The 1,153,433-nt window shown below is 38.2% G+C and overlaps 5 protein-coding genes and 2 non-coding genes across 11 annotated transcripts; 3 read left to right on the forward strand and 4 right to left on the reverse strand.

The window, feature by feature from the left end:
• The first annotated feature begins 76,798 nt into the window (after positions 1–76,798).
• LOC149280683 (heart- and neural crest derivatives-expressed protein 2) lies at positions 76,799–78,418 on the forward strand. Its single transcript, XM_089500186.1, has 2 exons — positions 76,799–77,332; positions 78,320–78,418. The coding sequence occupies exons 1-2, from the start codon at positions 76,799–76,801 to the stop codon at positions 78,416–78,418; spliced, it is 633 nt and encodes a 210-aa protein (XP_089356312.1).
• A 98,334-nt stretch (positions 78,419–176,752) lies between these two features.
• LOC149280684 (histone deacetylase complex subunit SAP30-like) lies at positions 176,753–187,058 on the reverse strand. Its single transcript, XM_089500185.1, has 4 exons — positions 186,831–187,058; positions 180,092–180,217; positions 179,347–179,445; positions 176,753–176,875 (listed from the first exon to the last, which is right to left on the reverse strand). The coding sequence occupies exons 1-4, from the start codon at positions 187,056–187,058 to the stop codon at positions 176,753–176,755; spliced, it is 576 nt and encodes a 191-aa protein (XP_089356311.1).
• A 29,267-nt stretch (positions 187,059–216,325) lies between these two features.
• LOC149280685 (high mobility group protein B2-like) lies at positions 216,326–217,575 on the forward strand. The gene is made up of 4 exons (XM_089500171.1): positions 216,326–216,475; positions 216,646–216,794; positions 216,948–217,122; positions 217,417–217,575. Exons 1-4 carry the CDS (start codon positions 216,326–216,328, stop codon positions 217,573–217,575), a joined length of 633 nt encoding a protein of 210 aa, XP_089356297.1.
• Positions 217,576–229,605: 12,030 nt separating this feature from the next.
• Positions 229,606–286,643, reverse strand: LOC149280686 (N-acetylgalactosaminyltransferase 7-like). 5 transcript variants are annotated; one of them, XM_089500177.1, is made up of 14 exons: positions 286,561–286,643; positions 284,011–284,022; positions 265,231–265,261; positions 260,654–261,114; positions 241,209–241,375; positions 240,226–240,356; positions 239,727–239,806; positions 238,637–238,819; positions 236,637–236,754; positions 234,670–234,792; positions 233,283–233,501; positions 232,391–232,489; positions 230,652–230,780; positions 229,606–229,743 (listed from the first exon to the last, which is right to left on the reverse strand). In XM_089500177.1, the coding sequence occupies exons 1-14, from the start codon at positions 286,641–286,643 to the stop codon at positions 229,606–229,608; spliced, it is 1,974 nt and encodes a 657-aa protein (XP_089356303.1). The 5 variants fall into 5 exon arrangements, with proteins under 5 accessions (XP_089356303.1, XP_089356300.1, XP_089356302.1 ...); XM_089500174.1 differs by lacking the exons at positions 265,231–265,261; positions 284,011–284,022 and adding an exon at positions 278,109–278,114 and having other exon boundaries at positions 286,521–286,643; XM_089500176.1 differs by lacking the exons at positions 238,637–238,819; positions 265,231–265,261; positions 284,011–284,022 and adding exons at positions 238,971–239,153; positions 278,109–278,114 and having other exon boundaries at positions 286,521–286,643.
• A 75,724-nt stretch (positions 286,644–362,367) lies between these two features.
• On the reverse strand, positions 362,368–900,304 carry LOC149280687 (polypeptide N-acetylgalactosaminyltransferase-like 6). The gene is made up of 13 exons (XM_089500181.1): positions 900,179–900,304; positions 767,042–767,053; positions 755,535–755,643; positions 717,640–717,778; positions 706,400–706,566; positions 497,526–497,711; positions 484,425–484,608; positions 420,598–420,715; positions 413,835–413,942; positions 403,243–403,464; positions 394,500–394,616; positions 381,515–381,664; positions 362,368–362,535 (listed from the first exon to the last, which is right to left on the reverse strand). Exons 1-13 carry the CDS (start codon positions 900,302–900,304, stop codon positions 362,368–362,370), a joined length of 1,806 nt encoding a protein of 601 aa, XP_089356307.1.
• On the forward strand, positions 578,589–578,718 carry LOC149280688 (small nucleolar RNA SNORA35). Its single transcript, XR_016278135.1, has one exon. It is a non-coding gene; the product is annotated as a small nucleolar RNA SNORA35 (small nucleolar RNA).
• On the reverse strand, positions 889,696–889,827 carry LOC149280689 (small nucleolar RNA SNORA35). The gene has a single exon (XR_016278133.1). It is a non-coding gene; the product is annotated as a small nucleolar RNA SNORA35 (small nucleolar RNA).
• Positions 900,305–1,153,433: the final 253,129 nt, after the last annotated feature.

Below are 1,153,433 nucleotides of genomic sequence, written 5' to 3' on the forward strand. Positions count from 1 at the left end.
ATTGCTGTTAACAATCATAATATATAATTTTTTTGTACAATTTTGGTGTGTAACTTACTTTTATTAAAAGTGTGGGATTTTTTAAATTATTTTTAAAGGTGAGGGGGGGGGTCATTTTCATTTTCGTTTAAGTTAACCCTGAATTTTCAGTTTTGGTCCAGAATTTTCATTTTAGTGCATCCCTAAAATAAATAGAACTATTTCCTTTTTACTTATCCAGAATCCTGAATTGGTAGTCACAAAACTTTGTAGGCCCAGAAATCAGTGAGAAGAAAAGTAAATGTTTTGTGTCATTTACTTTATTTTAATCTGCATATTTTATTAAAGGCCATATTTTCTCACAGTGAAAAATGAGTGCGGCCCTCGCACGTATACAATTCTGATTTAGTGGCCCACTGCAGAAAAAACTTGGACACCCCTGCTCTAATATAATAATTTATAATGGCATTAGTCATTATTTATTTAATTAATAAGTTAGAAAATATTTATGAAAGAAAACAAAAATCAGCAAGTTTGCAGCATCATTTACTGGAGAACAAAATAAAAATATATGTGGCAAATATACAAATGTTTTCAGTAAGAGTCAGTACCAGCAGGAGTTACAACAAGACACTCTGTTGCATGTACACTTTGGGATCTGTGACTTCTGATTTATGTCTGCAATTTAGGGTTTTCCATTCATCATTTATTTGATCTATACATTGAATGTTCAATTTGCTTGTGATTTTTTAGTTGATCTATACCTGTAAGGCTGAGTTTGTGTGTTATTTGGTTGATCTATATCTGCAATGATGTGTTTCCATGTGTTAATTTGATCTATACCTGAACTACAACTCAGTTGTAGTTCAGGTATAGATCACATTAACACAGGAACAAAGTGACTCTAGGTGTTCAGGGCATCTGAAGTGGGGGGGGTCTAGTCAATATTAAAGCCCCTTAGCATACAAAGACATTTTAGACAATGCTATGCTTCCAACTGTGTGGGAATAGTTTGGGGAAGGCTCTCTTCTATCCCAGCATGACTGTGCCCCTGTGCACTAAGCAAGGTCTATAAAGACATGGTTTGATGAGGTTGGTGTTGAGGAACTGGACTGTCCGCACAGAGCCCTGATCTTAACCCCACCGAACACATTTGGGATAAATTGGAACACTTATTACGAGCCAAGTCTTCTGGTCTAACATCAGTACCAGACCTCACAAATGTTCTTGGCTTAGCTGAATGGGCACAAATTTCCACAGGTACAGTGGAGGATGTTATTGCCACAAATGGGCAATAACACCATATTAATGTCCAAACACTTATAGGGTCCTGGCTGAAAAATAATAGAATAGAACTAGAATTTATCATATATTTGGCATGACTTTTTAAAGATGCACTAACATGGTTTAAAAAGAATGACTTATTATGTATAAAGACCTTTGTGTGGTCAAAAATGCAAGTGGAAGTATGCCCTATTCAATATCAAGCTTCCAGTAAAATAACATCCAGTGCAAATATAGTCATTATGCATCAATCACCTAAATGAAAATGATCTGTGTGTCAATGCCCTGAATAAGTGCTTTCAATTACAAGAAAAGAGAACCACATCTTGGGTAACATAGTCAAATTTAGAAATAAATGTTATGCTTTGAAATTATAAAATTGCTCAGTTTTACTGAATACCTTAAAACCGATTAAGAAAACTATCCAACCAGCTTGTCACAATAAAGAGGCAGGCTTCAATATAGACCTATCAAAAGATTTAGGAGGAAGTGAACTTATTCATGTAAAGCTGGCAGAATAAGCACTGGCCACCTTAGACTAAAATTCACATTCATGCTGCAAAATGCTCTAAGTATGCATGGTATTTGACATGCATAAACAGGGTTGAAAATAACCATTTGCTAGGAGTTCAGAAAAAACAACGGCAGTAGGCAGTCTAAAATTTTACTTAGCACAAGATTACATGTCAGTAGTCAATATATCCTACCCCATGTCTGTTGGGACAAATTCTCAAAGTTAGTGTCAAATTCCATGTCTTGTGAATTTCTGTTGCTATCTCTTTCTTGAAGTATGAAGGTCTACACTGTGTCATATCTTGTGTTTGGTTTGTCCTGTATTAACGCTCCATGTGAAGAAAACACACTACATTTGTTAGTAAACTTGGGCGCTGGCCAAGTCTTCTTGTTCGTCTTTATCTTTGTGTAAAAAAAACCTTCGTATTCCACGAGTATTTGCCAGTTCCTGTGTTCTTTTCAGGCGAATATTCGTGTACGTTCTGGTTGATTTTTTTCTTTGTTTTCCGCTGGTTTTTTTTAGCAGGGGTTAATACGGGGTTCACGTGGTAACAATACGCTGCAGCTTTGGCGCCAGGATTTTAAAGGTCCATAACAACGACTCTATTGGTCGGCGGCAGTGGCCTCCTCTTGCATAAACCAATGAAGGGCTGCTTCCAACTGCTCTTCATTGGTTGATGCCAGAGGATGCCCGTACCGGCGACCAATAGTGTTGCTCTTAAGGACCTTTAACTCTTGGCGCGATCCTACAGATTGCCATTCCTATTAACCCCTGTGATGCTACATAGACAAGGTAGGCTAGAGGCAGTGGGTAGGGACCAGGGAGATTAATTAGGAGATATCAACGAAGACGAATGCTGCCATATAAGTTTATTCGGTATTCAGTTTGAACAAGGAAATGCACCATTCGTGTTCGTTTTCATGTTCTCCCGAATATGAATGCACAAGTCTAGTGGAATCGGTCACATTGTTTATAATCAAGGCTATAGACCCCTAGTAAATGTTTTTTCTCCGCCCTCTACGTAGTCTGACAGTTTATATACCGTATTGGCCTGAATATAGGCCGCACTTTTCCCCCCCACTTTAAGTCTTTAAAGTGGAGGTGCGGCCTATATTTGGGGTCTAGCGCCCGACGCCCGGGACATGCAGTCCCAGGCGCCGGGCAGGCAGCGGGGTTAGGATACAGATCCCCCGCAGCGGGGGATACGCTCTCTGATACGCTCAGACAGCCTCCCCTGCCGGCACTTTCCACGAGGGAAGTACCGGCACGAGAGGTTGTCTAAGCGCATCGCCGGTGAACGTCCCAACTTCCGGTGCCGGCACTTTCGCTGAGTGCCGGCACCGGGAGTTGTATACGCGATTTGTATAGATGTCCCCCTTTGGCCCCGCAAGACACCCGGGAGTCTGCTCTGGTAAGTCGGGGGGGGAGGACAGAGTGGCAGCATATCTCGGGGGGGGGGGAGGACAGAGTGGCAGCGTATCTCGGGGGGGGGCAGAGTGGCAGCGTATCTCGGGGGGGGGAAGGACAGAGTGGCAGCATATCTCGGGGGGGAGGACAGTGGCAGCATATCTCGGGGGGGAGGACAGAGTGGCAGCATGTTTTTTTGGTGCTTTTTTAAAGAAAAAAACTTTTTCTTTAAAAAAGCACCGAACTTTTAGGGTGCGGCCTATATACGGGGGCGGCCTATATCCGAGCCAATACCGTATTTGCAGGAGAGACAATTCTGTGTGTGCATAGTCTTAGTCTGTGTATGTTTCTGTGTGTATAGTGTTTGTCTGTGTGTGAGTATGTATGTATGTATATTGTTAGGGTCCATGCGTGTTAGCATTAGTGTGTATGTCAGCATATAGTGTTGAAGTGTGTATATTTCTGTATGGTTTTAGCATTAGTGTATGCCACCTTACTGGGAGAGTGTCAGGGTTGTACCTGGGACACAGAAAGGAGAAGCAGCAGAAAGAATGCGTGTATAAGTGTACAGTGGGTGTTAGAGTGTGTCTGTGTGTTAGTATCTATGCATGTTAGTTGTAGGAGTGGGCACTATTCCAGGTGCCACTAACTCTAGGCTCGTGCTTGGATATTTTTATCATTCAAACTTAACATTCTTGGGTGTCATTAAAACATGCACCATTAAGACATCAGCATAGAACATCATGATTAAGGTAGCAGTTTGCGCGACTCCACACACCACTACCCGAGGGTTTTCGGATGCAGGGGACTGCCCCAGGAACTGTCAATCACCCTACTCACACCAGAAGTCTTGCACAATCACATGATCGCACAAAACTTCCTTTATGAATTGAAGTCTTGCATTTAGTGTCCATTTACAGGGAACGAGTGCTGATGATAGGTCAGAGTAAAATTATTATATATATGTTTTATAATTGCTTTAATTATTTTGGAGATATTTAGTTTAACATTTTGCCTCTGGGAAGCTGAGATCTGTGGCCAAAAGTGACACTAGCCAGTCTCATTAATTTCCTGTCCTGAAGCTATATCATTTTTCCTTCAACCCACCGTCACAAAGGATGTTTGCACAAATCAACAACAATCAGCTAAAGGCCGTTGTTGAACACTGTTCATTAAGTTTTGTGTACAAAAGTAAATTTTAAGCGAATTAAAGTCTTTCTGTGAACTTCTGAAAAACTAGTATTTGCTGGAAGCATTAGATGGTATAGCTGCCAAAAATGTTGAAAAGATGGTATCTATTAAAATCGTTTGCCAGCATTTTTTCACAGATGCTTTTCCATTTAAAAAGTTTGTTTTGGTTATTTTAGTAAAAAAATAAGGATCAACTTATCCAAGTGACAATACTTTGAAGATCACGTATTGAATAAGTAGCAACAGATGGAGCTGTACTTGTTTAATATTCAAGGTGTTTTTACTCACAAATATTCATCCTGTTCCTTCTGCTGTTTTAAATCCAGAGGATAGTTGGAGGGTGTTTTATTAGCTAGTAGTTGTTTCAGTGGAAGTGATAGGAGATTGCCAGGAGTTTTCTTAGTTGCAGCTATTAAAAAAGGGTCTATTCGCTAAACCTTAGTTTAGCCTATGCTAAATGTAGCCTTCACTTAAAGAAACTAGAGAGAAGTAGTGTTGAATGGGTACTAGCAATTCTCATCAACAGCTGTGAATCAACTCTCTATAGATTTCTATGGTAAACTATATTCTATATTCTAATCTAAGAGCATGGTTCAGTTGGGCCTGTTCATTAAATGTGTGTGTTTGAGTCTCCAGAAGAACATCCACTCTTTCTTTGACTGAATCCACGCCTAGTGTTAGCTCCAAGGGTGTAACTAGAAACCACAGTGCCCTGGTGAAGAAAATGCCCGGGGCCCCTCAACTGCACCGAGCAACATGTCCCACAGTGCCAACTTTGCCCTAAACAGCTTGTGAGTGCTACCTTTTCCCAAAAATCTTGTGAGGGCCTTTGCATCCAAGCAGCTTATCATTGCCACCCCCCAAACAGCCTGCCTTTGTCATCTTTGCCCCAGCTTGTCATTGCCCTCAAACAGCTTATCTATGCCATGTTTATAGCAAACAGCTGGTTTGTGCCAGCATTGCCCCCAAACAACTTGTCTGTGTCTTATTTGCTTCCAGTTTGTCCACATTGGAAGGGCCCTTTCTGAACAATATTGAACCCTCATGTGGAGACAGACACAAGTGGTTGCAGGGGTTGTCCCGGGCCCCTTCCCAGTTTCAACCACTGTGACCTGTTATGCCACAGGTTAGCTCCAACCACTTTCTACAACAGTTATTTTATTAAATGCAAGCCTATGGTGTACCTCTGAATAAAATGTTATTAAAATAAATATTATTAAAATAAAGAAAAAAGAAAAAAATGCAGTTCAAGCTACCAAAACTTGTTCTGGCATGGGTATAAATAAAACATTAAAAGGACACTCCATCCATCATGTGCATTTAACGCATACAATAGATGAGAAGTCCATTTAAATTTTCTTACACATTTGCCCTTTTACCTATACTGCAGCTATTTGCTGTGCAGGTGATGTGTTTGGTTGATGTATTTTTCAGACACGTGACATAGTACCAACTAGCCAGCTCTAGTGTGGTTCAGAGAACATTTAGAGGCAGAAAATGCTCCCATTGATTTCAGTGGGAATGCTTTTCTGACATGATTGCTTCAGGCAGCCAATCGATGACACAAAACACTTGACCATGGAAGGGTGTTCTTTCTCCGTATGGTATTTTCTTTCATATGCATTCATTGTTCAGGATCCTGCCTGGAACACTGGATTCTCCCATTAATAAACAAACCCAAATGCAAACTGGCACACAATAGTGACTGTCCTTATTAATTATGAAGGTGGTATTAAAAACAATGTGTAAATGTGTAATGTGCCTAATTCTCGTGTTCACCAGTGTTTTTCAAAGTGAATAAAAGTAATAAAATTATATAATACTTCCCTACTGACTGCAGCAGCCCAAAAGACACACTTCCTCAGGGTGTAAAAATACAAATGAGCAAATAGTTGGGGCGCAGGTACATGTAAGGGGAAAAAAATCAAATATAGTGTAAAGAGTATAAATTCAAATTAAATAAATGATGTTGTGATTGCACTCACAAATGGATAAGATGCCTCAGGTCCATCAAAGTGTGTTGTAAAAATTCCTTTAATAAATCTTCATACAGAATCTATAAAAACAAAACTGAAAATGGTGCAATATCTTCAGTAAAAGCAATTGTAGCTAATAAAATTGCACTCACGGTTAGTCCATGCACAGAGTGCATATACAAGCGTTAGATATTTAGTCCACCAGAAACTTGATCAATGGAGTATCCCGTGTGATCCTTCTGACGCGTTTCGCCTAAACAGCTTCCTCAGGAGTAAGTTCGATCGGTGTGTCTATTAAAAACAATAACTGATATTTGCAAATAGATTTTTGCAAAGTTAGATTTAATTACTTGTGTCCAACACATATTTTCATTCTGCTCATGCTTTCTTGAGCGCATCATGTAATGTTATGTTTAACTATCCAGGCAAGTTTTAAGTTATAAAAAAAATTATCAACACAATCTGTCAACAGAATGTAACTGTGATCTACATTCACAAGTATCACACATATAATTTGCACAACCACATCAGAAATCTTGTGGTTTATTCCGATTGGTTGCCACTTAGTCCTGTAGTTGACAGGGTTCAATATCAAGAAATAGCTCATACTAACATGTAAAAAATAGCAACATCACAAAGACTTCTATGAAAAAAAGGAAAAAGAAAAAAAAACCTGTACGTTATATAGCCTGCTCTCTGGAACTGGTACCAACACACCATTTGTTCTTTAGAAAACTAAATCCTGTCCCAACTGCTCATAAAATGTTCCCTATAAGTGTTTATAATAGCTAGTAAAAAGAGAAGCAATGTGTTTCTATGTAAACAAAGCCAAATGGTAAAAATGCACATAGTTTATCATAAAATCAAAGGAATGTTAGGGTAAAAAAATCAGGCATTGGTTAACAAAGCATATTAATTAAAAACCCATGATAACCACATATTGACTTTTCCCAGTAAAAACATTATTTTTATTTTATTATGGTGGAAAGAAAACCTACACAGTCCAAGCAAATGTCAAATCCTGCTTTAAAATATGGATATTTAAAGAGGGTATAATACCTAGGAGTCTCAAACTATTATGGTTTCTTGGTGAGAACATACAGGGCTGTTTTATGTAGCTTTTGACAGAGGATTTAAATTAGACTTTTAACATGCTACAGCGTTACTACTGCCTGGTAAAGGGTAACACTGCAAAGCCTTAGCATACAGTGATGACACTTTGTAGCAGATTAATAAAACGACTAGGAATTTAGCTTTTTTTTTTTCGTGTTCCTGAATATTTAGGGAATTTTCTTTTTACGTTTTCAGAGCTTTTCTGTGTTTCTTTTAAAAAGAGAAATATTATTTCAATCACATTGAAGGAATTTTTTTTTTTTTTACATGTCGGCTAATTTACCAACGTAAAACTGTAACACGAAATGCAGACAGGATTAAGGATCTACGCTGTATAATCGCTTTCCTAAATGCTCCATCAAAGGACTGAAAATGGGAATTTTTAGTTTACACTTTTAGTTCGGAAAAAAAAAAACCAACAACAACAATTACTTAGGTTTTTGTGATCAGTGTGTAGTGCTGAGAATTTGGAGACTGATGTGTCTGTCTACCACGCTGTTCACCATCAAAGGAGGCCTGTCCTTCCAAGCTTTCTATTTTCACAACAGGATATCTGGTTTCTTTTATGAGGATACAGCAATGTTAATTTGGTTTAGTGGTTTGTTGGAGGTAAGCAGGTTCTTCACAACACAAACACCAAAATCCCCTTAAAGCAGTTGCCTGTTAATAGCTGTGGTCTGATTGGCAGATTTGTGTTGTAAAATGTGATTTGGTTGGATAAATATGTTTAGTCTGGTAAGCACTTTAGTGATTGAGTGTCTGTTAATGGATAAAGGTGGATTATGGGAAAACCTCTACAGACTGTCACTGAGCACTTAGAGATGTGAGATGTAAAAGCAGAAATTAAAAACAAACTGGCACCACAGACACCCTTAGAACAGAGAGAGCAATTACATTTTTAGCGTTAATTTACAGCGCGTTGCTAAAAGTGTGCAACTGTGTTACACAAAATGCATCCCTCTGAAAAGGACTCGCCATCTATTTCACAATGTCTACATGTCTATAATAAAGGGGGAAAAATACAGGAGCACCAATATTCAGCAAATAAAACATCTAAAGGATTAGAGCTGCAACAAGACAAAGAGTCTCACTTAATCAGTACAAAACAAAAACTGTTAACACTCAAGAAACAAAATATGTAATGCATAACAATAACACCCAAAGAGCGTTAATACATGTGAGGCAAGGCTGAAATAGAATTGGTTGGTACAATGCCATTAATATTATTATTAGGTTTGTGTTAGTCTGTCTTTTCTAGTCTTGTCATTCCACTTGAATATATGTATTGTAAAAAGCGCTATGTAAATTTTTGGTGCTATATAAATAAAATATACAATAATAATAATTATTATTATTATTATTATTATTATTATTCTATATATATTATTAAAATATAGAATATATATATATATATATAGTCATCATATGTGTATATATATATATATATATATATATATAGTTACATGATATATAGTTATGATGTGCCACATCATGAAGCAGTTTGGAGATGCAGAAAGAAAAGGTTAGGAGGGGCCTGCTCAAAGGAGAGTACAATCTATTTGGCTATTTTGTTATGCAATAAATGTTTTTTTGTTTTTGATTAGTGTGCACAGATTGTTTCACTTTTTGTAAGAGAACCACAAAACAAAATATTATGTTGAGAAATAATATTATATTGGTTACTTGCTGTGTGCATGAAATCAGACAGATTGCGGTTTATACATTTATATTCTACTGCAAGTATTTTGGCAGTTTATAAATGAACAGCCACTATTTGCAGCTACAGCTCATGATCATAATTATACTGATCATTATGATGAATTCATATTTCTGGTGTATCACTGAGACAAATTTAACTATACATAAGCTACAATGCTTTTAAATATATTCATGAACAAAGGACAAGCCCTAAGGTTTTTAGCATCCTTGGTGAATTACGCCTATTTGGTGTCCCCATCAGTTTGCTAGGTAGCACCTAGAACGCGAATATGCACAAATTAACTCAATGGGCAGTCATGCCCATTTTCGTAGGAATCAGTAAAGCAAGCTGCATTTGCGTCAACGATCACTGTTTTGAGCTAAACAAGTCTTACATTTTACATTGTAAGTGGCCACCTTTTGACTTTAGGCAACATGCGATGGTCTTTGCTCATTAAGTGTTTGCATAGCCATTGGGAATATAAACTCCAGATCATTCTCCTCTAGAAGTTAGGTTCAATAATGAATAAGTTCTGTCCGTGTCATTAGCAAACCAGCTTGCTAGAGATTTTAATATTTTGGTGCATGGAAAGAGCATATCAAAACTTTCTGCAAGCCTATGCAATACTACTGCAAGTACTAAAGCTTCATGAGAAGTGCTAGAAAACCAAGGACTTAAACCAAGGATTCTATACCGTGGAAGTACAGAACTTTGATTTTCTGGATGCCTTCCAGATTCAAACTTCTTTACATTCTATATTCTTGAAAATGTGAATGTTGATTATTAGTATTATTTGCTTATTTTGTAAGCAACCCTTTTGTTTTATTTTTTGTTGGTTTTTGTTGGTTTTAACTTTCAATCATACTGCCTAAAACATCTATGCCATTCTAATAATAACTTAAAGGCACATTGCAGTGGCCCCATGCAGCCTCATCAGTGATTAAGGCGTATTTAAGTACTTTGTAAGTACTCCCTCCGCAGTCCCATCCATGAAGCAGCCAATCACTCAATAGGAGTGGTTTCTGTGCATGTGAACTCAATAGAACCCCCCATGGAACCTTTGTTGGGGCTGCTTTGGAGGAGACTGTATCAATTGGCAGGAGATGTGTTAGGCCAAACACATCTTATGTAAACCAAATAGGCAGGGACATGAATAGAGGCAAAAGCACAAGGTGTATGAAAATCAATTATGGTGCATATGATGATGACTGATGTGTCCCTTTAATGTTTAAGCAATAGTTTGCCCATGTATTTCTTGGGTTAACCAAGTTATCCCAATGTAGGAAAGCCTTGTTTTTATTAGAACTTTAAGTTCCGATTCAAACTTTCCCTAGATTATTATTGAAAAATTGAAAAAAAACACACGACTCGTTATGTAAACTCTCCGAAGCAATTACGTTTTAGCAGTAATCATGTCATTTGAACAAAAATATCCTAATCTAGGCAATTACCTAAACCAATATAAATAAAGGTCATCATGGGCATTGCACATAAAGAGATTTTATTTTTAATTTAGGATTGTGCCATCGGAAAAAAAACCACCACGTTTGTTTGTGAAACATATACAGTAGTTCATTTTTTCCGAGAAAAAGTTTTTAAATAAAACAGGGGGGGGAAACATTGATAATTATGTACTTTGTTCCCTTTTTAAATTCTATCTGAAGAAGTGCCTTCAGAAAAAAAAGAAAAGAAAAGTGAGAATTAAAAAAATAAATAAAACAAAGCATGATTCACGTATCAAGAGGAAGCAGCTGCAATACTGATATTAAGGCTTTTCATACAATCAAAGGGCTCTAACCAATCTTAGCAAACACGAATATTAGATTTGCTGGCTTCTGCTGACATCACAAAGAGAGATAAACATATTACAAGGAGTGGAACAGCTTGTTTTTTGAGAGGTCGCCAAATTAGATAAGTGAATGTCAAAGTGGAAAATCCACGTTGGTTGGTTGCCTTGACAAGTACTGATGCGGCTAAGGGTTGTGACTTTGTGAAGTGCCGGTCTAAACATAACTTGTATGCTGTCAGTGAACAGAAATGCTGCATCGACAAGATTCTTTTTACTTACAAATGTCAGAGACTAACGGCTGTTTGCATCTGTGAAGCGTGTGAAAGTTTCCTTAGAGGCGCAAATCCATAAATAGCTATTATCTGCATAATCCACGTCATTTAAGTCTCATTACACTCTAGTAGAACATCTAATTATATTTGATCCATATATTGTTTAGAAACCTTACTCAAACTGCGGCACAACATAGATAAACTTTTAATTAGTGGTTCTTTCCTTTGAGTCAACCAAAACAAGTGCATCACTTTCTGACCCCTGGAGCCTAGTACAGCATTCATTATGCGGTATGTTTTTGGCACAAAATACATTTTTGACTGCAAAGTATAATTTACCAGCTTAAAGGCTTCAGGAGCTACAATTCCATAAATAAATAAAGTGACACGATACCAATAAATCAGGCGTTTCTATGTACACACTACTGCATACTGTTTATTAAAACTATGTCCTATAAATATGAGAATCACCTTTTTAGCCAAAACATATGAACAAAAATGACAGAGATTCCAAACAAACGTGAAAAATGGACGAAGGACTCAAAGTATATTTTTAAACTCTTTCTTTCAAAGAAATGCACTTAAAATGTTTAGGGTCTGGCTGCAGATACAAAGCAGTTAGTTTTAGAAAATGAATCATCTCAAAAAGATTAATAGCCAAAACCCGTATGTTTTTCAGATAAAAATTATCTTATTTATGAACTTATTTATGGTGATATTTACTTGGTTAAATAAAGCATTATCATATATATATATATATATATATATATATATATATATGTAGCTGACTGATAATAAGTACAGTATATCAAATGTACAAATATGCGTTCCACCAAACACATATTCAGGGAACAAAAGCTGGGGGGAAAGGGGCAAATGCCTATGGAGGGTTCTGCAGAATGCACCCATGAATTTACAAAAGGGACACAAAGTAAAAGTAACTGTAAAGGTAAATCTCAGCCAGCGCCTGCATTAAAGTATATATAATGGCTGGAGTATCCATTTAAACATAGGAAAATTGGATTTTTAAAAAAATCTTTTTAAAAAAAATAAATAATTTTTTGCGTTATGCTTCTCGCTTCCTCACTCTTTGAGCCAAGTTTTGCTTGGTAAGTTTTCTGATTTATGTTTTCCCTCGAGCCTCACAAATCTATAAACGATACTTTTCTCAAATTTAGCATTGATCACATTATATTTTATGTTTTTTTCATATTTACAGCAGGGCCTATTTTGAAATCTATACAACCTATGGAACATAGAAGCAGAAAGCAGCATGTAAAAAGAAAACCTTAATCGAAAAAACTACATTGAAATACTTCTTTTCATCTCCTCCACGTCATGCTGCCCTCACAAAGAACTTATTCGGATTCACTAGATACAAAGAAATAATTTACTGTACTTGGCAAGTGATAACTGTTTATTTTTGAAGTCTATCCAGCTTTGAACCACAGTAGCGATAACGTAATTCTCTGGCCAGATGTTGATGCATGCTTATCTTGCCAATGTCTAGAATGGGAAGAACACAGGTGTGTGTAAAAAGAATAAAGGACTACCAGTGCTCAAATTCAAACCTGCAAATATATACTTTAAAGAAACATGATGCTTCAATATTGTGTTTTGGTCAAAGCTCATAAGCTCACCTGGACACAGAGCTGTAGTGCAGGTAAGGGGGTGGGGGAGAAACATGGAAGCGGGAGGTAGAAAACGTGGGAATTGAGAGCATGAGAGCGAGGGAATGAGAGTATCAAAGAGAGTGTCAAAACTGGATGCAAATCTAAAATCACATATCTAATATTCAGAGATTGATTTCCTGAGCCCATGCCCCATTTTAGACTGTTTAGCGATCCCCAATTAAAATCACCCACCAATAAAAGTATATGTATAGGAATCGAAGATAATTAGTGTCATTTTCGCACTTTTTGTGCAGCCATTTTATCGCTAATATTTCCCAAATACATTGCAATGTTGAGTTTTATTTCTTGGCCAAAAAATAATAGACTGCAGAAAAAAATGCTTTAGAAGTATCCCTGATGTTATCTTAGGGTTGGTTTTTTCGGTACGTAGGGATCGTTGCTGGTCGGTGGGAAAGGGATTTTAAAATGTTCTTTTAGAGATGGATATGACAGGGATTTCATTTTACTTTTTTGTACATTTTATGCAGAGCACGATGTACAGATATTCACTTTTGGGGTATTGTATGGCCCCAAGGACCTCCATTAATTTGAGGAAACAAACAGCTTTGAGGTCAGCTTGAATATCTGTCCTCATAAATATCATTCCTGGGGATGTATTTGACTTTTTGCATTCCACAGTAGTATATGGGGCTGCAAAGAAGGCCTCTGTTAGCCGGGTTGCACAGGGCCCAATCTGATGTTGAGCCAGTCCTGAATTCACTGGAGTCCACCTTGGGCAAATGCCTTGGAAAAATAGGATTGGTGCATTAATATCACTGGGTGATTTGGGTACCTGAAGCACATATATTAAAAAAAAAAATACCAAAACCACCAAAGGGTACTATGAGTATTGTAAACATTCATACGCAAGGAATTTTCCATGAAACAATGTGTTTATTAAAACGTCAGTATATAGACAGGGCACTGAAAGCAAGAAAATGTGCTTCTGCTTATGATGAGGGAGAAAGTCATTGTTAGGATGTGTTGACATAAATAAATATACCTTTAGCAAAGATTCAGAGGCCCAGGTTTAATTTGCAATTTAAACTATAGCATATGGAAATACAATCCAAACAGTATTTCAAAAACCACATGAAAGTAGATACTTGTATATGGGCATGAATGTATTTAGTAATACATATGTTCAAAGCAATATTTTGTGGAGCCTATTAAAGAATATTAAGTCATAATTCACCACTAAAACCAACTGCCTGATGGCACTATGTTAAAAACAAAAATCATAATCATTAGTGACTAGGTTTTTATAAGAATTCATCATGTGTTAATATTATTTTCAGCACAGTTTTCGTGTAAATTATGCTGCCTCTAGTAAATGTATATATCATTTTATATATAGTTTGGCCTTTATGGAATTCTTCTCTTCATAATCCACTAAATTAGACATGGTAGCAGTTAATTTTCTTTAGAATATAAGCATATGCAATGTCCTCCAATAGCTAAAAAAGAAAAACTCTATGTGGCCTAGAGGGATATCAATCGCACCTTAAACTCTATGTGGCCTAGAGGGATATCAATTGCACCTTAATGATAAGGCTCAGGAGAGGTCAAAACACAACCTTGGGTTGTGGGTTTCCTTGTACAGATGAAATTTGCCCGGCACTTCAGTTTCAAGCTATAGTGTTGTCCACTTTTGGTTGCACTACTTTGCACTATTGGTTTTTAGTACCTCCCAAAAGAGATACAATACAATGGCGTCAACATTCTGTAATTATATAAAATGTCGTTTAACCTATATGGACCTACAAGCCATTTCCAGACAACTAGAAGTAATCCTCAGTTTTGGTCTCATCCATTAAACATGTGTTTTTTTGTTTTTTTTTTAATTAGCCAATCTCTGGCATTCCCTGAAAAAAATGAGATTTTTGGATCTAACTAGTCACAATTTCTCATATCATGGCAGCACCAATGCTTGCTTTTGCCAGTTATATTTTGCTAATGGTAATTACTTACCCACCCAGTACTTGGGGATCATGAGTATAGGACTTTCTCTGGTCCAATATATTTTAGACAATCTACCGTATTTGCTCGATTATAAGACAAGGTTTTTTCCAGAGCAAATGCTCTGAAAAATACCCCTCGTCTTATAATCTGGGTCGTCTTATAATCGAGCAAATACGGTAATTTCCCCTTTCTAAGTAGCTAATTTCACAAAAATAGAAGCTGGATTAGTCTGGCTCATGGAACATCAAAGATAGGTTGGAAGGTTGATAAGATATTTGTATTGTGCCTTTAGGAAGTATTCTGTTTAAACACAGAATATCTGGATCTTACAGTATTTAATATTTAGTATTTTACATCTGCGCAGCCCCCCACCAATAAAAAGGTGTGCTCTATACTTAGACCATGTTGCATATTCTAAAAAGGAGGAAGTAGATAACACTTTCTAGAAACAGCTAGTGAGGAGAGCTCAAAGGAACTTACAATCTAGAGCAGGGGTGGCCAAGTTTTTTCTGCAGTGGGCCACTTAATCAGAATTGTATACATGCGAGGGCCGCACTCATTTTTCACTGTGAGAAAATATGGCCTTTAATAAGATATGCAGATTAAAATAAAGTAAATGACACAAAACCTTTACTTTTCTTCTCACTGATTCTGGGCCTACAAAGTTTTGTGACTACAAATTCAGGATTCTGGATAAATAAAAATGAAATAGTTCTATTTATTTTAGGGATGCACTAAAATGAAAATTCTGGACCAAAACTGAAAATTCAGGGTTCACTTAAACGAAAATGAAAATGACCCCCCCCCCCCTCACCTTTAAAAATAATTAAAAAAAATCCCACACTTTTAATAAAAGTAAGTTACACACCAAAATTTTACAAAAAAATTATATATTATGATTAACAGCAATACCCAGATTCCAGCATGTACTGGTTGGCTGGGCATGATAGGAGTGCTGTCAACAATCATATATAAATTAATAGTTATTGTATTTTTTGTCCAATTTTAGTGCGTTAACACACCACAATGGGACAAAAAAAAATCAACAATATGACTTGGCATGATAGGAGTGTGATTGCTAACAGCAAACACACTCTTTTTATACCCAGGCAACCAGTAAATGCTGGAACCTAGGCATGGTGGGACTGTGACTGCTGTTAGCAGATTGCTGTTAGCTGTTAGCAATCACACTCCTATCATCCCAAATCAGCCAGTACATGCTGGTAAAGGGTGGCTGTAAGTGCAGACCCCATACTCCTGGCAGCATCAATACACAAGGGGGGCAGCTAGCCAGGTTTCAGCATGTACTGGCTAACTTGGCATGATAGGAGTGTGATTGCTAACAGCAAACACACTCTTTTTATACCCAGGCAACCAGTAAATGCTGGAACCTAGGCATGATGGGACTGTGATTGCTGTTAGCAGATTGCTGTTAGCAATCACACTCCTATCATCCCAAGTCAGCCAGTACATGCTGGTACAGGGTGGCTGTAAGTGCAGACCCCATACTGCTGGCAGCATCAATACACAAGGGGGCAAGCTAGCCAGTTTTCAGCATGTACTGGCTGACTTGGCATGATAGGAGTGTGATTGCTAACAGCAATCACAGTCCCATCATGCCTAGGTTCCAGCACTTACACATCCATGCTATCACACACACAAATTCATTCATTCACAGATTCATTCCCTCAATCACGCATACTCATTCAAACACCCTCCCCCACCCCCTTACCTGCACTACAGCTCTCGATGCTGCTCACAGACTTCAGCAGGGGGCGTGGCCTCCCGCTTCCTCTGTAGAGGACAATAGACCCTCCCACAAGTAAGCAGCAGGGCTCTTGTGATCCTGCCTGCCGATCTCACGCGGGCCGCATGTTGGACGCCCCTGATCTAGAGGTTTATTTATTGGTTTATATAATACTCAATATCATACAATATTCCACAGCTCTTTACAATTGGTAAACAGGACCTAGGAAACAATGCATCTTATAACAATTTGGACTTACAGAAAAAAAGATATGGAAGACCATATCGATCTGAACTGATAATGCAGAAGATAGTTTGAATACCATACTCTAATTATATATTTGTGTAAGGTATGGCCAAAACCAGGGCCGGCCTTTGGGGTGTGCGACCTGTGCGACCGCACAGGGCGCCACACTCCAGGGGGCGCCGCCGCGGGGTCCGCCGACACCGCGGGGTCCGATGCCACCGTAGCGTAACGCTAGCGTACCTAGCGGGGGGGGGGCGGTCCGTACCGGGTGCCGCTCATCAGCACCCCTCCAGAGACGGATCTCCCTTGAACCCGGCTTAAAATCACTCAAGGGAGCCGGAGGTCTGTTAAAGACCTCCGATACCGCTCCCTTGTGATCCGCGCGGCAACAGCTGCTGTGCGCCTGGGTTTGTTGTCAGATCCCGGCGCACAATACTGAAGCCGAGCCCACCTCTGTCCGTGCCCTCTGAACCGGAAGAAGACGGAAGAACTGAAGAAGAGGAGCGAAGAGAAGGAAAAGGAGCTGTAAGGAGAAAAGAGGAAAGGTAGGAAAGCATTCAGTGAGAGTGGATTGGTGTATGTGTGTGGATTGGTGTATGTGTGTGGATTGGTATATATGTGTGGATTAGTGTATGCGTGTGGATTAGTGTATGCGTGTGGATTAGTGTATGCGTGTGGATTGGTATGCGTGTGAGAGTGATGGGTGTTATGCTGTACCATTTCCAATGTCTTTTTCATGATCTAATTATGCTCTAAAAGTACATCATAACTCCCATCATTCTATACTGTTCCATACAGTGGCAGAGCTGGGAGGCAGAGGCCTTGCACCTCCACCGCAGGACTCCTGAAAGGTAAGTGAACTTCAAAGAGGGAAAGGGTAGATAGTTAGGAGGGGGTAGATAGGGAGAAGGGAGTGAGACAGGGGAAAGGGGGTAGATAGGGAGAATGGAGTTAGAAGGGGTAGATAAGGCAGAAGAGAGTGAGAAAGGGTAGATAGGGCACTCCTATCATGCCAAGTCTGCGAGTACATCCTGGAATCTGGGTATGCCTGGGCATGATAGGAATGTGATTGCTGTTAATCATATATATATATATATATATATATATATATATATATATATATAATAGTTATTTAATTGTTTTGTCCTATTTTGGTGTGTTACTTACTTTAAATAAAAGTGTTAGATTTTTTTATGGTGTAGGGGGGGGGGTTCATATTCGGTTTTGGCCAGGTAAATGCTGCACTTTCGGTTTCAGTCCAGAATTTGTTTCGGTGCATCCCTGCTACTAAGCCAGACAATGAAGTGGTAGGCCTACACCACATCAATGTTTGGCGTATTTGTAGACAATTTACAAAATGATTATAGGGTTGACAGGCACCAAGCAGAGGGAGCAATTAACCCCCTACAAGGTTGTTAATTTATATGAATGCAAGTAAACACATGGCAAGCATAAATTAACAATTAATATCAAGGTAATCTCAAATCATATTTACTGTCTAACTGCATTAGAGTGTGAACTTGCAAGACAAGTTGATTTTGTTTCTTTGGAGATAATTGCACCGTGCGAGAGGGGGTATCACAAGGTGCAATGCATTTGATGCTAAGAGTTAAGAAAATGGAGCTTCTGGCTTGCCTACAAATAAAATATTCATGTTTTGATGTATGAAATGGGATAAAACAAGTAAGCACAAGTTATTGTAGTTAAAATTAGCAATTTTGAGCTACATAATATAATAATGAAATCCAGTCAATCTTGATATATTGAATACTAAACAAAATACCATTCTCTGTTCTGCCACACTACACTCTACTAGTTTAAAAATATTATATTTACTACCAAACCATCATTTTTCCATAAAACATATATTTCAAGAATGCTTAAATAAAAGTTCAAAATAAATCATATACATTTAATGGTTCATTAAAAAGTAAAGACAGGGGAAAAAATACAAAACTGAGCAGACATGAAATTTACTGAATTAACCATAACAGGTCTATTTTATTTCCCTTTTAATTCATTGTGAAGGATGAAAGAGGATTATTGAATAAATGCTGGAGAAACATCTCATAGCCAACGGTTGAAATAGAGTTTCATTAATGACTGCACTCTCATTAAAATACAAACCCTTCAAATCTTTAGAGGTCATACTACATAATCACTTATGAAAAATATCCATCTACTGACATGGGCCTCCTTAGGAAATCATTTTATGTGAAATAATTAGGACAGATTAGCAAGCAGAGCTTTAATCTTTGCTGTTTCTATATGTTTCATTGTTACATTGTAAAAAAAAATCCATCTTGTTTCTATTTTTTGCCACTATTTACTAGCAGTCAGCAACAACGCTTGTACTTTGATTTTGAGTTGGTCCAGACTATACAAGACTCAGTCATTCAAGGAAATACAGCTACAGCCAGATCCCCTGCTGTGACATTTAAACCAACTGGCCCATGCTACTAGGTATACAGTGGGATTTCTGTTCTGACATTGAAACCAAACGCACGCTATGTAACATTTGGGTCCTGTTAACAGTTCTTTTGTACTACGGCCAGTTGTGGATCTTCTTGAATAGTAAGGCAGTCATAATCTTTCGTACAACCCTTATTCCTTCCACTTTGTTGTCTGGGTATTTCCTAAATAACTTATAAAAACATTGATCATTTTCATCATTATAATAATTATTAAAGGTCAACTGTACACTTCCATCTTTTATCAGAACTATGATGACAGAATTATAGCTTAGGCTTTTTGTTTTTCAGTTTTGTTATAATTGTTTCGGGGGTATTTAGTTTACATGGGGTAAATTGAGATCTATGGCAAAATGTAGCTATAACTGGCTCTGATGAATTTCCTATTCTGAAGTTTCCCATCTCCACAACCACCCTTAACAAAGGCTGCCTGAGTCAATTAACAACAATCAGCAACATAACAAAATATAATGATGAGGGATATGCATGCATATTTATATATATTTAATCTGTAAAAATAATACATTTTTGTTTTTTATGAACTGAGAACAATTTGATAACAATTACAGATTTGCTTTAAAACAAAAAAAATTAACTCTCAGAAACCAAATCAGACACCAAATCCCATTTATAACACTTACAGAGATTCATTCTTTAATGTTTTTGTCTCGTTCATTGTGCCCATAAATAAACTGTGGCCCCGAAATCTCTTACAATGATTGACCTAAAGTACTAATTGTTTCACGGTGCTGTTCCATCTACTCTGCTGAATGTAGCCATTTTGTAACTAATTGGAGCATTAGAAACAAGTACTGTCAAATGTCCCAACCCTTCCCATAACTAATTCTTTAAAAGAGTAAACATTTGCCCTATTCGCTTTTCATTTAGAATTCAAAAGCTGGTGGTTGCCATAGAATCTAAAAGAAAACAAATTCTTAAAATCTTATGCCAATATGGACATGTTTAAAGATAATCATACTTTCCACCCCTCTTCCAAAGCATTATAGGAATTCTGCACATCTACATAATGAAACAAATGATGTCACTTTATGATTCATTCCACATTATTACATAGATCCCCTCATTGGCATATACCAGTTATTTTATACAAGTTTCTGGCATGAGTGTTATACCTTGATACAGCTTTTTATTCAGAAAACATGAATGTACTGTGAGCTGCTCCTATTCTACACTGTTGAGATCCTACAAAATCAAAACAGCTGTATGCAGATAGAATGCTTTAGGATACTTATTATCTCTTAAATCCTACCAATACTACTGGGCATGGGATGGAGAGAGAAAGAGAATGGACTCTGTGCCTCACTATAGAGTATTTTCTATGTTTTAACACCCTCTCGCTTCACTAGAGATGTGGATGAGGGTATAGAGGGTTATATTTCAATGTTATGTTTCAATGTACTCCTATCCCACTACACAGGAGGTAGGATGGCCAGAGTTTAGAGTTGGTTCAGAAGACTTCTGTATTTTTCATTTTATTTAATCTTTTTATTAAAAATCTTTATGATTATCATTATTGCTATATACTTACTTCATTATTGTTATTCACATTTTAGAAAGGTTTAGACAACAGAATCCCTTAAGGTTTGTATTAATCTTATTTTGTCATGTGATGTCATTAACAGTTCTATTTATTGTTCTATCCAGGGAAACTAATGAGGCAAACAAATAAAAGGAAATCTGGAAAATCAAGACAATTTAGCTCTATATACTGGCTTGTAATTTAACTAAATAGTTTATAGATGGAAAATTAAATTCTGTTCAGCGTTTCTACTTAGGTTTTTCCTTCTAACTAAAATGGGTAACTATCTTGGATTTGATACTAACATGCAAACTATGTTAATCAAATACTGCTTGTTTAACGACAACTTTTCAATTGTCCATTTAGAGCAAAAGTTTGCATGTTTTATATTTATAATCCAACTTATTTTGCTTACATTAATAAAACATAAATAACAATTGTTGTAGTCCATAAGTTACAGCCACAATGTCATACAGCGAAAGAAAATAATTAAGTTAAAAATAGATCAGGGCTGCAGCTGCATTGACGACGTAGGTCATTAGAGTTTGTATGTGCCAAGTGTTTGGTGTTAAATCATTGTTAGTTCATAATGTAAGTTTTATGGTTTTGTTTTTTCCACTTGAGTACAGTGCATGTAAAATATGCCAAAAGGGCATTGTGACCCCTTTAATTCTATAACCTCAGCTTTATTAGCCTATTAAGGATCTTGTAGCAGATGTCTGATGATGATGGTGCATGATAATTATAGTGGAGTACCGAAGACAATTAACATATTATAAGATCTGAGAACCCCCTTGTAGGTTGTAGCAGTTCTTGTTTTCAGTGCCAAGATTTTTTGGCTTGCAACAAAAGAATTTACATTTTTGGTAGAGCCTAACACTAAGCTTCATGGATAGAAACGTACATTGTGGCAATGACTCAGAAACATGGCAGTTTTACATGTCTTTTATTTTTAACAATCATAACTTTGTTAAATAACGACCTATTAATATTCAGATGTAACGTTAATATGTGACCGCTGACTAGACCCTCTCTTTAAAAAAATATCCTTTTTTCATCAAGTATCCTAATCTATTTTGACAATGGTAAGATTCCGAGTAGTGACTGGTCAGTAAGTCTAGTAATGAATAATATGGCATGCTTACAGTATTGATAAACATGTGCCTAGATAATAATTACAGTAAAAGTGTGTGTTTTGGCATATATCAAATATAATCTTATAATATACTGTATACGTTTCATTATGTTGAAAGTGTTGAAACCAAAGTGAATTCATTAAATACAGTAAATGATAGTTGCAGGGAATAAAACAACTATGGAACAACAATGTTGATTTAGCCGTAGGCCTTTTAGCTTGGGAGTTTACATTTAAAATGCTGCTAACAAACTTCCCCTAAAGAACAAGGATTCATTATGATCTGAGATCTCAAGTGAAATGAAACAATATGTAAAGAATATATAATAAATTAATAAATTATTGACTTTACATCATTACACAAAATCTACTAATTATATTATAGACTCATATTGTGCAAGTTTAAAATTAAAAAAAGGTTAAAATATAGTTAATGAATAATGAAAGATGAAGATTCACAAGATCAATCGGCTGTTCTAAGGATGTCTTCTAACTAAAGATTAGAAAAATATCAATCTCTCAATGTTAGATTGATCAGATTCTGAAAACAGCACATAACTAAATAAGAAGACATCTAGGATCAAAAAAGTTACAGAAAAATAAAGGGCCAAATCTTTTATTGATGACTGAAACTCATCTGACACATACATGGAACCAGATACAGCATTTTGGTCAATCAGTGAGAAAGCTTTTTAATTTCCCACACATGAGAATAGGTAGTCAGATGTCTCTGAATATGAATATGAAGTTGACATCTATAAGTAACTTTACCAGCTGGATAATTACCACTAGAAATGTATCCTTTTGATATAGCTAAACAATAAACATTGCTGGTTCTGTATGCATTGCTTGGGTTGAATTAATAGGGAAGCCAAAGAGCTATTCATTCAAGATCCAAATTCATTACAAGCACAAATTAGACTATAATCTTTAGGCTGCTCTGTTATTTTTGTTGGTACCCAACAGAGACTAGACATGATAGTAGGTTTCAAAAGTCTTCCTTCATGGTTGGACAACCAGAGACTACCCACACTATTAAAGTTAAATTGTTGGATAAAATTAACAAATTAAAATTGCCTGAAGGATTCAAGAGGATTTGTGGAAAAGACTATCTCATTCAAAGAACACCCATGCTCAATTCCAGTAGTGTAGGGAACCACAGCTGTACTGGCAAATACACAGCTACAAGAACTATTCCTGGCTTTCCAGCAACCTCTTAGAAACATGTAGCACCTTCCTCCTTGACTGGTCTTTAGATCTAGTCCCCAGCAGTAAAAGCTCCAGTAATTGGTAACTTAAACAAGACTCAAAAGGGTCTATGCCTAAGGGCCCCCAAAGCTTGCAAATCAGTCTTCAATCACTTGAATCTGTAAAACATCTGGAATTCATGATCACAATGGTATTGGTGAGGCTGGGATTAAATGTTGCTTGGATGGTAGTCTCTCAATCTGGATAAAATGTAGTATTTTTTCCAGTTTCACCAGGTTCCTTGACTACTTACCACCCAGTCATTCTATGTACTTACGGAAATTTAACTTGCCTGAGGTAAAACACTCACTGAAAGGATCCTACTAACATTTCCAAACATTTTGATCTGAAGATCCAACAAATTTCCTTCCGAATGCTTTTAATTTCAGAATTTTAGAGATGTTTGTAAGGAATCCATCATTTTTTGACCGGGCCTGCCTTTTGGATTTACCCTTTTGCCAGCCTGTTACCTGTTTGACCTGGACTGCCTACTGGATATCCCATTTTTGCTTGTTACCTGTCCCAGACCCTTTTGGATACTTACCTGAACTTTTCTACCTTCATACTCCCCAGTAGTCTGTATACATGATATGCCTCCTACTCTGCGGCTTATGCTGAGATGTCTACTTTGCTTTGTTTAATATATTAACTAACCTAACTTTCCGCTTGTGTCATTTGTGAAGTGTGTGTGTCTATCACTGTGTTCTTACACCCCTGCGCTCTGGACTCCAACATCCAGTTAATGGCTGCAATATGATGGGTTTTATGCTGTTTGGGTCACAAAAGTAGCCCCAACACAGGTTCAACCTGTTCCATATAATAATCAGAATGATCAGATGAAGAAATACAGGATTCAATCAATGTCAGTAGTATCAAAATACTCTGCCTGCTGCTTATTATGATGAACATTAAGGTGCTTTACCTGACTTTTCATCATTTTAATATAATTGTCATCCATAAGGTGAAGAATAGGAACGTGAATGGCATGTAAACAATTCTCCTGCACAATCCTAAGAAATATTATTAAATCTGCTGATAAGAATTTGGAGATGTCTTTGTCATGATATTCATTGTAGAGTTGAGACCTTAAGATTTAGTCATAGGAACATCTCTTAGAGCTTATAAATATCAATCAAAAGGCAAAACATTCTCTTTGTCTAGGGAAACGGAATCAGCATCCAAGTAACTAGAAGTAAACAAAATGCAATACATGGAGACATGGAAAATGTAATAGGTAATTAAATGAGAAAATGTAAAAATCATTAATAGTAATTAACATTCTTAATTATTAGAAATACTTGTAAATTATGTAAAATATGTAAATTATATTATTTACCAGAACAAATAAAGGTTAAATAGAATGGCTGATAAAGAGGATCAATATGAAAGTGTATATAACTTACAGTATATTACACGTGTACTTACATACACTTATACATAGACATTCATGCTCACATACACTTATGAATGCACATTCATGCTCACATACCAACATACATAATACATACTCACTCCCTCCCCCCTGCACAAGCTTACATCTTACCACTCCTGCAGCTTTAGGCCCACGCTGCTTGCACATTGTGCGAGCATCCTCGGTTTCACCACGAGGTCACGTGACATAATGTGACCCCAATACGTTGCTGTCTCCCTGTGCCGGTTCAAAACAGTTTAGAAGTCCACCTTAATAATTACTGACTTACATACACTTTTTTCAGATGTGTGACTTCTCCCCAATTGTGTCAGGACCTGTCAATTAATTTTGTATTTAATGCTTATGGCTTTGTGTCTTATTTTACCATGAAAAATAAACAAACAAGATACCAGCTGCCCCTGACTTATATCTATGTGTACTAGTCCTAGTACCCAAGGAGAGGTTCAGGACCCAACAAAATGGAAAAACCACTGGAGTGGTGAAGAAATATTTTTTCATTAATGTACTTCATTAACATTAGCAGGACTTCATTAGCATTGCCAATGTGTGGTGTTTAAGTATGGAATGTAAGCAAAATATAACATAACTTCCTATTATGGCAGCATTCAGATCTGCAGATAAACAAAGTTTATTGGAAAAATGTGAAAAAAATTCTACCTTTGTTCAATCTCATACCACATTACTGAATACCAAATTGTATTTAAAACTCAAATATTCATATTTTTCATGAGTCCTGTTACAGACACACAAGGAAGAAACAGGTTGTGTTGAATAACTGAAGTACAGGGCAAATGTTGTAATGTAATACTGTGTTCACTGTGTTATTACCCTTACTAGAGTTGTGTGGTGTCACTGGACCACATGGCATGGTGCTGTATAATGGTTCATGCTTGCACTGGTATACATAATTCACCATCATTTGCTTTCTTATATGGTTATAATATTTCTGATCATAGCCACCACTGATCATTGACTAAATCGCATAAGGTATTTTGTACATATTTCTAAAAGATCTCACAGCTGCATTTGAAGGGTTTTTTGGGAATGCATGTACCAGCTATTCGTTATAATTTTGAATAGATCGTTAATAATACTTTGTATTGTATTTAACTACTTGCACTATGCATCCATTGGGGAAGAGAAATGTCCCTGAAGCATTAAATTACAGAAACCATCTGGTCACTCCAAACTTCCTTGGTACAGCTGCATCATTGATAATCATTATCATGATCTGATTTCTCCGCTGTCTCCGACTCAGCATCACAACTTCTTATGACAAGTTTCTGTGCATTAATATGCCATTATTTTATTACATAAATGTCAGCTTTAAACATTAAGATATATCAGTGACTTACAAAAATATGACTAATAATGTGTATCACAACGTTCTTTTGTCTATTCTCTCCAGTGTTTTGTATAAAAAAGAAACAGCAGATTATTACTTCATACAAACTCCCGTTACCTTGGGTGGCGCAAAAATATGTGATGAAACTTTATATTTACACTGAACACTAAATAATACTACATAATACTGCATTCACACGCTGACTTGTGAAAGAGTCTCAGGATGTAAGTTAAAGATTGCACCACTGGGTCTGAAAAACAATGAAGAATATCTAAGATAGTGATGATATTGTGTTGGTCAAATAGAATTAATGAGCTGGGACTCATACTTGTGGAACAAGGACAATTACAACACAAACTAAAAGGCAATATTGTAGGCATAAAATGGCCAAGCATAAGCGCACATAAAAAAGGGATAACAATGGATATAAAGGAAATGATTTGAAAGCAGGCTGAAACTGATCTTATTAGCCTCTTCCATTTCACTTTCAACAGGGTCCCTTAAAACATGATACTCTAGATGCATGTTTCAACATCCTAAAGTAAAATTCTATTCTGTTAATGAGATTGTTTATAGAAAAAGTTTAAAATTATGATGTCAGTGTAGGGTAAATATAAATCTCCACCTTCCAGTAACAGTTTACATAGTTACATAGTTACATAAGAAGGTTACATTTTTATTAATGGGGGTGGTTATAGAGTGGGGGCACCTGTGATATCACAAACACTGACCTTTGCATCATTTTCTAGCTGATCTTTTGTGATAACAAAATATGTTACCAGGGTAGCAAGCCTCCATGTTATGCTACAAAAAATACAATAATTTATCAAAGCTAAGTAATTAACTAATTAAAATAACATTCCAATCAGGATTATTACACATAAGGAGCTGAATCAATTAAAATTGAGTACCATAAATAAGGCTATAACTAAAGTAATGAAGTATCATACTGCTTATTATACTAAATTGATACCAAACAGATTGTGCCACCATAATAGTGTAAGTAAAATGTCCCAATGAGATTAATAAAAGGTAATTAACCAATAGAAGATCTCCCAAATCGTACCCCTAAAAAAAGATTAGGTTGAGCCAGATGCCATCAGTTGGTGCAATTGAACTACCAGTGATCTTCAGAGAGTTGACGCCATCCAGTTACACGTTCTTGGACTCTAGGTAACAACTCTGGCCAACTTACCAGATTCTGCAAACGTAAGTTATGGGAAAGCTAAGAACTTCCATGACATATTTGTTCATAGCCATCTTTCTTCTCCAAATAAATCAATATGGTTGCTTTATATCAATATGGTTCAGGCACCTAAATATGTTGAAGTAGAAGAGAGTTAACAAATTGTTAACAATACATAATAATAACATCTTCAGGACAGGCAAACGATTAAATATGCTACTCTCTCCACTCTTATCCACAAACCTTAGTATCCCAGATAAATTTGTAAAGTCCCTCAATTACGGTAATTTACAAACAAGAAATAGATAGCTTTAATACATTGATTTAGTTAGAGTAAAAACTGTGATGTGACAGTTTCCCTTTAAGAGACAGAAATGTTCTGTAATTAAAGGTGCTTGGACCGTTTAATTTATGCCGGAGAGAACATTTCACCCTCTGGAGTTTACTTTAATTGGGGCGAAGTGCAACACCTACCAGGAGCAACAGAAACCTTTGTAGATATTAGTTGTTGTAGCTATTAAAAATTCCCAAGCCACACATTTGCCTCCCATGCTGCCTTTGAAAGTACATTTATGACTTTTTGGTACAATTCAAGCATAGTTGGAACCAGCAGGTGATTATAAACAATCAGAAAATTAACAAAAGGCAGTTTTCAGCATTCCAGTGTGGTACAGACTATAAAACGCAAGTATCTAAAATGCTGCTTTTATTGCTCAATACATTCTAAAGTGGATTTTTTAAAATTACAGACAGGCATTGTGATCTTAAAGTGAACAATCCACCCCATAATGAAAACATGCAATATCAGGGATGTACAATGCTGCCATCAGTTAATTCAATTTCATGTCATTAATTGTGGTATCAAATCATTATACTCCACAGCACTGTGATGGACATACAAGACCTAGTAGTGCATCAACCATTTTATTTTCAGGACACCTATACCAGAAATTAAACAAAGAAAACCATTTATTCATTTTTTGCATTTGTACCATTATGCTATGTGATGTGATACATAGTTTCTTATAACCTATGCATTTTTGAATAGCTTATCGTGTCATGACAAAAAATATAAAGGTTCCTTTAGGTAAAATGTAAGCTTTTTCTAAGGTTGTCACCTAAATACAACTAGAGCAAAATCATGAAAATTGTCCCAGCCTTCAGAGAGCACAAAACGTAGAACTAGTAAAGCATACGCTGGAATAGAAATTAAGTAATCAGTACTTCATCAGTGATCTAGACATCAGTGTAGCCTCTTTGTTGTATTTTACTTAGATTGCAAGTCTGTCTCCCGTCATTCCACCAGCAAGGTCTCAACACACCACTGATCGCCTAAAATCACCCTGAAGCCGATCAAACCAGCCATGTCCGTAAACAGGCGAGGATCCGTGTTGGATACCTCTGGTGCCTGCCAAAAATAAATACTTGCCGTTAAAACCCGCCAAAAACACTAGTGATACCGCCATAACCTACTGGAGAAGCCACATCAGCTAAATAATATGCTGCAGACGTATTTCACCCTATTTTAACCGCCTATTGAAACCCCAACCCATAGGCATGATCATACAGGCAACGTTCAGCTATCCCAACAGGGACTGAAGCTGCTGTGGTCGGATCTTATGGAGCCCATGAGTGAACCCCACCTCTGCATGCAAGCCAAGCAATTTTTCAAGGGGTATTCATCATTCCTCGGCTCCCGAGTCGGTGGCCAGGAAGCTGAGGCATTCAAATCCGTGAACTACCTCCACATACATGCCTCCAGGCCATTCCTAACACTCAGGTGCCCCAATGAAGCTGCTACTGAGCAGGATAGAGGTAAAATGGCTGCTAGGCAGGGGGAATGCTACCTTAAATTAACTCCCCCCCCATACATAGGCCCTGTTTGCCCAGCCACTTCCGGCTACCAGTGAAAGAGTGGCATGTATATGTGTCACTAACATGCTGATTTTACAGTAAGAACTTTAAACCTCTCAAATACCAGAGGTATAACAATAATTGTAGTACTACCCAGTACTAAGCCACAATGACGCAAGATATTTCGGCGCTGCCACTTACAGATTCACAATGTATCGCTGGTCCGGAGCCTTATCTTTTGTTAGTATATTGCAAAACTAGTTCAATGACCCTTAGAGGGTTAAGACAACCATATAGAAGAATTATAAAATTGAAAACATTGCAAAGTAAATAGAACCCATTTACTGCCCGGGTTGTTAGGAAAACATAATTAGGTACCATCATAAAAAATGGTTCTGCACGATTGCATGTCAAAAGTAAGCAGGCATCATAAAGAAACTGTTTAATTTACTCCATGCCGACTCCAGCACAAAACAACTGTTGTATGAAAGTCTATTGGAAAGGCCGACCTGCTTATATCCTTCTTCAAAAGGATTAAAATCTTTCAGAAGGTTTTATTTCTGCCAACCCTAAGATTGGCATTAATATTTCTGGAGCAATACTACTCTCTTTCATAATGTTATTTTTAACTTAAAATGATTGCTGTTGCTTTAAGTAATTTAAGGTACTGTATATGGTTACATGAACACATAAACTACATGTTAATGAAAGCTACCTGCGGTGAAAATAATCTTTTTTTCTAATTAAACTATCAATATTAAAATGAAGCCATAATTGTATTCCATCTTTACTTTTAAAAAGGCATTATTTTCAATAAACTTTGTAAGTGTAAACATGATAAATGTTTTAATAAAACTAAAAATCATATGTACACCTGAACTGCATGATGCTGCTTCAATGATTGGTTAGAATATTCCTTTTAACTGTAAATGTTTCACAAACAAGCAAATAAATCAAAGAGAGGCTTTAAAAAAAAGCATATATTTACATTGAAAAATGCTAACAGATCCGTCACCATTAATGTAAATTAAGTGCTCTATAACCATAGTGTTTGCCCAGCTGTTTTCAACTAAGCAGTCCTTAACGTCAATTTTTATCAACCAATATTCCTGATGCCAACTGCCTTCTAGTAATTTTAGAAATGAAACAGGTGCTTTTTAAGAACGTTCTAGCCCTCAGATGTAACTCATTGGGGTTTATTCACTGACAGGAGAGTTCGCCGGAGAGCTACAATTTGAGCTCATTGACTTCACATTACATTATGAACAGCTTACCCAGTGAGCTTCTACTTCAAGAATAGCATGAATGACCTTGAATAAAGCATACTTAAATGAAGTATGCATTATGTAGGGGCCAGTTCAGCCATTCTGAAGTAGTCAGTATGTTTAACTTTCAGGCAGGCATGTGGCCATTAGGTCATGTCACTGCTCACTCTGCTTCCATACACTGTGTACCAGTTTTCTACCTCCTCACAACTTCCTACCTTGTTCAAGTCCACTTCTGCTTCTGCCGACCGCTTCATTCACAAAGTCACTTTGTGAAATTTCTACCCTGCTACATCTGCCCCAGTCCACTATAAGCGCTATTACTGTGAAGTGAAAAGGGAAACCTCTAGGAGTAACATAAGCTCATCTACAAAATGGTAGACCACGCACACTCACAGAGAGGGGCTGCTGAGTGCTGAAATGCACAGCATGTACAAATTGGCTGCCCCTGTAACATCAATTACTACAGAGTTTCAAACTGCTTCGAAAAGCAATATCAACAATATCAAGTACTGTGTGTAGGGAGCTTCATGAAATGGGTTTACGTGGCCGAACAGATACACATAAGCAGTAGATCACATTGCACAATGTGCAACCATTGACTGGAGTGGTGTAAAGAACACCGCTACTGTAATCCAACATCACTGCCTGACCTCACAAATGATCTTTTGACTGAATGGGCTCAAATTCCCAGAGATACACTCTAAAGTTTTGTTGAACGCCTTTCAGAAGAGTGGAGGCTGTTATAGCTGCGGGGGGGGGGGTTTAGGGGCAACTCCATATTAATGACCATGGTTTTGGAATGGCTGTGGTGGTCAGATATCCAAATACTTTGTCAGGTGTTGACAATACTATAAATGAATGGCATATATCAGATATATATATCAGATGCAGGCTATTTAAAAATTAGTTAATTGTATTTCCTACATATCCTTTTTTGTTTATTCTATTTTCAAGGGTGAAATTATTTCTAACTATGCAAAATTTACAAATCCTTTTTTGTTGGGAAAAGCAGTAAAATATTTTTGTTGTCTCTTGGTAAACTATAGTCTTAAACTTAGTCAAAGTTCCATAAAGGCTACGTAGACATTTTCATGTGGCTTTAGCCTAAATGTACCATCTGTTCCTCTGAGTAATTAATTCCTTCAATTTTTAACAAATCAATAAAAGACTAAATTTAACTGTCCAACCTGGGTTCAAATTAAAAAAACATATCTCATAGATAAAAATACAAATTTAAATATACAAATATCAAATGCTAGTACAGAAAAATAACATGACTGAACATTTAAAAGTAAAACTGATGTGATGCATTAGTTGACCCAACACCAAACAATTAGGTAGAGAGGGCAACTTGGCACAAGTGAAGTGTATAATTGCATATATTCAGGCGTTGCTGCAAGTCGCTATTAAGATGTGCTTGATTTGTCCTTTAAACATAAAGTTGTTTTTCACACTGGTCATTGAGAGCACTTTCTAATGGAAGGCAATAGATAAGAAAGACAGACTCTCGTATTAAACAAACTTAACATATGACACATTATTAAACCAAACTATATATAAATAAATAGATCTCATTTTTAAAAGATGGGCCCCTACTAAAATGGTTCACTTATTGCCCACAGAAGCTTAGAGCAGCCATTCCTTTAAAGTGATAAGTTACCCTAATTATAGACGAACTGTCGAACAAAAAATCTGCACCCATGATTCTATGTTAGTATTTGAATTACATTTATAGGTAGCCCTACTTTAGGTTTCTGCATTTTGTATGTATATTATTTTTTTAGGGAGCAAAGCAAATTTTGTGTTTTTTTTACAAAGATGAGCAAGTTAGTTGATTCATACACATACAATATTTTCTTTTTGTTTTTCTTTTCTTAAAAAAGCTTTTTGTAAATTTGCTTAGTATTTCTTCTACAGAACCAGTGCAACAACTTTTTTTCCCCAACCTAATTTTTTGGCACTGGTCTTTATCAGAAAGCAGTGCAACATGATCTCATTAGGGTAGACCCTACGGAACGCTCTTTTAACTGGCTTAATAGAGCTGATGACATTTAATTGACATCATAGGGGCCTGTATAACTATTTATTAATTTTGTTTTTTATTAAGATTTTTTTTCTTCCTCTTCTCATTACTATCTCCCTGCCTGTTTGCCACACATGGCTCTTTGGGATTTGTGATCAGAGCAGAAGGAGGACATCAAAGAGCCCAGCATGCTCTACACAGAACCTACAGGGTCTCTGCTACACAGGCCAATACTTCATGTGATGTCACAGACATAACGCACATTGCATCACAGGACATAATGGTCCAAATGCAACGAACAATAAAACATCCACCACATCATTTCACAGTATATACCAAATAATCAAAGTAAGTAAAAATAAATATTTGTGTTCCTAAAAGGCCTTCCCTCATTTAGTAAAAAAATAAATTTAAATCATTATTTTATGTGTGTTTTTATTTATTTACTTATTTGGGGGTTTACAGGGATGGGGTACTTGCTAGATCACTATATCTGTTTGTTACATGTTAGCAGGGATTAAACAGTTGTGTGCTGACAGGATGATCTAACAATAGACAGACAAGGATTGGAGGGTTTAGATGCTTTATTTTTTCAGAGAAATGCCGTGGATTTCTCACTGACCAATCACAGCCGTGATTTTGAAGAATTTGCTTTAAAAACAACAGAAGTCTTGTGTGTAAAATTAAACATGTAAGACTTCGCACCAAGGTGTATCCACTACACACAAAAAAGGTTAGCGTGCTACACTGTATGGAATACATGATTGGCCTCCTGAGTCTCCTTAACCAACCATATCCTATATGCATTTAGCACTCCAAGGTTAAATACTTGATAGAATTCATGCTGTTTTATTTGTGCTCAAGCTACTATATACTTAAATATTCATGTTCTTTAATTCTTTTTTTAACATGTGAGAGGGAGTCAAAAGGCCAAAGGGTTTATCTGTTTGCTATTTCCCTAGACAACAAATAGATATTATCACCTTGGACTGCTATGGAGGTAGTAGATAATATGCATTTAATAAGCAAGTATAGTTAAGAAAAAAAAACACATTTTCTGGTTTCAGATTCCTGTTTTAAATTTTGGATTTAAGTTAAATTCCATTTTTGTTTTTGACTGGAAATGTAAAAATAATCACCAGTAAAAAAAACAAAATGTTTTCCAAATAGACTCCACTGCATCCAAAAATAAAAGATGAAAAAGTGCCAAAGAGTCACTATATCCATCAATATTTTGTGAGGTCACAAGTGAGGTTTAAAATATTTTTTAAATATTTACAAAAAAAAGCTTAAAAGCTCACAGAAGTGAATTATTATTTGTTATAGCGAGCTTTGGAAAAACAAATGTTACAACACAACCAAAACGGGAATCATTTCTCCTACTGGTTCCAAACCATGAAAAAGTTCTATATTTTTCCCGCCAAAATATATGCGTCACTCTTTTGCCTTAAGTTAAGAATTTCCAGGTGGAAACACAGCCATTGACTGTTGTCAACTATGAGAGATTCATCCCAACATACTTTTAAAATTCCCATCTTAAGTAGAACATGTAAAGTTGATTTTTTTTATTTCATGGATTAAAACAAACACATTCTTAACTTCTCATCAACATTTCTTGTCAGTACTTAAAAAAAAAAAGAAAGAACTGAGACTCTAGACATAGGATAAAAATTAAGTTAGGATGTCAGCATCACATTCAGGTACGTGTCAGGAAGTATATTCCTGATGTCAGCATCACATTCATATATTCTAATCCTGTAATCATCACAATATTTATGACGAATTGCCCTACAAAGTCGAATTCTTTAAGCCACCACAGGAAACTGATACTTTAACTGTAACATGGTTATATACTTTTCAGTTATTTTATCATATATAATCAAATTCCATGTAGTAAATTTAAAACAGATTGTTAATGAAAATGTTATAGGTTTATACTTTTTTCCTTTGGGAACATTTTTTTTTGGTGTACAGCAGTTTATAAATTTATTGCAATTTTAAGTGAAATAGCATTTCATGGAAATATCAATGCCAACAATTATATAGAGGTCCAAGTTTAAAGGAAACTGTTTGTCTTGGCCTGTCAAGTGAATCGTAGTGTGGAACACACCACATTGTTGCTTCATTGACATGAGGCCAGATTGCTGAGACATAGCATGGAATAGTAATATATTTGGCTTGCTACTTTAATAAATTTGCCTTTCGCCTATTTCCACCTAATATGACCTGAAATAATACAAGATGATTTGCAAATGCTAGAACGATTAGTATGTCTAAAACTGTTTTCACTCGCAATGAACACCCAAAAGCATACATGTAAACAGTAATATGTAACGGTGTCATAAAAGTGACATCTATCTAATACCACAAAAGTAATCTTTTTATTTATCTGTTCATCAGGAAAAAAAACAGAATGCAATGGGTAAGGTTTGATTACATTAGTCTACACTCAAAAGATAACTTGCCATTCAGAAGAGGTTGTATATTTTTAGGGACCCTAAGTAAAGTATTTGGGGGGCATCATTTTACTTGCAATTGATGAAAATGGATAACTATACATCTACTACTTTTTTTTAATAAATAAAAAATCTCACCTCCTCAGAGTGGGCTCATTAGAACAATAGGGATCCCCACCGGTTCCCAGCACAAAGAAACGGCAGTCCGCTGGAACCAATTACCAATCACCTACGTCAAGCGATCAATGTAATTGGCTTCTCACATCAATCACATTCAGTGTTTATTGAGTTGTACATTGTGTATGAAAACAGAGAGAATTCCCCTGAGTACATTCCTGTACAACTTTTGTTTTAGCTTTTTTAATTTTTTTCCAATTCATTTTCTTAGTAGCTAAAGAGAAAAATAATTTTACATTTTTTTAAAAAAAATCTCTTTAAAAAATAGTTTGTGGGGAACTGGTGATTTGGTGGGAATTGAGGGGGAGGGACCTGGGGGTGTCTTATTTTCTTGTCAGGGAAGGATTGAGAAAAATGTAAAGAAAATACACTTTTTTGTAAAACTGGCTAAATTGCGTACAGCCGAGCAGGCTTACACTTTGGCACATGGCAGTTTCAGAATCTATACAATAGCACTCTGACTTCCTCAGGCATATGACACCTCTAGTGAAGATGTCAGTCCACCACAAAATGCTGAGACCTGTCTGTCAACATGGTGGTACCCAATTTGGAGCACAATTTCTGCACTTGCTACTCCTATGTTTCCAGCAGTAATGACTAGGGATACGTTTCTAATTTTAAAACAATTTTCAAATTTCAATGATAACACCGTGTGCCCTCCTAGAACTTACCCATCGTCTGACAGGCTTTATAAAATTGAAAACCACTTGTCTTATGTATTTAGAGAAGGCTACATTGCTGAATCCTTCATGCAGTACAAGGGAAGGCTTATATAAAAACAATATATACCTTCTGAGAGGACAAGGTATGTGGTCAAGCTTTGTGAAAGTGAGTCAGGACGCACATTTTAGATTTTATAAGGGAGAGAGCAAATATTAAAATTTAACAGGCCGCAGTGACTCTGTTGGGACGAGTGGTAAAGTAGCTTAGGTTGTCTGCTGTCCAAAGCTATATCCTTTTGTGGGTATTTTGAGTTGGTGGACTGCTAAATATGAGACATAAGCCTCCAAACATAAAAGGGGAAAATTTCAAGCTAGGAAAAGGTAATAGGCCTGTTGTGCCTTTTCACTTTCAAAATCTACAAAAAACCTACATGTTGGGTAAAATCAAGACACTTACATTAATATATATTGTGGCATTTTGGTCAACTGAACTATTTTTTACAATTATCATAAGAAAATATTACAAAACTGTGGGTTTTTTTCCAATATTTTCTATATCATAATGTATTTTTCATACCTAATGTTGGACTATATAACAAAAAATTGTATGAAAAGAAAGATTATATATATATATATATATATATATATATATATAGCCTTGAAAACAATCATTTGTGTGTAATCAAAATCAAACTTGTCACCATTAAAATAACCCTTTAGAATAATTCACCTAAACCATTATTTAAAAGCATTTCACAATCATTAGATTAAGTCTCAACGGTCTCTTCAAAATAAAACTGGATTTTTCAGACCACCTACATTTGCCAGAATCCATTGTATTATAATTCAACTCTATCCACAGCTCTACCTTAGAAAAAATAATATGTTACTTATTTTATCGAAACACATCAACCAACAATAGTATGAAGTAGTTAAGATCAAAGTTTGTAAAAAAAAGAAATCTCTTTTTTCCCCACTTCAGTTCCATGACCCTTTGATGGTCATGAGGTGTTTGAAGCAGTCTGCTAACCACTCTGGCAATAACATGGTAACAGAAAAATATGGTGGCCTTTTGCCGGGTGGTAAGTAATAAAAGACAACAGGCTATAACAGACAATAATAATGAGAAAATAAAAAAGCAGCACCCCTCCTCACACATATCACAAGCTGTTAAACACCTAGATGCAACTGAAGACAAAAAACTCACTGAAAGGAAATACGTACAAGGAGCCAAAAAAACACTGTCCAATAGTGGAGATATAATAAAGGGGTTAATTTTTAGAATATTAGTTGTAATTGTTGAACTCCACCTAATTAACACATTTTCCTGGTAGTCCACACAGCCCTTGTAGAGTCTGTTCCAGCCACCTTTGCTTTGGGCTAAAGGGTCTCGCACAAGAAAAAAAGATACATTAACAGTTGGGGTGCATTAACCCTCAAAGGGTTAAAAGAAAAAACTCTCTAGCATAAAACCAACTTTTAACAACTTTGCTTGTTACTGAATAACAAACCACAAACTCTCCTGTGTGTTTTAGTATAGGTTGAAAAGACATGTCAAAGCCAAATATGTGGATTTAAACTGTGATTTTCTACAGGAAACATTTTACTATAGAAAGTAGCAAAACATTAAAATAAGCATAACATTTTCAAGAAAAAATCATATTTAATTAAGAATATCACTAACAATTTGTTAGCAGATGTGCCCCTTCCGCTTCCCTTTTTCCTTACTGTCCCATTTTTATTTAACTTATTCCTTTTCCACCTCAATTCCATTCCTCCATCAGGAGGTTTTGCAAGCAATAGGGATTATGAACCACTTTGGGAGATCCTCCGATCCCCACTGACAGTCCTGCCAAGCTGTGAAATTGATTGAGTCTGTGTTTTTGCAGCAGAATACCCAACTCTCTCTCTCTCTCTCTACAATAAGAAAAATTAGAATACATTTTCTTTAAATATTCAATCAATTAGTAACAACGTGTCAAAATAGAAGTTTGATACAGTATACATGTATATATACAAATGGATTCTCCATTTTTTATTCACATTTTCCCTAAACCAAGTTTTCTACACCCATGACAATCGGAATTGCTTGCATGAATATAATATATAATAGTCCTAAAACAGAATGAATTCACATTTTATGCCACAGATACAAATAATATCTACATTATTAAATATTTAAAACAATAGAGGACAATGGATGACATCTTTGTCCAAACTTTTACAATAAATACATTTTATCTTAAAGCTGAAATGCTTAGCCATGTTTAATGGTGCAAATTCCTGTACTGATGAATACATTGAGAAAGACCATAGTCTACCCAATAAAACACGATTGGAAATAGATATATGTATATAGATATATGTATATAGAATAAATATAGCAGTTATTCTTTGATGACTCAACAAAATTACAGTTATTAAACTGATGGGTCTAGAGTGGCAAATGTTTAAGATATCCATCTGACTTGTGTCCATCAATTAAGACATGTGAGATAGATTATGGTATAGAATATGGGCAATATTTAGGAAAACCATCCATTGCATAAATATCTCCAAGAAACATTTTTTTAAGCTTATGCATCGTTGGTACATGGTCTCAACCCGTATTAACAAATTTCACTCTCCTACTTCTAAAGAATGTTGGAGACGTCTGAGCTCTGTGGGTACGATCTACCAAATTTGGTGGGAATTTGAATTGCATTATACAAAATACTATGAACTTAGTTAAATCTATATTTGGACAAGAGATGGAATTTAGATACTCCAAATTGGCAAGAAATTGTTCAGCAAACTAAGTATCAAAGTGAAACGGAAAGACACTACTATACAGTGTACCCGAATATGGATAAATATAATTATACAGTATTAGGTCTCCATGGATTTAATATTTAGATTCTATATGAACTAACTAGTTAAGATATAACATGGAAATCTGTTTTGTCTTTACATTAGACGATAACAGTTGATATTCCCTTATCCCTATGGGAAATTTTGTCTATCACCCCCTAGTCAGCATACATAAATTAAACAAATGTAATTTAATTTTAATATTTTTATGGTCCTTGTCCAAAAAAATCTATGCTCAACAAATCTTTGTTCTAATCTCTCTATACATCATGTATGTTTGACGTTTGTTAAAGTTCATATATAGACTCATCTTCCGTGTTGAACACCGCCAGGATGATGTCACATCATTGCTCCACTTTACAAATGGCAAAGGGAAAAGAAAGATTGTTGACATCTCCAATCTGCACCTACTATCTCATGGACAAGCCACCCTAGTCCCAACCTGACTGGTATACTCCACTGGCTCCAGTGTATATATCATAATACATGTTTTCCAAAATAATTATGAATATCACCCTTATCAATATGTTCTAAAATGTAACCAAATGTTTAAACAAGTTGCACTATGCATAAGTTGAATAATAGGTAAAACAGTGTCTTTAATATTAATTCTTGTATACCCTCATTAATTTTCATGGTTCTACTTTATTTCACATGGTCTCCAATTATCTTTCCATTATAGAAATGAATACGTTGACTGTGTTTTAATAAAGTCATACTACGTGTAATGTATGGCTCCGCAAATAAACACTTTTCATTCACATGAGGAAGGAAACCTATCATAATCTAACAGGAAAAACATTCATTCTGTTTTTGAAAGAAATGAAAGTTGGGATTGTAGAAATTTGAACATGATTACATTTTAGGAGGGTATAAAAAACGGAAAGAAGTCAGTGAAAAAAAAATTGGATCAGTGCCATGATAACCATTATATTTCAGGATTAGGCTTTCACTCTTAACATTGCACTTATTTTAATTCTAAAATGTTTGGTCAATTAAAAGAGGAGATATATAATTTGTTTCATTTAGGTTTAATACTATAGGGCATTGCGGGTTAACCAAAATGTATAGTAGGACAACTAAAACTGTCATATGCACTTAAGCAAATGGATTCAATTTATCACAGTAAAAAAAAATAGGACAGAGTTAGGGGCATTTGATTTTATACATCATTCTAGACTGTTGCCAAATATAGGAAAGCAAGGAACATCTGACACGTCTAGTTGTGAAGACATTTTGGATTACGTTAAATATTGGTGTGAAAAATGATTTGGCTAAGTGCCAGCACTAAGAAGTGTTAATGTTGGCACTTCCAGTGTATACTTTAATGGTAAATTGTTGTAGCATTTATTTGACATGGAATACCCATAGAATTGATGAGCGGGAACGGAAGACTTTTTATTGTGCCATGTTGCCTTTTTCAGTCATAATTAGAAAGCTTTTAAATCTTTAAAGTTTACACAAACAGCCACCTGCGCTCAGTCGGTAAAGGGGTTTTTTTTCTTATAGAATGAATGCTTCCTTATATAAACAGCCACGACTTTTCCAGGTTATTTTGGAAGAAAATATCAAGAACTCGGATGACCAGCAAGCCACCTGATTTAAATATTTGTTTTACAGTTTCAGGAAACTGTCACATCACTTTTACCCTTAACGCCAATGTGAGGCTGAAAATCTTGCCAGAACCTGAATTATTCACAGTATTATAACACAATGTCAACATTTCACATGCAAGAAATAAAAATATTCTGTTCTTTCATTACTCCTGGTAACCTTAAAAATAAATGGATAATAAAAGGAGAGTTCTGCTTATTTACTTATCATTATATAGAGTATAAATAATATTTTGCATTCGTTTAAAAGGAAGGGTCTCCTCAATAGTTGAATAGTGGAGACTAGGATCTCTGTGGCCAATGGTCAGTCTTGCTGAAATACACACTGATACATGTCGCTTAAAGGTACTTAAGCCATCCTGTGCACTTTAACAGTAATGTAGCCAGGACAAGGTTTAGGCAGGTCTAGGATCGCATCAGTCTCCCTGCTACAAACCGGAAAGGGGGGGGGCAGATCATCCTCTTGACAAACTGTTTCATGGGGCCAGTCAGTGGCAACAATAGTCAGACCATGGAGGAGGAGGGCAAATAAGTGCCTTATTTATTTCAGATTTAGAAGAATGCATACAGAGTATAGTACTCATTGAGTACTTTACTATGCATTCTTCTATATTAGGGGTGACAGGGACATTAAACTGTCCCTTTAACTAGGTATATCACACAACAGAGAGTCCCCTTCACTGATTTTAGGATACAGAAAATTGAATTATTAAATCTACCTAACACACAGTGTAGACATAGCCTTTATAGCATTCTGTGCCCAGCTCCCCATGTCCTTAAGAAGTGCTGGGATGTAATGTTATTTCCCAGCATTTTAATGGATGGTCAGGGCGGCTCAGGACACTGTCTGGGTCAGGCTTAGGGCAATGCTCAAGGTAAATACATTGATGCCTATTCACTGTGGGGTCTATTGTTAATCAGTCTATGTGATTATTTCAGAGATATTTGGTTCAAACAAGACAAACTAACATCTCACAAACCCCAGGCTTAATCCAGATATGAAGGCCAAAGAATGAGCTAAATATGTCCTTCTGAAAGCACAGATTTGACTAAATTGGTTCCTACATTAATCTGACCTTAACTAAATGACAAAAAGGTGTGTTTTGACAGAAGCTAGACACAAGTCTAAGGGGAAATTTGAACTTTAATGTTGAAGGGCAGTTGTACATTACCATTCAGGAGTATGTGACAAACATGGTGTAACAGTAGGCACCTATTCTATATGTTATGGTATGTTTCTGTTTATTGTCCTGTCTGACTTCCAAGTTAGTTTAATTGATTATTGTATACCATACCAATTTCTCCAGTTGATCTGTTCTTTTAAAGTCCTGATTTGCATGCTATTCCTCTTCCTAGTAACTAAGTTTTGGCTAGGTCCAGCACTGATGACTCCAAAAGGGACTAGTAAATCTTGGATCAGAGGAGTCAAAACGTTATTAATACATTAATTTAATTTACAAATTAATTATACAACTATGTGAATCCAACTATTTAAAATATCACAATATTTTAACTTTGGAAGGTTACAATATAACAAGTGGAAGTTGTAAGGTATGAATTCAGAAATGTGGAAAAATTATATTTGCAGTGAAATACATCTGATATCTTAACAAACCCATAGCAATCTCAGTTCATAACAATTCACATTAATAACCTTATTTCCAGTACAAAGTAAATCTACTTTGATAAATGTCTACACCTTTTCCAGCTGACTCGTGTCAGCTGCTTTCTGCTTTTAAGCAAATGACTCCTTGTGATTTTTGATGGATCCAAAGAATTATTAACCGTGTCATGGAGTTGGCCTCATTCTGTATCTATAAACAGTGAACTAAGGGAAAAGGAAGCACAATGTGAATTAAAACAGTGGAAAACAAATGAAAGCTTAGTAAGAAATGGAAACAAATCCCTTTTGGAAACAAATCCAAAGTTGCAGCAGTGGGGTATATTCACTAAACAATGAGTTTAAGGTATTTTGCTCTTTGAAAATTTAATTTCACTATATAATGCACATTGGATCATCTTAAAAGAAGGCCCTTCACAAGTCATGAATTTATTGAGATGAAATTCTTCATCCTCACCACAATTCATCTACAAGTCACTGTTATTATGGTTAAATATTTTTAAATAAAATTTTTAGTAATAAGAACAATAAAACGTCTACGCGATACGTGTAGACAACCTCCGCTGCTGCTGGCTGGTACTTCTGCCGGGGGCTTCTATGGTGGAGCACTAGAAGGTCATGGCACGCTGGCACGCAGGGTAGCAGCAGCAGAGGTTGTCTACGCAGACGTTCACCTGCTGCCAAAGAGGGGGATCCAGGTCGCCTGCAGCGCTGCAGGGGGTCTTTATCTTAGTTTTATAGTCAGACCTCTATTTGAAAATAAGTATTTTTCAGAGCATTTGAGCAAATACGGTATTTTCTTGCTTTCTAGAGACATTCAGCAGGGGATTAGCCATTGATTTGTGTTTTGTAAATACTAGGGTACTGAAGATTCTGAAGATTATGTATAAAAAAAGCAACAGGTGGAACTGTCCTCCTGACTGAACCATTTCATTGGTTTCCATGGTGATAAGACTACTTTTCAAACCTTTGCACCATAATAATAATAATAATAATAATACATAACCCTCACTAGGGCCGGCCCAAGGCAAAATGCCGCCCCCCCCTTATCTACATTTCCTCTCCCTCCGTCCCTGCCGCCCCCCCATTATCTACCCTTCCTCTCCCTCCGTCCCTGTCGCCCCCCTTGTGCTTCCGGCACTCAGCATTACAAGCCGGCACCGAGACCGAACAGGGAGACTCGCCGCAGAGGAGAGAGAGAGGGGCGCCAAGCGGATACTGACAGCTTGGTAAGCGAAAACCACTCGGCGCCCCTTTCTCTCTCTTTCGCTTAAAAAAAAAAAAGGGCTTCAAAAGTGCCGCCTGGAGCGGTTGCCCCACTCGGCTCCATTGTCGGGCCGGCCCTGACCCTCACTCTACTAGTCTACATTAACAAATAGACAAAAAAAATTTAGCTACAGGTTCCCCAGTTCCGTCATGAAAATTGTGGAATAATTATTGATCCTAGGAGTAGGATCCCATAACCTTTTAGGAGTAGAAAAACTGGAAATTTATCTATTTTTGAAATCTAATAATGTTGGTAAAAAGGCCTAAAAAAGAATATAAATGATGCACAAATTTGTCATTATTTTAAAAACTTTGGTGGATTCATGTTGAAATTCAGTGAAAGTACATAAAAATTCTGTAGGGAGTGCAAAAGTATATAAAGAAAGTTAAGATACAGCCGTCTTCCACTCTGAGCAGTATAGCATTAGTTTTCCACCATATACCTAAAACAGTGGTTGACAAAGAAATGACACCATTTATGTCTGTTCAGTCAACAAGTCAGCACCATTTTGATGAATGTATTTGTTTGGTTTGTATAATACCATCAATGGCCAGATCCTCCTTTCTCCTTGGACTTGTCCATATATCCTGTGGTTAGACAATAATTAGGATGTTTTATTGACAGAGTCATGTTATCAGTTAATATCATTGGCTTAGCAGTACAATGTAGCAGATGAAAGAAAGGTTGCTTCTAGGTTCTTAGTGGTATATAATTGAATTATTTAGGGCTTAGTGTGAGGAATAAAAGGACATGTGAAAGATTACAGTTAAGTTGCTGCAAAGCACCATAGCCTGAAGCAACTCATAGACTGTGTGTGATTGTGCTTGAGTAGGCGTGTGTGCACGTGATCCAGTAGGGTCAACTGTTCAAAAAGATTGGACTTTAAAACAAAAGACATTAAAAGGTCCAGAGAGGGGTGACAGAGTAAAGATTTTCCTAAAAAAGTCAATAATATTTTTGTTCCAGAAAAAAACATAACACGGAGATCCAGAAATTCTAAAAATGGTTGCCCTTCAGTCATAGTTAATGGACTAAAGGAGCAACCCATTGCTAATCCGCTGAGGAAAACTGCAAGCTTATTCACTTAACTTTAGGTTCGGACGTGGGATTTATAATTAAAATATGCATTAGGACCAAACCAAGCCAGTTACTACTTGGCCCTAAAAAATACATAGCTACTTCATGCAAGATGACATTAAAGAATTTTCACTGATTTAACAATTCATTAGGCAGGGTTATGCCTGCTCTTTTTTAATTGCGTTTTTTTTTTAAATGATTTTTCATTCTTCTACAAATTATTAGCATGGTTTAAGCCTTTTAAATGACATTTTCTAACAGTATTCACATCTCCTTTTCTATAGAAGTAATACTCAACTATATCAACATTTCTTAAATCTACCAGCAATTCCAGAGACGAATTAGGCCTTCTGTTAATATTTTCCTTGCAACTGTTCGAAAGTCTGTCATCCACAACAGCACCTTCACTTCATCACTGTTTAAACTTCCACAACTTCTCTATCCTGTTGCCACAAAATAGCTACCATTACTGGCTGAGACTGTAAAACCATCATGGTAAGCCTATCCTCAGATGTTTTCTGTAGCATGTATGGACACAAACACCTGCAGGATGATGTTGATACTTTTAGCAGATGTCAATCCTTCTACACTTGACAATGGTTTTATTGCAGCAAGCCACTGAACCTTTTTAAGGGTAAATTCTAGGAAGATGACCCTGATCTGAATATACCTGTCCACGGCCTTTATAATTAATTGTTATCACAATAGTAAAAAAAGACTTATAAAAAAACCATGCTTTCTTTCTTCTCCTATAGATGAAAAATAAACATTTGGTAATGCCAAAGGACTTGTGGGAAATATTATATGCACATATAGAAAGATATAATATCATGATCTCCTGGTGCATAATCCTTTCACCCCTAAAGACTAGGGTTATTTTACACTACAGGACTTGAGCAATTTTCCTCTTTCTCGTTTAGTGAACCCACACAAATTATTTTGGGGGGGAGAGGACAAGTTGGACTTTTTTAAAACCATATTTATTTAAGTAAGACATACTGCTAACATTTCAGGTGTCCAAATTGGGACATCTGTGTTGGGAATGTGGCACTGGACATGGATGGCCCCCCGAGAGTGGGTAGGGACAGCAGGACAGTGCCCAAAGATTGGTACTGTGCCACAAAAACTGGGGCTGTTGGAAGGTATGCATGGGGATGTACATTCAAGCTTTTGTCAGTTTCTGGATGTGGACGATGTGCTTGATTTGTTTACGTCATAAACACTTTAGGGTTCTGTACAAAAAGAGTGACTGTGGGGAAAAGTGGTGTTATCTTCATATACTTTTTAGATGTTGTGTTTGGGCAATAGGATGTAAAGTTTTTTTTCTTTTTTTATTATTATCTTTTTTTATTTTTTGTATTTTTTAAAAAGATATATATCGACTTTTTAAAAAATGGTTAGAGGTCCTCTTAGGGACCTCTTGAACATGTTATTAATGCCAGTGATGTCACAATGTTCACTTTATTGTTTTTGTTTTTTTTAATTATTTATGATATTATTTTAGTAATTTATTTCTTTTATTTTTTTTTTTAATCACTAACCATTTTTTTTTTCATTTTGTGTCTCAGTATGTGAGGAGCGTGATCCTCCCTGCAAAGCCCCTGCACCCTGCCGAATTTGGAATAAAGTCGCAATGCGACTTTCAATCCCGTCTTTTTATTTATTTATTTATTTTTAATGCGGAGGGGAGAGAGGGTGCGGCACGCGTAAGATCGGCAGCCAGGGCAGCCGATCTTACGCTGGCCGCACCTCGAGCCCTGCTACTTACCTGTGGGAGGGTCTTCTGTACTGCATAGAGGAAGCGGAACCTAGCAGAGTTCACGTGACATCACATGACTCTGCTCTAGTCCCGCTTCCTCTGTGCAGTACCAGAGAATGCAGAGGGAGGCCGCCCCCTCTGCTGAAGTCTGTGAGTGGCATCGAGGAGCTGCAGTGCAGGTAAGGGGGTGGGGAGGGTGTTTGAATGAGTATGCGTGATTGAGGGAATTAATCTGTGAATGAATGAGTGTGTGTGAATGAATGGATGTGTAAGTGCTGGAACCTAGGCATGATGGAACTGTGATTGCTGTTAGCAATCACACTCCTATCATGCCAAGTCAGCCAGTACATGCTGAAACCTAGCTAGCTGCCCCCTTGTGTATTGATGCTGCCAGCAGTATGGGGTCTGCACATCACTTACAGCCACCCTGTACCAGCATGTACTGGCTGACTTGGCATATTAGGAGTGTGATTGCTAACAGCAATCACAGTCCCATCATGCCTAGGTTCCAGCATTTACTGGTTGGATGTGTAAGTGCTGGAACCTAGGCATGATGGAACTGTGATCCCTGTTAGCAATCACACTCCTATCATGCCAAGTCAGCCAGTACATGCTGAAACCTAGCTAGCTCCCCCCCTTGTGTATTGATGCTGCCAGAAGTATGGGGTCTGCACATCACTTACAGCCACCCTGTACCAGCATGTACTGGCTGACCTGGCATGATAGGCATGTGATTGCTAACAGCAAGCCTAGGTACCAGCATTTACTGGTTGCCTGGGTATGAAAGGAGTGTGATTGCTGTGTGGGCAGTGTGGACGCCAGGGCTGGCTTTGGGGTGTGCAACCTGTGATCTATGCCTGTAATTTAGGGGGTTTTAAATATACCTTTTAGTGACGTGTTTTTATGTGAATTCCAATTGATCTTTACCTGCAAAGCTGGGTTTTTGTGTTATTCTGTAGATCCATATCTATATATTTCCATACATTATTTATGTATACCTGCAAATACAGTGTTTGTATGTCTTATTCAGTTGATTAATACCTGCAATGCTGTTTCCATGTATTTATTTGATCTATACCTGCAATGCTATGTTTCATATACTATTGTATACCTGCAAATACAGGATTTGTATGTCTGATTTTGTTTATTTGATATATACCTTCAGTGCTGAGATAACAAGTGAATTTCAGTTGATCTATACATGCAAAGCTTGGTTTGTTTGTTAATGTGTTGATCTATACCTGCTATCGGCAACTGGGGCTAATATTAATATATATGGGCAGCAGGGGCATCAATACACAAGGGGGAAAAACACTAATGGGGGTATAAACGACAATGCAGTGTGAAAAATCCATCCTGATGTAGACGTCTGTGACGTAGATTGTGTCCTGCTGTTTGTGTGTTTTTGGTTATCAGTGTAGCAGAGCCTGTCCTCGGGTATGTGTGTATAGGTGTTGGTGTGTCAGAGCCTGTCCTGGTGTGTGTTTGGGTGTTGGTGTGGCAGAGCCTGTCCTGGTGTGTGTGTTCGGTTGTCAGTGTGTCAGAGCCTGTCCTAGGGTGTGTGTTTGGGTGTCAGTGTGTCAGAGCCTGTCCTGGTGTGTGTGTGTTTGGATGTGGTTGTGGCAGAGCCTGTCCTGATGTGTGTGGGTGTCTGTGTGGCAGAGCCTGTCCTGGTGTGTGTGTTTGGTTGTCGGTGTGACAGAGCCTGTCCTGGTGTGTGTGTCTGGGTGTCGGTGTGACAGAGCCTGTGTTTGGTCATCTGTTTCCTGGTACTTAACTTACAGTAGGAATTATTTTATTTATATTTATCCAGAGATAAAATGCCCTCCTGAAGTTGTAGTGACTTCAGGTGACAAAACGTTCAAGGCCCTGAAATCATTTAGTGGAAAAGTTATTTATTGTGTTATAATATTTATTTCAAGGATTAGTCACACTCAATTGTGGCTTCAGGCTTCCCATGTTGAATGATCAAGTATTATTTTAGCCCAATAACAAAAGTATAATTCGATAGCACATTACTTTTAGAAATTATGAATGCCCCCCAGTTTGACTGTGGTATCTTGTGTTGTTTCTAGAGTTGCCACTGGGAACAAGGTACCATCTCATGAGGACTTTAATTTGGGTTTCCATGAGAATAGAACGACGAGTGGCACCCTAGGAATCTCTAATTGATTTTAGTCATTGTTCCCCAGAAATGGGAATTTCGACAAACCCCAACTAATCATATAAGATAATTTATCTGGGTTTGATGTAGAAGAATGTTTGGAAATAAGTACGTTTGTAGCAGACTGTTAGCTCTTTAGTACGGTGCAGATCTGTTTCAGAATCCGATCTAATACGAATATAAGTAAAGTGATCACACCCATTCAGCTGGAATCTAGCCAGAAGAAGCGGAAATGGAAGAATCAAATGAATCTGTAATATCACAATCTACATTTTATTGATTATTGATAGAATATAAAGTCTGCAAGCAAAACTTGTGTCTGATGCGCCTGCAGGGGTCCAGCTGCCTCTCGTGCGTCCTGAGAATGAATGATGTCCAAGTTCACAAGCGAAATCAAGCGATAAAGTCAAATGAAAGTCAATTTAGAAAAAAAAAAAAAAAAAGGATTTGATTGATTTTCCGGGCATTCGATTTCTGCAGCCAGACCATCTCCCGTCAGGACACGGGCAGGGCTCTTCTTTATCCGCTTAAACAGGTATTGGCTCCGCGGATCTCTTTTTTCTAAGAACGACATAGCCTATCATGATGCCAGTACAAATGACGTGCAGGGTCACGGTCACGCAGACCATTCCATATACCACGTTAAGGACGACATCATCGGAAAACGTTCTGGTTTTTACTTCCAAATCTCCTAAGGAAAGATTTCAAGTTAAAAAAATAATTTTGATGTTTCATTAATATTTTCACTTTACCAAATATTAAAACTCATCAAAAATACCATATCTATTCAAGGCGATAATGTCTGTATAATGATCGCTTACAGAAAAATAATATACATTTCCAAATCATATCTGAATAATATTTAGATCAGTCACGATATTACTTTTCCCATCTGGCATCAGATATGGATTTCATTTTCATTAGAAATATAAATATATATATATATATATATATAGATAGATAGATATAGATATAGATATAGTTATATATATATATATTTGGTTCATTTAAAATAACCAACTAATGTTTATGAGACTTGCTGGGTTTCACAGTCTGACTTGGAATCCAAACTTAAAAGATAAAAAAGGTAAAACTGAAAATAAGGTTTATTTATTTTGAAGAAGGAGGGAAAAGCTATACAAACATAAAGAAATTAAACTTAAATTAAAAGCCTCTATCGTGTTGGGGACATAATTCAGAGAAGGAGAAAAGAACCGTTAAAATAATCCAGTACGAATCAAACAGTTTATAATACCCCCGATTACCTTTAGAGCTGGAGCCATTGTGCGATTCTTGCCCCTTGGGTAAGGCGCACACACCGCAAAAGAGAATAAACAGCAAGAGGATTCGTCTAGACATCATGCTAACAACACGGGTCTATGCTGACTGTCTAACTCACTGTGACGGCGGCTTGTTTACTGTGCTGCTACTGTGACATCACTATCATCATGCAGCAAGCTATCCTTGTAGCTTGTAGTTTATGATGTCATGCAGCTGGAGATGTTAAAGTGATATTACCAGCAGTATTAAACTTTAAATGTCTCTGTGCTTTGACTCCATCTTCTGTTGGACTTATACAGTTATATAATTTTCCCAGTATGTGACATTGTAGCGGCTCCCTGACTAATATCACAGAAACATAGAATTTTATGGCCCGTTTGGCCCATTATTCCTGGTGTAAAGACTCTGACCTCAATCAGTCCTTGGACTTGTCTTAGAGCCATATGCTTATCCCATGCATGTTTAAAACCCTTTACCACCACTGATGGGTGGCTGTTCCACTCATCTAATCTCAGCAGGGATATAAGTAAGTGGAAGTTTTAAATTAAAGGTATCTCTACAACAAAACACATCTGCAAATGAAGTCAAGTTAGTCTTTGTAATATCTACAACAGTGAAAAGTTTGAGCATTTATATTGTGAGCTCCTTTGAGCAGTGCTGTTTCTATAAGTCGAATTGTAATGTTATATACTAATCGTTACATCCTGATTACCCATTTTACAGCGCCGCGGAATATGATGGTGCTACATAAAACAATACATAATATAATTTTAATTTTGCTGAACAGCGCTAGTTACCCAATGATTAATCTGTGGGTATTTATATGGTGCCAACAATCATCAAAGGGTCTGACAAAACTAGAACTGATGGATTAAGACAAACCGATAATTAGTGTACAGAATATGTAAAAATAAAAGCAGGAGATAAAGACATGTTATCAATAATAGCTTGATGGGAAAAAGATTTGTAAATACCGATCTCAACAACTGAATGGTTAAATGGGTTCAGGAAATTACTCCCCAGGATCCACGATCTTTCCCTACTTGAGTCACAGTTTAAGACCATGAACAGATGGTACTTTCTACCAACCTGGGTGGCTAAGATGTTTCCAGATACTTCTAGAATGTGTTGGAGATGCGGTGGTCTGTTGGTCATGTCCAAAGGTGGCGAGATTCTGGGCAGAGATTTTGGATTATTTAAAAAGAATAGACAACATTACTATACCAAACTCTCCATCCTCTATTTTATTACATATAGGATGGCCCCCTCTAACCCAAGTACAAGCGAACCTAACAATACATTCTTGCATAGCAGCTAAAAGAGTTATTGCTAAGGAATGGAAACAGACTACAGATTTTAACTGGTCTTACTTAGAGAATCAACTGAAATTCCAAATTTATATGGATAAAGAAGTATCACGACTTTTAAAATAGCACATATCTGGGAGCTATGTCTTAAAAAAATAGAGTAGATTAAATTAGGCATCTTCTCTTGAGCAAATATAGATCTACCTCACATAGATACAGTTAAAGAAACAGGACCTATTTGGCTATATTATCCCCAACTCCATCTCACTTAAGATCCTCATGATTTATATTGTTTTGGTTCGCCACAAAGTATTCGGTCCGTCAATTATCGTGAATTGGATTATACCGTATTGGTAAAATAATGCCTTTTGAACTGCCTGAATACTTAATATATTTGTTATATTTTTTGTGTGTGTGTTAAGTGTTATTACAAAAAGTCAAATAAAAAAGATAAAAAAAATAAAAACTAGAACTGATGGACTAAGACAAACCGATAAATTAGGTCAAGAGGACCCAGCTTACAAGCTTACAATCTATATAACTTATTTAGGGCTGCAACTAACCGATAAAATCGATAATATCATATTCCGGCGCTCAGCAGTGAAGCATCACGCACCGCGGCAGAGCAGGGAGACAGAGGCCTTGCGCTCCCACTGCAGGACTTCTACAAGGTAAGTGAATTTCAAAGTGGGGAGAGGGTAGATAGTGAAATGGGGAGTAGATAGGGAGAAGGGATTAGTTAGGGAGAAAGTAGGGAGAAGAGGTAGATAGGGAGAAGGGAGTAAGAAGGGGTAGATAGGACAGAAGGGAGTGAGAAATGGTAGATAGGATGAAGGGAGGTGGAAGGGGTAGATAGGGAGAATGGAGGGAGAAGGGCTAGATAGTGAGAAGAGAGGGAGAGGGAGGGAAGATTGTGAGAAGGGAGGGTGAGGGGGCATAGATAGTGAGAAGGAGGGAGAAGGGATAGATAGGGCAGAAGGGCGTGAGAAGAGGTAGATAGGGCATAAGGGAGTGAGAAGGGGTAGATAGGGCAGAAGGGAGTGAGAAGACGTAGATATTCAGAACGGAGGGAGAAGGGGTAGATAGGGCATAAGGGAGTGAGTAGGGGTAGATAGGGAAGACTGCACTGACTCTCACAGTCTTCCCCTGATCTGCAGTCAGTGTGGCAAATATTTTTTTTGGTGTGGTAGTGGAGCCCTAGAAAATGCTTGGGTAGGGTCCAATGTTTTCACTATAAAATATATTGGCATCAGGGTCTAATATTTATGTATATATATTGGTAGCAGGGTATAATATTAGTATATATTGGTGTCAGGGTCTAATATTGAAGAATGAAAAATAACCAGTTCAGCTGTTATTTTGAAATCATATTTCAAGGTCTTTACTTCAAAGAGATAAGTAGTTAAAATGTCTAACGTATATATATATATATATATATATATATATATGTATACGTAGCGTTTTATAATTTTATAGTTTTATAATTGCCCCCCCCCTGCTTTGGTCCCTGTCCCCCCATGTGCCCCCCTAAATATGAAAGCTGGAGACGCCACTGTCCGTTGGTTGTATATGGGTATAACATACAACAAAGTTCATCATAACCCTTTATGCGCTTACAAATCAGTCCTTCTGTGTAACTGTGGTGTATGCTTTTACTAGATTAGTATACAGCCTAAAATAACATATTTCCCAGAATCCCATAAATCATGCAATAAAATGTTTGTTGCTGAAACTGTCCTGATTGATGAAGTGACCTATCCTCCATACGTAAATCATTTCTGCAGAACGCAACACTTCACTGCATGCGCAGCTCCCCACTACGCCGTCCAAGCAGCCTTGTTCTTCATCAGAAGCTGTTTACCGTGTGCTGTCCTGAGAAAGCAAACTTTCAAGATTCATTGGAGCCGGGGCTACATTGAGCCAATCTGAAACAGAGAGCAGGCTTGACATCATATAATGTATTTTAATTGCGGTTGCCCCTTCACATCTGAATGCTCTTGCTCTATCATAAAATTATTTGAAGCATTTATGGTCTTGATTAAACGTTAAAACGTTAATTTGATCTTAGCCATTTTTACTACATCACCCAGGAAGTTGCAATAACAATTATACCAATAATTAACTAAACAATGTAAATTGTATAAAAATACCTCCCGGTATAAACCCGGTTATGAAAGTATTACGAGACATCATCTCATAACAGTATAATTCAAAATATAAAACCTAGGCTGTAGTCATGCAGTTATGCAGGAACAAAACCCCCAATGAAATCAGTCTGTATTTGTTCAGGCAAACAACATCATTATTCCTTTTTTTACAGAGGACGCGGCACCGATCTCCACGGGCACATTCTATACAGAACGTATGGCAATAGTCCTCATGGGTCATACTAACACATAGTAAGCTTTACCTTTCTCGTTTTTTATGCTAGCCCACTGATATGTTTCAAAGTAACCATCAAAAGTTCTAAACTGCTAAAATGGGTATATCTAAAGTTCCTGTATAAATGTAATTATAGCTATTTTCTAAATGTCGGTGACATTAGAAAGGAGAAAGCCTGTATGTTTCACGCATTATCCAATATTTATTCTAATTTTGTTTTTTGGCTTTCCTTAGCAAATTCCTGTGTGTATCATGATGGTCTTGTTTATGATACTCATTTGCAGATTATGAATAGGATCTTAAAGTCTATGACACTGATTCTAAGGTATAGTCCCCATCTGAAATGCAGACTTGATATGAATTTATGCAAATGTTTTATACGGGATCTTACCAGCCTTACAATTAATGGTGTAGTCGATCTTGTCAGCAAAGTCAATAACTACAGCAAACCTATTTTGTCACCTGACCAAAAAGTTCAGTTTGCCAAAACAATAGCCTTGAAAGGAACTTCAGAGTCTTAATGAATACCCCAAGCACATAAAGTGCCTATATACTATATGTCAGGGGCGTCCAACCCTCCAGCTGCCCTCCAGCTGCTGCAGGACTACATCTCCCATAATGCTCTTTCAGCTAAGGGGCTGGCTGAGGAGGATGGGAGATGTAGTCCTGCAGCAGCTGGAGGGCCGCAGGTTGGATACCCCTGCTATATGTCATGGTTGGCCTATCATCGGCTTCATGTCAGATAATATCACATTTGTAATTCCAAGAGTTTTTGGGCAACATGACATTATCTAGCCTTTTCTCCTCTGATCCCTCATTAGACCCATAATATGCATTTTTATGTTTATATATTTATATTTCTATGTATTTATATTCATTTGTCTAGAAGCTAGACATGGGATTAGTTAGACATGGTATAAGACACATGAGTATTGGTCCTACTAGCTCTTCATCCATTGCATACACTAATGATCTGTTTTGTTGTAAATATTGTCGTTTACCATTTCAAAGAATGTACATAAATTGTCATGCAGTTATATATGTGTTGCATATTGTTTTTTCCGCTGACTTTTTTCACGGAACTAAATCATATTGTTGACTAATCCTTCAATCAGTTCCTTTCGGATAAACAGAAAAGACAGAATGTCCGGTTTGCAAACAGAATGATCTAGCTCCTTTATCTTACTAATCTTGGCTTCCTATGCATAGCAAATAAAACGGTTACTTCCAAAATTAATTGTATACATCCGTTACTCAATGAAACATTTATACCCGTGTTTATGCACACCAACATAAATATAATAAATTCGTATGAGAATAGCCGAAACAGTTTACCACCATCTTCGTTTTCACATGTTGTTAAAGACCATCCTCTTCCAGTACTTGAACACAAATAAATGGAAGAATTTTGCCGTATAAAAGATTTACTATTTGCTATGCTTTAAATAAATTCTACTAACACCTCCAGGCCATTTCTTTAGGACAGTATACACAAAAGATCATAAATCGAGTAAGAAAAAAAACTATAAAAATTACTCCCACTTCAACATTTTCTAGAATTGTATTGCAGAGAAGTGAGTGATGCGGCTGATAGTTGCAATGATTTAACATTTGTTCCTCTTTCAATTTAGATGATAATAAGTCTTGCTGGATATTACATACACTGGAAAAATAAAGTGTACACAGATTAAATGTATTAATTGATAACTCCTAATCTGTTTCACTTGTCGTGTTGAATTTATGGCTTGTCAGATGAGAAATATGTGCGCTAACCGGCTACATCTCCCAACGGTTATTACCTAGTCTTTAAAAATTCCTCACATTTAATTTTACTATGATTCATCGAAAGGAACTGGAGATAATAAAACCTTTTAGGGTATAAATGAATCATGTTTACCTTTTTCTTCTTTGCTTTGCTAAGCTGGCCATGGTGAATTCTTATGTACAAATTCTAAAGCCTTAAGCACAGCTATAATCGAATTGCTCATACATTGAATGATAATTGAATAGTTGAATGTATATTGAATGACTTAAAGGTAAGCAGACAATGCAATAAAGAATCTCAAAAAGAGACCCCATCTTCAGAAGCATATTGACGCATTGGAGAGAGAGTTCAGAGGAGAGCTACAAAAATGGTAAGTGGATTGCAGGACAGAAATGATCAGGAAAGAATAAAGGCCCTTAATATGTATAGTTTGGAGGAGAAGAAGAGAGATAGGGGAGGCAATAGAAATTAAATACTTAAAGGGATTTAACAAAGTATAGGAGGTCATGGTCTAAAACTAGAGGGTCAGAGGCTTATATGTAACCTATGGATGTTCTACTTTACTAGAGAGGTAGTAGATAAATGGGACAGCCCTCCAGCAGATGTGGTGGAGGCTAATACATTGAGGGACTTTAAAGAGGCATCAGATAGACATAAAGCCTTCCTTACTATAGGACATGATCAAAGTCTGATAGGGGTTTCCTGATAGGCAGGAAAGATGGCGCTTGTTCATCACAATAATACCGTCAGGCTATTGGCAGGCAGAGGACTGCTAACGGGTTCAAGGTCTCTGCGTCATTCACACACCCGACGACCGTCTGTTTGGTGGTCCCATCGGACATAGTTGGGCGGTTCCGTGATGTCGGTGGGGAAACACCCCCATTTGTAAGGAAAACTGGGCGGGAGCGGGTGGGGGGGATTTTAAAAATCCAGGACTTGTGAGTGCTATATTGGTTCCTGGCTTACAATTTTGTACTTTGCTGACCTGATCTGTATACCATACCTGGCTACCGACCTTGGCTCTGCCTGACCTACCCATTTAGTGTAGCGAACCCAACTTTGGCTACCTTTCTGCTCTACATTCCTGGCCTGGCATTCTGCGACACCTGTCCTGTAACCTACCGGCAGCATTATCTACACGTGTATTCCTGCAGTGCTTAGCTACATTTAATCAATGACTTCAGGGCAAAAAGCTCCAGTAGTATGTGCTCATGGGTCAAAACAATTGTGACAAATACATTCACATTTATGAATTTCTGCTGTTTTATTTGTAAAGTCCAAAAAAGATTTTTCCTAATAAAGTATGTTTTTCCACTATTCTTCCCTCTGTCCACTTTTGGATATATTGATTATTTGTTACCAAAACAGTAATTCTTTAAAATCGAGTCCAGAGGAGTAAATTCTATGACTAAATGTCTTGGCGATACAGGAATACGTAGTTGCATTCCTTGTGCATTAGAGGACACAGAATTCTGGTATTGAGTAAGTCTGGGGTTTGTCTGCTTTGCAAGAATAAATATTTGTCAATGCAATACAGGATATTTCTGACACCTTTATTAAGGGACGAATAAACTATGGGAAATTTTTAATTAGGACCAACCGTGCCTAGCATTAACAATTGTTTAGAGTAATACAGTGACTTGTTGGAGCTTGATGCCAGTGAAATGATTTATGATGTGATTAACATAGTATATTTAAAAGTTTACAAAATATGCGTCATCCTTTATGACTCTCATAAAGTGACACTAATTTTTGCACGCTTGGCGCTTGAGGAACATGAAGCGTTGATCTTTTATTAGCATCATACACCAATGCCATGTTTTCTTAATCAGAAGGTATCCCCCCATTCCCTCCCTGTGAAAAGCCACACCGTGGTCTAACTTTTATAGATATTAAAAAACTGTTAGGGACAAAAAAAAATCTAACAAAGACCTAACCACAACCTTTTTCATACTCAATGTGAGAGCAATGTCCTATGTGTTTTAATATGGTCTCTATGAATAATAGGGGTTAATCATGTGTAGTGTTGTACTAAGGTACACAGTAGATTTTTATTAGATGAAGGTTCTCCAAGACAGGGATGTTTTCTTTATGTTGTTAAATAGATTGAAACTTCTGCTTAATATTTTGATTTTAGCAAAAATGTTGAAAAGTCTCATATAATATTAAAAAACCTCTGTCAAAGAACTAACAGAAAATCAAAATGTTTTTTTTTTTGCAGAAATGCGTCTTAATGAAATGGGCGTGTTTGGTATTGATGGCCAATTAATGAAACATTAATTATCAACCTTTCCCAAGTACAGCTATCCAATTGTAATTTGGGCCCAAACATTCCTGTTTTTGTCAACGGGCAGCCATGTTTCATCATTTTATAGTTTCCATTACAAGTTCATAGACATACCGTATTTAGACAGACAACCTAGCTGTAGAAAATAATTCTACCACCTTTATTGGGCTCCACTTCCATAAGTGAACCCTAACAAAACTTTGGGAACTGGTGAGACTATTCACCATCATGTTATATGCCTAGAATCCAAGGAGAGTGTGGGTTTGGTGATTTGTACATACAATATGATCCACAATTCAGCTGTACTTCCAAAGTAAATTCTAAACATTAATTTGGATTGAGTTTTTTCAGCATCTCCTCAGTCCTGTTGATTGACCATTCATAGGATGAGTTTAGTGTTAAGATGTTCTCAAGAATTTATTGTAAAAAAAATATTAAGCATTGTGTAAGAGCGATATTTCACAGAGGAGCAATTAGGAGGAACATTCCATTGGTTTATTGGTTGATTACAACATTTTGCACCAGAACTACTCTTTCTATATAACCTCCACCATGCAGTTGATGTTAACCCTATATTAAAAATAAAAATAAAAAAATCACATTAGAAGAAAGACGGGCAATAAAAAGAGAAATCTTCTCACTGTTATATGTGTAGGCACATCCTTAGCACAGTGCATTACTGAAGACTAGTGTATTCCCAGATGTTTTAATTTCTTCTAAAACTGTTTCCTATTACCAAAAGGTGAAGAAACAGATGCACGTTTGATGCATATCATTGCAATATGTGCATCATATATCTACTCTGCAACACCTGCTATTGACATGTCCATATTACAAACTGAATCACTCAGAGCTAAGAGTTACAAAATGAACAAGACTTCCTTTGCAGCTGGTATAGGATACATAACTGTAATATGTCTTCAGATTACACTTACATGTGTGCACGTTCAATATGATGTCCACTCCTAAGGTATGTATGGTCTTTACCAGGGAAAAGGTATACAAGATGGAAAGGATATATTTAACCGTAAAGGATTAACTTATTTTCCGTAAGGACAATGGATTTAGCCGTGTTGGTCTAGAAAGAGTTTTTAGTAGAAGGTGATATCTTTATTTAACCACCATAGAAAAAGATGCAGTCCCATAAACTGTCAGGAATTCAGAATATGCTCTTGAACCAAAAGTTGAAATTCTTCCTGTATTTGTTAAAGATTCTAGACAAAGGTAATTATATAAGAAAATAAAGTATTTCCTCTTTATCCCAATGAATCCCTTGTTTAAACTTTGTAGATTATCAGGTGAAATTGTTCTACCTACATATAGCTGTGCTGGCCCATATGTGTTTGTTTTCCTTTTATTCCTCATTTGTTTTCACTCTTCTTCTGTTTCATATTAGTGCCCCTTTAGGTTCTCTAGAAAGAAAATGGCAGTGACAGCAGCAGAGCTGAAAACAGTCTCTGGATCATGGCTAGCCTTACCATATAGGCAAATTAGGCTGCTGTCTATGGCACTGAGCCAGTGTTAGACCACCATGATATTTCTTCCAATGAAAAGGGGACACTTTAGCCATGCACTCTATAATATTATATGATAGCTGTGTGTTCCTTCTAAATGTTCATGTGGTCCAGTTTGCAAATTCATTGGGGGGTTGTATAGAATACCCCTACATACCGTATTTGCTCGATTATAAGACGACCCTGATTATAAGACGACCCCCCAAAATCTGAATATTAACTTAGGAAAAAAGAAAAAGCCTGAATATAAGACGACCCTAAAGGAAAAAAGTTTTACCAGTAAATGTTAATTCATGTAAACTATTTTTTTTAATAAAAGCTATGATTGAGAAAAATATTTTTTTTGTTTTTATTTCTTGTATTTTCCAGCCTGTCCCCCAGTTACGCACATCTGCCCCCAGGCTTGCCACACCAATATGGCACTGTGGCCCATGATATGCCTTTTAACCCTCTATATGCCACTGTGCCCCATGGTATGCCTTTTGACCCCCTATATGCCACTCTGCCTCCAGAAATGCCTTATACCCCTATATCCCATTCTGGCATTTAGGGGGTTAAAATGCATATTATGGGGCAGAGTGGCATATAGGGAGGTATAAGGCATTTCAGGAGGCAGAGTGGCATTAAGGGAGTTAAAAGGCATTGTATAGAGCACTCTGCTTCCAGAAATGCCTTATACCCCTATATGCCACTCTGGCATTTAGGGGGTTAAAAGGCATATTATGGGGCAGAGTGGCATATAGGGAGGTATAAGGCATTTCAGGAGGCAGAGTGCTCTATTAAATGCCCCCTTAACGCCACTCCAGAAATGCCCTATGCCCCCATTTAACTAACACACACACACACACTCTCTCCCCCCCCTCCCCTCCCCTCTCCTCTCTCCTCTCTCCCCTCTCAGCCCTCTCTTACCGGTGCTTCCAGCCGGGGCAGCGGGTTGACGTCGCCTTCTGCTGCAGCCGGAAGGAGGTGGAGTTGGCAGCGGGGGTTTGTATGCGTCCGTCGCGTATACTTTCCCCGGCTGTCAGAGATCAGAGATCTCTGACAGTCGGGGAAGGTCTACGCGACGGACGCAGACAACCCCCGCTGCTAGCCAGACCTCCTTCCGGCTGCAGCGGACGTTGTCTACGCGGATCGCGTAGACGTCAACCCGCTGCCCCGGCAATACAGCAGGAAGCACCGGTAAGTGTGTATGATGGGGGGGGGGGTGAGACAGGAGGATCCAGGTCCCCTGCAGCGGTGCGGGGGATCTGGATCTTAGTCTCCTAATCAGACTCTATTTGAGGTCTGATTAGAAGACGACCCCGATTAGAAGACGAGGGGTATTTTTCAGAGCATTTGCTCTGAAAAAAACCTCGTCTTATAATCGAGCAAATACGGTAAATGTCCCCTTTTCCACATCCCCAGCTAAATTCCCTGCACAAGATATGTTCTGCCAAAAACATGGTATACTCATCTCCGGTCCGCTCCAGCGCTGGCTCGGGTGAACGCTGCATGAAGGGGTTCAGACATATGTGGAAAGTGCCGCTATTGGTGTCAATGGGCGCCCTTTCCTGTAACTGATGAACAGCTTCCAGCAGCAAATTAATGGCAGGAACAGTCAGATTATGAATGAGGAGGGCTGCAGCAGGACAGCCTTTTCTGTGTCTGGTAAATGCTTTAATATTTTTTTTTTTCATTTTGGAAGAATGCATAATAAAGTAATCACTGAGTACTTTGATAAAGTAAATACGATACCTATATTGGCTAAATGATATATGATGGATTGCAATCTTTTAAGACTATCTAGATCCCTTCAGTCATGTTATACTCTTTGACCACTTGGATGTCAAAAAACTGGCCCTGATGTCCTGCAGTAGGCAACAAGGAAGGTATTTTCTTATAAATGAATATCATTCTCCATCTGAAACATCTATTGAACAAGAAGCTGCTGCAAAACATTACAGGGAATGATCAAAATGTGTGAAATTTACAACAAACTCCTATTTTGATTCAGAATGTGTATATCGACATTTAATAAGCCTACAAAATGGCATGCATTTAACACTTAATTAATTAGTTAATGAAATGTGATCTCTTCTTGTTTGTCCTTGATTCAACACCACCTTCTACTGTTAAACGGTAATCTGTTTCATATTTTACATAAAGTACTGTATATATTTGACTGCCTAAAATCCATTCTAAGTTGGTTTTCTTTTTTCGAGTGCAGTTAATAATGATGTAATTCCATTAAAATGTCCATCTACAAATTACTTTTATAAAACCATGTCTTTACCTTAACTTCCACTAGCAATTAGTTATCCCCATAAGTGTCATCTTAGCTTAGAGGCTGAAGTCAATGCAATAAAAAATGTTTAGAATTTGCCAGTGTTTCATTTTCATTTAAACATCTTTACAGCTATTTACATAGTTGACTAGAATGGCATTTGCATCATGGAACGTAGTGCTACTTCTACATAAATATTTATTGAAATGAAATACAAGTTCAATTTAGTTGTCAAAGAGCAGTTCAGGATAAAATATGTCATGATTTAGGGCTAATAAAGCCTAATATACTACTTAGTTGTATGTCTTGGAATAAAAGTAAAGAAAACCACAGTAGTCCCAGGATCAAAAAGATCATCAAGGTCTTTGGATGACAGAGATCTTGGTTTATTCCCCCAACTGGAAAGATCAAGTTGGCTCATCATACTTCTTCACCTTTAAATTCAGCCTAAAAAAATGTTGTTGGGGTATGGCCAAATCTCTTTTATATCCTATTTCCTTTTAGATTAACGTTCTATTTCAAATAATGAAGGCAACTGGAGACCTACAAATCTAGCTGAACATCTGAAACTGTGTTTTGCTAGTTTCCTCTAATAATCATTATATATTCTGAATCCTTTCCATTTGGCAGATTTCTTTCCTAATTTATCTCCCAGGCTCATTTGCATGTGCCCAATACATCTTTACCAATTCATCATGTCCTCTCTGCGATTTAATAAAAATAATTACTTAAACAATAATTATTTAAACAATAGGCATCTTGATGGTTCTAAAAAAAAAAGAAAACCCAACAAAATAATAATAAACATATTCAGAAAATGTTATGTGTGTTTCTTTTTCTGTACTTTAAAGACATATCTGGCAACTGCATACCATGGGCCTTAAAGTGTTATCTCTATATTCCTTTGAAGCCAAACATCTTGCCTTGATAAGCAGATTAGTTAAAAGGAATGAAAAAACACTGTGATAATTTATCACTTAATATAGTGATTCAGTTGTAGGATATAATTAAAATACATATATCACCACATAGATTACCATCTATGTTTTGGGTCACTGGTATCCAGCATTTCACAGTAAGATTTCGGTATACCGTTATGATCACATCATGGTCATCAGACATGTAATATTGATATCTAGGCTTTGTTAATTGTTAGTTGACAGCACAACTAAATCTCTTGCTGTTTTAATGATTTATTTCATGTTAGGTTATTGCTATAGGAAAGTAATAGCAGTAAGAAAAAAAGCTGACCCAATGATTGCATCTTTGTAATGAAACAAATTTGAATCTTGCAATGGTTGAAACTGATGGACTCCTTTTTTTACATATATTGTTATAATCACATTGCACATTTCTAACAGGTTAGTACATTTAGAAGCATGTAGACTTTTGTAAATGTGCCGTGTAATTACAGTGGACCTTGTCCATAGCTACTATATATTTTGAGTGGCAGCTTTGTAGAATAATGTAACTTCATTTCATATAGTAGCTCCTGTGTATTAAGGTGTTTAATTTTTCCTTTCAATGTTGAGAGCATTATTTACATATTTTCCTTTACTTGATTGCCTGTTGTGTTTTCTCCTCTTGTCATTACATAGAGAGTTTCTGGAATTCGTATTAGGGTGCCCATATGAATACATCCGTCTTTGGTGGGCTGGGGGATAATACAATACGATGAGGACTTCTGGGTGCCCATGTCTATCCTGTACCCTATGTTGGGGAATATCATATATCTGGGCAAAGGCTATCCTATGCCTCGATTCCCTTCCCCAATGAATGTGCTGTAGTATGAGGAAGCATTAAATAACTTCTGCAGTGTGTACTGTAGATATTGGTCTTAGATATGTAGATATCAGAGAATTGTTATTTTTATGGAATTTATTGGAAAACAATTTATAGACTTATTTGTACCAGAGATAATTGAAAGTATCAAATGTGATACATTTTATTGGGCCAGCATTTAAAAAGATTTAAAGCTACATTAACTTTCAGAGCTTCAGAGGTTTCTTCTTCCATCTCTTCTTCCTTACAGAGTTAAGAGGCATATTATTTACAGGTCCCGACTGAAAATTAAAACAGCACTTGAAACATATGTACAGTTTGCCCAAAAATGACACTATGAATTATGTGGCTGATAATTAATTATACTAGACAAGAATTTCAGCCCCATTTTTTTTTTGCAAATAAAGGACATTCAATTTAAAAGTGTATTTGGAAAATAGGGTCATAAATAAGCTACATATGAAAACATATTGTTCCTAATATCATGGTGGCCCAAGACATCAAAAATATTTAAATTATTCATCCTTTCAAATTCATTTAAAAATGTTACTGAAAACAAACTTCTCTAAAGCACAGAAATTACTTTTAGCCCGCCTAAATAATTTAGTAATTATATGAGTAAAATATGTACGAGGGAGGCTGAGAAGGGAGAAGCGTGTGAGCTGCATGGATGAGGGAATGTGTAAGTATGCATAAATGTGTAATAGTGCTAGAGTGGCTGTGCATATTTAAGAGTATGGTTTTAGAGTGTCTGTGTGTATCTGTAAGTGTATGATTTTAGGTGGCGTATGTATGTATGTATGCTTTTATATGTAAATGTATTGTTTTAGAATGAGTGTATGTGTATATGTATATGTGTAAGTGTGTGGTGTAGGCATTGAAGGGTCTTTCTGTATATATTTATGTGTAAGGTGTTAGAGTGGCTGTGTGTATATGAATGCATGCATGGGTAAGTGTATGTTGTAAGAGTGTGTGTCCATGTATGTGTAAAGTGTTAGAGTGGGTGTATGTATGTGTGTACATATGTATGTATGGGTAAGTGAACAGTGTTCGAGTGGCTGTGTGTATGTATGTGTAAGGTGTGTGGTGTTAAACCAAATATAAAAATATATCACAAAGGTTCATCTACATTCAAAGGTATTTATTATAAGGTAACAACACAGAAAACACATTTATCCCAAACCCCACAGGAGAACAACCCCCCTTTTATCTCTCTCTATACATATAACAGTTCCCTTCAACACGCTTTGATCTCACCCACTGTTAAGTCTCCAGAAGTGATAATAGCTCACTGCTAGGAGCTGACTCTTACCACATCCACCATGGAGGAAAAAGAAAAAGAACTGAACTATGACCCATGTGGCATTATATTATATACCCTTCATTTGACATCACATCCTGTTTCCAGTCTATTCATGCATCACTTCCTTTAAGCACTTAAGTCTTGAACTGTGGGAGGGAAGGTTTCTAAGAATGCCCACCTAAACCTATTTGCTTTGTTTATGGTGATCATGAAGACAAGACAAGTTACCACAAGGTGTTAGACTGAGCACAAGTTTATGTATGTGTAAGTGTACAGCTTCCCCTGACCATTAACATACCCCCCACATATTTCACTTCCATTCCCCACCACAAGCATTATCTCCCAGCTACCATCATTCCATATTGCATCACAATCATCCCCCTCCATCTTCAAGCCCTCTAACTTCTCTTCATTTCCATTCACCCACCCAGCATTGACCCATCATCTTCATACTCTTTTCTTAGCACAACCCCCTTCATAGTTATACAAACATATTTCTCCCCTCACTTACCCATCCTTTGCCTCTGAGTCTGGCAACCTTTTGCGGCGACAGCTGCATTGGACACCATGTCTGGCCTCAAGAACGGCCCCAGGGAACTCGGCCTACATGGTCTCCTGGTAGGCCAGTCCGGCCTTGATTATGCACTGGGAATAATGTATACATTTGGCTGTGTCTGCTAGGTTTATAGCACTAAAATAAAAATGCATACATTTGTTGGTTTCCTTGACACACAGCTTTTTCTCATAGAAAAATACATTTTACTTGATCTGATTCTTGTGCCAGGTAAAGACATCTCCATTACTCAATACAGTCCATTGTATAAACACCTTCCTGTCTATGTATACTTTGGTATAATAACAAAGTCAAAGGGATGGGAAAATGCACTTGAATATTATTAGTTCACCTGTGTTCAAGCAGGGCTATTTTAATACCCAGAGTATTTCCCCAACCATGGCTTTAGAAATACAAAAAATATAGGGTTGGGTTTTTTTTGCAGCAATGCAGTAATATAATTGTCAAACAAACACTGCCTCTTGTGTAAGCTGTGCACAATTTTAGAAGAATGGGGTTAATGCTTTTAGGAAATCATGGTATTGACAACACAGGCACCTCTAATGTTGCTAATTCACAGCATGTGAGTGGTGCCCGATCCTGCTAAAAGAGCTCACAGCTGAAAGCATTTATCCAATTCCAATTGTTATTTGTGAAGGTAAACATTAATGGTAACGTTGTTCCAGTTGCTACTGTTTCCAATAATGGCAGCACTTTTAAGAGTAATTTCTTGAGTTAAGCGCAGAATTTATTAGAGACCTCAATAGAACCTTAAAGTGTTGTATATTGACTGTTCACAAAGCAGACGTTAAAAGAATATGGAAAAGGCAGTGCACTATATATATATATATATATATATATAAAATTTATTTTATATCTGGGGGTTTATTCATTAAACCATGCTTTTGCAGGTGAGTTAAGGTGAAATAAACCATTTTAATCCCTGTGTGCATGATATATTATTAAAGGCATGAAGTATCTTCTTCTGAAAGTAAGACACATCATGCGTGGTATAATGCATAATATTATCCCAAATCCTATATGTCATATTTCAGTCCACCAAAAAAACCTGTGTAATGATGTTTAGATATTACAACCTCACATATATTTATACCATTTTAACTTCCTATCCTTGGGATTATTCCTCCTTAATGTATCTCAGTTTACTAAAATGGCAGAGTTGGTCCTTTTCAAAATATAGCAAATTTTGATCATTACAGTTTACTGTATAACCCCAAATACAGAAAAAAATTCCCACCCGTACAAACTGAATGAAAGAAATAGTAACTTTTTTCATTAATTGCTAAAGTGTCTGTTTTCTTATAGGACCCAGCAACATAAGTAGAAAGGGGTCTCTAATTATCTTTATTGTAGGCATAGGGATGAGTATCATAGAAATCAGCTAATTCTCATCAGCTAGGCTGGTAGAGGCTCCATGTCTGTGCATTCCATAAAGCCCCAGTTTGTAGGATCTGTATCCCTGGTTAACCTATTTCCTTGAAGAGAGAACTTGGCAGAGACAAATGCAGAAGCCGGCATCTAATAATAACTTTGTAATGCTTTAACCTGCTGAAGCTAGCAAACTGTTCGTCTATGTTCTTCAGAAAATGTTTGCACAATTGTAGACATGAAAAGATCAGTATATCTATACACATATTTCAACAGCCTATCCAACAAAATGCAGAGTTTATAGTGAAAAAAGCTAGAGACTATTCTTAACCGAATCCTGATTTTTATATCAAGAGTAGATTTGATTCACAGAACAGTTATTCCTAATTTCCCTATTAAAATATAGAAGCTTCCTCTTTTTTCATATATACTAGCGTGCAAACGTGATTATCTATAAAAAGTGATTCTGATGCAAAGTTTGAAAAGTGGCAACCAATGGATTATTCTTGCTGATTAGACTATTCGATTGGTTAATATGGTTGTATTTTATGGTCAATTTTATACAGAAGCTCTATGCATAGACATCCCAGCTTGTCAAGTGCATGCGCAATTAGCTGGAGTAAACTATGAAGAATAAAATGGAAAAATTCCATCACTCTATTTAGAGCAACCTTTTCCATTAGTTTTTTCCCCCCTTTAAAAATAACATAGGGGAACATATTCTACAGGGCTCCATTAAAACTACTGCTACCTTTTTACATTCACAACCTGTTCAGGGCCAGTCTTAATGCCAGGTGAGTAATGCAGAGGCAGAGGGAAGCCGATATAGTCACTATAGAAAATGCCTCAAATATGTATAGGTGTGTCAGGTATCTCACATTGGTGCAACAGAATGCTCCACAGTACATAGGGAATGTGCACAAGATCAGTTTCTCCATTGGTGTTCTAAAGGGGCTTCTTGCCCTGAGTGCTGTTTGGTCGAGGATAGCCTGCATCTTGAACAAATAAATAACACACAGCAGTAAAAACAGTTTCTCTCAATATGCTTTATTCTTCACAGCCGATCGATCCTTAATATTAAAGATAGGAGAAAGTTCCAGTTTTGGTATGCATATTTTTTTACAAGATTTAATTGCATAAAATCTAAAATATCTCTAAAAATGGGGGGGGCATGCAAGAAATATGGAGATTTGTGGTTATAATATATATAATTATATATATATAATTTATTAATAGGTGATAAGAAGCTTTCAGTGTGCATTCCAAGGTATATGATATCGTAATAAATATTCCAAGGTCTCTAATAAAAAGTAGGATTAATTATGGGTAAATCCTCTAAATATGCATTGGTAACATGTCCGTAAAATGTCAGCTATCCCCAAAGCTTCTTTCAAGAGAGTCTCAGTTAATCGTATTTCCATTTAAACACAACTATAATGGAGTTTTCAATTTGCCAATAAATGATGAAGCATATGGAAACTCACATTGAAATGTGCACCAGTGTCACCAAGTTTATTCCTGTGGGGTGCACAAAAACAAAAACCCTTCAAGCTGTTTCAAAACACGTTGTGCAAGAGTACAGGTGTCAATTTGTGTAATGTTCTTTGTTTTTTTAGTGATATATTTTGTGGAATAACATTATCCATGAGGCTCACTTTGCACTTCTTATTTCCCAAACTTCCCCGAGCAAGTTTCACATTTCACCTGCTACAAATAATGCAGAACACAAAGGAGCCATCACTTATACACGTGTCAAATGATTGACCACCAATCATTTTACCAAAAATATTGTGCAAAAAAAACAACTCGCATTTATTCCACAGTGAAAATTCTAGCTGGCTGCTGTGGTTCTGGCCAGAGCTGTCATTGTCTTGCTTTCAGATTTTGTTGTTCTTTTTTTTGGATCAAACTGTTGAAAATAGATGACAGATAAAGAAAATGTGCATGGATAATATTGAGAATGTCTTATTGCGTAACTCCATCTCTCATAAGGCATCACATCTATCACACGTTCTGTGTTAACACAGGGTTGGTTTTAAGACCTGGCTGAAGACATCAAGACCACATCCTCACCTTGGTGACAGCAGCCATAGAAGAAATGCTACCAGGAGTGCATGTAGTGTTTCCTTGTCAGCACACGTGTTAGCTTAACTCTCCGTGGATCATTTTTACAGATGTATTGGCTACAAATGCCCTTATAGGCAGGCTAAATAAAAAAATCAATCTGGTATCTGGGGGGACCTATCAGATATATATTGCCAGGCTTGACAAGGACTAAAAATTGACTCTTTCAATTTAATGGGGAGTCCTATGAAAAAAAGAAAACAAAAAGTATACAGTAATATACAATATGAAGTAATGTGGTTTAGCATTGAAGAAATTGTGATTTTGGCTTTCCTGCTCAAATATCAAATTGAGCGAGTTCATAATGGCAATGCTAATGAAGTCCTGTTTTTCTAATGAAGTCCATTCCACCATAGACTTTCATGCGTAAGACGGTCCCTATGGGTAAGAAGGCTGAGAACATTCTGTATTTTACCCCAAAGCGGTATGAAAAGGAACAGTGTGTTTGTCAAGTAGATTGGGTTAACAGAGATTCAACACAGATGCACCACAAACATGCAGCTGTCTAATATCATTATGTATTATTAGTTATTGAAGTATATAGCACCATCATATTCTGCTGTGCTGTACAATAGGTAAGCATGACACCACAAATAGTACACATAACAATTGGGACTTTCTCAGTCAGGTTTGTGAAACTAAAACTGAAAACAAAACTTGTCTCTAATATTATACTACCAGAATTGTATTTATCGTGAGTGCTGCCTTAGGCTTGACCCATGGAAACTCTTCTTCAGCTTCCACAGTCTGCTGAGCGCTGAGATATGATGTCCTCTTAGAGACGTGCTTTAGAGGCTGTGCCAGCTAGGTTATGTTGATTGGAGAGTTCAGGGATTTCCCTCCAACCATTGAGCAGCGGCGCACCAGGGAGCCTGATCGTCCAGTAGGGCAATCTGTCAATGGTTTGGTGGTGGAAGGGCTGCCACCCCCTGGACCTACTGTCCTAGGCTAAGATACACTGATGTATCTTACTAGTAAACAAATTGGGTGAGGAGCTCCACTTCCAAAAATCACTGATCCACATGTGATATGTCAGGCTAAACACTCTGTGTGTCTACGTGTGATATAAAGATATGACTTCTTGGCAGATCTGATATGTCTAAGACCCAACCCAGGCCCATGTATAAACCTTGATTCTCAAATGTTTGAAAACAATAAATCTCAAAGGAATTGTGAAAATATTAGACAGCTTTTTACAGCAATATTACTTAACTAACGAGACATAAGTCTCAAAATATTTACATCTCTTTAAGTATTTGTTGGTAACACCTACCAAATGAGTATAAGATGTGAACTAAAATGCAGTCACATTATTATTCTCTGGGTGAATTTATTTTACTTCTTTATTTAGGGGGCGATTAAATACGAGTGAAGTGAGAAAAATGCAGCTGTGGAAAATGTAGCAAATCATAGCTGTAGTTATACAGCAGGAGAAATATTGCAGTAAAGTTGGGCCTAATCATGCACTTAGCCGTGGTAATGATAGAACCTGGACGCAGCGTGTTAGAGCAAAGTCTTTAACTGCAAACACAGTTGAGGTGAGGTGAATTAGAAACATTATGAGCTTACAACCCCTCTGAGTTCCCATATGCCTATACGGCACTATAGAAAATTGGGTTATTTTCGCAAACGAAGCCAATAGCTCAGGCCTTAATATGAAGAACAGCTAAAGCACTGTACATGGGAAGATTTGCCCCCATGGTTCTGCAGCCACAAGCCAACAAGTAATTACAAAGCAAACACCGATGAAATATTGGATTGGTTTCGCTAGTGACAAGATCTACGGTCTTTGCCGCCAATTTGTTTGTATAGCTATATTTAAAGGCACTTGATTGAGGAAATGTTGCAAATAGCAGTTACGGTTTCCCTAATGAGACCTCTAGAGGAAAGTAAGAAACATTCAGGGGCTCAAGGAAGATGAAGGGCCAGATGAGGAGGTATTAACCCTATGTAGCCTTCAGAGCTGGTGTCAAGTAATGTTTACATCTCAAGTTGCAGCTGTTTCATTTTAGGAAAAGGAAGAGCTTTCTAATTACATTATCAAACATATAGCTGTATGAATATGTATTTCTGAGCACATTTTTAATTTGATTTGTATTAATAATAATCTATTGTGCAGTTGCTTTAATATAATATGTACATTAGTTTGTTTATGGATGTCTATAATATCTTGTCCTAGATGAAAGATATGTAGATAGATATAGATAGATAGATAGATAGATAGATAGATAGATAGATAGATAGATAGATAGATAGATAGATCTAATCTTCTGACCCCTTAGTGGTTTATCCTTTAAATTACATTTTTGTAAAGGAAATAATACATATATATAAAACAGAGTTTAACTAGATAACAGATCTGCTTAGTTCAAATAATGATGCCCTTATTAATTATTGAAACATATATTTTCTTATAATACTATACATGATAAACACATGTTCTGAAACTGTAATATTGTTCAGTGGATTTTTGCAGTTAAATACTGTTTGCATAAAGACCTGTGAGCTTGCTGTTTCTATTAATGTGTGAATATATATATATATATATATATATATATATATATATATATATATATATATATACAGTGTGTGAATATATATGTATATATGTAAATACAGTGTGTATGTATATATATATATATACATATATATATACATATATATATAGATAGTCTATATATATATATATATATATATATAGTATAGAGAGGAAACACTTCCATTAATTATATATTATAATCTGTGACTCAAAAGCTATTATGTAGTATTAGAACTTACTTATTACATTCATGTGGTGTCTGTAAAACTACTTGCTTATTACATATAATGTTTTACTATGTAAATTACACACTCCTACTGCTTTCTTCCCCCTCCTTACAACTTTCTGTCTGCATTTTCTCTTATAAATATTTGATATTAGAGAGCAGCCAGTGTGCTCTAGGATTCTTATATAAGGCAAGTCAGGTAGCATAATATGCCTGCAGTTTACTTATGTATTACATAGAAGTACAGATAGATAGATAGATAGATAGATAGATAGATAGATAGATAGATAGATAGATCGAATAAATTCAGCCTCATGTCATGTTTACTTTGTTGCCAAGATTCAACCATTTACTATTTACCATTTACATTGGGCATTTAGATGAATTACACACACTTGTAACAAACTAGTTACATAGTATTTAACTTAGGTAACTCTACTCATTGACTGTATCTCATAGATTTAAGAGTTTTTCAATTAAGTAAATTAAAAAAGGACGATCCTTGTTTTTAAATATGGATTTTGGTAGAATATCAATTATTGAAATTACTAATTTTCCACTACAATATTTAATTATCATTTTTTCATTTTTTTGTCAAAAATTTGTGGTTTATGAAACAGTAGATTTGGAGACTGTAGCGGACATCATCTTCTGTCTGGCACCTCAGCTAAGCTGCTGTGGATCACATTCTTCATGATCCTCAGTCAGTCTCCTGACCAGCTAAGCATCATTGGAGTTGCAGTCCAAAACCCAGAAGAGATCCACAGAGCCGATCTGGAAAATGTGATCTTGCAGTATCACAAACCCTCAAAAAAATGCAAGAGGTAGCTTTTAATTTTATGGCCATATATATATATATATTTCAATTATATATTTTGTTATGAAAACATTATTCTTTAAATAATCTGTAATCTGAGGTTTTCAGAATTTTGCTCTAATAAATTTTAATCAATTGACAAAAATCAGTATATATTCTATATTTTTGAATTTAGTCAGAAATGACTGTTATTAAGGAAAGATAGATAGATAGATAGATAGATAGATAGATAGATAGATAGATAGATAGATAGATAGATAGACAGATAGATCGATGATAGGCATCATCCATTTCTTCTGAGGCTGTACGCAAGTCATGTATATAAAATATTATATTTGTGGCCACAATCAGTGCTGGTCCTTTGCTCTTTTAACATGAGAAAAGAAACTGAATTGGATTTGCCAGTTAGATTTCTTGTGTGTTCTGTTTATTTTATAACCGTTCTGCTCTCGGTTGTTTTATTACAATGTGTGGCATTTAACACAGCCCAGAGGTTGATTGTTTAGTACACAAAGCCTTCATCCTGATAAGATGTATGTTTGGTAATTTATAACATTCTGAGCTCTGGACCAGCCTGCCCCGTTATTTCACCCACTGAAGAACTTATCCCTGTCTTGCTTTATTTATATGGGTGAAATTCAGCTTGAAAGGAGATCAGAGAGTGCAGGAGGGCCTTGTAACAAGAGAGTGACCAAATGACCTGTTGGCTGATTATATGTCATTAACTGGAGACTCCACGTATCTAAATTACCGAAAGGACCTCACTCAGCCAGATCAATTATCCTTACATACATTTAACAATGCTCCTACTGCTAAAAATACTGGCTATTTCATGCTTGTTTCAAAAATAACCACCCTTATGGGTTTGTTTATTTGTGCAAAGGAAGGTAAACAAATGAATTTCCAAGACTAGCAATGACATGGCCTCTTTGGATCTACTAATCTGCTCAATTCATTAAAAAGTTACAAAAAAAAAAAAATATATATATATATATATATATCCACAATTGTAGGTATTTGGTGTGAATTAGGACTCATATGATTTAATAGCATAGATTTATATCCATCTGATTTTGGAGAGACATTGACCTAAAATAGTATTTCTTTTAGCAGCATTAGGACATATATTTTAATTATTACTTTTTAATTTATTTATCATAGTGAATATTTTTGTTGGCACGCAATAGTTAAAATATAAAAGTGAGATGAGAGAATGGATAAATGCAACATGAAGGAGAAATGAGGAAGGAACATTGATGACAGGCAAACATGAGACAGATTCAGTAGGTGTATTATATATTTTGGATATTTAGATATATTAATAGAAAAAGTTTATGTCTTCCTTTTGTTCTTATATTATAATTTTACGGGTTATAAAAGGTTTTAAAGGCTCCCTAAGCTGCTAATAGTCATAATAGTAACTGAAAAATATTTTTGGAAAAATAAATATGTTAATAAGCTTTAATAGCAGCAGCTACCTTGATGTTGGAGCAGTACATATTCATTGACTGGTACCCTGATTCAACTAACAAGAAATCATGGCTATTAAAGAAAATCGCTAGTGACTACCTAAAATAACATCCTTTTCGTAATATAGTTAAATAGTATTGCGAGGAAGTAGTAATATTTAAACTATAATTAAATAATCACAGGTCAGTTATGGGGTAAACATTCCTTTATCTGTGTGTGGAGTAGAACTTTAAATTAAAATGCAATGCATGCGTCATAATTATTTGCAACCAAAAAACTGTAAATCTGATGTTTTTTTCTTACTAATTATCTCGTTTTAACTATTTTCAAATAAAATGAATCAGGGACATGGCAGAGATTATACCATAATGCAGCTTGGCTTTATCTGTGATCCAAATAATATGTATCAATGCATATATTCTGCATTTGATGATATAGCACCTGGATCTGCAAAATATACCGAATAAATGTAAAATAAAGTAAAATATGCTGCTAATAAAAATGCAGATTTGTGGATTATGTATATCCACTCTTTACAAGTAGTTTGTAAGAACAAATAGACACATTCTTTACAAAAAATGTGCTTTATTTTATTTTTACACCTTCAAGTTATTTTGGTGTAATAATGTTAAAAAATATTAATAATGTGGAGTGGATAGTGTCCATAATGTTCCTTATAATAATGGGATGCTCCCTTTCCCATTAATTTGGCCAGAAACTAGAATACTCAATAGCATGGCCTGAACCAACTAGTATCCCATATAGAAGATGAAATATATGGACATGTAAAACAATGATTATAATCCAGTCTAATCACTGCTCTGTGTTAGTGGCTAATATGCACATTAACATCTGAAGTACTTTTTATTGCTTTTACTGCCTTCGTCATGTCTCTTGTTTTTCTTGCTCTCATCCCACTAGATGTTATCTGAACTTTGTGGTTTATTACTAAGACTGGGAACATCAGCATGTGCCAGGGATCGACCTCAGAGCTTTGCAGAGAGCAAGGAGAAGCTGCTGAGGACTGACACTCCCATGATCCTCAGCCGACCAAAGATCACAAAATGTGGGCCGACTGCCTATGTTATACTCAATTATACCCACACCTTCCTGATATCTAAAGCAGCAATATATATCTTTCATTGCTCGCACCAAATCATATCATTACATCATAATTAATATATACGGGCTTTGATACCTTTGAGATTAGCCTGTCAAATCAATCCATATACATTCAATACAATTATCCTGTACTCATTCTGTATAGCAGTGTATATGCATTGTATGTCCAGCCTTCACAGACAGGTACCTACCCTATGGAATTCTGGTATTAGTATTATAAATGGTGTCTGTAAAACCAAAACCACATCCAGACCTTACTGTACTTTAAAGCAAGACATGTCCAATGCAGCCATTCACGGTAGTCAAGGCGTTAACCCAAAGAACACAAGAAGAATAGCATATCTTTTTAGACTTCACATCTAATGCTGACATTTTTTTAATAAAAAATTAATTATGAACATGTGAGACAAAAATACAGTAATTGGCTAACATATTATTGAAAACACACAGTACATCTGAAATTACAACTAAGGACGATACAGACATCATGCAAGTAGGCAATTATCCGGGGACGCTCTAATTTTATAATGTTTTACGTCACTGAGTGCTAATATTACATCATTCATTTAATTTGGGTAGTATGTTTTCAATATGCACTGTTTGCGTAAATTTACCATGTGCATAATTCACTTTTACAGCACTATTAATAATACTCATTATGTATTATAGAGTATATGCCTCTATGCAGTACTATACAATACAATGTTAAATGTATGACATGTATATAATTGTACATATATACTGTGTTAGATAAGTGTATATATATTATTTTTCTTATAGGAATACACCAAAATACATAATAACTATTTTCTAATATTGCATTATTTCCTAAAATGAATGAGTTAATTTAGATAGATAGATCGATAATTATATTATATATATTATATACATAATATAATGTACTTAAAACTGCCCTGGGGCAACTTATCGAAATACAATGTTATGCATTGTGTATTATTGATTTAATTTCGCATCATTGTACTGAGTCGTTTGCTGTCTAGCATTATATTCAACTTTACACACACACACACACATATATATATATATATATATATATATATATATATATACGTGTGTGTGTATATATATATATATATATACACACACACGTATATATATATATATATATATATATATACACACCCCGGTTGAGACCAAAGTTCGATTTATAAAAAGGTTTAATTCCTAATCTAGATATATAGGTCCATATTTTGCAACATTTTCACAGTGAAATTAGACCAATTTTATATATATATATATATATATATATATATATAACATTTATAGAGCTAAACAAAAATATCAAATATTGGCGGATCCAAATAGAACAATTCTATAAAGTAAGAAATAATAAGCATTCTGAAACATATTAATATCTTATAGCAAAGACCTAGCAATAGTGACTCCTTCACAGAACATTTAGCAAAATAGACATAATAAAAGGAAATAGAGTGCTTTCATAGATAGTCCATTAGTACACTAATCAGCTGTTCTAATATAAATTATCAGATTCCAGCTCTTGTGTAGCATATATCTGAAATATTATTATTAATAACATGCTATTACCACGAGGGGGTTTTATACATTTATAGGCTAGCTAGGATCTCCTTAATCACTCTGCATTGTTATTCTACTAGCAAGAACATATGGGATACAAAATATATATATATTTAAAAAAAAATAATGTATATCAGAAGATGGTACTAGAATGAGAAGCAATACTGTACCTGACATAGGTTTATCCAGTTTATTTGAGTGCAGTGGTGTTTATGTAAATGTACATAACTATTTACCATGAAATACATACAGTTAAGCATCTGCTACACACTTGCATTAACCTCGGTCTGATGCTCGATTTTTTTTTCTTCTTTTAATTATATTATGATTAGGCAGAGGCAGCCAATCCTAGAAGAGAAGTCCTTAAATTAGCAACGTGAACATCAAAAAGGTTTATTGCGGTGTATGAGGGGCCCACCCCTTCTGCTCTCTGATTGGTCGAAACGAGCTCTGACGACATATATTAACCCAAGCTTCCCAAATGATGTAGCTGTACATGGAGATCCTACATGGATATAGTGCCAGTGCTGAGTATTCACTGAAGGTCTATGGGGTGCAGAGAAGACACTGGGAGTTATTGTTAATCTACATGCCCACATACAGGGCAAAAGGGGATATATGCTGACATCCCAAGAGTTTACACGTTGTTTGGTGTGCGGATTGATAGTATGCTTGGTGCTCAGATCATTTGAGGCGTAGGAAATGGATGCCAGCTCACAGTGAAACCCGATCAGAAACTGTATGCTCCCATTGGGAACTATGTGCAAGACCTGCTGTAAGTAACAGATCGCTGGTTAGCAAGTTCGTTTTACGTCACCCAGATTTTTGATTTAATGGAAAGGATTTCACTGGACCCTAGCAGCACCCATGCAAGCTCTGGTGCCTCGTAATACTTGAATTTACAGCGTTTGGAACTTCTGATCTATTGCAGATCTGTACTAGCGTGTCATTGCTTGCTTTTAATCTGCTGTAAAGGAGAGACAAGATCTATGGAGGGCTGGATATAAGATCATATTTATACTTGATATATATATAGATATTTATACATAGACATTCACCTGGTGGTGGGAGGCATAACATCCCAAAGGAAAAGGACTAGGCAGAAGGTGAAGCTGCAATGAGTTTAGTTGGAGGTTTCCCCCACCACCCTGTGGTTCACCATGATGGGTACCCGTTTGCAGCCGCTGCAGCTGCCGCCGCAAGCCGCTGCCACGAAGAAAACCCTTATTTCCACGGCTGGCTTATCAGTCACCCTGAGATGTCTCCCCCCGATTACAGCATGGCACCGTCCTACAGTCCGGAGTACGCTAATGGTGCGGCCGGGTTGGACCACTCCCATTACGGGGGTGTCTCGGGAAGCGGGGCCGGTGCTTTAATGCAACGGCCTGTAAAGCGGAGGGGGACTGCAAACCGTAAGGAAAGGCGCAGGACTCAGAGTATTAATAGCGCCTTCGCAGAGCTGCGGGAGTGCATTCCCAACGTCCCCGCTGATACCAAGCTCTCCAAAATTAAAACCCTGCGCCTGGCTACTAGCTACATTGCCTACCTCATGGACCTGCTAGCCAAAGATGACCAAAATGGGGAGACAGAGGCCTTCAAGGCAGAGATCAAGAAGACAGACGTGAAAGAGGAAAAGAGGAAGAAAGAACTGGTCAGTATACGATTTCTTGCTAGTAATATTAATGTGTAAATGTTGGATCAATAATTTAGCAAAATTTATTTTTTACACAATTTCTTTCTTACGTATTACCAAGTTTCTAACTTGAACACGATTTTATTTTATAAGTGTATTCGCGTGATAAATATTGCTTACAATTCCTCAAAGATTTAATAGTACAGAAGAAAAATAATAAAGCTGAATTGACGATGACCAAATTTCCTTAAAAAAAATTGTACGAACAAGAATTGATAAAATACAACAATTACGCTAAAAAACAAAAAAGTTAAAAAAGAGAAGGCTTCTTCCTATCCAATAATGCAACGATTTCCTAAATTCTCTGCCATTATACACAAGGCATACATCATATAATTATTATATGTAAAAATATTGTTTAATATTAATAAACTATTTAAGGAATTCATACATTGTTACATTGTATAATAATATTTATAAATAAAATACATTTTATAAAATACATATCAAGGTTAGTAAAAGAGTTAAGAATTTCAAACATTATATTATATAGCTGATGCTTTTTGTGTAGAGATACAAAGAAATAAAATATAGTAATAAATTTCGTGGTGGAAGAAAATATTTAAAATTATAATTACGTCTTTAGAAAATATTTTACCAGTGAGAATACATGATTACTAATACACGAATTATTATTATTATTATTTGTCATAAAATCTCATGTATAATTCTGTCAGTTTGAACATATTTAAAAAGCAGAAAAGTGATATTAAATACATTTATGATTTGTATTGATTACAGTAATTGATGATTTAAATTAATTTGTCGATTTTAAAGTGTATCAGTAAGAGGCAAGGCCACAAGTTAACCCATTTTAAAGTATTGTATTATTAATCGAGACTGGAATATTTTTAAACACATATATTTTTCTATGAACTGAAATACCGAAATATTTTTATTCTAAATTAATTTTCTGTTTTTTTCCCCTTCGGTCATTTCCAATAGAATGAACTCTTGAAAAGCACAGTTACCGGCAACGATAAGAAATCGAAAGGGAGGACTGGCTGGCCACAGCATGTCTGGGCTCTGGAGCTTAAACAGTGACCCTATGGACTGCATCAATGAAGACTTCATATACATACATATATATGTATGTGTCTGTATATATATGTGTATATATGTGCCCTGAAAAAACTATGTATTTGGAATCGTCCAGTTTATTTATGTGCAATTTCACCCCCAACCACCCCTTTACATGTGGATACCTGAAGAAAAGCATTCCATTTAATGAAGAGGAGTCTGAAGGTTGGTTTAAAGGGGTTTGTGAGTTACAGTATTTTCTCTGTTTGTGCTGAAAACACAATGACAAAAAAGACTCATTGGCATTAGTGTGTATGTGAAATGTATGTCTACAAAACCTGGCCTCATAGGTAGAAATATTGATGGTATTATAAATGTATAGGGAGGCTGAAACAATTGCACCAATGGTGGTAGATGAAGCATTTCCTGGTGTGAGAGGCCTAGGGGATACTGCAGTCTGATTAGTATTATCTGCTGGCCCCTTTCTCACACACTGAAAGCAGATTAATGGACAAAAGGAATTTTCCCTTTTTTGTACAGGTCCAACAAGTTGTTTTTTTTAATCAGTTTTTGTGCACTTCTGTCAAGAAATGTGGAGTTTAATTAATATTTGAAGGTGTAAAACTTTATATGTGATCAATAAACCACTGAGTGTTTTTTGTATATATTTGTTACACTGATCTGATATTTTTAGGCAGTGGGAAAATGATCAATGAACTAATTCTATATGTGCATGAATTCTTGACAAATACATATTGGGTGTGTGTATGGAAATGCATATACACTGTTTGTTTAATACATGAAGCAATGTTTCATAATATATATATATATGTATATATATATATATATATATATATATATATACATTGCTTCATTTTATATATATATATATATATCCACTGGTATTGTTAATATACAGAAAGATAGCTGGTTGCTTTTAAATTAATTAACTATTTACATTTCCTTACAACAAAACAATTTTGTTTAAGGTTTCATTTGTATTATATTTTATAAATTATGCCATTTTAAAGATAGACAATAATTTGTTTGCAGACAATTACAATAATTTGTAATTTGTAACAAAAAAAGGTTTATACTATTAGTAAAATCTACTATGCTGGAATAATTTGAGACCCTCTTTTTACCCTTGACTTCAGATTTCAGACTTTGAGATTTACAATAATTTTCATGATCACAGGCCAATTCTATGTAGTTTGAATGAGATACAAAACCCACTGTTGTATGCAACCACATTGATATACACAACCTAAAATAAGTACGGTAGTTACTTCCTGATTGTAATAAAACATTTAATCATTAAAGCAGAGTAAAGGAAAATGGATTGATAAAATAAAAATCTAACAACCTCCCTTGCTAATCATATTGAGGCTGAGCATGATTTTTTAAAGATATTTTAAAATTACATTTCAGCTGAAACCCCTCCTAGAATTTTTCTTCAATATGGTCAATTGGTGTTTTCCTTGACATTAGCTGGAAAACATGTGGGTGGACATGCAGTAGGGCTATAAAAAGATAAGAGGGGTCTTTCCTCCAGGTCCCCATGTGTGGGGTGAGGGGTTATAACAACTTGGCCAGTTTGTAATGCCCTTTCTTGTCAGAGGTCAGAAGCAGGGTCTTATTCTCTGAGCCCTTGTGCCTAGACACTTGCTTTTGTTTACAAGTCTTCACTGTAGATTCAAAGTTGGATTTCCTTATATAGATCATGATATTTTGGAAGAAGTTCATAGGAATAGTGCCTGCGACAAAAAAGGAACTGTCTTACAAAAGGAACCAGGGGTTTCTGGAATATTGATGTTAACCCTATATAAAATAAAAATACAGTCAAATCTAATTTACCTAAATATCTGCTTGCCTCATACTATACATTAACATTACATGCTTATTTCCTTGAGAATTGAGAATGATTATATCATATATATATATATATAATAGATATATATATAAAATATATATATCTATATATAACGATATAGATATATGTATATATATAGTTAATTTCAGGTTTTTCTTTTCTCACTGTCCTGAGCCTCTAATTATTTAATTATTGTAATTATTGGAAATCAAGCTGCATGTAGGTCTCATATCTTAGCTTTTCTCCTATACTACTAACCTTCTGATTGCATGAAAAAAAATCCTTCTGTGGGTACAAATTAAAAGCTCACCCTTAAGCTGAAGAATTTTAGTAGCCTCGGTGTGTTGCCAGCTAAGGAAATCTTTTTAATTACACAGTAATGTGGATGTTGCCGATTCCTCGAGTCTAATCACTCTCAGAGTAACTCTCAAGAGTCCTAGACAGGCCGGAGCCAACAAAAATGTAGCTTTTGACGTTAAAAGCTAAATGGTGAAGCAGAGCTGTATAAGGGAAATAGACTGGTAGATTGGGATGTCAGTACCTTGGCCTCTGGTCGCCTAGCAGAGCTAGTCCACAGTATGATAACACCAGCAATCTTGGACCAGAAGCCTGAGAATCTGGATTAACCCCAGTCCCCTCTTTCCACTGGGCCCCTGATGGGAAAATTGCCAAAATAATGCCTTTTTAGCTTAATAATAAATAATATATATAATTATAATCTTGTATATAGGGTTTCTTTAATTAAACTTAATATATATAGTATTATTTGACACTTTAAATATTTTTTTGTGTGTAGTAATTCATAGAACGGAATTTTAACACAGGTATATAAAGAAAAAAATCAAGGATACAATTAATTCGATTTTAAAAAAAAAAGAAGGAAGCAGGCGAAAACAAAATGAGAGGAAATTAAATATTATTTAACCCTTTATCTATCAGATTGTTGATAAAGGCATTGTAACAGTGCACATACACCAGGTGCTCCAATGTATTTTTTTTTTTTTATTAAAATGACGGCAACATATTGCACAACACTGCATAATTATAATATTTTTCAGAGGTTTTTTGTGAACGTTGAAGTGATTAATGTAAAATACATGCGCTCCTGTAGATAAGGGTGAAAGTGGAGTCTTAGAACCTAGTCAAAATAAATGCTAAAATAGATGAGATTTCCTATAATGACACAATGAGTGCTGGAAAAGCCATGATTTCATCGGTCTATTCGGCTCTGATAAAGCGCTTTTATCTGCTTCCCTAAACAGAGACAGTGTTATGAAGTGAGCTCTCAGTGCAGAATCAGGGCTGATAGCACTGCCAGTGAGAGCCATTAGGAGCCAGCAGGGAGATCACTTCCATTTGTCTTCTAATACGCCGGACCTGTCACATTGGTCTTGTTAGGAACCTTGAAAATCTGAGCAGATTTTTTGCTTGTCTTGAGTCTGTACTTCAAGTATCAAAGTAAAAACTGGTTTGTACACATTTAAGGCATCCCTGGTGCCCCTTCCAGTGGCTAATTATTGCTAATTTGTTATCATTGTCAAGATAGGGTCAGAGATAGATCTAATGATCTTGTCCCTCTATTGAACTTGTTCATAGGTAAAGTTCTCTCTGCCTGCGGGGTTAAAAACTAAACGTAATTATGAAAAAAAAAGACAGAATACATGTCTTTATAAATGAGCCAATCGATCATGTGTCAATTTACTCTTTTAAAACCAGAATTGGGATTTAAAAATTGGAATGAGTTCCCTTCAACTAATTTACTTGTTGTATTCATAGCAAGACCCTTATCACAGTGACGTCATTGTTTAAATCTTCTTTAGTATTTTAGCGGATATTCCTTTTAAATAATAGAATTCCTAACATATAAGATATTCAATTTCACATCAATTCCCTTTAACCAGAAATTGAAATAGGCTGAGGGTATTAGTAATTACAGCTCTGGATTCCCTCTGTTTTAGACTCTAGTTCCACTTTAAATCAGTCAAACCTCACTGTACCCTGTTAAAATGCAAAATTATGCAGAATGCAGCTGAATATTAAAAATCAGGCACTCAAGCGGCAAGATTGTCATTTGGCAGGTATTTCAAGGGTTAACGAGATGATCATAAAATCGAACCAAAAAAATAAATATTTCATAAGGGACAATTTAGTTTATTTACATAAACTATGACCTCACTAAAAATGCAATAAATTAGCATTGGCAACCTTTCAGATTATGCATCATGTGCTCTTCCTTATTATGGAATACATTTCCATTTTTTCAAGGGCTTATTTTTCTTTGATGACTAGATCATGTTGAGTATGATTACAAAAAAAAATAATTCCTAGGCAGTATATAAGTTTTTACATGTGCTATTCCTGACATCTGGGAGTGATTAGAGGCCAAATCCCTCCCCCATTTGTGCTGGCTATATCTTAGCTGAGAGCCTATAGACAAGCTGACGTCAGATCAGACGACTAGGAGCCATCCTGCTCTTGACTTGGGTGTAATCAGCTTCTCTTAGTCTTTGGATTCGAATTCAGTTCATTCCCCTAGCTGGAATGCGGATGCTATGGCTCCATATTCAACAAATATTTTCAGCTGATATGATTTTACTTTTGGAGGTTTTAAGCCCAACACACATTCCCCCCCTCCCCTCCCCCCAAGGGGAATAGATCATTTCTTTCCATATTGAATACAAACACAGAATGATGTATCTTGCAACAGTAACCCTCTCTTTATATATTCCAATGCATGGCTCCCATCCAAGACAAACATGCAGCTTTATAATGGCCAACAGCAAACTATTAAACAAAGTGAAACTTTTATGATAATTCCTGTTTAGGGAAGATGTGAGTCTAATCATTGCAAGATGATCTTAGTTAGTAATTATTCTGAAGAAGCAGGGTGATGAATATGAAGAGAATGAGGTTTGTTAGACCAGTTTTCTGCACCTGTTCTGCATCCTATTAGCAAGTTACACCCTGGATATTCGCAATTACTGCTGGAGACCATAGGGTTAATAATGCGAATATTAATGAAATGTTGTATTCTAGCTGGGGGACAATAAACACCCCTGCCTTTTGCATTAATCAAAGCCAGACAGATATAGGCAAATACATTAAATATTTCTAGGGATGGTGCATAACAAAGACATCCAATAAAGTGTTTAGCCATTATGAATCTGGACATTAATAATACCCAGATGTAATCTATGAAACAAACCAAATTGATGATGACAGAACGTATTGTTTAAGAAAACAACTAGTCAGATATCCTTAGCACAATAAAAACTAAATTTGCCATTTGCTGGAACCAACTTCTCTGATTGTTATTAATTATCATTATCATGACCATCATCATTATCAAATGCCGCAGTAGCCTGACTGTATTTAGTATTTAAACGGCAGCATCAGCTTTTTAAAAGAATGGATTTCTGTTTCTTACTTTGATTAAAACACTATTTTACAGGTCCCCGTGGCATTCTTTTGCGCCCTCTGTTCTCATGTATTATCAATATCAATACCTAATAAGAAACTAACTATTCCCAATCATTTTCTAACATATACTCTTATGAGTGGTTGCGACGTATGTGTGTATGTTTGTGTGTGTGCATGCATGTGAGTGATCAATGAGTTTATTGCACCTTCTCATATTCAGAATAATATCTAGTTTTATTCTGTATGGATTATTGCAACATTTACCTTAGATCCTGGAGGCCTTTTCCCAAGCATTAAATAATATTGGACACCACTTTAAGTCCTGTAGTAAACACATAATTCCATCCTTTCACACAATCACACTAGATAGATAAAGCGATAGCAATGTAGAGTGGGAATAACCATAAACCGCATTTACTTGCTGTACAGCTCTGGAGTGGAACATGCCTTAGTACTTTGCCTATCTGGAGATTTATTGAGTGAGTGGAGAAGACACAATCTATTGCTAGTGTCTTGGTTGCCAAACCCAAGTTTGTCATCAAATTTATAACCAGTTAAATCGAATTTGCAAGTCTTAAATCATAAGAACTAATAAACAAAGGACTAAGGAATCAAAAATATCAAATATTTATTTTTAAGAAATCGATCCTTATTTAGCCTTATCCCCAATATTCTATTTAATGCCAATATTCCTAAAGGTAACAATTATAAACCCAACATTACTTTTTTCGCCTTAATCTGCAGAGGGTGGTTCTGTGTGTATATTTATATTGTTTTATCCTCAGAAGTTTAATGTTGTGACTGGTGTAAGTGTGATTAAGCAGGCCTACAGACTGTGATTAAACAGGGTATACTTGCTGGAGCTGTATATAGTGTTGTGCTGAATATCATGTCTGTGCCCCTATGGTGCTGCTGTCAGCAGTGACAGATCCCAGATGGAGCAGCTACTGTATGTGAGATTGAGTTTCTCAGCAGAAAAGACTTTGCCTTTCCTCTAAACGTCTTCAAAAAGCTTCTCTAGATACTCCTGGTCACTTCAAGCAAACGAAAAAATGCTACAGACCGACCTGTATCTCTCTCCAGTTCAGATTCGGGGGAACTTATTAACATATTGCTTGCCGCATCAGATCTCAGTTTTTAATCAAATGGCACATGGTGTTCCTTGACTGAAATCCCCTATGCGACTTATTTCAGGCTCCACAGATACAGGGACCCTGGATGTATGCATGTATGTTATGGTAAGTAATTTATTCAGTGTATGCAGATTAAGCTCCAAGAACAATATATATATCATATTTATTATATATGTAATGTATTTATATATATCATAGGTATTTAAGTATAGGGATATTCTGTTTGTCGACGTTTTTTGGATTCTTATGTTCACATATATTTTACATAGATATATTTTGTGAACTCGTGTACGCCTACATTGTGTTGATCGTGTCTTTATCTGGATGTTAATATCTAAGGCTGACCATATTTTGACTTGAGAAAGAATGATTCAATTCTTCACCATTTAAATTTCCCCAACAAATGCCCATAAAAGAATATTCACAAAATACTATGTAAATAAAAAAATGGACCTCCATAAAATCAAACGCTTAAAGTCAGAGAGATTAATAAGTAGTAAATACACTGTTTTTATTGAAGAGGTCATCAGCTGGATGTTTATATGGGTACATATTTAATATTGTTAGTATAAACGCGTCTGTGTATTTCTAGTATGTAGATAAGTATACAGGTAAACACATGATATATATGTACATACTACAGACACGTATACACAGGGAAGCCAGCATTTATTATTTATTTAATATAATTTCCATATAATAATATAATCTCCATAAAATTTGACCTTTGGGATGGAGCTGTCTTTAGCTGAGACATGATGTTCTGCAGCTTTACAAATATCATCAATGGATATTTCCTTTTTACACCAGATTTTGTTTTTAGAAGAAACCACCTAAATATCCTTCTTTTATTAGCAAGATTCTTAGCCAACTCTCCTTCCAGTGTGGCATTTACACAGTTAAACACAGTCCCCTCTGCACCGATCCTCACTTTGTGGCATTATATCTTCAGACTAGGTGAGAAAGATCTGAAGGCATCTAAAACATCTCAGGACTTGTGCTAAGAAAGCACTAATAGTGTGAATCCAGTGCCTCGTAAGATTTAGATGGTAGGATAAAGGCTCCGCATTCTCTACCCATTCAGCGCCCATAAACTATATGACTTTTAAATCGCTTTCTCAGTCTCCACTCATGGCTGCTTGAAACTTAATTTAAAAAATGTGTTTTGTTACTAAGCTGAACCCCCACAAAGAACTGATTTTTTTTGTATTCTTTTTTTGTAACTAAGCGTCAAATTAAATGGCAGCCTGTATTAGAGGCATAATTATGACCCTGAGTGCTCCAGAAAGCCTCCTGTGGGGAGCTGGGAGCTCTGGGCATGAGGGAGGACAGACCTCCCAAGTGGCAATGGCCTGGGTGTCACCACCAGGAACTCTCCTCCCTGTACTGGAAGGACTGCAGTCTCAGTGACATCAGTTTAATGGGGCATGAAACAAGCAATGTGATCTTATCTATCTACAACACTATACAGAATATATACTGTGGGTTTACAGAATCTATGATGATCATGTGATATATACATACTTACCTAAACACTCTTATACTTTTATCCATAGATAGTTTATTTACTTGCCTTCACATAGTGTGATTTAAAAAACAAATTAATCTCTATGTATTAATAGCCCCTGATCACTCAAATACTTATGCTCTCTTTGCACATTTAACTTTGTCAAGATAGTTATGTTTATAATAAGTTAATAAATGTATATATATTTATAACAATGTTATATATATATATATATATATATATATATAATGGTTTCATTTTTCATAAACCTGATCTCATTCACTCTCTGTGAGTCGTAGGTTTTTTTTTCTATGTGATTTTTTTATTTGATTTAATAAGTTACCGCCTTTAATTCGAAAAATGAGTATTTTTAGTTGTATGAGTCAGTCTCTTAGATTGTTGATGTCCTCTGCTCTGTGTGTTACTGCACATTACTAACACATTTAACAAATTGCAGGGCTATGAGGATATACACACAATATACTTATACAGAACTAGGAATCAACTGAAATAATAATAATAATAATAATAATAATAATAATAATAAAACACCATACACTAAAGGGAACAAATCTATTCTGTTATCGGGCGTTAAAAGATTTCTCATTTTAGTGAAGTGGAATTTTTGATAAAAATATTTTTTGGTGCGAAATTATTTCCAATATTTCAATTACTTTTAGCGACGACTTACATATTAAAATAAGTTTAATTCCTTTTTTTACTGATAATGTGATCTATAAACGATCTCTTACATTTTGTTCCAGTTATTCTAAATTAATAACGTAACGCGTAAGGCGGATCTTTCTTCTTCCCGTTGTACAGCGCATCAGAATATAAATTAAAAATAAATCTTATGTGTAGAAACACATATCTATAAATTCGAACATTGTATATAGTTAGTATCATTGCCCGCTTTATTTTTAATTTAATTTTAATAATTATACATGAGTAACTGTTAAAAAAAATAATAAATTATACAGGCCCAGCCTTTGCTATATATATATATATATTTATTTATTTATATATATATATATATATATATATATATATATATATATATATAAAATGATATTTACGATGTCAGGGTGCTTTTTATTTATTTATTAATTCATAATAGTTACCAATTACTTTGATTTATTAAATTACTTTTTGATATTTATGAAAATGTGCCTTCTTAATGTTGTGTTCCTTGATAGTAAATAGCCCGAGGCACCCGTGTGGTTATAATGCAGACAAATGTATTTTCTACAGAATTAAAGTCAATGTAAAGTTTTTACCAGATACACAATTTGATATGAAAGATTGAAATCGGGCATCCTGGCTCCATCTAATAGCTCTAATGGGCTGTTATTTTTACTAAACGTTTAGTGAGTGACATTTAGTGACCTCTGACTCAATTAAAATCATTTTGTATCATCCGCAGAACACAAAATAAAGCTCGCGTTAAGGAGGCTTTACCGCACATATGATGGATAGCGTGCTTATGTATCATGTGGAGATCATGTATCCGGATCACTGGTTTTATGCACTTTTATAATTTGGAAACAAATAGCTTAAACTCAGACAGGTCACTGCATTCGTCAGGTTACAGTATATTTACATTGTGCAGGGATCCTATCAATAGATACATTTTAGCACGTGTTGTAATAAGACATATACATTATTGTTACATCATAAAACAATGACAATCGTTATTTCAGAGATTACTCTCTAAATACATTATTTTTCTTCTGGAAGTCTGCCTACTGTTACCGCTGCTACATGGAAAAGATTTTTTTAACTCTTTCCTTTTCAAAACATGAAAAATATTTATTTTTTTTACTCTTTCCATCTCAAATCAATGTCAATGCACCCAAATGTCACCCTAGGTTTCAATCTCTCTCTGAGATTAACACTTGTCTGAAGTCTCTCTTTCTCTAAGATTAACACATCTATGCATCAATACTATAAACATTCAGAATATTATATACAGATAATACAATTGGCTAGAAAAGGGAATAATGCATTGCAAGTTGTTCACGTCATCCCTCCATAATTTCGTAGTAACTCATTTCTTGCAAGAACTAAATGACGTCAGATGTAGGTATATTTCAAATAAGTGAAACAAATAAGCGCAAACACATTATTTAAATATACACAAACACTAATTAACACGTTTAATGCAGTCAATAGCTATTTAAATGGTTTTGTTCAAGTATTCCAATAATCTTAACTCTTCATAGTTTGGTAACATGACAAATCGCTTTAAAATGTCACCAAGGTGTATATATGGTATTTACACGCAATTATGCCTGGTTGAATGTTAATTCTTCACAATTTGCTGCTGACTCGAAAAGTAGGTTTTAAATTCACCTTGAAAAGCTATTATTTGTCTCGGTGACAGATACCATTTAAGCATTTAGAAGCCGCAGGTTAAAGCAAAATAATATATATATATATATATATATATATATATATATATATATATAGTTACAATGGTTTGGTTGCTTTAGGTACCTAACTATATTTGAAATTAGTGCAGCAGCAGTCACACCCGAAAGGCACCTTGGTCTGGGGACTTGAGATAATTACATAAGTAACGGGGTAACGGTTGATATGGGTGGTAAATCTGTGTATATTTGTATAAATAATATAAACCTCCACAAATGTATTTTACTTAAGAAACGTATATAGTTTAGATAGATAAATCCTCAGTATACTACTTCTATCAGACGAAAAATAGAATAAAATTCTAATATTAATCATATTGGAAATAAAAGTGTCTGCATTTGGGAGGGTAACATTTATGAAGAAAAACACAAACATATGTCTAAAAAATAACTAATTGATTATAATAATCAGGGAAAAAATATGCCTTATTACAATTGTTTTACAATGAAGTATCTTGTAAATATTATTATTATTACTATTATTATTATTTCTTAAAACTTTAAAGCATACTCGGTACACGTATAGGGCGAATTAAACATATGGACAGTTTTTCAAGGAATACATATGATTTATATTTGTGACATACTGAATGGATCCCTTGCATGTTGGTAGATGTCAGAAAGTAGGTGCTACAATTTGGTGGAGGTGTCATGCATACATGTTATATTTAGATATTAGATATTAAAGTTTACAACACAGTTGTCTGAGTGGATATAATTATAACTAAATGCAAATAAGTAGTTTCCTATGATTTAAAAGAAAAATGTGAATTAGGAATTTAATAAATTCATTAAACAATGCTTATAGGGTTGCCATGCCATCTTGCACCACTGGCCATGTTCCATCTTCAAAAACAACAAATATCATTAGTTATAAACTGAAATAAAATTAGGCATCTACATTACTCACTGCACGTTATATCTGATTATCGATTGGGGCTCTTCAGGTACACTAAAATAATAAAATAATACTGTTGTGTAAATTCTTCACACTTCATCAAAGTGAAACACGTTGAATAACCTGCTTTACAGATGACAGCATCATTGGATCTGGCTCAATAATATGGGATTAAGATTAAAATTGTGAGATTAGAGTTGCAGTCTTTAGTTAACTCTTTGTTGCCCACCAAGATATTTGGTTTTAACACGATCATGAAAGGGGAAGATTTTATTATTATTATTATTATTATTATTATTTTGATTTATATAATGCCATGATATTCCATGTCGCTGTACAATAAGAAGACATAGCAAGTAGTGCATCATATAGCAATTTGGACAGGAACAAAATGTAATGAGGGCCCTGGTCAAAGGAATTTACAAATTGTCAGTGACTGGCAATGTGATATAAAACTTTAAAATATAAAAAATGAGCAAGCTGTTTGATCCCCAGTCTTGCTTATTTGGGTGTGTTTGCGTTAAATTTTTAACCGAAGTATCTAGATACGTTGTCTGGTATAGAATGGATTATTTCTGCCCCACTATGCGATTTATCTATTCTTTTTTAACTAGGTTTAAAATCGGTGTTGCAATATGAGGTCTGATTTAAAGATAAGAGTGCAGATTCATTGCAGACACGTAGTTCAATCAGACGTTTAGAAATCACAGGCAGTCCTTTCTCCACAAAAGGACTAGCAATTTTTCTTGATCTTTCAAGTCGGACAGATACAGTATACATGTTTGCCTCTGGAGAATTTGGTTCGAACTGCTTTTAATGAAACCTGAACCCCTTACTTCAATATCTCCACAAAGTCTGTGACAAGGAATTCTGCAAAAGCAGTCTGATATATATAATCATATATACAGTGTTATAGAATTTTGCATATAATTTTATGATATATGATTTTTCTCAAATTTTATTAGCTCATACCATTAGGTGGTGCGATTAGCCTATAGCCAGCTTTAAGAGAAAAATTAATTAAGAAGGCAAACCAATTATTTTGAGGAAAATAATTTAAAGATTTGCATACAACCATAGTGTGTATCGGTTAGCGCAATAAAAATCAGGTGACAAAACCTATATATTATTTTTTTGTAGTATATCTTACAAAACACAGACAAGGTTTACCCTTTTTATTTGCTGACTGGGAGCTGCAATAATGCAAAGTATTCTACAGCATTCGCTGCTCTGATTTCTAATAGGACTTTTTAGTATACACACTGGCGCCACCTTCTGGTTTCATTTAATACTACATCACATAGGAATATGTCTGGAAGATCAACTTTCTCTGAGAATTAGCATTTCCAGTCAGAAATTAGCTGCCTACTCTGTGCAGAAGCTTACCCTTTAATTAACTCTTTCTTAGCCGCCAAAAAGATATATTGGCAACATTAGAGTTAATGTGACAAAAAGTACTTCTTCTTTAATGTCGTTATTGATTTATGTCTTGTATTTTCAGCGGTTTGTTACAAGTTATATGCTCAGTTTTATGTTTATTGTGGGAGTTTTTAACCATAAAAGCTCCGGAAAATGATCATGGGAAGCTAATTAATTTGGATAAATATAAGTAGTGGAAATGTTTTTAAATGCATTAGGGGTTTCATTGGCATGATCTGAACTTTCTTCATTAATAGTGGCTGCAAGGGGCTGTGTGTATTTATTGGTGTAATGTCTGTTTCTATGTATGTACTCATCTAATAAGTATGATTAATATTACAACTGTTTGTTAAAATCACCCAATTAATTGTTTTATGAAATGAAAACTTTTCAGTGTTCCTGGAGTTTCACATTCCTGCACCAAAGGTAAAAACCTCTGAGCCTAAACCAAAACTGATGCTAGTTGTTATAAAGCATAATTATATTGTAATCGTTGGTGTCCACTTAATCCATTGGAAGCCAGACGACTATGGATACATTGGTCAAACGAAATATCCAAAAAGATCAATCGCATTTTATGCCATAATCGTGTCATTGTTTAATACACTTATAGCAGTTAATACACTACATAAAATATAACAGTACATCTCCATTTCCAATACACGAATGCATTTCTTTAGTTAAGGACTGTAAAATGCAGAATGCGACATCCTTTTGATGCCAAAATACAGGATATAATTGTTATTGTAAAGGGACATATTAGTATACAATACTCCGTAATGGAATTAAATCCCCAAATTATTGCTTACTGTACAGTAGACGTCTTACTGATTTAGAAAGCAGTATTAGTAGGCAAATTAGTGTGAAAATTTATTAAACCAAATATTTGTCGACTATTTAAACTGAAGCGTTTTGGTGGCACCAGTATAACTATTAACCCATTTCTTACCTTGAGACATAATGAAGATTTTGTTCTACGGAAGTGCCCCAAGAATTAAAGTGATCAGCAATAACCCTCCTTCCACCCAAAGTATTTGAAGACAATAACTGCTGTCTATATACCGGTATTCTCTGGTTCTAGGTGTTTTACACCAGCTTTAAAAAAACTAGGAATAACGCTCGACAAAATGGTATTACAAAGTTGCAAATGTACATATTTGTTAAAAGGAAAATCTACAATATCTAGATTATGGTATTATATATATAGATATACAAAGCAATAGGTGTTCTCTTAATTGTTTGACTCTTTTTTTGCTAGCCCATTTTTTAGATTTGTTTTTCTGTTTTGCCACGGATCCCCATATCTTGTAATAATATTATTCTAGAGATAAATTTCTGGACTTCCAGACATAGAGGATAAATTAAGCTCTTTATTCCTAGTTGCTGCTAAGCAGAATGTTTCAAAATGCCATGCACATGCCGCAGTTTTAAGAAGTGTATCTATCAGCATGTTCTTCAGGTTGTCTGCCAATAGATTTCTTGTTTACTTATATCCTTATCTTTAGTTTTTAACATTTTCCCCTCACATCCAGAGACAATTACAACATTTGCTCAAAAAACAAAATTGTACCCAGAAATATTTTTCCAGATTAGATTAGTTTGCAAATAAATAACTAAACGTTTTAGGTAAAAAAAAAGAGTTACTTCAGGGTTATAAGAATTTATCTATAGCATAGGTAATGTTATTTCAGAAAAAAATCACATTTTAATTAATATCAAATATCACATATACAATAATTACAATTCATCCATATACATATTATATATTCATGTATATATTAATCCTATAGGCATCATTTGATTTGTCATTGTTCAGGGTACACTTAAACGTTGTGCTTGTGTTTTTTCTCATGAAATATCTGGCATATATTGTCCAGAATGTGTTTAGTAATGATACCTTGGAATGCGGCTCTAGATAAAGCATTCATTTGGTGCGAGTTAATTGCTAGTAATTCGGCCGTGTTTATAATGCACTGATACTGAAAACAAACAGTCATATTGTATTCTGATCATAATAAAAATAAGCGAGTGCTGGGGATATTTTAAATTCCTTTGAAGTGTCGTAATCTTCCAGTCCTTATTTCGAAAAATGGATTGCAGAAAAAAATGTTTTATCATTTTCTAAAGAAATATCCATTCGATTAAAAATCTCTTAAAGAAATTGATTATATATATATATATATATATATATATATATATATGAAATATGTTTATAATGACATCGGTTCCCTAACACTCTTGGAAATTATAATTTTTAAGAGAGAAAACATTTTTGGAATAAAGTTGCGTGTTCTGTTGACTTCTAGGGAAACAACTTATTAACCCATTCAGACTGGAAAATATATATTACCATTGTTGATGGTTCAGGATATATTAGTTATATCAACCAGAGCTATCTGTGCTACAGGGGCGATCATTATAGCCTCAGACCCTCCCGGCTCCCAAAGAGTTAATAGCTTCAGATTGCTCAAATATTATAGAGGTTTAGGAACCAAAACAAAAACAATTATTAATATGATCTATTTACCGGTAATATGTTTAATCTTTTTATATGTTAGAAACATAAAATACAAAATACAAATATTACATCACTAATTATCTAACACAATAAAACTGTCCTTGCATATCAGGACAATAAATAATAGGGATTAAAATTAAGGATTATATATATATATATATATATATATATAGCGAGATATATATAGAGAGAGATGTATTTAATAACATGATTATTTTTTTTTTGCAGTACTGAAAGAATGATGCTACAGGCCCGTCTTAATTTTTAAATGCATTTAAAATTCTATCAAACAATTAAAAGGAAAATCAAAGGCTAAAGATTGTTAAATCCGGAGCTTGGCAGTGTGTCACAAATACACACACACACTTTCATCAAGATGTGTATCTTTATTGCCCCGCTAATCAAACAGGTCTGGGTGCTTACTGTACTATCTCTTGTTTACATGCAGCTGGGATCTAGATCTCAGTCTCAGATCTCAGAGGATTTTTTAGATGGGATTAATTGTTCAAGAGAGGCAAAATGTAACGAAAAAAGTAGCATTAACTCTTTGATTGCCAGTAACAAGCAGTCTTTCGTAATCAGTTTTTTTCTTTAAAAGAAACTATAGCTCGATAGCGCTACTGATCCATTATTCTGATCAACCTCTACACTGATTCTTTATTCAGAACAATCCATGTATGGGTTGAAATCTCCTTATCTGATGTCAGCTACCGGGTGACAGTTTTACAACCATTCTATTACACACTTGGACTTTAATGACATCCAATAATTATATATATATATATATATATATATATATATATATATATATATAATTCCAAAATTATACAATTCAAATGAAAAACCCAGGTATATGAAATACATTTTCATAAATCAGAATTGGCAAGAAAATACATTTAATGAAGGTAATCTGTAACTAATATCACCATGTATTACACATTTATTCCTGTACAACTGCCTTCATTATATATATATATATAATATAGGTCCTGATGAAAGTCTGAAATAAACAAGACTGAAACGTTGACTTGAAAACCGAAGTTGTTTGTGTGGTTATTTGGAAAGTCCCTGGAGTGCCGGTAACTATTTTTGGACTTTATATTATTTACTGCTACAGCTATTTGGCACCGGGCATAAACTTGGCATTTGGAGTGCAATTGTTAATTTTGGACTTTATATATATATATATATATATATATATATATATATATATATATATATATATATATATATATATATAATCATTACTAGTCTTTATACAACTACAGTACTGGCTATTGCATGTAAAAGCCCAAAGCGCTGTTACAATCGGGAACAATCAATGTATATCAATATATAAATATCATATATATTATATATATATAAATATATCAATATCAAATATAAAATTAACAAAAACATTAACAGAAGTTAAAACACATTTGTACATAAGGAGAAGAGGGTCCTTGCAAGGTTACAATATATTGTATTCAGGGTCATGTTTTCAAAATGCATTAAATGAAATGGTTATATCTCCCTCCATACATTATTTCCACTGTAACATATTTAGATTCTTGTTAATTTAGAAAATACTAAATACATTATCACAATAATGAAAACAAGTATCACAGACCTGATTGGTTAAATGTTCTGTAATGAGGTAGGGAAACAAAATCAAACGGGCATACTTGGTACCTTGTTTTTATGAATTGTGATATACTGTATATATATATATATATATATATATATATATACCTCCCATAAAAACTGATAATGGCATATGAATAAAGTGAATATTATTTTTATGAATAACCATAGCAAATAAAATATGAAATTAATTGTATTATTAGACAATAAACATTGTAGTAGTGATATAATTGTTATTACATGAAGAAAACAATGCTGGGTAGAAAAAGTAGATGTTTGATAAAATGTATATTCATTTAGGCCATTAAAGCTGAAACATTTGAGTTAGAGGAATGGAAATTACAGGTGTAATACTGTAAAAAATATGAAACATCAAATAATGAACATCAAAAACAGTCACCGTAGATCTTTTGAATCTGTTACATACATATTAGAGATTTGTAGCTAAATGACAGCTATTTCACATATGCCCCAATAGTTAGGAACATTGCTCATTTGCCTCTTGCACTGTCTGTACAGAAAATGCCAGGGATGAGGTAATGGAGATTTTGAATGTAATAAAATGATCTAAAGAATTGGAATAACATTTTATTATATTATACATACGCATAACATTCCATAATTCCAAATATGTTTAATATACATTTTCTGTGATTTATTTCCATTTTATAGCAGGCCCCCTAGCTACCTATTCTATTAAAGTTGAGCTGAAACTTAACTTTAGCTAACTGACTGTCCAGGCATAATGTATTCATCAGACAACACATGACAACAAGAAATCTTTACACATAACATAATGGGAGATATAGTGATTATTTTTGGGGCTGCTGCACTAACATACATATGCACAGCCAGGCATTGACACATACACGTAATGGACACATCATCTCCTAAATATACATTTGCAAATACACTCATTTTCATACAGACTGATCCAAGCTTCCTATACATGTGACTGCGGCTGTTCCCAGTCTATGCGCTTTCCCTACAAGCAGACAGCTATGCAGCTTCCATGACTGCAGCACATGACTTCAAAATGAGCTTCAAAATGGCTGATCCTGTCACATGACAGGAAGTAGGAATCCCTCTACATTCACAACAAATATCACTGCTATGAGCCCCAAACACCAAATGATCCTTCATGAGCTCCCAACACACACACATTTCATCTCAACAAGTGAATGTGTAGTATAAACAAGTATACAAATGATAGGATAGCAAGTAAATAACAAGTGGGGGCTTATTTTGCCCCATAATCTACCCTAACTATGTTGTTTACTAAAAGTAAGACTGTTAAACTGGCCTTTATTACTCTCAAGCCACAGTAATCCCCATGAGTCCAGTGAGAAATAAAGGTAAGAGCTGTAATGGGGTATAATGGCGATTGCCTCCAGGGCTATAATGATTTGAATTAGTGCCATCATTCTTAATGCAAATCTGTCACTAAAACAAAATTGACATTAAACAACGTGGCATAAAAGTTGCTTTTATTATCTTAATAACACTATTTTTAAGGCGTTATTGATATTTGCGATAAAGTAGATTAATATATTTCCTCTCTCCGCAGTCTTTACATCCAAAAATGCAACTGCTGCATGTCCTGAACATAATTTTATATAAATTAACAATTCAAATTGGTGCAAAAACAAAGAGACTAGAAGGTAATTTAAAAAACAGTGATGGAATTATGAGTTTCACATCAGTTATGAAGAAACATTAAAGTAGATCATTTCATATAATAATAATAAGAAGAAGAAGAAGAAGACAAATTCACTTATATAGCACAACGATATTTAGCAGGGATAGACGACAAAACAAGTACGTCAAACAAAAAAAGAGTGCCCATTTCATTGTATAAGCTGAAAAAAATATCAAACAATGTACAAATATTCCATGTGATGTGTTAAATGATAACAGACATGTTTGTGTCACTGCTTTTGGAACCTTTTATTTGCTCTCAACAAAATCCCCCTGGTGAAAAAGAACAGATACAACTGTATGGTGTGGCTCAAATGAATCCCTGTTGATCTCTTGCTACATAAGAATGTTATAGAACAAATATACAGTGGATATAAAAAGTCCACACACCCCTGTTAAAATGCCAGGTTCTTGTGACGTTAAAATATGAGACAAAGATAAATCATGTCAAAACAACTTCCACCTTTAATGTGACCTATAACGTGAACAATTCAATTGGAAAACAAACTGAAATCTTTGAGGGGGGCTCTGTCTGGGCCATTCCAAAACGTTAATCTTCTTCTGGTGAAGCCATGCTTTTGTGGATTTGGATGTGTGCTTTGGGTCTTTGTCGTGCTGAAAGGTGAATTCCTCTTCCTCTTCAACTTCCCTAACAGACACCTGAAGGTTTTGTGCCAGAATTGCCTGGTATTTGGAACTGTTCATAATTCCCTCCACCCTGACTAAGGCCCCGGTTCCAGCTGAAGAAAAACAGCCCCAAAGCATGATGCTGCCACCACCATTCTTCACTGTGGGTATGGCTTTCTTTGGTTGATGTGCAGTGTTGTTTTTGTGCCAGACAAAAAGTTCAACCTTGCTTTCATCAGACCATAACACATTTTCCCACGTGTTTTTGGGGGACTTGATGTTTGTTTTAGCAAACTTCAGCCAGGCTTGGATGTTTTTCTTTGTAAGAAAAGGCTTCCGTCTTGCCACCCTACCCCATTCATATGAAGAATACGGGAGACTGTTGTCACATGTAGCACACAGCCAGTACTTGCCAGAAATTCCTGCAGTTCCTTTAATGTTGCAGTAGGCTTCTTGTCTTTTCATCAATTCTGGAGGGATGTACAGTTCTTGGTAATGTCTCTGTTGTGCCGTATTGTTTCCACTTGATGATAACTGTCTTCACTGTGTTCCATGGTATATCTATTGCTTTTTGTAATTATTTTGTACCCTTCTCCTGACTGATATCTTTTAACAATGAGATCTCTCTGATGCTTTGGAAGCTCTCTGCGGACCATGGCTTTTGCTCTAAGATGCAAAATTCAGGATAACATACAACAACCTATGCTATTCACATGGTATAAAATTCTGTCATAGCTGCAAATGATTGCTTAAGTACAGAAATGAATATAACTATTAGTAATCTATATCCTCTAGATTGTAAGCTTGAGAGCCAAGCCCTCTCTACCTAATGTATTGGTTTGTCTTAGTCAATTCCAGCCTTGTCATATACTTTTAATATATGTATTGTAAGAAGCACTGCAAAACTTTTTTTTTGTGGCGGAAGGGTTTTTTATTATTATTTTTTTTTTTCAATTCTCCGTTTATTGCAAGTAAAACATGACAAAGCACAGTATCACAGAGACAGTAAGGCACAAATACAATCCAGAAAAGCTGTTACAGTAGGGTTCAAAATGACAAATATCCATAATGGACGAACAGCATCAGCTAATATGTGCATCATAGTACATGTATAAGAGAAATAGAAGCGCGGAGCAACCTTTGACATAAACAACGGTAACTACAGTACCCGGAGAGGATGAGGACCTGAAAGGAATACTGCCTAGTCATAGGCCATGGGTACGATAGGTACTAGGACAGAACAAGTAGAACAGAACAATGTGTGGCTGGTAACCAAAAAGAAATCAAGTAAAACAGAATGGATCGAGAGCAGAGACCCGATGTGAAGGGTAGGGACACTCGAGGGCTTATATCAGAGGGGGGGTCCGGGCGTTCATCTAGAGAAGAGACATAGGAGCGCCAGTGGAACCACCGAAGCTCCACCGTATGGTCCTGGCCCGGCGGCACTGCAAAACTTGTTGGTGCTTTGTCAATAAAAGATAATAATGATAATATGTAGAACTGGTGCCATGTTAGCTATAGAAATACATTTAAAAAATACCTCTGTTGACACCTGGATAGAATTAGTGAGCACGCTTTTAAGATAATGTAGTTCCCTTCTTTAGGCATCTTACAAAATGAAAGCTGTTAACCTGTGTCATTTAACTATGTACTATTAAAGGTAACTGGAAGCAGGAAAAGTGATCTTCTCCATAAAGAACCATACACTGTTTAGCCATCCTTCTTCTATCCTCAATTTATGCAATATTTGGCCCTATACATACATACACAAAATGTAAGACTTTCCAGTAGATATAGATGTGGCTTGCCAAGCCAGGTCCATTAATTCTTGAGTATATTTAAGCTGCCTCTATGAATCCCTACACCATTACTCCTTCCCAGTGGGTGGAAAAGCTGTGGGGGTGATATGACTCCATAGACTAAACAGGCCATTTCCTGACTTAGCACCGCAAAATCAGTAATGATATTTCTCTTACCAAAGACGCTTTACTATTCCATAAACATACCTCAGTTTGAAACAAATATCAGATACAAATACAATATATATATATATATATATATATATATATATATATACTTAAAAGCTACAGAGCTGACATTAGCTAGATCTTTCCGTGAATGAACGGGCGTCCAACCAAACCTCTGCAACCAGAAAAGGTCATGGAAAAAATGCTCTGATATTACGTCTCCCTTCTTAATTTCATGGAAAGTCATTTCTTTTATCGTACTTTAATGTCTACACCCAACATAATTTCCAAATATAATAAAAGTAACTTAATAAATGTCTTCTTAGGGGTGCCAGTGGTCAGTATGAATTGGTGCACCCTAGCAGGACAAGTGCATTCATGATTTAAAGAAAGAATGTATGGGTATATAGCATGTTCTATGATCTCATAGAACTTCTCATCTAAGATGGGCTGAACTGACCCTGCATAATGCATAGTTTAATATAATAATTATTTAATAATGATAATTTAATAATAATAATAATTAATTGTGCATAATTGGAAGTCAATTATGCCCTTTTTGCAGGAGATGCATGCTGAGTTTTTTATTCTTTCTCAATGCATTGGGTAAAATGTTCATATTATATTAAAGTCCTAAATGTTAAACAATAGGGAAGATGTAATTTGATTTTAAATTACATTAAGAAATGTGTAATTATGTATATATAGCATCTCATACACTATTGATTTAAATGCATTAGGTTAAGCAGTAACTGATAAATGTGCCAGGATACAAAGAATGCAAATATACCTATTTGAATACATATAGAATATAACTCAATGGCCAGTCATGTAAATATGAAAGCATATATTAAGAATAAGGTGCAATATTAATGCATATACTGTATATTACATTTTCACAGCGACAAGTCAAGTATGTAAAATCCTAGAAATAAAGAAAGCAATTATTATTTTAAGGGACCATAGGATGTGATATACATGTAATTTTAAGGCGGTCAAGCACCTATAAATAACAACTTCACAACAAGAAGATGTTGCTTAGATGTTGGGGGTCTCCTTCCAATACAAGTTGAATTTAATTAAACACAAATTGATGGGCCTTTTATATATGTTAGCAATCTTGTATTCAGTATATTATACCGATGTGTAATATATTAAATCTCTACCCTCAACCATGACAGAAGGGGCAGGTGAAAAGTGAACAAGTCATATTCATTTTTAGCCATCATTATTTATTGTTTTATATAGCGCCATCAAATTCCGTAGCGCTGTACAATGGGTAGACCGCCCATAACAAGTAGTATGTAACATAACAATTTGATTTACAGAAACAGGTGAGGAGGGCCCTGCTCAAACGAGCATACAATCTAGATCCTTAGCAATGCTTTAGCAGCATTAAGCATTAATCAAATAATTCTTGCTTTTTATGTACTCTGACATGGGATACTAACTGTCTAAACAACAAGGTTGATACCAAAAGGTTGCATAGTAAACTCATTTTGACCAGTACCCAATTTGACCAGGAAATAACCCATTGTGTGGCAGGAAGGTGACTTTTTTATTACACAGCCACATACATTTTAACAATAGTATATTGCAAAGTATGAATGCCCTGAAAAAGGGGGTCACTATGCTGGGTGATTAGCCTTTGGTGAGGAGAGGTGGCACAACGCCCTCTGATGACATGATGCGCATCATTATACCTACGGTTTGCATTGAAACTCAATCTATGTAAGTATGATCTGAATATGATCTATGAAAAAACTGTTTTGCTGATCATCTGGCAACAAAAGTGGTGTCTGCAGTTCTGCGTGTCGGAGTATCACTGGCTGTCTTTCCCATAAAAGGGTTAACAGTTGGGATTAAAGCTTTCACCTCCTTGGCAAGCATCTTATTACCTCTGATGGCTTTCTGCACTTATAGCCCCATTCTTCTATCCCACTGCACATGTCATTGTCTGTTCATATAATTCTGCAGGTGGCTGGAGCTGAGGGCTAAAGTTAAATAATTCATTATTTATTTCACATGGGTTCAAGGAATTTAAATAATTTTGTTATTTTATGGCAGTGTAAATGTTTACACAAATTCGTTGAGTACCATAATGTTTAGTTTTTTCTCTAGAAAGAGAGGGTGGATTGGAGTGGTGGTAATATAATAATAATAATAATAATAATAGTAATAATAGCTATAGTCTAGTTATCATAGTATAACAAAGTCTAGCAATATTATAATTATATTATATAGCACTCTTCCCAATCTCAATATAATGGTTCATAAGGACTTATAACAGGGGGTGTATTGGTAACCTATTGCAAACCATGTAAAAGTGTACATACATATCTAATATACATAGGGTCTTTACTCATTATTCTCAATTAACTACAATTTTTTTTTTATGTGGGTTATTTACTAAGAGTATTTCTGTTCACTATAGCAACCAAATAAACTGGTCCAATCAGTGGAGACTTTCTATTGCTTCCTATATAGATAAGACCAATTTTCAAGCTCTACAGAATATTTTTTTTAATGAAATAATCAGCTATGTTTTCCAAATGGAATTTAGTTTGGCTAAACACTAGAGACCCAGGAATAGGCAATATTCTAAGTAAAACTAATAAAAATAATGATTTATATTATTATTATTGTTATTATTTGTATTTGTATAATATATATATATATATATATATATATAAATATTTCAATTTCAGATTGTTTCAACTGCTGAAATGTGCCAGCTTGTGATGAAAGACCAGAATATTGATGATCATCACCCACTCAAGTCTCTAGAATAACAATGTGTCCAAGTACACACATCATTCCTTTTGGAAATTATTGTAAAAACACATGTTTTTTATTTGGTAAATTAATCTGTACACGCTAGTATTTCATTGCCCTGCAACAGACTGCATTGGATGCAAGAGAGAATTACAGCTGCTCTATAGAGACAGACAAAATGTTTTTATTTTTTGTTTTGTTTTTGTGTCTGGCTATACTAGTGCATGTTACCGTACACAAAAACACACAAATGCTTATACATGGATGAGTGTAAGTTGGTTACTGCTTTTATTTTAAGATGCCAATTCCCCCTGTAGCGAATGTGTTAGCTCTTTAAATAATGTGCACATAAAAAACAAGTGACTTTGCTTCCTGTAGCACGTCCAGGTAATATGGCACATTCATTTTTATGTGGCCAGAGTGTTGATGGAACATTAAACGTGGTGTTGTATGGAAGTAAAATTGCTCAAGCCGTGTAAAAGTGGAGTTTATTTGGCTATATAATCTCTTTTTTTGGCAGTAGTACAGCCCAGTCGTGTTTCAGATCACATGCATTAAAGCACTTCAAGACCTGAAACAGTCCCAAAAACTACAGCTGGGAATATTATATTCCTAAACTTCTCACATGAGCTAGTCACCATCCAGTGGGAATGCCTCTTTACATGTTTTGTAATTGAGACGGGTAAATCGTTAAATGTATCATTAATTTTATCTTATTGTTGTTTTTTTCTATCGAAATCAATATGAGCAACACCAGAGATCGTTTTGCCAAGGTAAAAAAATCTAGCCTATATAGACACATTTCAATTTTTACTACGATTTTTGCTAATTTCTGCCAGTTATTCAATGTTAAAAGTTATTCTAGAGGAAACAATTTAACTTATTGTGCACTTTCATTTCTTACGGTGTACATTATATGCAAACTCATAAACCTGTATAATAAACCAATAATTAAAAAAAGACACAATAGTCAAACCGAAAGAGCATGTTTACATTTAATTTTCTGGTGCACACAAGGTGATGGACCTCCTTTCAGACTCCATGCAAGAGGAGAGCTAGTATATATATCAACTAAAATAAGCACCTGTAACCAAGTATTTTTATATACTCACCTGCCATTTATCCCACTGTGTGAAACCAACATCATACACATAGTGGCATTTAGGATCTCATTCAATGGTGAACTGGGTAAAATTGGTTATAGGAACTGGCCTAGGTAAAGAACCCAATATTTATTTATTATTGCTTTAAATAATTTCCTATGTTTCTGATCTGCGTTCTACCAAAGTAGTCCCTAAACACTTCTCTTTGGCGGTATAAAACAAAGACAGAAAAACATGGGGGATTATCTGGTTACCACGATTGTGGGGGTCCTCATATTTATTTCCATTTTACTAATTCTTACTATTCTCTTTTTTTTTTTTCCTTGAAAAATAATTTTATGAAAATATTTGAAGAACATCAATGATCACAATTTTGTAATATCAGATTAACTCAAAATATGTAGGGAAAACAATCTTGATAACTAACATTTGCATTAAGGTTTACATTGTAAAGAGCATCAAACTGCAAAGAGTATAGAACATTGTTTAATGATATATAAATAATGAATTCATTGCAGATGAGTTACTTCTTGAAAGGAGATGCACTAAACATTTTTATTTATTTTTTAATTTCTTTATTTTAAATATTTTAATATTTCTCAACAGTGCAAATTATAAAACAAAGCCAAAAAAGGAGTAAAGTCGAAGGCAAAGTAAAAAGAAAATTGTGCAAACAAGGAGACTACGGAGAATATTTAGACAGAGTTCTAACATTCCTAAAATAAAGGCACTTTGCAAAAACATGGAGGAAATCTGATCCGAAGATCCAGCGGGACCATGTAAGATCACTCTGAAAAAAAAACAAGAAAATCCATCTCAATAGAGAAAAAAAGGGCACACCAAGATGAATAAAAGAAACAGTAAAAGGAGATCCAGGCCAATCCTCATGTATTCACAATGGGATCCAAGAATCAGATCCAGTTTTATAGAATGATGTCAGGGTTTCATGCACCAATAAAGCAAGTTTATCCGCTAAAATAATAATATCATTAATATTATGCACTATTTGGGCTTTTGTTGGAACCAGACCTTGGCCAAAGTGTAACCTAACTTTTCCACCGTATCATATCTAGTTTCATGCCAGCCGCCAAAAAATCACTGTTATTATGTAAAGGTCAATCGAGTTGGGGAGTTGGAAAGTAAGAGAATCTCTTATGGTAACCTACCTCAGGTACCAAACAACCACACCTCTTCCCTAGAGAGATATTGAATTTGCTTAGCTTGTCTGCGTGATCACACAAAGCAGGAGTTCACCTCTACTGTCTGCGCTTCTTACAACTTTATCAGGGTAAGAAGCGCAGACAGTTTCTGTTTTTTGTATACATTGTACAGCCAATTCACTGTTTTTGCAGCATGCTTACACCTGTTTGGTAGGCCTCGTATTATACATTTGTATTATTTGAGCCTGAGACTAGCTTAGCGCACCGACATTTTTTCTTTTCTCTGTTTGCACATATTTGAGGTTGTTGGCTCCTCATCAGTCTGGTTGCAGCTTGCTGTCCAGGGGTTAATAGGTTTTGGTAGCAGTATAAACTGCTTTGTGTGCCCACTATGTAGGAGGTGAGCGTAGGTTCTCACCCTATTGAGAGTGTGCCTTGACGTGGCAGGTGAGCTGAATTATGCTTTGGCCAATTCATATAACCAAAACCTCTCATTTATATTATGTTTATATATTTGTTGCCAACTTTATTGGGGTAAGAAGCGCAGACAGTTTTTGTATTTTGTAATGGTAATGTTGTCAAAATTCACTGGTCTAATGTCTATGAGTTATTCCATCTCGGATTTTCTGAATCTTTCTTCTAGAGCCACGCCTGAGTTATTCACATACACTTATTATTGAAACATGCATATAAAATACATTTATTATTTAATATTCATTTATCTATTTTGCTCCAACTTCAAAAAGCAGAAATATTTTGCAAGGAAGAGCCAGCCAGAATGTTAACTACAGAGCAAGATGACAAGGCATCTTATGGGATGCATTTTCCTGACTCCTCATGAAGCCACGCTAGGACTTATTAAAATGTATAAGGGTGAAGGGGATCTATTTTATGTTTAGAATCCTTTTTTGGTCATGATTATTTTCTTTAACATTGCAAACTGCATGTGGAAAAATATTTGTGTATTTTTCTGCACATAACAGATTTATTTACTGAGGAAACATGTATGAGATAGGTATTGCTAAACTTAAGAGAAATCCAAGGACCAAATACGTTTTTTGGTTAATATATTTCTAGTGTTCCTGCTCCATATTAGTCACATTGGGCACTTTCCGTGAACTCAGGACATCTTTGAAAAAGAGAGAACTCTCAATGTATCCTTCCAGGTAAGATACTTTACAGCTGGGATCCATAACTCATAAAGAAATTCACCATGCCTGGAGATCTCTGAATGAATTGAGCTACTTAATTGTACAACACTGGAATATGATGCTATATAAATCAATAAATAATAACAATAGCGAGAGCCAGCATATTATATCATATCACGTGAAAATTAAATATTGATCACATTTTTAATAACATAAGGGATCATCCTTTAAAAATTGATATTTATTTCTTACAGGTATTTAAACCATAACATATGGTATTCAGCAGATGACCTTAAGAGTAATACAACGGCTAAAGGCCACATTTTTAGTGCAGTTGCTTCACAATATATATGCTTCACAATATAAGTGTATATAAGCGCCAACTAATTTCTCACATTCAACAACACACTTAGATCCAAAAGAAGATACATACATGGAAAGGGGCACCTCAACCCCATGGATTTTGTTTTATGCCACTGCCTCATTCAGTTATGTTGCTGAATATTTTCAACATTGTCTACAATCGCAAAATGTAAATAATGAGGTTTGTTAAGAACAAACAAACAAATTGGGTTCACAAACAGAAGTTAAATAAAAAAAATATATGTTAGCAGCTATAAAAATAAAGTACACCCCCTTCTATTCCATGGGTTTATATATCAGGGCATTATAATAATCATATGTTCCTTAGGAGGTCTAAAAATTAGGTAACTACAACCTTAGGTGAACACCACCACATGACATAATTCACTGTGTCATAATTTATTCAAGAAAAATAATGACAAAATGGAGAAACCATGTGTGAAAAACTAGGTACACCCTTTGTGCTTCCATAGGAATTAAGATGCCAAGTAGCAGACATGTGCTGTTAATCAAATGCCCGTAATAAAGTGATAATCAGCAACTGTGACCACCTACATAAAAGCCAAAGTTTAAGCAGTTTGCTGGTCTGGAGCATTCAGGTGTGTTAACACAATGCCAAGGAAGAAATACATGATTTCAGAGAAGCAAGTGTTGCTGCCCATTAATCTGGAAAGGGTTATACAGCATTTTCCAAACAAGTCCATCATTCTACAGTGAGAAAGATTATTCTAAAGTGGAAAACATTAAAGACAGTTGTCAATCTTCCCAGTATTGGATATCCCAGCAAATTCACCCCAAGGTCAGACAGTGCAAAAAAAAAACAATAGTTACATCTCAGACTCTACAGGCTTCAGTTAGCATGTTGAATGGTAAAGTCCATTACAGTAAAATGATTAAAAAACAAAAGATGTATGGTTTGATTGGAAAGGTTGCCAGGAGAAAGCCTCTTCTCTCTAAAAAGAACATGGCAGCACGGTTTGCAAAGTTGCATCTGAACAAATCACAAGACTTCTCTTCTACAGACCTCTTCTACAGTGCGCCCTGCAAGGGAGAACTGAATGAAGGTCTAACTAGATCTCAGGCTCCTACCATGGGAATCATGAAGACAGAAAATAAGATGGGGAAATGGGAGAGATGAGTGAGAAAGTAGAGAGATGGGGAGAAAGGGGGGAGATAATGAAAAAGGTCATAGATGGGCAGAAAGGGTAGACACAATGACAAATAAGGGAGATAATGAGAACGGTGATAGATGGGGAGAAATAGTAGGAGTAATAAGAAAAGGTAAAGAGTAGAAGCAATAAGGAGAAAGACGAGAGATAAAGACACGTGTTTCAGTATACAGGGTTAGAATAAGTGTGTGCGTGTAAGGGGGGTGACAGTGTACAAGTTAAACTGTATATGTGTCAGTGTACAGCGTTAGACTGTATGTTTATTGCGTTTGTGTGTGTGAGTGTCAATGTACAGTGTTAGAACATGCGTCACTGTACAGTGCTACAATGAATGTATGTGTGTCAGTGTGTACAATGCTAGCCCATTTGAGGTGTGAAAGTAAGGTGTTAGAATGAGCATGTCTTGGAGGTGTCAGTGTACTGTGTTAAACTAAGTTGGTTTGCCAGTATACAGTTTTTGAGTGTGTGTTTATAGGGTGTGTCAGTGTTCATTGCTAGACTGTGTTGGGTATGGTATTAAAGTGAGTGTGTACATTGTTTGTGTGTCAGTGTATGGTGTTAGATTGTGTGTTAGCATATTATGTTAGACCGATTGTGTGTGTTTGCATGTAATGTTAGAGTGTATGAGTCCGGAAGGTAGTGCACATGCAAGGAGCAGAGCACTGAGCATAAAAACAGTGTTGAGAGTAGGTGACAGAGCAATGATTGCCACTGCCTGGGTGTGATGCATATGTGTACCTGGCTCAGCTTCCCCTGCATAATAAATAATTGCTCTGCACATCTGTATAGTTCCTTCAATGCTCAGTCCTGACATGTTTTAAAAAATTGCCATCTATGTGAAAGAATGGGGGGAAGGGATTCTTGTCTAGGATCAGCCTTGCTGTGGAGGGAGCCATGTCTATAGTGTGAAGTTTGTAATTTATCAGCATGTAATGTATAAGCGCTGATTCCCATGGGCGTATGAACCTCTAAAAATCTGGGGGGACAGCATTTTCCCCCATCAAATCCCCACTTTATCCCCATCTCTCACACTAGGAGTCACACTCCTATCATACCCAGGCAGCCAGTACATGCTGGTACAGGGTGGCTGTAAGTGATGTGCAGACCCCATATTGCTGGCAGCATCAATACACAAGGGGGGCAGCTAGCTAGGTTTCAGCATGTATTGGCTGACCTGGCATGATGGGACTGTGATTGCTGTTAGCAATCACACTCCTATCATGCCAAGTCAGCCAGTACATGCTGGTACAGGGGGGCTGTAAGTGATGTGCAGACCCCATACTGCTGGCAGCATCAATACACAAGGGGGGCAGCTAGCTAGGTTTCAGCATGTACTGGCTGACTTGGCATGATAGGAGTGTGATTGCTAACAGCAATCATAGTCCCATCATGCCTAGGTTCCAGCACTTACACATCCATGCTATCACACACACACTCATTCATTCATTCATATACTCATTCATTCACAGATTCATTCCCTCAATCACACATACTCATTCAAAACCCTCCCCACCCCCTTACCTGCACTGCAGCTCCTCGATGCCGCTCACAGACTTCAGCAGGGGGCGCGGCCTCCCTCTGCGTTCTCTGGTACTGCACAGAGGAAGCAGGATGTGATGGGATGTCACGTGAACTCTGCTGGGTTCCGCTTCCTCTGTGCAGTACAGAAGACCCTCCCACAGGTAAGTAGCAGGGCTCGAGGTGCGGACCGCGTAAGATCTGTTGCCCTGGCTGCCGATCTTACGCGTGCCGCACCTCGAGGTCTTGCGGGCCGCATTTGCGGCGTTTCTATTGGGGGGTTCCTACTGCCCTGGGGGGGATTTCTTAATTATCGGTCCCCCCCGCATGAGTTACTGGGAGGGATCTGCCCCCCCTGTCCCCCCCGGTTCCTACGCCCATGCTGATTCCTGACAAGATCCACCTGTAACAGGTTTTCTTTTCTAAAAGCTTAAAAATCTGATAATTCAATGATTTTCCGTATCTGGTAAATATTTTTACATAATACCTAAACAAACTGGATTAATATTGAAAATAATGAAATGTGAACCAATTTGCTTTCTCAACATCCAGCGATACTCAAGAGCAATGCATTGTGGGAGTCATACAGCTGAAACATTGCTATAAGAAGAGCTATATAAACAAATATAATTGAGAATAGGTTATGCTCACATTAACAGCTGCTACAGAGGTTTGCCTGCTGTGCAAAGTGACATATACTATTTCCATACCAGAACACAGTTATGGATCTAGTATTTATTATATATAAGAGTTTAATCCAGTTTTAAGGAAAATATGTTTTTGCAGTCAGCTAGATGAAAGAATATAGCATATAACGTATGAATCACAGATGTCTCAAATGCCTTTGTCTGCCAAAATCTGTTGCATAGAATTGTTTATGCTTATAGTAGTATAGAAAGTAGAGAACATGCATGTTTAACTATATCCACTTATATGTAGACAATGTGTCAGTGTTATAGCATTAAATTTGTACGAGCTGAAAATAAATAAATCCTTTAATGTAGCACCCAAGGGGAATTCTTTTTTAGATTAAAAAAGTTAAAGATTCACATGGTAAGTAAAAAAAAAACTTGGTATCTTACTGTAAGTCAGTATTAGACAAAATTGCACAATTACATCACTATATTTTAGAGGCCCTTTTCTGGAGGGCTCCTAAAAAACCCAAACACTGTGATTTGGATAAACAGTACACCTTGGAAATTGTGAATCAGTTTTAATTTAACAGATTTGGATGACTGATTGTTGACTATATGTGAACTTTAAACAAGTATGGGTAGCTCATGTTGTGACTGCGCATTAACCTTATAAACAAATCCGTAATGAGACCATTTTCACAAAAAACTTAAAAACAGGATGTACGTTGTGATGTAGAAGAGATAAATGGCAACTTTGTCAAGTACAACATAGCAAAGTATCAATTTATTGAATTTTTATTCACACTCAGACAAATAAAGACAAAAGGAAGGGAAGAGTAATAATACAAATTCAATTGAAACTGTACGTATTCTCTGCTGTATGACATTTAAGGTGAACAAGCAATGCATTTGTTTGAACCTTTTTTTTGGGGGGGGGTAGCTTCCACAACAGACAGTGGTGACTGTAGGAACAATATATAGGGGAGGCACATAAGATACCGCAGTCAAAACTGAGGGGCAGTAATAAGTTCCACCACAAAATCATGACACTGAAAAAAACTACATATATATATATATATATATATATATATATATATATATATATATATATATGATGCAAAAATACCTTCTTTATTGGATTAACATAATACTTAAAAGACAAGTTTTGAAAAGTTTTCCTCTCTCCCTCAGGTATTGCTTCACACCTAAGAAAGACAGGAAAACTATTGAAAGTTTTTCTTTATAGCTTACAAATAAGTGCAGAGACAGAGTGACCAGGCTCTCACGCTGCTTGGTTGTTGTGAGCATTGCTCCTTTTGCGCCAGAGGCAAGAATGGGCAATTGTGCCCCTCCAACTATTTTTTACAGAGGTTATTTTATTTACACTGCCCATACACGCTGCCTTTACACACACCTGCCCATAAACACACATATACACATATACTGCCCTTACACACGACTGCCCATACACGCTGCCTTTTACAAACACCTGCCCATAAACATATACATACACTGCCATTACACACAACTGCCCACATACACTGCCTTTACACACACCTGCCTAAAAACACACATATACACATACACTGCCCTTTCACACATCTGCCCATAAATACACATATACACATATACTGCGCTTACACACATCTGCCCACACACACACTGCCTTTACAAACACCTGCCCATAAACACACATATACACATACACTGCCCTCACACACACATACACACACCAGTTTAGAAACACACAAATATGTACATTGCTCTTACACACACATTCCCATACACACACACATACCCTGTCTATACACACACACCAGCATGCAAACACACACATATATACACATACATTGCCCTTACATCCCCCCCCCATCTCTTACCTTTCTCATCTTTCATCTTCCATCTTCCATCCTTTTGTGGGAGAGCGATGTCTGTCATTTCAGACCTCTGCTTTTGTGCTCCATAATCACTATGTGCCGGCTATTGATGCAGAGCGCCGGGATAAGATATCATATCAGCATAAATTGTCGGCGCATAGTGATTAGGCAGCACGGAACCGGTGGTCCGTCACTTCATGTTGGGCTGGTTAGAGGGGGATTGTAATCTCCACAACTAGTCCTGCTGATCAGTTCCCTGCTCAGTAAAGTGGCAGAAGGCCTTCCCATAAAACTGCCGTCAATACGAGAATATGCAACTGCCTTAAACTGCCAGGCTGTTCTTAATAGAAATTGGCTTTTAACAGGAAACAAAATTAGTAGACACTATGTGCAAGACTACACATAACCACACAGGCCAGAGGCAGCTGGTAACAGTATAAATAAAAATCTAAGGATAGTACTTGCTTTCTGAGAAATTTGCAACCAAATTAATGTGCATGTGTATAAATAAAAAACAAGAGCACAAACAGTGACACAAGGCCATAACTGGGGACTTCAAGGTAAGCTATCCGGACCAAACACCTTTTTCCTCTGCCTGGAGAAAGAAAGCAATGTGACCCAAGAGCCAGGGAAGTAGAGCTTCTCCTGGAGACAACAGGTCAAATCCAGAGAGTTCCTGGAGTGCACATGACTGCATGAATACTTATAACATATCATGACAATATAATACAAAAATACCCTATGTGTTTGCATGGACAGAATGAATAAGTAGAAACAAGATTAGTTGTAATATAAGCAATAAGCAAGGAAGAAGGGAGGCATATTAGAAACATTCAAATAAGTTTAGGATTAAATAAAGTCCAAAAGAGAAGCATTTTTAATAAAGAAATGTGAATGGTAGGAGCCAAGAGTCAAATATTGCTGACCTGGCTTCATTTTAGCTCTTTCAATGCATTCATACTAAAAACCTGAGCATTTTCTGAAACTATTATCGTGTTGAAATAAACAAAATAAATGTTTAATTCTCAGGTTACACTAAAAGAAAAATAATGAAATGGTGAGGGCTGACTATAAAAAATGTCTCCCATAGACAGGGCAAGTAAAGAGTTAAAAAGAGTGAAGCAAAAGGGTCCATTGGTTTTCGGTGCTCTTACCTGTACCAGCCATACAGTGACTGGAATACATTTAGAATAAAGGAAATCTACCTAAATATATTTTTTAAAAAGTCTAATTGCATAGAAATTACGTATCTGAAAAAAACATATCCATATTTTTGAACATCAATACATATATATATATATATATATAAACATATATGTACATATGTGTTGCATTTCCTCATAATCTAGTCCAGAACAGACAAGCTACCAATCCAGAGACGTACAACATAAAATATACCACTTCAAACAAAGTTTCAAATGCAGTTTATTATAGGAGGCTGTGATCTCATTCAATACATCAACTGTCATGAAGAATAAGAGCACATGTTTTGTGTCCCATCTTTTGCCTAAACGCAGTCAAGAGTTAATAGAAATTAATTTTGACTGGAAATGTTAAAATTTTGTTTGCGTTTTTCTGTATGCTCAGAGGGGAAAGCACTGAATGGTTGAAAGATCACCAGTCATCAGTACTGAGAGAATTACATAGCCCGAAAGGTGGTTAGCTATAAGCATAGAGATTTGATGAAGAACAGGTCTGCTTTTTCAATGAGGGTACACATATACATGTAAATAAACTCAAATTAGAAACACATTCTCATGTATGAAAGGATTCATTCGAGTGGCCAAAGCAAAAGAAAAAAAAATGTGGTTGCGAACATGAATAACTGTATATTTCTGTAACAACTGTTTTTCTTTTGTTTTTCCTTTTTTAAAACTAATTTTTCATTATTAAAATGTCATAATGTAGCAGATTTACATTAAATAATAAGATTTATTACATTAGTTGCAAAAGTTTGAAAACATTTGGGGAAAACAGTTTATGTTTATTTGAGACTTGTTTAAAAAAGGATATATTAAGGGATAAAGTTTGGAAAGGGCTGGAACAAGTGCCTGTTTTAAAACAACATTTTAAAAGTCATTTCAAGACTTAACATAAATAGTCATGATCTTATGTTTCACATAAATATTTACCAGTCTGTTTAAATGGTTATACAACAAAGCAGTGGATAAAATCATTATATAAATCATTTCTTAAGATAAAAAAAAAAATAAGGTACATCATTTTTAAAATAAAGTTGTAATATGTAGAAAGCACTTAGCAAGAAATACTTATCACTCTGTATTAAATTATAGAAATATAAACACATAATTATGAGTACAAGTAAATGAATATTGAAAGATTACAGATTTGTTTTGCCAAGTTTACTGTGATTAAAGTAAAACTGTATAAGGGTACATTAAAAGGAGAAGAAAGTGGTCACTGAACACTTACGTTTAACAAATACTGGAGCTATTACGTCCTCCGGGAATTACATTAAATTAAAGAGACTTTTGAATCTATTTTTTCATGCTTGAATTCATATTATGTCCAAAAAAATTATTCAGACATATTTTTCGTTTAGTTTTTGGTCAACGATTCAACAGTCGAGGATGTGCCGGGAAGCACCAACATTTTGGCGAAGTTCACCAGGAGGCCAGGATAATGAAAACAGATTCACTGAGAAGCGTCTCTCTTTCTGTGCGAATCTATTTGCAATGTTCTGTTCTCTCTGTGCACTTCCACAAAAGGGCAGCTTGGTTGCCGTGTACGGGACCTGGTGGTCCGGTCTTCACGCATATACATAGCTCCAGGTTATATATGGAGCTCATTTTTTATTACACTTATTGTTATTTACAGTTCAAAATTGTGTTGATGTCTGCTTTTTTTTTACAGTTTTTCGGATATACTGAGGATACTTTTTTCAACCATATATTTTTTTATGAGGATAGTTATCTTATTTCCTAGTTATTGTAAGTGCATATGTTTTAGCACTACTTGGTGTCTTTTTCGTACCATTATCCTGCACACGGTTATTTGTTTTTCACTTTTCTTTTTTATAGTGTGTGTGCTCTATTGTCAATTTTGCAGCACAATTTCATTTTCTCTATTTGCCAACTTCTAATTTCACCTGCTTTTATTGTTGGGCAATCTTATGTGCCAGATCATTGAAAGTAGAGGGGCTATAAAGCCATGTATAGTGTTTCCCATAATTATTATTTTTTTGTTACACAGCTTTAACAATTCACACAGTGCTTCTTACAATACATATATTCAAGGGGTACGACAAAACTAGATTTGACAAATTAAGGCAAACCAATTCATTAGGTAAAGAGGGTCCTGCTCGCAATCTTGTAATTGCTATAATTTACAGTTTTAACTTGAAACGACATCATATTTGACAGTGTAGCTAATATCAGCAAAGCAATTGTTCTAAACTTATTAAAAGACAGAAACTAAAAGAAAATAAATATTTATCTACAAATATTTAAAGCATTTACCCAACAAAGTAACATAAAGACATTATAAGAAGGGTCATACAAGGTCAAATATTTCTAAAATGTCTGTTCACCGAGAGACACAAGGGAATGAAAAAGTAAAATAAACAGACAACATACTTAAAAAACTGACCAGGTGAAATTGTTAGAAATGGCTCTGTATAAGCAGTTTCATAAAATATATATCCAAAAAAGTCACTAATAATAAAAATGCAAATAGTGACTTTTTCCATGAAGCTCAGCAAAATGCCCCATGGACAGAAGTTGCCATATTTTTCAGGCTGATGTGGTATTTACGCGCTTGAAGTTTGACAGTCAACATGCTTTAATTGTGAAACAAAGGGTTAGTTTCTGGCGATTACAAATGTAAAGAATCACTTCAATGTCATTTGACAGTACATCTATAAGGTTCACATTTTTTTATCCATTCAACAAAACCGTTCACTTATTTGTAAATCCAATACCACATTCCCAATTTACTCACCCTTTTGGAATTTTATTAAGCAGCATTCATCATGTATTTCAAAATCTATGGTTTTAAAAAAAAAAAAGAAATAATACACTGCTGTATTAAGTTAGTTAGGGCAACTCGCCATACAATGATTCACAAGTCATAAATAAAAACATAACAGCCGTAGTTTGGACACATATTTCAAACAATCATAGGTCAATAAAAGAAGCATTAATAGTTCATTTTGGCATGATGTTCTCTTGCCAGTGATCTATAAACAAAGCATGTTTAAAAGGAAGCATTTGTCTGAGTTTCCAATCCCCAAACTCTGACTCCTGTTCAAAAGATTTAGTAGCCTCTGAGCTGGTGGTCACCCTAAGAGCTGTTAAAACGTATTAGCCTAAGGTTTAGCACACCACAGCTGGGAACCTCTGTAAAAGTGGCATTAGTAGAAGAATATGGACATGGGCCGCATTGAAAGCCGTTTGGTCAATGTCTTCTAAATCAAGAGGTAATTTAATTCAGTATGAACTCTGCTCTGGAACAGTCTGGAGTGTTAAATAGTAAATGTGTTGTTTAATCAATAAAGAAATTAATTTAAATATATTCTTTATTACTAATCACTTTAAAAGTATAGCACTAGCCACTCTATATGGCTAAATTATATATATCAAGCATCAATGCCAATAGTGACTAGGTGTGAATGATACAATCAAATCATAGCTCTAATAACATCCAAAAAACAATTGATGAACTTCAGCTCGTCTAAAACAAACTCACAAATTCGAAGCATAAAAATTGCCAGCTCAAAATGTACTAACACAATAACTGTGAAACGTGTGTCAGGTTTGTTCTGTGTGTTTCAAACAGGAGTGAACTAACGACATTTTTCTTTCACACCATAGATATTTCTTTGACAACATGAGTTGGCAAGCTGGAGGTAGTTCAGTTTCTTTTTTTGTAATACCCTCTCTATATCTCTATATCACACCTCATGAGTTTAGCTGGGTTGACCAGTTCAGTACCACTTGTTCCTGTCTCTCTGCATGGCTAAAAAATAGTTCAGAAAACCCCCTTCCACATGACCCTGCGGTGAGATCGAGGCTTCTTGCACACGAACCAAAATCTGCATTAGAGGTAAGGCGGTATGGGATGTCAGTATGTATGTTTGTATGCATGTGAGCATGGATGTCTATGTATAAGTTAATGTAAGCACGAATGTCTATGTATGAGCATAGATGTGTATATGTGTGTGAGCATCTATGTGAGCATCTATGTGTAAGAGTGTGTGTTAGCATGAGTTGTGTGAGAGGGAATGTCTGTGTTAGAATGAGTGTGTACGTGTGTGTACGTGTGTGAGTATGAGTGTGTTAGCATGTGTAAACTTGTGTGTGTTTACATATGTGTGCCATAGTGTATGTTAGAGGGGGGCAAGGGGCAACAATGGCACAGACAAATTGTTTGGGGACAGCGATGGGAAAGACCAGCTGTTTGGGGCATTGACAAGCTGGAGCATAAACAAATATTGAATAAAACTACCTATTGTGCTTTTTTTCCCAGTCACTATAAATGTCTTTGGGATATTTACCGTATATTCCGGCGTATAAGATGACTGGGCGTATAAGACGACCCCCAACTTTTCCAGTTCAAATATAGAGTTTGGGCTATACTCGCCGTATAAGACTACCCCTCTACCCAGCATACAACAACCAGCCAATCACGGCAAGCCATGTACCTTACCGGTGATTGGCTGGTTGTTATACCGACATATACATACATACACTGCCCACACACACATATATATATCTACACATACGCCTGTCCATACATACACATTTATACACTGCCCTCACCACACACCCCTGCCTTTACACACACACACACACACATATACATATATATATATATTTATATATATATACACACACACCAGCTTACAAACATACACTGACCATCTCACACCAACATACATACACTACACTCACACCCCTTTCTCCCCATCTCTTACCTTTCTCATCTTCTATCTTCTTTCTTCCATCCAGTTGTGGGAGCGCGAGGTCTGTAATTTCAGACCTCTGCTTTACTGCTCCCTCATCACTACGCGCCGGCAATTGCCGAGCGCCGGGACATGACGTCATCCCCGGGCCCGGCATCAATAGCTGGTGCGTAGTGATTAGGGAGCAGGGAAGCCGAGGTCTGAAGTGCCAGACCTCGAGCTCCCTAATGCTGGGCTAGTTAGAGGGAGGTCGTGATCTCTCCAACCAGCCCTGCTCATCGGGCGCCCGCTGATCAGGGCTAGTTGGGGAGATCACGATCTTGCACCTACCTCAGCGCGGCCCTGAAGACTGGCCCAGAGGAGGCGGCTTCTCTGCTTGCCCCTCCCCTAGAGATTCGTGGCTTCGTGGGAATCTCCGCTCGGTAAGTACCCGGTACTCGGTTAGTACCTGGCGTATAAGACGACCCCCGACTTTTGAGAAGATTTTCTGGGGTTAAAAAGTCGTTTTATATGCCGGAATATACGGTAGTTCCACCTCATGAAAAAGTTTCTCCCTTACAGAAGGTTGCCTAAAGCTGTGAAGAATAATCATCAAGTTAACAGAGTAGAGGTAACTTAACTTCAATATTCCCGGGAACAGGAGGTTAATATGGTCACTCCTATGGTGTACACATAAGTTTGGTTTAAAGACATGTCACTTAAGTTAAGATGCAGACAATATTATTTGGGTTTATCATGTCATGTTTAGGATATGGAAGACCTGTGAGATCTAAATTATACCAATTAAAAATTAGCAATGGGTTAAAATAATGCATTGTATCGGGTTATCTAGCAAATATCAACTAATCTGGAGTTTAGCAACATGACATGCAAGCTACAGAAATGTTTAAAGGCATTTAATACGTCTCAGTGTCCAGTTCAGTTCTGCAGAGCTACTTCAATGCATTCTTAATACATCTTTTTTGCAACTATTGAAATGTTCCTGTTGGATCATCCTATTGGCTGATATGGTAAAAAGTTCACTTTATAAATAACCTTTTTTGTCTATCGCTATTAGAATAAATATTGTCTGCAGTTCCTGTTCAGTTCATAAACACATAATAGAAATAACCGGTGCATTATACGCCAAAATGTAGTTAATGTTAGCAATTAAGCAATGCATGTTGCAATGTCCATAGTCAACAATAGTTCTATAATCCTCTGTTCTCCTTTGCTTCCTCTTTAGCTCAAATACTCCATGAGGAAATTTATTTTACTAACACAGGAAAAATCTCAATAAATTCAGGTTTTTAATGTGGCCCTAATATAATGCTGAATAGAATAAACCTTTTATCTTAATGACTTACGTTATCTTAATTATAAAGAAAACAAAGGTTTTCTAAAGAAATACATTTTTACAAGAAGGCACAAACGGATCTTTTCTCTTACTGAAGTGAGTGTCTGTGAAACTTTAGTCAGGGGTATCCGGCCTGTCATGGCAACACTGCAAGCATAACTCACCACGTCTCACTTATGCACACACTGCTTTTGTTAGATTGTCGGCAACAGTTTGGGACAAATCCTTGCTTTTTAAAAACTGGTATAGGAGCTTAAAACGCGAACTGTGATCAACGCAAATATTGCAAATCAGTGTATAAATACACCACAAAAATTTTTGTGTGATTTCTAGGGGTTTCATTAATACGTAATACATATCTCCTTTCTGATGATCTAAAAATCAGACCAAGCATATTACAGAGTACCCTTTTCCCCATTACCTATCCAATTAAAATTCCTAATTTCTGCATCTATTTAATAGACCACAGACTGGGACAAAATGGATCCTGCTTGCAGCTTACTTGTCGCTCTGTCATTATTGTGCAGGAACAGAGTGCTTTTGTGCTGGGTGATATAACTGCTCAGAAGGGGGCTACTTAAGATAACAAGGGTATTTCTTCCTGTTCCTGTCTTGCTCCTGGAGCTCTCATTGTAGCACCCCTTGGCAGCCAAGACATATAACAGATTGGGTTGCTTTGTATGCCCAGTATATTTTGAATGCTTTAGGAGATTCCTGGTACATCATCCCTTCCCAGAGAGTGTGTGTGTGTTAGTGTGTTTGTGTTAGCTTAAGTGTGTATGTGTAAGTGTGTATGTTAGCATGAATATGTGTGTTGGGAGAGTGTGTTAGATTAAGTGTGTGTTAGCATAAGTATACATGTGTAAGTTTATGTGTGTTACTATGAATGTGTATACATTTGTTAGCATGAGTATGTGTATGAGCATAAGTGTGTATATTAGAGTGTGTGCTAATGTGAGCGTATGTTTGTACATACATTTGTGTTAAAGTGAGACTGAGTATGTGTATGTGTTAGTGTATGTGTTAATGTGAGTATGTGTAATTGCATGTTAGTGTAAGTATGTGCATGTTAGTGTATAAGTGCCCGAGTGTGTAAGTGTGTATGTGATTGAGTGAATGTGTAACTGTGTGCGAGAGTGTGTGTAAATATGTCTGCCAGTATGTTAGTTACCAGGGGGCAAGGAGCCAACAAGGCCAGTTAGATTTATGTTCTGTCCACCCCTGGGCCAGAAGGTGCCAGCCCTCCCCCTATTTCAGTTGAGCCCTTATTATAGGTACTCATTTATTCACACAGATGTAATAACACTTCCAGAAACAACACTGGAATGGCCAAATTTATAGTCTGCATACATGAAAGATTAGCATGATATGAATTACTACAAGCACTGGTATTTTGATTTGTCAACCCCTTGTTTTTAATATACCATCATAAGAGTTCCCATTGCATTACACCTTGGTCCATGATGCCATCAAGCAGGCAGTAGATGGTAAGACATGGGGCCTGGCTCTCTGTGGCAAACATCTCTTAATTATTTTAGATATTTGGTGATTGTATTAGCTAATCATTGGCTATCTTTTTTAACAAATGAAACTGGTGCTGAGGAACACCTTTGTATGGATCCTGCCTTAGATGTTAATGTATTTTAGAACATGTTATTTTGCATGTATGGAATCTGTACTCATTAATGGCAAATAACCACAGGAAACAAGTTTTACATTTAAAACACCCTTGGTTTCACAGATCGATGTGTAAGTTTAATTTTTATTTATTTATTTATTATTCATTAATTTAATGGTTTTCATAGAATTTGGTATAATGCAGAAGTTTATTGTTACATTTGGCATTTGCTTTATGCAAAAGATCCCCTCAAAAACTGGATTATTCCCATTTATCAGAGTCAGCCCTACAATTCTACATCAATTTATGCCAGAAATATGGGTCTCATTTATTAGACAGCTGCACATCTGAACTTACCATGCACCTTATTATGTAATTTGCCAAAGAGATAAAGATAATAATTAATGTTATATAAGTGAAGTGGTTAAGTGAAATCTACACTATAATAAAACATTAAGATTAAACATTAGTTTTACGGTTGAGAGGAGAAGGAATGAGTCCCACTTGTTGTTTAGTAATAATTAGTGTTTTGTCCAGGAACATTTTCTTGGAATTCGTTTTTTAACATGTTCTTGGTATCTCAAGCCTGGCACTGCAAATGTTGGCAGAAAGGCAAATGCACATAAATCATATCTGAACACTTATTTGTCTACAACATTTCCTGATCATTTTACATGTGAAGACATGTAATAGGAGCTAATTGTATGTATGTGCAAACAAATGACACAATCCAATAGCCCTATGCTATCTGCCAAGCCAAACAGCTGCATACATTAAAATGATCCCTGGCAGGACCAAAAAAACCCATAAATCAGCTAAAACATACTCTTTTATACCAATTAACAGCAAGAGGAAAAAATAAGAAATTAATATGTGTCTACAACATGAATGACATTTTTATGTGAAAAAAATCCAACAAACCTACTCTAGTTTAAATAATACTAGGTATCAGTAAACTAATTTTTCACTTTTTTTATAGTTGGGGTTTTGCCTTAAAGACTTTAAAATCATTATTCTTTTGATAATAAATTGTTTTATAAATTTCATTTTCAGAGTTGGTTATTTGCATATCATGTTGCAATTACCTCATTTTCATAAGAGTTGGAGTCTGTTGCTCGAATTCTCAGTAGTGCAGGGTTTTTGGGTAAAGATTAGGTTTGTGCACAAGGCCCTAAATCATTTTGGACACATTTTGTGTTTTATTTCTGGTTCATTTATTTTGGGCAAACACATTTTTTTCTGCCTGTTCTGGTCAAACAAAATTCAGAGAGCATATTTTATTGCCCTAAAATAAGTCTCTCTCTGTGCCCCCTATCCTCTCCTCCAATCCTATCTATGCTCCCTGCCCTTATCCCCCTAGTCCTCCCTCTACACATTCCCCATAGCCTTCTCTGCCCTCATGGTCCCAGTACCCTTGTCCTCTCCCCTTGTCTTGTATATGCCCTCATCTGCACACTCACCTTCTACAGCCAACATGTGGTCTCCTCTGATCCCTCTTGACAGCTGCAGCATAGATACTGACAGGAGAGATTTTATGGACAGCAAGCGAGGGGAGAGAGTAAGCGTGTGAGAGAGTGTACAGCTGCAGAAAAAACAGTAGCTTCGCTCCTCACATGCATCAATGAGCCTTGGCCGCTCATGACCCTGTCGCCAGTTCACCTGTTTTCCTTCCTTGGACCACTTTTGATAAGTACTGACCACGGCAGACCAGGAACACCCCACAAGTGCTGAAGTTTTGTAGATACTCTGACCCAGTCTTCTCGCCCTTTGTTAAAGCCGCTCAGATCTTTACACTTTTTCCTGCTTCTAACCCATCAACTGCTAGATGACAAGCTCACAGCAGGGTTCTCATCTCCTTATGAGTCTGTATGTATTAATGTATATTTGTTATGAGTGTTAAAAATTGTGCAGTGCTGCATAATTTGTCAGCACTTAAGAAATAAAAGATAATACTAATAGTAATAATAAAATATACTATAATAATATACTGTATAATATATATATATATATATATATATATATAATAATGCAATTGATGTTCAGAAGTGATTGCTTGGTTACCATTCATCCATGATATTCTAAAGAACAGGACATTGGAAGCATGGCAGCTTAAAAAGTTATGTGAAAGCAAAATAAAATAATGTCTCAGTACAAACATTTAGGATGTTATTGATTTACCAGGAGACCGAGAACCAGTAAACTTCTTTATGACTTTACATTGTAATAAATTACGACCTTACCAAGAGGACATTTCATTAGTGAAATAATAATAAAAAGTAAACATTTTGACCACTGATATAACGTATGTCCAACATATGGGTAAGTTATGGTCTCTAAGTGCTTTTTGTACCTACATTATGTGCATTACAAAGACAATTGTTGTTCTCGAACAAGATTGAGAACTATGCTATTTTGTTGTGCATGAAACATTAATGGCTGTGTTGCATTATCCCCAAGTTGACCATTTTCCTGATTTCCCACGCAGGGCAATGGTGCTGCATCAGCATGTAAAGATGGGAAAAAATGTGGGCAATCACCTAACAGAGATTAACCTCAGGCCGCGGCAAATCAGACTGTATAACATGTTCTTCCCTTAGCTATGGGGAGAGGATGATTATTATTTGTTGTTTTATATAACGCCATCATATTCCGCAGCACTGTACAATTGGTAAACAGGACATTACATAACAATTTATGTTACAGAAACAGGATGTCAGCTCAAACAAGCTTACAGTCTAGAGAAAGTTAGGGTGTAGGACACAGTCTCAGAAGAATGTTCAGAGCAGAATTTGGGTTGAAGAGGGTCAGGTAAAGACTTGACCCTCAAGAAACTTATGGTAGCATGCTTGAATGGAGGATAGGATAGATCCAGTAGAGAGATTTAAGATACAAGCTAGTGTAGAGGCAACAGTAGATGAGAGAGACTGGGTAAAATGAGAAGGGATGGGATTGAGGGGATATATGGTGGGAAAAGAGGACAAGAGAGAAGAGGAGGAGAGTTTGGTGTATGGGATGGTGCAAAGTCGAGGGGGGGGCAGGAGGGGCACTTTGCAGATATTTCATATATGAAAGTTTCTTTAGCAAGTGATTCCTTCATTTCTTTGCAGATGCCTCTGAAAATGTACTCGAGTGTTTCATAATAAATAATTTAATAATAATCAAAAGTTTCGGTATATATGAAGGATACTTACAGTGAAAAGAGAAAACAAAAGGTCATTGATGTTTGGAACCTATATAAAGATACAATGTGTTATAAATGCACATTGAAATTATAGGGGGTCACAAAAGCAGATCTCATATAAATCATTCAGGTGCCCTGTTGGATTTAAATCAATCCTTAATTTGAGTCCATTACCCTGAGTTTATATTATACCCCCCATCCATGGTGTCTTGTTTCCTGAACTAAGCACCCAACAGTAACAAAAAGAACTGACAGACATGATGCCTGCTCTGTTTTATAATTTGAAACAGCTCTTATTTTTTAACTTATGTTAAAGGCTTAATAAAAATAATAATTGTGTTATGTATTTTTAGGATGATCTCTTTAATTGATTTATTTATTAATATGCTTGATATTGCCATAAGAAATCTTTTTAATCTTTTGCAAAACTTTTTTTTTTCCGGTTGTTTATATATTTTTTCCTAAATTATTATTTTTTTAAGTGTATTTTCAAATATTATTTGGAAGAGATTCCTGTGGGGAGCTGTACTCAAATCTTCTCGCCTTCAAATCTAACAGCAGCTTCTGTTACACCCTACAGCGTTATTTAATTAAAAAAGACAAACAAACCCCATAAGCCAGATATTAATGTGACCAAACACCTGTACGCTCAGTCGACAATTGCAATTACACTCATGTTTTTGTAAAAGTTCTGCAGCTCTGTGAAACCACAGATGCTCAGTGAACTCCTAGTATGTGAATTACCGACAAATTAAACCTCCCACTGCACAGAGATTTAAAATGTCCATATGGGAAAATTACAAAAGCTAGAGGAGTCAACAATAAAAACCTGGACTGAATAACAATTTAGGCAGTGAAGATATCTGCTGCACCAAAAAGTCCCCAACAGACAGTTATGAAAATTGAATGTCAAATGCGGAAGATAAACAGTTTGACTTAAAATATTTTAGCTATGTTGTGATATTTAAATGTGTTGCTAAGTAATAAAATATATTGTGGTGCAAGATCTGTAAACACATTGCCTCAGATTAATATTTTTATACAATTTAGCGCTGCATGGTAGCGACCTAAAAGGTGAAATGGATATTTGTGTATAGAAGGAAAGGTGGCTTGCATTAGCAAATATGTCACTCCGCATAAGCAATATATCTGTTTTTGGCCATTTTGTTGCCAACAAGGCCATATGGTTTTTAGAACTTTAAGGGGCCTTGGTTAGCTTGTATTTAAATAACTCAGAGAGCTTGACTCAATTTATTCTGCTGAGGAAGGACTTCATGATCTGAGGTGGTGCAAGGTCAGGGGCGCCCCAGGCCGCCCTGAATCTACATTAAACGGCCGCGCGGCCGCCCATTTAAGCGGCTGATTCGGCCACACCAGGGCCGTCTTTAATGCCCGCAGCATCCGCGGTAGGCCAGCCAAACTGGCCGGCACACCGAAATGCCATTGCAGCCGATGTGGCTGTGACTCTTAAAGCGGCCAGTGTGTCTTACGGCCGCTTTAAGAGTCACAGCCACATCGGCTGCAATGGTTAATCATTAAGCGGCCGTAAGACACGCTGGCCGCTTTAAAATCATTAAGCGGCCAGCGTGCCTGCACAGTGCCGCCCAGTGTCCTGTGTGACTCCGCCCCCTTGAGCGGCACATCGCATCGTCAATGTGATGGGCCGCTCAAGGGGGCGGAGTCATACGGAACAGCTCCTCGTGACAGCTAGAAGAGCACGTTGGAGCACAGCAGCAGTGAAGGATGCGGCAAAAACGTAAGTATTAAAAATTAAAAAAAATTGTTGGGGTAATAGGCGGAAGGGGAGCCATATTCAAAGGGGGGGCTGCATTGGGACAACAATTAAATGCAAAATGGGGGTGGCTAGGGGGTATAAGTACACAACAGGGTGGTTGGGGCACCACATAAATCAATACACAAAGGTGGGGGGTGGGGGGCTGGGTTCAAATTACATGGGTCAGTCATTAACAATGCAAAGGGGGGCATCAATACACAAGGGAGGGGGCTGGCTGGGGACATCACATAAATCAATACACAAGGGTGTTGGGGCATAATGTACAAAGGGGGCTGGTTGTGGGCACAAATCCACATGGGGCAATACACAAGGGGCATAATGTACAAAGGGGTCTGGCTGGGGGCACAAATCCACATGGGGCAATACACAAGGGTGTAGGGGGAAATACATTAAAACCAAAGGGGGGGGCTGGCTGGGCATCAATACACAAGGGGGGAAAACAAACAAACAAACCAGTGTGGAAAGCATTTTGGATGTGGGTGTCAGTGTCGCAGAGCCTGTCCTGGTGTGTGTGTGTGTGTGTTTGGATATCGGTGTGGCAGAGCCTGTCCTGGTGTCTGTGTGTTTGGCTGTCTGTGTGGCAGAGCGTGTCCTGGTGTGTGTGTGCGTGTGTGTGTGTGTGTGTGTGTGTGTGTTTGGGTGTTGGTGTGGCAGAGCCTGTCCTGGTGTGTGTTTGGATGTTGATGTGGCAGAGCCTGTCCTGGTGCCTGTGTGTTTGGGTGTCAGTGTGGCAGAGCCTGTCCTGGTGTGTGTGTCTGGGTGTCGGTGTGGCAGAGCCTGTCCTGGTGTGTGTGTTTGGGTGTCGGTGTTGCAGAGCTTGTACTGGTGTGTGTGTTTGGGTGTCGGTGTTGCAGAGCTTGTACTGGTGTCAGGGCAGGCTGTTTGGGGACAAAATTGGCTCACCCTGGGCTGTTTGGGGACAAAGTTGGCTCACTCTGGACTGGCTTTGGGGGTGTGCATCCTGTGATCTATGCCTGTAATTTAGGGGTTTTTATCTATACCTTTAATGCTTAGTTGTTATGTGATTTCCAGTTGATCTGTACCTGCAAAGCTGGGTTTGTGTGTTATTCTCCTATGTTATGTTTCCATACATTATTTATGTATACCTGCAAATACAGAGTTTGTATTTCTTATTCAGTTGATCTATACATGCACGTGCTGTTTACATGTGTTTATTTGATCTATACCTGAACTACCGGAAGTAAGTAAAACAGAGGTGTGGCTTAGTGAATGAGGGACAAAGGGACTCTGGGGATAATTACAGACAGGGGCCCAAGGAAATGCCTAGGGTCCAATTTTTTCCATATTTAAATGTTATTTTGTTACAAAGATTAGCTGTTTTTTAATGTATTAAACATAAATTTTTTTACTCCCAGTCCCATCACATTACATCAATATGCGTTAGAAAATCAGGAAAAGATGGGCATGTATAGTGGGCTGATTCGGTGGCGCAACGGGCCACTTGACTAGACTTGCCCCCCAGGCCTTAGGCTGCCAGCCCTCCCCTGTGCAAGGTATATGAGAATATGTCCTGGCAACCAAAAAAAAGGACACGTGGTGTAAGGAAGAAGAGTCCGGGATAGAAGTAGGTGTTTGAGACTAGCTGGACAAGCTCCCTGACGTTAGGCCTAGAGGAGTGACCCCCAAAATACATCAAGTGGAAAGGGAGCACTTACTAAACTCTGCTTCTATTGATAGAATGTAAAACACACCTATGTGTGGCAGTAAAATGTCAGGGTCATTATGGGAGCATAAGTCTAATCCTTGTGAAATATGAGGAGAAGCAGCTGCTAGGCAGAAGTCGATGAAAGGCTTGGACAAAATATGAATTCAGTGTTCCTCATGCTGCCAGGAAATGTCCTAAAAGTTTGTCAGGATCTATTAACCTTTTATCCCATGAAGAAGATTTCTGAGAATTTGGCCATGTCCTGGCAGTAAGTTTAAACATATATGAAAACGTACACTAACCCTCAGAACTGACCCATTCCATGCTGTTTGACTAATCTGCACTTTGCACATAATTTTGTGTGTCTTTTACAGCATTAGAAATTAGCATTACATAATTCACAGTTTACAGACATTTTGTTTCACAGCTATATGATATGACACAATTTGTATCTATCCTGTATTAGTATCTCCATTGTCACGATCACTAAAACTGACAATACTCTTACACCATCATATATGAAATACAAGCTGTAGAATAAACCTAATTCTCTGCAGGCTACCTGTCATTTTGGCAGATCATGAAACCAGACTGTGAATTTTTTTTTGGAAAAATATTTCTAAAAAATGCCAGTCTAGTTCCAAAATGTTCACATAGTATTTAACCAGAAAGGGACAAATCAGAGATAAAAGCAAGACTGGACTAAATAATTTGCATTCAAAGCTAAGGTAAACAAAAAATGAATGCTATGTTTGGATACTGCCTCTAGTGGCCAATCTCATATCTCAGGTTCAGTGTAAAAAACATTTATTTTTAATCTACCTGTCTAATGGTAGCCTTTACTGTCATTACTTATATCATACCCTGGCATTGGAATTAAGCCTCACAGCTCTGTGTGAATGCATAACAGAAAAAAAAGGGAAATGTATACAAAAAAATGTTGTATGGTTCTCAAAATGTTTCAACCCACTTTACATTAAAATTTAATCTCCCTGCAATTTACCTGACTGGGGAGTAGTCACAAAACTAAGAGTTTGCAGAGGAGTTAGATATCTTATCACATGACATTATGAAAAGCCATCCAGGTGAGCTTCTTCTGCAAACAGGGTAAGTCCAGTACATTATGCAAAGTTAAATATGTGAGTTGTATTATGCCTTCTTCAGGAGAGGTTTGCTGAAGTTCACAATGCAAGTTGATGGCTTGAATTGTCACGTATATACAAATATATACATATTAGTATAGCTAACGAGCTAGGCCTGGTTAAAGTGTAAACATCTGTTGTTGTGTCACATGACAACTAAGCATTCCCTGGAAAATTATGAATTCTTTAAACTCTTACTCTTAGGAATTATTTCTGGGAAAGGTGTTCAGGAACACTAGGAATGATGGTTCTGATGTTTCAACATTTAAGAGTTTTCTGCTCTACTTATTAGCTTGGTGGGTGCCATAATGCTGTTTTACACTAGGTGGAGCCATACATCACATTGTATTTTAGACAGTACTAGATTTTAACTCATTCACTTTCACATTTTTTTTGGCAGAAAAAACAATTGTTACTGAAGTGTTAAATTCAGTAGATGGAAAGAGCACCTTTAAGTACCTGACTCTTTCATTTGGGAGCTTAGGTGCAAAAAAGTAGAGGGCCTGTAACGCCCAACCTAAATGTCAAGCATGTTCCTTACCTCATTGAATGTGTGATTTATATTCTCAATAGCACATTGAGATCATCTGCAATGTTTAATGGCGCTGGGAGGGTTTACACAAACTGAAAGGTAATCCTTTGTTGAGCTTCCAGTAAGTGTACATGTACCTTCATTCAATAATTTATTCAAGAAATTGGGAATAAACATAGCCAGCATTAATCAGCATTAATCTTTAACATTTTAAGTACATTTGTTATTGAATGTATTTGGTTTGTTGGTTTGTCAATGCTAACCAACATTACTGTAAACTGTACTGGATTTTATGCTCAAGGAGAAAAAATACTTTCTTTTCCTCTTTAATAATAAATATCAACAGGGCCAGCATGGGCCAGAGTGGGCACTGACTGGTAATTCGAGTAGAGCTAGGCCTTTTGTTAGGCTGGGGTTAAGTTGGATAGATACTTAAGGGGTTGTGTCACGAGGCTGAGGGCCATTTTGTTGTCACCCTACCCTGTGTTGTTTGTACCGCCGTCCTTCCCTCTTTTTTGTGTTTGGGTGGTGGTGTTAAGCTGTCACAGCCGGGTTGGTTGGTTAACAGGCATCTAGGAGGGTGTGAATGCTCTAGAGGAGAGCATTTGATGGAAGGTTCCTGGTAGGTGGTGCTGGGAGCCTCAGGTTTGGACATCTTGGTATGTCCTTCCCTGTGTGAAGGTTCCTAAATTAGCTGGTAGGTTTAATGGGGTTTCTTAATTATTTATGTTCTTTGATGTTATTTATTATATTTATGTGTTCTATTTTGGCAGTCTTTGCCCTGTTAACGCAACAAGGCATTGGGCATAAGGTTGTGTGGCAATGATTTGGTTTTTAAATAAATCGGCTCTGGCCTTTCAACCAATCTTCTGATGCCTGTGGGCAATGTTCCATCTAATTTTTCTTAGTTGGCGTGCGCAGAAAATTTCTCTTGTGCAAAAATTTTCAGAGAGCAAAAATTTTGTGCGCACAATATCCGCGCAGCATAAAGTTTCAAAAAAATTATTAGTTTTTTCTTTTTTGGGGAAAAACTTGTGCGCACAATTTTTGGACGTGTGCGCTCTCTTAAAAAGCTATGTGCGCGTGCACAAGCGCACAGCTCAGAGGGAACACTGCCTGTGGGTAGATTTAAATTGGGTGGGGGCCTGGTCCAGATATTGAGGGTACTCCAGTCATGTCTGAACATTGTGACAGGGAGAACTACCTTTATGTACTATGTCGGGGAGGCTAATAACACAATGTCAAGTGTAATTGGTAGGGAACAGGCCAATGAGATATTTGTAGAATTAGGGAAAATAATGGAGAATATTCTGCAATATAAAGATATAGTAGACCTTTCTCCAGAGTTTCAGTGAAGTCTGTATATGATAAGAAAGTGTTCTTAGGTTATCATCTCAGTTATGAAAAAAGGCAATCTATGCAATATCCCACAAACTGTACCTGCATGCATTACGCAGAAAACACTTAACACAAGGAAAGTCAAAATAAATTGCCTCTGCGGGTGCTTTGGCTTTTTCTAGATCTCTGGAACAAAGATGATAAAATAGACTTCTTTGCAATGGGGATACCTTTGAAAACACACAAGAAAGGAACAGTTAAGGGGATGTATTTTGGCTTTAGGAGTTTGATAGAGAAAGCAGTGAGCTAAATCTGCAGAGATTTAATGACTCACTGTAGAAGTCTATGCTACACAATCTGCATTCACTACCTGAACACATATCTGACATTCCTCTTGATCCATTGTGGCTATGAAAAGCCTTTCATATGTCCCACAGTGGAAGAAATGTTTGATGGTCTAATCCTGTGATGTTGCTTTAACATCTAAAACCTTTCCACTGTTAGATTTTACAATGCAGACCGTAGCATGATAACTCAATTTCCTTCGACTAAAGTAGATCATTAATATTTTCATGGTTACCATATATTATATTTATTTGGTGAATGTAAATGAAAATAGAATAATCTGCAGGTAACAATATGTTGTTTTAATATAATTTTCAGAAGAAAAAAAAACTTTCGGCCCGTAATGATCGAGGCTGGATAAAAGAACTGCATGACATAATCCTCTGGATTGTAAACTCGTTTGAGAAGAGCCCTGCTCACATGTTGTTTCTGCAAGTCAAATTGTTATGTTATATACTACTTGTTATGTCCTGTCTACCCATTGAACAGCGCTACGGAATTTATGGTGTTATATAAAACAATAAAGAATTATAATAATAATACATAACAATATTATGGCAGATGAGGCACTAAAGCAGTTGTTGACTGGTTGTCTTCTGTATTTTTTGTTATGGAGAAAAAGAATGGGGAATGATGTACATGATTGAGGGATGACAAGGAAGAGAGTCATGAAATTAATGGAAATGATGATTATGATGAGGTGGCCAGTTCATGCCAGCCTACTGTTGCGCCACTGTTCAATGGGCCACTTCCATGAAATATCGCTGATCTCCCCCGTCAGCCAGTTTACAATCTGGAGAACTGTGCTGAGCTGGCACAGCCTCCATAGAATATGCCGTAAAAGGCACTGCACGTCTTTAAGATGAAACGATAACATATTTCCCAGTGCTCCACAGTGAGAATGGCAGCCATGGAGGGGTCTGATGGGTAAATATGTAATTGCATGTATTCTATGGTTGCACATTAATCAAAATTATAGGTGAGTGAGTAGTTGCAAGCTTTGCTACACATGCCACTGAGGTCCAGCCTTCTATAGCTGCTAGTTGTTGGTTGTGTGGCTATGAAAATAGATTTTGGGCATTATTATTAGGCAGACATTTACGTAAATTGCCATATTTAAGATCATCAGGGAAAGTAAAGATACTCATATCCAGTGTCCATCTACTTCCAATCCTCTTTCTACATGTTGTGCTATTTTTTGCCTCACATACATATAGACCACCAAAGGCCCTAGGGGCACATAGAATGCAGACGCTTGTTTATCGTGGTGCTTAAATAATGTTGAACATGTGGTACTGAGGTGTTTTTCTCTGTCCTTTCTGACACTTTGCTTGTCCTCCAACAATGACGCATGTGTACTAAAAAACATTAAAAATATACATTTTTATAATTTCAGTAATCTTTATTTTAGAAGCATTTAAGGGTAAAGAGGGTTACATAATTTATTCGCAGGCGTTATGCTTTAATTCAGAGTAGACAATTACCTGTAGAATATATTATACAAATAATAAAACAAATAACTAGTAACTGTTTCTCTAGCTGTATTTTATAAAATGTTTCCCCTGAAAAATCTCATAACGTGAGACTGCACATTTCAGTGCTTATGGGATTATGTTGACATTTTACCTTGACCACAAGCTTTTGTTTAATCCCCTGTGTGCCTGTAAATCTGTCCCCACCTCTCAGCCTTCTCCAGTGAATTAATCCCACTTCCTTGTTCTTGATTTAAAGGAAGCCTGGTTCTGTATAGATCCTTTATTATTTAATCCCATGACCACCCACGATGTGCTCAAATGATCCTCATGTATGTTCCGATTTGTTTATTAATTTGCACAGAGGGCACATCAACGTGACGCCTAAAATCAAAATGTACAAAGACAGGAAAATCTAGAAGTAAAACCCTAGCGCGCATCAAAGATCAAAACTGGCTTCTTGATTGGCTAATTCTCAAACTCTTAACAATATGATACATTTTCGTAAGCAATGAGTGGGGTACTTTAAATTATTAAAATAACCAAAACACGCAGATTTATTGCGATGATTTGTGTAAACAAGACCTTTTTCCCCAATGCACTCCAGAAATGTTGCATTGACAAATGAGTAATGATCTAAGGGTATTTCCTCTACAGACAGAAAGCATTAAACTGGGACGTGTAATGTCAGAGCACTAACCGTGCAGCTAGAAGATGAAAGCAAAAGAACTCGCTTGGTTTGGATAATGTCACCCAGATGACCTTCTATGTTCTTGCCATTAATACAGAAGTTCCACAGCAATAAAATACATATTTTATGAACTACTCTGTTTTTCACTCCTTATTTACAAAGTATTTTATCCTGGGATATAATGAAAGCCAGTGCAATCATGCAGTAACCATGTATGCATGTGGCGCCACAGTGTGGACAAAATTCTCAATTTTGGCCTACTTCATCTTGTTATATTAGATTAATAAACCATTAAACTTCTAACGTCTAATAAATGATGTGGAGTAACAAAGTGTGTTTCTTTGGTCATTCTTTTCATTTGTTCTTTCCACTCGTCTGGTCTAAAAAGGTATGAAATTTATTCAAAAATCTGTACAGTGAAAAATACAGAATATAGTCGGCTTTTGGGTTTAGAGAATATAACCGAATTAGGCCTGAGTGAAAGCTGAGAAAATGTTCCTGTGGGACGTAATGCAGAAACTTTGTATTTTTACTTGTTTCCCAGGTAATTCCAGTGTGCAAAAAACAGTCATTCCTTAAATGCACAAACGGCACAAACACAAATGTTTCCATAGGTTGAAAAGTGACACTCTCTGAAGGTTTTCAGAGGTGAGCAAACATTTTCATGCTCTCACTTCCAGATGACACAGATGCTTATTTAAAAAAAATATTCTGCATATTTTATCAGTGTACTAAATGTGGTAACACACTGTGATGACTATCGTCATACACGCTTGTTTTCTTGTTTGTTTGTTCTTCTGTCTTACAGCCAAAATAAATTATTTAATTATCCTAATACTCAAGGCCTTCTGGATCAGACTAGATGACTATTGTGGATATTTTAGGATTTTGATGGTAGAACCAGCATCTTTACCATATGTACGGGCAAAAACCCAGGTCAAGTTGACTGTTTGAAATCACATTTTTCATATAGAAACAAATGTCTTGTTCATTTGATGATCTTGCTGAATGAACACAATGAAATGGCCTTGAGCAGGAAGAGAGCTGTTTTAGCATACAGCAAATAAGTCTGTTTGCCATGAAAGGATGGCTAACATACACCTAATGTAATGTCTTGCAAAGAAAAGATGCATTGTGTAAATATTTCCTTCAACATTTAGGGAACGCCATTTAATCCTTTATTTATAGAGAAAAGTATCAAAAGCCATCATTAGAAAAATAAATCTTTAAAATGCAGCGAATGTTTAAAAAAAAAAAAGAGAAAATAATTAAAAATCAATTCACCAGCAGGCAGCCTGTTATATAATGTCTGTGTAGCTCAATGCTTGTTGACTCAAACAGAAAATCATCTAATTAGTAGAGTCTAAAGAATGTAGTGTCTACATTGAAAGCTACTAATACTATTCATAAACTGTATCAGCACTAGACAGTAGGTGGCAGTGTAATCAATCCTAAAAATAGTGACAGTTAAGAATCATCTATCTGCATCATATAGAAGCGGAATATAATGGCCAGGTCCAGACTGGCCGCCTGGCAAACCGAACAAATGGCTGGCTGATATGCGCGGTCACACACTGCGAAAGTGTAAAAACATAACATCATTTGGCAGCCGCTGGTCTTGATAGTGCCAATATAAAAATTAATAAATAATAATGATAGCTGTTGGGAATCTCATTGTTTAGTTACATACTAAATATCAGGATATTAAATAACCTCAACCACCTTTGGCACCAGTGATGTGGTCTGTAAATCAATAGCATCTTCAGATTATATTATGCATTTACACATCTGCCCCTTCTGGAAATAATCCCCAAAACCCTAAAGCCTAAAATACAAATGTAAAACTAAGCAACTGACTTGTTTGGAGCAGCTACCAAAGCCTTACAAAACACTGACATTAATGCATGTGACAGTAACCACAAAGAACTCTGGTAGACCTTTCTTGGTTGCAAGATATTTTCAACATGATAGTATCAGGCACTTCCAAAGATAAAATAAGGTTTATCAGTTAAAACACATCTAAAAGAAGGAGAGTCTGGATTAAAGCCCTGTCTTCATAATTGTGAACATTACCTATTTATGCAGAAAACAGGATAAAATGATGCAGAATTTTGCTCCAGGAAACCAAAAACACTTGCTGAAATCCTTGCTGCCATTTGACATTTCTTGAACCTGCTACATATGGACATTAATGTCCTCAGATGACAGGTAGTAAATGTTAGTTTATTCTAGACTTGTACCAATTTTAACCCATTTTGTCTAATTCATGCATTCATAAAAAGTAACAAGATTGTAGGTAGGCTGTGTAGTTGTTATGTTTTTAGGGTAGTGCAACAGTGTACAGGGTAGTATATACATACATAGGGTAGGATAACCATGTATTGTTTAGTATGCATATGCATAGGGTAGTGTGACTTTTCTTGGCATTGTATGCATATGTAACCCTGGTATCTATATACCTCCAGTTACCATAGATACAGACTTCCTGGGCAGAGAGTGATCACTGGAGCACTGGGCATGACTTGGGGCCAATAGGAAGTGAGGTCCTTCCCCCAGACGGCCTGGGGGAGTAGAGAGAGAGAGATGGGAGGTGGCTGAGCTGGGGAAAAAGTAAGGGGGACTTGGTCTCTACAGAAAAAGCACCCCAAGAGATCTCTGTACCTTCCCTGTTGCTGAGAATCCCACAAGTCTGCTATGATTAGCTGATTGACTCCTGTGTCAGGCTGCTAGGTGTCTGAAGGCAGATGTGCTGCAGTGAGCTTGCCATGTGGTTCCAGTTGGATTACTGAATCCAGTATACAGCAGAAGGCCTACAGAAGCTAAAGCTGCCAGACTGCACCAGATCCAGATATCAGAGGAAGGTACTCAGGATTAGTTACAGGCATTGAGGCCATCACTACCCATTTCAAGGGAAGTATTACCTCCATCAAGGGCCCCAACATCTATGTGCACCAACGTTACCCCAGGGGACTGATAACTATACAAGGTTGGGTTCCTAATTATTTGGGGAGGCAGGTGATTTGGACTGGGCTTGATTCAGCTATATTTTGTTTGCTGTATACCTGTTGATATTATTGAAATGCTGTTGGTTCCTGATCTAAACTAATACATGAGTTCATCTGTTTGACAACTTTACATTCTTTGTGTTTGAGTTATATATATATATGTGTCCTAGTACACTACACTCTAACTCCCTAGAGTAATTACTAGGTGGAGGCACTGCCAAACGGTCATATTAACCCCTAACTCTCCACTATGCAGAGGCCAGGATCTCCTGTAGGCGCCAGCCAGGGTGTACACACTATGATGGATGTCAGGCCCAAAGTAAAAAGTGTTACAGATGGAGGCACTGCTGAGATGATTAGGGTTAATTTTGGGACCCCCAACACCCCTTCCTGGCCATCATCCTCAAAAGTATATGACTGGGCCTTGGACTTGGAAATTCCCCCATGGGAAGCTGTAGCTGTGTGTGAAATTCCTAAAAATAAAGGAATAAAATCAAAGCAATTAATAGCTACTCTTAGACAGATTCCTGGACTGGAATATGCTCAGATAGTGGACACTATAGTAGATACCATGGAAAATAAAGGGGCTGCACTAGTTACTGGGGGTGCCCGCTTAAAACAGGAGGATTGCCCAGCAGTAATACACCTCCCAGGAGCTCATCCCACTGGATGTCCTTTAGTGTATCCAAAGAGGATTAAAACCACAACAGTGAGTGATATGATGCCCCAGTTTGCTGCTAAGCTTGAGCCCAATTCCCTAAATACAACGGTTGGTGAGGTGACCAAGGTATCAGACTCTGAGGTAAATTTGTCTCTCCTCATAAAACAACTATCTGATGATATTGTGAAATCTTCCCATACTCATAGTTATCGCAGGTTAAAGATTTTCTCAGGAACTCTCCCTGTTCCTACAGGAGAGGAAGGGTTTGATGTGTGGCAAGATAACACTTTACAAGTCATGGAAGAATGGACCTGTGATGAGGCTAGCAAAAGACAAAGGCTGATAGAATGCCTAAGACCACCAGCATCAGATCTTGTTAAATTACATAGGGCCCAATGTGATAATCCAACAGCTGCATACTTAATTAAAATACTGAGTGATGCTTATGCCTCAGTGGTAGATCCAGTAGACATGTCTGCACGTTACTTTGCCATGAAGCAAAAAGAGAAAGAAAAGTTGTCTACTTTTATCACTCGACTGGAGTTGATGTTAGCTAAGTTAGTGGACAAAAAAGTAATTGCCATCAGTGAGGTTAACCAATATAGGCAGAGGCAGGTACTAAGAGGGGCGCTTAAGTTAGACCCAGTGATACTGTCTCTCAGGGCTACCCTAAGTGAAGAGAAATATCTTACATTTTCAGAGATTACTGACATGGTAAAACAAATAGAGAGTCAAATGTGCGATGAAACTGTGAAAGTGGTAGATAAAACCACCCACAACCTGAATCCTAAAATAGTTGAAGATTTGAATGCTTTACACCAGAAGCTATCTGAAATGACTGTTCAGAAAGGTATTTTAGAAGACAAAAATACTCATTCATCTTCAGACCAATCTAAAAATATGGCAGTAGCCCCATCTCCTACGAGACCCCGTCCCATTCGCTGTTATGGGTGTGGTGTAGAAGGACATACAATTCGTCAGTGTCCTGGTAATTCACAATCCAAACAAGTGAATCAGGTTGCCATCACTAGAAGTGTGCAGGATTATACCTGCAAATCAAAGGCAAGAAGGAAAAGACCTACAAAACGAGCATATAGTCATTCTTTAACTACCAGGATAGGCCCAAAAGCTATAATACCGGTACTAGTCAATGGGATCTTTGCGTCAGCCTTAATAGATACTGGATCTCAAGTAACCATTATCTACAGATCATTTTACAATCGTCACCTGAGACACTTGCCAATGCAAACAAAAGACAAAATAACCTTATGGGGCTTGAGTTTACAAGCATACCCTGTGCATGGGGTCATAAAGGTCAAAATAGTGATTCCTCCGCTCAATACAGGAGCAGCATGTCCCATGGAGGTGGAAGCCTTAATATGTCCTGAACCAGGTGATCGTCCAAGTGCTCCTTTAATTCTTGGTACTAACGCAGAGGTAGTGCAGGATTTGTTCAGAGCCTTTCTAAAAAAAGAAGATTTAACACGGTTAGATCTATATCCTGTACTAAAAGGAGAGTGTAGTAAACTGACTGCTGAAGGTAAACATGGATATTGCTACAACAAGAGCAGAAGAACTGTAATTATACCTGCTGGACATGTTAAAGTTCTGCATGCTATAGCTGGCTATCCAGAGAGAGATGAAGGTGATCGCTATTTCTCTTTGGAGTCAACTCCTAGAGAAGATGCTGCTGTAGGGTGGACAGTGGTGCCTGAGGTACAAGATTGGGGTTGCGGCTATCCTAAGAGATTCCCAGTAACAATCAGAAATTTCTCACCTCATCCAGTAGAAATCATGCCTAATCAACAACTGGCTTTAATCTATGCTATTAAGGAAGTGACTCCATATAACCACGTGAGTGCAATGTCAGTGCAACCTACTCCTGCTGCTTTGAGTTTTGATTTAGGAGATTCATCTTTACCACCCAAATGGAAAGAGAGCCTTAAGTCTAAATTACTCCTAAGGGAGACAGTATTTTCCCAAGGTGAGATGGATGTAGGGTGTGCAAAGAGTGCTCAGCATAAAATGCGATTGAATGACTACACTCCTTTTAGAGAGCGATCAAGAAGAATTGCTCCACGAGATGTAGAGGATGTCAGAAATGTTCTACAAGAGATGGAGACTGCTGGAATAATCACTGAATCCTGTAGCCCATATGCTTCACCTATAGTAGTTGTGCGGAAGAAGAATGGATCTGTCAGGTTGTGTGTGGATTACCGAACTCTGAATAAAAGAACTATCCCAGACCAATATACCGTGCCTAGAATTGAAGACCTTCTGAATGCTCTTTCAGGAAACAAGTGGTTCAGTGTTTTAGATTTGAGGTCTGGCTATTACCAAGTACCCATGAGTGCTGATGATCAAGAGAAGACCGCTTTCATCTGTCCTTTAGGTTTTTATCAGTTTACAAGAATGCCGCAAGGTATCTCAGGGGCACCTGCCACCTTTCAACGCCTTATGGAGAAGACTATTGGGGGCATGAATCCTAAAGAGTGCTTAGTGTATCTGGATGACCTCATTGTGTTTGGAAAGACTCCTGAAGAACACGAGGCCAGATTGGTGAAAGTACTGGATAGACTACAGAAAGAAGGTTTAAAATTATCTCTTGATAAGTGCAAATTTGCAAGGACATCTGTTACCTATGTGGGTCACATTGTATCTGCTGAGGGGGTGGCCACAGATCCAGCCAAAGTGGAAGCCGTTGTCAACTGGCCAAGGCCAAATAATGTGGTAGAACTTCGTTCTTTCTTGGGTTTCTGTGGGTACTATCGAAGATTTGTTGAAGGATACTCTCGAATTGCCCGAGAACTGCATGATTTATTAAAGACTTCAACAGGGAACGTAGAGAAAAGAATGGCACACCCTAAAATTCCTTTTGGTGAGAAGTGGACACCTGGTTGTGAAGAGGCTTTTAATACTTTAAAGAAGAGGCTAACCGAAGCACCAGTTTTAGCTTATGCAGATCCAGAAAAACCATATATTCTACATGTAGATGCCAGTTTTGAAGGATTGGGAGCCGTTCTTCATCAGCCTGATAACGGAGGGTTAAGACCTGTAGCTTATATCAGCAGGAGCTTGATGGATAGTGAGCACAATTACCCTGTGCATAAACTTGAATTTCTGGCGCTTAAGTGGGCCATTGTGGATAAGTTACATGATTACCTATACGGAGTCACTTTTGAGGTGAGAACTGATAACAATCCCCTTACTTATATAATGACTACTGCAAAACTGGATGCTACAGGACATCGATGGCTGGCAGCTCTATCCAACTACCAATTCACACTGAAGTATAAGCCAGGCCCCAAAAACATTGGAGCAGATGCACTTTCACGTCGGCCTGGACTACCCTCTACTCCAGAAGATGAGGAATGGGAAGAGATCCCAGGTCCTGGAATCAGGGCCATGTGTAAAACTACTACGATAGTAGAGGACAGAGTTAATTTCTCTGAACTGAGAGTGGTTGATTCCCTGGGATGCCATCCTAAGGTTCTTCCTGCTGCTTTGTATCAGCCCATGACTGTGGCTTTAAAAAGATGGTCCATAATAGGACCAGAAGAGAAGAGAGAGGCTCAAGAAAGGGACCCAGAGGTGGGACTGGTATTAAAAGCTGTACAAGAAACTAATGCTAACATGCTAAAACAATTGCCTGCAGGCCCTAGAGAATTATATAGAAGAGAATGGAGCAAACTCAGAATAGAAGAAAACTTGCTATATAGAGTTGTGCAGTATCATGATCATCCTGGAAGGAAGCAGTTGGTATTACCACGTAAATTTCGCTATATGGTACTGAGATCACTCCATGATGATCACGGGCATCTAGGAGTAGATAAGACCTACGGTCTGGTGCAGGATCGGTTTTATTGGCCTCGTATGCGAGAAGAAGTTGAACAACACTGTCGAAAGTGCCTAAGATGTATTCAGAGAAAAACTCTACCTACTAGAGCAGCTCCCATGGGACACCTGAAGAGTTCAGGGCCTTTAGATTTAGTGTGTATAGGCTTCCTAAGTATTGAACCAGATACTTCAGGAGTAGGAAACATACTTGTGATTACAGATCATTACACCCGATATGCTCAGGCTTTTCCAACTAAAGACCAAAGGGCTATAACTGTAGCCAAAGTTCTTTGGCAGAAATACTTCATACATTATGGCTTACCAAATCGTTTACATACTGACCAAGGGAGAGACTTTGAAAGTCGATTGATTCAAGAATTACTCAAGGTTTTAAAGATTGAGAAAACACGAACCACTCCTTATCATCCCGAAGGAGATGCTCTTCCTGAGAGATTTAACAGGACTCTCTTAAACATGTTGGGTACTTTAAAAGACCCAGAGAAGAGAAGCTGGAGTCGTCACGTGGAGGCTATGGTGCATGCATACAACTGCACCCGACATGAAGCTACTGGATATTCTCCATATTTTCTAATGTTTGGAAGGGAGGCAAGGCTACTTTTGGACATTGCTTTTGGTGTATCATCAGATGGTATGATCAATACCTCCCATTTCCAATATGTGAATAACCTAAATGATAGTTTGCAAAGAGCATATAAGTTGGCTGAAGAGGCTGCTGCTAAATTAAATCAGAACAATAAGAGACGCTATGATGCCAAAGTTCGCTACCGGGAGCTACTACCTGGAGACAAGGTTCTTCTTCGCAATCTAGGAGTGCCTGGCAAGCACAAGTTGGCTGATAGATGGAGAGAGAGTCCATTTGAAGTTGTGACTAAGTTGCCAAATATTCCAGTTTACAAGATCAGAGGGGCTGATGGCAGAGTAAAAGCTTGGCATCGGAACCATCTCCTGCCTCTCTGTCAAGTTGAAACAGAAAGGCAACAGAATGATTACAACCAGATTGAGGATGTAGAACCTGGGCAGTCAGACCCTCCTCAATTAACAGACAGTAGTCAAGGAGAACCAGAGCTTACTTCTGATAGAGATTGGTGGACTGTACCCCAAGAAAATTCTGAAGAACAACCTAGTTCTTTGTCTCCAGTGCTTTCCCAATTAAATCCTGAAAGTCCTAATTTTGTTCCAGCCTCTGGGAGAGAAATTTCCAGACCTGTGGGAGAGCCAGATCCTCAAGCTGCTGAAAACCTTCTCGATAGAGAGTCTAGAACAAAGACAGAAGATAATTGTGGATTTGCGCAGAGAGAGTTGAAGAGGGGGCAAAGGTTAAGGCATCCTCCTAGGTTACTAACTTATGACTTGATGGGAGAACCAAGTTATGAATATTCTAATAATGTACAATCTAAAGTGGTTAATATGTTGTATGCCATTGCAGATGTGTTTGGTTCTGGTGATGCTCCAATTTAATTATAGTTCCTTTATTTACAGATAAATATATGCTGTATATGTATCTAGTTAATTATTCAAGTGTATTTATATGTTACTGTTAAACTTTGCCTACCTTTTCTTGCCAGTGGAAGGCAAGAATTTGACTGGGGGGAGAATGTAACCCTGGTATCTATATACCTCCAGTTACCATAGATACAGACTTCCTGGGCAGAGAGTGATCACTGGAGCACTGGGCATGACTTGGGGCCAATAGGAAGTGAGGTCCTTCCCCCAGACGGCCTGGGGGAGTAGAGAGAGAGAGATGGGAGGTGGCTGAGCTGGGGAAAAAGTAAGGGGGACTTGGTCTCTACAGAAAAAAGCACCCCAAGAGTTCTCTGTACCTTCCCTGTTGCTGAGAATCCCACAAGTCTGCTATGATTAGCTGATTGACTCCTGTGTCAGGCTGCTAGGTGTCTGAAGGCAGATGTGCTGCAGTGAGCTTGCCATGTGGTTCCAGTTGGATTACTGAATCCAGTATACAGCAGAAGGCCTACAGAAGCTAAAGCTGCCAGACTGCACCAGATCCAGATATCAGAGGAAGGTACTCAGGATTAGTTACAGGCATTGAGGCCATCACTACCCATTTCAAGGGAAGTATTACCTCCATCAAGGGCCCCAACATCTATGTGCACCAACGTTACCCCAGGGGACTGATAACTATACAAGGTTGGGTTCCTAATTATTTGGGGAGGCAGGTGATTTGGACTGGGCTTGATTCAGCTATATTTTGTTTGCTGTATACCTGTTGATATTATTGAAATGCTGTTGGTTCCTGATCTAAACTAATACATGAGTTCATCTGTTTGACAACTTTACATTCTTTGTGTTTGAGTTATATATATATGTGTGTCCTAGTACACTACACTCTAACTCCCTAGAGTAATTACTAGGTGGAGGCACTGCCAAACGGTCATATTAACCCCTAACTCTCCACTATGCAGAGGCCAGGATCTCCTGTAGGCGCCAGCCAGGGTGTACACACTATGATGGATGTCAGGCCCAAAGTAAAAAGTGTTACACATATATAAAGCATTGTGTGACTATGTGTTTTATGGCATGTTTAGTGTCACTATGAATTGTTTGGGATGCATATGCATAGGGTAGGTGTATTGTGTAGTTTGCATTTATACTGGGTAATGTGATCGTATATATCAGAGGTGGCCAAGTTTTTTCTGCAGTGGGCCACTTCATCAGAATTGTATATGCGCGCGGGACGCACTCATTTTTCACTGAGAGAAAATATGGCCTTTAATAAAATATGCAGATTAAAATAAAGTAAATGACACAAATCCTTTACTTTTCCTCTCACTGATTTCTGGGCCTAGAAAGTTTTGTGACTACAAATTCAGGATTCTGGATAAATAAAAATGAAATAGTTTTATTTATTTTAGGGATGCACTAAAATGAAAATTCTGGACCAAAACCGAAAATTTAGGGTTCACTTAAACGAAACGAAAATGACCCCCCCCACACCTTTAAAAATAATAAAAAAAATCCCACACTTTTAATAAAAGTAAGTTACACACCAAAATTGTACAAAAAAATTATATATTATGATTGTTAACAGCAATACCCAGATTCCAGGATGTACTGGTTGGCTAGGCATGATAGGAGTGCTGTCAACAATCATATATAAATTAATAGTTATTGTATTTTTTGTCCAATTTTAGTGCGTTAACACACCACAATTGGACAAAAAAAAATCAACAATATGACTTGGCATGATAGGAGTGTGATTGCTAACAGCAAACACACTCTTTTTATACCCAGACAACTAGTAAATGCTGGAACCTAGGCATGATGGGACTGTGATTGCTGTTAGCAGATTGCTGTTAGCAATCACACTCCTATCATCCCAAGTCAGCTAGTACATGCTGGTACAGGGTGGCTGTAAGTGCAGACCCCATACTGCTGGCAGCATCAATACACAAGGGGGCAGCTAGCCAGGTTTCAGCATGTACTGGCTGACTTGGCGTGATAGGAGTGTGATTGCTAACAGCAATCACAGTCCCATCATGCCTAGGTTCCAGCACTTACACATCCATGCTATCACACACACAAATTCATTCATTCACAGATTCATTCCCTCAATCACGCATACTCATTCAAACACCCTCCCCCACCCCCTTACCTGCACTACAGCTCTCGATGCCGCTCACAGACTTCAGCAGGGGGCGTGGCCTCCCGCTTCCTCTGTGCAGGACAATAGACCCTCCCACAAGTAAGCAGCAGGGCTCTTGTGATCCTGGCTGCCAATCTCACGCGGGCCGCATTTGGAAGCCCCTGGTATATAGGGTAGTAAACATGTCTATATGGTAGGATCACCAGGCATTGAGTAGTTTGCATGTTTAAGTAATGTTACTGTGTACAAAGTAGTATGGATGTGCATAGGGTAGTTTCACTGTGTATGGTTCAGTATGCATGTCCATAGTGTAGGATAGTTGCCAATATTTGGGGGGGGGGGAATTCCAGGGACACTGCAGCACAACTTGAAAGTTTAACAAACCTACTGCCCCCATAACTCCGTCCACTGTTCACAACTCACATAATTAGCGTAATTTAGCTCTGTCTAGTTATTGTGGCACAGGTTATATCACAGAGTCCCCACCATTACAGGGATTATATTGAGGAAAGTAAATTTTGTGCAAGTGTTTTGCATTAGCTTAATGTGATATTAGGGACACTGTGGCAGTAAAGCACCCTTTGGCACTCTAGAGGTTTGTTACAGGGTCACCGTACCCAAGGCTGGGTACCCCTGTTTGAGGGCTGAGGAATCACCAATCAGTCCCTCATACGGATAGCACTCAGCTATCCACGGATCATCCAGACCACCATTCGTAGCAAACCAAGAAGAACTGTCTTTATTACAAACACACAGAACTTATATACAATCTCAATGCAATGTGTACCGAACCCAACCCCCAATCCCATCAGCCACATCCCATCACAAATCCCATCAGTATACAGGGGATGTATCAGGTGAGGGGATTACAGAATACAATGGGTTCCCCCACCTGTGTTATCCCCCCTGTAGTGCGGGTGCCGGCTGGGCAGACAGGGCTGTGTTGGCTGATTAAGAGCCCCAGCCAGATTATAGGATCGTCTCTTTGAAGGCTGGGGCTGAATCCACATCAGTCTCTGGGCCGGTTACACAATAAACACAATATAATATATTACCGGGTCACGGGATACGGAACCGGACACAAAAGCGCTCCGTGATCCGGCTAAACTTCATATGACACATGAGCCAGCTAGCCTGGCCCTGTCACAGATCTCCCCCTTGACCAACGGTCCGGCAGACCAGGCAGATCCACACGGGTCTGCTGCAGGCTGTCCGAGTGGACAGAGTTCAAAGGTGCAGGCCTTAGTTCATGGCCCCCTTTGTCAGAATCATCCATTGAAGGTGGGCCAGGGCCCTGGTTGCCCAAAAGGATAGTCAGTAGTCCTCTGTGAATTGGAGGACGGTCCCAGCTCAGCCGGGGGCACATGGCTATCCCCCTCACCGGGGTAACAGGGGCACGTGGAGACTCTTGCTCCCTAGTCTTGGGAACTGAGTCTGGGGCAGCTGCCAGGCCAGGGCGGTTGCATGGAAGGAAAGCCCTGCTGATCGGGCCGGGGGCACTCGGGGAACCAGGGAAACACGTACAGGTAGTAAGCGAGGCCTCTACCGGGACACTGGAGTGACCTAGGGGACAGTCTGGGACAGGAACAGGTGCCCTTACAGGGTTATTGGGCGAGCTAAGCAGCTCTGCGGGGTACTCAGGGGAATACTCCGGGGCAGGGACAGGTGCCAATACTGGACCACAGGGAGAGTTAAGCAGACCCTCGATCTTCCTCTCTGGGACAGGTGCCTCTGCCTGGGCACGGGGAGAGTCAGAGGAACACTCTGGGACAGTGACCTGGGCTTCTACCAGGACACTTGGGGAACCAGGGATCACTTCGGAGAACACAGGGATAGGAACCAGGGCCTGCGCCAGGCTACTGAGAGGACCCAGGGAACTCGGCAGCCCCTCTGGCGTCCTCACTAGGTCGGGGAACGGTGCCTCTACCGGGTCACCGGGGACTTCATAGGGAACCTCTGGGGCAGTGACCCGGGCTTCTTCCAGGACACTCAGGAAATCAGGGGGACAGTCTGGGGCACTGGCTTCTACGGGCATAGCTAGGGGTTTGGTGAGGGGGACTGTGCCACTTACTCGGGAGGTGGGGACAGTCATCTCTTCTGCCGGGGTAGAGCAGCCAGGGTTGTTGGTGAGGACTTGGGTCGGAGCTTTTGGCTTCCTCCTCCGCTTCTTCTTGCTGGCGAGGACCTCGGTTCTTCTCACCAGGGCAGGGGCCGCGGAGTAGGTGAAGAGGACCTCGGTCCCACTCCTGCAAGTTGTAGTACCATGCTCCCAGTCTCCTTGTAACTCCTGAAGCTCCACTCTCCGCAGCAATTCTTTATAGTCCCTCTCGAGCTGCCATTCCTCTTGGACCAGGCAATCCATAACAGCCTCCAGCTCGGGGGGAATAGCATAAACCAGGACTTCTGCACGGTTGTCCCAGATTGTATCCCTGCGGTACTGGCAGGGGCTTCCGAAGGACGAGTCAAATTGGAAGGCATCATATATCAGTCCTGGGTCGACGGGGCTATACAGCATTAGAGGGTCGCTGTGGTCTTCACCTGCTAACTGCTGGGAGAATCCCTGGTAGCGGCTCTGGAGGTTGAGCTCTGCATATATGAGATCCCTCAATTCGTCTTCCCACTCCAGCAACGGGTTCTCCCCCAGGAGTGGAACTCGTAGATCCCACATTGTCCAGTACTGTGCCCAGTATGATTCGAAGTGGGGATGGGAGAAATCATCCCTCCAGTCTGCAGGCGCAGACTCTAACTGCCACTGCTGGTGTTCCAGCTCACACACCTTGGCTGTAACCCGGTCTGTCTCATCCTCTGGTTGTCGGAAGGGTTGGATATCCTGGTATGATATTTTGGTGGTCTGTTCCCCTAGTCTGGGAGATACAGACCCACTCTGGCTCAGTTCCTGGTGACACATTTTAATCACCGCCGTCACTTGCTCCGATGTAGCCCCTCCTGGGTACAGGGATAGGTGCCATAGAATGTTCTTTTGTAGAGCACTCAGTCCGAGGCTCTCCTCTGGGGCATCCTGGTGCCGGTCCATCTCTCTGCAGTCCGCAATCAGAGTAGCCTTTCCTTTGCTACAAACCTCCAGGAGCTCTCTTGGTGTCTCTCGTCTGCAATCCCAGTTGGTGGTTTGGATTTCACCCAAGTCGTGGGATTCTTCCCACCGCTGCCAACCAATGTTACAGGGTCACCGTACCCAAGGCCGGGTACCCCTGTTTGAGGGCTGAGGAATCACCAGTCAGTCCCTCATACGGATAGCACTCAGCTATCCACGGATCATCCAGACCACCATTCGTAGTAAACCAAGAAGAACTCTCTTTATTACAAACACACAGAATTTATATACAATCTCAATGCAATGTGTACCGAACCCAACCCCCAATCCCATCAGCCACATCCCATCACAAATCCCATCAGTATACAGGGGATGTATCAGGTGAGGGGATTACAGAATACAATGGGTTCCCCCACCTGTGTTATCCCCCCTGTAGTGCGGGTGCCGGCTGGGCAGACAGGGCTGTGTTGGCTGATTAAGAGCCCCAGCCAGATTATAGGATCGTCTCTTTGAAGGCTGGGGCTGAATCCACATCAGTCTCTGGGCCGGTTACACAATAAACACAATATAATATATTACCGGGTCACGGGATACGGAACCGGACACAAAAGCGCTCCGTGACCCGGCTAAACTTCATATGACACATGAGCCAGCTAGCCTGGCCCTGTCACAAGGTTGTGTACTATAATCCCCGTTATGCACAAGCAGGTGTTATAGCATCACCCTCATCAGTATATAATTAGCCAGACATAGACATAATACAGTGCATCTCATAGTGAGCATAACCACACATTAACCCTGACAAATGTTATACAGCATAAATCACATTACTATATAGTGATCCAGACACTTGTACTGCATAAGCCCTGTCAATATATATTGAGCCAGACAATGAGCGTGACATAGCATAACTCCCATCCTTATATAGCAAGCCAGACACTGACATTTGTACATCAAAACTCCCATCACTATATCCTGAGCCTTAAGGTGGTACAGTATAACTCCTATCACTATACACTGAGCCAGACACAGATGGTAGTACAGCATTACTCAAAGTACTATATATTGAGCCAGGCATTGACGGTGATACACCCTAGCTCTTATCACTTTATACTGAACCAGACATTGATGGTGGTACAGTATAACTCCCATCTCCCATCATCATCATCATTTTCCTTTGCATTTTGTTGGTTTTTCACTTACACTCTCACACGTTCACTCACTCTTATTCATGCTCTTTCACACTCTCACTCACTAACACTTTTACATTCTCACCCACTCTTATTCATGCTGTATGACACTTTCACACTCTCTCATACACTCTCACACTCTCACTCATGCTCTTTCACATTCTTACTCACTATATCACCCTCTCACTCACTGACTCAGACTTTTACATTCTCACTCACTTTTTATCTTGTGCTCTTCTCCCTGGTACTAGATCCTCTGACCATAGCCTCACTCATTTCCTCAAAAGAGTGGAAGAAGGCATTAATGTTCGTCCCCTTTAAGGAAACACTCCGGAAAGCCTGTTAAGTTGAAGCCACGGAGACACAGTGAAGGTACCCTTCTGACAGGCTTTACTGAGTCTCCATGGACAAATGCTAGGACAAAATTTTGCTGATACAGTCGTCAAAAATTAGGACTGTCCTGGCAAAATTGGGAAAGTTGGCAAGTGTGACACTATATGGCGAGCGAGAGGGAGAGACAGACAGACAAGGAAACTCTCAACATTGCACCAAATATTGTTTCCAAATGAAAAAACCCACACAATTTCATCTGAACCAAAAGGTCGGGAAACAAAAATTTGTCCAAAAACAAAATGGAGCAGAAACACAATGAAAAGTTCATCTGAATCGATTTTTTCCCCATGCACAAGTCTGGTTTCTTCTGTAGCTCAAATTAAAAACAAAATCCATTGAAGATAGCTCTAGCTGGGAAGGTCAAACTAAGCTGAAAATGTAATAGGGGCATTTGAAGAAGTAAACACATGTCTCATTCCAATGTCTGTCCTTGATTTTATAGCGAGAGCTGCTCTTCTACAGAACTTATGCTCTGACCATTGATGAATTTGGTTTATGCATGTATGAATTTATTATCAAAATATATAATGCAACATACCATAGAAAGGTGATCAAAGTTGGAGCATTACTGAAGTTATTGTTAATCAGTGTGTCCATCACACAGGATATGTTATGCTGATTGCTACGCATATGTCAGTACTCTCAGGGACACCATACAGTCAGCAAGATCTTATTAGTAGACAAGTTCACGATAACAAATTTGATAAGTTGCTTCATATATTTTATTACAATATTTAACTTGTGGCCTTTTATCTCCATGCCTCCATATTCATAGTTTAATATATTTTAAGTTTTGACATTACATGCATAATCCTTAGCTAGAATATCCTTCACTTGCTTATCTGAGAGGTGATTAATTGCTCATGCATCTGTTACTGATAGGGTTTGATGGTATTAGTTTTGGATTCGGTGTGGTCATGCCATGTTGACAATTCATGAATGTATAGCAAGGTATAGCAATTGCATGGCATTTCCGTCCATTCGGTCCAGTTTCTGATTTACACAAAACGATCTGACTCTTCAAGAGACCTTAAGCTCTTTACCACATATTGACTCACAAATAGGACCTTGAGATGTTGTCAATGCATTGCTAATTGTCGAAAACTATGTTGTTATCTGCACTAATATGTAGATCAGTTATTTGACTAGTATGGAGGAATCGTGTGTACATGAAACTGGGCTATGTTGTCTGATATTAAGATGTATACTGCTTGCCTTTCTGCTCCCTCCTTTTTATCTTTAAAAAAACTTTTCATTATTTTATTATTCTTATGTTATAAAAAGACAAGTACTGAACTTGCACTCATTTGACTTTATACTATAATTATACTAAGAATCTTCACAGTTAAGTCTAGTTATTTTAATGTAGAGGAATATTCTTATTCTGCTTGAGGCTCCTATGCCTTCAGTACAGACTTTACAAAGAGTGGCTGTTTTCAGTCTCGAAAATGAAATGATCATAGCTGTCCTGGGGATTGGACGTGGTCCAAGCAGCCAGTTATCCTTAGCCACTTTTGGCCAGTGCTGACTGCAAAGGAGAAATTGTCACTCCTGGAGGAAACAAAGATACATTTATGCATCCATCCTTCATCCATCCCTCCCAATCGCCTTTTCTGGCATCCAGACTTATAGGTACCTCATTCTGTGCTCACTCGTGCAAACAGCACAGATCTAGCAAGAGGTAACCAAGGCACAGAGAAAGTTTCTAACAATTAACAGGTAAGATTTTTTTTTTTTACAAATTGTGGAAAGTAATTAACATTTTAAATTGTAATAACTAACTGGAACGGCTATATTGTCATTTCTGTTGGAGTCCCAATCACTGGTAATGGTGGTGTGGGGGGGTTATATAAGTGACCTATCATTATCTCCCACCTGCAACAGTCAGTACTGAAATAAGGTAAGTAATAGTGATTCAAAAACTGAATAAGTGTGCAGTTGCCTTTTATTGAACCACCAAGCAGCTTAAATGCTAAGCAGAAAACCCGATAAGTGTCCATACTGCTTTGATATGTCTCTCAACTTGGATTAGCTAACAGAATTGGAACACATTGGAACACAGGAGTGATGGTTGCTGGTAATGGACCACTGTACGCCTATGAAGATATTCAATTAAAAATCAGCCATTCCAGCTACTATAGTCATTCCAACATTAACCATGTCTACACTGTATTTCTGATCCATTTCAATAGTAGTATATATATATATATATTAGGTATCTGTATTATATAGATATATATATACATATGTAGATATTTAGATATATATATAGATATACTCTGGCAAAACAGTTAAAAATACAGTATGAGTAGTATGCCTATGGAGAGGATAGTGAAAGGGTTAAAGGATAGTAAAATAAAGCCATGTGTAATTTAAACCCTGTATCCTGGGCTTTGGTTTGAGCAATAAAAGTAGCTTTCTATAGCATATGAATCGTTGGCTTGGAAGGAAGAGTTTTGAAATGGGAAAGTGAGTTTTGGAGTAGAATTATGCTACTGATGTAATCTACAAAGATGTAATTCAGAAACCTGCAGCCTCATGGCACAGACTCTGTATTCACTTCATCAGTACAATCCATTGGCAACCTGAAAATATCTGTCATGTTTTAAATTTTAACAAAAAACAAACTTCATTTGCACTGTTGAGATAATCTCATGGGATCAATTCAAAGTTCATTAACTGTATGGATAATTTAGTTAAATTGCAGAATGTTTCTTTATTTGCCAATTTTTTAATCCTATGTTGACAACTTTTTAATGGAAATTCAGCCAATTTTTAATGGAAAATTATGCAATAGATTTTAGTTTTTATAAGAAATACACAGGTATTCTTGACATTTGTATCTATAAGGAGCTACCACAATGTTGGACTGGCCATCATAGCAAAATATTGTGACTGCCTGCATGCAAGCATTTTGTCCAAACACTGGCAAGACGTACCTGTTTTTTTTCCCTGACTGTACATGTCTATTTACTAACTCAGAGTTGTAAAAAGATCCTTACCAATGTTCTTGTTTATAGAACAATGGTCTCCTGAGTCCTTATAGTTTTATAAGATAGAAACATACCACAGCGAATATCTGAAATGATAAAAGCTTGAAAGAACCAAGGAGTTAAACACTTTTCCTTTCCATAGTGGTACTCTAGGCTCATGCTGAGTCTGCCATATGAAGAATTTGTCCCTTCTTCCTCGAACACGTCCTGAGAAGAAGCACACTAATGGTCCTTCTAGGTGTAGTTATAGAGCTTGCTACTGAAAACACACGTCTACTCAACACATAAAAAATGGTGGCTGAATAAATAATAATAAATAGGCTGAATCAAAATATTATGTTAAAAAACTGATTACGATCAGATTATTTTTGTGATTGTTGCACACAACTTAATGACGGTGTCAGCTTTATTATGTGTGTCTCACATGTTTCATTTGGATGAAGCATTCAAAGTACATGTGATGATGTATTATGTGCAACTTTAGCTTCTTTACTGAGGCTTCTCGGTTGGTGTCCTCAATCTCTAGACAGTAGAGTGGTGTATTGTCACGCTTTCCCTTTGCCCAGGTTCTGCTCACTCCTGTCTAGTCCTCGCATACTTCTCGCCCCTTCATAGTCTAATTGGGGCTGGTCCCATCTGTATGTGTGCCCACCTCTGCCCCCTTGTTGCAGTCCCACCACCTCTCTCCCTCACATGACGAGCAGGAGAGGTGGATCTCCAGGCAGCCATCCCTGGGAAAATCACAGATATGTTCTTGAATGATCTTAGAGATCTGAGATAAACAAAAAAATTGGGATAATTCTCTTTATTCATTATATTTTGCTTGTGTTCTATATGAAAAAACAAACATAAAGTTCCACCACACAATATTTTCTTAAGTAAATGTGCTTTAAAGGTACATTCAATTTAAATAACATTTGCCTTTTTTTTTTATTATATTTATGATGCTGCTAAAATTTTTGGAAAATGTGAATTTATTAAGATACTTGGTTGAGGGGATTTATATAAAGGGTAGCTAAAGCTTTTTTGTGACATAAACAATATACTGTATAAACAAATGGCAACTAAAAGTTTATTTCCAGGTTCCCCAACATGTGGAAAATTGGCTAAGAATAATCATTGCAGTGTCTTTATAAACAATATATGCACAACAGCAACACATAATGGCACCTATAATTATATAGTGTATAATTATACACAAAGCAAAATAGGTTGAATGACCTATTGCTTAATTGAGTTTATAGTGAATAAAAGTACTGAGCACTGCAAACCTGCCTCTCCTCGTCCAATTTTCGCACCAGTTTCATTAGGCCTGACAGTGGCATAACACTGGTTATGGTTGTCCGGGGCAGAATAAATTTTCTCCCCATCATCGATCCTTTCTTCTTACTTTCTTTCTCTTACCTTCTTCTCTTCTTCATCTTCAGTCTTCCATCCTGTCCTGGGAGCGCAAAATCTGTCACTCCAGACCTCTGAGCACTATGCACAGAGCGCCAGGATATGTCCCAACATCGATTTCTGGCGCATAGTGATTAGGGAGCATGGAAGCCGAGGTCTGAAGTGACAGACCTCGTGCTCCCATAATGTTAGAGGGAGATTGCGATATCCCCAATCTGCCCTACTCATCAGGCAGCGGGAGCCACCCTGGGCGCCTGCTACCCAGACAAGCGCTCACCCCACTGACACACACAAGCACATTTTAAGTCTCCCATTGATCCCCCTGTGCAAAGTAATTACATGGTACTCCAATTAAATAGGGACTTAGTAATAACAGGATTCTATACAAAAAAGGTTACTTGTTTTTAAAAGATAGAGCACCAAAACACATTATGTTTTACTTAACATAAAATCAATATACTCTTTTTTAAACACAATAAAGCTATTCTACAGCATTTTGGCATTGTTGGGGCCGCTGCATTAAATTATGTGTGCTTACATGAAATGTAGTTTTATTTTGTAATGACCTCTCTGTGGTTGCATCGCATCCAAAAAAAAAAAAGTACATGGCGCCAAGTAGCCTGGATATTCATGCAAAAGCAATTCACTATCAAACCACTAGTTCTCCCAGGGCCTAGAACAAACAAGAGAGCTGTATTGCACTTTGTAGGGTTTTAGGTCTTAACTGTAATACCCTGTAATCTTAGTGTTATTTCAGAGGCTTTAATTAAATCTAAAAGTGAAGAAAAAATTCAAAGTTCTTGCAAATGAAGTTGTATGCCATGCTTTTCCATAGCTCAAGGATGTGCAGCAAATGTAATGCAGTGCGATGTTATAGTTAGGCCCCCAAAGTTGTTAATTAAAATATAAAAAATAAAATTAAAATATATGCTTCAAGATGTATAAAATAAACAGAAATGCGTTAAAAAGAACTGCCTGTATTATTTACAAATTATTTTATAAATGCATTATAATGTAATATATGTAATACCATTTTGCAGCACAGTGAACATAAACTTAGGGGGCACGAGCAAAACATCAAGTTGTGTGCTTATTTTTAACAGCTGCAAAATATCCACAGCTTTCTTGACAAGGCGAAAACAATGAAGATTGTACAAGTTGCTGTTTTAATGATTGTCATTTTGGGAGTAAGGGCGACCCCCACCAGCCGTCTTTCCTGTTACAAGAAGCTTCTAAGGGATCGAAATTGTCATAATATACCAGAGGGAGTCGATAGTCTTAGACCCCTGGATGGAAAGCTTCAGGACCACTTTTGGGATGGCAACAGATGCGAGATGGTGTGTTACTGCAATTTCAATGAATTGCTCTGCTGTCCAAAGTAAGCATTATTTATTTTTATTGTTTCAGGTATACTGTTCTTTCTAGGGGAAAATGACATTTCCAGGTTATTCATACAGTGTTTATGATGAGGCACAACAGGCCTGGAGCAAAATCTGTTGTTATTGTAGCACATTTCACTGTAATGATGTTACTGTATTGGCCACATGTAACATGTCTACACAATACTGCAGTACAGGTTGAAATATATTTGGTATATTAAATATTTAATGATATCACTGCTTGTCAGACAATACGAACAATAATGACCTAAAAGCTATGATCTGTGCTCATAGAAACATAGATTTTGAATGTATACAAGAATTTGATCCATGTAGTCTGTCCACTTTACCGTTTGTAAAAACCTTATTTGGCTTTTTAGTCTTCTCTTATATTCATGTAGCCACATGTATAAACCATGCCTGTTTACATACAGTCACTGCATTAACCTCAACCACTTACTAAGACTGTGCAGGGACCTCGTCTCCCAGTGGCGTACTTGGGGGGGCAGGGGTGCAGTCCCTGGGCCAATTCAAAATTGTTCAAAAAGGGCCGGTCCAGTTCAGACCAGCCCCTTGTGAACATTTTTGGACCAGACCAGGGAGGCAGCAACGTAGCAGGGTCACATACCCAAAGATTACGTTACCCCATGGTTCCCAGAGGCAAAGCTGCAGTTGAGGGTGAGTGAGGGAAAGAGGGAGAGGGTAAGGGAGGGAGTATGCATGCATGTGTGTGTATCGGCATGAATATGTATATATAATTGTGTGTGAACATGAATGTGTAAATGTTTTAGCATGGATGTGTATGTGTAACGAACTGTGCATAAAAAGGTACCGTATATTCCGGCGTATAAGACGACTGGGCGTATAAGACGACCCCCAACTTTTCCAGTTAAAATATAGAGTTTGGGCTATACTCGCCGTATAAGAATACCCCTCTATCCAGTATACAACAACCAGCCAATCACGGCAAGTGATGTACCTTATCGGTGATTGGCTGGTTGTTATACAGACATATACATACATACACTGCCCTTACACACACACATATATACACTGCACTCACACCCCTTTCTCCCCATCTCTTACCTTTCTCATCTTCTTTCTTCCATCCAGTTGTGGGAGCGTGAGGTCTGTCATTTCAGACCTCTGTTTTACTGCTCCCTCATCACTACGCGCCGGCAATTGATGCCGAGCGCCGGGACATGACGTCATCCCCGCGCTCGGCATCAATAGCCGGTGCGTAGTGATTAGGGAGCAGGGAAGCCGAGGTCTGAAGTGCCAGACCTCGAGCTCCCTAATGTTGGGTTAGTTAGAGGGAGGTCGTGATCTCCCAACCAGCCCTGCTCATCGGGCGCCCGCTGATCAGGGCTAGTTGGGGAGATCACGATCTTGCACCTACCTCGGCGCGGCCCTGAAGACCGGCCCAGGGGAGGCGGCTTCTCCGCTCGCCCCTCCCCTAGAGATTCGTGGCTTCGTGGGGAATCTCCGGCTCGGTAAATTTTAGTACCCGGCGTATAAGACGACCCCCGACTTTTGAGAAGATTTTCTCATATTAAAAAGTCATCTTATATTAAACGCCGGAATATACGGTATTTGTGTAAGGATATTTAAGTGTGTGTGTGCGCATGGATATGTATATGTGTGTGAGCATGAATGTGTATGTGTGAGCATGAATGTATATGAGCATGGGTGTCTATGTGTAAGTGTATTTGAGCATGGATGTGTAAGTGTTTGTGTGTGAGCATAAATGTATGAGTGAGCATGCATGTGTATGTGTAAGTGGGTATGAGCATGCAAGTGTAAGTGTTTGAGCATAGAAGTGTATATGTGTGGGCATGGATGTGTATTTGTGAACATGAATGTGTATGTGTAAGAATGTGTGAGCATGAATGTGTATGTTAAACAGAATGTGAGAGAGGGAGTATGTGTTAACGTGAATGTGTAGGTTGTAAGTGTGTGTGTTAGTATGTGAATGTGCATTTATGTTGGCATGAGTGTGTACGTCTGTGCGAATTTGTGAGTGTATGCAAAATGGGTGTCAGTGCGTATGTGTCGGACAAGGGGCAGATGATGGGTGCCAAATATAGGATCCACCCGAGTGCCAAATATGCCCCTGTCCTTCGTTTATTATTCATATCTATTTTACCTAGCTTAAAATGTCTGTAGACCACTGTACTTAGTATATAAATACATTTATTGAACCTTCTATTACATTATAATGTAAACTATAAAACACTAAATACGTCTAAATACCCGGGGGCCAACTACCGTTGATGAGAGGCCAACGGCTGGATATGCACACATAGCGTGCAACCAGTTACACTGCTGGTGCGGCAAATTGGGTGAATATTGGGCAAGGATGACCACCAGTCCACCAGCCAGATGGCCAGTCTGGGCCTGCAAATACCACTTCTGTTGGAAGGCTGTCCCACCTATCTTTCACTCTCTCAACGAAACATTACATTTAGATCATGGCTTGTAGTCTCCTTCTTTGAAATAAACTTCCCTCTTGTACTTTGTTGAATGCATTTATTTATTTAAAAGTCGCTGTCACATATCATCCTCTTACTTTTATTTATTTTTCATATGAAAAAAAGGATAGACTTCTTGATCCAGAAAATACAGTGCAAAACATTTAACCTTTACTGTCCTTCATTTCTTCTATTTTCTTAGACAGTAACATTATGCTTAAGAATTTCTTAACAAGGGAGGAAAACAAACAAAAAATACTCATATATATTATGCATTTCTGGATGCTGAAGAATATAAATCTCAATTTTAATAACCGTTCCTGTTTTAGATTCTGAAATATTCTATTTTATTTCAGAGATGATTTATTAATGACAAAATATATGCTAGATGTCATCACAAATCTTGAATCTAATTTTGCACAGTTCCAGGAATTATATATATGGTTTAATAAATCAGAGTATATTGAGTCTTACAATATTCTTGCAGTTAGCCATCCTAGAAAATGACCACTTCCTGACAACATTATTCTGGTGGTCCCTATGTTGAACATCTTTCAAAGGAATAAGAATTCTCTCATGGTTGAAGTATGATCATATTATCATTATTTGTATGTTTTATTCATAAAGCTACATTATTTTATTCCATTATTCAAACAATACAAGCAAATCTATGTGGAACTGCCATCATAGAAGTATTATAGTGTTTTTTTTCTATAAACAGTCAAAACACATTACTGTTCAGTAATAGTTACTCTAAAACATGTCATTGATCTTACGGATTATAAATAGGTAGCTGTTCTCTAAATGGACGTACAATGAAGTCAAGGATCCTTTGAGACTTTAGAAAATTAGGACAAGGTTCATTACTGATATACATGTAATTATTTGGAATATGCCTATAGAGATTGTACCACCATTTTTAAGAAAATTATACTTTTTTTAAGTAATGCTTTTAACATAAGCAGAAATACAAAAAAATAACAGATGGCATTTTACAGAATGGTCCACATACAGTATGTGATGACGATGGTCATTGTATAGGCATTGTTATGGAGAAGCATGCTTCACACATGAAACAAAATGCCAGATTTGGGCATTGTGCAAGCGCAGTTGCTTGAGTCTCAATAATAAACAGCTAGGACTTAAACCTTGCTGTCACCAGCTTATCAGCAATTTCTAGATTGTTAGTAACTATGATCTAACAATGTTTTACACAAGAGAAACTCACGTTAGCAAGTTCTTTATAGTGAGTGGCTGTGCTAGCCTCTGTGTTTCTAAACCCCAGTATGATGTCACAGAGAATGTTCTGTAGACCCTTACAGTGTAATGGTTGACCCGTGTGCCTCTATTAGGAAGTCCCAGGCTAAAGTTAGAAGGGTGGCACAGTGTGACACATAGACAACCCTTCATGTACCATCTTTGCATTTAATCATTCACACAAATCATTAACACATTCATTAATGCAGTCTCACAAATCATTCAAGCAATTCATCCACACATGAATTAATTAATTGTCATACGCATTCACACAATTCATCCACACATTTATTCATTCATTCTCATACGCATTCACACTACCCCCTCTCATCATCTTATCTGCCCCTTCTCACTATGTTCCCCCTTTTCACTATGTAACCCCCTTCCCCACTTCTCAATATGTACCGCCTCTATCTATCCCCTCTCCCCCTTTCTCACTACCTAACCCCCCTCTGCCCCTTCTCACTGCAGCCCCTTCCCTCACCCTATTTACCTTGTTGCCAGAGCAAGCAGCAACTGCGACCGCGCCTGTGGCTCCAGGCTCCTACCTTAAAATAGGCCCAGTCAGGACCGGACTGACTGGGCCTATATGGCCGCATTAAGGCAGAGCCCCTTAAGCCCGCCGCAACTGCAACCGGGTCCGCCACTCTAAGGCAGAGCCGGCCTTAGGTGTTCTGGCGCCCTGTGCGGACTACTCCTCTGGTGCCCCCCCATCCCAAAAAAAGAAAGGAATAAAAACTTGTAACAAAACTCCCCTTTCTCACTATCTATCCCCCTGTATCACTATCTACCACCTCTGCCTCTTCTCACTGTTATCATTATATACTGAGGCAGACATTGACGGTGGTACAGCATAATACTTATCACTATATACTGAGGCAGAAATTGACGGTGGTACAGCATAACACCTACCACTATATACTGAGGCAGACAATGACGGTGGTACAGCATAACACCTATCACTATATACTGAGGCACACATTGACAGTGGTACAGCGTAATCCCTATCACTATACATTGAGCCAGACATTGACAATAGTGCAGCATAACCCCAATCACTATATACTACGCCAAACATTGTTGTGGTGTAGGCCTACCACTTCATTGTCTGGCTTAGTAGTAGGGATGCACCGAAACGAATTCTGGACTGAAACCGAAAATGCAGCATTTACCTGTCCGAAACCGAATATGACCTCCCCACACCATAAAAAAAACCCTTTTATTTAAAGTAAGTAACACACCAAAATAGGACAAAACAATTAAAAAACAATATTATATGTATATATATATGATTGTTAACAGCAATCACATTCCTATCATGCCCAGGCATACCCAGATTCCAGGATGTACTCTCAGACTTGGCATGATAGGAGTATGATTGCCCTATCTACCCCTTCTCACTCCCTTCTGCCCCATCTACCCCTTCTCACTCCCTTCTCCCCTATCTACCCCCTTTCCCCCTATCTACCCCCTTTCCCCCGTCTCACGCCCTTCTCCCTATCTACCCCCTCCTAACTATCTACCCTCTCCCTCTTTGAAGTTCACTTACCTTTCAGGAGTCCTGCGGTGAGGGTGCAAGGCCTCTGCCTCCCAGCTCTGCCACTGTATGGAACAGTATAGAGTGATGGGAGTTATGATGTACTTTTAGAGCATAATTAGATCATGAAAAAGACATTGGAAATGGTACAGCATAACACCCATCACTCTCACACACTTACCAATCCACACATATACCAATCCACACATATATACCAATCCACACCTATACCAATCCACACCTATATACCAATCCACACGTATATACCAATCCACACGTATATACCAATCCACACACATATACCAATCCACACGTATATACCAATCCACACGTATATACCAATCCACACGTATATACCAATCCACACATATATACCAATCCACACATATATACCAATCCACACATACACCAATCCACACATATATACCAATCCACACATATATACCAATCCACACACATACCAATCCACACATATACCAATCCACACGTATATACCAATCCACACGTATATACCAATCCACACGTATATACCAATCCACACATATATACCAATCCACACATATATACCAATCCACACATATATACCAATCCACACATACACCAATCCACACATATATACCAATCCACACATATATACTAATCCACTCTCACTGAATATTTTCCTACCTTTCCTCTTTTCTCCTTACAGCTCCTTTTCCTCCTCTTCGCTCCTCTTCTTCAGTTCTTCTGTCTTCTCTGTCTTCTTCCGGTTCAGAGGGCACAGACAGCGGTGGGCGCGGCTTCAGTGTTGTGCGCCGGGATCTAACAACAAACCCCGGCGCACAGCAGCTGTTGCCGCGCGGATCACAAGGGAGCGGTATCGGAGGTCTTTAGCAGACCTCCGGCTCCCTTGAGTGATTTTAAGCCGGGTTGAACCCGGTTTAAAATCACTCAAGGGAACCGGAGGTCTGTTAAAGACCTCCGATACCGCTCCCTTGCAAGCCTGCTCCTCCAGCGGCGGACATTACTGTCCGTCTCTGGAGGGGTGCCGGGTGCCGCAAGTTGGCACCCCCTGATGAGCGGCACCCGGTGCGGACCGCCCCCTAGAGTGTGAGGCCCTGTGCGGTCGCACACCCCAAAGGCCGGTCCTGCTCTAAGGGGCCAGGAAGCCCCCACCAGGGTGTGCCCGATGGCCGGTCCGGGCCTGCATACCGTGTCCTCCTTGGCTAGTGGCAGGACCTTATATAGCTCTACTGCTCATGTTTACCTCATGACGGCTCTGCACATTCAAGATTGACTGTTTTTAATTAATAACATAATGTATCATGTTTTTTTTGTTGCAGATATGTACAGGGCATAGCCAGAGCTGCTTTAGCCAATGGGCAACAGAGCTTTTGGATGCAATACTCAAGTAACCCCTATTTTTAATGCTAGTGTCTTGATGGAGTAGATGTATGATTGTGGTTGATATTTGTTTCATTCGCAATTAAGTAAATTACTGTATTGGCCCGAATATAGGCCGCACTTTCCCCCCCACGTTAGGTCGTTAAAGTGGGGGTGTGGCCTATATTCAGGGTTGCGCAGTTCGTATCGCCCGCCGCCCGGGATATGCGGTTTCGGGTGCCGGGCAGGTGTTTTTTTTTTTATTTATCCCTGCAGCAGGGTTAGGATCCAGATCCCCCATAGCGCTGCGGGGGACCTGGATCCTCCTCTCCGGCAGCAGTAGACGTCTGCGCGATGCACGTAGACAACCCTGTCATGATTAACTCATATAACGTAGTGGATGCATGGAATGGTAACCCAGCAGAGGTGGTTAGTTTCTTTGTTTAGGCATTCAATGAGTTAATCTGAGGTTGATGTAAATGTGTTTTTGTGAATGCCCTCTGTATCTGTTCTGGCTAGAGGTGTCATCTTCCCAAAGGACCCCTGTGGTGATTCATGGCCTAACTGATAAGGACCCTGAGTTATAGGAATTCCATTCCTATCTTAAGTGGAGGGGTTTCCATCACCTTTACCCCACCATAACTTATTGGCACATCAAAGATGGGACCCGATTCTTGGGGATGGTGTCATATAATCAGTCATGTGGTCAGAGGGGCGTTTTGCTTGCAAAAGTCTGATTTAGGGACAATGCAGCGACCTCAAAAGAGAACTCCATGATATACTCTGATCGGAACAACATCGTAAGAAACCATCTGGACTTAAGGAGTTCCCACAGGCCTACTTATTGGAGAAACTCGTGAGTGAGGGTCCTGTGTTTAAGTCCTTTGTTTTTAAGAACTGTTTGCTGTTTTATTTTTCTTTTGTATGTCTTGTTTTTGTAATTCTGGCACTGTGTAATCTTTGTCTTTTTGTTATTAAAATATTCATAATCCAAGTCTGTCTTTGGGCTCTAGTATCGATATCCACAAACCCTAAGAGAGGATAACACGTTACCATATTGTTATTAAGTTTTACAGGATATATATATATATGTTAGTTGCCTGGGGTGGGTTGATATATATATATAGAGATAAAGGTTCTAATTCGGATTTCTCACGAATCCGGTATCAAAATCGTGAGTGGTGGCAGACTACCTGGGGGGATACAGGCAGGATTTGGGGGTTAATTTGGTATAGCTTATGCCTTGTTAAGGGGTCAAGTTAGTAAATCCAGAGGCCTGGTGCTATTAACCCCTTCATGCCCACGCCCTCCACACAGTCACGGCTTGGCAAGTAGTCCTGACCGTGACAAACCCCTACTGCCAGCACTTCCGCCGGGGCTTCTATAGTGGAGCACCGGCATGACATAACCTTCCGGTCCTTCACCATAGAAGCCCCGGTGGAAGTGCCGGCAGCGGAGGTTGTCTAAGCATATCACGCAGATGTTCAACGGCTGCGGCGATGCGCGTAGACAACCTCCGCTGCCGGCACTTCCACCGGTGCTTCTCCGTCATAGGATCCCCGGCAGAAGTGCCGGCAGCTGAGGTTGTCTGTACGCATCGCACAGACGTCCACCAGCTGACCCCGCAAGACACCAGGGAGTCTGGGGGTGCATTTGTTTATCAGGGGGGCAGAGTGGCACTTCTAGGGGGCATAAAGCATATCTGAGGGGGCAGATGGGCATTTCTAGGGGTCAGAGAGGCATATCTGGGGCATCAGAGTGGCGCAGGGTTGCGCAGTTCATAACGCCCGCCGCCCGGGACATGCAGTTTCGGGTGCCGGGCGGGTGTTTTTTTTTTTTATTTATCCCTGCACCAGGGTTAGGATCCAGATCCCCCGTAGCGCTGCGGGGGACCTGGATCCTCCTCTCCGGCAGCAGTAGACGTCTGCGTGATGCACGTAGACAACCCCCACTGCCGGCACTTCCGCCGGGGCTTCTATAGTGGAGCACCAGCATGACATAACCTTCCGGTCCTTCACCATAGAAGCCCCGGTGGAAGTGCCGGCAGCGGAGGTTGTCTAAGCATATCACGCAGATGTTCAACGGCTGCGGCGATGCGCGTAGACAACCTCCGCTGCCGGCACTTCCACCGGTGCTTCTCCGTCATAGGATCCCCGGCAGAAGTGCCGGCAGCTGAGGTTGTCTGTACGCATCGCACAGACGTCCACCGGCTGACCCCGCTAGACACCAGGGAGTCTGGGGGTGCATTGGTTTATCAGGGGGGCAGAGTGGCACTTCTAGGGGGCATAAAGCATATCTGGGGGGGCAGATGGGCATTTCTAGGGGTCAGAGAGGCATACCTGGGGCATCAGAGTGGCTATCTGGGGGGTCAGAGTGGCATATCTGGGGGGATCAGTGGTTATAAAGCATATCTGGGGGGCAGAGTGACATAGGGGTTATAAAGCATATCTGGGGGGCAGATTGACATATCAGGGACACACTATGAAGCAGATGAGATTACACACACAGGTATATATATATATATATGTATATATATATACTGATTCACATATGCACACCGTCACATACACATAAAATACATTTTATATTATGTATACATATCTCACATACACACTGATTCACATATACTATTATATATTAATTATTAGGAAGTCTTGGAAACCATGTTGATTTCAGATTTAATAATATACATACACTCATTACAGACATGAGTAGATATAGCATGTTAACCCCTCTATTACCAGGTATGAGCAGATTCAGAGGATTAACTCCTTTATTACTAGACATTAAACACACACAGTCACAGTAACAGACAAATACAGTCTCACAAACACTGTGACAAACACAGTCACAAATGCAGTCACACAAACAAACACTGTGACAAACTGACAAACACAGGCACACACACAGTCAAACACACATATCTGGTTCTGCCTGCAGCTGACTCTGAGTTGGTGTTAAAGAGGGACTCAGCCTATCAGGAGAGAGTTGAGAAGTCTCTCCTGATTGGCTGAGACCTCCTTCACTCAGACTCCTCATTCCGGGACAATGCCTTGTCCCGGATTGAGGCTGCCCAGGACCGGAACAAAGTCCCATTGCGGGACTGTCCCGGGCAGTCCGGGACATGTGGTCACCCTAAGTGGCATATCAGGGGTTATAAAGCATATCTGGGGCACAGAGTGGCATATCAGGGGCAGAGGGGCATATATGTAAGTAAGGTGGATTATGAATTAAGGGGGGACCTTAAAATGGCTATTGGTTTTCTGTTTGTATATAACATCTGCTGACAAACTGCATAATAGACACCAAAAATGATAAAATACATGTATCCCTGTTCATTAGATAAAATACTGTTTTACCATTCAACTAATGTGTATTTTTTTCTTTAAAAATATTTTTTTCTTTAAAATAGCACCAAACTTTAAGGGTGCAGCCTATATTCAGGTGCGGCCTATATTCGAGCCAATACGGTATATTGCACACAGCCTTGATGTTTTTTTTCCTAAGCGTATGGGGAATAAGAGACTATAGAGGCAAACAATTAATTTCTCTACTTACCAGTTCTAGACACAAATAAATCTCCGTAATGACCAATCCTTGGAAAAATAATTACTATACACTACTATTTAAATATTTACATGCTATGAAAATACAACCTTCTCACCTTAAGTTCAACAATAGACAGGGTATTTCTATGGAATGCATGGCATATGTATCTGGCACTCAAAGGGCAGATGAGTAGTTGAGCTGAAAATATGTATCCTAAAAGTGTATCATTTTTGGAAATGGAAAATTACCTCTGTTGATGGCGGTGGAGTGGCCTGACAGTAGCAGTTACCGCCAGGCTTTCTGGCTGTGAGAGCAGCATTGGAGTGCCATTACACTCTGACAATGATAGCCCTGTTCTCCTTCCTCTAAGCAGTAGTTTGAGAAGATGCTGGAATAGTAGCCGGCTTGTATTAATGTGTTCTTGGCTCTATTCTGAAGTTCTAAAATGCTGCATTCATTTGTACTGGCCTCAGAAACTGCTCTGTAATAAATCTTTTTCACGCCGACATGAATTCAGTGACAAATTTCCAGAAAATGTTACAAATTGAACATTATGTTTGCCATACAATTACTCGCTAAACCTTTGTGTTTGTTTTGTTGTCTTTTTTTAGAGACATTTTCTTTGGACCAAAGATATCTTTTGTGATTCCATGTAACACCCCTTGATAATTGAATCTTCAGATTAAATACAAGATGAAGAAACGGCTGACAAAAGAAAATGTGATATCATTGATAATCAATACCTCTGCCTTCCTTTTTACAACTGTTTTCCTTTAAACAGTAAAATGATTTAGTATGTAGTATTAAGAACATATTGTAGTCCACTTCAAGTTTTCTGTATCTCGAGAGCCTCAATGCATGCTATGGTCCAGGATTTATTATATTTTATATTGTGCACCTTTATGATTTTGATTTACAGCTGCTATAATGAATTTGAACTGCATCTCACACTAGCACAGTCTTTTTTTTAACTTTGATGTCCATTATTGTTGATGCTGCAGAATGTGACCACGACAGAGATGCAAGTTCACTATGTTTTCTTATTATATCATTATGACAAGACCACATTGTGCCCCCCCCTTTATAAAACATGGCAGGATGCTTTGAACTGTGTTATTAAATACATTTCACTTTGTTTGTGTGTTATTAAGTTGTGTACAAAACATACTATACATACAAAAACTATAACTATTAATGAATAAGACTAAATGAAAAAAGCTCAACTTCCTATATATTTTAAAGCATCATTGAGAGACAACTAAACCAAAACAAGAAGTTTGGGTTGTATTGGCAGTGGTGCTAAACATACCTGGGAAATTTCTCGGTAAGGCATTGCTTCCTGGGGGCTCTGTCTTAGTATCCTCAATCAAAGGAGCAGTGTTTGGTCATACCATCTCCCTGCCAGATTGTGCCCCCCCCATACCTATTCCCCATGTGCTTCCCGTCCCTCCAGCTGGGGCTATTCATGGCAAACCACTCCCCTGATTAAACTATACCCCAAGGAGAGGCAAAGATCTGGGCAACCCTAGGAAGTACTCACACAACATGAATAGCCAGACTTTTATACAGGTACTTAAAGGTTATCACTAAAGGTATCCCCTTTAAAACTATAATAGTGACTGCAATGCATTAGACTGCATACCAAATAAGCCATGCATTCTGTAGTTATTATAGTTCGATAATGATCTATTTTCCTCCTTCCCGCCTATTACAACCAAGAAGTTTAAACAGGAAGCAAACTTAAGTACACATTCTGCAAATGTTCTATAGCGTTCCCATTGAACATGGCAGGAGTTGAACATCAGTACCTGGGGACATCATACCTGGGGACTTACAAAAGTTTTCTATCTAAGCATTCCCTCCTTCTGGGGTCTTGGTTTCATACAGGGGCAGAACTAGCCAAGTGTAGTGGTGGGGCTAGACTGAGATTTGTGGTTCGGAGTAGGCAGTAGACGGTGGGGAGTAGGAATTAAAAAGGAAGAACCTGGATGGGAAGTGGGCATGAACAAACTGCTTAAAGACATCATCTCCTTCATAGTTACACAAATGTAGCCTACATTTTATACAACTAAATGGGACCAGTTCATAGCTAACTCACAACAATGGTCAAAATAATTTTTGTTCAAAAAACCCACAAAATAGAAAGTTTCATCTGAGGCCTACTTTTAGGTCCATCTCAGCTATCAGTGAATAAACCTACTTGTGCTCTTCTCGTATACCCCATGAGTTTTTCTATGGCGATGTCTAATGTCTGATGAAAATAAGAATACTTGGCCCTGCACACATCTGTATAATGTCAGGTTTAGTGATAACAGCTCAAGCATCAGGAGGTTTATCTGAGTCTTGTCTACTTACAAAGCTTTTCAACAGTAGCCACATAGGGCCTCCAGGTGCAGTAGGTCAGTGCTGACTTTGGCACCATTTGTGGACATGCAAATACCAATGACTTGCTGCAGGTGTGCTGTTCATGAAAGTATTCTTGTACACAAATGCCCAGATTTGGCAAACCAAGGCATGCATGTGCCAATTCCTTTCGTATGTACAACAACCAAACTACCAGAGAGGAAGAGATGTTTGAGCGAGCTTGGTTACAGTTCTCTCTTCTCCTTTAGCAGAACAATTGTTAGTCAGAAATAGGATTGGGTACATTTATCCTCTGTAAAGTTCTGCCAAATTGCTTAATCTGTTGACCTTAAGTGCATGCTAGGTACAAGTAGGAGCCACCACTCACTGTCAGGGGAAATCCAAGATATTGGGATAATACAACAAAACCCACGAATACCAGTTCTCAACAACCATATTTGCAAATAATCAGGTCAGAGAATTGCAACATATTGCATGTCTGGTAGCACGATGCCCATAAATTATAATGGACAATGAGTATGTTTTATATGTGTATGTGTTATGAAAATTAGTAGTGTAAAAGCAATTTTTAGCCTGTTTGTATTCCATAGTTTGCAGCTTGCAGAAGTCTAACTTGTTTCAGTTGGTAAATCCAATGTCCCTTTCAGCCCTACAGGTAAAGAATTGATATTAAGTAACTTTGTACTTAAATATCCATCTGTTAATAGAAAATAAAAGAGCTAGGGTTTATTCTTTCCTACACGTCCTGACTAAAATGCCTTATACTTGATGCTTCTGTTACTAGCATGTTATGAAATTCCTACCTGAATACAAGTAACCCAGTTAAGCAGGCAAGGACTTCCATCCCAAAGGTCTACCTTGTATTCCTTGCAGAGATTTAAAGTAGAATTTGTCTGGGATGACATTATTTGTCCATATTCTAAATTCTTTCTTGTTAATGACAACATATACATAAAACAACATGCGTTTCTCGTAGAGGATTTCCCCCAACTTGGTTGTCTATTTTGAAAGCGTACTGTGATTTATAATGAGGATTTCCATGGTTCAAGTAAAGAGTTTTCATTGATGATAGCAGAAACCATCACACATCAGCGGGAAGGATAATATGCTTGGGGGTGCTGTCTGTGTAGTTTGTCTTGAAGATTATTTGTTTTGCAAATTGTCTTGAATTAGTCACAAGTCGTACAATAATTCCTGCAGGCACATACTACTATTAAATGGTCCAGTGAGGCAAATACAAATCCTCTTGTTTTGTTTAAAGAGTGTTGAAATTCTTCTCGAAACCACAATTGAATACAAATTCTTCTCTGTAAGCTACTCATGCTACAGTCTTCCCTAAACAAAACTAGGTAAAATCAAATATGAGCTGACACACTTTGTAGTTAATGTAATCTATTTTCAGTGTTAACCCAGATTGTATGTAAAATAGTTGTGGTTTTTTAACATATGAATATTGCACAAGAGAAGACATGCAAAGTGTGGCTAATCCATTATATATATATGCAAAAAAGACAGATAAGGTTAACTCTTGCATCTTTGTTGCCTCCAGAAGTATTTATAAAACAAAAAAGAAACAAAAATTGTGGCAAGTACAACGTATACTACATTTATTTATATAGCGCCAGCAGATTCCTTGGCACTATTACAATCAGTGGAATAATTTCAAATTACACACAATACCAAACTGGTAGAAAAGGAGAATAGGGCTCTGCTCTGCTCCGGATGATCTGTAGATGTTCTTGGTCGTTCAGATTGCTTGATTAGGGTGATGGCTGAGAGTGCTTGCATGGTTCTCTAAAAAGGTGGATTTTCAAATGCATTGTGTATTTTTGTAAAAGTCCAGGCAAAAATTACTTATACGCCCTGCATCATTGGCAGCGCCATTGCCTCTTCTACAATTTGCGATTGTGCCCATGGTACCTTTAGGATTTGTCACCATAATGTTTTCTCTGTTAGACAACCTAACAATCTGGCCTAGAACACTGATTATATGATTATTCAGCCACCATCCCAAACATTGTCTCTTTAAGGGAAATGATTCCCTCTTGACAACAAATTCGCCTGACCTACTTTCTTAGGATTTATCACATTTTTATAGCACAGTTGGCTACAGCCCCAAGTTTGGCTGGATGGTCCGACCAATTGGAAATATGTTGTCCGAGCTGATGCTCCGTTTAAGGAGAATGCAGGTAGATTTTATGTGTATTGTGCTCAAATTCAGTAGTGTGCACGTGGCTAAAGAGGGAGTGCTGCATGTATCATTGGTGAACTCACACATGGCACACATGCTCCAGTGTCCTGGCATGGGACACTGAAAAGTTGGTAGGTTTGCTAAAGACGTTAAGATCGTTGGATACATATGAGTGCATAATAGGTTTCCACAGCCAGGCTAATCCTTGGTTTAGAGAGGAACAGGTAAGTCCTACAAATGTTTATTTCTCTTGGCCTCCACATGCGTAGTGTAGGGCCTGTCAATTAAATATGTATTAATAGGTAACCAAGTCATCCAATGCTAATGCAGTGCTTCACCCCCTGGCATTACCCCAACCACCTCCAGAAATAAAATTGTCTATAACTTATTCGAAATGTTGGGTTTCAGTGCAGCTTTCAGGCCAGTAGGTGGTGCTATATTTCCCTTGTAATTGATTTCTGATGACCACTTGGCAAACAAATAAAAGTGCAACATATGTGTTTAATCCATGGACACATGAGTGGCTATATTGTATTTATTTTTTATTGTTAATTAATGATATGTTTTAAGTATATGATAAAAAGCGATATGGCTGATTGTAAGATGCCCAAACTGAGCTCCTGCTCTGTTGGTAAGGTGCACCTGTTTGCACTAGTTTTGGTCTGAAGAGAGGCCCAAGACTTCTGCACTCCTATCACTACTAATAAAAAGACAGCATATTGCCAAGCTCAATACCTTGGGGGCAATCACTTTCTTATAATACTTACTAAATTAAGGTTATTGTGAAGAGGGTGGTTGAGACCTTTAAATAACTTGGCAGTTAGCAAAAGTTAAAAGACTCCTTTTGATGTGACTTGAGTATATATCCACAAAAGTGCAACCATCTCTGATGAACTTATAGCAACATGCATGTGGACATATTGCAGATGTACTCCAGTAAATATACTTCACTAGAATTTTTTGCTAATACTAGGGCAAAAACATCATCAAGTACCATACACAATATTACAAAAAAGACACAAATGTACCAGATTATCTGTGTTAACGACCAAATCTGCAAAAACTTGAGTACCCACTTAATGTCCTAGCACCACTAAATGTTGCATCTATAGAAACTTAGATATAGATTGCTGTGTAGGTTTTACCAAATGCTATCTCTATACTGAGGGCTTGCATTTAAGGTCTGATGTTGTGCATGGGCACCTACAGGATATCATTCATTTATCTGAACATCAGGCTGAATTCTATAGCCACCTTGCTAAAGCTCCATGCTCTCATTATAAAGGGCATTGTCCAGCACAAAGTGCACATTTATATGTGACTACTAGACTGGGACTATGTCAATGACCATAATATGCCAATGCCATGCTTTGTCTACATGGTCAGTATTTGTCATATAATATGATTGTCGCTACTAGTTGAGACATTTTGTGCAGAACACCATTTTCATAGTATTAATTGAAATTTACCAACAATGATATGCACATTTAAAAAGCATCACAATGGCACTTAGTATCATTCATGTACTTAACAGACAGATAATAAGTGTAGTTATTTAAGCATTCAAAACACCAAGACACTTTAGTGAAGTGTGTGAATGATCTTTTATTGAGTCCTTAATGAAGAGTGGACTATTATCACTGCAGACAAGGATAACATTAGTAAGTGTGTTTGCAAGGTAAAGTAAAGCTTCCTAAACTTCCCATACTTAGTGCTTTAGTGAATCCCTGATTAGAAATACAGTGGCACTGCCACAGCTTATCTCATTAGCTATTCTTATTGCTGTTTATTTAGCCAAACAAGATATGGGTCACCCAAATGTCCCTTAGTTTTGTAAAGGGCACCCGTGACATATCCACATTGAACTAGTTAAGACCTGAAAATACTTGGATTACACCACAATTATATTTCCAGATTTTGGTGGTATCTCTTCAAATTAATTCTGGTGCAAAGCTTGAAAGTGGTCTTATTCACAGTAATCAATGGAATGGAGTAGAAATGCTCCTTTGGTTGCTTTGCCAATATGACCACTTTTCAGTCTATGCCCCCCATAGTGTTCCATATACTGAATGTGTTTTTATCTACTTGGGTGAAAAATTTAACAGGGTACAGCTTGATAGATTTGGTCTGGAACCCAATGGCAAGGACTGACAAACAAACAAACAAAATGTGCAAGAGCGTCAAATCCAATGGGAGTGAGAAAAGCCATAGTGAGATAATCCGAGTTCAGGACAGGCAGCAGAGTGGCATAGGTCCAGATAACAAGCCGAGAGTCAATGAACCAGGAGTTCAAACGCGGGTACAGGAGCGTGAAAACAAGGGACAGGACAGCAGAAGCAAACGCTGGGGCTCTGGAAGCTGGGCTGCAAAATAACCTGGCCCCGAGCTGCAGGTGCTCTGGGGCTTTAGAGCTCCAGGTGAGCAGAAACACCAAGCTCGGCCCCTGGCTCACACACCACAGCAGTGCAGACCGATGTGCAAACGTGTGCCGGCACAGAGCGAGTGTCTCCACCCCCTGCTGGGATGCGATGGGACACTGAGTAGGCACCAAGGACCTGACCCCACCTTTGAGATGAGGTAAGGGGTGTTTTGACACTATAATAACAGCTGTATATGTATAAGAAATTATTGTTAGTACATTCTAAAAATGTAAAATTCTCAATATCTGTGTGACGGCCCTGGGTAATAAGTTCCGTTCATAACAGTTATTATGACCATCAGGGGTTAAATAAGGCTGTATCTGTATCAGTTACTGTTTGAGTGATGTATTCCATTTCTATATGTGTGCTGTTTATTGTCTATACTCCATTCACCTTCTCGTCCTACCCCATCCATGTATCACATGCCCTGCCCACAGACTTAGGCTCTCATAGCCCAGGCACCCCCGCAGAGACTGGGGATCCCTGGTCACTGGTCCGTCCTGGGGAAACTTCGAACTGCTTTTTGGACCGGATGTCCCCTGGACCCCGAGCTATCCATCAGCACCCTGGTATCGCCGCCTCTCCTTCGGGATCACCCCAAGAATGACGGCCAAAGTCATAGCGACATTGCGAGGCTCGGTGGCCTAAGCGTGGCGACGGACTGTCTGGGCATGGCTGGAAGATGTGTGCATGATTTATGGTCTTTTTCTCCCCTAACCTGTATATAAGCCTCTGTGTTTCCCCAATAAAGTGTGTTACTTCCCTGGAACATTAGTTTTGTCTAATGCTTCAGGGGCCTGCTGGATCACTAATTGTCCTTTTCAGGACAATTACTGCATTGTACTCAGCTACGCCTCGGAGGACTGCGGTGCCGTGAAGCTAAGGTCACCTGACCAGTTCGTGAGCCCTTCTCCGCTAGTGTCGGCTAGCGTTGGAAACGGTTAACCATTTCGTTCCCGCCAGAAAGCATCACAGAACCGACAGGCATACCCAGCCGGGGTACAGGGCGGCCCGTCACAATCTGCTATGACTAAAATTTGACTCTATGATTGCCAATCTCTATCTAGTTATAGGTTTTAGACACTGTGGAGTTAGCCGCGAGCTCTGCGACAACAACCAAATATTTTTATATACGTTTTTTCAGTCTTCCACTTTGAAATGCCTGTATTGTTTGGCATTTGATTTACAGACTGCCACTTTCACACGAAGGCCACACTTTTTATTGAATTATGGATGCAGATGCTGTCCTATTCTGTAAAGATGTTAGCTTGATATACCCGCCTTCTGATGGAGTGGTCAATTTAGTTCTGTCAGGTCTGGCTTTGGATGAAATGATTTGGTTTCAGATCTCTTCAGTGTGCTTTTTACTGACCCTTTAGAAATATGTTACTTAACTGCAGCTTGAAATGAGGACATTTTCCAGAACTCAGGAGAACAATGTGTCCTCAAATTGCTTCAATAAGCTCCTTTGACATGAATACAAAGGGTATTTCAAGTGATGTCCTTTTCTAAAAGACCTAACAAGAGTCCTTTCAGGAGCACTAAAAAAGCCCTAGCAGGACCATACTAATAGAATATCACATGTTAACACAACTTATGTGTGCTAGGATGTTACCGTTTCAATAAAATATATAGTGTCCATGGGCATAGGAACCAGGGGTGGGGTGGGGGGTAATGAAGAAATCCCCCCAAGGGCCCACTCATTCAGCAGCTGCAGCCTGCAGGACTGGTTAGGGAGATCACGGATCTACTGGGGTAGACAATCAGATGGGGTAGATAGTGAGAAGGGGGGAGAGGGGGGAGATAGTGAGAAAGGGGGGTTAGTAAGAATATTGAAATAAAGAGTGAGAATGAGAGAGAATTAATGAATTATCATAATATATGGATGAATTGTGTGAATGAGTAAGAGAATGAATTAATGTGTGGAATAATTGTTTGAATGAGTGAGAGAATTAATATATCCATGCGTGGATGGGTTGTGGAATGAACGAGATGATGAATGAATTAATGTGTGGATGAATTGTCTAAATGAGTGAGAGAATAAATTAATGTGTGGATGAATTGTGGGAATGAATGACAGAATTAATGTGTGGGCGAATTGCTTGAATGATTTGTGAGAATGCATTAATGGATATGTGTATCATGGATGTGGTTTAGGGAAAGGCAAAGATGGCACAAGCTGGGTGTTTGAACCTTGGGGACCAAGATGGCACAGACAGGGTGTTTATGGGACAGATATGGTGTTATATCCTTAATAACATAAGATGTGGTGTTTGCTTGTTGCCTGCTTGGATGGATGACACTAGCTTCCGTACAAGCATGATGTCATCAACTGGGAGAGGCTGGCAGGTACATGAAGAGACAGTTGATGACATCAGGCTTGTACGGAAGCCAGTGTCATCCATCCAAGCAGGCAACAAGCAAACACTACAGATGGCTCACGCTGGGCTGTTTGGAGACAATGTTGGCTCACTCTTGTGATCTGTGATTTAGGGGGGTTTAGCTATACCTTTTATGTGATTTCCAGTTGATCTATACCTGCAAAGCTGGGTTTGTGTGTGTGCTTCTGTTGGTCTGTATCTGCTATGCTATGTTTCCCTACATCATGTATACCTGCAAAATAGAGTTTGTATGTCTTATTCACCTGATTTATACCTGCAGTGCTGTTTCCATGTGTTGTTTATTTGATCTATTCCTTCAGTGCTGAGTTTACATGTGATTTTCAGTTGATCTATACCTGCAAAGAGGGGTTTATGTGTTATTCTGATGATTTATATCTGCTATTTCCATACATTATTTATGCATACCTGCAAATGTAGGGTTTGTATGTCTTATTCAGTTGAACTACACATGCAAGTGTTGTTCACATGTATTGTTTATTTGATCTATACCTGAACTACAGAGAGGAAGGAAAAGAGAGGCTTAGTGAATGAGGGGACAAAGGGACTCTGGGGATGATTATGGGGGAGAGGACCTCTCAAAGTAACTGACTCCAATTTTTTTGCTATTTGCAATTTTACAGCCATCATAAAATGATATAGTATCTTTTTTTCAAATCTTTTTAGAGGCGGGATGTTAAGGTGTAGTATAGCTAGATCAGGAGATCTGCTAATCTTCCGGCCCAACAATTCCTCCAAATTTTTCAGAGTTACGTCCCACAATGTTCTAACCAGTGGGCAGCTCCACCATATTTGGAGGAAATCTGCATCTTGTTGACCACACCTCCAGCAATAAGTTGGAGAGTCAGGGAGTATTTTCGCCAACCTAGTAGGTACCAGATACCACCTATTATTAATTTTAAATTGAACCTCACATAGGTTTAGGCAATGGATTGCATTACACATCTGATTAAATGGCTTATATGCATCCTCTCTAGTAACTGACTCTTAAAGTGTACTGACTCTCACAGTCAACAGCTAATCTGCAGTCAGGGGGCAAATATTTGTTTTTGGTGTGGGAGCGGAGGGAGTGATTGCATGCTAGGGAGGGGGGCCCAAAGAAAATGCTTGCCTAGGGTCCAATTTTCAATATTTAAAAAAAAAAAAAATGTTACAAAGATTAGCTGTTTTTTCCTTTATTTAATGTATTTTACTAGTGTTTCAAGTTATATATTATTGTACTTGTTTCCAAAAAAGAGATGGGGAGAAAGTGGGGTAGGGGATAGTGAGCAAAGAGGTATCTGATGGGGAGAAAGAAGGAGGTATCTGATGGGGAAAAATGTTTTTCCCCACAGATTTTTAGGGATTCCTATGCCCATGAGTGTGACATTCCTTCTGCAATTGCAATTTAACAAAGAGATACAAACTGATTTCTCTGCTAAATAAAGTAATCATGAATAAAATGAACACAATATTTCACTATTGTTTAATAAATGATCACATGTTGGTCACATTACACTCAGACTTTGGACCCCATCGTACATTATCGGTATTATCAGCATTCTATGTTGTTTGTTGCTGTAAAAGAATTATTATTTTTTTGATCATGTTAATTAATATCAAACACATAGTATTAATGTGGAAAGTGTCTAAAATATTTTGTATACATGTACAGTAAAAATAGTTTATAATTATGATTTATTGTTTATATATCTCCATTGTATTCCTTAGCGCTGTACAATGGGTAGATAGGACATAACAAGTAGTATATAAGATAACAATTTGACTTACAGAACAACAGGTGAGGAGGGCCCTGCACAAACAAGCATACAATCTAGAAGGCGTTATATTGGGTGTATTACAAAATAGATTAAAGTGCAGTTGTTAGGGATGGACCAGCCACACTAGTTTAAGTATTGCAGGAGAGGGACTTGGAAAGGGGAGCTAAAGAAATATTGGAGGAAGGTTTTTAACGTGTAATGTTGTTAGCGTCGTCCTGACAATTTGCATTATATTCTATGATACATGTGATACTAGAAGAAGATAAATGATTTACTTGGATAAATACTCATTTAATATATTGATAACCTCAAAGTAGTAATTTGGGTCATTGGATCAAAAGCCAGTCCTGCCATCGATGCTATCTGTATCTCACTGCATTTGGAGTAACAGTTTCTATCCTATGTTACAGGATGCAGGAAGGGATCATACTAGGACCTTGTCAAACTTATTGAGCATTGCATGCAAATGAGGCTTGGGCTTTTGAACACTGGGAGGACACATCTGTTATCTAATTTAGCACACTATGGTCACAATGAGTTCTTACAAGTTAAAAAACAGTAGTATCCTTCAGTAATTTTTTTTATTAAAGCCATCACAACTTTGTACATTAAGGTGAATCCAGAGATTTTCATATCAACAAGATTTCAGTGAAAAATTCCATGGACAGAAAAGTGCAACTTCTAGAGGGATTTCATACAGGGGGTCTGTTAAATCTATAGCATTAAATTCTGCTATACAAAAATAATTGCATTGTATTAATGAAAGTTTTTACTAGTATAATGTAGGACTGAGTCATGCAACCCCATCATTTGTGATTTGTCCTTTAGTCATATTCTGTAAGTTCTGATGAGTATTTTTTGGCTATGAAAATATTTGTTTTTCTGTTGAAAAGTTCTTAAACGTATACTTTCTTTTGAAGATCAGTTCATATAGTAAGTCACCCCAAATAGGTGTTCACATGATTACACCAGTAGGTACGGACATTATAAATGAATCATTAGAGAGTACATCATTAGCCTGGTGATAATATTCATTTCATGCGCCACTAGCAGCCACTCTCTGCAGGTTAACACGGCAGCATAATACTTCTCTTGAGTTAGGTAAAAATGCAGACAAATGTTAGCATCTTAAATTACATGTGCCACTCTATCAAAAAGCTAAATAAAAAGGGTTAACAACAGTCCATATTAAACAGGCCCTTTAATTAAGCTTATTAACCATTCAGCACATTTTAATGCACATCCAACAGTGGTACAAACAGCTCTAGCATAGACATATCAGTGTGAAAGTTTAGTTAAACCATTTTATTTCATTTAAATCTTATTTGCATGTGTAGTTAACATTTCATCAGTATTCATATTTTATTATTGCTTTATATACTGTAAATCATTCCATTAATTTCCCACTTTCACGAGTGACAGAAATGAACAGATATCTCCCTTAAGGAAACAACAGTGACTTCTCTGAGATTACAGCCAGTACAAGGTCCACATAAAGCACTAAAATAACATATACGTATATATTTACAAGCAGTCTTCTTCTTCTGATATAAAGCTTGTGGAGTTCACCAGAAGCCTTAAACTGTCCATAAAATCACAACGTGTGAGAGCCTCTAATGAAGACCTCCATCAGACTTGTGATCTGTTTTGTTTTTGTCGTTCTTTACTGAGCAGATGAAATAGGTTAAGGTGTCCTTTTCATTCACCGGAAGAGTCTTAAAATGGCAGCCAATGATCTAAACAAAGCAAAAACAAAAATATTTTACAAAAGATACAAAGTATTTTTGCTTCCAACAAAAGTAATTGTGAAAAAAAGCATAGCTATAGCTGCATAAGCCCATGAGAAAATGGAGTTGACACCTTTTATCAGGCCAACATAGAAGAAGATGTAAAGATACATGAGCTTTGGAACCTCAGAGGTTTCTTCTACCGTCAAGAGAACCTTGATCTTATGAAAGCTCATGTACCTTGACCTTTTTCTCTGTGTTGGCCCGATAAAAGGTATGGGGAGAAAACCTAAACCATTAAACATATTACAATGGATATAATTTAAAGAATGGAAAAAACTGTTGATCCGTCTTTTTATGTATAGATTACACCCATTCATAGTCACATTAGAGAAAACAGAGGCTTTAGTTGAAGTTGATACATTTTATCGTGCTAGTTTATTTTAAAATAATTTCTATAAATGTGAAATAGTTCTATGATGAGGGTCAAGTTAATGCTGGTTTTTTTTAGAAGCCAATTTATTAGTTATGATTGTTCCACGCATTCACTTCACAGCACAAAAGCTTAATTAATCAAATGATATGGTGGTCTGGATAAACATGAGCACATGTCAATCTTGTATGGCAGGTGACAATAAATTATTTATATAATTCCCCTGGATTATAGAAATATTACTTTCCCTATTTTCTTTTTTTTTTTTGCAATTGTATTGATTACATTGAATAAGCAAATCTATGTAATATTCAAACTTAGATTTAGGATCAAGGACCTTGCATATAGAATATGCAGAAAACATCACTTGATGGTGCTGACTCAATGCGATACCATGATGTCCTGTTGCACAAGGTGTGTCTGAATATGGTTCACAGAAAATAAATTTAATACCGTATTGGCTCGAATATAGGCCGCACTCAGGGTCTAGCGCCCGACGGCCGGGGCATGCAGTCCCGGGCGCCGGGTAGGCAGCAGGGTTAGGATACAGATCCCCCGCAGCGGTGCAGGGGACCTGTATCCTACTCTCGGATGTGCCCAGACAGCCTCCCCTGCCAGCACTTCCCACGGGGGGAGTGCCGGCACGGGAGATTGTCTAAGCGCATCGCGCAGACGTTCACCGGCAGGGGCGATGCGCGCAAACAGCCTCAGCTGCCGGCACGACTGCACGATGTGCTTTAACAATCTCCCTTGCCGGGAATTCCCACGGGGGGAGTCCCGGCAAGGGAGATTTTTAAAGCACATCTTGCAGACGCGCCGGCAGCGGAGGTTGTTTCTGCTCGCATCGCCGCTGCCGGTGAACGTCTGCGCGAACAATCTTCCTTGCCGGTACTTCCACGGCGGAAGTGCCGGCACCGGAAGTTGAATAGGTGTTATGTGTAGATGTCCCCCGCCGGCCCCGCAAGACCCCGTGGAGTCTGCACCGGTAAGTCTGGTGGGGGGGGACATCTTGGGGACAGAGTGGCAGCATATCTCGGGGGGAGAGTGGCAGCATATCTCGGGGGGGGAGTGGCAGCATATCTCGGGGGGGTAGAGTGGCCTCATATCTCGGGGGGGTAGAGTGGCAGCATATCTCGGGGGGGTACATCTTCGTGGCAGCATATCTCGGGGGGGGGCAGAAACGTTTTTCATTAAAAAAGCACCTAACTTTTAGGGTGCGGCCTATATTCGGGTGCGGCCTATATCCGAGCCAATACGGTAACTATGAGCCTAATAATAAAGCCGTCTGAACACTATTACTAGTTAATGCATTTTTTTGCTGCACAGTGGACATTGGAGAATTCAACCTGCAAGAAAACAGCATGTGACTGCAAAAACAGTGTTCATGTAAAGTGTACAGATCTGTGGGTATAATTTTTACATGGACCATACTCTGCAATGCTTTATAGTTGTAATTCCCTGAAATTGCTAAGGCTCCAATTCACTAAGTAGCATTAAAACCATAATAATTAGAAAACATATCATTAAATGAAACAGGAACATCCATTCTTTCTTCTAGGTTAATTAAAGTACCTTCGACTCACACTGGTGTAACTTCAATTATGCATAAGCTGTCCAACTCCTTGATCAGAAGTTAAGTCTACCCATCTCTCTCCTTATCAGCATCTCAATTCTTATGTATTATTTTCATTTAAAGTCCCACAACCTTCTATTATCATTTATAACCCTTACTCATCCTGCACATAATCTTAATTCTCTCCCCACCTCTACATCATTATAGAGCATTAGACAATGCCCATTAACCAGAAATCAGCTTAGATATTTTTCTTAATATAGGTGGACATATGGATGAAGGGAACCCACAAACAAGTTCTTTATAGAGCCTACAAATATATCAGTTGTATTAACAGGATCAAAAGGAATATGACATATTTTTGTTTGTTCCCACTTTGAATCGTCACCATATTAATAACAACAGTGTAGTCACATAACTAATGCAACCCTAGCCTGCAAAGCCAAGTTAATATGTAATCCAAAGCATGCTTACTTCAACAAGCTGTGCTTTATTCAGCCCTGGCCTTGCTTGCAGCTTAAAATGCCTCTTGTATCTTCTTAGTGTGTTTACTTGCAACTGAAATAAATCCACCTAGAAAATGTAAAGAAATATATACATATATGTTTTTTATGAAAAAAGCAATTTCAAAATTACAGCAACAGAGATTACTTGTTTTGTTGTCCTTGTGATAGCACCTAACAGCGTACAGGCTCCCATTGCACATCGAACAGCAATAGTTCTAATTGGCATCTCTGGGTTCTTGTATTTCTGGCAGATCATGTGTTAACTATATAACAGAGCACCTGTTATTAAACTAAAAGAGCAATATTGATGAGGGATGTCCAATTTGAACAACCAGAAGGTTTCAGGTTTAAGTTGGGCCCACATAGCAAAGCTTGACATATTTGAGTTGGGCAACTTTATTTTTTCAGGAGCCTGGAATGATAGGCGAGTACAAACAATTGCACATGAAGTTAGACACTAGCGAGTTCTGTGCAGCCCTGTCGCACTCCATCTACATTCATATTGGTCTTATACTAATGAGAAGATGTTACCAACAAAATGACCCATGCAAAGATTTAGTTTCTAAAGAAACAGCAATTGAAATTGGCTTGGTGAGAAAGTACAGTGATGCAACACAAAACGCAAAAGACTCGCCCTGCTCATCACCAAGAAAGTACTAGAATATGTTATGATGTTGAATATTTATTCATTTTGACCAATTCAAAAACAATACCTCAGGGATATCAGCATCATGAATCGGTGAATCATCTCCATCGTCATCGCTACCTTTTCTTTTTCTTTTGTTCCTTACACTTTGAATTACACTCTTGTGAAATTCACAAATATAAAGGTGTCTTGCCTAAATAGAAAACAAACAAAAAAATTATATTGTAACAATGTAAAACTATACAGACAATTATGGTTACAAGTTTCAAATAAACCAGTAACTGAATGCTCTATACATTTTTGATTTGATTATTCAATGTAATTCCTTTTTCATGTGCGCAATATGCTATTAATAAAAATGTGGAGTCAGTGGTCGTATGTAATACTTTTATTGAGAAAGAAAAATATATAGAGTCACATGAGTTTTGGGGATGGTAAAAGAAAAGACCTCTGAGGTTCTAAAAGCTTATGTAATTCATTAACCTTTTTCTATGTTGACCAAATAAAAATTTTCACCTACGATTATAGACTAGTATGAGCAAGTATGCATGATTAAGGGAATGAATGAATATATGAATGTTTGTGAATGAGTGTATGATAGCATGGATGTGTAAGTGTGGGGGGGGTAGCATGGTATAGGGAACCTGTAATCACACTGCTATCATGCCCAGGTTCTGATGATGGGCATGATAGGAGTGTGATTGCTGTTAGCAATTATATATATGATTTTTTTGGTTAACCACACTTTTATTAAAAGTAAGTAACACACCAAAATTGGACAGCAAAAAAATAACAATATTAATATATATATATATAATTTACATATAGCAATCACACTCCTATCATGCCAAGTCAGCCAGTACATGCTGGAAGCTGGGTATGCCTGGGCATGATAGGAGTGTGATTCCTGTTAATCATATATCTATATTAATATTAATGTTATTGTTTTCTTTTTTGTCTAATCCTGGTGTGTTACTTGGGGGGTCAATTTCGGTTTTTGTTTCGGCCAAGTGAAAAGTTAATTTTCGGTTTTGGTCCCAAATTTTCATTTTGGTGCATCCCTAATTGCGAGTCAGGCCTTCTCGTCCAGGATCAGTGTCTGACTTTACAAATGCTCTACTCAATGAATGCGCAAAAAATCTTTTGGAAAGCCTTACCAGATGAGTGGAAGCTGTTACAGCTGCAAAGGGGGACCAACTACATATTAATGTTTATGTATTTAGAAAGCAATGTCATCAAAGTCCCTGTTGGTGTAATGGTCAGGTGTCCCAATACTTTTGTCCATATAGTATATATGGGGGAGTCACAATAAGATTAAATGTGAGGTCACAGCAAGCACTACTGCTGAATTAAATGCAATTTAAAGGGACACTACAAACATATGTACCTTAATAAATAGGATAACCAAGAAGTCCCCTGCAGAATTCCCCCTTATGCATTTGCCTCTTTGTCTGCCCCTCCAGCTATTTTCCATGCATTTCAGCTGAACACATCTCCATGCACATTATGTACTTCCTGCCAGTCAGTATATGCAAGGCGAAGACTGCAGACACAGTCTATTGAGACCTCTATGCACATGCAGAGAAAGCGATCCCATTGATTTCAATGGAAGCACTTTCCTGTCACTGATTGGCTGCAAGAGTCATCAGACCAGGGAGGAGGATGGGGCCTGTAGCTCCCCCTAGGGCAGGGGCGTCCAACATGCGGCCCGCGGGACCTCGAGGTGCGGCCCGCGTGACATCGGCAGCCAGGATCACAAGAGCCCTGCTGCTTACTTGTGGGAGGGTCTATTCTCTGCTCCAGTCCTGCCTCCTCTGTGGGGAGAACGAGGGAGGCAGCGCCCCCTGCTGAAGTCTGTGATCGGCATTGAGAGAGCTGTAGTGCAGGTAAGGGGGTGGGGGAGGGTGTTTGAATGAGTATGCCTGATTGAGGGAATGAATCTGTGAATGAATGAATTTGTGTGTGTGTGATAGCATGGATGTGTAAGTGCTGGAACCTAGGCATGATGGGACTGTGATCCCACTCCTATCATGCCAAGTCAGCCAGTACATGCTGAAACCTGGCTAGCTGCCTGCCTTGTGTATTGATGCTGCCAGCAGTATGTGGTCTGCACTTACAGCCACCCTGTACCAGCATGTACTGGCTGACTTGGGATGATAGGAGTGTGATTGCTAACTGCTAACAGCAATCACAGTCCCATCATGCCTAGGTTCCAGCATTTACTGGTTGCCTGGGTATAAAAAGAGCGTGTTTGCTGTTAGCAATCACACTCCTATCATGCCAAGTCATATTGATTTTTTTTGTCCAATTTTGGTGTGTTACTTTTAATAAAAGTGTGGTTACACACTAAAATTGGACAAAAAATACAATGCCCAGCCAACCAGTACATGCTGGAATCTGGGTATACCTGAGATTGCTGTTAACAATCATAATATATAATTTTTTGTACAATTTTGGTGTGTAACTTACTTTTATTAAAAGTGTGTGGGGGGTCATTTTTGGTTTCGTTTAAGTGAACCCTGAATTTTCGGTTTTGGTCCAGAATTTTCATTTTAGTGCATCGCTAAAATAAATTGAACTATTTTATTTCTACTTATCCAGAATCCTGAATTTGTAGTCACAAAACTTTCTAGGCCCAGAAATCAGTGAGAGGAAAAGTAAAGGTTTTGTGTCATTTACTTTATTTTAATCTCCATATCTTATTAAAGGCCATATTTTCTCACAGTGAAAAATGAGTGCGGCCCGCGCACGTATACAATTCTGATGAAGTGGCCCACTGCAGAAAAAACTTGGACGCCCTTGGCCTAGGGTAAGTGCTTTATTTTTTGTTTGTTTTTAAATAATGCATATTAAAGTACTTTAATACGCATTGTTCTTTTATTAGGCTGCCAGGGACAGAAAAAATGAAAGTTAAATACCAAGTGTATTTAAATATTAGTATAATAAACTTATAAACAAAACCGTAACAATTGTTTCTAAAAATGCTCCCTACCCTTAAATCTGGGTCCCCTGACTAGACATTTGGCTTATTTTTCTGTAGTGTGATTCTACATGTTTCTACTTCCTCTGCTTATATGATTTGTGTCCCCTGGTTGTATGGTTTTGCACGAGTGTGCATCTCCCGAAACTGTACTCCACAAATAAACTGTATCCCTGTGCAGCATGAGTAACAATGAGCTGGAAATGTTTTGCGTTTTGTCACATGATGCAGCTAATTCATTTCAGACTCCCCTTTCATGTTCAAAGAAGAGCTTTATAGAAGTAGGTCTCTGGTTACGAAGTGGACAAACACTCTACTACTATATTCTCTCTTCTAACCAATGAAACCCTAAATGAAGCCACCAAGGGAGAAGCCAGAAATGGGGTAAACAGCAGTGGAACTTTGCTACAGTACCAAAGTCAGTTTATTAAGTTGACGACTCCATGGATCTAATGCTTGGAAAGCAGAACTTCACCTCAGGTTCACCTTTTCCACCTTTAATGTGACCTATAATGTGAACAATTCAATTGCAAAACAAGCTGAAATCTTTGAGGAGGGAAACTCACAATAACCTGGCTGCATGTGTGTGCACACCCTCTTATAACTGGGGCTGGGGCTGTTTTCAGCATTAACCAATCACATTCAAACTCATGTTAAATAGAAGTCATTACACACCTGCCATCATTTAAAGTGATTTACCTGACATTTGAGGGATCTCATTGTTGAAAGATATCAGTCAGGAGAAGGGTACAAATAATTTCCAAAGCATTAGATATACCATGGAACACAGTTAAGATAATCATCATCAAGTGGAAACAACACGGCACAACAGAGACATTACCATGAACTGGACGTCCCTCCAAAATTGATGAAAAGACGAGAAGAAAACTGGTCAGGGAGGCTTACAAGAAGCCTACTGCAACATTAAAGGAACTGCAGGAATTTCTGGCTGTACTGGCTGTGTGCTACATGTGACAACAATCTCCCGTATTCTTCATATGAATGGGCTATGGGGTAGGGTGGCAAGACGGAAGCCTTTTCTTACAAAGAAAAACATCCAAGCACGGCTGAAGTTTGCAAAAACAAACATCAAGTCCCTCAAAAACACGTGGGAAAATGTGTTATGGTCTGATGAAAGTAAGGTTGAACTTTTTGGCCATAATTCCAGAAGGTATGTTTGGTGCAAAAAAACAACACTACACCTGAACCAAAGAACATCATGCCCACAGTGAAGAATGGTGGTGGCAGCATCATGCTTTGGGGCTGTTTTTCATACCAGGCAATTGTGGCACAAAACCTTCAGGCGTCCGTTAGGAAGCTGAAGATGAAATTCACCTTTCAGCGCAACAACGACCCAAAGCGTCCAAATCCACAAAAGCATGGCTTCACCATTTTGGAATGGCCCAGCCAGAGCCCAGACCTGAATCCAATTGAACATCTGCGGGATGATCTGAAGAGGGCTGTGCACAGGAGATGTCCTCGCAATCTGACAGATTTGGCAAAGAAGAGTGGGCATATATTGCCACGTCAAGATGTGCCATGCTAAAAGACTCCTTCATAGTTGAAGGGTGTGCACACTTATACAACCAGGTTATTGTGAGTTTTTTTGTTATTTTTCTCTCAAAGATTTCAGCTTGTTTTGCAATTGAATTGTTCACGTTATAGGTCACATTAAAGGTGGAGAAAGTTCTGACATGATTTATCTTTGACTCATTCTTTAACATCGCAAGATCCTGGCATTTTAACAGGGGTGTGCAGACTTTTTATATCCACTGTATGTATTGTTGGTGCTATGTAAAGCAAATGATACGTTTCCTGCCAATCACAACAGCACAATCCATCATGAGAGACACTGTAGTATTATAATATACCGAACTTCATGTTACGCTGATGAGTATTAAGGTAGACAGTTGAATTTTAGCCAGGAATTTGCACCTGTGGCACTGTAATAGTTGTTGTTTGCCAGCTTTAAAAGAACAATGGAGTAACTGTTATAAATATTAGTCGTTATTTTATAATGTATATAAAACACAGGATGACAATATTTTTTTTTTTTTTTTAAAAAGGGAAATAAAAATATATATATATGTGTCACACAAAGATGCGTTGCACAAATACATTGATAGAAATATCTAAAGATGTCTTTTAACGATCAAAACAACTTCCTGTTCTGTTTTGTGTCTCCAAGTTCCCCAGCGGTGAACAAAGGACTACAAATCCCATGACGCTTTGCGGGTATTACAGACAAACAATCACAAGAAGCGGCTACTTCCTAAGAGTGTCAAACAGGGAATGCAGTTTCTCACAGTCTTTCACGGTAACATGGCGTGTGTACAGTGCGCGTTGGCACGGAAAACGAAACTTGCAGACAGAACCTCTTCACAGCAGCACATTAGTATTTGACTCGAGTAGGAAAAACACGGTGTGTGATAAGATGATGAAATTACACACAAACCAGTGACCGGGTTCGCGTTTCTGCGCAACCAAAGTGACCTTAATTAATATTTTTATAAAATTAATCCCCCCAAAGTCCACTCAGAAAAGAAGCGGAGGGGGGAAAGTGCCGTACATGCGGGTGTTTACCGTGTAAGAATGCGGAACTGAGAGGTCAGCGGGCTTCCGACTCCCACTAAGGGCAAACATGACCAGTAAAGCACAGTCTGTCGCTTATACCCCCTTATTCATGTCCTAGCGGCTTATATCCTAGAGGTAGGCAACCTGGAGAAGGGATCTGGCACTTGAGCGACTATAATCAACAAAACAAAAGCAAAGTCCCTCTCCAGCCCTGCTCTGTATTCTGCTCACTCAGCCCCTCCTTTGGCAGGGCTCATGCCACGTTCCGCGCTCCAGCTCTAACCCTCAATGTATGTATTTATAGTGAACGGCAGGTAATCGCTATTGGAAACTCAGGCTTAAGTGGGTTAGATGAAAAAAAAACACGCACGGGAAAAAAAAAAAAGCTACGGAGACACAATCACCATATTCTGTCTGCGGGAAAAAAACAACACGAAGATATCGGGCTCCAGGGTCAGACTCATGCTAGCTTTACAGACAAAGGGGAGGAAAAAGTACACTAACAGCCAGAATGGTGTCATCTGCACTGTGCTGTCTGCAGTCAGGCGCTCGCTTAACCCTTTCGTTAAGGGTCAAGTAAAAAAAAAAACACGTCAACACGGAACCAGTTTGTGTGAAACATGATGGCTTGGAGCAGAGTGTCAGTTTATACACAGTAACGTGACAATGAAAAGAGGTTGACACTGTAACAATAATAATTATAACAACAACAATAGTAATGGAGACGGGCAGGTGGAGGAGAAAAGTGTAGTTACTGCACTTCTTCCTCCTTGGCAGCCTATATTAGATCCATGGATTGCTGGTGTTTTAATGATCATCAGAAGGCATCTCATGCAATGCAGATGAGGGTTGGCTACTTTGTTGTTGATACAGACTGCTGGCCTCATGTCTACACTGCAGACAGGAAAATGAAAGCAGCACAATGAAAGCTTACTGACAAAGTAACACACAATCTAACAGCTGGCATCACAACTCTGCGATAATCTGATGAGCAGCCTTTCATTTAGTAGAAATGTCACGTTGGGTTAACACGCAGTGCGCTCAATATCCCCAAGGTTTCAACACAATGCAGAGAACTATGTCTAGGACAGAGGTGGTCACCCATGTAAACGGCCAAGCAGTGTGTGTGTGTGTGTGTGTATCTGCAATATGCTGCACACTTCAGTGTCTGATCCACAGCAGTCACTTTGTGCGTTGTGGAATTCCACCCGTGTCACGATGCAGAACGTTGAGTGCAATGGGAAGTACTCACTGTTTTGTCCAAGTCGATCTTGACTTTCTTCTGTGCAATGCTTTTCTGGATCCTTTTGCTGAAGCTGGCATTACCCGCAGGCCGGCTACATCTTTCACCCTCATCCTTCAGGCAGCATAACTGCCCGTTAGTGGGACCCACGCCCGTGACCGATGTCACCGCAGAAGCCGTGGGGGGCAGCTCCGCTGCCGTTTCCCGGTGTAACTCCTCGGTAGCGAACCCGTTCATGTTGCTCTAAAGCAGCGTGCCTTTTGTGTGTGTGCGGTAATCCTTGATGTTTACGGACGCGCGGCTCTAGCACATCAGATCCACTCTTAGTACATATGCGATGACAACAATAAATATCAACAAAGTGTTCGGTAGTAAACGGCGAGCTATCTGGGCATGTGTTTTAAACAGCCTGCTTCAAAGCAATACATTCATTGCGAAGCTTAGACTGGCTCCTCCTCTGCTTCTTCAAACACACCCCCTTCTCACTCCCATAGAAACTCTGCATTAATACACAGAGGGGGATCGGGTGATCCTGGCCCCTGGGCTCAGTATGTTGTCATTATCACCAGTCATTTATAAAGTGACGTAAACAGTATAACTTTGGCTTTGATCGTGGGACCTTACAGTTTGGTGCCACACGAACATTCTCTCTATACTGCCCCTGGAAAACTCATGTAAGTCATCTGTGCCTGGTGGGTGACTCACTAGTCACACAGCTAGAAACAAAATTGCAAGCATGTTTCGAGTGGCTGATATAACACAACAAAGGTGTCCCCATGAGAATGGGATTTGGCTAATGAGATTACTCCAACGCATTGTACTGCTGTTCAGGAAGTAGAAGGTAGAGAGACAATACAATAGTATTCTGTTTCAGGCGCTTGTGTAGTTCAGATGACTTAAAAGCTGATGAATTTCCAGCTACTATATTATATAAAATAAGGGTATAAAAGGTAAGTTTGACATTGTGATTGTGTTATTAAACATTTTGCCCTTGATGAAAGTTTCGGTTACCCTCTTTAACCGTCAGGGGCACAAAAAAGCTGCATGAATGGTTGGAATGATTTTAAGAAATCCTTGCACTTTTTGCTTCTGTCCCCGGTTAAAGAGACAGGATCTTTTGTGATGTAAATACTTTGTACTTGGGTATTGCAAACATTACTTTCTGGTTTGTTTATATTCGAATTCTCTTTTGTGTTACTATAATCACATCACCTGGGTCAATTTCCTGCCCCTTAATGGATTTGCTCTTACAGAGGTTTTACACATACCACAAAAAGTCAGAAGGTGATATGTATACAATTTGAATCATCAGATGACCTCTCGTGTTAGACCATGTCCTTATATTGGTTACAGCAATGTAGGTAGCTTTTTCAAAGAAAAGTAAGAAGTTCATTAACAGAAGCCATACTGTTCCTTAATGATAACAGAATATCACATTATTATTAAAATCCCTGGAACCAATAGTGTTAAAAGGCCCAAATAAGTACCTAAGGAATACATGCTGACACTGCCCCCACAGTGCCACCTTTGTCCCCAAACAACTTGTCTGTGCCACTGGTGTCTGTGCCATCTGTTCCCTCAAGCAGCTTGTCTGTCCCATCTTTTTCCCCAAACAGCTTGTCTGTGCCATCTTTGTCCCTAAGCAGCTTATCTGTGCCCTCAAACAGCCTGCATGTGCCATTTTTGCCCCAAACAGTGCCATTTTTCCCCCTCAGCCTGCCTGTAGCATATTTACCCCCAAACAACCTGTCTGTGCTTTTCCCCCAAACACCCTGTCTGTGCCTGCCATCTTTGCCTTCCCCAAACAACCTGCCTGTGCCATTTCTCTCCCCTCCAAACAGCCTGCCTGTGCCGTTTCTGCCCAAAACAGCCACAACATGCATTGAATCTCTCGCCGGGCTTTCATCCTACCCTCAGTGTACTGGGCGCTGCACTGTACAATATAATTTAACAGTAATTTCTGTTAAAAAGAATCTCATAAGTAATGAAATACAAATAAGGATATCTGACTGATTAATGCAGCTTAGTATGAGAGTTAAGCATTGGAAAGGCATGCTATTTTTCAGTTATTTTTTACAAAGTGAAACTGGTATCTTAGCCTATCCTTGAACTTCGTGGGGAAGACAAATCTTGTGAATCCTGTCAAAAATAACCTATAAAATACTAGATAAGAGTTCATGACCACATATGTACAAAGTTTTACATAGACTTTTATGTATCACTAAAGGTATAAAATTTAGCTCTTAAGTAATTGGAAAGATCAGCATATGGTACCTGGCATTCAGCCCTGCAGTCAGTCTCCTGCTGTGAAGCAGCACACAGCTTTAAAGGTCTGCCAGTGTTAAGGATAATCTGTTTCATTTCTGTTTTTGTGGGGTTTTTGCATGTGCCGTATTTTGCTTGATTATAAGACGACCTTGTTTATAAGATGACCCCCCGAAATTGGAAATTTAATTTAGAAAAAAGAAAAAGCCCTAATATAAGACCACCATATAAGAAAAAAGTTTTACTAGTAAATATTAATTCACATGTAAACTATTATTTCTTATTTAACCCCTTAATGACAAATTCCGTACATGTACGGGCTCAAAATGCATTGTTTTCAATGGGTTTAGGGACCGCCCATTGTCCTTAAGGGGTTAATAAAAACTATGATTGAGAAAAATGCATTTGTTTTTATTTCCTTTTATTTGCCAAGCTGCTTGCTACTCTGCACCCAAGATATGCCTTATACCCATATATGCCACTCTGTCCCCCAGATATGCCACTCTGCCCCAGATATGCCTTATTCCCCCCTATTTGCCAATCTGCCCCACTGATATGCCTTTTACCCCCCTATATGCCCCCCCGCTTGACTTACCTATGCATCCCTAGACTTGTCCCCCATGCACCAGACTCCCTGTGTCGAGTGGGGGCAGCCGGTGGACGTCAACCTCCACTGCTACCCTGGACTTCTGCCAGGGGATACTATGACTGAGCATGTCATGCCGGTGCATCGTCATAGAAGCCCCAGCGGAAGTGTCGGGTAGCAGCAGAGGTTGTCTGCGCACATCGTACAGATGTCCACCGGCTGCCAGAGAGGAGGATCCAGGTCACCTGCAGCGCTGCGGGGTATCTTGATCTTAGTCTTGTAGTGAGACCTCTATTTGAGGTCTGATTATAAGATGACCTCGAATGTAAGAGAAGGGGTATTTTTTAGAGCATTTGCTCTGAAAAAAAACTTGTCTTATAATCAAGCAAATACGGTATTTTGATTTGGTCAATAAACTAAATCACATTCACGAATTCATCCACTAAGTGAAAGTGTAGCCTAAAACCTATTAACCCCTGCCAGCCCACATGCAGATTTGGGTTAAAATCATTTGCTGTCTTCCAAATGTATTTTAAACACCACTGCAATACTGGGCCACTTGCATTGTGGGTCATAAGTTACCAGACCCCCCTCCCACATAAGCATAGAAACATATATATATATATATATATATTTGCAGATACTGTGATACAACACATAATATTTATATGTATCCTTATTTATCTTTAAGGGAAAATCATTGAGCATAAAATACAGTGCTGTAGGCAGGAATGTGCATTGCATTGACAAATACTGCTCCGATAAACCTCCTTTATCTGCAGACTTGAAGCTTCCATTGTTGCCAGTCATATGATATTTTGAATGACTTGCCCTGCTCAAACATAACACATAGCTTATTGTTTATAGCAATGCTAATTAAGTCTGTCCCCTCTTAGACTTTAATTAGTCAGTGTCGGGTGATTGAGACTGAGGCATTCTATTGTTAACGGTTACTCATAGAGTGTAAGGTGGTATATATATTTCTTTCTTTTTTTTGTTTTACACAATACGTGACAGCCCTTGTGACCGATATTTAAGCTTGGTGTAATGTTACTCTAAATGAAAAAAAAGATAAAAAAAAATGAAACCCAGGCAGGGGAGGGCTGGCAGCCCAAGGCCTGGGGGGCAAGTCTAGTCAACTGGCCCATTGCGCCACCAAAGCGGCTGCGAGCGACATTGAAAGCGGCTGTCGTGCGGCAGTCACTCGACCGGCGCTTAATGAAATCAAAGCGGCCGGCGTGCACGCACCGCACCGCCCAATGGCTGTGCCTCAGCTCTTCATCCCACCCCTTTTAAGACGTGGGATAAAGAGCTGAGGCACAGCCATTGGGCCTGACTGCCGCGTGATGCAGGGGCGTACCGAGAGTATTTGGCACCTGTGGCATATACTGTATGTGGCACCGCCCCACACACACTTTAAAACTACATAGTTTCTATGGTTAGGCAAACATTGACAGGGGTACAGCATAACTATTATATACTGAGGCACACATTGACGTCAACTATATAATGTATCACTATACATTGAGCCAGACACTGACAATACTGCACTACAACCCCTATCACTATATACTAAGCCAAACATTGATGTGGTGTAGGCCTACCAAGTCAGTGACTGGCTTAGTATATAGTAGGGATGCACCGAAATAAAAATTCTGGACCTAAACTGAAAATTCAGCATTCACTTGGCCAAAACCAAAAAAAAACACCCCAAAAACTTTAAAATACTTTATTAAAAGTAACTCACCAAAATTAAACTAAAAAAAAATCAACAACAATATTAATTAATTTATATATATATATATATATATATATATAATTAACAGCAATCACAATCCTATCATGCCCAGGTTCTAGCATGTGCTGACTGACTAATGATAGGATGATAGGAGTGTGATTGCTGTTTTCAATATATATATATATATATATATATATATATATATATTAGGGCTGCAACTAACGATTATTTTAATAATCGATTAGTTGGCCGATTATTTTTTCGATTAATCGATTAATCGGATAAAAAAAAAACTATATGCAAATGTTTTGTTTATTTAAAATGTAATGAACTGGATGTTAAAAAACAACTTAAAATTTACATTAACATTCTTATTTTGTTATGATGTAATAAAAAAACAATATGTTCAAAGTACAAAAACCCAAACACAATATTTATGAAACAAAATAACCCCAAACATTCTGAAAAGAGGTGGACTATTACTGTTCAAGAAACTTTGCCCCAGCCCTGGCACTTTGCACCCAGCACTTTGCACCCAGCACTTTGCACCCAGCCCTGGCACTTTGCACCCAGCACTTTGCCCCACCCCTGGCACTTTGCACCCAGCACTTTGCACCCGGCACTTTGCACCCAGCCCTGGCACTTTGCACCCAGCACTTTGCCCCAGCCCTGGCACTTTGCACCCAGCACTTTGCACCCAGCACTTTGCACCCAGCCCTGGCACTTTGCACCCAGAACTTTGCACCCAGCCCTGGCACTTTGCACCCAGCCCTGGCACTTTGCACCCAGCCCTGGCACTTTGCACCCAGCACTTTGCACCCAGCACTTTGCCCCAGCCCTGGCACTTTGCACCCAGAACTTTGCACCCTGGCACTTTGCACCCAGCCCTGGCACTTTGCACCCAGCCCTGGCACTTTGCACCCAGCACTTTGCACTGTGCTCCTGCACCCAGTCTCCAACTCTGCCCTGCACCCAGCCCTGCCCCCACATTCTGCCCTGCCCCCACACTCACACCCTGCACCCACTCTGCCCTGCACCCACACTCACACCCTGCACCCACTCTGCCCTGCACCCAGTCTCTGTGCGAACGGAGCCACACGCAACAAAAAGAAGGCGGAGAGTGCAGCGGAAGCGGGGAACGCTCGCGGAGGTAAGTAAAAGGAGCCGAGTGCTCCAACAACGAATCGATCACTCGATTAATCGATAACGGAAATCGTCGACAACGATTTCCGTTATCGATTATTATCGATTTTATCGATTCGTTGTTTCAGCCCTAATATATATATATATATATATATATATATATATATATATATATAATTATTCTGTCCAATAAAAGTGTTGTTAACACACCAAAGTTGGACCAAAAAAAAAAATTGATAACAGCAATCACACTCCTATCATGCCTAGGCAGCCAGTATATGCTGGAATCTGGGCATGAAAGGAATGTGATTACAGCCTCCCTATGCCATGCTATCACCCAACACTTACACATCCATGCTATCTGAAACCCTCATTCACAAACATTCAACATAACACCCATCACTCTCACACACTATCCACTCTCCCTGAATCTTGTCCTACCTTTCTTCTGTCACTGTCACTTTTCCTCCTCCTCTTCGTTCTTCCTTTCTTCTGTGTCCTGTCCTTCCGGTGCGGAAGATGGTGGGCGTGGCTTCAAATCCCGCACGACGGCCGCATTCAATCCAGCCGCAAACTAAGCGGCTGCGTTGAATATCCGTCTGCCGGCCATCCGGCCCGGATTCAGGCCAGGAAAGTAAGTTATAGGAGCAGGAACTGAAAGTAGTAAGAGAAAAAAAGGTTTCAGATAACTGAAACATAAGCATATTGTTTAGTTAGTTCTAGTTTAAGCAAGCAACAATCTAAGATGCTACTTTTGGAATACACACTATGTCAACAGTAGGGCCCTTGGTATGAGACATCTAGAGACGGAGTCATTTTCTTGAGCCTCCAGGTACTTTGACCTCAAGGACTTAGCAGCTTCTCTTGACGCTGACAAAACCTAAAGAGAAGCCTTAACTCGAAGAACAGAAGGCAAGCTGAGTACATACAAAGTCAAAGAACAAGCCAAGGTCAACTTCTGGAGAAACACACAATGAGTTCACAATACAGTTCACTAAAACCACTCACTACACTGGCGAGGAAGTAGTCAGGTCAAGAGAGAGCTGAAGCTACAATGACATTAGGACACCAAGCTGTGCATACAGCAGCACACAGAGTCACCATAGAAATTCACACTTGGGACCCAGAAGCGGTTCAGGAAATCAAAGTGTACCCTGTGGAGCTGTCATGGAGTGGATGAACCAGTGATCAGCTGTAAGGCCCTGACACTGTCAATCTCCATAAATGACAGCATAACATTATCCTGGCTTTTCATCAGGTTGTTTTATGCCATGCAGTGTTACAAGACAAGCAATCACATTAGTTGTCAATGATGTACAAAAGTTCTGCATGAATTTCTAAACATTTTTACACACTATAGTATGAGCAACATAATTGGATACAAATAAACAAAGTGATTGCGTTTAGATACCATTTTGCAAAACATATAACCTTTAGTGTACATCAGTTTCTTGATTATTTTATAACACGGTTTCTTTTGACAAACACGTACTTTCTGACTTGTAACCCTCAAATAAGTGAGAATACATGTTGGGAAAAAATGACTGCATATTTATAAATGCATCACTCTTAATAAATATTTAGCTTAGAGAAGTAGTCACCTGTGCTTAAAGGAATAGGCATGTCCTTAGCTTACTGACGCAGACTTTAGTGTACGTATGTTTACATCATTGTCTCTGCACAATCCAAGCAGAGTTTTGGGGTAGCTACAACAGTGCTCCCAAATCGGGACTGTTTCAAAAAAGCCAGGACACATGGGACATATGGTATGCTGCTAAGGCTGCCTTAAGCATTGATTGCCCTTCAATGACCTGGTAGACTACCATGTGTGATTAGATGCAAAGAACCATCAGAGTAAGGTAGTTAAATAGAATAATATATTCCACATATTCCTTGTGTCAGGTGGGTTCTTCTATGAATCTGTGCGGTGTACTTCCTCTTCACCCTTATTTGTGATTGTCCTGTGTGTACAGCTGATCTGATATCAGAAGCTTGACGTGTCACCCATGTACTGTATGATATCTCTCAGTAAAAACATTTAAACATCCCTTCACTATTCAGTATGAAGGGTCAACACTGGCAAGTCTCTAAAACAACAAGGGCTCAGTTGGTTCTGCATAATTCAGTGGGTGAGGGGATTGAAGAAAACTCACTGATTTTTATTTTATGCATTATACAGGACCTGCCAACCTGTTAATATAGGAGACACTCATTGAGGTTGGACTTTATTCATAGTGAACAACTTGATATTTAATTGTCCATTTAAAAATTCACATAAGTACAAGGTGCTCAATGTGGAATAAAATAATTTGGCTACATTTGCTCATGGGCCCTGGGTTGCATGACCTTGAAAGCTGCTGACCTGGCTATGTCCAACCACAAGTCCTGCGTAGTCCAACCACGAACTCTTTACTTCCTGTTGCCGATTTTTGGACAATGTGTCCTGAAAAACATAGTCTATGTGGTCACCCTATGCAAACTGGTCTACTGTTTGTTATATGGTATATCCCACACGAATCCTGTCAAACAGATTGCACGTATCAATGGTCTATTTTTGTTACTGACTTATAAAATAGAAGATTTAAGAGTACCTCTTATATGTTTTAATTTTCCATGCTGAGGACAGAGGCACTATCTTTCCTGGTGTGTTGCCACAGGGCATATGCATAGGAAAATAAATTAACATGTAAGAATTGGCACTATATATACATTTTTACACCAATCAACACAAAGTTATGAAAACGATATATGGGCTAATGAGACGTTTCTTACCTCTTTTAAAAAATAAATGTTATCCTTTTTTTCATTTCTACAAATACATTTGCCAGGGCTGAAAAGAAATAGCCAAAAAGCCAATATATGCCAGATAATAGCGACAAAGCGCTGTTTGACATTAAGCCATATACACATTTCACATGGTGCATTACCCCGCCGAAAGGTATACACCACCAAGTTACACATCCTTAAAAGGAGCGGCAAATGGTGGTCGTCTCTTCATAAGTTGGGGTCTGTCCTCTAAAGGGAGAGCTGGTAGGTGACTTGTGGTTTTAACTCATTTTACTATTCATTATAAAGGGCCGACACTGGCAGGTGTCTCCAGCAAGGGCTAATCTGGCCCTGTATAATGTATAACTGAACAAATGAAATCTATACATCACAGGGGTCCAGTCAAACTTCTCTTGAAACAGAAGCTTTTTTAGGATTGGACCTTCATTATCATGCCTGGGAACTATTTGATTGAACTCTTTGTCCCAATAGGTTTTGGACTTCAGGTAGTTATCTCCGCAGTGACTCTTTTGATAACACATAGAGTCTAGAAAACAATTTCCGTTTACTATTTAGTAATTATACAGACAGTGCTTATTTAATGCGAAGTAACGCTTTTTTTTCCTCAATAACCGGCATTCAATTGTATTCGTTCCGGTGGATCCACTAAAATGGCTCTGCGAATAGAGACACATACTTATGTTTGGATTGCCTCTCTAGTGTTTAGAACACGCGGGAAGCCATGCATGAAAGGAAGCGCTTCCCGTTCCTGTCTGTGTTGAAAGCTGTGGTGTTTGTAGTACAGCGAGCGCATTCACAAAGTGCAACATGCTCCATGAGATCTAATGCAGTAAGTCGCTGAAGCTGTTATATTTAGAGGACATGTGGCGCAGCGCATTTATGGCAGTGCAAAGATATTTTACAACAATGTGTTTTTAAGACACGTGACTTTACCCGAACAAACAGAAGTGCAGGCACTGCGTGCTTGTTATGCTTCAGATGTGGGTCAGCGGGATGCCCCATAGTTAACACTTTCAGAGCTACAGAATGTGGGGGGTTTTGGTGCTTGCCCTGCATAACCCCTACACAACGGGTTAACCATGGTTAGTCGGTTTATGTTATGGTGACATTTATATGTATCTATAACGAAGATGTTTCAGGACAGCGAGGTTTATCATGTTTAAAGGTCCACGCCCACGGTTTAAATGTGGAAGCTCCCCTGCGCTTGTGTTTTTCTGCTAAGGTAATCCTCTGTAAATATTTTCATGAGCCCTCAGCCCGGGTACCAGGCGAGAGAAGTGTTCGCGTTTGCACGTCTAATGCTTGGAATTGCACCCACCCAATGACCATTTCAGGAAGCAGCCTGTGGGAACACCGTTTTAAAAGGGTCCGCAAGCGCTAGTCGGCTGTGTTTCTGTCGCCGTGTCTGTTCCTCCGTGTCGTTTCCCCCAGTAATGTAAGCTTTTTATATTTAAAACCACCTTCATGACAAATGTACATAATAAAGGCCCACGCTTATATGTTTAACTTATTCTCACACTCGCACACTCTAACATCTTATGCTCACAAACACTAACATTCTACACTGTGCGCAGGCTAACACCACTACATAAATAAAGAGAGTCACTCTAACGCTATGCACACATATACTCACAGACTGACTCCAGCACTATACATATACACACTGATTCTGACACTATAGTATACACCTCACCTTGTGGAGATGTTCTGCTTATCTTCTGCCATCATGAATCTGCCGCCCTGTGCTTTTTATTGCGGGGACGCAGGAAAGCGGGTGCCATGAGACACCGAGTGGGGTCACATAAAGAGCCTTGAGTTAGGTGACCCCCTCCCTCCAATGATATTTTTAGTCATCTTCCCCTTGCAGGCAAGGGCCAAAAAGATCCTGTCCTCCTGCATGCTTTTTGTCCAGGAAGGGAAGAAAGGGGTCACATTTCCCTTCAGGTACTGTGGCCCAGAAGAAAGGATCTGATTCCACTGTGCCTTTAACTGGACACATTTTAACACTTTTAAAATGCTTATTAAATGCATATATCTACCCATTGTACAGCGTTATGGAATATGATGGAGCTATATGAAACAGTAAATAATAAAAATAATATATAAGTTTAAAAAAAAACAAACTCAACTTCTTTATTGGAAGGGACTTATAAAGATTACCTTTGTAGAATACACTTTGTCGTTAACTTTCAGGTCTCATTTATGCACACTATATACTTTTATTACTTTATTTTGTTCAAAACACCATAATCCACATAAAGCATGGATGTTGTGGGTTTTCATAAACTTGACCTTTATTTCTGCATGCTTTCCAGGGGCTTGGGAAGATTTTCCTTGCTGATGGAATTCTGAAGTTAATTTCTTTCAGGGGATCAACTTTATTTTGGTAAGTTTTTGTTTTTTTGTCTCTTCACATTTCTCACTTCTCACATTTGCATATATATTTCGTTTGGTTACATGTTATTACTTTAGATTGATTTAACAAAGTACTTTTTATACTAGGTGTCATGGAAATACCTAAATTTAGATTTTCTGATGTTTTGAAGTTAATTTCTTTCAGGGGGTGAACTTAATGTTTAATTTTTTTCTGTACACACTATTCACATCTCACATTCACACACACCAGTAATGTAAAAGCATACAAATAACATCTTTGTATTGGTATTTTATTTTCGTTACAGATATTCAACATGCCAAAGTGCATTGTGCCCCGTTGCAAAAATAGACACCGCAAGGGCAAGACTAGTGAGGAGTTCACGCTTCACCTATTCCCGATAAGTGAGGATCGTATCAAATCATGGCTAGAAGCTATCGGACTAGATTTTGGAGACGTAGAGGAGACCGTGCAACGTATCAGGAATCCAAAGACAAGAAACGCCTTTAGAGTTTGCTCAGAACACTTTACTTCAGAGTCATACCATCTTGTGGGTGTCAGACAGTGCCTGAAGCCTGACAGCATACCTTCCATTTTTTCCCGTGTGATTAATTCACCTAAAGTACCAGATTGCACAGAAGTATCCACTTCATCTCAGTCTTCTAACGGATCCGAAATTCAGCCGTCAACCTCATTTGAAAACTGTCTTGCTCAGGCAAAAGCAACTGCTGGCTTAGTAATACCACCACCACGTAAGCGCTTTATGGACCATGACTACACTGATGAAAGTAGTCCATTCACATTTAACACCTGTGTCTCTGAGGGAACAAATACAGAAACACCAAAAACATCCGACAAATCGACATTTACACTTAATTACGGGAGGCGTTCAGTTTCAACACAGACATCCTTTTTCCGTGGTAAAAGAAATTGTAAGACCTCAACCGATAGATTGATAATTATGAAGGATGTTGGTACATGGACTGGTCTATTTGAAGATCTGTTAGAGCATACTGATGTCTTGGCTCAGAAAGTAGAGTTTCCTGCTACATCTGAACACTCAAAGCCAACTAAGCAAAAAAAGAAAAAAACAACTGTGGCTTCTAAGAAAAGCCTTCACAAACGACCTCTTAAACGTGGCATTCGGACCTCGTCTAAATTAGGGTTATCGCGTGTTCTTAAAGGAAGAAATAAAGTGATAGAAGAAAGTGAATCAGATTTAGATGCGTTGTTTGAATCATCTGAATGTGAAGAGGATTCTCCCACCTATTCGGATTTTACTGTAGAAGTTGAGACTGATGTAGATGAACTGCCCTTTGTTAGAGAAGCTTCTCCAGAAGATATAGTGGCAGAAAAAAAATTTCTTGTTTTTGAGACCTGCCTTGATGGCTTACTAAGAAATTTAACTCGGTGTGCTCATCTGGACTCATGTGATGCACCAATCATCCAACGTCACAAAGAAATTAATGGAACTGTACTTATCGTCTACGGTACATGTGCAAATTATCATCAGAGTGAATTATGGAGAAGCCAACCGATGATTGGGGCACAAGCTGCTGGCAATGTTTTAAGCAGTGCATCCATATTGTTCAGCGGGGGAAACTATGCAAACGTCGCAGAGATGTTCAAAATACTTGGAATGCCTTTCATTTCAAAATCAGCACACTTGATTAATCAAAAAAAATTCCTATTTCCTGTAGTTGATTTATACTACAAAAAAGAACAGCAGGCCAACATAATCTCTCTGAAGGGAAAAGCATTATGCTTATCTGGGGATGGTCATTGCGATAGCCCTGGGATTTCTCCAAAATATTACACGTATAGCTTGTTGGAGGAAAAAGCCAACAAAATCATCGAATGCCAGACAGTTCAGGTATCTGAGAAAACATCATTGGTTGCTATGGAAACAAAAGCCTTCAGAAGGTGCATGAATAATCTTTTAAATCATAAACTGAAGATTGGTATCATTGCCACAGACAGACATACTGGAATTCAAAAAATCATGCGTGAAGAATACAAAAAAATTCATCATGAATTTGATATATGGCATTATTGCAAAAGTTTAACAAAAAAATTGACAACAATATCAAAAAAGAAGTCCTGCGAAGTTTTAGCACTATGGACAAAATCTGTTGTAAATCATCTGTGGGCCTGCAGTTCCCTTTGTAAGGGCAGTGTTGGTATGTTACGTGAGAGATGGAATTCACTTCTACGCCATATTGTGAATGTGCATCAGTGGGATGATGGGACACTATTTCACGCATGCGACCATCCGCCTATAACAGAGAATGAGGGAAAAAGTAAAGCTTGGCTGAGCATAGAGGGTGTGCCCTACAGACAGATGGAAAGTGTCATTTTGGATCAAAAGCTTCAAGAAGATCTAGAGCATCTCAGCCAATTTTGTCATGCTGGAGGTCAGGAGGTATTCCACGATATATTGATGAAGTATAGACCAAAAGGAACTCATTTGACAGTGGATGGCATTGTAGCGAGAACACAACTTGCTGTTCTGGCACACAACAACACTGTTAACAAGCAACGTGATTATGGAGAAATAGGGGGTGTGACACGCCTACCGTACTTCCCAAAGCGATCACGAACTTGGCAAATCAAAGCTCTTTATGAAGAAAACTACATAGACTACGTTTACCCCATGTTGGCTGATGTTATCAGAATGGCCTCTGGTGACCTGGCTTTGCAGTGGGAGTCTCGGTCCAGAAGACTTTCTCACAACATTGCATCAATGCCACATCCCTGAATGATTGCTGTTGTCAAAAACACACATTGTAGCTGTAAAATGACTGACCATTATCACGTCCCTTCATTATCTTTCTGTTGTATAAAGATTTTAAAATAAGTTGTCAATTATAAATGTTTTACAGTGAAAAAAGAAATTATTTTCTAATCTATTGAATCTGACTAAAGTTATACTGTTTTATCATTTGTATTGGGGATGAAAATATTACATGAGAAAACAACCAAATAATTAAAAATTAACACCTTTTAAAGGGACACTTCATATGACCGCTGTATATGATGACTAAGTGATCCCTTTAAATTATGCTGGGGGACATTTACCCCACCCCTAATATTTTCAGCATGGGAGATGTGTTCCGATGGACATATCTCTTGGTGTGATCTATTTATTGCTAGTCGATGGTGACCTGGCTTGGCAAACATCATGAGTGTCTAATAAGACCCTGCATGCTCGGAAAGCCCTCCTATTGAGTTCAGTGGGGAGTGCTTTCATGACACTGATTGGCTGTTTCCGTTATTGGCTTACGGAGGAGTTTGGGGAGCTGTAGCTGCATCTTCTCACTAAGGTAAGTGCTTTATTTTATATTTTTTTCATATTATGTCTTTTTTTGTTATTGTAAGCCAAACTTGTAATTTGTCTTGAAATAAAAATTCAATAGGCTTTATAGAGGCTGAGAAAAAACTCCCTTGGCAAACTCCATAAACTTATGTATCACAGATCCATATCAGATAAATAAAAGGGGATGTGGCACTGAATTGGCCTCTTTTAGTATTTATAATTTTTAATACTAAAAAAATAATAATAATCAAGCCTAGGTATGCACGGTCTTCTGTAAATTATGGCAATATCAGTTAAGGGTGTATGTTCGTTTGACAACAGATCATCATCCTGTTTGGTAGTCCTCTGGCAAAGAAAGCAATTGTTAAGAGTTTATTTTTTCTCATGGGCAAGGTAAGCTACGCATAGACAACTAGTTTAGGGCAACCTGTGCATCACTTAATAAAATATAGCAATTAAAACCACACAAGAAACAAATATATTGCCCTATAACATATCATATAAAGAAAATACTAGACATGATGTATATTCAATAATTTTCTTAAAAGCACCACCCTCTTAACAAAAATATTCAATAGATATGGTATGTAGATGTAGAAAAAAGCAAAGAACCTAAATTCCACGTGTTCAATAAATAAAAAATAATAATACTTCCAACAACACTCTTCCTCACAGTGTTTACAAAGTTGAACAGTAAACCATGGAGCGCATATACATAGGGAGAAAAATAAAATACAATAATGGCGCAGTATGCAAATACTAAAAATAAGTTTAATATGGTGTCAGATCCACTCACAAGCGGGCTGGATAAAACAGGCTCATCAAAGGATTCAGTCGAATGCTCAATTTAATAACTTCTAAAATCTGTAAAAGCAAATAAACAGGAAATGGTGCAATATCTTCCACAGGAATAGTCTAAAAAAGTCTGGATGCACTTACAGTTGGACGTGGCACAACTATAATTATAATAGTGTGCAGAAGCGTATATAGACAGACTGTCCTGAATCAGCAGATATTCCAGTGTGTAATCTCTTGTTTTGTATAGCTCTCTCAACGCGTTTCGCCGATAGCTCGTCGGCTTCCTCAGGAGAAAATTCAAGCACTGGGTATGTTCGTTAAGAATTTGCAATTCATATAAACTAGCACCCGATGGACCTCTTATTTGGATACTGACATGAGTAGTACCATGATCTGATGAATAGGCACTGATCTAGTGTGTAAAAGACTCCTGATCAAACCCTTAATCTAACCCTTCTTGTCTGATGGGAGGATGGTTGTGCATTATATTGTGTCTGTGATCATGTGTTCACCAGTTGAAAAATGTGGCCATGTGGGTGGTATAACTTTACTCAAAAGGTTGTTGCTGAACACATATTGAGGTGTTTGGCTGTGACATATACCAGGAGCTACAAGTTCATACATGACGTGCAATGTGTGTTAAACTCACAAAAAATGACTACCACAAACTTGTAGCAGTAAATTTACAGTATACTTGTTTCTCAAATTAGTGCATGGAAAGTGTTAAAATACCACTATTTGAAATACCCTGTGGTGTCTTGTTTTAAAAAATATATGGTTTCATGTTTGAAAATTGAATTGGCCAACTTATATAGAACATGGGAACAGGATTAACAGATTTGAAAAATGGTTTAGAAATAGCAATACACTACTTGTACTTCTTGCCCTATAACGTGCAAAAAAAAAAATGAAAACATTGGGTATTTATAAACAAACAATCTATGTAGCAGGTTTTTTCATTAACTTTGAGTTAGATGAGTAAAACATTTTTCACTTTTTTTTTTTAGGAAATTATATGATTAAACAAATTGAAGAAAGCCCTTGTAATGAAAAAGAAAAAAAAATACATAAGTTGTGTGGGTACACTAAACAAAGAAGAAAAAAATGGCAGGTAAACACGAGCAAAGCAAAAATGTTAAAACAGCTTCACGAAGGGTACACATTTTTTTTAACCCCTTAAGGACCAGGTTTTTTTTTTTTGTTAAGTAATATGTTTAAAGAGCCTAACTACTATAATGCAATTTGTTACTATTAGTGACGGACCAATTATGTGATCATGGTTCCTCCATTGTTGCTGAATGCTCCAGTCAGTTTGCAACAGATCAGCTGCACTTATGTGCATGTGATCGCTTCTTCAACCAATCACATGGATGCATGGATACCTCTAAATGGCAAAGGCAGTGCTGGTAAGAGAGGGAAATGGTTTAACCCCTTCAATCCCCTATAGACGTACCGGGACGTCCAAAAAACGCCCACTAAGAAACCCCTATGGACGTCCCGGTACGTTTGACAGCCTGGACTCCCCCCTGGCAGCGGAACCCGGCATCGCCGGCTTTCTGCTGCCCGATCTCCTGTAACAGCTTACGGCATGAAAGGCGGTAAGCTGTTACATTTGAAAGTGCCCGATCGCGCAGTTGCAATCGGGCATTCCCTTCCGGGTTGCGTCACTGCTAACGAAACCCGGAAGGTCATCGGGGATATCCTGCCCTCTGATGAGGCACAGAGATGCTGCGATCGGTCCCCCTCTCGTCCTGAAAACAGAAAAGCTGAAAAAAAAAGTTAAACCATTTAAAAAATAATATTAAATAAATCATTAAAATAATGATATAAATAATACAAAAAAAAATTATGTGAGCTGTGATGTCATTGTGACATCACTGGCATGTTCAGGAGGTCCCTAGGAGGACCTCTAACCATTACTGTGTAAAAAAAAATATATAAAAAATGTAAAAAAAATTAAAATTAAAAAAAAATATAAAAAAAATTCTTAAAAAAAGCCATCGGCATAAAAATTATACAAAATTGTACACCTTATAGCATGCTCCCTGGAAAATCTATATAAATTAGGTATTTCTGAAATCAGGACACCGGAATTGATAAACTTGGAGGGGATTTTCCATCACTTTACCTAATTTTGTGAGGATTCAGAGGGAAAATGTAAAAAAAAATTAGTTTATTTTTCTAATCTTCGCTAGTTTTTACTAAATTTCTCATTCTAAATTTTCAGCTAATCATCCAACTATGGTATCAAACGAAAGCTCTATCTCTCCTTGAAAAAACAATATATAGTTTACATGGGTACACTATTCACAGGAAAGGAGAATCATCGCTAAACCGACATACCCCAAAAATGGCAAAATTGCTCTGGGCTTTGAGGTACCAAAAGCCCCTGGGATTGAAGGGGTTAAATAAAACAAAGTAAAAACATTAAAAATGCTCTGGTCCTGTAGCGTAAAATAGTCTTGGCCCATGCCTTCAACACTTACTGTATTTCTGATTTAACCTTGAATCACTAGAGAACGGTAACTGGATAGACTTTGATTGCTGGAAACCTTTGTTTATTGTGCAGAATAGTACCAGTTGTTTTTATTGGTTTAACCATGAGCATGTTGACACAATAAGAATAAATATACTGTATTTAGTGTAGTTGATATGTTTAGATATTCGCCATATGTATATTTTAATTGACAGCTCAGATGAATTTAAGTGCTTCGGCATAATAAGAAATACACAAAAAATGGGATGCCTTTGTTAGGGGGTGCGGATATAGACAGGAAAGGGCTAGGTTGGAGAGGGACTTGTTCGGGCCTGCTGGTGACTGATCCACTGTACAGAAAGCTGATAGAATGCAAATACACCTTCTAAAGGTGATAGAAACAGAACAGGTATTATGTATAGAAGCAGGTAATACCACTTTAATTAGAAATGCGGCTCAAACGGAATGTGCAGCAAGCTGGTCACAGACAGTTCTGTTACATAGTTATATCCAGCAGGTGGCCAGCAAGCCAAGGTAGAGTATATAGTGTTAAGCAGTTAGTGGATAAATGTTTTAAGCAAGTTCAGTGGATGGATGATTGAACTCCGTGCAGGGTTCTTCCAGCATAGAAAGATCAAGAATTAGAGGTGTAGCTGCTAAGATATACAGGAGACCGGGAAGCCCTAAGGGAGCAGCAGTAACAGTCTGACAAGGAGCTACAATGAACAAAGTGAAGCGCCGAACAAGGCTCCTCAAAAACTTTGAAGCAGCACAGTGCAGCAGATGGAGATAGCAGGAATACGCACTCAAGGATCAAGGAGGAGGAAGACACAGGAGAGGAGTAACCCCAGGGACATGTTGTCCATAGCAATGTGTTTTAGAACATAACCTCAACCTGCACTGGGACATGTATTTAGTAATCCATGAAACTGTAGGTTGATTAAAAGGGTTCATGTCACGCACCCTGCATAATTGACTCGGGGGGGCTTCACAAATCTTAAATATACCATAACATTTTTTTTTTTGCCAAGATTCACTGGCTCGAGGCATCACTACCACTAGATTTCAGCAGTTACTGGTTGCTAATACAGAAGAAAACTGACTCATTCAGTTTTCACATAAAAATCAGCCATGTACTGCTTCGGGAGATAAAAAATAAAAATATCAATGTTGTGTCTAATAACACAATGAGAACATGTTATCAGACTGCGTACACTGTGCCAGAACTATAAATCCATGGAATAGGCATTTGTGCCTTTTGGAATAACAACTGGTTCTTAAAAAGATGATGTCTCACATTGCATATAGTTAAGAACTACAAAAAAAATATAGGGTTTATTTATAAGCCAAACTTGAGGCGCAAATTATTTTAAAAAAAACCTTTGTACATTTTTGCATATGTCATCTTTGGAGGTTAGAAATAGCATATGAGTTTAACTACTGTACCAAGACAGGACACATAGAGAAATTGGTTTGTCTACTCTTCAAAAGAAAATTGGGGGAAAAATTATTTTAGATTTTATCATAAATAATACTTCAAATATGGTAATGGAGATTTTTCTGGACACCAGGTTGTATACACCTGTGCACATGGACTAAAATTGATTTGGATAAATTTCCATTTTTGGACAACAGATTTCGTCTCTTGTTCTTTTGTTTTGGACACACTTTGGAGGACTTTTTTTTTATTTGGTAATTAAATTTTTGGTCATTCATCCTTCTTCACCCTCTCTCAGGCTCCCTCTAAATATCTTCTTACCTTCTCTGCCAACCACTCCCATGTCCCTGTCTCCTTTTCCACAGCTCCACTTCTTCTTGTTCTTCTGTCTTCTTTCTTGGCCGTTGTATTATCCATGACACGCAGAGGGCTTCAGCAACATCCTCTGATTGGAGGAATGGGGAGAGGTTTTCCCCGCTGGGCCCGCCAAGGAAGGACTTCAAGGAGCCAGAATAATGCAGACAGATCTGTGGAGAAAGAGAAGCATTTCGGCACTTCTCTTGAAAGAGTGAATGAGAGAGAGTAAAAAAAAAAACCCAATGCAAATAGAAATTCAAATTTTCGCACAAATCCAAACGCATAAATACCCATGCAAAAGAAAATCATTTTCAGACTTAAATGTTTCATTTTAGAAAAAGTCACAGCTTTGTTTCAATAGGCAAACAGGGCAGGAATGAGACCACAAATAGGCTCGGGCATTTAACACTCTATTGCAGGGGCGTCCAACATGCGGCCTGCAAGACCTCGAGGTGCAGCCCGCGTAAGATCGGCAGGTGTCTGGCTTTACTGGGTCTGGCTGAGAGGTGTAGTTAGTGGGTGATTAGGCTGGTCAGTATGGGCCAGCATTGTAAAGCTAGAGAGGCTCCAATTGGGAGCTAGGTTTGTTTCTTTTATGATTTTGTTTTGGGGTGTTCCATTTAAGCAGTTGAAAATAAATCACTGTTTGCTACAAGTCAGTGTTCCTGGGCCTTATTACCCTAGAGGATTGTGCTGGAGATCCCTAACTGTGACATTTACAGCCCTCATGCTACATGCCCTTGCGGTGATGGCAACTTATTAAATTGTAGAATATGACCTTTTATTAGGCTATTTTTCCCCTTTATGTTACATACATTGCAGAGTAGATTATTAAATTGTATTTAAAGTGTATTTAGTCTCTATTCATGTGCTGAGTGTTATTTTTAACAGCTTGTTAATTGAGTTAAGCGTGGTCTACACATTTCTAGAGTTGGTTATGCATCACCAGAAAATCTGAATAAAATGTATCTATTGTACATGCACTCATTTTCAGTGCACCCTATGGAATCACGGAAGGTTGAATGTTTCCTCTAGCTTTTATTGTAGCATTTTTTTTATGATCATCTCAATTCTACCTTGCAAATTTGATTTCCGACGGGTCTTTTAATCAGAAATCATGTATTTTTCACTCTGTTTACATGGCTCATTAAATCGTGTCCCTTGTACCTCAAAAGCAGGTGAAAGTAACACACAAAATACAATTTATGACTTTGGTTATATAGTCGTGCCTAGCATATGAAACTATGCCTAGTTTACGGAGCAGCTATACAGGTTTCTCCCATGCGGTTCTTTTTCTATGTTTGCAAGAAAGTCCATGCAGGAATATGGCATTGGAAACACGGTTGGTTTGGGGCAGCAGCAGCCAACCAAGGCACACTTGGACTAAGTTGGCAACCATTGGCCTGAGACATTATAAAAAAGACTGGAAAATCCTAGGGCCGGCCTTGGTTAACACAGCAGTATCGTTAGAAATAGAGTTTTACGTAAAAAGGAACCTAAGCTTTCTTCAGTTGTGTTTCTCCTCTTCTTATATTATGCATTTAATTCTTAACATAATTATAAACATTTCTAACATAGAAATCCTACTTAATAACACCAGCACATAGGTTTCACCAGACTAACAGCTTTCTCTGTGCCCAAACGTTCTCCTTAAAGTAAAATAAACCTCTGACTTTCTAGTTTGATATTATGACCTCTTCTTCTAACATTTCTTCTGATTTGAATAAATCCAGGGGTGAACATGAGTCAAATCAGCTTTGGAAAAGAGACGGCAGCAAAAAAAATTGTTCATGTAGTGCCCCAAAAGGGTCTGGTGTCATGGTATCATAAACAATGCATTTTGAGTTTGTTTTTGCTTCTCAATTTGTATAAGTTGTGCACAAAAATGTATATGTGAAAATGTGTCATCTCCATCTTTATATTATAGTTATACTAAATATATATACAAATATAAACATGGTTTTCATACAACTTGATACAATCTCATATTTGCCAGCATTCTACTCGGGTTCTTCCACCACAGAAGACAATATGTTGGTACTTCCTGACCCAAACTGGTTTATTGGCAACAGGGGGGGTAGGCATTAAAATATTAGGTGTTTGGCTCGTAGTGAAGCCATTTGAATGACCAAGCAACTCTACAGACCATTTGGACCCTACCAACTCACCCCCATCCAAGCAGCCCTCTCCTACTGTTTCACCTCCCCTCAACCACCGACCAGATTGTAAGCTCACAGGAGCAGGGCCCTCTTCTTCTTTTTATATCAGTTTGTTATTGTGTGTGATTTGAAATTATCCCACTGATTATAACAGCCCTTTGTAATCTACTAGCGCTTTCTAAATAAATGTAATGGTTTTTTTGAAAGTTATCACACTTTCTGATGGACATTTGAATGTTCATATACTTTGTCACAGACATCGATCCCAGCCAGCTTTCTACCCCAATGCTTTATCCGCAAGCAATAAAACGCAGTTGCAATGAGCTCTATTAATACAGTCACATTGCTTCTACTGTAGCTGGAATAGAAAGATGTTAGTTAAACCAACAACTTGATCTGAATTCCAAGAGGGGTATATTTAGAAAGTATCACAAGGGTCATGTAATATTTATTCTACAGTAGTCATCACGCTAAAATTAAGTCACTGCCAGGACAAATTAAGAACAGTATGATATTACCGTATTATTAGTGCCAAAATGTATAAAATGTTGCAGAATGAGCATGAGGCTACCAAAATGCAACGCTTCAATGGCTTGAACAATCTAAATTAAGGGTCACGCTGTAGCTAAGCACAGATCTTGTACTCCACATTGTACAGAAGTGAATCCTCCCTGTTTGTGTCCCTGGAAAACTGTGAGCAGGAAATCTGTTGGGTTTCAGTTTACATGATTGTGTGTGAATGAAAGAGAGGGGGGCTGTGACTGGGGGAGGAGTGCTGGAACAAAGAAACAGGAAAAGCAGCTGTTGTGAGAGACTTCAGGCGCTTCCCTGGAGTTTGCAAACATCTTCACTGGACTGAGGGCCAGATTCAAGTAAACTAGAAGCAGAGGCTAGATTCAGGCTTAAAGCCTAGGTGGAGCTTTCTGAACCACGCGAAATGACTGTGCACGGGAATGAAAAGTCCTCTCACATGCTTTGCATGTAACGATTTTAAGCTATTTATATCCAGTATTGTCTAGAGAAGTCAGAAAAATAAAAATCAGAAGTTTTTTTAACTTTAGTTTAAATGCAATGATAATTAAATGAGAAGAATAGCTTAAAGCAAGTGTAGAAATTCTATATAGTCCTTTAAGTTAATGATTGCAAGTCACTAGATGGAGGCGGTAATCCTTTTAACTATTCCTTTGTCCGCATCTATTTATTATAGTGATCTTAGGGGATATATATATATATATAGTGACATTTTTAATGGAATCATTTTATTAAAAGTTAGGTTTTAATTTGACTGATATATGATTGCAACTCCGATCAAATTTTTTTAAATTACATTTCATGGGTTACCCTGCGTCTTTTTCTGATTGCACATCACAACAGTGTTGCATTTCAATTACATTTCAATGCATTTTCTAGGTTCTCCAGGGGCCGTGTCTGGATAGAAAAGCCAGAAAACCCTAATTGTGTGTGGGGGGGGGGAGGATGTAATAAAGGTTTGTTTTGTCACTGCTATGTGAGCTGTGATGGAGAAGAAATGTACGTGTGGATTTTCAGCTGTAGTTATGAGACATATGGAAATAGCAAGCTGATGTGTCCCAACTAACAGGATGTATAGTCCTGTCCTGCAACAAATGGCACCTCACCTTTTATCTTCCCCCTTTTACCCTACCGTCATATATGGACAATCCCTCAACACCAGAGGCACACGAGTAGGGAGGAGACCATTCACCATCTGATCTGGAAATACTATAGTCATTTACTTGTAAATAGATTCCACAGCTTCATGTGTTTGTTATACAAAACGTGTGTTTTCATGAAGTAGACAGTGTGCTGTCTACCGTCTATAATGTACATCAGCCCAGCACTGTTAATTACCAGGTAAGGCTACAATACAGACACTTGCCAATGCCCCATGTAGGTCAAACCAATTTATTGTAGGGCCATCTAATGTATGCAGAGCATAAGCTGCTCACATGCTGTGTCTGGGGACAGCTTTGTGGGTTTTGGTTCCAACATATTGCCATGGCATGCCCTTAGGAAGCCTTGTAAGCCCCCCATTATCGAGGGTCTAGAGACTGTCCCCAGTAATGTTACATTATGACCAGCTACACAATATTGAGATTTAATTTGTTTAATTAATTACATATATTTATCCTAATTCAGTGTTTGTATTTTTTACTTTATATTATTGACTCTTCACACACACACACATATATATATATATATATGTATAGCGCACTGTCCATTTTTGTTGACATATCTAAGACAAGATAAAAGACTGATTAAGGTCTGAGTCTCTACATCAAGAAAAAATGGGCAGATTTCACGTGCCCAATATTTCTCTGCCGTCAAATTCTATGCTTTTATTTTATGACTTATCTACAAGTATGAATATATATCTTTATTCCCAGTAATAATTCTATGGAAGCAATATCACACCCTATATCTCCATTCAGAAAACAGCGTTATCCATAGTGCTACATTAACACAATATGTTAAAATCTGGATATTTTAAGAATATAATGTCTTGTGTAAAATGCAATTTTATTAGTTCCCAGAGGGATATATTCTATAAACCAGGTATTGAACATTACAGCCCACTAACTCTAATACCCTTTATGAACGGTCACCTCTAGTGAGTTTCTCCTGCAAGGGGTCGGTTGGCCCTGCAAAATACATAATGTATGGAGATAGTTTTCAAGAACTGTTTTCACTTTAATTATCCAATATACATAGTCAGCACAGCCATTCTTAAAGGAGAAGCATGCCACAGAGGCCCTTCCTGGTGTATAATGAGCTCTGTGAGTTGAACTGTTCAAATCATGATTGTAAGCTTGGGAGCCAGGCCCTCCTCACCTAATGTATCGTTTTGTCTTAGTCAATTCTAGTCATACCCCTTGAATATATTTATTGTATAAAGCGATGTGTAAAATGTTGGCGCTATATAAATAAAAGATAATAATAATGTGCAAACTCACAGTTCAGTAAATAAATCCCTTGGTTGTGCTTAATGGTGTTACTGGCCAACACCAAGTACCCTTGGAATTCTGGTGAAAACCTTGATATTGACTTTTCATTGTATTTCGGTCTCAAAGAAAAAGTATTACCAAAACAAAAAGGAGCAGTTGGGAGGATAAAAAATAAATACCTGTTGTCATTCGAAGTTGACTAGACCTGCATGTTAATGAAGTGCCCTTAATATACACAGCACTCGGCATTTGTCTCAGAATCTTCCCCTGCAGAAAGCATTGTGAGTCGTTTCATCGTTAGCTTATGTTATGTAAATTCTATCTGTAACCGGTACTATTGTTAACGGCAGGGAATAAAAGTACTTACCCAATTTTATTAACATATAAATGTGGAAGCCATCAGTTGAGAATTAAGACAACTCAATGTAATTGGAGTAATGCTTTTAGCGGGCAGGGTGTTATCAGAAATACATTGAATAAATGTTGTACTGTGTATTCAGTAGGTGGCTAGTGCTACAACATACAACAAAAACACCTGCCCTTTATATAAAATATTATAATTATATGAAATCATTGCTTTATAAAGTACTAGCATAATCTGTAGGGTTGTACAAGAAGCAAACATGACATAACAAGTAGGACATCACATACATATTTGGACGAGGTTTACAATCTTGATGATCGTACGCTAAAGGCGCATGTTTCAGGTTGACCAGCCACACGCCATATCCCAGTGTAACCATTGTTTAAACAAATGGAATGACCAGATATATGGACAGACTGATTGAAGAGCCAGAAGGTACGGTGGGAAATAGGAAAGGCATCAACTGATACAAGTGGAGAAGTGGGTTTTAAGAGATTTTTGAAGGACCGGGGACTGGGGAGAGACTGATAGATGGGGTTGGGTACTCCGGAGGTAGGGGAAGCCCTTGAGAAGTCTTTTGAATGCTTATGAGAGGTAGAGATTTGAGAACACGGAGCGTTTATCAGAAGAGCCGAGGGACCAAGTAGGAGTTTCCTTGGAAATAATGGAGACAGATGCAAGTTTCTACCTGCTAGCTATTCTCCACCTTTATTTTCAAGTACACCCCCCTTGTTGGACCCTCCACTCTTCTGATTGTCTGTGGGTGGCCATCACATGCTATTTTGACTCAGTATTCACATGGTGCCGTATTTTCAAGCCAGGGCTGTAGTATTCCTTGTATAACACGGAAAAATAACCGTATTTGTATTACCAAGATGTATTTATTCCAGTTAAAGGACTTGTAACCATGAACCACTGCTTAATTTGTTGGCACTACAAAAATAAACGCTAATAATAATAACCATGAAGGAATTTAATACTGCATAAAATGTAAGTGCAGACAGCAAAGGACAGAGATTCGGGCTCTTTGAAAGAAGTTGTATTGTTCCTCAAATACATTAAAAACGTATTAAATTAGAGCAGAAAGTGGCATGACTGACAACAAAAATGCATGAAAACCTGGTGCTCGGTAGCGGCCATTATCCCTGCCATCACAATGAAATAAAAGCGATCCATCGAGTTCTCATTGAGCAGCTTTTGCTCCAACGCAATAGACTCCATTGTCGTAACCGTGTAAGAGAGGTGTGACTACTTCCTAACTTGTGTTTATCTGAATTAAGCCATAAGGGACTAAGCCACTACATAGACTTTTATTTTTGTAATTGGGAAAGAGTAGAAGTCGACTTTTCGTAGCAGTGGGTACCATTCTGACACTGAAAATGCTGTTTTTCAAACCCAGAAAAATAACGAAAAGACGTATTTTTGTCCAGAGACCGTGCAGTGAAACACAAGTCGCTGTCTCGCAAAAACAGTATCTTACCCCAAGGCCGAGAGCCCAGGTTCCTACTGTTTTTTCCTGTACTCGCGTGGCTAATTTCCTGCTGCGTTAGAACTTTGAGCCAGTAACACACAACAGCCAACAGGAAAGAAGGCATCAGGCACTTTTTACATTTGGTTAAGCGTTATTAGGAACTGTAAGTGTCACCCGTCCATCATGGGTTCTCCAAAAAGAGAACGGGGATTAAGAAACATTTCATCGTTTGATCATTTTTGTGAAACACATCTGTCAAAGAGTGCTGAATACCATCTTTTACGAATTACAATAAATGATAATTGCCAACAGCTTCGGTAGCACTGGGCAATATTGTTATCTGATATCTTACGAATGACCATCTCCTTTGCTGCTCCAGATGAAAAGTACAGTTAAAATGATACCATTTATTGGCGAACTGAGAGTTTAATTGCGAGCTTTCGAGGCCAAGTTGTTAGGTCCCTTCCTCAGGCATTAATGAATCTGCTCCGGATATAAATACAAACCAATTTAGGGGCCACCTTATACTAGGTAATATAGCCATAATGCCGATAGAGGGATTCAAGGGATAATCTAATTTATTTAGTAGCCCACAATACAGATCTGTCCATAAACAATTATCAAACCTTCAGTAGTTAGTTTTACAAGATGGGGTTTCTTGATATAACCACCTCGTAAGACCAATGTCACCAACAGCAAGCGGACATTATATAACCCAAGGAAACCTTTATCCAAATGCCATAAAATGTGTGTTCCCGCAGTCCTGGATACTGGATACTTAAATGTGACTTTCTATGTTCTAAAAAAAAAAGTATCCATACTTGGGAAGAATGGACGTTATCCTCGCTTTTGTCCTTTTAAATGACTCATTCTTCGCATTACACCGTACCTAATACCTGTATTAATGAGTTAATGTGTTTTTTTTTTAATTTTGGATTTCCCCGTAATGAACATGTATGAAATAACATGCTTATATGTAGTGTGGGCATCTGCGCGCAAAGAACTTGATGAAAAATGTTTGCAGGAATTTTGGCGGATCCACTCTTGCTGGATATAATATGCCTGAAGAAGAGCCCTAGATAGTCTCGAAGGCTTGCAATCAATAATACGTCAGTGAGCCAATGCGGGCATCATCTTTATCAAATGTGCTCTTCTCCCTGTGGCTAACAGAGTGCAAGTCTGTTCCTTGGGCCACACTTTTATTTCAGGAGGGGGAGGGCTACATGCCTGGGGAGCCTGCTGTAGTATTGTTTACACTGCAATCTAGGAGCTTCCTCTGGTTAGCAGATAGATAGCTGCAGTGTGATCTGCTGAAACACAATCCTTCCAGCAATGGAGTCCTTGATTAATGCATACATTACACAGCAAGACGAAGCCATTCCATCAAACGCACGTTTCCACCTGAGATCGTGTCTTGTACAGAAACAATGGAGAGACGCTGATCTTCTGCTGATCCTTTTATTAACTTTATCTGGATTAGTTGAAGCGTAGGGATTATAAAAGGCAAGAAGATACAGCTCATCATCACGCTGATGGCAGCTACGGGGTTAAGTACCCAGGGAGGATGGCGAAGAACAACCTGAACACTTAAATCGGCTGTACTTTTAATTATTTAATTACCTCCTCAAAATGGGTTGTTTAGGGACAATAATTAATCTGTAAACGAAATCTATATGATAAAATGTCAACCCCCCCCCCCCGCACTACTTTATGTTACAGATTTCCAAGACATCTTTCTCCAGAAATAAAAATTCAGAAAATTAGGAGCCAAACAGCCAAACATACCGGCTAGCAATGCATACGTATGTATATTAATGGCGATCGTTCTATTTTTCACTTGGATTCATAATAAAAAGCGTAAATATTTCTCACGAGGGCCGAGAAAGAGGAAACCCGCATTCGGTAACCGAAAAATGTGTGATAATATATATGCGTTTTAACATATAAGTCGTTGCCATAACCAGACACGTCGGCCACATATGAAATGTATAATGTGATATTTTGAGGCTGCTAACGTTCTTATGAAGATCGCATTGAAACTAATAAGCGACTTATTGATAGCACGGGGTATGCGAGCCATGCTTCTCCCGGAAGCCGCCGCACACTTCCCCCAATATATTGTTTTTGTCCCCGCTGTTTTATCATCTGTACTTTTTCAAATCGCGCACCACGGCGCCGTTCTAGCCAATCAAATCTTAAGTGAACCAAGCCGCCCAATAAAAGCTTCCCCCGCGAAATTTTAAAACGCCACGCTTGGCCAATCAGGGTTAGGGAGCCCTCCTCCTTCTCCCTTTAACCGGTTGGAACTAGAGGAGTCATCGGCCGTTTCTACTCCTCCCCCTCACAGGGTTATGGGCGGTGAAGGTGAACAAACATGTTTGCGCTTTGGAACACGCCCACTCGGTGACGCATAACGCAGAGCAAGGCCAATAAACAGCAGGAGGCGTTTGCTTCCCGCTTCCTAAACTGTTTCTAGGGCCAATTAGAGCTTAGGGGCGTGAAGCGTAATGCTAGATATCGCGTTGCTGTGAGCGGTACAAGTGTGGAAAACAAGAGGCAGTATTGCGTTCGAGGTAAACCATTTCACTGCGGGAGCACACAAGGAGCAGACAACGAAAGTTCTTTCACTCAGGTCAGTTGGCGCGCTTTTCCGTTTCTCTCACCCCTAACTCCTTCTTACTTGTGTTTTACTTGGCGCTTTGTATATGTTTTATTTTTTCGTCTTGCTATAACCCGTAACTCATTTCTGCTCTTTCTGGTATTTTTGAGGCGTCCCTCGCTTTGAGCTCGCTTCTATCCTCGCTTAGATTGCTTAGCTGTGCTATAGGCCTTCAGAGTCCGGCTATTGCTCGCCGTGAGGCAGTTGGGCCTAGTGTGTTACGGTAGTGAGGCGGGAAGCTTGCTCCAGACATATAATGGCACGAACCAGCACACTATCTCCGTTGTGACGGTGGGGAAAGGGACATCCTTACTCGCGTTTAATCCGCGGGCTGGGGAGCGAGCCAGCGCGCGGCAATGGCGCGTGGGATTATCTTTGCGTTTTATTCCACACCCTTTAGCTGCCATATTTGCCGTGTCCCCTCCCCAGTTGGGTATTCTATTTTGGGCGGGAAGCTTTGTATAGTATGCTGCGTAGCTGGTTAGAGGGGGGGGCGGGCTCTGGCCCTGTACTTCCTTGTATGGCTCCTCCTACCCCCTCCCCCACCGTCTTCCCGGGTTTTACCAGCTCAGTCTTTGATCGACTTCTTTCATGTTGCACAGGCGCAAACATGGGTAAGGGAGATCCTAACAAGCCTAGAGGCAAGATGTCCTCTTATGCCTACTTCGTCCAGACCTGCAGAGAGGAACACAAGAAGAAACACCCAGACTCTTCTGTGAACTTCGCAGAGTTCTCCAAGAAATGCTCAGAGAGGTGGAAGGTGAGAATCTGCTCTGATGACTGCCATCTGGCTGTGGGCTCTGGACATGCTTGTTTTGTCTTTATGTAGAAACAAATCTTTCAGCTACCCTGGATCAGTAGCTGGTCAGTGGTGCTATAGTTGTAACTAGGCCTGTGTTCGTTCTGACCAAATTATTCCTTGTTCTTTAGACAATGTCCGCCAAGGAAAAGGGAAAGTTTGAGGATCTGGCCAAAACTGACAAAGTACGCTATGAACGGGAAATGAAAACGTATGTGCCTTCAAAAACAGAGAAAAAAGGAAAGAAAAAGAAGGACCCAAATGCACCAAAGAGACCACCGTAAGTGTATCATCCTGTAAACATGTGTTCAAGTAATGCAAAGTACATTTGTTTAAACCCATTTTTAGTTAGTTTTTCTTGAGCAGTACATTCAGTTGTAAAGGATGCCTCCAAACAGCGGGATGTTAATTTTACTATAAACTTTCTCCACAGATCTGCTTTCTTCCTCTTCTGTTCTGAACATCGCCCCCAGATAAAAACTGAGACCCCTGGCCTTACCATTGGTGATACTGCTAAGAAACTAGGAGAGTTGTGGGCCGAGCAGACTCCGAAAGACAAACAGCCATTTGAGCAAAAAGCAGCAAAACTAAAAGAAAAATATGAAAAGGTAAGAATGGATTAAAAAAAAGCACACTACTCTGGAATCCTGGTATGGGAACCTGTGGGATTTGAGGATGCTTGCTTAGGTTTACACTGCTCTATATTCTTATGGCTATCATTCATAGGGCTTCTGAGCGTCCACAATCTTACGAGATTGAAGGTTTATAAAGTAAACCGGTTCCTATAGACTGCATGCTTTAAACACTTGTGAATGAGTATCTGACCTATTAAATTATGAGCAGCTGTTTAGTTGCAACCATGTGATATGTTTCTGGAGTGTTCATGTTGTCTCTTTACTCAGGATGTTGCTGCGTATCGGGCAAAGGGCAAGAGTGATGTTGGCAAAAAGGTCCCAGGCAGGCCAACAGGTTCCAAAAAGAAGGTTGAACCAGAAGATGATGAGGATGAAGAAGATGAGGAGGAAGAGGATGACGAAGAAGATGATGACGATGATGAGTGAATGCTTTGCCCGCTGTATAATTTTTTTCAGAAGTCCATTGTTTTGCTAAGAATGTGAACTCGAGTGCAGCTCATTTTGTTAGCTTGGTTATAAAAACTGTACAGAATTGTGTATAGGTAATATGATTCTTTAGGGAAACCTATATTTTAATGTATGGAGTAGTTTAAAGGGCTGTTTCTTTAGTGTAAGAGCTTATGTGGGATTTCTCTGCATATTTAATGGATTCTAAGGGTAGCCTGGCATTAGTAACAAGACACAATATTTAGACCTGTAGAGTTGGTGCATTGTACTTTTTTTCTAACTTTTTTATCAATGTTTTTTTTGTAATAAAATTTATATATCATTTGAGGGTTTTTTATTGCTAGTAAGTAGAATTAATTACTTTGGTACATTCTAACTCATGTGTAAGCTTGTGTATCTTATTTTTGTGGTGTTTCATGGTGCAATGTAGTGCGGGGAGGGGAAACGCATATATGGGAATCTTGCACAACGTCCCTAAGCCTTTTCAAGGAGAGCACCATATGAACTTAGACCTCAGCTTTCATATGAAAAGTGCTTCTGATAGCAGGTGTCCCCTGCTACAGCATACCCTTTATGCTAGTAGTAGACCACTAAAATACCTGGACAGGTCTGTTAAAGGTGCTCAATATCCAGTATGATTTATCCCATTTGCTAGTGTATCACATGCATCACTTCATTTGGGGGGGCGCAATCTTAAATCCATAGCAAGTGCAGCAGTTATATTTAGGTTCGTGGACTATTAGGTCCATCTAATGTTTTGTCCCATTAAGGGGCTAAATGAGCTTGTTCACACTGATGCAGACCTTTGAATCATCTGCAAAATACATACCATTAAGACCTTCTGTTGTGATATAATGGTTTGTGCCGTGTTAGCCGTTGAAAAACAGGAGACAAGTATAGTTAAAATACAATTTCCTGGTTAACTGTTTAGTTGCAAGCTTTCAAGACCAAGTTATGTCCCTTCCTCAGGCCTTAATGAAGCTAGAACGGAATAAAAAGTTCTGAGAAAGGGACCTAACAACTTTGTCTTGAAAGCTTGCAATTAAGCTGTTAGCCAGTAAATGGTGTCATTTAACTGATCTTCTGTTATGTCATTAAATCAAATAGTACAGGTCTGATCCTTGATATGCCCAACTAGTTCTCTGGATAAACTCCATTAACTCAAACCTTCTGCCTCCTGTTATTCAGCGATTCCCTTAACAATTGAACTATTAACATCCAAACCTAAACAATGCAATTTATTAGTAACTATTTAGCGTATGGACGTACATCTTTTTGCTATGTAGTTTACCGTTTTTTGGAGAAGTACTACAATTGCCACCTTCCGGTTCTCTGGAGCTGCTCCTGTCCATAGCATCTGGCCAAAATAAGTCTGTCAATGGTTTAAAAATGGAGGTTTTAAGAGTTGTGTATGAGGGAGAAGGTGACAGAACGGGGAAGGGAATTGCATAGGAGGGGTGCAGCACAGGTGAAATCCTGAGAGCCGCAAGTCATGAAGAACAAAGAGGGCTGGTAGGGGTGTATTTTGATAGAGGGGGGTGCAGAGTTGTCAAGGGCTCTGTAGGTCAGGGTCAGAAGTTTCAATTTGATTCTGAGGGGTATGGGGAGTGATTGGCAAAGAGGAGCAGCAGCAGATGTGGAACTGACACAGAAAGATTAGGCTAGCTGCAGTGTTGAACAGTGAAAGGCTGGGGAGGGGGAGACCAGTTATTAGGGAGTTGCCAATTGTCCAGATGGGATATCACAAGTGAGTGGATTAGTATTTTGATTGTTTCTTGTGTGAGCGGATTCAGGTGGAGGCAGCAGGATTTGGTTAGGGACTGCATGTGAGGGATGCTGGAGAGAGCAGGGTCAAGTTTGATACCAAGGCAGGAAACTTGGTGTGGCATTGGATAGTGGAGTCAACAGTAAGTGATATGTTAGGAATTGTGGATAGAGCAGATGGTGGGATTATCATAAACTTGGGTTTTGAAGATGTTGAGCTTTGGGTAATGGGTCGTCATCCACAATTCAATTCCTGAAAGTTGGTGAGGCGAGTTAGAAGAGGTCAGGAGCAGAAACATAAATTAGAGTGTCTGCATATAGGTGGAAGCCAAAGGAAGATATGAGTTGTCTGAGGCAAGAGGTATAGATGGTGACTAGTAGAGGCCCAATAACTGAGTCCTGAGGAACACCAATAGATAGCAGTAGGGGAGAAAAGCAGGTTCCAGTGAATGAGACACTAAAAGTACGGTCAGAGAGGTAGGATTTAAACCAGGAAAGAGCTGTGTTACGGATGCCGTGAGCATGGAGGTTTGTAGGGGGAGGGGGTGGTCAACTGCGTCAAAGACTGCAAAGAGGTTAATCTGGCATTTTTCCACCTTAAGCATATCTTTATCTTTGCCCTCATCTTTCTCATTTATAGTTCCTAAAAGCTACCTTCTCCTGGTGGTTTCGTAGCGCTCCATGCAACCTCTATCCTCACCTATATTAAACCACACTGATGATCACAGTAAATGCAGTAAGTAGTTACCAGAAAGGGAATCTGGTTTTTACGCATCTTGTGTTTGTTCTTGCTTTATGTGGCATGTAGTGAGGTATGGATTTACAAATTTTACACAAAACACACAACAGATATGTTACATAGGCTGAAAAAAGACATGCGTCCATCAAGTTCAGCCTTTCCTATATCTGTTAATTTGTTGCTGTTGATCCAAAAGAAGGCCAAAAAAAAAAAAACCCCGGTTTCGCTCTTTCCAATTTTGCACTAACCAGGGAAAAAAATTCCTTCTTGACCCCAAAATGGCAGTCAGATTTCTCCTTGGATCAGTAAGCTGTTTCCCCATAATTAAAGATTAGATCCCTGAATATTATGTTTTTCCGGGTATCCATCCAGTTGCAGTTTAAACGTCTGTACAGACTCCGATAAAACTACCTCTGCAGGCAGAGAATTCCACATCCTTATTGTCCTTACTGTAAAAAACCCTTTCCTCTGCTTTAGTCTAAATCTCCTTTCTTCCAATCTGAACGCATGACCACGTGTCCTATGCATAGTCCTGTTTATGAACAGATTTCCACACAATGGTTTGTATTGGCCCCGAATATATTTATATAATGCTACCATTGATTTATACAGAGGCAAAATTATATCTTTATCCCGCGACTTGATGCCCCTTTTTATACACGACAATACCTTACTGGCTTTAGCAACCGCAGACTGACATTGCACATTGTTGCCTAGTTTGTTTATAATAATTCCCAAATCCTTCTCATTTGTCGTTACCCCTAATTCACTACCGTTTAGGGTGTAGGTTGCTTGTGCATTCGCTACCCCGAAGTGCATAACTTTACATTTGTCTGCATTGAATTTCATCTGCCATTTGTGTGCCCAGTCCCCCAGTCTATCTAGATCCCTCTGCAGCACAGTAATATCCCGCTCGCCCTGTATAACTTTACCTAGTTTAGTGTCATCTGCAAACACAGAAACATGACTTTCAATGCTTATTGCCAGGTCATTTATAAATATGTTGAATAAAATTGGTCCCAGAACGGAACCCTGAGGGACACCACTTACCACTTTTGACCAGCTTGAAAATTTACCATTTATAACAACTCTGTTCTCTATCTCTAAGCCAATGTTCTACCCAAGAACAAGAATTTGCATCTAGACCAATTTTTTTCAGTTTGAATACTAACCTATTGTGTGGAATCGTGTCAAACGCCTTGGAAAAATCCAAGTAGATTACATCCACTGCAACCCCTTGATCGACACTTCTATTTACTTCTTCATAGAATGCAATTCAATTAGTTTGACAGGACCTATGTTTCATAAAACCATGCTGATTTTTGCTAATAATACTGTTCTTCCCAATGAATTCGTGAATATTATCCCTAAACAGCCGTTCAAATACTTTCCCAGCCACGGAAGTTAAGCTCACAGGTCTATAATTTCCGGACACAGAGTTTGAACCCTTTTTGAAAATAGGAACCACATCTGCCTTCCTCCAATCCTCTGGTACAATTCCTGAAAGAAAAGATGTTAGATGAGTGGTGCCAGTGGAATGCACAGCTATACAACCAACGTTCTATGTTGAGTGTGCTACAAAACAAGGATAACACTTTCTTAATAATTTGTTTTCAGCATAACAGACTTGTAGGTTTGCAGGAAATGACAATAACCTCCTTCAACCATAACTCCCCCCCCCCCCCCCCCCCAAATAAAAACAGATTCAGGAGTCAATCAGGGACATGTGCAACCAAGTTATACTATAGGCTGCACAGTTTGCAGTGACTAACATTAACATATGTCCACATGAGGGCAACAGAAGTGTAAAATCTACATCAGTGATAAATCAGTTTACTATAATAAAACAAGTGAATTGTAGAACCACTGAATCTGTAAATGACACGAATGAAATGGTGCTTTGTAAATGATAAAATATCAGCCTACCCACTGTGTGCCACCTAGCCAAAAAACATTAAGAAGTGGTGCATAAATACCAATCAGGTGGATTTGTCATGCAGTGCGCTAGGCAAAATGTTGAGTAACTGTACTTTTTTGTGTTGTATTATGTTTGATCTCTTCAATTGGGGCTGGATTAATGGGCTTTTCATAGGCCTGGTGCTGAGGATTTTGGTGGCCTTTTTATGGAAATAAATAAAATAGACAGAATCTTAACTTCTCGGCATCCATGTGTACTGGATAAAGATGACATCGGTACCAATAATATAGGGTAGAATCTTATGTGGTGGGATTGGGAGTACATCAGTACACTTAAAAAAAGTCATCATACACTGGACGCCTGAAGCCATAATTTACTGCCACCAATCCTTTTTATTGTTAATAAAATATGCAGCTTGAAATAGAGTAAATAACACAAAACCTGTACTTTTCCTCTCACTGATTTCTCACCCAAACATACACCAGGACAGGCTCTGCCACACTGACACCCAAACACACATACCAGGACAGGCTCTGCCACACCAACACACACCAGGACAGACTCTGGCACCCACATCCAGACGGGCTAAGATAGAACAATACAAAAAATATATATTTTCCACACTGCTTTGTCATTGAACCCCCCTTTTGTGTTTTTGCCCCCTTGTGTATTGTCCCAGCCAGCACTAAGTGTATTTATGCCCCCAGCCTGCCCCTACCTTTATTACTGATTTAATTACTGATGTAATGACCCCAGCTGCCCCCTTGTGTATATCAGCCCAGATTAAATGCTGCCCTGCAGCATGGGGATGCATGTCTGACTAATTGGTTCCATTCCATGAACATGTGTGTGTACTCCCACATACTCCAGGGCAGCATTTTATCTGGGCTGGTCAGCAATATGTAAACATTATATGTGTCCTGGAAAACATGGCTGATGTGCTCACCCCCACACCCTTGTGTATTGCCCCCAGCCAGCCCCACATTGTATATTTATCCCACCACCCAGCCCCCCTTTAGTATTGATTTATGTGACACCCCCAGCCAGCACCCCCTTGGGAAGAAATGCCCCCATTGCCCCCCCTTTAGTATCATGTAAACCCTGGCACCCAGATTGCATCCACAGGACCTGCCTAGCGCCCAGATTGGAAGCACAGGACTTGTCATCTTTGCCCCCCAAACAGCCTGCCTGTGGCATCCTAGCCTCAAACCGCCTCCCTGTGCCATGCTCCCCCAGTACTTACACATTCATTGCACCACTGGCCCTGGGACCAGCCGTCCCACCAGGAATTCTGGAGCTCCATCAGCCCCTACATTAATCCGGCCCTTTCTTCAACATAGAAAAAAAGCTGTAGCACAAAGCAGCAATGCAGAAAGAGCACACCATAGCTTGCTTTAACTTTGAAGCGATCGAGAACCACATCTGCAACATTGTGAACTGTTCACTTCAGGCCAGACACCCAGGAGGTAGTCGTAGTCAATAACGAGCTTTGACTGTTAAACTCGCTGTACAGCAAGAATCGTTTTCATTCGAGAATCACAGTTCATCTAACCAGATCAAAGCAAACCTCTGGGCATCCAATTAATATTAAAGCAATTAAGATCAATTAAATTTAAGTAGCTGAGAAAATGTGTAAAGATTCTCCCTTAAGGTGAACTCTCAAAATACTTTTCTCTTACCCTTTTGTTGTTGTTCTATGGTTGTTAAATACACTAAAAAAGAGTAGGCACCCACTAATTGTTTCAGCTACACCCACTGCTAACAGGTGGATAAAATTAAGCACATAGACATAGACCATCTCCATAGACACACATGGGTTGAACTTTAGAGCTCAATGACTTTATATATGGCACTGTCATAAAATGCTACCTTTATCACAAGTCCGTTTGTGTAATTTCTACTCTGCTAGATCTGCCCCAGTACACCATAAGTGCTATGAATGTGAAGTGTCTAGGAGTTACAACAGCTCAGCCACAAAGCTGTATACCACGCACAATCACAGAGCAGGGTTGCTGAATGATAAAGCCTGTATTCTGTAGCATCACTCACTACAGTGTTCCAAACTTCCTCTAGAAGCAACATCAGCACAAACGCTGTGTCAGGAGCTTCATGGAATGGGTTTCCATGTTTTTCAGGCTTTGGGCTAGGCCCCACAGTTGGCTTGAGTGGCCTGCCCAGAAGCCACATCAAACAAATTTGAAATTAACTGGAACACCGATTACAAGTCAACCCTTCTTCTACATCAGTGCCTGACCTCACAAATGTTCTTTTAGCTGAATGGGCAAAAAATCTTGTGGAAAGCCATCCCAGTAAGAGGAGGGTGTTATAGCTGCAAGGGGGGGCAACTACATATTAATGACCATGGTTTTGGAATGGGATGTCCAACAAGCTCATATAGGTGTGATTGTCAGGTGTATCATTTTAACTATACTTTTCTCCCATGGTCAGGTGTATACATACTGTTGGTCAGATGTGCATCTAATATTAATCACACAAATAGTTCACCTACCCATGTTCTTTGGGAAGATAACACTCACAATCTGAAAGCCTCTCAAAAATCAGACCATTGCACCACATTGTCAGTCCCTTATGTGAGACACAAACACTGAAACATTTATGCCACAAAAGGCATCAGACGGCCTTATGCAAAAATTGCAAATGCGTCTGCATTTGGAGCAATTCTCTGACTTCGTGGTTCTGATGTCAGCTCATGCTAGAACTGTGCCTTGGTTTCTGTAGTCCAGCTAGGAAAGATGAAGGAAGAAAAAAAAAAAAAAAAGTGGGTATTCACCCTTAAAATGTACACTTATATGAGCTTACCTTTAAGCAAATACGTTGAGCATAAAGGCACACCAAAATGTGGTAATTGCTAATGCCGGCCCTGTTAGTGTGCCTATGTTAGAACCACTGGTGCATAGATTCATAAGAGTCCCTCTATGCATTTGCTCTACTTTTCAACCCCTTAGCAGAGCGGATGAGCAGGATACTCATTTCTGGCGGTCTAATGAAACCCTGCATCTGCATGCATAGAAAGTGGACTGGGTGCCTTTAGCAGTAAAATGGAAGTGGACTGTGAGCTGTACCACCTTTAGATTTAAGTCATGAATTCATATCAATGTTCTTCAAAGTACTTTTATATGCGCTCATGTTTGGTGAAGATGTTTGGGGCAGTAATTTAGGTTCTTGGAACAAGTCCCAATAGTCAGTCTACACAACTGCTTAAACATAAAAAAAAAAAAAAAACACCGGTGACTGGTGACACACGGTCATTGGTATTTGTTTTAAATTTATGTTTAAGGAGTTAAAGTGAAACCAGCAGCATCTTATTTTGATATTTATATTTGTACTATTTATTATTTTGTGCATCACTTTTTGTTTATTTGTTCAATAGCCTACACAACTGCACAAAAATTATGGAATTATAAGTATAATGATACAATTGATTGATGTCATTTATATAGTGCAGTGGGTAGCTTGGATTTATTTTAATAAATATGTACAAGTTATGTTTGAGGAGAAGAAGAACAAAAAAAAACAAAAACGCAGACATATTTTCACTTTGTTAGAATAATTGTGCTTGTCATATGGTTAACTTCTATGAATATTTTTCAGAACAGTAACGATTCAATTGAACTCACCAGATGACTTTATTCCACAGCTTGATCCATATGAAACAATTTTAAGCAAAGATACTTTTTACCAATTGTGAAGATAGGGATTCGTGCCAGAAATCTTTCAATCTAAACTGGTGAAAACCCTCTTCACCAACAATTGTTAGTATCATAACTTTGCCGTGGTATATTCATGTGAGCATTGTTATAGGACACTATACTTTGGGCGCTAAATGGGTTAAATACAGGTTCATGGTAAATTTTCCCTGAACGCTTCTGTGCTCGTCAAACTCCTGCCATAATGGTCAACAACCGGACCAGGATTCTTTGGAGACCAACACACACATTAGCGCAGAACAAACTTTGCTGTAATTACAAGTATATATAAAAATATATAATAAAAATCACGCAAAGAAAATCCACTAATTAAAATATTTATTCTTGCACCTAGAAAAACAAGCAACCCACCAAATTAACAGAGAAATCCCTTAAATATACCCCTATTAAAATTTCTTTGTATTTATACAATTTCTACAGAAACGTACAGTGTATCAAAATCTGCATAAATCAAACTTTTAAAAAAAATGGAGTAGAAATGCATAGTGATGTTATTTTACAAAGAAAAGCGTGAGATTTGTTTCAGACAGTAGGAAAACATTACATACAGCATGAGCTTCACAACGTGTCCATGATTCATGAGATGGACAGTTCCGATATACACATTTTAATTCACAGATAGTTTTTTGTTGTGGTTTTAATTGCACAAAATACCCATTTTCTTTGAAACCTACACAAACGTCGCACACGATGTGCCTTCTTTCTCACAAGAATGCATAGCGCATGATACAGAGACCTACTACAATGGAGTGGAGTTCATTTTCGGACGCACAAGTACCCATGCTTTGTAGTTCTTATCCATGTCCCCATAATTGCTATCGTTTCTTCATACAGTACGGACGAGATGGAGTGGAATGCATTCCCATGCTAGGACATCCCTAGGGTAACTACAAAAGCTTAGCTGCCCCATGGCACTTGGCAGCTATTATCTTTATTGGCCTTCTCAGAACGTTGCAGTCTTTGGTTTTGTCCATTTAGTTATGACTTGGTGAAAGTATTGCTTTTGTTTGTTGTCTTATTTTTTTTTTTTTTTTAATCCATTCATCTTCTTTGGAGATGGTTGATGCTTGTTAGAATATATACTTTCCTCCCTTTCTATTAATGAAATGGGAGATTAATCCCATATGTTTCAAGATTTTCTAGGCTTCTTTTGGAAAGGAATAATTATAGAAATAGCATTTATAGTTTAGAAATGGAGTGAATCAACTGGAGTCTAGAACATCAGCCACACACATTTGCTTAGTTGGCTAATGACCTTAATGAAGTAGTTTACATGGCACCAAAACATATATGCATAGAACGTGTGTGAGAACCAAAAAATCCTCATTCCCCCCTAAGAACAGTATATATGGGGGGGGGCATATCAAAAGTATTAAGAAAAAGCAAAATGGCTATTTGTTAATCATCTACATAGTACCGTTTTCCCATTCATAGTATGGTATTACCAAAGGATAATTATATTAAAATCATGAATTTCATCAATACACCTGGTGCAGCATGTCAGAACACGCACATTAGGGTCCGACTGTATCAGGCTCGATAATAATCATTTCGTTTTCGGTAGCTCTCCAGAGAACCCTCAGGAACGACATCACACTTTACAATGGTAAAAACAAACATTCTCGACAAACTTTGGAATAAAACGCCTAGTAAATAATTATTAAGACAATTGAATTTTGTTTTAATCGACCATTTGGTTCCGGGATATCCATACGTTTTTTTTGCTTTTTTAGCTCTATATCCTAGACGTTAAGGATAGTAAGTATTTTGTAATAGTGTGCCATTACATACAAATTGTGAATGTATATATAAACAGGGCAATGACCCAATTGATCAGATCACCTACCGACACACAATATTTTAATAACCTCAAGTTTATTCTCTAAATTATTATTAGTTCATTATTATTAACTAATAAACTGTGATTATTGCATTATTAACTCAACTGTACGGTCATTAATTGACAAACTGTCATTGGCGTGCTACACTAGGAATCAGCTACAAAGCAAATCTTATTTTCCCTTCTTGTATCTGGAATGTGACAAAGTGGCGTACTTGAACCATTTCAAATCACGTGGTATATAATCATATAATTATTATTTATATTCCTTATTAGCAGCTGTGTTCCGGGATAGACTGCATGGATGCATAAAGTGATTATTCCTGGCCTTTTTCCTCTACCACTGTCTCGCGAAAACACGTGCAGAATTTGGTTCTATGACCTCGTGATTAGGCCAACCGGTAATACTACTAGTAGCATTTTTTACTAAACAAATATCTTCTTCATACACAAGAAATGGAGGTCTAAAATTCTGTTTTTCTGTGATGTATTAGGAATAGTAGTAAAAGCAGAGGCCTCTTTACCCGGGCAGCTTCCCAGCTGTAACACCCCGGCCTCACGTTGGAGCACTCGTATGTGATGTCATATCCAAGTGGTGCGTCATAAAGTTGCACAGCACCTTTTAATGCATCCTATGGAGGTTGTGCCAGCTTGGCAATGTCCTTCTCAGTACAAATGGGCCGCTAGGGGAAATCGGAGAGCTCTCTTGAAAACGGCCCATTGAGCAGCAGCACACAGGAGGGTCTAATCAGCCAAGGGGGTGATCTGCCTTCTGGTTATGTGGCAGGCGGACTGCCGCCCCTCCGGGACTGCTGCCCTAGGCCAGAATACATCACTGGGTAAAAGAAGTTTTGTAATCTATGGCTGATTTTTCTTACATAAGTAATATGATTAAGTTAACCAAAAACTGGCGAAAGACACACTTTCTCGACCTGCTCTCCCAATCAGACAGTGAAGTACCAACGCTACGTGATTAGATTTGGCATGATTATAATAGGCATGACTAAGGATTAAGTCTGCGTAACTGAAACACAATACCTCTAAATTCAGCATGACCCAAGTGAATGTGCACAGCGGCACCACTTTAACTGAGAGCACGTCCATGGGCAAGATATCTTCGATACAAATATTTGGATAGTGATGATAGGAGGAACTACGGAAGCTAAAGATTATAAAATGTCAGGCTTAAAAAAAAAAAGGTGATGTCACTTCTTTATGTCGGACACCTTGATCTTGTAGATGGTAGAATGACTTCTGTCAGACAGAAGAAGCATGGTTCATAAATGTCCATTGTACAAACCAGAAGAAAAGATATGTTCCACAATGCGTTGCAAACTGACTTAACTACCACCAGTCGTCGTGCTGAGCATGAAGTATTATCCACTCCAAACCAGTTCTTCTGTCCTTCAAATCCACTCTCCGCATCTAGATATCTGGACCATCACAGGGTCATTCTGTTTCTCCTTCAGCTTTACCCTATTACAAATGCTCTTCATATACCATCTAATATACAAGCAACAAAGGAGGCACTAAGATTTTTGTTTTCTGATTTTCCCATTTAAAACAGCAGCACAGGCAAAGGCCACCAGAGCAGAAGAAAGACATCGTGGCAGTGCTTTGAGGAAACAGAAAGAAATACGTGAATCTTAAATGAAGATCTAGACAATCATCAAGGAATATGAATGTCTGGCTACCCCAAATCATTTTCAAGTGTGAGTTATAACTACCTTCCATCCCCTGAGTTAATAATCCCCCCAACAAAAAAAAAAAAAAAAGTCTTTAGCTTTGTTCCTACAAACAGAGCCAGAAGCACTTTTACTAACATTATCTTTGAACAAGATGATGTAAACATCTAAAAAAGGTTTAAGGTAAAAGCAGTCTTGTAAACATTAACTGCAGGATGACACTACATCAATCTCATAGGTCTCCGGTATCCCAGTGAATGGAGAAGGACGAGGGCTGTACAAAGTTTGCAGCAGGTTTGAGGCTGCCTTGAGCGGCGCGGACGTCAATGTCAGTTCTATACACTAAGGATGTTATTCATTTCCCATTTTTGTGTCGTTTTGCTGGAGTCACAGTCTGACATGAACACTTGGTGAAGAACCTCAGAACGGTCCAAGCATTTCCCAGTTGGAATGTAGATGAACCTGTGCATGTTCTGAAAGAAGAGAGGAGAGAGCATCACTGGTTACGCTCACGTGATATTTAAAAGAACACCACAATTATTAATGCAATAAATATGGAATGTAATAAAGACAGAACTTATACAGTCCATTTCCAAGTATTTAAGGGCATTACATGCGCCCCCCCCCCTTTCCCAGCGTGACAGCCCAACCCGCCGAGTATCGGACCCGCTGGGGTTACTGTGCGAATCAGGGATAACTAGGGCTGCGTGTTGATAGGGACAAAAACTAACAAAAAAAGCAACCTCCTCCCTCTATGTTAAAAAAAAAAAAATCAGGACCAGACACCAGATTTATCTTATCACATCGTGTTGTCACTTGGGCTCAGTCTACTGAACAGCATACTGTAAAAGCGTGAAAATTCTGCGTCACCAGAAATAACCCAGGCATCAGCTAGCAAGAATAAACATTTAAATTTCCTTTTAAATACATATCGATTTAATGTCTTTTGAGAAGACACATAGGCTTATATACCTTTATACATAAAATCAGATCTTATTTAGCAGGTAGTTTATTCACAGCGAATTGGTACGTGTCACTGGCGTCTGTGCCATATAGGCAGGTTCATTGAGGCAAGTATCTCCTAATTCACTAATATGAAACGAATCTAACAGAATATCTTTGAAGAAAATCGACAGGCTTGCTGGGTTCTAGCCAAAGTTATATTGCACTTCTGACACTTCAGCCCTTTGCAACGTATGCGATTATTACCTATTATTTATTTGAACCTTATGTAAAATTGCCTTCAGTAATGGCACATTTATCATTTTACACTTCATCTACAAATGTTAAGAACGTACGCCGTCTTTTGACGAATTCCGCGTTTTTTGAACAATCAGATATGCCAAGTGCTGGATAAATGCCAACGGTGAATTAAACCAACCTTGAAGTATTGCCATTCCTTGTATTCATTTAAATTACAGTGAGTAATCATAACTTTGGAGCCATCGGGCCCTTTTGTTAGACACTGGTCATACTGCATTAGCTGATTTGCTTCATTAATTCTGAAAAGCTGAAAAAAAAAAAATAAAATAGAAACATACATAGTTATTCATTATGGTGTCCATCAATGTCACCAGATCCCACCCCGGAGACGACGGGTTACTCAGCATCATGAGTGTTGTAGTCCAGATCTCATTCGGAGTTCACAAGCAGCGGGAATTATGTTACTTTTCAAACGCACCGTTTTACTTTTAATGAAATCGAATCTCATTTGACATTTACCCGCACAACTTCCCAATTTTATCAAATCATTCTGGAAGATCAGATGTAATCTGCACGCTGCATTTTGCTATCGATACCCACTGATCCAGTTTATAAGAGCAGTATGCCTTACGGAGTTGAATATCCAAGCATGAATGTTATTTCCTAGGACCGCTTCCTTGTTTGGCACAGTAGTAAACGCTTTCAGAAAGTCTAAACATCTTCAAAGATCTGTTCCTGATAAAAACTTGTGTATTGGTATGTTTGATAGAGTAATCATATATATATATATACACATATATATATACTCACACACACACACATATATATACTATATACACACACACACACACCAAATTGATCATTAGCATCTGTTTGGTATAGTTGTTTAATCATACAACTAATTATATGCCTACAGAACCCCTGACTTTGTGCAAGTGTACCTAGAAGAAGGGTGATCTAAATCAAATCAATATTTAATGTGATTTTGTTCCCTCACTTTGCATTTTGTTAAATGATAAAAATAAACGCTCAACGATATTTTTGAAAACTTTGAAAATGGCCCTAATTACCATCAGCCCTGTTGGACACTTTCACTAGTTGCTATGGTGATAATAGCACTTTGCGCCATTAAAAACAAAGCTCTAGCGAGCGCTTCATGTTTCTCAAGGAACCCAGAAAAGACTGTGTGTGTTATTTTAATGACTGTTGTGTAATTCTATGCAATATGGTTCATCTCGTAGCATTCTATACGAGATTCATTTCTGTAAATAGGGCTCGTCTCGTAGGTCTAATGTTTGTAGCTAAGGGAGTGTATGAGCTCCCATGTGAATTTGGCAAGCGAGCAGATCCGGTTCTGGTTGCGCAGGCTGCCTTCTGGCACACACAGGGTGTGTAGGGCACAGCTGTGGCTTCGGCATGACTTGCAAAACACACCCTGCCATTCGGCTGCTTGTGAAATCCACGATGAAAGAGTGTTTTGTAACACGAAGAAAACACACGCAGCACTTCCAATACCCTCACACAAATTAGGCCGCTCGGTGGTCTCAGAGAACATTTCCTACACCGCTGGATCAGAAACACGGAACCTTTGCACATTAATTGTCTTTTACATTCACTTCTGCGCACGCTGTTCCTTTGCAGTGACATATGTATAGATTTCTGGATGCCTTTTGGTGTGCAGGGCCACCGCTTATGTAGGCGCTTCATAAATAACTGTGTATGGCAAATGGAACACTACCCCAACCCTTTCATCTAACATTTTACGTTTCGTACTCCCCAACCCTATTTGTCCTCCGACCATGATCACAGAACAGAGTCAGGGATTCTAACAACAGGGCCGACTCTAAATGAAATGCATATAACATCATAATAACAACCTCTTTCTTTATGGCTTTATGAATACATCCTCGCACATACCTGATTTCCACCCATCCTGTGACAAGGTCCTAGTTCCACCAGGCCTCCATTCGTATGCCCCATGCTGTCTATACAGTAGCCGGACTCCAAACCTCTTATCTGACAAAAAGAAAACAGACGTCATAATGATGCCCACGGACCCTTCAGAAACAGCGGTGCGCGCCGTTATCGATAGCTAGATAGAGGAAGAGGCACAGACTCTGGATGGCTAACAAAGCAACAGATGGGAACCAAACGTTGGATTGATTTGGACAGCTTGGTGTCAGCAGCTAATGGCTCTCTGTTCTGCCGCCGTTGTGGCTGAATAGACTGCGTGCGCCAGAACCTGCTCCAGTTTACTGAATGGATATAGCTGTGCCGAGGCAGCTGGCATAGAGAACGTGATCCACATAAACTAAACGGCATTCAAAAAACAAGACGCAACTGTTCTGCATGCAGGGTTTGGTATCATATAGCAATGCTATGGCATGCAAATCAACGCGGAGTGCTTACTTACAACGTAAAGCAACAGGGGCTAAGCTAGATGGCCCATTTTAAGGACGCCTGTCAGGTTCAAACTTGCTCACAATTATTGAAACGTCATCTGTCATAAAGACATCTAGAAGAGCAGTCGTCCTGCCTCTGCTGGTAGGAACCTCGACAGTCTTAAAGCTCGGAGCTCGGTTTCAGACATCACTGGCAAACCCTCAATGTTTTAGCTTACTTTGTAGACTTGCTTTACTATCTCTCTAACTAAAGTTTGATTAATGCAATAAAATAATTCACAGTACTAAAGATCCTCAATGTACTGCATGAACCATCTATATTCTTGTTTGTATAGATTTGTTTCCTTATTGGCACATCTTGATTCCCATGTTAAAGGGTGTATTGGTTCCATTAGACTCTCTTTTACCTCTCCCCATTCCACATTTTTCGGTGGCAGTGGATAATGGGATGGGATGTCATATGCGATTTCCTCCATGAACCACTTAAAGCTTTTGCAGTTGTGATCCTCCCGGAACTTCTTCAGCTCACTAATATCTCCGTAGGCCAGGGCTTTTGTTTCTGGACGACTGGCATAGAAATAATCTTTATATTCATCCCACCAAACTTCCACAACCCTTACATAGTTCTGGAATACAAAAAAAGAGAAAGATCAAACACCATTCCCTTAGGTGAACCTGTAGACTTCTTGTAGCCAAGCTGCTACTCAGCGCGACACGACTGGGGTCTGTACAACTTTCAACAGACATTTATTATTTTGGCAAAGAAAAAAAAAAACTTTGCCTTTTCTCACCCTGATCTCCTTGAATGCTGTCCACGCAGTGATCAGGAAGCAGGGCTCTGTAGACCTGCTTTCATGATCACACCTTTTTAAGTAGGCACAGGGAGTCATCAGAGACTGAAGCAAGTCTGCACAGACCCCGCAGGGTCTCTAAATTACTAACACAAACTTTCCCTCTGTGTCCCTGTTGACACTTGATGTACAAAATCATGTATTTTTTTACCTGGAGACAGATAACTTACCAGTATCTGGCATAAACATGGATCAAACAGACTTTATATACAGAAATATTGTAATTGCGCTGACATCTTATGACAAGAAAGCCAGCGGAAAAAGCAAGGCTTTTTATCAGGAACAAGCGGATTTGTGTGGATTATCTTGTTCAATTTTCCTGCCACAACCTGTCCGGTTCCTGAAAATGGTTGTTGCTGCGTAAAACAAATAAGAAAACGCATGCCGCAGAAACTAGAATCCACGGCGATGTAAATCTATCATGAAGGACTTGCAATATCATGTGCTTCGGTGTCATAACAAATGGATGTTTGCCATCGATCACCGACCCCATAAAAAAAAATAAGTAGTTCAGCAAGGAATACCCAGATACAGAAGAGAAGACACAGCCAGGGGGGGGGGTCAAACCACTTCATGGCTCTGACGGCAGATTATCTGTTTTATTTGCTAGCCTCAACTGCATTTGAGACAAGAACACACGCTGCATTGTATGTTGCTCCTGTAAAAATACTGGGTAGTGCTATTATTATGTTACTTATTTCGTGCAAAATGCTCAGGTCTACTAAGGAACATCCTCACGATGAGTAGTAAATCTAGATTTCCCTGTGATTCTGCCATTGATCAGCCACATACCTCAGATGATTACTTTCCAAGAGTGTTTCATTCCACAGAAGTACACAATTTTATATCATTTATATATATATAGATATATATATAAAATTTATTTTTATTTTTTAATATCACGTTACTGCCCCTGGTTCTGAGGAGGTTTCTTTTTGCTCACTTTTAGCGTTGGTGATGATCCCACGTAGACAGGTGGAGGGTTTCCTTGCCATCCATGCAACCGATAGATATGGCCGATACGCGAGCAAGGTGTGAACAACAATTTTCCCCCACACTGCCAGATCTGGAAGAGGAGAAGAAAAAGAAAGCATGCCCAATGTTATATAAATCAATATAGGCCTGTAGATTTCTATTTCCTGGTGCTTTCTGGACTGAACGCTAGCATGATACGTGACATTTTGTTAAAAAGACACAAAATAAATGAAATTTTGGCCACTAGTTGATTCTACTGCTTAGCAAGAGAGGGAGATCTTCAGATTTTCCCAACTGGCCGAGGATCAAACACTCCCTACAAAACTGGTACCGTGGGGAAGCTTAAAGTGGAAAATCTTTAGTAGTTTAATATAGGACAAGTGTCAGGAACTAATTTATTTTCTACATATAATTAAGTGCCAGTAAATGGGTTTTCCGGTTAGTTGGACATTTCGTCCGTCAACATTTTCTATTACGAGGGAGCAACCCAAGGGAGCATCTCCTTCAAGCATGCCTGTATATTGCATAGGTAACGTGGGGAGGTTACTTCATTCTTCTCATCGAGGTAATCATGCATTATGAAGGGTCATTATAGTCCTTTCAACATGAGAATCAGAATGCATAGTGAATGCAGAGAGCGGAAATATTCAGACTACAACACAGGAACCGAGCAGAATAGCCTATAATAATAATAATGATAAGGCAAACAATACTAAATATAAGAAAGAATAGTCCAGAAATAGGTTTTACGTCGGTTTCACTATAAAAGTCTCACTTATGATACGGCAAATACAATTTTACCTTATTCATTTTCCAAATAAATCCAAACATAAAATTTTTTGTCTTTTTTTTTTTTATTATTTCTTTTTATCTTAGACATCAGGAAAATTGCTTCAATAGTGCCGATTTGCCCGTTTTACCACGAGATGAAAAATACGATTTATCTGCTCTCAGATTATGTATCTGACAGCGCTTGGGTTTCTTAGCGTCCCTTCAATTTGACCGATCAACAAAATAACAGAAATTGTCACGGTGTCAACAGGCAACATATTAAATTGTACCAGTTCCCACACTAGTTGCTCACCTCGGTGGACCCCAACGTCTAACGGTAAATGTTAAAGTGCTTTCGACCAGCCTGAATACCAGCAAAGCCCTAATTTATCAGGGTATAGCGATATTGTTAATAGATGGCATTTAGGTGTCAGGTTGAACTAGCCCCCAACAGGGATCGACGCGGACGGATTAATGTTCTTCATTCAGCCATATTTGACCTCCTGGGTCTATTGGCTCAACTTGGCCCAAAGCACCAATATATTGGATTTAAATAATACACACAGACAAATATATAAAGATGTTAATGAAATGAGCAGGTGGAATCTCAACGTAGGGTATTATTTTCATGTGAAGCAAGCACAAATCAGGCATCTTTCACGCGTCAATGCGAAGGGGGTCCATATATGAGCTTTTCACTGCCCTATCACAGGGTTCAGTGTCTGGCGAGATACACATTCAGAGGTTTCGAGTTCACGTTAAACAGTGAAACACTTTGACTGTTTGCATACTCGAGGCTGCCTTTGTTAAGTAATTAAAATCTAGTGTTCTAGATTTTGTAGTTGCTTTAAATTAAACTTGCACACAAGTAATTAAATTGTCTTTTAATGACACCCTGCACTCGGCGGTAGATCCAATTACAAGAGCAATTAATGAAAAGTATCTTTGTTAAAAGAAAGAGCATGACACGTATACAAAATATACAGGTAAGAGGGGAAAAAAAACTAAATCTAGGATAAATAAAGGTTGTTTGCGCCCCCCCCCCCCCGAGACTTATACATGCTTTAACAGTGCACGACTCTGTATATGTAAAACATACAATTTAGTTATTTGTTCCCCAAATCTGCCCGCTATGGACACCCCATGCTCTTTCTTCTACATTACCTTGTAGGAAATTTCGAAGTTCTCTCCACCCCAGATCTGAAGCCCTGGATCGTAAAGACCCAGCTCAAAGAAGTACTCTCTTTCAATGGCAAATAAACCTCCAGCCATTGCAGGCGACCTACAAGAATCAACAATAGACAATAAGCTACTGGTCACGAGGCACATCGAAAACAGCAGAGTCAACATCCACCAAACGCCAAGTGTCTACCCGGAGGTTTCTACGCTAAGGGAAGCTATCCATGGCCATATTAACAGCTTGGTCTACAGGAGATTGCTGACCTCTGTGTAAAATATCTGAGGAAGTAGAGCCATAAGATGAGAAAAGTAGAAGTTATATGAACCGTTCTTATTCCCTCAATTAATGTTCTACCAAGCCGGGACAGCACATTCTTAAAGGGACTGCAAAATATACGCTTCTCATACATATACATAACAGACAAAACTATTATTCTGCACGCCATACTAATCAATGAACATACAGAGCCGAGTAATACAGGTTTTACTTAATGCTGCCGGAACCGGTTAAGCCGTTTGCTAACTAAAAAAAACAGGGTTTGCTCTGTGAAATGTTGGGTTAATACCCTAGTAAAATACTCACATCATTTCGATAATACATATAACTACCTAACGGTGTCATATGTAGTATGCGGTGACAAGAAACATGTTCAATTCATGTTACAGGACTGGGGAATGAGTTCATGGAAATCAAAATGAAAATGATTTCAAATAAATTAAAAACACAGAAAAAATAGCCAGAACCACAGCCGGAAATGTACAGATTTTTAACAGTTTGTGTCAGAGAGTGTTGTGACTTTCGTATTATCGTTTGCCATTTCTATCATAGTAGTAGCAATAGCTCTTCTACTAAGAAATCAGATTACGCTCTACTTTTCCGATGATTAAGACCCGAAGTAGCTCCAGATCAAACTCAATGGGTGATGTGTAAAAAAAAAAAAAAAAGGGGGGGGGGGATTCTGGTACAAGTTGTCTTATCACCATAGCAACAGAGGGGACATTTCACTGGCTGCTATGGTGACAAGGCCACTTTTGTGTATCATTACTCAATTTACTATAGGGGCCACAACATAAAGTTATTATAAAGAGTATTTTAAAAAATCTATCCTGTTTTCTTAACAAAACCACAAATAACTCATAATAGGAGAAAAGCACAAGCTTACAGTAACCCTCACGCAGAAGAATAAAAATGGTGTCAAGAGGCCAAGAATTAGCGTATGCATGAGGATCGGTGGGGGCCGATACCATGTGTATCTGGGAGAAATCGAACCAACTAATGAAGGTCGTACTTTCCTCTTGATAAAAACTTGGCTCTGAATAGAAAATGCATTAAAATGGCAAATTATTGGGCAGGTTTATTAAGAGGTGAAAGCTCAAGTGTCCTTCTAAGTCTCTGACTCACTGCAAAGGATGATTTTCCTCCCCACTGTTTCTCGGCCTATACACTTTAATACTTGTTATCATTTTGAATTGTTTAGATACGCGTTATTAATAAAATTATTAAAGGGTATAATTATACAGATGCAATGGCCGGTAAGCTCTACTATGGGCAGCTAGTGCCACTATGCAGACATTTAGCAGAAAAGATACTTGAGAATGAGATGTGATAGTAATGACAAAGAGGACAACAATATTTTAGAAGGGCAATTCACTGCAGACACTGCTACATGAGAACGAAAAAGTTCTGGTCCCACCCAGTCAAAACATCCCAATATATAGGATTTTTGTATAATTAAGTGTATGCAAACTAATTGCATGCGGCCTATATCCAATTCTCATAGACCCCAGTATGATTCTCCTTCGTTCCGATCCACGCCACATGCAGCAGTCAAAGCAGACAGAACATGGCTGGACAATAAAGCTGTACAGGAGGCTGAGCGGGACAGCACAAGAGAGAGTGAAAGAAGCGCAGAAGACATGCTGTAATTAAGTATACGAGTACGTCACATAGAGAAAACCAAACCCGTAAGTGGATTAGTGATTACCGATATGGCTCGGTTTTTGTTGTTCTGAGCTCCTTCTCTTTCTTGGTCAAGGGTACCCGTTTCCAAAGCATGCTCCAATCCCACGCTCCTCTAGCATACCCATCTTCATCACCTCCCCCTTGGGGTAATAAGTTATAATTGTTGCCATCTATGACATCTATCAGAGGGACAGTGCATGTGGTTCTGCGGAGTTGTGGTGATGCAGGATGAAGGGGTCGGCATGGAGGACACACACATACGAACAGGGACGTAGACAGATAAGGGGACAAGAAATAAAACAAAAAAAAATGTTTAGACAAAAACAGGGAATGGAATGATAAACCACATTCTTTACCAATAAGGTTCGGTTTTATGTTGTCTTTTGGCCTTTTCCTTGTCGCCTAATGGAATGCGTTTCCACAACAAGCTCCAGTCCCAGGCCCCACGAGCAAAGCCATCTTCATCACCACCTTGCTGTGGTTCAATGGTATAAACATTGCCATCAATGTAATCTATTAGAGGAACAGTACAAGCAGTTCTGCCAGGTTTCCAGGAGGGAAAGAATAAGATATCATTTAACAAAAAAATAAAAAAGGAAAGTAATTAGGCAATGCACAATATAAAATATTTAGCAAGTTGAATAAATAGTGTTAAAAAATAATCAATCCCAGTTTGGTGCCAGAGTGGGGGGTCATCTAACTCCTGTGTAAGCCCAGATGTGTCATTCCTTTATTATTACCTCTTACATTACAAAGCCTCATACACGTTACAAGCACTGAAAAAAAGATCTAATGTGATCTACTCAAACATCGGATAATTCAAACGGCCTACATCAATGTCATTACATTTTCGATTCTTTTCTCTTTCCTCAAATACAATGGTCAAGAACCATTGCCTGATCTTTACGAACGTGAGCCAGTGTTACATGCTGCTGAAATCGCACAGACTAGATTAACCCCACCAAATAAATACGTTTTGGCTATCTTAGACTTTGCTTGTTTATACCAAGGGATGCTTGCGTGTCTAGGAATATCTCCGAAATACAATAATGTTTTTACAAACGCATGCACTACTAAATCAGCAATCAATATTCTTCAGCACAACTCTTTACCTGTCTTTGGCAATGGGCGCGATTAAAGGTGGATACCAGTTTATTCCCACTTCACAGTGTGCGTCCAGGTAAACTAATACCTACAAAAAAAGTGTGAAGATCAGTTGCGTTACGGATTCCTCTTAAGATGCAGCAGCTATGCGTAGTGTCTAGATGCAGTTGTAATTTCATTACAATATTCCCACAGTTATAGCTGATGTTGCTCAAACGACCAATATCAGCTTCACTACATCAGGCCTTGACAATCCCTGCTGCCAGGTCACCAAGATGACTTGGAATTGCTAGGGTTTGCTTCTAGGGTTTCACATACATAGCCAATTCGTGTGTCCAGAAGCCGACTATTCATATGAACTTGCCACAGGGGTCACTTAACATGATAGCATGGCTGGTCCTGGCACCCGCATCTAAAAAAGTGTGTTCCGGCACAGCATTAAATTGTTTTGTTGACATATATTCTGGTCTGTTTAAGGCCACGGTTTGCAATGTCTAGATTTCTCACCTGACCGAGTTTGGCCTTCTGAGCTCCAATGCTTCTAGCTTGAATCAGCCCTTCCCTACGTTCATTTCGAAAGAGCTTTACAAGGCCGTTCCACTGCTTGATGTATTCTTCCAGCCTTCCTTTCAAATGCTCTGCGAAAAATACAAGACGTAAGCCAACAGAATGTTATCAGACATGTCTCAGACGGACTGTCTTGAAAGCTCGCACATCCTTTTGTTATGGCTAAATAGCAGCAGCCTCCATTGATTCAGCCACATGGATGGCACCATAAACACTGTGTTTCGGAAAGGAGCATAGTCACGCCATTTGCACCATAAGTGGATCAAAAGAAAGATAAATGTCCCTTTCACAAGAGCTGGCCTGATTTACATAATCCTCTCATGATGGTCCCATAGCAAAGGGCAGCTCTGCTCATTGCATACAAAATGTGGCTTAATATTGTTTTTTGTGGTGTACCAAATGGAGGAACGCCCTATGGGGTAGATGTGCAGAAGGCTTCCTCTGGGTGAAAACTACTATCCAGTATGTAAAAATGTGTTAGAAAAATCCTGATAGGCTGTAACCATGGCTCCTAAAATATCACTGAATCGACATTGCCTTTTTGGCTTACATTGATCTGTAGCCCTCTTTTATTTGTTGTTATATATAGCGCTGTCATATTTCGCAGCTCTATTAAACGGAACCTTTGTACCTTATGTACTGGTCTGTATGTTTGCCAATTTGAGTTGGTCAGACCCCAAAAGGGGCATAAAGTGGTCTATATACATTTGCTCAACATAAGTAAAAGCAAGAATATGGATTTATCCCTACCTGGCTCCTAAAATATCTACTCTGATTCCTAACTTCTACACACACAGGTCCTGCCCAGAGTATGTGTACACATATAATACAGGAGACATGACCGCCTAAACTCTTGTATACATTTAAACAAACATGTACACGTATAAAATGACAAGAAGACAGCTGTAGGCACCCATGCTTACCTTTGTTACTGAAGTCATCAATCATGACAATCTCGGCAAGGTACTTTCTAGGAGTCCTTTTAATGACGCTGTGGATGGTTCTCATGAGCGTAGACCAGCCTTCGTTATGGAACACAATGATCACACTGGAAGTCAGCAAATTCTCATCATAATGCCAGTACTTGCACCTGGAAAGCACAATAAATGGTCAGCCTGGTCTGTAGTCTGAATATGAATTATCCCCATCTTAGCAATACATTATCCATTATAGCAGTTATAATATCCAGCCACATTCACATAATTAGCAGTTCAGAATCTTCACTTCGAATGTAAACGTGTGGACAGTTACTCAACACGGACACCTCATCCATAAATGATCTGTGTTCCAGATATACTTCTGTGTGTGTCCTCTCCATGCAAGGCTCCAGATAAGCGTTAGAATGGCAGGCTGGAAGGATCTCTTCCCAAAAGGCTGCAATCCATTCAACTAGAGATATACAGCACCGTGCTGGGGTCTTTGGCAGTTTTTCCCATTGATACATTTGCAGGTTTATTTTACGGAAGTCTCCGAGTCTCTGATGAAGTTGTGTACATCACATAATATGTTGGATAAATTATCCCCTACGGACAACATTGGCGCATTATAAGTGAAGAGTAACTAAATCTACATATAGCTTGTGCTTTGGGAAAAAAAGGCAGATCTGAGAGATCTAAGTTATGCCACCATCAAGTTTAAAGCAAAGACATTATATCTAGTTATCTATCCATTATTAACCTCAAATTAATCTGGAGTTTAGCAACATGACGTGCAAGCTACATACATAGTGAATGGACTGGGAATCTTATGGCATTTCATACGTCTCAGCGTCCAGTTCAATTCTGCCAAAAAAGGAATTTATTTCTGCAATGCTTTGTTAATAACCTTTTTTTTTGGTGAACAGAGTCCAAAATACATCACTGTAAAATCCATATAGGAACTATTAAATATATACAGAGAAACGCAGAAGGACATTTTATACAGCATGCTTGTAACAATAATACAGCATAACAAAAGCAACGTATACAAAGTATAAAGAAAAGACAAGCAAAGCGAAGTCAGACACAGATCGCTGCGATGACAAACTCCAGGAAACGTCTGCTCTTCGTTGTACGTGTGAGCTGAATGAAGGAGACAGACAGCGACAAATGTTTGATTCTTACAGCAGCCATAAAACCCTCCTCTTGAAAATCAATCTTGCGGAAAAGCCTGGTATTTGGAAGCATCTGCAAGCAATTTATTAGAACGTTTTTCCCTCAATGGCTCTCCGGCTAGATTTTTGGGTGCGATATAATTTTAATGCGCACAATGAGTCAATCCTGTAATAAAACCGAATACCGCTACGCTGCAAGAGCGCGTACCTGGGCAGAAAATCACCATGTTCCTATTTTATTTAGTAAGAAAACCCCTCCTTATTGTATTTCCTATTATTGCACCAAACGATAGATCTTGTACTAATCGAAACAGACTCAATTGTATTTCCCAAATGTCTGGGATCTGTTTTCTGAGCTATTATTCTGTTAATTCTCTGTCACTGGCAATTTTGGGAAAAAGTAATAAAGGAAGAAATGCACCTGAAACACATAAGCATTTTACCAAAGACAGAGAAACCGAATATAAATCACAGGCATCACGTACAGCTTTTTTAAAGTTTAATTTTTAGCTAAATGCATAATTTAGCACTTTGAGAGCCAGGGGAGGGAGTTAAACACTACTTTGGAATTGGAGAATAAGTGTTTGTCTCAATTTAAATTTATCCGGAAAAAAAAAAAAAGTTAAAATAGAGGTTTCTGTTCTGTTTGTGAATTGGTAAACAGAATTTATTGGCGATGTTTTTGCTTCCCTTTTTCTTCCGTTGCAGGGGGAACTATACGATGCAAGAGAACGTGCAGGGTGGAAATGATAAAGGATGTGCTTATCTTGGTGAAAGCATTTCTGCACTCTCGACGTGCGACACAAACATAGAAAATTGCATGTCCCATGCTCGACCGCACCATGTATTACATAAACATAAAATTAACCCCGGATTACATCCAAAATGTGAAAATTCTGAATACCGGGTCAGCGTTATTATATTGTGTAATGAATGCAGATTGAGTAATAAAACCAGGGTTATTCTTCCTGCATTTCAGCTTAATGTGTGCAGCTGTTCTTGCAGCCAGGCTCGGTTAACGTGTTTATAACAAGTGCTATTAATCTTACTATAGGAATGCACATTCTAGCATTTGGGCTGCTTTGTTTTATTGTAAAGGACTGACGCCTATCAGTTCATTGTGGGCCGATGGTGGGGCTCAAGCCTGCCGAGCTGGTGCTTGTTTCAGTACCTACACAGATTGTAAGCCAGATTGTAAGAGTATCGTTGCAAACAAAGATAGTTTGCTATTTTTTCACGTAGCGATATTTAATAGTAGTTATGCTACTTTTTGCAACAGATACTACATACATACGCCTTACATAGTACAGTAATAAACTAATATAAATATAGGGTGGGGGTTCCTCTGCAAGCAAACTTCCACATGGTTTCATACAATTATGAAGTTAATTAAAATAGTTTGAATATCTTGCCATCTAGTGGCCATCTTTTTAATGACAATTTAAGAGGGTTTCTCACAATGTACCAAAGTCGTTTTACAGAGTAAATTTTGGATGATGCACATTTCATATGGATGAACCTAAGCATAACACACACCCAATACATATGACCAAAAGTACAAATGTATGTAGACAGGGGGGTTGACTCCGTGGTTTGGACATCCCATTCCAAAAACATGGAGTCAACCCCCCCTTTGCGGTCATTAAAACCTCCACTCTTCTGGGAAGGCTTTCCACAAGACTTTGGGAGTGTTTCTGTGAAATTTTTGCCCATTCATCCAAAAGAGCATTTGTGAGGTCAGACACTGATGTTGGATGAGAAGTCCGGACTCGCAATCTCTGTTCCCAAAGGTGTTTGATGGGGTGAGGTCAGGGGGCTCTGTGCCTGTTCTTCCACACCAAACTCATCCAACCATGTCTTTATGGACCTTGCTTTGTGCACTTGGGCACAGTTATGCTGGAACAGGACAATGCCTTCCCCAAACTAGTGCCACAAATTTGGAATTTGTCTAAAATATCTTTGTATGCTTTAGCATTGACATAACTCTTCACTGGAACTAAGAGGTCTACACGAAAACAGTCCCAGACAATTATCCCTCCTCCACCAAACTTTACAGTGGGGACTATGCATTACAATAGGTAGCATTTTTCTGGCATCTTCCAAATCCAGATTCATCCATCAGACTTCCATATAGCGACACGTGATTCTTTACTCCAGAGAACACGTTTCCACTGCTCCGGAGTCCGGTGGCGGAGTGCTTTACACCACTCCAGTCAAAGCCTATATTGCATATGGTGGTCTTCGGTTTGTGTGCAGCTGCTTGGCCATAGAAACCCATTTCATACGCTTGATTTTACATACCAAGCAATGGGTGTGACTGAAACACCTAAAAACAATAAATTATGAAGGGTGTCCACATACTTTTGGTCATATAATATATATTGATGTATATTCACTTAAGGTAGAGATGCCAGGAGAGATGTGGTTTCTAACAATCTCACTTCATTATTCATTGTGAAGGGCCAACACCGGCAAATTTCTCCAGCAAGAAGGGCTAAGCTGGCCCTGTATAATGCATGACTTAATATGTAAAGAGCCGTATATGCATTATACTTTGTCAGCCAAGTTCTTCCTGCACCAGAAGTTCACCAGGTTGGACCTTCATAAAGAGTTGAAACACAGCTCTCAATATAGTGAATACATCCCATTGAGACCCCTTAATCTGTCGATAATTTTTACGCTGCAAACTCTCCCCAGAATGTCTCTATCATTATGGACATGGGGTCATCAGAACTGCACATAATACTCTAAGCGAGGCCTCGACCATCTGTAAAGTGGCATAAAACTGAATAATAACGGCATAGTGAATGAACCAGATGATAAGGCTGCCCAAGCAGTCCCTTTAATGTCAGTTGAAGTTAGCTTGAAAGGCTTGTCAGTCCACACCTTTCTGATAAAACACAGCTTATCCGGCTTCACCAGGAAGCAGAGGTCATAATTTCAAGAGCCTCAAACCTCAGTTCTGGGAACACAAATAAAGGCAATGCGAAAGAGACTCTCCTTTAACCCTTGGACTTCCGAAGCACCGGTCTGCTTAGTTTGGCACTATAGAAAATTTTTCTCCCAGTTAACACAATGTAGCTGTAAAACTAAACTGCTATTTAAAACATCTGTCCCAGGCCGAGAACGATCACTGGCAGGTGTATGCCTGTAAGCCGTAACAGGTCACACAAATACTAATGTGTTATTCTTACATCTCAAAAAGCTAGATAGCATTTAAAAAATTGTTAGTACAAGCAGACAGCTGGTTTACGCATTTGTGATTTATCGGGGAGTATTTATTGATTTGTCGGGGGAAAGGTTTGCCTTAAAATGCAGAGCACATTGCCGGATCCGCGTCTTCACTAGCCGCAAGAACAAAACCCGGAAATCACACAATTTCAGCTTTAACTCCAGGCCACCGGAGTGCGTGTGCTGGTCATGCAAGCTCCTAGGCAAGAGTGAGTAGCTGGCAATGTTCACAGTTAGCAAACCGGCTCCAAGATAACACCGAAATTGCCACAAACATCCAATTTACTTGCATATTTTCTCTTTTTGGATTTTCCATGTACTCTGCTGGGGCTTCTAATTTAAGCCATCATCACAAAAATAAAATAATAAGGAAAACATCTAAAATAGTGTGAAGTCTCTCCATAATAACAGGGTATAGTAAATGTACATCTACCAGCAAACTCCTTCCATTAAAGACAACGTCTATCATGTGTTGTTGCAATATTAGTGTCTTTTGTTTGACCTGAAAAACCGAGAGAGCTCATACCTAATCGTGGTGATTAAACATAATACACGGAGAGACAGCCAAATCATCTTATTCGTGACCTACATTAATGTAATGCTACTTGAATGAATAAGCCCTTCTCTCCCCGACGGAGCCGCACGCCATAAATTCTGTTAGAATGCTGTAGAGCAGATCTCACGTTACTGATTTTGTGTAATTGTAGCCTGATGACTAGGGACTTCCTGGGACAATAGCCAATGCAACCTGGCTGGCATCGTAGTGGTGTCACTGTAAATCTAGTCCTTATCAAACTGCAGCTAATCTCATACTCTATCCAAGCTATATATGAGACTAACCATGCCACACATTTACAATACTTCTAACTAGCCTGGGTTTCGTGAGAGAGTCCCGAGTTGGAAGCAGACTCACTGTCTTCTATTACAGCTCAAGAAAACCTTAATTACTGACATTATCATCAATCCATATGTTAGAACAGCTAGTGTGCTACCCTACATGACCTCCCAGTCCATATAGCTTGGCTTCTGTACATCCTAAAACTTGGCATGTGTGTTCAAACTCATTCCATTTACATTGCTGGTCAAAGGTAAGCGATTAGGTTGGCTAACACTGCTTCCATGGCTGGTATGGAGTACAATTCTGATGTCTAAAGCAATAAATTATTATTAATAATAATAATAAATAGTAGTAATATTTTTAGGTGGCAATCCTATGCATGTGCACAGTGTTGTATAGGGGCCAATATTTAAATATTCCGCTTCCACTATTAGGACAGATATCATAACAAACGAGATTAGTTGGAGGTAAGCATAGGACTTTAAACCTTATCAGGGAGATGTTATATTTCCCACCCATGCAATATAATATGTACTGCATCGTCAGTGTGTTTCTTGCACACAGATTAACACTTCCACTGATCGCTGTGATCTAAATATGTTGCTTAATTCTGGATAAAATCTGGGTCAGGAGCAACCAGAACATCTTAATACAGATGTAGATGAAAAGGAACACCTCAATGTAATTACAGGCCAATCCCTGGCTGGAATATTTTTGGTGTTAAGACAAGCCTAGCCCATGGATGATCAGAAAATGTGGTTTCGTTAACCCTGAAAGAGCGCCTCGTCGGCCAACAACGACACATTATAAGCTCTGCGAGCTGTAAGGCTGGTAACAGAATAAGGTACACAGATCGCACATTTTATACAGCATTAGGGTGTGCTGCTGATTCAGCTTAGCGATAGGCGGTCACAAGCTACAGATCAAGGGAAAAAGCCTCCTAAATTTTTATTTATTTATTTTTATTTTTTTTACACATTATCACAAAGAACACGTGTGACATGCACTATGGACAACGGTTATTAAGGAAAACAGCTAGAAAGAGACTTCTAAAATGCAATAGTAAAAATATTTAGCACATTATTTTATGCCTTCTTTATATTCAGATTTATTGATTCATGTAGCACCATCATATTCTGTTTGTTCTGATTAATGGATAGACGAGATATCCTAAGTATTGTATTGCATAAGAATTTTCACATCACAGAAACAAAAAAAGGTGAAAGCTTTACCACTTAGGTCCAGGTGGTACAAAGTGGGGAATTATAAATACTCACCATCCCTCATGTACCCCAAAAATCATCTAAATGCCAAGTTGACTACCAGAGAAAGGGGACTCACTAGAACCCAACAGTAAAATGGCCCTAGACAGATATTTATTGAAAAGGGATAGGGAGAGCAGGTACTAGTGGAGGGAAGATGAGTATGAGCTGCACACAACCCACAACCAAACTGACTTATGGGTTCCCAAAAGCAACAGGACGTTTCTTTCCATAGACACACAGGGACCCAAGTCTGCAGACAGCCAGTTGGCTTGGCTCATGTATCAAAGGTTCTTTCAACTCTAGGTCCCTATTGGAACTCCCTTCATGGCTCCCAGGTTCTACTTGTCCAGGTACTGTTTAAATCATGTACTTCCATTGTGAGACTGTCAATAATATTTAGAATTATATGCGCCATCAATAAAAGTTGTCAAAAGTTCTATTGTCCTCCCACGACTATAGACACAGAACAAAGTAAAAAGCACATACAATACAATGCAAGACGCTGTGCAGCAGGTCAAAGTGCACCCTGTAAATCTCTTCAGCTACATGCTGCCACGGTGTTTAATACCTAAGGGTTTGGGGAATAAAGGGGAAACTTCATAAGGAAGCCAATGCTGGCTTTTACCCTTACACAATCTGATTAACCACACTGGGCATTTGTTTTAAGGAGCACTGCGGTTAATTCCTAGCGTTTAGATGAGTTTTGGTTATCACTTTAGCACCTTGAAGCCACCCAATTACCAATGATGAAGACTCTTTCTGTCCAGACATAATGTTTATCCTGTCATACAGGAGGTACTGATGTCCTCAGCAAAGTCTATCCATGTGTATGAACAGCTGTAGAAAGGGATTTGATATAGCAATGAGTAATTTAATGCTCTAAATACACACCACAAGGGAATAAAACAGGCCTCCCCATCGATGGCACAATATATACTCATATAAAGACATTCAAAGACAGGGCAGTGCACATCAAACTTTTAAGGGCCTATAGTTCATATGTTGACATGTGTCATCGCCAAGGTGTGATTTCCAACCCTGAACTTACACTACTGGCTTAAGAAACACAACAAAAGTGTGTATATATAGCCAACGATGGCTGGAAAGATACACAAAGACCAGGACGTAATAGTAAAATAAAACATTTCACACAATACACTGCATGCCTGCTTAGCAAGAAAACCATTAGGAGTGGTGACAGACTTGCTTTAAATTCAGGCAGTAACCGTTCTTGCAACCTTTAAAGAATACTTACAGAGAATGCCAAGAACCGCTTCCCAGCATGTAACCTAAAAACACGCACTAACGACAAAGAACTGCATAGTGAGCTACTGTCTAGCTGTCATGGGAATGCTAAGCTGTAACATGTTGCAAAGATGTTTAAGGTGCAATGATAATTAAGGGAACCAGTTGAAGAATACCGCAATAAGTTGCAGAATCTGTGCCAGGATATGGTAACTATGGTACAGCTGACCTTCCCATCCTGGAGATCAGAATCGCCCACAATGAGGTTATCACCATACTGCAGATCACCTTCTACTGCCTGCCTCCTCTCTGATAGTAAAGGAGTCAGCACTGTCCATACATACCGTCTGATCCTCACTCCTCGGACCTGACTGTGTGTTATGGACACCGACAGCACCCGTACTGTTGGAGAGAGAAAGCAGGCATGGGGGAAGTGATCAACGGTATAGTAAGTAACACAGTCCACATGACACTAGCTGGCGGGTCTACTGCCGGTACATCTGTGGAGAACATCTGGGTATGGTTTCTTCTGTGAACTCCCATCTTTTTTTTGCTAGTTCTAGTTTTTGCATAATATATTGTTTCAGACATCTGCATATAAGCCACTTGTATGTCTTCCATCTGTTATCTTAGCTCAACACACATCCTGACTCCTTATAATACTGGCTGTAGTAAATAGCACAGGGGATCAGCCGGACTCTCTGACTAACGAAAGCTTCAGAAGAAACAGACTTCATTTACCATTGCCATTAAGAGTCATCTCAGTGTGGTGATTATCATGGAAAGTCACCCAAAATATCCCATAACTAACAATGACAGCCTCTGGGCCTGCAGATAATGGAACAAAATGTGATAAAATCAGGTTTTTGTCAACCTACATTACTATACACACCACTGTATTTTATGAAAAAATTGAAAAATACGGTATTTTTCCCACTCCATTTCTGGGCATGTGTATGGTGGATTATTCTTTTTGTTTTTAGTTCTAACAATGTGTATTTATAACAGTAATTACAACTTTCTATTTCTGTTAACTTTGAGTAGTAGACATATCTGCATGAATAGATGTTTTGTTAGATTTAACGCTATCTGAAGGAGCACACTGTCTCTCTGCATAGGGTTCATCAGTAAAACACCACTCCAAAAATGTCATCTCCAAGAGTAATTCCATTAAAAAATATCTTTCAAAATGTACAACAAAGTAACGAATACATGGCAGTAGAAGTTTTCAGTTGTACCTTACTTACCTCCAGCTTGCAGAGAGCCTTTAGAGGCAATTCTAGATTCACAAAACGCTGCCGTTGTGAATCTAGCATACAGAAAAGAAGCAAGGCCCCGAATGCCTGGTTGCCAGGGACTCTGGTACCAAGAGTAATTACTGCCAGCTTATTTCATTAAGCGGTATCAGACATGCAATTATTGTAGTGATGTAATTAAACAACTCATCATATTCCTGCTGAAAGCACAAGCTCTACGGTCGAGCTGTTCTGGGCAATCTTCTTTGCCAAGGCGCAATTGACTAGAATATTAAACTTCTGTTTAGAAGATATTCAATTCAATTTATGAACTTGACTTAACAAGGGGACAGTTCTGGGGGAGAAGCCAAAGAACGAGATTGGTCAGATTTGGTCAAATGCAGAATTCCTCACTAACTTTTCATATACCAGAGAAGACTTAGATGCATGACACTGCATGTCCCGCCTGTGATAATGGGTAAATTCATGTAAAATCAGTGGTTTTATAGCGGTTTAAGACTCCAGGTCTACCATACAGGAGTAAGCAATCCTATACACTAAAATTTTCATGTAATACAAAAAGGTTATCTGAATTATACTCGCCCCATAAACTCAACTCATCCCAGTAGTGTAATATTTGCTACTTTCTTCTATCACCACTAAGCCCTAAGGTAATATATTCATACCGTCAGCATTATGATTTTATCATAGTCTATTATGACCCTCTCCTAGCCACTCGACTTCATCTATTTTCCCTAATATTCCCTTCTTACCTTTGAAGATACAAACTTAACCCCAAAAGAACACACGGCACTCCTGAACCAGTAGTGGACTGGGAACAAGTAATGCTCTGGGACAGCAGTCGCCAACTTCTTAAAGTACCGTATTGGCTCGGATATAGGCCGCCCCCGTATATAGGCCGCACCCTAAAAGTTTGGTGCCTTTTTAAAGAAAGTTTTTTTCTTTAAAAAAGCACCAAAAAAACATGCTGCCACTCTGTCTCCCCCCGCCGAGATATGCTGCCACCCCCCCCAAGATATGCTGCCACTGTCCTCCCCCCCCGAGAAATGCTGCCACTGTCCTCCTCCTCCCCCCCTGAGATATGCTGCCACTGTCCTCCCCCCCGAGATATGCTGCCACTGTCCTCCCCCCCCCGAGATATGCTGCCACTGTCCTCATCCCCCCCCCCGAGATATGCTGCCACTCTGCCCCCCCGACTTACCAGAGCAGACTCCCAGGTGTCTTGCGGGGCCGGCTGGGAACATCTATGCAATACGCGTATACAACTTCCGGTGCCGGGACTCAGCGGATGTGCCGGCACCGGAAATTGTATGCACGTATTGTGTAGATGTCCCCCCGCCGGCCCTGCAAGACACCCGGAAGTCTGCTCTGGTAAGTCTTGGGGGCAGAGGTAAAACGCATAGTGTGGACGGTCACCGGCTGCGGCGATGCGGGTAAACAACCTCTGCTGCCGGCACGTCTGCACGATGTGCTTTAACAATCTCCCTTGCCGGGAATTCCCACGGGGGGAGATTGTTAAAGCACATCGTGCAGACGTGCCGGCAGCGGAGGCTGTTTACCCGCATCGCGGCAGCCGGTGACCGTCCGCACGATGCGCTTAGACAACCTCCCGTGCCGGCACCCCCCCCCGTGGAAAGTGCTGGCACGGGAGGCTGTCTGAGCGTATCGGAGTAGGATGCAGATCCCCTGCACCGCTGCGGTTGCTCTGTATCCTAACCCCGCTGCCTGCCCGGGACTGCATGTCCCGGGCGTCGGGCGCTAGACCCCGAATATAGGCCGCACCCCCACTTTAAAGACTTAAAGTGGGGGGAAAAAGTGCGGCCTATATTCGAGCCAATACGGTAATACAATGTGCCTTATTTTCCAAACCTGTGACACTGGTGTAACAGTCTTCCTGACAAAGACTCCCTGACCATTTTATTTTAATCACAAAATAAATAATACAGAAAGATCTCAAAAGCGTCGAAGTCATACATGGTGGCATGGAACATCAGGCGTACTGGGATAAGAACCTACATTCTCTGGGGAAATCCTTTTCTATTTAAATTAAGAAATCATATCCATCAATCTCTGAAAGGCAGGAACAGAAACAATCCATTTAACTCGCATATATAACAGCTCCTAGGAAAACACACTGAGGGATGGATGCTCGAATAATTCAATAAATTGTATTTCAGCTGTCAATCTCCGTGTCCCACATGGTAAAAAGAGGTATCAAAAAAATCAAAATGCTAATGCATGGCAAATGTAATCGCAGGTGAATATGAATTTAAAGCCAACAAACTGGAGGAGGGGTATATGTGGCTTATTAACGTATTAGAGCTTCACGTCATATTATTAACAGATTTTATAGATTTTACCTTATTCTGACACATTTTCTTTTCTTGGCAGGATCAATAAGATTCATTAAAACAACATTTAATTACTTAAAGGGATTTAACAGAGTTAAAGAGTCAGAGTTTTAGATATAGCATAAGGAAGTTTTACGTTACTGAGAGGGTGGTAGATAAATGGAAATGCCTCTCCTCAGCAGCAGTAGAAATTAATGCAGTGAGAGATTTAACCACAGGATCAGGGTTATTTTACAACGTTTTCCAAAAACAACCAGGTAGGTAGGGCTGCAACAACTAATCGATAATAATCGATAGTGAAAATAGTTGTAAATGATTTTCAATATCGATTAGTTGAATCGATTTTATCAAATATAAGATGAGAGCAAATGCTCTGAAAAATACCTCTCGTGTTATAATCGAACATCAAATAGAGGTCTGACTATAAGACTAAGATCCAGATCCCCCACAGCGCTGCAGGGGACCTGGATCCTCCTCTCTGGCAGCCAGTGGACGTCTGTGTGATGCGCGTAGACATCCTCCATTTCTGCTGGGGCTTCTAGGATGATGCAGCGGAAGGTCGTGTCACGCCGGTGCTTCATCATAGAAGCCCCAGCGGAAGTGGAGGGCAGAAGCAGAGGTTGTAAAAATTATGCGTAGCCAGTGCAAGTGAAGGAAACACAACTAGGCGTCCAAAAAGGGAACACAAACAAAATATCCTCATTTTGGAAACGCCTTATATGCCTGGTATCTGCATCTATTTTGGTAGTTATAAGGCTAAATATGAAAAATGTGCGCCACTATTTCTATTAAAAAAATGTGATATGCTGGGTGTTGGGCCCCAAAAGCGACCAGAAAAAAACAAAACTGCTGAACAAAAGTATATATTTTTTTGAGAACCCAAAGTATTTTACTGGGGGCAATTTAAGACTTTTTATTTAAATTTGTGTAGTAAAAAAATAATTTTACAATTATATACAAATGCAGTATTTCAGTACATTTCATGTGCAATTACTGAAACAAATTATGATTTCTAGGCAGCAACACCCCCCTAGTACAGCAATACACAACATGCATGGCTGTGTCATGTTTCTCAGACATTGTGGGATCAAAGCATTCCAGTTTTCAAACTTGGAAATCTAGTAGATCACTTTGCTAGCCCATATCTCATTTGAGACACAGTAGAGGTCCCATACATCAATGTACCCCATAAATGGTATAATTCCCAAAAGTACACCCCTGGACATTTCAAAAACACCCCACTAACCTTTCTAGGTGGCCCACTGCAACTACAATTCTAACTGGAACACAGAATTTTGAGGTTTTTGTTCAACTTTGTCACGTTCTGCGAGGAATGATTCACATTGGGATACCTAGAGCAAGAAAGAAAACACAAAAACATTAATCTCACACTTCTCCTGAGCACATATAGATACCACGTATATGTGGTATGTCAGCATTGCAGGGCCCCCAAATCATGAGAGTGAGAAGAAGTTTCACTTTCTTAAGCTGAATAAAGTAGGAGCACCTCATGCTTTTGGGGGTAAAACTATCCATAAACAAAATAACCCCATAAAATGATAAATTCTCTTAAAAAAGCCCACCACCCCACTTACCTTTCCAGGTGGTCTACCACAAACACAAATAATGGGAACATTCTCTATACTTTCACATCGGTGACATTTTGGGATGGATGCTGCATGCTGGGATACATGGGACAGGAAAAAAAAAACAAAATAAAAAATAATCTCCCACTTCTGCTGAGCACATAGCACATATATATGTGGTATGTGAGCATCACGTGGTCACAAGACATCCGAGATCATGAGAGTGCACAAAGGTTTCATTTTTTCTGTTAAACCAGTAAGGCACACATCATGTTTTTGAGAGTAAACATACTCTTTAAAACATCAGAATAACCCCTATAAAACTATATATTCCCAGAAAGCCAGAGGACCGCAGACACCCTACTTACCTTTCTAAGTGGACAGCGATAACTACGAGTCTAACGGGAACATAAGTGATTGAGCTATCCTTTTCTTCGTTTCTTGCAGGTATCAGGATGAACAACAGGGTTTATTTGTTTTACACATGGCATGGTTTTTGCATAAGTAGGTTTCCTGGGTTCGGGGCATTTTTTTAGTGTCTCTCCTTCTGTGGGTTTAGGGGTAATTTTTCAAATTAGTTTTTAGTGTCTCAGAACCATCTAAGTACACAAACAACTAACTCAACAACTTCCTTAGTGAATATACTTAAAGGCCAAGGTATTCCGTAAGGGGTAGCGCTGGGGTCTTGTAAGTGGATTGTGAAAGTAGGGCTGCAACTAACGATTATTTAAATAATCGATTAGTTGGCCGATTATTTTTTCGATTAATCGATTAATCGGATAAAAAAAAACAATATGCAAATTTTTTGTTTATTTAAAATAATTTAATGAACTGGATGTTAAAAAACAACTTAAAATTTACATTAACATTCTTATTTTGTTATGATATAATAAAAAAACAATATTTTCAAAGTACAAAAACCCAAACACAATATTTATGAAACAAAATAACCCCAAACATTCTGAAAAGAGGTGGACTATTACTGTTCAAGAAACTTTGCCCCAGCCCTGGCACTTTGCACCCAGCACTTTGCACCCAGCACTTTGCACCCAGCCCTGGCACTTTGCACCCAGAACTTTGCACCCAGCCCTGGCACTTTGCACCCAGCACTTTGCACCCAGCCCTGGCACTTTGCACCCAGCACTTTGCACCCAGCCCTGGCACTTTGCACCCAGCCCTGGCACTTTGCACCCAGCCCTGGCACTTTGCACTGTGCCCCTGCACCCAGTCTCCAACTCTGCCCTGCACCCAGCCCTGCCCCCACACTCACACCCTGCACCCACTCTGCTCTGCACCCACACTCACACTCTGCCCTGCACCCAGTCTCCAACTCTGCCCTGCACCCCCACCCCCACTCTGCCCTGCACCCAGTCTCCTGCCCTGCCCCCACACTCACACCCTGCCCTGCATCCCCACCCCCACCCTGCCCTGCACTCAGTCTCCTACCCTGGCCTGCCCCCCCCCACCCCCACTCTGCCCTGCATCCCCTGAAACCCCACCCCCACCCCCGCGAATCGCTCTGTGCGAACGGAGCCACTCGCACAGAGCGAACCGCAACTAAAAGAAGGCGCGTGTAGCGGAAGCGGGGAACGCTCGCGGAGGTAAGTAAAAGGAGCCGAGTGCTCCAACAACGAATCGATCACTCGATTAATCGATAACGGAAATCGTCGACAACGATTTCCGTTATCGATTATTATCGATATTATCGATTCGTTGTTTCAGCCCTATGTGAAAGTGTTAGGTACGGTTAGATGTTAGGTTACAGTTTTAGTGATGGGGATGATGATCACATTAGGTCACTGGCTATTGATTGATGAGATTGATCAATTAACAGTGACCTAAAGGGTCATTCATCTGTGGTCAAAACATTTTTAGGTTAAAAATTAAATATATATATATGTGGTGAAATGTGAAAAAAGTATATAACCAGATCACTTGTAAGTGACAAGTTTATGACAGTGATTGGTGATGTGCAATCAGAGGTTTGGGGGGAGTCAGGCTTTATTGAGGTTACTGGTCTGCCTGGCCCTCCATGTTTGGTTACCAGGCAAGAATTTTGGATGTCTAAACTATCAAAATTCCCAGGTATGCATAGAAACATACCAGAGAGGTTATATTGGAAGTGAGACGACTATAACTACATCTACTTCATTAGATCCCTAAAAAAATCATGCTATGGTAAACAAGGATTGGCTTGGCCATGTGTTTTCCAAACGGCGTTTGTAAAGCCTCGGACATGCTAGATAGGTACTGTTCTACATTACTTTACAATAATACACGCTTCTTATATGTATTCTAGATATATTTCGAGGAAGTCATTAGATCAAGGTCCAATCCTATTTAATTTTACGTAACGTTATTTAAGGTTTATAAACGCTATTTTTAGGTGCGACCTTTAAATACGAAGCATTGGATACCACTGATGACACAATGATAAAGAATGCACTGCGCGTCATTTGGCAATCATATGCTAAAAAAGGAGTCTTGATATATTACACATTGCTCCAGAAATTTAAAGAAGGGCAGCCTGTGTTCAGGAAACCAGCCAAACAGTTTAAGCCAGCCAAAGATAACAAACAAAATCTAATTGAGAAAATGACAAGGCAGGATTTTCTAAACAATGAAATAATCTCTTCCGCTAAGCAGCCATGAATATAAATCCTTCCCAGCTTCAGCGGCCAGTGGTATCTGCAGCAGTTCTGCTCTCATTAAATTATTAAGTCTGGCACACAAAGTAACCTGGGAGCAAATGCAAGTAAAAATGTTCAATTGCGCTTGGGCTCAAACCAAAGTAGCCATTGTTAGGCCACCAAATTTTGCTTTGGACACCAATCCACAAACTGGACAGCTATTGCTCGCCAAGATACGATGATGAAAAGGGGGGGGGATAAAGAAAGCACATAATACTTAAGAATGTTGTCCTCAAATTTGGGTGACTCGTTAGAGGGCGCTCCATCCATCCATAGATTACTGTGCACTGTTATCTTAGTTTTGTTTGTTTTATTTTTTTTGGTACTTGGCAACTCTCCGACTCGGAACTGTGTGTTCATACATCCTGTAATATTGTATACGTGATATTGCGCGTTCTGTACCCCTTGTCTCGATCGATCTCACTTGAAGTTAATGCAGTGTATATCGCTGTTTGTAGTTCCTATTCGAACTGTTTTCTCTCTGAATGCATATCGCCTGATGTATACTGCTTTACTGTGATGCCTATTGTATCCTGTCCTTTGAATATGCAATGTTACTTTTTTTAATAAATGGAGATTTGAAAAAAAAAAAAAAAGAATGTTGTCTGAAGTGTAAACCATGAGAAGGCCTGAGGTACCACTGAGGATACTGGTAATACTGCTCAACAATTTAAAAAAGGATATTTGTGACTATATAAAATGGCACCTTGCATTCCCCATTACATAGAGTAACCTGGTGGATGGTAGGCTGTCTTCCTTCTCATATCTAACAGATGCAGTAAAGTCCTTCAAGAATGCTTAGGATCAGCATAAAGATATGAAGAATAAAGCAGTTAAATTGGTGGAGCAGACTACAGAGGACAATACCTTGTTAACCGCTGTCACAACCTGTGTGTCATGAAACCGCTCAACTGAGCAACTGACAACAAAATTAGTTGAAACGTTATATTTTTCACAGATAACCAAGAATGTTTTTGAAAGTACTTACAAGGTACTTTCATATGCATTATGCATTGATGGGGCTGCATTGGGGTACTGGATCGTTCCTTTAACTAGTGATAGAAAGGGGCACATTTTTTACAAGATTATTACATTAGATACAATTCCAGAGCCATTAATATAAAATATGTTTACCAAAATAAGTGAATCTGAAATATGCATAAAATGTTCACGTTAACAAGACAATGCACTTTTCTTCTAACCCAATGATTCTAATGTAAATAACATTGCATTCAATGCCAAAAAACATGAATGACTAAGGTGTAGCTGTTTTAAATACGAAAGGAAGGCTACAACCTATAAATATATATGTAAGAGCAAAATGTGAAGGCTTTGAAGATCAGGTTTTACAGAGAGAAACCAGTCCTGCCACATTCTCCTCCATCCCCGCAGGACATGAGCCACGACATGACTCTAATAGGAGCTTGAGCATTTACTATCCTACTATTAATACAGTGTAACCCCTGAGACAGCCTTTTAGCACTTCAAACAGGATAAACCAGTCTCATTCCACCCACTCTGCTGGTCGGGTATGGGTGAAGTAGGCGATCATATATTACATTGTAATTAAATTACGCTTCCCCCAACAAGGATTTGAATGTTGCTGCATAGACCTTTTACAACAGGCTCCCTGTACCAAAACATTTAATTATCATGTACTCAAGCAATACCTGGGTGTTAAAGGTAAATATAAATCATTTAATCAGCTATACATGATCACAAAGAGAAGCACCACTGTATTGCTGTATAGCGCACGCTAAATATATTGGAACGTTGACCATCTTGGACAGTCTGACACCTATGATCAAAAGAACGTTACATGTGAATATGAAAGGCCTTTTATTAAACCACATTTCTTAGTTTGAACAGAAAGCTCTCTCCCACGTTGTGGCATGAGGCTGCAATGAAGTCCTCAATAACCCTTAGTGGCGGTAGAAGCATCCAATATTGGCCGTAGGGTAATACATACCTGGACAACGTGTGTTATGAATGGAGACGAGATTACAGACGCAAAAAAGCAGATAGAGTAGACTTATCCACCAAACTGAGTTTTGCAGTAGCTGCAATGAGATTCATTTAATATAACCCAGAGCTTGACAAGAGCCCCCCGAGCTTCTGTCTCCCAGTGGTGCAAGTCAAGGAAAAGCCAGCTCTATATAGATCCAGCTTTTAAAACACACAAATTGGCTCTCCATTGAGCTGGTTTATGTATTATTCAGTTGAAACCCTGGGTCCTAGGATGCAATGCTTGGTTTTGTCAAGTCTTGATCCTAAACTCCATTAACTGCTCATGATAAAAGGGACAGCCCCGGAGGACTTCTACTGAAATTAGCGGTACTTCGTTATCCCTGCACAATGGAAAACAGTCCATTGTTTTTTTACCTTGCTTCAACTCATTCTTGCAAAGTAATGAAGACAAATAGACGAACATACAACATGTTAAGACAACCTGTCTTGGAAAGCCTATGGAGCATCAAGTCATCCTTGGAGGGCTTATGGAGTAGTCTGTCTGCAGTTCATTTTCTTGTACCTGTTCTGCAGGTTTTGTATATGTTTAAGTCATTTTTGTTCTGTTCTGGAAAACTCCATTATGAAATCCCTTGTATTGAAGATACTGACAAATAAATAAAGCCTCACATATTAGTTCAGTTCACATATTAAGTGAAGGCGAGGTGTGAGGGCGCTTGAGGCAAAGTATGTCCACAACACACAGTAAGTCACAAGTGAAAAACAAATTCCACCTTTTGCTGAAATATTTTATAAACAATAATAATAATAAAAAAAAAAAGAATGTAATGGTTTGCTACACCAACTAGATTATAGGTTGTAAAGCGCTGCAGAATCTTCTGGCGTTATATAACATATGTTTAATGTAATGTACAGGAATACTTTTTATTAAATTATTATTTTTATTTAATTTTTGGTTTTTTAAGGAATTTCGCTGCAAGAATCTTATAGTATCCAAACTAAGGGTAAATATATTATCTTCTCTCTATATACTTTAGTTCTATATTCCTGGAACATTTACATAAAAGTGAATGGATTTTTATGAATTTCTTTTTCACTTATTTCCCACCTGGGTTGTTGCTGCTAAAGTAGTATGTGTCTGTCTGTCCAGCCAACGTAGGAGGCCAACAAGTGGATTTAATAGGAAGAGACATATGAGGACTTCGCAATACCATGATCAATTATTATTGCGTATTACATTTTTCTCAATGTATAATTATTCTATTTAATAATACATTGCATACGAAGAAGAGTATGTAATGGATGAAAGCAGTTGGGTCATATTAGTTTATATCCGTCCTTACATATATTAACTCATATGACCCATTTAGTTTCACAAAGCACAGAGCATACAGGCAGGATTTGAACTGTGCCTTAACCCCCAATTATTGTATGTCGACTATATAATATTGTTTGATAGAACAAGGAAAGTTCATTAAATTATAGATTAATAAGCATTAAAGAGCCTCCTTGGAAATCAGGAGGAATAGTTTTATAATGTCTGAGCCTTTATCTACTCTTTATATACTCGATACATCAACTCCAGTCGATACGACTGGATAAAGCCATCTTAAAAGGCATGTTCTGACAAGTTCATCACCAGGTTGCAAGTTCCTGAAACACAAACATGTCAAAAATATGGATATGTGGAATGATCTATATAGGGCCTGAGGGTGACCATTCCACAGATATTGCCATATGCAAAATGAAACATAACAAGTTGATCTGTCTTTCTATCAGGGGTTTACACTAATCCTCATATAAAAATAAATATATTATAAAAATTAAAAAACAAATGTTTCCTTACTCATCATGACGTAAATCGTTGACAGTCCGGTCTAATGAGATCATGTCACTGGCCACCATGTTAAAACCGAACTCTTTAATGCTGGCTTGGATTGAGTCCTTGTAGTCAGATCCTAACACAAATGGTTTCCCTCCTTCTCCTGGGCCTCCGGCGACTCCTTGAGGTTCTGGTTCTTTAGGTTCAAAGTTCCCCAAGATGCCAGACCTCAGTACTGGATCAAGATATACGTGCTTTTGAGGTTTGAAAGTAAGGTACTGTCGCTGCATGACCTTCTGCTGATTGTTTGCATTCCCGCCCAGTTTCTCTTGCTCATTCTTTACTTTATTCTTTCTTCGGATAGATTCAAGGTCTACCTCTACCCCCTCAACACGGGGCCAGGGAACTACTGGTTGGAAATTGTTCTTGGGTGCCATGTTGTTCTCGGGTTTGCCAGGTTGAGGAAGTATGGCATTATTTTCTTCCTGATAAGAAAGAATATCATTTAGAAGCAAGCTTTTTTTCAGGTGCCCAATGTTGGTGAAACCATAGTAAACAAACCTTGTAAAAAAAGTAAGACTGGTACCACTTATAAATACGCAATCTTTATATGTAGTGGAGCCATCACTTATCTCATCTGTTTGCACGTCCATAATGTTCACATGGAACCAGACACAGTTGGACTTGACATGATTAAAAGAGGCAATATATCACTTATTCAAGAAGGTTCCATCAGATAGGAATTTGGCAAAATATCACAGGGGTTTTTTTGTTTTTGTTTTTTTGACAGTAACATTAAGCTCAGTCTACAGTTTTGAATCTTAAAATGTAAAGTCACGCCAGCATTTTATGCAAGTAAGGATAGATAAGGTCTTGGGAATACCAAGAAATATTGCTGGAAACAAAAAACCGCAGAACAAACAATTTATGCTTCTTGAACAAGGGAAAATAAATTTGCAAAAGAAAAGGTAACGCGCTTCTGCCTTTCTCTGCTGTTTACCTGCCAGTGACAAATTAGTGTGTGCCAATTCCCCCAAGTCTGAGGAGGAAAATAAATAAGAAAACATGGTTTCCTCCGTCCTGTTTAATGAGCATATGTGTTGTGTCGTATTAGAAAAAAATACCTTGGTTTCAGATTAAGGCCTAAGGGAATGCCACGAATGGAACAGGTAACCATCCCGTATTCTGATCCTGCTAGTACTGTAAGGCACACCCGGCCCTGCAATCAAAGGTTAATATTTGAACCGCTTAAGAACAAATCAACTAAATCTGAGTGACTTAAGCTGAACAAAGTGCAGTTATCTATGTCCGTACCTGGGAACTCTCAAGGTTTTTGCCCCAATCTTGGAGTGAAGGGTCAGATTCTCTGAGTGATGCAGTCTAGAACCAATTTCTTCCCATTTTACACTGCTGCAATCATATCACCTTCCAATTGTTGCTTTTGCTACCAGTATGTTAAGGTCAATTATTCCTGCTTGAATGCAGGCGACTTAATTAACTAACTTTAAATCATGATTTCAAGGTTTCCCTGTATTAGAGCCATTTGGTTAACACATTAAACGAGTCATAGGATGTTCACGATGGGCCATTAAAGAGTTATTATGGCAAGAATTTCAGAGTCAGCTAATTTAGAAAGTCCCCAGGTATGCAGATCTCTCAAGTATATTCCTTCCGTACTATTAAACACTGTTCTATGTTCTTTATCGGCGGGTGTACCTTGTCATACAATCCCGGGTCCTACTGATAGAAGAAACAAATCTCGTGCCAGCGAATTTGAGCCGCTGACGCCTGAACATGCACAGCAAAGCTGTCGGCGAGGTCTGCCAGCAGTCAGGTGTTTGTGCATATCCATTTGCCGCTACAATAAATCGGTGTTTGTTCCCTGTTTTAAGGCATACTTTGACTTGATCTCAGGGTTACTGACCATTTATATCTGATACCTATGCATTTGCTTGTAGAGCTCCATCTTTTGAGACATTCACTAATACCGGTACATGCCTCTTTCAGATTTTCTATTTGAATTAAGCAAGGATCAGTTTACAAGCCAAAGATATTAAGGATTTGGTTATCAGTAAAGGTTTAGGGGCAGCAAGGCAACCATGAAAGGTTGGAATGCAAGCAGTGAATAGGAGGGCATTTACCGCCACCATGATTAGCCGTCTACATCCTAGTGTTCCCTGCCCTCAGAAACTCTGCGCATGATTACTGCCTGTTTTCTTCTATAGAAAACAAATAATAATCATCGCATCACCTCCTGACATCTCCTTTATGCATCCAACAGCTTACAAGCCTACAAAAATATTACTTGACTTAAGAGACATGAAGCATTTTGGACAGAAGTGTAGCTGGCGCACCGAAATAGAATGATATTCAGCCACGGCAGACCCTTAATGAGCATCATATCTAGGAATTACATGAAGACTGAGCAGTAATTTAATCATTTTAGGAATCTCTCATACGGAGAATTGAGACAAGTCTGCTTTAAGCTAGTGGTGACAGAAGTAAGTAGGGGAGATGCAAACCAACATGGATTCCCCATCTGATCAGCATGCAGCCAGAGTATTATTATTATTTTTTTTTTATTTATATAGCGCCAAGAATTTACACAGCGCTTAATACAATACATATATTCAAGGGGTATTACAAGACGAGAATTGACAGACTGAGACAAACCGATACATTAGGTGGAGAGAGCCCTGCTCGCAACCTTACAATCTTGAGAAGGAATAAAGTTTCCTTGTACGAAATTATGAGAGGTTTGGTGGATAAATTGGGTCAAAAATTGCTTCAGGAAAATACATTGCCTTGAAAAATATTAAATTACTACTATGATGTACATTTCACAATTTTAACAGGTTATATGTGCTATCAAATTGAATTCTCAGTTCGAGCGCCAAAATAACCGGTTAAAATTGTGAAACGTACATTGTAGCTTAAAAAAGAAGGACATTTGATCGGAGCCTTTGTGTGTGCGCCTGTACACATACATTGCTCCATTTACAGGTTTAACTGAAAACATTTTATTGCCTACAATCAAGACCTACTGCAGCGACAGAGCAAGGTCTGCACAATGCAGAGCACACAGCGCTCTGGTAAATATTCAGATAGAAAGAAAAGCACATTGCCTGAGCAAAGAGCACAATGTTGCCTACACATGTTCCTCCATGTGAAACCAGAATTTTGTGATAATGAAGTCAATGACATTCATTTGCTATTGAAAAAAGTCATTTGTATATCCTTCTTTAACCCCTTAATGACAAAGCCCAGGCTCAAAATGCATTGTTTTCAATGGGTTTAGGAACCGCCCATTGTCCTTAAGGGGTTAAAAAAAAACCAAAAAAAACTGTCTTATCCAACTAAACAGAGCATACTTCAACTCTCTGAAGCAAAGTCACAGCTAGGAGAAGGACACAAAAAAAATAATTCCTAAAAAACTCAAAAAACTTCTATTTGCTGTCACTTTTGTGACCTATTGAGGCAGACAGCTGGGATAGGACATCATAATCATGCACTTTGCTTCAGCATGTCACAAGGAGGCCACTTGGGAGCTGTGATCGAGGGCTTTATTATTTTAACAGAATGCAGGAGATAATGCAAGATGCGTGAAAACTTTTGATCCTTCCGTTCACATTAAAGAAAGTTACGCTGTGCAATCTGTCCGCTCTCGATGGAAAGAAAACACCTTATAAAACAAGTAATAAAAAAACTGAACCCAAAATACCTCTGCTATTAAGACTGTAAGAAAAAAAAATATGAAAAGTGATCTAATGTCTTTCCTCCAAGTCCCTTAGAATTAACTAACTCTTTAACGAAAAAAACCCAACTAATTTGATGATAAACTTGGGTTGGGATACGGTAACGTGGCAGATATAACTTGTTTTCACTGCATTCAGTGTGTTCTTCTTACACCTTACCATTTATCCAAAATGTAAAAAGACACTCCTTAGTATGACATACATTCATAGGCTGTCAAAGCATTTCCCTCTATCATCAGAGTTCAAGGAGCTTGACGGATTTCCTTAGAATTAGAGCAATGCTATAAAAATTAAAAAAAAATATCTTGCCAGACAGTCTTTGATGTATAGATAAAAAATGAATATTATCTGTCAATTAAGTATTTTAAGCAGAATTTAGCCCCTTAAGGACACAAGCCGTAAATGAATTTATTGATGTGTGTGTTCAACGCTAATTTTCCTCATTCTCATGTACAGAAAGGACAGGTGGGGCTTTATTTAAAATTCATGAATTTCATATAAAACTTAGTGACAAAAGAAAATCTAAAAATCTTTTAAAAAAAATCTAATTTTATATTACTAATACTATAAGGTATACAACTAACGCTAACAATTCCAGGATTCCTAGGATATTCATCCGTCAACCTTACAGGAAAATTCTCTATTAACATCCTCTATAAACATAGGTCTGCACACATCCAATCTATCTTCTCAATACCAATAAGAAGATCTTCAAGGCAAGTGTTGATCAAGATCATCACCAGAGTGGAATGTAATGTAATCATGTATGTGCCTTTCCTCGATCAGAACTGTCCAGATGAAACCGCTTGACCACAAGCATCTAGGATAGAGTAATATGAAACAAACGCGTATCTGGAATACACTGCTAGGTGATTTCCTTCATAGCTATTGTAAGCACCTGCTTCTTACTCTAATCTCAAACTATGTGCAGTCTGCCATGCAGAACAGACACGCTCAACTGAGCTCTAGACAGTACTGGCCATAACATTAAATGGTCCTCCAAAATCAAACTTCGCACAAGAGCAATTATGCACTCGATGATTAGATCAATCAGAAACGTAACATTCTCAACTGGCCAAATAATTCCATTAGCCAGTCTTTCTTTGAAATAGAAGTATTCAGCACTTATTACAGGACAAGACATCGCTACTTACACAACAGTCAAGGAAATCTCTTGCTTTTTGACAAGACATATATATTAAATAATAAATAAAAGCAGGCCAAAACTGAGATCAAATCGGCAAAGTACAAGATTTGCTTTCATAAAAGATGTCTGATGCCTCCAACATACTTATCTTTAAACATAACTGATCTCGTGAAACTCGAGCTCGGCTGGAAACGGATTTCAAAAGGCATTGCTTTCCGGTTTTCAGTAGAAACTAGTGCAGCTTCTAGATCAGAAATGTATTGTCAAGGACGATCACAAAGCATCAACGTATCAATTTTCAAAACTGCTACTGAATAAACTGGTTTTCAGACTCCTAGGAAATGATATCCCCTTGGAGAAACAAATTAGAATTTTTAGTATACACAATGAATATTTAATTTATAGAAACTTATATATTTATTGATGCTACTAATTTATCTGCATTATTTAGGACGGTCTACACCATGTCTGCTGAAAAAATTGTTTCTAATACCCACACTGACCAAAGACCTTCTGATGCACCTACAGGTATCTCGCTTATAAACTAAAACAATGATACTGCGCTCAAAGGTCAAAAGCAAAAGAAAGAAAAAGGAATTAGTTACCATTAACTCGCACCATCCACACCCACGCGGCTGACACCGGTCTGCAAGGCAATCTTACTGTAGCAAGTGGCCAACCTGCCATGCACCACAGACCTTGCTTTGTGCACTACTATATGCTCTACTACACTATATGGATAAAAGTATTGGGACATACCTCTTGATTATGGAAATCAGGGTTTGGGCTGGACCCAGTGAAGAAAAATCCTAATGCTTCAGCGTACCAAGACATTTTGGACAATGCTATGCTTCAAACTTTGTGGGAACAGTTTGGGGAAATCCCTTTTCTATTCCAGCATGAGACTGTACCCCGGAGCACTAAGCAAGGTCCATAAATACATGGTTAGATGAGCTTGGTGTGAAAGAACTTGACTGGCCGGCACAGAGCCCCCTGACCTCAACCCCACTGAACACCTAAGGATGAACTGGAAGGGAGATTATGAGCCAGGCCTTCTTGCCCTACATCAGTGCCTGACCTCACAAATGCCCTACTGGGTGAATGTGCAAAAATTCTAGGGCTGCAACTAACGATTATTTTCATAATCGATTAGTTGGCCGATTATTTTTTCGATTAATCGATTAATCGGATAAAAAAAATGAATGTAAATTTTTCATTTATTTAAAATAATGTAATAAACAAATTATATTAAATACAAACAGCATAATAAAAAAACTTTGATAAAATGCATTTCTTGCCTTTATTTCGCAACCAGCCCCCCCTAATTTATGCACGTTTGAGCCCAGGCTTGCCACGCTGCCTCCCAGACATGCCACTCCACGCTGCCTCCCACATATTCCACTCCACGCTGCCTCCCACATATTCCACTCCACGCTGCCTCCCACATATGCCACTCCACGCTGCCTCCCACATATGCCACTCCACGCTGCCTCCCACATATGCCACTCCACGCTGCCTCCCACATATGCCACTCCACGCTGCCTCCCACATATGCCACTGTGCCTGATACACCTTATACCCCGATACACCACTCCATCCTCCCCAGACATGCCACACTGCCTCCCAGACATGCCACACTGCCCTCCCCACATATGCCACTCCACTCTACCCCCAGATAAGCCACTCCACTCTACCCCCAGATATGCCACTGTGGCCCCAGATCTGCCTTATACACCCTGATACACCACTCTGTCCTCCCCAGGCATGCCACACTGCCCTCCCCACATATGCCTTATATACCCTATATGCCTTATACCCCCAGATATGTCACTCCATCCTCCCCAGATATGCCTTATACCCCCCCGATATCTCATAGTCCCCTCATAGAGTCACAGACCATACTTTTATAAATAAGTACTGGGTTAATCTTCACTGCCCCCAGGATTTAGATTCCCCTTAGTTTGCCCCCCTTTATCTCTAACTGCACCTTAAGTTAACTTTAATAAATTAATAAAATTAACCCTCAGTCCTCATCATTAAATTAACCCTAAACACCCCATTAACCATAACTGCCCCTAAATTAACCCTAAAGACCCCATGAACCACAACAGCCCCTAAATTAACCCTAAACATACCATTAACCAAAACTGCCTCAAATTAACCCCAAACACCCCATTAACCACAGCTGCTCCTAAATTAACCCTAAACACACCATTAACTATAGCTGCCCCTAAATTAACCCTAAACACCCTATTAACCATAACTGTCCCTAAATTAACCCTAAACACCCCATTAACCATAACTGCCCCTAAATGAACCCTAAACACCCCATTAACCATAACAGCCCCTAAATTAACTCCCACCTCCCCTAACTTTCAGTAGCCCAAATATTAATTTTATACTTACAGTTAGATGAGTGTCACAGCCATGTGGTTCTGGCCTTCTGGGAGAAGGAAGGGGGCGGGGTCAGTTGTCACGGTGATTACAGGGAGGGACTGGTAAGTAGGAGCTGCTGCTGTGAGTCACTGAAACGGTTTATATAATAAGGGGTATTTTTCAGAGCGTTTGCTCTGAAAAAACCCTAATTTAATAATCGATAAAAATCAATTCAACTAATCGATAATGAAATTCGTTGGCAACGATTTTCATTATCGATTATTATCGATTTTATCGATTAGTTGTTGCAGCCATAAAAAATTCCCACAGAAACGCTCCAAAATCTACCCAGAAGAGTGGAAGCTGTGATAGCTGCAAAGGAGGGAGCAACTACATTTTAATGTCTATCTAATTAGAGTGTTAAGTTCATAAAAGTCCCTGTTGGCTGTCCCAATACTTTTGTCCATATAGTGTGTATGTGTATGTATGTATATATTATATATATAATATATACACACACACACACATACACACACACCCCCATCTATATATACACACACACTTTTCTGCCATGTTACCATTGTTGTTATTATTAGTTAACCTATTTATTAATGTTAACCTTATTATTGGCTCTTCATTCTGAGTGCACAACTCTGATTTCCCATGATTTTGACCTTGGACCAAACTCCCCTACTCTCTCAGAGAGCATCAAATTCCGATGAGAGTAAATCTGAGCGATGACATTGCTAATGCCGGAAGGACTACACCAGCATCCAATCTCCCAGGTATGAGAACATACTATGAACCTTAGTAGCTATTTAATATGCACACATATTTTCTGTATTTGCTGTTGTATTTCAATCGTGAGATTTCCAGGGCTCGCAAGGACAGATGAGTTTCATTAGCTCATAAACAAAACCATAATGCATTTTTTGACCACAAGCTTTAAATTAGCATAGAAGTATCAGTGCAGGAGATTAAACAGAAAATAGTGGGATTTCAATTACTGGTAATGAAATTTCAAGTCTTAAAGAATAAATTAAGTATAATTAATTCAAGTAGATGATGTCCAGCGTGGTATCTGGATTAAGTTTGAACATTTTTATAGCTGTACTCTACTGCCACATGATCTCCATGCAAAAAAGAACTTGCTTGGGTTACTATGTCTTGGAAGGATGGCTCTGGGGGAATGGTGTTCCTTTTTTTATAATTATTATTATTATTATTATAATGAATATATTGCTAACTGGACTATAAAACAGGTGCGTGCAATTCCAGTCCTCAATGGCTGCAAGCAGGCCATTATTTTTGCATTTCCCGTTTATGCACGGGGATCTCAATTTTCTTAAAGGTCCTGTTTGCGACCTTCGATGACTAGAGCAATTTAGCCCTGCTATATAGTATTTATATTGGACCGACATTTTATGATTCTTACAATACATACATTCAAAGGGTATTACAAAAGTAGAATCAACTAACAAATACATTAAATAAAGACGGCCCAGCTCACAAGCTTACCCTTCTATATGGCATGGTACTAAAGGTGCTGTTCCATCTGTTCTAATGAATATCATTCCTTTTACTGCAGAATATCGAAATCTTTCATCACATGAAATTTTGCCTCGTCCATAATTTTCATCATGTGGCACAAAAAGCAGGCACTTATAGGTTGCTTCTATGAGATTCCGTAAATTAATTCCTTTGGTTGAGTTTGTTCATTAAATATTTGTAGACGACTTATAGTTTCTACTTCCTGACTTCGCTATGCATTATGAAAAGCCAACCCTGGTAGGTTTCTCCTCTATGAACGTTGGCCCTGTATAATGTACAGTTCCACCAGTGAAGATTATTTTGAAGTAACCATCTCCTATATGTTTACTATGCATTAAAACAATGCCAATCACTTCTTGTCATTGGGGTTTGCTATCACAGTGCATAGCGAAGTTAGTGAGTTGAAAGTACAGGTTTCCTTCAAACTTCTGCTTTAGTGAATAACCTCAATAAAACACACTAAAGGAACCACGCATTATATAGGTTACTTGATTTTTATATACAAGCTCTAGGAAACCATAAGGGCTGTGTCTGGAACGCAGACTGTTCCCTTTTATCACCTTAAGTGAAACAGTGGTACATTCAGTATTTTGCAAGATAATCAAACCTTCTTGAGAACATAATCGAGCCGCACACGTAAATCAATAAAAATTCCGTATGGCTGGCAAATCTAAATATAGGAATCGATACAATGTTAAAGGGAACAGTTTTATTAGGAAGGAAACAGCCCGGTTTTTCATCATAACCTATAAATATTGTCCTTTGATGAATAATATTTTCAAAATACAATCTTTTGCACATAAAAGCAAAATTATCAAAATGAACGCACTGGACAAATAGTCTTTTTACATGCCGTTCCTATTATAATGATTCATATGGGGTTCTCTGACCACTTTTGGTCTGTTGCATTTGCAGTACATTAAGTAAAACGTCTAGACTTTTTACGACCTTTGGGGTCCTGCGTGCCAACAGAAATGCTGTCACTTGATTCATTTGGTTGGGATTAGTTACACTTACGGAAAGAAAATGGATTTAAAGTGGTACCATTTTCTTGCTCCGCCGATTTAAAATGTGAAAATATAAAATTTTATGTAATAATGAATATTTTTGTAGTGACAAATATTCATCAGTAAAGGAATATCCCCAGAATACGTGTAGAGAACACATAAAGAGATACAAACACAGCACTGAAAATCCCTACTCAAAGAGGTCTATTCACTAAACCGAGAATTGTCAGGGGAGTTTGTAAGGGAGTTGTGGTTTCAACTTCACTTCAATATTCATTATGAAGGGACAAAACCGGTCAGTTTGTCCCGCAAGAAAGGCTGAGATGCTCCTGTATAGTGAACAACAGCGGATAAAGAAATCTCACAGATTTAAGTATGCATTATCCGGGACCACCCACGCTCACTGCAGAAGCAGCTCGCTTTTCCATAGTGTACAGTGAAGACAAGGAGCTGAAACTATAACTCTCCTGCTAGTTCTCCTTTAGTGAATAGACCCCAAAGTCTTAATTATACATTATGTAATCTAGATTGTAAGCTTGTTTAAACGGGGCCCTCCTCACCTGTTGTTTCTACAAGTTAAATTGTTATGTTGCATACTACTTGTTAAGGCCTGTCTACCCATTGTACAGCGCTACGGAATTTGATGGCGCTATATAAAACAATGAATAATAATAATGTAGGACAAACCAGTGTGCATCTTCTGCAAGTGCCACGAGAAACCCCTACCTAGATAAACAAGAGAATCCAGATACGTTATGGCATCTATAAGACATAAGAACATTAGGATAATGCATCCCATCGCAGCATTAAACCAAGACCCAACCACTGGAGTGCCAACGTAACCTATATATCAAACAGGCCCCATGCTGTATTATACATTCAGAAGCTACTTTCTTCATTTTTCATTCTTGGGGTGAGATCTGTATCATAGCAAGCCCATGAGATGTAAACCTTCTAAAATAGAAGTTCAATAACTCACTCGGATTTGGTTTCAATCCAGTCAGCTCAGATAATGGAGCCACAAGAAGGTGTGATTAATAGATAGTAACCAGAGAGTCCGGCATGACATGTGAACAGCTTTTAATAGCAAGAATACAGCCATAAATCTCATTCAAATCCTGCAACTTATGTGCAGATGAAGGGCAAATGAGGTTAAGAGCCTGATTTTCAATCTTCATGAAATTTCATTACCACAGTTAGAGTACACAGACTTTCCAAAAAGACAGCAACACAACGGATCTAAACATTTTAAACAAACAAAATTGCTAGATGGGGACTGCCTTCATTCCACCACTTAGCCGTTTCATTAACAGAAGGCAAATCTGCTCTCTGCTAGCCATTTCAGTCCATTTAATGCTGCCACATACGCACCCTTCATAGCATTAGAATATACTAGATTTAGATACAGGTCCATAAACTCTACATGAAATTTTGTTTCAGGATGCTTCCACCTCAACATCCTACCATGCAAGACAGACTGTTGTACCAGACACATCTAGATATCTGGACGCTGTGTTTTGTATTCCCCACCCAGTTGTCCGTGAAATTATATTGGAATCATGTCATTCCTACACCCATGCCAATGATTACGAACGTCAAGTTGGTATTATTCTTATACCCCACCCTGCATTCAATTATGTCAGGAAGCTGTCCCACATTCTGGCCGCTTCTTAGTCATCCACAAGCTCAGAAAGCTTGATATCACACTTATATATTAGAAAGAAAATAAAAAGCACATATAAACATTACATATAATGTTTATTACATGTGCAAAGACTCAGAGGTTTTTTTTATCTTTTTCAGGTTGTATAATGGTACATTTGGGAAATATCTAATATTCTAAAAGTCCCACGCAAATACATTCACTACACACCAAATACAGCTCCTCTGCTTATACAGTCCCTCAAACACGCACTAAAAAGTGCCACATATATGTCAAAGCTTTTCATTGCACAATGCTTCTAATAAATTTTATACACACACACACACACACACACACACACCTTTAATACTTGCTTTATTTATTCGAAAGATGGACATAAATTGTACCATTGTTGGCATATCCATTGCAGGTAGCAGGTGAAGGATCATGCGACCGTCACACACAATCATTTATGGCCAATTTTAAGCCTGTATTTACAATCCCACAACTAATAAGGTGCATTAAAGTGTCCTTTCTCAGTGTGGATTCAGTCAACCGCAGTGTAATATGTTGGTGACCCAATTACATGGTGAAGGATATATGGTTTGTCCTTTACTACATGCAGATGTACCTTGAACGTATTGCAGTATATGGCTAACTCACTTCCATAGCTAGCTATAAACACGCAGGTCTACTTTCTCCTTATGTTATAACGTCAACAGTTTATTAAGAGCACTGAGGTTGAGCAACCAGAGGAATAAATGCAGAAAATTCATGTAGAAATTTAGTATTTTCACATGGGTTCAGTGGACCTAGAACAAAAATGTTACTACATTACATTTAATGTATAGAGTGCCAGAAAACCGTTGTTACAAAAGGGAAGAGAAAAGTAACATTCAACAGCATACAAAAAGGACAACATTAACACGTTAAGACATATGGAGAAGAGGGTCTTGTCCTTGTTATCTTATAATGCTATGACACGTCAATTTTAGGTTACGTGATTAATGGAACTGTGAAGGGTAAATAAATGAATCACGATATCCTATAAAAGCAACAAAACAGCACATCCATAGCAGGAATTTATGCAGTTTAGGACCTTGATCCATTCAGAAAAAAAAAAAAGGAATAGGTGTCTGCAGTAATTTCTATGGATTCGGGATCCTGGGCACATTCCTACAATGCCAATTCATTCTTCCATAGCTCGTCTATTAGCATGCAAGGCCGATAGTTCATCTAACCTAAAAGGACTGGTTGTTCTGCAGAGTTTCAGATATTAACACTCTGTAGGACACGTAAAGGAAAAAAAAAGTAAAAAGGAAGTTATTTACTGGACAATCACATCACTAAGATGTTCACTATAGAGGTCCGCATTCACGTTGCTCGCACACAGCATCTCTGTAGAGTCACATGAATTTACGTCACGTCACATGACTCAGCTCCGTTCCTGCTTCCCCTGGGCTGGACAAGAGAAGAGATGCTGTGTGCGAGCAGGGAGCAGCCTTGCGGGAGTGCACGGGAAATCTGCATTTCAGGTAAGGGGGTGGAGGAGTTTGTATGAAAGAGTATGCGTGATTGAGGGAATTAATGAGTATCTGTGAATGATTAGTATTCGTGACTTCTGCCGGAGCTTCTATGATGGAGGCAGAGCGGCATATGTTTGCGGGAGCGGGCAGGATTGGACACATGTTGCGGGAGCGGGTGGTAATGGTCAGAAATTCAGCGGGAGCGGTGGGATTAAGAATACAGTCCCGCACAGGGCTTTAGTTCACTATACAATAAACTATTCATCTGCTGCATTTAGTTTTGGACTACGAGAATCCAGCTCCAGCAAAGACGGGTTTGGTCCAATATAGTTAAACAAGTGGGAATCTCAACGATTTAACAAAGTATTTTTCAGAGCCAACACCGTCTCACAAAAGAACGTCCGTGGGCTGGTGTGTCACAATGTATGGTTGAACCGATTAAATGTTTCATCTCACTGTTAAGCGAAGAAACCCCAAGGTGTCCTTTACACTGCAGTATAGCGTGGAGCCTGCAACGGGGGCCGTGTACAGAGGTGTCACAATCTCAGAAGTATTGAAAAGTGTCAGTATTCTGAGACAGAACACTTTGCAACAGATCTGGCTTGTTCGTGACACTTGTGACAAAATTAGGTCTAAATTAAAAGCTGTAAAAGCATGCTATAAAATGTAGCACTTACTACAAATAAGCATTCATTGAGACTATGCTCCAAAGAAGAAGAAAAGGGAAAAAAATAAACTATATTATATATATGTACAACAGTTGGTTAATGCTACGGAATTGCAGAAAAATAATAGATGCAAGGATTATCTCCGTGGAAAGCACAGGAGAGAAAAGAAAATCAAAACTCTCTATTTGGACTGGTATTGTTCCACAACACACAGGGCTGTCACTTATGGTTCCTATAGGTACATCTTCCCTTCACATATACCACCTCTGGGCTGGCTTGGAAACTTGAGATGAACTGAGAAGGTATACATCTAATGATAGGAAAATGTCTGGTGTGCTTACTAGGGGCCAAGATCTGATTTTGAGTAAGTTGCTATATTTCCTTCTCACAATCCGATGGAGAGAAAAAACTGTTACTTTACCCTCCAAGTGAGTAGTTTTTTTGTTACTTTCTACTTTTTATTTTATTTCTGTTTGGTGTAAATAATCGGTTCATCATATGTTTTTGTGACCATTGTTTTCTTCATAATAAATATTTCTTTATTAAGTACCGCCTTTGTCTAGTAAGGAATAATAGATACTGTGTTAACGCATATTTTGTAGGGTCTTGGTCTAATTTGCCTGGGAGATCAAGGCACGCTTATAAAATTGTCTTGGTGATGGCAGCGTTTTGATATTAGTTGTATCAGATGGTTCTGGTGGTGAAAGGGTTAAAATTCATGAGCACGCTTGGAGTGGGGTGCAACAGTGACAATTCCCATAATTCATTTGTTATATATATAGCAATTACTGTGTCCACGTAAGAAGGTTTTCTTTTGTCTTATTATCAGCATCAATGTAAACCTAAACTTATGCTATGCCTGTCGCATATGTTTGGTGGAACAGTGGATTGAGTCAAACATATTATTCAACTCATTCGGATGTGATCTGAAAGACATTCATTTTACGGTCAATAATTAGGGTTATTTTACTAGATAACGGGCCCGCTATAAGGTTTCAGTCTCTTAGGTTCTTGGAAGCTGGTCTGCAGAACATGCAAGTGAAGCCGTTTGAGATCTGGCCAACGCACAAAGCTGGCTGCAACATGCTTGCATACGCATCATCGTAGGGAAAGCCATCAGGCACGGAAATACTTCCACAAATCTTTGTTACTTTTGCTGAACCTAGAATAAAACGTAGCCTTAGAAATAACCAAGAGTGCATGGGAGTGAGGGTTCTGTTCTGTCCCATGTCATGCTGTGTGAAGAATAAGTATGTAAAGAATAAAAAAAAAACAGTCATATGTCCTGAAGAGTCCATTCATAAACGAGTCTATTATTAGACAGCCTTATACTGAATTCACTGCAAAATGTGTACTACAAGTCTACTAATGATTTGATTTATGTTCACATAAGGACATCTATCTCTGCACTTAATAAGGGTCCCATTTTTTCTATGGTGCGTCACTGACAGCCCCTTGTGGTGAACCCGACTGGCCCGTAATTCTTATTCATCTTTACAAAATAAAAGATATAGCAGTGGTCGACCTCACAACTGATATGTGGGGCTGCTCATTTTTTTCTTTGATTAGTGGAGATTTTGCCACAAAAATTGTCTGAAAAGGAGTGTGCCACCCACCACTAAATAATCGTTATGGTATGCGTAGGGAGAACCTGAATTGGGAAGACACCGAGTTTCAGGTCTTGATACAACCTCTTTGCAAACTACTGAAATTTACTGGACAAATTGATAACTGACAGGGGGTTGGTTTTCTTTGGAAATACAGGGACCCTGAACCATCATATGAATTATTTGCACATCACAGCTTTGTGCAGTCCACACAGTTGGCATCTTACCGGTAGATACTATAGTTTACATTCTTACCATACTGTATTAGCATAAGTGTTTTGTCTTTAAACACACGTGAAATATTGCAAGAAACAAATACATGTTACAAAGCAGAATACCCAAAGATTTTGTCATTAATACATCGCTCATCCGTTCTCCCTAGAACAACAAGAGGAAAAGTCAGCGGCTTTGTTTAGCGGCCGTCCCCTACCAAGGGGTGTGCGGAAAACCACCTTTTATGGTTGTGTTGTATAAATATCTTGATTATTTAGTTTGTTGATGCCACATTTCAATTATTTTGTGCTGTTTTATTGGTTTCCGATTGAATGCTGTGGTACACTCCGTACGGGTAGTTGTCTACTTATTTAGCAGAGAATGCTGATGCAGAAACCTATATTACTTTTTTCCCACAATGTTCCTGAATACAACCACCTGCACTCCTGTGCTTCTGCCTGGGTGCTTCAAAAGACTGGTCCCAAAGAACCGAAGGGTAACGGCACCAATGGCCAGAGATATCTGCTACAGGCTCCTTGTTCCTGTTACAACGACGTCTACTAACACGACAACATCCTTCTAATTAGGCACTTCAAGATAGATTTTGACAACAAAGCAATAATAGATAAATCAATGGAATAAGAGAAACAACCTTTAACAGGACATGTTGGCGCACCGCACAAACCTCAATTTCACCCTAAAACTACTTATTTTAATAACGTCCTGGGATGGGTTCTTGAATATAAAACATCAATACACCTCACTGTGTTATTTATGGTTTCAGGCATATAAAAACAACAAAGTGACATATTCCATATCGTTGTAACAATGTAGCACAACACGAAGCGATTTAAACCCATTCGGATTTGTGAATTGATGCAGAAATTCAATGCATTTTAATGCACTTTGCTCAAGACACCAACACGATCATCATAAAAAGAATGGCGTGTACGTTTATGGTAAGCATGGAAAATTGCTAGAAACAAAATTCAGAAACACCACCGTTTTTGGCATAAGAAACTAATTACTTTTTTAAGTCTAATTATGTTAATTGTGTGAAATAACAAGGAACCGGTACATTTTGGTTAGCTTGTACTACTATGCACTCTCTAGCAGGGCCAAGCTGGCCACTGGACCCACACTGGTTTACCCAGCTCTAGATATGGCATTCAAAACTTGTGTGACTACACAGCTGTAATAGCATACAGCCAGGCCACAAAGAGTACCGAGTTTCTCATAAGAATGAGCTTTTTAACTACCTACCGTGGCTCTGACAGCCACATTCTGATGAGCTTGCGCTCATCTGTGAAGAACATGAAACATGAGCTGCAGTGGGTATCAGCAATGGAAAGCAGCTCAAAACAACAGGAAGCCTTTGTCTAATACGCAATAGCTCTACATGAGCATTCAACTAATCCCGTTTCCTGCACCAGTTGTACGACATGATAAAATGATTTAAAATGCGGTTATCGGGCGGCTAATCAGTATAGGTGGTCGGTTTCATGCTGGGAACTATCCTAAAGTCTGCAATGGCTTGATAAAATGATACTTACGCATTACAATAAGGTCTACTAAAAAGAGGTGTGAGAGAGAGAGAGAGAACATCTTTTCTCAATTTGAAAAAGGATAGTAGATGTTTGGCTCCTGAATGGACACTTGTGTAACCGATAAAGGCAGTAGGATTTATTCACTAAAGCAGGGGTTGAATAAAGTTTGTAGGAGAGTTGTGGTGTCCAACTCCCTAAATACCCTGCATTATAAAGCTCCATCCCTGGCAAATTTCTCGAACAGAGTTGGCCTTTCATAGTGTTAAATGAAGTCAGTGAGTTGAAATTGCAATTCTCCCTCCAACTAATGAATAAACTGCTAACATAATTAAGGTCACACCTATGAGTCTGTCCTATGACAGCAGTTTTGTGCCAATATAACATCACCATATTGGCACACCATGAGTCTCATATAGAACATTTTGGGCGCTGCACGGCACTCGCAGCTAGGCAGGGCACACAGCAACAAAGCAGAGTGTTCTTTGCTGCATTAAAAAGTAAACCATTTTATATTAGTCATGGCAAATGATGAGTCAAATATGTAAATAGAATGTCTAAAGAAAGTACCTTCCACCCTAAAAAAACCCAATATATAACTTATGCATTAAATAAGGAGAAGATTCATTGCTGGAGAACATATAGCAAAAAAATGGTCTTTGACGAAATGTGTCTGAAGACCATTGGAAACCAAGAGGTTAAAGCAGATATTTTCTGAAGAAAGACAAAAAAAGACGTAACGAAAGCAAGAAATCACCCGTTGTCCATATATGTTTTGCAGAACAGGTAGATCAATCCATTAGGGACTTTTTAGAGCTTTGTTGACGTTAGGAGAGTGCGCCACTGGGGTATGGCAGAGAATTCTGCCGGTTAAATCCATACCAAGTCTTACTCGGCACACGGAGCAAAACAGTGGAGTTACGCTTGTGCCTCTAGTGAGTACAGAGTACGACAATTTTTGCATTTGCCTTACTTAGCAGCATACCAGAAGAGGTTAACATCTACATATACCATAACCATTATGTCATCTTTGCCGTGGGCTACAAGAAAAGCAAGGTGACTTTTTATTGGTTTTAATACAGATAAACGAGGCGAAAACAAATCAAAAACGCTGGTGGCAAGAAACACTCCTACTTTCTTTGTTCATCATAGTACTTTAAAATAATAATGTAACACAGGGGGTGGAAAGTTGTTAAATTGCCTATAGTGTGTGTAATATATATATATATATATATACATACATACACACACACACATATATTGATTAAAAATAAATTTAAAAATGGTAAAAATATTTCAATAAAAAGGTTCTAGTATTCTTTAAGGCATTGTGGATGTTGTCCATGTTTTAACATTAAATAATGTAGATTATATTATCAATGATCTTTAAATCTTTAGGGAATTCCAGCCCATTGGGACAGTGATTCACAAACAAAACCTGCATTACCCAGCGAATCCCAAAGCACAATTTACCGTTTTGAAACAATGTTATGTATGTTTTGTAACACATACGCATTGTGTGTTTAAATGTCAAAGGCACTTGTAAAGATTGTGCCCTAAATAAAAGTATGTGATCAAAAACGATTTCAAAAGGAATGAATCAATTAAACAGTCTAACCTGCGCAGCCGCCTTTGGATGGTAATTGCCGGCTTTGGGGAGCACACACCCGTAATCCGAGTCCCAGTGAACATTGCAAATATAACTCAATGATCAGCCATAACATTATGACCTCTTGACAGGTGAAGCGAATAACACTGATAATCTCATTATCATGGCACAACTGTCAGTGGGTGGGATATATAAGGCAGCAGGTGAACATTTCTTCCTCAAAGTTGACGTGTTAGAAGCAGGAAAATGGGCAAGCGTAAGGATCTGAGCGTCTTTGACAAGAGACAAATTGTGATGGCTACACAACTGGGTCAGAGAATCTCCAAAACTGCAGCTCTTGTGGGGTGTTGTCCGGTCTGCAGTGGTCCGTACCTATCAAAAGTGGTCCAAGGAAGGAAAAGCGGTGAACCGTTGACTCATGGGTGGCCAAGTCTCATTGATTCACATGGGGGGCTGGCCTGTGTGGTGAAATCCGACAGACGAGCTACTGTAGCTCAAATCGCTAACAAGTTAACGCTGGTTCTGATAGAAAGGTGTCAGAACACAGTGCATCTCAGTTTGTTGCGTAGTGGAGTCCATGCCTTGGGACATGGGTCAGGGCTGTTTCGGCGGCAAAAGGGGGAACTATACATTATTAGGCACGTGGTCATAATGTTATGGCTGATAGGAGTAAACACCTATGCTACAGGTCTCTTTCACCAACCTCCACTGTTACAATATGACTAACCTTTGATAGAAAAATTTCACTGGCTGAAATATCAAGAAGAATAAAAAAGCATACAGTAACCTTTTTATTCGTGGGAGAGAGAGCTAGGTTAATTAAACCCAAAGTGTTCATTTTCAACTAATTGCTACAGCTTGTGCCATGGAAAGTCAAGAAGAGAGACTTTATGTGTAGCATTGAAGATATAGAATAACACTCCACACCATGAAATCCAACCTCAGCCATGTCATTAAGAAGTCTGGAATTGGCTGGGTGAGGTCATGTACTTTTTTGTTATTATAAATAATATATACATAATATTATAAATAATATATACATACATGTCTAATTTAACAGCCCTACCTTCTTCTTGACTATATGAACATGACCTTGTGCAAATTAACTCCGCCATGGAATGATTCCTGTACTCTGACACATGATAAACTGTAACTAGTACAGTTCAAAGGGAAATAATGAGGAATGTAAATAATCTGTGTGTTTTACACGTGTGCTTGTACCCAGAGCCGGCCTTAGGCGTTGTGGCGCCCTGTGCGGACTACTCCTCTGGCGCCCCCCCTCACTACCCCCCCTCTCTGCCCCTTCAAACTACCCCCCCTCTCTGCCCCTTCAAACTACCCCCCCCATGCCCCTTCAAACTACAGCCCCTCAAACTACCCCTCCCCTCTGCCCCTTCAAACTACCCCTCCCCTCTGCCCCTTCAAACTACACCCCCCTCCCTCTGCCCCTTCAAACTACACCCCCCTCCCTCTGCCCCTTCAAACTACACCCCCCTGCCTCTGCCCCTTCAAACTACACCCCCCTGCCTCTGCCCCTTCAAACTACACCCCCCTGCCTCTGCCCCTTCAAACTACACCCCCCTGCCTCTGCCCCTTCAAACTACACCCCCCTCCCTCTGCCCCTTCAAACTACACCCCCCTCCCTCTGCCCCTTCAAACTACACCCCCCCTCTGCCCCTTCAAACTACACCCCCCCTCTGCCCCTTCAAACTACAACCCCCCCACTTACCTTGTTGCCGGAGTCCTGCGGTGAGAGCGGGAGGCATCCGTCTTCTCGCTCTGCCGCGGTGCCGGCATTTCATGTTGAGAGCCGGAATAGTCCGGCGCTCAACATGAGATGCCGGCACAGCAACGGAGTCACGGAGAGTAAGGGGCGCCTCACCGGGACTTAGATTTAAGGATCGTTTTTTTTTTAAAACTTTATTTAACATGAATGATGTTAAATAAAGTTTTAAAAAAAAACACAAAAAAACAAACCGATGCTTTAATCTAAGTCCCGGTCAGGCGCCCCTGCAACCATGGCGCCCTGTGCCGGCCCTGCTTGTACCTCAAGAACAATCCTTCCCGCTACAAAACACAGTAAATCCTCGCCATTCGCAAATTCAGATTATTCACAAAAATTAAAGTCACCACCGGCGATGCATGTGCAATCACTCACGGACATACACAGCACAGAATCAGCTCACACATCAGCATCGCCAAATTCCTCACCTGGTCCACATAGCAACAGGCAGCACTCAGTCCCCGTATGTTGACAGAGTCTGAGTGTAGGGCTATCACATCAATTCCCGGTGACTGCGAGGGAGCAGAAGCAAACAGGTGCAGGGGTACACAAAATAAGGGGGTGTGTGTGCATCTGTATCTTACTGTGTAGCAGTGGCGTCGCTACAGGGGTTAATCCTTGCCCCCCCTGTTGCCCCCCCGCAATGCGACTTTAAATCCCGTCTTTTTATTTTATGCGGAGGAGAGAGAGTGTGGCCCGCGTAAGATCGGCAGCCAGGGCAACCGAAATTACGCGGGCCGCACCTCGAGCCCTGCTACTTACCTGTGGGAGGGTCTTCTGTACTGCATAGAGGAAGCGGAACCTAGCAGAGTTCACGTGACATCACATGACTCTGCTCCAGTCCTGCTTCCTCTGTGCAGTACCAGAGAACGCAGAGGGAGGCCGCGCCCTCTGCTGAAGTCTGTGAGCGGCATCGGGGAGCTGCAGGTGTTTGAATGAGTATGCGTGATTGAGGGAATGAATCTGTGAATGAATGAATGAGTGTGTGTGTGATAGCATGGATGTGTAAGTGCTGGAACCTAGACATGATGGGACTGTGGTTGCTGTTAGCAATCACACTCCTATCATGCCAAGTCAGCCAGTACATGCTGAAACCTAGCTAGCTGCCCCCCTTGTGTATTGATACTGCCAGCAGTATGGGGTCTACACATCACTTACAGCCACCCTGTACCAGCATGTACTGGCATGATAGGAGTGTGATTGCTAACAGCAAACACAGTCCCATCATGCCTAGGTACCAGCATTTACTGGTTGCCTGGGTATGATAGGAGTGTGATTGCTGTGTGGGCAGTGTGGACGCCAGGGCTGACTTTGGGGTGTGCAACCTGTGTTCTATGCCTGTAACTTAGGGGGTTTTAAATATACCTTTTAATGACGTGTTTTTATGTGAATTCCAGTTGATCTATACCTGCAAAGCTGGGTTTTTGCGTTATTCTGTAGATCCATATCTATATATTTCCATACATTATTTATGTATACCTGCAAATACAGTGTTTGGATGTCTTATTCAGTTGATTAATACCTGCAATGCTGTTTCCATGTATTTATTTGATCTATACCAGCAATGCTACGTTTCACATACTATTGTATACCTGAAAATACAGGATGTGTATGTCTGAATATGTTTATTTGATATATACCTTCAGTGCTGAGATCACAAGTGAATTTCAGTTGATCTATACATGCAAAGCTTGGTTTGTGTGTTAATGTGTTGATCTATACCTGCTATCGGCAACTGGGGCTAATAATATATATGGGCAGCAGGGGCATCAATACACAAGGGGCAAAAACACTAAGGGGGGTATAAACGACAATGCAGTGTGAAAAATCCATTCTGATGTAGAAGTCTGTGACGTAGATTGTGTCCTGCTGTTTGTGTGTTTTTGGTTATCAGTGTAGCAGAGCCTGTCCTCGGGTGTGTGTATAGGTGTTGGTGTGGCAGATCCTGTCCTGGTGTGTGTTTGGGTGTTGGTGTGGCAGAGCATGTCCTGGTGTGTGTGTGTTCGGTTGTGTGTCAGAGCCTGTCCTGCTGTGTGTGTGTTTGGATGTGGGTGTGGCAGAGCCTGCCCTGATGTGTGTGGGTGTCTGTGTGGCAGAGCCTGTCCTGGCGTGTGTGTGTGTATGTTTGGTTGTCGGTGTGGCAGAGCCTGTGTTGGTGTGTGTGTTTGGTCATCTGTTTCCTGGCACTTAACTTACAGTAGGAATTATTTAATTTATATTTATCCAGAGATAAAATGCCCTCCTGAAATCATTTAGTGGAAAAGTTATTTATTGTGTTATAATATTTATTTCAAGGATTAGTCGCACTCAATTGTGGCTTCAGGCTTCCCACGTTGAATGATCAAGTATTATTTTAACCCAATAACAAAAGTATAATTCCATAGCACATTACTTTTGGAAATTATGAATGCCCCCCCAGTTTGACTGTGGTATCTTGTGTGCCCCCCCCTATATATTGTTTCGAGAGTCGCCACTGCTGTGTAGGTATTGCATATTAGCATGTGTTAGTGAATTACTGTGTAAGTGTGTTAGTATGTATGTGTGTGTAAGTATGTGTATACTGCATAAACTTTGTGCATATCTATCTAATATATATATATATATATATATATATATATATATATATATATATTAAATAAGGTGTATTTAATCAAACACATAAAACAAGATTATGTATTGAGCGGTTGATAAGTAGGAACTTAACCCTGTATTTCCCCTTGGAGCAATGGTTCAGCATTCACTAATTCCATATTTCCTGACGCTTTATAGAACACTACTACAGTGAATAACGTGAATGTACTGTACTGCTGTCACCTTTACACAGAAGGCTAAAAGAAGTCATAACTTACACAGTTCAAAGGTTGGGCATTTCACAATATTTATTCTTGTGACACCTGTTGGCTATTGTAACTCATATCTATACCAATAGAATTGAAATACTAATACAGTCTACGGCTTCAAAGTGCTATTCTTTGGGAGTGGTCTAGATGCGGAATACTTTAGCGTAAGGCGTTGCCAAGTTTTGAGAACGTGCGGGACACGTAATCCTGACCAAGGTCTGAATCAAAAGAGGCAGACTAGATGAGCTGAATGATTCATGTTCCTATGAGATGTTTTATGTCAAGCAAATTTGGTGGCTGTTACCTAGCTGTGATGCAACTGCACACATAACTGCCCCAGTGGTGGAAATATCTCAATCGGACAGAGCTATTATGTCCCTTAATGGTCACACCTTGTAATGTTCTGCTTTATAACGTCAATTCTCTTGAGGCGAGTTAAAGTTCTATGAACTGTGCTTTTATGAAACCACTGGTTTGTACTGAAGCCAACACTGAAATGCTACATTAGCAAACAAAACATCATTTTAACACGGTGCTTGACGTGTTGCTATTACTGGATAAAAAAAAACGTTTCAAGTTGGATATTGGCCATTTGTATGTCTTCCAGACAAACCCCAACTCCTCATTATACCGTCTATGGAAAACATTAGAAAGGCTTAGTTTTAATCAACCAGACACTCTTACTAATGAAAGTTTACGGAGGAAGGGACTTCATTAGCATTACCGTAAAGAATCAACTCAGCGTGGTGATTGAGCGGGGAAAGTCACCCAAAATATCACATGACTGACAACAATGGCGGCCTCCGGGTCTGCAGATAAAGGAGGTTTATGTCAGGGCTATCCTACATTACTCTATATGGTTCTGGATTTTACATTTAAAGGGAAAAATATTGTTTGCGCCACTTTGTAAAATGTTAAAAAGGAGCCGGCAACGGCCACATTCTAAACTTAATTAAAATATTCCAAATGTGCTTTAAAGAACTAAACGACGACAGGAAGTTTTCAAGCGCCATTAAGGCGTCTCAGGCGAACCATCTATAAACTTGGTCACTTTAACACATTTTATGATCTGTTTTACACCAAACGCAATAAAGCACTGGAGCGTTCTATAAAACAACCCCAGAGCAGCGCAACACAGCTATCGAAATCATATATATCTATGTGATGTACTGCCCCATATAGCAAAAGCTCAAACCTCTACGTAAAGAATTGCTCCGTGTAGGGTTAGAGCTATAGTGAATCACACGTTGCACTATTCTTTTTATGGTTTTGTGGTTTCCCATGAAAGCCGTTTGTTCTATTCTCTCCGTGCTTATATAGAACATGGTGTTACCGCTCAGTAAATCAAAGGGTGTTTTGCATGAACAGAGCAAACTTATTTGAAAAAGAATCGAAAACCAGAAAGTTATCGACATCCTTTAAAATAAAATGAAAAATGGTCTACCTGTCCCCAGCAATTATTTAATAGTTTATTAAAAAGCGAATAATGTGGTTAATTAAAAGAGATAATACCAAACACTAAAACAATGCGCCCCTTTTTCTAACGGCCCGACAGGAATTTATTACAATAACATCATAGTCAAATGAACGGGATACAATACCAAACACTAAAACAATGCGCCCCTTTTTCTAACGGCCCGACAGGAATTTATTACAATAACATCATAGTCAAATGAACGGGATACAATACCAGCCCTGAAGCACAAAACCAGGGCTAGAGGCAGCTACAATTGCTCAAGAGTCCTGAGTAAACGGCATGGGGCAATGTCATTAGTAAATAGGACACACTAACCTTAACATACATTATATATCATACATATAAAGCATGTGTTCTAAAGGGGGAAGCGTCCATGGGATCAAAACAAGGGGCCAGCACGTCGGATAGATACGATAATCTGTATAGATACGTTAATCTGTACAGACACATCACCCCTTTAGCTCTCCCAAAGGCGGAGGGGTATCCCCAATAGATCATAGTTGCCGTACCAAAGTGATGTGTGGGGGGGGGGGGGCATTGATATTTATTTATTTTTAAATCACCATAACAACCAGAGCGGCGCCACCCCCTGCACTACTTCCTGTGGTACCGAAAGTAAAGCCAGATACAATGCGAGTCCGTCAGGAGGATTAATTACCCAGAACCCCGCGGGGCAATCGACTCTCGCGGGGCGCACACCCCACCAACCCTCCCCCTTCTCCCGGACACAGTAGTTTAGCCCGTGCTCCTCGCGCTCGGGGGCGCCCGCTACACGCCGCCTCCGTTATGTCAGGCAATGCGCCTTGGGGTCTCGGCGTGAAGCCTAATTAACGCGATTAGTTCAATTAATTAACCTCCCCTTCCACCCCAGTAGACGGAGGGGCCTAGTCCAGCTACTATATATAAACATCTAGCAAGGCCCCTCTGATTGGGAACGGACACCGCAAAAAAAAAAAGGGCTTAAGAAAAAAAAAAAAACCCAACAACCTAGCTATTGCTCCGTGGGGCCCCTCGCGTACCAATGATAAAAGGCAAAACGGAGAATAACGAGACCGGGAGCTGAGTCGGAGACGTCCCGGGGCATGTCGATGCGAATAAGGGGTCAGTCACACAATGGGCTTAAGTGGGTTAATAGGGACTACTTACCCGGATCAGCTGGCTGTGCGGCTCCGTCCGCCCGGAGGACAGGGAAGACCAGAGGATGAGCAGCCCCAAAAAAGTGCCTAATACCAGCAGGCTGCGGAGGAGGAAGCCCGGCTTCAGTCTCATGCTGCTCGGAGAGAGGAGGAAGGCGACACAGCTAATTCCCCGTGTGTTACACGGATATCACACAGCCTGCCCCTGCTCTGTGTGTGTAGCATGCACACTGAACACACACAGCCTCACTACCCCCGGCGAGATCTGTTACTGTACAACACACACACACTGCACACAGCCCGGCGCTGCCAGGTGGAGATGCGCACAACTGGACGTCTCCCGATCACACAATCACCTAGTTACAATAATAATAAATCTTCACACACCTCAGGGTCCTGCCCTACACCAATCACTCCCCCCTCTCTATCATTGGGAACCCTCTCCAGATCTGATCCCTCTCATGCACAGGTGTGAGCTTCCTCCTCCCCGGCAGGCTGCACTGCCCCTGGCTCCTTCCTCCTCTCTTGTCCCAATGCTGCCCCCTGCTTCACCCCGCCTCTCAGACATAAAAAAAGCCCTTCTCATGGGGTGTAAAAAATGCTGCTGTTTCTTTCTGTCTTGGGTTAATTCACCAGAGTTCCAGTGTTTTACAATTATTGTACTTTTTTTTTAATTTCAGGACCAAAAGACAAACTTTAACTCCATGGGAACCTTTGCGTGATGATCAGCTATGCGCGGTCTCTGCACATGCATATACGTGTATTTGTGTTGCAGATGCATTTCTCTCCTCGCAACAATTTATCTCATCGCATGAACAGAGATATTCAGATGTGACCACAACACACTATACCAATCAATTTGAGCCGGTCACCTGACTTGTTTCATCCTTATGACTTAAATGTTTAAGTTGTAAGTGCGAAACGCATCAGGTGCGCCACTGCACATTGATAGTGATAGATAAGGTAATTACCGATGTTAAAGTCATAAGGATGAAACCCACCAGGTGACCACCTCACATTGGTTGGTATAGCTTGTCAAAGCCACTGAATAGCTCTTTTATTATACCATGTCCTCTGCCTGAGAGTCTACCTGGGGACTATCACCTCTTATAAAGTGGAGGAGGTTGCTGCTTGTTATTGGATTCGCTCTGTCGGCGTGGAGCCCCGAAGGTGAACGTCTCTGTAATACATGCTTCCGGTTGTGGGGATTGAGTTGCTGCACTGATTTGTATATATTTCATGAACGATTTCACTCTACCTATGAACCTAGCCACGTTTTGTCAATACCATTGACAACCTAGTTTACTAGACAGGCTGGAGTGGCTTAGCAGACACCGAGCGTCATATAAAAAGAGCTTAATTTGTAATGTGGAACACTATAAATTCATCACACTACATATTTTAATTCTGTGTTACCCAAAAGTCCTGCCTGTTATCTACTGATTTTTACAGCACTGTGTAAATCCTCACACTTCTTGTCACTCGCTGCGAAACCAACCTTCTACAGCTCATTACTATTTCATAAAGGAGTCTCAAATTATTTTTAAATGCCACACAAAAGGATTGTCTGATCCCAAGTAGGAAGGGATTTCGGAAAACGATGTAGATGTGTCATTTCTCATTTTATTTGTAGAGGAAAATCCATTGTATCGCAGTCCAACTTGATTTTTATGCTCCGTTTGCCTCTGCCACCTGTCCCTCACTACACCTTGGCTGCTGGCTTAGCAATCAGGATATGCAACAGGAAGTCCACATCTGTAAATCCACGTCTACTACACACGGCAAAGAATTTTCCGCTCCACCCTCCAGTAAATTAGCCTTTTAGATAACAGACTCTTACACTAGATTCCTGCTCTATACCTAAACAAAATTCTATATAAATTGAAATATAAATTCCCCATTTGTTGGATTGACGTTAATACAAGGAGGCAACTCTTGAGGTGCAGTTAAGTTGAGGGCACCAATCTCTCGTTCTCCATGGCCTTTCGAGGTGTAACTTACCCACGTTTCCTTGTAAGAAAAACAATCCTCATTATGTTAACATTTAAAAGCTGACCGTCAAGAACATGGATCAAGTCACCATCAGTACATTTCAGAATCAGGACCTACCATCCGTTAACTATTCTATTGACCTTCCCTGTCATTGCAAAGGTCAAGATCTATGCAGGAGTGCAGCAATAACTGCTAACATTTTAGATCAGAAGGAACCAGGCTTACAATAAACAACACATCCTCATTTATTTCTTGTTTGTGATTGTTTTAGTAACCCCTACAACGCTAAAGGGGCCTCTAAACATCTGTTTTTGAATCTAATTTTTCAAAGAAACCATTCGAAATAAATGACCACAGCTCTATGGTGTGAATTTAAATGTGAGCAAGGCAATACCAAAAAAATATTTAACATTACTGGCTTTACATGATTTTGGTGCTATATAAATACTAAATGTGCTACTACCAAGATATTCCATTTCTGCCAGTGAAACTTAAAAGGTTGCCTTCACAATTAAGTAATATAATTTATTTGAAATAAACAAAAACAAACAATGTTTGGAATTCACAATTGTCTGAATGAAAGACTATTATCGTTATCATTTAAAACTGGATTTTTTTTATGAATGTGCTATTTTTAAGGCATCACTTTAAAAACAATATATACCCATTGTACAGCGCTATGGAATTTGATGGCACTATGTAAAACAATAAATAATAATAATGATAGGACTAATACACCTTAAGGTATATATGAGCGTAGCTGTTATGGGTCTGATTCTGTTTTTACCCAGGCTTCCTTCTGTTTTCTGTTTTCTGTACCAGTTATACAGCGTACAATGTACTGAAAAAGCCATTTAAGGAGAGCTTTCGGTTTTCACATAATACAATGTTTTTGGATACCTGCTGAATGTCATATGTAGATGTTGTAGTCCTGTTATCTCAGCTCGATCTGCTAGAAAAAACAGAACTTATTATGCTACCTTGTGGTAGACACTAAAATATCTCAATCTTTCAGAGGAGCTCTGTCAGAACAGACATTGTTAGGGAAACAGGGGTTCATTAGCACTCCAATGAAGTATCCGTTGAGTGTGGTTTATGGTGTTTGAGCAGGGAAGGTCATCCAACATATTACAACTGCTTACAGTGGCGACATACTGTACTTAAAGGGAGTTTACCGGAACAAAATGAAAAACATTTTCTCCAAAGCTAAACTATAATACTTTTTAACTGCTTTTCTGTCTAAATTACCCACAACATTCCTTTTAGAATGTCAGCTCATGAGCAGGGCCCACATAAACCAACCGTTCTTGCTAGGAATGACCATGGTCCTCCTCTTTTGTTTGATCTGTATGAGGAGGTGCATATTTTTAATGGTAATGAGTTACCACTTAATAAATAAAGGATGGTAATTAATAAAAGGGGACTCTCTTTTCAACTGCACGTCATTGAATAATGACACAATGGCAAGAGGTAAAAGTTTATAAACTATTAAATTCACGACTTCTATGAAATCTACAAGCATGGCTGCTGGTCAGGCTCTTCCATGACAAGAGTTTTGACACTTGACATTTGCTAGTAAAACAAATATAGAAGTCATACTTACCTGCAGTGGACTGTATGTAAAGATGCGTGGATGATTAAGTTCTAAGCACGAGAATGTAATGCGTTTGTACAGTAACACTTCAGCATTTCTAGGTTCTGCTGATTACGTTTTTGTCAGGTCACAGGTCTCCTGTCAAGGGATTTTTTTTTAGTAAAACTATTTAGTTCAAAACACGCATTGTACTGATCTCACTGATGAAACCAAATCCACATGGTTGCAGTAGAGAATTTTATACTAATCGGATCTAGGATCAAAATGTATGCTCAAGATAAGCATTACAGTAGTCACAAGTATAAGATCAAGGTACTGTAACAAGCAAAAATAAATGAAATCTAGGTCTAAAGAGAAAACCTTCAAGGTACCAAGAAGGATGCAAGTAAGTCTTAGGCAATACAGAGAAAATCAAGTCTCCATTAAAAAAATTGTTATTTTTGTTTCTGAAATCTATTTTTTGGATAACTCAGTACAAGCTACAATATATTTTCATAGGAGATACAGGAAGACAGCTACTCAGACTCTTGGATTTCTTTCACCGATACATTAGACTAGATAATATCCCAGTACAATACCACTTAGCCTCATCTAAACAATTTACATATTCCTCTGTTCAGCTGAAGTGAACCTGTAAAGGAAGAGGAGCAGTAGAGATCTCTACATGCTAGGTAATCTACTAACACAAAGTACAAGTACTAGAAGTAATTTTATTAATTGCAGTTTAGCACAGTATACATCACATAACGCAACGTGAATTTTTGTACATGGTATTTCATGTGATTTTAATACATGTTTTTCAAAAACAAAAATGTATCATGGAGATATTTTTTAAAATGGTCACTCATATGGTTACTGGAAATGCCACAGTGGAGCAAGATTTAACAAATGTCGCTTTTTGGTGGGAGAAGCGGTGATAGCTTATTGTTCCCATCTCTCCTTGGAGCGTTCTGTCCCCCCTCAGATTTCAGGGTCTGGTTTTCCATTGTGGATCTTACTTTTTGGATCACCCCTCACTTCTTTACAATGGAAGCACAAGCCCCTCATGTTTAAAAGAAGACAGTCATGTTTACTGAATAAAAATCATGTGTAGGTATAATGTTAAAATTTTCAGTATAGTATCTGCCATGCTCAGCATATCAGATGAGACAATGGTGCAGGGTAGGAAACTGTGAAAGCCTGTCAGTCTCAGAGTTCATTGTCCTCCAACCGGTTCCCCCTCGGGTTGAGGTTGGGGGACATTCTGATGTTCCTCTAAGACCGGGGACAACTAGTCAGGAAGCCCAAGTTCAGGATAATCAATATTAGAGCCGTGGTCACGTTGCCGGGTTCGGGGTAGACGTATAATAGAGCCGAAGTCAGCAAGCCAGAAAACAGAACATGCTAGGGCAGGATACACTATGACAAACATAGGTATCAGAGTGTAAGGTGTAGTGGGTTTCTGAAGAAAGGTTTTCTGAAGAAAATGAGCCAAATCAATATTTTGTGTAAAACAATAAGTCAATATAAATATTGTCTAATTATAAACCACCCTGTTTGTTTTGTACTTTTTATGTAGGGGCTGCTTAATCAGACCACTGCCTTACCCCATTGTATGCTTAGAGTGACAAACATTGCATTTTCTGTACTCACCTTTTTCCACTGTTTGAAACAGTCTGAGAATAAAAGGTAGCATCAGTAGGTCAGAACTGGGCTGCCATCAGCTGTTATGGCTTTAAGGGCCCCTTATGGAGCTGGGGGTAGAAGGCAGCAGATGGACACTGGAGAGGAGAAGCAAAGACATTGAGTGGGACTGGGAAAGAGAAGTTGCAAATCTGATGGGGGGGCCCCAAAATTACTGATGGTGGCCCTGGGTCAAAATAAATTAAAGATAAGACATATATTCATATAAATCTGGTCAAATGGATGCCCCCAGGGATTTCTATAAAATGTATAAAGCAAGCATTTCAAACTTAAATTGTCTACAACATCTCAGCTTCTGGTTAATAATATGTACATTAAACCCCAGAACATCATTTCATAGATATTGGTAATTTGAGTTAAGAAGCCAAAATTTCCCGAAACAGGAACAGCATAGCTTGTCCTGCATAATGCATAGTTAAATTAATCATATTTTTTGAAAGTCATCTCACTCATTGAAATCTGCTTTAAGCCAACTCAGCCCTTCTTACAGGAGAAACTTGCCATGGTAGGGCCTTCATAATACATAATGGAGTTGGTAATTTATTACCACAACCACCTGAAAACTTCTGCAAATAGCAAAATCCACAATTTACATTAAATCTCTCACATGTGCCTATAGCAGAAGTAAATAAACTTTTTTTTGAATAGAATACTACTTTATTTCTAACCATACTGCTTTTCTAAATCCAGCCACACCCTTCATTACACTTCTATAAGGAGAAAATTGTGTGAATAATCCTGTGTGTCTCCGTTCAATTGATAAACATCTGACTTGAAAAACAGGCTTTGCATGGCAGTTACTAAGACCTTGAAACAGACAAAAACTATTTAAGTGAGAACTCCTACTTTTTGTTTCTAGTATATGACATATTCGTATTGTTAGCAGAGAAACTAAGCATTGGGTGCCAAGAAGGTTTGTGTTGTCTAACCTAAAACAGAAGGAAAACTAACAAACATTTTTTGCATGGGTGTTCCTTTGTTCTTTGTTGTATCATCTTTCCTAGACAGTTCTAGCATGAACTGACGTGAAGCCAGTATAGTGTGTTACAAATACCACAATCATGGGCATAGGAACCGGGGGGGACGGGGGGGACAGATCCCCCCAGTAACTCATGCGGGGGGGACCGATAATGAAGAAATCCCCCCCAGGGCCCCCCAATAGAAATGCCGCAAATGCGGCCCGCAGCCAGGGCAGGTAAGGACCTCGAGCCCTGCTACTTACCTGTGGGAGGGTCTGCTGTACTGCACAGAAGAGCAGAGTTCATGTGACATCACATCCTGCTTCCTCTGTGCAGTACCAGAGAACGCAGAGGGAGGCCGCGCCCCCTGCTGAAGTCTGTGAGCGGCATCGAGGGAGCTGCAGGGCAGGTAAGGGGGTGGGGAGGGTGTTTGAATCAGTATGCGTGATTGAGGGAATGAATCTGTGAATGAATGAGTATATGAATGAATGAGTGTGTGTGTGTGTGTGTTAGCATGGATGTGTAAGTGCTGGAACCTAGGCATGATGGGACTGTGATTGCTGTTAGAAATCACACTCCTATCATGCCAAGTCAGCCAGTACATGCTGAAACCTAGCTAGCTGCCCCCCTTGTGTATTGATGCTGCCAGCAGTATGGGGTCTGCACATCACTTACAGCCACCCTGTACCAGCATGTACTGGCTGACTTGGCATGATAGGAGTGTGATTGCTGGTTGGATGTGTAAGTGCTGGAACCTAGGCATGATGGGACTGTGATTGCTGTTAGCTGTTAGCAATCACACTCCTATCATGCCAAGTCAGCCAGTACATGCTGAAACCTAGCTAGCTGCCCCCCTTGTGTATTGATGCTGCCAGCAATATGGGGTCTGCACATCACTTACAGCCACCCTGTACCAGCATGTACTGGCTGCCTGGGTATGATAGGAGTGTGATTGCTGTTAGCAATCACACTCCTATCATGCCAAGTCATATTGCTAATTTTTTTGGTCCAATTGTGGTGTGTTGCCTACTTTTATTAGAAATGTGAGTTTTTATTATTATTTTTAAAGGTGGGGGGTCTTTTTCGGTTTTGGCTAAGTGAACCGTGAATGTTTTGGTCCAGAATTTTCATTTTGGTGCATCCCTAGAATAAATAGAACAATTTCATTTTTAATTATCCTGAGTCCTGAATTTGTAGTCGCAAAACTTTCTAGGCCCAGAAATCAGTGAGAGGAAAAGTAAATGTTTTGTATCATTTACTTTATTTTAATCTGCATATTTTCTCACAGTGAAAAATGAGTGCGGCCCGCACACGTATACAATTCTGATGAAGTGGCCCACTGCAGAAAAATGTTGGACACCCCTGGGGTAGACAGTGAGAAGGGGGTGGTAGGGAGAGGGTAGCTAGTGTGAAGGGGGCGGTAGGGAGAGGGTAGCTAGTGAGAAGGGGGTGATAGGGAGAGGGTAGCTAGTGAGAAGGGGGTAGGGACAGGGTAGATAGTGTGAGAAGGGAGGGTAGGGAGGGGGTAGATAGTGTGAGAAGGGAGGGTAGGGAGGGGGTAGATAGTGTGAGAAGGGAGGGTAGGGAGTGGGTCGATAGTAAGAAGGGGGGAGAGGGTGTAGATAGTGTGAGAGATGGGGAGAAAGTGGGTATCTGATGGGGGAAAATGCTGTCCCCCCCAGATTTTTAGGGGTTCCTATGCCCATGACCACAATACATGTGTTGCATAAGGATGTTTGACACAATTTGTAGTACAAGTATTTATTATAATTTTACTCCTTGCATCACGTGTGATGCAAATGGTACCGTGTTTCATAGATATATAAAAGCATAATATTGATAAAACCATTTGGCCCATCTCGTCTGCCCATTTTTCCTGATGTAAGACTTCCCAGATTGCATCTACATTGTTCTCCTCTCAGAGTTTCAGGTCTCCTGTGAGTAGTGGTTCCTTTCAGTCTGGCTTAGACACACCTTTTATTCACTATATACCTTTAGGCTCCAAACAGTAATGGGTAGACTGTCAAAATAGACATATACTCTACCCTTACCTACAAATTCCTGCCCATAAAAACATACATACACACGAACATTCACCCTTGCCCTTACACATAAACATCATGGAATACACTTGTCCTTGTGTCCACACACTTGCTTCCCCTTAGATATACTTGTCTTAACACACAAATGCACTGTCTCTCTCCTTTCTCTTAATTTCTCCCCTGTATCGCTATTTCTCCTCTTTCTCATTATCTCTTCCCTTTCTGCACATCTCTCCACCTTTATCTTTATCTCTCCCCTTCTCATTGATCCTCCCCTTTCTCATAACCTCTCCCATTGGTTCTTATATCGTATGTCCTTTTTCTCCTTATCTGTCTCAATTCTGTGACATCATATCCCCGCACTCTGCATCAATTGCTGGCAGCATCGCGAAGGAACAGTGAAAAATGAACAGACCTTGTGGTCCCTTTATTTTGGACTGGTTAGAGGGAGTTCTATAATCCTCCCAACCGGCCCCGTTCTTCCATCGGTGGGCAGTCCACATAAGTTTGTTTTGTGCGCTTCTTACAAAATTCTGTGCACACACAGCTTACAGGGAACATTGGTACTAGATGAACAAATGATGGCGTTAGTAGACTTTCTAAGATTTTTGTGACAAATATACATCATATAAGAATGAGGGGAGATGTAGATTGTAGATGTAATTTAATGAGGTTTTATTTTACTGAGAGTGCGGTAGAAAAAGGGAACAGCCTCCATTCAGAAGTGATATAGGCTAATTCAATGAAGGATTGTTAAACTTGCATAGGATAGACATAAAGCTATCCTGAATCTAAGACAATACCAAGGACTGATTAAGGTCGAAGTCAGGAAAAATGAGCAGACTAGATGGCCCGAACTGTTCTTATCTGCCGTCAAATGTTTCTCTGTACCCCTTTAAATAAGTGTTACATAGAACACACAGCAAAACGGACAGACTGGCAATTTTGCTGTGGATTAATATGTTTTTAGGAAAGAAATAAATAGTGTTGCTTTTGGTACATAGGAACAGGAAACCGGCTTTTGTTTTCCCCACTCTTGCCAGTTTCTGTTTTTGTGTAACTGTAGCTAGTAGTTCTAATATGTTTCCTTTTGTGTCTAACGGATTTTCTCTTACATTAATCTGTCACATAAAAGGAACCGACATAAATGAGCGGAGTAAAAATATTTTGCACATCTGTTGTTTTTCAAGTGAACTGGGATGGTTTATGCTGCATTTCCCACATTGCCTGCGGATATCTCACCGGAATAAAATTTCAAATTGACCACTACAGTTTTTTATTTACCCAATGATGGCGACTACATACTCTTTACTGTTTAGACTATGGTATTGCTTGTTCACTCCTTACTTTTATTCATTGGGAGCATTAAGACCCTTGTCAAGACCCAAAAGAAATGCTTGATTTTGCCGTAACTCCATTGATAAATAATACCACTCCATTGATTAATATGGATTGTTAGGAGAGCGGTTACTTAAAATTAATTAGTTTACATTTTTCCAATTGTCTTGGTATTGTACGAAATGTTCCACAGTTCAGGGATGGGACTGTATGCGTATTTGATTGCAGGGCGGTTTTTCTTTCTTGCATGAGCTATTCAGACTGATAGAATTTTGTAACTGTGATATGCACTCTAATTCTGCTGACAATTTTATATTGTGGAGAACATCCCACTATGGAGAATTCTGTGACTAAGACCCTGGACAGAGAAGTTAATATAGAAACCAATCCAGATAGTGCAAAACAAAAAAATGTTACTATAAGTCTGTGTCTCAAGATGACATAGTGGAATGGATTTGATCTATATAGATCTACACTAATTTAACATTGTTGTTAAAAGATAAAACAAATAAACTAAATATATCAAAGGAGTCTAAAGACAATTTTACAGATAAAGAACCCCTCTTTTTCCAGATGAAATGCCATATGTGCAAGGAGTGCAATGCAATAATAAGTGTAGAATATGCAGTGCCAGTGTAGTCTGGATTTAATACATTGGATGTTGCTGGCAAGCATCCTAGAAATCAATTAAAGGGGACAGCGGGATTTAGGAACAAAAAGGGAATAAGTAAAGAAAATGGATGTGAGCAGAAATGCCAGTAAGTTATTAAAAGTGGGTATAAAGTGGTAAAAAGGATTATGTCTGGTTTAGTGGGACCACAGTTGTTGACCTTCTTCTTTGCTTTCTGTAGGGTCAGACACCTTATAGAAATTTGTTAGTTGGCAGAAAATCTATCCACAGACATCATAGACGGTGGAGAGTTGCAGAGCATTGGGGGGGTGTGCGGCAAGCAACTTACCACATGGGCCGTAAAGTGACAGCCCTCCCTTGCTCCCCCCCCCTACTCTCTGGTCTCCCACATTGGCTATCTTGTGCCCCTACAGTCTACAGACTGCTACGGCCGTCTGGCGATCTCCTTCCTCTTACCTCCCTCTCTCCCCCCTTCTGCCTGATCTCCGAAAACTACCATCTCTTCCCTTCCAACATCTATCCAATCTCTTGCAATTCTATTCCTCCCTTCTCACTTGCAACTGCCATCATTCCCTCCTGTCACTGCTTCATTCTATCGCAACAGACCTTCACAGTTTTGTGTTCTGCATAGTGTTCACTAACTGCACATCTCTGGGCCTTGGAAATAACCTAACCCAGTGTGACTTACACTTCCTATGGTCACACGATTTTGTGGTTTAGCCATTAGTTTCCTTTAACAATATTTCCGAAAATCATATGTTTCAATAAAAAAAAAAAGAAAACAACTAAATTAAAGATACATTGATATTGCGTCTGTGTAAGAGGACACATAACACCCTGTAGGTGTTGCATTGTTGATTTGAGGAAGCGGAATAAAAAGAGGAGGAAAGAAGGACAGCAAATGGTTTCTAGCCATATTGGAAGGACTGTTCAAAGCATTTTACACACATCACAACCTGGCCATATTAAAAAATAAAGCTTCTGATATTGACCCAAAAAAACTAATTTGACATTGTCATTAAACAAAATGTTATTAAATTAATCGGAAAATTCAATGAAAGGCAATAATTGAAATATAAACATATTCAAAGATAACATATCATAACCAAATTTGGGGTAATATCGGGCCAATTGTTTAGCCCTATCTCCAGGTGTAAAATAAATATGGATTATACAGTTTTATATGAGAGAGTTTTCAGAAAATACGCATGACCTGGCAATAGGTAAATCCCGTGGCTTGGAGTAGGGTGGTTACCTGTAAAGGAAGAATTTGCAAACACAGATAACACTGCAAACGTCCAATGCAAACAAGACAAAAGTCAATTCATACAATGCAAACAGATTATTACGCGGCTGGAAATGAATCGTAACACAATACACAAGTATTAGGGCCAAATAATTAAAGAGAGGTTATGTACTGTTCCATGTTAGGTTTCTTATTTAAAATGATATCTATTAGAAAATAAAATCAGCCATTTTTTCCAAGACACGCATCATTTTCACATATTGCTGACAATGCATGTAAAATGCTGCCATGCAGTGTATGAGATGTATGAGCTCATGGAAGGGAATCGGTTACACAGTTATACATCCTGCATACCGCAGAGCAGCACTTTACGTGTGCTAGTTGGCAATATGTGAAGTATTTATGTGTCCTGGAAAACACGGCCGACATGTTCACCCTTCCAATCAATGAGGTGTGATAAGAACTTCCCACTATTCCCAAAACTTTAATTCCTCACTTGTGTCTCTCTCTTTCACTGTACTTCCCTCAAAAGAGAGAATTGATTGTATTTCTAGTCAGTTTCCAGCAGTAAATATTAGCCTTGGGCACCAAGGAGGTCTTCGTGTTCGTCTTCGAAAAAAAACAAAACCTCGTATTCCGCGAATATTCGCCCGTTCCTGTCTTCTCTTCGGGCGAATATTCATGGACATTCTTCGTGTTCGTTTTTTCTTTGTTTTTTTCCGGTTTTGTAGAAAGGGTTCATACGGGGTTAACGCGGTACGGACTACACAGCTGCTCTGGCGCCAGGAGTTTAAATGTCCGTATGATCAACTCTATTGGACACCAGCAAGGGGCTCGTCTGCCATCAACCAATGGTTGATGGCAGACGAGCCCCCTGCTTGCGACCAATAGAGTCGCTCGTACAGACTTTTAACATCCTGGTGCCGTAACTTGACCGGCAGAGACCACTGGTCTCCCTGCTCTATCAGTTAAATGTCCGTACAAGCGACTTTATTTGTTGTTCATACGGACTTTTAACTGTTGCAGCAGGGAGACCAGTGGTCAGGTTGCACCTTAAGGAGTTAAGGGGCCGTGTGAGTGAGCCTTCTTAGCCTTCGGAGCCTTCAGAGCGGAAATCCGTAGGTTCGCTGTCAGGATTTAAAAAGGCCGTGCGAGTGAGCCCATTGGTCGCCTGCAGGGCCTTCCTCTGGCATCAACCAATTGGCAGCTTCTAGTAACTGCTTTCAGGTCATCAAAACTGTACTTTCTAAGAATTCCCTCTTAAATACGTAAAACGAAACATATTCGAGTGGTAACAAAATTGCACTGGTATACATGAGTTAAATCAGGCTATTGATCAGTGTAGCTTAATCTCCTAACAACATATGCTTGTCATCACTAATTGAATTACTTAAATATGGTTTAGCGATGTGGCTTATAGTGCTGATGTCCTTGGAAAATATTTCAAATGTCATCTGAGAATGAGGAATCCTTTAAATGGCTTTTCGGCTCATCAGTTCAAGTTGACATAGATAAAAAGCACAACAGAAGTGTTTCCTGCCCTTGAAAAGTTCTCGTTGCTGTGTTACTTTACAATATAGTTGTTATGCATCGAAATAAAATATTCATTGACAGCTGATGCTGATGATACCTCAAGGCGAATTCATGTGAATAAATGTAGAACCAGTTCTCAGGTATGGCACAAACTAATGCATTGATAATTACCGTGTAATAATATAATGTGGGTGATTGTAATATTAATAGTCATGTTAATTATGTTGCAGCCCATATCCAGTATCCATTGCTTCTGTTTTTTTACTTCTGTGCATTAAGCAGATGTGTTCCGGAGGACTTTTAGCAAAACAAGAGTAATTAACCACAGTACAGAAAAAATACAGTTCTCGGTGTTTAACCCCTTCAATCCCCTATAGACGTACCGGGACGTCCAAAAAACGCCCACAAAGAAACCCCTATGGACGTCCCGGTACGTCCAGCCCTTCGTGCAGCGTCAGGGACACATCCCTGCCGCTGCACGGGAGACCAGGCTGTCGTTTGACAGCCTGGACTCCCCACTGACAGCAGAAGCCGGCTTTGCCGGCTTTCTGCTGTCCGATCGCCTGTAACAGCTTCCGGCATGAAAGCCGGTAAGCTGTTACCGGTAAACTGCCCGATCGCACAATCGCGCAGTTGCGGGGATATCCTGCCCTCCGATGAGGCACAGAGACGCTGCGATCTCTATGCAGGTCTGTGAGGACCTGCATAGAGATCACAGTGTGATCGGTGCAGGGGGATCGCGGGGAGGGGAGTGAGAAACCATCTCTCTCACTCCCCCTCCCGGCCTGTAACAGAAAAGCTGAAAAAAAAAAAACGGTTAGTCATTTAAAAATAATATTAAATAAATCATTAAAATAATAATATAAATAATACTAAAAAAAATTATAATATGAGCTGTGATGTCACTGTGACATCACTGGTATGTTCAGGAGGTCCCTAGGAGGAGCTCTAACCATTACTGTGTAAAAAAAAAAATGTAAAAAATACAAAAAATTTTAAAAAAATTAAAATAAAAAAAAAATATATAAAAAAAGATAATAAAAAAAATTCTTAAAAAAACCTTACATCCCATTGCCCTAGCATAACATCTAGCCAGTATAACCCTCCTGCCCCCGTTCACAACCCCCAAACCCGTTAAGCCATAGGCATAAAAATTATACAAAATTGTACACCTAATAGTATGCTCCCTGGTGCTGGGAAAGTCTGGAAAATCTATATAAATTAGGTATTTCTGAAATCAGGACACCTGAATTGATAAATTTGGAGGGGATTTTCCATCACTTTACCTAATTTTGTGAGGATTCAGAGGGAAAATGTAAAAAAAATTTGTTTATTTTTCTAATCTTCGCTAGTTTTTACTAAATTTCTCATTCTAAATTTTCAGCTAATCATCCAACTATGGTATCAAACGAAAGCTCTATCTCTCCTTGAAAAAACAATATATGGTTTACATGGGTACACTATTCACAGGAACAGAGAATAATCACTAAACCGACATACCCCAAAAATGGCAAAATTGCTCTGGGCTTTGAGGTACCAAAAACCCCTGGGATTGAAGGGGTTAAAAAGGACAGATTGGAGTGTATTTACTCTTCTAACATTTAACTCTCTGGTAGTATTAAGGGCCAAGCCAAATGAGCATCTCCTGCTCCATTTTCGTGTTAAATCCACATTAGAGGCTATGTTGCATAGACTCCAGTGCATTTTACTGCATGCAAGTAGGTGCAGGAATTCTTTAGTTATTGGAGTTCTTCTTTCTGATTTAACTCCTCCCCCAGCTGCCTCTACTAAAAATAGGGGGGGATTCCACAATATGCTTCTAAAAATATTGTTTTAATTTTGTAGTGAATAGAATGGCTGGGAGCTGCCCTATGCCTAACCCAGGGCAGCATCACAGTCTCCTCTCGCCACTTATCTCCAGCCACTGTCCTCTATGATGAGTGCTGGGGTTTGACATATACCAGCGTGCTGCATTTTAAAGACATGCAGCAGAGAGTAAGATCATCATGATGCCTGTGCCATATGTACTATCTGTGCTATATATATATATACATACACTATATATATACTACACTATATGTACCAAAGTATTGGGGCACCTATTAACATGTCTATTTTTGAAAGTACTTCCACACCTACTTAAATTGTTTGCACAGGGATGTCTATATATTACTTATGTTAATATTTAAACAATATGGCATAAGTCTGTAGTAAGTAGTGTGCTATTTTGTAATAAAAACTTAAGCCTGTTGGATCTGCTCACTAGACAGTTAGCTGTAGAAGACAGTCAATGGGTTATATGAACAGGCTTCAAAGAGATGTTTCTCACTATTTCCAGTAGATCCTGACATTGTGGAGGCATACTTTCTTGTAAAAATGTAATCATTGGATCACCAAAGGGTGTTATTAACGTAATTAATCTGAACAGTAAGAGTCATAGTTGATGATTATTCAAACATTCCACAAGTTATTTAAAATGTTAGGGTTGTTTCATGTTTTAAAGCAAATCTAGCCTCACAAGTGTGTGCCCTGCGAAAAAAAAAGGTTTCTTTTGAAGGAAACTCTAGCTTTAAGCTTTCTGTTTCATGGTATAGTTCAGTGCACATTTTGTGTCACAATTGTTGAGGGTTGCAAATAATTAGTTACCTGAATTTTATAAACATTGATTTTGTTAGTTATTTGTTCTATTTGCTTTTTTTTAATGAAATGGTGCTTTTTGTGTTGATTATAACAGTTTTGGTTTTTTTGACACATCAAAGTCAGCCTGTTTTTTTTTTTTTATGGAAAAGGAATGCTAGGCGGTAATTTACATTCCAAATATGTATTCATTTCAAAATAAAATAGTTTATAATAAAAAATAAAAGGTGCATTCGATCTGGAGTCACTCTTTGTCTTTAAAAGACTCACTGTGGGTTGGCAGAAGTTGGGTATTTCCTGCTCATATTTCTGGCTCATCTATTATTATTATTATTATTATCTTGTATTTATATAGCGCCAACAATTTCCGCAGCGCTTAATATAATACATATATTCAAGGGGTATGACAAGATGAGAATTGACTAAGACAACCATTAGCTGGAGAGAGCCCTGCTCGCAAGCTTACAATTTTGAAGGAATGGGGTGACAAACATAAGGCATAGAGAAAGGGTGAGAGGTAGTGTGCTGGTTGTATCAGTGACAAGGAGGTTCTAGCAGCTAAAATGGTGCAGCTTCTCTGAAGAAGTGGGTTTTGAGATGTTTCTTGGATGTTGGGAGGGAGGGTGAATGCTGAAGGTTCCTTGGGAGTAGATTCCAGAGATATGGGGAAACCCGAGTAAAATCTTGTAGACGGGAAAAGGAAGAGGTGATAAGTGAGGAGGAGACCCTTAGCCCATGGGAAGAACGTAAGGATCGAGTAGGAGAGTGTTTGCTTATGAGGGAAGAAATGTATGGAGGAGCAGTGTCATGGAGGGTCTAGATTTAAAAGTCAATACAATTAGACATTCATTGTTAATTAAAACTTTATTTCCACATCTCAGTTTTATCGTTGCAAATTGACTGCTTGAGGAAGAATGTAGAACTGTTATCTTAAAATATTTTAAAGTAATATTAAAATTTTACTAAAGCTATGACTTATTTCTGTTATTTTCAGAGATAATCTGGTTTAAAAGTTTTTTTGTGTGTCATTAGCTTCCTTTCCTCGATTTACCTTCCTTTTCCTCACTCCACCTTCAGAAATAGCAAGGGACAGCCTCGGCATTAGGACACAGAGGAATCAGACTTAGGAGAGCTGAGTATAATAGCAAGGAGATGATGGGAGGCGAGGTCAGATGCTATTCTCTAATCTCCTTTTATCCATTGCTTCCCTTTCTCAGCCCCCCATCCAGGCAGCCACCTAATGAATACTTATAAGACGACATTGTATGTCTGAAATTCTTGCATTGAGAGACCTTCGGTGACATCATCATTAGACCAGCTGGTTTACCTGGACTGTATGGTTTAAAGGCCCTTCTGCACTTGAGTGTGGTGATCCTCAGAGCATCACACTGCCATCTGCTGGCTATACCCAGCATGGTCTCACCAATGTAAGATGTATCCTTGAGTCTTCTCAGTGCATAACACTGCTCTTTGTTGGCCATGACCAGCATGGTTAGAGTAATTGTAGCTGAGAAGACGTATTTTCAACCTTAGGCTCACCCTCAGCTAAGACTACTAGTGCCCGGAGTACTGGTTACTGTAATCTTAAACGGAGATATATTGATAATGTCCATATGTGAAGAATGTGTTGAGGAAGGAAGGCAGGATGAGAGTGCCAAATAAATAGCTTAATCAAGGAAAAACAAGCATTCAAAAAGAAATCTTATGTAAAGTTGCTGCTTTTAACCTACTTCACTTTGTAAGACTTCTAATTGATGTTTAGATTCAACTGGGCTGGCAGTGATCATACCTGGGTGTGTCTAGAGAAATTGAAACCAATGATCAATTACATTTGGTTAATTGCTTGATTTTGTAACTAAGGGAGGCAATTAAGTTTTCACATAGGATCAGGTAGGGTTGGATAGCTTTTTTTCCTTCTATACACTAAATTAGCAAAACTTAAAAGAACCAGGCTCCTGGAGGTACAACATAACTTTTGCAACATTCAGTAGTAGTATCCTATGCATTTTCCTATGGACTTGTTGATGACTTTCTGCTTTATTGCACTTTAAGTAACGTCCATTTATGGTTTCGTGAATGCTCTGATAATAAGGATATAACTAGTATAAAAAAGTACCATAAGCCAGTATTTGATAGTAGGGAAGTATTGTAGCTAACCATACAGCTACATCTGCACCATCTACCTTCTTAAGTTTGCCTTGTTAGGGAAGTATCTTAAACCACTGTCACCAAATGAAAGCTATAGTAAAAAAACATCCGGCATAAATTATTAATCGGAAACATAATGTTACACAATTTTACACACATCTTTATATGTAAATGTCATTTCAATACAATAGTATTGATTGTAGATAAACCATCAAGTTTTTTAAAATTGACCATGTTCCTCTGAGGGCTTGTACATAAAATAAGTATAAAGAGCAAGTCTGCTGCAAAGTTTAAAAAGTGGTCTTATTGCCATAATAATTGCTTTTATCTTGACTGGTGATAAGATGATTTTTTTATGTGTTGCACAAGAATCTCTGCAATATGAAATGCTGCTTATTACACCCAAGACCACTGTGGCATACAGCAATATAGTGATATGTTTTTCATTAAATGATTGAAAGATACATGATCTAAAAAACTTATTTGTAAAGAACACAATATCCATTCAGTTTTTTTTTATAAAATATAATATGCAATATATTTACATTATTTCAGAATGTGAAAATTAAATATAGTGGCACATGTGTATGATACTGTTACTTTAAATTATAGATGAATAAGCATTGGACAAAACTGGTACTAATCTACCGAGAGTATAGAGGCGGCGAGGCATTTCAGTTTATTAAGGGAAATTAGCAGTGTGAGTTTCTCCGCTGTCATACCGTGCATCTCTCTCTTGGCAGTGCCCAGTACAAAGACATGTAAGAAGAGAATAACAGTGATAGCTACAATTATGCAAAACCTTTCTTTAGTTCATATATCTGTTAATCCAAAAGTTAACTTCTTAACAAATCATTTGTTGCATCGTATTAAACAGAATGTGTAATATGTTATAATGCCTAGGCTTACGCTAAATGCATGTTAATATGACCGCGTTAAACTCCTGTTATTATCATATCATTTTTGTTACCCTTAGCAAGCCAGGTTGCCATGTGCCAATTAGTCTTTTAATTCAGAGAGAGCTAATAAAATCCCACTTCATGTGCTGTTAGGCCATCACTCTTCCCATGTCTGTGACTTATATTAGTCTCTCGAGAAATCATAGAAACAATGGCATTACTGTCATCAAACACAGCGGGAAAGCAAGTGACACACAGAGATGAAGTTATTTAGCCCCGATCTCAATTGGTAAAGTTAAGTTTTCCATCAAACATTCTCTGCTACAGTTAGTCTATAATAGTGAATTTAGTTTTGTTCACATTGGTTTGTTGCTAAGAAACTTCATTTAGTTCCTTGTCAGAATACTTATTTTTTTCCAATTCTAAGTAATAAGTATTCCCTGTATAGATCAATGGAGACTCATGTCAAGATCTAAACATTTGACATATTTTGCATATAGGAATCCCTCTCATCTATAACCATGTGTTAGTATGAGTATGCTTGCCAGTATAGAAGCACCCAGAATAACTCCCACATACATACTTAGGGCCGGCCCTACCATGGAGCAGAGTGGGGCAATTGCCCCAGACGGCACTTTTGAAGAGGTGGCGCAGAGTGGTTTTCGCTTACCGATCGGCGCCCCTCTCTCTCCTCTGCGAGCCCTCTAGCTCGGTCTCGGTGCCGGCTTGTAATGCTGAGCGCTGGAAACTGACGTCGTTTACGGCGCTCAGCAGTAAAGCAGCGCGCACAGCGTGGCAGAGCAGGAAGACTCGCTGCAAGACTGCTGAAAGGTAAGTGCAAAGGGGGGGGATAGGGTAGATAATAAGGAGGGAGGGAGAGGAAGGGTAGATAATGACCCCTTGCGTTGGGCGGGGGGCGGCATTTTAAACTTCGCCCCAGGCGGCATTATGTCTTGGGCCGGCCCTGGTGTTAATTGAACATTGATATATATAGTACTTGTTTCATATTATTATATGATCGTTGATTATTTCATCAAGACTAAGTAATAGATGCAATGTACTTTTTTTTTTTTGCTACATCTGCTTTTGGACCTTTGGATTATTTGGCCATGTGGGTTTACCCCTAGCCTGCAGATTGCCAGCCTGCCCTTCACATAGCTAAAGGGGCCACTTTAAATTATTTATCTGCTGACCTTATTATGAACTCTAACTAAGGAAATCATATTGTACCATTGTAATCTTGGAGATATACAGAATAATAGAATAAGACACACTAGCAAGGAAAACAGATATATTTTAAACTGGCACCAATTTACTGAATTCCAGGAGAGTCCGATATAAATGATATTCTTCAAGCAGAAGCTGTCGAATGATATCACACAACTTATCAGTCTCCTGTGTTCCAAAGATAACAATATGTTTTTGTCAGAACCCACTACTTTCTTCTTAGTATTCTCCCAAAATTGCTCTGAAGACCCCCCTCCCAGCCACAAGAAATGTACAGACATCCATCCAGGGATATATAAAAGCTAGCAGCACAATTACATGTTATGCCAAAATGAACAATGCATAATAATATTGAATAAACTGAAATGGAGCAAATCCATGTTTGCTATGCTAAAGCTGCCCTAATCCCTAAATACATGTAAAGAGAATATCCATAAACAGTTTTACCTGTTTGATCTCTTCTTTCTAGCATATTTGTATTACAAAGCAGTATCACCATAGTCAAGGAACCGGCTTCTCAGGTGTTATTTTAAAATTTATGGTACTCCTGGATGATTAACCCCTTAAGGACCGGGCTAATTTTTCGTTTTGTACCCTGTGGGACCGAGGCTGTTTTGACACTTTTGTGGTGCTTGTGTTCAGCTGTAATTTTCTCCTCACCCATTTAGTGTACCCACATAAGTTATATATTGTTTTTTTCAGGACAAGATGGGCTTTCTTCAGATACCATTATTTTGATCGTATCATCTTATTTACTATAAAAAAAATAAAAAAAACATGGTGCAAAATTGAAAAAAAAACACATTTTATGACTTTTATTTGAAAAATCTTTTACTCACCTAAAAAAGCAAGTAAAAAAACTAGCTAAATAGATTCTACTACTTGTCCTGAGTTTAGAAATACCCAATGTTTTTATGTTTTTTTGCTGTTTTTTGTAAGTTATAGGGCAATAAGTACAAGCAGCGTTTTATGATTTCCAAATCTTTTTTAACAAATCTGGTCAGTCTGCCTCCATCTCCTCTTTGGAACATCTTTGAAGCCGGTTAACTCAATTTAACCCATTCAAACCATATATTTTTGAAAACTAGACACCCCAGGGTATTCCAAATGCTGTTATTTTAACCCTTTCCATGCACCAATTATACAACTACACTTTGTCAAACTTTGTAATAGTAATTTTTTTTATTTTTTTTTCACACAAATTGTACTTTAGTTATAGATATACAGGTTCTGGTATATGCCACTGTCAAACAACACGCCAATGTGTGTTCAGGAACATCTCCTGAGTGCAGTGATACCCGACATGCATGGGTTTGTCAGATTGTTTGGCTGGTAAAAGGCTACTTTTGGGGCATGCGTAATTCAGGTGGTCATTTGGTCATTGTGCCTCCCTCTCCTCTTTGGAATATCTTTGAAGCCGGTTAACTCAATTTAACCCATTCAAACCATATATTTTTGAAAACTAGACACCCCAGGGTATTCCAAATGCTGTTATTTTAACCCTTTCCATGCACCAATTATAGAACTACACTTTGTCAAACTTTGTAATAGTAATTTTTTTTATTTTTTTTTCACACAAATTGTACTTTAGTTATAGATATACAGGTTCTGGTATATGCCACTGTCAAACAACACGCCAATGTGTGTTCAGGAACATCTCCTGAGTGCAGTGATACCCGACATGCATGGGTTTGTCGGGTTGTTTCAGATTTAAAATGCCACATTTGGGAAGTGCGCTTTTTTTCTCCATTTTGGTCAGTCTGTACCTATGCCCTATCTTTGAGCTAGGCCACTCCAATTTACCCCATCAGCCATTTTTTTTATATATTAGACACCCCTTGGGTATTTGAAGTGCTTTTATTTTAACTCTTTGTTGGGATTTTTGAGAAATTTTAGCACTTGCTCAAAATAATAAACTTTATTTTTTAATTTTATTTTATTTTTTTAATACTTTTTTTATATATTTTTTTACACATTTTGCTGGTACTGGATGGTTCATCTAGTGACATCACTGCATAATTATTTTTAAATGTTAGCACATTTTTTTTTACATTTTTTATTTATTTTTATTTTTTTTGAATATTTTACTAATCACATAGTGATTAGAAAGCTGGGCTCCATTGACTTGCATGGTTGAATGCAGTACCTGTATTCAACCAGCAAGTGGAGCCAGTTCTCTAGAGGGTCTGGAGACCCTCTAGCGAACTTTTTCGTCTTTATTGTTTTATTTCCCGGGCCGCCGCCATCTTGCTTGATGGCGAAGATCACCGGCAGCGGCGGCTGTGACCGCTCTCCGGAGCGGTCACAGCCCACCCAGAGGTAAGTGTTTGGTGTCGCTGGATGCCTCCTGATCGAGGCATTCCAGCGACACCATTTAAGTTTAGGAGGCGATAAACGCTTTTAAAACGGGCGTCCGCCGCCATACAATGTATGGCGGCTGTTGACGCCCCGGGGAGGGGCCAGACATGGCCCCCGATGCCGATCACGGCCTTGCTGAATGCCTCGACATCGAGGCATTGCAGCAAGGCCGTTTAAGCGAAGAAAGTGATCCTTGATCACTTTCTAAGCTTATTTAATTTTTTGACGGTTCAGGACCGTCAAAGGTCATTTAGTGACCTTCTTGTTATGACGGTCCTGAACCGGCAAAGGTCGCGAAGGGGTTAAAAATATGTTCCAATGTTAGAACGACTCACCTTTTTCAAAATTGCCCTTTAAGTAATGAGACATATTAGTGGCGGCCATGGTGACTTCAGGTTGCCTTTCCCATTTTTTTTATTTCAATGTTTCCAAATCAATGGAATTAATTAAATTACAGCAAAAGCTGACAAATACCCCAAAACATTCTTGGGGAGCAATTAACTAATTTTATCTATAAGATTGCAGTGGTTTGGGAACAAGAAAATTACATATAAAGAGCTTCATATTGTGATATAGGAGGTTATGCTATAATAACCTATACCTGTGTAAAGTAGTAAAAGTGGTACCAACATTCCATTGGTTGTTATGGTAACATCACATTTACCATCTCCAGTTTCTATGTAATTATGGGAGTACATGCCATATAGTGCTCTAATGCATCTTAAACTTATTTTAGGAAGTACAATTGTGCGTACCTTAAATAAGAACAAAAGTTATTAAGAAGAAAAGTTATGGCGCGTAAAGGTGATGGAAAACCCTTCCACCTAAAATTAAGGGGTAGTAGAAGCATTATTAAACACTCATTCACATCTACCAGACAAGCCAGAAGGCTTGTTTTTTCCCCAGAAATCCCATGGTGCTGCCACAACCACAAGGAATTCTGGGCAATGATCACCTTTTGCCTCTATATCCACTTTATACATGGATCCCTTTAAGGTAAATGCCCGCTGTGCAAGACAGCTTTTAGACAGAACCCGGGGTTATTAAGGACAGAGCCGTATTTCGGGATCTTGGTGTTTTGGGAAATGTCAGAGGTTGCTCTCTCTCTCTATGCCACATCCACTTACATAAGTGGTGGGAAGCACAAGGAAGTTCATGGTCAATGACTCCGAAGAAGAAGATATTACCAGCTATCAAATCCCAACCTACACATATATACATTACTTAACCATGAGGCTTCATTACTGACTTTTGTTGCAAGTACTCAAGCTGGACTGCCACATCCAGGCGTTGCATAGGAGGTGAGGATCGCTACATAGCTATGGACCCTATGCTAACGGAAGTAATGACAAAGACTAGGGATATCACTGCTCCGACCTAAACAAGTCAGTAATTTCAGTCAGTAATCAATAACATTTATGTTTTAATAAATCCAACAGACAGATAAGAAACAAGCAAAACATATGCCTCATAAAGAGAGGAAACGATACATGTCAAGGAAGACCCAGCCATCAAGTCTTTATGGGTTTCACAATATATCAATATCTGAAGACCTGCCATTAATACTTTATAGGAAACACTTACTCTCCAGTTATTTTTACCTATACACTGTATACAATAATCACATGACCATATGGCGATTTCAATCCCAAGCACACACATCATAAACATAAATACACATAGTAAATTGTGCATTGTCATTAAGAGTGCATTGTTGATATCGGTTGTTGATGAAAATTGAGAAAGCAATTTCTCGATTACATTTTTATATCACATTACATACCACACAATCCGGAGAGAGGGAAATGTCCTTGAAATACTGTGCTGTTTAGTGATAACAGCAAAGACCCTTCCACATTTATTAACAGTATCCATAAGAGCGAGGAACTGCTACTGCGTCATTTAAATTACAGGCATATACGCTAGTATACAGTTGTATTGGTGTATAATGTTCATCTAGAGCTGTCAGTGTTAGCACTAATGCTGCAAAAAGATTATCTGATTGCGTGCTGGCTAAAGGCAGATTGGTAACATCAAACTTGAGTTAAATACATCACTTTATAGACAGACAAAACCTGCACTATTATCTGTGTAGCTACCTGATTTTAACTTTCATAAACAAAAGTTATCTTCGCTTCTTAAATCTAAGTATTTTAAATACAAACATATCTATTAGCGAATTGTGTTTCTTAAGGCATCAAAGGGTTACTGGTACTTATCTGCTACTTATCCAATATTAAATGCCAATTGTTACAAATTGGGCTCCTATTTATTCTTCATAGGTGCAAAATGGTATAGATTGATAGACGATAAAGACTTGTCTCTTTATAAGAATGTGTGTCATGGGAAAAAATATCTGTACCAGCGCAGTAGCAGGTAAGAAATACAATTCCCATCCAATTACCAGATTTGTTTTCCATTTTTAATAAATATTTAATTGTAAGCATGTTTTATGTTATCTATTTTTCCTTTATATTCAACTACGGTATATGTTTGTTAATACCATAATCAATATGCACAAATTAAAATAATATAAATATATAGCAAAGTAGGCTATAGATAGCATGGTAGATGATAGGAATTAACAATTAATTTTTTTTTCTATGAATCTTCATTTTCTAGCAAGTTAGTTATGCTCCAATAAGTAATATTGTAGCTTTCACTCTCCAAAACCATCATTAGCAAATGCAGTTAATCAATACAAAAATGATTTATTATAACCACAAAATATTGAATATTGAAGTGTCATAGTGGCTACAGTAATGAAAATATATGGACTGAATTTACAGAATTACCGTATCAAACACAAGTGCATCCTTGTGTGAAGGAGTTTAAGAAATTAGGTGGTTTGAGATGATGGTAAAATTATGATCAAAGATATGAAAACTAGAAGAGTTCTTAAAATCGCAGCCTTGTCCCCCTTTTTCCCTTGCTAATATTTTGGCTTTACACTGGATTATATAGTTTTATAATTTTACACATTTTTTATGTGTGTTGTACTCACTAAAATAACAAGTAGAATAAATGTTTTGCTGCTGTAAACAGCAATGAAATATGTATACGGCAAATTGTACCTGTTGCATCATTGTAATAATTTACAACGTAAATAGGTTTCTTTTCACTGTTAGATTCTAGTTAATTATGCACATACGCCATATTTGAAATCATTTCCCAGATGAAATATTTTTAGGCTATAATAAGGATCATAAAAATGTGCAATTTACATTTTTAGGATAGATCTTGTCAAGAAGGCATAAAGGTACTATTTTTGTCAATTTCACAGAATAGAATAAACACTGTTTTGATACAATGCTTACTGGAGTGTTACTGTAGAATAACCATTTCTCAGACAATGTTTTTTGCCATTTTAATAAAGGGTTAAAAAACAAACCAAAAAAACATATTGATAAAAATTATTTGACAAGTATGTGTTATATTACATGCTTTGTCATTTGGTTTCAGTTAGATGATGAAGTCACATACGAGGTGCAGAAAATGGCCTTTACTCATATGAATCTATCTATGGTACCTTCCTATTACATACAGCTATGTATACTCTCTCAAGAAAGTTGTTGAAGGCATATTTAGTTTCTGAGTTTTCTAGTTTCTTTGACTGCTAGAATGATGAACAATGTTCCCTGACATGTCTAAATTATAGTCAGATAATATTCTTAGGTCCTCCCATTTTGGAGTAGTATGAATGCGAGCTGAAAAAAAAAAAGCATTAAGTTATGAGTTGCTTTAGAATTGAAACTAGGTTCCAACTCACAAAATTCACCATGCATCCCCAATGGGTTTGCTGTGTGCCTACTGCACCCATGTTAGAGCACCCCTTGTGGCAGAGCTGCATAAAGCAGGTCTGTGACCTGGTCATACTTCAGTTTCTCCTCCACCAACACTGGTGTTTGTAATTACCTCCTTATCCACCATCACTTTGTCCTATTTTGTTTTCTAGTCCTATTCTCCCTACAATCTCATCCTCCCAAGAAGCACTTTGCTTTGCTATAGGAAAGGATAGGGAGTTATTATCCCATTAGCACATAAATCAGTAAATACAAATGAGCCTAACTTTCTTCAAAGTAGAGTAGTGTTCTATAAAAACAGGAAAGATATTTAGGCTGAATGACAATCTTAAGAGTTTTTGCTTAGATTTTGGGGAATAGAAAATGATTTTTTTTTTTGGGGATAGAAAAAGTGATGGATATATTACAGTCAGTGAATGTCATCCCGAAATACCTAGTGAACTAATTGGACAATATAAATATTTTTTAAAAAACACACAATGGATACACAGCTGTATGCATAAATCCATCTACTTAAAATTTAAAATGCTTGTGGCATTGAATGTTTTCATTATCAAACAGACTAAGATCCACGAACCAGTGATAGTTCAAAGCAATCTATTATCGCAATTATCTCAGCAGCTTCATAGTCAAGCAATGAGTGAAATTGCATATTCCCAAATATAGAGCACATACAGAAATAGCGCTGTTTGTCTTGTGATACGCTAGGCAGCTTAAAAATATTTAAAGAAATAAAAAACGCACATACCATTTTCACCTAAGTATGGTAGTTGGAAATGAAAAATTAGAAATGGCCATACTAGTTCTTTGCTAACATATGAACAGTATATGTATGTGTATATATATATATATATATATATATATATATATATCTATATATCTATATATAGTGCCACATTAAAAATACATTTATGAAAAATATTGTACTTAACAAAATGTCAAAGCAGCTGCATATTAGTCATATACATGTGTCAAGCCTCCTTATCATACTGCTTTGGACACTTTGACTAGTGTGATGTTTAAACAGAGAAAGTCACCAAAAATTTTCTCTCTGTGCATCTCCATAGACATAACCCGACAGAAGCTTTTGCCAAAATGACGGCGCTTGTGGTGATGTCCTCCCCCGATCCTCCTCAGTTCAAGTGTATATATATATATATATATATATGTATTGTGACAGAATACCCCTTCACTTTGGTACTCTGTCCGGGAATCTTTACCTACACACAGTCTTCCAGGCTGCAGAGACGGCTCAGACACGAGGAGGGTAAAATAAAAGGCTCGGCCTGTTTTTATTTTTCGTCACAGGCATAACAGGAAAAATAAACAAATCAAAACAAAAGCCTTGCTCTTGTGAGCACTAACTAATACACAGTTCTCCAACCTAACTACAGTTGGACGGCTTATCCGTTCCCAACAAACAAAACAACAGAGTATATGCAATAATAGCAGCAGTCAGTGTTTTTGGTAGCTCTCTCCCTCTCTCTCAGGGAGCCAAATGATCTCCCTTGCACTGAGACCAGGAGGCTACTTAACTGCCTCTCCCATTAATTAGTGGAACCAGGTGAGTACTAGGAGAGTATCCGATAATCTCCGGACTGGATTCCCACCTGCTGGTCTTCGGCTGCTCATAAACTGTGGAGTGGAGCACTGGCCCGCCCTACTCTCCAAATGCTCCACCCCAGGGACCCAAAACACACAAATAACAACAGACGTTAATAATTCCAATATTAACAGTACATCTCCCTGGGGCTAGAAAACCTATTGTGGGTAACCACCCTGCAAAATATAAGGGGATATATACACTCCCTCCATTATCATCCCCTGCTTTCTGTCACAGTATATATATATATATATATATGTATATATACACACACACACACATTTTATATATATATATATATATATATATATATATATATATATATATACACACACACACTTTATATATATCTATATACACTTACACAGTACTGTATAAAATCTTTAGGCGGGCGTGAAAAAAATTCCGTAAAGTAAGAATGCTTAAAAAATATTAATAGCTTACTTTTATCAAACAGAAGAGCCAGAATAAAAATCAAATCAATATTTGGTGTGTTCACCCTTTGCCTTCAATAGAGCATCAATTCTTCTAGGTAAACTTGCACAAAGTCAGGGTTTTTTTAAGCATATAGATAGGTGAATAATTAAACAATTATACCAAACAGACGCTAATGATCAACAATTTATTATGCAGGTTGAAACATAATCATTAACTGAAACAGCTGTGTAGGATGAATAAAACTGGACGAGGAACAGCCAGACTCACTAAAAAGGTGTAGTTTAATATCAAGAGTCATACACCATGGCAAGACTGAGCACAGGAACAAGAGACAAGGTAGTTATACTGCTCTCCCAGGCAGAGATTTCCAGATCAAAATGTAGAAGCCGTTTGTGAAAAACGAAGTACACCTTATGATTTAATAGCTTGTAGAACCACCTTTAGCAGCAATAACTTGAAGTAATCATTGTCTGTATGATTTTAGCAATCTCTCACATCGTTGTGGAGGAATTTGGTCCACTCTTCTTTACAACGTTGCTTCCGGTCATTGAGGTTGGTGAGCATTTGTTTATGCACAGCTCTCTTAAGGTCCCACCACAACAATTTGGGTTGTGGTTTGACTCTGACTGCGCCACTGCAACACCTTGATTCTTTTCTTTTTCAGCCATTCTGTTGTAGATTTGCTGGTGAGCTTGGGATCATTGTCCTGTTGCATGACCCCATTTTGGCCAAGTTTTAGCTGTCAGACAGACGGCCTCACATTTGACTCTAGAATACTTTGGTATACAGAGGAGTTCATGGTCAGCTCAATGACTGCAAGGTCACCATGTCCTGTGGCTGAAAAACAAGCCCAAATCTTCACCCCTCCACCACCATGCTTGACAGCTGGTATGAAGTGTTTGTGCTGTGTTTGGTTTTCGCCAAACGCGGCTTTGTGTATTATGGCCAAACATACTGAGCATTGCACGGTCTGACCTTGGGGTGAATTTGCTTGGTGATCCACTCCTGGGACGATTGGCAACTGTCTTGAATGTTTTCCACTTTTGAATAATCTTTCTCACTGTAGAATGACAGACTTTACATTGTTTGGAAATGGCCTTATGACCCAGATTGATGAGCAGTAGCAATTGATTCTCTAAGATCATTGCCGATATCTTTCCTCCTTGGTATTGTGTTAACTAGACTTGGGTGCTGGCGGAAAATTTGTGTTCGTTTTCCTGCTCGTGGAAGAAAGAGAGATGCAGCACAGCCATTGGACAAGCCCTCACCATGATGGGACAGGAGTGAGCTGATTGGACAAACGAAGATTACTCAATGTCCCACCTCTTAGTACAGGCGAGATTCTCCTCTACTTAGTGTAGCTAAAACGGCGGCCTCGGAACGAATGCTAAATCTTCAGCTTTTATAGAGTTGGTCACACTTGCTGATGATCAATTAATCAAGGGCATTTGATTAGCAGCACCTGTCTGCTACTTAGCATCTTAAGTCATATGGAAACAGTATGAGTTTACTTTGTTTTTCACACCTGGCTTCTCCATTTTTCCTTTATTTTTGTTAAATAAATCATAACACAGCATAATATGTCATGCGTTGTTGTTCATGTGAGGTTGTATTTACCTTGTTAGGGAACAGATATTTGTAATTATGTCCTGATATGTAAAACCATTGAATGGTATACTTTCTTTTTTCATGAGATTATATATAAGAACTAAATATTTAGTAAACTTTACTTGAAACATTTTTAAAGTATTGGAAGAAAAGGTATTGTACTTCTTGAGAATCTTTGGGTTGTTAAGAGGAACGACCCATTTAGACATAAATAACTTTTCCACTTTTCAGTATTTCAGTATACCAGATGTACCAGATGTTCCATTGGCTCTACCCCTTTGCAAAGTGCTCTATATTTACCTTTATTTTGCAAGTTAATTGATGTACCCTACAGCTGTTCCTATGTAAAACCTGAAGATCTAAGGCAGTAGTTTCAGCCCATTCAGAAAACATTAGCAAGGTATATTTTGATACTTAAACATGGTTTTGGTATTAAAAAGGACATGAGAGGGAGACAGATTAATTTAATGCAGAAAGCATTGTTGTAGAAATAATTATCGAAATGATGAAAGGCAATTTATCAATGTTCACCACTCGGAGGTATGGCTACTGAATACAAGACATTTGTAATGTTCCATAATGAAAGACTTGTATCAAAGCAACTAATTTAATTCTAATTTGAATTTGGTGTGTAAGGTTTGTCACAGGCACAAATATTTTGCAACTGGCAATTGAAATAAAACCTGGTATTTACATAAATCAATAGTAGCTTGTGCCAGACTTAATGCCACAAGATAATTAAAACTGATTTAATGCCAGGATGCCCACACATAGAGTTTAGTTGTAATACAGGGTAATACAGAAATTATAAATTTCAATATATAATCTGTCCCCAATAGTTTTGTCTTTTTGTTCTCTTCTAGGAGGATTTAGGGGTGGGTAGCGTTTTGTTTATTGTCTCTATTACACTAATTGTGTGAGTGAACACAGGAGGTAATGATAATTCAAGCTTTAGAGTTGTCTTTGCCTGTATATGTTCTGTATCTTTATTTTGTTTTTCAATTTGTGTTCTCCTTTGCTGCTTACATTGTGGAATATTCTATAAAGAACTACTTACACAAACATACTATTTCAGAAATATATGTCTGCACCAGGTCATAAGATGGAAAAATCTTAGAAAGAAATACAATATTAACCTTGCCATTAACATGTCCTTGTAAGAGATCAGAACTTGGAAACAAAATCATCACAAAATGATAAAATAACGTCCATTGCAAAATGCTAGAATTATCACAGTCCCTAAAAGTTATTTTTTTAATGATGGATGTCCAATTCATAGTAGCTAGATTAAATTTCCCAACACAGTCTGTGTATAAGAGTGAAGCTTGGCTGGTCTGTGCAAATGGAGAGTAAAATGGGTGAAACAACTATACTTGCTTAATGCACAACACTAGATTTCACCGTTGACATTTCACTACAATCCTACACAACACACATATTATAAATTCAATATTTGGTTAATAAAGATCTCTATTTTTCCTGTTCTTAAATTTTACTATTATCTATAAATCTTTCCGGATCCATGGACTGCATTTGTATCGTTTATATATCCTCTACTTATTGATTGTGTCACCTTGCTTTAAAATAGAAAGCTTCAGTAACACGGCACAGTAAGCATGCTGTGGCGTTTGGTACTCAGATAAATATTTATGTTAGAAATAGCCTGCTGAGGTTTAATTCATTCCCGACTACATTGACAGAAGCGCATAGCTTGTAACAGAATTCAATTATTTGGCATCCCACACACACACACACACAATTCCCTAGGAATAAAAGACAAGATGAACCTCTATACATACAGAATGATTGCTATTGCTTTTAAAATGAAGTGTCTGGAACAATATGTCATAAGTGGGGGTGAAGAAGAATTCTTGCTCCCTCCTGCTAGACACCAAGAACAGTATAGCATGTGCCCAACAGGCCACTGGCCAACAGCGCAACACACTTTGGCGTGCGGCCAGAGGCTGGATATACATTTTCAGAATTGGGCATTTGTAAAATGCTTTGCACATCTCTGTGCTTAAAGGGTTGAATGTAATTCCCTTTTCCAGGAAAGTCTCTTTTATTTAAATGTGCTAGATGTAAAAGTATTGGATGAGCTTTGTATGTCATCTAAAGTGCTACACGATGCCACTTTATTATGCCAAGGGACTGTCAAAACATTTCAATGTAAGCAGTGTGCAGCGAGCTGGAAATAAATCTACAAATAACTCAATAGGCATTATTTATAAATCAAGCAATGCAGTAAACATTTTGTAAGATAATTAAGTCAGAAACAAAGTTACTGAATACTGTTTTTAGTAACATCCATCTAAACATCCTGTGTTTGATGCCAACCTCAGTAATAAACAGACCTTCTTTTTTAGAATGTTCTTGAATACAAAATATTGATTATCATGATACTATATCAAGTCTGTTTCCTTGAATGGTTGTTATGTTATGTGATGGAAATGCAAAACGGTGAACAAAAGGCATAGCTTGCATGCAGTTTCTTTCCTTTGAAGAAATGCTTATTATGTGTCATTAAGACACAACCTTCATATCTGCTGCTGACTGATGTAGCTCACATACAGTAGCAATCAAAATTATTCAACCCCCATTGCAAATCAGGTTTATTGTCAAAAATTAGACTTTCAGCTGCTTGCAATAAACAAATCCAACAAAAGCAATTGAAATAGCTCAACACAACGAAAGGTTTCCCCAACTTCAACTAAAAATGCAACTTATAATACTTCTCCAGTCTCAAAATTATTCAACCCCTCCGTGGCAAGCATCTTTAGTACTTAGTACGGCACTCTTTTGCTTTTATGACCTGCTGCAAACGAGATGCATAGCCAGATACCAGCGTCCTGGCAGCGTTCCTGAGCCCATTCCTCATGAGCAATGGCCTTCAGTTCAGTAATATTCTTGGGTTTGCGTGCTGCAACCCCCTTCCTCTAATACCACCAGCTATTTGCTATGGCATTAAAGTCAGGTGACTGTAATAGACACTGAAGAATCTTCCAGGACTTCTTCTGCTACCACCATTGGTGGAATTGGAGGTATGCTTGGGATCATTGTCCTTTTGAAAGGTCCAATGACACCCAAAATTATACTTCCTCAAACCATGACGTTTTCTCCTAGGATTTCTTGATACAATGAATTCATCTTGCCTTCCACACGCCACAGGTTTCCAGTGCTACAGGCTGCAAACCCAGCCCCAGAGCATCACTGAGCCACAATCATGCTTACATGTAGGTAGAGCGTTCTTTTTAGTGAATGCTTTATTCTTCTTCCTCCAGACATACAGCTGATCCATACAGACAAAAAGTTTCAGTTTCTTCTTAAATTTGGAGGGTCATCTTATAATCAGGGTTGTCTTATAATTGAGCAAATACAGTAGGTCTTCTTGCCCCATACAGTTTATAACAGGTTTACGTGCAGTATATGAAAAACACCTGTGGGAGTGAAGCCAGGTAGCTGTAGCCATGCATATCATATATACCTAATCTTATTGGGAGGCCTACTTAACACACCTGCTACAGAATGCTCGCCTTTTCTGCTTATCTATCGGCTACTGGTTAACCATTGTTGACTTACCTTGATTTACTGACCTTCCTACCTCTGCTATTGCCTGCAATGTTTGTACTTCTCCTTTTGATTATTTTGTTTGTGACCTTACTCCAGTATTCTTTACCCTACTTCTGGGCTCCAGACAAACTGCTGGTGAGTACCCTCCTCTGGGACTGTACCCAGAAATGGTTGAGACAATCCATGGGTATAGTTTAAGTCTTAACTAAATTACTGTATTGATGCACAGGAATATGGAAGAAAATAAGTGACCCGATTGTGCTTTTTTCTTAATAATTCACTTATATATTTGAGTGGTAAACCAGTTCCATGTAAAATTGGTATTATTGGGATTCACTGAACAGGATCGAAAGCAATAGTTGCAAGGATGAGTGACTACTGGCTACTGTGGGATGAACAGTAATTATTTTAATAAATATTGTGGATCTTTTAGTAATATTGCTTGTAACATATTTACCAGTGTCCTAGTAAATATGCCAACCGCTGAGCCCTGTGTGCTGCAGGAGCGGCCAGCTGTTTGACAGACAATCCGCGTGTGCTGTGGCATTATTCAGCTGATCAACTGATGAGCTCTTGAAAGATGAAATGTCTGGAATGCCAGATGCAACACAACTAATTGCAGAGCAATTCTCAAGAATGTTTTTATCATTCCCCAGTACTGAAAGGGAGAAGTGCAGGAAGAAACCTATGTTTGTATTTTGTTTGTTTAATTTATGGATTTACAAATGTCAAATTCAGATATAAGAAAGCTTAGCAAGATGAAGAGCTGTTTTATAAGGCTGAGGTTTCCACCTCCACTGCATTATGTGAATTCTACTGGCCTCCACTCCATCATAGTCCTACATAAGTCACCAGATGCTTTAGAGGTAATGTTTACAGCTTCATAGTCATTATTTCTTTAAAGGTGCTGATTTGCTTACATAAAAAAAATCAGTTACATTACGCGATATGTTATGTAAATACACTTATGCAGAGATATAATTTTATTCTGAAGGTCTACACACATAAAAACAACCCTGACAATGTTAAGGATACATTTTTCATTTTATTTCTGGGAGATCTTACATTCAACAGTACTAAAAAATGATGTCTCTGTGAATTTCAGGACAGGACAAGAGGCTGCATAATTACCGATACTATCACTCCAGCTTTAAAAGCACTGCTGCAGTCTGCAAAAATATAAAAATGTAATGTGCGGCCATTCGCATCCAGCTGCAGCCAACATACATCATTTGATGGCTGCTGGCCTTAAAGTACCAGGGCAACTTAGTCAATCCCAGTCCTACCCTGATCAAGTTAGTTACAAGAAGTGTTACATTCAGCAGAGCAGGTAGAACACCAGGCATTGTCGAATCCAGGGGGAGGGGGGGTGCAGTGCAATTAGCCCACCCCCACCCCTTTACTAAGTATGAAGGTGCCCAACAGCTCTTACCCCATTACATGGGAAGTCGTTCATGTTAAACAGTATGCAGGAGATGCCTTGACTTTAACAGTAAATTGTAGAAATAGATACACTATGCATCTTTTACCCAATTGGAGCACAACATACTATACATTGTAACCACTGCTAAACTGTACCAGGGTTAAGCTAATGCATTGCAAGAAATCGAGGATTAGTGGCAGGTTCATAGAAGGCAGCATTTTGGATGATGAGACTCTTCAGTTTGCCACTGCTCAGCAGACAAATTACAGGGATCTCTATAGCTGGCCGATTTACATCTTGGAGGACTGCCTCCATAGAATACTATACTTGCCTCCACTTGGTGGTGGACTACTGGAATATAATATCTTGGTGCTCAGCAGAAAGGATGGTGGCAGCAGAGATGAGTTGAGGGAGGCACTGGGGACCTGCCCTAGGCCTGATCAATGCCTCAACAGCTACCAAGATTTACCTCCAAGGTACATGCATTGCCAGGTTAAGGTATTATATTATATATTTCCATGTGGCTTGAATTTATAGACAAGCAAATTCATTTTTTCTATATTTCTACTGTTTATAGCACTTCTGTTAACCTCTCAGTAGACCTAGTAATTTTGACATACTTACCTATGCTTTATTATTTTCTGCATACTCTCTCCTGGGGTCAGGATATTTAGTTGGAATTTGTGTTGAAATTACAGCTTTTTTTTAATGTTTTATTTTATAGAAACTACAGAAACCTTTTAGTTTTGCATTGAGATGCAAAGTCCTTAAGGGAGAAAAAATAAAGGATTTCAATCTACAAGCGAGCATCATTACACAAATACAATCTTGGTGTATTGTTCTCTCTCACTACATAATTGTACTGGCTCTGTTCTGGAGTGTTCTGCATATGTAATATTATGTAAGTAAATTAAACAGTTTGCATATCACAAATCTCAGCCAAACAGAACGGGTAAATATTCCATGCAGACTTACACTTTATCTATGAAACATGGGGGTCCCGTGTATATGTGCAGGATACTGCTGTTACCCATGGGAAACTCTTTTTTGCTCAGGACCTTAAGCAGTCATATAATCTGGCCTAAGCCAACTAGGCCTAGGGTAGCAGCCCTAGAGGGCAGCTGCCCCCTGCCACAAAGTGTGTCCCTCTTAGTGCTCTGCTGCTCAATGTGCTGGTCACGTAGAAGATCTCTCTGATCTCCCTAACTGACCGATTTAAACTATGGCCTGACTGACACAGCCTCAATAGGCTTTAAAAAGCATTCTGCACTTTTAAGTCACAAAGTCCCGTTGTGACATCATATCCCTGCACAGTGAGGATGGTGGGCCATGGAGTAGGCGTTTGGGGTAAATAAAATACTCCTCTGTAAGCAGTAGCAAAAATGTTTGCCGAATATCATTACCGTTACTGCCTCATTTGAACATTTTACATTTCTAGATTATACCATCCTTAGTCCTTTTGCCAGCCAGCCTAGTGAATATGTAATAAGTGCTGCCATTATATACCTAACCAAGTTAAGCATTTTAAAAAGAAGATTTGAAAAAGAAAAAAATGTGTGTGGGAGGCTTATTGCCTCCAACCTAAATGTCAAAGCATCATTCCAAAGGAGAAAAAAAGAAAACAGTGTTAACAATTCCAGTCTGGGGAGCTCAGTGTTCAGGTTTCTAGTCGTATGCTGCAATATATTTTCAGTTGCACCTTGTGCATAATATAACTAATTTGGAGCAGGGATTTTTTGGGGGGGTAAGGTTATGGTATTCTTTCAGGAGTATACAGAAAATTGACATGGCGTACTCAAGCATACGAAAGAACCTGATGACGCCTCCAAACAGACACACATTATTGTGATGAGGTTTTAGGTTTTTTTTCGAGATAAATAATCACTTACTGTCCTCAAAAGATGACTCATGTTCAGTTATAAATAACGATTTTATTCTTTTTTTTTCTTTTGTCTCTCCAAACATCAAGTTAGTTTTAGAACACAGATGATTCTGGGCTAAAAAAAGCATTTATGCTCTTAATTGTTGCTACAAAATGGCCAGAATGACATAAGTTTATCCCAGGTTCTAGCCGGCCTATTCTTATACATGCCTATGCCTTTGAGGAGGAAACGTAAGAAGGGGTTGTGTGTAGGAGGGTACATAAAAATGATGGATAGGTAGAAGTAGCCAAAAAATCAGGAGAGTGGTCTCATTGTTGGTTATGGCTGTGATTGATGGGTCCAACAGCCTGTGGGGTTATTTTGCTTACAGAAGGTTTTCCCCCCTTTTGTTATATAATAATTGGTTTATTTATTTAAGCGCTGTTTTTAAACTAAACCTTTTAGGAACCATTTTTTTAAAACTATTTTAATTTCCTATTAAGCTGGGCTTTATAAGTACACTTATACTACCAGCAAAACCTTTTATAGGTAAATATCTGCAACAAACGTAATTTGACGGTGCATGCCTGCAATGTGTTTGCACCCTGAATGCTGTTCAGGGTGCAATGCTGTTGAATGCTGTTTCTGAATTGGCTTTAAGTTGCATGTTACACTGCCACAAAAACTGTGGACTGTGTAGAGGTTTTCAAGGGAAAGGAGAGATAAAATATGTTTAAGATTGTAAGGTTGCGAGCAGGGCTCTCTCCACCTAATGTATCGGTTTGTCTTAGTCTGTCAATTCTCGTCTTGTCATACCTCTTGAATTTATGTATTGTATTAAGCGCTGCGTAAATTGTTGGCGCTATATAAATAAAAGATAATAATAATAATGATAAAAGGCATAGGGGAAAAGAAATAAAGTGTAAAAACATGTAAGAGCTCATAGTAAGGATTAGGGCGATTGGGACAAGAGATTATCTGTGTTACCTGCTAATTGCACAGGGAGATGGTGCTGCACTTTCCCTTCGGTTTAACTCCAGTGTAAGTCTTATCTGTCCACTTTTAAAGAGTCCTGTTGAAATGAGGCCACTTAAGCTAAATTTTCAAGCAAGCTTGTTTCCGAGTGAGGCCTATGAATTTATAGGGCTACCTCATGAGTGGTGAGATAAGGTGACTGAAGATGCAAACGCTTCACACCTTGTCTTAACAATTGGAATTAAGCTAGACAAGAGAGCACCAAAATTCACCCTTTGAAATCAGCAGCCCCTTACAAAAAAAATACTGCAGTTTTTCTGAAGTAATACTGCCGTTTTTTGGACATGAAAAAACTGCAATACTGCACTTTTACTGCAGTATTACTTCACATTTACTGCACTTTTACTGCATTTGTACTTCACTGTACTGCAGTTGTACTGCAGTTATTTTTGTACGGAAGTACAAATGCAATAAAGCTACGGTAGTTTGAAGTACAACTGTAGGTTTGCAGTATAAAAAAAGTGCAGTAAATGTGCAGTAATACTGCAGTAAAAGTGCAGTATTGCAGTTTTTTCATGTCCAAAAAACTGCAGTATTACTTCAGAAAAAACTGCAGTAATTTTTCGTAAAGGAGGGAATGGAGACAGGTAGGATAGAGACATATCAGGTGTAAACAAGGGGTTACATCAGGAGATGAGGGTTTCAGTGGTGGATCAGATTTACTGAGATAATCATTCCAGGTGAAAAAAGGGTTACAGCAGGCGATGAGGGGTTCAGGAGTAGATTAGATGCACTGCGATAATCATACCAGGTAAAAACAAGGGGTTACAGCAGGAGAAAAGGGGTTCATTGGGGGGTCAGATGCACTGAGATAATCATCCTGGGTGAAAAATGGTAAGAAGACCAAGGATGGATGTCTGGATATAACTCTTGTCTGTCCACTTATAAAGAGTCCACTTGGGATGAGGCCACTGCAGCTACATTTCCAAGCATGCTGGAAATGTATTACCACCACCATCATTGTCAGGGCCCTGGTATGTGGCCGCACAACCCAAGATGCCCACCAGGAGAGTACAGTCGCCCTGCACCAGGCCCTGTCCAACTCCGCTACTGCGCAATAACTAATTAACACTATCTTTGTAGATACAGTCGTCTGTATGGACCCAGTTCCTGACATATCCGGGGGGGGGGGGGAACAAGAGAGAAGCAGCTCTGCAGCCTGAATGGAGCCTGACATGGGGTCTTGTTAGTGGATAGTGATAGCATTAGGTATGGTTGGGTTACAGTTAGTGTATAGTGTTAATGAAAGGGATGATGATCAAGTAAGTTCATTGGCTATTGATCGCTGAGACTGGTGAATGATCAGTGGCCTGAAGGGTCATTAAACAGTTAACGCATAGTTTTTCAATAGGTTAAACAACTATCAATAGTTAAATATATGTTATAAAATAAAATAAAAATGTAGTTGCTACTAGATAATTGTGACAAGTTTAGGCCGCTGATATTGATTTGTGACGAATAGTTAACAATAGTTTACACAGACAGAGAAAAGTGGACAATGTTAAGATCATATAGGAACTTAGGCTCAATTCACAAAGTAGGTCTGTTTTAACGGGAACCAGGTGGTTTAGCGGGGCACCCCTCGTCTTCACTGTCACCAGCTGGCTACAAGATGGGTAGCCATTCCAATTCTCAATGTAAAGATGCTCCTATGGGGGGGAAAAGTTGCCTAAAGAACTGTACCACCAGTCACAACACACCAGCCAGGTTGCAAGAGAAGACACTTTATTGGGACTGGGCATAGTTTATATATAGACCATTTATAAGGGGAGGGGGAATTGACAAAAAATGAGTAACATAATTGACAACACAATGACAAGGGATTACACAGATTAATACAAATAGAAATGGAAACAAGGGGGTGAAAATAAAAAAAAACCCTACAATTTAATGCAAGTTACAGTTACAATAATCTTTACAAGCATCTGTTACATTCTGCAACATTGCAGCACAGTAATGTCCATGGATTGATGCACCAAAGCTTAACAAGGGAGGATCAACGCAAACATCCTCAGGTACAGAGGTGACCGGGTGAGCCAGTGAATAAAAAAAACACGCAATGCTGCCAGTGGCCATGACAATACCCTTCCTCAAGAAGCTACCACTAAGTGCAGGAAAGAGCTTGTTATGGAAAGTGCAGTAGAATTCTTGAACATTATGTGTCCGCAAGGTGTCAAGGTGCAATTGAGAATGTTGAGATGACATTCTTGTTGACCCTAAGCAACCACAGGTTTTTATGAGAATCTGCAGCTTAGAGAAGACTCAATCTGACCTTTTTCTAATAAAGCTGGATGATCCTGCACCCAGACTCTAGTAACCCTAGACTCACCCCTCTTCTGGTAATGTGGAATTAGACTGGGAATAGCGATAGAATGAAGGTAAGAAAGAAACCAAGAGTTTGCAGCAGTATAAATAGGAATGAAAAGAGATTAACCCTGTGCTTTAAACTCTTGTGTAGGCTACTTGTTAATGGGATTATGTTTATAAAGCACTTTCAATCACCCCCATAAAGTACAGCAAGCATGGCAACATGTTCATGTCCACAACAATGTAGTCCAGAACAAAGTGAAATCCTGCAGGCACCCTGGAACAGGCATGAGACATCACACAAGAATCACGTGCAGGATGCTGCAGGCTGGGAGTATGGAAGCTAAGCAAAGGGTATAGCAGAAACATAACAAGCAAGGGAGAGGGAGACCAGGCACGAAACATAACCAGACAAGACATACATGTTACAGGGCACTACAGTGAACCAGACAAGGAATAAACATTACTAGACAAGATATACATGATACAGGGCACAACAAAGGACAGGGAACAGGCAAGGAACACAGGGGAAGGAGTGAGGAGCCGGAATCCTCGGACGCTTCTCCTTTAAGCAAGGATAGGACATATTAACTAGGACCAAGGGAGAGGAGAGAGGAACCAGAATCCTCAGATGATACAAGGAAGAAGGGAAAGGTACATAAGAGACAAACAAACATGAATACAAGAACTAGCCTAAGACTGTTTGATAACAATTGGAGATTCCGTCACATGATATGGCCATAGTATGCTTAGCCCACCACTACGCCAAAGTACTCCAATGACGGTGGGTCCTAACGCTAATCCCTGCTGACAGTGGTACGAAACAAACCAAACATGTAAACCAAAAACATAGCACTGAGACAAACCTTAGACTGCAGACTGAGACAAACAGAACACATAGGTGGGGCACACCTTATAAAGGAAACAGAGCTGAAGCAAAGAGCTGAAGCAGAAGCAAGGAATGGATCGAAGCAAAAACAGGGAAACTGAAACAAGACAGATACGCAGCTCCGCAGCCTGGGCAGAACGTGACACCCAGCAGCGTCTATGTCTGTTTGTATATTGGCAGTGTATATATGTGTGTGTATGGGCAGGTGTTTGTAAGGGTAGTGTATGTGTATATCTTTGGATTTTGAAACTATCCATACTTACTGTTTTGGGCCTAGAATGAGTAGAATGAGTAGAATGATTCACTGAAACACACAGTTAACCCTGGGCAATACTTAGTATTGATTTTGTGAATATTGTTTTTCACTGAGTCCAGTAACTGTGAGAATGTCCATCATGAACCCCAGGCCGGACTGAGAAAAGCAGCCTTTGGAAATGCCCCTAGACAGTCTTCCTGCTTATGACACTTCTGCCCCCAAACACTTAAACATTAATTTACTCATTCACTCACTCACTTATTCACCAATTTTGAGTGTGTATGTTTTTTAAGTGTGTGAGTGTATAGTGTTAGATTGTGTTGGGTATCAGTGTACAGTGTTAAGATTTAGTGTGTATGTGAGGGGGCCAATATACAGTATTACACTGGATAAAGTTTCATTATATGGTGACTGAGTATGTTTATGTTAGGATTGTAGTTAGAGATGAATGATGAGATGTAGGTAGGGGAACCGCTGTGAAGGGCTTTGAATGTAAGGATTTTAAAATGAATCCTGAAGCGCACAGGCAGCCAGTGAAGAGACTGACAGAGGGGAGAGACGTTAGTAGGGCGATGGGAGAGGAAGATAAGTCTAAGTCTGGCAGCAGCATTTGCAGCTTCTTATCTTATGATCATTCCATTTTTAATGAGCCTTCAAATCTGCTCCACTTGTGAGTGCAATACTATACACATAAAAGTGAAATAATTTTGTCACATTGTATACACTATGATTTGTTAACATTTGTATTTTTATGGTATGAATCCCTTTATGAGGATCATTTAACAACCTTTCAGATTATACATTATTTTAACACTAATGGGTTTTTATTTGTGGTCTATTATTTATATATGCCCTCCATGCCAACTTCCATTTGTTAACATAGGTATTGGGTGGAATGAAATTTGAATTACATTTGTTGCCCACATTCACTTTCACTCAATCTCTTGCATTCACACTTACAATCTCATTCTCGTTCACACTTCATCATCTTCAATCTTTTATCTTCTCTTCTATCTTCAATCTGCTATCTTTTATCTTTGTCCATGTGACGGGTCGCCCTGTACCTCGAGTGGGTACGCCCGTCAAACATGGCTTAGTTACACAGTGAGGCTATTATCCCGAAAAGGAGGCTGGCACTCAGTCCCCTCCAGGAGCCCACAAGTGCCACCATTTTGGCGGAAGTTCCCAGACAAAGACAGAAGACTGAAGATTGAAGAGAAGGGAGAAGATTTAAGATGAAGAAGATGTGGAAACGCTCAGCAGAGAAAGTAGGGAATATGGGCCCACGTATTTTAGATGATATTTCTGAGCTTTTTGCTTAGTTTTCATTCGGTTTCGGGGGAGGGACTTCTGGCCTCGTTTTCATTAGCGGGTTGTAAAGTGGGTGGGGCTTTGGGACAGTGGGTGTGGCATTTGTCAAAGTAAGTAATTGATAGTTGTGCAGCAAAGTGTCCCTGGAAATGTTTTTCAATGATGGACACACACACACAAATATACACTGCACACACAAATACACCGATCAGCCATAACATTATGACCACTGACTGGTGAAGTGAATAACACTGATATTGTTATCATGGCACCTGTCAGTGGGTGGGATATATTTGGCAGCAAGTGAACATTTCTCCCTCAAAGTTGATGTGTTAGAAGCAGGAAAACTGGGCAAGCGTAAGGATCTGAGCGACTTTGATACTGGCTAAATTGTGTTGGCTAGATGACTAGGTCAGATCACCTCCAAAACTGCAGCTCTTATGGGGTGTTTCTGGTCTGCAGTGGTCCAAGGAAGGAAGAGTGGTGAACCAGCGACAGGGTCATCGGTGGCCAAGGCTCATTGATGCACCTGGGGGGCAAAAGCTGGCCCATGTGGTCAAATCCAACAGACAAGCTACTGTAGCTTAAATTGCTAAAAAAAGTTAATGCTGGCTCTGATAGAAAGGTGTCAGAACACACAGTGCATCTCAGATTGTTGTGTATTGGGCTGCGGAGACCAGTCAGAGTGTCCATGCTGACCCCTGTCCACTGCCAAAAGAGCCCAACAAAGGGTATGTAAGCACAAGAACTGGACCACAGAGCAGTGGAAGAAGGTGGCCTGGTCTGATTAATCACATTTTCTTTTACATCAGGTGGATGGCCGGGTGCGCGCACATTGCTTACCTGGAGAACACACGGCACCAAGATGCATCCATGGACTTACTGGACTTAAAGGATCTGCTACTAACATCTTGGTGCCACATACCACAGCACACCTTAAGAGGTCTAGTGGAGTCCATGCCTCGACGGTTCAGGGCTGTTTGGCAGCAAAAGGGGGATCTACACAAAATTAGGCAAGGGTTCATAATGTTATGACTGATTTGTGTATACACTGCCCTTACAAATGCATGCCAGTACACACATACATGCATATTCACACTTGCCATTACACACAAACATACTGGCTCACACTTGCCCTTGCAGACATACACCTACTTGCCTTTAGACACAATTGGCATAACACACATATTTTCAACATTCAAACACACACATGCTTCTCTTTCTGATTACCCCTTCCCCTCTTCTTTATCATCTTTCTCCCTAGCTCTCCTATTTTTTTACCTATGCCTACGTCTCTTATCTTCTCACCTTTTTCCCCATCTCTCTCCTTTCTCTTTATCCCAACTCCCCATTGTATCGCCAATGTCTCTTTGGCTCTCCCCTTTCTCCCCATCTCTTACCTTTCTTCCTCTGCTTTATTTATCTTATTCTTCAAGGGCTATAGTGGGAGCACATGATTTTTCTGCGTTTCTGCGATTGATGCATGAAACTTGACAGAAGGATTGACAAAAACCTGGAAATATCTGGTCTAGAACATTTTTCACCATTTTTGTCTTTAATATATACTAAAACTTTGTACAGGAGACATTTGCAATAACCTTTGGCTACAGGGTTCATAATATTGTTTATAGGTATGCAGCACAAACCAGGGTTTAGCCTGGTCAAGTGTGAACATTCTCTGTTCCCCAGGAGTTTCTTGTGCTCTATTTTGTTAGTGCACTGAGGATATCATTAAAAATGAGCCGGAAGGCATCTTCAAACATAATTATCCTGTTTTGTATCCTGTGCATTAAAATGAAAGAAAGTTATGACCTTGAATTCTACAATAACATAGAAAGTGCATACTTTGATAGAAAATAGTGAAAGTACTATGATTTAAGTTGAAGGTAGAAACATGAACATATTTTTGCTTGACATTTACATACAGTGGTTTATTTAAAATATTCAGGAAAATGCTTTTTTTATGGCAAATGATCTTGACATTTAAGCGATGCTGGATGCTGTTCTGTCTTTCTCCATTAAAGTCGATCAATCCTAATTCTTTCGACAAAACTTTGATTTTTAGCACTGTTAACTAAAGGAACACAAAGAGGTTTTTTTGACAACTGAATGCTCCAAATATAGAAAAATCATATTTTAGTAAAAAGTAGGAACTACTTGAGTTCCTGACAGATTATTTCAGTTCCAATTAAACTGCCTCACGCACCAATTCATGGAGAATTATAGAATATGGAATGTATGTTGAAAATGGATCCATGCTATTATGCATTTACTTTGAACCCCTAGTGTCCCAGGTAGGATATTCAACAACAAATGCATATTAAACTACTCTGCAAGTATGTAAACTTCTTAACCAGGAAAGAGGAAAATTTCCCGATGCTTCTGACTTTTGACACTGAATGGTTGTTTAAATCAGCCAATCAGTGGAAGGAAAGCCATTGTGAGCTATTTTTACACAGGGTCTCATTGACCCCCCCATCCCCCAAACATTCAGCAGAGGAGGTTCCTCTGGTAAGTAAAGTAAAGATTTACTGGGCTGAGCTACAGGCATAAGCAGTCTTATTTCTCTAATGTACTATATTCAGATCTTCACAGATATAATTGTACAATCTGTGCATGCTTTGACAGGTTGCAAATGAGCACGATCCATATTTTCCAATATTAAATATTTAATTTTAATACTTGAAGCTACATGATCCTTCATTATTATCCGTTATGCTGATTGCTACATCTGCTTATTTACTGTGATCATTTGTGAGGTTATCAATTCAATGTGGTAGGTCTCTCATTAGAAAATGATATAACAAAATGAAATCAACATCACAATTTCTTTTTAGCTGAAAAACCTAAACTAAAAGCACTTAGACTATAGTGCAGTGTACATCATTCCAATAATGATATTTTATTAGTTTATTTTAGTTTATTATGAATTTGAGATCAGTTTAGCTAAAACCTGGTCAACAAAAACAACCCACTCATTCATATAACACACCAAACATATACATTTTATAAAAACATGGAATCTAATGTCAATGGTCCATCTAGGATATCCCTATGTGTATTCCATGAATAGTTTTTGACCACTTGTCCTAATACTTCACTTGTAGTTCACTTTAGTAAGCCTCATTTATAGTGTTACTAAAATATTATTATTGATATAGCACCATCATATTCCGCAGAGCTGTACAATGGGTACACAGGACATAACAAGTAGTATATAACATAACAATTTGACTTACAGAGACAACAGGTGAGGAGGGCCCTGCTCAAATGGGCGTACAATCTAGAGGGAGTTGTGGTGTATTACAGAATAGATTGATGCCCACGGGGGGGGCCAGCATGGGCTATAGTGGGCCCTGACTGTTGTGCGGAGGAGGGGTAGGCTTTTTGGCGGGAATTTCGGGGGTGGAGTTGGGGGAAGATTATATAAGTGGCTGCTTTCCCGGGCTCAGGAACCATTCTTGTGGTTAGCTTACCTGGTTGCATGTCCCACCCTCCCTCCCTTTTTTTCTTTTGTTAGTTAATGTGGTGGTAAGTGAATGGTTGGTAACATCTGGTGGGAGGTTCTTGGCGGTCAGTGCTGGGAACCTCAGGTCTGGGTGGGGGCATCTCGGTATGTCCCTTCCTTAAGTGGTGTTTGGTTGGTACCTGGATTACTTGGCAAGCTTGGGTGTTTATTGTATATATTTACATGTTGGTGTTTGAGTCATTGTCCTTGTTAACGCACCTATGTTTATTGTTTCAGGTTTTGGCGTGACAATGACTCTAATAAATAAAATTGGCTGTGGCCTTTTCTTATCCATATTCTATGGTGTGGTGTCATTATTGGGGTTTTTATTGGGGAGTTAAGCCTAGCCCGGAAAATCGAAGCTACAACAGTCATAAAGTGTCACTGTTAGGGATGGACCAGCCATCCTACTATAAGCATTGCAGGAGAGGGCCTTGGAAAGGTGAGCTTAAAGAATATGGTAGGGTGTTAATGTGAAATGTTAAAAGCGTCCTTTGAAGGAAAAAGACGGATAGGCCGGGGGATGGTATTCCAGAGGATAGGGGCAGCCCTTGAGAAATCTTGTAAGCATGCATGAGAGATAGAAACTTATCAAAGGCCCCTTGTAGATAGTATATATACATAATATGTAATACATACACACATTTTTTTAATTCAGCCTTAGACAGTCACAGCACAATCCAGTCTGGAATTGGAAAGTTCCAGACAGAAGAATCATATTGAAGGAGATAGTAAGGGAGCCACAGACAAAGCCAAGGGGATCATCATGCAAAGCAGATGTTTGCTCCCACAAGACTTCATTAAAGTTAGAACAGCTGCTGAATGAGCAAATATAACCAAGTATCAGATAAGGCTATATAAAAATATATTTTTACATGTGCAATGCAAGCTGCTCCTGCACTGATGTACATAGGCACACAAAGGTATAATGCATATTCATGCATACACACAGATATATATATGCACAGAAGGACAACAACGTGCATTCATATAGTGATATCCGCACATATACACAGATACAAACACACACCTACATACATTTTCAATATTTTGTGCCTCAACATTATGGCATGGTGAAATATATATTGTTAGGTTGTATTTACCTAATTTGTACATGTGCTAAGGAACAGATGATTATTATTATGTCTTCATATGTAAGATCATAGAATTCAAAGAGGGTGTACTTTCTTTTTCACATGACAGTATCTGCCTATACTTGAGCCTCCATACTATTGGGATCATCAAAGTCCATGTCCTCTTATCTTGGGGCTCAACCCCAAGAAAGTTCTTAAGATGGATCCCATTATGGTCATGGTTTTCTCCCACTGCTGGCTCCAACGCAGCCCTAATAAATATTTAAATATATTTATTAATAGATCACAAATATAATACTACCTTGCATTATTCTTTAACAAAAACCCTGCAATGACAATTCATCATCCTTTGATGTACACATTACATCTGTTATACACAATATTTCAGTATTTTTACTTAGTGTACATTCTAGTCTTGTTATTTTGAAAATCTTGTAGAGCTTGCAATGTTTTGGGTTGTGTAGTGTGACAGAATTAATGGAATGTACCAGTCATTATTAGTTGAGAAAATAGTCGTGTAAGGGTTTTCTGATAATGCAGTCATCTCCCACAGGAAATTTGCATGAGAAGTAATTGAAAACTCTGTGACTACCATAACTACCTAATGTGTACATAGCAGCAAAACCTCAAGAAATTAGTCAGCCGTGATATGTATAAGAGAGTACGCAATGCAAATGGAACATTAATTAGGAATATTAAGGCTGAACCATTTCTGGAATGACATTAGATCATTTATGTCTTTTACTTATTTAATATGGAAGGAGTTAACATATACTCAAGTGCCTGTCCTGTAGACATCACACAGTTTTGCCTTATTAAAAATGATAGATCCTATAATTTGTTTACTGTGCCTGAGTCATTGCTAATTAAGTTAGAATGTGCTGATATCATTAATTGACATAGTGTAATATTATTATGGTTTGAAACATTTAAAGTATAGTTGTGTTTAAGCTCCTATATTACTATATAATATGAAGGTCAAACCTCCGATTAGCTTCTGCTGCAGGAATAGCTTGGGCAGCTCTGTATAATGTATAGTCCAATCAGTGGGATTTCTTCACCCATTAATTTATGCATTATACAAGCCCTACTTGAGAAACCTGCCAGTGATGGCCCGTCATAAGGAATAGTCAAGTCAAGGAGTTTGTAAAAAAAAAACAAAACAAAAAAACAAAAAAAATGTTAAATAATTATAATATAATAATAATAATATGTCATAATTTCTAGACGATCAAAAAGCAGGTCTAGAAACTTATAGACTTGTTTCTTAAAGTTATATGCTTGGCCATATGGAAATGGAAAAAAACAAAACCATTAACTGGAAACTATGCAGTGGGTATATATTATGTGAGACAGGCCTAACAAATCAATTTCATTTTTTTCAAATGCCCAAAAATAGTTAAAAACGGTTCAAATAAATGTCAGTGCTTTTAAAACAGCAACAAATATTGAAAGATTGGAAGTGTATTGTATGCTGTCATACTAACACTCCTAGCATTTCCAAACAGTATATTCTCCAACCCAAGTCAGAAATATTAAATCTAATATAATATATTGCTATAGTAGCAAGGAAAACACATAGGATTGTGGTGGATCAAAAACACATTATCTATATTTGGTGTAAGTAGTAATGCATCTCAGTCACTTACTGATGTGAATTGTCCAATTTAGGAATCAATCAGAACACAATAAAGCTATCCTGGAAGTGATGATCAAATTGCTTGGAGAACCCAAGGAGTTAGTACAAGTTAACTGTAGAAGGGCTGTGTTTGGTGGAAAAAATATTAAAATCTAAAAAGATGTAACTGATTGGTAAATTAAAAAAATGTAATTTTTTTCATTTTTTCAGAAATACTTATGTAAATATTTTTTTGGGGGGATTTTTTTTTCACATCTGAATCAATCAATGACGATGGATGTGTCTGTTGCTTAGCTGGATATTGGTATATTTTGTTGTTGTACCAAATTGCATCAACAAATTGAGTGTTTTCGTAATTACCTAAAGAAACCTACCTCCTTCATGTTACAGTTTAAGCCAATGTATAAAAAGTAATTCTGGTGCAACTCTGAAAAACAAGTCTCCATTCAAGCGTAACTAATGGAAAGTGCAGATTAGGAAAATTCCGTTACTTGCTATGGTGATAAGACCACTTTTCAAATCTTACTACAGGATCAATTTCTATGCATAACCCAAAAGTGAAGAGTTGGGAGCAATAAGAACCTGATATGTATGTGTATATATGATATCATGTGTATGATGAAACAAAGTACACTGCTACGTTATTGGATTTTCAGATATGATACTTAAGAGAACGTTAAAACAACATCATTGAGTTCTGCTACATGACTAAAGAGTTACTTTGGTGATAATATGTTGTATCGCACAAGCATGCTGTAATTCATGTCTATAATGATGCATATCATATGGCTAACCTGAATCCAAGACAACACCAAGAACTGATTAAGGTCAATGAAGTCTTTACATTGGGAGACTAGATGAGCTGATTGGTTCTAATCTGCCATCAAATTCTATGTAGAAATCATCCAATAGTAAAATAATAACCATAATAGTAATATCATCTGTTTTGCTTTTTTTAAGATTTTTTTTTAGAATACGCAATGATTTATATTAATAGAATTATTAATTGAATTGTATTACAGCTGAACATTTTCCTTGAAGAGGAAATCTAAGGGCATTTAAATTAACTACTTCTAGTGGAACTAATAAGAACACTTGTTAAAAGAAAATAAAAAACTGATTTTCCTCTTTCTTGTTAATGCTGTCGGTCCTACCGTCTTTATCTTTACTTGCAGCTCATGGAAGTACATATCTGCTTCTAGGTTGTTTGCTTTTGTACCAATTAAGGTTGTTTTGCCTTCACAGCTTTCTGAAAAATGTAGATTTTTCTGTGCTGGTGAACCATGTCCATATTTTAACCATGTAGATACCAAAGGAACGGGCAATACATTCATTCAAACTGGCTCCAAAGACATGTAGGTAGATTTGGCCTCTGAAGGGTTAATGATAAAAGGTAAATATGTTTCTTGCAAGATGTAATAGACAACATATCTACTAGACCTGACACTTAAATTGATTAATCCCAGCAAAACAAATGCCTTAGCCATATGCTCTACAATGATATATTACAACAAACCTGAATTATGATCCGCAAACACCAACTGTGTTCTGTTTTAGAATGCGCACATATACTTGCTTATTATGCTACATTTCAAACTAAAACTTATTATAAAAACAGTGCCAGAAATGATAAGTTTGGCCACAACACACAAAGAAAAGAGTTGGAATGACTAAAGTGTCAAAATAACAACAATATGGAATGGGGGGCTGCCAGACTAAAAGATACACAAACCAATTACCAGGGACTGATGTGTTGGAGGTATTCATAGTCTAAAGCATGCTGGGAAAAATAACTGTGGACAGAATACCGCAAAAGGATCCAAAAAATGCATTTCAGCAAAGCTGAAAGATCTTGTACTCATTAGGCAAACACAATCTATATATGTGATGTTTCTCAAGACACCCAGCCTAAACGACTGCAAGCAACAATATTTACCTACAATCAATTACATACAGCTGTTAAAAAGGTGAGAAGATTTTTATCTTAGTTGCAGTATTTAGTTTCTGAGGACACCTGTTTTATTAGATATTTTGATTTAACTAAACAGGTCCAACGTGGTATTCATAAAACCATAATTAGAGTATGCTGGATCATAAACACCCATGAGGATCAGTCTTCCTGGCCATCGTGGGAATGGGAGTTTGTCATTTGCGGCAATAAATATTTTTGAGTTTACATAGCTTTGTAAGAGTAGAAACTCTAGTTTGGGGTAGCCGTATTAGTCCAGTGTATAAGAATGCAAAAAAACAGAATGTTGCAGAATCTTGTAATAAGTAAGGTATTTACTTATCTGCAACATTCTGTTTTTTTGCATTCTTAAGAGTAGAAACAAATTCATGTTATTAGCCCATATTATACTATATGACCAAAAGTATACGGACACCCCTGCTACTTATTGAGTTTAGGTGTTTCAGCCACAGGTGTATAAAATCAAGCACGTAGGCAGCCATCTCCATATACAAAAATTGGCAGTAGAATGGGTCTGAAGAGCCCAGTGACATTAAACGTGACACTGTCATAGGATCCCACCTTTGCCACTTATTATCTCATGAAATTTCCGCCCTGCTAGTTTTGCCCTAATACACTGTAAATTATATTATTGTGAAGTAGGTGTAACAACAGCTCAGCTATAAAGCGAGGCCACTCACACTCAGTGAGTGGAGCTGCCTAGTGCTGAAGTGCATAGCATGAACAGAAAATAAATAATAATAATAATAAAAATAAATTGCTTGTCCTCTGTAGCATCACCCACTACAGGGTTCAAACCGCTTCTGGAAGCAACATCAGCATAAGCAAAGTGCTTTGGGAACTTCAGAAAATGGGTTTCCATGGTTAAAATGTGTTCTCTTGAGTGATGAATCACTCTTCACTATCTGGAAGTCTGATGGATGAATCTGGGGTTGGCAGACGCCAGAAGAAATTGATGCTTGATTAGCATTAACACATAGGTTTATAAATGATTACCTCCAGACAATAGTACTTTTGTTTTAAGAATACAGTACTCTAATTATTATAAATTATAGTTTGGTAGGAAGCGGAAAGAAAAGCATCTTTAGATTGCACTGAGATATTGGATGCTATTAGTTATGTTCAAAAAGTTACATCGCATAAATAAAAATATAGCAACTACTGTATATAGTATACCCTCCAGCATTGTCAAAGCACTCAGTGCTAGCCACCTCCAGGGCCAGCTCATGCAAGAGATCCAGGGGTTCTAACAAGACCGCCCTAATGAGAGCTTTCCTACCAATGATGGGCTGCCTCATGCAGCCAAAAGTGGTGGAAAACAGAACCACGGAGGGAACTATATACCGCAGTTCAGTAGCTTTGTTATCAGGATAAGTTCTTTTTTCCCCGTATATGTTATTTGATGCATGTTAATGTTTTCACAAAGGTTCTGTCATATTCTGTCCCTTTACTACTCCATTTTATATTTCCTCTTGGACCTCATGAATGAAAAATCTATGATCCCTGACCACTCCAGGCTTCTTTACGTTAATTTGTTCCCTATCTGCAATTATTTTTTGTTTCAATTACTATACGCTTACATTTGAAGACATATTTTACATGATTGTTCGTAATGCCAAACTACTTCTGCTTTGGCAATCTTGAATACATCTTTGTCAGCTTGCATTTTTATTGTTCAATTCCATAATCAATTCCATAATCAAATTCAAAATAATGTTAGCTCAAGCAATAAATGATTGGCATATGTCTTTGTAAGCTGTTCTTTTAGCACAGGATTGCACTTGTTTACTAGAATGACCAGGAATTTCACATGCTACCGTAATAGATTAATTTGATTACATGCGATATGCAAATTTTAAAGCGACTTTGAATATTTAACTTACATTTGCATGATCTTTCATTGAATGTGTTCGTGACCAGACCACCCATCCTTGCATGATACAAGGGAACTGGCAAGTCATATTAAGAAGCAGTGAGAAGCTAGTTGATTGTGCTCAAAAACATGAAAGTATATTCATTCACAATATTTATCCATAGTACAGTGGATAATGTTACTGCCAGTTTGGATACAGCTACCATACGATTTACAATGAAACCCTCCAGGACAAGAGTACCCAAAATACGCCCAAGTCTGGCTAAAAATCAATAACTATGCTAGAGGACAACACTTGTTCTGCCATACTACGATGCTTAGTATCCGGCTTCCTTTTATTATTATTTTATTAATTTGCACCAACAATTTACATGTATTTATAAGAAGATATATATATTAGATTTGCGTGTTTTTACGGACATATTCCACATCGCTTTTCTAGAAAAATAAATGGATTCATTGCAACCAAAACCAAGAAAGCCAATACTTTTCAATATACTGTGTCATTGTAACATTTATGCAGATCTGTGTCATGTTTACACATACATCTCAAGCCGTTCTTCTGATTGTAGACCAAAGATCAGTGGGAGAGCCTTGCAGATGCTTCATTAGCTTACGCTGACCTTCTTTCTCATTTCTCCTCAACTGTTGTAAGCTCCCAAGAGGACCATTATACTCAAATGCACAAGTATGACCAATAAAACTGAATTTGTGCATGTAATTGCAATAATGATAATAACAAAAATCACTTCTCTGCCTTTTGGCGAAGATCAAGTGAGTACCTGTGAGAGAAAGCTTGGTCTTTTGGCTTTAAGGTCAACCAGACATTAGAAAGCCCGAGGGATGCAATGGAGCCCCTTGGTTTGGCTGCCAGGATGTTGGAGCATGTGTGGTAGCACTTTATTTTTCATATATTGCCGCCAGGACTGGTAAGCGCACCATTTGTGGATTCATGATTGTTTGACACTAGAATGCCACACTGGAGCTGTTTTTTTGGTGGGAGGGGGGGAGCTGTGACATTTGGGCAACACCCCTCATTAAAGACTTAAGTGGCCCCTCTCTTCATGGGGGGACTAGAAGATCCTGCTCTCCCTGGTTTCAGCCAAGGAGGGAAGAAAGGGGCTGCATATCCCCCTGTGGGGAGTGCAGCACCAAACCATGAAGATTTGGGCCTAATATCTACTGTGGACCTAAACGTCAGAGCATTGGCTCACTTTTTTCATCTACAGGCTAATAATTATAATAATACTAATAATACTTCTAAGTTCTGTCAATGAGGGAGGTTAAAGCCTACACCATCATCCTGGGGTTAGTTTACTGCTTATGACGAATTACTACTTCTACTTTTAATGATGAAACTTTGAAAAAGCAGATAAGACTTCTTATGGCACCAAAAATTCCTGGTTAGAGCTAAATGGGTAAGGGCTTACTGGCAGCTAATCTGGAAGTATTTTAGATCTGTTTTTATTCATGTTTTATAGTTTGCCCAAGCACTACCTACAGAACATTTCAATTTTTATGATGTCATTTAGCCTGCCACGTTTGCGCTAAAGAAATGCAATACCAATTATGGCATGACCAGGTTTACTTTTGCTTTATGTATAAATATCTATAACTGGCAATATATATATATATATATATATATATATATATAATGTTGTTTTTTATTTTAAAGTTTGATGATTTTGCATAGTGTTAGTTTCTCTGGACTCCAATGCATTTGACATGTATTTGTACAATTCCTTTGCAGATGATCCCACCATTCTTCTGAATAGTATTGATAAGTTAGCAAGTAATATTTCAGTGATATCATCAGCAGGTGGTTGTATGTTATAGATGTATTTTGTGATTATACATAATACTTACAGAATATGCTGGTAAGTATCGCTCACAAACAACAAAAGCCTATTTTCATATTGGGTCAAGTCACAGCTGGATAAGTCTGAATCTTTCTGAGCTCTGGCTGAATTATTCATTTGGAAGTATATTCACTTTGATCTTACATATAATATACAATCAATTCACATATTCCAATTCAATTAACCAAAGAAAAGATATTTCACTTGTCCCTAAAGAAATACACAAATAAATTGTAGAAATATGAACCATTTTTGTGAGCATTAGAATGAAATTAGTTTGAATGTATGTCCTAAGGATATATGATATTTATTACTCTCTTAATTCTACACTGACTACACTTATATACATACATATACACTATACAGAAAACATTGTTGGGACACCTGGCCATTACAGCAACAGGAACTTTGATGATGCTGGATTCTAAATACATAGACATTAATACAAAGTTGGTCCACCTTTTGCAACGGTAACAGCTTCAACTCAGTGTTTCTGTGGGAATTTTTGCCCCCCTTCATCCAGTAGAGCATTTGTAAGGTCAGGCATTGATGTTGGATGACAAGGCCTGGCTCACAATCTTTGTTTCAGCTCATCCCAAAGGTATTCGATGGGGTTGAGATCAGGGCAGACCAGTCAAGTTCTTCCACACCAAACACATCCAGATATGTCTTTATGGACCTTGCTTTGTACACCACTATCTGGGCAAAAGTATTGGGGCGCACCTCTTAATTATTGAAATTAGAGTTTGGGCTAGACCCAGTAAAGGAACAGCTTAATACTTCAGCCTACCAAGACATTTTGGACAATGTTATGCTTGCAACTTTGTGGGAACAGTTTGGGGAAGGCCCTCTTATATTCCAGCATGGCTGTGCCCCAGCACACAAAGCAAGGTCCGTAAAGACATGGTGGGACAGGGTTGATAATTTCACAGGGTGGATGAAGCACACCTATATTACAGAATGTATATATTTTTAATAAGGGCTAAAGTAAGCTGGGTTAAGCAAATGATATGGTTCTCATGGATACTTATTTTTCCCAGTTGTTTTGCAGAGTTATGCCACATTACCTGTATTAACATTGTGACAGTTTGGCTAAATTATCATCTTTGACATCCAGATATGTTTTTATGGTGTTTTATTAAATACGTGATACTGTATCTTTAAGTCAGGCTTCCCTCAAATAAACAAAATAAGAAAATCAAATCATACTCCAGTTTGGAGAGTAGCTAAACAGAAATTGTCCTCAGCACACTGGCCGGCAACTCCAGTTCCCATTTACAAAAATAGAGTAAATATCCAAATAGGTTTTCACAAAGTACCTTTTATAGGGTCTCTGGGCACAAGGCTCAAAACCTCCTTTTTCCTTAGTGTCCTCTTCAACTGCCTTCTATTACTTTTTTTCCCAAATTCCACGCTATCTGGGTTACACTTAGTACTTGATCACAAGAGCCAAAAGTGCTCATGATTACAGTAGTAGAGCATGACCTAATAGGACCTTAAAGTTTTAATTAAAGTATTGATCATATTTAGCATCTCATATATTTATAAAATAATGAAACTAGTGTTAATCTATGTGACACTTAAGGAATATTTTAATACTAAATATGTCCGCAACGTGAGATAATTATCACATCAATACATTCTAAGAAGCCATTTGTTGCACATCACTTTTACTATTATCGCCACCGCCACCTTCAACAGAGTTTAATTTTTTAATGACTGTGACACATAGCTAGTAACAAGACTATATGTCTAAGAATTTGGGCAAGAGAAAAAAGGGTTATACTTAAGCACATCGTCAGTAAGGTCTCATTTCAACTTCATACATAAGTCGGGTCTGATTTATTAAAGAGGGAGTTTGCAGGGGAACTGACCCATTTCATCTCCCTGATATCACAATGTATTACGAGTGACAAAACTTACTGAGCTTTTCTTGGCTCTCTAAAAGGTGTCACAAACGTTTTTGTTATAAAGGGGTTTCTGGATGTATGTAGACACACATTTACTTTTTGTGTTCTATTCTTAGGAAAATGTAAGTGAAGTGGCGGAACCTGGCACAGCAGGCATGCCTAGTGCACCATTTTCTTTTAGGGAAACTAAAAGAAAATGAAAGTCAAAAGAGAAGCAGCTTATCAGTAACCCTACTACTTATTGCTGTACTTGCAATGTTAACCTTACAAGTCATGTTAGATGCCCACATTTTAGTGGGGATAACGAAGCAAATATAACTCTTAAACTCTGTACAATAAATGCAATTTTCCATTAAAATGACAGCTTGTTTAAGAAAATGAAAGCAAATCCCCCACTCAACTGATATCAAAGCAATTGAACAATTAGGTTCTATGAAACGCCCAGATCCTCTTAATGCAAGAGAAATATAACAACTGTTTTGTTTACATATATTAGTAGTAATTAAATGTGCATAAATAACATACAATTTATGTACCTATTAACAACAAGTGTGGCCACCCTCCGTCCTCTGGAGCACTCAGAACTCGATTACTAGGATCAGGTGTGCCTTGTTACCTGGGTTGAGCCCAGGGCCGGCCCGACAATGGAGCCGAGTGGGGCAACCGCTCCAGGCGGCACTTTTGAAGGGGCGGCACTTCGCCGCCCCAAGCCTTTTTTTTTTTTTTTTTAAAGCGAAAGAGAGAGAAAGGGGCGCCGAGTGGTTTTCGCTTACCAAGCTGTCAGTACCCGCTTGGCGCCCCACTCTTCCTCCTCTGCGGCGAGTCTTCCTGTTCGGTCTCGGTGCCGGCTTGTAATGCTGAGTGCCGGAAGGTTTCCGGCGCTCAGCATTACAAGCCAGCACCGAGACCGAACAGGGAGACTCGCCGCAGGACGGAGGGAGAGGAAGGGTAGATAAGGGGGGGGCGGCATTTTAAAATTCGACCCAGGCGGCATTTTGCCTTTGGCCGGCCCTGGTTGAGCCCTAGTCCATACATCCAGCTGGGCCTTGTTATCTGGAGTACCCTGCCTTTATGAACCTGCCCTGCCCTTCAGCCTTTGTATTGAAGTCTGTGGACCTTTCTGCTGTGGCTCTGCACCTGTACGGTTCCTGGTTACCTGCTTTGTGTCCTGATCAAGTGGATTCCCTGCTTTGTGTCCTGATCAAGTGGATTCCCTGGTTTGTGTCCTGATCAAGTGGATTCCCTGGTTTGTGTCCTGATCAAGTAGATTCCCTGCTTTGTGTCCGTCTAAGTGGGCTGTGTGCCTTTCCTGCCCTTCCAAGTGGGCTGTGTGCCTTTCCTGCCCTTCCAAGTGGGCTGTGTGCCTTTCCTGCCCTTCCAAATGGGCTCTCTGCCTTTTGTGCCCTTCCAAGCGTGCTGTGTGCCTTTCCTGCCCTTCCAAGTGGGCTGTGTGCCTTTCCTGCCCTTCCAAATGGGCTCTCTGCCTTTTGTGCCCTTCCAAGCGTGCTGTGTGCCTTTCCTGCCCTTCCAAGTGGGCTGTGTGCCTTTCCTGCCCTTCCAAATGGGCTCTCTGCCTTTCGTGCCCTTCCAAGCGGGCTCTGTGCCTTTCGTGCCCTTCCAAGTGGGCTCCCTGCCAAATGACTTATTACCGGTATTTATTTTGCCATACGTCTGTTTTCTTTCTTAGACTGTTTTACCCTTATTTGCTTGTCCTTTTATATATATAAAATACATTGCATTACCTGGATTTCTGCTTGTGGTGTCTTTGTTTGCATAATCATGCACTGTGGGTTACAGACCGAACCCCAAGTATCCCGTGCACATGGGCTCCTACCCGACCTGATCGCCCGAGTCCTGACCAATGTTCCATCTAATTTTTCTTAGTTGGCGTGCGCACAAAATTTCTCTTGTGCAAACATTTTCACAGAGCAAAAATTTTGTGCGCACAATATCCGCGCCGCACAATTTTTGGACGTGTGCGCTCTCTTAAAAAGCTGTGTGCGCGCGCAGAGGGAACACAGCTTAGAGGGAACACTGGTCCTGAAACTGAATCTCAGATAACCGCAGATGTTTACATTAGTTTTGTCTTAATTTTAGTGGTTGTCTAGATTAAACCTCTGGATGTTGTGGCTTTGATGGGTTATGAAATCAGGCCTCTTATATCCTATCCTCTTTTCACCTTTTAAATCTCATTATACTGAACTGAAGTATATTTTTGTCCTCAACCAACACCATTAAACAGAGATAAGTAGTTGATAAGTATAATCTTTTTAAACTATTGCAGTTAATATAATGTGTCTTAAAACTCAAAGTACCTGCATTCCAAGAGTACATTATAATGGGACACTTTTATCCATCAATCAATTTTTGTGAAGATTGTGAAGATTCTGACATCTGCAAAGGCATCATCTTAAAACAGTTTGATGTGTTCTTATTTGCAAGCGTCAATATCATTTGACAGAAATATTGAAGTCCCCTCCTTATTATTTTTATTTCTACACATAAAACATATATATATATATAAATTAAATCAATTAAGCAAATATCCCTATAGTGCTACTAAATAAAAAACAAATTATATATGAAAATTATGGGCTTTAGAAATTAGTGAAACTTCTCAAATGGTAGTATTCTCAGAGAATGGTGCTTTATGTAAAAATAGCAAATCTATAATTATTGAGTGCCTCTATGAAAGTATTTTATGTAAACTGTAGTCTTTCGTCGAAGTTGATAACTTTTATTGGGCCAGCATAGAAAAAAGTTGACAAATCGTGTAGGCTTTTGGCTAGGTTTCCACTTGGGTTTTTGTCCTGCGTTTTTTTCTTGATGAAAAACGCCAGGAAAAATGCCAAGAAAACTGCCACTGCATTTACCTGCGTTTTGGCGTTTTTTCTGGAGTTTTTTCTGGCGTTTTAGCCTTTCTGTGGAAATTGCTTTTTTGACCTTAGGCAGTTTTTCCAGCCTTTACAAGTTAGAAGTTTCACCCAGATAAAAGGGATTAGGATAAATGGCAAGTATCTGCCCCCTCCTGATGTCATTTACTTGGTAGAGTTCTACTTAAACGCCCCTGCAGACCCTTTTGTCTCTTTTCTGTGGTTTGTAAGGCATGCTTTATTCCGAATGTCTGCTCCTCTAGGAAGATTGGCCCCAAATGATGGTGCAAATTGTTTGCTGTTGCTTTTGGCAGGCAGGATCCCGTTGGTTTGTTTGTATTGGGATGTTTGTTCCAAATGGTGTAAAATTCAATATGAACTTTGTTTTGTGTGAAACTGTTTGTTTCCAGCCTATTTCTCGTAGGACACACAGATACCGGGTCCATCCTCTGCATTGTAACTGGAAAAAACGCCATAAAAAACGCCAAGGCATAAAACCCACATGGCTTTTTCATGGCGTTTTTTCTCTCCCATAGACTTCTATTGGAGAAAAACGCCAAGATTTCCTTGCAAAAAACGCCAGAGTGTCAACATGCTGCGATTTTGAAAAACTGCCAAAGAGCCCAAAAAAGCAGAAAAACGCCAAAGAGGACTGAAAAAACGCCAGACAGAAAAATGCCAAGTGGATATGGCATTGTGCGATTTCCTATTGAAGAACAGCTAACATCTGGCTGCAGCATTTTTTCACTAAAAAAACGCCGGGTGGCGCTATTGGCGTTTTTATGGGCGTTTTTAGCAAAAAAAAACCAAGTGGAAACCTAGCCTTTCTGCAGTTTTGAGGTCTTTCCTCGGATCTGAATCCATCTGTGGAAAGGAAAGTTCTTAAACTGAGCAGGGTTCAAGGACCATGCATGTTCATGGGCGTAGGAACCCATAAAAATCTGTGTGGGGTAGCATTTTTCCCCATCAGATACCCCCTTTTTCTCCCCATCAGATACCTGTTTCCTCACTATCCCCTACCCCACTTTCTTCTCATCTCTTTTTTTGCAAACATGTACAATAATGTATGACTTGAAACACTGATAAAAATAATATACGTTAAATACATTAGATATAGCAAAAAACAGCTAATCTTTGTAACAAAAACACTTTTTAAATATTGAAAAATTGGACCCTAGGCAAGCATTTCTTTGGGCCCTGCTCCACGCTCCCTAGCATGCAATCACTCCTTCCGCTCCCACAACAAAAAAAAATATTTGCCACACTGACTGCAGATTAGGGGAAGACTGTGAGAGTCAGTGCAGTCTTCCCTCCTTCTGACCCTACCGTGGCTTTGAGAGGTCCTCTCCCCATAATCATCCCTGGTGGCCCCTCATTCACTAAAGCCATACCTCTCTTTTACTTACTCCCTGTAGTTCAAGTATATATCAAATAAACAAAACATGTAATCAGCAATTGCATATATAGATCAACTGAATAAGACATACAAACACTATATTTGCAGGTATACATAAATAATGTATAGAAACATAGCATAGCAGATACAGATCAACAGAATAACACAAAATCCAGCTTTGCAGGTATAAATCTACTGGAATTCACATAAAAACAGCATTAAAGGTATAGATAAAACGCCCTAAATTACAGGCATAGATCACAGGTTGCACATCCCAAACGACAGCCCTGGCGTCCACATTCCCCACATAGAACCTGACCAGCACCCAGATTACACAAACAAATTACAGTCCAGAGTGAGCCAACTTTGTCCCTAAACTGCCCAGCATAAGCCATCTTTGTCCCCAATCTTGAGGCTCTGGGGGGGACTTCTTCATTATCGTTCCCCCCGCATGATTTACAGGAGGGGATCTGTCCTGCACCCATGGTATCATCATGGTAGAAGTTTTCATGTAACCAGGCAATGTGTCATGTATTCATGCCAACAATACATTAAACTAAAGAATCCCTGCTCATCGGAATTGAGCATGGAACTGTAATCCTTCTCTTTAGGGTCAAATAAAGAACAAATACTATTTATCATATTTTTAAAATATATTTGGATCTTTACCTTTACCAGTAAAAGGAATATGTGATATAATGGATAAGCCAGAACGTATTTATTAAACAGGGTAAACATGCTAAGGTTTATAAAAAAGCTTGTTAGTTCTAGTTGGCTTTAGGATATCACCTAATTGTCTCAAATAATACCAAGTGAGGGGTTTGTTATCAAACACTAATTGGGGACCCTAATGGGTCAAATGCTTGTTTAAATTTTAAGAAAGGTATACAAAACCCACTTAGGTGCATTGGCTACCTAAAACAACATAGACTGATTAATTTTAAGTCTTTCAGGTCACCCTATTGTTTTATCCTACCTGGGAACTCTCCGGATTTCACGTGCAGTCTCTGATTGAAGCACTGCTTTCCGGGTCTTTTGGTCACTTTCCTCTTTCTCGTGGCAGGTGAGCATCATTTAGCCATGCCTTCACTCCTACTCCTACTCCCAGCTCATTTAAAACTTGGGCTTTGTTATATACTTATATAACAAACAATGTAAACAGTGCTTTACATAGCAAATGACATGTGGTTGTTAACTCAATAGATGGGGAAAATTTATATAAATTTGCTAATTTTGTTAATTTATACGAATGTCGAAAAACAAGGAGGGGCTCAAACGAAACACATTTTTTGTTTACATTTTGTTGCTTTTTCATTCACTCTCATGTTTTCCTCTTAACATTCTTACCTTTTTTGCTGACTGTTTCTGTGTCACTGTCTCTTTTTTTGCAGCTTCTCTTGCTTTTTCTTGTTCTTCTGTCTTCTTTCTTCATCCGCTTCTCACCGGTATCAGCTTCGCTATCCAAGGCTCTGGGAGCACTTCCACAAAAGTATGGAGCCTCCGCACACACCCTCTCCCCCAACTGAAGGAACTGGGTGAGGCAGAAGAATAAGTCCATTTTTGGTCCATTCGTTTTCACCAAAATGTGTCCATTTTCTTTCCATGGCTAACACAGTACCACTATATAAGGGTTATTCACTACTTTGTTTTTGTATAGTCACCCCACCTCCCTAAAATAGGCTACTTTCTATAATCAATGCAGGGGCAGTGGCTTTGTTGTAGGCTCTGAATTTAGAATAGTGCCAGTTTGTGATAAATATGGCTCTCTTTATCTATTATCTGAAACTAGGTTTTGTCAGTGTTCTTCATCTGCTGTAAGCAATTCTGTAATTACTTGCTCAATACTCTGTTCTAGAAGGATGAAAGATATTGCCAATTTAACATCAAGCTACATTAACATCACAGTGCAGGAACTAATGATTTTTGGAAGGATGAAAATGCTTTTGAGTCCAGAGCATCTGTTTCTAGTATGTGTGTTTAAATCTCAAAGTTTAAGACGGATCCTCTAATTAAGAGGTTAGTGGAAATTTCAGCAGCGTTCAATTAACTTCAATCAGTTAAAGTGCCAGGTAAGCATAAGCATACGTGAAGTGGGACACTGATGTATCTGATGAAAAGGAAACTGAATGGCAAGGTGCCATACACAATGACTTATACATCTTAATGCTGACCTATGCCTGAATGCCTCTGCCGTCTCATAATTAGTTTGTCAGATTAAATGTTCAATGGTGGCTTTATCTGACCTGTGTTATTTATATATCAGGGGTCTTACAAATAAGCAGTGATTAAAAAAAGGTGGATAAAAATGAAATGATTAAACAAAATGATTATGTTCTTGCTTTATAAAAAAAATACAAAACATATAATCATAAAACTAGAGGTTTGGAATGTAAAAATTCAGTATTATATATGCTGTAGGAGGAGTGACTGACGCTGTATGATATATTGTTAAATAAGGAAGATATTTTCAGTCTCCTTACTCATTGAAATTTGTATTATACATTATACAGGGCCAGCACACCCTTTTTTGCTAGAGAAACTGGTAAGTGTTTGGCCTTCACAATGAACAGTGAAGTGAGGGAATTCAAACCATTATATGAAACAATAGAAAATGTCGACATAGCTCAGCAAAGTATATTCAGCATAATAACTCAAATATACACATCTAACTCCTGTCCAGTCTTGTGCAATGGCATATAAATATTTAGCATTCAAATTTTCATATTTTTCAGCCATCATCTTCCATCTACTCGGGTTTACTGATATACAGTAAGACAGATGTAATGCTCCATGGTTATTACTAATAATCAATGACATGGCTTTGCTAGGCTCTGATTTATCTTACCAATCACTCTGAGAAAGGAGGAGAGACAGAATTAGAATTCACTAGATTTCCCAGTGCTCTATATTTATTATACTACATTATTATATATTATTATTATACTACAATGCTCACCTGTTGGTAGTGTCCAGGATTCTGACCTGCTGCCAGGACACTACAGGCCTTATGTGCCAGTGTTGCATCTATGTGTACAACTAGAATTAGCCTGATTAGCATACAGAACCTTTCAGGAATTCAGCCCTTCAGCAGACTATTCTCTGTGAGAATTAAAGAAAAAATTGTCTGACTAAAGGCTGACAAAAAAAGCAAAATGGTTAAAGTTAATTTAATGCAAACTATAGTTGTGTCCCTTTAACCTTTTGTGTGGTATGTTTTGTAATTGCATGAAGGGATTTTGCAGAATCCCCCCAAATGCATTTGCCACTTTCTCTACCTCCCATCTAAATGCTCTGCAGGATTTGGCCAAATGGATACCCCTGTCCATGATGTCTCCATTAGGTCCAGCACTAGCTCTTTTGAACAATGGTGCCCAGTTTACATTTGTAAAGTTTTCTCAACGGTTTCATCGGAAGTACTTTACTGCCAATGATTCACAGCTTTAGAAAAAAATTCTCATCATGGAGGAAGAACAAAGATTTTTCAGCATGGCTTCTTGGCATCTTGTCTATGTATTAAAGATGGTAATAAGGCCTTAACCCGATGAGGAAAACCATTAGTATGTTACTGTTATGCAGATTCATGAGTGGAGCTTAGGTTGATCACTGAAGTTTGCATTACAATGATATATATATCCACTGTAAGGCAATTTGGAAACAGAAACAGACCAAAGCCTGGGTAGACAGGTAAAAGTCAGTGGGTATTAGCAACAGCAGAACAACTTAAACTCAGTGCTGGGAGATCAATGAGATTATGAATTTTAACCAATAGCCTACTCTGTGTTGGCTCTTTGCTAACGTTCAGATTCTTTTTCAAGTTAGAGGTAACTTGAATGACAACTGAAAAACACTTAGCATAAAGTTGAGCCCTTGGGTTCGAGGGGTTATAAGACTTACTGATCATCCACCTAGAACCACAAGTGCCTCCCTCTGGTAGTTGGATAACGGTACAATAGTTGGACGATCCACAAGGTCAGGTTAGGAGAAATCGGATAATTGAATGTCAATGCCAAAGTCAGGATGCCAGAAATCAGATAATCAAATACCAAGGTCAGGATGCCAGAAATTAAGAGCATCAGGAAAAAAACAGGGCCATAACAGAAACTAGCTAAACAACAATGTACTGGAAACAAGCAGAACGGGCAAATGCTGACTGTGTGTGCTACTGTTTAAAGGGCTAAAATGATGAGCAGCTTAGCTAATGTATAGTAAGAAACCTCTTGGTCTTAACCATCCAAACCAAGGTCACTTGTGGCAAATCAGCACCGTTTAGGACAACCAAAGGTCTAAAGTTCAACTCAACCAGAAATTGTGGCATAATGACAACTAGCAGCTTGCCTATTAATGAAGACTCAAATTGCTGATCTTACCTAGCTGGTTCTCAAGGCAGACAAGTTCATCTTGTGAGTCAGCAGTAATGTTTGTAAGTGCTAGTTACTATAGAGTTTATCTGGGTTTTTTTAGGCAAAGCTCTGCAGATGATGTCTTTCTATGTGTATTTATTTACTTGAGTATTTTTTTATGGTTACATCTGTGTATATATTAATTAAAATCCAAGACTGAACAGAAATAATGTATAATGCATTTGTCTATTATGGACACGGATAAATGTGGAAAATTTTATTTCTATGACTGACAAAACTTTCTAAATGACAAAAATTCAATATAACTGTTTATCCTATCTTCCCTTGCAAAATTGAGATCTTTCAAGCTAGCAGCTAGGGAAAACAGGGTTTTGCAGGCTACAGACAGGGAGCTAGATCAGCCCATACATAGGCAGGCAAAGCAGCCTGGTTCTTTGTCTTAAGCAGGGCATCGCTTAGGTAGAACTGTTCTGAAAAACCTTACTTTAGCTAAGTACATGCAGCCCGTGAAGTTACCAGTTCTCCATATCGGCAATCTGTCTTAGTAACAGTGCCCGGGAACCAATACGTATATTAGTATCACATCGGCCATTTTTTCCAGGACACATATATTTTTTTCCATATTGCTGAACAGCAACCAATTAGTCTGTGCTGGTCAGTAATATGTAAAAATTATATGTGTCCTGGAAAACGTGGCTGATGTGGGCACCCTAGCTTTGAGGGTAATTGAGTTGTGTATTTATTCCCAAGCATACTTTTAGCCTCCATTTTGAAACAAAGCATACAGTCAGTGAACTTTAACATAGTTTTACATTTCTATCTCTTACACTAGTTTTACAATCTTGCATTTAGGTTTATGTGCATTTTGTGGTTTGGGCTTGCCATTTTTTAAATACAACAGTTATTGTGAAACCTGTTGCTCCAATTCTTGCGCAAACAATTTCTAATTCACCCAAAACCACAACCATCACCCAATAATTTGGTTACATAAATATCTCTACAAAACCTGTAGGTTTGCTATAATTTCCAGTCTTACTCTCTTATGTATTACAAATATTTGCACAGGAGCTCATGGTAACATTGAGGAGTAGCATTAATGTAATAGTAATAGATTATTTAAAAGGTTGTGAACTGATTTTATAGTTTCTTACGTTATTATGAATCATGAAAAAAAAAAACAGTATTCTGTGGATTATATAAAAAAGGAATCTACGATTATTCACACTATACCTTGAAGAATTCTCTATAAGTTACGGCCAGTGTAATATTTCAGATATAGTACCAGTGACGTGCAATATTCATCATGAATGCTTTCACCTTCTTTAGATTGTAGATATACGAAGTAGAGAAAGCCTTTCCTTTGGCAATACATATAAAACACGGAAAGGATGTACAATAAATTGTGAAGGATTTTCATTGCTAGTCAACTTTAAAGAATAGATTCTGCAAATGGAAAAAGCAAGACACATAACCTGACTCAAAAGCTTTCTGATATATATGTTAGTATTCCCAGAGAAAGTATGTTTTAAAATCCACTTTAGCCTTGAATGTCACTCTGTGATATATATTTTGGAAGTAGAGCCAGTGATGATTTCTGCATCATCCTCTGGATTTTCTGAAGGTAGAATCAATATATACCAAGAAGAACTTAAGCTGGAAGCCTGCGCCATGTTGTCAGTATATAATACAGGCTGACATATTGCAATATAAATATTATAAATAGGAAAAAGAATGCCACTTCATGACATTATTTGTTAAATAATATAAAAACATGCCTTAAATGCACATTGAGGTATAAGAAAATAAAATATTTCTAGGGGTATTGCTTTATTCATACAAGATCAGGGGCTTGATCCCATGCCAACACTCAAGCTTTATACATACACTCAAGCTTTATAAATTACAGAGACACTCCATACATACACGTTTTATATACCATACATCCTTCCTGCCTGATGTAATTCCCACTTTCCTGATCTCCCAAACGCGGGGCTATTTAGAATATCCCCTAGGCTTTTGTCAGCATAGCAACCCCTGCTTCTGCTATCTATCTATCTATTCCATCTATCTATCTATTCCATCTATCTATCTATCTATCTATCTATCTATTCCATCTATCTATCTATTCCATCTATCTATCTATTCCATCTATCTATCTATCTATCTATCTATCTATCTATCTATTCCATCTATCTATCTATTCCATCTATCTATCTATTCCATCTATCTATCTATTCCATCTATCTATCTATTCCATCTCTCTATCTATTCCATCTATCTATCTATTCCATCTATCTATCTCTCTATCTATTCCATCTATCTATTCCATCTATCTATCTCATCTATCTATCTATCTAATCCATCAATCCATCCATCCACCTATCCATCTATTCATTCAGTTATGGGTTCGAGTTTAACACCTTGAAGTACAGTCCTCGCTGCTTTGTATCATTAATGACTACACAAAAGATTACATCCATAAAAATTGATTGTGAAAACATTGAGCTGCTGCCTGTTGTGAAATGTGAGAGTCTCTTACGCAATAAATGTCATAATATCATTTTTGTGTAGTGAATTTTCTTTACCCATTTTTTCGAATTCCAAATATAATCGTACAAGTAAACATAACTTATATCCAGCACCCACGATTTTGAATTGGTTACTGGGAAAAGAGTATAAATCACCTGTAAAGAAATGGTTCTACATAAACTCCTGCTTATGAGAACAGTATATCTGCATTTATGTTGCCATAATACATTATTAAACACAGTTTCTATTAGGCTCTTGTGTGTTAACAGTAGTGCATAGCACATAAAAGCAAATTTGCCGTACTAAATACTTTACATTGTAAACTAGATTTGTATATTCTCTGCAATATATTGCAGTTGACGTGAAGTACCAATGCTTAGGGACCCAAGTACCTATAACAGAATATTTCATAAATCTTCTTCCCCCCAATCCACAGTTTTTGAGTCCCCAGGTCTATGTGGACAATGGTCTTTGGTTAATGATTGACTAAGTATAGTGGGTTCCTGTCTCCATGAGCACTTATAATATTACTTGTAATACAGTAATAAGAACCTTGAACGTTAGTACAAACGTACCCTCATAGTGAGGGCTAAGCAAAGGTCAGGACACGGAAGAACACGAGAATCAAGTAACACAGCCAAAAGGTCATGGCTGTCAGTAGAAAGGAAATAAAGCTAGTAAATGATCCTATCAACAACATGACATCAGATACCCTCCACAAGAGAATACAAAATAGAAGGGAAAAGGCAGACTGAAAGGTAAAGGTGTTTAAAGGTAAAGCAAAACCCCCATTGTGTGCTCCTATATGTAGCTAGCACCCAATATAGTGGTCAAGACTAACCTCAGTGAATAGTAACACTATATAATATGATACATGGAATAACATTCACTCGTGTAAAAAAGAAAGTACACTCTCTTCTATGGTTTTTGTTATCAGGACATAATAACAATAAACCGTTCCTTAGCAGGTCTTAAAAATACATAAATACAAATTCAGGTAAACAACAACACATGATATATTACACTGTATCATGATTTATTCAACAAAAATAAAGTAAAAATGGAGAAGCCATGTGTGAAAAACGAAGTATACCTTATGATTCAATAGCTTGTAGAATCACCTTTAGCTGCCATCAGTCCCTTACAAAAAATTACTGCAGTTTTTCTGAAGTAATACTGCAGTTTTTTGGACATGAAAAAACTGCAATACTGCACTTTTACTGCAGTATTACTGCACATTTAGTGCACTTTTTTTTATACTGCAAACCTACAGTTGTACTTCAATGTACTGCAGCTTTATTGCATTTGTACTTCCGTACAAAAATAACTGCAGTAAAACTGCAGTACAGTGAAGTACAAATGCAGTAAATGTGCAGTATTGCAGTTTTTTCATGTCCAAAAAACTGCAGTATTACTTCAGAAAAACTGCAGTAATTTTTTCGTAAGGGGTGGCCTAACTTTATGGACATATGTGGATACAAATAGATACAGAAGGCGAAAAACAGGAATATAAATTTGATGTACAGCAGATATGTATGTGTGGAAAATCTTGCCCTAAATTAATTGAAATTTCAGGCACATATAATGTCTGACACAAATCTGAACACTTTGAATAATTCTGAAACATATCTATTGAAAAGTTTCCCGGCGGTGATTATCTTCTATTTTTCTCTGTGCTGAAACTCAGAGTCCCTTGTGACTAAATCTTCCTATACCGTTATGAGACCTTGCATCTGACAGAGTCAGTATGTTTGCCAGACACATGCATATGTTAGCAAGAATCTTTATTGAAGTACCCTTAGGTAATGTAAACTAATAAATGTTTTTTGCCACTTTTGACACGTCTTGTATCATATTTGTATAAACATTGTGGAATCTTAGGATGTGGAGAGTGGGTAGGAAGAGGTTAACTGTTTCTGCTATTTGGTGATAAGAGTCTGATGCACTGGGAGGTAGTATTGTTCTGTTTAGGAACAGGATATTTATGGTTGAGGGCATAGGTCAAATTACACAGCTGGTGAGAAACTGGACCATAAGTGTGGGCTCAGGGTCAACTTCCGGGCACAGGATGTCTGCTTTAATTAACTGAAACCCCACCCATATCATACATATTAATGATATGTAGGTTAGGCTTTTGCCTTTTATGGTAAACCCAGAGATATTACAAGTGTGCCAGCCCTTTTGTAGGAGTTTACTTATTTCTTTTGTTTTCAATGTATATATAGTGTGTGAAAATGAAAAGCTGTTAGATTTGCCTGCTTTTGTGCAGATCTCCCTGCAGCTGCTTGTATCCGGAATAAACTTTTATACATTCAAAGAAGTCTGGTGGTCAGCACAACGTTTGATTTCCACAACAACATTTATTTCATGAATGTATATGTTTCTGGAAGAGACAGTTTCCCCAAGGTACAAAACTAGATTCGTATAGAGAAATAGATGAATCTGATTGACACTTTTAAATGTTTAATACTTTTGAAAACCTTAATAAAAAGTATATTATGGAATGCATGAAATGCATATTTATACCTCTGTTTCGAGTGGTGTGTTTTGCCTTTAAGAGATATCAAATGAGAAATAACTAAGCAAGTATACTATATCCAAAAGGCCTATATCGGAAAGGGGTACAATAGATCCATAACAGTGGGGAATATAATTGATTTAGCACACCTGTACTTTGTATCAAAATATAAAGTCCAAGCGCTTATGCAGGGCCGGCCCAAGGCAAAATGCCGCCTGGGGTGAATTTTAAAATGCCGCCCCCCCCCCCTTATCTACCCTTCCTCTCCCTCCGGCCCTGCCACCCCCCCCTTCTTGTACTTACCTTTCACCAGTCCGGTACTGACAGCTTGGTAAGCGAAAACCACTCGGCGTTCCTTTCTCTCTCTTTCGCTTTAAACAAACAAAAAAAAAGGGCTTGGGGCGGCGAAGTGCCGCCCCTTCAAAAGTGCCGTCTGGAGCGGTTGCCCCACTCGGCTCCATTGTCGGGCCGGCCCTGTTCACAAAAATCTAAAATGGTGAAACAGACTGCAATTGTGATAGTACCTCTGCAATAGGAGACACAATAAAGAAATGCACTTACAATTTGGGTTAAGCGCAAAGGCAATAACCCTGTAGAACAGTTCCAAAATGTCTTTTGGTCCTCACAGAGTCCACTTCTGGTCTGGTACAAAGAGTTAAAAAAGATAAAAATGTTTGAATAAACTTATTCTCTACCCGTTTCGTCGATTGGCTTCCTCAGGAGAAAAGTGCTTAGGCGGTGACACTGCTGGCACTGGCCTAAGCTCAGCCAGTGTTGCTAAAGTGCTTTGTTACGTCAAATCAACACTTATTGTTTTTAATGTGAGTTTCCCATTATATGTAATAAAACCGCGAACTGGTTACTTTTATATACATATTTTATAACCTCAAATGACTAAATGAAAAGCGTAATGTGCCCCAAGCTCTTTTTTGGTAGTAAAGAGGCTTTCACGTGCCAAACGCAGTCAGCTCACACCTGTTTGATTTTTTTGAATAATTGAAACAGAGACAGAAAAAGCAATAGCTGGAGAAAGTAGGATTTTGCTGCAGTAAACCATTTGATGATAAAGTGTAGTAATGTACCACTAACTAGGGACCTTGACAGCATGTAAAAAATGTATCCCGATGAACACAGATACATATTTGTCTTTATATGGTCTTTCTGATTTACTATTTACTTGGTAGAGTGGGACTACTAAATAGATCCTATAGAATATCATGGATGCAGAAAAAAAATGATATTTTGGCCTAATGGCGTGTTTGGTAAACAATCATTACTGGGGAAAAACATAAAAGAAAGGGACAAGTTATTTGCATTATATAAATCCCAGGCAACCATAGGCATAAATAATACACTTTGTTCACCTACCTTAAAATAATAACATGAAACAAAAATATAAATTATGTCCATGGTAAAAGCAAGAAAATAGACCAAAATAACTCATGCTTACACTGAATGTGAATGCTGCATGGATTTGTATTGGGGTTCTGAATAGTCTGGAACCTTTATTTTTAGAAGACTAATTATCTACTGAACATAGTTGTGTGTGTCTGTGTATATAAAGAATGATGCATCTGTATGTGAAAATGTGAAAACATAATTTGCATATTTTAACAAGGATTCAAAAAAACACTGCAATTATGCTTAAATGTTGTTCTGTTTTGCATATACTCTAATATATATATATATATAGTATATTACACATGAGCAAATGGGCCAAAAATGATTCCGACTTTTTTTGGTTCGTTTTTGGCCCATTCGTTTACAGGCAACAAATTTTGTTTCCTTTCCATTCAGTTCGGCCGAAAATGTGGGTGCATATTGAATTCATGATCATTAGTACCTGTTTGGTGTAATTATCATACAGTTAACAAAGGGTGGTCAAATATTAATTACACTTTGCATTTTGTTAACTGTTAAAAATAAACTATTAAAATGCCTGTTTCCTTACTTTTCTTTATTTTTTTCACACAGCCTAAAACCTTTGCACAGTACTGTATATGGCATATGGAAATCTCTGTATCCAAGAGCTAGTACTAAAAGAGGTTTGAGATTTTTATAGCAGGAAAATATGACCTAACTTGATGGGCAAACTGGTTCTTATCAGCAGTCAAATTCCTTGCATCTATGTATGTTCATTCACTCTCATTAAATTAATCTTATTAGTGCAGAATTTTGTCTCTCACCATTTAAAAATCTGCACAATTCATAGCAACATAGTCAACAAAGTAAATACAATCTAATTGCATATTATCATGATATTATAATATTGTAAAGTTTACAAAAATTGCTGTTTTCTAATTACTTTCATAAGACAATTACCAAAATAATTATAAGTAGTTCCATTCTGCAGACAGGGACTTTTATTCTAGCAGACTACGATTGTGTGTCAGGAGCTGCCTATTGAGATGTTAGTTCTCATTTAATAATTAGCATGACTGTTTCATTTTTTTGCCTTATATAACAATTCTACATTAAAGTTCTTTTAGTTTAACTTAAATTTAATGGATGGATATTATTTTAGCTTTGGCTCAAAACATAAAATAGATTAAAATGCTCTGGTGCCATTACCCTAGTTATGTGTGTTAGAGAGTGTATATGTGTGTTTGTTAGCATGGCTGAGTATGCGTAAGTTTGTGTTAGAGGCAGTGTGTGTGTTCGCATGAGTGTGTGTTATTGTTAAAGTGAGTGTGTATGTGTTAGAAGCTGTGTGTGTTAGCATGAGTGAGAATGTGTGTGTAAATATGTGTGCCAGTGCATATGTTAGTTATTGGAGGTGTTAAAAGCCGATGGGACCACTTGGCATAACCTGACAGCCATTCCATGTGCCAGTTGTTAGGAGAAACAATCGAAACAATATCTTGAGCCTTACACTCTATTGCTTTAATTTACATTTTTATCTGACAAATCATTTTTTGTGAGTGCCTTCTTGAAGTTTATAATGACATATGAGCTACAACGTTACTCACAAAGTTGAGTCTTGCCACCATTTCCATTAATGTGACTTACAGTGACCAATATTGAAAATTACCACAACTGTGTCATGACATAAAGCCCCTCTTTGAATATGGAATTTTAATACAAGTTTGTTAAATATAATCAAATACTGCTAACTGCTACTTATACACTGACATATTTATTTTACATTTAGATTAAAAATCTAATTGGCACATCATTTTCTATGGTTTCCATGAGAGATACTATTCTACTATTTAGAAAATCTCTATTCCAATGTACGGCATTTTTCAATCTGGTAGTATTCCAGTCTTACATCTCTGGATTGTCTGCTGTTTATTTTATGTACATGTGGTTAACTCTTTATTGCTCAAATGGCCGGGAAGTATGTCAGGGAACTCCATTTCATCAGTGCATGTCTAATAAATGGTTGCAAGAGGTATGTCAGTTAATGGATTCATTTATAGTAATAACTTCTTATGATGCTGTGCACAATTTAGTTCTCTCTTCAAATGTCAAGGATAGGTTCCTGTATAGTTTGTGAAATTATTGCTGCTATTGAATGTAAAAAGCTAATTATTACTAGACTTGTGCATTCGTATTCGGGCGAACATGAAAACGAACACGAAGGGTACGTTTTCGTTGTTCAGCCCGAATACCGAACATATGAACATGGCGGCGGCAAAACGTATACGAAGACGAAGACACACAACACAAAGAATCTTCGTGCTCATCTTCGTTTACTAATCTCCCTGGTCCCTTCCCCATCTAGCCTACCTTATCCACGCAGCATCGCAGGGGTTAACGGAAGCAGAAATCCGTAGGTTCGCCGTCAGGAGTTAAAGGGGCATGCAAACGACTATTGGTCGCCTGCAGGGACCTCCTCTGGCAACCAATTGGTTGATGCCAGAGGAGGCCCCTGCAGGCGACCAATAGACTCACTTGCACGGCCCTTTAACTCCTGACGGCGGAACTTGGCCTGGGGAGAACATCTTTTACTTTACCTAATATGGTAATATTAGGTTAATTAGTTGCATGATAACATAAAACATTTGCCCCACAAGAAAGGAGAGACATCAAAAATATTTTTAAAATTGCCCTAAAACACAGGAAAGGAAAAAGGAAATCCTGATATTCATCCTAATAAAATCCTAACTCTGTTTTCCCAATGATTTGGGAGTCTGTGTAATGCTGACATACCCCATATACGCACCTATGTAGCTCAAATTGCTGAAAAAGTTAATGCTGGTTCTGCTAAAAAAAAAAAAGGTGTGAGAATACACAGCACATCACAGTTTTTTGCGTATGAGGCTGTGTAGCCGCAGACCAGTCAGGGTGCCCATGCTGTCCACGGCCGAAAGCTCCTACAATGGGCATGTGAGCATACGAACTGGACCACGAAGCAATGAAAGAATGTGGCCTGGTCTGATGAATCACATTTTCTTTTACATTACGTGGATGGCTGGGAGTGTGCGTCGCTTACCTGGTGAAAACACAGCAATAGAATGCACTATGGAAAGAAGGGAAGCCGGCGGAGGCAGTGTGATGCTTTTGCAATGTTCTGCTGGGAAACTTTTTGTCCTGCATTCATGTGGATGTTACTTTGACATGTGCCACCTACCTAAGCATCGTTGCAGACCATGTACAACCTTTCATGGACACAGTATTCCCTGATGGCATTGGCTTCTTTCAGCAGCATAATATGCCCTGCCTCAAAGCAAAAATGTTTCAGGAATGGTTTGAGGAACATAACAACGAGTTCAAGGTGTTGACTTGGCCTCCAAATTCCCCATATCTCAATCCAACCGAGCATCTGTGGGATGTCCAATCCATTGAGGCCCCACCTCGCAACTTACAAGGATCTGCTGCTAACATCTTGGTGCCAGATACCACAGCACACCTTCAGAGGTCTAGTGGAGTCTGTGCGTGGACGGGTCTAGGCTGTTTGGCTGCAAAAGAGGGACCTACACATCACGGTGGTATCAAGCAGGTGGTCATAATGTTATGGCAATCATTGTATATAGAATGAAAAAAATAACAGTATATAATTTAGTGGGGTATACTAAATGAGTTTGTGGGAAATCACAGTTAACTAAAGAAAGCAAAAACAAAATTTTTTCTGGTTCTTTTTCGCAAACATTTTAAAAATAACCGCTGGCTTTAAAGGACTAATTTACCTTTATTTTTTATATATATATATTTTTTTATATATGTTTTATTACCTTGCCTTGGTAATCTGGCATAGAACGAGTAGACTTGAATAATATTTAAAAAAAAACAACACATTTACACATGGTACAAGATTATTTTATTCTAGCTTTGTCTTTTTTTCCAGTTAAAAAAGAATGTTTCAAATATTAAGGAGAAATAAAACTATTGGCCATCTTACAGTCCATATCGTGCTGCACCAAAAGGTCTTTCTTTCAAATTCTCCATAGAATCACTGACCAAAGAGGTATTGGAGTGTTTTCTAAAAGCATTTTCAGAAATGTGAGAGTTAAACCTGTTAACCTCAGCTCTCTAAGAAAAGGAACACCATCATTAATCAGTGCCTTTCTGATGTATGCCCTGCTGTTAGCAGGCCATATTTGTGGTGCTTTTAAAGACTCATGAAAATCATGCAGTCAACCCTACCCCCACCCCCGCCAAAAGGAAGAACATACTCCACTAAGTTTCCATTGACACACTACAGCAGGATGAGTCCTGAGTAAGATTAAAAATGTATTTCACTGTGGTAGCAGTGAGCTTATTCCAACAGTTCAGACTGACCCTTGACCAGCAAGGAAATTAGGTTTCACATTCTCAGCAGCTGCACACTTTCATCCAAGTTCTTTGGATATGAAGACATCTCGTGGCATGTGGCATATTGTTATTATTCTCGAAAGAGAATTCACGGCTCTTGGAAAACAAAACAAAACATAAAACATGACTCCTGTAACTCAATTGTAGTCTTTTGTTTATGATACAAGAAGTTGTGTTTCCTAGGAATTATTATAAATGTTGAATTTCTGTAGTATTGTCATGTTAATGTGCTCAAAAATCCACTGCTGCGTCTCAGATAAAGGGTCACATCTGTTCATGAATAATTTCTTTTCAGCTGGGTTGCAGTCGATACAGCTGTTGCTTACAGGATGGAACAAACTTTTATCCTAAGGGGGGAAAAAAGAAAATGATTTTGTTAAAATATTTCTTAAAGGCTTTTAATGAATTATGTAACGTCAAAATGTTTCAGATGCTATAATTGGTTAGGATTTTTTATGAGGACAATTTATTTTTTAGCAAATGAACAGACACGGGTCAATGATGGTCCCACAGTAGAGAGGACCCATTCATTCACATTTGCATGCTTCCATTCTGGTGTATAACCCACTCCTTAACAGGTTCCAATGTCCTTTATGTCTAGCACTCAAGGATTAAGCAAGATGCATATGCAATTGGGAACACATCTTATCACCTCCTCCTGCTAGACACTAAGAACATTGGTGCAAAAGTGTCCACCTTCATACTGGGGTCCAGGTTCAACTTTCTATATGAGATCCCTGTAATCCCATTCCAAAAGCATGCATCATGGAAGCCATGGCTACATATTATGGAAATGGTAAGCATCTGATTTGCTTATCATCAACTTCATTTAAATAATTTTGTGCAACATTTTGAGAAACAGGTATCTAAAATATATTTACAAGCAAATATTACAAGCATCTAGCACACCGGGCAAATGGGTCTGTGATTAACAGCACTTTAAACTAATCTTTTCCCGTACCTGTGTATATCCATAAGGGTGGCCACATATTGCAAAAGTGTACTGCGTAGTTGCACTATTTATCTGCAACTCGTCATAGTCAAGTCATAAGTGCCAAGGCCAACTTTACCGTGGCAGTTTGTACAATTCAGCAATATTAGTAAATGCCCCCTGTCACACAAATACCACTGAAATTCCCCTAAAATTTAATTTGTGGAGGAAATGGCAAGTGAAAATACCTTTGTCACCTTTGCCCTAAAGTGACCCCTCTGTTTTAGAAGACTCTAGCCTTCATAGGATAAAATTGGGTAAGCCACAAAGTAATGTAATCATGAAACACTGACATTAATATTAAAATGCAGTTGCTGGAGTTACTTTTCTTTGTCGAAATGTTTTGCGACTCTGTTTGGTTTTCAGTAGTGGCGTATTTATTAGAGTAGCTCAATTGTCTAGATTCAATTATACAAAATCAGCAACAGATTAATTTAGGATGTACCTCTAGGCACAAAGCTTTCAAGGACATGAATTGATTACACTGTGAAGTGCCCATTCTGATTCGGTGATTGAAATGAATAGTTACTCAATCTATTCAAATTTAAACACAATAACAAATAAACAAATAAAATGTATTCAGATTTTAACATTTAGGCTTGGTGGCTGACAGCCCTTAATTATTAGCCAATTATAGCCATTTATTTAATCTAGATAATAGGAGTGTCAATCATTAGTACATTTGTTATTAGAAATAACACATTTAGTGCTGCACAATATTGCTTGATTGCAATTATTTTAATTGGAGAAATATGGCAGGTCTGTGGTACCTCAAGATCCCAATAGGCAGTGCTGATTTTCTAGAAGAAAAAGTCATCCTATTTTAGGCCATCATTTAGCGCTTGATAAGTTTTGCTTTCTCACTCACTCCGTATTATTCCATAAACACTAAGGTCTAACACAGGCATGTCCGGACTAGAGAATAAAACTGGCCGTGGTCCTTTAATGCCAGCAATATATGACATACATATGGTCACTTGCTGGTGTCCGCATGCTATGCTCTTACACTCTCGAAGCATGTGGCTGCTTGTATCAATCTAGTGAACGCACATTAAAAGAACAAATCTGCTGCATGGTAGCAACACTGGCCCACTGGGCATTTGCCCATTCAGTCAGATGGTCAGTCTGGGCCTGCATGCAGCGCACAACAAACGGTTTTTGGATGTCCTAGCACATAATTCTTAGCCTGTTTTCTGGCCCTTGAGGACTGGAGTTTGACTTGGAGTTGAGGACCAAGTATATCCTTGGTCCAAAGTATAAACTGATGCCAGGCTACTGTAATCCATGCAGTTTCCACTTCTACTGTTGGTGAATAAACGCATTCATGCTAAAACAATTCTGTCTCTACTACTACAGATAACAGAGTTTCAAAATAATTTATTATACAAAAAGCTTGTTCCTCTTGTATGGTTCACATGACCAAAATGTATTTTGTACTGTGACTGCAAACTTAGCTCTTTTCAAATACCACATATTAAAGTTAACTAAATGTGTATATATTACACTTGAAAAGGCAGGTGCTCATTACCCTAAAGCTACTAGTTTTATCTTTAAGAAAAAGAGCCATGTTATGAGACATAACAGGCAGTAAACGGACTATGAATAATCTATGCAAGGGAGTCTCCCAGTCAGGTTTCCGTATGTTTGACTGTAAATTACTATAAATTATGAAAGAAACCATGTTAGAACAATTAAATTGCAGAAGATTTCACAAAGTAGGGAAAAACAACTTGGAAGTTGTCCAGATACATATACCTAATATATGCAACCAGGACTGACTGTCCATATCGGGACAATATAATGAATTAAAAAGATAAGCAGATAAAGTTATATATGGGGGCCCATCTCTTGCTAGGAAACCAACAGAGTTTAGCCTTGTATGAAATATACACCGATCTGTCATAACATTATGACCACATGCTTAATATTGTGTAGGTCTCACTTCTGCCCCCAAAACAGCCCTGACCCGTCCAGGCATGGACTCTGGGCTCTAGACCTCTGGAGGTGTGCTGTGGTATCTGACACCATGACGTTAGCGGTAGGTCCTTTAAGAGCTGTAAGCTGCGAGGTGGGGCCTTCATGGATACATCTTGGTGCCATGTGTTCTCCAGGTAAGCGATGCACACGCACCTGATGTAAAAGAAAGTGTGATTCATCCGACCAGACCACCTTCTTTCATTGCTTTGTGGTCCAGTTCGTATGCTCACATGCCCAAGTAGGTCCTTTTGGCAGTGGACAGGGGTCAGCATGGGCATCCTGATTGGTCTGTTGCTACGCAGCATTGTGTATTCAGACACCTGTCATTAACTTTTTCAGCTATTTGAGCTACAGTAGCGCATCTGTTGGATTTAACCACAGTCCAGCCTTCACCATCTACATGCATCAATGAGCCTTGGCTGCCCACGACCCTGTAGCGCATTCCCCGGTCTTCCTTGCTTGGGCCACTTTTGATAGCTACTGATCATTGCAGACCGAGAACTCCCCACAGATGCTCTGACCCAGTCTTCTAGCCATGTCAAAGTCGCTCAGATCCTTCTGCCTGCCCATTTTTCGTGCTTCTACAGGAACTACATCTACATCAACTTTAAAGACGAAACGTTCACTTGCTGCCTAATACATCCCGCCCACTGACAGGTGCTATGATAATAAGACTATCAATGTTATTCACTTCATTTGTCAGTGGTCATAATGTTTTGGCTGATCATTGTATGCCACTTAGTATAATGTGATGTATACGACCATGTACTAAGGTCATTTTGTATCATACCAATGGTATTGTCAAAGTACTCTGAAGTCTGGCTTTCAGTACTTGGAATAACCATCCTCTTTTTAATGTTGACTCCTGAGCCTTGCCGATTATTACTGCTAATGTGCATATCATATCAGCGGGCTATAATAATGTGTCTGGGCAATGACTACCTAAATACTGAGACGGTAATTAGATATGATTATGTAGCAGTTAAAATGCATAACACTCCCAGTTTGTGATTGGAGATAAGATGGCATGCTTGTGAGAATGCAGTTTATTGTAGTAATGCACAGAAAGCCCCATTTAGATATGATTTTCTTCTGCAGAACAGCACAGAATTCTGTTGGCATATCTTTATGGACTGGTAATAGCTTTTATGTTTTATGTGCATTTAAGTTTCCTTTTATGGAGAATCTAATAGCTGCAATGAAGTACCGCAGATGGTATTTCAGTATTGCCTGATGATAATTTTGCAGTTTTTAGGTACTGTTAAGGACAGAAGTAGTCAGACTGGGAAAATATAAAACAAAGGTACACTCATGGAATCAATAATAATAAGGAGTAGCCCATTTTTATCAAACTATGTGACATACAGACTTCCAGATTACACAATTACATCCAGAATCACAAATTAAAATGTATTTTTTGAATGTTGTAATGTTAATGTACATGTCACTTCCTTGCTATTATTACTAGTCCTAATTATCCAACTGTACATAACATCTGAAGGATAGTGATGTATTTATAAGGGCTGCTGACCTCAGCACCACCCAGCTACCACTCCTCCCCAACATTGCAATCATAGCCCAACTCATATTTACTTGGGGATCCTTTGTGGTAGTCTAGTGGTGCAGAGATCTGCTTCTCTTATGGCACAGACCACTGTTACTTGAACCTTGATACCACATCATTTCTCTGCTTGGCACTGGGGCATAAGGAAGTAACTAAGATCTGGGCCAGAGAAACACATTTATCCTCTGCTTCACTCCTCCGGTGACTTTCCTGATATAAAGCAGGGGAAACACATAAATCTTCCCTTGCACTCCATTGATGACTAATGACACAAGCATATGATGCTAAAATACCACCTTGGCACTGACAGTTCAGCAAATCTGGACAAGTCATATATCATCCCTTGTAGAGATTATCAATATAATAAGGTAAGCAACTCAAGGAAAGTAAAGCAAACATTCCATAATCACATTTTCTTTAAAGATATCAATGTTTATTTTTGCATTAAAAGGTAAAACAACAAGAGCACCAATGTCTCCATCTCGGATTGACCCTATGGCATGTTTTACTAAAGACCGAGGAATTGTAAGTCTCCTTTCTTAACCCCGACACCGTATGTGTATGCCGTTTCCATGGCTTCTATTCAGCCAGCCACTCAAACACCTCTATGCATGCTATTTCCAAACACATTTCCTGGCAATCATTATATTTCATAGTGTTGATAGCTGTTCTCATTATCTTGTTCCTGGAGATCGGAGATGACCTGAACTTTTTACTGTGTATACACATGAAAGAGAATAATTTTCTGGATTGTCAGTACCTCAGATTCAAAGCCGTTACAATTTCTAAGACTATGACCTAGTCTCTGGTAGATGCTCTGGGGACATATTAATGCTTATCTGCATGAATACAAAATATATAAAATGGGCCCTTGAATAAATACCATTCATTTAGGTTAATAAGAGTCTGTAACTCTCTCCTTTAAAACGAGCTAAAACCATGTAAAGGGATGAGGTCCTTAAACAAGTGACACATTTATCACCGGTAACAGAGCACACAGTATCCATCCATGCTGCTGGCTTAGTTACTTATACCGTTAATAAAAAAGAAATGTGCATTCCATGCATGGTTCTATGTCACAGCTCACTCATTATACCATACATATTACTGTAAAATTACCAAGAACCCTTTTCTAGGGATTACAGGATACAATTGCAGTGTATTATTTTAACGTATTCATACAGCCCCATGATATTCTACAATGCTACACTACGGGTAAATGGGAAATAAAACACGAGGAGGATTGAGCTTGTCCAGTTCCCATTGATATTTTATAGAGCTCACACAAGACAGACAACCTTTACAGATAACTTTAAGCACTTAGACAGTTAGCTCAGAGTCTGTCTGTCAGTTTTCATTGCCCAAAGCCCTCTTGTCATTGATACAGTTCCATTTTTATTAAGTTGGGCAATGCTTTTCCTATGGTTATAGTAAGGGCTGTGGATTTTAATATTTAATTAAGCTTTTCAATGTTTTTTTTTTGCGTTAATTTCTTTTTTGACCATCTAGGACATATGACTAAAATGCATCAATTCGTGTCTGAATATTTTAAGTGTGTATGTTTCCTTTAGCTTTCATTGTAGCTTTTTTGGAGGCCGTTGTTCTTGATTCTAACCCCCAAGATTTTGATTTTAGACATGGCATTGAATGACAAACCATGCATTTTACTTCTGTTAAAACCAGTTAAGGTTTGGACGGGCCATTTAATCGAGTCCCAGAAGTCTGAATATAAGCTATTTATATTTTCATTATCTAGTTCAATATAATGTTCCCATTTAGTTTTGACAATTTAATTCCCCTAATAATGCAAATCACCTCAGGTTAGAGTATAGTGGACACATTAGTAGCACATTAATTGGATCCTTAGATGGCGTACCTGTGGCTAAGATTCCCCCCACTGGGGCAAAGCTAGCTGCACATAGTGGGGTGATTTAGCAGAAAGGGGAGTATACGTGTGCATTTTAGCCCAGAGCCCTGGTAAAGCAGTGCTTCTTCTAAAGCTCCAAGTGAAATATACCATGCACACAGGTATAGCAGTGGTCTAGAACCATTAAAAAAGGACTGAGTGATTACCCAGTTATAGCATAACTTTTTAGGGATCTCGCTATAATTCTGCTCAGATAATGTGAGGTTACATGACCCTGAGATGACAGCGAAGCTGCCACTATGGTAAGGGGGGGGGGGGTGCGAGAGGTAGTGAGTGAGAGGGTAAGAGAGGGAGTATCTATGAATGTATTAGTGTATATGACCATGAATGTAAGCCTGTGTGTGAGCATAAATATATGAGTGTGTGTTAGCATGGACGTGTATGTTTAAGTGTGTGTGTGCGTTAGCATAGATGCGTATGTGTAAGCATGTAAATGGCAAGTGGTCCCCCACGGTTGTTATGCAACTGGTGAGTTAGCATGAGTGTGTTTTAGCATTAGTAAGTGTATGCATGTTTATGTGTGCTAACATGCATATGCGTGTACATTATTTGAGATGATGACTTCAACTAAGTACGTTTGGAACTCGCCTGAACACGGTAGCTAAAGCCTAGCCTATTACAGTGATTTCCAAATCAGTCCTCAAGGCACAACAGGACAGAATTTCGTAATTACCAAATTGTATTTCAATAGATTCAAATCTCCCAACAGAAAGATTCAAAAAACCTCGACTAGTGGTGTGCCTTGAGCAGTGGGTCGGGAACCACTGGCCTTTTACTCACAAATAGGTAGCTCCTGAAGAAAAATAGTAACTCACTCCTATACATTTATATTGGAACATGGGATAAAAAGCAGGGATAAGCACCAGATGTTTACTAAATAATATATCTCACAAAAGTAAGTACACCCCTCACATTTTTGTAAATATTTTATTATATCTTTTCATGTGACAATACTGAAGAAATGACACATGCAGTGTTGTCACGTGAAAAGATATAATAAAATATTTCTAAAAATGTGAGGGGTGTACTCACTTTTGTGAGATACATTAATACAAGTGTAAACAGAAGCTTCTAAAGACAAAAAATGAGGATGTACATTAGTAAACTTCCTGAGCTAGTGTTTCCATATACATATTTTTTAAAATGTGTTCAAAAATAAACAAAGCTAAAGACAACAAAGATTCATTTAATATTTAATCACTCTAGGATTACCTTGCAAGTAAATATTTTATGAGACTATTTGTGTATAGTAACCCTGAGGACTATGTGTCCTTATTAAATACATTTTAAAGCAAGATCATCTTATTATAGTTGTGAAAGAGTATCCATCCCATGGTATATATTTCACTGCATCATTGAGAATACTTAAATATATCAACACAAATATTTATGCAGTTACTTAATAATGAGCTGTGCTTCCACAGTACAAATGTATGTGATCATGAAGAGTTATTTTTTAGCAATATTTCACTAAAATTGCAAGAGAGGTCTATATTCTTGGGAGCTAACTAGCTTGACCTTGTCTTGCTTCTTTTTTGGAATGGCTCTGAGAAAAAAGATACTGCAGCACAATTCCAAAAATTCATTTAACCCCTTACAGCCCCCTACGGACGTACCGGCAAAAAACTCATCCCAAGAATCCTCTATGGACGTACCGGTACGTCCTGCCCTTCTTCAGTGGCGTCTCCAGCTTTCTTATTTAGGGGGGGCACATGGGGGGCCAGGGACCAAAGTAGGGGGGCAAATAAAAAAACGGTACATATACACTATGTATGTATATATATTATATATATATATATATATATATATACACACACACACACGTTAGACATGCATTTTTAACTACATAATATGTATTTATCTCTTTGAAGTAAAGACCGTGATTGAAATATGATTTCAAAATAACAGCTAAACTGGCAGTTATTTCTCATTCTTTAATATTAGCCCCTGCTGACAATATATATAAATATTAGACCCTGCTGCAGATATATAGAAATATTACACCCTGCTTCTGATATATATTAATATTAACCCATGCTGCGGATATATATTGATATTAGCCCCTGCTGCGGATATATACTTATATTATACCCTGCTGCCCATATACATAAAAATTATACCCTGCTGCCGATATATCTTAATATTTGACCCTGCTACCAGTATATATTAATATTAGCCCCTACTGACAATATATATTATTAGTCCCTGCAGCCAATATATATAAAATTAGCCCCTGCAGCCAATATATATTAATATTAGCCCCTGCTGCCGATATATATATATATATATATATATAAATACTAGACCCTGCTGCCAATATGAATATAAATACTAGACCCTGCTGCCAATAAATATTAATATTAGCCCCTGCTGCCAATATATGTTAATATTAGCTCCTGCTGCCAATATATATTAGCCCCTGCTGTCGATATATATTAATATTAGCCCCTGCTGCTGATATATATTAATATTGGACCCTGCTGCCGATATATATAGTATTAGTCCCTGCTTCCTATATATAATAATATTAGCCCCTGCAGCCAATATATATTAATATTAGACCCTGTTTCCAGTATATAAATAAATATTAGCCCCTGCTGCCAAAACATATATAAATATTTGCCCCTGCTGCAAATATATATATAAATATTAGACCCTGCTGCCAATATATTTTATAGTGAAAAAATTGGACCCTACCCAAGCATTTCCTTGGGCCCCGCTCAACGCTTCCTTGCATGCAATCACTCCTTCTGCTACCGTACTAAAAAAAAAAATATTTCCCACACTGACTGCAGATCAGGGGAAGACAGTGAGAGTCAGTCCTGCACCGTGACATTGAGAGGTCCTCTCCCCTGTAATCATCCCCAGAGTCCCTTTGTCCCCTCATTCACTAAACCATAGCGCTCTTTTACTTACACCCTGTAGTTCAGGTATAGATCAAACAACACATGGAAACAGCACATGCAACTCAATGAGATTAAAAAAAAACTTGTATTTGCAGGTATACATAAATAATGTATGGAAACATAGCATTGCAGGTATAAACCAACAGAACACACAAACCCAGCACTGCAGGTATATATCAACTGGAAATCACATGTACACTCAGCACTGAAGGTTTAGATCAAATAATCAACACATGGAAACAGCACTCCAGGTATTGATCAACTGAATAAGACATACAAATCCTATATTTGCAGGTAAACATTAATAATGTATGGAAATATAGCCGATACAGATGAACAGAATTACACAAAACCCAGCTTTGCAGATATAAATCAATTGGAAATTACATATAAACTCTGCATTAAAGGTATAGATAAAACCCCCTAAATTACAGGCATAGATCACTGGTCACACACCCCAAAGCCAACCCTGGTGTCCACACTGCCCACATAGAACCTGACCAGCACCCAGATTACACATTATGTCAACTTTGTCCCCAAACAGCTGAACGTACGCCGTTTTTGTCCCATAAAGACCTCTCCCTCCCAATCTATCCTATCTACCCCCTCTCCCTCCCAATCTATCCTATCTACCCCCCTCTCCCTCCCAATCTATCCTATCTACCCCCCTCTCCCTCCCAATCTATCCTATCTACCCCCCTCTCCCTCCCAATCTATCCTATCTACCCCCCTCTCCCTCCCAATCTATCCTATCTACCCCCCTCTCCCTCCCAATCTATCCTATCTACCCCCCTCTCCCTCCCAATCTATCCTATCTACCCCCTCTCCCTCCCTATCTACCACATCTGCCTCCCTATCTACCACATCTGCCTCCCAATCTATCCTATGTACTCCCTCTCCCTCCCAATCTATCCTATGTACCCCCCTCTCCCTCCCAATCTATCCTATGTACCCCCCTCTCCCTCCCAATCTATCCTATGTACCCCCTCTCCCTCCCAATCAATCCTAACTATCCCCTCTCCCTCCCAATGTATCCCATCTACCCCCATCTCCCTCCCAACTATCCCTTCTCACTTCCTATCTACCTCTTCTGACTCTCTAACCCCCTCCTAACTTTCTAACCCCCCCCTAACTTTCTAACCCCCCCCTTTGAAGTTCACTTACCTTGGGCTTGTCCAGCGGTGAGATCGCGAGGTCTCTGTATCCCTGGTTCTGCCGGCTTCACTGCTGGGCGCCGGATATGACGACATATACCGGCGCTCGGCTTGAAATGCCGGCACTGCAAACAAGGCAGAGGCCTCGCGGTCGCGGAGAAGAGTGAGAGGCGCCGAACGGTTGCTGAGAACTTATTCCTCAGCAACCGCTCGGCGCCTCTCACTCTCTCCTCCGGGTCTATAAAAGAAAAAAAAAAGACCGCGTTTCAATTGGGGGGGCACACCGGGGGGCACAGCATGATGTAGGGGGGCCATGGCCCCCTCTGGCCCCCCCCTGCCGACGCCACTGCCCTTCTTGCAGCGGCAGGGACACATCCCTGCCGCTGCACGGGAGATCATGTTGTCATTTGACAGCCTGGACTCCCCCCTGACAGCAGAAGCCAGCTGGCTTTCTGCAACCCGATCTGATGTAACAGCTTCCGGCACGAAAGCCGGAAAACTGTTACATTTTTAAATGCCGATCGCGCGATAGGGCATTCCCTTCCAGGTTGTGCCTCATCGCTCCAATGAGGCACAGACACTGTGATCTCTATGCAAGTCGCAGGGAGGAGAGTGAAAAACCATGTCTCTCACCCTCCTCCCATGCTGAAGAAAGAAATAAATTATAATTTTTTTAAAAAGTGAGCTAAGTGATGTCATTGTGACATCACTGGCATTAATAACATGTTCAAGAGGTCCCTAAGAGGACCTCTAACCATTTAAAAAATATATATATAAAATAAAATAAAAAATAAATATTTTTTTTTAAAAACATATATAAAAAAGATAATAAAAAATTAAAAACCTTACATCCCATTGCCCTGGTGGGAAAATTACCCCAGGCCCCCCAAACTTCACCAAGCAACATGTCCCACAGCACCTCATTTGCCCCTAAACAGCTTGTGAGTGCCACCTTTGCCCCAGTTTATTAGTGACCCCAAACAGCCTGCCTGTGCCATCTTTACTCCAGCTTGTCATTGCCCCCAAACAACTTATCTGTGCCATCTTTGCCCCCCAGACAGCTTGTATTTGCCATCATTGCTCCTTACTCCCCCTCCAGCATACACTCTGGCACACATATGTAAATGTATTTAAATTTACACATGCTAACACACTCCCTCTCACACCACTTACACATAGACATCCATGCTCACACACACAGTACACTTGACATCAGTAGCACTGTGAGTCAGTGACATACATCAAATAGGCCCTGATATTGGTTTCAATACAACACACATTTAAATCCCAAGAGTGATAAAACTGCAATATGTTGTCACAGTAATTGCAACCGGATACAAGTGTGACTAAAATACAAACCACATTTAAGTCTCATTGTCTTAATATTTGCTTTATAGCGGCTGGATGATTAGATAAATGCCTCAGTAATTTTGTTTGCTGTGCACTGAAAGACAATATACAGCTTATTATATTAAATGGCTTTTCTGGTTCATGTGAATCAACTGTAGGATTTGTATACAGAGCTGATTATTCATTTAACACGAGTTTTAGTGAAAGATAAATGAATGGATAAATAAACAGAGCAGCAGTGTGTAAATGGTGGAAACGAGGTATGACTGAAATATATGTAATTAGTATTTAACCTCTGAAAAGCTCCAAACTAGAAGGTACATACAGTATTCGGTAATTCAGTTTCAATGTTTAAAGGTTCAATAAGTAATTTACTATAGTTATGTTTTTATTTCTACATTATACATAGGGCAGGATTCTTCATATGGAAGACTTGGCATGCCCCTAGTGCATCACTTTTTTAGATGTTGAGTAGTATTGGTCAGGGCCGGCCCAAGGCAAAATGCTGCCTGGGGCGAATTTTAAAATGCCGCCCCCCCTTATCTACCCTTCCTCTACCTCCGTCCCTGCCGCCCCCCCATTATCTACCCTTCCTCTCCCTCCGTCCCTGCCGCCCCCCCCCCATTATCTACCCTCCCCCCCCCGTACTTACCTTTCAGCAGTCTTGCGGCAAGTCTCCCTGTTCGGTCTCGGTGCCGGCTTGTAATGCTGATCTTCCGGCACTCAGCATTACAAGCCGGCACCGAGATCGAACAGGGAGACTCTCTCTTTCGCTTTAAAAAAGGGCTTGGGGCGGCAAAGTGCCGCCCCTTCAAAAGTGCTGCCTGGAGCGGTTGCCCCACTCGGCTTCATTGTCGGGCCGGCCCTGGTATTGGTTTTCTGCCCTATCTTTGCTCAGGCTTTGTTCAGCCAAAATCTAAAAGAGAAATCCACTTTGCACTCTGAAGCACGAGTTGGCAAGGGCATTAACTCTCTAGCGTCACTATTCAAGGACCAGTACTAGAAAGTGTCCCCAAGCAAGAAAGGCTAAACTGGCCCTGTATAATGAATAATGACTAATTCATAAAGAATTGTGAAGTCAAGGAGCAGAAACCACAATTCTCCCATACAATTTCCTGATGACTCTCCCTTTAGTGAATAAACCTCACTGGGACTTTAACCTGCATACCTGTGAGTGGCTGCTGCTCAATTAACATGGATGTGACTTGAACTCCCATGTTTTAACATGTTGTGCCTTTGAAATGTGAATCCAGGGTTGATTGAATGATACATCCATAAAGTTCAACTTTACTAATGACTAACTTTACCAAGTGATAACTTGGTCTTATGTATTTTTATGTAACTAAAAATGTATATATTTAAGCATACATATGCTTTTGTATTTGCTCCCAGAGCAAGGCATACTTGGGTTGCCTACATGACATTGATGAACAAGAACAATATTCCTTTTTAGAGAAAAGTTGATTTGTCAAGAGGATTAGAGAGCAGAAACGGATATATTGTAAACCACGGATCTATGTATTTCATTAGGATACAGCAACAGCGTTTTACAATTTATGTCTAGAAAGTGAAGAGCCAGAGTTCTTGAAATTGTTATGAAAGTGAGATGTTCTAGGTGGTTTTCTTAACGTAAACAGGGCTTCAGTTCCTTTGTAAATGATTAAGCTTATTATAAGATTTGCTGAGCAACTGGTGAATTTTCTTGGCAGAATAACAAGGCAAGAGATGTGTGTCTTTGACGCCCAATCATGAGTTTCACATCAGTTATAGAAAAATGTTGAATAAGGGAAGTTCATATAATGATAACACATTCACAACAATATAAAAGGAAGGAAAGGATAACAGCATAACAATCTGGAAGATCTATGGTTCTTGGGTTTAAATAATTAAGTGACTAACATGGGAAGAACGCTGTTCTCTTAATGTGCAAATTGGAATGGTGTAAAGAACATATAGAATGTGTAGGACTGAATGTGCCCGCTAGATGACTGTGTAATAAGCACTTATAACATCTTACAATAAGCAAAATAAAGAGCTGTTACATCAATCAGAACAGAAAGCTATTTCAAACTGTACTGGAATTTACCTCTGTCCCTAGGGGACCTTGAAGAATTACTTTTATTTCTAGGTATTTTTCCCATCAATAGCAAAAAGCTAAAATGCTATGCAGTCACTACTTTAAATCACTGGCTTTTGACACATTCAACGGTAGTGTGTCATTAAACTATTTTCGTAGAAAACACATTTCTAGCTGTAACATTAATACAAAAGAGTTTTCTAATGATTAATCAGCCTTTTAAACTTAAACATGGATAAGCGAACTCCAACTTGCCATTGGAACACAGGAGTGAAGGTTGCTGATAATGGACCTCTTAAAAAGGTAAGATACGGGAGAGCCCAAGTAAGGTAAGGTGAGATCTCCTGCTTGGCCTTAGCGCCAAGTGAATTATATTCTGTGAAAGTTTGACATGGTGTTGTTAAAAAGATGTATTTCCCTTCCATATTGTATCTAATTTACATAAGAGCCTTTTCACTTTGGGGATAGTTAGTCAGCAGGCAATGGCCTATGTCAGGGGCGTCCAACATGCGGTGCGGCCCGCGTGAGATCGGCAGCCAGGATCATAAGAGCCCTGCTGCTTACTTGAGGGAGGGTCCATTCTCTGCTCCAGTCCTGCCTCCTCTGTGGGGAGAACGAGGGAGGCCGCTCCCCCTGCTGAAGTCTGTGAGCGGCATCGAGAGCTGTAGACCAGGTAAGGGGATGGGGTAGGTTGTGTGAATGAGTATGTCTGATTGAAGGAATTAATCTGTGAATGAATGAATTTGTGTGTGTGTGATAGCATGGATGTGTAAGTGCTGCAACCTAGGCATGATGGGACAATGATTGCTGTTAGCAATCACACTCCTATCATGCCAAGTCAGCCAGTACATGCTGAAACCTGGCTAGCTGCCCCCCTTGTGTATTGATGCTGCCAGTAGTATGGGGTCTGCACTTACAGCCACCCTGTACCAGCACGTATTGGCTAACTTGGGATGATAGGAGTGTGATTGCTAACAGCAATCACAGTCCCATCATGCCTAGATTCCAGCATTTACTGGTTGCCTGGGTATAAAAAGAGTGTGTTTGCTGTTAGCAATCACACTCCTATCATGCCAAGTCAGCCAGTACATGCTGAAACCTGGGTAGCTGCCCCCCTTGTGTATTGAGGCTGCCAGCAGTATGGGGTCTGCACTCACAGCCACTCTGTACCAGCATGTATTGGCTGACTTGGGATGATAGGAGTGTGATCGCTAACAGCTAACAGCAATCTGCTAACAGCAATCACAGTCTCATCATGCCCAAGTTCCAGCATTCACTGGTTGCCTGGGTATAAAAAGAGTGTGTTTGCTGTTAGCAATCACACTCCTATCATGCCAAGTCATATTGTTGATTTTTTTTGTCCAATTTTGGTGTGTTACTTTTAATAAAAGTGTGGTTACACACTAAAATTGGACAAAAAATACAATGCCCAGCCAACCAGTACATGCTGGAATCTGGGTATGCCTGAGATTGCTGTTAACAATCATAATATATAATTTTTTTGTACAATTTTGGTGTGTAACTTACTTTTATTAAAAGTGTGTGTGTGGGGGTCATTTTCAGTTTCGGCTAAGTGAACCCTGAATTTTTGGTTTTGGTCCAGAATCCTGCATTTGTAGGCCCAGAAATCCCAGAAATCAGTGAGAGAAAAGTAAAGGTTTTGTGTCATTTACTTTATTTTAATCTGCATATCTTATTAAAGGCCATATTTTCTCTCAGTGAAAAATGAGTGCGGCCCTCGCACGTATACAATTCTGATGAAGTGGCCCACTGCAGAAAAAACTTGGACACCCCTGGCCTATGTCATCTGCTGAATGCTCTATTGTTTGATGACATAATTCCTTCTGGGTGTGGCTACTCCTAGTGCACTCTGATAGGTCCTGCTCAGCTTTTCAAGGAAAAGGCTCTCTGTTCCCTCCATGTCCCAAGCACAGACATTTAAAAATCAATTTAATGAGTTGTTTTCAGGAAAGGATACACAGAACTCCTGAACTTGAAACTCTGAAGGACTGGAATTGTTCAGCCCTGTTTTAGAGCTTTGTTTAAAAAGGGGTAACCTGATCATCACTAACTAGGTAATTATATTTTCTCTTATATAGATGTGTGTGCGCTGAGGCTTTGCCCTGTTGCGGAACTACTACAACAGGCCAGGGCAATGCTATGGAAAGCAGACAAGCAGACCACTGGAGAAGACAGAACAAAGAAGGCAGAAGAAATGAAGAACAAGAAGCAGAGTGTCATGGCTGTGGGTACTGGATTTGGTGGGAGGATGTGCAGGGAGAGGTTGGGGGCTTGAACACTGATTGGTGCAGGTCAGTATAGAAGTGCCTGATTGCAAAAGGCAGTCTGCAACAGCTTTAGGCATCTTTCTAGGAGTCATCTCAAGTAACAGGACTGGCAGACAGCAGTGGCCCGGGGACCTAGCAGACAACAGTAGGCCAATGGCAGGTGTGGGTGGCAGTGGATTCTGGCAGATGAGCCAAGGCCATACACAGATAAAACAATGTACCAAATGTAGTAAATAAATGCAATGTACCAAGGCATGATCCAAAGAATATTCACAGTCCAAGCCAAATGTAAAAACAGGAACAAGGTCCAAAGCCACAGATCAAAACCTGGAAACACACAGCTCAGGCAAACTCATGGCAGGGCCAGGTAGTCAGGAAGTTCAATGCTCCAGCTAGTGGCCAACACTGGTTTTATAGGCCCTTAATTGCCTGACAGCCCCCAGGTGTGACAGGATCTTGAACAAGGATAGCAGGGGGCATGAGGAGACAATAACAGTGACCACAGAGCCTCCTGGTGGAGAGATGTATAGGAGAATAGTCTCACATGACGAGGGTCAGTGGTTCTAATCCTGATGTTCCAGACATGGAGAGAATTACAAAGGGAAGAGTTGACATGGAAAACATAGGTAGACATTGACAGAGAGAGCGAAAGTGTGTTTGGGAGAAAAAACTCAAAGAAATCCAAACAAAAGTAAAGAGCATTTTGTCCTCTCCTCATCTTCAGGCGTTTATACAAATTGATGAAATTGGCAACTTTCTTTCAATTAAAATGTTTACAAATCGGAATGCACAAGAATACAAACTATTCTAGGATAATATTAAGCAGGAATTTGTTTGTGCATCAGTTGATAAATGGAAGACTAATTTATGTTTAAGAGGTTCCAATAACCAGTAAGCCATGTCTCTAAAGCAATTCCTATTCAGTTGTTTAGTTCCAGACTATAACAATGCCTTACTTGCACTCCAGATGAAAGTATAGAAAAAATGGTACCCCTGAGTTCCAAACTCAAACAATATTACCTGGCTCACCCTGGCTCAACAGCTGTTTGCATTGTGTTTATCTATGGCAGGATTTAATGTTAAATTGCTGCCAAAAAAACAGATGTAATTAAATCCCTATAAATTATACGGTATATTTTCAAGGAGCATAACAAACAAATGTAAATTGTGTTTATTTAGATAAGCCATCATATCACAGCTCCAAACATTAAAAATTGTGGTTAAAACAATTCATCATTACCATTTATCCGCTTAAAATATGTACTCCTGATGTTTATCACTTTGAGAGTTGTTTTAAAGACAGCTTAAACTGAGGCATTATTTCAATCAGGAATGCAGGGTTGTACACAGAGGGCACCTGTTTGCTTTGTTTACATTATAAATTAGCATTTCTGGAGCCAACATGTTCCAATGCTATATGCAGAGGCATAACTGGAAACCGCAGGGCTCCGGTGCAGCACATCATGCTTATTTGTCTTCGCGTTCAGAAGATGGCCAGCAGTGGCATCAGCTCAGAAAAGGCAGAAAACAGAGGTAACCCGACACACCCATCTACTGCGCAGAGAAATCTGGCCTTAATGGAAGACCTGTGGCCAAAAAAACACATAGCTCCGACATGAAAGCAAGGCCAGGGACCAGGGGTGTAAATAATAATCACAGGACCCTTGTGCAAAAATTACCCCAGGGCACCCACAACTTCACCAAGCATGTCCCAGAGTGTCACCCTTGCCCTCCAACAGCTTGTGAATGCCACCTTTGTCCCGAAGCAACTTATCAGTGCCACTCTAACCCGTAGACACTCTGCCTGTGCCACCTTTGTTCTCAAAACAGCTTGTCTTTGACTTCTTTGTCCCGTGCAATATACACTCTGGCACACTTACACATGCTAACACACATACACACTCATGCTAACATGCATATACACTCCCTCTCACACCACTTATCTACAACACATACATGCTAACACATAAACACTTACACACAGTCCATCTCACACCACTTCCATGCTCATCTATGCTCACACGCAGCAATTCTAATACAAACTTATACATAGACATTCATGCTCACATATACTCTTTCCCCTCTTGTAGCCTTCCTGCATCTTAACAAACAGCCTGCTTACTACAATCTGAAACCAAGCTCTTGCAAGGTACAAAAGCCTTTCTGCATCATAACAAACAGCCTGCTTACTACCATCTCAAGCCAAGCTTTTGCAAGATAGAAAATAAATTCAAACCCATTTGGGCCACTGTGCCAGATATGCAAACAAGTTTCTTAATTCTTATTTTGTATACTTTTTGTCCTGTATATGTACTAAATATGTATTTTGTTTCTTTTTTGGCAAAATGTTCGTATTTACCTTTTTGCACATTCCTTTGTCCTGCTCCCCTCTGGCCTCTTACAGCCATAAATCCTCCTCAATTTACTTTTTTTTAATATTCATTTCTCTCCCTTTCCCCTCTTCTCTCTTGTTCCCCACTTGCTTTTCATAATAAACAGCCTGCTTACTACATCTGAATCCAAGCTGCCCCATTTAAATTGTACAGCTCAGAATAATTTGTTGGCACTTAATAAATAAAAGGTAATAATAATACATATATACATACACGCACATTCATGCTCACATACACTTATACATAGACATTCATGCTCACTCAGTAAAATGAAACTGATTCTGATTGACAAGCTCATATCACATGTGCCAATTCATGTAACACAAGATGGCAGGTCAAATTCTGCTTCCACAAGCATCTGCAAATGACCAGAATCATCACTTTGTGTCTGTAATGTAATAAAATGGCATTAAGACCAACGTAATATTAAAAAAAATAGTGCTAAACCTAAAATATTGCTATGATGGAAAGTAGATAGAAAACCTGTCCCTTTTAGGCTTTAGTTGAAATATTTAGTATTCGTAGGCAGATCTGAACATTAAACACACAGACGAGACAGATGTGCACTAACCCTTTTTGGGAGATGTGTTAGAATATTATAGAGCTGCATGACACTTTTAGGGCAGACAAAACAGATTATTTTAATTTTACAACTCAGTGTCCTTTGCAAAGTTTTTAGGATTCTTATTAAACAAGTACCTTTCTGTAACTCCACTGCTGATTGCCCTTCATTCCATGACAGTCGTACAGCGTAACAGGGCTGTTATTGGAGATGGCATCAAAGCAGAACTTCCTTGTGTGCATGGGCTCCCCTGGTCGAATGTCTTCTCTCCATCCAAAAGTGAAAAGCTAACGATCAACAAGGTAAAAACAGTGTAAGTAACATCAGACGTACTACCGATGTAATTTCATATTTCTTTGGATTGAACTATGTCTATTAAAATATAATCGGTATTAATACTTCACTATACACACAAGTCTGGTTTTTGATATGAACTCATAACATGCATTATGGCAATAATGTGAGATATACAATTATCTTAAAATTCCCACCTTTGTGATCACAATTATTAGGGTTAAAGGGCTGATATTTCGACACAAAGGACACCATATAGCCTAAACTCATTGCAGGATGCATAAAGTGCATACTCATACACTTTCATTGTTGGGCAACCTTATAAGCAGACAATACTATCTGATATAAAATTATAACTGAATCCGGCATAGAACACTATATATTATTTATCGTACCATCAGTTTTAATGTTCTGTTACCATTTACCATTCCACAGCTACTTTTATTAGTCATGATTCCTCTGTGTTGATATTGTAATTCTAATGCCAGATCTTAAGGAAGTTGTGACGCATCGTTTGGATTGTGCCAGACGTTAGCACTAAGAATTGTTTGCAAAAGCTATTTTTATAACATGGCAACAATTTAATATGGCAGCTCCCACAACAGAACGTTTTATAATTTTAAGGCAAGACAGGAGGCTTCCTATTTTGCATTATCTTCCTTTACTCTCACAGTAGCAGCAAAGAAAGAGTTAACAACATAAGTGGAACAACCAATAGAAAAACATTACATAGGAGCTATATAAACCCCTAAGCCATCCTCCTCTTCTTCTTTCTTTGCTGCTCACCGTAGCTGCAGGTCAGTCCTCTTCCTTTTGTCAATTATTTAAAAACTCATATATATCCTGTTATTACTGTTTTATTACGGTATTTTTCGGATATTTGTGCTGTTGCTGTTTCTCGTGATGCGTATTTCGCTCGGTTAACGGACTCTCTGGTTCCGTTTCTGGGGAGGTCTTTTCCTTCCCTTTCTCCCGGTCTCCGGGACTCCTTGATTTTCAGGCCTCCCGGATCTCCGGGTCTCCCGGTATTACCTATCCCCTCTCTGAGGTTCCCTTATTTCCCTTATAGCCTTTCCCATATCCACCTCCGCCGATTTCTCGGCTTCCTCTCCTTTCCCCCTTCTGTCTTACCTACCTCTTACCTCTCCGGTTCCCCTGCTACTTCCGGTCCCTTCCCCCGGACGTTTCTTTCGTTACCCGTGGTTCGCGGGCTTTTTTGGTTACTTCAGGCGGTTCAGCCGCCATTTTGGTTTGGCGGCGAGGTCTCGCGTCAAGCGAGATTTAGCCGCCATATTGTTGCACCCTGTCCTCTTGCGTGCGGCAGCCACGTTGCTACTCCCCTAGTATACTCGGCTTTCGGCCGTTTTCTCAGCATTGCGACCAGGTCTCACTAGGTTCTGGTGAGTTCCGGTCGCCATTTCTGTTCGTTTTATTTTATTTTAGCAGTGTTTTTCATATACAGGGACATTTTCAGGGTTGCTTAGCTCTCCACTTCGGGTGAGCTTCATTTATCTGTTTATTTTCCAGGCGTTTTTTATTTCTTTTATTTCTTTTCAGGTATATTTAGCCGGCTAAGCCCTGTTCTGTGTTTTTTCCCTTCTGTTTGGGGGATTAAAAATCGGCTATTTAGATCCCAGGCTGATCCCCTGTGGATGAGCTAACATACATATATATTTATATATATATACAGTGCCTTTTGATTTCATATACCTGCCCCTTATACTTCCCTCTCTTTTCTCTACAGACAATATGTCTCAGGAAAACATGCCCTCCCAAGATGCCTTTATGGCCTGGTTGGAAGCAAAGTTCTCTACTTCGGTAGAGTCCTTCTTTTCTAAATTGTCCGCCAACTTACCTAACCAAGGGCAACCTCCTGTCCCGCCCGGCCCTACTCATGTTCCGTCAGAGTCAGAAACTGATAAATCGGAAGGAGAGGCTTCCGGCCCTAAACGCCCGTGGAAGGGCAGCAGTATATCTGCGGGCAAGGGCAAGGCACCCGCTAAACGCCCTAAAACCTCCGGCACTCCTGATAATGATCCGCTGTCCATAGTGGACGAATGGCGTGCAGATTCCTCTAATGGATCTGATATATCAGTTAATCTGGCCTCGTCCAGAGATATTGACTCCGGGTTCGTCCGTGAGTATTTGGTGGATGAGCCCCACCTTGCCGATCCCCCTCAATCCCATTCCGCCTCCACATCAACCGACCTCCCAGTCCTTGACCCTATTGGGTCTTCTATGTTTGATCCCACCACCATGCGCCACCCTAGGGCCACCGAGTGGGCTCCCCCTGAGCATATCGCTCTGTACCTCCATAAATGGCTCAGAAAGCCGCTTCCCAAGGAGGTTTGTAATAAGCTTCGAGCTGAATGCCCCTGGCCATGCATCCCAGATAAAGTGGCCCTTACTCCAGAGTTTGATCCCAATGTGGTCGCTCTATTGTCGGTACATAAAAAAGACCCAAGATGGGGTTTGGAGCAAGGCCTTAAGTCGGCTCAGGATAAGGTCCTAGATCTGGTAGGACCCGTTACCCAAATTGTATCCCTGGCGGACAGGGTATTCCTACAAAATACCCCTCTAGACCCCAAAGTTATACGTGATTGGGCCCTTAGGGTAGTTTGTCTCCTGGGAAACGCTAACGTTTCCATTGCTACTGAGCGACGAAAGGCGGCTTTACTGCGCATGGACCCCCGCCTGGCGGAGTTGGGCAACAAAGATCTAGGAGCGGCCGCTAACGGCTTGCTTTTTGGAGATGCATTTGTGAAAGAGCTTAATCGCCATGTGTCACTTATGATGTCCTGGAACAAAGCGAAGCTTTCCATGAAAAAGGTTTTCCAACCGAACCTTCGTTTTTCTGGGAGGGCTGGACGACCGCGGGGCCGGGCCGCCAGCCGTACTTCATCCCAAGGTCCCAGGAACTTCCCTCAACCGCAGGCCTCGTACAGACCACCTTACCACCAAAGGTCCGTCATCTCACGTGGAGGTTACAGAGGCAGAAGCGCTCAGGGATTACCCAGAGGACGTTCCAGTTTCGGTAAGTCCAACTGTTTCTTATCCTTCTTTCCCTCTGCGGGTTGGGGGCCGTATATCCCACTCCAAACGGTCCAGGGTTTTCAGATAGACTTTGTCTCTCCCCCCTTTCAGATACGCAGACCTCGTCCTGCTTTTCGATCCGCGGCCGATCAGGTGCTTATAGAGAAGGAGCTCCGGGCCCTGCGCGACAAGGGAGCCATTCAACGAGCCCCCGGTCCCATAGGTTTCCTCAGCTCCGTTTTCCTGGTGCGCAAACGCACCGGCGACTTCCGTCCCGTGATAAATCTTCGGTCCCTCAATGCCTTCGTAGTCTATCGCCACTTAAAAATTGAGGGCATCCATCTCCTCAGAGACCTTATGTCGGAGGGCGATTGGTTCACCAGGTTGGACCTCACAGACGCCTACCTTTCCGTCCCCATACACTCGGATCACAGGCGTTTTCTCCAATTCCGCTGGGGCAGACAGATTTGACAGTTCAAGGCCCTCCCATTCGGCCTCAGTTCAGCCCCATGGTGCTTTACCAAGCTCCTGAAGCCGGTCATGGCTTTCTTCAGATCCAGGGGCGTCAGGTGTATAGAATACCTGGACGACATCCTGTTGTTTTCGGGTTGCCGAGAGACTCTACTCTCGCAGGCGGATTTCGTCGTTCGGACCCTTCACGAGCTCGGCTTTATTGTCAACACTCAAAAGTCGGAGCTAATCCCGAGCCAACATATTCTTTTTCTGGGCCTCGAGATAGACTCTCAAGCGGCTATGCTTCGCCTTCCAAGGGCCAAAATAGTCTCCATTCGGAAGGAAATTCAGGCTCTTCTCCGCCGAGATTTTTGCTCCCTTCGTCTCCTGGCTCGGGTGGTAGGGCTTCTCTCGTCCTCCATTCAGGCGATATTCCCCGCTCCTCTCCATTATCGGGTGCTTCAGCGCCTCAAAGCCCACCACTTGAGGAAGATACCTTCTTACGACCAGGTGGTCCGGCTAACGCAGGAAGTGCGCCAAGAGCTGCTCTGGTGGCTTTGCCACATGGAGGCGTGGAACGGTCGGGCGATTTTCGGTTCTCAACCGGACTTCGTCCTCGAATCCGATGCCAGTCTGCTGGGATGGGGCGCTGCCTCCGACTCAGAAGCGACCGGAGGTCGTTGGTCTCTGGAGGAACGCTCGCTCCATATCAACTGTCTGGAGCTGATTGCGGGTTCCTTCGCGATCCGGAGCCTGGCCAAAGACCGCTCAGACTGCTGTCTCCTCCTGCGGATGGACAACTTCTCAGCAGTCCGCTATATCAACCGCTTGGGAGACACGTGTTCCAAGCGCCTCACGGAAGTAACGAAGGACATCTTCGAATTTTGCCTAGCTCGCAATATCACCCTACAGGCAGAATACCTCCCGGGCGTCGAGAATCTCCTAGCAGATTGGTTCTCCAGACATTGGCGGGACGCGAGCGACTGGAGGCTCCACGGTCAAGTCTTCCAGGATCTCCAACATCGGAGGGGCCCGTTTCATCTGGACTTATTTGCGTCCAGGACGAATCGTCAGACGAAAGACTTCTACAGTTGGCTTCCGGACCCGGAGGCTCTGGCGACGGACGCCTTCATGCAGGTGTGGCCGCCCTGGGGTGCGTACGCGTTTCCCCCTTTCGCCCTCATTTCAAGAGTCATCCACCACTTACGTCGCGGTGGCGGCTCTCTGGTCCTGGTGATCCCCCTCTGGCATGCGCAGCCGTGGTTCCCAGCTCTGTTGCAGCTGTCGGTGCGGGACCCTCTGGCGCTTCCGTCTTTTCCTTCTCTCCTGTCGGGCTCGGACGGCCAACTTCATCCCCTCATCCAGGAGGGTCGTCTTCTCCTAGTAGCGTGGACAATCTCAGGGGCCCCCGAGCAGGCTCGGGCCTATCGGAGACAGCTCAATCCTTGCTGCGCGAATCTTGAGCTCCAGGTACCCGAAAGTCGTACCGGGCAGCTTGGCGAAGTTGGGCTGCTTGGTGTGTGGGACGGCAAGTGGATCCCCATTCAGCCCCTTTAGATTGTATACTTAATTTTCTGGCGGAGATGTTTTCCTCGGAAAAATCTTACCGTACCCATTAATGTTTTCCGATCTGCCATTTCAGGCGGTCATGTGGGCATCTCGGGTGAGCCGGTTGGTAAGGCTCCTCTGGTCTGCCGCTTACTCCGCGGCATTCGTTTATCTCGGCCCCCGGCACCTCGCTATACTTTTCTGTGGGATGTCGCTTTGGTGCTCGATTTTCTGCGTTCCTGGCCGGACAACGAGTCTCTTTCTCTACGTCAATTGTCGGCGAAACTTACCTTCCTGTTGTGTCTTCTTTCTTTTCGTAGGGTTTCAGACGTCAAGGCTCTCGATACACACGCCATTTCTTTTTCCCCAGAGGGTCTGGTGTTCCAGATCCACAGGAGGACTAAGACTTTTTCCTCGTCTGTCTCCTATCCTTATTTCTTTGATGACCCTAAGATCTGTGTGGCCAGATGTGTTCGGTCGTACTTGTCTCGCTCTGCTATGGTACGTCCTTCCTCGGTGTCACAGCTTCTCATTTCTTATGTTAAGCCGTTTAAGGCCGTCTCTTCCCCAACTTTAGCCTGTTGGATTCGTTGGCTCCTCTCTCTGGCGGGAGTGGATGCTAGTTTTGGGGCACATTCGGTTCGGGGGGCCGCTGCATCTTGCGCCCTTCGGTCTGGGGCAGCGCTAGACGATATCCTCAAGGCGGCGGATTGGTCCCGGGCTTCCACTTTCAGGGAATTTTACTTTCGCCCGGTATCTTCCGCGGCGGTGGCTTTGATTTCAGGCGTTAAAAATGCAAAATAGGAAGCCTCCTGTCTTGCCTTAAAATTGGAAATTATTCTAGCCTTGGTGCACGAATAATTATAATTTTAATAAAGACAGGAGGCGAGTATTTTCCCTCCCATCCCTCCCGTATTTGGGTAAGTTGTTTGGGGTTTTTTCTTTTGCATGTTTCTCTATGATTGTGTATGTTCATTTTGTCGTTATGTCTAGGGTTACGATGGTCCTTATTGATATTTATGTGACTTTCTTATGTGTTGAAGGAATCTGGTCCTGTTATGTGTTTCTCTTTCTTTCAGCGTGACCTCACTGCGGCGTGCTAACGCTTAGGCTACCCGTGTTTGGGCTCTGTTGGCTCCGTTTGGGATGACGCCATTTGTTCCCGGAGAACCCGGATTCCGGTTTCCAGTTCAGTTCGGTGTTCACGTCAGTTTGTTGGACTATCAGTTGGTTTGGAGGACGTTTCTTCAGTCCGCTTCTCAGCGACGAAAGAGGAAGAGGAGGATGGCTTAGGGGTTTATATAGCTCCTATGTAATGTTTTTCTATTGGTTGTTCCCACTTATGTTGTTAACTCTTTCTTTGCTGCTACTGTGAGAGTAAAGGGAAGATAATGCAAAATACTCGCCTCCTGTCTTTATTAAAATTATAATTATTCGTGCACCAAGGCTAGAATAATTTCCAATTATAGATAAATGAAAATAAAAATAGGTGCAATTAAGATGTTGTATATGGGTGCTACAATTAGGGTTTGGGAGAGTCTGGGATGTAAGAGTCCTCCTTTAATCATGAGAGATGATAGCTTCGGATAATCTCATGAAAGTGGAATAGTATTTCCTTTATAAAACGAAAATACTCTATGTTCCGGGTGTAAAACAAAGTGAAAAACTCAACAGCATCTTCATCAGGGGGCCAGTTAATTTATTTCATTATTGCATGTATGCCTAAGTACAAAGAGACCTTTGAAATTCTATTGACTATACTGTATATCACACGGGTACTGTGCAAAAGTTTTAGACAGGTGTGGAAAAAAATGCTGTAAAGTAAGAATGCTTACAAAAATAGACATGTTCATTTAATCATTTAACAAAATGCAAAGTGAGTGAACAGAAGAAAATCTTACAAACACACACACACACATGTGTGGCATAAATTAAATCACAGAATAGAAACATTGTTTCATAACCCATGTATTGGTCAGTAACCGGTTAGGCCCTGTCCCTAACAGCACCTAATACTTACTATTTCTGCTGTTTGTTCGGCAGATTATTATTATCTTTTACTTATATAGCGCCAAAAGATCAAAATGCTTTGCCATGCACCCACCTGCTGGATACACATAGCCATCTGCTGTAAAATTGTAAAAGCGCACAGCTGTGTGTATTCAAGGCTGGTTGTCATTTCTGGGCTTGCCAACCTACCGTATATTTTTGCATAAAAGTTATGTTAAATAATGAACCTTGGTCCTATCTTATATTATATGCTTGATATAAGGCTAACTCTACAATTATTCACCGCTTCCTAAGCATTCTATTCCTTGAGGCTCCTTAACCTCTAAAACCCAACATTTTCGCTAGCACCCCTCTAAGGTATCACAATGATCTTGGGGAAAAAATATTGGATCCATTACGGTGAATCAGAAATGAGGATTTGTAAAATAAGAAATGCCATTTAAAGACATTATTAATCCTTTACTGCCGGATGAGTAAAATATATTTACTTTTGAATCAAATGTACCTGACATTGTTTAGTAAATGTAAAACATTTTTACCAAAAAGAAAACAACTTAAAATAAAATTGTTATTTGTGTATGTCTTCTACATTGTAAGCTGATGTTTGTGTGGACATATACACAATGAGTCTAGCATAGCTACATACATAATTTACAGGAACAGCTTTGCTATTTATGTTACCAAACATCAAGGGGTTTTTAGCCACCCATAACATCAATTAGGAAACATATCCTATAGTAATACACACACAAGGTCAGGACATTAATATAAATGCACAAATGGACTGTCAGAATGAGTTGCTGACACTATTAGCTTTTACATGAATAATCTGTCTAATCACAATTCCCATGGTAAACCTCAACGTATAAAATAGCCAAAGAGGAATATTTTTCTTGGAGTAGATATAGTAGCCAACATGGTTATGCGAAAAAGCTTTACCCAGATTCAGACATACACATTATTATTGCGTTTAGGGCTGCAGAATATTCAGACTAACGCATACCTAATATTCCTAGAAAAGAGAGACGTCAGGGGAGGTTAAAAGGGGGAGGTTATGGGTCTTGAAGAAGGGATACATTGCAGGAGGTTCCTTTTTTTATATACATACATCATTAGTTTCAAGTTCTTATATTATGGGGCATTCTGCAGAAACTCCATATGCATTACCCCCCCATGCACAATTATTTCATGTGATATACTTACCACCAGTCTGGTGCTATTAATGGGTGCTATTTACTGCTACTGATTGGCTGCTTTGTTTACACAGCATGTCACACAGTGACTTTGCTGTGAAGAAAGAAAATAAAAAAAGTGAGAAGTGCCAACGTGCCGTAAGGCCACGGTGGACACCAGGTCCCCTTCTTCATTTTCTTCGGGGGGTCGCACTCCCGAAGGACATGTGGCCCCTTTCTTCCCTCCCTGGCCATAAGGCCAGCAGGAGGGCTGGATCTTCTTGGTCCCCCGCCACACAAGTGCCACAACAGTTGAGCAATGCGCCATTAACCTTTCTACACTCAAAAAATATCATGCATCTATTCTGCCCAACGCAGGGTCGGTATTTCCCTTATGATATCAGGGAACTATCTGGCTTCTCCGAGTCTACACCCAAATCCTGCGGTTCGTGGGAATGGGGTCCCCCCTCACTCCCCCCCCCTAAAAGTTCCCAGGTATGATGATCCGGAATACACAGAGGAACTGACTAGGATGGATATTAGTTACTACTCATAGTCCTTCACTGAATCGTATTTTTAGCCCTGCAACTAGGAATTGCCATTCAATATACAGTTTCCATTATTACAGACAAGGCCACACTAAATAAAGCTAACTGATCATAGTTAGGGTTGTTAACCCTTGCCTAATCCCTTAAGGACAAATGGGCAACTGTACAAAAACTGTTGATCAATCTATAACAGAGAGAGAGATCAAGCAGCTAAAAAGAAGCATTAATTACAAAATGTTTGTTTTTACTCGCCCTGGCTGTCTGTTTTGTCCCTCTCTGAATCACTACCAACAGACACAGTCATTGGCAAGGTGTAGGTTATTGGCTCCTCAAGCACACACATGCACAGGAGCGGCTCCTAGTGACTGATGCACATGGCAGCCAGCAGCAGCAGTCCTGCTTCCGTTCACGACTGCAATTAGCTGCGATCGGTGACAGTAGTGGAGGGCATAAAATGATGTCCTCTGCTTTAATTGCCGGTTTTGTGGCGATGTCATATTACATTCACTGGACACCTCAGACACCGTATGCACTTTAATTAAGCTTGTTTGAGCAGGGCCCTGCTCACCAGTTTCTGTAAGTCAACATATGTTATATCCTACTTGGAAAGACCAGAATATAATGGCGCTATATTAAACAATAAATAATAATGCAACTCATAGCTGAGCGTCACCTTTAATTCATTTCAACGGGAGTGCTTTCCTGTCGGTGATTAGCTGCCTTAGCAACGCACAAAGCACCATTTTAATGTCAAATAAATCTATTAAACACGGCACACACTACTTTTTAGTTAAATTCTATTGAGTTAGTGGACAAAAACCCCTCTTATGCTAGCATCCCCATCAATACTGTTTTTTATTTTTAAGCAATGCACTACAGTATGTTATTTTGATGTGTTTATGTATTCATGCTTGTACACTGATTTTAATCTAGCTTCTAGTGTGCTTTCATCTACTAATTCAATAAACTTCATGTTAAATCCTAAACTCCTACACTCCTACTTAACATTCCTGTATCATAGCGGGTTTTATCATCCTTCCTCTTTGTTCCATTCACACAAAGCACTGCAGATTTATGGAACAGTTTCCGCTTTTATAATGACGCTAAACTATATTTACAACCTCTTAAGATATCATTATGACCAGTCAGATAATCAGTCACTCGCAGTGCTGGTGTTATTTCTTCAAATTAACCCACACAGTGGCCAGGAAGAACAGGAGGCATGCAGCGGGTGGTACTGCTAATTATTACTGCACTCAGCCCTAATGGGTTAAATCTCACCCAATAAATCACTGCATATTTTAATTTATTGTGGCTCTAATTTACATGGCTAAATGGAATTTCACTAAGAAGCCTTTGGTGCACCCTACAGATTTATGATATATACCAGGGAAGCAGAAATATTACCATGGACATACCATTGAGGACAAAAGGGTTATTAGTACACTGGCACATTTCAGTGTGTTAATTGTACACTTTCGACTCTCATCAGCACCCCCATTAATCTCAGCAGTCACTAATGAGCTGTACTGTTCAGCAGACTTTAGGATGTTATTGGCACTGCACTTCAAGCTCTTAGATTGATGGATTCTACGGTCTAATAGACTTTAATAAAAACACAGCACCAAATGCAGGGCAAAGCATATCTCGCAAAGCATATTCACAGTTAACCCCGCTTATAATACAACTCATACTACCTGTGTTTGCTATTTGAAAACAGCTAAATATATGTACCGAATTAACCTAGTAATGCACCTTTACTACTGTTAGCTAATATTAATAAATGCATTAGAAACACATAAGACTTGATTCTATTTGCTTTTTTAAATAACTTTTTTTACTCCCAAATTGCATTGAATGTTGAATAAATACCGTATTTACTAATTAGCAATTCAACTCCCAGGACAGAAATAATAATAATAATAAAAAAGCTGCTAACTAAAAACAGGGAGCATTTGCTGCTTGTAAATGCTCAGTAGAACTCACATTAAGCTCCACAAAAATGGACTCCAACATGAGTTAGTAAGAATGTTGAGCACTAGACCACTCCTTTTGCCACAAAGTTATTCAACCAAACGGTTTACTACAAATGTTATATATTTTACTTCTTTATTCGTTCGAAGGTGTCACATTTTCCAGTCAATGGAATGGAGAGACACAGAATGTCTGGAGGAAGCAGGCCAAAAGTTGGTAAAGGCAGCAATCAGGCAAAAACAGGAACTAGCCAAGGTCAGAAGTCAGGTACATCAATGCAGCAAACCTGGTCACAACAGGCATGCTAAACCATGTGCCACCACACAGAAGGGTTACCTAGCCATCTGTCTTATTATATTTTAGTTGGACTAAGGAAAAAGAATAGCCTGGAACAGGGTCCTTACAGAATGACAGTTAAAGTGTCCATCACATCACCACTAAAGAAAAATACATATTATGTGCATACTTTAATATGCATTCTTCAAAATTACAAGAAATAAGTAAAACCTGAACTAGGAGCTGCAACTGCCCCTACTTCTACACAGGTTGATGATTCTTGCCATTGATTGGTTGCCTCAAACAGCCAATCAGTGGCAGGAAAGCACTTCCATTGATATCCATGGCAGCACTTGCCACACAGGCCCCTGCACATAGCATTTGCCAAGCCAGCACTTACTAGCGGTAAGTATGACAGATGCAGGGAGATGTTTTCAGCTGAATATATCACCTGCACAGAAAATCCACAAATCAGAATCCCTTCATGCAAAAGGAACCTAGTGAAAATTTAAAGGGACCACGCAGCTATCAAATAAATTAAAGTGCATAGGATACATGACATATTCCTTATACCATATCAATAGGCAAGAACAATTTCACAAACACACTTCAATATGGTTTCAAATGTAACCATTCCAGTGTTGGTACATATTTATACCAATATTGATGGGGTAAAATTTTCCATGTTAAATTGAACATTTGCTGTTTTTTTTTAGCTTTTTATGGTTATTATATATATTTCTAAGCATTTGTAGAGAAAGTTTTTATGCGCTAGAATGTATGTGGAAAAAAGTATCAGTTTTGGACACACTAAAATGTACACGCTGAATTGTTTAGTGTGAGTAAAAAAATAATTTTGTCTTTAGCAGAGCATGAGCAAATACTAAATGCTGAAACATGGGTAGGCTTCCAATTAGATTTGAGTTTACATATTGTACAATGTGGTCTAAAATTATTAAAATTACGTTGGTTTTAAATAGATGAAGGCTGATGTATAAAGGCGTTCTACATAGATATAGCAGTAGGCACTTCTATCATAAAAATAAGCCGGAATAAAAATACTACCCGCGTTATATTCAAAATATTATTTAAACAATAACTTGTAAACCTTATTGCTGTAACAATACCAATAAACTACAAGCATTTTCTGTAGCTATGGTCTGTCTGCATAGGATGTTATTGCTACGAAATTAAAAACAAAATAAGTAGTATTTGATAAATGTAATTTTAATCTACAGTCACATAAAAATAACATTTTGCTCCCTAGTGACCATTTAATAAAAACAGGCATTTCAAATATTTTGCCAATGCTGCCCCCTAGTGTAAATATACAAAATTACACATTGCCTAATAAAATCCATGATTGATAAGTGGTAGCCAGATTCTTATTGTTCAAAGCACTTCAAAGATCTAAGAAAATAAATGTAATTCCTATTTAAATCAATTATCCATCACAGTTAAACTGTGCCTTATGCATCCTGATTACATCTCTTAACATATGCCATTATTGTGAGCATAAAGAAGCGAATGAGCGTAAAGTGAAAAAAATGGGTCAAGTACATTTAAAAATGGGGCAAGTAAATCATTAATAAGTGACCACAAGTAGCTTTATTTAAAACTCTGTGGGCATTAGGAGTCAATTAGGCCAATTTAAAGGTCACACTAGGCAATTGGTTGAGGAGCAAATGTGCGGAAGTGCACATAATCATAAAACAGCACACAGCAACACACACACACAAAAAACGGATCACAAAAATATAAAACCAAAAGTGCTGCAATTAATAAGAGATAAAGGCTTAAGATAAATGACATACCTGCTCATGTGACCAAGTCCTTTCAGAGCCATCCTTCACACAAGTGTCTAATCTCATTTCGGTTCCTGTTGCTCCATGCTTACTATCGATGCAAAGATTTGATGCCACGTTTCGTATCTGGAAAATAAGTCCCATGGGAAAAAAAAAGTTATCAATACAGTGCTGTATAAAGTAATCTAAGGTAGCATTGAGAAAACATGGTTTTATCTCCTTCATGCAAAACCACTCCGAGCTGATTCTTTATGGTTATGAAGTCTGTTCCACCCCAGACTTTCATTAGTGTTCAGATGGATGATTAATATTGAGCCGTTTCATTGCCCAGGGCAGCTCCCCAGCCACCCCTACACAGCCATTAACCTCACTACGGAGCATCTTGATATGATACATCCTTGTGCTCTGTGTCTTAAAGGTGTAGTGATATGTGCATATTAAAGGTCTGTGTTGCTTTACTAGGCAGGGGATTCCCTGAGTAGGAGGGGGTTTATGTGAGCACATGTTGATGTTAGTTGAGCAAGGACTCTACCAGTGATGCTGTTACTGATTAAAGAATAAGCTGTTCATCTGAAGTGAGTGTCAGCATTAATTATTCTGCAAGAACCATAGAAAACACAACAAAAGGTGCCCGGGTCCTTCTAATGTATCCTATGGAGGCAGTGCCAGCTCAGCACAGGCCAGAATATGTTGCTGAACACAACCACTAATAATTGCAGTGGCATGTAGGCATGTAGCGCGTCCGATTCTCTTCAAGCTGGGTGCCAAGCCAAGTCACAAGGTAGATGCTCATCGAGCTGCTGAAGCATACCTCCCAACTTCTACATTCAGTGAATATGGATGTCAGGGGTAGCACTACTGCACATTATTATTATATATTGTTTTATTTAGTGTCATTATATTCCATAGCCCTGTATTTATTATTATTATTATCTTTGATTTATATAGTGCCAACAGTTTACACAGTGCTTAATACATAATACACATATATTCAAGGGGTATGACAAGACTAAGACAAACCGATACATTAGGTGGAGAGAGCCCTGCTCGCAAGCTTACAATCTTGAGGGAATGGGGTGACAAACATAAAAACTGTACAATGGGTATGAGCAGTAAGCATTCTCCCAAGTCCCACTGTAAGGCATATACCCTGCATCCCGTCTCTGTATGCCACTCCGGAAAGGGGAAGCGCGGGTGTGCAGCAGGGTGCCACTTCTCCCACATGTGCCTTGAGGTGCCACCTCTACTATCTAATTCTTTGCTTTCACTACAACTCTTCCAAATGGGGCGCACATCCACATAGGGGAAAAAGATTTTTTTTAAAAAAATTGTGTAACTCCGTATGCAAATGGGGCTTAGCAGTATTGCAGGTAAGTAATGCACTCATATTTCCAACGACATAAATGCGCTCATCATAAAATATTCTTTAATTCTTCATAGCTAAAAAATATAAAAACACAAAAGCAATGGCACAGTATCACTCGGTTAAGCGGATAAGGTAAAGTATTACACTTACAAAAGATGAAATGTACAAAAGCGTGTACAAGGTAATCAACATGAAACCAGGCACAGGAAAGTCCACCGTCCAGCAGCAAGAGCTTCCCAATATATCCCTCTCTCTCAACGCGTTTCACCGGGCAACCAGCTTCCTCAGGAGATGAATCAGGATTTTCTTTTGCAGCTTGCCCGAAGATATAACGTAGACCACCTTCCTTATGGCTCAACAAATCCAGAGTGGTTCCTCAAAACCACTCTGGATTTGTTGAGCCATAAGAAAGGTTAGAGTTATACAATTTTTTGTCAAAAATCTCTTTTACCCCTATGTGGATGTGCGCCCCATTTGGAAGAGTTGTATAGATTACCGTATCAAGTGTTAGAGGAACGCTTATTTGGGTGCTGCTGCCTAATTAGGGAAAGTATTATTTATTCATTTACACCAATGGTGTGTGTTTGTTTTTCTTGTGTCTTTGTTTTCTCTATCATCACGGGGAAGCAGAGTTTCCAAAGAGGAGGAGGGATGGCTTACAGGAAAGCATGCTGCATCGCTGAGCTCTAGGGCTTGGAGCAGGTAAGCGGGTTGAGACTGTCCTGCACAAAGAGGGACACTTGGGAGGCATGTTGGAGCACCCACTCACCATTACTGTGCTTCTTTCTTTGTGCCTCAATAGGTATGTTAGGGGGCAGGAAGAATATTTCCATAGTAGTTTAGAAAATCTGCTATAATAGGTGAACTAAAAAAGTAAAAACAAGATTTTTAACTCTTAGAACAGTTGTTGTGTGTCTAACTCTGTGTGTGTCTATCTCAGAGATATATATATACAGTATATATATATGTTTAAAGGTAATAATAGATTCCAAGGGAGATTACTTTCATTTTATTTAAATTGAAAGCAAGTGCGCCTACAAGAATTATATGTATTATAATAATACAATTAGTAACCAGCCCTGAGCCCACTTTCAGTCCACATCCGATTTGCCCTGTTAGTGTAGGCCAAGGTTGAGTTAGGTTCTGTTCACATTTTTAGAATTCAGGGGGGGTGGAATTCTTGCACCCTTAATTAGCAAAAAAAAAAATAATTAGCCAGTTGGCCCTTATAGCTATCCCAGTTACCTATCTTCCTATGGCCTAATACTGATTTATTCCATCTATCCTTCTGCACCTTCCTAATTTCAGGAAAAAGCCACGCTTGACAGGTGTTAAAGATCATGGCTCACTTTCAGTTTAACATACCTGCCTTTCAAGCACAGGATCAAATTGGCTGTTGTATTCTCAGATTCAGATGACATAAAAAATCCTCAATGGAGTTATTTAGCTGTATTATTCTCTATTTTACATCCTTCAGAAATGACATATACGTTTCAACATTTTAAAACAGGTTATCTTATGGAAACACTAATTAAAATGACAGTTTCTCACAAGCATACAGCTAATTAATGGCTTTATCTGATTTCATGATGGCATACGGTAAGTGTTACGCAGCCTTTTCATGTACTCTATTTCTAAGTTTTTGCAGGGTTTACAGCACTTCAGTGGATTACAAATTGTGTCTAACACTGCCAGCTCCTTAATGGAGTACATAGAACATTGGGAGTTTATCAGATTGAAATCCAAAGAAGGTCAAAGTGAGCTGGCAGCCAATAAAGAAACATCAAAAACATGCAGTTCTAATTTACATGAGAGGTTACCTAGATACAAGATGGTTGTATATTTCAAAGGTGGAGGTTAGACAAGAAGTCATAGTCTAAACTAGAGTCACAAGCTTAGATATATTGTAAGGAGGTTTACTTCACAGAGAGGGTGGTAGATAAGTGGAACAGCCTTTCAGCATAAGTGAAATTTAAACATGCATGGGATAGGCATAGGTAGTGGTATATTTACCTAGGCTGCCCTAGGCCAGCCACAGTCGGCATCCCAAATGCATTAAAAGGCGCTGCCTTTAAGATACGGCATGCTAGGATAAGACATCATATAAAAAGCCTTGGCTGGTGGTGAGGTAGGGGGGTTAGAGAGGCGGTGAGTGACAGGGCAAGGGAGGGGGTAAGTAGGTATGTATGTATGAGTGTGTGTATGTTAGCATGGATATGTAAGTGTGTGCGAGAGGAAGGGGGTGTGAGCATGAATGTGTGTGTATGCATGTGAGCATGGATGTGTGTTTGCGTGTTAGTATGAATGTGTGTAAGAAGGAGCGCGTGTTAGCATGAATCAATTGGTGGTAGTGTAAGTATTTGTGTGTAAGTGCAAATGGGCCTCTCTCTCTTTCACTCTCACTCATTCTGATTCACTCTCTGCATGTCTCTCTACCTTCACGGTTGAACGATTCTGCTTCAGTGGCTCACAGCTCCACTACTTCTCTAGCATCTTCTTGTTCTTGTCTCTTCTGTCTTTCTTTGTCTGCATCTTCACAGAAATGACCTCCTGGTGAACTTCAGCAAAACAGCGGCTCTTCTGATGACCTCCTCAGGAAGAGGACGTCACAAGAAGCTCTGTTAGTTTCTCCGAAGATAACCTCAGATGACTTACTCCAATTGTGGGAGAGGATGTTACTGGAAGCTACACCATGTTTGTGGAAGTTCACCGGGAAGTTGTGTCCATGGAGATGCGGACAAACAGAACAGGAAGATCCTAGAGAAGAAGAGCTGCAAAACGCGGATCCAGTCAGAGGAACTTGTCTTGTGTTTATTGGTTTGTACGAATTGATGAAATATGTACATTTTGTTAACTTTACAATGCTTACAAATCCAAATGCACAAGTCTAGTAAGTGAGTATGGATGTGTGAAAATGCACATAAGTATGTGTGCCAGTGCGTATGTGAATTATAGGGGGGGCAATGGCACCACTTGGCTTTAACCGCTCCTGGGCCAGATGGTGCTAGCCTCCTCGACTGTCACCTTCCTAAGACCCGTAGCCCTAGGCCTGGATACATTGCAGGGCATATGGCAATTTTTATAAAATACCAAATAGGGTTCAAAGTGTTTCAAATCATAAAAAATGGGCAGACTGGATGGCTCAAATTGTTGTTATCGCTGTCAAGTTTCTATTTCATGCTTCTAAAAAACTGATTGTGAGAACTTGTCGGTTTAGAAGCATACCCTGATATATATTATCTATTTCTGCAGACTGACCTCTAGATTTGGAAAAAAAACATTGAAGGTTACAGATGATATTCTGCTGGATCCGTGTCATTGCTAGTTGTAAGCTCTGTTCACATTTTCCTTTTCTAAGATACATATAGAAGGGGATGTGTTATAAATGAATACAAAATAACATAGGCTGTAGAATGTAATTTCTAAATGTATCATGTATATTATACAATGGTGCATATGATAGCCCGGATTTTTTTTATTGTAATCATACAGGGCCGGCCCTACAATGGAGCCGACTGGGGCAATTGCCCCAGGTGGCACTTCAGAAGGGGCGGCACTTTGCCGCCCCAAGCGGTTTTTTTTGGGTTTTTTTGAAGTGGAGGAGAGAGAGAGAGGGGCACCGAGTGGTTTTCGCTTACCCGCTCGGCGCCCCTCTCTCTCTCCTCTGCGGCGAGTTTCCCTGTTCGATCTCGGTGCCGGCTTGTAATGCAGAGCGCCGGAAGTGACGTGAATTTCCGGCGCTCAGCATTACAAGCCGGCATTGTGGCAGCACAGGGAGACTCGCCGCAGGACTGTTTAAGGGTAAGTACCGGTGGTGGGGGGGGTGGGGTAGATAATGCCACCCCCCCCCGGCGTCGGCGGGGGGGGCGGCATTTTAAACTTCGCCCCAGGCGGCGTTAAGTCTTCGGCCGGCCCTGTAATCATACAAGCATGTCCTGGAAAATATATACATAATTTAGTTATTGTTCATACCCCCCACCATTTCAAATTGCTAGAAAGGGACCATTTTATGTCCTGTGGGTGGCAAAAAGCTTAACTCTTGTGCAGGCATTTATCTGGGTAGGGCACATAGAAGAAGAAGAAGGGGTGTGCTAACACAGGCGCAGCAGGATTATGTGACATACTACCTTTTATGATATGCTTTACCCAATGTACAGATCTATGGTATATGATGGTGCTACATAAATAAATAATACAAAATAAGTAAAGAGAAGTACTAGTAAACTTTTAATGCAACAAATATGGTATAATAATAATAATTTTGCCTATTTGAATGTCACATATGCTTTACTTTTGCGGTTACTGCTGTATAGGCAGCTATATATATATCCGTAAGGTATGACAATTAATCACACCCAAACGGACTATATAAAATATGTTGTTCTTCTGCTAGAATGTGAAAAATCTAGGCAGAATGCCATACAGTGGATAAAATAAACCATCTCCAAAAATACTTAACCTCAGCACTTTCCACACTTTTTTTCCTGCATTTCATTTCCTTTTAGTCACCCAGTAAAAAGTGCTTATCTGTACCCAGGACTTTTTTATTTTTAAAGGAACAGCTCGATCGTCAGGTTGATCAATAGCATTACATTACATTATCCTAATGACTTCCTCCTGTGGCTTTATGTGGAAAATGTGACTTAGAATTTGAAAACAAGAGAATTTGGAATAAACAGGTACCATTTTTAGGTTCTTAACAGCTATTTTCATGCTAATATTGATTGTTACTAAATTATTAAGGTAATACAACTGTGGGTTGTGGTGCACAACCCAAGGAAAGGAAGAAATGTGTTCCTTTTCTTTCAGGCCCAAGGAAAGGGATAAATGATGGTTAATCATTTAACCAAGGGAGAAGTTTATTCTCTATAAAATGTCCAACCCATCACAACAAAACAAGAACGGACCTTGCAGAATATTGAGCAAAAGAAAGATCAAAAGACAGGTCAAGTACTAATTAGAACCACCAACTCTCCTTTAAAGTTATGACATTTAAAAGGTTGTTTTTAACTTCTTTGCCTCTATTCACTAAACTGTGAGTATTTGAGAGTTGCCAAAAAAAATGTTCAAATCCCAAATTCACTAACGCCAACCATCATATACACTTGCAAAAATAATAAATCACAAATCATCTGCAGGAGAGTGCATGTGAGTTCAAAAAAGCAGTCAACCCGCAAATTCGCAATAGCAGGCAACTCTGAGTTTCCTTTCAAGCTACAAATGGTTCTTAAAACTAGCAAAATTTGGAACACCTCCCATTATAAACAAGTGGAGATTTTTTAAATAAATTCATTTTTAAAAAAAAAAGAAAAAAATGGGACCTGTGCGCAATATGGCAAGAACCCTGGAGGGGTATATTGCCTATATACTGTATATATATCCCCATCCCCTGCTCACCAATGGAATAGTGTTCCCAGACTAAAATAAATTCACTGTATGTATCTATCTATCTATCTATATATATATATATATATATATATATATATATATATATATATATATATATATAAACTATACTAATATATAAACAAAGGAGAAAGTTGTCTTAGCCTCTTCATCAAGATCAGCAATTTAGTCATTACTTTAGAAAGCTTTAGTGTTCCTATAAAGGTGGCAATAAATTCAATGATTAAGTCTTTATTTTCAGTGGCATAAAATAATTCTATAATCCAGGGGTTGTTAATGAGCCAGACACACACAGGCCTTCATAACATTTTCTATTTCAAGTGTAATATCACATCCATCTTTGGCTATATACCGTATATACACATTTTAAAGTCTGTCTGCTGGACTATTCCTCTTAGGGTTGACTGCTATTGTTTTAATATTAATATGCCCACATAGTACATTTCTAAAACTTGGCCCACATCCAACTTTTAGTATTACAATTGACAAAGTTAACATCAATCCAGTTACCAAAGCAAAATGCCTAGAAGTAAAATTCAATTTCTTACCCTGCTTCTCTATTCACATTCACAGATCATGTTGAAATATATTGCTTTTCTCCTTCCATCCTTGACAAAAAATGTTTTCATTCCTTATATTTGCTATGTCTAAAATGTTTTCTCCATGTTTTATATATGCTTTACAGTCTAGGCTACTGGCAACTTAGAAATCCCTGCATGTCATATTTCTTCGTTATTCATGTTGCAACTATGCTATATCATTTACCTAACCATCACGAACAAGTTGAAACAAGTCATCTCATGGATTATGAAGGACTCACCTCTGAGTTTATTATAGAAAAAGGTTTGAGGAGTTATTACCTCTTACCTCACAGTTTAGAGAATAACCCCCAAGCTCACTAATAACCCAACCCGCTGTTAAGTGCATTTGTTTTTAGAGGGTATGCTTATGAAGGATGACAAAGATTGTCTCGTAAACCTGCAGAGGTCATTATAGTTATATATCTCATTGGCTTAAGAAAAGGGGTGAAATACCTGTACAATACACAATGTAGACAGAAATATATGGAACATGGGCAAGAATGGCAACTTAGAGGTGTAGTTAGATCATTGAACTCCCACCATTTTTTTAAACTAATATCAGTTACAAATATATTTTATTAAGTACTGTATTGTGCAGTTTACTTTTTAAAACTGTTCTAGTTTTTGTCTTTAGACATCTGCATATTAGCCATTCCTATGTGTTCGAGCTCAGCCTAATCTACTAGACAAACACTCTGATTGCTTATCATACTGCCTTACGTACAAACAAAAGTATACCTCAATCTTAAAAGGACTTTTTTAGTATTGCCATGAAGAATCGACTGAGTTTGTTGTTTTGAGCAGAGAAAGCCACACAAAATAATCAGATGTCTGTTGGGGGAAAATGAAAAATGTTTTTCACTACACTACCGTACAAAGCACTGATTATATGAAATATTATTTTACACGGACCATCTATTTAAGCCATGCCTTACATCACCAGTTGTCACTCCTAAAAATAATCTAAGCAAGATTACTAAAAAGTAATAATTTGCATGTGTCTATTGAGTTTGATCGATAATCCTCCATTAATTTAGGTTCCAAAATTCCAAAATGTTGTTTGAATGCAGAAATAAGTGCCTGTTTATTCATTCTTCAATAAGCAGCTCAAGACCTAACAATATGATCTAAATTCAGCCATGAAATGCAAATTTCCTGTTGTTTTAAGTGCACTTGGGTCATCTGAGCTCTAGATTATAAAGTCTGTACTCGTATGTACCAATAACTGCTGAGGTCAAAAGGTTGGTATTGATCAGTGATATTAGACCTTCATGTGTTTTTTTGACAAAGTAAGGTATTCTCTATTAACGCTACCTTCCTCTGATCTTTCACTTGGTGTTAAGTAATGCAGTGCTAAATATATAGTTAAATCAGCAAAAGCTATTTTTTAAAACAATACCTCTCCCCAGGAAGCAGATGGGGGCTCCACCGGTGGGTAATACTTTGGTATGTCCCATGCTACTTCAGTCATATACCATTTGAAGTCCTTGCATTTCAAATGCTTCCGAAGTTCTTTCTGGGAGGAGATGTCTCCAGTGGACAGATGTCTATACTCAGGTCTTCTCTGGTATATGTACTCTGCATACTCATCCATCCATGTTTCAGCCACACGCTTCAAATTCTAAGATACAAATACACAAGAATAATAAACCTCTAATGTGACCACAGTCCTTTCCAATTATTTCATGCAGCATTTTACATCATGTAATTATGACCTTTGTGTGATACATTCAGATTAATGACTCAATTAGTTTATTAAACGAAAAAGTACTGAAATGTAACTGCACTGTTAGGATTAATGAAACCCGAATTAATCAAGAACTAGAAACAGCATTAATCAGACTGTTTTTCTGTTAACCTTTTATTGTCTTGAATAAGTCGTCTGCATCACATCTATAAAGTCTTTTAAGATGGAAAGGTTTCGTGGAGAAGGATCTTGATCATGTACACTGTATTCAGTTAGCTAAAGAAAATACCACTTTATGTTTTACACCCATATCAAATCAGGTCATGGAAACTTAAAAACAAAATTTTAAAACCCAAATCCTTTCTGTCATGGGATTTTAGTTGTGCGTTTTATTCACTAAATGGAGCATTAGCATGAGAGTTATGGTTTTATCTCCCTCGCTGCAATATTCATTATAAAAGGGCTCGACAAACCCCAGGGTTTGCAAGGCTACCATTATTAATCCAGCACCCTATGCTTTCTTGTGGGGGAGTGGTGTAGTGTGCGCACTTTACGTGACCCTGCTGGCTGCCTCATGGCACTCGCCTCACCACGCCCCTACAGGAAAGCATAGAGTATCAAATTCACAATGGCAGAAGATAGGTAGTGGTGTGGCTGGTCTCCACAAAGAGAAGGGGATTAGTGTTATATGAGTGTGCGCATACTATATAGAGTCAGCGAGTATGTGTGTAAATGTACAGTGCTGGGGTCAATGTGTGTGTGTGTATACTGTAGTGTCAGAGTCAGTGTTTATATGTATAATATAGTCTCTGTGTGTGTGTGTATACTGTAGTATCCGTGTGTATATGTAGTGCTAGAGTCAGTATGTCGACTGTATAGTAGTGCCAGATTCAGAGTGTATGTGTCCATAGTGTTAGAGTGTGTGTTTTTATCTATGTAAGAGTGTGGTTCTAGCGTGTCTGGTGTTGTTTGTGTTACAGTATGGCATTAGCATCAGTGTGTACGTCGGCATATAGTGTTAGAGTGTGTATTCGTGAGGATAAGATGTTAGTATGTGTCTGCTACTGTATGGTATTAGAATGTGTTAATGTATGGCAAGGCTCGATAAACCCTGGACACCAGAAAAATAGAAACATGATTGGGGAATAAAAAAAGCGGACTCCTAACTTTTTTGGCTCCTCCTAGATCCAAACAGAGGTTTTGTTGACCCCTGCATTATGAAGTACACACACTGAGAAGTGGCCCTGTATAAAGTGTAATTCCCTAGGAGCGTAGACCTCCAAGAAACCTCATTGATTTTACTAATCGTTATACAAGGCTAGTCGACCTCCTGTTGAAACAGAAGCTTATTAGAAATGGACATTCATAATTCATAATTCATATCTTTAGGAGGTTCGGCAGGAAGGTGGGAGCCAGTCACAAGGAAATTAGAAACTGAGAGACAAGTATATACTTAGTATATTCAGAATACTGAACTGACTTGCTTGCACGCATTAAAATGCCCTCTTGTGGTGGGGTATGGTACTGGTGGCACCAATAACAGTAATTAAATTGTTAACCCTATATTAGGTAAAGATGCTAAACAGAACAAAGCAAAAGGTTACAATGGGTTTTTACAACAGCAATTAAAATGGATTTTTTAAATGTTATTTTTTGCTAGAATAAAGAGATCTTTTAAATCCTTGTGGCAGCTTTGATACTTTACAAATGTATGCGCACATAACACTATTATTCTCTTCTTAAGAAATATATCACAGCCTTTACTTCTATAAAGAAGCAGCTGTTAAATATTTCACATTCGGAGCTTTTATTTACCAGCGTGTGTTATGCTCATATGTTTGTAAGTTTTATTAATCCTGCTGTGTTATTATTAAAACTGCCCATATCCCAAAAGAACATGGTGATTTGCTGAGTTTTATTTAACTCAAAATGCCCTAACAGTTGGGCATACAACACAGGATTCTGTCTAATTAAATCTTAACCGTTCTGTTTAGAGGTTGTCTTTAGACTTCCAGCATAATGAAAAAATAGTTTAAAAAAAACAATAAAAGAATCAACATATGGTTTGGTAAGTTTTAATATTCTATCACCCAGTGAGCTTTTATATTTTTTGTGACATTTTCGCTTTGCAGAATTGTTTTAACAGTTCTTGAACACTGTAACCAGCAATTAATAAACCCCCCACAGATCATCTAGAATAAGGTGCAAGCCACTGAAATAATGCATATCTTTTTCTTCTGTACCAAACACCAGCAAGCCTCTTCTTGGAGTATAAAAAAATCTATTTAAAGTGAATTTATTTTTAGGATAAAAATTTACAACGGGTATTCCTTAGTTTGCTTATATTAGTTAATTTTTTTTTTCATTCTCATTAAATAGAGCATTTATTTTTGAAAATTATATATGAATAAAATTGTTAAAAATGTTTTTTGTTGGATAATGGGCTAATGCTCTAGCCTATCTCAAATTATGTGTTTCTTGTTAAAGTTCTGTGCGTACCAAAAGCTTTTTATAGAGGCAGAGTTTTTAATGTATAGTACCTTTAATGCTAGTCTAAGGGGAGCAGTGTTTGGCCATGCCCACTCCCCACCCACTTTCCTTCCTACTTTTATATAGCTCCACCCAAAGCCACACCTACAAAAGATGGGGAGCTCTGGGTAGCCCACCCTGAGAAGTTCCCAGTTATGCTCATAGTATACACATAAAGTGAAATTTAAATACAAATACAATATATTTCTTACAACATGACTACTTCAAGACGCTCATCCATAGATACTGAACTACAGGGAGATGTTTTGCATTTATACTGTTTATGTTCTTCTGCTGTTCCTCTGTTATTAATATTATTGTAATAATTTCAAGAATATGTTTACAGTAAATGCTCAGTATAAGTCCGAAGTCATCCAGGGGCATACATTCCAGACATGAGTTTATCTGTTAAAAGAGAATCACTCATTTTCCCAAATCCAGTATTTTACATAGTAAATAAGATATGACTAAATTAACTATTTAATGTTGTTTACAGCTCATAAAAAGCAACATACAGTATATGGATTAGAAACCCACATGTATACCAAAGGAACAGCCATCTTAGCTTTCTGTTAACAGGAGCTACATGACTATTCCGCACCCTTTATGTTGGGGTGAGAAAAGGTGGGAAATTTATCAGGTACTGTTACTTACCATATTTAGACACATACCGTATCTAACCCTTTTCAAGATAAACTTATCCTAAAACATGTGCAGATTATATATTTTGGCAAATATATTATAATGACCATGACTGTGTTATTTAATATATAAAAGTAAATGCTTTGAGATTAAATTACAGGACTGTAACATCTATGGGACAAAAGGGGCAGGTACCCCAGGGGCTACAAGAGAGGGGCGCACTTTAGCCGCCCTACAGCTCTGACATCAGCCTTTCTGTATCCTCCGAAATTGCCTGTTACGCCAAGATCCCTGGTTATGGCTCTAGTTATACCATCTATTATCACGTCCACATTAAATAAACATTGGGAAAAGATGACTTCTCGAACAATAAAGAAAGCAATCGCTGTGAATGAGTGAGCCCATGCTGTGTCTGTTGCTATCCTCAGATTTGCCGCTGATATTTTGTATTCCATTGTGGTTACTGCTACAGCTGTCAGGTTTGGTTTTTCTGGTTGAACTTTGCATCATTTTGCTTTTACAGACATATTCTTGTTGCAACAAGACATATGGATTTTGTTAAATGTTAAAGCAAAGCTGTCATCTAAAAGGAATATGGAAAAGCCTTCTGCAGTATATATGTTGTGCTTGTGCAATAGTTGGCAAAAATATGAATCATGATTCCCCCAACTGATATGCAAATGGATGTATGGGATCCAGTGTGTTCTTTTATGGGTGCCACCTTAGTACTGTTAACTAAGTTAAAGCCACTTGGTTGTAACGAATGCTCAATGCCAGATTGAGGATAATTAACTGGCTGTGGCACTTTAAGGCTAGCGGCTGCTTATTGCATATTATCCAGCTTTAGGCTGCACACTGCGGGGTAGGTATGCAGCATTGATGGCCACTGGCTAACCAGGTAGTTGCCCGGTGTGCCAGGTAGCATGCCTGAGCAAGCTTTTTTTTTTTTTTTTTTTTTTTTAAAAGGCACACATTACTAAGCAGTTTTACAAATAACTAAACTCTGTGTAACACATAGTGTGACATTAAGTTAAAGTGTAGTACTTGAGATTGTTACTTTGTGTTGTATACTTCTGCAATTACATTATGTTATGGTTCTGTATGTTGTTCTTATCTTCAGAAAGTTATCATATATTTTTTGTTAAATACAACAGTAATTTGCACTCCCTCCTACAAATATATTACAAACCACAAAGAATTATTACAAAGCTCTGGTGAATGGCTTCAAAAGTATAGAAAAAAACAGCAATGTTATTTAAAAGATGCATGCTGAAAATTGCAACAACTCTTGCCTACACTTGATTTTAAGACTGCATAATGGGGGAAAAAACAGCTCTTTGTGGTGGAGAGATTACTATGGTTGTAGTCCTCCATGGAAGGCATAGCACAGCCCTACACCTATAGGCATCCTTGCCATACATTTATATACACTTGGAGTGGGGATATACATATAGTACAAAAACTATCTAGAATATAATTTACCCTTTATCTGAAATGAGTGAGGCTCAGATGGAAGTGTCAGGTCTAAAAGACTTTAGACTGAGTCTCCTTCACTTAAAGAAAAATAGATTTTGTGAATAAACAAAGGACAATTCGTTTACTAGGCTACCTACAAAAAGAATCAAAGCAGTAACTTATAAAAGCACATAAGCTGGGTGATTATTTGTTATTCTGAAAATGCATTATAATATTTAAATATTTTTGAGATTTCTTTTAACAATAAAAGAAGCTTCTGAGATTGCATGTTAGAAAGACACTGGAAGAAAGCTATGTAGATTTGTGAATTTTTCACCATTCCTCATCTGTTGCCCCACTCTACCACCCCTCTCACTCCATTGGCTTCCTATACATGCAATTCAATTAAAATGCTTCACCTTGACCTGAAGAGCCCTCTACAACTCTGCGCCCCCTACATCTCTACCTTAATTTCCAAATATAGCTCTATCCGCCCTCTTTATTCCCCCCACGACCCAATGTCTCATCTACAGTTATCATCTCTTCCCACTCCCGTATTCAGGATTCTCCACATGCTGTACTGCCTCTCTGGAATTCCCTACCCTGTTCCACCAGACTTTCTACCTCGTATTCTAATTTTAAACTCCGTAAGAATCCACCTATTCTGAGAAGCAAACAACCTTGCCTCCTAATGCTCCTAACCAGCATGCCAAAGAAGCAATTTGCCATGTCGACGTGCCATGTCAACCTCAAGTAGGGAGGTTGTCCTGGGTCAGGCACAGGGCAGCACCCAAATTAAATACCTCCCTGGAAACAATGGACACCTTTTCAGTGCTGCCTTATACTACTCTATACTACCTAGAATTTAATGTACAAATAATTTTTTTCGCTCGTTTCTCTCATCTAAAATTCTACTCATCAGAAGAGGCCAACACTAGAAAAAAATATTACAGTTTGGGACGTGGAGCTGGTTTGTCTGAACTAAGGTTTACCCAGCAGTGCCAATCACCCATTCTGCTTTTTGCATATACGGCACCGTTCTGCGTGTTACTTAGCAATGCATTGAAATACAGACTTCCAATTCACAGGAACAAATTTCTATGAATACGTAAATGGTTCCTGGGAGACCTGTGCTTTCCACCCAGTTATGTGTCCTGCCTTTGGCACTATTTATGTATCGCCCTCCTGTGCAAAATTAAACTTAAAATAGTGGTCACGTTCTGAAAATCTCCAAGATTCTTATTTTAAAAAAAGAAATAACAAATTAGTTTTCATGAAAATTTTAACACATAATACATTTCTAAAAACCTCATTTTATTACACAAAAGGTGTGTTCTTATTTCCTTGGGTTTTTTTTCCTATTCCGTCAGGTAAAAACTTCAAGAATAAAAATATGTAGAAGCCAAACCACTAGGTGGCACACTTGCAACAAGGAAGCCAATATTTTTACGTATCCTAAATATTTAGAAATAAATGGCATGTCTTTAGATATTCGCTCTATATATGTGATGCCAATCATTATAGTAGTAGGTTTTGCATTTTCCTGTGTCTTTCTCCCTGTGAATTTCAACAGCCATCATTTTATTTCCCTTTTCCATTGAATATTAGAATTGGTATGCCATTTAAAAATACACTGAGGTATTTTTGACTTGCTGTGGTTAAACATGAATTTATTAACTTTGCATTGACATTGCTTACATTTAAATACAATAGCCTTTCTCTGAAAGCTGCCTATATGGTTGTTTGCAAGCATTGTATAGTACTATATATGTACATTGCAAAAATGCAAAATCAATTTGCGTTTAATGCTTTTGAGTAATTAACAAATTCCAACTAATTCTAAATATATTTTATACTGGTATAGAGAGAGAGGCATTGGTTTGAGGAGTCCAGTTGCTTGATCTGTTTTCCTCTGCAGAAGGTTTTAATATTGCTGTATGCTTCAATGTTCAATAAAGTTGTTTCTGTAAGTCAAATTGTTATGTTATATACTACATGTTATGTCCTGTCTACCCTTTGTACAGCGTTACAGAATTTGATGGCGATATATATAACGAGTTGACTAACAGAGACAACGGATGAGGAGGGCCCTTCTCAAACGAGGTTAATCCTCTGGGTTGCGGAAGCGGGGTCTTGACACGCCCCGCTCCCCGGCCAATTTAAATAGGGAACACCCACTGACATCAGTGGGAATGCCCGAATGCCATTGGGAACGCCCCCAAAGTCAGCAGGATTGCCCACTTAAGTCAGCGGGACAAACCCCTGACATCAGCGGGCAGTTCTGGTTGCGTCCCTCAAGGGAAGGCTCTGGGTAGCTTGAGCTCAGAAGTTCTCAGGTATGTGTATATAATTTTGTTCTCAGGTATGTGTATATACTGCTTTCACAAACTTTGTAAAACTTTACACCATACCTTGACGGCCTATAGGATATACTGCCTTAAATACAGTCTGCCCTCCAAAATAACAAGGGACACATAAATGCAAAAGCAGAAATGTATTAGAAAATAAATTGATAATAGATCTTAATTTATACAGTCAGTCAAATTGTGGGTCACATCGGGGGGGGGGGCATTATGACATCATTAAAATGAAGAAGGTCCAAATATCAGGCCCTGGTCATAATACAGGACAGAAAAGGGGGTTGGTTTAACTGGGTCTGTGTTCCAATAGTATGGTGTATGGTGGGTTTGTTACAATAACCATCATTAGGCTCAAAGTGTTCCATTTTAACAAACAAAGCAGATAGGGGGACGATGGAAGGAATTAGAATGGGGACGAAGGGTATTAGAAATTCTATATGTTTTTTTATATATATATATATATATACACACATATGTTTTTTTTTTGGTCATCACAGCAATCACATGACTATTGTCCACTGACTGTTTGTGAGGCAGTCCCTTGAAGCAATAACAGCCAGAAGTCGTAATAATAGTAAATATTATTATAATAGTAAATAATGTTATAATAGTAATAGTAATAGTAAATAATGTTATAATAGTAATAGTAAATAATGTTATAATAGTAAATATCCATTTACTATTGGATTTACCAATATGTCCATATGGCCGTGAAGGGGTTAATCTAGTTATTCCTTGTTTACTTTTGCTTTAACTTAGGTACCTAAAAAGGTTTTATCACCCCTTTTTGTTAACCTGGCATTTTTCTCCTTTGTGTGTGTTTTGGTACATCTGATAAAGTGTTTTGCCTCCTTAAGTTTATAGTTCCTGAATGCTACCTTTTTCTCCTTCACTATGTGGGCCACATATGTGAAGTGCCGGAGTGGTTTCCTTGTTCTTTTAGTCCTACTAACAAGTTGCCTTTAACAAAAGATCTCTAAAATAATTCCATTTCTACTGAACTCCAGCTAAAGATGTCCAGATCATCAAAGACTCCCCTACACTTCTTTCCATTTTAGAAAAATCAGATTTAGTGGCGCACAATGCAACCTCTATCCTGATATTAAACCACACTGATTGATGATCACTGGAGCCAAAACACTCTCCTACAGTGAAATCAGAAATCGAGTTTTCATTTTTAAAAACTAAATTTACTAAAGCCTCCTTCCATGATGTTGGGTCCCCTATGAATTGCCTTAAACACAATGCCTGAAAAGAATTTAGGATGTCTCCTAATTATAACTGAGCCACGTTATACATTTAACCAGTTCATTGTGCAACATATTCAATAGAAACATAGAGAAGTACAATTCTCCCAAAGGGTTAATGTTAAGAACATAACGTAATCCTTTTTACTCCTTCTTTCTATTATTCGCATTCAATCAGACTTTGCTATGATTCCTCCGCTCTTCTTCGTGTCTTCAAAACACAACATGTCCAATCATCTATTTAATAACTCAGAAAACATGATTTGATCCCACTGTGCCGGGGAATTTAATTATCCCCTGTCCTATTTACTATAATCTCTCCAGCATGCACATGCTGCATTGTATTTTTACAGTCACTGACTGTCACCCACAGTGCATATCTTTTTCCCTTGTGTGGTTTTCTGGCTCTTTTCCGCACACAGTTTAAATGTGTTTGTTTAAAATCCCAAACCCTGTCAGTACGGTGTAAGTGTACAATAACAGTAATTATTGCAGGGATTTCTGATGCCTCAGCAACACACAAGTAATTTACCTATAACTTTTCCCCCTAAAAAAGAGTAGCAAAATATTCTATTTAAAATGTAGTTTATCCATGCAGACATAGTTTTCAATTTAGAGAGATGCTATAATCAAAGACAGCATAACCAATTAAGTACAAACCACAAAAATTGGAAGACTTCTAAGACGCCATAATGAAGTCTTGACAGACATCCAAAAACAGAGCAGGCAAATTGAAATTTCTATTGATGTTAACCCGTTCAGGGACCAAGGAAATATTTGACACATTTTTCTTAAATGGTTAAACAAGCGAAGGGGTGCTTTAAGTGCTAGATTTATAATGCTGGCAAAAAGTGGTTATGTAGCAAACCCAAAGATAAATTGTTAACTTTTTTTAGGAAAAGAAATTCAGCATACACAGGGAATAGGAGTCAGAAAGGAATGCTGAGTAACCAATGTATTTCACTTGATACAGCATCCCTTATGGGCTATCTGCTCTGATTTGCTCTTAAAAGCCTCTCGGAAAGTACTGACCTGTAAAAAATGCCTGCGCCATTACTAAACAAATAAATAAATTAGTGTTGTTACATATAAGCACCCCTATGCCTTGGCTGAGTTATAACACACCATTGTTGCCATAATGTAGCTGTTACACTGTAACTGCACATAAATCCTCTGAACTATTTAGCAAACAAGAGAAAAAGCGTGTGTATATGTATGCATGTCGGACGCCTAGCAAATGAATAGTTCAAGGTTTTCATAGTTAGAGAGGGGGATAACCCCAGTAATGAGGTCAGACCAATATTTGTGAACCAATATATAGTCGGGTGGGAGATAACAAATTACATAGCTTCACTTAAGGGAAGTTGTTAATCTCTTTATTAACTTAAGTGCAGTAGTTTGGCCAACAACCTTTTTGATTAGGTGATGCTAAAAGAAAGAAAAAACTATTTAGATAAGTGCAATAAGTGTTCCTATTTCTCCAACCCTTACACGATGATGAGGAAGTATAAAAGGGCTATCAAACATTGCCTATAATATCATTTTGGATTTGAGGAATAATGCAGACCCTCCAGTCAGATAGAAAGATAATCACACGCACACTAGACACATGTCTCTAATCCTTCGGCTGCATCCCCACTGGCGATGTATCAGTAGCTGCACAGTTTGGGTTACTGTTGCCAGAGGGCAGCCACTTAGTGGGGTCAACAATTGCGAGGTGTGGAGTCAGGCACCTTTACAGTAGAATGACTTTGTTTGCAAGGGACCCAAAAATCCATGTACCTAGGGACTCTTGTTGATATTTACCCCTGTAATATACTTTAATGTTTGGTGTTAGGTGCATTTAGAAGGTTAAATATCAAAAACCTGCCCGCTGTAAATGCTGTATTTGTACAACCTTTCAAACATTGTATGTGATCTTTTATGAGCTACAAGCATAAACCAATGAAAGTATTGAATACTACTGTATGCTTTAATGAGCAAAATTGTGTGGTTTTTTTATTTAACATTTTTAGCTATACTTCTGCATGCATTCAGCAAAAACGTATCACAGGTTTTCTGTATTACTTACTCTTGCCAGACTTGTTCCCGTTGGGACTTTGTAAGGCACATACTTCCTGTAGATGTGACCTACTCTGGAACAAGGGACATCAAACATTTCCCCTCCGCACATCCACACCTAGGGGCAAAAAGACGAATGCGTTAGCATAATAACGGTGTGCTTCACGGTACATTTTTTTTTTTGCATATTCATGAAATATGCTCACGTGTAGAAAATATAACTATAATGTGCTGTCAAATTACAACAAAAGCAGAATCTGACTTACATTTATGTATCTGTGTTACATTAAACATTCACAAATTACAGCCAAAGGAATGGTCTTTGTCTGGCTGTCTTGGAGACACATTAAACCCAGCATCCATTACTGGTGTAAGTAGTTCAGCGTGTGCGTATGTTGATATCATTGGTTTTATTCAAGTCTATATTCTCCGAGAGGCTTTTAAGCTTCTCATACCATTTCAAGCTCTGCATATAAACAATAGCTATCTACTTACAATGCCCCTGGCATGTAACCAGACAGTGTACTTCCCTCTCAGAAGTGACAGGAGTCTTAGCAAAAGAAAGAACTGTGTGGGAATTCTATGGGATTACTCATTTTTTTTTTATTATTATTTCTTATTTTCTTAAACCTTTCCCTTGTTGCCGTTGGTGACCCTGCAGGTATTTTATTTTTAAGATCTATTAGGTATTTGTATAAAAGTAATAAAAACTTTGCATAGCTTGCAAACTTTGCACAGTGTTTATAGCATAGTATACTTCTGGCTTCATGGTTGGAACAAATGCATCATTTTCCATTACAAAATGTACCAAGAGTAATTTTGAGATGGAAATAATAAAATTATTTTTAGTACATACAAATTGGGATTTATTTACTAAAGTTGTGTGTTTAGGCTGTTGAGTTCATTACACAACAAAACAGCCTATCCCTGGCAAGTTTCTCCTGCAAAAAATTACTTGAGTTTGAGTATAAAATACATAAAAAGGTAAAAAGGGTTAAGCCAAGCACTTCTTGCGGGTAGAGGCTTACTGGGGTTAGCCCTTCATTATTTATATTTCATTCAGATGAGTTAAAATCCAAATGCAAAATGTTTGAGTGAAAAAAAACTTAATTATATGTATGTTCATATGTGCATGTTTGTGTGTAAGTATATATAATACAGTCATACATGGGAACTCTCCGGGTTTGGCCCAGAGAACTCCAGGAGAAGTGCCACTTCTCAGGTTCCCCCGGTCAACATCTGAATCCTCCGGGTCGCAAGAGTGTGGTCTTGACTCGTCACAATCCTCGCCCATTTCCGCTGTAAATGGAGGTGTTTCCTGCAATGTCAGTGGGAATACTCACGTCGGCGGAACGCCCACTGACATCAGCAGGACCAGCCACTGACGTTGGCGGGAACTCCAACTGACATCGACGGAAACACCCACTGACATCGGCAGGAGTGCCCCTGAGGTTGGCCACGTCCTGCAAGCGTAGGCTCCGGGTAGCTGTAGCCCACAATTTCCCAGGTATGTATACAGTATACATATATATACACACACATAGTGACGGAACTACAGGAGTTGCAATGGTCTTGACCACTTGTTCCTGTCTTCTCATACAGATTCACAAGAAAGAGCCCTTCCGACCTTGACCGGCGTGGGCCGTCTCTAAGCCATTTTGAACCGGCACGGGGAGACAGGAACGTCTCGGGTCACATTACGTCACATAACCCTGCAGCAAAACCGAGGCTGCTCGCACAGTGTGCAAGCACCCGGACAGCAAGCTGCAGAAGCAGTAAAAGGTAAGCGTGGATGGGCAGGAGGGGGGTATGTATGTATGTATACATGTTTGTATCGATGTATGTGGGCATGTATGTATGTGAGTTTGAAGAAATCAGCTGGATTTTCCTCAAGAGTTTTGCCGAGGAACAGAATGGGGATTAAAATCACACACATGCATACTGGAAATATGCAGATTGCCAAACGATTGCTACAGGAGTGGCGATAGAGGTAGATGGAAAGTCCTCTAGGGTAATCCAAGTCCTCTAGTCCTCCAATAACTATCAGAATGATTTGATTGGAGTTATTGTAGCGTTACAAGAATTTCAGCCAATGATTACAATACCTGGGAACTTCCCAAGGTAGGTTTCTTGAAGTTCTCCCTGCTCTGGAGGATTAGCTTTGCATACATGCAGGGCTAGCCATGCATAAGAGCAGAGCTAGCCCCAAAGGGGCATTAATGTGCGGGAGAGAGTTGGTGAAAAGTAGAATGTGAGCAGAATGTGTCTTAATATATTAAATATTTATGTAATATACAGACACATTAATAAATTAAAACGTGCATAAAGAACATAGCGTATTAGATTTTTTTTCTTTTTATATAACTTAAACATACAAGAACAGTGGAATCTTCTTAAAAACTAAAATGCTAAAATATTATTTTACCCAAAAGAAACCAAGAAAGCAAAGAAACCGCATTCTCCAATGGTACAAAAATAGCTACAGAACTCATGAAAATCCAAATTATCTTGGGCAGTGTTTGGTTCTTCAACTCACAATCAATATGTCACACTTTGTTCTGTATTTAGAAGTTACTACCATAATTACTACTGGTTCTGTATGCAGCTGTGACCTGCATAATGTATCACACAGCAGCAAGTTGCTGGTCTCTATGGCCACATAGGGAGAAGAACAGAGAAATTTAATTAAATCAGGGTGCGCTGGGTATATAGATCCAAAAGCTTTACTGGTCCTGTCCTCACCTGTAAAACTAACATGCTATTTTCAATTTTAAGGCATTCCGTACAAAGAACTGTATATTTCTATGCATTGACTATTAATTAAAATCAAATAATTACCAAAATCCTTCTCCAAAGGAACAACAGCATTCATTTTACTTTGAACGTGAAGCTACCGAGACGTGGTTATAATAATTAGGGGTACGAGAATATGATCTCTGCAAATGTCTTATACAAATATTATTAAACGTGATCATTTACTGTGGGATTTTGTACCAGCAACCGGGTTAAGTATGTATATACTATCTTCAATGTGGTGTTTTTTATGTGCTTTCATGTATTTTATTTTTGAGTGACTTCTAGGGTTGGCCTTTTGTAATGCAAAATGCAGCCAGTTAGTAGAATGTGCAATTGCCCTGCAAAGTCCTGCTTTGGCAAATAAACCCTATAGCACGGTAAACAAACACTGTTGAAAATTATTGACTGGTTTAACCATTGCATTATATACTGACCAGTCAGCTAGCAAACAAGGAAAATGCTTGGTGAGCTGGTACCAGTTAAAGTTGGATATTTCCCTTTACTGTTGCTCACACGGCAGATCCGGAGCTTTAATGTTAGGAAGTGGGCTGGATACACATAGCTACATGCTGCGCAAGTGTAAGAGCATTTAGTGCCCGCTGGCCTTAAAGTGCCAGGACCACTTTTGTTCCCCAGTCCAGCTCTGCATTACATATTATGTCTATAGCTATACTGTATAAAGCTGTAATAGCTACACAGCTCTAAGCTCTTATATGGACTTCCTTCGTTATGTGTCTTTTGGGTTGAATAAAGCAAAGTGTTCTTTTTTGTTGCCAAAATGTCAATTGATATGTCTGTTAGCTATAGAAAATGCAAAAAATGTATGTCTGTGTTTAAGGAGCCACTAAAAACATCTGCTGGTAAAATTAAAATGCATTCTGCTTAAATAAACAGTAAGAATTCTATATTTATTGTTGCCTTAATTGTCCCTGAAACTGTTTTATTGTGCATTTTTATCATGCAAAGAAAAACAGATATACACCGTTAAACTTGAGTAGAAAACGCTGAGTTACTAAACTACCGAATGCCACTTGTGTTTTCTACAATTTATTGTTAAAGCAATCCTGTGCTGTGCTACCATATAAGATAATTATACAGTTCCTTATGGCCTCCATCTTAAGATGTAGAAAGGTGAGAAAATGATATCTACAACTAAAAACATTGAAATTAAACATTATTCTATCAATAATATTTATTGTACAACAATTCTTAAATAAATGCATTTTATTGCTAGAAACTAGAAAAATAGTTTTCAACTCAGGAAAATACTGCACCATTGGCCTTTTCTCTTTTTATTAACCCTTTAGAAAGAAGAAGAAATAAAGAAAAATTGTTTCTAAAGAACCTTGACCTTCTGTACTTTTGTGAGTGCACCCACATCACATATATATTATAGTTTTTATCCTTTAACTTTATTGCACTATTATTTTTTATTTTTTTCCCACACATGTACATGCGCGCCTATACTTGCGTTGAAAAATTATATAATGGCAGAAGTTTTTATATTAACATAGAGAGAACTAGAGAGTGCAATTAGTGGTTTGCCTAAGTGGAACCACACCTTTAACCCAAAATATATGCAGTGTGCTGTGCCTAGTAGCGATTATTATTTTTAACAACATATTTTGTTGCTAATATAGGCCAGCATGCACCTTAACTTATTTCCCTGTCTGTTATTTTGTATAAAAAAATGTTTTAGGAACTGGGGTGTTCCAAGAAGCTTTGTGGTTGCTAGGATACCTTGTCATGCTTGTCACCCTGGGTTCCTGTGTCACCCATGGACTATCCAGTAATGAGAGGCCTAAATACCAGGGATGCTCCTAGCTACCATTCCTAGTACATTTATTCCTAACCCTGGTTGGTGTTGTGCCTGCATTTATTTACCTTGTTTATCCATTATTTCTGTCCCCAGCCTTAAACACAAACTTTTGGATTTCCTGGAATTTGAACTTGACTGTCATCACTCTTACTGGTTACCCTTCTATACTGTGGTTTGGCTTTTACTGTGCTTAACCCCAGCTACTTGACCCTGATTTTGTCTTTGTTGGTCTCCCTGGTGTCCTGTCAGTCCCCTTCACAGTCTCCTGCCATCTGCCCCTGGCTATGTCTGTAGATGGTGCCAAAAATGACTAAGGCTGCAGCAGACAGCCGTCTACTATCAACAGGGTTCTGAAGGAGCACTTGTCCCAACACAAGGACTCAAACCTGACCCAGAACTCGCAATCATGACAGTTCCGTAATTATTCAGTGGCAGGGAGTTAATTACAAATATCTTATAAACTGCAGACCTAGCTGAAATAACTTTAGAAATGTAGATACAGTTATTCACGTATCTTTTTTTAGGTGACATCTCATCTTACAGAGCTAACTCTCAACTTGGCTGACATGGATTTTTAGGGCTTTGACCCAAAGAAAATTCACTCTGTCAGTGATAATTATTTCTTGCAATTACTCCTATACTACATGGCCTGTAATAGGGGACCATTAACAATATGTCCAACCTCTCCATCAGAATTGTTAAAAGTGACAGATTTCCGACATAAAAATACATTTTTAATAACTGACTCAAACTATGCCAGCAGAAGTTCCATCCAAAAGTTAGCAATGTCATATGGTGCAACGAATATAATTTTCAATACAGATTAAGGCAGACAATAACCCTTAGGCTGGTGCACCATAATTATGCAGAATGAAGGGGTATAGTTAAGACCCATGCTGGCATATTTGTCATTAAAGATTTTTTTTGCTGAAACAAAACCGGCCAGGGCAATTTAATATCCGACTTCTCAATCTTGTTCCCATGGTTTCATGACAGAGGAGATGACCACTTTCCATTTATATCCATTTCCAGTGACAGCTTACAAAAAAATTGAAAATGGGTCAATTTAATGTAGCCTATGAGAGAGGATATGGTGTAAATTATGCACCTGAACGATTTAGAATTTAACCAGCTGTATCAAACGGAACCAGACCTATCACTAGAAATCTATAATTTTCAAAATGAAATAGTATTTCTTTTGGGTTGTAATCTAACAGGTTTTTTTTTAAACAGCTTTTCAGCACTTTGGACATTTAACTGTTAACATATGTTATATATAGAACAGGTTTGCAAATATATACACAGACCAGCTGAAATTGGTCTTCTGATGGTAATCCAGAGAATAGACAAACAAGACCATGGTGGCATACTCCCAAAATTTCAAATGGTCAGGTAGGGACACTTGTGTTACAAATATGACAATATTGTGATTTGGGAGATTTTGTGACCTGTTGGTCAAAGCCCCCTGTTTCCCAGGGGAAACATAAATAAGTAAAAAGCGAAATAATTTTGGGCCCACGCACAGGTCTAATATAGTCACTGTATCCCTGAATAGCTGGAAACAAATGGTCACCTTATCCCTCACTGGTAGAGGCCTTACTAGTCTCCTGCAACACCTCTAAGATGCGTGTCCCCAAACAGTCTGTGGGGTCCATACATGTTCAGATATATTCACAAATAATCCGAACTACATTCTGCTAGTTTTTTGACAGTGAATGTAACTAAATAGTTAAACATGAAATGTTTGTTCTGTTTTGATCACTGGATGACCTGTTGCATGGCTATTACTGTCCCTTTAACTAAAGCACATTCTGACTTCATACCCATTGAACAATTTCTTTTCAATATTCACCAAGTACATTGAAACAGAGACAAAGCTTCCTGCTGCTGCTGTTATCTTTGCTGCTATCACAAATTCAAATGCATGGAAAGGCAATTGAGTTACAAACCATGCTCATTTCAGGACCTCGATGAGAACAGAACGGTTATTAACCTTACAATCTACATGAAATAAACATTTTCACTGAATGGTATACCAGTGCTGCTGAATTGCTGGCATTTTCAACATTATAACTTTCTTTTAACATTTCATTTATTTCATCAATTTGCAGCAAGGATGAAAAGAACAATAAATAACAAAGAAAGCTAAAAGCCTTACCTTAAATGATATTTCATATTGCTCCCCTCCCCAGATTTCCAAACCAGGATCATATCCGCCTAACTCCCAAAACCATTTCCGATCAACGGAAAATAAGCCCCCCGCCATTACAGGTGACCTGCAAAATACAAAAAAATTATGTTACAGAAATAACATATAACCCCAGAAGTCACAAAGTCACATAAAGTGTCAAAATATATAATGTAGAGTGCAGCATAATACCATATTTGTTCGGTTATAAGACGACCCTGATTATAAGACGACCCCCAAAAATTTGAATATTTAGAAAAAAAAGAAAAAACCTGAATATAAGACTACCGTATAGGAAAAAAGATTTACTAGCAAATATTAATTCACATGTAAACAATTTTTTTCATGTTTAATAAAAACCAAGATTGAGGAAAATGCAACCTGCCCCCCTAGTTATGCCACTCTGCCTCCCATATATGCCACTCTGCCCCCCTGATATGCCTTATTCCTCCCTATTTACCACTCTGCCCCCCCTGATATGTATTATACCCCCCTATATGCCCCCTCGACTTACTGATGCATCTCTAGTCCTGTGCTACAAACTCCCTGATGGCAAGTGGGGGCAGCCGGTGGACATCTGCGTGATGTGTGCAGACAACCTCCGCTGCTGCCGGTACTACCACCGGTGCTTCTATGACCGGAAGGTCACATCATGCCGGTGCTCCATCATAGAAGCCCCGGCAGAAGTGTTTCTAGTGTGATCTCTGGAACATTTCTGGAGATGAGCTTACTGTCTCAAAGCTTCATCTTAAAGAGTAGAGGAACCAAACAAATCCTACAGAAAAATATATGTCCAGAACTGTCCACACAGGACATAATAATGTTATTCACATTTCTTGTGCTACACTTGCTCAAAGCGTTTATGAAAGCGGCTATTGACAACATGCAATAAATTCAATTTAAATGTGAGGCATGTGAAATACTAAGAAAACTTTTTCCCCCACAATGATTAGTCTTAATAATATACATTATTTCTGCACATAGTTGGACCATTTATACTTTTAATGCCATCAGTTTTTTATTTCATGGTATGCCTTTCAGATTTTAAGCTTGCAGGGCCCTCCTAACCTTTCCTTTCTCCTAGTCCAAAGTCTTATGTGATGCACTACTTGTTATAACAATTGTTCAGTATTTGGCACCAGGGTCGGATGCTGTATGTGGCGCCCCCACACACACTTTAAAATGTAAAGTCAAATTAATGTTGGTAAGAATATTTAATTCACAAATTTGTAGACTGTATGTCAACTGGAAAAAATCTATAAATCTGAAAAAAATAAATCATTACCTTATAAATAAATGAAATAAGTTTAAATAAATAACAGCTACTAAACGGATAAGGTACAGCAAAACTCCCATCACTATATACTGAGCCAGACATTGATGGTGGTATAGCTTAGCTCCCATCACGATACACTGAGACAGACATTGATGTTATTGCAGCATAACCCCCATCACTATATACTAAGCCAGACATTGACGTGGTAGGCATCTGCCCCTTTAGCAGCCTGCTTGTGCCACCTCTGCCCCCTAAACAGCCTGCCTGTGCCAACTCTGCCCCCCTGCCTCCAACACCCCTTTACCTCTCCACAGATTTCACTGGTCTAAGGGCTTTTTAGCAGCCGGCCCCTGGCCCACCGGACACTGTCACCCGGGATATGGGCAGAACCCCCTCCCCCACTTAGGTATGCTACTGGTGGAATGTGATGGTGCTATATAAATCAATAAATAATAATGTATTGCAATACTTTCCTCTGTCATTCTGGAGCACATTAATGCAATGGAAATAAGAGCAAAAACAATATAATAATATATTCATATTTGTTCACATATTCAGAGAATTCATAATAATTTAGATTTAAGGTTTTAAAATAGAGCATCTTTTTTTATTTGAAATGTCAAATGTATTCTAAGTCAAAATGCTTTCTTTGAGACATGCCATGCTAAGAAACTCAGGGTAGAGTAGGTTTGAAATGTCATTTACACTACAAATGCCTGAAGGACTTGAGAGTCCAGTGTTTAAATAGCTGGTGCCCTACTAGTCAGCAAATCCACTTTTGTGGTCATAATCTAGGATTTTTTGCAGCACCATCTTTAGGGGCAATTTTGCAATATTGCTTGGATTAAAATTTGCTGAAACCCATATACAGCTGACTATCACGGATAGTTAGTTTGGCAGTATCACTTCAAATGTATTTTAGCATTTCTCGGATCCCTCTTCTATTGTCAGAAAGCTGAAGTTTGAATGTAAAATACCATTACAGAATTCTGAATGGACAGATGGCATGTTTAGCTACCTCTTTGGTAGACACCATGCCATTTCTCTTCACAACTTTCCAACACAGTATGTTCAAATTTTGCCTGCTCGAAAATATTATTGAGTATTGTTGAGTATTATGAAACATAGTTAGTGGCTCAAAAACTATATAGATGTCTTGACAATTATCCACTAGTAGTTGTAATGAAGGCTCAGAATAGCTGGAAAAAAATCAGTAATTGGCTGATTTCCTAACATGCTTGACTGTAGAGCAAAGGCAAGTCTATACAAAGTTGGAAAATAAAAAAATCAGTTAATCCAAATACATGCATCATTACCTTTACCTCCTTCTTCCAATTGAGTATATAAATAGTTATAATGTTTCATGGACAATGTCATAGAGCCATTAAAGCCACCCCCCCCCCCCCAATATCAGAAAGTTAAACATACATTGAATTAATATATTAGCATAGTGGTGAAGGAGCGAATGTTTGATTTTTTTTCCCACAGTTTATTTTATCTTGTTGATCTGCAGCCCATTATTAGAGGTGATCATGTTATTTTGCATCATCACCACGTGATTTATGGCAGTGCTTTGCATGTGCTTCTTAAGTTCTTTACCCCATGACCTTTACGAGTTGTGTACCCTAGGGTCTACTACCCATATTACCCTATTAAAGAAATGCATACATATACCCACATACACAATTTATATCACTAACTATGTTATTGGCAATTTTGACAGTAGTACAAACAAACATAATAAATATTTCTTTATATGCCTGTCAAAGGCTACCTTTAGAGCTATCACTTTAAACTCTACATGTATGCTCTTTCCGAGTAAATTCATCTTTCTTGTTATCAGAAGTCTTGTGCATGGACAGATGTAAGCACTGAATCCATTTTTACTTAAAACCAAAGAATACTTCATTAACAGCCATCATAAACTAGAAGTAAAAAGCAGGGATGGGCAGAAAAAAGAGCAGACATGAGCCTTACTATAGGTTATACTTTTTTCACTCATAACAAGCAGAGCCTGTAATTGAGCAGTCCCTAATACTTAGCTATAATAATCTCAAAATGTGAAAGAGTTAGACAAGATCTATATCTAATATAATGATGAATATAACAACAGACTGCTTAGAAATTCAATAATATGTCATATACACTTTATGGACAAATAAAAGTATTTCTGCCCTCTAGATCTGCCCTGGTTTATTGTAATTGCTATTATTGTGAAGTGGAAATGTCCAGTGGTAGCAACAGCTCAGCCACACAGTGGTTTGACCACGCACACTCCCAGAGCAGGGCTGCTGAGTGCTGAAGGGTGTAGTGTGGTTGAAATTATCTGTCCTCTTTAGCATCACTTACCAAAGTGCAACATCAGCACAAGCACTGTTGCGTCAGGAGCTTCATTAAATGGGTTTCCATGGCTGAGCAGCCGCAAGTCCAAAGATCAGTATGCGCAATGCCAAGCTTTGTCTAGAGTGGACTCTGGAACCGTGGAAAATTGTTCTCTAGAATGCATAGTGCCTACTGCAAACTTTGGTGGAGAAAGAAAAATGTTCTGGGTTTCAGGGTTTGGGCTATGCCAGTGAAAGGTAATGTCAATACTACAGCATACAAAGACATCTAAGACAATTGTATGCCTTTAACTTTGTGGGAACAGTTTGGGGAAGGCCCTTTTCTGTTCCAGCATGACTGGTTGGAAAAGTTTCGTGCGGAAGAACTTGACTGGCCCTGACCTCAACCTCATTGAACACCTTTGGGATGAACTGGAACGGAGCGAGCCAGGTCTTCTCATCCAACATCACTGCCTGACCTCACAAATGCTCTACTGGATGAATGTTCAAATATTCCCACAGAAACACTGAAACACTGAAAAATCTTGTTGATAAAGTTTCCAAGATAAGCTAGATAAACATTATCACAGATTTCTGTTCTGGCTGCAATCATAAATACTTTTACTCATAAAACTTTTTCTAAGTTGCCTCACTACACTAGGAATATGTCAAGTTATTTTCCTCCTCCAACCTTTCTGTAATATTGAATTGCATCCAGATGTTCTGCATTTCCTCATATTTAGCTCCAGTTGAAGAAGCAGCAGATGATCTGAGGAGAATAACACCAGGCTGATTTACTTCCCACTGGTAAGATTGTGTTTAGTACTGTATTGCGAAATGAATTAAAATAATTCAGATGTAAATTAATCCGCTCTTTAATTCCTGCCTACACCCATCTTGTCTTTTCAATTAGATTGTGGAAAAGAAATCTTTGCAAACTGCTCAAGTCGGTGTAGTCTGCTTATAAAGCAAGTTATACATAACACAGACAGAAAACCTTTTGCGCTGTACTCATTTACACACTAAAAAGCTTAATATACAGAATTGTATTTTTTTACTTTTAATAAAAGACCACATGCAAAAGATATACATCTGAACTCCTATATTTTACAGCTATACACTAAATAAGCCTATATAATAGCAGTTGCAATATTTACCCATTACAAACCCTACCATATGTGGATACTGTGGCACTTTAAGGCTGGTACCCTATTGATCACACAGGGGTTATTGCTCATTGCACTTTTAGAGAATTTGGGGGCACTGTTGGTATACCAACTGGGCATTTGCGGTATGTGTGACTAGCCCAGTCCTGCTCATGAAGACAAGTAACTCAACATGCTTTCCATAGGATCTGCATGATTATTCCTATCCATTATGTTATCCCTGGCTTATTATTAAGTTACTGATTGTTGTTGATTATTCCTGATTATGAACCATAAGCCTTTTGTAAAGGTAGGGTCAGGTGATAATAAATAATTATTTCCCTGCCACAGACAGACTATATCAGCTTCTAGGGGTACATTTATGAAATCAATATCACCAGAACAGTTATACTAATCGAGAAACCAAACTACTGTTTATGTTTTAACTAATGAATATGGTTATGCTAAAAGCTGCGATAGTGACAGTTTTCCTGTAAGGATGATAAGGACTATAGAGGTTTAATGGAAAGGTGAAATATTAATTCAATATAATTTTATTTCTGACATGCAGGGAAAGCAAACCATAGGGTTTCTAGAGCACATGCGTCCAAGAGTCCCCTAGTTATATCAAACCCTGGTATCCTAATATAAGCTCAATGTATAGTGATACAAAAATTAGAAATGGAGCGCCTCCATAGCATATGTAGGTTGGTTGGGGAAATCAAAGATCTCCCTTGTAACCACCCCATTGTTTGGTTAGACACTGGGGGGGGGTTGTTGCTTGATCGCCCAAGAGGGTGATCTGTTCCCTGCTTTTGTTCGAGAGGGACTTTCTGAGCCCCACCTGGACCTGCCACCCTGTCGGTTTTGGTCAGGATACGTAGAACTATATACATTTTCATCAGCATGATAAACAAATAAACCTTAGCATGGTCATTTTATTCTTTCTTCTAGAGGCTTAAGCAAATTTGGTAAAGATGATACCTGTATTGGATAACTGACATATAATGGTTTGTAAGCTTTTGAGACTATCTAGGCATTTATTTTTTTATATAAATTATCCTTAGAATGATTTTGTTGTCATACAGATGCTCAGAAAACAAAAGTGAACACCGATGTCCCCTAAAGCCTAAAAACAAGAAATGCACCACACTCATTATAGTACTGTCATAAAAGCTTGCATAAAAGTGCAAATATTGTAGCTGTCTAGGTTTGCTATGAGTTATTGAATGTCTCTTGATAACATTGTGATTGAATGCCATTGTGAGTAGGTTATGGCTTGAAGCTGTTTATCCAAGCTGGAAAACGTATCAGTTCCATTAAAAATGAACCATGCAAGATTTTCTCTTGGTTATAGCAAAATGACTGTAAAATTTATTTGAACCCTATCAGCGACTAAGAAAGCATGGACTACCTTGCAAAGCAATGTATTGCACACAAACCCTGTTAGTAAAAAGTCAACTCACCTCATCGTATGCTACCTGTTTCCTGATATCCCCTGGTTTTCAAAGCAATTAACTTACAGTTATATATATACTCAAGATGCCAGCATATAAGCAGTTGCAAATTGCTCCCACATTGCACATGATCATTTTACTACTGGATAAAGCCAGATGTTAGTAAAGTGTTTGACAGCTTAAAGGCCTTTTGTGCAGAAACAATTATGAGTTTAGCTGGAAAAAGAGAAAACAATTGTGAACTATTCGTTTAACAGCACAAAATATATGGTTGAAAGGACAGGGTTTAATTACACTATATTTAGACCATAAACATATAAAATCATTTTTTTATGACCCACTGAAACTGTGATGATTGTATAATCCGTCCTAGACTTTGGGGATTGCATACATTTACAAGTAGTTTGGTAAAATGTAGCCACACTTGAGAACTCTCTGACCACCCCAGAGCCTACAGGCACTGCCCCAGAGGCTACAGGTGATTACAGCACCCTAATTAAGCAAAGTGACATTTTTCTGCCCACTACTTACCTGGTTCCCCCTGAAAAATTTGTAATAGAGGCTAGCCACACCATTCAACCCAGCTGATAGGCTACCATATGGTGTAGTAAGGAGAGAGGTCCAAGTAATATAATCTTGCAATATTTACAGGTATATATATGGAGTTTGTTAAAATTTAGGGAACATACCATGATGTGAGGTCACTGTGAGGTCACTGACAAACAATCTTATCTAACTACATTTTAATCCAGTATTAGTCTCTAGGTTTGTGTGCACTAACATAAATATTTAGCATGAATATCTATGGCAAGTATATTTTCAATGATCAAAACTAAGCATGTCCAAAAGAAACATTACAAATCTGTATCAGGTTAGCAAGCATCAAAAAGATTCTGTTGCTGGGCATCTGGACACACAGCAGGTTGAAGCAGCTTAGCCATATAGTAAAGCCTGAACAAGTGTGATATGGTACGGCATTTCAGTAATTAACCCTCGGTGTGACGGTTATTTTGACCTTTGATTTAAACCGCATTCTAGCTTCATGCAGTACGTGAATAATAAAGTTAAAGTGAAAAAGAACTTTAGATCATCTTTTCAGAACACGAACAATAAATGTTCTATTTCTCAAGCATTCTTGAAAAGGGCAAAGCCATTAATCAATACAAAAGCAAAATATGTTTTTAAGAAAACAATAAACTATGATATTTCTATGTGTCGGTAATTTACTAAATCATAAACAATATACCGGTATATTAAAACGAAATAAATAAATCCAAGGTTAAAATACATACAGTACTTTTGTTTTCCATAAAACCAGCATATTTAATAAACTTCAACAAACCCCCAGGTAATGTCATTACTTTATGTCAGAAATCTAATTAGTCATAATATTGTAGAAAATTATAAAGTTCGGTTGGTGGAATGAATGTAGACATGGAAAAATTATTAATGTCTGATCTACTCACTAGTGAAGGGTAAGTTAGAAAGCTAGGGTGTCAAAGATTGACAAATGCAATAACATCCAATATACATCTAATTTTATAATATGAAAACCTATCCTCCCTAACATGCCTGTGGGTATTATACAAAGATGTTCCAAATTGAAATGCCATTTGAATACAGGATTCTATTTTCAAACAAAATAAGCTGATCTGGAACGATATCTGGCTCCTGGGATACCTGCAGGAGATGTGTCCAGAAAATTAACACGCGGAAGAGATGTCACAATTCTGAGATTAATAACACACAGGTGGAGAGAGAGAGAAACAGACAGAGAGGTGACATTCAGTTCCCGGAGTTTACAGATTATACGATGAAGAATATAAGCAGACTCTTTACATTTATGAATCAGGGCTTACTGTTTGTGATCAATGTATACTATGCACATTGTAAATATTAGACTTGCGCATTCTTCTTTGGGCGAACATGAAAACGAGCACGAAGAGGCCGTTTTTTTGTTCGTGCCGAAGAGAATACAGTGCTGGCAAAACGTAGGAGAAGACGAAGACTCACAACCACGAAGAATCGAAGATCGTCTTCGTTTTTGCCGCGCAGCCGCCAAAATTTCAAACAGGAGTGAGCTGATCCTCGTCTCTCCAATCAGCTCACTGTTGTGACGTCACGCTAAGGGTCTCGTCCAATGCCTGTGCTGCTGTTTTTTGAATTTTGAAGGCGCCTTTATAAGACCAGAGCTTGCCTGAGAGATCCATTCATTTTTCGCTGTGACTGCTTTGGCAACACTGCTGTGCTGCATCCGAGCGTTACAGAGAGATTGTTCTGTTCTGTGTGAGACTGGTAAGCCTCAGCCTGCCATTTCTCACAGTGTACTCTTCCTCACTTCAGTTCTACTTAATTAATATATTTAATAATAATAATTTGATTAATTTAATATTTTTTTTATTTCATTTGTCATCAACTGTAGTGTATAGTGCTGTTGAGTTGCACTGGGGTGCCCTTGTCCTGGGCTGGCACTAGTGCCTACTGCCTGTCCTGCTTAAATAAATTAAATAATAGAATTTATAAATAATAATTTAATAGAATATATAATAATTTAATAGTACATTATAATATTATATATATATATTTGTCAGTCATATATATATTATATACTATAGTATACTAGTGTAGAGTGTACTGTAGACATTCAAGACATCTACTAGTGTCTAATCTAAAATCAGTAATATTAATAATTAATAATTGAATACATTATAAAATTATATATATATTTGTCAGTTATATATACTATAGTTAGTAATAGTATACTAGTGTAGAGTGTACTGTAGACATTCAAGACATCTACTAGTGTCTAATCTAAAATCAATAATTAATATCAATAATTCTATAATTCTTATCTTAATAGTTAATTAAATTAGCTATAAATAAAAGTAATAATATTAATTAATTACTACTAGCGTATAGTTCAGCTAATCTTATTAGTACTGGTGCTGCAGCTCTATAGTTTGTGCTTTGTTTTAGCAACAGCAAGAGACCAAGTCAATTTTTCTTAATTAATAATCTTTCATTTTATTTCATTTGTTTTGCTCACCTCAGTCCATCAGTGAAGTGAACTTGTTGGGCTAGTGAGTGCAGCCGCATAAGTGCTGTGTTTTTTTTTGATCAGCAAGCAGTGACGTTAACTGTTTTCTCATTTATTTTACATTTTATTTAAATTTTATTAAAAGTACCCTTAGTGTTTTGTTCACCTCAGTCCATCAGTGAAGTGAACTTGTTGGGCTAGTAAGTGCAGCTGCATAAGTTCTGTGTGTTTCAGCAAGCAGTGAAGCTAACTGTTTTGCTGTGACATTTTATTTTATTTCTAATTTCTTTTCAAGAAAAATTGTGACGACAACAACTGTACTAAGCAAAGCTTCAAGCTAATAGCTGTAGTACTTAAATAATTCCAATCTTTAATCTTCTTAATCTATAATATATTATATAATATAAATTCTAATTCATAATCTGTAATATATATAAATAATTATTTCTAATTCATAAACTATAATCCCAAATAATAAAGTTGGCAACAAATATATAAACATAATATAAATGAGAGGTTTTGGTTATATGAATTGGCCAAAGCATAATTAAGCTCACCCGCCACGTCAAGGCACACTCTCAATAGAGTAATAAAGTTGGCAACAAATATATAAACAATTCATATAACCAAAACCTCTCATTTATATTATGTTTATATATTTGTTGCCAACTTTATTAGGGTAAGAAGCGCAGACTGTTTTTGTTTTTTGTATACATTGTACAGCCAATACACTGTTTTTGCAGCATGCTTACACCTGTTTGGTAGGCCTCGTATTATACATTTGTATGATTTGAGCCTGTGACTAGCTTAGCGCACCGACATTTTTTCTTTTCCCTGTTTGCACATATTTGAGGTTGTTGGCTCCTCATTAGTCTGGTTGCAGCTTGCTGTCCAGGGGTTAATAGGGAGGAGGTTTAATTGCACCTCCCCCAACACATTAATAAGGTTTTGGTAGCAGTATAAACTGCTTTGTGTGCCCACTATGTAGGAGGTGAGCGTAGGTTCTCACCCTATTGAGAGTGTGCCTTGACATGGCGGGTGAGCTTAATTATGCTTTGGCCAATTCATATAACCAAAACCTCTTATTTATATTATGTTTATATATTTGTTGCCAACTTTATTAGGGTAAGAAGCGCAGACAGTTTTTGTTTTTTGTATCTATAATCCCTAATATAAGTAATTCTAATCTATTAATAATATAATATTATATATAACTTAACCTCACTTTAGCTTAGTGGGTTTGAGAGCGTCTGCCTAGAGTTAGACTAGAATACTAATATAGCTTTAGGTTTAGCATAGTAGTAGGATAGGCTCTTAGGCCCGTGTAAATTCAAAGTCTTTAATTTTTTTATTCCCCCCCCTTTTTTTTTTTTTTTAAAAACACAAAACAACACAAAATTTGAAATGGATCCTCCTTTTGGGTCAGTCTAGTCGGCCAAGTAGGCCAAGCTCTCGCTTATCATTTGGGGAAGCATTGCTTGAAGGATCATCAAGTAAAGGAAAGGCACCAAAAGCAGGCAGTAGTAGTGCGGCTAGGCCCACAAGCTCTATGGTTTTTGACGGAAAGCCTAAAGCACCAGAAGCACGTTCAAAGTTAAAGGGTAGCACAACTAGTACTTCTACTAGCCCAGTGAGTAAAAAGAAGTGCCTTTTGCCCCAAGCAGCATCTTCCCCATCCACGAGCAGCATTCAAGGTACCAAGCAGAGCCAAATTAGCAGCAAGACTCAGAGGGGTCCCAAACCAAAGCAATCTCATTCCTTTGTAGGGAAAACCGCCACCACCACCTCTACCGCCTCTACCACCACTAGTGCTGCGCCTACTGTTCCCACCGGCACCGCCACGCAATGTCCTCCTAGTACCTCTAGCAAGCCACCAAGTGCTTACAAAATTTTTGTAAAGACAGTTAGAGAGAGGGCTACACATAGTGGAACTCCACCTAGCGAGGTAGCAGAGGAGCCTGAGACTGAGAGGCCAAGTGCAGAGTCTATTCTTCCTGCTCGCACTGCTACTAGTCACGAGTCTCACGACAACATCAGTCTTAGCTCCAGCCTTGCAGGAATTCCATTCAATCTGGCTAATGAAGAACTAGACTATGAGCCAGAGGAAGTAGAGGAGATGAGTGGTCAGGAATCAGATTCCTCAGGGAGCAGTGTCCAAATGACTAGTGCACAATTTTCCCCTGAGCCTCCACCTTCTCCGCTACGATCATCACCATCACCACCACCAGCAGCAGCAAAACCTAGCAAATCTAAAGCTAAAGCAATTAGCAGTCCCACTATGGCCAGTACTGTTACCACCAGTCCCACCACCACTAGTTCTGCCTCTGTTCATACACCCCGAGCAGTAGGAGCAGCACCCAAGGCGCACTCCAAGGCTATGCGCGCCCCAATTTGGGAGCACTGTTGAAGAAGGGCGCTATGGAAAGTGCAAACATTGTGGGAAGCTAATAAGCAGAGGGAAAGTGTCAGTGCTAGCATGAAGCATCACCTCAGCACTCAACACAATGCTGTGTTATTGGGGAAAGATGCAGAAGTAAAACTTAGTGCAGGCAGCATAGCTGGTGGCCGTGGAAAAACCCCAACAGCTGCTTCTTCTGAGCCAATAACAGCAGCAGCAGCTAGTGCTGGCAGCCAGAGACCAAGGCAGGTTGGATCACTGCATGTCCAGCCCACCCTGGAACAATTTGTGGCATTCCAAACCAAAAGGTCAATGCCCAAACAGCAGGCCAATAAAGTAACGCGACTGATTGGTCAGTTCATTGCTGTTGGAGGGGCATCCTTCTCTATGATCGAAGGGGAGCCTTTCAAACAATTGATGGCGGCTGTGGCTCCACAATATACAGTTCCATCACGTTCCACTTTCAGCAGGAACATTGCCCCCTCAGTCCTGTGTTGCAGCAGTGAAAGAGGAGCTTTCCAAGGCTGCTGGTCAGTGTGTTCATTTCACTACAGATTTGTGGAGTGCACCTAGCGGCCAGCATGCCTTTCTTTCTTTGACAGCACACTGGTGGCAGTCTGGTGTGTCTAAGGAAGCTGCTGCAGCAGGCTACCGATCTTTCCTTCTCCATGCAGAAGTGATGGATGAAAAGCACACTTCCCAAAATATTCTGCATGCAATGAGGAAAATGTTTAGCCTTTGGGTGGGAGCAGAGGCGGGCACCAATGTTGAAGTTGGTTTTGTGGTAACTGACGAAGGTGCCAATATGGTGAAAGCGCTGCGAGATGGTCATATTGTTGGTGTGCGCTGTGCAGCCCACATCATCCATCTTGTAGTGAAGACAGCAATGTCAGAAGGAACTAATGTGGTAGCAGTAGTTCTGTCCCGCTGCAGAAAGATCGCTGGGACCCTTTTACCATAGTGTTAAGGCTAGCCAACTTTTGAGGGAAGAGCAAGAGAGGTCAGGTCTTCCTGTACACTGCCTACGTCAGGATGTCAGTACACGGTGGAACTCCACGTTAGACATGCTGGAGAGGATTTTGGAGCAGCAGAGGGCAATCCATAATCTTGCCTCGGAGCACAATATTGGGATTACATCTCCATTGAATAGGGAGGATTGGACAGTGATCGCCCAGCTAGTGGCAGTCCTTAAACCATTCAGGGATGCCACAGAAAATTTAAGCTCAAACACTGCCAGTCTGGCCCAGGTAATCCCAGTGTTCTCCCATCTAGGCAGCAAGATGGATGTGTTCCTTGAAAACCGTGAGGCTGTTCAAGGTGGCACTCTACATCCTGACATAGCAGCCATAGTCAGGAAGCTGAAGGATCTGCTAAAAGTACACCTTCGCAAACGAATGGAAGAGAGTCCCGAAATGATGCTAGCGTGCCTTTGCGATCCAAGAATTAAGGGAAAGCTAGCTTTGAAATTTAATGTTCTCAGTAGCTACTGGGAGCAATTGGTCAACAAGGTGCGTGACTGGCAGCGTAAATTGGGAATGCTGTCCGAGGAGGGAGAGGTGCAGGAGGAGGAAGAGATGATGTGGCCTGCTACTCCTAGCAGCAGCATCAGCAGCAGTGCCACAAGCAGCACAACACAGCTGAGTGGAGCAGCTGCGTTTTGGGAAGAGGCACTTGGGAGTATAGTTGGACCATCTGACAGAGCTAGCAGCAGAAAGGAGAGTAGTGCTGCTGAAATGGTCAAACTTTACCTCTGTGAAGTTCCTTCTGCGCCTAATGTTGATCCTCTTAGCTACTGGGATGAAAAGAAGAGTGTGTGGCCTGCACTCTCATGGGTTGCGCAGCAGCTTCCATCATGTCCGCCAACCACTGTTCAAAGTGAGCGCGTGTTTTCTATGACTGGAAACATACTGAGTCCACAGCGCTCACGCATGGCACCTCATCTGATGGAGCAGATTGCCTTTCTTAAATTCAATCTGCCCAAGTTGGGTTACCCAGCTCTTAGCGTGGAAAGTAAATTTTTTTTCTCTCTAATGTTTAAGGTAGTTTCTCCCCCTGGTTGCACGTGTTTGTGGTGTGGCAACGTCTGCTACCTCCGCTGGTGTAGCCAATTTACGCTAGGGCCTAGTGTCTGAGTTCTGGAAGTCCGCTCCCAAACGCCATGGACTGACAGACTTTAATGCTTTGCCCTGGGGTGAAACAGGTGAGCGGGTCGTCAATTGCCCACTCATTCACCTTTTTCCGTTTCCAACGCTGCTGCTGGTGGTGGTGCCAGCATCTTTTGCCAGTTCGCTTCCTGGCTGAAATCATGCCTCAAATGTCCCTAATGGAAAGGGTAGTTTCTCCCCCTGGTTGAACTTGCTGCGGTGTGGCAATGCCTGCTACCTCCGCCGGTGTAGCCAATTTACGCTAGGGCCTAGTGTCTGAGTTCTGTTAGTCCGCTCCCAAACGCCAAGGACTGACAGTGTTCGGATGCTTTGCCCTGGGGTGAAACAGGTGAGCGGGTCGTCAATTGCCCACTCATTCGCCTTTCCCAATTCTGCTGCTGGTGGTGGTGCCAGCGTCTCTTCTCTGCCAGTTCACTTCCTGGCTAGTGTCATGCCTCAAATGTCCCTAATTGTAAGGGCAGTTTCTCCCCCCTGGCTGCCTCTGTTTGCGGTGTGGCAACGCCTGCTACCTCCGCCGGAGTAGCCAGTTTACGCTAGGGCCTTGTGTCTGAGCTCTGGAAGTCTGCTGCCAAACGTCTAAGACTGACAGTGTTAGGATGCTTTGCTCTGGGGTGAAACAGGTGAGTGGGTCGCCAATTGCCCACTCATTTGCCTTTTCCATTTCCTTTTCCATTTCCATTTCATTATTTTCCTTCTGATACACAACCAACCAAACGTAACACACACAATAACACAAATAACACTGACATAACACATAACACATATAACACAGTGACATAACACATAACACACATAACACACACACGTACAATGCACAAATCCCAAGGACCTTTCCTCTTGTTGTTTGTCCTGGCCTTCACTTCTACACTCACTAGCATTAACGCTATAACTCACACTTCATCCTATAACATTTTTCCATCCACATACCTGCCAACAGACCCAACTTTTTCAGGGACAGTCCTGTCCCATCTAATTTAGCTAAACTAGGTATGCAAATACACGTAGGTAGTTATAGCTCGGTAGGTAGCACTAGTATAAACATTAAATAAATATAATAAAGTACTAAATAATAAATCTAACTTTAAAATACATTTAAATAAACCCATTAAAATTAAAATTAAATTATTATTTAGACATAATACATCTTTAACCAAACCAGTGCACTGCTACTAATCTTAAACATAACCGTACATTAACCCTAAGCTATTTTTTAGTTCATTTTTCCATCCGCATACCTGCCAACACACCCAAGATTTTGGTGTACAGTCCTGCTTTTTTCCAGTCCTGTCCAGTAAAAGTTGGGTGGCTGCAAAGTATGCCATTGTAAATAGGTAGCAAATGTTAGGCATGTATTACAAGTGGTCCAAAATCAATTTAAAAATGTAAAATAATCCCTATTCTTTTATTAAACATCTATGGATGTGTGACTGTGTATGATAAACGGAGGCCAAGTTCCTTGGAGCATTTGTCTCTAGGTCATTTTGTGTACAGTACACCTCAGTACGTGTGTGCAACTCTTTTGGTCGTTTCGGCAGGGGGCTCGCCTGCCATCAACGAATGAAGTGCGTTCTGCAATTCACTCGTTGATGCCAGACCAGCCCCCTGCCGAAACGACCAATAGAGTTGCACACACGTACCTTCACGGCAGCTGCTGCTGCTCCGATCTGTTGTTAACCCCGTATTAACCCCTGGTAGGCAACCGGGAGGGAAACGAAGATCAAACGAGCACGAAGAATGTCCACGAATATTCGCTCGAAGAGAAGACAGGAACGGGCGAATATTCGCGGAATACGAAGATTTTTCCCCCCCCGAAGACGAGCACGAAGACGAACACGAAGAGCTTCCTGGTGCCCAAGTCTAGTAAATATACAGAAAGTGTATGTGATTTGTTTGTTGAACCATGAGATGTAGATGACTTCAGATGTAAAGCCAACAATAGTGGGTTTCTCCTGGGACAAGGGTTGATATTGTTCTGCTTATTTTCTCAGCATTGTGTGGGGCAAACTCAAACAATAAATAGATAAGATAACCTCCCAAGAGAAGTGATAGAGGCTGATACAGAGAGAATTTAAACCTGCATGGGATAAATATATGGCAAACTAGATGAGCCGAATGGTTCTTATCCGTCATCAAAATTCTACGTTTCTATGTAACGCAATATTTCTAATACAAGAAACTTAGTGTGATTAGTCCTTCAAAAAAAAAAAATTGTTACAATCCATTGGTTCATCTGCAACTTTAGTTTAGTGAATAAACTTCATTTCTAACTGGAAGAAGGTCCAAAGACATTAGCAGGGCAATAATATAATTGTGAAAATTGAATAATTCCTCCCAAATAGCAGAGTCGAAATAATGCAGCTGAACTTTATGACCACATAATAAAGAGGGTTTGAAGTTAATTACAAGTGCTAAAAACTATTACACCTTAATAGCACATTCAATTTTATCTTATTAAAAATAATGCTGGAAAGAAAATATTCCATACACTACATATTGAAGAAAAGGCATCACACCCATCACTGGCTGGAACAGATTATAATGTGCACATGGCAAACTAAAGGTACAATTTTGTATAATCATATTTATGTTTAAATGTAAGTAGTGTATGGTATTATCTATTTAATGCAGGTGCCAATTTGCCAAAATTGCTATGTTTTTGACCGGTATATTTTTAGAATTATGTTGCTCTGTTTGCAATTATTACCTACCTGGTCATCCTCAATATACCTCTGTGGAGTGGTGACTAATTTGAACAACACATTAGGAAGGCAGCGATAATCTAAAACCAAACATCAGTACAGAAAAACAGTCTTGATCTTGTGGCCCTAAACCCACACCAAAGGGGATGGGCATTTGTAGATCATCTCAGCACAGATGGCTGTCACTTATAATGGAACCTTTATAATTAAGATGACTGTGTGACTCTGTGTAACATTTCATAGGCCCTTACAAAGTAAATGGGGGCTCATTCATTTCTATGTTCCATGGGAGTACTCAACAACCCACAATTCTCTGATTATATATTTATATATATGGACAAAAGTATTGGGACACCTAACTATTACACCAACAGGGAATTTTATGGAATTTTAAATACATATAAATTAATTTGAAGTTGGTCTCGCCTGTGCAGCTATACTGGCGTCAACTGTTCTGGGAAGGCTTTCCACAAGATTTTGGAGTGCTTCTGTGGGATTTTTTGCCCGTTTATCCAGCAGAGCAATGCTATGCTTCCAACCTTGTAGGAACAGTCTGGGGGAGGCCTTCTCGACCAACAACAGTCCCTAATCTCACAAATGCTCTACTGGATAATTGGGCAAAATGTCCCACAGAAACACCACAAAATCTTGAGGATTCCCAGAAGAGTGGAAGCTGTAATTATCTAATATTGGAGCTAGGCATTATAACAGTGTTGCCCCAGGGATCCATCTGATCTTGATCCTGATGGTTCTAATGGTGCTTATATAACGTATAACTTCTCACAAACTAAATATATGCTCATTTAAGTACCCTGTATGCTAACAGAAATCAACTGTGACATACAAGTGATAAAAGTAAAAGCTCAGATATAATTCATTCACAGTAAAATACAAAGCAGTCAGTTCAACAATGTGCGACCATGAGAAGCTGTCCCATTCACTTCAAGACCATGAGGCTGGTAGAAAACACAGGGGCAAATCCTCAGAGATCACAGGAACTATGTAGCCCCCATTTTAAGATGCTCCTCTACAAACTACCAATGACTTGCATTATACAATGTATTTTACATTTCATGCATTTCGTGCAACCTGTATGAAAACTGGCACACTTGATAGCAAACAAATTAATTCAGTGTGTCTCCTCATATTAATACCCAGAATGATCCTGATTTAAGTGGATAGAAATCTTCCATTTTGGTAAACAGGAAAGACACAAGAGTAATGGTACAGAAAATTTTTTGCTTCACATCTGGGAGGGAGACGATAGACAATTTCCGTGATCAGGTCAGTAAAAATATTTTCCATCATCAGTGCTATCCATGTTTTCTTACACAAGCTTGCAGCAAAGCACGCAGAAGGCAATTAGAATAATGTACTTCATTCTACTTTTCAGGAGTTAATACAGGAGCCAACATCAGTTGCGTAGTTGAAAGGATGGCTAAACCTGTGTGTGTCTACATACTTCTATCCATACACAGAAGTTGGATTTATAAAGCAGCAACTTGAGGTTGGGTAATGATATCCTGAGGAGTTCAAATGACAAGTTCCGCTTTAAATACAGCAGAGGTATTTTGTTAACCAATATACTTTATTAGCACACGTAGACCGCTTACATGCATTAAATTGTGTGACACTACAGAGACAATTGTGCACCAATTTGTAGTTGTTATTTGTGCACCAATGGCCGATACACGTGTCTGATTAGCAAGCTGACAACCGAGATACTTAAATGATTCTGCTCAAGAAAATGCGAACTCGGCTCAGGAGGAATTCCATTACTCTCTTAAAGTCTTCGCTTAAGAGACACACACTTAAATGTAATGGAAGAAGATTACCCAAATATTCTCACTAAACTGGCTAAGTAATCTCCCTTCCAAAGCAATGCAGGCGAAAATATGTTATAGCAAGATATAACTGAAATTTGCTAAAATATAAAATACAGCTGGTACAATGAGTTATCAGAAAATCAATAAAATATTGCACTTGTGACTTGAATTTTAGTGTCTGCTAAATTGCCTCTTGCAGAAATCACTTTAAGGAGCATAGATAAATAAACTCCTTTTTGCTGTTTTTTTACCATTACCCATAAACAGTAAAAATTCAAAAGCCTGTTATGATATAACAAAGTTTAATATCTCTTCTTATGCTTAATAGTTCCCTAAATGTTGTTAATCTATGTTCTTTGCCACCGTCTAGATGAAAACTCTCTAGGGCATCACTTACATCACATACTTACCAAAACTATAAGTTGCCAAAACACTGCCGGAGGTGTGATGTCACATAAGGCCTGCTCACAGTATCTGGCAGCATGACATCATTTAGCCTTCTGCATGCTGAAGTTGCCAGCAGTCCAAATAATTGGGACTATTGCCAGAATAGCTGATAGAAGGTTCATCAGCCGTGTTGGTAACCAAATAGTATGAATATTTATTTAAAATGGAAAAAATACACTTTTATGGTTCACACATACGTTATCATGAACACATAACACTTTTGGGAGGTTTGCTTATCTTTTTATGATGTGAGCTTCAAGTCTCTTCAACCATCATAGGTCAAATTTGAAAACTCTCAGCCTCTAGGGGCAATGTACACATATCCATTTATTTAATGCTGTATATAATATGGAAACCCCCCAGCATCTCATTAAAGTCATTATAACCTCTATAGCAACATTAGTACATTATATTTTTGTGCTTCTGGCACCACATTTACACAAGACTTGAGTTTAAAGGCTTGTGTCTAGAACTTATACATGCAGAGCTGCATATAATGTAACCATTACTATATTTTAATGAAGCAAGAGAATGGGGAATACGCACATATTTATTACAATGCAAATGTCAATGATTAAACATAAATATTGGTATGTAAAGCAATAGCAGAGGGGTTATACGGTGTAATTTTTCACTTTATTTTAATAAAACTTGCTAATGGAAAAACCCAGCAGGGTAGGGCGTACAAGAGATTGTTTTAAGAGCCACGAATAATTATCTCAAATACATATATGTATGAAAGTTGGTGAAGAAGGTTGCAACACTGTTCTGGGATACACTGTATGTCTCAAACATGTTTGAGAGAAGATATAATGCCTTTTACCTTTGGCAAAAGAGGCTATGATTGCACATTTATATCTGCTCAGCAAATGCTGAACTGGTTCTTAGCCCAGTTGGTTAAAAATAGCTCCATTGCTTCTTCTTCCTCACACACTTCTGCAAAAGCAATGACAAGTACCTGGGTACCAAGGGATGAGTTTGGCTCAGCTCACCCACAAGCATGACAAGCTTCTCCAGCCCAACATTACTTATAGCATCCCAACATACATAACAGCCACCAACCTAAACTCTTCCCCCTTGATGACATCTCTCATGCAAAGATAATACTCTTCCTCTTTAGCATTGTATGGTATAATGCTCAGTGTCCATATCAGTATGTGCTGAAGCATAAACTCAACTGTCTATGATATAAGATAAATAGAGAAGAATTTGCCAGTTAGTTATTATTATCTAGTAAGACTTTAAGTGTGTGGCCTGCAAGGAGCATTCTCAGTATATATTATTATTACTTCCATAAAAAACTCTTCTGGAACACCTGAAGGAATCATCGTACTTCATCTCTTTGACCAGGATTTCTGTCAATTATTGTATTGTTGTGTTTTTGATATAGTTCCTGTCCACTAACAACCACCTTAAAATTGAAAACCAGAGCTCTAGAAATATTTTCCCTTTGTAGAGAAGAATGCAGAAAAGTTAATTCTCCCAAATAGTTGCTTTGCATCTAATTTCTGAATCCACATCTGGGTATATAATTACTGGAGGGTTCATAATTTGGTTTTAAATAGATAGCCAGCTGGAGATTTGTTAATAATATCACACGTGTGGCTAGATCAGCATATATTAATTGCTGCCCGAGCCCATTTAAAACACAATAAAAAAAAAAAAAATTTAAAAAAATAAAGCAAAACTTTTTCTACAGTTAAATCGAAATGGAACTTTCAGAAAAAATGGTCATAACGAAGCATGAAACCATCATAGAGAAGAAAATGGATGAATTTTCAGCAATAAAGATGTCACCAGAAAGAATTTAGTCAGTAAATCATATAACATGCGGTTTTCCTACAGGGTTTAGCTTTTAGTCGAATATTTCTGTTCATGGTTTCGATTTGATGAATTGGCAAATACATTTGCAGTCGGTCTCTCAAGAAATGGTCAGCGATGTGAAACAAGCAATTATGTGTTACAAGCAAAGGTGTGAATATTTTTCATTTCTCTCAGAAATGATAAAATTTAGGATGTTAGTGAAGGATATAACAGGGAAAATGAGTGCAGTCGTTTCAAGATCTGAAAGAGGTGAACATTGTTGTTTCCATTTAAAAAATACACAAATAAATACGTTAGTGACAACATGGAGTAAGAAGTGTCTCTGAAATCAGCCATCTGATTGACCAAAAATTGTCTCATAATCTACAGTGGTCAATGGCCAAAAGCAGTGGCTTCCTGTCTGCTACTACATCATTTACACAGATGAACAAGTTATATATTTCTTCAACCTGGTACTGAACAAGATAGGAAGACATTTTGCTTTGGGGGATAAAGGATCAATGGACAACTATCTTCAGAAAAAAAATGCATTTCCTTGTTTTGTTTTTTTTCAGTCCATCTGTCTTTGAAAGCCAATTTCGAAAAAGACTTTGGGTATGGGCTGAAGAAAGGACATTTGTTACACTAGTTCTGCCATATCTTATCAAGTCTCAGCTTCCATAATTTTCAGTATTGAGGATTATGATTTAAACGGTTAATCTTCAAACAGGTAATATATTTGGGACATTCGCCAACATTAGTTTTACAACTAATTTCACCAACTTCAGTCAAACAGAAGACTGAATAGATGATGTTTCTGCTGGGGAGTTTGTGTACTTGTTCTAATGTACAATAGATTAGTTAATCAAACAGATATATTTCAATTCCACACACTTTAGTTTGATAGCAAAACCACATTTTAAGCCAGTTCAAGTTGCATTATATTAGGGGAATCTATCAGACATAAGCTTCAATGCACTTTCACTTTGAACAGGTGGAAACCATGTCACACTATCTTCCATTTTCTATTTCCATTTTGTTGACATTTCTAGTCTGATCTCTCAATAAGGACATTTTAGGACTTAATATGCAATGCGTCTTCTTCTGCCTATATTCTTAGAAAGTAGATTTTTCTTTGCACTAATTATGTATTTATTGTAAATATCTCAACAGTGCCATTTAAAAGGAGGCTATGTTGATCTGTCATTCTTTGCGCTTGAAAATCTCTTGAGCTGTTTGTATTTGTTGAGGACTAAAAGTTCCGTCAAATATTTTCAAAGAAACTGAATAGAATTCCATTAGGAGATAATGTACCATGAAAAAAAAATCACCTTAAACCCTTTACTGCAAAAAAGTTTTGCAGAGCTTCAGAAAGCAATACTTTGATGATCTTTACTTTATTAAAAGATTTAAGGCAATTCCAATGTGAAGAAGAAAATGGGAAAAAATGATCTGAATGTAAAGGTTCACGGAAACCATGTAAAATGACTCAAAGAAACAAAACAAATAAATTATATAAACATACAAGAGAGTTAAAGGGGTTACAGGATGGGAAAAATATCTTTATACGGATATATTTTCCATGATAAACACAACTTCACAGGTATTCATATGGGATGTGGAAGGAGCTCACGGAGAAGGGTATGCATATCATAGAATAGTGCAGTGCAGGGATGGGCCGAATTGGAGTGACCTGCTTGCAGAGGCAGGGGGTTAGTGGGGTCATGTAAAAGAGACATGCAAGGTGACTGTGTGTAAGTGTATGTGTGTTAGTGTTTGTGATAGTTACAAGATCGAGCCAAAGGGCCACTTGGTTTCACTTGTCCTTGAGTCACAAGGTGCCAGCCCTCCCCTGGTGGAGAAAGGGCCCAAGAGACCTGGAAATCAGTTGTTAAACCTGGAGACAGCTGGCACACCTGGGAGCATATGACCAAATCCCCCCTGAGCCGTTCCAAGATTATTGAAACAGGGTCAGTCCAAATTCGACTGACCCACTTGTCAAGGCCGGAATGTGGTGGGGTCACGCAATGTTACAATTCCCTCTGTAAAAAAAGCGGCTGCTCGCACAGTATGAGTAACTATAACTAAATGGACAAAGTAAGCGTGTGAAGGTATGCGTGAGGATGTTTTGAGAGTGATTGTGTAAGTGTGTGGGTGTGTATGTGTGTGTGTGTCTAAATGTGTTTGGCAGTGCATATGTTAGTTAGTTGTGGTCCGCACAAGAGGCCTGGAAGACACTTGTCTTTAGCTACCCCCTGGGCCAGGAGGTGCACAGCCAACCCCTGCCTCAAGATCTGTACACAAATTGTGTTACACTGCTGTGTTTAATAATATATATTTAATATGATATATTGTATGTTATAGGAATTAAACAAATGTTTTCATTTTTACATTCTTAGAAATTATGAGACAACTCCATTATTTTTAATTATTGTGTATGTGATGAGGATATCCATTGGGGAGAATTAAAAAAAACCAAAACAGAGTGAAATCACACTTTTAAAATAGAGTATTTCTAAACTATAATGCGCTATAATTAACACTTAAAAACTAAAAGGCCAGAATAAAGTCAATTTGCACTGTTTGATAAATGACATTTTGGACAGGGTTAAGAAAAAGGTTTCACATTTTTTGAAATAAGCTGCCAAGTTGGAGGGTTAATACAGGCAAGGATTTACACAGGTCACAGAAAGGGAATGACAGAATAAATAACAAGACAGTTAAATGGTACATGACATTTAATGCTGCCAATGCCATCTGATGCACTTTAGTGCAAAAACCTTCAAATGAAACATTTCTGAAAAGATGCCACATACTAAAATACAGAGTTACAGAAGGCAAAGGACAATAGGGTTATAAAAAGGAGATTTCTTTTTCAATAATTAATGTAATATTAATTTCATTTTGTAAATTATGCAATGAAAGGAAAATGACTCTACTACAAAGCAATTCACACCCCATAATAAGGTTGGAGATATCTAGAGGAGTTTAATAAAAGAAAAGTCAGAAGTTTAGCCTTTTGTAGCCTTTGTATAAAAGCAATAGAAGGATGTCTTGCTTTAAAAGTGAATTATTCCCAATGCCTTTAACTTATCTACCTGACACTTCATGTACTGACAAAATTGCCTTGCAATAAAGATGAGAAAGTCATAAGGTGGATCATCAAAGCAAAGAAAGTTTGCCAAACTACATCAAACGTTTTAGGTGCTGCTTCAGGTACTGAAAAAAAAGTAAGAGGAATAAAATACCCAATTAGCATGTATGTCAACTTTTATAAATATTAACCCATCATGCTTCACTGGGCCCTGCCCAGTTGGCTTTTGCTGGACCCATGCTAGTTTTATAAGGAATCCTGAATATGAGTCTTTGCAGTACACATCTAATCCTCTGTGTTGCCATGAAGAAATTATGATAATGAGACCAATTGATGCATATTTAGTAAACTGGCTAAAGCATTTAGAAGAACAATAATGTGTTTTATTGAAGTAATGGGATTTATGCAATTTTTTTCTGTTTGTCTAACTATTGGGACTGTAATATCAAACTTTCTGAGCTCCCCAAAAAAGGAGAAAAATTAAAACAGCATTAAAACATCACCTATACATAATTCACAATGCTACTGGAAATCAATGGTCTTGATTTAGGGAAGGGTGTGGATGATTTCTTGAAAATCTACCTCACCTTTCTATCCTACAGCTAGAGCTGTATTTTTACAGCATAGAGAAACCAAATGGATTAGGTTTGCGCAAGACCAGCTGCCATCTAATAGCATTGTATATTTTAAACATTATACATCTTAAAGCTAAATAATCCAAAATAAAAACAATCACAGCTGAAAATGTCTAAATTGGCCAAAAGGTTGGAATATGTATACACATTTCAGTTAGATTGCCATGCCAAATCAGCTTTAAATAATTCACAAACAATAATACCTAGAATCCCAGGGAATTCTAGGTTCTAGGCACCAGACTCAATGTGGTTTCTCCTCCCTTGGAAGAGAAATGCTTTGGTAAGGTGGCACCTCCTAGTGTTTTTCCATATTGCCTGTCGCTGAGTGTATTGCGTGGTCATCTGCTCTCCCACTATGCCTATACGGCCTTATCTGCCTATGCAGATAAGAGTGGCAAGATGCACATATGTCGCCTACACATATCTCACATTACCAAATAAACTTAGCAAAATTCCACATTTCACACTATTTTCAGACCCAACGTCAAGAATCATTTTAACTAGAACTTGTCTTATAAAATAAAGTATTTGGGAAATTCAAGTACTACATTCAACAATTTTCCATGCTCCACTGTAAGTAGAAGCCTCTGCCAGGAAGGAGCAAGTACAGAATGCACACCAGGTCTTGGCTCTATCTCTCTCTATGCTGATAAATGATATAACAATAAAGAACAGATATATGTGAACAATAGTCCACCGAGACTATTATAGCTGCGCATTTTACCAGCAACTTCCTCCTCAGGGGTTCAGCCAAAGAAAAACAGCTGATACCCTCTATAAAAAAGCATTTCATAGACCTTCACAGACAAAAGTGACTATTTGATAGCTTTGGGGCTCTTTCTTACTTTTCTGTGTATGCACTTTTATTTACTCGGTATCTGTAGAATTATAACATTTCCAGGTGCTAATCCAATCAAATTATGGACTTTTTATTCACTTATGGTATTTTTTTATTTACTTGTATATGTGATTATTAACATGGTTTTACTGAATCGTTAAAAGTTATATTTTAATTATACACGACTTAATCTGCAATTGAGCTTGACAGCTTGCTGAGCCAGCTCCCTCTCAGGAACCAGGTGTAGAGATTTATTTTGTTTATTTAATTTTACCTCCCCTGCTGATCGCTTTCTCATTTTCTCTTTCATTTGTTATAAATAATTTACTCCTTTGCAGATTTTAACAAAACAGTTAACACAATCATACCTGAATTTCTCAACATGTTTCTTTTTTTTTAAAGTTTAGGCTGCCAATAGATATTTGTGGAAAAAAAGGACATGCAACTTGCATGGGCCATTTTAAAGCCAAGAGAGCTATGAGTAAGTCTCTGTTGTTATACCTGCACAATTTTCCTTGTGTTCTCCTTTCTTCGCCATGTTAGTACCCTTGTATAATCTTTTCTTCCATCTAGTTACAATCTTTGCCTTTCCCTGTGTCGTAACGCTTGTAGGATAGGTTGGGAGCGTAGAGCAGGGTGGCCCCAGATGGAAGGAAGGCGCCAAAAACAAAGTCTGAGAGGAAAATCCGAGTAAGGGCAGGCAGCGGAGGAGCAACAACGAGAGACGAGCCAGGTCAGAACAGGAGAGGTAAACTAAGTCCAAAGAACAAAGCCGAGGTCAGGTACCGGGAGGTCAATCACGTAGAAAGGGCAGGATAAATGAGGACTGGGTCAGAGCAGGACAAGAGGAACTAGAGAGTTCAATAACTAAGCCCAGACTGGAGGGTGTGCAGGGTTTTTATATCCCACAGGTAAGGCTCCTTCCTCTGACTCCCAGGTGTTACAACCTTCACCTGTGAGGATATGCAATCCCCATATGGGATTACCAGCCTCACTTTCCAGCTCCCCACCAATGGGATGGGGTCTGTGGATGCCAGGACACTCCCCCCTACTATCCCCACCATGGGGGGGGGGTAGGCTGACGGCGCAGCCTGCCCTGCACTACAATGTTGAAGTATTGAATTAACCAAGCTTAAAATTTGTAGGGTATCCGAGTAAATTAATTTACTGAACTGTGGCCCTGCAGCTACTTTAGAAATTAACCTAAAATGATAGTCCAGGACAGTTATCAGGTCTGGCAAAACTATTGAATAGTAGTGTATGTACATACACACACACACACACACATATATACATTTACACATAGATATAAACACACATACACATATATTTGATATATTACACCATTACACCAACAGGGACTTCTTTGATATTGCATTCTACATACAATAGACATTAATATGTAATTGGTCACCCCTTTGCACATATAACAGCTTCCACTCTTCTGGGGAGGCTTTCCACAAGATTTTGGAGTGTTTCTGTGGGAATGTTTGCCCATTCATCCAGTAGAGCATTTGTGAGGTCAGGCACTGATGTTGGGCGAGAAGATGTAGCTCACAATCTCTATTCTAGGTCATCCCAAAGGTGTTCAATGGGATTGAGGTTAGGGCTCTGTCCGGGCCAGTCAAGTCCTTCCACACCAAACTCATCCAAGCAAGTCTTTATGGACCTTGCTGTGTGCACTGGGGCACAGTCATGCTGGAATAGAAAGTGTCCTTCCCCAAACTGTTCCCACAAAGCTGGAAGCATAGCATTGTCCAAAATGTTTTGATATGTTGAAGCATTAGGATTTTCCTTCGCTGGAAGTAGGGGGGCTAGTCCAAACACTGACAGAGAGTTTTAAAACATTAAATATCCAAATAAATCTAAAACTAAAATTAAATTTTATTTAATGAGCCCCTGGGTCAGTGATAAATTTGATTTACTTTAACCAATATGTGCACGGCTCTTTTTCAAGGGTCTTTTGGGCACATATTACTACTGTATACCAGAAAACTGGCTAGATTATATATTCTGTTTTGTAACACAAATTATCATATTTTAATTTAGATGCTTTTTTGGCTATATTTTTTTCATTTCATTATGCATTTAATTGTATCTTTTATTGATATTTATTTAGTGAAGGTTAGGGTTTAATTAATCTTGTATTTGTTCTGTGCTGACATTTATCTTAATTAAATCCAGCCTCTTTCAAAGAAATGTACCCTCTCTGCTGAGGAGAACTGCAACACTACAAATTATATTAGCAGTGTTTTTGTAAGCTTCTAGATGAAGCAAGGTGACTATGGAAATAACTATTTTCTTCAAAATATTGGAAACATATTTTTTTATGTCAAAATCCTTATGATGATTATAAATGGTCATACTGGCCTTTGCAGATAAAATAGCTCTCTGTAGGAAAACCATGCAGTCACCTTTACGTTGGCAACCGATTCACTGTGTGGTACACCTTAAAAAAAGTCGTATGGAACACTGACAAAAATAGAAACTAAAAGATGCCAAACTTAAAGAGAAAAAAAATAATTCTTATATACAATATTTCAAGGATTCAAATAAAAAACGCTCTATGGGTATGTGTAAATATTTAATTTGCTTTTATTAGTGAGGATTCTGATGGCCAATTAATATGGATCATAAGATTGTATGATACATGAAAGTTTTTTTTGCTTTGCATGTGAAGCTTCGTTTTACTAAAACAAAATTGTAATCTCAGTTTGGTTGTATAGATGTAGCCTAGGTAGCCAAAAGAAATGTGCAAACCATACCAGCTCCCAAGCCAACCCCAGTCTGTGACACAGTTCACTGTGAATATTTGGGTTTTGTCTGCATGATGTTCTTCACCAAAACAAATGCAATATTATTAAGTAATTCTTGTGGCATCCATTCTGAAAAGCAACAACGCAATCAACTGAATTAAGGCAATTTAAGTGGACACAAGTTACACTTACACTCACTAGCCACTTTATTAGATATACCTGTTCAATTGCTTGTTAACACAAATAGCTAATCAGCCAATCACATGGGAGCAACTCAATGCAGTTAGGCATGCAGACATGGTCAAGACAACTTGCTGAAGTTCAAACTGAGCATCAGAACAGAAAAGAAAGGGAATTTAAGTGACTGACTGTGGCTTTGTTGGTGAAGACCGGCTGGTCTGAGTATTTCAGAAACTACTGATCTACTGGAATTTTCACGCACAACCATCTCTAGGGTTTACAGAGAGTGGTCCAAAAAAGAGAAAATATCCAGTGAGTGGCAGTTGTGTGGACGAAAATGTCAGAGGTCAAAGGAGAATGGGCAGACTGGTTCGAGATGACAGAAAGGCAACAGTAACTCAAATAATCACTCATTACAACCAAGGTACGCAGAATACCATCTCTGAACGCACAACACGTTGAACCTTGAAGCAGATGGGCTACAGCAGCAGAAGACTACACCGGGTGCCACTCCTGTCAGCTAGGAACAGGAAACTGAGGCTACAATTTGCACAGGCTCACCAAAATTGGACAATGAAAGACTGGAAGAATGATGCCTGGTCTGGTCTGGTCTCGATTCCAGCTGCGACATTCAGATGGCAGGGTCAGACTTTGGCCTAAACAATATGAAAGCATGGATCCATCCTGCCTTGTATCAACAGTTCAGGCTGGTGGTGGTGGTGTAATGGTGTGCGGGACATTTTCTTGGCACAGTTTGGGTCCCTTAGTACCAATTGAGCATTGTTTAAACACGACAGCATGCCTAAGTATTGTTGCTGACCTTGTCCATACCTTTATGACCACAGTTTACCCATCTTCTGATGGCTACTTGCAGCAGGATAATGCACCATGTCACAAAGCTCACATCATCTCAAACTGGTTTCTTGAACACGACAATGAGTTCAATGTACTCCAATGATTCGTATCATGGATGTGCAGCCGACAAATCTGCAGTGATGCCATAATGTCGATATAGACCAAGATCTCTAAGGGATGTTTCCAGAACCTTATAGAAAGTATGCCATGAAGAATCAAGGCAGTTCTGTATGCAAAAGGGGTCCAGCCCGGTACTAGCAAGGTGTACCTAATAAAGTGGCCAGTAAGTGTACATTCTAGATGATAAAAAAGTTTAAAAAAACATTGGTGTACCATAGAAAGGACATGAAGGGTTTTATTTTACAGAGAGGGTGGTAGAAAAATGGAACAGCCTTCCATCATAAGTGGTAGAGGCTATTCCAATAAGGAAATGTAAACATGCATTGGATAGCCATAAAGCTATAGAAGACAAGGCCAAAGACCACTGAATGTCTTTACATCAGGAAAAACGGGTAAACTGGATGTGACGAATGATTTTTATCTATCATCAACTTCTATGTTGCTAAGAGAGTATACGATGGAGAACGTAACCCTTTTAATGCCATATAAATTTCATCTATCAGTATTGAAGGATTTACTGGTAAAACTTATTTTTTTGTGTTTCCATCAGTAATTTTGTCCCATGATATGGTTAACTAATGAAGTTTGCATACATTTCTGAGCTTTCTGTCAGAAATGTATCACTGCTAAATTAAAACACCCAGGTAAAGGTTGTTAATTTGAACTGCTTGTTACAAATGTATCAATTTCAGGGTCTTAGTAAAAGCACGTTGCATTTGCATGTGGAGTAGCCTTTTAGCAATTAAGAATATGCATATTTGGGCTTCATGTCAGAAATGAAAAATACTGTATAGTTAACTCTTTCAATGCTGGTGAATAACAAGTTACTGAGATTAAAATCAGACTAAACCTGCACTACAATAGCCTCACAATCAGTATCATTTTACTATAATTTGTAAGTTAAAAATCTTTGCACAATTACTGGTTCAAAATATGATACTTTTGGTTATAACAAGACTCAATCAAAGAGTATTTCTACACACGTTTAAAGCACATTTAACATAACTGAATATAATTTGTCAATGTCTTGGATCTCATTGGATGAGCAGAGGCTTTGTTTAAATTTATAAGATTTGCAATAGTTTAAATTTGGAATCAGCTCACACAAAGTTTATATTATGAGATATGCTCCCTAAATCTGTGTGTGGAGCATTTAGCAATCTTTTTTTGGACAGGTAGTTGAATCGCTGACTGGTGAGTGTACATGTAGTGTGTGATCTGCTTTTTAATGAAATGTCTGGATCATAAGGGTGGCACAAATTAAGCTCCTACCTAGTGGCCCTTAGTACCTAGAATAAATCCTAAGGCACAGATCTGTTTGCCTCTGTCCCTCAAAATCTCTGTATGTCTAAGAGATGAAGAGCACTGGAATATGACATCATACCCTAGAGGTCCCACTCAGAGGACCAAGCAGAGGCAGCAAGAAGATGGAAACCTTATCTCAAATGGCCCTCCTAAGTGCATATACTACTGTACCAGGAATTGCTTGATACTCTACTTAATAATGTGCATATTATTTTATTTTCATTTAAAGTTTAAACTTTTGTAATGTGGACGTGGTTTAACTTAAAATATTACAACACATAAATGATACATGATCATTAGAGTATTTTGTTGCATTTTTGCTAGTTTACATTTGGACTAGTGATTGAAAAAAGAAGACAGTAAGGTTATCGAAGAATGTTGTGTTAGTCGACTGTAAGAATTTACCACAAAGCTAAACTTAATTCTTTTAGATTGGAAATACTGGAATAATATGACAGCACATCTGCAAAATGTCACACATATTCTGTGACAGGTATTTGCTGTCCCATCATATTTTCCTGAGCATCTGATAAAATGTCTCTCAAGCAGGATGATGTCAAAGTGCAGGAAATATATTCTGTTCGTTTCACTGCCCAGTTGAAATACAAAATACTGCTCCTTCTATAGTTCTATGTTGATGTCTTCTAGACATGGATCTTAGAATGGGTTAAAGGAGTATTATTTTTCAATTCATATTCCTTGTATAGAAAAAAATTACGCCTCTGTTCCCATACTATGTAGTTCTGTATTATCTTTTCTTTTCCAGGTGGCCCAACAGGCTAACACTTAGCACATAGACCCCCATGAATCCCATCTGTACACAGAAATAGAATGAATGCAGGTCTTAGAAAGTCATCACATAAATAAGCATATGATAATTATAACCTATACATATAACTAAGCAGGATTAAATAGTCTCTTTATTTTATTAGAAAATTGTATTTTATCTTTTTCTCTCTATAAATCTTATTTTCAGGGTCAATAATTGAGGGCAACCAATAAGCCAGATTTAAAAAATCTTGAATATATTTAAAACAATTATCCATGTTGATATTATCACTTCAGTTCTAAGCTGGTTTCTTTTGAAGCTATATGCGTCACTCTGAAATCTACAGGAGCTGTTTTTTTTTAGTAGGCTGCATAAGGGATGAAACAGGCTATATTGTGCATCTTTACTATAACAGGAAATGTAAGCGGGGATATATTGTGTAACAAATCCTATTTGTTTTACCAATATACATTTTTATTTTATGTTTCTTTTTAAAATACTTCAAAATGACCTCTCACTTTTTCCTCTCCCACTGTATGATACAGCTACCATCTTGCTGTTGCTGTAAATTGCTGTTTCCCCTACGTCATTTGGATAATACCTTCACAAAGAAAATTCCTACATGAAAATAAATTCAAGTGAGAGTGGCTTATTCATAGTTTGTTAGAACACAAGTACCGTCCATAAAGCTTGTTACAGCTTCTGGCCTGGCCAGACAGTAGGATTGTAATACAGTCTTAGCAGAGGGATCATGAAAAGTCCTGGCTTTGATGAGGGCCATGTCTTTGATGGAGGAAGATGCTGGAAAATATCATTCTGAATAGCTGAAATCTAGCTCATTGAGCACAAGTAATATATGGTTTCCAGCACAGAATTCAATCATGGTTTTATCTCAGATGTGACAGTTCAGAACTGTATTCTATTAGAATTCTTAAAAAACAATGGCCTCAGTACAGTAAGCAATAATAAAATGGCAATGACTAGTATACTGACAGGTTATAGAGGGAGTCACGTGCTGCACTGCAGTTTGCAATCAGTATATGTAGTTTTCTGTTGTTCCCATGTTGCATTACCAATAACATCAGGCCTGGACTTGCCATCTGGTACACTGGGCAAATGCCCAGAGGCCGCTGGCCATTGGCACCTAATATACACCCAATATGCTCTCCAGGGTTCTGCAGCATGCAGCCAGCAGTTGAATATGCCCAACCACATACTATATGAGCATGAAGATGTAGCCAGTGGCTGCACATACCCAGCTGTCATCAGGCCGCAGCTTGACTTTGACGGAGATTGATGTTCCAACTCCCTACTTGACCCTCGTTGCTAAATCCAAGGGCCACTACTCCATGCTAATCCTACTGGACCTTTCTGCTGCTTTCGACACTGTGGACCACCCTCTTCTTTTCAAACTCTTCATGGTCTCTTGTCCATGCCCTTATCATCTCCCAGCTTGATTATTGTAACTCTGTGTTAGTTGGTCTGCCTCTTAACCATCTCACCCCTCTACAATCCACCATGAATGCTGCTGCCAGACTTATCTTCCTCTACCATCGCTTTACTAACACCTCTCCCCTCTGTCAGTCTCTTAACTGGCTGCCTGTGCGCTTCAGGATTCATTTCAAGATCCTGACTCTTACTTTCAAAGCCCTTCACAGCGGTTCCCCCCCCTACATCTCCTCACTCATCGCTAAATATACTCCTAACGGTCTCTCCGCTCATCCTCTCCTCTGAATTCTAGCTCTCATGCGCGCTTACAAGATTTCTCAAAGGCTGCCCCTATCCTCTGGAATACCCTCTCCTGGGCTATCTATCTTTCCACCTGCCTTCGGTCCTTCAAAAAATCCCTCAAAACCCACTTCTTTAAGGACGCTTACAACACTGCACATTAACGCCCTCCCATACTCCCATATTCCTTTAGCTCACCTTTCCTAGTCCCTCTCCTGCAATGCTTACACTAGTGTGGCTGGTCCATCCCTAACGACACTTTTACCAACTCCCTCTTGATTGTAAGCTCCTTTAGCAGGGCCCTCCTCACCTGTTGTTTCTGTAAGTCATATTGTTATGTTACATACTACTTGTTATGTCATGTCTACTGTACAGTGCTACTGTACAGTGCTACGTAATTTGATGGCGCTATATAAAACAATAAATAATAATAAACTCCTCGTGATCGCCAGTCAACAACAGTCAACAGCCCTGAACAACATACTCTATTTTATTTTAAGATGTAAACTTCATAATCTAAAATATGGTGTCTGAAATGTTGACCACTCACATTTTCTTATTTTAAAAGCCTTTTTTTTTTTACAATTCCTTAGAATTTGCACCCACTCACTTATGCTAAACAGATGCAGCCTTTATGATTTCAATACAGATTTGTATTATATTTTATAGGTATATAATTACACAATTTAAGTCAGTGATGGATTATCGTACATTAGAAACAGCAGCAGACAGGGATATCTACTATATGGGAGCACTCACAAAAAATTGTTTATTTAACTCAAATGTGACAGTGATAAATGTCTCATTTGTTCTGCCCACTGGACCTTTTTCAAGATCTGATAAAGGCCCAGTATGCAGGACAGAAATGTCAATGCAGCATTTGAGTTTCTTGGCAGAATTGCGAATAACGTTAAGGCATAATCTTTTAAGCAATATTTGTTAATAAATCCAGATGTGTAAAGGACATGACACAGATCCTTAGGTTAAGACTGTGCCATATTAAACTATATTCCAGAACTCAAATATGGGAAAATGATGTACTATTGAGCATACTAAGAATAATTATTTTTGTATTTGATTGAAGATGTCCTTTCCAGTTTAGATGGATATCGTAGATACCATAGATACTACCTTCACACACACATTGCTCATTCAATTTATGCTTTTTGTCAATTGTCCTGACAAAGTGTCCTCTACATCGAATATGGAGAAAAGGACTACATGAGGCCGTGGACCTTCTGGACATGTAAAACCAAATATCCCCTATGATTTACACACACAAACCCTAACACAGTTACACAAAACCATAAACACACACTAACACACACAGTCACTGTAACTGACAGACACACACACTCTCTGTCACACAAACTAACTCTCTCTCTAGTAAGGAGCCTGAGTTATAATTTTTCAATTATTCAGTTATGCATTTGTTTTCTACCAAAGTCAAGAATTACAAACTGCTACATGGGGATTTATCTGAACGTTAAATTGCAAACCATGCATTTTCAACCACCATTAACACCAATTATTGTATAGATGGGTCATTGAATTAAGCCAAAGATCTTGTAGTGTACGAAGGAACTCTTTCAGTATTTATAGAATGTGTAACTCAACAATAATTAAAGGAGAAAGATCTAAAATTAATAGAGAAAACACCAAATTAACATTTAATTGAAAAGTCAGGGAACTGTTTGACGTTTTCCTAATTTGTAATGTAACTAGTCTACTGCCTAGGGATTTACATATTAGTACGATGCCAGGTCTAGTGTTGCTATGGCCTATTGCATTCTATAGGCTAGCTACTAAGGCCATCGTGCACCGAATGCTACACTAGCATTACGCTCCTGGTAATCAGGACTCAAATTATTTAGTTTACCCAATGTTGAAACAATAACAGAATATATTATTTAGGGTTATTCAATAGAATATTGGTTTATAAGGTCAAACAAAGGTTTATATGTATAAAAAATATTTTGTCTTAAAGTCTGAAAAGCAGTATTCTGAACACAGCACACAATGGAATTATCCAACCAGGAACTAAATCTTATTAGTTACTGTGACTATATGATCAAGAATTACTTTTCATATATATAATCCCAAATGTGTCTTAGAAAATAAAAAAAAATGAGTAAGAGAAACACTTACTGATCTGCAAATGTCATTGTTTTCAGGTTTATATCTTTTTTCAATTTAAGCCCATTAATAAAACAATATTTTTAACACTGCAGAAAAGACTAAGGTCAGGACATATACTATTGAAAAGCTAATAAAAAATGTATTTCTATAATAGCCTGAAAAGTACAGACCCTGAACTTATTCTGTGCATGCCACATAATCCTTTTTATAAGACATAAATGTGTGACAGTGAATGGCTTCACTGTCGTACATACTCTGTCCTCACATGAATGTCATTGTTCCATAGATTTTCCTGCTTAACCTACGTGATTACCAGTTTCAAAGGGTGAAATTAAGCAATCTCTAAGTATCTGTCTATCTGGTAGAGGTCTCCTTGGATCAGAAGGGAATTTGTATATTAAGTAGACATTACATCAGGGGGTTGTTTTGTATCTCTGCTTCAAGACAAACAAAATAGTTCAGTACTTTTGAATGATTAATGGCCTAATTATTATATAGTCGACTTGAAATGACGGATTTAAAGCATTAGTATTTTACTTTTGTTCGTGGACCAGATTGGGCACGCTACTATTACTTATTTGTCTTAAACACCTTATTGGACATTGCAGAGTACCAGAAACATATTTCTATTATTGAATAGAAATTCACATTAAAAGTGCTTACTTCTTTTTTTATCTGTAAGTCACCTACTGAATGTATCCTAAACCTATTTTCATAAAACAAAGTTCTAAACAAGACACATAAACTTTATGTGATAATTAAAAAAAATATTGAAAAACAAAATAATTGCTTCTTTTCGGATGACAGAACTTCATTCCTCAAAGGAGTCAGAAAAGCAATACTGAGAAGACAGGAATATCCTTTGGGGTCAAGGGAACCAGAGATGGAAAAAGGCCTTTCAATCATGTACAGATCTACTTCTGTCTGACATAAAATAAATTAACTGGATTGATGATAACCATCATGCATCAATAAGGGATAAAGAAGTGTCTTTTTCCATGCCTAACACATTACAAATCCCATACACATTAACAAATATGCTAGATCATTTTTCTAGCTTGATGACTACCCCAAATGTTGCTTTTCAGTATAGGAAGACAAAGTGACTTATACAAGGTCAAAATGGAGTAATCTAGAGTCTACATATTAATATATCAGGAAAAAAAGTTTATTGGCACAATATATGGTGCTCTTAGGTTAATTAATCTGAGCTTACATTATAACTAAAAATAATTAATACTACAATTCCTCTTTTTTAATACCTAGTGTTTTGTCAAATGCAATTACTATTCTGGAAAAATAAACAATACCATGTTTCCCTGCGCATCTGTCATGTTTTTTGCACTTGCTCGCAAGAGACACGAAACAAGTTTAAATGGTCAAAACAGAAAAAAACTAAGTTCCTCTGTATCATCCATCATGTTTTCAGTCTTATTCACTAGAGACATGACCATTGTTAAAAATGTCTCCAATTATAATTAAAACACTAAGGCCACTAATGTGTATTTCCCCCGATGAAGCAGGGAATAAATCGTCTTTAAAAAAATGTTTATTTTTAACTGGACATGACATGTGTGGTGTTTTTGGATATATATTTTAAAATAACGTGGTATTATGCATAACAATTAAAAAAAAGAAAAAAAAAGAAGAAGAAAGAAAGAAAGAAAGAAAGAAAAAGAAAGAAAAATGAGTTTCAAGTAACTATACTAACAAGCATGGCATTATAGTCTGGGTTACAGAGTTTCAGACATGATTTAACATTTACTTATGACATTAAGGCAAACAGCATCTTGGGGGTGATTAATAAATATTACATATGCACTACAACACATGCAGAACCGCAATGCATCAATATTTTGAAGGCAGATTTTCCGTAATGTTACAGTCAAGTAGACTTATGAGCAAAATGGTGCTCAATAATGACATTAAAAGTGGTGTATATCCTGCATAAATATTGATGTGCCAAAATTAGCCACTATATTTGAAGTAGCGACATAGCGTCCTCAACAAAATCACTTAAAGAGTGTTAATTCCATTTGAGGTTTATGCCTATCATGTGCTTCCAGTGACTTAATAAATCACTCCCACTGTGCCAAAATAGGTCATTTGGAAATTAAAATAACGCTAAAAGATATGATGGGTGAGAAAGGAAAGAACGATGATGATATAAACATTAAAATGGAGGGGCAAAACAATATGGATATTGAGAAATGTCTTTCATTCCAAACATCCAAGTAATTGTTAACTCACTATCGATCTATCTATCTAGCTATCTAGCTATCTATATATATATATATTCCTGCTCTGAGGTGGATGGGTTCAGGGTACAGAAGTGACTTGTCGTGCCCAATTTGCCACCAAATCCTGTACAATACAACACAATTCAACACAACTACACTGATTTAACATCAGAAAACACGTGCATAGGTAATTCCACTTATATATGCAGCTAATGATGATATAATAACAAATGATTCATATCATCTTTGTGAAAAAGTCGTTTAACTATAAAAATTATTATTATTTCTACAAAATATTATTACTTGTACCATATTATATATTGTAGTTTGTTTGTTTTTTAAGTTAGAGAGCAAGGGAAGGAACAAATCCATTACAGGCATCAGGAGAGCAAGAGTGACAAGGGAATCCTTACAACAGGCTCACAGTGGAACTAATTGAAATTCATAGACAAGAGGGTTCAGACAATTCAGGGAAATTGTGGAAGAGATGTAATAATTCCAGAATTAGCCTGCACTAGAACTTCCATTATAAAGTCAAATATGTCTGTGTGCAGTGGCTCTTGAGATGTAAACTTTAACCTCAAAGCAGCAAGTTAAGAGGCATTGTTTTAAAATTTCCAAATGGCTTGATACCCGCTCGGCATGTATCTGAAGGAAAGTAATGATGATGAGACCAGAGTACACTCTACAGAGGTCAATGAATGTATTAACTTAAACACTTCGGCTGCAAGTCTATATTATTACTAAACCATATATATATATATATATAGTGATATAAGCTAGGGATGTTCACTAGGCAAAAGAACCACGAAAAAGAACAATTGGAATCTAATTTACAGGAAGTCTCCAAAATTATTTTAGATTTAATGGTAAAAGTGCAATATACAAGTAAATGTATTTTCTCTGCAGAAACAAACAATATTTAGTACTTCATTTTAGTGTCATAACAAGTATTTTTTTCTATTATTTTAATGCAGCAAAATCTATAAGAGGTCATAGGTACATTCAGCTGTTTTATGTGGCCAGGAAAGAAAACTCTTCTAAATGGATAATACTGTTCCATTAGGAATTATTAATGGAAACATTACATTGCCTTTCATTCTATCAATGCAGCCTTTCTTCACTTTGCTACAGACCCTTGATTGTTGGAAAGTCACAAGTCATAGGGATATATCACTATAGATTTAATACTGTAGTTTTATTCTTATATCTACAACCAAGATGAACAAGTTTTTCTATTTTTCTGACTTTTTAGAACAAGAAATAATGTTTCTATTAGTTAACATACAAGATTTGTATGAATTGCAAATTGCCAGACCCCCCCCCCGAAGTGGATGAAAATGAAGCAACAAAGCTCTGAATTTTTACTTGAAATTTGTGGGCCCTTTTAATCACACTCTCATGCTTGTTCACTATCTCTCTCATGGTCTTTAAATGTTTCCCTACCTCCTCTACTGACCCCTACTGCTTCTATATCTTCTTGTTCTTTAGCTTCTCTCTTTCATCTTTTATCTTCTCTTTTTCTATCTGTGCCTGCATCTCCATGGACAAAAACCTGGTGCGAACTTCCTCGAAAGTGGCCGCACGTCTTCTCGCCCGATTCTCCAAATGGGGAAGAGGAAATAACCTTACGGCAAAAGGGTGGCGCTTCTGGTGACGTTCTCTCCTTTGATCCTTCAATTGGGGTAGAGTACATCCATTTTGCTCTAAGGTGAGTTTCCACCAAAATTGCGGCGCTTTTGGTGATGTCCTACCCCCAAATTGGAGGGTCAAGGTGAGGATGTCACCAGAACCAGATGCTAGGTTATGTTATGGACGAGAGAAGATAGTAGAGAGAAGATGAAGAACAAGAAGATGCAGAAGAGGAAGCAGAAGCGAAAGTGGTCGGCAGAGAAGGTAAGGAAACATTTAGCGAGCATCAGAGAGATACTGAATGTGGGCACCAAGCAACAAATTTTGTGTAATGTTTTTCGTAATTCCAAGGATGCAATAAAAAACTAACGCTAAACTGGAAAATGCTAGCTCCAAGAGAAAATCCATTGTAGGTCATTGTGTGCGTTATACCTAAAAATGTTACTTACAGCATTGAACGCTATAGTTTGCTAATAAACACTTTTCTACATTACAATCAGTCAGTCAAATAATTCGTGTTTTAAACATTTCAACTACTATCCATTGATTCAATTATTAAGTTAGCAAATATTTTTGCAGAAAGAATACATTGAGATTTCTCTTCTTTTCAAGTTTGTCCTAGGGAGTATTTACAATTACAACGATACAGTTACAAGGTAACAATTGCATACAATGGACAAAAATCACACATATTTTAACATTAATATTTTATCTTTTACATCTTGTATGCTTCACAGAGATATCTAAATAAATAATAACATTGCTCTCGCAGTGTGACTAAGGATCCATATAATTTTTGTTAAGAAAATATTCATATATACTGTATGCACACACATTTATATATATATATATATATACATATATATATATATAGGGTAATAGAAGCATTATTAACCCCTTAAGGACAATGGGCGGTCCCTAAACCCCTTGAAAACAATGCATTTTGAGTACAGGCTTTGTCATTAAGGGGTTAAACACTCATCCACATCTACCAGACAAGCCAGAAGGCTTGTTTTTCCCCCCAGAAATCCCATGGTGCTGCCACAACCACTACCCACATTCTGGGTAGGCAAATGCAAATAAGGTCAACAATGATCACATATTATATATATATATATATATATATATATATATATATATACACAGTTTCTCACAAAAGTGAGTACTTTGCCATGGTTTAGACATTAATGGCTGTGTGTTGAGTTATTTTGAGGGACAGCAAATTTACACTGTTATACAGGCTGTACACTCACTACTTTACATTGTAGCAGAGTGTCATTTCTTCAGTGTTGTCACATGAAAAGATATAATATAATATTTACAGAAATGTGAGTGGTGTACTAAAAATATATATATAATGCATTGTCCTCTGCACTTTACAGACCAAAGAAAACAATTTGTACCTAGGTGCTTATGAAAGCAACTGTTTGCACGTTTAGATCCTTTCAGACTGTGAGCACGATACGAGAAGTTAAACCTAAAATATTAATGTTAAAATATATGGGATTTTGTCCAGTGTATGTAATTCAGAAACAACCTCTCGCTAAAATCAACACGTGTGTATACAAATCTATCAAAGGCTTTAAAAAGGGGGTAAATCCTTAAAACACTAAATTCAGTGGTATTTCTTCCTATTTCCATTAAATATTATATATTTAATGGAAATAGGAAGAAATACCACTGAATTTAGTGTTTTAAGGATTTACCCCCTTTTTAAAGCCTTTGATAGATTTTGAAAGAATCTGGAGATATAGAGGGCTAGTCCAATACATCTTGATGCTCAAGATTAACTGTTATGTAAGCATTCTCTTCTCTAATAAAGCCTTTTATTTTGCAAGGCTAAGCATGAAAAATTGCACTCTGATGGGATTGTAAGCAGTTATCTAGTTTGGCCTGTGGACAGCTGGAACCTTGCATTTACTCATAGAAGTACTATCAGGATCATGTAAGATTTACCGTTACCCTAACTGCCTTCCATATGTTAGATTTGGTAACAATATCTATTTTTAATTCAACATTAATTTTAGTCTCCTCTGGATCATACTACGATTTATTATGTCTCCGAAAAAAACATCTAGCTGTTCACTCACATTAGGAATCGACTAGAAAACGCCAAATAATGAAGGATTAATCGTCTTCCCACTGACAATAAAGTTTAATATGTCACAGCTCTGGTTCTCCACCCATCACTTTTCTATTTCTCAAGCAGGCAGAAGAATGTCTCTGGCCCCTGATTGTGTGACCCCTGATCTGTGCTTGACAGCAGAGAGCTGAATACATTTCCCTAATTCTGCCAAAGACGATCATTTGAAATACCTAGAGACATGATAACGTGCTGTCTCTGACTTGTGCCATAATGTATTGCAGTCGGATATACCCAGCAAACCACAGCTGAGATCCTACTTATCAATCATTCATTGCAACCACAGCACAATATTAAGTGAGAAAGAAATGCGCGACAACTTGTATGTTCTGCAATTTTTTGCAATAGGTTACGATTTATGGACTACCTGTCTTGAATAATAAATCCCAGTGGTCTATCATAATATAAATATATTGTCCTGACATATACTGGGGAGTTTTCCAAGTGCAATTCATGTTTTTTGTTCATATTTCTGCTGTGTACTTGTTGTTTTAATAAATATAGTTTTGTCTAGTATATGATATATTTTCTGTAATGAGCACTTGATACATTGTTATTTTTCTTAAAACAATATCCGATGAAATAAGAACAGTGATGCACAAAAAAATGATAAATAGCTTCTTAGGCTGTATTTCTATGTACAACTCCAGGTCGTGGGATGAGCCGAGATAAATAAGAGGGAATGGGACGCTCACTTATCACTAACTAGAGGAGGCTGGGCTGCAGGCTTCAGAAATAAAAACACAAAGCAATTTATGGGCTGCAAATAATATTTGTATTGGAAGGTAGATGATAAATTGAGCATACCCTGGACATATATTAAATAAACCAATTGGTCTTGCTCTTTTGGTGCACGATTTATTTTTGATTATACGACGCAACCTGGAAATACTGTATATTGTGCACTTCTTCATACCCAGCATTACTTTAAATAAGTCAAACACACACAACTTAATTAGTGCAGAATTGTCGTGACCTTTTATTAGGGGTTTTCCAACAACAAATTATTGAAACCAAAACATTATTTAAAACCAACATCAATTAATAATATTTTACTAATATTATACAACGGCCCCATCCCTAAAGTCACCGAACTTTATCGTTCACCAAAGAGCCAAGTCCTCCCTCCTGTATCCCACAGGAGGGTTACTTATACCCAGTGGCGACTCTAGAAACAGTATATAGGGGGGGCACACAAGATGCCACAGTCAAACTGGGGGGGCATTAATAATTCCCACCATTAAATCATACCACTGAAAAAACATATATATATATATATATATATATATATATATATATATATATATAGTCAAAATTAATGTGCTATGGAATGATACTTTTGTTATTGGACAATACAATACTTAATCATTCAACATGGGAAGCCTGAAGCCACAATTTAGTACGACTAATCCTTGAAATCCTTTAAACAACACAATACCTTAACTTTTGCACTAAATGATTTCAGGGCCTAATATTAGATCCTACTGCTTATATATTGTAGGGGACAGCTCACGCATGGGGCGGCAATGACAGTTTCACACAGGTTTCCAACGTAAAAGCGTGTTTATTTAGATGTTGTAATCACAGAGCACCTTGTAAACAAAACAAACTATAAGCCTGTCCGGCTCTAACTAAACAGCAGGATACCGCTCTAGCAGCCTAAGGTCTGACGCAAAGCAAAGTAACCAGTTTTGTATGGGGTAAAGCTTCATACCTGGTGGGCTGCAGCGCTGGCTGTAGCTGCTCCTTCATTCAGTGTCTCCCTCCCTCTGAAAACCTAACAGCCCTTTCTTTTAAGGCCTCCTCCCCAGTAACGAGCTTAGGAAGCCTCACCTGAGAGCACCTGGGTTTGCTACCAGGCCTGGCTGAGGTAACCAGGTGAGACATATATCCCATCAACCATTCATGGCAAGATGCGGAAATTTCTGGTCAGCTTCGGGTTCCTGTGGTACCCCATTTACTACCGTGACATTTGCCCGTGCAGTTCCCAGAGTGGGGTCTCTCACTTGCTCGGTCCCAAAGTTACCCCGAGACATTTCTAAATCTAAGACCTGTTGGCCGGGTAGGGAAGTTTCTTCTTCTTCCTCCCCAGCTAACACCTGCAAGGGGAAAGAATCTTCACTATACATTTCAGATGGGCCTAGATCCTTTTCATCATGCCCCTTACTGGTATCATTGTTCCCAATGGCCGTCTCACCTGACCCATTACTTACAGGGAGGGGTACAGACTCTGCCGGAGTTTGTTCCCCAGCTGCAGAAACGTTCCCCCTTCTCCACAGCTCCCAGAACAAGGGGAAATCGCGGCCTAATATAACCGCATGCATAAGTCTTTTTACAACTCCGACTTCGTAGGTCACAGTTCCAGATGGGGTCACCAACTTAATGGGGGCCACAGGGTAAGCTACAATATCCCCGTGGATGCATAGCACTCTTATGTGCTTGTTCGGCACGTAGTCCATAGTCACAAGGCCGGCCCGAACCAAAGTCACCAGGCTACCCGAGTCCAAAAGTGCCTTCACGGAGCAGTCACGTATCTTCACCATACAAAAATGCGGCTCAGTCTCTGATTCTGGAATGGCTGCACAAACAGGTTCTGCAAACAGGGACTGACGCCGACTAGCGTCACACACCATGGGCTCTGAGTTAAGAGGGCAATAGGCGGCTATGTGTCCCCACTCATGGCACCTCCAGCACTGGGGGGTCCCTGGCTTCCTTAGTAGGGAGCCCTTTCTAGGATTGTGGGGTCCCAGGGGTTCAGGATCAGTCTTTTGCCCTTGCCCAAACTCTAGAGCCCTGCTCTCTCTCACATTTTTCCATACACCTCCAGCTGGAACTCTCTTACCCACAGCTGTCGCGGGTCTGACAGTCTTGGAAGGCGTTGGTGCCGCAGGGACCTCACGGAGGAAGTCCTCGGTTGCTATGAACCTTTCCACCATGTTGACCAGCTGCTCGGCAGTTCTGGGGTCTCCATGCCCAACCCACCGTTGTAGCTCCGCCGGGAGGGCGCGGAGGTAGTGGTCCACTACCACCTTTTCCACAATCTGGGCTGGTGTGGTGGATTCTGGTTCCAGCCACTTACGTACAAGATGAATAAGGTCATACATCTGGGACCTGGCAGGCTTGTCCACGGTGTATTTCCAACAGTGGACTCTCTTGGCCCGAACAGCGGGCGTAACACCCAGGCGAGCAAGGATCTCCATTTTTAGTTTTGTAAAGTCCCGGACATCCTGCTCCCCGAGGTCATAGTAGGCCTTTTGCGGTTCACCAGTCAGGAAGGGTGCAATCACTTCTGCCCACTCTGCAACTGGCAGTCTCTCTCTCTCCGCCACTCTCTCAAATACGGTGAGGTAGGCCTCAACGTCGTCGTCGGGTGTCATTTTTTGTAAGCCCCGCTGAACGGCCCTCCTCACGTTAACAGTCTCAAGGGGGCTTGCCTCCACTTGTTGGGGCTGAGCCACAACAGTCTCTCTGAGCGCAGCAATCTGCTCCATTAACAGGCGATTCGTTTCCTGTTGTTGGGCCATAGTCTGCTGTTGCGCATGTTGCTGGGCGTGAAAAGCCTCTGCATGAAACTTCCGTTGCTGTTCCAAGGCCTGCTCATGTCTCAGGTTGGCCTGTATCAGCTGCTTTATCACTTCCTCCATTGTGCCGGATGGGCCTTACAGTGCTGCAGCCTTCACTCAGGACATATGCTTCCGGCCCTTTACATGTCCACAAAATTCAGATGCTGTGTTTTGTCCCGCCGTTGTTCCTAGCACAACTGTGCCTGCATTCTCCACCAATTGTAGGGGACAGCTCACGCATGGGGCGGCAATGACAGTTTCACACAGGTTTCCAACGTAAAAGCGTGTTTATTTAGATGTTGTAATCACAGAGCACCTTGTAAACAAAACAAACTATAAGCCTGTCCGGCTCTAACTAAACAGCAGGATACCTCTCTAGCAGCCTAAGGTCTGACGCAAAGCAAAGTAACCAGTTTTGTATGGGGTAAAGCTTCATACCTGGTGGGCTGCAGCGCTGGCTGTAGCTGCTCCTTCATTCAGTGTCTCCCTCCCTCTGAAAACCTAACAGCCCTTTCTTTTAAGGCCTCCTCCCCAGTAACGAGCTTAGGAAGCCTCACCTGAGAGCACCTGGGTTTGCTACCAGGCCTGGCTGAGGTAACCAGGTGAGACATATATCCCATCAACCACTCTCCCATACACTTTACCACAATATATATATTAGCCCCTGCTGCCCATATATATTAATATTAGCCCCAGTTGCCGATATATTAATATTAGTCCCTGCTGCCGATATATATATATATATATATATATATATATATATATATATATATATAAGACCCTGCTGCCGGTAGCAGGTACAGATCAACACATTAACACACAAACCCAGCTTTGCATGTATAGATCAATTGAAATTCACTTGTGATCTCAGCACTGAAGGTATATATCAAATAAATAGAATCAGACATACAAATCCTGTATTTGCAGGTATACAATAATAATATATGAAACGTACCATCGCAGGTATAGATCAAATAAATACATGGAAACAGCATTGCAGGTATTAATCAACTGAACAAGATATACAAACCCTGTATTTGCAGGTATACATAAATAATGTATGGAAACATAGCATAGCAGATATGGATCTACAGAATAACACAGAAACCCAGCTTTGCAGGTACAGATCAATTGGAATTCACATAAAAACACGGCATTAAAGGTATATCCATAGCGACATGTTCATTTGTGTCTTGCGCACTTCAGGTTTGTACTAGAAACACATACAGCCCCTCATTTGATGCGCCAAGGGGTGTAATTTTTGCAAATGTGTACTTTTTGTGCCATAATTTAACTTCCTACATGAGCAGTAATGCCACGTCAAGGCTTCAACCCTAATTACTGATCACTACACGCCTTTCATATCTCCATTCACTCGCAGAAGCACACACCATACTTTCCATACATTCACTCACAGTAGCACACACCATTCTTTCCCCTTACAATCCCAAAGAAATGATGGTAAAGGGAGAAAGAAAAAAAAAAATCACTTTTACAGCAAAAATAAGTTTTGCAGTAAAAATGCAAGGAGCTCCAGGGATGATATGGTTACTCACGTACCACACAGGCTAAATGGCTGATTTTAATAATATTTGCAGTTCATCAGGATTTCAAAAATTGCCTCCCTCTACCGTTGGCTAAATTTAACCCCATGATCAAAGGGATCATGGGATTAAAAATTAGTATCGGCCATTTTTAAAAAGGGAATGTGACTTTTTATAACTATATGATCGCTGTGGTAACATTGGCTACCACAGTGATCATTTAGCTAGAATACTTAAACTTTTTTTTTTTTAAAGTTAACTACTTTATATTTAAATCATTTTTTTTTTTTTTTTAACGTAATTTTTTTAAATTCTTTTTTTACAAGTTATATACCGTTGAAAAGGTGAGATAATTACCTTTCCAACGGTATATGTTGGGGGTCTGTAGCTGCTTAGATGCCTGAGATACAGGCATCTAAGCAGCATGCCCCCATACCTCTTTAACTGACAATTGTCAGTTATTAATAAAGTTGCGCGGTGACGTCATCGCGTCATTGCGCGTGCCGTCACCGGCTGGATCGGGTGGCCCCGGTGATGCCCTTCAGTGTGAGGGGCAGATCGCCGGGGTAGGTGGTGATGGGGGTCCACAGACCTCCATCAAGGTAAGATACTGCTAGCGACGGCACCATGCCGTCGTTAGCAGTAAAGGGGACTGTCCTGGGTGGCTCCAGAATCGGCGGGGGGGCAACAGGGGGGGCAAGGAATATCCTAGGGGGGGCAATTGCCCCCCCTTGCCCCCCTGTAGCGACGCCACTGCTTATACCCCACCGCCTAAGCCCGTGACCCTTTCCACCATAGATTGGACATTTGCACTAAATATGTCCAATCTCCAACAGATGCACAGCATCCTTACCATATAGACCAACATATCAGGAAAACATTGGCACCACCTAAGCTCACATGAAAACAACCCTTGGACTACCCAAAGTGCAGATTGCAACATGATCATTTTTACCAATGAAAACACCACTTAATTTAACACTTTTGTGTTCATGTCATTGTTTGACAGACCCACCGCAGTGTCTGACGATAACACTGCTGCAGTTGGATTTCCAACCCTGCTGCAAAGCTTTAAACTGTCCCTTTCCCTTCATTCTTCTTTGTCGCTTGCTTAAGCAATCTCTGGTTATTCTTCTTTATTGGTGAAGAGGAGAAGTTTTCATGAGATCACTTATACCTGCTCTCGCAAATCCTACTGTGGTCAACCTGGTAAACCTTCCTCTTCACAATGCTCAGTGACCAGCACTTATTATTATTTATTGTTTTATATAGCCCCATCATTTACAGTGGGTAAACAAGTCTTATACAATTTGGAGTAAGGAGGGCCCTGCTCTAACAAGCTTACAATCTAGAGGAAGTTACGGTGAATTACACAATGATGCTGACGGGTTCCGCAGCCGTTCCTCAGTTAATCAGATCATTTTCATATTAAAACATTTTATCAGCAGAATTTCTCCACTCTCTAAAAAGCAATTTTCAAGACCATGTTTTACATGAGGCTAAAGATTGATTGGTGACCCTCCAGGGCCTGGAACAATAAATAGCCATAACATAAAATATGACTTACAAGTGGTTGTTTGCAATGGGACTGGAAGCTTTCTTTTAGTTGAAACACATCTTCTCTTTGTAATTCTTAAATCTGATAAACAATTTGCATAGCATTATTTATTATCTATTTGTTTGTAAAAGTATTACTTAAACTTTTGCAGTGCCAGTTTTCCATAAAGCTGCTACGCTAGCTTTATCTCCAGATTCTATCAGAATTAAGGTAATGCCCCATGGCATATATTCATTAGTAGTTTCATACATAGCAATGTAATAGGAAAAAACAGCTCAGATCAATCAAGCACTCATTAATCCATTTATATCAGCCACATACTGGAAACATGTCTGGCAGCTGAGCTCATCCCTTGGGATTTGGGAATGCTAGTCTCCTCCTCAGATAATAGATTTCCTTTTCATTTCCAGTCCTCCACATAGATCATGGTTGGCAAAAGCCAGTTTTCGAAGGGAATTGACAGGTCATCCTTAAGGGCAACATATACATAAACATGATTGAAAAAGGTCCTTTAAATATTAATTAGAGGATTAAAAAAACATGGCTTGCCAGCAGGGGCTGATTTAAACTGCACCGATGTTGTATATACATGCACCAAGAACTGTGATCTGACATGAGCTGATACACAGCCAGTTTGTCTTGACCTTAATCAGTCTCCATCAGTTGCTTTTATTTTTAATATTTTAAATATTATGTCCTCAGCAATTGTTTTCTTCAAGACTTTTTTTTTTTTCCAAATTGAAGACAAATCTGTTCTTCATTCATGAGACTTTTGAGTCAAATGACATTAAAACTTCTCATGGCAGTGCCCTTGACTTTGGAGCAAGACCAAAACCTACAAACATCCAAACTAAATATGTGCAACTGAAGCCTGCATTAAGCAGATATAACATTTTTTTATGATTGCTATAATATTGAGTTAGGACACAAAATGGTAAAACCACATTTTTAATGTAGCTGTGCTTATTGGGCCAGGTGCACAAAGCCCGCTAGCTGTGTCTGGCTTGTTACATAGTTTATGCCTGTTCCTGCAATGATTTTAAAAGATATGATGTAATAGTAATTTAAATCATTGACTGATGACCTCCTCTCTATACCTTTATTGTATATTTCAGTAATGTGTCCATCTCGCTGCTGTCCCTCATGTCTTCACACATCTGAGGTCTTAGTTGTTTCTGGTTGCATACACCATCAGTATCAAGACTTTAAATACCAACGCCTATATTTTATTAGTATACAGAATTCAGGGCTTTCTGCTGTTTACCACTAGATTATTTTAAAATCTTCCAAAATACTTTTGATTAGTAGTATACCATAATTCAAACAATATTTTTTCAGCTTTCTGTATTTTAATTGGCTTCATTGCCTTTTGATAGTTGTTATCTGAAACTGTAGCATCTTAGATTATATTGCACTTTGTAGCCAATTAAATATTTTTCAAATTGCCAAAAATCACATTGATCTCCCTTTGCCGCTGTCACACAGTTTGCCAAAGAAATAAAACAGTGACAGATGGAAATGATATATTTCCCTATGGGCAGCTTACACCACTGCCAACCCTCCCTTTATTGAGGCGATTTATAACAAATATCCTGCAGCTTAAGACAATTGGTTGTCGGTGGCACTGTTATACTATGTGTAATAGTTTTGGAACTCATAATTCTCTGTTGGTTGCAATAATAGTTATTTCAATCTGCAGATGATCAATTCCATTCTTATTGAATTGCAAAGCAACTGTTTTGTCAAGTAACAAATCTAATTGCAGTCTAATAGTAGTATTTTAATCATATTTTGCTTAGAAATAAATCTATTGTGTACTATGGAGAAGTGGATTGTATTATGAACTGTAATATATTTTAGTCTTTGTTGCCTAGGTATCACTAGCTTTTTTATATTATGGTGCTGACGAAGTGCGCATATGGTTGTTATTACAGCCTATATAGCATATTCAGGTCTCAAAACACAATTTGTTCAAGGTTATTAGCAGAGTTACATTGACAGTAGAAAAAACCATAGGATACCCATTTCCCCAGCCTGGCCAGCCATGGAATGTGACAGTGCTCAGATTAATATGATTGTACTTTGTATAAGTATGTTGGTGGAACGTTCAAAAGTGGGAACCATTGAGGAGTTGTCTGGGTAAGTTCATATATGGATCAGTACCAGCACTTTAAGGCAGCGGCTGTATTGGGTAAGGGCAGAAAAAAGGTCTGATGGTCGATAGCTAGTCCAGGCCTGATATGGATAACTGTCTGACATCTCAGACCAATCTGACCCAAAATACCTATGTTTTGCTTCTATGTAAATGGTTTCCACAGACTCATCTATGAAGTCAGGGATGCTTGAGGACTTTTGCTTTGGATAATATACATTATTTTTCATATAGATGAGGAGCACATACTTTATTCTTTAATGTACACCTGTTCTACTTAATCAGCTGGAACAGCTATGTAGTAGCAACTATATGGAAATGTCATTTCGTAAATTGATAAGTGATTTTCTTCCATGATAGTGAACCACCTATTTAAAAGATTGACACATATGATTGTCAATAATGAATGCATAGCATTTATAAATGTTGTCTCTAGTTTAATATAGAGAGACCTTGAACATGTTGCTTCTTCATCGTGGAGGCCCCTAGTAAAAGCAAAAATACATATTCTTGTACAGATTATAAATTATGCACCAGGCTATCTTGTATAATGATTTTATGTGTTTTAATGTAAAGTAATGTTAGTTTTTCAATGCAGTTTACATATTTCCAGCAGGTGGAGATATCATTCAAGAAAAATCCCAGCAAACTCTATTAGGGCTCTATTTGAAAAGATAACTGAGAAACTAATTTTATACAATAAATTCTCTTGTACCTGTTACCAAATGTACAGAAATATCCTTGGAAATGTCCTACATGAGATATCATGGTCAGGCTATACAACTTTTATTGTGAGAACTAGGGTGGACGATGATCAAGATCAAATGCTCACAAACATATAATCTCATATACATAATTTGAAGATAATCCTAAAACCATGATAAGGATTATAAAAATATATGCATATGAAGACTATAAAGGAGTTATATAGCCCACACTAGTAACACTCAATGTAAAGACCACATGGTCCATAGAGCCACTGAAGGAGTCACAGTCAAAATGATTTAATTTAAATCAAATATGAAATTGATCAATGCTCATTAATCACATCTATGACCCCTACCAAGATTCGAACTCCTGCAGCCCAGTAATTAAAGTGCTCATAAATTCACAAGCAGTTAATTTAATCACATTCATATAAAAACAATTGTGTATGGATAGCGAAATATGAACCTCTCATGATCACTTAAATTATGTTAAGTCCCTCCACAATCAGATACGGTAATGAGTTTCTATGTGATTAAAAACATTGATTGGAAGTATACAGTATATAAAGTCTATGTGTACATAAATATTCCAATTTTTGTTTTGGAACAGTTGGAACCTAAACGTTGTATTAAATGTTTTTTCCCTACTTGATGTTGATTGTTTACCATTGTCATTGTACTCAAAATCTTATAAAGTTTGTAACTAGATATGAATAAAATAAAGGGATAAATACATGATGCATTACTGAATCGTTTAACCCTCTACATTGCACATGTTCATTGTTGCAGTATTCTAGCAACAACTGATCAAACCTACACTCAATTGAACCCAAACAATCCAGCCATAATGTCTCTTATATAGATCAGAACAAATGATGCTCTCATCTCATTGGCTGATTGGGTCTCCAACAAAAATCCTAGTCTTAGACTTAATAATGTGAACACATATATTTACGTTACAAAAACACTATGTTTCCGAATTTTATAGGCATAACTGTGTATAATGATTATCAATAGCAAAAATACATACCTTAATGCATACTGCTATATAAGCAGCACTCAGACTTACCACCCTATAATATATCATTATGTTATAGAGAAGGACTTTTACAACTCCAAATTGGCTAAGAATTCTGTGTACGCTTGCCTGAGAGCAAGTATTTTAATGATCTTTATCATATCCAAATATTGTGGCATGCTTGTGTTAATCTCCGGAATGGAAACTGTGATTCAAATGTCTATATACTGTACATATTTATGTCTCAATGCTGGTACAAGACATATAGTAGTCCTTTCATGTTTACACTGTCTTCTGTCTTCACCTAATCACAATAACTTTTACCATTCTTACATATGTAAGCTACAGACAAATCTGGTAAACATGCATGTTAAAGCCAGAGCTGCTGCTATGATATCAGCAGATGAAGCAGCTGCTGAGGGTCCCCTGTTGTCTAAGGGCCCTTCACAAAGATGTGGGTGGGTTGAAACACAGAAGCATATGATCAAACACTTCCAGCTAAGTGGTAAAAATCAGTTAGATTAGAGACGTGGAAACAATATAACTGTACGTGTAATGGTCCAAGAAGGATATTCAATTAATAAGGATGGATGAGGAACATTTTCTATTTTGCTCTATATGTTTGCTTCTATGTTAACATGTCATTCAACAATAAGGCTCTGACAGAAAAAAAACACTGTCCATTAGATATCAGATGATACCAATTAAATTGTAGTTATAAAGCATATCTGACAGTAAATAATAATAAATAAATATATAAAAAATAAAATACAAAATAATTTACAGATTAAAATAATGTGCATATGTGTATTAGAAATCTATCTAATGGGTACTGATAACTTGCTGGTTGCTGTTGATTGGTTTAAGCAGCCTGAGTGTTGGTAAGGAGAAGGGGAGAACTTAAGGACAGGAAAATACCAACCAGCCACAATTATTTTATTTAGTGGCTACATTTAAGGTTATCGCCCCTCTGTTTATCTTTTCAAATGGAAGGAAGAAAGGGTCTCCAGGAAGATATGGTTGACTAGTGGTGACCAAGTCAAAGATATCTTATATTTGTTCTCATATTTCCTGCTGATCCATGTGAATGCATACACCGGATTTGTCGTGTCATCAGATTACAACCTGAGATCTTTAAACTTCCCGCATACAAGTGGCAAAGTCAGGAAAAGAAAAGGGTGCAAAAACTAAATATATTGTTCCTTGACAATATTAGCTTGTGGAACCAAACGGGTGATTTAATTCTGTTAAGGCAGCAAACAGGAAGGAACAGAGGATGAAGAAACAGTTAACTACTATTGAGTTTGTCAAGCTTATCATAGCACTGAAACATGTACTTTGTTACAATAAGATTAACAGACCCAGGTCTAAAAGGATGAAGCAATAACAATGCAGGATATGAAGCTGTCTAAATCTGTAAGATTATTAAATTTACCAGATCATTTGGAATAATTTTAGAAGTAGTTATTATTTCATTCAAATTTAGTGTGAGATTAGTTCTTTATATCTCAGAATTAAAAGGCATTTGTGACCCAGCTGAAATTAAAGATAATATCTCAGTTTCTGAAGGCAAATGATGAGTGCTCTAGCTGCTCTTTATACCAGAATTGCTCCATTTTTGTACTCAAAGTATAAGTTGAAACTACAAGAATAGACAGCCCCGGACTGGCCATCTAGCACAAAGGGAAAATACCTACGTTGCTCGTTCGGGGCTACAGGATGCTTTCTAAGTGCTCAAAGTACAGCCCTGGCACCCAGAATGCACACATAGGATTTGCCCAGTACCCTGAATGCATCCACAGGACTTGCTCAGCACCAATATTGCATCCACATAATTCACCCACTTTTATGACGTTGCATTCTAAATATATAAACATTGATATGTAGTTGGTTCACCTCTGTGAAGCTATAACATCCACTCTTCTGGGAAAGCTTTCCACAGAATTATGGAGTGTTTCTGTGGGAATTGTTTCATCTAGTAGAGCATTTGTGAGTTCAGGCACTGATGTTGGATGAGAAGGCCTGGATCGCAATCTCTGTTCTAGTTCATCCCAAAGGAGTTCAATGGGATTGAGGTCAGGGCTCTGTGCCGGCCAGTCAAGTTCTTCCACACTAAACTTATCAAACTATGTCTTTATGGACCTTGCTGTGTGCACTGGGGCACAGTCATGCTGGAATAGAAAAGGGCCTTCCCCAAACGGTTCCCACAAAGTTGGAAGCATAGCATTGTCCATAATGTCTTAGTATGTCCCCTTCTTTATCTCTTTTTCTAACTATCTATTTCATACTACCTATCCCCCTTTCTCCTCATTTCTTTCTTTTGGAGGAAGTATGAGGTCTGTTCTGCTCAGTTATCACTGCTCCCTCGCAGGGCGCACAGCTTCAGTGTTATATGACATCATATCCCAATTGCCAGCAGCATCACGAGGGGGCATTTAAAAAGAGGTCTTATGAACAGACCTTGCACTCCCTTTATTTTGGGCCAGGAAAATCCATGTTCACCCCAAATGACGCTGCTCCTCCAGTGATGGGCAGTCTAGTCTGCTGCAAAGGAGATGCGCTTGCCAGATCTGTGCTTTTGCCTGTGTCTACCTTCCCTACAGGTAGCACTGGCCCTGCAACCTAACTCCTTCTAGATTGTAAGCTCCTTTGAGCAGGGCCCTGAATTGTTTCGTTATACTGTATACTACTTGTTATGTCTTGTTTAGACTTGGGTGCCAGCCAATCTGAAATTGATCCTGATTTTTTTGGCTTTTTTCTTTGGAGTTTTACTGGTGACCTTGACTTTCTTTTGTACTTTGCTGTGGACTACACCCTGATAACCACTACCATTCAGGACTCTTCAGGACCACTTATATTACACCCAGCAATATGAACAACTCACTCACTGACAGTTTGAAGGATTTAGATGTACTGGACAGCTTGTACAACTTGATATCCAAAATTATTATGTTCCATATCATTGACATAGATCCTGTAGGTATACAGTGTATGTTTCTATATCATTAGAAAGGTAATACTACTTAAAGTGACATTTTAAAATACCACTTTAGCTTACTACTATTATAACAGTTTATGTTATGCTTTTTGATCATATCATCTTATTTACGATAAAAAAAAAATAAAACATGGTGAAAATTTGAAAACCCCCCACATTTTATGACTTTTATTTGAAAAATTGTTTACTCACCTACAAAAGTAAGTAAAAAAAAATAGCTAAATAGATTCTACCATTTGTCCTGAGTTTGGAAATATGCAATGTTTTTATGGTTTTTTTTGCTGATTGTTTCCAAATCTGGTCATTCTGCCTCCATCTACTCTTTGGAACATCTTTGAAGCCGGTTAACTCCCCATCAAACCATATTTTTTTTTTAAACTAAACACCCCAGGGTATTTCAAATGCTGGTATTTTAACCCTTTCCATTCACTAATTATACAACCACACTTTGTCAAACTTTGTAATAGTAATTTTTTTTTATTTTTTTTTCTCACAAATTGTAATTTAGTTATAAATATACAGGTGCTGGTATATGTCACTGTTAAACAACACCCAGCAACATCTCCTGAGTATAGTGCATGGGTTTGTCAGAATGTTTGGCTACTTTTGGGACATGCGTAATTCAGGTTTTCAACACAGACTTTTAGCATTTGGTCATTCTGCCTCCATGTCCTCTTTGGAAAATCTTTGAAGAGGGTTAATTCAATTTACCCCATCAAACCATATATTTTTTTAACTAGACACCCCAAGGTATTTCAAATGCTGATATTTTAACCCTTTTCATGCATGATATTCTACCACCAGCCTTTGCCAAAGTTTGTGGTAGTATTTTTTTTTTTAACACAATTTGTACTTCAGGAATGAATGTTCAAACAACACCCCAATATGTGTTCAGCAACATCTCCCGGGTGCAGTGATACCCCACATGCATGGGTTTGTTGGGTTGTTTGGGATTTGAAATGCCACATTTGGGAAGTGCACTTTTTTCTCCATTTTGGTCAGCCTGTGCCTTTGCCCTATGTTTCAACCCGGCCACTCCAATTTACCCCATCAAACCATTCATTTTTTATTAAATTAGACATCCCTTGGATATTTGAAATGCTTTTATTTTAACTCTTTCCATGTCGAGATTTTTGAGACAGCGCTAATTTTAGCACTTGCTCATAATAATAAACTTTTTTTATTTTAGTTATTTTATTATTTTTTAGGACTTTTTGTTTTTTTTTACATTTTGCTGGTACTGGATGGTTCCTCTGGTGGCATCACTGCATAATTATTTTTAAATGTTAGCACATTTTTTACTAATCACATTGTGATTGGAAAGCTGGGCTCCATTGACTTACACGGTTGAATGCAGTACCTGTATTCAACCTGCAAGTGGAGCCAGATTTTCAGGAGGGTCTGGAGAGACCCTCCTGAGAACTCTTTTCAACTCCATTGTTTTTTTTAAAGGACATTACAGCAACGCAGTTTAAGCGAGGAAAGTGATCGTTGATCACTTTCTAAGCTTTTTTAATTTAATGACGGTTCAGGACCGTCAACGGTCATTCTCAGACCGTTTTTGCGTGACGGCACTGAACTGTCATCGGCCGTTAAGGCGTTAACAGTCATATGGAATGTCAGGTTTTTTTTTTCTTAATCTGCATATTTATTACTTTTCTGAACAATTGAGAAATTAAAACAGACCCCGGATTTCATAGTTAGATAGGCTGAAAAAAGACATGCGTCCATCAAGTTCAGCCTTTCCCATATCTGTTTATTTCTTGCTGTTGGTCCAAAAGGAGGCAAAAACCCCCAGTTATGGCTGTTTCCAATTTTGCACAAATTAGGGAAAAAAATTCCTTCTTGAGCCCAGAATGGCAGTCAGATCTCACCTCGGATCGAGAAGCTGTTTTCCCATAATTTAAATATTATATCCCTGAATATTATGTTTTTCCACGTATTCATCCAGTTGCTGTTTAAACATCTGTACAGAATGCCACATCCTTATTGTCCTAACTGTAAAAAAACCCTTTCCTCTGCCTTAGACTAAATCTCCTTTCTTCCAGTCTAAACGCATGACCACGTGTCCTATGCATAGTCCTGTTTATGAACAGATTTCCACACAATGGTTTGTATTGGCCCCAAATATATTTATATAATGCTGTCATATCCCCTCTGAGGCGACGTTTTTCTAAACTAAACAGATTTAAATTTGTTAACCTTTCTTCATAACTAAAGTGTTCCATTCCTTTTATTAATTTTGTAGCCCGCCTCTGCACTTTTTCCAATGCTATAATATCCTTCTTTAGAATAGGTGCCTAAAATTGCACAGCATATTCAAGGTGTGGTCTTACCATTGATTTATAATGGGGCAAAATTATATTTTTATCCCGCAAATTGATGCCCCTTTTTATACATTTCGAGTCAGCTTATCTACTAGAAACAAAATACTATTGCTCATTCTCCTTCTTCTCATAACAGTCTATTATGAGCTTTTGTGTTCCATAGTTTACCACCACTTATGGTCACAGGCTTAGGGGCTACCTATGCTTTCTATGTCATTATCCATGGTTTATTTCTCCTTTTCAAACAGCTACAACCCCTCCTCTGAGCAACCCATATATGTGACTTTATAGTTTTTTGCGTAGCACATTATACAATGTGACAGAACTACATTGCTGGGCCAGACACATCCCCTTCCTGAGAGTTGCAGTCTCGTGGACACTTGCCCACATTCATCCTGGGCATTTGATCCATGGTTCCTCCTGTGGGGGAAGTGTGGGGGTCACCAGAATATTCAGGTTGAAATGTACAAAGACTATCTGCTCACACCATAAGAGGGCCCTTCTATAGTCATTGTTTCCCTGTACCTTAAATTAGTTAATTTTATTCTGTTAAATCTTAATCTTGTGTGATGTAATTCAATTACGTCCTGATGTGATTGAGCCCTTTTGTTCTGTTTAAAACCTGGCTGTTGTCTTGATGTTTCTGTGGATAAATATGCTATATTCTGTTCAATAAAATGTTCATTCTTGCTGCACTCAATTCGAGGTAGTTGTGTCTACTTATTGGGTACACATGGAAGGGCTCCAAGGTGTGCATGCTGACTGGTGCTGGAAGTGATTTCGGGGACAAAAGGAGGATACATCTGGGTGATCTCTGGGAGCGACTACAGCTCTCTTGGTGAACCCGTTACATACAACAATTTGGAATTTAAAGCATCTATTTTTCTGTATAATGAAAAACTCCTATGACATTTAAAGGTTTTGCCTTATTTATAAAAAACTGTTAACTTCTAGTTCCTCTTTTTCTATTCTTCAACAACAAATCATAATAACTACCTGCAGTATTCACAACATGCACATTTCCTGAATCGCAATAATGACTTTTCTGTTTTGTATAGAAGGCTGGTCTGCTTGTTGGTTTTTTATAAGCCTATAAATGAATGCATACAAAGTCTAGTTTTCTTCACTGTTTGTCTTAACTCAAGTGCGGCAAACGTGAATCAATAACTTATCGACATACTGTAGTGACATACCTTAGGCAATAGGTGACCTGTGTTCTTTATTCTTGTGATTACAAATTGCGCACAAGAACTAATTTAACAATAAATGCGTGGCACGCCTAGATGTTAACACATTAATTGCACTCTGTAGTATCCTTAGCACAAACGCTATCAGTTATGTCAATGTATCCTTTTATCTATTTTCTTTATATTATTTATATAAAAAGAGTCTTTTAACAGTATATGGAACAACACCTTTAATGCTCTCTGTGTGATCATGGCAACTTCAAACGTACTTTTTGTTTTGCATTGCAAGGATAAACTAGGGGGTCAAAACCATTTGATGAGTAATATCCTTGTTTAGCAAAAAAAAAAGACGCATTCATCCATGACGTATTTGCTTTACTACTTTGTAATTAATGATCTATTTTACTGCAGAAACCCAAAGTTCATCTACATTGGTTGGAGTTCTTTTGCTAGATTAATGATGACTTCCAAATTACTTTGCGAATAAACAAAGCATAACAAAAATTCATTAAATAAAATTGTTGTAAAAGGCATTTAATTAAGACTGTTAAACTACCTAGCATATAATTATATATACAATTCACAAAGATAGATAGTGATACTGTATATAATATCCTCCACATTACAAACCAACTTACATGGTGCTATTTCAGATGTGCAGATATAGCACTTGTTTGTACCTGGTGATATTAAATATGATTCTGGAAGGTAGATGATTCTGGAAGGTAGAGTAAAACTTCATACTTCGTGAGGGGCTAAAATGCAGCTTTCTTCAGATTGCTTTTGTCCCTTTGACCAGATTTGTAACTTGCATAACTATGAAGCACTTTAATGAACTCAAACATGTTTTGTCTCTAATTAGATACTTAGCAACTGACATGATTTATGTTCTATAATTAATACATCTCCCTGAATTGTAACATTTAAATTGCATTATTTATTTATTTTTTATTTTAGCCATTCTGGATGTTTTATTTATTATTTTCCAATTAAAATTATTTCCCCTTACATCTCCATTTGAATGTCACCTGACATATAATTTAATCAGTATCATTCCACTAAACATACTTCTAATTGTTTTCTTGAACAAGAAAAATCATCTGAGCTACATATTTCTTTTTTGTGACGTAACCCACAAGGTTACAGAAGGTAATATACTGTAGTTTATAAGCAAAAGTAAAAATGTCTTCATCATTTTAAAGTTGTATACAAGATATATTAGAATGTTTCTAATTGCTGAAATCGACATGTGTTTTTGTACTATGAAAGGTTCACCAAGCAAATTGTATTGTTATTGTAACTGGAACAGATGAAAATGAGGTGCTCTTCTGACATCCGTGGAAATACAGGTAATGTCAAGTAGAGGATTTTAGAATAGACCTAAGGTTTGATTCAGGGTTAAGTTAGTCAGAAAACGTGGTCTTTTCACTTACACGTTTCAAAGGCCATCTCAATCCTTAGGAAAAAAGTGGGCGCAACCTACCTAAACACAGTAAAGGTTTCTATGAAAAACTTTGATGCATATGATAGCTGTATGGTATCATTTTTGACTGTCAGTGCCAGCATACTCCCATTGATTTAATTGAAAGTACTTTATTGCCACTGATTAACTGCTTAAGCAGCCAATCAGTGGAAAGAAATCTCAGATCAAAGAGGAAGAAAGAAGATTTTTCAGCATGGATATAACTGTGTCAGGTATTTTATTATTCATCTGTTCTGCCAGCACACTCCAAAATAGACTGTTACCTATATATATTCAGCCGTGTAGTCTCTATCTACCTACATGCATGCACCATAGAGTACAGATAGAGCCCCTGGTATCCCCTGCAACTGGGCTCCTACCTGACCTACTTGCCCGAGTCCTGAACTCTTGAGTACTTCGGCAGAAAGGCAGAGCCATGTCGTGCCAGCGGGATGTTGTTTTTCTTGACGCTGAAGGTTGCTCTTAATGACTTTGGCTATATGTTTGGGGTTGTGACCATGCTGCAGAATAAATGTGGGACAAATCAGATGCCTCCCTGATGGTATTGCATGATAAATATCTGTCAGTCATTGAGGGGTCCATTAATGTTGACCAAATCCCCAACTCCATTTGTTGAAATGCATGGAACATGCAAGAAACCCCCACCATGTGTTTCTGTTGCCTGCAAACATTCCTATACTGCTTTCCAGCCCTTTGGCAAACAAACTGACTTCTGCTACAGCCAAATATTTTGACTCATAAGACCAGAGCACCTACTGCCATTTTTCTTTACTACGGTTTCTGTGTTTGGGAGAAATGTCTGCTTGGGAGAGACCTTGCTGATGCAGTATAACTACCTTGTGTCTTGGTGCTGTGCTCAGTCCTGTCATGGTGTATAACTATTGACGATAAACTGCATTCAGCAACCTCCGCTTGTTAATGAGTTTGGCTGTTCCTTACCCAGTTTTATTCATTCTATACCGCTGTTTCTGTGTTTTAACCTACATATTTCATTGATAATAATTAGCACCTGTCTGCTTTAATTGTTTAATCATACACCCAACTTTATTCCCACAAAATCCCTGATGTTTTGCAAGTGTACCTAGAAGAATTGATGGTCATTTGAGGACAAAAGGTGGTTATACCAAATATTGATTTGATTTAGGTTTGATCTCTCACAATGCATTTTGCAGACAATGATAAGCAGAGCAGGTCTTTTTGCATCAATGCTGATATATAATGTGTGAAAATATGAATATGTGATTCACACAGTTTGCCGAACTAAGATCTGCTTCTCTCACTTCCTGCTAATGAGCAATAAATCCCATCTTATCCAAAGCAGATATAGAAGTAAAAAATGAAGCAAGCTTCTCAGAGCTTTGGCATTTGCAAGAAAGTGTTATTTAAATGAAATAAACAAGGTCAAGAAAAGGATTAATGGATTTTTGCGAAAGTCGCCTTGATGTGCTTCATACTCTGTAGCTTCAATGTTGCACAATCAAATAAGCTGCTTCACCCAGGATAGTTCATTAACCATATGTAATTTCTGCACATGCCAAGAACACTGTCTCAGATAGTAAAATATTGTGGTTTTAGCTTTCACGTATAATATGTAATACTATGCAAAAGACTCCAGAAGAAAAAAAAAGTAATCTGACTTCTAGAAAAAGGGGTTTAATTGCAGATCAACACTGATAATACTCATAAATTCTAGCAAGGCAGATATGGCACAAATTAAGATTGATTTGGCTACTTCCTCTCCTTTCGTATTGACTTTTCAACCTTCCAGGTGGTTTACTCTGTTGCAGTAAATCAGTTGCTGTGTATCACTCCATCTTAATTAAGCTGAGGGTACCAGCCTCTTAACTGGATTGTGCATCTGCTTTTCCTAATTAATAAAGCTTCGGGGTTTGAATCTCCCTAGGGAGCTTGTAATCCTGCTTTATACAATGCACATTTACAAATAACAAAGCCGTGGAATGCATATGTGCCCCATATAGTGTTGGAGACCTGAAAAAAGACACTAGTCTATAAAGTCCTCATAAATCCCTCTTTCTAGCGGCACAGGCAAAAATAAATAATTGAAGTTGTTTGTTGCTTCAAAAGATGCCCTTCGTGATGTCAAAATGACAAATCTAATGTGTCGCTGTGTCAACATGTCAGCTTGTTTTTATAAATAATTACAATTCTTGACATTCTTTATATTATCCTTCCATAGAAAGGTCTACAATTCTATACTGGTCATTCATCAAAGAAACCTTTCCTGAAACATAGTTTTAATCTCTTTGAACCACTATGTACAGCATTGTATCATCTTGACAGCAATGCCCATAGTAAATTGACCCTGAATATATATATATACATATATATATATATATATATATATATATATATATATATATATATATATATATATAAATATATATCCTATTAACTTGTGATAACCATTTCAGCAAACTGTATATAGGCAGCATTTCTTCATTACTATACACTGAAGTTAACATATAACTGACAAAATTTAGAAAAAGACTTTCAGCCCCAATTTTTTATATTTTATATTTTATTTTTATACACAGTAAAACATTAATGTTTATGCAGACAGGAAATCTGGTCATTGGCACAGTACAAACTGAGCCAAGTTCTAGGCTTGGGTTGCCAAAGAGGTGTTTCCAAAGAGTTGGAATCAAGCCTGATTTGACATGAGCTTGTTCGGTCTTTAATAATTTCTGTTATCATGCGCATCACATTTTACTACAAAGATATTACCCCTTCACCACCTTCAGATATATCCTGTACTGAAATCATTTCTCTCTAATTTCAAATCATGACATTGTCTCTGGATAGCAACAGAACAAAATCCCTAACTTTAAAATTGTTTCTAAAAAAATATTGCAAACAAGCTGTATTTGGACAGTATCTCTATACAGTATAACCAAACAAAGTTTATTTTGTTGTCATTTAAACTGGCTACAAATAAATCCTCATGAATTCTAAATAAAGAGGAGGTTTCTCAATCCTCTTTCAATAAATACAATATTTCTTCAGTAAGGGTTTAGATTTAATAGAATACAAATTGACAAACTATGGACTAAAATTGTGCATTTTATGAATGACTTCAGAAATTTTTTATAATTAAATTATTTTAGAAAATTGCAAATAATTAGTAATTAGACTTGCAGTGACATCCTAACGATGGTGGGAATGACCACATATAACTTAATAAGAGTAGAATATGATGTATTCAGCTGTAGACTTTGTGACCGTGAGAATCTTCACCATTCACATGAAAACCCTGAGTCTGATGGAAAAACCCTATGGCACAGAGTCCTAACATGTACTGTACCCAGGGCCGGCCTTAGAGGTGTGTGACCTGTGCGGCCGCACAGGGCACCATGGCAACAGGGGCGCCTGCCCGGGACTTAAATTAAAACATCGGGGGTTTTTTTTTGTTTTTTTTTTACTTTATTCAACATCATCCATGTTAAATAAAGTTTTTTAACCGATGTTTTAATAAGTCCCGGGCAGGGGCGCCCCTGTTGCCATGAAGTTTTCAGTGTCCGCTCGGCGCCCCTCACTCTCCGTGACTCCGTTGCGGTGCCGGCGTTTCATACTGAGCGCCGGAATTATTCCGGTGCTCAGCTGTGAAGCGCGCACTGCGGCATAGCGGGAAGACAGAGGCCTCCCGCTCCCACCGCAGGACTCCGGCAACAAGGTAAGTAAGGATAAGGAGGGGGGGTAGTGAGAAGGGTAAGAGTGGGGGGGGCAGTGAGAAGGGGCAGAGTGGGGGGGCAGTGAGAAGGGGCAGAGTGGGGGAGGCAGTGAGAAAGGGCAGAGTTGGGGAGGCAGTGAGAAGGGGCAGAGTGGGGGGGGAGGCAGTGAGAAGGGGCAGAGTGGGGGGGGCAGTGAGAAGGGGCAGAGTGGGGGGGCAGTGAGAAGGGGCAGAGTGGGGGGGCGCCTGAAGAGTAGTCCGCACAGGGCGCCAGAACACTTAAGGCAGGCTCTGACTGTACCTTACATTTTCTAACATCAGGTTCTGTTAGAATACAGTTATATGTATTATAGGGAGTATTTAATGTTTTAAGTTCCATTCTAAATCCAGGTAAAGGCTGACATCCTTTTGAAAATCAGTCGTACATAAAATAGATGAAGTCAGTAGGTTAAGTTAGCTTTAAATTAATAAACATGCTGGTGTGCAAGATTTGAAAAAAATTCCCATTAAGTTCAGTTATGCTGTTTTTACCTTTAGATTTTTCTTCTACTTTGATTTACTTACTGAAAAGGATCACTTGGATCAGTCCTTTGAAGTTCTGGAGGGATTGGGATGCGTTTATAGTACATTTCCCAGTCAAAAGCACCCCTCATTGCGTCTCCTGCCTGTGCTTCATATCCAAAGTGATTGTGGTCAATGACATCTATCATGGGACACACAATTGTTTTGCGGTTCAGACCAATCTGATCTGAAAAATGAAAGCACAAAACATAGGAAGACATGTTTAGTCAATCCATCCATCATATCACATCAACTTGAATGCAGCAGATCTCACAGGAATTGGGAAATTGTCATTTTTACCAACTGCAGCTCACTTAAAGCAGTTTACCTTTCATATCAGCAACAGGTCGCTATCAAATACCAGGGTCCATGCAACTGGACAGTGATTAGAAACAATAAGAACTTGATAAAGCCCAAGCACCTCTATCTTCATCTTCCAGTTACACAAACTGCCCTCAATCTGTCACTTGAAGAAGAAACAGCAACGTCTAAAGGATTCGGAAGCAAACCTTTATTAACCCTGTACTAAAGAAAAACCTTACTAAACTGGTCGAAAATATTTTTCTCTCATTCGCCATTAATGGAATTTCAAGCTGTTCTAGTTGTGCACAATGAGATATTTGTGTAAAGCCAATTTTCCATTAAGGAATATTTAAATATTTACAGTAAAATTATATATCACCATTATATTCTGCACTGCTGTTCAGTGGGTAAACCGGATATTACAAGTAGTGTATCACATAACAATTTGGAATTACAGAAACAACTTTAACCATTTTGTCCAGTTTATCCACAAAAGGTGTGGCAAGATTACCCTTAGGACATAACTGTACGTCATGCGTTTTTTACCGCAGGGACATTTCCTTGCCGCTGTAAGAGAGATTAAGCTGTCTATTGACAGCTTGGACTGCCCTGTCAGGAGAAGCCAACATCGCTGGAGCCTTACTTGGTGATCACAATGTAATTGTGAGTGATAAACATTTTTTTAGATGAAATATAAATGAAAATAAAAAAATAAAGAATAAGATGTATGAGAGATCTTTAAAGGGACCTCTTTTTACAATAAAATGTTACAATGTTGGGTATGTCTGTAATCAGGAGACGTTGCCAAACATAAATTTGTTCATTGTTCATCAGTGACCCCTACTTTGTAGAAGAAATTCTAAGCCTAATTGCTTTTTTCTTAATTTTAGTATAGGTTTTTTACATTCTTTCACACTCTCTCTTACTCATACTGTCTCATACTCCCTCACGCTCTCATTCACGTTCTCTTACACTCTCATTTACTCACTCTCACATTCTTTGAATCCCAGCGAATCCCTGCACACCCTCGTGCTTGGCGGCTCAGATGTAAAAAGAAGACAGAAGAACAAGAATATGCAAGTAGAGAAGTGGAAACATTCAGAGATAGCGTGAGAGAATCAGCATAAGAGAATGTGAATTAGGAGTAATTTGCTTTGTTTTCTTTTGTTTCCTTGGCGTCACTCCTCATTATCGGAAATTCGTACAATTTGAGGAAATTGTCAAATTTCGTTAAAATCAAAATTTCCACAAATCTTCATTCACAAGTCTAATTATCATTTTTGCGTGTTTCTTGAATTCCTATTTTTTTAGTTATGTACGATAAGTTATTTGCGTAAGGCCAATTTTTCATAAAGGAATATTTCAATAATTAAAGAAGACTATTTACTAATCAGTAATTTATATAAATTGGCAGAAAAGGTTTCTCATTGACTCAAGTCACAGGCACTTGTATGCCCTTGCGACAGCTTGCATTTTCGTGAATATGTGAGTTGTTTTGCTAGTGTCTGACCTCAGTCGACTTATTAGTGAGTAGACTCCTCTGTCTATGCAGTCACGTTATATATATATATATATATATATATATATATATATATATATATATATATCTGTTGTTTAGTATGTTCCTTCAGAAACAAACACAAATAATAGCCTAATTACAGAATATCCAAGATGGACAAAGGTTATTAAATATATGTGTATCTTATAATATTGTGCTATCATGCACAACTCATTCCTTCTACAGTATACGCTGCTGCAGTGATTCAAAACAGATAAAATATAATATTTACTATGTTTAATACAATATTTATTATGTTTAAAAAGACATTTACTGGATACTTGTTTACTTCTATTAGGATGTTGTTTCAGAATTTGTCCTCAAGTAGCCCTAAGACACCAAACTGTAAGGACACTCTTGCTTGCATCCGAGTCACTGCTAAATCATATTGATTGACCTGGCCACTACGTATTGAAGGAGAATTCTATGATTGAAAAGTACTGCAATTCTCTGTAGAAAGTAAAATCCCCATGGGCTGAGAAAGTGGATATAGTGTATGTCATTAAAACAAGCAGGTACGCACAGAACATTTGATCCTGAATATGTAAGATGTGGGGAATTGCTCAGGTAATGTATCTGGAGACTAAATGTACACGATTTTCTGAATATAGCATATGAGGGCCATTTAGCCCAATACGGTTAAGAACGAACTCTAGTCTGATAAGGTGGAATATGGATGATAAAAAAAACCATTATGAAGTCTACGGCTAGTAGGAAGGATACTCTAAACTGGTATAATTTCGGTTATTATTATTAACTATTTGGCTGCTAAATCGTACCTGAGGTGTATATGCTTTGCCATTGTATATTGCTTGCTGTCATCTGTAAAATGTGACCAAGCTGTATTTTTGGATAGAATCAATGATTAAGTATTTATAATTATATTCTACACTGTATCCTTATTCTCCAATTAAGTTATGACAATAAACACATTTCGTCCACCCGATTATTAAGGTGTTTATGATTCTGAAATCAAAATATTAAATTATGCTATAGGATCTATTACATCAAATTTAAATAAACAAAACTTGCATGTGGCTTGTTAGTCTGCTCAAAATCCAAATGCCATTGCGAGGAGCTGTGTTAAACTTGGCATTGATTGAGGAATCAAATGCCTGGTGGTCTGCTGGTCACCAGAGCCACACACTCACCTGATCTGCTGCTCCAGTGTACATATACACATCCCACATCCAGTCACACCCTGCACTTAAGGCATCAGCCGGACATTAGCCTTAACCCCTTAATGACAAGACGTAGTCCACTTTGGGACAAAGGCTCTTTTAACATTTTTCAGTGTTGCTGTTTAGCTGTAATTTTCTTCTTCCTCATGTTGTGCAACCACACCCATATTATATATTGTTTTTTTTCAGGACAAGCAGTGCTTTCTTTAGATACTATTGTTTTTATCATATAATCTAATTAACTATAAAAAAAAAAAAAATATGGTGATTTTTTTGTTAAAAAAGGAGTTTTTCTCATTATTATTTGAAAACTATTTTACTCATCTGCAAAAACTAACGAAAAAACCTGCTAAATACCGTATTTGCTCGATTATAAGACGACCCCCCAAAAGCTGAATATTAATTTATGAAAAAAAGAAAAAGCCTGAATATAAGGACCCTATAGGAAAAAAGTTTTACCAGTAAATGTTAATTCATGTTAATTCATGTAAACTATGTGAACAAATTTTTTTAAATAAAAGCTATGATTGAGAAAAATATTTAGTTTTTATTTCCTTCTTTTTTCAACCTGCCCCCCCCCCAGTTATGTACATCTGCCCCCTGGCTTGCCACTCTGCCCCAGAAATGCCTTATACCCCCTATATGCCACTGTGCCCCATGATATGCCTTTTGACCCCCTATGTGCCACTGTGCCTCCAGAATTGCCTTATACCCCTATATGCCACTCTGGCATTTAGGGGGTTAAAAGGCATATTATGGGGCAGAGTGGCATATAGGGAGGTATAAGGCATTTCAGGAGGCAGAGTGGCGTATAGAGGGTTAAAGGCATTTCTGGAGGCAGAGTTGCATTAAGGGGGTTAAAAGGCATTTCACAGAGCACTCTGCCTCCAGAAATGCCTTATGCCCCCCATTTAACACTCCCTCCCCCTCCCTCCTCCAAACTTACCGGAGCTTCTGAGTCCCCAGTGAGTAGTCCGGGCAGCGTATAGAGCTCTATGCAATTCGCAATTCCAGAGCATTTGCTCTGGAAAAAACCTTGTCTTATAATCGAGCAAATACGGTAGATTCTATTTGGGCTCCATTGACCTGCATGGTTGAATGCAGTACTTACAGGAAGAGCTCGAGAGTTCTTACAGGGTCTGAATAGACCCGCTGTGAACTCTGACTTGTGACAGTTGGCACAGCTATCTTGTGAATGGCATCAATGCCATTCACTGATGGCCCTTGTGGTTGCTCTTCGGAGGAATCACAAGGCGATTCGGGTAGGGGTCTGTGTTACTGACATGCCTCGATATCGAAGCATGTCAGCAATACCGATTATGCTTAGCAAGCAATTGCCGATAGCTTCCTAAGCACTGTTTTAGCCGGTCCATTTTTTGGGGGGGGGCTTTCCTCCCATGATCCGTGGATCCTGCAAAGCTGCAGATCACGGCGATGCAGGTAATTAGCAGTAGCCCGTACATGTGCGGGCTTTGTCACCAATCCGGTGCATCGTGACCCCGTACATGTATGGACTTTGTCATGGAGGGGTTAAAGTGCTAGGGCCACCCCATCATTGCCAGTCTAGTCCTGATATATACTGTTAAGCTGTAAGAACTGCAGTTATTAGAATTTTTTTTATAATTCTGTAAAAACCTTAAATCTTTTTTGGTTGAGATCCCTTAGTGTTTCTTGATAATTATTTATCCTTTAAACCATTTAGCATTTATTACTCCTTCTCTAAAATCTCTCCAGGATATCTATAATCTTCTGAAGATGGGGTCTCTAGTGATAGTATAGGTAAGGTTTGACCAGAGATCTGTAAAGTGACATAACCACCTCCCTGTTCTTGCTACCAATGCCTGTAGCTTTAAAACCCTACTAGGGAACTGTTCAGGTAAACTGCAAGTCTCCGGGTCACTCTGTTCTGTGTTTAACTATGCCTACTCTCTGTCAAATGCCACTTTGTAACAATGCCCCCTATTTGTAAGTCTTCAGAAATAGTAACTTATAAAAACTATAAAAACTTTCTTCATTTTCACCAATAGCACTATATCCTTAATACCATTAAACTTCCACTGCTCCAACTCCTCACCTACCTAAATCATTGGCCATTTGGCTTATTCTACCAGGAATACATTCCCTGCCCACGGTCGTCAGTCAAAAGGAACGCCTTACATGTAAGGCCTTTTGTAAAATCACTGATTTATTTTAAAGAATGTGTCTCAGTACAGATCTTCGTGGCATCCCACAGGTAACCTAAAGCACCTTTCAAATAATACTATTTCTCCTTGAAGTCATCTTAAGATTTCCAGGCTGCGGAGGACGCATATAAATATGTTTCTATTTTAGCAGAATTCTAAAATCTAAAGTCCTGGTTTTTGCTGCTGCAGAACTCTGACAGTATATTAGTGATTGATAATCACTGGAGCCCAAACACTCCCCTACAGCTGTTTCTGTCCACTTTGATGCTCGTCATTGCTTCTGCAGCAGTTAACACAGAAGCAAGTGAAGAAGTCAGCTTTTTGCAATAACTCCACAATTCAGTTTTACGTATTTTGCCACCCATGTTCATTAAATGTTCCCCAGAGACTCTGGGGTTAGTTACTATATTAGCTATGGGGTGGAGAAATGATTGAGTCACTTGGGATCAGCATTCTTCCAAGACATTGATATTGTTTAATACATTTACATGTCATATGCATTAGTGATTGCAGAAGAGCTTATCATATACATGTTACGGGTGCTTATGATTTATATACTACTGTCTCTGAGTGTTTAATGGGTTAGTCATTATATCTATATAGTCCTGGCAGACTCTAGTCTAGCTATCATTGAGTGTATGCCAAGAGGTGGACCTGCTGTTCCATAAATGAAGGTCTCTTTGAAATAGTCATTCAAGGGAGGAAGGCTAGAATGGACTAGGGGTAATTTGTGTCCTAAAAACTCATGGGTGATTGATTTTTTTTTCACTTTAATTCAAGTTTCTAACATAGAATTCACTGTTAAGTAAAAAAACTATAGGTAAATATAACATTAATGCACTTGTGAAACTTGCTTATTTTCAATGTACGACAAAGCACAAAATGTGTTTCTATTTATTAAGCCAGCATTGCTATGTAGTCTTTAGGCATATAGTGTAAGACTGTAATACTTGTTTGAATAAAAGCGCTTGATGTATTTGATAATGGAACACCTTTCCTTATGTTATACACTTTATATTTGACAACTGGGTTTAGCCCACTTTGTTGCTTTCCTACCAAGCTTTTATATTCTGAAATTTTGAATTACAATTTGGTACTGCGGTCAATAGCCCATTGTCCTTACCAAACAATTTATTACGAAGCAAGTTGTTACTCATGTTAATACACGGTCGAGAATACGTTTTTAACAAAAGCCAGTCCGTTGGAAAAAAAAACAAAGAGGTGTAAAGAAATAACATGACAATTTGTATAGAAAAAAATACACATTACCTTTGCATTTGTTTTTTTGATACCTAATAAAAAGTACCTGTCAGACAAGTTAACAGTGTTGGAATTGATGTGTTTCCTTTTTTTCCACTACTATAATTATATGTTATAACAAAATGTTATTTTGGATTATGCTGACATAAAGAGCCACCAGTTATTTACTAGTATCACATTAAAAATGATTTTAAAAATGTGTGGTTTTCACTTTTAAAGCAACGTCACTAGTTTAAATATAATAAAATGTTTTAGACAGATGCCCATTTGACATTGTTTATCTTTTATCTCTTTCATTTTAGCCCAATAAGGATTATGAGTAGAAATGATGTGAGAAAGATGGAGGACTCAATAGTGTTGTCCTCCGACAGTTGGAGCTGGAGACCGCTGCTGCACTTCTTGGCAGAAACATAGACAACAGACTGGTACTTAATGAACTCCATGGACTTCACGATGTAATGCTGGAGAAAAATATTTATTTTTCTATGTATTATTTATGCTGGTAGTGTATTATGCTGGGTTCCTGGTTTTGTGCTATTCAGTTGCTCACAATGAGAAGAATAAAGTCAAAGAAGCCAAAAATATTCCTTTTGTGTGTACAGACACAAAGGATGTTCACCTGATCCTGTATCTTACAGCATACCAAGTATCAACCTCTTTTGTCAAGTGCTTTCTGACTTCTTCATAGGAATCCTATGTACAACATTTACAACAATCATAGTCTATAGGCCTCCTAAATGTAATAGCTTTTCATACAAGCATCCAAGGATAGAAGACTAAATGCAGAAATTGGAAACCAATATAAATTTATATATATGATATTATAATATCATAATTGCCAACATTTGGAAAAACAATTCCAGGGCCACTTTGCAGAACAACTATCAAAATGTACCACACCCACTGTCCCAAAGCTCCACCCACTTTGCCCAACCAACATAATTTAGCTCCATAGCCCCTAGCTGTCATGTGCAGATTATATCACCAGTTTTACAAAGTGACTTGCAATTGCAGCCACAGGATTTGCCATTGCACCCAGTGAATTACTCTTGTACACTCACATGCCATGGGCCACAGGACCTGTCATGAACGCTTTAGGTACCTGTCTCTGCTCAACAGGCTAATGTGCCATAAAGGGGCAGGCCCAGACGATACACAATACAATGCACAGCTCACAGCTAGAGGCAGAAGCTTGGATGCCCCACTTAATTACGCACTCTGGATCACAAAGCACAACCCACTACCAGATTTGAACAATAAGATTGGCTGTATACAAAAGAAGTTAAAAATAAGAAGGTGGGTCCAAACTCGCTGCCCTTTTGCGGATGTTCACCAGGAGGCCATGTCCATGGAGAAGTAGGCAAAGAAAGGAGACACAAGGAGCAGTGGGCGAAGAAAGAAGTTTGAATGAAATTCCAAAGAAAATTCAGAGCTCTTTGCTTCATACATACACCTTGTTTTCTTTTTATTACTGCTATACTGATATGTCTAATGATGGCATCATTACTTCTTTCTGTCTGGATGACCAACACTTGGAGGAAATGATTGGCCCTATGCCAAATTCTGTCTGCCACAGTGACTGACTATGGCAAAAGAGGAAATACCAGCAGCATACACTTAAAACTATTCAGGACATCACCATTGAAGAAGTTCTTGCTTTCAGCTCAGAGAAATAATGGGGTTCCTTTTAATGACCAATATTTGAAAATGACTAAAATATGAAATCTTAAAAGTCTTGTTACACAAGAGCTAATTTTGCTAACAAAATTTCACCATGGCGTATTACCGTATTGGCTCGAATATAGGCCGCACTTTTCCCCCCCCACTTTAAGTCTTTAAAGTGGGGGTGCGGCCTATATTCGGGTCTAGCGCCCGACGCCCGGGACATGCAGTCCTGGGCGCCGGGCAGGCAGCGGGGTTAGGATACAGATCCCCCACAGCGGTGCAGGAGACCTACATCCTACTCCCCGATACGCTCAGACAGCCTCCCCTGCCAGCACTTCCCACGGGGGGGGTAGTTGTATACGCGTATTGCGTAGATGTCCCCCGCCGGCCCCGCAAGACACCCAGGAGTCTGCTCCGGTAAGTCGGGGGGGGGGCAGAGGAGGACAGTGGCAGCATATTCCGGGGGGGGGGGGGAGGAGGACAGTGGCAGCATATCTCGGGGGGGAGGAGGACAGTGGTAGCATATCTCGGGGGGGAGGAGGACAGTGGCAGCATATCTCGGGGGGGGGGAGGACAGTGGTAGCATATCTCGGGGGGGGAGACAGAGTGGCAGCATGTTTTTTTGGTGCTTTTTTAAAGAAAATAACTTTTTCTTTAAAAAAGCACCAAACTTTTAGGGTGTGGCCTATATACGGGGGCGGCCTATATCCGAGCCAATACGGTATATCTCCAAAAAGATAGCATACACAGTGTATCAATATAGACAAAACCTCCAAAGCACATTTCCAAAGGCCATTTGTTTTTTCCCTAAACATGTGATGTTTGCTAACAACGACCCTTCTTTTTCCCTATAAGAAATGAGAAGCACTTCTTGTTTTCATAGCTAACATGGTTCATTTCAAAGATTTCATACGATAAAGTAATATTTCTCATTGCCATGTTTAAATCCGCCTCTGAACCACTCTGCTTTGAACGTAAAAGCATTTTAAGTACCCGGGCAATTTTTTGAGCATTTTATGGCAGATTTTGATTATAGTTCATACTGTACTTATAGCTCTCACTGAGTGACAATCAACCAGTGATGATTTTATTCAATCCTTGTCATATAAATCAAATTTAACAAAGCATAAAGAAATCCCTGTTTTCTAAGTAGAAGCAAACATCTTATAATACAATACAACGTGTAATACATTGTCAGTAAAATGTATTTTTGTTCATCTAGTGATTATATGGTTGTCACCAATTGACCAATCTAGATAACAGATGAGGCATGTCATGACATACATTATTGTTGATTAAACTTTGCATGTCCTGTGTTTCATATAACACTGTATGTTTACAATTTAGTGTATAAAAATAACAGTAAAAGGAAGAATTAGAAGGTAGGGAGAAAAAAGAGAAGGAGATAAGGTAGCCTATAGACTGTTTTTCTATGTGGTTTGGGCCATTATAAGTAATACTATACAATGTTAGTGTCATACCCCTTTGTTGCTAGTCAAGTGCCCTAGGTATAACTGCAACCCCTTTTCAGTTGAGAGGTTTTGTAAAGATCAGACCTCAGCTATCATAGTTCATTCCTTTGATGCTATAAACCATATCTTCCATTGTGAGAATAAACTTTACCATTTTTGTTCATTCAATATACGGTGGTAGACGTTCAGATTTCCATCTTGGAATGAAGGCTTTTGGAGCATTCATTAAATGTATGGTTAATGTCTTAGGTTTGGTGATAGGCATACTTGTGTGACGTAAAAAAAAACTGCGGCTGGGGAGGTTTTAAAGCTTGGCACTACTACCTTTTGGATCACCCTGGTGACTGATGTCCAATTTTTTTCAGTTTAGGGTGGGACCCCCATATACCGTATTTTTCGCTCCATAAGACGCAGTTTTTTTCCTCCCAAAGTAGGATGAAAAATCAGCCGCGTCTTATGGAGCGAAGATGCAGGCAGGGAGGGAGGGGGGGGGCAACGATATACCGTATTTATCGGCGTATAACACGCACTTTTTTAACTAAAATCCGGAGCTTAAACCCTACCTGCGTGTTATACGCCGATAAATCCGGGGTCGCAACTGAGGCAGGCGGCGGCGGCCGCCAGCAGAGGAGTCCTGGATTTCTGCCAGTCAGGGGGGCCCAAGGGGTGCCGAGCGGTTGCTGAAGACAACCGCTCGGCAACTCTCGGGCCCCCCTGCCTGACAGATATACAGGAATCCTTTGCTGGCGGCGGCCGCCACTCCCACCGCCGCCTGCCTCAGCGCTTCAACTCCTGTGTTGGAAGCGTTTGTCTCGGGTGCCGGCGCTTTACGCTGGGCGCCGGCATATGACGTCAGACGCCGGCGCTCAGCAGTGAAGCGCCGGCACCCGAGACAAACGCCTCACGCTTCCAACACAGGAGTTTAAGGTAAGTGACCGGGGCGGGGGGGGGGGGATCCTGAGAAGGGGGGGTTAGGGAGTTAGAGGGGAGATCCTGAGAAGGGGGGGTTAGGGAGTTAGAGGGGAGATACTGAGAAGGGGGGGTTAGGGAGTTAGAGGGGAGATACTGAGAAGGGGGGTTAGGGAGGGAGGTCTTACTGTGTGTGTCTTACTGTGTTTGTGTGTGTGTGTCTTACTGTGTGTGTGTGTCTTACTGTGTGTGTGTGTGTGTCTCACTGTGTCTGTGTGTGCCTTACTGTGTCTGTGTGTGTCTTACTGTGTGTGTCTTACTGTGTTCATAGCTTATTCAGTTATTGTAATAAATATTTTAGCCCATTTTTTAGCTCAAAATATTTTTTCCTTTTTTTTCTCCTCTAAAATCTAGGTGCGTCTTATCAGCAGGTGCGTCTTATAGAGCGAAAAATACGGTATGTACATACATTCCTGGTCCACTCTGGCACCTCTTGCATCTATCCCTTATGTCAGGAAAGATAAGTTGAGATCTGCCGGGACTCTGTTCCAACTCATCAGTAATTTGTATGCTGCTTCGTGAATCTTGCAACTGACGTCAGGATAAATATTTTTTGCCATTATTGGGATGGAAGTGTGAGATTCAGGTCCCTTTACCACAATGTAATATAATATGGGTTTCTCTGGGATGGCAAGTTTGTGGTACACTGGTACATTCTGAACATTATATGCACTACAGCTCAAACTATGTCTCTTTTGGGAGCAGTCTGCAACGAGTGTACATAGTGCTTAAATTCATAATCTACATTAGGGAGAGAATTTATGGGTTTAAGCTTACCGCCTTGGACTACATATCAAAATAGTAAAGTAGATGCATTCTCTGGGAAGAAGTGTGCAAGGGTACATAGATTGTAGGGCTTGTTTTGGATGAGTGGTGTCAGAGTATTATTTAGATGGTAAGCTTTTGAGATCTTGTCCCATTATAGAAAAGATGGCCAGATGTGTTAAACATAGTAGAAGTTAGTTTGTGCTTTGTGATCCAGGGTGTGTAACTAAGTGGTATATCTGAGAAAACATGTTCCAAGTTGACCCAAGCCTTTTCCCCTCTAGCTGTGAGACATTCTACAATTCTACCCAGAAAACTGGCATGATAAGTTAGGGAAAGCTAGCCCTCCCATTGATCTGGGCAGGGATGGGTAGCTGTATCCCAACTGAGATCACTTATTTGGCCAGATATACCTTGTCAGAAGGGCTTTTAGAGATTTGAAATAGGCTTTTGGAACATGCATGGGTATATTGTGCCTGCAATATACAGAACATTCATCTTAAGGACCCTAACCCTGCCCAGCCTGTATAACAGTGTAAATTTGCTGTCCCCTCATAATAACTCAACACACAGCCATTAATGTCTAAACCTTGGCAACAAAAGTGAGTACAACCCAAAGTGTCAATATTTTGTGTGGCCACCCTTATTTTCCAGCACTGCCTTAACCCTCTTGGGCATGGAGTTCAACGTTAATCCATGTCCTTAGTCTGCTTGTCTTCAGCAAACTGTTTGCGGGCTTTCTTGTGCATCATCTTTAGAAGAGGCTTCCTTCTGGGACGACGGCCATGCAGACCAATTTGATGCAGTGTGCGGCTTATGGTCTGAGCACTGACAGGCAATGCTGGCAGCACTCATATGTCTATTTCCCAAAGACCACCTCTGGATATGATGCTGAGCACGTGCACTCAACTTCTTTAGTCGTCCATGGCGAGGCCTGTTCTCAGTGGAACATGTGCTGTGAAACTGCTGTATGTTCTTGCCCACCGTGATGCAGCTCAGTTTCAGGGTCTTGGCAATCTTCTTATAGCCTAGGCCATCTTTATGTAGAGCAAGAATTCTTTTTTTCAGATCCTCAGAGAGGTGCTATGTTGAACATCCAGTGACCAGTATGAGAGAGTGTGAAACCAATAACACCAATTTTAACACTCCGGCTCCCCATTCACACCTGAGACCTTGTAACACTAATGAGTCACATGACACCGGGGAGGGGAAATGGCTAATTGGGCCCAATTTGAACATTTCCACTTAGGGGTGTACTCACTTTTGTTACCAAGGTTTAGACATTAATGGCTGCGAGTTGTATTTGAGGGGACAGCAAATTTACACTGTTATACAGGCTGTACACTCAATACTTTACATTGTAGCAGAGTGTCATTTCTCCAGTGTTGTCACATGAAAAGATATAATAAAATATTTACAAAAATGTGAGGGGTGTACTCACTTTTGTGAGATACTGTATATGATGGTTTGTTTATGTGTACACTGCTTTTCCCCAATTTTCTGATAAAAATGCCTGCTTTTCATGTTAACTCCAACATATGCCTTTTTTGTTATATTGCATCCAGCTCTTACATAGATTATCAGGAATCTGGATGAAGTTGACCATCAACAGCATCCTCAAAACTAACAAAGCCTCCCCACACACTTTATGTTGCTTTGTGATGTATTGTTTAATCCTATGATAGAAAAAAGAAGGACTGACTTTACTATCTGTTTAATGGTGACACCCACCCAAATGTTATACTTACTAAGTAATGGTGGTAGCCAATTCACATTAACTTCGCAATGAGAGTCTAAGAATGTTAAGACCTCTCCTTTGGCAATCGATGCTCCAAGCAGTCGAGTCCGAATCAGACCTTCCCTTTTCTTCGTACGTATAATTCTTACTTTTGGGTAATAGGACATATATTCTTCTAATTTCTCCTTTAAATGATCTATTAAAAGAAAAAAAAAAGAAAAAAAATGTGAAAAAGTAAAATACAAACAATAAGACTGAGAAAGACAAAAACATGTTTTCTGGTCATCAAAAGTTCATTGTCATCTAATGTAAATAATTGGAAGTTAACATGGAAATCTAAAATTAATCTGGAATTGCTAATGTTGGCAAAGTAAAACCTACTGTATTTTCATAGCCAAAACCACTGATAAATGATAATCAGCTCTCATAAACTCTCAGCCAAAACCCACATGAAAGATTGGGACTGGGTTCTGGAAATGGTTTACAGGATTTTCTGACTTACCCATAGTAAAATTAATCATAAATATATATGGCAAATTAGAATGAAATTGATTGGGAAATGGTCCTGACTAAATTGTTTAGTGGAGAGGAAAAAAAATTGGCAAACAGCATATGATGGCCTCCTGGGTGAAAGGAATTAATGGTTGTCTTTTATTAGGCCTGAAACATATTCAGAGAAATGAAAATACAAAGTTACCGCCTGTGGGAGATTTAGATGGACCTCATGGAGAAACATATCATTTTTGTATTTATTACAATATAACAAAATGGAACCATACCATAATTCAAATAATGACATTACAATGTTGCTAGAAATATTGTGTGTTACTCCCACCAGGACACATGTATTTTTAAATTATATTGTACAGGTTGATTTCAGTAACAAAAATATTGTATTGACATTTAGGAATCAAATTATTACATTTGTATTAATAAAAGCTTTTGAAAAGCAACATGCACACTCTGGTTAGACATAATGACTTTATTCTGGTAGAATGGAATTCTTTTTTTCCTTTCACACCTACAAATGACAGAGAAAGAACTTGCTGTGTAAACAAAGAATTATTGCTGCATGATGCACATCAACCTATGACCAGGTTCTTATTACTCCAAAATATATGACATCATGGGACAAGATATGATACGATTGTATAAAGTACTAACAAATCTATTAAAAAAGAATTGTTAAGATTAGTCTGCAGAACCCCATCACTGAACAAGCAGTTAAAGACAACCTTTCTTGAGTGCAGGGAAATCTACAAACAGAGGTGACACTGCATGAGCCTTTGGCATCATAGGCAGACCAAGATTGGCCATCAGGCAAGTGCCCTGTGGGCCAGTGCCTGATTGTGCCTCACCACATACTTTACTGCCACTGGTGCAGCAGATTCATTCCTTTAGCCTGTTCCCTGGATATATATATATGTAGTTGCACGCTACATAAGTTTTGCGTAGAATAAAGCGCCTACACCTATGTCTATCCAGCCCCCAGTCACATATACAATAGTGTGCTAAAGTTTTAGGCAGGAGTGAAAAATTGCTGTAAATTAAAAATGCTTTCGAAAATAGACATGCTTCTAGTTTATTTTTATCTTTTAACAAAATGCAAAGTTAGTGAGCAGAAGAAAAAACAAAATCAAATCAGTATTTACTGTGGCCACCTTTTGTCTTCAAAACAGCATCAATTCTCGAAGGTATACTTGCGCACAGTTTTTTAAGGGACTCAGGAGATAAGTAACATCTTAGAGAGCTACAGTGGATTTAGGCAGCCTCAGTTGCTTCTTTCTCTTCATGTAATCCCAGAAAAACTGGATGATGTTAAAATTAGTGCTCTGTGGAGGCCATAACATCCCTTTCGGGATCGTTGTCATGCTGCAGAATAAATTTGGGGCCAATCTGATACCTCCCTGATAATATTAAATGATGGTTACTTATCTGCCTGTACTCCTCAAAATTGAGGAGAGAAATAAATTTGACTAAATCTCCAAAATGCAGCCCCAAACTTGCAAAGAACCTCCGCCATGCTTCAGTGTTGCCTGCAAACACTTTCTATACCACTCTCCAACCCATTTGGCAAACAAACTGCCTTCTGTTACAGCCAAATATTTAAAACCTTGACTCATCAGTCCAGAGCACCTGCTGCCATTTTGTGGTAGGTTTTCTAAAAATTTTCTGCACACAATTTTTTAATTAATTGACCTCACAAAAAACATTATTTATAATTATCTTTGGTCAAGCAGGACTACCATATTAAATGAACTTCCCCTTCTTATGCAGATAGGCATTTAGTTTGAATATTACATAGTTAATCCTTTATATTCAACAGTACAAAACTGACACAGCACACTTTGAATGCCACAATCGCTTAAAATCAAAAACCTTTTCTTCAGACGATCTGATTCAGCACTTTACCACCAGATTGAGATTCTGGAGTCACTTTTGATTTGCCTTTCTATTTACACAAATTGCCTTTTGTGTCCACAGAGTGATTCCTTTTTAAATGATGTATTATTGCCCTGTATAACAAGCATCCTTGCAATAATTTAACACATTTTTGAATGCAACCAAGCACTGGCGTACCTAAAGTATTTGGCACCTGGGGCGGATCCTGTATATGGCACCCCCCCACACACACTTTAAAACTGCATAACTTCTATTGTTATATACTGGCGCAGACACTGAAGGTGGTACAGCATAACACCTATCACTATATACTGAGGCAGACATTGACGGTGGTACAGCATAATCCCTATCACTATACATTGAGCCAGACATTGACAGTAGTGCAGCATAACTCCTATCACTATATACTAAGCCAAACATTGATGTAGTGTGGGCCTACCACTTCATTGTCTGGCTTAGTAGTAGGGATGCACCGAAACGAATTCTGGACTGAAACCTAAAATGCAGCATTTACCTGGCCGAAACCAAATATGACCCCCCCCCACCATAAAAAAAAATCTAACACTTTTATTTAAAGTAAGTCACACACCGAAATAGGACAAAAAATAAATAAATAACAATATTTATATATATATATATATATATAATTGTTAACAGCAATCACACTCCTATCATGTCCAGGTTCTAGCATGTACTGGTGTACATAGGAATGTGTACATAGCAATCATATATATATTAATATTGTTATTATTATTGTTCACATGTGAACTCAGCACTGGAGGCATAGAATCAGACATACAAATCCTGTATTTGAAAGTATACAATAATAATGTATGGAAACATAGCATTGCAGGTATAGATCAACTGGAAATCACATAAAAACTCAGCAATAAAGGTAGAGATAAAACTACAGGCATAGATGATAGGTTGCACAACCCAAAGCCAGCCCTGGCATCCACACTGCCCACATAGAACCTGACCAGCACCCAGATTACACACAATGGACCTGCCATATTTGTCCCCAAACAGCCTAACATGAGTCAACTTTGTCCCCAAACAGCCCGGCCTGTGCCATCTTTGTCCCATAACCACCCTGCCTGTGTCATCTTGGTCCCCAAGGCTCAAACATCCTGCTTGTGCCATCTTTGCCTTTCCACAAATCAATTATACATCTATCATACACACAAACACTTTTACAGTCACTCACTAATTCACACTTTCATTCACATAATTAATTCACACAATCAGTTATTCTCTCAACCATTCTCACAATGCATCCACACATTCATTTATTCTCTCACTCATTCTCACTGTTTATTTATTCCAATATACTTACTACCCACCTTTCCCCCTTTTCTATCCCCTTCTCACTCCCTTCTGGCCTATCTACCCCCTTCTCACTCCCTTCTGTCCTATCTACCCCCTTCTGCCCTATCTACCCCTTCTGCTATATGTACCCCGTTCTGCCCTATCTACCCCTTATCACTCCCTTCTGCCCTATCTACCCCTTATCACTCCCTTCTGGCCTGTCTACCCCCTTCGGCCCTATGTACCCCGTTCTGCCCTATCTACCCTGTCTCACTCTGTTCTCCCTATCTACCCCCTATCCCCCATCTCACTCCCTTCTGCCCTATCTACCCCTTCTCACTCCCTTCTCCCTATCTACCCCCTCCTAACTATCTACCCTCTCCCCCTTTGAAGTTCACTTACCTGGAACAGCATAGAGTGATGGGAGTTATGATGTACTTTAGAGCGTAATTATAGAATGAAAAAGACATTGGAAATGGTACAGCATAACACCCATCACTCTCACACACATACCAATCCACACATACTAATTATTATTATTATTATTATTATTATCCTTTATTTATATAGCGCCAACAGTTTACGCAGCGCTTAATACAATACATAAATTCAAGGGATATGACAAGACAAGAATTGACAGACTAAGACAAACCGATACATTTGGTGGAGAGAGCCCTGCTCACAAGCTTACAGTCTAGAGCCACACATACCAATCCACACATACCAATCCACACGTATACCAATCCACTCTCACTGTCACTCTCACTGAATGCTTTCCTACCTTTCCTCTGTCACTTTTCTTCTTACAGCAGTCAGCTCCTTTTCCTCCTCTTCGCTCTTCTTCTTCTTCTTCTTCTGTCTTCTTCCGGTTCAGAGGTCACGGACGGCGGTGGGCGCGGCTTCAGTGTTGTGCGCCGGGATCTGACAACAAACCCCGGCGCACATCAGCAGTTGCCGCGCACATCGCAAGGGAGCGGTATCGGAGGTCTTTAACAGACCTCCGGCTCCCTTGAGTGATTTTAAGCCGGTTAAAGGATCTCCCTTGCGAGCCTGCTCCTCCAGCGGCGGACATTACTGTCCGTCTCTGGAGGGGTGCCCGGTGCCGGCAAGTTGGCACCCCCCTGATGAGCGGCACCCGGTGCGGACCGCCCCCCCGCCCCCCGCTAGGTACACTACTGCAACCAAGCCTTGACAATATTTATGCTGATAAATGCTCAAGTTACAATAGATATGCAATAAAGGACAAAGTCAACTCTGAATTGCAAAAGATGTAAAAATGAATAAATCTCACCACTAAACTATTGTATTTTTTATTGAAACACATAAGGGTATTGGGGTTAAGTGTGTGCACTACAAAGCACAGTTGATGCCTCAGGTACATTAATATTATTATTGTTCATCCATCTATTTTATAATGTTTCTGAAAAGGTCTTTATTTTTTATTTAATTTTTTTTGTGAAATAACACAAATATAATTCCAATGCCATTCAACAACATTATGTGCAACATATTTAAGGACATTTTTGCCCACCTTGAACAGATGTCTTCAGGTCAAAATAACAAATCATAAAATATAAAAATCCAACTACTTAGTGGAACCAATATATTGGAAGAAATCTTTCAAATTTAATACGCAATCGAGCAGGAACAACTCTCAACATCTAATTTGAAAAATTCTAAAGACCTATTTTTTCATTATTTCAGGCATTTATCAGTTATGTTAAAGTTATTTTGCTGACACCACTGTTTCCTTTAATTAAATCTAATTGCCAGATTATCCCGAGATGTATTTGAGTTCTTATAAATCCTAGGAAGATGAATGATAACGAGATTGCATACTAATTGATATAAGGGCACATAGCAGTAAGGTTTAATTCCTCAGTGGTGTGGACAACTGGAAGGTTCCTTCTCTCCAAAGTTAATATTCTCCCAAATGAATAATTTGCACATAAACTGCACATAATATTTCCTTGCAGCCTTTCATATTCAAAAAGGCAGTTGAGTGAATATCTTTTGTGAAAGTCTTCCTTTTTTAAGTAGTAGGATGAAGTATTGTCCTTCTCTATAGTTTTAAAATGAATTCTCTAAAGGAAATTATAACATGGCATGCAAAATATCAAGTGAAATGGGATGTGGTGGCCTTTAAATCTCTTGGAGACAACACTGAAGTAATTTATTAAAACTGAATTCCACTCAGGCTAGCTCCCTATGACTATAAAACACTGAACCGTGATGGCTACATTTATAATCTACAATATTACATAAATTTTTCTTTCAGCAGAATAGACCTGAGGGAGTCTTCAGTATTTAAATTTTACACCAAGCAATAAATGAAGCACCTTAGGTATAAAGAAGTCAGCATTCCTGTCACTAAAAAGAAGAGGCAGCCCAATTTGTTATTCAAAGAGAAAATATATTATTGGTTGCCTCATACCGTAGATTAGATAAGGCAATAAATCGGTAAATGTGATGTGTGCCAGGCATCGAACTGGGCTAGGCCTGGCTTGGAGCATGACAAACAAGATTCACAAAGAAGTGACAGTAGCATATACGCTATCAGTGTTGTCATGATAAAGCATTGTGCGTCCTCTCACTGATAACCCATAAACCACTGTTCCTGTTGCAATTAATAATGCAACTTTCTTTATCTAAGCTTGTGTCTGAATATTTATTGCCTTAAACATATATACAAGATGCAATGATAACGTACTTAGAATGATTACAAACAAAAGTGCACTGTTACTCAGAATGATGAAATACCATTACATAATGCTTCACAGCAAAATAATAAAACATACATCAATCTATTGTGAAATCACATATCTCAGAGACGATAATAATTACACTGAAAAATAACAAAATGTGTGACTACTTGGTATTCCAATTAATTTACTCTTTTCTCTTAACCCACTTTACAAAACTTTTATGTGTGTCTCAATTTATAAAGCATCCAGGCCCAGACTGGCCACCTGACAAACTGGGCATATGCCCGGTGGGCTGGGGGAGGAGTGGGCTTTTTACTTACCAATACTGCGTTGGCAGATCGGGTTTTACAGCCAAATACAACATGGTGCATGTAGTATAAAAACCTAATGTGTGGCCGCACTTCTGACTACTGGTGGCCATTGCCTTTAAAGTGCCAGAGTCACTTAGTCATGCCCAGTACAGCCCTGATAGTGTCCATTATAGTTCCCAGAAGCAAGTATAGATGTTTTGAAATCTTCCAGAAAGGAACATTTACTATATAAGCTTTACAGTATCAGCATTAGCTCTTGTTATAACAATTACTTCTTGGTAAGTGCCCTATCAGTCTCAAGTAAATGTATATAGAAATGAGTTTACCCACATTTTTGTACATTTTATATAACTATATACAGAGGGAGGTACAGAAAGAAATGGTTTAACTAATTTCATTGTTCAGTATGAAGGACAAACACTAGGTAGTTTCTCCAAAAGGAAGGACTTAGCTCGTCCCGTAAAATGCATAATTCAGTGAGTGAAGAGAACTTTAAAAAAATCTCATTGATTTACCTATACATCATACATGGCCAGCCAAGCTTGTCTGTGGTTAAGGAGAGGTCTGGCACCTTCTGGCCTCTTGTCATATTAATCTTTTGACAGCCCATTATTAGGATTCTATGTAGTGACTCACCATATGTACTATGTGCCATTTGTGCTAACCAAAAGGCTGCAGGGGACCTGGATCCTCCTCTCTAGCAGCCTCTGCTGCTGTCAGCACTTCCTCTAGGGGCTTCTAAGATGGAGCGCTGGCATCACATGACCTTTCCGGTGCTCCACCATAGAATTGCCGGCAGCCACTGAGGTTGTCTGTGCGCATCCCACAGCCGGTGAACGTTTGCGTGATGCGCACAGACAACCTCCGCTGCTGCCGGCACTTCGCCAGGGCTTCTATGGTGGAGCATTGGAAGGTCATGTGATGCCGGCGCTCCATCTTAGAAGCCCCCAGAGGAAGTGCTGACAGCAGCAGAGGCTGCTAGAGAGGAGGATCTGCAGGGGATCTGGATCTTAGTCTTGTAGTCAGACCTCTATTTGATATCTGATTAGAAGACGCCCTTGAAAAAACCTTGTCTTATAATCGAGCAAATGCGGTATAATAATCAATATATTGTCATGATCCTATAGTCATTACTTAATAAACTGTACAGATCATTCGGCCTTAAAGGATGAAAATGATAATGCAGATTTTCAAACATCCATGTTAAACTGCACTTAAATGTGTTTAAAAATAATACAAAAAAAACCCCACTCTCTAGTATGTTAAGCAAATAAACTTAGCATTTCTGTTATTTTATTCTTTCTTCCAAATGTTTACTCAGATAAAAAACACATACGTTTTTAAGAACTTTTAGTTTTTATAGCAACAGCATCTCAGTGCCGGCTTATGTGTCATGTGACAATTAAGTGTTCCCAGCAAAAAATATGACAGGGTCCTCTTCTCCAACTTTAATTGCTAAGCTGATTGTCTCTAGCAAAGGGTAATTAATAGCATCCGTTATACCTTTACCTTTAATAATGCATTGTTTCCTAACTTGTGTTTTATAAAATACCATTAAAAATGTACTACAATGTTTTGCATGGTTTAAAAATGCAATGTTTGGTTCAATATGTTAATCGATAACTTGTCTCTTCATAACAAGAGAGGGGCTATAAATCTTTTCCGGACAGATGTGAAATTATGCTGAAAAGGGAATTTATCAGCATTGTGTTGTTAAGATATAGATGTTTTAAACAAAATTGCTGGATGATATATTAGCACCATTAATGTATATACGCTCCAGTGTACAATCTCTCAATCTTTGTCTTTTTTAAACCTGCTATTAATAGGTCCTTTCTTTCATCAAAAGTATACATGATTTACTAGGTTGCTTTAACAGTGTCAAGGACAATCTATCCAAATTGTTACTTAGACGAACATGAAAACAATTTTATTATAATTATCTTTATTAAAACTGTGAAACTTACATAATAGAGGGGGGGGAATAAATAGAATGTTTTGATGAAACAAAGGGTATTAAAATATATTTTAATTTATATTGTATGATGTAGAATGTATTAAAAATGTGTTTTTTAATTTTTTTATTCTGTTATCTCTTTCCCCTCTTGTAGCTTTCCTGAACCATCCCAAGCCCTCTCCAAATCACCATCTCGAATCATCCAAAGAGAAGCCCTTGCAAGAAAGTTATAAAGTGTAATTTGCACTTTGCCAGATCTGCAAGCATGTTTACTAGTTCAGATTTTGTATTATTATGTATATTTTCCTGTATATGTAATAAATGTGTATGTTGGGGACACTGTTTCCTTTTTTGGCTGAATGTTGATCTTGGGAAAGAACATTTCTTTATCTTAATCCCCTCCCCCTCTCGCCTCCTACACCTGTAACCCCGCCCCTTTTTCTAACCTAAAAACCTCTTCTCTTATGTATCTCTCTCTCTGTCTCCTCTTGTAGCTTTCCTGAAACACCCAAGACCTCTGCAGATCCCCATCTGGAACCAAGCACTAACCCACCCTCCTATTTATTATTTATGCATTCTATTTTACATCTGGAAACCACTTACCCCTGACTACTCCCTCCCCATACTGCTCCGTTAGAGTGAAAGCTCATGAGCCGTGCCCTCATAAACCCATCATTTCTGTCAGAAACTTTGAATAAAAGTACTATGAGGCTAGATGGCTGCTTACGGCACAGTTGTAAGCTCCTGATGTGTCTGTATGTATTGATGTATATTTGCTATGTATGTGTTAACTTCCCCAAATTAAATTTTACGGTTCTGCATAATTTGTTGGCGCTTAAGAAATAAAAGGTAGTAGTAATAATAATAATCTGATAATGTCACAACTTCCAAAATGTTAACATACCTCCCGTTGTCATCACAGCAAAACTGGGGTAGGAATGCTGGAAACTTACAAAGAAAACTAGACTGATTTTACGAAGTATTTCTCCAGATTGAGCCAAATATAGCAATATGCTCCAGAAAGTGTATACTCCAGTCATGTGCACTGTCAATTTCTTTGCATTAACCCCTTAAGGGCCGGGCTCATTTTTCGTTTTGTACCCTGTGGGACCGAGGCTGTTTTGACACTTTTGTGGTGCTTGTGTTCAGCTGTAATTTTCTCCTCACCCATTTAGTGTACCCACATAAGTTATATATTGTTTTTTTCAGGACAAGATGGGCTTTCTTCAGATACCATTATTTTGATCGTATCATCTTATTTACTATAAAAAAAATTAAAAAAACATGGTGCAAAATTGAAAAAAAAACAAATTTTATGACTTTTATTTGAAAAATCTTTTACTCACCTAAAAAAGCAAGTAAAAAAACTAGCTAAATAGATTCTACTACTTGTCCTGAGTTTAGAAATACCCAATGTTTTTATGTTTTTTTGCTGTTTTTTGTAAGTTATAGGGCAATATGTACAAGCAGCGTTTTATGATTTCCAAATCTTTTTTAACAAATCTGGTCAGTGTGCCTCCATCTCCTCTTTGGAACATCTTTGAAGCCGGTTAACTCAATTTAACCCATTCAAACCATATATTTTTGAAAACTAGACACCCCAGGGTATTCCAAATGCTGTTATTTTAACCCTTTCCATGCACCAATTATACAACTACACTTTGTCAAACTTTGTAATAGTAATTTTTTTTATTTTTTTTTCCACACAAATTGTACTTTAGTTATAGATATACAGGTGCTGGTATATGTCACTGTCAAACAACCCCCCAATGTGTGTTCAGGAACATCTCCTGAGTACAGCGATAACCCACATGCATGGGTTTGTCAGATTGTTTGGCTGGTAAAAGGCTACTTTTGGGGCATGCGTAATTCAGGTGGTCATTTGGTCATTGTGCCTCCCTCTCCTCTTTGGAATATCTTTGAAGCCGGTTAACTCAATTTAACCCATTCAAACCATATATTTTTGAAAACTAGACACCCCAGGGTATTCCAAATGCTGTTATTTTAACCCTTTCCATGCACCAATTATAGAACTACACTTTGTCAAACTTTGTAATAGTAATTTTTTTTATTTTTTTTTCACACAAATTGTACTTTAGTTATAGATATACAGGTCCTGGTATATGCCACTGTCAAACAACACGCCAATGTGTGTTCAGGAACATCTCCTGAGTGCAGTGATACCCGACATGCATGGGTTTGTCGGGTTGTTTCTGATTTAAAATGCCACATTTGGGAAGTGCGCTTTTTTTCTCCATTTTGGTCAGTCTGTACCTATGCCCTATCTTTGAGCTCAGCCACTCCAATTTACCCCATCAGCCATTTTTTTTATATATTAGACACCCCTTGGGTATTTGAAGTGCTTTTATTTTAACTCTTTGTTGAGATTTTTGAGAAATTTTAGCACTTGCTCAAAATAATAAACTATATTTTTTAATTTAATTTTATTTTTTTAATACTTTTTTTATATTTTTTTTTACACATTTTGCTGGTACTGGATGGTTCATCTAGTGACATCACTGCATAATTATTTTTAAATGTTAGCACATTTTTTTTTATTTTTTTTTCCATTTTTTATTTATTTTTATTTTTTTTGAATATTTTACTAATCACATAGTGATTAGAAAGCTGGGCTCCATTGACTTGCATGGTTGAATGCAGTACCTGTATTCAACCAGCAAGTGGAGCCAGTTCTCTAGAGGGTCTGGAGACCCTCTAGCGAACTTTTTCGTCTTTATTGTTTTATTTCCCGGGCCGCCGCCATCTTGCTTGATGGCGAAGATCACCGGCAGCGGCGGCTGTGACCGCTCTCCGGAGCGGTCACAGCCCACCCAGAGGTAAGTGTTTGGTGTCGCTGGATGCCTCCTGATCGAGGCATTCCAGCGACACCATTTAAGTTTAGGAGGCGATCGTTGATCGCCTCCTAAACGCTTTTAAAACGGGCGTCCGCCGCCATACAATGTATGGCGGCTGTTGACGCCCCGGGGAGGGGCCGGACATGGCCCCCGATGCCGATCTCGGCCTTGCTGAATGCCTCGACATCGAGGCATTGCAGCAAGGCCGTTTAAGCGAAGAAAGTGATCCTTGATCACTTTCTAAGCTTATTTAATTTTTTGACGGTTCAGGACCGTCAAAGGTCATTTAGTGACCTTCTTGTTATGACGGTCCTGAACCGGCAAAGGTCGCGAAGGGGTTAAAATACAAAGAGAAACACCCCAGCTGCTTGCCTTGCAGGACATATGTTGCAGTGAACGTGCCTTCTGCTCAGCAATTCACAGGAGCAAGATATTTACAGCCAGCGATGTTGCTAGGGCCCAAAGGATCTGGGAGTAAAGCAGAATAGGAAGTGTGACATGTGCTACATCCCAAAACAATTTCTGCAATTGCTTCTTGTATATATGCATGTAATAGTACATAATATCTAATAAAATATTGTATCCGTATTTTGCTTGTAAAATGAAGCTAGCAAAAATTAGAGGAGATATTCCCTAAGCCCTATATACATTAACCCAGCTGCTTTTCAACCTACCTGTGTGCTTGTGGCTTCCCACATCGTATCAAAGCAGTGCAACTTGTATCATGGACAGTCTGTGGAGTACCCTGGTGTCCCTGTCTCTGCAGTGGCCTGTTACAGCTGGAAGGGGGTAGTGAAATATGCCCCCACTATAGATTGGTGTCCTTAGTTCCCATACCATATGGCTGGTTCAGTCTTACACCTGCTCACTCTAACACCATACACTCATACATACATGCACACTCTCTAACAGCATACACTTGCACCAGTGGCGACTCTAGAAACAATATATAGGGGGGGCACACAAGATACCACAGTCAAACTGGGGGGGCATTCATAATTTCCACCATTAAATCATACCACTGAGAATATATATATTGCCAAAAGTAATGTGCTATGGAATGATACTTTTGTTATTGGACTAACATAATACTCGGTCATTCAACATGGGAAGCCTGAAGCCACAATTTAGTACGACTAATCCTTGAAATAAATATTATAGCATAAATAACACAATACCTCAACTTTTCCACTAAATGATTTCAGGGCTTTGAATGTTTTGTCCCCTGAAGTCACTACAACTTAAGGAGGGCATTTTATCTCTGGATAAGTATAAATTAAATAATTCCAACTGCCAGGAAACAGATAACCAAACACACACACACCAACACGGGCTCTGTCACACCGACACCCAGACACACACACCAGGACAGGCTCTGTCACACCGACACCCAGACACACACACACCATTAGAGGCTCTGCCACACTGACACCCAGACACACACACCAGGACAGGCTCTGCCAAACCAATACCCAAACACACACCAGGACAGGCTCTGCCATACCGACACCCAAACACACACACACACAGGACAGGCTATGCCATACGGGCACCAAAACACACACACCAGGACAGGCTGTGCCGCACCAACACCTATACGCACACACACCCCAGGACAGGCTCTGGTACACTGATAACCAAAAACACACAAACAGCAGGACACAATCTACATCACTTTTTTTTATGATAACAGATGGCGATCTGATGATACATGCACTTGGTAATGCTATTGCACTTTATGAATACACCTGCACCATGTTATCAGAGATAATGCTCTTGCGCATGCATGGAGTAAGCTTGCGCATGCGCAGAGCATCACCACGCTTTAGTGCTGACAAATGCTTGTCCTTTTTTTCTTATTTTAATTAGTATATTTGCTTTTGTCGATTTGGTTGTTTGGTTTGATTTGATTCACACCTTTTTTTTGGAGTATTAACACTGATTGTGTTTACATGGAACTGCACTAGTTAAATCTCTGTCAGTGTCTATTATAGACACTGATTGCACATACTTTATGGGTATTTTCTTAATATATTCCCTTTGGTTATTTAAGACATATGGATCTTAATATATTTATTTTTCACTGGTTTCTTTTAATATTTGCAAGTATTATTTATTTATTATGTGATGTATACTTTTGAATATTTACTTATGTTAATACATGATTATCAATTATACTACACATGGTGTTAGATTAGATTGGTCTTTTGATTGGTTATTCATTTATTGGTATGTGCTATTTAAACTTTTACTTTTTATTTGTGTGGTCAACTTGATAAAGACCTCATTGTGAGGTCGAAATGTTGTTGTCCGTTTCCTTCAATAAATCTGTCTGATGGAACCCTTGAGTGCCTGGAGCCTTTTTCTATTTTGATTTACTAGGGAGCTGGCCCTTCCCGGCACAGCTAAGCACCTGAGTTCCTGTGGGGAGTGAGTGCTGATTCCTGATTCTGGTGACAATCTACATCACTGACATCTACATCAGGATGGATTTTGCACACTGCATTGTTGTTTTTGACCCTTGTGTATTGATGCCCCAGCCAGCACCCTTTTAGTATAGATTAATGTGGTGCCCCCACACCCTTGTATAATCGCCTCCAGCCACCACTATTTGTATTAATGCCCCCAGCAAGCCCCTCCTTTTATTATTGATTTATGTGATGGCCCATCACATATACGCATTAGACATGCATTTTTATCTACATAATGAGTACTTATCTCTTTGAAGTAAAGACTATGATTGAAACATGATTTCAAAATTACAGCTGAACTGGCAGTTTCATTAATATTAGTTCCTGCTGCTGATTATATATATATATATATATATATATATATATATATAAATATTAGCCCCAGTTGCCGATATATATTAATATTAGTCCCTGCTGCCTATATATATATATACACATATATATATATATATATATATATATATATATATATTAGACCCTGCTGCCGATAGCAGGTATAGAACACATTAACACACAAACCCAACTTTGCATGCATAGATCAATTGAAATTCACTTGTGATCTCAGCACTGAAGGTATATATCAAATCAACAGAATCAGACATACAAATCCTGTATTTGCAGGTATACAATAACAATATATAAAACGTAGCATTGCAGGTATAGATCAAATAAATACATGAAAACAGCATTGCAGTTATTACCGTAGTTGCTCGATTATAAGACAACCCTGATTATAAGACGACCCCCCAAAATCTGAATATTAATTTAGGAAAAAAGAAAAAGCCTGAATATAAGAAGACCCTATAGGAAAAAAGTCTCCTATAGTAAATGTTAATTCATGTAAACTATTTTTTTTTATAAAAGCTATGATTGAGAAAAATATTTTGTTTTTAATTCCTTTTATTTTCCAGCCTGCCCCCAGTTATGCACATCTGCCCCCAGGCTTGTCACTTTGCCCCATAAATGCCTTAAATCCCTATATGCCACTGGGCCCCATGATATGCCTTTTAACCCTCTAAATGCCACTGGGCCCTATGATATGATTTTAACCCTCTATATGCCACTGTGCCCCATTATATGCCTTTTGACCCCCTATGTGCCACTCTGCTTCCAGACATGCCTTATACCCCTATATGCCACTCTGGCATTTAGGGGGTTAAAAGGCATATTATGGGGCAGAGTGGCATATAGGGAGGTATTAGGCATTTCAGGAGGCAGAGTGGCATTAAGGGGGTTAAAAGGCATTTCTGGAGGCAGAGTGGCATTAAGGGGGTTAAAAGGCACTTCATAGAGCACTCTGCCTACAGAAATGCCTTATGCCCCCCATTTACACCCCCCCCCCCAAAAAACTTATCGGTGCTTCTGACTTCCGGTGTGTTGTCCGGGCAGCGTGTAGACTTCCGCTGCAGCCGGAAGGAGGTGCGGCTAGCAGGGGGGTTGTCTGCGTCCATCGCGCAGACCTTCCCCCGCTGTCAGAGAGAATTCCCCGGTGAGTGCCATCTTTGCCCTTCCACAATTACACATCTATGATACACACATACTCATTAACTCATGCTCTCCCTCATTCAGACAATTCATCCACATATTAACTCATGCTCTTCCTCATTCAGACAATTCATCCACATATTAACTCATGCTCTCCCTCATTCAGACAATTCATTCACACATTAATGCATACTCTCACGCATTCACACAATGCATCCACACATTAATTCATACTCACTCATTAACATGTACCCCCTCTCCCTCCCTTATCACTTTCTACCCCTTCTGCCTCCCTTATCACATTCTACCCCTTCTGCCTCCCTTATCACATTCTACCCCTTCTGCCTCCCTTATCACATTCTACCCCTTCTGCCTCCCTTATAACATTCTACCCCTTCTCCCTCCCTTATCACTTTCTACCCCTTCTCCCTCCCTTATCACTTTCTACCCCTTCTCCCTCCCTTATAACTTTCTAACCCCTCTCCCTCCTCTTTCCCTACTCACCCCCTTTGTATTTCACTCACCTTTAAAGTCCTGCGGCGGGAGAACGAGGCTTCTGTCTTCACTCCTGAGCGCCGGATATGATGTCATATACCGGCGCTCAGTATGAAACGCCGGCACTGCGGCGGAGGTAGAGGTCTCGTGGAGGAGAGTGAGGGGGGCCGAGCGGTTGCTAGGCGCCCCTCTCTCTCCTCCACGTCCAAAAAAAAAAAAGCGTTTCAGGCTGCCCAGGATTTAAAGTCCCATTGCGGGACTGTCCTGGGCAATCCGCTGGATGGTTCCAAATTCGGCGGGGGGGGCAACGGGGGGGCAAGGAATAACCTAGGGGGGGCAATTGCCCCCCTGTAGCGACGCCACTGACTTGCACACACACTTACTCTAACACCCTTCATTTACACATACATATATGCATACATAAATACTAACCTCCTACTCTTCATCTCTCCCTCTTCCATCCCCATCTCACACAACTCTGCCTCCTTTATACCTCAATCAATTCCCTGTCTTTAGTGCAACTTGCACTCTCCAAGATTAGTTATGGGGGCAGCCCAGCTAAAGTCTGCAAAGAAGGCTGAAGGAGGAAGCAGAGGGCAGCCCCCGCAGCCCACTCATAGCAACCCCACAGGGTCTAATAAGACTCCCTGAATTCATATGCAGAAAGCACTCATTGACTTCAACAGCTCTACCTGCTGGTGATTGCTTGCTTCAAGCAGCCAAAGCTGGCACAAAATGAAGAGAGCAGAAGGCACAGTACGCATTTTACCAAGATTATAATTTTTTTTTGGTTCTTCTTACAAGTAAGATAATGCATATTAAAGTACCGACAAATAATTTTAATATGCGGCTGTGATTTGTAGGGCACTAAACTGCCCCTTGAAACAATTTGGGACTTTTTGTTTGTACGTGTATTCTCTTGTGATAAGAGCACATGAGCAGGATCATCATCACCTGCTAGAACAGCTGGCATCTCCTAGCAACTTAATTTGCACTTATTAAAATAATTTATACACACATAAGAACAATTGGTGTCAGCAGACACAGTGCATTGTACAAAAGCAATCATGCTTAACTTTTATTTTAGGTACAATTTATCTTTAAGACATTGGCCTGCTGAATTTGCTTCCTAGTCTGCAGTTATTATTCATGCAAAATAAGAAAAGTATTATTATAATTCAGTTGGAAAAATAGCCCCTCTGTGCCTTTTATGAGACAAATCTCATTATAATCTTCATGCAGCATCCTCTGTATCTGGGTTTAGCTTGTACATGATAAAGGAAGCAAGCCTTCTACTACAGATATGAATCCTCTTAGTGGAATTCAAATCTTTCTTTCGTAATTTAATGAAGTAATAAAACAAGTAACCCGCTCGAATATAAAGAAAGGAAAAAAAACATCCAAAAAAACCCCAAAAAACATCACAGGACCACAACACTATGCATAGTACAATAGCCTAATCTCTAGAACATAATAAAAGAGGGAGTGATATCAAACACAGCTGTAGTGCATAAATAAAATATCAGAAATTCACAGCAAAATTAATAACATTACAAACTAAAATAAATAAATGAAAAATTGTTTTAAGGGACCTGGTGGATGCTATGTAATCATCTATTGCATTTGCTAAAATAATGTTGAAATAATCAATAGAGCAGCAAAATGCTTTTTTTTTTTTGCATACAGGCGCATGTTGCTTTAATGCACTACCTTTACAGGGCGATCTAAAGGAGAAACCTATGAAACAACTTAAAATCTGGTGAACTGGTACCTTTTGTTTCAGAAAATCAGCACTGATAATAATTTTATACTGCCTGCTATAAAACGTACCCAAAAATTGACATATTTGAACATTTCAATGTCAACCATGTACACGATATATGGTTGGCAAAACAGACTCAAATGGCTTGGATCATGGGAACATTTGCATTTTCTACCTAGATTGTTTCTTTAGCACCAATTTAGAATTGAAACCTATCTTATATGTGCCTACCCCGGGTTTTATTGTGTTATGACATCTACATAGGCTTTGCGTATAATCCACCTGTATCTAAAACCACATCTATTGGATACAGTTATTAAGGAGCCTATGGGCTTTTAGGACAATAAGTTATTTTATGTTGCACAGTTATATGTTTCAAAATTATTGTATTTTTTGTATAATCTTTTACAGCTATATACTTAATTTATGCATGTTTTTTTACAAAAAGAGAAACATACCAAGTCCTTATGAAGCTGCCCTTCCATAACTACATAACTTATCATCACTGTTCTAATCTCTTAGATGGACTGTTTGACTGATGAACATGTATAGGAAAGAGACTTAACAAGGTCTTCCATAAAACAATTGCCAACAAGCATTTTGTGAGTACTGAATAATACCAAGATATGATATGACTCCTTCAAATGGTGACCTACATTTTAGCAAGTAAGATGTATATAAAAAAATATTAAACAAAACACACTTCCTCATTACTATGCTACATAACTCAGTGTCATACTTGTTTTAGTATCAGACAGATCTTCAGCGTTTTGTTTTTTCCAGGTTACAAATTGCCTTTTATAATGCATATGATGCTATTTATTTGCTTACATTTAGAATATACCGTATTTGCTCGATTATAAGACGAGGTTTTTTTCAGAGCAAATGCTCTAAAAATACCCCTCGTCTTATAATCGGGGTCGTCTTATAATCAGACCTCAAATAGGTCTGACTATGAGACGACTAAGATCCAGATCCCCCGCAGCTGCAGGGGACCTGGATCCTCCTGTCTCCCCACCCCCCCGCCCCACTTACCGGTACTTCTGAGTCCCCGGTGTGTAGCTGGGGCAGCGTGTAGATGTCTACGCGATTCGCGTAGACAACTTCCGCTGCAGCCGGAAGGAGGCGTGGCTAGCAGCGGGGGTTGTCTGCGTCCATCGCGCTGACCTTCCCCGGCTGTCAGAGATCAGAGTTCCCCACACCGGTGCCGTTGATCTCTGACAGTCGGGCAAGATCTGCGCGATGGACGCAGACAACCCCCGCTGCTAGCCACGCCTCCTTCCGGCTGCAGCGTTAGTGCGTGGGATCTACACGCTGCCCCGGCTACATGACAGGGAAGTCAGAAGCACCGGTAAGTTTGGGGGGGGGGGAGTGTTAAATGGGGGGCATAAGGCATTTCTGGAGGCAAAGTGCTCTGTGAAATGCCTTTTAACCCCCTTAATGCCACTCTGCCTCCAGAAATGCCTTTTTAACCCTCTATACGCCACTCTGCCTCCTGAATGCCTTAAACCTCCCTATATGCCACTCTTCCCCATAATATGCCTTTTAACCCTCTAAATGCCAGAGTGGCATATAGGGTATAAGGAATTTCTGGAGGCAGAGTGGCGCATAGGGGGTCAAAAGGCATATCATGGGGCACAGTGGCATATAGGGTTAAAAGGCATATCATGGGGCACAGTGGCATATAGGGTTAAAAGGCATATCATGGGGCACAGTGGCATATAGGGGGTATAAGGCATTTCTGGGGCAGATGTGCATACCTGGGGGGCAGGTTGGAAAATAGAAGGAAATAAAACCAAAATATTTTTCTCAATCATAGCTTTTATTAAAAAAAATTGTTTAGATGAATTAACATTTACCGGTAAAACTTTTTTCCTATAGGGTCGTCTTATATTCAGGGTTTTTCTTTTTTTCCTAAATTAATATTCAGATTTGGGGGGTCATCTTATAATCAGGGTCATCTTATAATCGAGCAAATACGGTAATTCTTTACTAACATAGTAAAAAAAATTAATATAGTCATTTAGGTTGAAAAATGACACACGTCCATCAAGTTCAACTTTGCTATTGATCTAGAAGAAGGCAAAAAAAAACCCTGTTTAAGGTGATTTACAATTTTGCCTCAAAAAGGAGAAAAGTTCATTTTTGACTCCAATGGCAATCTGATTTCTCATTGGATCAACACGTTAGAGCTAATTCTGTCAGTATAGCCACTTATATACCTGAACATTCCTTTTGCTAAGCCCATATTTAAAAGCATCTATCAAATTTGATAGCACAACATCTGTGGGTAGTGAATTCTAGATCTTTATTGTTCTTACTGTAAAGAACTATTTTTACTGCTTTGAAATTCCTCTCTTCAAGTCTGAATGGGTAACATCTTATTCTTAACACAGTTCTTTTAATTGACAAGTCATCATTAAGCAGCTGGAATTGTCCACATATGTATTGGTATAATAATATTATATCGCCTGTAAAACTTAGAATGTAGCAATATCTTATAATAGCATTGTCCAAAATGTATTTGTATGCTGAAGGGGACATAGCCAGACATTGTTGACAATGCTGTGCTGCCAACTTTGTGAGAACAGTTTGGGGAAGGCCCTCTTCTATTCCAGCATGACTGCCCCAGAGCACAAAGCAAGGTCCATAAAGACATGGTTGGATGAGCTTGGTGTGGAGGAACTTGGCTGGCCCACACAGAGCCCTGACATCAACCCCATCAAACACTTTTGGGAGGAACTGGAAAAGAGATTCTCATCCAACATCAGTGCCTGACCTTAGAAATGTTCTACTGGATGAATGGGCAACAATTCCCACAAAAACGCTTTTGTTCACATAGTGTATGTATCTTTATGTTATTCAATTAACTACTTATGTATGTGATATATCACTGTTTACACATATCATACTAAACTTTAGTACATTACACTAAAAATTTGGTTTATCTTGAACTAATGTTATCTTTAAGCCATATACATACAATGTGCAATAAATGGTTAACTATAATAAAAATGGTATCTTATGAAATGGACTAGTGTCTAATTAACCAATGAAATTTGACAAGGCATATGTGACGAGACAGATAACGAACATAGTTGAAATTAACTACTTCCCACCTGTCTTTTATCCTGTATGTGCTATGGTAAGTCTAGGCATAATTGGAAGAGAGAATGAAGCATATAGATTTTAGTAATCACTGTCCCAGCCCATGGACAGGAGTAGTAGGGCCAGGTCATTGTGTAGAAAATTAATGTGCCATGGGATCGACTGACTTACATATATTAGAATAATTCTAATATAGCAGGCTTACTAAGCTTCTGTGTTTTTTGCAGATTCAGTCTGCTAATTTTTTTTAAGTGAATTTTATTTGCATTTTATCAGTTCTTTATACCCATAGTGAACGTAAATATTGAGTATGTGAAAGGTGGAAACCAAAGGGTTGTCAAGCACAGTAAGTTTCATCTTAATAAAGATTAAGAACAAATTGTGACATACTATTAGCCTCACACTTCAATGAAACACTACCAAATAACATGCAGGCAGGGAATGAATTTCCTAAAGAATGTTGAAACTAATAGATCGGTATTAATGCAGAGCTAACTGAAGTGCTTTGATCTTATTCATAGCCTCAAAAGGTGGGCAGGCCTGTCTGATAGGAGCACCAGCTGGTTTTACAATGTGGTCTATTATTTGCCACAAATTGAGTTTGGAATAAGAGTGGGGTTTTTTTGTTTTTTTTGTTTTTTAAATTTCATTCTTCAGACCCTCAGTGTCTGTCTCTGCATTGTGAAGAAAGCTGGGTATTAAAGACAATTTAGAACATTTTAACCTGGGAGACCTTCAAGCAATGGAAGTTCTGATACCATAAAGCACTGTTTCCGTAGCAATTAATGGCTATTCATAAATTGTGCTCACTGTTGTTCTGAAAAAGTGCCATTTAACATCAGGCCCTCTCAGCAACTGTTAAGGTCTTGAGGTTTGTAAGCAGGAGCTCCCAGGCCTTCTTTAAACAAGATATGTTCCAAATAAGAATGGTGCCCTCTAGGAGTCACATTACATGAAGTAGCAGGGCTGTAGCTAGGTGCCACACAATGTTGCTGTTTGTGTGACGCAGAGAGAGAGTAAGTTCATATAGAAGGTGGTAAGCTTATGTAGAGTAGGAGGGTGGGCAAGGGGCCATTTGGCTATACTTGTCAAAAAAGTGCCAACATTCCCCTATTTGTAAGCTGCGATTAAGGTTGAGGTCTGTGAATCCACTGGCACAGATGTCTCCACTAGCAATTCCTTCATGACAGCGGGCTGCAACACAACATCATATCACAGAGCCTGGCATCAGGTGGCAGAGAGACCATAATGGAGGATTCACTAGCCAGTGGCTGCACAGACCTTCAATCCCATCAAACTGCAGCACCAAGGATAGAGGGATCTAGAGCAGGTATGTATTGGCGGAAGGTTGCTGGATAGGACATTAGGAGATGTTCCCCTGCTATAATGATTTGAGTTAATAGACTTCATGCTGCCTAGAATGGAGTCTGCAAGAAACCCAGGATGTTTGCTGAAACTGCTCAGATCAAAAACGTGTGTATAATTACCCATTGGAAGAGCAGAATTGAAAGGCTTTCAAAGAGTATATATTTGTGTATGTTACTCACTAATCCCACATTATGTGGCATCAGTCCAAATGGCAATACATAATTAGGCATTATTTAATGGCACTTAACCAAATAATGCCACATTGATCAGTCAGCTGCCAGGATTCATTTCTTGTAAATCATCCAACAAGTACTCTGCTGGGTAAATCAAGGCTTTTTTGATTCTGTTGCTTTTCTAAACGTCTGTTACGCACACTTCTGTGATATTAAAACTGATTCATTATAGATCTTTTTAACAGTCCTTGTGGAAAATATGTTTGAAGACTCTGAAAAAGATTGTTTTTAACTACTTTAGCCATGAACAAAATTTTTTTTTTTCACTTTCTGAGAAATATCACCAGTCAGTTCTATAATGTCACTTTATGGTCTGACAGCATTAGAGTTTTGGCAACAGGGGCAACTAAGGGTAACTACGTACCACAGGGCCCTGGTGTGAAAATTGACCTATTGTACTCCACTCCAAATGTCTGTAGACTTTTATACTCATTATATGGCTGCCCTTGTACCTCCTTGTTTATTATATTATAAACTAGACTTGTGCATTCGTCTTACGGCGAACATGAAAACGAACACGAAGAGTGCCGAAGAAAAGACAGCGGCGGTAAAACGTAGGCAAAGACAAAGACACACACCACGAAGATCTTCGTGATCGTCTTCGTCTTCGTCTACCACTCTCCCCGGTCCCTTCCTCTTCTAACTTACCTTGGCATCGCGGCAGCGCGGCAGTTCACGGAAGTGGAAATCCGCAGGTTCGCCGTCACGGGTTACAGGGCAGTGCGAATGAGCCTATTGGTCGCCTACAGGGACCTCCTCTGGCATCAACCAATTGGTTGATGCCAGAGGAAGACCCTGCAGGTCTGCAGATAACGGGAGTGGAAATCCGTAGGTTAAAGGGTCGTGCAAGCGACCAATAGGCTCACCAGTGCACCAGGAGCCTAAAAGTCTGTATGAGCGACCAGTGGGATCTGCCGGGTAAGTTGCAGCGTTGGGGTTTTAAAAGTCTGTACGAGCGACCAACAGAGTCGTTCGTACAGACTTTTAAAACCCTAATGCAGCAACTTACCCGGCAGATACCACTGGTCTCCCTGTTCTATCAGTTAATAAATGATAGAACAGGGAGACCAATGGTATCTGCAGGACAAGTTACGGCACCAGGAGTTTAACAGTCTGTATGAGCGACCCTATTGGTCGCCAGCAGGGGGCTCGCCCTGCTGACGACCAATAGAGTTGCTCATACGGACATTTAAACTCCTGGCGCCAGAGTTGCTGCGGTATGCGTTAACCCCGTATTAACCCCTTAACCGGAAAAAACGAAGAAAAACCGAACACGAAGAATGTCCACGAATATCGCCTGAAGAGAAGACAGGAACAGGCGAATATTCGCGGAATACGAAGATTATTTTTTTCCTGAAGACGAGCACGAAGAGCCCCCTGGTGCCCAAGTCTATTATAAACTGCAGAGCGCTAATAAATAAAACCATACACACATACTGTACACTTGACCGTATGTATTTGAATGAATCCTCAACATACATTACAATAAGAAAAACAGGGCAATTAGCTGTCATGCATTTCAGACGTGCTTTATCATAAGATCTTAAGGTTATGTTAAATCTAATACGCTAATGTACATTTTGCCTCCGTTGTGGCTGTTTCTCATACCAAACTCTTTCTTAGTCAATTTCCTATAAATCCATAAAATGTACAAATTACATATTAACAACTCTGCAAATGTAAAGCATTTTAATAAAATCAGTGCTGAATAGAGATGTACTACTTCAGAGGCCTCCTCTTGAAAGGAGAGAAGAGAATGCTGCAGATTGGTCACTACAGCATCTGTTCTCCAAATAATAATAATAATAATAATGACACATTATTTAAATAAATGCATTTTTATACACAACTTTTTATGGTAGTAGGCAGAAAATCATGACATGGATGATTTAGCCATCAAGAGCGTCTGCACTGGATTTACAGAAAGGTTTGCATTGTTATGGACGTGTATTTTCCAGCTATTTTTGGTTTAGATAGTATGATAAAGGCATGTAACCCCTTCCTATGTGTGCGTACCATACCTGGAGACCTCCCTGGGGAGGCTTCCCAGAGTGCTCCCTCTTCTGGTAGAGTTGGGTAGGGCTACCTGCATGCAGGGGTGGGGTTACCCCATAGTGTCTTTTGTGGGAGGGGGATGTGGCTTGGATTAGAGCAAGGTAAGCATGGAAAAGGGAAAACTTGGGCAAGAAATGGCCCTGGCACCACACCACTCTCCTGGCTTGAGAAACAAAAAGCTGACTTGGGAAACTGGGGAAGCAGCTATTCACCTGGGTCAAATCAGGGAAGATCCGGGTATGGTGATTACTGTGTTATAATGTATATTGTTACCCATTGATATATTAACCATGGGTGCTACCCTAGGCCTGATCCAGGGCAGCCATCATCCTTTCTGTGGAGTATATAAGGTGAGGTTTTAACGTACATGTTGTTTATTTTATCCTTTAATTTTATTTATCTAGAAAATGTAGGATTTGGGAAAAGCAACAGATTCATCTTAAAAAAAAACCTGATAGATGAGAAAAACAGACCAGTAAAAACGGGAAATGAATAATTAAAAATGACAAATGAAAACTGCGTTTGCCTTATGTAGGATGCATGTATTTCTGTATTTACTTTGTACCAGTGGGTGTACTCAGCGATCGCTGCTCTTTAGAGCTTACAGTCCATAACAGTAAATTCAAAATGACTGCTTTATTGTCACTATCCATTCTGAATGTTCTTCACATCCTATACTTGCTCTTAGAATTTCGAAATTAGCAGCACTTCATGGAAATCAGACACTTTGTCAGTATATTATATGAAAGTACATGTTATTGTAGTATAGATAATTAAGCATTGTTTAAAAAAAAAGAGAGAATGACTTACAAATGAAAATTATATTTAAGAAAGAATACGCCCATTCATTAGTGAATTACAAATTCTATGGATAATATGATTATATGGATAATGAGTCATTTTAAAGCACGTTCTTAGGCAAAATCTGCCATAGTCATGTTTCAAATTCTGATCTAGTGACACATAACTATATTTTATAGACTGTTTCCTAAAATGACACATCCACCAACGTTTTTTTTCTCATTTAAATGTTAAAGTTTGTTTTTTTTAAACTTGTAATTTTGTATCTTCGCGTTCACCAGCCAGTGCATGCTGACAGTAAGCCAAAATATTGTGTTTGCTGGAAGACGGTATAAACCATATGTCTCACCAGATAAAACAGAATACAATAGTAGCAGATGAGACAGGTCTTTGAGTTTAGAAAGAGTGTTTGCTTCCAGTGGTTAGCCTTGAACTTTTTTTACACTGCATTTTTATTGCTATCGGATTCCGAAACTGTGCTGAACTATATTTTTCTTACAAGCTATGAACTGAATAGGTGTTTTTTTCCCCCAGTACTTTAAAACTTAAGCTGTTCTGTGTTGTTTTGCCAAGGTGACTTGGAGCAAAGTTCTCACATGAAAACCGTGAGCATCAGTATTTTATTGCGCATGTTTTGATATATGTTGTCAGCTATATTTTTTACTCCAGTCCTACTCAAAGCCAGCACAAGCACTGAAAAACAATTGAGAACAACACCCATAGAAACAAGAAAAGAGCAGATCTAAACTTCATACTCACATATAGATTAAAAAACGCAAAATGTTTAAAATAAGATAAATATATAAAAAGCAGGTGACATCAATGTCTAGTAACCAAGCTAATAGAGGACAGTCGGTACTAGGTATTGCTTCCTATGAAATACCATTTACTAGCCAAAACGAGTGATCCTTCTGGCAGGAGCAGTGAGAAAATATTACCCTGTCATCCAACAAAATGAGATTTATACATTGTTTTCTGACAGTTCCAACAGGAGATGAAAGATAACTTGGTTCTATCCCAAAAGGAAACATTTCCTGGCTCTTGAAAGGTAGGGTAGCAGAGGTTTACCTCATAAGTTTCTGTTTCCCTTTCAGGTATGCTGTTAATGTAGTATGGAATGCCTTCCCCAGATTATTAGACCACACTGTAGTATTCAGTCCTTCAAAAATGTCTTAAGAAATGCTTCTTACGGGAAGATCTTGTCACTTAACCCCACTGCTCTCACCTACCACTGCCCCACTCTTGCTGTTGTTTTCTCACCATACCTTTTTACTCTTCAGTCAGTCTGTACATAGGTCTAGTAGTATTATTTATTTAAACATGTTTATGTTAAATAAACAGATGCACGTCTGGCCCAACTCAACCATGGTCCATGTAACCTTTTGTTTCTGAAGACCCAAATTTTTTTCTGATTTACTGCTTGATAAAAGAGGAGAAGGGTTGTGGTGGGCAACTGCCCCTCCCCAGATGGTCCAAGTTCTGCTAATAGAGCCCATTTAAGTTTGGTTGACCACTGCAGAGTGGCTCAGTGGGGTCATGTGGCAGATCACACTCTGTGCTAGCAGCTCTAAAGACAAACTTGACACAAGGTAAGCGTGTATGTTAGAGTGTGGTGTTAGCATTATTGTGTGTGGGTTTGTGTGTGTGCATGTGTGCATGAGTTATGGAGACTCATTTTGCTTTACGTAGACAGTACCAGCCCTCCTCTGGCGTATGTCCTGTTTGCCCACTGTACAGCACTTCAAATATGATGGTCCTATAGAAATCAATAAACAAAATAATATGTACTTTGTGATGATGTTTCACACATTCCTGAAGTGAATCTATAGAGCAAAGACAATCTGGATTTCTTACTGAAGATATTGGATATTTTGAATCCAGAATAACTATATACTCTGGGTAGGTTACAACCAGGAAAGCACTGTATTAAAAATATGCATTGAAATAGCAGAAGGAACTGGATGTTGTGCATACCAAATGTGAAAGACTGTTATGGTTAGCTGAGTGTGTTTTATTTTTATTTTTTAATATAGATTAAAATTGTTGTTTTATTATTTTTTTCCGATGGTAATATATGTATACATTGTTAAGGTATTTTTAATATACACAACATAATAATTTTTATTTGTTGAGATATTAGAATAAATCATTAATATGGGCTTGCTCTACAGCTTCAAGTAGTCTGCAGGTGCAAGGTCAAGGAAGCAAGTTGACATATGTTAATAAAGAAAATGTCTAGACAATAGAGATAATAGGTTTTTCTCTTTATGGCTTTAATATAATCCCCTTGATTTATTTGGGAATAGCAGCACCTTCTTCTCAAGGCTGAATTGAGCAAAGGAAACCTATAGGATCTGTGACTTTAACAAGTCACCATACTTAGTTTGAATGACGTCCTATATCATTCATTGCTTATATTGTATGCAATAATGTATGCAAGACCCTTTTCTTAGCAAGGAGATAAAACAGATTTCCTATGGCTAATTTTGTGCTTGTTAGAAGAAGTATTGTATATGTATATATATATATATATATATATATATATATATATGTAAAAGGGTGAAGCCGTATTAGTCCAGTAGACATGATGTCAAAAAATAGAGTATTGCAGAGTATGCGGTGATATCTTTTTTATTGGACTAACATAATATTAAAAAGACAAGCTTTCGAGAGTTATCCTCAAAAAAAAAAAAGGATAACACAAGCAGGATCCCTCTGGTAGTTACCTACAACCCAACTCTTATTAAAGACCTACAGCCGATATTCTCAGAAGACCCCATACTGAAAAAAATATTCCCTCAGCCCCCAATACTGGCATTCAAACAACCACCAAACCTGAGGAAAAGATTGGTGCGCAGCAAACTGGCCCCAGAACAGGAGCATACACAGAATGGCACTGAACGATGCAACGAATCCCGCTGCAAACTTTGCCAACATATATGTGACAGCAACACAGCCAGTCACAACAACAAAACATACAGCATCAAAGACTCTTACTCATGTACATCGGCAAACGTGGTGTACATGATACAATGCTCTGCATGTGACAAAGGGTGCTACATTGGAGAAACTGGGCTTAAGCTGCACCTTAGAATGAACCTGCACCGAAGCTCCATCAAAAACCATGAGGAAGAAAAATATTGCACCCCGGTAGGACATCATTTCACACAGAACAATCACTCCATACAAAACCTAAAAATTACTCAAAGGAAATTTCAGAGACTCTCAGGAAAGAAAAACATTTGAGATGAAAATGATTACACATTTTAACACCATAAAAGAGGGACTTAATGTGGATTCTGGTTTCCTTACACACTACCAGAACTTCATATGAACTTCATCTAGTCATCCAATGTCTAATTGCTGTTACCTTTGATGTTTTACTGTGGTTATTGGTTCCCTACGTTTATTTGTTCTGTCCCTGGGTTATCTCTCTACCTCTCTGCATTTCTCACCTCCAGACCTATTATTTACGACACCCCACTTAACCGCCCCCCCTTATACCATCACTTGTTTTAAGTTGTAACCTCTATCATGTTGATTAGTATTGCTTCAGACCTGATGAAGGGAGGATAACTCTCGAAAGCTTGTCTTTTTAATATTATGTTAGTCCAATAAAAAAGGTATCACCGCATACTCTGCAATACTCTATATTTTGACATTGTGTGTATATATATATATATATATATATATATATATATATATATATATATATATATATATATATATATATATATCACCATAAGATTAACAGGAGACACAATATTGCATTTCTGGCAGGTTTCTTTAGGGCCAAATTGAGGTGTTGATGAAGCAATGCAATCCTATGTAGCTAAAATATTTGAGAACAAGGACATATATATATTTAGCTATACATAATACATACTTGCGTATATGTATATATTTCATTTAGGCTTCTGTAAGGGTACTGCTTAAAGAGTTACTGCAGTTCAGACAGGGTATCTCTGAACTTAAATTGTTTCTAAAAATGAAACATTAAATCACAAACAAATTGCCATTTTCGAAACCCAAATAACTAGCTAGTCTTTTTACACAGTCTCATTTTCCATTTAATAAATTTCATTGTCTCAATTTCGCCTCTTTTATAGCTGGAGCCACACGATTACAAATTGTTTCTTTATGGAGGGTCACAGAAGAAATATATATTAAACATATTAATGGTGGAAAGTTTTGCAACAGGAATAAAACATCACAGCGCAAGGCTGCATGTTATCTTTATGGGCCCAATTTATTCACTAAAGAGTGAGTCTGTAGGTGAGTTAAAGTGAGATTAAGGATTTCCGCTCAACAAATTATCTCTGCATTGTGAGCAGTCAACCGTGATAAGTTTGTCCTCATATAGTTAAACTAGAGGCGTCCAAAACTTAACAAAACTTGAGATTTGATGTTTTAAGTACAATTCAATTGATTTATTAAAGCTATAGTATTTGCTGATGGCTTTGAAATAAAAGTAAGGGACTATTTTGCCTCAACAAAACGAAGACATTTGAAAATAAGTGGTGAAAAAAGTTATAGGTCATATAATTGGAAGAAATACTCATGTAAATCCTGGGAACAAGGAATTATTACTGATGAACCGATATTATACAGGGTAGGGCATTGTTACTGTTATACAGTCATAACTTATTTTAACCAGCCAGTCAACTCTAAAAACTCTTTGGCTTCTTCTTCAGTTGAGACAAGAAGATGAGAGCTATCATTGATACTGTGTTGATGATATAGTTAAGATTTAATCTACCAATCTAGATAAAAATAATACTGCTCACTGCAGGCCCAGTGAGTGAATGTCAGTGACCAGATCAGTCCATGTCATTGGTTTATTATGCATACTTAACTACATGTTGGATTTAGCAAAAGTAGCATCTGCATTAACCCTCTACCGAATGGCTGCCATTTTTATTATATATAACATAATGACAAAACACTGTAGCTGAAGGCCATAAATGTCCAAGGATCATAAGCACGGTCTTCTAGGACAACAAGGCTCAGGAAGAACATATTTCAAACAAACTGTGTTTTATTTACAAATGCGCTAAAACACCCAAAAACAAAACCATAACTTAAAAACCTAGCTTCCTCTCCCCTCAACAGTGTCTCAAATTGTGAGGCTTCAGGGAATTTAAATGACCAGCAATTGTATTTGATACAGGCCTCATAGGACCCCCAACTGGATCAAGAAGACATCTAGTCTCTTGCAAATCCTGGCATTCCAGGGGGAATGGAGCATTGGCCCACGCTGCTCTGTAATGGCTTATAATGTCACAATATGTATGTGTATATATATATATATATATATATATATATATATATATATACACACATACACAGTGTGTGTGTGCTAAAGAAATATAATGTAGCATTCATTATTTCAATGTCCCAAGCATGTGCGCAATGAAATCATTTTTTTTCCCCTCCACTCATGGGTGCATTCATAATGGTCCAAAAGGCAAAGTCAAATTTCATGCATGGTTCTCAACCAGTAAATCACTGGTTACGGTGGTTTACATGCTTTACACTCATTGGCCCATTAAGCATGTACACTTAACTAATACCTGCCTGCAGCCAGGCATGAAAAAGGGTTGTGATTTATCATCCTAAGTCCATACATTCACATATATCTGCAAACATTTTTTTTTACTCCCCAAGCAGTTTTAAAATACATAATCAAGAAAAACAAATTTTCTGTTGAAAAGATGTTGCTGTACTGATTTACAGATTTTCACTCAAACAAGACAGATGTGAATAATTATTAGGTAAAAATATTGAACTAGCATCAGCACATCACAGTTATAACACGAAGAACAAAATTATTATCCTAAAGCCTATGGTTAACTTCATAAAATGTTTTTAATATTCAATTTAGATTTATTGAGATTTAATAAGTATTGCACCATCGTACCTACACTTTGTTATCGGTAACACACTACACAGATGGCATATATAGCACAAATAAATCCAGAAATATGACAAATAAATCTAGAAGAATATTTTATTATTTACAAATTTGTGTCTTGAATTACATCTTCACATAAATAGCATGTCTGGATCATTTCAATGTTGTTATTATGGGACTCTTATTATGCGCAGCCCACTTTTGATGACTTTGTGTTGTATTTGTGTATGGTCAGTTCTGCTATGTTAAGAGGTCCTCATGGCTGGGCCACGTGATGACAGCCCTTCCCTGATGACGTATACAATCAATACATATTTTGGTAGCTAATGATGATTTTGGTAGCCTTGATGGATAGTAAATGTTTTTCCTTTTCAGTTCAAATGTTCTACTGTGAATGCTATTAAAATCCTACTCGATATTCAGTTCCACTTATTAGATGATACAGCGAACATAAATCTCAGCTGTCAATCTGAAATTTCCATGAAGTCTGATCTTTAGAAATATGGTTTATGTTACAGGATGACTCCAAGTGAATGACAGAAGATTTTTTCTAATTAAAAAAAATAAAACCTTCTTCATTCTTTGCAGTTTTTCATTTTTTAAGGCTATTTTGTTAAGCTTTATTTTCTTGAGCAGGTTTCCAAGGTCAGGTCTTCCTAATGATTTACTGTACAACTAATACATTTTTGCATTCCATATATTTCCCATGCCCTATTATGAGATTTGCAAGAAATATACTATTCAGTAGAAATAACAGGCTTATGGATTTTTCTTATTATAGTTTCTTCCTTATGCCAAGTTACCTTACATATACCATTAACTGTTTCATCTGGGAATTTAGAACATTTACAATGCATACTTCAACTAACATTCTATCCAATTATAAATAATTCCTTTACCCTTAATAACTGAACATAAACATGTACATCACATGTAAATAATCAAATAAAATAATACCATTCACCATAGATTAATATTTAGTTGTTTGTTACAGTTTTCCAAGTTACACAGCAAATCTTGGTTTTCCATTCAACTTTTACAATAAGCATATATTACACTATGCCATCGGTTACGTTTGAGTGTCTTTGGCCTCTAAGCAAATTGTTAATGTGTGATACAGATCTGTATTCTTTTTATTATCTTTAAAACATTATTCCAGTGCTCATATTAATACAATCTGTATCCTGATCCTAGGTAGTCATAAAATACATCTGTCTATTAAACTATGACAAAGCTTTTCAGTAATACTTTTTTTGTCATTTGAAACATGCATTTATTTATAACCAATCTGACCCGAAAACCCATTTAAGAATATTTCAAAGTTGTCTTAGTTATCTAAATCTAACATCATATATATTGATGCATGCAACATGTTTTAACAATGACAATGAGAGCTGTAAGATATTGAAATATATAAATATATATATATATATATATATATATATATATATGGATAACAGAGGCATTACTAAACACTAATCTACACACACAGCCAGAAATCCTAAACGTGCAGCACTACCACCACTGCGGGTAGGCATGTGTAAATAAAGTTAACAATCACCATCTGAACAATTATTATTTTGCCTCTATATCCACTTTATCCATGGACCCTGTGGAGCAAATGTCCACTGTACTAGACAGCCTTAATTTTAAGTTTAGGAGTATAGGGGTTTTACATCCAGGGCTTTAGTCTCTCTTCTGTAGTGGGGAGGGATGGCTGGTCTCCCCAACTGGTTAATTTACACACGCTCTGTATTTACAAAATGGTGTATTTTCAATAAAATAGAATAGTTCTTTTGTTTCATAACCTTTTTTTTAACATTTTTTATTAGAAAACAGCATTAGAAACAAGTTCGAGCCTAAAGCTTCAAATAAGTAAATAATTCACACAGTATCCTTCGCAAACTTTCTCTGTCAATCACATTTTGTATAACTATACTGAAAGGTAAGATTAACATGTTATGTCTATATGGAGATTATTATCTGGCATTTTACAAATTGTGCAATCTCCCGAAGCAGGCAGTACACAATTTAGTTTTCACGAGTTTTGCTTTAAGAAAATACTAATAAAATCATGCTACCAAATGTGTAATAATATAATTAGACTTGTTGAACATAAAGCATATTTATCTTATTTCCATCTTGTTTTGTTAATGGCTTCACTATGGTCATATACTATAAAATAGTGTGATTAATACAATTTTTTCACCCTTTTAAGGACATGTGACTAGATGGTGTTTATTAGAAACATGTGATACCCAAGATTTTATTTCCTTTTCCATTAGCTTTCTAAATTTAAAACCTCAATACATTGCGGTGCTTGTGTTTAGATGTAATTTTCACCTCACTCATTTAGTGAACCCACACAAGTTATATATTGTTTTTTACAAAAAGGGCTTTCTTCAGATACCATTTTTGATCATATTATCTCATTTCCTATAAACAAAATAATAAAATATGATGAAAAATTAAAAAAAAAAACTTCTCACTTTTAGTTGAAAAATCTTTTACTCATACAAAAAAGCTAATGAAAAAACTGCTAAATTGTTTCAACTATTTGTCCTGAGAAATACCCAGTGTTTTTATGGTTTTTTTTTGCTTTTTTCTGCAAGTTATTGGGCAATAAGTACAAGTAGCGTTTTGCTATTTCAAAACCATGTTTTTTTTCCAAATCTGGTCATTCTGCCCCATGTGCTATTTTGGGTATTTTTGAAGCTGGCCAATGCAATTTACCCTCATCAAACCATATATTTTTGAAATCTAGACTACTCAAGGTATTTCAAATGCTGGTATTTTAATCTTTTCCATGCACTAATTCTACTACCACCCTTTGTCAAACTTTGTGGTAGTAATTTATTTTGTGTTTTTTTAATCACTTCAGGTATGGATTTACAGGTAATAAAAATCGCTTCAGGTATGGATTTACAGCTCCTGGTATACGTCACTTTCAAACAAGACCCAAATATGTGTTCAGCAACATCTCCCAAGTACAGTGATAGCCCCCATGCATGGGTTTGTCGGTTTGTTTGGGAGGTAAAAATGCCACATGTAGGAAGTTTTTTATCTTGGAACTTTTACATCTGGTCCTACTGCCCCCAACGTTTGTGGTAGTAATTTTTTATGTATTTTTTTCACACAAATTGTACTTCAGGTATAAATGTATAGCTCCAGGTATACGTCACTATGAAACACCCCAATATGTGTTCAGCAACATCTCCCGAGTACAGTGATATCACCCATGCATGGGTTTGTCTGTGCTAAAAGGCCATATTTGGGAAGTCAGCTTTTTCCCCCCATTTTGGTTAGTCTGTACCTATGCCCAGCCACTCCAATGTACCCCATCAAACCATTCATTTTTTAAAAATTAGACACCCCTTCGGAATTTGAAATGCTTTTACTTCAACTTTTTCTATGTCAAGATTTCTGGGAAGATACAGCGCTAATTTTAGCACTTGCTCATAATAATAAACTTTATTTATTTATTTATTTATTTATTTTAATTCTTTTTGGACTTGTTTTTACATTTTGCTGGAACTGGATGGTTTCTCTGATGCATAATTATTTTGAAATGTTACCACTTTTTATTTTAGCTTTTTTTCCATATTTGCTTTATTCTTTTTTAAATATTTTACTAATGGGCTCCATTGACATGCATGGTTGAATGCAGTATCTGTATTAAACCTGCAAGTGGAGCCAGAGTTCTCAAGAGGGTCTGGAGACCCTCTAGCAAACTTTTTTTTTTTTAAAGGACGCGTCACCATCTTGCAAGTGGCAAAATCCTTAATAAGTATTTTGTTCCTTTTGATTGAAATATTTACTCTGCTAGTCAGAAAAGTATAGGTGCTTTATGCCCCCCAGATATTCCACTCTGCTCTCCTGATATGTTTTATGCTCTCCTGATATACTTTATGCCCCCAGATATGCTTTATGCCCCCCAAATATGCCACTGACCCCTAGATATGCCACTCTGACCCCCTGATATGCCACTCTGACCCCCTGATATGACATTCTTGGTTCCTAGATATGACACTCTGCCCCCCCCACTTACCAATGCATCCCCAGACTCCCTGGTGTCTAGCGGGGGCAGCCGGTGAACGTCTGTTCGATCCATGTAGCTAACCTCTGCTGCTGTTAGCCACTTCAGCCGGGGCTTCTGTTCTGGTGCTCCGTCATAGTAGCCCCGGCGGAAGTGCCGGCAGCAGTGGAAGTTGCGCACAGACATACACTTGCTGCAACAGAGGAGGATACAGGTCTCTGGCAGCCAGTGAATGAGCGATGTTCTCAGACAGCCTCCGCTGCTGCTGGATGGTACTTCAGCAGGGCTTCTATGGTGGAGCACCGGAAGGTCATGTAATGCCCGCACTCCTTCATAGAAGCCCCAGCAGAAGTGCCTGTCTGCATCGCACAGACGTCCACGGCTGCCAGAGAGGAGGATCCAGGTCCCCTGCAGCGCTGCGGCAGCTCTGGATCCTAACCTTGCTGCTTGCAAATGAACAGAAAAAAATAAATCCTTGTGCTAAACCCCGATTATAGGCTGCACCCCACTTTAAAAGCTTAAAGTGGGGGAAAAAGTGCGGCCAATACGATTGCTTCTTGCTTCTTGGGCAGGTGTCGGATATGATGGGGTCTGTTGAGGAACCATTTGCATAAGATTTAACAGCAAATACCAGTGTTTACACTGATGGTTGTATCATTTTAAATGTGCTGGTTGTAAGAGTAAATCATATTTTCTGGCTTAAAACAAAAGGCTGGAAATAAGCCCAGACCAGAAATTATCCTGCTGGGCTAGGTAAGTGCTTCCAAAGCTATTGTCATTTTTTGGACAGTACAATGCTTGTTAATCAGAAAATGATTCATGATACATAGAATGATGGGTGGTTGATAGGTAAATCAAATGAAATGTTATGTATTAATCTTTTGAATCTTGGAAAACATGCATTTCTCACTGGTACAGAGCTTGCTGATTCCCAAACTGGGGTTATTAATCAAAGAAAATGCCCGAGTCACCAGGAGCATATGCTACAGCTCACTGGACATAACTGAATTGATATGTTGCTATAATAAAGAATTACGATTATTAAAACTTTTTATAAAATTGTAGTCTTATAATGTACATCAATATATTATTTAGAGCAAAATTATTTTTCCTTTTCATATACAAAATATACTTACTACCTGGATCATAACAGAGGGTTAAATCTTACTAACAGTAGATTTCCTGGACCTTCAAAGAGATAGATGTGCCCGTGAGCAGACCCCAGGTGGAGACCAGTAATCAACTTGAGCTGGAGCTGTTTGAAAGCTGGTCTCAGGTGCAGGCCCTGCTTACTAATTGAAAGGATTTAAGACACAACCTCTAAAAATCTTCCATAAACATGCACACATGCTGAGAGTTACTAATGCTTTTAGAAAGAAGGTAGAAAAAGATGGAAATAAACATGTTGACCAAATCCAACACAACCCTCTGTCAAAATGTTTCTAGAGTGTGGAACATGCTGGTGTATAATGCATTAATTTGGGAGCTCTTAATATTTGACTTAATGGATTAAGATTCTATGAACCTTAGAATTATTTTATTCAGCGTGAGACCACGAGGGAAAAAAGGCCCCAGACTTTCCTACGATTATGAGGTCTTAAACTGAATGTGTCTATTCTAAAGGTCATAAAATGTACATCAGACAATAACTGGATAGATATATTAATTCTAACTAGCAGCAAAATATAGAGAACTGATGAAGCTCGCGAAACTGCTTTAAAATAGTTTGTTGCACATGTTTTTTTCATGGTTAGTCTTTTTTATTAATAGTTTAGTAGAATAAACTGTTTACTCTCACCCCCTCTCATATCTCACCCCAGTTTATTGTTTAGTGTATACAGCCTACAGTGTAGATCAGATCTTACATCCGCTCAGATGTTGAGGTTGTGAAAACTAACTACAATCTAGCTATTTTATAACAAGAATAAGATTATTTTATAGTAACCTTAGATGAGTCAAAGTATGATTCAACCTCCAGTGACATGAAAAGGTAATTCCCAGGCACTGGATACACTGATTTATTATGTTATTACATCTCAGGTCCACCCAGGTCAACAGTTTAGTGTCAGAAACCTTAAAATCAACTTGAAAGAGTTTTTGGTCATTTATGAGTGTCGTGCTGGCATATCTCCACACAATATGCGGCACCCCATGGCTGACTCTTGTGGCTTTCTAACAACCCAACATCCATCAAAGTAACAGCAATAAGTCACTGGATATTTTTGATTTTTGTTATATCATTTCTGGATCTGGAAGTGGAAGTTTAAAATTATTTTTATATGTGCGCATATGGGCCAAAAACTATTCAGACAAATGTTTTGGTTCATTCATGGCCAATATATTTTCAGACAACAACTTTTGTTTCACAAGGAAATCAGGGGCATTTAGGTTTACTCTCTCACACTTTCTCAGATTCTCCCTGACCATCTTCTTGTTCTCCTATCTTCTCTTTTCTCTCATCTTTCTTTTCACTTCCTTCTTCGTCCGCATCTCCGTGGACATAACCTCTTGGTGAACTTACGGTGATCTCCTTTTCCCGATCTTCCAATGTGATCAGGAGAAGCTCCTCTATTTTGGTGAAAGTTCACACAAGGTTATCTTAGGAGAAAATAGTGTAGTTTTCGATGATATCCACTCCCTGAAAGCTCAGTCATTTTGTCAGAAACTCACACAGGGTTATCTTAACTCAAAATGGCAGAGCTTCCAGTGACGTCCAATTTTTGGTTGATTCTTTGGGGTCTGGCCTTGTTTTGGCAGATTCGTACGATCTAGCAAAACCTGCAAACGTTGTTGAATTTGCAATTCATACGAATCTGAATACACAATTCTAATATATAGGTCACATAATTACATTTAAAGCCCTGCCCTTAGCCACACAGTCAAATGTATATTTATTATTATATTTATTAACTAGAACAGTTAGACTTTAACGCCAGTGCGATATCTATTTCTTTATTTCCAATGTATACTGACAAGTAGAGAAGGAAAGAAATGTAGTGCACAAAATAGTAATTATCCAACTGCCATTTAGGTTAACCTACCAGATCCAATCTGCTCCTGACTCCTTGCCGGCCTCACAGTTTACACTGCGCCTGCTTTTTTATCAGACACCATTACTATCAATTCTCTTAAGCCAAATAATTCATTATTTTCCTTCTTCATCATCCCATTAGGTTCCTGCAAATTGGCTGCACTTGTCCTTACTGATTAAGCTCTGTCTGTTAACTGCCAGAATACCATAATCAGGTCTTTAACTACTCAGAAGCTATTTCAGTGTTAGTAAATATTTGAGGAAAAAAATCTGTTTTCACAAGTAACAAATACCCCCAGATAGATACTGATATGAGCCAGCTGACTAATTATTTCAATAAACTGGCACATTTTGGGTTCATTTGCAACATTAACATTAAATTACAGGAAATATAAAAGCACAATTAAGTACGTCATTATAATAATCACATGTGAAACGGCATTGAATGTTGAGAATGTGTGGTATCGACAGACATACAGTTCATTCCAAAGCATCCGGTTAGCGGTTTCTCCGGACATAGGTATCATAAAGAAAAGGAATAACAATAACTGCAGGTTTATCACAGCTGGAAATGGAAATATTAACCTGAAAATTCTAAGCAGAGCTTGCATAAAATGCTTAGTGGCTTTAGATGTATTGAACTCCGGTCACAAAGCAGAGGATGCACAGATTTACTGAATGAAAAAATCACTAATATACAGCTATTGCACTCTTCCTAATGTTATTCCTGAATGGGAGAGGTTTGTGTGTTTTTTTGTACCATGATGGTGGCATTAACTGTTTGCGAAAAAATTATTTTTTTTATTCATGCCAGTATGGCACAGACATTTGTTTTTCTTATTTCCATACTTAAAACAGAAATAATTCTGCATTGTACATGAAGCCGGTACCCTCATGGATACACAAAGCTGCAGAAATGTTGTGAAAACCTCCAGATGTGTACATTTCATATCACACAATAATATGTTTGTAAACAGATAAATTGGTTTATAAATTAATGTCAACATAATACTTGGGTCTTGTTCTAAGTTAAATCACATTTCCAGGAACTGACCTCAAAAGGTTGCAAAAAGCATTGAAAACTCTCGGTAATACAACTTATCTAGCCTCAGCCATAAAATAAAATGACTATAATAGTGTGAAATGCTGAGAAGAGTGTCATTATAATCAGTTAACAACTATGAATATCCCTAGAGAAAAACCCAAGCTTCTAATCAAGGGCTGTGAAGATTCAAGAAAAGCCCTTTAATGAAACACTACATGGGATAATCCCCAAGGGGTAGAAATAATCAACTTGTTTCTTCTCCCTTTGAGAAATATTTAGTTTGTAGACAAGTTGTTCAATCATATGGCATACTGGATGCTACAAGTTTTGCTCATTTGGGTGAATGCAGAGTGGGCAAACGGCTGCGGCATGAAGCAAGAAATTATTTGGCATATGATGAATTTGCCCAACCAACAGTTTCGATTTTCTGCCAAACTATGAGATTAGTGAATACACAACATAGACCGAGTCCTCAAGGCCAATAATTCTGCTAGAATTTCAGTATTTAAATATCCAACGCAATGAAACTATTAACATAGTCCATCGTTGAGCAGAATGCTAAGTATCAGCTGTTCCCAAGTTCTGTTCCACATTTCAGGAATAACGGTTTGGTGGCTTCATCACAAACTAATCAACACAGTGGTGGAACTTTGAACTGTTTGGAAACACCTGCACAAAACAGATAAACCACTTCGCTTAACAATTCGCTTTTTCAAGAAAGTATATCAAAGCTTCCCTTTTAACAGTGCTTGTTTGAAAGATTTCTGATATGTCTGAAGTGCATCTTCGCTGACCCGACTGAAAATTACTAGCATGTCAATTACCAGCATATCATGATCAGCAGCAGCCTTTATTTTCTTGGCGGCACATCTATGAACATTTTCAATTACATACATTTATTTGATATCTAGCATTAATAGGGGTTCTATATAAAAGACTGGCCATGACATTTTTCTTCTACAATATGCTGCCTAGGAATAGTGAAGTTTATTTCACTATGTATGTGCTGAATTATACATATGCTGCTGTTGCTGTTAAGGTGAGCTCCTCTTTCACATGTGGTCTTCACATGTGATCATTGAGAGGAAGTACTGGAATAATATTTGCATGCTTACACAAACAATTGTGCTTCTGGGGCTCTTTTCCTCTTTGTAGCACTTTAGATGTAGTGGGTGAGAGTTGTCATCTTTGCTGGTCTTTTTGGGGTTATTCACTAAATAAATTGACAGGAGAGTTGGGATCGTAACTCTAACCTTAAGTAATGCATCATTTGTAAGTAGATCCTTATACAGGGCCAGCAAAGCTCCTCCTACAGTAGAAGTTCACTGGGGTTGCTGCTTTAACGTATAGTGATGTCAAGGACCTGAAACAGTCAATATGCAAGCTCTTCTGTCAACTATCCCTTTAAGCTACTTATTTGTGTTGGGGAAGTATATTCCCCCCACACTCTCAGTGCAATGTTGCTACTTTTGTCCTGTAAGACATCTAACTGATGTTTAAATGTTGCAAAGACTTCTCGCCATGTATGACAACTCTGACCATGTATAACATTGCAAAAAAAACTAAATGTTTTCCATTTTCATTTCTCATTCCTTTCTTCCTTCCCATTCTTCTCCTCTTCTACACCAATTGATTATTTGTGTTCATATTCTTTATAGGTATAAGTCGTAACATTGTGTAAATTTACAACATATTTACCTTAAACAAGTTAATAACCAACAATTTATGTTGGGGAAAGATAAACACCAACCTGGAAACTACAGAATGAGGTCACTATAGTGAAAAGAAGTTGCACTGATACTCTTGAGTCATAGCCCCCTCTTTTTACTATTCCTTATATAGATAGCAGGTTGCTCATCTCAAATACGTTCAACCAGTTTACCCAGTATTAATAAGAGGTTTTACACAATTTTCCTATGTTCATTGCTTCAGCAAACCTAGCTATTGTTGGCAATTGTGTATTTATCCTACTTAAAGGTATTTTATAATATTATAGGCAAAGTTCCTCCTACTGGCCCACATGAGAAAACTGTTGCCACTGTTTTAACAGCTATACAGCTTATTATAACCTGTTTGTGTATAGGTTGTGACATTCTTTTTACACCCCATTCACGATTGCAACAAACAAAAATTTTATTGAATCCTAGAGTGACAAGACCACATTTCAAACATTTGCCTTTTATACTGTACCCAGGGCCGGCCCTACAACGGAGCCGAGTGGGGCAATTGCCCCAGGCGGCACTTTTGAAGGGGCGGCACTTTGCCGCCCCGCACGTTTTTTGTTTTTTTTGAGGCGGAGGAGAGAGAGGGGCGCCGAGTGGTTTTCGCTTACCCACTCGGCGCCCCTCTTTCTCCTCTGCGAGACCTCTAGCTCGGTCTCGGTGCCGGCTTGTAATGCTGAGCGCCGGAAGTGACCTCAATTTCTGGTGCTCAGCATTACAAGCTGGCACCGTGGCAGAGCGGGGAGACTCGCATCAGGACTGTTTAACGGTAAGTACAAAGGGGGGAGGGTAGATAATGGCGTCGGCGACGTTTAAAATGCCGCCCCCCCCGGCGTCGGCAGGGGGGGGCGGCATTTTAAACTTCGCCCCAGGCGGCATCAAGTCTTGGGCCGGCCCTGACTGTACCTCTGTTGTGATTATGTTATTGAGACACCTAACACCTATGAACATACTATCCTGTTTGCATCACTAGTTTATTATTTGTTATTGCTTGATGCTTTTAACCCCTTAAGGACAATGGGTGGTCCCTAAACCCATTGAAAACAATGCATTTTGTGCATGGATCACTAATCTTATCAGTTATAAGAATATCCAAGAATAGCACAATATGATCGTGTCACCAATCAGCATAGATGTACGGAAAAAGCTTTTTTGTTATACAAATAACCTCATATAAAAAAAATCTATTTTGTCAAGTGCTCAGCAAGAACTTTTGTTTTGTGCTCTGCTTCATTAAACATATTATGACTTGTCCTCCATCAAAAAATAGAGTATATTCATTGTTGTTTAGATGACTTGAAGGGACAGTAAATTAATTCTACTATTCAGTTTCTTATTTTCAAAACACACTATAATTATACGGCAGTCGTAACTATCAGATGAAGAAATAAAAAGCAAATTTATCATTGTTAAGAGAAAATGGAATATTATTTTATCTTGTAGTCTGTAGAATACATTGCAGTAATAACGCTCAGGATACTTTTTTAATAAAAAATAGTTTTCCAGTCCGTTATCAAGACTGAACATAACGTCCTTACTCCTGGGCATAAGCAAATAGGTGAACGAGCAGGCCCTAGAGCAGCACACGCTGAACTGGGGTCGAGCCTGACCTTGGTCTGACTTGTTGGGTCAGCAAACCTCCATTTATGTGTAGAAAATTATGAAGCTACAGACATGGGCAAGAACTCTAAGACAGAGGACTTCCGCCTTCTTAATGCTGCTCCGCTCGCCAAATCTGATGTTATGCCTAAACAGCACTTACAAATCGCACAGGGTATGACATTCTTAAATTGGAAGAGATAAGATGATTCATATCACTACTCCAAAGAGGGTCCTACACACACAACATCACAACAAGCTACTAGTCTACAAGAAGTATTATGTGCATACATTACATGAACAGACTGCAAAGTTTTCTTCTAAAATAGAGCCATATAAATATTCCAACACGTTGATAAAACTGGTGTGACATAATGATGTTGCCATGAAACATACGCATTGTATACACATATTTAGGACAGGGGTTACTGGATATGCTATTTTTATTTGTTTATTCTTATAGTGTGTTTTCTAAAAATAAAAACCAGTTGTGTTTATCATGTATTAGAAATGTTAATAATGGTTATCATGACTATGTGGAGTTAAAAAATAAAAGTTATTACATGTACATTTTTTCTTTATTTGTTATTTTCTTAGGTGCTTTACTCACTCAGTGAAACCACTTCGCCCTTTCCATTTCTTTTGCCCGTGGAATATTCTGCTGTTTTCATCTAACATGATTTATCTGAAGCTTTTGACACGGTAGCACACTCTGTTCATTTTCTTTTTTTATACTTAATCCTTGAGTATTTGCGGCTTTGCACTTGTACATTTTCATTCATACAGCATATTAAGAATAATCCTTACTTGAGTTCAGGGTAAAAATACTTGCACAGTTTGTCTCGTTGGAGCATGCGAGGATGTGATTTTAAAGATCTTGTTAGGTAACCTTTAATACAGTGCTGGAAGAAAGTGTTTGCCACTTCTCGATTTCTTCAGTTTTTGCATATTTGTGACACTTAAATGTTTCCGTTAATCAAACTATGTTTTGACAAAGATAACCTAAGTAAACACAAAATGAATTTTTTAAATGATGATTTCTTGTATAGAAGGAAAAAAAAAGCTATCCAACCCTACCAACACTATGTGAAAAAATAACTGCACCCTTAGATGCTAAATCAACCAATTAACCAAATGTAATTGATTATTCTTTCACTTTCGTTAGACACACCCCAGCATGATTACTGCCAGCCCAGGTTTATCTAACCATCAAGTAAATAGAACCTGTCTTGCTAAATTAATTAGGCTAAAAGGTCTCAAGAAGCAGCAAATGATGCAGTGCTCTAAATCAAAGAACATATGATGAACAAAGTCATTGACATCTATTGGCACAGAAAGGGTTAAAAAAAAACACTTTTAAGGCTCTAGGACTCCAGCGGGCCATTATCTGCAAAAGGAGAAAATTTGGAACAAGGCAAAAAACCCATTGCGGACCAAAAAGGACACATTTGCCGAGAATTTTAGGAGAATATCCTGTGGACGGATGAGTCAAAAGTGGAATGTTTTGGAAGACATGTGTCCTGTAACATCTGGCCATAATCAACAATCAATTTTGTTCTCTAACCGAAAATCCTTAATGAGAATCTCCAGCCATTAGTTTGTGAGCTAAAGTTCAGCTCTGTTGGGCTATGCAGCAGGACATTGATCCAAAGCACTCATGCAAGTCCACTCATGAATGGTCTCAAAAGAAACAAAAATAAGGTTTTTGGAGTAACCTCGTCATAGCCCTTGAATCTGATTGAGCTCCAGTGGCTTGACTTTAAAAAGGCAGTTCGTGTTTGGACACCCTCTAACGGGGCTGAACTAAAACAATTCTACCAAGAAGAGAGGGCAGTTATTAGGTGTCAGGTCCCCACCTCGGTACTCACCTTGGTCCCACGCCGCGTCCTCCTTCTGACCCACGCCGCCGATACAGCGACGCACAAAGAGGGGTCCGACGTGGCAGACCCGCTCACTCCCCGGCGTTGACGGTGCCGCGATCTTCTTCCCGGCATTGTGATCTTCAGGACAGCCGGAACACAACTGCAGGGCCGTCCCAACAGAGACGGAGAACACGTTCCGTATCTCGCACGCCCTCCAGTGGCGCTCACGCATACAAATCCTCTTCTTAAAGGCACAGTCGGCAATATTTCCAGGTGTATAGAATCAGGTTAATCTTGACATCAGAGGGAGTATCCCTCCCTCCTTCCTATAAATCTGTGTCCTTCAGTTCACTCATTGCTCAGATATACTATGCTCTCTACGTATATACGGCAGTGCTTCCTTATCATTGTTTCCTTGGATATTGACCCTTTGCTTGCCTTATTGTGTATGAACCTTCGCTGCCTGAACTGACCTCTGCTTATCCGGACTTCGTATACGCCTCATCCCTATCGGTACCTCGCTTTTTGATTCACCCACGTCTCCAGCCTTGCATACTGGGCTCCGACTACTAAACCCGACATTAGGTTTAAGGGGCAATTACTTTTTCACATGGGTGATACATGTTTTGATTAACTCTTTCCTTCAATAAATGGAATTATCATTAAACCTCTTGTTTACTGAGGGTACTTTGTACCCAAAAACCTAGAGCTTTTTTGTGTTTTATGATGTTTGTTTAGCTGAGTTGACCAAAATACTCAAATATACATTAATTTAAAATGTCTTGAGCTTGGAAATACCTTATATGTAAGAATTACTACCGTATTTGCTCGATTATAAGACGAGGTTTTTTTCAGAGCAAATGCTCTGAAAAATACCCCTCGTCTTCTAATCGGGGTCGTCTTCTAATCAGACCTCAAATAGAGTCTGATTAGGAGACTAAGATCCAGATCCCCCGCACCGCTGCAGGGGACCTGGATCCTCCTGTCTCACCCCCCCCCCCATCATACACACTTACCGGTGCTTCCTGCTGTATTGCCGGGGCAGCGGGTTGACGTCTACGCGATCCGCGTAGACAACGTCCGCTGCAGCCGGAAGGAGGTGTGGCTAGCAGCGGGGGTTGTCTGCGTCCGTCGCGTAGACCTTCCCCGACTGTCAGAGATCTCTGATCTCTGACAGCCGGGGAAAGTATACGCGACGGACGCATACAAACCCCCGCTGCCAACTCCACCTCCTTCCGGCTGCAGCAGAAGGCGACGTCAACCCGCTGCCCCGGCTGGAAGCACCGGTAAGAGAGGGCTGAGAGGGGAGAGAGGGGAGAGAGGAGAGAGGAGAGGGGAGGGGAGGGGGGGAGAGAGTGTGTGTGTGTGTGTTAGTTAAATGGGGGCATAGGGCATTTCTGGAGTGGCGTTAAGGGGGCATTTAATAGAGCACTCTGCCTCCTGAAATGCCTTATACCTCCCTATATGCCACTCTGCCCCATAATATGCCTTTTAACCCCCTAAATGCCAGAGTGGCATATAGGGGTATAAGGCATTTCTGGAGGCAGGGTGCTCTATACAATGCCTTTTAACTCCCTTAATGCCACTCTGCCTCCTGAAATGCCTTATACCTCCCTATATGCCACTCTGCCCCATAATATGCATTTTAACCCCCTAAATGCCAGAATGGGATATAGGGGTATAAGGCATTTCTGGAGGCAGAGTGGCATATAGGGGGTCAAAAGGCATACCATGGGGCACAGTGGCATATAGAGGGTTAAAAGGCATATCATGGGCCACAGTGCCATATTGGTGTGGCAAGCCTGGGGGCAGATGTGCGTAACTGGGGGACAGGCTGGAAAATACAAGAAATAAAAACAAAAAAAATATTTTTCTCAATCATAGCTTTTATTAAAAAAAATAGTTTACATGAATTAACATTTACTGGTAAAACTTTTTTCCTTTAGGGTCGTCTTATATTCAGGCTTTTTCTTTTTTCCTAAGTTAATATTCAGATTTTGGGGGGTCGTCTTATAATCAGGGTCGTCTTATAATCGAGCAAATACGGTATATCTTTGCAGCAATTATAGGGGAAATATCAGACAGCATATATTGCAGTTTCAAAGTCTTTTTTCCCCATTTTCGCAGTCAGTATAAGGGTTTGTGATGGTAATCACAAACAAATAAAATAAAAAAACATCCCACAAAGAGCATTTCTGGAAAGTAGACAATGGGGGTTTTCACCGAGAACTTTTAGGCTCCATTTGGCTACCAGTCTTTGACAATTTTTTTGTGGTTTCTTTTAAAAATGTTTCGGCTAGCATTGGTTAGCATTTTTTGCACAGGTTATGTGCAAGTGCACAAAAAATCACCAGAATGTATTCAGCTGCCCCTGCAGATTATAGAATAATTGTATATGTTTTTGTATAATTTTGGAAATATACAGGGCACTTTACATGACATGCTCATTTCACTACATAACGCACACGGCCTGAGGAAAGGTAGGCACATACAAAATAAAGGGTTTAATGGCATAATACACTATACAAACATAGTTTAAATAAAACATAAGGACGATGGGCAGTGATGGGAGTTGTAATCCACAGATGGTCATCGGCCCAATTGTAATAATTATAATAATAGTAGTAATAGTATGTTTAAAAAATGTGGGTACAAGTTATTTTTTTTTATTCATTTTTTATCATTATCATGATTTGTGGGGGGGGTGCTGATTGTGGCAGCACAATGTTGATCCCCTGCATGACAACATGTTGGCATACTTTTAGAATGTTTATAGTTTTGTTAGCAGACAGCAATCATTTTATTACATATATATATATATAAATATAATTTTTTTTATAATTTTTTTTTAACTTTCCTGAGGCTGCTGATCAGTCTCTGAGCAATCAGCAGCAAGTACTATACATGAATGAGCATCATGTTCAATGTGAACGCAAGGAAGTCTCACATGAACATGTCATTTTGCAAGACCTCCAAAGTAGGAAGGATGTATGTTCCCAAGTAAAACAAATGATAAGATAGGTAGAAAAATCCCTTTTAAATATTCACAATATACCAATAAACCACTTTCATGCTGCAGTAACAACCTTTATGTCTGCTAGTGTATCCTAACAGTACCTTTATTCTAATTAAATTAATTCATCTTAGACACAATTTCCATTCTCACCCTAACATTTTCCCATTAAATGGTCACAGACGGCAAGAAATCGAATGCTAATCCAGATCCTAATTTATCAGACCTGTGCAAATGTCAAGGCATGTGAAGCATGTCTATTTGTTTTTACATTATATGATAAATGTGCTTCATATTTCCTTGCTCATACATAGCAAAACAAATCAGTGCATTTGTAGGTTTCAAAGGGATATGCAGATCACTGACTCAGACGTGTCTTTTTCTGTTTATTTCTTTTAAGTGTGTGGGTTTACTTCAGTTTTTCAATATAGACGCACAATTTAATCACTTTTTTCTATTTCAATTTTAATATACCATTACTAAGGTCATTCATATTTAATATAATTTTTTTCAACACCAATTATGAGCCTATATCACTAAAACAATTAGATCTTTAGGTTATGATAAGCAGAATTAAAAACATACTTAAAATTGAACACATCTAAATGAAGTGTCCATATGTTACAGTGTATAGTTGCTTTGCCCCTTAAGACTTTTAATCTCAAAAAAATCCTCTATGGTTTCAGACCGGCCCGGACTGGCTGCAGCTCCATCAGACCCTAAATCAATCCGGCCCTGCCGTGGGCCCGGTCGTAGTTGCTGCTTGCTCCGGCAACAAGGTAAGTAGGGTGAGGGAGGGTTAGATAGTGAGAAAGGGGGAGAGGGGATAGATAGTGAGAGGGGGTACATAGTGAAAAGGGGGAACATAGTGAGAGGGGTAGTGTGAATGCGTATGAGAATGAATGAATAAATGTGTGGATGAATTGCTTGAAAGATTTGTGAGACTGCATTAATGAATGTGTTAATGATTTGTGTATGCAAAGATGGTACATGAAGGGTGGGCTTTAACAATAAATAAATAAATTAAAATGGGCTGCTCAGGCTTCAATGCCCGGGCCTATTTTTTGTCCCAGTCCGGGCCTGGTTTCAGACCATGTTTTTCCCATAGTGGGGTCTAAGCATTACATTTGTTAATATTCATGACCCTCTTTTCTATAAAAAAGAAGCATTTCCTTATCTTATACATTTTCTGTATAGTAACAAAAACATAGCAAATAGATAATATACATCGTGTTGATTCAATGGCACTTTTACCTATTGTGTAATCCACCCTAAATCTCTCTAGATTGTAAACTCGTTTGAGCAGGGCCCTCCTCAACTGTTGTCTCTGTAAGTCAAATGGTTATGTTACATACTACTTCTTATGTCCTATCCACCCATTGTACAGCGCTACGGAATTTGATGGCGCTATATAAAACAATAACTAATAATAATGTCTCCCTAGACAGGGTAAACAGCTCGTAAGGGCTCATGCGTGTCAATGACAACAAATGTTTACTGAAAAGTATGGCACCTTATTTCAACATAATCCTGACTGTTGATGGCCAATACAAAACATAACACGTTTGCCCATAATGAAGAGTCTTGTAACCCTAACTGCTCATCTGACTACTTGTGGCCAACAACAAGTGGCCTGCCCCGTGGCTTCTATAATAGTAGGTACCAATTGGCCACATAAGGCCAATATAGAATGAATCCAACATCATTGCTGTTTGTGGGCAATATAAAGGTATGAACCCTCCTAGTCACCTATGGCAGAGGCAGAAAAGAGAAATAGAATGTATGTCTATCTATCTGGTATAGTTTGTAGCTGTCTTCTGCCACACGCTTACGTCACATGAAAGCAGATGGAGGCATATTGCTGCGGGGCAGATGAAGTCTGATGAAGACCTTGTTGCACATGGGGCAGCTGCCCCTGCGAGCCCTTGTAAGTAACAGTCCTGCTTATATTTGGGCAAGACATTAGGTAAGTAGAGAGAAGGGATGGGTGGAATACAAACATGAAAGGCAACACAGCAAATGATCCTGACACATTTGTATGATTTTTTTTTTCAAATGTTATACCTGTGAGAATTTTTTTGTGTGTTCTTCACATTTTAAATATTTTGTTCGCCTATTTCTGAACTTTAATCTCTGAGAACTCCCGTCTCCAGTAAAGGCAGAAATCTCTTAATTAGACTTGTGCATTCGTCTTCGGGCGAACATGAAAACGAACACGAAGAGTGCGTTTTCGTGTTCGTTCCGAAGACATGAAGAAGAGAAGACAGTGCAGGTAAAACGTAGGCGAAGACGAAGACTCACACACGAAGAATCTTCGCCTTCGTCTACTAATCTACCCGGTCCCTCCCCCATCTAATTTACCTTATCTTCACAGCATCGCGGGAGTTGACTGAAGTGGAAATCAGAAGGTTCGTCGTCAGGGGTTACAGGGCAGTGTGAGTGAGCCTATTGGTCACCTGCAGGGTCTTCCTCTGGCATCAAACAATTGGTTGATGCCAGAGGAAGACCCTGCAGGTGACCAATAGGCTCACTTGCACAGCCTTTTTAATTCCTGATTTCCGCTCCCGTTAACCCCTGCAATGCTGCGTTGGATAATGGGAGCAGAAATCTGTAGGGTAAAGGGCTGTGCAAGCGACCAATAGGCTCACTCGCACGGCCCCTTACCACTAGTTGCTAGGCAGAAAAAAAAAGCAACCTGGGACCCTGCTGCACCAGTTAACTTAAAAGTCCGTGCCAGTGACCAACAAAGTCACTGGTACGGACATTTAACTGACACAGCAGGGACACCAGTGGTCTCCCCACTGTGTCAGTTAAATGTCAGTGCCAGCGACCAACAAAGTCGCCGGTACGGACATTTAACTTAGTATAAATAGCTTACTATAACTTCGGACAGAATGCTGCCCTCTGTTGGTTTTACATTAAGTAGCATATGCTTGAAATCCAAAGTTATTCTGCTACTCAACGTAAAACAAACAGAGGGCAGCATTCTGTCCGAAGATATATTAGCCATATGTGGCAGTGTGTTCATTTTCATTTATTAATTATTTAAATAAAATATATCCCCATGATCCGCTGGTCTCCCCGCTGCAACAGTTAAATGTCCGCACTCGCAGACATTAATTTTGTCGAACTTCCAAACTCTTTTTTTCTATTTATTTTGGGTTTTTTTTGTATTAAACTGTTAGACGAAAGGATCATGGGAATAAATGCAAATGAGCACACGGCCCCATATGGCTTATATATCTTTGGACAGAATGCTGCCCTCTGTTGGTTTTACATTAAGTAGCATATGTTTGAAATCCAAAGTTATTCTGCTACTCGACGTAAAACCAACAGAGGGCAGCATTCTGTCCAAAGATATATTAGCCATAGTCTAACAGTTTAATACAAAAAAACCCCTAAATAAATAGAAAAAAAGAGTTTGGAAGTTCGACAAAATTAATGTCCGCGAGTGCGGACATTTAACTGTTGCAGCGGGGAGACCAGCGGATCATGGAAATATATTTTATTTAAATAATTAATAAATGAAAATGAACACACTGCCACATATGGCTAATATATCTTCGGACAGAATGCTGCCCTCTGTTGGTTTTACGTTGAGTAGCAGAATAACTTTGGATTTCAAACATATGCTACTTAATGTAAAACCAACAGAGGGCAGCATTCTGTCCAAAGATATATAAGCCATATGGGGCCGTGTGCTCATTTGCATTTATTCCCATGATCCTTTCGTCTAACAGTTTAATACAAAAAAACCCAAAATAAATAGAAAAAAAGAGTTTGTAAATTCGACAAAATTAATGTCCGTGAGTGCGGACATTTAACTGTTGCAGTGGGGAGACCAGCGGATCATGGAAATATATTTTATTTAAATAATTAATAAATGAAAATTAACACACTGCCACATATGGCTAATATAGCATCGGACAGAATGCTGCCCTCTGTTGGTTTTACACTGAGTAGCAGAATATTCTGCCCGAGAATATATTAGCTATATATGGTACTGTGATCATTGGTCGACAGCAGGAGGCCCCCTGCTGGCGACCAATGGAGTTGCTGATACACACATTTAAAGTACTGGCGCCAGAGCTGCGTTAACCCCGTATTAACCCCTTAACCGGAAAAAACGAAGAAAAAACGAATATTCGCCCGAAGAGAAGACAGGAACGGGCGAATATTCGCGGAATACGAAGATTTTTTTTTCCCCGAAGACGAGCACGAAGACGAACACGAAGAGCCCCCTGGTGCCCAAGTCTACTCTTAATATTTTTTTTTAAGCAAAGATGAAAAGTACATTTCCACATACCTAACTAATGTACAAAAGTTTCACTAAATTGGTATTTCAGTAGAAGATCGTGTCAATCGAATTTCCTTAGAAAAAAAATAACCTGAAATTGCATTCATTAGCAGTACTTGTCAGACTCATCAAGAATCCATTTGTGAAGCATAATGAACAAATATCAAAGCATAGCTGATAGCTAACATTTTAGTCCATTATCTTACATGGGTGTTTGATTTTTGAGCAGATTGGCTACAGCTATTTTTTATGTGTAACCCAAAAATATACCTTTATCTAAATTGCTGAATTTCTTTCTCCTCTCCTGCAAAGAAATGGCACCGTATGTAATTCCGAAGCAGTCTAATAAAAAGCAAGCTGGCCTTGTGCTGACATTGAATTGTAGTATAAAAACAAATTAGTGTTAAGCACAGCGGGTAAAGAAAATAAATAAATAAATATGCTTTTCCACTTTGAAATTGGGTGCATGCATGTCCAGGAAGCAATATAATTTAACATTTTTTTTCGCAGTAAACATTTTCTTCCTTTAAATAGCTTTTCACTCTGCGGCTCGATTGAAAAATCCAAATTATTATTTTTTTTTTATCCAGCCCTATATATGTATGAATATTGTTCTACATGAGGTTATGGTATTTCACTTTATTCATTTATATTTATTACTATGGCAAATAAAAAGTTAGTGTACATACTAAAAAACACAAAGAATGCATTCAGTTGATAACGGTGAACAACTGAACATTCTATACTGTACTGTAATTACATTAATGACATTTAAATCTCTAACATATTGAAATATATGCGATAAATGCCACTGTACGGTATATTAATCATAAATACTATTCACTGGTCATTATGAATAATGTTTACCAGAAATAATATTTATAGTGACAATACAATGTATACAATCAGCCAGGTGCGCCCTGGTGAAGTCCTGCTTTTCCAGGTCTCTGGGTAAGCTTGGTCTTTCTCCAGACAGAGAAGCGCCATCTTACTACTTCAACTCACTACACAGTAGAGGAAGGGATTAGGATATAATACTCTGGGAAGTATGTACATAACAGAGCTTTGTCATTGCGAGTGAAGGCCCATCACCTATGCGGTGTCAGACTTAAGGTTCGTCATTAAGTCCGGTTTACTTTACTAAAGAGTCAAAGGGTTTTTTTACGTGAATACTATTTTAATGACAGTAAAGCTTAATGGCAAGTGACACAAAGCCGAGAATTCACATTGGTAAAATTGCCTAAGCAAAGGAGGATTTTGAGGTCCAAAGAGTGACTAAACTAAGTTGTTTTGTAATTTAATGTGAACTTGTTCAAATTTACATGATCAGTAAGTGACCAGTGAACTTACCCATGGTGTGGGTGCACTGCACTCAGACACCCCTATTTCCAAGGTGATCAGTGTATTTACATAAATAAACATTAAGTGACCCCGCGGTTGTAGTACTATTAGCATATCCCTCCCTCTGAGCCTCCCTGTACCGTCTATATGAAACACTAAGCTCACCTCTTTTTGGAGATACAGCATGTTAAGCCCATACACTGGTTATACTGTAAGTTTTATTACAACTTTGCATGGGTATCATGCACAATCAAGGTTTGGCACTGATATCCAGCGCCCCTTGCCAGCTCCATTAAACTGTTTCAATAACAGAATGGTGATTTGTTACAAATTGAATTAGAGCAAATAATGAAAATTCCATAGTGTAAACAGTTTGCTAATAAGATTTGTAAGTATAAATAATTTTAGTTTAAGAAAACATTTTAGTGCTTGCAGTTAACATCATCTGATGCGTTAGGATTAGCCAAATTTTTTGGTATGTGGGTCTATTCACAAAGCTGATAAACTACATTTCACCTCAGTAAGAAAAACGTGATGGCATACCCTACTTAAATATATGTAGTTTACTAACGGAACTGAGACAAAAGAGCAGACCTAGACTTTGTGATAGCTACATGGACATGGGGGGGAGAAAGAATGGGATTTCAGTCTCCAAAAAAGGGGTACACTCCGTGCCAAGATTTAATTCCTAAGTAAAGTGGTAGCGGGTCACATAAGTTAAGTTTTGCGCTGGGAGCTGCGAGGGCTAATGTTGTCCACCTGCTGTGTCCAAGCTAAATGAGGCTGATCAATTAGGCCAGTATTTTCATAGATCATAGGGAAGTACAGTGATGTTGGTGAAATACTCCTCCACCTAGCCAGTCCCTATCATCAATCAACCTCCTCATCAAGTTGGAGTAACTATGCCAATCGCCACCAGCTCACACCACTACATTAAGCATAAGGATATCATACTTTAGTATAATAATTACTTTCCACAAGACTCCTCCTTGAGCCTGTTGAGTTTTTCTGATTTGAATACCTGAACCTTGCTATTTCCAGTAATTTGTCACATAACACTATCCAGCATTATAATGTGCAATTGGATGGACTGTGCACAGAGACAAAGCAGTGCCTCGTGTCAGATGTGATGACCATGAAAGGGAACAAGCAGTGGTTCTTCATTTAATAACATATTGGTCAGAGAACCAGCCAGCTTGCTTTAATAATCCTTGAAAAATAAGTTCCTTTAAGACTTAAGTCAATCCGAAATATTGACAGCTTCATAAAAGTAATTATTCTTCCAAGGATATGCAGTTTCAGCTCCCCCAGTAAATCAGTTTGCAAAGTTTATATAAGTACATGCAAACTTTATTTCTCCTGAAGAAAACTGTGGGTTGCTGAGTAAGGAATAACTATACAGTTACCTTGCAAAGGTTCTGACAGCTCAAATGTATTCCCCTTATTGGTATATGATATTTTGCTTATCTCTTTAGAACACCCTGTCTGTATGAAGATTACTTAGAAATTGACTCTAAGCAGACTATTACTTGTAGGCAAGGATATATCCAAACATTTATACATTTCCATGTATGTATATATATATATAGATATACATACGTATTTATATATAGATGTATAGCCCCCAAAAAACTACTTTTGATTTCCGAATAGCAAATCTCATGTAGTACGTCATTTAGTTAATTATACTCATAAGACTAAGTGTCTTTAAACAGGCGTATTTTATATACAACTCAAGGCTTGCAATGAGATGCAGCTACAGGCAATGAAGTGTAAAGTAAAACAGTTAAACAATTTGAAAGCATAGGCCATAAAAAACATAATCCCAAATGCTGTTTGTCTTATATTTTAGCGGAAAGTAAATGAGAAAAGAACAATGTATTATTGTACGGTAAGGAAGTGTGATACAGTATGTGCAGGCAGTTTACAGTTTAATTAGTAAATGGGAAAACACTGGGAGCTGTGAGCGAGGTGTGAGATACTATAAAATGTTAAATTGTTCCTGTCATATTTTGCTTCAGTAGAATAAGAATGAAATGAAGGTATGACGATCATTTAGACAAAGAAATGCTACTATTTGTTTTATCACCTTGGCTGAAATGTTTAATTTCCTAATTAAAAAGACACTCCAGTGTCCCAGGCAGACTTCTGAACAATGAATACACTTTGATAGTACTTAACTCCTTTCAGAGTGTCTTGTGCTATTGATATCTGTATGTCAGTAATCAAACCATAATGGAGCTCATTTTATTTTTGGCATGCTTGGCACGTATGCTAACTAACCCCATTCACCTATTGATACATAATCATGCAGTGGAAAACAAAACATTTTAAAGATTTAAAAGCACAGAACAAAACAAGCAATTGAAAGATAAGTATGCATTTTTGCCAATAATACACAAAAACGTGGGACGTGTTCAGTAGAGGTTTTTGTTTGGGAAGTTAATCAACAACACCTACAGAATTGTTGTAGAGACGTTTTTAATCATAATTTTCCTTCTACCTAACATTTTGTTTGCTTAAAATTCGATCTATTCCATATTTAAAATTGTGCACCTCATCGATTTTTGTAATTATTACCGTATTTGATTTTTATTTTTTTAGTTCTAGTCTACAATAAAAATATTATGTTAACTTTATTTAAATAATATTTTATAATTATGTTTAATTATTACTAAATTTATCCTTTGAATGCACTACTGAGATTATTTCCAAATATAATTTATAATTTTATTCAGGCTCATTGGTTGATTGAAGCAGCCAATCACTGGTATAAACAGTGCTATGGAATTGGCTGGCGCTATATAAATAAATGTAATGTAGGGTAGCCACCAGCTTGAGCTGTCCCATTCTAGGACTAGGCATATATTTTGAGGGTGTGCATTTGTATATGTGTGGTCGCCAGAACTTTACTATGACTGCTTTGGATGTGACCACAACACAGACCAAAAATAATCTGGAAACTATTGCACAAAGGACCCATAATGACAACATAATTTTCCTAATGCAACTTCAGCAATCATTTTTCTATCAAAACCATTCTATCAAAACAGACTTTGAAGAGCTGCCTCTACCAGTCATATTATTCTGTGTTACTAAAACATGACAGGTAGATACAACTGGGTGTAAACAATAAGTGAAAATGTTTAAAGGACTGGGGAAGAAAAACTTCCTTGGCCGCTAATGATGCACGACTGCTGCACACCGAAGGATCCAAGCTTACAAACAGAGTGGCGGTAAACGTAAGTGTGCTGCCTTATTGGCCATCGGCCTACCATGCATTTGCCGAGTTTGCCAGATGGCCAGTCAGGACCTGACCTACTTGGTTTATTATAACGCTGACGGAAGGCTAACTAGAACAGAAATGATTAGCCAGCTTTCTAAGGAAAATGTATGTTTTGTAACAAAGACCATCTGATCATTCTATCTTCATATTATTCTAGCTTTTCATCTCATGGAAACAAATAATAAAATTCTGTAATGAATACTGCCTTTCAACAATGTTATGGGCTTGGAACCTTCGGGGAAGAACAAGACTATTTTTTTTCTAATTGATAAAACAGCAGGTCTATAATAACCATATGGGCTGCAATTTTGACAAAGACATGGGAAGCATTGTCAGCTTTGTAAAACTAATAGGGTAGGTGATGTGGATCAATTTATGTCGTCCTTGACTTTCTGCTTCTGTTAGAATACTGAAAGATCATTAGCTGCCTCAAGAGACATGCTTGATTAATGGATTTTGTTAAACAAAAGATGTGAGGTTAAGCGTGATCTGAAATTATGAAGAACTGCATGTTCCACAGAGTAACACAACGTTCAAAAATTATGAATGAGTGTGAGTTCATTCTCTCATTTCTAATCAGTGAATTGTACTTTCCTCCACTGGAGACAATGAAGAAGCTGGAGCATACTGTGGCAACATGACCTACAGCAAGCCTCAATAGCACATTCAAAACTATAATTCCTTAAAGTTTCCTTAAAGCATTGAAATAAAACTAGTTATAAAACATTTCTGCTTATTAGAAACCTAAATGATAAATATAATGGGTACCATGAAGTGTTGACTAGAAGTCAGAAAGATAGCAGTTTGCAGGAGACCTCTTGATTTCTAAGTAGACTTAAACCCAGAATGCACTTATAAAGTCCTTTGAAAGGAGATCCATCACTCCAATCAGTATATTAAATATTCATATTGGTGCTTAAAATAAGATACATGAATATACTATGGGTACAGTCATCTTAACATTCTTTTCTAGAGGTTTGCATATTAACCATTTGCAATCATGTTACTACTTTAGTGGAAGCTAATTTGAACCTTTAGCCTATGAAAGAGTTGGTTTGAGGGGAAGGGAGACCAGGTTAGAACAATAGTTTAAGATTCTATGCCAGCTCAGTATCTAGAGGTAAAACAGTTAAACAGATTTTCCTAGAAAGAAGGTACAAGAAAAAAGTGATAATTGTTTAAACTTAAACCCAAATACATATCTCAAACCATGTCAAGTGATTGATGTTATTAGTTTTTATCTTGCTTCTGGCACTCGTCAGCAGTGAAATTATCACAAACTCAAGTTTGGTGGAACTTCATATTATTTGTGGTAGGGGTAAAACACCCCATTTGTAGGTAGATAGGGCCCACTTCTTGTACTGTGGTATAGGAAAGAGAGAATATAGAGAGTAGAGTTTGAGGGGAGCAGAAAGTGCTAAGGAAACAAATCCCAAAATATAGTTAGGAGTTGGTGAAACCCCCATGACCTTACATAACCCTTAAACATTATAACATTGTTGCAGGCGCCCAATCAATACAGTAGCTGCTAGCATGACCTCAGAAGCTGCCTAGGCCAGCAGTCATGATTCCCCTTTCTTATTGGTGCAGAGGGCCACTTTTGGTGACTATGTGGATTGATGACAATCCAAAGGCAAAGGGAAGGAATATGGAATATAGAAGCTGTTGAGACTTAAATGTGGTTCTTTTTCCTGTTCCACTCCAGGCAGATTTACTACCACATACCTTATCTAAAATACCATTTACTTTAAAAAATCATGGGTTTAAAGTAGAATATTGTATTTGTGAAACACAACCTTTAAGGAACAAAGACTTCATAAATCTATTGAAAAGGTATCAGCATGACAGTATTATACATCCCCTATTTATGTTTCCTATAGCTTGTATTCCTATGTTCAGAGAATAAATTAACCATATTTTACAAACCAGACAATGACATTTTTGTCAATTACATTGACAGGATGAGAAATCATCATTTTTTTTTATTGAGACCTTTGGTGTATTATACTTTATTTCACCGCGCCTTTTATGATGATCAGTTAATGGTGGTGTACAATAAACCTGGGTTGTAAATCTTCTGCTTGTTAGAATGGCAATAGATCTTTCAAGACAACCAGAGAATCAGTGCCTAATATACTCCCTTAATGTCCATACAACTGCTCCAGCCAGGAAAACCATTACTTTTTCTTGCTGCTTATTGCTTAAACATGTCTTCATGGCTACATAAATTTCCCTATGAGTACACATGAACCTCATGAACATCACACCATGCCTTTATATGTGAACATTGGCTGGATTCATATTCAGAAAAATACTCCATATGGTACATGTGTGGTTAACTTTAATTTAATTTTTTTATTTGCTTTCACCAACTGTCCTTTTTTATTTTGTAGCCCTATGCTATCATAAATTTAAAAATGTCTATGCAGTAGCATCCCGAAAGTATTATGTCATACAATTGACCTTATGATGAAAGCACTCCAGCACTTAATAGATTGTTATGTCAAATGCTGGAAATTTAATGCCCTCTATGATGAATCTTTATCTGACGTTCTCTAACCGGCTAGGGCTCTTATTGCTTCTATCACTTTTTATTACCCAGTATTTTGCAGTATTTAGTATCACAGGCAACAATTTTAAATTCCAATACATTTTTTGTTTTGTTTTTGGTCCATTTGTTTTTGGACAACCAATTTTGTTTCCTGCCTTTTTGGTTCAAACAAAGTTCAGAGGACTTTTTTCCATTTGAAAATTTGTTGTCACTCACCCTCATCCACTCTTTCACACTCTCACTCACGCTCTCTAACACTCTTATTCACGTTCTCACACATACATTCAGTCTCTTTCACACACTCTCTCAATGGCTCTGTGCCTTCTGTGCCAACCCATTCCATGTCCCTGTCTCCTTTCCTGCAGCTCCACTTCTTCTCTTGTTATTCTTCTGTCATCTTCAGTGAACTAGGCCTCCTGGCATAATTTACTAAAAAAGGCAGAGCCTCCTGGCACACAATCTCCCCCGAATGGAGGAACAGGGGAGAGAATGTCCCCATGACCCTGCCCTCCTGCGGAAGTACTTTGAAAAGCCAGAATTATGCAGACAGATTCACAGAGAAAGAGAGGTGCAGAAAGGATTCTCTTTCTACGCTAATCTGTCTTCATTATTATGGCATCTCTTTGTACAAATCGGAATCAGCTAGTCTATTAAATAGGTAGATACTACCATATTATTATATAAAATGTAAGAATAAATTGAAGATACCATAAAACAATGATCAGGAAGTATTGGCTATTGTAGGATAAAAAATTAATACACAATAAAGAAACTGTAGAAGTTAATAAAATCTTACTTAAAAGCAGAATTATATAAGTGTTAGTATAATATGCTTGCATAAAAAATAACATACCCTACTATGTCATACATGCTGGACAAGCGGCTGGATGAGAGTGAAAAGCAACTGTAGTCTGAGATTAATTCTTGGGGGTGCTGTTTTAGCCCTGACTAGAAGCACCCTTTGCTCCTGTCCATAACAAAATTCTAACTCCCACTTTTCTGGCATCCCATAATGAGCCCTTTATATTATACAATCTAGTAGACCCAGGAAGTGAAACAGATCTGTGACACAGGGAAGCAGGTGGCCCAGATCTTTGTCAGTGAAGTACAGATCTTTGCGTCTTTAAAGATAGTACCCTACTTAAACTGTCACCCTCAGTCCAGTCATAGTAGGAGTAGGCTTATGTATAGCTCTGGTTCAACATCCCAAAGAATTCTGCTTGTTCAGTCTTTCGATACAAATGAGACTAAAATTATCAACAGTCAATAAAAGGCAATCAGTGATCGTATTAAACAACTGAATAAAGTCATTTAAAGATCAACCCACCTCTGTATTCTACACAGTTACTATTCCACTCTATTAGAACGCTTGGAAACCAGTAGTAATTTATTGTGCTTAAATTAACAAACTATGATAATGTTCTTTACTTACACAGAATCATGTAAATAAAAAATTCTGCAAATCCTAAGGTTTAAAGCCCTATAGTATATACAACCACAACAGATGTTGAAGCACCTGTCATTTGCTATGGTGTAGTGCTTTCCTCGTTCCATTTATTTCCCCCTGGGAAGACTGCTGTGAATAAAATTATCAAATTTTTATAAAACAGGATGTGCACAATAACATTATTTGCAATAGAACTTAACAAGGGCATTATGAGTAAATAGTTTGGTAATGTGTGATTACCAATGGAGATTTTTTTTCCCCACCATTCATGGATCATGTATCACAACACTTGTGGCTTCACACATGCATTTTGAAACATACCTCTTGCACGTGTTAGTTTCATGGTTAAAGTCTGTTGACGTCTGTCAATGTTAAATGCTCAAGTACATGTGTATGCATAATTACACCAGCACTTAAAGGGACATCCTAGCCATCAAAGGAATTAAAGTGCATATGATGACTGGGATGCATATGATAACTGAGAGGTTCCTTTAAATTTGCATGGTGCCACCCTTGAAAATGTGTTAGGAGGGTGTTCTGCAGAATCCTTTAATATGCATTTGCCACTTTCTCCATGGCAAGGTACACTATATGAACAAAAGTATTAGAACATCTGACCATTACACCAACAGGGACTTTTATGACATTGTATCTTAAATACATAGACATTAATATGTAGTCGGTTTCACTCTCCTGAGAAGGCTTTCCACAGGATTTTGAGTGTTTCTGTGGAGATATATGCCCATTCACCCAGTAGAGCATTTGTGAGGTCAGGCACTGATGTTGGACAAGAAGGGGACATAACAAGACATTTTGGACAATGCTATGCTTCCAACTTCGTGGGAATGGTTTTCTCTTCCAGCATGACTGTGCCCCAGTGCACAAAGTAAGGTCCATAAAGACATGGTCTGCACAGAGCCCTGACCTCAATCCCATTGAACAACTTTGGGATGAACTGGAACAGAGATTGCGAGACAGGCCTTCTCATGCAACATCAGTGCCTGACCTCACAAATGCTCTACTGGATAAATGGGCAAAAATTCCCACAGAAACACTCCAAAATCTTGTGCAAAGCCTTCCCAGAAGAGTGGAAGCTGTTATAGATGCAAAGGGGAAACCAACTAAATATTAATGCCTATAGATTTGGAATGCAAAACAACATAACATAACATGTCCCTGTTGGTGTAATGGTCAGGTGCCCCAATACTTTTGTTTATAAAATGTATTTGACCTTGCAGTAAATGTGGTCAAACAGATCCTCTGACATGTGATATGCTCACCACCAGCACTGGCTTGACAAGCGCTCCAGGGGAAGGGAGTATAAGACCTCTGTGCACTGGCTGCTTAAGATCAATGAGAGCTCTTTCCATGCGAATCAGTGGCGCAAAAAGTTGGACAACAGAAGGAGTGTTCTGCTGCGTCTCTCAGCTTCTCCTTAAAGTTTTTTTTTCTCTTTTTTTGTGGCATATTAAATGAATACATCTTAAAGGATGTACGTAATCTCCTACTCCACTGTAAGAGGGGTTTTTTTTGCCCATTTTGTCGCTTTCTGCATGTGCATATGAGGGTCTTTTTAGATCCCAGAAGTATCACAAAACTAGCGTATACCACATGCGCACACTGGTAAGTAGGAGTTGTGCATTGGTAAGTAGGGGTAGGATTTGCACTGTTGCTTGGGGCAACAGTGGAAATGCATAGGTGGGATTCTGATGAATCTCTCCATGCATTGTCACATGGAAAACATGGTTAAAGGTAACACTCAGATATCATGTGTATTCAAAAACTATAATGCTAAAGTAACAAAAAATAACAAACACAACATGTAAGAAGGTAAATTCCCTATACAAATGAAAGGAATCCTTCTCCATAGTGAATATGGAGTATATATAGATCCTATGATTAACCATCCTTCTTTGCATTGGTTTTGTATTACATCTGTCTCAGTTAAATTGTACATTGCATTTTTTTACAAGGACAAATTCTCAGGAGTGCATTTAAGATGATATTATAATTACTAAGCTTTCTGCCTTAAGAACACCTGTGTATTCGGAAATTTGTCATGCATTGTTACACTCATAGTTTTTTTTTAAAACAGCTTAGATATAATCCAGTTTCACAGTATCCTGTTGATACATACTAAAAATTGCAGATTGGTCCTATTGCTCCATGTAATTGCATTTTTTTTTAAATGTATGTCTCTTCTTTCCTATAAACTTTTATGAAGCCTTCCAACGGCTTTGACTATTCTACTGAAAATTACACATTAGTTTTCAGGTGCCGCGTGTGGATTTGTTCACTGTCAGGAGTACATGAACTCCGGTATCAATTGGTGACAGATATTGCCTGGGGCCGGCCAATATGATTTACATCCGCTCACAGATCACAGAGAGCTTCCTAGATACTGGGGTTTCTCCTGCTTTTTCACATCCGTCTAATTTAAAATATTCCTGCAGGCTCCTAAGTGTTCTCATACCCATCGTAAAAATTTAAATTCATACTGATCCAATAAAATGTGAATACTGGGTATATACCATACATCAAATGACAATATGCACCAAATGTGTTCCTGGGTAACACTGCTATGTAGGATGTGCGTATCATATATTCATTAAAGTCAAGCCGTTCATAATAATTAACTTCAATCATGTGGCAGAAAGATGCATCCTCTCGTATAACTGAAAAAATAAAATAAAAAAATTAGAATTTTTCTATTATTAATGTTGACAAGTACAGTACCTAGATATTTACATATTATGGGACATCAAATTTTTGATTATACTGTTTTATTCAATTAGCTACTGGAAAATTGAGAAGTATATATTATTTCACAGTATGTATGGACAGAGTAAAAGGAAAAATGTTGAAGGACCTTGAGTGAATTCTCATATCACAGCCCCACAGTGAAACCTTTAATATTTTATCAATTTTATATTTTAGACCATGATTTTAAGGCTATAGTGCAAATAGCTTGTCCAACAAAGTGTAGGTAAAGTAGAGAAAAACGAGAAAGTCTTCCTGTTAATTTGTCTTTCATCGTTCTTGACTGCACTGGACTTTTGAGCAGCAAAGCTATAATTTTGTGCTAATGTTTTATATTATTTTCAAGCATCTTAGAAAATGGGTTTCTAAAGGCCCAAGGAAGACTGCATCAGTGTTTTTTTCTGCTGTGGATTCTTGGCATTTGTTAGTGGAGCCTAACTGTTAAGAACTCCAGCAGGAAATCTTAGAATGAGAATGCCATATATCTTTGCTTATCGGCTCTCATTCTTCTAAACGTTTTATCTGTATGTCCTGATGGCAGTCCACTTAGTGACAAGAACTGTCAGTATTTATAGCCAGTAATTATTCTTATAGCTGAAAAACAAGACACTCTGATAGATTTGGTAGAAATAGAGAAACAAAATGTTGTAATTTCACTTTAAATATATAACTTTCATTATATGAATTTAACAGGCCTGTCGGCTCTGCTCAATTACTTTACTGCTTGTTGTGCGGCAGATCTGGCCCATCTAGCCCCAATGGCTGGATACAAGTGGTCGCACACTTCAAGAGTATAAGAGTGAGCGTACGCCACGGATATCCAGCAAACAACTTTATATACATAATTCATACATAATATTAACATTTAGGATCAACAACATATGACCCCTTTTTTCTCACTTTTTTCTGCTATAATGAACACTTTGTGCTGTTCCACTGGTTCTAATGATGTCGGTTTCCTGTACCTAGCACTAATCAAGGTAACAGTAAAGTTGTTTACTGGTGTCACTAGTGTTAGTAGTCAAATATTAATATATCAGCCCTGGATTAAACAATTATTCATAAACTAGACATACAATAAGGATTTTAACGTTCTGTCAGGATATGGTAGCCAAGAGCCTATACTTTACAGAGAGGTCTGCTTTCCATGCTACGGTTATCCTTAATTTTCCCTTAAACCTTCATGATCAAATGCAAGTTTGGCCAACAGCTTCTTTTTCAGGTCTACAAAAAAGGGTGATTAAACCATCGTTAGACATATAAGTAAAAGAACAAAACACAAACCAAGAATAATAAAACTAAAGAGTTAATTAAATGAGGTTAAAGAGGTAAAAGGTAGCAGACTGCTTAATGAAAATTCTGCATTTTTTTTCTCTATTTTTGTTTGTTTTGGGGGGTTGCCTAATTTTCAGGGATTTGTACAAAATGAAGTAATATGCAGATGTCTTTTTTGTACAAATCAGAATGCACAAGTATACTTTTTAATATTTTAGGCCATTCTTAAGAATAACATATCATGCCCTAGTATGACTGTAGTCCAGGGCATATGTGCCCACAGGCTTAAAAGGGAGGTCAGAAATATGTATGTGTATGCCTGTTCTTTAAGAGATAAATGTATAGATACCTGGGATGTGACATTCCAGATGTTCTTCCAACCCAGGTTCAGCCTCCCATTTGCCTACATACATAATATACAACAACGAGTAAATGTTGGTATAGAATGGAGTTTTATATAAGGGCAGGCCTAAAATGTTTAAAACATATAATCATGTACATACTCATATGTTGTATATACCTTAAAATGTCTAGGAAATGTTCTATGGAGAATGATTTTTAATTTCTTTAAACAAAATTTAATGAATGCACTAAAGAAGTGATGACATTGAGTTCCTTTATTGTAGTTTATACTATAACTAACTATATTTCTTTTACCTCCATAAACATCAGACAACTCACATTTGGATTTGTTCCACAGTATGACAGCAAGACTGGCAATGTTAGGGGTCATATCAGACCACAACATGCATACATCTTGTCAATTCACTATTACTTGTGCTTAGATGGAGAATTACTGGGTGATCTGAAATGATACAAAACATTTAGCGTGTTTGGATCAGAACTTATTTTTGTTTTTCTTACATTTGTGAAATTAGAGTAGATAAACAGATTCTGCACACAAACCAATGAAGCATCTTGCTCACAGCTTAGAACGTCACAGTAATAGTGAGATATTTGTCCGTATGTGAAGGAAATACATGTGCAGCAATAGCTAGCACTTTAATTGCAATTCTAATGTGATTAGATGTGGTATAAGACAATCCCTGCTGATTTTTTCAAGGATGAGGCAATTACGGACAGTTAAATTATAGTGGTTGAGTACCACAGACACAGCAGGACCGTCAAAGCAGTAAAAACGAATGTCATTACAGATAAGAAATAGCTTTAAATGGTGAGGTTGCACTATATATATATATATATATATATATATATATTTTCAACAAGACCTAGCCATATAACCTTCCTTTGAAAGGATGGATACTTACCATTCTTTAACTGCATTTTAGATGTCGTAAGTACATAATAGCATGATAGAAATATAACAGCTGACGTGTAAGATGGAAAAGTGTATTAAAATAGCAACATAGGTAGAGATGCAGGACAAAGTGCACCAAATACAGTGAGTTTTTCACATGGCAGACTTGGCGTTACATCATATTGTTTTCTTTATTGTGTGGTTTATGAACACTTGCAGAAACATAGCCATGTATTTAGTATTAGTTAATTATCTCCACTCTGTGTTATTATGGACATTCTTGTTTAACTGTTTTAATGCGAATCAACACAAAATTAAACATAACATCACTCTGTAAATTGTGTGTTCTTTATATGAGTAATAAAGTTGATTTCAAATGTGTCTTTATTGTCATTCATTAAGGAATGTTGGGTATTAGACCTATGTTTATCAAACATAAAGTCAATATTGTTTCTCTGTAATATTGTATTGATCATGGACAACAATAAATGGTTAATAAGTGATCCCATTCATGCACAATGACATATGACCTATATGAGACGTACTGAGCATAGTGACATTAATTGAATAAAGATAGCTGCTGAATATTCAACGAGATATGTCCCTGAGGGAGGAAATTACATATAGGTGGTTTAGTGAGCACTGTGATTAAAGATGGCTGCCGCATAGTCAATAGTACATGTGTTTGATAGAAAAGGTGAGGATCCTTGAGTCCCTGCCTTCCACACATAAGCACATCCTAGAGATGACCAATCAGGTATTGGTTATGTTATATATGTGGGTGGATACTGGACTGAAGGCTATTTAAGGTTGTACCAGTAGTTTAGAGGGTAGTTTCATGACTAGGTCGGAAGGAGTCAGGTGTCTCTTAAGAAGCCCATATACATTTATTGAACATGTGTCAAGGAACTCTCCTCATATTTTCAGGTTTCATGTTTGCTCAATTATCCTGCGTAAGCTGTTGAGTCTCCACTAATAGAGCTGTTATATATCTGTTTTTTCCTGATAGATTGTTTATAGCATTTTGTGTAAGATGTTAAGTGTCTACTATTACTTGATATACATATATATTATTTGCAGTAGTTTTAATCATTGATGACTATTCTAACAAAAGAGAGAATAATACATTCTCAAATAAAAACTGAACATACAGGCTAAGTCAACAGCTACAGCAATTGATGTTATTAATGTTTTGATTATTTTAGTTAAATACTTTACAATATACTGTCCACTGCAATAGTAATTTGGAAAGGGAAAGATGTATATTATTGTTTATTTAGTTGCATAACACCATATTACACAGTGTTGCACAATATTGCTCATGGTAAGCTGCTAAAGCATTACTGAAAACCCATAGAAAACAAAAGGTGTGGTGTTTTAATGAAACTGTAGGGTGACATATTTTGTTTATACGTTCATACACAGATCATTAAGAACGCATTTGGATATAAACTGCAAAATGATGTTACTGCGCTTTTATTAAAGACATTCAAATACTGCACATATTGCCAGGCTAACTGTTTTAAAATAAATGGTTTTAAATATCTGCCTTGACCATATTCCCTTCTTCATGGAAATGAGAGTCATCTGTTAATTTGTTTTGAATGTATTACGTTTTAGTTATTCCACTTGAAATGGCTAACGAGAAATGTTTGATTAGAGGTGTGGCTAGGGGAGAGCTTTAGCAAGACTTTTAGTGTGACTCATGGGTCTATGCACAGGGTCAGTGGTCAGGAGGTAACTCTGCTGACCAGATTCAACTAAGCTCATGTGGGCGTGCAAGATTACATTTTGTGGGCTACAGGCGAGGACATGCAAGATTTATGCGAGCTTGCATATTCTCACCAGCGACAAATGCGAAATTCACTCCCTCCTGGTACATAATCAAAGTAGGATGAGGGCTTAAGCAGGTTTAAGCAAGGCCCCCTGCATCTTTATTGCATCTCAATTGAGGCCCATTGAAGCCAATGGAGGTGCAATGCAGGTTTCTAACACTGGGGTTCGCCGGTGCACGCTCATGTGCAGCCAGCTGCCATTTTTAAGCAAGAAATATGGGGTGCAGGTGATACCTTTGCCTGAATGGACCTCACCCCCCTTCCAGGGGGACATAGGGGTTGGACACCACAGGGATATAGGGGGCACAGGAGCTTATCAAGCATACATTGTAAATGTCAAATTGGAGCATGCATTGCTTTTATTATGAGATATGTTCACAAAAAATGTATGCATTTGTTTGAGAACAGAGAAAATATACTATTTTAATATTATTACCATATTTCCTTAACTGTTTCAATTACAATAAATGTAATTTTCCCATACTGCATCTAATCCCAAAGCTAATTTGCAAATACTTGCAAAATAACATAGCCTCTACACAACATACAGAGCCTAGTGTTTAATAATGTGACTAGAAAATGTCTTTAATGACAGGTTCCACATTTAAATCTATACGCTAAAATAAATAAAAACACAGGAAAACAGATAAACATTTTCTAAGAATTACTGATAGGCCTTAATCTCCAGCCAGTAGAGTAGCCTCCTCTTTGATTGACGAGAGCCACGGGTGGTTTTTTACACTGCATGAAAACATGCTTAGAGTTTGTTATTAAAGCACTTAGAGATGATTTTCTGCCACTGATGGCAAGTACTCATGCAGAACTAATCAAAAGTAAATGTCTCATAAATAATGAACAAACCATTTTGCCTATTTTTCCACTTCTGAGCCAGGCTTCAAATAAAACATGATTTTTACAGTTGTCCTACACCCACCATTATGCATTCTAATGGTGATTATGCGGCAATCTTGCTCCTTTTCCTGGATCAACAATTCAGGTTATTGCATGCCGTTGCTCTTATCGTGTTTAGAGAAAGAACATTGTATAATGTGTTTTGCACATTTTCCGTAAAAGCAGCAAGAATTAAATGGGTGGCAGTTGTCACTGATGGGACTGTCCCAAACAATGGCATAGTTATTAACAATACACCTAGTTATTAACTAGATTCTCATAGGTTCATGTAAACATTTCTGTATTTCTTAATCATATTCAATTTTACTGGGAGACTTATCCTCCTCTTATTCAAAAAGAGATGTAATAACATGTAATCTTCAGATTGAGCAATCAAGCATTATTGTATATTAATAGTGATATTCTACCTATGTTCTTCTAGGTACGTCATGCACAGTATATTTCCAATCATAAATATGAAGACTTAATTTGTTGATTTGTTATGTTTGTAGTCATCAGGAATTAGGGGTTCAGTGCCCTATACCCTGTGCACTTCTAGGTGAGAAAAATAATTTATTTTATTTCTCTAAATATCACTCAAAGGTATGTTTAAATTTTTTGTGAACAAAAACTATACCTATAAATTTTGTCTAGACTTGCGTTAAAGACAAGGGAAAGATGGGAAAACAGGTAACGTCAACTGATGCATTAAGTCATCTTAAGAAATATGGTGATCCTAGTATTTACCAGGACTAAAATCCAGGCAGAGCATATTAGATTATGCAGTGGAGAATCACTGGGCTTTAGACATTTGCAAATTCTGGCATTTAGTCATTTACATATATCAATATGTGTGACTTAAGTACAACATCATCATATCTGCTCTATTATTAATATACAGTATCTGCAATATTGCCACTCTTATAATGCACACAGGTAAATCTTCAAAGAAATGAGATTTAACTAAATTGATACTACATACAGTGTAACATCAGGTTGTCACAAACTACCTAATAATACAGTATTAAAATAAAAAAATTAAGGAAATTCTAAGAGTAGAACAATATAAAACAATAAATGTTCAGAGATGATAACAAATAATTACCTTTGTAAGGGGGAAACATCTGAAACAGAGGCAGAGGGTGAGATTAAAAGAACAGAAATTGGAAACTGAATAGCAAGACCTTACTGAAAAACCCTTCCTATATTAGACATCTCTATGTACAATCCCTTTGTATGAACCTCTTTCCAGGCAAATAGGTTTTTATAAATGGTCAATAAAATGGATTTTCTTATTTATTGACATTCCTTTCTTCAACACTTTTGATCCAAAGGCGCAGCTGAGAAACCTTGGAGACGACAATTCTGCTGAAGCAGTTATTTGAAGTTTACTTAAAACAACAGTGAAATGCAAAGACTCAAAATATTGTTTAAAAAAAAAACTTTCAGCCTTCACCTTCCTCAAATTCTACCATTATAAATTGCCACTTTATAAGTTAGAAAAGCTTTTTTTCACAAATATATTGGCTGTTATTTTATTGGAGTCTATATTAATTGGTTTTGTCTGGAATTACACACTTTTGATTTTTATTTGTCAAAAATATTATCTGATAATACTCTTCACATATTATTACATGGATGTGTTGTAATCTTACTCATGGCAGGGTAATGTTTGAAGAAGATTCCAGGAGCTTCAAGAAAAAGAGAAAGCATCTTCATTGTAACACACCAAACAATATTTTAGATTTCAAATAGGGACACCTGTATTAGGAGGTGTATTAAGAACCATGGCATTGCAGGGCTGGTGCAAGAAATGGGTATACTCCACTTTACTCAGAGAGCCAACTTCCTGTGCTCAGCTTCAGAGAGTAGTAAGGAGGGCATGTAGGACCTGAAGTGAAGGTCTGTACTGCAATAACAGTGACCTCCAGCTCCCTGGGCTGGTCAGCAGAGACAGTGTCCAAAACTCAAGACAGTCTCCAAAAACAAGGACTGTTGGTGATATGTTAGGACATATGATATATTGTATGATAACTACAGTGGGGCAAAAAAGTATTTAGTCAGCCACCAACTATGCAAGTTCTCCCACTTACAAAGATGAGAGAGGCCTGTAATTTTCACCATAGGTACACTTCAACTATGAGAGACAGAATGAGACAACAAAGTCCATATATCACATTGTCTGATTTTTAAAGAATTTATTTGCAAATTATCGTGGAAAATAAGTATTTGGTCAATAAAAAAAGTTCATATCAATACTTTGTTATATACCCTTTGTTGGCAATGACAGAGGTGAAACGTTTTTTGTAAGTCTTCACAAGGTTTTCACACACTGTTGCTGGTATTTTGGACCATTCCTCCATGCAGATCTCCTCTAGAGCAGTGATGTTTTGGGGCTGTCGCTGGGCAACACGGACTTTCAACTCCCTCCAAAGGTTTTCTATGGGGTTGAGATCTGGAGACTGGCTAGGCCACTCAGGACCTTGAAATGCTTCTTACGAAGCCACTCCTTCGTGTCTCCGGGCGGTGTGTTTGGGATCATTGTCATGCTGAAAGACCCAGCCACGTTTCATCTTCAATGCCCTTGCTGATGGAATGAGGTTTTCACTCAAAATCTCACGATACATGGCCCCAATCATTCTTTCCTTTACACAGATCAGTTGTCCTGGTCCCCAAACAGCCCCAAAGCATGATGTTTCCATCCCCATGCTTCACCATAGGTATGGTGTTCTTTGGATGCAACTCAGCATTCTTTCTCCTCCAAACACGACGAGTTGAGTTTCTACCAAAAAGTTCTACCTTTGTTTCATCTGACCATATGACATTCGCCCAATCCTATTCTGGATCATCCAAATGCTCTCTAGCAAACTTCAGACGGGCCCGGACATGTATTGGCTTAAGCAGGGGGACACGTCTGGCACTGCATGATTTGAGTCCCTGGCAGCATAGTGTGTTACTGATGGTAGCCTTTGTTACTTTGGTCCCAGCTCTCTGCAGGTCATTCACTAGGTCACCCAGTGTGGTTCTGGGATTTTTGCTCACTGTTCTTGTGATCATTTTGACACCACAGGATGAAATCTTGCCTGGAGCCCCAGATCGAGGGAGATTATCAGTGGTCCTGTATGTCTTCCATTTTCATATAATTGCTCCCACAGTTGATTTCTTCACACCAAGCTGCTTGCCTATTGCTGATTCAGTCTTCCCAGCCTGGTGCAGGTCTACAATTTTGTTTCTGGTGTCCTTCGACAGCTCTTTGGTCTTGGCCATAGTGGGGTTTGGAGTGTGACTGTTTGAGGTTGTGGACAGGTGTCTTTTATACTAATAACAAGTTCAAACAGGTGCCATTATACAGGTAACGAGTGGAGGACAGAGGAGACTCTTAAAGAAGATGTTACAGGTCTGTGAGAGCCAGATATCTTGCTTGTTTGTAGGTGACCAAATACTTATTTTACCGAGGAATTTAACAATGAATTAATTAGAAATCCTACAATGTGATTTCCTGTATTGTTTCCCCCCATTCTGTCTCTCATAGTTGAAGTGTACCTATGGTGAAAATTACAAGCCTCTCTCATCTTTTTAAGTGGGAGAACTTGCACAATTGGTGGCTGACTAAATACTTTTTTGCCCCACTAAGCACACAGAAATGATAAGGGTCTGTAGACAGAAGCAGTATACTGATATTCCCTGAAACCTCACTCTCACAGAAATGATGCCCTGGAGGGTCACCTCAAGATGCAGGGAGGTGTTTTGAGGCAATCAAAGGAGGGAAGGTTAAAAATAAAAGATGGGGTGCATCTAAGCGAAAATAGAGGAGATAACAGAAATGAAGGAGCACAAATGCAGCAGAAAGACACATTGAATTTGGCTCTGTTTATAGAAAGATGCCATTGTAGCAATACTCATTTTGACATGTGGAGGGAGAACACTGTCTCACATGATAATATATTAAAACACCCATCCACATGCATCTCAGGCAGCACACAATATGCATGTAGCAGAGTTATTTATGGTAACACTTATTTAAAGCTAAGCCAAGGATGACTGCCTTGATTTAAGCCACTTTCTCTCTCCTGTGCACCAGCTTGTAATACACAGACAGCTGTCCACAGCTGTCCACCGCAGGGAAAATGAATAAAAATTCAGAAGCGTTGCCAAGTCAGTCAACACCTTCGTCTCTGCAGAATAATTTATGCAAGTGAAACAGTACATGAAGTGTGTAAACAAGTTTGTTATCTGCTTGCACTCCGGACCTTAAAAATGTTTGTCTATACCCTTATATATTTGATTGCTCAATGTACTTATGGCCTTATAAGCACAAGATGCTTATGGAGTCACTGTTTTTATAGCATTGTTTCATTTAAGGGAAAGTTCTGTAATGTATTTTGCATACAACATTACATTACATTTATTTATAAAGCGCCGGCAGACTCCGCAGCTCTGTTACAGTCAGTAGAACAATTTCACATACAAAAACACAAACAATTTCACATACAAAAACAGATATGTAATATGGCAGCGGACACCTGATATAAAAGACCACGGTCTCCCCGCTCCAAGAGACTCTATTGGTCATTCGTACGGACCTTTAACTCTCGGAGCTAAGTTGGCTAAATTGTGGCACAAGGATTTTAAAAGTCTGTACGAGCGACTCTATTGATCGCCAGCAGGGGGCTCGCCTGCCATCAACCAATGAAGTACAGGTGCACTTGATTGGTTGATGGCAGAGGAGGCCCCTGCAGGTGACCAATAGAGTTGCTCGTACGGACATTTAAAATCCTGGCGCCAAAGCTGCTGCGTAGTGCGTACCACGTTAACCCCGTATGAACCCCTTCTACAAAAAAACGAACAAAAAAACCAACACGAAGAATGTACATGAATATTCACCCGAACCAAACACAGGAACGGGCGAATATTCGAACACAAAGACGAACACGAAGACCTGGCCGGTGTCCAAGTCTAGTTCCTAGTAGTAATAATAATCCACTCAACAAACATTTCTATTTTATAACATTGATTATACAAGCATATTAAACAGAATAGTATTCTGGATGATCTCGTTGGAAGCGGCAGTCCACAACATCCTAGTTTACCAAAATGACTTTTTCTTACTGTTGTTAGATCAGGTCATTTTACTAAAGATCATTTCTTTGGCACCACCTCACAACAGCACAACAATGAATTTGGCAAGCATTAAGAATATATAGTAACAGCTGTGAGAACAAAGACGCCAATGCAGGTCACATACAGACATACCCGGGAACTCGCTGGACTTAACTCAACATTGGACCATGCCCACCCAGTAAAGGCTGTCTAAGGATAGTCCCACCCCTTCACAAAGCCACCCCATCAGATGAGGGACGCTCTACCCTAATTGGGGTAGTTCCCAGGCATTCACATGGATCCACAACATAGATATGTTAGTGATGTAACTGTAATTGGCTGGCTGTGCTAGTAGACACTAATGCTTGTCCATTTGCCTTTCAACAACAGCATTGAGACAGATATAGAAACTAAAATTTGAATCTTCTTTATAATTAGTTTATTTTCTTCTTTTTGCATATTACGAATCTTCATATAGTAATTAGTATGCTTTATCTAGCATAGAGAACTCTTTGTTATTGCTGTTTAGTTGATGGTGATGGTGTCTAGCATTCTGTAGGTGATAGGAATTTTAAAATTGTTTAACTGTTTCCTTGTGAGCTGTGGATGCCCAGTGACGCATTAGTAGCTGGGACCATCACACATACCCACATCTGCGGTTTATTGCAGAACTGCAGAAACTACAGAAATAATAACAAAAAATATGTAGATTATATTTAAAATGTAGACTTTTTTGGCATATTTCATATAAAAAGCTGTGATAGGTATTTCAGTTTTGAAAAAGCTTCCTAAAAAACAAGCACATCAACTGACAATCTTGCCACAAAATGAACACTATACTTAGTGCTTTCCACCCACAAAGTGACTCAGATGACTTTATATAATCAGTATGTACCATTGCAAAAAATGAAAATTTAAAAGAATAATAGACAAAAGTTGTGGTTACTGAAATTTGTTTGTTTACCAATTTTAATAAAACTTTTACTGATATGGTGGCAAAGTCTAGTGAACTGTTGATCTCCACGCAGTGATCTATTTATCCCAGGTTCTGCCCTGGGCCTGACTCAGGACAGTGTCCCCAGCCTCTCCCTCCACTGACGCTTTTTTCATATGAAATGATGTCATATCTCAGCACTCCATGTCATAAATGCTTAAACGCCTTTTAATATAACATATTGGAGGCTTCATAGAAGGGTCTTCCATACACTTAATGGGCTGGTTGGAAAGTTCACATGGACCACAGGGGAAGCAGATCACCATGGAGGCTTTGCACCACTGGAAATGCTGCCCATCCTGTCTTGCACCTCAGACCTAGGCCAGAATAATTAGCTGTATGCATTTAAAGAGCGTTTTTTAATGTTCATAAGATGGCCTACTCTTATTGTCTCTTTTCTAATTTCTAAATCCCCTCCTTCAATCAAAGCACCCATTACTCCTGCTCTATTTTCATGTTAAAAAAAGGCTTTACTGCCCCTCCTTTGTTGGCTCAGGAGAGGGCTTCCTGGTGGGAGGCAATTGTTAGTTACCCATTAATAGGAAAATGATATGACCATGGTAGTAGTAGCGAACAGACCAGCATGCACCTGCACAATTTTAGTTTACAATAGCTGAGGTAGTAAAGATTACCTACAACTACCCCAGTGAGCAATCCCTATGGTGATCAGCCAGTCATTTTGGACTGTATATCAGGGGAGCAGCATTCAACAACAAAAAAGTTAGTGTGCAGTGTAGGCCACCACAAACCCAGCCTATAACAATTCCCACGAAGTTCAGCTAGCAATGGTTGAATATTATTGTAGATACAGTCAACAAAAGATAGTTTTTGTACTGAGAGTAAGACAGCGGAACAACCCGACCCAACAAGGGGTGTGTAGCAAGGATAAAAAAAATTTTTCTGCACTCCCCTGACTACCAGGTGTTTTTTTCTGCTCTCTAGGTCTAGTTAACTTACGCTAAATAGCCTGCTGTTTCTCCTTCCCCTGCTGCTGCTCGTGTGGGCCTCTTTAATTTCCAAAAGAGGCCCATGGCCTATGCAATGTTTACAACAAAGCATGTGGCTGCCTACCTCTGGCATGGAGTGTTCTTGGAGTGGGAGAAGGCATGTAAAAAAATTAGTCAAGTTTGTATATTTCACTCTATAGTAGTTATAGTACATTAAGATTTACAAAGAATACAATGCAATATAATGGGCATTCTTAGGAAATTGGAATAAAGTACTATACCGGTACTATACCGGTACTATACCAAATGTATCGGTTTGTCTTAGTCTGTCAATTCTTGTCTTGTCATATCCCTTGAATTTATGTATTGTATTAAGCGCTGCGTAAACTGTTGGCGCTATATAAATAAAGGATAATAATAATTTAGTATTTTCCCATTAAAAAGGAAAGTTTACCAAACTGCCTCTGCTACTAAGTCATTTTTTACATAATCCAACTGAATAAAGACTAAACAATTAGTGCCCCGGACAAGATGTTATTTGCCTGATAGCCAGAAGATCAGTACATTTATTTAACTGAATTTAAAATCATCAATTTTCTTTAAAATACCTAAAGGTGATCAGTAGTTTTATATAACAATAAATAAAAAGGAACACATAGAGATAGCATTGTACAATAATAAATCTGCTTGTTTATTGTTGTTTATTTCTTGTTTATTTAATGTGTGTTACTTGGAAAAATAATTAGTCAAGGTCACAGCTGTTAAATAGTTGATATAATTATTATATTACATTCTGAGTCTAATTAAAATATAAATGAATCTTCATAATCTTTACATTATGATCCATCAGACTGATATTGGTTCTCATGTAATTACCCTGTTAGGTCTCAGAATGTTGAGTTAGTGACCCTTCTCTGTAGTAGTCTGTGTTAGTTAACAGTACAGATTTAGAACACATTTTTTAATTTCTAAACAATCATCTCCATTCTTTTTACTTAATGTTTCTTCAGTACATTAATAAATTGGCATTCTTGAATAGCAAATAGTTTACAGAGCGTATTACAATTTGAAAGTTGAATTTTAAAAATCAATTATGATTTCTCATATTGCAGTACTAGGGATGTCAGGGTACACCTAGGTGGCTGTTCTCTAAACTACCCAAAGTATGAATTTATTTTAGCTTAACAAAAGCACATATTACAACACATAACTGTTTTCTGAATGATATATTACTTTGATATTAAGAATGAGAATAAATATACAATAATAACAAAAAAAATCACGCCTCTAGAGGGTCTCCATGTATCAGTATTAAAACTAAGCTAGATGGATTAAAAGATACTAGATTTAGATATGAAGTTGAATACCTTGTTAAAAACAGACCACTATCTATAAGCTATGTAACATGTTTTTATCCAGGTTCTATATATCATGTATTTTCGTGTTATAGCACCCAGTAAATGTATTTTTATATGCATCTCTGTTGTTCACTTATTCTTTATGAGTGCTCTTACTATTTAGTATATTGATTGTTTTGGTGCTTTGAGTTCACCTTTAGGTTTTAGCACAAGCACCTTATTCTCCTGTATACGTTTTGGAGTGTGGCTCTGATTTTGTTATTTTAAACTCTCAGGATTTGACCCTGAGTCTCATGGTTTTTGCTCTAATCTCAGGGTTTCAGGGTAAAGGACAAAACCTCAGGGTCACACACTCTATGGTGATCTGATAATACCCGAGTATCCTAACTGTTACTTTTACCACCAGTAAGTCATGGCTGATACCCATGTTTAAAAACATGTTCCTCAATTTAGTGTATATATAAATAATGACAAGTAAAGATTTCAATGAGGACTGGTATTAGAGTCATTTAGGTAGCATGCTTGATGTAGAATCTGAATGATGGGCCATTAAAGTGTTAATATTGAAACAGTCTCAGAGTCACTTCATACAGAAAGTTTCCAAGTATACTTATAAGGTACAGGTGAGCTCCAGGAGGGGTAGCCCTGGGAATTTCCCAGGCATGATAATTTGATGGTGATGAGACAACATGACTCCAATGTTTAAACACATTTATTTTAATCCAGTTCTTTCAAAATAAGTTGCCGAGTGCTCAATGCTTAAATGCATATTTAAACATTTTTGAAGATTAGTCAAGGTTCTCTGTATGATGCATTATCGTAATGCAGACGATTAATGATATATTTCGCTTATAATGTGTGTTCAGAATAAGCATTGTGTTGAAATGCAGAACAGTCCAAGTTTTAATGAATTTCCCTTCTGAATTGTTTCAACACACTCCCGATGCCTGAAGCATAAGGACATAAAATCATCTTCACCTGGATATTGCCTGGAATACAGATCTCATTGAACATAACTCCGTAAGGAGATATAAATATTTAATATTTATAAAATGCAGACAGATCTGCAGACATCTGCCCGCACTATTAAATACATTTGTTCCATTGCACCTTAACCCCTTATGTCTTATGTGCCAGTGTGTGTTTTAATCTAATAAATACTAATGTGTTACTTATCCCTGCACTACTCAAAAGAACTTCAACCTAAAATTACTTAGTGAGTTCTGCACTAATGTAATAGTTTAAAGACTCGCTAGAGCAAACATCTCTGAAACATCTGGGATTATATACCGTATTCATCAGCGTATAACACGCACTTTTATAACTAAAGTAAAAAGCGTAAACCCTACCTGCAAAATTTGCAGCCGTGTCTCCCTGACTTCCGGTCCGGGCGGGGGTGCGTGTTATACCCCGGTGCATGGTATGCGCCGATAAATGCGGTGTATGTAATTTACTTTAACCCCTTCGTGACAATTGCCGGTCCGGGCACGTCACTGAAAATCGTGACGATTATGACAATTGACGTGCCAGGACCGGCACGTCTTTAAACGGGTGAAAAAATCGATCCGTGATCGATTTTTTCACTCAAACGGTGTTGCTCTAATGCCTCGACATCGAGGCATTGAGCAACACCAAAAAAAACATTCCCGCCCCCCCCCGATCGCTCCTAGGAGCAAAAAAAAAACATGTTTGAAAGACTGCACGTCTTTCAAACATGGCGGCGCCCGCCGCCGAAAAACGGGTTTAGGAAGCGATCGCGAGTCGCTTCCTTTGCTTAGCTGGTGTTGCTAAGATGCCTCAGTATCGAGGCATCTTTGCAACACCTGTTTAGCAAAGGAAGCGACTCGCGATCGCTTCCTAAATGCTCAACTTACCTTCCCGGTGCCGGTGTCTTCGAAACACACGCGGTGTTTCAAGATGGCGGCGCCCATCAAGCCGGGGGGCGGAGCCTGCTGACATCATCGGGGGGGTGTTGCTGGATGTCATGGACATCCAGTGAATAACACCCCCTAGTGGTCAGATCACTCATAAGAGTGATCATGATTTGATAAATCAAAGGCAATGTTTTCTAAACATTGCCTTTGATCAGTATTGGATCTGCCCCCCTCCTTCACTTGCTTCTAGTGAGGGAGAGAGACAGATCGGTGTGTTCTGGTATTTCAGGTATTCCCTAATAAAAATATATATATATTGATCCAAAGGCTCTTATAAGAGCCACCCATATAATATTAACCCCTTCATTGCCATTGATCACTGCATAAACAGTGATCTTGCATAGTGGCAATTGTTTTTGGGTTTGTTTTTTTTTTACATGTTTTTTTACATGTTTTTTTACTTTTTTTTACTTTTTTTTAGGTTTTTTTTTATTTTTTATTATAGCCATTAACCCTTTCCTTCCCCACTATTTTTGCTGCAATTCTTACCATGCAGCGGTATACGGCTGAGGAGGCGTATGCCTTTTTGGCCACAGATTCTGAGGCCACTGATACAGCGTCAGATTTTGACGTTGGTCAGTTCACAGATACATCTAGTGATGTATCTGTGGCTGTTAGGACGCCTACCACACGTAGTCGTGGCAGTGCACCAGAGGCATGGGTAGCGCCTAATAGGTACAAGCCAGCTATCCCTCCTTTTTCTGGAATTCCTGGCATCAATATTGATGTTACAGGATTCACTCCACTGCAGTTTGTGCAGGTTTTTTTGGGAGAAGATGTCTTGGGAGACATTGTCACACAAACAAACATTTATGCCCAGCAGCACCGTGCTGCTAGCCCTAATTCTTTTTGGGCAAAACAGCCATGGACTCCCATTGACGTGCCAGAATTTCTTAAATTCTGGGCACTCACAATGTTAATGGGCATTATAAAAAAGCCCTCCATCCGCTCCTACTGGAGCACCAGCCCCATCTTTAGTACCCCCATTTTTGCCCAAACTATAACTAGGCAAAGGTATGAAATGATTCTTCGTTTCATGCATTTTAGCGACAACAGCCTGTGCCCCCCTAAGGAGGACCCCCAGTTTGATAGGCTGTACAAAATCCGCCCCCTGATTACCCATCTCGCTGCCAGGTTTCCAGAGGTTTATACACCTGGAAAGAATATCTGCGTGGATGAATCCCTAATGAAATATAAAGGAAGGTTGGGATTCAAGCAGTATATTCCTTCCAAGCGCTCCAGGTATGGAGTGAAGGTGTATAAGCTCTGCGAGAGCGAGACAGGATATACTCATGCCTTCCGGGTATACGAGGGTAAGGATAGCTACCTTGACCCTCCAGGTTGCCCAGATCATCTGGGCACCAGTGCCAAGATTGTTTGGGACCTAATATTCCCCCTTATGAACAAAGGCTACCACTTGTATGTAGATAACTTCTATACAAGCGTCCCTTTGTTCAAGCTGCTGTATTGTTTCGATACGGTAGCTTGCGGTTCTATAAAAAAGAACCGCTTGGGTTTCCCACAACGCCTGGTACGAACCCGGCAAGGAAAGGGGGAGACCTCAGCTCTACGCCAAGAGGAGCTTTTGGCATTGAAGTTCAAGGACAGAAAAGAGGTGTGCATGCTGAGCACCATCCACGATGAGAGAACCGTGGAGGTTTCTGTCCGTGGCAGAGCTGGGGTCACTACAAAGCCAGTGTGCATCAGGGCCTATAACAAGCACATGGGTGGAGTTGATCTGTCAGATCAACTCCTACAGCCCTACCTCATTATGAGGAAGACAAAGGCCTGGTACAAGAAGGTTGCAATTTATCTAATGCAAATTGCAACCTATAACGCTTTTTTGCTGCACAAAAAAGCAGACACTGGGCTGAAGCTGTCTTTTTTGCAGTTTCAGCTCGAAGTAATTTCAGGTATCTTGTACCGTGATGCACCTGGTCCCCAAGTAGTGATGGGAACCAACAGAATTGGGGCTACCCATTTTATTTTTAAAATCCCCCCTACAGCAAAGAAGCAGAATCCCCAAAAGAGATGCAGGGTATGCTACAGCAGGGGGCAAAGAAAGGACACCACATTTTACTGTCCAGATTGCCCTGGAAAACCTGCACTCTGTGTCGGTGACTGCTTCAAGCTGTATCACACAGTTTCCCATTTTTAATTTTTTTTTTGTTCCTGCTCCATTTTTGTATTTTTTTTTTATTTTTTGTTACATTTACTGTTTTTTAGCTTTTATTTGCTCCACCATTTTTAAGCGTTTTTATTTGCACTGTCAAGTGACCCCTGTGTCCATTCCGTGGCATGAGGGACCACTTAAGGTGCTAGATCAAATCCCTTCTTGGAGATAGGCCAGGCTTTCTTGTAACCTGTCCCTACTGATAGTTGGGTACAAGCATTTTTCTTTACCCAGATGTAAAATTCCTACTGAATTTGAATTGCTCATGTTCCAAATGTGGCCCTTTTGCCCCCAAACAATCTGACAAACCCATGCATGTGGGGTATCAATGTACTCAGGAGATGTTGCTGGACACATATCTGGGTGTTGTGTGACAGCAACATATACCAGGAGCTGTAATTTCACACCTGAAGTACAAAGTATGTGAAAAAAACACCAAAAACAATTACTATCCCAAACTTTGACAAGGGTTGGTGGTAGGATTAGTGCATGGAAAGGGTTAAACTATCAGCATCTAAAATACCCTGGGGTGTCTAGTTTTCAAAAATATATGGTTTGGTGGGGTAAATTTAATTTGCTGGCTTCAAAGATGCCCCAAATACCACATAGAGACAGAATTACCAGATTCAGAGAAAAATGGTTTTGAATTAGCAAAACGCTACTTGTACTTATTGCCCCATAACGTGTAGAAGAAAGCAAAAAAACATAAAAACATTGGGTATTTCTAAACTCGGGACAAATAGTAGAATCTATTTAGCAGGTTTTTTCAGTAGTTTTTTATGATGAATAAAAGATTTTTCAAATAAAAGTGAGAAAATGTGTTTTTTTTTCAATTTTTCGTCATATTTTATTATTTTTATTATAGGAAATTACATCATATGAAAAAAATTTTGGTGTCTGAAGAAAGCCCTTCTTGTCCTGAAAAAAACAATATATAACTTGTGTGGGTTTAGTAAATGGGTTAAGAGAAAATTACAGCTAAACACAAACACCGCAGAAACGATAAAACAGCCATTGTCACGAAGGGTACAAAAAGTAAAATCAGCCTTTGTCACGAAGGGGTTAAAATGCCCTTGTGGGTTAGCCTATGTGGGTGAGTGTAGCATAATTAAAATCAACAAATCCTTAACTATTTACCACTTCCTAAAGTATGGTCATATAGTATCGCAACTAAGAATTTGTGCTATCCCTGATAACAAACAGAAATACTCAAGGTCAAAATAATTTATTAACTGTAAACATACATTGCCCAACATACAGATCTTAGCATCTACATACCTAGGAACTCAGGGTTTGAGTCTGAGCCTCAGTTTTGTTTTGCCCCAATCTTAGCGTATCTAGGTGAAGGGGCAGATTCTCATGGTCACACAGTCTATTCTATACTGCTGTGATCATGTAGAAGACTCCCAACCGGTGCTTTATTAACCAGTATATTACAGTTGATATCCATGCTTGTATGCCGGTGACTCAATTAAGTGTATCTTCACGTAGCGACAAGTCAAGGATTCCATGAGGACTGGTATTAGAGCCATTTTGGTAACACACTTGATGAGTCCCTTCATAGAATTGAACAAAGGGCTATTAAAGGGTTAGTATTTTAGTCTCAGGGTCAATTCAGAATAGAAAGTTCCTAGGTATGTCTATTTATTCACATTTCACTCTTATATTTGTATTATATTAATAGTTATATATATTTTATTGTTTCATTTGGGTGGTTGGGTTTTCACGGTCCTGTGACAAGATTGAGGCCCTTACTATATGAGAATACCTGGGAAATCTCTGGGTTTGACCCCGAGATTGCCGGATCAGTGCTGCTCCTCCGGTTCTCCGGGTCAAGACCCAAATCCTCCAGGTTGTGGGAGCGGGCTCTTTACACACCCTGCTCCCCGCCCATTTGTTCCTTTAAATGGGGGTGTTTCCCACTGCTGTCAGTGGGAACGCCCCCGACATCAGTGGGAACGCTTCCTATGTCAGCGGGAACTCCCCCAACGTCAGGACCGCCCACCAACATCAGCGGGACCGCCCACTGATGTCAGTGTGTAGTCCTGGCCGTATCCCGCAAGGGTAGGCTCTGGGTAGCCGGAGCCGAGAAGTTCCCATACTTTATTACCTACAGGGATCTAACAATCACTTTGTTTTTGGCAACCATTGAGTCGTAAATGAGTTGTAGGAAGCAGTTGTAGGAGCCTCCTTCTTTGTAATTCCAGCTTGAATACACGAGTTGGTTCAGTGACACACAACATACATAGTGACGTGCCCAGGCCTAGGCCCAGACCTAGGATGGCAAGTCAAGGGGGGCCATGATGCCCTTGCTAGAAAATGCCATATCATAAAGGCACACAGTGCCTTTTAATACAATCAGGGAGCTGACTGCGGAGGAGGTGGCTGGTAGAGGTGTCTTACCTGGGTCAGGTCTAAGACAGTGCCCAAGGTAAATAGACCACTGAACATATAATCAAGCTTGGTTATATTCTTGTCATTGCTTGCGTCTGGATACTTTATATACCTGGTTAATATGGATACAGTTGTCACAGAAGACTCTTCCATGATAATATAATCACGCCATGCATTCTGTGTCTTTGCATTGTCAATGGCTTTACCCGACAAAAAATTGTGAGGTATGCCAGTTCTTAAGTTTTAATCAGTTGGCCGAGGTAGTGGTTTTTTTTGTTATAGTTTGATTTTGTATCACTCATGCATACTACAGTAGTGTGCGGTCAATACATTTCCAATTTAGAACCAACCATAGGGTCACAAGCACATGATCATAGTTGCCACATTCCATCCTATACTCCTGCAGCTGTGAGGCATGTGGTGGTTAAATGCAGGGCTGCATTGTGACATGACATCATATACAGCCCATTCTGCATGCTCATCTAAAGTGTCGCCTGGTATACCACTCATAATAGCCATCTTCCAAGATATGAGCCTCATTTCAATTGTCTGTTCTAAATTGAGACATTTCATAGCTATGCATGACCACCTGGTCCTTTCTAATACTCTGATATTATTTCTCCTTGGTAACAACAAGATTGGTTAATAACTGCAGTGCTTCTTAGTTTTAAACATAGAATGTTTCAAAGATAGCATGTGGAATGCATGTGGAATGCTAGTCAAGGGATGGACCTTCAGTAAAGAGAAATAATAGTAGCTGGACCTTTCTCTTAGCAACCCCAGCTGCTCTCCCCAGAGGTTGAGGCCCGGGTACTATGCAGCCAGTGGGACTTGGTTCAGAATTTCAGGAGAGCTTTATAAATGATCAGGCTGAAAAAAAAACATTGGAACTCAGAACTGTACTAAACAGTACAAGTCATCGTGTTTTTGTTTTGTTTTCTACTAAAATATTTTGCCTCAAATACAGCATCGAACGAGTTAGTAATTCTTTTGGCTGGCAGTCCTGCTTGTCAGAACATTTGTGACTAATCAGCCTAGCGGGCTCAATGTACTTTTTGAATATTACTATTTTCCTTTGTGTCTATCCAGCATGATTGTTAAGAGTATTTTAATGTGAATTTTAGTCTTTATGTCTAATATCCATAAATGATGCATGTAATGTATCGCTACAAGCTGATCATCAGTAATTTGAGCAGAGGCCAGGCGTGTTTAGCATCGCATTCCTTATCAGCTCAAATCATTTTTAGTGGATTTTGCATATTAAATGATTGTCAATGGGATCATCACCATCAATACTTTATATGATCTTCACGATGTGATTGCACTATAGAATCATTCACTTCATTTCTAATTATCCCTAATCTGTTCCTACAAATGCTTCGAAAGAGCAGCAAAGGGAATAGTAAAGTTATATTAAGCCCTATTATAACAGCGCTCTTCCAGGCACATTAAAGTTTTCTAAATATGAGAATGTTGTTGCTTAGTAACACAATATTGCAAGGAGGTTGCCTATAATCAAGCAGTTGCTGGTACGGAGCTCTAACCTTTCTATTTTTTTTCTCATGATAGAGCATCTCAGCTGAATGAAAAATATTAGCCGTGTGCTGTCCTTTTTACCATTTGACATAATCATTTATTGTGCTCTGGTGGCCTCACATAATACAGAGTACTTCATTACTATCCCAAAGAGCATTTCCATCTTAGTATTTGACTATGGAAATGACTAAAGGAGACATCTGATAATTTGAATTATATTTTATAATGTGCAATGACAGAGAATAATCAACTTGGAAATAAGCAAACCATAGTATGGAATGGTAAGCTATAATAATTGTGTGTGTATATTTTGATCTTGGTCAACAGTTTCATAGACATTGAGTATGAAAAGGACTTTGTAAATTAAATGTGTAAATGTTTTTATACCTTATTAGAACTTGATGTTTGAAATCGCATGTGCTGTTTTTCAGTTAGCCAGGAGGAGTAATTTTTTTACTTGCATGCCGTTTCTCGATCAAGTCTATATTATCAAATGAGAGACATCCTCACCTGTCTTGTGGTTGCCTGAAACAATGCGGAATGCTTTGGATTTCATCTTATGGGTAGACTTCAGTTAACAAAGTAAATGTGTGAAACAGTCTTGGTAGATGGTTTCCATGGAAACAGATAGACGTAAGCCAAACAAAAGAAAACAAGCTTTACCCCTGTCATCTGGTTTTCCATATTTACATGAGTAATAAAAACCTTATATTCTGGCTGATAAACTGTTTGGTAGAACAAACTCTTGAGCTTTTGTGTTTCTGTAATCCCTAAAACGTGTACACAAACTTTTAACAACCAAATCAGATTGGTGGTTTTTATTTGCTAAACTACGTGATTCTGGATCAGGTATAGGGAACTCTTGCGTTATTAAATGACACAACATGGAGGGAGCGCTTTATGGAACATGATAAATCAAAATTGTTATACAGCTTTTAACATAACCTAGCATCTTGTAAATATTATATATTTTTTTATCTCTGACTGTAGGGTGAATGGCATTGAGGGGGCCAGGTGTCCCTGATGAGAGTGGGGACCAGGTATGTTTGTACTCCCATTGGCATAGCAAAGCGAATGACAATTTCAGTGGCCTAAGAGGGACACTTGTTTTAGGTCTCATTGATAGTAGTGCGGCTGAAGACAGTTCTCTTCCCTGATTTTTTATGCGGGTTTTAGGACCCGTTTAGCAATTTATTTAGCATTAGTGATGCATTTAGAAAAAAAAGCATTAAGTGTTTTATTAACACACTCCATGAACGCATTCTCTGGTGGTTCTATATACATTACTGTGGCTTTTAGGGCTGTAAAGCACTGATACACCAATACCCAGGAAACATTCTGAGCTCCTAGAAAAGTGAAATATCTGAAAAGGAAAATGGCACGAAAGATTTGGGTCACAAACAGGGCCGGCCCGACAATGGAGCCGAGTGGGGCAACCGCTCCAGGCGGCACTTTGCTTACCAAGCTGTCAGTACCCGCTCGGCGCCCCTCTCTCTCTCCTCTGCGGCGAGTCTTCCTGTTCGGTCTCGGTGCCGGCTTGTAATGCTGAGTGCCGGAAGATTTCCGGTGCTCAGCATTACAAGCCGGCACCGAGACCGAACAGGGAGACTCGCCGCAGGACTGCTGAAAGGTGAGTACAAGGGGGGGATGGGGGGCGGCAGGGACAGAGGGAGAGGAAGGGTAGATAAGGGGGGGGCGTCATTTTAAAATTCGCCCCAGGCGGCATTTTGCCTTGGGCCGGCCCTGGTCACAAAGAGGTATACTTGGCGGATTGAGTTGAGTTGAGTTGATCGCACTTCTGCTCTCCATCATCCTGTGTGCTAAAATCACTCATCTTCTCACTTATGCCTCCAACTCATCATTTTGTCAATAAACCCTTTTGGGGGTTATTTTCAGTTATGTCTGTCTTTGTATATACTGAAATTGTAATAAAATGTGTTAACTGAAAAAAAGGTTTTCAGGATATTTAAACTCAATCTCAAGAATTTGTTTTCCAGAAAGGTTTACATAGGTGTATCAAGCATCAAAGTAAAAAGCATTACAATAACTTATACATTTAATAGGTTACTACTGGTATAAACAAGTTTTACATTCAAGAATGATTTAGGTGTTGTCATTTTACTGCAAAAAATACTGAAATATCAAGTCTTTTTCACATACTGTTTCCCCTCATATTATGGCTGAACATAGGGTGTTAATTAGTGTGATGCAGAGAACAGTACCATGACTATAAAAAGAGGATGCACAGTAAATGATTTAGAATTAACATAGAAGTGTGATGTGTCTATACTCTGTCTAATCTACCATGGCAGTGTGATAAAAGGAACTGTAAATGAGGAAAATGTTAAAATATAGGTGTGATGTATCTGAGTTATGCTACAGCCTATCAAATCGGCATATTACCACTGAAAAAATTATATGAAAAGTATATTACAATAAGTAGTTAATATAACACTAATGACACCTAAAACTGCAGAAAATTAAGCCCTGGTTGATAAATAAAGTAAAACAGAAATGAATGAATGGAAAAAAAGGCCATCTATCCAAATCACACACATTTGAATATTGTAAAGGTTAATAATAAGGCTTATGCGTCGCATCATTCTAACCAATTCCGAGCCATGTTTCATACCAAGTGTGATATTTTTTTGCTAATAGATGTTCAAAAAGTTTGTAAGAAATAACCTAGAAAACAAGAATTGCTATTTAAAGGCAAAATCTAGACAGGACTAAGTGGTTTTGCAAAATTTCAATATAATTAACATTGAGAGCGTTTGTTTCTTCTTTTTGTGTTGCAATAATTTTAAATGTCACACTTTGCATTTATGCTTTCTCAATGGGGTACAGAATGCCTTAGCATGAACTATGTATACATCAGTTGTCATCCGATTTTAAGAAGGGGAAATTGGTATTTTAAAGGATTCTCAGCGTGTAATCATTTTTTCGCAATTTTTTTTAATTATAAGAAATTAATAGTTGATATAGGTTGTTCATAAAAAAGTTTTATGTTGCAATTAATATTTCATATTCTGACTTTAGTATTTTATGTTTTGTTCTAGGATTGCTTCCCCTATAGTAATAGTGGCATTTACTGTTGCTATAACCATGCTGACTTCCTCAATGAAGAGGACTGGGCACAGAGTGTGAACAAATTCAAGTTTAACCCCTTCGTGACAAAGGCTGATTCTATTTTTTGTACCCTTCGTGACAATGGCTGTTTTATCGTTTCTGCGGTGTTTGTGTTTAGCTGTAATTTTCTCTTAACCCATTTACTAAACCCACACAAGTTATATATAGTTTTTTTCAGGACAAGAAGGGCTTTCTTCAGACACCATAATTTTTTATATATGATGTCATTTTCTATAATAAAAATAATAAAATATGACGAAAAATTGAAAAAAAAATAAAAATTTCTCACTTTTATTTGAAAAATCTTTTATTCATCATAAAAAACTACTGAAAAAACCTGCTAAATAGATTCTACTATTTGTCCCGAGTTTAGAAATACCCAATGTTTTTATGTTTTTTTGCTTTCTTCTACACGTTATGGGGCAATAAGTACAAGTAGCGTTTTGCTATTTCAAAACCATTTTTCTCTGAATCTGGTAATTCTGTCTCCATGTGGTATTTGGGGCATCTTTGAAGCCAGCAAATTAAATTTACCCCACCAAACCATATATTTTTGAAAACTAGACACCCCAGGGTATTTTAGATGCTGATAGTTTAACCCTTTCCATGCACTAATCCTACCACCAACCCTTGTCAAAGTTTGTGATAGTAATTGTTTTTGCTGTTTTTTAAACATACTTTGTACTTCAGGTGTAAAATTACAGCTCCTGGTATATGTCACTGTCACACAACACCCCGATATGTGTTCAGCAACATCTCCTGAGTACATTGATACCCCACATGCATGGGTTTGTCAGATTGTTTGGGGGCAAAAGGGCCAAATTTGGAACATGCCTCCTCAGCCGTATACCGCTGCATGGCAACAATTGCAGCAAAAATAGTAGGGAAGGAAAGGGTTAATGGCTCTAATAAAAAAAATTAAAAAAACCCTAAAAAAAAGTACAAAAAAAAATAAAAAGTAAAAAAAAATGTAAAAAAAAAGAACCCCAAAAACAATTGCCACTATGCAAGATCACTGTTTATGCAGTGATCAATGGCAATGAAGGGGTTAATATTAAATGGGTGGCTCTTATAAGAGCCTTTGGATCAATAATAATATATATTATTGAGAATACCTAAAAACACACTGATCTGTCTCTCTCCCTCACTAGAAGCAAGTGAAGGAGGGAGGCAGATCCAATACTGATCAAAGGCAATGTTTAGAAAACATTGCCTTTGATTTATCAGATCATGATCACTCTTATGAGTGATCTGACCACTAGGGGTGTTATTCACTGGATGTCCATGACATCCAGCAACACCCCCCCCCGATGATGACAGCAGGCTCCGCCCCCGGCTTGATGGGCGCCGCCATCTTGAAACACCGCATGTGTTTCGAAGACGCCGGCACCGGGAAGGTAAGTTGAGCATTTAGGAAGCGATCGCGAGTCGCTTCCTTTGCTAAACAGGTGTTGCAAAGATGCCTCGATACTGAGGCATCTTAGCAACACCAGCTAAGCAAAGGAAGCGACTCGCGATCGCTTCCTAAACCCGTTTTTCGGCGGCGGGCGCCGCCATGTTTGAAAGACGTGCAGTCTTTCAAACATGTTTTTTTATTTGCTCCTAGGAGCGATCGGGGGGGGACGGGAATGTTTTTTTTGGTGTTGCTCAATGCCTCGATGTCGAGGCATTAGAGCAACACCGTTTGAGTGAAAAAATCGATCACGGATCGATTTTTTCACCCGTTTAAAGACGTGCCGGTCCTGGCACGTCAATTGTCATAATCGTCACGATTTTCGGTGACGTGCCCGGACCGGCAATTGTCATCAAGGGGTTAAAAGAAACAGATGTCAATAGGGATATTTCTGATTACATAACACATCACCTGATCTGAGTGGTCACTACCTATCAAAAGTGGTCTAAGGAAGGAAATGTGGTGAACCAGTGACAGGCAGCCAAGGCTCACTGATGCATGTGGGGGGCAAAGGCTGGCCTGTGTGGTCAAATCCAACAGATGAGGCAGGTGGATAGAAAGATAGATAGATAGATAGATAGATAGATAGATCTACATACATGAGAACATTATGGTCAAGACAACATTAAAGACTTGTTAATTACTGAGATGACTTTTCATCTCATTGAAACTCACACAAAACAAAAACACACTGGTTAGTGAATACATTAAGTATCACACTCACCAACAAAGATGGTGTGAAATCACTAAATGGACGAATGCCAAGAGGACATATCTCCTGAAATTTCACATGTAGGCATTCTCAAGGGGATCAAAATTATAGTTGACCTTGTTTACTGCCAGAACCATTTTAATGCCAGAAATGTTTGTGGTTTACTAGGTACTGAGATACGACTGCTAGATTGGGTTAAATAGAAAGTACACAAACCTCATATTTTGCCATATGATGTTATATACAATGCTGAAAAAATCTTGAGTACAATTAAGTATAAAGATAACTCAAATCTTAATTAGCATGAGAATTATATCAGAAGCTATTATACAGTAATTTCATATTATGCAATTTGTGAAATGTAATCAAGTTACAAAATAGACAAGGGAATATGCAAGCAAAGAAAACACTGTCGTTTTAAAACGGTAACATTTTTCTTTTCAGTAACTGAGCTCATAAGACTAATATTAGGAGAACTCCCTGGGGAATTAAACATATTTTAACCCCTTAATGACAAAGCCCGTACATGTACATGCTCAAAATGCATTGTTTTCAATGGGTTTGGGGACCGCCCATTCTCCTTAAGGGGTTAAGCCATATTAACCTAGATTAAGGTTGTTCATCTCTCTGCATATCATAAAATGTAAATATATTATCTACCAACAAACATGTATTGCAGGCATCCTACAAAAAAAACTATAGGCATGATGGAACTCCATTTAAATTCCACTATAAAACCTTTGATTTCTATATTTATATTTACGGTAGTCTCTTTTCCTAAAACTAGAAGGTCACCTGATTTTGGTCCATCAGTCATAATTATATAGGTCAGGATTTCCTAGTGGCAAACTAATGTCCCATGTGGACTAAGGTCTAATACCTGCTAAGAATCACATGTGAATCTCTGTGTTCTTCAAATTTACCTACCAGTCTCCCTGTAGGTAATCAGTAGGTAATCAGTAGATAATCAGTAGGTAATCAGTAGGTAATCACCACAGAAAGTCACATATAATGTTTCCGCAGTCACATGTTAACCTCCTAGGATATTTATGCAGGGCTACAATATTTGTAACACCCAAAGGGATAATTATGATCTGATTGGGGTCAGATTAGGGAAACCTTCACTTGAAAAGCAAATTCTAGTTGAGGCCAAACTCAATAACCAAATGCAATTTCAAATAGCAGATGCTAAGACTAACAAAGCACATGAATTTATTATACGTGGTTTCACTCCAAGAGCTGAAAATGAATATGCAGTTACTTTTTGGGTACCAATTAAAGATCTAATTTAATTGAAAATTGTTCACATAAAAGCTACTAAACAAGGGGTTTTAACTATAGGGAGTGGCTGAATTGGATTTACTCTGTAAAAGGTGCTTCCAAAGGGATGATGTCATTATATCGTGCAAATACATTTGAGATCCATAAAGGGGACATCATTACCTAGAGCGGATAATAAGAGGCTACTTACTAAGATTAGAAGAGCTACAGTTCCATCTTAAACAAAGGCTGATGTTCTCCATAGTAACTGTTGTAAAACAGTCCATACTACTTATGGAGGTTTCTCCCAAAATTGCATGGGTTTAGAAGAGCTTTTTTGATTTTTTTCATTTTTGAAAGGTTGAAACACAGAAACGTAGAATTTGATGGCAGATAAGAACCATTTGGATTCTAGTCTGCCCTTTTTTCCCCAAAGTAGCCTTAATCAGTCCTTTGTTTTGTCTTAGATTCAGGATAGCTTTATGCCTATCCCATGCATATGGAGATAAATGTTTTTAACAACTTTCCTAGCTACATAACTGTGTGTGTAAGGGATCTGTACAAAACATGCAGTCCCGGGCGCCGGAGAGGCAGCGGGGTTAGGATACAGATCCCCCGCAGCGGTGCAGGGGACCTGCATCCTACTCTCTGATACGCTCAGACAGCCTCCCCTGCCGGCACTTTCCACGGGGGGAGTGTCGGCACGGGAGGTTGTCTAAGCGCATAGCGCAGACGTTCACCAGTAGCGGCGATGCGAGCATAAACAACCTCCGCTGCCAGCACGTCTGCACGATGTGCTTTAACAATCTCCCTTGCCAGGAATTCCCACGGGGGGAGTCCTGGAAAGGGAGATTTTAGATCTTGCAGACGTGCCGGCAGCGGAGGTTGTTTATGCTCGCATCGCCGCTGCTGGTGAACGTCTGCGTGAACAATCTTCCTTGCCGGTACTTCCCACGGCGGAAGTGCCGGCACTGGAAGTTAAATATGCGTTATGCTTAGATGTCCCCCGCCGGCCCCGCAAGACCCCGTGGAGTCTGCACCGGTAAGTCTGGTGAGGGGGGGGGACATCTTGGGGACAGCATATGGCAGTGGCAGCATATCTCGGGGGGGTAGAGTGGCAGCATATCTCGGGAGGGATAGAGTGGCAGCATATCTCGCGGGGGGTACATCTTCGGGACAGAGTGGCAGCATATCTGGGGGGGGGGCAGAAACTTTTTTCTTTAAAAAAGCATCTAACTTTTAGGGTGCGGCCTATATTCGGGTGCAGCCTATATCCGAGCCAATGCGGTATTTATACAAAAGATAGGCAGACATATTTTCTTTTCTTAGTGGTTTAATAATTCACAATTTCACATAATATAGACATATTACCTTATAATGCATTAGATTTTACTATACATTAGGATTTCACAGCTAATGTTCTTGCTGTTTACCAGTAACTCTACTATGTACTTCAATTAATGATACATATCACCCTTGGTATTGCTCCATTCCTATTTATTGCATATTTACGTCCTATGTTCTGCTGTTATGATAATGTGTCAACAATTTAGTATTTTTTTAAAAAGTAAATTTTAAATGCATTGTTTAAATGTAAAATCTAACATGAGGACTCAACAAAGCAAATGAAGGTCTCGTAACTGATTGTACTGTATACCTAAATTGTGTTTCTTTGGTATAACTATGGGATATAACCCCCATTTAATGTGAGTCTATCCTGCAATTTGTTGCATACATCCCAAGTGTTCCTCTGTTGGAGGGGCAGCCCCCTTTTGGGACCCTAATCCCTATGTTCCAGAGTGCTTGCTGGGTACTAGTATTACACAGTCCTTCCTAGTGCTAAAAGCAAAAATAATTTATATATGAAAAACAGAAAACAGGTTTACAAATCATCTTAATAACTCTCCAACCACTCTCTCTGAGACAAGTGTCCCTCGTTGGTATGGAGTATTCCAAAGATATAATAAGCAGAAATCATATATTTTCCACATTATCATTGAGAAGCAAACAGAGGTAAAAAAATCAGATGTACTAGCTATGGATTAAAATTCAGACATCATTTTTCATTCTCTTTGTCAGGTAGTTGCCTATAGAGTCATTTTACACAGAAAAAAACAAACGTTTTTTTAGCTCTATGATTGCACTACTGACTTTTTACGAACTAAAAAATAAATATAACAGAAAAAACTAAACACGTTTTCTTGGTGCTCGGTCTCATATTCTTAAAAAAATAAAACAGGTTGGTGTCAGACTGCTGTCACTTTTGTGGCATTAACTGCTAAAAGGAATATTTTAAGATTTTATCAAATGCTACATTGTAAATGTCTCTATAGAGAATGACAGGTGATATTTGAACTGTAAATAACAAGCCTTTTTGGTAATGACCTAGAGTTGACTTTCGTTTGAGATGTTAATGAAACATATTCTAATTGGGTCCTGCAGACCTGCAGATAAATAAGAGGGGAGATGCTCCATGAATATCCATGAATGTTTTACCTAACTATACACAGTATATATTTCACCTGCCTATATTTTACATATACAGAGTGAGAGTCAGAGAGAGAAGGAATGGTTTGCTGCCTCATGTGCGACACAAGCTGAGCCCCAACCAAATAGGTCCAAATTACCAATATGCAGGATATCCAGAAAATAGTTGAAAGGGGAGGACTGACAGCAAGAGCGGAGCACCCTCTAGCCTTCAGTATTTTTGTCACATCTGGATCAGCTCACTTATCTCTAGCGATTTGGCAGCTGTATATGTTTTTAAGAACGTGAATTCTGTAGGACATATTACATCTGCCACTGCCATTTAGTTTCATTCTGTCCAATCAAATGCAAGGAAATAGATTTGTTTCTTTCTATATGTTTTCTTTTCATGGAAATAACCAGACTGGAACTCGTTTCCCTATCCCTTGAAAAAGTGTTCTCAAACTCCACTATTCACAAACCAGTTACAACATTCTCTTATTGAGCCTCCACTCACATCAGTGCAGTTAAATGAAATAGATGGTAGTGGATACTCTAATGTTCTGCCAGTCAAATTCATATATTATGTGGGTTGTGTATAAAGGAATTAGCGTAGTTAAAATTAAATTAACCATCTAGGAGTGACTGAGATCTTAAAGAGGGCACCCTTTCCACTTTGTTTTCAACATAACATCATGTATACCATCATATAGACCAGTGGTGCATAACTCCAATCCTCGAGGTCCACAAACTGGCCACAGTTTATGAATATCACAGCTTGGACACAAGCGTTCGGTTAAAATGTAATTAAACTACGTGATTTAATGCAAGGATGCATAGAATATGTGGCCTGTTTGCAGCTCTAGATGACTGGAGTTGTTCAACCCTGATATAGACATTAATTAGCCTTCAATGTACCCAAGACCCAATGTTATTTTATATCTATAATCATCCTGCTTCATCTCTGCACAACCTAAACCCATATGTGTCATTTTGGTATTGTCTATATTTACTACAAACAGCAACACTATATGATACATAAAATAAAATGACAAAATGCAAATATGAGCTCAAAAGTGTCAAAACCAAATCAAGTTACTGATTGAAGCATTTGTCACACACTGGTGCTGTAGATAAAACCATTCACCAACATCCTAAAAATACCTACAAATATAACACAGCAATGACCACACTGGACCATACAGACACCAACTTTTGGGCAGAATCATAGCGTCTAATCTGGGAAGATGGGTTCCTGTATGGATGGATGGATGGATGGATGGATGTCTATTACCAACAGCAAAGTCATAAAGAAGATAGCACTGTTGCATTAAACCCAACATAGAAACATATAAATCATATTAATTAGCTAGTATTGGCCCAATGAGGAAAATTTATCTTTTTTTTTTTTTTTTATTTTTTTTTTTATTAAGAATTTTCATATTATTACAAAACATATAACATTTCTTCCATAGATGCCATGAAATTACAGCAGGAAAACATACAAAGTGACCGTGCCTTCAACTAGTTATAGGAAGATAAATATCATAATCATTATTACCAACTTGGATATAACATTCAAGTTGAGCATGCATACCTCACTCGTTCACACTACACACGTATGCTTGGGGTAGACCTTAGATTGTGTTGGGCGGAAGAATTCCCACAGGGGAGCGTCTAATCAAGCATGTCACTATATAAGTTTACCCACGGGCGCCATATTTGTTCGTATATTTTATAAAGGCCTCTGGAAACAAAGAAACCTTGTTCCATCTTTTTTTGATATTTAACCTGGTTAACAACATCACTCCACTCTATTTTTGCTGATTGTTTCCATTTTCTTGCAATACAAATTTTTGCTGCTAAGTACAACTGAGAAATTAAAATTTGTTGTATCTTGCTCACTACCGGAAAATTAATGTTAAATAAAAAAGATTCCACTGTAATTGTTTGTTTTGTTTTTGATAGCTTAGATATCATATCGTTAAGGTTACCCTTTAGAGAGTCAAGCATAGGGCAGTCCCACCAGATATGTAGCATATCGCCTATATCCTTCTGACACCTCCAGCAAAAGTTCGAAAATACTTTGGATATTTTATGTAATCTTGTTGGAACTAAATACCATTGATACATTATTTTATATTGAAGTTCTACCAACGAAATGCAGTGGGTATTCTGTGTAACAATAGATAACCCTTGAAGCCAATCTTTTATGTCATAGACGTTTCCTATTGAATTTTCCCATTTCAATATGGGGGGATATTTTTCCCGAACATTAAATTCTTTACTTAAAGACAATATCCTTGAGAGCTGTCCTTTTCTCTGAATGTTATTTAATAGCCTATTAATTTGATGATTTAATGGCAATATATACTTCTTGGATATATAGTTTTTCAACCTCAAATATGAGAACAGATATTTGTTTTGGATATTGAATTTAATTTGCAAATCCCTAAACGAAATAATATTTCCATTATTCATTATGTCAGATATGTTCTTTAAACCGGCATTAGACCATGTTGTTATATCCATATTTTCTATATCATATTTAGCTATGACTATAGGAGAATTCATTGAAATTGCTTGCGTTAAATTAAATGTGATCTTAAACTTATTCAAAGAGATCAGAGCGTCTACAATTACTTGATTGTCTATCGTTAAATGTAAAATTCTTTTTATATTAGCCCAGAATATTTCTGATGGCTGGCGTGGAACCAGATATGTTAATTCGATCCCATACCAAGCAAGTACTTTAGAGTCAGGGTTGAACCATGCGAAGGCGTGTGTTAACATAGATGCTTCATGTAATTTTACAACATCTGGATAGGATATACCTCCTTCTTTTTTATTAAGTTTAAGTATACGTTGTGATATTCTGGGATTTTTCCCAGCCCATATGTAATCAGCAAAAAGTTTTTGAAAATTGTGAAGTATTCCAGTTTTAACTCTTAAGGGTATTATCCTAAAAAAATACAATATCTTGGGAATGACATACGAATTTATGGTGTTTACTCGTCCTAGCCATGAAATTTCGAGACTTCTCCATTTAGTCAGTTTTTCTCTGATCTCTTTAAATAAGCTCGTATAATTAATATCTATGATACTTTCAATATCCATAGCTAGCTTTATCCCTAAATAATCAATAGACCTAGTGTTCCAATTAAATTTATAATTATAAGACAACATCACTAGCTCATTGCTTGTCAAATTAGCATTGAGTACTTGTGTTTTATGTAAATTTATCTTATAATTTGAATATTTACTATAAGTTTCAATTGTACGCAGTAAAGCTGGAATAGATAAAGTTGGATTTGTTAATGTCAACATGATATCATCTGCGTAGAGTACTATTTTATGTTCTGTGTCAGAAATTAATATACCCGATATTTCTATGTTTTGTCTTATCATAGCTGCCAGGGGTTCGATGGTCAGGATATATAATAAAGGAGCCAGTGGGCAACCTTGTCGAGTACCATTGTTTATATTGAAGTCTTGTGATTGGAATAGAGGTCCTGTTACTCTAGCTGTAAGATTAGTATAAAGACTCATAATGTTAGTTTTGATAGTACCCAGGATACCAAATATATCCAGTACTTTGTCAAGGAAGTCCCAGTTGACTCTATCGAATGCTTTTTCAGCATCGATCGCCATTAGAACTGCTCCAAGCTGTTGCGTATTGATCTTGTGTATTATATTTAATATTCTACGGGTGTTATCTACTGGATTTCTTTTAAGAACAAATCCAACTTGATCCGTATTAATCAATTTCGGAATAAATTGGTTTAGTCTATTGGCTAAGATCTTAGAAAAAATTTTTATATCATTATTTATTAGGGATATAGGTCTATAACTCCCTATAATCGTGGGATCTTTCATTGGTTTCAGTATTGGAAGTATGTCCACTTTGAGCATCTCTGCCGGAAATTTATTTAGCTCGAATGAAGTTGAAAATAAATTCAATAATAATTGGGATAGAATTTTTTTAAATTTTTTATAGAATATAGATGAGAAACCGTCTGGGCCAGGAGCTTTATCTGGCTTTTGGTTATTGATTATTTCTTCTATTTCCAATAGTGATATAGGCTTATTTATTATTTCTAAATCTAAATTAGATAATTTTGGTAATTTTAAATTAACTAAAAGCTTCGATATATCTGATTTATTTTTATCTTTTACAGACGGAATATTATAAAGTTCACTATAAAATTTTCCAAGAGCGTTGGCTATGCTTATTGGATCTAGAAATTGATTGTTACCTACTACTAGCTTCTTAATTATCTTTGTCTCATTATTAAATTGTAATTTTTTGGTTAGAAGCTTCCCTGTTCTATTATTGCCGTAATACCACTTTTGTTTTAATTTGATAATGGCTTGGTTCACTTTCTCATAGGTTCTAATTTTTATTTCTGCCCTAATTTCAAAAATTTTATCTAAACATTTTTGATCAAATATTAATTTGTTTTCTCTTTCTAGTGTGGATAGTTTGATATATAATTCATTAATCGAAAGGTTATTAGTTCTTTTTTTATTCTCTACACCCAATTTTATAAGAACACCTCTCATATAGCTCTTAAGGGCACACCATAGAATTCCTGGAGATACTTCATTATTATCATTGTGTATTATAAATGTTTCTAACTCTTTTTGAAGATACTCTAAATTTTTTCCATCGTTTAACAGACTTTCATTTAATCTCCATTTTGTACGTAATTTATATAACTCGTTATTTTTTATCTCCATAACAACTGGGGCGTGGTCTGACCAAGAGATTGAACCTATCTCTATTTTAATGATACGACTTAATGTCTGTGGTTTCATTAAAAAATAATCTATGCGGGAGTATGTTTGATGTGGATTTGAGTAAAAAGAGTAGTCCCTTTCAGTCGGGTGTAAAACTCTCCAGCAATCGTAGAGTGTGTGATGTATTAATATTTTTTGTAAAGATGTCGAGGTGTCATGAAGATGTATATCAAATTTCTTTGTTTGAGTATAACTTTTATCAACTTTAGGATTAATCACACAATTTAAATCTCCTCCACAGATTAGGGTTCCTACAGTATAATTTTCCAATTTTGAAAAAAGTTCCTTCATGAATCTAAGAGGTGATTGATTTGGCGCGTATATGTTCAAAAAAGTATACAGTATGTCATTGATTTTTATAGTAACAATTTGATATCTACCATTGGGATCAGCTATTTCGTGTATTAACTCTAACTTAAGCTTATTGGAAAATAATAGGGCTACACCTCTTTTACTCTGACCGAGAAAACATGCCGTATGAATATCTTTATATTTATTAAATTTCCAAATTTTTTGAGGATGTTCTTTCCAATGAGTCTCCTGTATGAACATTATGTCTATTTTATTCTCTGATAGGTATCTATATAGACAACCTCTTTTCTGTGGTGTGTTTAGGCCTTTAACATTCTGGGTAGCTATTCTAAGTGACATGCGAGTAAACGTTTCCTCCCCAACTCTTTCGCCGTCTTGGAAGTCTTCCCCCACTACATACACACATTAACCACCATTCATACAAACATTCAATAACCATTGCAAATGAGTTAAAAAGCAACATTACTTAAGCTGTTAACTCATTTCCTGCTGCCGCCGCAGGAAATATTCCGGTAACTTGGTTGGGCTGCCCCACTATCTCTATGTGGTAACCTAGACATTGTGCTTAAACTATACCCCTGTATCCATAAACATTTTAGTATTAAATAGTTCCAAAAATAGCTAAAAACTCCAAAGAGTTAAAATTAATGTGTTACCATTCAGTATACTGCTTGTTAAATATAGTTATTAAATGCTTATTCATAATATATATATTCATTAGGTTTAAGTGGGTTACCCACATTAATACTACGAATTTATTATATCATATACCAATATCTATGGACTCAATATTTATATATATAGTATATCAGATAATGTTGCATATTAGCATTATCCCCAAAAAGATAGCTCTCTTTTTCTCCCTTTTCTCCTTCTTTTCCCCTTCCTTTTTTCTCTTTTTTTTTCTCTTTCCCCTCCTTCTCCTTCCCTTCCCCTTTCTTTCCTTTTCTTTTCCCTTTTCTTTCTTGTTTTCTTTTTTCCTCTCTCCTTCTTCTTTCCTTCTTCCTTTTCACTTTCTCTTTCTTTTTTCCTTCCCTTCCTTTACTTTTCCCCTTCTTTTCCTTTCCTTTTCTTCTCCTTTCCCCTTCCTCCTTCCTCTTCCTCCTCTCTACCTTCTCTCTTTTTTTTTTTTTTTTTTTTTTTTTTTTTTCCCTCTTCTTTCCCTCTTCTTCCCTTCTTTTCCTTCCCCTCCTTCTCTTTCCCTTTTCCCCCTTTCCCTTCCTTTCCCTTCTCTTTCTTTCCCTTTTTTCTCAAAAACAATGTATTTCTATAAGAAAAGAGGAGAGTGAAAAATAAATCCCAGTATTAAAGTTACTTCAATACTATAAGTTTTAAATATCTCACAGATATATATTATCTCGATAGATTAAGAATACTCATCAAATATCAAAAGTTAATATTCGCCCAGAATTATTAGTAAAAACTATTTTAAAGCCACATACAAATATCTGTGAAATCAGCTTAAATGTGAATTCTGTAAAAGTGCATTAAATACTATGTTATTTCCAAAAGATAGTGCTTAACTGAGATACTAGTAAATTATTCTTATATGCCACCTCACTCAGTGTATAGAGTCTTAATCAAGTGCAAAAACATTAGTGAACTGACAAAAACATTGGTGGCTACTATTCTTATATGCTTGAGTAAATATTATTAAAAACCTAAATTAAGTCAAGCACCTATATCTGTGTATTAAATATAAATAAAGTTATATCAAAGTGCTGGTCTTGTCGCCAAAGGGACAATTATTAATCACATTTAGTATAAATTACCTCGTAAACCAATATGTGTACTCTCAGTGTATAAAGTCTTAATCAGGTGCATAAACATTGGTGGCTACTATTCTTATATGCTTAAGTAAGTAATTATGTATAATTAAATTTCGCAGATAACATAATCGCCAATTGTCAAGCACGTATATCTATAAGTTCAGTACAAATATAAATATATCAAAGTGAATTCATAGTGTGATGATAATTAAGGTGTAGAGAAAAAAAAAAAAAAAAAAAAAAAATTTCTAATATATACTATCTTAGTCCAGGTTCCATAGTGCGATCTTTTCTTGTAGTGTCTCTGGATCTTTCAGGAGATACGAATTTTCCTTATAGAAAACTATTATTGCTGTAGGGAATGTCCATTTGTATCTTATCTCATTTTTCTTAAGTATTTGCGTCTGGTGAGAAAAATTTTTCCTTGATTGGCGCGTAGCAAAAGAAAGATCCGGGAAAATTTTAATATCCTTATATTGTTGAGGAATTGAGTTCAAATTATTTCTAAAGCTTTGTACAATAAGATTTTTTGTTTGTAAACTTAAAAATCTTAAAATAACATCCCGTGGAGATGACAAATCCACTTCTTTAGGTTTACGTAATCTGTGGAAGTTTTCTATGTAGTTAGAGCCAAGTTTCTCTGCAGATATAAGTGAACTGAAAAAGTGCTCCAAGAAAGTATACATCTGGTCATTTCCGACCGATTCCGAGATTCCTCTAAGGCGAATATTTTTTCGTCTTGATCGATCTTCGAATTCATTCATCTTATTCTCTAAGAGATTAATTCGCTTATCAATTGTTCCATTTAGGATTCTTAAATTCGTATTTTCAGCTTGAATTTTATTGAGCTGGTTTGCTTGGATTTCCACTATTTCCGCTAGGCATTCAATTTCTTTTTTTAAATCCGCAGAGTTTCTATCCATATCTTGTTTCAGTTTATTATATAGTGAATCAAGCATTGCGCCTAATGACTGATTAGTAATCTCCTGAGGTAATGTTGCTTCTTCAGATAGATTCAAAACTGATGTAGGCCTTGGCTCAAGAGGAAATGATCTCCTTTCTCTAGTATCTCCAGCGAGGGATTTCCTTGTACTGGACGTTTCTAATTCACACCTTTTTGGGGAGTAAAAAGTATTGATTGACTTTGTTTTATCTACAGCTTTTTCTTTATCTTTCTTTGGGGCCATTTTCTCTTTTCTTTCCTTTTTCTCTTTTTCTTATCTTTTCTCTTCCTTTTTTTTTCCCTTATTCTTAAACTGAGTTTTACTGCATTTGATTCTCTTCTATTTAAACAGTTGTTAAATAATATTGAAAGTGACTCAATTAGCTCCGTTGGTGTAAATTATAATCAAACATAAAAAGTCCAAATCTATATTTGACTATGTGTTTCTTAAATATCTTTTATCTTCAATATTTTCATTATTTTCATTAATTTTTAGAAATATGTATATGAATGCAACCACCAGAGTCAACCAACTTAGCTTATGCTACATTTGATTCCTTCTTTTTAAACAGCTGTTAGGTGGTGTTGAAAATTAACTCAGTTAGTTCCGTTGGTATAAGTTACAGTCAATCATGGAAAGTCCAAATTAATACTTGTCGCTGAGTATCTGTTATCTTCGGGCTGCAGATTTGTATTTATGAATGTATATAATATTATTTTCATCAACCCATCAGCAGAGTCACAGCAATTAGTCTGTGTTGGGAGCCACCTATAATTCAATTAAGATTCAATTGAATAATGCTGCATCTTAATGCTTGAAATTCTTCTTTTTATACAACTATTAAAAGGTTAAACAGTCATTGGATGTGGTGAAATTAACTCATTTTAGCTGGATTGGTATGAAGTGCAATCAGTAGTATAATTTGGTATTTGTCTCTGTATTTCTTTAATATCTTTTATCTTCAATCTTCTCATGGATTTTTGGAGATATGTAAGAGTATGCAACCACCAGCCGAACAGCAGGGTCTAAAAACAATAAGGGGGGAGAACCCTATTACTGGGCTCGCTCCTCCAAACGCACCAGGTCTCTCACCCACCGGCTGATCGTTTTAACCCCTGCGCTCCTGTGCAGACCCGTGCTGCTACGCACGGAATAGGAGCCAGACCCACCTCAAACCCCTAGCCCCAAACTACACCGCCGCCCGCCCGCCAAGCTACGCCCGCCAAAAGCACTCCCCCCGTCTCACCGCGCTTGTCCCACCCGTCTGAATCCTACCCTGAGAACCTTCCGGCGGGATCCGACAGGAGACTGCAGACAGTGCACGGGGACGGCAGACCGGCGGCTATCGGCGAGCGGCTGGTGAGCGAAGACAGGAGGCGGCGGGCGGCAGGCAGCAAACGATAAGCAGCCGGCGGAGACACTACGCTCGTCCAGCCGTGGAATTCATCCAACAGCGGGGTCTTACGAGATAGGGAGCAGGCTACCAGTACCGGAACATGTCACGGAGGCGCGCATGTCCGCGTACACGCGTCACGTCATCACGTCACCTTTAATTTATCTTTAAAGGGTTTTTGTACAGTCTAATTATGTTAAGCCATTAATTTAATAATGTCTGATTCCCAGATGTACGGCAACTAAAACATTGCTATTAGTAAATCTATTATTACAAGAGTCAAATGTTAAGGACCACCCTGTAGGGGTATGCCCTAAAATATACACCCTATAATGCTCAATGTCTGTGCAAATAGCAAAACATATTTTAAAGGGTGACGTATTTATTGTTCTATTATAGGTTCTATTAAAATCATTCTTCTAAATCATATAATACATAGAATACACTTCAGATAACAAACATAAACTAAATTACTCAGTAATAAACTTCTAAAGAACTTCTGAAGAACAATTCATTAACAATGCTTTAATATGGTGTAGGTTTCATACATAAATCAGACTAGCATTCATTACATTCATGTGTTGGAAGGAAATATGTATTCATTGCATTTGAGTAACGGTTAGTAAAATAGCTATGGTATGCATTTTTATGATTGGGCATTCTGGTGTGGGCTCATTTTCCCCAATAATGAACCAGGTTGAGCAAGACATGGAGATGAAACAGTGTGTAGCTTTCTCTACCTCTCCCTGGTAATCATAATGTCCTTCTGGGAATCACGACTGTATTAGCACACCCAGGAGTTCGTGGAGTATTAGCATTTATGGTTCCTTATATCATTATCCATTATGAAGGCCAGACCCAGTGAGCCTTATTATAGGCTGATTTGATTCTCTGAATTTAGATTGAATGAACTCACTGCAGTTACAAACTGTTGGTACTTTGTGGGTTTAAAAATAAAAATGGAAGATGTGGGTATTCTGTCAAGTCATGTTGATTGTCTTATGATGTCCAGACAATGTTCTATGATTGATTATGTTATGTTGCATCTTAGCTTCTACGGTCACTACATAAATATCATCCCATGTCCAATCTGTCTAAGATTTACCATACACTGGAGGAAAGTATAAATCAATAAAATGTTGGTTCCAAAATAAAGATAAAATGAAGGTATATTAAGAAACCTTAAAGGCTTTTATTGATCTCAAAAGGGCATGAAACTTTAATAATCAAATACTTAATCACTGTGTATATTACTGACAGAATGCAAAATCTTTCATGAATTGTGTTATTCCATGTTTTAATGTTTTGCGGCTATACCATTTCAGTTCTCTTCTTTCATCCCATTCATTAAAGAAATGTTTTTCTCTTTTTTTTTATTTTTTTGCATATACCTGCCAGGAAATTCTGACCTTTAGATTTTTTTTTTCTCAAGAAATGAATAATTTGTGATCTTAAAAAAAACTCTTGAAATAAAGAAAACACAGTCACATTACAGCTATTTTCCTCCATCTCTGTCAACAATACAGTTTATGACTAGTTGATAAATGTGCATCCAAGCAGAATAAAGAAAAGGCCACATTTGCATTGAAATTCAATTTTTAATTATTTCTATATTTTATATGGATTGCCAGTATACTGGGACCACAAATAACAGGGTTTACTTATTTTAAACCTGTAAAAAGAAAAAAAAAACATTTTGTCAATGACATATGATATATCTACAATGCTAATGAACTTGTGATGCATGAAACAAAAATGTGCTATAAGCCACATGTAAAAGTGATTTTAGTTGGTTTCTCTATATTGCAATGGGATGCATTCAATTTGCATCAAGGGGACGGCTCTTGTTTTTTGCATTATCTTTTACACAAGTAATGCAATGTTTATGACCATAAACAAATTTTACAGAAAAATAAAAAAATAGAACTTTATTAGGCACCTGTTTCACACTTTTTTCTCCAAGGGGCTCCTAGACAACTGGTGACCCTAAGCAGCTTCTTAACCTGCTTCTTAACCTGTTTATAGGGTACTACTACTACTACAAATGATAAAAAAAAACTACTACTAATAATAATAATAACATAAACTGTGTTTATACTAATGATATAAACACAGCAACAAATTAACAGATGGACGCATGTCTTTTTTCACCCTATATAACCATTTAACTATGCAACTATATTGAAATTGTCAAGTCCATTGATAATGTAAGAATTGCACATGCTCTACAGGGGTTCTAATGCAGGGGTTCCTTCAGCTAAGGGGCTGGCTGAGGAGTATGGGAGATGTAGTCCTGCAGCAGCTGGAGAGCCGCAGTTTGAGAACCCCTGCTCTAATGGATGTGCCTAAGAGTAGAGCCGATTGTAGTATTCAAAATTGCATTAGCAGGATTTACAGTGAATAGCTGGAAATTTTCACTACTTTGTTTTTCAGGTTTTAGACTTAAGCCTTTGAATTAATCTTTGTCCTTTCTCAAGAAAATCTGTGGATGCTCATGACTCTTCTTCACCCACACATGATGCCACCCAGAATCAACAGGGTTTCTAAGAAGCTATACTACAGAATCCACCTGGTCTCACAATAGTTAAAATACAGCGGGCTATAAAAAATATCAGATGTACATTATATACTGGTTGCTGTACAGTGTACACAATTGGGGGACTCTGAAGGTGAAATCAACATGCACATGACTCCCACCTCCCAACATTTCAGGCGTCCGAGCCAGTTGGGAGGGTATGGTTAGAGGCCAGACTACCACCTTACCCATCAAGCCATGATGTACTAATCCAGAATACTGGGATATTAATTGCTTAAATACAATTGAGGCTTCAATGCAACACGAGGTGGCCATGTAAGGGCTGCATTGTCCACCTTTTGAATTTGTGCCCTAGGAATTCAAGTGCTTATTTAATGTGCAACCCTTTTTCAGCAAAAGTAAACATGCAAATTAAAAAAGAACTCTGCATGCTTTTGAAGTGACAATATATGTAAGACTTCTAAACCTGAACTTTGGGATTGAGCATTTGTTTTATGGAAAAATGCTGACACTGGAATTCTGATGGATGTTGCTGAATTTCCTTTATTGAGCTTTCTGTATTTGTGTGTCCTGGTAAATCTCACATGGAACAGCTCTGTGTTTTGGAGTACTTTATTTTTTGATGCTTTGTCAGTGTCTGTCACACTCATTCCACATGTGTATGGTTTAATGTAGAGTGTGAATGGTTTTCCCTTAGAGATACAGGTCCAGAAGGACACTGTGAGAACCCACTGCCAGATGGCAAGTAGGCATTGACCTGGCATCAGTTTCAGACCATATATTGTATATAGCTATAAAAGTAATACAATATCCTTGTATTTGTGAACACATACTTTTCAGCGTACTAGATTTTTTTTTGACAACAGGGCACCTTTTCTGTACAGAGATTCTTCATATCTTCAAAAAGCAGATGAGCTGCATGTACAATGAAGGTAAGACCTAAGTACAGATGACTGCCAATTTGCTTTCATATTGGATTTAGCTGCAGAAGCATTTGTGGATTAATCATAAAATAAAAGGCATTCATGAGCAAATGCTGAAACAATTTGAACAATTTCTCAGCTGTAAAATGCAGCATTCATTCATGTAACCTATGTGCATAACATTTTCATTACACAGTTTTCCAGGCTGTTCCGACACCTTTGGGAACTGGCATTGCAAGCTGTTATTTGTTGAAATGCAGGCAACAAAAGGAAATCAAGAATTTTTGGATTGTTGGTTTAATATTAGTGCTTAAATGGCTTTGGATGGAATGTCAATAAGCGGTTTATTGGCAAGGTTTTAATGTGACCCTTTAGCTAACTGCCAGATTGTCAACATTTATTGTCTTGCTTGTAACAGCCCAGCATGATGTTACAATATTAAAAGGGAATATTTAAATTTGATTGAAATATTATGTATTTACCCACTTTAGCATTATCTTCCACAGATGCCAGCAACTATTTAAGGTGCAATCATTATTAACATTATGTATACATTAAACTTTGTTCTCCTAAACATTTTATATAGAGGTCTATGCTATGAACATAGTATCTCTCCCTCATGCTACGTCACTTTATGAGTCATAGTGCCAGGGTATGATGTCATGTCTAGCAATCAATAGAATGCTCCAATCAGAAGGACCATTTCAGGGGTTGCTATGGGGAAGTGTTAAACCACAAACTACCAATGTCTTCAAGTTGTTGGATAACTTCCCCTGAAGAATATATCAGAAAATTAGATTGTAAATGTATGTCAACGTAAAAGTGTAGTATAGGTAAGATACTATTAAATCTCTCTTACTAAACATTTATATTGATGGGTAACAGTTGAACTATATGCTTAAGTAAGACATATAAAATATACACCATTTTCATAAATTTTGAGGATCACAATGAGAACTATTCCCATTTGTTTGAAATATTGTATTTGAACTAGATAAATAGGAGATGCCTATCAGGTCAAATGTACAATAAGATTCTTAAGGACCAGGTAACAATCTAAACAAAGTGACATAATAACATGGAAACCAAAATGTCTAAAATTAACAGCAAAAATAGGCAACATGACCCAGAAGCACTGGATTAAAAGAAGATGATCATTTAAACAAGTCAAACTGAGGTGCATGGATCTCCTTTTGTTCTGAGGACAAACCAACAGTAGAACAGCAATAGATTTCTACTCTGATTTGCATGCTTTGACAGAACCACTGCAGAACATAGTACTAACTTTTTAAACCTGTATTTGATCCAAAAATAGCAGTTTCTCCCTAAAAGTGAATTAGGAGGGTGTCAAACAGATTTACCTAGTAGCAATAACAAAACTAAAAATAAGGGACAAAAAACAATCAATATAGAATGATGAAGCTTTCATAGAGACTGACATTTCACATGCTTTCTGTCATGACTGAGAAGCCTTTTATACCTGTCTACTTGAAAAACAAACATGTAATTTCTTTCGGAAGACATGGCATTAAGTAAGGCGCAAAGGTATGATGCATTACACATTAACTCTTTCAGAAGGCCCACTGAAAGTTCAGCCCACTTACATGTAACAGAGTTAACAGCTTTCACTTGTTTATTTTATGTTCAAGTTATAGTTGTTTTGATTACTGAGGGTTCTTGTTAATGTATTTTTTTTAAACTTACACAAGACATGTAAATAATGACATTTATTCACTAAACCCAATGTTGCATATCCCTTGATAAAAGCAAGTGGCATGAAAAGAAGGCAGTTACTAAGTTCGACTTGCAGAAAAGTCAAATCGAGTATATGTAGAATCCGGTGATACTGCGTGGTTTAGCCCAGAAGATGTGGTTATTTTTTCCTTTAGGCGCATTTACTCAGTAAGTTGTATACATTTAATCAAAGGGAGAACTATACATGACTAACTGCATCAAGAGATAGGATTCAAGAAGGAAAATGTGTTCTTTCAGGGGCTGTCAGCAGACAATGGCATGGTGTCATCTGCTGAATGTCCTATTGTTTGATGACATCATTCCTTCTGACAGTATTTTTTTTATTATTAATGTACCAGACATGGTTAGGCAGTGAGTGATAGTGAAGCTAACATTAAAGTGTTAGACTGTGTTTTCCTAGACAAATGCATATTTCCAATTATAAAAATGCTTACTGCCTAATTAGTTATTTCAAGATTTGGAGCATGTGATAATAAAATTTGACTGCAAATCAAAATACAGCACACTAGAAATGTGCAAATGGGCCAAAACAATTCGGATTTTTTTTTTCGGTTCGTTTCTGGCTCAATCGTTTTCAGGCAACATATTTTATTCCCTGGGAAAAGAAAAAATGTCGGTGCGCTAAGCTAGTCTCAGGCTCAAATAATACAAATGTATAATACGAGGCCTACCAAACAGGTGTAAGCATGCTGCAAATACAGTGTGTTGGCTGTACAATGTATACAAAAAACAAAATACTGTCTGCGCTTCTCACCCTAATAAAGTTGGCAACGAATATATAAACATAATATAAATGAGAGGTTTTGGTTATATGAATTGGCCAAAGCATAATTAAGCTCACCCGCCACATCAAGGCACACTCTCAATACGGTGAGAACCTACGCTCACCTCCTACATAGTGGGCACACAAAGCAGTTTATACTGCTACCAAAACCTTATTAATGTGTTGGGGGAGGTGCAATTAAATTGTGCTTTGGCCAATTCATATAACCAAAACCTCTCATTTATATTATGTTTATATATTTGTTGCCAACTTTATTAGGGTGAGAAGCGCAGACAGTATTTTGTTTTTTGTATACATTGTACAGCCAACACACTGTATTTGCAGCATGCTCACACTGTTTGGTAGGCCTCATATTATACATTTGTATTATTTGAGCCTGAGACTAGCTTAGCGCACCGACATTTTTTCTTTTCCCTGTTTGCACATATTTGAGGTTGTTGGCTCCTCATCAGTCTGGTTGCAGCTTGCTGTCCAGGGGTTAAATGGGAGGAGGTTTAATTGCACCTCCCCCAACACATTAATAAGGTTTTGGTAGCAGTATAAACTGCTTTGTGTGCCCACTATGTAGGAGGTAAGAGTAGGTTCTCACCCTATTGAGAGTGTGCCTTGACGTGGCGGGTGAGCTTAATTATGCTTTGGCCAATTCATATAACCAAAACCTCTCGTTTATATTATGTTTATATATTTGTTGCCAACTTTATTAGGGTGAGAAGCGCAGACAGTATTTTGTTTTTTGTATAAATTTTATTCCCTGCCCATTCGGTTTGGCCAAAAAAATACAGGGGCATTTTTAATTCAGAAATAAAATTTGTTGCCCAATGTCCACATTCCCTCTGACTCTCTTGCTCACTTTCTCACACTCATGCTTGTTCACTCTCTCACCCTGTCTAAATGTTTCCCTATCTTCGCCCATACCTCCTTGGATAAAACCTGGCGAGAACTTTAACCAAAAGCAAAAAACAAAAGAGGACATCACAGCAAGTGTCACTTGAACCCGGGGCAATATGACGGTTCTTGCTTTGACATCCATTCCCCTGATTGGAGGGTTGTGAGTCTTCCAATTCATGGGTGAAGTGGCTTTGTTTTTGAGGCTTCGTACAAATCACTGAATTTGCCAATATTCGGTAAATTTGCAATTCATACAAATTTGAATGCTCAAGTCTACAGCACACATAACCTCTGAAACATATTGTCTCATTAAAATAACATTATATATCAAGAATGCTGGCACACTCACAGAGATTAATATTTGCAAGGCGTCTCATATAAAAATCCAACGCTGCATCTATATAAACAATCATAAAGTTAAGCATTGCTTATTGCAGCAAGGTTTTCTTAATTATTTCAGAACCACCGCACCTTCCTCCTCAGCAGAAATGATTCTGAGATGCTTTTCTAAAAATAAAGCTCTGAACTGAGCAATTTATGGCAGACCAACATCATAAAGGTATATGAACCACATACTCGCATAAAACATAAACAGAGCCTGCAGGAGTCATTTACAATGGAATAAATGAGAGCATACATACATACATAGACCAAACTGGCTCAGGTAACATGAAGAACACAGGTCTTGGGTGGGATTTACCTTTTCAGTAAATCACCTGAGCCAATATTAAGACAAGGTGACCAAAGATACTGTATAGAGTCCCTGGTCACTTGGGGCCAATAGTTTATTCTGAGAGTGTACATGATATAGTAAATTGAGTTACCCTTAATTAATTGTATAGTCATGGTGGAACTCTAATTTGGTGCTTTTTCTAGGTTTCAGTGGCATTTTAATCCAGCTTTTATCTAGGGTAGTAATCTGCCATTATACCTAACTTGTGACCTTTCAGTAAAACAGCAACAGATTGTGGGGTAACTGGTTTCTCAGGCATCAACCAGGACTATCTGTTAGTGCAACACTTAACACTATCATCAAATGTTTACTGGTCTACATAATAGAAGATGCTATATTTTGTCAGGGTAAGGAGCCATGAGAAGCTCTGGGAGCAGTAATATCTTTTCACCTTGACATATCCAAAAGATAAATTTGTTACCAAACATGCTGCTAAAATCATCTGAGCAAGACAAACGTACACTAAGCTGCAAAAATTAAATTAGAGAAAAAATATTAAATAATATTAAATCAATTACTATACACAGCTACAAAATACAGTAGGGTTTCAGAAACTGTAATTTTTTCTGGCATAGTGTGACGATCACAAAGCTCTTGAACTCATTGAAATTTAATGAAAAAAATTCTCTCTCCTGAAAAGCTTATAATCTATATTTTTCATTTCTGAGCATATAGTGATAAAAATGACTTTCATCTGGACAAAGGATAGCTGCAGAGTTAAATGTATTTTTGCCTGCCTCAAGAAACTTATGCTTGCCACCACGCAAAGCCCTGTATCTTTTGAGATAATGGCTGAAGAAAAAGCTAGCGAGAGAGAGAAGATAGAAATGTATTTTCATATGATTCTACTGCTGTAGACAGCAATTGCATAGATGATGTCATTGTGAAACCAGGTATTATTAAGCAGAAGATTACTGTCAATGTGATAAATACTACAGTCACTTGCTTGCTGGCATTACCTTTTCTTCTAGAACATTATACCTAGCCCATTAATATTTCTGTCATGCTAACACCTCTTCTACCATTTGTCTTTGGCATTCTGGGACACCTTTATTATAAACATAAAGGGTCATGAAGATTAATAAAGATAAAGAGCAATAAGATAAACCCACAAAAATATGTTTTTGACCCTGGAGGAATAATGTACAGTAATGCCAAGTTACAGTTTCACTCGGCTATGATATTAGGGACTTAGTTTTATGAATTGCAAAATCTGTTAAAATGTCATTGTATGTTTTTAATATATGTGTAGCTTATATAATACATATAATCAGTCACAAAATGTTCTATCACAATATATGCAAGATTTGGTACTTAAATTTATCCTAAAGGGACATTACTTTGTAAAGTAAAAATTACTTACATTCTGTCAATGATTTCCACCAGTTTTGGCTCCTTAAAGCAACCAATCTCTTTCAGGGATGTATCTTTAGTAAAATGAATGGGAAGACAAATAATCATGGGTCCTGGGAATCTCTGGAGCTCACAAGAGGTGAGTAGGTTACTTATAAAGAAAGGCTAGAGAAGTTGAATCTCTTTACATTTGGAATAAAATGCTGAATATACAGGAAATAAATGGTTAAAACCACATGATTTGTTACAGCTTGTTGAGCCAATGAAAATAGCCCCAAAAATAAATAAAGAAATCACATGTCACGGTTTGTCTTAATAATGCTGCTTTATGGGAACAAAAAAGTCCTTCATGACTCCACGGACAGTTAGAAAAATCCTTTGATCACCATCTGAAATTAGCAAGTGTACCCCAGGTTACTCTTGAATGTCATACTTGTGGTCCCCACACCCAAAGGTATTGAACTTTATAACTCTCGTAATGTGATAAATATCCTGCTTTCTGTATGGTGAAGATTTCCTAAAATGTAACAAAAATGTATTTATACTTTGTTTTAAGGTCACCACATCCACTCCACATAGCTAAAATCTCCCATTATGCTCATTAATTGTGTTCAGAGCCGGCCTTATGTGTTCTGGTGCCCTGTGCGGACTACTCCTCTGGCGCCCCCCCACTCTGCCCCTTCTCACTGCCCCCCCCACCCTGCCCCTTCTCACTGCCTCCCCCCGCCCCTTCTCACAGCCCCCTCCCCTTCTCACTGCCCCCTCCTCTGCCCCTTCTCCCTATCCTTACTTACCTCGTAGCCGGAGTCCTGCGGTGGGAGCAGGAGGCGTCGGCCTTACCGATCTGCCGCGGTGTGCTCTTCACAGCTGAGCGCCGGAAAAATTCCGGCGCTCAGCATGAAACGCCGGCACCGCGACGGAGTCACGGAGAGTGAGGGGCGCCGAGCGGTTGCTGCAAAACTTCACGAGTGACCGCTCGGTGCCCCTGCCTGGGACTTAAATTGAAACATCGTTTGTTTTTTTTTGTTTTAACTTTATTTAACATCCTATTTAACATCCTCCATGTTAAATAAAGTTAAAAAAAAACTATTTCTTATGGAGGATGTTAAATAAAGTTACAAAAAAAAACAAAATAAAAAAACGATGCTTGAATTTAAGTCCCGGGCAGGCGCCCCTGTTGGCATGGCACCCTGGTCACACACCCCTAAGGCCGGCCCTGATTGTGTTGCTCTTCTCTGATGTCTTTCTGATTCAATTAATTCAACATTTAAAACAATGAATATATTCCCTTACATGATTAGATCATTAGACCATTATTCATAGGTTCATTTCTAATAAGGAATCAATACTTTAAAATGAGCACATGGAGAAGACAATCACAATGTTTCGTAACAGATCTTCTGTAGCAATATGTGACAGGGAGTAAAGACTGCACATTTTTTATTTATCTAATATCAGGGTCTTTGGGGTGAAACGTTATTAACGTATTAGCTATAGTTTTCTTTTAACAGGACTTTATCGATTTGTTTAGTTTTAATAGTGCTATGTCTGCTTACTGCACAATAAACTTTCTTATTTATGTATTCCATAAACCAACAATATCTTTGCTATGGCAGCAAATGAGGTAGTAATGCTATAAAGGTCTGTGTAGTGTATTCGATTTTCATGCTATTTGTTTTTGAAGGCCTCTATTGACTACCTAAAAAGTGCCTATTTAAAACTGTGCATGTTACTAAGTCGCTATTACATCCACTGCATATGGAATCTACTGGTATAGAGTAAAATGTTTTTATGAATGAGTGACAAAAACCTACAGTGAATTTAGCTAGATTGTTTGTTTTTCTGAAATATATTACAGGCAAGTTGTTTAATAAGGAAACCAATCAACTAGAGTGTGTGCTAGGACATATTTATTAGTATGCATAGTGGACGCTTCCCTTTTAATATATACAAATATATCAATACAGCAAAGCACGTAGGTTTAATTTACTAAATCAACAGCAGAGTGATGCATGGCTTGATATTTTTGTGCTAAGACTTTAGAGAGTTCACAATTTGCAACTGCTTACCTATTACTACATATCGGAATAAATACATGTTTATGCCTAGAAACATCTTTGAATCTATATTAGACAGATGTCATCTCCATTGGCCAGCAGGCTTGCTGGATACCTTGGCTAAATCAGTTGTTTTCATTTATAATCACTTGGTATGAGCTTTAAAATATATATGCTGACCATCTGCGAGAGATGGGGAAAGCAGCAGAGACAGCTCTATTAGAAGGCATGGCTATTTTCACCAGTGGATGAAGCAGGGGCGGACTGGGCCGGGGGGCAGGGGGGCAATTGCCCCCCAGGCCGCCCTAAATCCGGGCCGGTGGGCCGGACGGACGAGCATTCAATGCGGCTGCGGCCGCAAAGTTAAAAACTAAGCGGCCGCGAGCAGGATTGAATGCGGCCGTCATGCGTACCTGGCGTGGGGGGGAGGGGGGCGGTCCGCCCCGGCTGCCGCTCATCTGAGGGGTGCCACCAGGCCGGCACGCCTTCAGAAACGATGCGCGCGGCACAACATTGAAGCCACGCCCACCGTCTTCCGCGCTCAGTGCACCGGAAGGACAGGAAGAAGAAGAAGAAGAGGAGGAGGAGGAAAAGTGAGAGTGAAAGAAGAAAAGGTAGGAAAGAGTGGATTAGTAAGTGTGTGAGAGTGATGGGTGTTATGCTGAATGTAAGTGTGTGAGAGTGATGGGTGTTATGCTGAATGTAAGTGTGTGAGAGTTATGGGTGTTATGCTGAATGTAAGTGTGTGAGAGTGATGGGTGTTATGCTGAATGTAAGTGTGTGAGAGTGATGGGTGTTATGCTGAATGTAAGTGTGTGAGAGTTATGGGTGTTATGCTGAATGTAAGTGTGTGAGAGTGATGGGTGTTATGCTGAATGTAAGTGTGTGAGAGTGATGGGTGTTATGCTGAATGTAAGTGTGTGAGAGTGATGGGTGTTATGCTGAATGTTTGTGAATGAGGGTTTCAGATAGCATGGATGTGTAAGTGTTGGGGGATAGCTTGGCATAGGGAGTCCGTAATCACATTCCTTTCATGCCCAGATTCCAGCATGTAGTGGCTGCCTAGGCATGATAGGAGTGTGATTGCTGTTATAAATTATTTTTTGGTCCAACTTCGGTGTGTTAACACTTTTATTGGACAGAATAATTCAATGACAGTATTAATATATATATATATATATATATATAATTGCAAACAGCAATCACACTCCTATCATGCTAAGTCAGCCAGCACATGCTAGAACCTGGGCATGATAGGATTGTGATTGTTGTTATATATGTGTGTTTGTGTGTATATATATGTTAATATTGTTGTTGATTTTTTTGTCTAATTTTGGTGTTACTTTTAATAAAGTATTTTAAAGTTGTTTTTTTTTGTTTTTTTTTCAGTTTTGGCCAAGTGAATGCTGAATTTTTAGTTTCAGTCCAGAATTTTCATTTCGTTGCATCCCTACTATATACTATGCCAGTCACTAAAGTGGTAAGCCTACACCACATCAATGTTTGGCTTAGTATATAGTGATAGGGGTTGTCAGTGTCTGGCTCAATGTATAGGCACACATTGACGGTGGTACCGCATAATCCCTAAGCATATAATGATAACAAATATGCTGTACCCCTGTCAATGTTTGCCTAACCATAGAAACTATGCAGTTTTAAAGTGTGTGTGTGTGGGGGGGGTGCCACATACAGGGTCTGCCACAGGTGCCAAATACTCTAGGTACGCCCCTGCATCATGCGGCAGTCAGACCCAATGGCCATGCCTCAGCTCCTCTTCCCACGTCTTAAAAGGGGTGTGATGAAGAGCTGAGGCATGCGGTGCGTGCACGCCGGCCACTTTAATTTCATTAGGCGCTGGTGGAGTGACTGCCGCACGACGGCCGCTTTCAATGTCGCTCGCAGCCGCTTTGATGGTGCAACGGGCCAGTTGACTAGACTTGCCCCCCAGGCCTTAGGCTGCCAGCCCTCCCCTGGGATGAAGTAATGGATAAAAGAGGTGGTACCCAATAAAAACATGTTCCCCAGTATGATCTTTCAGTATTGTTTTGGGGTTCCTGGGTATGATTAATATGATTGGTAGCTAGAGGAACAGAGAATAACCTAGAACAGATCTTTATTCATCTAACTCTGTAGGTTTCATATGCAGATTCATAGGGAGGACTGGGTTATGACATCATAGCCCAGTGGCTTACATAGGAAGCACGACAAGACATTTTGAGATTTCCCTGCAACCCTTTACTGCAATTGTCTAGGAACAGTGCATTTGAACTCACTAATCTATGTCTGTCCTTTATCTATGTTAAATACAATGTCCCTTTTGTCTACTACCTATGTGATGCCAGAGTCCTTCTAACGTACCTCTTGTTGTACTAGCAATTTAGTGTAATTAAAATAGAATTACACAGTCCTCTTGGCTGACCACATTGGCCATCTTTTCCAGGAGACATGTAATGTTTGCATATTGCTGAGCAGCACAGATAAAGTTCATTTTACTTGCAGTTTGAGAGATATATAACTGAGTGGTCTGTGCCCTAAAATTTATTTATACATCCCACATACAGCAGTACTTTACCTGTAATGTGTCCTGGAAACCATGATGTTGTCCCTTCCTGGTATATAAAAAAAACAATACCCCTGTGTTGTGCACTGAGCATCAAATAGCTCACGAGCTGTTATTCATTTAGTCTTTTACGACTATTTCTTTAATCTACGTTTAAATAAAATTCATGTCAGCAATTAGCAGTCCAATTTACATATCCCCTTTAACCTCTAATCTGCAGTAAATTGCCAATAAAAGTAATCAAGCAGGAGGAAGCAGCCATCACCCTTCTAATCCACTCCAACTGGCATTATGTGTCTCCATCTTTTCATGTAACAAGCAAAATAACAATTCTGTCAATGCTTGACATTTGAGTTTGCATGTCTTCAAGGATTCACATTAACGTATATTGTATCTATGTCCCCTACTTTTAAACACAGACATTTGGGTCTGTGATCTTACAAAGGTTGTATCTAAAAAGTAAGTGATTTATTATATTTCTACACAAAGAATAATAATATCAACAATTTACTGACATTTACATTGTCTTATTCAACTGACCTATACAAAAGAGAGAAAAAACAGAAAACTAAACATACAGCTTAGGTTCTTTGTCAGAAATCCCACTGCACTTCTGTCAGCATAAGAACACTTTTGGGACTTATTAGAGTATCTTCATAACATTAACATTGTGGAGAGCTTGTCATTTACCGATACCCAGGAAACCCTCACTACCCAGTAGACATTTGATTTTTACATTCACCTACTGACCTGGCAAAGAGCATCATCCTGCTTTTCACCTTTGCAGTTTTACTTTTCTAACTCCCATGACTTGCCTGTCTCTTTGTTTCAAATAGCTAAAAGATTGGAATTTTCTGTCTCACTAAAAACATTATATGTATGTTTTTATGTGTTGAAATCCCACCTGTTATCTATTTTTGCTGCAGTATTGGTAACTGGCTGTATTGATATAATAATTGTATTGTGTTGATATAATAATCCACATATAACAGTCAATGTTAATCGCAAGTAACAATGCGTTGAGTTTACATGCATCATAATGGGTTCTGAAAATTATTTCTTACGTGAATTATTCTAGGTATTATGGTATAACTAATTTGTTCTAAGTAGTTCTAATTAATCCAAATAAAACATCTTCATCGTTAGACATCTTTGACATCGTCATACTTCTATGAGTATCACAATCAACCCTTTTCCATTAAAACACATTAGCGGACACTCCATTTAAAAAAAAACAACACATTTTTATATACTGTACATTCCAAAAATAATTCCGCTCTCTTTTCAAGGAACCTGATCCTCTATCCAGTAAAATTATTCTCTACAGGGAACACCACTGTCATTGAAGTCTTTCAGAGTCACCTTTGTACACAATAGATGAAATGAGTAAGAAAACATGGGCATTATTGAGGATCTTTTCTACTTTGACAAAATGTTAATTGCATGCTCCAGTATTTTGAACATGTAAACCTTAGCAGGTCTGTAATTTTATGCATCACCGGCCATTCTCAATCGGAGATGTCCACTTACCTGGTCTAGGGCCTAGCTTCACTCCTGCTTACACAAGGTGCAAGCTGCCACACTACTACTGCAGGGCCGAGGTTCGTCCTGTTAACTCACCCTAATGAATACTGGCTTTTGGGATGGGCTGGCCCAGTATTCACACTGGGAGTGCCTGTTTGATGAATTTGAGTGATATCGTGATCCATGTAATACAGCTGGACCAGGGATGTTTCATGTTAGTTCTATGTTAGCTCTGCTTCAATGAATATGTCGTTTTTAGCACATATAAACTATTCTATAGAGTTATTTGCCAAATATTCCATCTCCAATACAAGATAATACCATCTTATTCCATTTACTTTGACATTAATAGCTCCAAAAAATATCTTTCTTCTTTGTTAAAGCATTGATTTTGTCATACATTTCAGTTTTATGGAAGACGTAAAAACCTCCAGAAGCTCTTCTTTTGATGATATCAACTCATAAACACGCTTTTTGGCAATAAAGTAGAGAGAACTGTATTATTTAATAAGTATAAGTAGGTGTTAGGCCAACAGTAATGGCTAATAATGTTTTATAAACATCTACTTTAGAATCATTTGGCACGTTCTGTATATCTTTAACCGCAAATCTGCTCTGCGCTTAATTTCTCTGCATCCATTTGTATAAACACTTTGATCAGCAAAGAAGAGAATAATGTGACGAACTAACACAACCACTTAAGGCTAATGTGAAATATTTGTCATTTTAAATATTTTTATTGCTTCAAATGAGACTACATTATTTGATCATTAGAGTTTGTTCATGACAATGAAGTCTGATTGATATATTAACAAGAGGAAAGTTTCCATCAGTAGTTTTACACAAACAATTGTGTGTACCCTTGGTTTTACAATAATATAGGGATAACTTCATTTCTTTTCTTTGTGTCATTAAAACTAGTATATAGGTAATTGCGTGTTTCCACACACATATACTCTTTATCATAGAGAAACGCTCTTGCCAAACACCCATTATGAACCACAAACTATATTAACTCCATGTATATTTCACCTATCCTGTATTAAAGGGATAGGGGACCTTTAATTATAGGGCCTCACATTTAACTTGTTATCAACCTGAGACTGGCTCACCCTTTTAGGCCTGCTGCTCAGGAGTGTGCCTTATGTTAAATATCTAGTTATTATATCTAGTTATATGTACATTGTCTAGTGACGGGTATAGGTGGGTTTTCCTATGTAATGTGTATACAGTTTGTAAGATTGTATCTTAAATCCTAGCCAGGAAGGGGGAAATCATCATGTTTTATTTATACAGTGCAAACAATGTATGCAGTCCTTCCAAAAATTCAAATATTCAAAGGGTATGACAAAGCTAGAATTGACAGCCTATGGCAAACTGATACATTGGGTAAGGAGGGCCCTGCTCGCAAGCTTACAATCTAGAGAAATGTGCCCTGACCCTCAGCACTCAAAGAGTTACACATCATGCTATATTATTACTGACAGACATTTAAACAGAAATGTATCATATTGCTTGCTCCATTCTGGAAGAGTAAGTGTAATTTTGCTCTGAATGATCTATCTGTGTGAGCGCTAGTTACGCTTATGAGCAGTGTTCCCTCTAAGCTGTGCGCTTGTGTGCGCGCACATAACTTTTGGAGGGAGCGCACACGTTCTAACATTGTGCGCACAGTACCTAACGGGGAGCTGGGGGGGGCGGGCAGTCCGTCCAGGGTGACGCTGGCACTCCTCCAGATACGGACATTAGTGTCCGCCGCTGGAGGGGCAAGCTCGGTTGGGGAGATCAAAAATCTCACCCTAAACGGCTTAAAATCAATTAAGGGAGCGGGAGGTCTGTTAATACAGACCTCCGATCCTGCTCCCTTGCTATGCGCGCGGCAACGGATACTGCTGTGCGTCGGGATTTGATGTCAGATCCCAGCACACAGCACTGAAGCCACGCCCACCTTCTTTACTGCATCGGAAGGACAGGACACAGAAGAAGAAGAAGAGTCAAGAGGAAGAACGAAGAGGAGGAGGAAAAGTAACAGAGGAAAGGTAGGAAAACATTAAGTGAGAGTGGATAAGTAAGTGTGTGAGAGTGATGGGTGTTATGCTGAATGTTTGTGAGTGAGTGTGTGTGTCTGATAGCATGGATGTGTATGGGGGGGATAGCATGGCATAGGGAGGCTGTAATCACATTAATATGATGCCCAGGTTCCAGCATGTACTGGCTGCCTGGGCATGATAGGAGTGTGATTGCTGTTAGCAATTATATATATATATGTATATATATATATATGTGTATATATATGTATTTATATATATATATATATGTGATGTAAAAAAATAGAGTATTGCAGAGTATGCGGTGATACCTTTTTTATTGGACTAACATAAAATTAAAAAGACAAGCTTTCGAGAGTTATCCTCCCTTCATCCGGTCCGCAAAATATATATATATATTGATCCTTTATGCAGCCCGGAGCCCCTGCTCGTGATTCGCTCATAATTAATTTTTGCGGTGAGAATTTCACCTTTAGAATAGACCATGGAGTCAAAAGGGTTGGAAATATATAGCTCCACCCCCTTGCAATGTGATTTTTTTTTTCAGCTCCAACTTTATATGGACTGTAGAAGCATATTGTGCGCACATAATTTGGGCTCTGGGAAAAATTTTGCACAACAGACATTTTCTGCGCACATCACCCAAGAAAAATTAGAGGGAACATTGCTTATGAGTGTATGAACGAGCAGCACTGAAACAATGGAATAAAGTGAAAGAGTTCCCAGGAGGTCTATCTAGACCTGCAGGGACTTCTGATGACTTCTTCCTGCAGGCTGATCATTACTACTGCGATCAGCACTATAGATATATAGAGCTCTGCTTGGTGATCAAAGTGAAAAGAAGGAGAAAAAGGGTCTTTCTGATTACAAGATAGACATAAAGTATAGGATAATAAGAATAAGAAGACGGGCATAAATAATAATAATATTCAGAACCTTCCACTAGGTTCACACCTTCCACTACAAATGTACTTTAACCCCTTCGCGACCTTTGCCGGTTCAGGACCGTCATAACAAGAAGGTCACTAAATGACCTTTGACGGTCCTGAACCGTCAAAAAATTAAATAAGCTTAGAAAGTGATCAAGGATCACTTTTTTCGCTTAAACGGCCTTGCTGCAATGCCTCGATGTCGAGGCATTCAGCAAGGCCGAGATCGGCATCGGGGGCCATGTCTGGCCCCTCCCCGGGGCGTCAACAGCCGCCATACATTGTATGGCGGCGGACGCCCGTTTTAAAAGCGTTTAGGAGGCGATCAACGATCGCCTCCTAAACTTAAATGGTGTCGCTGGAATGCCTCGATCAGGAGGCATCCAGCGACACCAAACACTTACCTCTGGGTGGGCTGTGACCGCTCCGGAGAGCGGTCACAGCCGCCGCTGCCGGTGATCTTCGCCATCAAGCAAGATGGCGGCGGCCCGGGAAATAAAACAATAAAGACGAAAAAGTTCGCTAGAGGGTCTCCAGACCCTCTAGAGAACTGGCTCCACTTGCTGGTTGAATACAGGTACTGCATTCAACCATGCAAGTCAATGGAGCCCAGCTTTCTAATCACTATGTGATTAGTAAAATATTCAAAAAAAAATAAAATAAATAAAAAATGGAAAAAAATTAAAAAAAATGTGCTAACATTTAAAAATAATTATGCAGTGATGTCACTAGATGAACCATCCAGTACCAGCAAAATGTGTAAAAAAAAATATAAAAAAAGTATTAAAAAAATAAAATAAAATTAAAAAATAAAGTTTATTATTTTGAGCAAGTGCTAAAATTTCTCAAAAATCTCAACAAAGAGTTAAAATAAAAGCACTTCAAATACCCAAGGGGTGTCTAATATATAAAAAAAATGGCTGATGGGGTAAATTGGAGTGGCCTAGCTCAAAGATAGGGCATAGGTACAGACTGACCAAAATGGAGAAAAAAAGCGCACTTCCCAAATGTGGCATTTTAAATCTGAAACAACCCGACAAACCCATGCATGTCGGGTATCACTGCACTCAGGAGATGTTCCTGAACACACATTGGCGTGTTGTTGGCAGTGGCATATACCAGGACCTGTATATCTATAACTAAAGTACAATTTGTGTGAAAAAAAAATAAAAAAAATTACTATTACAAAGTTTGACAAAGTGTAGTTCTATAATTGGTGCATGGAAAGGGTTAAAATAACAGCATTTGGAATACCCTGGGGTGTCTAGTTTTCAAAAATATATGGTTTGAATGGGTTAAATTGAGTTAACCGGCTTCAAAGATGTTCCAAAGAGGAGATGGAGGCACAATGACCAGATTTGTTAAAAAAGATTTTGAAATCATAAAACGCTGCTTGTACTTATTGCCCTATAACTTACAAAAAACAGCAAAAAACATAAAAACATTGGGTATTTCTAAACTCAGGACAAGTAGTAGAATCTATTTAGCTAGTTTTTTTACTTGCTTTTTTAGGTGAGTAAAAGATTTTTCAAATAAAAGTCATAAAATGTATTTTTTTTTCAATTTTTCACCATGTTTTTTTAATTTTTTTTATAGTAAATAAGATGATACGATCAAAATAATGGTATCTGAAGAAAGCCCATCTTGTCCTGAAAAAAACAATATATAACTTATGTGGGTACACTAAATGGGTGAGGAGAAAATTACAGCTGAACACAAGCACCACAAAAGTGTCAAAACAGCCTCAGTCCCACAGGGTACAAAACGAAAAATGAGCCCGGTCCTTAAGGGGTTAAAAAACCCTTCCCTTTCCCCAACACAACAAAAATAATGCAGTATATTTTGCTCACTAATAATAATAAAAATATTTTTTATATTCCACTCCAGATGTTACTGAACAGATATGTTTTTGATTGGTACAAAATTGTAGAAAAAACCCTAAGTAAAATTACAAAACTACATGTTTTTAACATGTTACTCATACCAAATGTTGGGCTATATATATATATATATATATAAAAATGCAAAAAAACAGAATGTTGCAGAATCTTGTAATACCTTTTTTATTGGACTAACAGTATTTAAAATAATAGACGAGCTTTGGGGAGTCCTCCCTTTATCAAGTCAAAAGCATTTCTGACCAAGCAGGTGAAAAACACAGTTTAAAACTGACCAGTACATGTTCTGATACAGGGTTAAAACAGGGGTTAAAACAACACGGCACAGATAAGGCTAGGGGGGAGCAGGGGTAAGCGTGTAGGAGAGAGAGAAGAAGAGAAAAAACAAAACAAAACACAGGTTATAGGAAGTTTTGATAGTGTGCTAAGAAGCATAGGATCATCAATAGGAAAATTAACTCTGCTCTACAAACACCATGTGAACACCTGTTGCAATACACAGACAAACAAACATCCTCACACATACCTCTAGTAGCCACATACAATCCTGCCCTAGAAGAAATCCGAAAAATCATCAAGGATCTGCAGCCAATGCTAGCAGAGGATGTGGTGTTAAAATAAATTTTCCCTGAACCCCCCATCTTGGCCTTCAGACAACCAGCTAATCTCAAACAAAAGCTGGTGAGTAGCAAACTACATACTGAAACAACACACACAGATAATGGAAGCAAACCATGCAACAAAGCCAGATGCAAACTTTGCCAACACATCTGTACCAGCAACACAGCCACCCACAACAACAAGACATACAATATTAAAGGATCATACTCATGCACTTCACAAAATGTTGTATACATGATTCAATGCACCAAATGTACTATAGGGTGTTACATCGGTGAAACCTGCCAGCAACTCAATAAAAGGATGAATCTGCACAGATACTCCATCAACCATCATGATGAAGAAAACCTTTGTCACTCCATATATGACCTTAAAATCAAAACACTGAGAGGTCATTTCAAAAACACCCAAGAAAGAAAGACATTTGAAGCCAAAATGATACATTTTTATGATTGTAAAAACAGAGGACTTAATGTGGATTTGAGCTTCTTAGCACACTATCAAAACTTCCTATAACCTGTTTTTTTTTCTTTTTTTCTCTTCTTCTCTCTCTCCTACATGCTTACCCCTGCTCCCCCCCTAGCCTTATCTGTGCAGTATATGCCACTATTTACTATTTACGACCCTCTTAGTTTTTTGTCTGCAAATTCTCTACCATGTTGTTTTAATCCCTGTTTTAACCCTGTATCAGAACATGTACTGGTCAGTTTTAAACTGTGTTTTTCACTTGCTTGGTCAGAAATGCTTTTGACTTGATAAAGGGAGGACTCCCGTAAGCTCGTCTATTATTTTAAATACTGTTAGTCCAATAAAAATGGTATTACAAGATTCTGCAACATTCTGTTTTTTTGCATTCTTATACACTGGACTAATACGGCTACCCCAAACTACAGTATATATAAAAATAAATTCCTAAAGACACTTTAGTGGCCAATACAAAAAGGTACTTTTAAATTCAATGAGGTCTGATTTTCAAAGAAAACAAAATCTTAAATTATGTTAAGATAAGTGATGAATATGTAATGTTTTAAATCAATTTCCCTTTAAAATATAGGTTTAAACAAATTTTCAAAGTATTGCTCTTGGACCAAACCCTCTGGCATTAATGCGATTTTGGCAGCTTTAGCACGTCCCTAACAGATGTTTTAATTTGTCATATATTTTTATGTCACCTCATAAAGAGCAGGTCACGACTCTAATCTCTAAATGCAAACTGCATTTCCTATACAGTACTGACAATTATGAAGAGGGACTATTGAAAAAATACACCCTCTGGAGCAACCAATTCTGAAAACCATTCATTTTCTTTTTTATATTCCTTGTTAATTCTAGCCTCGCAGTAGACAGGAAATAAGACATATCTTGTCACTTCAGGGTAATATCATATAATCTAAGGGTAATAAAGAATTCATTTCTGGAGAAAGTAGTGGTAAAAAAAAAAAAGGGTTCATTTCCATCCTTTACAAAGGGGAGCTGTATCTCTTCGGATGTGACCTTGTATAATTAAATACAGTTCCAATATCACGAGAAATAGAAGCCAAGGAGACAATGGGATTTTTCATTTTATTTTGAAATGAAATAAAATCAAGTTATATGAAGCAGTCAATGTAATGTGGGAAACTATTCATAGTTTCCTCAAGAATGCGCTCAAAAGTGTATTTGTGATTTTATTCAGGAACAATTTTAGACTTGTTGGAAAAAGAATTAGTAGTGCAAATGAGTATTGTGAATTATGAAGGATAAATGATGGTGAATTTTAAATAAAAAAAAACATTACAAAATGAATTGCATCCTTCATACTTATTGTCAGTAATAGTCAAAAGAAAGGTGTCACAAAATATAAACTGGTTATTATTATAGGGGCTAGTAGTACATAGAAGTACAAAAGTAAGATATTTTAATTCTCCACCAAAGCATGATTTCAGCTTTAAATTCATATATATATATACCATATTTGCTCGATTATAAGGCTCTCTATCCTGCATCCCGGGCTCCTCACCAGTAACTCTCCTAACAGGGGCAGAGCGGCACATAGGGGGTATAAGGCATATGAGGGAGGCAGAGTGGCATATCTGGGGAGCAGAGTATCAAGCCATGGGGCAGATGTGCATAACTAGGGGACAGGTTGGCAAATAAAAGGAAATAAAAACAAAAAATGCATTTTTCTCAATCATAGTTTTTATTAAATATGAAAAAATAATTTACATATGAATTAATATATACTAGTAAAACTTGTTTCCTATAGGATAGTTTTATATTCAGGCTTTTTTCTAAATTAACATTCAAATATTGGGGGGGGTCATCTTATAATCAGGGTCGTCTTATAATCAAGCAAATACGGATATATATATATATATATATATATATATATATATATATATATATATACAGAAAGAAAAAAAAATCAATATTTTATGTGACCACTCTTTGCCTTCAAAACAGCCTTAATTATTTTACCGCTGTTTGCCTTGAAATTTCTGCCTTGTGTCTTGTGCTCAGTCTTGCCATTGTGTATGACTTTAAATATTAAACTTTTTCTGCCACTTCACTTATTTAGTGAGTTTGGCTATTCCTAGCCCAGTGTTGTTCCTCCTGTTTCTGTTTCATTTAATGATGGTATTCCAGCGTAGATATTAAATTGATGATCATTAGCATCTGTGTGGTATTTAATCATACAACTATCTATATGCCTACAAAATTCCTTACCTTGAAAAAGTATACCTAGAAGATCCCTAACCAATTTTTAAAGCCCAAGGGTTTCCTAGTCATCCTTCTTTCACATTTCTCTTTAACCTATATAAAGATGATCAAGCCAATCCTATTTATGTACGCGGTCACTCAATTTTATTTGCCATTGTCCCTGCCTGAAATGCATTTGTTGTGCAGCAAATATTCTTAACTCTTATCTTATTCTTAATTCTTATTTTAAGATTCATATTTTTTTCTATAACTACTTGAAGTTCCAGTTCTGTATCTAAATTCAGACATACCAACATGGCAATTGGGGTAGCAGTCTACAGTTATGACTCATCAGCGACACAGGCTTAATGGGGAACTGTGGTCTTGGTGGCTTTGGCATAACTCTTTTAGAGGAGTTAAATTTTGATATGGATATTGAGATAAAGCACAGGTAGCATGTCTTATTAATGCCTGTCCTGAAGTTATATCCCTTCTAATCACTTACCTATATAAAATCTGCCTGAAACAATTAACAAGAACAAGCAACCTAACTGTAATTGGAGATGAATTAAACAGGAAAAATAACAATGCAAATTTTTTAAAACAGGAAACTTTAATGGCTGCTCCCATGAGGTAGACATTTTTTATATTATTTGGTATGTTTTAATCTGCAAACTCCAGGGTTAATTTAATGTATATAATTGTAAATGAAGCATTTATTTTTAATTGCTATTTAAAAAAAGGATCAAAATCTCAACCGGGCAATTACCGGCCAGTAAGCTTAACATCGGTAATTATTTGAAGGGTTGCTAAAGGTATACGTTCAAGATCATATCTTGATCCATAATCCAATTAGTAGAAATCAACATGGATTTGTGAAAGACAGGTCTTGTCAAACCAACCTACTAGCATTCTATGAAGAAGTTAGTAAAACTATAGGCCTGGGTGTGGCTGTAGATGGGATTTATCTGGACTTTGCTAAGGCATTTGATACGGTTCCGCATAAAAGGCTACTCTATAAATCAACAGAAATAGGCCTAGGGGCAAATGCCTGTGGATCAGAAATTGGAATAGAATGCATAGATAGAATGCAGAGAGTTGTTGTTAATGGATGTTTCTCAGACTGTACCCAGGAGTGCCTCAGGGGTCTGTCCTGGGTCCTCTTCTTTTTAATTTATTTATAAATGATCTCCCAAGCTGCATTGAGAGCTATGTCACAGTTTTTGTTATTGACACAACATTAGGCCGGGTAATTCAGACTAATCTGGATGTTTCTTCTTTGCAGGATTTAGACAGAGTTGGGGTCTGTGGGTGCAAGTGGCAGATGAGGTTCAATACAAATAGATGCAAAGTTATGCATTATGGTAAAAATAATACAAATTTAACCTATACTATAAATGGAATATCCTTGAAGAAAACTACCAATGAGAAAGATTTAGGAATAATGGCAGACAACAGACTTGACAACAGTGTGCAATGCCAGCAAGCAGCTGCAAGTGCCAATAAGGTTTTGGCATGCATAAAAAGAGGTATTGATTCACGGAAGGAGGATATCATCTTCCCTCTTTACAGGTCAGTGGTAAGACCTCACCAGTCCGGCACCGGTCCTTAAAAACGACATTATGGAACTAGAAAAAGAACAAAGGAGGGCTACAAAATTAATAAGGGGATTGGGAGATACTAGTTATGAAGAGAGACTAATAAAGTTAAAATTATATACACTGTAAAACGTCATCTTACCGGGTATATGATAACATTATATAAATATATGCACGGCCAATATAATGAGCTCTTCAGTGACCTGTTCATTAACAGAAATGTACAAAGAACAAGAGGTCAACCTCCGAGACTGGAAGAGCGCAGATTTCATAGACGACAAAGGAAGAGATTCTTTACAGTGAGGACAATAAAGGTATGGAATTCACTGCCTAGGGAGGTGGTGTTATCATATAGATTAGATGCCTTTAAAAGGGGTCTGGATATTTTTTTAGAAAGGCATGACATACAGGGCTATAAATATATATGTAACTATGTAATTTAGGAAGATTGACGTACTCATTTTACGACAACAAGCTTATGTATGAAATTACATATTATGGTAAACTATACTTCATTAAATTTAGTGCCAAAAATGTCTCAAAGAAATAAAATTTCACTTGGGCCTCAGTTATCTAGATGCTTTTCCCCAAAAATTACATTCAAGTCAGAATTACTACTCCTGGCTAATGGTAAGTACCAAAGAATCATGGTAAAAAATGAGGGTAACCCGGGCTATAGTCCCTTGTGGCTGTGTATATACCTATCTTGGTAGGTAGGTAGGTAGGTAGGTAGGTAGATAGGTAGATAGATAGATAGATAGATAGATAGATAGATAGATAGATAGATAGTGTCCTTTGTACCTGTTTTATCTGCCATGTATTTATTTTTCAAGAACTGTTATGATACTATATCATTTATATCAAAGGAGGAACGCTGGGGAATAGCTGTTTTCAGTAATAATTTTTATCAAAACATACCTTTGTGCTTTGAGATTTCCACAATGCCTGTACATCATTTAGATACATTTTAAATCTAGCTGGTAAGGAAGAAACAAAGCTCAATGCAGTGACAACCAATGGTCAACAAATACAGAATAGGTGATCTTTGAAACAATCTATACATATATAATTCATATCAAGCCTCATATTAAGGAGACAGTTTAGGGTAGAGGGTTAGATGAGGCACTCAAAGAAAATCTATGGGCCAAGTAAGGCATTACCTGCTGTTTGGGTGAGTTTTCCCAAAGCCTGGATTACCTGAGTCTAGCAGAGAGGCTTCCGTTATTGTTTTTTTAGACTGGTAACTCTGGGCCAGCAAAATATAAGCCAGTGTGGGTTTTGATGGGAGCTAGGCTTTTATTTTATTATTTTGTTTTGTTTACAGTCGAAAATATTGCTTTTCCTGAGTCATGTTGCCCTCATGGCTCATGGACACAAGAAAAGTGACTGTAGTGACCCCTAGCTAAGGGATTTTTCACAGTGCTTACGATCTGTATAATTCCTACATCAGAAAAAAAGGACAGACTAGATGGGACAAATAGATGTTTCTGTGTTTGGTAGTATGATTATATTTCAGTTTTAAGATAAATTCAAATTATTAAAATTCACAGAACTCAAGAAAATAGCTTTAGATTTTGTTATACTAGACAAAGAATAAAAGGAGCTGTAAATTAAATGCAAAAGATATATCAGAAATGCATTTCATCACCGAAAGGAGACGGCACCGTTTTTGACATCTTAAAAACTACTGGTCATCACTTAATGGACTCTTGCAGAGAAAGACTCTACAGGAACCTTCATAAACTGTAATGGGAAATGTCACAGGCACAAACCGCATATGAAACTGCAGCTTATTGCATATTATAGATTATAATATTTCTCTGTCCTTAGGTAATATTTTTTATCACTGCATTGCTATTCAAATGTGTCTATCAATACGGCTGATGTGATTGAAATGTGCTGATTCTGGAGACTCCATCTATAGGAGGATATTGACATATTGGAGGGAGTTCAGAGGGCTGCTAAAATGGTAAATGGATTGCAGGATAAAAATTATTAGAAAAGACCAAGGGATCTTAATATGTATAGCTTGGAGGAAAGAAAGGAGAGGGAGGTGTGGTAGAAACATTTAAATATTTAAATAGATTAAACAAAGTACAGGAGGCAGGTTTATTTCAGAGCAAAAATATTGACCAAAATGCCGTAGTCTAAAACTGGAGGGTCAGAGGTTTAGATGTGATGTAAGGAAGTTTTGGTGGTAAGGAAGGGTGGTAGATAAATGGAATAGCCTCCCATCAGTAGTTATTTGATACTATTGTAAGAAGTAATTTTTTTTCTTTCCTATACTCGTGCTAAATCGAATAAATAGATGAGAATCCTGAAGCCACATTTTGGTTGCAGGAAAGTCAGTGATTTATTCACCTTACCCACATAATGAGAGTATTAGCAGTAGCTCATGTCTTACATTACATGAGGAGAAATAGAAGAGCTAATACAATGTTTACTACTTTACTAATACTCCTTTATAGTGATTACCATAGTTGGCTATGTTCATTGTATCAACGACTTGATGCCTGGCACGTTACACAAATTCATAGACATATCACGAGGTTAAACGGTGTTGCTGTAATACCTCAACATCAAGGTATTCAGCAACACTAAAAACAACAACAGGGCCCCGTCTGATTGCTGCCTGGAGTGACAATGTACACCATATTTAATATGGTGCTGGCCAACTGCTTTAAAAGAAGTGAGGAGGCGATCAACGATATTGGGGCATTCGGTGACAATGAAAACCCACTACCAGGACACGCTGTGAAAGCAGCCACAAGAGCCCTAGTGAGAGATTTTGGCAAGATGGTGGTGCCCAAAGAGGGTCAGTCCCCCTGCAGGGGACTATAGTACAGAGGTACTATAGTCCTGTATACTAAAAATAGTTTAAAAAAAAATAAATACAGATGTGGTTTAAAGATGTCCCAAATTGGACAAAGGCACAGACTGACCAGATTTAAAAATTTAAAAAAATGCGCACCTCTCAAATGTGGCCTTTTAGCCCCCAAACAACCCAACCAACCTATGTATTGGTGATATCACTGTACTCATGAGATGTTACTGAATACATATTGGGCTGTTGTTTGGCTGTGGCATAAAGCAGGGAGACGTGTGAAAAAAATACTATCACAAACATTGACAAAGGCTGGTGGTAAAATTATTCAGTAGAAAGGGTTAAAATACAAGCACTTGAAATACCTTGAGGTGTCTAGTTTTCAAAAATATATGGTTTGATTGGGTGTCTTGAACTCACTGGCTTCAAAGATGTCCCAAATAGGACATGGGGCAGAATGACCACTTTTGAAAAAAAAAAATTTGAAATAGAAATTTGCTACTTATTGCCCCACTTACTCCAAAAAAATTAAAAACACTGGGTATTTCTAGGACAAATATTCAAATCTATTTAGCAGGTTTTTTTCATTATTTTTTGGTTAAATATTTTTCAAATAATATCACCATATTTTATATTATGTTTATAGTAAATTAGATTATGTGATCAAGAAAGCCCTTTTTGTCCTGAAAAAAAGAAAAACATATATCTTTTTTGTGTGGGTACACTAAATGAGAGAGAATAAAATTGCATCTAAACATGAGCACCACAAAAACGTTAAAGCTATTGTCATGAAAGGTACAATAAAATAAAAATATAGCCCAGTCCCTAAGAGGTTTATATAAATATGTGAATTACCATCAACAGAAGTATGATGCTTATTGTGGCCAACAATATGACCCCCACCCTCTGCTATGATGGTCTTTCTTTAAATCTAACATTACAAATATAACGTCACAAATGTTTTAGCCTAACAGTGTATAAATCAAGTGGCAAAATAGGTTAAAAAAGATAGAAATACCATTTACGGCTAAACATGGAAAGGGGATTTACCTCATGAATGCAGGCTAATGCCATGGTAAAGTTAAAATGTCAAAATGACTGTACACTATTTTTCTGCATTAAACAATAAGAGGATGCTACCTAAAAGCATACTTAGGGAGTCTTTTCCGCTTCTCATCTCAATGATGCACTTTGCTTGCCTGAAAATATATTCCTCCCTTGGTACATTTTCAAACATGCATCTAGGATTTTAATTAGCTTGACTCCCATATTGTTTCTGTAAAGCAATATTCTTTAGTTAATGGCTTCAGAATGTTTAAATTTTCTTTTAAGAAAAGAATCTGGCATGTTTGTTAAAATATCAACTGACAAAAGAAATACACGTGATTTTTAAGGGAATTAATTTAATTGACGTTAGTAATTTGAAGAAAATACTCCCAAAATGTATATACAGTAAAATTAAATATAAATTTTGTTTTTCAATTAACAGTTATTCTAGGTAACTGTTTATACATTCTCAGTTGTATTGCTATTTATGTACATTAATAAAGCAATATGTCATCAAAATGTAATTTTTACCATGTTTCAATAAAAGGTTAAGTCTTAGTTCTAGAACATTTGCTAAAATTATAGATTTTAATGAATTACTATTAAGTAGGGAAAATATTAACAAGAGATTGTATGTTGAACATCACACATATGCAAACTGAGTAAAAGTGTGAAAATTAGTGTCTGTGTTCATGTGAATTAGATCATATCTCCCTCTTCAATGACTATAGGCTACAGCCTATGTCCCTGTCAGGATTCTATCCTGACTGCAGGATAGTTAAAGTTTTACCCTTCGTTTGCTATAATGAATGGGCTGTGTATTTCTGTTCAGCTGTGTTTTGTTATGCTATTACCCACTCACACCTGACCTAATGAACAGGCTTTATATCTCTGCCTCCCAGTAACAGAGTTGTGAGTTCATTAAGTTCTTTGGAGCCACAGTTCATGCCAGACTCTGGATCTATCTATCTATTGGATTTACCTGCCTGCCTGTTACCTCTTTGACCCGGACTGCCTTTTAGATTTATCCTTTGCCAGCCTGTTAACTGTTTGACCTGGACTGCCTACTGGATATCCCATTTTGCTTGTTACCTGTCCCAGACCCTTTTGGATACTTACCTGGACTTTTCTACCTTCATACTCCCCAGTAGTCTGTATACATGATATGCCTCCTACTCTGCTGCTTATGGTGAGATGTCTGCTTTGCTTTGTGTAATATACCTATAACCAAACATTCCGCTTGTGTCATTTGTGAAGTGTGTTTCTATCACTGCGTTCTTACACTTCTGCGCTCTGGACTCCAACATCCAGCTGAGGGCTGCAATATGATGAGCCTGACAGTCCCCTTGTTGTGGCAGGGCACACACCAGGGTACAACACTGACAGACGGGCCACCAACCCACACATGCCCTCGGTTTGTAACCAGGTGCCAATAGGTCATTCTTCCCCTCCCTGCAACCCTCTGTAAATAGGCAAATTGTTTCAACCCTACGCACAGCAATTTGCGTGCTGGGGAATCCCCAAATACATCTTTTTTGTTTCTTTGTTTTATCCTTCTTTGAATTATCCTTGACTTGTTTGGTCTCTGTTTTGCATCATCTGACTTTTTTTGATAGCAATGCCACTCACGGGCTACCCAACCATTAGACTGAGCAACAAAGTTACCTCTTAGACCATGCTTTGGGAAGAGGTATTTCTTGCTCAACACATTCCATCAAGTTCCCACTGGCCATTTTGTAAACAAAATTGTTTTGCAAACAGTTTAATCACACCCTATGCTGCTTACTTTAGTGGCATTGTAAAAATAAATAAAACACATTGGAACATCTATTGTATATTTATATTATCAATGATAATCAGGTCATGTTGACTAACATACTAATGTGCATTACTGTGCAAATATTTTAGGCTAGTGTGAAAAAATGCTGGAAAGTAAGAATGATTTCACAAAAAAAATGTTAATAGTTTATTTTTAGTGAGTGAGCAGAAGAAAAATCTAAATCAAATCAATATTTGTTGTGACCACCCTTTGCCTTCAAAGCAGCATCAATTCTTCTAGGTATACTTCCATACCATATTTTAAGGAACTCGGCAGGTAGGTTGCTCCAAACTTCTTGTAGAACTTACCATAGTTCTGTGCATTCAGGAATCCTCGACTGCTTCTCTCTCTTTATGTATTCCTAGACATACTCAATTATATTGACATCAGGATTCTCTGGGGTCCATACTATCACTTCTAGGACTCTTCTTTACGCTGAAAATAGTTCATTTTGACTGTATGTTTGGAGTCATTGTCATGCTGGAGACTAAATTTGGTTCCAATCAGAAGCTTTCCTGATGATACTCCATAATAAGTAAGTATCTGCCTGTACTTCTCAACATTAAGATGACCATTAATTCTGACCAACCCCCCTCCCCCCAAAAAATGCAAGGAACCTCCACCATGCTTCACTGTTGTCAGCAAACACTTATTCTTGTACCATTCAACAGCCATTGAGCCTTCTACTACAGCTAAATATTACAATTTTTGACTCATCTGTGTAGAGCACCTGCTGCCATTTTTCTGCACCCAGTTCCTGTGCTTTCGTGAATAGTTGAGTTGCTTGGCTTTGTTTTCACGTCGGAGGTATGTCTTTTAGGACGCACATCTTCCGTGATGACTAGTCTTCTCAGCATAGTATATGGGTGTATCAGGGACCCATTGTTTTCTGCTAATGCTGAGCTGATGGCCCTGCTGCACATTTTCCAATTGCAAAGGAAAGTAAGCATGATGTGTCTTTCATCTGCTGCACTAAGTTTCCTTGGACGACCACTGTGTTTACAGTCCTTAACATTGCCTTTTTTTTGTGCTTCTTCATATGAGCTTGGACAGAACATCTGGAAACACCTGTCTATTTTGAAATGTCAGTCTGGTAGAGACCTTGCTGATGCAGTACAACTACCTTGTGTCTTGTTGCTGTTCTCAGCCTTGGTGTATGACTCTTGATAATAAGCTTCAACAACCTCACCTTTTTAGTGAGCTTGGCTGTTCCTCTGCCAGTTTACTTCCTACTACATAGCTGTTTCTGTTAATGATTGTGATCCAACCTACATATTAGATTGATGACCATTAGCACCTGTTTAGTATAACTGTTTGATTAGCATGTGGGCATGGCATCATGACTGGTAGGTAGGTACAGACAGGCAAATAAAAACACACAAGGCTGGATATACAGTATATATACATTTAACAGGGTGGAGGGCGCAGAACAAACGAAACAGGACAGATTAACAAGCCTGATAAAGGCACAAAGGCAGATGCACCACAACAGGAGGCAGACTTCAGATAGGGGACCTTGGAGCAGGCTGGGTCCTCTGGCAGGGCACAAGGCTGGAACTCCTCAGACATGGCGTACAGCTGTAAGACGGATGGAAGCCCACAGGCGGGGCACTGGACTCACAACAGGGAGCCCTCAAGCAGTCAAGCAAACTGGGTCAACACTAGGAGATCATTGGAAGCCGAGAGCAAGGTCAGGACAAGCCTGGTCAAAGCAAGTAAAATCCAACAGAGAACTACTAGGAACAGCACAGGGCCAGGAAGCAGAGAAACAGCAAAGCTGGATACACCACAATGCAAAGGCCCAGACTGGAGCACAGAGCGGGTATATAAAGGCAGTCTTAACATCCAGATAACATGGCTCAGATGTCCCAAATAATTAGAGGGTGCTCCTGAGAGGGAAGGGTGGCCAATAGTGGCCAATAGGTAGACATGACAATGTATAAAATAGACAGCTTCAAGGCAGGCAGGGTGAACCCTGACACCACGATTCCGAAGGTAAGTCCTTACACCTGGCATGTCATGTCATGGTCGCAAAGGGGTTAAACATGCACAAGATATTTTTTGTAGCATAACAAAACAATGCCTAGTTAGGGTTGGAACCATGTATTTTGCTGCTCAGTTAGCCAGAATTATTATTTATTTCCTAGACCTGGCCATTCTTCAGTGTAAGGCTTGCAATATTTATTTGCTGGCTGTCACCTAGTACTGCTACACTCATGGACCATGTTCATTAACTACTTGCTACTTGTTGAATTTGTTATATAAACCTACTCCTTTATACATGTGTCTGGACTATTGACTTCAAACTACTATTGGTCAATTGGTGTTTGACTATCTGCTTGTTTGCCTGCCTCCTATCTCATTTAAATAGCTAACATTATTTTGCCTCACTGTGGTATGTAACTAGATCACTCCTATGTTGATTCCAGGGCTCATGAGCAAAGATGGTGGCCATGGAGGGGATGGCTTGGAGGCACTGCCCTGGGTCAGGCCTAAATGTGTTACTGTCAGATACAACAAGTATAAGGATTTGAGTATCCCACACGCACAGTGTCAAAAGGCATGTGTCAATGCACTTTAAAAATAGTAGGTAAGACCTCACCATGAATATGAAACATTATTCTTGGCAAATTTTCTTAAAAAAATATAAACCTGGAAAGAGTCCAGAGAAGAGTAGCAGAATTAATCATGAAAATGAAAACTATTCTTTATGGAGAAATGCTAGCCAAGTAGGTCTAGCAATATTAAAACATAGGCACCTCAGGGGTAAATGAGTATATAGAAAATATGGACAGCACAAAGGGGATTCATTTAATTCCACAAGCTATACAGCGAACACAATTACAATAGAAGGTTTTATATTCAATAAAGGAAATGGCTTTTTGCAGTAAGGGCAGCCAACATGGGGTGTTAGCTATAAAAAGATATGTTTTTGGCAGATGGACTTGAGAAAATGTTGGATACATTTTTGGCAGAGAAGTATGTATATTGTAATAACAATTAATTGGAACAAAGATAAAATTTTGATCCAGGGAAGGATGTATTTTCAGAGTTTGAGTATTTGCCTTGAACATTAAAAAAAAATCCCTTCGAAGGTCAGTCACTTGTTTTTTGTTACCAGTCTAAATATTTTCTCTTAGCATAAGCTCATTACAAAATTAACTTGTTTAATGTTGATCTATGAATTTAACTTTTTAATTTTCGTTTATTAATCCATTCATTCTGAATTTAGTTCTTCCAATTATATTTAATTTCAATCTTTAACTTAAAAGCTTAACAGAAACTTTCAAAAAGCATGTTCAGATTTTACTGAAAAACTAAAAAGCTTCCTTTTGTGTCATATAACAATAAAGCATTGCCTTTTTTCAGAATAATTTCCTGGAAGGGTTTTTTGCATTCAACAGTAGTTGTACCTCTAGACCTGCATTAAGCTATAAAAGTGTTAAATTTCAGGACAAGAAGAACAATCATAGAAATACATAAAACATAATAGTTATTAATAAAGGAAAGTGGTGATGTCCCAATGCCTCACAATACACCTAGCACAAACAATTAGAGCGTGTGTTTCCCCTATAAACACACAATTGTAAAAATGTATTTATTTGTTTAATTTATATTTCATTTTTTATATATATATATTCTTATTTTGTCATTTTTTGGAAGGAGGAGAACGTCTCCCTCTCCTCTCTCTAATTTGCTAATCACAATGTGCAGGATCAGCCAGCAGGGGATGCAATCAAGGATCCTGGCAGGAGCTTGATAGACCCTCCTGGCTCTCATCTCTGCTCTCATGTACTTCCACCATGGGTGCCAGCATTGACGTCTACCAGAAGTGAATACCTGATTTTGGGATCGGGTATTCATATAGTAATGGTGTACTGGCTTACTGTCAGAAGTAAGCCAGCTTCTGTCAATAGTAGAAAGTCCAGACTGTTATTACATAGCCTGATCTATTGCGCATCGGCACAACAAAAATAACAGATTTTCCATACTTGAAAATAAAGAAAAACATATGTACTATATGTAAAGTATGTTATATATTTTTATTCAGATTGTACTAACGACAGATGAAAGCTATGCTTATCAAAACAAGGGGAAAAACATTGGTAAATAGATTTTATAAAGCTATGTGGCAGAGATCTATAAGGACCTTAACATATTGCACAGTTTAGTGATACAACGTCATGTTTCTTTCAACACTGCAGCAATAAGTTTGATAAAGATGCTGTAGAGTTTATATATTATTCATCCCATCTAAAAACCCAGAGGCAGGACCCCTGTGGGGTCTCTGCAGTAATTGGTCTCCTGATGCTGATATGCACAGCTCTGAAAGTCCTTAAAACATTACGAGAACTCAATTCCATTTGCTTGAAGAGCTGCAAATGTTTTAAAGTACAACATCAGCCTGTTTGCTCCTGTCATTTAATATTTATCATCTGCAGGATATAAAACCATGAATCCTCTTTAATTTTCACAAAACATTTGGCATTTCAAGGCTTGTTCCAGTTTTTGTGCTGAGCCAGAATCTTTAAACCAACTAGTTGGAATATATATTTTATTTGTCACCAACAATAGACACTGCGATTACAGTGGCTAACAACTTTTTTTGTTTCTAAACAGGTAAGACACACATTTGCATTCTTTATAAATGTAAATGGTTTTTCAATGCTTTGGAATGTAAAAAATATTTTATACTTTAACAAAAATATGAACATATAAATATTGAAAATGCCTCAAAACAAAACAAAAAAAAATTAAAAAAATTATCAAACAAGCCTTTCTTATATTAAATTAAAGTTTTCTGAATCATTTTCAAAAGATGATACAAATAAAAACCATTTGCTTATTTTACCTGCCATGCTCCATCTACCGTTTTTCCCTGTTCCTCACTGTTTCCCTGTTCTCCTGTTCCCCTGTTTGCTCATCTCCAAACATGTGCAAAGTGCTGAAAACTATTTTTTCTAAATATTTTTCACTTTTTAATGAAAGGTATAAGTTATCCATTTTAATATGGCCCAAAAAGTCATACACCTCAAAAAAGACCCTTTTTAGGGATAGCCTGATTCTCTGTACTTCTTATCTACCTTTATGCCCCTCGTTTCTGGGAACCCATTATGTACTGTTATGATATACTGTAAATGTCTTACTCGGTCAACAACAGTTATCAAGGGTTCATAAAGTGACATAGGAAAGCCATGTAAAGTGTTGCCCCCTAAGCAAACTTATAGCAACACACAGAAATACAAAATTGTCCTTCTTGCCATTTCATGTTTTGGGAGGGAAAGAAAGTAGGGCAAACTGTCAGAATAGACAGATGCTGTAGTGTCAGGAAAAAAAATAATTTCAGACAAAGTTTGCATTTAGTTTTTGGTAGAATGGGTAAATTCAGAAAGCAATTTCGCTCTATGTGTCCCCACACTCTCTCACAGCCTTGTATTTGCCCCCTCACATGCTCACTTATCTTCTCCAGTCATTTTTTTGGTCTCCTCTGATCTCTCTGCAGCTTGTTTAAGCCTGCCGGACCCCAGAAGCAGTAACATCTATAGCAGGCAAATGAATGAATGAACCTTTTTTTTTAAATCAGAGATTCATAAGAATGCATGAAAAAAAATATATTGTTAAAATGGCATATTAATAAAAACATTTTACAGAAACATGCATATACAGTGGGGTGACTGTGGAAGATACTTTGAGCCAATACCAAAACCCAACAAACACATTTTTATGCAATTTTGGAATTTCATGTTTCATTTTAACACTGTAGCAACTTTGTGCTTTTGCCTTTGGGCTATACTTAAATATGTGTATTGGTATCTGACTTCAGTCTATAATGTTTTGAGACTATTTGACATATACCCTCAATTGTACATTAGTTTTTTACTCAATACATAGACACTTTTGTTTGGCTTTTTTATGGGGCTTAGACTAAAAGAAAAAATAAAGGGACAAGATACATGGCAGATAGGACAGAAGGATATCACGTTGTAAGTCATTATTTATAATTTAATCAGTAGGCACCAAGTCCATTTGTACAATAACCTCAGACAGTGCTGCTTGGGTTTCTCATTTTTCAAAGTAAACAAGTGCTGTAGATATGATTAACACATCATGACATCTCTGTGACTGACATTCATTTTTTAGCGAGAGAAAGATAAACATCTTGGGAACACGGTAATACTTTAGTAACAGAGGTGTGTTGTTCCCATAGCAACCTCAAAGTTCACTGGATTTTTTGTAACAGTCACCTATCGCTAATAATTCTAAAATCTTAATGGCACTGAGAAGGCATATCAATAGATGCAAGCATTCAATAGTCCACATCACGGACATTGTGTTGTATATAATTTAATATGCTGTAAAGTAAGACTACTTTCAAAAATAGACATTATAATATTATTTTTATCATTTAACAAAATACAAAGTGAGAGAACAGAAAAAAAATCTGGGGGTGACTACTCGTTGCCTTCAAAACAGCATCAATTCTTCTAGGTATACTTGCAAAAAGTCCGGGATTCTGTAGGCAGATAGTTAGGTGTATAATTAAACAAATAAACAAAGCAACCCCAAACATGTGCTAATGATCATCAATGTAATATGTAGGCTGAAACAGCTGTGTAGGAGGAATACAACTGGCTGAAGTCACTAGCAATGTGAGGCTGCTTAACGCAGTTTAATGTCAAGACTGAGCACATCAACAAGACACAAGGAACTTTTACTGCATCAGCAAGGTTTCTCCCAGGCAGAAGTACAAAGAAGAAAAAGGAGTCCTGAAAATGATGCTATGGCCTCCACAGAGCCCTGATTTCAATGTGATCAAGTCTGTCTGGGATTACATGAGGAGAAAGAAGCAAATGACGCTGCCTAAATCCACAGAAGAACTGTGGTTAGTTCTCCAAAACGTCTGGAATAACCTACCTGCCGAGTTCCTTAAAAAATAACTGTGTGCAAGTGTATCTAGAAGAATCAATGCTGTTTTGCAGGCACACAAGGGTGGTCACTCTAAATAATGATTTATTTTGGTTTTTATTCTAGATTATTTTATTCACATTTGCATTTTCTTAAATGATGAGAATAATCTATTAACATCTTTATTTTTTAAACGATTATTACTTTACAGCATTTTTTCACAGCTGCCTAAAACTTTTTCATAGTACTGCACATTCATCAAGGTCAACTTTCCAAGCTTACGCTGATCCAAATGAAGTATTCAGATCAGGTTAAACAAAATCTCATTCTAATTTCAAACAGAAAAGGGAAAAAAATTGATGACGCCAATGGCCGTAAGAATAATCCTTGGATCAACCTTTATATTAAAATGTGTACTCATGAACATTGTTCTTTGCCAAAAAGGAATCCAGTTAATTCTCACAGTACCTGTGGTCACGTTCTCCAAAAACATTTTTATGTTGGAAATGGAATTTCACGTGACACAAGGCAGATTCCTCAATTTCAGAACTGCCTTGAATAATACAGGATAACACATGCATGTATAAATATATACCGGATCTCCCTCATACATATAAAGCAAATTGTTACACTATAAGCAGTTGTGTGAATAAATATGTATATGGACACGTGTATGCGGGTGTATGGATGTACATGTGTGTAGATATGCATATGTAGGTATGTATGTGTATGTGTGTATATATATATATATCATGGTTTCTGTTAATACTAGTTAAATCAAGATGCATGGGAGGTGGCCGGGAATGATAAATATTTGGGAAACCTTTTATCTTAGTTTAGATAACACTGATATGCGTGATGAAGGGTGTGTGGAAGAAAGACAGGTTTTCTCATGAAATAGATTGAATCAGGTCAGGAGATCTTTGGGTTTTACTGCCCCATGATTGTAAAGACCCCAGGGTGTGGTGTTGGCCAAAGGGAATAACTTCAAAGGGTAACTACGGCAACCACAGGGTCCAATCAGGGATCTCCCAGTAGACTCAATTGGGACCCTCTAGTATATCAAGGGACAGGTAGTGAAAGAGGAGAGGAGGAGAGAAAGTAAAGAGACAAAGGAACATCACTAACCTGGAGCTCTCAGGGAAGGTAAATATGAACATGCATGTTTGAATATTGTAAATAGGAACTTATATATATGTATTTGTTGTAAGTGTGTCAATTAATGTGGGGATTATTGTTATTGTACTGTTATTTGTATTGTTTTATATTTGGAACATTCTAGTAAAAGTTTGTATTATTGTATCATAGCCGCATTGTGGATTCTTGGATATGCTGTTGTTGTTTCCAAAATATTCTGTTGCATTCTGGAAGAAGCGAAAGTTTTCAGTTCAAACCTTAAAAGTTAGAAGAGATAGAACAGGGATTGTTTAACTTAATAAGCCAGTGGGTGGGTTTATCGGTGCATATTTCATAAGTGTATCCATATACCCATTCACCTGGATAAGTGTAGTTATTGTAGCTAGAAAACACATTAGCCTTCAGGAGATATATCCAAATACATATTGTGATTTCATTGATATGTGTTTGGATGTATCTGTTGTTGGATCAGTTGTAATCTTAAGCACATAACACATTCATAAGTCTTTTAGATGGAATGCTGTAGATAAAGCATTAATCCATCTGATTGATATTTTAATAACGCAATTCCCTAGTTCCCTCAAAAGAAAACTTAACAAAATACACAAACATAACCACATAATCTTACCTCATATATAGCAGCCATGGTGCTCCAGTGCACTCTGAGTTTCATGTCTATAATTCTAGTCTAGAAAAGGGGTTGTAAGGGACATGGGGCAGTTCTCAAAATTTGGAGAATATAAATCTAGATTTTTTTTAACGTAAATCCAGTAAACGGGCTAAACAAAAAAGTTGCTATGGCTACCCTGCATGATAATCATCAACCAATCCACTTGAACCTATTGTAAGGCAACAGACTTTCTGTGACATGTATGGATGCATTTTAAATACAACTTAATTATAGTTTTATTAAATTAAGCATTTATTGAGTGAACATAGAGATTTTTAAGATGTGAAAATTACTAAGGAGAGTAGAAAAGGCAAAAACACTTATTTCACCGCTTAATTGTCTGACACCTGATAATTATGGTTCACATACAGCTTGTGTAGAAAAACAACAGAGAACATTTAAGACAAGGATAGACAATGCATAGCAATCTATAACTCCACGCGGTTCCTTTGTTAGCGTTGCCAGAATAGGATAAAGCTGGAATAGAAATCCTAAATATCATATGGTAAAGAAAATATTTTTCTGTGGAAAAGCTTTGCTTTGTTTTTTGCCCAACTCTTGTAGCTAACTTCGGGAAAACATAATTGGAGAGGCTGTTTGGGACAACCAGATCCCCCCACTGCTAGCTCGGGCCAAGATTTATGGTCCCAAGCTCAATGGTTAAATTTGAGAATGTTCGAAATTAGAGTTTTCACATTACAGTCATTTAAATGCCCAAACTGAGATTACACCATCGCTGACCTAGGTTGTCTACTTTTTAAGAACCATATACTTATGTAGCGGTTTTGAGATCTGTGAGCGCTATTGGAGTTAGTGCCTCAGAATACCAATTTGGATAAAAACACGCGCATCTAAAAAATATTTGTAGTATAGCTGCCAAAATAAATGAAAGCCATATGCACATGAGGTGTCTCCAAACTCAGGACAGGTATATAAAAATAGTTTTTTATTATTATTATTTGCACTGTGGGTCCATCATGCAGACCTTCCCCGGCTGTCAGAGATCAGAGTTCCGCCTTTTAACCCTCTATACGCCACTCTGCCTCCTGAAATGCCTTATACCTCCCTATATGCCACTCTGCCCCATAATATGCCTTTTATCCCCTAAATGCCAGAGTGGCATATAGGGGTATAAGGCAATTCTGGAGGCAGAGTAGCATATAGGGGGTCAAAAGGCGTATTATGGGGCACAGTGGCATATAGGGGGTATAAGGCATTTCTGGGGCAGAGTGGCAAGCCAGGGGGAAAATGTGCATAACTGGGGGGGCAGGTTGAAAAAAAAAAAAGAAATAAAAACAAAATATTTTTCTCAATCATAGCTTTTATTAAAACATTTTTTTACATGAATTAACATTTACTGGTAAAACTTTTTTCCTATAGGGTCTTTTTATATTCAGGCTTTTTTCATAAATTAATATTTAGATTTTGGGGGGTCGTCTTATAATCGAGCAAATACGGTAGTTCACAAAGGGGTTAATAAATGTTTTTTTTGTGAACATTGTGCTATTGTATGGGACTAATTTAAAAGAAAGTCAGAGAAAATGGCCACTAAATTGTCATTTTATTAAAATAGGACCAAAAGGTGACAAAGAAAATTAGGAAAAAGTAATTTAACAAATGCATCTCTAAAAACATCATGTGTATATCCAATAACATAGTACGTCTAAATGACTAAAATACCAATCAGAGGTCAAACAGATTATCACATCTAGTGCAACCACAAGCGAATAGAGCTTTTTATGATTTTTATATATTTTTCTCCTTGCAAAGCTCTCTGCATGCGGAGGATTGAAAGGATTACTTTTTAATGGAACTTACCAGCTAACTTTGATCAATGGTCAGAATTAAATAAACTGCTCTGATATGAAAAATGAGCTTATCAAATGCTCACCTTCTCTCTTAGGACACTCTCTACTCCTTCAGTTCAAATAAAACTAAACAATTTGCCCAGTGTGACAGGCATTTCCCAACCTAATATGAGACACTTATTGGATGTGCTGCTGGAGAGCCATGATTATAGACTTATCTATGACACTGTACTGAGGTTTGTTTGTCTCAATTCCCTGATAATATTGACAGTGTTAGCATGTGCTACTGAAAACATACTTTATAGGTGAGTATATTTTGAGTATATCACATGTTCTGAAGTGAAAACCTCGGGTTGGTGTAGGTAACAATCACAAGCATGCCCAGACTGGCCATCTAGAACACTGGACAAACACTTGATTATCCGGGTCACGAAAGGACTGCATACTTTATATCATACTGGATGTGGGCCGACACACACTGTGTGAGTATACCTTGTTGACATAGTTTACTTAAAGTGCCCAGGCCGCTTACTCTGGCTCTGATCATATATATTTGAATATTGATACTGAGAATGGGAATTAGGGTTATGTTTGTGTATTCCCATTTTTTTACATAGCGACTGCAAGATTTATTCCTGCCAGAATCTGTCTAGACCAACCAGGCTGAAATTTATGTATTTTATTTAAATGAAGAGGACGGCCAAAAAATGCATATGTTTTTTTTCTAGATTGCCTGCCATTAACAAGAAGAGACCTTGCTTGGTACAACAGTGTAGTTCAATTACTGAACTCACTATAGGTGAACATATGGAGTTACACTGGAATAACTAGACATCCATGCTCTCATAAACCATACTGGCCCGAGCAGTCAGTCAGGATTCTATACTCACCAGAACAGAACACTATGCCCCTTCTGTACCAGTATGTGTCCATGGGACTTATTATTATTCTTAGGTTTGTATTCTCCCTCATTGTAACAATGCTATTGAATCTGTTGCCATTTTTTACATACAATTTAAAGTACAGAGAGAGAGTCCTCACAATCCTCTCTATACATCTAAAATGTCTCCCTGTCCCTTGCATAAAATGTATTCATCCAAACACATCTCCAGCTCAGGAATGCACAAGGTGCCAAATACTCACCTCCATCTAGCTCCAGTGCTGATTGTGGCAATAGGCTACCCCTTTCAATGAAAGGTCTAGTAAGGGAAGCAGAGAAGCAATTTCTAATTTCGTGGGTAAACAAAACAACAATAATAAACAATGACCTGTGACTTGTTTTGCCTGCAAGTTTATGCACAATGTGCCACTTTATATAAGTAGCATTCCTATAATCAACCATATCGTCTCTGTCTCCCTAGAATAAGGAGAGCTCCTACCCTGGGAAGTTCCCCAGTGCGTGTATTTATTCTATTCTAGTTTAGAGTGTGTTCAAAAGAACATGCTCATCACGTGCATTTTGGTACCGTCTGTAGTCTGAATGTGGTATGTGATTGTTGTAAAAAGAAAAACAGGCAACACAGGAAAGCTGATGATTATGATAGCATTTGTGTTGTGTATAAAAACATGTGATTGTATTGTACACGGATCACACAGATTAACTCATGCTTGCTACAAAAACACAACGTTGACATTAAACCATAAAGCAATAGAATAAAAGGAAAATGGTCATGATTAGCAGTACTCCTGTTAAAAATTTAATTGTTTATATATTCCTTTTATACAAGCTTTATTGCAGCTTACCTTGTCACTAGCTTCGCTATTAAAGGTGCTGTTCCACTTACACAAAACATTAAATGTACTCTACAGTATGTCGAGCAAATAAACACTAGCTGATCTGGCATTTTATTCTTTCATCTCTAGGTTTAGTCACATAAAAACAACACAAACTGTTCAGAATCCGTTTCATTTACTATGGCAACAAGCTAACAGTGTCTTGGCTTTTTTTGTCACATGACAATTAAGATGTTCCTGCCAAAAAATGTGTGTTTACTTTCCTTGAGAAGGGGTTGAGGATTCCACAATACTAGCAATGATGTGTTTGATGCTACATTCAGAAAATGTTTACAAAAGTTAAATTCAACCAAATAGGTTAACTAGCACATTCTACAGTGTTATATAAGGTATATATACTTTCCATTAAATTAATGTAAATAGTTTGACTTTTGTAAACAGTGTCAAGATGATATGAAAAATGTGTTCAGAGGAAGAAGGATCAAGTTTTACATGAATGTAGAAGTACATTGTTTCATCTTTGGCAGTCATTTATTTATGTTGCGCCCCCAATTGCTCCCGGATCTATTTTGGAAGGGCTCCAAGCGCAGCCCTCAATTGCAGCTCCCATGTGGCCATCTTTTACCATAGTGAATCTGTGTGCTGAGATATGACATCATATCCCACCGTTCTGCTTCACTACATTGCAACAGGTAAGGTAGGTAGATTGCCTTGCTCTGGCACAGATCAAATCTTGAACTAGTTTTGAGCAAAATATCTCCAAAAGAATTAAAGTTACTAAAAACAAAAACACAAGATAAATGTAGTTTTCATAAAAGCTTGTTGCGTTAAAGTGTATTATAAGTGCAACAATAATAAACTGTATCATCGTGTTGGACATTTTTTACTCTTTTTTGGGGGGCTACATGCACAGCTCTGCATTCTGACAGCAAATAAAAAATTACACCAGATATGTAGAATGAGTCACAAAAGATTATTAAAAGGACAGTAATAGCTTACTGACCCGGGATTTATCTAGTAATAGCAGGCTTGCACTACAACATGACAAACCAAGGGTGTAATTAAGTTTATCCTTTACAAGTATGACTTGGTTGTAGACATGCATACATTTAAAAGTCTGGATAACTAGGTTTAGAGAAGAAACATCTCAAGCTGATATAATGGCCATGTATTATCCTTTTTTAAGACAAATTGCTGTTTTGAAGCATTTTCAGAAACCAAAACAGATAAACAATCAGCAATTAAACAGTGTGGTGTGTTTGAAGAACATAGTAATTTCCCAACATTAAAATATATACACCAGGCATCACATAAACCAGCCAGATTGATCCTCATAAAAAAACTAATTAACTGCCCAGTAGATGAGCTGCTCGGAGCTGTGAAGGATCTCCACAGTCTTCTTGGCTTAAGGAGTTACATCCCACTTATTTTATTATTTTATTAGGACGACTCTCAAGCATTCTGATGTTTGTCATCATAATTAAAAGAAAGAAAATGCAATTTTGATATGATGGTGTGCTGAAGCATAGCTACCAACATATTTAGAGAAGGTGCCAATAAATAATCATTTGGAAGCTTCCTCTCCTCCAGAAAACCTGTGCTCTTTCCTCTTCGGCAGAAGACTTGCACATACCGTTTAATACACAAGACTTCCTCTGGGACCAGCCTCACTTATACCACAGAAACATTTTTTTTCTCTCTAAGAAAAGTATAAGCGGTTTCTACAGTTATCATCTAAGTCTAACCAAAATTTGTCAAGTCTTGCAGGGGAAGGGTGGGTAAGTCCTGGACCACTAAATTATTAATATCAAATTACATTCTGCATCACACAGCTGAACCATATTCACGTCAAAATGAAATTGTGTTTTATTTTATTTTGGACTTCACACATATACCATAGACATCTGTGATAAATGTCCATAATGTATAAAGATCAGCTTCCACCTATTTTTTTAAGGGCAGAAACATACTTTTTTTTTTTTGAGAGCCCGAGGTTCGTGCTCTTCCGTCCCTACTTCCGTGCGCAAAATCAAAGTGAAGAGGTGATCAGATATGGTATATTAATATTTTTGTATTATATATCTGATTTATATGTGTATTATAGTGTATTTATGTTTAATATTGTGATTTTCTAAAATCCTAGATCTGCCTTTAGCTGTCATTTCAAGCATTCAAATTAGAATTGTGTGCAGCTGTTTCTATTAACTATGTTTCTTCATTTTAGACAATATTTCAGAATATGTCTGTTTCTGCCCAATAGAAAAGACAGAAAAAAAACCTTATGAAGTAAAATGCTGAATCGTACCTGGCTGTACTCCCATCCCTTAGCACTTGTTGTCTAACAAGACAGTTAAACCATTGAGGATAACTGAATATGTATGAAGCCATTTGTTACTGTGGTGAAGAAAATTGTACTCTGACAAGATGATAATTCCCAACAGAGGCACAATTTCTCCCATGTTGATTTCCCAGTTTACACATTTATCTTCATTTTGTGCTCTATCCTTTTTCACATCACATCCTATAGTGAAATTATATGAATTAGCTATTAAAAAATAAATGGATAATAAGCATAAAACTTCTGATGAAACTGGAATATCCATCATAATGATATTGACTAGGCATTTTAAGACCATATTTAGTTTATTTATTGTGAATTATAGTATAGAATCAGCCATTACAGCTAGTTGCTTAAAATGTGCATACATTGAAAAATTATATTTTTCTCTTTGTAATAATTCTTAATACAGTAAGATCGTAGTTATACAAATAAAATAAAACAAATGTTTGGATCTTGTTTTCTTCGACTTATGGGTTTAATGTAGGCTATTTATGTAAAGTATGATATATTAACTATTTTTTAACAGTCCTCATGTCCCATTTTTCACTAAATTCCGTGTGAGCCTGCACAATGGTAAAAGTAGACTTTGTTTTATCTAATTTTTTTTCTTTCTCATTGTATATGTTCCATTGTTAAGTAATTACATTTGTCTTTGACTTATTTTAAGAACATATAGCTTTATATAGTTTTTTATATAGTTGTGTAGCTGTTGTATAGGGCTGTGCTTAAATGATCAGACCATGATCAGATAAGATTCAAGGGCAGATTGAAGATTAGGTGGGACCTTGAGGGAACAATATTACATGCTTCTCCTGCTATAATTAAAACATATAAATAAACACAATTTTTTCTACACTATGATCACCTGCACACCCAGGAATCATACTTAAGGGGACAGGACGGGAGTCACAAGGCAAAGCTAGGGGGACAGTGAAGCAAAGCATGGTTTTGTGGCCATAAACCTGTATGGAAGCTATAACAACTTGCTAAATGTCCAAATATTACTATCTACCAGACAAAGATGGATAAGGAAATATTTACTTGTCATGGTCCTTGAAGCAAAGATACTGCACTGCTACACACCCAATGGCATAATCGGGGCCACCATGAAAGGGGTACAATCAGTACTGGCAAGTAGGGGGGCCCAGCCTCTCTGCTTTTTCAAGGGCCCCTGAAACACCATCTATCATCTGTTCCCACCCTATCATTGGTGAAAGAGGTGGGCCTACAGCCAAGAACAATTAGAACAATGAGCACAGAAGAGTGCTTCCATGTGGCCATGAGGAAGCAGCAAGCAGGGAAGTTAATTTCTTTCTCATTTTCTCTATCATTGTCTGTCTTTTCCTCTTCTTATCTATCTCCTTCTTCTTTGTGGGTTACAGGGCAAATGTATGATACACAATATGCCAGCTCAATCCATAAATGTATCGAAGGTATATTCGTGGCAGCTGGAAGCCTCTTGCAAAAGCTGAGGCCAAATTGTTGTATAAATATTTTTTTTCTTTTATTTGGGTCCATAGTCCCGGAAATGATCCAAAGTATATCCGAGACGTGTAATAACATCAGTCAGATAAACTGGCCGTTAAAACAAAGAGCGAAATTTCTCCTCAGAGAGATATACCGGTACTTAAATATAGATACAAATTGAAATCATTAGGAACACCTGTCCTCCTTAATGAACTTTCTGCACCCCACCATAGTATGTAATATCACAATGGACATATGCCATAGAAATATATACTTAAATAAAACTATTATTTCTTCTCATAATTGACAGACGAAAAAGGGTATATATACATCATCAAAAATGAAAAAAGAGGGAGCAAAAATGTAATAGACTGTAACAAAAAATCCACTGTTCTTCGTATAATTGCTAAATCTCGCCAGGCACCACTTAATTGCCTTTAAACCTTGTTTAGAGGTATGGTAGAAAAAAATGAGGTGACGTCTAGGGACAGCTTCACATATATTCAGGTTGTCACTTGAAGTTTCTTAATTGGGAGGGCCGATCAGAGTTACAGTGGTATAGATGGATTGGGCTTATATAAATACTGCACATTATTAAAATGTAGAATTCCTATATAGGTCAGTGTCCAAAATATCAAACAGCTCCCTAAGATATTTACTTTTTTTAGTAGACTTCAGGATCTAACAGTTGTCTATTTGCTTCCTTAATATAATATGATTTATCCATGACTACCATGGACCCACCTTTGTCTGCGTGCTATCACTATTCCGATATTGGAAGCCAGAACTTTTAAGTCTTTTCGCTGAGCGAAATTACCATACATATTTATTTTCTGTTTTCTACCAATTCAATAAGATCATGCTCCACTGTTTTAGGATAAGTGTCCATGAGGGAGGAAAGACTATTGATTAACAATTTTGACTTTGGTTTAAGACTGGTGTTAATTGTGACAACATCCCCAATATGGGACGATTTCACTCTTTGTTGTAACAAAATTGAATAGCATTATTACACATTTTGGATATACTTTGGATTATTTTCATTTAAGAGACTACAGATCAGAATAAACAAAAGATTGCTTTACTTTTATACAACTACTTGGCCTTGCCTTGCAAGGTTTGCCAACATTCTTTTGTTCGTTATACAGGTATTGCATGTAGAGCAATAGTGACGATCGGACAGGGCCCATTCCACCCAGTTTAAGAATAACACAGCCCATGGAGCACAGTCCTCCAAGGTCCTGTGTTTTGGGGCTGTAAGTTAGTTTAGATAGGGCACTCTGTCTGCTAATAAGGGGTCTGCAGGTACAGATCAGGCCCTTGGAGGCCCACTAGTGCTGATTGGGACCCGCTAGTGGGCACACCCAGGCATAGTAATGTGCACTTTAACGTACATACAGCTATCGCCTATAACTGACACACACAACTATCAGCCAGAAGAAATTGGCACATATCAGATACTTGCCAACATTAATTTTTGTGTGTGTGTGTGTGTGTGGAGGGGATACCACATACAGGATCTGCCCCGGGTGTCAAATACTCTAGGTAAGCCCCTAAAGTGAACTACTGTTCTATTATACCTTTTTAATAGAACAGTAGTTTGGATGTCATAATTTCCTATGTATTACGAATTACAACCTTGGCCTTTAATTTTTATGCCTATGCTGCTAATAGGTTCCAGCTAACACAGCATTGTAAAGAACACCAGTAGAAACATCAGTGTTCCTTTACAGCTGCTGTATCTCGGACCTTATGTATTGTGAAATAATGTCAAATATTGGACATCATATCCCAATTACTGGGGTTAGGCTAGGTTTCCACTTGGGTTTTTGTCCTGCGTTATTTTCTTGATGAAAAAAGCCAAGAAAACTGCCACTGCATTTACCTGCTTTTTGGCGTTTTTTCTGGAGTTTTTTCTGGCGTTTTAGCCTTTCTGTGGAAATTGCAGTTTTTCCAGCCTTTACATGTTAGAATTGTCACCCAGCTAAAAGGGATTAGGATAAATGGAAAGTATCTGCCATCTCCTGATGTCATTTTCTTGGTAGAGTTCTACTTAAACACGCCCCGGCGGACCCTTTTGTCTCTTTTCTGTGGTTTGTAAGGTATGCTTTATTCCGAATGTCTGCTCCTCTAGAAAGATTGGCCCCAAATGATGGTGCAAATTGTTTGCTGTTGCTTTTGGCACGCAGGATCCAGTTGGGTATGTTTGTTTGTAATGGCATGTTTGTTCCAAATGGTGTAAAATTCAATATGAACTTTGTTTTGTGTGAAACTTTGTTTCCAGCCTATTTCTCGTAGGACACACAGATACTGGGTCCATCCTCTGCATTGTAACTGTGGAAAAAAACGCTTTAAAAAACCCCAAGGAAAAACCCACATGGCTTTTTCATGGCATTTTTTCTCTCCCATAGATGTCTATTGGAGAAAAACGCCAAGATTTCCTTGCAAAAAACGCCAGAGTGTCAACATGCTGCGATTTTGAAAAACTGCCACAGAGCCCAAAAAAGCAGAAAAACGCCAAAGAGGACTGAAAAAACGCCAAACAAAAAAACGCCAAGTGGATATGGCATTGTGCGATTTCCTATTGAAGAACAGCTAACATCTGGCCGCAGCGTTTTTTTACTAAAAAAACGCTTGTGTGGTTGAATTGGCGTTATTATGGGCGTTTTTAGCAAAAAAAAAAACAAGTGGAAACCTAGCCTTATACATACATACACATATCTGACTGTGCCTTATGTTAGAGTAAGGCTAGGTTTCCACTTGTTTTTTTTTAGCTAAAAACGCCCATAAAAACGCCAATAGCGCCACCTGGCGTTTTTTTAGTGAAAAAACGCAGCAGCCAGATGTTAGCTGTTCTTCAATAGGAAATCGCAGAATGCCATATCCACTTGGCGTTTTTTTGTTTGGCGTTTTTTCAGTCCTCTTTGGCGTTTTTCTGCTTTTTTCGGCTCTGTGGCAGTTTTTCAAAATCGCAGCATGTTGACACTCTGGCGTTTTTTGCAAGGAAATCTTGGCGTTTTTCTCCAATAGAAGTCTATGGGAGAGAAAAAACGCCATGAAAAAGCCATGTGGGTTTATTGCCTTTGCGTTTTTTATGGCGTTTTTTCCACAGTTACAATGCAGAGGATGGACCCAGTATCTGTGTGTCCTACGAGAAATAGGCTGGAAACAAACAGTTTCACACAAAACAAAGTTCATATTGAATTCTACACCATTTGGAACAAACATGCCATTACAAACAAACATACGCGACACATCAACTGGATCCTGCGTGCCAAAAGCAACAGCAAACAATTTGCACCATCATTTGGGGCCAATCTTCCTAGAGGAGCAGACATTCGGAATAAAGCATGCCTTACAAACAACAGAAAAGTGACAAAAGGGTCCGCCGGGGCGTTTAAGTAGAACTCTACCAAGTAAATGACATCAGGGGGCAGATACTTGCCATTTATCCTAATCCCTTTTAGCTGGGTGAAACTTCTAACTTGTAAAGGCTGGAAAAACTGCCTAAGGTCAAAAAAAGCAATTTCCACAGAAAGGCTAAAACGCCAGAAAAAACTCCAGAAAAAAACGCCAAAACGCAGAAAAATGCAGTGGCAGTTTTCTTGGCGTTTTTCATCAAGAAAAAAAACGCAGGACAAAAACCCAAGTGGAAACCTAGCCTAAGGAAGATTTACTCTCATGTGCCTAATCAATGCACTATAGCGATAGTTCAGAAACAGAATAAATTATTCATATATTACATGTATACCTCTTATGTTTTTGCAATAAAAAAAAACAAACAAAAAAAACTTTTGTAATTCAATTTAAAAATCACATGAAATATAAACTCTTTTCAGTTTTTGCTATGGAATTATCGGAGAAACACTTACACTGTAAGAGTTTGATGTCTGAGAACTTGCTCATCTTGAGTAAGAAAATGTTACAGTAGTTTCATACTCAGCATTAGGAGAGATTCATATCTATGGATAACTTTAAACGACCACAAAATAGAGCCATAGAAAGAATTAGGTGATCTGGCTTGAGAGGAACATGGAGAGCACATTGCCTGATGTTCCATTTTTGTCCAAACTGATATAGATAATAATCTGGAAATGAGTACAGGAAGAACATTTTAAGGAATGTGGGTAGAGTAATTTATCTGGTTCATCATTTTAAGCTGAAAATTGATAGCTTCAATGTAAAGACTTAAACTAGAAGACCATTACTAGGTTTGAATTTTAGAAATATAAATACCTTGACCTGAAAAATCTATTATCATATACTGCTTTAATATTGCAGTGCTGCAACCAAGAGTTATAAAATATAAAAACAGATAATTAAAGGTAAACACACAGCTTATATACATGCCTTGTGTCATTGTATGTTTGTTTGGACAGCACCACAATACAGTACTATCAGATGTATGTGTTGGATGTTTTATTTGCATTGTTTTTATTACCGGCTATACACATTATGCCTGTGTATATACTTGGTTATGTTGTCGGTGATCATGTCCTGTGCTGGATCCCAGTATGCCTTGTATATAATATGTATGTTCTGTCTCGGATAAATACATTCTGATATTATTGACTACCTGTGATTGAAACATGATATCCCCAAGTGTTATCAGATGAATATACTTCTTACAGGTTACCAATTTCAGATATTTTACATGAAACAAAATCAGTGATCTAAGCTACCTATCATAAATCTGTATAGAACATTCATATTGTAAGATATGCTTTTGATAAGTTAACTTTTCCCCAGGATAATAAAGAAAAAGTGAACTTTTTGTGAGAATACAGATGTACAAACCAAGATAAATACCTAAAAGCAAAAGGGAAAACCGGTAAAGCAGAAGAAGAAAGTACCTAAAAAATAAATAATTTAATTCCCAATCTCCAGTGTTCACAGCTTCTTTTCAAATTGTTATCTTGACTTGTACATCTGTTTTCTCTCACACACACAAAAAAAAACTTTTGTAATATAAGTCTGCTTGATCTCAGAAAGAGAGTTGATCTCTTGGAAGCTTATCAAAGTATAAAGTCTTAGACCAAATAGTAATGGTATTATAGGGTTTTGTGTCAGTTCCTGCTTTAATGCAACTGAAATAATATGGATTATCATGTATGAGAATATAACATTTCTTTGCAATGTTACATCCATTTCCTAAATGACTCCTTTTATCTTTATAATATTGTATCTGTCTGTCTCTGCTCTTCTACTAATATGCCGCCCATGATGGCTTTTCATTGGGGGTCATTGTTTTTTAAGTATATTATTTTTTCATAAAAAGCATAGTTATATAAATTAAGTCCACAATTGAGACACATTAAGTATTCCCTAGCTGTAAACTAGTGCACTGAGGGTTTATTGTATAGATAGGGTCCCATTAAAACCATCCATAAGGAGAGATGCACTAGTCTTACTTTACAGGTTCACAGCAGATGGGCTACCCCAAAGCCACCGTACTCCAATGGAGGACTATCAGAGTGTCAGCACACACCTCTCCTCACTTGGAGTCCTGCACATCCCAGAATGACTTCAAGTGTCTACCAGGAGATAACACAGTAAGCTTTTCAACATAAAGTGTTGCTTGGCCTTGAGGCAGCCATGTGTTAAGCATTGTTTACTTCACTGGTCCATACAAAAATAATCACTGGGGTATAAAACATATTAACATACAGTTTTTAACCACAAAATGTGGCAGGTCTTAAGAGATATATTTTCATTTCCTGACTAGTGTTCTTTTTAAGGCTTTGTAACATAGCATAACTACGTCAAAAAAGTTTTAGGTAAGTATCCACTGTGCCCAGAGGAAATTTCGCAATCTCTTATTATAAGTATCTTACTTGGCACCCTAGTCTATCAATGGATGTAGTATTTTTAATATTAAGTTTCATTTGGGAAAGAAAAAAAATATTTTAAAGGGTGTGAAATAATTAGTAAAGCAAATATTTTCAATAATGATATTCTGTAGTTCTCTATATTTTGTTTGAAGGTGTGCCATATGGCAGAGCTAAGTGAAAAGGAATTGCTAATCCTTTTTCCCTAGCTTATTTATTTAGCTTACTAAGTAAGCTAGTGACCCCATTCGTATTTGTAATGCAAAAGCTTTTTAGAATTTATCTCATGGACGTAAACAGAAGTTTTTCACTTGGCAACATGCTATGTATCGTTCTGAAAACCAATGTGCTTTTGGCCTTCAACAGCCACAAACTGTTACCCCTGGATTGGAGCTTAAGATAATAGAGTGCAGTAATACATACAATACCACTGTTTTCTCAATAAAATATGCAACACATTCATTGGCCGTTTATAAAGAAACATAACATCAATTATTATCCAACAGTTTATTTAACAAAATTCAACCAAAACCACAAGGTACAGTAATTCAAATACCTGAGGATATAAATATATTAAGTTGAATTATTCATTGATCTATAGGGTACATATCAGCAGATGCATCACATCTAAGCAACTTATTAATCATATTTAATTATAGGGTACATTTTTAAACACAATGTCTCTAAATATAAGGCTGTTATATATAAGGCTGTTATATATATATATATATATATATATATATATATATATATATATATATATAATATAAATATAAGAGAATATCTTTGGGGGAAAATAATTAAATCACTCAAAATCATTGATTACTTGCAATGTTATTATTTTAATGTTCCATTTAGATTTTTCAATTAATCAAATTTGCACTTTTTCCATCTTTAACATCATATCTGCTAATTAAAATTCATAGCTGGGATAGTTCATCATCTATCATGACTCACAGGTGAAGATTGCAGTGATGTCATAGCAGTCAGCCCAGGCAGGATGTTTTATCATACTTTCTACCATGAAGTAAGCAAATCAGGATTACCATACCTCATTATTGGGTCTTAAAAGAGATAACACATTAAAAGGAAAAGCCTCTGTCTATATTGAAACAAAAGAAGGGAGGCTATGATTACATTGTGATAACCCACATATATAAAGTCATTAACTAATCCTATGTTGCTTATTCCAGTTTTCCCTAGTTCCCCTACTGAAAACAAAGAGGCAGTTTTCCTCACAAACCAATGTCTTGCCTTTCCTACTTACACTATCCATTTTGTCCTTAATGACAAACAATACACATCTTTTAAAAGAAAACCCAGCAGACAAAATATTTGATTCTGCATTATGAATACTACCAACATTTCAGATGTCCAAATCAGGACATCTTTAATGGGGGCATGGCTTAAGGAGGTAGAATGAAGTTGGGCGCAGGGTATGACCACCCTCCTTCCTTACTCATCCAGCAATCTTGTGATGTACAGCTGAAATGTATTCCAGGATGGACAAATGGGAGCTGTGATTGAGGAGTGCGGCAAAAGCATAGATCTCAATCAATATCATATCTTGCTTGACTGGTCGAGGCAGATCAGAGGATGTTATATATATATCAACTGACTGTTTATATTACAAGTACATTTTTTTTTTTTGCTTAACAATATTAAGATTAATGAGGATTCTGGATGATTATCGACAGTGAAATCATGCTGTATCTTAGAAGATTCACCACATTTTCTGATAATTCAGTTGACATCTTAAAAGATCTTTGGTCTTCCAAACAAGGAAAATCGTAATAAGAACAACATAAAGGGATAACCTAAATAAAACTCAATATGCTTCATTTAATCAACAGCAATTTCTTCCCAGAGTAATGTTGTCAAAGTGACAATGCTCATCACCAGATCTGAAACCAAAGTATTAATTCTCGCATGGTAATTACCTTATAGATCTACTATAGATCTCATTGAAAGTGTATGTCAGATTACTGCAAACATTACTTGGTCAGTTTGTGTTAAGATACTTATTCTTGGCTACTGAGACTTTCTTTTATTAAAAAATATTTATGCAACATTTCTAGATTTATATTTTCACAAAAACTAGCACTAACATTTTACAGCAGACTTCCCTTATGCCTTTCAAAGCATCCGCTAAAACACAATATTATTTTTCAGGACAGGTTGTGATGAATAATTTATAGTAGGTTGGAGGTGAATTCAGGCGGATACAGAAGGTGACATTTAAAGTGATACTAGATATTAGTAATACAAACATGATTTCTATAAAGCCACCAAGACACAAAGAATATTGTTGTGTTGATAAAGAACCATCTTTACATATGATTACACTCCAATTTCAGAAATTATAAGGAACTGTGATAATTCTGTTTTTATATGGGACTACATGGATTGCTTTTATCCAGAAACTTGGTAGGCAATACAATATTTTTGTCCAAATTCACAGCTTATATTTAAGCAATAACAAGCATTCATTTAAAAGGGTATTTTATTGCATTTTTAGTTTATTTCGCACCTGTAATAACCACATCTTCCTGTTTCCCCTTTAAGCTTTTCATATAAATGTTGATCTGGACACACCATATTTCACCTTACAATATTAGCACTAAATGTAACTTTGACATTATTCTGCCTAAAGGTATTATTTGATATTTTATTATTCCATTTATACAATGCAAGGAGACTCCACAGCGCTATTACAGAAGGTGAACAGCGAAAGTTAATCATAAAATTAAAAGTGACAAGATATACTTTGAAAATAAAAGTTAAAACACTAGAACTAATAGAGAATTGTGTCTTGTTCTTGTAAATTTATAATCTCTACCTTTTTTGCATGTTAGATTGTAAAATAAGCTCTATATCAATAATAATCCAAGGTCCAGTACCGTTTTATGGATTCTTACCATAGACTGGCACAGACTGTCTTTCTATTAATGTTCCACATATATATGTTCCACATATTCCTTTCTCTTTAGTCTGCAATGGTATTTGAAGGAGGGAGGTCAAAAAAGATCTTAAAAGTAGAAAATTGAAATATCTAAATGCCAAATGTACTTCAAGGTGTAGAATGTTTTAGATACAATTTCAGTAACAAACAGTGTCACCCAACTCCGATGATACTGGTCTGACGTTTGCATTTGTTAAAACCTTGAAAAATATTAAGCGTGTAGGAAATATTTAGTAATAATTAGGGAAGGAAACTGCATAGCGAGCTCAACCATTCTAGATGTGTTTCTGGCTTTTAAATTATTGCAAGGTTTCGTGTCTGGACTCTCTAGGGGAAAATCTTGCTCATTACTGCATATCATGTACTATAGCGTACTCAACCATGCTTTATTAAGCCTCGCATTTGGATGTATGTTTCTAAAATCCTCCAGTAATTTCAGCATTTTAAAAATATCATCGCAATCCTTTTTAACCCACAGTGTAAGAAATAAATTGGGTTGAACGAGTGGATTCATTTTATTTTTACCGCTCACATTTCTTTCCATACTAAAAGTATAACATTGCATGCAACTGTCCTATATATATATGCAGTAAATAGCAAGTTACAGGCCTGTTGAATGGATTATGTATCCTTTTGTTATTTTTTCTTACTTTAAACCACCACAAATGATATTGAGTTACAGAAATATACAGCATTCAGAATGTAAGGCGTGTTCAGTGGATAACATATGCCTCTGTTCATTTATTTAACCATTTAACCATTTTTTTATGTAGTCCAAACTCCAGGCACTGAGGGTTGAAACTATTTGGATATGTCTGCATAAAAGTTTAACACCTCTCGTGTACTGTGTATATATATATATATATATATATATATATATATATTATATACATTTACATATGTATGTGTAGTATTTAAGCATTAGGACATCACATAGAACACAGAACACAAAAAGTAAGAAAATAACAAACATGTGAAAATGGGCGAAAAACAATTCAGACACATTTCTCGGTTCGTTTTTTATGAAAGGATTTTTTATTCAGGAACAAAATTTGTTTCCTCGGTGCCCACATCCACTCTCACTCACTCTATGACACTCTCACACTTTCATTCTCATGCAATCTCTCTCTCACACTCTCTAAATGTTTCCCTACCTTCTCTTGGAGTATTGAGGGAGAGAACATCAACAGGAGCTTCACCAAGGCACTCTAAGGTGAACTTCCTCCCAAATTGCAGCTCTTTCCGTGACATCCTCTCTCTGATTGGAGGATTGGGGAGAGGATGTTAACGAAAGCGCCACCATTTTGGCGGAGGTTCATCTTAGAGAAAAATTGTGATGCTTTCAGTGATGTTCTTTCTCATGATTGGATAATCTGGGGAGTGGACATCACCACAAGCGCCTCCATTTTGGAGGACATTCAAGCCAAAATATGTCCACAGAGATGCGGACAAAGATAGAAGATAAAAGACACAAGATGAAAGCGAGAAGACAGAACAGATAAGATGAAAGAGAGAAAATAGAAGATAAAAGAGAGAAGATGAAGAACAAGAAGATGTGTAAGTGGTAGGAGGTAGGGAAAGATTTAGAGAGCATGAAAGAGAAAGTGAACCAGAATGAGAGAGTGAACATGTGAGATGTTGTGAGTGAAAGGACCCACACATTTTGCATAATAATTCTAAGCTTTTTGCTTCGTTTTTGTCTGTTTTGTGGAGGACTGGCCTTGTTTTTGCCGCTTTGTACGAATTCCCCAGTTTGCCAAAATTCAGTAAATTTGTAATTAGTACGAATTCGAATGCAAGTCTAGAAAATAATATTGTTATTTAAGTGTTTCAGAACAATAGCCATCGTTTTTTTGCTGTTCTTTTGTGAGAGATGACATATGCTACACCCTCTGCATTCAGAAACAGAAAATAAATAAACATAGAATCTCAAGTCGGCTTTATTCCGCACAGAGAAGCACCTGATAATATCCGGCGCACGGTTGATCTGATTGAAATGGTGACGCTCACTCACCAACCAGCAATGCTGTTGGCGCTCGACGCCGAAAAGGCGTTCGACAGAATAGACTGGGCTTACATGTGGGAAACCCTGAGCTGGTTCAGCTTCCGCGGCAATATTATGCAAGGTATTCGCGCTCTCTACGACGGCACGACGGCCTCGGTTGCACTGATGGGCTGTGAATCTCGAACCTGCGACATACTCAATGGCACGAGACAAGGGTGCCCGCTCTCTCCCCTTTTATTCGCCCTATGCTTGTAGCCCCTGGCGATAGCCATCCGCCAGCACCTCGATATCACCGGTGTTGAGGTTCACGATCAGCAATATAAATTAGGACTTTTCGCAGACGATATTCTCCTAACTCTATCTCGTCCCCTTTCTCTCTGCCGAACCTATACTCGGTCTTCAACGAGTTCTCTCAGATTTCGGGTTACAAGATCAACACCGCAAAATGTGAGGCCTTAAACGTCAATTTGGATGCTGGGACGCAAAGGACTATCGCCACAACCTTCCCGTTCCAGTGTAAATTGTCATCGCTTAAATATCTGGGCATTAATCTTACCAACAGCCCCCAGACGCTTTATGCTGCTAACTACCCCCCGCTCCTGTCGTTGCTGCGTCAGGATCTTCGGCAGTGGAAGCAGTACCACATTTCCTGGCTGGGCCGGATCTATGCGGTCAAAATAAATACATTGCCACGTCTGCTGTACTTGTTTCGCGCCCTGCCAATTGCTGTCAACGCCAACGCGACATCGACTTGTTTCAATCGTGCATATTCCAGTTCATATGGAATGGTAGGCGGGCCAGGATCAACCGGCACACAATGTACTTACCTAAAGAGCGGGGCGGTCTGGCGGTCCCATGCCTTCACCTTTATTATCTGTCCGCCAGACTTTCGCAGATGGAATCCTGGTCTTTTCCGGCTGGCACACTGCCCTGGATTGACATTGAACGCAACTGTCTACCTGACCGTCAGCTCCAGTTATGCTTGTGGCTTGGCCATGATCGGTTGCCGGGCTCCCCGCTTCTTTCGACTATGCAGGCGTCCTACTCTCTCTGGAAGAAAGCCAGATTTAAATACCAGCTGCGGGGGCGTGGGTCCCAACTGACCCCGCTGTTCTTCCACCCCCTCTTCCCGGAGGGCGTGGATATGCGACGATTTCGGTGGTGGATCGAGGCAGGCCTGTGTAGGTTGGGTACCTTGGTGCATAGGGGGCGAATACTTTAATTTGAGGAGCTGCTCGAATACAAACGCATCCCCCAAGCAGAGAGGTTTCGATACCTTCAAATCAGACATTTTGTGCACACTCTCCTACGTGAAGCCGGGGTCTTCGAGCTGACCCACTTTGAACGGAGATTTCTTACCCGCCGCAGACTACGTGGCTCATTACTTCATTACTCATACCTCATGACCAAGACATACGTCTCTCCCCCGTCATATCGGGCACGCTGGCATGAAGCCCTACAACAAACCTTCGAGGACGATGATTGGTGCAGAGCGGCGACTAACACACATCGCATTACTGTTAACACAGTTATAAGAGAGCGGTCCTACAAGGTTATTGCTCACTGGTATCTCGCGCCAGTGCGGCTTTCCAAACTCTGCCCTACCTCCGACGCCAACTGTTTTCGCCACTGTGGCGGTGTAGGCACTTATCTCCACGCCTGGTGGTCCTGTCCGCTTGTCCTGCCTATCTGATCTAAGTTTCTCCGGGATCTCTCGACGGCGTTGGGCACTCCGGTGACTGCTTCCCCCCAGACGGCTCTACTGAATATGGACGTGTCAACGATGCAGCTGTCTGCACCTGGGCGTAAACTGGTACATCGGATCTGTGCCACTATTAAACAAGCCTTGGCCAGGAGGTGGAAGGGAGTCCCTCCAACAGATGATGAAATTCAATCCAATATTTGGCATATTATCTCTATGGAAAGGATTACGGCTAAACTTCATGATGAGATGCAGAAATTATCCGATATTTGGGACCCCTGGATTGCTGCCTTTTCCCAAAGGAGCACTGTCTTGCCGTTGGTGTCTCTCTGACTCGCCGTTGGTGTGGAGGTCTATCCTATTGGGAACTTCTTTTTTTTTCTTTCTCTTCTCTTTCTCTTTTTCCTCTTCTCTTCTTCCCGCTTTCTCATGGTCCTCTGTCCCCCTTCCCCTCCCCCTCCTCCGGTCGGTAGCTACCACTTGCTGATTATACTGTGCATATGCCATTGCATTCGTTGTCTTTCAGCGACTATGGCGCCGCCTGATGGCTCTGGCGCCCTGCACGAGCGCTAATCAGAAAAAATAAAAAAAAACACAGAAAATACTGTCGACTATTGTTTATTCAGTTTTCTTTATTTTTCTGCTCTGTCCACGTGTTTGCCGTGCCAGTCATGTTTGTATGTACCATCTCTTACTGCTGTATCATGAGTGCCTTTACCCTTTTTTAAGTCTTTTGCATTCTCTCATGGACCTTGACTGGCTGTTTGTGTGTTTCTCTTTTGCGCCTTTCGCTGTATTGCAGTCAACACCAATAAACATGTTTTTTTTAAGGAACTTTGTGTAATTCGTGAATGTCTACAAATGAGGAGGGACGACGACCGGAAAAAAAAGAAAAGGAATGGGAAAGCTCTGAGTTTTGTTTTATTCTGCTTGCTTTGTTTGTATGCTGTTGCTCAGTACAGGGGTCTTCTAAAATACACATCTAATACAATAATAATGCAAACACCTCACCATGATGTCACACACAGTCTGGTGTCCCTGAATGAGACATTTCAAAGATGGTAAGTAGGAATACACAAAGCATTTACACAAAGGCATAATTTTTACATATATATCCTTATACGATTACTTTATGAATGTGCAACTTAGTTTGCTAGCGTTAGTTAAGGGTCCGGCCCTTTTTTATTTTGTGCATTTAAATAGTTACTCTAAAAGCCATCAGATATAATGCATATTTACTTTAGCCTTTCTGTTTGTACTAGTGTATATGTTAGTACAAGTTATCCCTAATAAAGTACCTTTAAATCATTATAATTTATTTCTGATTAATGTGCATGCACAAATGCACATCTGATTAATGAGCTTTAAAGTCTGCCTCATATCATTCTCCTTAGCAAGCAGCACAGTAGATTGACAGCCTAATACAATTGCATCTACTAAATACATTTTCAATTATTTTCATTCTCAAACATTTTGCCAGAGCATTATATGTCCAAGTGAAGAAAATCCTTAGACTATTTTGAAAAAAATGCCTATTATTTAGCCATATATTATTTATTTTAGCTTGCTGCCAAGGCCTTAACATAAGCTACTTACGGCTGTCCTGTCACACCAACTGTACAAAGGTAAATCAAAATTTTGAGACTGAATTAATCATCTCCTGAGAACAGTATGATAGCATAAAATCAGTTTAAGGAGGACAGCGCACAGAGGAACCGGTATTATGTGAAAAATGCTCAGTGGAAATGTAAATGAGGTAAAGACGCAGCCTGCCATCTTAAGTAGAAGAAACCAAACTATGATACTTTTCTCTGAATTCTTTTGTTAAAGAGACATTTACAACGAAATTGTGTTTTAACGTATGAGATATTTCCACAAAAAACTTTGAATGCATATATTACATTTACATTACATTTATTCATAAAGCGCCGGCAGATTCCACATACATGAATATTTCCACTTATAGTTGTAACATTGTAGGGATGTCACTTGGGTTGCTGTCAGACCAAAAAGTGGAAATCCTTGCATTTCCCTAATATTGGAGAATTCTAAAGAACATCCTTAATCCCCTGGGACCAGGGTTCCTAACCCGTGTACTCCTCCCCTAGGAAGGTTTGGACCGACTCCAGGAGAGGTGTGAGTAACATCTCAACTTTAAATAGTTTTATGCAAACTCATCTTGCCTAAGCCTAAATGTTGGGCCGTTAAAACATGGAGGTATGGGTCACAAGGTTTTTCACAAGGGAGGTGTGGCACCAAAAAGGTTAAGAACCACCTTCCTAGGATCTACTTCTTTTTCTGTTTTAGTATGTCTTATCATTATTTATATTATTATTTTCATTTCTTGCGCAATGGTGCTCTATAAATAAAATGTAATAATAATAATAATCTGCTGCTAAGGTGAGATGGCATTTTTACCTGGCACAACGACTCACCTCAATTCACAGCGTGTGTTATCATATACTTCCGCGTTGTGTACCACTCGGCACTTCCACCGTCAACAATGCTTACGTGTAAAAATAGGATTTGGGTCCGCAACACCAGAGAAAGAAAATTTTAAACTTTGTATTATGATATCAAAGGTCAAACAAGGTAGAGCATTCAATATGCCAGTTTTATCCACCTCATTCGGCCAACCTCAGTGAGGACTCAACACCCAGTAGGTTAGAGTCTTGCGTATTCCTATGACTAAGTGCCATTGCCATAAAACATATAAGGCGTTCACCTACAGGGTATCGATTCCTCATTGAGGTTGGCCGAATTAAGTAAATAAAACTGCAATGGAAGATTAGGTACTTAATTACCTACAGGTATTTAATTTATTTTTTGTAGCAACCTCATCCAAATCTTATTTAGCAACCTTCACTTTTGGCATTTTTGTTAATAGTTCATATGATTAACAAATCCTACTAAGGGTGTGCATTACTGTAATAATCTACCTTTCCCATTTAAAGCAACTTTTGTCATGCAGATTCAAAGACTTAAAATGTACTTTCAGTGCATTTTCTTAGAACATGAAGGGTTAAGTTTCACCATCTGCTTGGGCTCCATAGTATGGTATAATTCCTTCAACATGCATGAATGTGAGTGAAAACCTAAAAAATGTTTTTCTGACTCCTGATGAAGGTCATGATCTAATCGTAGCAAAGCTGATTATTTAAAATTGATATTGATTTTCCTTTAACACTTAAGTCTGATGTCCTACAGATTGCTCTCCTAAAAAACCCCAAACAATTGCATAATTTATACCCAACTTTATAAACCTATATGCAATCTCGTAAATTAATTAAGTACATTAGATTGCTCTCATTAGTCCTAATCTGAACCTTTAGATATTTTGCATTAATCAGTTTCAGTTCCTGACATGATCTTTTGATTAGACATATTGAAACAGCTTTAGAATTCAGTCACCCAGTTGACAATAAATAGACTTGTAAATTAAAATACACAGAGTGCCACTGCAGAGTATGCTACAATTTAATCATTTCACTCTTCCTTCTTTCATGCAATGGAAGAACAGCTGCAGAGAACTCTTTAGATATTCATCAAATCATATAAATAAGTCAGTAAATGACGGCTTTTCATACATATTGGAATGTACATTATTTAAATAAATTTGACCTACTGATTTTGAGGCTTCCGAGTATTCATATGCATGGTCTCTATATGTGGAATGGAAATTAGATCTTTGCATGGGAACTGTGGAATTAGGGAACATATTATTGGGATCTAATCATAAAAGGAAAGTTTCTCGCCAGATTCCACTTTTGGTTTACATGTTGCAAATTGTAAAGCAAGTCTAAAGGCAATATATAATGATGATTTTCCATAGCTGTCAACAGTCCCAAACATGTCCCAGTCACTAGCCCTCTTCGCAAGTGTCCTTTTTAGAGGGTCTGCTGGGGGCTTAACTTGCACAGTTCCCGAGAAAAAGAATGAGAAGGAGCTGTGTGTGAATGTTATTTGTGGTCCAGTGCCCTGGGCTCTGTAAGCATCATTCATGTCCCTGTACTTTATTTTGGTGGCTTTATGGGAGCATGAAACATTTGCATTTTTGTATTACCTCCTAATAGGTTTATTGTTCATGTTGAATTAGTTGCTTATGTTAAATTTCCATCTTTAAATGATGTAAGAGACACAGGCTATAGATTTGCTTTTCAAGAAAGCATCATACCTTGCAATACACCATATTATTTGGTATTAGAAAAAATGTACACACAGACATATGTGTATACTAATTGCGGTTATGAATATAAACTAGACAGCCTGGGTATGGTTTACGTTTGCTATTGAGTTGTCATTGGCAACTTATCAGATACAGACAGAAGCAATCACCTAGATCTCCAAGGGCCAAGGAATTGAATATGAGGCACTAATGACAAAGAATTACATTGAAGGAGAGAATGCTGTGGAATGGCTTCAGGTCAGGGCAGGTGACACAAGACCACACACAGTGGACTACTGCAAGAACCTACGAGAACATGTCACTACCTGCAAGAAAATGTCAAATCAGGAATCAAGAAAAAAATATATTTTGGCACATTCTATATGTTGACAAAGGCTTGGAGCCTGCAGATTTTCGTAACTGAATTGTTGGAATTAATAAAACATTTTTACCTGACTCCTACGTCTATTCTTCAATATTTCAAAATACCAAAGAGCGACGTTTTACAACAGGATTTTCCAAACTCTATGTGACTTTGTGAACATTATTGCTATGTTTTGAAAAAATCTAATGCATTGCATTTGCACGATGCAAAATATTTAGCTTTTTATAAAGACAATATTATGATACGTATGGGTATGATATGACTACCATTCTAAGAACGTTAACATTTATTTTACGGGGGGAAGAGGGGCAGAGTGATTTGAGTCCCAAAGAGAGACTGTTCCTCCTAAAGAAGACACTTGAAATGTATAGCCACAACTTAGAGGTAATATTTCTAATTAGAAAATATTTCTAATAAACCGTTATATATATCACAATTTCCATTTTAGGTATTTGTGTCTAGGCAGATTAAATCCTCCTGATCACGTAAAGTCATGTACAAACAAGGCTTACAAACTGTGCTTCCTCATATATCAAATAACTTATTTAAAAGCTTTCAGATTTGGTTGGTTCAGTATAAAGAAGAGACAGAAGAGACTTCTAAAATTAAATTTGGCCCTGAAATTGAATAACTGTTGCTGAGCAGAAGACAGCTAAGTGGCAGGCTTTAACCACGACAGTACCATGTGAAAGCAAATTCTGCATGATGGGAATATTGCTTGAGTAGGGGACTTGACAATACTAATATACTGGTGATATAGGAACAGCAAAATAAATCAGACAGATAACTAAGATCAAGGTTCTTGCCTTTGAAACTATGTGCTAAAACCAAAAAGGATTTGGAATTAGGGAAAACAATGTTACGTCTGTCCTTTATACAGAACTGACTGTCCCTAAACATGCCAGGCTGCCCTTAGGCAGGGTAATTTGACATCATGTGCCTTTTACAGAATGCAAAATAGCCAAAAAGTACTTTTTAAAACTCTATTTCACTAGGGCAGTCTTTAGGCAGCCATTTGACCACTGATCTCTGGGCTTCTCGTTATATGAAGAGTGTTTTCATTACGAGGCAGAGCTAGCCATAGGTAGGGGCAATTATCTTTGCTTATAGAGATGGGGCTGGTACCCAGGCATCCTTTGTAGGTGGAGAATAGGTAGGAAGTGGTTTAGGAGTAGGCAAAAAGTGGGTGAGGGTGGGCATGGCCAAACAACGCTCTCTGGTCCAGATAAAGGCCAGGGGGATACATTCCAAGGTATGTTCATCTTAGAATTTATTGCTCAAAATATTTAATTGTAAAAAAACTAGCCCAAATTATGTTCAGCAACCTCACTTATTACCATTTTTTTTTTAATTTGTAGACATGCTTATTTAGTGCAGTTCGTATTACTGAATGCTTAGATCTTTCACTTGGCATTGTCTACTTGCCCCCAAAATTTGAATAAAACCTCAAAACTAAGTATACCTTTTTGAAAAGGAGAGAGTAAGATTCATCTATTTTAATTATTAACAGACTTGTTTTTGTCATCAGCTGGAATGTCTTGACGGGTTAATCTTTTTTCTAGATCTATGCATACAAATTTCACTTCCCCATTCTTTCATACATACATACATACAATAGCTGGGTCAGTTTATTACTATATGTATAGGATATCCATCAACGTCATCTCTTATAAAGACATCCTGCTGATTCTTTGCTTTGGGCAGAATTATCCTTATGAAAATACTCGAACAAGAGAAGAAGAATAATTCCTGAAGGCAAAATGTAGTTAGTCCAGTCCCATAAGACCCTCTGTTTTAATAATTGAATAGAGATCACTTCCATAAACCACATAATTTTCTTTCTCAAATGTCTTTCGTTTTCTTTCATACACTGGCACTACTATTTTCTGAATTAAAAAAAAAAAATAATGGTGTATACATTTAAAAAGCACTAGAAATGAAAGTTATAGTAAAATATATGTATTTCCCTTTAATTAAATATTTGCAATGGTTAAAATGGCATGGATCCCAATGTGAGTGGTTTAGGAGGAAAGGCAAGTATCAATGTGAATTTCCCTTAAAGGAGATAGGAGGAATGGCAGATGATCAAGCAGCGTTAGCAAATTAAGTCAATGTCCAAAGGATCAATCATAGGAAAAACACAGGAAGTCAGAAATGATAAAACATGAAAAAAATGTTTGTCCCATCAGTAAAGGACTTTTTTTCCCTTTCTTTATAAAAAATAATGCTAGTTCTGAATGATGCACCACATATCACAGGTCTACAGGAATTTGGCCATTTCCATAAAAATGTAACTAAGCCTTCTGCCAGAACTTGGTCAAGTCGAAGTCTATGTGCAAGGACAATAGGCAGCTAGACTGCTGAAAAACTGTCTGGAAGTAGCAGCCTCGTCCCTGACTGCAGGCTGCTGCCTGCTGCCACCTTCCTCTTTTATGTCATCTGTGGGTAGGACTAGGAGCATGTTTTGTAAACAGAGACTTGCATACATGAGTTTGTGGTAGAGCCACGGTAGCCACCTACTGACTCACAGTAGGTTTAGTGGACTTTGAAACTCTCTATGTATTATATTCTAATGTATATTAAAGTAATAAGAACAACAAATAAACATAAGAACATATACTATAATTACCACAAAGTCATGTGAAGCATGACTCTCACTACAAGTCCAGTGCCTAGAGTAGAATGCAACCCCGCTGACCCAGTCATGTATATTCATATGCCCAGCCAATATGATATGAAGATACTAAGGCCAGAACACGGTACCATAGGGCAAGCCAAGTGCATAAACAAAGCCCAGTGAGCTAAGAAGAGATACCAAAGGACCAAGAAAGAAACATAGTCTGGGTCCTGGCTGGGGATCATAATCAGGTAAACAGTAACCTGATACAACATGTACAAAAGCAAGAGCAAGTACACATAACCAAAGTTTAAAGCAAGGAGTCAAAATCTAGAAGGTAATCAGAGCACAGTAATACATGAACACAACAAGCTGGGAGACATTTTTGTTAGTTTATTGTTATACAACTACTGTTTTGAAGCTTAATTTTGAATTAGGAGATCAATTGATTTATCAATATTTTCAAAAACAGCGTTATTTAAAGAAGGTAAAAGAATACATTTCTAGGAATTCTTCACTTGCAATTCAGCATGTTGAGGTGTTTAAAAATAAAATTACCGATTAATATACCTCTGCATCACAATTGACAGCAATACCCAAAACTGACAAAGCTTTCATTTCCTTCACATGAACACAATTTGCCGTTAACAAACTGATAACTCTTCCTATACCAACAGATTATATAAATGATGTTAACTTTGTGTGCATTAGTCATGTCCTAATCCCGAGTTATTGTGTATTTGAATACAATTTCATTCTTAACCAGCTTCCTGTAGCTTTTTTATTGATTGATACAATTTGTTTTCTTACACGTTATTTTCATATTTGAAGGAAATACGTACATCACATGCACTGATTAGTGAAATATATGCACATATAATATAGAACCAAAAAATGCAGTATAATGCAATCTAATAAAATGTACAAATGCAGATGTGTTTACATTGGGATATTACCTGACACATTATTTTCATTGCTCGATAGGAACAGAAATTCCAGATACATTTTTTTGTGTAAGCTACTTAGGCTTACAGTCTCATGAAATATCAACTCCTTGTCAGCCCCTTACCCTGAAAGAGACATTTTTGTGAGTAATGGTATTGCTTCTCTTCTCTGAGCCTCAGGGTCAGGTCAGAAATCTCCACTTTGGAGGAGCAGTGTTTAGCCACATCCCACCCCCATACAAATATAAAGCTGTTTGGGCTAGCCCCGCCTGCAACGTCACCAACATTGGCCCATGCACCAATGACGTTAGCTCCAATCACCAGTGACATTGGCCCCACCTACTAAAATCATCGACCTACCAGAAGAGGGGTAGATGGAGCCTGGAAGCTCACATGTATGCAAATGGAACACATAGAGTAATGCTAAATAAGTGGTCATTAGAAGAACAAGGCGGGAAATAGATGGATTATTGGTCCCAATATCCAATAGGGCAACTGTTGGCATGACTTGGCTGTCCTGGTAGGCCAACAGTCATATTCCCTCTTACCTAACAGTCCAGGGGGTCTGTGTCTAATAAAAAAAATAAAGTCAAATCTACATTTTGTGAAATTGAAGTTAGTGTGATTTATTTCTTCACAGACATGATTACAATGGATGCAGTAATTCTGGAAAGACATCACTGGTGTGTCAACGCTTCAGTCATTCCAACTGTGGCAGAAAATATCTTCAGAAAATATTTTCGTTGTCCAGCCATAACTGCCAGTAGAGCTTTTGTCCCCTAGGTAGTTTTGTATGCATACTGCCTGCTGAAATGATAGGAGACCATGTTTGTTCTGTGGATGGAATGCCCCATTGTTCCATGCTCACCTTACCATTAGACTATTGATAACATTATTAAACAGAGAATAGATCAAAACAAAGCAATATGATTCCTTAAAGAATGATGATTGGTGTAACATTTTCAAATAATCTTTTTGAATGTCTTCTGAATTAGGTTGAGATTTTGCTTCACAGCCAATAAATTGCACTTTCAAACACTATAATCTTATAGTATTTAGATAAAAATACACATTTGCAGTTTCTGTGAGGCCAGAAGATAGCATGTTCTTCTCAAGAATGACCTTTAATATTGAAGCCGTTGTGTTTTTAGGTGTCATCTCGTGACATTGATGACAAATGGCAAACATAATAGGAGCTGACATACAATCAACATACCCTTTGAAAGCCCCTTTTTTGCCTTCACAATATAAAGTTTTCTTGTCAGTGTGCTAATATAGTTAATCACATTGGTAGATAGAAGTCTGTACTCATTAAACAGGAAAAATAGAAAGAGAAGGTTCCATTCACAAAGAAAAAAACACTTTTTAATTAAATCTCCGAGACAAAACAACAAGTGATATTTACGTACTCAATTATTTACTTATTTATCACTTTATATTATGTTTCAAAAATGTATGCCACTACATAATGGAGTGTATTAACTAAAGGACTCCAGTTGAGAATTGCTAAAAACAAAATTAGGAAGGAGCTATGTGTAAGAATGATGATGTTTTAGGAACCATAATGGATCCAAAGAGATCAACATAAGAAGGGTAGTAGCTTCCTGAAAGGCAGGGTTAGCCATGCATGGTGGCAGGATTAGCCCAAGATAGAATTAAGTGGACAGGAAAGATACTTGGTATTTGATTTGCACATATATTTCCTGTACTGAGCATATAGATAGAGTAATTGCTTTCTGAATTGCTACTGTCTGTCCTACCTGTTTTCAACATATATAACTTGTGCGTAAATGAAGAAATAGTAGGTGTTGATGAATACACCTTGTGTCCAAAAGAAACTGAATTTCACAAATAAATAAAAACATGTGTATTTTTGTTGCATACACTTTATATTCATAATGACGTTCTATGATCATATTTAGAAAATATCTAGAGTCATTGGACTCGATAGTTTCTATATGCCATCAAATTTTCTGTTTCCAAAAGTTCAGATATGTTAATTTAATGGGGCTTGGCTGTTTTACAATTCATTGATCCATATATTACCTATACAAAACAATAAAAACAGTTTAATCTCACCTATACATTTTCTATGTACATGTTTTTTTTTCAATTTTTTTTAACATCCCAAGACGTCAAAAAGATTTTTGCTTTGATTTAAAAGTTCTCCTTGTTATCTTTCTCTTGCAGTTTTACTTTACATAGATTCCATGCATATTGATGCAAAAATACACTAGATACAAAAGGATATACGTCCAACACTAAAAAAGAAAAACTTCACAAGGTATTTCTAGCTCTGTCTTGCACAATGTATACTAAAAATGCTATACCTGGGTTTAATCATCATATAATTTATTCTGCCTGAGGGAATTAATCAAAAACAAATTACATATTTCATTGTTCCTAGAGAAACAAGATCAACACTTTTAGGATGACTGACTGCTTGATGGACATTAATGCATGATAATAAACATCTGAATATCTTGAAAGTATGATATTATAATAAGGAATCTAACATTCTAGGAATACCAAAAAGTAAACAACTGAAAAGTCCTACAAGTACTTCTTCCGAATCATTGGTCAATAAGATGATCACAAGTAAGTCTATCTATGACCCCAGGGAGTTCCTATCGAGCAATGACAGTGATTTCAGATTAATTTAATTCCTTTAGCTGCAGGGGTGTAAATGACTTCTACAAAGACCTTGAATTCAGATCTTCTGATTAAAAGAAAATGTCAATCACATGAAAATCTTGGACCTCGCAATTATAAAATGTGTGTCTTTTTAATTGCATGTGCTATTATATTCAGTATGAACAGATATTTTAATATTTGTAGATATTGTACAAATTGTTGACAATGTATTACACAACAGTACTTTTATGGAACTTTATATTTTTTATCTGTAACTATCCCAATCACAAATTTAATTGTGCTGTTAATTCCTACTCTTCTCTAGTTAATCAGAACTGTTAATTCTGCAATGTTCCAATCACAAAAAACAACTAGTTATATCAACCAACATTTAGAATCTAAAAGGTTTTAACATATATTTTTAGCTAAGAAAATCAACATGTTTATAGTTAAAAATGTTAAAATATTTCTAACTGTCAAAAAGCTGTTTCTTTCACATTAGCCAGCAGAAAAAATGACTTTTTTGGTACTGAAGGAACTATAACCCCATTGTGACAGGGCCAGGCTAGCTGGCTCATATGTCATATGAAGTTTAGCCGGGTCACGGAGCACTTTTGTGTCCGGTTCTGTATACTGTGACCCGGTAATATATTATATTGTGTTTATTGTGTAACCGGCCCAGAGACTGATGTGGATTCAGCCCCAGCCTTCAAAGAGACGATCCTATAATCTGGCTGGGGCTCTTAATCAGCCAACACAGCCCTGTCTGCCCAGACGGCACCCGCACTACAGGGGGGATAACACAGGTGGGGGAACCCATTGTATTCTGTAATCCCCTCACCTGATACATCCCCTGTATACTGATGGGATTTGTGATGGGATGTGGCTGATGGGATTGGGGGTTGGGTTCGGTACACATTGCATGGAGATGGTATATAAGTTCTGTGTGTTTGTAATAAAGAGAGTTCTTCTTGGTTTACTATGAATGGTGGTCTGGATGATTCGTGGATAGCTGAGTGCTATCTGTATGAGGGACTGACTGGTGATTCCTCAGCCCTCAAACAGGGGTACCCAGCCTTGGGTACGGTGACCCTGTAACACCCATAAAGAATGAACAGCAACTAAAAATGTCTACCCATTCAGGGGTATAGCTATACCTGGGAACATCCCATGGTAGTTACCTGGAGCTCTCCCTCTTGTGGGTGAGTGGCTTAGAAGATGCCAGGTGAGGCAGGGCTAGTACAATGAGTCCCGCAAGGAGTAAAAGCTGGAGTAGGCATGGCCAAATAATCGAAGAAATGGGAAAGTGACTCAAAGACAATGGAAGCAGGATTTTACATGAAAACTCAGGCACAACCAATAAACGTCCCAGGTATGTTTGTAACATACGATCCTGCACTCCCTGACTTAAGGGGACTAGCGACTCTTGGGGGGACCTATAAGGCTTCTTTGCATTCACATAGAAGCTGCTTCTAATGGCATCTACTACAACTGACTGATGTAATTATTATTGCCAAATACGTATAAGCTCTTTTCTATAGTACCGTATGACAGGCTAACTGTTGTGCTGTTACATTTTCCAAGACAAAATTATTTAAATCCAAAATAGGAAACATTTTAGGAATTTAGTGTTATGCCACTGTTTTTATTTGTATACTACACAGTATTATTCTTTCACTCTATTTTCTGTTATGCAGCTAATGCTTAATTATTTTTCACGTTCTAATAATCACAGCACTGGCTGCGTATAACAAGGCAGTTACAAGTTACTAAAGCTTTTTGTCTACAGATGTAACACACATAATTGCACCAGATGTAACTTTTCAGCGTTTGCAATAGTGCACTGTTCTATGCGATAGGTTGGTTGCTTCATAAATGTAAGATTATAAGAGTAGTAATCAACTCTCCCAGGCAGTCATGGTAGTGTGGAAATTAGCAATAATAGTAAAATTGTAACTACAAGACAGGATGGAGGAGAACTTCAGGTAGAAGCCTAACCTGACCTGGACCTATCAATACATTCATCTTATCGAGAGATTCCCTAGCATTATCACATCTCCCAGAAGACTGTTCCAATTATGTATCACTTTCACAATGAAGTAAACATCTGGGTCTACTGATTGATCTCTGTGATGTTGACTGGTAAAAAAAAGCGAATCCCTGTGCTCAATTACCCATCTAGAATCTAGACTTGCAATAACATAACAATTGCCCTCTAAAATCATACTCTCAAGAATTAATAAAACGCATGTAAACACCTTTTGCTTATCTCATGAACACAGCCCATAATGTACTGTTTCTCGTTCTAACCACTGCATGTCTAATAAGAGCAAATGAAAACTTGTGATTGAGGATAGCACAGGTTGTTACCACAGCTGAAGCTCATTACAGACTATCAATGTGGTACAGACAATAGTGTAAGTACTTATATGTTTGTTCATATTTGTCTTGATGTCTCTTTACCTTTGTGTTAACTGGATATATGATTTAGCAGCTAATATGTATCATTGTACATTAGCATTGCCATCATTTAAGGTTTGGATGGGTCACGCAGCAAATATAATAATTTTTTATATTCAAGATTGCTTTTTATAAAAGCACATGTTTGATAATAGAAAGTAGAATACCTAAATATGAACAAAGTCAGATAAGAAATGTAAGTAATATTCCAAAACCAAAGCAAAAACATTCTACACAGACAGAGACATTAATTAAAAGATCAATTGGAAGCTAAACTATTTGTACATTTGAACATTTTCAAAAACGTAAAAGGTTTTCGATTAGAAAACAAATACTTATGGACGAATAAATAAGACAGGAAAGCTGTCTTAATCAACCACATTTTTAAAACAGAATCTCAAGCAGTACATCCAATCTGGAACATGAATAGAGAAATCAATGGGGAAAGATAGAAGCAAATTTCAATTGAACACATGCCAAGTGCTTATGATGTCACAGCTTAGCAATTAAGATCTTCAGAGCAGAATGAAGCAGATGTCCTTATTAGAAAGTTTTAGCTTGTGAAAGAGCATTACTTTTCTTATCAGAAAATTATTGTGAAGATTATTTATGCTACTACATTTAATTTCTCTCTGTGGTTATGCAGTTTAAAAAAAAAAAATCAGGTGCCACTGAGATGCCAAAGCACATATTAAGCTTACAGAACAAAGGAGAATATATGCAAGTATATTAAAATATTAATTAAAATCACCTTAATAGAAGTGAATAATCATTACTGTCATAGCTACCAATAGTGCTCACTTTACCTGAAGCAGAAAGTCCCATAATGTCAACACACTGCCTTTGTTTCTACTGTATGTGTGATCTTGCTAGGTAGCTAAGTATGTCATAGTATTTATTTAGGCTCAGATATATTAAAAATATGCATGCATGTATCAAACTTGATAAAGGTTCTAAGCAGCCAAAACATTGCATTTTCTGTGGTATAAAAAAGGTGCTTGAATGCTAGATCATCTTTTTGATGTCCCATAGATGAAAGTAAACATAGTTAAATAATTTCATATGCAATCCAAATAAAAAATACGATCCTAAATCCCCTATCCCATAATTATTCATTCACTAGTATACCCTACAATACATATGTGGAGGGTTTCATAAAATTTTGGATTCGAGGAACCATATTAGTTTTGGGATATGTTGTTTTTAAGAGATGCACAAGAACACTTTACAATTTAAGGGAGCTACTAGGCTCTTCTCTCATTTTTTTCTGTACCTCTGCTGCCCACTTCAGCATTCCCTTAATTATAATGAGAATAATATATATTATACTGTATGATTAATAAAATATTACACAAATGTAATATTACATATTTTGTGTGAATTCTGTTTTTGGTTTTTTTTGTATCTCCATGTTTAAATAAATCTTGCAGCAATAATACGAAAATGGATTCACAAATGTGAAGTCAGACACCCTTGTAAATCATCAGTGATGAGGGAGGCACTATTATTCACGTTCTGCTTTTCAGGATGACAGAACCAAAGGGTGACTGCTAAAGAGGTGTTTGTTGGATACATTTAAAGGCCTGAAATGCAATAAGACTACAGACTGTAAATCTCCTATGAAATCGTAGTCTATTTAAGACTAATCTGGATCAATTTGTAGGCCTCCATATGAAATCGAATGTGCTTAGCCAGAAATTATATCTTTAAAAGGATTAGGATCAATAAGGACAAAATGTTTTACTTTTGGACATTAAGGTCAGTGCTCAAAGGCTACTTATGCTCCTTTTGCCTTAAAAACATAAAAATAAGAGCCCTCGCAAGCAAAGCAGGAAGGTGATGACCTACCTTTATCCATTGCAATGCTTTCCTAAAGAGACATCACTAACTGGCTTTATGAAAAACCTAGCCCTCCTCAGAGTTCCAGGTTTAGTTAAAAAGAAGCATAAGCAGTGGCAACCCACAGGCATCAATGCGTATGATAAGGCTTTGGATGTCCATGGTGACTTTGGGCATTTCTTAAATGTCCGTGGCAATGTTTTCTGTTTTTACAATAGTAATACAGTGCCTAAATTGCGTCACTCGCTCCATAATCAGCACATAGGGGTCCCCACAAATATCCATAAGGCAGAGTACCAGCTTTAATGACTCAAAACTCACAGCTGGAACTACAAATGTGCAGTTTATACCTATACCAGAAAGAAGGGGATGCTGAACAAAAATTATAGTACATTTTTTTATAAAACAGGCACCCTGCCAGATTGATTACAGCACACTTATTAGCACCGTCTCCAGCCCGGATAAAGTCACCAGGGGATCCGCTATGTTTGTACCAAGGGATGTCTAATCCACAAAGAAGCAGTCCTTAACCCCTTAACGACAATGCCCGTACATGTACGGGCTGCCGTTAAATAGCTGCATCGCCGCGATCGGCGGCTTTGCAGAATCCACAGAAGCCTCCCCGGAAGAAAAATGGCCGCCCGGCTAAAACAGCTTAGGAAGTGATCGGAATCGCTTCCTAAGCATAAACTGTGTTGCTGACATGCCTCGATATCGAGGCATGTCAGTAACACACCCCCTACCAAGATAGCCTTGTGATTGCACCAAAGAGCAACCACAAGTGTCATCCTGTAAATGACGTTGCCGTCATTCACAGGATGGCATTAACAATAGAAAATGAGTTCACAGAGGGTCTATCCAGACCCTCTTGAGAACTCTCGAGCTCCTCCTGCAGGTTGAATGCAGGTACTGCATCCAACCATGCAAGGTCAATGGTGCCCAGCTCACTAATCAGTGATTAGTAAAAAAAAAAATGTAAAAAATGTTTACATTTTTTTAAAAACAAATATTGTTAAAAAAACTTTTACAAAATGAAAAAAAATATGGTAACATGTAAAAATCCCCACTGTCACCAAAAAAAAAAAAGTTTTTAATAAGCAAGTCCTACAATTCTTTATCTTGACAAAAATTCCAGCATGGAAAGAATTACAAATGCCCATAGGGTGTCTAGTTGTATGAAATGTATGATTTGATGGGGTAAATTGAATTCAAAGTTGTCCCAAATATGGGACATGGGGGCAGTAGGATCAGATGTCTAAATGGCAAAAAAATACACACCTCACAAAGGCAGCCTTTTACCTCCCAAACAAACCCATGCATGTGGGGTATCACTGCGCTCAGGAGATGTTACTGAACACATATTGGGGTGTTGTTTGATATGGACATATATCAGGAGCGATAAATTTATACCTAAAGTACAACGTGTGTGAAAAAAAATACAAAAAAAATGTACTACCATAAAGTTTCACAAAGGCTGGTGGTAAAATCATTGCATGGAAAGGGTTAAAATACGAGCATTTCAAATACCTTGGGGTGTCTAGTTTTTAAAAATATATGATTTCATGGGATAAATTGCATTGGCCGGCTTCAAAGATACCCGAAATGGCACATGGGGGAAAGAATTACCAGATTTGGAAAAAATGGTTTTGAAATAGCAAAACGCTACTGGTACTTATTGCCCCATAATGTGCAGAAAAAAGCAAAAAAACATAAAACCATTGGGTATTTCTAAACTCAGGACAAATAGTAGAATCTATTTAGCAGGTTTTTTCATTAGTTTTTGCAGATGAGTAAAAAATTTTTGTTTAAAAAATGAGAAAAAGTAATTTTTTTTTTAACAAAAAATACCCATATTTTATCATTTTTTTTATAGTAAATTAGATGAAAAAATTTTAAAAGAGCCATTGTCCCACAATATACTACGAGTAAGAACCCCTATTGTCCTTAAGGGGTTAATAAAGCAGTCTCGATAATTACAGCATGTGACCGCAGCTCCAACAACAGTTCCCTTTAGCTATAGCACCTATAAAAGTTGCCTAATGGCGAAACAGGTAATGCAACATAACTACGTGAATTGTTAGAGACACCGGGACCCAGGAAGGATAACACTAAAGGGAACTGTTGCTGTGTAACCTGTGGACAAAAACAGTACATACAGTATACTGTGATTGGGACTGCACCAAGATTTTTATGATTGGTATATAAGTTAATTTTTCATAAATTATAGCATGCTACATCTGCATATACAATTTTGCATTGAAGGCTACTTTAATCTTAGGAGATAAACAGCAGATTTTGTGTAAAATAGATGGGTGTCTGACTTTTCTCCCTGACCCTGCTATACCTCGACTCCTGGTAAACCCCCTCAGCACAAGATGCGATTTGGATACCTTAAAAATTGGGGATTGTATAAATAGTAATTTTCAACTTTTATTTGTATGAACACAGTAATAGACTGCAAAATAAAGTTCATCCTAATGACAATATATATTGGAACTTCATATTTATAAGAATTAATTTAAAAAACATTGGTGGAGGAACTATTAAAGATAAAAGCTACAACAAAACTAGGTAAAGAATGACAAAACTAATGAAAATGACATAAAGATTATATTTATATTAAATATAGAACTAAGCTAATTTGGCCTTAAAGAAAACTAGACAAGCATTCAGAAATAATCAATACATACATTTTCTATGAAAGGTAAACATAGATTTTGAATACAAATGAACCAAAGAAATAAAGAATAACCTCTAGGGTGCCTATTAGTATGTATAGGAAATAGCAAAACTAAGCATTCAGAAACAGTAGGAAAACCATACGTGTGAGCTGGAAACAATGAGGCTACAGGTGATATATATCGAGCTGTTGCCTGCCTTTGCATTAATTTTGCAAGCCAGGTAAAAAAAATACGCTTACATATCAAATACAAATGATTGTTATGATGTGTTATGACTTATGCTTTTTGTTAACATATTAGTCTCTGAAGATTCTAGAACATTATTTCATTATTAAAGTACCTGTACAGCCAGTTTAAAAATAAAAAAAAAGTTAATTTAGCAAATTAAGACATCCTTTAAATTTGAATCTGTGGATAATCTTTATTATAAAGGGACACTCCAGCCATCATATGAACTTGCATGTAATAGTTAGGTGTCTCCTTTAACTGAATAGGCTTTCTCCTTGTAAAAAGCTTTAATTTAGAAGCAATGAAACAATATCAACAACCTTTCATCAGGTCAGATCTTTGAAGGATCTTGAAGAATCTGTTTTTCATACCATTTAAATGAATCTTACATGCAGTGACATTATGGTGTATTACCTGCATTTATCACATTCATTAATGGTATATTTGCATGTATAAACTAGCCTGGTTTGTCCTGGAGTCTACAGATGAAGCCCTACTGTTCAGGGTCTCTGGGTCAGTTTCTTCCTTCTCAAGGCAGAGGACCAGTGTTTGCCCACGGCAACTCCCCATCCATCCCCTATCCACCTTTCTCTTTGTCCCAAACCACATTTGTCCGAAAGACATTTCGAGCTAGCCCTGCCCTTAAGCACTCCCAGAACACGGATAGCTCTGTGTAGCCTACCCAATAAGTTCTCAGTTACTGAGTTGTGTAGTGAACTACATAGAAAAGTGCTGATGGTTTGATGGTGAGCTTTTGCGCTTCTCTTGTATATGTTTGTGTATATTTTCTACCTCATTTTGAACAGGTGACGATGTTCCACCAATGTTTACTCTGAAAAAACCATTACCAACTGCACAACTATAAAAAACAATATACAGTTTTCAAACAAACTTGATAACATATTACTTAAGGTCAACAAAATTCATGCTTTAAAAGTAATGCTTTGGAACAAAATGATATATGGGTATAAATTATTACAATATTCATAAAAAGCTAGTTAGAGTAGAAAATGCATGACATACTTCATGTAGAACTATGTGGAGCAGCATCTATTTTAAACCAACCTTTGACAAACTAATATGTATGTTCTCACAAAACTGGAGAACCTGAAAAAAAAAAATGTGATGTAAGAAATGTAAAATATGTATCGCACGTCTGCTAAAACACACGTATATATAAAACAGGTTTTCCGATGAACTCATGGAGAACAGCTGCTCCATCGACATATAAGTCTGATCCTGCCATAACGCAGTCCAGAGTCGACATATGAGGCAAATGTCTTCTATACAAGGGGACCAACAACCCCAGACGTAGATTTCAGCCTTCGTGGGCCTTGTTAGTGGGGTCCAGTTGGTATCTCTCTAGGCCTCTAAGAGAGCAATGATCTCCACTTCTGGACCTTTTTTACTTGGGGTGAGCCCCAAGATATTCCCAAAGAGTGAAATTCCATACAAAACAAGTTTGAGAGGACACGTATTGTATAATGTACAGTCTATACGATTACAAATATAGACTTGAACAGAGTTATTAGTTAAAGGTGCACTCCAGTCATCATAAAGCATATAACAGCTTTGTTGCCTCTTTGTGATTTCCCCACTATTTGGCATGCAGTAGATGTGTTTGGCCAAAACACCCCGCTTGTCACTAATTGCCAGTCAAGTCCACCACTGGCTCCAAGAGGGGTCAGACAAAATCCATCAGATGACAGAGGAAGTGTTCTACTATAGCCTCTCCTAAAATGCATTATTTGTCTGTGAAGTCTGCACAAGGAATCAGACTTTCTGTTTAACTATACTTATCATAAAGACTGACTTAACTTGCTGAGTCAGACTTATAGACACTAAAAGCTCTAAAATAGAGTTCAGAATGGATTATTTATTTCACATGGAGAGTGTGCAGAATATATAGTTGGTAAGATAAAAAACAAAGACATGTAATGCCGTTAGGTATGCTAAAGGGATGCTTCTCTATCACATGGGCCAACATGACATGCAGAACAATGAAAAACTTCTTATGGATATTCTGATATTGCATGTCAACGTTACAATGTAATTCAAGGTTTTTAATAGTTTTTATAGAAGCAGTAAGGGAGCATTGGTTTTGAATTCACAAAATGCAAGTATAGCTATGGTAATGCAGCACTTTCACATCACAAAGCTTAATATATTTTTTTAATAAAAATTGTTTCAGCACAAATAGATCATGAAGCATGTATTTGATCATTAGAAAAACGAAATATATTTATAATAAAATCTGGGATGATTATGGAGTAGACTTCCAATTTACACACTGTGTCAGTTTTACATTTAGCAGTGTAAAGTGGTTACGACTTCTTAAGGTTTGAACAAATATATAACAAATGGGAATTGTGAAAATCAATCTGTTCTCCTATCTTCCTGCTACAATTACAAAAAGTACATTGTTTAGAGAACTGCCCGCCTTCAGCATGGGAGTGCAAACACAAAAAAAAGGGCCAACCAAGCGTGTTATGTCTAAATCACAATCACCATAAAGGACTTCATAACAAATAGGGACATTGGAAGTTCCTCTCCTTCCATCCTCTCAAGCACCTAATAGATTGTAAGCTTGCAAGAGCAGAGTCTTCTTCTCCTTCTGTGTCTTAACTAGAGTCGTATTCCACGAATATTCGCCCATTCCTGTGTTCGGTTTGGGCAAATATTCATGTACATTCTTCGTGTTCGTTTTTTTCTTCGTTTTTTGTAGAAAAAATGGGGTTAACGAGGTACGCACCACGCAGCAGCTTTTAAAGGTCCGTGCGAGCAACTCAATTGGTCGCCGGCAGGGGCCTCCTCTGCCATCAACCAATGAAGTGCACCTGCAATAGAGTCATTGGGTTTATGCAAGAGGAGGCCCCTGCAGGCAACCAATAGAGTCGCTCATATGGCCCTTTAATTCCTGGTGGTGAACCTACGGATTTCCGCTCCTGTTAACTCCTGCGATGCTAGAGTAGATAAGGTAGGCAAGATGGGGAAGGAACCAGAGAGATTAGTAAGTGAAGACGAAGTTGTGTGTCTTCGTCTTCGTATGCGTTTTGTCCCCTCCATGTTCATATGTTCGGTATTCGGGCTGAACAACGAAAGCGCACCCTTCGTGTTCATTTTCATGTTCACCCGAATAGGAATGCACAAGTCTAGTCTTAACATGTATTAGCCTTATTGTCAAATTGTATATTGTTAATCTTAATGTTATTGCTCATTTTCAGTGTGTCGCTATTGCAATAGTGTGATGGAATCTGCTGGCACTCTATAAATAAAAAAATGGAACCCCTTTACATATGTAACATGCACCTCCTTTGAAAGCCAGGCATTCATAGTAATTGAAGCACATACCACTGAGACTATACTTCACCTCAATGAACAGAGCTGATAAGATGCTTGCAGTCTTCACAAAACATTCTTTATTGCATATAACACTTTTAATATTGGTACAGAAAACCGTGTTTAACCTAGCATAATAAAGCATTTTCACCTGAGCCATTTCAATTTTTCAATCCTTTCAGTTTTTAACTAAGAATTAAAAAGATGAGTTGAAGCACTTTATGCATTATAATGGAACAAAATAAAATTATATTTCACTGAAATATCCAGTTATTCTGATCTTATCTTTAATGGGATAACGTATAACCAGCAGCTCACCCTAGGATAATGAAAGTGGTTTTAATTGACGAAAAAACATGAGGGTCTAAAGGTAGAGAAAATTGCTAAAAATATAAAATGATTCCTCAGTTTGGCTAGAACATACAGTAATAGCTGTAATATTTTTTCTTATTTTATTATATGGATTTCTATTCCAAACAGCAAGGGAAATCACCACAGAAGTTTTAAAAGGGAATTGGAAAGCAATTTGAATGGTAGCTCGCTAGTGACTGTCAAAACCACACAAACATACCCAGATACTCAAACTAACATAATCAGACACAACCTGTTGATCTCCCCAACCTGTCCCGCTACTCCAGCGGATCTGTGTGGGGGCCCCGCCAAAGCAGTGGACTTGACTAGTGACTACTCGTCCAGTCCACTGTTCGCCCTACACGAGTACCTACCTTGCCCATAGGTAGTGGTGGCCCTGACTCTCCCTACAGGGCAAAGAACAACTATATCTTACACAGAACTGTTCACCCAGGGCCGGCCCGACCATGGGGCCCCAAGCCCTTTTTTTTTTTTTAAGCGAAAGAGAGAGAAGGGCACCGAGTGGTTTTCGCTTAGCAAGCTCTCTCTCCTCTGCGGCGAGTCTCCCTGTTCGGTCTCGGTACCGGCTTGTAATGCTGAGTGCCGGAAGATTACCTCATTTCCGGCGCTCAGCATTACAAGCCGGCACCGAGACCGAACAGGGAGACTCGCCGCAGGACTACTGAAAGGTAACTACAAGGGGGGGGGGGGTAAGAGTAGATAATAGGGAGGGAGGGAGAGGAAGGGTAGATAATGGGGGGGCGTCAGGGACGGAGGGAGAGGAAGGGTAGATAAGGGGGGGCGGCATTTTAAAATTCGCCCCAGGCGGCATTTTGCCTTGGACCGGCCCTGTGTTCACCCCACGACACCAAAATGTCACCACAAACATTTGCTTAAGGTTTTTACAAATATCTAAGGACGCTTTGGTAATTTACTGAACTAATCAAATTATACGAAAGCCCAATTTACCCAAAAACTGTGAATATTAGAAAAGTGGTAATGTGATAAAATCTGAAAGCACTGAATCAGAGCACAACAGAACTGACTCATTCATATTTCTGACATCATTACTCTGAAGTTGTGTGAAGTCTTCCTGCTAAGGTACATCTAGTGTAATCTTCCTCTGACATATAGTGTATTTTACAAAACAGTAGAAACAATAGTTCTTTATGATGCCCATTCCTGTGCATCTGGAACACCTACAAAGTAATAAACACTTCTTTTCATAGAGCTATATAGTTGAAGATTACTGGGTTGTGGGAAATAAACCTTGAAATATTAATTTATAATGCGTACGATATAAATCATAAATAAACATATCCATGGGATAACTATAAAATCCTTAAAGAAAAGACAAAGAATAAACAAAATTCATATGTGTATATATATATATATATATATTCCATTTTCGCTCAAGCTAAATTTTGTACTCGGTAACAGAAGGTACTTCTCATATTTATTTATTCTTTCAAGTGCCTCTCCCCATGTGATTTTAAAATATCCCCAGATCTTTTTATTAGACTTGTGCATTCGTCTTCGGGCGAACATGAAAACGAACACGAAGAGTGCGTTTTCGTGTTCGTTCCGAAGACACGCCGAAGAGAAGACAGCGGCGGTAAAACGTAGGCGAAGACGAAGACACACACCACGAAGATCGTCGTGATCGTCTTCGTCTACCATTCCCCCCCCCTTCTAACTTACCTTGTCTTCGCGGCATCGCGGCAGTTCCCGGAAGTGGAAATCCGCAGGTTCGCTGTCACGGCTTACAGGGCAGTGCGAATGAGCCTATTGGTCGCCTACAGGGACCTCCTCTGGCATCAACCAATTGGTTGATGCCAGAGGAAGACCCTGCAGGTGACCAATAGGCTCATCCCACTGGTCTCCCTCCCTGTTCAATTAGTTAAATGTCATTTAACTAATTGAACAGGGAGGGAGACCAGTGGGATGTGCCGGGTAAGTTGCAGCATTGGGGTTTTAAAACCTCAATGCGGCAACTTACCCGGCACATCCCACTGGTCTCCCTCCCTGTTCAATTAGTTAGTCTGTGCCGGGTTAAATGTTGAACAGGGAGGGAGACTAATTGTTGAACAGGGAGGGAGACCAGTGGGATGTGCCGGGTAAGTTGCAGCATTGGGGTTTTAAAACCCATGCAGATGCCACTGGTCTCCCTCCCTGTTCAATTAGTTAAATGTCCGTATGAGCGACTTTATTTAACTAATTGAACAGGGAGGGAGACCAGTGGGATGTGCCGGGTAAGTTACGGCACCAGGAGTTAACAGTCTGTACGAGCGACCCTATTGGTCGCCAGCAGGGGGCTCTTCTGCCATCAACCAATGGGAGACGAGCCCCCTGCTGACAACCAATAGAGTTGCTCATACGTACATTTAAACTCCTGGCGCCAGAGCTGCGTTAACCCCGTATTAACCCCTTAACCGGGGAAACGAAGAAAAACCGAACACGAAGAATGTCCACGAATATTCGCCCGAAGAGAAGACGGGAACGGGTGAATATTCGCAGAATACGAAGATTCCCCCCCCCCCGAAGACGAGCAAAAAGACGAACACGAAGAGCCCCCTGGTGCCCAAGTCTACTTTTTATTTGGTTCCTTTCTATGTGTAAGTGTACATTTGTTTTCTAGCATGACAAGAACATTTTCCAAGGTAGCATAGATACTGAGTCATTAGTAGCTTTTTACTGGAAGCAAGGGATCAGAAAACGAAAAAAGGAAATCCACCAGCATTTAAGATTTTTTACAACAGTAAAAAAAAACCTACATAAAACAGCATTTTCTTTATAATTACAAGTTAAAAAAATGTAATCATTGATCAAAATGAAGCTGATCACTCGGTAGGCATGTAAAATGTTCCACTTTTACTTTTGTTAATGTGCTAATGAGCCATTGCAGCTCTATAACCAACCTGGCATCAGCAGTTACAGTAAATGTACTGTAAGATCACTGATGTTTGTAATTAGCTTTTCATTACACAATCAGCCTGATTTGGAAAAACCCCACAATGATTTGCTCAGCAAATGAAGCAATCTCATTACTCTTCAAGAAAGTAAGCTTCTGTTGGAATTTCACTAACTACCCCAGCAATACTATGATTTAGTCCCTTTGATATCTGCAAGAGAGTATTTTAAAAGTGCATAATAAGGGGCCACATTTACATTTCTGTAGCAAAAGATAAGGTACAACTCTTCCATGATTAGTACTATGTATTGGCCCAATCTATCAAACACTATATAGTAGGTATGATGGAGATGTCCAGGAGCATGCTAATTTTGATGAATTTCCATTTAAAAGATTTAAAAAATAAACATAGACCAATCCATAAGCTTGCATAGAAAATTTCAAATGTTCGTTAAACTGGACCTTGACCTTTGCCCGTCGAGTGCCATTTGTCCTGACCTTGAATGAGATAATAAAAATAAAAGGACAAGCACTGCTGGTCTGCCAGGTAATTTAAAAGAAACCAATTGAGCATCGAGGGTATTTTTTATATGTTGGATGGTCTGTCGTGTACCTGGGAACTCTCTGGATTTGAACCAGATTCTCCAAGTAAAACACTATTTCCCCAAGCCATAAAGTTATGGCCAACTGCTGTATCAAAAACTGCGTAATGGAGACATTTCCTCATAACGAGCAAGGGAAAAAATACTTATACGCTAATGTAAACTAATAGATTTTTGAAGGATAACCCTAGATAAAAACAAATTTTAAATATTTTTAATGATAAATGTAAAAATTTGAAAGCACAAAATAGTGATATTGGCTTTAGACTACTGTCTGCTACAATTGTCTCTGTTTAAATAAAAAGCACATCTTATGGTTTCTATTTTTTAGGTGCCCTTCTCCTGCGGGCACTTGAATGGTAAAAGGAAAACTATTATGGTGGCACCAGCCTGACAGCCACCTTGTTGCCCATATGGTAGGATGATGGTTGAACATTTGCCATAGATAATCACGCATGATCAGCATGAAACCTTAAATAGACTTATAGAAATCATAATTTATAATATAACTGAAAAAAAATCATGAAAATGGTTTTCCTCATTAACTACATCAGCCTATTTATAAAAATAAAATGTATACATCAACACAATATTTTTTTTCCAACTGTTTCACTGGATAACTATCTACAATGCCTAAGGAAAAGGTGTAAAGAAAAAAATGCTGTTGTTTAACAACAAATAAATTGTTGGTTGTTTCCACTACATTAACGCCAATATCTGAATAATATAAATATTAGGAAGTTATTATATATTTTATTGAATGGGATCACATGTTAGCAAATGACTTTAGGGTTCATAAGCACCAAATATTTTAGGCGCCACTATAGATCTTTGATCTTCCTAGTGAAGCCACTAAACCCTGTAGATAAGTTGTGGCAATTTAAGACTTTCTAACATGTAAGATTCCATAATATCTCAACTACAACCAAGAAATAGGTAGCTAACCTTTTTGTAGTATGTGATAAATTTGCAATTATTTCTAATATTTTTGGAAGGAGCTGAGTCTGTAACTTCTGTTATCTAAGTGGGATTTGGTAAACAAATGTACAGTGATATCTTTTGCTAAAGCTTTCTACGTCCCAAATGTCCTTTTGAGGGCCGTTTTCCTTATTTATGCCCTTAATATTTATTTTCTCTAGCAATGCTAAATGTTTAGTGGGCCTGGGTGCATCACCCTAAGAAATATAATTATGAGGGACGTTCAGAAAGTTTCTGCACTTTTTTAATATAAAATATATATATAAAAGTGCAGACACTTTTTGAACGCCCTCGCATAACTGTGTAAATTAAATACTTTTTCCCTAGAAAAATTTCAGACATAGCTATTAATAGGTCACAAAGCCCATCAACACATTGGATTAAGCTCAACTCCCTACCCACACCTAAAACTGAAATCCTACAGTAAAGTATCCACCTGGCCATTTGAAATGTTGCGATGTCTATCTCCTTGCAGTAATTTTATGTTACTGTGTAGTTGATATATCTGTGTAGTTGATATATCTTCTCCCCCAAAGTAATGAATATTAAATAAAAAATAATATATTTAACATGGTAGGATACATTTGATGTGGAAGTGAATCTAAACGAAGCATAGTGGACTCAAGCATTACAGTCCGAATCAAGTATATCAACATACCTAACATTTACTTGATGAACGGCTTTGGAAAATAATTTGCAGATTTTTTTTACATTGTGGTCTAGACACTGAATTGAAAATGCGGCTGCTGAAGATACTGTTTTACAGTAAGGAAAATAAATTGATACACAATATGTTCTGCCAAAGTATTAATTAAATACAAATCTCCTGCCTCATTGCAAACAATTTACAATAACACAACATTGAAAAATACATTACTTATTACTGAGTACAAATCCAATCCCAAATAGGTAAAACAATGAAGGGACATTCAGCTGTTCTCCGTAATGAGGTTTCGCGCTGTATATTTACATATATTGCAATTACATTACTATGAGACAGATGCAATATCAGTGTGTTACTGGATAAAATATAAATATATATAAAACAATTACAAATAGAATACAGCTCTTTTAATGGAAAATATTGCAAAAAATGCAATCCCCGTTGTGAACATTTTCCTCCAAGTTTATCAACTTAGCTTAAAGCATTAAACAAATGTTCTTGTTTATTGTTGTGTATGTTACACTGGGTAATTTGTTTCGAAAGCGCCATTAATTAGTATTCTACAATTGCAAAGCACAGGGAAATAATTTCAGTTTTTATAATACATGTCAATAGAGGAACAAGATGGCTTTAACACCCTGGTTGTGAAAGATGGCCAGTATACTGGTAGAGAACCCGAGGTAATATATTAAGCTGTTTATACAGCTGAATATAATCATACTTGAGTAGGCGAGTGGGTATGCCTAAACATTGCTCCCCCTGCCACGAGTAAGAGGAAAGTGTTTTGACTAATCTTTTTACTGGCCTACCCTCTTTCCTGTCCTATCTCTGTTACTGACCCTTGGTTTGTACTATTGGGCTGTTTGCATGCCTACAACAATGACTCCTGGTCTGATTTGTTATTTTGGCCACCTTGGAACTCTTACTGCTCTTGTGTCTGTAATGTTTTTAGTTCTGTATTTCACTTGTAATTGCAGGGACTAGTCCTACTTAGACATTTTGGGTTCTACCATTGATAGCTTTGACAGTTTCCTTGCTGATCACTGACCAACTGCAGCTTCAGTGCTTGAGGATTGCAACCTCTGTACCCTGGCCCTCGTAAGGTGATTCTGAACTGGTTTAAGAACAAGCAGGCTATAAGTATATAGTTGTATAATACACAACATACCGATCTGTTTGCACCCCGTAGTTTTTTGCCAAATTGACACATATAACGTATACTTAATGGCAGCAATCCACTCTAATTTATCTAATTCCCCATATTACTAAAAAAAAAATGCACAAATTTCTCAGGCACCAGTCTCATTACCCAAAATCCTCCTGTACTATTTAGGTAAAACATAGTAAAAATTAATGGTCACAGCTCACCTTTCTTCAGTAACTAGCATTCCCAAAATTGATAATAACAATGTTATTTGTTAAGTTCCTTACAAGGTTGTCAGAATAAAAAGAGCATGTAATGGAAAGTGAAATTAAATCCGTGCTTTCTAAAGTTGCTTATTTCCAAAGAGTTCATAATATACTCTGTGGGTTTTTTCTTTTTGCACTGTTATTTAAACATGATGAGATTGATTTTACTTCAAGGCTGATTTCTAGGGCTAAATCCAGTGTGTGTGTAAAATTAATTAGATGGCTTACATGAGATACAAGCCATTTTACCATAGATTTTTCAGTCAATATAATTGTTTTATTTCTAAGACAAGCATATCCTTAAACAGGTTTTCCATTAATTCAACAGCTGTACAAATGGATGACAAGGATGGAAAAGGAGAAACCCGGGGCATAAGTCTAGCCTTTGAAGGAAATTAGCATTGTCAATCACACTTCTAATGGAAAAAGAAAATGATATAGGATAGCATTTGTGAAAGACCAACTTTGTACCTATCATGGCTATGAATTATCTTGTATTTTGTATTTTGTCCTCATTGTGCTTATGTTTCTGAATAGATACATTTGATTGATGTTCTTTGAAATAGTACAAGCACCTGAAACATAAATATGCAATACTCTCGTGAATTGACAATGTTTTGTGAGCACATAGTTCTAGTGTACTATGTTACCTGTAATTTAAGAGCCCCAGTGGGCTGTGGAGTGTGTTGCTTTTCCAAAAATACTGTGTATCCTCACTAGCACTCAAAATTAGAATTAGCTATTAAATTAAGGTAAATCGTGTGTGTATATATCAAACTATTTTTCATAGTTAGGCATGTACTTTAACCCCTTAACGACAATTGCCGGTCCTGGCACGACACGGAAAAGCATGTGCTTTACGACAATTGACGTGCCGGGACCGGCACGTCTTTAAACGGGTGCAGAAAGCGATCTGTTTTCGCTTTCTGCACCCAAAAAACGTTGCTGAATGCCTCGACCTCGAGGCATTCAGCAACGCCGCGATCGGAACGAAGGGGCCATCTCTGGCCCCTCCACGGGGCGTCAACATCCGCCATACTTTGTATGGCGGCGGACGCCCGTTTTAAAAGCGTTTAGGAGGCGATCGACGATCGCCTCCTAAACTTAAATGGTGTCGCTGGAATGCCTCGATCAGGAGGCATCCAGCGACACCAAACACTTACCTTTCGATGGGCTGTGACCGCTCCGGAGAGCGGTCACAGCCGCAGCTGCCGATGATCTTCGCCATCAAGCAAGATGGCCGCTGCCCTGTAACAGGAACCAACAAATTTTAAAAGTTCGCTAGATGGTCCAGACCATCTAGAGAACTTTGGCTCCACTTGCAGGTTGAATACAGGTACTGCATTCACCATGCAAGTCAATGGAACCCAGCTTTCTAATCACAGTGTGATTAGTAAAAATAAATTAAAAAATAAAATAAAATTAATAATAATTAGAAAAAAAATAGTAAAAAACTAGTAAAATGTAAAAATCATTTCCCACTGATGTCACTATCAGGGGAACCTCCAAGTTGAAAAAAAATGTTAATTTTTTTTTTTTTAAAAGACAAAAAAAAAAATATATATATATAAAAAATATATTTTTGTGAGCAAGTCCTAAAATTAGCATATTAGCTTAAAACAATTCACGCATGGAAAGAGTTAAAATACTGGCATATTAAATGCCCGTGGGGTGTCTACTTTTAAAAAAGGTATAATTTGATGGGGTAAATTGAATTGGCCAGGTTCAACAACGTCCCAATTAACACCGGGGGAAGGATGGCCACACACCTAATTTCCAATTAGAAAAATGCACACGTACCAAATGTGGCCTTTTAGTTCCCACAAAAATGACAAATCCATGCATGTGGGGTATCACTGCACTCAGGAGATGTTGCTGAACACATTATGGGGTGTCGTGTGACAGCGGCATATACCAGGAGCTGTAAATTCATACATAAAGTAGGTGTGTGTGGGGAAAAATACACACACAAAAATACTACTGCAAACTTTGAAAACATGCTGGTGGTAAAATGTGTGCATGCAAAGAGTTAAAATACCAGCATTTAAAATACCCTGTGGTGTCTAGTTTTGAAAAATATATGGCTTTATTGGGCACACTGAAATGGCCCGGCTCAAAGATGTACCAAATAGGGCATGGGCAGTGGATCCCCAAATGCCAAAGTTCAACATTGAAAAATGCGCATGCCCCAAATGTGGCCCTTTTGCCCCCAAACGGCCAGGCAAAATCATTCATGTGAGGTATCGCTGTACTCAGGAGATGTTGCTGAACACATATTGGGGTGTTTTGTGATAGTGACATATACGAGAACTTACCTGAAGTAAAATGTGTGTGGAAAACCAAATGCAAAAAAATGACTACCACAAAGTTTGACAAAGACTGGTGGTAGATATGGTGCATGGAAAGAGTTAAAATACTAGCATTTGAAATACCCTGGGCTGTCTAGTTTTCAATAAAAATATATGATTTGATGGGGTAAATTGCATTGGCCGGGTTCAAAGATACCCGAAATGGCACATGGGGGGAAGAATTACCAGATTTGGAAAAAATGGCTTTGAAATAGCAAAACGGTACCTGTACTTATTGCCCCATAATGGGTAGAAAAAAGCAAAAAAACATAAAAACATTGGGTATTTCTAAACTCAGGACAAATAGTAGAATCCATTTAGCAGGTTTTTTCATTACCTTTTATAGATGAGTAAAAGATTTTTCAACTAAAAGTTAGAAACAGTCATTTTTTTCTAAATTTTTCACCATATTTTATACTTTTTTTAGTAGTAAATAATATGATACAATCAAAACAATGTCATCTAAAGAAAGCCCTTCTTGTCCTGAAAAAAACAATATCTAATGTGTGTGGGTTCAGTAAACGGGAAAGAAGAAAATTACAGCTAAACACAAGCAGCGCAGAAATGTTAAAAAGGCCATTGTCACGAAGGGTACAAAAAGTAAAATCAGCCTTTGTCACGAAGGGGTTAAAGGCTTTTACACTCTACCACCTAAAGCAGTTGGTTCAGAGTCCTGCCACGTGAAGCAGCTTTGGTGCCATTTTGATGTTTGCAGATATTATTGTTCTTTTAAAACAATGCTACACTTGGAATTAGTTATTATAAATTATTATGTTCGAGTGACCCCCAAAACGATGTTGACCAAAGATTTTCTTTTCCTACACCATAATCTGTTGGTAGAGCTGATGGATACAGAGCCGTGTCATCTTTGTGGAGCTTCCATGCAGGAAAAAAGGAGATGAAACAAAAAAGGGAGAATTCCTTTGCTGTCCACAAAAAGGATGCCAAACTACACGCTCAGTGAGAAATGGTAATCTGTTTTTCCATTACACAGATTTAAATGGAAAAATTAATTCCGCAAACATAACCTGGTGCTTCCAGTGACAGAAAGCGCTGCAATTTTGGCAGAAGTTCACTTTAGGCAAAAATGGTGGCACCTTAGTGAACTTCCATTAAAATTGTGCCACTTTCCGTGACATCCTCTGCCTTGATTGGAGGATCAGGGGTGTAGACGTCGCCGAAAGTGCTGTCATTTTGGCAGAAGTTCACAGGAGGTTATGTCCAATCCTCTAATCGAATAATAGGACTTCACTGAAAGCGCCAACATTTTGCCTTCAGGTGAACTTTCACCAAAATTGTGGTGCTTTCAGAGACGACCCCACCCTCAAGTGAAGGAAGCGCTGTCAAAAGTTTGCCCCAGGTTATGTCTGCAGAGATGTGGACAGAAATAGAAAATAGAAGATAACAGAGAAGATAGAAGAGACACAATGAAGAACAAGAAGATGCCAAAGGGGAAACAGAAGCGAAAGCATTCAGCAGAGAAGGTAGGGAAACAATTGTAGAGCATGAGAGAGAGAGTGAACAAGAATGAGAGTATGAGAGTGAGTGAGAGTGAAAGGGTGGCACATTTCAGATGAAAATTCTGAGCTTTTTGCTTTATTTTCGTGGCTTCGTATGAATCGCAGAACTTGCCAAATGAGAATGGACAAGTAACTACAATTACATACATTTGCCTGGTGAAAAAGGATATGTCAGTTAAGAAATCCTCATAAAAAAAGTCAGTCCTTGCAAGCTTAGACATGAGGGAGGAGCTCTATACTGCAAAAATCCCTGTGAAATGGGAAGATAGAACATTTAGTATCACATATTTGACGGCAAACCCTTGGCACCTATAGGTCACGTCTTTTAACCCCTTGTTGACAACTGACGTACCAGGTATGTAGCAGAAATGTACCCCATTAAAGACAATTTACATGCCTGGCATGCCAAGGGGTAAAACAAGCGTAGCTGGTGCTGCTGCAATGCCTCGACTATTCAAATATGGCGGCGCCGGGTAGCTAAAAAAACCTAGTGTTCCTGAAATGCATCGACAATGAGGCATTCGGCAACACAAACAAAATTCAGGGGCCCTGCTTGATCCCTCATAGGAGTGTTTTAAAAATGTGAAAGAGACAGGCTACCTCTCACAAGATGGCAGCACCCATTCGAAATAAAAGAATTCCCAGAGGGTCTATCCAGACTCTAATGAGAACTCTCATGAGAACTGCAAGTTGACTGCAGCCAACCATGCAGGTCAGTGGAGCCCAGCTCACTAATCAGTATGTGGTTATTAAAAATAAAATTAAAAAAATCTTAAAAATTAAAATAGTTAAATAAAAATGTAATAACATTCTAAAATAATATACCCCAATTATGTCACCATGACATTATAAGGGGAACCATCCAGTCCAAAGAAAAACATTTCCTGGCATGGAATGAGTTAAAATACGAGCATTTGAAATAGTCTGGAGTGTCTAGTTTTAAAAAAATGTATGGGTTTTTGGGGTAAATTGAATTGGCTGGGTTCAACGATGTCCCAAATTGGAGTGTTGTTTGGTAGTGATATATATGGTAATGTTGTTTGATAGTGACAAGGTATTTGAAATAACCTGGGGTGTCAAAAATAAAAAAATATATGTTTGGAAGGGGAAAATTTAATTGGCCAGCTTCAAAGATTTCCAAAAAAGGACATGGGGGCAGTATGACCAGTTGCCAAAATTTCAAAATGTAGCCTTTTAGTCCCCCCCCTCCAAAAAAACCAAACCTATGCATGGGGAATCAAAGATGTTGCTGAATACATATTGGGGTGTTTGGCAGTGAACCATAACAGGAACTGTAAAGTCATGCCTAAAATACAATGTGTGTGGGAAAAACAAAAATATAGTACCACAAAGTTTGACAAAGGCTGGAAGTAGTGCATGGAAAGAGTTAAGCATGTCAAACACCCTGGGGAGTCTAAGTTATATAGGGTTTGATGGGATAAAATGAACTGATTTTAAAGATTTCCCAAGTAGAATGTGGGAGCAGTATTACCTGATTTCAATTAAATGATTTTAAAATAGCAATATGCTACTTATAGTTATTGCCCTATTTGCAAAAAGACATAAAACATTTGGTATTTCCTAACATCAGGATATATATTGGAATTCCTTTATCAGGTTTCTTCATTAACTTTTGCAAATGAGTAAAAGATTTTTCAAATAAAAGTCAGAAAAAGTTTTTTGTTTTTTTTCCGCCATATTTTTTTAAGAGTAAATTTAAAGATATGAAGAATATAATGGTCCTTGTCTTGATAAGAGAACAATATATAATTTGTGTGGTTAAATAAGAGAAAATTACAGCTAAACAGCAACATAGCAAAAAAAAAAATCCCCAGCTATTGTCACAAAGGGTACAAAAAAATTTAAAAAAGCTATGTTCTTAAAGGGTTATTAGATGCGCAATCATATAACTGCCTTGGTGCTCAAGATGCTGTGGATATTCCAGAAAATCAATGATAGTTCCTCTTGGTTAAGAGTGACCCTTCACAAGAAAAAGACATCTCACTTAAAGGCAGGACATTCCATGATGTGATGATGTGACTCGTAAATCATGATGGCACAAAAAGTTATTAAGGATGGAAAAAGGTTAATCTTCCAGGTTCTGGTTTGACCTAGTAAAGCTTTAAAGAAGGAGGAAATTTCCCAGTAGCTTTAAAAATTAGGCACATCCTACCTTAGTTAACCAATTACTTTGGAACATATTTACTAATGGTGTTGTGCAACTGTGGGGATACAGAATACAAGATATGTGAAGTTGCAAACATCATAGAGTTTATATAATCTGTTAATTTATATATTTCTTATATTTCAAATTCAGGGGATGAAAATAAAAATAATAATTTTATAAGCTTGTCACCTGAGATTTATACTTATGTTATTGATGCCCTTAACAATTTAGTCGTTCCACCTTTGCTACTCAAGGGTTTAAGTAAAAACTTAATTGAAAGCTGTCTTCTGTGTTTGGTGTGTCAAGACTTAATTTTCTAGTAGTAAGAGTCAATGCATTTAGTCATTAAGTGTCAGGCCAGTGAGAGAAAGTATGTAGCTGCTCCATTAATAGTTCTGAATGCTTCTAGGATGTAACACTATGTAAAGTCAGTTAGACCAAAGGTCAGTTGTAAGTAACAGTGCTAAGAGATGTGAAGTGTTGAAGTTATAATGTGTTCTGATCTGTTTGAAATTCTATATGGCATGACCCATCTGTAGCCTATTAAAAGAACAGTAATCATTTCATACAGATGGGAATCAAGGACGTTGGTTTAGTTATCATAAATCCCAAAGTTCTATATGGCGTTTCTGTAGTCTTGATTTATTCCTGATGTTGGCAACTATTTTGGGCACTATACTGAACCGATGTGTTCTGGTCAAATAATTGCTTCTAGAATTCTTTGGGCCAACACTGTATGCCAGGTATACACAGCTGGGTATCGTGTTTTTTGGTGGGGAGTTGGATGATGCACACCTCAGTATTCATAAAATTTGTTTAGAGCCCTGCTGCCTTCTATTTGCACCTCAACTTTTGCCCTTGTTTTTCTATCATCTAGTGTATATCTTAAATTTTTCCTTTTGCGATACCCTGTGAAGCAGAGGGCAGAGGTAACAGTATCTATTTTTCCTAGAGATCTCTTTATATGTTATTTACAATGTTGATGCTGTTCCTGGACCTTACTATCTACTACAGGTGACAAGGTCCATTTCACAAAATCCATTCAGCACGCAGATCTATGTTTCCTTTAGTTTAGCGGATATTACTATGCTTTGCTGATAGGGCCACTGTATAACAAACATGTAATATATATGGAAATTGAACGCACTTCTGCTTAATGTCTGAAGGTGAGGTCATTGTACCCTTTAAAGCTTTTTAAGTCTCACTAGGTCTATTGAATACATAAGTTACAGCAAATTGTCTTGTGGTTAAGTGTAAAAAAGAGCTATGCACCTGACCTCTCTACTTGAAATATTTACATTACATATAAAATGTATGCCTTGTTCTTATCATTTATCAAAACAATGAAGGTATGACATTTATACCCTTAAAATAGCATCGCACAGAATGTCAGTGGAAGGCAACCGAGAGAAACTGATTTTTAACAAGAATGGTTCCTTTTCTACAGTATTAGTATCATGGAATCTACTGGCTTTCTTTAATTAACAGACATGCAATATAAGTGGTTAGCCAAAACAGACAAAATGCCAATTAAATCTCGTTATACATTATATATCTTTTGAACAGCATGCCTTGTTGAATCCACATACTTCTCTGTTGTAGCATAAAAAGTTGTGTTTATTTCAAAACACTATATTCGGTAGGCATAATACAATACCAACACCATATGATTTCAGTCCAGCATACACCGAACTTAGTCACACCACATGCTCATTATTTACACTTTCCCCTTTTCTCTCTAAAAAGAACATGGTAGCACAGCTTAGGTTTGCAAAGGTCCAAAAAGGCCAACAGGTCACAAAGGCATATCAAAAGAAAAATCAATGATAAAGTTAACTTTTGTAACCAAATCTCTTAGACTGTGTAAATACAATTGCAGCACGTTAACTATTTTAGAATAAAAGTTGTATAATAACATTGCATCTTTCAACGAATGTACCTTTCACCTGTAAAGATAACAAATAAAAAACATTTGCGAAACAGTGACACTATTTACGTTTTTCTTTTTCTGAAAAAATATCTGTCGCTGCAGAATATATGCCCATCATTCTGTGACCTTCTATAAGACAATGGAGCCCTGCAGTCATGTTAATAGCAATATAAAACAATTCAGCATGTTCCAAAGCTTTTGTTAGTTGAAGAAGCGACTGTCCATGTATATATCTATATATATATATATATATCTATATATATATATATATATATATATATATATATATATATATATATATATCTATATATCTATATATATATATATATATATATATATATATATATATATTTACAAGTCTATTAAACATCTTTTCAAAAGGAATTCAAATTAATTCAGTTAATTACCTACTTGCAATATATACATACTATATATATATATATATATATATATATATATATATATATATATATATCTACCCCCTCAAATTCTTCTCACATGAGCTAAACTAATTTACAGTCATGTTAAGCAGCTGTGACTTGTACCTTATCAGTTTCTTCTCCTATTCTAGTGCCCATGTCTGTTGTTAGTATTCCTTTTGACTTGACAAAGGGAGGTTTATACTCTTGAAAGCTTGTCCTTAAAATGCAATGTTAGTCCAATAAAAAAGGTATATACTGTATATAATTATATATATATATATATATATATATATATATATATATATACACACACAGTATATAATTGGATTGCCTGGTTTACACCACTCCAACCCCCTTAATTCCCATACTTGAAACCTGTCTTTTTAGAGCTGAAAAAAGTAACGCTAGCAAAGCAAAACATAAGAATTCATAAAATACTTTCGGTTAAAAAATGACAATGAAAAAAAATGCCTCACAAAAAATTCCTATAGTCCTCATGGAAACCGTCCAAAATGTTTTCTCAATTTAGCTGCTCCTACCAGTCTACAGCATATATAATCCACAAAAACTCAAACATCTCGAGCTCATAAAGAAAGAAAAAACTGTATATGTCCAGCTTTAATAATAAAAGATGTGTACAATAATAAAAAGGGGTCCTCACATTATCACCTATTTAAATGAACTCTACAAATAAAAAGCAGATTGCACAAAAACGTCTTCTAACAAAAATTTAAAGTTTTTTCTGTGATGGTAACAGCAGTATAGGAAACAAGCGCTGGGAAATAAATGGTGTTCCAAATCCGTAGTGCTTCTCCCTCTCTGGTGTGATGTCAGAGGATATATATACGCAGCTTTTGTTAGAAAATCCTTTCACAGGACTCTATCTCAAACTCAGTTCTTATGAACTCTTCCACATTTTACTGGATAGTGGCCAGCTTCCTCAGGGAGTGAATTACTGAATAGTCTTAAGTATTGTTTACTTTTTGTCATGAAATGTCAACATCATAAATAAACATTAAGCCTATGATTACTGTCTCTTATTGTAATATGTAATCAACATAAAATAACTATAACTTTGAAACATAAGTAAGAATACTGGTAGTAAACAGTGTAATAAACATAACACAAAATGACTATAACATTGAAACATAATAAGGATCAGAAAATTAAAAAACAATATGTCGCACATAATAAACATGCTATTAGTAAAAACAAATAATAAAAGTAAAAAATAAATCAGTTTAAAAATTACGAAATAGAAAAAGAGGTAAAAATACCCTCCAAACTTTTCAGACACGAAGGCTCAGACCTAATTAAAATTATAAACAATGATCAAGGACAAGTTAGATCTTATTATTTTATACACTGATGTACGTATTAACATATTTGGCTTCAGGAAAATGGTTACATGAATGGTACACAGATAGACAAACTAATTAGAGGGCGTAGGAAGTTGGTTTCAAAACATGACTGACTGGATGAGCTCTCTTTTGCAAAACGACTTGACTTTCCCAGTCCTTGGATTCCAAATAATTAGAATATCTATTTAATTATACATGTATTGATAATCAGATAAATGACGGTTTGCACTAAACAAAATGTATGTGTTCTCCTTTCAATGTCACAAAAATGAAAACCAAAATGTGGGACAATTTTATAAAAACAAAAAATCTAGATTTTTTAAATAAGAAAGGTGCGAATGTATACAGTATGTGTGCGTATCTGTTTCTTATATGACGCAAATCCCCTTGTCCATCTATTTTGCCCTGATATCCTCTTTTTCTAAGATATATATATATAAATATAATTACATAAATAAAATTCACTACTCTTCTTTCTTACTCATTTACATAAATAGGTCACAAAGTAACAAACATGTCCATCTTTGATAATTTTGTATGTTGATAGGTATATGATTATGTAGGATACGTTAACAAGAAGGTGCCAACGCTTCAGAATGTAACTGCCTGTTTTCATTTCAATTGACGCACTTGTTTCCCTTTTTATGTGTCAGACAGTTAGTTTCAGCTCACTGACTAACACAGCAGTAACTATCCTTACATAGAAAATGTGCACTTTCATATTTCATGTAACCTGGTCATTTGGGGCCATAAGGCACCTTATAGCGCTTTCAAATGATTACAATAGAGTGCAGCCTCCTGTTTCCTTGTAAAGAGGAATTTTGAAACTAATTAGTTTAACTTATTTTCATGATTGACAGTTATCTGCAAATCGAGAAGCCAAGCCCATGAATCAGTGAATGACCATGCGTATTGTACTGTAGAAAGCAGCCATGCTTATAGTAAACATTTTTAGCTTTCTTAATATGGGATTAATATGGGATCTGCCTATCTCTGTTATTTCTCGCACGTACTGTATATAGCACCGATCACCCTTATTCCTGCCTGTCTATTATGTTCTTGATAAAAGAAGGTTTAAGTACAGATGTCTGACAAAACATAACTTCCGTAAAGCAAATATAATGTACATGCATATTAACAGAAAGGTGTGCTGGTTTGCCATCTATTCCCTATGGCCTATTGATATAAAAATATACAGAAGCGCACATTTGTATCAGCAGACATTATGACTGAACATATATGCTGTGCCATCGTAGCCCCCAAACAGCTTGTCTGTGCCATTTAAGCCACTAATATGCAGTTTGTGCCATTGTTTGACCTTCAAACACTTGCAGATCCCTGCTAACACACAAACACATGTTCATGCTCACACTTACAAATGTTAACACATACACTTACACATACATTCTCATTCTAACATAGATACATATTCTCTTCCGCACTCCTTTACCTCACTCACAGCTTTCTCTCTATCCACACCTTCTACTTGCATACCATGGGTCCCTAGCTTACATCTCTGGTGTCCGTTTTTTTCCCACAGGATCAAGTAACATGACCCCACTGCGTTACTGCCCCCCCAACCCAATGAAAACAGGAATGCAGCGATCTGCAAATCCCTATCTCCAGAAGGATATTGACATTTTGTAGAGTTCACAAGAGGGCTACCAAAAATGGTGAATGGTTTGCAGGATTAAACCACAGGAAAGACTAAGGGGATTCAATATGAACAGCTTGGAGGAAAGTTTGGAAGTTTATTTCAAGTGAGGAAAAGTGTTAGAACAAGAGTCTGTAAGTTAAAACTAGAGGGTCAGTGGTTTACATGTAATGTATAGAAGTTTTACTTTACTGAGAGGGTGGTAGATAAATGGAACAGCTAATATAGGAAAGGAATTTAAACATTCATGAGAGAGGGATAAAGCTATCCTGAATCTAAAACAAGATGAAGGACTGATTTAGAAATATATCTTACACCAGGAAAAATGGGCAGACTAGATGGGCCGAATGGTACTTATCTGCCATCAAATTCTATGTTTCTATCTCAACTGGGGTAAATGAACATGTGTGCAGGAAACCCTTTATAAAGGCAGACGAATGTATTACTTTAGAGTGATAACAAAGGCTACACATTGTCTATCCCAGATAAGGCGTCAGGAAGCTGAAATGCTAGATACATAAATATACATCTGTTAAAGTACCATTGTGAACAGTACCTTTTGTATATCATTTTTGTGTTTAATATTCTGAGTTGAAACACATCAGACTTGTACATATACCATAAAAATGAGATCCAAAAACTTGAGTCTAACATGAATGATCTATTCAATATAAAGTCCAGCACGACATTTTGTTTATCTACATGTGAGAAATGTTATTGTACAACTCCAAATCAACACTAGGTGTGCGCTAAGCAGTTATACTCACTCTGCTTCTAAACCCAATAAACATATAAGCAAAGTGGGAGTTCATCAAGGGCAATAATGAAGGTCTTTGTGTAGATCAAAACATTAACCATTAAAAGGTTATTAACCTGAAACATAGTGATACAACCTCAGTACTGAAAAGATGCATCTCCCTAATGTAAAATATATTAATAGTAATCAAGAAACATATTTCACAACCTGTATCTGCAGGCATTTCTCACTATGTGTACTAGGTACTTGAACAAAACTTTTAGGAAGTTTAGCCTACAGCCTTAAAAGTAAATCAGTAAATGTTTTATGAATAATTTTGCACTGAATAACTCCTTTGCAAGGGTGACATCATTTTGCTCATATGTTGTTTCCTACCTAAGCAGTTCTCTTTGAAACTTCACAAAGGTTATATTATTAAAAAGCTCTCCTGAACAGCCAAAGTAACAAAATGCAACCACCACAAGCTGTCTGAGATCAGCTGCCACCCAAGGTCCTTGAAAGATCAGGAAGATATGTGTAGGTTTTACTGCACTGGAACAGCAGGGCATTTCAATTAACCCCTGGACCAGCCAAGGAAACTACTGTGCTTCAAAACCAGGAGACAAATATATGATCATATTACAACCTTGTCATTCTTCCACACCACTGTCCAATTAAACTCAACTGCTTTGTGTAATAAAGCACTTGGAGGACAAACCTGACAAGTTAGTAACATTGTAAAAGTAAAAAGATGTAAGGTTAAAAAAACATGATCCTTTGATTGCCAGGAACCTCACCATTACAATACTTACTTAGTTATAGCAACACAATTAAATTATTATTTCAATTACAAAGTGAATCCTTCAAGTGTTTTAATATGACTTCTGACCAGCAGCCTCCATTAAAATTACCTCAAACTTTTTTTCTTCTGATGAGCACAAGAGTGTAGAAAAACATACTACAATGAAATTGGTAAAATAATTTTAATATAATATTGGTTTTTTTTACAAAAATACAGCTATAAACTAAATTCAATGTGATACAATATCATAATTAGCCAATACACTTGTTGTACTGTTGGCAACAAATATCCTGATCTCAGTATAATATAAGCCCCATCAGCATTTTTAATATAATTAATGAAGCTGTCCAACTGTATTTGTCTAATGACATATAAAATCACTTCTGCCAGATTTACAAAGCCAAAGTAGCAAATATAGCAGAGGCAGTCAGAAGGTAGGTCTCCAGCCTTTTAGAAATGACATTTCCCATGATACCAGCACACATGTGGCAACCATGGGACTGGCAGATCCACACAATCTAGTAAGCTACCAATTCCCTGGCTCGTGAACCAAATTATTTCACAAAGAAATCAGAACTCCATAGAAAAAGGTCCAGACAACAGCAGAGTTTACTGGATATCTACTTTACTATTTTAAACTATGATGTTCCTTATACAGTTCTTTTTCTATCCTTTATGTACCCTGACAAGTTCATTAAATCATATTGTACTTTATGGATATAATTAAAACATTAAGTTGCAGTACTATGGTATAAAATATGCTACTAAAGTACTATGTAGAGCTTTAAATTCACAGAACCCATACACTGCACCGTAAACTAAGGTTGGCTTTACGTTAAAAATGCCACTCATTATATAAAAAAACAGGTCATTTATGTATTATTATTTAGCATTATCAACTCATGCAATAGCGTGCTGTTATAATAGCTTGATTGGAGATAACCAATAACTGAAAATACAAAAAAGAGAAAAAAAACCCCTTTCAAACATAATCTTTAATAAACACCAAAAACATTGACCCGCACATCAGTGCTGGGTTGTAAACGGCCCTATAAGCGGCAGACCAAGCTTACTGCCACAACTGAAGAAAACTAAACTGCCAAACTAAGTATTAAACAATGTACATGAATAGAGCATGGGGAGCAGCAGACGGAAAGTACATGCACTACTCATGGACATTGTTTAATATTTAGTTTGATTCTATTGTGACATTCATGTAGGATTGGTGGTGGAAGGGAGGTATGTTTCTCCTAGATTCCTTTCCTATGTGAAGTAACACCAGAGTCTTCCACCTGCTAGGTGATTAATTTAGGTGACTGAGAGAGCGGATATAAAAGGGAACCCAGGAGGGCAGATAGCTCTCTCTGGCTGAGGACACAGAAAGCCTGTCTGTGGGAGAGACATTGGAGCAAAGTGAGTAAAGGTTGCTGGACATATTATGTTAAGTTGGCAGAGAGAAGCTCTCCAGCTGGTAGTGAGGGACATCCCTTGTATAGTAAGCAGTGGCGACTCTAGAAACAATATATAGGGGGGGGGCACACAAGATACCACAGTCAAACTGGGGGGGCATTAATAATTTCCACCATTAAATCATACCACTGAAAAAACACATATATATATATATATCCACACCGGTATATATATATATATATATATATATATATATATATATTGCCAAAAGTAATGTGCTATGGAATGATACTTTTGTTATTGGACAATACAATACTTGATCATTCAACATGGGAAGCCTGAAGCCACAATTTACGACTAATCCTTGAAATCCTTTAAATAAACATATTTAAACAACACAATACCTTAACTTTTGCACTAAATGATTTCAGGGCCTAATATTAGATCCTGCTGCTGATATATATATATTAGCCCCTGCTGCCCATATATATTAATATTAGTCCCTGCTGCCGATATATATAAATGTATATATATATAAATATATATATATAAATATTATATCCTGCTGCTGATGTAGCATTGCAGGTATAGATCAAATAAATACATGAAAACAGCATTGCATTGTATTAATCAACTGAACAAGACATACAAACCCTGTATTTGCAGGTATACACAAATAATGTATGGAAACATAGCATAGCAGATATGGATCGACAGAATAACACAGACACCCAGCTTTGCAGGTGTAAGTCAATTGGAATTCACATAAAAACACAGTTTTAAAGGTATATTTAAAACCCCCTAAATTACAGGCATAGATCACAGGTTGCACACCCCAAAGTCAGCCCTGGCGTCCACACTGCCCACATAGAACCTGGCCAGCACAAAGATAACACACATAAGATTTGCGATCTTTGTCCCATATACACCCTGCCTGTGCCATCTTGGTCCCCAAGACACAAACATCCTGCTAGTGCCATCTCTGCCCTTCCACAATTATACATCTATGATACACACAAACACATTAACTCATGCTCTCCCTCATTCAGACAACTCATCCACATATTAACTCATGCTCTCCTTCATTCAGACAACTCATCCACATATTAACTCATGCTCTCCCTCATTCAGACAATTCATCCACATATTAACTCATGCTCTCCCTCATTCAGACAATTCATCCATTTTAAGAAACTACGCCCCTTGGAGCTTCAAATGAGGGGCTACATGTATTTCTAGGGCAAAAGTTGACTGCACAAATAATGATGGAATATGTCGCTTTGGCTAGAAAATATGTTTTTTCTAACCATAGCGACATGTTCATTTGTGTCTTGCGCACTCCAGGTTTGCACTAGAAACACATACAGCCCCTCATTTGATGCGCCAAGGGGTGTAGGTCTTGCAAATGTGTACTTTTTGTACCATAATTTAACTTCCTACGTGAGCAGTAATGCCACGTCAAGGCTTCAACCCTAATTATTGATCATTCACACGCCTTTCATATCTCCATTCACTCGCAGAAGCACACACCATACTTTCCATACATTCACTCACAGAAGCACACACCATTCTTTCCCCTTACAATCCCAAAGAAATGATGGTAAAGGGAGAAAAAAATCACTTTTAGAGCAAAAATAAGTTTTGCAGTAAAAATGCAAGGCGCTCCAGGGATAAGATGGTTACTCACGTACCACACAGGCTAAATGGCTGATTTTATTAATATTTCATCAGGATTTCAAAAATTGCCTCCCTCTACAGTTGGCTAAATTTAACCCCATGATCAAAGGGATCATGGGATTAAAAATTAGTATCGGCCATTTTTAAAAAGGGAATGTGACTTTTTATAGCTATATGATCACTGTGGTAACATTGGCTACCACAGTGGATCATTTAGCTAGAATACTTAAACTTTTTTTTTTTTTTTAAGTTAAACTACTTTATGTTTAAATAATTTTTTAAACTTTTTTTTAAATTTTTTATTTTTTTAACTTAATATTTTTCTTTTTACAAGCTATATACTGTTGGAAAGGTGAAGTAATTACCTTTCCAATGGTATATATCGGGGGTCTGTAGCTGCTTAGATGCCTGAGATACAGGCATCTAAGCAGCATGCCCCCATACCTCTTTAACTGACAATTGTCAGTTGTTAATAAAGTTGCGCGGTGACGTCATCGCGTCATTGCGTGAGACGTCACCGGGCGGATCGGGTGGCCCCGGTGATGCCCTTCAGTTTGAGGGGCGGATCGCCGGGGTAGGTGGTGATGGAGGTCTACAGACCTCCATCAAGGTAGGGTAGTGCTAGTGACGGCATGGTGCCGTCGTTAGCACCTGACTGGGACGTTAGCAGTCAAGGGGTTAAAGTCCCATTGCGGGACTGTCCTGGGTGACTCCAAATTCGGCGGGGGGGCAACAGGGGGGGCAAGGAATATTGCAATTGCCCCCCCTTGCCCCCCTGTAGCGACGCCACTGATAGTAAGTGCCGGACAGGCAAGGTATTTCTTTTGTTGCTGTGTTGTTATATTTCTTTTGTCTTTGCAACCTTTCTAATAAACCTGACCCTGTGTCAGATTGCACAAACTTACTGCTGTTTGCCTGGTTTGAATGAAGACAGGCACTTGTCCCTTGACCTCAGCGAGGGGCGATCCCAGACCTATCTCACAATATGTATATTAAATATGGAACAAGGGGAACAGGGCTTATCCGTGGGCTTTTTAATTTGGTTTTTAAACATTATTTCACTTATGGAATGCAATAGTAGAAGTGGTCAGCAGCACCAAAAAAATCAACAGCTGCACGAGCCAAGACCCTTAATGACAAATAAACAGACAAAGGCTCAGCACTTCAGGTTGTCAGGTGTTTTAATGTCCGCACACAAATGTGCAATGTTTCGACCCCCTAGAGGTATTTATCAAGCCATGGCATCTTGCGTCAGTTGTCACTTGTCTACCTAGCCAAGTGCAACTCTTTTATTGTCTTGGTAAGTGGAGTGAACAATACTTAGTATTATTTAAAGTGTTTATTAAAGGTTATGTTTTAAACAACAAGCCAATTAAATATACGATAGACCTGCGCACACTTAAATGATTGACGTTTTTTCCCTGACAACTAATTTAATTTCCTGCCCTTTTGATTCGGACAAAATTCAGAGCGCTTTTTCCATTTGGAAACCAAATTTGTTGTCACTCACCCTCACTCACTTTCTCACACCTCTTATACTCTAACTCACACTCTCTCATGGTCTCTCTCAATGTCTCCCTACCTTCTCCCCAAATCGCTTCAGTGTCCTGTCTTGTTTTCCGTAGCTCTTCTTCTTGACTTGCCTCTCCTTGTTCTTGGCTTCTCCTGTCTTCTTTTCTTGGTCCACATCTCCGCCTTTCAGAGCGCTTCTGCAACAGGGTGGAACCTCTGCGCACATACTCTCCCCCCGATTGGAAGAATGGAGAAAGGTTGTCCCCATGGGCCACGGCGTGCCTCTGCCCTTTTGTGGAAGTACTTCAAGAGGCCAGAATAATACAGACCGAGCTGCACTCATCTGCACTACAGTATTCTGGCCTCTTGGACTCTGCCTCTTGCTCATTCCTCCAATAAGGGATAAGGTTGTACCTATGGTGTGTGTCAAAGTTTCACCCTGGTATAGAAGTGCTCTAGCAGGCCAGATGAACGGAGCGGATACCATAGAGAAGCATACCCAAGAAAGAAGACAAAAGAAGGAAGACAAGAAATGAAGCTGTAGAAAAGGAGACGGGGAGACAGAAGAGGTTGGCAAAGAAGGTAGAGAGACATTGAGAGAAAGCATGAGAGTGAGTGAGAGAGCATAAGTAAGAGCGAGTGAGAGTAAAAAAACCAATGAAATGCAAACGGCAAATTTGAAAAAGTTGTCTTATTTTTCATTTGCTTTATTTGAGTCCTTCCTTTTTTGTATGAATTATCAATATTGGCAAAGTTCGTTAAAATTATAATTTCTAAATGCACAAATCTAATATTCATTTCCACATTTGAAGTACAGAAAGGTTTTATTTAACCTTTTAAGACTTTACCTCTGTCGCTGAAATCATCCACCAAAATAATCTCTTCAATCAGGCTGTCGGGCGTCCTGTTAATCACACTGTGTAGCGTTCTCAGTAGGGATGTCCATCCTTCATTATGAAATGGGATAATTATGCTGGTATTTGGTAGCTTTTCCAAATAGAATTTGTGCTTACAGCTGGAAAAAAAAAATAGAAAATGTAAATAAGGAACATTTCTTTACGTATGCACCTGTCAAAAAAATAATGAATGCCATCTGAAATGTGCACTGACGTTTTGATTGCCTATGAGCACATGAAACTGTAACTTATCTTACAAATGAAGAAACTGAAGAATCTCACACAAGGTTTAATCTGTTTTATCAAACATAGAAATGTGGCAGCTAATATGAAACTTTCAGCTAGATAACTGAATTTGTATTAAAAAAATTAAGAACCAGCACAAAAAGCAATAAAGAACTACAAGCAGGTTGGGGCTGCTTTGATTTTAAAATCATAGAGCTTAATGTTATATTTTAATGAAGACTTTTTATTCAAATTAAGGATTTCATTTTTGCAGCATTTACCTGTAGGAGGTCTTTTAAAACAAGTTACAAGATTTGCAAATATCTGAAACAAAATAACAATTATGATCTTACTTACATTCTAGTCATTGAAGGAAGCAAGCTGGGGCCACTAGTTGTATATATACACACTTCCATACAACCAGCAGCCATTTTTTGCCATTGGGCAAATGTAGGTTGACTTTTTGTTTTTTTAAATCTTAAAACTTTTTTTACTTTTCTTTTTAGTGGTTTCGAGATGAGACCAAGAGCTATGTCGATTGCATCTGGAGCCAGTTAAGGAACTTAAGCTAAACCTTTACCCCTCTCCCCAACTGGGCGACAATGGGGTGGGGAGATAACTTCCTCATCGGATAGGACAATGGATATAGGGAGTGATGAGGATTGAGAGTGGGCTTTTCTGCAGGCCAAAAGAATGAATTACTCTTTAACCTTCCCCATACCAATGGGCAAGTGGTAGGCATGGGACAGATATAGGTTCTATGCCCCAAGGGTATTTTAATTCATATTAACCCCAATCACACTGGGTATTGGGTGAGGCATGGGATGGGGGGCAGGGATTGCATGAGAGAAGGCATTAGCTCTGTTCCTTTCACGTTTTATGAAAGGTTGGGGTAAGAAGGGTGATCGTTAACCCCCCCTTGGTTAACAAGAGACATACAATTTTAAAAGGTTTTTGTTTTTAAATTTATTGCTGGCGAGGGCAGGTGACTTTCACCTTGCAGCTGCCCAAGGAGGCCATACAAAACAACACACATCAACTTAACTGTTGCAGTTGAATCTATACAGATTAGTTTATGACACTGCAAATTATATATGAACAACGTGAATGAACCTAAAATCGCGTGCTAATTTGATAGAGTGAATTAATTAATTATATAATAAATACTTCCCAAAAAGACTGCAGCTGCCCAAAAAAAGACACTCTTCCATAGGGTTTAGAGTTATAGATGAACCAAAAAATGTATGGGGCGCAGATACATGTAAGGGAGTTACATTAGTTACTATTTGATCACACTTCTCCTGAAGAAGCCAAGTTGGCGAAACGCGTCGAAGGATCAATTTGGATGATTTTACATTCTACCATTGGTGGACTTTTCTACATACACGCCTGTATATGCACTTTTCGTGCATGGACTAACCGTGAGTGTATTTTTACCAGGAAATTCGGTTTTTACTTAAAGATATTACCTTACTCCACTCTGAGGGGTCTGAATCATCTATTTCACTTGTGAGTGTAACACATCACTTTTACTTTATATTGATCAAACACTCTACACTATATTGTATTGTTTTTCTCCCTTACATGTATCTGCGCCCCATACATTTTTTGGTTCGTTTATGACACTGCAAATGCAAGTTAGCAATATGAATATGCTAAGCTTTTTTTTGCGGACTGGCATGCACTTGTATTTCACACACCTCTTTGTCCCACAATTCTCCATCTTAATCATTAGCAATTTCCAAGCAAATCCATTTTTAATATCACTGGACACTATAATTTTTTTCAATTGAAAATACAAAATGGGGTCTTGGTTAAAATGAGTTAAAATTAACCTCCATCATATATTCAACATACACAATACCACACACTCTCACAGTCATGCTTACGGTAGGTAGTTATGTGTAGCGTGTGTTTGTGCCTGTCCAATACTGAGGTGAACACACAAAGGAACAAGAGGCATGCAGTATATAGACAGTGTATGTGTACAGTGTTACAATGAGAGTGGGGATGGCAATGTACAGGGTTAGAATAAATGTGTGCGTGAGGAGGTGACAATGTATAGAGTTTTAATGAATAGGTGTGTGTGTCATATGTGTGTGTGGATGTCAGTGTACAGGGTTAGAAAGAGTGTATGCGTGTACGTGTGTGGTGTCAGTGTACAATGTTAGAGTGAATGTGTACGAGGTGTAAGTGTACAGTGTGGTGTGTCAGTGTACATTGTTTGAATGTTTGAGGGGGGTTCAGTATACTGTGTTGGGCTGTATGAGTGTACAATGTATGGTGTGTAAGCATACAGTGTTAGTCTGAGTATGAGTATTTAAATATGGTGTTACAGTGTGTGAGCCAGAAAGGTGATGTGCAGAATGACAGCCTTATCATATAATACAATGCAAATTAATTGGAGCATAAACAGGCATGCAATCCCTTTATGTATACACTTTTACCTGCTTTACCTCCAAATACTATGATAAAAGCAAAGTGTATCCATTGGGCTATTTTTTAATTCTTGCAATTTTTGACCCTATTAAAGTATTTTTCTAACCAGTAAAGTGAATCAGGTGTTATCTGCGCATTTCATATGTTTAACTACCTCCCGTGTAAGAAAACCTTTCTGACATTGGCTTGCACATAGAAAATCATTTGCACAATGGACCTTTGGCTAAGAGATAGCTTAACAGATGCAACCAACATAATATAAGAATATAAAAAACTGGCATTGACTCACATTAACCCTTTGCTCCAAAATGCCAATATAAATTTGGCAGTTTGTAATCTGCTGAGTAATCTGATGAGGAATTTTATCCCAATGGCTGGGTAGGGTCATCACTAGTCATATATTTTTTTCATTATTATTGATTATATGTGTACCTTAAGTAATCCAACTGCTGGTAATGTAATAATTGCTTTATGGGAAAGAAGGTGGCCTAGATAAATTAAAAATATTTAAAACACTGAGGCTTGATGCACCAGGTCAGTACAGAGTAGAGCTGAGAGCATAATCCAGACCCATTATTGCTACACAATCTTGGGAGTCCGTAGGATTTTTTGCAAGGTGCCCAACACCTAATCCTACTTGCCTATCTTTTTTGGCTCAGGGAGAGAGGTTTACTGATGAGATGCAAATGTTAGGTATCTATTAAAGGTGATGTTCCACATTTCCCAACTGTCTGTGGTATGCATCCTAAATAAGCGCATTCTTTTTTATAATAACACTCCATTTTGCTGTATTTTCTTGTTGAAAACTTTTCAGGGGGCTTCTTAATTATGTCTGTCTTCACTGCTCAGTCTTCCCATCTTTGACATCACAGAAGGGGCGTTAAGAAGAAAACCCAAATGACAGCTTTTTTTTCACTTCTCTCTACATCAGTGGTCCTCAACCTTCCTAATGCCGCGACCCTTTAATACACTTCCTCATGTTGTGGTGACCCCCAACCATAAAATGATGTAATTATATATTGTGAAATATGTGTTTTCCGATGGTCTTAGGCAACCCCTGTTAAAGGGTCGTTCGACCCCCACAGGTTGAGAACCGCTGCTCTACATGATGCAGAACTTGTCTGGCGGGAACTTGGCAATTCATTATGTGTCGTTAAAAGCTTTATTAGCTAGTATTGTCTTGGGATTTGGCGCCACTAAACAATACCCATCTGTTATGCAGATTTGATTTTATATATGGTATGTGTATATTTAAAAAGTACAGATCTTTATTTAGATTTATTGCATATCTTTTTAACATATGTCAAGGAGAAAAGTGTATGATTATCAATGGACTATATTAAAATAAACATACAATGGAGCAAATCTGGGCTAATGATAAGCTATAAACTTGTAATATATCATCAAAAATTCTATATAGGTTTAAGATCAGCAAATACCTGAACAAATCCTGTACCATAAATAAATTCCTTTTGAACATACGTACCAATTGTCCCAGTTGAGGAGCGATAGCCTCTCTTTGGGACCAAAATACCTCTGCCTTTCTTTCCTCCCCTGATGTCCCTCTTTTATAGAAGCTGAGAATTTCTGCTGGGTGTGAGCCTATCCCAGTTTTCTATAGACATAAAAGCCCTAATAATGGGTTTATATACAACAGTGCTTTGGCCAAAATACAGTACTAAAGCTTCATGTTTGTTGAAAGTATGAATCTTTAAGTTTGGTTTTGAGTGCTTTGGCTATTTTTCATGTCTTGCTGCTGCCCATAGAATAGGGTGTAAGTGCAGACATAATGTATTCCGTTTTTTAACTTTCTAAGCCTATTAACATCAGCAACTTGCCGTTTGAAATACTCACAAAATGTTTTTCTTTTTAGAAAAAAAGGTGCACTGGCACTTAGGTTGGGGGAGAAAAAGTTCAAAACTCTCTTCCTGGGGTTAAAGTAATATACAAAGCCTGCCCTCTTGTCTGATATATATATATAATAGCCCAGTTACAGTGAAAATTGTCACACAGGTTGGAGATTAAAGTAATGTCCAATCAATGTGCACATGCTGTTCATTGGTCTCATCTAGCACTTTAATTCTGACACGGACAGTTATCTTCTGTTGCCTTGTCTGTTTCCCTGCTGCCCACTGCTCCGTGTGGCCTCCTTTCTTCCCAGCTCCTTTCTGCCCTCACTACTTTTACCACCACTTCCTGCCTCCTCTGCCAGCCTCTGATCTGCCCAAACCTACCCCCCATTACTCTGACCTGTCCTGTTCAGTGCTCCTCTGCACTGACCCATCCTCCTCTCTCCCTCCCTGAAAAAAGCTAAGAAAGAAGAAAATAAAAAAAAAGAGAGATGAATTTAATGCAAAGAAAAAGGAGAAGAAATAAAGAAGGGAGGAAGGTGATGTTAGTATTATGAGAACATGAATATGAGACTTCAGAGATATTTTTCCATGTATTTTGTGGCTGTACCATAGTGCATTACAGTCCCTTGAAGACAACTGAGATTTGCACCTAATTGCTGTGGGAGAAGGGCAGAAAAGGGTGACCTTTATGCATTATTTTAAGAAGCCGTTGAAATATTCCAATAAACAATCATGTGTATTTTTGAAGCACACTACAATAAACCAAAATACAGATCACACAAGCGCATATTTTATCAGCCTGTTGACCCGAGCCGCATAATAATTTATAAGGCGTATTAACCACCAAACATTTGACACATTTTCCACATAATAAGATATTCCAGTGTCCCAGCAAGACTCCTGAACAACAAGTGCATAATAATCTATATTGTAATCACTTTTGTATTCATTAAACCTGTAGGACAATAAAATGAAATTACCTTTAGGAGAAGCTGCAGTACAACACCTCCTCCCTTTTCTGAAATTTAGCACCACCGACTGGCTGCTTGAAGCCAGTCGATGGTGCAAAGAAAACACTTTTCAGAGGCACGAAAACAATCCGACTAAAATCTCAATAGAGCACAAATACAAATAATGGCTCTGCTAAGAGATATGATTATTGGCCACTAAAACCCTAGTAGCTGATAAACTGTTTGAAAAGAAAGAACCATATCTGATAAAACGTAATATTTATTAAGATACAACTAAAATAGAGATACAATACACGTTAATCAAATGAAAAGGAAAATGTGTCCCTCCTTAACCACCATCTGGACAAGGTATAACTGTATCTCTAGCGGTTGCTAATTAGTCCTGCAGAGCTGCAGCAACAGACTCTATAACCTCAGGTGCAGACTCCTATTCAACAGTCCTGTGTAACTCCTTCTGTGTATCTATTCACAATCTGCAACCTGCCTCTGTATATCTTATTCACGAACTAAACCCTGTCTAATATAGCTAAGGTCTACCTATGTCAGTACTCTCAAGAACCGCATTTCATAATTTTTAAGTAATAAATTCAGTTAGCCAGTTTAGGCTATCAATTTGGTGACAAGTTAAAATGGTTATATTTGTTTGTTTGTAAAATATATAATACATTCTAATAGATTCTAAATGCACATTGATAATTATGTATAGCAAACATAATTAACATCATCTCTAGTAATATGAATTGTCAAACCTGACTTCTACTATCAGAATCTGCAGGACAAAGAATGTTGTTACTTTTTTTCTTCCGACACTATGATTTATTGCTATTGATCACACCTCCTGATGATTCATTTTATGTGAAGTGAATGTGAGAGTTGAACTGCTAAATTGTCATAGTAGGGTGCAAAAAAGCCTTTTTAAGTAGAGTAGCTGTAGTTTAAGGTCTAAAGCCTTGAACATACTACCAAAGCAAACACAGAAACCTCAGATGACTTAAATGAGTACTCTTTATAGTGAGGATCCAGCATTTCTGGTTTTATAAGTACCACATTTACAACTTAATAAACAATATATGTTGCATGGCCAACTCTCTGAGATTACCTTTAAAACCTGACCTCCAGCTACTGTTGAACTACAACACCTTTGATGACCACCCAATGTTTGGACAAGCTGAAAACCATTTCAGTTGAACAACTTTTGTAAGGGCTTGTTTAACATCATGGGCTGTAACAAAATCCAACAGGGCTGTGTTCTCCTCAATCTTCTCAATTTTATGTGTAATATTTAGAAACAATTAGAATGTTGCTACCACTATTATTGTCATTGCCACATGTTAGCCCCGTCATTACTATAAAAACAAAAAGATGTCAAGTGTATTAGAAAGGAGACACTTGGTTGATACTCTGACTTAGATTAGTCTACATCCACTTCTCTGTGACTGCTTACTGCCATGGATAACAGCCACCAGGTTCAGCTTGCACTGAGAGTTACCATTCAATACTAAACAAGTTTGGGTAATATTAATCTCATCACACCAAAATACTAAGCATCGTTCTTCTCTACCAGCAACTGAAATATCAGAACAATGTTTTGGGGTTGATTTTTTTTTTTGCGATAGCACCTAGCACCTTTCTATGAGCAAACATAGGGACTCAAAGGTATACACTTGCATCTACTCACAATAAACCTGTACACTAGTGAATATATGAATTGCTTTGCAGGTGTTAGAATGCAAGAGCATGTAACTTCAGCTGAGTTAACCCTTCACAGACCACTTGAGGACATAGTGATTTGTCTACATTATCATTCATTACTGGTGAAATATCAGGACTCAAGTTGGGTTTTTTTGTACTCTAACTATGTTTCCCATAGATTTTCTATTAAATATCTGTTTAGAATTATGTATAATATTGTTCATTAAAAAAAACAAAACACAAAGACATCTAAGAAGCCTTTTCTGCTATGGTACAAAGGTTCAACCTATCAGTAGCCTATCTATTTTTGGGGACCATGACTAAAGTCCTCATGTAAGAAAATATAAATAGGCTTTATTTGACTTAATTAAAGATTGATACTTGGGCATGATGTTTCTATTTTTTTCATAACTTACAAAAAGTTTATGGAACAGATGAATCAGAACCTTCCACCAGACTACTGAGATTGTTTGTCAAAAATAGATCCTGCTATAACTTAAAAGGCAGAAAATATTATGCCATTCAAGACGAAACTGTATTGTGTTTGATCTAACAATTTTGACACTGACAGTATTTCTGCACAATGAGACCTGTAAGTTTTGTTGTCTTCTCTAGTTCTGTGAATTTATAAATGCTGCCAGTGCACAGCTTTGTGAACAGTATTCTCTGATGGATCACTCTATAGGAGAAAAAAAACATCCATTGACATATGACTGACTGAATCTTTTTGGCTTTTCTGCAACCTCTCTCAGATGTAAAGTGCAGGCATAAAAGCAGATGCCTTCCTATTTCCTTATCTCCTCCTCGTAAAGATTTATGAGAAGACTGTGCGGTAAGTAGGAACAATACTTTCAGGATTATATGACCCTCTATTCTATAAAATAGCATCCCTGCCTAGCAGTAATTTGAAAGCTGGCCTTTCTTATCCTGGTGTGTGATATTATGTACAATGCCATCTTGTCATCCACCTGGTGCACATCCTAACATACAAATGCCTTCAAAAGCTACAAAAGACACTACCCACTCTACTGAATTTATATTTGTAACTAAATGCAGCATTAAGAACATAATTTCTAATAATGTTGAATATCCTAGAAATATTTCTTTTATCATTTCAAATCTTGCTTAGTTCATATTTTTTTTCAATTTAGACTTAATAGTCAGGTGAGACAAAAGCAGGCACTAATAGGTTGTTGCCATAGAAACAAAAAAAACATCAAGACACCAATTTACCTAAGCAGCAGATGAGCTACTAGAAGACATGTCCGTTTGTGCAGCCTGCAGGAGGCCTATCACGTGCATCGTGCATGCGTGAGTACAAAAGACTCATTAGGCTGCCACATGCCTCTAATGTATGTGTTCTCCTGACTATCTCCTGTCCTGTTCTCTAGTGGGCAGCGTCCAAGGTATGGTATCTGCATTGGATTCCAGCTTCCAAAAACATCAGGACCAGGTAGGTCCTAACAAAAAGCTAAATTTTCCTCTATATTTCCAAATATTTAGGTTATTCAATATTTATTTGATTCCAGTAAGTTTGGTTTTTTGTACAAATTAGGTCCCATGGATAATATGCTCTAATTTTTCTAAAACTGAAGAAAACCATGAGAGTTGGTAAGGCCAGTTGTACAGATATATTAATGATGATAATTTGCCTGAACTATAGGAGAACTTTAACCAATTGGTTGTCCAGTACATCACAACTTTGATTATTACTATTTCCTAAGGATTAGCTCTAACATGATAGCATTGAAACATCACAATTTATACTTCACCATAATACATACGTGTATAATTAAAGATTTATTGACTCTCTTAGTGACATGTAGACATTCTAGGAAGAAAAACTAAAGATCCCTTAAACCAATAACAAAAAAATACATAAACAGTATACTTGAACATGGCAATGTTGTTCGGTTCTCGTCTCCTTGTACTTGAAAAAGACCTCATTGTTTTTTTGTCTCAATAAATCTGCCTGATGCTGGAACTCTTGAGTGCCTGGAGTCTTTATTTACCCTCTCATCTCCTTTTAGTCATTATTTATTAATTGTGCTGTCATCATTCAGATATCATTGAATACACTGCCTGTATTATGTGTTTTGTCCATGATTATTTTCACTTACACTGTGTTTTATACATTATTTGGGAGCTATTTTTATCTGTTTCTGAAGCCTTTGGCAAGCGTCCTTAATCTATGACTCCATACACATTGCCAGAACTGTCTGTCAATGGACCTTTACATTATTACGTCATCCGCAACTATTGAGATCTTCAACCGGCCTCTGCAATTCCCATAATTGCAAGGCTTGGGTAGGTAGTTGTACTTTTAGCATATCAGGCATCTTGTCCTCCAAAATGTTGGCAGTCATCAACCCTGTGGATGTTGTCCTACAAACTGCTCTAATCTGCTATAATCTCTGTGCAAACCTGACAGTGTAGTTGAAGAAGTTTTCCCTGTATTTTTATATTATAAAATTTGTCTCCAATTTGTGGGACAGGGACCCCTCTTTTGGGTCATCGGGTTGGTTGGAGTCTGTTGGCAAAGTTGCTTCTATTTTTCAAGCAGAACCTGGGAAAAAATGCTGCCCAGACCAAACCTGAAAGCTTTGATTTATTTTCCCATACTGGCTACAAGCCCCCCTAATGTGTCAAAAACAGGATGTTCGGAGGACAGCTAATGTCTCAAGCAGCCATTTTGAACAGCAAATGACTACCTCCCCTTGTAAATTACACTGAATACATTTATTTTATCAATTTTAATTATTTTAACTTAATTTTGAAACAGTAATGTAAATTAAATTAAATCTGATTTCAGGTAATGGGTAATATAATAATAAAAAATAAAAAATAACTTCACAATTCAGGTTTTCCTTGCTTTTGTAAAATTCTAAAATTGACTTAGGTCTATTAGCTTAACTGATCATATTCATACACACAGCCCTCCTCATTAATTTTAATTCCAGGAAATCCAGACCTATTTTTACTACACGCTAATTTAACATAAGTTATAATACAGTAAAATTGTAAGTTTAATATGGAACATTGATGGTATTGAGATTTTATTATGCATTTCCTTTTATAGAGAATCCAGTTTTCAAACATGTGTTCAGTCTTCTTTAGTAATTATGTGGCCTAATCACTGGAATGAAACATGGAGTGACCCAGATAAAAAGTGCAGTTTCGTAGGCTCCAAAATCAGAGCTAAGGGTTTTTTTTCCTCATAATATATAATGTGTTCTAAATAGGTATTCCTACTTGACTATACATTGGATGTTTAAACAATAATTATGTAGCAGTTGAGGTTCAAATATATCCTAAATGGTTTGAAATTAACCTTCCTGTCATCCTCAGTGAGTTAATTTCAAACTTTTTTTTATATGGTACTTTGAACTTTGGGGACCTGTTCGGGGCAAACCCAGATGTAAAGGTGAGTACAGACATTCCTTACCTAGAAGAATACCAACCGATCCCAATCGACAAGACAAACTTTTGGTTCTGGACTGCCCTTGTAGCAGGATTAGACTGATATGTAGGTGGAGATTTTTCCTCCGTAATGGCACAAAAGTGCTGAAATTTTAGATGCTCTCAAGCAGGTATGTATTAAGCAGCTGTCCGCCATTGGTGAGTTATTCTCAAACCTTTTTTGTAAGGTTCAATTATATGATAATAATCATACACATTTATTCCTACTTTCTCTTCTGAAAGGATTTTCACTTATGACAATCATATAAACTATAATTATTTATATAATCATTCTCTTGGATTATTGCTGCCATCATTCTGTTGAAAGAATGTCTTTATATTGTAAATGAGTGTAAAAGTATAGTAAAAGTGGTAAGTGACTGGATATTAAGATTATCCCAAACTACTTAATTTACTGTAAACATATAGACTATATAAAATATATATACACACATATATAAGCCACATTAAATTCACCTTAATAACTTGGACCCTTAACATGTCTCATAATATTATAGAGCTAAGAGATGTTTTAATAATAAAGTCTACTTACTTAGGATGTCGGATGTCAGGCAAGGATCTCTCCAAAGCAATGCTATTGCTGACAAATATATTGAAACCATTTTCTCTATAAACAGTATCATCTTGATCTACTTCAGTAAGAGGATATGGTTTGCCATGTTCTCCTTTACCTAAAAGACAAAACGAATGAATGAAAAGTTAAGTTTGCTTAAATATTGTAGATTTTAATTGTGCTATGAAGGTAAAACATGTTAAATATCCATTATTTAGAGTCAAAATTGTCCAGTTAAGAAAAACTCATATGAATCGGTATGGAGCTGTTTCCATTCAGCCACTGAGACTTTCAACGGCATTTTTTTTACAGCAAGCTGGCACCTGAAAGAAATGGCCTGAAATTCTCTGAGCACCCTATGTGCTCAATTTAAAATTCCACAAAGAACATTCTAAAAAAAGGCTAGGACTAATCTGAATTAAAGTAGTGTGCCACAACTTTAGGATCATCACAAACTCGGGAATTATTAATATATATATATATGGCACCAAAAGCTACATTTATGGATTGATTTATAAGCAGGATATGTTAAAAGTTGCCTGATTTTATAAGAATAATAAAAAGCTATTACTATAAACAATTCATGTCCCACTGAATTTCTCTATAAGCTTTTGGGAGGAACTGCACCTTTTAAAGATTTCACATTGCTGAACAGCCACTTTCCCTGTGTTAAATTGTCTGTGTCATGTCATTTTGTGCAATGTAATGGTATGCCTGCCAAGTTCAATTTCCACTACATACCGTAAAATTTAGCTTATTTTGTAAAAGAGAAATGAGGTAAGAAAAACATTTCCTACTCCTGTCTGCAAACGAAAACCCACAAGATTCTGCATTTATTGGTAAAATGCAAGTATACCACTAATTTAGCCGCTGTGTTGTTGGGTAGTTCTTAGGTGTATGATAAATAAATGCAAATGTTCTCTGTATAGATTGATGTGGCCCGAGGTGTTTCTTGGGTGTATGAGAACAAATGCAAATGTCCTCTGTCTATTATGGACGTGCCCAGAGGGCAAAAACATGACCCTTAAGGGCTTTAGTCCCCATCAGGCATAGAAATTTCTGTCAACCAAAAAATACATACTACTTCCGGTAAACAAGGTCAAACTGGAGAAACAAAGTGTAGATATATATACATATAAATGAGTAGGAAAGATAAAGAATCAAAAATATTTATATAGATACATATATATAGGACTACGTCACAGTTGTCTCAAATTAACCCCTTCACGACAAAGCCCGTACATGTACGGGCTCACAATGCATTGTCCTCAATAGGTTAAACACAACAAAAAAAGTAAAACCAGAAGCGATAAAAACAGAATTATCTTAAAATCACAGCAATCATTTGCACAAATGCTTAAGAACAAGATGATGTCTGAGGCACAACTCGGGCACAAGAAAAGATTTTAGAAACCTACATTATTGAACGAGACGGTAAATCTCAAACGGCAGAGAAAACCTTAATTTTGTGTGGCATTAAAACATCTTTTACCAAGTCAGCTGATTTAATTAGGTGTTTCAGACCCATTCCCGCATTGTACTCTTTGATTAGGGCCTCGTACATGAAAGGTACTGTTGACTTCACAAGATGACCACTTGATACTGGCACACCATTCTCGAAAGGATGAAATTTGCTAGGCCGTTTGGAGCACATCTTTAGAACTAACACAGCCAGCAGTAATTTTAATTATATTGAGAACTCAGTGTTTTCCTGAACACACATGAAACGGCAGAAGAAACATTTGATCTTACCAATGTAACTATGCTTTATGTAAGGCCATCGTCGCTCAATTTTTCCAGCAAGAAAGGCTACCTTGACCATAAATAATGGCCTAGTTAAATTAGTGGCTTCTCAGGTTACTGATTTCACCATACATTATGCAAGGCCAATTTATGCCCTCTCTGATGAGGTTTATTGTCCCTTTAGGCAGTGAAATGTAATGTTTCAACTCACGATTTGGTAAGTATACCCTGTTAACTCATGTCTCTATTCAATTATCTTTTCGCAGGAATAGCGAGAGAACATAAACATTCTAGTATTTTGGAATGACTGGCAGCCCTGGTAGTGATTGATAAATCACAAGTGTGAGACAGCCTCCTGAACATACATGGCCACATGCTACTTTTTTAGCATGTAGCCACTGGCATGATAAGAGTGCACCGGGTACAAAAAAAGATGGTGATGAACTGTAGGAATTGTCAGGTACCCGTTGGCATTTTGATGTATCGCTTTGAAATAAGTAGTGCCAAATTTATAAGTACTAGTTACAGTTATTGTTTGTAAGATTAAACAAATAATTCTTATTTTTTAATATGAAAATATTATGCAAACATATAGCAGGTCAAAAGTAGAAGATGTGACTTCTCCTGTATAACACATTTATCTAATTGAACGGACGAACAGAGCACTCGTAATAAAATCTGTATTTTTTCAAGCTGTCTACTGCTTGCTGGAATTTAACCCATATAATATATCTCGGGAAAGTAGAGCGTGACAAAACTGATATATCACTCTATTTTTTCTGTATGCAAGGAACGATCATTCCTCAAAATGTGGAAAACCTGTATACAATTTCCCTTACTGTTTACCTTGGTCAATAATATATCAATTATTTGCCCATAACTTTTGAACTTTTTTTTTTTAACATTATATGACATTGTTGTATACAGTGAATGTTGAAAACTCTCCTTCCTTTTTACCAGTCTCACTTTGTGGCCGTTGCTCTTAATCAATCCTCTATGCCTTTAATCTTATTTTCTTCAAAATAAAATATGCATTTCTTATTGAGCTGCTTATGGATTTTTTTTAAGTATTTTTAGATGATATTTTCCACTCAGGTAGGACTAGAATGTTTAATATAACCTCACCCAAAAAGTCAGTTATAACTCTCAACAATGTTATCTGTAAATATTTAACACAATATCATATTATTATTTATTATTAGCGTTTATCTATAGAGCACCAACAAGTGCCAGGGCCACTTAGTCATCCCCAGTATGGTCTTGCCCCCCTCCATACTTCATTTTAACCTAGCTTGGGTAAATGTTCACACATATGGCATCTATAACCCTGTCTTCATAACCGCTTGCATATTGTGCAAGATGGCGCCCTATTATTGCAGGGTCACATTAAGTTGTGTTACGTAATTTCACTGGAATCAACCCCTCGGCAAGCAGGTTGGACCAGCCATGTATGAAGAATTTGGACTGGCCTAGGGGCAATAGCCCCCTTACTCTCCAGATTAGCAAGTGACATAATGTGCAAACAATAAATAAAATATTGAAGGCCTTTGCGTTATAGCTCATTTTGAGAAGGTATTTTTTCTTTCAGTATTATCTTGCGGAAAATAGTTTTTCAGTTAAATATGAATAAATTGTGGAATACAAACTTATTAGCAGTTGTTCCATTTAAAACAATTATTGGCATCCTGTTTTTCCTAGCACAATTTGTTTTTAAATATTGCTTCTACTTGCTTATTACTTTTCTAAAATGTCACATGCAAGAGATTGTGTAAATAGCTGAAATAAGAATGTTTCCAGATTATGACAATTCTTCAAACAAACACGTAATATGTTCCATTCTTCCATCAATTTTAATTCTAATTGAATTTCAATCAATTTGTGTGTGCTAGAAAAAATGAAATAAAGTGAAATATTTGTCTGAAAACCATTTTATTTCTGGAATTAAAATAAATTGAACTTCTCAAAATACATAAGCATGATGTCCAATTGTTCATTGACATCTATTATTTTAATATACTGTATTTAGGATCTTCAAACTAAATGTTGCTATATTTACTCCTCAAATTTGATGGCAGATCAGTACCATTCGGCCCATCTAGTCTGCCCATTTTTTTTAATGTAAACTTTCAGACCATAATCCGTCCTTGATTTTCTCTTAAATTCATGATAGCATTATGTCTATCCCATCCAGTATGTACCGCTTTATATTACAATGAAACCATTGTCTGATATTCAAGGTCGTCTTTTAATCAGACCTCAAAAAAAGGTCTGACTACAAGACTAAGATCCAGATCCCCTGCAGCGCTGCAGGGGACCTGGGTCTTCCTCTCTGGCAGCCGGTGGATGTCTGTGGGATGCGGGCAGACAACCTCCGCTGCTGCCGGCACTTCTGCCGGGGCTTCTATGAAGGAGTGACGGCATCACATGACCTTCCAGTGCTCATTTATCAAAGCCACGGCGGAAGAGCTGGCAGCAGCAGTGGAGGTTGTCTGTGCGCATTGCGCAGACGTCCTCTGGCTGCCCCACTAGACTCCAAGGAATCTGAATCACTGATGACAAGTCTAAGGAAGCACTGGTAAGTTGGGGAGGGTAAGAGTGGCATATGGGGGGGTATAAGGGCTTTCTGGAGGCAGAGTGGCATAGAGGGGGTTAAAAGGAATATCAGGGAGGCAGAGTGGCATATAGGGGGTTAAAAGGCATATCTGGGAGGCAGAGTGACATATAGGGGTATAAGGCATATCTGGGGGACAGAGTGGCAAAGAGGGGGTCAAGAGGCATATCTGGGTGGCAGAGTGGCATATAAGGGGGTATAAGGTATTTCTGGGGGGCAGAGTGGCATATAACAGGGTATAAGGCATATCTGGGGGGCAGATGTGCATAACTGGGGGCAGGTTGGCAGATAAAAGTAAATAAAAACAAAAAATGCATTTTTCTCAATCATAGGTTTTATTAAATATGAAAAAATAGTTTACATGTGAATTAATATTTACTAGTAAAACTTTTTTCTTACAGTGTTGTCTTTTATTCAGGCTTTTTCTTTTTTTCCTAAATTAATATTCAAATTTTGGGGGGTGCAAATACGGTATTTAAATGCTATCACATCTCCCATCTCTTTTAGCCAAGCAATACATATTTAGATCCCTTAGCCTTTCCTGATATTAAAAGGAATTCGCTGATTCACATCCAGGGCTTGTAAGACTTTTTCTTTCCCATTGGAAGTAGCTGGGCTAATGACAAGAAACAGAAACTGGAAACAGAAATAGGATGGCTTTATCTAAATGGAATTGCATAAAGCAGTCAACCGAAGACAACACCTGTAATTCTCCAACTGTTCTTGCCAAAGAAATAGATAATAAAACATGGCGAAGAAATGCTTTATTCATCAATCAATTAATTGTACTAGGTTCAAGTCCCATGTAGGTACTCTTCAGCCCCGAACTGGCCATCTGGCACATTGGACAAATACCAGGTGAGCTGCTGGCAGAGAATGCTCCATACAGGATGTGCCAGGCCGCATACTGCGTGAGCATAGAAATGTAATGTGCGGCCTCTTATATCTAGCCATAGGCTGTGCTTACTTAATTTGGAACCTACCACCCCAAGTCAGTCCCTGCTACTTTAAGTCATAAACGGAAAACTGCCATCTCTTGATCCAAGAACAGACAGTGAGCCTATAGTCCAAAAAAGTCATATGGCTCAAGAAGGTCATTATGAGGTGAAGAGACACCCTCTTATTTCTATAAGACAGATGAACCAAATTTCGTGTCTTCTGGAAGAAAGGCTTTGGGAATGTTATGAAATCCTTTGTCCTGGAGACAGATAATTAAAATCCAGTGCAACCTCTGCAGTAGCAGGAGGGTTTGGTGCATATGCTCCTGGATAACAACTTCTGAGCTTGCCACAGTCAGCTAGTCATCTAAATAGGGAACAATTGTGATGCCCTTTTGTCTACAGAAGAACTTCTACGACCATAAATTTTGTGAAAATACTAGTGGACAGAGACAGACCAAATGACAAAGCCTAAAATTGCAGGTGAAGGAGTTTGTTGTATAGAGGAAAAGCAAGACTAACAAATGTGATGTTGTGACATGCAGATAAGCACCATTACGATCTATGGAACATATGAAGGCTTCTGTGGATAAGACCTTCCATCCATTTTCAAGTGAACTTGGGAGACAACCCTGTTGAGGCATTTTACATCTATAGTCAAGTGAGAGCCCCCCAAAACCTTGAGTACAAATAAGACTGAAGAGTAAACTCCCTTGCCCTGATCCATAGCAGAACTATTTTTTACAAAAGGTCCATGATCATATTACTGAAAAAAGTCTTGCTGACTATGTCTAGAGATCTGGAAATTAGGAAGATACAGTAGGACAAGGATTAGCAGTAAACTCTTCCAGGGACAATCTAAGAGGACATCCAACAGGACACAACATTGTGTAAGAAACTGATACTTTGCCATTATATGTTGATTTATTACAAAAGGAGTAAGGCTTGTCTTCAAGTTGTTGGAATCCATAAAATAATACAGCTTTGTTTCTAGAAGACTGATGGTTTTAAAGTAACCAAAATTTGTCTCCAGTAGTTTTTTCGAAGAGTCTTCCAAGCTCTGCCATGAAGAGATCACTAATCACAAAAGGTATGCCACAGAGACAGGACTTGGAAGCAGAGTCAGCCAGAGATTTTAGCTGACATTCTAAGACTCTCATAGACAAGGTCAATCAGTGACCTAATGGGATATTGTGGAGCAAATCAACACTCAGATATTCATCAAACTGAAAAAGCCAGACTTTAACAGACCTAGCTACTCAAGCAGAAGTTATGCTAGGTCAAACATTTTAAATTGCTGCCTCAAAGACTTTTCTCAAGGTACTTTCTCCTCCATAGAATCAGGAAAATATGAGGCATCTTCCAGAGGCATTCTTGCTGTTACCTTGGCTACTGTTGGGTCCAGTTTAGAAACTGCCTAGAAGATTGTATCTTTCTCATAAAAGGGAAAGCGCTTTGTGGTCCCCATTTCTATTTAATTGTAGAAGAGACAGCCTCATGTACAGGAGATGTACGCATTCTCTTGGAAGAAAAAAGGGAACATAAAAGTGTTTTTTTTAATCTTGCGCAGGTTCTTCCATAGCAACAGCAGAGTGAATAGTAGAAACTATCTTGCATGCATTCTATATAGGAAAAATATGAATCTTCTGTATTTTTCTGAGAAAATCTGATCTGACTAAAAGCAACTGCAGGTTGTTCAAAAGCCTCACTTAGTAAAAGCAGACTGAGGAGCAAGAGGCAATGCACCCTGGAGTTTGGACTTGATCAAGAAGACAAAATAAATGCCCTGGTCTGCCAACTCCCTTTAGAACTGAGGAGCAGAGACTCTTTTTGGGATCATGAATGGTCTTGTAACACTGCATATAGGCAAGATGGTTAACCTTACCTGAGGGGCGTTATCAGAAGATTGACCTTTGACTGCTTAAAGTTTTTTGGGCAAAGGCAGGAACAATAATCAGAGCAGACAGGAGCAAGTACAAGAAAAAATTCCAATGCAGGGTCCACTGAATGCTTAAAGCACCAAGAATCGACATCCCCTGGCACTTTAAATAGAGAATCTTACTTATCCTGAAAATGTGGCAGCCATCTTTGTGCACAAGGTTACATTTTGCAACACTGATGACACAAAATGACTAAAAATATGACTGAATGCCCCTGCAAGGAGATGTTTATGACCTCCGCTCAGCTGCCCAATAAGCCCCGCTCCCTGCTAAGCTGACAGTCCCAACGGGGAACCACAGGTAAGGAGAGAAACACAGGCAAAGGGACCTACTTTAATATGTACAAGAAAGGAAACGAGGTAGAATGTGGCTGACTACAGAAATAGGATTGTCAGGGCTTATAGATTGCAATGTAACAGCTAATGTTTCTGTATTAAAGGCTTAGCTACTAATTAGTACATACGATGCTGCCTGTACATAAGAAGGTAATCAGTTAATTGCCACCATTGGACCATTTAGACGCAGACAAAATGGTTACAGTGAAGGATCAATAATTAAATACACTTGGAGCAATGCTTCCGAATGCTCACTCACACTAAATAATAATTTATGCAACACAGTGTTTGTGATATTAACTTTACTCATTATTGAAGCCAATTTAGAGCTTTTGCAACACTTATAAAAACAAAGGTTAATTTCAATGCGTATGAATAGAAAATGCAATTTATTATCAAACAAAAACTTTTCTACTCTTCAAATTCAAATTACTGTGTCAATCCAAAAATTGTAAAAGCCCCCTTCCATCAATGGCAAAGCGACTTTTGTTATTGCCAAACTTAATTTCTTCCTTAAATGTAAAAATTAAGTTGACATCACAATGCAGTAGTGATGACATCACAAATGACATCACAAATGACATCATCGATGTCCGTAAAAGTTGAGCATTCAATTATGTGATATTATATGTGATATTATATTTAATTCTGAAATGTCTAAAGTACTGCTGAAATTCCAGGAGAGAATTAATATGGCAGAGGGCTATTCGATGAGGCACTGTTTTGACTATGGAAATTACCAAGCAGTTATTGGTGCATTGTTACTATTAGGATGATACCTAATATAATATTAATAAATAAAAAATTATTGATATATTAAAAATAGAATTCAATTCTCTTAACAAAGGGGGGCCACCAAGCCTGAGGTGGGGCATAGTCCCCACGCATAACCCAATTTCCTGCTCAACAGGATGCAGAGAGTTAAAATGGGCATTGTTTTGCGATGCTGGGTGAATGATAAGGAAATTCTCCTTTCACACACACATAGGTTTCTGCATGCCAAGTAGGTAAATAGTGATTTTCATCCTCCTCTTTCAGGATACTGTTGGTAACGACATGGGCATCCAGCCATGTGGAGAAGGCTTCCATACTGGCCCAGGGGTGAATTGTGGATTTTCTTTGCTAACATTGGTTCTCTTTATATCTGTGTATCATCTGATACCAATCAAGAAACAACTGTGATTTGCTTTCCAAAATTGTGACTTTTTTAATCCCAGTATTATAAGCAAAACTGGAGTGACCCCTGGGTTTTTTGGGGATAACCATTTACTAACCACCAATTTTGTTCCTCCCATGACTTGTGTCTCTCTTCTACTGTTATTATCTTTCCCCATTTGTGTATTCAGGACTTCACACGTTCTGTGCCACTTCTCTAAGCAATTAGCTTTTAGTAGGCCCATAGTTATAGTAAAATGATCAGGGCAGGCTAAATAAAGATGATGGCCAGTTATTAGCTATATGACTCTAAACAGCCGAAAAGTCAAAATTAGACTGGGCTTAAACATGAATCAGTATACTAGATAATAAATCCAGACCTGCAAACCAGAATCAATTTAAGGTAAACAGGAGGAGGCATGACCAGGATGGATTACAGGGAATGACATATGTGCCAGGATTGGGGTTGCTGGATCAGGCTGGAATCTCTTGATTGAGTGAAAAGATGTAGATGTCTTAGACTTTTTCTTTTGCTACACCTGCAGGAGTCTAAGGATATGCCATGTCTCATTGCAGGGTCTGTAGGGGAAGTCTGGTAGTGGCTCTGCCACTTGACAGATGTATAATCAGACCTCACCTAGAGTATGTGTACAGTTCTAGAGACACCTTCTCCAGGAGAATATTGACATTACTAAAATTGTAAATGGTTTCCAGGATAAAACTCATGAGGAAAGAGTAAAGGATCTCAATGTGTTTAGCCTGGGGTAAAGAAGAGTGAGGGGAGATTTCATACAAACATTTAAATATGTCAAGGGGGATAACAAATCACAGGGGGGAAGTTTATTTCATAGGAGGAGAACAAGAGGTCATAATCTAGAGGGTCAGAGGTTTAGATGTAATGAATGGAAGTTATCCTTTACCTTGAGGGTGTTAGATAAGTGCATCAGCCTCCCATCAGATGTGATAAAGACAAATACAGTAAGAGGATTTAACCATGCATGGAATAGGAATAAAGCTATCCTGAATCTAAGACAAGACTAAGGACTGATTAGCCTTCACATCAGGAGAAAAAGAGACATCAGGAGAAAAAAGGGCTGAAAGTTTTTTTGCTGCATTCCAATCATATGTTTCTATGAGTTTGGGATCTAACAACCTCTTTAAATTTATTTAAATTCCTTCTGCAATGTTCATGCAGCCGAATTATAATATGAAAAAAAAGTAATGCAAAAAATTTACTACCCAATAATTTATTACTCTTACCATACAAATGAATTACAGAATGCAAATTATGAAAAACAAAACTTTGTTCCATAATTCCCCAAAAGTTAATTAACAAAATAATTGAATTGCAATTTATATCATCATACACACATGCCAGCCACAACAGACTGAATATTTTAAAATTGCTTAACATTGTTTTAATCTCTCTTATATAACCACTAAATTTGAATCAGAGTAAAGTAACCTTTTGTATGAATGCCATCGGGAAGGCGCATAATTATTTGAGAATGCTTTTAGTTTTACTTACCTCATTTAGCCATTCACTTTGATTTGAACCTTTTTATTTAATCACTCCTTGTCAAACGTGTGATGAAATAGAATAACAGCTTAATACAAATTAGTTGTAATTGTTTAGTTGTAGAACACATTTCAGGCTATATTTTTGGTTAAGTGCGCAATGGAAGTATTGAATCGCTGGGGAGTTAAGTCTTTTGTTTTGAGTACAGTGTGGATACCTTTTATTTCTAATGTTTTTTTGTTCTGTAAGACACTGTGATACACTAACTAGAAATCAAATTCATTATTAGGAACATCCACTTTCAGTTGAAAATGTATTTTATTGATCATCATACTAAAAGCATTACACTAATTCAAATGAAACCGTGAAATGAAAAAATCTGCATGTTATAAAGATATTATGGCTCAAAGTGATAGGACAGGTCTTTAAACTCAACAGATGGTAGACTACAGAATTACTGTCACACAAAGAAAAATAATATCAGCTGTCTACAGCTGATACAACACATGTTGAGAAAACCTGGCAAGGAACAAGAAGAATAGGGCACTCCTGCCAGGTGCCGTAACTATAGAAGAGAAAAAAACAAAAAATTTAAGATTCGAAAGGTGTTTAGAACAATTAGTAAAAAGAAGCCAAAGCAGGAACAAAATAATTTAACTCTTTGAGTTTCAGCGGGTCAATCAATGTAGCCCATCTTAAATTCTGAAAAAATTGTTAACCGAACGGTATAACTGCTTAAAATGTCTTGGCTTGGATTAAAAAAATTGATAAAGCCATGTCAGAAATGTGATGCTAAATGGAATTGGTTGTGATGTTAATATAAGAAACTATAACATTGATATCATCCTTATTATGTTTCTTTTCATTAAAGTGGATCTGTTAGATTCAATTACTGTTCCATACAATACATATATCTGTGAAACTGTGTTTATAGATTAAAATCCCTATATATATATATATATATATATATATATATATATATATATATATATATATATATATATATATATAGATAGATAGATAGATAGATAGATATATTTATATAGTATTATAACAAGGCCTGCATATCACTACCTCAAAAATGGTAAATGAGGAAAATGACCACCAAGGCCAGGTTGCAGAATTGTTTTCACAGAATAACCAAAACATTCTAATCTTATGCCACAATAAAAAAAACATTTTATGCAACGGAAACATACTCGTTTGGCATACTTCACCATACTTTTACTGAGGCCTGTAACAGAGACACAGACTACATTATGGGCAAAAGCGATGAGAGAATCAGCTTGATGATGATGATGATGATGATGTTCCCTTTCTATTTTTAGTTCCCTTCCTGTCCCCTTAAATATAATTCCTGTGGAAAATAAAATGATCATACGAGGCAATGCTGGATGAAGACTCCCGGGGCTCAAGTCAGTGACCTGACAATGTTAATTGGCCTCAATGGTTAAAAGGTAACACAATAAGGAATCCAATGGCCTGCCCCATTGTCACATAGAGCGAACGTTTATTTGACAGTATGACCACACTAAAAATGCTGTCTGAAACCATAGAAAACCTTAAAGTGAGTCAATGAGGTGTGCGTCTAAAAATGGATACACTTAACCACACACACTGCACATGAGCAGTAAAGAAAATTTAAACCAATTAAACCAAGGATGTTTAACCCTTTCAATACCGACATATTATGTACAATAAGATTTTTAAACCACACCATTACCGTTGTACGGGAGCATTGCGGACATTCTATCCCAAGTTGTAGAATTGTATACTCTTTACAGAGACGGCTTGAAGGACTTGGGAGCAGGAATCCGGGTGACCCGCATAAGGTATTTTATTTTAAAAAAAATTGTTTACTTGAATGATGTTCTGTTGCTCTTTTCGAGAATGAAGACTGGAGGAATGTGACATCTCATATTTGACAAAGATGCCTGACAGGTAAAATTGAAAGCGCTGAATATAGAAAGAGTGAGTGCAATCCATCTATCATCTATATGTGCTTATTGCTGATACAGACAATACTGTACTATGCACTTTATTTCCTTTTTTTTTCTCCTTGTGAGGTTCTGATCCTTTATGATGGAGAACTGATACTGCTACACAAGCTGAGATAAGTTTGGAGTTTCTACTTTTTATCTTACACAGATAATAAGACATTATTTAATAGTTTTAGGGCACATATTCACTTTGTTATTGTGTAAAGTTTATGGATGCAGTGTTTGTGATATATGCAAATGTGTATTATATGTATTTACTGTGCAAGTTTTCCTTCCTGTACTCACTGTCAACTACTGCTGGTGTTAACTTTTTCTGTCTCTTTCTCTCTCTAAATCTCCTCAGCTCCTTGGCCCTGTGTTGTGGCTCAACGAATGTCCATACAAGGGCCATTGTCTAATGGCTTTGTGAGAGTTTATATAGGTTATTTGGAGAGATTGTTACAAGTTTTCCCATCAGATATTACCTGTATTCAGCATTTGCTGTGGCAATGGCACACCATCATTTTTTATTTTTTTTTTGCTTTGGTCTAATTGGTGGTTAAGTGGTTTGGCCATTCTCAAGGTGCATGTTGTGGTGTTATTAAGTGATCACTTACTGCCTGAATACATTTTGGCTGAGGACAGTCGTTCATTTGCTTTTAGGCTAGAGAAGTGAATTGGTACGTTCATACAATGTAGAGAACATCGGTTCTCTATTTTCTGACTTGCTTTTGTCAGGTCATTTAATAGAGTACCTGGTTCCAACTATCCTGTAAAAGAGCCAGTTAAGTCACTTAGGGGTCTCTAGAGCTCAGAGGTCTCTGCAAGTTTCTAGTATGTTCCAATGGATAATCTTACACTGATCACTAATGTTTACCTAACAAGTGTCCCACTTTCCATAGGATAGTCCTGGGCACTGGTGGGGATCATGGGCTGGTTATAGAGAGCTTTTGCTGCTCCTTTTACTGGCTCACTGAGCTGTGAAATCAAAGTCTGTAGTTTTACAACACAGGCTTCAATCTTATCTCCCATGTGGCCACCTTGCATCATAGTGAGCTGTGCACCAGAATATGATGTAATATCTGTGTTCTGCTTCACTATGTTGCAAGGGGGGAGTAGTCAATTTGCCTTGTTCTTATTCAGCCTCTAGCTCTGCCCCACTTTGCCTCAAGTGATGCCACCAAACAAAGTTGTCCTGCTTTGGACACCTGAAACATGGGGGGGGATGCTTATCCTAACAGGAAATCAGGCTAGTGGATTTCATCAGGAATCCAAACTTTAATATTGTCTCTTTGCAATGTTTTGCATGAACTATGACTGTTATTCATATTCTCCATTTCCAAATACAGTAACAGGACCGTTAAAACATATTTGTTGAATGGAAATAACCACAACTTCACATCTCTGATTCGTAAAAGATAGTGACCTGGGGCAAAATTTGAATATCTACTTGACCTGTAAAATTAATTTGGTTCACAAGTATTTGTTTGATATTTTTATTTCATTGAGCAGAAAATGTGTTCCCCGTTGAGAACTATGAACTTTTTTTAACCACCGCCTTTCAATATTCCATCTGATTTCATTTGAGAAAAAAAACCCATAAAATTCCAAATTTACAAATTCAGTATTCTTAAGCTTTATTTCTCCACTTAATTGATTATGCTTTATATTGTGAAATAGGGCCATTAATAATTCTCTTTTTATTGGGCAGCTTTGCGTTTATATACATTTTAGAGGACATGAGTGTTATTGGCTTTGAATCTCTGCAAAGAAAGTGAACTTTTGGCAGTTTACCTATCCCTGAAAAATAACGGTCAGTTTTCCTTAATTGATTATAAAGATTCATAACGTCCATTCTCACAAGAAATTACTGCAAAAAAAGCAATGCAGGCATTGGAAACAGCAATATATACATACACGCATATATATGTATACATATACACTATATGGACAAAAGTATTGGGACACCAGACCATTATACCAACAGGGACAGTTGATCACCCCTTTGCAGCTATAACAGCTTCCACTTTTCGGGGAATAATATCTACAAGATTTTGGAGTGTTTCTGTGGAAATTTTTGCACATTCACCCAGTAGAGCATTTGTGAGGTCAGGCACTGATGTTGGACGAGAAGGCCCGGCTCGCAATCTCTGTTCCAGTTCCTCCCAAAGGTGTTCAATGAGGTTGAGGTGAGGGTCAGTCAAGTTCTTCCACACCAAACTCATCTAACTATGTCTTTATGGACCTTGCTTTATACACTGGGGTACAGTCATGCTGGAATAGAAAGGGCTCTTCCCCAAACTGTTCCCACAAAGTTGGAAGCATAGCACTGTCCCAAATATCTTGATATGGTGAAGGATTACGATTTTCCTTTACTGGACCTAGCCCAAACCCTGTTTTCAATAATTTAGAGGTGTCCCAATACTTTTGTCAATATATTGATTGCATTTTAAGAAAACAGTGGCCTATGTAATTCATCCAACAACAATAAGTGCAGTTTACATGTCGGTTAGTAACCCACCAATAGCTAGAAACTGGATTTTTAGTCTAGAATGCTACTATAATAGGTAAGTTGGCCAATTGTAGCCTTGGGGCTAGCCCAGCTAAATGGTCAGGAAATATAGAGCATCAACAAAAAACTTCAACAGGATACCTTTTTAACTTGCTACTCCTGCCCAGTACATACCAGCAAGAGATCCATGAATCAAACATATTCAGTCAGAAATGTTGCTCTCTATGACCTCTATGAGGCGTTGAGGAGCATTTGCCTTATTTATTTAAGTTCAGAGTACCCTAGAGCCCCCTTTACTCAATATAGTTATTACTTGTTTTATTGCCACAAATATCTGCAAATCATACTGGGAAAAAGAAAAATATTCTTCTCTATACCTAAACATAATGCAGCCTTAAGCTCCTGTTTCTCCAGCTGTGTAATTGTCCCATTCATCTCTCTCTAAAGCTGACTGAATAAAAACTTTCCTGTGTTCAAAGCAATTAAAATGAACTGTTCTTCAGCTGATTCTAACATGATTACGTAAAATAATATTCATTTTATATCACATTAAGTATGGCAAGAATGAATAAAAACAATGTGATTAAATAAGTTTGAAAATAATAATCACTGCACACCACATGAACTATTTCTTGCCTTTATGATGATTATTAGTGAAAGCGAAAGCAATAAACATTCTATATCATGTTACATATTCTGCTGTGACTTAATCAACACTAATTAAGTTACATAATGTTCACCCAATAATTCAACCAAATTAGTGGTTGGATGGCTCGGATTGGATATTGTGTCACAAACAAACTTCAATCAAAAAAACTGCTGACCATTGCAGGACTTTCAGTAGAATCATGCAGAAATTAATTATCCAAAAGTATTTTATACTACTTGGTCTCTGGCAGTCAATGATAAACATTTAAGTATTTATTTCTGGTTGGAGTTCCAAATGGAAAACATATTTTATTATAGACCTAGCCCCCACACTGTCTCTATTATTTATATGGGAATAGTATTTTTTCCTTCCTCCTTAAATAAAAGTTATGTGCTGGTATTTGGTATTTGTTCCTCTATGGAAGGAGACTAGAGGTATGATAGAATTAGACACAACTATGGAAGCAAACAGCACATTTGCCTTTTTCAGAGTATTAGACCAAATAAATAATAATAATAACTATCTTTTATATGACAACAGCACAGCATCACAGTTTAACATGTGCCCAACGTTGGAGGACGCTTGACACAAAAAACAACCACTATAGTAGCTTCTAAGGAACCATATAATATGTTTAAGAGGACTAACATTCTTAATGTAAGATATGGATTCACAGAATTAACATCTGAGAGCTTGAAAACCTTATGTGATTTTATAGCAAACTCAATGAATGTTTCTTCACTAAAATGTGTTAAAAACTTTTGGATTAGAGTGTTAAACTGAAACAAATTTTAACTAATACAAAAATATCACATTTCAAAATTTTAAAAAAAATATTGGACTGCCTGTAATAAAATTTTTATGTTAGATCTATTTTTTGTTATCATTACCGAACTTTGAAAATTGTGAGAAATCAAAATAAACAATTAAAATATGCAGTGTAACTCGTAGGCAATGAATACATTTATGATACTTAAAATATATTGTCCTTGAGGGGTTAAATTCCACTTTAAAATGAAAAGCAAAATAAATGATTTCATTTCTAATTAATATAGCTCTAAATGTAACTAGTTACAAATAGGAGGTTGAAACCATATTAGTTCAATAAACTGTGTAACCATAATCTGTTTCTTCTTTTATCAAATCTGCTGTTGGAAGAATAATCTCTAAAATCAAGACTCATTTGTGCCTTTTGTAGATTATATAGCATTTTATAAGTAAGCATATAGAGGCTTCATTAACATTTTTTTTAATAGGAATAAACACGCCGCAGAGAAGACAAAAATGGATTTGTTCCGAAAGATAAAAACACATTAATCATTAAGAAGTTATCCATACCCAATGTAATTATACTATCTAATAATAGTAAACCAAAGAAAGTGATTCAACTTGTGCTTAACAATACTGAGCAAAACTGCAAAGTAGAATATATTAAAAAAGGACAGCTCATAACAAAAGTAGTTTAGAGCTTAAAGAAAACTTTTGCTTGCATGACCTTTCATTTTATTATCTGTTCTTATATTGAGCATTATCTTCCCTGAGGACTTTGTAAGACCTTTGGAGAAAAAAAAAAATGTTTCTTAAGGTCTGTATATTAAACATACCTTATTAGGTGATTTATCAAAGTTTTACTTTAATTTGTCATGGCTTAAAAAACTTTTAATAACAAAATTCACTGTTACTGGGAAAAAAAATTCACTTTTTGAGCAGAACAAAAAAAATATAGTAATGTTTGTACAAAGTGTTCTTTATGGAGGGAGCTCAGGAACCAATGACATTATTGTGGTTCATCTTTTGAGTAATTTTGTGACTATGTGGAGTACTTGTGTGTGATTCACTATACCTCCACAAAAAGCTTCAGTTCTTTCACAACTCTAAATGCTACCTCAAAACGGTACTTAAATGGATTGTAGGCTTTTATTAAGAACCCTCTGTACCCTTAATTGGACAGTTAATATGTTTTTACATGTGGCTTCAAATTATAAAGAACCCTTTTACACAAGGTGTTTAGCAAATGCCACAAATATGTGTGTATTGTCAGGTCCCCATCGTGGTACTCACCTCCTTCCCACACCGTGTCCTCCTTTCAACCTGGAGTTGGAGTTGTGGACCTGCGTGCTCCCAGGTGATGGCGGTGCCACGATCTCCTTCCTTGCACCGCGGTCCTTAGGACGGCTGGAACACGAGGGGAGGGCCTTCCCAACAAAGAAACGGAGTACACGTTCCACCAGACGACTTCTTAAAAGGACAGTGGGCGGCAATCCCAGATAACTGGAATTAGGCTCAATCATGACGTCAGAGGGGGTACCCCTCCCTCCTTCCTATAAATCTGTATCCTTTTGTATACGCAGTGCTCAGATGTACTGTGCTTTCCGTGTATACCTTTCAGTGATTATCTTCTTGGAGTTTGACCCTTCGCTTGCCTATCGTTTATAAACCTACGCTTCCTGAACCGGCCTCTGCTAGTCTTGACTTCCCCTACGCCTCATCCCTATCGGTACCTCGCTTCTGACTCTTCCACGTCTCCAGCCTTGCATACTGGGCTCCGTCTACTAACCCTGAGGGTGTGTGAGCATACACTATGCAGACTTTATTCTTAAAAAGTACACATGCATACAGATTACTGTTTACCGTTAGATTTAGATTCCAGTTTAGTGGTTTATGTGTTTTGTCAGTCTATTAGGTTTAATTTAGAGTGTTTTTCCTATACTCAAACAGCTGTTTCTATTGTGGCATTCTAGTGGATTCTTTTGATGATTTTATGCTTTTGCTATGGCTCTGGCAGTGCTTCAGTAATGTCCTAGAACCTTAGAAAGTTCACTAATTGGGGCAATAACTTTTTCATACATGACGACTGAATGTTTGATTACCAAGCACATCAAACAAAACAAACACCCGACCAAGTAGCATATGTTCACTCAGACTGCTATACATTAATAAAATTCAGAATACGATCTGACCAAAATCAATGTGAAGCTATGCAACAATACAAAAAAATCAGACAGGAACAATATTTTTTCACACAACTGTATTGTTTTTATCTTTTCTGTCCATCCAGACAGTCCAATACCACTAAGCTACTGGTGCTTACATAAAGGTGACTAAAAGGGTGACTAATGGAAGAAGCTGAGCTACGTCTATTATTCTTTAAATCATCATTGTGTTAAACTGCTGTGCTATCTATATTACACTAAGCTGCGGGAAAAGATTGAAAGTACTAACAGGGGTCATCATTCAAATATATTACGTAACAAAGGTTTCCAAAAGGAAAATAAGTAACTTTCCACACATATTCCATAAAATTAGAGTTAGGAAAGCATAAAAAGTCAACGAAATAATAATCTAAAAGTAAATAATAATAATAAATATAAATAGAAGTCAATAATAGCACATATGATAATTACAACTTAAAACAACTTATTTTGAGTTTATAAGTAAAAGTCTGGGAAAAAGCGAATGATAGATTGCAATCAAGAAAGTCTGAAACAAAACTCCTGTAACAACAAGAAGAAACTCTTATTCTATAAATTCTATATTATGGGTCACTTAAGCACCTGGACATAAAAATATGTATTGTAATAGCTGAATGCCAATTTTTTTGCTTACGCAGTGCTTGTGTCCTGGATTATCGAGCTCCTGGATTGCTAACCACTTCTCTTGTTTTTCGAGAGGCAGTGATAATGATAGTTGCCATGATCAGCAGATGCTGAAAGCCTTATTTATAAGTTGCCCACTTTTCTCTTCAAATTCAATTGCTTAATACACCTGGAGCTCATTTCAGAGACTTTGCAAGCCATTTACTTATTCCTTAGGAGCAATACAACAACTCACTGATTGCCTTCACTAATTAAAGATTCCCATGTGTATCATTCACCACCAATCAAGAACTAATCCAGGCACTGCATGCAGGTGATGCTTAACAATTACTGGTAACACACTTTTTGTAATGTATATATTACAAGTAATGCATTGTCATGTATTTTGTATTCAGTGTACCTTTTGATTAAAAATTCATATTTTGCATGCAGTCAATGAATCAAGATAGGGCAATTGTCCCTGCGTTCAAACGCAATTTATATAAGTGCAATATGTTACCTATAACAATCATTTTTTTTCCATTTAGCCAAACCCTGTTTCTGTTTGCAATTCCTATTTTTAACACGATTGTCTAATTTTTTAACCTGTAGAAAATGAAATAGGAAAAACTGATCTGATGGGGTGATCTTAAAATCTTAAACATAGCGGCTGAAGGAACAACCTTCTGTCCACAGTCATTGTTGTGATTTGCCAAGTCCAGGGTCTACCAGTTGTGGTGTAAGTTGGTGTTTTCATAGTATTTTAAGGCCCTTTTGTGGCTTGAATGTGCACACCTAGAGATAGGGGCCAAGGTAATATGTCAAGACCATGAAGAGCTATCGCCACATATGACATTTGAGCAAAACCTTAGCAGTCAGTCAGAACATTCAGTCTAGCTGTACTTTCATGACTTCATGGTCCTCTTCCGGTATAGTTTAGTTGCAGTTTTATTTTGTATACTATTAATAGATTACCCATGATTAATGCAATATATTAAAATTGAACACTTTCATTCATAATGTTATAAGCATACAAATAAATAGTAAGGAAAATGGTTAACTATAATCGTGCTTTGTGCTTAGTTTTTTTTACATACTAAACAATACAGTATGTGCTATGTTCAAGGCCCTGCAGTTGTCTTTGAGAAACTAACATTCGAAGTATACAACAGTGAGTAACATGTTCAAGGTTATGACACATATGCCAAATTATAACCAAGATGGGTATATAAGAAAAATAAGAAAAATTAATTACGTGCAAAGACACACTGCAAAGACTTCATTCCATGGGTATGTTGCAATCATCTTTTTTGGCAAGCATTATTTTTATTTTTATGTATGCTGCTTTATAGATTTATTTTCTGATTCAATTTAATTATTGTTTATTATATATATATATATATATATATATATATATATTATATACTGAATAAACATATACGTTTGATTCACAATTCTGAAGTCTCTTTATTTTTTTATACCCTCCGTCATTCAATATGAATAGAGGGAAGTTACCATTTATATAAAATAATTTCTTAAGGTACCTGTATGATGAGAAATATAACGTTAGACATGGGAAAAAGGGTATGGATTACACTGTAATAGCTTAAAGTAATTTATCTACCTCCAGTTCCACTATTAATGTATTGCAATACCTAATACTCTGGCTTGTCTCTTGTTCCATATGGAGTAGCTGTGATTTGGCTGGAGTCACTTAGAGCACCATCTTCAGCTGCTGTTGTCTGTACTGTCTATGTGTTTATCTCTGTTAGTTTACTGTAGGTTCATTTTGATTTAATATCATTATATCTTAATTTTAGTTATTCTAAAATCTTAGTTGTTCTTAAATAGTTTTTTTTTATTTTCTATAAGACTTAGTACTACGGTTGTTTTGCCTTTCCTTATCCTTCAATTTGCAAACTGTAAGACTGAAGAAGACTGGAAAAATACATCAACAGACTGTGGTGGTTCTTCTGTCCATAGTTTTTGTTGGCTTTTATACTCAAATGGCTAAAGTAAACCTTATGATAATGGTTTGTTAGATTTTTTGCATAATGATTATTATATTTCATTCAAAAAAATATTTTCAAAATCTTTCATGTATCCTTTTCCCCAAAACCCTGTTGCAACTGTGTGTAGATACTTGGCAGCCATGAAACTTTCACCATTTTAGTTTCCGAATGTGCCATTATGTTTTGTTCTTTGTGTACAAAATGTGTAGAAGTATAAAAATAAAGAGAACTAAACCAATTTAAACCAAGGATGTGATATTATGTTGCGTGTGTACTGTAAAGGTTTAACGTTATTAACCCAAAGGCTTAATCCACTCGTATATCTGGCTTCCAGTACTTGATGACTTTCTTCATCACTTAACCTCACATGCCATTTCAAGACAGTTATTCTAAGCTTCAGAATCTTATTACAATCCTCCTCTCCACTTTCCTTTATTGATTTTTCAATTTCCGCGTACTGTACATGCCTCCTTAATGCTACATCCATTATCTGCAATCTGCTGAAAAGAATTTGACTTTCTTTCTAAACCTCTCTTGAACAAGACACCATGTATCCAGCTAATTTTTTTTGAGAACATAATTGCTCTTTCTGTCCTTTGTTGAGGATTATACAAATAAAATACAGATCTTTATGAACTCCCCACTGCAGAGTTTACTAACCTCTTGTCATCCGAACATTTTCTTTGTTTCTGCAGCTCATAAAAGAGCCATATTGTCTCTGGAAAATCTCTCATATCAATCAACATTTGTGCAAAGGCATCTTTTCTTATAGTGCTTCAGCCTAGATTGCCTATTATTGAAACACAATTCTCTATCTTAAATTTTCATTGTCGCTGAAAATCTCATACACTTTACGACCAAAGTTTAAGGCATCACAAATTGCAAGACTAGTGACAAAAACTCTCAAGAGCTCCCAAGAATAATAATTGTATAAACCTAAGGTATCTTCCTAGGGATTTAAGAGTTATATGGGTGAGCCAAATTCAGCAGTGTTGCTGTTTGTCTGACTAGGGTTAAATGAGAAAAATGTTTTTTGTTAAATGTCATTTACTGGTTAGATATATAATGCAAGTTCTGAAGGAAAAAAAAAATCAATTTTGCCAAATAGTGTATTTTTGTTGATAATGTGACTCAACGTTGCGATTGCTGGTATATGTCCAAACGGACTTCCTGGGCATACAAGGAAAACAGTGTATTAGATAAGCTTGGAAGAAAGAAAGTTATCTTAAGCATACATGTGGCATACTTAGCATACTTAGTGTGATATAACGATCTCCCAAACCTTATACATGTTGAGTGTGCTAAAAACAAACAAAGGGAAAAGGAAGATGTAAGTGCTTCTTTTCATCCATTTTCATAGATGGAAACATTTCCACCTCTAACCTTATTCCTAAAGTTCATCATACTCTGTCTGCATCTTCACCATCAAGGTTTGCTCTCCTTTCTATTATGGCGTCATACTACTATGATAGAACACCCGCTGTCTTTTGCCATTTTAGGCGACTGGCAGACTTCTGCCTCCTCTGTCATTTTCAATTATGACCTCCAGTGCTTTTCTCTATCAACCCCTGCTGTCTTTCTGCTTCAGAAAATTAATAGTCTTGTAACATGTTTAGTACAGTCTTTCCCAAAGTGTTAAGATACTTAAGTTACAATGCAGATGTTTAGAACCTATGCTATTCACTGCTTAAATCAACATGTGTGGAATCTCATTAGAGATTTTATGTTAGTTGAGATACCAACCAGCAAAGACACCTGTCTGGATCTGGTAATAACTAACAATGTAAAGCATGTATCAAATAGTTAAAAAAAAGAAAAAAATCTGCAATTGGAATAGTGAATATGAGGAGAAGGCAGACATTTTAATTTCTTTTTTTTGCCTCTGGGTTTGCAAATTAATGCAACAAAATGCTTGTGGCAAATATGTGATTGGCTGATAACGGTACAGCGCTACGGAATTTGATGGCGCTATATAAAACAATACATAATAATAATAATATGGTATATAATGTAAATATATATAAGCATACAACCTTGCAAATGTAGGGAACAAAAACATTGCCAAAAACAGAACAATTGCTTTTGATAGTTAAGGAGTCTCTCTTGCCTGGCATGGTGCCAAAATATCAGCCCGTATTTATAGACTTGTAAACTTGACATATGAGATGCGGAATTTACTTAAACGTTTGATACATTTTGTCCAACAATGTCATGAGTCAAATGTTAAATGGTAAGATCCCCACCATGATCATTCAGTGCAATTCCAGGGACCTGTTCTTAAAAATGGATATTACGGAACTCAAAAAAGTTCAGAAGTGGGTTACAAAATTAATAAGAAGAGTGGAACACCTTAATTATAAAGAACACTAAAAAGTTGAATTGTTTTACTATCAAAACCAATTGTTTGTGCTATGAAATTGAATTGATGCATTCAATTATGGACTGGATGATTTTAGCAAAGAAGAATATATAGGCTAATAAGGACATGATTAGCTATAGCTAAGAGATCAAGTTGCCATTTTGGAGTCAAAGTATTTCTCCCACTTTTCAGGCAGAATTGGAAGTTGCTTCAAAGTAGGGTTTTGCCTTCTTTTGTGTGTATTATATAACCACATCTATTGGATAAATTTACAAAAGCGGGGGTGAGGGCTTTTAAGGAAATTATTCAGTTTAAGTTGCTTTCACCATTTCATTTGGAATTTATGTGGGCATAATTAGGTTTATTTGTCTAAACTAGATAAATATGAATGATTTATCTTGTCCTGAAAATTATAGATGTCCCTCGTTAAGGTGTAAGCAGTGCATAGGCTTGCCATTTGTTATAGAATGTTAAACCATGAAACCAAACATACACACATTGATACAACTCTTGAACACCCCCTTATTACATTTTTATTGCATTTTCCAATAAAATACTGGAATGGAATAACCCTTAGCTGGAAATGTAGGCAGCCTTTTTGTTTATATATTTCATTTATTTGCATCTTATGCTGTGGAAAATTAATACTGTCCAGCTGTTCCTGGGATATATATGCATCATTTATACAGTATATGTAACTCCTACATAGATGAATACCTGAAAATAAAGTCACTTCCCTATAGCAGAGGAAACCAAAATACAGCTATGATATGTTTTGAAAGGATAAATAAAGATCAAGAGGTCATAATCTAAAACTAGAGGGTCAGCGTCTTAATAAATGTAGGTTTTAGAGAAAACCTAAAAAAAAGCTTCCACAGTTACAGTATAAATATTGTCTAGTAAACAATCTCCTACCAAAGATCACCTTCATCTTTCTTAATGCTATATCCACAAGCAGAGCTCGTTTTTATGGATGTCCTGAGAATAATGTTGATCACTTAGTTTCTCTTTTTCAGTCCCTTGTGCTCTTGGTGCGCTGCTGGGGTATTAGAGCACACAAGAAACTATACATTCATGTGAATTTAATGCGGTGAATTCAAAGCAGTGATCCGACAGTGTGCTGGATATACAAAGATATACAAAGCTCCTTTTAAAGATTGTTTATATATACTGTTTAAGGTAGGTACATATAACATATGGTAACATGCCATAGTATACTCAATGCAGTAGTATATCTATAAGACACAAATTTCAAATAATGGAATAGAAGAGTAAGTTTTATTCCATAGACATTTTACAGATACTGCTGAGACTACATGATTTTGCTTATGTTGGTCTATTTTGTGTTCAAGGGTAAGCCTTTTGTATAAACCTTATTGAACATAATCAATAGAGCTTGAAGGTATAAGTAGACCAGTGGACCTTTTGACATGGATATTCATCTTGGAAGATAAATATTTACAATATTTAAATAAAAAAACATGTGTATTGCCACAAAGTCAGTTTAAACCACTGAGAGTTATAATCTCTTCTCAATTTCTATAATGCTTTATCTTCCCTTTGTGTCTCTTGTGTTGTTTCTTCTTACCATGATATCTTACTTTAATTAATTACGCATTGTTAATAACCTTTTATTTTTTCTCAGTGAGGCATCACCTAGTAATGGGTGTCAAGGTAGGATAAAAGAGATGGCGCTTAGAAACTTCCTTGCAGGGCTGTGCTTTTATGGGGCATACGGTGCCCCTGTTCTAGGTCTTGCACAGAGGAGGGCCCAGTTGAATCTGCCTGCATTAAGTACCCCCTCTGTCCTCTTGCAGCTGCTGTAGTTACTTTGGACCAGGAATGCTGGGGTATGACATTGTATCCCAGTAATCTGCATCTCTGGTGCCTGCAGATACCAGTGAAATCTCCAAGAATCATATTTAGGGGATCACATGTAGGGTCACATACATATCAGTTTTAATATCCGATGGTGTGTATTGGCTAATGAATGAAGCAGCATGTCTGTAAAGCATTAGGAGGTTATTAATACATGCTAACAGGGCCTCTGTACATACACACATACACAGTAACCCTCACAGACAAGCTATAAGGATGCACAATAGAGCTACATTTCTCATTCTTTCCCCTTTTTTTGCCTTTGAAAAAAAATTTTCATCTAATTTTTTCACAACCACATATTCATTCTTACTTTATACCTTCCTTTCCCTATTTTGAGGTCTCATCCATTTCAGTTCTTTTTTTATTTCTCTTTGTTTATTCCATACTTAATGACAAACTCATTAAAGCCATCATGAACTAATCTTATCAATGAATTAAAACTACCTATAGCTTCTGCGATTTGTTTGGCAATCCATGTTATAGTTTTAGAGATTTAACTTAAAAGTTTACCTCATGGAGCCTCGGACATGTGCCCCAGACTGCCTGAGCCAACATTAGGAGTGACAAAAAATATTTTTCTCAATCATAGCTTTTGTTAAAAAAAATAGTTTACATAGTTTACATGAATTAACATTAACTAGTAAAACTTTTTTCCTATAGGGTCGTCTTATATTCAGGCTTTTTCTTTTTTTTTCTAAATTAATATTCAGATTTTGGGTGGTCGTCTTATAATCGAGCAAATACAGTACTTAATTTGAAACCCTGGGGCAGGCTGGTCCAGGGGTCAGGAGCAGGCAGGTGCATTAAATGACCACAGTTTCTTAGTCCAGGAGCAGCTATAAAAGAAAGGCTCCCTAGGCCAAAAGGTGCCAGCTCTCCCTTGCTAAACACAGGTACATACCGTATTTGCTCGATTATAAGACAACCCTGATTATAAGACGACCCCCAAAATCTGAATATTAACTTAGGAAAAAAAGAAAAAGCCTGAATATAAGACGACCCTAAAGGAAAAAAGTTTTACCAGTAAATGTTAATTCATGTAAACTATTTTTTTAATAAAAGCTATGATTGAGAAAAATATTTTTTTTGTTTTTATTTCCTTGTATTTTCCAACCTGTCCTCCAGTTATGCACATCTGCCCCCAGGCTTGCCACACCAATATGGCACTGTGGCCCATGATATGCCTTTTGACCCCCTATGTGCCACTCTGCCTCCAGAAATGCCTCTGATTAGAAGACGACCCCGATTAGAAGACGAGGAGTATTTTTCAGAGCATTTGCTCTGAAAAAAACCTCGTCTTATAATCGAGCAAATACGGTACATTTATTTGGTGAGCAATGTATTATTTAGTAAAAGTAAAAGATCTGCTTTAAGGACTGATGCCAGAATATGTAATTTCAGCAGTTAGGGCACTGTCACAATTTATTAATTAAAACTACCCATAGCTTCTGTTGTGTTAATAAGTCTAATTGGGTTGGGTATAACTAATTCATAAATTAGCCTCATGAAAGATGAGATCAGTGGCAGCCTGTGGCAGAGGCTGTATTATCTAATCCATTTCCTCCTGAAGATTTCTCCCTTCTCCTCACTCTACTCTTTCAAAGGCTGCTTGAATTGATCAATAATAATTTGCAAATCATCAAGAGGGAGAGATTACTTAACGGAGAAGGATATTAATGACGACCCTGTAAAGGAAAAATAAAGTGGCTGCTTCCATGTTAAATGTCTAAAATGGCAGTCTAATATATTTATTGCTTACTTCAGTGTGGTGTCTAGAAAAGACTTTAAATTGTTTTTGGGTTAGAATTCAGTCCCACTAATTCAGCTCCTTAGTACGTAATACAGCCATGACAAATTATACAGGACTTGGGGTAGTTTGACACAGTGGCAGGCTATGCAATGTAAGGCCACTCAGTGTGACAGAATCCCCAATATTTATGCATTAGATAGATGTTTTTTTTTCATTTTTTGGTATTCTCTGGGTATGCACTAAATGCTTGCTTTGTTTTGTAAACATACTTACACTGGTTTCTTTTCAAAACCATTCAAGCCAATAGAGGATGCAACACAATATACAACCACTGTGGTCACATGAGTATACATACATTTTCCCACACAACTAATGGCCATTTTGTAATGTGCTGCCATCAGGCACAAAATGGATTACTTTTGTGCCATTTTTTTTGGTTTATAACATCTTTATTTTATTAGTTTTTGGCTGGCCCCTTTTCCTGGGCCCAAGATGAGGAGGGCGATGGCATGGTTTGACAATGATGGATGAGCCCTGAAAATGTTTATTCCCCCAGATGTTCTGCACCATTTGGGGTGGAGAGGGAATCAAACTGCACAGGAAAATTAATGTCTACTATCACATAACTGCAACAATGCAAAGTGCTTCTTTAAATGAATAGACATAAAAAAGCATAATAATTGTATATGATAAGACTACATATAAAATATATACAATTAGAAAATATAACTCATGTATCCTAGGCAAGGCAAATGCCATTATTCCAATGGCTTACTTTGCTTACTTATGTTTTTTTTGTGTTCAACGTACTATGGATAGTGCCAAAAATGAATATTTCTGGGTTCCAGCCACCATGGGCAATATTTGATTGAAATCAGACAAAATAAAAAAATCTATCTACTGGCTGTTCTGTATACTTTCTGTTCACTTAAGTGCTTATCATCAAGTAGCAGTAACGGCCGAAATCCACTCTCATTTAATGATAGAACAGACAAGCGCTAGACTGTTACTTACAGCTGATAACAATAACAAGTAGAAAAGATTCTTTCTTACAGTATCACTATCGTTTTCCAACTTCAGACGATAAGGAGACTACAAATGACATTTAGTAAACAACTCAAAGTAAATGGTAAAAAAATAACGGCATCAGCTATATAATGCTCAAAAATATGCATATGGTTAAAAACGGTTTTGGTCAGTAGATTTTTAAAATTATATTACAGAATTAACTAAGGCATAAACAATTGTATTATTTTAACTAATTATTAAAGAGCATTCTTGTAGCTAACAGTCATCAATCAAATATTTAAGAAGCTCCTTTATTAATGTATCTGTACTTTTTATGACTGGTTTAAAGAATAAGTCATTTTTAAAGGAACAGTCTTGTATTTTTTTGTTGTATAGCTGTTCTGAAAATAAAGAGATTGATGTCTAGGTTTGATGACAAGTTAGACTATTTAACAGGCTAACACTTTTTTGTTTACTTCAGAACCATAAAAGGTTTTATTGGCAATGATTGCCTTCATGTATGCACAATGTTCAATCCTGCCATGGGTTCCATCCCCAGATCAATACTTGTTTTAAAGTTTAGCTCAAAACCCAACCACAAATTCTGATGTAATGCTAGTATGTATACATTTGTGGGGAAAAATGCCTCTGAGACTTTGCTTATTAAAGTTTGATAACAAAACCTCTGGTGAAGTTTAGTTGCTAAGCTTAACTCTGCCCTCTTCTCCATTGGCTTTGGGCACTTCCCATCCATTTATAGTAAACTTTCTTGACCACATAGACAGAGGGAAGAGGATAACCCCGATCAGTGCTAACATGCAAGGAAAAGTGACTATGACATCATGGGCTCCCCCTACTCTAAAACCCACTTTCCACCAAGAAAAATGTAAAATCAGTACTTCCACATAGTGTTAGGGTGACCACATTTTATTTCTTCCATTCAGGGACACACAGGCGTATATTATATATATATATATATATAATTTCAGATTTAATAATAAACATACAATCATTCCAGACATGAGTAGATTCAGAGTGTTAACCCCTCTATTACCAGGCATGAGCAGTTTCAGAGAATTAACTCCTCTATTACCAGACATTACACACACAGTCACACAAACAGACAAACACAGTGAAAAAAAGACAAACACTGTCACATCCACACAGTCAAGCACACATACCTGGGACTCAGCCAGGGGAGTTGAGAAGTCCCATCTGATTGGCTGAGACTTCCTTCACTCAGACTTCTCATTCTGGGACAATGCAAAGTCCCATTGTACAGAGTTGTTGGCTGGTGGCGTTGCCCTGATTTATGACCATACCTAGGAACTTTCCGGGTTTGAGCTGGAGATTGCCGGGGGAAGCACCGCTTCTCTGGGTCCAGACCTCAGGGTCGCGGGAGCGGGGTCTTGACACGCCCCGCTCCCCACCCATTTTTCCTTGCATTAGGGGTGTTTCCAGCAGGGACCTCCCACTGACATCGGTGGGACCGCCCACCGACATCAGTGGGACCGCCCGCTGACGTCAGTGGGCAGTCCTGGCCGCGTCCCACAAGGGAAGGCTCTGGGTAGCCAGAGGCCAAAAGTTCCCAGGTATGTTTATGACTAGTGAAGTGGCTAAAAATGAATACGCCACTTTTGCAACACACATTAAACCAAACTTCACCAGGTTTAGTTAAGTTAAGCTGTTAGTTTCTGTTTTATATATTTATCAATACTTCCATTGCAGTTCTGGTGTAATTTCACAATAGCAACATCAGCATGCAGAATGCAGTGCTAATTTCTAATGATGGTTCATGGTTCAGGGTTAGTGGGTTCATTAACATAAAATAAGTATATAGAAGACACATTTACAGGAAGCAGAATATGTATTATACTCCACCCTTGCTCCTATACAGATAATGAACACTAAGCTAAAGTCCAGTTTGTAAGCTTGATTACAATTACAATAAATCATCATATTACATTCTTTTAAAGAATCACTTAAGCACCATTATGTTCGATCCATGACTTTTTAAAAGGGTTCCTTTTAAAACTGTAATGCATATTTCAGTAGAAACAGATCAATTGCTTTTTAATATAGTGCCAGGCCATCTGTAAAATACTTCTCTAATGAGGTTATGCTACAACACCATCTGAACTACCAATAAGTATGTAGAATCTCATCAGAGAGCAAAGGTATGTAAAATTGATTTCTTGTTTTTATATTACTAATGATTGTACCTGTGATAAAATATCACTAGATCTATATAACTTTAAATGTCCACTATTTATTATGAATATTATCTTCATCAAATCGGTTGCAGTTTTCCTCAAAGAAGTGTTGTAAGCATAAGAGGTGATAAGAGAGAAGAATACAAAACAATCCATGAGGTCTTCGGTGGTCCACTGCTTCCTCACATCTCCATGTCAGTTTCTTCTTTTTACCAGCAAAGCAGAATTTCCTACCCATTTCTACTCACATTCCCCTGTCCCCCCAAGTTTCCTCTCCCTAAAGTTGCTGTGGCTAGCCCCATTCCTACACAAAGCCACTTTCCCAGATAAGGAAGACCTCCAGGTATCTTACCATGGGATGTTCAGCCATATTATGAATATGAACCAGTGGCTTTACAAAGGATTGCTAGGATTCACCAAACTATAAATGATTTCAAAACACCATTAAATTTCACAGGTAGTCAGACAGGATGTTGGTAAAAGTGACAGATTTTCAAAAAGGTGAACTGAATTGTGGAACACAGCATGGCCCCCAGTCTAAAATGTCCATGTTTTGTTAGCTGGTTTCAAAAAATAATCTGCTAGGAAGGTATTTGTACATGGTCCACCACTAAATGACTGTAGCCAATACAGCTAAGCAAAAAAAACTTTCCAGGTCTACAAAAGCCTTCCCAGAAGCCCTGTAAGGTATGTGTCACATGACCACATCCAATGTTTCAAGCAGCGTCACTTGCGACATAACGTCAGTGGGTGAAAACTGGTGGCTCGCACCCAGTTTCACTTGAATCATTAGCCTTAAGCCTATTCAATTTGGTTATTTTTTATTAACAGCATAATTAGCCCTATATATATATATATATATATATATATATATATATATATATTATGACAGATATTGGCAGATACTTGATGACATTTATTGTTTTCCCCAGTCTGCCAGAGGATTCTGTATGTGAAGAAGGTAAACGCCATGGTCTGAATGGTCTATAAAGCAGACCAAAACTCAGATTTTATGTTCCTCAATACAAAATAAAATTATTGTTTATTTTACGGATTTTTTAACTTTAAAGGAGTTTGCATTTTTGATGTTTCTAACATTTCTTTCTTTCTTTTTTTTTTGTACTCTCTTTTGGTTTCCTGCCTTGCTCCACAAACCTGCTTATTTTACAAGCATGCTGCATATTCATAAATACCTTAGAAATGTGTTTACAGGCAAAACAAACCCACGCACTTTTTGGTCGTGTAAAGACAAGAGCAAAATTAGGACTATGAACAAGCACTAGGACTGCAGGGAACTGAGATAGGGAGTCTCAGGTGTTTTTGCATTGTAAAATGTACTTATACATCTGTAGCTAATAAATTGCTGTATATGTAAGAGTTTAATTTTACAAATAAACAGAAAATGGATCAGCGGTTTTAGATTTTCGGCTCGCTGGTACATTACACCAGGATAACCTAGGATATACTGTTATGTAACATGCTAATCATTACAAACTAGTTTTGCACAAAATGTTACTAATTGCGTTGCATATATTATTTAAAATCCTGAATGTGCTTAGTAGGATTAATTGAAAACAATGGTCAAAGGCAGCTGTGCGTCAAACAGCAAAATAGCAGTCTGCTATACTTGATGTCATGTGAAGAAGTAAATAATATCTCAGTGGGGAAGTCTCCTGATGCAGCTAAAGACACAGCAGACATGAGACAGGTGATGTGGACAGACTACTCAGTTGGCTGCAGGTGAAATTGCTAGGTTGAACAGTACATAACAATTATCTTGCTGCATATAGGGTGACCTCATTTTATTTCTGCCATTCAGAGACATGTATGAAGCAGATGAGATTATACACAAAGGCATATATCTATCTATATATATATATATACATATATATATATATATAGAAAATGATGGCGCTATATAAAAAAATAAATGGTAATCAGGGCCGGCCTTAGGGGTGTGCGACCTGTGCGACCGCACAGGGCGCCATGGTTGCAGGGGAGCCTGCCCGGTACTTAACTTAAAACATTGTTTGTTTTTTTTAAACTTTATTTAACATCATTCATGTTAAATAAAGTTTTTAAAAAAACGATGCTTTAATCTAAGTCCCGGGCAGGGGCGCCGAGCAGTTGCTCGTGAAGTTTTCAGCAACCGCTCGGCGCCCCTTACTCTCCGTGACTCCGTCGCGGTGCCGGCGTTTCATGTTGAGCACCGGACTATTAGTTTGAAGGGGCAGAGGGGGGGTGTAGTTTGAAGGGGCAGAGGGGGGGGGTGTAGTTTGAAGAGGCAGAGGGGGGGTGTAGTTTGAAGGGGCAGAGGGGCGGTGTAGTTTGAAGGGGCGGGGGGGTAGTTTGAAGGGGCAGAGGGGAGGGGTAGTTTGAAGGGGCAGAGGGGAGGGGTAGTTTGAAGGGGCAGAGAGGGGGGGTAGTGAGGGGGGGCGCCAGAGGAGTAGTCCGCACAGGGCGCCACAACGCCTAAAGCTGGCTCTGATGGTAATAATAAACATCATAACATACATAAAATCAGTATCAGTTTCAGTTACCAGACATGAGCAGTTTCAGAGCATTAACTCCTCTATTGCCAGACATTAGACACACAGTCACACATACAAACACAGTCACATGCACACACAGTCACACACACACACCTGCTACAGGCTGCAGCTTACATTGGGCTCCATGTGAAAGAAGTCAATCTGGAGATGCTTCTGAACACTCAGGAATTTTCAATAGTTTCTCCTGATTGGGTGACACCTCCTTCACTCAGAGTTCTCATAAGGCTGTCCAGGACCTGAGGCCCATTGCAGCACTGTCCTGGGCAATCTGGGACATGTGGTCACCGTAGCGGGATATCATCCGTATTGTGACTTTTCAGAGAAACTGTGACAAACTAATACATGTTTACAATGAGAAGAAAGGAATGCAATAACTTCTCAAAATACCATTAAATGACATATTTGTCCTTATGCTTCTGGTGCTGAAAGGTTAACCTAGCCTTCTTTATTTTTAATATCGTATTCCATAAGAATTTTTGGCAGTCCTTGCAAGATCCGGAGAGGTGTTAGTGGGTGTTTGCCTACAATATATCGATCATCACTTTGCCTCGGAAGGTTGGCAGATTAAATGAAATTGTCAAACTGCTTAGCCAAACTGAAATATTAAAACTCAACAAACATATTTATTATACAGAATTTCCAAAACGAATTGAATTGTGGCAGGTCCTGCCCAACATTCACCAGCATTCACACAGATGGAAAATAAAATCCAGAAAGGGTGTTAGGTTTGGAGTAAAGGGATTTACAGCCACATCTTAAACCCTGTTTCTCATATATGGGAATAAAAGAGGATGGAATTCTTTGAAATAGATAATCTCAGCAGGGGTAAACCGACCCACCTCACATATATCTTTGTATCAAAGGAGTTAGATAGCCTAAAAATGGATGAAATCAGAACAATTTGTATTATGCATGCATATTATAGTATTCCATACTTCTGGAAATAGTTACTTGCTTTTGGTCTCTCTTAAATGCATACTGATCATAAAACATTTTACAAATGATGCACAAAGACATGGAAATTAGTTCACATATACTTATTAGACATTGTATAGGCCACATATTTTCTTCCGTCAAACAATGTAATCCATGGGCAGTGTACACTGGTCATCCTATATCCAGTTGGGATGGAGATTTCTATAACAAATGGGGGGACAGTTTGAATAAAATCCTCTGATAAGGAGGTTCGCACCATTTTGCTAGGTTTCCCAACAAACCCCAAATCACCCTTGGGTTCTTCTACTACTGGCATTGACATAAAATATAATTTTTCTGCCAAACCGCTAGTTCTGTTCATAAATTGATATAATGTTTCTTTTGGGTGACAATAAACATGTATAATTCTATTATAATCACACTTAGTTACCCATATCACTGCTGAGGTGTTTCTCAACTCACGATATTCCTTCCTAAGCACATTATCCTAATTGACTTTGCCAATAATGATTTCCTATAGTATTTAGGCCAGGATAGATTATTTTCCAACCTAGCCTGTATTCAATGACAGTGATGGAAAATCATGCAAATCACATGTGCATTTTTATACATGATAGACTGCTTTTGTGATTCAAATGTAAAATAGAGCAAAATGTCTACTAGTCTGTACTAAGGTTTCTTTTTTATATAAATGACAGAAAACCTGTAAGATCAGGCAAATACACCCGTGAGTTCTGCTGGGCTATACTAGAAATCTAGTGGTGTTCTGTCAGACTTTAAAATTTAAAGTATGGTAGGATTTGTAATAAGTGATCAATATTTTTGATATCCTCCATTAATTCAACGTGACAAAATATATTTGTCATCAGGCTCCAATCGGCCATTAGACAAAGCAGGCGAATGTGCCCAATTATGGCTGTATGATCGGTACATATTATTAGCTGCAAAATCAAAACACATATTCATTTACAATGGGTTAAAGAGACATAAACAAGCATCAGCAAATATAAAAGTACCCAGGGGTGTATTGCCAATGGGGCAAATGGGTACTTTGGGGCACCAGCTTGACGCTTTATTACAGCAGTGTAATTTATTATTTGTCTCCACTGCACAGCGTATATACAGTACTTGTTGTGATGAGTGGTGTGGGGGTCCAGATGAGGGACCATTAGGTGTATGAGGCCCCTCTCCTGCAGCAATGGTATTTGCAGAGATACAGACTCTATTATTGGCATTAGTGGTGGCAACGTTAGGTTCCCACTTCCTATTATGTGACAAGATCAGCCAGTAAGAGGCCGCTTTAGTGGTCGACTATTACAGTCAGTAAAAACGGAAGCTGTGTGGCTCTCAACTTGTAAGGAAAAAGCACAGAACAAGACAAGCTGGTATGGATTGAGATCAGCATTTATGGCAGTCAGTATGCATACAGGTGTGTTGGGATCTCCTGTGTGAATTCATGTGGTGGCTACTAAGCATACCTGTGTATGAATGCATGTATGTGCATTTTGCCTTTGTATGTATATATATATATATATATATATATCAAGGACAGAAGCAGCATCAATGACAAATGTGAATATGTATTTTATACTGCTTAATATGGTGGCTTTTGGTTTATGTGTGGACATTCAGTTAGCTTTTGTTAGTTCCATGCAGCTTTCTGTAGGATGAAATAACCTACAGAAGAATATAAACCCCAAAAATAAGCCTAGTAGGAGTATAGTTTTGCAGACCATGATCTTATAAAAACATGAACCCGACTCTTTAAGTGCACCTATCTCATAACATCTTTAGACTCATCAATAAAATGCACACATTTTGTAAATTCATTCTTAAGCAGAATTTTCTGTTTTAATGTTTACAATACTACCAAGAATATTTCCACTGTTGGCCTTTTTATTTAGAAATTCTGTCTGTCTTTGCATAATCACACATGAATATAGTCATCTCATTCTGAATAATTGTGCCATCAAAAGAGCTAACCAATATCTATACTGATTTTGGAATATGACTAACTAGCATTATAAACCACTGTGATATTATTCACTAGCTAGAAAATAATGGGAAAAACAAAGCGAGAACAACTATATGATAATGGGCCCCCCTGGACCAATAGGAAATGGGGACTGCTGAATGCCTGGGTCAGTAGCGTAGTGTTATGCTACTGGAGTGGTGGCTAAAACTATGTTGAAGTGTTTTGGGTATAAATTAGGGTGACGTGAAGTTCCCTATCTTTTTTCCTTTGGACACCAGTGAGGTGACAGCTGTTTCCTTACGCCCACCCTCTTCACATATGATGGTGCGTATTCCGCTTTAGAATGCTGTGAGTTTGCTGTTATGTTTCCTCTCTGGCTTTGTATATGTCTTTTGTAGTCACAGTTGCGGTGATGATCTCTTGGCCACATTGAAATTCAATTGAAATTCAATGCCAATAGAATTATTTGCCAAAAACAGGCTCTGGGAGGCTTATGTGGGGCTAGGACACTGGTTTATTGTGCTCTTTGAACAAATGCCTGTAGGCCTATGGCGTGGCAGCTGGTAAGTTATTTAACATTTCTTATTATTTAATTGGTGTCGCTGGTCTGAGGGTCTAATGTCAATAAACCTGTGGCTAATGTGATACCCACAAAGTTGGTGTCTAGTGTCCTTATTGGGTCAGGTGGGGTAGGGGTGGGTCTAAGCAGTCAAGGTCTTATTTACTTAAGTTTTCATTATTTATTATACTTTATTGATTTATATAGCTAAAGTATATTATGCAGCCATGTACTTTAACTATCTTCCAGTTGTACAACTATTATAATTAGTTTTCATGTACCTACAATTCAGATGTTATTAAAATGTCTTGGTAGAGGTATTAACACAGCATATGGATATTTCCATGCTTTACATTTTCAGATAAGAGCTTTTCAGAAAACAGACCTATTTCCAGTGGTGCCTAGTTATCTACCTTGGTATCATGTGATTGTCCCTTTCAGCAAGACATCAGTGGATATAGTGTTACCTAGAAAATGCCATAGGCTAGTTTACATAGAAATTGCCTTTTTAAGGAAGACATCTTACATCTGTGTATTGGTAATTAGGTCATTTGGGATCATCTGCATATCCTCTAGGTGGAAAACATTTTATTGTCTCACATTTTATAAAATGACAAAAAAAAAAAGAAAATGAAAAAACTATGCTAGGTAAGAGCGTGTCAGTGTAAAAACAGAGCTGCCTTTCCCGTGGATTTAATATATCTAATGAAATGGTTTTACCTCTAACATAAATAATACTACATAAACACATGATCATAAACTAAAAAGAGTTATTAATTTACTGCATAGAAGTAGAGGATAGTTGCCTAAGGGGAAAACCTAATCAGATGATCTAGACAAACATTTGGTGAAAAGCCCAATAAACATCTTTAGTCCTATCTTCACAAACAGATGACATGAGATATATGCTGTCTAGAGCCCTTATTAGAGATACCCCTATAACTGTAATACACATTATCTATTATATCTATTTATTTTCTATTTTCTATGGATTATTTTCCTTATTTACAATATTTCTATACTTACACGCATGTACAATTTCATTATAACATGTATTTATTTTATTTAATTTAACATATTTTACATTGATTTCAATTGACTTTTTTTGCCATATAAATTGTATAACATTTAAAGCAAATGTTTCTTTTGAAAAAATAAGTTATCTTCAGGCATATGAGGTGTTAAGGGGATGAACCTCGTGGGTTCAATTATAACTGAAGTTAAAAGTTAAAACAATCAAGGCAAATCTGGCACATTCTGGCTTCATAATATACAGTTAAGGTTATTATTATTATTATTATTTATTGTTTTATAAAGCACCATCAAATTCCAAAGTGCAGTACAATGGGTAAACAGGACATAACAAGTAGTATATAACATAACAATTTGACTTACAGAAACAGGTGAGGAGGGCCCCAGTTTACAATCTAGAGGGAGTTAGGGTGGATTACAATAGGTAAAAAGTAAATACTGTATGTCTGGGTTGCATATCAAAATGTACAAGGTCTATTGGTGATGGTAAACTAAAAATGATTTTCTGCTTATTACTGCTACTTACCATACAGCATAAAAAAACTATTTTCTCTTTCAAAATGTGATAAACCACAAGTTGGATTTTGATATTTAATTACATATAGTAAATGGCTACTTATAATTGTGATGTATAGTCCTACCTGAGCGCATTGCATCTTTCTGGATGCTTTCATAGTCATGCCAATCTTTTCTTCTAAGACCATCTGTCCATGTATAGATTTGAGCATCACTCACGCCAAGAGAAAAGGTCTACGAAAAAGAAGACAGTTACAAAAGAATATTAGACCTGCAAGTTAATTCTAATTCATAAAAAATTGAGCGACAACAGCAAGCAATGCTGTATATTAGGACAAGTTAGGCTATCATCCCCCGTTGTTTCCCCATAAATTGAGGATAACATAAACTAAGGATAAGTAAAGTAAAATCATCTTCTAAAAAGCTGCCAACCTCTTAGCAAACACAGTACACAAACTATCACAAGGTAAGCATGCATATTTAAATAATACATCATACATTAAATTTAATTTAATAATAATACTAAAGAAACAAGTATGAGTAGTAGTCCACAAAAGTTTATCAGCCCATTTTTAGGTAAAATCAATAAAAATTAGTATATTTATATAAAGGCAGGCTTTAAGAGTAAATGTTAGTCATCCAACTTTAATGGAAGTCTTCTGGTGGTGGAGGTAAGGAAAGAACAGTCCCACTATACCACAAAAATATATTACAGTAAAGGGATTTAGCATCCCTGTTTCATATACATAACATAAGAATATAACAACTAGTGTTCTTTGTAGCGCCTTTTCTCCCAGTGGGACGCAAAACACTTTTAGCTCACTTGCTCTCGGAATTAACAGAATCAGCAGCAGATTAATAGATGTTATTATTACCCAATTATGGGAATTCATTGGAAGGATGACGAGCTAAGTTGACCTGCCAGGATTTCAACCTGTGACCCTGAGGTTTTGAACATATACTATAAAAAGCTATTGTTGAGCTTGTTTTGGCATGACCACTATTGTTGTAAACAGAATGGCATTGGTTTAGTCACTCTGGGTAATGAAAGTTTGTAGATGAAAGGACTTATTTGATTTACGCGACTATATTAGCCGTATGAACAGCCATGTCAGTGTGCTGTTTTAGCAGCCCAAAATATCACATGACTCACAATAATGGCAGCCTCCAGGTCTGCAGAAATATATAAAATATTTTTTTTCCATGGGACTTCTCTGTTAAACAAATTCAATTTATATACACATTTGTCCTGGATATTAAAAAATATATTCACTATTCATTTTTGTCGCTATTGTTACCAGAACACATAAAATGATAAAACATGTAGACTCTCACCAGCAAGTAATTATAAACAACTGAATAATTAGACACATCTTCCCTAATAGGTGTTTTCTGTCTGTTGCAAATTGTTAGTTTGTCCTATTTAAGTTATTCATTTTTACCATCATTGGAAATTACAACTTTATTTCTAGTTGTAGTGAATGAGCAGATGTTATTAGTGTCTTTTACAATACAATACTTTAAAGAGTTTGCATTATGTTTATACAGTGCTTACTGCTGTTAAGTGAAACAATATAGTTATCACAATTGCCTTAATATAACAAAGCTAAAGGCTTTTATCTGCTCTGAAGAATTAGATTTTATCCATTTTTTTTCAGATTTTCAATTGCATTTTTCTTCATCCTTAGAGACCTAGCAGTAGTTGTAGTCCAACAACTGCTTGAACATTTGGGCAGTCTGCACCCACAATCTCTCTCCATAAACTATGATAAAGACGTAAAGGGTTAACTCGGCTGGCCAGACTAAACTTACAGTAGGTAACTGGTATATTAACTAATGCACAAGTTGTTTACAAGTTTATTTCATTTTGTGGGTTGTATACAAGGGATTGAGAGTTCAATGCCAAGAAAACCCACCTATCTTTAGCCCCAAAAAGAGGCCAGTCTAAAAAAAATAATAATAATAAAAAAAACCCCCAGAAGCTTAACCCCTTAACGACAAAGCCCGCACATGTACTGCCGTTAAATAGCTGCACAAGTGAGGCTAAGCGTGGATCTGGGGAGGAAAGCCCTCCCCGGAAGAAAAATGTCCGCCGCCGCACCGATTATCAAAGATCGCGGCGGCGCCCGGCTAAAAAAGCTCAGGAAGCGATCGGAATCGCTTCCTAAGCATAAACTGTGTTGTTGACATCAGTAACACTACCCCCTATCCCGATAGCCTTGTGATTGCTCCGAAGAGCAACCACAAGTGCCATCCTGTAAATGATGTTGCTGTCATTCACACGATGGCATTAACAAAAGATCACAGAGGGTCTCTGAGTTCACAGAGAATTCTCGAGCTCCTCCTGCAAGATGAATGCAGGTACTGCATCCAACCATGCAAGGTCAATGGAGCCCAGCTCACTAATCAGAGTGATTAGTAAAAAAAATAAAATAAATAAAATAATAATAATGTTAAAAAATGTTAAAAAAAAAATAAAAAAGTTTTTGATGAGCAAGTCCTACAATTCTTTATCTTCACAAAAATTCCCACATGGAAAGAGTTAAAATGTTGGCATTACAAATGCCCATAGGGTGTCTAGTATTAAAAAATGCATGAGTTGATGGGGTAAATTGAATTGGCCGGGTTCAAAGATGTCCCAAATATGGGACATGGGGGCAGTGGGATCAGATGTCTAAATGACAAAAAAATACACACCTCACAAAGACGGCATTTTACCTCCCAAATAACCCTACAAACCCATACATGTGGGGTATCACTGCGCTCAGGAGATGAACACATATTGGGGTGTTGTTTGACACGGACATATACCAGGTGCGATAAATTTATACCTGAAGTACAATGTGTGTGAAAAAAATACAAAACGCTACCTGTACCTATTGCCGCATAACATGCAGAAAAAAGCAAAAAAAACATAAAAACATTCTGTATTTCTAAACTCAGGACAAATAGTAGAATCTATTTAGCATGTTTTTTCATTAGTTTTTGCAGATGAGTAAAAGTTTTTTGTTTAAAAAGTGAGAAAGTAATTTTTTGACAAAAAATCCCCATATTTTATAATTTTTTATAGTAAATTAGATGATATGATAAAAGTAATGGTATCTAAAGAAAGCCCTGTTTGTCCTGAAAAAAACAATATATAATATGTGTGGGAGCATGAAATGAGAAAGAAGAAAATCACAGCTAAACAGCAACACTGAAAAATGTTAAAAGAGCCATTGTCCCACAATATACTACGAGTAAGAAACAGAATTGTCCTTAAGGGGTTAAAAAATGTTGCAAATAAATAACCATAAAGCTGCATGTTTATATACAGCCATTCACTAGCTGAGCCACATGGCTGGAGGATGCATTGCATCCTTCTTTGACTGTAATTGACGTTTATCACATTCATGGTAAGTATATAAATGGAAGTATAGAAAAAAAACTCTCCCAGCAAAAAGTTTAGAATCTTCTGCTGTCAAGCTTGCAGATAATTCATTGTTAATTTTTGAAAACATTACGTTTTTTGTTATGTTTCACCTTCTATGTATCTTATAATATTTACTTATCTCAAATGGATTGTATTTTTTTTTGTTATATGTTGGCGGTTGGGGGGTGGCTAACATGTCAGCTTGCTTTCCATTAAGGATGCAAGGAAATATATGCAAAGTACCAACTCATTTTCAACTCAAGTGCAAATTTGCAAAATAGAAAATTCAGTCCAACTGGCGTTAGTTAGTTTAGTTAGCCATTTTGTTACACAATGTTGAGTGCGCGTTCTACTTGGTAGATAGATAACAGGGCACAAGCCTAACATGCTTATGGAGAATAGTTAAAAATATCTTTGGGTATACACTATATGTAAAGAAAGAGAGATACAATGGGGGGGGAGAGAGAACATAATATATATTATAAAATATTTCTCTCCAACTCTTTGTAAATTTTCAATGCATACAGGCAGTTGTGGCTTGATGCCTTTCTTATATAAATCCTACAGGGCATTGGCCCTTGCCAGCAAACAATATATTAAAAATCATACTGCTTCAACACAGTCATAGTAGAAGAATAAGCACCTGAAGAGTGCCTTGTGTGAACATTATTTTTAGCATGCACCCCTAGGACGCACATTGTTTAATTTGGGCTTGTCCTTGTGGAGCTGCCAAGGATTAGCATTACACACAGCCTTTGACTAACTGTATGATTCCTACATTAACCTGAAACCCGGTGGGATGACAGACTGATAAAGTACATTGTGGATTTGGAAGATCACTTTCCCCTAGAGAAGATTTAACATCTGGTTTAATTATAAAAATGTATGAGGTACAACAGAAAATGATGTGTTGACTACTTACAGAAAATAATAATTTATTCAGTTTTGCAAGAATCAGATTAAGGCATTAACGCGCAAGTTAGCTGCATAGCACATTATTTGCACGTTTGGTAAATGTGTTCTTCATGGAAATCTGTCTGGGGTTAAATATATCTGAATCAAATACTTTTTATTTATTAGAAATATACTTGGAGAGTAAACAGGCTTCTGCAGCACATGATTATGTTCAGAAATAGTCTAGCATAAAAATATGTTATTTTTTGCCAGCAAACAGTATGTTTAAATTGGTTCCTTTGGGATCCAAAGAAAGATCCAAAATATATAATTTAAAAATCTTCATGTTTGAGTCTAATGTTTAAATGTATTTATAGTATGGTTTTAGATACACTTTTTTTCAAGTGAAAAAGCTGCAAAGAGTAAAATGTCAACGTGGGTATTGTAAATATCAATTCACTTTCTTAAGTATAGATTAAACTATATTTGTCATAGGGTGAATTACAATTGAAGTTATTTTAAACCCCCAAAATACATTTCATTGTAAAAATTAGACTAGATCTGTCACTTTCCATTACTACCCATTTATTTATACCACCTGTTTTGTACCAGCAGATGCAATGGCAGCCTCAGAAAGTGGTTTAACCCCTTCGCGACCTTTGCCGGTTCAGGACCGTCATAACAAGAAGGTCACTAAATGACCTTTGACGGTCCTGAACCGTCAAAAAATTAAATAAGCTTAGAAAGTGATCAAGGATCACTTTCTTCGCTTAAACGGCCTTGCTGCAATGCCTCGATGTCGAGGCATTCAGCAAGGCCGAGATCGGCATCGGGGGCCATGTCTGGCCCCTCCCCGGGGCGTCAACAGCCGCCATACATTGTATGGCGGCGGACGCCCGTTTTAAAAGCGTTTAGGAGGCGATCAACGATCGCCTCCTAAACTTAAAAGGTGTCGCTGGAATGCCTCGATCAGGAGGCATCCAGCGACACCAAACACTTACCTCTGGGTGGGCTGTGACCGCTCCGGAGAGCGGTCACAGCCGCCGCTGCCGGTGATCTTCGCCATCAAGCAAGATGGCGGCGGCCCGGGAAATAAAACAATAAAGACGAAAAAGTTCGCTAGAGGGTCTCCAGACCCTCTAGAGAACTGGCTCCACTTGCTGGTTGAATACAGGTACTGCATTCAACCATGCAAGTCAATGGAGCCCAGCTTTCTAATCACTATGTGATTAGTAAAATATTCAAAAAAAATAAAAATAAATAAAAAATGGAAAAAAATTAAAAAAAAATGTGCTAACATTTAAAAATAATTATGCAGTGATGTCACTAGATGAACCATCCAGTACCAGCAAAATGTGTAAAAAAAAAAATATAAAAAAAGTATTAAAAAAATAAAATAAAATTAAAAAATAAAGTTTATTATTTTGAGCAAGTGCTAAAATTTCTCAAAAATCTCAACAAAGAGTTAAAATAAAAGCACTTCAAATACCCAAGGGGTGTCTAATATATAAAAAAAATGGCTGATGGGGTAAATTGGAGTGGCCTAGCTCAAAGATAGGGCATAGGTACAGACTGACCAAAATGGCGAAAAAAAGCGCACTTCCCAAATGTGGCATTTTAAATCTGAAACAACCCGCCAAACCCATGCATGTCGGGTATCACTGCACTCAGGAGATGTTCCTGAACACACATTGGCGTGTTGTTTGACAGTGGCATATACCAGGACCTGTATATCTATAACTAAAGTACAATTTGTGTGAAAAAAAATAAAAAAAATTACTATTACAAAGTTTGACAAAGTGTAGTTCTATAATTGGTGCATGGAAAGGGTTAAAATAACAGCATTTGGAATACCCTGGGGTGTCTAGTTTTCAAAAATATATGGTTTGAATGGGTTAAATTGAGTTAACCGGCTTCAAAGATATTCCAAAGAGGAGAGGGAGGCACAATGACCAAATGACCACCTGAATTACGCATGCCCCAAAAGTAGCCTTTTACCAGCCAAACAATCTGACAAACCCATGCATGTGGGGTATCGCTGTACTCAGGAGATGTTGCTGAACACATATTGGGGGGTTGTTTGACAGTGACATATACCAGCACCTGTATATCTATAACTAAAGTACAATTTGTGTGGAAAAAAAAATAAAAAAAATTACTATTACAAAGTTTGACAAAGTGTAGTTGTATAATTGGTGCATGGAAAGGGTTAAAATAACAGCATTTGGAATACCCTGGGGTGTCTAGTTTTCAAAAATATATGGTTTGAATGGGTTAAATTGAGTTAACCGGCTTCAAAGATGTTCCAAAGAGGAGATGGAGGCAGACTGACCAGATTTGTTAAAAAAGATTTGGAAATCATAAAACGCTGCTTGTACTTATTGCCCTATAACTTACAAAAAACAGCAAAAAAACATAAAAACATTGGGTATTTCTAAACTCAGGACAAGTAGTAGAATCTATTTAGCTAGTTTTTTTACTTGCTTTTTTAGGTGAGTAAAAGATTTTTCAAATAAAAGTCATAAAATGTGTTTTTTTTTCAATTTTTCACCATGTTTTTTTAATTTTTTTTATAGTAAATAAGATGATACGATCAAAATAATGGTATCTGAAGAAAGCCCATCTTGTCCTGAAAAAAACAATATATAACTTATGTGGGTACACTAAATGGGTGAGGAGAAAATTACTGCTGAACACAAGCACCACAAAAGTGTCAAAACAGCCTCGGTCCCACAGGGTACAAAACGAAAAATGAGCCCGGTCCTTAAGGGGTTAAGTATACAGAATACAATACACATATTATATATTGTTTTTTGGGGGGTTAAGTAACATTTATATTATTATTTAATAATTTATTGTCACTAAGATATAAAAAAAACAATTGTCACTATGCTCTCCAAATAAATGCTTACCCTTCCACATTATGTAGAATGGAGGTGTTTATCGAACACAAGTGGTAACGTTTCAACTCTCCAGGAATCTTGACAACGGGCTCAACAAAGACTCCTTTTCAACCTGACCATCTCACAGGTGGCAGTGTTTTAACTCACCAGGAGAGCTATTCCATGCCAAATCATCTCAGCTTCCAACTCGACCATCTCAGATTTTTATGAAGTTTGGTAGGATGGTAGAGGACATGAAGTAGAGTAACTTACATATACAGAATGTTAGCGCTCAGTGATGCACGTTCATTACAGATCAGCGTTGCCAATGTGGTAAAAATTACAACTTTTTCACTTACAAGCTCAACAAAAAATCTTTTTTGCTACTATTTGAGGTTGTGAAGCTAACAAAGCATTGTTTTCATTAAAATAATTTACATTAAATATTGATTTTTTTAATTTCAAGATCACAGTGTTTTCCTTGACCTTAAATATCTAAAAAGTGTATATTTAATTTTTGGGGACAAAAATATGTTATACAATTAAATTATATTTTGGGTTGGGTTTGGGAACAGGCATAATTCTGCTAACATCATCATTGCAGTAAAAGTTCTTCACACTATCAGCAATATTTGGGTTCAATCTCCTTCCAGACTTAGGCTTTGATGCTGACTAAATTCCAGACCCTTTTACTAATTCCTTACCTTTATGTATCATAGTAGTTTCTTACTATATTCTTCTGATAATCCAGTCTTTAGGGAGCAGTGTCAAAATTATAACCTCACTTTGTTTTGTGGTTTCTTCAAATATTTCTTTTAGTTATTGCAGTATAGCATCATTACAACCTTGATTATCAGGCATAGGTTTTTTTGGCTGGCATGTGGAATATCTTGTCTTTCAACTTCTGCAATTTTAGTAGTTTTTCTTCTTCTTCCTTCATTCTCTTTCTCTTGATAGGTGATACTCCAACACTACTCAGACTTTCATTTAATGATTCAATAGCTGTATGTGTCCACCTCCATGTCACTTTCTTCATCAATCGATGTGCTTGGTCCTTCCTTACTGACAGAATCCCTGTTATTCTTTTACAACAGTTGTCACATGTCATTTGTTCACTATTCACGTGTGGCAGTTTTTTTTACCATGGTAGCACCTTCCTTAATTCTTTCTACTGCTGATATGCCCTTTAATATTAAGTGAGTTGCAGCTCTGCGTCTGTAAGCACTGAACTTGCCTAATACATGTTGGGTGAAAGAAGTGTTTATACACATCTATACTTCATAGTTTTGTTTTACTCCTGTTCCCAAAGCCATCCCAAAATGAAACTTCTATGTATCAAAAGTGATGTTAGTTCATAAAGGGAGACGTGAACAGAAAGTGGAAAATTCATGCTACCAAAGTATGAAAATAATTGTTTAATCCATCTTTTCCATCTTCCATCAATACACCAGCAATAAAATTGGGCATAACAACCTTTTTGTACTGATTGTTCATTTACCCTATGATTTCATACTTTGCCAAACCCAAATAAGGTATTATATACAATGCCTTCCCACTTCCCACTTCTTATCTCAGGCACTTCCCCCTATTTGCTTCCTATAAATAACAGGGAGCCAACTCTTGGAAGTTATGTACGAAAATGAAAGATCAACCATTTTCTATACAATTTTGCACTATTTTATACTTTAAACATTATTTTTCCTCTATTTATATTACCTTATTCCAGTAGGGTAATTAAGAAACCAGATAACTTCATTTTTCTACAAATTCACATAATTGCCAAACATATTGATATACAAAAATAAAGAACAGGTTTACGTATGAAACCTAGCTTGTGATATAAAAAGTATGAACGTGAAAAGCAGATGGAGGGTGAGCTGGAGCTCACACATACTGACAGAACAAGTCACACATTTAATAAAGCATCTGACACCTATAAAGAAGTATAGGATGTTTCATAAACTAGTCATACATAAATTAAGCACATTTTATATTACATAAAGTGATAATGAAACTATTGGAAAAAAATCTTTTTTAGAAAGAAGAGCTGAATTATCACAATAGCACATTACATTTGTAAGTACATGGGAGGTAACTCCTTCTTTACTGAGGGAGTTTTGTACCCAAAACCTATGACTTTTTCAGCATGTTCCCCTGACCCCTTCATGACAATGGCTGATTTTATTTTTTGTAGCCTTCGTGACAACGGCTGTTTTAACATTTCTGTGGTGCTCGTGTTTAGCTGTAATTTTCTTCTTTCTCATTTACTGTACCCACACAAGTTATATATTGGGGTTTTTTTCAGGAAAAGGAGGGCTTTCTTTAGATGTCATTATTGTGATCATATCATATAATTTACTACTTAAAAATAGTATAAAATATGGTGAAAATTAAAGAAAATAATTACTTTTTCTGACTTTAACTTGAAAAATATTTTACTCATCAACAAAAGCTAATGAAAAAAACTGTTAAATAGATTCTACTATACTGTCCTGTCCTGAGTTTAGAAATACCCAATGTTTTAATGCTTTGGCATGTTATAGGGCAATAAGAACAAGTAGCATATAGCATAAAAAACTTTTTTACAAATATGGTCATTTTGCCCCCATGTGCTATTTGGGACAACTTTAAAGCCAGCCACTTCAATTTACTCCCATCAAACTATATGAAACTATATGAAAATAAGACACCCAGGGTATTTTAAATGCTAGTATTTATTTTTTTTGGCATATAAATAATATCAATACATTTTTTTTTAAAAATATTTTTCCATAAAGAGGGTAGATCCAATAAATAAACTTTTAGAGTTAAATGCAATGCAATATCTATATAGCTGGTAACTAGACTTGTTCATTTGAGTATATATGAATTTAAATGTTAATACGTTTTGTCTAATTCATGCATTCATACAAATCTCTGAAAAGGAGGATGGAACTCCAATAAAACAATTGAAAATAAACAAAAAAAAAAACTGGCTTCCTTAATGCTGTCCTTATCTTAACTAATTGGAACCTCTCCCAGATTTTCTGGAAACTCGTCCAACAGTTAATTACCACTTGTTACATTTTATTGGAGTCATAAACAGTAACAAATAGTAAGTTAATAATTTTATTTATTAAGTTTTACATTGAAATTTTATTTATCTAGTTTTCGTTGAAATGTATTTATTTATTTATTTAGTTTTACGTTGATATTTAAATAAACGGAAGATTTCATATTGGAAGCACGTCCTCTCTTTCCTACTGAGGGATATCTGGAGGTGTTGGAGGTTCGGGATGTACATTATCTTCTCCCTTGTGAGTGCAACCAACATTGGGGAGGGATAGTTTATTTGGATTGTATTGCGTTATTGTTCTTGTTTTTGTTTTTTCCGTTAAGATATCTTTACAAGATTCGCTAAACCTGGGATACATTGATATATTCAGGTTCTGTGTTGATTTTTATATATTAGATTTCATTGAGCGCACTTTATCACTATTTGGAGCTTGTGTGTACTGATTGTTGTTAAATGGAAAGGGGAACCACATTGACAAGGTTCAGCTCGTGTTGTGGGTAGGCGGTGGAAGAGTCACTTTTTGGTGACACTGTGTAATTTATAAACAGTAAAAAGCCCTAATTAGTTTTGATAAGGAGAAAGAGAGCCAAATGAAATAATTAAAATAATGTAGGTAAGCAAAGTACAACAAAGTAAGTTGTGTAGTTTTCATGTGTATAGTGCAACTGTGTACAGGGTAGTGTGAATATGCATAGTTTGGGGTCTCTGTATGGTATAGTATACATGTGTATAGAATCACATGTTTATAAGGTTGAGTCACATTGAACCTCTTAGTATGCTTGTGTCTAGGGTAGTGTGACTGCACTGTGTACTTTGCATGTGTATAGGGTAGGTCAACTCTGTATAAGGTAGTATGCATGTGTATATGGTGGGGGTCACCGTATATCACATAGTATATTTGTGCCTAGAGTAGTGTGACTTTGAATCTTATATTATGCATGTGTATAGTGTTGTTTAACTTTGTATGTAGTGTCAATTGTAGTGTTAATTGTTTGTATATACAGAGTAGTGTCTTCATATGTACGAGAGAAAGATTGTCTGAATCGATTTTGCTCATGTGCTCAAGTCTATTATACACCCACTTTTCTGCTCAGTTTAGGGTAACACCCATAGAAGAGATTTTCAATATTCCCACAAACTCCATTTCTAATGCTAAGTTACTTGGGCTTCCTTATTTGTATATGCCTGCTGTTTTACTACATTTATTTATTACTTTTTTATTTATTTATTCATAGCTTTGAGCATAGCACAGAGTTGGAATTGCATGAGCCAGAGTGTTTCATCTATACACAGCTGTTTCAATCTTGTTAGTTCTCATCAGTGCAGGATTTCATCCTCTCGGACTCATGCGTGTAAATCTGAGACCAGCTGCAAGGCACATTTATTAACCCGTTGCTGTCCCTTTGAACATACTGATATGCCCATGAAAAAAAGCTGCTAGGATGGACCTTAGTGTTTTGGGTTTTCGTAGATTTCCCTTTTGCTGCATGAGAGATTAGGTTGTCTAAAGACAGCATGGACACTGCCCTGTCAGCAGGAACCACTTGCTTCCTGCCAACAGATCCAGTGTAATGGCGCTAGCTTGCGTACACTGATACTATTTGAATGCCAGATCACACTATCGGGCAGTCCCTTACGGAAGTACTCAGGGGAGAAGTAGATAGCCAAGAGGTTTTGTTCAGATACAACAAGCAGGGCTTTCTTATGAGACAATATTATATTTAAAATATTAATGCTAGTATGTAATAAAAAACATACTAAAACACACAAAAAAACCACTTTTGAGATGCTGCAGGTGATACATTTTTTTCTTAATTGCTCTTGATCTAAATTTTCAGTTTAAATACCTAGGAGTTGAAAGCGCACAAGACTGAGTACTGTCATTTCATGTTTTGAACTAGTACCTTAATGATCTGTTTCACTTAGCCGCACAGTGTGCAGTACCTGTGGTACTTTACTTCAGTTTGCTGAACTTCCAAGCAGTCAGATAAGGCTTTGATCTCGCCTTTGTCAGACCCTGCAGCTCTATGGGGTTCATAGAAAGGAAATGAAATATTGTTGAAACGAGAAGTCTAATCCATGTAGGCCTAAATGCATTCCTGCATGTGTTTATATGGCAACTATTTGAGTATCTTGACAAAATAAGATACTTCACAGCACCTTGTTATTTCTAGCAGCCCCTGTCAAAGCAATCTTCTTTGAAACAGTCTCCAAAAAGTGTCCTAGCCAAGAGGCTGCCAAAACACATAAATATATAAAAAAAAAAGTTTCTAAAGCTAATCATTTAAAATAAAAGATCTGAATTAGATTGAATTGAAAAATATATCACCCCGTTCTATGTCTCTCAATACGACTGTTGCTAGAATGTTCTCTCTAATTCTCTTATTGCTGATGTGGGCATATATTTAAACTTCTGCAGCTATTGTTTATTTTGTAAAACGCAATCATTTGCCATTTTACTTATATTGTCTTTTACCCGTTTACTTAATTTTATCTTTTGATAAGAATTGTCAAATCACTTAATTTGTCATGTTATGAGAATTATCCAATTAATTGATTTTACACTCTACAATATGTCAGTGTGCCAAGTAAAGTGTCCTCATCTAGGCATACATCCAATAAAACAAAACAGAAGAAGGTCACTGTTCAAATTAATGGAACCATAACAAATACAGTTTAAAGACAGAATAAAAAAAACTGTTAATTGAACTTTTAAAGTTATATGCCGCTGCCCAGTGCAGAATGGAAGAGGGTTGAGGGTGTCCAAGGTAAACCTTGACCCAGGGCAGGTGCCCCTGTGGCTTCACATTATAGACATCCTTTGTTGCAGTCCAGAATAATAAAATTATTTTAGTTAGGAGATGAACCTTTTTCTACTAGGTATTTTTCCCCCCTCATTCTTAGTATTCATGTTATTTTCGATGTTATTGTCTTTTCTGACAGTTTTGGCTGCTATAATTTAGCAGAACATTTAAAAAAAAAAGAAAACTATAGCGATACATTGTTTTTCTCCCCCTGGAACTAACTTTGCCAACCACAAAAGCAGGATACAGAAGCTTATAGAGGTTTAGCTGCTAAACTAGCACGACAAAGTATTGAAGCTAGGTTCATATAAAATATAATAATCATTTGGTTAGGAAAGAGAATTAAACAAATATATATCCTCCTACAATCATTGTATATAAAAGCAGTAATTATTTATAATCCAGGTTGCTTACCCTGTACCTGACTAAACTGGCAGCTGGCATCTCTGTCACGCAAATATGTATTTCAAGTGGATTCCACAAAGAGGTCATGGTATAAAACTAGACACTCTAAGCCCTAGATATAATGTAGTGAAGTTTTACTTCACTTAGAAGGTGATGGGTTAGCATAATCGGTTTCCAGGAGAAGTCGTAGAGTCCAATACAGTGAGGGAATTTAAATGTGCCTAGGATAGGCATGAGGCTATTATGAATCTAAGATGAGACCAAGGACTGATCAATCAAAGGTCAATGAAAAAATGCCAGAGACTAGATGGGCTAAAGGGTTATAATCTGCCATCAAATCCTCTGAAACTCAACAGGTTAACCACATTAAAACCAAAATCATATTTACAAACATCAAAAAAATATACTGGTATATTTATTAGAAGATGAACATTTTCCAAGGATGAAAAGTCATTTTGAATGTATTGTAAGCATGTTCTACACACAGCGGTTACCCATTTACTTATGAATGAATATAACCTTCATTGTGACACAGTAACAGGGATGTAATTAATTAATGTACTATGTGGTTTTCAATACTTGCTACAAATACAAATACTTTTCCACTGGGAAAAATGATCTGAGATGTCAATGAGTTTTATAGTTAGTATCAGACGTTATATCAATTTTACTGTACATGAATTCCAGAGGCAGCCACATTTTACTTGAGCTTTACTTCTGCCCTGGGAAGTTAGGATGTAATCAAATGCACACTAGATATGAGAGTGTAGTCATTTGTGGCCAGTTGTATTCTGCCACCTTTACTGTTGTCTAGCGTTGAAGGTAAACATGGAGGAAATCATCTGATAATGCTCAGCAGGTAACGTGTATATTTGTGTGCATTAGGGCAAAATGAAGTCACAGGGCTTGGATACTGCATCATTAGGAGGCCATTTGGTCTGTGTGTGTACCATGAGAGCAGGGGCGTACCTAGAGTATTTGGCACCTGGGGTGGATCCTGTATGTGGCACCCCCCCACACACACACACTTTAAAACTGCATAGCTTCTACTGTTATATACCGGCGCAGACACTGAAGGTGGTACAGCATAACACTTACTGTTATCATTATATACTGAGGCAGACATTGACGGTGGTACAGCATAACACCTATCACTATATACTGAGGCAGACATTGATGGTTGTACAGCATAACATCTACCACTATATACTGAGGCAGAAAATGACGGTGGTACAACATAACACCTATCACTATATACTGAGGCACACATTGACGGTGGTACAGCGTAATCCCTATCACTATACATTGAGCCAGACATTGACAATAGTGCATCTTAACTCCTATCACTATATACTAAGCCAAACATTGATGTGGTGTAGGCCTACCACTTCATTAGTAGTAGGGATGCACCGAAACGAACTGAAACCGAAAATGCAGCATTTACCTGGCCGAAACCGAATATGACCCCCCCCCACACCATAAAAAAAAATCTAACACTTTTATTTCAAGTAAGTAACACACCAAAATAGGACAAAACAATTAAATAACAATATTAATATATATATATATATATATATATATATATATATGATTGTTAACAGCAATCACATTTCTATCGTGCCCAGGCATACCCAGATTCCAGGATATACTCGCACACTTGGCATGATAGGAGTATGATTGCCCTATCTACCCCTTCTCACTCCCTTTTGTCCTACCTACCCCTTCTCACTCCCTTCTCCCTATCTACCCCCTATCCCCCCGTCTCACTCCCTTCTCCCTATCTACCCCCTCCTAACTATCTACCCTCTCCCACTTTGAAGTTCACTTACCTTTCAGGAGTTCTGCGGAGGGGGTGCAAGGCCTCTGTCTCCCAGCTCTGCCACTGTATGGGACAGTATAAAGTGATGGGAGTTATGATGTACTAGAGCATAATTATATAATGAAAAATACATTGGAAATGGTACAGCATAACACCCATCACTCTCACACACTTACCAATCCACACATACTAATCCACACATATACCAATCCACACCAATCCAGACATATACTAATCCACACATACACCAATCCACACATATACTAATCCACACATACCAATCCACACATATACTAATCCACACATATACCAATCCATACATACCAATCCACACATATACCTATCCACACATATACCTATCCACACGCATACCAATCCACACGTATCCCAATCCACACATATACCAATCCACACATATACCTATCCACACATATACCAATCCACTCTCACTCACTGAATGCTTTCCTACCTTTCCTCTTTTCTCCTTACATCTTATTTTCCTCCTCTTCGCTCCTCTTCTTCAGTTCTTCTGTCTTCTTCCGGGTCAGAGGGCACGGACGGCAGTGGGCGCGGCTTCAGTCTTGTGTGCCGGGATCTGACAACAAATCCCGGCGCACAGCAGCTGTTGCCGCGCGGATCGCAAGGGAGCGATATCGGAGGTCTTTAACAGACCTCCAGCTCCCTTGAGTGATTTTAAGCCGCGTTCAAGGGTTGAACCCGGCTTAAAATCACTCAAGGGAGCCGGAGGTCTGCTAAAGACCTCTGATACCGCTCCCTTGCGAGCCTGCTCCTCCAGCGGCGGACATTACTGTCCGTCTCTGGAGGGGTGCCGGGTGCCGGCAAGTTGGCACCCCCCTGATGAGCGGTATCCGGTGCGGACCCCCGCCCCCCGCTAGGTACGCTACTGCATGAGAGTACAGGTGGAAGTGTCCACTGGAGGTACCTTGTCGCGGTCGGTGCAATCAATGTTCACAGGGTCCTGCTGCCCCAATTGAATGTTGATGGGTGAGGTTCCTAACCCAACAGTCAGGTGAAAGAGGTAGCCTACCTGTATGCAGTGGCTCAGAGTGTAGCTGGAACTTGAAAGGACCCCTGGAGTCTAGATGAGCTCTAGTAAAATGTGGCTGTCCTTGGAATTCTGGTACAATAACATTTATATAACTTCTGATACTAACTATAAAACTCATTGACATCTCATATCATTTTCCCAGTGGAATCTTTTACACAATAGTAAAAATAAATATTTTTATACATTTGTAGCAAGTATTGAAAACAACACAGTACATTCATTAATTACATCCCTGTTACTGTGTCACAATGAAGGTTACATTCATTCATAAATAAATGGGTAACAGCTGTGTGTAGAACATGCTTACAATACAGTTTCAAAATGACTTTTCATCCTTGGAAATTTGTCTAGGGAAAACCAATGTTCATTTTATATATATATATATATATATATATATATATATATATATATTGATATTTGTAAATATGATTATGGTTTTAATGTGTTAACCTGCTGAGGATTTGATGGCAGATTATAACCATTTTTCATTGACCTTTCATCAGTCCTTGGTCTCCTCTTAGAATCAAGATAGCCTTATGCCTATTCCATGCACATTTAAATTCCCTCACTGTATGAGACCCTACTACTTCTGCTGGAAACCTGTTATGCTAACCCATCACCTTCTAAGTGAAGTAAAACTTCATTACATTATATCTAAGGCTTAGAGTTTCTAGTTTTACACTATGACCTTCTAACTTTGTGGAATCCTTTCATGTATTTAAATGCTTTTATTACATACTCTGTCTCTCTTTTAAGCTATATGCATTAGGATCGTGTAGTCCTTTTTCATCATTTTTATCTGTAACAAGCAATTGGTGGTGAAGCACTCAAAACACTCAGGAAGGTAATCAAACAATAGAATGAATATTAAGTTAAAGAGGCAGAAACAGGTGTTCAATTCTCTTAGCTATTTCATGTCTGGATGTTTGGCTGCTCACAGGTAGTCTGGGTGAGAATATCAACGCAATCCCTATATAAATTGCAGACCACAGAAAATTGTATTTAATCCATTAACAAAAGGTGTGTATATGTACAGTATGTATGTATATGTATATGTATACATGTACGGTGTTAAAGTAAGTGTATGTTACTGTATCGTGGAAGTCTATGTTAGTGTATGATGTTTGTGTGTGAGTGTATGGTGTAAGCATGCGTGTACATGTTACTGTGGTCCTGTTATTTATGAGTGTAGTTTAGTTTGGGAGGGGGCTTAAGATCTCCTTCACTCAGATGCCTTGATCTTTAATGTTTAAATTATCTTGTAGGATAGCATTAGAGGGTGTGGTTTGCAGTGGTCTTACTTGATAACCTAGTAATTCATAATAATCTGAAGGCAGCCAAGGGTTTTGGTAGAAGGTATAGGGGCTGTTGTTCTCTTTACTTCAACTTAAGTAAAAGGAACAATAATCATCTCCATCTGCTCAGTAGTAAGTTTAGAAACGTTTTATAGTATGTAGGTGCCCAAATAGTTATCTGGTACTACCTTAGTAGTATTTGAGAGTTTGTATGAAAGGAATTATTAATATCGTCAGTCAGTGTTACGGATGTGTTATCTGCCCTCAGAAGGTAAACATGTAAAACACATATAACGGTGGCAGAATAGAACTGGGGTACACTCACATATCTAGTGTGCATTTGATTATATTTTAACTTCCCAGAACCTGTTTCCAGTGGTTTTCGTTTACAAAAATATAAGGCATTTCTGGAGGCAGAGTGGCACATAGGGGGTCAAAAGGCATATAATGGGGCACAGTGGCATATAGGGTTAAAAGGCATATCATGGGGCACAGTGGCATATAGGGGGTATAAGGCATTTCTGGGGCAGATGTGCATAACTGGGGGGGGGCAGGTTGGAAAATAGAAGGAAATAAAACCAAAATATTTTTCTCAATCATAGCTTTTATTTAAAAAAATAGTTTACATGAATTAACATTTACTGGTAAAACTTTTTTCCTATAGGGTCGTCTTATATTAAGGCTTTTTCTTTTTTTCCTAAATTAATATTCAGATTCGGCGGGTCGTCTTATAATTAGGGTCGTCTTATAATCGAGCAAATACGGTAATTCTTCTTCTTTTACATTTTTGTACATTTGTGGAAGAAGAAAAAAAATAAATTTTATTGTATCATTTTAATTGAAACCCACCAAGTAGTCTATTGTAGTTATAAATCATCTCATTCACTTTACAGTGCCTTGCAGTATTATCAAACATGCAGTTACAAAAGTAAGTAGATATTTTCAGAAATGTACTAAAAAGTTTGCTGCTCATTTTGTGAGAGTCTTTGCTAGAAAATGAATTCTATTTTAATACTCACTAAAATATATAAATAGCATTGCAGATAGAAACTTTTTCAATGAAGTGTTACATTATATATTTTAATTCTTATTCATTTTATAATATGGTCTCTGGCACTATAGCAATGGAAGCAAGGCACCAGAAGTACGAATAAAGTATAAATACAAAATAGCCCACAAAAGACCCTCTGCTGGATAGCGTGAAGCAGACTAGATTGGCCGAATGCTTCTTATGTGCCCCCAAATTCTATGTTTTTATGGTTAGAATTGTATATGGCCTGCTATAACATTGTGTCCATTTTACAGGAGCAGTAGAACAGCTAGACGGGGTTCTTCTGCACACCAATGTACAATCTTAGCTTCTAAGACATGTATAGGATATTTTTCAAGTCTCTTCACTTTATTCCCATTTCACACATGTCATTTACATTGAAATCTGTTGTCGCTGACACATCCTTCGATTTACCCTTCTGGGTAATAATCCATTGTCAATATGTAACAGCTGCATATACATGATATCCATGCAGCTCATAATTGATAAGATTATAGAAACCACAGCAGACTGAACTGTGCACAACTGACAATACATGTAACATCATTAGCCCTTCCCTGTATAATTATATTACTAATATTTACCAATATTTCAATGGCTTAAATGTAAAATGATGAATATTTAAAATAAACTGCCTTTAAAATAAGGGTTAACTTATTTACAATTATAAGACCAGGAAATAATAGAAATTGGAGGCACGCATTGCATTATGTGCATCCTTTTTTAATTAATATTTTATTTAAAAGGTGAATAACAAGCTTAACCCCAAAAGTGCAAGCATCAAACAATGTTATTTAGAATTAATTGGGTTTAATGTCTTGATTTTCTGAATTTGTTTAAATTTAGGGAGTTGTAGTCTTGCATAAATCCATCCGCAGTGCCTGTTCTCTGACACTTAGAGAATATATTTTAAGATTTCCAGATCAAGGAGTAATGTTTTTCATTTTTTTTGACAATATGTGTAGTTCTTTTGTCTTCTCATTTGTAAAAAAACAAATATGCAGCTGTTTAGAAACAAACAATGGCTCTGAGCGATGGGGAAAATGTATCCATATTCTTGAATCGCTAAGAAGAAATGTCAAGTGCCAAGACAAATGAAATAGCAGTAAAACAAAAAAAATATATACGACGTAACAGAGAATGACAAATAATAAAATATGAGCCTAAAAAAAAGACTTTTTTCCCATTTATCTGGATGAAAACACTGGAAATTCACATGGCATCTTCTATAAAATAGAAACAAAGGCACAATTGGAAGAGCATATTTATAGAATTCTGTTTTGCCTATACGAGTCACACATTTAGGTAGAAAAAATTTACTTAAATGCCGACATGTTGTGACAGGATTCCTCGTCATTGCTGAAGTAAAAATATAGACAACACTGCCACCAACTATACAATGTATTAAGTTTCATTGCATCCCCATGATCTATAGAGCCCACATCGGGGTAATAGATGTAAATGGCAATTGTGTTACATGCAGTTAAAAAATATGGCATTATGTATTATTAAACTTTAACTAAATAGTCCAGTATGCTAGGCAAAGTAATGTATGCCAATTGAGCACAAATAATAAAGCACAGTTTTAAGAAGCCTTTTCTGCCTCAAAAGATACCTTTAACCTATTATTGCCCAGTTTGTAGATTTAGTACCCAGTAGTTTTTATCTCTTTGTCTGAAAGATGTGGAAAAATATTTGCAGTCGTTTATTAGCAGTACAATTGCTAACCGCCACTACACTCCCATTTGTTAAAGGTTGTAGGGTTGTTTAGTATGGTATATTAACCTTGTCCCACTTTTATAATAATTTGTAGAAACCTTACAATGCTTAGTAATTAAAATGCCATACCGTTAACGATAAACTACAAAGCCTTATTTGAATTTATCATGCTGAAGTGTAAGTTATTGTATCAATTGTGTTTGTTTTATTTTTTTAATAGTGTGTAATTGGGCCTAAAATATAAATCAATAAAATCACAGGTGACTTTTGGAAGGAATGGTTGATAAGGCAATGAGGTACAGCAGGTGTTCTCTAACAGCGCAATAATCTGATCCATTTTGGCCTAATGAGGCATAAGGCATCAAACAAATCCATCAAATCCACCAGAGGTTGGATTACCAGATGGCAACTGAATATGTAAAGTAACCTTTAGTCGCTATACCAATGTAACTTTTTTTTTATTTCTTATTAAGGATTCCTCCTTATTTCCCATCATTTCCATTAACAGACTTTTCTCAGAGAGCTAAAAAAAAATATTGCATTAAAACAAATGCTTAAATTCTAGTAAATCTGGTCAAAAGAAAAAAAGAAATGTCAATAAAGTACACCCAGCAGACGTACAAAGTCCATGAACCAACATAATGTAGCTTCTCTGAATTTAATTAAAAGAGGTAGCTCAAACTTATCCAGTTATTATTAAATCATAAATCACGGAGAATCATCACTGGGATTTAAGGCCAACAAAAGTTTTAATGAGATAGTATTGTATATTACATAATGTAGAACATAATTTGCTGGTGGGGTTGAATATAATAATAATAATACAATCTTTAAATCCATCAATTTCTGGATCACCCTTAACACTGAAGATCCCAGTGAAGCAGCTTAATCTTACGTTGTAGAAGAATGCAATAATTACATTCACGATCATATATGTACATTTGTTTTTTCTCGAATTTAAAAACCTTTATCAATAGTAGCTCAATGGCACATTCAAAGTTTAGTTTTGTGCTCTACTGCCAGAAATTGCTAAATAACCATCAATAAAATATTGCACTTTAAAGAAAGTTGCCAAAATGTAACCATGGAAACATAGAATTTGACCATTAGTCTGCCATCTTTCCTGATCTCAATCAGTCCCCGATCTCGTCTTAGATTCAAGATAACTTTATGCCTATCCCATGCATGTTTAAATTCTCTTACTGTATTAGCCTCTACCACTTATGATGGGAGGCTGTTTCCTATGTGACCTACAATTTTGAACAAAAGAGGCATTAGACAATTACACAATCCCAAAATATTTTAATAAAATGCATATATATACTTCTACTAACTTCCTATTTTTTAATAGCTTGTACTATCAGTTTTAACAAATGCTCCAATTTTATATGTTTTGGCATCTGCCCAAAAGATTGGGAATTTCTTGCAAAATGTCCTTAATGTTCCATTCATTGAGAAAGAAGGAGAGTATGTGCTGTTTCTAAACATGTTTTACCAAAAGCTGCCACCCCGACTTTAAAGTATGCTTAACATGGGCATTTATTCCAATTTAAATCATAATCTATAATTTATCTACATCTGATTTTTGTAAGGTATTTGAATAAATCCTTATTTGATACAACTTTACTATTATGCTAGGTCATGTAATTCGATAGAATGTAAATTATATAAATGCTTGATCTGATACTGGTTTTATAAATATGCTTTTAGCCTTCTGCTAAAAAAGACACAAAATATAGGTGTTTTTGGGGTTACGTTTAATAACACAAATATCAAAGAGGTGACAGGACTAATTTAAGAGAACCTTTTTTTATTGCAATGGTGCTAGGCCATTCACTGCCACTTGCTGAGCTTTGAATTTAATAGCAGGGACTAAAGCGAATGAACCGGGGATGTTCCATTCATCAAAGAGTTTGGCAAGTGTGACATACACATATAATGACAGCACTAATGATGCCTGCAATAGTGTTTCTGTTGAAAGCTTGTCGGCAGCCTGGATAAATATTGCCCTTTGCTTTGTATATATAGTTTTATGGTAGTTCAGTTGTATAAATCATGCGATTCTTATCTAGCTTGGTATTTGTGATGTATGTTTACCGCAACTACAAAATGACACAGTTCTGCGTTTTTTTCCGAAACCTAAATCACGACTGAGAAATTCCTTTTTTTGCAGTTATACATTAATGGACCTCGATGTTTCATCCATCAAAGATGTATGTTCTATTATGCTCCCATGAGAATCGCTTAATGCACAGAAAGAGGATGGAATGTTCTACCCTAGCAAACTGCTAAAAGAATATATATCATACGCCTAAGACATCGGTATCAAGTATAAGGACACTTCATGTGGACTAAAAAAGTGTAGATTCTTCTGTGGTACACCTTTTCACCTTGTCAAGCGTTCCTTGCCATTTCTCATTATAGAAAACCAGGATATCAGTCCTTTCTGTATTAGATGTGGTAGGTGGTATTATATTAAAATGAAAAAATACATTAATTATTCACACCTTGCCATCTATTTCAAATCAATCTTCCCGCTGATTAATGGCTTAGACTTCTTTTTTGTACAGAATAATTCAAAGACAAAAGGGCTTTTCATGGAAATCTCGAATTTAGAAGAAATGTGTTAGAAGAAACTGTAAGCCCAGCCTACATTAATAACAGTGATATATCCGTGAGAACTCTTGGGGTGAATAGGCAAATACTTGATGATACAATCTGGAACTGCCCCTATATATATATATTCTAATCTGATTTGATTATATCATACATCCCAGCTGGTGGTTTTCTTGCTGGTACATCATCTGAAATACCTGCCTTAATACAGGTAATAATAAGGGCAGTTATTAGAAACCATTTGGTTTCAACCATTAGTTAACAACTACAATTTAATCTTTGTGATGAACTCTTAAGAGTCTAGGGGTCAGTTCTTGTGGAAAATATCTTGGCTGCTAGATAACACATTTTTTGTTACAACTTCAAGTATAAATAATAGACCACATAGGGAACAAACACATCTTACGTATATTAGTGAACAAGTAGATCTCTTTCTTTTGTAGAACATTTAATTCCAATTGGCCCCCAGGTCGGTCCAGCATTGTTTACAAAGGGCCCATCCATGCGTGGGTGAGGTAAGTGAGTGACAGAGGGAGAGAGTAAGTAAGTATGTATGGCTGTATGTTAGAGTCAGATTCTATGTGTGTGTGCATGAAGGTGTATGTGTAACTGTGTGTGAACATAGATGTCTATGTATGAGCATTAATGTATATGTGTAAGTGTAAATGCGTACGTGTGAGAGGGAGTATGTGTGTAGGTGTGTATATGTGTGTTAGCGTGAGTGTGTAAGTTAGAGAAAATGTTAGTGTGTGTAAAAATGTGTGCTAGAGCGTATGTTATTTACAGTATCAGGTGAGGGGGGCAAGTATTTCCATAATTTTAAACAAGCTTGTAGCTTAATGAGAATCATGGGCATTGTAGTAAAAAAAAAGTGATATACTAATTTTCTAAAGTATTTCAATTGGTTATATCAGCATTATAGTTTGCTGAAAAACAACCTAATCTGTAACCACATATCCCGAAGGTATACAAATTACAATGTGATTTAACAGAATATTTCATTTTTTAACTTTATCATTATTTTCTAATCTTTAGTCTGTTATGCATAATCATTGAAATTAACATCATCTTCTCATTATATAAATGCTTTGTGAAATGAAAATATGTTAATGGAGAAGAGAGACAGAAAACAAGTCACATAGCCACAAGTTTTAAACTATACTCAAAAGAAAAACAAGTACATTTTAATTAAAGGTTCCCTTTAATGAACAGCATATTTACATGCAAATTAGCCAAATAATCTGTATCCTAACAGGATATTTAACAAAGAACGCTGACAACCATCCAATTAATTGAGTTATATTTCTTTTTTACCGTATGATGTGGCAAATTATTTTCTTCTTCCTATAATTAATGCCAGTGTGTTTAACAGCAGCATTCTTCACATGTTTCATTAGAATAATCCACCCTCTATATATATGTTTAGGGCTGCAACTAACGATTATTTTAATAATCGATTAGTTGGCCGATTATTTTTTCGATTAATCGATTAATGAGATAAAAAAATGCAATTTTTTAAAATTTAAAATAATGTAATAAAAAACGTATAATTTGCACTCTTTATTGCAATGGCCTCTCTCTATTCACCTTCTTATTTTACTGACATACTAATAAAAGCTACAAGAACCCAAACACGGTGTTTCTCAAACTAGGTTTTAATACAAAGTTATTAGTAAATATTAATTCATATGTTAACTACTTTTCATATTTAATAAAAACTATGAGAAAAAAGCCTTGTTTATATATTCTTTTATTTACCAAACTGCCCCCAGTTATGCACATCTGACCCCCAGCTTGCCACTCTGCCCCCATATATGCCTTATACCTCTTATATGCCAGATTCCACTGTGCCCCCTGATATGCCTTATACTCCTTATATGCCAGTGATATGCAACTGAGCCCCCTGAAATACCTTTTACCCCCAGATATGTTTTATGCCCCCCTGATATGCCTAATATCGATATCGATGCCTTATACCCCCTATATGCCCTGAAATTCATACCCCCCCATACACCACTATAACTCACCCATACACCACTCTGGCTCCTCCCCTCTCATACACCACTCTGGCCCCTCCCCTCCCATACACCACTCTGGCTCCTCCCCCTCCCTCTGGATTCTAGTGTTATAATCCAATCTCTGTTTGAGATCGGATTATAAAAGGAGAGGAGTTTTTCAAAACATTTGCTCAGAAAAAAACCTCTTTTTATAATTGATAAAAATCGATTCGACTAATCGATAATGAAAATCGTTGACAACGTCAATCATTATTGATTATTATCGATTTTATCGATTAGTTGTTTCAGCCCTATATTTGTTAGACATTTACAACACGCCTTGTCCCACACCCGCTATAACTTTGCGTGCTTGTTATTTATTTTAACTAGGGATTTAGAGTAGGACCCCAAATTTCTCTTAGGAAAACGAAAGCCTGCATCACCCTTGGATAGACAATGTACCTGTGGGTCCCAGTAAGCTTGCGCCCTCCCGCAAGGCTGCCTTTGCGTTGCTCACACACAGCATCTCTTCTCTTGTTCAACCCAGGAACCCAGCAGAGTGACATAGTATAGTATAGTAATAGCATAGTAACAGCATAGTAATCTATATTTCCATATTATATAAGTTTTTATTATCTGTTGTTATAAGTTATCTTCAATAATATCTGTGTTGTAATTAAAAAAAAATTATCCAAGCATATAAATGAAAATAAAAATATATACAACACTGTAGTTTTTTAGAAAATTGGGGCACAAAAGGGTTAATAATTTGATGAAGGCATGTAGTTGTAAGGGTTAATTGTTGAGGAAATAGTTAATATGCTGTTTTTAAGTTATTCTCTGTATAAAAACAGAAACTTTAAATAAAAGTGATGTCATGCAGAATGTTCTAGTGGGGTTTAACACAGTTGAACATGTCCTTGAACCTGGGATGTTGGGTTGCAGCATGTGAACCCTGTTTAACTAAACCACAAAATTGTGGGGAAAAAACTTTCATGTATTACTAAAAAAATATAAAAATGGGACCCCTCCAGTAACTGGATATACTTCCACAGATCAGTGTTTGGTGTCTGGCGTCTAGCCCAGCATGCCGTCTCACACTGTAAAGCAGCGAAAAACTTTAAGGGTCTCCCGGTGCAAGAAGAAATGTAAATATGTATCTGTTTCATTATTTTTTTTTTGCCAGTTCTTATGCATGTATTTTCATTTGGTTAATAAACTATATTCATGATTGTATCCGTTGTGTGAAAGTGTCATCTCTGTATCCTCAAATCTGTTAACCCCTGCCCAGGGACATAACTAGTAACCACAGGGATTCGGTGCCCCCAGCTTCACCAAGCAACATGTCACACAGTACCAACTTAAGCAACTTATCAGTGCCACTCTAACCCCCAAACAGCCTGCTTGTGCCCTTCTTTGCCCCTGCTTGTCAGTGCCCTCAAACACCTTTTCTGTGCCATATTTGCCCCCAAACAACTAGTCTGTCCCATGATTGCCTCCAAACAGACCCCAAACAGCTTGTCTGTGCCTTCTTCGCCCCTTGCCCCTCCATCCAATATACACTCTGGCACACATATGTAAACACACAAATTTATACATGATAACACTCACACTTATTCATACTCATTAACACACACAGACACACTCATTCTAACACACACAGTACAGGTGCACTTCATTGGTTGATGGCAGAGGAGGCCCCTGCCAGCGGCCAATAGAATTGCTCGTACGGACATTAAAAATCCAGACGCCAAAGCTGCTGCTTAGTGCGTACCGCTTTAACCCCGTATTAACCCCTTCTACATAAAAAAAGAAAAAAAACAAACAGGAAGAATGTACACAAATATGTTACATAGTACATAAGGTTGAAAATCTAATCGAACTACGCCTGAACTGAAAGAATCCCTAAAGATCAGTAATAATGGTTGGGCCAGAATTAGGCTTAGCTCCTTAAGTATACCATCTGGTCCAGGGGCCTTGTCTACCTTAACAGTATTTAATTGCTTGAGCACTTTTTCTTGCATCAGCCAATCCCATGTTTGCTGTAATGGTTCCTTAAAATTAGCCAGCAGGGGCTCAATCATTGGTTCTTCCTTTTAGGTCCTTTAGAAAATGTCGGTTTTTTACCACTTTATTAATGTCCTAATTATTCTTACTCAGGTGTTTATTCAAGTTGGGGGCACCCCTAAAAACAATTCTTCGGTGATCTTCCAATAAAGAGGACAGACTGTGATGTTTCTTTACAATTGTCCAGTATCTATTAATAATATTCCTCACTTCTCTATTACATCCATTATCATCCAATAGTGTTAGTAAACTTTCCTGTTTGCTATTTCCCTTATTTAATGTATAGTTCAAAAGCTTATTTCAATCAAGAGCTATCACACATTGGTTTATTCAAATCATCCTTGTAATTCCTAACAAATCATCTTTATTTTTCCATGCCTGTTTCTCATATTCCTGTGGATAAGTACAGTTTCTCCTGCGAATACCGGATTTGTATGTCCGGCAGTGCATAATACTCTAAGAAAGGTATTTGGCCACCTATCATGCAGTGCATAACACATAACCTGTGCATAAAAATCCTAAGCAAACGTCCAGGAAATTATTGCTTCGGCTAACCTTGACAGTAATTGGTGGCCAAATGACTGCATGATAGGTGGCCAAATACCTTTCTTAGAGTATTATGCACTGGCTAAATGAGACATAGGGCCAGTAAAAGAAACTGAAAAGTTCAGGTTTGGACACGTTAATGGACGCATTCTGATTCATGCTCTGTAACTTCCCCAAACCAAAGAAAAACCCATGCATGTGGAATATTTCTGTAATCAGGAGATGAAGCTGAATAAATTTGGCTGGGTTTGTATATAACCTGTGCAAAAAAATCCTAAGCAAAACAGAAATGTTGGTGAAACAAAGCACAGGAAATAATTGCTTTGGCTAATGTCGCCAGTGATTGGTGTCCAAATGGCTGCATGATAAGTGTCCAAATGCCCATAGTGAAATACCATGGGGTGTCTACTTTAAAAAAATGTATACTTTTGTGGGTATTTTTGGTCTCTTTGTTCAATATTGCTGTTACAAATAAAGCATACCAATGCAATATACACCTTCTAATATTTGCCTCATAATTGCCTGAAATTTATGTAAATTCTACATAAATCAGGTATTTCCCAAAACAAAGACACTTATATTTAGATTTTAGAGGTATTTTTGTTAACTAATTTAGTGATGCTTTACTTTGGAAATTCTATGTAAAGGGTAGTTTTCGTGATATCAGATGAAAGCTCTATTTGTGTGTATATACATATATATATATATATATATATATATATATATATGGACAAAAGAAACATGATTATTAACCTGTGGTTATTATTAATGTATGTTTTGGATTATTAATGTATGTTTTGGAAGAGATGGTCTCCTTATCATATCAAAAGAATGAGGGGATACAGGCTCATGCTGGAATTGGCCATACCATCTCTACCAGGTAGCAACACAAAATGGCGTGACAGTTTATGTCAGTAAACTATTCATGGGAAAGGGGAACCGTGCCTGAATCAGCATATGTTTAAAAATAGTAAAAAGCTCTGGTCATTAAGGCATGAAATGCCCCAGGACGGAAGGAAAATGCACAATTGTTTATTGATAAAATAAGCGCCTACTTTACTTTTATTTTTTATTGTATCTATTTGTATGTAATTTTGAGCTTTCAGTTTTCTCAAATGCCTTTAATCACACCCCTCCCAATACTTGAAGTATCCAAATTCACACATTGGTTTTTGGGGGGGTGGCAGGGGGCAGGGCAGCTCCAGAAGTGGGTGGGGCATGAGGCATGGCCACCCTATCGCCTTACTCCAATAACAAACTCACTATGCTACTGCCACAGCAGGCCATGTAGGAGCTGCTCAAAAATTAGGGCTTTCCAGGGAAAACCGGGAAGTATGACCCAAATTACATAACTATTAGACAAATCCACCATTAGTCAAAACAGTCCATGACAATGCTTGTAGAAGTCATTGGACATTTACTTAGTCAGGGGCATTTACTCAAACGTCCTTCACAAATAATGTTTCTGCCTGCCCCAGGATTAAACTAAACTTCTGCCACTTGAAACTGCATAGTTAACTCTCTATGAACATCGTGTGCTTTGTGATAGAATAGCAGTATTAACGTTTATTTAAGCTTACTTTATTAAAATAAAAACTTGCTTTAGTAGAACTTTGAGAATAAAAGAAAGATTGTTCTGAAATCAGTATTCACCCTACCGACTCTTCGTCCTTTTCTTAGTTCACATCAATTACAAAGAATTTGGAAAGAGTCCAACTAATAGGCAGATGCTAAATACTGATGGAATTGTTCGAGTTCTCAAAATTCCAGATTGGTAATGAAAATAAAAATATATATGCAAAATGTTTTAATAATACAATTAAACTGTACATACAATTGCAATAGTTGTCCTTGAATGTAACACTTTTTAACAGATATAGAATTATTTTCTCCCTTTCTTCTCAGGGAAAAGGAAACAATTCTGTGTACAATAGGGAAAATAAATTAGAACATATGCATATCCATTGTACTGTATTTGCAGTAAAATATCATCTGAAAAAAATGACCCTGTCTTATAATCAAGACCATCCTGTACTCAAACCTCAGATTTGCTTCATAGCCGACAAAGCCTAGGGGCTTCCCACTCACTCACGCTCTCTCACACTCTCACTCACACTCTCATTTACTCTCTCATTCTCTCTCTATGTTAATTTCTCCCTACCTTCTCCGCCGACTGCTTCCATGTCCCTGTCTCCTTTTCTTTGGCTCTACTACTTCTTTTGCCTCTTCCTGTTCTTTTGTCCTCTTTCTTATGTCTTCTTTCTTTGTCCGGTTCTTCCCAGTTCTGTTATCTGGGTATTTCCACCAAAGGATGGAACATCCGCCGTACACATCCTCTCCCCAGATTGGAGGTGCAAAAATGCTTCTCAGTAGATCATTGTTATGTTTAATAACTTTATATGTAAAATATTTAGGGTTTGTTCAGTATAGTTCGAATGTGCAATGAAATTGTGCTTTCACTCAGAAATCATCATGCAAGATATTAGGGTCAGCAAGACGTTCCTGCAACTCTCAAAGTATGATGAAAGCTGATTTTTAAAGGGTAGCCATGATGTTATATGAAAGCTCTCAATTACTTAAAGGCACACAGCACCGCTTAAAGCATATTATGGAAGATCTGCCATAGTCTGTATCATAGGGTGAAAGGGTCAGTTGTGGAAATCAGAGATCTAACAGCCCATTGAGCAGCAACACATCGAAAAGTCCAAAACGGCAGTCTACCCCCTAGTTGAATGGGGTATTGCCATCCCAGTCCTAGTTTACATAGTTGCAACTGCCTCTCCCTTTTTAGAGCCTGCACATGCACAGTTTCTGATTCAGACACTGCTAAAATGTCAACAGTCCTAATGATCAGGACACTAGTTGGTCATGAAATGTAGGTTTGTTTGTAGCAGCATTATCTTCTCTTGATAAATTGTGAACAGGGAGTTTTCCTCTTTAATGCTTACCTGAGTTAGAAGCTGCAGCCCTTATGCTGCAGCTGCCCTCCTCCTCCTTGATCTGATGATACCTGCTTTTGATTATCTGTTTGAAACAGCGCTCCATTTGAAATCAATGTGAGTGTTAATTAACACATGTTAATCATTTGATTTCAAATATATTGTTATATAATGTTATAATGGAACGCCTATCCAGATAATTATGGTTCATGCAGGAAATGCATCATTTCTCTAGTGTATTCCACCCAAAAATCAAAGAGTCTGTTCCACTGTAATACGCTAGGCCTTCTCAGATATCTTTCTAATTGCACACAAACTACTTAATTAACCAACAGAATGACTTTTGCACATTGTATTTTGATAAAAATGCACTACACTTTCATTCATTTCGTATGTCAACTCTTATAACATTGATGTGATAATAACATACTTTCAATTTGATAATCATAATAGGTACATTGAATTCCCTTTCCAGCAGAACCGCAATTGTAACAATGAAAAACCATGAATGTATTAAGACAAGTGATGCCTCACATTTAATTTAAATGTCATGCACAAATTGTGAATAATTTTTATACTTCAAACAATCACAATAGGACTGCTGTCACTAGAAAATAAATCTAGACAAAATGTATAATAATAAACTTCAGGGAAAGTATTCTTTTCTTATGTATAAATATAATCCATTTGTTTTGATCATACAATTTTATTTTTTTCTAGTGTTGCTTCTCAATACGATGACAATGTATACAATGTCCAAAAAAATATTCACTATATTTTTCTTTAGAAACCACTAAAATAAATGATTTAGAGACTAAACTGAGAGTTTAGAGCTTGGAAAAGACACTTAGTGAGCACAGTAGGGTTTAATCACTACATTGTGAGCTGTGCGTGGCTTCAGGTGAGGTGAAACATCACCTTAATTTGTGTTAATGAATCATTACCCTTATATATGAAATAAAACATTTAAACATTCTACATTGTAAAAGGAATTGTGAGCATCAAAATATGGAAAACTAGGTGAAAGTTTTTTTTTTCTTTGCAATTTAACTTTCTTCCAAAACTTAGATATCACTGCTGAAAAAGCCAATTTATGTTCAACAGCATCCTCAGAGTACAATAAACCGCACATGCAAAAGTTATTCACAAACTGCATACTATATAATTCTTTTTGTGTGTTTGGGTGATCTCCCTCCTTAGGTCTCAATGGTAATTGTCTCTTATGTCCACAGGGGTATCAACAGGTTATTATGTGTCACTAAATGATAAACCAATTCCACTTAGCATCAGTTTCCAAATATTATTGGTTTAAATAATAGTTATGATAGCATTATATAAATATATTCGGGACCAATACAAACCATTGTGTGGAAATCTGTTCATAAACAGGACTATGCATAGGACACGTGGTCATGCGTTCAGATTGGAAGAAAGGAGATTTAGTCTAAGGCAGAGGAAAGGGTTTTTTACAGTAAGGACAATAAGGATGTGGAATTCTCTGCCTGCAGAGGTCGTTTTATCGGAGTCTGTACAGACGTTTAAACTGCAACTGGATGGATACCCGGAAAAACATAATATTCAGGGATATAATCTTTAATTATGGGGAAAAAGCTTATTGATCCAAGGAGAAATCTGACTGCCATTTTGGGGTCAAGAAGGAGTTTTTTCCCTGGTTAGTGCAAAATTGGAAAGAGCCAAACTGGGGTTTTTTGCCTTCTTTTGGATCAACAGCAACAAATTAACAGATATAGGAAAGGCTGAACTTGATGGACGCATGTCTTTTTTCAGCCTGTATAACTATGTAACTATGTAAAACATTTCTCTTTCATAAAACATTAATGATGTATCTTTATACATACATCACTTACCTCCAGTAGTAATGTAGTATTTATACAATTTTAATGGTTTTCTTAATATAGAGAATTAACAATGTGTTATATGCGGTTAAAGAACTATTTGCTTGGAAATGTAGCTACAGTGGCCTCACCCCAAATGGACTCTTTAAAACTGCAGCACCATCTCCCACGCAATGAACAGCCATCATTCTAACCAAGCCATCTGAATGACCTACAGCCTCTACAGATCATTCGGACCCTGTCATCTCATCCCCATCCAAGCAGTCCTCTCATACTGTTTGGCCTTCCCCTCAACCATCCGACTAGATTGTAAGCTCACAAGAGCACGGTCCTCTTCTCCATTTGTAACAGTTTGTTATTGTGTGTGATTTTAATTTACCTCTCTGCAACAGTGCTATGGAATCAGCTGGCGATATAAATAAATGTAATGTATTAAAATTAACAATGTGTCATATCCCATTAAAGACCTATTCCAGTTCTTCTAATTATTGATTTTTATATATTTGAAGCAAAAAGATTTCCAAGGCAGTTACCAAGGAAACCAGTGGAGTACTACGAAAATAGGCATTGTTTTGTTGATAATGAAACAAAATGCTAAACATATCACAGGATCAAAAATCGTTGGCATTAACTCCTTCCCAAATATAAATATATACTAGCTTAACAATGTAATGCTATTCCTAACTATGACATAGCATGGTACTGAAAGCTGCATATCTGTATGTAAAAATTAATTAGGCACATTATTTAAAATTGTGTTATCTGTATGAATATGGTTTTAAGGTAAACCTTTACTGGTCGTGAGAAAACAATCTGGAATTTTAGTGGGTACACTAAACATAGTAAATGGAATCATGGTTGAACAAACATTTTTCATACTTCCCAGGGTTGCCAAACTGGAGATCTCCCTCTTCAAGGTCATCTTTTAGGAGGTGGGGAGAAGGCATTAGCAGATATGGGGTAGCCAAGGAGTGGGCTTAAAGAAATGACAGCCCACAGTCCAGTGATTGAAGAAACTCTCCCAGGGTCTCAGGTAAGCAGATCTTCACCCACAGGCTGTAAGTCTAACCTGGCAAGTTCCCAGATATGGAAATTAGCCTGTGGGAACTACTGAACTAGAACAAGCCCAATTTTAATAGTGTGAGGTTGTGTCGTTTATTAATTGTGTATGATTTTGTTTGCAGTTCTAACACTTTGTAGCAGTTTTTCAATCCCTGGTCTTATTTTTCTAGAAAACAGTAACTTTCGGAAAATACGGCAAAATTATGGAAAATTCCGTATGCACAGACAACCATAAAGCAACAGAAGCAGTGTTACAAGGCTCAGCGAGAGGTCAGATTCTATAAATACACATACTGGGATACTTTATTTCTTCTATTTTAGATTTGTTTGTTGAGGTGGCAGCTGTTTTCATTACTATAAGATTAGCCTAAAGGCTATCTCCAGTATTATCTTCTGAAGTTCAAAACCCAGGGCACTCACATTCTCAGTTCATCAACTTTTACAGAACAACACGGGCTGTTCTGCCATGCATGCTGAGTGCTAATCCAGACATAAGAAAACTCTAGTGCCATATGCTGTAAAATAACTGCTGCTAGTAGCTGCGTCAAGTAAGGGAAGATGAGCTTCATGTGTTATCCTCTAATCACAGAGCTTTTGCATGGTGAACACCATCTGATTAGGATACAAAGAAAATGCAGGACATCCAATCCAGCCTCAGTAATGCTTCCATCATTAATAAACAAATATTATAATATATGTATCAAATTTTTTATTACCGTATTTCTTAATATCGAGACTCATAATTGGCTTTTATAAAATTCAAACTGATACAACACATTTTTGCAACATTTAATGCTGTTAAACACTGATAGCCTGCAAACATTCTGAGCTTCTAGAAAAGGGGGACATCATGAAAAGATAGAAGGACAGCGAGATTTCGGTCCCAAAGAGAAATAGAGAGGTATGTGCCCATGTTATCATAAGTACAACAGTATCTGTGCTGTAAAGATACTGTGAAAGCACACTTAAATTTTAGACAGTAGATCTCAATGAGTATCACACATATGTTACCTTCGGGACGAAGCTTATAATGCCTGGGTTAATTTGGATTCTATACAGCTATGTGCAACTTAAATTTGTATTAATCAACTGGCTGGTGAAGCGGGGAAGCTCAGAATAAAATGGTTATTCAATACAATATAAGCAAAAGGTTCGATAGGGGGCGCTCGTGTATTCCGCTCAATAATTTATTGAGCGGAATACACGAGCGCCCCCTATCGAACCTTTTGCTGAAATTCCTCAACACCCGGAGAGTGTTGTATAAGGGCTGCAGCTGTGATTCCAGACAAAAAAGGAAAGTCATTAAGGCTAATTACTCTATTTGTTCACTACTCTACTCCTCTTACTGGTTTTCTCACTTTTTACACATATCAATACAATATAAGTAAGACCAAATTACAACAAACATGCTGTGTTCTAGTTCTAGTTCCTGACACACTGAAAACACAGGAATACGTAGTGCATTGAGGCTCCATCCTTCAGGGCCGGCCCGACAATGGAGCCGAGTGGGGCAACCGCTCCAGGCGGCACTCTTGAAGGGGCGGCACTTCGCCGCCCCAAGCCCTTTTTTTTTTTTAAAGTGAAAGAGAGAGAGAAAGGGGCGTCGCTGTCAGTACCCGCTCGGCGCCCCTCGCTCTCTCCTCTGTGGCGAGTCTCCCTGTTCGGTCTCGGTGCTGGCTTGTAATGCTGAGTGCTGGAAGATTTCTGGCGCTCAGCATTACAAGCCGGCACCGAGACCGAACAGGGAGACTCGCCGCAGGACTGCTGAAAGGTAAGTACAAGAAGGGGGCGGCAGGGACGGAGGGTAGATAAGGGGGGGCGGCATTTTAAAATTCGCCCCAGGCAGCATTTTGCCTTGGGCCGGCCCTGCCATCCTTAGTGCAAAGATTACACTGAAAAGCTGTTTGGGCACAAAGATGGGACTGAGGAACTGTTTGGGCCACATAGATGACACTGACAAGCTGTTTGAGGACACAAATTGAACTGGTTAGTTGCTTGGAGAACAGAGATGGCACTAGTAAGTTGTTTGAGGGGCAAAAATGACAGTGGTGAGTTGTTTGGAGGCAAAGATTGCATTGAAAAGCTGTTTGGGGGCAGAGCTGGCACTCTGAAATGTAGGTGACCTGTTACTTTGGGAAGTCAGGGAGCCCAAAGATGTGGATTGGTGTTACATTTCTTAAGCAGATGAGTTGTTAATATAGCCACACTCACCTAGGAATGCCAAAAAAATGCTGGCTCCCAGGTGTCAGTGATCCTTGGCTTGGCCCTGAGAGAAATCACATATCTCTCAACATTTCGATGGACATGAAGACACTTTGACTAAAGACTCTTTGACCAAAAAACATACAAACATTTAACACAACGCCCTATTGTAAAGATTACAGAAATGTAATGCTTTGACTTAACAAACTACCAATTTGTTAATAAAGTTGGGAGGCGTTTCAACTGAATTTGTATTTTAAATGCATTTGGTCTATAATCATAGCGCATTATGTCACAGCAACAACAAATTAAAACTTCACAATTTGCATAGTATACCTAATTACAATTATCAGCTAGACTGTAAATTCCATAAAAAATAATGCACGAAAATATCTTTTTTTCTCAACTTAACACTCAAAGTAAAACTTGTTAATTTAAAGTGAATGTGAAACAAAGTTATATTTGTGATCTCTGACCTGAATTTCTGATTGGACAGAAATGAAAAGTAAAGTGGAATAAATGTCCTGCACTGTTGTTATCACAACCAGTAATACAATTTCAAAGTTACCACATTTCTGACACTCAGTGACCCTTACAACAATTATAGATTTGGAATTTTAGACAAGTCAATTTAAAAGTGGCAACACAAATAAGACTTTTAACAGCCTAATCTAAGGTCAAATGTGTATGCCTTACGGAAGCAAATACTTGACTGAACAGATTATAATGGCTGCATTAGCAAAAGCAATGTACTATTCTGATGTACTAATGTTGGACAGTCCCTAACATGAAATAGTTAAAGCAGCATCAGATGGAAAGATATATCTAAAGATTAGTAGTTTTAGTTGAAACCAGATGCTCTGTAGATTAACATTGAAGATGGATTTTGCATTAACTGTTTGAATACCTTCCAACAGCTCAGTACCCAAACCAGTTATTAAGGTTACACACTGGAGGGCTCATTTTTGCTAATGGTCTGGATGGAAAGGTAGCATCTATTTATAAATTAAAAGCTATAAAATCTCAATTCTGTAGAGTGCAGCATCTTCACACACACACACACACACACACACATATATATATATATATACATATATATATATATATATATATATATATAATATATTATATATATATATTGTATGTCAAGATACAGATTGTGACAGCGTAAACCCCAGGGAGATGCTTAGTGTGGCATTTGGGTACAGGTGCTATCCAGATCGTAAATATGGGTCCCTGGGGTGGAGCAATTGGAGAGCAGGGTGGGCCAATGCTCCGTTTCCCCATTCACTGATGGTTGCAGAAACCCAGAAGGGCAGACGGATACAAGGAGAAAGTGTCCAATACCGGGACACGTTTATGGTGTGTGGAAAGGAAAGCCTCCTGATGTCCACCTAAGAGGGACGTCATCAGCAGAGCTGCTTAGTCCCATGGTCGCTCAGCCCCATGGTTCTGAGCTGGTGGGGAGGATATGTGACAGTGTAAACCCCAGGGAGATGCTTAGTGTGGCATTTGGGTACAGGTGCTATCCAGATCGTAAATATGGGTCCCTGGGGTGGAGCAATTGGAGAGCAGGGTGGGCCAATACTCCGTTTCCCCATTTTGTGGACATTCCATGCCGGGTTTTCCAGGAGGCAAGAAGTCCGCAGGATCCGGTCCGGGATTCCTATGGGGCCGGCGTCAGGCACAGGTGCTGGGCATTAAAAACCCCTGGAGCCTGATACTCAGGGAGACTGTTGGGGGAAGAGGAAGTTCCCTGTGCTCCCAGGGCAAGGAGAGGCCCTGCACAAGAGGACCATCCCTGAGCCAAGTAAGGCAATACCTGCCTGGACATTTTGTGTGCTGTCTGGGGGAGGTTTTCCAGAGCCTGGCGTAGCTGGGTCTGGCTGGAAGGTTGAGTTAGTGGGTGATTAGGCTGGTCAGTCTGGACCAGCATAGTTCAGTTAGAGAGGGCTCCAATTGGGAGCTAGGTTTTCTTGTTACGATTTGTTTTTTGGGGTTTAAGCGGTTAAATTAAAGCACTGTTTTGTTCAAAGCTGCTGCTCCTGACTCTGATTGCCCTAGAGGACTGTGCTTAGGACCCCTAAAAGTGACATGTATGGCCCTCATGCTATAGGGTTTGTCACAAGATATAAGAAGAAAGTGTTGAATAACAAATGTAAAATTTTATTTAATTCCCCAATGCAACCTCACCAACTAAGAATGCAAGAGTGTTAGAAATGTATAGAGTGGATTCTGGTGAATCTCTGCATGAATTTGCAAGATGGGAATAATATTAAAGGGACACTCAGCCATGATATAAATTCTTAATTTTTCTTTTTTTGTTGTTAATTTTGTGCCCTTCATGACAATGGCTTTTTTTAACATGTCTGCAGTATTTTTATCTAGCTGTTTTTCTTCTTCCTCACAAACTGTACCCAAAAATATATTTTTTTCAGGACTTCTTTAGATACCATTATTGTGATCATTTCATATAATGTATTATAAAAACAATTGTCGTTAAGCGTATGTTTTTATGTGACATGCCTGGCACATCAATTCTTGTAAAAAGGTTAAAGTGCCTATGGTAGAGGGACATTAAAGTGCACACGATGCCTGGACTGTCCCTTTAAAAGATGTTTGTTCCCTACACCAAGGGATCAACCCCCTCCTTGAAGGAGACACTTGCTAGATATGGGTATCATTCATGAACATAACAGCTCAATTAATAGTTCCGTGAAAACACCCCTCTGTCTCTGTAAGTTAAATAAAATGGATTACAATAACACGATTAAAAGTATTGTTAACCCCCTTGTATATTTATGTACAGAGATGTGAAGACCTCTGAAGGTGACATACTTTACATATTCCAAATGAAGAATTGTTCTTCTGTACATGCTTGAAAACTATGCTACTATTGCACAAAAATAAGCGACTTTAGCTTTTTTTGTTCTATTGTTCGTTCTAAAGATTCAGCTGTTGTTGTCACTGGTAGAGCAGTAGGATTTCTATTTTTACAATATTCACCGCTCAGAATTTAAAATAACATAAGTTCATTCTCAAGTCTTTTTAGGTGATAAAAGTAAATTTCGCCTGGTTTTCAGAATTATTATTTGATTCCACTTTCCATATTAAACTGACATTTTTTAAATGACTTTAAAGTACCATTTAAAGATAAGGTTAATGGTTGATATCTCTTTTAAACAAAATTAACTTCTTCATATTAAAATCAATAAGGGCTAAGAAATGATATAAATTAAATTATTTATTCTGTTGTAATTGAATATCTACTGCTGATATTGTACATTGCATTTTAATCTGCGCAGTGTATAAATCTAACAACGTTGAAAAGCTCCACTTGTATAGTATGATATGTTTAGATTAAGCAATGGATGATGGGAGTGGGAGCAAGTCTGCCCAATTGGGGAAAGGACTGAATGCAATAAAGGTTACATTACATTTTTTTATAAAGCGCCCGCAGATTCAGCAGTACTGTTACAGTCAAAGAACAATTTAGAAACACATACAATAACACATACAATAACAAACTGGTACAAAGGAGAGGAGGTCCCTGCTCTTGCGAGCTTACAATCTAGTCGGTGGATGAGAGGGAAGTGAGACAATAGGAGAGGATGGCTTGGATGGGGATGAGTTGATCTGGTTCCGATGATGTGTTGAAGCTGATGATTGTTCAGATGGCTTGATTATGATGGTTGGGAGTACTGGGAAGGAATGTTGTACGCTTCCCTGAACAGGTGGGTTTTCAGAGAGGCTTTGAAAGTTACGTATGAGGCAGAAAGTCTGAGGGAACAGGTAAGGGAATTCCGCAGGAGGGGTGAAATCCTGAATACGGGAGTGGGAAGAGGTAACAACAGTAGAAGATAGGCGTAGGTTGTGAGAGGAGCGAAGGGGGCGGGTAGGGGTGTATTTGGATAGGAGGATTGAGATGTAAGGTGGTGCAGAGTTGTTGAGGGCTCTATAGGTCAGGGGCAGAAGTTTACATTTGATTCAGGAGGGTATGGGGAGCCAATTAAGTGATTGGCATAGTGGGGCAGCGGATGAGGTATATTCCAATTTACAGTAGTAGTGTTTTTTACCTATAAACAGTAGCTCACATGCCTCAAAGCAGCACCATCCTATAATGACATGTGCCGGTAGGGGGTGTCACATTGAAAACGTTTTCCTAAGTTAGAAATCAAATAAGTACAGAGAGGTGGTGTATCTTAAATAATATGACTGAGGAATCGTCAAGTTCGGATTCCCAACCATACCCCAACCAAATAAACACATGGACACAAACTGTTTGGATAAGAAATTGGCCACAAATTTAATATGTATGGGAAACAAACCCACAACAAATTGTTAACACAAAAAGTCATTGTCAGAATTGCCACCAAAGGTAATAGAGTGCATTACCCATTGTTTTCCAATCAACTCGACTTTCCCATACATATCAATTAACCTCAACAACAAAACCAATCGGGATAGAGCATTACGAGATGCACCTGTCCCACTACAGATTCCGAGCCACAGACCAGCTCGAAACCACCTACCAAACCAAAACACACTATTTCCTATTACTAAAAACAGGAAGGGAGGGAAGATTCAGGTAAGAAAAACTGATTAAAAGTGGCAGTTACAAAATGGAGGAACCTATTTATACTGGACCTCCCAAAGTCCCATAACCAATGTCCCCTAGCCCCATTATTCTAAGCCCACCTCCTCGCCAAGTCAAGGCCCTTATACTTAGCTTTGTGTTCCATTGGCTACTCTTTAATTTATTTTTCATATATTTGACTGTAGACTTACTGCTTCCAGGTGCTATCCTTTAAGTTAGATATCACAACATATTTTCATATTATTATATGATTATATTAATATTGCACTATAAGTCTTTGCAAACAAAAGTAGAGCAATAAATAGAATGTTATCTGCAACTAATGTTAAATTGATCAATTCGATATTAATATATGTGTGAACTGCTAATTATTCACCATGGTCATTTTTTTTGCTATTGTTTAGCTTTGTTCAAGCGGCTTTGAACAATATTATCCTGCCCCTATTGTACAAAGATGGAGACAAATAACCATTTCAAGCACATGTCTATGTTAATCACAATGCAGAAAACAAATCTATAATGACTCCATAGGGAGTAACTTTTAAATGTTGTTTTGCTCCCTTAAATACATTGTCATGCCAAAATGCAATATAATTTACTGCATTCAAAAGCTTTACGAGCCTTACTGTGAACATCCTTTTTTGTTTTATATAGAGCAAAGATAAATAAATGTTGTATCCAGGGATTGAAGAGTTCCTCTTCAGTGACCTCATACGGATCTCAAATATATTTGTACGTTATGATGAGTCCACATGCTTAAACCTGCTCTTGTTCTATAGCACAAACAAAATGTAGCTAACTTCTCGTAATTAAATGTTTAATACCCCTAATTTAGCAGCTTTTCTTTGTACTCATTCCAATTCCTGATGAATTTTTGACAAAAATGTATGTATAGTATATGTGGCCTAAGCTGTATAGATTTTTATATCTTGCATAGATATGCTTTCTAATGTATCCTAGTACTACTGTTAGCAGCTGCTGTTTAGTTCCTAGTTAGCATGTGTGTGTTTTTATCATAAAAATTTAATATATTATATTCACCAATATTTAATATCTGCTATATATCTGACAATTCTCCCATTGATATAATTCTGCAACAAACATACACCGTTGTGGTATGTATGTTTGTGTGTGTATATGTGTGTGCGTATAAATAATCTATGTCGTTTATAAAACATGTTGTACAAGCAGAACCATATGGTGTTATATAGGGAAAAAAAGTCTACACTTGACAACCGGCTTGTTCATTAAAGCATTCAGAATTAGTGGCCTTTTGGTTGACAGTTGGCTGCTGCTATTTGCTATTCTTTTTTTTTTTTCTTTTTCTCTCAGGTAAAGAAAGAAAAATATCTAAGGAGACATCCAAGCAATAGATCACTTTGACATATTTAGTGTCTTGCCAGTGGTGTGCTTTCTCCTGTTTCTGATATAAAAAATGTTTATTATATTTCTAATGAATGATCAGAGCTACAGACCTAGTATTAATACACACAGTAAATCTACTGTTTTATTGTCTAAGGGAAAGGAAAGCAAATTTAAATAAAATGTATATGGACTTCCCAGCAATTCCTTGAATAGATGTTAACAATTGATGGACACTAAAGACAGAAGGGCCCTGCAGCGGGGTTCTGGGGTCTTCTTCCTTCTAAACCTAGACAAAATTATGTTTATCAAAAAGTTAGCCCATTCTTCTTCCACCCACGTCACTCACTATTCTTACAATATTTCAAGGTAGATAGTTAACTATATGTACAGACAGATATACTGATGGGATTTAATAGTCTTTTTCCATAGGGATTCATGATGTAAACGTTTTGCTTTGTTCATCTATCAAGCTACCCACCACTGCGTGTGTCAAAACCTGAGCAGCACTTATACAGTGTATAGCAGATGGAAAACGTGCTTGTCCATCAATGTAGAAGTGTGCCTATTTCTGGTAGAACCAAGACTGGCTTGTGAGTAAAGCTGGGGCATAAGGTGGATCCAACAACATAAGGAGTATTTTCTTTAAATTAGGGGGCTCAGCAGGTTGCTCCTGGGGTGAGGCTTGGCTGAATAAGCCACCAACAGCTATATCTTTAATTTTGTTAATATATGATAACATTTATGAGGAGCTCATAGTTTGCAATGTAGATAGATATTGAACACGGAAGTGGTTAAATAACATTTTTCTTCCTTGGAAGCCTAATTCTATTCTATGAACTGAGTAAAATAAACTATGATTTAGTACTTTAGGAAGAGAAAGTTAAACTACAACACGTAACACAACTATTTGAAAATGAAAATGATTAAATAACTCTGGAAGCAGGTTCATTTTACAAGGTAATCAAAGTTAATAATACATGTATTAGCTAAACATGCCCTTTAATTAACATACAGTAAAACAACCATCAGTCAAGCTGATTTCTCAAAGTAATGAACGTTTTACTTCCTCGACCTTGAAATGTTATATTTTTGAAAGGATTATGGTAGTTCTCGCTTCCTTTCTTTTATGCATATACATGAACACCCAGGAATTGTGTCTCTTCTTAAAAATTTGTATTCTCCGATCTTTCTTAAATGAGCAGTCTCTGTAGTATTTAGACTTCATATTAGACAAAAAGGTCAAAACATGCTTCTGGCAAATAAAATCTCCATGCCGTCTTGTATCATTTTAAAATGTACCCCTTATCTAAGCCACGTTAAGTTAAAAAAAAAAAATCAGGTTTCACCTTAAATGAGGCAGTAACCTTGGGAGGAAAAACAATCTACAATTTAAAGAGAGAGTATTTTTTTCCTCATTCTTCGTAAATAAAGCTATGTTATGTGTGCTTGCATTTTGAAAGTTCTTGCTATTAGTGGGTGAGATAAAAACATTTTCCGTGCCTGCATTATGTAGTGCTGAAGGTCTTGCTGTGCCTGCTGGGTTGAACTATTTCTAGATAGAATGTATCATGGAGACATAATATAGTGCCATAAGGCCTTATAATGGCTGCTTAGATATGGTTTTATTTTTTTTCTTGTCTCTGTTACTGAAAATGGATACAGGTAGGGAAGCGCAGGGTAAAACGATGAGTAAATATCGTATCCAGGACAATCTAAAATGCAGTCCTTTCTAATGATTTATGCTGTTGTAGCTCACTTTGTGAGCCATCACTTTTTGTAAGTTGCTCCGATTAATAGGGGCCCCATTTTTTACTTGCTATACTGTGCCATGGTATTATTTCTCTTACACAGATCATTGGAAAGGACTGCATTTTAGATTGTCCTGGATACGATATTTTCACATCGTTTTACCCTGCGGTTCCCTACCTGTATCCATGACTGCTTAAACCCATAGCAAGGTGAACAAACAAGAAGAACCAAATACCCCACCCAAACCCCAGAAATAAAGACACTAGACACCATTGAGTGGGATAGGGCATTTGGCCACAGCTTTATTAAACCATTCCCCAGGCCAGCGGAAACCAAACATTACACATCTGAAAACAACCTGCCAGCTGCTGAGCGCTAGGCCCAACAGGCAGTTAAATTACCACCGATTGTACCAAGAGTCCCAGCCCTGCGGGTGCCATGAACCGCCGCAGGACACGCCTCCCCAAGCCCGCTATGGGCAAATGATCCAGGTTGCCTGAAATTACCGCGCTGGCCAGGGGACCCAGACCGCTGCTGTGACAATGAAGAGAACAAACAGGAAAGAAAAAACAAAACAATATACACAATACAACAAAATAATACACGACCAAAAAAGGGGGCGGGCGGGAGGGGAACGTCTGGAAACTGCTGTTGGTACAGGAAAAAGAGGTAAGAGTCACCTCTTCACCTTCCTATAAACCCTGATAGCTGCAACATTGTTGCAGCTACCCACCAATGAAAAGAAGCTTACTAACCACCATGCATGGGCCAGCAGTCATGCTCCCCCTTTCCTATAGGTCCAGGGGGCCCCCTTTACTCTTTTAATAGTACTGTGAGGAGTACTCAGGAGGAGCTGCGGGTACGCATGTTATAATTTATAGAAGTGCCACATTTCACAGACACACCTTGTCTGTGACTGAAAAGAAAACTAGAACTGCACTAAGAGTCCTATAATAAGTTCTACAATGACATGCTTCATAACGCATTAAAAAACAAAATTACTTACTATACAGTTATATACTAACACAGCAAACTATCAAACATATACATCACATTGGTGCAAAGAGTACTAAGAGCCACAGCACCTCTTCAACTATATTTTGGTTTTAATAGTACTGATTAAGGAAAGGATGAGTTGAATTCATGGTTAACCATCTTTGCTCCTACTTAAACATCTTGTCAAAGAAGTTTCTTGAATCTTGAGTGTGTTGAAATAGAATTGGGAGCAGCTTCCTTCAAGAGATGTAGCAATGCATGTGGTTTTTAAGAATTTTATTTTCTTGTACTGTATATGTGTGACCTCTCAAGTTCACCAGCAATATATTTTAAAAATCCTATCAGCTGAGTTAAAACCTACAGCAGGCTGAATTAGCCTTCCCCGGCCCAGTTCAAATTTCTTTAAAAAGGGCCAGTTCTGGTGTGCTTGTGTGTGTTAGCATAATTAGAGTATGTGTGTGTGTGTTAGCACAAGTGTGTTTGTGAGTGTGTGTATATGTGTGTCAGTGAGTATATTAGTTCCCATGGGGGAGCAAGGGGCCGATGGGGTCACTTGGCATTTCCTGACCCCTGAGCCAGAAGATGCTGTCTGCTTCCTAACCTGCTAACAGAAGTGATTGAGGGTGTTTTTAGACAGGGACTGTACTAAATAATCACTATATTCCCAGTGGGAAAATCCCAAAGAGTTTGAGTTGTTGCTAGTTACATGTCATTACTATTCTCTGATATATGGTACTTTGAAATATTTACATTGTCTAGTCTCTTCCCTTGTTTATGATCTTTCAGCATTTTTAACTTTTATCAATAAAAGTTATAATTTAGATCTCTTTTCTACTGTTTATATCATTTTGGTGTGGTGAATCTACTCATTAGGGTGCCACATCTGATGTTCAAAGTTATCCAACATCACTCTCTACAGATTTTATGTGATAACCTACCCACTAATCTAATATATAGATATTTATTGTTAAAAGTTCATATGTTTGTGTTGTTTTTGACTGGGAACCGGCGAAACTGTCCAGTCCATCATTAGATAGGGAGAAACCCTATGATAATAATAAAAATAATAATAATGATAATAATAAATTAGTTATTGTAAACGAACATATATTGTTTGTTTTTATTCACAGGAATGTATCAAATTAGCTTTTTTATCATAAACACACTCATCCACGGGCTTCCATTATCTAATAACAATGTGAAAAACGTTTTGTGCTGAAATGTTGTACATAATCTTACAATTATTATAATGAAATGCATAATTATTTGATTACATGTATACCTCCCAAACAGGGCAGGACTGGCCCACCGGGATACCGGGAAATTTCCCGGTGGGCCGGAAGGTCCGTGGGCTGGGCGGCCGGCAGACTAACCATGAAGACAGCCGCTGAGCGGCTGCAAATGGCATTGAACGCCTCCCTCGGTGCCAGGGGCGGGCTGGGCAGGGGGGCAATTGCCCCCCAGGCTGCCCGAAATCTAATCAAAGCGGCCGCTGGGTGCTGACGCGGCCGGCCGGCATCAGCACCCAGCAGCCGTGTGCGATGGCCGTCTAGTGATAGGAACAGTGTGAGGGGTGAAAGCTCCGCCCCCTCGCACTGACCTTTCACCCCTCACTCTGCTCCCATCACTATGCGGCCATCAGATTGCTGGGAATGTAATCTGAACGGCCGATGCGTGCTGATGCCGCCGGCCGCCTCTGCTTCAATACTTTTTTTTTACTTTATATGGCAAGCCGATCCAGCTTACCATCAGCACGCACCGGCCGTTTAGATTACATTCCCAGCAGTCTGATGGCTGCATAGTGATGGGAGCAGCGTGAGGTGGAAGCTCCGCCCCCTCGCACTCAGACTGCTGCAGCACCGGATGTCAGGTCAGTGGCATCCTGTCAGCGGCATCCTGTCAGCATAGAGGAGAACAGTGTGCAGCTACCAGGAAGTCAAGAGAAGTAGAAGGTGAGTAAAATAATGTATTTTTTGTACTGTATAATGTTTTTTGTATTTGTTAAAAACAAAAAAAATCGGCATGTGTGTGTATGTAAGTGTGTCCCCCTATATGCCACTCTGCCTCCAGAAATGCCTTATACCCCCCTATATGCCACTCTGTCCCATGATATGCCTTTTAACCCCCTATATGCCAGAGTTGCATATAGGGGTATAAGGCATTTCTGGATGCAGAGTAGCATAAAGGGGGTTAAAAGGTATATCATGGGGCAGAGGAGCATATAGGAGGGTATAAAGCATATCGGGGAGGCTGAGTGGCATATAGGGGGCATAAGGCTTTTCTGGAGGCAGAGTGCCCCATGATATGCCTTTTAACCCCCTTCATGCCACTCTGCCTCCAGAAATGCCTTATACACCCTATATGCCACTCTGTCCCATGATATGCCTTTTAACCCCCTATATGGCAGAGTGGCATATAGGGGGTTAGAAGGCATATCATGGGACAGAGTGGCATATAGGAGGGTTGAGGCATATCAGGGAGGCAGAGTGGCATATAGGGGGTATAAGGCTTTTCTGGAGGCAGAGTGCCCCATGATATGCCTTTTAACCCCCTTTATTCCACTCTGCCTCCAGAAATGCCTTATACCCCCCTATATGCCACTCTGTCCCATGATATGCCTTTTAACCCCCTATATGCCAGAGTGGCATATAGGGGTATAAGGCATTTCTGGATGCAGAGTGACAAATAATGAGATAAAAAGAATGGCGAATAGTGTGACGCGGGTATGTATAAGGGGTGCGTGTGGGTATAAGAGCTTCACCGTGAGATAAACTATATGGGGCTGGTCTCCAAATTTTTCCAGGGCTGCTTTTCAGTCCCAGTCCGGCCCTGCTCCCAAATAAAGACTTCTTAAACTAGTTGAGATCTCTCTATAGCTGTAGGAATATACTTTACATTGCATACTTCTTTAAGAAGTATGGGCAATCTACCATTATAGTCATGTAGACTTTAATTAGATGATATTTTAATTCATGCATTCGTTTAATTGTGCATTTGTATCTATATATATATATAGAGAGAGAGAGACGTATAAACAGAACCTACTGTTCTTTTCCAGTGGCATTGACCAATTGCATTGGTCTTTGATATGTACTATTTATTTTATATTAAGAAAATGTATAAAGATGTAAAGATGTCTTTTAAATGGAAAAACCTTGGTTTTGTTTTGCATATATATTACAATGTGAGAAATCTAAAAGAAAACAACTAAAACTAAGCTTATAAATAAACATACACTTTAACTCAACAGCTGAAATTTATAGGACAGTTAACATTTATTGTAAAATGATAATGAACCAAGCATATAATGTCTCATTTTGCAAAATGTTGTTTGTTAAATGCCATCACTGTGCTGCTGGATGAAATGACAATCATTCTGGACAGCTTTTTTATGTCTTAGTTTCATAAGTAAGATTTGCATTTGTGTAGCTGCTTATTTATCAAATGCATTTCCCATAACACTGCAACTCCAGCAAACACTGGACCAAATAACAAAAAATGTTGTAAACTGGCACAGTTGGGATTAATAACCACAGAAAAAGCAAAGCAACAACATGGCAATACTTCCTCTCTGTGCTAACTGCCTCCATATTTAAATGATAAAGTGACCTGACTGAACAGTTCCTTTATGTCTTTCAAACTCAAATACTAAACTTTAACTCAAATTTTTCCAAACCTTTCCACAGGAACAGAGGCCTGCTCATTTAAAAAATTATTTTAGAGAAACCATATTTATTGATTGGTAATATTTGGAGTAAAATGTAGAATACGAGATCACAATACAAAAATGGAGAATTATTTCAATCTGTGTGTCTGTGTATGTTAGTGTGTGAATATGTGTCTTTAGGTATGTTAGTATGTGTGTGTCTGGTTGTGTTACTTGTATCTGGTTATGTTTGTGTGCGTGTCTGGGTGTGTTTGTTAGTTTTTGTGCATGTCTGTTGGTGTCAAGTGTCTGGGTGTGTTTGTTGGTGCTGAGTGTCTAGTTATGTTGGTGTGTCTATGTGCATGCCTCTTGGTGTGTGTTAGTGCCCCTCCAGAGGTCAGCCTTTGAAGTCAGTGAAGCTGTGCACAGTGCAACGGAGCAGTGAGTCCTTACTCCCACCACCACAGGACCTCAGCAAGGTAAGTGATGGAGAGAAATGGGAGAAATAGATAAAGAAAGAAGGGAGATATGAGGTAATGAGAAATGGGGAGAAGGATGGAGTAAATGAGAAAATGGAGAGAGATAAATAAATGGGAAGAGAGATAAAGAAAAATGAGAGAAATTAGATAAAGACAAAGAGAAATGGGGATCAAAAAAAAGTAGCATGAAAAGAGAGAGGAAGATGAAGAGACAAACAGAAAGAGAAGGAGAGATAAGTGGAAAGGGGAGTGATAGGAAAAAGGGTGAGGTAAAGAGAAAGGGGAGAAAAGGTAAAGAGAATGAAGAGAGACAGAAAGAAGAGGGAAAGAGCGGAAGAGGTAATAAGAAGGGGAACCAAAACAAAGGGGCAGAAATAAAGAAAAAGAGGAGAGACAGAAATGGAAGGTTTAGAAAAAGAAGAGATAATGAGGAATGGGCAAGTTTAAGAGCAAGAGGAAAAGAGAAGGGGAGAGATAAAGGGGTTAATGAGAAATGGGAAAGATATGCAGAAATTACTGTTACTGTTTCAGGCTTAAAGGGTAAAACATGAATAAAGAGTACATGTGAGCCAGACTGCTAGGAGCCTTGACTGAGAGGATCTCTGACTGAGAAGAGACCTGAGACTGTAAGAGAAAGCCACTGTGTATGCAACCTGGTTGATGGCTAAATCCGGTGGATGCAATCTAGTCCTATGTCTGTGTGTAATCTGGTTGCCGGGGCAAGTCATTATGTGTGCAATCTAGGTGCTGGGGCAAGTCATTTGGATGCAACCTAGGTGCTGGGCAACTCTTTTGGATACACACATGGGTGCTGGTCCAATCGTCAGACAGGACCAACGTTGAATTAAAAGCAGAAACAAGGAGAATAGCCCACTTCACCCAGTTACTAGACCAGTGTAGAGTGAAAAGATAACTGACTTTATTAGACACACACAGGTATTTATACAATTAAACACAGTTAACATATAATGGAACCCAAAAACACACAAAGACATCCTTCAAGTCCAGCAAATTGGATAATAGTGGAAAAGTTTAAAAAAAGAAAAAGTTATGTGTATTTACTAGACTTGCGCATTCGTCTTCGGGCGAACATGAAAACGAGCACGAAGAGGCCGTTTTTTTGTTCGTTCCGAAGACACGCCGAAGAGAATACAGTGCCGGCAAAACGTAGGAGAAGACGAAGACTCACAACCACGAAGAATCGACTCACTCTTGTGACGTCACGCTAAGGGTCTCGTCCAATGCCTGTGCTGCTGTTTTTTGAATTCTCAAGGCGCCTTTATAAGACCAGAGCTTGCCTGAGAGATCCATTCATTTTTCGCTGTGACTGCTTTGGCAACACTGCTGTGCTGCATCCGAGCGTTACAGAGAGAGATTGTTCTGTTCTGTGTGAGACTGGTAAGCCTTAGCCTGCCATTTCTCACAGTGTACTTCATCCTCACTTCAGTGCTACTTAATATAATTAATAATAATAATTTGATTAATTTCATTTTTTTTATTTAATTTGTCATCAACTGTAGTGTAAGTGCTGTTGAGTTGACAGTGCACCCAGTGCCTCAGTGGCACTGGGGTGCCCTTGCCCTGGGCTGGCACTAGTGCCTATTGCCTGTCCTGCTTAAATAAATTAAATAGAATTTATAAATAATAATTTAATAGAATCTATAATTTAATAGTTCATTATTATATATATATATATATTTGTCAGTCATATATATATATATATATTCTATAGTATACTAGTGTAGAGTGTACTGTAGACATTCATCTACTAGTGTCTAATTTAAAATCAGTAATATTAATTAATATAATTAATAATTGAATTCATTATAAATTATATATATATTTGTCAGTTATAGTTAGTAATAATATACTAGTGTAGAGTGTACTGTAGACATTCAAGACATCTACTAGTGTCTAATCTAAAATCAGTAATATCAATAATTCTATAATTCTTTCTTGTCTTAATAGTTAATTAAATTAGCTATAAATAAAAGTAATAATATTAAATAATTACTACTAGCGTATAGTTCAGCTAATCTTATTAGTACTGGTGCTGCAGCTCTATAGTTTGTGCTTTGTTTTAGCAACAGCAAGAGACCAAGTAAATTTTTCTTAATTAATTTCATTTTATTTCATTTGTTTTGCTCACCTCAGTCCATCAGTGAAGTGAACTTGTTGGGCTAGTGAGTGCAGCCGCATAAGTGCTGTGTTTTTTTTTGATCAGCAAGCAGTGACGTTAACTGTTTTGCAAAGATTTTCTCATTTATTTTACATTTTATTTCAATTTTATTAAAAGTACCCTTAGTGTTTTGCTCACCTCAGTCCATCAGTGAAGTGAACTTGTTGGGCTAGTGAGTGCAGCCAGCAGTGAAGCTAACTGTTTTGCTGTGACATTTTATTTTATTTCTAATTCTTTTCAAGAAAAATTGACTGTGACGAGCTGTACTAAGCAAAGCTTCAAGCTACTAGCTGTAGTACTAAAATAATTCTAATCTTCTTTAATCTTAATCTATAATATATTATAAATAATATATAACAATATAAATTCTAATTCATAATCTATAATATAAGTAATTCTAATTCTAAATTCTAATTCATAATCTATATTCTTCTATCTATAATACATAATATATAAGTAAATTATTTCTAATCTATTAATATTATATAACTTAATATTAATTAATAAATCATATACTGAATCTGATTTAACCTCACTTTAGCTTAGTGGGTTTGAGAGCGTCTGCCTAGAGGTAGACTTATAGTAAGGAAATATAGCTTTAGGCTAGCATAGTAGTAGGCTAAGCTCTTAGGCCCGTGTAAATTCAAATTAAAAATAAAATACTGCTAGTTATTAAATAGTTAATCTTGAGTTAATAATTTAAATAACTTTAGCACTTTGGCAGATTGCACACAGCACAGTGCAGTAGTGCATAGTTTTACTTTTTAAGCAGTAGCACTGAAGAGAACTTCCTCTAATTTTTTGTCTTTAATTCGTTTTTCCTTTTTTTTATTTTTATTTTTTTTTATTTTTTTTATAGTTTTTTAAACACTACACTACACTACACACACAACACAAAATTTGAAATGGATCCTCCTTTTGGGACTAAGGAGGGACAAGCTCCATCTACCACCGCCACCACCAGCACCACCACCAGCACCACCACCAGTTCTAAGATGCAGCCTTTGCGTCAGTCTAGTCGGCCAAGTAGGCCAAGCTCTCGCTTATCATTTGGGGAAGCATTGCTTGAAGGATCATCAAGTAAAGGAAAGGCACCAAAAGCAGGCAGTAGTAGTGCGGCTAGGCCCACAAGCTCTATGGTTTTTTACGGAAAGCCTAAAGCACCAGAAGCACGTTCAAAGTTAAAGGGTAGCACAAGTAGTACCAGCCCAGTGACTAAAAAGAAGTGCCTTTTGCCCCAAGCAGCATCTTCCCCATCCACCAGCAGCATGCAAGGTACCAAGCAGAGCCAAATTAGCAGCAAGACTCAGAGGGGTCCCAAACCAAAGCGATCTCATTCCTTTGTAGGGAAAACCACCACCACCACCACCCCCACCTCTACCGCCTCTACCACCACTAGTGCTGCGCCTACTGTTCCCACTGGTACCGCCACGCCATGTCCTCCTAGTACCTCTAGCAAGCCACCAAGTCCTTACAAAATTTTTGTAAAGACAGTTAGAGAGAGGGCTACACATAGTGGAACTCCACCTAGCGAGGTAGCAGAGGAGCCTGAGACTGAGAGGCCAAGTGCAGAGTCTATTCTTCCTGCTCGCACTACTACTAGTCACGAGTCTCACGACGATATCAGTCTTAGCTCCAGCCTAGCAGGAATTCCATTCGATCTGGCTAATGAAGAGCTAGACTATGAGCCAGAGGAAGTAGAGGAGATGAGTGGTCAGGAATCAGATTCCTCAGGGAGCAGTGTCCAAATGACTAGTGCACAATTTTCCCCTGAGCCTCCACCTTCTCCGCTACGATCATCACCACCACCACCACCACCAGCAGCAGCAGCAAAACCTAGCAAATCTAAAGCAATTAGCAGTCCCACTATGGCCAGTACTGTTACCACCAGTCCCACCACCACTAGTTCTGCCTCTGTTCATCCACCCCGAGCAGTAGGAGCAGCACCCAAGGCACACTCCAAGGCTATGCGCGCCCCAATTTGGGAGCACTTTGAAAATGTTGAAGAAGGGCGCTATGGAAAGTGCAAACATTGTGGGAAGCTAATAAGCAGAGGGAAAGTGTCTGGCCATTTTACCAGTGCTAGCATGAAGCATCACCTCAGCACTCAACACAACGCTGTGCTATTGGGGAAAGATGCAGAGGGAAAACTTAGTGCAGGCAGCATAGCTGGTGGCCGTGGAAAAACCCCAACAGCTTCTTCTTCTGAGCCAATAGCAGCAGCAGCAGCAGCAGCAGCAGCAGCAACTAGTTCTGGCAGCCAGAGACCAAGGCAGGTTGGAGCACTGCATGTCCAGCCCACCCTGGAACAATTTGTGGCATTCCAATCCAAAAGGTCAATGCCCAAACAGCAGGCCAATAAAGTAACGCGACTGATTGGTCAGTTCATTGCTGTTGGAGGGGCATCCTTCTCTATGATCGAAGGGGAGCCTTTCAAACAATTGATGGCGGCTGTGGCTCCACAATATACAGTTCCGTCACGTTCCACTTTCAGCAGGAACATTGTCCCCTCATTGTATCGGTCCTGTGTTGCAGCAGTGAAAGAGGAGCTTTCCAAGGCTGCTGGTCAGTCTGTTCATTTCACTACAGATTTGTGGAGTGCACCTAGCGGCCAGCATGCCTTTCTTTCTTTGACAGCACACTGGTGGCAGCCCGGTGTGTCTAAGGAAGCTGCTGCAGCAGGCTACCGATCTTTCCTTCTCCATGCAGAAGTGATGGATGAAAAGCACACTTCCCAAAACATTCTGCATGCGATGAGGAAAATGTTTAGCCTTTGGGTGGGAGCAGAGGCGGGCACCAATGTTGAAGTTGGTTTTGTGGTAACTGACGGAGGTGCCAATATGGTGAAAGCGCTGCGAGATGGTCATATTGTTGGTGTGCGCTGTGCAGCCCACATCATCCATCTTGTAGTGAAGGCAGCAATGTCAGAAGGAACTAATGTGGCAGCAGTAGTTCTGTCCCGCTGCAGAAAGATCGCTGGGCACTTTCACCATAGTGTTAAGGCTAGCCAACTTTTGAGGGAAGAGCAAGAGAGGTCAGGTCTTCCCGTACACTGCCTACGTCAGGATGTCAGTACACGGTGGAACTCCACGTTAGACATGCTCGAGAGGATTTTGGAGCAGCAGAGGGCAATCCATAATCTTGCCTCAGAGCACAATATTGGGATTACCTCTCCATTGAATAGGGAGGATTGGACAGTGATCGCCCAGCTAGTGGCAGTCCTTAAACCATTCAGGGATGCCACAGAAAATTTAAGCTCAAACACTGCCAGTCTGGCCCAGGTAATCCCAGTGTTCTCCCATCTAGGCAGCAAGATGGATGTGTTCCTTGGAAACCGTGAGGCTGTTCAAGGTGGCACTCTACATCCTGACATAGCAGCCATAGTCAGGAAGCTGAAGGATCTGCTAAAAGTACACCTTCGCAAACGAATGGAAGAGAGTCCCGAAATGATGCTAGCGTGCCTTTGCGATCCAAGAATTAAGGGAAAGCTAGCTTTGAAATTTAATGTTCTCAGTAGCTACCGGGAGCAATTGGTCAACAAGGTGCGTGACTGGCAGCGTAAAATGGGAATGCTGTCCGAGGAGGGAGAGGTGCAGGAGGAGGAAGAGATGATGTGGTCTGCTACTCCTAGCAGCAGCATCAGCAGCAGTGCCACAAGCAGCACAACACAGCTGAGTGGAGCAGCTGCGTTTTGGGAAGAGGCACTTGGGAGTATAGTTGGACCATCTGACAGAGCTAGCAGCAGAAAGGAGAGTAGTGCTGCTGAAATGGTCAAACTTTACCTCTGTGAAGTTCCTTCTGCACCTAATGTTGATCCTCTTAGCTACTGGGATGAAAAGAAGAGTGTGTGGCCTGCACTCTCATGGGTTGCGCAGCAGCTACTATCATGTCCGCCAACCACTGTTCAAAGTGAGCGCGTGTTTTCTATGACTGGAAACATACTGAGTCCACAGCGCTCACGCATGGCACCTCATCTGATGGAGCAGATTGCCTTCCTTAAATTCAATCTGCCCAAGTTGGGTTACCCAGCTCTTAGCTTGGAAAGTAAATTTTTTTTATCTGCAATGTTTAAGGTAGTTTCTCCCCCTGGTTGCACGTGTTTGCGGTGTGGCAACGTCTGCTACCTCCGCCGGTGTAGCCAATTTACGCTAGGGCCTAGTGTCTGAGTTCTGGAAGTCCGCTCCCAAACGCCATGGACTGACAGACTTTCATGCTTTGCCCTGGGGTGAAACAGGTGAGCGGGTCGTCAATTGCCCACTCATTCACCTTTTTCCTTTTCCAACGGTGCTGCTGGTGGTGGTGCCAGCATCTTTTGCCAGTTCGCTTCCTGGCTGAAATCATGCCTCAAATGTCCCTAATGGAGAGGGTAGTTTCTCCCCCTGGTTGCACTTGCTGCGGTGTGGCAATGCCTGCTACCTCCGCCGGTGTAGCCAATTTACGCTAGGGCCTAGTGTCTGAGTTCTGGAAGTCTGCTCCCAAACGCCAAGGACTGACAGTCTTTGGATGCTTTGCCCTGGGGTGAAACAGGTGAGCGGGTCGTCAATTGCCCACTCATTCGCCTTTTCCAATGCTGCTGCTGCTGCTGGTGGTGCCAGCGTCTCTTCTCTGCCAGTTCGCTTTCTGGCTAGTGTCATGCCTTAAATGTCCCTAATGGAAAGGGTAGTTTCTCCCCCCCTGGTTGCACTTGCTGCGGTGTGGCAACGCCTGCTACCTCCGCCAATGTAGCCAGCTTACGCTAGGGCGTTGTGTCTGAGTTCTGGAAGTCCGCTCCCAAACGCCAAGGACTGACAGTTTTTGGATGCTTTGCCCTGGGGTGAAACAGGTGAGCGGGTCGTCAATTGCCCACTCATTCGCCTTTTCCAATGCTGCTGCTGCTGGTGGTGCCAGCGTCTCTTCTCTGCCAGTTCGCTTCCTGGCTAGTGTCATGCCTTAAATGTCCCTAATGGAGAGGGTAGTTTCTCCCCCCCTGGTTGCACTTGCTGCGGTGTGGCAATGCCTGCTACCTCCGCCGGTGTAGCCAATTTACGCTAGGGCCTAGTGTCTGAGCTCTGGAAGTCTGCTGCCAAACGTCTAGGACTGACAGTGTTTGGATGCTTTGCTCTGGGGTGGAACAGGTGAGCGGGTCGCCAATTGCCCACTCATTCGCCTTTCCCAATTCTGCTGCTGCTGCTGGTGGTGGTGCCAGCGTCTCTTCGATGCCAGTTCGCTTCCTGGCTAGTGTCATGCCTCAAATGTCCCTAATGGTAAGGGCAGTTTCTCCCCCCTGGCTGCCTCTGTCTGCGGTGTGGCAACGCCTGCTACCTCCGCCGGAGTGGCCAGCTTACGCTAGGGCCTTGTGTCTGAGCTCTGGAAGTCCGCTGCCAAACGTCTAGGACTGACAGTGTTTGGGTGCTTTGCCCTGGGGTGAAACAGGTGAGTGGGTCGCCAATTGCCCACTCATTCGCCTTTCCCATTTTTCAATGCTGCTGCTGGTGGTGGTGGTGCCAGCATCTCTTCTCTGCCAGTTCGCTTCCTGGCTAGAGTCATGCCCAAAATGTCCCTAGTGGTAAGGGCAGTTTCTCCCCTCTGGCTGCGTCTGTTTGCGGTGTGGCAACGCCTGCTACCTCCGCCGGAGTGGCCAGCTTACGCTAGGGCCTTGTGTCTGAGCTCTGGAAGTCCGCTGCCAAACGTCTAGGACTGACAGTGTTTGGGTGCTTTGCCCTGGGGTGAAACAGGTGAGTGGGTCGCCAATTGCCCACTCATTCGCCTTTCCCAATTCTGCTGCTGCTGCTGGTGGTGGTGCCAGCGTCTCTTCGATGCCAGTTCGCTTCCTGGCTAGTGTCATGCCTCAAATGTCCCTAATGGTAAGGGCAGTTTCTCCCCCCTGGCTGCGTCTGTTTGCGGTGTGGCAACGCCTGCTACCTCCGCCGGAGTGGCCAGCTTACGCTAGGGCCTTGTGTCTGAGCTCTGGAAGTCCGCTGCCAAACGTCTAGGACTGACAGTGTTTGGATGCTTTGCTCTGGGGTGAAACAGGTGAGTGGGTCGCCAATTGCCCACTCATTCGCCTTTCCCATTTCCTTTTCCATTTCCATTTCATTATTTTCCTTCTGATACACAACCAACCAAACATAACACACACAATAACACAAATAACACAGTGACAAGTGACAACACACATAACACACATAACACATACACGTACAATGCAAAAATCACAAGGACCTTTCCTCTTGTTATTTGTCCTGGCCTTCATTTCTACACTCACTAGCATTAACGCTATAACTCACACTTCATACTATAACATTTTTCCATCCACATACCTGCCAACAGACCCAACTTTTTCAGGGACAGTCCTGCTTTTTTCCAGTCCTGTCCCATCTAATTTAGCTAAACTAGGTATGCAAATACACGTTGGTAGTTATAGCTCGGTAGGTAGCACTAGTATAAACATTAAATAAATATAATAAAGTACTAAATAATAAATCTAACTTTAAAATACATTTAAATAAACCCCTAATTTTTTTTTAAAACCCATTAAAATTAAATTATTATTTAGACATAATACATCTTTAACCAAAGCAGTGCACTGCTACTAATCTTAAACATAACCGTACATTAACCCTAAGCTATTTTTTAGTTCTTGTCCAACATTTTTCCATCCGCATACCTGCCAACACACCCAAGATTTTGGTGGACAGTCCTGCTTTTTTCCAGTCCTGTCCAGTAAAAGTTGGGTTGTTGCAAAGTATGCCATTGTAAATAGGTAGCAAATGTTAGGCATGTATTACAAGTGGTCCAAAATCAATTTAAAAATGTAAAATAATCCCTATTCTTTTATTAAACATCTATGGATGTGTGATTGTGTATGATAAACGGAGGCCAAGTTCCTTGGAGCATTTGTCTCTAGGTCATTTTGTGTACAGTACACCTCAGTACGTGTGTGCAACTCTATTGGTCGTTTCGGCAGGGGGCTGGCCTGCCATCAACGAATGAAGTGCGTTCTGCAATTCACTAGTTGATGCCAGACCAGCCCCCTGCCGAAACGACCAATAGAGTTGCACACACGTTCCTTCACGGCAGCTGCTGCTGCTCCGATGTGTTGTTAACCCCGTATTAACGAGCACGAAGAATGTCCGCGAATATTCGCCCGAAGAGAAGACAGGAACGGGCGAATATTCGCGGAATACGAAGGTTTTTTCCCCCCCGAAGACGAGCACGAAGACGAACACGAAGAGCCCCCTGGTGCCCAAGTCTAGTATTTACACTTTTTTTCTAAAATGGGGAAGGTGATGCCACATGTGACATTACAATACCTTTTACCATTTTTACCAGCATGCTAGCCAGTTGCTCTTACAATAGATCTGCTGGCAGCATGTCACTTTTAATTGTTTTTTCCAATGACTGTTGCCTCGGTAGCAAGTGGGCATTGTAGACATTGTAGACTCCGTGGACCAATCCCTGACGGCAGGTATCAGATTTTACTTTTTTGTTGTTTGAGAAGCTGCTAATGGATCTGTAACTGATCTGTCATGTTCTCCATCCATCTCATTTAGCTGTAAATGTTAGGCTCTCCTGTAATGGAAGTTAAACATGCAATACTTCAGCTCGAGGGAGATGGTTCAGCTCGAGGGAGATGGTTGCTGATGAGCAGCTCTCCTACACTACAGCAAGGCACATGATTGGCATCCCCAAAAAAAGGGAAACTCTTAAAGCTTTGGTTACGGTGCCATGTATATATAGTATAAAATAATACATACATCCCTTGCGTTGAGGTTGCTTAAGTCTGTATTTTCACAACTGATTTATTTTTACAGAGAGCCCTCAATACGAGGAGCCGTATACCTTCCCACCAAGATACTGAAAACAGAATAACTAGAATAAGCTCCACCAACAATAACAACAACATTGCTATGGATTTAAAAAAAACTACAGCCTCAAGGCTAAATGACTCATATTTACAAAAGCAAACCAGTAGCAGTTATAGGGAATATAGCTTAATGTATAAATGCCCCTATTATTTAAAAATTCTTTATAATTAGCGTTGTGTCTGCCTTGCAGTAAGTGCACAGTTAGCAATTTTTAGTGTTACTGTCACAATACAAGCCTCAAGTAACAATACATTACACGCTCCCTCATTATATGAGTATCAGGCAGCACATCATTGTTATGGCCCATCCATGTTTCGTGGAATAATGCCATGCTCATATGCTCATGCATATGAGCATGCTACTCATGCTAGTCATGAGTAGCTACTCATGCTAATATGAGTAGATCAGCAAGTATGGTACCCAATTAGTTGCTGGAAAAGCAATGAGAGCCCTGCACAAGGTGCATTTTTATACTCGCTGCAAGATCTCAAATTATATTTTGTGGCCTTGTTTTATGATCAGTACTGACTGCACTTGTGTAAGACTGACAGACCGAGAGAGATACTAGCTAAAATTTATAGAAATCCATCACACAAATTGAAATTGAAAGGTGACAAATACTTTCTATATTTAAATACATTTAACAAATCAAGCCTATTATTGTCTCGTGGCAAAATGTTTTTGGTGTGCTTATAAATATGTATATTCTCATTTTGTCATAATATCTTTGAACAGTTACATGTGCATATGTTTATTACTGTTTAGTACAGAGAATTATCGTAGCTATAATCCTGACATTATGCACTGAACATAACTCGACTAGCAAATATGAGCTGCCAGACACAGCAAATGATATCAATCAATCATGTTACTCAAAGTATTAGAACGTATATTTTAATATAAAATTCTAATAGATTGTGTATGAGTCGGTTTATGCCAGAAATCAGAGGCCAGATATTTTTCCTTGATGAAACCATTCCTCTTTTTGACAACTGTCAAAGGCATCTCGGAGACCTATGAATTTTAAAGTACTGTACTTTGGTATGTTTGGTATTTGGAAGCCAGGTAAATAGAGCTTATGAAATATGAAAGGAATGCTCCATGTTTCAATGTAAAAAATTAGCCATTATGTTGATATACGAGGAAAGGCCTGGCTATGAGGCCATTGAACTGAATCTAAATAAAATAATTATTTGTTAAAACTTTACCAAATGTGATTGTCACGTTCAGGAGACTCGCTCGCGGCAGCCAAGCCAGGTTTTGCTGGAGCGGGGTCGTCATCTGCACGGCCATGTTGGGTCATGAGCAGAACAGGACAAGCCTCCATCACGCGCACTCCATCAAGCGTACAAGGCGTGCACCCTTGACGTGAGCCATGATTTACCAGAGCCTCCACACTATTGGGATCATCAAATTCCTTGGTCTCCTATCTCTGTTGTCAACCTTTGTGTAGGTTATCAGGGAGATTAACTCCTGTTGTATGTTTGCCCCTTAGTTGAGGCACTCGTGACAATGAAATAATATTGTACGGCAGCTTATAACACAATTATCATTTTCTACAGGGTACATCTTTTTTCTACATGCAAGCTTTTTTTAATTTTCCAATTAACTTTTTTTTACTTAAGGAATTTAGTAAGCCTATCCTACCCATTTTGATCCATTCTTGATATGCTCTTAAGGAAGAGGTCTTCAATGTATATGTACTTTCATATACCTGCATTGTTATTTCTTGACTTTGTAGGGTACATTAAGTACATCAGTTTGGTCCTAATTGCTACCATACTTGTATGATAAAGTGACCTGATTGACCAGTACATTAATCTATTTCATAGTCAAATAAAGAAGCATAGCTTATCTTAATCAAACAGGCACTTTGTTACTGCATCTTTGGAGCTTCCAATGGGCCAACTATTTAAAATAATGACTTCTCAAGTGTCTGTATACCTGTTTTAGGAGAACGCTACATATTCCTGAATGGACTAGAGTGTTTTTTCTTATTACCTACTCCCGTCATCATATAAATTTGATCTTCTATATTTATTTATTTATTCCAATAGGATGTAATAAATTCACTGTAGAGCAGTGGGTCTTCAATGTATACAAAGATTAGATTTTTGTGACTTTAAAACTTGTTTCTGTCTATGCTCATTATTCAGTCTTTGACTCAACCTATTCGGCAAGTTATTATATCCAATCTAAACATCTATGAAAGTCTCTCCACATATAAATTATTAGTTTGAAATGAAGAGAATTAAGGTTTCATCTTGCTTGAACAGAATCTCATTTCCTTGAAATACTGCTTCTACTGTATTTCAAGGAAATTAAATTCTTTTTTTTTTGGAGTAGAAGTGTGGAAGCTGGTAATATTGTCACTTGACCAAGAACAACCTTTTAGGATTTTTGTAATAAAGGACAGTTCTGATAGCCGCACATGTGGAGGGATTTGGAACACAAATTCGGCCAGTTTTTCCCAAAAGATTGTTTAAGTATTAAAGCCTCAGCCATGCAATAATAAAATTAATTTTATTTAACTTTGCTTGGCAGGCTTGAGTTTGATTGAAGTTACAATATGTCAAGCGTATCATGTTACTGATGATGATTTTCACCCCTTACTGGCTTTACTTTTAATCATGGAAAAAAATCAGTTTTACTTTTCACTTGGTGTCACACAGTAACTTTCCATTGCAAGAAGGAAAGAAAGAAGCAGAGAAAATGAAAAATAAAAATTTCTAATCCTCAGAGGTTTGCTTCTTTAGCATTAATGGGAGTTCCAAGCAAAAATGTCATTTATACATCTTGAAGTACATCTATATAATTATTACTGCATAAATAATCGCCACTAGTTCAATGTTTTCTAATTAGCCCATCACCTATTTAATTATCTAGGGAAACTAGTTCTCACCTCTTTCTTGTCACATTACAAACCACAAGAATATATGCTAACTAATAGGAATTTTTCCCAAAATGTAATCGTTTTAAGACAATAAGCTTGATATTATCATTTGCATTTCGGTTTCATAGATCTTATATTCATTATTTGCTTAAGCTGGTGATCAATACACTGCTTTAAAAATAATGATTTTATTAAACACTCTGCTAAATATTTGTCTCTTTGGCTTGTCAAAGACAATAGCGTGTTAAAGGATTTTCTCTATAATGCTGCCCTTTGTAATGAATAGTACAATGCTAAGCTTCAAAATGACATATTGGTTTTATCTAATGTCTATTTATGAGTTTTGTGCGTACGTACAGTTACTCTCAATTAAATAATGGTACTTACTGCATCCCTTATTGTAAAATATATTATGATCAATTAGTACTGTTTTGTTTTATATGATTATATCCCTGGGGAATAATTAGATGGGCTGTTTACTGATAATTTTTCTGTATCATATGTTTTTTACGAATTATATGTTCGATGTGTAAGCTCTTACACGTGTATAATATGCATTCCAAAGTTAAAACAAACTAAGAAATTAGAAAAAAAATAGAAATACATTTGTATTTCATGCATTTTTGTACCTAAGTATAGTATCCATTTACTCTTCCACTGTTCCTGGTAATTTAAGATTTCTTATACTTTTTGATAAAATTATGGGGAAAAAGTACTGAAAGACTGGAAAAATAGGGCATAACGTATGCATAGTCAAGTCAGTGAAGCTTTCAGTAGACGTACAGTTGGCTGTTCAGTGAATATACTGTTAAATATTTGTTTTGACTAAATATCTGAATGACTCGTTGACCAAAGTCAAGATGAAATCTCAGTTTCCATGTATTTGAGATCTATTTCTTAGACCAAAACAGTATGCATACAGCACTAATTGATGACAGATGGCAGTAACAAGACGATGGAGCTCTGGTGCTGTAGGCATTGTGTTCTTGAAAAGATGGAGGAAAAAGAGACCTCACCCTTGTAAACATGAGTTTTTATACCCTTTGCAATATCAGGTTATAGCGTTTACAGTATATTGGCGATATTTGAAAATTCCTAAACTTTTTAGACCATTATTGTAACATACTAGCTTTCAGAAGACACCCTCAGAATTACATATGTACATCGGACAAAGAAAACATGGATTTCTTACATACACCCATCTACCCATCACCCAACACAGTAGGGACACAATATGTATATAGGTTGAACTTGATGGACTTTGGTCTTTTTTCAACCTTATGAACTATGTTACCCTATTTATAGATAAAGCAGCTGCCTTACAGAGTTGAGCTTGGGTTGAAAACACAGATCTCGGGTGTGTAAGTATCAGTAAGTTCAAGGACTTGCATAGATATTTTGAGTTATGATGCAAGGCTATAACAAATAATTTACTTGGAAAAAGTTTTCAAAAGTTAATTAGTTGCTTTTACTCCAAATGCATTTTTCTTTGTAATTTGAATTCACGAGGTTTTGTCCATCCTGTGCATTGTATAAAAATGTTCTGGTGCAACAAAGTGGAAACAAAAGCAACAGGTGTTTTGCCTAGCAGGACTGGATGGATTTTTTTGCACACTGACTGCATATTAATTTCTTTTTTTCCCTTATAGCTACTCAGCTAAAGTGGCTCAGAGTACATGATTTAATAGAAGCCATTTTTATTAAAAATGTTAATATTTAAGTTTAAATGATTTAAAATTCTACCCCCTGATGGCTCTTAATACATTTTATTGATCTAATAAATGACTGGCTGAATATATCAATATGCTTAATAGCATAAACCCTGAACAGAGTGTCGTCAACTAGTGCGCGATCCAAGATACACCAAGAAACATGCCTAACAAGAAGGAGTGCTTAGGGCTCGTGGGATATTAATTTATGCACAAACTTTTATTTCCTAATGTGTTCAATGTGAAAATTAGGTACATTAAGTAATAGAATAATGGCTTCCAAAGTCAAGATCCATTGGACTAGCGTAGAAAAATCTATCCCAACGCGGTTTGACTTCCTACACAGATTGTTTATGTTTGAATCATTAGACTTCTTTTTATAATAGGCTGCCACATACTTTAGCCAACAATTCCTACTCATTATGAAGCTTAAAGGAAGTCTCCAATGTCTCAAAGAACCCATGCCAAGTTAGTACCGTAGCTGTGACCATATAATCTCCTGCAAGCCAAATAGTAGAGGGAGGGACCACTCAGCTATCATATACATTCAAGTGCATATGATGACTGGAGTGTCCCTATAAATGTTTTTTTTTAAGTATCATATTAACTAGGTTATTTACTGAAAATTGCATCCCGTGTAGACGTTTCCTCAGAATACCCTAAACACACCAAAACATGTTGTAAAGCTGAACAATTTTTAATGAAACTATACAAGATGATAACATTCTTGATGGGGAGCCCTTGCAAAGAAAAAGCTTGCAAAATAATCACGTGTAGCAAAGTATTATGTGTCACTGTAGCTTTAAACATTTTAATTTCAAAACCACCAACTGAGCTATTTTCTATTATGATTAATTACAATGATTGTTTTTCAATTCAGTTTTAGAGCTAGAGTTTGTCAAGGATTTCATCTTGAAAAGTTCACATCTGTATGTAATGCATAATGACCTGCAGTAAAAGGACGCTTTGTTAGTGGAAATACTGTTCTGACGTACTCTAGTTGCAAGACAAAGAACGATCACTACCCTATCTATGCATAAAAAGTTAAAATAAAAGAAGCTTTGAAATGAATTTAACCCATTCAGTCACTATGCAGTTAGACAATGGACTGTTCAACATTTAGAAACATAAATTGGATTAATATATTTTAAGTAAAAATGCAAACTCGAGCTATGAATCCATATTTCTGTGGAAATACGTGGTTTACTAATTTAAAGACAGACTCTAAGGCTTCTTAGTGGGTTGCTATCAGAGTTTAATGAATAATGCTACACATGGTGATCATAGTCAGAAGTCTATCATATTTTAGAACTTCCCAGGGTAGGCTACCCAGAGTCCTCCCTATCAATGTGTAGGGGTAGGGCTAGCCCCATGCAGCCTTTATTAAGTGGGGAGTAGGAAGAAATTGAGAGGGGAATGAGCATGCCCAAAATATCACTCCCCTGCTTGGATAGGGATACAGACCGGGAGAAGTTGGCTTCATCCAGAGACTCCCTTTTTCCTGTCTTAATCTTAGTTTTCACTCCAAATCTCTCCTCTCTCTCTTCATTCTCTCTCCTGACCTTTCTATTTTCTTTCTTGTATCACCCCTCTCTCTCTCTCTTTCTCGCTCTCTTTTTTAAACCAAATATTTTAGTAAAACCTTATGCATGGCTACACCCTGACCATGCTTCAAATGTACAGCCCCAAGATGCAACCCCTTAAAGTGTATCCAGGAAACAGTTCGGCCAAAGGTGGCAACTCTACTTGGCAGATGTCTTTTGGCCAAAGTACAATACTACAACTGTATGTGTATTTAATATGTATTTTAGCAGTTTCAGATTTAAGTGCTGGTAATTCGTTCTTCATTGTTGTTAATGGTGAAAATTCACATCATTGCTGATGTCGCACAAATAGGAAATGAGTGCAGCCAATGACTATGTCCCTGTAAAAAAAATTCTGTTGTAAATGGTTACTCTCTTTTAGAAATGCGAGAAGTGCTTAATTACAGCATGAAAATAAGGCCACCAGAGAAATCAAGTATGGGAATCAGGCTAATGATTGTCACTACTTTGTTTTATTCAGAACTTACTTAATTGTGCTGCATGAACATCAGATTGCAGAGTTTCCTGGTGGGCAAATAAGAAAGTTCATTATAGTACTGATAATATAACAAGGCTTCGCAGCGGTTTGAGAAACACTTGAGCTATAATGAGTGCTAGGAAGAGATAAAGGCCCCATGCCCTAAGTCACACTGCATATTAATTGAATTATTTATTTTCACGTGTCTAGAATTGTCTACAATATTTTTGACTATGTAGTAACTAAACTTTATAGGACCAATGCATAGATGTATAGAGTAAAGGCTAGGAAAGTGCAAGTGCGTGATTCACAATAGCATGAGCTGCTCTTGACCACTACTACTGCACCCCCCGAAGCTAAAGTTTGTTTTCAATAGCACTATCCCGGCTAACACAAATACCCTTAAAACCCCAAAACATTATCAATACAGGGTTCATTTAATCAACTTGTACCTAATGAATTAAATCTACGACCACTCCTTGGTAAAATTAGCCATTATTCCAAGGATATAATTACTTGTTTAGCTTATAAATATTCTTAGATATTAACATTCTGGTGATTAGATACTTGGAAACTTCCCAGGGTAGACCAACTGGGGCTATCCCTCTTCTGGGACAGTGGCTTTGTGTGGAGCGGACTCCTTTGCTGTGTTTAGGGGAGGGAGTTGCCCCAGAGAGACTTTAATTATGAATAAAGTGAGTGAGGGCCAAATGCTACTCCCCTGACAGAGAAAGGTGACCTGGAGATCCGGAAAAGCAGCACTTGCCCCAGAGACTCCAGAGCAAAACAAAATAATTCCCAGTTATGGTTATTAGAGAGTTAAAAAAAAATGGTGAGACTTTAAGATTGAGGTACAGATACTGATGTAGAGAACTAGAGGAACGGTACAATGTCTAGTGAAATGCAAGCAAACACGTTCTACTATAGGTTTCCAAGACAAGGGGAATGACCAATTTGTTTTTAAAGAAGATTGGCAGGTAGATATATTCATAGATGCTGCTTTTTGGGTGAGAAGCTAGACAGAATATTTCTTCTGATGGCATAATCCTAATAAAACAGATACTGCAATACAGACCAAAAGCAAAATAAAAAAAATATATTGCAATATATCTCACATATTACACTTAAAGCTTAGAAATAAATTTGATTGCATTATTATTACAATCTTTCAACAGCAGAACATTCAGCCTGAAACAAACTGAGTCCTACCATGGAATAAATCTAAATTGAAGACACTAAAGAAATACAAACAAGCTAACTTCACAGTGTATAGTCAGCAGGAGAGAAATGATCCTGCTATTTTCCCCACAGGATAGAAAATGAAACCTGTTCCAAGCAATTCTTACATTTGCAATCATTTTCAGGTATGAGGTAGGGCCCCTGTAGTGCAATTCATCTACATTTAGCATATTGTATATATATCACCTAAACACTGCTTCACAGGGCATTGGAATTGAGATTGTGAGTGTGAATGAAATATGAATGAAATAAGAGTGACATCAGCAATGTGATTACGTTTGTCTACTATGTTTCAATAAATGAATTCTATCTTAAGAAGACAAGGAGCCAAAATAATGGTATTATTTGTAAAGCCTTGTAAAATAATACAACAGGCTCTGTAGTGTGTTGTGGTAACAGAGGTAATACTGACATATAAGCCTGGTTAAGGAGCACGACAATGTTATAATTTTAAAGGAACATTACTACCTAGCAATTATGATTATGGGATTGGAGGTTATATATCAATGAAGAAAAAGACAATGATGAAAAGGAACGAGAGCGTTTGCAGGAAAGTTGCAGTTTCATCCCAATAATATCACTATAGAAACATAGAATTTCACAGCAGATAAGTCTACCCATTAACTATACACAATAAAGAGTCATCCACAGAGAGTTTCTGCTCCAAGAATAGCTTGGGTGGCCCTGTATAAAGTCATTTATATAATCAGTGTGTTTTCTTGAACCCCACTGATTGAACTATATATTATACAAGGCCTGCTCATTCCTTCATATAAAGTTTGCTAGGGATAGACCTTTACATTGTGTACTGAATTCAAGAAGTCAAAACCACAACACTCCTGCAAACTCTTCTGCCAACTTGCGTTTTAATTCACCCTAGAGAATGCATGAAATGAGAAGAAACATATTCAGAACATAGAAGAGAAAAAATGTCGGTGCGCTGAGCTAGTCACAGGCTCTAATAATACAAATGTATAATACGAGGCCTACCAAACAGGTGTAAGCATGCTGCAAAAACAGTGTATTGGCTGTACAATGTATACAAAAAACAAAAACTGTCTGCGCTTCTTACTCTAATAAAGTTGGCAACAAATACATAAACATAATATAAATGAGAGGTTTTGATTATATGAATTGGCCAAAGCATAATTAAGCTCACCCGCGTCTGCTTCCCCTGTGCAGATCAGCGGAAGTCTGCGAGTGTCGCGTGCATCATCGGTTCAGGTAAGGGGGTGAGGGAGGCTGTATGGTGTATGTGAGATTGAATGAAAGAGTGAATGAATGAGTATCTGTGAAGGAGTGAGTGAATGAATGTTTGTGAATGAGTATATGTAAATCAGTATCTGAATGAGGGAATTAATGAGTATCAATGTATGAATGAATATCTGAATGAGTGAATGATTATCTGAATTAGTGAATAAATATTTGTGAACAAGTGAATGAATATGTGTGTGTGATAGCATGGATGTGTAAGGGGGGGAAAGATGCCACAGAAAGGCTGTTATGGTGGCAAAGTTGCCACAGGCAGGCTGTTTTGGTGGCAAAGTTGCCACAGGCAGGCTGTTTTGGTGGCAAAGTTGCCACAGGCAGACTGTTTTGGTTGCAAAGTTGCCACAGGCAGGCTGTTTTGGTGGCAAAGTTGCCACAGGCAGGCTGTTTTGGTGGCAAAGTTGCCACAGGCAGGCTGTTTGGTGGCAAAGTTGCCTGTCTTGGTGTGTGTGTTTGGTTATCTGTTTCCTTAATTTACAGTGGGAACTATATCATTTTAATTTATCCAGAGATAAAATGCCCTCCTGAATTTGTAGTGACTTCAGGGGACAAAACATTCAAGGCCCTGAAATCACCCTGAAATAGTGGAAAAGATAAGGTATTGTGTTATTTACTCTATAATATTTATTTCAAGGATTAGTCGCACTAAATTGTGGCTTCAGGCTTCCCATGTTGAATGACCAAGTATTATGTATATGTATGTACATATATGTTTTTTCATAAAAATGGGCTGCTCAGTCTGAAATGTGTAAAGAAGTGGAAAGTTATGAAAAACCAGTCCGTATATTAAGTGTGTAAAAATAAGTAAATAAATAAATCGAGGGGGATACTACCCTTAGTTTCTGGACCGATTACACAGCTGCGACCTTGTAACACACTCTCCAGGTGCAGAAAATTCACAACACAATCCAACCAGGTGCGCTCGTGTTAACCGATAAAATAGAATAATGTAAAGAGAGGACTTTTTTATTCCAGTACTTCTATCTTTTTTGATTACTGGTTTTTAATACATTCATTTATTTTTATCTTTGGACATAACGGACTGATTTTTAAATATTTATCTATTTATTGTGGCGATATTTATTTATTTATTTTAAAATCATGTACTTGTAGTCCATTAGGTACTTTTTGTATAGGGCTTTGCCCTCAAATAAATTCTTTTTTGATTAACTACTTATGGTAGCTTCCTATTTCGATACTAAATTTTTTGGGAAGAACTACTAAAGACCAACACGAGACTGCAGACAAACGTAAAGGAGAAATCTATCAGGAGCCACCCTCTGGGGATCCAACGCTGAACACTCTCTACATAAGAGTAAGTGCATCCACCACCTTATGGTACTCCCTCCCTGAAAGATACTATCCCATGTTTGTTTGGTTTTTTTCGTGTCTTTTGTCCACATATGCAAGCGGACAGACGGGCCTATAGAGAATTCTTCTTTCACTTTGAAGCATCACGTATACTTGTGAGTGCATATAACATACTGATCCGTCTAATTGATTGACTATACGTCTACACTATTATTTCTTTCTTTACATTATTCTATTTTATCGGTTAACACGAGCGCACCTGGTTGGATTGTGTTGTGATCAGTCTGAAATGTCCCAGTCCCAGTCCGGGCCTGATGCAGGGTATGTTCTCTTGTCTTTCCTGCGTGTGTAGCCAAGCATTTCCAGGATTACAGCAGCTGTAGCATAGATCAGCTGATTGGTTTGCGTTATGGTGGTAATAGGGATGGTTGTGAGGCATCTATTGTCATATTCTAGCATACTAGAGGATAGTCCTTCTCCACTGAGCCTTGTTAATCAAGTGTTGACTGTAGCTAGTTTATCCATGATCTTACACCTCATCTCAGCTGCTGTGCTCTGTAACAGAAGGGGTGGTAGTGAAGTCCCAGCTTCTGGTCTTAGCTGCACAGTACAGTAAAATACAATACAGTACAGTGCAAATGTTTAAGCACATATTAAAACAAATGAGGAAGGTAAGAATTATTTTAAAAAGTAGACATTTTAATTGTTTATATTAATCATTTAACAAAATGCAAAATAAGTGAACAGGAGAAAAATATAAATCAAATCAATATTTGTCGTGACCACCCTTTGCCTTCAAAACAGCATCAATTCTTGGTACACTTGAAAAAAAGCCATGGATTCACTAGGCCTATAGGTATGTCATTAAACAACTACACCAAACAGGTGCTAATGATCATCAATTTAATATGTAGGTAAAACACATTAACTGAAGCAGGAACAGCTGTGTAGGAAGAATAAAACTGGGTAAGGAACAGCCAAACTCACTAAAAAGGTGAGGTTGCTGGAGACAGTTAAATGTCAAAAGTCATACAACATGGCAAGGATGAGCATAGCAATAAGACACACGGTAATGACATATATCACTTACAAGGTAACCTCTTATATTTATATATGTTTATTGATATGGTGATACTGAGGGTTAAAGCCGATTCCCTCTATAAACAGATACATAGGTAGATAAACTAATAATTGTGAGTATATACTCTAGGATACAAATTATATGATGTACTGTATGTTAGGTTTTTGCTTAGATTTTTGTTTTTAATTATGGTAAATTCATATAGGTGATACTGTATATGAGCATACATTGGAATAGTTAAGCAGGCACATGGACTTGCTTGATTACCTACGACTAAGTGCCTAGGAACATGAACCGTGTAAGGTTATCAAGCCAGAAATGTTTTTTTGTATCTTTATATGGGACTACTGCCAGGAAGCAATTTTATTTGAATTGATGTTTTAATAATAAAATGTTTTACAGATGTATCCAGTGGAGCTGGCTTTTCCTTTTTTGTTTTCCTCATATGAGGGAGCAAACATCTTAAGCTTGTATTTGTATCTTGATACAAGTATCTGGTCAAGTATAGTTAGGAGAAAAGAATTGCCAATGGAAAGCAATGCCAAATGACAGCAACATCAGGACCACTCTGGTCCATGTGGTCATGGGAGCACTCAGGGATGTGATTCCTAAGTTGACAGAGTGGCTCCAACAGATTCCAGGAACAGCATCAGAAGACTCTGCCTAGAAGAGTGCAGCGCTAGGAACAGCTAAGATACTGCGCAGAACCCTCAAACTCCTTGCCTGTTTGAGGAAGATACATACCACCCATAGGGGTGAGAACCGAATATATATATATATATATATATATATATATATATATATATATATACATATATACTGTTGAGTTTCCTATATGGACATTGGTTTAAAGATGTACCCAGCTATCTATAACCTTTAGACTGTGTGCAAGGTTACTTTGGATTATATATATAATATTGTAATTTATTGATCACAGCGCCAATAAAGTATGGGAAATGGAAGCTTCAGGGCAGCATTTTCAAGTTCATCCTCTAATAATTAATGTGCATTTTATTACAAACTCTTGATTAAAGCATGTCTAACTGTCATTATGTCAATACACAATTTAAGTTTGTGCCACAATATATAAATATTCATGAGATCAAGTTGCTCATATAATCAAACAACTTCAAAATTATCTGTATTAGTTTGCATATGAAATTCCACTGTATAATCTTGATTAAATTAGTGAATAATTAGGCTTTTGAATGTCTGCATTGTGAATATACAATAGCTTGAATATTTCTTTATTTCTTGACAGCAGTGAAAAAAATCCCTTTGTAAGGATTAGGCATGTTGTGAACCGTGAGCAGAAGCACACAAGAAAGGCGCTACTGTCACATGCCAAAACATATTTACCAATATGACTATGACACATGAAAATGAACCTATTAATTCTTAAAAATAAATCAATCTGTTCCATCTTTGCAGCTAACTGCCATAAAATATAGATTCTTATAAAAACAAGGCAAAATAAAAATGTATACATTTTTTTTAATGGAATACAATCATTAAATAATTCTCCTTCAACCTAATTTATTTCTGTATACATTAATTCCCCTTGTTTATTTAATTATTATGGTACTTTATGTCCACTGAGATTACTACTAAAGGCATAATTTACTACTGCAGTAATCGACTAGAACTAATTATATATAATGTACTATGATAAATATTTCTGTGCAGTTGGCGCTGGCAATGTTTTATTTTTTGTTTTCTTATTTAAGGCGCCATTCCACTTTCTTTGCTAAATGTCAGCCTTATAACTAAATGCAACAATAGAAACGTTATTCCTAGTGCTGTTGGATGGCCAAATCATTTCCAGTAATAATTATTTAATAATTTCGCCTTATTCATAACTTATGAGACACAATAGAGCATAGCAGATTTCAGATCATAAGGCTACACTTTACGTAAAAGAGGAACCTTTAGAAATTGAAAACACACATTGGACTGAGATTAATTAATTCTTGGGAACAGAATATTAATTCTACCAAGTTTTCTGTTTTCCACCTGAGCATGAGATCGCTACACAATACCCACAATATGTACCATGTTTGCCACTACATAATGTTGTGCCGATGGAATGCTTTATCTGTGCATTCCTGAGATAAATGCATAGAAATTGCATTGTAAAATACAGTTGACAACCATACCTCGCAAATCAAATGGGTCTCAGGATCTCGGGGTGAAAGGGCAGATTCTTGGGGTCACACAGTCTGGAACTGACTCCTTCTTATTGTGCTTATATGTCATTACATATAAGACTCCCAACTGGTGTGTTTATTATAGTATGTTATGGTGGATATCCTGTGTGAATGCAAGTGACTCAATTAGTGTTTCTTTAAATTAATGACGTCAAGGTTTCTATGATAAGAGCCATTTGGTTAACATATTTGGTGTGTTACTATGTGGAATCTTAATTGGTTAAGAGTCTCAGGTATGGTTGGCAGCAGGTCTGAGAGTAGGGACGACTGGAAGTTGAAACATAAGCCTGATTGTCAGGACCCTTCAAGCCAAGTCACGATTACTGGCAAGTATAATGTTGGCAGAAACATTATAATAAAAACTGATTTTAAAAATCAACAGATTGTTTTTGTCAAGACAGCTCTAAAAAGAGAGAGACAGGGTAATTTAGTAGTTGAAAGATTTGGCAGTTGTTATCAAGGTGACAGAAACTGCTTGCTGGTACTACAAGCTGACATAGAAGGCTGAGGATAGACATTCATATCTGATGAGGCGGAAAGAAGCACTACACATAATCTTATGACATAATTCTGTTTACTGAAGATGAGATCCACTGGAGCTCTCAGAATTGAGGACTGATAAGTCAGTGGTGCCAGAATTCATCAGAGGTGCCTAAAAGTGTATAAAGTTTTTTTTTTACCAGTCACTGTCTGCGGCAGCGGTAGTCTTAAAAAGACTAAGGAAAAAAATGGAAAAATGCCAATGAAGATAAATATAAAATAAACTGCAGGCCAGAAAGCCATACAGTATGGTTGGTAGGTAAACATTAAAGTGAAAACAGTGTAGCAGTTGAAACCTAGATCATTTGCTATACCTATATAGAGCAAAAAAGTAAGACGTCATATACCATCCAGAGTACAGCAAAGTAAAATATAGTTCATAAACATGGGAATATCAAAAAAAAAAAATCCCAATTCGCTCACAAAATAATGAAAGTGGGTTAAGATCATGTGTCCTAATGTCCTTATTTGCATGTCTCTACAGTGCAATGGAAACTCTGGACATTTTGGATACAGTATAATTCTTTTTAAGCATGCCCAAATTCCCATGACCGCATTTTAGATTGGTAAACACTGTACTGTTAAGGCTGCTCTTAGTGTCGGGCACCACAGAAACTATCTTTGGAAGTCTGTCTGGCCTTAATGTACGGTGGAACATTTCTGGCACTCTTGGCATACCATAAGCAAAGTCATTCCATTTATCTAAATATCTATAACCATTCAGTATCCTTGGTCTAGACAAATATACTTAGACTACTGTGTGACCCAGTGTCCCCAGCTTACAGGTTTTGTCTCCAAAAATAACTTTAGCTGCAATTACTTAGAATCTAATTAAGAAAATTTCCATGATTTAAAACCTAATTCCTGGTACTCCCAAAAATTAAACATGCAGCTGCAATCACATAAAATTGGTACATGGTTTAATAATGAAATGGTCGTAGTAAACAAGGTTCTGCTTTTTTTATAGAAAAAAAGGTTTAATAATTTGAAAATAGCATCTCAGAGTTTAGGCTACTTCTAATTTACCTTCGCAACATGTTTTCTCTTAGGCTTTTTAACATATTATTGTTTTCTACTGAGTCTCAGGATAATTTAAAGATTTAAAAAAAAAAAAGTAGAACTGTATTTTTTTCCTTAGAGAAAAACTGACAAAAATAAAAAAAAATATTTACATGTTAGAGAAGGTTACTTGCCATAACATTGCCTCAAATTGTGTAGGTCCCCCCTTTGCCCCCAAAACAGCCCTGACTTGTCGAGGACTCCACTAGACCTCTGAAGGAGTGCTGTGGTATCTGACACCAAGACGTTAGCAGCAAGTCCTGTAAGTTGCAAGGTGGAGCCTCCATGGATGCATCCTGGTGCCAAGTGTTCTCCAGGTTAGCGACGCACACGCACCTGGCCATCCACATGATGTAAAAGAAAACGTGATTCATCAGACCGGGTCATATGCAACTGTGTATTCTACACCTTTCTTTTAGAAATGTTTTCATTTGAGCTACAATAATTCATCTGTCGAATTTGACCACATGGGCCAGCCTTCTCCCCCCAGGTCATCTGCCAAACCCAGATTTGTCCATCAGACCTCCAAAGGGTGAAGCTTGTTCACTACAGAGAATACATTTCCACTTCTCCAGAGTCCAGTGGTGGTGTGCTTTACACCACTCCAGGAGACGCTTGGTATTACGCACAGTAATCTTCGCTTGTGTGCAGCTGCTCAGCCATGGAACCCCATTTCATAAAGCTCCTGACACACAGTGCTTGTGCTGATGTTGCTTCCAGAGGCAGTTTAGAACTCTGTAGTGAGTGATACTACAGAGGACAGGTGATTTTTACGCACTACAGTATTCATCACTCAGCAGCCCTGCTCTACTAGTGTGCATGGTCTACCACTTTGTGGCTTAGCTGTTGCTACTACTAGACATTTCAACTAAACAATAATAGCACTTAGAATGGATTGGGGAAAATCCTTATGTCATCAGCAAAAATATATACCTTACCATCAAGAGCTTCTGCAATATCACTAATGAAAATATTAAAGAGGATGGGTCCAAATACAGATCCCTGAGGTACCCCACTGATAACAAGACCTTGCTCTGAATATACGCCATTGACTACAACCCTCTGTTGTCTGTCACTCAGCCACTCCCTAATCCATTCAACAACACTGGGATCTAAACTCAGAGATTTCAGTTTATTGATACGTCTTCTATGTGGAACAGCATGTCAGCTGTACCACTTTGATTAATGTTTTAAGTCACTCAATCAAAAAATCAATAAGATTAGTCTGGCATGATCCTGAAGTAAACCCAGGTTTTTTTAAAATCTTGATACCCTTGTGATTTTAGATGCTCAACAATGCTATCCTCTAATTCCCCCACTACTGATGTAAGACTCACAGGCCTGTAGTTGCCCAACTGATCCTAACTGCCTTTCTTGTGAATGGGCACAGCATTTGGTAATTTCCAATCTTCTTGTACTACTCCTGTTAACAATGATTGGTTAAATAAATCCTGTTTTGCTAGTCCACCACTAATCTCTTAATGATTTGGGTTGTATTCCATCAATTGACTTATTTGGCTTTACATTAGACAGCTAAAGTAGAACCTCTTCCTCTATAAACTCATCTCTAAAAACTGAACAACATATTCATTGAGGCAGTCAGTTAGACCTTTATCCTCTTCTACATGCTTTCCTTCCTAACTAATCCCTGTTATTTTCCTTTTTTTCATTTATGTATCTAAACGCATTTCATGTCCCTTTTTTACTGACTGGTCAATTTTCTCTGCTGCATGTGCTTTGCCAGCTCTTATAATTTATTTACACTATACCTGCAAATACAGGGTTTGTACGTCTTATTCAGTTGGTCTATAGCTCCAATGCTGTGATTCTATTTGTTGTTCATTTGATCTATACTTGAACTACATGGGGAGGAAAAGAGAAGTGTAAGGCAGGGAAAGATGGGACAAGGGGAGTCTGAGGGTTATGACAGAGGGGAGCCTCCCAGTAGTGGCCTGCACAGGACATCTCAAAACCTAAGGCCTGCCCTCACGGAGGCTGCTGTGGGCTGAGACAGAGCAGAGAGATGTGCCGCTCTGAATGTATGCCTAGAAAGTCTTCTGCAGCCCATCTGGGTGGCTGCTTTTAATAAATACAATTCCTTCTGCTTCCAGGTCGTGCATATTGTATTGAAGGAGGCTGAAGGAGGCTGGACACTTAGGCGTTGGGGGGGCGGTCATGTGTATGATGCACTAACATGACTGCCCCAACAGTGTGGCACAAAGGGAATACAGGTGAAGGAGCCAATGGGGCATCAAAAATCCTTGCACCAGCCCTGCCAGGCTCCTATGCAACTTACCATCTGGCTATATGCATCTTACAAGAAAGAAAAAGTGTTCAACCTCAGTTGGACTATTTTATCACACATGCTCGTATTACTGAACCACTACTTCACTCAACCCACCTTGTTTCATTACTTTGATTTCTTCTCGTCCTTTCATTCCCCCTTAAGTAGTCTCAAGTTCCACTGTACAGTTATGTAGGGTCCATTTCTGCTTCTGTTAATTATTCCAGTTTCTTATAACACTGGTTCCCGTACATACCTTAAATGTCTCATATAATTACAATTCTTCTGAACCCAAACAGCAAAGTCGTTCAAGTGTCACTTGAAATAAACCAATTCAATGGTCAATTCCAACATGCAGCCTATATTACCGTATATTATATAGTATGTCTTAAAGCAAAAACATGCTCATCTTGAGCCACTAAGCTGGAATGAACCGAGGTCCATTTCATGCATTATTCTTATTACTTGGGATTTAACATGAAATAATAAAATGATTTATGAGAGATGAAAATATTAAATTCTAAAAGAAGATTACCACTTGCAATGCCGAAGGGAGTTTAAATGCAGAGAAAATTGCGGCTCACCTTTATGGCACTTTAAGAGTTAATTGCATGACTTTTTATGACAACTTTAATTATTTAGGCTATAAGTGAGCAGAAGGTCTTCACTTTTTATGAGATTGAAAAGTTTAATTGATGAGCTTCAACTCCATGCTACATAAAGCACCTTTACAATGCGTTTTCCCATGCATTACTGCTTCACTAATGGGCACTGTACATAATAATATCAATGGATACCATTGATAATTATAGTAACATGTGCAGTGGCAACAGTCAAATTAACTAAGCATTATTTCTCAGTATTCTTTGTACAGAGATGTAAAAATCTCTTTTGATGTCACCAATTAAAGCTGATGAAGAAAAGAATATACCAAATGCTTGCTATGTCAGATATTTTTTCTGAAAAAAAACCTAAAAGTACCTAAAAGGAAGTTGGACCTTTAATATTATATAGATAATATATCTAAGCTGTCAAAGTGGTAATGATACTAATTTGGAATCAGGTGTTTAATTAGAAATTGTTAGCAGCAGGACAGTCAAACCCTATTTTGGCTTTAGGTTGTACTGTTTCCGTTTAAGGAATACATTTAAACCTTTTGTTTAACCCCTTGATGACAATTGCCGGTCCGGGCACGTCACGGAAAAACATGTCGTTAACGACAAATGACGTGCCAGGACCGTCATTTGTTCAAACGGGTAAAAAAAAAAAAAAAAAAAAGATCGATCCGTGATCGATTTTTTTACCCAAACGGCATTGCTGTAATGCCTCGACCTCGAGGCATTCAGCAACGCCATGATCGGAATCAGGGGCCATGTCTGGCCCCTCCCCGGGGCGTCAACATCCGCCATACAATGTATGGCGGCGGACGCCCGTTTTAAAAGCGTTTAGGAGGCGATCAACGATCACCTCCTAAACTTAAATGGTGTCGCTGGAATGCCTCGATCAGGAGGCATCCAGCGACACAAAACACTTACCTCTTGATGGACTGTGACCGCTCCGGAGAGCGGTCACAGCCGCAGCTGCCGGTGATCTTCGCCATCAGCAAGATGGCGGCGGCCCGGGAAAAAAAATAATAAAGATGAAACGGTCTCCTGACCCTCTAGAGAACTCTGGCTCCACTTGCAGGTTGATTACAGGTACTGCATTCAACCATGCAAGTCAATGGAGCCCAGCTTTCTAATCACAGTGTGATTAGAAAAAATAAATTAAAAATAAAATAAAATTAGAAAAAAAATAGTAAAAAAACAGTAAAATGTAAAAATAATTTCCCTCTGATGTCACTATCAGGGGAACCTTCAAGTTGAAAAAAAATGTTAAAAATGTTTTAAAAAAGGCAAAAAAAAATGTAAAATATATATATAAAAAATATATTTTTGTGAGCAAGTCCTAAAATTAGCACATTAGCTTAAAACAATTATCGCATGGAAAGAGTTAAAATACTGGCATATTAAATGCCCATGAGGTGTCTACTTTTAAAAAATGTATGATTTGATGGGGTAAATTGAATTGGCCGGGTTCAACAATGTCCCAATTAACACGGGGGGGAAGGATGGCCACACATCTAATTTCCAATTAGAAAAATGCACACGTACCAAATGTGGCCTTTTAGTTCCCCCCAAAAATGACAAACCCATGCATGTGGGGTATCACTGTACTCAGGAGATGTTGCTGAACACATATTGGGGTGTCGTGTTACAGGAGCTGTAAATTCATACATAAAGTAGGTGTGTGTGGGAAAAATACACACACAAAAATACTACTGCAAACTTTGAAAAAATGCTGGTGGTAAAATGTGTGCATGCAAAGAGTTAAAATACCAGCATTTAAAATACCCTGGGGTGTCTAGTTTTCAAAAATATATGGCTTTATTGGGCACACTGAAATGGCCTGGCTCAAAGATGTACCAAATAGGGCATGGGCAGTGGATCCCCAAATGCCAAAGTTCAACATTGAAAAATGTGCATGCCCCAAATGTGGCCCTTTTGCCCCCAAACAGCCAGGCAAAATCATTCATGTGAGGTATCGCTGTACTCGGGATATGTTGCTAAACACATATTGGGGTGTTTTATGATAGTGACATATACTAGAACCTGTGTATTCATACCTAAAGTAAAATGTGTGTGAAAAAACAAATGCAAAAAAAATGACTACCATAAAGTTTGACAAAGGCTGATGGTAGAATTAGTGCTTGGAAAGGGTTAAAATACTAGCATTTGGAATACCCTGGGCTGTCTAGTTTTCAAAAATATATGACTTGATGGGGTAAATTGCATTGGCCGGCTTCAAAGATACCTGAAATGGGGGGAAGAATTACCAGATTTGGAAAAAATGGCTTTGAAAAACGCTAGCTGTACTTTTTGCCCCATAATGTGTAGAAAAAAAGCAAAAAAAACATAAAAACATTGGGTATTTCTAAACTCAGGACAAATAGTATAATCTATTTAGCAGGTTTTTTCATTACCTTTTATAGATGAGTAAAAGATTTTTCAACAAAAAGTTAGAAACAGTCATTTTTTTCTAAATTTTTCACCATATTTTATACTTTTTTTAATAGTAAATAATATGATACAATCAAAACAATGTCATCTAAAGAAAGCCCTTCTTGTCCTGAAAAAAACAATATCTAATGTGTGTGGGTTCAGTAAACGGGAAAGAAGAAAATTACAACTAAACACGAGCAGCGCAGAAATGTTAAAACGGCCATTGTCACGAAGGGTACAAAAAGTAAAATCAGCCTTTGTCACGAAGGGGTTAAAAGTGAAGTTTTTATTTTGACTGATTTTAATTAAAAGTTCAGTATATTAAAATCATAGCCAATAAATATCATATCAAGTGTAAAACACATTTCACACTTAATTCCAGCTTGTTTATATGTCCACAAACTAACTTTGACCTCTTAAATATCAAATGTTGATTCCACACCTCCACTGTGGAATCCACCCAGCTACATGTCCATTGGACCAAAGACCATAACAGGGCTGGAATTACACTTATTTTTTTAAGTATTCTTTTTCAAAATATTACATTTCTCTTTTTTCAATTGCTGTATATTTCCATCAGACCTACTTTCTCAGTTGACAATTTGTTTCATATGTTTTGGAGTTTTCTTACACACTACAATCTCACTCATAAAGTAAAGCTCTTTCAGGGATCTCATTTAATTCACAGTTGGTCTGATAGCTCTGAGGCCCATTCAGTCCCACGGTGTTTAAACAAATGTCTCTATTCCTTTTACAATATGACATATGCATTGCACATTTGCGTGAAGATCTGTATCTCCATCCTTTTTTAGGAAAGTCGCACCTGGTTTATTTATGTATCAATTACATTTGCTTTTTTTAGATTTTTTTTCTGCAAAAGCAAATTTTGGCTGATTCACAGTGGCTTCCGAAAGCCTCTCAATTATTTACAGCCTGATAGTATAACATTACAACAGCTGCTAACAAATGATTAAGAGACGCCCTGAAAGCTTCACATATGCTGCCATAAAAAGCTTCTAATTTCTGATTCAAGGATTTACAAGTGAGCCAATAGTGCCTAATAAGTTCTTTGTATGTTTTTTTTTCTTGTGGTAAAAGAAATCAGCATCATTAAATGGAAAATTATCACAACCAGTACTGATTGGCTAAAAAGAGTGCCTTTTATAGATAAATGATATTTTCCTTTAATTGATGGAAACAGATGGCAGATGTTTTATTTCTCCAGCTACAAGAGGGTTCTAGTCATACTGAATATGTAAGATCGGGATGGCCACTAAATTCCTGTGAGCTTTATTTTCTCATGTATAAATCCATGCTGAATTTGAATTTTAGCAATTATATTTTTTGTCATTGGCCAAAAACAGTTTAAATAAAGTAGAGAACAGGGAAACAAACAGTTAAAACACACTCATGTTCTAATATATTGGCTATTGTGTTCTCATGCTAATCGTAAAAAGGAAAATGTCAAATCTGAAAAGTGATCTCTCTCTTGTACCACCTGCCATGTAACATGTTTTCCTTGTGTTCTTGTCAGATTAACTTGTGAATCAATACTTTTCAACTGTACATTTAATGCACTGGTATTTGGCTTATTAAAGCCCCGTGGTTTTCAAAATAAAAAATACACATTGCTTTATAAAAATTATATTCTCTACTGGTATTGGTAAGTTCATATAATTTAAAAAAAACATTAAAGTGTTAATGAGCATTCTAGGATAGTAATTTATATTTCATATTTGTACCAGCAATTTCTAATTCGTAACATTGTCTTTTCGCTTGTAAGAGATAGCCCTAGCGCAGGTGTGTGGAACTCAGTTGGGTAGAGGAGGGTTTGTGTCTACAGACACCCAGAGAGGGCCACACATTTATAAATAATAATTCCATCCAATCATAGCTATGTTTAGCTTGATGCATAAATAGTTTAAATGTTCAGTCCAACAGACAGTCACAGATCTCACACAGCTCACAGCAAGCACATGAACAGAAATTATACTGCTCACATACACACAACTCATGCTTTTGTGGACTACAACTTCCACGAACTTCACCAATCAGTCACTGATGTGTCACGTCCACCTTTATCTTATTGGCACATTCTGTAGGAGTTCTTCACCCACAGAATCAGTATGCAGAAGAGTAGTCAAGCAAGCCAAGGTTTATTAACAGGCAAAACATGATTCCAAATTTAGCAAACGCAATAGCAGGACCACAATAGGGGCTTCCTGCTGTTCCGTCTCTGGATCCTTGTGCCTGCTGGGAGCAGCCTGTCTGCCAGTAAACTTAATCCCCTACTCGGCAAGCCCTTGTCGAATTACGTTCAATGATAGCCTGCCTATGCCACATCACACATGCCATTGTACTTTGCTGGAATTAGCTTTTTTCCCTTTATATCTAAATACAGCTACTTTTTGTTACGATGGAGTCCCATCATGTTAGTTGTCTAACCAACACTACAGGCAACTAGTTGGCACTGTACACTGTCTCATAAGCATCTTGCTTATCCATTTGTTCTTTTCATTAGTTATTTGTGACGTATTGAAGGATTTGGTAGAAATATACAGTATGTTTGAGTCTGTAAATATCAAGCAAAAACTCTAGGGGGAATATAAACACGAATCAATAAAATTATAAAAGGGTAACAAATATGCACAGGGTTATTTTAAGGTCATGATGTATAATGAGCTATTTACTAATGTATATCTATTTGAAGTGGAAAAAACAAGCTATGAAAAACTACTATGTTTGGATTATATCAATGTACTTTACGCCTGCATAAAAATACCTTTCCGTGTTAATAAAAAAGGATCCAAAGGATATCATTAACAGAATGCCCCTTAGGAAATGACAGATGGTGAATGAGGCGGAATTTACCAACCTCCTTCTTAGGAACCAAACCTAACGGAGAAATTCTCAAACCTGGGAGAGGAGAAACGGAAAACGGGCCCGACATACGGCCCAGCCGGACCTCTTTAGCCAATTTCTCAGACACAACCTCAGGATGAGACAAGGCGGACTTCAAATTTCGAGACGAAACCACCCCCGACACCCCGCCAAAGGGAATCCGGAAACCCTCACAAAACCCACCCGACAGCAAAGCAGCGGCCTCCCTGTCAGGGTACTTACTCAGCCACGGAAGCATCCTCTCCAGCCGCACCGGAGTCTCCCCTCTTGGAATCACCGGAACCCTTGCCCCCTTTGTGGCGCTTGGGACACTTCGCAAGGGAGTGGGACCCATTACACCCGGAGCACTCGTGCTTGAAACGACACAAGGTACCCCACTTGCACTGCCCCTCGTTGTACTTCCAGCAAAACCCCTTCTGCATACCAGCCGCTGTTCCCAGGGTTCCGGAAGCACCGGCTGCGCCTGGAAATGTCTGCCCTGCGGGCCGCCCAGGGACCATAACACGTAACCACAAGGCAATGTCCTTGTGGTCCCAGCGCAAACCCGGTCTACAAGCCATCCGCTGCCTAAACTGCTCATCATACCGAAGCCAAGACTGACCCCCAAAGGTCCGATAAGCCTCACCAATACTATCCAAATAACAGAAGAGGCCAGTACAATGCTCCGGCGCTTTCTGCCCAATCACACTGGCCAATATTGCAAACGCCTGAAGCCAGTTAGTAAAGGTGCGAGGAATCACCCGATACCGCTGCCTCTCTTCATCCTCCTTCTTACTGGCTTCCCCTTTAGTAGGCTTATCCAAATTAAATTTCTCCAGAGGGAGGAGGGAGAAAATCTCAACATATTCCCCTTTCCAAATTTTTTCACGAACCTCTTGTTTTAAATGAGGGGCCTCAAAACACACATAAACCTCCCCGCGAGAAGCATCAGCTAAGCGGACAAGGTCATCACCCCCAGACTTCTCAGCGGAAGCCCCGACAGTCCCAGCAGCCGTACCCGCAACCACAGCACTAGCAGCCACCACCGGAACCGATGCCGAAGGGACTTGCTCAACCACAGGGGCCGGTCCCGAAAGCACGGAAGGCGCACCGGAGGGAACCCCAGCCCCCCCATAAGGACCCCAAACCCCAGCCGGAGAAGCAGAACTAACCTGGCGCTTACACGCCTCTAACAAGTCACCAAAACCCGACAACAACTGTCCTAACAAAAGGGAGGGATCAGCCCGGGGCCCAGCAACACCCGAACCCTCATGAGACACCCTGGAACCCCCCCTAACCGGCAACCCAGAAAGCGGAGAAAAAGTGGAAAAAGGGGGAAGGGAACAACTATGCTCACCAGAAGGCTGACCACCAGCCGAGGTGGATGTAACAGGCCTGGCTGTAGAACTGGGAGACGCAGAAAAACCCTGCCGCAGTAAGGCAGGTGTGCCCAGAAAATCCTCTTCAGCATCAGTGCGTGAAGCAGCAACTGAGCGTTCCCCTTCCAAGATGGCCGCCGAAGATGCCCGTGTGGCGGGCGCCATATTAGGTGAGGCGCCCAAAACACCAGACCGAGTGCCCGCCCCTTCAGACCGCATGGCGGCCGCACCAGCAGGAACAAGCTCCCGAGCGTCAGCCTCGGGGCGTACAGCTCCCTCACCTCTCGCAGACGACTCAGGAACCCGCCGATGACCTGGACGGCTCTGCGGCAGCTCCCTCGAAACCGCAACACCGGACGGACCCTCGCCAGGATCACGGGACACCTCATCCCCAGAACCGGAGCTCCGGGACAGCCGGACATTCTCTCCAGCGGTCTCGGGTTACGTCTCTTCGCAGGCCCGCCGGAACCTGCTCTCTGAACGACGGCTACTCCTGCTTCAGGGCTCAGCCGCTCTGGAGGCCGGGAAAGCCTCGACCGGGTACGAGGGACATCGGGGGCCACGGGACTCAGATCCACAGATGAGGGTGCCTCAGACAGCAACCCAGCAATCCTGCCACGAAGCCACTCAGCCCTGGGACCCTCCAAGGACTGCAATTCAGCAATAAGCTCATCCATGGTAAGTAAAAGGGTTAAACACAAAGAGCAGAGCAATATTTCTTGACAAAAGGCAATTAAAGAGTAATGCCCTACCCTGTAGGGAGACAAATGTATAGCCCATATTATGGGGGGGGTGTCACCAAGGGCTGCTGACCAACCCCGAGTGACCCCCTAATCAGACGATTTACATATAGCTGGGCAGATTAGTATAGCTAACTATAAAGTGCAAAAGGTGAAAGTGGGGGAGGAGAGGAAGGGCAGCCCAGGCCCCCCCAGTCATGGGCCCCTGCGTCCATTTCTCTCCGTCCGGGGCTGTGCTGTTATGTTGCATAATTTATGGATCTTTAGGTATTTTCCTTTTTCAAAAAAAAATTGAAAAAACTTCTTCTAAAATATATTTTCTTTAGGATTACATTATGCCTTGAAGAGGAAAAGTCATACCACAACTCTTTTGCAACTGGTGGATAGCTAACCCAAAACGGCTAAAGTGCCAGGTTTGTAGAAGTCTTGGGTTTTTTGCTCAGGGGAGGCTGCCAACTGGTTCCTGAGCTGTAAATACACACATGAAAGCTGGGTGTTTTCTTGGAAATGTGGAGGCTTCCTCAAAAAAAAAAAGAGAAGGAAAGCTGCAGATCGGTTATAGGATGAACAGCTGTTTTTTTAACAACACAAAATAAAAAATTAAAAAAAGTCCAATCTCTGCCTTCACATTGGAGGTAGCTTGATTGCCACCTAAACTGTAACTATAGCAAAGCTCCAAAAATTGATCTAGGAAAAAATGTTCTAGCCTGCCAAGACTATAAAGGCTTCGTATATGTTTCAATGTTGTACTTGTTAGAGGAAGAAACACTTGATCCTCTGGCCCTAAAGTCGAGGCAGCTTGAAGCTCAATTGAGGTCTTAACCTGATCTTTCTGCAATTGTTCACCACAGGGCTTATAGTTGTTATATAGGAGATACATAGCTGGCCAACTATGCTGTTACAAATCTCCTATGTAGCTGGTACTCTAGGGACTAAAATGCATTGAAAAGCAAAAATTGAAGGTGACTATTTGGTTGTATAACTTGGATTGTGATGCAATGTTCTTATCACCAAGTCTTTCAGTTGCACTTTATCTATAAATGTGATATTTCTTTGAATGCATTTCACATTTTTCCCCATTATGTACGCACAGTCCATTTTAAGAAAACCTTGCAGCTTTATTGGATAACACTGGTCATTCGCCACAATACAGCATGTTGTATAAAACCTTAACTTGTTTTATTTTATGGTAATTGTCACATATTCTGATCACACCCAGAACTTGTAAATTCCCATTGCAAGATTTTGTTTTGTACGATTTATAGGTCGGTATCGTACATTTTTAGTCACCTAAATAACTCTAGACATACCATTAGTTTCTTATGGTGGTGACACTGTAGTGCCTGTTTTAATTCAAGCCTCATACAACTTGAAATTCTGAAGAAGAAGTGATCATGCATTTAAAATGTCAATGTACTTGAAATATTTACTTCCCCATTACCATACATTTTATGACGGCATGCATTTCTCAAAATTAGCGTGTTTCACTTTGGAAAAAAAAAGTGATGTAAATTAAACAGCCTTAAAAAAGCAGAGTTTGATAAATGTGTATTTAATGTCTCTGCTGGTTGCTAGGGTTTAGACCTTGGCGGTGGAATTACTGATCTTATAGAAGATATTTACAAGTAGGAAAGGGAGTTTAACCTTGTCATCCCTGGCAGCCATCACTTAGAGACTCCTTCTCCCGACTCAGATAGGGCAGGAAAACATGCAAACTATGAATTTGCCTTCCCATCTACTTCCCCTATGTGTTTGCCCTGCCCTACCAGGAAGAGAGCAAGTAGTCTTCCTACCTTGACACATATACTCAAAACTGCTTACATTCCAAACCCCTGATTTGACTGCTGTCAGGACTGGGGTACAGGGTCACATAATGCTGCATTAGATGTTCCTGCTGGCCAACCACAGCAGAAGCAGATTATGCATTAAAGCTCCAGGTGCCTCCTGGAGCTTTAACCTCCAGGTGCCTCAGGTGATTCTGAGGCACATGCCTAGTGCGCCTAATAGATAATCTTCTTCATTTTGGAGCAGTCATAAAAAGTAGTCAGATTAAAGAAATAACACAATCATGAAAATCCTTACATGATTGCTCTGCTAAATATTTAAGGTCACAGGACATAGTATATATTTCTCATTCTATTTCCATACTTACAAACTTAAAAATACCAGTACATGCTGCATGCTAAAATGCTGGTAATACCCAAGACCAACAACCAAAACATAAGCAGGTCAATAATTGTACACAAAAGACTTCAACAGTTTAAAAAATACTTTATTATGGCAAATTGCAAAATATAAAATCTGTTTTGGGATCTTTTGAACTACTAATGTGAATTTTACTTGAAATCAACTTAATAGTTACATCTAAATTGGAAGTATGTCACTAGTATATACAGTATGTACAGTGTTAAAAGCTGAGCCTCGTCCAGTGAACATACGGCAAGTAAATCATCTAGAAAGTTATATCATTCCTAGTTGATATCTATTATCAAAGCTGTTCCTCTCCATCCTTTCTTGCATCAATACACTTTATCAAAGTCACAGGATGTAGTTTTTGATTAAATCTGACTAGGAAGGATTAACTTCCCAAATGTGAATATAACTGGCCATTTCCTCAATTTCATCAGAATATCTCCAGGATAACAGAGCAATAAATCAAAACTGTTGATATTACAGGCTTAATGTGGTAAAAGGATTTTCTTACTTGATTTTGATCCTCAGTTATTTTAATATTCATTTTAATTTCATACATTCAACCCTACCAGCACATCATCTGGACATATAACTCATAAGTTCATAAAACCTCCATGATTATAAGCGTAAGTACTGCAAGAAATTAAATATAGGTTGTATTCCCACAAAAAATAAAACCGATATTCATATGTATACGATAATAAATCTTTTTTATCTATGTAAAATAACAATAGTTTTCTAGTTTTTTTTTAGAACCTGACATCCATGTTGAGTGTGAAAAATAAAATCATGTCTCAGAAAAACATACGATACATAACCAGGTAGGGATACATACAAAGTTAAAACTATATAGTAAAAACAACACTTAATACATAATTGAAAAGGATTAGAGTAAATCCTCAACAAAACGCTGTAAAATTTTACTGCAGAATAGTTTTTAAAGATAAATAAGAAATAAATACATATTTACAAATTGGTCCCAGAGAAGATGTCTCCAGCCAGTTCCCAACAGGATCAGTCACAAGAGCAACAACAGAGGTACATGGGAGGCACATTCAAGTGACTTTACACGATTTGTCCAGTGGCCAGTCAGAGCCTGTCTTCGAGGATGAATTCATCTATCCAATACTTTTATATTAAAATCAGCATGATAAAAAACATTTTTTTTTATTAAACACATGATTAATACTGTTAATTGTAAAAAAAAAAATTAAACCTTATTTATCTTGATATTTTTACTTTACAAAACTTTCTTAAAATTATTTTTTATGGTACATGTATTGAACATGTTAATGTTGATTTTATTATCTTTCAAAACTAATATGCAGTAAAATTTTACAGTGTTTTAAAAATAAATGACAATTTGTTCTCCCATTTATCTGTCAGTTTCATTTTATGTTTTTTAATTAATCAAGTGAGCGTGTAAGTATTTCCAATTAAAATAAATAGTATAAATATATGGGGAAACCATGGGGTACATTTGATTTGTTTGTGTCATAACATTTTTAGTGATTTCCCTGCTAATAAATAAAATACGTTATACTTTCTATATTGTTTGATTATTTTAATAACTTTGTTATAAGTATTATGTTTTTAGGAGAGGCAAGATAACCACATGTTTTCTGCCTTTAGCAATCCATTACTTTTAGGGAACACATATATACATACTCCTGTAATAATAATAATTTTAAACGTATGATCTATTATATGCCTAAAAATGAGTTTTACGCTGGGTGATTGATATCTTTGACAGCTTAAATGACAGAACTATACTGTATGTACCATTAGGGACTCTGAGGTTAGAAGACATAGCTCAATGGTCTGCTATTAGTTTATATTCATTTATATTTAAATAGGGAAGAATGTGAAGAATGGGAAGAATTTAATATTATACAAATATTTTTTTATTAAAGCCATACTACGCTATATAGTTTTTCTTTCTTCATGCACTCCAGATTATTATTATTATTTATTGTTTTATATAGCGCCATCAATATCTGTAGAGCTGTACAATGGGTGGACAGGACAAAAAAGTATTATGTAACATAACAATTTGACTTACAGAGACAACAGGTGAGGAGGGCCCTGCTCTGATTTTTTTCTGTATTATGTTTATTAAATTATCACTTACATCGAACTGGTAGGAACAGCTATTTTGAGAATACATTTTGGATGGTTTTAACACAGACATTTTTTGGTTTTCCTAGCCCTGCTGTCCTTTTTGAAACTTATACCACCTAACCTTGTAATTATTAAGAGTACATTGTAGGAAGAGATATCCATGGCACCCAAATTTTAGATACAGGTACAGATGTTCAGTGCACAAATTTCAGCTTGTATATCTTTTTCAGGTGGGTCTGTCTGTAGCCTCCAAGCCAAAAACAAATCTTCATGAAAGAAGAAATGTCCATGTGTCTAGGGTGAACAGTTCCTGAAAAGCCCCTTGAGCTACCCTCAAGATCTAGTTCCAAAAGAGAACCCTCTATGACCATATCTTTTTTGACATAAGAGAAACTGCTATTTGGAACTTAAAGACAGGTGTAAAGAAAAAACATGATCGTATAAGATGTGTGAGATAAATTAAAACACATATAGAAATCTGGACAGTGGTTTCCCATTTGTTTCCCTAAATGGAACCCTTTAGGGTCTCTTCCAGTAATGCATGTAGTAATGCAAGAAGGTTCTTTCATATGTATAGAAAAGTGATAATATAAAGTTGACATTTATACAGTAAAGTTGACGTGTTATGAACATTTTTTTCAAAATATGGGAGTTGGGTGGTAGCTCCAATTCTTAAAATACAATTGAAGTGCAAAGCTAGGGAATTATATTTATTAAAAGTAATAACAGGATTGTGAGTCAAGTGGCAACAAAATTCTGACGAGTTAGATTCTCTAAATACCTCAAAATAACTTTCACTACTGACCTGGGGTAAAGGGCCAGTTATTTAGGAACTGTGTCATTGGAAAAGGTTAAGATAAGCTTTGCAGGCCAGGAAGCATCAAGTACCACTTTGCATTTCCCAAACAATGAGGAAGAGGCACTGGTGGATTTTACTGTCAAAATATTTATTATACACACACATTTGTAAACCGTCCCAGACATACTGAGACCTTACCCTTCGCAATCAAATGCTGGGGGTCCTAAAGCAAATGCATATGTGATGCACAAAAAGAGATTGTGCGCAACAATAAAACCTCCATGTTTCACATTCTGAGCTACCCCCACACCATGTACCACCAAAGCTCCCTGTTGACCCTTGTCATGAAAGTCTTCACCCAAAATGTGGTGGTCTGACCTAAAGGCTTTTAAGATAGTTGGAGATGAAGATGTGCATCAGCCATGTCCTGCAGTCCAAATTATGCCGAGTCTCATAAGGGCTACCCAGCTTCAAATATGTTAATTGTGCCATATAGTAATGACATAAATATTATAACACGTAAGAATATAGAAATGTGCTGCAGTCTCAGACCTCCTTTAAGGCTAGGCCAGTATGTTATAGACCTCACCACCCATTCACCCTTTGGAATAGATGAATATCAGAGAGCAGGAGAAGGGCACCATTAAACCATTCTTGATGAATGTATGATTGTCAGGGTAAAATGATTCAACACAAAGCACGCTTAGAAGCATCCAATTGGAACACAAATGTCATGTTGATTTCCAACTTGGTTTTGATTTTGTTTGTCACTGCCATTTACATAAACAATAGTTTGAAAAACAAGATCCTCACTGAATTATGCAGGCACATTTCCAATTAAAATCACACTGAATCTTCCCCTGTCACACACAGTCTTGATGGTAAGGGATATGTTTCACTAACCACAATACATTTATTTCTTAGGTAATAGAAATTAAGTTTAAATTAAAAATGGAAATATTTTGACCAAACAAATGAAAAATACAAGGCTAATATGAAACAATAACATCTGTGCTAAATGTATCTCTTTTGTCTACAGGGTTGAGTGAAATATTCTTCTGCATGAATATAGAATCTGCAAGCTTGATAACCATTATATAGAGAAAACACAGCACAAGGCCAAATATGAATGCTTAACTGAAATGCAAACATTCTTTCTTAGATTATATTGTTTACTTGAATCATGTCACTTTTATAGCACTTAAAATTTTACATCCTATTCCCACAAAAAATACAATTGCTTTTCTTATGCTTTTACATTAGATTGCTAGGGCCAGGGACCTAACTAAAGATGACTGGGCTCCGGTGCCTAAATTGCCCCGGGGCCCTGCAACCTTTGCCCCAAGCAGCTTATCAGTGCCATCCTAACCCCTCAATAGCCTGTCTCTGCCATCTTTGCCCTAGCTTGTAAGTGCCCCAAACAGCTTATATGTGCCATCTTTGCCCCAAACAGCTGGCCTGTGCCATCATTGCCCTCAAACAGCTTGTCTGTCCCATCACTGCCCCCAACAACTTGTCTGTATATTGTCCGATATACACACATATGGAAACACTTACACAAATTACACATACCTACTCATACTTACTAACAGATTCAATCACACACACACACACACTTACACATTTATTCTCGCACATGCTTACACATCCATGATCTCACACATATACACACTTACACTTCCATGCTCACACACACTTAAACATTCATGCTCACACATACACACTTACACTTCCATGCTCACACACACTTACACATCCATACGTACATAAACGTATGCATGCACATTCATGTTTACATACATGCATATATACAAAGAAACATACATACATAAGCCCTCCCGTCTGCCCCCTGCTTACCTCTCACCGCTCCAGCAGCTTTATCTCCGGTTGCTTGCACACTGTGCGAATAGTCTCGGTTTCACTGTAGGGTCATGTGATGTAACTTGACCCCGATACGTTCCTGTCTCCCCGTGCCTGTTCAAAATACTTTAGAATATACTGTAGAAATGGTATATCCTTTAAACATAAAAAAATAGAAACCAGGGAATTTTCTTGAACTGCCAATGATTAGGTGACCACTGTCAACTCAAGTCAGTGGGATAATGGTTCACAATCTTAACTAATTAAAAAATCAGAACCAAACATACAGAAAACCATTAATATTTTCTAATGGGAAATATCACAGCACTTTAAAACCAATGCACAAAGTATTTTGTTGGTGGCAAGGCCAAAAGTCAAGCAGGAGTGCAGCACAAATTATTACCAGACACCTTTTAGTGTTACACGTTGCGACAAGTCTTTAACAAGTAGAGCCAGGCGGTATGTAGAAATAAAAAAATAGCAAATTACTCCAACATGCTGCCAAAAAGCATTTGCCAAATACCACCCAGTCGCTTGTAAACTGTGACCAGTTATAAATCACTAATCCAAACATCATTAGTAAGCAATAAACAAATACATAAATATGACAAATACTGCAATGAGTACCACAGACAGAATATTAATTGATATTTCCCATGTTTTAAATATTTTTAGCTGGTATAGAATACAGGAAGCTGCAGGACATTAATGGGTAGTAATGGGTTTACTTACAGATAGGCTGATGTTGTTTAAGGACAATGTCATGTAATGCGGTAGGCTGTGTTTTTCTGTTTTGGTTTGGTTTTATTTTTGGCCAGTATTTTAGTGCCAGTCGTGATTTCTAATCTTTAATTTACTGTAATCAATAGATTCATATTATTTTGTATATATTGCAATTTATTGTGATTCAGTTTTTTTTCAAAAGAAAAAAGTCAGGTAAAGAGAGACAAACTGAGCATAGCCAGCTAAGTATGAGAGGCTCAGGCATATATAAAGAACCGATTATACACATTATGGATTATTCATAAAAGATCAAGCTGCCCAACATTTCAACTGGCCAAAGAGGGACCTTTGTACAGGATGTCATTAGAGGTGTGGATATGTGACTTTGTGACATCTTCATAATTATGTATGTAAAAGGGTGGATGCACCCTGGGCAAAGTCATGTAGATGCAATTTGTTGCTCGAACAAATCCTGTGTGTTTAACACGGGTGCTGGACAAGTCCTACATGTGTAATATAGGTGCTGGACGGTTTTATGGATGCAATCTGGGTGCTGGGGCAAATCCTGTGGATGCAATCTGGGTGCTGGGGCAAGTCCTATATGTGCAATCTGGGTGCCAGGGCTGGCTTTTGGGGTCTGTAACCTGTGATCTATGCCTGCAATTTAGGGTTTCCATGCATTATTTAGTTGATCTATACTTTCAATGCTGAGTTTGCAGTTGCTCTATAACTTTGTTATGTTTTCATGTGTTATTTATTTATTTACAGTGTACCTGAAAAAATAGGATTTATAACTGTAATGTTGTGTTTTCATGTGTTGTTTATTTCATCTATACCTGAACTACATAAGGAAAGAAAGGTGTAGCACAGTGATGGAGGGTACGCAGAAGAGAGGCGATCACTAAATGAGCAAGCACCCAGAAAGCATCCTGCCACACCCATGCTCCAGCTCCTCCATTTTATAACACTGAAGTTGCAGGGTGGCGGATCATGTGTATGATGCACTCAGATGACTCCGCCCTCAAGGGCAAGATACTAGGTGCGGAGCCAAGGGGCAACATAATGAGGTTTTGTCTAAGGTGGCAAAAATCCTTGCACGAGGCCTCTAGGGCCTGTTCCACCAATATTAGCTTTCAAAATATCCCCATTTTTCAAAGGTCATGCAAAGAGCAATTTCTTGCACGCTTCCATATGACTGTTGTATTATAGTGTGTACAAATACTAAATAATAATAGTATTTAGAGAAAATATCTGACATCTATATAATGTGTAATTGAGGTATTGGACTAGTACATTCTTGAATAACTCAATCATATGAATTCTGCTGAGCATAATCTTGTGCATAATACATTTTGGCATGTACTAATCTAACATTTTGAAAGGGTTTGGAAAGCTATAACACCTATATGGTGTTTTTGTACCAAGTAAGGTAAATACCAGGTTGCCAGGTAATGGCATATGTGCATAATGTTCTCAAAACAGCATGTTTTTTTTACAGTTAGTTGTCTACTTTAAGGCTTTTCAATAAAACTCACAAAAGAAATCCATCCAAAAAATGAAAAAAACTGTACCAGCCATTTAGACATAGAATAATAATGATATAACAACTAGTCTACGTTAGTGGGTTGTTCAGAGATCTATTATTATTTTATTCTGATTTGAAAGGAAAGCTATAACAGACATAATCGTCCATACATGTGGCAGACATTAGTTTTTAAGCTCTAGAAAGTATTAGGGAGAGCTATAAAAATTCTCAGGACTCCAAAGCAGTGATTACACTGGGATTATGTACGGTGTTTTTTTTTTTTAAAGACCATTGGTAAAAATAAGTCTTATGTTTTCTTAAAAGAACATATTGAAGTCCCAATTAACAAGGTGTTGTGCTAAAGATGCTGTTCCACTATGCTCTTGAAAATGATCAGGTATATCAATTTTATCTCTTTTTTTATGGGATTAAGCCTAATCACATAAAACCAAACAAAGAAATAAAAAACAGGTACACTTTTAACAAGACTTTTCAGTGTCTGTAGCAACAACCAGTGCTTGTTATTGTGTCACATTTTAGAGCACATTTTACAGCATTAAACAATTTTGTTTGGTGATGCATTTAGAGTAGGTGAAAGAGCGCTATTTGGTCCACATTGCCTGGTAAGATATGGCAAACTCTGCATTATCTTTGGAGGTTATGTTAAAAAAGAGATTTTGTAGCAAAGTATTACAAATGATCTTCTCGGTATAACTAATATAATGGTACAATCAGCAGGAACATTTAATTGGTTGCTACAAAGATGAAATAAATTATCAATATTATTGGTTACATATAAATTGCATCTTAAGATGTTAGATCTTAAAATCTAATACTATGCGCGTACTGAAGGTTTCTTACAGCTCTTTTCACACTTTTCCTATATTTTATATTTATGGTTCACTGTATACGAGTACACGCATAAATAATACATTCTCCTATATCTCATATTATTCCCATTAATCTTAATCATTCATAACACTTTTTATTATTAAACACAGAGTACAGCTACGCTTACATACTTTAAAACCTTGAATCATATGTTTCTAGAGAAACCAGGTCATAATGTAGCTTAATGTATTAAAGTGCTTGCTACAAAACCACACTTTGTTGTTTGGCAAAAGAGTAGAAAATATTTGTCACAAGTAATGTCCACGTTTTGGTCTAACTATATACTGTATATATTACACTTTTGAATTCGGATTTGTTCAATTTTCAGTTTTAAATAAACTTGCTAATTTCTTCAATTCGTACAAACTTCAGTAAACTAAAAGGGACCCCAACAAAAAAAAATTAAGCAATGAGCTTAGTATTTTTGTTTGAATTGTATTGTTTTTTTCAGTCACTTAGGAAGAAGTGGAGCTGTGCGAAGCCAGACATTGAGAAAGTATGTGAATGAGAGTGCGAGATAGCATGAATAAAAGTATGAGAGAGCATGAGGGACTGTGAAAGAGCATGAGAGAGTGAATGAGGGTGAACGATAACAAATTTCATTTCCGAATGTCAAAAGCCATCTGCCTACTTCCTGCTCACTAATAGTTAACCTGGGCTAACCACCGAATGAAGCCAGTCCCTCAGAAAGAGGGACAGACTCACGTAAATAAATCTGTTCTCAGATTTGCTACACTGATTGTTTTAATATATTGGGTGTGGGGGGTGAGTATTTTGTGTTGGGCCGCCAAATAGTCTTCCCTGCATTTAGTAATTCATAAAAATAAAATATGGATTTTTATTTTAATTATTATTAAACACGAACATATCTGCTAATAACTCTTCAGCAATCTTTTGTTGTTTCACTATAATACTGCTTCAAATTCAATAGTCCTAATTATTTTTATTAATGGTTTAATTTAAATTGAAATACGGGTCAATTCCCCACGGAGGTAATCATGAACGTTGATGCCTAATAACAGCATGAAGCAACATTAAACAACACACGACAAAAAAAATGGCAAAATAAAGATGTTTAATTAAATGTGATTGGATTTTTTGAAGCAAAGTTCACCATTGATAGATAACATTTTATTGCAAACCCGAATAATCTACTCTTACTCTAATCGTTATTTAAAACAAAGTCATGTTAGTAGTCATTTATGTAACTGAAGAATTAGAATGGTAATTAGAGTTACACCAATACTCTATTATTTGGGCCTGCTTTCAAATAAGGCATTTTAGTATAAAATAATACATAAATATGTAAATCGAATCAGGCAAGCTCCAGTTAATGAGGACTGCCTACAAACCAAGTGCTTAGCCAAATATAATATTGATGCACAGTCATTTTATTACAATTAATAACGAAACATAAGATTCCCACCCAAGTACCTCTTTTTAGAAAACATTTGTTCATTGGACATAAATATCTGCGTGAGTAAGTGTATCCACAGCCCTAAACACACATGTATTACAGATATACAGCTGGCCAGAATGGGTTCCATGGGTACCAGCCTTAAAATAAAAAAACCCTATAATATTATGCTGTGACTAGGTAAGAACTCATGCTGATGATTCTCAGTTGTGTGGGGAATGGTTCACTTCACACCCTTTTGGCTAAGATCAAGTGAGAGAGGGAAAGCTTGGTCCTTTAGCCTTAAGGTTGGGTAGCTTGGAGACAAAAAAAACAAAGGGATCGATCCAGCATTTGAAAAAAACAAAAACTTCCAGCTTTATTTTACTTAATGATTAAAAAGCATAGTTCACACCTGTGCATCCAGTACACAGGAAACCCCAAATCTGACGCGTTTCAAGCGGTACCTCACTCTTTATCACAGCGGATCACCTTTGTATATTGTAACCAGAGTTTGGTGTCTAAATCCAGCATAACTAGCATATATATTCAACTTCCTGTAAGTTACATCTCCAGTACGATCCTCTTACTATCAAACTGCTTTGCAGGAAAAAAAATCACCCTTCATGAAATGCATAATAGTTCATTATTATTTCCTACCCAAAGACTTATTTCACATACAAAATAAGCCTGTATAGGACATTATTGACCACACAAGGTTACCCTAAGGTAACTGAATTCCTAGATCACAGAGAAGTTGCTGGAAATTGTCCTTCTAATTGTTTAACTTAAAATATTTACAGTGCATTAAAATGCACCAGACTTGCAATCTGTTGCAGTGTCAGTATCATGTCTAATATGGAAAAATGACATTTTCATTAGCTTGCCAGAGTAATGCTTATTAAGTACCAGTCATGAATAATTTATGATGTACGCAATTGTATAATCTTGTGAAAAGACAATTTCGTTACAATTTTAAGCTGGCTGCTTTCATCCTGAGACAGCTAGAGGGTGGCTATATGAGCAGATTTTCACTTGAAATTTTAAAATACTCAATTTAGTTTCTTTTTGTGTAAACATGCATTCACAGTAATGGTCTCCATCTTCTGTATCAGTCTAGCAGCACAGATCAACCATTTGGACCATACCTCCCAACAGATGATTCTAGTAGGTGCAAATTTACAATCTTCATGTGCTTGAAAGTACAGCTGCTTCACATCATACAGATATAGTGAGGGGTGGGGGACACTTAAAACACATTAGAGTAGGACAGGTGGAGAGCGCCAACCTCTTCTTAAGCAAAGCAGAAACACCTCAACCTCCCCTACCTTGCCTCTTTCGAACGAAATTAAATTAAGAAATTTAGTTTAAAAATATGTGCTTCTTGATGATTAGCATGGAATTGGATGATACATTTTCCATTGTTTTCTTTATATATCTGATGGAACAGGTAGAGAGATTATAAAAGTATCAAGGAGTGTAGAAGACCTTAGCCTTAAGAATGTGCCAAAAGGACAAAGAAGAGAGAAATCTGCAGCCTTGGATATAGTGCAAGGTGGGAATATGCCCAGGAGGTAGATACCAAGCACATAGAAGAGACTAGCTTCCATTTTAGAAATTTCTTGACACCCAAGGAACTGCCTTGATAATAGCCCTGCGAAAAAAGTGACCACCATAGCTATGATGTCAGTAAAGGCGCGAGCAACAGAGACAAAGCCAAAGAGCAGAACCTCATAAGCCTTTGTTATCATAAAATTACATACTCTTTTGTCTCTGGCAGGGAGGGAAAAGGACCAGAGTCAATTGGGGCTTTTTTTGCAAGGCATCCCAGGAAAGCTTTTAAATCAGAAATCCTCTGACTGGAAGAGATACAAACTCTTGGGCATATCCTAAAGAAATGACCCAAATTACCCAAAAATCTGACAGAGCGGTCTCCCAGTTTGGGATATATATATCGGAATCACCATCACTACCTTCTGATTTCGGTAAACATTTTTATGCAAGTTGAACATACAACTGGAAAGAAATACAATAAATTATGAAGACTATTATTTTGTCACACTTAAAGGGATTTGTAGTTATTATTGAATCAGTGGGGCAACGGAAAATGTTGATACCCCCTGCAATCTTCTTCATATGCTAAAGCAACTGTCTCATTGAACATATACTGTAGTTGCATGTGTAAAAAAAATTAGCAAACACTTATTAACAGTACACACAATATATCGTATATCTAAATATATGTAGCACCTATGAATACATCCCTACATGTGAAAAAATGTTTCTTAATTACCTTGCATCAAAAAAATGTATGCAAGACATTATGCTGTTGATTTAACAAATTATGCAAAATGCATCTTATATCAATATCTGAGTTGCCAGACACCTTGCAATTAAAAAATATAATAGTAACATTTCAAAATACTAAATGAAAAAGCATTTCACAACAATAGTGTTCATAGAATGTACCTTTACACCTGACTTCCTTTTAATCATTGCAAGATAATTAGTATGCTGTTTAATTTCAGTGAGTTATATATATATTGAAACGTACTCTGTGCCTTAACCTAATTGTATACCACATCAAAATGGACACAAGCCGAATGAGACATTTAACAAAAGGCAGTGGTCATGTGGACAAATGAAAAACACGGCTAAGAACAAAGAAAAAACACATTTCTTATTTATGTCAACTCAGACGTAGCGAATAAACAACTTAACTTCTCCTGGATAATAATCATGCTCATTTTGCTATGCATAATTACAATCATTACTTCTTTTGTATAGCTTTAAAGCTATATAGTACAACATTTATTTGTTAAGTAATTGCAGTTGTTGTATGCTAGGTGATCAGCCATTGAAGTTCAAGAAGCCTATACATTTTAGATGACCAGCACATTAAAAGGTCTACCCTGCAGTACTATGTAATGCATAGGCCAACAGAAGGGAATCAAACACATCTTACATACTGCAAGGGTGTACTTTATATGGGTCACATGTCAGCAACAGATGAAATTAATGTGTGTCGTGGAAAACAGGGGCTGATGTGGTCACCTCATCTTATGTGATTTTCCAAAACCACTAGATAACTGTATTCTGTATGTCATACATAAATACAAATCTGTATTTAGGTTTTCTTACGAAGATATGGTAGTAATGTCAACATTACCCCTATGCAAATTATCCACCATAACTAAGGACTGAAGTGAGAGATTTGAGGAATGGCGGTCTTTCTTTATCGACTTGCAAGAGGCCTACAAATCCTTTAAAATGTCTACCAAAACAAAAAAAACAAGTGTCTAAGTGGTATGAGAGTTTAAACATCTGTTAATATAACATGTGATTTCTTAATTTACATGTAAATGTTATGTTGTATTGCAATTTACAGAGGCAGATTGTACAGTGCTCTGCCATTGGTTTATTCTTTTACGTGTTCCTCCTGGATCTTTTGTGCCTATTTAGCCTATCTGCAAGAATCTTTATGTTTACACTTTTATAAGATCATACTCTAACAGCCCCTAAGCTGCTGCACATAATGTTATTCTGACAACACACCAGTGGTATAACCTTAAAAAATAAAGAAATGCTGAAGAGAGGTCCTAGGGACAGTGGATCTGAAGTACATCTGTAGATCTAGACCTGACCTGGAACTCTCTGGATTCGACCCGGAGTCTCCCGATGACGCACTGCTTCCCAAGGTCTCTTAAGTTACTTTCCTTTGCTCCTGGCCTGGAAGCCCCTCACAAAGGTGCTTCCCCAGAAGAGGGATAGCTCCGGGTAGTCTATTCTGGAAAGTTCCCAACTATGGATATTATGTTGTATACCAGTGCCCAGTAGCGGGAGGCATGCAGACCACTTGGGAAGTGTTAATTGAGACGTCTGTGACAGTAGGTTGGGCTGGTTGTGCCACAGATGCGTTTTTAGCAGGTTCTTGTATGTTTAAAGATGACGCTGACATTTCCTGATAAACCTTATTGTAAACTGTTCCATTTAGATTGCTGAAAAAATGTATCCTTTAAAATCAGAACAACTAATTCTGATTCAATTTCACAGCAAAAATATTATCAATTATAGCCTAAAATAAAGTCAAATCATTGCTTAATATATAGCATACCTCATTTCTGTTAGTTATAGCATTTATATAAGCAAACATAAAATCAGTGAGCTGAACTAGTAAACTACATAAATGAAAAGTGGAAAAACTGCCACAATCTACTCATGACTTTTAGCTAAATTGTGAGAACAAAGCCGGCCTACAGCCGAGGCTATAAATATAGTTGTATTCTTTTTTTTAATGAACTAAACACAATTGTTCCTGAATGTTGATCTCAGGATTCAAGGAGATGATTATGCATTCTATTATTTTGATCATTTTCTAAACTCAACATGACACTAGACAGGAGCAAGCCTGTGTATATTTGTCTAGTACGGTTCATACATTTTTCATGTAATATTCTGCCATCTATGTTTGATCACTTTGATTATGTCACAGTACTTTACAAAGGGTTATAATGAAAGAAGTCAAAAACATATACCAGTACACATCCTAAAAATGTGTGAAGCTAATTAAACATCAATGAAAGAACATAAGATACACAATTCAGAACATTGCTAAAAATAGCTAAAAGGGCTTTAGCAAAAATATAACAAATAAATGGCCATTCTTGACACTATGCATTATCGTGCAATTGATTTTTTAAGCATTAGTGTATATGCGTGAATGGTCTCAGAATTATAGTATATTTAAATTGCACTGGTTTTATATCCAATCCTTTGTGACTACACATTGTATGTGTCATCAAAAACCATGCAAGAACACCAGAACATTAAACATAACACAAAACTCAATATTTTTTATATTGTCCTAGTTAGAATAACAGCAGTGGGGTTCTTAGTAGACTTGTGCATTCGTATTCGGGCGAACATGAAAACGAACAGGAAGGGTGCGTTTTCGTTGTTCAGCCCGAACATACGAACACGGCAGCGGCAAAATTTATACGAAGACACACAACACGAAGAATCTTCTTTTACTAATCTCCCTGGTCCCTTCCCCATCTAGCCTACCTTATCTACGCAGCATCGCAGAGGTTAACGGGAGCGGAAATCCATAGGTTCGCCTCAGGAGATAAAGGGCTTTGCGAACCTTGCACCTGCCGGGGCCTCCTCTGGCATCAACCATCAACGATGCTGCGTAGATAACGGGAGCGGAAATCCGTAGGTTCGCTGTCAGGAGTTAAAGACCTTTAACTCTTGAAGCGGGGAGACAGGCCAAGTTCCCCATCAGGAGTTAAAGGGCCGTGCAAGTGACTCTATTGGTCGCCTGCAGGGGCGTCCTCTGGCATCAACCAATTGGCATTTAACTCCTGATGGCGCAACTTAGCCAGGGGAGACCATGGTCTCCCCACTCCAAGAGTTAAAGGTCCGTACAAGCGACTCTATTGGTCGCGAGGAGGGGGCTCGTCTGTCATCAACCAATGAAGTACAGGTGCACTTCATTGGTTGATGGCAGAGGAGGCCCCTGCCAATAGAGTTACTTGTGCGGACATTTAAAATTCTAGCACCAAAGCTGCTATGTAGTGCGTTAACCCCGTATTTATCCCTTTTACAAAAAACGGCAAAAAATAAGAAAAAAACGAACATGGAGTATACGAATGTTCGCCCGAACCGAACACAGGAACGGGCGAATATTCATGGAATACAAAGTTTTTTTCCCCACGAAAACAAAGACAAACGTGAAGAGTTGGGCGGCACCCAAGTCTAGTTCTTAGCACAAGCAATATCATCACATCAACAAACACATTCTAAAACGCAGTAGCGTACCTAGCGGGGGGCGGGGGGGGCGGTCCGCACCGTGTGATGCTCATCAGGGGGGTACCAACTTGCCGGCACCCCTCCAGAGACGGACAGTAATGTCCGCCGCTGGAGGAGCCGGCTCGCAAGTGATTTTAAGCCGGTTCGAGGATCTCCCTTGAACCCGGCTTAAAATCACTCAAGGGAGCCGGAGGTCTGTTAAAGACCTCCGATACCGCTCCCTTGCGATCCACGCGGCAACAGCTGCTGTGCGCCGGGGTTTGTTGTCAGATCCCGGCGCACAACACTGAAGCCGCGCCCACTGCTGTCCGTGCCCTCTGAACCGGGAGAAGACAGAAGAACTGAAGAAGAGGAGCGAAGAGCAGGAAAAGGAGCTGTAAGGAGAAAAGAGGAAAGGTAGGAAAGCATTCAGTGAGAGTGACAGTGAGAGTGTATTGGTATGTGTGTATTGGTATGTGTGTATTGGTATATGTGTGGATTGGTATATGTGTGTGTATTGGTATATGTGTGTGGATTGGTATGTGTGCGGATTGGTATGTGTGCGGATTGGTATGTGTGGGGATTGGTATGTGTGTGGATTGGTATATGTGTGTGGATTGGTAAGTGTGGATTGGTAAATGTGGATTGGTAAATGTGGATTGGTAAGTGTGGATTGGTAAGTGTGGATTGGTAAGTGTGTGAGAGTGATGGGTGTTATGCTGTACCATTTCCAATGTATTTTTCATTATATAATTATGCTCTAAAGTATATCATAACTCCCATCACTCAATACTGTTCCATACAGTGGCAGAGCTGGGAGACCCCCACCGCAGGACTCCTGAAAGGTAAGTGAACTTCAAAGAGGGAGAAGGTAGATAGTTAGGAGGGGTAGATAGGGAGAAGGGAGTGAGACGGGGTATAGGGGGTAGATAGGGAGAAGGGAGTGAGAAGGGGTAGATAGGGCAGAAGGGAGTGAGAAGGGGTAGATAGGGCAATCATACTCCTATCATGCCAAGTCTGCGAGTGCCTCCTGGAATCTGGGTATGCCTGGGCATGATAGGAATGTGATTGCTGTTAACAATTATATATATATATATATATATATATATATATATTGTGACTTTGTAAACCCCAGGGAGATGCTTAGTGTGGCGTTTGGGTACAGGTGCTATCCAGATCATAAATATGGGTCCCTGGGGTGGAGCAATTGGAGAGCAGGGTGGGCCAATGCTCCATTTCCCCATGCTGTGGAAATTCCATGGCGGGTTTTCCAGGAGGCAAGAAATCTGCAGGATCCGGTCCGGGATTCCTATGGGGCCGGCATCAGGCACAGGTGCTGGACATTAAAAACCCCTGGAGCTTGATAGTCAGAGAGACTGTTGGGGGAAGAGGAAGTTCCCTGTGCTCCCAGGGCAAGGAGAGGCCCTGAAAAAGACAATCCCTGAGCCAAGTGAGGCAATACCTGCCTGGACATTTTGTGTGCTGTCTGGGGGAGGTTTTCCAGAGCCTGGCGTAGCTGGGTCTGGCTGGGAGGCTGAGTCAGTGGGTGATTAGGCTGGTCAGTCTGGACCAGCATAGTTCAGTTAGAGAGGGCTCCAATTGGGAGCTAGGTTTTCTTTTTATGATTTGGTGTTTGGGGTTTCAGCAATTAAAAATAAAGATCTGTTTTGTTACAAGCTGGTGTTTCCGAGACTGATTGCCCTAGAGGACTGTGCTTAGGACCCCTAAAAGTGACATGTATGGCCCTCCTGCTATAGGGTTTGTCACAATATATATATATATATATATATATATATATATTAATATCGTTATTAAATTGTTTTGTCCTATTTTGGTGTGTTAATTACTTTAAATAAAAGTGTTAGATTTTTTTATGGTGTGTGGGGGGGTCATATTCAGTTTCGGCCAGGTAAATGCTGCATTTTCGGTTTCAGTCCAGAATTCGTTTTGGTGCATCCCTACTACTAATGAAGTGGTAGGACTACACCACATCAATGTTTGGCTTAGTATATAGTGATTGGGATTATGCTGCACTATTATCAATGTCTGGCTCAATGTATAGTGATAGGGATTACACTGTACCACCGTCAACGTGTGCCTCAGTATATAGTGATAGGTGTTATGCTGTACCACTTTCATTGTCTGCCTCAGTATATAGTGGTAGGTGTTATGCTGTACCACCGTCAATGTCTGCCTCAGTATATAATGATAACAGTAATGCTGTACCACCTTCAGTGTCTGCGCCGGTATATAACGGTAGAAGCTATGCAGTTTTAAAGTGTGTGTGTGTGGGGGGGTGCCACATACAGGATCCGCCCCGGGTGCCAAATACTCTAGGTACGCCCCTGCTAAAACGTTTAATAGATGCTACAGTTCTGTTCTAATACATAAACATTTTTTTATGGTTCTTTGCAAGGTCTCTTTATAACACGGGTAGTAAAAAAGACAGAAACAATGAAAAATGGACATGTTTGTGTTAATATATGCTTTCCATCATTTGAAAATAGCATGTCTAACAATATTTAAAAGAACATTCTTTTCAAAAAAACTTACATCAGAGGGCTGAAGAATGGATACATCGACAATGCCGTCCGATGCCTGCGGACACATCACACACATATACAGTAGACCCAGAAATGCCGCCTTTAAGTGACATAAATCAATCAATATTGCACTTATATGTACTATTAATACTTTATACACATATTGCATTTACCTATTAAAATATTTTATTGGCTCCACACTTTAAAGTAATAGAATTAAAGTAATTGATTTGATACTTTTTAAACTCTTAAAACATTGCATTCATTGTACATTGTTAACCCGTCATCCATGACCTGCTTCAAACACAAAGTTTCAGTTGTTGGTCATGGCTGAAAACATACATACACTATATATAATGTATTATGTGGCCAATGATTCCGATAGCTGGAGATGTTGATCGGTAAGGAAACCAATTCATTCCTCCCTTTATAAAGTAGATGGAGAACTAGGTAGGAGAGACAGGATCTGATGAAGTTCCATAATCACAGAAGGCATCCAGAATTCTCACAATTTCAGGACAAATGCAAAGAGTGGATTGGAATTCACAATTCCTTAGAATATACATTCATATACTTATGTATTGCTCGCAAGAAGGTGCAAGATTCCAATTATCTTCTTACATTTCTCCTACATCTACTAAATGGCTAGGCCTTTAAAACATTCAAGAAGTGTCACCCTACATTGATTGCCATTATCTGCCAGGATCAAATTAAAATCCTCACATTTAACATCCTAATAATTAACTTTCAAAGCCCTTAGCAATACTACGTCTCCCCTCATTACAGCCTCGTAAGCCAAATTACTTTCCAAATCCTTCCCTCCTTTCCATTAATGACATCCCTTACCTCACCATTCTTCATATTATTCTACGTTTCCAAGGAAGGGCTGGTACTATTCAGCCACACAGTGTCCCAGTAAAATAGTGTCCCAAACAACATCAGGAAGATGATATGCTAAGGGGGCACTATATTGGCCTAATCTACATACTTCCACGTTAACCGTCTAGAAGCCACATATGAGAGAAAAAAATGATCTAGTCTGTGGGTAAATTGTGCCTTTAATCTTTGTTTCTCTAGACATTGTGGTATTATGTGGAATTGCAAAAAAGGCTTCTGGTAGTAGCCCAAAATCTTTAAATCAGAGCTGCACGATTAAGCAATTAGCCCTACTGCCCCTTTGCCAGGCCCTCCCGGCGTTTTTGCCTCCAAAACCTCGGCATGGCTTCCCCGTGGAATGTTCAACTTTACTTCTTCTCTGTCCTAACCTCTAAACATTTAATTATGCATCGTATCATGTTATTATGCATTATTCCATATTGACTGGCCTACAAATCCCTTGCTAAGTGTCTACTTTTTTTTAACAGACTAATTAATCTTCCTTTAAAATGTAACAAAATCTATAATATTGTCACCATAACACCAGTATATTTGCTGCATCTAAAACAAAGATTTAACTGGCCTACAAATGTACAAGATTCTTTGTGTTGTGTGTCTTCGTCTTTGTATACATTTTGCCGCCGCCGCCACCACCATGTTCGTATGTTCGGGCTGAACAACGAAAAGGAACCCTTCGTCTACTAAGAACCCCACCGCTGTTATTTTAACTAGGACAATATAAAAAATATTGAGTTTCTCTATAGATGCTTTTTATATCTTTTTATAACTCTGAAAACAGTTCATGGAAATAGAGAAAAAATGATGTTCATGTCAAACAATTTTACATTCATAAAGCTATGTTAAGTAAGATATCAGCTCTAAAGCTAATTGAAATGACTGTGTATAGAAACAAAACAAAAATGCATTATATGTGGTCCAGAAAAGAATGACAAAAGAATATTAGAGGTAACATTTTTGGACACAATGATGTGTTCTTAGCAAACATAACAAATGCATACATATCTGCCTTGGATACACTTTAATGTAGTTGCAAAAACAAAAAGAGGAAATAATTATTTTGAAAAGAAAATTATCAGATGAACAAACTAAAGTGTTTTCCTAAATATTTTTACTTTTGAAAATGTAGAACTGTTTAAAGTGTACAACAGAGAAAATCAAAATGGTCTCTTGCAGAATTTTGAAGTTTACCCTCTATTTTACGACAGATTATATAGTATTAAGTCAGCATGGATCCCATATTTTTACCTAAAACCAAATATCTTAATTAATTCATTAAAAAAATACTCAACAAGCACACAGCACACGATATGTACTAAAACGCATAACATTTAGCTGTGATATATCTTAGTTAACAAGTCCCAAACTAAAATAACTATAGGATGCTTGTTTTCAGACATGCTTGGTTGTTTGCATAGGAACAGAAAATATGGTGGCATTTTTAGTGGGTTTAAGACATAGTACATAGATATACTCTAAGAAAAGGACTGTAGAGAACCCGAACCCCCCCAAACCTACCCAATAAAAAAAAAGTATAAAATATCTTCCTCTCCCACCCTCACGAGACACAGGTGGAAGCAAATGTAGCCTGGGAATAAAAAAGGGGACCAAGTTAAAAAAGAGAGAGGAAACATGTTAAGGAAAAAGGGGAAGGAAGGTGAAGAAGAGAAAGGGGGAAAAAAGAAGAGTCCCTGAGAACAGGTCAGGGAAGGGGATGAGTGGAGAACAGAACAATCACTCTTCTAGTCAGGTTTGAGCTAATAAAGTTTGACTATATCATCCAGATTGCTGTATAGGCTTCCATTCTGCCAGTGCAAGAGTGTATTGTCTCCTCTACGACCCTAACCACTTCCTTAATCCATTCATTGTATGAAGGAGTTGAGTTTTTCTTCTAATGCAGAGGTATTAATCCCTTGGCAGTGTTAAGTAGATGTCTAATAGGGCAACGTTTATTGCAATGGATAGAGGAGTGTTATGGAGGAGCATCACATTCAGGGTGAAGGGGGTGGGGGGCATCAGCCACCTAACACAAAGTCTGATGGACTGATTACCAAAACACATACATGCATATTAACTTGAACAATTCTTGTCTTCCGGGAAGAGAGTACATATAATGAAATATCTGCCGGAGCACAGTTCATTGACATCTGGAACTGTTCTAGTGTGATTTACAATTTCTCGGGAGAACCAATTAGCATTTTGTTTTAATACAATGCATTGTATCTTAACACAAAGTTCCACAGATGTGTATGACAGCAGTCATCATTCTAGAACCAAAACAGTTTTAAAAAAAATTAAAAAGTGAAGAATATTTGTATTTGTAGTTTTATTTGCTAAGGGCTAACAGGTGTAATAATTGCTTTGCAGTTCACAGTACAGGTATGGGCCGCATAATGTCCATTTGGGCAATGTTTGACCGTATTTACATCCGTGCTCCCAAAGATTATAATAGAGCTCAGAAATCCTGAACGGAGAACATGACATAGCGGACATAGATATTGTAATATGGTGTTTGCACCAAATCACATAACACAAGGGCAGTTATATAAGTATGGTGGTCTACACACATTTTGATTAGGGTACAATAGGTACAAAATGAATAGACTAGGAAAGGAGGTCCCAAATATCAAAAGGCCATAATGTATTCTTTAAATATTTTTGCTATGATTAAATGTGTTATAATGATATATGTAAAAGGTATTGTTTACGTAAACTGTCAAAATTATTTGTCAGGGAAAGTTAATACATTTAACTACCATTGCAACATTTTTCCATGCAAGTGTCCTGTAGGGACTTCTAGAACCTTCCACATAAAATAAACTTTTGAAGACAGGTTTTCGACAGATTTTTCCTTTCCATGATTATAAAGAAAAAGAAAAGACAACTTCTCCTGAGAGGTTCCTTGAAGTGAAAAGGAAGATATCTACATTTATAAATAAATAATAAAGTTCTTTAGCATGCCTAAGGGACATGAATGCCATCTTTGACTAAAAAATGCATCAATAAGCGTTACAAGATATAAAAATATACAACAAAACCACAGTTGTTTTTCAAAAATGCGTCTCATGGTAACTTATTATGAAGATGATGACGCCCTTCCCACAGTAACTAAATATGCTGTCTTTGAACACATAATTTAAGGAAATGTACATTAAACGTATGCATGCATATATGCATATTTACATATATCCATACATGAATGATATTTTTCCACCAGTTATCAATGAAGCAAACAGGATTCATTTGCTTATCATCCCGCCAGAGGCAGCCTCTCTACTTTGCAAGTGCTTTGAATCTATTCTCTTCTAGAAACAGTTTAATACATATGGTAGCTGAGTGGTCCCTTTAAATTAAGTGGGGTCCCTTTTGCAAATATATGGGGAATACCGCATAATTTGTATATACATTTATTATAAGATAATTTTTTTCTATGTTAGCTGACCTGTGTTACCCGATAAAGTTGCTACTGGTTGTATCTCAAAGATCCAAGATCAAAACAGTATAAAAAGCCATATAATACAGTGATTTGCACTAATTTCTAGTTCTGAGCAACCGAAATGGTTAACAGAGTGACAGATGACACAGAGGTCATTCAGATATATTAACATTTGACATCTAGTTGCCTGTATTTGAACAATAAAGAAAGAATTTGGAAGACTCCACTATAATCAAATGTGAAAGTGTCTATGTGACTGAGGATCTTACCCTTCCCACTGGGAATGGAGTCTTTACCCCGAGATAAAATGGAGCATTAAGATATAAGCATACAATCGCGCTTACGTCTCAATAGCAACAAAACCTGATAAAAGTAGATACATGGTCATCTAATGGCATTTATTTTTCTTGACCTCACATCTCCTGCCATGTGGTATACTTATTGCCAGTCAGCTCCAGTACTGGCTGAGCGAACATTCTGGGAGGAATCTAATGAGATGCTCATGTGAATGCTTCACTATTTAACAAAAAGGAGAATATGTTAAAGAGTAACATCAAAATCAATTTTAGCTGTTGTTACAGGTATGTTTGGGGGTTAAGGCTTTACTGAGACTTTATGTGACTTTTCGACCTACTGATTTATTTATATACAGTGTATTAGTATATGCAGTTATAGACAGTAAGACATGTAGAATTAAAATAACAACATAATTATGTAATTAGCATGTAATTATGTAATTAACATGTAATTATAATTACATGTTATGACCTTAAGGCACACTGAGACACACATATCTATTTATAGTCAGACAGAGATTATGTCTCAAAGATTGACTGTCCCTTGTAAAAAGGGACAATTCGGAGATCAGAAGAGTGTGAGCTCTGTGGCACCAGCTCTGGGAAGTTTCCAGGTATAGGGCAGTGATGGCAAATGTTCTTGGGCCTAAGTGCCCAATTTTCTCCATAAAACCAAGTTGCAGACCTCAAAGTGCCAACACTGTATATTGGTGTCTATCCCTGGTGTAGTGCAGTGTTCTTTTTACCATCCAGAAATAACATAACACATGAGCATAGACTCACTGCATGCATACACATACTCACACACATATACATAGTACATGCATACACACACTTACATTCTGTGAATGCAAGCAGCAGTTTGTAATCTGCATTATGTTCAACCCTTCTTTTCTCATATCATAATAAAGAAAAGGACAGTGGCAGCAGCACAAATGTCCTATCTGAGAAGCCACCAAACACCTTGCACCTATCCTGTTTAATATAAATGCATATACATATATTTAGATTTAACAAGATGGGTGCGAGCTGTTTGGCTTCCACTATCTCTTCCTTTTTCGCCCTATCCCTCCTCTTTCTCATTATCATCCCCTTCTCTCTATCTCTGCCCTTTCTCTCTCCCCTTTCTTTAACCAAAGGAATTAAGAATTAAGGTAACAGATGGGGTGAAAGCACATTACAAATATTCATTTTTTACTATTTCTCTTTTTTATCACTATCTCTTTCCTTTCACCTCATCTGTTACCTTAATTCTTAATTTCTTTGGTGGGAGTGCATGGGGATCAAACCTTTGTTTCAGTGCTCCTTTGCAGTACATGCAGCTTCAGCGCTGAGCACTGGATCATATCCAGGTGCTCAGCATCAATAGTTGGAACACTTTGTGAGTGAGGAGTGCTGCCTTTATTTTAGGCCGATTTAAAAAATGAAACCTGGTTGCATGCCATGCTGCTATAGAGTGTATAAGCTTATTGCTCGAAGCAAAAAAACTTTCCACTGTATGGAGGTTCCTTTTAGCTCACAATTTATACACTCTGAACACATAAGGACCTTCCACTACTAATCGTTTAATAATACATATCAGAAATCGATATAATATATAAAATGTGCTGGTGTATTAATATATTGAACATTTTTAATTTGGGTTTTGTAGGAATAAGTGTTCACGTATTTTGCTAATAATAGGAAACCATTATCTTAGTGGACTGTAGAGGTTACGCTTTTCTTTCCAAATACTGTCTTTGTCCAAAGAAAATTAAAAAAATGCACAAATCTCCCCAAACATCTTCAGTCCTTTTATTACTGGCATATTCTGCACTCACAGCTGGGAGAAGAATTGCAATTAGATTTTAACAGTAGAAAAAATGCAATCTAATTTGATCAGCTTGGCTGCAGATAAACAAAATCTGATTAAAGGGAAACCTGAGTGAGAATAACTTTTCCTCGAAATGAATGAATATTCTGATACATATATATATATATATATATATATATATATATATATATATATATATATATACAATGTATATAGACACATATACACATGCTTGTATTTCAGCTTATAAATCACCTTTAATATAGAATATGACAATTTAATTTTGTATTCATTTTATGCAACCAGACCAGGTATAGGTTTCTGTTTTTTTATGCCTCCTCAGCCCTTTGGTTGCAGTAATAGCTTAAAAGAAAATCTATTGAGGGATGATTTAAAATAAGCAAGTTTTCCAAATCCATTAAAATAATGTGCTTAGGTCTGTAAATGTTGAACAGCATATTTTTTTCTTCTGAGAATATCTGATATAAGTTAGCAGCAGAATCTCCTTTAAGTGACCTGCAAAAATGAATCAGACAACAACTTCAACCTAACAAAGATGTATATGAAAGAAATGTAATGCTGACCACTGCCAAAAACTCAATTTGGAATATTTAAGGCATAGGACACTAAGATGGTCAATAGGCAGTTGACCTCTAGCAGCGCTACCAAACTATCAGCGCTGGACTGGCTTACCAGGACATCTCCCTGTAGGCCGCCTCACCTACGGCCTCAAGGCAGCACCAAGGCGAATTAGAGGGGTGGCGCAACAAGGCAACCCAACATTAAGGTAACATAAGGCTTGTCATAAGGGCCAGCCCCAGTGAGCTTCTGTTCCAAAATAGCTTGGATTGGATTGTACTGCCCAAAGATTACATTTCTGGAAATGGATTAAGGCAAACGGGCTTGCCTCACAACTCAAAAATGCTTACTTATAATCAATGGTGAACAAAGCTCATGGACACTTTTTATAGTGAAAAAACATAATTGATAGCTTAATGTGATTTTTATTATACATTAATTCACCAAACACATTTTATATACATGACATGTTTAGGATGTCTAGATTGTATGCTTTGATCAGCCCTTTCATCCATGATAAACCCTGTTTTGCTATCTAAATGCTAGAGACTAAATATCCCTATCTGTAACCATCCCTATCCCTATCTGTAAGTCCCTTCATGAACTTTATAAAAAAAATAGAATTTGATGACACATAAGAACCATTCTGCCCATTTAGTCTGCTTATTTTTTCCTGATGTAAAGACCCAGACGACACAGCTGATATCTCATTTCCACAACACTATACATTAGATTAGAAATTCATGAAGATAGAGAGCCTGCCCTTTGTTAATGGTAATTACTGGTCTCATCACAAGGTGCACTAGTCCAGGCTCCCTAACCTGAATCATGCACTCTGTATATGTGAATGTTATTCGGACTTTTATTAAAGCACACTTATTAGGCTATTCTCTAGAGACTTCTGCGCTATAATAAATAACTTTTTATTACATATTTAATGTAATATTATTATACTAAATATTATATTTTTTCTTTAACGACCATCCCATGCACCATAAAGTAGCCCTTATGTTAATGATAAGTTTCATTGCTGTCCTTGACTAGTCTGAAAGAGATGCATAAGAGAAGTAAATGAATGGCCCTGTATTCAGGTCAGAAAAGATACCCCTCACAGGGCAGTAGCCGGAAGAGTATTCATGAATATGAAGCCACATACAATTTAAAGTCACAATATATATACCGTATTTTTCGCTCTATAAGACGCACCTGCTGATAAGACGCACCTAGATTTTAGAGGAGAAAAAAAAAGGAAAAAATATTTTGAGCTAAAAAATGGGCTAAAATATTTATTACAATAACTGAATAAGCTATGAACACAGTAAGACACACACAGTAAGACACACACAGACACAGTAAGACACACACAGACACAGTGAGACACACACACACACACAGTAAGACACACACACACAGTAAGACACACACACACAGTAAGACACACACACACACAGTAAGACACACACACACAAACACAGTAAGACACACACAGTAAGACCTCCCTCCCTAACCCCCCTTCTCAGTATCTCCCCTCTAACTCCCTAACCCCCCCTTCTCAGGATCTCCCCTCTAACTCCCTAACCCCCCCTTCTCAGGATCTCCCCCCCCCGCCCCGGTCACTTACCTTAAACTCCTGTGTTGGAAGCGTGAGGCGTTTGTCTCGGGTGCCGGCGCTTCACTGCTGAGCGCCGGCGTCTGACGTCATATGCCGGCGCCCAGCGTAAAGCGCCGGCACCCGAGACAAACGCTTCCAACACAGGAGTTGAAGCGCTGAGGCAGGCGGCGGTGGCGGTGGCGGTGGCGGTGGCGGCCGCCGCCAGCAAAGGATTCCTGTATATCTGTCAGGCAGGGGGGCCCGAGAGTTGCCGAGCGGTTGTCTTCAGCAACCGCTCGGCACCCCTTGGGCCCCCCTGACTGGCAGAAATCCAGGACTCCTCTGCTGGCGGCCGCCGCCGCCTGCCTCAGTTGCGACCCCGGATTTATCGGCGTATAACACGCAGGTAGGGTTTAAGCTCCGGATTTTAGTTAAAAAAGTGCGTGTTATACGCCGATAAATACGGTATATCGTTGCCCCCCCCCCTCCCTCCCTCCCTACCTGCATCTTCGCTCCATAAGACGCGGCTGATTTTTCATCCTACTTTGGGAGGAAAAAAACTGCGTCTTATGGAGTGAAAAATACGGTATATATAGATATATATATATACTTAGATAAAGGCCACTTATAACAATCCAAACTAAGATAACGTAATATGCTCAGAGGATTCTGTGATTAAAAGTAAGAGTTTTGTTTGATTAGATGCCAGAGAAATCTTCAAAGTTTGTGAAATCTTGAAATCTTCTATAGAGAACAGTAAATTGATACTTTTCATTACAAGCTGTATTGATGTTATAGTATTGGCACATTCTGTTCAGCTTTCTTAAAAGGCAAGTTCACATGGCAGAAAGTACACATTAAGACAGATTGACATCATCATCATAATATATTATGATCAAAAGGAGTAAAAGCTCACATTTGTCAAATTTGCATCTTTTAATAGATAATTACAACTAGTCGCAGCCATATTTCCAATTACTATGAAACCGTACCAGAACCCAGTCATCTTTTCTGTAACATCTGCCATACAACATATAAAACACTTATGTAAAATATACAGTTATTATATATTATATCAGACGTTCTACAGTGAAGGCTAATTGTTAGGTAGTAGCAAAAAGATAGGTATAGTAAGGATACCTTCCTCTGATGAAGGCACTTGTGAACATATACTATATGTAGTAACAAAAACAGGCTCTTTCACGAAGGGCATTGATAACAAGGAAGATGTCTAAGACTATTGACTTAAGAGCAAGTTATGTAAACTGACAGTAGTTCTAGGTTAGGTGATGTAGGAAAGTCCATAAAAGAAAAGTTTTTTTGACAGAGACGATTACCCGAGCCATGGCTTGATCTGCATACAGTATTAATTTTGGGGTGTCTCATTCATGTTGAGGGAATTATAGTGTAGTCTGTTGTTTTATGAGATACTATGGAATTGAAGAAAGGCCAGGTTCAAGGCCAGGTTCATAATAGATAAATTATAGATACATACAGGTCACCAGAGGATACATAAGACAAGAGCAGGGGAATATGTGTGAAGGATCAGATTTTCTGCTAGTTGGTATGGCAGAAGAAAAAGTGACGTTGAAGAAAAGTAAAGCTGAGATGTGAGGTTAGATCTGAAGCAATATATCTAGCATTTTTCAGCAAAATGAGAGATAGTAGAAAGAAGTGATTGTGTTCTTTGAAGGGTCATCATTTATCATGAAAGAGTGATGAAGCTGGAGTCAATGACTAAAGGAAAAGAGTTTAGGAGACAGAGATGAGGAAAGGGTGAGGCAAAAACATAGTACAAATACATCAATAGAATTTTGTCACAATATTATCATTGCACTTTGAAAAATATAGCATTGTAATTTGCGCTTGCAATTTTTAAGATGCATTGATGATGATCGCAACACATCTTATCTAAATCTTTGACTGCAGTGCGTGTTAATAATATTTCACAGTCTCATGTGGACCAAAATGAGTGTTGGCCTACTCTCATATATAACAAACTCAGCTTCGTAGGGATTATAGTTCAAGATTATTCATGTGGGGCTCCTATTCAGCCTTGGTTTTTATGGCACTCTTGTCATAGAATTCCAACTAAAAGTACTGCAGCATCGACTAACATAATATCCTCCAAAATGTAATGCTTTTGCATTTTTAATAGTATCTACCTAAGAATTGATGTCAATTTTAAACACAATAAATAATAAATGTTTTTTTAAATGTGTTCAATTTAAAAATTAATCATTTTTAAGTAAAAGCACATTTAAATAATGAAGTGATTTAAAATTTAAACGTATCTGAATAATGAATCACTTTTAATGTTTCTTCTCCTCTAACTACTTTCAGTATTAATGTATTTCTGTTAAGACAGAATGGATGTTGTGGTCTAACACTGCACTTCATATAGGCAAGAAAAGGTAGTCCACTCCTCGTTTCAGGGCTTCCATTAACGAAGAAAAACTTACAAGACAATCACATTTAATTACGGGTAAAGCACTGGAATTGAGTAGTGGAAGAAAGCCATGATATTCTTAATGTACGTAAAGCGGCACTTAATGTGTCAGTCACTATGCACATTATTGTATATTTACAAGGTGCAGCTCCTTATAACGTAGCGCAAGTATTTTATTCTAAATGATACATTTTCCTATTATTTCTAAAACAAAAAGTGTAGTTATCTACCAAATGTCAATGAATCAGCTCAATGTTCACCAGCATACACCTATGTACACATGGTAAATAGTATAGTATAGTAGGTTGAAAAAAAGACTTCAGTCTATCAAGTTCAACCTTTCACACATACTTAGTTCTAAAGTTATAAAGTTGATCCAAAAGAGGGCAAAAAAACCATACCTGGGGCAAATACCAATTATGCCACAACAGGGAATAAAATTCCTTCTTGATTCCATAGCGGCAATCAGATTACTCCCTGGATCAACTTTCTAATACGACTGTCCGTTTAGCAGTTGTAGCCCTTTATGTTTTGCTTAACCAGAAAAGCATCCAGACCGTTCTTAAAAATATCCACAGAGTTAGATAATACAACATTCTCAGGCAGAGAGTTCCATATTCTTATTACTATGAAGACCCCTTTCCTATGCTGATGCTGAAATCTCCTTTCCTCGAATCTCATCCGATGACCCCGTGTCTTTTGTAGAGACCTCTTGGTGAATATATCACTAGAGAGCTGTTTATACTGACCTTGTATGTATTTGTACAATGTGATCAGATCCCCTCTTAGATGTCTCAACTGACTTTTGTCCATAAGATGTAAGAATTACCAAAATACGTACAATAGTATTTTTAGTAGACTTGTACATTACGATTCATATGAATTTATACCAATTTCATTAATTTGTATGACTGCCTGAAATCGAGAAAGAACTCCCAATGAAACAAATGAAAACACAGCAAAGAGCGTTGCCTTTTTACTCTCAGTCACTCAGACCAAAAAGGAAATGAAAATGTGTCCATATCATTTTGGTCAATCTGCACAAGTCTAATTTACCTATCAATAAGTACAGGTTAATACCATGTGGCATGTTTATTTTGAGACGTCGCACAGTACTGTGAGTGATATCATTAATTAAAGGTTATTGTTTTGCATGATACATTCTTATTCTTCATATTATTTTATGGAATTTGCAGCAGTGTTAAAAAAAACTAGGTCCAAATACTTTTTTATGTTATAAGCATCATTGAATGACTGGATATGATATGACTCAAGTAATTACAATCTGTTAAAATCATTCCGCAACTGAAGTAGATATGAGGTGTTATGTTAAATTAACAGTCAAGAAGGAAATCTGTCGCTCTCTGGAGATCAGAATGATCTCAGTTGAGTCAGAAATTTTTCTTTGTTCTAAAACAGTGAATTGTTTAGGCTTAATAACAACATGCATAAGTGGTATGTGTGTGTTTGCACGTGCAAACATAATTTAATATATATATATATATAGATATATATAGATATATATATATAGATTGATAAAGATAATGTTTAAATAACATTTAAAATGTACATCATTAATCAGGGATAACTATTTTGTTTACTACTGACAACAAAATCTTTTCACGTGGGCAATGATGACATATGCCCTTATCCTGATATGTTCACCTAGGATTCCCAGGGTGCTATGAAACTGTTGCACTTTTGTGAATTCAAAGTAGAATTGTTCTCAGAAATGCCCATGTTATAAGTGTATTTTTCTATATGTATATTTATCAGTATTTCCCTTCATTTTATCTTTTTCAGATTTATTTAAAAAATCATGTCATATAATTGTGACGAAGTACCATATGGAAGAAAATACTGTGTTGAGCATATTTTCACTCTGGATGAAGTGACAAAATATTACAGCATTTTGGCCTATTGGGTTATATATAACATCATGATTAATTATTATTGACATTGATTTTATATATTTGCTGTTTTAAATATCAGCAAGTGTTCTAATGATGTAAATATGCAATCTTTATTTATAATCCTTTTTTAATACCTCTTATCAGTATTCACCATTGTGACGGAAGCCTCCATCACTGGGGCCACTGGAGAAGCCTGACTGCCAGCCTCCTCCCTATTGACTATGGGCCCTGGGTTTGTAGAGACTTCTGTGGCTACCCCCAGCAGTATCATCTCATCATTGGTTGAGGGGATTATCTCCAGCAGACAGCCAGGATCTGCCACCAGGGAGTGACCACCATTCTTTGATGTTTAATGTTGTATAAATCAGTCTCCCCCCACCTATTGTATTGTTAATCCCGTTACTGCCCCTGTTGTCTCTGGGAGGCAGATTAAGGGGGCGGTTTGTGTCCCAATATCTTGTTTTATGTTAATGTGTGTTTTGCTGGATATATCCAGCTCTGTGTGTCTAAAATAAATCAGTCTTCGTTTGGTTTTACCCTACACTGAGTCTCGGCTAGTGACTGGGGAACCGGGGAAAGTGTGTTGTCCCAGGCTAAGGGAGCACAAGACAGCGGAGGCAGTCGGTCGGACTAGCCAGCTCCGTGACATTGGTGGCAAGCGGTGGGATTGCTTCTTAGTCCGAGGGACACTTACTTTCTACCGGGATTAACCGACAGGACGGCAGACTTCGGTCGCCTTGACAAGGACATGGATGTGGTATCAGAATTCCAGGGGCTGCTGCGGGTCATCCTCTCCTGCTACACCACTGCTTTGCCTACAGAACAATACCAGAACCTGAGGCAAGTGGTTCGACGGTCAGTATGGCAGAGGGCTGTTATACGCCGGGGTCAGTGTCTTCCAAGCTCCGAACAAAAGATTAGAGACCAGCGGGAACTACGGATGTCATTCCTGGGACAGCAACCCCAGGAGCAATGGGTATCCGAATTGGACAAGCTGGTCCAACAGGAGGTAGAGCTGGAAGATCACTATAGGGCTCTGCAGTGGTATACAGAGCAAGCATATTGGGGAACTGCGAAAGATTGTTCTCCAGAGGGCTATGACTTTGGTGGCCCTGGATTATTATGGGATAGTCTTCAGGAGGATCCGGACTTCGGCAGCACAGCGGAGTGGCGGATTGAGGACATCCGGGATTTCAGGGAGTGGGACCTCCCAGATGCGCTAGGACTTAAAGGTGATTTAGACTTTTTAATTATGCAGGAGTAGGAACTGGAGAAGGCGTATAAAAAACTGTTCGAACGCGTTCAACAGAATGCCCCAGTGTCCAGGGATTGTATGGATTTTGTGGATGTGATTGAGTGGTCACCTGAGGATGTTGACCCAGGCGGGGTGGATGGGGCTGCGGTCTCCACCCCTGAGTCACAGGGATACTGGGCAGCTAATCCAGATCCGATACTGGAGCTGTGCGACTGTGCTCCACAACCAGATCCAGAGATTGTGGATCTAACTGATTTTACATCTGAGGATGTTAACCCAAGAGGGGTGGATAACACTGCGGTCTCCACACCGGGGGCCTCAGAATGCTGGGCAGTCTGCCCAGATCTCTTAGTCCCAGCTGAAGAGCTGGCAACAGGGCAGAGCGCTGCTGGCTTCTGCCCCACATCTGCAATGACTACAGGGATCCAGGGAGATGTGGCAGCCGGCCCTTCTCCCCAGCGGCAGCTCACATGTCCGGGAGCGGAGGAACTTGTTTTTCCTCCCCAGCGGCAGTGGGAGGAACCGAGAGATGTGACAGCAGGTCCATCTTCCCAGCGGCAGCTCACATGTCCGGGAGCAGAGGAACCGGCCCTCCCTCCCCAGCGGCAGGCCGACCCACAAGATTCCCTAACCCCAGCTGAAGTGCTGGCAACCAGGCAGAGCATCGCTGGCCTCTGCCCAGCACCTACCAAAGCTGCAGGAGTTCAGGGAGATACAGCGGCCGACCCGCCCCCCCAGCAGCAGAACCTAACTCCAGGACCGGATCAACCGGAACTCCCTCCTCAACGGCAACAGGAGCACCAGGGAGGGGATGCAGGAGGCATCCCTCCCCAGCGGTACCCGGGAGATGGCGCAGCCGGCCCATCTCCCCAGCAGCAGCAGGAGCATCAATTTTGGGAGGGAATTAATGGGCCAAATAAACTGACTGACTACGGCGTCAACCCGTTTGGGGTCTCATCCTATGTCAGTCCAATTCGAAGGGGGGAGAATTGTGACGGAAGCCTCCATCACTGGGGCCACTGGAGAAGCCTGACTGCCAGCCTCCTCCCTATTGACTATGGGCCCTGGGTTTGTAAAGACTTCTGTGGCTACCCCCAGCAGTATCATCTCATCATTGGCTGAGGGGATTATCTCCAGCAGACAGCCAGGATCTGCCACCAGGGAGTGACCACCATTCTTTGATGTTTAATGTTGTATAAATCAGTCTCCCCCCACCTATTGTATTGTTAATCCCGTTACTGCCCCTGTTGTCTCTGGGAGGCAGATTAAGGGGGCGGTTTGTGTCCCAATATCTTGTTTTATGTTAATGTGTGTTTTGCTGGATATATCCAGCTCTGTGTGTCTAAAATAAATCAGTCTTCGTTTGGTTTTACCCTACACTGAGTCTCGGCTAGTGACTGGGGAACCGGGGAAAGTGTGTTGTCCCAGGCTAAGGGAGCACAAGACAGCGGAGGCAGTCGGTCGGACTAGCCAGGTCCGTGACAACCATATTATACTTGAGCCTATACTACAATGGTTTAATCACATCAAATTATATGTTGATTGAACTAATAGGTAGGAGATGACTGCTACTGGCTGGTGTCCATTCTTTACTTATTGCCAGTTAGTATAACAGAATATCAAATAGTGAGCTAGAAATGCTAACACCCCACAGTTTATAAGCAGGTCTAACATGTGGTCCCCATCCAACTATGAACATAAGCACTTGGGTGCAAAGACTCTAACACAACACCAATCAATGAAATACAACATTTCTTAAATATTATTATTATTATTATTATTATTATTATTATTATCTTTTATTTATATAGCGCCAACAGTTTACGCAGCGCTTAATACAATACATAAATTCAAGGGATATGACAAGACAAGAATTGACAGACTAAGACAAACCGATACATTTGGTGGAGAGAGCCCTGCTCGCAAGCTTACAATCTAGAGGGAAAATGGGGTGATAAACATAAGGCATAGAGAAAGGGTGAGAGGTATTGTGGGGGTATCAATGACAAGGATGTTCTAGCAGCTAAGATGGTATGCTTCTCTGAAGAAGTGGGTTTTTAGATGTTTCTTGAATGTCGGGAGGGAGGGTGAATTCTGAAGGTTCCTTGGGAGCAGATTCCAGAGATATGGGGCAGCTCGAGTGAAATCTTGTAGACGGGAAAAGGAAGAGGTGATGAGTGAGGAGGAGAGCCTTAGCCCATGGGAGGAACGTAGGGATCGAGTAGGAGAGTATTTGCTAATGAGGTCAGAAATGTACGGAGGAGCGGTATTGTGGATGGCCTTATATGTCAGTACCAGGATCTTAAATTTAATTCTAAAGGTAATCGGAAGCCAGTGGAGGGTTTCACAGAGGGGGAAAGCAGAAGAGGAGCGACGTGCAAGGAAGATGAGCCTAGCAGCGGCATTAAGGATAGACTGTAGTGGAGAGAGTCGAGACAGTGGAATGCCAACCAGAAGAGTGTTGCAGTAGTCAAGACGGGAAATGATAAGTGAATGAACCAGAGTTTTTGTGGATTCTTGGGTGAGGAATGGGCGGATACGAGAGATGTTTTTTAGGTGCAGGCGGCAGGATCTGGCGAGGGACTGAATGTGAGGGATGAAGGAGAGGTTTGAGTCAAGGATGACCCCAAGGCATCGGGCCTGGTTAGTAGGAGAGATTGTTGTGTTGTTAATGGTGATAGAGAATTCAGGTAGTGGAGTGGAGATGGAGGGAGGGAAGATAATGAGTTCCGTTTTAGAAAGATTAAGTTTCAGGTAGTGTTGTGACATCCATGAAGAAATAGTAGACAAGCAGCTGGTGATCCGGGACATGAGAGATGGAGAGAGATCAGGAGAAGACAGGTAGATTTGGGTATCATCTGCATATAGATGATACTGGAGGCCAAATGAGTTGATTAGTTTGCCAAGAGAGGAAGTATAAAGAGAGAACAGCAGAGGGCCAAGGACTGAACCTTGGGGGACACCAACCGAAAGTGGAAGGGGTGAAGATGTGTTGCCTGAGAAGTTGACAGAGAAGGAACGGTTAGACAGATATGAGGAGATCCAGGAGAGAGCTGTATCTCGAATGCCCATAGAAGCAAGTGAGTCAAGAAGAAGGTGGTGATCAACAGTATCGAAAGCAGCAGAGAGATCCAGTAGAATTAGAATAGAGTAGTGACCTTTAGCTTTGGCAGAGAGCAAGTCATTGGAGACTTTTGTTAGAGCTGTTTCAGTAGAGTGAAGAGGTTTGAAACCAGACTGTAGAGGGTCAAGGAGGGAATTAGAGGAGAGGAAGTTAGTGAGGCGATTGTACACAATCCGTTCAAGCAGCTTAGAGGTAAAAGGAAGCAGAGAGATAGGGCCATCAATTACAGACTCTGGAGAGTTTTAGACAGCGGGTTTTTTTCACTACATGAGACTGCGCTTATGCTCCAGTGTTACCCTATACCTGACCAACAATATCACTCTTGTACCTTTCTCTTTTAGACAGTGGGGTAGTTTTCATGGATGAGAGCACAGATCTTTGCTCTATCATGCTCCATCTAGACGTGAGGAGCACATCACAACTCTCTATCCAGTGCTCTAACAACCACTGCCAACCACTGCTGTGTGAATGTTTACACAATGTGTTAATGAAAATGTATAATTGTGTATTATTAGTTGAAGCAGTCTATGTTTGTCTATTGTTGTGATAAATGACAATATATGTAGAAATCCAGGTAATGCAAAAGGGTATTTCCAGCAACTCTATAATGTGAATTTGGAATTTGTAAAATGTTTTTACACGCTTTGCTTAATGAGTTTGTCCTGTACGCCCTTACTATTATGAATTGTTATTTCATGAATCAGTCACAATGCTGAAGAAGATTATATATATGTATATATATATATATATATATATATATATATATATATTGAGTACTGAGATCCTTAAACAAAACTGTATTTCTACACATTAAGCAACACCACAATTGTTTGTCACTAATACTAAATCAAGCTGTTCTGCTTTGCGACATAAATCACAATCTAATTTACTTGTCATTATGTTATGACTTTTCTGCATTTTAATTAGAGCTATAAATTATAGCATAACTACCCTTGCTAGCAATCCTTAAACCACACCAGTTTTCAACAATGGTGGAGAACCTCAACATATTACAATAACAAGGAGTTTTAATGCTTCATTTATATTAACAGGGGTTCTTCTGCTTTGTGGTTGAAGGCGTAGCTGGAATTTATTAAGGCCTTTTATACATCTTTATGACCTATATTGCTATTTAGAAGAATAATGTATTTTAGCTCCACATTTTAATAAATGATTTGTCTGTATGTTCTACTTTTTCTATACTTATTTTTGTAAGATTTACAGCATAACACTGTGATATGCTCATACAGAGCAAACCTTCTGAGAGCCTAATTAAGAATCACATCAGGGAAGGAATTAGGGAGAATTGGGGGGTATACACATGTATAGTCAGATTTTCATTACAAAATAGTTTTCTAAATAGGTTTCTGAAAATCGACACTTTTATCACATGATTTTGACCAATGACAAATGTTTCATTTTTTTTAACTGAAATCCACTAAGCAATCTGATTATATAATCCTTATAACCTTGTTTTTTAATCACAAATGTAAAGAAAACCCCAATTATATATTACAATTTCTTTGAAAAAAATCCAGCCACTTTCACCAAATTAAACAGTTTCCGTTAAGTAGAATCATTCATATGAATAGTGAATGACCAATAATGCATTATTATTATAACTATACTACTATTCTTCTATAGTGAAAGAAAAATAATTGTCAAATGCTATTGCTTCTTTATGTAAAAGAACAAGTTAAGGCTGAATGATGAACTCTAAAAATAAACATAATATAAAATAAGTCTCTCTGGTAACGTCAAAACCGGTGAAGAGAGACTGATGAGATCTCTTGAACAGAAGTTTTAATGAACCTTCTTCTTTCCACATTCAGTACAAGTATCATTTATTTTTAAAGCAATTGGTCACAGCTTTCTGTTGAAATAATAGCCCCTTGACTGATTCTGCCAAAGTATAGAACAATAAGAAAAAATATTCCAAAGCAGTGAGACAGTCATGAACAAACTTTGTTCGGCTAACAACTGTGACTTAAAATATAAGCTGACTGATATGATTTCACAATATTTATTTGACATAAGCAATACTATTGGAATCGGTAACAATTAGACTTGTGCATTGGGAGTCATATGATTTGCAAATTTACAGAATTTTGGTAAATTCTGTGATTTGTACGAAAACAAAGCCAGGCCCCCAACAATCAGACAGAAATGAAGCAAAAAGCTCAGAATCTTCATCCAAAAAATGGGCCCACATCCACTCACACTCTTACTCACACTCTCATTCTTGTTCACTCTCTCTCTCATGCTCCCTGTTTCCCTACCTTATCTGCCAACAACGTCTGCTTCTGCCTACCACTTGCACTGTTGCATCATCTGTTTCTTCTTCGCATCCAGTGACGTCCTCTATCGGGGAAAGGATGTCACCGGGCGCACTGCAATATCAAGTTGGGGCAAAATGATGGTGCTTTCAGTGACATCCTCTCTCCTGATCAGAGGATTGGGGGCGTCACCGCAAGCTCCACAATTTTGGTAAAAGTTTCAGCCGAGTTATGTCCTCGGAGATACACACAAAGATTGAACATAGCAGATTGAAGACAAAAGATGAAGAAGAAGATGGTCAGCAGAGAATGTAGGAAAACATTTAGAGAGCATGAGAGCTAGAGTAAAAGAAAATGAAAGTGTGAGAGAGTGAGAGTGAATGTGGGGACCGAGAAACAAATGCCCCTGTATTTTTAGCAGAACCCACTTGGCAGGGAATTTAATTCATTGCCTGAAAATGAACCGAAAATGTGTCTAAATGGTTTTTGACCCATTTGCACATGTCTAGTAACTATGCATACTAAATAATAGACACTGCTGAGATCTGAATTTATTTCTGGAGAAGACATAAGATATTTGAGACACTAAAGATGTATTCACTAAAACAGGAAGCTGTAGGGGAGTTGTCGTTAATTGTGTCACTAAGTGCTAAATGGTAAAAGTAAATATGCCCATAAAAGTCTATTGGAACACATCTGGGTAAGACTGCATGACTAAGATTATTACTATCCTAAATAAAGTTGCTCAGCACTCCAGTAGTTCAGTGAGGTATATTTAATTCAGAAACACGGGCAATGTTTTGACCTTACAGTCTTTATGGCTCGATAAAGGCTGTAAGGTCGAAACATTGCCCGTGTTGCTGAATTAAATATACCTCAATGAACTACTGGAGTGCTGAGCAACTTTATTTGTGATATTTTGGAGTATTGGTGGAGCCCAGTTCAAGCACCAGGAATATTGGAGTGCTGTTCTGCTACTTACACATTGGTGAGATTATTACTAAGATCTCGTCGCTCCGGAGCAAGAACCAGAAGAAGTAGTATATTATAGTGAACAATTTATCCGCCAGGAAACCAGTGTGGCGCAATTGCTGAGCAACACATCATAATCAGCAATTCATCCCAAAGGTGTTCAATGGGGTCAAATGGGGTTAGACTACTCGAGTTTCAGCCCACCAAAAAACTTGTCAAACCATGTCTTTATGGACCTTGCATTGTGATTGAAGCATAGAATTGTTTAAAATGTCTGTACTCTGTAGCATTAACATTACTCTTTACTAGAACTAAGGGACATAGCCCAAACCCAGAAAAACAGGGTCCAGATCATTTCCCTTCTCCACCAAACGTTACAGTAGGCACTATGCATTCTAGTAGGTAGCATTCTCCTAGCACCTAACAAACCCAAATTCATCCACCAGACTTCCAGATAGGGAAGCATTATTCACCACTCCAGGGAAAACATGATTAGAAAGCTCAGCTTCAGCGTTCCAGGTGAATCCTCATTACACCCAATACTGTTTATTTGTATTAGTTTGGCATTATTTGTAGTTCATGCAGATTTTCTTTATATTAACTGACGATCCAAGCATAAGTCAAACTTTAATACATGTTGGACATTACTAAACAAGCTTGCATGGAATAATAAAATGTCAGTTATCAATTATATTTATTTATAATGATTTAAGGTTGACAATCTGTTGTCACCTTAAAAAAATTAAGGTCACCTTGGTTTCTGGATTAATATTATAATTGTAAGATATTTGTCATGCTTAAAAACAAATGCACTCATATAAAGAAAGGATGGTAATAAAATGAAAGTAGTAGATCTTTTTTACATGATATTCATAAGGAATTGGCATTTTATGAAAAAGTCGTTGACTTTGATTGTGGGGAAAAAAGCAGCCATGCCTTCCAAAAATAAGAGTGATTGGTCTATTCTATAATACATACAAACAGTAATTGACTATTATACTGTGCCTTTTTAAAAAAAGAAATGTGAATCAACACTTAGTTACAAAATTTACCTACTGGTTCATTTATTTGCGATAAATAATTTTGCTTCAAATATGCAATGATTCCATATCTAATATAGAATTCTATTTGCAGTTTCTAAGTTATTTCTGGAGTTTACAACTATGGCATTGCTTCAGTAATTTAACGGTGTGGGTATCTAACATTTTAATTCACTATTAATCTATACCAAGCTTAAATTGCTGTTTGTAGCCAGTGGTCATATATATCAGAATATGATTGATTCTGTACAAACATCAAGTATTACATATATAGCTGATCTAAATAGTCCTATAGTATAAAACACTGGTGTGTATTTGTATGTATATCTTCATTGATATAACGGACTTACTTAAAAGGATAGTTTACAGCATAATAAAGGGAAGATGGTGGGCTCAAGACAGTGGGCTTGATTCAATGATCAATCTAAAATCCAGACTTTTAGGGAAATATTTTTACACTAAAACTATATTCACTAATAAGTAATTCAACTTCCAAGAGAATGGTTACATGGCATTAACTGCTCAAACTCAAGTATATGTTTAGCGGATGTAAAACTGAATCTCCTCTGTCTAGGCAGAACAAAGCAATTCCCTGGACAACCAATAGAGATCAAAGTCATTGAACAATCAGGATACATTTAACTATTTTTATTATTATTATAATCTTTTGTGCTGATTAGCATGGGGCATAAAAATCACCAACACTCTTCTGATCTCATAGCCGAAGAGTTCCAAACTTCCCCTGGCATTAATATCAGCACAACAACTGTGCAGCAGGAGCTTCATGGAATGGTTTTCATGGCCAAGCAGGTACATACAAGCCTTACATCACCAACTACAATGCCAAGCGTTGTATTGAGTAGTGTAAATTACACTGCCACAGGACGCTGGAGCAATGGAAATGTGTTCTGTGGAGTGACGAATCACGCTTCTCTGTTTGGCAGTCTGATAGGCGAGTCTGGATTTGGCAGATGCCAGGAGAACGTTACCTGCCTCCACTGTGGCAACTGTAAAGTTTAATGGAGGAGGGATAATGGTATGGGGCTGTTTTTCAGGGGTTGGGCTAGCCCCCTTACTTCCTGTGAAGGGAAATCTTAATTATTCAACCTACCAAGACATTTTGGACAATGCTATGCTTCCAACTTTGTGGGAACAGTTTGGGGAAGACTTGACCTTCTGAGGAGCAACACTGAGATACAACAATCATGCAGTTATACTAGTACACCATTTCCTGCATCTGGGAAAAAAAGATACAAAGTTAATAAGAGGAGTAGTTGAATTTGCTTTACACAAGAGAAAAGGTGTCTTAGAGGGGGAATGATAACATTCTACATATACATTAAGGGACAATACCAGCCACTCTCTGATGACCTGTTCATTAATGGTACTATACAAAGAGTTTATATTTTTGGTTTTAAAGTAAGGAATTCACTTAAAACAGTAAAAAGGGTTCTGTACAGTAAGGCCAATAAAATGTGGAATTCATTGACCCCAGAGGTTACAAAAAAAGAATATACAGGGATATGATTGGTTATATGGACATGATTAGTTATAGCTTGTTGATCCAATGAGAAATCAGATTGACATCCCCATTTTGAGACACAAGTGAAAATCACTTCAATGTTTTTTTTTGCCTTCTTCTAGATCAACAGCAAGGTTGAACTCAACTAACTTGTGCCTTATTTTCCAAACCAAACTACTGTGTTACTATGTAACCATACAATGCCCTCCTTGATGAGGTTGCCCTTGGCTACTGTGTGCCCCTCATACTTTCCATCAGTCATGGCCTTTTTTGTGGAGGAATTGAATACATTGTTTCATTCTTTCCATTCTTGTTATCCACATTTAACCCCTTAAGGTCAATGGGCGGTCCCTAAACCCATTGAAAACAATGCATTTTGAGCCTGTACACGTACGTCATTAATGGGTTAAAGCCCCTTCTATGTCTTGGCATGTTTTTCAATATTGCATTTGTGCAAGTGGTACATGTGTGGGACATGGATGCAGTTGGCAGAGAAGGTAGTGAGATATTGAAAGAGAAAGTGTGAGAGAGCAAGAAAGAGTGAATGGGGATGACAACAAATTTCATTTCCCAAAAAAAAGGGCCCTCCAAACTTTGTCCGATCTGAAGGAGCAGGGAACAAAATTTGTTGTCTGAAAACCAATGGACCAAGAATGAAATGAGAAACTCTCCATGAGTGTGTAGTGCATGTTCTGCTTAGAAATGACTAACAGTAAAGTTCAGCAACATTTGTAATTGTGTATTACATATTCCCTTATGTGTCCTTAATACATTTTATTTTGGTGTAGGAGGTCTCTGAAGCATATTTTAGACTACATGTGAACTATGCATAATATCTGTGAAGGTCCACTTTAAAAAGGAAAAAAAACTTGGAAGTCAGTGCATTGATGCATGATGATTGGTAGAATTGTACGGTATAAATTGTATTAAAAGGTATAAAAAAAGAGTGACAAGCAATGCATCACTAATTCACATAGCTCAGCTCCCTGTTAATTTGTCATTCCATCAAAATGACAAGACATTCTTCAAAATCATGCTAAACCTATTTTATATGCACAAAATCCTAAAAGGATTAACAAAATACTTTGTGTAGCATTATGACTTTTACTTCTGGATAAACTAAAATTTAAGGAAAACATAGGGGCCACATCTTAAATGTCTCCAAATGCTTTAATGCATATGCATTGTTATATTTATATTTATGCTACATTAGCACTATGGTTGTATAATTTTCTAGACCCATCTTTTTCATACAATACTCTGTATAAATTAGAATCGAATAAATCCCACATTAATCCTTAAATTAACAGCGTCAGGAAAATCATTAAATACCAGGTAATATTACATAAAACATTACATATTTACACTACAATGTGGTATTTTGAAACACATTTAGAATTGTTCTTATTGAAACACTTTAATCAATATTTCTAAAACTGAAGCCCAAATGCATGGTTTATGGTAAATTAACTGTCCTGTAGATTCATGCTTTGTGCGGTTGCATCTTTGCATCTCAAACCATGTGGATGGGCTATATTGTCCAAAATATCTGTACTTAATCTAATTAAATTTACTAACAATGCGCTAAGGACAGATAGTAGCCAACTCATTAACCAAAGTAAACTAACTTTAAAAATGGTCAACTTGGCCCCCCTCTGAGAATACATTTACAGAGCTATTTTGCATCCCAAATTCTAGGGAGTCTTAATAAATTTAACTCCAAATTCTTATGGTTTAACAGTAAGTTACCTCAAACAGCTTTAACATATGATGACCACAGAAATAATGATATACCATGAAAACAATCAGCTGTTCTAGCACAGCTTACATACTGTTTCAATTACGATTCCAAGTAACCACGATCTGCAATGCATGTTTATAATTTATGTACACAAGCAATCAATGTCTCTTCCTGGGTGCACATCTCTTTTTCTGGTTCTTATATAGTCTGCTGTCAGTGTCGGGACCAGATATGGCATTATATTCCAGCATAATGACTGAAAGTGACAGCTGCCCAAGAACAAAGATGGGATCTATGTTAAGGACATACAGATGTTCTGTTCAGCGTCTTAAATATCAGAGACACAAGGCAAGACAAATTATGGGGTGTTCGCTGCACTAGACAGGGGGAACATCAAGAAAAGACATTTAGGACTATGTTTACTGGGGTGCAAACAGCAGCGCTGAGCAGTACACAAAGCCCATTTTCATAATACTATGTTATACAAAAAATCTATGGGTACAGCAATTCCAAAAGGGGTTATGGACCCTAACTAATAAAACAAAAAAGGTTTTCTTTACAAGACTAGGTCAAGAGACAAAAGTGATACCTGCTGAGGAGGAACAGCCTCTCCATCGATTATCTGCCCTACACCACATATGCTGTTCTTGTCTCTCCTCTGCAATTCATAACATGGCCTTTACCGTTCTGGAACAGATAGCAATAAGCACATAAGGGAACTCTCCAGACTGGTAGAGACTTTTTAATTAAGTCCCGGCTATAGAATGGGGCATAATGTCATGATTTGTATCAATAAACCTAGAATAAAGGTTTAATTTGATCTTGCCTGTTTAAGAATTTTCAAATTGGCATTGGCTGGTTTTTGTTATCATTATTTGCTATTTTAGTTTTGATGTTGCAAAATACCAATCTCTACATTGTGTTTATACTTTGTGCCTTACGCTCTTATTTGTAAAACTGCCAAAAACAGATAGACACTTACTATAAATAGTTTCTCAGTAAGGTATCTCGGAAACTCAGCTATGTGGTTTTCTTATTGGGGAAATCCCATATTTCCAGGTAATATATCAAATTTAGAAGAAAAATCAACTTACTGAATATTGGAAAGCTGGAGAAATCTGTTATAGCTTCCTCTCCAGAACCTATAAATGTGGCTTTTATTATTATAATACAATCATGTTTCGAACAATATTCTGAATAGTGTGTAAATGTCACGCAGAACAAAAAACTGAACATAGGTGCCGTTAAAAATAAAACAGGGTTTGGTAATTTGATCTCTGTTCAACAAACCATTTTAGTCCTGATGCCTGAGAATAGGTGGTTCTTTGAAACAGTTCAAACTGCAATCTTGCCATAACTTGAACAAATATATAACATATGGATTATTTTACTAGAAGCAAAAATATCCCAATGACTGAGATGTTCTGTGATCAGAAAACCAGCATGAGTCGAGAATCTGTACTGTATTAAGATTTTATCGTGCCATAGTAAATACAACCTTGGTTATAGCCTTTGGTTATGACAATTAAGCCCTGGCCATAAAATTCCTGTAGTCAAAAAAAGCGATTCTGTCAAGGCTGAGTTGGGAGCGGAGCGCAGCGCAGAGAGACACCGGGTGCAAGGGAGTGAAGTAAAGGGTAATCCAACACACAAAGTCCAGAATATAGCCAAGGGTCAAAAGTCCATGTAATCAAATCAGAAGGTTCGCAGTACAACAAGGGTAATCCAAAAACAAAGTCCAGAAATCCAGCCGAGGGTCAAAAGTCCGTATAATCCAAATAGAGCAGAAACAGCAACAGGGTATAGGAATCCGGTAGGGAACTTGAACAACCAAGTACTGAAGGTACAGGGTTGCAGGTTTACATAGCCCGCCTAATTGTTACTCCTCCTCTAACCCCTCCTCTCTCTGTGGCTGTCAAGTAATCCCTAATCCCTCCCCTCTGCGGTTAGACCGCAGGACACGCCCCCCTGGCTGCCAGCAGCGGTCTGGGACCGCAGGACACGCCCCCCCTGGCTGCCAGCAGCGGTCTGGGACCGCAGGAGATGCCGTGCCGTGCGGCCGAGGATGTAGCTGCTCGGCGGGGACTCCGCCGGGTGAGGACCTCCGTCGCCGACGGGTTGGGACCCGACGGACACATGGCCGAGGAGAGAGCCCCCGCCGCCGACCGGTAGGGTCCTGACAGATTCAGTAACATGGAGCACCACTAACCACAGGCTCGCCCCTGATATTCTAACACTGTACGCTAACACATACACACACATGCTAACATTAAATACTAATGTACACAATCGTGCTAACACCATATACTAACACACACATTCTAAAAACCATACAGTAAATTGCCCATACGCTAACACTGTATGCTCACATACACATGTATCAACATACACTCACTATACACATAAATACACATTAAAACACCATACACTTACACATACATCCATACCCACACATACCCATGCTAACATCATAAAATTACACAAACATACATGCACACAAAACCACTCTCTCCTGTCATCCATGGAGCTCTCCATATGATCATCTTGTCCTTTTGTGACAGTTCTGCCTAATACCTGTGAATAATATATGAGAACAATTGTGCAGCTTAAAAAGGAGTCAAAAACACATATACATTTTCAGAATTTTAGACTTCTCAACATTGCTGAAGACAACCTCAAATATAAGACGATGGGTATTGTTCAGAGCATTTGCTCTACATGACTTTGGCCAAAATATTTTGTGCAAAATGATTTATACACCAATTTACTTTACATTAAAGTAAGTAGGTAATTCAGTTTGGTAAATAATACTATTTTGGTATCAGCTCAAATAATTACACTAAAATACGAAATTACCATGTGAGCTTTGTTGCTTTGGAGGTGTTAAATGAACTATGTATCATTTACTACAGTGAAGTATAGATTGACTTAGCTATGCATCCCTCAGGATGCACTAGTGATTTATTTTTCAGAAATGGCTGAGTTGGCCATGTGTAATGCAAAGTGAAATTGGTATGTATCCTCGGCATTATGCAGAGTCAATACGGCCATATAGGGAAAAAAAAAATATTCCTAGATAGGAAGAACACCAGGGTAACAAAGGCATTTCTGATATATATATATATATACACACACATTCATGCACAATTTTTGCACCCTAATGTATAAATACACTATATGACCGAACGTATATTGACACCTGACCTGACTTAATCATAGACAGAGCCATCCAGGTGAAACACTTGAGATGTGAGTTTCTCTGGTCTAGCCGAAGCTTGGCATTGCACATAGTGATCTTCAGTCTGTGTGCAGCAGCTCAGCCACGCACAGTGCTTGCACTGATGTTGGAACACGGAAGTAGGTAATACTACAGAGGACAGGTAATTTTTACTCGTTATGGGCTTCAGCACTTGGCAGCCCTGCTTTGTTAGTGTGAGTGGTCTACCGCTTCATGGCTGAGATATTGTTACTCCCAGAGGCTTTCACAATAGTAGTAACGTGACTAGTGGCAAAGGTGGCATCCAATGACAATGTGGCATTTAAAATCACTGAGCCTTTCAGTACAACCCCTTCACCTGCATATGTTTATCTATAGAGATGTGCTTGATTGTATACATTGTGTTAACAATGGGTGTGTCTGAAATACTTAAGTCAATAATTACGGGTGTGCACATACTTTTGGCCATACAGTGTGTATACGTACTGTAATTTGGTATTCCAATGAAGTCGTTTACTAGAAGATGTACATATATAACCCTAAAGGGTACTACAAGTATTTTCATGTAATAACTACAGGAACCCTCTTCTTGTTAATGGATTTCATCATATAAAGATGACCAGAAGCCAGCTAAAGAAGACTATGTCAAGATACATATATCAAACTGTATGCTTACTCATCCTCAGCCATATGTTCTATATGAATCAAAACTCTTAAGGTACCATTATCATAAAAGTAATAAATGGAGTACATGATGCACCAGGCTACCCCATCATTTAAATTGCCAGAAGTATATTTAATCGGCCTTTAAATACACATTTTACATTTTTTGTTTATCATTCTTTAACCCCTTAAGGACCGGGCTTATTTTTCTTTATGTACCCTTTGGGACCGAGCCTGTTTTAACACTTTTGCGGTGTTCGTGTTTAAATGTAATTTTCTCCTCACCCATGTAGTGTACCCACACAAGTTATATGTTGTTTTTTTCAGGACAAGATGGGCTTTAGTCAGATACCATTATTTTGATCATATCATCTAATTTACTATAAAAAAATTAATAAAACATGGTGAAAATTTGAAAAAAAAACACCTTTAATGAATTTTATTTGAAAAATCTTTTACTCATCGACGAAAGCAAGTAAAAAAAACAGCTAAATAGATTCTACTATTTGTCCTGAGTTTAGAAATACCCAATGTTTTTATGTTTTTTTGCTGTTTTTTGTAAGTTATAGGGCAATAAGTACAAGTAGCTTTTTATGATTTCCAAACCTTTCTTTCCAAATCTGGTCATTCTGCCTCCATCTCCTCTTTGGAACATCTTTGAAGCCGGTTCACTCAATTTATCCCCATGAAACCATATATTTTTGGAAACTAGACACTCCAAGGTATTTCAAATGCTGGTATTTTAACCCTTTCCATGCACTAATTATACAACCACACTTTGTCAAACTTTGTAATAGTATTTAAAAAAAAAAAAATTTCACACAAATTGGATTTTAGTTATAAATACAAATATATATGGTGTATGTCCCTGTCAAACAACACCCCAATATGTGTTCTGCAACATCTCCTGAGTATGGCGATACCCCGCATGTATAGGTTTGTCGGATTGTTTGGCTGGGAAAAGGCTACTTTTGGGACATGCGTAATTCAGGTTTTCAACACAGACTTTTAGCATCTGGTCATTCTGCCTCCATCTCCTCTTTGGAACATCTTTGAAGCCGGTTAACTCAATTTATCCCCATGAAACCATATATTTTTGGAAACTAGACACTCCAAGGTATTTCAAATGCTGGTATTTTAACCCTTTCCATACACTAATTATACAACCACACTTTGTCAAACTTTGTAATAGTAATTTTTTTTTATTTTTTTTTCACACAAATTGGATTTTAGTTATACATATAAATATATATGGTATATGTCCCTGTCAAACAACACCCCAATATGTGTTCAGCAACATCTCCTGAGTACAGTGATACCCCACATGGTTTGTCAGGTTGTGTGGGGGCTAAAAGGTAACATTTGGGACATGCGTAATTCACGGTTTCAATTTGAAATTTTGACATCCGTTAAAAAAAACTTTTTTTGTACCCAACTTTCGGAAGGGGCAGGCTACAAGAAAGCCTGGCCTTTCTCCAAGAAGGGATTTGATCTAGCACCGTTAAGCGATTCCCTCATGCCATGGGAAAGACACAGAGGTCACTTGTCAGTGCAAATAAAGGCTCAAAAATGGTGCAGCAAAAAAAAAATTCTAAAAAGCAGTAAATGTACAAAAAAATCTAAAAAAATATAATAGTGGAACAGGAACAAACAAAAAAAAAAATTAAAAATGGGCAGTTGTGTGGTACAGCTTAAAGCAGTTACCAAGGCAGAGTGCAGGTTCTCCAGGGCAATCTGGACAGTAGAACGTGGTGTCCTTTCTTTGCCCCCTGCTGTAGCATACCCTGCATCTTTTTTGGGGACTCTGCTTCTTCTTTGTGGGAGGAAGTCTAAAAATAAAATGGGTAGCCCCAATTCTATTAGACTCTGTCACCGCCCGGGGAACAGGTGCATCTTGGTACAAGATACCCGAAATAACTTGAAGTTGAAACTGCAAAAAAGACAGTTGCATTACGGGATTTGCTTTTTTGTGCAACAAAAAAGCATTGTAGGTCGCAATTTGCATGATATAAATTGCAACCTTCTTGTACCAGGCCTTTGCCTTCCTCATAATGAGGTAGGGCTGTAGGAGTTGATCTGACAGATCAACTCCACCCATGTTCTTATTATAGGCCCTGATGCACACTGGCTTTCTAGTGACCCCAGCTCTGCCACGGACAGAAACCTCCACAGTTTTCTCATCGTGGATGGTGGTCAGCATGCACACCTCTTTTCTGTCCATGAACTTCAATGCCAAGAGCTCCTCTTGACGTAGAGCTGAGGTCTCCCCCTTTCGTAGTCGGGTTTGTGCCAGATCTTGTGGGAAACCCACGCGGTTCTTTCTAATAGTACCGCAAGCTACTGTGTCAAAACAACACAGCAGCTTGAACAAAGGGACGCTTGTATAAAAGTTGTCAACATACAAGTGGTAGCCTTTGTTCATAAGTGGGAATATTAGGTCCCACACAATCTTGGCACTGGTGCCCAGATGTTCTGGGCAACCTGGAGGGTCAAGGTGGCTATCCTTTCCCTCGTATACCCGGAAAGCCTGAGTATACCCAGTCTCGCTCTCGCAGAGCTTATACAATTTTATGCCATACCTGGAGCGCTTGGAAGGAATATACTGCTTGAATCCCAACCTTCCTTTATACTTCATCAGAGATTCATCCACGCAGATATCCCTTCCAGGTGTATAAGCCTCTGCAAACTTGGCAGCGAGATGGGTAATCAGGGGGCGGATTTTATAGAGCCTGTCAAACTGTGGGTGTTCCTTAGGGGGGCACAGGCTATTATCGCTAAAATGCATGAAATGAAGAATCATTTCATACCTTCTCCTACCCATGGACTGGGTGTAAATGGGGGTACTAAGGATGGGGCTGGTGCTCCAGTAGGAGCGGATGGAGGGTTTTTTAATAATTCCCATGAGCATAGTTAACGCCCAGAATTTAAGAAATTCTGGCACGTCAATGGGGGTCCATGGCTGCTTTGCAAAATAGGAGTCGGGGTTAGCAGCACGGTACTGCTGGGCATAAAGGTTTGACTGGGAGACAATGTCTCCCAAGATATCTTCTCCCAAAAAAATCTGCACAAACTGCAATGGGGTGAATCCCGTAACATCAATATTGATGCCAGGAATTGCAGTAAAAGGAGGGATAGCTGGCTTATACCTATTAGGTGCTACCCACTCCTCAGGTGCCCTGCCACCACTACTTGTGGCAGCGGACCCAGCAGCCACAGATACATCACTAGATGTATCTGTGAATTGACCAACATCAAAATCTGATGCTGTGTCAGTGGCCTCAGAATCTGAGGCCAAAAAATCATACGCCTCCTCCGCAGTATACCTGCGCTTCATCATTAACCCCTAGCCGGTAAAATGAAAAATAAAATAAAATATATATAAAAAAAATACAGTAAGCAAAAAAGGTGCTAAAAATAATAAAACAATATAAAATAAACCTGAAAAAATGTGGATAAAATAAAAGGGCACAAACAGCAAAAAAGTGCTGATGTGCAATATCACTGCCTATGCAGTGATCAACAGTAAGGAAGGGGTTAAAAAGAAAAAGAGGGGCTCTTATAAGAGCCTTTTGTGTAAATGTTTATTTTTGATAAGATTTTATCAAAGTGTACCTGCTTTCTCACGATCTGTCTCTCTCCCTCACTAAAAGCAAGTGATGGAGGGAGGCAGATCTTTACCGGTCAAAGGCAATGTTTATAAACATTGCCTTTGACTGAGCAAATCAAGATCACTCTCCTGAGTGATCTTTAGGCTTTGGGTGTCAATCAATGGATGCTGATAGCATCCAGCAACACCCCCTGAGTGATGAAAGCGATTTGTAATCGCTTCTGAGGCTACTGCCAGGAGAAGGGCAGCGCCATCTTGGAAGGCAAGGTAAGCATGGCGGCTCCCTGCCACTAGAAACTTAGTTTAAGAAACGATCAAAGGTCGTTTTTTCCACTAAGTTGGTGTTCTTGAAATGCCTCGATATCGAGGCATTTCAGTAACACCAACTTAGTGAAGGAAACGATTGCCGATCGCTTCCTAAACAATTTTACCGGCGGCATGGCGCCGCCATTTTTAAACGAAACGCCGTCTTTTTTATTAACTATTATAAACGCTCCGGGGAGCGATCTAACCGCTCCCCAGCGTTTTTTTTCTGTGTTGCCGAATGCCTCTATGTCGAGGCATTACAGCAACACCATCTGAATGAAGAAAGCAATCTTTGATTGCTTTCTGAAAAAATGTAACGCCATGACGTGTCAGGCACGTCATAGGTCGTTAACTGACTGTTTTGCATGACGTGCCTGACCCGGCAATGGACGTTAAGGGGTTAAGAAGCTAGGTATAATTATTGTAAAAACCTGAAGACCCCATCAAACTACTCAAAAAATATTAATGATTACTAAACAACCCATTTCAATGCTGCCTTGCAAAAGACTTGACACATTTCTAAGCACAAAGACAATATCTACGTTGAAGGATGCTAACAAATATCCAATTGGAATCTGGCTTTTATCATAAAGAGCTTGGAGGTTGGTTTTTTATACCCACTCCATGCCTACGTCATTGTCTTCTCTTTCTAAGACTATCTAGGGTTGGTCTCACCACTAGCCTGAAACTTCACAGTTACGTTAACAGGAATTTCCTTTGCCCAACCCAAAGCATGGCATAGAATTGCATCGCATGTGCTTAAACGCAGGCTTAAAGCACTATGAGGTATTTTCTTTTTACTGGACATGATTTTTTCAGTTAAAAGAAATGTTTTTTTTCCAGGAAGAAGGGCTGAGTTGGCCGTGCATATGATTATATGGTTAAATCAGATATTTAGACAAGTTAACTATGAATTATTTAGTATTAATTTTGTGCCAACTGTGGGGATGTCCTTCATTAGTTAAAATAAAGTCAGCAGATTTAGTCATTATTTCTGTGTCTTTCTTTATAAACATACTGGGTTATTAACCCCTTAATGACAAAGCCTGTACATGTACGGGCTCAAAATGCATTGTTTTCAACGGGTTTAGGGACCGCCCATTGTCCTTAAGGGGTTAATATTGAAGTAATCTCGTTTCAATGTTTAAAAAGTGGTGTTATTACCATAGCAATTTACAGATTGACTATATAAAGAAATCCTTAAGTGAGAAAGATTTGAGGATAACCGGCATTTGTTGCAAGCAAAACCTGTTGTACACAAACAGCACAAACCTGTCATGTATTGGAGGGGCTGGTGGTCCATACGAGCAAAAAATAATGTTGTTATTTTCTAAATCAATGGTTAGACTTCATCTTGAATACCCAGTGCAGTTTTTTGCAGCAATTCTAGATATGCTCAAGGTAAAAATGAAAAAAAAATCCTTGGAGACCTGTTTATTAACAAGGGTGTACTGTGTATGCACAATAAGTAGAAATTGTTATTGTGCATTGAGTCAATGGGATAGGAATGATTTTTAGAGGTTTTTTTTCCCCTTTTATATTTTTTTGTTTTTTACAATGAGAAATGCAGCAATGGGAATTCTCACATTTTACCGGCTATATAGCAAGAAGCTGTCAATAAAAAAGCACTAAGCAAATCAATCTCAGAAGAATAAATCACAAAGATAGTAGGGTAGTGTGCTCTAGATCCTCCATCACAACACAATAGAAATTTACTAAAATATGTAGGAAATGCAAACTGTAGCCATTTATGCATCAGGATAACTATAAAACCACAAATACATGGAACATTTTAACACATATTCTTTTTAAAATACTTACACCCTGAAAGTACAAGAAATCAAACAAAGCAATTGTATTCATAGTTTGCTGAATGGATATGTTGGTCTGTGCATTGTATTTCTTAGACTGCAGTTTCCCTCTTGTAAGTTATAAAGGAATATGAATGAATTTAAGGTATGAACAAACACTGCCATCTGAACTATGCACAGACCTTGGAGGACAGTGAATTAGAGAGATATGTAGATATGTTCCTAAACAAATAATTATGTTGTAAATCTACGAGAAATGACTCAAGCACCATGGAGAGCGGCTTTATTGATACACATCTAAAGTCAGCAGCATGTCTACAAATATAACGCTTTAAGATGTTGCTTTTCATGCATATCTTCAATTTCCCTAATTGAGCTATAACAGTTTAGATGTTTCAAGAACATTCATAGTAACAATATTCATTATTAACGAGGGCAGATTTTAAATGGCTGATGGACTAATATTTTACAACAGCTCTACTATTAAGAATACGTAACATTTAATACTCTTCTCAACCTTATATGAGTTAAGCAGATACACAGGGTTTAAGATTATAATTACAAAAAAGAGTTGGTGGTAATTGCAGCGGTACTGGTACATTTGGCAAAGCAATTAAACATAACATTTGATCGTACAATAGGGTCAAAACGTCAACCATCACCAACAGGTTTTATTTGATCAACTATTTAAAGCAGCAATTAACACAAATTGTGGTCATACCAAGTACTGAGAATCTTTTTTTCAGCCAGTACTGACACATCTTTTTTACTTTTATTAATGTAAATTAGTTTTACAGAAGTGCCGATAAAGCGACGTGGGAAAATATCTAAGTTGTAAGTGATAGCATCCAAGCATTCTGTTCTTATATTGGGTTAAGTCAGGTAAGCGGTTCCACTGTAATACCTTGACAAGTAAACTGAAATTACTGTTTCACTACATTGGTTCTTCTACATTATTAGTACATATTTAATAAACTACTTGGAAGAGTAATTGAAAACAATCTGTGGAAGAATCTAAAAAAGTATGACTGAAAACTCATGTATAATCCAACATGATCCACTGATATACAGAACGTTTTTAACAATGTGTCTGGGGGAGATGTGGCAAGTTTATCGTATACAATGAAAATATATTTTAGAGAGTAAGGCAGGTTTCCATTATGATTAAGAATGTAAACTAGAATATAACTAGTGATATAAGAAATGAAACACAATGTCTGGTAGGTTGGGTGACAGTATGGACTATAGTGCCATCTACTGTGAAAAGGAATGTCCAAGGCATGTATGGTTTAAATAGATCTAATTTTGGTACATTACTAGAAGTTCTTTTTTTCCTATGTACAGCCCACCAATATTAGAAGATTGGCTGAAAACTCCCAAATAACATAATTTTATTGATTTTCATAACAGACAGAATAAATGCATACTTCTTTGCATTGGAAATTAATAAAGGGAAGCCTTCTCCCCATACAGCTATAACTTTCTGCTGAAGAGCCAGTTATGAAAGCTGCTGAAATTAAGCATAACAGCATAGCAGTGAATTGCTTCAATGTCAATCATATTTATAGCATCTCTGTTCAAATACAGACAAATCTACTGCAATAATGTTTCATCGTATCTAAAAATCTGCCCATTAATAATCAAGGTCATAGAGATAAAACAAAGTGTGGGAAAGATGTATCAGAATGCCCTGGAATCTCTGACTCCATATGGTAGATTAAAATGGTATTATTAGACATACTTAATATTGTATTACTATTAATTACTATAACACTTAATTGTTATAGGTAAACATATGGGTGGTTGGTTAGATAAATAGAATTTCATTTAACTGGACGATTCCAATCGCATTTAATGACTAAGCTGAAAGGAGTGACAGAGATAAAACTGTCTTCTGTATGGTAATGGTTTTATATTTAAACAAGGTAAGGGAAGTTTTCTCAAACTGAAGAAAACATAATTCTCTCCTGGAACTTTACTGCATGATCTGAATGTTAAAAATATTCTATTTCTAGCCACCATTATTTCCTCATTCGATCTCCAAATCTTAACTTTTTGTTCACATGAAAAGTATGAATCCCCATTCAACACTGTGCTTGTCAAGGTCTGTATACTTTGTAGATGGTCATAAGATGTTTATCCACGAGGCAACTGAAGCTACTATCTAAGGCAATGTGGGCCCCTGTCATGGGACATAACAAGGCACATAGAGCCACTATGACTTAAAACATTGTGGCATGCTCTAGTATAGATTACAGCCACCATTGTTGGTGACTGTCACTGGATTTCAGCTCCAGATCACCAGTTGTGATCAATGTGACAGTCAAACAGTGTACAATTGTTATATTGAGTACGATTGTTATGGAGTACTTAATGCTCCCCACTCTTCTACTGCCCATTAGGTCCCATACCAGCTAACGGTGTCCTCCTCACTGTGTAGAGCATATGTCCCGCAGCGGGTACCTCATCGGACAGCTGGTGGAGGTGCTCTGATTAGCTGCTGCTAATGCAGATATGCATGCATGCTACCAAATTATCCTACATGCACAATTAACTATATTAAAGCTGTTGTTCTCTTTCTACTATTGCAACTCAGCATCCTTGAAACTGTTCCCTTGTTCCCTGTCCCAGCTCCTCATATGCTTTGCTTCCTGACCCGCTTCTGACATTGGCTTGTCTGAGACCGTGCTCCTGTCTGTCCAGTCCATTTGGCTTCTGTCTTGAGTTACTGTGATTTCGGCTACTGACCCTGGCTCCAGTCAGTCTGACGTTTCCAGTATTTGTCACTGCCGGATCACTGCCTTCATCTAACCGCTGGCCTTGGACTCCTATTTGCCTTCTGTACCCTGTTCTGCTGTAAGTACCTAAGTGTAATGGCCTACCTGCACGCATTCTTAACCCTCGTCCCCACAGATATGGTAGGATTTAACACAGCTCGAGTGGTGGCTAGGTGAATGTTGTGAAGGAGGTATCTAACAAGACATCATTGAGCATGCGTACAAAGCACCCTCATTGCTTTTTTTGGGAGTACTTCCCTCAAGCAGCCAGTCAGTGACATATATTGTTAAACCATGGAGGATGTGAGTAGTGTGTTTTTTATAACCTTTTAAAGAATGCATATCAAAGTCCCCAAAAAGTACTTAAAATATGCATTCCCATCTGGGGAAAAATAATAAGTAGATATTGTATATTATAAGAAAATTATGTAGAACAAAATATTAATAATTTGCTATAGTATTTTTTGTAAAAGTAGTACTAATAGAACACAAATGGCACCACCAGCGCATTCTCCTACAAACTACACTTAGATTGGCCTCATACATACATTGCTCAGTGGCAACAATAGTTGATGTTTTTCGTAGAAGTTGGAACAACCATGTTTTATATTTATAACGTTTAAAATTCAATGCACATATATGTGAAATATAAATATTGAAAACCCATGTCTCATTCTGAAATGGCCATGCTCACAGGCAGCCTATGTGCTGATAATTTAAGTACTTTTTAGTCCATTCAATATTTGATTTTACGGTTTTGTGTTGTATTTAATACAGTTTTCTCAAGCCTGCAAATATTAAAGCCTTAGCTTTTTGTGGAATAATATTCTGACATTGATTTTCCATGCTTATGCTTATGTGTGTATGTTTGTGTGTTAATAAATAAAAAAAATAGGGTCATTTAAAATAGACATGGGCTCACACTGGTAATAAGAAATATTGATTACAATGTCAACATATGATGGAAAGATTTTGCATACAATGCATGAATTGCTACCCTATTTATAGGTAACCAACTGTGTAACAAAGATATAGCCTCGGCTATTGCACCTTTACCTGATATGAGCTATTGAAATGTGATTCACAACTTTCCTCACTACATGGTAATAGTGTGTGTGTGTAGATTAAATTTGCTCAGGCGACCCAATAAAACCCCAGGTAAAATTTGCCATAAGCACAGAAATAGTTATATCCTCAGTTACATATAAAGCACAATATGATTTAGTTAATGATTTGTTCCACAGTTCATACTTTCCATCAGGCGCTCAAACTAGCTCAGTAATTAAAGACATTGCCATGACAAGCTACCCCAAGGATGTAGAAAGCTACATTAGCTAACGTAACAATGTTGAAGTAAAACGGTATATTACACGTTTGTATTAATAATGGTATATGAGTCCTATTTTCTATTGCAATGATTCTGGGTCATTATCAAGCCACCTGCATGCTTTTATATCTTCATAAATCCCAGATCAAACTTTTTGTATATAAGGATTAATATTTGTGCAAAGTATAAAAGTCAGCAGGAATATTTAAGTTAGCTATGGTGACTTTGGGCTGGAAACACTCTTTATAAATAACCCCTATTTTATTGCTCACATATCTCAAACTTTTAAATAATGTGTCCAATCCTTCCAAATATCTTGGTGAAGTAGCGGTCATCAACAGTATCATGGATTTTCCCTGTTTCTCCAGTGCCCATTATATATCTTACCTGTCCAGACTAGTCTCACTAGGACATGAAATGAGACAAAGATCATCACAAAGATCCATGAAAATAATGTGCTACATCGAACATACTGACTGCAGACCTACACTGAAGGTAATAACCAATTGAATTTGGTGTAGCTTGAGCACTAAAGGAATGTCAATGTGAAAGTTGATAGATCTTGATGTGTGATAATAGTTCCAGTAATAGTACTAGATTAAATACAGTCTGCAAATTAATTCCTGCAGCAAACTCACGCCTGGTGAAGATGGTGAGAAAAACTTACATCTATCAGGCTCCAGTACTGTTTTTGGAATATACCCAGCATTATATTTTACAATAACTACTAAGAACATAAGACTTCAAACTCTATGTTATACAATGATTAAAAAAAAAAACAAGCAAACTGTAAAGATCATGCAATGAGCACTTCCCTGCAGCTTGTTTAATTGATTAGGACAGATATGTAATTTAATTTATGAAAGTCATCATGTCACTCACTTATTTCTTGATGTGGATGAATGCTGTCTAAAAATCTAGACAGTGATGGGAAAATTAGCCAAGTGTTGTCAAAATATAACATGAGGAACTAATCAGAATTCACAGAACATATTATGATCATCTGAACCATCTCCTTCTTAGACAATATTTGCATTGATATATTCTGATTACATTTGTGGTTACAAAAAGTTTTCCTACTGTAAGGTACTGCATACTCCATTTAGCATACTCCAGTTCCCTATTACAGTTGTAAAACACTAAATGATAAGCCTTTCATAAAAAAACATTCTTCACTGTTTATTCATGGTGGACAAAAGTTAATATTATTTCCCAACATGTCAGTTGCACACTTAAGACTTAAAGTGTCAATGCCTTAACTTCAGTAACACTGAACTAAACACTTTGTATAGTTCTATAATGCCAAAGGTACACCTTTTTCCAGTTGGGGTACCTAGAAATCTTATGCATTTGATGAATATCAGATGCATATAAAACCCTCTAGAAAAAGTATGGCTCACCATTTACACCATTAGAAGTCTTAGAAGCACAGGGTCATTCAGCTACTAATAACTGCCTACTGTGATAAGAGGATCTCAAGCATTAAATCATCTGTAAACTGCATTCACTCCAGGGACCCCTTATCAATTACAAAACATTCCCCAAGTTCCCCACTAAAACTCTAAGAAAATCTGCATGAATTGAATCATTGACAGCCCATGTCCTGCATCTATAATGTTAATAGTAATGCAGTAGATTTCAACATAGGACACAATACATCATATAATTTTACAATGCACATATGTTATTATTATAATAATACACATAGGATTTTATTACAATATATCTATATACCAGATGTTGCAATACCCAACAAATGGATTCGGTTTAAATAGAAGGTGGAAAGAAACATTAGCAAATGACACACTTACAAAAAATATACTAGATATGTTGCAGTGACTCTTCGATCTGCCATCTCAACAGGGTTTAAAATTAATCTTTTGATCATGTATTGAATCCCATCACTTATCCCTATTAATGGCTGGAACTGTGACCAGTGAAAAATCAATCTCTTTAAATAGATCGTTTGAGGTGAATAATGTGGGGGTAACCATTCAGATTAGTTAATATATTATCTCTATACAGCACACCACTGTGTTACTATTCAAGGGAACTTGGATCAATCCTACCTGTTCCACAGAATCAGCTGATTTCATGAGATGCTTGTCCTTGTACAACGACCATAGCCCAATGTTAGGAAGAAAAATTAAAGCCACCATAAATAGCAATACCATTTGAATAAACCTTTTCTGTTTCCTCTTCATTGCAATGGAATTTCAGTATAAAATGTGTATTAAAAACAATAATCCACCAGCGATTATCCCCACTGTTCTTGGTAAACTGTAAAAGAGTTTGTGTGCCTTCAAAGTTTTGTTGAGGGGGAACCTTGGACTTTGCTGCAGAATTCCAAAGAGCTGACCTACTCTTTTAAGAAGGATGTGGTATCAACAGATGAAAACTTACTCCTGAATTGTTTGAAAATAACAAGTAGATATGATCATCTGGTGTACTCCCAATGTTAGTGTAGCCTCAAAGCAATGGGGCAGTTTTAGAAGCTGTGGGAACCATGGAATTTCATCAGGAGTCCAGAATTATTGGCTAATATGTACAAGTGCATATACATAGGAGTAGCTAGCACTCACTTTCACACCACATACATAGCTCAGGTCATTCAAAACTTTTAAGAGGCACAAAATAGAACACATGCATATGTAAGGTTTGTCGCGATGAGATGTATAATAAGGCAAGATCCATTAGGTGCTCTGGAATATCTTGTTTGGTCCATAGTACACACCAGAAGCCCTCTTCATTTCAAGACATGGTCAAAGTCATGCTACAGCATATTTGATAATTGGAAGCCACGATGCCCAGTTCTCTCCTGTTCCTCCCTTGATTGTTGTGTTCCTCCGCTAAAAGAAGCAGCAAAGATAGTGCAAACACTTCCTCAGCCGTCCCTGAGGTCCATCCTCTGGGTGATGACACCACCAGGAAGACTGATGTGCAAGACCTCCTGAGTCAGTCTCTCTCCTTGGTCCTGAAGTGAACGGATATTATTCACCCCTGCAAAAAACACGTGGATGGTATCTGAAGCAACGATTCGAATCCCTCCCCAGTTCCACTATGCTCTATAAACAAGCCGCTGGAGGTAGAGGGAGCTGGAAGGGAGGAGGTGTGATGATGAGGAGGAGAAGGTTGTGCAGGGAGGATCTCCAGAGCTAGTCAGACGCGCTGTCACACTGCATCTCTCCTCTGTGAGCACAGATCACCTCCTCCGGACACTGCCAAGCGCAGGGGAAATGATAAGGTAATTGGAGACTGTCAACAAGCAAGTGATCCTGAAACGCTTGAGTTGCCAGAGCAGAGGAACAATGGCAGGGCGCCTGTATACGTCCTTGGAACTTTCAGGCTGCCAAGAAAAGCCTTAGAACTTTGCCACAGAATGAAGAGACCCCACATTGGAAGCTGCAGCACACCTCTTCTCTGCCTGAGGTCTGCTGAGTGCAGGCAGCAGCTACAGTACAGTTCTCCAGGAGCTGCTGCTGACACTGAGGCTGATGTAGGAGTGGAGGAGGGGTGGAAAGGAGAAGCTTTTTAACACTGCAACTACACACTGAACTGAGCAGATGAGGCAGCTGGATCCATCCCTTCCCACCAACGAAGAGGCTTCTAGGGTCTCCTTCTGTGCCCAAGATACCGATCACGCTGAAGCTTATTACACTATAAGATGTTGCTATGGGCATTATTATATAGTTAGATGGCAGGTAGTACAGCTCATCTAGTTAATCGGTTATGCTGGCAAGGAGCGCAAGCAGCTCTACTCCCCTAACATTAAGGGGGCATATGTATTTCTTGTTTCAATGAAAACAGTAGTATAGGTTATGATAGACCCCGCTGTCTGTAGCAGCCTTTCCAGCACTTTTACTGCCATAGTGCTGGATACAAAAGAAAAGGCAATGGAGTTCAGTACCTTGTATTCAATCTTATACATTTTTAACCTTAGAGTATCTTGGGGTTGTAATGCTAAATTGGTTTTAAATCCCACCTTTAAGATTTTTATATTGTCAAGGGTATGGTATCTTGCATATCAACTGATGCAAATGCAGTTATAATCTTTACAGCCTTGTATTATTTTACTGTGATTATTCAAACTTACAATTATTCTTCATTAATGCAGTAGAGAAGAACAATTATATTATTATAATAGTATATATATATATATATATATAAGATTTAGTTTTACACCGTAACAAATTCGGGCATATTGTGAATGTAATTTATGGGATCCCAGAAATACCTTTTTTTTGTTATTTTTAGCACATTTTCACTTGAGCACGGGTGTGCCAATTAAATTTTATCAATTGACTCATCAATGTTAATGCAAGATTCGTATTATCGACCCTAATAGTGTATTTGATGGAACATTTGGGAACCCCTTGACATAAATTATTACTTTGAATTCTTAATAAAGGCTCATTTATTCTTGAAATATTTACACTGATGTCTCACTGGAACACAGCATCCACCTTAATTTAGCAGTATTTTGCACATACTTTGATGGAGGTTTTTTATAAGACATGTTTTTGACTCTATTAAAATTGTAAGATATAGTTATATAGGCTAAAATAATTCATCAAGTTAAACCCTTTCAAGTACCCATATCTGTTGTTCCATAAGACTGCAAAAATGCAATCAGATCATCTTTTGAGGAACATTACCTTTGCAAAATATAAAAAAAGGTCAAGCGAGCCCATGCAGACTTGTTCACTTAACAAAGTACATGATTATTCCTCCCCATAAAGTTTTTCCTCCTCTTTTTTCTGGAGGCTAATTGTTTCTGACAGCCATTGCAATAGTGAGGATGAGGCCTACAGAATGGGGTAATATTGTAAATCATGAGGGTTATCACATAAAATATTGACATATGTCATATACATCAGCAAGAACCTAGATGTGTGAACAAGGATTTTCCATTTCCAGTGATGGTTCCCTTTTGTCGCCCAGACCTATTCAGGACAGAATATTAATTATTTCTGCCGGTTTTTCCACCTTTAGCCAACGATTGTCTGCTTCACTTTAACAGTTCCTTCATTCTAAACTACAATATTTATATTGATTTTAAAATACAAATGTAGACGCTTTGTGCAACTTTAATAAATTAATTGAATTATGCTGATACCTGTGAAGATTCCCATTTTAAGAATGATTCCGGACATCTTTTACGCAAACTACCGAAGACCTTTCCAGGTTTCTGAACTTAAGGAAAATACAGCCCAGCTTCAGGTGCATCCAAATCAAATTCAGTTCTTTAGCCACGTCCGGGGAAGGCAATGAGTTCTTGGTTTCTATTATGGAATTTTGTGTACATTATTGAACGGAGCAAGCTATGAAGACTAAGAAAACTAGGCACGTCTAGTAATGACTAATACTAATAGATGGAGTTCATGGATATACTTTTTTTTTTTTGTATTTAGTTACCAACCTCAGCTTGAACCTGTGCTGTATAGATAATAATATATTCAAAGGACAAAAGAGATATAAATTATTGTTTATTTTTGTCAGATATAAAAGTATTGCACACACACACTAGTGTATACCAGATATACAAGGAATATATTGTAGTTATTGTTCAGGTAAGTATTATTTTATTAGTAGTTTTATTTTGTATGAACTCTTGGTGTAAAAATCCTAATACTATTGCATAACCTATTGCCACCTAAAACCTTTCATCTGGGAAAGAAATATATATTGTAGAAAATATTCTGTGCAATCTAAAAACATACAAATAAATTAATATACACACAATAACAAGGTCATTTGTGTACATGTCACTGCCACACTGTGGTTGAGAAGTCATATTAAAAAAAACCCCCACAAACAAATCACCATTGTCAAGGTTTCGAGAATACATCAGAGGAGCAGAACATTGTTCCTTGTAAAACCAAGCTTTGTCTCCTGTCACACGCATGCCGGCGAGGCGTGCAAGACCCTGTCTGCTCACAGGAGTGTGTAAAAGAACTAATGGTCTCTCCTTCTCATTTTAGCTGAACTCCAGTGACATACTGGAAGTGTCCATGATGCTAAATGTCCAGGGACAGTCTGAACATTCATTCCAGCCAAGAGAGAGGGTATGCACTACTGCTTTTGCTCATAACTCATAGCATGCCTTATGCCCAACAAGGGAAAAATGAAAGCAAAATACATCATGGATGACCATGTATAGCCATAAGATGAGAACAGCAAGAGAAATACAATTTTTCCAGACTATTTTTTAGACCATTAACTTTAATCTGGAATAGTTCAAATAATGGGGACACCTTATATTAGTACAGTCATTTAGCATCCTTCCAGTTGCTATTGTGTTACATATTCATGTGTACATTATAATGCGTATTTCATTGCAACACTGGTTTCCTTTATTTGTGTATTCTCAGATGGGTATTGCAGTAATTTCTCCCAGGTGCATCATTGGTTGATTTGTACTGTGACATTTTCATGATATGTTCATGCAGTCGGTGGAGCATACTGTGTTCTGATTACTGAAATTCACAACAAGCAAAGCATGGATGCATGCGTACAGACTAGCGACGAGTAGGTTTGCAATTTTAGAAATAAATTGCCACAAAGAGGTACATTAAGGTGACAAAGCCTCTTTGGATCCAGCATGCTATTGCTGAAGGCAGCAGCGACTTGAACAAAGAGACAAGTTAGGAAAATCTGGTAATATACAGAAAAAACATGCAAAACCTATACCAGCAGCCAGAAATATAATAAATATAGATCAATGTATACATTTTGGGATGTATGATGATATACTATTAGGGATACTTTGTATTAGCAAAAATATGCATTTCAGAAAAGAACTGTACAGACATTTAATTAGAGCTACACAACCTGCTGTAATTGACAAAATTAGCTTAGAGCCAACCTTAGGCATGTACATACTCCTAGTTCCCTGGTACCAAAGTAACCAGCAACCTTCTCTGCTTCATTAGTCATTTATGCTGTCTTTCACCTCCTCCATAGCATGAAGCTGAAAATAAGCTTTCAGATGGAATGGTCTAACCACAGTCTGTCAGGTTTTTTAATTAATAGGTAATGTGGCATCTCCCACCCACAGGATGGTGGTTTGTTTAGTGAATTGACATTGCTACATTTCCAGCAGTTTAGTCCCCATAGATATGCAGGACCTGAGTTTTTAGTGGGTAAAGATGGAGAGACTGGCACAAGGTTGAACCAAATGCCTGACTTAGAGGTGAAGGGTTATATGAAAACCAGAGCCGAATAACAAATAGCTTAAAATCACTTTGTCCCTCCATGCCTGTGGCAGTGTGGCCAAAGAATGTTTATTTAGATGAGATGTCCATGTCCAGTTCCACAAACCAGGCCTGGCTCATGTTGCATTATTCTACATCCTTTAGTTGTGTTTATTATCTAAAAATGATGTAGTGGAATTTCCTCTAAACATACATATGCCCTGGTCTCCTATTCACTCGTCTATTCATAAGAGGATTGGCTTAGCTGAAAACCGACCTCCGTTCAATATATGTACAGAAAGAGACTGACACCGTCAAATTGGCCCTGTTACTATAAGGCCAGAGTCTGATAAGTCTCGTACTTGTGGCATGATAAAGGTAGGTGATAATTAGGTGACAGGTACCGCTAGACATTTGCCTGGAATGCCTGAAAAGCAGTCCATGTCTGACTAGATAATTTGATAGGTTTGGTGCACAAGGGAAATGAGTTTGTGTAAACATTTATTGCATATCAACAAATGTGCCGAGCGACACTGCATAAGACAGTTTCACGCATTATAGGAAGGTGTCTGGCATCAATGTATGTAAAAAGTAAATACTGTGAGCATGTAGAGTATGTGCTACAATGGATGGCAAAAATAATGATTACAGTTTAATAAAGAGTAAATATAGTCTTTTGTCCATTATTGCATTTTAAATACTTCTCCCACCATTGGAGTCATCAGCATGAACTTCCCACTGGTCTCTACATCCATTGATGCAGTTTTGATAATATGGATAGGCTTTGGCCCATCTGGACTGTCATCTGTTGCTTATTGCTGCGTTAGCACACAATGAACAGTTATTCTCAGATCCTTCAATCAGCCCTGGCTAGTTTCCAAGTCCTATATTTTACAGATCTATACACTAAATAAACCCATGTAATATTTTTACAGATTTAGACAATATATTTGTATTAAAACTCTGCCTAACGTGTATAGCATGGGAAAACCTCCTGCTCTTTGGATCGGCATGATTACTTCCTAATGCTAAATTATTTGTTGGTAACAATTCTCCTTTATAGTCAACCTAACTGTGGGCTATTAAATCTAATAACTGTCACGTGATTTATACTGAGATAGATTTTTGGTATTTTTTATTTCTGTATATATGGAACTTGTATTGTTTTTACTTAATAGTATCTACTTTTATATATGATAATATAAACACAGAAGATATTTTTTATGATTTTTTTTCTCTTGTAATTTGTTTCATTTTGGGCTTAAAAGACAGAGCTTTACTTTCTAAGTGTTTTCCTAATTATCTGATGTGGGAAGAATGACTGTTAGCTGATTTTATGTGGGAGAGAAATAACCCTCATACAAGATATATGCATAAGATTAAAATTGCCTTGGTATATCCATTTGGAGCATAACATAGCATAGTCAAAAACTGCTATAGCTGCTATTTACCTGTAAGCTATTTGTGATTGCTCCAGATACAGAATAAAAGGTAAACCCACATGCATAAGCCCTGATAAAAAAAAAATACGACATGAGCATAGTTCCTTAATTTTATAGCCATAAAGCTAAGGAACTGGCACTGGTCTTATAGAACGTAGCTTTACCTTGAAAATTGAAACAATTCAGTCAGATAAGATTCCCTAGTCGGTTAAGAAAGACTTGGCAAGTTATTTTTGAGGGACACTGGGGCAACATCTATAAGCAAGAAGAATGCAAGATCTGGGACTTGAGTTTAAAGCCAGCTGTAAGCTTAGTTACTCTTGCCCCACACACAACCCTATACACCCCTCACACAAACAGAATATACCCCATGCATACATTTTGTATTTCACTCAACCATCCATATATAGAACACAAACTGTAAATGTATGATGTATTCGCATAAATTTCTGATCTCCCCTAGTAAACCTGGGACTTTAGACGATGTCATCCATACATCAGAGGGACCTTGTATAGTGAGGACGTCAGATTAGCCTAGTTCCTCTCTCTCACTGTATGCAACAATACTACATGACAATTGTTATAATAATATCCAAAAAAGAGAGCGAAATCAGTGGTGTGAGTACTAAATTATATTTAGTGCTACTCCCAAATTTACTTTGAATCACATTAACAATCATTCATGTAGCGTTTTCCTTTCATTTGACAGCTAAGTATTTTTGATACTTTCTCCGGATGTACTATTTTTTTGCATTAATCCCTTTTCTGTGGGTGCTTTGTTGTGATTACAAAGGTGTTTTTAATTGACTGAGAAGTGCAATTCCCAAACATTGGCATCAGCGCGGTGGCTATTTCAGTGAGAAATGCACTATACACCAGGCCCCGGGACTGCATCTTTATCAGACTAAAAACTCCCATCAGGTTCGTGCAAATACGTGGGTGTTTTGTTGTGGGAATTTTAGTCCACAAAAGAGTCCCGGAGTTGACTTTTTTTCCTGAAGTTCAGAATTTAATACATATAAACATATGTATTCATGTACTATGTATTTGTGGAATCATCTGTATTAAAAATAAAAGCTACTTTTACATTTAATGATACTTATATAAACCAATTAATATGTATATGCTTTATTAGTTTTTTAACTGTAATAATAATTCTCATTCAACGTGCCATGGAACACACTGGGCATTTTCACAAACTCATCTTACCTTTCCGGTGTGCTATAACAGCTTTAAACCATTGTTACAAACAAAATGGAAATAAGAAACCAATCATGTATAGTCTAAGCCCAAGACTCAGGCATCAGAAAGCCAAAAATGCTTTTAAAATATCAATAAAAGATCACTTGCTCCGTCAAGTAAAGTCCTAACATGACACACGTTACATATAACACAAAATTTGAGGGGAGATAATAATTTAACCCACGTAGTTCTGCTTTTTTTCTTGTTGTAAAATGGCACAAAATCCACCTTTTATCCCCTAGTTGCATGAAATACAAAGAAATTCTGGAGCTCCTCATCTTAAGATTTGATCTATGGCTAATTTAAATTACTTTGATCTTATTGGATGCACACAAGTTTTCTTTGATCTTATTAGACATACATTGGTTTCGATGTGAAATCACTGGATGTTCTGCTGTGATTATAAAGATATACCTACTGATCATTTATGTGCGATTGAAAAGTTACTGATTTTTTTGTGACTTATATGCCAGGAGCTGTATTGCTTAAATTCGGCATGCAATCTGCTTTTACTATGAACGTCTGTTTTTCTTAGATGGCTCATTGAATTGTTTTATTTTTTTTTCAACACAGATCCTCAGGGATCTTTAGCAGTTTATATTTTCTCTTCTTTTCCCTTAAAATGATGGTGGCCCTTTAATAAAAAAAAAAAAATGCAGTGCTGAAGGTAATGGTCCTTCCAGGACACAGCATCTGGCATGCTGGATGTTGCCTATAACCTCCAATAAGACAGAAGTATTTGCCACTACTTCATGCAAATCATATTTTAAATTACACACCATGTCTTATTCCTTGTTTTTCACGCTTTTTTGTTTTTGAATAATAATCCACTGTTTATTCAGTGGCTGAGGTTGCTTTTTAGATTTAGATGAAGTGCTTTAATATATGGTAATGTCACTTGTAATATTAATATGATTAATGTGTTCTTTTTGCAAGCTTAGCATTGTTTATTGCTTTGTATTAATTACTCTAATATTCTTGAGCAATTTGCATGAAATATAAATTGGCTAATGACTGATACATTTATCTAGTATAGATATAATTAAATGTACAATTTTGTGGCAAATATTACCAGTAAGATTCTTTATTCTCCCCATCTCCCTGTCCAGTAAAAATATATTGACTATTTCATAGCCCAGGAAATACCCCCCCCCAAAAAAAACAACGGTTAATATAGATAACAATTACAAGGTATACTTATTGTTAGTGAAAAATACTAAATCTTGTGAGTTTAATGTTAATAGGTTACCTTGCTGGGTTTCCACTTCCCAGCTAAGGTTGAGTCCAAGATTCAACCAGAAGTAGAGGTCCAGTGCATATCCAGTGCAGTCCAAGTAGTAAGGCACGTTACCTTCAAGTGTTAAACAGGTAGCCAGAAACAAAGGAGCAGTACACAATGATTCCAAGAAATAAGGTGTAAGTAGTTAGTAGTCCTCAATGGTTAAGCAGGTAATTCAAGTTAAGCAATCCACGCAACAGAGGTCCCCACATCCCCATAGTCAATAACCATGGTTTTGGAGGAAACTATATGTCTTGGTCGGCTATTGATTATAAGAATGTTACACTATAAGCAGTTGTGTGAATAAATATGTATATGGACACGTGTATGCGGGTGTATGGATATACATGTGTGTAGATATGCATATGTAGGTATGTATGTGTATGTGTGTATATATATATAAATATATCATGGTTTCTGTTAATAATAGTTAAATCAAGATGCATGGGAGGTGGCCGGGAATGATAAATATTTGGGAAACCTTTTATCTTAGTTTAGATAACACTGATATGCGTGATGAAGGGTGTGTGGAAGAAAGACAGGTTTTCTCATGAAATAGATTGAATCAGGTCAGGAGATCTTTGGGTTTTACTGCCCCATGATTGTAAAGACCCCAGGGTGTGGTGTTGGCCAAAGGGAATAACTTCAAAGGGTAACTACGGCAACCACAGGGTCCAATTAGGGATCTCCCAGTAGACTCAATTGGGACCCTCTAGTATATCAAGGGACAGGTAGTGAAAGTAAGAAAGAGGAAAGGAGGAGAGAAAGTAAAGAGACAAAGGAACATCACTAACCTGGAGCTCTCAGGGAAGGTAACTATGAACATGCATGTTTGAATATTGTAAATAGGAACTTATATATATATATGTATCTGTTGTTGGATCAGTTGTAATCTTAAGTACATAACACATTCATAAGTCTTTTAGATGGTATGCTGTAGATAAAGCATTAATCCATCTGATTGATATTTTAATAACACAATTCCCTAGTTCCCTCAAAAGAAAACTTAACAAGAACAATACGAACAATTCTGAAACTGAATACCAAAAGAAAAAGAGTTCCAAACAAGCCCTTCTTTTATAAAATATATATTACTTTATTATACAAAAATATAAAAACACGTACAGCATCTCAAAAGTTGGACAAAAAAGTCTCTTGAAAACAGATCCGAGCATGTGGAGGAACTATAATTACATATATAAAGTGACTTATGTGCATATGGACAATAATATAAATAAATAAATAAATAAATAAATAAGAATAAGGTGCTATCACATCAATTACTCACTATGGAGTGCACCTATATCCATTATAACATATTGTACCTTTGCAGAATCACAAACCTACATGGATAATCCAATAATCATTATCGATAAAAATATGTCTAAAAAAGTGCTCTAGTGCTTACCCATTGGGGAAGTGGAGGTCATATTTATCTAATGGGTAAGCACTAGAGCACTTTTTTGGACATATTTTTATCGATAATGATTATTGGATTATTCCTCCACATGCTCGGATCTGTTTTCAAGATACTTTTTTGTCCAACTTTTGAGATGCTGTACGTGTTTTTATATTTTTATATAATAAAGTAATATATATTTTATAAAAGAAGGGCTTGTTTGGAACTCTTTTTCTTTTGGTATACAATTTATCATGAGTTTCCCTATATTCAACATACGATCCTTATACACACCAAGAAGTTTATGTGACGACATTATATATGAGAGGTGTTGTAGGATTCTTTTGTGTTATAATTCTGAAACTGACCCTGAGATTTTGAAACATTAGTCCTTTAATAGCCCATTACGAACATTGTATGAAAGCATACTTGTGTTAACCAAATGTGTTAACCAAATGGCTCTGATAGCAGTTCTCATTGAAACCTTGACTTGCCATTATTTAAAGAGAAACTTAATTGAGTCACCTGCATTCACGCAGGAATATCAACCATAATATACTGGTAGCAAAAGCAAAACATTTGGAGTATACATATCATGACAGCATTGTAGAATAGAAAGGAGTCAGCTCCAGACTGTGTGACCCTGAGAATCTGCCCCTTGACCCTGAGACCTTGAGACTGGGCTAAAACCCTTAGACTTAGAGTCATAACCTGAGATTTCCTGGGCATAATTACAAGTCACCATTATCATGAAACATCCCCACGCAAAATAAAATTTGAGCATTTCAGGCTGTTTTTATCAAAACGTTCAGCTTACAAATTGAATCACAAGTCTAAGAGCTGACTGCAAATGGGAATTGCATTATGCATCTCTGTAGAATCAGGCCATTTAAAATGTTTTATGTGAATATTAGAAGATCACTTACCACTGTGCTTTATTACTCTAAACTGATTGATATTGATGAGTAGCTTAATGAATCATCACTACATACCTTACAACATTTTAAATGGCCAAAGAGGGACACTGACAAAGAGAGGATATGGTTAGAGGCATAGCTGGGGGCTTTACCATGACTTTGCATTTAGAAGTATAATAATGTGTTTTACTTATACAAGTTAATTTCTAAACATATTTTCTGTTGTTTCTATACACATTATTACAGGGCTGTAGAACACAGCGATAATAGAAAAGAGGGACATCAGGGGAGGAAAGAGGGACATGGGATTTATATTCACAAAAGGGCCACCTGAACGTGTTGAAACAAGAGCTACATACTGATAATATCACATTGTTATTCATAACAAACAAATCAAACTATTAGGAGTAAAGAACCCACTTGTAGGATTAGCTGTTTTTAAATCAATCAAATTAATCAAATTAACCTTAAACCTGTATCTAGCAATTTTTCTGAAAAAAAAATCTCTATTGAAAAATGTTTACTCAGCACAAATAACATTACAATAAGCATGTTAATCCAATATATCCCTCTTATAACTAGAGGTCAGAACAAGGATTTTAGATAAAGGAGACAGTGCACATCTTTTTGTTCAAACATTCAGGGCCTACAACATTAACATTGAACCCAAAATTGTGATAAATTGTACTGGTGTCAAATTATGTTTTAGAATCATTCATCCAAAACTTTTCAGTTGGAAGTTTGCCATGATGCAGAATAAATGCAGAAATCCTTCCAAGTATATAAAAATATATATTTTTTGAAGATAATATAGTATAAATGTCCTAAATGTATATGTATTATGCTTTATAAATTATGCGTACGATATGTTAATTAATAAGACAGGGTCATAGGTCCAATGAAAACTGATTTTGCAAGGGGAACATTTTGCCAGTCATTTGATGTTCTAATAAAAAAACATAGAATTGGACTACAGTCAGTTTTCTGTGTTTCAGCTACTGGGTTAAATAGTTAAAATGAGGCAGTAATTCAAACTATTTTATGTTAATTAGCAATATTTGAGTTAAAAGGGTAGGGAGGACATGTGAGTTTGCAAAACAGTATTCTCATACAAAGGAATATTCGTATACACAAAAAAAACAACTTTCTTCTTGCATACACTCAACTGTAGGAAGTTTGCATTGAAAAAGGCAAGCAGCTCATGGATTCTGAAACCCACAAGTTTCTTGCAGGTAGCAAATGTGAGTTGGAGCAAAGTGATTTGCGAGTCATCAACACCTCCTGCAGCAATATGTTACCAAAAATGTTAAATTATTTAAAACAATAATCAAAATTGGTATGATGGCATCTTCAGCATCAGACACATAAGGCTGCCTGAAACAGAGCATGAGAGTTAAGGGAATGGAAACATTTGCAAGAAACATAGAATTACAGTTATGACCAACATTATTGGCCCCTATCATGTAGAATATCTCCTGACAAAAGCGTGCAGTGCAACAGATTTAGTCTGTATACATTTGGCAAAGAACAGCAGTGGATAAAATAGCCATTAAAAAAATGGGAGTAAAAAGTATAAAAATAGAACTGTCAGGAACCTCCTGGAAAGTGGTAACAAGGGGCAAACTGATCAGAGAGGTCTTCGAACGTTGGTGCAAACTATGGACAAACTATGTTTCTCTACATCAAAACAAATGAGGGCTTGAGTGCAAACAGATGAAAAGGCTGTGTGAGAACAAGCTACAGTATTATTTCTTGGGCTACTAACCCATAAAATCTTTATCAGATAAAACTTCCAAAAAAATGTGTTTTTGAAAATGCATGTGAAATCAAGAAGAAACTGTGACTTTTCATCCAGTTCTTCTCTCAAAATCTTGGAATAGTCAAAAGCAAGAAAAAACAATACAATATAGGAATGTATTAAATTTATTGTAAAATGCATTTAGGAAACAATTTTTTTTACAATTTCACAGTTCCAATTTGTTGATATTAATATGTATATATTGTAATATTTTGTATTTTAAATTAAAAAAAAACTTTAAAGGGACACTCCAGCCATCATAAAATTCTGCATAATACCCGATATGCGTTTCTCCCTTCCCCCGCCCCAGCTATTCGAACTGCAGGAGGTGGGGGTGTCAGGGACATTAGACTGTCCATTTAATGTTCACATTCTTGCTTTCATCCTGAGCACCACCTTAAAGGTCCACAGACCACAATTTGAGTACCTCACTAGACTATTGACTTGATTTAAAAACAGTATCTTTACTTGCAGTCCTGGAACTGGAAGTCAATCAGAATTTTTTCAGTTTCACATAAAAACATATACCACTTTTGTGTTCTAGTGGAATAGTACATAGCTTAGTGTTCTAGCTATCCAGAATGAACCACAAAACCTAGTCATGTACCTCTTTATTCCAGCCATAGAGAGCATTATTGTTTTTCAAGGCTCACATTACATGAAACTCCACCAATTGACATCATTGTCATGATGAAAATTCTAAATCCCACAAATCTGAATTAGAGACAGCTAGTCTGCCTATTTTTCCTGCTATGAAAACATCAAACCATATTGGATTCTTGGTCTTGTCTTATATTCAGGTTAGCCTTATGCCTATCCTATACATGTTGAAATTCAATAATATTGTATTAAACATAATTACAACTGTATTGTAACAATATCAGAACTACATTTCCATACTTGCCTCATTATAATTTAAGGTACAACTGTATGTGGTAATCATCAGAATTTTTATTGTATCAAAAGCATTGATCTGTGGTAACCTCCTACAATACACCTGACTCAAATTTAAAAAAGGAAACTTAACAAATACAGAGAGAGAAACTTCTCCAGCTGTGAAGAGAGAACAGTATTGACAAAGACAACATTGATTTGAACTAATAATCCATAACTGTAAACAGCTTTTTTTCAGGATCTGAGGATCAGACAGGCTGTTGTATCGCTGTGGGGGTTATATTGTCAGTATGCACCCACAACCTCCTGCCCAACTTTCATGTCGATGAATGAAAGAATCATCTGCCCATATAACAAGTATGTCAGGCTTGAGCATTAATGGCAGGATCATTCAAATTCTGGATTGCCTTGATTTTAACTAGCAATAGTTAGTCATGTTAGTATGTACATTAGTAATATTAGAATAAAAATATTCTAGAAAATAAAAATATTCTAGAATAAAAATAATAATCTGAGATGTAATTGAAACAGAGAGGTACATGCTAAGTGTAATATGTGTCACTTGCAGTTGCACTGTGCAGCTTCATGGTGGAGCCAAAACCCCAGCCTTTGCACGCTAGCTGCATAGAGTAAAAAAACTGATATTAAAACTTTAGCCCAATGCATTGGATGGAAGGAAATTACAAATAGATTTGCATCCATAATCATGCGGAGAATGTACACAAGATGAAAAAATGTTTAACTTAAAAATAACTTTTTAAATCTGAAATAAGTTTTGATCCTTTACAGGTGACGGATGATATTTAACTATATCTTGTAGAATAAAATATTGTCATATATTTATACATAAAATCTAAAAGAACAATGTATGTATATCTAATTTAAATTACAGACATTGTGCGTTTAAGTATGTGCACAAACTAAATACTTATTATTTAATGTGAAGACAGACATTAGTTAGTATGAATTTACAGTACATATGGCATTCTTAAAACTATTCTAAAATGAACCAAAATATTTTTATTTCTAAAATAAAACTCAATGCCTTTATTGTATCCACTGTGACCTAATTTGTGAATCAATATGTCAGATTATAATAAAAACAGTGATTACTCAAGGCAATAATTCAGCAACCTTTTATATGAGGTCACATAAACAGAAGTCAAAAGGGTAATGTTAGAAGCAGCAAGGTTCACAACTCATTATAGTGAGATATAGCAAGAAAATGCTTGTTTTAATACTCTATAAGGCAAAGATCAAAATGAATGAATGGGCTGCTAATATTGGTAAGCTAAGTTCCTAATAAAATATGATGTTCACTGATAAAATAAACATGTTAGAAATAAACAGTGTTATACATAATGAAACCCTACGGTGGGCTGTTGGTACATTAGTATATGTACTGCATGCTTATGTCTGCTAGCGTGAAAATCAGGCCCGGACTGGCCAGGGTTTTTTTTTTTTTTACTTTATTTAACATCCCCCATGTTAAATAAAGTTTTTGTTAACTTTATTGAACATGGAGGATGTTAAATAAAGTTAAAAAAACCCCCCCGATGTTTTAATGTAAGCCTTGTGCGGCCGCAGACCACTAAGGCCGGCCCTGGTGGGGGCTTCCCGGCCCCTTAGAGTGGCGGACCCGGTCGAAGTTGCGGCGGGCTTAAGGGGCAGGTGCCCCTTATGCCCTGCGTTAATGCGGCCGTAGTGGATGAATTGCTTGAGAAATGATTTGTGAGACTGCATAAATGAATGTGTTAATGATTTGTGTGAATGAGTAAATGCAAAGATGGTACATGAAGGGTGGGCTTTAACAATAAATAAATAAATAAATATGGGCTGCTCGGGCTTAAATGCCCAGGCCTATTTTTTGTCCCAGTCTGGGCCTCGTGAACATGTATGTGGTATCTTCATATATAATTTTTAGCTACTGTGGTCTAAGCGCTTTGTTCTTCATGCATTGACTTTTTAATTAATTTAGATTGTTTGGCAGATATTCTGCTAGAGATTCAAACTAATGGCTCCCTTGTGAGTTTTCTGAGGTGGTGACTGTATAAGAAAGTTAAGAGAATGGAGGATTTTAAAATATCTTAGGAGTTTGAATTAGTTTTTGAGGGGCTGTGAGCTACTTTAAAGCCAAATGTAATTATAATGAAGTAGCAAGAGATGTATGAAAGCACATGGGACTTATAGGCGCAGTATAACAGTAGGCCCCTACAATGCCTCTTAAAGCCCAAGAGGAACCTAATAACATCTGGAACTAATAATATCTGCTTTGGAAATTATTTATTACCATGTGTTCATTATTAGCACATAACTAAATCACAAAATCGCATTTTGAGACATGGCCTTTTAAAGCTAAAATATCACTCATATCTGAGGAAAGGGTGCTCTCGACATAGCTTTATGGGAGTCCACAGCATTCTATGTTATGCTTGTCTACACCGTAAATAAACTAAAGTTCTTATCTCATTGAATTGAATATTTATCCTGCAGGGCCAAACTTCCAAGTGTTAGTGTCACGGAGCTGGATAGTGCGACCGACTACCTCCGCTGACTTGTGCTCCCTTAGCCAGGGACACACACACACTTTCCCCGATTTCCCAGTCACTAGCCGAGACTTGGTGTAGGGTATAACCAAAATGAAGACTCATTTATTTTTCACACACAGGGCTGGATATATCCAGCAAAACACACATTAAGATAAAATAAGATATTGGGATACAAACCGCCCCCCTTAATCTGCCTCCCAGAGACAACAGGGGCAGTAACGAGATTAACAATACAATAGGGTCCCAACCTCCACTATCTATTACTGGCCCAAATCAGTTCCAGGGATGGCCGGAGTAAACATCTGTAGTGGAGGAACTGAGGGGGGGGGGTATTAAACTAAAACCATGACAGTCACTCCCTGCTTGCAGATCCTGGCTGCCTGCCAGAGATAATCCCCTCAGACAGTGATGGGATGATATATTGCTGGGGGTAGCCACAGAAGTCTTTACAAAGTCAGGGCCCATAGTCAATAGGCTGGCTGTCAGGCCTGTCCGGTGGCCCCAGTGATGGAGGTTTCCGTCACATTTAGAAATTTCCTAAACTTCATAATATCCATCTTAACACATATTGAAATGTTTCAATTTACCTCCAACCCCTGGTTTAGTGAGTACATGTGTTAACTTTTCTGTGACAAATAGGGCAATATTATTTTCTATTTAATCTTTATTTTTTTTTAAATAAATATTCATTTATATTAAAAGTAATTTGTAAATAATAATATTATTATTAATAATAATAATAATTTTGATACACTGCAGTTAATATCAATTTCATAAGACAGTCCATGTATTCCTCAAGAAAGATTCCTGAACAATCTTGGTTGAATATCATGTATTTATGTTGCGACCTGTGATCTACTGTATGTCTGCAATTTAGGGTTTCCATGCATTATTAATTTCAATGCTGAGTTTGCGTGTGATTTTTCAGTTGATCTATACTTAAAAAGGCTGGGTTTGCGTGTTATTTAGTTGCTTTATAGCTGCAAAGCTATGTTTCCATGTGTTATTTATTAATAACTGCAAATACAGAGTTTGGATGTCTTATTCAGTTGATCTATATTTTCAATATTGTGTTTCCATGTGTTGTCTATTTGATCTATACCTGAACTACATAAGGGAGGAAAAGAGAGGTGTGTTACAGTGAAGTAGAGGACAAGGGGACTCTGGGGGTGATGTCTGGGAGGGAGCACCCCATGGCTGGCCCGCACAAAGCACCTAAACACCTTAAGCCGGACCTGATAACAACTTGCACGTTTGTGTCGGGTCACTCTCCGGACCTGCACTAATCATTTGCTATGCAATCAGCATAGTATTGTGCTCCTGCCCTGCTCTGTACATGTGGCATGTGGACATCTCACCCAGAGTCATGCTTGGGTCAGAAGGAGGGAAGACCACACTGACTTCTGACAGTCTCCTTCTAATCTGTAGAGTCTGTGCGGCAGGTACTTTTGTGTGTGTGTTTGGTTTTTTTTTTTGGTGATATGTGGATGGTAATATTACATGCTAGCCCAGGGTCCAATTAATTGTGAATAAATGTTTCACACCAGTCCAACCGTGTTTCATTTATTTATATATTCATATATTTCATTACCAATTACCAATGCTGGAGGCCGCTTTAAAGAATTAAAAATAGAGTTTAAGTGGTACCAGACAAGCTAAAAAATTTGCCAAAATCCATATTTATAGGCGTTCTCTACAAAAATTGACTTACAAGAGCCAATCATGTTTTAGAAAATCCATTTTGTCATTATGTGTACCACCAGGGATCCATGTTTGATTTCTCCTAGTCCACTCATAAAAAAAATCACCTGCTATATCATTGAACATTATGACTTAAATTCTTCAAGCTTCAACAATATGAAATCTGTGGCAATTTGGCAATGGATTGGGAAAGAGTTACTGACATTTTCCAAGCACTGCTCATGTGACTCTAGAAGGAACAGCAATGTAGGGACCTGCATTACGGGATGGTCCTAATCAGGTAGTCCAAGACCAGTGTGACACCTGAAAACACCTCATAGTACTTTATACACCTTTTGATCCACGGAACAACTGGAAATGGCAAGAGACTTAAAGGGACAAACCTGAGACTCTGCAAGTAATCCTTACTGATTGACAACTTGAAGTGGCAACAGTGGGTGGAGAAAATGGAGGTAGAACCCAGTCTGGAATGCATCTGTATAGCCTTGTACTAGATAGATGAAAATGCCTCTTAGACAGTGTGGTGAAGTTCTAAAGGTTCTGACAACTGGTAAAACCCATGGATTACTAAAGTATGACATATCACACCCCAAATGGTCAAGTGAAAACCAAAGTCAAAGACTCAAGAAGGACTCAAGAAGACTGGGTTGGTCTGAAGGCAAGGTAACTAGGTAGGCAGGCAGGTACATATTGACTCCAGGTGTTACCTAGAGTTAAGGACTGGAGAAGGCAGAGTTGGTCTGGAGGCAAGCCAGGCCGATAACAGGTAGGCAGTCAGGTAGATAAGTCTCCTGGCCAGGAAGAATTTGAGGTAAAAGACTGAGAAGGCAGCACAAGACAACTTCCAAATGTATTCTTAGGATTTAAACAGCCTTTCAATTCCAGTCCCCGCCTCTGGAGTTAAATCAAGGCTTGGAAAGCAAATGTGGTTTATGTCCCTTTAAGAAGGATTGTATGGCACTCAGAAGTGCTGCACTTCCATATAGCAAGGCACTAGCTATAGGAGAAGAAACCTAGGAAGCGGATGCCAGGTGCTAGAGTTGCATGCCCAGATGTGGATGAGGTCACAGAGGTACCTGACCTTACAGCTCCAAGTTACTGAAGGTTATTTTATAAATATTTTCATTTTGATTTAATCATGTAATTGCATCATTAAGTATATTATTCCTAGTTGTACTGAATGGCTCCAAGAAATAATTCTTCAACCATGAAAGATTTTGCTCATTCATAATTCCTGTTTGGAACAACTAATTGTCACATGGCACAAAAACACCAGTAATTTATTGCCACATAAATGAAAAATGCTTAACTGCTAAAAAAAGTTACTTACCAAAGCGCTTATTATTAGAAAAAATTAAAACAGCATCAGAGAGAAATGTATTCTTGGGCAACGATGGTACACCTCTGGAGAAACCAGTTCTAGAAGAGCCTATGGAGGAAATGTACAAAATCTGATACAATATTATGTTTGAAGTAATTAATATTCATGGAACTCTTAACAAAAGTCTGTTTGCTATTCCAATAAATTGTTATAGATCTTAATATCTTAACCATACATTCTGTTTTAGTAAAATTTTAGTACCATTTTAGGTTTCTCTTTAGGTTTTACCGCATGGAAGCATTCCAATAATTTGGATAATGGAAATATGGGCAAAGCATATAATTATATTCTTACTGAATAAGTGGTGAGTGTTGCCTGGTAAACTATTATTACAGCAAATCTAGCATTTTATTTAACTTTGAAAGGATTAACATTCCCAGAATGATCTGAGACAAAGACAATAATTAATATTTAGAATTTGCATACCCATGCAAAAATAACAAAAATATGTCTCTGATCAGGCTAAATACTTAATACTAATACTAATAACTATCTACAGTTATGCGATCTATAAGATTTATTACTGGGTTATAATAAAATGTGTTTATTGCAAAATATCTTTTAATTACCAAATAAAGGCATTCTACAATCAAGTTTAGCTCCTTATATTTTTACTGCTGTGTCTCTGAAAATTTATGTTATAGATAATTTGTATTCTGTGCATGACATGCTCTCAAAGCCTGGCACGTATGCTAAAAGGTAGTAAAGGTATAATTTAAGTAAATGTTGTTTAGAAGACCTAGAGGTTAAGTAGAATACCTGTTAAATGTGCTGAGAGCATGAAAGAAAATCCATTAAATCATCAATGCCAAAGTATAGTTTGTACCCATATATGAAGTTATACTAGATACATTTATAAATGTTTAATCCTATTGGTTAGCAAAATAGTCACTACATACTAAAAAAACCCAGTATATGTATCATGAGAAAAAATTGCAATTTTTCATAAGCTACTTTTTTTCTAAATTTCCAGTGCTGAATATAAGGAAAAAGGGGAAAAAATCATATTATTCACGAATCTCAATAATTAAAAAAATAAGGAAGGGACAGCAAGGTTAAAAATGAAATGAAAAAAAGAATAATTATTAAATGATTAAATACAAGTACATTATTAGTTTCCCTTGATATCAAGTGAAAATAATTATATATAATAAGACTTAAATTAGGTATTTTTTTATTATAGCGGTAAACCCAGATTCTATCTATCAAATATTAACCCTGTTTTTTCTTGTTCACCACTTCATTTCATGCTTTCCTTCCTTATCTCCCACTGATCTACTCCTATTTTATCTCACTTTCTTACATTAGCCCTCTTTTATTTAATTCCTTAATTCAATGTGATTGTCCCAAACGCATTGTTTCTATGGAAAATAATAATACAATTTTTTAGGTATTCAACTTTTTCGCGTTTACTTTGCTTGTCATACGCATCATTGCAGGATGTCCTGCTTAATAACTTAATGATCTATATAGGTATTGCACTTTATTTGCATTTACCTCTGCTTGTCATCTGAATTATTCCTTGGTTTCCTGCGTAATTAATTGTTTAGGTATTCCACTTTATTGCATATTTCAGTATTCAGTTTTTTGCATCAATATAATTCATTTATTTGCCCTTTGATTTGTTCATATTGAATTATTAGTAGCCTGTTAGCTATCCTTCTCTCTCTCCCATGTGTCTATGATTTTATTATGGGGTAATTAATCAGTTGCTAAATACCTAACAAGACGCCATGCCTTATATCTGAAATGACTTTGGAGGCACAAGCCTCCATCTTTGTGCCAGTTTCCATCTAAGTGCAAGTTCACCAAGGAGTCTGACAAGGAAGGACAAAGAGAAACTTGGAAGTGGGCCTTACAATTTACAGAATTTTGGCAAATCCGGTATTTCGTACCAAGCCACGAAAACGATGCCAGACCCAACCCCCCCACGAAACGATCGAAAACGAAGCAAAAAGCTCCAAATTTTCATTCCTGGCCCTTTCCCTCACTCATATTCTCACTCACTCTCATATTTCGCATCTACTTGTTCACCTTCTCTTTTTCATCTACTCTCTTTTATCTTCTATCTTCATCTGCATGTCTGTGGACATAAAATGACGATGCTTCCGGTGACGTCATCTCCCCCATTCATGTAACATCATACACTAACACCCACCTACACATGCACACACTCAATCTAACACCATATGCTCACATACACATAGTCATGCTGATCTAATATATATATAATGAATGTGTTACCATGGTAATTGTCAGTGATGCTGGATGGGGCTTAAAGTACCAATCAAAGTGCGTGCCCAGAATGTCAATTCCCTGCATGCACACAGTGACATATCCTAGCCTAAATATACATAGAAACGCACAGAAAGTGCTTCTATAAATTTCAGTGGGGTCACTTACCCCAAAACATCGGACCATTGAGAAAGTATATAGGTAGAGAGCTGCAGCAGGTAACAGTTTTTTATTTATTTATTTATTTTTTATTTAAACTTTTTGTAAATTACACAGCAAAGAGAAATACCTTTTAAAAATAGATATTTTTTCAACTCATAGTTTTATAAGCTTTTACATAATGTTTGTGAAAGTCACCAAAAAATAGAAAATTATACAAGTTCATAATTGCTTCACAATTACAAAAAATGTTCAAAGATTTCAAAAATGCATTTTTAATGGCACATGAAACTAAAATGAATCATGTCAACACGGGAAATTCCAGAGAAAAGTAGCAAATACTTATTCTGACAAGAAAATTACTGCCCTCTAAGCAACAAAAGTCATTTAGTACAAGAACTTACTCATTCTCTGTATCTGTTCCCTGTTTTTTTATTATCCATATAATAAGGTTTGTTAAAAATCTGATTTTATAACATCAAAATTACGTTAATTGCCAGAAAAGCAACATATCTTCCAAAGCTTGATATCTTCATATTATAATTATAAATGACCCAAAATATTGCATTTAACAATCAGCTCAGTAATCAGAAAGCAACAAAATATTACATGGCTGATAACAATGGCAGCCTCCAGGTCTGCAGATAAAGGACTTGTATTGTACAAAAATAGATAAAACGATGTTCTCTTTCAATGTGAACCTACTTTACTGTATACAGCCCTATTGTATGTTCAAGGTTAAAATATTTTTTTCCCATGGAACTTTCTCTTCAAAGGTAGCCAGGCAAATTAACAAATCTGACACCCCCTACTAGTTGTCTACTGTATATTTTTTAAAAAAAACCCGAACTTTACTCCTCCCTTTATAACTTCTATTAATTTCAAACACACACATCATCGCATGTTACCCATGAGATGATCTATGCTGTACCTATGCTCTGGAAGTATACATTTCTCCCCTATTTTCACAATGAAATAGAGATGAAAGCTATAAACGCCCGCTTCGTGGACTGCACTCATGCATATGCATTTTTAGTCATCTCCACCATGTCACAGAATGCTTTGTGTCCAACCACGAATACAGTATTTTCAAATTGAACAAAAGGAAGTAAGGGTGAGTGTGCAAACTCATATAGCTGCATCTACTTTATATACATGTATAAGTCTAGGCAGGAGAGGGAAATAGCCTTTAAAGCTCATATTGCTAAATTAACAAGCCCCACTCATCGCAAAAGGAAGGTGAATTGAAAGGCCATCCTTTGGCATAGAAATACATTATATGAACAGTATTGGGACACACCTCTTAATTATTGAATTCAGGTGTTTCAATCAGACCCATTGGCTCAGGTGTATCAAATCAAACACCTAGCCATGCAGTCTTCATTTGGTATGGGTCTGTTTTTCAGGGATTGAGCTAGGTTCCTTACTTCCAGTGAAGGGAAATAGTGATGCTTCAGCATACCAAGATGTTTTGGACAGTGCGATGATTCAAACTTTGTGGGAATTGTTTGGGGAAGGCCCTTTTTTATTCCACTGTTCCCCTGTGCACAATGCAAGGTCCATAGAGGCATGATTAGATGAGTTTGGTGTGGAAGAACTTGACTGGCCCGCACATAGCACTGACCTCAACCCAATTAAACACCTTGAACTGGAATGGAGATTGTGAGCCAGGCCTTCTCAGCCAACATCAGTGCCTGACCTCACAAATACACTACACAGTCTTAATATTCATGAAAATTACTTCAAAGTGATGCACCAGTGATATCTCACTCCCACTATGGTACATAAATTTAACAGATCTACATCCAACATATGCTGGAGGTGTTTGGAAGCACAGGGGACAATGTATCACATATGGTGGGAATGCAAGGGCCTAACAAGGGTAAAACAGACAATTGCATTTATTCTACATGATATCCTCCACAATAAGTACACTTTAACCCCACAACTTTTCCTGTTACAGATTTCCAAATGTGCACACGCCAACAAAAATCCATATTAATTCACGTATTTATGGCTTCTATCGCGAGGAGTTTGAAAACTACACATGTTATAGAATGGGATGAAAAAAATGGAGGAAGGATATTATATAACAAATAACCAGAATAATGTATTCGGTTCTATCTGGTCAGTCTGGAACAGTCTAGAAATTAAAACTTAGTAGAACATATAAATAATAAATATAATAAATATGATATAATAAATATATCACTCTAATGAGTCATATAAGCCCTGCATGTTGTAGAATCTGTCCTGTATAGCCACTGCAGCCATTGACCTTTATGATAAGATCATCTCCCCTGCATTCAAAATACTATTACAAACATCCTTTAAGATGCAATTATAGAGGATCCCATATGTGTAATTTGCATGATTGAATGTAGTGGTATGTAATTGTATAATTTACTTGAAGTTTATAAAATTGTAAGCTCTTTACAAGCTTGTTTGTTTGTCAAAATAAACCAATAATAAAAAAAAATACTCTACTGAATGAATGGGCTAAAATTCCCTCCAAAATCTTGTGGAAAGCCTTCCCAGAAGAGTGGAAGCAGTTGTAGCAAAGAGGGGACCAATTACATTTGAATGTCTATGTACTTAGAATGCAATATCATAAAAATCCCTGTTGGTGTAATGGTCAGATGTCCCAATACTTTTGAACAAAGAGAACCACCTTCACGTGAAAATAAATAAGTAAATAAATATGTACCCTACACGTTCGTTCTGCTGCTCCCAAATAACACTCCTCACAAGTGTTCAAAGAATCAGTATATCGAAAAGGGGTGCATGAACATGTGGAAAAATAAATAAAAAGAATAATAGTGTAGTAAAATCAGGTCAAAAATTAAAATAAGTATAGTTGAATGCACTCACAAAAGTGACTTTAAAAGGAAGCTCATCAGAAAGAACTTTGCATCTTCTTGAGGTCTGTAATATAGATGAAAAACCACAAATGGTGCAGTAATATCTAGCAATGATTTAATAGAGAAAAGTAGAACACCAATTCTAAAGAATCCTTCCTCAGATCCCGTCTGTTTGACTAACTACCGCCCTATCTCTCTGCTTCCTTTTATCTCTAAGCTGCTTGAACGGATTGTGTACAACCGCCTCATTAACTTCCTCTCCTCTAATTCCCTCCTTGACCCTCTACAGTCTGGTTTCAAACCCCTTCACTCTACTGAAACAGCTCTAACAAAAGTCTCCAATGACTTGCTCTCTGCCAAAGCAAAAGGTCACTTCTCTATTCTAATTCTACTGGATCTCTCTGCTGCTTTCGATACTGTTGATCACCACCTTCTTCTACACTCACTTACTTCTATAGGCATTCGAGATACAGCTCTCTCCTGGATCTCCTCATATCTGTCTAACCGTTCCTTCTCTGTCAACTTCTCTGGCAAGACATCATCACCCCTTCCACTTTCGGTTGGTGTCCCCCAAGGTTCAGTCCTTGGCCCTCTGCTGTTCTCTCTTTATACTTCCTCTCTTGGCACACTAATCAACTCATTTGGCCTCCAGTATCACCTATATGCAGATGATACCCAAATCTACCTGTCTTCTCCTGATCTCTCTCCATCTCTCCTGTCCCGTATTACCAATTGCTTGTCTGCTATTTCTTCATGGATGTCACAACACTACCTGAAACTTAATCTTTCTAAAACTGAACTCATTATCTTCCCTCCCTCCATCTCCACTCCACTACCTGAATTCTCTATCACCATTAACAACACGACTATCTCTCCTACTAACCAGGCCCGATGCCTTGGGGTCATCCTTGACTCAAACCTCTCCTTCATCCCTCACATTCAGTCCCTCGCCAAATCCTGCCGCTTGCACCTAAAAAACATCTCTCGTATCCGCCCATTCCTCACCCAAGAATCCACAAAAACACTCGTTCATTCCCTTATCATTTCCCGTCTTGACTACTGCAACACTCTTCTGGTTGGCACTCCACTGTCTCGACTCTCTCCTTTACAGTCTATCCTAAATGCCGCTGCTAGGCTCATCTTCCTTGCACGTCGCTCCTCTTCTGCTTCCCCCCTCTGTGAAACCCTCCACTGGCTCCCAATTACCTTTAGAATTAAATTTAAGATCCTGGTACTGACATATAAGGCCATCCATAATACTGCTCCTCCGTACATTTCTGACCTCATTAGCAAATACTCTCCTACTCGATCCCTACGTTCCTCCCATGGGCTAAGGCTCTCCTCCTCACTCATCACCTCTTCCTTTTCCCGTCTACAAGATTTCACTCGAGCTGCCCCATATCTCTGGAATCTACTCCCAAGGAACCTTCAGCATTGTCCCTCCCTCCCAACTTTCAAGAAACATCTAAAAACCCACTTCTTCAGAGAAGCATACCATCTTAGCTGCTAGAACTTCCTTGTCATCGATACAACCCCCACAATACCTCTCACCCTTTCTCTATGCCTTATGTTTGTCACCCCATTTCCCTCTAGATTGTAAGCTTGCGAGCAGGGCTCTCTCCACCAAATGTATCGGTTTGTCTTAGTCTGTCAATTCTTGTCTTGTCATATCCCTTGAATTTATGTATTGTATTAAGCGCTGCGTAAACTGTTGGCGCTATATAAATAAAGGATAATAATAATAATAAAATAACAACTTACAAACAAGTTGGCATAACGGCTAAGTTATGCATACAAGCAGTAGGGAGGTCTCAACCAAGACCAAGGAGATAAAAGTGTCCGTGTTGTAAATCCGTAGGTTAAAAGTATCTCAACGCGTTTCGCCAACTAGCGTTGGCTTCTTCAGGAGAAATTAAGATAAAATACAATCTGTGTCTCTTTGTGTCGATAGTCCGTTTAAAAAGCTCCGGATGCCGTCCTCGTGTAGTTACTTCATCACGTTGTTTCATCAGTGCCATCCCTGCCGTCTTTCTATCTTGATAGATCCGTTTGTTGTCTCTTTGTTATTTAACCAATAAAGTTCATTCTATGGTGTGATCGAATGGGCGGGGGAATGTGATGGAGAGAACATCCTCACTCCATTCTCTGGCATCGCGGTGGCTTACAACGGCTCGAGTTCATGGATGAAGAGCGGAGCACCAGAAATAAAGATAAATGTCAAATAAATGGTGTTGCATAAACCCAATTGTGTGTGTTCATTTCCCATACGTAAAACGAAAATGTGGTACGTAAATCGAAGGTAAGGAAAAACCGAAGACATATAGTGAATCAAAAGTAGAGGGTAAGAATAAAAGAAGTCCGAGGATGTGAAGGTCAGATACAGAAGGTAATGGGATAATGTAATTTGGATATGATAGACGTCCCAATACTTTTGTCCATATAGTGTATATGTATTGTGTGGCTAAAGATGTGTTATTGAGTGGTTGTGCACGTGTCATTTGGCTGAGAATAATGTAAATAATCGTCTGACTGTTATATGTTTTAGCTTGTTTGAGTTGGTCTCAGTGAGGCGGACAGTGGTCAATGTGTTTGCATAAGTGCGGCAAAGTGTCACAAGTATGTACCACACAATAATGTCACTATGACCTTAATAAATTCCAGGGAGATTTCTTAGTCCCAATCTATGGATATTATAGTGCATATACTAGCTCCTAAGTGTTGGTTCACCAGCTGCACCTGCTACTTCTGTTGACAAAAAACAAATACTGTCTGCGCTTCTTACCCTAATAAAGTTGGCAACAAATACATAAACATAATATAAATGAGAGGTTTTGGTTATATGAATTGGCCAAAGCATAATTAAGCTCACCCGCCACGTCAAGGCACACTCTCAATAGGGTGAGATACTACTCTCACCTCCTACATAGTGGGCACACAAAGCAGTTTATACTGCTACCAAAATCTTATTAATGTGTTGGGGGAGGTGCAATTAAACCTCCTCCCTATTAACCCCTGGACAGCAAGCTGCAACCAGACCGATGAGGAGCCAACAACCTCAAATATGTGCAAACAGGGAAAAGAAAAAATGTCGGTGCGCTAAGCTAGTCACAGGCTCAAATATTTGAGCCTGTGACTAGCTTAGCGCACCGACTTTTGTTGACATCCTGCTTATTACCAATAACTATGTGCTCTACTTCACTCTTGCTTATACTTCACTACTACTATACTTCAGTTCCTTTCTTTTAATCTATATACAAGGATGGCCACCTACTTATGAATTACCTGTTGTTACATGTGTGTTCTATGTTGGGGTGGTGATAACTCCCCCTTTTCTACAATATGTGTTCTGGTTAACAGAATAAACCTCTTCTAATCATTCAGCTTTTGTGGAGAAATGTGGAAAAGTATCTTTCTTTAAATAGTCTAATTTAGCATGTGTGTTCCTTAACCGACAGTAAAATAGAGCTTCATTTCTTCTAATACTGGAAACCTGCTGACCTGATATTCTTCTGATCGAAACTGAGAACTCTTATGCTACTTTTATGCTAAAATGGAATATGAATCTTTCTGAGTGTTCCTTTTAGTTAATGAAATTAATCGTGAACAAGAAACAAAAGCAGCTGGTTTGCCTGCAGACAAACATTAAGTCAGCACAATCTGCTGCCACTAATCAACAACAAGCAACTTCATTTGAAGAGTTTTATTACAATGTGGTTACAAATATGGATGTGCATTTCAGGAATTAAAGCAAAGCATGTTTGTTTCTTTATGGATGTTTTTGCAGATACACATGAAATATGTACCAGTACAGTAACACCAAACTTTGAAAGAAATATAAAGATTTTGGCAAACCTATAAGATCATTTATTTCCTCTTTTAGATTAAGGATTTGTCTGTGTTTTCTTCTATTTTTTTCTGTTTTCTTTGAATGCATTTATCTTAGAATCTGTGAGAAATATTTTTTTAACTAAGTTGTACAGTGACCCTACATTATCTCCCATGGCAAGTAGAGGTCTTGGCTTTGATTTTGAGTTATACTTGACTCTACTTAGTCTACTTAACATGCTACCAACTCTCACTTTTTGTCAATATGGAAGATACCCCAATGTACTCCACCAAAATAAATATGAAAGACTTCCTGAATAAACTTGAATAAACACTTGAACAGCAACATCTTCTTTCTGACCACTTGCAAAAAGGATTGTCAGGGCATGGCTGGAAGTGCAAGGCAGGAGCCAAAGGGTATTGTGTGGGCTTAGCCAGACCAACTAGAGGACAAGGCAGGCAGAACAGGTTATCCAAAGTCGAGGAACAAGTCTTGGTCGAGGGGGGGGAGACAATCAGGATATTCACAAGGTGAGCTGCGGTCAGGAACTGAGAAGTCAAGCAGCAAAGTGAGTGTAACACTCAAGCATAGACTAGTGCAGGGGTACTATAGGGTCAGGAGGGGAGGGCTCCACAGCCTCTCATTCATCCTTTTAGAGGGGCAGGGCTTAGTAACCGATAGGGAAGCAGATTTAGGCAGGAAGACATGCCCCATTGCTGGCAGGAGCAGAGTTATGCCACTGTCCACGGTAGTCCCCCGAGTAACAAGATAGCGTGCTGCCATCACGTGACGGTAAGAGACCCTGGCCCTCTGTGTGGACAGGCTCCAGGGTCTGACAAGGATCTAATCTCTTAAGGCCTTGTATTGAAGAACCCCACCCTGGGCAACAGCAGCTATGCACAGCAACTATGCACCAGTCTGTCACATAAGCTGTGCAACAAACTCATTGGGGTATGTTACAATAGCAAATCAAAATTATAAGCAGAGATATCAACCCTCAATGAACAGATCGGATCAGACACTGAGGGCACAAAAAGGTCCTTCTGCAGTACTACAGGAGACTACAAGATTGAGACACAAAGCAGCTTTCACAGCAGAATTTGTCAACCAGAACAGAACTGCACTCTGAACCTTTCGACACACACTCAAAGCAGAGAGGAACTATCTACACTTTCCAAAGGCCTGTAACTTTGTCCCACTAAACTTGAGGACATGGTAGCGCTCTGCAGCGATGTGGAGGAATTTTTGCAAAACTCAGAATTCTTCCACGACAGAGTGGGCAATTAGAATACCAACACCACCGAACAATATCACAGTATACACATCCCCACAAAAAAATCCACCTGAACTTCAAAACCTGGCAGCAACCTTTCACTTGCCAGATGCATAGAGAGCTTCAGAAAGAGAATTACTCCAGAAATACTGAAGAAACAAGGTATCACTTTTTTGCCTTGCCGTCTTTGTACACATTGAGTAAGATATAAATTGAATGTAAAAATATGAAAGCATGTTTCATAATCTCCACTTTTGAATTAGAGAGGAACAAAGCTTTCTCAAAACCAAAGTTATGTAGATTTGCCAGTCTTTATTAGCTAACAAGTTAGCGTGACAACCTTTACCCTAGTTAAATACGTTTATAGAATCTACATATTGCTTGTGTTTTTGTTCCCCAGTATACACATTAAAGTTTCTAATACATATATATTGCTTATTTTAATATCTAATCAACATTGTTGATTTTTATTTTGTAGTAAATAGAAAATTCAAGTTTTTTTATTGTAAAACCTGAATATTTTCTTATTTTTCCTGAATTTGCTTTCTTTTGCAGACCCTTACTTTTTTGGCTATTCCAGCTATCAGCTGCCAAAACGGGGAAAAAATAGCTTACTGACACAGTGTGGGTACTGGTATATATTGTAACTTTCCTCACACTGTGGTCCGGCTCCAAGATTGGTGGGTTGTACAGCCCTCAGAGTAAGGTGCTACTCTGGAGAAGAGTCTCCAAACAAACCACTAGGATAACAACATGACACGGAATCAGAAACAAAAGAACACAATTTATTGGGTCAGGGCATGGTTTATACAGCCACTTTTCCAGGGGAAGGGGAGTTCACAATATATGGGAAACAGAAATGGATTAGCACAATTATCACATAGCACAATGATAAATACATACAATACAATGGTGAATACATAAAAAAGGTAACGGGATTAGGGAAGTACCACTTACATTTAGGCAACTTTTAGCAAATGATAAATTTCACATCAATTTAATTTTCCAATACCTCCTTTATTTTTATATTCGTAATTGTCATTTCTAACAATTCTTTTAATGACTAATACATTGTGTACTCTTTTATATATATATATATATATATATATATATATTGTTACCTGCAAGCACAGCACTCTTCTTCTCTGCCCTCTTCTCGAAGAAGGGGGGCCTCGCTCCTCCTCACAGCCGCGCCAGCATCAACCGCCGTGGAGAAGAGATAGACTGCCCTGACAACCGAGGCTTCAGACTGATTTTTGGCACCAAATTTGAATTCCACTCCCTATCCTTCCTGTCCCTATTTAAACCTTTCAGTTCCCAATGGTTCTTGCCCTCTGAAAGCACTTTATAGTGCTTGTCCTCAGTATGCGTTATCCTCTGAGTCCTTATGTGTTTGACTTTGGCTTGTTTTTCATTGATGTTGATTCTTATCCTGCCCATGGATTGTTATCCACTGATATCCTGATCTCGGCTTGTTTGACCACATTATTGTGTGTTTCCATATGTGCGTGACATACATACACACACATATATATATATATATATATATATATTTTTTTTTTTATTTAAAAAAAAAACAAAAAAAAAACAATTCTCCAATAAAACTCAACCAGTCTGGTTAATCTATTACATAACAGCCATGTGAAAAAGAAAGAAGACCATCTGAGGTTGTATTTACATGTGAAACCATAGAAATCAAATAGGGTGTACATTCTTTTCCTCATGACTGTAACTTTGTTTTCTGATTTACATACCAAAAAAGTATGGGACTAGCAGCTTGCCCTTCAGTATATCCTTAACCAGAAGAATCTTCCATTTTATTTAATTTTTGTCATTACAGAGGAAATATACTAACAGAAGGTAAATTTCCCTTGAATGATAAAATCAGTTAGACCTGACTAATTTTTCACCTTTCCCTAGACTCTATAAAAAACGACAGAGAGAAAAACACTGTTAAAAAAAAAGTTATATTTTCATTCTAGGCTGCCCTTGTTGGGGAGATTGGTTTGATGATACTAATAGAGATTTCTCTAATGTTATGGCACTAAAACTGTGAGTTTAAAACTCAAAATAGGGCAAACTAAAAACATTGTTGTTGGTTGAGATAGTTATATACTTTTCTTTGCACATATGTGTTTCATTCAAAAACTTCCGGGAGACCTTCCAAAAGAATAGGAGGTGAGTCCAGAGTCTCATGGTGCCTAAAAGCATGTCAACTTCCCCCCACTGTCAAGGTCCATGAAGGAGAAAATGTACACCTGGGGTTGGATTTCCTTTGTACATTGGCATTTTACCTGATATTTTGGTTCTAGGCTGTCCTTGTGAAGCAGCTTAGTCTGATACCCTGATATTTTTCCTCAGTAATGGCATAAGTGGGACAATTTGAGACTCTCCTATGTGAGGACAATAAAATAAACTACTTGAGTGATGTAATTTTTGTTTGAATTTTATACAAATTATCTGTTTTACTTGCCTCTAGTTTTTCTAGGCATTTCTGGCCTTTTTGTGAAAAATTCCAAATAACAGCATGAAAATTAATCGTTCTGGCAACATTTGATTCAATACTTAGCCAGGCCAGATCCACAAGATGTTCCTGAGACATTGTAGAACTTAAATAATTCTTAATTAGTTTAAGTTTGCTAAATGACCTATCTCCAGAAGCTACTGTTGCTGGAATTGTTAATAGTATTCTTAAGCTAACACAAACATTTAGAAACAGGTCACCAAGTCTGTACTCTGTTCAACAGATCTAATAGTTTTAACTGTGCACTTAACAAACCTTGTTTTATGTACTGAGAGTAACTGTTGTATTTCTTTTTCAAAATCACCATTAAGGTCAGCAGGATATTGCTCTGATAAAGATAAAGCTTTTCTCCCCACATCCCTTTCAGACATGGTGAGATATTTCCACAAGAAATCAATTTGTCTGTCAACTGCTTAACAATATTGAAGTGGACAGTTAATCTTGCTATAATATTGTCTAACAAAATGTAAAAGTAGGCTTTTACTGGAGTACCATCTGTGTCATGTATTTCTTCCATGTTAGCATCAGATGTGCTGTCATCATACAGCCTTGCCCTCTTGCGTCTATCTCATCACATCTACAGGAAAGTTTTATATCTATATTTAGGTTTGACACTGCTGATTTGACTTCATTCCACATGCTTTCCAGTGGTTTCAAAGTTTTGTCAGCTCTGTGAGGAGAGTTTCTGTGTTTGCTACTGAAATATCCAGAGTGGAATCTTTAGCTTAGATGACCTTGCTGCAAATATCTATGCCAGTGTCATGGACCTGGTAAGCAGGTCGGGAAGGAGCCCAGTTGCAGGGGATACAAGGGGTTCTGTCTGTACCCCACGATGCATGACAGCTATAGGGATGATACAGACAGGCGCCATGAAACACAGCACAGGCAGAATACTTTGTAATGTACTGTATTGAAGAAGGTGACAGGGACAATAAGTACAGGCGGTAAGTCTCTTGGCAGGAAGCCCACTGGCAGGGCGGACGGCAGAAAGCCCACTGGCAAGGCAGGAACACAGGGTCAGGTACAGGGCCAAAGCAGAGCGGTCCAAACACATTAATGCAAAGGCCCTGACTGAAGGGCAGGTTTATATTGGCCGGGTTCCACTCAGGTAATCAGACTCAGTTGTCCCAAGCAATCAATAACTGGTGCTCCAGAGAAGGAAGAGCGGCCACTAGTGTGTGCAGACACACATGACAGCAAATAATTACTGCAGGGTCCTGGCTAGTAGGGTTAAATCCTGACAGCCAGGTAAACAAAAATACCATACAGCTTTCTTTAACACACAGGCAAAAGATGTCACATATAATAAAACTCTGTGTACTCATTTTCTTGTTTTGGCCATCACATTTAGTTCTAGGAGGTCTTGAGTGCTTATTTAATGCCAGGCTGCCTAAAACCTTTACACATTCAACATGATCTGACAATCTTGCTTCAGACATATCATAAAGAGAACAACCAATATGGTTTTGTAGTAATTCCCAATGCTTTGGACTGGAACAAGTGGTGCACAGTTTAAATCCTTCCGAAAAATGTTATTGCTTCAGGTATGCATTCAGCAGCATCTTTCCACATAAGTTGAATGTGTGACAACAGCAAGCTGAAAGTTGTATTTTTGCTTGTGCACCGTTGTAGTTTCCAGTCGTATTTGCCCCATTATCATAGGATTGATCTCTGCAATCACTGAGAGGAATAGCATGTTCAACCAATGTATCAGTTAGCAACTGAGCAATTTCTTCCCCTCGTTTGTTGCTACAAGCTGCAAACTTGAGGAATCTTTTTTGAATCTCATACTTCTAAATGTACGTATCCCAAAATAAATGTTGTTTAAATCTTCAGTTACTGCAATATACTTTCCAGATTTGCTCTCAAGCTATTTTTAGCACCAAAAACACATGCTTTGTCTATATATGCTGAGCCTGAAACTTTACTATACCAGTAGCTAGTAGACTACAATGCTACAATAATATTACAAATCATCATGTCTATGAATTACAATATATAAAACTATGTAGGCTTACAAAAAATGTAAATTGTAGTCTTCAAAAAATAGATGCAAACATTTTGTTAGATTCCAGGAAATTTCAGGCTTCTCTCCTTTGGTTTCCGGACTCCTTTACAACCTTGGGCCCAGTTACAATGGACCCCCTGAACCCCCCCTCTAATGTATGTTAATTGTTATGTTAATTGTGTCCATTCACTAGATGTGCCTGTTTAATAATGCAATATTTTCTTAGAATTCTTTACTGTAATATGTAGCTTAAAGAAGAATTACCTAATATCACATTTTGGTTTATGTATTGACTCACAAAGACAGCAATAACCAATGATATATTTATTTGTGATTTTGCCTGTCTCCTCCTGAATCTACCTTGTTAAATGGGTTTCTTGTTCATGCATTCTGGGTCTTCTTTGTGACAAAATCTAACCGGTAAGAGGTTTCGCAAACTGACTTGTGGTATCTTATGACTGAGCCACGTTTAGAGTCATTGAGCTCTTCAGTAAGACCTATGCTACTGCCAATGTATTTAATATACCAGCTAGCAATGAGTGTAGCTAAAACATCTAAACTCAATAATTAGGAGTGGTGTCCACATCATGTGTATGTTACACGTTATAGAAATATTTATGAATTTATGTCTATCATGAAAGGCCTGCCACATGACAACTTGATTTAAAAACATTAAGTAGCCTTTGCATGAAAAGTGCCATTAATATGTCATTTAGGGGATAGGGGGAACTCTATCAATGTGTGTCAATCCTCCCTAGGAAAATATATACAAATTCCATAGAGGTTGATGGTGTTAATTATTTACCAATATGATAAATGCTACCCTAATGTGTGACCTGTTGAAAGTGCAGCTGGAACACATATGAGCAATGTTCCATCTAATTTTTATTAGTTGGCGTGTGCAGAAAATTTCTCTTGTGCAAAAAGTTTCACAGAGCAAAAATTTTGTTCGCACAATATCCGCACCGCATAAAGTTTCAAAAAAATTATTATTTTTTTCTTTTTTTGGGAAAAACTGTTGTGCGCACAATTTTTGGACATTGCGCTCTCCAAAAAAGCTATGTGCGCGCGCACAAGGGCACAGCTTAGAGGGAACACTGCATATGGCGGTACTAATTAATATTCTAGAGGGGGGTTATATTCTCTGAGATGTTCTTCCCCAGTTTCTAATACAAAGTTATTTCCAATTGTCAATAGAAAATGGGTACTTAAGATATAGGCAAGAAAAGGACCCTTTTCCTCTATTAGCAAGCCCCGCACCAGTCTAACCTTAACTTCATAAAAATTTGACTATTGTGATGAACATTTTTAATTAAATATATCACTTAAAGAAAGTTCAGTTGTATGCATATTTTACAAATGTAAAAATTGTTATATTCATATTAGTCATTGTAAAGAACAGTCATTTTTGGAGGCTATGATACCCAGGAAACAAAAATATAGATGCATAATATAGTGTGATGGCCTTTTGCATATAGCAAATGACACATTACTTTCACCCGCCAACAGCTAACTGAATCCAAGGATCAATAATAATAATAATGTTCCTTATAATTACTGCTAACTGCTATACATTGTGCACCATTTGAATGATTGTCTATTAAGAAAACGAAACACTTATACAGTTTCATGCTTGGGAAGACTGAGTATATTTAATTCCAAACATTGCTGAATCTCTGAATTGATCCAGCGGAAGATGCAAATTGAAACAGTTGCTAAATTGAATTAAAAATAAATAAAATAATCACTGTAGATCACAAACATATTCTCTGTATTGTATTTATTGCCTGAACACAAAAATAGATACTACTGAAGAAGTCTTAAAGAAACTAGTAAAAAAATACCATACCCTTATGCATTAAATGATTTAAAAACTCTACAGCGAACAGAGGTCTTCATCGGAGTATATTTACAGGGCAACCCCCATTATAATTGTGGCTCACTGTTTTAACTTTTTCTAACTACTATGTGTTATATGTTTACATCTGGAAAAGGGGGCCTATAAAGTCCTGAAAGATTATATGACTGGACATCTTACACTGTTGATCCACTAAAGATATAACAAACAGTTGTGGACACTTGTTTAGAATTCTTATAACAGTTCAAAGGACTTCCATAAATAATATGGTCAGTATCCTGAAAATGTGGTAGCCCTCCAAGCGTCCATGACTTATGTGGAAACCACTTGTCTACAGTGTCTGTAATGCCAGAGCCTATTTTCTGTTATTCTATAATATTTTATTTTTTTACAGATGGTAGTTCTTTTTGGAAATTTGTTGTATGATTTATCACAATGCAGCACAAGAAGCATAGTATAACTTACATTCATGCCAGGAGATGTGGACGAAGATAGATGAGAGAAGATAAAAGAGAGAAAATGAAAGACAGAAGGTGCGGAAGTGGACTGCAGAGGCGGAAGTGGTCAGCAGAGAAGGTAGGGGAAACATTTGGAGAGTATGAGAAAGAGAGTTACCGAGAATGAGAGTGTGGGAGAGTAAGATAGAGAAGATGATGGTTAAGTAAAATGGAAACATACAAAGAAGTAGGGGAAATGGAAAATTGGAGATGAAAAATACAGTATCCAAAGGGAAAAGAGGGACTTTTTGTAAAAAAAATTTATATATATATATATATATATATATATATATAGCCCAGCCCACAGATTGTTCTAGAGGTTATCCATACATAAGCATTTATCTATTTATACATAGTTTATTTACTGTATCAATGGTATGATCACTGTATGTGCCTAATACATACAAAATATATTTCCTGTAAACATCTTATAAGTTGCATCTAAAAATCTATAATAAAGAGTTCTTTGCCCTGCAGCTGTTATTCACATAGAGAACATTATCTGCATTTTAAATGAAAAAGTTAATGTAATGCAAGGATAAAGATCATAAAAATGATTGCTCAATGATGGTGAAAATAAACCATGAAAAAAATAAAGTAGATCTTCAATATAATGCTATTAAAGTAAACACAAGGCTTCAAGCAACATAAACCAAATACTATGAGTAAAATGAAATTTGTATGAATATTTCAAAACTGATTGTTTACTTTTATAATTCCAACTACTGTAATTCCAACATGAATTTTTGGGACTCTGGCTAATTATTGTTATATACTGTCCTTATTCTCAAATATTTCTAGCCTTATTTAATTAATATTTTATTCAGCACTGATGACTATTGTGTACCATTAACCCTCACAGGACAAGGGATTTTTCAAACCCTAAGGATAGGAGGGTTTTTTTGTCATTTTTAACATTTGTTTGTTAAACCATGATTCCCCTTTTCCATATTTGATGTAGCCACACAAATTATACATTTTTTGTTCAGGACAAGTAGAAATCTATGTAGAAACACATAAAACTATACTAAAATAGGAAAAAATATTTTGCAATTTCCCTTGGGATTTCTTCTACCTAAATGCCACTGCTGAACAATGATCCGATTTAGGTACAGCAACATTCCCATGATTACAGTATTTTCCCACATAGTTTTTTCTATGTCCTGGAGGACTGCATCATCCTTTACACATCACCCTATATTGTATCTTTTTAATACTACTCGCATAAGGAGTTTAGAGGTAGTGATTTTTTTTGGTGGGCCTAAAGGATATTAGGCCACTTTGGAATTAAGTGTTTCCCTTTCTCTGCCATCCATAGTACAATATGGATAGCATATCCCTCTGATCTCCACTGTACTGATCAGACTGTAATCACACATGGCTCCATAGCTTCTAGCTTCTAGTGGGTGTCAGCAATGACACATATTAGAAAGGAATGCCCAATCACATTTGCATTGTAGCTGTATATCAGCACTTACACTGAGTGCCAGTGCTAGCTTCTGCTAACAGGAGAGTGTCCTGGGTGTTGTTAGACAGCCCGTGCAGCAGAGGGGTGCTTCCCTGCCACTTCACAAAAGGCTTTGAAATATGTTGTGTTTGAAATATGTACACATGTGCTGCACAAATTGGTACAGATTGGGTCATGCTCTATTAGATCATGGGAAATCTATGCTGGGTTTTGATGGTCCAGTCTATTGCTAAACGAATTTAAAATGTGTCAGGTGATGTAAGGTATTTTTCTTGCTGGGTTATAAAGTGGAAAAATAAAAACAAGTCATATTAAGAATCAGGGTAAGTGGGACACAAGTGTTAAATTCTTATCTATGCACTATGATGAGTCCACTTGAGATGAAGCCATTGAAGCTACATTTCCAAGCAAGCATGTTTCGAAGTTAGGCACATTACTTGTTTCACAGCAAGTCTTGACAATACAATTATCTAGACAGGAGAGCATAAAAGTAATCCTTTGAAGTCAGCAGGGTATGGAGACAATCATGATAAAGGCATACCAGGTAAAAATCAGGGGTTAAAAAAAAGATGAGGTAGAAGCAGAGAATCCCATACATAGGTTCTGGTGGGAGGCAATTTGCTACCCCAAGACATGTTCTTTCCAGATAGATTCATGGAGAAAGAAGCGTTTGAGCACATTTCTTGTATGAGTGTGAGTATGCATGCATGTATGGATATGGATATGAAAGTGTATGGGTAAATCTGTCAGCATGGGTGTGTAAGTTTTTGTGTGTGAGCATAGATGTGTATGTGTAAGTGTGTATGAGTATGTATGTGTAAATGTTGGTGAGCATGAATATAGATGTGTGAGCATGGATGTGTGTCCAGGAGTATGTTCATGAGTGTGCAAGTCTGTCCAGTCTGAGAGTGTGTGTAAAAACGAGTGCCAGTGTGTACGTGAGTTATTACAGTGTGTGTGAGCATGGATGTGTGTTTGTATGTGAGCATGGATGTGTATAAACATTGCAGTGTATATGTGAGCATGGATGTGTACGTGTGTGGGTTGTTAGCATGTATATGAGCATGGATGTGTATGTTTTTGCGTGTGAGCCATTCAAACTTAAACATGCACACTGCAAGTACACTATAATTCTGTAATTGGTTTGAATTATAGGAAATAGCTAGGGAAATGTTGCAGTATATAAATGTTGCTGCCTGTTTTATGCAAAATGATGTTAACATTTAATAATGAACAACAATTTTGACAAACACGTCTACCAATACAACAATACATTTCTTTGATTCCAGAATACAGTTAAATTATGATTATGATGAATACCAAAAGATGTTATGATAGATAATTATATGCTTTATTAATACCTCTGGCAGTAAAAACAATATATTGAAAAGGATATCACAACAAAGTTACACATAGACAACAATTATATTATATATAACATTGTATTACTTAGATAACGTGTACTTTGCATCAGCAAACCAATGATGTTCAATGGCAAAAATGGCTCTTGATTCTAGGTTGATATAGAAGGCAATTTCTAAACAATATTAAGTACATCATTCTACAGTGATAAAGATTATTAAAAATGGAAGACAGTTGCCAATCTTCCTAGGAGTGGACATCCCTGCAAATTCACCCTTCAAAGTTTAAACCATGCAATGCTCAGAGAAACTGCAAAAAAACCCCAATATTTACATCTCAGACTGTACAGGAACCAGTTAGCATGTTAAATTCATGACAATACAATTAGAAAATTAGAAAAAGACTGAACCAGTAAGAACATAATCAATGTGTTGCAATGGCCCAGTCAAAGTCCAGACCTCAACCTGATGGAAATGCTGTGGCGGAACCTTAAGAGAGCAGTGCATAAACAAATGTCCGTAAACTTCAATGAACTGAAAGCAACGTTGTAAAGAAGAGTGGGCCAAAATTCCCCAACAATGATGTGACAGACTTATAAAGTCATACAGAAAATTATTACTTCAAGTTTTTGGTGCTAAAGGTGGTTCTACAAGCTATTCAATCATAGTTTTTTTACACATGGCTTCTCGATTTTGGCTTTATTTTTGTTAAATAAATCATGACACGGTGTTAAATGTCTCGTGCTGTTGTTCATCTAATGTTGTATTTAACACATTTTTAGATCTGCTAAGGAACAGATGATTGTCTTAGAATTCAAAGAGGGTGTACTTTCTTTTTCACATGACTGTATTTATACAGTCATGGCCAAAAGTTTTGAGAATGACACAAATATTAATTTTCACAAAGTCTGCTGCCTCAGTTTAGATGATGGCAATTTGCATATACTTCAGAATGCTATGAAGAGTGATCAGATGAATTGCAATGTGGAAACATGTGCTGTCATCATTGCTTTGCACAAAAAGGGTTTCACAGGCAAGGATTTTGATGCTAGTAAGATTGCACCTAAACCACCTAAATTGTTGTGAGGAATGTGTCAGGGTGCCCAAGAAAGTCCAGCAAGTGCCAGGACCATCTCCTAAAGTTTATTCAGCTGCAGGATTGGGACACCACCAGTCCAGACCTGCCTGCTGCCATTCCTAAGCAATTAGGAATGGCAGCAGGCAGGTGTGAGTGCATCTGCATGCTCATTGAGGCAAATACTTTTTGGAGGAGGGCAGAAAAGAAGCCACTTCTCTCCAGGAAAAACATCAGGGACAGACTGATATTCTGTAAAAGGTACAGGGATTGGACTGCTGAGGACTGGGGTAAAGCAATTTTCTCTGATGAATCCCCTTTCCAATTGTTTGGGGTATGCTGAAAAAAAGCTAATCCGGAGAAGACAAGGTGAGCGCTACCATCAATCCTGTGTCATGCCAACAGTAAAGCATCCTGAGACCATTCATGTGTGGGGTTGCTTCTAAGGCTAGGGAGTGGGCTCACTCATAAAAACACAGCCATGAATAAAGAATGATACTAACTCGTTCTTCAAGAGCAGCTTCTCACAATCATCCAAGAACAGTTTGATGAGGAACAATGCCTTTTCCAAAATGATGGAGAACCTTGCCATAAGGCAAAAGTGATAACTAAGTGGCTGGGGAAACAATCCATAGAAATGTTCGGTCCATGGCCAGGAAACTCCCCAGACTTTAATACCATTGGGAACTTGTGGCCAATCCTCAAGAAGTGAGTGGACAAAACAAAGCTCACAAATTCTGACAAACTCCAAGCATTGATTATACAAGAATGGGCTGCCATCAGTTAGGATGTGGCCCAGAAGTTAATTGACAGCATTGAAAAAAGAGGGGTCAACACTGCAAATATTTACTCTTTGCATAAACTTGTAAATGTAATTGTCAATAAAAGCCTTTGACACTTATGATATGCTTAAAATTATACTTCAGTATACCATAGTAACATCTGACAAAAATATCTAAGAACAGTGAAGCAGCAAACTTTGTGAAGACCAATACTTGTGGCATTCTGAAAACTTTTGGCCACGACCAGGCCCGGACTGGCCATCAGGCCATGGGCCGGGCCGCGGCAGGGCTGGATTGACTTAGGAGCTAATGGAGCTGCAGCTCCAGGCTCCTACCTTAAAATAGGCCCAGTCAGGACCGGACTGACTGAGCCTATGCGGCCTCTACGGCCGCATTAACGCAGGGCATAAGGGGCACCTGCCCCTTAAGCCCGCCGCAACTGCGGCCGGGAAGCCCCCACCGGGGCCAGCCTTACGGGTGTGCTGCCGCACAGGGTTTAAATTAAAACATCAGGGTTTTTTTTTTACTTTATTTAACATCGAGGATGTTAAATAAAGTAAAAAAAAAAAACCCGATGTTTTAATTTAAGCCCTGTGCGACCGCAGACCCCTAAGGCCGGCCCTGGTGGGGGCTTCCCGGCCCCTTAGAGTGGCGGACACGGTCGCAGTTGCGGCGGGCTTAAGGGGCCCTGCGTTAATGCGGCCGTAGAGACCGCATAGGCCCTGTCCTGACTGGGCCTATTTTAAGGTAGGGGCCTGGAGCTGCAGCTCCATCAGCCCCTAAGTCAATGCGGTCCCGGTCGCAGTTGCTGCTTGCTCCAGCAACAAGGTAAGTAGGGTGAGGGAGGGGGGTGCAGTAAGAAGGGGCAGAGGAGGGTTAGATAGTGAGAAATGGGAAGAGGGGATACATATTGAGAAGTGGGGAAGGGGGTACGTAGTGAAAAGGGGGAACATAGAAGGGGCAGATAAGATGGGGAGAAGGGGTAGTTTGAATGCGTATGAGAATGAATGAATGAATAAATGTGTGGATGAATTGTGTGAATGCGTATGACAATTAATGAATTCATGTGTGGATGAAGTGCTTGAATGATTTGTGAGACTGCATTAATGAATGTGTTAATGATTTGTGTGAATGAGTGAGTAAATGCAAAGACGGTACATGAAGGGTGGGCTTTAACAATAAATAAATAAAAATGGGCTACTCTGGCTTCAATGCCCGGGCCTATTTTTTGTCCCAGTCCGGGCCTGGCCACGACTGTACATATGCACAATAGCTGAGCTTATTCTAGTCATTATTTTTCATTATTTAGCAAGTGTTTTCGTATATTGTTATTTTGTGTTCTTTATTTGTAAAGCAGTAGGCATAAAGTAAGATTAAAGTTTACTGGGCTAAATGAAAATACCTTTTTTTCTTACAAAGTATGCAAGTTTACATTTATAAAAAAAAACATGACCAATCCTTACAGTGTTGGCAATCTTCTTACTCGGTAATTTGAAGAAAAACACAATTTTCCTCAATTGGAGACTTTGTTCAGAGGACTTCAAACTATTTCATTCACTGCATAATAATGAAAATAGGCACAAACACAAGAAAGAACTGAACATATATATAGATAAACATCAAAGCAATAAAATAAAAGCTAAAATAGAACATTTAAACAAACATAACTATCGCAATTATAATGCTAGCCACAGAGCACAAGCTGTTTTTATTGTCATTTCACTCAACGCATAAAAGAAAAATCTAAATATATTTTAATTCATTTGTGTGGGCCTTACCTGAGGAATGGAGGATGTTATAGCTGCAAAGGAGAGTGGGGCAACTCCATATTAATGCCTATAGTTTTAGTATATATATTTTTGATGGACCTGTGTCCACATACTTTTGATCATATGGTGTATACAGTATACTGTAAGTAATTGTGGTTTAATTTTTATTATATATATGTAAAGATATATACTGTATATATATGTATCTATATCTATATATCTATATATATATAGTATATACATATATATATGTAATATTATTATTATTATATTTTTTTACATTGCGCCAATAATTTACGCAGCGCTTCTTACAATACATATTAGACTTGTGCATTCGTATTCGGGCAAACATGAAAACGAACCCGAAGGGTGCGTTTTCGTTGTTCAGCCCGAATACCGAAGAAACGAACATGGCAGCGGCAAAACATAAACGAAGACAAAGACACACAAATGTATGCCAGAAGAGCTCCCTGCTGGCAACCAATAGAGTCACTCGCACGGACCTTTAACTCCTGGAGCAGGGAGACCAGGATTTTAAAAATCTGTACTAGCGACTTTATTGGTCGTCAGCAGGGGGCTCATCAGCCATCAACCAATGAGGAGCAGATGCACTTCATTGGTTGATGGCAGAGGAGGCCCCTTCCGGCGACCAATAGAGTTGCTCGCACGGACCTTTAAAATCCTGGTGCCAAAGCTGCTGCGTTGTGCGTACTGTGTTAACCTCGTATTAACTGCTTCTTTAAAAAAAAAGGCAAAAAACTGCAAAACACATAGAAAATAAACGAACACGAAGAATGTACACGAATATTTGTGGAATACGAAGATTTTTTCCCACAAAGACGAACACGAAGACGAAACACGAAGAGTTGTCTGGCGCCCAAGAGAGACCTGCTTGCAAGGTTTCAATCTTAAGGGAATGGGGTAAGGAGAAACACAAAGAACAGAGAAAGGTGAGAGGTAGTGTGGTGGTGGTATCAGTGACAGAGAAGTTCTAGCAGCTAAGATTGTATGGTTCTCTGAAGAAGTTGGTTTTGAGATGTTTCTTAAATGTTGGGAGGGAGGGTGAATGCTGAAGGTTCATGTGTCATTTATAAAAAAAATAGAAAAAGTTTTGGATAAATTTGGCTGCTATAATTAAAACTTAAAAAAGTGGCACTTGGATGGGAGCAATCATACAACCGTAAGAAAGTATCATAAAACAGTGACCTTTATGGAAGGCAAACCCATAATACACACATAGAAAGCAATACGAAAGCAATGGGATATTAGAAATGAAAAGCAATCCTTGCAAATAAAGAAAGAAGATGAAAGGAGATTATGCCAGTGTGTGAGTGATCATTTTAAAATGATTGTTCCAGGAATGCAGATGAACATAGAAGGATACCGATGGGGTAGTAACAAGCTAGTGATAAATGAAAGTGGACAGGATGAAATTATTATAGTTAAATGAAAATGAGGCAATAGAGAGTATATAAATTATAGTATGTAATTAGTAACAATTTTCTCGGACTGATATATATATATATATATATAATGTATATATATATATTGTGATAAAATGCAGGGTGTTATCGCTGATGGTGCGTACATCCCCGGTGCTCCACCCCTGAAGTGAAATAGCACTAACAAGGTGAGGTTGCTTAATCTCAAATATCACACTGAGCACAGCAACAAGACAGGTAGTTATGCTGCATCACCAATGTCTCTCTCAGGCAGAAATTTAAAGGCAGACCTGGGTTTCCAGATGTGCTGCCCAAGCTCTTTTGAAGAAGCACAAAGAAACAGGCAATGTTGAGGACCATTGATGCAGTGATCAGCATCAAATGAAAGACACATCATGCTTACTTCTCAGTCAGAAGATGTCCAGTATTGCCACCAGCTCAGCATTGGCAGAAAACAGCGAGATTCTAGTATACTCATCTACAGCGTGGTGTATGGTCAGAAATAGTCTCTATGAAAGACTTGTGACTAAAAAGTCATAACTCTGGCTTCCCTCCTTTGATGTTGCCTGTAGACCTTTGATGGTCTGGGCTCCATAGATGACCCCCACCAGTCATACCAATCTTTTTTGGCGGCAAAAGATGGCTCAGATAAGCCGTTTGGGTGGAAATATGGATGTCATGAAGGGACACAGTATTAAACTGATGAGATTTAACACTCAGACGTATATTATATATTAGACTTATGCATTGCCCAAAAAATGCCTCTCTCTCTCTCTCTGTCCATATGTTTTGTCTGTGCCCCCGGCACTCTCCCACTGCTTTGTATCTGGTCCCCTGTCTGCTCACTTATCTTTGCCATCCATTTTCTGGTCTCTTCGGATCTCTCTTTACAGAAGCACAGACCATGCTGGCAGGAGAGGTGGGAAAAGGGAGTAAGGAGGGGGAGAAGGGAAGTCAGTATGTAACTGCGGCAGAGGAAAAAATACAACAAGAGAAAGGGGAGGGGCTGTAGTGTCCTCAGGCCCCTGGAGAGGCCTGAGAGCCAGCCTCCTGCCTATTGGGCCCTGGCCTTGTCAAGACTTCTGTGTGTAGGTACAGGGGGTCAGTTTCTACCGATTTTCCCCGGGTACAGGTTTAACCATATTTCCTAAATATTAGAGGCTCTGAGGACTATGGAGCGCTGATATTGGTCCACAGTACTTTGCCAACACAGATGATGTTTTGCAATTATTTATTGTATGTCAACTTATCTCTGTGTCTCCCCCTGTATTCAGCTACCCCCAGATGCAACCAGGGAGTAATCTGTTTAATGTCTGACCTCCCCATGGTGCACTAAGATGTTGTTTAAATGCCTCCCCCATTGTATTCCACTATGTTGAAAATTAATTTATGTCTGTATAAAAAACCCTGTGTGTGACTGAATAAACAGTTCTTGTACTTCACCATGCATTAAGCTTCGGTGCTTTGGAGTCTGCCCGTATACAGTTCTTATAAGACCTAGGAAGCAGCTATTGATGGAGGTACCCTGTGGGGTACAGGGCGTCCCGTCACAATAATATCACACTTGCTTATCTGTAGAGGTAAATTCTTAAAGGCACTGTCACTTAAATTGTCATTTGCACATTAAATATGCTCCCTGAGATTTTTACATTCTACTTAATGTAAGGAAGACTTTACTGAGGGGGGTAGTGGATATGTGAAAGAGCCTTCCAGCTGGAGAAGCTTGAGGTCCACAGAACCACTGAGATTTGTAATTGTAATATAGTCTGTGCTGTATTTGGTAATACTTAATAAGCAGTACTTGTTACATTTATTAGACCCACTTTAAACTGTAACCAGATTTTCTGGTTATAACAAAATATACAGTATATGGCAAAGAACAAACTGCTTTTCAATGGCAAAAAAAATTACAGGGGGGTTTCTATACTTATATTGTCATGTGTGAATGTTTGATATAATATTTACTTGGTTTATTTATGTATCTTATTTAAAACATATACCGAGGGCATGTTTTTTTTAAAAATAGATCATTTTTAGTTAGCAAAAAAGTCTTATTTTTGATGGAGAACCTCCTTGTTTTATGTCTCATCAAGCTGTGGGAATGTTCAGTGGTCTGTGAAATGAAGAGAAGATTATGCTGAAAATAACAATTGATTTTTTCCCATGAAACAAAGTTTAAACTGGCTGTTTTTACGACGCAGCTTTCTTCAGATCAATCAATACATTCTAAAAAGCAATAGTTATGTGATGCTATTTCTAAAGATTTGTTAATTTTGTTAGATTATAAAAGGTTTCATGCACCATTTTTAGTATTTCTTTTTTCTTGTACACACAATTAATCAAATTCAGTTCTTGAGGTAAATATAGTTTTTAGGTCAAGTATTGGTTCAAAAAGAAACTTGATGAAAAATGTGCATGACTTGTATCCCGTGCATATTTAAAAGAAAAATAACAAAGTACAAGAGGGACAAGTGAGAACAAGGGGTCATCATTTAAAAATAAAGGGTCAGGTTTAAATGTAATATAAGGAAGTTTAACTTTATTGCGAGGGTGGTCGATAAATGGAGGAGCCTCTAAGTAGAAGTGGTAGAGGCTAATATAGTGAGGCATAAAGCCTTTACATCAATAGAAACTGACAGACTACATGGGCCGAATGGTTATATGCAATCAAATTCTATGTTTCAATGTTTCTATAAAAGATTTTTAAAAAACATGTTGTAAAACAGCTAAACTGTTACAGGATATGTGGTTGACAAAGTGGTCCAAGAATATCCTATATGTGGTGGCCATGCCATCTCCCTTAACAACTACAAAAAATGTTTCTGGGGTGTAGGCATGCTCCTAATCAGCTGCTATTCCAATGTGCAGCATTCTGCTACCCCTCATTGTGTGTGTGTGTGTATGTGCAAATGGGGTTCCCATTACAGATGTAAGCCTTGAGTTTACCAAAAACAACAAGACGGTATTTATATATGGCTGATCAGTTTGTCCTACAGCATCACTAAGTATAAAAAGAAACAAAAAAAACCCCAAAAAACCTTGGCTTTTGTTTTAAGGCAGTGATCAGAGCATGAAGCAGGCAGCCTAATATGACTGATACCATGGCCACAGTAGTGAAACATAAAATATCTGCCTTTTGGCAGATGATCTATTCTTTAGAAAAATATATTTTTTTACTTTTATTTTTGCATATATATATATATACATTTTTTTTGTTTGTTAATGATGATTTATAGAAAAAATACTGTATTTGCTCGATTATAAGACGACCCTGATTATAAGATGACCCCCCAAAATTTGAATATTAATTTAGGAAAAAAAGAAAAAGCCTGAATATAAGACTACCCTATAAGAAAAAAGTTTTACTAGTAAATATTACCGTATTTGCTCGATTATAAGACGACCCTGATTATAAGACGACCCCCCAAATCTGAATATTAATTTAGGAAAAAAGAAAAAGCCTGAATAAACGACGACCCTATAGGAAAAAAGTTTTACCATTAAATGTTAATTCATCTAAACTATTTGTTTTTAATAAAAGCTATGATTGAGAAAAATATTTTGGTTTTATTTCCTTCTATTTTCCAACCTGCCCCCCAGTTATGCATATCTGCCCCAGAAATGCCTTATACCCCCTATATGCCACTGTGCCCCATGATATGCTTTTTAACCCTCTAAATGCCACTGTGCCCGATGATATGCCTTTTAACCCTATATTCCACTGTGCCCCATGATATGCCTTTTAACCCTATATGCCACTGTGCCCCATGATATGCCTTTTGACCCCCTATGTGCCACTCTGCCTCCAGAAATGCCTTATACCCCTATATGCCACTCTGGCATTCAGAGGGTTAAAAGGCATATTATGGGGAAGAGTGGCATCTAGGGAGGTTTAAGGCATTCAGGAGGCAGAGTGGCATATAGAGGGTTAAAAAGGCATTTCTGGAGGCAGAGTGGCATTAAGGGGGTTAAAAGGCATTTCACAGAGCACTCTGCCTCCAGAAATGCCTTATGCCCCCCATTTAACACTCCCCCGCCCCCCCCAAACTTACCGGTGCTTCTGACTTCCCTGTCATGTAGCCGGGGCAGCGTGTAGATCCCACGCACTTACGCTGCAGCCGGAAGGAGGCGTGGCTAGCAGTGGGGGTTGTCTGCGTCCATCGTGCAGACCTTCCCCGACTGTCAGAGATCAGAGTTCCCCGCACCGGTGCGGCACCATAGTCAGACCTATTTAAGGTCTGATTATAAGACGACCCCGATTATAAGACGAGGTGTATTTTTCAGAGCATTTGCTCTGAAAAAAACCTCGTCTTATAATCGAGCAAATACGGTAATTCACATGTAAACTATTTTTTCATATTTAAGAAAAACTATGATATTCCTTTTAACCCCCTTTATGCCACTCTGCCTTCCAGATATGCATTTTAACCCCCATATATGCCACTCTGCCTCCCTGATATTCCTTTTAACCCCCCATATGTCACTCTGCCTTCCTGATATTCCTTTTAACTCCCTATATGCCACTCTGCCTCCCTGATATTCCTTTTAACCCCAATATGCCACTCTGCCTCTCTGATATTCCTTTTAACCCCCTATATGTTGCTCTGCCTCCAGAAAGCCCTTATACCCCCCATATGCCACTCTTACCAGTGCATCCCTAGACTTGTCCCCCTTGCTTCAGATTCCTTGGTGTCTAGTGGGGCAACCTCCGCTGCTGATGCCGGCACTTCTGATGGGACTTCTATGAATGAGCACCGGAAGGTCATGTGATGGTGGCGCTCTGTCACAGAAGATCCAGAGGAAGTGCCGGCAGCAGCGGAGGTTGTCTGTGCGTATCGCACAGACGTCCACTGGCTGCCAGAGAGGAAGATTCAGGTTCCCTGCAGCGCTGCGTGGGATCTGGATGTTAGTCTTGCAGTCAGAAATCTATTTGAGGTCTGATTAGAAGACGACCTTGAATATAAGACGATAGTTATTTTTCAGAGCATCTATGTGTATATATATATATATATAATTTTACAATGTATAGATGTATATTTTTTATGTTGTTTTTAATGTAATATTTGAAATATCCTACATGCAGGAATTTCGCGCTATGAAAATAATTCTTCTGTTTTTAATATCAGCTTACTGTCCACTTTACACATCCTGGTTTGGCCCTGTTACTCTGGGGTAAGTAGCATTTTATGGCATATGCTGGGGATGAAAGAACGAATTATGGTGAGAGAAACATGATGATAATGTTCTGTTACTCACTAATATTTTCCAATTTGTATGTAGTATTTTGGTTGTTTCTTGTGTGAGGAATGGGCGAATTTCAGAGATGTTTTCCAGGTGAAGGTAGCAGGATTTGGTGAGGGACTGGATGTGAGGGATGAAGGAGAGAGCAGAAGTAATGGGACTCCATTCATGATAGAATTGCAGAAAGACAGTCAGCAAGGCGAGTTAGAAGAAGGAAAAAATGTGAGCAGTGGAAATATAGATTGGGGAGTCATCTGTGTCCTAGTGGTATTGGTAAACAAAGAAAGATATCAGTTGTCCAAGGGAAGAAGCCCAACAACTGAGCCTTCAGGAACACTAACAAATAGTCGTAGGGGGAATGAGCAAGTTCCAGTCAAAGAGACACTAAAGGTCTAGTCAGAGAGACATTAAGCTAGAGTAAGTGAGAGTTCACCAGTTAGTTGTACTACAGTTTACTATTCTCTTAGGGAGAATTAGCTCCCCCAGTGGAGGTTTTTACTATATCATGAAAGTTTATTTTTTAACCAGTTGTTTTCCTGTTTGTTACTCCTTTTTTTGTACTCAAACTGTAACCAGTGTATCAGCCTTATAGCTAAACTATCTACAATAGTGTGACAGAATCCCCAATATGTTGGTATTCACTAGGTATGGGCTGAATTCTTGGCCTGCTAGGCCTATATGTGCATTGATAATGTCTTCTACCTTCTATTCCCAAGACCTGGAGATCCTGCTTCATTTACCCCAAAATTTACAAGTGGAAGTCTGTTTTTAATTTGCTTTCTCAACTCCTCTTAACAGCTAAGTGATCATATAGTTGATGTTTGTTCTTTTGTTCTTGTGATGCTGGTAGATCATTGCATGGTGTGCCCATTTTACTCGCATGTGGATGAATTAGAAATCTGTATGGTCATTTTTGTTAATTACCATATAAGATGCAATTGATATGCACAAATTATCATTAGAATACCATGTGAGAGAATGTTACTTTGGTATATTGTATTTGTTTTAACATATTCAAAAAAATATGATGTACATTTAAGGTTCATGTTACAGTGAAGGAAAAAATTATTGTATCCCCTGCTGATTTTGTACGTTTGCCCACTGACAAAGACATGATCAGTCTATAATTTTAATGATTTTAATTTTGTTGTGGGGGTTAATGATGTTGTTATATGTATGGGAAGGGGGTGTCATTGTCAGGGGGATGATTGGAAAACAATGGGGAATGTATGCACTGTATTACTTGCATGCCACCCAACTGTCCCGATTTAGGCGGGACAGTCCCAATTTCGGGTCTGTGTCCCGCTGCCCCGCCTATCCCTGCCTATCGCCTATCCCTTTGCAGGGGCAGAGGAAGGGTGAGGCGAGAGCCATACTCACCTCAGGTGCAGATGCGGGGGGGGCGCATAGACACCCGATCAGCAGCTGCAGCCTGCCTCTAGTCGGCTCAACATTAGGAAGTGCGAGGCCTGTCACTTCAGACCCCGCTTTACTGCTCCCTAATCACTACCCGCCGGCAAATAATGCCGAGCGTGGGGACATGACATCATCCCTGCACTCTGCAGCAATACATAGTGATGAGGGAGAAGTAAAGCGGAGTCTGAAGTGACAGGCGTCGCACTCCTACCACAGGATGCAGGATGGAAGCAGAAGGACGGTGGAAGGGGTAAGAGATTGGGAGAAAGGGGTGTAAGGGCAGTGTATGTGTATGTATGTGTTTGTAAGCTTGTGTGTGTGTGGGCCAGTGTGTGTAAGAGCAGTATAGGTATTTGTTAGCTGGTGTGTAAGGGCAGTGTATGTGTATATATGTGTGTGTGTAAGGGCAGTGTATATGTGTGTTTAAGGGGAGTGTACATGTATGTATATGTGTGTGTGTGTGTGTGTGTGTGTGTAAGGGCAGTGTACATGTATATGCATGTGTAAGGGCAGTGTACGTGTATATGTGTGTATGTAAGGGCAGTGTACCTGTATGTGTAAGGGCAGTGTACGTGTATATGTGTGTATGTAAGGGCAGTGTATGTGTATGTGTGAGGGCAGTGTACATGTGTGTGTATTTAAGGCCAGTGTACATTTATATGTGTGTGTGTAAAGGCAGTGTACATGTATGTGTGTGTAAGGGCAGTGTACGTGCATATGTGTGTGTGTGTAAGGGCAGTGTATATGTATATGTGTGTGTAAGGGCAGTGTGCGTGCATATGTGTGTGTGTGTAAGGGCAGTGTATGTGTATATGTGTGTGTGTGTGTGTGTAAAGGCAGTGTATGTATGCAGGTGTGTAAAGGCAGTGTGTAAGGGTCCTGGGAGGAAGGCTAACATTAGACTTTTTTAATTTCAAAAAATCTCTGCTGCTGTGGACTACTCTTCCAATGATGCTCAGCCAGCATTATTGTGGACACCTGGCTGGCTGAGAATCATGGGAATTTTAGTTCACAGCTAACATCTGCAGCTTTACTGTTGCTGCACTTCCCATGATGCTCAGCCAGCATCATGGAAGTAGTAAGCCTGGTTGAGCCTCATAGGAATTCAATTCAATGGGTTGGTTATTTTTATATGCATGACTGTGCTGACAAAAACTACGCGTGTTTTAAGTGGCAATGCAAGTGCGACATTGTAAAGTGCAACTGCTTGTATCACAGGGAAATACATTGGGCTTATTGGTTTGGACTTTTTATACAATACACTTTACTCCCTGTTAGTTGTTTAACCTCTGTGGTTAAGAAAGGATTATATCATATTTTAGGGCAGCTAGGTGAGACATCAGTTTTCTATTTAAGCCGTTAATACTTCATTCTTGTAGCTTGAGGTCCACTAAACCCCCTTATTTAATGTAAGAAAGTTTTACTTAATTTATGGAAGATTTACTTTACTGATAGGGTGATGGATATGTGGAACAACCTCCCAGCAGAAATAGCTTGAGGTCTACAGAACCCCTGAAATTCTTATTTTCCTCATATTTGCACCTCTCTATTATAAGTTGGTGTCTTGGTTGATATTTTTAAAGATATTATATATGGATATCTTTGTCATTGCAGTGGTTAACAATAGCCTTTTTAATTTTGCTGCATGTAATCTCTTGCATCCTAACCTTGATTGTTTCCCAGGGAAGTGGCATTTGCTAATACTTAATAAGCAGTGCCCAGATTTATTGGACTCATGAATCCTTAACATGTTCCCACATTTTTTGGGAACATTGCCAAAATGCCAATCACAGCTTGTTCACGCATGCCTCACCCCCACAAATTAACCATCTTCTAATTAACTGGCAACCCTCCCAGAAAATGAGAGAGAGAGAGAGAGAGAGAGATATGACTTGGGTACAGCAGTCATACGTTTTCCATGTATTTTAGTTTGTTTTGTCTTCTCCTCCTTGTTATTAGAGATTTGTAAGAACACACAGTTAATTAAAAATTATTAAAAATAAAGTTCGTACAAATCTGAATGCACAAGTCTAACATGCAGTGTTTAACCTGTCATATAAATAATTAGCTTGTTTTTAATATTATATTTTTTTTATCTCTACTCCAATTTTCAACTGAAGGGGAGGGAACATGTAACAGGGGCATTATCCTTCATAAATATGTCTGTTTATGCTGTCAGTCTGTGTCTCTGTCAGTCCTGGAAAATGGCTGCCTTAAGAGAGTTTACAACAGCACAGGCATGCCTGAAGCCCACGGGGGCCAGAATGGACTAGAGTGGGCCCTGACAGAGTGCTGAGCAGGGCTAGGCTAAGGCAGGAATTGTGGATTTTAGGGTAGGAGTTTTGGTCGGAGGATATTTAAGTTTGGTGATTACAGGGGTAAGGATCCATTTTGTTTAACCTTACCTGGTGTTGTTTGTACCACCCTCCCTCCCCTTATCTGGTTGAGTTTGTGGAGTGGTGTTGCTGCATTAGTCACAGTCGTGGGCGATAGCTTGCCAGGTATCCAAGGGGTTAATGTGGTGGTATGGTCATTGGTGGTCATAACTGGTGGGAGGTTCCTTGCAAGGAGTGGTGCTCGGAACCTCAGGTCCGGGTTGGGGCATCCTGGTATGCCCCCTCCCAAAAATGGTGTGTGGTGTGGTACCTGGATAACTTGGCAAGCTAGGTTGGTTTTGGTTACGTCATTGTCTCTGTTAACGCATCTATGTTTATTATTTCAGGTTTTACAGGACAATGACTGTTAAATAAAACGGCTGTGGCCTTTTCAAACCCATCTTGTGTGTTGGTGTTTTATTTAATTGAGCAACTGAGCTGAGCCTGGCCCGTGAGTCGAAGCTACATCTGTCATAGGGATACAAGACACTTTTGATTGTAACAAATTGTCTCTATACTGTATGTGATACGGGCATTCGTTCCTGTGGCTGGAGGAAACTGTGTTTGATCATATCAGAGGTTGGTATTATTGGTCCTCTCAAGGATGGGGGGTTGCCAGGCCTGGCCCAAGACATAATGCCGCCTGGGGTGAAGTTTAAAATGTCCGACGCCATTATCTACCCTCCCTCCTTATTATCTATCCCCCCCCACCTTTGTACTTACCTTTAAACAGTCCTGCGGCGAGTCTCCCTGCTCTGCCACGGTGCCGGCTTGTAATGCTGAGCGCCGGAAATTGACGTCACTTCCGGCGCTCAGCATTACAAGCCGGCACCGAGACCGAGCTAGAGGGCTCGCAGAGGATAGAGAGGGGTGCCGAGCGGGTACTGACAACTTGGTAAGCGAAAACCACTCGGCGCCCCTCTCTTTCCTCCGCTTAATTTTTTTTTTTTTAAAGCGCTTGGGGCGGCAAGCGCCCCACTCTGCTCCATTGTAGGGCCAGCCCTGGGGGTTGCTATGGCAGGCAGGATAGTGGGGTATGTGTTTTTTTTAACTGCTACTTCTCATCATTGTTTGCAGATCATTGTGGGCAGATATGAAGGTGGTGCAGCTGGGATAGAGATAATTTAGCATTTGAATTAAAGTATCCACTGGGTTTTAACTGGGAGTGGATTGGAGAAACTTGTTACTGTTTGGTACACAATCTTTCCTCTGATGGGCAATATTCTGGAAAGGGCTTCCACAGAGCTTTATAGTGGGCTTGGAGTGTCTACAGATGGCTGGAAGTTTGGAGGTTCCTTGTGGTGACCTCTGTGTAACAGAGTTTCGTCTTTCATTTTGCCCTGGTTTATAGGAAGAAGATCTGCTTTTGTTACATTGTTACTGTTTTGTAAGCTTTTAAAGGGAGTTCCCCTTACCCCTTCTTCATTTGAGGGAGTGGTACAGTGCTATTCAGACCCTACAGATAAGGGATCACTTTTACCTGTAAGGCTTTTCTAGCAATAATACTGGGGCCAAGTTTAAGCGGACAGTAATCCTGATATCTAAGCACATCCTGTTTATCCCTCGGGAGGTGAACAGTAATCCGGTGGTTTATTTAAATTTGTTAAGGGGGCTATCTTAGATCAGACATGTACCCTGGCTAGTGTATACCTGGGGTGTTTTGCACCTTATTGGAAATTCAGGCACTGATTCCTCCTCCTGGCTGATGACTTCAATGTTCCTCCTGACCCCAAGTTGGACACTTTCTTAAGTTCCTCCTGTGCACCACCCTCACTTATTCACAGATTTTGTTTCTTGTTACGGAAGCATATGTTGGAGAATTGCTGGAGGAAATTGAATCCAGAGCACACGGACTACACATTCTATTCTGTCCCACATGGGTCTTACTCTATGATTGACCTTTTTTCTGGAACACTATCACCTTAGGAGGATTCAGAAAATATTGATTGACTCATCCAGTCTTTCAAAGCATGCCCCAGTAGTTTAGTGGATTAGAGCTCCCCTGTACTGTCCAGCTTCATGGAGACTTAATAAGTCAATATCAGTACACTGCATTGTTTTGGGTCGGAGACTTAACTGAAAGGTTACTTTTTGGGAAATTCCGTTTCGGGTGTTTGTTACTCATTGTTATGGGAGGCTCTCTCCACTACCGACAATAGCAAACTGGTACAAAAGGAGAAACATACTCTGCTCTTGCGATCTTACAATGTAGTTGGTGGTTGAGGAGCGGTGAAACAGTAAGAGAGGACATCATACAGTGGAAAGAGTGACTGGGGACACGTTCCAATTTACCAAAAATGTAATGTTACTTATGGAGGTCATTCTCCACGTACAAACCCTCCCTCACTAGACACCTGCTTAATGCTGAAAAATGTTCGGTTCTTATTCACTGGAGGAGGTTGGTGGTTCCATCCTTTAGGGATTGGGTCAATAAGGTGAACCAATCCCTAGGTGAACCAAACTAACCTTAAAGTGCCATACCTATTTCGATACTGTCTCCACCAATTATCTTGCTCACTTCTGGATATGGATCACCCAAAGTAAAGTAAGAAGCATTTGACGCTAGCTGCTTCAAACATTTATTTGGCCAGTTTAAAACTTAATGTGCCCAAAATTATTTCTGTAAGGATCAGAAAGGTAGAAAACATTAAACAGGACATGTAATTTCTGATGTGATGTATAGGTTATTTATTCTCTAAAACTCATGACTGTGGTTTATTAGGAATATTGAACTATAAAATGTAGGATTTAAAAAGAGATCAAATATTAAACAAGAAGAATCACAATATATACGAATCTATACACAGGTTGTTTTATTGTTTATGATGTCTCAGATATCATTCTATATAATTTCCATGGACTAACATCTCAAGTACTTTTAAAAACACGCAATAAAAAAACCCCAAATGCCTAAGTTACTGATTTATATTAAGACAGATGTAGTACAGTTTATTAAAGATAAAGGCCATAGAAATTAATCAATGGAGACAAATTATACCCCACAGTCCGGTAATTATTTATATTCAAGGCTTTTACAACTTTTAAAATTTGTCACCAGTTAAGTGGTATCACTAAGCCTATTTTCTTCATGACACAATATCGTCTATCTTGTTTTTCAGAGTAGTCATGTCAGGAACAGAGATTCTTTTCAACTGTTTTACAAAAGAACATCAATTTAAAGAAAAAAGTCCCCAGTAGTTTGTTCTAAAGTCAAGTCGAAGAAAGTTGTTTAGGAGAACCAACTAAACATATTATTTATCTGATGATTATGATTGAATGGGGTAGATTTGTGTTATATCCACACAAGAATTTCTCGCTTCCATAATCTGTCAAGGTGGCAGTATGGTTTTGCAATGTTTAAGTAGTGATGTCTACACTTTGGATTATGTATAGGTAACTGTTTATAAAAGACTTACTTTAAATATGTTTATACAAAAACCTTGTTTGTGTAGTTGGTAGGGTTTAATTATTGATGAATTCTGAAATTCAGTTAGTTTGTATCTTTGTTTTAAATTACCTGATTCCCTACAATTTATTTGCGTTGCATTTTTTGTCCTGTGTTCTTGTTTCATATGCATTGCATAAGGGTAAGGGATTATGCATATTTTTCCCAATGTGGCAAACACATAATCAATAAAGATTTTTTTTACCTCAGATTTCATTATGTCCTTTATTTTACCCAGTTACCAACCTTATTTAAAGGGGCAGTCTTATGTCCTTGACACTCCTACTACTAAAGTATTAAACTTTTTTTTTTAAATGCAGAATTTGCAGCTATGTTGCCTTACAGCCTGCTTCAGAATCCCTCCCATGCATTTGAAGAATGCAAGAACCACAAATAGTACTACCAAAATATTGTCACGTTGTTGAGACCTAACGTGACAGTATTCACTTCACAAGTGACTAATTCGGTTCCAACACTAAACATCCAAACTTCTGTCTGCCTACTGTAGTCTTGCATTTGTATCTCTGACAATGAGAAGAGCCCCCAACGAAACAAAGGAAAACAAATGGCAAAACCTCCAAAATGTTATAAGATCAGAGGAGACGGAGAGTGAGCAGGTGGAGGGGCAGATACAAGCTAGAGGGAAAGTGCAGGGGGCACGGACAGGGAAAAGAGGTCAGAGAAACCTGTGGGAAATGGGTAGAGAGATGACTAGGGGCACAGAGAGACCTACAGAGAGAGAGACTAAAAAAATAAAAAAAATCTTTAAAAAACCCCTCCAAATTGAAAGGGTTGGAAACGAAATTCATTGTCTATAAACTAATGAGTCGAAAACAAAACAAAAAATTTATCTATCAAGTATATTATCACTGACACAGATTAAAAGACATAATAAAAAGGAGCTGTTCTAGCAAAAGAGTAGAAGTGATAACATGGTAAAAATCATAGGTATCTTAAAAATTTCTTTTAGAAATAGTTTGCCTGATATATATTTAATCTAAGGCAGTGATATTGGAAATATCATTGGATTCCCTTATATAATTTTCATATAATATAATAATATATTAATAACAATAAACAGCAGCTCAAAGTCAAACAAACATTTCAAACAGGTAGTGTTTTTCTTCTCTTCCTTTACCAATCATATATTTGAATGTATCAAAAGATCATAACAGTTTTATATAGTACAATTCCCCGTCTGATCGGGGGTTCCAGGGTAAGATGTCATATCCTGGCGCTGTACAGCATCAGCTGGTGTATATACCACAAATGGTGTATCATTGGAGAAAAAATCTGTGCCACTTCTTTGGCATCTTGCAGACCTCCACCTCGAGACCCTGGTAGTTGTTGGGCATATATAAGGGACAGCTGCTGTGGATGCCCTAAGGTAGATCTGGGGGCAGCTACCCATTTTCCAACACCATTGTATAAATTTGGTCTTACATTTTACACCATGTTATAACGTTGATTTACGTACTTGATGCAGATGTTGTAATTATCATTGTACGCAGCAGGTGCATAGTTCAGAATCTGACCTTACAAGACTGTTGTGTCACAGTAATGCTGACATCCCTATTTTTGGATCAATAAAAGAAATAAGAAATTCCTTGACAAACTCCCTAATTTACTTCAGCTTGTTTACTACTGTACTATTGGATCCAAGCTTGTCAGATCTGTTCATCCGTGAAGGATTTAATGTATGGCGGAAGAGACTGTTTATTTTGAAGAAAGCTAACCTAGACAGTTGATCAATTTTTATTAAAGAATCTAAGCATTTTAAGGTCAGAAAAAGTTTTGTATTATCGGAAGATAATAATTGTTTCCATTTAAAGAAACCACTGCCTTAAAACGTGTTGCCAAAAAATATCTACAGTTTCCTTACAGATATAAAATTATATTGTGCTTTACTAACAAAACAATGCTATAATAATATTAACTAGTGGCATATTGTGAAAAACATTTAGATTTCTATTAGGCTCTATATTCTTAGGGCTGTTTAAAATTGTATGTTAAATAATATTTTAGATAATTATAAGATTTTCAGAACTGTGAGTTAATTTTTAACTAAAGGCCTCTGAAAATGAGTCATCTTTAAGATACCACCTGACATTTCAACAAAAATAAGCTGTGCTGTGCTATTATGTCATTTGCTTTGTGGATTTATATGGACATCTCAAACAGAAGTGCTCATTAATATATAAAATTACTGAGACTCTTTATATAATGGATCACTCATGAATAGTGAAAAGAAAAAATGTCGGTGCGCTAAGCTAGTCTCAGGCTCAAATAATACCAAACAGTGTGAGCATGCTGCAAATACAGTGTGTTGGCTGTACAATGTATAAAAAAAACAAAATACTGCCTGCGCTTCTCACCCTAATAAAGTTGGCAACAAATATATAAACATAATATAAATGAGAGGTTTTGGTTATATGAATTGGCCAAAGCATAATTAAGCTCATGAATAGTGTTGGGTTTCATTTCATTTACTGGTTCTATCTGAATATACATACCCATCCGTTAATTTACCGTATAAGACGACTTTTTAACCCGTGAAAATCTTCTAAAAAGTCGGGCTCGTCTTATACACCGGGTACTAAAACTTACCGAGCCGGATTGGAGAATCACGAATCTCTAGGGGAGGGGCGAGCGGAGAAGCCGCTTCCCCTGGGCCGGTCTTCAGGGCTGCGCCGAGGTAGGTGCAAGATCGTGATCTCCCCAACTAGCCGTGATCAGCGCACACCCGATGAGCAGGGCTGGTTGGGGAGATCATGACCTCCCTCTAATTAGCCCAACATTAGGGAGCTCGAGGTCTGGCAGGGTTAGGATACAGATCCCCCGCAGCGGTGCAGGGGACCTGCATCCTACTCTCCGATACGCTCAGACAACTTGTTGTATACCGTTCTGCATAGAATAGAATAGATGTCCCCTGCCGGCCCCGCAAGACACCCGGGACTCCGGGAGTCTGTACTGGTAAGTCTAGGGGAGGGGGGCACATCTTGGGGGGGACACAGAGTGGCAGCATATCTCGGGGGGGACACAGAGTGGCAGCATATCTAGGAGAGGGGGACACAGACAGAGTGGCAGTGTGTGTAAAGGTAGGGGTGTGTGTGTGTGTAAGGGCAGTGTATGTATCTATGTATATGTCTGTGTATGGGCAGTGTATGTGTATATGTGTGTTTGTAAGCTGGTGTGTACGTGTATATGTGTGTAAAGGAAGGGTTGTGTGAGGGCAGTGTATGTCTATACATGTCTGTGTGGACAGGCATATGTTAGGGAGAGCTGACCCACCCAATCCAAGCAGGCTTTGTATACAACAACCAGCCAATCACCAGTAAGGTACATCGCTTGCCGTGATTGGCTGGTTGTTGTATGCTGGATAGAGGGGTAGTCTTATACGGCGAGTATAGCCCAAACTCTATATTTTAACTGGAAAAGTTGGGGGTCGTCTTATACGCCCAGACGTCTTATACGCCCAGACGTTTTAAACGCCGGAATATACGGTATATCTGGAAAGAAATATGTAATATGTGTAAACAGCATAAATGTCCTGGGACATAATGAATGACCACTACTAAGATTTAATTTAACGCAGAAATGCATACAATTTTACAAAAAAAAACATTTATTGGGGTATATTTTTGACAACAAAGAAAACACAAAACTGAAAATGTTTTAAAACAGAAAAAAGTGCAAGATTAAATTAATCTCATACTGGGAGTTTAATGCTAAAACAACCATACATGTGATTTTATTTAAGTTTTTTACTCAGCTAGACAAGCATACCTGAAATCCAATTATGTGTACCATTCTGCAAAACATTTACATAATTGCATACTGTCTATGGAAATATTGTGAGTTAATGAAGACATTTTTCAGAGTAGACAGAATGTCCTATATATATATATATATATATATATATATATATATATATATAATGCTGTCATGCCTCAGATTTTAAAAGACTTTGTATAATAAACAGTAATAAAACAGTAATAAAATTATTTTAATATATAAGCCTGTTAACAACCTTACAAAAAAAATCACATGCGCAAGAAGGCCAAAAGAATGACTGGGATGGTAGATAGGAGATCAGGATGTCATAAGACAGCCTAGAGTCTCCTCTATCAGCAAGAGCCAGCATTGTGGTCTCAGCAAGAGCACCAGTTCGACTTAAATAATGATATATAAGTTTTGGAAAATGCTCCCTCCTTCAAACAAAGTAGTAAAAAAATAAAAAATAAAATGTTATACAATTACATGAACCCCAGTGAGGTCATTATGACATCATAAGGGGTACCTATTATTTACAAGAGAGACCCCTGATGTCTATAAAGACCCCAAATGGATCCCCAGTCAAAAAAGTTTAAAAAGCGAAATAATAATGGTAATAATAATTTGAAAAAAAATTAAAAATGATAAAATTAAGTAAATAAATTAATTAAATAAAAAGAAGTTCTGCCCATGAACCAACAAAACAATGAGCAACTAACTAGTAGGAGAGAAATTTAAAAATTAGGATTTATAAAGTTTTAAACAAGTGAAAATATCATGAATAAAGAAACATAAATGGCATTACAGTTGTCTCATGTGACAAAGTAAAGTATTTATTGAGTTAAACTACATATTCTCCTTTCACAGTATTTTGAAACATTAGTATGTAAACGAACATCCTTCATTGTCTCTTTAAGCTAACTTTAAATTGGCTAAATGATTCATGAGTCCATCAAGTGTAGACACTTTACGTATTTTCATAATACTTTTATTTGCCTTTCACAATTGGGTTAGGCAGTCAGTCGTACACAAATTTGGTGTGAAGTAGACAAAGTGTACTTTGGGAACTTGCAATATTCTGTACTGTACAAGAAAACTTTAATTATCTGCCAGAAGTTTTAGTACTTCTCTGTTGATCTCTTATGACATTGTGATGATGGAACATATGGTATACCATTGTCAGGCTCAGTATATATATATATATATATAGATGGGAGTTATATACTGTACCACTGTCAGACTCAGTATATATTGATGGACCATCCTTAGTGCCATTGTGGAATACTTGCCCCTACAATGTAACACAATGTATTGTCTCTCTTGCTTCAGCAGAGAATGAAGAAAGGGAAAGGCAACATACAAAGACAAAGTTAATATTTACCAACATTGGCTTTGTCACATAGATTGATGATCACAGCAATCACATGACTCTGTTCGGATTGGCTCATTAGAGACTGCCTTGGGGCATTTGGGAGACAGTCCCCACCACTGTGAACCTGCTGATAGTGGCACGCATTGGAGCGTGGTGCAGAATGTTCTGTAGGACGTATTATTACATCCTCGATCATCCTGCCACTGTTTAGAGGATGTAATAGAACATCTTATAGGCACAAAGCGGTTAATATTAACCTACTTTGAAGTTTTAATAAACATAGTCAATAATAACAAAACTGTGCTATGTTGTATTCATACTTTCCTTTGGAATTTGGTACATTGAAACGACTTTATCCCCATTACATGTGAATAATAAATGATGTGCAGCAAATAGATTATGTTTAACATAATTTTTGAAGTATGGCATCTAATCAGTGTAGTAGGTAAGCTTCGCAAAAAGTCACATTAAGTACATTGCATCCCTCAGGCAACAAAATTGTAATGCTGTCATAAAAGCGTAATGAAGATAGATTTTTCTAAAGCTGATATGAATTTCATGTGAATGACAAGCATATTGAATTCACCTTTAGGTACTAATACAACATTTTGTTATAAATAGCATTTGACTTCACCCTAATAATAATGAATTTAAATGGATATATGCTATTTTTTAAATCTACATTTACAGTGTTTATAGCAAATTCAGTTTGACAGATAATGCGAGGGTTACTAAATATACTGATTCTAACTCATATTATTCTAGATCATGACAGACATTTTAACAAATTCCATAAAATGAGTTCCGTTATATTTGTGGTAACTTGATAAGGTGTTTTATTGATTTGTTGCCTATTTACAGTGATGTGAAAAAGCATTGCCCTCCTCACCATTTCTTCTATTTTACTCATTTGTGACATTTAAATGTTTCAGATCACATGATTTACTGTAATATGAGACAAAAACAATATGAGTAAACACAAAATACAGCTTTTAAATGATCATTTTATTTATTGAAGGCAAACCTATATTGCCCATGTTAAAGAAAAATTGCCCCCCCCAGCCTAATAACTGTCTGTGCCACTCTTGGAGGTAACAACTGCAATCAAATGTTTGTGATAGTTGGCAATGAGTCTTTTAAATCGCTTTAGCCCACTCTTCTTGTCTTGCAGCATAACCCAACTGCTCTTGAGGGTTTAGGTCACGAACTGATGGCCGGACATTCTCCTTCAGGATTTTCTGGTAGCGAGCAGAATGCATGGTTCCATCAATTATGGCAGGTCGTCATGGCCTGAAGCAGCCCCAGACAATCACACTACCATCACACTACCATCACTGTCTTTGCTTATTGTCTAATGCTGTGTGAGCTTTACTCCATTACTTTTTCACATAGCCAGGTAAAATTTTATATTTTTTTCCGTCTATACATAAAATCATAATTTGAACACTGCATTTTGTGTTTATTTTTATCTAATATAAAAATTGTTTGATGATCTGGAGCATTCAGGTGTGACAAATATATAAAAATAGAAGAAGTTCAGAAGGGGCAAATAATTGTTTACAGCACTATATTTGGATTTCTTGTAGCTCAACTACTACCTCACTCAATTATTTTATTAGTCCCTTAAATAGACTGTAACATTTTAAAAGCAGGGTTCTCTTCTCCTTCTGTTCCTGTATGTATTGTCTTTCTGCATGTTATTGTTAATTGTATATACTGTTGGTTTTAATGTTATTGTTAATTTTGTATTCTCTCCCATTATAGTAGTACTATGGAAGATGCTGGTATCCTATAAAAATAGGTGGCACAAGAAGGATGTTTAGGGAAGCAAAAGCAGCACAGGCATACTGTTTCGGGCCAGAGGCAGCACGGGTAGGCTGTTTTAGGGGCAGAAGCCTACCACGTCAATGTCTGGCTTTGTATATAGTGATCAGGGTTATGCTGCGTTACCGTCAATGTGTGGCACAGCGTACAGTGATGGGCGTTATGCTGTACCACCATCAATGTCTGGCTTAGTATATAGTGATGGGAGTTATGCGGTACCATATCTGTTCAGCAAATGTTATATATTCAAAAGAATTTTATTTATAAGGTAATTCATTTTTATTACAATTCTACTTTTTTCCAATTGACATACAGTTTACAAATTTGTGAAATAAATATTCTTTCCAACATTATTTTTTTGTGGGTGGAGTGCCACATACAGGATCCGCCCCAGGTGCCAAACACTGTAGGTACGCCTCTGACGGTGGATTACTTTTTATAAAATTTAGTAGAGTTATATGGGCTTAGGTCCCCTACCCAGGGTTTTGGTTCAATAATGCTGAGGGTGGGTTAAAAGAATATTGTATGTTGTGCAATAGTTTGGGTTTTTCTTGTAGACTATATTGCAGGGTTTTTTTTCTGTTTGTTTTCTTTTTTTAACGTGCTGAGAACAATTTTTAATCCAACCTCGTGTGTTTGACTCTTTATTACTAGGGTATAACATAATCCAGTACACATTATAAAGGTCATGTCAAATATGCTTGGACTTTATAGACAGGGTTAGAGAAATATATGTAGAGGTTCACAGCTAGTTACAACATTTTAGAAGCCATATTAATTCATTTTAGAATGTATCTATGGATATCAATATATAATGCAATGAAAAGGTACCAGCAGTATAATTTTAGCAATCATGAATACCTAGCTCATGGGATTTGCCTAGGCCTGGCTATAAATAAACAAAAATAATATCAATATTATTTAATATCACAAAACATTTTGGTTATTTTTTTTATAAATAAATTGAATGTATGTTTAATAAAGAAAAATGTACACCTAGATTCAAATGTACAAGTTGATAAATATTGTCTCTGTGTAATTTAGGAGTGAGCTTACCTTTTCTGCAACATTAGCTGCATCTTTCTTACAACTTTGTGCTTAGCTAAGAAACGGATTTATAAATCTAAAATTAGATTATGGAAAGCTAATAAAGTGTGCTATTTTGTTTTTAATCACATTATTCTGCTGTATAATTCTTTAGGGTTTTTTTTTTTAAAGAAAATTAGTTACTTCAGGAGAAAGCAAATCTTGAACACAGAAAACAGGTTGCTTAATACAGGAAAACACTGTGTTTTAATTCTATTGGTTTTCTTTATCTGGGTAACATTTCTATGATAAATGTTTTTTCTCAGACATTCAATTAACAGATATCCTCAGCCGCCTTTTTATATTCTAGTACAGTTTACGCACATTGTTTAATTAATTTACTTACAAATTCCATGTAAAGTTAATCCATATCATTGATTAATTTATTGTCAATGTATATATGTTAACATGCCACTACTTTACAAATGGAAATAACCCAGGAACAAGCCAGACAAGGCAGTGATTCAAGGTGCCTTTCTTACTAGTCAGGATGATATGTAAATTTTGGGCCTAAGGGGCATAAGATCCGTGAGGTACCAAAAGTTAATGTACGTTTACATGGCTTCCTATGTTGTCCCGATAAAAGATATGAACTTTAACTAAGGACTCAATTTGCTATTGAGCTAATACAACTATATATTTTTTTTAAACTATTTTAACTATTTGAGAAAAATGTAAAAATAATATGTGCACCTCAGTGGATTTAGTATTATGTATTTATATAGCACCCTCATATTCCGTAGCACTGAACAGAGTTAACACAGAATTAGAAGTAGTGCGTCATATAACAATTTGGTTTAAAGGAACCAAAAGTGAGAAGCGTCCTGCTTAAATGCTTAAATATTTTATTTTTTCAAAGGATTTAAAAACATAAAAAACAACCAATTATAGTTTCTTTTGTTTGCATTTAACAGAATATACTACATAAATAGTTTACCTTTAAAAATAATATGCATCTCTTTTTCACCCTACGCAGTCTTTTATTTTAATAAGCATATCGGAATTAATATGCACATAATGGCTGTTAAATAATTGAAATCTGCAGATTATTTGAATTGTGCATTAGCTATTTAAAGAAAGTATGGCTTTCTTAGACTGTGTTGCGTCCTTGGTCGAGGAAAAGAGAGATAAAAATGAAAGTCACATTACTTTTATTCTGCAATGTTCTCGATACTGTACCTGATGCAGCTCTCTTGGGATCCTTTGGAAATGAGAAACCAGGCAAACAGATGAAAAGAAGTGACTTTCTGTGAAACTTTATTTTACCTTGGGAAACATGAGTTACTCATAGTATAAAATTCAAGGAATTCAAGGAGAAAATAGCGGACATGACAATAAATGTATAATGATTATGATGGAATTGGTGTAAATCTCATCCAATTTATCGGTAATAAGTAGAGTAAATCACGCTAGGGACATTTTATCAAACGGTCTCATATCACACAGGACATCAAATACTCTCTAATAGAACCAACACTGGAGATGGAAAATAAAACCTAATAATACCAGGGTTCATATTTAAAGTTATCAGGGGTAAATAACTAATAACAATTTTTTATTAATGATACAATATATAGAGCGTTGGGGCAAATGCATATTTGCATGAAAGGGGATGGACATAAAATGTACCAAATGTGTGCTCTCTTTTACATCTGAATGTGTAATAAAATAAAAAGGAAATGTTCTTCCAATCAGCGAACAGTTTGGCATCTAAAAGAGAATCTTCAGAAAATCATAGGATGCTTCCAGTCTTATAAGTTATCAATGCAATATTTCAATAGATTTTTCAGAAAACAAAATGGATCTATTTGTTCACTAATAACTAATAATTTAATCACTAATACAAATATGCAATAATCATCTATGGGTGGAGTGGGACATTTTGTTTATATAATTATAAGCAAGCTCACATTAGGACAGACCCTCGGTAAGTTTAAGTTTCTTTTGCAATTATATGTTATAATATAGTGTAATATCCTTATTATTAGTGTATAAAGATGCCAGAAATGTCCTAGTGATTAATTTGAGCTATGATCTCATTCCAAATTGGGGTCTCCTATTTTCTCAAGTACCTGGCTAAGCATATCTTAATTGCCGGTAAAACATTGATGGTTAAGGTAAGATTCACATCACTTTTCATGAGGAGTATGAGATGGAATAAACACATTTGGTGTGAGATCGAACAATCTATTGCAAATAGCCCATGAAATAATTGAGATATTTTATTTTAACATGCAACAGGACCACTAAATATGAATATGACAGCCTACCTCTCTAAGACATTGCTAGCACAATTTTTTAAAGAAATTGTATTAAATGTATGCAGTCTAGAGGGAACCAAATACCACCTATAAAGAGGTTTATAATAAAGTTCATCTAGATTTATACAATAGAGTGCATTTCTTGTTATGTACCATGATTCAGAAGGGAAACACTAACCCAAATTAAATTCTTTATATTTATCAGAGTTGCAAATAATTAACTATAGTTTTTATGCATGCTGCACGAGAAGGTTTTGATAAAAGTTTAGGAGTTGGAATTTTGACCCAAAAGGGGTTGTGGCTCCTGCCAACAATGGACATGGCTGAGACCAAAATCTGTAATGTCTTTCACAAATTTATTGTGTGGTGGTATCACACATACAAGCGCCTTTTTCAGTTCATAGATGTATACACTTTGTGTTGGCTACATGCCATAAATCACACAAAATGGATAATATGAAGCTGCTTCAAAAAAAAGAACAATCTTTTTGTAATCTGTTGCTAGAAATATAAATGTTGAGAGTTCCCTTTTAAAGAACTATTATATGTATAAGATATTGTAGGGACACCTGTGTAGCTTGATTAAAATAGTTTGAAAATGAAGAGGTGGGCTGGACCAACCATACAGGCAACTTAGGTGACTGCCTGGGCGAATGCCTCCATCAGGTTCCTTCCAATTTTAGGAAATTGGCTAAAGCAGGACAGGGGCACCAGTGATGTAAATTGCTAAGGGAGGTTTAGAGTACAAAGAGGTGGAGGATGTATATTTCTGTTGTACTGAAATATAATGAATTAAATATATATTGATATACTGATATTGAATTTATTCCATACATTTATCATAATGTTATATTTGTTAGCAATTATTCACACAATTTATGCTTTTTATAGCCTTTTTAAAATTTTGAGGAAGATGTCTATTGAGAAGGACATGAAACCTTAAGGGAGCATTATTTCCATGATAATAGTTTATTTATTTCATTTATTAATTAACCTCTGTATTGCTTTACTTAACCTGCTTTGCATCCAGAATTAAATTGTTTTTTTTTTGTAAAATTCATCTCTTAGAGGTATGACTACACTATAACAGAACCATCCCTGATTCTGTCATTTTATGATTTAACCTCCTTTTATAGGTAAAAAATACACATTTAAAGGTGTATGCCATTTTGCACAGGCTTTTATAATACACTTATGTAATATAAAATTTGGTAAAAATTTGTCCAAAGTAGGTGCGCAATGACATAAAGGGAAAGGGAAAAATCAAAATAGTGTGATATTGTCAAATGTGTAACTGTACGTGTAAAATGTGTGAGTTCCACTCACACTTTGGATAGAAATATCAGGCCCATCTGATGATTCTTTATATAACGTCTTTTATTCTTCACAAAAATCTAAAAATGGTGAAACAGACCGCAATTGTGATAGTACCTCTGCAATAGGAGACACAATAAAGAAATGCACTTACAATTTGGGTTAAGCGCAAAGGCAATAATCCTGTAGAACAGTTCCAAGTCTTTTGATCCTCACAGAGTCCACTTGTTGGTCCGGTATAAAGGTAGGTATTAAAATAGATTAAAAGAGATTAAAACGTTTGAATAAACTTTCTCTCTACGCGTTTCGCCGCTTGGCTTCCTCAGGAGAAAAGTCTGAAAGCGTGAAATTCGGGGAGCAGCAGACTGTGGGAAGTATTATTAATATATTTTGCACTTTTATACACAAGTTGGTAGGGATCACATCTTTTTTACATTGCTATATAAAATTTGGTGTCTGACTTATTCATTTATTTTAACCCCTTAAGGACCAGGCTGTGTTTTACCTTTTGTACCATTGGGACCGAGGCTGTGTCAACACTTTTGCGGTGTTCGTGTTTAGATGTAATTTTCTCCTCACTCATTTAGTGAACCCACACAAATGATATGTTGTTTTTTTCAGGACAAGAAGGGCTTTCTTCAGATACCATTGTTTTGATCATATTATCTAATTTCCCATAAAAAAATTCATAAAATATGATGAAAAATGTGAAAAAAAAACAAATTTTCTGACTTTTACCCCAAAAATCTTTTACTCATCCAAAAAAGCTAATGAAAAAACCTACTAAATATATTCTACTATTTGTCCTGAGTTTAGAAATACCCAATGTTTTTATGTTTTTTTGCTTTTTTCTGCACGTTATGGAGCATTAAGTACAAGTAGCGTTTTGCTATTTCAAAATCATTTTTTCCAAATCTGTTAATTCTTCCCCCCATGTGCAATTTACCCCATCAAATCATATATTTTTGAAAACTAGACACCCCAAGGTATTTCAAATGCTAGAATTTTAACTCTTTCCATGCACTAATTCTACCACCAGTCTTTGTCAAACTTTGTGGTAGTAATTTATTTTGTGTTTTTTTATCGCTAAAATTGCTCTTCAGGTATGGATTTACAGCTCCTGGTATACAACACTTTCAAACAACACCCCAATATGTGTTCAGCAACATCTCCCGAGTACAGTCATACCCCCCATGCATGGGTTTGTCGGGTTGTTTGGGAGGTAAAACGCCACATTTAGGAAGTGCACATTTTTTAACTTGGAACTTTTACATCTGGTCATTCTGCCCCCATGTCCTAATAGGACCATCTTTGAAGCCCGCTAATTCAATTTACCCCATCATACCATATATTTTTGAAAACTAGACACCCCAAGGTATTTCAAATGCTAGTATTTTAACCCTTTCCATGCATGAGATTCTACCACCAGCCTTTGCCACACTTTGTGGTAGTATTTTTTTGGTATTTTTTTTTACACAAGTTGTACTTTGGGTATAAATTTATAGCTCCAGGTATACGTCACTATCAAACAACACCCTAATATGTGTTCAACAACATCTCTGGAGTACAGTGATACCACCCATGCATGGGTTTGACTGCTGTTTGGGGTTAAAAGGCCACATTTGGGAAGTGCACTTTTTTTCCCCTATTTTGGTCAGTCTGTGCCTATGCCCTATCTTTGAGCCTGGCCACTACAATTTACCCCATCAAACCATATATTTTTGAAAACTAGACACCCCAAGGTACTTAAAATGGTAGTATTTAACCCTTTCCATGCATCAGATTCTACCACCAGCCTTTGCCACACTTTGTGGTAGTATTTTTTGGGGGTATTTTTTTCACACAAATTGTACTTTAGGTATAAATGTATAGCTCCAGGTATACATCACTATCAAACAACACCCCAATGTGTGTTCAGGAACATCTCCCGAGTGCAGTCATACCCCACATGTATGGGTTTGTCTGGTGTTTGGGGTTAAAATGCCACATTTTGGAAGTGCACTTTCCCCCCCCCATTTCGGTCAGTCTGTGCCTATGCCCTATCTTTGAGCCCGGCCACTCCAATTTACCCCATCAAACCATTAATTTTTTTAAATTAGACACCCCTTGGGTATTTGAAATGCTTTTATTTAAATTCTTCCATGTCAGGATTTTTTGGAAGATACAGTGCTAATTTTAGCATTTGCTCATAATAATAAACTTTATTTTTTTATTTTATTTATTTTATTATTTTTGGACTTTTTTTTTACATGTTGCTGGAACTGGATAGTTCCTCTGATGCATAATAATTTTTAAATGTTACCATGTTTTTTTAAGCTTTTTTTTTTTCCTTTTTTTTTCATTATTTTTTTTTATATTTTACTAATCACATAGTGATTAGAAAGCTGGGCTCCATTGACTTGTATGGTTGAATGCAGTACCTGTATTCAACCTGCAAGTGGAGCCAGAGTTCTCTAGAGGGTCTGGAGACCATCTAGCAAACTTTTTCAACTTTATTTTTTTTTTTCAGCCCGTCCTGGGGTAAGTGTTTGGTGTCGCTGAATGCTTCCTGATCGAGGCATTCCAGCGACACCATTGAAGTTTAGGAGGTGATCGTTGATCGCCTCCTAAACGCTTTTAAAACGGGCGAGGGGCCAGACATCGAGGCATTACAGCAATACCGTTTAAGCTTAGAAAGTGATCGTTGATCACTTTCTAAGCTTGTTTAAGTCTCATGACGTGTCAGGCACGTCATAGGTCATTAAGTGACCGTTTTGCATGATGTGCCTGACCTGGCAATGGACGTTAAGGGGTTAAAGAGGGTGGGTTACGGTGTGAGGGGCGCTTGTGATGTCACTAGCATTTTTTCCCCTGCATGCTGACCAGCTCATCTATAATGAGCATGCTGCCCATTTTTTTCTCGTTAGCAAAGATTACCATGGTAGTAAGTACACTTTAGGTCCCATGCACCTAACCGTACTTAAAGTCATCATCAATAAGTTTTGCATTTCTTTTTTGTACTCTCAGAGTCGATCAGGCATAAACATTATCTTCCCTTTAGAGAAAGCATGTGTGTTTAAGTGTAAACATATGGCTTTTTATCTTTAACTGAAGTCTCAACATCTTCCATTTGGAGATAAAGGAAGGCTGTCCATCAGCTTTTCAGCCAGTGGGCACTCCTACTACACTATAGAAGCAAAGTTATAGGAATCACTGCATAAAGCACAATGAATGCCACCACATACATTATATACTTGTCATTCCAAACCCAATTTCCCAGCTAAACTATGTATGGTGTATGCGGAGGGCAGTCTAAGGGTTAAAAAGGAGATGACCAAAGCTTTCTCCTCCAAGTATCTTTAACATGTGTGAGGCTAACAAAACTAGTTATTGAAAGAAAGCTTCAAAGTTAATGCAAGGTTACATGCCATGGGTTTAGCTCTCAGAGGCAGATACAGAATAAAATAATGTCAGAAGCATTGCTTAGGCTATACTGTAAATCATTATATATATATATATATATATATATATTAAGGTCAATAAATCTTCACTAAAACAGCAATGTTGAATGTATATGTTAGCCAATACTTATTTCAAATTAATTCCTCTAATATTAAAGTTTCTAATATGTTAAAATTTCAAATAGCAAAATACTGATATAAAGCATTTAAAATGATCCACGAGCGTGGCAGCACATTTCACCTTTTACTGGTTAGTCATTTATTTACAGTACATGTCTAGGAAACAAATTGGTCTTCATGTCACTGTCAATTAGAGATAAATCCTTTAATAGTCTAGTAAAAGCTGTGAGGTAGGGCATTTGGTCATTCGTGTTTCAGTGATTACTCTATGGAAAATGAATAAAGAGAATGAATCATAAAGCTATGGGAAAATGTCATGTACAACTCGGTGTGAATACCCACTGTGAGTATTCAAAAACTATTTTTCTTTCCTATGTATCAATTATAGTACCGTACTGGGGAACACACCGAATTAGGCCACTGTAAAACAATACTCTTGAGTACAATAAAACATTCATAGTTATAATCAGCTGTTAATTCCCTAAGAGACAATTGAACCAAACAGGTATCATCTCTATATCTCTAACTCTGTTCCAATTCATAAAGTCTGACCTAGAGAAGACACTAAACACTGTCCTTTGCAAGAATAAAAACTACAGTGATACTCCCACCTTAAATTTCCAAACTTAACTTTTATTAAAACCTTTAAGACCTTTAATAAAAGCAAATGAAGAATGATTATTGGTGCAAAACATATAAAATAATTTAGAAACAAGTTGTTTGTGGTTTTATTATAGGAAGAGATATTGTATACCTGAAAGAAATTAAATAGGTTATACCTTAGTTTGTAAAAATTTAGTTTGATGTGTGTATTTAGAAATAATGGGCTCTAAGTCGGTTTATGTAAATATTTCCCATTCTAGCTTTATATGTGTAAAGGTGGAAGTTTTCATAAATGTGTTTATTAGATTAAAAAGAGAGCCGCTTATCATTGTCAATGTAGAGGTCCCAAAAGACTATGAGTGGACAGAAAAATAGTTTGTAGCTAATAGCAGGGTAATAGTTGGCGACAAGTCGGCTGCTTTAAATTCTATAAAAATAGCAACCAGCCTGGGCTCCATGCCAGACCCAGTTAGGGTAAATGGAAAATACTGTAGATACAATTGTAACAAGCCAACTGGGCTCCATGCCAGGTAAGGAGGACATCTAAAAAAATGAATACATTGGAGACTGGATGAAGTAAGCAGTCTCAAAGCGAATAATTATATTTCACAATTCATTAGTGGCTATCCTGCTTACCTGGCATGGCCCAAAGTCTCCTTGTTACAATTGCATCTATATGCTATTTGCCTTAACTGATTCTGGTAGAGAGCCCAGTCCGTTGGGCTACATTGTAGAACTTAAAGTGGCAGACTTGCCTCAAATATTAACCGGCAATTGGCAATTTTGTTTTTCTACCTTGTTTATTCAGGGTTACCCCTTCAGATATTCCTCAGATAGGAGGCTCTATTTTTCTTGTATTGACTATTCTTTACAACTTGATCCCAGCTAAGATGGTGCCATTTGCATTGAAATCACCTGAATTTACTTAAATACTTATAAGATCTTAAAAACTGCTGTTTCCTCTGAACAAATGGCAGCTCAGATCAAGACCCCAAAGCACCAGACAGGAGACATCAAATTTAGGCATTTTGACGAAGAATAATAATTACCAGCACTTAAATCCAAACCTGCAAATATATACTTTGGAATAAACACAAGGATTTGGTTCTGTATTTTGACCAAAGCACATAAGGCTGCCAACCACATCGAATACCATTTTTATTAAGATACAACAAGCTAATCACTGGCTTGTGATGCGAAAGATGGCAGAAAGAATTTACAAAGTACTATTGGTAAAGAAGCTAAATACTGTATTGGCTCGGATATACTACTGCATTGTCTACCTACCTTTAAATCCTCCGAAATAATTACCCCTAAATCCCTTTCCTCACATGATGAGGTTAGGACAGTATCAAACTTTTATACTGTGCTCTTGGGTTTTTATGCCCAGGGTACATTATTTTGCATTTATCCACATTTAATGTCAATTGCCACAGCTCTGACTATTTTTCCAGTTTACCTAAATTATTTGCCATTTGACTTATCCCTCCAGGAACATCAACTCTCTTGCAAACCTCTGTGTAATCAGCAAAAAGACGTACCTTACCATCAATACCTTCTGCAATATCACTAATAAAAATATTAAAGAGAATGGGTCCAAGTACAGTATGTAAAATAGTCCCCTACTTTTAAAGTGAATATATACAAGTATTTTTGGAATGTATTTAGTTATGGAAAAGGCTATAGTACCCCTGTAACATAATGCATTACTAAGAAATCTGTCAAGTAGTATCCTTAAATCATATAGACAAGGATTGGTGTTACAATCCATTGGAAATCCATCAAACCTCTAACACAGAGAGATCAATTTTCTGGGCTATGTGGATGTGCACACACCACTTTTAAAACCATAGAAAGCACTTTTTTCCTCTAGTAAAGGAGTAAGGTAGTATTTATTTTATCAGTAATAAATAATTTTAGAATATATGTAGAGGGGTGTCATTTTCTCAGCTTTGTCATGGTTTTTTTATTTTGCATGGGTCATAGATCTATTAATTATAGCAGAGTTCTTCATGCTTAGCTTCACTCTTGTTTCAAAGCTCCTAATTTCCGTCTCACCTATTAATCTTGGAACTAATTTGACATTTATTTTTGAAAGGTGTCCAAAACTTTTCAAATCTGTTACACATGGATACCACTTCTAAATCAGTCATTAATGCCTGAACATTTAAATATGTCCTTGTAAATAGTTTCTCTGGGAAACAAATTGCAAAGGAAAACTAAAAGCATCAGTAGCCAAGTTCCTGAATTATTCTCACATATTTTTGAATTTCCAAATACGGCTTCCCAGGGTTGCTTTTTTATGTAATTTACACACTTTGTAAGCTAAAGAAAGTTTGAAAATACAGTGGCAGGGAAAACTAAATAAACACTTTGGAATTACCTAGTTTTCTGCATTACCTCCTCATAAAATGTGACCCGATCTACATCCAAGTATACACAAACACAATGTGCTTAAGCTAATAACACACAGACAATGATAATCTTTCATATCTTTATTTGAACACACCCATTAACCATTCACAGTGGTGGTGAAAAAAGTAATTAGACCCTTGGATTTAATTACTGATTAAACTGCTTTTGACAGCAATAACCTCAAACAAGAGCTTTGAGTGGCTGCACAATGTTCAGGAGGAATTTTAGACAATTTTTTTCTTACAGAACTACTTATGCTCAGCCATATTCTTAGGATGTTTGGTGTGAACTGCTCTCTTAAAGTTATTCCACAGCTTCTCTAATGGATTACGATCTAGACTCTGACAGATGCATTTTCTTGTATTGTAAGCCATTCTGTAGCAGATTTACTTCAATGCTTAGGATCATTGTCCTGCTGCATCACTCATCTTCTATTGAGCTTCAGCTGGTGGACAGCCATCCTGACATTATTCCATGTAGTACTTTCATAAACTTGGGAATCCATTGTGCCCTCAAAGATGTCATGCTGTCCAGGTCCTGAGGCAGCAAAGCAACCCCAAATCATGATGCATCCTCCACCCTGCTTATCCATAATGCGTAAATTCAACCTAAGTTTAATTAGTCTAAAAAACATTTTCCCAGTAGTATTGTGGAGCGTCAAGGTTCTTTTTGGCAAACTTCGGGCATGCAGCAAGGAAAGCAGTGGCTTCCTCTGTAATGTCCTGCCATGATGTCCATGCCTGTTCAATGTTTTGCGTATGGTAGACTTATGAACAGAGATGTTAACCAGTTCCAGTGATTGCTTCAAGCCTTTAGCTGTTACTATAGGGTTCTTGTTTTACTGCATTGAGCATTATGCATTGTGGCCTTAGAGCCATCTTGGCTGGGTGCCCATTTCTAGGCAGATTCGCCACAGTACTAAATCAGATCACGTTATAACCCTTTCCAGCATTATGCAAATCAACAATTCTTGATTGTAGGGCTTCTTAGATATTTTTTGGGAAGTGTGTTTAACAACAGCAGATGCTTCTGGAGAATAGCAAACTCAAAATGTTTTGAGTGGTTTTTTTATGTGAAAGTAGCTCTTAAATACACCTCCAATCACGTTCTTCTGACTCCATTTAGCTTTTGTTGAAGTGATTAGCCTAGGGGTTAACAATACTTTTTCCAAGAACAATACAATAAGGTGTATTTTATTAGTTAAAATAGATTGTATTTGTTCATTATTGTAACTTAATCATCAAGAGGAACTGGCCAGGGAATAGCAGACTACTAATGCTGAATGAATGGAAGCATAATGAGTGTTTCTATATCGTCTTAATTGGAAAAAGGTACACATATAAGTCTCAGTTTTCTTTCAGCTTAAGAGTGCTACAAGTGTTATTGTGTGTGGGCCAAATGTTATCTATATATGCAAGTGGTTAACCACGCATATTTAGGTTAAGTAATGACCTATGTTGCAGTTTCATCATACTGTCTTCCTTTTCCATTATGAATGGCCAATCCCAGTGATCTCTTGGTCTTGGCCAACTCAGGAAAGACCCTTTATGATACATTGAGAATTCTCCTACAAATTCTCTTGCCAGCTCACACATAGTGAATAAGCTCTAATGAAGATAGCTTACTGCTTCTAAGGAAATGTTAAATGTAAATCACTGACCCACTAAGTGAAGCTTTTGATAAACTTGCACTTTAGAAATGCATATTTTTCTTAGACAATGCCTGTGATGAAATGTAAATGTTGTCTTTCAAGGTCAAGTAATGCAGAAGACAATATAGATTGAAATTCTATTTTTTTTCTTTGAATGTAATTTCAACCTAGAATGCTAACTTCATTCACTAAGCTGCCATGTTAAAGTACATTATTCACTTAATTAATATAATGAACAGGCCATGTTCTTGATTGATCTTTTGGTGAAAACGCATTCCTGCAGTGCTGAAAGACTAAATAATCAATCTAAGTGAATTGCATTCACTTTTATCATTATGTCAAGTCAAAGAATTTCTGAATGTTTTATTTAATACCATGATACGTCAGCTGAAGAAAGATCTACGTTGATGTAGAAATGCCACTCATTTTCATAAAGTTCATTAAAACCTGCACAGCAATTTTACATGAATACCACAAAGATTTTGTAAAGAGGCTTATTAATGTAACAAACTGTGCACAGAAAAGTAGAGTTGTTAAAATGGCACATTTCATGGTGAATGCATAATAAAAGACACTTTTGCATTCTTTCAATGCATTTTTATACTTTTGTGTAAGAATTCCTGAAGATATTTATGTTCGTGGAAACCCTAGTCAGAGCTGTATTTACCTACGGTGTTGCCTATGCCTAAACTATTATAATGTGAAACAAAGCCAGTGCAGCACCACCAGCCACCTCTCAGAAACATCATTCTTATAATCTCAGTGCCGGCATATAACATCATAACCTGGTGCCAGTCAGACATTAACTCTGGAAGCTGTGGAAACTCAGCACAGTCGTTAGTGGGATGATTTGGAAGATTATCTAAACCAGCCATTTCAGCAGTGGCCAAAGCCAAAGAGGCTGCTGCCCCCTGTACCTGCTGCAGTAGGCCAGAATACACCACTAACCCTAGGGACAAATGCAATAGATTAAGACCTGATTGACAGAACAAGAATGTGTAGAGCAGGGCTTAGGCACAAGAAAGCTGAGCATAGGCGAAAAAGTACATTTTTAACAAGACACTATGCCTACTATTCAGCATGACTTTCTTAATATTAGATTCTCAAAGAATAGTATTCTCCTATAGTATTGTGTTGTGACATATATTTTAGTGGGGTTCATTAGGTCCTGTGCTAGTGAAGGAGTCTTTTGACTTGTCCTTTCAAGAAAGTCCAAAAGGCAGCCTCAAATATATAACATTAAATATGCCAAGTATTTCTTTTTTTCTGTTTGAAGGGCTATTCCAGTCAGAGGTTAGATGTAAGCCAAAATGATATAATTAGTGGCTGTATTTGCAAGTTTCATTGGAGAAATATTTCATTTTACTACTTTGTAAAACATTAATCATATTTTGCAAATATTGAACGACAATATAATGTCATATAAATACAAAATATAACAATATTTTCAGGCCATCCAGTTCTAATTACAACAAATTAAGGTTTGCCACAAAAGAGACTGAAATTTATCACTGCTCATTAAACCTGTAAGATCCATCTTAATTACATGTCAACCTTGGTAACTCACATAAATGCTTCCTGCCACATTAAATTCTATTAAATTGAATAACTGCAATTTCAGATGCATTGTGAGCTAAATAAGATCTCAGAAATAGCACCATATGGGTAATTTGAAATCAACATATTTACTGTTTTGCTTACAACTCAATCAGGCTAGTGTTTACATATTTGTTGGCATATTATAGGAAGAAATTATATTAAATACTGCTTGGATAAAAAAACGAATCTTTTTCCTAACAGGTTAATAGGTCATAACAGGGTAAAATCCTTCTGTTTATTATACCATTTTATTGTAAGCTTTGATGATGATACCACTACGCAGACTCCGGACACATCTATAATGCTTACAGCGGCAGGATCTCAATGTGGTCTCAATGTGGTCAACTAACAGCAATAGCACAGCTGCTTGCACAGTATGCAAGCAGCTATGCACAAAGGTTCAAGTAAATACTAGTGTGTATGAGCATGTGTGATAGAGCGAGTGTGTGTAATAGAGTATATATTAGAGTGTGTTAGGGTGAGTGTGTTTCTTAATGGAGAGAAAGTGCCGTGAGGGGTGGAGGTGTTGTACTTAGCTTTACTTGCTTGCCAGCCATTGCCTAAATACATAAACCCCATAGTGTTATTTCAGGGATCTTATCTTTAGCCCACAAAACGTAAAGTCTTTTGATTTGAAGTAAAGTATGGCATTTTTATTCATTTCTATTTTCATCCGATTAGCTTTCATTCTGAGCACAGAAATTATCCTTCAGGTGACTGAGACAGATTTTATAAACTAAGGAGGTAATTTACTAACACTTAACATAAAAGAGGATCAAACAATTTTGGAAGGTTTGTGCATTCACAGTATAGCAGGGACAAGTAACTGTTTAGCATAGTTTTAACTTTTATTTTAGGAGGACAAACCCTGAGGAAACTTCGCCTGTAAGATAAAGATAAGTAAATGCTCATGTAAGAAGAGTAAGGAAGGTGTATAACTGTTTATAGATATGAACTATACAGTATGCTATGTTGTAAAGGTGATAATGGAAATAAAAAATAATAATACAAATAGCAATAATAATAATAATAAAAATAATACACAACTCTCTGTTGCATTGCCATCAGGTGTGCCAGGTAATGAACATTGAAGATATAGAGCTCAATATTTCTCTATAGCCACTCTTATAGGTCTGAGATGCCAGGGGTCAATAGATGTTCACTGTTCACTTTTGTTAGGGTATTAGGGTTACACCATTACATATGCATATGTTGTTGACATAATAGAAGCATTTTCTTGGTAAATGCCTGAATTAAGTAGTTTTCAATAAATAATTTTTCTTTTTTTATATATGGCATGTAAACGTGAATATAAAAGACACCAATTGTATTCAGTGCTATGCAAGTTCATATTAATAACTATCAATTTTCTATCAACTTTGTGTAATTATATATTATAAGATTATTATAAATCTGCCTAAAATGTGCTGCATGTGGATAATTGGTTTTGATGACATAGCTTGATCCATGCTACTGCTAATTTACAGTAAGCAAAGTATACTGCATCTTAGCTGTCTTGCTATTTTGATGGGTTCTAATTAGTTTGAACATCATTTATAGCTGCAGTGAAACCTGTCAAAGCTCTGCAGTAATACATTAAACAAAGTCACACAATGTCATGAATATATCATAGACTACTTGACAGGAGCTGCATATTGGAATGCATTGCGGGACCTCACATGATGAAAATTCTGTCTCGATTATCAGTGATTATTGCTTTATGTGTATTTTTTGTTGTTTAACCTTCTTTTACGAAAAAAAAATGGGTTATACATTTTTGCAAATTAAATATTCATTTTTCTTTACTGTATGAATATACATATAAAATAAACATGTGTTAACATAACAACAAAAAACCCCAGCAAGATTATATATATATATATATACATATATATATATATATATAAAAATAACAAATAGCCCTGCACTCCTACCAAAACATAAATATGATGACAAATACTAGTTTCCCTAGTTTAAAGATAGTGTCTGGTGCTTAGCTGTTAGCAAAATAACAATAATCATATGGTAATAAAGCCAGCACTCATGGTCTTCAATAATACATAACTTTTATTGCAAGACGCTAAAATATCGATGTTTCAGTCCAACTTGTGGACTTTCATCAGGACAAGCCAAGTTGGACTGAAACATTGATATTTTAGAGTCTTGCAATAAAAGCTAAGTATTATTGAAGACCGTGAGTGCTGGCTTTATTACCATATGATTATATATATATATATATATATATATATATATATATATATATATATATATCTGCAATAAATATAGGTGTGTATTACAAAATAACTTTGTTTCCTGCAAGCATTCTTAGTGTTAATGGTAATAAATTGTTCTAATCAGAATAGTCTGAGAGACACAATAGTTGAACTCTTGGGATAGATAAAGACAGGTGGGTTTTTTTTTATTCTCGTCTTACCCAGTGTGTTATTTTGGCTTTCCTTTTGGAAACGCTTGGAAATTCCAATAAATGAGTCTCTCATCGATCTGCTTGGGACCCCCCAGAATGGGTTTATCCCACCCTGGTATTATTATTAAAAATAAACAACAGACAATTTAGAAAAGGCTTTTATTCATAGTTCCAGTTTCCCAGCACAATTTAGGAAAATGTCTGCTGCACCCAGACTCAAAATTACAGATACAATGTAGCCAGGGCCGGCCCAAGGCAAAATGCCGCCTGGGGCGAATTTTAAAATGCCGCCCCCCTTTATCTACCCTTCCTCTCCCTCCGTCCCTGCCGCCCCCCCCATTATCTACCCTTCCTCTCCCTCCGTCCCTGCCGCCCTCCCCCATTATCTACCTTTCCTCTCCCTCCGTCCCTGCCCCCCCTCCCTTGTACTTACCTTTCAGCAGTCCCGCGGCGAGTCTCCCTGTTCGGTCTCGGTGCCGGCTTGTAATGCTGAGCGCCGGAAATCTTCCGGCACTCAGCATTACAAGCCGGCACCGAGACCGAACAGGAAGACTCGCCGCAGAGGAGAGAGAGGGGTGCCAAGCGGGTACTGACAGCTTGGTAAGCGAAAACCACTCGGCGCCCCTTTCTCTCTCTTTCGCTTTAAAAAAAAAAAAGGGCTTGGGGCGGCAAAGTGCCGCCCCTTCAAAAGTGCCGCCTGGAGCGGTTGCCCCATTCGGCTCCATTGTCGGGCCGGCCCTGAATGTAGCCATCCACCAAAAAACTTACAATGCATCTGTCTTCCCATTGTAAATGGGTCCTTTTTCAATTCCTCCTAAGAGAAATGAAGATTTTTTTTTCACCTTGCTCTTTTCAATCATATAGAGATCCCTAATGTGTTCTGTGTATGTTTATTTGAACCTGTCATTCCTAATTGTTTTTCCCAATCTTCCTGTCCTCCTCTCTATCCTGGTCCATAATCAGAAGATTCTTGATTCCCTTTTTTCCTCTGCTTAAAACTTCAGTATCTGGTGGATTAAAAGGGCATGGTCTGGAGGAGCTTTGCAGTGTAAATGCTGAGGGTGATCATGCCCCTGCTTATGTTCCCATGTTTCATTTGGCTTAATGCCCGACCCTTTCCATTGCAATACAGAGGACCCTGGTTGTATTATCTTACCTGCTGAGTTCCAGAATATGACTTGTGCTTCCTCATACTCTGATGATGAAGCGTGTCCTACATGATAGCAGGCCAACATTTTAGCTTGATATGCAACGTTTTAGTCTCTAAATATTTAATTACTATCCGGGCACATATGCAGTTTATTCTATGTTTTATTCTATGTGATCTACCATAAAATAAATAAAAAAACTATGTGAGTGTTTCACTGTTCAATGAGCTAAATCCTTGTATTTTATGTTCACTTCATGATTGATTATCTCCACGTACTAGACGTTGGCTTAGCTTTGACTCTTGGTTGTTCTTTATTTGCCTTGGCAGCAGTGGCGACTCTAGAAACAATATATAGGGGGGGCACACAAGATACCACAGTCAAACTGGGGGGGCATTCATAATTTCCAAAAGTAATGTGCTATGGAATTATACTTTTGTTATTGGGCTAAAATAATACTTGATCATTCAACATGGGAAGCCTGAAGCCACAATTGAGTGCGACTAATCCTTGAAATAGATATTATAACAGAATAAATAACCTTGAACGTTTTGTCCCCTGAAGTCACTACAACTTCAGGAGGGCATTTTATCTCTGGATAAATATAAATTAAGTAATTCCTACTGTAAGTTAAGTGCCAGGAAACAGATGACCAAACACACACACCAACACAGGCTCTGTCACACCAACACCCAGACACACACACCAGGACAGGCTCTGCCACACCCACAACCAAACACACACACACACCAGGACAGGCTCTGCCACACAGACACCCACACACATCAGGACAGGCTCTGCCACACCCACATCCAAACACACACACACCAGGACAGGCTCTGACACACTGACACCCAAACACACACCCTAGGACAGGCTCTGCCACACTGACAACCGAACACACACACCAGGACAGGCTCTGCCACACCAACACCCAAACACACACCAGGACAGGCTCTGCCACACCAACACCTATACACACACACCCGAGGACAGGCTCTACTACACTGATAACCAAAAACACACAAACAGCAGGAAACAATCTACATCACATACGTCTACATCAGGATGGATTTTTCACACTGCATTGTCGTTTATACACCCTTAGTGTTTTGCCCCTTGTGTATTGATGCCCCTGCTGCCCATATATATTAATATTAGCCCCAGTTGCCGATAGCAGGTATAGATAAACACATTAACACACTAACCAAGCTTTGCATGTATAGATCAACTGAAAGTCACTTGTGATCTCAGCACTGAAGGTATATATATCAAATAAACAGAATCAGACTTACAAATCCTGTATTTGCAGGTATACAATAGTATATGAAACATAGCATTGCAGGTATAGATCAAAAAAATACATGGAAACAGCATTGCAGGTATTAATCAACTGAATAAGACATACAAACACTGTATTTGCAGGTATACATAAATGTATGGGAATATATAGATATGGATCTACAGAATGACGCAAAACCCCAGCTTTGCAGGTATAGATCAATTGGAATTCACATAAAAACACGTCATTAAAAGGTATATTTAAAAACCCCTAAATTACAGGCATAGATCACAGGTTGCACACCCCAAAGCCAGCCCTGGCGTCCACACTGCCCACACAGCAATCACACTCCTATGATACCCAGGCAACCAGTAAATGCTGGTACCTAGCCATGATGGGACTGTGCTTGCTGTGACTATTGTTAGCAATCACACTCCTATCATGCCTGGTCAGCCAGTACATGCTGGCTGTAAGTGATGTGTAGACCCCATACTGGTGGCAGCATCAATACACAAGGGGGGCAGCTAACTAGGTTTCAGCATGTACTGGCTGACTTGGCATGATAGGAGTGTGATTGCTAACAGCAATCAACGTCCCATCATGCCTAGGTTCCAGCACTTACACATCCAACCAGTAAATGCTGGAACCTAGGCATGGTGGGACTGTGATTGCTGTTAGCAATCACACTCCTATCATGCCAAGTCAGCCAGTACATGCTGGTACAGGGTGGCTGTAAGTGATGTGCAGACCCCATGCTGATGGCAGCGTCAATGCACAAGGGGGGCAGCTAGCTAGGTTTCAGCATGTACTGGCTGACTTGGCATGATAGGAGTGTGATTGCTAACAGCAACCACAGTCCCATCATGCCTAGGTTCCAGCACTTACACATCCATGCTATCACACACACACTCATTCATTCATATACTCATTCATTCACAGATTCATTCCCTCAATCACGCATACTGATTCAAACACCCTCCCCACCCCCTTACCTGCACTGCAGCTCCTCGATGCCGCTCACAGACTTCAGACAGGGGGGCGCGGCCTCCCTCTGCATTCTCTGGTACTGCACAGAGGAAGCAGGACTGGGGCAGAGTCATGTGATGTCACCTCTCACACAAGTAAGTAGCAGGGCTCGAGGTGCGGCCCACGTAAGATCGGTTGCCCTGGCTGCCGATCTTACACGGGCCGCACCCTCTCTCTCCTCCGCATTAAAAAAAAACAAAAAACAACACAGGATTTAAAGTCGCATTGCGACTTTATAGCAAATTCGGCAGGGGGGCAACGGAGGGGCAAGGATTAACCTAGGGGGGGCAATTGCCCCCCTGTAGCGACGCCACTGCTTGGCAGTCAAGTGCCCAGGGGTTCAACATCTTAAGAAGTAATGTAATGGTTAAGAGCTAGGGTTATCCTCCTAGCTTCCAAATCCTAGCTCTTGAGATTTGGGGTAAAGGGACTATCACTGGTAAAGAATAAGACAGCGATGCCTTCACATAGGATTTATATCTTTGTAATCAACTGTTTTACATGTTTTGTATAATAATATAAGCAGATATTAAGGTGAGGGTGTTATAATGATGTCTTTTTTCTACTTTTCTGATACCCTGGCATAAAGGAGATAATAACATAAGGTAAAAAAATAATACAGACTAAGATGCTATGTACTTGGAGAGAAAATTAAATGAAGGACAAAGCTTAAATAGATGCTATAAATGTAACATGTCCTAATTGGGCAAAAGTTTTAAGTGGATTTTCTCAAGTTTCTGTCCTTGGCCTATTTCCTGTTTTATTTGTTTAAAAATGATCTTGAAAAGAACATTGGAAGCAGTGTCACATTTTATTTTCTTATGATATATGTATGCATTGTAATAAATGCTGGACACAATATTTTTTTTGCTGTTATTTAAGAGACAAAAATAACATTAGTGTCTTAGACAACCTTCCAGTTAAGAAAGTTGTTTTGTTATAAAGTAATTACTTGACTGTAAAAAAATGAATGAATATAAAATTACTAATAACAGTAACGATAACATTAAATTTTTTAATTAAAATGTATTAAAGTATTGAATATATATAATATATATATATATATATTGTACACTGCATTCAGAAAATGGCACACTCTCAGGGGTTTTCACAAATCAATCAATGTTTAAATAGTTATGTTAAGGAAGTTATTTGGATTCCACTAAGGGATTTTGGCCATATGTACTGCTCCGCAATATTTGAAGTGAATGGTGAATGTAGGCCAGCTTATACACATCACATGCTTTCAGGTGCCCAGCGGCCCTGCTCACATGTTAATACAATAGCTCAAATTTATGAAGAAAGAAACCATCCTCACAAACCCTAATAATGTGTTTTTGTTTTTTTGTACTAAGCATTTATATGTTGTACAAATATGTTGTGCAGAGAAATATATGTAACAATGAATAATAAATTGTGTATCCCAAAGAGCTTCTTCTGTAACCCATATAATGAATGTGGGACCCATATAATGTATTTTAATGAGAATCTCCCATAATGGTTAACCTCAAGTCAGGCAGAAATACCACCATTGCCTTAATACAAGATTAGAAAAAACGTCACATGAGCTGTATCTTTTTTTTGGTAATGTTCATTTTGAAAGCATTATCTGCCTAATCTAAAATCTTGTTCTTTACAAAAAAACTGACACTCTTAAATAGTCCTCTGAGTACTGATGGAGATGTTATGTATAAGGTGCAGCACGTATTTTGTTATGGGATTTATTCAGACCTTAAGAGGCAATGATTTTCAATTACCTAGATGGTAAATTTTTTTTAAATGTATGTTAATTAGTTCTAGCTTTGTTAAAGAATATGAATTTTCCGAACACAATATGCTAACTTGGATCTTTATGCACTGGGCCTGGAAGTTAGCTGTACTTTGTACAAACAGCAAAGTTTATAATCAGATTGTTGTACCCAGTACTTCATAGCTTTACGTGTTCAACACATGTGGGCAAGCAATCCAGCACAAATTTAATTTGTGCTTTCAATAAGAAAATGGAAAAGATTCATTAGTTTGAGCATTAGTCTTAGGATGCAAGTCTCACCCCGCCAAACAGATGACTAAGCAGGCCTCATTTATCTTAATTAAAGTTCATCTTAATCAAGACACTGTCTGTCAGTTATAATGTGATTCCAAGTTGGTATCCTAAGTCTAGTAATATAAGACCACTGGGAGTGCCTTTCATGAATATATTTGTAATTATATAATATAACTTTCTAAAGTAAAACCCAGAGATAGATGTGTTTAATTAAGCAAAGTCCAACCCTTGTAATTAAATAAAACTGAAAATGATTTATTTGAAAAGCTGATTTCCCTGTGTTTAGGAATGTAAAAAGAAAATATGTTTTAAAATTATGATGTAAGATTCGGTATCCTTACATAAAAAAAGACATGGGGGGGTAAATATTTTTATTGAAAATGGAGCACATATTTCAGTACTACAAGTTAGGCTCCGGTGCTCAAGGTTAGGAAAGGCACTAGTTAACATACTAGCACAGGAAACATCTGATATGTTAATGCTTTAATTACGCCCTTTGACTGTAAATTATATAATTTGTAGTCCATTGTGCATGGGTGTAAACATTCTCCTGTGTACCGGCAGCATGAAGTGGTTGAAGGATGTATTGCATCTTCATTTGCTTGTAATGGCAGAAACAGGGGTACTGAAACATGATTTCCCTTCGGCAACCAGGCAACACTTTACATTTCATTCCAAGAATATATTCTTTAGGAATTTATGAACTGCATAAATTGAGGCAAACCATGCAAACTAGGGAAATAACATGATTTAGTAATTCCCTGTACAACCAAATAATAAAAGTAATGAAAGCCAAATATTTTTCTTAAAAGCCTCCCCCGTTTGAATTATTTAATCAAACAAAAATATAATTTAGGCACATGGGTTCATGGTGATCCAGATACAGGCAGATGGACAAATCAGCAGAAGGAAGGCGTCTTTAAATATGTGTGGAACAAAGAGAGTTGTGATGTGTGAAAGCAAGAGAATACTAAGGTGGGTGCCACAGGTGCAAAGCATGCAGGTGGCCAGTAACTAAGGTGCACAGAGGGGTCAGGTAACACCCCAAGGTAGTGTCTGTGTGTCTGGTGCTAGCTGTGTACGCGTTACTGTATGGTGTTATAGTGTATGTGTATTTGGCATCTATGTTTGGTGTTAACATGTGTGGGTGAATGTTAGTTTATGGTGCTAGCATGATTGTACATGTCAGCATATGATGTTAGAGTGCTTCTATGTATGTTAGTGTTGCATGTGTATGTGTGTGTTAGTATATAATATTGGTATGTGGGTGTTAGTGTATGGTGTTAGTGTGAGTGTTTGCCAGCATATAGTGTGAGCCTATGGCTAGTGGTGTGAGGGGGAGGAGGAAGATAATGTGTGTATATGTGTATGTTGTTAGAGTGAGTGGGTGTTACAGCATGTTTGTGTGTTAGTATATTTTAGTTACAGAGTTTTACAACCAAATATAATATACTCTGTGCTGAGAGCACAATACTCATTTGCTGCACTTTGCACCACCAGAAATCTTACTGTTGCCTACTAAACTCTTTGGCCGCACCTATCCTGATTAAGTGGATTAGTCTCACTGCTTTCTCTGTGGAGTAGGGGACAAATCAAGCAAAGAGTGCGTGTGGCTTTGCTTGAGACCTGAGGGAGCAGTGTTCCATCAAGATCAGCCCTGGAAGGTTTACTTCTAATAAAATTACAAATAATGACTTCATAGAAGAGATAAATATTAATTATTTATTAATGGTTCACCCTAGAAAACACTTATGTTAAAGAGCATAGGAATGTCCATTTTTTATTTAATTTTTTATATTAAATTAGATGATATTTAAAGAAAAATCTGCTTGTTCTGAAAAAAAATAATATATAACTTCTGTCGATACACTAAATGAGAGAGAAGAACATTACAGCTAAACACAAGCACCGCAAAAATGTTAAAACAGCCATAGTCACAAAGGGTACAAAAAGAAACAAACAGCATGGTCCTTAAGGGGTTTAACAGTACCATGTGTATTTTAATATTTCATTAAAAACTGTACACTACAGTAAACAAGGATTACCTTTAGAAACACATTATGATCCTGTGTATTCATAAATGTTTAACATATTTTTTTAGATTAAACAATTCCTATCTTTATTAGTAAGATTATTAGTTTTCATTTGCATGTGGACATTCCAATTTCCTTGGACTATGTACATGTGATATACTCTATACATACAGGACAGGCAGGTGAATGGGTAGGTCTTCCGAAGATGCTCATGAGAATTCAAGGAGCAAGCCATTAATTTCTGCTTGTTGCTTTGATGTCGTATATAATAGCAGACATGTGATTACCCAACCTTACTTTCAGGCTCTCCAAGGTAAAGTATATTTCCATTGCTTTCAACTGTGTAGTGATCACCTGCTCAAAATGTAGTTGATGAAGAGGCACTTTAACATTAGAGCAAGATATCCATTAATTCATTACATGTGGCCCATTGAAGGAGTTCATTTATCATCTTGGAACTCTACAAGTACATTCTCTCCCAAATGCAAGCACTCTTTCACAGTCTACATGTGTATGCTTTCATTCATTGAATCTCATGCTATGAAATAGGTGCAATAAGAAGATCAGATGATATTTGGATATCAAGTCACTCAGTGCTCTATATATTTTAAATAATAACCATTTATTAAAATCCTAGTATGTTCAATAGATACACCATTGTCTCTGGCATTTTTTAAGATTAATGATAGAGATAAGTGTGTTTTGCATGAATTAGGAGTTAAGCATTTTGAAGTCTTGTGTAAACAGTGGGGTGCCTTAAAATGCCATATGGGCTTTATTGAAAGTATGGATTTACAGGTTTGCATTTCAGCTCTGGTAAATTGTTCTTCTTTGTTTTAATTATAGTTAATTTTAGTGGCATTATTGAGGACTATGGTAGAAAGAATACAGTAGATAAGACAAAATATGATGCTGTGTGCACAAAATGGCTTTTTGCCATCATTTTCAATGTTTTGGTTCTGCAAAAAAAGTTAGCTATCTTGTATCTATATACCTCCAGTTACCCTTGATAACTGGAGGTGGAGCACTGGACATGACTTTCAGTCAAAGGAAGGTACTGTTATATTAACCCCTAACTCTCAACTATGCAGAGGACAAAATCTCCTGTAGGCGGCAGCTGGGATGAACACATCCTCCGGGATAATATTCCCAAGGTAAAAAGTGTTACATATGTAAAAGCCTTATTACAGCTTTGCAAAGTAAATTTATTAAGAATGTAGGACCAACAAATTATCTGTGATAGTCAGTGGACAACCTAAACATGTTCTGATAAACACAATGAACCCCTTAATGACAAAGGCCGTACATGTACGGGATCAAAATGCATTGTTTTCAATGGGATTTGGGACCGCCCATTGTCTTTAAGGGGTTAAAGAGGAAATGCAAAATGAATGTAAGAATACCTTAGAAATTAGGTGGCATTGTAAATAATTACAACATTTGTTATGGTTATGAGACGTCGATGGGCAAGTGGTCAGCAGAAGTGGTGGTGGTTGGCAGAAAGCTCCGAATTTTCATACAAACTCTCTCACATTCTTATTCTCGTTCAGTCTTACTCACTACTGCTGACCACTTCCTTGATTGAAGAGAGAAGAGAAGGGAGAATATAAAAGCTAGAAAATGAAGAAGAAGATGCATAAGCAGTCAGCGGTAGCGGAAAGGGTTTAGAAAGCATTATAGAGTGAACAAGAGTGTGAGAGAGGGAATGAGAGTGAGTGAGTGAGTGTGGGCACCGGGCAACAAATTTCCACTCTATTTCTCTGGAAATAAATGTTTAAGTTAAGACTTGTATAAAATCTTCAATAGTGGCAGGAGATGGACTTTTACACTTTCTCAAGCCATAGTATCAGACTATTGAGGGTAGCGGAAATTCCCCTCTACTCCCAAAGCAAGAGGCTCTAAAAGAAGATCCCTGAGCCAAGTAAGACATCTAGGGTAGGTCTTCCAGAGCTTGACTTCTCTTAGCCTGGCAGGGAGGATTAAGATAGGGGACAACTGGAAGCTAGACTTTAATTTCATTGTTTTGTTGTTTATTTGTTGTGTTCACTTCAAAGTCACAGTTTCCCAGAAATATGGTGTTCTGGGACCTTATTGCACTTGAGGTCTGTGCTTTAAGATGTGACCTTATTAATATATTTAACTATTAATTGTAAATGTAAAAATAACGGGCAAATGTTTACATATTTTTATATCTTTATGTTTGGTTATGTTTGGTTACCTGACAGCAGATAGACAGGTGTTTGTGGTTGCCAAAACATCCAGAGAAAGAAACAAGTTGCAACTAAAACCAAAAATCTGTACTACACAAGGTCACAATATCCGAACCAATCAGGAATAAGAAATATTTTTTTGTTTTGTTTTGTTATGTTTCCAGGTAAGGTTGCTTCCCAATGTTCAATCAACCTGTAATGTATGTGTATAGCAAATTAAAGGAAATACAAAAATTAAAGGTTAAAAAAAAACCACAAACAAGAGCAACAATTTATGAGGCTGCACTTATCCATTAGTGTATCCTTAATAACATACTGTAGTTGAGCCGTTATGAAGGCTCTTGTTTATTCTGACAAAATAATAGTAAAAAATACATGCTGGGATTAATGTTCCACACCAAAAAAGCCATATTTGTCAAAAGCCCTAATATGCTTTTAGTTTACCTACTGTGCATAATGCAGAAGTTGACCATTCCATTCATTCAGTATTCCGTAAACATATACATGCTTTAAGTAAATCTCAGGAGATAAAGTGAACTGAAATTACTTTCTGCCCTTAGACACAAAAAGGAATGCTTTGTTTTGATATTTGTTCAATGAGTCATTTTATTCATCTTTAAAAGACTGGTGAATTATTAAAGCTTGTGTATATGCTACATATTTCCAGAAGTAAAAAGAAACCTCCTTGGCTACACATGAAAAGGGTATAAATTATTTCTGTTTTTTTAATTTGAAAGCATATCTGACCGTCAGGTCTGTGGATACTTTGATATTTACTTTTGACTTAGCACTGTTGTTGTTCTTCTGGCTTTGCAGGATGGAATGACTCGGCTGCTCTGTTTCGATGGCTAAGTAATATGGATTCATGTTTTATTTAGGAAGTAGAAAAGACTAATTTTTGTAGTGAGATATTAAATCAGTCTTTTTATTTAAGCCCAGAAAAACAAAAATAAATAGAGGAGAGGGCAGGAATGGGGAATATAAAAGAACAAAGGCAGAACTCCTAAGAAGCAACTCTTTGGAAATAAGAGACATATAAGGGATCAATTTCATATATAATGCTTTGGAATATCTGGTATTTAATGGATATTAGGAAGGCAAACAAAATGAAGATAAATATTAAACTCTCAAAAGCATTGCAAGTGGTCAGCAGAAATGGAGGTGGTCGGCAGAAAGCTCTGAATTTTCATTCAAACTTTGGGCTCACATTCACTCACACTATCATTCACTCTCTCACATTCTTATTCTCGTTCACTCTTACTCACTACTTGTATTGATTATTGTATTGTATTGTAGACTGGAGTAGTTGTGACTAATCTTTACCACCCCAGCTATTGTAAACTTAAGTTCTCATGCTGCACAGTTATATGCTGGCACAAACTAAAACGAATATGATTTTTTAACTGGTAGCCTTAAAATGCTTTTTATATTACAATATATTTTGTTCACACGAGGTGTAAGGAGTTAGGATTATATTGAGATGAAAAACAGTGATGTTTTTGGCCACCTTACCTTATATGTCAGACCACTCTGGGTTCAGCAATTTGCAGTAGAAAACATTGCATGAAATGGGTATCCTGATTTGTTTAATATGGGCTTAGTAGCTTAAGCACACAATTGCAATTGACTAGCACATAATGTCAGTTAAACCTTTAGGACCGGGCAGTTTTCTTCTGATTTATCCAAACAAATTATATATTGTGGGTTTTTTTCAGAACAAGAAGGGCTTTCTTTAGATACAATTATTTTGATCATAGCATCTAATTAAAAAACAAACTCTTTCACTTTGAAATTTTTATTTAATCATTTACACAAACTAATGGAAAAAAAAAGCTAAACAGATTCTAATATTTGTCCTGAGTTTAAAAGTACCCAATGTATCATGTTTTTTTTGTGTGCAAGTTATAGGGTATATATAGGGCATATTGCTACTTCAAAACCATGTTTTTTTTCAAATGGTCATCCTGTCTCCATGTCCTATTTGGGACATCTTTGAATCTAGTCAATTCAAGTTACCACATCAAACCATATATTTTTTGAAAATTAGACACCCCAGTGTATTTACAATACGGGTATTTTAACATGTTCCATGAACAAATTTTACTACCAGCACTTTTTCCCACATGCATTGTATTTCAGGTGTGAATTTACAGCTCCTGGTTTGTGTCATTGCCAAACAACAACCCGAAAGTGTTTAGCAACATCTTTTGAGTACACTAATACCACCCATGCATAGATCTGTCACTCTGATTGAGGGCTCAAAGGCCACATTTAGGAGGTTTCATGTGCCTATGTCCTATTTGGGACATCTTTAAAGCTGGCCAATTAAACTTAGCCCCATCAAGCCATATATTTTGCAAGCTAGGTAACCCAGGGTATTTCAAATAGTGGTATTTTACCCCTCCCATGCCAGAGTTTTTGGGATGATACAGCATCGATTAGTTGACATTTTTTCAAGTTTTCTTGGAACTGGATGATTCCCCTTATGGCATCATGGTGATATCAGTCTTTTTATTTTTAACATTTTATGGTATTTTAATTGTTTTAACAATGTTTTAATTTTATTTTTTTATTTCTTTTTACTGATCACTAAGTGATTAGTAAGATGGGCTCCATCGACTTGCATGGTTGGCTACAGTACCTATAATCAACCTGCAAGGGGAGATCAGAGTTCTCAGTAGGGTCTGGAAAGATCCACTAAGAACTATTTTACTTTGTACTGGGTGCTGCCATCTTGTGAGAGGTGTTTGTAATCACTTTCAAGGAGGTATTCCAGCAACATTATGTGAGCGCAGACTGTTGATTGCTTTCTAAACCCACTTAACCCTGACATGCCAGGCACGTCATTGGTCCTTAACTGTATGTTTTTCAGTCATGTGGCATGTCATTGGTTGTTAATGGTTTAAATCTGTTTCAATAATACTTGTATTTGCAGGTGTGTTGTCAGACATGGAAACATTTTCTGAGGCAAGGCCTGGTTGGCCTAGCTCAGGATACATCACTGGTCCATAGCCACTTAACTTTTTATGTTAGAATTTTCCCTTTGCATCATAAAAGACAAACATTGGCATGTTTCTAATGCAAAGATAATAAAGTTACTCCCACATAATGCAAACCTGAATCTACAGAGTGTGCACGGGAAGTAAAAAAGTAAAATACAGTATTGGGGTACTGTGTTGTTAGTGACAACAGACATAGGCTGGCAATGTTACTAAGTGGTGGGAACTGCGAGCAGGGCAAAGGGTATTATAGCAGGAGGCATTAGTTGGAGAGAGAGTCAGGTTGATAAATACAAAGTAAAACTAATACGCTTTGTTAAATGGTATCCTTAAAATGCCTTTCATATTCCAATATATTTTGTTTACACAAGGTATAATGAGTTATATGTACCATCATGGCAACCACATGCTCTGATATTGCTTGCTGAGCTGGAGAAATGAAGGCACCTTTTACAGAATGTATGCAGACAATAATATGTTTTTGCATCTATTCACCTTGAACTGATTATTGTGCTTATCATCAGAAGCAAAATGTAGCTTAAATATGCTCACTATGATGAAATGTGTCAGAGAGTACAAAGTTACAAAATGCTATACATGGAAAATATCACTGCATCAGGACAAAGACAGACCAAAATAAGGCACTCTTGGAAAGCACTGGGAGAAAAAAATACCCACTATGGATGATTTATAAAGTAATCCAAGTGCATGACAGGCACAAGCCATAAAATCAATTCTGTGAGCATAACTAGGAACTTTCCAAGGCTGGCTACCTGAGCTCTGGCTTTAAGAAAGGTTGGGATAGCCATGCACGAGGACAGAGCTAGCCATGTGAGAGTCTGTCAGGACCACGTGAGCACTGCCTGCACCACCCCCGACAAATTCTGTTTGCAGCTTGACATCCTGCCAGCAACGAAGGGGTGCACAACCTTTTCGTCCCATGCACCCCGCTAAACAGTAATACCATGCTGGCAGAGTGTCAAGCTGCCAGCCCCCCTCACTTTCCTAGAGGAGGGCAGTGCTTCTGCACTTCACAGCGGCAGCTCTTGCCCTGTTATACGAACACGCCTGGGTGACCGTCCCAGGCACACCTCACCATTCCACCTGACCTAGGTAATTGTGGTGTTCCCTATAAACTGACCTATCCTTCCCCTCCTTGCTCAGTTGCTATGCTTCAGAGTGTGCGTTTGCAAATGTTTCTTCTGGATCTTGACCCTTGCTCGACTTACTGTTTAGACCTTGCTACCAGTGCCTAACCTGTGACTGTCTGACCATGAGTTTAGATCACTACTTGATACTGAGCATCTGGGCCTCCTCACCTTTTGGGGTTCTCCGCCTAGTAAGCAAGACAGGGTCATTTTTTAATCCTTATGATGAGCAGGGTTAACTTTATTCAAGGGTGGGGCTAAACCCATTTGGCAGTAACATAATTAAAATTGGCAATTAAGCAGGGGGAGATGGCAAATTGGTGCTCCCGTTCAGAGAAAGAGATGGCTGACATGGGATATCAGGGCTTCACCCGGAGGCTCCAGAACAAACAAGTGTTCCCAAAGTACAGTGCATGAGATGCCCCACCTTTTAGTGCCTTTTGTCCACAGATATACATTTTTCCAGGGAAATTAACTTCAACCAGTGTAACACTGTGCCCATTCTCAGACAAATTATAAGCTCACAATTGTCTGTTAAATAATGTCACTGTCCTCTATTATAATAGTGCTACAGAATCTGCTGGCGCTATATGAATAAATGTAATAAGCTATTTGAGTATAATGGAAATTGAAGTCCACAGCAGTTAAAATAGGAGAAAGCAGACATTGCTTTGTATCTGCAGGTCAGCAAAATGAGAAGTTATATGCATCCTGGCTACCTTTACTCACGTTTTTTTGTTTGTACATGTGGGGGGGGGGTTAAATGGTCTCCCTGGGCGATTTGTTGTTTCAATAAAGGCAGAGACCCGAGGTTCCTGTCAGCATGATTTATCCTTTCTTTACTGAGGGTGTTGTGTGGCCAAAAACCTGAAATTTTTTTCAACTTTTTTCCAGTTTCTTTAACCATGATTATCCTTTTAATTTTTTATGCATTGTTTTTTCAATGACAGACAGAGCTTTCTTTGGATTTCATTTAGTATGAATAATAAGAAAATGGTCCTCAAACCAGTTCAGTTGACCAAAATACCACTAAATTTATTAGTCTAAGTCTCTTGAATGCATAGGGTTTTTTTAATGTTTTTTTTGGAAGTTACAGGCCAGAAAATGTAGTATACTGTTCCATTTTTCAAACTTAGAATTTTCAAATTTTATTTTCTAAAGCCTATGTCTCATTGGGGACTGTTTAGCAGCCCACCAGCTCAAGATACCCCCACAAAAGTATATATATATATTTTACTAGGAGCATTTGGATGATCGTTGGTCACCTCCTAAGCACTTTTTATATAGTCTGTCAATATGGTGAATATGTTCGTACGGGGCACCTCTTTGTTTTCAACATGGAGGCATTGTAGCAACACTAGCTGAGCAAAGAAAGTAATTTTTGATTGCTTTCTGTTTAATCCCATGACATTCCAGGCACGCCAATTGCTAAGGGATGCATTTCCGTGAGGTGCCTGGTATGTTAAATTTGTAAAAGGTTTAAAGATTTTTGTGAGTACATACATATACTCCCACATATTGCTCATTTTATTTTACTGTGTTACACTATATGTTATTTTTTCTCCACATGTATATGTACCCCATTTGGATGAGATAGGAGTACTTTCATGGGTTGCTGCAATAAGGACAATATATATTCTGTTATAATTTCCACTCGTGGTTTTGATCATTAAGGTTGATTTTGTACTCAAAGGGTTAACTCTGACTGGTACACCAGCGGCACACAAAAGGGTTACACACGGGAGCCAAAACCCAGATCTCAATAAACTCAAACTGATTATGATTCTAGGATGTCCATAGTCCAGGGTGGTTCAGTTGAATTTGAAAGTGATGGCCAACAAGGAGTATCCAAGAATGCATATCTGATGTCCTTAATTTTTGGAATCCTTAAAAGTAGTAATTAAAAAAATACATACATTGTAATAATACATGTGAAAGTTTTCAATAAATGGGAACAGCTCACCATCCGAAGCATCATCTCCTTCTCTGCAGTACAGTATCTGAAAATGTCACAGTTTGCAAACAAGCAAAGAATGCTCGTTATGATAACTCGTGCAATTGAAGCTGTAATGACACTTTAACCTTTAGCATTTTTTAATGTCAAATCACATATGGTCCTTAACGTTTCACTGACTCCTAGATGTATATAGAAAGTGACAAAACGTATGATGTGCCAGAAGTCTTGCTATATCTGTATTAACTGCATAGTACTATGCCATAACCTAACAGTGTTTCTTACAACAGTCTGTTTTTAAAAAACAAAAAAAACAAAAAAAAACAGAGAATGCCTAAAGCATATTGCAAGGAAGCAGAGAGATGGCCACAGATCACTAGTTATTTAGACTGTTGTTAACGCAACTATTATTCATCCTCTAAGCAAGAATATATAAATTGCAACATGTTTAGCAATCACTGGAACACATTCTGGTATTTATGTCACAATTTCAAAGTATAGTTTTATATAACCAATAATTCAGTGTGACAGGTTTTAGAAAACTTACCAACATTAAATCAAAGACCTGTTTTGTAATTTAGATATCAGAAGAATGCTCAGACCTATTTTCTCCTAAGAATTATTCTGTAGTACATTTCACTGAGCTGAAAAGCACATTAGAGTAATAGCCCCAGAGGGTATTTTTGTCTTCCACGCCCTTAGATGATATCTCATAATACTTTACCTTTGTTACCTTTGTTTAACTTTGTTGGACACACTTGGTAAGGGCAGATATTTGTTTTGAACCCCTAATTATGTAATTAACGCAGGATATAATATATCATTAAAGGGGAGCTAGCTATTAATGATGCATATTGTACATGTATGCCATTCAGTATATTTATATTTGCATTGACAGGGAGATCTCTATTGTCAGCCTATATGGACAGAAGTATTGGAACACCTGACCATAACATCAACAGGGACTTTTATGACATTGCTTTCTAGATAGACATAATATGTAGTATGACAACTTCAACTCTTCTGGGAAGGCTTTCCACAAGACTTTGGAGTGTTTTTGTGGGAATGTTTGCCCATTCATCCAGTTGAGCATTTGTGAGGTCAGGCACTGATGTTGGACGAGAAGGCTTGGATCGCATCTCCGTTCCAGTTCATCCTAAAGGTGCTGGGAAAAGTGCCTTGGTATGCTGAACGGGAAACACCATGACATTTAGGACAATGCTACGCTTCCAATTTTATAGGAACAGTTTGAAGAAGACCCTTTTCTATTCCAGCATGACTGTGCCCCAGTGCACAAAGCAAGGTCCATAAAGACATAGTTGGATCAGTTTGGTGTGGAAGAACTCAGATGGCCCACACAGAGCCCTGACCTCAACCCCCATCAAAAACCTTTGGGACCAACTAGAATGGAGATTGCAACCCAGGCCTTCTTTCTTCCTATTCTCTTGCTGCTTCTTGGTCTTCTTTCTTTGTCAGCTTCCCCCAGCATTTTCTCCATTATGCAGATACTTCGGCAAAAGGGCTGAGCCTTCACACACATCCTTGATTGGAAGAACGGGGAGAGGTGCCCGCATAGTGCGTGCCATGGCTCCACCCTTTTACGGTGGTACTCGTAGAGGCCCGAAGGATTGGTGGAGAAATAAAAGTGTTTCTGCACCTGGATAACAGAGCTGATATCAGAGAGAAGTGGACAAAGTAAGAAGACAAAAGAACAAAAAGAGGCGAAGAGAAGAAGCAAAGCTGCAGAAAAAAAAACAGGGACACAGAAGCAGTTGGTAGAGAAGGTAGACATTGACAGCGAGCAAGATAGAGTGTGATAGTGTTAAAGAGTGACTGAGAGTGTGAGACCAATGAAAGCAACGAAAAGCAACGTAATGCAAAATTTAGAGGTAATTCCAATGTTTTATTTATTTAAAAGCTAATTGAACTGGTTGAGATCTCTTTGTTATCTACAGGACTTAATTTTATTCGTACTGCCCCCATTTACAAGGATGTAAAAACTATTGAGCCATCACATTTTAAGATTGAGTGATTTTGATGTTGTGAACACTCCACATCCACTAAAATGTTTAACAGTATATTAGATAATGCTACTTATTTTTTTTTAGTTATTTATGTTTTGTATGAAATTAGATTTTTATTTCATGTGTTAACCTTGAGAAAAGGGACATTTGTGGTCCCAGAATCTCTGTTTGGCTTATGATTTGATAAAAAAGTGGAATTGAGGTAAGTCCTGTGAGTGTCCAGTCATCTGGTGTAAAGCCAATAAGAAATTTGTAGATATTTTTATATATCTGCATACTATTTACTGTGAAGAGCACAAATCATCTTCAGCCAATGTATTTCCTTCATACTGTGTAAATATTGACCTTTCTTTGCATTACCAGGTCATGTACACCTTATTCCAACTTTCAAACTTATAAAAAAGACTCCCCTGATTGCTGTGATGTATACTTGTTGAGTCCTCCTGAAGAATGAGTCATAATGTTCAATTTTCATTTCTAATACTTGTTCTCATTACTAAGCAAACAATATTTTTTTATTCAGAAAGAAAAAACCCATACTACCTACAGTACAAAAGTTGTATTGTTTGTTTAAGAATAATCCAATCTATAGCTGAATGACCTGTAAATAATGACGGATTCATCTGCAGTTCCACAAAATTGAGTATGCATTATTTATTGCGACTTTGACAAAGATAAATGTATGTTCCTGATATTTTGGGAATCTAGCAGTTAATGTAAAATTTTGCAGTGTTATAGATGATATTACGAAGAAGTCTGGTTAAGAAAACATCAAAAGGTGCCTGATCGAGAACTCATTGCTTGGCAAGCATTGGTATAAAACTCGATAGAAAATTAACTTGAATAAAAGCAGCATGATAGCTGGTTTCATTGGCAAGCAGAAAGGGAATGATGTATCATTTTAGTAATAGATACAATAACAAAAATGCAGGAATAAGAAAATTATATACACAAAAAAATGCCTAAAATAAAAGTGAAAATAAAAAGTTACTATATATATATATATAAATATACACATATGGAGAAAATGAAAAAAATATTTTGGTCCTTTGGTTATGAAAGCTTCTAGGACTAAAGGGTTTAATATTCTCACATATGACAAGAGGGTGGTTTGGAGCTTTTTGTGTTTGAAAGCTGAATATGAGAGGCAATATTTAGGTAAAAAAGGGGAGGGGTTATGGGCCTAATTTGCCAGAGGGGGGATCAGGAGGGAAGAAGTGTTTACTTCAAAAAGGTAAACAACATTTGGCCAAAAAGAAACATTGTCCCCCCCAAAAATACACATTTTGTGTGCATACAGGTTAAAATGAATTAGTACACATGCTTGCAGATTTGACAAAATTTGCAAACTTCACTAAAATGCTTCAGGTAGTGGCCTCTCTGCCAGCCCAGAATTGAGCAAACTATTTTAATGAAAATGAATCTGAGGTATAGTTTACATAATCAGGACTTCTGTATCTTTATGAGTGTATTATGCATATCAATCTTTAGTATTTTGTTCTACAATATTATCAATAAATCAAATATCCAAGCCCTGAAATAGGGGTGTTTTTGTTCTATTTATAATAAACGAATAACGTTATTTTGTATAAAACTAAGTTGTTTCATCATTTACCATGTCTTAAATTACATTCAATTACTATTTTCTTTATGGAAAATATGAAATTTTAATCTTTAATACAATCTTAATATCCTCTGTCCATTAGGGCAAATAATGACTCTGTATGACAAACCCATGCTGATGGTAATATACCAAGATTATAGTTACTGGCAAAGACTGTGCCTATTCCCAGTTCCACTAGCCATAATGTTAAACACAGATAGCCAAGGTCAGTTTTAAAGAAAAAGGTGGTGCAAGGCTTCTTTGAAACACACGCAGTATCAGCCACCCATTAATTATAAAGCTTTTTACTAGAAAAGCATAAAAGCAGTCACATATAATTCACATTTGGAGTGAATGGTATGCTGGTATTGATTAATGGTGTTGACACCTGACTAGTAATAAAAATAAGTTGTGAACAGTGTTTAAAACAAATGTTAATTGTATATCTTGCTGTTTTATTTAAAAGAAAAGAATAAGAGTTTGTAGGAAAACACTGCTTTATACATAGCACACATGAGCAATATCCCAGGAACAGACTATTGCCCTGGGCCCCCAACTTCACTTCCCCTCCCTTCCAACATACACTCTGGCACACGTATGTAAACACATTTAAACAAACTACACACACTTACTCATACTCACTAACACATGTACACATTCATTCTAATACATACTCCATCTCACCCGCTTACACATACATGCTCACACACAGACACCTACACATACATGCACACACAGTTACACATTTGTGCTCACACACAATTACATATTAATACTCTCACACACATACAATTACACATCCATGATCCCACACACACAATTACACATCCATAATCACACACAAGTACACACTATTACACATCCATGATCACATACTTATACTATTGTATATATATATATACAAGCACATATACATACATCCTGCCCTCCCCCGCTTACCTCTCACCACTCCAGTAGCTTTATCTCCAGCTGCTCACACACTGTGATGTCATGTGACCCGATACGCTCTAGTATCCCCGTGCCGGTTCAAAATAGTTTAGAGGGCCCTTCCGACCTGGAGCGGCGTGGTCCAGGTCGGAAGGGCCTTTTGTAAACTATTCTGAACCGTTACGAGGAAAGAGGAAAAAGGGGTCCCCTGTAGTTACGCCAGTGATACTTTACCAGTGTCACGCTCTACCCAGGCTGCGGAGCTGCATATCTATATTGCTTCAGTTTTTCTGTTTTGCTTTAATCCATTCCTGGATTTCCGTATGCTCAGTTCTGATCTTTCATTCCTGGCTTCTAGTTCTGCTCTTTGCTTCAGCTCTATTTCCTTTATAAGTTGTGCCCCACCTGTGTGTTCTGTTTGTTTTAGTCTGCAGTCTAAGGTATGTCTCAGTGCTATGTGTTTGGATTTCATGTTTGGTTTGTTTCGTACCTTTGTCAGCAGGGATTAGTGTTAGGACCCACCTTCATTGGAGTACTTTGGTGTAGTGGTGGGCTAAGCATACTATGGCCATAAGATGTGACGGAATCTCCAATAGATAGTCCTAGGCTAGTTTCTGTATTTATGTGTGTTAGCCTGTCTTGTATCCCCGGCAGCGGGGTGTCCTGTCTTGTATCCCCAGGAGCGGGGTATCCTATCTTGTATCCCCGGCAGCGGGGCGTTCCTTGCCTTGTTCCCTGTTCTTTGTTGTGCCCTGTATTTATGTCTTGTCTGGTTCTGTTTCTTGCTTGGTCTCTCTGTTCCTTGCTATGTCCCCCTTGTGCTCCCTGTCCCCCTTGCTTGTTATGTTTCTGCTATATCCTTCGCTTAGCTTCCATACTCCCAGCCTGCAGCATCCTGCATGTGATTCTAGTGATATATTTCATGCCTGCTCCAGGGTGCCTGCAGGATATCACTTTGTTTCCTTTTGGATTACATCTGCTGCTATGTCAGGGCGCTGGTATGTGGCTGCACAACCCTAGGTGCTCAACACCTGGATGAGTGTGGTCGCCCTGCAACCAGGCCCTGTCCAACTCCGCTACTGCACCGTAACTCCTGCACACAATCTTTGGGCGCGCTGGGTCCTCTTAGTCATCACTATGGACCCGGTTCCATGACAACCAGGGACTATATACTTATGCCTCAGATAGGTGTTTTCGGAATGGCATTCGCAGGGTATGCACTGAATTCTTCTTTTTTTTTTTTTTACTTATTGGTTATTATTATTCTAGCAGCAACCCGAGAATCTGAATGTGTATGCTTTTTAAGTTGTGAGCGCCCCTAGTTTGTATTTCTTATGCTCTGCATATTTGCAGGTTCTGACCAAACCTTAGGGTTGAGCAGCCCCTCCTGCCACACAGAAGCCTCATTAATGGTGTCCAGAAAATGCTTTAAATTGCTTGAGAGTCTCATTTGGGTTAAAATGCAGTGCAGTCCCACTGATTCAGCTCCTTTGTAAGAAATATAGCCGTGATAGGACTCGCCAATCTTGGGGTACTCGAAGCACCTTAAAGGTCACATGAATAAGCACCCTCATGAGACTGTTATAACCAGGAATGACTGAAATGTGCATTGAAAATTCTGCATCTTTGGCATGCATATGACAAAATTTTTGGCCTGTGTATATGGAATATGTTACAGTGCTAGACAGTATAAATTATTGTAAAGAAGCCTTAAGGCAAATACTTAATGTGGTTACTTATTTTCTGTTGACTAGAAAATTCAAAATGGGCTGTCAGTCACTGCTGAGACATTTAATAGACCGTGGAGTTTTAGCATGTATTTTTCATGAGGCGGTGACTTAATTTAAAATGATGCAATAAACAAATATTAGCAAGCCATATTTAATCATCACCATATCATGTCCTATCACCCGTGTATGTCCCCTGTGTACTGTACCTTACAATACAGCACTGTTTCTGGTTATAAACAGTAAGTAATGATGGAAAAATACAACATATTATAGTATTAATTAATATGAGTTTCACCAGCTCTGTAATTAAACAGAGAACTGCCTTTTTGAATGGTGTGAACACATAACTTATTTCAATTTAATCAAACTGAAGGGGGTATGCCTTCTAGAAAATAAATGAACATTTTTGGAAGTCGTAATTGGCAAATCATTATACTTGTGGGCATATCTATAGCCACCTACTTAAGGCTAGTGTTTACATTTATTTTAAAATAAAGCTGCAGGTCTAATTTCACAGTATTTGACACAAATCTTAAAATTATTGTCGTAATAGATTCACAAGGAGACAGTTCTTCTGGATTATAAAGACTGCATTGTCAAAAATCTAGTTTACAATATTGAATATTACGAAAAGAGTATAAATTATATATTGTAAAGTCTACAATCTATATAGTTAATTCACTTGTATAAAAGCAATAATGTATAATTAGAACCCACTAGTGTGATTTAATATAGATTTAGGCTGGAATAGTTGACCATTTATCCTGAGAAGTTTTAATTTTCTCCATAAAGTACATTTTCTTTGAAGGCCAAGGCTATACAATTAAACAGTAATTTCTTCTAAAAAATAAAAGCCTAAATTTCTATGCACCCTCTTGCAAATAGTTCAGTATGCATATGACATAATGTAATTAAACTGGGATGCATAAATGTTTGTTAAAAAAAAAATGTAGAGAGCAATAAAATGTCTTCATAGCAATACTGTACATCTGTGTGTTAACATTTAACCTTTATACTTAATTAGATTGTGGGTCATTGGGATTATTCTTCCTGGTGCTGATGGGTGCTGAACTCTGGTTGACTTTATTTTCTCCAGCCTTAGGTAGAACCCACCCTATCACTTCCAGCATGCAAGAGAAAAGCTCAGTAACCATGAGAAATTGCTAAAATCTTGATTTTCCGGTCCCTTCCTTGCTTCAGTTGGAGACAAATACAGATGGATGTACTGGGCCCTACATGAACATGAGCCCTGTTGTACCCTTTTGTATAAGAAGGCCCAGTTGTCATGGTTTCACCCTGTCAGTCCGGACTCTGTATTTATTTAATAGGTGTCTTGTCCATTACAGCCTCTAGAGGTCACCTGTGAGATTGTTTGTTTGCTAATGACCCGACCAGCTGCATCTGCTCAGCCCTCCCCTTAAAATACCTGTTTATTCCACCATTCTGGGCCTTTGGATAGTGGTGTATCTGTCTGTCCCTTTTCTCCTGCTAGCAGCGTTCTGTTTAGGATTTACCTGTTGTGACCCGACTTGCTTCTGACTTTGTTCCTTGGTTCCTGTTTTGGCTCTTTCTCTGTCTGTGTGGACCTGGCTTGTTCTGACTCTTTTCCTGGATTCTGATGTGCCATTGATTTCGTCCTCCTGGTTCTGACCCAGCCTGCCTGACTATGTTGGTCCTGCCTGAGAGTGCCCTGCCGTGTGCCCTCGCTGAGGGCTTCCTGCCGTGTGCCCTCGCTGAGGGCTTCCTGCCGTGTGCCCTGCCTGTATTTGTCTGTCTAGCTGGCTTCTTCAATACAGACCATCTCTTATTAAGATCCAGCCTGCTGTGTGTTTCATTTTACCTGTCTGTACCTTCCTCCTGGTAATGATGCATTGTGGAGTACAAACTGAGCCTCTGATATCCCCTGCAACTGGGCTCCTACCTGACCTGCTTACCTGTGCCTTGACACCAGTTAGTGTAGACATTCTTATTTTAATATAATCGGCAGTACTGGATGTATTCAAACCAGGCCCGGACTGGCCATCGGGCACACCGGGCGTTTGCCCGGTGGGCCGGGCCACGGCAGGGCCGCGTTGACTTAGGGGCTGATGGAGCTGCAGCTCCAGGCCCCTACCCTACCTACGGCCGCATTAACGCAGGGCATAAGGGGCACCTGCCCCTTAAGCCCGCCGCAACTGCGACCGGGTCCGCCACTCTAAGGGGCCGGGAAGTCCCCACCAAGGCCGGCCTTACGGGTCTGCGGCCGCACAGGGTTTAAATTAAAACATCTGGGTTTTTTTAACTTTATTTAACATCCTCCATGTTAAATAAAGTTTTTTTTAACTTTATTTAACATGGAGGATGTTAAATAAAGTTAAACCCCCCCCCCCGATGTTTTAATTTAAACCCTGTGCGGCCGCAAACCCCTAAGGCCGGCCCTGGTGGGGGCTTCCCGGCCCCTTAGAGCAGGACCGGCCTTTGGGGTGTGCGACCGCACAGGGCGTCACACTCTAGGGGGCGGTCCGCACCGGGTGCCGCTCATCAGGGGGTGCCAACTTGCGGCACCCGGCACCCCTCCAGAGACGGACAGTAATGTCCGCCGCTGGAGGAGCAGGCTCGCAAGGGAGCGGTATCGGAGGTCTTTAACAGACCTCCGGTTCCCTTGAGTGATTTTAAGCCGGGTTTGATCCGCGCGGCAACAGCTGCTGTGCGCCGGGGTTTGTTGTTAGATCCCGGCGCACAACACTGAAGCCGCGCCCACCGCTGTCCGTGCCCTCTGAACCGGAAGAAGACAGAGAAGACAGAAGAACTGAAGAAGAGGAGCGAAGAGGAGGAAAAGGAGCTGTAAGGAGAAAAGAGGAAAGGTAAGAAAATATTCAGTGAGAGTGGATTAGTATATATGTGTGGATTGGTATATACGTGTGGATTGGTATATACGTGTGGATTGGTATATACGTGTGGATTGGTATATACGTGTGGATTGGTATATAGGTGTGGATTGGTATATAGGTGCGGATTGGTATAGGTGTGGATTGGTATATATGTGTGGATTGGTATATATGTGTGGATTGGTAAGTGTGTGAGAGTGATGGGTGTTATGCTGTACCATTTCCAATGTCTTTTTCATGATCTAATTATGCTCTAAAAGTACATCATAACTCCCATCACTCTATACTGTTCCATACAGTGGCAGAGCTGGGAGGCAGAGGCCTTGCACCCTCATCGCAGGACTCCTGAAAGGTAAGTGAACTTCAAAGAGGGAGAAGGTAGATAGTTAGGAGGGGGTAGATAGGGAGAAGGGCGTGAGACGGGGAAAGGGGGTAGATAGGGGGAAAGGGGGTAGATAGGGGAGAAGGGAGTGAGAAGGGGTAGATGGGGCAGAAGGGAGTGAGAAAGGGTAGATAGGGCAATCATACTCCTATCATGCCAAGTCTGCGAGTACATCCTGGAATCTGGGTATGCCTGGGCATGATAGGAATGTGATTGCTGTTAACAATCATATATATATACATATAATATTGTTTTTTAATTGTTTTGTCCTATTTTGGTGTGTTACTTACTTTAAATAAAAGGGGTTTTTTTATGGTGTGGGGAGGTCATATTCGGTTTCGGACAGGTAAATGCTGCATTTTCGGTTTCAGTCCAGAATTCGTTTCGGTGCATCCCTACTACTAAGCCAGACAATGAAGTGGTAGGCCTACACCACAACAATGTTTGGCGTAGTATATAGTGATTGGGGTTATGCTGCACTATTGTCAATGTCTGGCTCAATGTATAGTGATAGGGATTACGCTGTACCACTGTCAATGTGTGCCTCAGTATATAGTGATAGGTGTTATGCTGTACCACCGTCATTGTCTGCCTCAGTATATAGTGGTAGGTGTTATGCTGTACCACCGTCAATTTCTGCCTCAGTATATAGTGATAAGTATTATGCTGTACCACAGTCAATGTCTGCCTCAGTATATAATGATAACAGTGGGAAGAGGCAGAGGTGGTAGATAGTGATACAGGGGGATAGATAGTGAGAAAGGGGAGTTTTGTTACAAGTTTTTATTCCTTTCTTTTTATGGGATGGGGGGGCACCAGAGGAGTAGTCCGCACAGGGCGCCAGAACACCTAAGGCCGGCTCTGCCTTAGAGTGGCGGACCCGGTTGCAGTTGCGGCGGGCTTAAGGGGCTCTGCCTTAATGCGGCCATATAGGCCCAGTCAGTCCGGTCCTGACTGGGCCTATTTTAAGGTAGGAGCCTGGAGCTGCAGCTCCATCAGCCCCTAAGTCAATCCTGCCCTGCCACAGGCGCGGTCGCAGTTGCTGCTTGCTCTGGCAACAAGGTAAATAGGGTGAGGGAAGGGGCTGCAGTGAGAAGGGGCAGAGGGGGGTTAGGTAGTGAGAAAGGGGGAGAGGGGATAGATAGAGGCGGTACATATTGAGAAGTGGGGAAGGGGGTTACATAGTGAAAAGGGGGAACATAGTGAGAAGGGGCAGATAAGATGATGAGAGGGGGTAGTGTGAATGCGTATGAGAATGAATGAATAAATGTGTGGATGAATTGTGTGAATGCGTATGACAATTAATGAATTCATGTGTGGATGAATTGCTTGAATGATTTGTGAGACTGCATTAATGAATGTGTTAATGATTTGTGTGAATGATTAAATGCAAAGATGGTACATGAAGGGTGGGCTTTAACAATAAATAAATAAATAAATATGGGCTGCTCAGGCTTAAATGCCCGGGCCTATTTTTTGTCCCAGTCCGGGCCTGATTCAAACAGTGATGCAAATGTTTTTTTTAGAGTAAGGAGCTTTTAATCTAAGCTTCCTAGAATGAGAAGATAATTACTATCAAGAAAATTTTAGGAAATCTCGGGAGGGATTCATTTAACTGCATTTATCCCTCTAATCCCTACTGAGTTTACAGTAACATTAAACCACCTTTTGCCTAAACTATAATTGTAAGCATTTTCTGTTATACACTTAAGTAAATTAAGAAAGAAACGATTGTTTAACCTTAACAGCATATTTGAATTACAACACTCAGGTCTCCTCTTTTTAATTAAGGAAACAGACATTGTAATTAACACACAATTCTATTTGTAATTTTAAACACCAAATGAGCACTATTTACCCCCCAGACTCTGCAATGAGCAGTATTTTAAGATATACACACCATAAAATGTTTCATGTTATTTTCTTGTGAATTACATTTTAAGTTTCAAAATTTTTAAAGTTTTAAAATGTAATGCACTACTGCATTTGTAAAAAAAAAAGTTTATAAATGACTTAGATATCCTTTCACTCTACATATAAATGTGCACATTTTTTTACGTAAATATACAGTATCTCACAAAAGTGAGTACACCCCGTTAAGTCCGATTAAGTTGCAGTAACATATAAAATATGTCTCCACTAGACTTGTGCATTCGTCTTCGGGCGAACATGGAAACGAACACGAAGAGTGCGTTTTCGTGTTCGTTCCGAAGACACGCCGAAGAGAAGACGGCGGCGGTAAAACGTAGGCGAAGACGAAGACACACACCACGAAGATCTTCGTGATTGTCTTCGTCTTCGTCTACCATTCCCCCCCTTCATCTTACCTTGTCTTGGCTTCTTGGCTTCGCGGCATCGCGGCAGTTCCCGGAAGTGGAAATCCGCAGGTTCGCCGTCACGCTACAGGGCAGTGCGAATGAGCCTATTGGTCGCCTACAGGGACCTCCTCTGGCATCAACCAATTGGTTGATGCCAGAGAAAGACCCTGCAGGTGACCAATAGGCTCACTCGCAGGGTCTTTGTAGCCCCTGACAGCGAACCTATGGATTTCCGCTCCCGTTAACCCCTTCGATGCTGCGTTATCTAACACAGCATCGAAGGGGTTAACGGGAGCGGAAATCCATAGGTTAAAGGGCCGTGTTAGCGAACAATAGGCTCACTTGCACGGCCCCTTAACCCTTTAAAAAAAAGTTAACCCCTAACTAATTGAACAGGGAGGGAGACCAGTGGCATCGGCAGTGCCGATGCCACTGGTCTCCCTTCCTGTTCAATTAGTTAAATGTCCGTACGAGCGACTTTATTGGTCGCTCGTACGGACATTTAACCCGGCACGGACTAACTAATTGAACAGGGAGGGAGACCAGTGGCATCGGTCTCCCTCCCTGTTCAATTAGTTAAAGACCAGTGGCATCGGCAGGGCAAGTTGCAGCATTGGGGTTTTAAAACCCCAATGCTGCAACTTACCCTGCCGATGCCACTCATCTCCCTCCCTGTACAGAGTTAAATGTCCGTACGAGCGACTTTATTGTTCGCTCGTACGGACATTTAATTAATTGAACAGGGAGGGAGACCAGTGGGATGTGCCGGGTAAGTTGCAGCATTGGGGTTTTAAAAGTCTGCACGAGCGACCAACAGAGTCGCTCGTGCAGACTTTTAAAACCCCAATGCTGTAACTTACCCGGCACATCCCACTGGTCTCCCTGTTCTATCAGTTAAATGTCCGTACGAGCGACTCTATTGGTCGCTCGTACGGACATTTAACTGATAGAACAGGGAGACCAGTGGGATGTGCCGGGTAAGTTACAGCACCAGGAGCCTAAAAGTCTGTACGAGCGACCAACAGAGTCGCTCGTACAGACTTTTAAAATCCCAATGCTGCAACTTACCCGGCAGATCCCACTGGTCTCCCTGTTCTATCAGTTAATAAATGATAGAACAGGGAGACCAGCGGGATCTGTCGAACAATTACGGCACCTGGAGTATAACAGTCTGTACGAGCGACCCTATTGGTCGCCCGCAGGGGGCTCGTCTGCCATCAACCAATGGCAGACGAGCCCCCTGCTGACGACCAATAGAGTTGCTCATACGGACATTTAAACTCCTGGCGCCAGAGCGGCTTTAACCCCGTTTTAACCCCTTAACCGGGGAAAACGAAGAAAACCCGAGCACGAAGAGTGTCCGCGAATATTCGCCCGAAGAGAAGACAGGACCAGGCGAATATTCGCGGAATACGAAGTTGTTTTTTTTGCCGAAGACGAGCACGAAGACGAACACGAAGAGCCCCCTGGTGCCCAAGTCTAGTCTCCACATTACTTTTTTAATGACTCCAGGGCTCCACCTAACCGCTGTCTAAATAATGGGGAAGTAGCAAATCTTCCCAGGCAAAAACACGTAAGCTCATTAAAAGATGGACAAAAAGCACCTGGATGCTCCTAAAAAGTCCTGGAACAACATTCTATGGAATTCATAAAATACTTAAAATATGAAATAATTTTGTCACAATCCTATATGAAAATATAATACTAGAGAAAAGTAAGGCAAACAGACATAAACACGTGTATTACTGTCAGGAATCAATTTTTCACTGCCTGAACCATGGCTTTTTTATACCTGTGGTGTTTACATCTGCAACCACTAGTGGCCACCCTTCACCCTCTGGAGCACTCAGAACTCAGGTGTGCCTTGTTACCTGGGTTGAGCCCTAGTCTACATCCAGCTGGGCCTTGTTACCTGGATTACCCTGCCTTTATGAACCTGCCCTGCCCTTCAGTCAGGGCCTTTGTATTGAAGTCTATGGACCTTCCTGCTGTGGCTCTGCACCTGTACTGTTCCTGGTTCCCTGCTTTGTGTCCTGATCAAGTCGATTCCCTGCTTTGTGTCCTGATCAAGTGGACTCCCTGCTTTGTGTCCTTCCAAGTGGACTCCCTGCTTTGTGGACTCCCTGCTTTGTGCCCTTCCAAGCGGGCTCTCTGTCTGTTGTGCCCTTCCGAGCGGGCTCTCTGTCTGTCGCGCCCTTCCAAGCGGGCTCTCTGTCTGTTGCGCCCTTCCAAGCGGGCTCTCTGTCTGTTGCGCCCTTCCAAGCGGGCTCTCTGTCTGTCGTGCCCTTCCAAGCGGGCTCTCTGTCTGTCGCGCCCTTCCAAGCGGGCTCTCTGTCTGTCGCGCCCTTCCAAGCGGGCTCTCTGTCTGTCGCGCCCTTCCAAGCGGGCTCCCTGCTAAAAGACTTATTACCTGTATTTTATTTTGCCCTACGTCCGGTTACTTGCTTAGACTATATTACCCGTATTTGCTGGTCCTGTTATATACATGAAATACACTGCATTACCTGGATTTCTGTTTGTGGTGTCTTTGTTTGCATAATCATGCACCGTGGGTTACATACTGAACCCCAAGTATCCCCTGCGCATGGGCTCCTACCTGACCTGATCACCCGAGTCCTGACAATTACAAGTTCTACCTCCCACACCAGCAGTGTGTTCTTCAAATCGGTCAAATATGTCATACAAGATATCTGTATTGTATGTTTCCAAAGCAGCTTGTTTTCATTGGAACGCTTGATAAAATAAGTCCTTATACTCACAGTACTAGAAATACATTGCCTTTAATACTTATTTTGTAGTTTTTGGCTGACCAAAACTGAAAATTATAAATAAAGAAATTATAATGGAATGTAAGTTGTTGGAGCTATTTCTACTGACAGTATATGGTTTTTCGACCTATATTGAGAATTAATTTAGGGCAGAACATTGCTTTTTATTCTCAATCTGTATTTTTTATCGTTTAACTGTCTGGAAACATTGTTAAAACCCAAGATAAAGATTTTTCACAAAGGCAATAATGATGTTCTCATCAATTTCATTAGAATCCATAGTTTAACCACCATAAATGTCACCATTTTAAATGGGTCTCTAATAATTTTCTTCCCCCTTGGTAATATCTGTGTGTGTTTTTTCAAAATAGAGCTTACTTCTACGGTGACTGTTCTTTCAATATATACTTGAAACATGTCAATTTACCGTGGCTGTGTAGGATATCTGATTTGGTTAACCCAGGGAGACCTCAATTTTGTAGACAATGGTAATGCATTTTCAGTTCAACTGTTAAAACACCCGTGTTTAATAGTATTTAGTGATGTCTCAAGGGAAATGAAAAGACTTTCACATGAAATAAAAATTAAAATAAAAATCACTCTGCAATAGTAATAGACAAATCTGGTAAAGTACTGTCATACTCTTGAAGAAATCGATTCATCTTCATTTGAGAGCGCCTCTGAGCTAACCTGAATTTAAGGGCTATTACGTTATATGGCCCTAATATTTTACCTAAAATGGCACAGCACTTTACACCTTACAGTGGGTGCAATATCAGCACATGAAGACAAATCATTAACAAACTAAAGAAATGTAGAAAACATTAGACTTGTGCATTCGTCTTCGGGCGAACATGAAAACGAACACGAAGAGTGCGTTTTCGTGTTCGTTCCGAAGACACGCCGAAGAGAAGACAGCAGCGGTAAAACGTAGGTGAAGATGAAGACACACACCACGAAGATCTTCGTGATCGTCTTCGTCTTCCTCTACCAGTCTCCCCCCCTTCTAACTTACCTTGGCATCGTGGCAGTTCCCGGAAGTGGAAATCCGCAGGTTCGCCGTCACGGGTTACAGGGCAGTGCGAAGGCGCCTATTGGTCGCCTACAGGGACCTCCTCTGGCATCAAGAGGAGGGAAGACCCTGCAGGTGACCAATAGGCTCACTTGCACGGCCTTTGTAACCCCTGACAGCGAACCTATGGATTTCCGCTACGGAAATCCGTAGGTTAAAGGGCCGTGCAAGCGACCAATAGGCTCACTCGCACGGCCCCTTAACCCCTTAAGGTGCAACAAGTGCACCAGGAGATAAAAGTCTGTACGAGCGACCAACAGAGTCGCTCGTACAGACTTTAAAAACCCCAATGCTGCAACTTACCCTGCAGATCCCACTGGTCTCCCTGTTCTATCAGTTAAATGTCCGTACGAGCGACTTTATTGATAGAACAGGGAGACCAGTGGGATCTGCAGGGTAAGTTACAGCACCAGGAGCCTAAAAGTCTGTACGAGCGATCAACAGAGTCGCTCGTACAGACTTTTAAAACCTCAATGCTGTAACTTACCCTGCAGATCCCACTGGTCTCCCTGTTCTATCAGTTAAATGTCCGTACGAACGACCAATAAAGTCGCTTGTACGGACATTTAACTGATAGAACAGGGAGACCAATGGCATCTGCCGGACAAGTTACGGCACCAGGAGTTTAACAGTCTGTACGAGCGACCCTATTGGTCGCCAGCAGGGGGCTCGTCTGCTATCAACCATTGGCAGACGAGCCCCCTGCTGACGACCAATAGAGTTGCTCATACGGACATTTAAACTCCTGTCGCCAGAGCTGCTGTGGTACGCGTTAACCCCGTATTAACCCCTTAACCGGAAAAAATGAAGAAAAAACGAACACGAAGAATGTCCACAAATATTCGCCCGAAGAGAAGACAGGAACAGGCGAATATTCGCGGAATACGAAGATTTTTTTTCCCCCGAAGACGAGCACGAAGATGAGCACAAAGAGCCCCCTGGTGCTCAAGTCTAGAAAACATCAGTTTTATAATGTAATTCATGAATCTCTTGAGCTGATAGATTTTTCTTCTGGACCATTGTTTAAACTTTTATTCAATAAATCAAAGGCATGGCTCATATTTTACTTGTAAATACATATCAAGGTGGTTTATAGTGTTTCAAAAGTTCTGCAGAATAGCGATAAAAGAAATAATTACATTGTGCTCCATATAAATTCACAAGCTACAGTGCCCATACCTCCTGCCAAGCAAATCCAGCAAATTGCTATATACTTAATGGTAAATGTTATTTTAACACTTGTATCTGGACTCCAACCTAGAATTATATTGCTTATTTTATTAGCTCATTAACCACCTACCATGTTATATTATTAGCTCATTCCAGTGTGATATGTTTTATAATTGGCCTTAACATTGCATTAGTTCTTAATTATGAAATTGTAATTTCTATGATTGACAATTAGAAAGCATGCATATTTCAAGGTATGCAAGGTATTCCTCATATATCAATGTTAATAGCAGTAGTGTTTCAATGTGCATCATGCTACTTCTGCTGATTAAGAAGCTTTGAAGAAGAGACCACCTGAAGAAGAGACCTATAAAGTTTCAGTGGAATTAAAGAGAATTACTTTTCTCTTCAGATATTTAAAGGCTACAAGGATCTGGTCACTGCTTTCATCATAATATCAACATAATTTTATATAAAGGTGGGCTGGCAAAAAGGAAGGGCAAAGCAATGACGTTTTCTAGGCCAGGGCTTGACAAATTTGTTTTGAATGTAGGAGCCAGCTAAAAAAGTTAGGAGCCAGGATTTTTTTTTAAACTAACAAAGTTTTATTTTCAACGACAAAAATAACAGATCTTAAATTTACACATAAAAAAGACTAGAACCAAACGTCATGGGCATTTCAGTTATGATAATTTATTATATTCTTATGACACACCAAATTTTCTATATAATATATTAGTGTTTTTCACTTGGCTTTTTGTGGCCATGAGCATGCCTTGTATTTGTCATTGTATTTGTCACTGCTGTGCCATTAACCCACCTTTTATATTTTTGCCCCTTGTGTATTAATACCCCAGCCAGGCCCCCCTTTAGTATTGATTAACCCCTTAAGGACCGGGCTCATTTTTCGTTTTGTACCCTGTGGGACCGAGGCTGTTTTGACACTTTTGTGGTGCTTGTGTTCAGCTGTAATTTTCTCCTCACCCATTTAGTGTACCCACATAAGTTATATATTGTTTTTTTCAGGACAAGATGGGCTTTCTTCAGATACCAGTATTTTGATCATATCATCTTATTTACTATAAAAAAAATAAAAAAACATGGTGAAAAATTGAAAAAAAACACATTTTATGACTTTTATTTGAAAAATCTTTTACTCACCTAAAAAAGCAAGTAAAAAAACTAGCTAAATAGATTCTACTATTTTTAACAAATCTGGTCAGTCTGCCTCCATCTCCTCTTTGGAACATCTTTGAAGCCGGTTAACTCAATTTAACCCATTCAAACCATATATTTTTGAAAACAAGACACCCCAGGGTATTCCAAATGCTGTTATTTTAACCCTTTCCATGCACCAATTATAGAACTACACTTTGTCAAACTTTGTAATAGTAATTTTTTTTATTTTTTTTTCACACAAATTGTACTTTAGTTATAGATATACAGGTCCTGGTATATGTCACTGTCAAACAACCCCCCAATATGTGTTCAGGAACATCTCCTGAGTACAGCGATACCCCACATGCATGGGTTTGTCAGATTGTTTGGCTGGTAAAAGGCTACTTTTGGGGCATGCGTAATCCAGGTGGTCATTTGGTCATTCTGCCTCCATCTCCTCTTTGGAATATCTTTGAAGCGGGTTAACTCAATTTAACCCATTCAAACCATATATTTTTGAAAACTAGACACCCCAGGGTATTCCAAATGCTGTTATTTTAACCCTTTCCATGCACCAATTATAGAACTACACTTTGTCAAACTTTGTAATAGTAATTTTTTTATTTTTTTTCACACAAATTGTACTTTAGTTATAGATATACAGGTTCTGGTATATGTCACTGTCAAACAACACCCCATTGTGTGTTCAGGAACATCTCCTGAGTGCAGTGATACCCGACATGCATGGGTTTGTCGGGTTGTTTGAGATTTAAAATGCCACATTTGGGAAGTGCGCTTTTTTTCTCCATTTTGGTCAATCTGTACCTATGCCATTTTTTATATATATTAGACACCCCTTGGGTATTTGAAGTGCTTTTATTTTAGCTCTTTGTTGAGATTTTTGAGAAATTTTAGCACTTGCTCAAAATAATAAACTTTATTTTTTATTTTATTTTTTTAATACTTTTTTTCATATTTTTTTTTACACATTTTGCTTGTACTGGATGGTTCATCAAGTGACATCACTGCATAATTATTTTTAAATGTTAGCACATTTTTTTGTATTTTTTTTTCCATTTTTAATTTTTTTAATTTTTTTTTGAATATTTTGCTAATCACATAGTGATTAGAAAGCTGGGTTCCATTGACTTGCTTTGTTGAATGCAGTACCTGTATTCAACCTGCAAGTGGAGCCAGAGTTCTCTAGAGGGTCAGGAGACCGTCTAGCGAACTCTTTCTTCTTTATTGTTTTTTTTCCCGGGCCGCCGCCATCTTGCTGATGGCGAAGATCACCGGCAGCTGCGGCTGTGGCCGCTCTCCGGAGCGGTCACAGCCCATCCAAAGGTAAGTGTTGGGTGTCGCTGGATGCCTCCTGATCGAGGCATTCCAGCGACACCATTTAAGTTTAGGAGGCGATCGTTGATCGCCTCCTAAACGCTTTTAAAACGGGCGTTGACGCCCCGGGGAGGGGCCAGACATGGCCCCCGATGCCGATCTCGGCGTTACTGAATGCCTCGACATCGAGGCATTACAGTAACGCTGTTTAAGCGAAGAAAGTGATCGTTGATCACTTTCTAAGCTTATTTAATTTTTTGACGGTTCAGGACCGTCAAAGGTCATTTAGTGACCTTCTTGTCATGACGGTCCTGAACCGGCAAAGGTCGCGAAGGGGTTAATGTGTTCCACAACCTTGTATATTGCCCCCCTTTGTGCATTTATGCCAACACACCCATGTGCATTGATTTATGTGTTGCCCCCAGCCAACCCTCCGCCCTTGTGTATTGATGCCCCCACCCCTTTTATAGTGATTAGTGTTATGCCCCCCCTTTAGTATTAATTTATGTGATGCCCAACCACCCTTTTGTCATGTGTATTAGCCCCAGCCACATACACACCCCTGTTTTGTATTATTTAAGTTTTAATGGTATCCCAAGGGAATTCCCCCCAGTCCCTTAAATATAGGTCCACTTTCCTCGAAACCCTATTTTTTAAAAAAATACTTACATTTTCGCTTTTCTTTTTTTCCAGCTCTCCTCCGACATAATGATCTTCTCCCTGTCACGAGGAACTCTTCTGTGAGCCCCGCCCCCTTGAGCATCACATCTTGAAAGGGGGGCACTGCCACTCAGCAGCACGGTGTGTACAAGCTGGACACCTAAAAATGCGTTCACGTGGTGTGGCCGCGAGGTGAGCTTTGAGCCATGCATTTAGGTCCCTTAACCTGGAGTAGCTAATGGCACTGGTAGTATTTCAGAAAGTCATTGGAGGTCCTTTTCTGATAATTAACCCATTGTTAATTGACCATTTTCTTCAAATGTGTCATTGGTTCTAATATGAACCATGAAAGCTGTAATCTCAGGATTCTTAATATCCCTCAGTGTTGCTAGTTGTTCCTCTAAATACACTGCTCCAAAAATTAAAGGGAACACTAAGATTACACATCCTAGATCTGAATGAATGAACTAATCGTATGACATACTTTCGTCTTTACATAGTTGAATGTGCTGACAACAAAATCACACAAAAATTCTTAATGGAAATCAAATTTTTCAACCCATGGAGGTCTGGATATGGAGTCACACTCAAAATCAAAATGGAAAACCACACTACAGGCTGATCCAACTTTGATGTAATGTCCTTAAAACAAGTCACAATGAGGCTCAGTAGTGTGTGTGGCCTCCACGTGCCCGTATGACCTCTCTACAACACCTGGGCATGCTCCTGATGAGGTTGCGGATGGTCTCCTGAGGGATGTCCTCCCAGACCTGGACTAACCGCCAACTTCTGGACAGTCTGTGGTGCAATGTGGCGTTGGTGGATGGAGCGAAACATGATGCCCCAGATGTGCTCAATCGGATTCAGGTCTGGGGATCGGGCGGGCCAGTCCATAGCATCAATGCCTTCCTCTTGCAGGAACTGCTGATACACTCCAGCCACATGAGGTCTAGCATTGTCTTGCATTAGGAGGAACCAAGGGCCAACCGCACCAGCATATGGTCTCACAAGGGGTCTGAGGATCTCATCTCGGTACCTAATGGCAGTCAGGCTACCTCTGGCAAGCACATGGAGGGCTTTGTGGCCCCCCAAAGAAATGCCACCCACACCATTACTGACCCACCGCCAAACCGGTCATGCTGGAGGATGTTGCAGGCAGCAGAACGTTCTCCACGGCGTCTCCAGACTCTGTCACGTCTGTCACATGTGCTCAGTGTGAACCTGCTTTCATCTGTGAAGAGCACAGGGCGCCAGTGGCGAATATGCCAATCCTGGTGTTCTCTGGCAAATGCCAAACGTCCTGCACGGTGTTGGGCTGTAAGCACAACCCCCACCTGTGGACGTTGGGCCCTCATACCACCCTCACGGAGTCTGTTTCTGACCGTTTGAGTGGACACATGCACATCTGTGGCCTGCTGGAGGTCATTTTGCAGGGCTCTGGCAGTGCTCCTCCTGCTCCTCCTTGCACAAAGGCGGAGGTAGTGGTCCTGCTGCTGGGTTGTTGCCCTCCTACGGCCTCCTCCACGTCTCCTGATGTACTGGCCTGTCTCCTGGTAGCACCTCCATGCTCTGGACACTACGCTGACAGACACAGCAAACCTTCTTGCCACAGCTCGCATTGATGTGCCATCCTGGATGAGCTGCACTACCTGAGCCACTTGTGTGGGTTGTAGACTCCGTCTCATGCTACCACTAGAGTGAAAGCACCACCAGCATTCAAAAGTGACCAAAACATCAGCCAGGAAGCATAGGAACTGAGAAGTGGTCTGTGGTCACCACCTGCAGAACCACTCCTTTATTGGGGGTGTCTTGCTAATTGCCTATAATTTCCACCTGTTGTCTGTTCCATTTGCACAATAGCATGTGAAATTGATTGTCCATCAGTGTTGCTTCCTGAGTGGACAGTGTGATTTCAAAGGTGATTGACTTCGAGTTACATTGTGTTGTTTAAGTGTTCCGTTTATTATTTTGAGCAGTGTATAAGCTTCAACATATTTCACCAATACATATTTATGACAAACTCATTAAATGAACCTTGCTAACACTAAGATCCCTTGTAGTTGGAAGATACAGGTAAGAAAAGTAAAATGTTTCCCCACAGAAACCTTATCCTAACTCCTGTATTTGTACTGACTCTGCACTTGGAAAACCACATATTTAAAAATGCAAGGCACACAGAAATCAAGATCCGCTAAACCCAGCATGCTGAGACATTGCTTCAGCTGATACAATTTATAGAGCTTAATATTTACTTCAATGAAGCCACAGTCTAAATGCTAAATTATTGAGAATGCATTGTGCAGATGCTGCCACTATTATTGCAAACATTAATATTGTGCTTTGCTGATCTTGGAAACTTTCTAATAGTTCATGTTATCCCAAAAGTATTTAAGTAACTATGATAATCTGTGTGCCAATATGACAGTTTTATATCGTTCAGATCTTTGTCTGCAGAAATGCTAGGTATTTACGGTTGGTTCCATAACAGCACCCACAGATAAAATCACAAATTATTAGTTAAAGATAATGTGTGGAATTAATGTGTATAAATCTATCATATAGATTAACCATTAAGCTAAATAGGGAAATGTTTTTTATTTTGTATATTTGAGCTAATTATCATTATACAAATAACACTTAGATCTAGATCTAGATGTTAGGCAAATAGAAATACAATGTAGCAGACAGACCAACTTGCTGTCACGGGGTCAGGTAGCGAAGGAGGATCCAACTATACAGATATATGGACGTATCGTAGTCCAGTAAACAGTCCGGTCAAAAGGGCAACGGCAAACAGCGAGGTCAAAACGTATCCGAGGTCGAGGCAGGCAGATAAGAGGCAAAACGGTATAACAGGTCCGAGGTCGAGGCAGGCAGATCAGAATCGTAGTCAAAAGAACAGGCAAGGGTCGGTACACAAGGCAAGATAATGTCACAAGGAACAGCACACCCCAAAAAGCAATATACTTTGAACGGGTACAGAAGAGAAAACAAATGGCCTTTAAATAGGGAATTCCTACTCACAATGAGGCTGCGGCGTGCCGTGCGCGGCGTGCGTGGCGTGCGCCGCGTGACGTCATCGCGACAGGCATCTGATCCGCGATCCCGGTGGGGAGAGGTGGTGACGCGCCTGCACGTCCCTGGTGTGCAGGCGCAAGCCCGAGCGATGACGTGGAGGCAGGACCACCCTGCCGGCGCGACCGTACGGCGTCGGCAGCATCGACGGGCGCGCCGCCAGCGTCAGGATGGAGTGAGCTGCCGCGAGCACGCGAGGTAAGTGCCACGGCGGCTCGCGTGACACTTGCTGAAAAAAGTTGTGGAAATGTTTACCTAGTTAATGTTTTTGTTTTTCAAATGCATACTTGTAGTTAACCAAACAAAACTGATTTATTGGTACTTTTCCATGGATGATTTATTGGGTAAAACCTTTTTATTAATATACAAAGCTCAGAAGAATGTGAGGACAATGACCAAACAAAGCCATATTCTTTGAAAAACCACCGAGCATTCCACGTTTATCTTTAGGCAGGCAAACAATTGTAAAGGGTGACATTTTAAGTCTGTTCCCTTGGTGCTTTCCTAGCTGACAACATTTTTTCTGTAAAAAGCATGTAAAATAAAGGATGCAAATGTCACTGTTTTACTAATTGTAAAAACAGACATTCTAATAGAAAAAATCATTCCTCATGAGAAATACACTATAGGTTACAAAAGTTTATGTTGGAATGTGTTCATATTATTATCTAATTTATATATTTTTTAATTGTCAGAGGTCGACAAGTTTGGTTTGGATCTAGGAGCTAGCCAAAAATATTAGGAACCAGCTTTTTGTCTTCCTCAATCATGTTTTTATTTTCAGATATTATATCCTGTAGTGCATTTAAAGGGTGTTTATTGGGGGAATACGAGACTTTCTTCAGTGTTGCACCACTTTGTACAGTATCGCAGTACACGCTAACATTCTATGCGCATGTACACACATGCTAACACCATACATTAATACACACACACTCTAACACTATATGCTGACATACTGATGCTTATGCCATACCGTAACATACACAACACCATACACGCTAAAACCACACTCTTATATACACATGCGCGCACAATCCAAAAACATACACTCACACACACAAACACTGGCTAACACTATACAAATATAAAAGCACACACTCTAACACTATGCAGACATTTACAATATATCTGGCAGGGCCGGCCTTTGGGGTGTGCGACCTGTGCGACCGCACAGGGCGCCACACTCCAGGGGGCGCCGCCGCCACCGTAGCGTACCGCTGCCGCCAGCAGCGTACCTAGCGGCGGGGGGGGGGCGAGCGGCACCCGGTGCCGCTCATCAGGGGGGCACCCGGCACCCCTCCAGAGACGGACAGTAATGTCCGCCGCTGGAGGAGCAGGCTCGCAAGGGAGCGGTATCGGAGGTCTTTAACAGACCTCCGGCTCCCTTGAGTGATTTTAAGCCGGTTCAAGGATCTCCCTTGAACCCGGCTTAACATCACTCAAGGGAGCCGGAGGTCTGTTAAAGACCTCCGATACCGCTCCCTTGTGATCCGCGCGGCAACAGCTGCTGTGCGCCGGGGTTTGTTGTCAGATCCCGGCGCACACCACTGAAGCCGCGCCCACCGCTGTCCGTGCCCTCTGACCCGGAAGAAGACAGAAGACAGAAGAACTGAAGAAGAAGAACGAAGAGGAGGAAAAGGAGCTGTAAGGAGAAAAGAGGAAAGGTAGGAAAGCATTCAGTGAGAGTGGATTGGTATGTGTGTGGATTAGTGTATATATGTGTGGATTGGTATATATGTGTGGATTAGTGTATATATATGTGGATTGGTATATATGTGTGGATTGGTATATATGTGTGGATTGGTATACGTGTGGATTGGTATACGTGTGGATTGGTATACGTGTGGATTGGTATGTGTGTGGATTGGTATGTATGCGTGTGGATTGGTATGCGTGTGGATTAGTATATGTGTGGATTGGTAAATGTGTGAGAGTGATGGGTGTTATGCTGTACCATTTCCAATGTCTTTTTCATGATCTAATTATGCTCTAAAAGTACATCATAACTCCCATCACTCTATACTGTTCCATACAGTGGCAGAGTTGGGAGGCAGAGGCCTTGCACCCCCACCGCAGGACTCCTGAAAGGTAAGTGAACTTCAAAGAGGGAAAGGGTAGATAGTTAGGAGGGTGTATATAGGGAGAAGGGAGTGAGACAGGGGAAAGGGGGTAGATAGGGAGAAGGGAGTGAGAAGGGGTAGATACGGCAGAAGAGAGTGAGAAGGGGTAGATAGGGCAATCATACTCCTATCATGCCAAGTCTGCGAGTAAATCCTGGAATCTGGGTATGCCTGGGCATGATAGGAATGTGATTGCTGTTAATCATATATATATATTTGATATATATAGACTTGAAAACCGAAGTTGTTTGTGTGGTTATTTGGAAAGTCCCTGGAGTGCCGGTAACTATTTTTGGACATATATATATATATATATAAAATATTATTTAATTGTTTTCTCCTATTTTGGTGTGTTACTTACTTTAAATAAAAGTGTTAGATTTTTTTATGGTGTTGGGGGGGTCATATTCGGTTTTGGCCAGGTAAATGCTGCACTTTCGGTTTCAGTCCAGAATTCGTTTCGGTGCATCCCTACTACTAAGCCAGACAATTAAGTGGTAGGCCTAGACCACATCAATGTTTGGCGTAGTATATAGTGATTGGGGTTTTGTTACAAGTTTTTATTCCTTTCTTTTTTTGGGATGGGGGGGGCGCCAGAGGAGTAGTCCGCACAGGGCGCCAGAACACCTAAGGCCGGCTCTGATATCTGGCACTACAATACAGTAGACATACTGATTCTGGCACTATACATTTAGGCACACACTGACACTACAATATACACACACTCACAGACCGACCCCAGCACTATGCATTTACACACATACACACGGACTGACACTACAGTATACATACACTGACTCTAGCACTTTACATATACACACACACACACTGATTCTGACACTATAGTATACACACACTCACAAAAACTACTCTCTCCTCTCCCACTGCCTGTGTTCTGCCATCTGCCGGGGGGGAGTCACGTAACAGGAAGGCATTGGCAGCCTTGATCAGTTTTAACTACCTTGGTCTACAAAACCCTCGGTGCTAGGAAGTGCCCGGAGTTTGGTGAGTCCTGTTTTAATGTTATTCATTTTCATTCTTCCGTTTATACTCTGTATAAAATGCGATACAATAAAATTCGAGAAAATGGTTCTAGTATATCATGAGGTGTGTTGTATGTTAGTCTGGTGAAATAATCCAAAATGTAAATGCGAATAACAATGGTGGTGTGGACTGGCGGTCCATTGTAGGAAGTGTGTTAATGGTGAGGTATCAATAGATGATTGGTAAATCGCTGTAGTTTGATGAGTGGAGGGGCATTGGCCCCAACAGCTGTTCTGAAGATATTTGCACAATCCCACAAGGGATGCAAGTCTAGTTTTTAATTGTCTGTGATCTATAATCCCAAAGATGAGTGTAGGACATACTGCATATGTAATAATGAGCTGTTGAGCTGAATGCAAAGTATCCCTTACTAAAATGTGTAAATATTACTTTTGCTGTTGTTTCTTTTACTTTGTGTTGCTGATTTACACAGGTTTGACACTATACTACAAATTTAAAAGAACATTTCTCCAAAAGCATTGCCTTTAGCAACTGCAGCCTTAATTACCTGGATTAAATAGCATTTCTCTTGATTACTGGAGCCACAATCAGCGTTCAAGTTGAATGTGGCAAAGTTTTAATGTTTGTTTAAGTCATGAAAAATTCTTATTCAAATCCTCCCTTGAAATTAAATCTACAAAAGTATCACTTCTTGCTGCTGTAGAATATTCAGTCATTTGACAATCAAATTAGTGTCACATTTAAATGCTGAGTGAACATTTACAGTCATTGATGGATTAATTTCAATTGTGGCTAGAATAAACTAAAACCTTCTACATAAAATATAGATAAAATCAAAATGCCCAATTTAGCACTTGCTTTTGCTTATCTACAAACAAATAAAATTGCCTACTTTAGTTGGATATTAGCTTTGCATCTTCAAAGGCTTAAACTGTTAATTAGTGATTGGATCATGTAGGGAAAATGCTTGAATATTTTATTTTGTGAATAATTTTAATCTCGCCCATTGCCTTATTTTGGTTCAGATGTATTAGTCAGGAAACGTAATTAGTTTTTATAACATTTCTCAGACTAAAATAAAAAAAAAAGACCCTCTAAGAGTTTCAAGATTACAGTATGTCTTGTAAGGAACATCTCCAATATTTTAAGAAGTTTAACTAATGCAGTTATTTCCATTATTGGAAAAATGAATTGAAAAGTGCTATGTATTCTTATGTTACGTGGAAGCAACATGTTTAGTTCTTGATATGCAATCAAAGCAACAATTTATTGTTTGTGTATTTGTAATGAAATGTATAAAATGTTGATACCTCGGTGATATTAAGTTACTGCCATTCATTCCCTATATTATAAGTTCAAGAACTGAAACTGAACTTTGTGGGCATAATGCTTCTCATGTGTTTCCTTGCATGGAAAACAAGGTAAAAAGGGGGTCAGATTCTCAGAAAACACTAAATATAGAGAATTAAAAATGGAAGATTTAGAATAAAAAATTTATTACGCTCCATTGTATGGACCCCTACACAACCATACCCCAAATGGCACTTTTTTTTAATATAGTTTTCATATATTTCAGGGAACTGTATATTAGCAGCATATTAAACGTATTATTATTTCTTTTAAATACACTTGTGCATTCAGATTCATACAAATATCATTTTTAACAATTTTTACTTAATTCATGCATTCTTGTGAAGTTTCGAAAATGAGGAGGGATCCTCAACAAAACTAAGGAAGCGGAACAAGAAACCTCACAATATGTGTTTTCCTTTTGTGAATTTGTTTTAACCTCACCTCACCCTTGGAGTCATAAAATGTAACAAGTGAAAATTGACTGTTGGATTGGGCCAGGTTCCAAGTGATTAACGAAGAGCTAAATAAATAAATTGGGAGGGGAATACAAAGACATAAAAAGGAAAGGGAGAAGGAAATAAGGGCACGTTACTTATTTTCTCTATCTACAGTATAGCTTAAGATGTTTTGAGGCAACTATGTTACCATCTCTTTTCTGTATAGTGATGGCGTCTCGCAGTGAGACGAATGACTCCAATAAAATGTAACAGGTGTCACTTCTTACAGTTTATTGTGGTCATACTTCTCACTGCCAAATGCCCTAATCCTACACAACAAAAGCAGAAACAGAGCTGCTTGAATAAGATACCGCCCTAAAATGCTACTGCCCTAAGTAAATCTTGTCCCTGACACCTTTGATCCAGAAGATGGCAGGGACATCTCACATGGGCACAAAATATTGCACAAAAGATCAGGAAACAAAGTTCATAGGTTAAAAATGAATGAGCCAAAAATGAAACACATTATTTGTCCCAACCAATTGTGCACAAGTCTTCTCTTAACACTCTCATTTAACCCCTTCGCGACCTTTGCCGGTTCAGGACCGTCATAACAAGAAGGTCACTAAATGACCTTTGACGGTCCTGAACCGTCAAAAAATTAAATAAGCTTAGAAAGTGATAAAGGATCACTTTCTTCGCTTAAACGGCCTTGCTGCAATGCCTCGATGTCGAGGCATTCAGCAAGGCCGAGATCGGCATCGGGGGCCATGTCTGGCCCCTCCCCGGGGCGTCAACAGCCGCCATACATTGTATGGCGGCGGACGCCCGTTTTAAAAGCGTTTAGGAGGCGATCAACGATCGGCTCCTAAACTTAAATGGTGTCGCTGGAATGCCTCGATCAGGAGGCATCCAGCGACACCAAACACTTACCTCTGGGTGGGCTGTGACCGCTCCGGAGAGCGGTCACAGCCGCCGCTGCCGGTGATCTTCGCCATCAAGCAAGATGGCGGCGGCCCGGGAAATAAAACAATAAAGACGAAAAAGTTCGCTAGAGGGTCTCCAGACCCTCTAGAGAACTGGCTCCACTTGCTGGTTGAATACAGGTACTGCATTCAACCATGCAAGTCAATGGAGCCCAGCTTTCTAATCACTATGTGATTAGTAAAATATTCAAAAAAAATAAAAATAAATAAAAAATGGAAAAAAAAAATTAAAAAAAATGTGCTAACATTTAAAAATAATTATGCAGTGATGTCACTAGATGAACCATCCAGTACCAGCAAAATGTGTAAAAAAAAATATAAAAAAGTATTAAAAAAATAAAATAAAATTAAAAAATAAAGTTTATTATTTTGAGCAAGTGCTAAAATTTCTCAAAAATCTCAACAAAGAGTTAAAATAAAAGCACTTCAAATACCCAAGGGGTGTCTAATATATAAAAAAAATGGCTGATGGGGTAAATTGGAGTGGCCTAGCTCAAAGATAGGGCATAGGTACAGACTGACCAAAATGGCGAAAAAAAGCGCACTTCCCAAATGTGGCATTTTAAATCTGAAACAACCCGACAAACCCATGCCGGTCGGGTATCACTGCACTCAGGAGATGTTCCTGAACACACATTGGCGTGTTGTTTGACAGTGGCATATACCAGGACCTGTATATCTATAACTAAAGTACAATTTGTGTGAAAAAAAAATAAAAATAATTACTATTACAAAGTTTGACAAAGTGTAGTTCTATAATTGGTGCATGGAAAGGGTTAAAATAACAGCATTTGGAATACCCTGGGGTGTCTAGTTTTCAAAAATATATGGTTTGAATGGGTTAAATTGAGTTAACCGGCTTCAAAGATATTCCAAAGAGGAGAGGGAGGCACAATGACCAAATGACCACCTGAATTACGCATGCCCCAAAAGTAGCCTTTTACCAGCCAAACAATCTGACAAACCCATGCATGTGGGGTATCGCTGTACTCAGGAGATGTTGCTGAACACATATTGGGGTGTTGTTTGACAGTGACATATACCAGCACCTGTATATCTATGACTAAAGTACAATTTGTGTGGAAAAAAAAATAAAAAAAATTACTATTACAAAGTTTGACAAAGTGTAGTTGTATAATTGGTGCATGGAAAGGGTTAAAATAACAGCATTTGGAATACCCTGGGGTGTCTTGTTTTCAAAAATATATGGTTTGAATGGGTTAAATTTAGTTAACCGGCTTCAAAGATGTTCCAAAGAGGAGATGGAGGCAGACTGACCAGATTTGTTAAAAAAGATTTGGAAATCATAAAACGCTGCTTGTACTTATTGCCCTATAACTTACAAAAAACAGCAAAAAAACATAAAAACATTGGGTATTTCTAAACTCAGGACAAGTAGTAGAATCTATTTAGCTAGTTTTTTTACTTGCTTTTTTAGGTGAGTAAAAGATTTTTCAAATAAAAGTCATAAAATGTGTTTTTTTTTTCAATTTTTCACCATGTTTTTTTATTTTTTTTTATAGTAAATAAGATGATACGATCAAAATAATGGTATCTGAAGAAAGCCCATCTTGTCCTGAAAAAAACAATATATAACTTATGTGGGTACACTAAATGGGTGAGGAGAAAATTACAGCTGAACACAAGCACCACAAAAGTATCAAAACAGCCTCGGTCCCACAGGGTACAAAACGAAAAATGAGCCCGGTCCTTAAGGGGTTAAAACTAAATTCTTTACGTATTTATACATATTGTGCTTTGTTTATAATGTCTGTTTGATGACTGCACTTATTGCTCTACAGCATTTTATGATGAATATTCCGATTTCAAATAACATATGTACTTGTCAATTTTTGGACTGACTGGGTGTAATGAATGTGTCAGTTTTGACAGTTCCTCTTACTTTGATAGAGGTAATAGAAATGTGTAATATGCTGCCCTTGTTGCTTAAGTCCACAGACCAGCTGAGTGACAACACATTTTACCTAAAGGTGAATTTCTCTGACATACTCTTTTTGCAGTCTTGGGCTTATTCTAAAAAAGGCTTCAAATAGAATAGCAAATGTATGCCCTTGTTCTGTGTACTTAAACAACATAATTATCTATTCAATTCCATTGTCTTCAAATATACAGTTATTAACCATTTGAATACCAGGTTTTTGTTTGGAATTTTCTTTAGGTTAATTTATTGTTTTATTGCCACCTATACCTCATGTAGTTTTGTGAGGCTTTCCTACTAATCAATAGACAAATGCATACTTTAACAACACTATTGGCCAGGATATTGTCACGACATAGCATAGGAAGGAGAAACCCAGAGTCAGGTAGGACTGGTAAGGGATAGTCCAGGAAGCCGAGGTCAGGGAGCCAGAGATCAGGAACGTAGAAATACAAGCCGAGGTCAGGATACCGGAGAACAGGAACGTCGTGGGATAAGCCGAGGTCAGGATAACAGTAGACAGAGTAAACAGGAACAAGCCAGGTAAGCAACAGGAAGGCAAATGGAACGCGTACTGAGGAATAGGCACTACCGAGATAGGCACGACCATCAGAAGGCAATGGCTGTAGGTTTCGGAGTCTCTTATATAGGCACAGGAGTTTAGGCACTAATTAGGGATCTCCCGCCAAATATTCAAAGTCCCGTTACGTCACCTCCTGTGCGGCCATCTTGTGTGTGGCGTATTCGTAACCTCCCAGTATAAGGCGATGCAGTTTCTGGCGGCACCACTAGGTGGCGTGAAGAGGATCGAGTGAGGACCCCGGAGCTGAACCTGTCACCTGGCTGCGGCTGCCGTGATCCCAGCGTGGAGGCGAGAGGTCTCCCTCGCCTTCGCGGTGGTTGCTGCTGCCGTGCAGAGGTGGGGGGTCTCCCCCTTCTTCGCTGCGGCTGCTGGTCAGAAGCGGGGGGTCTCCCCCTTCTTCGCGGTGGCTGCGGTTGCCGATCAGGGGACCCGGAGGATCTCCCTGCCAGGTACGTGACAGATATATGCCACTTTGTTACATTGAATAAAATCTGATTTACAGATAAATTGGTAAATTTAAATTATTGTTCATTCAATATTCTTATATTTCAATCAATAAAATATACATATATGAAATGTACATTGCTAGTTAACTCTGTACATACCTTTGTCTGTACATGCATTTGTCTGGAATAATATCTGAGGTTACATAGAACACATGCCGTACTCAACAGAACGTTTGAAAAAATAATTTATGACAATGGGGAAGAAAAATCCAGGCTGGGAATATGTATTAAATGGGAAAACACTGGGGACGACTGACATGGAAAAGGACTTAGGAGTTTTAGTTAACAGTAAATTTACCTGTAGCGACCAGTGTCAGGCAGCTGCTGCTAAGGCAAATAAAATCATGGGGTGCATCAAAAGGGGCATAGATGCCCACGACAAGGAAATAATTCTACCACTGTACAAGTCACTAGTCAGACCACACATGGAATACTGTGTACAGTACTGGGCACCAATGTACAAGAAAGATATAGTGGAGCTGGAGAGGGTCCAAAGACGGGCAACCAGAGTAATAAGGGGAATGGGAGGACTACAGTACCCAGAAAGATTATCAGAATTAGGTTTATTTAGTTTGGAAAAAAGACGGCTTAGGGGGGATTTAATAACTATGTATAAATATATAAGGGGACAGTACAGAGATCACTCCCAGGACCTATTTATACCCAGGACTGTATCTATAACAAGGGGACATCCTCTACGGCTGGAGGAAAGAAGGTTTCTACACCAGCACAGACGGGGGTTCTTTACAGTAAGAGCGGTGAGATTGTGGAACTCTCTGCCAGAGGAAGTGGTAATGGTAAACTCAATAAAAGAGTTAAAAAGGAGCCTGGACGTGCTTCTTGAAAGCAATAGTATTACAAGTTATGGATATTAGATTAATAGGTACAGAACGTTGATCCAGGGATTTATTCTGATTGCCATATTTGGAGTCGGGAAGGAATTTTCCCCCTGTATGGGGCAATTGGCATCTGCTTCATAAGGGTTTTTTTGCCTTCCTCTGGATCAACACAGTAGGGACACAATATGTATATAGGTTGAACTTGATCGACTTTGGTCTTTTTTCAACCTTATGAACTATGTTACTATGTTACTATGTAATGTGTACTGGGCAGATAGCATATAGCATTAGTATGTAAAGCTAGCACACCATAGTCTGACAATCTCAAGGTGTCTTTATTTTCATATCTCAGCAGGGTTACATTGACACTATACTCTATACTGTTTGGTTTGCTTTTTGAAGTGGAAAAAGTGATGTCTAAAAGAAGCTCAAAGGAATAATCGACGAGACTTTTTATAGAGAAAAAAAAAGAAAAGGAAAAAAAAAAAAAGACACCTGCTGCGATTCAAAATTAAATGTTGGCAACTGAATGCCAGGACTTGCTGTGTCTTCTGGAAAATCATTAGGTGTGATGTGTAAAACTTTTCAGCAAATTTTCAGTATATTCTGCACAAAGGTTTTAAGAATCAATTAATTAATTACATATTAATTTTATTCCTCCCAGAAATTTTACTTAATATTTTCAAATATATTTTGGTGTTTGTGATGATTTGTATATTAGATTGTTTTTATATTAAAGAGGATATTTTTAGTAGTAGATCTCTACTTTTGCAATGGCAAATTATCTGGCACAGATTTCCCATGCAAATACATTTTAATAGTTATTTACAGAAGTACTTCGTATTCTATTTTTTCTTGGCAGCCAACTATGTTATGTTACTGTTAGGCTACTACACCTGTTGAAAATATTGTTTCATGAGAACCAAAGTAGCAATATTTCAACACAATTTTTTGGTTCTTAAAGTTTTATTTTTCACGTTCACACTAGGTTTGTAATAGATTGCTTGCAAGAGCATGGCCCTTCCAGATTCCTATAACCCCCTCAGGCCCGGGGCTATTTATAATCAAAGAGTACAACATAATTTCTGTAAATTTTACCATATGTTTGTTTAAACCATGATTTCCCTTTTTCATATTTGATGAACCTGCACAAATCATATATATCATTTGTTTCAGGAGAAATAGAGCCTTTTTTTTAAATTCATAGAAAAACATGAAACATAATGATTAGTGATAATAAAAAACTATACTATATAAAAATAAAATTCCCTTTTTTGTAGACTTGGGCACCAGGGGGCTCTTCGTGCTCGTCTTCGTGTTTGTCTTCGGGGGAAAAAGATTTCCACTCCCGCTATCTAACACAGCATCGAAGGGGTTAACGGGAGCGGAAATCCATAGGTTCGCTGTCAGGGGTTACAAAGGCCGTGCGAGTGAGCCTATTGGTCACCTGCAGGGTCCTCCTCTGGCATCAACCAATGAGATTCAATATAGATAAGTGTAAGGTAATGCACTTTGGTACCAAAAATAAGTATGCGACTTACACTCTTAAGGGCATTGCACTGGGAAAAGCAGAAAATGAGAAGGACTTATATGTATAATTGTAGACCATAGACTTAGCAACAAAGTGCAGTGCCAGTCAGCAGTTGCAAAAGCCAATAAGGTATTGGCATGCATAAAGAGGAGTATTAAATCTCGAGATGAAAATATAATTTTACCTCTTTATAAAGCAATGGTGAGGCCTCACCTTGAAAATGCAGTTTTAAAGAAGGATGCTAAAGAGCCCTCGCGGGCTACAAAGTTAATTAGAGGAATGGAGAATTTTAGTAATGAAAGACTAAAAAAACTTAACTTGTTTTTTCTTGAAAAGAGATGTCTAAGAGGGGATCTGATCACATTGTACAAATACATACAAGGTCAGTATAAACAGCTCTCTAGTGATCTATTCACCCAGAGGCCTCTACAAAAGACACAGGGTCATCAGTTGAGACTTGACAAAAGGAAATTTCAGCATCAGCATAGGAAAGTGTTCTTTACAGTAAGAACAATACGAATATGGAACTCTCTGCCTAAGGATGCTGTATTATCTAACTTTGTGGATGCTTTTCTGGATAAGCATAACATAAAGGGCTACAACTGCTAAAAGGACAGTCGTATTATATGTTGATCCAGGGAGTAAAATGACTGCCGCTATGGAATCAAGAAGGATTTTTTTCCCTGTTGTGGCATAATTCGTAATTGCCCCAAGTAGGGTTTTTTGCCTTCTTTTTCTCTCTCTCCTCCCCCTGATCTGTTTGTGCTGATCACAAGCAGGGATTCATAGCTCCGCATTTCCAATTGTAATAATTGCAATCAGCCTGCAGGGGAGAGAAAGACTCTTCTAAGGCTCTCCTGTCCACAATTGAACTTCTGGTGGGAGTCAGCAGTGATGGGTGTCAGTGAGTGTGGTTAAACATCATCAGTCATCAGGAAGCCAACAATGCTATAGACAGCCTAATCTCCCGTGTAGGGGCCGGGAGATGTCCCTGCCGCAGCAACAAAGTTAGGATATACCTGTAAGTCCTAATAAGCTTCTTGGCACTGGTTATAAGGATGTGCAGGAATGTCCTAAGAGGACTGCAAAGTTTAATATGTTTAAGGCCTTCAGTATTAATGGCAGCAAAGTAGTTCACAATTCTTCTGTCTATACAACATTTTTCCAGCATGTTGTTTCACTAGGTAGTATTTGGTAAAGAGCAGTCATACCTTTTATGATTTACTTTCAGCAGTGGGGTCCTTCTTAGCCTTTGCCTATAAGGCCCTTCTTGGTTTATTTGGTACAGGTGAAAACCATAACTCCAGATGGCTCTTAAGCTGTGTGGATATCCTACATGATGCTTTTTTCCACACTTTGCACCAACCATCTGAAACTTCTCTGACCAATTTTCTTGTGTCATTATGTCCCAAGAGGTTCTTTATAGTCCCATGAGCAGCATGTTTACATTTTTATACTTTTCCTTCCATTTCTTTCTTTTAATTGTTAGCATTTTATCCAGCGCACTTCTTTCAGACGTATGAGGGTATATAGACCAGAGCTGTTTCACATTTATATCAGGAGATATTGTACATGATGAACACAATATTCAAGGGTGCTAAGAATGTTGACCATGTCTACATTTATTTCAATTCAAAAAACAAATGCCTTTTGTACTACACTACAATGGTATTAAACTTGGAGGGAAACTATGACTAGTTTTCATCTTAAACGGCAATATATGTTTTTCACTTTGGTTAAAAATCTTCATAACCCGAAGCCTAGATCTGACTGATAATACTAAAGAATAAGGGCAGTGGGTGTAAGTGACTTTTTAATCTTTGTATTCCATCACTAGATATTGAATAATTTAGGTGTCATTGAAAATAAATTGGAAGTCTTGTTAGACAAATATCAAGCAATCAAAGTGCTTTGTGTAAAAAAGGCATATTATGCTATGACATGCTTTGAGTTATAATTTGAGAACACCTGTTCCTACTTCTCTGCATGATCTGTAAATATCTTGTTTGTGTGATTGCACTGACTTTTCATATAGATATGAAAGGAAAAAAATACCTTAGCAGAGTGCCATGTCTATGAACTTTTATAAGTAAATAACCACGATGGCTTATATTTTAAAAGGAAACTACAGTTAATGTAATTGCATAGGTCTTCCTGAATACATGAATGTAAAATAAAATGACATAATTAGAATATACATCTGGCAAACTTTATCGGTCTTTATTTTATTGTGATATACACTCTAGTGAATTAGACAAACCGAAAGACTCACTCTTACAACTTCATATCGGTCGCAGTGTGACTGTATACCATACACTACTGCTGAACCACCATATCACTTATAAACACTTAATAGAAGAGATGGATCACATCAGTAGGCTTATTGTTTGGTTCAAAGATATGTATAAATATTATGTCCAGTTTATATGTATACATATGTTTGTACCAAACAATAAGGCTACTGATGGGATCTTTCTCTTCTATTATCCATCTGTGAGCTCTTACCATTGTATTCTGGCTTAATTAACTAAAAGGCAGCAAGATTGCGGCACTATATGTGGAAGTATAACAGGGAAGATCTCAAGTGACTTCACATTCTCTTTATGCATTTATGTTGAGCCTGTCACGTGGAGGATTTATTATATACTATAAGGTTGTGTACTTTTTATTGCATTTATTAATATATATATTACACTTGTGCATTCATATTCGGGAGAACATGAAAACGAAAACAAATGTTGCATTTTCTTTGTTCAAACCGAATAACGAGCAAACGAATATGGCAGCAGATAAATGTTCATGAAGACGAAGACGCACAACACGAAGAATCTTCGTATATATGTATCCAAAAATCCATATCTCCTATTCTTCCTGGTCCCTTCCCCCCATACAAGTCACTGCCTCTAGTCGATATTAAGTCTTTCGTAGTAGAGCAGCTTCCCTTCATTGGTTGATGCCAGACGATCCCCCTGCCGGTGACAAATAAAGTTGCTTTTATGGCCCTTTAAATCCCTGCACAATCCTACGGATTCCTGTATTAACCCCTGCTATACTACGGAAGACTTAGGCTAGAAAACCTAAAGAAGGTATACAGATTTTTACCTGAAACAAACACGGGAATGGGTGTAAATTCATAGAATGCGAAGATTTTTTCCCCCCAAAGATGAACACGAAGACTTCTCCGGCGCCCAATTCTAACATATACTGTATTATACTTTTAACAAACTAATCAAGTTCAAGACTGTTATTTCAAGCAACTTTTGATAAAGTAGATAACTTAACCACCTGAGATCATGTTTCAGAGGCTGGTGTGCCATAATACTAAAAAAAACAAAACTTAATGTTAACACCAATTGAGATAGAAGTGATAATGTCCTGTTTAGCAATGACCACTATCAGTTCAATCTGTGTACGTGGCCACCTAGATGACTACACTGCAGTATCTGGAATTGGGCATTCCCATGACTGATATTTGTAAAATAATTTATTTTTGATTTACCTATATAATTGATTTTTAGAAGTAATTACCCAACTAAATTGTGTTTATCATATATAGAATAAAAGTCCATAATTATAAACGGTGAGCAACCTGAATGAATACAATACTAATGCAATGTTGCTGTCAGATAATATTGAGTAGTATTATTTTTGTAAATAACCATCTATATACTTTGCTGGCATAAAACCTGTAAAACAAAAGGTAAAGGCTTGATTTTCCATTTTTTATGGAAGCATTTCTGCCTTGAGTATAAAATGTGCCCCACCAATATTCCCTTAATGTATGTAAGGAATGACATATCTTCCCAAATAACAGTATATTTCCTGCTGTGAGCTGTTCTTAGAGCAAAAGTTTGTTTAATGGAAAGCTGTAAATCCAGATAACAAACTGACCTACTATCAAAACCCATGGTGAAATCCAAACTGCAATCATTATTTTTCAGATATAAAAAAATCTCAGGGCCTTAGTTCTGTCATTCCGAATAATAATCAGGTCAATGCACAATAACAAATAATAGAGAAATAAACAAAAGTACAAGCCATAGATAATATAGCACCCCACAGGGTAAAACCACAGTCATACAGAAGTGCAATGTCTTTGTAGGCCAAAAGAATCTGCAAATACATTTTTATAAAATTATTACATCATAATTTGAATTTAAACAAATGACATAAAAAGGCAAATAAACATTCTAAATAAACACAGGCCTGAGGAAGAGGATCATGTTATATTAGGTGTTCCACCATGGTGTTTAACTTATTTGTCAATCTTTAAACTGCGGGGTGACTTTGAATAAATATAATTAATTTGAATATGCATCATACAGGACGAAAATAAATGCCCCCTCCTTTCAGCTAACCCATGTGCAGTCAGTGTAATCTTTTTTTTTTTTCCCTCTCAACAAATTACATCCTTGGATGACAAGTGAGTGGACAGTGAATTTCATCCAGTCCTACATGGGGAATTGGGGGGTGGGGATAGGTAAAGTTTTTATTTTATTTTATTATAATTCTTTCCATGCCCCTCCATGGAATGAGATGGGGTCCATGCGTTCCATAGTCTTTTTTAATCAACAATAATTAGTAATTAAAAGGCAGTCTTGGAGACTCCATTGTAATTTTTTTTTTATGTGTCTACATTTGTTCTATAATGTGGGAGTGATTTTTTTCCTAAAATTTAGGGAACTTAAGAAGAGGACATGAGTTTCCTTTACTTACTTTTCACTGTCCATCCTCCTGCCAGCCAAAGGGCGCTTGGATGCACTTCATCCCACACCCCTACATAGAGAATTAAATGTAGGAGACCTAAAGCATTTCAATTTTATTATATTTAGGGTATTCCCTCTAATATTTTTTTACATAAATGTATTGCTGATCCCACAGGAAACAGGATGAAAGATAAACAGAACAGAGGAACAGAAGCAGGTCAATACCCCTATAACCTTTTTATTATAAATAAATTATTTAACAGGTGGTCCACGGGACCCCTATTTTTGTTTTTCTTTTAAATATTTAAATTTTTATGTGTTCTTTTTTGTGGGTGTGTGTGATTTTTTTTTTTTAAGTGCAGACTCTTTAAGTGAGGAAATGCAAGTTTACATTCATCTCACACCTTAAAGTCATGTACACTTAGAAACAGGGGGATAGGATCCAATATTAGTATAGTAAGTCCCCTATGATTTTACCGGTGCCTTAATCTGTTCCCAGTGTTACAGATAATATCAATGGTAACAGTTATTTTTATTTGTACAGTGATGTTTTATTTTGCACATTCCAGAGGAAGTTTGAAAGACATGCAGGTTGAAAGACAAGTTGTATGTTCCTGTCTGCAACTCAAGGAAACCAATTTTTCTATTAACAAAAAAAACATGAAAAAGTTATTAAAAGAAATGGGGAGTACCCATGCCTCCTATTAACCAAGATGGCTTCCTTAGGCATTGGGGGGTAAGGTCCAGCCAATGCATACTTTGGGTTCCAGGAAGGTGGACAGTGAAAATCAGTGTCTATCCCCTTGCAACCTATAAAAATTGACTTGCTATTTAGTCGTGGTCAGCCATGAATATCATCTTTGATTTTTAATATTAAAAAAAACAACAGCGATCTAAAGAAAAAAAAAACACGGGCTAAAAATTCCGATATGTGCTCAATGCTAATGGATTTGAAAATATCCACTAGTTGCATATGAGCATGTTTACATACGCCTGTACACCAGCCTCCCCAAGGTGTTGGAGGATGAATTGCATCATTCAGCAACTAAAACGAAAACAAACTCAAAATGCAGATCAGAAATGTGCAGAAAGGATACACACACCAGCTGGGTACCCTAGGCAGCCACCTATATAGTAGGACTAACTCCTGGTTCCGGCAGGGTTTGTAAGGATCAAGTAAGGCAAAGGACAATAAAAGTATATGACACTGACTAAAAATACAGTTTTCAGATCCTTTGAGGTAATATTTAGAACATTTACAAATAATTGATTGCCAAACAAAAAAGGTACATTTGGTAAGTTGATGTATTCATTCTGTGTTGGCCACAGTTGCTCCTTAATGCCAGTTTTAAAAGACCACCCTGAGCATCCTGAAGCCTTTTTTAAATAATGCCATGATGTCTATATTTCTGCTATATAAATTGGTTTTAAATCTGACTTCAAATTTTAGATATTTCCCAAGTTACTAAATTTCACTTATACTATATTGCTTTCCTGGCTCACTTATAAATCATGCATTTTAAACGTATTGGGCATATTCAATTGTGCTTGCGCAGCAGGTCCATAAGCCTTTTTTATCATTTACACAAGAGGTTGAATAATAATAATGTCAGAGGAAAACGAGAGGTGGCCTTAATCTTGGTTAGGTCATTTCTATTTCTGAAAAGGTTTTTACTGGGATCTGAACTACTGTGTAATCAGAACCATTGTAATTGCATGTCTCAAATCTCCAATTGTCTTTAGGAGTATAAGAACAGAGAAAAGTAGTGTTGGACATAATCCAACCCAATTGCTAATTCCATAGATTAGTCCTGGGTATCATTAAAGAACAATCTGAAACTGGAAAGACTGATATAATTAATTCTGTTTTACTGCCATTTACCAGTAGAATACAGTTTTATGCAAACTATTCTTACCGGCAATCACGCTGTCAACTGCAAACAAAAACCATAGTCTCACACGTGAATTTTTATTTATTTGTTTCTGTTTAGTGGAATTCAAAGTATCTCTCTGTGAGCTGTAATTGAAGATTTTCTTGTTTTTTTCAAGGAGCAAAGAATAGATTTTGTATTTTGAAACAATAGTTCAATACAACATTTTAGTTAAGTGTTGTGTAGTGATGTTTGCAGACACTGATATGCAAGCATAGAACAGGGTGATATGTTTAGAATGTTTCATTTATGGGCTAACATGAAGCTTTTGTTATAAAGAACTGTTACTAAAATGTTTGTTAAAGAATCAAGTATCAGATATGTCAGTAGCCCTTGTAAGATAGTAATGAATATCCCAGAGAACCTCCAAGGGCGCTCTCTTCTGTAGGGGGAGGGGCTAGCCAGATATGTGTACTAAACAGTTTTGCAAAGGGAGTGATTAAAATGCCTAGAGAAAAAGACAGGTTACTTGGAAACCCAGCACTTCACCCAGAGACTTCAGGGCAATAAATGATATGTGTGGTTAAATGATTACAGTGCAGGGGTAACAAATGATTTCCAGCAGATTATAAGTGTGACACCATGCACACAAAATGACCATATTACAGCGCCCTATGCTGTACACTTATTATAGGTTTTTCATTAAGTGTCAAACTTATTAAAATAAGTCCCCCTTATTAAGAGCTCCGATCCCAGATATCATGTGTCTGTCTACTGTCCCTGAACTCATCTAAAGCATTATTGTTAATTAAATTTGAAAGGTAACCTGTTATTTAATGTTTAAATAAGATATATATTAAAATAGAAATAACCAAAAAGAGAGAAATTTAATTGAAACGTAACTTTGTATTCTAAATCCCTAAGTGTGTTTACAATTTTGTAAACTTTCTACATAAGTTAGATATGTATTTGATGATGCCACCGAGATCTTTTCAGCACCATTCTGTCTATGATTATCAGAACACAGTTAAAGATTTAGATTAAAAATTAAGTTTTAATTAAATGTGGGTTTTTTTGGTTATTTCTATTTTGTCAGTGTTGGGATTTAGTTTCCATTTTTATTGGTAGCCTGAATTATATTTTTTTGTAATAAGATAGACTTAACATTTTAAAACTATCCACCAGCCATTTTATTAAGTGCACTTCTTAAAAATGGATTAGAAAGATGGAATTTGAGATAAATTACAGTATATATTCATGCATAGTTGCCCACTCTTTCTACCTGAATACCAAGGTGGACAACATAGTAACATAGTAACATAGTAACATAGTTCATAAGGTTGAAAAAAGACCAAAGTCCATCAAGTTCAACCTATATACATATTGTGTCCCTACTGTGTTGATCCAGAGGAAGGCAAAAAACCCTTATGAAGCAGATGCCAATTGCCCCATACCAGGGGGGAAATTCCTTCCCGACTCCAAATATGGCAATCAGAATAAATCCCTGGATCAACGTTCTGTCCCTATTAATCTAATATCCATAACTTGTAATATTATTGCTTTCAAGAAACACGTCCAGGCTCCTTTTGAACTCTTTTATTGAGTTTACCATCACCACTTCCTCTGGCAGAGAGTTCCATAATCTCACCGCTCTTACTGTAAAGAACCCCCGTCTGTGCTGGTGTAGAAACCTTCTTTCCTCCAGCCGTAGAGGATGTCCCCTTGTTATAGATACAGTCCTGGGTATAAATAGGTCCTGGGAGTGATCTCTGTACTGTCCCCTTATATATTTATACATAGTTATTAAGTCCCCCCTAAGCCGTCTTTTTTCCAAACTAAATAACCCCAATTCTGATAATCTTTCTGGGTACTGTAGTCCTCCCATTCCCCTTATTACTCTGGTTGCCCGTCTTTGAACCCTCTCCAGCTCCACTATATCTTTCTTGTACACTGGTGCCCAGTACTGTACACAGTATTCCATGTGTGGTCTGACTAGTGACTTGTACAGGGGTAGAATTATTTCCTTCTCGTGGGCATCTATGCCCCTTTTGATGCACCCCATGATTTTATTTGCCTTAGCAGCAGCTGCCTGACACTGGTCGCTACAGGTAAATTTACTGTTAACTAAAACTCCTAAGTCCTTTTCCATGTCAGTCGTCCCCAGTGTTTTCCCATTTAATACATATTCCCAGCCTGGATTTTTCTTCCCCATGTGCATAACCTTACATTTATCTGTGTTGAACCTCATCTGCCACATCCCAGCCCAAGCCTCCAACCTATGCAGATCCATTTGTAATCGTGCGCTGTCCTCTATTGTGTTAACCACGTTACAGAGCTTAGTATCGTCTGCAAAGATTGATACTTTACTATGCAATCCCTCTACAAGGTCATTAATAAATATATTAAAAAGAATAGGACCCAAAACTGACCCCTGTGGTACCCCACTAGCAACAGTCACCCACTCAGAGTATGTACCATTAATAACCACCCTCTGTTTCCTATCACTGAGCCAGTTACTTACCCACATACACACATTCTCCCCCAGCCCAAGCATTCTCATTTTATGTACGAGCCTTTTATGTGGCACCGTATCAAATGCTTTGGAAAAATCAAGATATACGACATCCAGCGATTCACCCCGATCCAGTCTTGAGCTCACCTCCTCATAAAAGCTGATCAGGTTAGTTTGACAGGACCGATCCCTTGTAAACCCATGCTGATATGGAGTCATACACTTATTTTCATTGAGATACTCCAAAATAGCATCTCTTAGGAAACCCTCAAACAGTTTACACACAACAGAAGTTAAACTAACAGGCCTATAATTCCCCGGGTCACTTTTTGTCCCCTTTTTGAATATTGGCACAACATTTGCTATGCGCCAGTCCTGGGGAACAGACCCTGTCACTATAGAGTCCTTGAATATTAGAAATAGGGGTCTGTCTATTACATTACTTAACTCCCTTAGAACGCGGGGGTGAATGCCATCTGGACCTGGTGATTTGTCTATTTTGATTTTTTTTAGGCGGCACTGCACTTCTTCCTGGGTTAGACAGGCGACATGTACTGGGGCATTTATCTCATCCTGCTGTAGTTTACCTGGCATTTCATTTTCCTCTGTGAATACAGCAGAGAAGAATATATTTAATAGATTAGCTTTTTCCTGATCCCCGTCTATAACTTCTCCCTCATTACTTTTTAAGGGGCCAACGCTTTCATTGTTAACCTTTTTACTATTTATATAGTTAAAGAACATTTTGGGGTTTGTTTTACTCTCTTTGGCAATGAGTCTTTCTGTCTCCAATTTTGCTGCTTTTATCTGATTTTTACATATTTTATTTTTTTCCCGATAGCTTTTTAGTGCTTCCTCACTGCCTTCCTGTTTTTAGTAGCTTAAATGCCTTTTTGCATCACCTGCAAGATAGAGCAAGGCAGCAACATAAAAATATCAGGGACCCAAAGACCTGCATAAATTATATACAACAGAAGCTCATACTGCCCCACACCAGGCCCTAACATTACTTATTTGAACAGATAATGCATCAAATCATCCTTTCTGTATCCCCCTGACAGTTTAATGGGACCTCAAGGTTGAAAATGTCTCCAGGAAATCTCAGGGACTCATTAAGCCTTTTTCTGGTCTCCTCTGATCTCTCTGTGCAGATGCCGAGACCATGTGGACAGGGAGTTTAAAGAGAGAGGACGGGGGAGCAGTATGTGAGACAGTGTCCTGCAATAAAAGTTGCCCTAAATTATAACATAATCCTTCCTTATCTGCAGGTTTTTACTTGTCTTTAATGTAACAAAATATTACTTAATGTAAGGAAGATTTACTTGACTAAGGAGTGGCGGATAAGTGGAACAGCCTCCCAGCAGAAGAAGCTTTAGGTCCACAGAACCACTGAGATTTGTATTTTTATTTAATGCAATAAAGTCTTACTTAATGTAAGGAAGATTTACTTTACTGAGAGAGTGGTCGAGATGAGGATAAGATCCTCCCAGTGGAATTAACTTGAGGTACAAAGAACCCCTGGAATTTTTATTTTTCTCATCGGAGTACCTCTGTATTATTGGTTTGTGTTTTGGTTGAATTTTTTAAGAATATTATTAAAAGTTAAATTTTAGAGTGATTTGAGGTAAGATTATTTCAGTAAAGATATCTTTAGTCTTTTTTTTCTTTTGCTGCACATAACCTCTTGAACCATGCCCTTCATTATTTATTTGGGGACTTTGCATTTTCTAATACTTAATAAGCAGCACCTGTTAGATTTATTGGACTCTGAATGCTTAATAGTGTGCCCACTTTGGATCTTAATCATACTTTCTGGGAATGCTGCCAAAAATGGTAATCATAGCTTGTTTAAGCCTGCCTGACCCCAGAAAAGGTAATATCTTGTAATTACTGGCAACCATCCCAGAATGTGTGAGATGATTCAGCTATAGCAGGCAAAGGAATGACTAAAACAAACTTTCAGCAGTTGTGCCATTCATTTTCATTTGTTTCATTTGGGGGTTCCTCCGAAACAGGCACTTTTTGTTAACAAAAAAAACAAGTTTGTACGAATCTGAATGCATAGGTGCAATGGTCACCCTTTGGAAGCCAAGCACAGCTTTCCCCGGGGCTGAAAGTATGAGACCATTGTGTAAACTGGGTGTAAATCAGAAAGAGATGTATGGTATTGAAAGCCAGTTTTGAATATATTTTTAACTACACCAAATAACAATGATAAAACATATGTTTTAAGTAAAAATTAGTTTTCCAATATATTTACTTTTAATCTATTTGATAAACGTTTGTATTTGAATTCTGTTTCTCAGCCATAAATAAAATATGGTATAGGTAAAACATTCTTTTAGCCAAAAAAAAGCTGTGACTCACTTCTAACACCTTATCACACAAAATAACATAACATTAATATGTCATTGTCAATGGAAGAACAGAAACCAGAGACTTTGCAATGAATAGTTTTTTTCTGTGAATAGTATTTGTGCCATTCCATTTGTTGAGTTAATCATAACAATCTTCTGCTGAAACCATTGATAGTGTCATGTTATTTGGTTTAGTTCTAATACCATAGACAATTCTGCACTGAAACAAACCACAAGCCTGAAAAGTTTTGCAATTGTTTGTACATAAAAAAGTGGTTTTAGACATATACAATAGTGCTTCCCTCTTATAAGTGACTGATTTGAAACAGATTAATACACATTATAGTGCTTTAGATGCAAATATTTTACTGTGTTTCGTATTATTGCATTTTTCTCCTTAAGCAAGCGAGATATTTCATTTCTTTCCTCCAGAAATTCATCATATTGTAATCATTGTTGACTTGTCAAATAATGACAATGGAAAAAGAATTAAAGAGATCATTGATAAGTCATCCGCAAGTCACAACTGCAGATTTACTCATGCAAACTTCAGTTCCATAGCCTGATGAAAAATGGGATTTGATGAAAAGCAAATGTTAATGTGATTCAGGCAAATGACAAATGCCTGCTCAAAATATAATGTAGGAAGTGTATTATTATCATTTTTGAAAATATGATTAAATAAGCTTGTAATGAAACACGATATGTGTATACATGAAAAGGAGAGGGAATGATTTGAAGTTGATTTGTTTTTCCCAACATAACTAAATAAAGCATATTCAGTTCAGTATGCTAAATTAATGAAAGATAAATGCATACTGTTTATATATGTACACTGATATGTTGAGAGATTTGAAAATGTAATGTCCATCAACAATATATTTTTTTTTATATTTACAATATGAAAAAGCTTAAATATACATGTATTTACTCTTGATATAGAAAACTAAAAGATGCATAGTAATAATCTGTTATCTAAAAAGATGTATTCCTACAAGATTATAGGTATACAAAAATGGTGAAAGAACCAAGAAATTAATTTCGACTTTAGGCTTCCAGATTGGACGTTTGATGTAATTAGTGTTGAGTTATTTTGATGGGAAACCCAAATTAACACTGTTATACAGGCTGTGCACTCACTACTTTACATTGTAGCAGTCATTTCTTCAGTGTTATCACATGAAAAGATATAATAAAATATTTACAAAAATGTGAGAGGTGTATTTTTGTGAGATCATATATATATATAATCTTAGCACAACTGTGATATATAAATGGGCTTGTGATGTGATTTCTCCCTATTTCGATATATATCATTTTAAATATGCATGTATAGAAAATATTATAAAAAATAGCCTGGAGCTTTTGTTTACAGCACAGCTTATTATAAAACTGTGACATGTATTACAGTGTTGCTCATAACCATACATCTTGACACAATTAAATGGATAACCAATGTATATTTTTTATTATTTAGTGATTTGAAAGCCATGGGGGGGGGGGTAATGATTCCAACTCCCATGATGACCATTCAGTTTATTACATTTTAAAATTAATATGTTTATAGATTGACATATTGTCCTTGCAGTCCTTGCAATACCACAAATGAGTTATTTCCGTGACCTGCATGCAATGTTTACTGACATTTCTGAACACCTATCTGTATGAATCATATCAAAGTATGCGTGCAAATCATGAATCTTTTGAATAGTTTAATTGGTAGAGGGGGCAATTTCGCACACTACCCCCAACGTGCTTTCTATCCAGCCACCTTTTGGTGAATATATGCATGGCAGGTCTGGATCCTGCACGTGTATCCCCAGAGATGACTGATGAGGGGGGCAATTGATGCCTGAGCTACACTGTGTGCAGGAAAAACACACTAAGCATATTGTCTGACAATTTTTGTTTGGGACTGGTTCACTCTGTAGATATACCCCTTGGGCTGAAAGATGTTAATCTGCCTCTAAAACGGAACGACTCACCTTAACTAGCATTAATTATAAGGGAGTTCTGTTGAAGACCAAATCTATCTATCTATTTATCTATCTATCTATCTGACAGCACAAAGTGATTGGAAACTCTGTTCCAATATGAATAATGAATAAAACTTAACTTTTTAGAATAGATTCCCCTAAAATATATTTGATATCTAATAATGATAACCATAACAGTTATTTGATGCCAGCAAATGAAAAGTTAAAAAATCCACTGGTAAGTATAAATTATATAAATACAGTGGATTTTAAAACGCTACACACCCCTGTTAAAATGCCAGGTTCTTGTGATGTTAAAGAATAAAACAAAGATCATATTCAAACTCATGTTAAATAGAAGTCATTACATCTGCCATCATTTAAAGTGACTTTGATTAATCACAAATAAAGTTCAGCTGTTCTAGTAGGATTTAACTGATTATTTTATTTAGTATCACTTGTTACTCAAGTGACTTTGCCATTGGGAGCATGTGTAGGGGTGCTACATTCTGAATACATACTGGTATTAAACATCTTTATATCACTCTCCTTGCCAACAGTGTTAGGCCCCACTTGGCTACAGCAACATAATCCTATATTACAGAAATAACCTCTTGGAAGTCAGGATATCAGAACCTCTATCCCACAGTATCTGCAGATACTTCCAAGATACCTGCTCCATGCCTTGCATTTTTGGATGTTTTAAGCAAGGAAGAAGTAGACCATGGGCCTTCAGATGGTGTAGCTTTGTGTGCTGATACAGTTTGCTCCTTGCATGCTCCATGGTATCTGACCCAGCTTGTTTCCGATGATGGTGCTCTTGTCCTCCAATTCGGCTTGATCTTCATGCTCTACGTGGCTAGACCTCGCTTGTTCCTGTTAACTTCTTTTTGGCTAATCCCAGGTCCTGTTTGCAATAGCATTCTGAGTATTACATTGATAGATGTACTCAGTGTATCAGACTATACATACAAATTGGATGTGTTGTTCTTACAAGGGGTGTTTATGCAAATAAGCACTAATAACACTGCACATTTATAGAAATATATTTGTGATATAAATGTATTCAATTATTGCTTCAATTACCCTTTAAGGTTGCAGGAGAAGGGCCCTTATATCCTTCTGCACCAGTAAACGTGTGTCCCTGTTATGTTAAATTTGTGTTTTTCCCTATTGCAAAGGCATTTCGAAATCTGCAGGTGCTCTATAACACAAATGTGATAATAACTATGTTTTTTACTTACATTGTGTGCACACACAGAATTGCAATAAAACACACATTGGTGTTTGACTGGACTGCTTAAAAGGAAATATGCTGTAAGCCAGAACCAACAATTTCTGATTGGTAGGAACGTGGCCTTCCACACTTCAAGAAACATCAAAATTAAATAGGGTTACTCCTTAAATTCCACTGAAATGTGAATTATTTCTACTAATTTGATTGATTTTATTTTCTTGCATCTTTGAACTGCCTATAGAGGGTCCTGTAAATATGAGTGTTCAGTTTAACTTGTCAAGTGTAGCTAATTATAGTTTTAAATGCTACTTAAAGCTATTTCTTAATTCAAGTCACTCGAATATTTTTTACATGCAGAGAAATAATGGCACAGTGTAATATGTCATGTGCTATTGTTCATCTGATGGTGTAATTTACATAATTTTTAGACCTTCTAAGGAACAGGTTATTGTTTTTATGTCCTGATATGTAAAATGATAGATTTCCAAGAGTACTTTCTTTTTCACATGATTGTGTGAAAAATGTTACTTTGTATAAGTATGGTTTATGTTAGTGTGTATAAGTATGTTACTGTGTATGTGTAGGTGGAGGTTGAGGGTCCTAACTCTACATCTTGAAGGGAAGGCCTTCATGTTTTCTTACACCACTGAGTTGAGAGGCAGCAATGTGTGTGTGTATATAGTGTTAGAGTCAATGTGCGCATGGTAGTGTATGTTGTTGGATAGTGCATGCATGTGTATAAGAGTGTGTGCATATGGTGTTGTGTGTGTTACTGTATGTCATTAGCATGTGTGTATATCTACATGAAGTGTGTATGCAGTTAGCATTCCTGTGCAAGAGTGTATGGTGTCAGCATATGTGTGTTACTTTAAGCTGTTAATGTTATAAGCATATGATATTAATGTATGTATGTCTGTTATAACAATATCGTGTTATAGAGTGTGTAAGAATAGGCTGTTAGTATTAGTGTATATGTGTTAGTATTTAGTGTTAGCATGTGTGTGTGTTATCTTGAGTTTGTGCGTTAGCGTACGGAGTGTCGGGGGTGGGCTTATGGTTAGTGGTACCTGGGAGGGGGAGGAGCTGTAAAAAGAATATGTGTATATGTAAGTGTACAGTGGTAGAGTCTGCAAGTTTGTGTGCTAGTATATACTGTATGTGTATTAGTTTTAAGGCACCTTGAAGAAATACTGCACCCAGACGCAAGTAATCTTAGGCTAGCTCCTGTTCTTCTAAGGTGCTTATGGGAGAATCTTAAGGCAGAGTGATGGGTGGAGCAATGCATGGGATAGTGGGATGGACATAGGTAGGCTGATGGGGGCGGCATGGGGGCCCGGGAGTAAAGCGTGTACTGGGCCCCAAGATTTTTTATGGCAGCCCTTATCCTATATCTTGTTTACACACTGCAACAGCAAATGCACACTCCAGGCATGCCCCCCCCCTGCAGAATACACTGCAGAACCTTTAATCACCAGATCATGAAAATAGGTGTCAGAGGAAGTAGGATTAAATATTATTTGAAATCAGAGAACTTTAGCAGTGCTCTTTACCAGCATTCCCCTGACATTGTTAATTTGCTCTTTTAAAGGAACCATCTGCACAAAAACAAAATATTTCTTCAAACTTTGTTGTTCAAAATGTATAGTGTGAAAGATAGCCTTTGATATGTCTTTTCAGTTTTTCCAACCCCAAAACTCTCAAATTATGTCATGTACAATGAACTGTGGGTAACCAATAACTGTTACTGGAAAATATAATGGAATGCAAGAGCTCTGATGCTTCTGCTGACTACATAATCAGAGAAATTACTTTTATTCAGTATGGAAGTCACAGCTCGTTTTCCATGACTTAAAATGAGTCTGACAGATAAGGAAATTGGTACAAAGAAACTAAGCATGCTTGATGGCAAAACAAATGAAAATCGAGCAAGCCTGCCTTCACACACAACAACAAACTACTAATGAAATGATCACAACCAAACTGTATAAAATATGCTGCACATCAACCAACACAACAGTTTAGTACAGTAAAACAGAGACACATTGTCATCTTTATAAGCCATTTACAATACATAGTACAGAACACACTAGCAAGAGTTAGTCACCACAACATGCTTACGTAAGAAAAAAGGAAGAAATGCTCATTAGCTTCAAAAAGTGAATCCTATACACAGTCACCCTACCCTAGACACACAAACTACACAAACATACAAACCACACAATGCAGTCACACTACCCCATACAGAAGTATACTAAACAATACACCATGATCATCCCCTAGGCACATGCATGCTAAACTATATGTAGTCAAACTACCCTATACACAGGCATCCCAATTTCCATATTAGTGTGTGCAACAACAATCTTGTGTAAAATTTTAAGTGACATGCTAATAAATATATAATGCTTCGATGTTATAACATGAAACAATATAAAACAAATAATCAAAATGTCTACGCAGATTTTTTCACAAAACAACATGACTAGATAAAAGGTGAGAGCATGAGTTACAAAAACAATATAAGTAAACACAAAATGTAAACTATGATATACAGATTTCACTGGAGCAATAAATCTACTAATTAGAAACAAAAAGCACACTAGTGCTAAAAAAAATGAGAATTCAAGAAACAATTAATGGAAACCTGTTCATTCAACACTTGAGGGGCAACAGTATCTGAGGTATAGATCCAATATGCTTCTCTCTGCAAGAGGAGTTAGGCATGTTTCCCAATAGGATCAATAGCAATAAATAAAGGACTATAAGTAAAGGCAGTGTATGTGCATACGTGTGTTTATGGGCACGTGTGTGTGTAAAGGCAGTGTGTATGCACAGTTTCTGTGTAAGAGCAGTGTAGGTATGTGTATGTTTGTAAGCTGGTGTGTGTGTAAAGGCAGGGTTGTGTAAGGGCAGTGTATGTGTATATGCGTGTTAATGGGCAGGTGTGTGTAAAGGCAGTGTGTAAGGGCAGTCCAGTTTAGTGGCAGTGTATGTGTATATGTGTGTTTTATGGGTAGATGTGTATAAGGGCAGTATATGCGCATATGCGTGCTAATGGGCAGATGTGTGTGTAAAGGCAGTGTGTATGTGTAAATGTGTAAGGACAGTGTAAATAAAATAACCGCTGTGGAAAAAATAGCTGGGGGGCACAATTTTCCATTCTTGCCTCGGGTGCAAAAGGGGCTAGCTACAGCTCTGGACAGCACAACACACAGCAATTTGATCAAGCAAAACTTTAATACAGAACTCTTACTACAACAGATAGAAAACATCTATGTATGTAAACTTATGTGTATGTATGTATATATGTGTGTGTAAAACGAGTTGAACAAGTAATCAATATCACAGCAATCAATGCTATAGTGTCAAATGTCAATGTCAATACAGTAATACATCACTGAGCCAAGTATTTATCACACTCCTAGCTGATCAACTCGCAACTCAGCAGGGACTGGGAAACCCCTCAGACCAGTCCTTTCAATGAGCCACTTGTCTCAGATGCAAGCATCCCTGGATCCATCCTGGGCTGCCCATGCATATCTAGCACACACGACTGGTGAGGCTTTAAAGTTTGTGGTTGCACCCTTGGGTTTTTAAATCTGTTGTGGGGACATTCCAGATTCTTTCATGGGCGATAGTCTTTAAGTCATGGTGTTGTCTCTAGGTGGCCTCTGTTCTGTGATGCAGGCTGGCCCTCTATCCTATAATGCTGGTCAGCCACCCTAAACAGAGGTCCTTCGCTATTTTGTTCTTATGTGCTTGGCCGTTTCCTTATCTATCTGGCACAGTGGTCTGTACATGTTGACGCCTGATGCCTAAGTTACAAGTTACAAGAAAGGGCATGGCTCAAAATCTCCATTCGAGTTCATCCAAAAAGTGCTTGATGGGGTTGAGGTCTGTGTGGGTCAGTCAAGTTCTTTCTCACCAAACAAGTATGTCTATGTTGACCTTGCTATTAATGCTGGAATCGAAAAGCTTCTTCCTCAAACTGTTCCCACAAAGTTGAAAGCATAGCATTGTCCAAAATGTCTTGGTATGTCCCCTTTTTTTTTTCTTGGCATACCAAGACATTTTGGCAATGCTATGCTTCCATCTTCTTTATTGTATGCCTCAGTCGGGCTAGGAGGCAGATCCATAGAGGAAGTGAACTGAGGGCAGCCAGGGAGGTGAGCTGCAGACGGACATACCTCCTAGACACAAGGAAGTGATTTCTAGTGCCCATGACGGCCTGGCAACCAGAATTTGTCAAGCCCTGGCCTAACCCTTTTCTTTAAAAATTTTAATATCTTGCTAAGGCGATAAAAAATATTATAAATATGCAATGTTTTATAACCGTTACAGGCTAAGAAAAGGCAATGACAGGGCAGGATGGTACTTTAAGGCCAGCAGTTGCCTGATGACGTAAGTGTGGCCGACGGCTGGATATATGTTGATTCACTTATGTTTCAATGCTCCCATAGCGGCTGCTTGACCAAAAGATCTGGTGTTGATGGGGCGTTTTTATCTTTCTATCTATCTGTTGGATAGATAGATAACAAAAAATGTAGCGCCATGACATATTACATTACATTTATTTATATAGCGCCAGCAGATTCTGTAAAACTTTACAATCAGAGTTGGGAGAATAAATTTAAAATCACAAACAAAAAACCAAACTGGTACAAAAGAAGAAGATGGCCGTGCTCTTGCTAACTTACTTTTGAAGGCCACATTTTAAATGTATCAAATCAACATTTAGTATCCTATAATATTAAACCCCTTCAGGACCGGCACCCTCGTATTGCGTCTTCCCTAGAAGACCGCAGTTTTATTTAAATATTTTAATTCCGTGCTCGTGATTCGCTTCAAAGCGATCACGTGCACGGAATTGAGGGGGAGTGGCTGCTCCCGGTCCTGAAGGGGTTAAAGAAATACTGCACCACTGGTACCGTCCCTTGAATTGTTATAAGTTCTTCCATAATATCAATGTTTTGCTTATTTTTTACATGTACATCAAATTTGCAATTCTTATTAAAATATATGCAAGGCACAATAATTTTTTTTCATATGAATATTTATATTACATTTACAGCCAAACATGCTTACATTTTAGGTTTTAATTAAATATCTAAAATGCCACCAGAGTATGTCAATGTTTAAAATTCAATAAATATGTATTCTACATATTGAAACTAAAATTTCACCATTATTTAAATCATAAAGTACATTCTGCGGTTATATTATTCATTCCAGTTTTATATCTCTTCTGTAATAAGCAATTTCACAAAACTTTCCTTAAAAGGAAACAGAAAGTGACAGCGGGAAGAAAAAGTAATTAATAATGCAAGAAATATCATGGAGCTATAAAAAGTACTCCCAAATTATTCTGTTTTTGACAAAATTAATGGGTGAATTCAGTCATACATAGTTTAATATTTTTTTCTGCTAAGGTTGTGTGAAGAATTGGCAAGAGAACATAAATACGATCCTTGGGGGATAACACTTAAAAAAAGCTGTATTTTTGGTGTAGCAGCATAGTTACCAACCTATGATGATTCTGAACTACTTTGAAAATACTTATACTCCAATGTATGCTTTGTTGTTTTGTTCTCTAGTAATCTTAAATGTTATTTCACCATTGACTACTTCAAATTTAGGATTCAGATAAAAAAAATACTACACGTATACATGTAACCCCTCTGTATTATTCAGTATATGATTATATCTTTAGCAGTTAATTTGCCACATTTTGTTTCCACATTCTGATTGTTAAATCGTGTATCTTTGGTTTGTGAACTAATTCAAATATTACATATAGACTTTGGCACCAGGGGGCTCTTCGTCTTCGTCTTCGTGCTCGTCTTCGTAAAAAAAAAAATCTTCGTATTCCGCGAATATTCGCCCGTTCCTGTCTTCTCTTCGGGCGAATATTCATGTTTTCTTCGTTTTTTCCGGTTAAGGGGTTAATACGGGGTTAACGCGTACCGCAGCAGCTCTGGCGCCAGTAGTTTAAATGTGGGTATCAGCAACTCTATTGGTCGCCAGCAGGGGGCCTCCTGCTGGCGACCAATGAGCTCACTACCATATATATAGCTAATATATTCTCGGGCAGAATATTATGCTACTCAGTGTAAAACCAGAAGAGGGCAGCATTCTGTCCGATGATATATTAGCCATATGTGGTAGTGTGTTCATTTTCATTTATTAATTATTTAAATAAAATATATTCCCATGATCCGCTGGTCTCCCCGCTGCAACAGTTAAATGTCCGCACTCGCGGACATTAATTCTGTCGAACTTGCAAACTTTTTTTTTCTATTTATTTTGGGAGGGTTTTTGTATTAAACTGTTGAAAAGGATCATAGGAATATATTTTATTTGAATAAATGCAAATGAGCACACTGCCACATATGGCTAATATATCTTCCGACAGAATGCTGCCCTCTGTTGGTTTTACATTCAGTAGCATTGTTCCATATGCTTGAAATCCAAAGTTATTATGCTACTTAATGTAATGTACGAACAGAGGGCAGCATTCTGTCCGAACATATATTAGCCATATATGCTAGTGTTCTCATTTGCATTTATTCAAATAAAATATATTCCCATGATCCTTTCGTATAATGGTTTAATAAAAAAATAAAAATAAATAAATAGAAAAAAAGAGTTTGCAGCGGGGAGACCAGCGGATCATGGGAATATATTTTATTTGAATAATTAATAAATGAAAATGCCACATAATGCCATAATATATCATTGGACAGAATGCTGCCCTCTGTTGGTTTTACATTGAGTAGCATAATAACTTATTAAGCTACTCAATGTATCTAACCAACAGAGGGCAGCATTGTGTCCGAAGTTATAATAAGTTATTATGCTAAGTTAAATGTCCGTACCAGCGACTTTGTTGGTCGCTGGCACGGACATTTAACTGACACAGCGGGGAGACCAGTGCTGTCCCCGCTGTGTCAGTTAAATGTCCATACCAGCGACTTTTTTGGTCGCTGGCATGGACTTTTAACTGTTGCAGCAGGGTCCCAGGTTTTTTTTTTTCTTTTCTGCATAGCAACTACTACGGATTTCTGCTCCTGTTATCCAATGCAGCATCGCAGGGGTTAACGGTAGCGGAAATCAGGAGTTAAAAAGGCAGTGCGAGTGAGCCTATTGGTCACCTGAAGGGTCTTCCTCTGGCATCAACCAATTGGTTGATGCCAGAGGAAGACCCTGCAAGTGACCAATAGGCTCACTCGCACTGCCCTCTAACCCCTGACGACGAACCTGCGGATTTCCGCTTCAGTCAACTCCCACGATGCCGTGAAGATAAGATAGGCTAGATGGGGAAGGGACCGGGGAGAATAGTAGACGAAGGCGAAGATTCTTCGTGTGTGAGTCTTCGTCTTTGCCTACGTTTTACCGGCACTGTCTTCTCTTCTACGTGTCTTCGGAACGAATACGAAAACGCACTCTTCGTGTTCGTTTTCATGTTTGCCCGAAGACAAATGTACAAGTCTAATTACATATACCTGCTGCAAAATCAAGATTACAATACTTATTTATTTTAGGATACTTAGTCAGTATGATATCACTCCTCAATATATGGCTTTCCTTCAAGTGGAGTTCTAGAAAAGGAACCATTACATTCATACCCCACTGTAACATACGCAATGGGTTCAGAGCATGTATTTAAAGTGTACTTATAGTACAAAAATGTACTTAAAGTGTAGCACTGATTTTTTCACTCATCTAGGCATGTGCTGCACTGCAATCGTCAAGCCATGTCCAGCACAAAACACAAACGCTCAAAAGACAGTCTTGCTGTTCTGTGTCTGCTCTTGCAAAGCGAGTGTACGGAAATGGGGAACGGTTTCTCTGTAACTATGCCCTTAGTCGTGAGTGTCCTTAAAGTAAAGGTCCTTATTAAAGGGGTTGTGGTATTGGTTATCAATAGAACAGTGGACTCTGGTTCAATAATAAAAAAACATGTTATTATAAGGCTCATTTTTAAGATCACAAAACATTTCCATTATCTGTTAACATAGTTTTACAACAATTGACAGGTGCATGTCTCTCTAATTATCTTACAGTGACAACTAAAACAAACAACAAAATAAACGAAGAGAAGAAGAATTTGTAAACAAGCCAAAGGTCAGGGCAGGCAGAGAACAATCGAAAGTCTATAAACAAAGACGAGTTCTGGTACACGAGAATTCTAACACAAATCACAACCACAAACCTAGCATATTGCTGATTTTCACATATGGAATTGGAGTGAAATTTGTCAATATGTCACACCTGTGTTGAAACAACAATAAATGGTATGATATACTGTATATCTAAAAGTGATTCTCTCATTAACTTTGAAAAGTAGTCTTATCACCTATTGAATATTCCTATTTAATTGGTTTCTATAGCGAAAAGACAACTTTTCAAACTTTCTACCAATATTTTTTAAGTAAATCACATGGAATAATGAATGGCCACATTCGTGAACTTTGAACCTGATACACTACCTCAATTTTTTAGGACATTTTTTGATTTATATATGCAGAGTGATTGCCATCTAAAATTCCATGACCATAATATGGGGTTCACCATAAAGACAAGACAATAGAATGGTCAAATTCTTTTTTTCTTTTTTTTTTTATGTAATTGTCGTCCATATCTAAAATTTTGAGGTTCATAGTATAGAGTATAAAGGGATAGGAGTATTCAAAAACTATTGAAAAAAAGTAAAAACTATTCCATGTTACCTTATAAATCAGTTTGTATTTGTTGACTTATTTATTCTTGCAGAGCATTTGTTTATATTTTTTCTTTAGTAATTGGAAAAGACTCTTCAGATGTCACTGTTTTCTGTGAGGCAATGTTTGTTGTAGTTAAGCACATTAGAGACTCGTAAAAGCAATGCCGTGAAGAATAGGGAGCCATTCCCTACATTATGCATTTTTCAGGAAGACAGCTTTGAAAGTAAATACATTTGATTGTGAGTATCCCAATGCCTTTAGTGTCTATGGCTTTTGTGTAAAGCAACAGCAGATGTTCTTTTATAAACAACTATATTTTGCATAAACATGGCAGAACATATTCTTTGGCAGCCAAACTATTAGGTTCAGAAAAATTTTGAGAGAATAAGACTGCCAAGATTAGTGTTTTAGATAACAAATATGGCCTTACAATCTGTCTTTGATTTTTGACAATTGGAAAAGAAAAACTGAATTGTATTTTAAGATATTTTCTTTTCACCTTTTTCAGCGTCCCCTGTACATTATTTTAAGCATTTTTTGATGGCAAACTATTTTATCATTGTATTATTCAATATAAACATTGTCTGTACTTACTGTACTTAAAATTGATCATTTATCCCATAGTTGGAAAATCTTGTGGTATATGGCATGCTCATATTTTTTTTTTGTGAATTTTTAAACTAGGAGAATAAATAATAGATTACGATGAAAGCTGCTACTTCACACTTTCTTCACAGAATTTATAACAAATATCAAAGGCCAGGAATACCTTTTGGACTCTTGAGTAGACAATTATTAAGAAGAAAAGGGTTAGGACATCAACAAGACCTTTTGTACAACAGAACATCTTTCCCAGCTGGCTGACAAAGTAAGAAGCAGAATGAGGAGAGCAAAAGACCAATAATATTTTTGTAGACATGATTTCTTATAGTGAGTATGTGACAAATTTTATGTGGCGTGAAAAGAAACAACTAAATAAAGTAATTCGACAAAATGTGTGAATGCAACACAAACTTTTGGAGATTTTTGGTCTAAATGCACAGTTTGTTGTTTGAAAAACATAACTGAAAATATGCAATTTCCCCTGAAAGCACATGGGTGGTGGCAACATTATTTTACAGATGTGAAAAAGTGGACTAAGTGGAATGTATGTTGAAATAGCAATTATAGTTTTAATTTGATCCTCTTCTCCTTAAATTACATGAAAGAAAAATGGATCTTACAGGTACACAGTAAATCAATGACATTGATAAATTCACCACGCAGTGCATATTGGAGATATTATATCCATATAAGCATTTATTACCTAGCAGAGTATACAGAAATGTATTATCATTATTATGTCATCTGTTCTCAAGGACAGAACATGGTTTTGTTCATGATGATTCTGGTACATACATGTATCCAATCTATAGTAATAGCACATTGATACATACAGAGTTGTACATAGATAGATGTATGGAAACTATATACAAGCAGAATTACAGTAACAATAGCATAACTACAGTGTGTATAAATCCCATGGTACCAATATTTTTGTCTCTTTTACTTTTATTTATGCCTTATACAGCTCAAGTTAAGAGCAGCAAAATTCTCTGGAGTACATTTTATTGGGCCATTTAAACAGTTCTCCAATGGCTAAAGTCACTCAGCATTCAGCGCAATGCCTTACAGCACACCTGGGGCTTTTTTTAATGATGCAATAAAACAAAGACTGCCATGTCTTATTGCTTATAACTATGTTACAACGCGTCTTGTCTACAGTATGAAACAATATAACACAACATTACAGTGTTGCACATCAAAGTTTTCTCGCCAAATAGGATTAATAACTAGCAAGTACCTAAAAAACAGTTGAAGCATTACACTATTGTTGGTACTTGGTATCTTGGAAACTTTGTGAAATTCCAGTACATAAATTAACTGTTGCCTGAAATTGAAGGTTCATCAATAATATGTGAATGGCAGATTTGGAAAAGTGCAAACTACAGCATAAAGTTGAAAGTTATATAATTATTGTAGAATGCATTGCTTTTCAATACTTTCTCTTGGAACCTCTTATGATGCCATAGTGAAATCTCTACATGTTTAATGTTTGTTGTTTTGTTGTTATTTTACTTTTATCGTCAGCATTGACACCTCCAGTAGAAAATGCTATTTAAAAGCACCTATCTAAGCCATAAACATTGGCGATTCTGCTATATGGCCATATATTGCTTAGCTTGCCACTACATCCAAGTACCTCAATTCTGGCAAGTCCTATCTAATTTTACATGGCTGTATTGCTTACTAAATTGCTGACTCAATTACCATTACAATTAATCTGTCAGCCCAGAGCCAGCAATGCTGGCTTCTGCTGACCAGTGAGACTAGAAGTCTAACAATTTTTTGATTAGGAGACCTTCCACCTATGCAAAAACTAGCATCCTCGTGGCCTCTCAGTGGATGGTTATAATGACGTGATAGTATGTCATACGGTCATGATATGGTTACATTAATTTATCTGGGTTGTGAGGTGAATTTTGCAGGATGGAACTTGCATTTGTAACTTGCAAATCTGCAAGTTGCGTTGGTTCAGTTTGTATCAACTAGTATCCATTTGATTCTCACGTAAGTGTGTGTATGCCATTTGAGAGTTAGCTTAAGTCAATTTTTAAATTGGAGTTTTATCCAAATTATGCAAGTCTGGTGTTCGCATCTTTAAACCACTCACAATCACTCACAGTTTAATGCTCCTTTGTCTGATCAGCTACAAGGCGATCATCTATACTTACCATAAATGCTGCTGCTAGGTTTCTGTTCCTTCCACATTACTCTAACACCTGCCCCCCCCAGTCATCAAAAATATCTCTTAAGACCCACTTCTTCATGGATGCCTTTTAACCAACAGGATAATTCTGCTACTCCTACCTCTGCCTCACCTTTTTCTAGTCTTCCTCCAGCTGCCAGTATGTGCTTATGTCAAGTAACATTATTTAAATCACCACTGAAGTAAAATTCACAGAAGAGACATGTAAGGGTTCAGATTAACAATGGCATTGACTGTGTTATAATTTCTAGAGTATGTTCCATATCTAAGTAATAAATAGTGTATTGAGTTGTCAGTCAAAGAAACATCACAAGAATGTAGTAGAACTGAACAAATGATCGACAACAGAAATTATGTATATGCTTGGATGGTTTCTTCAAGCAAAAAGACATGGCAGGCAGATTTTATCCTAGTGCAATTAACTGCTGCACTGTACTGTTGCGTTGTTTATAATGGAAATATACAGTATATATATATATATATATATATATATATATATATATATATATATATATATATATAGAATAAAATCAACAATGAATGGTTAACACTTAAAAAAAAAACACTTAGGAAGTATCAAGCGTTTTTTAAAGTTAACAAGCAAAAAAATAAACCAAATATGTGAACATAGGGGTTGTAACACTAAAGATATTTTCATTCATTGTCTGCACTGTAAGTTGGCCTATGGCCATGTTCCTCCGAATAATATGGTGAGGGCACATATCTAGCAAGGCTCGGAGGAGTGACAACATTGAGCCTAAGTTGAGGAGAGAGTTGATGTTCTGTGCAGGTTCAGGCTAATGCATGGAACAAAGGTTGTGCTACAGTATAAGATATGTATGTCCTGGAGTTTTGTAGAATACCTTTCCCTTTCCTTTTACTTCACTCTCCCCTTCTTTCTCTCCCCTCCATTTACTATCTTTTCTCACTTTTTTACTCATCTCTCCTCCTTCCTCTTCTCTCTCTCTTTTTTACTGTGTTTATTTTTCTTCAATCCCTTCTCTTTTCTTTCCTTTCCACTTTCTTTTTTCTTTTCTTTATCTTCTCCATGTCTATCTATCCACTTTTTCCCTGCTAAACTAAACATATAAGCTGTCACTGATAAAATCATTGCCAGGCCACTGGCCACATCCTGTCGCTCTCTAGGTATAACCTCTCCAGGGTAACCAGGAAAGGGCTTTACAAAAGATGGCAATCCTAGTTTTAAGTCCTGATTAACAAGCTTAAGTAAACAAGCTGTAAAGCTTGACCAACTTAACTGCTTGGAATGGAAAAGTAATTTACAATAGCATCTGTTGTAAAATGGGTTATAAACGCTATATTTAATTCTGAAATGAACAGGGGATGTTTAGAACCAACCTCAAAAGGGCACAAATATAAACAAAATACTATGTATGGATTAGACTTTTTTACAAATGTGACCCTCATATATTTCCATGCATATGTTTGTTTTATTGTTGGTAGCCTACCACTTAAGCAGGGACTAACCATCCACAAGTCATATTAGCCACATTCCTGGACCCATTTATTTCTATTTTTGCCGTGTTCGATGAGATTGACTTCGATATCATAAAGCAATTTCCTAGCCTTACCCATTTGGGCATGAGTGGCTATGGCTGGGAAACATTTTGGATGTTTTGGCAATAACTTTTATATTTAATGTCAAGCAGTGGCGATTGAGAGAAATGCTACTACAGACGAATGTTAGATCACAATATACTGTATATTGCCCTCCCTTCATGATACAGCACAACCAGGATGGACAACTAGGCTTGTAGAGATTGTGACAGTCCATGCTTACGGTTTGGAGTTTGATGCTTTGTCTTCTCATGGGTAGAGACAGTCTATTACCCACTGGTGCATGTGAAAGCATGGTGCTGTCCTCATATGGTGGTATGATCGGTGTGATCATTCATTGGATAATATTATTGCGTAGTGTTTCTCTAAGATAATTTTTATATATGTGATGTACTGGCAACGTCCTTTTATTTTATGTATTATGAATAAATAATGTGGCCATTATTAGCTGCATTTTGTGAGTGGTTATATTCAGCTTGGTCATTCTCTTATTTAGCAGATGCAACTTTTCTGTTTATGTTTTCCACGTTTTCAAGCATAGAGGCCTTTTTTACGCTAAATGTGGACTGCAATACTTTAGTTGTCATCCACAGCCATGAGGAGGACAATATAATATTTACTTCTCCGTAAGTACTTGCTCGATTATATGACAATGCCCGAACTTTGGATCATAATAAAAAAAATATACAAATAAAATAAGAAAAAGCCTGGATTTATTATATTGTACTCTGCCACGCACTTATACTGTTTGTTAAAAAAGTGTGTTTTAAGGACAGATAGCGCTTTTGTTTCAGACATTCTTAGAGACTTAACTCGTTGTTTACTGTTTAAAATGCGAATAAGAAACCATTGTTTGATTGCTTTCATTACATTATGTTCTTATTACTTTATTTTTAGGGACACAGTATCTCTCTGTCTGACACAAGATCAAAGTGTGTCAGTAAAAGAACACTGCATTGTCACTTACTGCATGTGAATGCTGTGATTGAAATGTGCTACATAGGCCAGAAAAAATTGTGCTTTACCTAACACGTTACTATTATATATATATATATATATATATATATACAGTATCTCACAAAAATGAGTACACCCCCTCTTATAAATATTTTATGATATATTTTCATGTGACAACACTGAAGAAATAACACTCTGTTACAATGTAAAGTAGTGAGTGTACAGCCTGTATAACAGTGTAAATTTGCTGTCCCCTCAGCAACACACAGCAACACTCAACACACACAGCCATTAATGTCTAAACATTGGCAACAAAAGGCCCCTTATTTCCTTATCTTACATCTTCATGCTTCAGCATACCAAGACATTTTGGATAATGCAATGTCCTAAAATTAGTGGTATATCTTCAAATAATTCTTGCATGGAAAGAATTAAAATACTGGCATGTCCACGGGGACATGTCTGCTTTTAAAAAAATTATGATTTCATGGGGTAAATTGAATTGGCCAGGTTAAACAATCTCCCAATTAACACAGGGGGCAGGATGACCACGTGTCACATTTCCAATTTGAAAAATGCACACGTCCGAAATGTGGACATTTAGCCCCCAAACAACCTGACAAACCCATGCATGTGTTATATTACTGTACTCGGGAGATGTTGCCAAACACATATTGGGGTGTTGTGTGACAGTCTCATATACCAGGAGCTGTAAATTCATAACTAAAGTAGAATGTGTGGGGGGGAAACACTTTGACAAAGGCTGTTGGTAAAATGTGTGCATGGAAAGAGTTAAAATACCAGCATTTGAAATACTCTGGGGTGTCTAGTCACAATTATATGCTTTTATTGGGCACATTGAATTAGCCAGGCACAAAGATGTACCAAATAGGGCATGGACACAGGATCACCAAATGTCAAAGTTAAACATTGAAAAATGCTTATACCCCAAATGTGTCCCTTTTGCCCACAAACAGGCAGCGAAACCCATGAATGGGTGGTATCACTGTACTCAGGAGAAGTTGCTGAACACATATTGGGGTGTTGTGTGACATACCAGGGGCTGTAAATGCATAACTGAAGTAAAATGTGTGTGGGGAAAAAAACTGACTACTGCAATGTTTGACTGGTTGTAGAATTAGTGCATGGAAAGAGTTAACATACTAGCATTTCAAATACCGTGGCCGGCTTCAAAGATGTTCCAAATAGCACATGGGGGCAAAATTACCAGATTTTGAAAAAATGGTTTTGAAATTATTGCCCCATAACGTGCCTAAAAATAGCATAAACATATTGGGTATTTCTAAATAGTAGAATCTATTTAGCAGGTTTTTTTATTAGTTGTTATTGTTGAGTAAAATATTGTTATTGAAATATATATTGAAAAAAGTAAAAGTCCTTTTTGTCTCAATTTTTCACCATATATTATACTTTTTTATATAGCAACTGATATGATACAATCAATATAATGACATTTAAATAAAGCCCTTTTTTAATGAAAAAAACATTGTGTGGGTCCTTGTGTGGGTCCAGTAAATGAGAAAGAAGAAAATCACAGCTAAACACGAGCACTGCAGAAATGTTAAAACAGCCATCTTCACGAAGGGTACATTCTCAATATAATTTCTGATGAAGAGGCCCACTGCAAAAAAAGCTTGGATACCCCTGCTTTAAAGCATGTAAAGAGACATAGTTACAAATTGCAATGATACCCTTATGCTTTCAAAGTGTAAATAAAAAATGTAAGAAGGCGTTGTATGAGGTATAAAATGAGTGTTCAATTATGAATGGGGGAAAGTTCTCCATTATTTAAAAAAACAAAACATTTTTTGGGAAGGGATTGGGTATGATCTTCCTCAAAACTGCATTTAGTTATCAATGTGTTATTCTGCAAAGAAGGTAGAACAGAAGTTTTGAAAGTATACAGGGCTGGCTCTACTATGGGTCCCGGTGCTAATGCCTAGCATTTTGTGGGCATGGTTGAGGGGGGCAGCATTTAATCTTTGGACCCAGGAAACACAATATATTGCTCCACCCCTGAATGTATACTTATACCTGTCCTAGCCATCTTTAAGTTTCATGGCTATGTCGTTTTTTGTAGCAGACACAGTAAACCTGAAAATGATTGTTATTTTTTGCAGATTAAACATTTAAAAAACTATTTGAAGTTTTGTAATCTGTTTTAATGTAGACGGATAATTGTTAGCGCTAATGCTAATAACACTTAGGGACATGTTTATCATGGCTAGTGGCTACAGCACTTCTTTTGCAAATTGCGTAGTTTAGAACAATCAGCAAAAACATTTAATGGATTATTGTGCAACAATGTTGTGCTTTAGACTTGATGTTATGGTGCATAGTTTTATAGATACCACTCAGCAGATAGAAGTGGCTTATAAATGCACTTGCATAACAAGCATGTTTTAAAGTACATTAGGATGTCATTTAAGACTTGGATTTAATGCAACAAATATATACAATGCATTAAAACTAGACTTGGGCACCAGGGGGCTCTTCGTGTTCGTCTTCGGCAAAAAAAAAACTTCGTATTCCGTGAATATTCGCCTGGTCCTGTCTTCTCTTCGGGCGAATATTCGCGGACATTCTTCGTGTTCGGGTTTTCTTCGTTTTCCCCGGTTAAGGGGTTAAAACGGGGTTAAAGCCGCTCTGGCGCCAGGAGTTTAAATGTCCGTATGAGCAACTCTATTGGTCGTCAGCAGGAGCCCCCTGCTGGCGACCAATAGGGTCGCTCGTACAGACTGTTAAACTCCTGGTGCCGTAATTGTCCGGCAGATCCTGCTGGTCTCCCTGTTCTATCATTTATTAACTGATAGAACAGGGAGACCAGTGGGATCTGCCGGGTAAGTTGCAGCATTGGGATTTTAAAAGTCTGTACGAGCGACTCTGTTGGTCGCTCGTACAGACTTTTAGGCTTCTGGTGCTGTAAATTACCCGGCACATCCCACTGGTCTCCCTGTTCTATCAGTTAAATGTCCGTACGAGCGACCAATAAAGTCGTTCGTACAGACATCTAACTGATAGAACAGGGAGACCAGTGGGATGTGCCGGGTAAGTTGCAGCATTGGGGTTTTAAAAGTCTGCACGAGCCACTCTGTTGGTCGCTCGTGCAGACTTTTAAAACCCCAATGCTGCAACTTACCCGGCACATCCCACTGGTCTCCCTCCCTGTTCAATAAATTAAATGTCCGTACGAGCGAACAATAAAGTCGCTCGTATGGACATGTAACTAATGGAACAGGGAGACCAGTGGGATGTGCCGGGTAAGTTGCAGCATTGGGGTTTTAAAAGTCTGCACGAGCCACTCTGTTGGTCGCTCGTGCAGACTTTTAAAACCCCAATGCTGCAACTTACCCGGCACATCCCACTGGTCTCCCTCCCTGTTCAATTAATTAAATGTCCGTACGAGCGAACAATAAAGTCGCTCATATGGACATGTAACTAATGGAACAGGGAGGGAGACCAGTGGCATCGGCAGGGTAAGTTGCAGCATTGAGGTTTTAAAACCCCAATGCTGCAACTTGCCCTGCAGATGCCACTGGTCTTTAACTAATTGAACAGGGAGGGAGACCAGTGGCATCGGCAGGGTAAGTTGCAGCATTGGGGTTTTAAAACCCCAATGCTGCAACTTACCCTGCCGATGCCACTGATCTCCCTCCCTGTTCAATTAGTTAAATGTCCGTATGAGCGACTTTATTGGTCGCTCGTACGGACATTTAACTAATTGAACAGGGAGGGAGACCAGTGGGATCTGCCGGGTAAGTTGCAGCATTGAGGTTTTAAAACCCCAATGCTGCAACTTACTCTGCCGATGCCACTGATCTCCCTCCCTGTTCAATTAGTTAAATGTCCGTACGAGCGACTTTATTGGTCGCTCGTACGGACATTTAACTAATTGAACAGGGAGGGAGATCAGTGGCATCGGCAGGGTAAGTTGCAGCATTGGGGTTTTAAAACCCCAATGCTGCAACTTACTTACCCTGCCGATGCCACTGGTCTCCCTCCCTGTTCAATTAGTTAGTCTGTGCCGGGTTAAATGTCCGTACGAGCGACCAATAAAGTCGCTCGTACGGACATTTAACTAATTGAACAGGGAGGGAGATCAGTGGCATCGGCAGGGTAAGTTGCAGCATTGGGGTTTTAAAACCCCAATGCTGCAACTTACTTACCCTGCCGATGCCACTGGTCTCCCTCCCTGTTCAATTAGTTAGTCTGTGCCGGGTTAAATGTCCGTACGAGCGACCAATAAAGTCGCTCGTACGGACATTTAACTAATTGAACAGGGAGGGAGATCAGTGGCATCGGCAGGGTAAGTTGCAGCATTGGGGTTTTAAAACCCCAATGCTGCAACTTACTTACCCTGCCGATGCCACTGGTCTCCCTCCCTGTTCAATTAGTTAGTCTGTGCCGGGTTAAATGTCCGTACGAGCGACCAATAAAGTCGCTCGTACGGACATTTAACTAATTGAACAGGGAGGGAGATCAGTGGCATCGGCAGGGTAAGTTGCAGCATTGGGGTTTTAAAACCTCAATGCTGCAACTTACCCGGCAGATCCCACTGGTCTCCCTCCCTGTTCAATTAGTTAGGGGTTAACTTTGTTTTTTAAAGGGTTAAGGGGCCATGCAAGTGAGCCTATTGGTCGCTTGCACGGCCCTTTAACCTATGGATTTCCGCTCCCGTTAACCCCTTCGATGCTGTGACGGCGAACCTGTGGATTTCCACTTCCGGGAACTGCCGCGAAGCCGCGAAGACAAGGTAAGTTAGAAGAGGGGGGGAGAATGATAGACGAAGACGAAGACAATCACGAAGATCTTCGTGGTGTGTGTCTTCGTCTTCGCCTACGTTTTACCGCCGCCGTCTTCTCTTCGGCATGTCTTCGGAACGAACACGAAAACGCACTCTTCGTGTTCGTTTCCATGTTCGCCCGAAGACGAATGCACAAGTCTAATTAAAACTATTTAGCAATCTATTGATTTATAAACTGTATTCTTTTACCTACAATTCCATCTTTTTACCCATTTTGCGGCAATGCATTTACATTAAACTAATTGTGAAATATTTCCATAAAAGACTCATTGTACATGATTCCCAGAACACTTGTTTCCGTTTTTTGCGTTGTACAGAACCTGTAGCATAAGCCATGAGCTTGAATACCATTTTGATCATTATCTTAAGAGAAGAAGATTCTAAATTAAACCTTCTTGCATAATTAGTGCACTCTTTATTTTAGTAAAAACCCATGTTTCTCTGCCAAAATTAAATTTTCACTACATATATTATCCAGATTGGTAGTTAAAAAAAAGTTTTAAGCACAGTTTAAAGATGGGGGAAATTTCAGTAGTGCTTAAAGTGTATTCAGCAAATTCAAATTTACAAAGACAATTAAAAGAGTGGTTTAAAACATGGTGTTTTATCCTGCAGACAAAGAATGATATTTTAAGCCAACCACTTGGTATAAATAAATCCGTAACATTAATCACTTGATGACAATTGCCGGTCCGGGCACGTCACGGAAATTCATGTCGATAACGACAAATGACGTGCCAGGACCGGCACGTCATTAAACGGGTGCAGAAAGCGATCTATTTTCGCTTTCTGCACCGAAACGGCGTTGCTGTAATGCCTCGACCTCGAGGCATTCAGCAACGCCATTATCGGCACAAAGGGGCCATCTCTGGCCCCTCCCCGGGGCATCAACATCCGCCATACTTTGTATGGCGGCGGACGCCCGTTTTAAAAGCGTTTAGTAGGCGATCAACGATCGCCTCCTAAACTTAAATGGTGTCGCTGGAATGCCTCGATCAGGAGGCATCCAGCGACACCAAACACTTACCTGGGGATGGACTGTGACCGCTCCGGAGAGCGGTCACAGCCGCAGCTGCCGGTGATCTTCGCCATCTGCAAGATGGCGGCGGTCCGGGAAAATTCAATAAAGGAAAACAATAAAGTCTAAAAAGTTCGCTAGACGGTCTCCAGACCCTCTAGAGAACTCTGGCTCCACTTGCAGGTTGAATATAGGTACTGCATTCAACCATGCAAGTCAATGGAGCTCAGCTTTCTAATCACAGTGTTATTAGAAAAAATAAATTAAAAATAAAATAAAATTAATAATAATTAGAAAAAAAATAGTAAAAAACCAGTAAAATGTAAAAATAATTTTTTTTTATCAGGGGAACCTTCAATTTGAAAAAAATTTTTAAAAAAATTTAAAAAAAGGCAAAAAATATATATATATATAAAAAATATATTTTTGTGGGCAAGTCCTAAAATTAGCATATTAGCTTAAAACAATTCTCACATGGAAAGAGTTAAAATACCAGCATATTAAATGCCCATGGGGTGTCTACTTTTAAAAAATATATGATTTGATGGGGTAAATTGAATTGGCCAGGTTCAACAAGGTCCCAATTAACACGGGGGGAAGGATGGCCACACATCTAATTTCCAATTAGAAAAATGCACACGTACAAAATGTGGCCTTTTAGTTCCCCCCAAAAATGACAAACCCATGCATGTGGGGTATCACTGTACTCAGGAGCTGTTGCTGAACACATATTGGGGTGTCGTGTGACAGCGGCATATACCAGGAGCTGTAAATTCATACATAAAGTAGGTGTGTGTGGGAAAAATACACACACAAAAATACTACTGCAAACTGAAAAAATGCTGGTGGTAAAATGTGTGCATGCAAAGAGTTAAAATACCAGCATTTAAAATACCCTGGGGTGTCTAGTTTTCAAAAATATATGGCTTTGTTGGGCGCACTGAAATGGCCCGGCTCCAAGATGTACCAAATAGGGGATGGGCAGTGGATCCCCAAATGCCAAAGTTCAACATTGAAAAATGTGCATGCCCCAAATGTGCCCCTTTTGCCCCCGAACAGCCAGGCAAAATCATTCATGTGAGGTATCGCTGTACTCAGGAGATGTTGCTAAACACATATTGGGGTGTTTTGTGATAGTGACATATATGAGAACCTTTTAATTCATACCTAAAGTAAAATGTGTGTGACAAAACAAATGCAAAAAAATGACTATCACAAAGTTTGACAAAGACTGATGGTAGATATGGTGCATGGAAAGAGTTAAAATACTAGCATTTGAAATACCCTGGGGTGTCTAGTTTTCAAAAATATATAGCTTTATTGGGCACACTGAAATGGCCCAGCTCAAAGATGTACCAAATAGGGCATGAGCAGTGGATCCCCAAATGCCAAAGTTCAACATTGAAAAATGTGCATGCCCCAAATGTGGCCCTTTTGCCCCCAAACAGCCAGGCAAAATCATTCATGTGAGGTATCACTGTACTCAGGAGATGTTGCTAAACACATATTGGGGTGTTTTGTGATAGTGACATATACGAGAACCTTTTAATTCATACCTAAAGTAAAATGTGTGTGAAAAAACAAATGCAAAAAAATTACTACCATAAAGTTTGACAAAGGCTGATGGTAGAATAAGTGCTTGGAAAGGGTTAAAATACCAGCATTTGGAATACCCTGGGCTGTCTAGTTTTCAAAAATATATGATTTGATGGGGTAAATTGCATTGGCCGGCTTCAAAGATACCCGAAATGGCACATGGGGGGAAGAATTACCAGATTTGGAAAAAATGGCTTTGAAATAGCAAAACGCTACCTGTACTTGATGCTCCATAACGTGCAGAAAAAAGCAAAAAAACATAAAAACATTGGGTATTTCTAAACTCAGGACAAATAGTAGAATCTATTTAGCAGGTTTTTTTATTACCTTTTATAGATGAGTAAAAGATTTTTCAACTAAAAGTTAGAAAGTCATTTTTTTCAAAATTTTTCACCATATTTTATACTTTTTTTTATAGTAAATAATATGATACAATCAAAACAATGTCATCTAAAGAAAGCCCTTCTTGTCCTGAAAAAAACAATATCTAATGTGTGTGGGTTCAGTAAACGGGAAAGAAGAAAATTACAGCTAAACACGAGCAGCGCAGAAACGTTAAAACGGCCATTGTCACGAAGGGTACAAAAAGTAAAATCAGCCTTTGTCACGAAGGGGTTAAAGGTTTTTAACTCCTGATGGCGGACGTACTGATTTCCGTTCCAGTTATCTACTCAGCATTGCAGGGGTTAACGGGAACGGAAATCTGTAGGTTCGCCATCAGGAGTTAAAGGGCCATAAGAACAACTTTATTGGTCGCTGACAGGGGCCTTCTCTGGCATCAACCAATTGGTTAAACTCCTGATGCCAAACGTACGGATTTCCCCTCCTGTTAACCCCTGCGGTGCTGTGTAGATAAGGTATGCTAGAAGGGGAAGTGACCAGGGAGAGTAGTAAATGAAGATGAAGACAAACACAGAGAAGACAAAGATGGGGACTGAATGGCTGGCAGTTGGAGGCTATGGGATCAGATAGATGGCTGGGGTGGTTGAAGGTAGCAATTCGGGGTAAGGTATCAGATGGGGCCTGAGGTAGCTGAAGAGAGCAGTTTGAAAGTAGAGATGTCTAATGAAGGCAGTTGGAGGACTGAGGTGGCTTAAAGGCCAGTTAGAAGTGAGAGGGCATACAGGGATTAAAGGGCAGATGGTGGCTGAAGTCAACAGTTGGGATGGCACTACCTTTCTGACATGCAATTAGATTGATGCATGCCATGACTTAATGCTTACAATTTGAGTTTATTGATAAATGTAAAATAATAATAATACGGAACCTCAACGGCAAAAAAAAAAACGTAATGCCAAATTAGAAATAATAATAATACGGGACTTCAATGGAAAAAAACCTTTCATTTCCTGCTTAAATGTATAAAAATACAATATAAAGTTCATCCAAATTAAGTTTACTTCCCCGTGTGCTTTTTTGATGTCCCCATTTTTTATGTCATCACTATGTCATTGATGATATAATTTGAGATGTTATGTTTGATATCTCTAGCAAAAGTATTTGGAAGAGCTAACGTAATATCATATAGTTGTATATTGAAAACAATAGCCTACCTTTTTTTACTTTTTTAAAAAATTATTTCTTCAGTTGTGAGCTTTCCATACATCTGTTGTCAGGTAATACAACATTAAAGTAATCAAATTCTGCAATGGCCTGGCACTGATTTATAATCTCAATCTGTTTTTTTTTTATTATGTAAGTATACCTTGCATAGAAATACTTGATTTTACAACGGACTTGTACACATTGCTGTGCTTTTACACATCAGGTAACAGAATAAAATACAAAGGCCTAATCAGACCTCAACAGAGCTTCAAATCAATTTAAGATGCGTATCAAGGTGCTACAATTAATTTGTGTCTTGAATCATGCATTGCGTTAACACTTTCATTACTGGAATAAAATCTACTGTGCTGATCTATGAGATATTTCCATGTAACAATTTGATGTCAACAGACAAAGACCATCTAGAAATAAAAGTATGTGAGGATACAAATTTTCCATAATTACATTTCCTTTTCAGTGGCATGTCCTCCTAACTGTTTATTTTACTTTTAGTTAAGCACATACTCATTAATTCATTTGGCTAAATTATATGCACCATATTGTTGGTACATAACGCTTAACATTTTCTTGGCTCAACAGTGCTTTAGTCTGTAGCTGATCCTAATTGCATTTTTTTTTCTTTACAGTTCAAAAGATTAATTTATTAAATGGCATAGTCCTTGAGTAACTCAATGCTGTTTTGCCTTTCTGGATTCACTGACCTCATACATTACTTTTAAGTCAGTTCTAAGTAGATGTTCCCTACAGCGTGTAGCAGCAGGGCACCTTCACGTGTTACAATTTAATGAGGCTCAGATACAAGTGACGAATCCCCAAAGTAAGAGCCTACCTGATCTGCTTCATTTATTTCTTCCAATAATCATATCATTACCTACAGATACTATTTCTAATTAGTCATATCTAATTGTTAACATTCGCTAATTTGCATCCAATTAAGTCCAACAAAAATTAAGTGTAAATTAAAATACTATATGGAATTAATCAGTGTAAATGTTGTAAATTTACAAATGCTTTCTTTAGTCATGACTAACTTCAATAAAATCATTTCTGTGTAATTATTCAGGGAAAGAACAAAGCAAAAATGCTTTGAATGATTACCCATCAAAGGATTAAATGTGGAATTCACTTAGCATAAAAGGAACGCGTGAATATAATATAATAAATATGATATTACCGTATTTGCGCGATTATAAGACGAGGTTTTTTTCAGAGCAAATGCTCTGAAAAATACCCCTCGTCTTCTAATCGGGGTCATCTTATAATCAGACCTCAAATAGAGGTCTGACTATAAGACTAAGATCCAGATCCCCCGCACCGCTGCATTGGACCTGGATCCTTCTGTCTCCCCCCCATTTAACACTCCCCACCCCACACACACCTACCGGTGCTTCCAATTTCCTGCTGTATTGCCGGGGCAGCGGGTTGACGTCTACGCGATCCACGTAGACAACTTACGCTGCAGCCGGAAGGAGGTGTGGTTAGCAGCGGGGGTTGTCTGCGTCCATCGCGCAGACCTTCCCCGACTGTCAGAGATCAGAGTTCCAGAGCGGCACCGGTGTGGGGAACTCTGATCTCTGACAGCCGGGGAAGGTCTGCGCGATGGATGCAGACAAACCCACGCTGCCAACTCCACCTCCTTCCGGCTGCAGCGTAAGTTGTCGCGTAGACGTCACGTAGATGTCGCGTAGACATCAACCCGCTGCCCAGGCAATACAACAGGAAATTGGAAGCACCGGTAAGTGTGTGGGGGGGGCTGTTAAATGGGGGCATAGGGCATTTCTGGAGGCAGAGTGCTCTGTGAAATGCCTTTTAACCCCCTTAACACCACTCTGCCTCCTGAAATGCCTTATACCTCCCTATATGCCACTTTGCCCCATAATATGCCCTTTAACCCCCTAAATGCCAGAGTGGCATATAGGGGTATAAGGCATTTCTGGAGGCAGAGTGCTCTATATAATGCCTTTTAACCCCCTAAATGCCACTCTGCCTCCAGAAATGCCTTTTAATCCTCTATACGCCACTCTGCCTCCTGAAATGCCTTATACCTCCCTATATGCCACTCTGCCCCATAATATGCCTTTTAACCCCCTAAATGCCAGAATGGGATATAGGGGTATAAGGCATTTCTGGAGGCAGAGTGGCACATAGGGGGATAAAAGGCATATCATGGGGCACAGTGGCATATAGAGGGTTAAGAGGCATATCATGGGCCACAGTGCCATATTGGAGTGGCAAGCCTGGGGTCAGATGTGCGTAACTGAGGGGCAGGTTGGAAAATACAAGGAAATAAAAACAAAAAAATAATTTTCTCAATCATAGTTTTTATTCAAAAATGTAATAGTTTACATGAATTAACATTTACTGGTAAAACTTTTTATATTCAGGCTTTTTCTTTTTTTCCTAAATTAATATTCAGATTTTGGGGGGTCGTCTTATAATCAGGGTCGTCTTATAATCGAGCAAATACGGTAATAAGAAGCAAAACATTGGGATGCAATGAGAATAAAGTGACACAATTAACTAGTGTATTCTAGAAAAATGATAAGGCAGCTCACCAAAAAAACAGTTTTTTTGACTGTGAAATGTATGGGTGGGAAAACAATCTGGCAATAATCAAAGAGATATTTCTATATCTTATTATTTTCTGTTACCTCAATTTTAGATGTTATCAGCTGCTGAAGGTAATCTTAGTAGAGAAAATGTTAATTAAACCCAAAAGGTTAAAGCAATCACCATCTCGAGCTTCTCAGTGACCACCCAGACTTTCATAGACTCTGTTGCAGGGTTTTAATGGATTGAACCTGGGCCCATATGATATGTTCCCTTAGAAAAAAGCTATATTTTCAAAAAGGCCTGGTGTCACCTTCATTGAAACTGTCTCTCTCTCTCTCTAGATACGGGGATTATGAGTACTTTCCCTTTGGTAGGACCATCTTTCGTATATGGTAAACCAGGGCAGTCACCCTGGTTACTCCTGCAGGCTGCCCATTATACAAGTTGCTCTGCTTTTATTTGAGAAGCATTTGCATAAAGGTATGTAACGCCTAGGAAATATTTTTTATGCTTTTACTTTAGCAAGGTTACATGCACATTGTATGTAGGTAGGTGAAAATTTTGTCATGCCACAGAAAGAACGACACATTTCACAGATTTTTTTGGAACCTAGCTTACCTCTGCTTACTGGGAAGTCATCTTGAGTGTTCTCAACATTTTCTCTCACATAAGCAACATGGTATTGAGGACCCCGCAAAAATAAAATCACACATCTGATGCTCTCACTAACAAAACTTTACACTTTCTTAGAATAAATTATTGATAAACACGTCTTGTAGAGCACTGAATAAACTGTATTTCATCTATAATAAGATATAAAATTCTAAAATCCAACATACTAGAAATGTTTAAACAACAAAATCATAGTTTCATTAAAGCTTGATAAAAGAGAAAAAAATAGCCATGGACAGAAATAAGTATATGTGATTAAAATTGATGATTTTGAATGCCAAAATGAAATTTGATTTGGAATATAAGGGAACATATGGTGTATGCAGCATAATGAAGCATGCGAAATTGACTTGGGCAAACAGCATGAATCATCTAGAGCTACACATAATTTTCATTTTCTCGTGTCTCTGGAAATGTATCGTTTTGGCTGTCTTCAATGGTTTCACAATAAAGTTGCTTTACAGAATTACAACATTTCATAGTTAATAAACATTATTCAAGCACAATGCTGACAATTAGCAGTAGCAGTCATTTCAAACTGAAATATGTGAAAATGTGAGCACATCCATTACTAAAATGCCACTAGTTTAACACAGACCTTTTGGGGTGCATGGAGTAAGATACAGCAAAATCCCAATTGCATGGTTACTTGGGTAAGTAAACCTAAACAAACAATTGGCTTTTGTAACGCTCCAAAGGAATTCAATCTAAGGTCTTCCTGTTTAGAACCAATTCCATCGACCTGTTGATCTTAAACCCTGACTGCAATCCCTTGCCACCTCTATAATAAGGACAGAGGGTTTCAGACACAAGAGACCCTGTATCCTTTTGACCCTATTAGTCATGGATGTAATTATATCACCCTGTACCCCTTGCAAGTTAATTAGAGCTTTGATGTGATCCATTCTTCCTTTCTTTATAGTTTCCATAGGTGAACACAGATTTTTTTTACACCTCTGACTGCATCCAGTCCGACATTGGTCATTTCCTAACTGTTTTAACATGCCTTATATTAGGTTGGATCCTACTCTATCCGCAGTAGCAACTTCTAGAAGAATATTTAAGGCACTGTTCATGGAAAGGAATTACTAACACTTCAGCTTTTGTGGAACTCCATTTTGATAATACAAAAGAATATAGGGAATATAAAGGTTAGTTAAGCAAAGCTCCATGAAAGCCATAGCTACTCTGCTTCTCGTTGAGTCCATCCAAAACTTTATTTCCCAAACATACAATATTTCAGCTAATTTCTAATTTATTCGAGGGTTATGACCCATGATGCACAACATCATGATTTCCAATACAATAGATTTTAGTTTCATAGTACGAATCAGAATGCACAGGGGATTAAGGTTATTAATGGGGGACTTTACAAGATGTACATCTATTCGTGTTTTATTGGGGAAATTAACAAATGTTAATCTGTTTAGAAAAAATCTGAATATATTATTTTCCACATTAAACAAATTTTTTTCTGTTTGGAACTGCTTAACCCTTTAAACTGATTAGGTAACCTTTCCTTGTCCCATACCCCCGTTGGGATACAATTGTGTAGCTGGTCCAAATCAAACTAATGTATATCAATCTTTTGTGTAACATGCCCCTACCTTTCAAAATTGTATGCTTGTTTCAATAGAGCTTATCTGCGTTTTTGTTTCATCTTTTGTCTAAATTGCTATGGACTGATCTTGTACTTGTTATGTGCTATTTACTCATTGTACAGCTCTGTAGTATATGATGGCACTATTAATAATAAACAATTAATATTTATACAGTACATACATACATACATACATGCATACATACACACACTGTATGAAATAATTAAAAAAAATATTTCTGTACATGTGTCTAAAACACCAGAAAGAAAGCAATAATTTGTAATTTCACCCTATGACTTTAATAATGACCTGATCTGTAAGTGACACAGTCAATCGGTCTTTAGGATTCACAGGAGAAAATAAAGATAAGGATGTCATCAGTTCACTTTTTAATTCCAAAGAAGCAAGGGGAGAAAAAACATTAAATGCAAATTAATTTTTAATTGATGACTGCTATATACCAAGAACAAAAATGTATTTGGGTTTAAAAAAAAGTAAATGAACGTTTGGAAAATAATGCAACATATTTATGCTTATTTGTATACATTTTTTTATTTTTTATTTTTGTTTAATGCTATTCTTGGCAACAATCAAGATGAGAAAAATACACCAGAAAAAAATGTTGCCTGTTATGCCCGTGTCACTGATTCCTTTCTTTCAGCTAAAAAATATATTTATTTAGAAACACTCCTTGTGTATTTCTCTAGTGAATTAAATTGTCTTTTTTTAAGTGTGTGTGCAAGTCACATACATCTATAATTAATAGGATCGAACAATCATTACTTGTTGATCAGGCTAACATGTTAGGTTATGGGACAGGAGAATTATTTTTTTTTTGCTTAAGAGGAGACAAGTAGAATACATTTAAGCACATGTTAAAAATCAATGTATACCGTTGGCTAAATTGGAAAATTAGAAACTGTGTCAAATATACATTCAAGAATTCATCTTGGATCAGAATATAATTAGTAGACATGTCTTCTCAAACCAAGTTAATAATATAGAATATAGATCTAGATGCGGCACTAGACCGAAATAGGCTTAGGGGCAAATATATGTATTTGGGTTGAAAATTGTCTAAAAGAACATAAAGTGTGGTTGTAAATGAAAAGTTCTCAAACCAGGGTATTACGTGAAGTACCCCGGGGGGCTGTTCAGGGTCCTCTTCTTTTTCATTTGTTTTTTAATGATTTCCCTTGTTTCATTGAGAGCCATATCTCGGTGTTTGTCAATGACACAACATCGGGTAGGGTGATACAGTCGGATGTTTCTTCTCTGCAGGAAGATTTTGGAAAAGTTAGGGACTGGGCAAGCAAGTTGCAAATGAGGTTCAATATAGCCAAATGTAAAGTTATGCATATAATAAAAAAATAACAATGCAAAAACTATTAATGAGAAGGATTTATGAATCATTGTAGGGCTACAAAATTAATAATAGGATTGGAAGATCTTGGTTATGAAGATGGACTTAAAACATTGTATTTATATGTTCTAGAAAATCGGCATCTTAGAGGGGATATTATAACATTGTATAAATATGCACATTGTATAAAAGAGTGACCCGGTCATTAATAGAAATGTACAAAGAACAAGAGGTCACCCTCTGAGATTGGAAGAGAGAAGATTTCATAGACAACAAAGGAAGGGATTATTTACAGTAAGGAGAATAAATGACATATAGGGCTATAAATAATAGAACAAACATCAATATTTTAGAGCCTCTCGATTCAAGGAGAAATCTGATTGCCTTTTGGAGCCAAGAAGGATTGTGGGAATAACTATGTTACTATCTCATTCCCATTGTTGTTTATCTGCAATTTTCTTGTTCTAGCAAAATAAACATCTCTTTATAAAGCCCTATAACTATACTGAAAGTGGCCTGTATTATGATTTCTGAATACTCCAGTGTCAACATGAATAGGTGACAAATTAATTACATTATCAATTCCAATAGAGGGTCCTTTTTACTCTGAATAGAATTTGATGTCAGATAAAATTTGGCCAATCTAGTCTGTCTGATGTAAAGATTCAGATCTCGATCAGTTCTAGGTTTTTATCTTAGATTCAAGCTTTATGCATATCCCATGTGTTTTTAAATTTCCTCACTGTATAACCCTCCACAGCTTCTGATGGGAGGCTGTTCTACCCTCCCTCAGAAAAGTAAAACTTCTTTACTTCACACCTGACTAAGCCCCTGACTCTCTAATATTAGGTAATGATCTATTTTAATATTTCTCCTAATTTATAATAAAGTTCCCCAAATTTTCATCCAAAATTTGTGTCCGCATTCACTCTCACTGTCTTACACTCTCATTCTCGTTTTTCCTCACAGTCTCCCTACCTTCTCTGACGACCACTTCTGCATCTTCTTCTATTTTTTACGTTCTCTTCTCACTTCTATTCAATCTTCAATCTGCTATTTTCTATCTTGGTCCTCATCTCCATGGACATAAGAATTCCATCAAAATGGTGCCGCCATGATTGCTCTCAGTTCAAGTGAAGCCAAAATTATGTGCTTGCAGTGATGTCCTCTCCCCCATATTGCCCTCTGAGGACATCACGGCGAAAGTGGTCAGCAGAGGAGATAGGGCTACATTTAGAGATTGTGAGAGGGAGTGAACGAGAATGCCAATGTGAGAGAGTGAAAGTGTGAGAGAGTGAGTGAGACTGATTATGGGCTTCGGGAAACAATTTTAATTCCTGAATCAAAAATGAACCCAAGTTTTCAGCCGAACTGCAGGAAATTAGTTGCACGAAAACGAACAAAAAATTTGAAGCATGTTTGGTCCATTTCCACGTGTCCAAATTTTATACTGCAAACCAATCACCATCTTAGTAGCTCTCCTCTGAACTCTCTCCAAAATGTCAGATGTACACAATACTGCATGCAGTTTGACCAGGGATCTTTAAAGTGGCATAACTACCTCCTTCTTATTTCTACTAATGTCTCTAAATATTAAACAAACTACTTGCGTGAAGCACTACTTGCTCAATTGAATTGCCTGCTTACCTTTAAGTTCTCAGGAAAAAAGTCCTTCTCTTCTTCTGACAGAACTGTGCCTCTAATGCTATAATATGCCTTGGGATTTTTACATCCCAAGTGCATTATTTTACACTTATCAATATTAAACTGCAGCTGCCACACTCATGGTCATTCTTCTAATTTACTGAAATAATTTATCATTTGGCTTGTTCCACCAGGAATATCTTCTTGCTGTAGACCTTTGTATCATCTGCAAAAATACATACTTTACCATTGAATATGTAAAGTTTAACTTTACTGAAATGGTAGTGGTACAGCTTTGTGCATACAGTCAGTGGTGTATTTAGATTTTGTGCTGCCCTAGGCCTGACTAAATTCACACACCCCTAATCTTCCTCCCCAGGCAACCCCTCTTTCTGTTTATTATCCAGCTTTTTCTAATTTTTTCTCACCCTTTCTCTTTAGGTTCTTCTTCTCTGTATAGTAAGCGTATATTTTGTTGTTTTGTGCACCAGTTTAAATGTTTTGCCTATTATTTTAAGAGATAATAATCTTTAAATAAAATAATAAAAAGTGTAAATTCAACCATTTTCAACATGATCAGTCATCAATGCCAACTATACTAGAAGGATCACAGACACTCAAATTGGTTGAATTAGCGTGGGGTCAGTCCATGACGTGAGCCTAAATCGTGATGCTACATTAACCATATATCCCCTTTGAGATAATGTTCTCATGTGGGAATGCTATGCCCTTTTTACACCATAGGATGTGCTGCACAAACAATTTAACCTTAGTTTCTTCAGTCCACAAAACATTTTCCCAGTAGCATTGTGAAGTGTCAAGGTGCTCTCAGATGAACAGCAATCTTAAATTGGAGACCAGCGGCTTCCTCTGTGGTGTCCTGCCATGGACTCCATGCCTGTTCAATGTTTTGCATATGGTAGACTAATGATTTATTTAAGCCCTAGGTTGTATAGGGTTCTCAAAGAACAACAAAGCTACTGATGGATCTTTTTTACCTCTAGGGTTCTTCTTAAGCATTCTGTGTTGTTTCCTTGGGGTCATCTTGGCTGGATGCCCCCACTTCTATGGAGAGTAGCCACAGTACTAAATCTTCTCCATTTATAAACAATTTGTCTCACTGTGGACTGATGAATGTGTAAACTCTTTGAAATTACTTTGTAACCCAGCCTTATGCAAATCAACAATTCTTGATTGTAGGTCTTCTGAGTCAAATCAGCAGATGCATCTTGAGAATAGCAAACTCAAAATGCTTGAGCGGGGTTTTTATGTCAAAGTAGCTCTAAAACACACCCCCAATGCTGTTTTATTGATTGGACTCCAGGTTTGTAAACTCCATATTCCAATTAGCTTTTGTTGAAGTGATTAGCCTAGAGGTTTACATACTTTTTCCAACCCACACTGTGAATGTTTAAATGGATTATTCAACATGCACAAGAACAATACAATACTATGTGTCTTATTTGTTAAAAAATATTGTGTTTATTCATTTTTGTAACTTAGATAAAGATTATATCGTATGTTAAGAGAAACTTAAATAAATGCTGGTATTTGCAAAGGGTTCACACTTCTTTTTGCCACTATATGTAGTAGAGGTGAAAACAATGGAGGAATTTAAACATGTGTGGTATGGGCATACAGCTAATATAAGACAAGGCCAAAAAAAGCAGGAAAGACAGCAGGAAAAAAATGGGCCAAAAGGTTCTAAATAGACTTGTGAATTAAGATTTGTATGATTTTTAGTTTTTACAAAATGTGTCAGTTTAGTAAATTTGTATTTACTAAACTGAGGAGGAACCCTCTACGAAACAAATGGAAACAAAGCAGAGAACTCAAATTTTCATTTGCATTTCTCTCACTCACTTTTACTCACACTCTTTCACTCTCTATCACACGCGCTCTCCCCTTCCTCCAACTGCTTCTTTAATCCCCATCTCCTTTTTTTGCAGATTGGCTTCTTCTCTTTCTTCTTCTTGTTCTTCTGTCTTCTTTCTTCTTCTCCCTGATATTAGCTCCTGCAGCACAATGGTCAGAGCCTCTGTGTACACCGTCTCCCCTAATAGAGGGCATGTCTTGGCTCAGCACTGTTGTATAAGCACACTAAGGGGTCAGAATAAAGCAGATGAATTTACAGAGAAAGAAAAGCGTTTCTGTGCTACTCTTCTCCAGAAATCCTTCAGCATCATTCTGGCCTCTTGGACTAATTCCACAGAAGGGCAGAAGCACAGTGTGTACCATAGGGTGTGAGAGAGGGTGTCTGTGGATGTTCTGCCTTTTTTGCGGAAATGCTCCAGGAGGCCTGGTTAACAGAGCTAATATTGGGGAGAAGCGGACATAGAAGACAGAAGAAAGAAGATATTTCCAACCCTTTGAAATTTGACTAAACTGAAAAGAAATTAAATTAATTGTCAGAAAATGAATGGACAAAAAACGAAACAGAAGATTCACCTGAATCATTTTTGGTCTATTTGCACAAGTCTAGTTCTAAATTCAAATTATCCTATTTGTCAAATAAATTTAATTTGAAAAATACATTGAATTGTAATGTTAATGGTTATATATAGCCATTTAGTATAGAACACGTAAAATATGCAAATATCAATGAGTATATAATTACATACACTGGCTATTTAGTTAAATACACATTTATGACTAATGTGATTTTTCAGTAATTAAAAAAATTAATGCAATGCTCTGCTAAATGCCACTTGAAACAACAGCAAATGCTTCTAATTTAAATTGAAAAATAATTTTAACAAGTAGTGCATCATGACTGTCAAACTTCAAAATGGCTCTCATCGTGATGTTCATAGCAAGAAACTAAGCAGTGGCAATATAGCTTATGCGCACAGTTCGAAGTCTCAATGAGCTTAATGGGAAAATTCCATTAACTTGCACAGACTTTTGCTGAGTTAGGATTTGCCGCTACAAGTGATGCCTTTTTAAATAAAATAATGCAACACTCAGACTACACAAACAATAAAATAAATGTCACTGTTTAATGTCCTGTTATATTGCTTCTTTAATGTTTTTCACTTGTTCTAAATTTATATCATGCAATTGCACAGTAATGTTCTAAAGTTCAAATTAGAGTTCATATTTCAAAATGTTGTGGTGCTTAGCTTTATTGCAATTCTGTTTTCCTTTACTAGGCAGGAAATAAAATGTGAAGCAACATAACATGGAGCGCATATACATGAGGGAAAAAATAAAAACACAATAGTGTAATAAATTCAAATACAAATTATAAAAATAAGTGTATGAACCACTCACAAGTGGACTTGAAAAATGAGCTCATCAAACGACCAAACGGAGTGGATCTAAACAGCTGCGGATACAAAAAACAAGCCCAAGTGCAGTATCTTAGAAACTCATGTAGCGATATAACGGAAATGCACTTACAATTGAAGTGGCACTACTAAAGAAAATGTAGTGCATAAGCGTATAGACGAAATTCAGTCAGAAGTAATGATAAAAATCCGGTTTATTCATATACAGTCCCTCGACGCGTTTCGCCGATTGCACGTCGGCTTCTTCAGGAGTGATTAAAAACATAAAATAAAATACAAGCAATAAACCTATCTAAACAAAATCCGCGAGTCTTTATATATGGGGATACTTCCGGGTATGTCATCACGCAATCCTGCGTGAGAAGACGTGTCGGCGTCATCCGTCCTAAAAGGTCTTCTTCTCCGTAATTCGCTGAGAGTGTTCCCGACGTCAATACCCGGATGTAAACAGTCCGTGTAGGAGGAGAAATAAGTTGGTATACAATCGCTTGCAACGGACCGTCCTATACACTTCTTCAATAGTGTGCGGTAATGTCCCACAACGGAGAATAAAATAAACGCTAAATGATAATGTAATATAAAAAACACAATATAAAAAACATGTAAATGTATATGAATGTCCGATCTGAATTAAGTCTATACATACTAAAGTGCATAAGAGGTTGCGACCTATTTAAGGTGCACAAAGAAAGACATTGTAAGCATCATCCCATAATATACATAAAAGTTAAGTATAATAGAGAGATAATATTCTGTGCAGTTCCATGCATATAAAGTGCAAAAGTGTAATCAATAATGAAAGTGCTATAAGTGCGTAAAACACCCTATGTTTGGGATTATCTGGACCAACAATAATAAAGTGCAAGTAATATTCAAATGTGCAAAGGTAAGTGACTTTTTTTTTTATTTTTTTATTTTATTATTAATCATTCAAAAGAGCTACAACATCCAAATCGATGTTGAGACCCCCTGATTTATGTGTTTGAAATTTGAAGATCCATTGTGTCTCTTTTTTTGCCAAAGTTTGCTTAATATCACCACCTCTCCAGTGAGGTGAAACAAGGTCAATCCCTATTATTTTGAAATTGAACAAACAGAGGAAGAGATTTATAAGCATTTCACTACATTTGAGATAGAAAAGAAAAACGAAAGTTTAAAAGCTAAAATTCTTAAAATAGAAGAATCCATCATAAATAATAAAAAGAAGAAGCTACAGAGATTATCATAAGGGCACACACAAAATACCAACTAGAACACTTAATTCATTTAGCCAGAAGGGACAGACACAATTTAGTAGAAAACCATATGGGTATAGAAATAGTAACTTTTACCACTATGAAAGGAAAGAAAAGAATTTTAAAGATCACCAACCACATTCAAACACGATCTGTGAGGATCAATTTCCCCCCCTCACTACACGTAAGAAAGACACTATTAATCACAGACAATCCACATCCACCACCTCTAGGAATTCAGATCACTCTTTTTTGGACTGGGAGCTATCTCGAAAGAAGAGATCTATAGAACAGCCTCCCCCAAGTCTCCCAATGGAAACAAAAAACAGGTTTTCCACATTTCTACACTCTCCCATCAAGAAACGGAAAACTACAAGAGAGCGAGAGGCTGCAGAGGACAGGGAGTTAGATTAAGGAATGTCAATAAGAGTCCACCTATTAACAGTATAATTAATATCTCAAAAATCCCCTTGGAGCCAAAAGAATTAGAATTGCTATCAAAAGGTCTCAAATTTGCACCTAGTAAGGGTCCGAATGGCTTTAACCTTTTTATGGACACACATAGATTTTTGCGTAAATTAGCGGTGAAACGCTTCTTTCTTAAAAAAGAGGAAAATATCTTTGAAACATATGATTCCATTCCATCTGACCCTTACACTCATACACCATATAAACCTAAATCAAGATTTTATCCCGAATTCGAAAAAAGCGAACACATACAGGTTATTTCAGACATGTTGTTACAGGAATTTGAGAAAATTGAGTCCCATAAAAAAAGACATTTTAACTTATCTAGAAAAGAACAAGAGTCCCTAAAGAAATTAAAAGAGGAAAAACAAATTGTTGTCAAAGCAGCAGACAAAGGGGGAGCGATAGTTGTTATGGATAGGGCCTATTACATGCAGGAAGGGAGTCGTATCCTGGAGGATAAAATAACTTACCGTAAGCTATCAAGTAATCCTACTAAACCATTTCAAGTTGAATTTATGAAATTATTACAAGAAGGAAAGAACAACAAAGTCCTTAACACACACGAATATAATTTTCTTAATATAAAATTTCCGAAAGTTGCTGTATTTTATTTTTTGCCCAAAATCCACAAAAACATCACATCCCCCCCAGGGAGACCTATAATTAGCGGAATCAACTCTCTTACCAGTAACACTTCACAATATATTGATTATTTTTTACAAAAATATGTGTGCTCTACTCCATCATACGTTCGGGATACTAAATATGTCTTGAATATAGTGCAAAATATTAAATGGCAATCCAATTATCTTTGGGCTACTGTAGATGTAGCCTCATTATATACAGCTATACCCCATGATCGAGGTATAGAGGCCATCAAGAAAGTTCTCCAGAGGGATGAAGGAATGGACCACCTTCAAAATCAGTTTATTTTAAATTGTATAGAGTTCATACTTCAACACAATTTTTTCTGGTTTAATAATGAGTTTTATTTACAGCTTTGTGGTACCGCCATGGGGACCAAGTTCGCACCAAGCTATGCCAATTTGTACGTGGCAGATTGGGAAGCGAATTATATCTGGGCCCACAATCCGTTTGGTGCGAACTTGGTCCTCTGGCGACGCTACATTGACGATATACTGATTATTTGGAAGGGACCGTTAGATGAACTTAATTTGTTCCTTAATTATATTAATAACAATGTATATAATTTAAAATTTTCCTCATGTATTCACTCTCAAGAAATCAACTTTCTGGACCTCACTTTTTACGTTGAGGGAGATAAGATTAAATCTAAGACTTATTTTAAACCAACTGATGGCAACAGCTATATAGATTATGGGAGTTGCCATCACCCACAATGGCTGCAAAATGTGCCCAAGGGACAATTTGCACGGATTCGCAGGAACTGCACCGAAGACCACGATTTTTTGGCCCAGAGTAAAATAATAATTGATAAATTCAAAGAAAGAAATTATCCAGATGAGCTGTTACATAAACAACTGAGAACAATAGCAGAACAGAAAAGGGAGTCCTTTTTGGGGGACAAAACTCACAAACATATAAGATCATTTGACTTTGCTTTTCTTACAAAATACAGTGATAAGGCATTTGAAATTAAAAAGGCGATTACCAGATGTTGGCCTATTCTGTTGCAAGATAATGTCCTGAAACACCATCTTCCTGAAAAACCTAACATCATTTATAAGAAAGTTGAAAGTTTAAAATCTATCTTGTCCCCGAGTATTGTACCTGAAAATGAAAGTACAGCCAAAGGTAATAATTTCTTATCCAATAAGAATCCAGGGTTCCATAGGTGTGGAAGGTGTAAGCTGTGTAAAACGTGCTATAAACAAGACAAGAAAATCACCAAATTTAAATGTTTTAATACAAAAAAAGAATACGACATTAGACATTTCATTCATTGTGGGTCAAAAAACGTCATATATCTCCTTGAATGTACATGTGGGGCCCAGTATGTAGGTCGAACAACTAGGGAGTTTAAAGTTAGGGGCTTAGAACATCTATGTGGTATACGTAACAACAATCAAAAACACAGTGTCCCCAAACATTGTAACACATGTAAGGACTTCTTCTTGGCTGATTTCAAAATAATAGGGATTGACCTTGTTTCACCTCACTGGAGAGGTGGTGATATTAAGCAAACTTTGGCAAAAAAAGAGACACAATGGATCTTCAAATTTCAAACACATAAATCAGGGGGTCTCAACATCGATTTGGATGTTGTAGCTCTTTTGAATGATTAATAAAAAAATTAAAAAAAAAGTCACTTACCTTTGCACATTTGAATATTACTTGCACTTTATTATTGTTGGTCCAGATAATCCCAAACATAGGGTGTTTTACGCACTTATAGCACTTTCATTATTGATTACACTTTTGCACTTTATATGCATGGAACTGCACAGAATATTATCTCTCTATGATACTTAACTTTTATGTATATTATGGGATGATGCTTACAATGTCTTTCTTTGTGCACCTTAAATAGGTCGCAACCTCTTATGCACTTTAGTATGTATAGACTTAATTCAGATCGGACATTCATATACATTTACATGTTTTTTATATTGTGTTTTTTATATTACATTATCATTTAGCGTTTATTTTATTCTCCGTTGTGGGACATTACCGCACACTATTGAAGAAGTGTATAGGACGGTCCGTTGCAAGCGATTGTATACCAACTTATTTCTCCTCCTACACGGACTGTTTACATCCGGGTATTGACGTTGGGAACACTCTCAGCGAATTACGGAGAAGAAGACCTTTTAGGACGGATGACGCCGACACGTCTTCTCACGCAGGATTGCGTGATGACATACCCGGAAGTATCCCCATATATAAAGACTTGCGGATTTTGTTTAGATAGGTTTATTGCTTGTATTTTATTTTATGTTTTTAATCACTCCTGAAGAAGCCGACGTGCAATCGGCGAAACGCGTCGAGGGACTGTATATGAATAAACCGGATTTTTATCATTACTTCTGACTGAATTTCGTCTATACGCTTATGCACTACATTTTCTTTAGTAGTGCCACTTCAATTGTAAGTGCATTTCCGTTATATCTCTACATGAGTTTCTAAGATACTGCACCATTTGGGCTTGTTTTTTGTATCCGCAGCTGTTTAGATCCACTCCGTTTGGTCGTTTGATGAGCTCATTTTTCAAGTCCACTTGTGAGTGGTTCATACACTTATTTTTATAATTTGTATTTGAATTTATTACACTATTGTGTTTTTATTTTTTCCCTCATGTATATGCGCTCCATGTTACGTTGCTTGGCTATATATACACTTTAAGGAAGAGTGTTTTCTTGGAAGCTGCTGTCTTGAGGGAAGTTCAATTTATTTATTTCTTTATAGCACGTGATATCTCGGATTTTCTTTTTACCTGTTCAGGAAATAAAATGTGATATGTTCTAATACCTTCAAGGGGATATTTGTGGTCTGTACCTTCTAGTACCTTGAGTATTTCAGGTACCGGAAAGGAAATACGGGGTAAATCATGAAGCGGTCAATTTTTATATGTGCACATAAGCAAAAGAAGGTGGCAACAGCTTAATTGCTAATTCAGTGTCTGTCTTCAGACAACTGACAGAGATTACAGTTATAAATCAGGAGTTGATGATGTGTCTTCTCTGTCTTCCCTGATGTTGCTGGTTCAGCTTGCCATCTTGGTGAGAGACTGATTGGAAGTAGAGCTTAAGTTTTCTGGCACCCTGTGCGGACTACTCCTCTGGCACCCCCCACTTCTCACTACCCCCCTCTGCCCCTTCTCACTAATATCCCCCCTCTGCCCCTTCTAACTATCTACTCCCTCTCCCTACTTCTCATTATCCTCACTTACCTTGTTGCCGGAGTCCTGCAGTGGGAGCATGAAGGATGTTAAATAAAGTTTAAATAAAACCCCCCCAAAAAAACACAGGAAGTTAATTCTTCCTGCAGTACCCAGCTCAAAAGTAATGTGGGTAATATGGAAATAGATTATAGGAGATAACCTGATAATTTAAAATAGCAACCATAATAATAGGCACACAGCAGAATATGTAGCCTTCTTAGGCTTAAAAGTAAATATCCCAATTTTCCCTCTATCTATATAAAGCAAAAATCAGAGCTATAATGCTTTGTTCCCTATTAGAACCCACACCTGTAACATGACAGAATTAGGTCTCAAAGAACAAGAAAGCTGCTGATGGATTAGTAAAGCTCAACTTCTTGGTATGCACGGGCATCTAAGGCCCAAAAGGAAATATTCCTGCATATAAATTACAACTGTAGCTTCATCTAGCATTTGAATTTGAATCTAGCATAATATGTAACAAAAATATAAGTTTGATATTATTTTAAACTTATAGAGGAATATTTCATCTGCTGACTACTGCTGCAGTTACTAGCTCTATATAATACTTAATAAATGGGATAAATAACTATAGCAAAGAGTTTATTCACATAACTCATTTTTAACACCAGAAGCAAAAATGTTCAGACTTTTTTTATTTGTTAATGTAACATAAAATGTAACAAAGGTGTTTTTTTTAGACTCTCAGGACATTCTTTGGCATCTTTCACCCCTGCGGAGATCAATGCCAAGTCAACAGTGAGCTGAAGAGTTCATTTGAACATGGTGTGAAATCTACATAATGTAGTTGGAAGAGAATCTAGCTAAGAGTAGATATGCTGCAAAAAGAATGGCCACACAATGCATGCAGAGTGGAGTGGAATTTAGAAAAAAATGGTACACCATATTAGCAAAACTATGCAAGCGCCTGACCATTCTAGCTGAGCTTGTTTAAAAAATGGTGGGCATTAATATGGAGTTGCCCCTCCCCTTTGCAGCTATTATTGCCTCTACTCTTCTCGGCAGGCTTTCCACAAGCTTTTAGAGTGTATCTGTGGAAATTTGTGCCCAATAGAGCATTTTTTAGGTCAGTCACTGATGTTGGGCGAGAAGGCCTTGCTCGCAATCTGCATTCCATTTCATCTCAAAGGTGTTCAGTGTGGTGAAGGTCAGGGTTCTGTGCGGGCCACGGGAGTCCCTCCACACAAAACTTGTCAAATTATGTCTTTATGGACATTGCTTTGTCCACTGGGGCAAAATCATGCTGAAACAGGAAAGTGCCTTCCCCAAACTGGTGCCACAAAGTTCAAAGCATATAATTGTCTTTGAAAAAATGATATGCTCTAGCATTAAAATTACCCTTCATTGGAAGAGGCCTAGCCTAAACCCTGAAACAGAGATGCAGACCATTGTATGTCTCCTCCACCAAGCTTTACAGTAGGTAATCAGCCAAACCCAGATTTATCCATCAGACTTCCAGATAGAGAAGCATAATTCATAATAATAATAAATATCATTATAAAAGAAGATAAAGTTACACTCTTCAAAAATGAACTGTTAAGGTGTAATGTGATGCCTTCTGGTTTATAGGGCAGTTGGCAAGGTTCTTAAAACTACGTTTGGGTGCTCTGGGTGTAGGCCTAGAGCTTTTTATATATATTTTTTTTCGTGAAGTTATTAAGTGGTTTTCAGTTATTGTTTTGTTGGTAAACTAAATAAAATATCACAGCCTGTTTTATCCAAGTTTATTGTTATGTGTCTTTATTTATTAAGCTGCAGTTATGTCCCTTACAACCTCGTGTACATATTTACAACTTCTGAAACATGTATCATATAATAAAAGTATATTTGTTGCACTTAGTCTCTAAAGCCCAGTTGACAATAGAAGCAGGCCCTTACATTTTTTTTTTTTTAGATTTTCCCTCTTGAAATATTCTCAGTGAACTATTGTGAAACATTGTCCCTCATCCATTTCATTGTGAATCCGTCCCCAAGTAAATCAGATGTTTGTGTGCTTAATGTGTAAAATCCAAATAGAATAACTATGTTGCAAACTCCAGCATAGACTTATTAAAAACTGAAAAGGTTGCAGACTGAAAAAAGTAATTATATAAGCTCTGTTGTGTTCATATTGATTCTATTCACTTGTTCCCTTTCCCTCGTCATATCAATTATTATCTATGGAAGAATTACCTAAGGGCCAAGCTGGTGGTAGAAACCCTGAAATGAATCTGAGAGGACTCCGCCATTCTCATAGGAAATTCTCCATTCATTGAAGTCAGTGGGGATGGTATATATGTTATATAACACAAATCAATATGTTATAGGCTGATATATTCTCAACTTTAATCAGAATCTTTTGAACGCAAAACAAGTAAATATGTCACATGAAGGCGCGTTTTAAATGATTTCCATGAGACATTTCCCTTCTAAGTATATTAAGTAGAATTTCTTTAGTTTTCCCTGGTTACAAACAACAACAAAAAAACCCATACTACTTAGCGAACCTTGTTTTTACAAGTTGTACAATTTAAGTTGTAATGTCATTTTTATTACCAAAGGAAAGATTTTATTGTGTTTTGTACTGTGCTAAAAAAACTGTCTACCTTGAAGCATTCTGAACTGTGTTGACGGGTTCAGAAAGATTAATGTATCCCTAGAGAATGTTATACAGCCAATTTTAATGTTTCACTTGAAGCAATTTAGGATGGGATAATAAACGTTGTGCTATTTTCTTTGTTTAGTGGTTTGTACAGTATAAGGATAGGAAACAACAAATAAAGATTTATTTGTGTGTGTCTTTTTTCTTACCAACCAAGGGACTGCTAGTGTATCCAAGCTACCACTCTAGCTTTGGTAACTTCCTTTGTATCATTACATAAAAAAGCAATTCAGTGGATACTTAGTGAATATCTAGCAGACAACATAGGCATAGGAAATATGTAAAACAACACAAAAACAAAAAAAAACAACCATGTCAATACAACCTAAAGGGCCAGTTTTGCTTAAAACCCAATGGAATTGCAAGTTGAAGGGTCTCCTCAACGTTTACTAAAAGTTGAGATGATGCCACAGTTTGGTCATGAGTCATATATAAAAGGCAAAGCATGTCTGTTTTCGGGGCCCAGTTCATCTATGTATGCTTTTGATTTCTTTAGCTTATCTACTTTTCTTTAATTGTGAGTGTCACAGGTCACACTCTTTTTATGCATTCTACACATGGAGTTGACAACTTTGCTACATCATACAAACTATTCTGAGATCTATCATCTATTCTAAACCTATAGGGTCTTTACAACCAGGGGTAAAGTCATGATCTTGGATATTGCATCATAATTACATCTGGTTATCTATTATATTACAACATTTTAACAATGATTATGTAATTATTATTTAATTGAGTTTGGACAATGTAATAAGAATATAGAATAATAAAGCATGCTTTAGCGATGCAATGTATAATTACTAGTGTTATAAGAGTTTAATGTAAGAAATGCAACATTAAAACACTAACATCTCGAATCATTATGGAATGTAAATATAATAAAAGAGCAATTAAATTAGTATTCAAGCGATATGACAATAACATTATCATTTGAAAACATTTGCTAATAAACCAGATGTTTTCATATAAAACAGATAAACTCATGCTCATTTGTGTTTGTCCAAACAACGTATTTTTGATCATAAGTAGTAACTTCATCATTTATTTCCATGTTTACTCAGCTACCCATAATCCTTTGCTGTTTGTGAAGCAAGTTTACGCAAGTTGGAAGCCTTATGGAGTGCAGAACATGACACTGTTTGCACCACATATGGCTCGGCATGCAATGTCAGCACATAAATATTTATACCACACATTACATCAGTTGTCCTTATGCAAGCCATGTCTCAAAAATGATAAAATGTATATTTACTTGCAACAATATTCTTGCTTGCTATACGAAAGGCTACACACATTGCTATGTACCCTACTGACAACACAAATATGGCACCTATAGAGAACAAAACAATTGGTGAGCATACTCTCTTTAACTCCACGTAACTAAAAAGCATTCTTCAATTTATTTTAGCCCAGCATAATAAACAAATAAGCCAGCAGTGATGTTTTATATTACTTGTTAGACAGACAGATACAAAGGGATTTTGAAGATCAGAAAATAAAGTAAGTAGAGTCACACCTAGCTCTTATTGCCATGTCATCTACAACCAACTTAATACTGCCAGGAGTGGTATCACTTACCAATTGCGTTAGAGTGTTAAAACTCTCTGAATTCATCCATACATTCAGACATTTCAGCACCATTGACAGAAGAGCTAAGCTTTTTAAATGCACAGCCCTGCTAATTTAGTGTAGACGAGGTAGACTAGACATACTTAACTGCAGCTAGAAGGAGTGAAAAGTGTTTATCTGGATAAACAAATTCCATTATAGTGTAACACTATTTCAATGTAAATGTAAATATTATATACCATATACAGACGTAGGCGCGATAACAGTTTTTTATTTTTAGCACACCCATTAACCAACTTTCCGTTAACTCATCCAATACTCAGATCTAATTATCATCACCACTTCCAATTACTCACTGCTGAAAGTCTGTGATGCATAACACTGCATGATTCATGAAAAGATTGCCTGAAAGAGTGAAAGAAAACAGAATTAAAATTTTACACAGTACAAATTAATTCTGCATAGTCCTGCTACATGTGGATTTATGTCAGATTTAGTCATTTCTTTCTACCCAAATAAATTCAGATTAGTTTTTTGCTTTGTTTTGTTTTTTCTAAGATGCAAAAGCGCATACAACATCCCTTTGTTGTCATTTTTACAATAAGTGCATTGATTCAAGATTCCCTTTTTCCATGTTTGATGTACCCACACAATTATATATCCTTGTTTTTATTTGAAACCATAGAAACCTGCAAAAAAACAACAAATTGAGAGTAGTAACATGTAAAAAATCTGTATATTCTTTTTCTAAAAAAAACCCCACATACCTATTTTTTATGTTCTAGAGGGACACATTTATCCCTTACGTAGTACCCTATAGGTGTCACTTACAAGTAAATAGGAGACACCGTGGTCAGGTAGGACTCCAAGACAGAACAAGTTCAGACAAGCCGAGGTCAGGATTCCGGAGAGCAGGATAGCCGATATACGTAGCCGAGGTCAGAATTCAGGAGATCAGGATAAACGATAAACAAGCTGAGGTCATGATACAGGAAAACAACGTAGTCAGGCGAGCTGAGGTCAAACACAGGAATCAGGACCGTAAACGCTATCTGGGTGCTAGCACAAGGCATAGACGACCATCAGAAGGCAAGGTGTAACAGGTCTGAGGGGTTTAAATGGAGAACCGAGGAAGTCAGAATCTCCCATCAGCCCCTCATGACATCACTTCCGGTGTCCGTGAATCGCGACCATTTTGAGTGTGGCGAAGTCTCCCTTCATAAAGGCCTGCAGTTATGGAGTTCGTGAGCCAGGAGGTCTGCCTCTCCTGCGCGGCACCTCGGAGGACGTCAGCGGAAGTGGCCGTGCGTTGGAGGGGGGTCTCCCTCTCCTCCGCGGCGGTTGTTGCGGCAACGTGGGAACCAAAGACAGGTGAGTAACAATAGGGTAGTATTTTTTATAGTTCTGGCCTTAAGAGTTTGAAGGTATTCTTTTTACATATAGTGCTAGGGCAATGGTACCTAAGTGCTTTTTAAAATTTTTTATTTTTATTCTTTTTTTTTTGCATTCTTATCAGTGCAATATGGATAAAGATCCCTTTAGGAGTTTCTCATCCATATGTCAGTAAAGGCATAATGACACTGAGCATGCTGTATTTTCTTAATTTGTTTGATTTATTTTTTATTTATAATTTGTTTAAAAAAATAACCTTTTTTAACTATTTCCCATTTGTGTGAAGGGATGGAAACATTGTTTCTCAATCTCTTCCCTCCGATCTCCCCTGCACTGATCACGCTGTGATCCAATGCAATAGATAATACTGTCAATAGATAAGTGTACCACTAAGGATATCCTAACCCCTTAAGGACCGGGCTAATTTTTTCTTTTTGTACCCTGTGGGACCGAGGCTGTTTTAATACTTTTGTGGTGCTTGTGTTCAGCTGTAATTTTCTCCTCACCCATTTAGTGTACCCACATAAGTTATATATTGTTTTTTTCAGGACAAGATGGGCTTTCTTCAGATTCTTTGATCATATCATCTTATTTACTATAAAAAAATTAAAAAAAACTTGGTGAAAAATAAAAAAAAACACATTTTATGACTTTTATTTAAAAAATCTTTTACTCACCTAAAAAAGCAAGTAAAAAAACTAGCTAAATAGATTCTACTACTTGTCCTGAGTTTAGAAATACCCAATGTTTTTATGTTTTTTTGCTGTTTTTTGTAAGTTATAGGGCAATAAGTACAAGCAGCGTTTTATGATTTCCAAACCTTTTTTAACAAATCTGGTCAGTCTGCCTCCATCTCCTCTTTGGAACATCTTTGAAGCCGGTTAACTCAATTTAACCCATTTAAACCATATATTTTTGAAAACCAGACACCCCAGGGTATTCCAAATGCTGTTATTTTAACCCTTTCCATGCACCAATTATACAACCACACTTTGTCAAACTTTGTAATAGTAATTTTTTTTTTCCCCCACACAAATTGTACTTTAGTTATAGATATACAGGTCCTGGTATATGTCACTGTCAAACAACCCCCCAATATGTGTTCAGGAACATCTCCTGAGTACAGCGATACCCCACATGCATGGGTTTGTTAGATTGTTTGGCTGGTTATACAACCACACTTTGTCAAACTTTGTAATAGTAATTTTTTTTATTTTTCTTTTCACACAAATTGTACTTTAGTTATAGATATACAGGTGCTGGTATATGTCACTGTCAAACAACACCCCAATGTGTGTTCAGGAACATCTCCTGAGTGCAGTGATACCCCACATGCATGGGTTTGTCGTGTTGTTTGAGATTTAAAATGCCACATTTGGGAAGTGTGCTTTTTTTCTCCATTTTGGTCAGTCTGTACCTATGCCCTATCTTTGAGCTCGGCCACTCCAATTTACCCCATCAGCCATTTTTTTTTATATATTAGACACCCCTTGGGTATTTGAAGTGCTTTTATTTTAACTCTTTGTTGAGATTTTTGAGAAATTTTAGCACTTGCTCAAAATAATAAACTTTATTTTTTTATTTTATTTTTTTTAATACTTTTTTTTATATTTTTTTTACACATTTTGCTGGTACTGGATGGTTCCTCTAGTGACATCACTGCATAATTATTTTTAAATGTTAGCACATTTTTTTTTTTTAAAAATTTCCATTTTTGTTTTTTAATTTTTTTTGAATATTTTACTAATCACATTGTGATTAGAAAGCTGGGCTCCATTGACTTGCATGGTTGAATGCAGTACCTGTATTCAACCTGCAAGTGGAGCCAGAGCTCTCTAGAGGGTCTGGAGACCATCTAGCGAACTTTTAAAACTTAATTTTTTTTTTACAGGGCGGCCGCCATCTTGCGGAGCGGTCACAGCCCGTCTTGAGGTAAGCATTCCAGCGACACCATTTAAGTTTAGGAGGGGATCATTGATCGCCTCCTAAACACTCTTAAAACGGGTGTCCGGCGCCATATAATGTATGGCGGCTGTTGACGCCCCGGGGAGGGGCCAGGCATGGCCCCTGATGCCGACCTCGTCGTTACTGAATGCCGCGACATCGAGGTCATTAAGGGGCTAAATATGCTCCTAATGTTCTCCAAGGAAAACTAGACACTGGACGTTACAGTTTTTGTGTCCTTCATTAAACGTCTGCTGGAAAGATGCATGATATATCTGTCACCTTCTTCTTTTGTAGTAGACTCCAGGACTGCAACAGCTTTAGTCTAATGTCCTATTTATGAAATCAAAGATGCTTTCCTGGGGAGTACTCTGTGCTCAGTACAGAAAGTACAGCAGAAATTGCACAAGGAGTTTAATTAGAAGCCTTTTTATCTTCCCATGATATACGTAATTGATGTGGAAACCTGTGAATCAAACATCATCAGCCAAATGCTCCTAAAAATGTTTTCAAAGCAGCTCATTGTCACATTTGTTTCAGATCACGTGCTTCTGTCTGGCTCATTTGTGATCTTCTTTTCATCTCTTTCTAGAAATGCCATTTTATTTAATAATTCATTTTCAAAACTTGCAGTATGTGATCCCTGCTGAGATTACTGGTGGATGGTTAGCAGCTTTATCATTTATATAATTAAAAATGTATCAAGTTTTCTCATGTTTCATTTCACGTACACCATTTCATTTTTTCTTATTGTTGTTAAGTATATCTATCTACTAGATATGGTGGTGTGTGGGCATATGACAAAATGCTAAATATAATTATATAATCACAAAAGAAATAAAAGGTAACTTATACAGAATGTGTGCTCTGATTAGGAGAAGAATCAATGCACAGCCCTGGTGTATCAATACACTACACCTGGAAAATTTGGGCAAACTCATCAAAGATTGTATTGTGCATTTTTTGTTCCAAACAGAGAGCTATCATTTTGCACAAACTCTGACAAATAATAGTAGTAGATGGTTTATAAATCTGTTTAAGGGATTGACAATATAGACACTTGGGGCCCAGAGGACAAGGTTGATATTGTATGCACCAGAGGGTTGGTCACAGGAATATTTCATACATAGTATGGTTTCATTAAGCATCATTGTTGCATTGCACAGTTTGAGATATTGTAAGAGTAAAGTGTAATTGTCAAACTGATGGGATTTATTCACTAAAAGGAAAGTTGTCAGGAGAGTTTGTAAGAGAGTTGTGTATTCCACCACTTGACTTCAATAATATTATGTTATGAAGGGCAAGCCCAAGTGACCTTCTAGTAGAGGTAGTCTCCTCGCCCACTGTTCTATGGAGCCCAAACTCAACCCTTCTTTTTGATGAAAACTGAAAAGTGGCCCTTAAATGTGAGCAGTGAATTGAGGGAGGTGAAATCGCAAAATAACTATATTGCAAAATCTCCTGACAAATCTTATTTTAGTAAATAAAACCCATTTTTGCAACAAATAGATGACAGGGAAAACAAATTGTGGTTTCAACACCCTGAGTTTGCTATGCATTACAAGTGGCCATCCCTAGCAAATTTCTCAGCAACAATAGCTAAACTTACCTTACGTGTGTCCCGGTGGGTCCATACGACTCAGGTGGCACTTTTGCAGGGATGGCAATTTGATGCCTTTAGCATGGGCAGATCCAGAGGGGAGAACAAGGTAACGGGGAAACCCCCCTCCCACCCACCAGCATGCTTCACATGTAGGGCTAAATAGGTAAGTCTCGAGTACCAGACATACCTATGTAAGCCCCTAATTTCTAGATGGAGGCTGGGTTGAGGGGGGTCACATAACATTGCATTGTGTGGCCCTGTGGGAGTTTGTATGTGTATGTATGTGTGGGTTTGTGTGCGCGCATGTCTAGGTTTGGGTGTGGTTTGGTAGGCATCGTTTTGGTGGGAGAAAGTATTTCATCATTGGACCCAGGCAGCACAACATCTTGGGCTGGCCCTGCTGCAAAATGCATGGTGCAGACAGCAAGTCATTATTTTAAATACAAATACATTATTTCTGGCTTACTCCCTATAGGCAGCAAGAAGACTTGAAAAAAAATAGCCAAATTAAATATAAAGAAGAAGAAAATCACCGGCACTCAAAATCAAACTTACTACTTTCAATGAACATGAGGCTTTGGTACTGTTATTGGCCAAAGCACACAAGCTCACCTATCTCATGAGAAGTGTCACTAAAACAAGAAAAAATGGTTGAACTAACAAAAAAAAAATAACAATGATAAGTAGGCACGCTGCCAAGCTTTTCTTGGAGCAGAAGCTCACTGGAGTTGGCCCTTCATAATGTTAAGTAAAGTATATGAAACAAAACCACTACTCTCTGGTAAAATCTCAGAAGAGGCTTATTCACAAAATGTATTCACAGGACAAAAACAAACAATCTGAATAATGCTATAGAAATTATAAGAAAAATAAAAAAATAAATTGAAGACAAAAATATCCAAATATTCAGTACTCTACGTGACAAATGTATGGAAAATTATAATTGTGGATACTTTAAAAGAAAGTCAGTTTAGTTGATTATTATGTAATGTAAAACTGACTGATCGGAGCCAGATTCTGGTGCACAATGCTGTTATTGTAGTAATTTGTAACCTTGCCCAAATTTTTTTTAATGCTTCTGCATATACTGGCAAATCTAACTAGAAGATGCAGGCTTTCCAAAGTGTGAATTACTGCCAAAATTTTTTAGCTAATAATCTTTTTCCAGTGTAACCCTATGCAGACATCATAAAATGTCTGATCAGTTTTATCAGTCTAAATAAGTTTGTTTTATAAAAACCTTACATTTAGGATTATGTTTTAATTTTTACAAGCTGCAAGGGAATAGATAAAGGACAGAAACATGCATTATTGTAAAATTAGTATGTATATGTGTTTAGCAGAGCCATCCAGTTCCTTTCTACAAGCACACAGTTCCCCAGATTTACAAAATATTACAGGATTTTGCTTGGTGACATGATTTTGAATGTACAAATACAAAATAGCCTAAATATATAATTCTGTATTCTTTTATTGACATGACAGTATATAGCCCCACACTCCTACCAAAACATATGTATGGTGACAAATACTAGTTTCCCTAGTTTAAAAATGGTGCCTGGTGCTTGGCTGTTAGCAAAAAAAAACAATAATCAAATGGTAATAAAGCCAGCACTCGTGGTCTTCTATAGTACTTAGCTTTTGTTACAAGATGCTAAAATATCCAACTTATGGACTTGGACAAGCCAGTCCAATGAACCATTGACCAGTTTCCACCCAATAAGCCAGAACATATGAATGCCACTGAGCACCATGCTTTATATTATGATATATTAATATCAGCAAGAGTGAATGAAATTCCTTGTTTTTTCCTAACACAGACTAATACAAAAACTTTATTGGAAAGTGCTTCTGTGGAGCAGAGAAAAAACACAAGCACACAGTTGCATCTGTCATTGTGTTAATCTTTAGAGAAATTGGTACATTTCTCTTGATAAACTAGTTACCAGGAGGTCTTACAGCTCCTTAAACAGAATAAATGGAGTCTGAAAGACATTCTAGTTCCACTTGTTTCATTCTATCCAAATACCTAGCAAAATTAATTTCTTGTTTGCTATTGTATTCAAGAATATGTTTACAAAGATGTTAAAGGGGCTGTCAAACAATATAGACCCTTTGGGCCAAAAGCACAAGGATGACATTATATGTACAATGCTTCCTGCTATGAATTGATAAGCAGTGCCTAATAATATCTGACATGTATAAGGTTGTGCAGTGAGCAAACATATCACAGTCACAAATCTAGATCAATTCCCAGGTATAAAGGTTAATGTATTATCTTGAACTATATTTTCCATTACAGTGACACATGATCCTCCGGGATTACCAATTAAACCTGACAGCAAGCAAACATTTTTTCTAGAAGAAGCTTATAGTGCTTTACATCCAAGAGATTTGGATATTTTTATTTGTTGTGGGCTGCTCTGTTAGTGAACTTAACAAATACCTATAGTTCATTAAATAAATTCTCACTTAGCAAATACTACACTTTACAATTAGCTACACTAAATAAACCAAAATATTCATAGCTACTGATTAAAATAAGCAACATTGAGGAGGTTGATCTGTGACTGAGGGACCTTCGCACATCACAATCATTGCAATCAAAAAACAATATGGGTAGCACAATCCTTGATTTAAATCCCATGGAAAGCTATCTGATAAATCTCCACAATTTGAGGGACAAGATTGTGAAGCTGAAATTTCAAATGCTTACTTTTACTAAAACATATCTAGTGCAAATTTTCTCAATCCTCAAAGCCTAGTGTTGTGATTAACATGCCGTGTGTCCTTTAGCTTTTTGATTAACATGCCTTGGTCAAAACAGGCATGGTGGAGATGAAGAGTAAGATGGCATCAGTGGAATCAAAGATATATTACCAGGCAGACCTTTAAACACACAAGTTGTCTCACGGTGTATCACTACAGACTCTACAAAGTAGAATAGGATACCTGAGATCGTAAAAGAAGAAGAACAAGCACACTTTTGTGAGAGGTTGCCTGGACCTAATGAGACGAATAAATATTTCACTATTTTCTCTGCCAACCGCTTCCTCTTCTGCAGATCACTTCTGCCTCTGCATCTTCTTCCCCATCTTCTTCTTCATTTTATATCTCCTATATTCTTCATGTTCTCTCTTCAATCTGCTATCTTCTATCTTTATCCGCACCTCTGCATACATATCCCAGCAGGAAATTCAGCCAAAATGATGGCTGTCCAATTAGGGGACAGGTTGTCACCGCAAGTGCCACCATATTGCTCTCAGTTCAAGTGATGTCTACTTATCCTGTGAGGGTATTATTGCTAGGTTACCAGAGGACACAGATAAACCTATTTCAGAGCCAGGGATACCAGAAATCATGGATACTACTGAATAGCCAAGATCAGGGAATGCAGAATAAGAGAGGTTCAGGAGTAATGCTGAGAAGCAGGTACAACCACAAGGGAGACATAGCACAACCAAGCACCAACATATCATTGTATCATATCCATTTGGTTGGCTGTTCAGACCCTGCTGGGATATCCGATCGCTCTGAGGCACAGACACTGTGATCTCTATGCAAGTCTGTGGTGACTTGCATAGAGATCACCGTGTGATGGGTGCAGGGGGATCGCATGCTGAAAAACAAAACAACGGGGGGAAAAATGGTTAGTGATTTTAAAAAAATTTATTAAAAAAAAATCACTAAAATAATACAATAAATAATTTATTTTTTTTAAAATAAAGTGAGCTAAGTGATGTCATTGTAACCATTTTTTCAAAAAAAGAAAAAAATACAATTAATAAAATAAAAAATATAAAAATATATAAAATAATAATAATAATAATAATAAAAGAAAATACCTTTACATCCCATTGCCCTAACACAACATCTAAAAAGTATAACCCTCCTGCCCCCGTTCACAACCCCCAAACCCATTAAGCGATAAGCATAAAAATTCTACGAATAATGTACACCTTATAGTATGTTCCCTATAAGTGCTGGGAAAGTATGGAAATCTGAAAGCAGGACACCAGAATTGCTAAACTTGGGGAAGATTTTCCATCACTTTACCTAATTTTGTGAGAATTCAGAGGGAAAATATATTAAAAAAAATTCGCACGTTTTTACTAAATTTCTCATCCTAAATGGGTACACTATTCAAAGGAAAGGAGAATAATCGATGAACCGACATACCGCAAAAACGGGAAAATTGCTTTGAGGTACCAAAGACCCCTGGGACTGAAATGGTTAAGCACAGGAGATATGAGTGATTATTAACTCAAAGAATGACATTCATGCTTTAAAAGGCCAAGGAAGAACACGGAAATGTATCAACACACACATACTGTACACACATGCATTCATTTATTGATTCATTGATTGATTCACTGCAGTGTCTCCATTACACTTTGGGTGTAACCAAAGCAATCACAGGATCAGCAATCTGTTACTCCAGAGAATACTATTTCATTAGATTGAAGTGCTATGTGTTTCGTTTTTTATTTTTTATTTTTCTTGATCCTAGTTAATTTGATTCATCTTTATAATGTGGAATACCACACAGAAACATAAGAGACAGTATAGATACAAATCAATAAATGATTTAATATAACAGAATTATTGATTATTGTTGTCCCAAGCCAGTATAAAATAACTCATAGATTCTGATGCTGCATAATGGAATTGGGTTTCGAGTCTCAACCATTGCTTCCTAACATCATGTGGCTGTCTGTAATCTAAATCACTGGCTGCCAAACAGTTACTAACATGGGAAACAATTTCCAAATACAGGTTATTTCTTGAAGTGCCTCTTTCATGGAAAACCTTACAAAAATAGAATATAACCATGCTTATAGTGTTGGTGTTATGGTGAAAACAGGAACCCACTATGCAGGAGAGGAAATCCCAAATAAGTCAGCACAGGCCGAAGATAAACAGTACTGGTCAGTGATACCAGAGAAACAGCATAAACGGTTAACATTCCACGGTCAGGGATTCCAGAGAAGCAGCAAGAAACAACAAGGAAATGCTAGGTACTGAGGCTTACAGAATACCAAGCAAGGATCAACCGGAACTTCCCTCTTTTAAATCATCTTTTTGGTCAGCGATGACATCATCGAGGGGGTGTCTGAGCAGCCTCCATTCTTACTGTTGGCGTGCATGAGCCTGCAGCATCAGCCGGCACGGGTATCTGGTAAAGGGCTTCGTGCGCGGGAGGTGGGGGTATTCTGGTGAGGCACTGCGCATTTGTGTCTGACGGGCACCGCGAATCTATGCCCGTTGGGCACCGCAAGCACCTGCCCGACTGGCACGACGGATGGGCACCTGACAGTTGGTTGGACATGAATACATGGATTTTGTTCTAATAAGTCTTGATTCTTTGATGGCACATCATTCAGCCCATCCAGTTTGTCTAGTCTTGATGTAAAGACCTTGTTTTAGATTCAGGATAGCTTTCTGCCTATCACATTCATATTATAAATGTGATTCCATTACTGTATTAGCATCTAACACTTTTTATGGGAGGCTGTTTATCTACTACCCTATTGGTAAAGTAAAATTTCCTTACATTACATTTAAATGTTTCAATCAAACCTCTCTTGTCTATTCTTTCCTCTAAGATATATATATTGAGATCCCTTAGTCTGTCTAATTTGTATCATGTAAACTATCCTCCATTTTAGTAGCTCTCCTCTGAATTTATTAAAACTTTATTTTAGTTTTTTACTGATTCCTTTTTATCTCCCCTACAATAAAATTTCTCCCATAGACCCCCAGCGATTTCATAAATTCAAATAATCTTCAGTGTGGGTAAGGTGGTGGTGGAATTGGGAGACCCAGATACATTGTTAAAGAGTTGCACTTGATTTCCTTTTCCTGTTAGACTGGTTATATTATTTCATTTTTTAAATGTTTCGAACAGGTTTAAATTTCAAGAGCAGTTGCACTACAGAAGATAAAATGTATCAGCAAGAAAATATTATGCCTATATCAGAGAATGTTCAGTCTTTGTTAATACTCATAACAACCCAAGGTCAGAAAAAACTACTGTTGAGGAGAGACATGATGACCTGTTGGCAGAAGTCCTCCCAAGTATTAAGTCTCAACCATATTACATCAACCAATTTAGGTTGTTGTCCTACTCAAGCTAAATCCAGTGAGCACAGGCCAAACCTTTGGTTACAAGATTAACAATGGTTATTCAAAGGAAATGTGTTTAGTCTATGGCAGACAATTTGTCTTTTTTTATTAACCACAAAACAGAAGTCATTCCCAGTGGGAGAGAGAGATTTTCTGATGAATGCTTCAAGCAGAATTTTCTTGTACTACATTTTAGCAGTGTTACCTGATTTAGAAAGATGATATATTTTCCACATAGAGTAGAATAAAGCCAAAGAATAGGTCAATTTGAGATGATTACAGGACCAGTGGGGGTAGTACCTCAGATTGCTTTTTATTAACCATTCGAGGGTTCTCTTTAAGCAGGCACTCAAATAATTGAAGTCAAAAAAGAAAAACATTAAAAAACAGAGTATCAAGGGAAATACCAAAAACTACAACCTATCTGTGTTACCCAAAAGAGTGAACGCTCTACATAGTTCTATGTAGTCTCAAAAGCTTATAATCTAATGCAACTCAGGTGGCCACATATTAACATAATCGTACCTAAATGGGAATTTTCCAAGTCTGTTTAAAATTCCAGTTAGGTCTGTAAATATTTGCACACAGACACAATTTTCATAATTTTGGCTCTGTATGCCACCACAATGAGCTTGAAATGAAACAACCGAGATGCAATTGAAGTGCAGACTTTCAGGTTTAATTTAAGGGGTTGAACATAAATACGTTTAGGACTTGCAACCATTTTTATACACAGTACCCTTATTTCAGGGGCTCAAATGTAATTGGACCAATCAACCCAATCATAAATAAAATGTTAATTTTTAATACTTTGTCGAGAATCTTTTGCAGGCAATGCTTGAAGTCTGGAACCCATGGACATCACCAAATACTTTCTGCCTTAAATTTTGCGTTCAGCAAGTGAAATGCTTGCTCGATCGGGTTGAGATCAGGTGATTGATTTGGACATTGCTGAATATTCCACTTCTTTGCCTTAAAAACTGCTTTTGCAGTATGTTTTGGTTCATTGTCCATCTGCAAAGTGAAGCACCGTCTAATCAACTTTACTGAATTAGGCTGAATCTGAGCAGACTATAGATTCCTATACTTTTTTGGAATTCATCTGGCTGCTTCTGTCTTCTGCCATGTCATGAATAAACATTAGTCACCCATTGTAAGCTACGGATGCCCATGCTATCACATTGGATCCACCAGATGATGTAGAATGCTTTGGATCATGAGCCATTCCAAACCTTCTAGATACTTTTTTCTTCCCATGATTCTGGTACGGGTTGATCTTAGTTTTATCAGTCCAAAGATCAGTACTGGGGTGGCTTTTTTAGATGTTTTTTGGCAAAATCTAGTCTGGCCTTTCTATTCTTGAGGCTTATGAATGGTTTGCACCTTGCGGTGAATCCTCTGTATTTGCTCTCATAAAGTCTTCTTTATGGTAGACTTGGATAATAATATGCTTACCTCCTGGAGAGTGTTCTTCGCTGGATGTTGTGGTCTTCTCTACCATGGAAAGGATCCTACGATCATCCACATCTGTTGTCTTCCATGAACGTTCAGGCCTTTTGTGTTGCAAAGCTCAGCAATGCGTTCTTTTTGTCTCAGAATGCACTAAACTGTTGATTTGACTACTCCTAATGTTCCTTTTGCAGCCTAAGGATGGCCTGTTGCACTTGCATTGAGAGCTCCTTTGGCCGCATGTTGTGGGTTCACAGCAACAGCTTCAAAATGCGAATGTCACATTGTGATAGAATGACCTGTCATACAGGGCCCCCGAGGTACTCAAATATGACTCCAGCCTGGCTGCCAAACAAAGATAGCACATACATGAACACCATTGTGTACACTAATCCCAATAATAGGATTGCTGTCAGCGGGATTAAAGGTTAGATTGTATACCTGTATCTGTTTATCTATGTTAATGCAATTCTGTGGATATATGAGTCTATGTTTTACAACAATACAATGTTCATTCTTGCTGTACTGAATTGAAGGTAGTTGTGTCTACTTATTATTCAAGGGCTCCAAGGTGTACATGCTGACTGGTGCTGGAATTGATTTCCAGAGGAAACATCTGGGTGATCTCTGGGAGGGACTACAGCTCTCTTGGTGAACCCATCCCACACACCTCAAATCAACTGCAGACTTTTTATCTTCTTAATTGATTGAAGAAATAAAGAATGAATAGTCCACACCCTGCCCATTAAACAGCTTTTGAGTAAATTCTCCAATTACTTTTGGTCCCATGAAAAGGAAGGGGCTACATATTAAAAAGCTGTAATTCCTAAACCCTTTACCAATTTGGCATGTAAAATTAAAGCTAAGAGACTGCACTTAAAGCCCATATTTATTATTTAGCTGTAACAAATATTTCTGAATATAACTATCACTGACAAGTTAAACTCAACGATAATCACCTTTTTTAATATAGGTAAAGGCTTTCACCACTAACAACTTCTGGCACTAATCACTTATTACAGTCTGTTATACTATGCATCAGAGTAAATATTCTATTATACTGTATATTGTATAAATTGAACATCATTATAGCAAACCACATTTGAACTTTGTTTAAGGTTATTAAAAAATATAATGAATCTTAGAATAGTCCAACAATTATAGTTTGCTTGTATGCTTTTATAAGGGCTAAATAGGATCATATTTTGGTGAAAACATATATCCTGGCAATTCTAATAGGATCTCAATGCTATTTTTTTTCAGCATGAAACAAACCTGTGGAAGCAAAGGAATGAGATTACATTGCAATATTTGATCTGACAAATTTAACATTGTTTTTTTTATTAACTTTTATTAGTTTTCATTAGTTTTCACAGGAGGAGGTTTCACTCAGCAAAATATACATTGATAACATATACAGAATGTTGAGTTACTGACAGCTCCAGCACAGCGGAATAACTGTAACAATCCCTCCATGTATTCATTAAAATGTAGAAATAAATAATTTTTCCATGTTACCCAGTATTTTGAAACTTCACTTCATGCTTTCACTCTGCCGAGTTTTTCAAGGTTGTAAATTATATGGAGTGCCTTTACAACTTGTTCCAGTCTGTTTGGGTGTGGAGATTTCCAGTGCCGGGCGATCACCTTCTTTGCAAAGGCAGTTGCAATGGGAAGAAAGACTTTTAGAGCCATCTAAATGGTAAGAAGTCCAGAAGGGACTGAAACCCTTTGTTTGTACCCTTTGGGACCAAGGCTGTTTTAAGACTTTTGCGGTGCTCGTGTTTAGATGTAATTTTCTCCTCACCCATTTAATGTACCCACACAAGTTATATATTGTTTTTTTCAGGACAAGAAGGACTTTCTTCAGATACCATTGTTTTGATCATACTATCTAATTTTCTATTAAAAAAATATGATGAAAAATTTAAAACAGAACACTTTTTCTCACTTTTATTTGAAAAATCTTTTATTCATCCAAAAAAGCTAATGAAAAAACCTGCTAATAATAGATTCTATTTTTCATGAGTTTAGAAATACCCAATGTTTTCTTCTGCAAGTTATTGGGCAATAAGTAGTGTTTGCTATTTCAAAACCAAACAACACCCCAATATGTGTTCAGCAACATCTCCCGAGTGCAATGATACCACCCATGCATGAGTTTGTTGGGTTGTTTGGGATTTAAACTGCCACATTTGGGAAGTGCGCATTTTTCAGCTTGCAACTTTAACATCTGCTCCTACTGCCTTTGAAGCCAATTCAATTCAATTCACCCCATCAAACCATATATTTTTGAAAACTAGACACCCCAGGGTATTTTAAATGGTGGATTTTTAACCCTTTCCATGCACTAATTTTACCACCAAAATTTGTGGTAGTACTGTTTTTTTTTATTTTTATCACACAAATTGTACTTCAGGTATGAATTTACGGCTCCTGGTACATGTCACTGTCACACAACACCCCAATATGTGTTCAGCAACATCTTTTGAGTACATTGATACCACACATGCATGGGTTTGTCTGGTGTTTGGGGACTAAAAGGCCACATTTGGGAAGTGCGCTTTCCCCCCCCCCCATTTTGGTCAGTCTGTGCCTATGCCTTATCTTTGAACCTGGCCACTCCAATTTACCCTATGAAACCATTCATTATTAGACATCCCTTGGGTATTTGAAATGTTTTTACCTTTCCGTGTCAAGATTTCTGGGAAGATACAGCGCTAATTTTAGCACTTGCTCATAATATTAAACTTTATTTTTTATTTTTTGACTTTTTTTGCTGGAACTGAACAGATTTTTTTTTATATTTTACTAATCATATTGTGATTAGAAAGCTGGGCTCCATTGACTTGGATGGTTGAGTGCAGTACCTGTATTCAACCTGCAAGGGGAGCCAGAGTTTTCTAGAGGGTCTGGAGAACTTTTCCCACATTCTTATCTTTTTTAAAGGACGCGCTGCCATCTTGCAAGTGGCAAAATCACTCGCAGTGGCGGTTGTGACCGCTCTCCGGAGCAGTCATAGCGCGTCCTGGGGTGAGTGTTCGGTGTCACTGAATGCCTCGTGACTGAGGCATTTCAGTAACACCATTGAAGTTTAGGAGGCGATCATATGTGTATCATTGATCCAGTACTTTTACAGCCTCTCCAACACTGTCCAGAGGCCAACGGGTAGATCCTTTGGATCTTCTGTGGTACCAAGTACCAAAATATAACACTTTCTACACATTGAGAGGCTCCTATAGCATGTGAGATGGCTTTTCTCCAGGTCTCTATTTGGGTAGGTTGTTTGTAGTTCATCCATGCTCACACACACTAATACATAGTCATCCATGCTTACAAACACTTAAACATAGACATTCATGCTCACACACTTATACATAGGCATTCATGTTCACACACTTATATATAGACATCCATGTTCACATCCACTTATACATCCACATCCATGCTCACATTAACTTATACATAGACACCCATGCTCATATACACTTTTACATAAACATCCACAGCAGGGTCACGTAATGTCCAGGTCAGAAGGGCCCTTTCTGAACAATTTGGAACAGGCACCATGAGACAGGAACACGTGGTGACAGGGATCGTCCAGATCCTCCAAAGAGATGAGCCTCGTCAAAGTTGCGACCCCTGAAGTTACGCCACTAGATGGTTATCAGCAACATGTAAAAACTAGAACTGTCCTGTAAAAAAATAGCTAACATGGCAATCTTATGGCCAGCTCTGAATGGTAGGGTTTCTCTTTGTGGTTTATTTACTGAAACAGGAGTTGGTAGAGGAGTTGTGGTTTCAACTCCTTTGAATTAACTATGTCGAATAAGGAACCATCTCTGGCAAAACTCTCCTTGCAGCTCTCCACTTAGTGAATACAACACAACTTGTCATGTTTAAATATGTGATTTACTTGTGTAAATACACTACACAGTATTGTGGAATCAGTTAGTACCATATTGATACAAATGTTATCATGAACTAGCATTTTGATGTGGCATGTGTTGCTGTAAATAGGAAGTCTTAGAGCAGTAAATGTGGCTACATACAAGCCTGTTAAGGGCAATGAAACTGGTAGTACAAAGAATGGGAAATGTACGTGTATGCACTTAAATACTATTAAGTTGTGTTTCTAGCCAGCCAATTATTTTTCTGTGTAGTTTTAGAAAACTAGTCAACAGAAAGCTTTTCCCACAAACTCCCTTTTATGCTTAGGAGCAGCAGGAGGTTTTTCGAGGGCTTCAATTTTACTCAGAGTGTCAGGAAATCAGATTATTGCATCCAGCTGCCAGCTGCTTTGATTGAACTGAAAGTCTGATCTAATTTGGTTCAAATGGCAAATTGCTCCTCTATTTATCCTTGAAGTGAATGAAGTTATGAAGCACTGTTCTCAGTAATATCTCTGGATGGCATTGACAGAAGTTCTGAACAGTTATCTTTTTTCAATACTTTTATTAGTGAGAAATCTTTATCAAAGCACTTTTCTTTTAACTAGCCTCTTAAGTATATAGTGAAAAACAGCATTGTGAAAGAAAAGGCATTTAAGTAGCCATTCACGTTTCAAAATTTCTAAGTACTATGAGATTACGTTTTTCCTTTTGCGGTGTATAATCCCATTTACATTTAAAAAATGATAATTTAGAAATATAGATCTTGACAGCAGATAAGAACTATTTGACCCATCTAGTCTGCCCATTTTTCCTGATTTAAAGACTTCGACCTTAAACAGCCCTTGGTCTTGTATTAGATTCAGGATAGTTTTATTCCCATGAATGTTATAGTCCCCTTACTGGATTACCCTCTATCACTTCTAATGTGAGGATGGGCCGTTTATACACCAACCTATTGGCAAAGCAAAACTTCTTAATATTATATCTAAACCTCTAGGTGAGGTACAATCACAAACTGTAATACCATCGTTTTAAAGGAGAACTCCCACTGTTTTTCTTTAGTTTGTGGCAAATGCATTTTGACAATAGAGTACTTAGCAATATGTGCTGTGTAGGTAGTAATTACTTAAAGAAGCGCATGATAAACTTTGATATGAGGGTCCTTTATTCATGGTTTTCCTATATGAATGCAGCAAATCCATCGTACAGAGACTTTAAGTGGTGACGGTAACCTGAGTTGATGGCAGACGTCCATACTTTACCTATATGTAATATATATGTAATAAATTAAGCTGTATATATATATATTATATATATATAATCCCTTATTGTATTGCACATTTTTTTAGATAATTCAGTATTATATGTATTAAACGCTAATAAAGACTGTAAAACTGACAACAGTTTAATGACAAAGAGACATTTATTGAAGATATGCTTATCTTGACAATGAGATTGTGCAATGAGTGCAATGAGATTGTATACACATTAGTGAATAATCTAATATTTATTTTTACCAAATAAAAAAGCCACAGTGCAGTTTTTATTCTATTGTATGCTTTCTCGTCCCTTTTGTTTGATGTACTTTAACAGTTGTTTTTCCAGCCTCTATGTTAAAAAGATGTTCTGCCCGAGGCAAGAATGGAAAAATGTGCCCCCCAGCTATTTCGTTTACAGAGGTTTTTTTTTTATTTACACTGCTCTTACACACTGCCTTTACACACACCTGCCCAGAAACACACATATACACATACACTGGCCTAACACACGGCTGCCCATACACATTGCCTTTACACACACCTGGCCATTAACATGCATATATACATACACTTCCCTTACACTTGACTGCCCATACACACAGCCTTTATACACACCAGCCCATAAACACACATATACACATACACTAACCTTACACATGACTGCCCATACACGCTGCCTCTATACATACCTGCCCATAAAGACACATAAACACATTCACTGTCCTTACATACACCTGCCTTTACACACATACACACACCAGCTTACAAACACACAAATACCTACACTGCTATTACACACACCTGCCCATACACACACACGAGCTTAGAAACACACACACATATACATATACACTGTCCTCCCCCCCTCTCTCTCACCATTTCTTACCTTTCCCATAGTCTATGTAACTTTTTAACCACTCTAACTTCCTCTTAAGAAAATCACTATGAGAACAAGTACTGCACGTATTATAACACAATAAGATTCTCAGAATAAATTGTCTTCAAAAAAGCAACACACAGGATTTAGATAGTACTTTAAGATCTTAAAAATAATTATAGGAATTAAAAAGAATTTTAAAAAAATTATATGTTGATTAAAATAGCTGAATAATTTTTGTATTAAAAAAATGAATAGTTTAGAAATGTCATATGAAATTGTGTAGACATCAAGATCTGCAGAGGTAAAGATTGGTCTCAGTTATCATTTTCAATTTTCAACAGGGTCACACCAGGTATACAGCCATGAGCATCTTTGTTGACTCGGGTGAGGGGTTTCCTGGTGGAGGGCAAACGTTAGTTACCTATTAATAGAAAAAATATATGATGATGGTAATAGTAGATTACAGACCAGCATGTACCTGCGCTACATGAGAACATTCCATTACTATAGCTGGGGTGGCAAAGATTAGGAACAACTATAACGGTTGACTATATCACATGGGAGCTGCAGTCAACAACAAAAAAGTTAGTGTGTAGTGTAGTGTTACGATAAGAGAGTAGTTAGGCTGTAGTAAAAAAGGGACCTAAATGCTTGGAACCAAAATAGAATACTAGGCAGTTTTGCAGCAGCTGTGGCTAACATATGGCACTGTTATTACTTTTCTCATGATGTTTAGCAAACCAATTGAATATCTGAGAATCATGAGACTTGCTTTCCACAGCCACTGCAGTACCAATCCATAATGATATAAAAGTTAACCTTTGTACTCCGGTTGTTGAATACTCCCATGATGCTTAACATAGCAGACCAACTGAGAGTCATAGGAAATGGAACATTAACTAACCCTAGCTGCAATACATGTTTGAAACGCGTCTCTGCTCAGGTGGGGACTCTGTGCCTGTGAAGTAGCAGCAACAAGAGTGAAGGGGAGGAGACCAGCTAGAGGGAGAGAAATAGAGCAGACCAAACTCTGACAGCAGGGGATTACATAATTACAGAATTAATAAAAAAAAAAAAAAAACATTGCTGCACTCCACACCTGACTACTAGGTGTTTTTTCTGCTCTCTATGTCTAATCAACCTACTCTAAACAGCCTACGGTTCCTCCCTCCCCTGTTGCTGCTCTGGACCTCTTTGAATTTCCAAGAAGGCAAGTGCCCCTCTTGTCCCCCCTCCAGACACCCATGTACACAGCTCAGTTCCTTTAGGCAAGGAATGATGGGAAGACATATTGAGTACTGTAATGGAATAAAGTGTATGAAATGTTGATTGCACCATTCTATTGGTTGCTGTGTTAGTAAGATCACTTTGGGCACCAGAATTGCTGTTTAAAATAACCCCCAATGTGCATTGGTGGCAAATGCATTTACTCATCCATCAATCGGCCAATGCAACACTGAATTGATCCTTTAATATAAAAGGCACGAGTATCATTGAGCCACCACTGACGCTTTATAAAATCTGTACAGTTATATGTCCTTGAGATCACACACAGATAACTTACTCCATGTAACAATATATTTAGTGATACTCCATGAAACTGGATATTATAAATAGCATTGTCCTAAAGTAAAACACCTTTCTCTTATTATTATTTTAAACACTGTTTAACACAAATTGAACCTCAAAATACTTAACTAGCTGTGATTTTTATTTACAATCATGATATAATGCACAAAGCATATGAATAACTGTTTCCCTAACCCTTAAACGTTTGAGTTTATTTGATGAAACTCCATATGCAACACTTGAAGGTGATATATTTCTACTTAAAATGTTATATTAAGTCCATATGTTTCAAGTTCAGTAGTTCAGTCACAAATGTTAATGAAACTGCAGAAAGTTTAAAGGCTCAGTGAATCTGGGTTAGCATCCTGTTGGGATTTATGTAAGCGAGTTTAATTAACTGTGCCTTACATCCTTTTTACATGACCCAAACTGTGTAGTACAATAACCTATTATGTTATCTGTAGTTGCGAAACTAACTCAAGGCAAATCCATTTCCCTACTGTTTCTCTCTGTCTAAAATAAAGAAATACGCACACCGCTATGGAAAATCTTTTTTCTATACTGTTCATTAGAAGAACTAAGTATAGATTTTTTCAAATGGTGTTCTCTGCAATGTTTTTAACAAAAACAACATTAACACTATTTTCTGCACACATTTAAAAGAAGTGTTCTAATGTCATTTTTTCTTATATTAACCAATTATGCTATTTTTAAGTTACTAGATGGTGGAGGGCATTTGTGGATTAAAGCACCAATGGGGAAGTGCCAAGACAATGACACCAACAGTTATATGGATCGTTTCTGTCTCTCAAGAGACAGTGGAGTTCTTACCTTTTGAGACCAGCTGCTTCTGCATCTACAAAGATATTGCAAAAACCCAGGAGGCTCCTAGGCTAAAGTCAATTTAACGATGCTGACGTTCGCTTCTTATTCGGTCAGCTTCGTATTCACTGAAGTTATCTTCTTATATGACCAGCTTCTTATTCAATCCAGTAAAAAAAATAGTATTATAATGCAACACCGTTTTGTACAAAGCAGATATTAGAACAAATCCATGAAGCATACAAATTACAGAACATGTCTAGAATTACTGGTATGTTAAAATAATAAGGTGACATACTTGACACAAATTCACCTAGGGTTTGAATCGGTAACTGAGGATTTTGAGGGGTTAAAATCCATTGGGCCACCAAGATCACAGCACAGATACGAAGGGTTTACCATCCTCCATGAAATCCTACATGTTCCCAGCCTGGCCCAAAAGCATAAAAAGGGAAAAGTATAAACAGATTACTCTTGACTACAACTAAACTCTGTGTTGTGACTGTTCTGTATGCATCAGTACCCAACCACTACACACAGTCTGATAATACTAAGAGCAACTTCTTAAGTGGTAGATGTGGTGGTATGTACCGAAATGCTTGCCCATAAATCTATTGAGCACTCACTGGGGTTTATTCATCTTCCTCAGCAATTTAAATATGTGTTACCCAGGGCCATCCAAGCTATTCTTGGAGGAGAATCTAATTTTTTGGCCCTTTACAATGTAAAGTAAAGTTAGTGAGACAGAATCACCTGCAAACCTCCTTCTTAATGGCATCTTGTGTTAGGAAGGAATGAATGCAGGCAATATGATAAGGACAGCAGTTTTTTGAGACAGACTGGATTTGCCGGATAAATGGCAACCACTGATATTGAGGGACACTGTTGAGGGAATCTTAGCATTTAAGGGGGGAAAGTTAAGTTTTGGAGAAATTGAGTTTTAGGAATTGTGCAGAAATCCAGTTAGAGACAGAGGCAAAGCAGTTAGTTACATAATCTAAGAGGGAGGGACCAGTGGCGTCGCTACAGGGGGGCAACTACTAGGTTATTCCTTGCCCCCCCTGTTGCCCCCCTCGCCGAATTTGGAACCACCCAACGGATTGTCCAGGACAGTCCCGCAATGGGACTTTAAGCCTCAAACGTTTTTTGTTTTTTTGTGACGTGGAGGAGAGAGGGGCACCTAGCAACCGCTCGGCCCCCCTCAGTCTCCTCCACGAGGCCTCTACCTCAGTCGCGGTGCCGACATTTCATGCTGAGCGTCGGTATATGACGTCATATCCGGCGCCCGGCAGTAAAACAGCGCGCTGCGGGAGAGAAGGAAGACGGAAGCCTCGTTCTCCAGGCCGCAGGACTTAAAGGTGAGTGAAATACAAAGGGGGAGAGGAGTGAGAGGGGTTAGAAAGTGATAGGGGAGGGAGTGGGGGTAGAAAGTGATATGGGAGAGAGTGGGGGTAGAAAGTGATAAGGGAGGGAGTGGGGATAGAAAGTGATAAGGGAGGGAGTGGGGGTACATAATGAGAAAGAGGGTAGTAAGAATATTGAATTGAAGTAAAGTGTGAATGAGTGAAATGCATTGTCTGAATAAGGGAAAGCATGAGTTAATATGTGGATGAATTGTCTGAATGAGGGAGAGCATGAGTTAATGTGTGGATGAATTGTCGGAATGAGGGATAGCATGAGTTAATATGTGGATGAATTGTCTGAATGAGGGAGAGCATGAGTTAATATGTGGATGAATTGTCTGAATGAGGGAGAGCGTGAGTTAATGTGTGGATGAATTGTCTGAATGAGGGATAGCATGAGTTAATATGTGGATGAATTGTCTGAATGAGGGAGAGCATGAGTTAATATGTGGATGAATTGTCTGAATGAGGGAGAGCGTGAGTTAATGTGTGGATGAATTGTCTGAATGAGGGAGAGCGTGAGTTAATGTGTGGATGAATTGTCTGAATGAGGGAGAGCGTGAGTTAATCTGTTTCTGTGTATCATAGACGTATAATTGTGGAAGGGCAAAGATGGCACTAGCAGGAGATTTGAGCCTTGGGGGCCAGGATGGCACAGGCAGGGTGTTTATGGGACAAAGATGGCACAGGCCGGGCTGTTTGGGGACAAAGTTGACTTGCGCTGGGCTATTTGGGGACAAAGATGGCAAATCTTATGTGTGTTATCTGGGTGCTGGCCAGGTTGTATGCGGGCAGCGTGGACGCCAGGGCTGACTTTGGGGTGTGCAACCTGTGATCTATGCCTGTAATTTAGGGGGTTTTAAATATACCTTTAATGCCGAGTTTTTATGTGAATTTCAATTGATCTGTGCCTGCAAAGCTGGGTTTGTGTGTTCTTCTGTAGATCCATATCTGCTATGCTATGTTTCCATACATTATTTATGTATACCTGCAAATACAGGGTTTGTATGTCTTATTCAGTTGATTAATACCTGTAATGCTGTTTCCATGTATTTATTTGATCTATACCTGCAATGCTACATTTCATATATTATTATTGTATACCTGCAAATACAGGAGTTGTATGTCTGATTCTGTTTATTTGATATATACCTTCAGTGCTGAGATCACAAGTGAATTTCAATTGATCGGTACATGCAAAGCTGGGTTTGTGTGTTAATGTGTTCATCTATACCTGCTATCGACAGCAGGGTCTAATATTTATATATATATTTATATATATATATATATATATATATATCGGCAGCAGGGACTAGTATTAATATATATCGGCAACTGGGGCTAATATCAATATATTTGGGCAGCAGGGGCTTATATATATATATCAGCAGCAGGATCTAATATTTTATATATCGGCAGCAGGGTCTAATATTAGGCCCTGAAATCATGTAGTGGAAAACTTAAGGTATTGTGCTGTTTACTCTATAATATTTATTTCAAGTATTAGTCATACTAAATTGTGGCTTCAGGCTTCCCATGTTGAATGATCAAGTATTGTATTGTCCAATAACAAAAGTATCATTCCATAGCACATCATATATGGTTTTTCAGTGGTATGATTTAATGGTGGAAATTATTAATGCCCCCCCAGTTTGACTGTGGTATCTTGTGTGGCCCCCCCCTATATATTGTTTCTAGAGTCGCCACTGGGAGGGACAGAGATCAGGAGTGTATAGGCAAACCTGGCGTTCAATGGCATATAAGTGGTATTGAAAGCCAGAGTTTGAAATTAATTTGTCAAGTTAGGTGGTGTAAATTGACATCAGAAGGGTCCTCAAACTGAACCTTGGGGTACATCAACTGAGGGGGGAAGGGGATACATCAACTGAGGGGGGAAGGGGAGGAGAAGTGTTACTGGAGATGAAGCCGCTGGAGGTATGATCAGAAAGGTAGGCTGTGGAGGGTGGTCCACGGTGTCAATAGGACCAGAAAGATCTAGTAGGATTAGCATAGAGTAGTGGCCCTTGGATTTAGCAGTGAGTAGGTCATTAGTAACTTTAGTAAGGGCGCCCTGAGTAGAATGTTGAATGTGGAATCCAGATTGAAGAGGGTAAAGTAAAGAACTGGAGTCAAGAAACATAGTTAGTTGATAATGCAAATAGCTACAGTAATTGATTTTTTTTGGTCTGTTCTGCTTCTAATGTCTATATTAGAGGATATGGTAATGGCCAAAGCCGATTCTTTTCATTGCAGCCCTTATTAACCCAATTAGTTAGGAAATGTGAGGCCATCATGTATAATTCTTCCTAAAGTGTTAGTAGTAAAATTGTGTGCAGTCATTATTTTTTTCCCTGCCAACAAGTATTATTTTGTATTTATTGATCTTTAGTGTTTTATCCACATAAAAGGGAAATTGTATAAACCCAACACTAAAGGGAAGTAAAGTCCAACTGTTAAACATTAATGTGGCACTTTTAATGAGCTACATTTTACTGTTACTTCGAGAGTGCTTTTGGTTTTACAAAATACATTACAAATACAAGCAGTATAAAAAATAAACATAAATTCTATCATAAGTCGTATTGCACCTGGAAGTAATTTTCACCCATTAACAACCAAGAAGAGATAATTTAATTTTAAGGGATGTGGTTAGAGGTGTGGATAGGGGCAGGGTTTCACCAAGAGTATTTATGTGGCTGATTAATATATATTGAAATATAATACTTAAAGCCTTTATATGCAGTTTAACACATTTGATAACTGTGTGGTCCCTTTAAATTTCCATGTTGTCCCCCTTGCAAATGCATGGGGGGTTCGGCAGACTTTAGGATGGTAGAATACATGCATTCATATCACATGCATACATCCTGAGCTCCTAAAACTCAGGGGCATAAGGGGAGGAAATAGCGATAGAAGGATTTGGGGTCTTAAAAGAGACTTTCCTTTATAAAGAGGCACATTGTGTGAATTATAATGTACAAATGTTATATTAACATTGTTAAGCCCAAATTCCTTTATATATTTCTAATATAACATTGTGTCTGGATTTTGGGAGTATAAATATTACATTATGAATGCTCACCAGTCTTTTTATAATATCTATCCTTTGTATGTCAGTGACTATCTGTGATTCCAGCGCATATTATCCATGATGCAGTACGTGAAAACTTCAGTAAGGGCTACATTTGCATAAAAAAGTGAAAAGGGACACCAGAAATAGCAAGTGATTAACCAATTAGCTCTGCTCTGTATGTAATTGAACAATATGTTTATTGCCCTAACGACCTTGCCTGCAAGTGGCCTTTGTGGATAAAGCTTGTAGATCATGCATGTATTCACAGGCTCATGTTGGTCATTTAAATGTTGCAATCTTGCTTTACAAACCACTAGTAATTGTGGCTCAGCTTGATGTGAATGCTGGCATGATTCTCAGTGGTAGTTAAGGGTTCTATGATTACGGAAGACTAAACATTTATAATACTGGTTATGACTTTTCAAGCTGTTTGGAAAAATCACTTTATATGCAGATAATCCAAGCGTATTGTCCCAAGGTAGGAAGTGTAGATTCCTCTGTTCTCACTGTACTGCCTAATATTTACTAAAGTAAAAGTAGTCCAAAGACACATTAACACACTCAACTAAAATACGCCATATTACGAATATTTTAAATTTTCTCTAATTAAAACTTTTAGTACAATGGTGATAAATTAAAAATCTATAAACAGGAAGGGATGGAGGATAAAATTACACCAAAATTAATGTAGCAGAGATATGATACAATTGATTTCTGGGTACAACACATTATACCAGTAATAAAAGTCAGTTAATTATTATTTAGCATTTTTGCTACAAGGTGTATCATAAAGCTCACAACAGTAACCTTTTATTTACATGTTTAAAGCCATCAGACACTTCATCAAGCACAGGAAGAAAACAGGGGGAATTATGTTAAACGTAATCAATAATATCTTATACATCTCACGCCAGGCATGAATACAGGAGTCTTCTGAGAAACAGAAGAGATTTTTATGGATAACATTCAAAAATGTTTCAAAAACATAAGAATGAAATTTGGTCTTCACACAGCAAATGCGAACCACATAATAGTATACTAAAATACATATTGTATACTTTAATGTATATGCTAGCTGAGTGGACCTCAAGGACATTCACTTTGGCAAACCACAAAAATGTAGTAATGTAGGATGCAAAAAAAAATAGGGACCATGAGCTCATTCAATGCCCATGATAAAAAAATATGTTGGCTGATATCCCATTACCCTAGCACTGCTTGTAGAAATCATACCACCACCCCACCCCGCTTAAGACAGAAGTATTAAAAATAATACCCTATAGGGTACTATGTAAGGGATAGATTTGGCCCTCTATGTGGAATGTGTATGTGGATTATGTGAATTTCACATATTTGCATGTTTCTATGGTTTCAAATGAAAGGCCTATTTTTCCAGAAAACAAAAAAAATGTGTGTGGGTACAAACATGGGAAAGAGGAATCGTGATTTAAGTATGTAGGGTACTAAAAAACCTTGGTATGGAAAAGGTTAAAAAGACAAATAATATACTTTGTAAACATGCTTACTGGCCCCTTTGATAACCTCTTGGTTTGCATGGTATGTATGGGGCCCCAGCCCTGTATTTATAGAGACCATATTGAGAATGCTTAGCATGACTGACTATTATGGGACATCATAATGGGACACAATTGTGTCTTCAATTGTATGTGGTCAGGCAAGTGTATCACTGCAATAGCAGATAATAAAAGCTATCACCCTCCGTTTATAGGTTTGAAAACCAGAAAATATTGTAGGGGTTTTAATACTTTAATTATAACCAGAAAATCAGTCATATAATAATCTCCAGATTTAGATCTGCAGAGAAAACTGCAAAGCATTCCTGGATTTGCGCATCTCATTATGCTCATGGTATACATATCACTTCAAAATTTGTGTCTTTGAAGAAAACCATGAATTATTGGTCACATAACTTGGAAAGGATGCATTGGATTATTTTTCCTTTAGCCAGTTTCATAGTCCAGCTGTCCCCACTGGACTCTCCGAAGTCCTAGTAATGCGCTGTTTACCTTTTACATTATTTCAGTCTTCATTACTATCATGTCTTGCTGTTCAATAATTCAGGCTCGCAATATTGTTTCTGTGGAAAAAAAAACTACTGTGTCATCATATTACTTTCTTACCTAAAATGTATTATTTTCATACCAGAAGCTATTTCTTACTCTAATTAAAGCAGTAACTCTTAACAGGGGGAAGTTTGTCCGTATAATGAGTTCCCTGGTGACACAAAACATTTTTTTTGTTAAGACTGAAATCAGAAACTGTTCTCCGCAGTAAAATCGCACAATGATTGGATGCAGTTTAGAATAATAGAAATGTAATTGCTAACAAAAAAGGTCCTAATGCTAAACTGTAAGTGGGTGTGATTTTATTAAAGGGGATCTGAAAAGTGCTACGTCAATCATAGGTAATAAAATGAATAGCATGTTCGTTAAGGAATAATTGTGTAGCATTGGAGTTGGGTAAAACAGTGGAATGCAGACGGTGTTTTGTGTAATTATAGGAAAGAAAAGAACGCCAAAGAAGTAAAGAATCAGCTTGTATTATGTTAATTAGCTGATGGTTGTTTTGTAATGTCTGGGCAATTATCCAAAACCACAATTGTGCATTATGCAGTGCAATCAGTTGCTGGCTGAATAAAACTACTTTATCAGCATAAAAAATAAAGCATGTTGACACAGTGTATACAAGCAGACAGAAAAAAACAAGTGTTAAAGATATAGAATATAACTGCTAATATATCTTCCAAAATTTACATCCAAAGATGGACACCTTTGTTTTAGGATTATACATTCAGCAAATTCTATATGAGTATGTATGTGGGTGATGGTTTACCAAAGCTATTTAAGTGACTCGGTTGCCACATCAGCTATTTTTCAAAAAACACATACAGATTTCACATTACACTTGCTGCCGACATATGACTTGTGAGTTTGTACATCCCATTTACTACGGGGCAGCACAGGAGAGTTGTTGTTTTAAAACTCTCGATGTTGGAGAAATGGCTCCGTTGGTGAATGGCCTGATTTATCAAAACCTCAGTGTCACAGGATCTTCCCAACTTCCCAACTGGTCCATGGAGCAGTGGTGCACCAAGAAGCCTGATTGCCTATTGTGCAATCTGCCCTGGTTGTGAGCCACAGGGGCTGCTCCCCCCCCATAACTGCGACTCTAGGCCGAGGACTAGCCAGTTATCATAGGTCCTATTCTATGGCTGTTTTAACAAATGCAGGTATACTTATGATTTATACAAAATATTGTAGTGATATACACTTGAAACACTGCAACCTTAACACAATAAAATACAATATTTGTCTTTCTGTCGTATAAAGTAGCCCCTATAAAATCACCATTATCAATTAGCTACCGGAAACATGTCAAAATTTTTAAATCTTTTTTTGTTTTTCCTGTAGAAAATTTGTATGACTGTTGATAATGTTTTGCCAATATTATTCTTGTGAAAGGAAGAGATGTCGTGTGGCACTCTCAAAACCCTAAAGATGGTGTAAATGTAAAAACTGCTCTAGTTTTACTGCCAATTTTCTTTTCACATTTTGACAGAAAATGTATGAGACAGTTCTCCTTCAACAACTTTTTTTCATGCAAATTTAATCTTCTTCTACAGTAAATATTTAAATATCAGCAAAGTCAAATTATACTGCAATTACCCTGACAGCACAATACATGGCACAACCCTTTAAATGACATTGTAAACGCAGTCAGCTGTAGCTTTAACCTACTGTAAATCCAGTTCGATTACAATTTCTCTCTAAAGCAATGTATCACATGCAGAAGATATGCACTTTGTAAAACCTCTAAATATTTCTTTCATTAGTTTCTGTTAACTGCAAGAAATACAAGTGTTCTACAAATCCAATTTGTTACTGTGATACATAGACATCTGCCCTAGGGGTAAGATACCTACCAGAAAAAAAAACTATTTAATTCATGCTCTATTAAATATCTCTATTAATTTCTAATGGTGTAAAGGATGAAACGCTACAAAACCTGTATGAATTTTGTTTAATGTGAAAATATATATTTTAAGGATTTATTGTATGTGTTTTACAGAAAGGTCCGTATGCTTGAGGGTTGACCACAAAGATTGTTCAGCAGGAATCATCAATTCTTGAGTTGTTGACTACTTTTTATCATCTTGAGTACTCAATAATGTGATGTAAGTTGAAGCTGTTGCCAAAATGCATTTCCATGTTTATTACATCTACTATATAATATCTGCATACTAAAGCAGCACCAAGGTTGAAAACTGGTCTTAGTTTTAGTACATCTACCAAGGAAGGGGAGCTTCAATAATAATTAGATATCTGGAATTAAAGCTTTAAGTGTTTCAGACTATATTTTGACCCTCAATTATTCCAAATCCTTGGAAAATTATACTCTACAATGTTTGCAAACTGCTGTCTGTGGACAACACCGCAGTCCCTGTATTGTAGATGCTCTACTTCACAAGGATATGCTTTCTTTGTGTTATGTGGCTTTTTACTAAACAAGAAACATACTTTTTATTGTGTTCCCAAGTCATACTGACTATCTAACAGCACATTTTAGCCTGGAAAATCAGTGACCTCAGAAACAGAGGCACAGAATTTGAGCAGTTATACCTGATGCTTGGCTTTTTCTGATGTTAAGGATGGACTTATGCTATGGATCTGAGGACCGAAGACAGCACCTTCTAGAAGAGAGGCATATGAACCTCTAGACTTCAGATTAGATATACAATTTAGCAGGGACCCCTAAAATGGGTACAGTGGATGAACTTGTGTAACAAATGATCACTCAAAGCAGCTAAGCTTGACTTACCTGCGCCTCACTTATCTCCTCCACTATAGATTATAAAAATTGGAGATGTACCAAGCATTTAATAAGGCTTGCAGGAAGTTTACCTCTTGCACATACTCCACAACTCACTCTTGTGACCAGAGCCGGCCTTAGGTGTTCTGGCGCCCTGTGCGGACTACTCCTCTGGCGCCCCCCCATCCCAAAAAAAGAAAGGAATAAAAACTTGTAACAAAACCCCAATCACTATATACCACGCCAAACATTGATGTGGTGTAGGCCTACCACTTAATTGTCTGGCTTGGTAGTAGGGATGCACCGAAACGAATTCTGGACTGAAACCGAAAGTGCAGCATTTACCTGGCCAAAACCGAATATGACCCCCCCAACACCATAAAAAATCTAACACTTTTATTTAAAGTAAGTAACACACCAAAATAGGAGAAAACAATTAAATAATATTATATATATATATATATATATATATATATATATATATATAAAGTCCAAAAATAGTTACCGGCACTCCAGGGACTTTCCAAATAACCACACAAACAACTTCGGTTTTTCAAGTCTATATATATCATATATATATATGATTACCAGCAATCACATTCCTATCATGCCCAGGCATACCCAGATTCCAGGATTTACTCGCAGACTTGGCATGATAGGAGTATGATTGCCCTATCTACCCCTTCTCACTCTCTTCTGCCGTATCTACCCCTTCTCACTCCCTTCTCCCTATCTACCCCCTTTCCCCTGTCTCACTCCCTTCTCCCTATATACGCCCTCCTAACTATCTACCCTTTCTATCTAACTATCTACCCTTTCCCTCTTTGAAGTTCACTTACCTTTCAGGAGTCCTGCGGTGGGGGTGCAAGGCCTCCCAGCTTTGCCACTGTATGGAACAGTATAGAATGATGGGAGTTATGATGTACTTTTAGAGCATAATTAGATCATGAAAAAAGACATTGGAAATGGTACAGCATAACACCCATCACTCTCACACACTTACCAATCCACACATATACCAATCCGCACATATACCAATCCACACGCATACCAATCCACACGTATACCAATCCACACGTATACCAATCCACACGCATACCAATCCACACGCATACCAATCCACACGTATACCAATCCACACATATATACCAATCCACACGTATACACTAATCCACACATATATACCAATCCACACATATATACCAATCCACACACATACCAATCCACACACATACCAATCCACACACATACCAATCCACACACACCAATCCACACACATACCAATCCACACATATATACCAATCCACACATATATACCAATCCACACATATACACTAATCCACACATATATACCAATCCACACATATATACCAATCCACACATATATACACTAATCCACATATACCAATCCACTCTCACTGAATGCTTTCCTACCTTTCCACTTTTCTCCTTACAGCTCCTTTTCCTCCTCTTCGTTCTTCTTCTTCAGTTCTTCTGTCTTCTTCCGGTTCAGAGGGCACGGACAGCGGTGGGCGCGGCTTCAGTGTTGTGCGCCGGGATCTGACAACAAACCCCGGCGCACAGCATCTGTTGCCGCGCGGATCGCAAGGGAGCGGTATCGGAGGTCTTTAACAGACCTCCGGCTCCCTTGAGTGATGTTAAGCCGGGTTCAAGGGAGATCCTTGAACCGGCTTAAAATCACTCAAGGGAGCCGGAGGTCTGTTAAAAACCTCCGATACCGCTCCCTTGCGAGCCTGCTCCTCCAGCGGCGGACATTACTGTCCGTCTCTGGAGGGGTGCCGGGTGCCCCCCTGATGAGCGGCAACGGGTGCCGCTCGCCCCCCCCCCGCCGCTAGGTACGCTGCTGGCGGCAGCGGTACGCTACGGTGGCGGCGGCGCCCCCTGGAGTGTGGCGCCCTGTGCGGTCGCACAGGTCGCACACCCCAAAGGCCGGCCCTGCTTGTGACTGCATGCATAGAGGTTGAGGCTCCACAGATGGGGGACTTCAATCCCTTCCAGTAGTTATGAGGAGCTGGCAGTGTGAGAAGGAGCTCATCTTTATCTCTGTTAATGCTGTATAACTTCATTGTTTTATTTAATAAAATTAATTTTGCACTTATTTTGAATACTCAATGAATTAATTATTCACTATACTAAATATATGCTCATTTCAATTTCCACAGGTTTAAAATAAATAAGTATTTAGTCTGATATTTATATGCCCCCTGCAGTTCATCCCTCCTAAATTTTTGAATAACCAATTGTATTGTTAAATATTAATAACAAATATTGATAAAAAGTGCTAATATATATATATATATATATATACATATATATATATATATATATATATATACCGTATTTGCCCGATTATAAGACGAGGTTTTTTCCAGAGCAAATGCTCTGAAAAATACCCCTCGTCTTATAATCGGGGTCGTCTTATAATCAGACCTCAAATAGGTCTGACTATGAGACTAAGATCCACATTCCCCGCAGCGATGCAGGGGACCTGGATCTTCCGTCTGCGTTATGCCCCCCCCCCAACTTACCGGTGCTTCTGAGTCCCCGGTGCTTAGTCTGGGCAGTGTGTAGAGCTCTACACGCTTCCCGGACTAAGCACCGGGGGACTCAGATGCAGGGGACCTGGATCCTCCTGTGTTATGCCCCCGCCAATTTACCGGTGCTTCTGAGTCCCCGGTGCTTAGTCCGGGCAGTGTGTAGAGCTCTACGCGAATCGCGTAGAGCTCTACACGCTGACCGAACTAAGCACCGGGGACTCAGATGCCGGGGACCTGGATCCTCCTGTGTTATCCCCCCCCCCCAACTTACCGGTGCTTCTGAGTCCCCGGTGCTTAATCCGGGCAGCGCGTAGAGCTCTACATGCTGCCCGGACTAAGCACCAGGGACTCAGAAGCACCGGTAAGTTTGGAGGAGGGAGGGGGAGGGAGTGTTAAATGGGGGGGGCATAAGGCATTTCTGGAGGCAGAGTGCTCTGTGAAATGCCTTTTAACCCCCTTAATGCCACTCTGCCTTCAGAAATGCCTTTTAACCCTCTATGCGCCACTCTGCCTCCTGAAATGCCTTATACCTCCCTATATGCCACTCTGCCCCGTAATATGCCTTTTAACCCCCTAAATGCCAGAGTGGCATATAGGGGTATAAGGCAATTCTGGAGGCAGAGTGGCACATAGGGGGGGGTCAAAAGGCATATCATGGGGCACAGTGGCATATAGAGGGTTAAAAGGCGTATCATGGTGCACAGTGGCATTTAGAGAGTATAAGGCATTTCTGGGGCAGAGTGGCAAGCCTGGGGGCAGATGTGCATAACTGGGGGGGAAGGTTGAAAAAAAAGGAAATAAAAACAAAAACAACATATTTTTCTCAATCATAGCTTTTATTAACAAACAATTGTTCACATAGTTTACATGGGTAAAACTTTTTTCCTATATGGTCGTCTTATATTCAGGCTTTTTCTTTTTTTCATTAATTAATATTCAGATTTTGGGGGGTCGTCTTATAATCAGGGTCGTCTTATAATCGAGCAAATACGGTGTATATATATGTACATAATACCCATACATTCAAACACATTCACTCACACATACACACTAACATACCCAGACACAAAAACAAACCCTGACCTACCCATTGTAAAAAGGTTCCAGTAACTTAAGGCTCACTCCTGCAACTTTGATTAATTATTCAAACTTAAAAGTGTCACATAAATGATAGCATGAATTCAATGGCTCATAAAATAGCATAAATCATCGGTAGATTATTTATGTGTTTATTGAACATTCTTATAACACAGTAGCTAGTGCTACACGTTTTCTTTTTCTAGACTCTAAACTCTTATAAGAGTTTGATAACATTACATAGTCTATTAGAATGTACCAAACAGGGCCCAAAATTAAATTCTGTATGACATAATGTATGTCAAATCTCTAGAGTCCGAGACCTAAATATAATTGATAACCAATAAGGAAGAAAGAAGAAGAAAACATGTATCTATCATCGCTAGGAACAGCTCAAAAGAACATTGATGGGTACAGCAATGCTCTATTTTTTATTAAAGTTGGAATGTGCAGATATAAACCAGTAACCACTGTCTGAACTATGAGCACTTTTAACTGCCAATGAGCTCAGTTATAACAGTGTTCAATCATTTACCAAAGGCAGCTATTTGAGCTATGAGAAAATAAATGTGATTCAATCCTGGAAACCTCTAATTAACTTTTTTTGCCACATTTCACTGATAAGCCTATGACCACACTGGGAATCTATTTAAATGTATTGATTCTGAGATCCTTCAAATATTTACTCTTTAATAGCCCATCACAAAGGTTCTAATAACAATATCGAAGAACATATGATAGTTACGTCACTTGTTAATCACTTGTGCTCAACCATGGATTTCCATATATCCTATATGATATACTAGAGTGGAAGGGACTCATTGGAGTGCTCAGATATCATTAAATCAGATAAGGAGTCAGTGCCTGACTGTATAATCCTCAGAACCTCTGGCTGGAATTTAATTTCTTCCCATGTCATGTAGGTTTACAAGTATATCTAGGATATTTCACTCTAATTCTGCATTGCTGCTTCTTGAACTGCACCAGTAGTTACAAATAATGAAATAATATTAAAATTAACTGAAATCAATCATGATTTTCCATTGTAAAATTGGTTGTTAAAAAGTTCATGCCCATAACATCATTAATCCAAGCAAAGCTGATGAGCATGATAGAATCTTCAATAATAAATTTAGTCACACTGCCTTAAAGTTGTTCTAATTCCATGTGCATATGAATACAGTGTATGTATTATACACTAGACATTAATTGCCTGATTTATTTTCCACGCAGTATGCTACTTTTCCCTCATTCCCACAATTAATGAAGATGCATTTTTATCTCTTTATGGATTCCTGGGAGAGAATTCTTTTACTATAAGAATGGATGAACATGGCTAGGCTGAAGAGTAGGAGGGAGTGAAATGTAAGGACTAATAGAAACCATATGAGATCCTATTTTTCCTATACTTGGCAAGAATATATATCATAACTGTACTTAGCCAATGCTTGCACTTTATTAGAGAGCCAATTAAATGCATGAACCAAATCTGGGAAGTGACCGTTGCAGAATGCATTAGATGTCTACTACAGTACATAATTCTGGCTGGAAAAATATTGTAGCATTAATGGCAGAACCGCAGCAATACATCATTCCGGTAGACAACTAAAGCTATGCCATTTACTGAAATTTCTCTGTATTACTTTTCTTAAAATGAATGCTCATAGTGGGAAATGTCTTCTGGCCATTCATTAAAACTACCCCCTGCAAGTGATTAAAGCTAATGCTATTGCTGGTTTGTTTTTGATACAATAGTGCCTCCAGGTGGCACTATTGATTGCACAAGATTGACACACAAAATACAAAAAGTACATTTTAATAAGTGTGCAGTAAAAAAACCCTCAAGTATTAAGCATAACTCATCTACATAATTAAACACATTTATCTTATTACACAGCTTGCCGTTTACACGTGAAACATACATTAAAAATGTTCTGTAAAATATTCTCAAAAGAACAGACAATTAATACTCATCCTGTTTTATTATCCCCTTTTATTAATCCATCGCAAGCCTCAGGGACGTGGGGTTCATTTGAAACGGACATTGTAAAAGGGAAACATATTGTCAGCCCCATATGGATGAATAAGACAGCTGCCTAATTTGCTGATCTCTGTCCATGCACACTGCCAATGTGTATATGCAGGAAACAGTGGCCCTGTCATTACAAGAGCTAAATCAACATCACTATTTTCTTGTTACCTTGATTACCTTATATTTTAAGTAATACAACATCTACAGATTCTGTAGCACTTTTACAATAAGAAATACTGAAAACTAACAATAACATTCAAATTAACCATATACATATTTAGCATTAACGCATGTAAAGTCATACTGGTACAGAAGGAGAAGAGGGTCTTGCAAGTTTTGCAAGCTTATAGATTATTATGTGGATGAGAGGGAATGAAAGAAACTGCTTGGATGCGGCTGATTTGATTGTAGCGAGAGTGATATAGAAAAGTCAGTGTTGTGGAGATCCCAAAAGTTTGGGGAGCCGATGTTTTTTTAATTAGTATCATTAAATGTATATATCAAATTACCAACAGTGTGTATTTTTCTCTTTCTCAATTAAATTCATATATTAAGACTATGTATTGCCTCTGCTTGCTCGAGACCACTTAGGGACCCTGCACGACATTCACTAACATATTTACACATGATGTCTGCAACCCTCATATTGTGAATTAAGTCTGTAAGCAGTGGCTAGGACTCCTTTGGTACCTTGCTTAATACCCAATGGCATCACAACAAGCGCTGCACTTCTCTGAAACACAGGGAAAATAATTAAATTCCTTGTGATCTAAAATAATTTTCAAGGGACGGAGGAACAATAATATTCTAAAATGTTTGCTGAAATAAGCTTATAAACCAAGGACATTACAATATAACAATGATTTGATGAATACTAACATTTTGCTGTGTATGCTAAGCGTGTGATGTATTCATTCATTATCATAAGCCACACACACAGTAATGATAACATCCATCAACAGGCCTGTACATTGCAAGGTCTGAAGTGTTTCTTACACGCCATCTAAGTGAAATAATACACTGTTTATATTTTTGTGTTGGCTGATAAAACATGAATAAATAACATTAAGAGCCAATACAATATTACTTACTGTACAATGTAACCCAATGATAAATATTTTTACACATTGCTTTCTAAATCTAAAATGTCACTATTTAAAAAATTTGGTTACGATCAAACAAAGTAGCATTCCAATCCATACAAAACTAATTAACCTCTTTATCTATGAGCTCTTTTTTTTTTCTTGAAGCTAATATTGGAAAGTCACAGCATTGCACATTGTAAAACATCACAGGAACATTGCAGGTGAGAGCAGTTAGCAGTGTATTAATTATATAATTCTTTCTCCAGAAGAGAAGAAATTAGAACATTATATCAAACAAATGTGCCCCAGATTTATCATTATTATGCAAAAGAATAGTAGAGAATATTTTCCCTTCAGGAGACAAGCTGGCCCCATTATCTAACATTAATTATGTAAAGCATTATCTAAAGCATGCTTTCAAACCCTTCCTTTTGATCTGATTCTTCAAATGAACAAGCAAAAGCTGTAATTGATGGAATCAGGGGATAAAATTTTTGCTACTTTCAGAAAGTTGGTTAAATTCAGAAGCAAAGTTCTGATATATTAAATAGTGATATCAATGAGACCTTTTTGTAAGAAAAATCTCTTGAACTATATTATTCTCATAATAGAACAGAAGGTAGGTCCTTTGAGCAGCAAATTATTCACGGCGCCAGCTAAACCCTGCATTTGCTCTTACAGCTAATATTCTTTATTGTTGAGCTCCAAGATAAGATTTACTATCCTGGAACGTTGCCTCAGAAGGACACGCAGTGCTGTGCACAGCACTCAAGGAAGGCTGTGCTTTAACGCCACGACAATCCCTGGTATAGTAAATGAGCTGCACAGATCAAAGATCTCCCTTGTAACTGACCGTTTGATCAGGTGCGTACCAGGAACCTACGTTTGCAGCAGAAGAGCCCCTTGCTCCTCTGTCCTGCCACCCTGCACTAAGGCCAGAATACACTACTGCTCCAGAACATCATTTGTGGTACACAAGTCAGACAGACTTGAGCTCCATCATTTATCCTCTTCTTTGGCTCAATAACGCTTGCAACTTTCACATGGTGATAAATACTTTACTGGTCATCAAAACATGATGATTGCAAAATGGATGTTTATCTTTTATGCTTGTATAGAATGTATGTTTTTTTGTTGTGTGCCTGTGCTGTGTAAAGAATAAAAAGTAACTACCGGTATTTTCTTTTCTTAAACCCCACATTTTTACAACTCATTATATAAATATTGTGTACATTCTAGGGACCCTATCTCCAAAAGAATATTAGCAGTCTTGAGAGAATTCAGATTTACCAAAATGGTTAATCTTTGCAGGATAAAACATGTTCAGCAAAGACTAAGGGATCTCAATATGCATAGCTTAGAGGAAAGAAGAAAGGAGATGTGATAGAAACAACTAAATTCATACAGGAATGTAACAAAGTACAGGAAGGAAAATTTTATTGAAAGGAGGATAAATATTACAACTAGAGGTTGTACTGTGAAGCTAAATGGTTTGAGCCTTAGATGCAATGTAAGGAAGTTCTACTTTACTGAGAGAGTGGTATAAAGGTATAACAGCTTCTAAGCAGATATGTTGAAGATTCATACAGTGAGGGAATTTAAATGCGTGCATCATTAGCATATTGCTATGCTGAATCTAAGATGAGACCAAGGGCGGATTAAGTTTTTAGTCTTTGGGTCAGGAAAGAGCAGGCTAGACTTAATGGCTCCTATCTGCTGTTATAGTTTATGGTTGTTAATCTAACGGTCTTAATTGAGTACAACTTACATTGTACGATATATGTAATAGAAACCTACTTTACCACTGCTACCTTTGATGGAAGCTGATTCTGGGAGTCTTTGATGCTGACGGGTGAGAGAGGAAGTGATCGCTTCAAAACAGGAAAATAGCATAGTTCTGTCATTTTAGCCACAGAGATGCTACTCGCACACTGTGCGACCAACGCAAACATGTCTAACAATGTAAAAGAAAATGTCTTTGTTGGAATTCATATCACTTGAGATTACTACAATGCAATGCAAAATATTCTGTCAGTTCATCAAATTTCATTTATAATTTGCCTGCTACAATAGATCAGGTAAACATACATTTTTTCATCTGAAATGCAGTGTTAGGATATAGTATCTACCTAATGTAACTCAGTTGATGTGTTAATTACCCCCTCTCTGATAGATGTATAATGTAAACTTAAACAAAATACCCTGGAAAAGCCAATATCGCTCAAAAAATTACATCCAGCACTTGTGTGCTTCCTGTTTTGTGCAAATTGTGAAACATCTGATTTTAATCTTATTCAAAGCATTTAATCTTAATGGAATAGGCGATATATTATGTTTTTGAAAACCAGTTTCTAGTGATAGTCAAGTTGAACTCTGTTTTTTAGGTGAAGTTGGCTTTTATATAGTATGACACTAGTGTCACCCACCTGACTGCTATCTGCTGCCGCCACAGAGGAGAGGGAGACCCCTCTTGATCAGCCAGCAGCCCCAGCAGCTGCCACGGAGGAGAGGGAGACCCCCTCCGCCAGCCAGCAGCCACAGCAGCCGCCACTGAAGAGAGGAAGCCCCCCTCCATCAGCCAGCAGCCACCACGGAGGAGAGGGAGATCCCATGTGTGGACATAAAAACACCTCACAACTTGAGCCTTCATCTGTTTATTTGTCATTAAGGGCCTTGGTGTAGCCCAGCTTGTGCACCTGTTGATTTTTTTGGTGCTGCTGACCACCTCTACTATTATATACTGAGCCAGACATGGACAGTGGAACAGCATAACTCCAATCGCTATATACTAAGTCTGATGGCACTGATGGCAGTACACTATAACTTCCATCACTTAATACTGAACTCATCACTGATTGTAATACACCTTAACTCCTATCACTTTACTGAACCAGGCACTGATGGTGGTACACCATCACACTCTCACTCATAAACATACTCATACTTTCTCAAGCTCTCACTATGTCTCCCTACATTTCCCGCATTTCCTGTCTTACTTAAAGCAGCTTCTTTTCTTCTTCCTCCTGCTCTTCCTCCTCTTCTTCTTCTTCTGACTTCTGGGAGATGGGCTGGTCTGAGTATTTCAGAAACTGCTGATCAAGCAGAGAGAAAGACACAAGCAGTGAGTGAGACTGCATTTCTCTCCAAAACAAAGCTACTGAACGGTTCCTAAAGGAAAAGGTCTGTGTTAAATGTTTTTGTAGGTAGCGGGTAAGCCGTCCAACGATAGTGAGTTTAAATTTGTCAGTAAGTGCTCAGAGAGCAAGACTTTTCTTTTTGTTTGTTTTATTTTTGTGTTTGTTTACAGACCTTTTAATAAAAGGACTATAATTTCTAAAAATAATTCAACCTTGTGTGGTATTTTAAAACCTTAAGACTGGTTACATGATCCCAGCTCACAATAGATATATATATATATATATATATATATATATATAAGTGGACTTGAATGTCAATTCATAATTCAATTATCACTCATATTTGCCACTCACAAGCAAATCAGTGAGTTGCTGGTGTTTTTCATTTTGTATCAACTCAAGTCTCCTCTGTTCTTTATTATCCCTTACGCAACAAAATCTGACATGCACTAATAATGCAATAAATATTTGTGGCATACAGTAAAATAGCTGGCAAATGCATAGTTAACAATCTGTTCACCTCTCCTGTAATTACCTCACAAGGGAGTACAACCTTGCCTTTTGTCTCCTTAATAGGTACTATTAATTTTTAATGGGAAAGAAAAATGCCTCTAGCCAGCAAAGCATCAGGCTGAGCATTTATGCACAGGAACATGCGTACAAAAAATGTAAGGGGTCAATAAGGTATTGTCTGTTCTACTTAATAGACATATCAATAATTGGAATTACCGTGTAGAATAATAGAATTCCTACTGTAGAAAAAAAAATCTATTTTAATAATAAGAATGATCAGTTGCTTAAACTTCATATTTATGGTTGCACAGTATAATGTATTGTTAATGAAAATTTTAATAAAGTGTTAGTTAAACAATTATAGAAAATACTTCCCAGGTATTTTTTTTTAGTTATACAATTTCTTTCAGACTTGAGAAAAGATACAGTTTGAATATTCTCAGTGAAAAAACATGCATAAGTAATATCAAATAACTTCAGATTTCATTAGGGTATTATTGAACAAGTTAATTCGACTCTAGGATCAATTCACTAAAGTGCGAGTGCCTGCAAAGAAAACTCAAATTTGCAGTAGCAAATTTGCACAAACTGAACAAAAGTCTAATTTATAATTTCACTAAGTTAATTTCAATTAACACTCTGATTTTTTTTTAAAAGAACAATTTCTACTCACACTAGCATGCAGGAGATGAGAGAGTATGCAAAAAATAGGAAATGTCTTCCCTTTCTGTTTATCTGTTCCCTTTATCTTTATCTCTCATCCTCTTTCTGTCTATTTTTTTTATTACCTATCTCTTCCCTTTCTGTATATCTCCCCTTCTCTTTGTTTTAATCTCACCTCCTCTTAATCATTTCTCTTTCTCTCTCCCTTTTCTCTCTACTTCCCCCTTTTCTGTTTTACCTCCCTTTCCTTTGATCCCCTTTTCTCATTATACCTCATCTTTTTATTTATCTCATCTCTTCCATTAGTCATCTCTTCCCCGCTTTTAATTATCTCTCCCCCTTCTCATATCCCTTCTACTTTTTATTATATCTCCCCATTCTACCAATCTATCTCTTTCTCTTCTCTTCAACACACATTCTCCCTCTCACACATGCTTACACACAGACACATGCTCACACATAAACACTCCTGTTCACACACAAATCCACATTAATGCTCACTCACACGCATACATATACCTGCTTACACATACACATCCATTCAGTAGGAATATTTCATCCAGTAGAGCATTTGTGAAGTCAGACACTGGTGTTGGACGAGAAGGGCAGGCTCACATTCTCTGTTCCCGTTCATCCCAAAAGTATTTGATGGTGTTGAAGTCAGGGCTCTGTGCAGGCCAGTCATGTTCTTTCACACCAAACTCATCCAACCATGTCTTTATGGACATTGCTTTGTGTACTGGGGTACAGTCATGGTGGAATAGAAAAGTGTCTTCCCCAAACTGTTCCCACAAAAAATGGATAGCATTGTGCACTGTGCAAAATGTATTGTTATGCTGAAGGGGATATACCAAGACATTTTGTACATTCTGGAATCCTCTGTGTGTAACAAGCCATGCATGACCACTTTAACTCTAGTTCTCTACACCTTCTTGCTCTAACTGAAACTTGGCCCTGTTAATATGTTTCTTGACCACTTCTTGTCATGGCTTCCCACTTCCTCTCCTCTAAGGTCCCCTCTGGACTTGGAGACTTCAACATCCCAGTAGAGTCCCATGGCTTCTAAGTTCCTTTTCATTACCTACTCTTTGGATGTCACACAGTATAGTGACTCCCCTACTCATGATGATGGTCACACCCTTGACCTTATTTGTATATTCAATAGAATAGAAATCAGATGTGAAATATCTGCACATCCCACCTTCTCTCCTTGCCCTCCTTGTGACTCACATCCCTCCCATACACTGGACACTTCTACCTCTTTTACATTAAAACAGTTCTCGGTTGTCTCTAAAGATGATGTTTGTGCTCCTTTTGTGTCCTCTTGCCCAACCACATGTACCCTCAATCCTATTCCTCTCATGTTACCTAGTCTCTCTCATCTACTCTTGTTCCTACATTAACTCACATTTTCAACCTCTCACTCTCTACTGGATCTGTCCTATTCTCCTTTAAGCATGCTACCATAACACTAATCTTGAAAAAGCCCTTCGCCTCGCCAACTATCTCCCACCGCTCTACTTCCTCTTGCCTCCATGCTTTTTAAACAACTCATATACACCCAACTAAGTTTCTTGACTCCAACCCTTTATTTGATCCTCTTAAATCTGGATTCCAGACTCAACATTCTGTGGAGACCTCCCCCGTAATACTACTGGACCCCTCTGCTGCTTTTGACACTGTCTACCACTGTGTTCTCTTCACCGCTTCATGATCTTGGTCTCAGTGACACTGCTCTTTCCTGGTTTACATCCTAGCATTCTGATCACACCTCCAGCCCCTTTCTAGTAACACTTCCCCTCCCCTTGTTGATATACTCCGAGGGTCAGTTCTGGACTCATTCTGTTCTGACTTTACACTACTTTACTTGGCAAACCTATCTCAACCTTTGGCTTTTGATATTTGTTAAGCCCTATTAAGATTTTTTTATTCATTTTATTGCCGTCAAATATTATTTTAGATGTATTAATCTGGATTTAGATGAAAGACCCGATTCTACTTAAAACAAGAATGTATAATTTGAGTGGGTTCTCTAAACCAATAATTTAGCAAAAAATTGCTAAAGTAAAAAAAAAAGTATTGTTAGCCTTGGCACTTAAGGGGTTAAGATGGCTAATATTTTATGTAAACAGCGTAAAGTATGGCTTCCAAAATAGTACATGTCGTAACTATATAATAGGAAGACAATTAAAGGTCATCAACTATAGCTTTGATGGTTTTGGAGGATATAGTCAACATTTAAACTTCTAGTTACTTAAAACTGAACAGTAGAAATGTGTTATTAATGATTGAAACTAAATGTGTTGCAACTGGAAACACTGATTATTGAGTTCTGGTGATTTTAAAAGGTGGTAATGCTATTTCTTAAAGGATCAATGAAATAAAGTATACTTGCTTTATACTTTTCTTTCAGCTTGTGCAGTTTTCTTTCAGAATCCATGAGCTCCCAGTTCCTGACAGATGGATTTAGGACACAGGCTGCGGTGACGCTGCATGGAAAAAGGAGAGTGGTATAACTTCTATAACTGGAGAGGAGTAAGCCAAGAGTGGTGGTGGGCCCCTGATAGGGCTGGATGCCTGATAGGACTTTGAGTCGTATATTAGAGTTTGCAGCTGAAGCCAAGGGCCCATGAGCATGTGCATCTGTGACAGAAGTGGTGGCGTACATGATCTTTATAGATACAGAGGGGTGTTGTGGTAAAGATATTGCTGTGGCTGAGGTAGTATTGACAGCAGTGCAGACATAGAGGTCTACAGTTCTGTCTCACTCTCCCATTTCCATACACAACAAAAGTTGCACATGGAAAAAAACAATACAGTATATGTTTATCACAAACTAGGACAATAAGATAGATCATTCGTAGATATGTATTATTTACCTAACTGCTTGCCTAGAATGAAGTGAAATGAGACATGACAGAAATATTCAAATAGATGTAGGAAATAAGTATTACAAAGCAAGATATTAAGAAAATACACACATCTGCCATAACATTATGATCACCTGCCTAATATTGCGTAGGTCCCGCTTTTGCTGCCAAAACAGCCCTAACCAGCCAAGGCATGGACTCCACCAGACCTCTGAAGGTGTGCTGTGGTATCTGGCAACAAGATGTTAGCAGCAGATCCTGTAAGTTGCGAGGTGGTGCTTCCATGGATGTATTCTGGTGCCGGGTGTTCTCCAGGTAAACGGCACACACGCACCACGCCATCCACGTCATGTAAAAAAAACGTAATTCGGCAGACCACGCCCCCTTTATCCATTGCTACGTGGTCCAGATCTTATGTTCACTTGCCCATTGTAGTTGCTTTCCGCAGTGAACATAATGTTTGAGATGTGTTTCAAACACCTATCCTAAGGTATTGTATTTTAAGATTTGTTTAAAATAAGCTGGTTATGATCCAACATCTTAAGGAGTGTTAGTGTGACATCAGAGGCATTGGGCTTATTAAATGCCTGTAAGTATGTGGTGAGATTAACTAAATTGTTAAATCAAGTAAGATGCTGGCATCAGCAATGTGCATAGCCTCAGTGACCCTTGGTCACTTGGATGTAACTCAGGTACCTCCTTAGCATCTCTTCCAGCCATCAAAGGCGATGTGGTTTGGGGGTGCTCCACCTGTGGTAGTCTTGCCAGCTTTGCTACCATCTTCTTTATAGGTCACTTACAATAAGATGATATCTTCTTTATCTCCTTCATTCTTTTCAAATGAGTCAATGCAATGACTAAATCATTAACCTCCTGCCATACCCACCTCTCCTGTACAGCTGGACTCTCCTAGATGTTCTCCACAATTGCCATACACATATATACAACACGTACATACAGAATAGATTTAAAGTCACATAACAAATTTTATGTTAAATTCTTGTGAACTCATCAATTTAATAATTCAATTTCATTTTTAAAGTTCATCTAGACATGTTCATTTGTTCTACAGATTAGCACGTGGTGCTTAAAAACGTGTTAGCATCCACTTAAATAAATTGAAATAATTCCTCTCCAGAAAAGAAGACAATGGCTTAAGGTTATAATTTAATTTTTTGAGTTTAAATAGATCTGTCATTCCTACATCCTAATAAAAAAACAGCTAAATATGATTTAGTGGTCTATCAAAAAGCTACTTTGAACAGTAGCCAGATTAATTTATATTAAATAGATCCCTAAAGTAGGTCAGAGGAAGTGTATTTTATTTAAGCAGTTGGAGAGGTCTTCTTTTGAACTTCACAGACTGCAACAATCTGCTAGGTGAGTGTTAATTCCGCGCAAGCACATGCTAAACCCAGGAAACCTGAAGGGGTAGCTCCGCTTAGCTGTCAGATTATTCCTTACGTTAAAAAAAATCAACATTTAATTAAACCGCAAGCAGTTTTATCACTTCCCTTTAGGTACATCAAATCTGATTCAATACAGGAAGTGACAACTGTCACCAGAAAAGAGATTAGTATTAAATTGTACAGTCCTGCCGGGAAAAATAAGCTTTAATCGGTTACATTTTGCATTTATGAAAATGTTTATGAGGGCACATCAAAATATTAGACATTCTAGCATTAGATATATTCAAAGAAGAAGGGAAGATGCTGGCAGTAGGCACCAAGCATCATATTTGATGATTTGAATGTCACAGTGAGAACTGGAAGCTATGCATAACATTACTGCATTAAAAAGAAAGCTAACGGGTATATGTACATGTAGTAGTTTAGTAAAAGTGGGCTTGCTGCAATTTGCTCGTATCTGTACTCATGAAGGACTGTGGCTGTAGGTTCAAGACAAGTGAACCCAAACCTCTCTATGTAACACCTTGGTCTATAGGCTTAACTGCACAGCATATACTGTACCCCCTGCAGAGTTATGGTTTCTAGCAGCTCTTCACCTTACAAGGCCCAATAAGACTAGAATTTCCATCCTATATGGAACAAACACAAACCAGATGTGACAATCATATCATTGAAATATTACTTCGTATATAAAAAAAAACATCAACTGTATATATAGTATGATTATTACATTGCATCTGATCAACCCCCGAACCTCTCGTCTCCTGCTGTAACCCCTTGTTTTTACCTGGTATGGTTATCTCATTGCATCTGATCCAATCGCAAACCCCCCATCTCCTACTGTAACCCCTTGTTTTAACCTAGTATTTCACTGGTATTTCTCTTGGTCCTCCCCTACTTCCATCTGTTGGTGTTCCTTAGGCTTAGTTCTTGGGCCTTTACTCTTCCACATCTACACCTTTTACCATGGACAACTGATATCATCCTTTGGCTTCCAATACCACTTATATGCAGACGATACCCTAATCCACATTTCCTCTCATGACCTTTCACTGTCTCTTTTAACTCTCCTCACCAACTGTCTGGAATTGCATCATGGATGACATCCCATTACCAGAAGCTCAACATCACAAAGACAGAGCCATCCCAGGAAAGTTCTCTATAGTAAATTTATACATTGGTGATTGCAGGGCCGGCCCGACAATGGAGCCGAGTGGGGCAACCGCTCCAGGCGGCACTTTTGAAGCCCTTTTTTTTTTTTTTTTTTTTTTAAAGCGAAAGAGAGAGAAAGGGGCGCCGAGTGGTTTTCGCTTACCAAGCTGTCAGTACCTGCTCAGCGCCCCTCTCTCCTCTGCGGCGAGTCTTCCTGTTCGGTCTCGGTGCCGGCTTGTAATGCTGAGTGCCGGAAGATTTTTGCCTTGGGCCGGCCCTGGGTGATTGTCAGCCAATTGTAGATGTGACAATTGTCTACTAAGAAGTAAACCACAACGTAACTTGCATTGGTTTTAATTATTTACTGATTCTTATAGCACCATCATATCTTACAGCATTGTACTTACATTAACACCTGTCAGGATCAAGGTGAGGAACCCGATATGCAGGAAAACCCAGCAAAGTCCAGATCAAACCAATGGTTTGATAGCGTAGCCGGTAACAAGCCAAAGGTTCAGGGTAGGAGATAGCAGCGTAGTCGGTAACAAGCCAAAGGTTCAGGGTAGGAGATAGCAGCGTAGTCGGTATCAAAAGCCAAAGGGTAAATAACAGGGCTCAGGAGAGAACAACAATGTAGCTCTAAACAGCACAATAACTGAGCACTGAATGATTCTCAGTGCTCATTTTTAAAGCTACCACCAGAGGTCGCCCTTCCCCTGAACGTGCTGACGGTGGTGTGTGTTCCCCGCCCTCTCCATTCAGGAGTGAATAAGGAGAGGTGGGAGCATGCGCGCTCGCTCTTTGAGACCGGCACTGTGGCAGGAGCAGTGAGAGCAGCGGTGTGGGAGCTGGTACCCGCAGTCAGCGGGTACTCAGGTGAGTCACTGCGTTGTGGGTTTCTTCGTGGACCCTGACAGTACCCCCCCCTGAGGGGAGGCCTTCCGACTCTAGAAGGTCCTGGGCGGTTCGGATGACGACGATGGAAAGCAGAGATGAGATCGGGAGCATGGACTTCGTGAGCTGATTCCCATGAATCTTCATTGGGGTCATATCCCTTCCAGCGGATCAGGTTCTGGAGGCGACCATAATGTCGTCGTGAGTCCAGAATCTCCTCCACCTCATATTCTTCAATGTCATCAATCAGGACAGGAGCGGGAGGATCAGGTCGTCTGTTAGGAAAGGGATTCTCCTTCCATGGTTTTAGGAGACATACGTGAAAAACAGGGTGAATAGACATGGTGTCTGGCAATTCGAGTTCCACCACCAAAGGGGAAATGAGGCGACGGATACGAAAAGGTCCTATGTACCTTGGCCCCAACTTCTTAGAAGGACAATTGAGATGGAGGTGTTTGGTTGATAGCCAGACCATGTCGCCCATATGATATATTGGGGCTTCAGTACGGTGTTGGTCTGCAAAACGTTTGTGTTGTTGTTGAGTCTTTTGTAGTGTCTCGCGAAGGGTTTCGAATGTTCTGGTGAGTTTACAAACGTGTTCGGAAACCGAAGGAACAGCACATGAAATGGGAGAACCCGGAAGCATAGCAGGATGGCGTCCATGATTGGCATAAAAGGGGGACATCTTAATGGAGCGATGAGTATGGTTATTGTAAGCAAACTCGGCTAAAGGTAGGTAATGGTTCCAATCATCTTGGAGATAGGAAGTGAAGCAGCGAAGGTACTGTTCCAGAGTTTGATTTGTGCGTTCCGTCTGGCCGTTACTCTGTGGGTGGAATGCCGTAGATAGGGACCGCTGAATGTGTAACTGTTCGCAGAAAGCCCTCCAAAAGTGGGAGGTGAATTGGGAGCCGCGATCCGTAACTATTCGCGTGGGTAAGCCGTGGAGGCGGAAGATTTCACGTATGAACAGTGCGGCTGTCTCGGTGGCGGAAGGGAGATGGTTAAACGGAAGGAAGTGCGCCATCTTCGTAAAGCGGTCGACCACAACCATGATCGTAGTCTGATTATTGGAAGACGGTAAGTCAGTAATAAAATCTGCTGTAATATCAGTCCAGGGTCCCGAAGGAATAGGAAGGGGTTGTAAGAGACCAGCTGTCTTTTGATGGATCTCTTTGGAGCGGGCACAGGTACCACAGGAGTTCACGAAGGATATTACATCTTTTTTCATCTCAGGCCACCAGAAGGAGCGCTGGATCAGGTCGAGAGTTTGTTTGATGCCCCCGTGACCAGCAGCCGGAGTGTCGTGAAATGACTGTAAAATTTGTAAGCGATCCTCAGGTGGAACATAAATAAAGTTTTTGTAACGATAAAAACCCTGTTCAAGACGTAATCCGGGAATCTCAGGTGGGTTAGTTCTACTAGAATGTTGGCATACTGAATCCCAAACGGAATGGGTTACAGCCAGAAAGTGGTTAGAGGATAGAACGGTATCCTGATCTGGCGGATCTGCTGCAGGAAGTTCATGCATTCTGGACAGGGAGTCTGCCTTGGTGTTGCGAGAACCCGGGCGGTAGGTAATATGTAATGGAAATCGGGTAAAAAATAAAGACCACCTGGCTAGCCGTGGTTGCAAACGTCTGGCGGATCGAAGATATTCTAGGTTTTTATGATCTGTGAAGACCGTAATAGGGTGAAGGGCCCCTTCGAGGAGATGTCGCCACTCCTCCAGTGCAAGCTTTATGGCCAACAATTCCCTTTCACCGATGCAATAGTTTCTCTCGGCTGGTGTGAGTGTCCTTGAGAAGAAAGCTACTGGGTGCAACTGGCTGTCAACGTCCTGCCGCTGGGAAAGGATGGCACCGACGGCGGTGTCAGATGCGTCAACCTCCAGTGTATAGGGTTTTTGAGAATCCGGTAATTGGAGTATGGGGGCGGAAGAAAACTTTTTTTTTAGGTGATCGAAGGCTTTCTGAGCTGCTTCGGTCCAGTTAAATCTTTGTTTCTTTGATGAGAGTGCGGTAATAGGTTGTATTATGTGGGAAAAATTACGAATAAATTTACGATAAAAATTAGCAAAACCAACAAATCGTTGGACACCCTTACGGTCTGTAGGAGCTGACCAGTTGAGAATTGCCGAAACTTTCTTTGGGTCCATCTCGATACTGGTTGGGGATAGTATATACCCGAGGAATTCAATTCTTTGCACTTCGAACACACACTTTTCTAATTTAATATATAGTCCGTGCTTTCTTAAACGAGACAATACTTGACACATATGCCTCCGATGCTCCTCTAGTGACGGAGAGTACACCAATATGTCATCTAAGTACACTATTACAAAATGATCTAGGATGTCGTGGAAAATATCATTTACGAAGTGTTGGAAGGTGGCTGGAGCATTGCATAGGCCAAACGGCATCACTAGATATTCAAAATGTCCGTAGCGACACCGAAAAGCCGTTTTCCACTCGTCATCCTTCCGTATTCTGACCAGATTGTACGCCCCACGGAGGTCCAGCTTGGTAAAGATTTTAGCAGAACGCACATGCTCTAGTAACTGCGAGATTAAGGGTAACGGGTAGCGATTCTTCACCGTGATGTTATTGAGTTCCCGGTAGTCGACACAGGGACGTAAACCCCCATCTTTCTTGTGTACAAAGAAGATGCCGGCTACCGCAGGTGAAGTGGAAGGACGTATAAAACCTTTCGCCAGGTTATCCTTTATATATTCTTTTAATGTGATGAGTTCTGGCTCTGAGAGGGGATAGATACGGCCGAAGGGGAGAGCCGCACCTGGCAAAAGGTCGATAGGACAGTCATACGGTCGGGAGGGGGGAAGTTTATCGGCACTTTTCTTCTCGAAGACATCTTTGAATTGATAATAGGGACGGGGAATTTCTTGTAAAAGCATAACTTGTGTGTGGCAGATGGATTCAGTCTTTATGCAACGGATGGTGCACTGAGTGGAAGTAAATTGGAGCACGCCAGACTCCCAGTTGATACAAGGATTATGCTTCCTAAGCCATGGGAGGCCCAGGATAATAGGAGATACCGGAGAAGGAACAACGTCGAATTGGATGGTCTCAACATGGCCGACCCCTATTTGGAGGGTCAAAGGGACGGTCTCCCTTACAATAGGGCCGGTCTTAAGAGGGCTTCCGTCCACTAGTTGGATAGAGACAGGAGTTTTCTTGTAACGTGTAGGGATGTTCAAAATCTGAAGTGTCTTGGCGTCAATGAAGTTTCCGCTGGCGCCGGAATCTATCATGGCTGGGAGACGGATCTCCCCTTTAATCCACTGCAAAGATACGGAAATGGATAAGTGAGGTGATAGACAAGGATTTCTTCCAGAATTAACATGAAACAGGGTGGTTGGTTTCTTACCCTGAGTATAGCGGTTACGGGTTCTACAGTCTTTGTAGGTATGGCCAGGTCTACCACAGTACATACAGAGGTTCAGGGATCTGCGACGTTCTTTCTCCGCATCCGAGAGTGGCCCTCGAATTATGCCGATCTGCATGGGTTCCTCTGTAGAAGGAGGAGAGAGTGCCCTGGGAAGGGTACGTACAGGTGTCCAGCTAGGAGACGTGGCTTGTCGCTCAGATCGCCTCTGCCGGAGCCTTCTATCAATTTGTGTGGCCAGGCGCACAAACTCCTCCAAAGAGGACGGAACAGAAGTGCGGGCTAATTCATCCTTTATGGCCTCCGATAAACCCCAGCGAAATTGGTCATGGAGTGCTGGTTCGTTCCAGTTAGACTCTAAGGCCAGACGCCGAAACTCTGTGATGTATTCCTCTACTGGCCGCCGGCCTTGTTTCAAGGTACGTATAGTAGTAGCAGCAGAGGACATTCTGAAGGGGTCCTCATAGAGGGAATCCAGAGCTTCACGGAACGAATGCCAAGAGTCCAACAGCGGGCTATTACTGTGTAAAAGATGGTGTGCCCAGAGTTGAGGTTCACCAGAGAGCAAGGCTATAGCAGTATGTACTTTGACGTAGTCGGTAGGGTAGGTCCGGGGTTTAAGGCGAAACAGGATCTCACAGGACGTAATGAAAACACGATAGGCCTTATGATCTCCTGAAAACCTTTCCGGTAATGGGATTTGGGGTTCAAGGGCAGTAGCGCCCTCAGCGACTGGGGATGCTGACGTAGAAGGAGTAGGTGGAACTTGTTCGGTAGGTGCACTCAGTTGTAACTGCAGGTGATGCACCTGTTGCCGTAGATTCTGTTGGTCAGCCCGCATATCTTGGAGCGTCTGTTGAAAACCGGTCAACTGCTGTGTAAGGGCAGCGATAGAGTCAGCTAATCCTGCGGGTTCCATGACAGGCTCAGTTATTATGTCAGGATCAAGGTGAGGAACCCGATATGCAGGAAAACCCAGCAAAGTCCAGATCAAACCAATGGTTTGATAGCGTAGCCGGTAACAAGCCAAAGGTTCAGGGTAGGAGATAGCAGCGTAGTCGGTAACAAGCCAAAGGTTCAGGGTAGGAGATAGCAGCGTAGTCGGTATCAAAAGCCAAAGGGTAAATAACAGGGCTCAGGAGAGAACAACAATGTAGCTCTAAACAGCACAATAACTGAGCACTGAATGATTCTCAGTGCTCATTTTTAAAGCTACCACCAGAGGTCGCCCTTCCCCCTGAACGTGCTGACGGTGGTGTGTGTTCCCCGCCCTCTCCATTCAGGAGTGAATAAGGAGAGGTGGGAGCATGCGCGCTCGCTCTTTGAGACCGGCACTGTGGCAGGAGCAGTGAGAGCAGCGGTGTGGGAGCTGGTACCCGCAGTCAGCGGGTACTCAGGTGAGTCACTGCGTTGTGGGTTTCTTCGTGGACCCTGACAACACCATAGAACAAAAAATTGCACCATGAGGCTTCTTAATCCTCTCAGTGCAGGAGACTTTTCCTTAATATGTTCTTATCAATCATGTATTTGTCATCCATGGGATTATTCTTCACACATCACTTTTCAACAATATGTATATCTCAAGCAACAAAAAGTTATGGCATCCTGAGACCTTTAGAAGCTTATATGATAAAAACATAGCAGCATGTTTACCCATGAGAAGACATTCCTTCTTATAAACCATTCCTTTGTTTAATGATTCTCTCAGCAACTACTGAATATTTAAGCATAAACAGTGTATTTATAAAATACATCTAAAATGTTCCCTGTTTCTGAACATCTCCACATCATAGCATATGAGAAACAATGATAAATAGATATGTCTGATTTGTTGATTTGGTCATGTTCTCTCTATGTATTGAAGTTAATTTGTAATTGCTACTCGAGCATTGGGTCATAAGGCTTCACCCATATTATCCATCATGTGAAAGACCTTGGAAATTGCAACAATATTACTGTGAGTGGTTATTCCATATTCTGCAGGGAACAACCGGTGCTTAACTTTTGCTTAATTTTTTTAATACTGGAGCTCATTCTGTATGGCATGCCTACACATGGCAGTGTGGGCATCACATTAACCAGTACACAAGGGTGTGGGGGCATAAATGCACAAAGGGGGGGGCAATACACATGGTTGTGTGGGGACAAACTAATCAATAGTAAAGGGGGCCTGGCTGGGGCATCAATACACAAAGAGGCAAAAATACAAAAGGGGCAGTTAATGACTGTATAAAGTAGTGTCGAAAATAAATTTTTTATACTTCAGTGTGGCAGAGCCTGTCCTGGTGTGTGTGTTTGGGTGTCGCTGTGGCAGAGCCTGTCCTGGTGTGTGTGTTTGGGTGCCTGCGTGGCAGAGCCTGTCCTGGTGTGTGTGCTTGGGTGCCGCTGTGGCAGAGCCTGTCCTGGTGTGTATATTTGGGTGTCGTTGCGGCAGAGCCTGTCCTGGTGTGTATATTTGGGTGTCGTTGCGGCAGAGCCTGCCCTGGTGTGTGTGTGTTTGGCTGCCGTTGCGGCAGAGTCTGTCCTGGTGTGTGTGTGTTTGGCTGCCGGTGTGGCAGAGCCTGTCCTGGTGTGTGTGTTTGGGTGTCGGTGTGGCAGAGCCTGTCCTGGTGTGTGTGTCTGGGTGTCGGTGTGGCAGAGTCTGTCCTGGTGTGTATGTTTGGGTGTCATTGTGGCAGAGCCTGTCCTGGTGTGTGTGTCACGCACCTGTACCCCAAAACCTGTTCGGACGCAACTTCACCCTGACAGATACCGAATGGGGAGGGCCCCAAAGGGACACCCAGGGCAAGAGAGACTCTAGGCAGCGAGCAGGCAGGGTATAGGCAATATATATAGGCAGGCTCTGAGGAAATAATGGCAGTAGCGTAGAAAGTAGAGGTAGGGCAGGATCTGCTGAATGGAGCATCGAAAGCAAGCTGAGTCAGTACACGGAGGAGGTAGTCACACAAGCCAGGATACGGTACACGGAGAGGGTATTAAGCCAAGCCAGGATTCAGCACACGGAGAGGGTAGTAAGCCAAACCAGGATTTGGTACACGGAGAGGGTAGTAAGCCAAGCCAGGATTCAGTACACGGCGAGGGTAGTAAGACAAACCAGCAGTCAGTACATGGTATAACAATAAAGGAAATAACAGCAGCATGTCTGGATACGAAGACCACACAAGGGTAATAGCAAGCAGGACTGCAGGATTTTTAAATCTGGTGCCACATGACGCCACCCCCCCTGATCGGGACTCAGAACTGCCCAAGTAGGAACGCCCCCTGTCAGTGCTCAGAACGGACGTGCCCCCTCCTGTGAGTCACACACTGGCTGCCAGGAGACGGACGGCGTGAAGCAGAGACTCGTGGTCTGCTACTTTGCCGCGAGCAGGAGGGACAGCGTCCGGACGAAGCTTTCCTGGAGAGGTAAGTTGAGACAGTGTGTTTGGGTGTAGGTGTGGCAGAACCTGTCTTGGTGTGTGTGTTTGGGTGTCAGTGTGGCAGAGCCTGTCCTGGTGTGTGTTTGGTCATATGTTTCCTGGCACATTACTTTCTGTAGGGATAAATTGAACAAGTTATTTTTTACTTACCAGAGATAAAACACCATCCTGAATTTGTAGTCACTTCAGAGGACAAAACTTTCTAGGCCCAGAAATCAGTGAAGGAAAAAGTAAAGGTTTTGTGTTATTTACTCTGTTTCAATCTGCATATTTTTTTTAAAGGCACCCCATGTATGATGACTTTTTTAGTGTATGGATGTTCTCCCAATCCCATCACATACGATTCTATCTCATATATCTGCCGAGCTCTGGTGCCATCTTTATCCAGCACACATGGATGGTGAGGAGTTACGATTCTGTCCATTCCTTATTGGGGCCTTATTTGGGCCTTTTAACACTTCTGGTTCCTGGGATTTTAATAATAATGTGGTATTCTGTTATTGTAAAGGAACAATTTAATATAGTTTTATAAAGAATAATTTATAGCTATTTGGATGGTAAATACTACAGCTCAGATAGGCGTGTGTAAGGGGTGTGGCGTGTGGGCACAAGAGCTCAACCACACAATACAATACATGGGGCTGGTGTCCAACTATTTCCAGGGCTGCTTTTCATTCCCTGTCCGGCCCTGCTTAAGTACACTTCCAGCATATGATCTGTAGCTCTCCTGTTGAAAGCTAATGAAGTGCCCACCAAAATCACTTTGTTTTGAATATGAATGTTCATGAAGTATACATGTGATTTGCTGTTGCTATGCCAGAACACATACTAAAGTAACCCTTTTGCTTTCAGTAGAGACAGCCAAGGGGTGAAGGAGGGAACCTCCATTTTCTACCTTCAATTACTAATGCAGATATGCATTGATTTGCATGCAGTGGAATGTATTGGAGTTGTAAATTAGACTCCAATTTGCATTTTACATGATAGAGCCTGAGTGCTCCTTTAACAGCACTTTTCCTTCATTTCCAAGCTGCCTCAAATATTTATTTCATTTCCGTACATGGCAGACACAAATACAAAGTTTGGACTGAATATTACAGCACTACTACAAACTGACTTGAGAAAAGTTTGAAGGATTTCATAAATTATTACTCATTTTAAATTATTCCAGCTCAAATGTAAAAATCATGAGCAAAAATGTAAAGTCTACAAATATGGCTCAAAAACCATTGTATATTATTTATCTCTTTATCTAGGATGTGTTTTTTCTTCCCTCAGGCATACATATTGACTCATACAGTAGGACATAGCTGCTCATTAAGTAAATGTTGCTTCCCTAACAGGAAGCAATATGTCTTGTGCATTTGCAGTGGATACGAGCTTATAGAAGACTAGCAGAAAGTCAATAAAGTGCACTCACCTTTCCATTATAAAAGACTTTTTGCAATGCAATAAATCAAGGATTTGCAGTTGTGTATTTTTTAAATCTATAGAGTATCAACCTCACTTTCACCCCAAGTGGAAAATGAAAAGGAATTTTAACATTGCCAAAGTGTTAGGAGTCATTTAGACCAGCATGGAGACTCATAATTCATACTGTAATCACACACACAAATATATACCATTTTCATAAAAAATATTAACTTTAATAAAAGAGAGTCTTTTAGTGGATATTACCAGTTTCATCAAAATCATTGGAATACCATTTAATATTGTTTTATATTTTATATTTAAACTTCTGACACTGACCTACCGAGCCCTTAAGAACATTGCACCGCTTTATCACTGCTTTTATCACCAAATATTCTCCTAACCGTGCTCTTTTTTCTTTGTTTACTGAAACCTTGCCTATTCATAGAAATATATATCTTTCTATATATATATATATATTGTGGTAAAGTGTATGGGAGAGTGGTTGATGGGATATATGTCTCACCTGGTTACCTCAGCCAGGCCTGGTAGCAAACCCAGGTGCTCTCAGGTGAGGCTTCCTAGGCTCGTTACTGGGGAGGAGGCCTTAAAAGAAAGGGCTGTTAGGTTTTCAGAGGGAGGGAGACACTGAATGAAGGAGCAGCTACCGCCAGCGCTGCAGCCCACCAGGTATGAAGCTTTACCCCATACAAAACTGGTTACTTTGCTTTGCGTCAGACCTTAGGCTGCTAGAGAGGTATCCTGCTGTTTAGTTAGAGCCGGACAGGCTTATAGTTTGTTTTATTTACAAGGTGCTCTGTGATTACAACATCTAAATAAACACGCTTTTACGTTGGACACCTGTGTGACACTGTCATTGCCGCCCCATGCGTGAGCTGTCCCCTACAATATATATATATATATATATATATATATAATATTATTTTATACCCTCAACCTGCATCCTGAAGAAACCATTGGTCCTCTCCACCTTTGAAATCCCCGTTCCACTGACTTCTCCACATCACCCTTGAATTGTACATTGTCAATTTAATGTTCCTGTTAGCACACAAATCTTGGCTACACTCCAGATGCCTAAAGCGCCAATACAACGCTCCCCCAGGTGCCTCGATGCCACCAGACTTACTCCAGGTCCGTAATCCACAGTCAAACTCTTAAATGAGAGGGTGAAAATCCAGAAGAAGCAGAAATCAAAACAGCAGAAAAAGTAATATTAAAAAACGTTATTCATGTCCTTGGACAGCAGCAATCGACAACCTTAGCTGGCATCAGACTTCACGCTTGACGCGTTTCGCACACCAGGGCTTAATCTAAAGTATTCTCAGATTAAGCACACATGTGCAAAATGCGTCAAGACCAATTTCCACACACCTAAGCAATGCAGCTGTATTTAATACTAAAAAATCGCTTCCACGAGCTTTCACAATAGCTCCTTTAACCCCTTCGTGACAAAGGCTGATTTTACTTTTTGTACCCTTCGTGACAATGGCCGTTTTAACATTTCTGCGCTACTCGTGTTTAGCTGTAATTTTCTTCTTTCCCGTTTACTGAACCCAAACACATTAGATATTGTTTTTTCAGGACAAGAAGGGCTTTCTTTAGATGACATTGTTTTGATTGTATCATATTATTTACTATTAAAAAAAGTATAAAATATGGTGAAAAATTTTGAAAAAATTTAGTTGAAAAATCTTTTACTCATCTATAAAAAGGCAATGAAAAAACCTGCTAAATAGATTCTACTATTTGTCCTGAGTTTAGAAATACCCAGTTTTTATTTTTTTTTTTGCTTTTTTCTACACATTATGAGGCAATATGTACAGGTAGCGTTTTGCTATTTCAAAGTCATTTTTTCCAAATCTGGTAATTCTTCCCCCCATGTGCCATTTCGGGTATCTTTGAAGCCGGCCAATGCAATTTACCCCATCAAGTTATATATTTTTGAAAACTAGACAGCCCAGGGTATTCCAAATGCTAGTATTTTAACCCTTTCCAAGCACTAATATTACCATTAGCCTTTAGCAAACTTTATGGTAGTAATTTTTTTTGCATTTGTTTTTTCAGACACATTTTACTTCAGGTATGAATAAACAGGTTCTGGTATATGTCACTATCATAAAACACCCCAATATGTGTTTATCAACATCTTCTGAGTACAGCGATACCTCACATGAAGGATTTTGCCTGGCTGTTTGGGGGCAAAAGGGCCACATTTGGGGCATTTGGGGATCCACTGCCCATGCCCTATTTGGTACATCTTTGAGCCAGGCCATTTAATTTTGAAAACTAGACACAACAGGGTATTTTAAATGCTGGTATTTTAACTCTTTGCATGCACACATTTTACCACCAGAATTTTTTCAAAGTTTGCAGTAGTATTCTTTTGTGTGTATTTTTCCCCCACACACCTATGTTATGTATGAATTTACAGCTCCTGGTATATGCCGCTGTCACACGACACCCCAATATGTGTTCAGCAACATCTCCTGAGCACGGTGATACCCCACATGCATGGGTTTTTTTGGGGGGGAACTAAAAGGCCACGTGTGCATTCCCCCCCGTGTTAATTGGGACATTGTTGAACCCGGCCAATTCAATTTACCCCATCAAATCATACATTTTTTAAAAGAAGACACCCCATGGGCATTTAATATGCCAGTATTTTAACTCGTTCCATGCGAGAATTGTTTTAAGCTAATGTGCTAATTTTAGGGCTTGCTCACAAAAAAATATTTTTTATATATATATATTTTATTTTTTTGCCTTTTTAAAAAAAAAAATTCAACTTCAAGGTTCCCCTGATAGTGACATCAGTGGGAAATTATTTTTACATTTTACTGTTTTTTTTACTATTTTTTTCTAATTATTATTAATTTTATTTTATTTTTTTATTTGTTTTTACTAATCACACTGTGATTAGAAAGCTGGGCTCCATTGACTTGCATGGTTGAATGCAGTACCTGTATTCAACCTGCAAGTGGAGCCAGAGTTCTCTAGAGGGTCTGGAGACGGTCTAGCGAACTTTTTCATCTTTATTTTTTTTTTTCCCGGGCCGCCGGTTTTTTTTTCTCCAGAGCGGTCACAGTCCATCCAGAGGTAAGTATTTGTTGTCGCTGGATGCCTCCTGATCAAGGCATTCCAGCGACACTATTTAAGTTTAGGAGGTGATCATTGATCGCCTCCTAAATGATTTTAAAACGGGCGTCCGCCCCCATACAATGTATGGCGGTTGTTGACGCCCCGGGGAGGGGCCAGACATGGCCCCTGGTGCCGATCGTGGCGTTGCTGAATGCCTCGAGGTCGAGGCATTACAGCAACGCCGTTTGGGTGCAGAAAGCGAACGTAGATCGCTTTCTGCACCGGTTTAAAGACGTGCCGGTCCTGGCACGTCATTTGTCGTAAACGACTTGTTTTTCCGTGCCGTGCCAGAACCGGCAATTGTCATTAAGGGGTTATGAGAAGCATAATTGTTTCTGCCTACCAACGACTTGTTTTTCCATGCCGTGCCAGAACCGGCAATTGTCATTAAGGGGTTATGAGAAGCATAATTGTTTCTGCCTACCAACACCATGCTGTGACTTAGGGAAAACTCAGATGTGGATTTTTCTTGCCACAGTTTCTTTGGGCAGAAGTTCTTCATCCTGCTCTAGACAGCAAATTAAAAGGCAGTGAAGACCTACTGAGAATGTAATGCTAGATGGCACTGGAACTGCAATATACTTATTTTGATTTCCAGCTACTGGAAGCTTTGGATCGTTCTAATTTGGTGAGTAAAAAGAAAAGCAAAAAAACAAAGTTGGGAGTAGCTCCAGACCTGAAGTGTAGTGATCTCTCTCCCAATGGGTGCTGAAGCGTGTGGGATCCGGTGCAGAAATCCACTAGGTACAAAGGATCAGAGGTTGCCAGCTGACACCAAGGAATAGAGAGGAAGCATCCATTGTAAAATATATCAAAATTTTATCAAGTCCATAGACCATAAAATCAAAACAAGAGGTACATAAACAGGCACAGGATGGAAACACAGGCTAGACGCAACGTGTAAAAAGAAAAGACAACTTTATAAAAAAAAGGTTTTGGTGGTTTATTCAGTAAAGAAGGAGTGTGCAGAAATGTGGTTTCAACTTACCAACTTCACCCTGCACTATTAAAGTCCAACCCTAGAGAGCTTCTCCGATAAGAAGAGCTTAGTTGGCCCATATAGTGCATATTATTATTAGTGGTAGTAGTAGTAGTATTTCTTAGGCCCCAACAAATTTAATTTGGGCAGTTAATACATACATAACAAATATACATTAATACATACAGACAAATCAGGAGTTGAGAACGTGTCCGATGAGCAGCCATCTAGCCTTATAGTACTTTTATACAAAGTTCCTGGCAAGAATGGTGGACTTTTGAGGGCCCACTCATGAGCTTACAATCTAAGGCAGTAGTAGGGGTAATTGAAACAAAAGGATGTTTTTTTTTCACATTACCTCACTAATTGAATTATACATCTACAAATGACCAGTTCAGCCCTTTCTTATTTGTTTTTTTTACAGTTTATGATGTTCCAAAAATAGGGTGTGGTGGTGTAATATAAAATGTCAGTTCTTCTTTTCCCCTTTATACTTCTATGGGGACTGTTAAATCATATAGTACTGTATATTTGACATTCAAGACCCCAGATATTTTAACATCTTAGCACTAGAGAATGATACACTATTGCATCATGTTTGCAGGATATATATATATATATGCTATATAATATATTTATTTTTTTTAAAACACAATCCTTTACCTTTGGTTAAGGAAGAGTACAGAATAACAAATAGATTCAATTATGATTTGTAAATTTGTTTGCATTAAATGTTTTTGGTTTTGTAATTCATGTTTCTAAAAATAAAAAAAAATAAAAATATCAGCTCTAAATACACTTTTCAGTTTGTGAGGACCGGTCAGTTTCTCTACAGCTTTTGTTAGATTCCAAATAAAGATGTATGTGATATGTCTGTTCTTATTGATGGATTTGAAATCTTTCTGGGAAAGAGTGAAATAAACTTTACCTTTATCATAACAGCTTACAGTCTGCAATATTTCATGCTTTTGCATGCCATACGATTTAAATGGAAGAGACATTTAATTCCCTAATAATTAAATTTGCAAGCACTAGTATCCCCTGCGTCTGTGTTAATGAGCTCATTAGGGGATATATGTATTGTCCCAAAGGTCAAAAACTGAATTATATGCAAATTGCCTTCAGAATGAAGAGGAAACATATTATTCTACTTACAGTCATCTTAGATGTAAAAAGCAATCATAAATGTATTTATTTTTTCTGGTGAGAAATTGTTTTGCACATTCTAATAGGATTTTTTAATGAAAAATCTCCATATAAAATTTGGTTCACATTTATTTGAGAGACGCTATACCACTGACATGTATGACATTTAATTAAAAAAAAATATATCATGGTCATGTGAAATAATGCTTAGGAAATAACCCTATTTTAGTAAAATATCTGTACAAAATTATTAAAATTCTTAGGAAGGGATTTATCATCAATACTAGACATTAATATTGTGGAGTAAATGCACAACATTTTTGAATGGTTCTTGGAGTAAATTAGGTAAACTGAATCCCTTATGGAATAAAACTTTTATAGCATTAGACAGTGAAAGTTTCTAAATCCAACCTCAAAGACGCTTATATAATTGGATTGTGAACAGGAACAAAACGTTGAACGAAACAAGCCTATTCAATAAACCTTTAGCTGTTATCAGTCAAGCTACAGAGGTAAAGCAATATATGCATGAATAATGCAAAGAAAACAAATCATCTTATAACTACCCAGTAAGCAAATTATAGTTTGTCATGGTTCTTTCCTCTTACTTCATTGGTCACACAGCCTCAAGTATGATATATTTCATTTCTGGTGCTTATCTTTACTCATCAAATCTGTCCATTTATTGGGAATTGTATTGCTGTAATATTCTATTGTTACAAAACTATCTGTATTCTCTGTCGTTTGATGATTAATGAGGAAATGTCAGAGTTAAAAGGAAGCTTTTCATTTCCCATCATTTATATTTTACCTAAAAACCACATGTTGATGATTGTCTACTTAATTAACATAAAGTAATGATAAGATCATCGGAAGACATTTTTGTCAGCGAGTGTTTTTTGGTTTCATTATTTTTCACCTGTAATTCAGCTCATTGTTTTACTTAATGCATAAAATTCAGCAAACGTAACTAAAATCCTAAAACCAGCTGAATGGTCCTTAGTTATTACTTCCAATAATTGTGTATGTTATGCATGACAGCTCCACGTTGGAAAGTAATTTAGTGTCTTGAGCTGAGAATTAAAGGAAGATAATACTTTGTTCCGTTTCCCTACGGTTGTCAAGCCAACCTTGGAGAGTCGTCAAATCCATTTATAGATCATCTGTATGATGCATCAGATAGTACAAAAAATTATTAATTTTTCTAAACCTCAAACATTGGCCAAATAGATTAAAGAGCGGTAGGACTAATTTATTATCCTGACATTCTGTCTTTGTTCATTGATTAAGATAAAGAGCCTTATCTGGAAAATACACTGTTGACAACAGTTTTATGATCTCCCACTCATTAGGAGTAAAAATTTTAACCAATCATTTCATACTGAACACAGTTTTAGTGGGTTTATTAAAATGAAAATAATGCTTTACAAGGAACATCAGGACAAATACTACATTCTCCAATATAAATGTCATTTTAGTATATTCAATATATATGCTTAATACAAGGGAGTTAAGCATGTGTAGCTAAGAGCTCTTCAAATTGTTATTTATAGTGTCTTTGACTACCATATATCTTTCATGTCATGAAGGCGCTTCAGGGCATGAAAACATACTTCAAGTGAATCTATCAATGGCATTATCTTTATTCTTGTGCATTAACCTTTTCACTACAAATATAGGTATGGTTGTGGCATATTTTCTTTATTTCATATTTTTTTAATAAGCATATATTAACATTCGTGTTAGTTTTGGACAACTTCACACTTTCAGAAATGTTTTGAATTATTTAAAACAATAGTCCCCTAACAATGTTTCAAGATGTTTATTGTGTACAACATACGCTAAAACAGGATAACTAGATTTCTTTATGTTTTTTTTATTTTTTTCTTAAAAATACCCCCATCCCCAGGTTCCCTATGGCATGATTGATGGCATAATTTATGTCTGTTCATCCATCGGGATAGCCACTTCCAGTGAAAACCCCCATGTCTTTCATT

The sequence above is a fragment of the Sceloporus occidentalis genome, unplaced genomic scaffold, assembly GCF_023333645.1.
Source record: "Sceloporus occidentalis isolate IW3139 unplaced genomic scaffold, rSceOcc1.0.p SCAF_149, whole genome shotgun sequence".
NCBI classification, from domain to species: domain Eukaryota; kingdom Metazoa; phylum Chordata; class Lepidosauria; order Squamata; family Phrynosomatidae; genus Sceloporus; species Sceloporus occidentalis.

Bases quoted from the DNA above. Each gene is read 5' to 3' on its own strand.
- LOC149280683 (XM_089500186.1), top strand. From the start codon at position 76,799: ATGAGTTTAGTTGGAGGTTTCCCCCACCACCCTGTGGTTCACCATGAT. The intron at 77,333-78,319 runs GTCAGTATACGA...CATTTCCAATAG, and splicing joins AAAAGAGGAAGAAAGAACTG to AATGAACTCTTGAAAAGCAC.
- LOC149280684 (XM_089500185.1), bottom strand. From the start codon at position 187,058: ATGAACGGGTTCGCTACCGAGGAGTTACACCGGGAAACGGCAGCGGAG. The intron at 179,446-180,091 runs GTATTGTTTTTG...TACATTTTCTAG, and splicing joins ATGATGCTGATATCCCTGAG to GTGGATTTATTTCAGTTGCA. The intron at 176,876-179,346 runs GTAAGCATGCTT...TGCTTTGTTTAG, and splicing joins ATAAAGCACAGCTTGTTGAA to ATCATTGGCTGCCATTTTAA.
- LOC149280685 (XM_089500171.1), top strand. From the start codon at position 216,326: ATGGGTAAGGGAGATCCTAACAAGCCTAGAGGCAAGATGTCCTCTTAT. The intron at 216,795-216,947 runs GTAAGTGTATCA...CTTTCTCCACAG, and splicing joins AATGCACCAAAGAGACCACC to ATCTGCTTTCTTCCTCTTCT. The intron at 217,123-217,416 runs GTAAGAATGGAT...CTCTTTACTCAG, and splicing joins TAAAAGAAAAATATGAAAAG to GATGTTGCTGCGTATCGGGC.
- LOC149280686 (XM_089500174.1), bottom strand. From the start codon at position 286,643: ATGAGACTGAAGCCGGGCTTCCTCCTCCGCAGCCTGCTGGTATTAGGC. The intron at 241,376-260,653 runs GTAAGGAAACAT...TGTGCTTTCCAG, and splicing joins AACGATTTACGTCATGATGA to GTGCAAGTACTGGCATTATG. The intron at 233,502-234,669 runs GTGAGCAAAAAG...TTTGTATTCCAG, and splicing joins GATCATCACCAACGCTAAAA to AACTATGTAAGGGTTGTGGA.
- LOC149280687 (XM_089500181.1), bottom strand. From the start codon at position 900,304: ATGAAGAGGAAACAGAAAAGGTTTATTCAAATGGTATTGCTATTTATG. The intron at 717,779-755,534 runs GTAGGACTATAC...TTTGTCTTTTAG, and splicing joins GAAAGATGCAATGCGCTCAG to GTAAAGGAGAACATGGCAAA. The intron at 381,665-394,499 runs GTATGTCATTTA...GTTGATCGTTAG, and splicing joins GGACTTGGTCACATGAGCAG to CTTTTCACTTTTGGATGGAG.